At 43.2% G+C, this 1,086,020-nt stretch overlaps 161 protein-coding genes, 5 long non-coding RNA genes and 6 other non-coding genes across 310 annotated transcripts in view; 92 read left to right on the top strand and 80 right to left on the bottom strand.

Moving 5' to 3' along the window:
- The window catches only part of LOC108028457 (epsin-1), a 9,807-nt gene extending 8,230 nt beyond the window's left edge, over positions 1-1,577 (bottom strand). For 2 of the 6 annotated variants that reach the window (XM_017100306.3, XM_017100310.3), the window contains exon 1: positions 1,114-1,577. Coding sequence is in view for 1 of the 6 variants with exons in the window: in XM_017100305.3 (XP_016955794.1) it covers position 1,102 (1 nt within the window). In the remaining 5 variants the exon portion in view is untranslated. Of the gene's footprint in view, positions 1-1,101 lie in introns of all 6 variants that reach the window. The other 4 variants (XM_017100312.3, XM_017100309.3, XM_017100305.3 and 1 more) reach the window with 3 other exon arrangements.
- A 666-nt stretch (positions 1,578-2,243) lies between these two features.
- On the bottom strand, positions 2,244-11,569 carry LOC108028611 (leucine-rich repeat-containing G-protein coupled receptor 6). The gene is made up of 4 exons (XM_017100532.3): positions 10,571-11,569; positions 4,821-5,829; positions 4,564-4,762; positions 2,244-4,076 (listed from the first exon to the last, which is right to left on the bottom strand). The coding sequence occupies exons 1-4, from the start codon at positions 10,861-10,863 to the stop codon at positions 3,139-3,141; spliced, it is 2,439 nt and encodes an 812-aa protein (XP_016956021.1). The 5' UTR covers positions 10,864-11,569; the 3' UTR covers positions 2,244-3,138.
- A 1,665-nt stretch (positions 11,570-13,234) lies between these two features.
- LOC108028525 (large proline-rich protein BAG6) lies at positions 13,235-19,604 on the bottom strand. Of its 9 annotated transcripts, none has more exons than XM_017100408.3 (11): positions 19,151-19,604; positions 18,964-19,081; positions 18,682-18,893; positions 17,868-18,629; positions 17,242-17,803; positions 16,997-17,095; positions 16,238-16,792; positions 14,930-15,871; positions 14,735-14,871; positions 14,462-14,686; positions 13,235-14,404 (listed from the first exon to the last, which is right to left on the bottom strand). In XM_017100408.3, exons 1-11 carry the CDS (start codon positions 19,214-19,216, stop codon positions 14,057-14,059), a joined length of 4,026 nt encoding a protein of 1,341 aa, XP_016955897.1. In that variant the 5' UTR covers positions 19,217-19,604; the 3' UTR covers positions 13,235-14,056. The 9 variants fall into 9 exon arrangements, with proteins under 9 accessions (XP_016955897.1, XP_016955898.1, XP_016955899.1 ...); XM_017100409.3 differs by having other exon boundaries at positions 13,235-14,401; XM_017100410.3 differs by having other exon boundaries at positions 14,462-14,647.
- A 4,903-nt stretch (positions 19,605-24,507) lies between these two features.
- LOC108028198 (cuticle protein 76) lies at positions 24,508-25,164 on the top strand. Its single transcript, XM_017099858.2, has one exon. The coding sequence runs from the start codon at positions 24,517-24,519 to the stop codon at positions 25,162-25,164; it is 648 nt and encodes a 215-aa protein (XP_016955347.1). The 5' UTR covers positions 24,508-24,516.
- A 3,404-nt stretch (positions 25,165-28,568) lies between these two features.
- On the top strand, positions 28,569-29,926 carry LOC108028009 (carboxypeptidase O-like). The gene is made up of 3 exons (XM_017099638.1): positions 28,569-28,861; positions 28,972-29,158; positions 29,891-29,926. The coding sequence occupies exons 1-3, from the start codon at positions 28,569-28,571 to the stop codon at positions 29,924-29,926; spliced, it is 516 nt and encodes a 171-aa protein (XP_016955127.1).
- Positions 29,927-29,999: 73 nt separating this feature from the next.
- Positions 30,000-31,312, top strand: LOC108028719 (carboxypeptidase B). Its single transcript, XM_017100677.3, has 2 exons — positions 30,000-30,737; positions 30,826-31,312. Exons 1-2 carry the CDS (start codon positions 30,028-30,030, stop codon positions 31,265-31,267), a joined length of 1,152 nt encoding a protein of 383 aa, XP_016956166.1. The 5' UTR covers positions 30,000-30,027; the 3' UTR covers positions 31,268-31,312.
- LOC108028218 (uncharacterized) lies at positions 30,387-55,374 on the bottom strand. 5 transcript variants are annotated; one of them, XM_017099884.3, is made up of 5 exons: positions 55,219-55,374; positions 55,014-55,160; positions 54,830-54,955; positions 54,684-54,767; positions 30,387-30,396 (listed from the first exon to the last, which is right to left on the bottom strand). In XM_017099884.3, the coding sequence occupies exons 1-4, from the start codon at positions 55,279-55,281 to the stop codon at positions 54,690-54,692; spliced, it is 414 nt and encodes a 137-aa protein (XP_016955373.1). In that variant the 5' UTR covers positions 55,282-55,374; the 3' UTR covers positions 30,387-30,396; positions 54,684-54,689. The 5 variants fall into 5 exon arrangements, 3 of the variants coding, with proteins under 3 accessions (XP_016955373.1, XP_050741891.1, XP_050741892.1); XM_050885934.1 differs by having other exon boundaries at positions 55,014-55,115; XM_050885935.1 differs by having other exon boundaries at positions 55,215-55,361.
- LOC108028720 (cytochrome P450 4d8) lies at positions 32,048-35,322 on the top strand. The gene is made up of 4 exons (XM_017100678.3): positions 32,048-32,627; positions 33,663-34,116; positions 34,177-34,739; positions 34,805-35,322. Exons 1-4 carry the CDS (start codon positions 32,471-32,473, stop codon positions 35,152-35,154), a joined length of 1,524 nt encoding a protein of 507 aa, XP_016956167.1. The 5' UTR covers positions 32,048-32,470; the 3' UTR covers positions 35,155-35,322.
- On the bottom strand, positions 35,367-36,984 carry LOC108028213 (probable cytochrome P450 316a1). The gene is made up of 4 exons (XM_017099876.3): positions 36,828-36,984; positions 36,342-36,771; positions 35,762-36,282; positions 35,367-35,695 (listed from the first exon to the last, which is right to left on the bottom strand). Exons 1-4 carry the CDS (start codon positions 36,982-36,984, stop codon positions 35,367-35,369), a joined length of 1,437 nt encoding a protein of 478 aa, XP_016955365.1.
- Positions 41,002-42,668, bottom strand: LOC108028008 (probable G-protein coupled receptor Mth-like 6). Its single transcript, XM_017099637.1, is given in 6 exon segments — positions 41,002-41,182; positions 41,227-41,380; positions 41,440-41,691; positions 41,752-41,928; positions 41,981-42,134; positions 42,186-42,668. Coding segments are annotated over 6 exon segments (1,401 nt in total).
- Positions 55,375-60,363: 4,989 nt separating the features above from the next.
- On the bottom strand, positions 60,364-61,197 carry LOC108028164 (cuticle protein 76). 2 transcript variants are annotated; one of them, XM_050885928.1, is made up of 2 exons: positions 60,565-61,197; positions 60,364-60,438 (listed from the first exon to the last, which is right to left on the bottom strand). In XM_050885928.1, exons 1-2 carry the CDS (start codon positions 61,195-61,197, stop codon positions 60,364-60,366), a joined length of 708 nt encoding a protein of 235 aa, XP_050741885.1. The 2 variants fall into 2 exon arrangements, with proteins under 2 accessions (XP_050741885.1, XP_016955313.1); XM_017099824.2 differs by having other exon boundaries at positions 60,364-61,197.
- A 976-nt stretch (positions 61,198-62,173) lies between these two features.
- LOC108028194 (cuticle protein 76) lies at positions 62,174-63,326 on the top strand. Its single transcript, XM_017099854.3, has one exon. The coding sequence runs from the start codon at positions 62,570-62,572 to the stop codon at positions 63,251-63,253; it is 684 nt and encodes a 227-aa protein (XP_016955343.1). The 5' UTR covers positions 62,174-62,569; the 3' UTR covers positions 63,254-63,326.
- Positions 63,327-64,412: 1,086 nt separating this feature from the next.
- Positions 64,413-66,047, bottom strand: LOC108028087 (protein late bloomer). Of its 5 annotated transcripts, none has more exons than XM_050885929.1 (5): positions 65,860-66,047; positions 65,627-65,735; positions 65,392-65,546; positions 65,104-65,283; positions 64,413-65,054 (listed from the first exon to the last, which is right to left on the bottom strand). In XM_050885929.1, the coding sequence occupies exons 1-5, from the start codon at positions 66,043-66,045 to the stop codon at positions 64,863-64,865; spliced, it is 822 nt and encodes a 273-aa protein (XP_050741886.1). In that variant the 5' UTR covers positions 66,046-66,047; the 3' UTR covers positions 64,413-64,862. The 5 variants fall into 5 exon arrangements, with proteins under 5 accessions (XP_050741886.1, XP_050741888.1, XP_050741889.1 ...); XM_050885931.1 differs by having other exon boundaries at positions 65,826-65,999; XM_050885932.1 differs by having other exon boundaries at positions 65,392-65,526; positions 65,594-65,735; positions 65,826-65,997.
- On the bottom strand, positions 66,045-68,525 carry LOC108028088 (uncharacterized). Of its 3 annotated transcripts, XM_050885933.1 has the most exons (11): positions 67,982-68,104; positions 67,810-67,922; positions 67,613-67,743; positions 67,394-67,561; positions 67,206-67,331; positions 67,061-67,142; positions 66,879-67,002; positions 66,635-66,814; positions 66,442-66,576; positions 66,210-66,389; positions 66,045-66,157 (listed from the first exon to the last, which is right to left on the bottom strand). In XM_050885933.1, the coding sequence occupies exons 3-6, from the start codon at positions 67,673-67,675 to the stop codon at positions 67,065-67,067; spliced, it is 435 nt and encodes a 144-aa protein (XP_050741890.1). In that variant the 5' UTR covers positions 67,676-67,743; positions 67,810-67,922; positions 67,982-68,104; the 3' UTR covers positions 66,045-66,157; positions 66,210-66,389; positions 66,442-66,576; positions 66,635-66,814; positions 66,879-67,002; positions 67,061-67,064. The 3 variants fall into 3 exon arrangements, with proteins under 3 accessions (XP_050741890.1, XP_043950821.1, XP_016955222.1); XM_044094886.2 differs by lacking the exons at positions 66,045-66,157; positions 66,210-66,389; positions 66,442-66,576; ... (3 more) ...; positions 67,206-67,331; positions 67,394-67,561 and adding exons at positions 68,164-68,331; positions 68,385-68,525 and having other exon boundaries at positions 67,622-67,743; positions 67,810-67,917; positions 67,982-68,107; XM_017099733.3 differs by lacking the exons at positions 66,045-66,157; positions 66,210-66,389; positions 66,442-66,576; ... (4 more) ...; positions 67,394-67,561; positions 67,613-67,743 and adding exons at positions 68,164-68,331; positions 68,385-68,525 and having other exon boundaries at positions 67,813-67,922; positions 67,982-68,107.
- Positions 68,526-76,322: 7,797 nt separating this feature from the next.
- LOC108028037 (pickpocket protein 28) lies at positions 76,323-78,885 on the bottom strand. Its single transcript, XM_017099674.3, has 6 exons — positions 78,311-78,885; positions 77,988-78,248; positions 77,723-77,927; positions 77,395-77,665; positions 77,078-77,336; positions 76,323-76,803 (listed from the first exon to the last, which is right to left on the bottom strand). The coding sequence occupies exons 1-6, from the start codon at positions 78,859-78,861 to the stop codon at positions 76,557-76,559; spliced, it is 1,794 nt and encodes a 597-aa protein (XP_016955163.1). The 5' UTR covers positions 78,862-78,885; the 3' UTR covers positions 76,323-76,556.
- Positions 78,886-80,509: 1,624 nt separating this feature from the next.
- Positions 80,510-114,695, bottom strand: LOC108028445 (probable basic-leucine zipper transcription factor Q). Of its 3 annotated transcripts, XM_017100282.3 has the most exons (9): positions 114,395-114,695; positions 90,888-91,376; positions 90,712-90,819; positions 87,891-87,969; positions 85,181-86,103; positions 83,040-83,177; positions 82,237-82,706; positions 81,988-82,173; positions 80,510-81,599 (listed from the first exon to the last, which is right to left on the bottom strand). In XM_017100282.3, the coding sequence occupies exons 2-9, from the start codon at positions 91,030-91,032 to the stop codon at positions 81,513-81,515; spliced, it is 2,136 nt and encodes a 711-aa protein (XP_016955771.1). In that variant the 5' UTR covers positions 91,033-91,376; positions 114,395-114,695; the 3' UTR covers positions 80,510-81,512. The 3 variants fall into 3 exon arrangements, with proteins under 3 accessions (XP_016955771.1, XP_016955770.1, XP_043950689.1); XM_017100281.3 differs by having other exon boundaries at positions 81,988-82,706; XM_044094754.2 differs by lacking the exons at positions 90,712-90,819; positions 90,888-91,376 and having other exon boundaries at positions 81,988-82,706.
- Positions 83,382-84,782, bottom strand: LOC108028446 (uncharacterized). Of its 2 annotated transcripts, XM_050885924.1 has the most exons (2): positions 84,385-84,782; positions 83,382-84,321 (listed from the first exon to the last, which is right to left on the bottom strand). In XM_050885924.1, the coding sequence occupies exons 1-2, from the start codon at positions 84,715-84,717 to the stop codon at positions 83,452-83,454; spliced, it is 1,203 nt and encodes a 400-aa protein (XP_050741881.1). In that variant the 5' UTR covers positions 84,718-84,782; the 3' UTR covers positions 83,382-83,451. The 2 variants fall into 2 exon arrangements, with proteins under 2 accessions (XP_050741881.1, XP_016955773.1); XM_017100284.3 differs by having other exon boundaries at positions 83,382-84,782.
- LOC108028448 (serine protease 1) lies at positions 96,716-97,687 on the top strand. The gene has a single exon (XM_017100285.3). The coding sequence runs from the start codon at positions 96,746-96,748 to the stop codon at positions 97,505-97,507; it is 762 nt and encodes a 253-aa protein (XP_016955774.1). The 5' UTR covers positions 96,716-96,745; the 3' UTR covers positions 97,508-97,687.
- Positions 99,426-100,318, top strand: LOC108028450 (uncharacterized). The gene has a single exon (XM_017100287.3). The coding sequence runs from the start codon at positions 99,737-99,739 to the stop codon at positions 100,211-100,213; it is 477 nt and encodes a 158-aa protein (XP_016955776.1). The 5' UTR covers positions 99,426-99,736; the 3' UTR covers positions 100,214-100,318.
- Positions 102,344-104,742, top strand: LOC108028449 (ras-related protein Rac2). Its single transcript, XM_017100286.3, has one exon. It carries the CDS (start codon positions 103,063-103,065, stop codon positions 103,639-103,641), a length of 579 nt encoding a protein of 192 aa, XP_016955775.1. The 5' UTR covers positions 102,344-103,062; the 3' UTR covers positions 103,642-104,742.
- Positions 114,696-134,798: 20,103 nt separating the features above from the next.
- Positions 134,799-135,239, bottom strand: LOC108028236 (uncharacterized). The gene has a single exon (XM_017099901.2). It carries the CDS (start codon positions 135,219-135,221, stop codon positions 135,048-135,050), a length of 174 nt encoding a protein of 57 aa, XP_016955390.1. The 5' UTR covers positions 135,222-135,239; the 3' UTR covers positions 134,799-135,047.
- A 2,760-nt stretch (positions 135,240-137,999) lies between these two features.
- Positions 138,000-140,143, top strand: LOC108028752 (carboxypeptidase B). Its single transcript, XM_017100723.3, has 3 exons — positions 138,000-138,301; positions 138,856-139,746; positions 139,813-140,143. The coding sequence occupies exons 1-3, from the start codon at positions 138,234-138,236 to the stop codon at positions 140,108-140,110; spliced, it is 1,257 nt and encodes a 418-aa protein (XP_016956212.1). The 5' UTR covers positions 138,000-138,233; the 3' UTR covers positions 140,111-140,143.
- Positions 140,144-140,675: 532 nt separating this feature from the next.
- On the bottom strand, positions 140,676-141,153 carry LOC108028196 (probable G-protein coupled receptor Mth-like 7). Of its 2 annotated transcripts, none has more exons than XM_050885936.1 (3): positions 141,122-141,153; positions 140,864-141,058; positions 140,676-140,810 (listed from the first exon to the last, which is right to left on the bottom strand). In XM_050885936.1, the coding sequence occupies exons 1-3, from the start codon at positions 141,133-141,135 to the stop codon at positions 140,741-140,743; spliced, it is 279 nt and encodes a 92-aa protein (XP_050741893.1). In that variant the 5' UTR covers positions 141,136-141,153; the 3' UTR covers positions 140,676-140,740. The 2 variants fall into 2 exon arrangements, with proteins under 2 accessions (XP_050741893.1, XP_016955346.2); XM_017099857.3 differs by having other exon boundaries at positions 140,676-140,807.
- A 1,708-nt stretch (positions 141,154-142,861) lies between these two features.
- On the bottom strand, positions 142,862-146,469 carry LOC108028807 (uncharacterized). Its single transcript, XM_050886757.1, has 6 exons — positions 146,394-146,469; positions 145,300-146,202; positions 144,869-145,162; positions 144,413-144,508; positions 143,455-144,351; positions 142,862-143,398 (listed from the first exon to the last, which is right to left on the bottom strand). The coding sequence occupies exons 1-6, from the start codon at positions 146,465-146,467 to the stop codon at positions 143,086-143,088; spliced, it is 2,577 nt and encodes an 858-aa protein (XP_050742714.1). The 5' UTR covers positions 146,468-146,469; the 3' UTR covers positions 142,862-143,085.
- Positions 146,470-146,607: 138 nt separating this feature from the next.
- On the bottom strand, positions 146,608-148,444 carry LOC108028113 (carboxypeptidase B). Its single transcript, XM_017099762.2, is given in 3 exon segments — positions 146,608-146,962; positions 147,486-148,037; positions 148,039-148,444. Coding segments are annotated over 3 exon segments (1,263 nt in total). The 5' UTR covers positions 148,443-148,444; the 3' UTR covers positions 146,608-146,655.
- Positions 148,445-149,072: 628 nt separating this feature from the next.
- Positions 149,073-154,143, bottom strand: LOC108028510 (carboxypeptidase B). Its single transcript, XM_017100393.3, has 5 exons — positions 154,046-154,143; positions 150,938-151,613; positions 150,329-150,439; positions 150,090-150,244; positions 149,073-149,476 (listed from the first exon to the last, which is right to left on the bottom strand). The coding sequence occupies exons 1-5, from the start codon at positions 154,141-154,143 to the stop codon at positions 149,185-149,187; spliced, it is 1,332 nt and encodes a 443-aa protein (XP_016955882.1). The 3' UTR covers positions 149,073-149,184.
- LOC108028511 (uncharacterized) lies at positions 153,588-154,238 on the top strand. Its single transcript, XR_001768397.3, has 2 exons — positions 153,588-153,999; positions 154,055-154,238. It is a non-coding gene; the product is annotated as an uncharacterized LOC108028511 (long non-coding RNA).
- A 4,089-nt stretch (positions 154,239-158,327) lies between these two features.
- Positions 158,328-160,171, top strand: LOC108028509 (carboxypeptidase B). The gene is made up of 2 exons (XM_017100392.3): positions 158,328-158,973; positions 159,073-160,171. The coding sequence occupies exons 1-2, from the start codon at positions 158,434-158,436 to the stop codon at positions 160,045-160,047; spliced, it is 1,515 nt and encodes a 504-aa protein (XP_016955881.1). The 5' UTR covers positions 158,328-158,433; the 3' UTR covers positions 160,048-160,171.
- Positions 160,172-160,255: 84 nt separating this feature from the next.
- Positions 160,256-164,193, bottom strand: LOC108028508 (nuclear valosin-containing protein-like). Of its 2 annotated transcripts, none has more exons than XM_017100390.3 (9): positions 164,024-164,193; positions 163,703-163,826; positions 163,125-163,460; positions 163,021-163,071; positions 162,630-162,967; positions 161,306-162,565; positions 160,914-161,246; positions 160,627-160,851; positions 160,256-160,570 (listed from the first exon to the last, which is right to left on the bottom strand). In XM_017100390.3, exons 1-9 carry the CDS (start codon positions 164,078-164,080, stop codon positions 160,499-160,501), a joined length of 2,796 nt encoding a protein of 931 aa, XP_016955879.1. In that variant the 5' UTR covers positions 164,081-164,193; the 3' UTR covers positions 160,256-160,498. The 2 variants fall into 2 exon arrangements, with proteins under 2 accessions (XP_016955879.1, XP_016955880.1); XM_017100391.3 differs by having other exon boundaries at positions 163,021-163,068.
- A 524-nt stretch (positions 164,194-164,717) lies between these two features.
- On the top strand, positions 164,718-169,279 carry LOC108028512 (ceramide phosphoethanolamine synthase). Its single transcript, XM_017100394.3, has 4 exons — positions 164,718-165,608; positions 167,467-167,970; positions 168,033-168,199; positions 168,256-169,279. Exons 1-4 carry the CDS (start codon positions 164,993-164,995, stop codon positions 168,745-168,747), a joined length of 1,779 nt encoding a protein of 592 aa, XP_016955883.1. The 5' UTR covers positions 164,718-164,992; the 3' UTR covers positions 168,748-169,279.
- A 292-nt stretch (positions 169,280-169,571) lies between these two features.
- LOC108028513 (akirin) lies at positions 169,572-173,760 on the bottom strand. Of its 2 annotated transcripts, none has more exons than XM_017100395.3 (4): positions 173,404-173,760; positions 171,426-171,807; positions 170,740-171,096; positions 169,572-170,681 (listed from the first exon to the last, which is right to left on the bottom strand). In XM_017100395.3, exons 2-4 carry the CDS (start codon positions 171,661-171,663, stop codon positions 170,671-170,673), a joined length of 606 nt encoding a protein of 201 aa, XP_016955884.1. In that variant the 5' UTR covers positions 171,664-171,807; positions 173,404-173,760; the 3' UTR covers positions 169,572-170,670. The 2 variants fall into 2 exon arrangements, with proteins under 2 accessions (XP_016955884.1, XP_016955885.1); XM_017100396.3 differs by having other exon boundaries at positions 173,408-173,759.
- A 244-nt stretch (positions 173,761-174,004) lies between these two features.
- LOC108028444 (SH3 domain-binding glutamic acid-rich protein homolog) lies at positions 174,005-179,306 on the top strand. 6 transcript variants are annotated; one of them, XM_050885922.1, is made up of 6 exons: positions 174,005-174,210; positions 174,278-174,386; positions 175,578-176,012; positions 177,105-177,182; positions 177,410-177,467; positions 177,522-179,306. In XM_050885922.1, exons 2-6 carry the CDS (start codon positions 174,342-174,344, stop codon positions 178,349-178,351), a joined length of 1,446 nt encoding a protein of 481 aa, XP_050741879.1. In that variant the 5' UTR covers positions 174,005-174,210; positions 174,278-174,341; the 3' UTR covers positions 178,352-179,306. The 6 variants fall into 6 exon arrangements, with proteins under 6 accessions (XP_050741879.1, XP_016955768.1, XP_043950674.1 ...); XM_017100279.3 differs by having other exon boundaries at positions 174,006-174,386; positions 177,528-179,306; XM_050885923.1 differs by lacking the exons at positions 174,005-174,210; positions 174,278-174,386 and adding an exon at positions 175,012-175,166.
- LOC108028443 (translocation protein SEC63 homolog) lies at positions 179,197-183,061 on the bottom strand. Its single transcript, XM_017100277.3, has 4 exons — positions 182,617-183,061; positions 181,125-181,834; positions 179,803-181,060; positions 179,197-179,723 (listed from the first exon to the last, which is right to left on the bottom strand). Exons 1-4 carry the CDS (start codon positions 182,738-182,740, stop codon positions 179,545-179,547), a joined length of 2,271 nt encoding a protein of 756 aa, XP_016955766.1. The 5' UTR covers positions 182,741-183,061; the 3' UTR covers positions 179,197-179,544.
- Positions 183,062-183,678: 617 nt separating this feature from the next.
- Positions 183,679-186,808, top strand: LOC108028732 (uncharacterized). The gene is made up of 7 exons (XM_017100697.3): positions 183,679-183,891; positions 183,945-184,138; positions 184,206-184,340; positions 184,707-185,245; positions 185,301-185,390; positions 185,458-185,627; positions 185,703-186,808. Exons 1-7 carry the CDS (start codon positions 183,797-183,799, stop codon positions 186,538-186,540), a joined length of 2,061 nt encoding a protein of 686 aa, XP_016956186.1. The 5' UTR covers positions 183,679-183,796; the 3' UTR covers positions 186,541-186,808.
- Positions 186,809-187,166: 358 nt separating this feature from the next.
- Positions 187,167-190,108, top strand: LOC108028480 (transcriptional repressor CTCF). The gene is made up of 4 exons (XM_017100342.2): positions 187,167-187,313; positions 187,431-187,820; positions 187,882-189,818; positions 189,880-190,108. The coding sequence occupies exons 2-4, from the start codon at positions 187,433-187,435 to the stop codon at positions 189,979-189,981; spliced, it is 2,427 nt and encodes an 808-aa protein (XP_016955831.1). The 5' UTR covers positions 187,167-187,313; positions 187,431-187,432; the 3' UTR covers positions 189,982-190,108.
- A 146-nt stretch (positions 190,109-190,254) lies between these two features.
- On the bottom strand, positions 190,255-195,988 carry LOC108028481 (terpene synthase). 2 transcript variants are annotated; one of them, XM_017100344.3, is made up of 7 exons: positions 195,633-195,988; positions 195,235-195,389; positions 192,669-192,777; positions 192,347-192,607; positions 192,185-192,287; positions 191,984-192,111; positions 190,255-191,643 (listed from the first exon to the last, which is right to left on the bottom strand). In XM_017100344.3, exons 1-7 carry the CDS (start codon positions 195,696-195,698, stop codon positions 191,485-191,487), a joined length of 981 nt encoding a protein of 326 aa, XP_016955833.1. In that variant the 5' UTR covers positions 195,699-195,988; the 3' UTR covers positions 190,255-191,484. The 2 variants fall into 2 exon arrangements, with proteins under 2 accessions (XP_016955833.1, XP_016955832.1); XM_017100343.3 differs by having other exon boundaries at positions 192,669-192,813; positions 195,633-195,985.
- Positions 195,989-196,478: 490 nt separating this feature from the next.
- Positions 196,479-197,188, top strand: LOC108028130 (signal recognition particle 19 kDa protein). The gene is made up of 2 exons (XM_017099783.3): positions 196,479-196,642; positions 196,712-197,188. Exons 1-2 carry the CDS (start codon positions 196,578-196,580, stop codon positions 197,130-197,132), a joined length of 486 nt encoding a protein of 161 aa, XP_016955272.1. The 5' UTR covers positions 196,479-196,577; the 3' UTR covers positions 197,133-197,188.
- Positions 197,189-197,282: 94 nt separating this feature from the next.
- LOC108028038 (uncharacterized) lies at positions 197,283-198,822 on the top strand. The gene has a single exon (XM_017099676.2). It carries the CDS (start codon positions 197,455-197,457, stop codon positions 198,679-198,681), a length of 1,227 nt encoding a protein of 408 aa, XP_016955165.1. The 5' UTR covers positions 197,283-197,454; the 3' UTR covers positions 198,682-198,822.
- A 619-nt stretch (positions 198,823-199,441) lies between these two features.
- On the top strand, positions 199,442-202,943 carry LOC108028583 (major facilitator superfamily domain-containing protein 8). Of its 3 annotated transcripts, none has more exons than XM_017100492.2 (6): positions 199,442-199,541; positions 200,933-201,212; positions 201,271-201,777; positions 201,834-201,985; positions 202,047-202,646; positions 202,717-202,943. In XM_017100492.2, exons 2-6 carry the CDS (start codon positions 201,021-201,023, stop codon positions 202,856-202,858), a joined length of 1,593 nt encoding a protein of 530 aa, XP_016955981.1. In that variant the 5' UTR covers positions 199,442-199,541; positions 200,933-201,020; the 3' UTR covers positions 202,859-202,943. The 3 variants fall into 3 exon arrangements, with proteins under 3 accessions (XP_016955981.1, XP_016955982.1, XP_050741878.1); XM_017100493.2 differs by having other exon boundaries at positions 199,452-199,508; XM_050885921.1 differs by lacking the exon at positions 199,442-199,541 and having other exon boundaries at positions 200,820-201,212.
- LOC108028584 (RNA-binding protein lark) lies at positions 202,930-205,550 on the bottom strand. Its single transcript, XM_017100495.3, has 4 exons — positions 205,400-205,550; positions 204,239-205,113; positions 203,893-204,131; positions 202,930-203,478 (listed from the first exon to the last, which is right to left on the bottom strand). The coding sequence occupies exons 2-4, from the start codon at positions 204,938-204,940 to the stop codon at positions 203,361-203,363; spliced, it is 1,059 nt and encodes a 352-aa protein (XP_016955984.1). The 5' UTR covers positions 204,941-205,113; positions 205,400-205,550; the 3' UTR covers positions 202,930-203,360.
- Positions 205,551-206,110: 560 nt separating this feature from the next.
- Positions 206,111-209,742, top strand: LOC108028649 (N-acetyltransferase eco). The gene is made up of 2 exons (XM_017100574.3): positions 206,111-209,275; positions 209,331-209,742. The coding sequence occupies exons 1-2, from the start codon at positions 206,208-206,210 to the stop codon at positions 209,533-209,535; spliced, it is 3,273 nt and encodes a 1,090-aa protein (XP_016956063.1). The 5' UTR covers positions 206,111-206,207; the 3' UTR covers positions 209,536-209,742.
- Positions 209,743-210,142: 400 nt separating this feature from the next.
- LOC108028551 (uncharacterized) lies at positions 210,143-211,281 on the top strand. Its single transcript, XM_017100454.2, has 3 exons — positions 210,143-210,296; positions 210,492-210,832; positions 211,090-211,281. Exons 2-3 carry the CDS (start codon positions 210,539-210,541, stop codon positions 211,279-211,281), a joined length of 486 nt encoding a protein of 161 aa, XP_016955943.1. The 5' UTR covers positions 210,143-210,296; positions 210,492-210,538.
- Positions 211,282-211,287: 6 nt separating this feature from the next.
- LOC108028553 (uncharacterized) lies at positions 211,288-212,151 on the top strand. The gene has a single exon (XM_017100456.3). It carries the CDS (start codon positions 211,288-211,290, stop codon positions 211,459-211,461), a length of 174 nt encoding a protein of 57 aa, XP_016955945.1. The 3' UTR covers positions 211,462-212,151.
- Positions 212,152-212,254: 103 nt separating this feature from the next.
- On the bottom strand, positions 212,255-216,247 carry LOC108028550 (structure-specific endonuclease subunit SLX4). 2 transcript variants are annotated; one of them, XM_017100450.2, is made up of 5 exons: positions 216,103-216,247; positions 215,495-216,018; positions 214,487-215,425; positions 214,378-214,422; positions 212,255-214,324 (listed from the first exon to the last, which is right to left on the bottom strand). In XM_017100450.2, the coding sequence occupies exons 1-5, from the start codon at positions 216,147-216,149 to the stop codon at positions 212,448-212,450; spliced, it is 3,432 nt and encodes a 1,143-aa protein (XP_016955939.1). In that variant the 5' UTR covers positions 216,150-216,247; the 3' UTR covers positions 212,255-212,447. The 2 variants fall into 2 exon arrangements, with proteins under 2 accessions (XP_016955939.1, XP_016955940.1); XM_017100451.2 differs by having other exon boundaries at positions 214,177-214,324; positions 214,378-214,417.
- On the bottom strand, positions 215,964-216,603 carry LOC108028552 (uncharacterized). Its single transcript, XM_017100455.3, has 3 exons — positions 216,368-216,603; positions 216,103-216,311; positions 215,964-216,018 (listed from the first exon to the last, which is right to left on the bottom strand). The coding sequence occupies exons 1-2, from the start codon at positions 216,490-216,492 to the stop codon at positions 216,149-216,151; spliced, it is 288 nt and encodes a 95-aa protein (XP_016955944.1). The 5' UTR covers positions 216,493-216,603; the 3' UTR covers positions 215,964-216,018; positions 216,103-216,148.
- Positions 216,604-217,130: 527 nt separating this feature from the next.
- Positions 217,131-219,728, top strand: LOC108028534 (major facilitator superfamily domain-containing protein 1). The gene is made up of 2 exons (XM_017100430.3): positions 217,131-217,278; positions 217,350-219,728. Exon 2 carries the CDS (start codon positions 217,663-217,665, stop codon positions 219,100-219,102), a length of 1,440 nt encoding a protein of 479 aa, XP_016955919.1. The 5' UTR covers positions 217,131-217,278; positions 217,350-217,662; the 3' UTR covers positions 219,103-219,728.
- Positions 219,729-219,782: 54 nt separating this feature from the next.
- LOC108028533 (RINT1-like protein) lies at positions 219,783-222,443 on the bottom strand. Its single transcript, XM_017100429.3, has 5 exons — positions 222,216-222,443; positions 221,333-222,160; positions 221,050-221,275; positions 220,201-220,993; positions 219,783-220,129 (listed from the first exon to the last, which is right to left on the bottom strand). The coding sequence occupies exons 1-5, from the start codon at positions 222,354-222,356 to the stop codon at positions 219,943-219,945; spliced, it is 2,175 nt and encodes a 724-aa protein (XP_016955918.1). The 5' UTR covers positions 222,357-222,443; the 3' UTR covers positions 219,783-219,942.
- A 244-nt stretch (positions 222,444-222,687) lies between these two features.
- Positions 222,688-224,983, top strand: LOC108028744 (kalirin). Its single transcript, XM_017100712.3, has 4 exons — positions 222,688-222,921; positions 222,984-223,541; positions 223,598-224,151; positions 224,209-224,983. Exons 1-4 carry the CDS (start codon positions 222,789-222,791, stop codon positions 224,887-224,889), a joined length of 1,926 nt encoding a protein of 641 aa, XP_016956201.1. The 5' UTR covers positions 222,688-222,788; the 3' UTR covers positions 224,890-224,983.
- Positions 224,848-225,997, bottom strand: LOC108028745 (uncharacterized protein F13E9.13, mitochondrial). Its single transcript, XM_017100713.3, has 3 exons — positions 225,848-225,997; positions 225,696-225,778; positions 224,848-225,643 (listed from the first exon to the last, which is right to left on the bottom strand). The coding sequence occupies exons 1-3, from the start codon at positions 225,921-225,923 to the stop codon at positions 224,975-224,977; spliced, it is 828 nt and encodes a 275-aa protein (XP_016956202.1). The 5' UTR covers positions 225,924-225,997; the 3' UTR covers positions 224,848-224,974.
- An 8,972-nt stretch (positions 225,998-234,969) lies between these two features.
- Positions 234,970-288,564, top strand: LOC108028580 (BAI1-associated protein 3). Its single transcript, XM_044094919.2, has 13 exons — positions 234,970-235,089; positions 235,566-235,836; positions 254,548-254,692; positions 267,697-268,317; positions 271,230-271,479; positions 274,482-274,722; positions 276,566-276,734; positions 279,515-279,821; positions 280,734-281,246; positions 281,374-281,847; positions 283,750-285,139; positions 285,269-285,515; positions 285,590-288,564. The coding sequence occupies exons 4-13, from the start codon at positions 267,885-267,887 to the stop codon at positions 285,679-285,681; spliced, it is 4,116 nt and encodes a 1,371-aa protein (XP_043950854.1). The 5' UTR covers positions 234,970-235,089; positions 235,566-235,836; positions 254,548-254,692; positions 267,697-267,884; the 3' UTR covers positions 285,682-288,564.
- A 2,596-nt stretch (positions 288,565-291,160) lies between these two features.
- Positions 291,161-306,982, top strand: LOC108028722 (uncharacterized). 4 transcript variants are annotated; one of them, XM_050885927.1, is made up of 5 exons: positions 291,161-291,317; positions 291,992-292,096; positions 305,428-305,565; positions 305,627-306,049; positions 306,110-306,982. In XM_050885927.1, exons 3-5 carry the CDS (start codon positions 305,543-305,545, stop codon positions 306,627-306,629), a joined length of 966 nt encoding a protein of 321 aa, XP_050741884.1. In that variant the 5' UTR covers positions 291,161-291,317; positions 291,992-292,096; positions 305,428-305,542; the 3' UTR covers positions 306,630-306,982. The 4 variants fall into 4 exon arrangements, with proteins under 4 accessions (XP_050741884.1, XP_016956169.1, XP_016956171.1 ...); XM_017100680.3 differs by having other exon boundaries at positions 291,960-292,096; XM_017100682.3 differs by having other exon boundaries at positions 291,957-292,096.
- Positions 306,983-307,173: 191 nt separating this feature from the next.
- On the top strand, positions 307,174-308,199 carry LOC108028091 (mediator of RNA polymerase II transcription subunit 4). Its single transcript, XM_017099735.3, has 2 exons — positions 307,174-307,494; positions 307,553-308,199. Exons 1-2 carry the CDS (start codon positions 307,258-307,260, stop codon positions 308,090-308,092), a joined length of 777 nt encoding a protein of 258 aa, XP_016955224.1. The 5' UTR covers positions 307,174-307,257; the 3' UTR covers positions 308,093-308,199.
- Positions 308,200-308,654: 455 nt separating this feature from the next.
- LOC108028607 (cell division cycle protein 27 homolog) lies at positions 308,655-312,463 on the top strand. Its single transcript, XM_017100527.3, has 3 exons — positions 308,655-309,332; positions 309,402-309,477; positions 309,551-312,463. Exons 1-3 carry the CDS (start codon positions 309,309-309,311, stop codon positions 312,160-312,162), a joined length of 2,712 nt encoding a protein of 903 aa, XP_016956016.1. The 5' UTR covers positions 308,655-309,308; the 3' UTR covers positions 312,163-312,463.
- A 99-nt stretch (positions 312,464-312,562) lies between these two features.
- On the bottom strand, positions 312,563-313,608 carry LOC108028608 (meiotic recombination protein P22). Its single transcript, XM_017100529.1, has one exon. It carries the CDS (start codon positions 313,606-313,608, stop codon positions 312,628-312,630), a length of 981 nt encoding a protein of 326 aa, XP_016956018.1. The 3' UTR covers positions 312,563-312,627.
- A 553-nt stretch (positions 313,609-314,161) lies between these two features.
- On the top strand, positions 314,162-314,944 carry LOC108028777 (39S ribosomal protein L50, mitochondrial). The gene is made up of 3 exons (XM_017100756.2): positions 314,162-314,206; positions 314,262-314,371; positions 314,429-314,944. The coding sequence occupies exons 1-3, from the start codon at positions 314,180-314,182 to the stop codon at positions 314,856-314,858; spliced, it is 567 nt and encodes a 188-aa protein (XP_016956245.1). The 5' UTR covers positions 314,162-314,179; the 3' UTR covers positions 314,859-314,944.
- Positions 314,945-314,974: 30 nt separating this feature from the next.
- On the bottom strand, positions 314,975-316,416 carry LOC108028776 (nuclear receptor coactivator 5). Its single transcript, XM_017100755.3, has 2 exons — positions 315,915-316,416; positions 314,975-315,851 (listed from the first exon to the last, which is right to left on the bottom strand). The coding sequence occupies exons 1-2, from the start codon at positions 316,334-316,336 to the stop codon at positions 315,158-315,160; spliced, it is 1,116 nt and encodes a 371-aa protein (XP_016956244.1). The 5' UTR covers positions 316,337-316,416; the 3' UTR covers positions 314,975-315,157.
- A 981-nt stretch (positions 316,417-317,397) lies between these two features.
- On the top strand, positions 317,398-318,590 carry LOC108028726 (60S ribosomal protein L18). The gene is made up of 4 exons (XM_017100687.3): positions 317,398-317,461; positions 317,526-317,555; positions 317,843-317,929; positions 318,003-318,590. Exons 2-4 carry the CDS (start codon positions 317,553-317,555, stop codon positions 318,477-318,479), a joined length of 567 nt encoding a protein of 188 aa, XP_016956176.1. The 5' UTR covers positions 317,398-317,461; positions 317,526-317,552; the 3' UTR covers positions 318,480-318,590.
- LOC108028725 (folliculin) lies at positions 318,526-320,231 on the bottom strand. Its single transcript, XM_017100686.3, has 3 exons — positions 318,997-320,231; positions 318,805-318,907; positions 318,526-318,745 (listed from the first exon to the last, which is right to left on the bottom strand). Exons 1-3 carry the CDS (start codon positions 320,159-320,161, stop codon positions 318,625-318,627), a joined length of 1,389 nt encoding a protein of 462 aa, XP_016956175.1. The 5' UTR covers positions 320,162-320,231; the 3' UTR covers positions 318,526-318,624.
- Positions 320,232-320,925: 694 nt separating this feature from the next.
- On the top strand, positions 320,926-321,652 carry LOC108028229 (uncharacterized). The gene is made up of 2 exons (XM_017099895.2): positions 320,926-321,443; positions 321,511-321,652. The coding sequence occupies exons 1-2, from the start codon at positions 320,926-320,928 to the stop codon at positions 321,650-321,652; spliced, it is 660 nt and encodes a 219-aa protein (XP_016955384.1).
- Positions 321,653-323,301: 1,649 nt separating this feature from the next.
- LOC108028216 (uncharacterized) lies at positions 323,302-324,603 on the bottom strand. The gene is made up of 2 exons (XM_017099880.3): positions 324,086-324,603; positions 323,302-323,678 (listed from the first exon to the last, which is right to left on the bottom strand). The coding sequence occupies exons 1-2, from the start codon at positions 324,601-324,603 to the stop codon at positions 323,537-323,539; spliced, it is 660 nt and encodes a 219-aa protein (XP_016955369.1). The 3' UTR covers positions 323,302-323,536.
- A 49,980-nt stretch (positions 324,604-374,583) lies between these two features.
- On the top strand, positions 374,584-408,618 carry LOC108028383 (cell adhesion molecule Dscam2). 18 transcript variants are annotated; one of them, XM_017100192.3, is made up of 22 exons: positions 374,584-375,187; positions 381,395-381,727; positions 381,796-381,957; positions 382,741-382,887; positions 383,000-383,117; positions 384,985-385,433; positions 386,154-386,298; positions 390,664-390,815; positions 393,041-393,313; positions 394,660-394,944; positions 398,568-398,687; positions 399,212-399,385; positions 399,497-399,647; positions 399,703-399,983; positions 400,063-400,548; positions 400,718-402,034; positions 402,309-402,599; positions 402,654-402,803; positions 403,106-403,269; positions 403,732-403,858; positions 404,587-404,677; positions 406,030-408,618. In XM_017100192.3, exons 1-22 carry the CDS (start codon positions 375,139-375,141, stop codon positions 406,481-406,483), a joined length of 5,919 nt encoding a protein of 1,972 aa, XP_016955681.1. In that variant the 5' UTR covers positions 374,584-375,138; the 3' UTR covers positions 406,484-408,618. The 18 variants fall into 18 exon arrangements, with proteins under 18 accessions (XP_016955681.1, XP_016955680.1, XP_016955676.1 ...); XM_017100191.3 differs by lacking the exon at positions 394,660-394,944 and adding an exon at positions 393,940-394,227; XM_050886562.1 differs by lacking the exons at positions 374,584-375,187; positions 394,660-394,944 and adding exons at positions 379,832-380,179; positions 393,940-394,227 and having other exon boundaries at positions 400,048-400,548; positions 403,106-403,368.
- Positions 408,619-408,845: 227 nt separating this feature from the next.
- On the bottom strand, positions 408,846-409,687 carry LOC108028131 (RNA-binding motif protein, X-linked 2). Of its 2 annotated transcripts, XM_017099785.3 has the most exons (2): positions 409,235-409,687; positions 409,047-409,173 (listed from the first exon to the last, which is right to left on the bottom strand). In XM_017099785.3, the coding sequence occupies exons 1-2, from the start codon at positions 409,497-409,499 to the stop codon at positions 409,142-409,144; spliced, it is 297 nt and encodes a 98-aa protein (XP_016955274.1). In that variant the 5' UTR covers positions 409,500-409,687; the 3' UTR covers positions 409,047-409,141. The 2 variants fall into 2 exon arrangements, with proteins under 2 accessions (XP_016955273.1, XP_016955274.1); XM_017099784.3 differs by having other exon boundaries at positions 408,846-409,687.
- Positions 409,688-410,859: 1,172 nt separating this feature from the next.
- Positions 410,860-425,031, top strand: LOC108028414 (early endosome antigen 1). 4 transcript variants are annotated; one of them, XM_050886555.1, is made up of 8 exons: positions 410,860-410,995; positions 420,226-422,128; positions 422,187-422,496; positions 422,553-422,850; positions 422,913-423,122; positions 423,182-423,353; positions 423,822-424,043; positions 424,105-425,031. In XM_050886555.1, the coding sequence occupies exons 2-8, from the start codon at positions 420,245-420,247 to the stop codon at positions 424,333-424,335; spliced, it is 3,327 nt and encodes a 1,108-aa protein (XP_050742512.1). In that variant the 5' UTR covers positions 410,860-410,995; positions 420,226-420,244; the 3' UTR covers positions 424,336-425,031. The 4 variants fall into 4 exon arrangements, with proteins under 4 accessions (XP_050742512.1, XP_016955721.1, XP_016955723.1 ...); XM_017100232.3 differs by having other exon boundaries at positions 410,860-411,964; positions 424,105-425,030; XM_017100234.3 differs by lacking the exon at positions 424,105-425,031 and having other exon boundaries at positions 410,860-411,964; positions 423,702-423,833.
- On the bottom strand, positions 424,987-433,983 carry LOC108028416 (protein melted). Of its 2 annotated transcripts, none has more exons than XM_017100235.2 (10): positions 433,199-433,983; positions 428,826-428,981; positions 428,515-428,766; positions 427,631-428,435; positions 426,804-427,558; positions 426,505-426,742; positions 426,234-426,403; positions 426,047-426,175; positions 425,616-425,897; positions 424,987-425,558 (listed from the first exon to the last, which is right to left on the bottom strand). In XM_017100235.2, the coding sequence occupies exons 2-10, from the start codon at positions 428,928-428,930 to the stop codon at positions 425,301-425,303; spliced, it is 2,994 nt and encodes a 997-aa protein (XP_016955724.1). In that variant the 5' UTR covers positions 428,931-428,981; positions 433,199-433,983; the 3' UTR covers positions 424,987-425,300. The 2 variants fall into 2 exon arrangements, with proteins under 2 accessions (XP_016955724.1, XP_016955725.1); XM_017100236.2 differs by having other exon boundaries at positions 426,234-426,385.
- A 1,227-nt stretch (positions 433,984-435,210) lies between these two features.
- On the bottom strand, positions 435,211-436,969 carry LOC108028750 (acyl-CoA-binding protein homolog). Of its 2 annotated transcripts, none has more exons than XM_017100720.1 (3): positions 436,875-436,969; positions 436,054-436,085; positions 435,211-435,574 (listed from the first exon to the last, which is right to left on the bottom strand). In XM_017100720.1, exons 2-3 carry the CDS (start codon positions 436,066-436,068, stop codon positions 435,326-435,328), a joined length of 264 nt encoding a protein of 87 aa, XP_016956209.1. In that variant the 5' UTR covers positions 436,069-436,085; positions 436,875-436,969; the 3' UTR covers positions 435,211-435,325. The 2 variants fall into 2 exon arrangements, with proteins under 2 accessions (XP_016956209.1, XP_043951351.1); XM_044095416.2 differs by lacking the exon at positions 436,875-436,969 and adding an exon at positions 436,760-436,828.
- Positions 436,970-437,258: 289 nt separating this feature from the next.
- On the bottom strand, positions 437,259-437,869 carry LOC108028751 (acyl-CoA-binding protein). Of its 2 annotated transcripts, none has more exons than XM_044095417.2 (3): positions 437,846-437,869; positions 437,735-437,770; positions 437,259-437,585 (listed from the first exon to the last, which is right to left on the bottom strand). In XM_044095417.2, exons 2-3 carry the CDS (start codon positions 437,741-437,743, stop codon positions 437,340-437,342), a joined length of 255 nt encoding a protein of 84 aa, XP_043951352.1. In that variant the 5' UTR covers positions 437,744-437,770; positions 437,846-437,869; the 3' UTR covers positions 437,259-437,339. The 2 variants fall into 2 exon arrangements, with proteins under 2 accessions (XP_043951352.1, XP_016956210.1); XM_017100721.3 differs by having other exon boundaries at positions 437,735-437,773; positions 437,846-437,862.
- A 1,656-nt stretch (positions 437,870-439,525) lies between these two features.
- On the bottom strand, positions 439,526-440,115 carry LOC108028033 (acyl-CoA-binding protein). Its single transcript, XM_017099671.3, has 2 exons — positions 439,966-440,115; positions 439,526-439,901 (listed from the first exon to the last, which is right to left on the bottom strand). The coding sequence occupies exons 1-2, from the start codon at positions 439,972-439,974 to the stop codon at positions 439,662-439,664; spliced, it is 249 nt and encodes an 82-aa protein (XP_016955160.1). The 5' UTR covers positions 439,975-440,115; the 3' UTR covers positions 439,526-439,661.
- A 546-nt stretch (positions 440,116-440,661) lies between these two features.
- Positions 440,662-440,975, top strand: LOC108028032 (acyl-CoA-binding protein). Its single transcript, XM_017099670.3, has one exon. It carries the CDS (start codon positions 440,662-440,664, stop codon positions 440,914-440,916), a length of 255 nt encoding a protein of 84 aa, XP_016955159.1. The 3' UTR covers positions 440,917-440,975.
- LOC108028031 (Bardet-Biedl syndrome 1 protein homolog) lies at positions 440,796-443,172 on the bottom strand. The gene is made up of 4 exons (XM_050886330.1): positions 442,848-443,172; positions 441,585-442,652; positions 440,990-441,468; positions 440,796-440,936 (listed from the first exon to the last, which is right to left on the bottom strand). Exons 1-3 carry the CDS (start codon positions 443,125-443,127, stop codon positions 440,999-441,001), a joined length of 1,818 nt encoding a protein of 605 aa, XP_050742287.1. The 5' UTR covers positions 443,128-443,172; the 3' UTR covers positions 440,796-440,936; positions 440,990-440,998.
- A 682-nt stretch (positions 443,173-443,854) lies between these two features.
- LOC108028390 (protein male-specific lethal-3) lies at positions 443,855-445,914 on the top strand. The gene is made up of 6 exons (XM_017100204.2): positions 443,855-444,062; positions 444,178-444,356; positions 444,417-444,974; positions 445,030-445,526; positions 445,582-445,666; positions 445,720-445,914. The coding sequence occupies exons 1-6, from the start codon at positions 443,961-443,963 to the stop codon at positions 445,835-445,837; spliced, it is 1,539 nt and encodes a 512-aa protein (XP_016955693.1). The 5' UTR covers positions 443,855-443,960; the 3' UTR covers positions 445,838-445,914.
- LOC108028389 (formin-J) lies at positions 445,851-477,366 on the bottom strand. The gene is made up of 11 exons (XM_017100203.3): positions 476,746-477,366; positions 459,290-459,674; positions 458,560-458,734; positions 454,842-454,875; positions 451,937-452,084; positions 450,479-451,518; positions 450,017-450,367; positions 449,570-449,949; positions 448,942-449,506; positions 448,393-448,526; positions 445,851-448,328 (listed from the first exon to the last, which is right to left on the bottom strand). The coding sequence occupies exons 2-11, from the start codon at positions 459,470-459,472 to the stop codon at positions 446,386-446,388; spliced, it is 4,953 nt and encodes a 1,650-aa protein (XP_016955692.1). The 5' UTR covers positions 459,473-459,674; positions 476,746-477,366; the 3' UTR covers positions 445,851-446,385.
- A 1,532-nt stretch (positions 477,367-478,898) lies between these two features.
- LOC108028181 (pupal cuticle protein Edg-78E) lies at positions 478,899-479,528 on the bottom strand. The gene is made up of 2 exons (XM_017099842.2): positions 479,456-479,528; positions 478,899-479,385 (listed from the first exon to the last, which is right to left on the bottom strand). Exons 1-2 carry the CDS (start codon positions 479,465-479,467, stop codon positions 479,014-479,016), a joined length of 384 nt encoding a protein of 127 aa, XP_016955331.1. The 5' UTR covers positions 479,468-479,528; the 3' UTR covers positions 478,899-479,013.
- Positions 479,529-484,802: 5,274 nt separating this feature from the next.
- LOC108028143 (pupal cuticle protein Edg-78E) lies at positions 484,803-485,840 on the top strand. The gene is made up of 2 exons (XM_017099800.2): positions 484,803-484,879; positions 484,948-485,840. The coding sequence occupies exons 1-2, from the start codon at positions 484,868-484,870 to the stop codon at positions 485,476-485,478; spliced, it is 543 nt and encodes a 180-aa protein (XP_016955289.1). The 5' UTR covers positions 484,803-484,867; the 3' UTR covers positions 485,479-485,840.
- Positions 485,841-487,075: 1,235 nt separating this feature from the next.
- Positions 487,076-487,691, top strand: LOC108028177 (pupal cuticle protein Edg-78E). Its single transcript, XM_017099839.2, has 2 exons — positions 487,076-487,125; positions 487,208-487,691. The coding sequence occupies exons 1-2, from the start codon at positions 487,114-487,116 to the stop codon at positions 487,577-487,579; spliced, it is 384 nt and encodes a 127-aa protein (XP_016955328.1). The 5' UTR covers positions 487,076-487,113; the 3' UTR covers positions 487,580-487,691.
- A 4,241-nt stretch (positions 487,692-491,932) lies between these two features.
- Positions 491,933-517,778, top strand: LOC108028662 (GTP-binding protein Rhes). Of its 4 annotated transcripts, none has more exons than XM_017100591.3 (5): positions 491,933-491,997; positions 512,825-513,591; positions 514,378-514,571; positions 515,469-515,652; positions 515,973-517,778. In XM_017100591.3, the coding sequence occupies exons 2-5, from the start codon at positions 513,071-513,073 to the stop codon at positions 516,379-516,381; spliced, it is 1,308 nt and encodes a 435-aa protein (XP_016956080.1). In that variant the 5' UTR covers positions 491,933-491,997; positions 512,825-513,070; the 3' UTR covers positions 516,382-517,778. The 4 variants fall into 4 exon arrangements, with proteins under 4 accessions (XP_016956080.1, XP_050742091.1, XP_043950863.1 ...); XM_050886134.1 differs by lacking the exon at positions 491,933-491,997 and adding an exon at positions 492,021-492,082; XM_044094928.2 differs by lacking the exon at positions 491,933-491,997 and adding an exon at positions 492,384-492,455.
- LOC108028007 (uncharacterized) lies at positions 499,753-500,880 on the top strand. Its single transcript, XM_017099636.2, has 4 exons — positions 499,753-500,019; positions 500,073-500,217; positions 500,273-500,551; positions 500,602-500,880. The coding sequence occupies exons 1-4, from the start codon at positions 499,802-499,804 to the stop codon at positions 500,878-500,880; spliced, it is 921 nt and encodes a 306-aa protein (XP_016955125.1). The 5' UTR covers positions 499,753-499,801.
- LOC108028664 (uncharacterized) lies at positions 505,911-507,798 on the top strand. The gene is made up of 5 exons (XM_017100595.3): positions 505,911-506,558; positions 506,610-506,754; positions 506,811-506,936; positions 506,988-507,137; positions 507,202-507,798. Exons 1-5 carry the CDS (start codon positions 506,398-506,400, stop codon positions 507,364-507,366), a joined length of 747 nt encoding a protein of 248 aa, XP_016956084.1. The 5' UTR covers positions 505,911-506,397; the 3' UTR covers positions 507,367-507,798.
- Positions 507,085-509,629, bottom strand: LOC108028663 (uncharacterized). 3 transcript variants are annotated; one of them, XM_017100592.3, is made up of 3 exons: positions 509,185-509,627; positions 508,404-508,613; positions 507,085-507,605 (listed from the first exon to the last, which is right to left on the bottom strand). In XM_017100592.3, the coding sequence occupies exons 1-3, from the start codon at positions 509,516-509,518 to the stop codon at positions 507,385-507,387; spliced, it is 765 nt and encodes a 254-aa protein (XP_016956081.1). In that variant the 5' UTR covers positions 509,519-509,627; the 3' UTR covers positions 507,085-507,384. The 3 variants fall into 3 exon arrangements, with proteins under 3 accessions (XP_016956081.1, XP_043950864.1, XP_016956082.1); XM_044094929.2 differs by lacking the exons at positions 507,085-507,605; positions 508,404-508,613 and adding an exon at positions 508,873-509,131 and having other exon boundaries at positions 509,185-509,629; XM_017100593.3 differs by lacking the exons at positions 507,085-507,605; positions 508,404-508,613 and adding an exon at positions 508,873-509,079 and having other exon boundaries at positions 509,185-509,617.
- Positions 514,085-514,192, top strand: LOC122819080 (U4 spliceosomal RNA). The gene has a single exon (XR_006368531.1). It is a non-coding gene; the product is annotated as a U4 spliceosomal RNA (small nuclear RNA).
- A 5,773-nt stretch (positions 517,779-523,551) lies between the features above and the next one.
- Positions 523,552-582,440, bottom strand: LOC108028361 (collagen alpha-1(XV) chain). Of its 14 annotated transcripts, none has more exons than XM_050885821.1 (25): positions 582,324-582,440; positions 581,300-581,489; positions 567,812-567,921; positions 566,772-567,310; positions 544,307-544,402; positions 543,737-543,772; positions 543,596-543,643; positions 543,248-543,311; positions 543,000-543,145; positions 542,284-542,421; positions 540,195-540,341; positions 536,909-537,022; positions 534,144-534,389; positions 532,545-532,622; positions 532,186-532,432; positions 531,936-532,013; positions 530,642-530,799; positions 530,474-530,566; positions 528,106-528,228; positions 527,544-527,570; positions 526,941-526,955; positions 526,455-526,585; positions 525,758-525,937; positions 525,469-525,702; positions 523,552-524,958 (listed from the first exon to the last, which is right to left on the bottom strand). In XM_050885821.1, the coding sequence occupies exons 3-25, from the start codon at positions 567,900-567,902 to the stop codon at positions 524,865-524,867; spliced, it is 3,123 nt and encodes a 1,040-aa protein (XP_050741778.1). In that variant the 5' UTR covers positions 567,903-567,921; positions 581,300-581,489; positions 582,324-582,440; the 3' UTR covers positions 523,552-524,864. The 14 variants fall into 14 exon arrangements, with proteins under 14 accessions (XP_050741778.1, XP_050741779.1, XP_016955624.1 ...); XM_050885822.1 differs by having other exon boundaries at positions 582,276-582,430; XM_017100135.3 differs by having other exon boundaries at positions 581,300-581,484; positions 582,276-582,429.
- On the top strand, positions 551,787-552,752 carry LOC108028363 (uncharacterized). Its single transcript, XM_017100152.3, has 2 exons — positions 551,787-552,099; positions 552,154-552,752. The coding sequence occupies exons 1-2, from the start codon at positions 551,809-551,811 to the stop codon at positions 552,616-552,618; spliced, it is 756 nt and encodes a 251-aa protein (XP_016955641.2). The 5' UTR covers positions 551,787-551,808; the 3' UTR covers positions 552,619-552,752.
- A 4,412-nt stretch (positions 582,441-586,852) lies between the features above and the next one.
- LOC108028461 (sterol regulatory element-binding protein 1) lies at positions 586,853-591,980 on the top strand. 2 transcript variants are annotated; one of them, XM_017100318.3, is made up of 7 exons: positions 586,853-587,077; positions 587,675-589,141; positions 589,198-590,000; positions 590,066-590,457; positions 590,517-590,643; positions 590,875-591,042; positions 591,104-591,980. In XM_017100318.3, exons 2-7 carry the CDS (start codon positions 587,686-587,688, stop codon positions 591,467-591,469), a joined length of 3,312 nt encoding a protein of 1,103 aa, XP_016955807.1. In that variant the 5' UTR covers positions 586,853-587,077; positions 587,675-587,685; the 3' UTR covers positions 591,470-591,980. The 2 variants fall into 2 exon arrangements, with proteins under 2 accessions (XP_016955807.1, XP_016955806.1); XM_017100317.3 differs by having other exon boundaries at positions 586,853-587,086.
- Positions 591,981-592,096: 116 nt separating this feature from the next.
- Positions 592,097-596,690, top strand: LOC108028462 (uncharacterized). Its single transcript, XM_017100320.3, has 8 exons — positions 592,097-592,323; positions 592,377-592,621; positions 594,744-594,906; positions 594,964-595,232; positions 595,298-595,418; positions 595,485-595,593; positions 595,657-596,161; positions 596,217-596,690. Exons 1-8 carry the CDS (start codon positions 592,269-592,271, stop codon positions 596,688-596,690), a joined length of 1,941 nt encoding a protein of 646 aa, XP_016955809.1. The 5' UTR covers positions 592,097-592,268.
- Positions 592,318-594,164, bottom strand: LOC108028463 (uncharacterized). Its single transcript, XM_017100321.3, has 3 exons — positions 593,593-594,164; positions 592,798-593,504; positions 592,318-592,744 (listed from the first exon to the last, which is right to left on the bottom strand). The coding sequence occupies exons 1-3, from the start codon at positions 594,098-594,100 to the stop codon at positions 592,634-592,636; spliced, it is 1,326 nt and encodes a 441-aa protein (XP_016955810.1). The 5' UTR covers positions 594,101-594,164; the 3' UTR covers positions 592,318-592,633.
- Positions 596,691-596,698: 8 nt separating the features above from the next.
- On the bottom strand, positions 596,699-598,030 carry LOC108028464 (uncharacterized). Its single transcript, XM_017100322.3, has 3 exons — positions 597,393-598,030; positions 597,168-597,301; positions 596,699-597,110 (listed from the first exon to the last, which is right to left on the bottom strand). The coding sequence occupies exons 1-3, from the start codon at positions 597,952-597,954 to the stop codon at positions 596,865-596,867; spliced, it is 942 nt and encodes a 313-aa protein (XP_016955811.1). The 5' UTR covers positions 597,955-598,030; the 3' UTR covers positions 596,699-596,864.
- Positions 598,031-598,091: 61 nt separating this feature from the next.
- On the bottom strand, positions 598,092-598,874 carry LOC108028474 (uncharacterized). The gene has a single exon (XM_017100335.1). It carries the CDS (start codon positions 598,832-598,834, stop codon positions 598,199-598,201), a length of 636 nt encoding a protein of 211 aa, XP_016955824.1. The 5' UTR covers positions 598,835-598,874; the 3' UTR covers positions 598,092-598,198.
- A 36-nt stretch (positions 598,875-598,910) lies between these two features.
- Positions 598,911-599,754, top strand: LOC108028475 (protein MIX23). The gene is made up of 4 exons (XM_017100336.3): positions 598,911-599,058; positions 599,124-599,270; positions 599,330-599,452; positions 599,509-599,754. Exons 1-4 carry the CDS (start codon positions 599,023-599,025, stop codon positions 599,611-599,613), a joined length of 411 nt encoding a protein of 136 aa, XP_016955825.1. The 5' UTR covers positions 598,911-599,022; the 3' UTR covers positions 599,614-599,754.
- Positions 599,634-600,021, bottom strand: LOC108028476 (DNA repair protein SWI5 homolog). The gene has a single exon (XM_017100337.3). It carries the CDS (start codon positions 599,971-599,973, stop codon positions 599,761-599,763), a length of 213 nt encoding a protein of 70 aa, XP_016955826.1. The 5' UTR covers positions 599,974-600,021; the 3' UTR covers positions 599,634-599,760.
- Positions 600,022-600,058: 37 nt separating this feature from the next.
- On the top strand, positions 600,059-609,097 carry LOC108028471 (importin subunit alpha-7). Of its 3 annotated transcripts, none has more exons than XM_050885829.1 (7): positions 600,059-600,112; positions 605,935-605,975; positions 606,544-606,768; positions 606,831-607,333; positions 607,392-607,655; positions 607,710-608,209; positions 608,268-609,097. In XM_050885829.1, the coding sequence occupies exons 3-7, from the start codon at positions 606,568-606,570 to the stop codon at positions 608,447-608,449; spliced, it is 1,650 nt and encodes a 549-aa protein (XP_050741786.1). In that variant the 5' UTR covers positions 600,059-600,112; positions 605,935-605,975; positions 606,544-606,567; the 3' UTR covers positions 608,450-609,097. The 3 variants fall into 3 exon arrangements, 2 of the variants coding, with proteins under 2 accessions (XP_050741786.1, XP_050741785.1); XM_050885828.1 differs by lacking the exon at positions 600,059-600,112 and adding an exon at positions 600,121-600,283 and having other exon boundaries at positions 605,839-605,975; XR_007763606.1 differs by lacking the exon at positions 600,059-600,112 and having other exon boundaries at positions 604,079-605,975; positions 608,268-608,804; positions 608,862-609,097.
- Positions 608,948-612,214, bottom strand: LOC108028472 (probable cytochrome P450 305a1). The gene is made up of 3 exons (XM_017100334.3): positions 611,967-612,214; positions 610,783-610,820; positions 608,948-610,677 (listed from the first exon to the last, which is right to left on the bottom strand). The coding sequence occupies exons 1-3, from the start codon at positions 612,058-612,060 to the stop codon at positions 609,295-609,297; spliced, it is 1,515 nt and encodes a 504-aa protein (XP_016955823.1). The 5' UTR covers positions 612,061-612,214; the 3' UTR covers positions 608,948-609,294.
- Positions 612,215-612,606: 392 nt separating this feature from the next.
- Positions 612,607-615,008, bottom strand: LOC108028804 (protein cycle). Of its 2 annotated transcripts, XM_017100788.3 has the most exons (5): positions 614,810-615,008; positions 614,483-614,557; positions 613,692-614,146; positions 613,207-613,636; positions 612,607-613,086 (listed from the first exon to the last, which is right to left on the bottom strand). In XM_017100788.3, exons 1-5 carry the CDS (start codon positions 614,827-614,829, stop codon positions 612,825-612,827), a joined length of 1,242 nt encoding a protein of 413 aa, XP_016956277.1. In that variant the 5' UTR covers positions 614,830-615,008; the 3' UTR covers positions 612,607-612,824. The 2 variants fall into 2 exon arrangements, with proteins under 2 accessions (XP_016956277.1, XP_050741787.1); XM_050885830.1 differs by lacking the exons at positions 614,483-614,557; positions 614,810-615,008 and adding an exon at positions 614,218-614,340.
- Positions 615,009-615,177: 169 nt separating this feature from the next.
- LOC108028095 (acidic fibroblast growth factor intracellular-binding protein) lies at positions 615,178-616,860 on the bottom strand. The gene is made up of 9 exons (XM_017099739.3): positions 616,838-616,860; positions 616,702-616,780; positions 616,319-616,637; positions 616,158-616,265; positions 615,969-616,101; positions 615,818-615,918; positions 615,693-615,761; positions 615,448-615,633; positions 615,178-615,389 (listed from the first exon to the last, which is right to left on the bottom strand). Exons 1-9 carry the CDS (start codon positions 616,838-616,840, stop codon positions 615,311-615,313), a joined length of 1,077 nt encoding a protein of 358 aa, XP_016955228.1. The 5' UTR covers positions 616,841-616,860; the 3' UTR covers positions 615,178-615,310.
- Positions 616,861-617,277: 417 nt separating this feature from the next.
- LOC108028468 (deformed epidermal autoregulatory factor 1) lies at positions 617,278-622,312 on the top strand. Of its 2 annotated transcripts, none has more exons than XM_017100329.3 (4): positions 617,278-617,782; positions 618,320-619,103; positions 619,825-620,456; positions 620,796-622,312. In XM_017100329.3, exons 1-4 carry the CDS (start codon positions 617,651-617,653, stop codon positions 620,964-620,966), a joined length of 1,719 nt encoding a protein of 572 aa, XP_016955818.1. In that variant the 5' UTR covers positions 617,278-617,650; the 3' UTR covers positions 620,967-622,312. The 2 variants fall into 2 exon arrangements, with proteins under 2 accessions (XP_016955818.1, XP_016955817.1); XM_017100328.3 differs by having other exon boundaries at positions 617,279-617,782; positions 618,320-619,112.
- Positions 622,313-622,944: 632 nt separating this feature from the next.
- On the bottom strand, positions 622,945-626,620 carry LOC108028469 (serine/threonine-protein kinase tricornered). The gene is made up of 5 exons (XM_017100330.3): positions 625,899-626,620; positions 624,934-625,143; positions 624,762-624,868; positions 624,219-624,703; positions 622,945-624,162 (listed from the first exon to the last, which is right to left on the bottom strand). Exons 1-5 carry the CDS (start codon positions 626,379-626,381, stop codon positions 624,068-624,070), a joined length of 1,380 nt encoding a protein of 459 aa, XP_016955819.1. The 5' UTR covers positions 626,382-626,620; the 3' UTR covers positions 622,945-624,067.
- Positions 626,621-626,931: 311 nt separating this feature from the next.
- Positions 626,932-628,693, top strand: LOC108028027 (uncharacterized). The gene is made up of 3 exons (XM_017099663.3): positions 626,932-627,577; positions 627,635-628,326; positions 628,396-628,693. The coding sequence occupies exons 1-3, from the start codon at positions 627,088-627,090 to the stop codon at positions 628,510-628,512; spliced, it is 1,299 nt and encodes a 432-aa protein (XP_016955152.1). The 5' UTR covers positions 626,932-627,087; the 3' UTR covers positions 628,513-628,693.
- A 6,273-nt stretch (positions 628,694-634,966) lies between these two features.
- On the top strand, positions 634,967-643,240 carry LOC108028013 (mediator of RNA polymerase II transcription subunit 12). Of its 2 annotated transcripts, XM_017099642.3 has the most exons (8): positions 634,967-635,582; positions 635,638-638,302; positions 638,364-640,077; positions 640,138-640,506; positions 640,566-640,880; positions 640,943-641,245; positions 641,466-641,766; positions 641,835-643,240. In XM_017099642.3, exons 1-8 carry the CDS (start codon positions 634,970-634,972, stop codon positions 643,154-643,156), a joined length of 7,602 nt encoding a protein of 2,533 aa, XP_016955131.1. In that variant the 5' UTR covers positions 634,967-634,969; the 3' UTR covers positions 643,157-643,240. The 2 variants fall into 2 exon arrangements, with proteins under 2 accessions (XP_016955131.1, XP_016955132.1); XM_017099643.2 differs by lacking the exons at positions 634,967-635,582; positions 635,638-638,302; positions 638,364-640,077; ... (1 more) ...; positions 640,566-640,880; positions 640,943-641,245 and adding an exon at positions 641,334-641,401.
- Positions 643,241-643,590: 350 nt separating this feature from the next.
- LOC108028018 (bifunctional 3'-phosphoadenosine 5'-phosphosulfate synthase) lies at positions 643,591-651,116 on the top strand. 3 transcript variants are annotated; one of them, XM_017099653.3, is made up of 4 exons: positions 643,591-644,169; positions 648,031-648,145; positions 648,748-650,273; positions 650,588-651,116. In XM_017099653.3, exons 1-4 carry the CDS (start codon positions 644,128-644,130, stop codon positions 650,792-650,794), a joined length of 1,890 nt encoding a protein of 629 aa, XP_016955142.1. In that variant the 5' UTR covers positions 643,591-644,127; the 3' UTR covers positions 650,795-651,116. The 3 variants fall into 3 exon arrangements, with proteins under 3 accessions (XP_016955142.1, XP_016955140.1, XP_016955141.1); XM_017099651.3 differs by lacking the exon at positions 643,591-644,169 and adding an exon at positions 645,828-646,149; XM_017099652.3 differs by lacking the exon at positions 643,591-644,169 and adding an exon at positions 646,825-647,141.
- A 1,464-nt stretch (positions 651,117-652,580) lies between these two features.
- On the bottom strand, positions 652,581-655,652 carry LOC108028021 (ras-related protein Rab-8A). 2 transcript variants are annotated; one of them, XM_017099658.3, is made up of 6 exons: positions 655,179-655,652; positions 654,952-655,118; positions 653,875-653,935; positions 653,609-653,813; positions 653,014-653,154; positions 652,581-652,935 (listed from the first exon to the last, which is right to left on the bottom strand). In XM_017099658.3, exons 2-6 carry the CDS (start codon positions 655,073-655,075, stop codon positions 652,843-652,845), a joined length of 624 nt encoding a protein of 207 aa, XP_016955147.1. In that variant the 5' UTR covers positions 655,076-655,118; positions 655,179-655,652; the 3' UTR covers positions 652,581-652,842. The 2 variants fall into 2 exon arrangements, with proteins under 2 accessions (XP_016955147.1, XP_050741788.1); XM_050885831.1 differs by having other exon boundaries at positions 654,952-655,652.
- Positions 655,653-655,728: 76 nt separating this feature from the next.
- On the top strand, positions 655,729-666,657 carry LOC108028016 (ubiquitin carboxyl-terminal hydrolase 32). Of its 2 annotated transcripts, none has more exons than XM_017099646.3 (14): positions 655,729-656,059; positions 658,569-658,803; positions 658,869-659,145; positions 659,308-659,536; positions 659,597-660,456; positions 660,523-661,654; positions 661,723-662,025; positions 662,087-662,346; positions 663,617-664,266; positions 664,328-664,494; positions 664,555-664,742; positions 664,799-664,984; positions 665,047-665,502; positions 665,562-666,657. In XM_017099646.3, the coding sequence occupies exons 1-14, from the start codon at positions 655,999-656,001 to the stop codon at positions 665,838-665,840; spliced, it is 5,283 nt and encodes a 1,760-aa protein (XP_016955135.1). In that variant the 5' UTR covers positions 655,729-655,998; the 3' UTR covers positions 665,841-666,657. The 2 variants fall into 2 exon arrangements, with proteins under 2 accessions (XP_016955135.1, XP_016955134.1); XM_017099645.3 differs by having other exon boundaries at positions 662,087-662,403.
- Positions 666,658-666,763: 106 nt separating this feature from the next.
- LOC108028015 (chromodomain-helicase-DNA-binding protein Mi-2 homolog) lies at positions 666,764-696,321 on the bottom strand. Its single transcript, XM_017099644.3, has 5 exons — positions 696,175-696,321; positions 673,286-673,362; positions 672,972-673,215; positions 667,360-672,816; positions 666,764-667,292 (listed from the first exon to the last, which is right to left on the bottom strand). Exons 1-5 carry the CDS (start codon positions 696,209-696,211, stop codon positions 667,153-667,155), a joined length of 5,955 nt encoding a protein of 1,984 aa, XP_016955133.1. The 5' UTR covers positions 696,212-696,321; the 3' UTR covers positions 666,764-667,152.
- On the bottom strand, positions 673,525-696,310 carry LOC108028017 (RNA polymerase II elongation factor Ell). 4 transcript variants are annotated; one of them, XM_050885820.1, is made up of 5 exons: positions 696,175-696,310; positions 682,396-682,489; positions 681,952-682,337; positions 681,842-681,889; positions 673,525-679,935 (listed from the first exon to the last, which is right to left on the bottom strand). In XM_050885820.1, the coding sequence occupies exon 5, from the start codon at positions 679,599-679,601 to the stop codon at positions 676,293-676,295; it is 3,309 nt and encodes a 1,102-aa protein (XP_050741777.1). In that variant the 5' UTR covers positions 679,602-679,935; positions 681,842-681,889; positions 681,952-682,337; positions 682,396-682,489; positions 696,175-696,310; the 3' UTR covers positions 673,525-676,292. The 4 variants fall into 4 exon arrangements, with proteins under 4 accessions (XP_050741777.1, XP_016955138.3, XP_016955139.3 ...); XM_017099649.3 differs by lacking the exon at positions 696,175-696,310 and adding an exon at positions 695,401-695,561; XM_017099650.3 differs by lacking the exon at positions 696,175-696,310 and adding an exon at positions 695,401-695,561 and having other exon boundaries at positions 681,952-682,334.
- On the top strand, positions 685,262-688,767 carry LOC127010809 (uncharacterized). 4 transcript variants are annotated; one of them, XR_007763610.1, is made up of 3 exons: positions 685,262-687,018; positions 688,554-688,609; positions 688,670-688,767. It is a non-coding gene; the product is annotated as an uncharacterized LOC127010809 (long non-coding RNA). The 4 variants fall into 4 exon arrangements; XR_007763609.1 differs by having other exon boundaries at positions 685,262-688,269; XR_007763608.1 differs by having other exon boundaries at positions 688,554-688,767.
- An 11-nt stretch (positions 696,322-696,332) lies between the features above and the next one.
- On the top strand, positions 696,333-698,699 carry LOC108028019 (U4/U6 small nuclear ribonucleoprotein Prp3). Of its 2 annotated transcripts, XM_050885827.1 has the most exons (3): positions 696,333-696,569; positions 696,639-697,677; positions 697,732-698,699. In XM_050885827.1, exons 2-3 carry the CDS (start codon positions 696,846-696,848, stop codon positions 698,484-698,486), a joined length of 1,587 nt encoding a protein of 528 aa, XP_050741784.1. In that variant the 5' UTR covers positions 696,333-696,569; positions 696,639-696,845; the 3' UTR covers positions 698,487-698,699. The 2 variants fall into 2 exon arrangements, with proteins under 2 accessions (XP_050741784.1, XP_016955143.1); XM_017099654.3 differs by having other exon boundaries at positions 696,333-697,677.
- Positions 698,661-699,853, bottom strand: LOC108028020 (exosome complex component MTR3). The gene is made up of 2 exons (XM_017099655.2): positions 699,637-699,853; positions 698,661-699,578 (listed from the first exon to the last, which is right to left on the bottom strand). The coding sequence occupies exons 1-2, from the start codon at positions 699,785-699,787 to the stop codon at positions 698,755-698,757; spliced, it is 975 nt and encodes a 324-aa protein (XP_016955144.1). The 5' UTR covers positions 699,788-699,853; the 3' UTR covers positions 698,661-698,754.
- A 536-nt stretch (positions 699,854-700,389) lies between these two features.
- LOC108028413 (bladder cancer-associated protein) lies at positions 700,390-701,868 on the top strand. Of its 2 annotated transcripts, XR_001768389.3 has the most exons (3): positions 700,390-700,545; positions 700,703-701,258; positions 701,313-701,868. XR_001768389.3 is itself a non-coding variant. In XM_017100231.3 (2 exons), exon 2 carries the CDS (start codon positions 700,789-700,791, stop codon positions 701,026-701,028), a length of 240 nt encoding a protein of 79 aa, XP_016955720.1. In that variant the 5' UTR covers positions 700,390-700,545; positions 700,703-700,788; the 3' UTR covers positions 701,029-701,868. The 2 variants fall into 2 exon arrangements, 1 of the variants encoding a protein (XP_016955720.1); XM_017100231.3 differs by having other exon boundaries at positions 700,703-701,868.
- A 151-nt stretch (positions 701,869-702,019) lies between these two features.
- On the bottom strand, positions 702,020-713,510 carry LOC108028412 (putative uncharacterized protein DDB_G0271606). 2 transcript variants are annotated; one of them, XM_017100229.3, is made up of 7 exons: positions 713,308-713,510; positions 713,009-713,112; positions 710,860-710,886; positions 709,597-709,794; positions 704,535-704,779; positions 703,191-704,461; positions 702,020-702,636 (listed from the first exon to the last, which is right to left on the bottom strand). In XM_017100229.3, the coding sequence occupies exons 2-7, from the start codon at positions 713,102-713,104 to the stop codon at positions 702,614-702,616; spliced, it is 1,860 nt and encodes a 619-aa protein (XP_016955718.3). In that variant the 5' UTR covers positions 713,105-713,112; positions 713,308-713,510; the 3' UTR covers positions 702,020-702,613. The 2 variants fall into 2 exon arrangements, with proteins under 2 accessions (XP_016955718.3, XP_016955719.3); XM_017100230.3 differs by lacking the exon at positions 710,860-710,886 and having other exon boundaries at positions 713,308-713,509.
- An 8,638-nt stretch (positions 713,511-722,148) lies between these two features.
- Positions 722,149-726,969, bottom strand: LOC108028385 (tectonin beta-propeller repeat-containing protein). The gene is made up of 6 exons (XM_017100198.3): positions 725,783-726,969; positions 724,330-725,723; positions 723,897-724,160; positions 723,133-723,832; positions 722,495-723,073; positions 722,149-722,436 (listed from the first exon to the last, which is right to left on the bottom strand). Exons 1-6 carry the CDS (start codon positions 726,845-726,847, stop codon positions 722,398-722,400), a joined length of 4,041 nt encoding a protein of 1,346 aa, XP_016955687.1. The 5' UTR covers positions 726,848-726,969; the 3' UTR covers positions 722,149-722,397.
- A 141-nt stretch (positions 726,970-727,110) lies between these two features.
- LOC108028388 (DCN1-like protein 4) lies at positions 727,111-734,295 on the top strand. Of its 2 annotated transcripts, XM_017100200.3 has the most exons (7): positions 727,111-727,311; positions 727,898-727,948; positions 728,018-728,189; positions 732,370-732,461; positions 732,645-732,898; positions 732,961-733,168; positions 733,538-734,295. In XM_017100200.3, the coding sequence occupies exons 3-7, from the start codon at positions 728,077-728,079 to the stop codon at positions 733,615-733,617; spliced, it is 747 nt and encodes a 248-aa protein (XP_016955689.1). In that variant the 5' UTR covers positions 727,111-727,311; positions 727,898-727,948; positions 728,018-728,076; the 3' UTR covers positions 733,618-734,295. The 2 variants fall into 2 exon arrangements, with proteins under 2 accessions (XP_016955689.1, XP_016955690.1); XM_017100201.3 differs by lacking the exons at positions 727,111-727,311; positions 727,898-727,948; positions 728,018-728,189 and adding an exon at positions 732,277-732,299.
- Positions 728,948-731,164, bottom strand: LOC108028387 (lysosome-associated membrane glycoprotein 5). The gene is made up of 5 exons (XM_017100199.3): positions 731,001-731,164; positions 730,745-730,827; positions 730,428-730,676; positions 729,690-730,099; positions 728,948-729,629 (listed from the first exon to the last, which is right to left on the bottom strand). The coding sequence occupies exons 1-5, from the start codon at positions 731,098-731,100 to the stop codon at positions 729,587-729,589; spliced, it is 885 nt and encodes a 294-aa protein (XP_016955688.1). The 5' UTR covers positions 731,101-731,164; the 3' UTR covers positions 728,948-729,586.
- Positions 734,296-734,724: 429 nt separating the features above from the next.
- On the top strand, positions 734,725-738,211 carry LOC108028723 (serine/threonine-protein kinase polo). Its single transcript, XM_017100684.3, has 5 exons — positions 734,725-735,086; positions 735,975-736,199; positions 736,264-737,046; positions 737,111-737,539; positions 737,604-738,211. Exons 1-5 carry the CDS (start codon positions 734,988-734,990, stop codon positions 737,796-737,798), a joined length of 1,731 nt encoding a protein of 576 aa, XP_016956173.1. The 5' UTR covers positions 734,725-734,987; the 3' UTR covers positions 737,799-738,211.
- Positions 738,212-738,528: 317 nt separating this feature from the next.
- Positions 738,529-741,464, top strand: LOC108028735 (alpha-soluble NSF attachment protein). The gene is made up of 4 exons (XM_017100701.3): positions 738,529-738,763; positions 739,491-739,806; positions 739,868-740,188; positions 740,304-741,464. Exons 1-4 carry the CDS (start codon positions 738,672-738,674, stop codon positions 740,451-740,453), a joined length of 879 nt encoding a protein of 292 aa, XP_016956190.1. The 5' UTR covers positions 738,529-738,671; the 3' UTR covers positions 740,454-741,464.
- A 635-nt stretch (positions 741,465-742,099) lies between these two features.
- On the top strand, positions 742,100-744,862 carry LOC108028394 (serine protease inhibitor 77Ba). Its single transcript, XM_017100207.3, has 5 exons — positions 742,100-742,620; positions 743,161-743,590; positions 743,659-743,929; positions 743,988-744,356; positions 744,546-744,862. Exons 1-5 carry the CDS (start codon positions 742,605-742,607, stop codon positions 744,810-744,812), a joined length of 1,353 nt encoding a protein of 450 aa, XP_016955696.1. The 5' UTR covers positions 742,100-742,604; the 3' UTR covers positions 744,813-744,862.
- Positions 744,863-745,411: 549 nt separating this feature from the next.
- LOC108028395 (serine protease inhibitor 77Ba) lies at positions 745,412-747,357 on the top strand. Its single transcript, XM_017100208.3, has 4 exons — positions 745,412-745,954; positions 746,090-746,354; positions 746,413-746,775; positions 746,834-747,357. The coding sequence occupies exons 1-4, from the start codon at positions 745,623-745,625 to the stop codon at positions 747,101-747,103; spliced, it is 1,230 nt and encodes a 409-aa protein (XP_016955697.1). The 5' UTR covers positions 745,412-745,622; the 3' UTR covers positions 747,104-747,357.
- Positions 747,358-748,137: 780 nt separating this feature from the next.
- On the top strand, positions 748,138-749,859 carry LOC108028396 (serine protease inhibitor 77Ba-like). The gene is made up of 5 exons (XM_017100209.3): positions 748,138-748,271; positions 748,336-748,672; positions 748,741-749,005; positions 749,063-749,428; positions 749,493-749,859. The coding sequence occupies exons 2-5, from the start codon at positions 748,341-748,343 to the stop codon at positions 749,757-749,759; spliced, it is 1,230 nt and encodes a 409-aa protein (XP_016955698.1). The 5' UTR covers positions 748,138-748,271; positions 748,336-748,340; the 3' UTR covers positions 749,760-749,859.
- A 131-nt stretch (positions 749,860-749,990) lies between these two features.
- On the top strand, positions 749,991-751,631 carry LOC108028398 (serine protease inhibitor 77Ba-like). Of its 3 annotated transcripts, none has more exons than XM_017100210.3 (4): positions 749,991-750,392; positions 750,485-750,755; positions 750,813-751,181; positions 751,310-751,631. In XM_017100210.3, exons 1-4 carry the CDS (start codon positions 750,082-750,084, stop codon positions 751,574-751,576), a joined length of 1,218 nt encoding a protein of 405 aa, XP_016955699.1. In that variant the 5' UTR covers positions 749,991-750,081; the 3' UTR covers positions 751,577-751,631. The 3 variants fall into 3 exon arrangements, with proteins under 3 accessions (XP_016955699.1, XP_016955700.1, XP_016955701.1); XM_017100211.3 differs by having other exon boundaries at positions 751,287-751,434; XM_017100212.3 differs by having other exon boundaries at positions 750,282-750,358.
- A 190-nt stretch (positions 751,632-751,821) lies between these two features.
- LOC108028399 (serine protease inhibitor 77Ba-like) lies at positions 751,822-753,455 on the top strand. The gene is made up of 4 exons (XM_017100214.3): positions 751,822-752,215; positions 752,356-752,626; positions 752,686-753,048; positions 753,146-753,455. Exons 1-4 carry the CDS (start codon positions 751,923-751,925, stop codon positions 753,410-753,412), a joined length of 1,194 nt encoding a protein of 397 aa, XP_016955703.1. The 5' UTR covers positions 751,822-751,922; the 3' UTR covers positions 753,413-753,455.
- Position 753,456: 1 nt separating this feature from the next.
- Positions 753,457-755,334, bottom strand: LOC108028393 (retinoblastoma-binding protein 5 homolog). The gene is made up of 7 exons (XM_017100206.3): positions 755,277-755,334; positions 755,002-755,222; positions 754,739-754,945; positions 754,499-754,680; positions 754,317-754,436; positions 753,629-754,257; positions 753,457-753,567 (listed from the first exon to the last, which is right to left on the bottom strand). Exons 1-7 carry the CDS (start codon positions 755,293-755,295, stop codon positions 753,479-753,481), a joined length of 1,467 nt encoding a protein of 488 aa, XP_016955695.1. The 5' UTR covers positions 755,296-755,334; the 3' UTR covers positions 753,457-753,478.
- A 412-nt stretch (positions 755,335-755,746) lies between these two features.
- On the top strand, positions 755,747-760,862 carry LOC108028653 (eukaryotic peptide chain release factor subunit 1). Of its 2 annotated transcripts, none has more exons than XM_017100577.2 (8): positions 755,747-755,804; positions 756,389-756,654; positions 757,969-758,144; positions 758,214-758,683; positions 758,746-758,901; positions 759,006-759,203; positions 759,278-759,425; positions 760,519-760,862. In XM_017100577.2, exons 2-8 carry the CDS (start codon positions 756,569-756,571, stop codon positions 760,599-760,601), a joined length of 1,317 nt encoding a protein of 438 aa, XP_016956066.1. In that variant the 5' UTR covers positions 755,747-755,804; positions 756,389-756,568; the 3' UTR covers positions 760,602-760,862. The 2 variants fall into 2 exon arrangements, with proteins under 2 accessions (XP_016956066.1, XP_050741739.1); XM_050885782.1 differs by lacking the exon at positions 755,747-755,804 and adding an exon at positions 756,221-756,237.
- Positions 760,863-761,821: 959 nt separating this feature from the next.
- Positions 761,822-764,690, top strand: LOC108028774 (cysteine sulfinic acid decarboxylase). The gene is made up of 4 exons (XM_017100752.3): positions 761,822-762,167; positions 762,705-762,892; positions 763,411-764,386; positions 764,457-764,690. The coding sequence occupies exons 1-4, from the start codon at positions 761,988-761,990 to the stop codon at positions 764,643-764,645; spliced, it is 1,533 nt and encodes a 510-aa protein (XP_016956241.1). The 5' UTR covers positions 761,822-761,987; the 3' UTR covers positions 764,646-764,690.
- A 195-nt stretch (positions 764,691-764,885) lies between these two features.
- Positions 764,886-766,388, top strand: LOC108028710 (DNA/RNA-binding protein KIN17). The gene is made up of 2 exons (XM_017100660.3): positions 764,886-765,949; positions 766,009-766,388. Exons 1-2 carry the CDS (start codon positions 764,981-764,983, stop codon positions 766,201-766,203), a joined length of 1,164 nt encoding a protein of 387 aa, XP_016956149.1. The 5' UTR covers positions 764,886-764,980; the 3' UTR covers positions 766,204-766,388.
- A 115-nt stretch (positions 766,389-766,503) lies between these two features.
- LOC108028711 (phospholipase A1) lies at positions 766,504-767,969 on the top strand. Its single transcript, XM_017100661.3, has 4 exons — positions 766,504-766,769; positions 766,833-767,092; positions 767,147-767,282; positions 767,340-767,969. Exons 1-4 carry the CDS (start codon positions 766,574-766,576, stop codon positions 767,876-767,878), a joined length of 1,131 nt encoding a protein of 376 aa, XP_016956150.1. The 5' UTR covers positions 766,504-766,573; the 3' UTR covers positions 767,879-767,969.
- On the bottom strand, positions 767,865-769,725 carry LOC108028709 (DNA primase large subunit). The gene has a single exon (XM_017100659.3). The coding sequence runs from the start codon at positions 769,653-769,655 to the stop codon at positions 768,054-768,056; it is 1,602 nt and encodes a 533-aa protein (XP_016956148.1). The 5' UTR covers positions 769,656-769,725; the 3' UTR covers positions 767,865-768,053.
- A 527-nt stretch (positions 769,726-770,252) lies between these two features.
- Positions 770,253-774,171, bottom strand: LOC108028762 (toll-like receptor 2 type-2). The gene is made up of 6 exons (XM_017100735.3): positions 773,706-774,171; positions 772,971-773,201; positions 772,654-772,872; positions 770,739-772,360; positions 770,539-770,666; positions 770,253-770,481 (listed from the first exon to the last, which is right to left on the bottom strand). The coding sequence occupies exons 1-6, from the start codon at positions 773,998-774,000 to the stop codon at positions 770,253-770,255; spliced, it is 2,724 nt and encodes a 907-aa protein (XP_016956224.1). The 5' UTR covers positions 774,001-774,171.
- An 861-nt stretch (positions 774,172-775,032) lies between these two features.
- On the top strand, positions 775,033-778,148 carry LOC108028763 (protein inturned). The gene has a single exon (XM_017100737.3). The coding sequence runs from the start codon at positions 775,446-775,448 to the stop codon at positions 778,041-778,043; it is 2,598 nt and encodes an 865-aa protein (XP_016956226.1). The 5' UTR covers positions 775,033-775,445; the 3' UTR covers positions 778,044-778,148.
- Positions 778,149-778,237: 89 nt separating this feature from the next.
- LOC108028420 (uncharacterized) lies at positions 778,238-779,923 on the top strand. Its single transcript, XM_017100248.3, has 3 exons — positions 778,238-778,934; positions 778,991-779,455; positions 779,511-779,923. The coding sequence occupies exons 1-3, from the start codon at positions 778,697-778,699 to the stop codon at positions 779,849-779,851; spliced, it is 1,044 nt and encodes a 347-aa protein (XP_016955737.1). The 5' UTR covers positions 778,238-778,696; the 3' UTR covers positions 779,852-779,923.
- LOC108028417 (insulin-degrading enzyme) lies at positions 779,823-784,041 on the bottom strand. 3 transcript variants are annotated; one of them, XM_017100238.3, is made up of 14 exons: positions 783,793-784,041; positions 783,595-783,729; positions 783,401-783,535; positions 783,064-783,334; positions 782,780-783,008; positions 782,527-782,729; positions 782,358-782,443; positions 781,841-782,300; positions 781,432-781,782; positions 781,138-781,369; positions 780,869-781,075; positions 780,512-780,804; positions 780,236-780,445; positions 779,823-780,175 (listed from the first exon to the last, which is right to left on the bottom strand). In XM_017100238.3, exons 1-14 carry the CDS (start codon positions 783,846-783,848, stop codon positions 779,948-779,950), a joined length of 3,096 nt encoding a protein of 1,031 aa, XP_016955727.1. In that variant the 5' UTR covers positions 783,849-784,041; the 3' UTR covers positions 779,823-779,947. The 3 variants fall into 3 exon arrangements, with proteins under 3 accessions (XP_016955727.1, XP_016955729.1, XP_043950802.1); XM_017100240.3 differs by having other exon boundaries at positions 783,595-783,808; positions 783,872-784,041; XM_044094867.2 differs by having other exon boundaries at positions 783,872-784,041.
- Positions 784,042-784,455: 414 nt separating this feature from the next.
- LOC108028418 (rho-related BTB domain-containing protein 1) lies at positions 784,456-790,809 on the top strand. Of its 4 annotated transcripts, none has more exons than XM_017100243.3 (13): positions 784,456-784,802; positions 786,663-786,894; positions 786,957-787,060; positions 787,121-787,318; positions 787,704-788,240; positions 788,297-788,558; positions 788,639-788,752; positions 788,815-788,901; positions 788,956-789,039; positions 789,101-789,343; positions 789,428-789,698; positions 789,999-790,155; positions 790,213-790,809. In XM_017100243.3, the coding sequence occupies exons 2-12, from the start codon at positions 786,706-786,708 to the stop codon at positions 790,130-790,132; spliced, it is 2,223 nt and encodes a 740-aa protein (XP_016955732.1). In that variant the 5' UTR covers positions 784,456-784,802; positions 786,663-786,705; the 3' UTR covers positions 790,133-790,155; positions 790,213-790,809. The 4 variants fall into 4 exon arrangements, with proteins under 4 accessions (XP_016955732.1, XP_016955733.1, XP_016955731.1 ...); XM_017100244.3 differs by having other exon boundaries at positions 784,457-784,802; positions 788,300-788,558; XM_017100242.3 differs by having other exon boundaries at positions 784,457-784,802; positions 788,300-788,558; positions 789,978-790,155.
- A 41-nt stretch (positions 790,810-790,850) lies between these two features.
- Positions 790,851-792,720, bottom strand: LOC108028419 (charged multivesicular body protein 7). The gene is made up of 4 exons (XM_017100245.3): positions 792,163-792,720; positions 791,729-791,948; positions 791,459-791,668; positions 790,851-791,390 (listed from the first exon to the last, which is right to left on the bottom strand). The coding sequence occupies exons 1-4, from the start codon at positions 792,631-792,633 to the stop codon at positions 790,939-790,941; spliced, it is 1,353 nt and encodes a 450-aa protein (XP_016955734.1). The 5' UTR covers positions 792,634-792,720; the 3' UTR covers positions 790,851-790,938.
- Positions 792,721-793,123: 403 nt separating this feature from the next.
- LOC108028506 (pantothenate kinase 3) lies at positions 793,124-800,674 on the top strand. Of its 5 annotated transcripts, none has more exons than XM_017100386.3 (7): positions 793,124-793,540; positions 797,422-797,600; positions 798,734-799,026; positions 799,093-799,218; positions 799,286-799,462; positions 799,524-799,659; positions 799,727-800,674. In XM_017100386.3, the coding sequence occupies exons 1-7, from the start codon at positions 793,495-793,497 to the stop codon at positions 800,021-800,023; spliced, it is 1,254 nt and encodes a 417-aa protein (XP_016955875.1). In that variant the 5' UTR covers positions 793,124-793,494; the 3' UTR covers positions 800,024-800,674. The 5 variants fall into 5 exon arrangements, with proteins under 5 accessions (XP_016955875.1, XP_016955873.1, XP_016955876.1 ...); XM_017100384.3 differs by lacking the exon at positions 793,124-793,540 and adding an exon at positions 794,920-795,492; XM_017100385.3 differs by lacking the exon at positions 793,124-793,540 and adding an exon at positions 796,216-796,584.
- A 3-nt stretch (positions 800,675-800,677) lies between these two features.
- On the bottom strand, positions 800,678-802,517 carry LOC108028507 (F-box/WD repeat-containing protein 4). The gene is made up of 3 exons (XM_017100389.3): positions 802,230-802,517; positions 801,596-802,177; positions 800,678-801,411 (listed from the first exon to the last, which is right to left on the bottom strand). Exons 1-3 carry the CDS (start codon positions 802,430-802,432, stop codon positions 800,976-800,978), a joined length of 1,221 nt encoding a protein of 406 aa, XP_016955878.1. The 5' UTR covers positions 802,433-802,517; the 3' UTR covers positions 800,678-800,975.
- A 3,252-nt stretch (positions 802,518-805,769) lies between these two features.
- On the bottom strand, positions 805,770-811,426 carry LOC108028581 (tribbles). Its single transcript, XM_017100489.3, has 2 exons — positions 810,213-811,426; positions 805,770-806,978 (listed from the first exon to the last, which is right to left on the bottom strand). Exons 1-2 carry the CDS (start codon positions 811,064-811,066, stop codon positions 806,348-806,350), a joined length of 1,485 nt encoding a protein of 494 aa, XP_016955978.1. The 5' UTR covers positions 811,067-811,426; the 3' UTR covers positions 805,770-806,347.
- Positions 811,427-814,651: 3,225 nt separating this feature from the next.
- LOC127010795 (uncharacterized) lies at positions 814,652-815,144 on the top strand. 2 transcript variants are annotated; one of them, XR_007763591.1, is made up of 2 exons: positions 814,652-814,940; positions 815,006-815,144. It is a non-coding gene; the product is annotated as an uncharacterized LOC127010795 (long non-coding RNA). The 2 variants fall into 2 exon arrangements; XR_007763592.1 differs by having other exon boundaries at positions 814,652-814,956.
- A 2,145-nt stretch (positions 815,145-817,289) lies between these two features.
- On the bottom strand, positions 817,290-820,499 carry LOC108028790 (cationic amino acid transporter 4). The gene is made up of 2 exons (XM_017100772.3): positions 820,217-820,499; positions 817,290-819,774 (listed from the first exon to the last, which is right to left on the bottom strand). Exons 1-2 carry the CDS (start codon positions 820,356-820,358, stop codon positions 817,907-817,909), a joined length of 2,010 nt encoding a protein of 669 aa, XP_016956261.1. The 5' UTR covers positions 820,359-820,499; the 3' UTR covers positions 817,290-817,906.
- Positions 820,500-823,337: 2,838 nt separating this feature from the next.
- LOC108028606 (mucin-2) lies at positions 823,338-834,396 on the top strand. Its single transcript, XM_044094866.2, has 4 exons — positions 823,338-823,438; positions 827,039-827,106; positions 827,175-827,413; positions 827,473-834,396. The coding sequence occupies exons 2-4, from the start codon at positions 827,065-827,067 to the stop codon at positions 834,299-834,301; spliced, it is 7,110 nt and encodes a 2,369-aa protein (XP_043950801.1). The 5' UTR covers positions 823,338-823,438; positions 827,039-827,064; the 3' UTR covers positions 834,302-834,396.
- An 86-nt stretch (positions 834,397-834,482) lies between these two features.
- On the bottom strand, positions 834,483-836,216 carry LOC108028729 (dipeptidase 2). Its single transcript, XM_017100691.3, has 3 exons — positions 835,243-836,216; positions 834,964-835,139; positions 834,483-834,904 (listed from the first exon to the last, which is right to left on the bottom strand). The coding sequence occupies exons 1-3, from the start codon at positions 836,074-836,076 to the stop codon at positions 834,559-834,561; spliced, it is 1,356 nt and encodes a 451-aa protein (XP_016956180.1). The 5' UTR covers positions 836,077-836,216; the 3' UTR covers positions 834,483-834,558.
- Positions 836,217-836,334: 118 nt separating this feature from the next.
- LOC108028730 (integrator complex subunit 15) lies at positions 836,335-837,803 on the bottom strand. The gene is made up of 2 exons (XM_017100692.2): positions 837,597-837,803; positions 836,335-837,538 (listed from the first exon to the last, which is right to left on the bottom strand). The coding sequence occupies exons 1-2, from the start codon at positions 837,694-837,696 to the stop codon at positions 836,517-836,519; spliced, it is 1,122 nt and encodes a 373-aa protein (XP_016956181.1). The 5' UTR covers positions 837,697-837,803; the 3' UTR covers positions 836,335-836,516.
- Positions 837,804-837,960: 157 nt separating this feature from the next.
- Positions 837,961-840,479, bottom strand: LOC108028783 (transmembrane protein 104 homolog). The gene is made up of 4 exons (XM_017100763.3): positions 840,337-840,479; positions 839,519-840,012; positions 839,227-839,447; positions 837,961-839,172 (listed from the first exon to the last, which is right to left on the bottom strand). Exons 1-4 carry the CDS (start codon positions 840,385-840,387, stop codon positions 838,409-838,411), a joined length of 1,530 nt encoding a protein of 509 aa, XP_016956252.1. The 5' UTR covers positions 840,388-840,479; the 3' UTR covers positions 837,961-838,408.
- Positions 840,480-840,760: 281 nt separating this feature from the next.
- Positions 840,761-842,639, bottom strand: LOC108028834 (lipoyl synthase, mitochondrial). The gene is made up of 5 exons (XM_017100825.3): positions 842,493-842,639; positions 842,102-842,434; positions 841,670-841,826; positions 841,551-841,608; positions 840,761-841,453 (listed from the first exon to the last, which is right to left on the bottom strand). The coding sequence occupies exons 1-5, from the start codon at positions 842,541-842,543 to the stop codon at positions 840,922-840,924; spliced, it is 1,131 nt and encodes a 376-aa protein (XP_016956314.1). The 5' UTR covers positions 842,544-842,639; the 3' UTR covers positions 840,761-840,921.
- Positions 842,640-842,963: 324 nt separating this feature from the next.
- LOC108028686 (presenilin homolog) lies at positions 842,964-845,589 on the top strand. 5 transcript variants are annotated; one of them, XM_017100626.3, is made up of 9 exons: positions 842,964-843,109; positions 843,165-843,413; positions 843,478-843,716; positions 843,783-843,992; positions 844,048-844,268; positions 844,324-844,422; positions 844,480-844,737; positions 844,991-845,155; positions 845,210-845,589. In XM_017100626.3, exons 2-9 carry the CDS (start codon positions 843,246-843,248, stop codon positions 845,476-845,478), a joined length of 1,629 nt encoding a protein of 542 aa, XP_016956115.1. In that variant the 5' UTR covers positions 842,964-843,109; positions 843,165-843,245; the 3' UTR covers positions 845,479-845,589. The 5 variants fall into 5 exon arrangements, with proteins under 5 accessions (XP_016956115.1, XP_016956119.1, XP_016956118.1 ...); XM_017100630.3 differs by having other exon boundaries at positions 842,965-843,109; positions 844,480-844,638; XM_017100629.3 differs by having other exon boundaries at positions 842,965-843,109; positions 844,480-844,695.
- LOC108028688 (39S ribosomal protein L15, mitochondrial) lies at positions 845,539-846,623 on the bottom strand. Its single transcript, XM_017100632.3, has 2 exons — positions 846,428-846,623; positions 845,539-846,349 (listed from the first exon to the last, which is right to left on the bottom strand). Exons 1-2 carry the CDS (start codon positions 846,530-846,532, stop codon positions 845,594-845,596), a joined length of 861 nt encoding a protein of 286 aa, XP_016956121.1. The 5' UTR covers positions 846,533-846,623; the 3' UTR covers positions 845,539-845,593.
- Positions 846,624-846,693: 70 nt separating this feature from the next.
- LOC108028693 (uncharacterized) lies at positions 846,694-848,816 on the top strand. Of its 3 annotated transcripts, none has more exons than XM_017100637.3 (4): positions 846,695-846,902; positions 846,961-847,546; positions 847,685-848,315; positions 848,389-848,816. In XM_017100637.3, the coding sequence occupies exons 1-4, from the start codon at positions 846,815-846,817 to the stop codon at positions 848,581-848,583; spliced, it is 1,500 nt and encodes a 499-aa protein (XP_016956126.1). In that variant the 5' UTR covers positions 846,695-846,814; the 3' UTR covers positions 848,584-848,816. The 3 variants fall into 3 exon arrangements, with proteins under 3 accessions (XP_016956128.1, XP_016956126.1, XP_016956127.1); XM_017100638.3 differs by having other exon boundaries at positions 846,697-846,902; positions 847,697-848,315; XM_017100639.3 differs by lacking the exon at positions 848,389-848,816 and having other exon boundaries at positions 846,694-846,902; positions 847,690-847,899.
- Positions 848,587-850,344, bottom strand: LOC108028695 (4-hydroxyphenylpyruvate dioxygenase). Its single transcript, XM_017100640.3, has 5 exons — positions 850,238-850,344; positions 849,974-850,000; positions 849,527-849,910; positions 848,804-849,457; positions 848,587-848,739 (listed from the first exon to the last, which is right to left on the bottom strand). Exons 1-5 carry the CDS (start codon positions 850,238-850,240, stop codon positions 848,665-848,667), a joined length of 1,143 nt encoding a protein of 380 aa, XP_016956129.1. The 5' UTR covers positions 850,241-850,344; the 3' UTR covers positions 848,587-848,664.
- A 5,890-nt stretch (positions 850,345-856,234) lies between these two features.
- On the top strand, positions 856,235-862,260 carry LOC108028570 (uncharacterized). The gene is made up of 6 exons (XM_017100477.3): positions 856,235-856,280; positions 857,138-857,499; positions 857,752-857,825; positions 857,885-857,927; positions 861,190-861,315; positions 861,971-862,260. Exons 2-6 carry the CDS (start codon positions 857,142-857,144, stop codon positions 862,081-862,083), a joined length of 714 nt encoding a protein of 237 aa, XP_016955966.1. The 5' UTR covers positions 856,235-856,280; positions 857,138-857,141; the 3' UTR covers positions 862,084-862,260.
- LOC108028569 (uncharacterized) lies at positions 862,209-864,115 on the bottom strand. Its single transcript, XM_017100476.3, has 3 exons — positions 863,930-864,115; positions 863,131-863,847; positions 862,209-862,939 (listed from the first exon to the last, which is right to left on the bottom strand). The coding sequence occupies exons 2-3, from the start codon at positions 863,820-863,822 to the stop codon at positions 862,492-862,494; spliced, it is 1,140 nt and encodes a 379-aa protein (XP_016955965.1). The 5' UTR covers positions 863,823-863,847; positions 863,930-864,115; the 3' UTR covers positions 862,209-862,491.
- A 382-nt stretch (positions 864,116-864,497) lies between these two features.
- On the top strand, positions 864,498-866,023 carry LOC108028572 (uncharacterized). The gene is made up of 6 exons (XR_006368462.1): positions 864,498-864,750; positions 864,937-865,007; positions 865,190-865,237; positions 865,426-865,482; positions 865,677-865,729; positions 865,920-866,023. It is a non-coding gene; the product is annotated as an uncharacterized LOC108028572 (long non-coding RNA).
- LOC122819076 (small nucleolar RNA Me18S-Um1356) lies at positions 864,788-864,874 on the top strand. The gene has a single exon (XR_006368527.1). It is a non-coding gene; the product is annotated as a small nucleolar RNA Me18S-Um1356 (small nucleolar RNA).
- LOC122819073 (small nucleolar RNA Me18S-Um1356) lies at positions 865,038-865,121 on the top strand. Its single transcript, XR_006368524.1, has one exon. It is a non-coding gene; the product is annotated as a small nucleolar RNA Me18S-Um1356 (small nucleolar RNA).
- Positions 865,276-865,361, top strand: LOC122819075 (small nucleolar RNA Me18S-Um1356). Its single transcript, XR_006368526.1, has one exon. It is a non-coding gene; the product is annotated as a small nucleolar RNA Me18S-Um1356 (small nucleolar RNA).
- On the top strand, positions 865,527-865,612 carry LOC122819072 (small nucleolar RNA Me18S-Um1356). Its single transcript, XR_006368523.1, has one exon. It is a non-coding gene; the product is annotated as a small nucleolar RNA Me18S-Um1356 (small nucleolar RNA).
- LOC122819074 (small nucleolar RNA Me18S-Um1356) lies at positions 865,765-865,851 on the top strand. The gene has a single exon (XR_006368525.1). It is a non-coding gene; the product is annotated as a small nucleolar RNA Me18S-Um1356 (small nucleolar RNA).
- On the bottom strand, positions 866,021-874,795 carry LOC108028571 (protein artichoke). The gene is made up of 5 exons (XM_017100478.3): positions 874,749-874,795; positions 870,701-870,893; positions 868,143-870,642; positions 867,956-868,079; positions 866,021-867,897 (listed from the first exon to the last, which is right to left on the bottom strand). The coding sequence occupies exons 2-5, from the start codon at positions 870,823-870,825 to the stop codon at positions 866,045-866,047; spliced, it is 4,602 nt and encodes a 1,533-aa protein (XP_016955967.1). The 5' UTR covers positions 870,826-870,893; positions 874,749-874,795; the 3' UTR covers positions 866,021-866,044.
- Positions 871,604-873,010, top strand: LOC108028051 (lipase 3). The gene is made up of 2 exons (XM_017099690.2): positions 871,604-872,419; positions 872,581-873,010. The coding sequence occupies exons 1-2, from the start codon at positions 871,607-871,609 to the stop codon at positions 872,965-872,967; spliced, it is 1,200 nt and encodes a 399-aa protein (XP_016955179.1). The 5' UTR covers positions 871,604-871,606; the 3' UTR covers positions 872,968-873,010.
- Positions 874,796-875,485: 690 nt separating the features above from the next.
- On the bottom strand, positions 875,486-876,852 carry LOC108028183 (uncharacterized). 3 transcript variants are annotated; one of them, XM_017099844.3, is made up of 3 exons: positions 876,643-876,852; positions 875,843-876,285; positions 875,486-875,792 (listed from the first exon to the last, which is right to left on the bottom strand). In XM_017099844.3, the coding sequence occupies exons 1-3, from the start codon at positions 876,661-876,663 to the stop codon at positions 875,546-875,548; spliced, it is 711 nt and encodes a 236-aa protein (XP_016955333.3). In that variant the 5' UTR covers positions 876,664-876,852; the 3' UTR covers positions 875,486-875,545. The 3 variants fall into 3 exon arrangements, with proteins under 3 accessions (XP_016955333.3, XP_050741967.1, XP_050741968.1); XM_050886010.1 differs by lacking the exon at positions 876,643-876,852 and adding an exon at positions 876,340-876,461; XM_050886011.1 differs by lacking the exon at positions 876,643-876,852 and adding an exon at positions 876,340-876,461 and having other exon boundaries at positions 875,621-875,784.
- An 842-nt stretch (positions 876,853-877,694) lies between these two features.
- LOC108028347 (L-threonine 3-dehydrogenase, mitochondrial) lies at positions 877,695-880,751 on the top strand. Of its 2 annotated transcripts, XM_050886826.1 has the most exons (7): positions 877,695-877,766; positions 877,828-878,049; positions 878,726-878,975; positions 879,108-879,234; positions 879,294-879,441; positions 880,017-880,122; positions 880,282-880,751. In XM_050886826.1, the coding sequence occupies exons 2-7, from the start codon at positions 877,896-877,898 to the stop codon at positions 880,598-880,600; spliced, it is 1,104 nt and encodes a 367-aa protein (XP_050742783.1). In that variant the 5' UTR covers positions 877,695-877,766; positions 877,828-877,895; the 3' UTR covers positions 880,601-880,751. The 2 variants fall into 2 exon arrangements, with proteins under 2 accessions (XP_050742783.1, XP_016955588.1); XM_017100099.3 differs by having other exon boundaries at positions 877,728-878,049.
- Positions 880,752-880,894: 143 nt separating this feature from the next.
- LOC108028345 (uncharacterized) lies at positions 880,895-884,694 on the bottom strand. 2 transcript variants are annotated; one of them, XM_044094654.2, is made up of 3 exons: positions 884,022-884,694; positions 882,264-882,475; positions 880,895-881,237 (listed from the first exon to the last, which is right to left on the bottom strand). In XM_044094654.2, exons 1-3 carry the CDS (start codon positions 884,335-884,337, stop codon positions 881,184-881,186), a joined length of 582 nt encoding a protein of 193 aa, XP_043950589.1. In that variant the 5' UTR covers positions 884,338-884,694; the 3' UTR covers positions 880,895-881,183. The 2 variants fall into 2 exon arrangements, with proteins under 2 accessions (XP_043950589.1, XP_016955585.1); XM_017100096.3 differs by having other exon boundaries at positions 882,290-882,475; positions 884,022-884,692.
- Positions 884,695-885,127: 433 nt separating this feature from the next.
- LOC108028346 (vacuolar ATPase assembly integral membrane protein VMA21 homolog) lies at positions 885,128-885,844 on the top strand. The gene is made up of 2 exons (XM_017100097.3): positions 885,128-885,303; positions 885,366-885,844. The coding sequence occupies exons 1-2, from the start codon at positions 885,232-885,234 to the stop codon at positions 885,609-885,611; spliced, it is 318 nt and encodes a 105-aa protein (XP_016955586.1). The 5' UTR covers positions 885,128-885,231; the 3' UTR covers positions 885,612-885,844.
- On the top strand, positions 885,812-888,266 carry LOC108028343 (glutaminyl-peptide cyclotransferase). Of its 2 annotated transcripts, none has more exons than XM_017100095.3 (2): positions 885,812-885,960; positions 886,980-888,266. In XM_017100095.3, exons 1-2 carry the CDS (start codon positions 885,844-885,846, stop codon positions 887,925-887,927), a joined length of 1,065 nt encoding a protein of 354 aa, XP_016955584.1. In that variant the 5' UTR covers positions 885,812-885,843; the 3' UTR covers positions 887,928-888,266. The 2 variants fall into 2 exon arrangements, with proteins under 2 accessions (XP_016955584.1, XP_016955583.1); XM_017100094.3 differs by lacking the exon at positions 885,812-885,960 and adding an exon at positions 885,997-886,912.
- LOC108028342 (zinc transporter 1) lies at positions 888,123-897,885 on the bottom strand. Of its 3 annotated transcripts, none has more exons than XM_044094653.2 (4): positions 897,745-897,885; positions 891,916-892,107; positions 889,392-890,103; positions 888,123-889,259 (listed from the first exon to the last, which is right to left on the bottom strand). In XM_044094653.2, the coding sequence occupies exons 2-4, from the start codon at positions 892,102-892,104 to the stop codon at positions 888,598-888,600; spliced, it is 1,563 nt and encodes a 520-aa protein (XP_043950588.1). In that variant the 5' UTR covers positions 892,105-892,107; positions 897,745-897,885; the 3' UTR covers positions 888,123-888,597. The 3 variants fall into 3 exon arrangements, with proteins under 3 accessions (XP_043950588.1, XP_050742782.1, XP_016955582.1); XM_050886825.1 differs by having other exon boundaries at positions 897,734-897,839; XM_017100093.3 differs by lacking the exon at positions 897,745-897,885 and adding an exon at positions 896,297-896,512.
- Positions 897,886-898,555: 670 nt separating this feature from the next.
- Positions 898,556-900,354, top strand: LOC108028782 (NADH dehydrogenase [ubiquinone] 1 alpha subcomplex subunit 9, mitochondrial). The gene is made up of 4 exons (XM_017100761.2): positions 898,556-898,713; positions 898,832-899,282; positions 899,458-899,823; positions 899,881-900,354. Exons 1-4 carry the CDS (start codon positions 898,674-898,676, stop codon positions 900,272-900,274), a joined length of 1,251 nt encoding a protein of 416 aa, XP_016956250.1. The 5' UTR covers positions 898,556-898,673; the 3' UTR covers positions 900,275-900,354.
- Positions 900,355-900,894: 540 nt separating this feature from the next.
- On the top strand, positions 900,895-917,285 carry LOC108028348 (hippocampus abundant transcript 1 protein). Of its 5 annotated transcripts, none has more exons than XM_017100101.3 (5): positions 900,895-902,026; positions 912,599-913,357; positions 914,694-915,139; positions 915,711-916,265; positions 916,330-917,285. In XM_017100101.3, exons 1-5 carry the CDS (start codon positions 901,207-901,209, stop codon positions 916,876-916,878), a joined length of 3,129 nt encoding a protein of 1,042 aa, XP_016955590.1. In that variant the 5' UTR covers positions 900,895-901,206; the 3' UTR covers positions 916,879-917,285. The 5 variants fall into 5 exon arrangements, with proteins under 5 accessions (XP_016955590.1, XP_016955592.3, XP_050742601.1 ...); XM_017100100.3 differs by lacking the exon at positions 900,895-902,026 and adding an exon at positions 903,378-904,262; XM_017100102.3 differs by lacking the exon at positions 900,895-902,026 and adding an exon at positions 912,308-912,529.
- LOC108028350 (hippocampus abundant transcript-like protein 1) lies at positions 907,291-909,553 on the top strand. The gene has a single exon (XM_017100104.3). The coding sequence runs from the start codon at positions 908,105-908,107 to the stop codon at positions 909,437-909,439; it is 1,335 nt and encodes a 444-aa protein (XP_016955593.1). The 5' UTR covers positions 907,291-908,104; the 3' UTR covers positions 909,440-909,553.
- Positions 917,286-917,816: 531 nt separating the features above from the next.
- Positions 917,817-923,152, bottom strand: LOC108028717 (BCL2/adenovirus E1B 19 kDa protein-interacting protein 3). 3 transcript variants are annotated; one of them, XM_044095287.2, is made up of 5 exons: positions 922,983-923,152; positions 919,257-919,528; positions 919,106-919,182; positions 918,672-918,851; positions 917,817-918,609 (listed from the first exon to the last, which is right to left on the bottom strand). In XM_044095287.2, the coding sequence occupies exons 2-5, from the start codon at positions 919,494-919,496 to the stop codon at positions 918,558-918,560; spliced, it is 549 nt and encodes a 182-aa protein (XP_043951222.1). In that variant the 5' UTR covers positions 919,497-919,528; positions 922,983-923,152; the 3' UTR covers positions 917,817-918,557. The 3 variants fall into 3 exon arrangements, with proteins under 3 accessions (XP_043951222.1, XP_016956163.1, XP_016956164.1); XM_017100674.3 differs by having other exon boundaries at positions 922,745-923,150; XM_017100675.3 differs by lacking the exon at positions 922,983-923,152 and adding an exon at positions 920,909-920,939.
- A 170-nt stretch (positions 923,153-923,322) lies between these two features.
- Positions 923,323-924,524, bottom strand: LOC108028048 (transcription termination factor 3, mitochondrial). Its single transcript, XM_017099687.3, has 2 exons — positions 923,710-924,524; positions 923,323-923,652 (listed from the first exon to the last, which is right to left on the bottom strand). Exons 1-2 carry the CDS (start codon positions 924,494-924,496, stop codon positions 923,375-923,377), a joined length of 1,065 nt encoding a protein of 354 aa, XP_016955176.1. The 5' UTR covers positions 924,497-924,524; the 3' UTR covers positions 923,323-923,374.
- A 353-nt stretch (positions 924,525-924,877) lies between these two features.
- LOC108028690 (vesicle transport protein SFT2A) lies at positions 924,878-926,395 on the top strand. The gene is made up of 4 exons (XM_017100634.3): positions 924,878-925,105; positions 925,297-925,466; positions 925,537-925,654; positions 926,075-926,395. Exons 1-4 carry the CDS (start codon positions 925,034-925,036, stop codon positions 926,204-926,206), a joined length of 492 nt encoding a protein of 163 aa, XP_016956123.1. The 5' UTR covers positions 924,878-925,033; the 3' UTR covers positions 926,207-926,395.
- LOC108028689 (phosphatidylserine synthase) lies at positions 926,381-930,225 on the bottom strand. Its single transcript, XM_017100633.3, has 6 exons — positions 929,536-930,225; positions 928,073-928,331; positions 927,456-928,021; positions 927,184-927,394; positions 927,037-927,115; positions 926,381-926,583 (listed from the first exon to the last, which is right to left on the bottom strand). Exons 1-6 carry the CDS (start codon positions 929,862-929,864, stop codon positions 926,546-926,548), a joined length of 1,482 nt encoding a protein of 493 aa, XP_016956122.1. The 5' UTR covers positions 929,865-930,225; the 3' UTR covers positions 926,381-926,545.
- Positions 930,226-930,616: 391 nt separating this feature from the next.
- On the top strand, positions 930,617-931,863 carry LOC108028578 (cytosolic Fe-S cluster assembly factor NUBP2 homolog). The gene is made up of 3 exons (XM_017100485.3): positions 930,617-930,806; positions 930,869-931,311; positions 931,613-931,863. Exons 1-3 carry the CDS (start codon positions 930,696-930,698, stop codon positions 931,839-931,841), a joined length of 783 nt encoding a protein of 260 aa, XP_016955974.1. The 5' UTR covers positions 930,617-930,695; the 3' UTR covers positions 931,842-931,863.
- Positions 931,864-931,991: 128 nt separating this feature from the next.
- On the bottom strand, positions 931,992-945,888 carry LOC108028577 (uncharacterized). Its single transcript, XM_017100482.3, has 3 exons — positions 945,653-945,888; positions 943,747-943,948; positions 931,992-934,066 (listed from the first exon to the last, which is right to left on the bottom strand). The coding sequence occupies exons 2-3, from the start codon at positions 943,808-943,810 to the stop codon at positions 932,700-932,702; spliced, it is 1,431 nt and encodes a 476-aa protein (XP_016955971.1). The 5' UTR covers positions 943,811-943,948; positions 945,653-945,888; the 3' UTR covers positions 931,992-932,699.
- On the top strand, positions 938,304-940,854 carry LOC108028579 (uncharacterized). The gene is made up of 3 exons (XM_017100486.3): positions 938,304-938,419; positions 939,101-939,436; positions 940,262-940,854. The coding sequence occupies exons 1-3, from the start codon at positions 938,312-938,314 to the stop codon at positions 940,418-940,420; spliced, it is 603 nt and encodes a 200-aa protein (XP_016955975.2). The 5' UTR covers positions 938,304-938,311; the 3' UTR covers positions 940,421-940,854.
- A 33,199-nt stretch (positions 945,889-979,087) lies between the features above and the next one.
- LOC127010827 (uncharacterized) lies at positions 979,088-982,797 on the bottom strand. Of its 3 annotated transcripts, XM_050885992.1 has the most exons (3): positions 980,736-980,802; positions 980,472-980,542; positions 979,088-980,388 (listed from the first exon to the last, which is right to left on the bottom strand). In XM_050885992.1, exons 1-3 carry the CDS (start codon positions 980,747-980,749, stop codon positions 980,162-980,164), a joined length of 312 nt encoding a protein of 103 aa, XP_050741949.1. In that variant the 5' UTR covers positions 980,750-980,802; the 3' UTR covers positions 979,088-980,161. The 3 variants fall into 3 exon arrangements, 1 of the variants encoding a protein (XP_050741949.1); XR_007763634.1 differs by lacking the exon at positions 980,736-980,802 and adding an exon at positions 982,659-982,797 and having other exon boundaries at positions 979,088-980,542; XR_007763635.1 differs by lacking the exons at positions 979,088-980,388; positions 980,472-980,542; positions 980,736-980,802 and adding exons at positions 982,162-982,602; positions 982,659-982,797.
- LOC122819007 (uncharacterized) lies at positions 980,607-981,455 on the top strand. Its single transcript, XR_006368466.1, has 2 exons — positions 980,607-980,997; positions 981,055-981,455. It is a non-coding gene; the product is annotated as an uncharacterized LOC122819007 (long non-coding RNA).
- A 25,203-nt stretch (positions 982,798-1,008,000) lies between the features above and the next one.
- On the bottom strand, positions 1,008,001-1,032,798 carry LOC108028667 (knirps-related protein). Its single transcript, XM_017100600.3, has 4 exons — positions 1,031,847-1,032,798; positions 1,029,357-1,029,428; positions 1,013,819-1,013,896; positions 1,008,001-1,010,824 (listed from the first exon to the last, which is right to left on the bottom strand). Exons 2-4 carry the CDS (start codon positions 1,029,381-1,029,383, stop codon positions 1,008,992-1,008,994), a joined length of 1,938 nt encoding a protein of 645 aa, XP_016956089.1. The 5' UTR covers positions 1,029,384-1,029,428; positions 1,031,847-1,032,798; the 3' UTR covers positions 1,008,001-1,008,991.
- Positions 1,032,799-1,050,841: 18,043 nt separating this feature from the next.
- Positions 1,050,842-1,054,701, top strand: LOC108028064 (uncharacterized). The gene is made up of 3 exons (XM_017099704.3): positions 1,050,842-1,051,049; positions 1,051,116-1,052,178; positions 1,052,438-1,054,701. The coding sequence occupies exons 1-3, from the start codon at positions 1,050,974-1,050,976 to the stop codon at positions 1,054,587-1,054,589; spliced, it is 3,291 nt and encodes a 1,096-aa protein (XP_016955193.1). The 5' UTR covers positions 1,050,842-1,050,973; the 3' UTR covers positions 1,054,590-1,054,701.
- Positions 1,054,702-1,086,020: the final 31,319 nt, after the last annotated feature.

Below are 1,086,020 nucleotides of genomic sequence, written 5' to 3'. Positions count from 1 at the left end.
ACTTTTTTTTATTAAATAAAACTATACCAGTTAGGTAATCAGATGATTTCTTAAGTTGCGAATTAAAAAAAAATATATATATATTATATAATATTATATTATTATGTATACCGCGAAACGCTTTAAGCATCATAGCAAACATTAAAACGTTATCAGATCTGTGTGCTCTCATTTCTGAGTGGAATAAGTTTTGCAATGGTTAGTTAAGCTAAATTCAGAATTCTTTAAACTTTAACTTTAACTTTAAACATTGTCTATGCAAACGATGTGATGACTAACAATCTGTTGCCTATAAAAGATATAAATACTTTTGTTATTTCTTAAGTCACATAGTGTTAAAGCCCTGCCTATCTGCCTAATCTGCCAAATCCCGATCGGCAGATCGACTCTCCACTGTCTGAAGATACGCTTCTTTCGCAAACCAAATGTTTGCCTTTGGTTTACGGTTATCTCAGCCTTTGAGATGTTTTTCTATTAGCATCTCGGACCGGCGAAAAGGGTTAGCCGCCGGCGACGAAGGTCACTGTTCGCTTGACGATGCTGCCCACTGTGCCACACGATCGCCGGCCCCACCCCCTGCCCCATCCGCAGCCGCTGTCACTGTTGCATTTTCCGAGCTGGCTGCATCTGTTGGAAATGCGGGCGTGCATTACATAGGTGCCATATACAAACATATATACTAACGTGTAAATGGCTGCTCTTTCAGCAGTGTGTGTGTGATAACGAGCCAGAAAGGCGATTAGATTTCATTTGTGTCACTCAAACTGCCCACACACACACACACAGACGCACTGATGGGGGCCCAAATGTGCGAAACTTCATTCATTACTCATACGCCCCCCTCGCATGCCTAAACCCGTTTCCACCTACGCCCCTGGCAACCCTGAAATTACTATGTATGACTAATCGTTGGGCCGGCTAACGGCACTTATCAAATTAAAACAACAACTCAAAACGAAGAAGCGTTATCAATAAACATAGTTTAGGCTGTTAGCGGGGATTTACATTTAGGGGGGATCGCAAACTACGAAAATCATGATGGTAAAAGTAGTCCCCCAGGAGAGAGACAGAGAAGTATGTTTGTTGCCCCCTCCCACTTACTCTTTCGCTCACCTGCAATGTTGCTGTGTTGCTGTGTTTATTGTTGTTTCGTTGCTTCACTGCAGTCCGCCTGTACGTGTGTGTGTGAGTGGGCTTGTTGTGTGTGCGTGAGTGGGGGCTCCGTGTGTGTGTGTAAGTGTCTGTTGTTTGTGTGTGCGACTCCTCCTCCCCAACTAGTTTTCTTTTCTATATTTTACGACTTTCTTTTCTTTCTTTTTCGGACTCGAATAGACACGGTCACAAGATGACGATGACGACAATGCGACGTCAACAAAGGGGGAAAACAGGAGAGCTGCGCGCACGGTACGGATATCCAAGATCCTGGCACTCTTCTGACTTTTTGGGGCTCTCGACTGCACTGCGACGAAAGTAATACAGCTTATTTACCCTTTGCACCCAGCACACAAAACACGAAATTATTTCTTTCTTTCTTTTTTTTCTTCTCTTCGCTTGCAGTGTGACTGCCGAGATGTCGAGCATTTATACCGCCCAAATGGAAAATACCAGTTTTGGTATTAAAACGTCACAAAAATACTGCACACGGTCACGTTGCCAACATGGACTAACGCCATTTTCTTACGCCACTCTTAGCTCGCTGTTAACTTTTGAATCAAATTCCCATTCAAGTCTTTAAATGCAAATTATTTTACAATATTTTCATTTGGTTTTTAAGAGTACGATAATATTTTTTAGTAAAATAAGAGTCTTTGCGCGTTCTACGCCTTATTTGAAAGAAAAAACCTCCAGATTCAAGGGATATACAAGTTGATAATTATTCAATACTTACTATTTGGATAAGTCAATATTATAAGAAGTACCCATTTTCTTTTCAAATTTGAAATTATTTATATATTTTCTATCTCTTTTACAAAGATGTATCTTAAAAATGAAAGAAACCATGGTGTGGTGAGTTTGGATAGCGTGGACTCAAACCATTTCTTAATGTTCGCCATACTCACCAATATTTAAGGAGATAACGTTTTTAATTTAATAATAACTACAGTGAAGCCTCTATTTCTCAAGGCATACATGAATTCTAACTGCAAAAATTCAAAAATTAATAAAATTGCATCATTTTATTTTTGATTCCGACATCATTCATTAACGGATTGCGTAAAAGTGCTCCATGCATTAAGAACAGCTTCATTTTTGATTTTTGTTTACGATTTTATTTAGAATACCATTTTCTTTTTCATACATTTACACGCTAAAATCTATTTTCTCATTTTGTTAACGAACTGATAACAATATTTTTTTCTCGTTTTTCATTTTTTATTCGTTTTTTTCTTCAGCTTGTGCATGTGGTTCTGTGTGTTTGGATGTGGGTGAGTGCTTTTCGTTATTAACATTAGCTCGATGCGGCTTGTTGTTGCTGTCGTTTAACTCTAAGTACCTACTGTAGATGTTCAACGTTCGTACGGTTATACGGTTATTAAATATAGATAATGTGTATCTGCAGTTGCATATTCGATATCGTCACCTTCCTTTTTCGTCGGATGTTTTTCGGTTTTCAATTTCGTGGATTTTTAAACATCCTTCTGTTTCTTTAGATTTCAAGATATAACTATATTTTTTAGTTGCAAATTTAAAAACTTTAATTTTTTGAATTACTGTAGGGTATTTCCCCCCAATCACTTGAAATTGAAAACCGAGAAGCAATCTGCCTGCGCCAAGGCACACATACGCGAAATTGAGCCCCCAACAAATAAGCTTAAATCATAAGACTGTCCTCGTGCGTTTGTCCTGACTTCGAGGTCCTCTCGAAATCGGCGAAAAATCTCAACAAAAAAGCATCCGGTCCGACAAACTGTTCGATTTAGCGATGGCTTAAATAAAACATAAGAACTAAGTTAACTTAAGGCATACAAATCCGAGACTCGCTCCTTCCGCCGCTTGCATGCTGCTCCGCCCGATCGCCGTCGATCTCCATCGATCTCCATCGACTCCGCCTCCTCCGTCCGTCCGCGATTTACAGTAAAATAATATGTTTTATTCGGGGAATCCCCCCGAGGAGCCTGGACCCCCAGAGCGCGGGACTCACTCCTCCGGCGGCTCCTCCGGTATCTGCAGGCTCTGCGCCGCGTGCGGATACTCCGCGTGCACGGAGTTGGAGTGCACGGACTCGGAGTCCTCCTCCAGGGCATTCGCCTTGCTGGGCGGCGGTGTCAGTGCATCCACCGGCGGCTGCACCAGATTGGGGATGTACTCCACCGTCTCGTACTCGGTCTTGGCCACCGCCTCGTGGTCCAGGTCCCGCTCCAGAACGCTCTCCCTCTCCAGCTCCTGCTGCAGGGGATCCTGAACCGTCGGCGGAGCCTGGGGAGCTGCCTCCTCCTGGGCCACACTGACATCCGTTTGGTTGAGTGGAGTGGCTGGTACATTGGCCTCCTGCAGCTCCACAATCACGGGCAGCGTTTCGTTGGGTTTCGGCGTCGTGGTGCTGGTGGTCGTGGTGGTGGGTGCAGTGGTGGTTATCACCTCCTCGGCTGGGGCCACCTGGCTACTGGTCTCTGTGGTAGACGTGGTGCTTGTGCTTGTGGTGGTCTCCTCTGTGCTGCTCGTGGTGCCGGGATTCGCTGGGGACTCGTTCTTCTCCACCACCGGAAGTGGCAGAGGCGGTGACTGCGTGGTGGTGCTGGTGGTCAGCAGCAGAGGGGTAGGCAGGGGGGCAATCACCGGATTGACCAGAGTGGTGCCATTGATCACCAGATTTCGCAGCGTAATGATCGACGGCACTACCTTATTGTTCGCCTCGATGGGCACCAGCATCTGCATCACCGGCTTGGCGTCCTCGCGGCCACCCAGCTTCAGGCTGTGCACCAGCACGGGCAGGTCCACCTTGTACAGCATGGGCAGCACCGTGCACACCTCTTGGTCGTTCTCGAAGCACTGGGACCTGCCGCGGATGCGGGCCTCCTGGACCGCCATCAGGCGACACAGCTCGTTCAGGCGCACATCACACATTATGGGATTGTCTGCAAAAGTATTGGATAAGGTTAGTAAACCTATCTATGAGTAAATATAATCACAAAACTAAAATATGGCAACTTTGGGGTTATTAAAAATTGGTTAGGTGCTCACTTTTCATGGCGACATTATACTAATGAAGTAATACTGCCTGCTAAATAACCTTTATTTTATAACCCAACCCTTAATCATTAGAAAATGTATTTTATGGATAAGAACTTTAGAACTTCTTATTGACATGGGACGGTAAATATAATGCATAATCAATAAGAACGTTCGCTTTTAACCTGAGTAATTATTATAATAGCAATTATAAATATAATACTTTTATAATATGAAAAATAAAGTGGATACTATAGATATTATTCATAAGTGAAATGGAATCAACCCCTAACTATACTAGCATATATATGTCTTATCCTTTTCTACCTCTAGCACTAGTTTTCTACAAATATCTTAGAAAACGAGACTCAAATAGGCCCCCTGACCACTTACCATCTAGATGTATCTCCAGTTTTCCGGGCACATTGTGGTTCTTGCAGCGCGTGTTGGTGACGAGCTCACTGGATATGGTCGAGATCTGGTTGTTGGTCAAGTTGGCCTGGCACAGCACGGGCAGCCCCTTGAAGTCCTGCTCCAGCTTGGTAATGTTGTTGTACGCCACCTTCAGGATCTTCAGGCTGGGCAGCACGGTCTGCAGAGAGAATTGACCATTAGCATTGCGAATGGAGCATTCAGAGCTAACCACTCACCATTTCCAAGGGCGTGAGCTCCGCCAGTTGATTGCCAGTGAGGTCGAGGATGTCCAAGCGGATCATGCCATCGAAGTCGCCCACCTGGAGGTGCTCCAACCGATTTCCGGCCAGATTGAGTATGCGCAGATTGCCCAGGCCGGCCAGAGCTCCATTCAGGGCATCGATTCTGTTGTTATCCAGGTCCAGATTGACGAGGACCAGGTCCTGCACTCCCTGGGGATCGGGCAGCAGCCGCTGGATGCGATTGCTGGACAGCTGGAGGGTCTTGAGCGAGCGCAGGCCATGCAGTTCCGCCATCGAGAACTCTTCGATGTCGTTGAAGGAGAAGTTCGCCGCCTTCAGCTTGAGGATCGGCAGCAGAGACGAGTTCAACGATTTGATGTGGTTGCTGGCCATCAGCAGGCTCTCCACGTTGGCGCAGCTGGCGAACTCGTCCTGCGAAAGGTACTCCAGCTCATTGTTCTCGGCGACGACCTCGGAGAGATTGACGGCGTGGCGGAAGACGCGGTCGAAGGACCTCAGCTGGTTGTAGTGTATGTGCACCGTCTCCAGGCTGTGCATTCCCTCCATGTTGGCGGGCAGCCGCTCCAGCCGGTTGTTGTGGGCCATCAGCAGGCGCAACTGGCTGCTGTCCGGCAGCTCCCCCTCCAACGAGCTGATGTTGTTCGCATTGATGAACAGCGACTGCAGGTTGTCCAGGTCGTGCAGCGAACCGTTGAGCGACTCCAGCTGATTTCTGCCCAAATGCAGGATCAACAGACTCTTGGGGAAGGAGCCCTTGTCCAGGCGCTGGATGTAGTTGCTCACCAGGATCAGGTGCGTCACCTTCTGGATGCCCCTGAAGTCCTCCTGCTGCACCGCCCGCAGGTTGCACCGCCCGATGTCCAGCGTCAAGAGGTTCGGCATGTGGCTCAAGGCATGCTTCGGGATCTCGTCGAGTTCATTGTCGCCGATGCTTAGGAAGGTGACGTTCGATAACCCGCGGAACGGCACCTCGGGCAGCGATCTATAAATAGCGACAACAACAAAAAAACAGATCCATTACAATTTCGTGTTGTTAGAAGGAGCGATCCGGATAGGAGGTAAGGCCTCAGCAGAAGAACACCTTCCCGTTTAAGCAACCTAAGGGTTGGTTCAAGCCCGGCTTCTTTTCGGGTGGGTTTTTCCAAAGGAGTGCTGATCAATATTTATATTATTATAAAATTGATCGATGTGCATTATATCATCATATCATTTATACCTGACAGCTATACCAGACAGTTTTTTAAAACTATTGAGATAACTTTACACACCAGATTATATTAGATGTGTATAATTATTAAAAAAAAGTCTATAGGTTGAAAAAGAAATTAAGGATCTTATGTTGAACTGGTCTTTAATGTACCCTGATGTGATGATGAATACAACTTCTGAAGATTACAAAATATGTAAGGATCTTATGGTACCACTAATATAAGTGATACATTTCTGTTAGTTGGGTATTTCCCCAGTATAATGAGGCAAAGAATTCGTTTGGTAGATAACATCAGAGCGCTGATGACACTTTGTGCAGTTCTTGCGTATGTTTTTTAAGCTGCTCAGTCATATGATTAAAATCAAGGGAAGTAACTCCAATAGTATTATAATATATATTATAATAGTAATATTTTCCCAAAGCAAACTGATAATAGATGACAGGTGGCCTGCAACATTACCTCGCGCTTTGAAAATGTATGATTTTATGAATGGCTTCTATGAGGCGAGAGCAATGCCCCCTGAATCTGATTCATGACAGTGATTCAAGCCAATCTGTAATTAGTTTTGAATGGGCCCATATCATGTTTCGCATCCCTGGTCTATCTTTGGACCTGATGACGCAGCCTTATCAGGGGCTGCGGTCCCGGAGCCGCCCCCGCCGTCCCGCCGCGCCGCACCTGATCAGTCTCTTTATCGACGACGTCTGCAGGTGGCTATTAAGTTGTCGCCGTCGAGGCGCCAAACGGCCCCCAAGAACAGCAGATTCATGATGGGAACTGGGCTGGATGGCGTGCCAAGTGCATCCTTGGCGCCCGTTATTGGCCTGCGATGTGGGATACACGGCTGGGGAGGGGGTGCCTCAGATTGATTGGCAGGCTCTATTTTTAGCCAGACGATCTTGATTGATTGCTCCGGCTGCGGCTGCGGCTGCGGCTCCTGCTCCGGGGAGGAGTGCTGCTCCATCTGCGAGCTGGGCCTGTCAAGCCTTGATTATGTAATGAGAGAGGCCGGACGAGGTGGACGCTCCCCGGCCACTGTATCCATAATGAGCCCGTTGAACTTGAGCACATACCATTAGATAGCGAGACAGATCGATGGATGGACGGATGCTGCGGTATGTGCGAGATGTGCGAGATGTGCGAGCTGTGCGAGATGTGTATCCACAATTCCTTAACGTCAGCGGTATAATTGTCACACGACCCAAACTGGCCCCTTGATCATTGATTGAGCGTAATAATGAAATTCAATTGGACTGCCTGCTCCGCTCTGGGCTGACCCCGGACCAAAGACCCCGAAACACGGAGGGAGCCGAGCCCCATAGCCTATACTCTATACATTGGAACACCCAAAATCGAAAACAAAAACAGGCTAGGAACTTTCCATTTTAGAGCAGTGCTTTTGGATGCTCTGTTATTTTCACTGAGCTTCCTGGGGCCGTTGTGCAATCCGTTCTGTATTATCGCGCTTTTGGGCCCAGACAGAGCGGCGGGTAATATTCCATATGCCAGCGACAGCCAATAAATTATGCGCGAGTAGTTATAATAATCAATGGCCAGGCAGCCGTGGTCCGGCCGCCTGGGAGTGAAGCCGTCAACACTCTGCACGCACTCCTCAGGGCTGTGACTGCACTCCGATAATGCTGGTAATTATGGGTGGCGGGCAGTAGTGGCCTCAAACAAATCTGCGAGTTATTGAACATATAATGCACATATAGCAGGCCCCGAGCATGGGACCTTCTTATCGCCCGGGCAGAGCACAAGACCAAAGCCATCGGTCCATCGAAAAGGCCACATAATCCGATCAGTACCCCGTTCCCAAAGAACCGATCCCCCAGATGTCCTTATGTCCGTCCACTCAGTAGTTGACCACACTCTACTTGATAGCGCGATGACGGGCGATCGTAAAAAGTGATCATAAACTTGAGATGATTACTTTTGGCGCCACTCATAAAGATTTTATGTTTGTAAACGAATTCTAGCCCTTATCAAAATCACTTTCATCTGTGCTCCACATTCTAGCTGACACGGGGAGTGTTCTTGGACTAGATTTATCGGGGTATTTGAACAGATCCTTCGAACTCTTCATTTTTAGTAACTAATATTATTTGGTATTTTATTAGAGAGAAGGTAGTACTTAACACTCTGGAATTCATTATTCGCAGGTTGTGATTTTGATTATGTCAAATTTGGTTTTCAAAATAACTAATATTTGCTATTTTTATTATTGCATATCATTAATTCTGATTCCTCATTTCACAGATCATAGCACTTTTGAATTATTTTGAATACTAACTAGTAAAATTTGGTATTTTATTAAGGAAAGGAAATTACTTAACACTCTGGATTTCTAACAACATATAATATCACTTGGTTTCCGAAAAAGTAATAATATATTATATTATATTATATTTTCAACTAATATGTGAATGAGTGACTTTTTAAAAGAGCTACACACGTCGAAACAAATAATCATTTCGGGGATTCCGAGCCTCTCACTATATCAGCGCTCGGTAAAGTTACGATTCCGCCATGGCGCCACACAGAAATTAAAAGTTTTATTATTTTCACAGTTTTTCATAAACGTATATAATATATATATTTACTTAAGTTAAAGGATCTCTTGAATTTCTCCCAGTGCATGCGATTACGCATGTGTGGCGGCCGTACTTTTCCTGGCTGGGTTGGCATGATTTGGTCAAAGCGCGATATTAAGGCAATAGGTCAATTGTTATAAATTGACATCAATGTAAGAAGCGTTCCCCGAGCAGCCAGAGCCGCAGGCAGTGCCACCAGAGGCACGCGCTCCCCGCCGGACCCTCGGTTCTGGGGGAGATCGGCGCTGGGGGAGCTGGTGCACGACACTGATTCGATCAAGTCGGGTAATTAAATCACTTCGCCTTCCTACAAACGCACAAACTGCATTCGGGCGACGATAAATCGAATAGTTTAGTCTTGGCCGTAGAACCGATTTGCAAACACTTTTTCGCAGAACTAAAAAGCCGCTTTCTGGGAACTCTAAAAGCTTTGAATGGCATGATCTCAAAACTATAACCTATTCCAAAATATTAGCTGAACTTGAAATGAAAATAATATAAGATGAGCGTGATCATCACGAAGCTAATAAACTCTTAATACATTCTTTGAAATAATAAAGATAAGCTTTTGAAGAAATGTTCAGCTAATTATTCAAGCAATCGTGAATGACTTAATGATGCTGCCAAACACAAGTGATCTATAGTAAAGTCTGGGTGGTATTGTACACTTTTTTGGGGCCCTTTTTTGGATACTTCTCTCCTAAGGAATTTCTTCGGGCACAACGAGTCCTGACTCACATTTAGCTTAAAACAACCGAGTCAAATATCAATGAACCCGCGGCAGGCGCTTATGAAATAGGCTCGAATGTTGTTTCTATACCCGCCAGTGCATTTGCTTACACTTGTTACTTATAAGTGCCAGTACATGAGAGACAGTGCGACGGTGAATCGAAATTCATTCAGAGTCAGAGTGGGAAAACGTGCAGGCGCCGCCGAGAAAACGCTTTCAATAATTGCACTTATCAATTTTGTGTACGCATTAAGTATACGCCGTACACAGCCCCGTCCGTAGGCCGCAGTACATAATAGATCCTCCCCACACAGGCTGGCGAATGAATGTACTCCGCAGTGATAAGGCGGCGATAAGGCATCGATTCAGCAGTAAGCAAGATTCTAGCTGGGGCGCGATCCCCACGGACGCCTAGTTGGTAGTGGCCACAGGGTGTGGGGAGAGGACCCCATCGGATGCCGGGCCCGGTGGCAATTGGCGGCAATTCAATGCTACTTCCTAATTGAAAAATTAAATCATCTGGGCGGCAATTAAGAGGCGACTGCACGTCCACCTCCTTCGCAATTTCGCCCAATTGAGCCATTGATAATGAGGCGGCACTGGGCTTTTGGCGTAAACAAACGACATTGTTTTTGCCTTAGCATCTGCAGGGCTGTAAACAAGACCTGGGGATCCGCTCTGAGGAGCACATTTTCGTGCATTTACATAAGCGTATTGAAATTTGTGTACATTTCGCATTATTATTTTTCGCTCGGTTTTTATTGGGTTTAAGGAACCTAAATTGATAGCCGGCCGAGCGGAAAATTCTGCCTTTCTGCGGAACTCGGCCGCCAGCCTTGAACTCCCCGGCAGAGATATTTGATTGGATCTATGGCAGGGAAATTTCCCCAATAAATTGTTTTTCGGCCCACGCTAGCAAGAGATCTCAAAACCCAAAGAACATATATTGGTAGTATCTTCTAGCCGGCAATGTCCTCTCCTTTATGTGGGTATACCATGTCAGAAAATCCAACAAAGGTATTTCTAATGGATATACCATATTAGAAAGCCGCAAAATGTATTTGTTTCTTGAAGATATAGAAGGTGTAGATGCTTGGAATACTTAAAATACTGCAATATGATTCATGGGTCTACACTTATCACCCAGGAAAACCCCTACCCCGCTCCCCTTCCGAGAATAAAACTCACTTTAGGCCGTTCCAGTTCATCCGCAGCTTGTAGAGGTTGAAGTTCATATCCGTAAACGATTTCATTTCCAGGTCCTCGAGGTGTGAGTGCGTGATCTTCAGGTCGATCTGGGTGTCCGGGTTGAGCTTATTGGCCAGGCTGTTGACGACGGCGTCGAAGGACTCGAGCTTCTCGCAGGAGAGCTCCACATGGTTCCAGGCCTTGCCCGTTTCGCAGGTGCAGGGCGAGATCTCCGGCCGCACGGAGCACTGCAGCGTGGCCAGGTGGAAGACGGTGTACACGAGGGAAGTCATTTTGCCGAGTGATCTACGGCTCACCCGGTGCTGTTAATTTCACAGTTCTTGGGCCAGGCAGAAGGGACACTTTCGGGGCTCACTGGTCTGTTCACAGATCACGGCTTTCTTGGGTTCCGGCACCAGGGAAGCGTTGCATTCGCTCGGGCGGCGGATTACCAACTGTTTTGAGGCAGGCAGCTCGGAAAAAAACACGGAAAACTCGGGAAATAACCCACTACTAGGCGAACATATGCCTGTGTGCGGGGGTTTCCATGGCAGCTCGGTTTTCCAGCAGGATTTCGTAGATACCGTCGACCGCTGGCATCGGATTTCAGGGCAGCACTGTCACTAGTTTTTCGTTTTTCCTTTTTTCTTTACGATTTTCCCGACTAAACACACACGCGCACAACACTGGGCCTGGTGGCGATCGTATCGATTCCTAACGGCCGAGATATGCAGGGCTGGAGATGCTCCTCCGCCGCCTCTCCCTATCTGGCGAGACCTCTTGACCCCTGACCCGACTGAGTATACAGATCGCCGATGCTCGGAATATTAATCTTCTAAAAAACTGTGTGTGTTAATTGTTGACTTCGACACCGCGAGTATCTCTGAGTATGTGGCCACGGGCGGGCTGTGGGTATTGTGGCTATGGCCTGGTGATCACGTCTCTACTCCACCACGTACAACACTCGACTGGGAAGCGGTGAGGATTCGTGTGTGCCTCTGCTGGCTGCTTTCCGCTGCTGCTGCTGCCGGCGTCGCTTGTGCTGCTGCTGCTGCTGCTGCGGCTGCTGCTGCTGCTGCTTCTGGTTTTACTCTCTCCGATCTCGGGGAGCTCTCTGTATCGCGATCTTGGAGCGGCTTTTTGGCCAATTGGGGACTCGGGACCCGGCTATAATTGTCCGCAACACTCAATTACATGTGTTCCTGTTCTTTCGGCGCCAGGCATCAATCTCCATCGCCATCGCCATCTACATCTGCAGCTCCAGCTCCAGCTCCAGCTCCGTATCCATCTGCAACCCAATCTCGTTCGTGCCCCCTGACGCTGGTGCTGAGCACTTCTTCGGAACCTAGTTCTATGTATGGGGCATCATTATACGCGCATTATCTTGGACACATGTTGGTACTTACATATGTGCTGCTCAACAAATTGTCCTTTACATAGACATCTGGCACTCGCCGCCGCGCCTCGCCGAGAAATGTTTTTAATTATGACTTTTCGGTTCGCAGCGGATCGTTGGCAGCGTTTGAATGCAAGCGGCTTGTTCAAGGATCCCGGCGGCCCAATTGAGATTGGGCCAAGTGAAAATTTTCCACTGGCGCCACAGCGATGAGGCATCTCCGGGGGCAGGGACCTGGCGGCCGGGGGCAGGGAGCTGGGAGCAGGGAGCAGGGAGCAGGAGCCATGCATCAAAGTCCGCTGCCTTAATTTATCTGCAAGTTCTGGGCCCGCATGCATAATTAAGCACTGGGCGCCTTAAATGCGCTCGCCACGAATTCCGCAAATTCCCCGGATTGCGCGTGCCAACGATGTCTGCTCCTCAGCGTCTGCAGCTCTGGATGCAATTAATCATCGGGATCATCGGGGGGCGGCGGCCGAGTGGCTTCTGTTGCCCATGCCCGGCCAGCGCATCCATCTGCGTTCTCCATGCAGACCGTAAGCTCCCGAGGAACCTTGGCACGATTATGCTATGTTTAGGGCCGTCTGTAAGATTATCTTAATGACTTACAGCACGGCTCATATGTGTAATGGGTTTTGATTGACTTTCATGGTTTTTCAATAAAGATAGGCCATTTTTGTGTTTTTAGTAATTTCTAAAAATTATTCATTTACTATGATTAGAGATGAATAGAAGTCTGGCTTTAAAACTTGTAAAAACTATCTACAGCACAGTTCATAAATACATTAGCCCAAAAACTATCTTAGAATAATTTAAAATGTATAAATCAAGTTTTTTATTTCCAGCAATTTCCAAAAAAAATCGTTTAGTAAAACTAGTACAGCTAAGTTTATTCTAAAACTTTAAGAGTTCCTTTACCTAGGGGTTATAAGATACTTGTGAAAAATCCCTTACATGTTAGGGATTTCTAAGTATTTATACTAATAAATAAAATCTATATGACTAAAAAACAAATATAAAACCACTAAATTTATAGAAATAACTTAAAAAATAACAAAAAGGATCTCCCCAATTAAACTAGCTTAACCTCCATTATTTATAGTTTAAAATTGGATGTCTGGAAATGCAACCCCCTTGAAATATGGAATTACGTTTTCGTACTGCACTGTGATTTATAACTGGAGGTATAAAAATATACCTCGATTACGTAGCCAGTCTATTTTGAGCGCCCAATCGCCTCAAGTAAATATTTAAAGAAAAGCGGCAAGTATTAATTATTATTATTTATTCATATGTTTTCACATCTCTGCTGATTCTCGGTATTCATTTTTTTTGCACATAAATATTATTAACATTTTTATGTGACACATTTTCGTGTTCGATTGCGAAACGACAACAATAACAAGAGTAGCGTAGGCTTCGGAATTCGATGACGATAAAATCGGATGGTGTGGGGTGGTGCTGGACGTGGCCTGGTTGGGTGGGATGTGCCTCCTGGAATGCCTCTGCTGAGGGCATATCCACTTGAGCTGATCTGCACATTCCGGACCGGTCGTCATCGGTCATCCGGCAATCATGTGCCATCAGGCCCACGTCAATGCCGGTGTGGCGCCGTCCAAAATATTCGGCTGGAATTCGGCTGTCGTCACGGCTCTGTTCTGCTTTTCCACCACGTCACGCGACGCGGGGACGCCACCTCCATTTGAGACAATTGAAATAAGCATTCCACTCGATGTGTGGTCCCCGCAGTCAAATCCAAGCAATCCAATTCCAATTCGAATTCCAATCGCCGTATTTTCAGTTAATAAGTGTGTTTATTTTGCTCCTTTATCGCAGCCGAAAAAGCGCTTTCGCTTGGGCTTTGTGTTGTCGTGTCCCATAGTGTGGTGATACATATCTGTTGGGTATTATTATTCTATGTAGGTTGAAGCATTTCCTAGAGGTCCTCTCCGTGTGTTGGTGTTGTCGCAATCTTCGTCGTCTTCTCGATTTAAACAGAACTTAGCCATTAACTAAATTAAATACAATTCATTAAAGTAAAATGTACAACAAGCACAAGGTGGCCAGGTTTCCATCGCTCCGACCGCCGCCTACTTCTGTTCGACGAACTTGGCGATCTGCGGATACTTGCTGGGCTTGAAATCCGCATCCTGCTTGATGCGCTCCCTGACGCCGTTCCGCACCGCATCGGTGTACGAGGCCTGGATGGCGGAATCGTGGGCAATGGAACCGATCACGGCATCCACGCTGATCGAGGAACTCGATGCACTGCCGCTGGTTCCTCCCAAGCCGGCGCTCTGTATGGCCCTCTGCACTCCGTTGGCAATGAGGCACTCCACGTTGGCCGTCGGTTTCTCAGACTGAATAATTTTGCGCCTCTTGGCGGACATGCCCGAGATGTAGGCATCGGAGAAGGGCGGCTGGGGGCGGCCATTCTGCTGCAGGATTAAAAACTTATATTAGTGGTGAGTTGCAGGAGGAATAGGAGGACCTACCTCAGTCTGGGTCTGCAAGTCGCGCGTTATCACAGGCAACCACTCATTGGGGAAACTCATGTGCCAGGGCTCGGAGCCCACTATCACGGCGGGCAGTTGCGCCTCTGTGGGCGTGCTGCTGCTGCTGGTGGCGACTTCAGCCATCTCCACATCCGTGTCCAGAGTCTGCTGTTGTGGCTGCTGCTGCTGTGGGTTAAAGGCAAGAGGTGGTGGCGCCACAAAAGACTATTAGTGCATAAGTTTCTGGATAGCAAAGAAGGTCCGGAAACCTACTTCTTCGGCAGCTGTGGGTGGAACTGCCTGCACGCTGCGAAGGACCAGGAACTGTTGGGCATCCACGGTGTCCGTCTGGGCGGGAATCGTGGGGTCTATGTAGATGCACAAGAACTGCAGGGCTTCGTTGCGGAAATCTGGAGGATAATGTTAAAATAAATCAATAAATTCATTAAGGAAGCGGATCGCACTTACTGGATCGCATGGGTGCGCAGAGCAGGCGCATCAGCTGGCGCCAGTAGAGCTCCGCATTGGCGCTGCCGAGGCACAGGAAGAGGACGCTGTAGAGCCGCTTGCGGAACTGGTCGCAGATCTGCTTCAGACTCTGCTCGAACTGGGCACTGTCTGCTCCGCCGGGAGCCGCACTGCACAGCTCGATGATCAGACGAAGGCTGACGCGCAGGATGTTGCATACCGAGTCGCGGGAGTTGTACTCCGGACGCTCATACTGCGGCAGGTAGACCAGACTCTCGCCGAACCACTCCAGGGCGCGACCAATGGCTCCTGGGATCGTCTGCTCGTTGATGGGCACTCCGACAAAGAGACTGTCGTTGAGGAAGCTGCGCAGTTGCGTACGCAGGTTGCTTGAATCCCCGCCAGGAGTGGGTGTGGATGTAGACAGAACCGGTTGTGGTGGCGCAGCTGAGGTGTTGGAGACAATCGTGGCAGCTTCTCCCGATGATGGGGTGGCTATGCCTCCCACGACGGCGGCGGCGACAGCGTTGCCTGCCGAAGCTGTTGGCGCATTATTTCTCAGATTAAGCAAAAAGTTAGCGAGTAGGGTGGGAAATTGTCTGGACAGGCGTCCGGTGGCGGCCTGGAGACGCCCCCGCCGGACGGAGGTCAAGCCTCCGTTGGTGCTGCCACCACCAACGAGGGCCGTTCGAGCCGCCAGCCGGTCGCGACTGATAGGCGATCCTCCCGTGGGCCGTACTCTCCCGGCTCCGGCTCCGACTCCGGCCCCATTGGTGCTGCCACCACCAACGTGGGCGGCTTGGATATGGGGGGTTTGGGTCTGCGCCTGCGCCCAGGCTGCCGGACGGAGGCTGCTCAATTGCTCGCTGGCGGGTCGTTGGCGACGCGACGACCACATTGGGCGGACGGCGGAACTGCCGCGCTGGATGCGACCAGTCGTGACTAGATGATGACATGGATAGAATGGAGATTAATGTCAGAGATGGAGGCCAGTCGGCAGTCGAGCTGCTGAGGAGGAGGCATTCGCTAGAGCTCCAAATTAAATATCTATTCAATTATATTATGCTGAACCACATTTTTCAAAATTAAATCAATAATTTGTTCTTCCCTTCCTTTAACTTATAGTTCTTTGAGTCTCTTAGATAAGCCACATCAACCCGGCTTCGACTGGCTCTCAATGGACTAGGGCTTTCCATCTCTGGTTGGTGAGTGTGCAGATGAAGTGGAGTGGTGTGCGAGATGGGTTATGACGGGGATCGTGGATATGGGGTGAAGCGGGAGCTGCCCCTGCAAGGAAACAGTACTCACCAGGACGGGTTCCTACAGCGGCTGAGGGCGAGACGACGGTGGCTCCTCCTGCTGATGCGGTGCTAGTGCCGCGGTTGGTACTTGCACCTTGGGCATTGGTGCTATGGGGCAGCGGCTCTGGTTCCCGAATGTGATGACTATTGCAGGGCAGGAAGCGGTCGAATGCCGCGTGCGTAGGAGCGATGCGTCCGCCCCAGTTGTTATTTCCGCCAATCTGAATCTGTGGCCTTGAAGTCGACCGCGTTTGGGTGGCCGTGGTGGGCAAGGTGTTGGACCTCGGATCCGCGTTGCGCGTTGCACTCGAAGTTGAGGCAGCGTTCGGGGAGTCTCCATTGCCATCTGCAGGGGCGCTTTCTGGGGATGATTCCTCAGTGCGAGCAGAAGGTGCCGCACCATCTGTGGCTCCTGGCGCGGGTGCCTGACGCACTCCGGTCATCACGTGCACGGGCAAGTTAATCGACATGACGTTGGGAGCATTGAACTCCACATGAACATCGTTTGGTCGTTGACCATTGACCATTGCCTGAATAATTCGCGCCATCTCCAGTTGGGGATCTGCAAAACAGCTCGAGTTAGTAAGGCCTTACAAAACATAAGAGGTAGCTGGCAGTAATCTGGTTAAGGGCTGGTCAGTAACGAAACGAACTAACAAAATTGTAAGTGAAATCGAACGATGGGTGCAGTGAGTGAGATGGTAAAATTATGGTTAGTCTGCCATGACTGAGATGAGCTGGGTTCAACCAAACAACCAAAACGTACTGGGCGGCGGCAGGGTCACTGGCACATAGACACGCAGCCGAGGCGCGGGTCGCACCTCTCTTTCGGGAGTTTCATTTTGATCTTGATCGTGATCGTGATCTAGAAAATCGTCAACAAATAATGGGGTAATATAAAGGGTAGTCAGAACTTTAAGACCAAGAGTCTTGGTACAGAATAAAAAGATTCCCTTAAATTTAGACTCCCTGCTGTGCATTCAAAGATCGATGTTTGAACCCCCTTCTTACCCATTTCGAGACGTGGTTGCTGCTGAGCTTGTGGTGTGGCGCCAGCTGCATTCGGTGCCACCATGGGTTCGTCGACGGGATCCTCCACGTGGTCGTTGGACAAATCACGAGCGGCAGCGGCGGCTGCGTTGGCAGCTCCGGCAGCCATCTCTGCAGCGGCTCCTGCAGCCCGACTGGCGATCTCCGCCATGGCTGCCGCGCTGCGACTGGCATCGGTGGCCGCCTGCAAATTGGTGGCCTGCGGCGGAGCCACAGCCGTTGGAGTTCCTGCCGCGGGAGGCGTTTGAGTGCCAGCCGCAGCAGCAGCACCGGGTGCTCTGCCGGAACGGAAAGGCTCGTTAAGGAGACCTGGCGGCGGACCCAAGAAGGGCGTGAAGATGTTGTTAGAGCGTATGTAGCCGCTCTGCTCGACCAGAATGGGTCGACAGGTAAGCACACGAGGTCCCGGTTGCGACAAGTCCAGCATCAAATCAGAAATGGCATGCTGGGCGTGTGAGAGGTAGTGGAAAGCCTCCGAGACGCGGTCAAAGATGCGCTGTGCATCCTCGCGTCCAGCGGTGTCCTGAAAAGAGTAATTCAAAGTTGTAGTAAAGCAAAAAGAGGGAAAACTTGTTTGGTTGACTTACACTCTCCTCGAAAGTGGGATCATTCTGAAGGATCTCGTAGTAGCGATCTACGAATGGCGCCAGACGATTCTGTACGCCACGGTAGTGCTGTATAACTTGGGCCAACACCTGCGGACGAGTGCGACGCCTGGGTCCAGAGTTGTTTCCGCCCTCGCCGCTAGCTGCAGCGTCGTTCGCCGCTCCATTGGATGTGGTGGGAGTCTCCGCAGCCGTTGCCGGCTGGCCTCCAACTGCTCCTTCGGCCTCTGCCTCTGGTGTGGGCGTTGTTGAGCGATCCGAGGCTCCATCGGCAGCCTCGTCGTCTGTTTCGATCACATCCTCAATGATTACAGTGGCCGCAGTGGTCTCCCCGCTGGCATCACTAGCAGCTCCGGTAACTGCCCCCTCAGTGGCGCCAGCTTCTCCAGTTCTCTGCTGACTGGTCTCTCCATTCTCATTGGTGTACACTGTGGGCAACTGCACCACCGTATAGTTGCGGGCTCCAGTTCGCGAAAGGGCAGCGGTCACGGCATCCTGGACCATGTCTATGATGTTGTTGTTGCGTGGCAGATCCGCCGAGGAGACACCCACTTCCACCACGGTGGACTCCATGGACCAGCGGCCGCGCTGCAGAATGTCCAACGATTGATTGTTCAGACCCACGGCTGGGTTTTCCAGATAGGCGGCAATATTGTCGGCGCAGTCGATCATGTGTAAGGCGACGGTGATGCGGTTGATGCAGAAGGACGAGGAGTTGGGATAGCGATTCGGTGTGGGGCGAGTCTGAGAGATTGTTAAAGTTAGTATACGACGGTTTGGAGAAATATTGACTTACCCCTGCAACTGGACCATTGTTCACGGGTATGGCCATGGTGCCCACGAGCATGCCATCGAGGGCGCGGAAGTACGGAGAAGTGCGCATTCCGGGCGGCGGAGGGCGTGCCACATTGCGGAAGGGGCGCATGGGTTCGTCATTGTTGCGGGAGTTGGCTCCGCGCTGCGAGAAGGGCGGACGCTCGGCCACATGCAGCACCTTGCCGTCGACATCTGCACAGGCAATCAATCAATGGATCAATGAAATGCAGAGATATGGGCTGCTCCCGGGGGCATGACTCACCGTACTCCTTCACCTGCTTGTCATCGGCCAGAACGCGACCCTGGTAGATGATGCGCTGGTTCTCCGCCGCAATGTTGGTCTTCTCGGCTATTTGGTCCTTAAACTGGCGGATGGTGAGCTGCAAGGGGGCGGGGTAGGTGCTTATATGGAAGCCTCTAGACCTGGACACACAACCTCAAAACATTACCTCATTGTCGATGCTGAATTCGTGGGTGCGCGCATCTAAGGTCTTCACCTTAAGGTTTATTAGCATTTTCCGGCCGGACTGCGTCGCAAAGCTGTTGAAAATCTCGTTTTTCTTTCGGTTTTCCCCGTGCCGTGCAAAAAAGAAACAGTCGAAGGGGGGCTACGCTGGCCGAGGGGGGCGGGGAAATCTTGTCGGTGTCGCTGTCGCCTGCCTTCTCGCTCGCACTCGCACTCGCTGCCGCTGGCCTTTGGCTTTTCCGGACACGTTTTCGCACTGCTCGATTGGCGGTTGGTACGCACGGCTTTTCACGGATCTCCGCCTGCTCTCGGATCGGGCGAATATTTGCTGGGCTTGGGTGGCTGAAGCGGACGCAGGATTTCGCAATTCAACAACAGCGGCAGAGGAGAATAATTACTGGAATTTGACAGTGTGGCAGTGTTGCCAACTCTCGCGCCGAAAGCTAGCCAAATGCCATCTTTAAGTAGCCAGAATAGCTAGAGGGGCAAGAAGGATACAAAAGGAGCTAAAACCTTTTCTTAAATGTATTAAAATTTAATGTCTTTAAGGCTCAATTGCAATTAACACAAGTTACTAAGCAAATGACGGCATAACTTTATTGTACTAAACAAATTGATGCCTGATATATATTCCACACTCAGAAAACTCATTTGGACACATAATAGCTAAGCTGACAGCTGTTGAAAATATACCAAAAGCTGGGACGCAAACCAAAAACTATCGTTGTGCAACACTCTTAGCTCAGACGCAAACCAGCAGTGCTGCCAGACCTTTTAATATTTAAGCTTGCCCCCATCTGGCAGCCCTTAAAAAGAGGCGGTTCTTTTGAATACGCACAACATATATTAATATTTTATATTTCTATGCTCTTGGGAATATCTAGTTGCCTTAATTTAGTCGAAATGAAGCATATCGCCTGGGACTTGCCTAGCTTTTACCCACAAGCCAAATCATGGGGGTAACTGCGATATGAACCCCATAAAAACGTTTAAGGGACTGCACATGTGTATTACAATTCACCCAACCACCTTTTCACCCCCTGACCTCTCGCCGTACTCACACCCCCAGTGCCTTTGACTGCATCCTGTGGGAATTTTTCGGCACTGCACATGAAAAGCGGCGTTTGAATAATAAAGAAAAGAAAACACGGAAAACAGGGGAAATTCAGCCAAGACGCAAAGGTGTAGGGCAACTTTTCGCTTTGAATATTTAAGTGGCGCTATGGCAGCGGCAGTGGAAAAGTAAAATAAGCAGAAGGCTTGGCTGCGGAGGAAAGCCAACCGCAGCTAACACAATTTTTCGCATACCCCTGGCCGGAATTGTGCGGAAATTTGATTTAATGTCTGCGATTGTGAGCCTTTCCACGGGCTCAAAGTGATTGCGACGAGCCCTTATTTTCCGGGCTGAAAAGATGCCTCGGAAATGGGCACTGGCAGATTGTTGGGCTCACCATTGAGTTCTTGGGATTGTTTAAAGGTAACTAGCAGAGAATGATTGCCTCAAAACACTTCACATTTTATTTAGGGACATAAAAAATATATATAAATATTCTCTTACTGTTAGCAACTTACATCCTAGTCCAGTGTAATTTACTAATTATAAACAACAAATTCTATTAAGATACTTTCCCTACGGCTGCCTGAAAATATGGGTTATGCTCGGCTTGAAAATATAAATAATAATTATTACAATTTTTCACCGACTTCGCGAGGGCCAAGTGCCAGTTTTACAATTTACAAATTGCTTTTAAATGGGCTGTGAAAAAGTTTTAATGAGTTTTCCACGCAGCCGTCCTACATCTAAGCACCCTGAGCATTCCGCCCACTCGCCTTGTCAACGATTTCTGTTTATGCATTTTCATTTTCATTATCATTTTCCCTCTTTTTTGCCGTCGCCCAGTACTGCCCTCTCGTTTTCCGCTTTCCATTTGTTATTAAGCGAGCGCTTTCCGCTACTTTTTATTCCCTTTTTGCACCAAAAGTTTTTCCTGGAAGTGTCACAGTGGGTGGGCGGTGGGCGTGGCAGCACAACTTGCTTTTTTCTAGGAGTGGGCACCTTTGCTTAATGAAATTATATCAATCGGGCAGATCAGCCACCCCTAAGTCGCTGTGCCTGGCAGCTGGCAAATGACATTTGCCTTTTCCAATTGTTCATATTTTCATTAAGCGACATTTGAATTTCCCCCGAATGTAACCTGCAATCGTTTCACTTCGGAATCAGATTCCAGTTGGAGTTCGAGTTTCGCCCCGCATTGCATGACTCCATTTCTAATTTCGGTCTGGTCAAGAACAGGGCTCCAGAGCAAGTCTCACGTCAAATTAAATCAAGCTGTAATATAAAGAAAATTGAAGCCAAGTCCCCTTTGTGCCATAAAGCACGGGCGGCCAAGGAGCCTTCGAAGGGGGCGGAATGGGGCTGACCTCGGGGCTGAAAGTGGGTGGTTTCCGCAGCTGATTGGCAATATAACACCAAGGAACCTCGGCGTTCAGGGCGTGGGGTCTAACCCATGTGATAGTTGCTCTGTTTCTCAGAGAATTGTATGATTAATAATAAATACATTTTCGTTACATTTTTTAATCTTCAATAAATCCCAATTTATATGTTAAATAATATCCATTGATTATATTTTTTATCATAGCTTAACAACCTTTTTCCCATATTTAATCTTCACCCAAAACACTCCCAAAACACATATGGACGCTTGGTAGGGGTGGGAAAATGTCTCGTTGGCCACTTGTAATTGCCAGTAAATTATATCGACCTGCCAAAAGGCACTGCACTGGCCTCATAAATACAACCGCCAACTAACCGTACCAATTTATAGTCCACACTTAATCTAAGCTGTCAATGCGGATGCAACAGCAGGCGGTTGTTGAGTGGGAAACTAGTGGGATCGTAATTGGCGGGGATTACGACAAAACGTAAAAGTGCAGAACGGCATGTGAATGCGGAAGTTGAGCTCGGAATTGGCCAAAGTGAAGAAGTCGTAAAGTTTTAGTTGCATTCTGCCGTCTTCGCCCTCGAACTGGACGCTTAATTTATGTTTCAATTCCAATTAGCCGGCGAGGCGCGGGCTTTTATGCTACTTTTCTCTCTTTTCGCTCTCGAATGCACTGCGAAAAATGGGGTATTTCTTTTACAATGTAGTATTACAATTATTTTAGACATAAACTTTGAAAATATATCTAAAAAAGCAAAAATTTGATGTATTTCGAAATTTTAAAAAGCGTTGCCTACTTTTACGCGTCAATTATAATAATTTTGAATCTCACAAAATTTAAATAATGTCTAACCAATTATAGTAAAAACTGTTTACCTTTAACAGAGTAAATGATATATTTAAGTATAATTTCTCAAGCTTTCTGTAAAATCACTAAAACGAAAAGAACTAAAAAATAACTAACTACTGATCTGACCTTTTTTTTCTAAAATACATAAAAAAATAAAATAGAAATAACATTTCTCCCTGTGCTCTTTGGTAATTGACTTTCGGCCTGGCCCTGACGCGTCATTTGTAATTGTATATCAGCACGAGGAGCCAAGACGAAGGCAGCGTTTATTAGCCATGGCCAAATGCAGCTAATTGAAGTTCAAATTGCGTTGGCGCACGGCTCGAAGCGGCAAAGGAAACCGTTGAAATGTAAGCACTCACATGTGATTCCTGTCGCTCCAATAAAACGTTAAGCTCAGTCAGACGACAATGCAGACGTAAACGAAGACGAATCCACTTAAGGCCAAAACGAAACGAGAAGAAATACAAAATAATGCGAAAGCCAATTCAACACTCAAATACAATCAGCAGGGAAAAGCAGAGTGGAAAGCTTGGGGGGAAATAAAATCAAGCATAAATGCAATAATACAATTTATGTGCCGAATTTCATAAGGACCATAATGGACACACAAGCACACACTCGCCGGAGAGCGGACTCCTTAATCCCCGCCATAAAGATTGGAGCCAACAAAGGTGACTTTCTCAAGTTGGCCCACAATCGCTGTAATCGTAATCACATTTGGCGCCGAGATGTTGACGCTATTTGCGAGTGTGTGTCATTTTCCCCCGCGCAAAACTTTTCCTACCACGGCCAAGGCAACAATGTCCCCAACACTTGCCAACCGGACATCCGGTCCATCCATTCATCCATCTCCCCGTTCTCCGCCTCTTTTGGCCAGTTAACAACATTTGCTTGACGTTTGCCAATTGCATTATGACTCGATTGCGAGCTGAACGATTCTACGGACCAGCCAGAGAATCAAAGAGCGGCACTCGCATCATTGGGGCAACTTCAGGTTGAGTGCCGGTCCATTGGAAAGAAACAGAAACGGATGCGGAAACGGAAACAGGGGTCTTTAGAGCGGAACTTAAAGTCGGGTCGATCAAAAATCATTTAAACATCTGTTGGAATTGTGTTGGAATTTTAGCAACATTGATTTAAATTTAAAGTAATAATAAAAAGTATAAAGCTTGCTATTGTGAATGTCGTTTATTTTTTACTTTGGGTTCCGTTAATATACGACTACAACATTCTAAATGAATATAAAGAAATTAAGTCCAAAAATAGTTTTTTAGTTTGTTTCTTGAATTCAAGAATTTCTTTGATTTTAGACCTTTTAATTTCATTCAGCGCTATTTATACTGCTTATAATACGTTCATAGGATTTTGTATAATTTTTCCTATCTTTAAAATCAGTGATTATTATGAACCACAGTCACATCTCTTAAGGCAACTGAGTGGATGTATCATCAAGCTACATTGTTGTGACTTTTAACGCCTGAAAATACTGATACCCACTTCCGTGAATATCTTCATGAAAACTTAGCAATCCAAATGGAAGGCTTGAAGAGCGGACGGGGCAGAAATTGCATTAACACTTTGCCGCGCCGTTAATGCATCTCCGATGGGCCATAAATTGCGCTGGCCGCAATATGTTTGTGCCACTTGATGGCCCTTCAGCGGTGAATTGTAAGTTGGCATCCAGTCAAGTCGAATCCGAAGCCGTATCCGTGAAATGTGGAGCAAGTGCGGCAAGTGCACAGACCTTAGCTTATTCCGGGCATTACGCAATGTCGATAGGCCAAGACGGGGTCTCTTTTAACTGGGTCGACGACACGCCCTTCCCCAGTCTATGCGCCTGCCCCCGCCTTTCGAGGCTGTCACTTGGAGCTGGGCAATTGTAAATTGATTTGCCACGATCGAGGGATAGAGAAATGGATTTCTGAAAGTCACGCAAAGCCAGCCGACAAAGCTGGAAACGAGTTATGAGTAATTGGCATTGCGGTGGTCATGTCTTCTATATATGGCCTAACAATCGACTTATCCAGCACAGTTGTTCCGATTGCTCCCATCGACATGGCTCACTTCCAGTTCCTCAGCGTCGCCTCCAGTTTGCTGCTCCTCCTGGCTCCCACCTGGGCGGGATTGATTGCCCAGCCGAGCCTTAGCTATGCCGCCGACGAGCACGCGGTGGCCCACACCCAGCAGAATGTGGTGAGGAGCTTCGACGGCACCGTTTCCCACTACGCCAAATCGGTGGCCACGCCCTACTCGCAGGTCCACAAGCAGGACACCCGGATCAGCAACAATGTCTACCAGCCGGCGGTGGCCAAGACCTTCAGCTATGCCCCGGCTCCGGTTCCGGTCTCGGTCCCAGCTCCCGTCTACAGCCACAGCTCTCACCAGGAGCCATCCCACCTGTTCACTCAGGCTTCGCCGGTCTACCACCAGCCTGCTCAGGCCCAGGCTCCATCTGTCTACCATCAGGCTTCTCCATCGGTTTACCACCACCCAGCTCATTTGGAGACACCCTCGGTCTACCATCAGCCCGCTCAGGTGCAGAGTGCTCCGGTCTACCACCAACCTGCCCACGTGGAGGCTCCTTCGGTCTACCATCAGCAGCCCGCGCACTACAGCCACCAACCCGCCGTCATCCAGTACTCCCCTGCGGAGACCGTCTCCCACATGACCTTCGATGGTTTCGGTACCCACTATGGATTTTAGGTTAAGTTTAACACTTGTTAAATAAAATGTTCATTAAATGCACTTCAGTACTCTATAACTTACGTAATATAAGCCCGATTTAGAAGTGGGATATCTCTATGAAATTGTGGGTGAGTTTGCTAATAATCTGCATACAAATTTCCTTATTTTACGCTGGTCGAAATTTTAACCCATTTTCATTGTTTGGTATTTCCGTATTTCCAATGGTTTTCAGTGTAAGAGCTCATAACTGCATTTCTAGATTCCATAATTTTAGTAATTTTAATCCGATTTGGACGTACGATACCTTTATTAAATTGTCATTGAATTCGGTATTAATCTGCAGTCAAATTTTCCTATTCTACCATTTTCATGTTCGGTTTTTCCGTAATTCAAACGGTTTTCAGTATGGGAACCCAAAACTGGATTTCTAGATTCCATAACTTCAGTAATTTTATTTCGATTTAAACGTGGGGTACCTCTATAAGTTTGTGGTTGAATTCCCTAATAATCTGCTTTTAAATTTCTCTATTTAGAAAGGATCAGAAATTTAACCCATTTTCATGTTCGGTATTTCCGTATTTCCAATGGTTTTCAGTGAAACTGCATTTCTAGATTCCATAATTTCAGTAATTTTAATCCGATTTGGACGTACGAAACCTCTATGAAATTGTCATCGAATTCAGTATTAATCTGCACTCAAATTTCCCTATTTTACGAGGGTCGAAATTTGAACCCATTTTCATGTTCGGTTTTTCCGTAATTCAAATGGTTTCAGTATACGAAGCCATAACTGGATTTCTAGATTGCATAACTTCAGTAATTTTATTTCGATTTAAACGTGGGATACCTCTATAAGTTTGTGGTTGAATTTCCTAATAATCTGCTTTTAAATTTCTCTATTTACAAAGGATCAGAAATTTAATCCTTTTTCATGTTCGGTTTCCCCGTAATTCCAAGGGTTTTAAGTATGGGAACCCAAAACTGAAGTTCTAGGTTCTATAACTTCAGTAATTTTTACCCGATTTTAATGTGGCAACCCTCTTTGAGTTTGTGGTTAAGTTCTCTAAAATTCTACTTTCAAATTTCTGTATTTATTGAGGGTCAGAATTTTAACCCTTTTTTTTGTTCGGTTTTTCAGTAATTGCAATGATTTCCAGTGTGGGAACCTAAAACTGGCCTTCTAGACGTCATAACTTGAGTAATATAAACCCGATTTTGACGTGGAGTACCTCTATAAATTTGTGGCTGTGTTTTCTAACATTTAACAACTATATTTTCCTTTTTAAGACAGATATAAATTTTAGCCCATTTTTATGTTATAGTTTTCGGCACTTCCTGAACGGGGAAGCCAAACTGCACTTGCAGATTTTATAGCTTAAGTAATATGAATCCGATTTATAGATGGGATACCTTTATGAAATTCTAGTTGAATTCGTTGGCGTACTACATTACAATGTATCTTTCAAATAAATATCAAATTTATCAGTTGTTTCCATGTTCGATTTTTGTAAGCAAGTATCATAAGTTCATAAGTATTAAATAACTTTTGCCTCTCTTTCGTTGTTCTAAAGATTACCAAATTCCAATTGATTTTGTTGATTTAATTGAAAACTTCAAAACAGAAATATTATTATAATATATTTTGAAACGTAGTGGTATTAGGGTTTAAAGTGTACGTACTTGTAGGATTTCCATAACTATTTCTGCCATCATGTCCGATGCATTTGAATGCCTCGGTTTACTTGTCCTTACCACAGTGAGCAGTCCCTGCTTATCACTCACGTTCGGAGGCAGCGTAAACAAATCATAAAAATCCACACAAAGTGCACCCTACAAATAGCCCCAAGTAGGACATTAGCTCTGGTCCTTACACCAGTCCGTGATCCCTGGCTCTGAGGCAGAGGGGTTACGTGATTTGTGCAGCGCAAACTTAAAAATCGGACATGAAAGCTACGTGACCCGCATCGCAACCGAAGGACCCAGGAGCATTTGAGAGGACCAAGGACCATCCACTAGCGCGCCTTATGAACTAATAAGATTTTCCCCATTCTCGTAAATTATGCACATTGACAACTCTAATCGGCAAATTGAAATCAGATTTTTGCAGGCTCATTAATTTTGCAAAAGAAAAAAAGCTCTCGAAAACTCTCAAGCGACCGGAGTCAATAATCAATTGGTGTCCTCTGGTTTTTTTCTCAATATTTTCTCTAAATGATAGCTTCATTAGCTGGTCATCAAAGTAATGGCCAAAATGATTACCAGAGAGGGCCAGAAACTTCTGGAGTGAACTTCTGAATTGAAAAACGGAGCAAAAGGCCACAATTTGCAAAAAAATGAAGCCATAAACTGCGCTTAGTCCGGGATCCTGCAGGACCAGCTGCCTTCCCACTTCCCCATTCTTTAGGGCCACCACTTCTGTCCGCCACTTGAGTGCTAAAAGGCGCAATGATAAAATATTTGCCCGGCCAAGGCAAGTAAATTTGTTGGTTAAAAAGTTGAAACAGCTAACAAAAAGCAAGAGATGAAGGAAGGCCGCGCCGCTAGTTGTTGTTTTTATTTAGCTGTTGCGGTTAAAGTTTTCCCACTTTCCATCGCCAGGACATCGTCCCGGGTGAAGTTGGCAAAATAAAAATGCAAAATGCCCAGTAAGACGTATTTATCAACATAATTACATTTTTTAATCTCCCCTTAAACCGCAAAATGGCAAAGCTGCAAAGCAAGATAAAGCCTTGGCGAAAAAATGGTGAAAACTTGCTTAGCCATCTGCGTTCTACGGCCTTTCTTTGCCTTAAGGAATATTAACTCTATTACTAAAATGCATTTTTAATGTACTCAAATTAAAATGAGGCTTTTATAAAATAAATTGTTATTTCTAAAAAGTATCTTTCGCATGTTTATAATTAGGTAGTGTTTACCTTTGGGAGCAAAAATACATTTCTGCACGATTTTCCAATATTTTGTTTACCTTTTATTTTCTCTAAATCGGAGAAAATTTGTTATAAGAGGCTTTCAGAGACCAAGAGAGCTGGAAAAAAGAGAGCTTACTCTTATTGATTATTACTCTTAATTTTGCACTACGTTTCGGCAGAATTATTGCAGTTTCTAACTCTATTAAAAAACCTGTTTGACTGAAAGTATAATCATTTTTGAGCGAGCTAATAAAGTATGGAGAAATAACATTTTCAATATTTTTTCATTAAAAAAATAAAGAGTAGATACCCCTTTCTTTCTTTTTGGGTGTTTCCCTAACAAGACTTTTATAGCTACGGTGAAATGAGCTCGTACTTGAGAGCCCTTGATAGCTCCTTCAGCAACGTAGAGCTTAAAGAGCTGACAAAAACCCACGAGTATCGATCAGTCTATGTGGTGAAAATATCTGCGCGACAGGCCTCTATTGTCCCGGTCCAAAACAAGTGGTACTAATGGATGCGGCCATCCAAGGAAACGAGTGGATCACAACCACGGTGGCGCTCAAGACGATTCACGAATTGGTGGTCAATTGCGAAGCGAATAAAATGCTATTGGAGCGATTCGACTGGTACATCCTACCCATGGCCAACCCGGATGGTTACGAGTATTCTTGGAATACAATGTTTCAAGACTGGAAAAAGAATCGATCACCGAATGGTCTTCACGTTGGCACCAATCTGAATCGAAACTTCGACACCAAGCGGAATAAGTTGGATAAATGGCATCGCTTAACCAGCAGTCAAGAGTACTCAGGGAAAAGGCCTTTTTCCGAAAGCGAATCGGATCTTATTGGGCGACTAAGTATTCAGTATTTATTCATAGCTCATAAATCATAAATCTATATATATAATTTAGGACGCCCCTGAAAGACGTCGAGGTTTTTGAGAGCATAGCAAACTATGTCAGTGAACGTATATTTCTGGAAACAAAGCCCGTCTTCCTGCGAATTCCCCCAAAGGAATACGAAAGATCGGGTGGTTCCAGTTTGGACTACGCCTTCGAACAGGGATTTCCTCTAACTTATGGACTTGAGGTCTTTGAAGTGAGTGACGTCGAAGCACATATCAGAAACTTTATTGCAGAACGCGTCTTTGTGGGTTGGAGAGGTGTGTTTAATCTGGCCAAAGGAGCCCTCAAATATAGGTGCAATCTTCCTAGTGATAATAAATGCAGGTGCTTTGAGGAAGACGAAATCCCTTATAATCCTAAAGATGATTTGGAAATTGTAGTTTTACAGAACGCAAAATCCGATTTTTCATTTCGAAGCAATGGATCCTCTTCAGGAGCGGCAAAAACTACTGCCCATCTGTTGTGGCTGTATTGTATTAATTTAACATTAATTGGTTTATTTTTAATTTCTACCGTTTAGAATTTTTATGAGAGATAGGTAGAATAAGTTCATTCACAAACAAAAAATCACTCTTTTGATCAATCTGACTCTTTATTATGCTTTTCGATTGCGATTTAAAAATATGTATATTGGGTAATGTAAGACTAGGAAGCTACCCACGAAATTAAACACTAATAATATTACTATTAGGCTTTATATATCTCAATTTTATAAAGAATCAAGAAATGTATATGAATTATTTAACACATTTTGGATTAAGTGAATCACAATGAATACAGGAAATACGCTGACTCATTAAAATATGAATGATAAAGAAGAAATTCTAAATGTTGTATAAATATTTCTCGTTATATTTAATAAAGTAAAACAATTGAAACACACCACTTATAGTAGCTGAGAATTCTTTTTTTATTGATGCGCTAGTCATTGGCTAATCCGGAATTTAGTGGGGGAGCGTAGATCATTTCCACAGATTCCCGTGGAAACGCTCTCTTAGAGCTTTATAGAACCGTATGGTGATCGGTCAGAGTCAGTGCGCTATTCGTTCCGTCCGAGGAAAGATGTGGCGAGTGCTGTGCGCGATCACCGCGCTCGTGGCGATTGTGAATCCATTGGCGGAGGCGAAAGACATCCGCCGTCGGCTTCCCCCACAACTCCGACTGACGTACTACCTCGGCTACAAGGAAGTGATGCAGTACCTGGATCAGCTGGCCATGTCCTACGGAGATCGGGTTACCCTAAAGGATGTGGGCCGAACTTACGAGGGTCGTGCCCTGAAAGTCGCCATGATAACGAACGGCGACGGAAGGCCGGGCAAAAGGGTGATATTCATGGATGCCGCTCTGCACTCCCGCGAGTGGATGACTCCCGCCGCAGCCCTCCTTGCCATCCATAAGCTGGTGATCGAGTTCGAGGAGAATTCCGATCTCCTGGCCGATTACGATTGGCACATTATGCCTCTGGCAAATCCGGATGGCTACGAGTACTCCCGCAATACAGAGAAATATTGGAGAAACACGAGGACTCCGAATGGTGGCGCCTGTTTCGGCACCAATCTCAATCGAAACTTTGAAGTGGGTTGGGGAGTGGGTTTTCCGGAGCTATTGGATCCGTGTGATGAGAATTACGCGGGTAGTGCACCTTTCTCCGAGGTGGAGGCCCGCACAGTGCGTGACATAATGCTCAAACTGGTGGAGGACAGACGCGCTATCATGTATCTCTCGCTGCACACGGCCAATCGATCTATTTTCTATCCCTGGGTGTACGATAGGTGAGATAATATTGTGTAATTTCATAAACTAAAATATGGTTGCAATTATATTTTTATATATTTATAAACATCAAAAATATTAAATCAGTTCTCCAGTGCCTAATAATGAGGAGCACGATGAAATCGCCAGGTTCGCTGCTGATAAGATACTTCGAAGTACGGGTACTATTATAAAGCCAAAGCAGGCCACTGAGTACGGCGGTACCTTTGGCGGCACCAGCCTAGACTACGCGTTTTACGCGGGTTTCCCGCTGTCCCTCGTCTTCGAGATGTCGGGAACGGGTCGGGATCATGTGGAGTACAAGTTCTTCCCACCTGCCAGTGATATTCGCCACCTTGCTGAAGAGTCGTGGACAGGAATTCGAGCACTGGCCGAGAAGGCCGTTGAGAAGTATCCACCCTCCAGATCGGTTTATTACACTAAACACCAACTTTCCGGAAATGGAGCTGCGCGGAATTGGGGATTTAATTACATAACAGGAACTGTTACTTTCTTTTTCTTATATGTCACCAATAATATTTTAATCTGAGTGTCTTAAATAAAATACTCAGTATTTTTGTATTATTGAATGAAAGACCTTTCTTCTCACTCTACTTTATGAATATGGTTTAGTCGTTATATATTGTAATAATTTCAAAGTGTTGATATTCTTATCATGCACTGTTTTCTTGATTATGCCAAAAGTTTAAAGAGCACGCATTTCATTTGTAAATATTTGCCATACGCACTTGTAGTTGCCTTCTTCATTCTCGGGCCTTGCACAACATCGGCTTCTCTCTGGCAGCCTTTAAAGGATTTTAATATCCTGCGATGGGCGGTGGAAGCCCCCTGCACCACCCACTCGTTTATCACCCGGTGCCTGGCGTTACGCATACGCCTCGTTGTCCGCTTATTTGCACTCGCTATCAACGTGACTTGGCTGCTCCGCTGGCGCGGAAAAGGGCAGGGCTTTTCGCGTTTTCGGGGCTGGGGAACCCGCATATCACTCGCATTGTCCGATACATTTCACATGCTGCAATTAACGCAACAAATTGCATTTTTAATATGCAAAATTAATGCGGAAAATCTTTCTGTGCAACGAACGACGAGCCGCGAAAGGCGAGATGTGCATATCCAAGCATTTTATTTATAAAAGTCATTGTGAAAATTGAAAATCCATATTCGCTCTACAATTAAAAACACTTTTCGTCTGCAAGCCGGCACTCGTCCTGCCGGGGATACTGTGAGTATTTAAAATAATAAAATGCCATTGCAAAGTCAAAGTTGCCTGGCCCAGGAAGTCGGTGTTAATTAGTTTTTTCGAGGCCATCCCTTGGCCAGCTGACGAGTCGTCCAGCCATCTATCTTTCCATCTAGCCCATCCATTCGGGCACTTTGTGCGCGGGAGTTGGGTCAAATGTTTTAATTTCCGCACCAATGTCTCTAACGGAAATTACTTAAAAAACAAGAAAAAACAATGTTCATGACCCGCGGCCGAATGTCAATCGCCTGCAGGGCACCTCGTTATCTTGCCCATGGGCTGGGAATAATTAGTAGGAATACAAGTACTTCATAAACCCACTTTTGCTGGCTATAAATATTCTATTCAGATTAGCGCAGCTATCGCTCTAAAGTATCGCATGCACTTTGTATTACATTTGAATCCGGGGCCGATTAGATTTACTCGTGAGTACGCCGCTCCCGGATCGCTCGGATCGGCTGTGCCGGAGTAATCGGCGATTCAGAGTGCGAAATGCTGTGGCTTCTGCTGGTTGTGCTGCTCCTCGCGGCGGGCTGGATCATCCATCTGGGCCAGGCCGATCGCCGCCGGAAGGTGGCCAATCTGCCGGGTCCCGTGTGTCCGCCGCTCATCGGAGCCCTCCAACTCATGCTGCGCATGAACCCTAAGAGTAAGTCACTAGTAAACAAAAAATTATAAGTTTTACCATTTCAAAAAAAAAAATATTACAAAAATTTAACAAATAAAATAATGCTGTTATTAATAGTACCCTATAATATCATATATATGTATATATATATATATATATATATATATATGTTTTAGTCACACAGATCAATCAGAACGTATTTAGACAATCTGCACGCAAGTGGCAAGACAAGCTTTGTATCTAACTATGTAAGCATAGGGCCTAATTTAACTTTCATTATTATGGTTTTAGTTCACTTTGTATATCTTAATTTTTGTTGATTCAATTTAATATTACTTTATGTAATAATTAATATCTCTAATTTTTTTAATTAGGTTGCCTTATTACTTTTAATCTAATGTTATGTAAATGTTTTTAACCATTTAATTATTTTATCTCTCACAACTTGAATGCTGTTCGTGACCACTTCTGTTTTTACACTACTGATAAAAAAACATTTTTTTATAGGTTGTAAAGCGAGAAATGATCTGAGATTTCAAATTGTGCAATGCCAATCGTGCTACATAATACTTTAAAAAAAGTCGACCCGTTCTAGTCTAACCGGATTTCAAATAAAACAGAATAATCTACAGACTAATATACGAGTAGAACTAAGAATGCTTTGTAAAGCGAGAGTTATAACCTGAAAAGGTCTATAATCGGTAAGCTTTGAGTCGCTTAAATATTATCAACATATTTTATTGGTATCATCATACTAAATTTAGTACGGCTAAAGCCGTACAGTAGGCAATATGCAAAAAAGATACCCTTATCTTGAGCTAATTATACTTTTTTTTTGTTGAACAAACATTCGAGGCAGATTACTTTGAAATCTACTGCATTATCGCTGAAGCATTTATGAATGGCCACTGACCATAAAATGAATATAACTCCTATCAAAGCGAACAAACAGTGAGAGAAAAAAAACACAATTTGTTTAATTATTGTAAATTTTTTATTATTTAATATTTATTATTTAGCTTATAAAAATACTTATTAAAATATTTCTAACTTTAGCATTCCTGAAGTTGGGTCGGCAGTACGTGACCCATTATGGTCACCTCCAGCGGGTCTGGGTGTTCAATCGCCTGCTGATCATGAGTAGCGATGCGGAGCTCAATGAGCAGCTGCTGAGCAGCCAGGAGCACCTGGTGAAGCATCCGGTGTACAAGGTGCTCGGTCAGTGGCTGGGAAACGGACTCCTCCTCAGCGATGGCAAGGTGTGGCATCAGCGCCGCAAGATCATCACTCCCACGTTCCACTTCTCGATCCTCGAGCAGTTCGTTGAGGTCTTCGATCAGCAGTCCAACATTTGTGTGCAAAGGCTGGCGCAGAAGGCCAATGGCGAGACCTTCGATGTTTACCGGAACATTTGCGCAGCCGCCTTGGATATTATAGCAGAAACAGCCATGGGCACTAAGATATATGCCCAGGCCAACGAGAGCACGCCCTATGCAGAGGCTGTGAAAGAGTGAGAACCAAATACTTTAAAAATATTTTAGAAAATTATAATAAGACTTACTTACCTTAGGTGCACAGCCCTGTTGAGCTGGCGATTCATGTCGGTTTATTTGCAAGTGGAGCTGCTCTTCACGCTCACCCATCCTCACCTGAAGTGGCGACAGACGCAGCTCATCCGCACAATGCAGGACTTCACCATCAAGGTGATCGAGCAGCGTCGTCGGGCCTTGGAGGATCAGCAGAAGCAATCCAGGTTGATGGACACCGCCGATGAGGAAGTGGGCTCTAAGAGGCGTATGGCCCTACTGGATGTCCTGCTGATGGCCACTGTTGATGGCCGACCTTTGAACAACGATGAGATCCGCGAAGAGGTGGACACCTTCATGTTTGAGGGTCACGATACCACCACAAGTGCCTTGTCCTTCTGCCTGCACGAGCTTTCGAGGCACCCGAAAGTGCAGGAAAAGATGCTGGAGGAGATCCTTCGGGTGCTGGGCACCGATCGCAGCCGACCAGTCAGCATTCGGGATCTCGGAGAGCTGAAGTACATGGAGTGCGTCATCAAGGAGTCCCTGAGGATGTATCCACCCGTGCCCATCGTGGGCCGCAAACTGCAGACTGATTTTAAGTACAGTGGGTGTCCATAGAAATACTTATCTCATTACTATCTGTAATATCTAATGACTTTCTTCTCTCAGCGAATTCTGTGTACGGCGATGGAATAATTCCAGCGGGCTCAGAGATCTTGATCGGAATCTTTGGAGTCCATCGACAAGCAGAGACCTTCTCCGAACCGGATGAGTTTATTCCGGAGCGACACGAAGACGGAACTCGCGTGGCTCCCTTCAAAATGTTACCTTTCAGTGCCGGTCCCAGGAATTGCATAGGTCAGAAGTTTGCCCAGCTGGAGATGAAGATGATGCTGGCCAAGATTGTGAGGGAGTACGAACTCCTGCCCATGGGTCAGAGGGTGGAGTGCGTCGTGAACATTGTCCTGCGATCGGACACGGGCTTTCAGCTGGGAATGCGGAAGCGCAGTAACACATAAGCTCTGAGGCAGGGATTTTAATATAAAACATCTACTGACTAGACTACTACAGATACCAATATTTTACAAGTCGTATCTTTGAGTATTATCTTAAGAACTAGAGACTATCGAACATAAAATGTTTGCCTTTTACCAGCAGAATAAAAGTAAGATTCTTTTCTCTTTAAAGGATAACTATATATTTTTTGGGATAAGGAGATCATCCGACATTTCTATCTTGGCTTTAGGGCCACCTGAAAACCATTGGATGATCCTAAAATCAGTCGCAAGTCCAAACGCATCTCATCGCCATAGGGTAATAGTTCAAAGCGGGTTAGAATTGGAGCCAGCAGAGTTTTTAGTAGCTTTATACTAAATCTTCTAGCTGGACAGCATCGGGGTCCTAGACTATAACTCAGGAGTTCCGGAGGATTGTCTAAAAATCGCTCAGCTTCAAAGAGGTCGGCTTTCGGATAGCGATTTCCATTACGCTGCAGTTCATAGAGATTTATATAGATCTCAGATCCAAAGGGTAGAACTCCATCTCCAACGATACTGTGAGCTGAGGAAAGTTAAATTATGATTTAGGTTTTTCTAGAAAACAAATAAGAATACCACTCATACGCACTGTAGGGGAAATCTTTCTGCAGCTGGCGGCCAACTATCACTTGTGGCGGATATAATCTCATAGTTTCCTGCAGAACAGCTTCTAGATAAGGAAGGTTTTCCAAGTCCCAAGCTTGATCCTTAATTTGAGCTAGTTTTAACTCCTCCAAACACCTTTGTTGCACCGACGGACTTCTAGCAATTGTCACGATGGTGAAACAGAGTGCTGAGCTGCACAACAGGTAGCCCAAGTAATTACAGGTATTCAGTTCCCCACAGATTTCCTCAGGTGTAAGAAGAGGATCTTCAGATTCTAGGAGGACGTCCAGAAGGGATTCATGATACTTCTGAGGAAGTGATTTAAAATCGCCAATCTTCAGTTGCTGCTGTTTTCTATGACTGGCCATTATATCTTCATGTTCCTCGTTCAGCCTTTTTATAAAGCGATTCTGGCGCCTTCTCATAAAAGGAGAGCTGAGCCAATAGTTGAATCTGTTGGCGGACTGCAGGCTCAGAAAACGTTTTGTATAGAGCTCCGATAATCTGGAAAAGATAATAGTTGTTCACTAGTAACTTATGAGAAGGTTTCTTTAGATACTTACTCTCTGAGGTTCGTGGAATATTCCTGACTGGGTCTCGCACCGCAGGTGATCATAACCATAAGTTCCAACACATTAGGAGCTACAACTTCCCAGACATCAAAGACTTTTCGGTCTGCCCGTTCCAACAACTTTTGATGCAGTTGCTCCGCCTGCTGGCGACATAGCTCCATCAACTGTTCCAAGTTTCCCTTGTCAAAAAGTCCGCTGAATAGATTGTGTCGCTTGTGCCACTGATCTGACTGACACATGAGGACACCTCCTTCCAGCCAATCCTTCATCAGCTCGTAGCCTGTTTCCAGGTGCGTTTCGCTTTCCAGAAGCTGTCTGCTGAGCTCCATGTCCGCCAGTGGAATGAAAAGGCGATGGAAGACCCAACAGCGGCTCAAGGAACCATATTTGGTCAGGTATTCTGTGCTGCGCTGAAAGAAATCTTTCAAAATTAGTTAGAAATCGCCTTTTTTAGTTTAACTTTATAATATCACAAACTTTTTGGCTTCAGGAAGAGCAGCTTGTGCATTGCCCCCATTAGTGGCCAGGTGAAGGGTCCTTTGAGATTCCTGATCAGCAACCTCTGGCGACGCGTCCTGAAATAGTTGAAGGCGGAGGCCAGGCAGAAGCACACGAAGGTGGTGGTCAAGATCATGGTTCCGACTGAGCCAAAACATCGCCCTCTTGTGTTATCGCAATCGCCTGCATCTATATGACCGTTCGAGGGGCAGTGCTAATCTCATGGGAGCCTTAAATTCCATTAATCTTATCGATGTCAAGACCCCCTGTTTGGCAGAAAATAAACCAAGCGATAGTTACATCTCCGGAAAAGTTAGAATAAGTCTACTACCTATTATAGTTATAGCTCTTCTGCATTGCAAACTACAAAAGTAAAGGGTTTTAACCAATTTTAAACCATATTATATTTAACTTATAATGTATTATATTTTTAAGTTTCTTGTTTTTTAGTTTCAAGATCCCTCTAAAATTTGTTGGTATAATGATATTATATCAAGCTTTTATTCTTGACTTGGTATTAATTAGATTTATTCTACTTACATAATTTACAGTTGGTTCCAATGAAAAATAATTATTATTTTGTAAACAGTTTTTACAAAAAACAATTTATTAATAATTTTTTAAAATGTTGCTTTCATTATTTGCCTCTTGAGTTCCACAAAATGTTGCTAGAGGGCTTGGCAACATGTAGCTAGAATAAAAATTCATGTTTGAAGCTGCTTATATTTTAGTGATAAATAAATGTTGAAAGATGTTAAAGAAATTTATTTAATCACCGTTTGCATTTCTCTAGTCTATATATAGAATGCCAATGTTCTTAGTCCTAATCTAACTAAGGAAAAATACGAACGTATCTTAACTTGTATTCTAAGCGTTAAAAAGGCAACTTGATTGGCCAAGACGAAAATTACCAATACCCAGTGAGGGATGAGATGCCATAGATAAGTGTGTCATCTTATGGGATACAAAATTCCCATATGAGATTTTAACTGATAAATATTTAAATACTTACCCAACATTTATTGCTGCTGAACCGGGGACAAGATTGCGAAACTATTAAACAAACCAATTTAGGGCAATTGGGTGAGGGACGAAGGACTAAGGACGAACGACCTGGGGGCATCAGCAGCTGTTGTCCCGGCGAGCAAACAAATCTTTTGTCTTTTGTCCATTGCGGTTGCCGGGGTCACCGGCGAGGGTGGGTCAACCCTTTTGGGTTTCAGCTCGAGAGTTCCAGCAGTTTGAGCAGTTGGACTGTCAAAAGTACATTTGCCTTGGTTACGCCACAGAAATATCCCCCAAGCATGTAATGACAATATCAGCAGGCCCTCCGCCCCCACCGACTGCCCCTGGAAAACCCCCTTTGATATCCCTTGTATCTCGTACATATCCTTGCCCTCGGGGAGTTGGAAAACTCAAGCTGGGGTGTTCCTTGAAACCGAGCGGAGTTTGTTGTGTTCCATTTTCATTTTGCGGCGTTGATGAAACTTTAATGACACTCCGCACGCATTTGAGAGGCAAAAGCCAGAGGGCCATGTGTCCAGCTTCGTTTTTTGCCGTTTGCCCCGGTATTTTTCTGCACAATTTCACATTGAGGCAAACGAAGACAGAGCCGGCTAATGGCGGCTAATGAAGCCAGTCTTATTGGGGATTTTGTGGGCCGTTGAACCCGGCTGGAAGCACTCCCAAGTTCCGCACTTCCCCAGTTGGCCGTGGTGTGCGAATGTATTTATGAGGCCCAGGCCCAGGTACTCAGGCATTCATACGTCAATGTCACGACTGAAGGACTCTCTGCAAGGACTCGCCGCACGGCGTCGAGTGCAATGGCCAGTGGCCACAGTCCAAGGACCAGCGGCCACGTGACCAAGAGTCCAACACCACCTCGTCTCGCGTATGCAAATGTACAAAAAGTTTGATGACAGCGTCGCCGGTGACAATGAAAAGTAAGCGCACTACAAAGCCAACAGTCCGAGTGTTACGCAAAAACAGAAAACAGCCAGAACAACAAACAAAAAGAAAAAATGCAGAACTGGAGACCGACAACCGGCGGCAGGATACAAATCCTTTCACAGGCCTGCCGAATATGCGCTCCTGCGAAAAAAAATTAAAACAAAGACATTGCAACAATTTGCATTCCCATTGTTTGCCTCGACAACAGATACAAGTCCACAAAAAACGAAAGATAGTTAGATGCATAGGTACACATGGTTACAGTGCGTTTCATCATTGACAGTATTATTAAAGATCTTATTATTATAAAAGATTTGTTTCAACTATGATACATTTGTAAAATGTATAAATAAATTAAAAAAAAAAAACTTTATTTAAAAACTTTAACTCAAGCCAATCTATTTGTAGCCATTTCCAATTGTTAAAAACATTATACTTTTGAGATGCAGTGTGCATTTTTCTATAAATAGTAAAGGCAGTCGGCAAGTTAAAGGAAGAGACGAGGCCCAAACATACATGGAAACCAACTAGAACAGCAAGTTGAGGATTTTGTTTAAAAGGACAGTTGACAATAGAACATGAAGAAAGCAATAATCCACTTTGGCCAGGAAATTTAACATTGTTTTATAATAAAATATACTATTTTGTAGCGTTTTATTTTGATATTTCGAAATATAAAATAAACTTATACAACTTTGCAAAATTTAAAATATTTATTAAAATGATTATTAGAAGCTTTAATCAGGGTATTAAAAAGGCGTATAAGCTAAGGACATTTGTTGCCGAATTCCTCTGAGTCAGTGTAGCTTCTCTTGGCGTTGTTGGCCACGGGAAGCATTTTGCATGAATTGCCCATAAAAATGATATGCACATCAAGATTGCCTGAAGTGACTTTTGCGATAAGCGTGAAAATTTGCTTACTGGCTCAGCTGACTGTGTAAATATTTTTGGAAACTTGAAGGTGGAATAAATCCTAATCAAAAGAAACTACACTTGGCTAGACATTTAATTTGGCTACTGCAGCTAAAAGGTTTCCATCAGTCTCAGGCACGGCCTCCGCCCACTAGCCAGCAGTTATCCCACCTCTTAACCATCACCTTTTAACCACCACCCCATTAACCGCCACCCATTAGGCACCACCCATTATAAGCTGGGGCTTGGATTATAATAGTACTATTAGTGCACACAGAAAAAATACCTAAAAATTAAGAAAAAATTAAATTAAGAATCAAATTAAAATCATAACACAAATTGTTTATAATTTAGATATTAAAATACATTAAACTAATTTGATTACAAATTTTGCTATGTTTATATATTAACATGCTACACCTTTTCATGTCAATTTTTAATCTTTTTATGCCTATGCTTCATTATTTTGATAAAAACTAAAATGATGTGATTTTTCTTGCTGTGTAGAAGCCCCCACATACTGGCATATTAATAGTCCGCCTTCCTTTTTCTTGGTCCCCAGTCCCCCATTTTCCGTTTCCCAGATGTCATATGTCAGGCGGCAGTAATATTACGGCTGATGACTGCGTTATGATTACTGTCAGCGGCAGGCACTCAATGAATAAGCAGATGAGAGAGTGTCAGCCTCTCACGTTGGTGTCCTTGCGGAGTTATCACGCACTTTCCGCCCACAAAAGCCACGCACCACCCACTCGCCCCACCCGCCACATGTGACTTGAGGTGCCCCGCAGCGCCAACAACTTTGACTCGGCAACAATTTATCACAGCCAATTTAACCACTTAAGTGCGAAAAAGGTTTCAGTTCGGCAGACTGAACTTCACGTGGCTCAAAAGAGAGACAAAGTGCATGTGAAATAACGTGTTGAAAGAATTTCATCCTGGAATCTGGCCGCTGGCCACTGTTTCATTTATTTGTTTACAATCTGTTGGCTCAGAAGCTGCCGCCAGGCTTAAAAATCTGCATTTGCATTCGGACACCAGCCGTGAGTTGCGGTACGGGAGGAGGGATTCGAGGTCCATGTGCAAGGCAAGGACTAATTGAAAAAGCCAGTTACCATAAACGAGCACATTTTTGTATTGTATTGAAGTCTTTAATGAAAATTGAAACTTAAAATAATATTTATTACCAACTGGTTTTCGGATCGACGGCAAATCCTATCCTCCACCTCGAATTCTGATATGGAAGAGATTAAAGTACGAGTACGAGTACGAGTATTATGTTCAAACTCACCTAGCTGCGCTTCAGAATGAAAAGCTCAAATACCACTATTCCAAAACTCAGGTGGAAAAAGTTGGCTATGCGAAGGATACGTCTCCAAAAAGGGCGCCGATTTAGCAAGTAGGTTATTACCTCCGACATTCCGTTCACCCCCATCATTACAGAGAGTCGCAGGTATAATACAAAACTGAAACTGAAAATTAGAATATAATATCGGAAACTTACCTAAACACTTACCTATATTGTTCAGTTTTCTGCACACACGCGAACTTCTTTACATTGCTCTTCACCTTTAAAATGCGTTTTACTGTCAGGATAAACGCGACTATATTAAACATACTCAAGGTAAAAATAGGTCCATATAGGTATATCATCGCAGACCAGTCGTAAGCTGCGCGAAAATGAGGAGTTATAGTTAAAATTTGAATATAAGTGAGACAAGAAACCCACTGTTTATCCAGCATCGATATAAGCCAACACCGGGCATCCAATTCAGTTTGTCCGGCTTACCCTCCCAAGCCCAGTCCATCAGCACCGTAACTCCGGTTAGGATGGCAGACGAGCCCCAACTATAAGCGCAGTAAACCAGGAAACGATATCGAGGTCCCTTGCCATCCACTGACTGCAAGCCTTTCCAAATGTGATGACTTAGGACAGAGAGCCAAAGATGAGAAGCCACCGCGAAGAAATAGTTAATATAACCTGTGCGGGATTAAAATATCTATTATAACTTATTATTCCACTCGTGTGTTCCGGTCCTACCTGCTAAAGCGCAAATGTTATCCAATTAATTCAAATCACCTCCTGCCCAAATAAAAAACTGCATGAACTTGCAGAATACGTAGCAAATAAAGCATTTGCCGAGGCAATTTCGCAGTTTCTCGATATATAAATAAACTGCTATTGTCAGAATACAGCCTATCATAGAAACTAAGCCGACTGCAAGGCTCAAGTTAGTATTGCAAGTTTTTCATAATAAGATCGTTCCTACCTTGGGGTACCGCCGGCATCGATTTTGGTACGCATATATGTTCAAGAACCCAAAAGTTGTTCTGGAACCCTGAAGAAAACTGAGGGGAATATAAGCAGTACCAATCTTTGTTTAAAGTCCGGTTGGTAAACGAGTTGAGACCTAAGCTACCGTTCTGAAGGAGTCATATAAGAGAAAGAAACTGAAGATAAACAGGAAAACCAACCTGAAACAATTTGTATTGATCACCCAGGACCTTGAGAACGTTCTCGCAATACCAAAACCCATTCCTTAGCACAATCATGTCGGTGAGAAGATCCTGTGTTTTTACAGATCCGTCTTGGAGGGTTATATTAAGGTAGGGTTTGCCCCGTTTGAGCTCCTCCTTGAGGCCATCATTACACTGGCCATTTGGCAACATTTGCTTCCGGGGACAGCAGAATCGAATGCAGGGCCTCAGTTTGCAGATACATCCCCTTAAATGATTCTTAACCGACTTTATTGAGCCGTCCGCCAGTTGCATGAAGTTGTAGATCCCCGTGAGGTGGACAGGAACTTCAAGGTCTTCGTACTTGAAAGAGTTATTTAGCTTTGGGATATGCGATAAATCCACTGTGTCAAAATAATCGCAGTCGGGAATCACTGCCTTCGATTTGTTCAACACTACTGATAACAGAAGTATTTCAAAAAAATTAAGAAGTACATTCATTTTCGGCAAAGTGCTATATTCAACTGAATGCAACGAATGTGATCCACTCATTTAAAAAGCTTTATTTCGATATCGAAGAATTTGAGGTTTCGACAATAAGGACAAAAAGGGTTCTCAACAGAAAAAAATTAAAAATAAATACAAGCAGGTTTGGTGTTCCTGAATTTAAATATATTATTACAAAAAATATTTTAGTAATTTGACTGAAAATTTAAAAATCAAAAATATTGAAAATAATATTTTACTTATTCTTAGATCAAGATCAATATCGTACTTAAAAACATGTCGCGCACTATAAAACTCCATCTGATAAAAGGAATTAACTCCGTACGCGCAAGTTGTCCCTCTGGGTAAAACTAATTCCCTCGGGTTCCATTATGTATACTAATCACATATTTGAAATGTATTTTTTATTCCTCTCGGGGGAATTTGAGCTGGTCTCGAAAAAAGCCATTCAACGCTGTGAGGACCGATCATCGGCAGTCAGTCGAGATCGGTTCTCCGTGGAACAGCTTCCTCCGTCTGCAAGGCGCCCGAATTTGAAATAGTTTCGTACAGTTCTTGTTCGTCTGATGCCGCCAAAGTAATTCGCTGAAAAACCTAAAGCTACTCCTACGATACGGTAGAGATGTAGCACATTTGAAGCCTGAACGGCTCCGATAAATATGGTTTATTTGCAATTTCCGCCCACCTGACTGGGAAGTATGGATTCAGGCAGCTGCCGGGCATATTCGGGGAACCGATAAAAAGCCATCTAAGAGCCTGTGTGCAGTAAAATCCTGAAGAAGGAAGTTCTCGGGTTAGTCCCTATATGAAAATGACTCTCCAAGATCGAGAAAGTAATAAGTTCCAGTACTGCGAGGCTCCTTTTTTTGGCTTTAATATATATGTATATTATACATATATGCTTCTTAGTCCGAAATAATTTTTTATATCCATCAGATTTTTAAAGATTTTTTTTCCCGCTGCTTAGATCAGAAGTCATGATCTTTTTTACCTATATATGCATTTTTGATCGATTTAAGGTCACCATATTAAAAAGTTTATCTATAGAGGTTTTTTAATTTAATATTTGTTGCCTTCAAAGTTACAACTTCCTGACATGAACCTAAGATTACTCATGAACTCTTACGAGTTTTATTCCTTTAACCACTTCGTAATCCTTTAATTTACCTGGAGTTTTTTCAATGATTTTTTTAAATATTTCATTTACACTTTTGTGCCACTTTAATGTAGCCCTCGACCATATGCGAATCATGGTCTTAAGGGCTTAACCATACTGCAGGCGGTCCGCTCCAGCTGAATGGCAGCAAATCGGCTTTCGCCGCTTTCTCCCTTCCAGTCACTCACATATGTGTGTAAAAGTGCAAATTCATGTTTTGTTTGACAAAATCTGTATAAATCTAAAGACCAAATGCCAGCACTCGTCGGGGCTCAGGGCGCTCACAACGGAGGAGGATTATAGGGGAAACTGGGTGGGTTGGATGGCACCAGCGCAGTGGCAAGGATTCGGGAGGCGACGAGGTATTTGGAGCCGTGTAAATGGATTGCCAGGGGCTTCTGGGTCAAATGGAATTAGCCGCCATTTCAGTGGGCAGATGGATGGGGAAGCCGAGGGCCAAGACGCGAACACTTGTTGCTCCGTGCCCGGCGTTTTCACACTCATTAAAAATTTGCATAATTACGGCAGCCTCCCTTCAGCTCATTAACACTTTGAAGTAGACAGGACTCAAGGACCCAGGACACTCATAACCAAACGAGCTTTTCATAAGGCCGCGGGAATGTTGAATTATAAATGCATGGAAATTAAAAACAATTACATGAAATTCCATTTTCCGCCGACCGTGCGCATATATAAACAAACAAAGTGGGCATAACGATGCTAATCCCTTAAGCCACAGCAAACTGTTCGCGTGGGCGGAGCCGGAAAGGGGGCGTGGCTGTCAAAAAAGGGCTATCAATTTGCATTGCGTTTGGCTCATTAGCGTCGCTGCCACCGACCACTTGTAAATTTGGCATGTCTATATGGGATATTCGGAGAATTTATGGCCTTGCGAATGACACAGATGCGCAGAGGGGTGATTTTATCATCATTATATATACATTTTAAGTTAAAAAAAAAAACAAATATATATAAAAGTCCTGCTAATGCTATAAACATTATTATCAGTAGGAAAATATATAGCTAGAAATGTAATAACCATTATTTCTTTCTTTTTTATAAACACATTTTTTTGTATTCTAAACTCTATGGACTCACCTCGTTGAGACCCAACATTTGACAAAATAATGCGGTTTCAGCTCAGTTCGTTGGCTCGCATATATTCGCGTAAGCTTGAATTACAACGAGGAGAGCAGAAATATTTATTTAAAATATTTTCAATGGCCCGATTGTTGCCATAATAATACGAGTAATTAAATGTCAATAGAATTAAGCCAGACAAAGTGGCACAAATATTGTAATACAGTAAACAGTGGGAAAAGCCATTGAAATAAGGCTAATTCACGTTGATATTAATACTAAGTTATACAATTTGTGATTAACTAGCTGCGCTTTAAACTCAAGGCATTGATGTGCCATTGTCAAGTTGAAAAACGAAATTATTGGGCAGAACTTTCGAATCTTCTGGGAAAATTGCTGCGTCGCTAAGCCGTAAGTCCAACAAGAAAAATCACTTTTCACCGCCAGACGGGCATTTTTGGGTGGCCTGGGACTCGCTTTCGATTTTCCATCGGCTTCGCCGAATGATTCCCGCTTAATATGCCAAACACAATTTGACTTTTATTCAATATGCAAAAGATACGCGTCAATTTGTTGCTTGTCTGCAGAACTTTTTAATCTCGCCGAGATTCCCCACCCTGCCTTTTGGCTTTTCGATTCCTTAAATCTTCAATCTACGTGGCTGGCATTTCCAGTGGCTAGTGGCAACATAAAAGATGTTGTGGCCAGATTTATGTTGGCAGTTTTACAGTCGTTTTAAGCACCAGCCCGCAGAAGAGCTACTTAGGACCGCGCGCGCTGAGAACTTTTGCAACTATTAAAGTCTTAAGTAGAAGTGGATAAAGAGAAGCTGCTGCAGTCAGCAAACTGTGAATGCATTTCCACAAGAACAACAGCATATCGCGTTGCAAGGAAAACTTTTCCCTCGGACTGCTCTACTTATGCGGCCTGGCCAACACTTTCCGTTTGTTTGCTCGAGGACAAGACAAAAACTGACTTAAGCCCACATCCTAAGTACGTAGTGGGTGGAGGTGTCATTGCGAGTGGGTCAGGGGGTGTGTTTACTCCGGAACTACCAGGTGTGCTGAATAGAGGGGAGAATCTGGTTCACAAAGTCTTGAAAAATAATAATCTCGGGTCTTACGGGACTCTATAAAGGTGAACAAAAATACCTGGATGAATAATGTATTTTTAATTAAAGGTTTTAAATTCCATGTGAGAATGACCTTTAGTTTATATCAAAAAGGAAATAGTTTTCAAGGCCCAGATCAATAAAAATCATATAATAATTTTAAGTGAAAATCTTTTTTATCTTCCTTAGAGACGGATCTTAAATTTGGATAGAAAACCTCTGTTTTGTTTTACGTAATATTGTTATTATTGGTTCGTTTTTTTCCGTATATAATAATATTTATTACTCTAAAAGTACGTCTTGTCTTTATTCATTTAAAGATATGTTCGAACCTGATATCCCACACTTTGCTGGTTAAACTTTTCCCCAAGTATCTGAATCACCACCTGATAACACTTTTTTCACCTCTTTGGGCTCAAGATTTTTTGACTTATGGTAAAAGCAAACGAAATGTCAAATGATTTTCCAATCCCCACCCAAACCTTCCCGTAATATGCACCCTCTTTAGCCTTAAATCAATGTTGACAAAAGTTTTATTGGATAAGTTTGTTTAACGACAAGCACAAGTAGACGCACACAAAAGGGCAGGTAAAAAGGCGAAAAGTTCTTCCTATTTTGTTGAAAAATCAAATTGAGCAAAAGTTGATCTCGAAGAGGATGGAGCCAATGGAAGGTCGCAGGGCAGGGGGAAAAGCAGGAAAAGTTTTTGCAAAAATCGTTGGACGCGGCAAGTTTGCAATTTGATTTGTGTTCAATGTGCGCGCAATTGATTAGCCATTCTGCGAGTTCATGATTGCCCATTTTGTAGAGTAAAGAATTGTGAGAAAAAAGATTTAATTTTAAATATATTTCTTTCATATTTTTTGTTCCAGATCCAGCGACGGCCTGAATATTAGTGGTACACCAATGAAAGGTTCTCCCTTCAGATGATTCTTTACCGGCTTCCCGGAAGCTCCCTGAATCTACACTCTCCAGTCATGAGGACTGGAACAGCGAGTTAGGGGTACTTATAGGAACCGTTTAGCCCTCGGATATGATATATGTCTTCAGTGTCGCAGCACTCACATTTGGATATATTCGTATATAGGTTTCTCAGGACCCAGAGAACAGGAATTGTACCAAACTATTTAAAAGACAGCGGCATTTTAGACCAAGGAAGCTGCTGCTTGGAGGGCTAATCTCAACTGATTTATGTACTTTATATTATATTTAAGCCCTGAAATCCAATGTCATATATCTGATTTTGCAAATCTAAAATAAATGAACTGCCTTTACGATTTCCACTGTGTACCTACCTTGGGTGCAAGCATCTGCTATCTTCATTTGCAAGTTTGCCAAGTGTGCCACACTGAAATGTTGCGGCCGGCACCAACAACTGTTGCAGGACTCCCGGGCCAAAACGAAGCCAACTTCAGACTCTCACATGCATTATGCCATTGTGGTTTTCCGGCCGCAGACTCCTGCTGTTTAATATGCTGTTAAATTACATTAAAATTTGAAAGAGTTGGCTGCCGCTTGCCGGCTTCCTGATAAGCGCATTACGGTGCGAAATCCTAGATACTCCTCGGCGTGCTCGTGTGATCCCATGAATAAGCCAGGCGAACCGAACGACAGCTTCAATGTCAGGCGGCAGTAATTGCCTGGCAAATAATTTAATGCGAATTCGTGGATGGCGTGCCACGCCTCCGGGGGCGAGAGCGTGTTGCACATTTCAAATGCAATAACCGGATTAGATTGTGTTGTTGCCATATCGGCATGTCCTTTGGCCGCACTCCGTTGTTGCATGTTACTCTCGTATTTATAGAGTTTTAACGCAATCGCAATTTCGGTTGACATTTTGCGCTCTCGGCCATTTCCCCATTTTCTATTTGCCAACTGGCCAACTTGCCCCAGCCTCTGGCTGTCGATAGAAGTCTACAGGTAGCACTCCCCCGGAAAGTACGCCGCCCTCCTCGGAGTCCTCGAAAATACCAGGCATGTGTGCCCCATTCCACGGCTGTCTGCTTTATGAAAAATGCATTTTGTCTGTCCTCGCTGGTCCATGAAGCGAATTGCGGCCGTGTGGCTAATATCATTTCATTTGGCTTTTGAATTCGTTAGTTGAAGTTTGCAATCCACTGGGGCATTGGCAAAATCTATTCATTTAAGTGGCTTAAATTGAATCGCCCTCATTGGCCATTAAACGCATGATTGGGGCTATTGTTTGAAGATTTAATTTAGTTCGGCTAGTCAAGTTATAGTTTACGAATTGATTCTTTATAATTTGTCATATCTGAAGTTTTGTATATAAATTCCACTGATTTTCTTGGAGAAAGGAGATTTCCAAAATGCTTCATAACAAACCCCTATCTTAAAATCTTTATTTCTGTGAAGTGCCTATAGATTTCCTCCTTAGAATGCCTAATGAAATCAAGGAGAGTGGTAATCAGGCTTCATGAGTAAATCCCCTCCTCACTTATTAAACCCCTAAAACAGATTGTTTTTGGCAGGCAAAAAATCATTACATCCCCATCTCCATATCGACAAACTTTTAAGAATAAATCCCATATTTTGTGCGCCGTGTTAGGCCTTCCATCAATCAAAACCCTGACACTTGCAACACCTGTGGCTGTGTTAGCCGCAACATCCCCATATTTTGTCAATTTTTCTCTTTTTAGCTTGGTATTGATGTTCGAACAAATTAAACCGAATGCAAATAAGTCAATTTGAAATGAAACACGAAGCGAAATTAATGTGCTACAGAATAAATACGACAAGATAAATGTTTTCGGCACCGAGCGGGTGGCAAGTAACAAGATAAACTGATGGCGGAGTATCTCACGGATGTGTGAGGGTGTGCTAATAAAAATACACGAACACGAGTCCTGCGAGGCGTCCTTGTGAAGCGTGTGAAAAGCGCTCCTGGCTCTAGACTTTTCCTACTCAGTGTGTGTGTGTGTGGGAGTGCGGCACGTTTAGCATTTCAAAAGGCGTATTGTTTATTTTTTCCCTTTTTCCTTGTGTTTTCACATCCAATGTTATTTATCTGCGTTTTTGCTGGCCCCCCGAAAAACGCCTGCGATCTGCTCTCCTTTGTAACCCAAGTTCACTTTCGCAGACCGCTTTTGCAGTTAACTTCTTTGTAGTTTCGTTCGCTTATTCATTTCCCTTTTGCCCACACACTCGTACACATGAAAAGTTATTTTTCCATCGCACAATGAAAATGAAAATGGCTGTGCGGACGGCATAAGCACAGAGCTGCAAAACTTGTCACGTGATAAACTCGGAAAGCAAAAGAATGTCACGTACTGAGCACGCAGCGACAACCTTTGCCACTTAAAGTTTTAAGTTCGCCGCGCAGAAATATGTTTTAATTCCATAATCAGCTTGCACTTGGCCAAAACCCGAAATCAATTCCCCATTGCTACCCACTGTCCCTTCGCATTGCTTATATAAAAATATGGGAAAATCCCAGCATTCGGGGGAGACCAAATGCTGGTCACGTAGAGTCCCCTGGAAACCCCTGCGAAAGCGGGGGACAGCTGTTTGGGTGCACTTAGCATTGCTACATAATTTCTGATGGCGCCATTTTAAGAATTATGAATGCCACGTGACTTCTGCTGGGCAAATAAAAGGACCCGGAAATCAGGCAACAGGATTTTCGGTGCCAAGCCAAGCCGGCATAATCGCACTCGGAAAACTGAGTCAGTGTGAAAGTAGGATATTGGTGCAAAGTGATTTCTTTAAATCGAAGGGAATACTTAATTTGGTGTTTGGTTTTATTTGGAAGAAAGGTTTTCAAAGGGCCCTCATATTAATTTAAATTCTTCATAAATATACTGGCACATAGAGGTAAAGAACCATCCTATTTATTTAAAAAATACATATTTTTTTTAAAATAGGATCAATAAAAATATTAATAAAGAGTAAATAGCTACAAAATTAATATTCAGAAATATATTAAGAAAGACAATAGTACAACATTTGTATATCAGACTCAGAATTTGTTTATTTTTTAGGTTTTTAATGAACATTGGACTACCACCCTAGTTGGTGAACCCTCCTGCTCGTCAGTTCCCATCTGGTAATACATTTTCATCTGAGATTTTTGGGAAAGCTCACCGTTTCCCCTGCTTGCAGGTGCATTTTAATTTATATCGTGTGGCCGAGGGCAACCTCCGCCAGAAAAACACCTCGGTGACCGGTCAAAGGTGTCACACATAAACCATTCAATCTGACAGTCAGCTGGGGAGATACAGATACCAGCTGAAATTGGGGGACGAGAACGGGGATACGGTGCTATGGCAAAGCGATAGACAATGACAATGCCCAGAGTTGACCGCAGTCAAACTTTCGATTTCACTTCGTTAACGTGGCGAGTTGGACACGTTTCCGCCCTGGCGCTCACCTTTCCGAGGTCTGCAATTTATTTTTTCTGCACATTTGTCGAGAGTTTTCCCTTCGCTCCGTATTCATTTCGGTGGCGCAAATTGCGCACGAAACATGCGAGTGGTGAGTGCACAAAACCAATTTGTAATAAAGACGACGCTGGCGAGGAAAACAGGGAAAAAGCGCAATGCCTTCATTTCATTGTTCATTTTAGCTGCACGCGGTACCCGCGGATTACGAGGGTAGCTTGAGCCGCACATTGGAGAAACCACAATTTTCTATAAATTGTGTAACCTATAAGTAAGTATTTTTAAAGGTAGCCTTTAAGTTTACATTAGGCAGGGTCATTAGTTTGCAAAGTTCTGATATTTTTTTGTCAAAACAAACAATTTTTTGAATTTTTGTAAAGTTGAGAACTGAAACTAGACTTTAGAAAGTTGTTTTAGTTTACCAGAAAAATATATCCCTATGTTAAATTTGAAATAGAACATTTGTGTAAGTCTTTGAATGGAACCCACTATGAACTCATTCATAGAATTGAATTTCAATTTTCAAGAGCCTTTATCTGTACAAAAGTGCAGGAGAGAAGTCTTTATTTTCCAGCAGGGTATCCCTCAGTCGACTAACCTGGCCCTTCCATCGCAGTGGTTAAGGGATAGGTGACTGGAATGGCTCCGCCGCACGGAGTGGGATTATGCGGCATCAGAAGATGTTGACACATCACGCAGCCGTCCTGGCATTTGAATGTTTTCAATTAACTTTATGTAGATAAATAGCCGCCACTAGCCCCGTTGGCTGGGCCAACTGAGCCAGCTGAGTTGGCTTTAAGGAACACCAGAAGGACGCTACAAAAATGAAACATTGCACGGCTGTAAATTACGCCATGGACGGGGCACAAGGGGGCCAGCTGGCGGAAATTGCATTATCAGCGTCAAAAGGCAAAGGCACTCGCCGTGCCCCCTTCGGTGGCATGTTTTGCCGCCGGCTGCTGTTGCTGCCACTTCCTGCACTTCCTGCCCGGCGAGACAATGAGTTGTGATAGCACAACTTTCGCAGCGGCGTCGCGCGTTGCGCATAATTACCGTTCGGGCGGAATGGGTTACTTTCCCATTTCGCCCGCCCAAGACTGATGAGCTGTTTATGACTTGACGCTTTCGCAGTGCATTTAATACCCGTTATTGTGGCGCATTTGTAACTAGCAGTTAATAATAGTGCACCGGAAAAACCAAAAAAATTCTCAACGATAAAAACTTTATTATTTATTTACGTATCAGGATACCATACGCATTATGTTCAAAATATCTTATGATACAGTGTAGTAAATTTGATAGCAAGCTTTGCAAAACTCAGAACAACATGTTTGTAGCTACACAAATTGATAACTCCTTAAAGTAATATAAGAGACAATAAAGTATATACTTTCACAACAACCAAATTTTATCGAATTTTTGTTTTGTTTTTTTTTTTAAATATTTTTGGGTCCGTTCTTACAGTTTTTTTTTTATAATTTTATGGTAATTGTATTATTTTATATTACTCAAACATTTTTATTTTACTTTTACAGGTATAAGAATAAATTATACTTTGCAATTTCTTTTTTAGTAATTTTACAAATTATATAATTTATAATAGAAATAGTTAGTAGTGAAGTTTATGAATATATTTTTTCTTATTTTAAAATAACAATCTTTTTAGAAGAATTAAGAATTTTTAAAGAATCAGATTAGAATAAAACCATATATTGATAAAATACTTTCAATGGGTCCATTACTATTTTTTGAATATGTTTTTCTTTTTTTTAATATCTTAAATTATTATTTGGTTTCTGGGATTACCGACAATATTTTCTCTCTCTGCCCGGTTGCAGCTGCAAAATGGATTACGCTCGCTGGCCATTGTTCATTCCGTTTATATGAAATTTTAATGAATTGTAAAGCCAGGACATCTTGGGCGGAGCAGAGCAGCACACATGTGCCGCCGTCGCTCTATCAGACAAACATTATCGCAGTCTCCACTTCAAGTTCAATAAAGTTGAGTGCCTGGCACAAATGGAAATTTTACGCATACCCATCGAGGCGAAAGGAAAGTGCGGGAAAGTGCCCTTTAAAATCACTTTATTACGAAGGCGTGTGTGTGGGTATTCGTTGCCCCCCCCTTCCGGGTGCGGACACATTTGTTGGGGGCGACAATTTATAAGAAAATTCCTATCGAACTCCGGCATCGTTGGGCAAATGTCTTTCGGCCGATAAAAAGTCACCCGGCACGCGCTTTAATCATGAAAAATCATACTGAAAGCACCGCCCGGCACATGCTGATAGGGGAAGGCGCTGGCCAGATCGAGGGCGTGGCAGCCATTAAATGAATATTTCAACAAATTTGCTTTTACAAGTATATTTAAGGGCAGGCCAACGAGACTTGCGAGTCCGCACGCAAAACAGCTGCACAATTTCCGTTGAAACTTTGCACTGCAAAGTTTTTGTGTGCGACTTTTGACAACAACATTGGGTAAGGGGAAACTAAGTTTGAGCAGTGAAAGGTTATCAAATACCCTTATTTTGTATTTAATATCATTGACAATAAAATAATGAGTAAGTGACAATTAAAACGGATTTTTATTCTATAATGTAAATATTTAAAATGGTACCCAGTTTTTCCCCAAAAGGATTATACATTGTTAATTTTTTTAAGCAATTTATTAGTTTATTAGGTATCTATAAATTTAAATATATATAAATAAAATATAGGTGCTAGATCATATCCTTTATTGAAATGAAGATTATTATGACAATGTTTCTGGTATTTCCTTGATCTTGAAACCTTTGATTTAGCCATAACACCCTGAATACCCTTCTCTGACAAGTGGAAGTTTCCGCCGCATGCATTTCAATTGCGTAGCCGTCGCCGTCGACATTTACATGGCGAGTCATTGGCCAAAGTGTGGCCCCCCGCCAGTGGCCACCCACTGGCATGAAAAGCATCCTCATCCCCATCCGCCGTGGCAGTGTCTTACATCTCTTTGACTCTAATAGATTTTAATCAGCCGCAGGACATGCGCCCGGACGACAAGGACAACGACAACGTCGACGACATGCTGTTAAGGCCCCGAAACGCTTGGCGACAGTCGAAATTCCTGGCCAGAATCCGATGAGAATCGCCGGCGGCTGATCAGGCAGCCTCGCCTTTAATTATGCCAGTTGGGGAATTAAAAGAAATGAAATATCTCTGTTTCAGCATTCATATCTTTGTTCGCATTTAAATTAGACCCCACAAAAGAGGGCTTTGTTTTTAGCTAACGGCTTTGGGAATATTTTGTGTAAAAGTGCCAGTTTAGAGAGCGTTTTTCCACACAATTTCCCGGCCAAAATGGGGAAAAAAACGAACCTTCGGGGCAGCACACACACACCTCTAATGAGCCACTTCACATCCTTGAACACCGCTGCATTTTTGCAGCACTTTGACACGTTCCATTTTTCTCCAGGAGGGTGTGCACTTTTATTTGCGTAATTGGCCGAATGCTGAGGGATGTGGCCGGCGACTTTATGGCTGAAACAAATTTAATGCCCTTATCGGCATCCGTTCCTGGCCATAAAATGACCCGCTTTTCCGCATTTACACCCATTCCGCCGTTTTCCATTGCCAATAAAAGTGTCACGAGAAATGCGTGTAATGAGCATCGGACTCGGGGACCCCGACTTGTGCCCTCTGACCGACTGACTGGCAAAGTGTTTTAAAATGCAAAGTATCATTATTTGTGGGCATCGTTAAATTTCATTTAAAGCTGCGGCAAAGGAGCCCACGGATGACCCCGCCGGGGGTCACATCCTCCGCTCCCGCCCGCGCTTATCTTGTCATTGTCATCTTTATTGGCTGCCATTATCGTCCTGCGGGTGTCCATAATTCCGCATGTAATTTGATTACCCACACAACCCACAAATTGCCACGCCTGCCGGTATCAACAACTTCATCAGCACTTTGAGGTCACTTTCGGGGTGGAAGTTCCAGATTAAAGTGCTTAAGCAGGGAGTTAAATCATGTCATAGTGATTCTATTAGTTAAAAGGTAAAGCGAAGACAATGCGCATAAGTAGCATAAAAGTTCTAGTTATTCTTTTAGGTCTAACATTTATTTCATTTATTTTCATGTTTGATAAAATACTACAACCTTGTTACTTAGGGAAAGCAAACAAATATTCTTCTCTTTTCATTTTTGTTCTTAATTATTTTCATTAAAACAAAGACCTAGTTTGAGCTAACGAAACGAAATACTTAAGATTATTGAAATATTTTTATTCTGCCGCCGACTAATAGCCCAGTTGAAACTCTCGAGTGAGCTCATGCAGACGCATCCAGAATATGACAACAAAAACCGTGCAGACTATCTGCGGAGAAGGGTTATCTCAGTTACAGAACTCGAGCATCTAAATATCCGACTTTTTAGTACCGAAGCCGCCGTGTTGACCATGAACCAAATGTGAATGATGGCATCTGACAGAGCTGGTGACAGATTCGCACACACTATCCACATAACTATCTTAAACAAACAGAACACCACCAAAACGACCATCAGCTGAAAGCACCTGCAACCATGAATGTTAATGATTCAGTACAACGTGGTCAGGACGTACCATCTTAATAATTACGATGTGGTTCATAATCGCTCCATAAACACCCAGGGCCAGGAAAAGAAGCGCAATGAAGCAGGCCACCAGGTTTACGGTTAGTATAACCTGCTTGGAATCGCTATTATTATACATTTCCATGCTAGTAAGTGCCTGCGGAGTTGGTCATGCGAATTTGTTTGGTAGGCACCAAGTTATCCGACTCACTCACTATGTTTGTGCCGATTGATAGCAGCAGTGCGATCTTGAATACAATAGGTGGGCAAAGGCACATCCTAGTAAAAATTGTACAAAATACCGAAATGTGATGACAAAATTTTCATGTCTAGAGCTATAAAAGAAAAACTGGTAAATTTCGATACATAAATTTGACTTATAAATGTATAATAAATGAAAATAACTTATTTACTAAATATATTATAAGAAATTAACTTTTTCCTGCGCGAATGTGTGTGCATTAAAAAATATACTTGTTATATTGGTCGGAGAGATTTAAACAAATTGCAAGTTTTTGGTTGTGAAACCTGTGAAGCCGCATCAAAATCAGAGTCCGATAACTGATGTTTTGGAATCTAGAAGTGCAGTACTGGGTGGTCATTCTAAAAGCCATAACCAAAATATTAAACATGAAAATGGGCTAAAAGAGTGACCCCCATTTAAAGGAAACATTAAAATGTAGAACATTAGGGAATTCGGAGTCCAATAACTGGAGTTATGGAAGCTAGAAGTGAAGATTTGGGTGCTATTCTAAAAGCCATAGGAATTACTTAAAAATCGGACATGAAAATGAGTAAAAATTTTGACCCTCGTTTAAAAGAAATATTTGAATGTAGATTACTAGGAAAATCCACCACAAGCCCATAGATATATCACACTATCACACTTTGAGCCTCGTTTAAAAGAAATATTTGAATGTGGATTATTAGGGAATTCCACCACAAACTCATAAAGGTATCACACTTCGAAATCAGAATAAAATTACCCAAGTTATGAAAATTTAAAGAGCAGTTTTGGGCTCTCATTCTGAAATCTATTAGAAATGCGGAAAAATCGAACATGAAAATGGGTCAAAGTTTTGACCCTCGTTTAAAAGAAATATTTGAATGTAGATTATTAGGGAATTCCACCACAAACTCATAGAGGAATCACACTTCGAAATCCGAATAAAATTACCCAAGTTATGGAAATTTGAAGAGCAGTTTTGGGTTCTCGTTCTGAAATCTAATAGAAATGCGGAAAAATCGAACATGAAAATGGGTCAAAATTTTGAGCCTCGTTTAAAAGAAATATTTGAATGTAGATTATTAGGGAATTCCACCACAAACTCATAGAGGAATTACATTTTAAAATCCGAATCAAATTACCCAAGTTATGGAATTTTAAAAGGCAGTTTTGGGCTCCTATTCCGTAAGTATGGAATTACGGAAAAATGGGACATTAAAGTGGGCTAAAAATTAGACCCTTTTTTAAGGGAAACATTTGAATGTAGAACATTAGGGAATTCCACCACAAACTCATAGAGGCACCCCGCATCAAAATCGGAGTCCAAGAACTGGAGGTATAGGCAGGAATTTGTAGTTATTATAAAAAAGCAAGAAAAAGGACGGAGCATAGACCGAAGTTTTAGTCTAAAAATGTCTACATATCTTAGGTACACAATGTACACTGTACATACATAAGTTTGAATAACAAGCCATGTTGATCCGAACAGCCAAATTGTCATATCATAACCCATTCCTCGGTCTGTGGTGTTGATAAAAATGTGACAACTTTTGCAAGTACTGCTAGTTATTTACAAGTGCTAAGCCGCAAGATGTCTAAGTGGCGAAAGGATGGAGGTCCTCGGAGTCCTGCCACATGTGTCGGAGTTGCAGGGACGACAAAGCGGCCACCAGCAATGCCAACAACAGTGTTGACAATTTCCAGTTGAACGCACAAAAGCCCCCATCCTTGGGTGCCGTTTGTTGTTTGCCGTCTTGTATCTTGTATCTGGGATCTGGTATCTGCTCTGTGTGTCCTGCCTCTCTGCTAAATAATCGCCACAATAATCTGTCAACGACAGCTGCTGATGTCATAAAAACCTTTTGAAGATGTCGTTGCTGGAGTCCCCTCGTTGGGGCCCCAAACAGGCTAATGATAATTTGCCACAATTTACACTCAAACCAGCCGCAGCAACAGGACCTTCTGGCTGTGATAAAATCATTGATGGAGCCAAAAGCTAATTGAATGTTAATCGCTTGGCATTGACATTGCACGTGGCAGCAAAAGACGGGGCTGCTCGGGCAAAAAGCGGGAAAGTCCCAGGGAAAAAAGGGAGAATTAGAAAACTCCTCATAGAACATTTTCCCCAGATGTGTGCTCTGCGATAGAGCAAAGGTAAGCGGTCAATTTGCATAAAGCGATGATAAATCAACAGAAAAAACGACCTTTAAGTTGTTCCTTTCCCCCCGCCAGCTGCACTTATTTGTTTCGCCACGCGGAGCAAATAGAATACAAACAGTCTTTAAATTAAAAATTAAATTTTAATCCAGCACAGAATGCGTATTATCAGATGGGTGGGGTGGAAAACGTGGAAAACAGGGGGGTTTTCTCTTTTTGTCTGCTTCTATGACATATCGCGATGGTGAGTCTGTTTTCTGTTCTCCTTCTACCACCCGAGCTGGTCTGTTATTTGTGTTCGCAGCATCATTGAATGAATTTGATATAGGGAAAATATTTAAATCTCATTGATGGTAGATTTACACTTTTGGTAATTTACAAAAGTTATTACCATTACTTTTTGGAATTAAATTAAGTTAGTAAAGAAAGCAGGGTTTTACCCAGGGTCCCCAATTCGCGCCGAAATAAAAATAACAACACCGAAACCAGTAGGCCGAAAACATGGCATCAAATTTGCATTTTCTGCTGGGCAAATGTTTCAATTGCATTGCATGCAAAGTGCGGCTGGGCCTGACAGAAGACACATTAAGTGCAGTCACAGTCCGGCAGTTATAGTCGCAGCTACGGACACAGGATCCGGACCACGGGACGGCCCTTTTGTGGTTCCGTGGAGTCAAAGTTGCAATAGAAATGCTGGCACAAATGTAAATTCAAACGGACGGGCACAACAGCCACAGCAGATGCATCAATTGTCTAATTGTTTGCCGAGACAGAGTCGTCATAATGTCCATCAAAAGGCGGGGAGGGGCCAGGATGCAGAGCGTCCTTGTTCCACCGAAAGAAATGTACACTGAAAGAACTTACGGAACAATTTAAAATGATCCATCAATTTCTATTTATTTTTATAAAACTTTCCATAGCTCAAACTTTTTAACTAATTAATGAGGTATAATAAAAAAGCGTCATAGATTTTAATAAATTTATAATTGCATATTTTTTCAGTCGTTTGAGTGGACTTTTATTTATACAATTATAATTTAAATAAATTTATAAATTCATGTTTTGTTAGTGGGTTTGTTTGATTTTATAAATAAATGCATTTATTCGAACTTAAGAACATTTTATTAAGTTTTGGAAGCCTTACAATATTTACTTAATTTCCGTGTCACACTGTTGATTAAGTTTTAAATATTATTAAGTCTCAGTATTTTGGTATTTTATTTATAATAAATCCTCGATAATTTTTTTTCCTGTGCTACTTTGGCCATAGGAAACTGTGTCTGTGACGGCGTCTGGAGTGTCATGCCCGGCATGGACCCGTGGGATAGGTAAATTTGATTTATGACCTATTATGCGTCTTATGTCCAGCCATAATTTAATTATAGCAGGACACACGGCCAGCCAGTCAGACGAAACACAAAATACCGAACAGCAAACCCACATTGTCTGCAGTTTTTCAGCCACATGCACAATCTGCCACACATAATGCTGTTATTTAAATCATGAAAATTCGCTTACCTAAATTGCATTGCAACAATTGCAGGGTGGATCCAGCCATTTGCCCCCCTGTCAGTCTCGTTTTGTGGCAAAAACTAAAGCGACAATCTCAAGCCGAAATGTAAATGTAATTAAAGTGCAGTTAGGCCCTCATTCTAGAGGGGGAATGGTGTGTGAGTGTGCTTGGCATGCGAAATGAAATTGAAATAAATTATTGACTAATTGTCAACTCGGACGAGGACAATCTGGCACATTTTGGCATGTGGCACTGGCATGGGGCGTATGCGCAATCAAATCGCAAATCAAAGTTTGGGGCAAGAACAACAAATGCAGCTAATTTGTCTGGCAAAAATTCCAAGACAGGGTCCTCGTTCTACGCCTTTTCGGACACGTTTTCATTTAATTTGATTGTTATTGTCTGGCCTGTCAGTTGGGCCACGGGGAATTAATCAGCTCCATTGCATGTCTCATTAGTGTCTTGTCATTGGGAGGCCAACAAAACCAAAAGGCTAAGTGTATAATTTTTCTTTGACTGAAAGAGAATTTTAAAGGCTACTATTTGTGGTCGAAACCTCTACATTTTTAATTGAATACTAAGCTACATTTATTTTTATGATTTGGGATTCATATAAATTTTGAATTTTAATGAAATATAATATTTATTATTTTTGGGAAGTATTAAAATTAGTGACTTTTTTACTATTCACATTGTAAAGTGAATATTATTTGTTTGATTTTAATAAACACTTAAATTACAGTACAAAGGTATAGTATTGTATTCTATGATTCGTATTCCCTTAACCAACACTGCTTCTTTAAACATCTTTACAACCTTTTTCCGTATTTCTTACCTCACTTCCCACACATCATTCCCTTTTCATTATGTAACTCGATCGTTATTCAAGCAATCCCGCCAAAATATCTCTGTCAAAACACGCAATTGATCAGTTGCTCTCCCCGCCCGTGGCCGCATGTCAATGGATCCAATTGAATCCATTTAACTGGGTCCCATTAATGGACCACATAAAGCCACAACCACTCTAGGCAAATGTCAAGATTAGGCTTCGGGGCCAGCTTGTAAGCCGTTTATGCGGAGCTGCGGTTATGCGAGCATAAATATCCGTTAATTAACTGACAATAATTATAGCAAGTGCACGAGTGGGCCAGAGGTCATTTCTCGCTTTCGCGGAAAGGAGTGCGAAAAATATTAAATCCAATTAAAGAGCCATAAAACACGAGCAGCCACGCCCCCGCAGCAGCTTATCACAAATCGGCTTACCCCGCCCCAGCACTCAAAGTGAGACCCCAGTGAAGGCCACGCCGGCGACGACGATGAGGTGGCAGAAACCAGTCTTTCGCCTTTGTTCCCCGGAAGGTCTAACGCCACACAGATCAAGTTTAATTTGCAACAATCGATCTCCGTCTTTATTGACCACCAAACATTAACAACAGCTTGAGCCTGAGAAAGGCCAAGTCTCACCTAGAAACCCCAGTGGGTTCCGAATCCGTCGAAGCTCATGTGCGACACACTCTCGGCGGGGGAGTAGTGGACCGTCTGGGAGCTGCCGTAGCTGGAGACGCCGAGGGCGGGGGCATTGTGGGTGTAGGTGGTGGCGGCGGGTCCGTGGTTCACATTGGTGGTGGCCAGTGGGGCGGCGTAGGACACGGTCTTGGCCAGAACGGGTGCGGGAGCAGCATAAACGGGAGCTGGGGCGGAGTAGACGGTCTTGGCCACAACGGGAGCAGGAGCAGAGTACACAGTCTTGGCCACCACTGGAGCAGGAGCGGCATAAACTGGGGCGGGCGCAGCATAAACAGCCTTGGCCACAGGAGCAGAGTAGACAGTCTTGGCCAGGACGGGAGCTGGAGCAGCATAAACCGGAGCAGGTGCGGAGTAGACAGTCTTGGCTACAACTGGAGCTGGAGCGGAGTACACAGTCTTGGCCAGAACAGGAGCATGAGCCGGAGCATAGATGGTCTTCTCGACGACGGGAGCTGGAGCATGGACCAGAGTCTTGGCCACAATGGGTGTGGCCTGGGTGTACAGCGGAGCAGCAGCATAGGTGGTCTTGGCAATAGCCGGAGTGTAGACATTATTCTGGATCCTGGTGTCGCTCTTCCTCACACTGGAGTACGGGGTGTCCACCGCCTTCGAGTAGCTGGACACAGTGCCGCCGAAGGAGCGCACCACATTCTGCTGGGTGGAGGCAACGGCGTCCACCGAGGGATTGGCAATGGCCACATGGCTGGCCAGGAGACCGGCATTGGCACAGGCCACCAGGGCGCAGAAAGAGATGAGGTAGCGGAAAGCCATGTTGATTGGTTGTGTAGATGACTGGACTGTTTGAAAGACTATGAATTGTAGTTGAAGGCAGGCTGGCTGGGCTGCGACTGATGCTGATTTGGCCAAAATGTTGCGGCTTTTATACGCATCCGACGCGTGCCAGTTTCTGTTGGTTTTCGGTGATTTTTTAGCAATTTGTTGCTGATTTTCGGGCAATTGAACTGCCCACAATGCGATGTCAGTTCACCTGCGCAACCGCTGGCAAGCCAATTTGCAGGCATAAATTAAACGCGGTAATTAGGCGGCGGAGTGGGGCGAAAAACCTTCAGGGCCCCAGTGTAAAATTAATAACAATTTGCCAAAAAAGAAGTAATACGCGAATGGGAGAAGCCAAAAGAGAGCAGAATTTGTGGCAGTAAGAAGCATCCCAAGTTGGCAACACAATTCAATTTGGAGCAGCGTCAACTTTGGTAATTTCAATAAATATTCATCATGCGCCCGTGAGCAGCAGAGCAGGAAAATTCATTTTCCAAACTTGGCCGAAACAAAAGGAAAACAATAATATGGGGGAAAAGCTGCACACAAGACGAAGTGTTAGATGCCCTTTTCAGCATGATATAGTGGCAAAGTTTGGGCTGACAAAAAATATAAATATATTGGGAATTATGGATTACAGATACTTGCTACAAGACTAAACCAATTTAATTTACACCTCTTCGAAACCTAGCAAAACTTTCTGACTTTTGAGCATTAATTTCAACTTCAGGTCTTCCTTCTTGAAGGGCAGAAAAACTTCTCAGCTTCCCCTTACCCTAAAAAACAAACAAAAATCATAAACAACTGACTGCCACCACTCCGAAAAAACCGCTGACACCCCTGCTGATAAAGTTGACAGCAACAAGGAGAACAAGGAGTATAAGGAACATCCCCTTATCGAGGGGTGGCCTCATATTTGCTGCTCGAGTGGAACTCAATTTAATGGAAAAGCACGCCGGGAAATAAAAGTTTTCCCCCTGTCGCTGGAAAATTTATGGGCTGCTGATAGCACGAGTATTCAAAATAATTCACTTTCCCGGTGCCCAGGGCGTGGTGTGGTGTGGGGCACTTGAGTTGGCCTCCAATTGAGACAGAGATGGAGCTCGGCCAGAGGGAGAGAAAAGAGCGCAGTCATTTGTCGACCCATTGAACCAGTTTTTGGGGGCTTAGGCCTAAGTCAATCTGTCATACGAGCACATATAGTAATTACTTACCTGCTGGCCGTGAAATTTGGCAAGACATTTGCGCTTTTGGCTATAAAAACAGGCGATTGGCAAGAGTTTAGCATCAGTAGCCACCGCAGCTTACGACCAACATCAGCTTCCTTTTTCAGTTTTAGTTTCTTAACTTCAAAACCCCTCCAAAAATGGCTTTCAAGTACGTCCTGTTGTCCTTCTGCGCTCTGGTGGGCGTGGCCAGTGCTGGCTTCCTGGCTCCGGCCACCACCTACGCCGCCGCCTCCATTCCCGTGGTGGCCAAGGTGGCCCAGCCGCACTACGACGCCGTGGGCACCACCCAGCAGAACGTGGTGCGCTCCTTCGGCGGCACTGTCTCCACCTACTCCAAGAACGTGGTCACCCCCTACTCGAGCGTCAGCAAGGTGGACTCCCGCACCACGAACAACGTCTACACCCCGAAGACCCTCTACTCCGCACCTGCTCCCGTGATCACCAAGTCCTTCTACGCCGCTGCTCCCGCACCTGTGGTGGCCAAGACCGTCTACTCCGCTCCTGCTCCAGTCTATGCCGCCCCAGCTCCCGTCCTGGCCAAGACTGTCTACTCTGCTCCTGTGGCCAAGGCTGTCTATGCCGCCCCCGCTCCAGTTTATGCCGCTCCTGCTCCAGTGGTGGCCAAGACGGTGTACTCTGCTCCTGCTCCCGTTGTGGCCAAGACCGTCTACTCCGCCCCCGCTCCAGTTTACTCCGCTCCTGCTCCAGCTTACTCCGCTCCCGTGGTGGCCGCTGCTCCCGCCGCCTTCGTGAAGTACTCGCCCGCCGCCGTGGTTGCCCATGCCAGCTTCGATGGATTCGGCTCCCACTGGGGATACTAGGGTGTGAAGACCCAACCTTTGTTGACACTTTGTTGATTTGTCCGTACGAAATAAAGACAGTCTGTCTGTAGAACACGAACCTGCTTTTTAAGTAATTATAATTACCTGTAATTACAGGTGTGGGAAGTGGAGTAAATAATGGAAGAGTGGTAACCACAAAGGTGGCAGCATTTCGCATTTATTAAAATATTTATGTCTGCTAGGAAGAGACCACCAGATGACATGGTTAGGACCTATATTTCAATACTATATAAAATTTATTAAGTGAACATAAGTTCATAAAGAAATTTGCACAGAAATACTGATTTACTAAAATATTTAAACCCTTTTTTGGGTAAAAAAATAATAAAAACAGGGAACATAAAAAATAATAAAATATAAATCAAGGAATTCTAAACGAAAAAATTTAATAGCCCTTTTAGTAAAGCCACAAAACCAAAAAGAAACATTAATTTTTAAAATCAATTTTTAAGAAATGGTTAGAATATTTAATAGGTTTTTTAGAAGTATGGTTCTGGGAATCAAAAGGATTAATAACCTGCTTTGAGAACAACCATAATTTGTTTTTACCTCCTGATAGTATTTCCTTATAACCCCCCATATATAAAAACTTTCTGTTATCACAATTTAATGTAGCACTTTCACCCTTTTGGTTGCCCCTAGCACTCCATTTGTCTAGCGTTTAATGGGGCGTATGTGTGCCAAGAAATGTTCTGCCCCTGGCGAAACCCCGAATCCCTGGCCACCCACCTCAAATACCCCTAAAATCCAGCTCTCCTATTTGAACTCTTTTTTTGTTTCCAGCGAGGGCGCAAATATTTAGTGCAAAACTTTCTGTTTGTCTTTGTCGGTGGGGTGCAACAAAAAATTGTTGGCCAAAGTTTAATGAGCCACATGACCCTTTGGCCTCCGACTCCGTCTTTATATCACATCCCCCAGCCCCCCGAGAACTTTGCCATGGGTATTTCAGCAGCTTGACCAAAGTGTGGTGGTTGCCGGCGTTATTGTTACGACGGCTAAAAAGTTTGGCCAACACCCCAACACACGCATAAAAAAGGCATTAACGATGTGGGCCGGGGCAAACTATTTAGCCATAAAGTTGGTCGTTCCGCCCGACAATTTTGTATGCATATTTTATGGATTTTCAAATGCTGCAAAATTGTTTTCCACGACTTGAATTTAATGTTGACAACAATAAAATTTATGCGCGGGCCGAGGGACACGAAGGGAAAATAAACTCCAGCGGATGGGGATGGTTCGTCCTTGAATATTTTCTGCTTAGCTGCATTTGCATATTGTCCGGATTGGATTGTGGCCCAATGCCGTGTCCGAATCCCGAATCCCCGGCTGTCCCGGCATTTGCAATACTTTTTCAATCGCCGGACATGCTTTGTTGATTTCTTTATTGGCTCATCCATATGCATGCCATCCGGATGGGATTCCGGACATTGGATTTGCGACTCAAGTGTTTATCGTTATTGATTGCAGTCCGGGAAATATGACGATGGCCAGCAGCCAGGCATCCAATTTGTCTCGCCCGCCAAAGCCAATACCCGTTCCCGGGGTAAAATGAATCCAAAATGCAATCGCACAGGGAATGTGGTGCTGCTTAACTCCTATGCGGAACTGAGAAGTAGCCCTCAAGCACGTTGAGCTTGGAGTCCTGAGGACTACCTCTCACTTCCGCAGGCTCAGCAGTGCCAAAAAGCTCGGTGCGACGCACGGACCACAGGGTGCGACGATGGGCCCGGTTCCGGATCATGATAACCAGGTATATCGCAATTGCTATGACTAACACGTACTGAAAGAGAACTTATAACTGGGCTAGCAACACAGGGAGGAGGACTCACCTGGACTATCACCGAGGTCACCTGGAGAACAGGCACCAATCGCGGCCTGATGGAGCGGGTGGAGCAACCATCGTGGTACAGATCGTGGTGCTTGAAACTGCCATCCCTGAAGCAGGATGCGGGGATGGGCCTTTCGCTAAACTTGTAGTCGTCGGGACCCAGCACGCCGCAGCATTTAGACTAGGCCAAGTTGTAAAATTAAGTCACTTTTATAACCAGAAATAATATTTTATAATAAAAATATCTATTCCCCATAATATTTGCATTTAAGAAACTCAAACCCCTTACATTGACTTCAAAGAACGCCAAACTTTTATGCTGCAGCCATATGCGAAGTACATCGGCTATGGCCTGGTACTCCTGAGCCAGCAAAAAAGTCAACATCATCTGCAACCAAGTGGCTAAGAAGAGAACCGTCACGTACTGCCAATGTGAAACACAATCTAAGTAAGGACATCAGCTATAAGAACCAGTATAAAATATAACTCACAATGCGAGTTTCACTGGATAAATGAAGATGTACCAGGGGTAGGGCCACGATCAGCAGCGGAATCTTCAGAACAGATACGGTGAGGGCGACCATCATGTAGGACCTGAACAAACACTTCCAGCACTCCATGTGCTCCTTGAGCCTGAGATAATACGTATAAATGTCAGCAAAGGTTAGGATCTGCGGGTTGGTTCTTAGTTCTTTTTGCACTATCTCCCAGGACAATACCCACGATGTTTATCACCCACAAAAAGTAGATCGCGTACTTGCAGACCCTCAGCTTCCACATCCTCATATTTAAAGACGCCTCCGAAGAGCTCGCCTCCCCCGACAGTCCGCCTTGCATTTCCCAATTGTTTCCGAGTAAAAGTTACCAGAAATAAGTCTTTCCAGAGTGACAATGCTTTCGCAGGTAAAATAGCTATTTTTAAAAGTAAAAACAAGTTACACATTCAGATTCATATTTTAATATTTCGCTTGTAGGCTTGTAGATCCTGTAGACTCAGAGTGGGACGGACCTCCTTTTCAGGATAACGATGTATACAATCAAGGCCAGGACCAATCCTAACTGGAGAGGAACTTATACTTTGGTTGGGGTTCTTGGGGGAGTCCTTACCCTAACTATTCCAGAGGCCAGTTCGCTGTAGGGGAAGTGCTGCGAAATGAAAAATCTAGTTGAGCAGCCAGTGCTGTAGAGGTCCTTCGGTAGACCACTGCGATTCTTGTAGCACGTCGTTGAAAGAGTCATTGAAGCCGCCAAATAGTCATCGGGTCCCAAGACGCCGCAACATTGGTACTGTAAAAGCAAACTTATTTTACAGAGCAAAAAAGTATTGAAGAAGAGTCACATTCAATTCGAAGAACTCCATACTCCTCTTATTAATCCACACTCGCAGAACATCACTGATACCCGGATATTCGTAGGTAAACACGACAGCCATCATGAACTCCATTAGGGTGGCGACAGCCAGACAGGGTACGTACTGAAACATATTCAAAAGGTATATGTATTGTTTTATATTTAAGATTATTCCCACTCACAATGCGAATTAGTCGGGGTTTCTGTAAATACACAAAGGGCAGGGCCAAAATGAGAACTGGCATAATGAAAATCGAAGTGGCGATGCCGATTTGCATATAGGTCTTGTATAAACAATGCCAGCAAAAATGGAATTTATCCAGTTCAAAATAATATTTATATATGTTTACAAGGTTAAGAGCCTGCGCGTTCAGATTATGGATGTTTTAGTAATTTCGTTGTTTAAGGGGACTTGAAGCCACTTACAATAGAGGATGCCCACCAAGGGAAGATCATCACGCGACAGATCCTGAGCTTCCATAAGAACCGACTTCGATTTTCCCCTAGATCCACTTGGTTATTCGACATAGTAACATTGTTTTGTATGACACTACGATCGCAGGTGTAATGATATATTGATAAGTTTAAAATAAAAATTCTCAATTTACCAATTTAGGATTCCCAGTTAGCCTCTTGGGCCAGCTCATGTAACCGAATCCAGTACAAAACAATGGAGGCCAGACAGAAGAACTGTTCTGATTGAAGAGGTGGATAATTATATAAAACATAGGTAATTCCAAGGGCAACACTTACGGAAACAAACCAGCTAACAGTGAGCCAAGGATGGGCGGCCGTGTGTTTGGGATTCACTTCGATCGAAATACACACGAATATTAAGACCAGCCTAGCTGTGCAGTTCACGGCAAAAAAAATAAGCATCTGGAAAATCAAACAAATTTTTTTTTCAGCTAAGGAATCTTAAAAACGTCAACTGAACGCACCGCATATAGAATCCGAACCTTAGTACAGATCGTGGCATACAACAATATAATAAGAGCCAGCAGTATGACCGCGGACATGGATAGGCTAACGATAAGAGCGGTACGATGGGCACCCTCCAATACATTCAAAAGGGTAACGTCTTTTGCTATTTGAGCGGCATTACATCCCTGCAGAATTTATCTTAATTTGATGATTAAAGGACTCAGCATCTAACTCACTGCGGTAATAGGTATAAGAATAAGAAGACCGATCTTAAGAGCAACCGTCGGGCAAAAGCACATCTTATTTGACACGATACAATTTACAATTTTTTTTTTGGATATTGACAATATTCTCTTGATCTTACAAACTAAGAGTAAATAATAGAAAATTTAATATAATTTAGTATCCTGTAAAGATGTTAAAAAGATCTTACCATAACAGTGTCACAGTTCTTATCCGTAGTATTATGTAATTAGTCGGCATCTCTCAAGTTGTCTCTTAGCCGCATTACGAAACAGAGATTCCCGACCATGCAGGCCGCCTGTTCTGATTAAAAATACCGCTTGGTAGAGTTCAGTTCTGACAAATCAAATAAAATCAAATACCGTAAACACCCAGCACAATAGGAACCAAAAGTGGGCGGCAGTTCTTTCTAAGTTGCTTTCTGTAATTACACACACGATCATGATGACCGCCTTGGCTACACACTTAAGAATCAAGGAAACAAGTGACTAAAAATTGAAAGAAATTTAAGGAAGTAAATATGAATTAACTTAATAAGACGCACTATGTTCAGAATCAAGATGTGATGTTTAATCGCTGCATAGACTGCAGCTATAAGAACAATCAGTATGAGGACGCATAAGACTAGACTTGTGATAAGAACTATATGATGGTGCCCCACCAGTTTATCCAGCATGGTAATGTCCTTCGCCACTTGGGCGGCATTAAATCCCTGAAGGGTGCGAGTTCATATATTATTTTTACATAAAAAGGTGTAGAACTCACTGCGGCTACATGTATTAAAAGCAAAAGCGTTATTTTGAGCCCAGTAGTCGAACAAATGCACATCCCACTCTAGATTAAAGACAACAAATTTAAATTGTATGTTAATTATACCAAATGACATTGTTCTCCCGAGAGACTTATGAAACTTTATTTTCTAAAATTAAATTTATAAATATATGTATTTGCTCCTCCCTTCTGCAGCTTCAAGAACCCTTTAAGATATCCCAGGAATTTGCATAGATATATTCAGCATCGCATCTTTTGACCGCGGGGGAAAACTAGCACTAAACCCACACGGGGTGCTGCCATGGAATTTTTTAATCAAACAGTTGCCATTAATTACTGCAAAATTCTGTAGCCACATAACAGACATTTTTTCGACAGCCAGCCGCTGGAATGAATGAAAAGAAAGCAGGATGCGGCGATGGAAAGCGCTGCCAAGTCCTCTTTTCGTGTGGGCGCTTGTATCTGTGAGATAGGATCTGCGAGATGGTTTTCGGAGTGGAAAACGAGGGGAAAACACAGCTGCTGAGGCAGGAATGCCAAGAGAACCAGCCGCAGACTCGCCACCAAAAGAAGCAGCAACTAAAAATCAAATTAGGTGCAAACGAGCGAGCGTCAGCGGCAGGCGTTCATTTACTTGGCCAAAAAAAGTGGGCGTGTCGCGGTTGCGATTTCGTAATGAATAATTTATAATGCACGCCGCCGATGGTTTTACTTTTTGATTTTCCTCAGCTCTTAGTTGAGATTAAAATTTTGCGGTTCTCCAGACCGGGCGGCCGAGTTAAAGTTCATGCTCCGCAGGATTCGCCTGATTCGGCTGATAAATGTGCGTGGGCTGGTGTCAAGTGCACGCTAGTGAATTCAATTTGATACACAAACTGATTTATCGACCCACAGCAGTGGCAGCAGCAGCATATCCTCTACACCGGAAAAAAAGGTTAAGCAATTGTTCAGTTATAAAATATTATAAATATGGTTCAAATAATTTCCTAATTTAAAGGGGATACTATTTGTTTTATATCGAAAAATAGCATTTATTATAATCCAAAGAAAATAACTACTGATGAGTGATTTCTCAATGTTATCTATAATATAATGTTGAAATGAACCTAAATTTTTTGCAACCGATCAACTTAATTAAAACATAGGTTAACAGTCAGATAGAACCAATCATTTTATTGACAGTGCAATTTTTACATATTAGAAATTGAGCTTAATAACAAAATTTAACATGACTTTGAGAAATCGGCCCCGATATATGCAATTTATTCAAAGTTCCACATAAATGTGTATTCTTAACTGTAAAAGACAATACTAAAATAGGGATCTTTATCATTGTAAATAGTTTTTTAAGACAAGATATTTTTTTTCCTAATAGAGTAAACATTTTTTCTGAGTGCATCGTCTCAGCTCAACTGGCACACGCCATTCATAAGTCAGTTGTCGTCAGTGGGAGAGCAGAGTCGAAAGTCGCAGACGATAAAAAATTACATACACTTGTAACTGGTGTCCTCGGGCCGGAGTCCTTGCCGTTTCCACCACTCCGGGCCCCGGAGTTATGTCCTGGTCTCGACTTTGCCTGTGCTGCCTGTGCTGCAGCCTCTAACAAGGTTAATTTGTTGCGATCGCAGTTCTCTGTCATTTATCTTCGCTGTCAGCGGCAATTCCTCGCACAGAACGCAGCATCCCCGGCAGCGTTCTAATTTGAATTTAACAAGCTCACTGGTGGCAAGGACGCGGATGTGGATGTGCACCCATCCGACCATCAGTCTATCGGGGAGCATTGAAAATTAAAAATTTATTGCCGGGCGTGGTGTCAATCATCGACGGCATCACTCTCAGTTCAGTTCAGAAAGTAATAAAGTATCGAGGGTGGGTTACAAATCACTGGGGACCTGGGATACTCTCCCAAGATGTTAATATTTTGGTAATGTTATATTTCTTTATTATTAAATATGTGTTTATGAATTAAGATTCAAGAAATGGTTTATTTATATTTTGTTACAAATTCATAGAATACTTACTCAGCCTATAATATCCTTATATTTCATAACTCTAAATATATTTTGTTTAAATGATCCACAACCCCTTTAAAAATCCGTATAACCCATGTCGGGATGTGAAAAAAATCTCGCTGAGCATCCTGCCACACTGTTGCAGGAACACACACACTACATCATCATCAATTTGTGTTTGCCAGTTTCTAGAGCACCCTCATCCATCCTGTTTCCTTTTTATACCCCTGCACACCCATATACCGGCTCCCAGGACTCCACACTATCCATTGAACGTTTCAATTTCACTTGTTGGCTTCGATTGTCGCCCGTAGTCCATAGTTTGGGTACAATTGAAAGCGACACTTTTATGGTTTTCAGATTTGTGTGATGTTTCCTCTTTCACCCAATTTTACCGCACTCTATTCGATTTTTTGTGACCACGTTAACACTTTTTTCCTCCCTCTGCTACGTGCTTTATTAGAATGGAGCTGTGTTCGCCAGCGAGTATTCTAATTGAGAAATTCTTCGGGAAATTGCGATGAGCAAAAATGCCTTAAGTGTTTTGTACTCTTACTTCCAAGGCATTGCACATTAGTTTCTATAATTTTATTTTTATCCTAGCCAAGGTCTCGGGACTTTTATTTCTGGCAAATAAAATTTTGTTGCATATTTTGCGGCGTCGAATGGCAGCCACAAAAATGAATGAAATCGTAAAATTCGGACCGTGCCGGACCGCATCCACGCCCAGTAAGCTAATAACGTACACTCGAAAACCGGAAGCGCCGCAGACCAATGCCGCACAAAGCTGACCCGCCTTTTAAGCCCCAGTTGACCCTTTGCTTCAGCAGATTTTACTTACTTTTTATGCAGAGAGAGAAATAAAAACACATATTCAAAACAACAATAAATAAATAAAATACTATTTGTAATCGAATTTCTTATTATCTATCTGAATAGTTTAAAATGTATATGAATAATTTTTAAAATAGTTTTTTCGGTTTAAATATAGTTATTTGAATATCAATAAATATGAATGGTTTTTTATATTTATTTATATTATTTTAAAAAAATGCAGACTTATAGTGAATACAGTTAAAACTAATGTTAATAAGGCCATGGCAAGCAGTTTTATTGCTTTACAAAAAGTTACCCAACACTTTTTGCGTGCTGTGAAATGATAAAAAACCGAAAAAGACATTTAAGCTGCTTTAAACCAGAAATTTAATTGATTTTTTCGTGGTGCAGTTCTATCTAAGCTTGCATACGAGTGTGTATTCCGGTTCTGTGTGCATTGGCATTTAAGTGCCGAAACAAATTTTGGAAATAGAGGAAAGAGTTTGCAGCCGGAACGTCTGACATAACCTCGATTTGTATGCGTTCTTTCTTCCATTTGGTTTGTGTGTTTGTTTGTCTTTGTCTCTGGCTCTGGCCCTGTCTGTTGCCGTCTCTTTCGGCCGGGAATTGCAATTGCATTGCCGCCTCTTTCGCTCCTTCATTGCGCCCCTCCAGCGATTGTCCTTGTCCCGCATCCGCGCTGTGTAAATATTTGATTTTTGCATTAAAGTCAATTTGCTTTCATGATTCCGTAATTCATTGTTTACTCACGCCAACTTCTATTACGCCTTCTGCCGCCCGCTTTGATTGTTTATTTTTATATCCCCCTCAGACTCCGAATTCGGGTATCCCATGGCCCCGGAATCCCGCATTTCCGCTGCACTTCCATATCCACTGCCATATAATATCCACAGACGTACAGACACCACCAGACCGGGCTCGACGATATCCGCATCATCTTTGTTTGTTGCTCGCAGCAAGGTTTTCCTCCGCCTTTTGTCTGCTGCCGCCCCTTTTTCGCATCCCCCGGAAAATCCTCAGCCACAATCCTCTGGACTCGTACCCATCCCGCCTGTTTTAATATGCGCACTCAACGTTAGAAATTAAATCTGGCTCTCAAATGTTATTTGCGCTTTTCGTTTATTTATTTATTTATTATTTGCTTACGCGGCTGCCGGTTCTGTTGGCCCGCTCCTTTGGTCCTGGGCCCGGGATTCTGGCCCAGTTTTCATTAGGTAATGCATAATAAGCTCGAGAACTGGCGCCAGTGAATTTAATTTATATTATTTTCTCTGGGTGCAGATTTTTAGGAGCTGCTCCGGTCCCAAGCAAAAGCAATTACAAAACTGAATATGAATGGCAATGTAAGGACCCAGGTTTCCATTGTTCTGGCTCAGCTTTGGAATTTCGGGATCTTCGGATATGGGGCTTTATTCTTAGAATAATATTATATAGGTATATATTTTTATATTTTCTAATATTTTCGTTTTTTTTTTTGGAATGGGGCTTTATTTGGAGAGTGATATTAGAACAGTAAGCATGTCTATTGCACAAGAAAATATGGAAGGTATTTAACTTATTTCTAAAAATACATTAAGTTTCTCATTACTTTATTGGCTTTGATAAGTTAATAGTTTCAGGAAGAGTAAGGTTTTACGAGAAAAATAAACTACAACAGGTTGCATCCTTAAATCCTGCGAAAGCTGTTTATTTCCTACGACCCACTTACCATCAATGATTTTATGCTCCACTCTCGGATATGCCATGAACCACAATGGGAGTCCTGCGGATCCCGAATCAAATCAATACGTCGCACCATCAATATCCTTCAGCCACCAGGCATCCTGCGACATCAGCCATCGATTGCTATTATTATAAGGCGCGTCGCGTGCAATTTTAACGAGCTTACGCATTTTATCGCCCGAAGCTGGGAAAGCAGGAAAATAGACCCGGAGACCCTGTCATCTCCTCATCATCAGCGGGCGAACGACGATGTGGCTGCAGTAAAAAAGAATCTAATTTAGTGCGCGGTTTGCATACAAATTCCCTGCCAATACCGCAGCGAATCCTGCGTGACAATGAGGCTATGTGTGGCTGTATATGAGGGTGTTAATTCGCAATTGGTGTCACGATATACATTGATTCGCCATTTGGCTTATGCATTTTTCATTAATTGTCTTGTCCCATCCTGTCGCAGTAAATTGCCAGGAATCTCTGTTACTCTCCCTTTTCCCTCAGCCCGCCGAGCAATTTAATCAGAAATTCTAATTCGTAGCCAAAGTTGGGCACAAGTTTTTAATGACTTTCCCAACTCCGGTTGAAGTTTTAGACGCGCTACAACTGCAATTACTGCAATCGATGCCGTGTTGTAGGTTTCACGTGCTCAGGTGTTGCTCCACAGGACCATCCAGGACTTAGACACAACAGCAAACAAAACAAGCTTGAGCGCAAACCGCTAATCGCGTTACACAAAACTTCGCCTCCAGGGCAATCGAGTGCGAAATTCCACATACGCCCCGTGTGACGCGGCGATAGCGAAGGCATTCAAGTCATTTCCGCTTAAGCAATCAGTTCGAGGCAGCTCTCGTCATCCTTTCCACTGCCGTGTCCTCCCGCCCAGCCAGCCCAATCCCCTCCAGGTGGGCCACCGCCACTTGACATGACAGCCGCGGGCTGCAGTCACTCTGCATTTGAATGTCTGAATGCCGCAAAACGCTGCTCGGCAAACCGACATAAATACAAACAAACATGGCTGCCTGGCGGCCACTTCCTCCATCCTTTTGGCCATAAATTGTCCACAATAAACTAGAAAAATTCTCAGTGTATATAGTTTGAAGAAGCATTTTTTTGAGTAATTATTTGGATACAACCTATTTTTTAAATATTTATTTTTTTTAATATATTAATATTTATTTTTAAATATTATTAAACAAACCTTAAGCAAATAAATATAAAGTTGTCAGGGTCTAATAAATTTGTCGAAATATAGAAATATCTAAAAATATTTATAAAAAACTTCGTAAAATATTTTCGTTTGGTGTTTAAAAAATAATAGTGACCATGATAAAAATAACTATATATCAATCGAATGATTGTCTTAAAATTTTTCTCCTACTGTTCTTAAAATACCTTAATATTATTATTTATCTTTATTTGTTCTTACCTTTTTTTACTTTTCTGAATAATTATTATTCTAATTCAATAAGATACCTACATGAATCCAAAAATAGCACGTAAATCAAGCAAGTATGTAATATTTTTTGATATTAGCAGGTAGCTTTCGCTGTGGGCCCGCATACCGGAAACAGGAAACCGGAAATTCAAAGCCTTGCCGAGCAAATCAAACGTTGGCCAATGCAGCCCGTCGTTTACTTTGTTATTTGTTGTTGCTATGCAGCTGACGGTTTTTGTTGCTCCTGCCAGACACTGCGGACAGTTTGAGTTGCATTGTGCAAAAGTTTAATTACAATTTGTACTGTTTTTTTCTGCGTGCAATTTCAGCAAAAAGCGAAGAAAACTTTTTATTGATATTGCTCGCGAGTGCACAACGCCCCACCGACCTCCGGCTCAATGTCAAGTGTCATGTTATCCCGGACTTATTCATGTCTGCCGCCAGCACATCACAAAGGGCGAAGGAGTCCGGAGAACCGGAACAGAGCTGAAATTACTTGCAAATTGATTACTGGCATTGCCTGGCCCGACTTTGAGCTGCTTTTACTGCTTAATAGTCCATGTCCCATTATCGGCGTCTGGAACGAGTTTATGATACTGTCGTTAAGGCCGAATGCTCTTACTTATGGGAAAGCAGAGTTGCATCCATTCAACGAGAGTTGATCCATGAGATAAAGAAGTGCTTTTTAGGCTGATCAAAGAACAAAAGAATATATCGAAATCATCTTCAAAATATCAGGAGCAGACTAGAAATAAAAATCAACAGTGGTCAACATTTTTTTGATAAAACTCAACTTTACCTTAAAGAAAATCGCAGAAAATCTAACTTTTGGTTCAAAACCAAACAATGACTTATCATTGCCAGGTTAATTTTAATAATATAATATTAATATTATACATTAATATATTGTTTTAAAGTGAGAAAGCTATTTTTATTCCGATTGCACCATTAATTTCTAAGCCTTGAAAATAGTGTATTGTAAACTCCTTTTAAAAATATATATGTTAAGATTCGTTTTCAACTATGTCACAAATTATAACCCATACTTACGTATGAAATTCTTTGCATTTCACTGAAACCGCCCTCGTGCCATGCGAAATCAATAAAGCCCTCGAGACAGCCTTGGCAGCCATCAGCCGGAAATTGTCATAAATTCATTTTTATATGTGAATCAAATTGGCAGGCACGGAAGGTAAAAAGTGGCCCACAAAAGCCGCTCGGCGGTGGAGATGGCAAGTGCCAAAGTGCGGACACGGATGTGGACTGCGATTCCGTGCCCCGTGCGCGATGTGCGATGTGTATTTGCGGAATGTGCGCTGCACTCGCCGCGTGGGGGCATGAAAATTTTATTAGGCATATGCAAATGTGTCAACTTTATTTGCAATATTTCGACACATTTCGACACTTGTTGCCGCAATAAACTCGCTGCAAAATTCAGCACAACTGTTGCGCAAATGTGGGTAGGCGAACTCACCGAGTTCATAATGCACACAGCCAATTGAATTAAACTAAATGAAAGCTACATTTTAAAGCCCACTTGGCAGAGCCTGCGGCAGCCAGAGCCCCGGGTTGGGTGTGCATAAATTGCTGCTATTGTTTAAATATTTGCCAACATAATTAACTTAATTCAATTGGATTTCCATTAGAGACGCACGCACAGCTTGAACCGGGGAGTGCCGAGATTGCCTCGGTGTTTGCCCAGCCAAGGTATCCCAACCCCATTCCAGGACAGCAGGATACCAGGACATCCTGTGCCGAATCAAAGGCTTGGGCCTGCATATCATATGAGCTGGAAGATGAGATGCGTAACGTGGCTCCCCTTTGACTTTGTCTACGACTCTTCGACGACGACGTCGTCTATTGACTTTCGAAATCGAATCGAATCGCATCGGAGGCAGCAGCAAATCACACAATAAAATAATTGATTCCATTTCAAATGCACACACAGAGAGGAGGTTCGGCAGCATGCGGGTCGTATCGGGGCAGACAGAGGACTGCACTTGCCGTCTAGTGCTGAGTACAACTTTATTTTCATTGTTTGCAGATTTAACATTTAACGCAACACAAACACAGAGTCAGCCGAGTCAGCCGAGTCAGCTCAACTTTGGCTTCCAGTTCGGCACTCTGTATTATTTATGGGCTCCTCTACGGAAGGAGGTCCTTCGATTAGGCGTCCTTGTTGACCGCCTTCAGCAGTTCCTTGCGCGTCTTGAGGCGCATCCTCAGGTTGGAAATGAGGCGCACCGTACAGAAGTAGATCAGCTCGACGATACTCAGCATGGAAACGCCCATGAAGAGGCCAAGTAAGCCTCCACAATTGGCAAGAAAGTCGGTGGTGCCGTAAAGTTCTGAGCGGCGAGAGGTCAGGAACTGTGCCTCCTTGAAGAAGATCGACACTCGGGACATTTTTATTCTGTGAGAGGGGATTTTTAAGGTAGAATTATGAAAAACGACCGTTTTCTCAATGTCAGGTTAAGGTTCTAGTTTGCTACCTATCGGAGAGTGAGCTTTAGTTTAGATTGTTTGGAAAAATATATATATGTTTTTACAAAGAGGTGTAAGTCTTACGAATGAAACCTGTAGTTATGAGCTTTTAGTCAAATAAATACTAACTCTACGACAAAAACTTCGCATGACATTGTGAAAACGGTTATATATGTGCTTTTAAAAATGTTATCTTGACTCACCCCTGTCTCTTGGCTTGTTCCTCCTGTCCCTCCGGAGTATCAGTATTGATCACCGTCTTGTAATCGAAGTCAGCCTGGGAAATCTCAGCCTCGTAGGCGATCGAGGTGCATGATGGCAGGCAGTTGCACTCAGTTTCCCCCCGAGTATTTTCCCCTGCGTTTACCAAGCCCTGGGTGAACTCCCTGAGCAGCAGCTCATCCTCTGCCTGGTTATAGCACGTCAAGCTGGCATCACCACAAACGGGCATATTTACATTACCTTTAAGTACAGCACATAACTAGGTTTTTACCCGTGAGATATTCCAAAACCAACTTACGTGGCATCGAGAACTTAACACAGCCACACTTGGTCAAAGTGAAGTTGGCCAGGCACTCCAACTCGCAATTACTCTGCGAGTAGATATTGAAGTAACGCAGTTCCTTTTCCTTCTGGAAATAACACTGCCTTCGATTGGGTTCGTAGTGCTTGAGGCCATCGGAAGTGGTGATGATCTTGGGTCTGATAGAGATGAGCACTTCCTGGTCGAAGGGAATGCGGAAGTACTGCTTGGAGACCTGGGCCACATCGCCGGGGGTGTGTAGTAAAATCTAAGCGGGACAACCTTCAGTTAACCTCCGGTTAAATAATACTTTGTAGATTCCCACCTTGAAACCCTGTACCGGACCCCGGCACATGTCGTCGAAATCGATTTCCGCACCACCCATAAATAGATACAGACCAGCTCGAGCTCCAGGTCCCAAAACTCGATTTGGATAAGGTGAGGTATCCGCACTGGCGCTATAACCAGCCTCCACATTCCAGTCCATAGACAGACGGTTCTCCTCGCGGAATATGAAGTCGGGTATAATTCTAAAGCAGCTCTACAAAATTAGAAAAATATTTTCTCCCAACTCCAATATAAAATCTCACCCTTCTGCCTTAAAGATCTCCGCTGGACTCAGTGAGTTGAAACTGTAGCAGACGCCATCCTCCGTCACGAATTTGTGGAATATGTCACTACATTTAACCGGAGTATTTCGCCACTTGCAGTTGAGATAGGTGTCATCGAAGTACGGTGACACCTCGGTCAGGGCGTCAATGATCTCCATGCCCCTCCTGGTTTTGTTGCCCAGGGTAACATCATGCAAGTGGGGCTCGCAAACCTGCGACACAGCGCCGTATAATCCCTTTCTAGCAAAGGAAAAATCATACAAAGGAGCCTATAAATTCCTATCCTGGAGAAATCAACTTACTGCTTTTCGGTGAGGTCCGCCACACCACTGACATTTAGCTGGAAGTCGCGTATTTGGTGATACGAACCCGTGAAGTTGAATACCGCCCGGCGGGTTTTTGTCTCCGGACAAACTGTGACGGCTGGAAAGGGAATCTCCCACACGGGCGTGGACTTCTCGGCGAAACTGACAATCACCGGATTGTTATTCCACTTGTCCCAGATATTTAGGGTCAGTTTGACGCAGGTGAACACCGACAGGACCAGGACACTGATCCAGAAGAGGCGCTCCAGCCAGGGTCGCTTCTTCTCCCCCAGATACCGGATGCCATGGATGGTCGTGTAGTCGCAGTACTCGTGGATGATGGCCTTGGCCGCCTGGAAGCCGCTGCCGTACTTGATCTGCTTCTTAGTGTCCACCTCGTCCTCGCTGTCATCGGACACGGTCTCGCGGAATTCCGGAGCCATCCGGGCCATCAGAGCGGCCCGTTTCCACTGGTTGGCGGAGCAGGGCGGCGGACGCACTGCCACCTCGTGGCTGGGCGTATGGGGTTGTGTGCTGTCCGTCGACATCCGGTCCTTCGTTCTGGAGCTGCGTTGACTAAGTCAGCGGTGCGCACGCAAGGCTCCGGCCTTTATATACCCTCTGTCCACCTGGCCAGCGGGGTGCGGCTGGAGTCCTGGGAGGTCGGCGGACTGAAGTGTCCCGCAGGACTGCGACTGCGACGACGGCACGCATATGTACCACCTCTTTCCCGGTATTTTTCGGCCGGGTGGGTGACGAAGTTTTCGGTGGCTTTTCAATTACTTCATTTCGCTAAGCTGGCGTAATTTGCGGGCTAGCTCGGGAGCCCTGGCGTCCCCGGGGCTGGCGAACTTAATTGTCAACTCTGACCCATTGCCGCGGTTAAATGTCACCTTTGAGCCTGCACTAGGCGAGGCATTCTAATTAGCCAGTGCGCACTTTAAGCTCGCCAAGCCCCGGGTAACAGTCGGAGCCACATCCACAGCCACATCCTCGTCATCTGCAACTTGCCACCGCGGCAGGTGCAGCCGCGTGGCCATGGCCAAATTGAAAACGGCAACTTCCCGGCCAACCGGGCTTATGCATTTTAGATCCCGGCCTCCACTCGCCGCCACTTGACTGCAGGCGCTTAACTCGACCTCGAAACAAAATGGCAAACGGCTGCAGACGCCGACAATGCCGAGTCAAATCCTCAAGTTAAACACGGTGCCACCGCGGAAGGGAAGACTATTTTTATTGGCTACTTTTAAATACTCTAACTAACCTTTTAGATCTTTTAATATCTTAGAAAACTAGAACAATTTCGAACAATTTCTAGGGCTAATACGCTGTAAACCCAAGCTTAACCAATTTCCAAAAGCCCAATTCAATTTCGGTGTCACACAAAATTTAAAAAAAAAAAAATAATAAAAGTATTTATTTTTAAAAATATGAAGGTAACAAGAAAAATAAAAACACGTATGTAATAAAATCTTCCATAGACCAACGGAAAATAATTTGACAATCCATTATAGATTTTTAATTATATTTAACTCCATAGACCAACGGAAAATAATTTGACAATCCATTATAGATTTTTAATTATATTAAACTCGACCATTTTCAAGGAATTATCGAAATCATGTTTTTTTTTTAATTTAGTTAAATCCTTTCTCTATAAAATCTTTTTTATAAGTCAATCTGACGTAGGTGAACACCATAATGTTTGCCAAAATGTACCTGTCCTCCAAAAAGAGCAGTGAAAAATCGCACTGCCCAGCGGCAAGGACACAGAACGGGGCAGAAAGGCAACACCGCACAACAGGATGCGACCAGTTACGGCGCGCATTTTAATACAGACGACTGCACTGGGGGCATTGTGTCTAAATTTTTTGGAGGTCCCGGGGAAATGCCGCCAAAACGGAAAAATGGGCAACTGCACGCCCTAAGTCACCCTTTGTTGGGACTTTTCATTATTGTGACGCCGTGCCTTCAACAATGTTGGCATTGTCCTTGCACTTGCTGTTACCTGTTCCCTTTGCCAGCAGTAAACATTTACACACTCCTCCGTCTGGCAAAGTCTGGCGATCATTTATTTTAATGAGCTGCAAAATAGAATTTCTGATGCGTTGCCAAAAAGGAGACTGCGAAAAGTCCCCTTTGACCTTAGTAGAAACCTCCCCTCCTTACTGAAAAGCCATTAAAAGACTTGATATATCTGTTTATATATATATGTATATATATTTTTTTGGTATTCTCATTTGCATAATACATTTCACTTGTTGGTTTATATGCTTTAGCTGGAGGACATTGAATTGAATGTTGTTACTGTTTACAAATCGGTTGCTTGGTAAGTACATAATACGTTGATTAACCTATTTACATAGCCGCTACTTTTGATATAGTTATGCCAGAGTATAGTCGCTATTAATATTACGCATATTTGATTATGGTTCTAGATAGTAATATATATATTTATAGCAAGTTTCTCCGAATTTGTTTTTGAAACACCTGTTGTCACTATGCTACTTTTGATATACACTTTGCGTGGGTTAATTCGGTATCAATTTATTCCGTAAATAATATCCCATATCCAAAATATAAACATCGGTTAAAGCCGGCGCAGGACAAGTGTCCTGTTGATAACAATGATCTTATAATTCCGTAAATGGTATCCTTGTAACTGGTATTAACTATATACAAAGCTCGATTACCGTTTAATTCGCACCGCCGACAGGCGGTGACAGTTTAAGCTTTCCATAATTTTACCTATACGTTCACTTATGCAGTTCTGAAACCCAATAAATAAATACTCTCCCGTTCGAAACGCTAAACCCAAAGGACATGCGAACAACACAAACACAAAGGCGTTTACAATTACACTTACGATTACGAGTACAATTACAAGTACATTACACATAAACGCACACATGGCCGTAATTGATATAGCTACCGCAGTTCACTATATACTTAGCTGCACGTATGTCATAACTATGGCTAATTTAAAATGATATGTTTGCTGTAATTTACGTAATTCATTCCTCTTATTTTTCTCTTCTATCCGACTTATTAGCTTCCCCCAGGGGTTAGTCTGTTACAAAAATACTGAAGAAATTGCACTTGTATCGGTTGACGATAGCACAAAACACCACTCCAAAGGGCGTCTTCTGAGGCTGCTTGTCCTTTCCTGGAGCTTGAGACCCCGCTCTCGACCTTTCACCTATTGCGGCGCGAGGGCCAGGCTCAGGCTGTTCGACATCAGGCTCAAGGCGTTGGCCGTGGGCGTTGCGGCTGATCCGGTTGTCTCCTGGGAAAGGAAAGAAAAAAGAGTTGAAGATGTATCAGGTGGCATCCAATTTTAAGATTTAACAAACGATATATACTAAAAAACACGTATAGAAGTGTTTAAAAGTATGCAGTGAAAAATTAACTTTAAAATTAGTGTTGCATACTTTTAGACACTTTTAAGAAAGATTTAAAAAACGTAGCGATTTATCAAGAACTTTCTACGCTTTTAAATAAAAATATGTATAAAAGCAAATATTTGTAAGTTTCAAATGTACTAAATTAAAACAGAAGTATGGGGAAGATACAAATGCTGTTGCGTACTCTTGAAAAGTTTTTAAAAATAGAGATTTATGGTATTTTTTCTGTATCTCTATGTAATAAATTTAACAAAAACCTTCCATACTCACAATGCTCAGAGTGCGGACGATGCAGGCCCTGGTGGCCGGCGGCTCATCCGCCTCCAAACCAGGGGAACTGCCCCTCGAGGAGACGGAGCCATTGAGCAACTTAACGTTCAGCTCGTCCGAGTGATGGGTCTGCTGGGAGCTGCTCGACATGCGCCCGTCCAGCGAGAGATCATCCCTGTGCTGATCCTGTAATAGAATCATTAGGGAGTCGGTGTCTCTGCCGGGAGTGGGGATGGCCATATCACCCACCTCCTTGGGACTGGCACTGGGGCTGAACTTGATGTCCAGGCAGCTGGTCTCCATGTCGCTGGCTCCTCCGTTCTCAGCCGAGGCCGATGATCCAGAGGAGGCCATAATGATTCCCGTTCCCGAGGGCGACATATGGCCATTGTTGTTGCTGGCCTCCGTATTGTTGTTGTTGCTAATTTTATTATTGTTATTGGGCTCCTTGTTAAGTGTTGATGAGGCCGCCTCCATCTGTGGCATCTGCTGCTTTGTGGCAGCCTCATCAGCGATTGCATGTCCATTCTCCACGGCTGCAATGGCAGTATTATTGTTGGTGGTGGTGGCGATGGGGGTGCTTGGGTTGCCCTCATCATCGCCCAGCTCGTAAATGTTCACCATGTGGGCGGCCTGTGCGTGGACCATCAAATCCCAAGGATTGGCGAACGCATCCTTGCAAACGGCGCACAGCAATTTGGCGCTTGTCGGCGGAGTCTCTGCACATTCGGGGAGAAACATGCGAGAATTAATTAGTTATTTAAGTTGGAATTTGCAGAGGGACAGGCAGTCGGACAGATGGGAGGCTCTGGCGCATAAATAACTCAATTTTAAATGCATTTGCTAGCAGCCGCAGGCCATGAATATCCTGCCGCTCGGCCAGCAGATGTTGCTGACTGGCAAACAGCAAGGCCATAGCCCTCCAACAACGACCCTTAGACAAACACTTTTGGCCGGGGCAAGGGCAAAAAGTGTTTAACAATCATAAATTAATTGCCAACAGACAAGCTGCCACACCCATTGCCCCCCCAGAAGGCGGCCCGCCCACTTACTTGCACTTGCCGCAAAGGCAACATCCTGGCACTTGCATGTGAACCTCAGCTTGCAATAACTTTTCTTGTGGTCCAATAACTCAGACAGCTCGCCGAAGGATTCCCGGCAATTGCCGCAGATTAATGTGTCCGGATTGCCTGCAAATAAGTAAAGGAATTGGTCTTAAAAAAGGGTAGAGCCTAAGTGAAAAGAGCAGCCAGAACAACATTTTTGCATTCCTATATCAATTCTAATATATCAAAAAAAAATCTTATACAATACAAAACTAACTATCATGACCCTAACATTTTTATATTAGATGGCCCTTTAAAGAATACTTATATTAATAAATACTTGCAAAGTACCTTACTTAGAACCCTTTTGGTAAATATTTATTGAATCTATTTAAGCTAAGTCATTATAAAATATACTTCAGTGCAATCGTTCTACCAAATTCGACCGTATGCTTATGGGCCAGATCTTAAGCTCTGCTTGAAGTAGCTGCTTCTTGTCCAGGATCCTATCTTTCTTTCGCTTTGTACGACTCTGCATCTGCACTTCCTGATCCTTTAACGTGGAAAACGGTCTTGGATAAGGAGCGGTACCCTGAGCTAGTTTTCTGCGATATCTCAGCAAGTTGGAAATGGCATTGATACGTAAATCGGGCTGGATAACATGACGACCACATCGAGGCAGCTGTTGCAGGGACTTTGCCTGATCGGCGTTGTCATTTTGTATATTCAGCGAAAAGCTAATCACATTTGGGGTCTCTGCAATGCCCTGATTCCTTGGTTTCGAACAGCAGGGTAGTTTTCTCGTAGTTGTTTTGGGAGTACGCGTCGTCTGGGGCTTGTGGGTGGTGGACTTGACAATACTTGGCTTGGTGGCCTTTGTTTTGGGTGCCACAGGAGGCTTCGGCTGCGCTGTGGTGGTCTCTTGCGGCTCTTTGTTCTTCACATCCACCGAAACCGAATCCTCTTCCTCGCTTTTATTGGGCTCCTTTGTGGAATCACAGGAATCGGTAGTCGCCTCCACATCGCATATTCCCAGTCCCTTGCCCTCATTTTGATCCATCTGGGTGCCACAGTTGGCGGCCTCCTGCTGTTGCACATGCTGCACCTGTTGTTGGCCCTGCTGCCGTTGGCCAAAAAACTCGGACAACTGTTGCAGCAACTCCAGTTGCTCGGCAGTCGGCGGCGGATCCTGTGACTCCTGCTTTTTGGGCAGCGGCACAAAGGGCGGCTGGAAGAGATGGGCGGCGGGGAACTCCTGGTTGTAGCGACTCAGCTTGACCGGCGGCATCTGGGAGTGAAGAGGGGGTCGATGAGCTAGCGCAGATGGCCGCAGATTGGCAACGGGCTCGACCTGATGCATCGGCTGCTGGCTCTGCGGACTCTGTGGCTGCTGCACATCCAACTGGGGGGTGTACCTCATGCCGGGTCTGATTCCGGCCACGGGAACGCTGTTCTCCACCTGCTGCTGATTAGAGCCGTAACCCAAGGCCGGCTTGCTGGACAGCAGACTGCTCTTCAGGCTGAGCACTCCCTTCACGTAATCCGGCGGCAGACGCTGCGTTTGCGGGGACTCATCCAGGGGCAAGGACATCTCCGCCTGTTTAGCCTGGACAACAGCGAGTAGGGTTGCAATAGCTGAGAGAAAGGCGATGACACCTGGTCCATGCGCTTCACATTGCCACATTTCTCATTTTCAAAAACCTTATTTAGACACTCCAAATCAAGGAAAACTAGATGGAGACTATCGTAATTTTGTGGTAAAGCTAGACTTAATTTGTAAACTACTAATAGGTATCCTTCAAAAATACTAAAAAAAACAGATAAATCTCTAAGTAATTCGTTTTGAAAATCATCCCAAATATATACCAATTTAAAAAAGCCATAAGTGAAGTACATATATAAAACAAAATTGAATATTAATAAAATACTAACAATAAGTAGTTATTAATAGCACATAATTCTTTCCATTTATTTAAAAAACCTCCCAGATGTTGAAAAGCTTAGTCACTATTTAAATGTCTCTTAAAAGCTCACTTCGAATTTTGGTAATCCCCTAGATGAAACCACAGACAATCATTAAAATATACTTTCCAGCTTTATCCCCAATTTCCGAGCATCCTCCGGAGCAAACCCCAGTCAATACTCACTGTAGACTTTGAATGGTCCCCATTGCTGATGCAAACTTAATTGCTCCTGAGCATGTTGCTGCTGTTGTAGCTGCTGCTGCTGCTGTTGTTGGTGCTGTTGCTGCTGCTGCTGCTGCTGTTGATGTTGCTGCATCAATTGGCTGTGCAATTGTAGTGGCGTTGCCGCCTGATGGGGCTGCGGTTGCTGTGGGGACAATGCCAGAGTCAACGGCTGCAGCAACGGTTGCTGATGTTGCTGTTGCTGATGTTGCTGCTGCTGCTGATGTTGCTGATGGGTGGCGAAGGCGGCGGCGGCGGCAGCGGCAGCCCCAGCCGGATATGGCTCGCCGAGCGCCGTTTGATTAGCAATTATTGCAGACTTTGCATTTTGCGGCGATGTCGTCGCCTGGACAGCAGCCGCGCTGCTCTTCAGCTGGAATCCGAACGGCTGCTGGTGGTGCGGGTGGTGCGAGTGCGGATGCGGATGAGGGTGGTGCTGCTGCTCCTGTTTGTACTGCGACCAGTGGAGCGATCCGGTAGCCGCCGTTGCCGTTGTGGCCACCGCCGCATTCGACAGCAGATTCTGCTGATGCAGCAGCAACTGCTGTTGCGGCAGCAAATTGGCCATGGCCGCCATGGCAACGGCGGCCACCTGCTGCTGGTGCTGCTGCTGCTGTTGCTGGTGGTGTTGCTGCTGCTGGTGCTGCACCTGCTGCTGCTGCTGATGGACGGCGGCTGCCGCAGCGGCAGCGGCCACCGCGGCCGCACTGTGGTGGTGCTGCCCGTGCTGCTGTTGCTGCTGCTGCACGGCCACCGACAGGCCGCCGCCGTTGGTCATCAGGCGCTTCCGCTTCTTGGCCCGCACCCCGTTCGAACCGCCCCCGCCAACGCCCCCGCCGCCCCGCAACAGCGCCGACGAGCAGTAGCTGTCGTAGAAGTAGTCCCTGTGTAAGGAAAGTTATAAATATTTAATATATTTAAATAAAAGTCACTCCTTACAGTGCATATACACATTTAGGGCTAGAGAGTTCAATTTAAAAAATTCTTCCACTAATAATAATACTACTTTTAAATACTTCATAAGATAGGATTTGCTAGATAGTATGTACTAGGTAGTATATAATGACATGTCGTCAAATTTTCATAATTTTATATAAAATATCTTTAAATGGGTCTGTATTCACTTAAGTTCTTTAATAATAAATTTGGTGTATCGCTTTATGAAGAAACAAAAAGCTATTTAGAGGTGGTAATCTGCTCAATAAATATTTGCCCACTAATTGAAGTGTCAGCAGTGTCTAGTTCCCAAAAGTGTACGGCTGATAAATCTATAGAAACAATTTCAGTACTTCTTTGGCATAAGTAAAGAATAAGCAATACCCTGGGCAAGTAAAAGAATTATATATCAGTTAAAAAAGGAAACATTTTTTTGATACCATATCTCTTTAAATCTATATTTATCATTCAGATAAGCCTTTAACCTAAATAATCCTTCTTATAATACATTTCTTTCCTAACTTTTCCTCCTCCACAAAATTCTCCCCCGGATGCGGATACCCTCTCATTAACTTGAAATGAACAGCCTGCCAACTGTTGCCCCACCGCACTGTCAGTCCGTCACTTCAATGCCCCAACCCTCCCATCAGTGCGTCAATATTTGTTTAGGCTGCCAGGCCGCCGCTTGAATTGTCATTTGGCAATTGTGTTTGTGTGCCGGCCCTCCCGTCGGGTTATGTTGCCAGTGATTGATACAAATGCCGGAACAGGACGAAGTCCCCCTCCCCCTCCCGCGCCGATGAAGCCAACCAATTGTGGTCAAATGGGGGGCACTGGGCAGGTCCTGGCCAGGAGGCGGGGCTGAACAATTGCGGCTTTTTCGGTCAGTTTGTGCGCGGTCAAATATTGCGGAGGGGGGAAAAGGTGAGCAGCCGTTTAATGACAAACACGAGAGCACCTGGCTGCAGGGGTTCCCATCGAGGGGGTCCTGACATGTTTGCGTTTTAATTACAATCAAGTCGCTGTCAGTTGGGTTTCCCGCCCCAACTCCAGCCCGATGTTCTTTTAAAGCCACCAGAAACGCAAACGCATTTCGTTTCGGCGTCATTAAGCTTAAATTAAATATTTCCACACGAGTGCTGGAATCCGGGATCTGGAGCTCAAGGCCCAAATAAATTGTGAATGTCGCTCAGTCATCATTAAGGCCACGGCGCCGGGACAAAGACAAACAAGTGCACATGTCAGGGCCAGGACATTATGGCATACATTGCAACTGTCACTCACAGGATCCCCGGATACGGATACATATACAGTATACTCGTACATGGAGTGTGTTGACGCAGCCCTCGAACACCGAACTGACCCTCACAGGCGAGGGGCGAAAATGAAATGGAGAAATGGAGACGAGAACTTGGCCTGAAGTGTTCCGGTCGGGTGCAAAAAAGCCCGGCTAGCCGTTGACAGCCAAATATTTTATGCCGGACAGGGCGCAGAAACAAAGGGCGACCCCATCGCCTGATGAATGGCTCCTTATTTATTTATTTGTGTGTTGTGCGCCGCCCAGAAAGTCCCCGAAAGTCCCCAGTCCGTTAAATGATATGTAAATAAAGTCTAAGCGAAAGCCACATGGCGGCGTTAAATTGAGCAGAGTTAATTTTTTGGATTAAATTGAAATGAGGCAAATATTGTCTGGAATTCCGGGGTGGGGTCCTTGGTAATCCTGCCTGGGACTTACCAATCGTTTCCGGTCTTGCTCACATTCTGTCGTTTCCTTCCGATCTGATGCGCTTTCGGCTCGGCCACCATGTTGACATCTGCAAAACGGAATTGGGAATGGACATTTTCTTAATGACAAAAGGCAATCTGCTTTGTACCCCCAAATATAAATATACACAAAAAATCAGTGTGCTTTGAAGTCATTGTCTAAGCTGTATACAAAGAGCCTGGGTAAGTACAAAGGCGGTCCTCTATTATCCTACTCCTTTCATTATGCAAATGAATAGACGAGCTGTGAGTGATTAAAAATGTTTTTTTCTATGTGCATGTCCATTGGCCAACTGCATTCCTCGGTTTATTCAATATCGCTGCAAGCCAATCATTAATCTTAATAAAAGTGCGCTAACTCGGAATATACAATGTCAGTTCTGGTTTATGCATAAAAACAATGATTCCAGCGCTATAGAAAAAGATAGTCGATGGGAATATGCTCTTTAGAACAAACTTATATCTCTACTAAAATATTATGGAGTTTTTAAACTTACTCGAGAAAAATATGGAATGTTTTTTAGTAATATGAACTAGCCACAATATTGATATTTTAGAAGGTTTTTTATATTAATATCTTATTAAAGAGATCCAAAAAGTACTCCCGAAAAAGTGTGCTCCCAATTTTAAATATGTTATTTATTTATTTCTTAAGCTTTCCAATTTTTAATTCCATTAGAGTATCTCAATATTACTCATTAAAGCTAACATCATTTGATTTTGCTATGAAAAGGGTGCGACAAAGGCTTTTTTATAAGGATAGCTATTTGCAGAAGGCGACGACTTAGAGAAGGGAAGCCCACGCTCGTTCATCATAATTCATGACAAAGTTTGAAGTGCGACGGCTGCGCCTCCGTTCCCTTAAAAAACGAAGGAGAAACCAAGGGCTATCTACGAATTTGTGGGATTGGTTAAAAAAAAATACTACAAGAAAAGCGGGCGTGATGGCTTTGAGACTTTCTTTTTCAGCTGCTCTATTTTCTCCCCGATTTTTTTTTGTTATTTTTGCTCCCTTTTCCTGCCCCACTGTCCGGCTGTTGGGCTGGCAGGCTATAATTAAGATTAAGGATAAAAGCGTAAGAAGGATTTGCACAAGTTTCAGCCGGTCAGCCAGCCAGCCAGACCGCCTGCCAACCCAACCCCCTTTTCCGCCAGTGTAAATCGCTTTAGTTGGCCTGGCCGCATTTCCCGGCGCTTCAAAGTCAATGGCGCGTAGCAATGAAATATTACGCCGGCCACTTTGTTGTTGGCTCTTCTCTTCCTAATCAGTGGAATTAGCATTCCACATTTAGCGATTCGCATTTGCATAAGCGGCAGTGTTTTTTATGAGAGCTGCGCGGCGCTGTGGAATTTCCATTTCACTCGCCGGCGAACGGGGCGTATGAATATGAAGCATCCGCAGCGTTGCCGCCAGCAGCAAAAGCATCATCAGCTGACACAGAGCACTAAGTGCATTAACTTGTTCTCCACACGAGACACGCACTGGAGAAAATAAAAATGAAAAGGGGAGAGCGGGAAAAGCGGGGAAAACGGGGGAAATCAGGGAAAAGAAGACTCGCAGAACCGTCAACATGGCAGCTGCAACTGGCGTTGAATTATTTCATTAAACGCCAAACGACTAGACTGTCAGATAGTCAGATAGTCGGAGGGAGAAAGGCAGATACAAAAGACAGTCGACTGTCTGGCGCAACATTGAAATTTCATTAAAAGTATCGTGCCAAGATTTATGTCGGCCGCACTTTAAGTTTTTGCGGCCGGCAGCGACTTCCGCCCGTCGAAATACTCAGACATTAGTGTGCTAGGGGGTGCCTGGAGATATGGCCACTACACATGCCAGGATCGTCGGAGCCCCTTCATTACTATGGGCCAACTATGTAAGCCGCAAGCCAGGACAAACCATCCTTCCCCTTCCTCTGCCTTCGCGGCGCCTTTGTGGCTTTTTTCGCGCGTTTGTTCGATTTTAGTGCAACGCTTCCGCTGCCGGCGGCCATTAACCTGACGGGTCCCCTTGCCCCGTTCTCCAAACTCCTTTCAGAAGACCCACGTAGCTGGCGGTATCCCAGGGACATGCAACTTTGGCCCAGGCGAGGACGAGGGTTAAGGTCTGGAATGTCTATGCAAAGCAGCAGCCTTCGTTAGCGCGGATTGCAGGCCACACGGCAGGTGCACTGATTTAAGAAAGCCCTATGCCGTCTTTTAACTACACATATAGTACGCACTTTAAAGGTAAACAAGTCAGACAACAAAAAAAAAGTTTTGCTTTAATAGTGAAAAAAACAAACAAACAAACCACTAACATATACTGAAGAGGTTAAGGATGAGAAAGTTGTTTTTTATGGTTGATATGATTTGTTTTCCGCCGCTATTCGTCTTTAAAATATGTTTACAGTTTTTAAGAGATTTATATTTATTAATCTGACACTGTGTCGGTCAGCTAAAACTCGAAGTTTAGTCAAGAAATAATTCAATGTATTAACTTCAATATTTTTTGGTACAGTCTCCGAAACGGTTTATAACTATCGGTTTATAATTATCGAGTAATCGATATTGCTATATAAATCGATTATTGCTTGTAGTGATCAATTTTATTTAAAGGCAAATTTGTATTAAAATATATAACAATCTAATTGAATTCTACAAAATATCTACATATATCTAATAAATATTAATCTGTTTTTGAACTGAAAAACATTGTTTCATGATTAACAGCCAAAGTTGTCTCTGTTTCTAACAGGTGTCGAACAGGACATGCAGCACACGCACCCCGCAGGATCAAAGATGCAAATCCTTACCTAATGTCTGGCTGAGCACCGTCTTGCCATCCTCGCCGTGGCAGGCGTTCCGGGCATCGAACGGGTTGGTGAACTGCACAAAGGCATAGCCCTTGTGCATGGATATGCCTGCGGGATGTTCGCATTGATTCAGATGCTGGGGCAAGGATTGTGGATGCCGGATGGCAAGGACTTACCCGCGAGGCGGCCGTAGATCTGGAACATGCGCTCCACGTCCGTTTTGGAGCACTGGAAGGTATTCAGATTGCCCACGAAGATGCGCGAGTTGACCGCCTGCGGATCCTGCGAGTTGGTCTGGTTGGACAGCTTGGACAGCTTCATGGTGGCTGTCGCGGACCCGAGCCCGGGCCCTAACCCCAAGCCCACTGGCGACGTCACAGGTCCTGCCAAGGACACGGGCACGGGCGCAGCCGCGGCGCACGTGTGTCCGAAATACAAGAACGCAATCCTGGCGGAAGCCCTGCTGTTGTCTCGTTGTTGATTCTCGATGCTGCGTTTAATTTTTGTGCACGGTTTTCCTTTTTCGACTGTGGCTTAGACGAGGCTTTTGTCGGCGGCTTATTGGATTTGCAGTCGGATTGTTTTCCCCGCCCCCGCAGATTTTTCACTTTTTCACGAATCCAAATATGTGAGCGGCTGCAGATTGTCCGGTTTCGTTGGAAAATCTGCAAAATAAGAGAAAAACGCATCGCACAATGAATAAAAATCGCAACCGCTTTTCCTTCTGTTTGTTTGTTTGTCGTTGGGCTTAAAAATCAAATGGATATCAACGCTCGTATTTGTGTTTCATTTATTTTGTGGGTTCGCATTTTGCGTTTCCCCGTTGTTTTTGGGTGTTTTTATCTCAGCGCCAGGCAATTAAAATGCAAAAATGCCTTTTTAATTAAAAAATAAAATCTTTTTCATCGGTTAATACTTTAATCTGCTTTAAGAAGGCTGGTTAGCCAACGCAAAGACTTGGCCACGTTTGTTATGGGATTTTGTTTAATAAAAATATATTTATTTGTTGGGAATTTTGTAACCTCTTCGTTCTTTATGTTCATACGTATTTTATTTTTCCAAAAAATATTATATTTTAATCTTTGGTATTCTTGCCAAATATTTTCTTAAATTTTCTTAAAATCTAACAGTATATTTAAATATTTATTTCTCGATTAACACTTTATATTTATGTTTTGCTTTTACTGGAAACATGTTTTCAGCTTGTTATTGAATTAAATAACTTTCAAATGGCTTTAACTTACAAGGACGCGCCCAGTTCCACACCCATTATCCTTCCCCTGGAAAAGCAGGGAAAATCATAAAGAGGAGGGACAGCAACAACAAAGAAACTTTTCTCTCGCTCGTGTAAAAGTGGAAAATTAAGCGTTTTTATTGCGCTTTCGATGCAGTGCCTCCTTGTCTCCCACTCCGCCCCCCTCCCACCCACTTGCCAGGACCCCCACCAACACCAATGCCACCGCCATTGTGGCAACATGTGTGTTGAATGTGTGCGTATGTGCGGCTCCTTTGCATAGTGTGCGTGTGAAAGGGGGTGTGAGAGCGTGAGAGTGTGGGTGCCAAAGGGCATTAAAATGTACAAAAGACGTGCATGAAATAAAAATAAAACATGCAGCCATAAAAATAAAATACTCGTGTACTAGCAAATTGTTAATGTGATTTTTATGCAATCCCCGGCCCTCAAGAATTTATTGCGGATTTATGGGCGCGCCAGTTGGTGTTAATTGTGAAAGCTTTTGGCGCTTTAACTTGCATCTAATATGGGGAGAAATGTGTGATATGCGATAAAAATAGGAGGATAAAAATCTCTCTAAAAAAAGGATATCTATAAAGTTAAAACCTTTAAAATATTATATAAATAAGTCCAATAAATAGTAAAAACGCAAAAGGTTTCCGCAAAAATATGAGTATAAAGATAAAACCTGAATTATAATCAAATACTTTGGATATGTTAAACAAGTATTGGATTATATTATATATTATTATTATCACTATCTACCTTATATCTTTAATACAATTATTACCAGACAATCCCAATAATACTATAATACTTATATAGTAGTTCTGTAAGTCCCTATATTCAAGTCTAAGTCTCTTCAGAGACATTCCCATCCATCGGAAGTGTATTGCATCGCCCACAGCTACGCAAAGTTGGTAAATATTCATTGATCGCTATCTACAGCTTTTCCCATCAGTTTTATTAAAAGCGTTTTCGCATTGTTTGGCGGAGGAACCAATCAAACGGAGGAACCAGAAAAGGAGTAACAAGGAGCTGGGATATTCATGGCTTTGGCTGCATTGTGCGCCAGTTATGAGTGAAAGGCTCTTTATTTATTATAATGGCATTCCTGCCTGCCAGTCTCCTGTCTGGTTTCCATCCATTCACTCGCCCATTCAGGCATTCATTCACTCATTCAACGGTTTCTATTTTTGTGTCGCATTGTCCTTGCAAATGAAGGAACAACGCCGATGGCAAAATCACAGTGAAACAAAGCGGGCAGATCTTGCGAGTTGATAAGTTTGGATTTGAGTAAATAACTCGCTTTTCACTTGACTTAAGAACATTTAAATTCCAGTCGACCAACAGAAAGGAATTGAAGATATTTATAATATTACTAAAAAAGTAGATAAAAATCTAGTAATAGAGATATATAAGCTATTGCATTTCTTAACCCACGAAGTGCTGAAGACTTTCCTCAGTGCATGGCATAACAGCTTCCTTGAATCCGATGTTCGTCATTGTGGAAATCCTACAACAATAGCAGCAACCACTGGGAGGGAAACCCCTATCCCTGTTGAGATCATATTGAATATGCAACAGTTTTGGTGGCCTACTTTTCGGGGCTGGCGGCATTTTAATGAACGCAACTTTAATTAAGACAGCAAACCCGCTGGCCGACACATATTTAAGGTGTCTGCGCTTAATCCTGTGGACTTGAACATGTGGCAGCAGAGTTCCCCGAGTGCCAGCACAAGTGGTTAGTTAACTCGCCTTAATTATAATTAACTGCACTACGGAGCCAGTCGACAGCCCAAGTTCAACCGCTAGAAAATGTGCAGGAAATTGCCGTAGTTCTCTGGTTTCACTCCTGCTTCCTGCCCCGCTGGAGCTCGGGTTGCTTTTTTTAGGCCCAGGACAAAGGCTGCCACCGTTTGCACTTTTATTTTCCAGACGCCTGAGCGCAAAAGTAAATTAAGACGCTTCGTGGCAAGTGAGTAAGTAAAAGGCGTCGCAGGCTAAACTTCAGGATGCCAACACGGGAGGCTTCTTTGGCGAGGAACATGTGAACTGAACTTTGTAATTGAGTGCGGAAAAGGCGCACAAGCAGGATGCTGAGTATAAAGACGTAGAAGATGTAATGCTCTTGGAAAATTTACAATGGATGATAGAACTTATAATATGGTGTATATGTCAGGCAATCAGAAAGTAAGATCGATTGGGCTATATACAGATTTTTAATAACAATTTATTTTGGAATCCAATGATAGATCAACAATATAGGCTTTAGGTATTATTAAGATCTTTTTGGGTAGCAAATGATTTTTGTAAACAATTTCCATGGGATTTTCCATCATAAATATCCATTATACTAGCTTTCATGTATCATTGGAGATCCCTTGATAAATCACCGGGCTTTTAGCTACCAAATACTAAAACGTCTTTGAACATTTTTCCTATCCCAGTTGATGGACCCTTCCCGAAAGTGTTTAATTACTTTTGCTGCATCCGCTCCGGATTGGGCTGCCTAATGCCCCGCATTGTCTGCGGCCTAAAGTCAACGACTTGGTGGACTACATTTCCCTGCTGCTTTTCCAAGAATTTCACTCTCCCATATTTTCTGTTCGCCCACAGTTCGTGTTAAAGCGTTTTGATGGGACCTCGACGTGCCATAAATTATGCAGCAAGCCATTAAGCTGGCGGAGTTGTTGAAGAGCCAACGAGGCGATGCTGCCAGGATTATCGGAGGCGAGCGATCAAATGTCAAAGGACACATTTCGTCACCACGCCTGTTGCTGTTTACTGCCTACCTCGTCGCTTCGTCTTGTGTTTTCTTTTTCCATCTCTACATATGTTTATATGGCAGACAACTTTTCATTTCAAATGGCTCGGGGCGCACGGGGGTGGTGTTGATGGCAACCCTAATAGCGCAGCACAAAAAATGAATAGACGTCGTGGCCCATTGAAAGCCGAAAAGTCAACAAAGGGGCTCGCAGGCCCACCCACCGATTCGGTGCCAGATAGAGCGACAAATAACCCCAATTGGAGGGGGTGGCAGGGCCGAAATGGCGGGGGAATGATGATGATGCCATGTGTGTATTGACAAGCCAGCAAACAACTTTATTCATAAGCAGTCAAACAGGACGAAGTCGGTCCAGGACATCATGGCAGACCGGGCCACACGGACCCGCAGACGTGACCCCGGTCGAGCCAAGCAGAATCCGATCCGAAAAGCAATGCATATGCAAGCACTGTGAAAAAATATATGACTGTAATAAGAAATTTGTAAAATAATTTCTTTTAACCTTTTAACTTTTACAAAATACTCATATAAAATACAGAGTATTTTAAATAGGAACCTAAGTCTTTAAAAAACTAAGACTTTTTAAAATTTATTCATACCATTTATTTATAATATTAATTAAAAACATTTTGTATATAAACTTTCCAATACATTTAAAAATGTTTAATGTTTTTTTAATCTCTTCACTGTAATGTTGAATTTTTAGCAGAATGCCACCAATTATGAGTTTTTAAGTTGAACATTTTTTAATTTGTAATCATTGTTCCCAGTGCCTCAGCATGTGCCCAGAGATGACTTCACGTCTGCTGGCGATAACTCTGTCGAGTTTATGGATCTCGGACCAGACCAGACATCTCGAACTAGCCCAACTTTTGGGACTTTCATGGCTTGAAATTCCCATTTCGTACTTGCTGAAAACAAAATAACTCAAAATGGTCGATGGGCGGAGAACGGGTCGCCACCCGGCCACTGTTGCTTTTTGTTTGCTGTTAATCTATCGTAATGCACAAAGCAATTTGCAATTTTGAGTGAGTGAAAAACAGAAACAAATATTTAAATATATTTGCTGGCGTATTAAGTGCCAACTATTTGCATAAATAACAAGAAATTAATAACAAACACACGGCGCCATGGCAGCAGCCGCACAAAAGTTAATAATTGCTGCATGTCAACAGGCTGTGGAAATGGGCGGAAAATGCTACTGACATGTGCACCACATATTAATGAAAAATATGCCAGGCTCCGGCGAGGGGGGAAAAAGAAAACACGGTGCTTCGAGGCCGGAATACCATTTTATCACTTGACAGTAAATGCGTTTTATTGCGCTGCTCATTAAATAAATTAAATTTGCAACCGAATAAAGCGAAACGGGGAAATCGGAAAAGTATTTAAGCAATTAAATCGCCAAGGATTTCGCACTTTAAAACAACGAGATACCAATATTGTGGATGTGTACAAGGTACACATGATCAGACATATAATAATATAAGAAAACAAAGCGACCTCCACTTTAAATATACCTTAAGTATAATCAATTTTCTTAATAATAAAATTAAAATGTGACTAGCACAATAAATTATGGGTTTGAAACTTACAGCATTGTGAAGATCTTTTAGAAATAAATAAATAAATCGAGTAAATAAAATATCAATTATTTCCAGTTATTCATAATAAATAAATAGTTACTAAAATAAAATAAAAATTACCTTTAACAAGACTGTATTTAATTTTATCATTTTTTAGTTTTTCCATCTCCCCTTGTCAGGTGTATATATAGTTTTTTTAAAATTGTATATACAAATGGAGAATACTTCTCATAGAGATAATAATACCCCCTGCAAGGGTATAGAAAGCTCTACTAAGAGTAAACCGTAACATTTTCCATTGGTCACATGGAACATTCCAAAGAAATGGGTTCGCTACATCTAGTGATATCTTGTAGACTCAATAATACTTGTATTATACCTCAATTAGTACTCAAAGTAATAGGTCCATAGTTGTACTGCCTGCCGATGAAGCTCGTTGCGACTCTGATAATTTTTTCGTTTCTTATTTCGGCCAGTGCAAAAAAGAAAGTACGTCCCCGGATCGCCGGCGGCTACCGAGCCAAGCCCTATTCGATGACATACCTCGTGGGCATTCTGTACGCCAAAAGTCACCTGTCCAAGATTGAGCTGGGGGCCGGCACCATAATATCGAACCAATGGGTCATCACAGTCAGGGATCTGCTCGTCTACGAGTTCATCGAGGTGCACTTCGGCTCGCGGAGACCGTGGTGGGGCTATCACCGCAGAAAGGTCTACCGAAACAACTTTTACTTCCACTACGATAAGAGTCGCAGCATTGCCCTGGTAAAGGTGCCGTTCCAGAAGTTCGACGAAAGGCTGAACAGGGTACGTATTCCACCGTTCAAGGACTGGCGCCATCGCTATGTGGGCCACAAGACGGTGATCTGCGGCTGGGGAAATGGAAAGGTTGGGGGCAAGATGCCCGACTGGCTGCGCTGCGCTGAGGTGAAGCCCATCAGCAACGAGGAGTGCGCCGCCTATTATCCCCCATTGAAATACTATGAGATGTGCACCTCCGGAGATGACAACAAAGGGGCTTGTGATGGCGACGTAGGCGGCTCTGTGGTCTCCTTCGAGAGCAAACTGATGCTGATTGGCATTATAAACCTCAGGCCCGAAAACTGCAGCGGCGGCTGGCCATCGATTCACATCCGGATCAACGATCACCTGCTGTGGATACACTCTGTCTCTGGAGTATCATTATAGGAAATAAATTATTGTTCTGATTATTTTCACCACAGGCAGAGTCAAATGAGTGATGAAGCTATTGTTTTCTAATATTTTTATATTCATAAAATCATCCACCGAAGAGTACATTTAACATTAACATTAAAACAATAATTGTAATCTAATAAATAAATAAAACCTTTTCAAAATCATATAATACTTTTATTTTCTTTTGCTATAAATATTTTATCATCATAAAAACTGCACTGCTTTTAACTAGAATTATTATTACCATTATATAACAAATATTGGTTTTTGATATAATTATTATTACCATTATGATAGCCCCAATGTTTTCGCTATAACTACAATTATCAATCTAATAACTCCACTAATTATTATTATCATTACAAAAACTCCACTGTTTTCACTATATTTATTCTTATTATAATAACTCCAACTAATTTTGCTATTATTATTATAAAAACTTTACTATTGTTTGACAAATTTATGTTTAATATTATAATAACTCCATTGTTTTTTGCTATAATTATTTTCATAGCTACCAACTGTAATGTTTTTTGCCATGAGCTTACAGTTTGAGATTAACTGAACCCCCAGCACCCCAAAAGTATGCTACACCATTTAAACTTACACCTCTCAAACAGAATTCGTTTCGTTTGTAATGTTATAATTTAATGCGATTTGGGGATGTTACATATATTATAAAGCCGCTCCTCACACGCCCGTTAAAGTGTTAAATTTATTGTTATTGTAGCCCCTGCTCGCAATTCAGTATTTGCTTTATTTCGCTCTTTTCGGTTCAGGCTGCGGTTCTTTAGCGCGCATTCATTCATTATCGCCGGTCCCTACACAGCCCTACAGTGTGCAATGCGCCGACATATTTACACATATATCTGCGGTGCGGTCCGTCTGGTGTGGCAATAAAAATGGCTCGAATATTTTTCAGTTTGTTATGCATTTTCCTGCCACTTGGGCAGCAACAACAATTATGAATAACTCGCTGCATAATGGCCTGCAAGCTGTTCCTATGGAAGCTCGTGGCTCGATTGCCGGGGGAGTGGGTGTACGCGAGCCCCGCCTACGTATACATATCACTCCGCCAATTATGAGGCAAAGGGAACTGAACGGGCAACTGGCAGTCCCGGCGACAGTAATCAAATAATTGTTGCACTCCCTGTCATACGTATCGCTCTTCGGCTTTAATTATTTGCACAGTTTTCCACTCTGTAATGGACACGTCGTAATAAGGATATGCGGATAAAGTCCTGCATGTGCCGACGTTTATCGCGGAGTTTCATGCAGCCCAATTAATTATTCAATTGAAATTGCTTATTTCAGTCATTTATCACTATGGCACATATCTGGAAATGATTTTACTTTACTTTGAAAGGTTCGAAAAACTCCTTGAAATTGGAACCATCTAGATGGGTTCCATTTAAGCAACTATTAGATACAAATTTATTAGGTCCTGAATATGGCGACGTTTATCACGGAGTTTCATGCAGCCCAATTAATTATTCAATTGAAATTGCTTATTTCAGTCATTTATCACTATAGCACATATCTGGAAATGATTTTGCTTACTTTAAAAGGTCCGAAAAACTCCTTGAAATTGGAACCATCTAGATGGGTTCCATTTAAGCAACTATTAGATACAAATTTATAGAGTCCTGAATATGGCGACGTTTATCGCGGAGTTTCATGCAGCCCAATTAATTATTCAATTGAAATTGCTTATTTCAGCCATTCTAAAAATGGTTTTTACGAGTTACTATAAAAAGGTTCTACAAAATCCTTGAAATTCGAACCGTTTGGATACGTTCGATCTGTGTAACTATAAGATACACATTTATTTAATCTAGAGGGCTGTGCCTATTTTCCAGATCTAAGTAACCCATATTATAAGTCATTAGAGTTTGTCTATCGCAACCTTCAGTTACAACACTGATTCGTAGGAGTAAACACACTCAACAGAAAGAAACCTAGAAAAGTGGACCATTTCAAAAACTTTTTAAGTTCTCAATTTTAAATATCAATCGCCACTTGTAAGGCGTGTTAAAAATTCCTAAATTTGTAAAACACTGAATCTTACATAATATTGTACTGAAACCCAACTTGAAACCTCTTTGTCAAGTGAACCTTACTATCTGCATACTGCAACCGATCCCGATTTGTATTCAAAATCCCGACTGCATCGATCTTTCACTACTTTCGTGCTAAATTGTGTCCATTTCCTGGCTGACCATGAAGATCCAAAAATATTGCATGGGCTCCAAATCGCCGGTGTTCGTCAGTCACTTGGCCCCGTACAACTTCCTGAGGGAATACCGTCTACTATGCGAAGATCCCGAGATACCACCGACGACCCTGATTGCAGAGGCCGTCCAGGCCTGGCAGGCCCTCAGTGTCGAGGAGAGGAGCCTGTTCGAGGAGACCACGTATCTGACGGCCAAGTTTGGCCAATCCAGCAAGTCGGCCTTAAGACTAACCATTGACTTGCTGTCGGCCCAGCAGACCACTGTGCGCCGGGTGCCCAGTAATCCCAGTCTGCATACGATCTCCAGGAAGTCCAAGAAGATTGGCAACGGTAACAGCAAATCGGTCAGTAAGAAAATGGAGCGCAAAATGCGCTCAGCCATCAAGAAGGGAGTACCCGAGTCGGATTGTTCTTGGTGCGGGGCTAGCACCTCTAAGAAGTCCTCCGATAAATGTTCCGAATGAAAAATATAGACCCCTAAGAAGATTTTTAAGATCACAATGGTCAGGGATGGAAAATATAGGTACACTACAAAATATAAATGTGTTTTGTTGCGGGTTTCTAATCTACTTTTAATTACAATTTAATTTTGATGAGAATTCGCTGTAAATTCACTGGTAGTTACTTATAACACGGATTATTTATGGTGCTGTTCAGTCTTTATAAAAGTAAGGAGTAGATATACTAAGCATTTTTATTTACTCTATTTTATCCATTTAGGATATGCTTTTTTGTAATAGGTCCTTAAATATTTCAGAGGCATATATATCTTTGAAATGAGGTTCATTTGGCACCCCTATTTGTAGCGCTTATCGCATATCAACTCAATTGAACTCGATTCTTTCAGTAAAACGCTTCCGATTGTCAAATCACTTAAATTCCACTGTAATTTAATAATTAATTTGAAAATCGTCCGTCCCTTTTGGAATGCCTATAAAGTATTTTTGAAACCCCTGATCCGCCGATTACCCTACGCCCACCGCCCTCTTGGAATCGAATGACTCACCCACGCGCAAACAGAAGCAGAAACATTTATTCCACTTGAACGGACTTCATTGGCGATTTAATTGTGGCCGATTTTTTACAATAAATTCCATTAAAAACTTTTTGAAATGTATATTATTGAAATTCATATTCAGGCCGGCTATTCGAATTGCTGAAGAGCGAATTTTGTGGCGCCTATTTAATTATCCAATTACAGCAGCAGCAGCAGCAGTGCGAGAAATTAACTTAAATGCGAAAATATTCGCCGGTGGCTCTTTAAACATTTCATCGCGAAAATCCATGCCGAAAAAGGGGCGCGGGAGGGGGCGTGGCAGGCGGAAGCCAAAACACCAATACAACAACTTTCGACTATCGCTTTTAGCTGACTGCGGATGCAGCGGATTCGGTTTGGGTTCTGTTTTTGGTTTTCGGTTTTCGGTTTTCACTGTCGATATTTGTTTGTTGTTCCTTGGACTTTGGTTTCTGCCAACACACGCATTTTTGTGGTCCATTAAAACAGTCAACGGCAGCAAATAGCCCTTGCGGACGGTGGTTAGCGATAGAAAATGATTTATCTATCATTCGTAGAGTGCCAGGAGAAAGAGAGCTATAAATGCTGTGCCATTTTGTTAATTTAAAATGTTTTAATATAATTATAACTAATAATATTAATTTCAAAAGATTAAAATATTATTTTATTTATTCTTTATTCTACATTAATTTTTTTTAGTGGGGGTTTAAGCGAATTATTTATTTTATTCCCTGACATACCTAAAATTTTGATATTTCAAGAAGCCTTATAAATTTTTCACAGTTAATGTTATATGTAGAGTGCCAGGAAAAAGAGAGCTAATAAACGCAGTGTGATCTTATTATTTTAAACCATTTTAATATAATTTACTACTAAAAATATTAATTCAAAAAGATTAAAACAATAATTTGTATTTATTCCTTTCTCTAGAAGCCATATAAATCTTACTCATATGAATATAATATTTACTTATTTTAAAGGCAGCTTTTCACAACACCAATGACACAATTTCAGCTCTTCTCGCATAAAAGTGATATAAATAATATTTCCCAACTTATCTCAAAGGTGTTATTATTTTTGGAGTGACACTAAGAATTTATTGTGCCAAGATAAGCCGAAGAAAGTGAGTACTCAGTTGGGTAATGCCCATCTCTGACAGCAGTCGCGTGGAAATTGGCTCAACACAACAAGCGAAGGCAGGGAAATTCGTGGAAAATCGGCGAACAAATATAGAAAACTCTACAAAAAAGACCAAAGCAAGGTCAAGTGAAGAGAGAGCCTCCCCCTCCCACTCTCTCTCTCGGCACTCTTAGTGCTCTCTGTGGATTGCCACGACTAACGTCACCGCCGAGTGACTCACCGCACTTTGACTACTTTCCTGGGAGGCCACTGTGGCGCTCTCTCCCTCTCCCTCCAGCTCTCTTTCTCTCTCTTTGTGTGGGAGAGCGTGTGCGCAAAGCACTTGGCTGAAGCGGCTGGCGCAGGCGAGCGAGCGGGACAGCCGTACTGCGGGTGGCCCTCAAACAAGTTGGGAGAGCGAGCTACAGTGAAAAAACAAGTAAAACGACTCGCAGCGGAGGCAACAAATTTTCCTCACTCGCCGCACAGATTTCATAGCGTTTGGGCGTGTTTTCTCCGTAGCTGCCTCTGAAAATCCCCACATGCGGGCCCAATTAATTCATACATATCAAACCGACAAACAGGAAGGACGCCGTCACAGTGCTGCTTTCAATTAAGAATATTGATTGAAAAACTCTGCTGATAAATCAAACTCCACTTCAGATTCGCATCTTTCTCTCTTTGTGCGCGCGCGCGTGTGTGTGTGTGTGCGGACAGCACTTGTATTGGTGCGTGAGCAAATTATTGTATAATCGCCAAAAAAAAAAATAAAAATAATAAAAGCGAAAACGCCAACGCGAGAACCGAAAGATACACAATCCAAAAACTAGCTAAGCTAAAATATTTCGAAAAAAAGAATGTATGACTAAAATTAGTGTTGAACTCAGCAATTAGCAGCAGGCCACTGCGAAGGAAAGTCATCTTTGAGTTACTCACAGGAAGCAGCTAAACCACCAAAAACCACTAAATATATCAGCTTAAAGCACAAAAAACTGGCTGACCCACTGAATTAAGTGACTACCACAGAGTCACTTCAATTAGATACCCACACAAAGAGCACCGAAAACCAGTTGGGCTGCTGGAAATCGCGAGGAGACCAGCTGATCTCCAGACAAGTACGAGGACTTCCTGAGCTGCTCCACCGAACCCATCGATCGCCCTGCCCCCGGAGGAGCCGTCATGCAGGCCATCAAGTGCGTGGTTGTGGGCGACGGAGCGGTGGGCAAGACCTGCCTGCTGATCAGCTACACGACCAACGCCTTCCCCGGCGAGTACATACCCACCGTGTTCGACAACTACTCGGCGAACGTGATGGTGGACGCCAAGCCCATCAACCTGGGCCTCTGGGACACGGCCGGCCAGGAGGACTACGACCGCCTGCGGCCGCTCTCCTACCCGCAGACGGACGTCTTCCTCATCTGCTTCTCGCTGGTCAACCCGGCCTCCTTCGAGAACGTGCGGGCCAAGTGGTTCCCCGAGGTGCGCCACCACTGCCCCAGTGTGCCCATCATCCTGGTGGGCACCAAGCTGGATCTGCGCGACGACAAGCAGACCATCGAGAAGCTGAAGGACAAGAAGCTGACCCCCATCACCTATCCGCAGGGCCTGGCCATGGCCAAGGAAATCGCCGCGGTCAAGTATCTCGAGTGCTCCGCCCTCACCCAGAAGGGCCTGAAGACGGTCTTCGACGAGGCCATACGATCGGTCCTCTGCCCCGTGGTGCGCGGCCCCAAGCGGCACAAGTGCGAGCTACTCTAAACTTTGACCCCACCACAAGGAAAAGCAGCGAAAACAGCGAAAACAGCGAAAACCCCCAGAAGAACATCGAAAACCGAGAACAAAGCGCAAATTCTGTGCGAATATGCATATTCACTTCGCTTTGTGGGTGCGAGTGTGCGAGTGTGAGTGCGACGGCGCGAGTGTGTGAGTGAGTGAGCGTATTTTTGTTTTTGTTGTCAGCTTTATGTGGGGAGCAGCAGCCGCGAAACAACAACAGCAACAGCTATCGAAGGGGGCTGGGGGGGAGCGGGGGTCTCCGGGGGGGCAGATCACGGATAGCCAGATACACACACACACGTAGGTGTGCTACACTGGAAAGTAAATATGGTGACCAGCTGCAAATATTAATTGGATGTTCATTGATTTGTGGGCCATAAACTGCCACAGTAATTATTTCAATCTTCTTAAATTCTATACTACAAAGTTAATTGGTTACCTTAGCATTGAATTAACTGTGTAATATTTGTTTTGATAAAATACCTGAGGAAAATGCAATTTTCTAGCGTTGGAGTTCGAGCAGATTAACCGTGTTACTAATGGCAAATGTTATAGATTAATGTTAGAAAACTAGCGCTTCAATGGGGTTTCTTTCCCGTACTCTCATGCAAAAGGCACTTGGGCCGGAGAAATGTATGACAAATCAAATAAAATTAATTGTAAATAAATCTAGACGATTTAGGGCCTTCGGCGCCCCAAACACAGTCACTACAACGAGAGCCAGATAGTAGCTCTTATCTGGGCGCGGGAGTGTGGCCCAGGCCAGGCCCCGCCTATGGCCAATATCTGAACCATCGAGCGGGCAAATTCTTCTATATGGTAGTTAGTGTTACGTGCGACTGCGAATGTGCGTCTGATCAATGGTCTTCCCACTCAATGCATTTGCCGGAGTTGATTTAATGTATACTAAATGCACAATTAGCCCCTACTGATACTTGTAGTTGATAGATGCATACACTTTGCCTTGCTTTTTTTGTAGCGAAGGAGCGAAAAACACAAAAAACCCTATTTATATTAACACATAATTTACCAATAAAGAGTGTAATATTAATCAAGCAGAATAAACGTTTGTAAAAAGCTAAATAGACCGAAGTCCGGTGATTTATAACGATGGTGATTTACGCTTATGGCCGTAATGTAGCTGCTGAAGGGCGGCATGGTAACCAAGTGGAGAGCTGCATACTTTTCGGCGACTGCGGCAAATGCGGCACGCAGGGCGACCTTAATCTTATCTGCACCCGCATTCGTCACTAGTTTCAGATAACTACTTCCGATTGCCGGACAAGGCCGGAAGCCCTGATCCACGCACCCCGGTTGACTAAGCAATTGCCAGGTCCAATCATAAATGTATTTTTGCACGATGGTCTGCCTGATGTCTTCATTTCCCTCGCTTCGTTTTCGATCGATTCCGTCTTCAGTACTCTTCGATTGTCGTAATGAGCCAGCTGTTGATTGATTGCCCGGGGCTGTGGCGGCAGGGGGTGGTTTTTGGGGGCCCTGCGGTCACCGTGTGTCAGTGGCTCGTTAGTGGACGGGCCCACACCGGCGCGCTCAGTGTGAATTTGACAAATAATTATGTAAGACAACCTGCTGCGCGAACTGGGCCCAAGCTCCCGCACACATTTCAATGGCCTCTGATGGATGTTTTTGCCGCCCCCAGCCACCCCGGTCTTGTCAGTGACGCGACGAATCGCATAATTGACCCACATTTCGAACAAACGCCGCCGCGGCCAGCAATCAAAACATGAGATGGGCACAATATAGAGGACCTACGAAGTCCGTTTAATTAGCAGCAACATTTGGCTAGCATCTCGAAGTGCACCTCTAGAATTTGCACTTTTGGCGCTAGAATGCGTCTGAGAAGAAGCCGCTGAGTGAGGAAGCGTTGACAGGCGCGGAATGGCCGGCATGTTCGGTTACAATTGCCCTGCTACATTGTACGTCTAATTCTGGTTCCGAAATAATAAAATCGGGAATTTATTCAGGTCTAATGGCGGGGGATCTTGAGGGAGCAGATCCAAGAAAGAAATATACATGCTTTATGCTTGAAAAATCAAATAAATGTACTAAAAATTTGGGTTAATCAACTCTTTAAATTACAAAAAATTTCCTTGTAGCTCATGCTAAATTTTCCAAAAATTTTAAATCAATTTACTCCCATTGAAAGTGATATATGCCTTCATAAATAAATCAAATTAGTTTACTAACAATTTTAACTAAACACTTTTTAAATGAAAAGAATTTCTTTGTAACATATACTTAATTTTCCATAAATTTAAAAATGTCTATCGAATTCGCTTTGATTTCCATTGCGTTTGTGAAAATGTTTCCATAGAACATCAAAACATTAAAGATTCATAGGAAATCATTGTACTTTTCCCAATGCCAAATACATTTTTCACCCATAAACAAACGCATTCCAAAGATCTAATAAACCGAGCCCACAAATTTCCCTTGAATTCCCTTTAATTTCGAATCCCCAACCCAATCGCAACTGGAATTTTGGGCCTCCAGCGGGATTATCCCCCGATTATCCTCCCATCGAGGCGAAGTGAAAAACTGCCGAATGGCCAATACCGGCGAGGGGACAACTGCTGTGCCATGCAAATCCATTGACAAGTGTCGCATAATCATGCCCCATGCCAAATGTAAATGCAAATGGCCAGAATGCTAAATTTATGCACTGCATGCGTGAAATTAAAAGGTTCCCCGGCGGACTTAGAGCACTTTTTGGGCCTGATTTCAGAGGCAGGCTTCCACAATTTACCCCCTTTCATGCGGTTAACAATTTGGCTAAATCAATTATACGCACGGCGAACAACGCGAAATGGAGTGTTTTATTTTTCCCTGGGATTTCGAGCTTAATTGAGAGATTTCCAGGGAAATAGGGGCCGTGGTCGGAGAAGTTGGAAAAATTTAATACGAAAATGGCTGAGAGAATTCCTAGCTGGCCACAAATATCGTACAAAATGCCAATAAAATACGCTCCAGCGCAAAAATTCCATTCCACACAAGATGAAGGTACGTTGGGGTGAGGTCGGTGGGGGGCCAGGTAAAAATATTTCACACTTCCGGTGCGGAGGATGCTCCACCTGAACCCCTGACGGCGGCGCCAACAGGATATGACAAGCTCGGATACCTTTTCACCCCTGCAAGCTTCCCCTCCATTTTCTGAGCACATTTTCGGCGGCAACTTCCTGCCAGAAAACACATTGCAAATTATGATGCGAATACGCGTTGGGCGGATATGTTGAGTATTTCAAACTGCAAGCTACAAAAATATATATTCATTTGTGCGTTGATGCTGATATTGGTTTTGGCTGTCCATGGCAAAACAGCCAGATATAGGACAGAGCGATTTCACGCAAATTGGAAATGGCAAATAAATGCGGAATATAATAAAAGCGGTATTATGATCAACAGATCTTAAATGTATTTTTCGATTGAAGGAAATGTTCGTTATAAGACAACAGCTTGGCAGACGTAAGTATAGTATTTTAATTTTTATTTCCCATTTATGGAATAATGTTTTCACATTAAGCTCGTGAATATTTAACGGAGCAGCAGGGCTTACTTGAAGGGAGCAAACAAAAGCGTGGCGACACAATTGATATGGATGTGGCAAACCAGGAGAGGAGGACATTCGATGGACACTGGCGTAACCAATATCCGTTGCACGGATAACGCATGTGTGTATCTTCCTTGGACTTGTTATTGGTAATCTTTGTCATGGCTCCACGTAAGCCATCGACGGCGGCTAACAAAAAGGCAAGGAGTCACGGGAAAACAACGTGGCACAAAAGGATGCAGTCAGCAAAAGTTATGGTTTATTTAAAAAATAAATATTATAAATATTGACAAAAGAGTGTACTTCATGTACAACCTCTTGCCGAAAATGTTAGCCTTAACTTACAAAAATTACAAAATATTTTGTAAGTTAATTATCAATCAGTATTACCTTGTATGATGTTTCAATTTTTAAATATTCATAATATATTTATGAATATTTAAGAACAAAAGATGTTCATAATTATAGTATTTGCGTTTTCTGCAATGTACATAAATGATGGTGTTAAATATAATATTTTGATTTTAAATTTATGAGTTGAAAGGCGTACAAGATCTTCTAGCACTCGGTATACTTAAAATTATATTTTTTATGTATTATTTTTAATAAACAAAAATCGATTAATCATTTTTTATTGAAATTAGGAAATATTTAATATTTTTTCTCAAATTTTCAAAAAATATTATTCAATATCACCACGATCTCTTAATTTTGTACTGTGTAAAGGAGTAACAGGACAGCTGGCCGACGGAGTAATGAACTGCGGCAGGACCAGACAGGCGACGGGCCTTGTTTGTCCCGCCGATCGATGCAGCTGGAGTTGTGGCCAGGAGCAGGACGCAGGAGGCGGGAGGCAGCAGGCAAGGCGAGTCGAGTGTATTAAAAACAAAGTCACACTGTGTGTCCTGCATCCTTGTACGCTGCCAAAGTCAATGAACAGCGACGTGCGGCGTGGACCGGCTGCCAGGATATGAAGCGTGTGCGAAAGTTTTCCACAATTAGGATGTGTCCTCCACAACGACCCCCCTCCTCCGGTGGCAATAAAAAAGTTTAAAGTTGCGTTTAAATATGCATTCCATAATTCATGACTCCAGCCGGGGAGCTTTGATTTTCCAGTCAACGCCGACAGCAACACGATTCCGCCATTTTGTTGGCTGGCTGGCAACTTGTTGCATTTTCCGCATTTGAATGCTGGGCAAAACGGTGATCGGGGGAAAGTGGAGGGGAAATGTTGACATCCCGAACACGTTGAAATTTCCGCCAGACAACGAACGATGCTGAAGAGCTGAAAACTTGCCAGTCTGACATTCAAATCGCACGAATGTGTGTCTGCCGCACACTGCAGGTGTGCATTCGGCACTTGAGTGTGATTCTATGCGAGGCTTTTCATTCTCAATTATACACAATTGCACGTCCAACTGTCAACTTTCAGTTAATAATGAACAAAAAATATGGAAACGTAGGCCAACATCCCGAAATAGGTGCCACTTAGTTGCGCCCCAGGTAGCTCTCAGAATCATCCGAATTTTTCGCTTTGCTCTATTTTTGACCACCTCCCCCTGTAACACAGTTCAAAGATTTTCCCCACACCCTTTCCTATTTATGTTTGGCTTTTTAAAAATATATGTAAACAAAAACACACACCGTCATCGGTTTTCTAGTATTTACATTCGCATAAAATAAACGTTTGGGTAAATAGATATAATTCTCGGGCGGCTCGAATCAAATGAAATCAAATGAACTTACTTTTTACTATAATTTCCTCACTGTAAATGTATCTGTAGCAGACGAAAATTATTCACCCTCGGCGCAGATTGACATTAATTGTTTAAATTGAGGCGGATGCGTCGAGCTGGCCAGCGGAATTCCTATAAATTGTATTCCGGCAAGGGTGAAGTCCATCGAAGGATTTACACATCCCATAGACAAGATTGGACTTTGGTTGGTTTGGAAATTCCTGAAGAGTTTAAGTAATTACGGGAACTATAGGAATTTATGGAGGATGAAATAAGTATATGTGGTTTATTAAAGTAATCATTAACAAAGTAAAAAAACAGGAAATTTGGTTAGAGGAACAATGTCCTAAATAGGTTAACAAAAATAATAATATAAAAATAATAATGTGCCCAAATTTGCAAGCGATAAAACAGATTTTTAACATATATTCTTTCTCCCAAATTTGTCACCCTAAACCGCCGAGTGTTTAAATTATTCTAAAATGTCGCATCCCCGAAAACTCGTGCATTTGACGTAAATTCGGGGATTCCCCGCGCCCTTTTCCGCAACTGATGTCTCTGAGGGCACTTTATCATGGCTCGCGAGGCTCAAACAATTGTTGCAAATGGAGCTCAGCGGCTAAGTGGTTTTATTTTAAATCTTTCACGTTCTGCACAGAGTCGAGAAAAAGTATATCTGCAGCCCTGCGACAACAAGTTGCTTTCAAAAACTCAACAGTCGCGACAAGTTGTAAGCGGAATAATTTGTTTTTTCTGTTTTCCAGCGCTCTTCATTTCGTATTTTTTTCGTCAGCTCAATTGTTTGGTGAATGTCAGTCTTCATTTGTCAGCTACATCCAAAGTTGGCTTAAGTGGCTTCGTTGCTGGGCGGAGGACACAGATACAGCGGATTTATATACAAATCTAAGGCGAGCTTAGCTTTAAGGGTCTCCCCGTTTTACGCCCTCCCCATGGACATTTAAAATTACAATTGAAATTGAAAAATTTCCGACGAAGCATTTACTGGGGGCAGCTAATACGAGTCCTATAAATATTTAGCATGGCCCTTCAAGGACTAATTCTGATTAATTTATCAATCGATTCGCCGACGAGCCTTGACACGGAAGGCCAGACTCTGGATTTATGGCCCCAAATTACGAGCTGCCTAGCTAATTATTTCGCCGTGTTTCGCCTTGGCTTTTACCCACTCGACAACTGCTTGTCTGCCTTTTTCTTGGCAGTGACTCAAACTGGAATCAATAAACTCCCGTGGCACATGAACCCAAACACGTAAACCCCAAAACAAAAGCCTGCAAAATGTGCATGGCATCAACAAAGAGGCCAGAACAACAAAGGCCGAAAAGTGAACGAAAGTGAATTTCACGCCATTGGCCAAAACGATTTTCCGGCAGGAAGGCATCAATCAGATCGGAAAATACTTCGTTCTGCTTAGTTATTTATGCGTCCCTGGCGTATGCGTAATATTTCAGCGGTTTATTACAGGCTCTTTGATGCGAAGAACTGCGGAGAGTTGATCGAACCTCCCTTGATATGAATAATTAGTCGGTTTAGTTTATTGAATACATTACATGTCTAGCAGACTAGCTCGTAATTAATTCAAGGAATATTTAAAGGTTTAATAGCTCAACGTTAGCTGCTAGCTTTGTAATGCTTTTTATTACGCATTAATTTATTACCTTATGATAAGTTTTCTTACAAAAAATTAAGTTTTTCATTTTGGTAAGTTTACATAATTTTTGTTCCGATATGATCTTTCAGTAAATTGTTTATTAAAAGAGATTTTTCAAATAATTTTTTCTAACTACAGGATTACAGTGCTTATTATTTTACAATTTTCTAAATAATTTTAACTATTTTTTTAAATTTTTTTACTCTAGATAATTTTAATATATGATTTATGATTTTATGAAATATATGATATGGATATAATATAATGTGATGTAAAAAATGATTTGCTTAATTTTAGTAACTTTGTTGAACATTTAAGCTTTTTTAAATTGAAGAATAAAGCGTTTAAGGTTTTGAAAAGAAATGTAAAATAGTTACGCTGCACTTACATTTTTTTCTCACGTTAAAGATAAATACCGGCAGACATCTGTCCCACAAAGGAATGCTAATCAGGTGGGAAGCCGGAGCAATGAAATTATCGACCCAATTTGGATCTCCCGTGGTTTTTCGCTTCCGTATTCGTGCTCCCTAAGCTCTAATTGAACTCTTTCACTCCAAACCCGCTTCCCCGTTTCAGCCAAATGGAGCATGTAAATGCAGCCCTCTGGAAATGACCCCCACTACCTGTTCTGGAGCCACCTCAGGCGACCTTGTGGCAGTAGGAGATGGGGGTGGGCCATCTTGTTTAACTCAAGCCGCAATGAGCCATTTGCTGTTACATTAACCCACTATACACAGCTCATAAATTAGGGGGCATCTCAACACCTGCGAATTGCAGCTGCAGATGCAGCGCCCCCGGGCAGATGGCTTTAATATGCTCGGAATTTTCCCACCAAACCCCCCAATAAACACTGATTTTCATTTTGACTGCAGAAAGCGTTAAATAGTTTAGTGGTTTTTGGCTGTTTAGATGAAAAGTTAATACGGATGTGGCCTTTGTTGCGTCATCTGCCCGAAATTCGCAGGTGAACTATGCACTGGAATGCTGAAGAGCACTGAGAAAACTTTTATTAACTATTTATAAAAATGTTTTAAATATATTATAAGGTTTATATGGTTTACGTTCAATGGGAAAGAATTTTCTTAATTTCCTATAAAACGTTCCCTTAAGGTATACAAATTGTGTTTATATTAGTCGCTTCTACGCAGCGCACTTTAGAGAACTTCGGCCCAGGTGACGACGACGAAGTTGTTGAAATTTTTATAATATTATCACAATTCCGGGCGGAGCAAGGTCGATGAAATCGAACCTTAGTAAAACTACTCGCATAAATTAGACGCACATAAATAAACACGATCGAGATGAATAAGTTTCAGGAACTGAGCACATGCGACCTGTGGGGCAATCGAAAGTTGCAGCAATTAAAATGCTATAAAGTTTTTCACACGCCAATCACCGGAACATAAACTAAGCGTATACTTGGATGAAAATCCATCGAGTTTATAAACTATGTGGACGCGTATTTGTTCGAGCAGTCGTCACCTGCAGATCGCCAAGGACAACGCCTGGTTACCATCCACATTTATCTACTTACTATGCATTAAATGTGAAAATGTGTAGTGAATAGCCATAAAACCGTGGCCTACTGTGAGGCGCTCAATAGGGAGTAATACGTTTTTAATAAACCGAAGAGCAGCAGGCGCCATTTGCCTGCCATCGGAGGAAGGACTCCGCAGGAACCCCCATATCACCGCACTATTCAACGCGGCGTGGCAATAACCTAAAATCGAATAGCCATAAATGTGGGGATTTCTAGCCCAAAACGGGCCGTAAAAATTTCGGCCCCATGCCCATGTGCCACCGTGTGTTTAACAACATGTTAACATGTTGACTATTGCAATGAGCCTTTCGTATGCGGGCGTGCCGTAAATCAGGCAATCGACTGTGAGCCGCAAGCCAAACATTAACCCCGCAAAACCCACAATCTGTTTCCCCGCAGGATTGGGCCTGGGCCTGGGACCCTCTGCGGTCTGACAGCCCGTAATATGATTTAACTTGCGGTTAAGCGCACGTTTGCATTTGGTTTGATTACCGAATCCGATTTTTGGATTAGATTAAGTCCTTTTGGACACTGTGTTTGCTTATTGAAATATTATTTTATGAATTAACTGCAAATTAAAGACTTTTTTTTATGTATTTACTAATTATTAAACTAATTTAATATTTATAACATGTTGCTATGTTTAATTTAGGCAACACGTTTACCCCATTGAAGGAATGGAACTGTTTGGTAACTCACTGTGTTTGCTAATTAAAATATTATTCTTCGAATTTTTGGGACCTTTTTTATCACGAAATTACTAATATAGAAGCAAAATGTAATATTGTATAATTATATTTCGGTGTTTATTTTAGGGCTCCTTCAATGAAGGAATGGTACTTTTGAAAATAGGCATGTTATAATATTATTTTATAAATTAACACTTAATTTGTATTTTCATAAGTTGTTAAAATTGAATAATGGAATGTCTACGATAAGATTATAATTTCATTTTGTCAACAGTATATTAAAAAGAATTGATTTATTTTAGCTGGGACTTTCTAAATATTTTCTTTCTTGTTTGTTGAAGAATACATTTATCTATTATTAAGTAAATAGTATATTTTAGCATTTGTATAAAATGTAAAATTCTAATGAATTATAAAACTATAATTATCTGACTCATACTTTGCTCAACTATATTATAATTTTCATCAATAGATAAAGGCGTGTTCTAGCAACACCTATTTCATCCTTAAAAATTGTCTTTTCCCAAACCAAATTCGACTAAATTAAACCAAAACATTTGTTGAGATATTTCATTGTCCCGACACATAGCCATTGCCAGCCTCTATGTGCCTCGTATTACGCTCATTTATCTCTCCACTCGGTCTGTCTAGTTATTATGCTGTTATTTATATTTCAGCGCGAAATTCTCTGTGCCTCCGAATGTTGCACAATTTTCACGATTTTCCTACATTTTGTTTGTTTCTTTTTTGTCATCAAACATGTTGCGTGTCTTGCCGCCGTGTGCAATTTAAGCGATGACTGTGGCTGAGGGGGTGCAGAAATGCGGGGAGGGCCGAAAACTTTTGCCACGTAAATGATTTGTTTTGTCAATTATTTTGTTAGCCAACATGCAACAACGGCCGGGGTCTCAGCTGATAACATCAAAACAAAGGACCCCCAGCCCCGGAGGAGTAACTTTGCGGGCTGCGATTTAATTGAGAGGCGTGGCCGGGCAAATTGCATCAAGATAAACAAACAAATCGAAACTGAAATCGGCCAGAGAGGCAGGAAACGGAGTTGATGGGCCGCGGATTGAAAGTCTGATGTAGTCTGATTTTCCGCAGATTTTATTAAGTGCCGGCGATCGCTGCGGATCAGATTGTCTGCGGCATCTGTTTAGACAATGGGGACCACTTGCATAAATATTTATCGCACTGGCAGCCAGCTGATTATTTATCGCCTGACGCAAGATTAAAAAATAATGAAACACATGTGCACTCGCCTCTCTTGAAATTCAAATGAAAATTAATGCACATTTGGCTTCCAGGCGGCTAAAAAAATAATAGAAATCAGAGTTTTATGGGGATAGAATACGAAACCCGAAAAAATCCATGGCAATTGAGTGATGGATGGATTGGCATTGGCCCCACCAACACCACCATTCCGAGTTTCTTTTTTATGCCTTGTCTTAATTAACATGCGCGACATTCTGCTATTTTTTGTGACATATTTTCGGGGTCTGACGTTAGAGTACTAGATATTCGGGACATTACCTTAGAGCCACAGGAACTCAAACACTTCAAAAATCGTCACACTCACAACAGCACTCATAATATCTTTTTTGTTAATTCATTTGCTAATGATGCGCCTGGCCAGAAAAAGACATTTCCCAATTCATTGCACTAAATTTGTGGCACTAATTGCACTTAGCCGCGATCGCGATAACTCAAAATAACACACGCGCCTCTCGAGATTCCAAGTATTAAGAAAAGTATTCAAAAGCACACAGAGGCATCTCCTGAATTCCCTTCTGGCGGACTGAAAAGCGTGTATCTGACCGTTTCAGCGTGCGGGCCGTTGCCAACTGAATCGGTGGATGGCAATCGAATCGGAAAATAAAGCCAGCCCCGACTCGCTGGCCAAAGGCTCGTGTATCTTTCGGGTTTTCCGCTCGTTTTGCTTCGGGTATCTGTCGGATTTCGCTTCGTGCGGAAAAGCCGGCAAAACAAAATGTAAATAACAGTGGGGAGGGGCGGGAGGCATACCGGAGGTTGGGGGGCGCTGGGAAACCGGCTTTTGGTCTCAGTGTTGAGCTTTGCAGATTTTACGCCTTACGAACAAACGTCAGACGAACGGATGCCCCCTGCCCCCAGAAACACCACCCACAACCCCCACCCCCTGTGTTTGCTTTGTGGCTTTTCGGGGTTGTTAGAGAGTGTGTCTGTGTGCGAGCGAGCGTTTGTTTGTAGATACCCCGGCTTGGCCTGCAATTGGCGGGAAAATTTGTGGATGCCATTCGCAGGGAGCCTTTGAAGGCATCAATTTTTAGGATTCCTGTGCTTAACTGCCATTTAGGTTTATAATGTTAGGAAGCTCACATAATTAACCATTGATTAGCGTGAACTTTAGGAAATAGGTAGAAGAACTAAACATTTAAATATTTTGAACATTAGGAAACATCTTTATTGGCAATATTCTAGTATTTAATATGTAACCATTCAAAATAATTAAAATGCTACACATATTTTCTATACTTAGAAATTACAAAACAAATGCCCATCACCGCAGATTGGTTAAAAGCAACCAACATATAAATGTAGTTTAATTTTTATTAAAATACTTACTTTTTTATTAATGAACAGTAATAAAAAGTTTTAAAAAATGGCATTTTCTTACTACTGTTGCCTACCACAAATGTTTATTACATTTTATTTTCATTTAATAATACATATATCAATAAGTGTATTCGTATCTTTGCCATTTGCCAATTAGGTATGTTTTAAAATTTTCCGACATTAAAATTATTATTATTTGATTCCTCTTTCTTTACCTATTAAGAATTTATTCTTGAAAAACCATTTATTTTATTTTTAGCTTTTTATTACCTGCTGCATTTACCTTACATTAAAAAAATCATTTATCAATATAAGTATTTTTAAACCTTTTAATGTTTCATTTTTAGTGTATTATAAATCATCTCGACCATTTTTTTAACTTCAATATACTTTCAAAATTCATTCCCTTCAAACTCACAATCCACCTTGTCAACATGTTGCGATCGCAGTACATGTTGCCAACACACATCGCTCATGCGCCCTGTTGTCCCATTCGCCGAGTTCTTGGTTGTTTTTCCCTGCCTCCCCCTGTCCGCCCCCGACACCACCACCCCCTTGCCGCCCCTCACCCCCGCCCCCCAGTCACCAGCACCAACACCATTGCCTATCCCAACCAACACGAGCGACTGCCTAACGCTGCCAAAGTGACAACCTTTCAGTTTTATCGCTTTCACATAGCCATCGCTTGTGTGTGTGTGGGTGCGTGTGTGCCAGTGCTGGCGGCAGTGTGTGTGTATGTGTTTAAATAATGTAACAGTAAATTAGCGTGTTTGACACACTGTGGGCGTGGCCAAGCGGTGCGTGCGTTGAGCAATCTCAATCAAGTTAATATTGTAATTGCGGATAAGTAGAAGATGAAAGGAGCTCTGGAGACTCTTTTGCCCAGGAGAAAGCTACCTTTTCCAAGACTGCATTTTAATTAACATAAAAATGTTGATAAGAAATCTGAATGTAAAATATAAACGTTTTATAAAAATTAACATTTTTGTGGCCAGGCACATACCAATAATTTATGTTAATACTATAAATTTCTTTTTCTTAGCCTATCGTTTTATTAGCCTATCGAAAATTAATTGTTTTCATCACTTGAAAATGTTTATAAGAAATTTTAAAAATTTATTAAAATGTGTAGTAAAACTAAAGTTGTGATGATCCTAACTTTTAAGCTGTTTTATTACTTTAGATTTTCAAGTTACTTTCTATATTTTTTTGATTTCACGGTTCATTGGATATTTTGAAAATACTCTTGTTTGAAATCACTTTAAATTGTTAATAGTTAAAAATTAACACTCAAAATAGTTTTAAGAATGTATTAACAAAACATTGTTTCATTATTTTAAATTATTAAAAATAATCACTCAAAATAGTTCAAAAAATGTGTTCAAATAACTACAAAATTAAAAAATATATATTTTTAAAATATAATAAAACGTATTTATGATCCTATCTTTTAAACTATTCTATTAATTTTAAAAATGTCGTTGTTTTATCCCAAATTTACAAACTTATATACATAGTTTCTTGCTGCTCCAGTTTCTTTGAACAAATATATGCACACGAGTTGCGTTCTTAATTATGCTTATTATATTATTCTGACACAATTCAACATTAAATATTTTCGCCTCATTAAAGCATAAAGCGAGTTATGTGACTCAATTACGAGTGATTATATGCCCATCCATTTGATTGAATCTTATTATATATGCATTTTTCTTCTGTTCATAAAAGCGAGAGGAAATTATTTTTATATGACCGTCCCTGGCCAATTACAAGTTGCAACAACAATGAGCATCCGCCGCTGTTTTTCATTCAAAATATACTCAGACCAAAGGAAAACCTGAACATTGGGAAAATCCAAAATTAAATTGGGGCACAACAAAGACCTGCAATTCGACTAACCTATACCCCACACTGCGACACTTGATTAATAAACTTTTTTAGGATTATTGCTGCTCTAAGAATCACACTTTTTGTGTACCCAAAAATACTGTAAATATAAATAAAATCCCATAATGCAAAATCAACGAGAAAACACTGCGCAAGTAAACAGCAGACAAAGCGAATTGTTTACTAAAATAATAATGAGAAGAGAAGGGGCTACGGAACAAGGGGCCAGGAAATACAAAACACGCTTTCTACTGGTTCCCCCTTCCAATTATATCCATTTCGTAGAACATCGAATGGCCTAAGACGTAAATAAGATCGTCTTCCTCTCGTCTTTGGGGAAATCTTGAGAGTCGCCAGCAGGCGCCACCAAAAGGGCACTCGACGAGATGACGCGATCGCAGAGTTCGCCTCACCTCCAACTGATCACAGACTTTTCGCACCTGTACAAGTCAGCTGTTGTTGTTGCTCTTGGTGTAGTGTCTGCTGGCCAAAACGTATTTTTGGTTCATTGCCAAACGGGCGAGCAGCAAAAAAGCGGCTAACTATGCCAAAATATTAGGAAAGAGGTGAATAAGTTAAGCGTAAGTTTAAAATTACTTTGAAATATTTTTGAAACAGTTACTTTAAGATAATGGGATTTTTAAATTTCGTATACAATATTTTAAAGCAACAAATTGATTGTTAAAAAAAATGACTTTTCCTGAAATATTTTGTAATTATAATACTTTAATTTGTTTTAATTTTTTATTTTCCTATTTGTAACATAATTCTCTAAAATTGCAAAGCTCACTGATTAATTTTCTTGCATTTATTGCTTTAATGCGTGCGGGCAATATTTTTTTATGCGCATTCCCTAGAATTTATTTAGTTGTCTGGATTTTATTTATTTCGTCTACGCTGGCCTAATTGTTATTGTTTATTATCGCTCTGGCCCCCTGTCGTTAATTACAATTAACTTTCTGAAGCAATTAAGACGGAAATAGGAACAAATAATGATATTACTTAAGCGTGATCAACTGGAACCACCTTAACCATAATAGTATTATTATTAGTTCCTAAATAGTTAATAGCTAGTTAAATGTAAAATTTATGCAAGTAACACTTAAGAAGTATCTCAATATATATATTTTTATAGAAAATAATTTACTGCCCCTTTGTAAAATACAATACAAGAATATTAAAATTTAATCACTTACAGAAACCGAGATTTTCCCAATTAAGGTCAATGGACTTCCCCCTCAAAGCCGAAAACCTTTGAACCTTTCCCAGCGAAATCCATTCGAGCACGTACAATAAATCTGTCTTTTATCTTCCGCAATTAATACCTCGGAACCAAAGCCTCGGCCAATTCGCCGCACTCTGCCCCAAAGGGATTTCGTGGGCCGTGACTTCTTGGCCAGCCCGTGGGCCAGAAATTCTCACCGGGATTTCGAAAGTGCGGTGTGTTTGTACTGCTGCCTCTGCCCTACCTTTCATACTTCATATGGCCCCAAGAGAATTCGGCTGTAAATTGGCCCACTGTAATTTATGTCGTGCGCTGCAATACGCGAAACATTTTTAAGACTTAATTGTTATGGCTGTGAATTATACTTGGCGCTGATATACGGGCTTTTCAATGGCGCGATAATCATATATTTTGAATGACTAAGTGGATATTAAATCTTGGCCAAGAAGCTTGTGCAGTGATTTTTTATTGGTTTCTAATTGCCCACTCATATCATTGAAAAATGTTTGTTTATCAGATAAATACGGAAGAGTTCTTCAGTTCTATGACGTACTGCATTTTTAGACTTGCGAAAGAGAGTATCTTGATATTTGATCGATTTAATATTTATAATCAAAAGCCTTGAATACAATGATCATTATTACGTTAAAATTTTTTTTTAATTTTCAAATACCACTTTATAAACTAGTTATTACAATGCCATTCTTTATTTATATTAATCCATATTGGGTTCCGGGTTCCATGTTATTTTTTTTCACTTCTAATGTATTAATCCTCGTCATCCATCCATCTCGGCTGGCTCAGCAGTAACCCCATTTGGCCTAAATGGATTCCCGTTTGCCCTGATGAATGCATTTTCCTGGCGGCACGAAAGCCAAGGAAATATCACTTACGAAAGTCATTCGAAATAATTGCATAATGAATAGGCAGGACAATGAGAGGGGTGAGCGGGCTATGTTTCCTGCTGCCGTTTCCTTTCCGGTCTTAGTTTCACTTCCAGTTACCCCAAGTATTGCCGCTGGCGAGCTGCGTGTGGTTAATCAGTCCGATTAATCTACGCAGGACGAGTGCAAGTGTTTTGCTGGGGCGGAGGACACGAGGCAGCGAGCAGTCCTTCTTGATGATAATGTTAATTTGCACATAAGTTGCACGTGTGGCGAAACGGGAGCAGGTTCAGGGGTGCGGGTCAGGGGTCTCTCTCTGCAATTAATTTACTTTGGCAGGACATGCGACCGCCTGCGGGTCGGAGCCCCGGGGAGTGTCCTTGCCTCCTGGCCGGCTCATTACGGCTTCCCGGCCAGCATTGTCATATGGAAAGTCTTGGCCGGATGACAATGTGAAAGCCGCATTTAATTGGCATTGGGAATTCGCTGGAGTTGGTAAAAGAATGGCATGGAAGTGGCAATGACAAGCCGGCAAATGACAATGACTCCGGTTTTGACTTCGACGTCTCCAACTCCGACTCCTGCTCCTGCACTTATACGGGTCCTCCTGCAGTGCTCCTCGCAGTTGGAGACTTTTGATTGGCATGTCCTAAATACAGACAGTGCGTGTCACAACCTTAATGCTTGAGAAAATTGTATTTCTATGTACACTGAGAGGAAATAAGTATTAGAAAATATGATAAAAATTAATGATATTTTCTTAAGTACATTTTGATACTGAAATAACATATTGGTAACTCATTTTTTCTTATGCATGTCATAAATTGAGCGCTATGCTACAATATAAATGTTAACTCATAACCTCCTAATATGTGTAAAATCAATCATTTTTAGAAATAAATAAATAAAAAATATTATATGAGTAATTTCAGTAATGATCTTTTTTAACAGTAATTATAAAAAATACTCTAACCTCTATAATTAATCTTGAAATTATTGCACAGAATTAAAATATGAGTACATCCGCCCAAAATTACCTTGATGGGCAAGTGAACACTTTTGTGTTGAGTCAACGCCAACGGAAGTGCAAATCACGAGTCTTATTAAAAGTTTATTTTTGATCATTAAGAGAATAATGCAAATAGCATAATGCACGATATATACGCAGCTCGAATATTTGGTCAGGTGCTCGAGGGGAAGGAGGTCAAAAAAAATAATTTGCATTTCATTTAGCCGACAAATTTTCGAAGTTCTGTGGCATCCGGCGGAAATGACGGCTATAAAAAGCAACTGCCGTGTGCGGTATACGTGTAGCTAAACAACCGTAAAATGTATGCAAACCCCAGACATCCTGCCACCCCTCACGCACGCACAGTAAAGACAATTAGTGTAAGACAAGCGCTCCCACTTCGTGACTTTTGGCGCTTCATCCTGCAAATGCTCGGCTTCCCCCTGAAACCTTCTTAAAAAATGTACCACCCTGCTTTCCCCTTCACACATGAGCATTTCTTTATTTGCACAATGCGAGCTGAACGCATAAAATAAGGTGCGGCTGAGGCCATAAAGCGAAATTAAATAAAAAATACTTACATAAAAAGCCTGAGGAACAATCCAAGGCAGTGAAAACCCCCAAGGATACGCCACTCTTTGACTGGAGATTTAATTTTCGTTAAAAATGTTTCCCAAATGTGGTGCGTAATTTGCCATCTTGGGTTCCCCATCTCACATCGAATTTATTCTGGGACCTAATTAAATGCAGAGCTTTAAAAATCCGATTACGGGATTGTGGCTTCGCATGGGCTACATGTACATTCATAAGAACAATTGGATTTTGAGTGTGTACATATTGCGGAGTGAACAAACAGAGAACTCAACTCAAATAGAAAACTCAATTAAACCGTTTACATTGACGAAATAAAAGTTAATTGCTTGAGAATATTTACTTAAATGAAAAACAAAGAGTGTGTGAATATCACAAAAAAGTTTTACAGCCTTGCATATTATATTTTTACCTGGAATTTCTGATATAAAAGATACAATATTTTATGTGACTACCAAAAAACTTATCTATATTGAAGTAAGGCCAAATGAAATGGGAAGTAGTTCAAGTAGTGCAGCAAAAGTCTAAAAAATAACATAAATTCGGAATTTCTTTGAAGACCCATGTTAATTTAAATTTTATATTATAAAACTTTTTTATAATTTTCGAATATTTAGAAGAAATTCTAACGAATTTCAAGATGTGCAAATTGAATTGTTTCAGGAACAAAGCTGCTGAAAAAGCGTGCCAATTACAATTATCCCAGGATCATATATTACCAGATCCCTGACTATCCCAACACGCCATTGCCACCTCATCTCAGTGGCACATACAATATCTCAGCCTGAACCAGGAAAAAGTGCGTCAGGAATTAATGAATTCCGAAGCCCACTTCCCCTTAAAGAGAAATGCCCCTAATCGAATTAGTGGAATTAATTTTTGATGATATTGAAATTAGTTGCAGGCAGGGCCACAAATTTCAGGACCTGCTTGGGGAGGGAGCTGTTATTGTACTGTTTGATCCGCAGGGGGTTGGTAAACTATATGAGGGACCCGAACTACAAAACACTTTTAGCTGTCCCGCATTCCTCGATGGCGTGTGGGTGCATAAATTTAGTTTGACATCCTGGGGTTTGACTTTCGGCCCGTCGCCCTCCATTGTGCTCTCTTGGACCACTTGATTCTGGCATGTATGTAATCCCGGGAAACCGAGCCCAGCCCAACCCTCCGGTAACGACGTCTTCCACCTTCATTATTAATGACTCTTCGACATGTGTGTCAGGTTCGCCAAGTTTTGTTGAAAAGCAATTTTTATTTACTTTTATTTCGTGCCGTTGCAAAAGCAACTGTTACTGTTGCTGCTGATATTCGATTTGTGCTTATAAATTGGGGGGCTGCTATGTGTCATGTTATTATTTATTGTGTGCTGCAAATTAAATGCCAAAATGCCGTTGAATGTTTAATGCAGGTCTGCTTAAAGTTTGCCGCCCCCACACGTGAGGTTGCCGTTGAAGTTGCTGAGTTCTGCTACATTTCCTACATTGTCCTTGTCCTTGGGGCACCCAGCCGCCCACCGCCCATCCGTCGACCAGGACATGATAGCACTCTGGCTGCAGGAAAAATAAGGACCCTGCGGGAGCGAGGGAGAGCGCAAGTGTTTGCATGTCAGCGAGTAATAAGCACAAGGGCCATAATAGTTTTGCCAGTTATTTTACTTTTCCCTCTCCCCAGCAGCATTTGCGCCCGAAATTCCGCCACGATTACGCGGCCCTGACTTGGAAGCCTCCAAGAGCCAACTGCTCCTACTACAGAGAACATAAATGTAAAGAAGTTCTTTTTAAAATAGAAAACGATTTTGATTTGCTTGACCTTTTAAAGAACGAACAAAAAAGGGGTATGGGATTACACAAGGTGCCACACAAGTCAACAGAGTTTGTAAAAATATAAAAAGCTAATTTAGGTGTCAAAAAGTATGCAAAAATATATTTTAATCTCGAAAGTACAATAAATAACCTCAGAAACACAACTCAACTTTATTCACTGCATACTTTTAGAGATATAAAAATAAGTTTTGTCTAAAAGTATGTAACAAAATATTTAAAATTAGGAAATACGGCAAATTTACGATCTGTATACTTGAATATACTTTAAAAAAATCTTTAAAAATACTTACCTGCTAGATCATTTCATTTATTTCGTCCTGTGTATCCCAGACCACATCTAGCAGGCCAGAGCAGGCCAAAACAGAACAGACGCCTCCACCTCGTTGAGCGTCTTGGGAGGCAGACATAAATGTTGGACATTAACGGGTAATTTTCTTGCAATTTTGTAGTCGTTAGCGTTTTGCGGCAAGGACGATGACGACGCGCCGCGTTGACAACAGCAGGCGAAAATTTAATTTTCCCAAAAATGCGCCACAATTCGCATAAATTCTGCAGCTAATTTCGGGGGGTGGCAGCAACAGCTACCGGAGCAGCTCCATTTGCCAAAGGATTTTCAAAAAAATACCCGCGCAACTATTTAACTTGCAGCTTTAAAGTGGCGGCAGAGGAGGCAAAAGCAATTCCGAATGGAAATCCATTAGCGGCGGACAAATTTGTAATTTCCGCTGTTGGGCACACGCACGCAGGACATACAGGACACAGCTGGACCCTCGCCACCCACTCGCCACCCACTCGCCATCCACTCGCCATCCCTGTCGCTATTTTTGAGGTGTGTTCGGTCAGGTAATTTCATTTACCTTACTCATTTAGCACGTTTCTTTGAACGAGGGTCGCGACAGGAGGTGGTGGCGGTGGTGGAGGTCCTTTTCCGGCTGTTTGCATGATAAAAATCACATACACTCCTTAAATTTCAACAGCACGCGATGTCGGATGATTATCCTTGAACCAAAAAAATCCGAAAAGAAGCAGAGGAAACAGCATGAGAGCAGCACAACCCTCACCTCTTCCGTGGCTTGGCCTTTGTCTCCCTTCCCGGCCAGCAGACACTCAACCTTTTTGACTTTCCTGATAGAAATTAATGCTCTGGCTTTTGTCCTCATAAAATTTTATTTGGAATCGTCTGCTTTTCATTTGCCCAGCACACGCAAGCAGAAAGAGTCCAGCTTTAAGGCAGGATGTTATTCACTCCTCCCCGATTTCAGCAACTTTTTAATGAAATTCCATAAACTGGTAATCAAAATCCAGCACCCGGATGACCAGAATTATGCCCAAACACTTGCCCCTCGAGCGGCGACAAGATTGGACGGAAGTTGTAAATTATTCGGGCTCATACTACCAGGTAACAAGAGGGTTGTCACAAATGTTTTGACCGAAGCCATAACAAAAGTTTAAGATACAAAAAGCTTATAAAACGTCTAAAACTTGTCATCTTTTCTTTATCTTTCTAATCCCTAACCTTAATTTAAATCATTAGTATTTATACTATAACAATTGAAATGTTCAAGGTCATCAATTGAAACTATAACTTAATATAATACCTTTAGTGGGACAATTAAAATACTTCTAATTATGTAATAATAAAGACCTAAATGTCTTTATCAGTATTCAAATTGCTGCAATTTCTAACAAATTTCATGGAAAATTTACTTCCCCTGGCATTCTAGTGCATGCTCAATTTGCTGCAAATCGGACTTGAAATTAAACCAACTCCTTTTTGGGGCCGTAGCCTGCCAATATGCAATCTGTTCCCACCGCAGGGGCCTGCTCCTGGGAGTTTTGTGTCCCCGTTCTAGGCTCGGTTTAATTTACATTTATCCACACGTTTAACCGGTTTGCTGCCCCCTGCTCCAGGTGGAGTTCATTTGCCTGTTTGGAGTCCTGGTCCGGAGACTTTTGGTCCTTGGTCCTTGGTCCTGGCCAAGTCCCCGTGGTGCCTTGGCACGCAGACACACACTCTCGCCCAAACAGGAAGCGACTGACACCGTACAAAATGTTAAACACTTTGGCAACATTTGCTTAAAACTTTTGCCAGTCTCTGACTTTGGGGAGGGTTTTCCGGGGAGTGGTGTTTTCCGGGGGAAGGGGCTTCGGGGTGAAGCGTGTGCTTCCTAGTTGCGGTTTCTGCACACAAAAAGTCACCCGGCACTATGCAGTTAAACCAACAACAGCGCCGGTAGCAGTTGATATACACTGCAAGAAAAAAATAAATAAATGTGCCAATTTTTTTTAGAAAATATTGTAAAAAAAATACTTCTTTTAATTTTTAATCTATAATTTTTAGTACAAAAATTATGAATTAACAAAAATTAATTGCCATATTTTTCGTTACTTTATTCCAGTAATTTCTTAGTTAGTTAAAAATTTTTTAATATAATTATCATTAGTTTCAACCTTAATCCAATAATAGATTTTTGGAACAAACTCTAATAGTTCAAGTACTACGGAAAATTAGCTTTTTAATAAAAAATATTTCATATAATTTGACATCTAATAATGTCTTTTATTAAATATTTTCTAACAGTTTTCCTTTTTGTGCAGACATCTTATGATCTAATGTTTAATAAAGTTTAACAGCTTTATGAACATAACAGAATTTTCCTATAATATTAAGTTCCATAAAAAAGGATGTCAAATTAAAAAAATAATATTTAGTAATTTTATTTAGTAAAATGTACTAATTTTGTAAGTCACTTTAAAACTAACAAGAATAAACTAATTAAGTCATCTATAATCTCGTAAAATTCGAAAGTTGGCTAATTTTTCTCTGTACAACAGCAACCATAATGGCCAAAAGGTAAACGTGGCAAACAAAAGGCACGCCCGGAAATGGCAAAGCTGCTCGACTATAGAAACAACAGCGCCGGCAATGAGATCCTGCGAAAGGAGCGGGAATCAGGAGCCTTTATTCAGGAGCTGGAACAGCAGACGGCACTCGGCCACTCATTGTCAGTCGCCATGGCGAATCCTCAGGTGTTTTGCGCACAGTTTACTACGTTTTTCATTTAACCAACATTGGGTTCAGGTCGTTTGTCCTGCTTTTTCCTGGCTGCTGCTGCTGTTTTGTTTGTTGTTTGCTGTTTGGTGTTTGGTCTGCGGTTGCCAGTGGACAACCAACGACACCTCTTGCCGTCCGAGCATAATTAAAAATTCACATAAATTTAGCTTAGCGTTGACAACACACACATTCTAATTGGGTTAATTATGTGTCGCCTGGACCTTAAAAATGTCACCCAGTCTGTGTAGCTCGGTTGCACCTGTATTACGGCGGAGCTGTCAGCTTCAGCTGGACAAGAGCCGAGTTCCAAGTACATTAAGGAGGAGTGTGTCGCTGTTTAGGGAAAGTAGAATGGCCAAAATAAGAGTCCCCTCCTTAACACTTTCATGCTGACAAATTGTGGACTATTAATGAGCTTACATAATTTTTATAAACCTTATTGAAGATGTTTCTCAGTATTATTACATATTTTAAAGCAAAATATATTTAATTGAGGTTTTTTATTAGATTTATTTTTTAGGCATACATAATTAAACTATTTTATTTTGTGGTATTAGGACACAATATCTTTAAATGTTAAGTCCAGGTTTCATTCCTAAAATTCAATGGATCACCCTAATCCCTAATTAGATGATTTATTGCTTTTTAATTAATTTATTTTAAGGGATTACTCTAGTTTTTTCTAGTTTTAAAATCCACGATTCCTTTAAAGGGAGTTCATTGATTTTCAAGCTGCTTTTAAATAACATAAGATAAAATGAAATGGCTTTACCTTTCGTATTATGACCCCTTATCTTGAACAGCATATCCCAGGTCCTTTAACCCTAATGCTGATCCACTGTTTCATGCTTAATTACACATACGCCCCGTTTGACATGCCCGGGACGGTTGTCCGTTTTTACGACCACCTTGTTGCATAATTTAGGCCACAATTTCGGCTTGCCAACGGCTTAAGTAGCCGGCAAAGTTTTTATGTGACCGGGTCTACGTGTGCGGTCCCCAAGGACCACGACCTGAACTTGGCAATAAAACAGATTTAAGTCGGGGAAATTACATGAAAAGTGTGACAAGATGGCCCATAAAATAATGAAACATAATAATAATAGTAATAATATGGCGAGGGCTGCAACTAATCCCAGAGAAAGGCTCTGTGACACTCGGGGAAAGCAAAAAGCGCACGAAAGTATGCAACATATAATGGCAAATGTCAACAGCATAAGGGCAGGGAAAATCGGGAAATCGGGGGAAAACTGGGGAAGGGGGAGGATCTGGGATGGGGGAAGCCAGCCAAGGCGAGACAAAATTAATTACTCGACGTGGAAATGTAATTACGAAAATATTTAGCCCAAGCTCAGCGGCATGCCAAGGCAACAAAATGCCATTTGTCAAGTGGTGTCCCACCGAGCAGATTTCTTCGGGTCAGGCTCGGGGGAAATCCTTCATGTCCTTCATGTCTCTGCGACTGTGTGTGTGGAACCAATACCATGCCACATACTGAATTTGATGATTTATGAGCCGCGGCAATTAATCAAATTAATCGAAATATCATTAAACCCTGGCGCAGTGCAGCAGAGGCCCTTTTAAATACCCTTGGTATAGATGCCTTCCTACACCAACAATTTCCCATTTTTCTTATCTCCTCACCCCTTCCATTGACATTTGTGCGTGCCATATGCACATTAATTCCGCACAACGAGAACTTTTCCGGACGGCGTGTGGAAAAAAGTTTAGTTTATGGCCCACTTATTCCCGAGACCGGAACGATGCGGTTTTCCTGTAGCGCCTGTGTTCTGCGGTAATTATCCACTCACCGTCGACCAACTTGCGCCACTGCGTTTCTATGTAAATTCGCTCGGACGGGAAATCGGAATTGGAACTGCTTTCGAAAGTGCAATGTGAATACCATCCGGCGGCCTCGATGCGTTTGCTATTGAGGTCTTTCCTTGGGCTTCATTTATTATTGAAAGATTGAAAGATAAAAGATTTTATTTAAAATATATAAACTTGAAAATACAATGCAAATTTTATTCAGAATTATATTATTTTGATTCCATTGATTGTTTAAAATTCCTCTATTAAGTTCTACACACAAAATCAACGAATCTTTAAGGAGCTCCTCATCCGCAGAGTGTGGCACAAAATCTTTTTGTTCCAGCCAGCCAAGCCGAGAAAATTGAATCCCAGCCGCGGCAGGGAGAAAGGATGATGACTGCGATGGTTATGGCCATGTCTCGCTTTCAGTGTTGACAGCTCCGCTGACAAGCTGGCCATAAACACGGCCAATGCCAGAAGGGAAATCATGCGGATTGGCGGCAAAGGACGCCGACCGAAGGGCTTCAGCTCGGTTTGTGTGCCGCCGCCAGCGTAAAACCGCAAAATTTAATTCCCTTATCAGAAAGTGACAAGCGTGCGTAGTTAATGCAACTTTGCAGCGCATTTAACATGACATAGCTGCCATCGAGAATGAAGAAAATTTTTCTGATGATGGAGAAGAGAAGGTCCTGAGTTACACAGAAAAATGACATGAAAATGTTTTAATCCAAAACTCTGGCTTATCAAAATAATTTGTAAAATATTTTTGATTTTAACTTTTAATTACTTTTTATAATACCAACCTTTTATTACATAGTTACATATGAAAAATCTACAAAAGTAACGATATGTATTTTTGGGTACATTTCAATTGTTATTATTTTTTTAAACATTTCAATTGTTTAACACATGAATTTTATTTTTCCTGTGCAAGCTTTAAAAACGCACCGATTCGCCTCGTATTTTCCATTATCCAACGGAAGTTGTTTACTTCCCGGTTTCTTTTTTCCTTGGCCACATTTCTGCTTTGTCTTCGGCGTGGAAAAACCGCAAATTGCGCTGCTGGAACCTGCCCACTTTTGGGCCAAATTACAATTCCGCTGATTGCATTGCCCACTCTCGCCAGGATTTTCTTTGGGTTCCAGCTGAAAAGCGCCTTCGGCTCATTCACATTTTCCACGCGTTATTCACACTTTACGCCTAGATTTTGAGCGCCATGAATCCTCCAACTGTTTTGCATATTTGTGTGCCTGATCCTTGGCCTGGAGTACGGACTCCGGACTCCGAACTCCGTAGTCCTGTGTCCGTATTCCGTGCTCCTGCGTCCTTAGTTCGCCGTTTTGTTGCTGTTTTTGTTTCGTTTGGTAGTTTCGCATTCATTGCGAGAGAGATAAAAATAATGAACATACCAAAGGCAAACTCGAATGGCGAAAAAAATAATGCCAACAAGCAACTCAGCACAACTGCAGATACCGCTTCTTCTGATCCGCCAACGCTAACTTCTAAGCCCACATCCCAAACCGTTTTTTGTGTGCGTGCAACGGAGCTGCGATTCAGCCAAGTTTTTGTTGGCTTAGATTTATGGCCACAAAATGCATGCAGGTACAGTAAGACCTATCGAGAATGAATATTGAAGTCTTAAAACAAAATCAGAATCCTATATTCAGATACTCATCGTTATTCAATATTATTATTATTAAATTCTGTAGAAAACCACAGCTCTGGGGTTCTAAAATATTTTATTAATTGTGTTTCATATTAAAATAGCGAAAATTTTAATAATGATATCATGGATATATTCCCAGTTAAGTACTTTAAAAATGCTATTTCTTATGTATAATGTTGATTTTTGGCTGAACTATTCTTGACTATGTGTTCTTACATTTAATTTAAAATTATTTTAAATTATATCATTATATTTTGTAATCTGATTATGGAGCTTGTATCCGATTTTCACTGTATTTCTATAAGTAAAAGCCCCTTCAGTTTGAGTGAGAAATGGGCGTAGCCCAGTAGACCAAACGCCGTTTTCGCCCCTTTTCCTGGGCGCCGTGCATAAGGCAAATTGCTTGTAAGTTCAACTCGTATTTTGCATTGTTCCTCACTTCCGACAGTTAAATTAAAGCCATTGTCTGACTTGGTGTGGCCGTTAGTTAGTTTTGTGCGCCTAACGTAACAATTGCCTGGCATTTTTATCTGCAACAAACCGCTGGAACAACAAGAACAACCATATCCAGCGAAAACAGGAACAGGATTAGAGACCAAAACAGTTGAAATACGACAGCGAAAACAATTTGTTAGGCCAGAAGTGTTCTGCCCAAGACTCTTTGGCCAAGTAATTGTGTGCCGGAGTTTGGGTTGAATTTTGGCCATTCTCATGAAGTGTGGCCTTTCGGTTGCGGTTTTAATTAGTCAAGCATGCGTCGAAAGAAAAACTCCTATCGAGTGCGGAAAATCTTGTTCTAAACTCTGCATTTGGGAAATCACATTGTTTAATTGAGGAAGTAAAAATAATTAATGGGGAGGGTGCGATAGAACGAGTTTTAAGATACACTTGCTGTTATCTATTCTCATTTCACATAATAATTAAATTTCACTTAAGTATTATCATTTTCACGTTTCCAGGATTAAAAATAAAATGAGAAATTCAGTAAAATAATTGTAAAAACAGCTAGAAAATATGAAAAATCTTTTAAATATCTTAGATAAAATACTTAAATAACAGGTCTTTGGTCTGGAATTGAAATGTAGGATCTGGACCTCATCTATATTTAAATATAAAAACCCACTCAATGTGAAAAAACAATGGCTGGGAAACGCATTAATTATATGGCGGCGGAAAGGAGGGTTAGTGCTGGGGCGAAACCGCCCATTAACCCACCAAAGACACCACCCACCGCAGACAGCCACCGCGATGACACAGAAAGTGTTGAGCTGCAAATGAGGCAACAATGCGGCCAAAAGCGGGGCAAAACAAAAAAAGAGGAAAAGAGAAAATGCAAAGTGGAAACGCTTCGAGTGCAGGCCATGCGTGTCGCAAACAAACTCGGAAAATGCAAAACGGATGTGTAAATAATTTAGACGAGTTGCCAGCACAACCAGCAACTGCGAGTGTATCTGTATGTGTATCTTTTTAGTTTATGTATCATTAAAAAATACTTACAGCCAAACAAAGAGCGAAGAAGCGGAGCATAATGAAAGGCAGTGGGAGAGGCGGAAAATGTGCCATTTGCCAACTGCAAAACAAACAGACTCGAGGTCCCATCCTATAGGATGTATATGTATATAAGCATATATAGTAGCTTCGTACTTTTCCGGAACGTGCGAGAAATGCAATAATTATATGCACACAAACACACAGTACTGCTTGTATAGTTACTTTTTTGACATGCTGCAAATTAAACAGGAGCAAAGAGGACGAAAGCCGAAGGAAAAATACAAGAGAAGGAGTGGGAAAGACGCTTGCCGAACTAAATTACTTTTTGCAACAACTGCATACAATCAAATGCAAGGGGATTAAAAACCAACGTGTTACATGTAGCAGTGCTATCACCTTTAGATTTTGCACTGTACAAAATATGCTACAAATACCCTTTATAAGGCAGAAAATCTTTAGAAGCATCAAGAGCCAGTACTTCTTTATAGCTTATCTAAATGGATTTTGTTTTACACGTGAGATATGTACTTTTATAATTCAGCAGGTCAACTCTCTCATAATTTACATATCTTTTCAAAATTGTAACCACATCTAGATTCTATAACTTAACTAATTTCTTTTCGTTTTTTATGTGCGATGAGATATTGGTGGAATTACCTTACGTTATACATTCAAATACTAACCAATTTTCATGTCCGATTTTTCTATTGGCTTTCAAAATAAGCACGCAAAACTGAAATTTTAAATTCCATAACTCCAGTTATTGGACTCCGATTTTAATATGGAATATCTCTAGGAGTTTCTGGTGGAATTTCCTAACGTTCTGCATTCAAAAGTTTTCTTTAAAAGAGGGTCACATTTTTAACGCATTTTCATGTCTGATTTTTCAGTAACTTTTATGGCTTTTAGAATAGGCACCCAGAAATACACTTCTAGATTCCATAATATAATAAAAAAAATTGTAAATTCCATAACTCCAGTTATTGGACTCCGATTTTAATATGGAATACCTCTATGAGTTTCTGGTGGAATTTCCTAACGTTCTGCATTCAAAAGTTTTCTTTAAAAGAGGGTCACATTTTTAACCCATTTTCATGTCTGATTTTTCCATAATTCATATAGCCTTTAAACGGGGCACACAAAACTGCACTTCTGGATTCCATAACTTAACTTATTGAATTCTGATTTTGATGTAACACAAATATTTAAGATATTTCATCTCAGTGCACTAAGTTCCCAGTTGCGGCGGCTTGTCGGTGTGGATAAAGGATTGGGGGTTATCCAAGACCTATCCTCAAACCAACTGGTTGCAACCTGGCAAACCTCCGGCGGCATTTGCATACCTGATGCTAAAAAACTATGTTAATGTGTGAGCTATCCGGCACTGAGGATACAGGATTGAGGCGGGTTGGCACCAAGTCCCCCGGTCCTGTGCAGAACCAGCTGTGAGCTGTGCGCTTTAAGTCCGCCGGCGGGACAAACCGCAGACATTGAAAGTGTCGCCCTCTCCGTTCGTCTGGCTGTCTGTCTCTATAAATCTCTACGGATGTGTTGTTAACTGCCGCCGGGCTCCTGAATCCCTTCCCGGGTTTTTCCTCCTCCGAGGCCGAAGGGGGCGGGTGGCGGGGACGTGGCTCAATTTGCACGCTTCGTTATTCAATTAGACACTTGGCACACAAACAGCGAGTGCAGAGGAGAAAAGGGCGACGCGAAGAGCACTGGCTACAAGGGACGCATAATTTTGATTGATGGCCCAATAATGGCGGTGATTTATCATATTTGCATGCTAACATTTAAGCCAGCCAGCGGCGGGTGTTCTCTCGAAGCCAGCCCTCGAATGTGTTCGGGAATTAGCTGTCTAGTATAATTAAATTTAACCCTTTTAATGTTGGAAATTTATAAATGCAATGGAAAACATTGAAATGGCTTTAAATATGTAACAAAGCAAGTGCGTATTATATTTTTTGATAATCAATATTAATGTAATCCAGACATATAAGAAGGATAATTTTTTGGAAATTATATATATATATATAAAACAATGAGTAGCTTAGCTCTTACCTACTAATTTCGGACTTCTAAAACTTTTTCATGATACTGGTCACTGAAAAGTATGCTATGAACCTCAACAGATGACACCGATACAGCTGCAGTTGTGTGTGTCACACACACATATGTATACATTTGTGTCCCGCTAATTGGTCTTTTGCTCTCTGCAAATGAAAGCGTTGCGCTGGCAACAGCCACGTGCTGCCGTGGCTCCTGGGCGTATACGCAATATTTGTAGTTTTTTATTGCACTTTCTCCGGCTGTGCGTGTGTGTGTGTGATTCTCCACTGCGGCTGTATGTCTATAAAATCCAGCTTAAGCCGCTTGCTACCTGCGAAATGTATGAAATTTCTGCAGCCACTCAACAACACACGCGCGTGTGTGTATGGGGGAATATACAGCGACAATGCAACGCACACTAGTGATCTAATGCACAAAGAAAAATCTTTCAGATACAATTTATTAAGATAAATAAGATGAAATATTAAAAAAACAAAAAATTTATTCAACAAATTTTTAAATAAAAAATCAATAAAAAACAGAGGCATTTTTATTTTTATGCTTTAAGTTTGTAGAACACAATCCAATATATATTTCTTTGTCATTGTAGCCGAAGATTTTATCATAATAATAATAATAAATTTGTTAATTTTTTGATTATTTAGCACAATGAAATTTTTGTTATGTACCAAACACAAAAAATCCAAAAGTGGAACGAATTTTTGCCAGCAGCTTTAGCTGCTGTTGCTGCTGCCTCTGGCTTTGCCGTCGGCTTGGGACGCTGGTAAACACTCAAATCCAATTAAATTTAATACGACTTACTTGGCTTTGTTGCAGGCATGTGTGACAGAGGGAGCGGGGAGGGAAACCAGAACGAAGTGTGCCGTTTGTTTGGCATTTGGTTGCTCTCGTTCAGGTTTTTCTAGTCGCTTTTTTCATTCACAGGTAGGTTTGCTTTCATTTTAGCTTCTTTTTGCATGTTTTTCATTGTACTTTTTGCAGGTTTTACCTGGTACCGGCAGACTATAGAGACAATGACATATTCTTAATCTATCCGTTAATGCTTTAGTTTTTTTAAGCTTATTTTCCATAGATATTAAATATTATTTTTTAAATAATCAAGAAATCTGCACAAAAAACTTATTTGTACCGTATAAATTGTTTATTCCACCTATGTAAAAAATTACAATTTATTTTTTTATATTTCAATCTTTTAATGTAGCAAGTGGAACATTCGCCAGACCTTTGAACATTCTCACCTGTTTTCCAATGATTTTACGGAGTCTTCTTTCGTCGGTTTACCTGTGCGCTTGGGCTTAATTAAAGCAACATTTGCCAAATAAAATTGGCCCCTTCAAATGAGCTTAAGAGAGCTAATTGAGTTTTGCCCACGAGACGGGAATCTGGCTGTCCGGGAAGTTGATAAAGTCAATTCGCCGTAAACCGGCTAAAAAAAGCAGTTTCCAAACACGAGGCAATTAATATCGCCCCGACTGTCAATGAACGAGACAATGCAATCCGGTCCGATTCGTTCGGTTTGAAGGGGGTTATTCAATCCGCAACTTCTTTCCGGTTGTCGCAGGACAGGGTACAGCGGGCACCATAAATATGCATAAGCTGTAGGAACCTCTTGGAATATTCATAGGAGTGTGTGAAGTGCCAGGAGCCGCAATCTATGTCATATGCAAAACAAAGTCCTCGATGGGATACACTCGAGGTGTCAGTCGAACATAAATAAATCTTGAGTTGTTTGCATTTAAATTCAATTAAAATGGTAAATCGTGCGAACATTAATGGAATTAGAAGCTAAGCTTTTGAAAATAACTTTAATACATTTTTATGTATGTATACGGTCTCAAATTTATAATCAACACTTTTTAAATTTATTTATAATATTATATAAAATATATATTATATTATATATATTTTATGATACTCCCACAAACACCCTTCTGATTTATTATAATTATATTAATTTCCTGAGTTAAGGCTTAACATATTTTTAAGGGGTTTCTAAGAATCAACATATTAATATTTTATAAAGCACTTTTAAATTCATTCAACATTTTTTAAAAATAATCCTCTAACTGCTTGACCTCCTATCCCAGCCCCTTCAGACTCTCCAGGGTGCGTGATCCCACTGTTCCAGCCTGTTGAGGCACAGTTTTCGGCACTTTTCCTCGATTTGCAGCAGGAATCTGAACTGGTGGATTTTCCGCCATCAAAAGGGGCAGCAGAAAGATCAGGCAGAGCACAACAAACAGTCGTTTCATCTTGAGACAGATCGAAGGGGCGAGTAACTGACATTCGAAAGTCGAATCGGTCTTTTATACAAGCGATTAAGCCGCCGAGTACTAACACTCGAACAAAGCACAGCTCGGGGCCAGTTTGAGTTCTAAATTTAAGTGGAAACTGTATTCAGCGTGGATTTCCGGCTGGCAATTAAGAAAATTGGCCAACACAACGGTGGCTGGCAACGAGTATATAATGGATTGTAAATATCTCCGATACCTGCCACCCACTTAACCCCAACCCCAACCCTCGATGTGGCCTTAATCCAAACGCAAAACAATGCCAACAATTTACCCCTATTAAACTGCTACCCGCCAAGTTCTTCTTCCAATTACTTTTTGCACGATTTGATTTTACATTTAACGATTTTTCGCACTTAATTAGAAGCCAGTGTCGATGTCAGTGGCAGGCGGAGGCGGCCAGAGCCGAGGGGTGGCCATGATTTGATTAAATGTGAAGATGAATTTTAATTAAAATCCTCCCCCACAAGCCCTTGGCTGGCTCCTTTCACCCTTCTGGTGGCCAAGTTTTTGACACTCAACGCCTTTCAGCACCACCACAGCCCCAGCCCCACAATTACCCCTTCCTAATAGAGCAATAAAAGCCGCAAGTTCATGCCAGACTTAGTCATCGTAATTTATGCAAAATGAAAATTAAAGATCCGCCAGCGCAAAGTTTTTAATGCAAATGACAGACTAATGAATTCCCAAAACTACTTGCAAGCAATTTGTCCGAAATACTCTCGATCAATTTCAATTAATGGCTTTAAAGCCCGGACTGCCATCAATCCCTTTACCTAAAATAGTGAATAATTTGGTATAATTTCCCATTAAATGGGAAAAGGCTGCGTGACAAACAATGCCGCTTTGTCCAGCCGAATAAGGCCAGCTGGAAGACTTTGGCCAAAGTTTTTCGAAACCAAAAAAGTGAGCACAAAGGAAAACAAATACAGCCCAGCAATCACACACTCACTCGTACAGAATTTTTACGGGCAGTCACACACACTCCACAAAAAAATACAATATGAACAGGGAATTGCAGCCAACAGGTCGAATACTTAATGCGCTTTATAGGGTTCTGATATTACTATCTTTACACAGACCTCTAAATTTGTTATGAATACCCCTAATTTAGCCATTGTTTATTTTAGATTAGATAATTGTCTACTGGTTTTCGAAGATAACTTATAATTTTGTAAGTGTGAACAAAAAAAGCATATACTAAATAAAGATTTTGAATATCAATTATGTAAAATCTCTAACAATGCTACTGAGATATATAAATTAGGTTAGCAGAAATACATAAATAATACTTTATTAATATAGAAAATAAAGATCTAAGCTTACAAATTTATTACCTAAAGAATTTTAACGATCAAATATATATAATCGCTAACAAAAGTTGATATATATTATTGAAAATTATATTACTAAAATATATTAATTATATAAAAAAATATAGAATAAAAGTTAGTTATTATATAAAATATTTATCTAAGATTACAAATTTGTAAGAATTTTATTCACATTTAAGTTAGTTACCAATTGATCAGCAGATTTTAACGAACCACGTTTCCTACCCTAGTATCCCTAGGGAATGGGCCAAATTTCCAGAACGCGGCTTAGAGGGAGGGGTTTTTGGCTGTCGCTTCCAATGGGCCATTCAAAATTACGAGCCAACAGTTTCCGCAGTGTTTTTTGTCATTTCCATGCGCTCATTGTCAGTTTAAGTAAGCAACTTCCTCGTCGTTGTTTTCTTTTTTTTTTATTTGGCAGCAGCCGAAAGTTTTGTGACCAAAACTCTGCCTACAAATGCAGACAAATATGGAAAAACTCATGAAATGCAATAAATTTTCAAATATATTTTGTGTGCGCGGCAGAAGAGTTTTTAGTTTGTCTGTTTTTGATTTTTACTCCTTTTTTGCGGGCAGGTTACGCTTTGGTTTGTATTTTTTTGCAGGCCGCGTATAGATTTTCATTGTTTTAAACTGGAAACTTTTTTCTTGGTGCAGTGCACAGAACAAACTGATAAAGCCGCGTTCTGCAAACAAATTCAAATACCAAAAAAAGGAGATAGACACTGCGACTGGCGCACTTCAAGAATTGACGGAGTCTAAGGCCAAAAGAACCATATAAATCAAATGTTGATTGCGCAAAGTCAGAAGACCAAATTTACGAGTCGCTCGAAAGCTGTCTGAAAATAGCAGATATCTGTGAGGAATGACAAATATTTGGGACTGATTTAGGAGTGTCTCAACTCAGGCTTTTTGTAGCCTTTTATTCTTAAAAATACAAATTCCACATTTAGACGCATTCCTAAAAAGTCTTTTTGGTAGGTATAATAGAATTCATTTTGTTAAAAAAATACTTGGTTTTAAAGAGCAATTTCACTTTTTTTATCAGAAAGCTAAACATTTCAAATGAAAAACATTTTTTCAAAATATTTTTTACTTCTGACATAAGTTTAATTTAAATTGTACGTTTGGGATTAATAATGGTACAACATTTTATATTTATTCTAGCTAAATTAAACTGTTGGATGTAACTAACGTACTTGTTGTATAACTTATTTTATTTAAAGATTTTGAATTTTATGTCATTAAATTTAATGCACTTCAATCATTCATTGATATTATTTGCCTACCATTAACGTCAGTAGACAAAGTAGTTAAAGCCGAGTCATGAGTACGTCGTATGAAAATCTTTACTACGAACCTGCCTGTCACCCTCTTGTCACAGCTAGTAAATTTTGAGAGATTTTCTCCAGAATTGCCCCATCGCTCGGCGAAGACACAACAACAAATCGAATCAAATCGAACATCGCCCACCATCTGCCACTGATAGTGCTGATAGCTGCTCTTTTCGATAGAGTTCTCCTCTGATAAGGGGACGCATGAATGATCGGTGACGCGGCAGTGGGCTATATAAGCCAGACCAACTGGCTGTGAGCCTCATTAGAAGCCCTGGGCCCAAGCGGAGCGGAGCGGACATAAAATGCTGAAACTTTGTGCTGTGGTGCTGCTGCTCAGCGGAGTGGCCTTGGCGGCCCATGACTACGACGGGTGAGTGATCGCCATCCGGCGGAGGAGGAGTGCTTCCACGGGTATTGGCCACCATTGTCCACTTTTAGCCAACTTGAATCAGTGCAATTTAAAGTGACACCTTTCCTGTTTGAAGAAAATCATACATTTATCTAAATATGTAGTAGCTAACTAAAATAAAATCCAGCACTCCACCAAAGTAACTCAAAGATTTACCAAAGAAAGATAGAAAAAAGTAAAAAAATCTTCTATTAATCTTAGTTAGAATTTTTAAATTAATAAAAGAAAACCTAGCAGGCATGCTTTTCATTTAAGAATTTAAAAATAGGTACTTAAAAATAGAAAACCATTAAAAAACACAAACAAATTATTATTTATTATTTATTTATTATTAAATTTTTAGGATTTACATACTTTATTCGACACTTGGAAGATTAGCTATATAAGGAAAGTAGTTGGTATTTTTCAAAGAGAAAAACATTTTAATAAATAGAAAAAGAGCAATAAATATTACATTTTTTATAGTTTTGTATGCAAACATGAAAACATATTTTCATTGGATACTTTTCCCCCAGTTACAAGATCTACGACATCAATGCTCGCAATGCCTTCGAGAAGCAGCTGCTGCTGCGTTTGTCCGCGAACGAGGAGTACGACTTCTTCGACCTGCCCCGCTCCCTGGACGCTCCGAGTCGCGTGATGGTGAAGCCCGCAGACCAGGAGGGATTCGAGCACCTGCTGGAGAAGTACAACGTCGACTTCGCGGTGGTCAGTGAGGACTTTGGCGTGGCGCTGCGTCAGGAGCACGAGGAGAACCAGAACCAGCGGCTGATGAACCTGCGTTCCGCCGGACGCAGCATTAGCTTCACGGCTTTCCATCGCCATGCGGAGATCAATGCCTATCTGGACGAACTGGCCGCCGCCTATCCCAGCCGTGTCTCCGTGCAGGTGGCCGGCAAGTCCTACGAGAATCGTGACATCAAGACGATCACCATCTCCAATGGCGATGGCAAGACCGGCAAGAATGTGATCTTCCTAGATGCCGGCATCCATGCCCGCGAGTGGATCGCCCATGCTGGCGCCCTGTATGTGATCCACCAGCTGGTGGAGAACTTTGCTGCCAACTCGGAGCTGCTGAAGAACTTCGACTGGGTCATCCTGCCGGTGGTGAATCCCGATGGGTACGAGTACACCCACACGGACACCCGCATGTGGCGCAAGACCAGGAAGCCCATCAGCAGTGCCTGCTATGGCACCGATGCCAACCGCAACTTCGACTTCCACTGGGGAGAGGTGGGTGCCTCCAGCTACTCCTGCTCCGACACCTTCAAGGGCGAGTCGGCCTTCTCCGAGCCGGAGACCCAGCTGGTCCGCGATCTGCTGCTCAGCCTGACCGGACGTGGCAAGTTCTACCTGACCCTGCACTCCTACGGCAACTACCTTCTGTACCCCTGGGGATGGACCTCGTAAGTATCCGCTCCTCTTATGTGAACCCTTTTCCCTACTAATATCCCAATCCTATCCTATCGTAGTGCCCTTCCCAGCAGCTGGCGCGACAACGATGAGGTGGCCCAGGCTGGTGCGGATGCCATCAAGAGTGCCACCGGTACCAAGTACACCGTGGGCAGTTCCACCAACGTTCTGTATGCCGCTGCCGGCGGTAGCGATGACTACGCCTTCGGAGTGGCCAACTTCCCGGTGTCCATCACCATGGAACTCCCGGCTGGCGGCACTGGCTTCAACCCGAGCACTAACCAAATCCAATCTTTCGTCGAGGAGACCTGGGTGGGCATCAAGGCCATGGCCCAGAAAGTGGTTGAGAAGTACTAGGCGGGTGCAATAAACACCATTGATATTTCCTAATCGCAACGTCGTCTGCTCCTTAATTGGGATTCTATTCCCGTTCTTGGCGTTTTCACGCTTGGCATGGTAGGCGGGCGTCCCATCGGGTGGGCCATATCTCTCGGCCCGAGGCATTGACACACTGGGCGGGGCACTCGACTCCGGATTCTACGGACTTATCGCGGCCTTTTAATTGAGTTTATCAAGCGACGGACTTCAAGTGCTGGTCTAGATTATCACGGCTACCCAGTAATAGCCAAATTAACTGTCTGGAAGGCACTCGACTACTTTATTCAATTTAAAGAGGTTTTACTAAAACTAGATGTCTATGGTATAGAATGTAGAATATGAATGCTTAAAAAATAGGAGACCCCCTTTTTCATAAAACTCAATAAATGAAAAACGTTGAAAAAGTACCTACGTCATTTCTCGATAAAACAAAGCTATTTCCATGCTAATTGGTGCTATGGGAATTAATAAATAACTTATTCCCATGGTATTGCATATCTAAACATTCACAAAATACAAATAAAATTGTTGTATATATACATTTATCTTAAACTGGTTTATATACATTTAATTTATATAATAGGTTAAAAAATTCATTTTGTTTTTTGGCTAGCAGGCTGTTTCGTATTCTGTCGGTATTCTGTCTCTGTTCTTTTGGTTATTTACATCCCGATTCCTGCTGAGAATGAGATGGGGTTAATAAGCCAATAAATTTATAATACTCTCTCTCACCCTTCCTTGAGCATTTGAAACGTGGTGCTTTTAAGGACAAGCAGCGCAAATATGGGCATTCCAAAGGCGGCATGAAAGTAGTCTCCCAACCAGTGGATCTGTGGCCAAAAGCCATAAGTCTGCATCGTACAGATAGCTAAGTCCAAGCTCCAAGAAACTCCCAAGATCGTGCATAGCCGCAACCACATTAAGTAACTTCGATATAGACAGGAAATAAATAAGATTACTCTTCATGTTTCAAGTGCTATAAAACCTTACCTCATGCCACCCATATGTGGGTTGCTTTTCTTCCGATCTCTCATTTGCCTTCGAAGTGCCCTTCCCGTCTGGATAGTACCAATCGAATTACAGATACTCAGAAATAGCATTGGTCCATAATAGAGGACGGGAAGCCAGTTCCAACCTTCTAAGATAAGGACATACCTGCACATGTACTGTGCGCCGATCTCCAAGACATAATTTACTGGATAGATGAGTGCGGTTAGAACAGCCGCAGTGGTCCACACAAAGATAGAATAGGTCTGGAAACAAAACCGGGGAGGCTTACTTTTGTCACCCCCAAAACACTCCCAGTGTACATGATTTAAGACAAAGAACCAAAGAAAGGAAGCGCTCCAGAAGAAGTAAATCGTGTAACCTGGAAGAAATTAAAGATTCGCAGTTCTTTATCTTTTGTTAAATAGTACTTAAAGAGAAATAAGCTCACCACAAAACATTTTAAAAATAATGATTTTTGATTTCTTACTTTTTTTTAGTATTTGGATTAAGGACTAACCTGCTACAGGGTAAATATTCTTCAGAAAATTCCAAGAGTTCAGCACCCAGAGAAGGCATTTCATAAACATGCAGAATAGACAGCAAATGAAGCATTTGCCTCCCAAGTTTTGAAGCTTCTTTACATATAGATACACGGCTATTGTTAGTATATAGCATATAAGTGAAGCCACACCAACTAAAAGAAAAGGCAATGAAAACAATGTTCAGGAACTATTAAAACTATCATTTACCCCCTCGCACTCCCGGAACCAACTTAGATGAATACTTAAATATTTGGAAATCCATCTTCTGCGAGGTCCAGTTAAAGGCTTGAAAGAGAAAGGCCTCGTCCTACAAAACATAATTCAGATAAGAATACAAAACTTATGCACGATAAATGGATGAAGAAACCTCGTAGTACGTGTACCACTGGAAGTTTGGATCGTCACAGGTATAGTCCCTTAAGATTATCTGATCCTTAAAGGATATATTTAAGATGGGTTCCAATTGGAAATACTCATTTTTTAGATTATCGAGGCAGAGGCCACGGTACGGATTCTCCTCTTCGGGGCAGCAAAACCGGACACAGCTTTTGATTTTACATACACAAGCCCTTCTATGCTCTCTCGTTGACACTATAGAGCCGTTCACCAACTCCAAAAAATAATACTTTTTCGTTTGGCTCAACGGAATTGGCAAGCCCCAATAATCAAATTCATTATTCTCTTCGTCAACATCCGAAACATCCACCGTATCAAAGAAATTGCAATCAGAAATGGCCGCAAATGACTTATTCAGGATCACTAGAAAACTAAGCACACCTAAAGTGTCCAAAGGCTTTTTCATTTTAAAAATAGGAACGTGAAACGCGGAGAGTAAAGCTCGACTGACCGTCTATAAGCCCACTTCACAGATATTTATAGCTTGGAGTACCACTGATTTTCGACAACAACGCCGTTGGCAATGAATCACAAACTATATTCCCTGAAGAAATTTGAAACGTTGGCTTTCGCGGAGGGGTTTTATAATGGGGCACCCTCTTAAGATCAAAAACCCTACATGCATTGCGATTTGAAATTTAAAGTAATGAGTTCGAGAATGGGGACCAAGGGACCCGTTTGTAGAAAAACCGATTATAAAAATCTGCTGTTCCCTTGATGCAGGGTTGCCTGTAAAATTTCCATATTTATCAGAAGCCCCCATCTTTTTTAAGCATACAAACAACTATTTTTTTTTTTATTTTCGTTTATTGCAATCATTTAATTTAATGTTAACACTTTTTCTGGATACCTACATTTTAGTATTATAACTCAAATTAGACTTAAACCATGTTTTATTTATTTCTCAAAACATACCCATAACTATGTACAGTTTCGTAACACTTTAATTGAAATTATGAACAGAAAAGTTATCTTGAAAATACTCTGAGTTATGCGTTAGTGGTCGAGCAAGTCATAAACTGAATTTCACGATTGGGCCAGAGGATACTTTTCAATTACTTTCCGGGCCATTGCCGCAATGCCCACCCAGGTCTCCTTAACTAAGTGATCTATATCCGAGGCTGGGGGATTAAATCCAGTACCACCCTCAGGCAGTTCCATGGTGAAGGAAATCGGGAAGCCAGCATTGAAGGCGTAATCGTCACTAGCCCCAGCAGCAGCATACTTTATAGTGGTCGTAGAAGGTCCAACAGTATATTCAGTGCCTGTGGTCTGCAGAATAGCATTTCGACCTTCTTCAGCTACCTCATGTAGGTCGTCAACGGTATCGGGAACGCCTCTGGAAATGAAAAACTCGTTAATAATGATATTACCTCGATAATCGGTAATACTCACTCCGTCCATCCCCAAGGGTACAGAATTAGTGAGCCATAGGAGTGCAATGTCAAGTACATTTTCCCCCTATCCACATAGCTATGGATGAGATCGCCCACCACCAGGGCCTCCGGCTCTGAGAAAGCCTTCTCTCCGGCATAGATATTCTCACAGGGATCCCACGATGAACCCGTCTCGTTCCAGTGGAAGTCAAAGTTCCTGTTCGGATCGGTACCGATGCAATCGGAGCTGCTGGGTTTTCGGGTCTTTCGCCAGAAACGAGTATCCTCCGACAGTTGGGTGTACTCATAGCCATCGGGATTGACCACAGGAAGGATGACCCAATCGAAGTCCTGCAGCAGATCGGCATTTTCCTGTGGGTTATCCACCAGCTGAGAGATCAGATAGATCGCAGATGCTGGAGAGATCCACTCCCGAGCGTGGAAGCCACCGTCCACCAGGATCACATTCTTATTACGCCTGGCATCTCCATTGGTTATGGTGACGGTTTTCAACCACCGTCCCTCGTAGCTCTTGCCAACCGTTTTCAGGAAAACCCGACGGGGGAATTCCTTGGCCAGATCCTCGATGTACTGGTTGATCTCATCGTGGGTGTAGTATCGCTCCGTTCCCAATCTTCCGTTGTAGGGGAACCACTGGTGCAACATGCGGTTCGTTTCGAATTGCCTACTCAGAGTGAGACCCACGTTCCGGTTGAGTATGTCATAGTCCACATTATTCTCATCCATCAGCTTCACAAAGTTTATCTGCTCATCGGGGTGCACCATGACCTTGGCTGAATTACCTCCCTTGAAGTCCGAGAACACCTCGTAGTAGGATGCATTCTTGACCAACTCGGAAAGTGCTTCTTCTAAGGCCACCGAACGAGCTCTACTAGACACCTCGTATATTTTGTAACTATAAAAAGGCACTTCTTAGATACGGAACTTGTATAGTATTTTTGTATTCATTATATTACCCTTCGTATTTATTGGATTTCTGCAGTCCTGCCGACGAGCCCAGGGAGCCGAGAGCCAGCAAAAGCCACCAAACTGTCATCTTTCCGAGTCGCCAACTATTTGAGCAAAACACATTCCAAGCCATCGAAGAAATTTCACAGAACGACAATCTCCTATCGTTATCATCAAATTGAGGTTGTAAAATCAAGGGAAATCGATTGGAGAATATGATTGCCGACAATAAAAATAATGGGTGTTTATCAGCGCAGTTCCCAATTACGTTCTGAAAAACTAAGTGAATTTAATGCGATTTTGATTGGATATTTTTCTTTTTTGCAACCACTTAGGAATTGAAGAGTTATCTCATAGCCCCAAATTCTTAACTTCAGGTTATTATCAAAGAAATGATTTTTGTTTATTATAATAAAATTTGCTAATGTTATGGTAATTTGTGGGAAACTATTGTTATTTCTTAGTACATCTCGATCAGTTTCTCAGCCATGGCTCGGATGCCAATCCAGGTTTCGGTGACGAACTCATCGATGCGGGTGACTGGAGGATTGAATCCAATGCTGCCAGCTCCAGGCAGTTCCATGGTGATGGACACATTGAATCCGGCGTAGTAACCATAATCATCACTGGCTCCAGCGGCGATGTACAGGACATTGGTGGAGGATCCGTAGGTGTACTCAGTTCCAGTGGCGTTCTTTATGGCCTCAGCTCCAGTGCGGGCTACTGCATCCAGATCTTCCCATTTTTCGGGCAAATCGCTGGAAATTTATAAATATATGGTTAGCAGAGATAATACTAGGAATAAAATCATGCGTTATGTCATGTGGTTTATGAAATATTATTAAATATAATTTAAACATTTAAATCGTAAAATATATATTTAAAAATGACTTACGAAGTCCACCCCCAAGGATACAGCAGATAGTTGCCGTAGGAGTGGATGGTGAGGTACATAACACCCCTGTCCGCCAAGGAGTGCATCAGATCCCGGACCACAATCGTTTCCGGTTCGGAGAAGGCGGTTGGACCGGCATAGGTATCCGAACAGGGGTTCGAGGAAGCACCCTCCTCGTTCCAGTGGAAGTCAAAGTTCCGGTTGGGATCCGCTCCGTAGCAGGTCTGTGTGCCGTACTTATATGGCTGGCGGGTCTTGCGCCACATGCGGGCTAAGGTTCCGGTCTGGGTGTGCTCATAGCCATCGGCATTGACCAGGGGGAGGATAACCCAGTCGTAGTCCTTCAGCAGATAGGCATTCTCCTCGAACTGTTCCACCAACTGGTCAATGACGTACAGAACCGCCGCTGGAGAAATCCATTCCCTGGCATGGAAACCGCCATCCAGGAAAATCAGCTTCTTGCCGGCCTTGCCATCGCCGTTGGTGACGGTGATGGTCTTGAGAACTCGCTTCTCGTAGGACCAGCCCACGGTCCTAACGTAGACTCGACTGGGGAAACGCTTGGCCAGGTCATCGATATAGTTGATGATCTCCTCGTGGGTGTAATAGCGCTCCGTGCTCAGGCGACCCTTGCCGGTGATGGGAGACAAAAGGCGCTGCATCTGCCGCTGGGCAAACTCCTCGGCAATGGAAGCTCCCAGGTTGGGGTTCACCAGAGTGTTGGTCATCTGCTCTCCCTCAACCAACTGCTCGAACTGCTCCAGCTGATCGGGACTCACAATCACCCGGGAGGGATGTCCCAGCAGACGACTCTCGCTGACGAAATCAAATCCCTCCAGACTGAGCTGGTGCAGCAATTTAGCCTGGTCGGCAGTCGAAGGAACCACCTCATAAATGCGGTAGCTAAAAAGGGTTTATTTTTTATTAGTTATTAAGTAAGGAAGCTCGTTAAATTTCATAAAAATTTTATTTTCCCAAAGGCAGTCTAATAATTTTGCAAATCAAATGCCCCTGTCTTTATACACGTTTATTGTAATTTCTCCCTTTGGAACCACTCAAAAAAAAAACAAACCATCCCCAACCAGAATACTTACCCCTCATAATCCTGATCGGCGGCCACAAGAGCGGCACTCAGGAAGAGCACTAGCAAACCCACGGAGAACTTCATCTTCGCACAGACTAAGCAACCGCGTGGCAGTTCCGGGCCACTTAAATAGCCAGACAAAGTCACCCGGCCACCTATCTAATCGCCAAATGGATCAATAAATAATAAAGCACTCCAAAACTCCCGCACGGCCGACCCGCAAATCAGAGCTGGCGCAATTCAACGCTAATGTCTCTTTATTTACAGCCCGATTAGGCCGGATAGCACCTTATCACCTCCGCGGCCATGGCCCGCACGCCCACCCAGCTCTCCGTGACCAATCGCTCGATGTGGGAAACCCAGGGATCGAAGCCCAGGAATCCAGCAGCCGGCAGCTCCATGATCATGGCCACAGTGGCGTTCACTACTCCCAGAGCAAAGTCCGCCGAATCGCCCGAGGTCGGATACAGCACGTAGTAAGTGCTGCCGAAGGTATATATCCCGTTGGTGGAGTGGATGATCGCCTTGGCGCCAGCATCTGCCACGGACATCATGTCCTGGTAGTGATCCGGAAAGTCACTGTAATGCAAAATAATTGAATTAGCAAGGAATTAATAGTCACAAAATGTATTTCGATTATTTTATGTTTTATATTGTTATATTTGTAGACCTCTAAAAAGTCTCATCTTAAATAATTCTGTCCTGAAATCCTAAATATTTAATGTTAATAAACTATAATACATATATATAATATTATTTTTTCAAAACTACAAAAAATCTAGGTTTTTCCTCAGATAATAAAGCTATAGAAGTTTGTCTTCAATAAATTATTCTTTATCAATTACATGAGAGTATATAATTTATTAAAGCATTATTTTCTATTGCGCCACGAGTACTCATACGAAGAAGCAACACTCACAGTAAAAGTATGAACAAATTTAAAGTAAAACTATTTTTTTCTCAGACCACTTGAGTTAAACAAATTAAGATTCGTTTTACTCCTTATAAAAAAATTATCCATTTGAGTTAAACTACTTCAAGTAGTGTCTGAGCAATCTCTTTTTTGACATATTTGTTAAAATATAATATATTATGAACCTACCTTGTATAACCCCAGGGTAAAAGTAGTAGGTTTCCGTAGGAGTGAAGTGAGAGGTAGAAATTAAGCCGTCCTTTGTAATTTAGCATTAGATCCCTCAGAACCTGGGTCTCGGGTTGGTCGAATGGTCTCCCACCGCGGTAATTATCCTCGCAGGGATCTGGAAAGGATCCCTCATCGTGGCCCCATTCATAGTCGAAGTTTCGGTTTATATCCGTGCCAACGCATTCCGGATTACTAGTAGGCTGACGGGTTTTCCGCCAGTAGCGATAATCCGTATGACTGTACTCATAGCCATCTGCATTGACCACTGGCATAATCACCCAGTCGTAGTCCTCTAAAAGCTCCTCATTTGCCGCATAGTTATCCAAAAGCTGTTGGATGATATAGAGGGCCATCGAGGGCGATATCCACTCCCGGGCATGGACAGTGCCATCAATAAGGATTACGGGCTTATTGCGCTTTCCATCTCCATTGGTTATAGTTAAAACTTTGAGCGGTCGCCGTTCGTAACTCCATCCGAAGTGCTTGACCTGAACTCGTTTGGGAAATCTCCAGGTAATCATTGATTTCCGAGTGGGTATAAAAAGCTGCCAGGACATCTAACTGCGGCACAGGGATGAGTAGCTTTTTCTTAAGGTTCTCAGCTCGTTGGGACTGCACTAAAGGTGCCAGGTCCTCGATCAAAAGTCTATGTTCCAAGTGGTATATACTTAAAGTTTCCACCAAATGATTAGCTTCTTCAGGTGGTACCATCACTTTAAGTGTAGTTTCATTCCGATTTGGTCCAATAAAATCCCAAAGCGGCCTTTCCTTAGACAACTTTCTTATAAGATTAAGATCTTCCACTCCTCGAAACTTCAGCTCATACACCTTGTAGTCCTTGTAATCCTGCCAAGCGAACAGGAACAGTGGCTGCAGTAGTATAAGGACTACTAAACCTAAGAGCGGCGAGGTCATAATTGCCCGAAAGTCAGATATTGACTGGACTAAAACAGGTGTCTGGGCTAATCTCATTACCTATTTTTATCACTTTATTGGAGACGCTGCCGCCTGCTTACGATACCAAAGCAGTGGATCGGTTATATGCTTCCGTTTATGGCTTAGACAAAGTTAGTACTTCCCCTTTCTGTGCTCAGGGCTTGAAAAAAGCTTTAAAATAAACTAGTTCCAGTTCACTTAAAAAATATTATTTAATTTTCAATTTAATATATTTTTTTAGGATTTTGTTTTACTCTTTCATTTTACTTATCCCAATTGTTTCCGAAAAATCTCTTCAGCATATACCGAAATGCTATAACCCACAATAAAGGAAAATCAAATTGAAGCAAAAACTTGTGTGTACCTAATTAAATTGAGATTTGATGAAGATAAAAACGTGATGCAATAACAACTTTAAAATTTTGAATGCTGTTTTTCATTAAGCGTTTGGATATAGGCTTTAAAAATACAACACCTTTTAAAAAAGGTAATGCCCAATTTTTTTAGGTCGCACATTTTTGGCATATAGACAATAATAAATGAAGTTCTGTTTTCTATTAGGCAATGAGCTGTACAAAAACTTCTGATGGAACGTGATATTCAAGGAAATATTTTTTAAATTCATTTCTTTAATGCTTAACAACGAGGTCACTAATTATTTTAAATTAAACAAACAATAAATTCAATTGCTTAAACAGTGTAGGAAATGCTGGAGCCTCATCTAGTAGAGGCTGACGTGCCGGATGAACTCGATGAAGCCGGCGAAAGTCTCCTTGCAGACGTGGATGATGTCGTGGGCGGGCACGTGGAACTCGTCACCGGGCAGCTCGAGCGTGTAGGACAGAGGGATTCCCAGGTTGCCGTAGGCGAAGTCGTCCAGGCTGCCGGAGGCCTCGTACAAAATGGAGGCAGAGGTTCCGGTGGTGTAGCGGGTGCCGCGGTACCTGCCGATCTGGTTGGCGGCCCTCAGAGCCACCGAACGCAGCGTTCCCACGGTGGGAGGCACGGTGTTTCTGCACAGAGAGAAAACATTAGATATTTCTTATTTAAAACTAATTGTAGATACATAAATAAACAAACTATTATGTCTACACTAACCAATAAAACACACTATGAATATTATATCAATCAATTATATCAATCTCAAACATCACAATTATTTAAAAATATATTTTAAATATTTATGTATCAGTTCGTAAAATAAAAGATGATCAACAAAATAATTGGCTTTCTAGGGGCTGCCTTTCTTTATGTTAATTTAAGGTATCTTTTTCTAACCGCAGGTTAAGTCCTTTACCTAAGTGTATCTTACTATGTGGATACGAAAACGGCCTACAAGATACAATACTGTAAATTTCAAAACCTAATTTTATTTCGACATGCAGTCAATGAAACGGATCCAAAAAGAATTGTAAGCCTGAATATTTTTTCGAACAGTGCTAATGAAAAAGAATTAAATGGATGCATTGGCAGAAATATTCGAGCTTAATTGCTTTTAGCAAATAATTGAAAAGTAAATTGAATTTCTTTCTGGGCCACCCGCTGGCCAGGCCTTCATCCACAGCCGAGGATTTTCGGACATGGAACATGGAAATCAGGGAGCCTGCACTCTGCGCCCATACTCACTTCGCATAGCCGTAGGGATAAAAAATGAATTTGCCAAATGAGTGCACATCCAGGCTGAGTTTCACACGGTTCCGATTGAATTCCAGATATCGCACCACGGCCGAGGTCTCCGGCTCCGAATTGGGCGCTGTGCCCGAGTACACCTCCGAGCAGAGCTGCAGTTGGGCATGGAAAGGTTTTGCGGATTACACACGAGGGTCAATGACGAAGGTCACGGGCGGGGTCAACAAGTGGCTTACGTTTTGACTGGCGCCCTGGTAGTTCCAGTGGTTTCCAAAGTTTCGGTTGATATCCACGCCGGTGCAGGCATGACCCGCATAACGATGACGGTTCTTGCGCCAGAATCGATCCTGAAAGAGATTTGTTAAAGTAAATAACATATTAATAGATCTAGGTAGTATTATTTTATTTTATTAAAACATTATTAGTACATAAGTATTTTGGTTCATCAGACACAAAAACATTTTAAAATCATTTTAAATCCCCTGTCACTTAAACACTTTTTAAGTGCCACTTTTCTCTAACATAATTAATGTGTTTTCCCCCAGCTTCTTATGGCTATTAAAAGCGTATAAGTAAGTAGTTTAAGATAAATGAGCAAGTCTTATTGAACACATGTTTTTAGTCTTTGATATTTTTTTGGGAAACAAATTTTCTGCAAGTTATTACTTATAGTTTATGTTTGTTTTATGTTTATATAGGTACCTACCTAAAAAACCTAAAAAAAACCTACCTAAAAATGAGAATCTAAAGTTTTATAAAAATCAATCTAAATATATATTTATTTAAGTAATATATAATTTTAAAAAATATTCTTCTTCAATATTTATTAATTGATTATAACTTACCGTCGTGTGGGTGTACTCATAACCATCGGGATTGACCAGCGGCACCAGGAAGATCTCCACATCCTGCAGGACCCTAGTGAAGGCCCGCAGATTGGTGAGCAGTTCGTAGGCCAAATAGAGAACAGTCTGCGTGGTGATCCACTCCCTGCCATGGGTGGCTGCCTGGATGTAGGCCACTCGGCGGGAGCGAACCCTGCTGTTCAGGGAAATCGAGAGGGCAGCAATGTGGCGACCCTCGTTGGAGCGGCCCAGGGATTCGTAGCGACAGTACTGCGGGTATCGGGAGGCCAGTCCGCTCATGAAGCTGAGCACCTCGTGGTACCGGGGATAGTGCGAGAAGAAGCCGCGGGCCTGGCGACGGGTCCTGCGACGTGGTTGCTCCGCCTGCTCGCAGTCCCCCTGCTGGCACTCCTCGTACTCCCCGCCGTAGTTATCCTCGGCATAGGAGCTATTCGCCTGAAGGGCGGCCATCAGCTCCATCAGGGGCTGCATCTCGTAGCTGACTCCCAAACTGGACAGCCGAGCCTCGAACTGGCTCTTCCGCTTGGGGCTCACCGTCAACACCGAGGAGTTCCTGGTCAGCAGCCAGAAGTCCAGCTCTGCGTCATTCGTCTGCAGATCCACCATGTAGCGGAAGGCGTCCTCGCCACCATGCTGCACTGTGTATTTGGTGTAGCTGAAATGATTGAATTTTGAGTTACTTTTATGGGTAAACAAAAAATGGAAAATTATAACTTTTTTAAAAACTATTTAAACTTTTTAATCAATTAATAATATTGATATCATCAATAACATCATGGGACTCCTAAATGCTCAACACTTTTAGTTTTGTAAAAACTTATTTCAAGATAAAATTACTTTGTTTTGCATTTACCCTAAATGTAAATATACATTTCTTTAAAATCAATTTAAATTTATATATTTAATTTGCTTTCATTACATCTTTTTTAAAGATTGAAAATCAAAATATGCTAAGCCATTACGTAAATCTTTCCAATCAAAAATTTTGTATCTAAACAAAACTAAAGCGATAAAAACTCTTTGAGAAAATAGGCCAACACAACATTTTTTTTGTAATGCTGTTTTAAACATTTTATCCCAAATGTAAAAAGATCAATTTTGTTCGATAAACAAATTAAAAGCCATAATTTCTAGTCACTATGTCAAGGTTGGGCGATCTATTGTTTGGAGATATGTGTTAATTAATTCATGGTAGATATATGCTGTGTTTGGCCAAATAAATATTGGCATCCATTTGACGGGCATTTAATTAATCTAACAGCAAACTATTTTTGCACTCTTTGCCCCTTTTAACTAAGCCATTTTTGGGAACTCGGAGTGTGATATGCTTATTAGCGGTACATAATTAACTGATAATGATTATCTAGTGGCGGGAAATCCCGATGATTGCTCCACATGTCTCAAACTAATTGGACAACAAATTAATTTATGGCTCGCCCTCGCCTGGCGTCAAAATGAGTTGTTGATTCATAAATTTATGCAAAGCGACTGCCGGCCGCCGCTTGTTGGCTCTTTGCCACCTCGTACGAATCGGTGGCCAATTTATCATCTCATGAAATTCCACAACGGAAAACGAAAAGACACACAAGATACAAATACAAGAAATACAAGATAGAAGCAGAAACAGCGAAGCAACAAGTCTTGAGTCCCTGCATATTTATCTCGTCTGCATTATGGGATTTCGTGGGCGGCAGGGGGCATACGATAGATATGATATAATACCCAATATAATGCAGACAAAGGTTAATCACGTGAGGCAGCCAACCTCTTGCGATGATAACTTAATAAGACGCCCCCTTCGGTTGGCCAAAATAAAACAGCCAGCGGGTCTCATTCTTCATCTCTTAAGTGTATGAATCGTTGTTCAAATTTTCCCAACGCATTTTTAACCAAATCAGAGCCCATTGTCCAACGAAATGACCAGCGGCCTTGTGAAAATTCATATCACTGCGTTTCAACTTTACATTTGAACTTGAAAACGGTTAGGAAATAAAGCATCTGGCTGGTTTGATAGGAAGGAAGCGTTTAATTTAGATACGGAATTCCAGAAAGTGGGCCTGGAATTAGGGCCCCTTCAACCACAGTTCCCTCATCCATCACTCATACGCCGCATGGTCCACTGACAAACATTTCGCACTGCGATCTCTTGGCAATTACCAATTGTGCAAATTATCAACGGCATTGTTGCTGGCCATTGGCCAAGCGACAAAACGTTTACCTCCCTTATTATGACCACTTCTAATCACTGCCCAACGACCATGGATTCGGCCAACGCTTTAGAGGAAATATTAAAGTAAAATAAACCTTTGTTTATCCCACGATTAGATGCGGCTAGTAATGTTTGCATATTTCAAGAAAAAAACATCAAAAGATTTTACATCTAATAAATATTTTTATCGCGCATAAAAACAATGCCTTCAATAACTCATTAATAATAGTTTAATTGTTGTTTAATAATTACTAAAAGTATATGTTTTAGGTCGTTTCTTGTATTTTATGTTAAAAATAGTCTAAAATTTCTTAAATTTAAAACCGTTTTAGTCATGTTTTACTCTTAAGACTCTTAAAAATTATATCTTTTATATACTTTATATTTTAAATGATCGCAGCCTACATTTTTTCTAGTGATCCAGGCAGATTGTTTCCAAAACTCTACACATAAGACACAAAAAAACCAAAAATCGTCGAAATGCTGCAAATTCTACGGGATATGGCAAACTTTTTCTGCCTTCAGTATCGCTACTTTTGGCTGGCCTCTATAGTGGCCATCCCATACCTATCCTACAGATCGCAACAGAGCGACTTCAATATGCTGGACGGCTTTATAATGTACGCGGCTGTGTTCATTGGAGCCTTTGGAATGATTCAGGACGAGCGGAATGGTCGTCCTCGTTAGCGCAAACTGGGGAAAAAACTGCGATGCGAAAACCTGTTTCTCAGCTAGAAACCACTGACCAAAAAAATTCAATTAATGACTTGCCCTAAAGAAGAGCCACTTGATTGATGTGTATTACGTATTACGAGTTTTTTTCTTATTTTCGGTAACGATGTAAATTATAATTAATGCGAGTAGCCGCTGATGATTACCCTTCGTAGCCGGCGAGATTGTTGGCGAGGCCGAAAGCCGCCAGTCCGACGAGGCAGAAAGCCCAGCTCCACACGATTCCCTGCCACATTTTAGCCATGTTCGGAGGTATATACTGTATGCACTTCCACACTGAGATGCTTCCACGATCTTTGGCTAATTATGTATTAAAATATTCAGTTGCATGGACGGGCACACGTTTTTGTATGTTTTTTATGCACTTTTGTTAGCTGGTTTGTTTTATTGTTTGCACGCTGCACTTGTGGCGATTAGGCAATGCTCTTCGAGTGCCTTTAGTTCGAGTGATTAGCTGAGGGGGGGAGAGGGGGTAAAACTGCAAAGTGATCGCTGCTCAGCGGACGCGGTCCGTGCGTTCCGTCTCCGGTCCGGCGGAAGACTGACGGGCGGTCTGTAAAGCGGCCGAGAAAGAAGACGCGATGCTGGCCAAAAAGCCCAAAAAATGGTCTCGGATCGTATCCGAGTTGATTGTTTAGAAAAGTGAGTGTCAAGGTCGGGCTCTGCGACCAGTTTGTGAAGTTCCGAAATAAAACAGCGGCAAGCGCGTCACGAGACAAGATTTCGGGCACGCGTCTTGCCTATTTGAAATGTTTCAACTTTCGACTAAGAACTTCTTGATATTTTTGCATAATTTATTCACCGGTTCGATTCCCTTTAATCTGCACTTTTTCTTTTCTTTGAACTAATTGGTCTCAGGTTTTTTCTTGGAGATCGAAAACTTGTTTATTGATCACTTTTTGTCGCACCAACAATTTGTTCTGGCTTATTTTGTGGATTTTGCATCCGCATATGGCCGTTCGTGAATCGATTCTGAAGCCGTTGCTTGTTTATTTTCTGGTTTTTATAGAGGAACTCGTATGCTGGCCGCTTCCTAATGTCATGATGATGAGTGTTCTGTGGCGATTCGATTTGAAAGTTCAAGATGTGCTCGTGTATCTCAGCCGCAGATGGAGATGGGCCGCACTTTGGAGCACTGAACTTTCGAATTTGGCCAAAACCGGACAAGGTCACGGGCCCCCAAAATAGCCGGAAGCCAGAGCTTGGGCTTGGATTGGTTCATTACAGTTACCATCAGTCCAACACCGTCTAAATACGCATTTATTGAGTTCATTAATTCGTCAAGAGATCATCATTGTGTTCGCCGCCAGAAGCCAGGTCACTCAACGTCCAACTCATGATGAGATATTTGTATTTGATTCCATTTGTCTTGACTTTGCTTTCGGCTCGGTCCGCTTTTGTGTGTAATTATAACACTTGGCCATAGCTTCGGGCACTTCCGCCTGCAGTTCTTCGATACTTTTCGCTGGGCAGTTCGGCAGGTGGAGATGAACAAATGAGCCGCCATTCGCACATTTCCGGTGGAACTAGTTTGGCTAAAATAATTTACATTTAAAATTTGTGCGACTTCTATGACTTAATGGGCCCGCTCGGCTTAATGTCAGCTCTCTGGACGAGTTCTAAATCATTTTAGCTTATTTATTAGCCGGGTCCAGAGACCGCCATTATAACCTAACAGCAGCCCAAAGGGCATTCAACTTCACCAGCAAATTAATTCGCTATCTCCGCTCTGCGATCGCATTAGCCTAAAGGCTTATACCCATTCGCATAAGGAGAGCTCTATCGGGCTCTTGGTATTGTTCGGCTCAAGGCGTGACTGTGTTTTGGTCGCGCTTTCGGCGGGATTATTTGCATCTGAAACACCTCTGGCGACAATAGATGCGTTTGGCCTTAACCGTGAACATGAAAACTTAAATCTTTTGCCTGCGAACGGAACTGCGGGGTGCACAGAAATAAATTTAGGCGATCTATACAGAGATTTTTAATTCAAGAAAAAAGATTTGATCTTAACTTGTTCAGTGCAATACTATCGTGCACAGCAAACAATGGAATACATGAATATTATACTGAATAACTAAGGGCTTTTAAAGGTCAATATATTTTTTTCCTGTTTTTATGGGTTTTTAATAGAGTTTCTATTGGCTTCTGAAGTGGGCAATCTTGTAGAGCTCGCACAGTAATCAAAATAATCGGAGTATTGCCGCACAAACTATGCCAAATTGCACAAACTTAAATTGCCCTGCCACATGACAAGAACTCAGCTTGTTGGGGCAGGTCCAGGCAAAAGTTTTCCAGGAAATCCGAATTTGTTTGGGCATAATTGTTCGGAATTTCGTTAATTCGTAAACAGTTTTATGCTACATTACATTTCGTCATCGCAACTCGAACGAAAGACAGGAGACAGACGTCAGCTGGCAAAGGAAAAAGCCCCCGAATTCCACAAAGTTTGGCCCTATATATTTGCCAACATGCTAATGACATAATGCATACTTGAAAAGGGTTCCCCTTTAACTTTTACCCCTAAAGCAGGTCGAACCACCGACTGACTTACTGACTGGGAAAGGCTTCACTTGCTCCGTTCATGCATTTGGTTAGGAGCTTTGCGTGTTTATAGCAAGTTACACTAAAATAAAAGGATTTTAAAGAGGGGGAATTTTAAATATACGACTTCATAATATGCTGATTTATATAAGGAAAACCAATTTATGATTGGTATGAAAGAAATGGGAACTCTTTTTAAAGATGTTTTTATCAAGGTAACCTAATAAAAGCGAAGTACTTTTGGTTCTAGCATATTGTTTTATAATAAAGGTGCATTATAAAAACCATTAAAATAAATACATATATCATTCTTAAAATGAAAGCCTATCTGAATAATTTATCAAGAAATGCTTAGAGTTTTATAGTGTCAGGGTATTCCACTGAGAAAGCAGTAACAACGTATTATGTAGACATAGCCAGACGTAAATATATGGCAGTCACTGTGTCAGGAAGTTGGCTAAAAGACCGTTAAATGAAAATCAACACGAACATGGTTCCTGTATAAATCAACTGGTTGCCTTGCTCCCGCATGTGCCTACATATTTATACCAATTTATATGGATTCGGTTGAGGATACGGCTCCACGGTTGTATGAACTTGTGTGGTGGTTCTACACCCACCTGCCGCGCACTTTTGACTCTGCGTTGACATGACATTTGCCAGGCCATAAGAAATATATTACACTCTGCAACAAGTTGGCGGAAAACTTCTATGGGCATCGCGAGGCGGAACATTCGTTTGATCAGCAATTAGGCACATAAAGGGTGGTTAATGCTATAATAAAGTAATAAATTAGAGTATTATTTTCAATAAACATTTAATTTCTTATCTTCTAACAAATATTGGGTAGTTTTTTACTTACAGTATAGATGGCTTGCCTAACCTTTTAAAGATAAATGTATTTCTTTAGGGTAAAGAAAAATGTATAGTATAAGAGTATTTAAAGAGAATATATATTTTAAATATATTAAATATTGTAATTTTATAAGCATTATTTAATACTACTTAAATAACAATTTTTTTTATTTTTTTCCTGCAGCTGAGTGTAACCAGGAAGCCGAGATCCACAAATGAACTCCGCTGTAAAACGCTTAACCGGAGAAGGACTGAAACCGCTCCTCCTCCGAATCGCTGCTCGTTTCCCAGGCTGCACGCCAGCTCCAGGAGTCCCTGTTTATTTGCCCTGGAAGGTGCCTCCTGTGCTTTTGGACGCCCACGCCGCTGCTCCTGCTTATGCTCCAAGCGCACCAGTCAAGCCACCCCGTCCTCCTGTCTGACATTTAGCATATTTGCGTTTTGTGGCAGCTGCAGCCAGGCTGGGAGATTCCGAGCCGGAATCCAAATCCAATTCCGCATTACATGCTACCGTGCCCAACTTATTAAACGTTGTCGCTGTCCCATTTACCCACTGCGAACTCAACACTGAGAGAAAATGGATACTATGATTAATTAATTTAGAATAGGAAACAAATTAAACAGTATGAAATAAATCGAATCTGAATTGTTTTCAAAACTATAATATTACCTAATTCTTATAAATACCGTGTAAACTGAACAGAATGTATTTTTAAAATTTAAAATTCCTACCTGAATATATTTTATAAATTAAAACATTGTATTTAAGGGAAATTTCTTTAAGTGCATCATCAGGAGCAACTGAAGGGGAGTTGGTCTCTCCGTGGGAGTACGACTTTTGCCATTCAGTGGTACAAAACCCGGGTGGCCACCGTTTAGGCCCGCACAATGGAAGACAAACCCAAGCAGAGCACACGGCTCGCTCTGCTCGTGGTCGAGCGGCTTCATCTGAACATCAAGTGCCAGGTGAGAATCCCACCCAGCAGGCCAGGCCGATTCCGCATAGTTGTCAGTTCCGACCGAAGTCTCAATTTTCATTTGAGTCTAATCCAAACGATAGGCCATATTCTTAAATTCTACAGTGATAAATCGTTTTTTTTTTTTGCTGCTTCTTTAAAAATCCTTTGTATTCTCAATAATGGCGGCCATATCCAAACGTAACACTCAGACGGCGAAGGACCGGAGCCGAGATGCCCCCGTGACGCCACTACGCCGCTTGGTCATCCCGCGGCCGGACATCCTGCACACCTATCTGGAGTACAAGCAGGTCAATCAGTATCTGGAGTACCTGGTCCAGCGGTATCCCCATTTCGTGCGCATGCACACCTTGGGACACACGCACGAGAAGAGGGAAGTCCGGGCACTGGAGATCAATTGGATGAACGCGGATAACGTCGAGTTATCCCCGCTTATCCGGGAACAGTCGCCGCGGTCCTTCGATGTCGCACCCAATGGAAAGTCTACAGTTCCAGTGGTCCACGAGGGTGAGCACTGCCGTAAAACCGTCTTTATAGAGGCGGGAACACATGCCCGTGAGTGGATCACCATCTCCACGGCCCTCAATTGCATCTACCAGCTGACGGAGAGGTATACTAGGAACATAGAGGTGCTCCGCAAGCTGCGCTTCATCATCGTGCCGCTGGTCAATCCCGATGGCTACGAGTACTCCCGCACCAAGGTAAATATAATATTTACCGATTTTGGATAGATATTTGTAGCATAAGCGTAATCTCGTGCCAGAAACTTTAAAACCTTTAATCCAATCCTTCCTCCCCAGAATGCCAAGTGGCGCAAGAACCGGCGGCCCCACAAATCCAGCAAATTTGTGGGCACTGACTGCAACCGGAACTACGACATCTTCTGGAACAGCGGGCCCAGCAAGACTAACCGCAACACGTACAAAGGTGAATGTCCTTTCTCCGAGCCGGAAACGCGGGCCATGAGGAACATGCTCAACCGGATGAGCTCCAATTTGCTCTTCTTTCTGTCGCTGCATTCCTACGGCCAGAGCATCATGTACCCGTGGGGCTACTGCCGTGATAACCCACTGTACTGGCGGGAACTGAGCTCACTAGCGAACTCCGGCAGGAGTGCCATCAAATCCTACAACGGTCGGGAGTACCGAACGGGCAGTATCAGCTGCCTGACCAAGAGAACCATTGCCGGCTCCGTTGTAGACTACGTATATGGTGTGCTGAAAGTGCCGATGGCTTTGGTGATGGAGTTGCCCTCGCGGGAGCTAGGCTTTCAGCCGCCCGTCGAGATGATCAGTCAAATTGGACACGAGAGCTGGTACGGAATTCGGGAGATGTGCAAGCGCTCGTACGACCTGCGTAATCAGATTGTCCGCGAAAATGAGCCGCCACTGCCCCGTCCGGCGCGATTCGAAGCGGGTAACGAAGGTATTGCAACAGAAGGACATACTGCATCCACGGAGGAGTCCACCGCAGCAGGTGGCGATTGTGCCAAGTCCAAACCCAAGAAGAAGCGGACGAAGCGCACGATTCGGGCGACCCACGATGAAATCCTTCGTATCCAGAAGGGTTTCAAAGCAAGTGAACCGCAGGATCTGCCTGAAGGAATCCAAGCTCTTCCCGCCGGACTCTTTCCCCGGCAGCTGGAACCTCGAATTCCGCCTGTGAAGCGCTCCGGACTTACTCGTGATGGACGGGGCGGTGGCGATGGCGTTATTCTTACCAGCCGGGGCAAGCCTCCCATCTCATCCACAATGCCGCTGGGGGTGTTTCTATAAGCTACGAAGTTTCAATTTGTGATTAGTGCGAACGTGTAAGAGATTTATGTTTTAAATTAAATGTGTAGGCTTACTTTAACTGTAATGGAGCGCAAATAAAATAGGCCTTTTCATTGCTATCCTACAGACATGTCAATTATAAAGTTAAAAGTTAATAGAATAAAAAATACATTTTGTAAGTTACTTCAAAACATAAAAAGATAATGAATATGAAAGAGGTTCAATGAATCCGATATATTTCAAAACTATAAAAACCCTTTAAAAAATAAAAGAATGCATTTACCTTTCTACACATTTCAAATGTAGGCTTACAATTCAAAAAATTATAGTTTTTGGGTAACATTACGGCTTTTGTATTGAAAATCATACGTAAATAGTCGCAATTCACATTCTATTTGAGTCGCGAGTGTTCTTATCAACTAATCCAACAAATCCATTTCTGTTGAGAGTGTTACTTATCATCAAAGGCGGGTACCCTAGGTGCAGCGTATTTCAAGCGCAGTTTATCGTATATTTTGCGATCCTATCAAAACATTAATTAGGAGAGGTTTGAAGGACTGTATTTTAAAGCATTCCTACCTGCTCGTTAACTGAGGGGCGCAACTGCTGCAGAGCCTCTTTAAAGTGCTGGCTGCGTACGCACAGATCGTCGAGTTTTGTGTCACCATTGTTTAGAGATTGGCGCAGGGAGAACATAGATGCCTGCTTAACCAGTCCTGCCAAATCAGCGCCAGTGTAGCCCTCAGTTTGTGCGGCAATCTCGTCGAGATTCACATCCTCTGCCAGCACAGGACGCTTGCCGTTCTGCGTGGGAATTACCAATATCATAAATAAATACAAATATTTACAAAAATAAAACGTTATACCTTTGTGGTCGCCTTAAGAATCTCGGCACGTTCGCTTTGCTCGGGCATGCCCACGTACAGAATGGTGTCCAGGCGACCGGGTCGCAGTATGGCAGGATCAATGATATCCGGCCTGTTGGTCGCCGCTAGGATATAAACGCCCTTGCGCTCCTCCACGCCATCCATTTCGGTCAGCAGTTGGTTGACAATGCGTGTGCCGGAATTATTACCATCGCCACCGTCCGATCGCTTGGGGCACAGGGAGTCGAACTCGTCAAAGAAGATAACGCAGGGCGCAGAGTTACGGGCACGTTGGAAACAGGCACGCACAGCACGCTCGCTTTCGCCAACATACTAAAAAAAGAAACATTGTTTAACTAGGATAGAAACACACCCAATCTCATTTAACTCACCATGTTCATAAGCTCGGGACCCTTAACCGAAATAAAATTGATGCCGGCTTCATTGGCAATAGCCTTGGCCAGAAGAGTTTTGCCGCAACCTGGCGGACCGCAGAGCAGAACGCCGGAAGGAGCCGTTAGCCCAAGGCGTTCTAGCATCTCTGGGTACTTAACAGGCGCCAGTACAGCCAGCTTAAGCTCTTCGCGAATTTTTTCAAGGGCTCCAATATCATCCCAGGTGGTGTCCGGCACAGTGACAAAGCCCTCGCGTTTAGCTGAAGGTTGCATCACCTTGATGGCGTCCACAAAATCGATGAGAGTAAGGCAGAAGTTAGGGTCAGCGAACTCCTCGGGAGGGTTGTCCAGAAAGTTGGTAAGCTCGGCCAGCGTAGGCTCGTAGTATTCGTCGCTGGAGGAGTCCGCTATCTGCTCTGCGGGCTTTTCGGGCTCCTTAGCAGCTTCTTCGTCCACCTCCATGGCGGCGTCCGTTGGTTTCTCAGGTGACTTGCCATTGGTCGCTTTCTTGGGGGATTCTGTTTTAGATGCGTCACCCTCCGATTTTTGCTTATCGGTTGTCACGTTGTCACCATCCGCCTTTTCTTTTGTCTCTCCCTTCTTCTCAGCTTCTTTTTCACTTTTTGGCTCAGCCTCTTTTTCTTTTTCAACCTTATCAGAAGACTCCTCGATGGGCTCATCGTCATCCAGAGTGACCGTGGTCATGTTCTTCTCACTGGCAGCGTGCAGTTCACGGAACTTTTTCATAGACCTACGCTTTACGGCCACCGAAGCTGCACGGCTGACTAAGGCCATTAGATCAGCGCCCACATAGCCCGGCGTTAATTCGGCAATTTTATCATAGTTAAGCTTCGGATCGATGGACAAGCCCTCGCACTGAATGCGCAAGATCTCACGACGCTCCTTTCGCGATGGTATGTGTATGGCAATTTCATGATCAAAGCGACCAATCCGACGTAGACCAGGATCCAGGACATCGGGGCGCGTGGTGGCCGCGATGACCACCACGGATTGACCAAACTCGTTGGCCTTCAGGTTATCCAAGCTGCTTATCAGCTGCGACACAATGCGCCGCTCCATATCCTTGGACGCCCACTGCCGGTTGCCACCTATGGCGTCGATTTCATCGATGAAGAGAACGCAAGGCGAGTAGCCTATGGCCTGCTCGAAGACCTCGCGGATGCGCTCCTCCGACTCGCCAGAGATGCCACCAATCAGCTCCGTGGCCGGCACTTCCAGCAGTGGCATTTTTAGTTGCTATGGGGGGAGGAAAGACGGGTCTGGTTAAGATACCGTAGTAACTTTATATTACATTACATACCCCACTTATGGCACGGGCTAGAAAGGTTTTACCACATCCTGGCGGACCATGTAGCAAAAGACCCCTCGAGGGCAGTAGTCCCAGTTGAAAATAGAACTCCGGCGACTTGATATGGATCAGCATCTCGCACAGCTCCTTCAGGGTGCTGTCCATGCCTCCGATGTCCCGGAAACTCTCTGTGGTATGCTGCACCTCCAGCTCCTTCTTGTACTTCCGCGGGCGGTCCCGATTTTGGTTCGGGTGCAGTTGCTGATACAAACTGGACGCATTGCGATTATCCTTGCGCTGCCCGGCGTCCTCAGAGTGATTCTTACCCCTAGGACACGAACCTGCTGGAACTGAATGGCAAGATTTAAGGGACTTTCAAGGGGTAACGCGTGGGACTACTCACACTTGTGTGCCGCCTCCGAGCCAGCGCCATGATGGGTATTCTGTTTAGCTGCTAATAGAAATTATTATTAAACGAAGTTCAATCTTCTGCGAATCAAAACTCACATTTCTTAGGAGCCGCTGTTGTCTCCGGCAAATCTTCCATCAGGCGTTTCAAAGCGTTGGGCTGAACAGCTGGAGGAGCAGGAGCCGTAGGCCCGTCTCCATTGGTGGTGTTGGTATTCGTGTCATCGTCGTTGTCGTCCCCACTGGAAATATCGATGGGTTCGCTGATGGGCTTGGCGGCCAGTGACTTCCTGGGGACAGACTGGCTGTAGAGGCTGTTCATCATGTTGCTCATCACACTATTGGTGGGTGGTGCCTCGAATTCCTCGCTGATACAGTCGTCCTCAGAGCTGCTAACCTTGTCCAAGTTGTAGCTGTCCGAGATGATGGAGAATGCTGGAAAATGTAAGTAACAACTTTATTATAATCCTATATAATCGCTATGTAAACCAGTTACGCCAGAATGTAAGAACTTTTCCTATGGCTGTCATATAAAAACCATGCCAAGGTCAACTTAACTGTCTTACTATTACAGAAACATGTGATATTTACAAAGTGGTCAGCACTAGTTCACCAATAGCAGGCCTCTCGTCTAGCCGACAAAGAGTTTGCCCTACCATTTCAATCCCATTGTTTACCTTGGTGCACCAACTGCCTGAAGGGTCCGAATTTGCGACGCGAGTACTCGGGATACTTTTGCATCAACTCCCTGGTCATCTGCTTCACATCCAGGTAGGTCTCGCCGATGTGCTCCTCGAGGTACTGAAATGGGAGCGGAGACGCAATTAGCACACGATGCGGGCATTCTGCGACCTAACCTTGTTTTCCTTGCCCAAACTCGCCGCCCTTACAAAGGGTTCTTCGGTTTTTTTCTTCACGGCAATTTGCCGGCTATCGGCCAATGCGGGCGGGAGGGAGCAAGGGAAGTTCTTGCGGGAAAACTACGGTCGCGGACCCACCTTTTTCACACGGATCGTTATCAGATGGTCGTGCAGCAGCGGCTTGGCCTTCTTCATATTACTCGAGGATTAATGCTGTCCAAACATTCGCACGGGAACTGAAAACTCACTTTGCGAAAGCGAGCGGAAAGTGCAAGCGACGCCGTCGCCTCGATAACCGTTTTTACACCGGCACCTCTTCGATTGTGATGCGAATTAATCGAAAGTGAATTAGTACCGACACGCGGTAATCAGATGCAAACTGTTGAGTTCTTGAAGAGTCGGGTATGGTTTCTGGGAAATGTTGCTTCTCAGACACCTTATAACTATTTATTTTCATTGCTAGCAACTACCAAAAGTTATAGATAGCCTAAAAAACTAGATAGAAAAAACGTACTGTGACTTGTCCTTTGTAATATAACAGGTGATAATTAACTGATAGAACTGTATAAGAGTTTAGAGGTTACTGAGAAAATATTTTATTTTATTTACGACCATTAATATTTATATTTCACCATATTTTGCAGTAAATTTGTAATTATTTTTCAGAAACTCATTAGAACATGAAGCTTTATTTCATAGTGTGAACACTGCTTTGCCCCCCAAGTAACTGCTTATCGATAACCACCGCGCCTGGCCACCTGCTATCGATACACCCCGATCAGCTGTGCGCCTTGTTATCTCGCTCCCGCCCGCAGCAGAGCCGCTCACTCTGCTCTGCTCTCTCGCTCGCTCTCTGGTCGGAGCAAACTGAGCAGTCTGGATTTTACAAGTAACCAAACCAAATTAAATGTGCTTTTACATCAACAAACGCTGGTCGCGCAATAAGTGAGGTGATAATTATGCGCCGCAGTCGCAGCAGCCAGCAGTGAGATAATGCTGCACTCCGCCTGATTTTTGGCCAGCACGATTGTTTGGATTGGCTAAATCGCTGAATTGAACAAAAACAAACCCAAAAGAAAGAACGTCGAACGGAAAAAAGAAAGCGCGATGTGCGACGGTGAAATTGGCGATCCGGTGACTCAGCCCCGTTCCGAGGGCGGTGGGTTGATGTCGTCGGATCCAGAGGCGCGGACGCACTACCTCGAACCGGCGGAGAAGCGCCTGACGAACGGATCCCCCGAGCCGGAGCCCGTGGATCCCCTGCTGGTGGCCCAGTGGTCCACGGAGGATGTGTCCAACTGGGCCTGCTTCACCGAGCACTTCTCGCGCACCCTGCTCGACTGCCTGCGCCAGGAGGCCATCGACGGCGAGGTCCTGCTCTCCCTCACCGAGGAGGATGTGCGGGACTTGCGCTACCGCCTGGGCTACAAACTCACCTTCGGCGAGCTCAAGAAATTCTGGCTCGCCGCGCTCAAACTGCAGCTGCTGGTGAAGAACAGCTCTGCGGAATCAGTGATGCTGGGCATCGAGAGCCATGGCGGGAACTCTGTCTACATGCCGCTGTCCAGCGCCCTTGGCGCCGGCGGCGGTGGTCCTCCCTCGACGTCCACGTGCCCCTGCCCGCAGGTCGAGTGCCCCAGCTATGTGTCCGACTGCGACACCTATTTGCGCATGGGCGGACGCTATGTTCCGCCGGAGTACTTCAAGACCGCCATGAGCTTAGGTGAGTAGGCCGCTTCAATTACGAAGGTCAATTGTCCATTGATTGCTTCTCGGCGGGGCTTATCGGTCGTGTGCCAATTCTCGAGAGCTTTTCGCTACAACGCAACTCAGCCATAAACTTGCCCTGCGATAGCCGAGAACTAAGAGGGTTCCCCATGGGAACCCAGATATCAGATTTTTAAAATAGGAGGCGCAGTAAATTGCTCACTTCCTGTGGCTTTCCTATAGGTTTATAACCATATGCCATTGTTTAAAAATAGTTCACAAACTTTGTACCTTATGTACTTTATATCCTATAGCTGACTACCTTGAAATCAGCGGTATATTTCACCCTCTTAGTCCATTTAAATGGGAATGCCAAAATGTTCACTTAATTGCCTCCTACAATGTATGGAGTTTTAAATATTAAAGGTTACTCAGCCATTCCCAGCAATTCCCTAAGAATCAACACGTTTGAGGAGCAAAATGTCAAGCAATACTATCTCTACCCCAGTGATAACCCATATCTAATTGGTTTCCTCAAAGTTCAATGTCACGCACGCCTTGTACATATTTTATAAAGCATATAATTATATTTCAAGTATAGTTCCTGAACTTTCCTCTATTTTAGGTGTCCATTTCCAGACCAAAAATAGCTCGTGATACCCCAAAAATAAGCCTTTTATTTCACATGCAATGTTCCTTAGTACGTCACTCTAATATTAATTATAGTTTCTGGGGCTTTGCTATTACTTGTTTTGAGCATTTTGGAGGTTATTGAGGGGACGCCGCTCGCATTTATTTGTACATATACTCGTGGGGGAACCTGGCCCCTCATTCTGGCTTACTACTTCCATTGGGTGTGCGGGCTTGTTTGCTTTTTGTGTAACTTTGCGTGCATTAAATTTCAAATTCCGATTTGTTTATGGTACCCTTCAAACGGCTGACTTACTTTACGGGGAAATCTACAAAAGTTTGGCGACAAAGCATAAACACAGTTGTCAATCGCATTTCGGTTTTCATTAGGTACCTGGAAAGATACACTCATTGTTTCATTTGAAATAGACGAGTTTGCAAAGAAAAACTTCCAGTTGAATATATATTTTAATGACAGTGTATCGTTAATGGTCTGTACATTTTACTACTATGTCCTAAATGACAGTCAAATTATTTTTCCCATTAGAAAATATACGCTAAATATTAAAATGAGCAAAGTCCAGACATAACAATGGGCTTATCTGGGCTAATTTCCTATCAGAGCCATTATTTTTCGATAATGCATTTATCATTACATGCTGTGTTTGTTTTCTTTTGTCATGGCCGTTCCTATAGATAGGTCTAAATTTTGGCAGATAAGGCAATAAACAGATAATTCTTGGTTTAGGTAGTTAATATTACACTTTTATCGCTTTTGAAATGAGGCCAAATTCATCCAAAATAAAAATGTTTCTTTCCTTTGTTAGAAAAGTTTGCGCTTTATATATAGTGCAATTATAATACAAAGAAAGATGATTATCAGAAAATCCCAAAGTGTACTTTTATACTTATATAAGCACTGATCTCTCGCGGGTTTGTCATCATTGTGAATCAACTTTTTCAGCTTTATTTCAGCATTGAAAATGAGTTCTAAGGATCCTTTTCAATTGATTTTTTATAAAGGCAATCCAAATCTCCATTTAATTTGTTTTTTATTATCCAAAAATATATAATATACAAATTACAAATAAATCAATTCAAAGATCCAATCCGTTCTAGTCTGGGGTTTCTAGATTACGGTAGCAAATTGCCGATTTCACAACTGATTTTTCCATGTGCAGAGTTTAGTTAGTCACAGTTTGGATCCGCCTAGTAACCAAGCTATTTTTACTCTCCACTTGCAGGCTACTCGTTCGTGGTCACCTGGATAACCTCGTTAACGATGGTCATCGTGCACGAGCGGGTTCCGGACATGAAGCGCTACCCGCCGCTGCCGGACATCTTCCTGGACAATGTGCCGCACATTCCGTGGGCCTTCAACATGTGCGAGATCACCGGCTCGCTGCTGTTCACCATTTGGGTGGTGGTGCTGATCTTCCACAAGTACCGGTTGGTCCTGCTGCGGCGGTTCTTCGCCCTGGCGGGCACGGTCTTCCTGCTGCGCTGCGTCACCATGCTGATCACCTCGCTGAGCGTGCCGGGAACGCATCTGCAGTGCAGCCAGAAGGACTTCGCCATCGACGATCCCAATGTGGACATGGTGGGTGCCCTGATCATCCGCATGTCGCGCGCCTATCGCATCTGGAGCGGCCTGGGGATGTCCATTCAGGGTGTGCGCACCTGCGGCGATTACATGTTCAGTGGTCACACGGTGGCCCTGACCCTGCTCAACTTCTTTATCACAGAGTGTGAGTTGTCATGCTTATTAGCATCTTTTTTTGTCGTACTGACCCCTTCTTGTATCCCCCAGATACGCCGCGCAATCTGTACTTCCTGCACACGCTCACCTGGCTGCTCAACATGTTCGGCATCTTCTTCATCCTGGCTGCCCATGAGCACTACTCCATCGATGTGTTCGTGGCCTTCTATATCACCTCGCGCCTGTTTCTCTATTACCATACGCTGGCGAATAATAGAGTGAGTATTTATAAGATATTGTTGAGAGATCCATTCTAAGGGCGTTCTTTTCGCAGGCTCTCATGCAAAGCGACTCCAAGAGGACGCGTGTTTGGTTTCCCATGTTCAGCTACTTCGAGAGCAGCGTCGATGGAATGGTGCCCAATGAGTACGACACACTTGGCTCCCTAATCGATGGGATCATTGAGCAGATCTTCAAGGCCAAGGACCAGCTCGCCTTAACCATAAAGCGCAACTGGGTGGAGGCTCCGCTGGGCGACAGCTCATCGGTCAACATGTTTGGCTCCGATTCGGATAAATGTTTACACAATGGAACATCTGCGACCGTCTTCTGTAGTCCCCACCAGTCGACAGTTGGAGGATTGGGTCAGCAGGGAGGCCAGACCCAACTGAATAATGCTCGAGCAACGGCTGCTGCTGCTATGTCGGCGGTCAAGAGTTTGCAGAGCCAGAAGAAGACCTTCAGGGACGCGAGTGTGGACCCCTTCTCCAGGACGACGTTCGTGGCAGGCCAGGGCACACCGCTGAAGGAAAAGAAGCAACTCTGATTCCAATTCCCACAGCCATTCGCTCTTCCACATCAGTTTATCGATGCCGTTCTTCGAAAGCAAACATGCAGAAATCAACAATACCGACTGATATTTTTATTTCGAAATTTCCCTTTTCCCCTCTACAGCTCGCCCTCCTCCACATCTCCACCTCGTATTATCGTATGCATTCTACCATATGTAGTGCCTTTCGGGTCGTAAGTTCTCCCCCCTCTAGAACATTGTTGTGTCCCCAGAGCCTTTCCTTAGTTTACGTGTGGAATTTGAATATCGAAGTTCGCTTAGCCGGGAGACGCTCCTCGCCGGATTGTAATTGATAATGATGATAAGATAACCCTCCTCATTCCGTTCAATTGATTTTTGAACTAAATGTATTTATTATTGAAGACTTTTAATGCATTATTATGTAATTGTAAGCATGTGAAACAAGCGTATTTTAGTTAATTAGTGATAAGTTTGGAAAGTTTCTGTTGAACGCACAAAAATCAATAAATCATTTGAATATTCTCAGAGTCTGGAGAAACCACTGTAAGGAGTGTAATTGTTAGTCATAAATGGGAAGTTGTTCGGGAGTGAATTAAATTATTTAAATCGGCCATTAGTCTTCCCACCTGAAAAAAATGCACAAGGCTTTGGTAAATTTTAAAACGTTTATAAGCTTACTTTTACCATCAGCTGAGATTTTGAGCAACCTTAACCAATCATAATGCTTTATTGAGAAATTTTGGGTTGGTTTAAATAATAATGGGGGTTACAAACGGATGAAATTTAAAGATCATTTTACAAACAGAATTAAAAGCTTTAAAAAGAAAAGACCAGCGGACTTCTACAATTCATCATTTTATTTTTGTTTGTTTTAATATAAAAATGGCATTTCTTTACTAATTTTAAGTTTAAATTACTAATATAAAGTATGTATGATTGCGGTAATTGAAAAATATATATATATCATATATTCTTGTATATATTCTTCAGGGTGTGAAAAAAATATTTGTAATGAACATGAAACTTCTTCTGTCAAGCGTATTATATAAGAAAGCGTTCAATTTGACTTAATGGATATCATTTCTTTTCTTGTGTTATCTTTTTCGGTATTTTTTTCCGTATGTCGCAAAGCCAATCGAAACATTTCAGTTGTTTTGTGAGTGTTTACATTACTTTGCAATAATTTGCATCAAAGGAAGAAACAATTAACAAACGATACTCGAGAAAGTAGACAAAGCGGTCGCTTCTCGCCTTAGTACAACTAATATGCAAAAATAAACTATGAAAAGTGTTCATGAGTAGTGAGTTATCTTTGTTGCTTTAATGTTCGCCCCATTCGCTCGGGGCCTTCCGCCTTCCGCGCATAAATAACTATTTCAAAAACAATATAGTTTGATACGTTTTACATCATACCTTATATGCTACATGTACCTAACATTATATTTACCAATTCTGTCGGTCTGTTGTTATGTACGAAGCTACGTTTGAGGTTTCATTGAATCGTTCTCTCTACGGATGCACCATATATGTCTGCAGTGGCGTGTGCTTATAGTTCTGTTCTTCATATCAGATATTTGTCATTTTATTTAGAATTTTCGTTATGTGAAAAACATAAATTTAACAAGATTTCTTGGTTTCTTAGTTTTTTTTCTGCTTGCTGTTAAATAATTCATCCCTTTGCTGCTAACCGATACAATATATATGTAAATCTAGGCATAAACTATAACTGCTTTCTTCGCGTGTATTTCAAAATATATTAAACACGATGTATGCTGTAGTTTGTTTTTGTTGTTTTTTTTTTAGTTTTTTAGTTTTTTTTTTGTTGGTTTGTTTTAGTTTTAAATGAGGGCTGTTGTTGTCGCGGTAGATCTACCGTCACATAAGATCGTAGTGCAATTATTATTTTCCCTTGTGCGAGGCTCGAGGACCTGCACAGCCTTACGACAGGTCTGAAAAGGACAAGACAATTAGTAACCATATCAATGGGATCCCAATTTGAGTACTCACAGCTAGGCGCTGCCTCGTAGCGACGCTGTATCTGATCGTATGTGAACTTGACGAAGGCATCGTACTGCTCGGCCAGCTTGGTGGTCAGCACGGACTCGTAGCGCTCCCTCAGCTGGTTCTCCCGCTCCTTGATCATGCTCTCGCAGATGAGCTGCACCTGCTTGAACGTGAACAGGGCCTTCTCGCCGTGGCGCATCAGGTTCGGTGGGCTGTCCGGGCGGCGCGGGCTCTCCGGGCCCATCTCCGATCCGCTGGACTCCGAGTCCTGCATGCGCTCCAAGGCCGACGAGGTGATCGGCAGCTGTTTGCGCTTGTGCAGTCTCTTGATCTCGTTGCACAAGCTCTCGGCCATTTTGTCTGGAATTGGGAGGGGGTAAGGTGTTTAGAAATACCTGCACATTTTTAGGGGTGCTAGGAGACTAGAGAGATATAGGGGTTGGAAATCAATAAGGGGAGATTTCTTTTTATTACAGTTCTCATATTACAGAAAAAGGATCCGGAATAGGTTATCCATTATATGTTAAAGAAGAACTTGGATTGGAACTATTAAGATTGTTGAATACATCACGTTTCCTCATTATCCGTCATTATCATTATCTTAGTAACACCAGGGATAAAGCTGCATATTGATAACTTAACCGCACAAGACACAGACTTTAAGTGATTCCTCATCCTTATTAACTCACCTGGCGACATCTTGGCCAGCGAGGCCTCGCTGAACGGACTGGGCTCGGTGTTGTCCTTGGCGAATCGGTTGCTGGGCGTGTGGGGCAGTCCTGCCGAGGTGCTGGGGCCGTCGCGGGACGGGGACGCTGGGCCGCCGTTGCTCCCGGCCTGGCCGAACGGATTGCAGCGCCGGCGCTTCGGAGGACGCTGGTTCATCGACTCCCAGTCTAAGGCGCGTTTCAGGGTTGCACAGGCCATCGCTATGATTGAGGTTCTGCTTCCCGGGGTTCTTCTGAGGGACTGATGTAGATGGCTCGCCTGATTGTAGGTAGCTGTTGCTGATTATTGCCTCGGTGTCGGGTGATGGATGATGGATGCTGCAGATGGATGATCGAGCGTCGGCTGCAAGGGGCAAGCAAACAATGAATGAGTAAAGTGAAGTGAACACCTTGCTGGCGAGAGGCCACAAACTGGTTTCAAGGAAAAACAGGATTCACAGGCGTGCACTCACGCACACGCAGCCAATAAAAGAAAATGGTGCAGCGATTTATGGCGAAGCCAGTGCTGGCAGTATGGCTTATCTCCCTAGATATAGCGGGGAATAATATCATTTCCTTATCTTATCGCTTCTGGAGGCCGTGATTTTCGAAATGACTTCGAGGGGCAAGATAACTAGCAATACGGGGGCTGTCTTTCAAGAGATTGATTTGGTAGAAACATCAGCATAAGTTACTTATAATTTAAATGCACATAAAGCTGCATAAATTAAATATTAAAATGCTTTTAAAATGCTATTTAGCCATAATTACGGCAAGCCGATCTCTTTTCCAAGAAAACCATTTATAAACCTAAACAGCTAAAAAGCTTTTAGAAGCCAAGTCCGCCTAACTTTAATGACTTTGATGACGTTAGGTTTAGGACAAGGCGAAAGAGAGCTGAAAAATATACGAGCAGGCAAAAAATAAAACATGAAGTGACGGTTCCCAATTTAACATTCGTCATGGTTTCATTTTGCCAAGACGTCAAGCTCCAAGATTATTAACTTAAGTTTATGTTAAATTTATTAGGGTAATTCAAGTATGTTAAAATGAAATTATATCTCTATCGGAGTAGGGTTTAAACTTTAAATGGTCCTTAAAAAGCCTAGCTACTTTTCAGGGTCCTAGCTATTTCCGGCCATAGCCGACAGCTCCGATGCCCTGCAAGCAGCTGCTGTCCGCAGGAAAAGAAAAGGGCGATACCGAATCGGAATTCCCACTCCGAATGACCAGCGACTCCGAACGGAGGGAGAAACGTGCAAAGAAAGTGGAGAAGCGGAAAAGCGAAGAAACGAAGTGGCGCAGCGCAATTAAAGGACGGCCGACAGTGAAACCACCACACAAAGGCAACAACAACGGCGGCAATGCATAGCAATGCAAGAAGACAGAAAGGAGCAAAGGAGCAGGGGAAAGTGTTAACTGTAACAGCAAAGCAACCACCGACAACACTACGCATGAAAAGGATAATAAGCGTGGTCTCCTGCTCTCCGCTTTTTGGCCCCTTCCTTCTCTTCCTCTTCCTCTTTGCTGCAGCGGCAGCTGTACCAGCTGTTTTCCGCACCAACACACGCACACGGCCAGAGTTCGATTAACCTCAACACGTGTGTGTGTGCGGGAGAGTTTGCTGCTCTCCTTCTCGTCCCATAATTTATACTTTTTTCTTAGCCACATTTAATGCGCTTTTTGTTTCTACGTTTTACTCTTTTACGTGACAAATACCAGAGATTAGTTTAAAAAAAACGAAACCAAAATGACAGCAGCCAATGCGATCACACTAGTTGTCTCGCTCTGGCCTGCACAGCAGCAGCCACACACGCACGCACACAGAGACACGCACACGCACACCGTTGTGAGTTGGAATGTTGATTTCATGAAATTTTAAAAATGGTCGAATCGCATATCATTATCAGCTTTCCAGCGGAAAAACGCTGAGCCACACTTTTCACACCATCGCACTTACGTACGTTAATCGGATTCTCTGGCTCTTTCGGCTCTCTTGCTTCGCTTTCTGCACCACTTCACACGCGCTTTATTTACTTTTTTATTGTGCCACTACTCCGCTGGCACATACGCACGCACATTCACGGCCCAACTTCGGTTTAGGTGGTTAATCTATATGCTCGGGTGGAAATTAGTATTGCTCCGGCTGGCTGGTTGTTTGAGCAATATTCCAAAGGCCACTGAAATGCACTGACAGTAGGTGTTCGACGTCTGCGACTCGCCTTGTTTAATTTACAAATTTTCGTCTCGATTCTTGGCAAAAATGGACGACGACGTGCGTGACGGGTGAACGGTGTGACCGCAGGGCGACCGTTGCAATTGGCCACGCTGTATACGGCCAGTACGGGCACACTAGACGGTTGGTTGGTGTCTCGACTAACATTTTGGTGTGGCCGTACCGCCGGTGCTGGTTGGTATATACCATACAAAACACCAAAACCTTATTTGAAATACGGTCATACTCAATATTAGGTTGCGGTCCTCGCTATAATAGCACAGACACCCTCCGTTATAGTGTGACCGTACTGCGGCGCACCTTTTAGTATATTTCCCCGCCGGGTGGCATTTTAGCGCCACCGCCACACTAATCCGTTCAGCACGACAAAGTTGGAAATAATTTCCACTCCTGATAAATATCAGATATTTTTGCACTTTTATAAGCGACGCCAGGTCCCCTTTTGCCATCCGCGTCTTCGCCGTTTTCACAGCCCACAGAACCCACGACCTTGCCCAGTGCGTGTGCCTTCGTCGCCAGTGAAAACATTACGTAGGGGTAACGGAAGAAAGCAGGAAAAGAAAAGATCTAAAAATATTTTTAATCGCCGTGAAAGTAGCCAGCGCATCTCAGTCGCAAAATATCATTTAATTAGCGCTGCGAGGACACCACTAACCGCGAAAATGGTCTTGAAAGTCTACGTCAGCGGCATGTCCGGCAACAAGGAGGTGAGTTTGTGGGCGTGGCGGGCTGGAACCGCAGATAGTGTCATGTTATTGGAATGTTTGGCCCTGTTATTAGCAGCAAACATCGGGGGAAGAAACTGAAAGAGAAAAGAACCAAACCAAAGTGGTGACGAATGCAGTGCAAATTCTATTTCTTCTGCTGCGCTCTATGCCACTGCGTGTGTGTGTATTGTATGTGTGGCATGTATGTGCGCTTGTTTGTACAGTCGAAGAAAAACAAGTGGGTATTTTCGTGGGCTTGCCTGTGTGCGGCTCTTGGTGGTGGCAAGAAGCAGCACAAACATACACTTCATTGCCCATATAAGCTTATTCCACTGTGAACTGTAAATTGTTCGTGGAAGAGGGAGATTTCCATTGATCGCGGTTGCGTGGGCTGCGTGTGTGTGCGTGCATGCGTAGTGTGATTCACCACCTTTCCCCGCCTTCTCTTTCGCCGCCTTTGTTCAATTGGAAGCGTCTCTCCCAATCAGAACAAAAACATAACGGTCATTGTGCGGACCACAATGCTTTTGTCTTTGCACTGCCTACACTTCTAGAAAAAGGTCTGCGAAATCAGAGGAAGATACAACTCCTTATCGCAGGCTAATTACCAGAGTGCAAGATTCATTTCACTAGGGGCTCTATCATATCGCGGTTCTTGGGCCGTTCGCTTGGTGTGGGAGTGGGCCTTGCGTGTGCTGGTGTGCGTTGGGGCTTGCCGGTAACATTTCATTGCCGATAAGTCATCACTGTAATTAACAGTGTTGGCCTACAGCTTTAAAGGTAGTTACACTGAACAAAATTAGATATCTACAATGGTAGCCCCATCTTGCTGAGAATTTTAAGTAAAGCTTAGAGTGTTTTTGAATATAAAATATGAGATACATATATCCTGGCTTAAACTAATGAATTCAGATTTTCTTTGTATTAAAAAAAAAAAAATATTATAAACTAGTTATAGGTGAGCTATCTTAATGTTTATATTTTTATTTTAAGAGGAAATAATCCAACAAAAGAAGATGCCATATTAGAAGGGGAAAGAAATTACAAAGCAAATTAAATGGTATTTTAAAATATTAGGAAAAAAAATGTATAAAAATATTGTTTTACATCTCAGAAGAATGTGTTCCATGCTTTCCACACAAAAATGTTAGAATCAACTCTACTAACACTCTGAACCTTAATTTTTTGCAGGTCAAGAAGCGCCAGCAGCGCGTCCTGATGATCCTGGACAGCAAGAACATCAAGTACGACACTGTGGACATCACGGAGCCCGGCAAGGAGTCCGAGAAGGAGTTGATGCAGAACAAATCGACGAGCAGCGGCGGCACGGTCAGCGACCCAGAGCCCCGCCATCCGCTGCCGCCCCAGCTCTTCAACGACGACGAGTACTGCGGCGACTACGACGCCTTCGACATGGCCAACGAGATCGACACCCTGGAGGTGTTCCTCAAGCTGGCCACAGCCGACACCACGGCGGTAAGCACCGCCCAAATCGAACTGAAGCAGGAGAACGGCGAGGCCAAGAAGGAGGAGGCCGAGGCGGAGGCGGAGGAGAAGAAGCCGGATGAGGAGAAGCCAGAGGGCGGCGAGGGCGACGCCAAGGACGAGGCTGCGGAGAAGGCCGAGGTTTGAGCTTGAGCTACTTTCACGTATTTTCCGTTAACTGTTACGACGCCACAAACGATCGATGTCAGCAATCATCTGCAGCAAAGCAATAGAATTAACAGCAAGACCTTGCTACTAAAGCCAACTAAAGTTAACTGCAGCTAAACCCGTAATGTAATCTAACAGCACAGACACTACCACCACTCTCCACTTCTATATTTATAACACCTGTCTCCGGTTTCTACTCCTATGGGTTCGGGGGAAATGGAATATTTTATTGGGTTTTTTCCATTTTTTTTTTTATTATTTCTATGCGCAATATAATGGAAGAAAGTTATATACCTTTTATAAATTGTATAACGTTTTAATATCCCGAGATCTATCACATTTTAACAATTCTTAGTGTTCCTCCTAACATTTTATTAGTGCCAGTTGCCCCAAACCCAATAGGACTAGAGATCGGAAGCTGACACGTTTATCTTCTAATTGTGTTTACCTTTTTAACGAATTCATCATGACGACTGCGGTCCATAAGTTAAGGTTACGAGCGTATTTAAGCGAGGGCTTTCGATTGTGTTAGCCCCCGGAGGAAAAGACAATTTTAATCAAAATATTTATATTCATTCACTTACATCCAACACCTTTGTATGTACCATTTATACACACCTGTGAGGACTCTGAATACACGCCAGCACATAAGCCTAAGTTGGACTAGTGTAGAGAGCTGAACATTTCTGATGCAGCCGTTATGTTAATGCTAAAACATAAAAATGCGCTGCCCCTGTAATAAAAGGAAATATATTTGTATTAACTAAAAAATCATAACCAACAGCAAGCTTGTTTTTCTAACACTGATAACACACCTAAACCGTAACACCAGCACAGCATTAACTCAAAGGCAAACCTAACGAAAGGAATGAAAGTAAACTAAGCTGATCCATCAAAAAAATTGTATAAAGAGGTTTTAAAAAGTCGGTAATAAGGTCAGAGGAAAATGCCCTTGAAAAATATTTCAAAACTGTCACACCACACCCTATATCGATTTTCTTGAGCACTTTATAAGACTACTCTGCAATGTAAATTCGGTTCTAATGATTTCATGATTCTTCAAAGAACGAAGACGGGGACGGCGAGGACAAAAAGAAAGCAGAGGGCGAAGGTGAAGATGCCGCCGAAAACGCCGATGAAAAGGTAATAGATCGATAGATGATGCATGCCAAACCCATAACACTAGAGTCGTAGAGCTTGTAGAATCTAAAAAGGCATGATCTTGCACTCCAGTAGCCCAGCAGGGTAGAGATCCCACTGATCTGATCTTGTATATACATTTTCCACCTTCCACCTTACCCTAAAAAACCCCCACATATCGACAACCCACAAACATTCGCACGCACCACAATCCAACCACCCACAAAAAGACTGAAACCGCAGAGGGCGAAGAGTCCGAGGATAAGAAGAAGGAAGAGGAAACCACAGGTAAAGGTAGAAGAAGGTCCTTAGACACTAATCACAATTTGTATCCTGATGAAGAAACAGAGAAAACCGAAAAGAGTGAAGAAAAATCTGAGGATGCTGCCCAAGAAGAAACCGAAGGGGATGATAAAAAGGATGATACGGAGAAAGCAGAGGAAGATGATACCAAAGATAAACCCAAAGGCGATGGTGGAGAAGATACCAAGGATAAATCCGAGGATGTTGATGCAGAAAAGACGAAAGATTCTGATACAGAAAAATCCGAAGAAGACGGTACCAAAGATACACCAGAAGGTGGCGAGGATAAAGAGTCCAAAGACAAGCCAGCAGAAGTTGGCACTGAAAGGACGACGGAAGATGACGCCGAAGAGGATGACAAAGAGGATACCAAGGATAAACCCGAGGAAGTTGACACGGAAAAGTCCGAGAAAGATGATGACAAAGTAAAAACCGAAGATGAGAAGGGTGATGATACCAAAGAAAAACCTGAGGAAGTTGATACAGAAGAATCCCAGGAAGATACTACTGAAGTTAAAGCTAAAAGTGATGAGGAAGGGGATTCCGAAGATAAGCCCAAGGCTGATAGTAACGATACCAAAGAAGAACCCCAGGAAGTCGACACAGAAAAGGAAGAAGTAAAAACCGAAGAAGATGATACCGTAGAAAAATCCGAAGATAAGACAGAAGAATCCGAAAAGGAAGAGGTCAAGGTAAAAAGCCAAGGTGAAGAGGCAGAGGATACGAAAGAAAAACCCGAAGAAGAGGTCAAAGAACCCACCGAAGGAAATAAGCCAGAAGAATCGGTGGCAGAGGACACGGACGAAAAAGAAGAAAGTAAACCGGCTGAGGAGAAATCCTCTTCCGAAGAAAGCGAAGAAGAGGAATAATAGCGTACGCCCAAAACGACCACCACTACACACTGACATCAGCCCCACCAACACCGCTGCACAAACACCCTCATTCGCACATCAAAACGCACATTTAGCCAAATAGTACCGAAAAAGTTTTGTAAATAGAAACAAGAACCCACTAATAACGAATCTGGTGACGGGTAACGAACCCTAGCGTAAGGCTCTATGTGACTTTAATTCATAATTCTACACCTTTCATCCAAAAATGACACGCTCCTGCCTACAACAGCAGCAAAAGAAGCAAGCGACGATAACAACAGCAGTGAAGACCTCGAATTCTTCAGATTCCCAGTCGGATCTCTTTTTGGAAAGCGAGCGGGCAGCGGCTGCGCAGTAGGCGTCGACGTCAACGCAGGACAACGACCTCTACTTAATTAAAATCTATTTTTTAAAAGTTATTCGGGCTTGTTTCGAGTTCAACCAGTTTTTTGGCGAAACTTTTTCTAAATTATTCAAAATGTTACATTTTTTTATCGATTTTATTTAAAAAAGTAATAGAAACTTATTAACGGAATTTACTTGTGGTTTTGGAACCTAAGGACTACAAACAATTACATTTTATTAAAAAGGTTTACAATAATCTAGTGAAACGCTGTTGAACAAAGCTATAACAAATTACAGAATACTTGTTTAATGAAATGAATACCTTGAAATGATTTAAATTAAAGTTATTGTGGTGCTACTCATAAAAATGTAACATATTTTAATAAATTTAATGTTAATTCTCAAAAAGTTAAGCTATTATCCGGTAAAATCAAACTGGTGAAAACCCTAACAAGCCCGAAAATGTTTTTCATTTGATTTACAACACAACAAAAAAGTAGTAATATCAATAGACTTTTGTATTTACGTGTCTCACTTTTAGTTCTTGTATCCAAATAATTAAATATACAGTACATTATAATTATGTTTAGTACAGTACACGGTAAAATGAAGTTATAGTTATTTACGCACTAGTTCGGGGTCTTTTCCATTACAAAACTAGTAAAAATGCGAAGGAAGGGTCGCATTGGGGTGCCTCCTCCGCCACGCGAAACTCATTTACTAAAAGGAAAACAAAGAGGCTTTTCTTCCGTCCCAGAGAAAGAGAGAGGAGGTTGAGGTTGATTGGGGTTCGGGACGCCCGTCCATCCTTCCGTCGGTCGGTCCGTCTGTCCGTCCATCTAGATCTAGTCGCTGTCCTCCTCGTCGGACGTGTCTGTGGTGTAGTCGCTCAGGTTCTCCTGCTGGTCATTGTGCTCCGGCTCCGATTCGCTCAGGTCCCACTGGGGATGGTCTGTCGGTGGTGCGGGCGCCTTCTGCACATCCAGTTTCAGCTCCTGCTGCTGGTCCATGCCCAAATAGGAGTCTAAAACGGGGGAGGAATGAGTAATAGCCAAAATTTGGTTCTGAGGAATTCGCGCTTCGAAGTAAAAGGAGTAACTCACCAGATCTCAGGCACACGGTAAACGTGTAGACGCCGGGCCAGCGTGGCGCGGTGAACTTCAGCTGGATCTCCTCCTTCTCGACCAGATTGGTCACGTGATAGGGCGCCGTCAGCAGGGTGCGCGACTTGCGGTCGCAGATGTAGGTCCACCAGTACTCCTGCTTCTCCTCGGGGAAGTAGGGGCAGTGGACGGTGTGCGACAGCCGGGACTTGCCCTCGAGACGCTCCCTCTTGTTAAGCTTGGCTTGCAGTCGCTCCCACTCCTCGTCATCGTCGTCGTCCAGCGAGGAGTTATTCTTGCCCTTCTCCTCGTCCTCGCTGCCACTACCGGCAGCCGACTCAACATCGCTGCCCTCCGCATTACCGGCCTCTGATTCGGCATCGGAGTTGCCCGCCGCCGCCGCTTGATCCTCGGAAGCCGTGTTCGTAGCTGTGGCCGCCGCCTTGGCCGGCACCTTCTTCTGGTTGTTTTTCTGGTTCTGGGCTGGCTTCTTGCCTCCCTTTCCCTTGCCACCCTTGCGTGGTTTTGCCCAGGCGGAGGCCTTCTTGACCGGCAAAGCGGCGGCGGCAGCCTCGTCCTCATCCCCGGCAGCCTCCTCGTTGGCCTCATCTTTGATGCCCTGCTTCTCGGGCACCTTGGTGTCACCGAACAGCGACTTCATGTCCTTGCGCTCCAGCGTAACCGTGACCGTGACTATGGCCCCAGCGGTAACCACATTGGTGTTCTCATCGTCGATGACCTCGCAGCGGATGGAGAAATCAATCAACGGCATCTTGCCCAGCACTTTCATGGTGTTCTCGTACTCAAAGTCCGAAAGGTTCTTCAACAGCTGGCGACTCTCCTCCGGCTTCAGCTGGGCGAATTGCTGCAGGTTCTTGACGTGCCGCTTCTTGTTCATGAAGTACAGGTGGTCCTCGGTGAGGTGGGGCAGTTGCAGCAGCGGCGACTTGAACTCCCACAGACCCTGGATGATCATCGGCGACATCTTCATGCAGTTCTCGATCGTTTCGATGCTGGGCAGGCGGGGCACACGTCGTGCATAGGCCATCATGACCAACTGATGGACGCAGGAGACCATCTCCTGAACCAGATAAGGGCACTTCTTTACCACAAACTGGCGGTCGCGCTCCAGAGTTTCCGGATTGAGGGGCATGCGACTGAGATGGGCATGCAGGATGGCGCGAGCCTTGATGGAGTACATGCGGCACAGCGGATGCTCCTTGCACTTCTCATTTAGGTTGGGTAGCTGCCGAATGAGCTGGATCGGAAAAGGGGATATCATTAGCAACTAATTAGTTGGAAAGATCGCAGAATACACTAACCGCTGGCACCTCATCGTTGTCCGACTGGCGCTCCTGCACCTGCGAGTTGTGGCGCTTGTCAAACTCCAAACTGGCCGCCAGCACCATAAGGGCACGCTTGAGCAGCATGTGTGGCGTCTTGTGGATAAAGTAGAAGTACATCTGGGTGGTGTCCAGCAGCACCTTGTCGCCGCTGAAGCGAATGGATCGATACCACCAAACGCCCACCGCCGAGGGCATGGCCACCATGAAGACCAAACCGTACAGACCCAAGACCCAAACACTGTTCTCCTTCTCCACAATCCACGAGGGCAGGGCGATGCCGAAGGACATGGCTCCCGGTCCATCGGGATTACCGTACTTTTCGTAGTTCTCCTTGGCCACTTCGTCGGTCAGCGCCTGATACGCCTTGCTCAGCATCATGAAGGACTTCTCGTCACCCGTCTCCTTGTCGGGATGGAGCACCTTGGAGAGCCGGTAGTAGGCCTTCTTGATCTCGGCCTGCGACGAGGTGGGCGGCACGTTCAGGATCTCGAAGGGATCGAAGCTGGCCATCTCGTAGTCGAACTGCGAGACGCGGTACGTGAGGAAGAGCAGCAGGGCCCAACCCAGCACGATGGTCAGCTTGATGGCCCATGACGTGAGAGCCCTGTACGGCTCGGCGCTGGCCAGAATGGCCTTCTTCTTGATGCAGTCGGCGCACTGGCATTCCTCGTTTAGCTTGCCGTGATCTGCAGGTGAAGATACGAAAATCGGGTAGGAAAGGGTGAAATCGACTTGACTTTTAGATTAAAATTCAGATTAGATTAGAACAGTGGTTTAAAAGAATATTAATTGAGATACAAAATCTCTTGGATAAAACGTACAGCTTCCGTTAAGAAATAATCCCTAAAAATCCAAATTCTAGAAAATATACTTTTGGGAGACGAGTTCCAAATGGGTTTCAATGTTCATTCTACATGTTTTTGAGTGGATTCAAAGAAACGAAAATACTGTTTCAAAGATCAAGCGATTATTAGGAACCCACTAAGTGTTCTTGTTACCGGGAATGCCAGCATTACAGAAATGAAAATATCGCGAGAGTGAAAATCTTGGGAGAGCAGCCAGAGTGTGTGTGTGTGCAAAGTTCACACGCTTGACCTCAAGATCGCGATAAGTCACGATCCCGACTGCCGGTCACGGTGACTGTGGCATTATCGCGACTTTCGCGACGCATGAACGCGCGTGGAGCGTAGAGTGCGCTGTCCCAATTGGGAAGTGAAGAGAGCCCGACTTGCGGTAATCGCAGCTTTCACCACTACGACGACGCTGAGCTGACGTTGTTAGAATCGCTTATTGGAACGTGTCCATTTGCAGCGGGAGAGGGAGTGCGAGAGGAAGGGGGCAATCTATGTCTTACTGGCCCTCACTCACTCACACACCCGCGCACTGCTGCAGGTGGACTACGGAAAAAAAAAGTAAAGAGCGGAGAGAGTGCGATTAACATCGGCTGGGCAGCGGCAGCGGCACTAACCTTCTTTCTTTTTACGTGGCCAATAGTAAATGGTGGTCGGTATCAATATTAGCGCCAAGAACGATAACACAAAGTAGTAGAACGTTCCGCCGCTCTCATCGTACTGGAACTTTTGGCCCGCCATCTCCGAAAGCGACTATATATTTAGTATTTCGTCTGGCTCTGGCACTGGCCTTTCCGCTTTCCCTTGCACTTTTCCTCCTCCGGCAGCTCCAGCTGATGTTGCTGTCGCGGTGGAGTTATCGCTTCAATCGCTGCTCCCCGTGGAATTTCGATCGACGGGCGGCTGACTGCGGGGGCGGGCGGTCCAGTGGGGGCGGGAGCTGTTGCTGCTGCGTGATTTCCCGAGATTTGCACGCCGCGAATTTAAAAAACTCTGTATTTACACCGACGCATGAGACTGACACGTAGGGTTGTTTGGCTCGTGCTGGAACCGATAGGCGGAACTGGTAGCGGAGCCGGTTCGATTGCTCGGCTATCGATTGGCAGGCGACCACTGTTGTTCACTAGGGCTCCCAGGGCTTGTGATTCCTGCACCGGAAGAAAACTTTATAGCTTGCCATTTACAGTTTGGTTAAAGGAAGAGCAATAAAAAAAAAAAAAAAGTGTATGATCGATGTCTAAAATAGTTGTTCTGGTGCTTTTCGTTGTAAAAATTTACCATATTTACAAACAAGGTGAATTAAAAATATTAGAAAACTGGAAATTATTGTTTAATTATTTACTAGAGTGAATTTGAAACCTAACCCATCAGGAATTACAGTGATAGCATTCAATTATAAGTGAAAAAAGTGCCAGTGGAATCAGTCTATAAAAGGAGTGCCACAGTCTGGCAGCACTATGCGCTAGCTTTAATCTCCTATCGATGGTTCGCGGCAGGTGCTTGGGTGTATTTTTTGGAATTTCTCAATAATGTGATCCAATAAGATACTTTTATTTTCTTACCAACCCGACAAAGATTTCCCTGAATGGGTAGCAGCAAAATTGCAGAAAACTATTTTGCTAGCGGATAGTAAGACCAGTTAGGGTTTGTCTGGCCTCGCGTTTTGGTATTTTTGGTACGATCGAGGGATTAGTAAGCAGACGACAAAATGTGCTCATATAAGTTGGTGATTTCCCGGCCTAACTCCATTAGCTGAGCAACTGCGGCAACGAAGAGGTCTATTTCCGGAGATTCAACATGGCAGAAGCTAGAGAAAACCGCCGCACCGCCCGCGAAGTGCAACAAGACTTTGCCGTGTCTCTCGGCTACGCCGAGGAGATTATCTGGGATTTGTAAGTACTGCGCAATTGACTTTCCGGTGGCTAAAGGCCGGATTGCATTTCAGGCTGTCCCAGGAGCAGGCCCACGTGCTGGATCAGAAACTTAGGGAGCTGATTCGAGATCCTCCAGAGCCATCAGCTGAAGAATTGGCCAACAGGTCTCGTGCTGAAAATGAGAAGGAGGCGAAAGCCCGGGCGAAGCTTATCGCAGATAATACGAAGGCGCGTCAGACCATTTTCGATGCCGTTTGGGAGCAGCGTAAGCGGGGGAACCAAACCAAATGGTACATATAATCGATTGCATAAGCCCTTGATTTATGCTCCAGGTAAATACACCAACCGTCAATCGCTTACTGCCCTCATCTACGTAATGGTGGTGACCGACCAAAAGGACGTTAATCGCGCAGAGGACTCCAGGACTTTCAGCTGCCATCCTGTTTTCCGGGCCCGTCGATGCATCAGTGAGTAATCCCAGGCGCTTTGACAAGTGTTAAGCCTATATTGTCTATCAATGCTAGACCTGATGCGCAATTGGTGAATCACTTTACAGTATTGTTTCAATTCTTTAGAAACCCATTTATACAGACTACAGAAAGCTGTAATGAAATGAATTATAGATATTATACAATATCCTCTTAGCACATGTAGTTCGTAAACAAAAAGTTAGGGCGTTATAATTGGCGTCTTTTGCTCAGACTTTCGAACAGATAAGATTAGAAAATTACTTTTGTACTAATATTCTGTGTACTTAAGTCAGGAAAAAGAAAGGGGGGAGAGTTGACCATGCTGTCCTGTTAAATACCATACCACTTCTTTATTTTCCCCAGCTGAAAACAGTGGTCGCAGCAGCGACAGCTCCGATTGCTGCAATCTGTTCATTGACGAGACGGGTCGTGTCTACCAGAACTGGGAGCAGTATGTGGACACCAACGAGCTGCCCGAGGGTGTTATGGTGGCCCCGGAGAAGGGTGTCTACCGCCTGGGCACCAATGGAGTGCGTCTGGACAAGTACCTAACGCCTGCTGGCAGACCCAACACGAAGATTCTGGGCTACCTGGACACGGGATCGGCGATCGGAGGCTTCGCTGCCGCCTGCGTGCCCATAGCTGCCCTCCTAACGCTGCCTGTATCGGCTCCGCTGATGGCCGCAGCCGGAGCCGTGGGTTTGGCCAGTGCAGGATACGCGACAGTCCGCTCCGGCGCCAAGTTGGTGGATCGCAGCAAGCACGAGCAGTCGATCAATGTCACGAACCGCGATGCACGCGGCCATTGGATTGGCGTGGCTGCGGGCACTGTGGGGTTGGGAGCTGCCGGAGCCACCACAGCCTTGACTGCGGCGACCAATGCCGGACAGGAGGTGGGAGCGGTAAGTCAGTCAAATTTAATTTAAAATCTTACATCTACAAAATGGCATCTTGTAGATCACTCAGTTGACTGTAAATGGCATGAACATCTCTTCCATCGTGGTTTCGGGCACTGGAGTGGCCAACGGTGTGCTGGACTTGATATTGGTAAGTCACATGGTGGTCGATGGTGGCTGACTCCAAGAAGCTGCGCTAAATTTGGCTAACCACACAGAAAGTCCAGGATGGTGACGACATCACTGGCATGGATGTGTTGCAGCTGTCCGCTTCCCTGGTGCTGCTTACGCACAGCGTCTACAACTTCAAATTAGCTTCGACCATCATCACTGAGACGGCCAACAATAATATAGCCGGTTTTCGTGATACTCTTAGCAATCGACAAAGGTAAATTCAGCCTAGTTTAGATAAGGTCTCAGCATTAACTGGCTTGTTAAACGATATTGGCTCGTATCCTCGCAGACGCTCCTTCGACAAGATGTCCAAAGAGACCGTTCGACTGCGGGGCACCACTCGCGGCAAGCTGGACATTATTCGAAACGTGAACGAGATGCCATCGCGCCAGCAGTTCAACGATCTGTACAAGATCAATAAAAACCTGAACCAGCAGGGCGTGCGGTACTCTTTTGCACCCGATGGACAAGGAGTCCTGCTGAACGGTGAGGTGCAGACCACGGCGGCTGAATTGCGGGCCAGTGTGCAGCATAACCAGGGACCCAACGTCCTGGGACAAGTCTCTCAGCAGATTCCCGCTAGCCACGGAGACTCGGGGCGGCTGCATTTGGACGGCCTTAATCCGGTTTCCCGACTTATTGGACCAATGCCTACGGCGAAGCCGCGCCAGGAACCCAGTACTTATGCCGCTGGTGTGTTTGCCTTGGAGCTTAGCTCCGTGGTTGTTGAAGGCGTGACGTTTGCGCTGCAGGAGTACGGCAGAGTTATCTTTGATCACGTCATTAATGCCGAGAGTTTTGAGGACCTTATCAACGGCATGGCCGATAATCTAGAACCGGAAGTCTTTGACTTTGTCATGAAGCTGACACGCACCTTCATGGACACCATGCTAGATGACCTAACCTCTATGCTGAAGTTCTTCATTTCGACGGAGTCTGTGCTTTTCCGCATCCTGCAGCAGCTGATGACTCACTACCCGAACATGCCTTATAGAGTGGTGGAGGAACACACTGGAGATATCATACGAGCGGTCAAGGAGTACTTCCTGTCCCTCAACCCTAACTCGTATACCAGACTCCAGAAGTGCCCCAATTGTGTCGGCTACTTCAGCATGTGTCCCTTGTAAACGTACATTCATGTATGCAGAAAAATTCCTTATACTAACTTTGGATTTTAAAGCCATCAAGATGTGATGATTGGTGCCTTGTAGTTAAAACACAAAGAAATGCACAAACCTTTTGATGCTGTGGATATGTTACATATACAATTTTTATAACCCTTTTATTTTAAAAATGAAATTTAACCAAAAACAAGCACAAACTACTTAGTGGACACTGTTTTTTACGAAAACTGAGCACAGCTTGACATTTATAAAATAAAAATAAAAACAAAAATCAGCCAAAAAAAAATATTCAATTTTTAATTTATAATGAAAATGTAAAAATTAAAAAAATTTCGGGATTAGCTTCATATAAAGTAGATTTCTTCACACTTTGACATTTTACATGTTAAACATGAAAGCGTATATTGACATGTAAAAATATTTTAATATGAAAATACATTGTATAAACGTATGGTCTCCCAAATATTAAGCAAATAATAACTTTGCTGTTCTTAGGTAAGTACAGAGGGTCAATCTTGATTTAACAATATTTAAAATAACGCTTGTTTCACATATTTCAAGATTTCCCCATAAACTAGGTAATTGTATACATAGGGATGGCAGTCAACGTGCGCATCGATAAATCGATAACTGGCGCTACTGATGCTATATGTCGCCATCTTTTATTAGAAATGGGCAGCTGTTGCAAATGAACGGGAATAAAAACGCAAAATAAACAAGAATTGCGACACTCAGCATTATTTTTTGACTTCCGTTTCGTTGCTAGTTAAGTGCCGGTAAGTAGTAATTAAAAGGGGATCAAATGCTCGCTGCGAGAAATCGATAGGCGCCCCCTTTGGGGCTCCCTGCCATCCGCTGTGGGTCGCCACCACTGAACTCTGATTCGTGCACAGGAATGCCCAAAAGGAAGGCCAAGAACGAGGACTCCGAGGATCTGCAGTCCTTCCTCAACGATATCCAAAAGGAGACCGAAGGCAGCAGCGATGACAAGGTGGTGCATACGATTCTGAAGGCCATCAGTGCCGAGGATGGAGATCTGGACGAGCATGATGACGAGGAGGCAGCGAACTCCAAGCAGGAGGAGCAGCAGTCAGAGGAAGATGTCGCTGCGGAGGAAGAGGAGGAGGACGACGACGACGACAAGTACTTCATAGATGACGAGGGCAACTGCTACATCAAGACAACGCCCAGGAAGCAAAAGGAGCTGCAGAAGAAGCTAAAACAGACGTCGGCCAAGCCAGGAAAGGCTGTCCGATCGGTGGTCAGCAAAGCCACCAATAAATGTCTGTATTCTTTCGTATTTACAAGTGTTAGCCTCATCACTTACCCGATTTTTTAACTTAGCCATCAATCTGCGTCCGGCCAAATCACCACCAAAAGCCGCCGCGTCTAAGGCAGCACCTGAGCCCAAGGCAAACAGCGGTCGTCCTGTCCGAGCAGCGGCGACTAAGCCGAAGCAGATCGAGCTGCCCCCTCCACCACCACCAGCGCCAAAAGTACCCGCCACCCGGGGCAGGCCCAGAAGGAACCCAATCATTCCGAAACCCGAACCTCTCGATCTGGAGCGAGAGCTCGAGGAGCTGGTGGATGAGCCCGACATCAGTGCAGTGGTAACCGATTTGGGGGACTATGCTGTGGACAGTGCCGACATTGAGGCAGCCTCCTCGGTGCTAGAAGCAAACGAGAATGAGGTCTACGAGTTCGAGGACACGGCAGAAGAGGTGGCGACTGAAAGCAAGAAGGACCTGGACTATGTGTTTAGAGCCTCGGAGGTGGAGCTGAAGCCGAAGTCATCTTCAAATGACTCGGGACAAAAGTTCTCATGCCCCCACTGTCCGTACACGGCTAGTAAAAAGTTTCTAGTGACGCGCCATGTCCGGAGTCATGAGGCCGAGCAAGGCTTTAAGTGCTCCATCTGCGAGAGGTCCTTCCGATCGAACGTGGGACTGCAGAACCACGTGAACACGCACCTTGGCAAGAAGCCGCACAAGTGCAAGTCCTGCGATAGCGCCTTCACCACCAGCGGCGAGCTGATCAGGCATACGCGCTACAAGCACACCAAGGAAAAGCCGCACAAGTGCACGGAGTGCAGCTACGCCAGTGTGGAGCTGACCAAGCTGCGTCGCCACATGACCTGCCATACGGGCGAAAGACCGTATCAGTGCCCGCACTGCACCTACGCCTCGCAGGACATGTTCAAGCTGAAGCGTCACATGGTGGTCCACACGGGCGAGAAGAAGTACCAATGCGACATCTGCCAGTCGCGATTCACGCAATCCAACTCTCTGAAGTCCCACAAGCTCATCCATAGCGTGGTGGACAAGCCGGTCTATCAATGCAATCTGTGTCCTACGACGTGCGGACGCAAGGCCGATCTGCGTATCCACATCAATCACATGCACACTCCCGGTGAGCTGCCGATCACATGCCGGCGTTGCGGCCAGCAGTTGGCCGATCGTTACCAGTACAAACTGCACGTTAAGTCGCACGACGGCGAGAAGTGCTACAGGTGCAAGCTGTGCAGCTACGCTTCGGTGACGCAGCGTCACCTGGCCTCGCACATGCTCATCCACCTGGACGAGAAGCCGTTCGTCTGCCAGCAGTGTCCGCAATCCTTCCGCCAACGTCAACTGCTGCGCCGCCACGTGAATCTCATGCACAACGAGAAGTACCAGCCGCCTGTTCCGCGTGCCAAGCAGCATCAGTGTCCGACCTGTCCACGGGCGTTCACCCACAAGGGTAACCTTATGCGACACATGGAGATGCATGACGATTCGGCGAAAGCTCGAGAGAAGCAGCGCTGCCTTAAGATGGGCCGTAATGTGCGTCTGCAGAAGGATGGCACTGTCACCACGGTGGTCAACGATAAATTCATAGACATGGCCGACGACGAGAGCGGCGAGGAGGACAACCCCGAGAACTATGACCTGGCCGAGATCGAGCCGGAGAACACGGACGATGAAGATTCCGAAGTTATTATACCCAATGATTTCATACGCAAGAAAACCAAGCCCGCACCTGTGATCATCAACAAGCAGGTCGGTCTTGCGGGCTCTGACAAGGAGCCCACCATTATAAATCGACGACTCCGCTCTGCCGGGAGCACCAAAACGTTCCACATCAAAGAGGAACCGGACAACGCGGACTTCACCGTGGAACTTCAAGGTGAAGACGGCGGGGTAATGGTCGTGGAGCTGGTTAACGGCAAAGGCGAGGTAGTCGTCAAGCACGAACCAAGCGCAGCCTCCAATATTAATGCCGAAAACTGCTTTGGTTTCGAGGTAGGTCTAAGATCTAATCAGGGCAGCAATTCCATGAGTAACACTCTTTTATGCCATTTAGGAGGACGACGATTATGAAGACTACGGGAATCAGGAGAACGGAGTTGATGGCGCTTCACAGGAGTTCCTCCAACTGATGGACATGATTGAGCAGGATTCTTAGTCTCCTCAAAAAACAAAAGGTAGAGATAAGTAATTAGGGCTAAGCTATGTACATACCAAGAATATGATAACGAATTCGACGTTATATTGTTTTCTATAAATACAAACTCTGAAATTTGTAAAACTAATATGTATAGGGTATACTTCTGACTTTGAAAATTAGTCCCGAAATTATTTCTAACGTTCTTTTGATTGATCAACTAATCCAGAATTATCATTTTTGTGTTCTTAAGAAATGTAGTTAGGACTCCCAAATACTTTATGAGCCCAGCACTTATCTTTTAGTTGACAACGTGGCATAAATATTTATTTAAATACATATACATATATTTCAATGTTTTCATTAGTGGTGTATGGGCAAAATGTTAGGTGCGCTTGCATTCAGCTGCATCTGGGCGTGCACTGTAAATTCTCGGCTATTAGTTGTCGTTCCTACCATAAAATGTTCGCATAGTTTACAATTTGTTTTCATTTTCTCTTCAGCAAACTGGTTACTCCCCTTGCTCTCTTTATGAGGTTTCTCTTTTCGCTTTAGTTTTTCCTTTTTTTCAAGTGTATAACTACAATAAAAATATATATATTTATATATAGTATGTATATACTTTTTAGGTGGTGCAATGTGCAAAAATCTGCTGTGCAGTGCATCATTATCATTACTTCAATATATAGTGGTTTTCCTTTGTGTTGATTTTGTAGTTGTTGCATAAAACGTTAACAATTTGTCGTTAATAGTACATATGTGTATACGAATTGCCTTTTTATAACAATTAAAAGTGGAACAACGTCGATAAAGGAAGTGCACATTGAGTTCCGATTGAGTTAGATTTAAAAATGACACTTAGAAATCGGAAAATTGCTTGCAGAATCGAGATACGAATACGGATACAAACACACTTAGAAATACAAGAGCTAAAAAATTGCATATCCTATAATTAAGTTAATGCTCTGCGAGATTTTTGCGTGACCCCGTTCGCTGGGCAAAAAAGAAACGAAACTAGTCGAGCCGTCGTCGTGGCCCCTAACTATCTAGGTAACTTTAAAGCGAAACTAAAGTAAAACTAAACAAAAACAAATTCTTGGAAAGCTGTGCTATGGCTCTTCGCCAGCTCACTGATAAGCTTGGCTTATATCAATTTACTTTTGGCTTAACAATTTTCTGTAAGGCTGCTGTTGGTTTTGTTTTCCATCCCTGTCCTTTCCTCATTTTCCATTCAATTTCATTCCATTACAATCCGTCCATTTCCATCCATCCGCCGTCCATCGCTCTAGTTTTGGTAGAAAGTAAAGGGTTCTCTGTGGGTTTTCCGGTTTGGCCAAGGGGAACATAAATCTCTAAATCTCAGAATATCTTAAGCTTCTGCAGGAATCGCAGCAGGGGAGCACTTAGGCAGGCGGGCGTGGGCTGACTGCTGGCCTGCTGCGGCTGCTGCTGCCTCGGGTTGGCGGCAAAAGAGGCTCTGCCGTTCGCAATTCACGACTGCTCCCTCTTTTGCCTCTTTGGCTGCTAATTGCAATTCAGCGTGTTCTGGTTGGGGCTGCCGCGCGACACGTTGTTGTGATTTATCTGGTTCGACTGCGTGATGCTGGCGCTATCGCTCGTCTTCCAGGACAGCAGCTTGTTGAGCAGGCGGTCCATGTAGGGATTGCTGCCCAGGCGAGTCACCTGTGGGGATAAGGGATTATTAGATCGGAACAAACAACTTATTCTAGCAATAGAGTGGCTATGGATACATTGGTCCGATGAATTAATGATTATATTTTATATAAAAAGCTCAGCTAAAATGTTTAGAACTTTAAGGTTGGTCGTACTGTTCTTGCTTAACTACACTTAGGTCGGTTTTCTCATCCACATGTTAGACGAAAACGTGGTTGTCAGCGGAAGCTCTCCTAGGCTTTCTAGTTATAAGCCTTTCATTTAACATGCGTTCTGGAAAGCGTTCCGTTTCGTTACATTTTATGGGTATTTGTAAGAATCTGAAGTGGCTGCCAAGGAACTAACTAACCTCCGCCCGCGCCTCCGCATCGAGCGTCTCCAGAACCTTGCGTGTGTACTGAAAGCTGCCCAGTTTTTCCAGCAAGGTGATGCAGTACTTCTTGACCTCAATGTCGTGCGTGCGCTGGCGTAATATGTCTGTGGATATAGGCATAAGCCCACGGCTTGTTGAGTGGAAAGCCTTTGGGTGAGGTCAAGACAGCGGACTTACGTAAAACCTGTTTATCCTGCTTCTGGGTGCGGACCGCATGGATTACTGGGAAACCGAACTTGCCCTCTGTCAAATCCTCGGCAAAGCTCTTGTTCTCCGTGTACTGCACATCGAAATATCATTTATTATTAACTGCTTTTTGCATTTCTCACCTCCACTCACCTCCTTCAGACTCAGGTTGCAGTAGTCGTCGCGTATCTGGAAGTACAGGCCCAGAATGGCCGTCAGCTTGGAGTAGTCCTCCTTGTTGGAGCTGAACAACTGCATCAGGCGGATGGCCAGCATGAAGAGGCCGCCGGTTTTGCGCACCGTCATCAGCTTGTAATCGGACTCCGAGGGACACGTGAAGCTGTCGCGCCAGTAGATCTCCATGCCCTGACCGCGATGCAGCTCCAGCAGCTGTTCCGTGTACACCTTGGTGGCCTGCAAGAAACGCGGATTACTTGACATTCCAATCCAGTCCCAGATCGGGTTTCGTTGGTACCTCCGGGTGATCCAGCTGCTGCACCTTCTCGAGCGCCAGGAACAGTGCGTAGTTGGCCGCATTTATGGTGCTGGCCACGCCGTATATGGAATGCGCCACGGGCACACCTCTGCGAAGGATCGAATTGTCTTCAATATCATCAATGCTGTAAGTTAGTATCAAGAACACATATGTATATAGTAGCCGTGAGTTGATTAATCGTGTACAAGGCAGTTACATCTAGTCAACCTTGAAAAAAACTAATTTTCTACTTTTATTCTAAAATTAAGATGTTAAAAATGTATACACTAAAATTAAAATACATGTAAGCCATAAAAGTTCTACAATTGTGGAATTTTAATTAATTGAAATATTTTATACCGCTTGTACAGTTGGGATTTTGTTTCTGCTCGAAATACGATAATTTACTTATCAGCAGATGTTCTTGTATATCCATTAATGCCACGAACACGTACTGGGTAAGAAAGTGGGGGTTTTTAAATAGAATTTCACAACTCGAGCAACGTACCAACAGAGGAGAGCTCGTCACGTGTCCAGCACCCAACACCCCCAATAGGTGTTGTTCCCCCTCTTGTCAGGCTAAGCATACATACTTATGAACATGCGGTGGCCCCATAATAGATGTGTAAATTTAAGCCCCGCTTTAAGGCCGCCATCGCTTCAATAACTATGGTGCCCGGCGGGTAAAACGAGCTGGGCAGCCCAACATTTGCGTAATTAAAAAATGTTTGCGCTCCGCCAAAGCTGGCAAAGCCATTGGTAGGGACTATGGATGGGTTGGTATGGGACGGGATTGGATGGTGTGGCATGGCATGAAGGCGTGGGCGTTGAAGCGACAACGCACAAAGGGGCTGGGATATGGAAAGGATGGTGGGTGCAGGAGGCTGGGGCTGGTGATGGGGACGGGGACGGGGACGGGGAAAATGAGGGAAAATAGTGGGCGTGCTGCGTGGCAAGAGTTGTGACAATGCCTGTCGACTGGCGACGGCCTGACTAACTGACAATGGGCATAAGTGCATGAATGACGGACGGACGAGGGTCGGGGTGCTCGGGCACCGACTGCTGTAACTGCTGGCATCGTTGTAGAACTAAGTTTTTGCCAATATGAAAATGCATTACTAAAAAGGAAAGAACGCCAAGAACATATGGAGGCGGCCACTTGGGGGAATGAGCCTGAGCCTGAGAAGGCTGCCAAGGAACAATGCTGGGGATTTTAAGCAGAATTAAGGCCATTTCTGGCTGTTCGCCTTTCAATGGGCGGCGACAGGTGGCCGGAGGCACGACGGGATTAGCCCGAAAACGACATGAACACTTCCTTGGCTGCTGCCCCAAGATAGGCGAAAATCCCTGGCCACTTCGACTCAGTTCACTGGCTTTAATTGAAAAGCCACAGACACTTCAATTGGTCGAGTTCAAAGTTTAATTGCGGCATTTCGTTGTCAGACCAGCAGCTCCTTCATCTCTTCGCTCTCGCATTTCGGCCGCCCAGGGGCCGGGAGAAAAATCGAAATAATTTATGCAATTTCGGATTCCGAAATGGAATGCAAAGAAATTCAATTGTAAACAGAAAAACCTGCGGGCTCATGATGAAATTTGGAAATTGATTTGAGGCCAGCGCACAGTGCTCTGTGCAAATAGCCGACAAACGTGCGAGAACATTGCTCAATATGGCCAATTCCAATTCGGGGGATAGCAGTGAGTCACCCGCCAAATGGTAATCCAAAACTTATCTACAACATATGCGCGTTATGGAAATGAACTGCCAACGGTGATAAGAACTTTTCGGGCGAGCATGTGGCGGGCATTTCTGGATATATGTACGCATTTCTCGGTGAGAAGAGACTCCCTTCATCACTTCCTCTGAGAACTTCACACTCGATTAGAAATTTAACTGGAATCCATCTAAACAAAAGCAAACCAACTAAATGTATACAAATACAGGCTGTGCAAGTGTGAAGAAAGATTAGGCTGGCTGGGGAAGGGGTCAAACGGTTGGAGGTTTGGGGGTGCAAGCAAGAGGTAAACAAAGCCAAAGCCAAACAATACAGAGCAGAAAATCGAAGAAATCGGGGGAAGGCAAGGGTCAAAACTTAAAATTAAAACGCGCCACACATGATTAGCTGACGTGCAATATCGACAGGTACTTAAGTTTAGTACTTAAAGTTTAGTAGGTCTAAAAAATATATACTTAAAATTGAAACGTAATGTTATTACTCACTTTATTACATATTATAAAGGCATTTATAAGTACGATTCATAGTTAGAAAATAAACAGTTGATGATGTGGAACTGTCAAGGGTATAGTAGGAAAATAGTATAGGTTCTTAAACCCGAGATATCTTTTGATTACAATTTTTTAATTCGACTTATAAACGTGGTTCTTACAAGATCATTATTTGAATAAATAATAAGTTAAAAACAAAATATCTACAATATAATTGGTTCCCATATCTTAGTATACTGCCGAAAATCGACTATGCCTATAATATTCATGCTGATACATTGCGGGCTCATTAGGGCTATTAGTCTGACCGCAGCTGTATACTATTTATAATGATATACTCACAGCAAACTGGAATTGTGCAGCATCTGCACAATGTCCCCGATCTGCGCCAACTTTTCGCCCGGTATGAGCAACCAGTGATTGAAGGCCAAGGCCAACTCGGAGCGGAATTGTTTGCCAGGAATCTGCTGTATGTATGTGAAGGGCTGCAGCAGAATCTGGATAAGGTTCAGCCATCGGTCGTCGTCGTCGTCGTCGCAATGTGCGTGGGCCACATGTAAATAAACCCCAAAAAGTGGAGTGGGGTGGTTTTGTGGGTGGGAACGGAAAGGGGCAGGGGAAGAGCAGAAGGAGACGAAAAGAAGAAGGCCGAGAGAGCTAGTTAGTTAGTGTCTTTCGGGGGGCCACTTTCAAATGTCAAAGTTCGGGGGTCCGGAAGGATTAGGCCGTGGGATAAGTACCTCATCCTGCTCCTTCTGCGTTGATTTATCTTTGGTCTTTTGCAAAATGCTGTTCAGTTCCTCCATTCTTGTTGTTGCAGTGGCTCCGCCGTGGCCTTGCGTGTTCGCTTTTGTTGTTTTGATTGCGGGGGGTGGGCGCAGTGGGGCGTGCTTTTGTTTACCGCTGGGCTCCGCTCGACACGCGTGACCAGAATTGTTCGTTGGCCGCTCGTCGTCGCTCCAACTGGCTGTTCGCGTAGTCCGCACGAATCAAGGCAAATACACCACGGAAAGTCCAAAAACAGACTGTTATTGAAGTTCTTCCGCGGCCTGCGTATTGGAGATGCGCTCGAAGCGATATCGACATCGATAGATGGGTGCCCTTTGCCATGATATCGATTCTGCCAGGGATGAGATATCTAGCGAAGTCGCTTGGCGGGAAAGTAGCCGCAAGTTATGTGGTTTCGTGGGCTACAAAAATGTGTTCCCACCAAACTGAAAGCAATGGTTTATTATTAATTTAATTAGAATGATTTGCTTTTAGAATATCTTATTAAGCTTTCAAGCTTATAAGAGCGAAATGTATTATATTATTAAGCTCGGCTTTTATGAATGACTTTCGTAGGTTTTTTAAACAATTTGAGTTTATGTTAATGGAATGTAATTTTATAATGAATTTTAAGATTAAAAAACGTATCACTGCGCTTCAAAAAATTAGGCTTTTTTTTAAAGTAAAAAAGAATTATAAAAACCATTTTGCAAATATTTTTATATTATATATAACAGTTTTTTTTTAAAATAGCCAAAAAAAAGTCACCGCCAATTACTCGATTTCTGCCCTGATATCGATTATTAGTGTTCCCCCATTGCCATCCCTATTCTGCCTGCGTGGAAAACAGCTTTCTACCTTACTTTTTTGTAATTTTGTTCGAATTCTAATAGATTAATAATAAAAATCCGACGAAAATGGCAGCAGCTGCACCCATGCGACAGAACTGGAACCCGAGCATAAAGCACAACGAGATGGAGCGGTAGGAACTACACAAAAATATCAAAACAAAGTCCGAACTCACATGTCTCTATTGTTATTGTTGTCACAGGTGGATCTGCATTTACCCCGCCTACATCAACAGCAAGCGGACGCGCCAGGAGGGTCGCCGACTGCCCAAGGAGAACTGCGTGGACAACCCCACCTACATAGAGATCCGCGACGTGCTGTCTGTGTCCAACCTGCAGTTCCTCATGGAGAACATGAAGTACTGCCGCGAGAAGAGTAGCGAGCTCCAGGTGCGTGGCCGTGTGCGCGTCCAGCTGCGAAACGCCGATGGCACGCTCTTCAACAAGGACTTTCCCTCGCGCGAGTCCATAATGCTGCACATCGCCAGCAAGATCCCGCTGCTGAAGACGCGCCAGAACAAACCCGGCGAGTCGTACCACCAGCAGTCGCAGACCCAGTCCAGTGCCTCCGGATCCGGCGGTGGTGGCGGCGGCGGCAAGAAGGGAAAGGGCAAGCGCCGCTAATGTGTTCACTGGCTTCTCGTTATTTGGTTTCTTTTTTAATAAACTCTGTAAACAAATATTTGTGTGTTCTGGGCCAAGTTCAAGTGCGGCAATTCGGCCTTGGCACGCCAAAGTGTGCCAAAAAAATAATTCGGCACACAGTACCAAATGGGAGAACCCAGTTGGGAAATGTCTCAAGATCACACGAAGTCAGCATAAATTCCGCCGAACTGAAGTCGAGAATCAACTGTCAGTCACGAACATCTACGATTTCACCTGGTCAGCGTTATAAAATCGGTTGTGCATCGCAGTTGGCCAGACAGTTTGAGCCGGAGCACCCACAATGACGAGCAGAAGTATACGGAAGAGCAGCCCCTTTGGCTTTACGGTGATACTTCTTCTAGGGCTTATCCATCTGCAGGCGAGTGCTGTTCCCACCACGACCACCAAGTCCCCATCGACGGTGGCCACATCCACGAAGGCGACGCGCAGGGTAAATCCCCTCACGGAGTCCAAGCTGGAGAAGAATTGCAAGGCCCTGTGCGAGCACTGCGGCTGTTTGGGTTTCTACTGCGGTGAGGAGTGCCTTTGCGAGTGCAATGACGACAACTCCGACACCGAGTGTATCCGCACCATGCAGATGAATGCCAAGACGCTGAATCTGCCCTTCGAGATAGTCATCCAGGGGCCGAGTAGCAATCGCTTTGTGCGCAACGCCCAGCAGTTCGAGCAGAAGCGGGATCTGGTGGCCAGGAGTGCCTCCGCTTCGGGTCAGGCTCCTCGCAATCGTCGCTCTAACATAACCATCTACAAGCCCGCCAAGAAGTCTGCCAATCAGTCGACTGCCAATGCCCTGGATACTGTTTCCAAGGCTTCGGAGCAGGCGGTGGCCAGGCACAAGAGGTCCGTTGAGCACCTGGAGTGGTTCAATGACTTCGCCAGCTCTTTGGTGCGTCCCTCGCCCTTGGGTACCAGAGCCCAGAAGCAGCAGCGGGAGTCGAAGCCATCGCCTTTCAAGCGACAGACTGCTCTGGAGGAGCCTGCCCGTCGGGAGCCGTGGTTCCTGGAACAGACTGCTCCGCGTCTGACTCGCCCCGCTCCTCTGAAGAAGGAGCAGATCTCCCGAAAGAACAAGAAGAGTCCCTTCTCACGTAAGATCGCCAAGAGCAAAGCTCCCAAAGAGCAGACGCGCAGGGAGCCGGAGCGAGAGATTCGTCCTCTCCGCGATGCCCTACAGGTGGTGGAGCGGATTCCCAGGGTGCTTCAGGACACCGTGAGTCACCTTTCGTCCGATCCCCGGAGTGGTGATGTCTTCAGCCTGAATATCAGGAACGAGGCCTTGCCGCAGAAAAAGGATGAGAGAGAGGATGAGGAGCTTGTGCCCCGGCGGCCAGGAACCACCTTCCGCGACATCCGACGTAATGAGATCATTCCGGAAGCTGTGACCCTGGCTGCTCCCATGCCACCCGCACCTTTGGCTCCACTTCCTGTCCAGCGAGGGGGTCTCCTGCTGCCCTGGTTGAGACAACGGCGTCTCATGCGCTTGCAGCAGGCCCGGGGGAATCTGTAGAGGTACTCCCGCACCTAATTCGTATTCCAATCTAAACATTTATTTTTACTTTCATATTTTGTTGTATATTTTTAAGGATTTTGAGCACCCATAAAATAAATTTGCAACTTGTATTATTCTGCACTCGCAGTTATCCAATAAGCGGTGAACATTTACCATTTTTGGCTTAAAGTATTCTCGATATTATCTTAAGAGAAAAGTTATGTGAGCCTATTTTTTCAGTGTAAGCTCCGATTTTTGGAAGCTATTATTATGTGAGATAAGAGTTCACGTATATCAAAGATAATATGAAGAAATATAAAGAATATTCCGTAGACTTAGGTTATAAAGATATTTCTAATATGTCTTTAAAATCAACAATGTTAAATTTCACGAACTTCACTTTGATATCAATCTGAGATTAGAGTTTATCACAATGACTCAGTAATTGTAACGATTATATAAGCATAGGATATAAGGATAAGAAGAGACTTTGGTTATTAGGTCTTCAAATTGTAATTGTCTCTTTGTTGATAAAGAAGGTAAAGCTAAAAGTGGTTACACTTTCAGTACTCTCAGATACTTTTATCTGTGCGGCCCACAGGTACAATTGGATCCTAACTTATTTAGTATCTGTATCTTTCGTTTCGGCTGATGGCCGAGTATCGCACGAATTCGAAAATACTTTAGTAACATACTTTCGAGCGCTCCCGTATCTTTGAAGGGGTCCTCTCTCTTTAGTTCCCGCTCCGTGTTTCGGCCGATTTGTTGGCAACAAGCGTCGCATCCACAGTCTGCCGCGACCGTTCCTCAGCAGTGGTTGTAGTCACTCCGCTCCGCTGCAACAGGTAGTTGCCAGAGGGGAACCGAATCGGTAAAAGGTGCATAACCCTGCCCGCTCGAAGCCCCACAAAGGGATTACATAGTAGAGTAGCCAGAGAGGATCCGCGGTGGGGGTTACTTGTTCTTGGCGCTGCACTGCGTAGGCAGATATTATACATATATAGCCATTGGGAGCAGAGGAGCCAGAGAAATGCGTTCTTATGTGTTACTAAAGTGGGGAGAGTGAGAGCGTGCCAACAACATAGAGCCAATAAAACAAAGAGTGTACCTTTGTTTTATTTACATACATGTGTTCCAATGAGTGACCAAATAAGACACACAAGTAAAGTGTCGTGCGCGGGCCAAATAGCTGTTCAAAAGCCGAAATAATTAGAAATCAAAGAGGAGAGTGCCAGTACAAAGTGTGTCTCAGCCGGGCAGGCCCAAGGCAGCCCGAGATCAACGGTCGCTATCTTGTATCTAGTATTCGCGGGATGTGTGTGTGCGTGCTTGGAGAACCAGAACGAGAATCTGGCTCTCCACAAACAACAACCCAGTGCATCAATTGGAAACAAACTCAATCTGAAATTGATTTACGAAGCCGTGACTTTCCCTTGGGAAACTAGGAAGTAGAAATTCTGAACTGATTCGTATGGCTAATCACTGCACTTGTTGCATTTCGAAAACACTTGTTGAGTGGGCTTAGTTTAAATTAGTTTGGAACTGTACAGGTCTGCAGCCCCCTCTCCCTTTGATAAATAATATCATGTAATAAACTGACGGGCTAAGTGCGACCTTATCAAGCCATATAAACAAAAACAAAGGCGAACTCACAGTGATAGTGACTTTTACTAAAGGCACACGAACACTCTCTCATGGCAACGGACAGCCACCGACTTTATTCCGGCACCGATTGCCTTTATCTTCAGCAATTACTGTGATAAGTTCAGCCATATGGTTGCCCATATCTTCGGTATTTCGGAGGATGATCACGCGACGGCTGCCAGATAATCCGCTTAATACTCAAGGTTTCTTGGGTATCGATTTGGGGCTACACCCTGCCATAAAGATTACTCATAAGAAATAGTCAAAGATTTGTTAAAGTTTCCGTTCCCTAATAATATTCAATTGAAAAATATGGCTTCCAAACCTTACTTGTTTATAAAAAAATAGATAATACTGGTTTCAAAATTACTTTTTCATACCAACAACTCTTAATACCGAAAATGAAATTTGGATACATTTCGGCATTATTTTAGTACTATAAAATAGTGGTTATTTTTATATTTCTCTATTACCGCTCTTGAAATACTATATTGAGAGTAATATTCATTTATTTGAGTGGTTTATCATTTAAAAAAAAAACCTAATGCTCTCTTGAAAAAATTGGCATCTAATGTCAAAAAGTGACACATTCCCACAGAACTCAAAAAATCATTTTCGAATACAGTTACAGAATGACTCAGTGGCGGTAATATCCAAAAAGTACTATCATTTCACTCAAACCCACCCACCAACACGTGCAACCAACCCACACAATGGAGTTTGCCCGCCGAGTGTCCGCTCGCTTCGAAACCAAAAGACTGCCGGAGGACGTGGACGATGGCCTGGAGACGCTGGAGCAATACAAACAGCGCTGGCTCTCCGTCCGGATCATCTACTTCACCATGTTCCTGATGGCGCTGGGCTTCAGCATCATTCTCACAGGCATTTGGCCCTACCTCAACAAGGTGGGTTCGAGACGACAGCCATGTGGTCGCTCCGTTTCTCAAGCCAATCTCTCTTTAGCTAGATCCCACAGCGGGCAAGGAGTTCATGGGTCTCATTGTAGCCGCCAATCCGCTGGGTCAGATGGTCTTCAGCCCCATCTTCGGCTGGTGGGGCAACAAGCTGGGCAAGATTCGCCTGCCCCTGCTCATTTCGCTGGCTCTGTTCACCCTGGCCAGTGGGATATACTCCTCGCTGGAACTGCGCCCGGATAACGTCAAGTACTGGATGCTCGCCTCGCGATTCCTCATCGGCGTAAGCTCGGCCAACATTGCCCTGTGCCGGTCCTACCTGTCGGCTGCCACGCGCATCAGCGAACGCACGCATGCCGTTTCGATGGTGTCTCTGGCTCAGGTCCTGGGCTTCATCATTGGACCGACTCTGCAGGCGGCCGTCACTCCGCTGGGGGATCAGGGGCACGTTTGGCTGGGGGGTATGATGCACTTCAACATGTACACGGCATCCGGATGGATCAATGTGGTGATGAGCATTGGAAACTTCATAATGTTCCTGCCTGGCATTTTTGAGGTAAATCTCAACGCAGCCGAGTGTAAAGGGTTTTTTAATTATGGACTTAATTGTAGGAGCACAAAATCGCTGCCCGCGAGGTGATGGTGATGCAGGGCGGCACTTCGGAGCGAGAGACTTGGAAGGGCATCAAGCCCAACTACTTCTCCGCCTGGACTTTGATCGTAGCCTTCTTTGTTCTGGTCTTCAACTTTGTTCTGCTGGAGACGTAAGTTGACTTGATAATGAGCAGTTCCGGAACTCAACTGGCTTTCCTTATCGCTAAGCAGATTGGGCACATCCCTGACCATGGACATGTTCGCTTGGACCGACGACGAGGCCCTCTGGTACATGGGCCTCATGATGACGACCGCAGCTATTGTCTCCTTGGTCACGTTTGTTCTAATCGGGCCCATGTGCAAGCTCCTGGCCGAACGTTATGTGCTCATCTGGGGTGGATTCTCGTTGATGTTTCTTGGGCGCGTGCTCTTCGTGCCCTGGGGTCCGGATCCGCCCAAGCTGGCGCAGCCCTTCAATGAGAGTTTGAATCTGACCAAGCACGATCCCCTCTTCTTGGGCTGCCCCTATGAAACTCAACCTTGGTGTGGCGAACTGCCGGCTCTGACTTTGACGCAGTTCATCATTGGATTTGCCCTCACCTCGGTGGGATATCCCATTGGAGTGACGCTCATCCAGACGATATTCTCAAAGGTTCTGGGACCTAGGCCGCAAGGCGTCTGGATGGGCCTGCTGACCGGATCGGGCTGTCTGTCCCGCGTACTTGGTCCACTTTTCGTGGGATCCATCTACACTCGGCTGGGCACAGTGTGGACCTTTGGCGTGACCTCGTTCATGATGATCGCTTCGATGTTTTGGCTGCAGTGCAGCAAGTGAGTCAAGATAACCACTTTCTTTAATGGGTGTTCCCCGGAATTAATCAAACTTCGTTATCTTTCTCAGTCGACTACTAATCCCTCCAACATTCGAGAAGGCCACACCTGTGGAGCTGCAAGAACTGAACAAGCACAATGGCGGCAAACAGGACGATCACTCACCCGAAGAGCCCTTCCACGGCAGCCAGCACTCCATATCGCACGCGTAGCGGATGGAGCGCTCCTAGTTCTTAAGACACTTCGTTGCAATACTGCCCCTTAATAAGCTTTAAAATACATGTTTATTTTTGCATATTTCGACTGCTTATGCTTTATTGGTACTCGAATCTCTGGGGATTTATGTGGGGGGAGGAGCACGTCGTTGTCTAGTCTTTTAGGCATGATTTGCATACAAGGAGGATGCTTCGAACAGTACTCCATCTTCTTTAAGTATATGATTTATGGTTAGTTTAGGCTTAGTAAAATACGCGTGGTTCACCAAGGCGGCAGCCACAAATGTGAAAATGTCGTCGGCATCAGCATGTGCTGTTGGTGTTGTTGATGGTAGTAGCCCGCTGGCGACCAGAAGATCAGCCAGCAGTCCCCACCCGCCGTCCTTTGGTTGCTGGGTGTGTGAATCAGAGAGTGCGCCAGGGGATGGGACACAGACATGGGCAGCGGCATGGGTAGTGCAACCGCCACTCAGCTGCTGCCGTGATAGTAAAACTCATCTCAGTAGGGCGCGTATCGGCGACCCGGAGGCGAGGGACCACGTATTCCGCGAGACGAAATCATGCGTTCATCGAAAGCGTCGCGGCTAAAGTCCTCGTAGCCGTGAGGAGTGGGCGAGCTGTGGAGGAGGAATAAGAAACACGTAAGAATCTGTCTTAACGAGAGGTATAAACTAAAAAAGCACGTATGTTATTATTTTACATCCATTTATATACCAATTACGTGTTTTCTAGTTTCGTCATTGAAAAACGCCAACACGAAACATTCTAGGGCTTCATTTTCAAATGGTCAAAGGTTAATAGCCGATTATAATTTTAAGTAGAATTGTGTCTAATAGAAATGCAAATTTTTAGGTAATATTAGTTTGCCGCATATAAAGAAGTGCCTAAAACGTATAGCAATCATGCCCCAAATTACAATCTGTTTTAATGAAGAGTGTGTTCTAATTATAAAGTATTTAAATGGTCCTGTACTTTAAGATAGACCTAAATGCTTTATCATGGTTTTTCAGACAAAGCGACATGGCACCTACCCGTAACGACTCATTCCGTTGCTGCTGCGCGGCGGAGGCGGCGAGCGGCGGCTGAACATGGTGTCGTATCCGCGCGAGACGCTGCAGGAGCGCAGGCTGCCGCTCAGGGGTGGCGGCAGGGGCATGGGCTCGCGGCGCGAGATGGGCGGCGGCGGGAAGTCGCGCATGCGCGAGGTCTGGTAGCGACGCTCGTACAGATCGCGTGAGTCTTCGAAGCGGCGGTCATAGTAGTCATAATCCTGCGGAAACGAAAACCGTAGTTACATTAGTGGCTGCGCAATAAGTTCTTGACTCAAATGGATTATGGATGATTTAATCAGGGGGGGCAAATGGTTGCTGAATTTACCCTAAAGCCATCCATGATGCGGTCACGCAGGAACGGCGGCGGAGGTGGTGGCGGCGGATACGGGTCACGACCGTACATGCGATCTCTGTAGCCGCCGGCGCTGAGCGGTGAGGGCGGCTCGCGTCCGCCTCCGGCGCTGCCGTACAGTCGCGGACACTCTTTCGACCAATGCCCGGATCTTCCGCACCGATAGCACTGCTCCGGATCGCCCATGCCCGGCTTGGGCCGTACACGACTGGTCGACACTTGGACCTTGAGCGGCTGGCCGTCGACAACGCGACCGTTCAGCTCCTTGATGGCGTCCTGCACGTCACCGATACTGTCCAGATGGACGAAACCATAGTTGCGCACAATGTCGCACTCGACGACGGTGCCGTATTTCTGAAACAATTCCCGCACCTCCGGCGCCCGCGTCTTGTCCGTTAGATTTCCCACGAAGATTTTCGTGGTAGGTGTATTGGGCGCCCGCCGGCTCTTGGCCGCCTCCACTTTGATGGCGAACTCGTTCAGCGTATAACCGTTCAGATTCTGTATGGCATCGCGACCCTGCTGCTCCGTCTCCATGTGGACGAAGCCATAGTTCTTCACCACGTCGCACTCGACGACGGTACCGTACTTCTCGAAGAGCGCCCGCAATTCGGTGGCCTGCGTCTTCTCGTCGAGATTCCCGATGAACAACTTGAACGTGCCGGCTCCGGGCATGGCGGCAGCGGGTTCCGCAGCGTGGTCGTCCACGGTTATATCGTTTCTATCACTCTGGGTGGGGGGATCCCGGAAAAGTGGCTATCTACGCGGCGGCGGCGGCTGCGTCGGAAATGTATGCTTTGTATGTCTCGCGGTTGGGCGACGGCGGCGGCGGATTGAACGCGAGATACCTCAAGGGAAGACAGAGAAGACAGGGCAATGTTTTTGTTTTCTTTTTGTTCAAGCTATTACGGGCATTAGGGGGAACATTCAGGCAGCAGAACAAGGAGCGCGATTACCAGTAACCTCTACAATTTCCGTGTTATCTTGATTTTCTTTATTGGCGTTGGCATTCTGGGCCCTAACGCATACACAAAAAAAGATGGCGGCGGCTAGAGTTCACATTTTCTCACGGTTCTCGTTGCTTTCGTTGGCGTGGCTTTCAAGTGCGGTACGGATAATGGGGGGCGGACTTACCTGGTCTGCGGGGGCTGCAAATTAAAATATAAACACACAGCTCGATTTTTTTTTTTTACTTTTATTTTCCAGGTGTTGCGGCAGAATTTTCCAAATCGATTGTCACCAGGTTCGCAGTATGACCGTTTGGAGAATAGGGAGTGTGACCTGAGGTGACGTCTTTCCAAATACTAGCTGAGGCGGTAGGGTCACACTCATTCTGTTAACTTATGAAAATGTTAGCATTAACATAACATACAAATTAAAATACTTTAAAGTTCTGCTATCTAGATGTATAATTTATTAAATTATATATATTATTATGTGCTTATGAAGTACATATAACTTTCTTATGAGCTAAGGACTTCGACTGAAATTGTTTTTTCTTACGGTATTCAAACATTTTAATCTTTTAACTTACATTAAAAATAAAATATATGTTCCTTAAAAGTTTCTAAGGTGTAGCTATTTAAAGAAAAAAATTCTTTTACACCAAAATATAACAAATTATTATTTCCAATTGATTTCAATATGATTTTGGGTAATACGATTTTTTAACAAGGTAATTCAAATGTTGACACCTTATAAAAAATATTTTTTAATATTTTATAACTTTAAAAACAAAAATGTAGCTCTAAAATCGAATATAGTGCTAGCGTAAAAAATTAGAATGACCGTTTTGTGATCTCCATACAACGGGTAACCAAATGAGTGTTGGCAAACGCCTGCGATCGGTTCGAGCTTTCCCAACACTGGGCAGCCACAAAAAAGCGCGAAGGAGTCTCAATTTGGACAAAGTTAATGCGAAATAAAAGATTTTCGCGCGATCATGGAGACGCCGGCAGGTAGTGGGGGCTCGAAGCGGTCCACGCGCATGCCCACTCCACGCCTCTCCGAGCGCAAGCGGCAACTGTTCGGCAGTCCGGTCTCCAGGCTGCGAAAGATCAACGACGACGACGAGGATGAGGACGTAGACAGTCTGGGTATCTTGCCGCTGAAACCCCATGTGGCGGCCAATATGCAACGGAGGAGTCTCTTTGGCGAGGGAGCTAAGGCAGGGAGCGGCAGTGCCAACAGCAGTCCAGAAACCAACAAGGAGAACAAGAAAACCCGCAGCGGGGTAGTTGTGGCTGCCACGGCGGATCAACTGCCTCAGTTGTTCACCTCCACCATGCGGCTGAATAGCAACAGCAGCAGCAACAGTCGCAACAGCAGCCCCCGCACACCCAAGCTGCGAGCCAAGCGAGCAGATTCCTCGATGTCATCGCCCACATCCTCTTCCGCGGGGTCACCATCCCCAGGGGGCAGGTCTAGACCCATGCAGGAAATCAAGACCAGCTGCAGACGCAGTCCACGTACCGCCAGTGCGCAGAAGAATCAGGAAGAACTGTCTTCACCAGAAACTTTCCAGAAGAAACTAAGCAAGGTGGCAGATATGTTGATGAAGCGACAATATACAAAAGCTGATGTGGTGGCACCAAGAGGAAGGCACAGTCTCAACTTAAAGACCACCGCCCAAGTACACACCGTCAAACCCAAAAGGGTTAGCCTGGAAAGCAGCTCCAAACGGAGGAAGTCTACCGACACGGAATCCGATTCGGAGGACGGGAATGCTCCAATAAGTAAAGCCCCAAGGAGGAATGAACACAGCAAGAGCAGACCAACTAAAATGGAGAGTCGGGAGAGGAACACAGCGTTAAAAGAAGCAGCTAGCGAAGTACCTATTCTAAAAACCAAAACAGAGTCCTTGGAAAGAGGAAGTAGGAATCCAAAAAGTCCTACTGAAAGAGAAGTTAGTGAAACCACAACAGTGAAACCCAGAAACAGTACCAGAAGAACAAAATCCCCAGTTAAAATGCCCAATTCGAATGACAAAGAAATGGCGATTGCCAAGGCCTCAACAGAGATTCTAGAAAACAGTCTTAAAGAAACCAAACCTCCAGTTGAACTGTCCAGTTCAGAGATTGTTGAACCAATAGGTAGTCCAGAACACAGAAGTATTCCAGTTGAAGTGTCAGCTTCGGATGCAGAAGCACCGAATCGTAATGCCCCAAAGCGCGGCCACCTGGAAACCTTATCCAACTTGGCTGTTTCTTCAACGGAGTCCGATTCTGGATCCCCACAAACCAAGATGCGCAAGATGTCGCTGAAGAGCAGTATTCCCACCATGGCCTTCTATTCTCACAGTGGAGCATCTGCTACAAAGTCGAAAGCTTCGTCCAACACACCTAAGACTTTTCTCCGTCGACCGATAAAAATCTCGCCAAACTCCCGCCCAGTCCTGGGTATCAATAAGGGAGTTCGGCACAAAATTCGCAAACGCCACGGACTGACAAACCGACTGCCGCACAGCGACTTGGACAATATCCTCAGCTCCCTTAACAACGAACGGCTGAGGAACCTAATCACCACTAAGAGAGAGGAGCGCGCGAAGGTTGAGGAAGTGCATCAGATTCTGCGCAGTGCCAGGGATCCAATCAAGATGGCCAAACCATTAAGTGTGATTGAAGCCGACGATGCCAACAATAATAACAATGTGCCAGAGAACTTGTGGCAAGAAACCTCCGCCGACTTCTCCGACCTTAGTGAGGATGAGCAGAAGGTGTTCATCGACGATCCTGTCATAGAATTGGAGCCCATCATACCGATAATCCGCCACGAGCCGGTCCACAGTTCGCCGCCCGCCGACCAAGCGGATCTCAGTAAGCGCAAGTTCTTCAAGTCGGGCCGACGGAGCAGCACCTGCATGGAAGTAAGAATTACGGACAACATCCGAGCCAGCGTCAGCCAGGGCAAGATCGCCCTGGTCCAAACGCCACGCCGAAAGCCACGACAAGTGCGGGTGAAGTCGGCAACGATCTTTTCAGCTGAGCAGGCCACTGTGGATGCGATCCTGAAGAACCTGGACGACACGGTGATAGACGAAATTGTTGAATCGAAACCGCTGCCGGATATCAAGCCCATGGAGGCGGAGGACACACCCATGGAAACGGAGCCCTTGCCGGATATAATTGAGTATGCGCCAGAAGAGACAATTGCAGAAATTGATGCCTTCGCCGAATTTCGTAAGCGTTTGCCATATCAAACCAATGATCCTGAAATCGTGGAGCAGCAGCAAATATTACTGGAGTTCCTCATCAGCAATAACATTTGTACAGAGCAAAATTTTGAGATTTTCATAGCGAATCCGGACAATTATAAGGAGGAGGCCAATAGGATTGTGGACGAATTGTATATGGTAGTCAACAGCGAAGAGGCAACACAGCTCGCACAGATGGAAACCTTGCAGGAACCCGCGCTGGATATTCCCCCACCACAGGATCCTCCAACCACAGAGGAGGTCCACCCAAAGCTATTTCCGATATTCACGCAGCGACTGCAGCCCGTTGTCCAGAAATCGATGCGTCGTCGGCCGGATACTTCGATGAGATTGCTGTCAGCAGCCGGGGGATCCAATCAGTACCAGATCGATGCTGGTCAGAAGGCTTTCGGAGCACGGCAGTGCCAGCAGTGCGGATTGGTGTACACCGTTCACGAACCGGAGGAGGAGCAGCTGCATCGGGAGTACCACAACTCGATCCATGTGCTGCGATTCAAGGGCTGGATCGACGAGGACATTGTGGCCGTCTATCCGGAGTGGGCCAGCGATGGTCGCATCATACGGATTAACGAACGCGCTCCGGCCGTCCGACTCGAGAGACTCCGGGATCTCATCGGAGTGGTGGACAAGGAGCTGGGGTACTCCTCGTACATCGTGCCAAAAATCTTTGTTGCCTTCTTGGCGGTACGGAAGCAGCAGATTGTGGGTTTCTGCCTGGTGCAGCCCCTGTCTAAGGCCCATCGGTTTATCCAGGTGGACGGCACGGATTACTTCAGTGAGGAGAGCTACCCGGCCAGGTGAGGATTGTTTTTTATTTTGTTGTATCATACGCTAATCGATTCCTTATTTCAGTTGCGGTGTGTCCCGAATCTGGGTTTCTCCACTGCATCGGCGGTGCGGAATCGCCAGGAAGCTGTTGCGGGTCGTCCAGTGCCACACGGTGCTGGGTCAGGAGATCGCCAAGGAGTGCATCGCCTTCAGCACACCCACCGACGATGGACGGTGTCTGGCGCGCCAATTCACCGGGCTGGATAACTTCCTGACCTACGACCAGTGATCGGGGAAAACGGCTATTGAATAGCTGGATTATTTTTGAGTTAGGATTGCTTCGGAACCTGTACTAGTTGATAAGCAAATGCGATTTATGTTACAAGCGGCGAGAAGGCGCGGCATTTACTTTGTTTTCATTTGTGGGTCTGAAGACGCCCGTTTATTATGCAATAAATTTGATTTCTTTCCTTTTCGCGTTAATTTCAAAAATATAGATATACTGTTTTGAACTTATTTCTTAAGGGTGGGACGGTGGATGCGTGCCGGTACAGTCATTCATCTGAACTTTACAAAGTAAATCCTGTAAATAGGATATTTCAAAAAAATTCGTTTAATATGAATATAAAATAAAGTAACAATATTAAATAAATAAATTTCATATAATTTAATTTTGTATGGAATAAAAATCATTTTATCAAAGTGCATTTGTCAGCAAACCATTTTTTTTTTTTGTTTTTAAAATTTATTTTTGTGTAGTTTTTATATATTTTTTTAAATATATACATTATTTTAGTAAGTGATTCCCAAAAATATGCACTAAATTATTTTTAGCTCGCGCAATTGCGATCGATATCACACCGTTATCGATCGCTTGCAACCCTGCGGCACAACCAACAAGTGCCACCACTATCTCACTGAGCCAGGCTTTGGGCGTTGTTTTCGTAGCTGCAAAGTGGCTGGAAATTGGTGTATTTCGGGACTTTAATTACCTAAACCACTTGAATGGGACTTGTGCCAATCTCAGTGAGCTCCAAACCTGCGCCAATGGTAAGTGCATTCCACCTCTAAGCAGGGAACTCCAAGTCTTCTGCCAAGTTTACTTTGGTGACGCCACGCCCAATGTGACAAATAAGAGTCGGAACTGGTGGCAATTGGTTTCGGGGTGCAAGTGTGGCAAGCAGCATGGTGGTTGAGCCTGAAACGCTTTCTCATTGTTACTCCTCTTTCCCCACCTGCCTCCAGACATTTGAGCATTGAACGCTGTTCAAGTACCACACCCCTACAAGACTATGTCCACAATCGAAGAGGAACGCAAGGCGTACGAGAATAATCCCTACTTCACCGGCCACATCTACGGCAACTTCTCGCCGTTTTATGTGACCATCTCCATCTGCACGGTTGTCCTGGGCTCGATCATCTTACTGAACATTATCCTGGGCTGCTGCTCCAAGCACCGCAAGTACTGGCAGGACAGGCACACGGGCAACCGCTGGTTGGTTTCCATTTGGTCCGCCACGCCCCACAACCAGCCGCCACTGGACTTCACCGAACTGAAGGACGCCTCCTACTTCACGCGTTTCTATGTGAGTAAATTTATGGAGATGGAGAGTCTTAAGGGACTAATTGGTTCTTTAGACCTTAGGAATATTCCCAAAAAACTTTAAAGTTTTACTTAAATGACTCCTGATCCCTTATCTTTAGAATCCAGTTTTTGTACTTGAAATACAACTTTTCTATATCCAACAAAAAATCGCTTAACATTTTTTGGGAAGCATTATGTTAAACGTTGTTAAAAACATTAGGTCAAGGAATTTTTTTTTACAATTTTTGCTTCTTCCAGCCAACTACTCATCAGCAAGTGTTCCCCGACGACGTTGTGATTGGCGTTGACGATTTGGAGCCCGTGCACCAGGCGCATCATCACCACCAGCAGCAGCACCAGCGTCCACCTCGCCCAGAGGGTCGTACCCTGCACCAGCAACGCCAGCGCGAGGAATACGTGGAGCTGCAGAAGCGCGAGAGCGACATCTAAGTTGTAATGGCTCTTTACTTCCTTTATCCCGCCGTGGCCGCCATCGCCCTGTTTATCGTGGGCGTAATCATTATCATGCTGCGCTACGGACCGCGTTTGTGCGGCCTGCGCCACCATGCTCTCCCGGACGACGACGATCTAAGGGGCAAGACGTACGAGCACGAGATTAGCTATGCTTAATCTCTTTTTAAGGGGTGTCCCAGGAATTTCTTCCCACCATAAGAAGCCCAAAAACCACTTTAAAACGCCGTAAATATTTTTAGAACAATCGCTAATATTCTTCTTTTCAAAGTCTGAGTTACAACGAAATCAGCAAATCTTTAACATTTTTCAACCGTCCTAAATATGATTAGACTTCTTGGGCACCCCACCTTATTATTTACTTCTTACACATGCCGGCAATGTTACGAATTGCTTCTTATATATCTCCCTGAAACTAATCCTAGCTGCTGTAAGACCCCACTAACCTTTCTGCACCCAACAATCATTATTATTTTGCATGCAGTACAAATAGCTTCATTAGCAACTAGTTTTGTTCAAGCCGTTCCCATTCCATGAATCACAATCAGACAATGTGCCTTCAATGTAGAGACTCGTGAGTAAATTATACCGTCCAAGTGTCTTTTAGTGCCGTAAGATCGAACTGTATTAAAATGTATTGGTTTATACCCTTTTTGGGTAGTCTACAGATGCTGCATTTAATGTCGTCCACTATTATATTTTTATAAAACATATCAGTGTCTTGTATGTACAACAGTTAATGCAAACTCTTTACATTTGTATTCGTCAAAATAGTACCCTAATTTTGTATTCTGAAATTTCATCAATAAATCTTCAAGTTACGGCCCAGAAAATTAAAAAAAAAAAAGATGTTGTTTGAGTTAATAGATGGTACCTGGAAATTTAAATTTAATTTATGGCAATGTTTAAAGTTCAAGCATTATTTTAATAAAATATAAAGTAAAGGGAAAAATAGTATAGAGTCGAATATATATTTTCAGTTATAAATTTACAGATAATAATTTTACATCGCAAAATGCCAAATAACAATGTCTTACTCAAAAGAACATAATAATTAATACTAGAAATTAATACAAAGCATTCGGAATAAGGTATAACTATAAAGGAATCTTATAACAGGTGATGCAGCAAACGGAAACGACGATCTACTTTCTCTTAGACGGCTTCTTTGGATGTTTCCGCACATGACGCTCCGCCTGCTTATCGGGAGCAGCCAGATCATAGCGAAAGATAATGCAACGCCGGTCAAAGAAGGTCTTCAAATCCTTGGGATCGTACCGGTGACCCAAGTGCTTTAAGTATAAATAGACTTCCTGCAAATCGATGGGCTCATACATGAGCACGCTCTCGTGCAGTTGCGGATTGGCGCAGAGAAGATTGTGCCAGGCGATGTGAAGCGGCACCAGCGGCTGTGGCGTCTTCTTGGAAACGTTCGTTTGCAGGACGAAAGTCTCAAAGTCATCGCAAAGACTCGGCGGAAGGGATTGGGAGAAACGCAGCAGCTCCTCACCATAGGCATCCTTAAATTTGAAATCCTTTTTCGGCTCAGTTGGCGTCAGGGAGACTTCTGTGGTTGCTTTGATCAGCCTTGAGTGGGGTTTCTCCATCATCACGGGAGTTGATTTCGAGCGGACAATGGGCTCTGGTCTGGGCGGGAAATCCTGAGCATCAGCTGTTTTCATAATAGGATGCGTTTGGTTGTAGATAAATTCTAGCATTTTAACGGCCTGCTTGCGTTTGAGTGGTTTTATGCCATAGTTGTAAAGCTGCTGGAGAATCTCGGACTCTGAAAGAGTAGTGAAATCTGGCTTGGGTGTATGACAAACCCGTACAGTGTATACGTTTCCATCTACCTCCACCTGCTCGGGTACAACTGGTGCTTGCTCCTTTGAAGCACTTGGCTCCGGTGTTGCCGTGGTTTTGATTTCACCCTTTAACAAAAGATCCAGACCACTTGGCATGGCGTTTGCCTGGGCAGCAACAGAGGCATCCTTTGTGCTTTTAAAGACCATCTGGTCGAATTCATCAAAGTCGTCCTCCGAACCATTGTCAGGTTTGCTTATCTTCGCCAGCAGTTCATTGAATTTGTGACTACTCCTGCGAGCCAGCGGCTTGGCTGGTGCATCTAAAAACGAAGCCTCCGCCCAGTTTATATCCCCATTTGATGGGGAGTCCTTTTTCATTGGGCTCTGAAAATCAGAGAGGCTATAGGGCTGAGATGGAGCAGCATCCAGTATCCCAAACTCAGCTCGCTCCTTGCTAAGAGCACTCTTATTCGGCGAATGTGAGTTCTGTGAACCATTTTCATCCGCACTGAAAGACTTCAGAAAGGCATCCAGATCGTCTTCAGTTTGGAATTGTGGAATAGCCCGCTTTTTGGTTACCGGAGAAGCAAAGCAGCTGTCTGAGCTTTCCTCCTCCTCCACATCCAGATTCTTAACTGTTTTATTGGCCTTCCAAATGGAATAATTGATTTCCTCGTCGGAGAGCAGCACCACATCGCTTTCGTCGTCACTGTTTTGCGTTAAGTCCACACTTGCATCCGAGTGTTTATAAGGAGAAGCCGCAGGTGATACTCCCTTCTCAGGTGTTAAGTTCATTTTCCAGTTTAGCGGACTTTTGAAGCTGTAGTCCGTTGATAAGCTAACGCTCCTTCGCACTGAGTTCTTCGAGAAGTTGAGTTCACTAAAGCTCCCTAAACTCTGTTTCGAGTGGTTTGGAGTGGTTACAATATCTAAATGACACGATGACTGCTCAAAACTTCTCAAGTCACTTTCTGTGCTGAAGAAAAAGTCATCTTTGTGCTCATTTTCTTCTGCTTTCCTTGAAGGAAACGTATCCACCTTCGAGTACTTAATGTATAGTTCTTTTGAGATGGGACAGCTTTCTTCCTGGGAACTGTAATTTAGAAGAACATCCCCACTAGAACCAGATTCGGGTGGTGCTTCTTTCGTGGTTTTCTCATAAACATCTGACATTTCAAACTCTTGCGTTAGGTCAATGAAGTCATTTATGGGTTCACCTTAAAAAAATGTGGTTATCATTTTGTACATATAAACACCCTCATTATCTTACCATCAAAAGAAGTCTTCTGCTGTGAAGCGTTGGAAACAGTCTTTACTAGAGGTAAATTAAGATATTTTTTAGAATAAATTGCACATCCGCTACAAATTAATATTTTTACCTTCATCTCCTGAACTGGAGAACACTTCATAGGTGGTTATTTGACTAGCTCCTTCAATGCTATATTTCATTTCAAATTCCTTCACCGGAGAAGATGATTCAGATATGCTGATATTTTTGTAAACCTTCATGGAGAGCTCCCTAACCTCTTCGGGTTCTTTAGAGATAGAAGCCGTTGCTGTATCCGGCTCATCATCAGAATCCGCAAAGAGATCGGGGGAGATGCATCGAGTTGTTTGATTAGGAATGGTTAAGTTGGCTTTTGGGGTCGTGGGTTGCAGGTTTTCTTTCTCTTCCATTGCCATTCTAGCTCGCTTATCTGGCGGCTCCTTGGATGGACTGCTACTAGTCGATGATATTTCGGGCTCCACACTTTTACATACTTTGGAGTCATCTTCGATCATGTTTTCGACCACCAGCTTTTCCAACTCATCTAGTTCCTCAGCTACTTGTTGTTCCAACATCTGTTGATCGCCGAAATGCTTTTCCAACTCTTCATAGACAAGTTCAAGTTGCTGCCTCAACTGGCGGGATTTCGGGGTCTCCCGCTCTGGAGACAAGTCTCTTCCCTGTATGGCAGCGAAGCTCTTGAGGAGATGATGGGCAGGCGTTTGGCTAACTTCAACTAAGCCGGATACATAATAAAGACTTAAATCTTCAATGGCACCTTCGCTCGGTTCTCGAAGGATCTGAGATTTACTTTTAGCTCTGAGTTGCTGAAGGGACGAACTAATCACAGTATAGGGCGGCATCAAACGGTCTTTGCCCTTGGGTTCTTTCGTGCGCACTTGATGAGCCAGCAGTGCTGAAACCTTGTCCTCGAGCTTCTTCTGCTGCACTTCGGGATTACGTAGGGTTAGGGCAGTGAACTTATTGGCCCACTTGCCACGTCTGCCACCTTTTCCAGCCATCACAGGCAGGACGGCCAAGGATTTGTAATCTGAAATTGAGGAAAGTGGAAGGTGTATTTAAAGTTTTGTTATCAAGAAGTCTGAGACCAGCTACTTACCTTCCTTAGCGGCTGTGCGAAAGCCATACTTTTGCAGCTTGAGCCTTATTTTCTCAGTTGATGCCTCGTCATCATCCACGAGGTCAACTACTGCGTCCTCGTCGTCGTTCAGGCGCAGGCGTCCCTGCTTCTCAGCCTCCGACTTGGACAGCGCCAGCGCCATTTCAATGTCATCTGGACTGAAGTTGTCCGCCATGCAGTGCTGGGCGGTCACCTCAGCGAAGATCTGCTCGTTCTTTAGGAAGTTACTGATACTAGGCTGCTGTTTGCTTCTCCCACGTCCTCGACGGGCAGTAGATGAGGTGGATCCACTGCTCCCCTTGATTTTGGGTGCCTTTTTGGGTTTGGGTCCTGGTTTCTCAAAGACATTGCTGGCGCGTATTGGTTTTATTTTGGGAGCGGGTGGATCAGGCTCTCGTGGAATAAAGAATACAGACGTGACATCCTCTCCACTATCCTCGGGTGTGGCTAAAAAGTTGGATAGCGATAAGTCATCATTGGATGCTTTGGTGCTTCGCGTTGATCTTGGGATGGAAGAATAACAAGGCCTTTGGTTAGATAACTACAAACATTTTATTGTTTAACAAGTAAGATTGAATTAAAATTACCGAGGCTGTAGGTTTTTGAAGTTCGCCTTTCTCGTCTTGCGATCCATTATAGATTCCTCTGCTCCTCGCTTTCCTTGATGGCCTCCTCAATGAACTTCGAGGTCCTCGGGGCGCCAAACTCGAAGAGTCCCTTCCTGTCGCGCTCCTGTTCTGTTTGGGCCACTGCCTGGCACAGTTTTTCGTTGGCAATGCGCTGGATGGGCGTCAGGCTGTAAGGGGAGATGCATTAGAACCTTATTTATAAGATTATTTCACAAGAACCCACCTCCAAATTCCGAACAGCACCGTTCCTGCGGCCAACAGGGCATAGGCGAATCTATTGCGGTACGTGAAGGATGGTGTACCGTGGGTGCGTCTGGGCTTCCGCTTGGTAATGTCAATGGGATCCATTGCTTTAAATGCCGCTGGATTATATAATTAAATACATTTTACCCGGTAAAAATCAAGAAAACATGCTTCAACTTGGCGTTGCTGATCCAGGGTTGCCAGGCCATGCCAAACTGTATCATAACAAAGGAAACCTTATAATAAAAGAGATTCTGTATTTAGGTAAGAGAACGGCAAATGTATCTTAACTATAAAAATAATTTTACTTAAGCACAGTTAATAAATGTGTTGTAAGGTATTAAAAAAAATGTATTTTTAAGGGTACTTCATATTTTATTAAAACCGTTAATCGCTAAATATTAATTGTAAAATTAACTAAAAGCAGCTGATAATTTAAGCTAGAGAAATGAATTAAGTAATGAATTTAATGTAAGAGTAACTATATAATTTAAATCATTTAAACTGTTCTAAGTCATATCAAATTATTGGTAAAATATGTTACTGATTCCTTCTTTCGTTAAAACACATTCATATTTAAAATTTGGACAACTTTACCTATATGTTTTTTAAAAAATCCCTGCATCATTAAGGGCAACCAGTAAAACAGCAAACAAAACCTGTTGAGCAGAAAGAACACCCCTAACCTTTATGTCCTATGCCCAGCTGTTTGCCTGCACCTGCAGCGCAGTCGACAACCCTGTCCCGCAGCGAGTTGGCAGTCCCACCAGTCTATATGCGTAATTAATGGTAATTAGGCAGCGAAAACAATTTAGTTTCATTCGATCAGAGCCCCCATAAAGTGCGGGTGCACACGTCACTGGGCATTTGCATAACCGAGCGACCATCGCTGTAAGTGGAGTGCGAAAGCTGATAACCGCTGGACCCAGAGACAACTAATCCGAACTACAATCGAAATCCAGGCAGGCAGCAACAACAAGCACTGTTAGACAAAGGGTACTAGTGCGAGTACAGTAAACAAAAACAAAAGCAGCGAGATAAGCGACGCAAGACAAAGCAGAGGCGAAAGCAGAAGAGTTCAACTCGCCCGTTGGCAGAAACTGATACAATTATTTTGCAGAAACGGCAGAAAAAACAAAACAAAACGAAACGAAAAGAAGAGCTGCAGCAGGAAATCAGAAAGCGGATTATTAATCACACACTTTCGGATACGCCCATTCCGTGGACTCGGTTCCAATCGCTGCTCAGTACGGACTGAGCCAGCCGTGAGTAGAGATGGCGCGCGAGGACGAGGAACGCATCGTGGACAATGAGGAGGTGTCGCATCCCACGGAGGAGGACGCGGTGGCCGGACGGGGTGGCGGTCGGCGGGACAACGAGCTGAGCCTTCCGTCGGGCGGCTGCTGCATGCCCTCCAGCACGGGTCACCGGTTCTTGGCGCTGGTGTTCATGTGCCTGCTGGGTTTCGGCTCCTACTTCTGCTACGACAACCCCGGTGCCCTGCAGAACGTCTTCAAGAGGGACCTCGACCTATCCTCCACCCAATTCACGCTCATCTACTCCATCTACTCGTGGCCCAATGTCGTGCTGTGCTTCGTGGGCGGATTCCTGATTGATCGCCTCTTTGGCATTCGACTGGGCACCATTATCTACATGCTGATCCTGCTGGTGGGCCAGCTAATCTTTGCCTTTGGCGGCATACTGGACGCCTTCTGGATAATGATTCTAGGTCGATTCATCTTTGGCATCGGCGCCGAGTCCCTGGCCGTGGCCCAGAACAGCTATGCGGTGCTCTGGTTCAAGGGCAAGGAACTGAACATGGTCTTCGGACTGCAGCTGTCGGTGGCCCGTTTCGGCAGCACCGTCAACTTCTGGGTGATGCAGCCCATCTACGACTACGTCAGTAAATTCTACCAAGGATACACCGCTCTGGGCGTCGTTCTGCTGCTGGCCACGCTTACCTGTGTGATGTCCATGGTCTGTGCCCTCGTCCTCGGCTGGATGGACAAACGGGCCGAACGGATCCTGCAGCGAAACACCAACCCGGCTGGTCAGGTTCCCAAGCTCACGGATGTCTTCTCGTTCAAGCCGCCATTCTGGATGGTTTCCATTATTTGCGTGGCCTACTATGTGGCCATCTTTCCGTTCATTGCCCTGGGACAGAAGTTCTTCGTTGACCGTTTTGATTATACTCCGGCCCAGGCCAACACTGTGGACTCGCTGGTGTATCTGATTGCAGCCGTATCGTCGCCCGTCTTTGGATTCATCATCGACAAGTTGGGCAGGAATGTGACCTGGGTGTTTACCGCAACGCTGACCACCATCGGAGCGCATGCCCTGCTCACCTTTACTCAGCTGTCACCCTACGTGGGCATGGTCATCATGGGACTCTCGTATTCCATGCTGGCCGCCAGCCTTTGGCCCTTGGTGGCACTCATCATTCCGGAGTACCAGTTGGGCACGGCCTACGGTTTCTGCCAGTCGATCCAGAATCTTGGTTTGGCCGTCATCACCATCCTGGCTGGTATCATTTCGGATAAGAGCAAAGGAGAGCATATGTGGCTGCAGCTGTTCTTTATGGGCTGGCTGACTATTGCCCTAATCGCCACCGGTGTCATGTGGGCCTACAACAACAAGCATCGCGGTAATCTCAACATGACGCCCCAGCAGCGGGCACAGTTCGTCAGCGCCGAGAATTATCAGAACTTTGAATAGAGAGGGATACAAAGGCGAACGGGACCCGCAGATCGGATTATTATCGGTTATTTAGTGTAGACATAAAGTTATTCTCTGCGGGCAATGCGCCTTGATCTTGTTCCACGATGTGATGATGATGTGTGATGTGCGTCTCGAGTCGCAAATTGGTATTTACTAACTGCAATTGTTTGTCAACCGAGGACGGGCGATATACAATACGCCCTGATCAGCCGTGAATCAGTCAGTATTGGATGTGTCAAATGCGGTATCTGCGATTCGAGCCCGATCAGGCCGGGTATATGCTATTTTACGCTATGTATTTTTAGAGCAATTTATTATTACAGTTACCGCATGTTTTTGTGTCAACGTTTTACCAATTAAAGCAAACATCAAATCCTAAAACAAACTAAATGTCTAAATGTAACCAGAACTCATTGAAGACTTGCGCGCCCAGGGCGAAGATTCGGTATTTAAATGTAAATATGTATTTTACTCGAACTTATAACTCATTCACGCAACTTGATCGTTATCAGCATTTTCAGAAGTTCAAAACAACGTTCTGGTGTAATACAACTTAGTTAAATCTCCGTCTTGTTTATACACATGCCTTACTTGCAAATAAAACCTATGTAAATTAAAGTTAATTTTTATAACATTTTAATATTATTTTCATCTAGGCAAATCAAGGAAACAATATATATTTTTAAGTCAACTTTCAGTTGAAATGTATTTGATTTTATTTCGCAGAAAAGCCGGCGTGCAATCGTTGTATATATTTGAAAAATTCCTAAGGCCCAGTAAAAACGATGATTTATAATTAAAACAAAATAATCAGCTAGGTAAAAGATGTTTCATTGCCTAAAACATCTTTATGTCCGTCCTCCGCTCCAGAACCTCAATGCATTGTTTGCTATCCAGGCTGAGCACATGCAGTTCCCGCAGAGGTTTCGTTTTCTCCTCCACTGATTGATTACTGCGCAGCGTTTCCAGCAGCAACAAAGCTGTTCCTCTTGCTGCTGTCAACAGCTTGCAGGCATCGTGTATTCTGGCGAATCGAAGTGAAAGGTGTCAGGTTTATGTTTATTGTACACCGTAGCATATTTCGCGATGACTCACCTCTTGAAGAGCAGCTCCGGACGACGCGTATACTGTCCGAAAAGCGCAAATAAATTGCGCGTCATATCGTAATTGAATTGTGCTGCCCCGGCAGGTGTGAACTTCGTGTTCATGACCATGCTCTCGAGCATGAAGTCATCGATTTGATGGGCTATTAAGCGCAGCGTCTGGTTGAACAGATTGGCGGACAGTTCACGCTCCAGATTGTGCAGCAGGGTGACCAGCACCTGAAACATTTCACCGCCACTGGGCGAGAGGATAAAGGGTTCCCTGCTGTTCTGCTCAGGCATTGTGGGCCAGGTGTCATGACGATAGCTCATCGATTTTGCCTTCATCTCGTTGGTAGCCTTCGTGGCCAGATTGCGCGTGAGCTGCCTGGCCCAGTGCTCCAGCTCGGCGACAGCATGCTCAAACACCGAATTGATTTCCGTTGCATTTGGTCCAGCCAGCGCCGCATGCAAATGCAGATAGTGCACATTCTCGCCCCACTCCCGCAGCACCATTACCAGGTAGTTGATGGCGTTAAGCACGGGAATGCTCGGCACCGCTGCACTACTGTGCAGCTGCACCAGGCGTCGTCGGAAGCTATCGATCAGCTCCAGCTGCAGATGTAGGAACTGCAGTTGGTGGCCGGGCTGAATTAGCCCGTAGTAGCGATCCTTAATGGCGTCCAGCAGGCGCATGAACTGGTCCGCACACTTGGGAATTTTCAGATCGTCCTCGAATGTGTTGGGATCAATTAGCTGGAACGGCGTCTCCGCCTGCAGAATGTCATCCATTTTTTCCGCACAAACTATGTGAGTAGATTATTAAATAACTAAGCCATCGTGTACAGTGACCTTATCTCACATCGTTCTTCTAGAGAAATCCAGCGAAGCAAATACATGGGCTGAGTGATTACGGAAATAGCGCTGGGAAAACTGGCCGGATAACCAAAGGTCTCCCGCAGCTCAGACTCAAAGGCCAGCGTCTCATCCAGCAGATGGGCAAACAGAATCTCGTCTTGGGCAATCTGTTCAATGTCCACCGCAAGTTTCTCGATAGTTAACTGCACCAGACCGCGCATGAACTCCAACTGGAAAATAATAATAATTAGCATTTTATAGGATATAGAAAGCCACTTCGTACTTACCCTGAGATTGTAGTCGAGCTTGCCCGCCTTTATGGCCGATGGCTGGAATGTTTTGCCCACAAATAAATGCGTCTCCTTGCCCCAGTTGAGAATCTGCGTGTAGAACCACTCGGGTTTGTCCAGTCGATTCGTTTGCCTTGTGCCGGTGAAGTGAAATGTGAATCGCTGACGATAGGGCGCCAGCAGGAGCTGCACCACCTGGTTGATGGGCTGGCACACTATGCTAGGTGTGATGCTTAGCAGCGGCGCATGCTCTTCCGCTGGAGATTTGATCAAGAACATGTATTCGGCCAGCAGTTGGGCCTTGGCAGTGTCCCGAGTGGGTGAATAGTTGAGGGCCTGTTGCTCCAGATGCGCCCAGCGCATGCTCTTCAGCACAGCCTCGAATTCACTGGAGAGCCGCTTGAGGAGCAGCTTGTGCCAGTAGATAGCAGTGCGTTCCGCGAAGGATTTCAGGGACCTTGCCTGCACGGCCTGCAGGCGTCCCACCACGCTGTGCTCGCAATCGTTTCCCTCATAGAGGGTTAGGTAGATATTGACCAGCTTGGCCTCGTCCTTGCCATTAATAGCACTGCTTAGGGCGGCGCTGATCTCCTGGATGTCTTGAACCAAGCGCAGATACTGCGCCAAGCGCTGCAGCTGCCTCACTTTTCCTGCATCCGCGGCCACGCTATCCAGAGCGGGCTGGCACTCCTGGAGCTTCTTTTTCATCTTGGCGCCGAACTGGGCCAGCTTCTCCAGCTCGAAGTCGATGCTCTCGCAGACCTGCTGCTGGCACTGGAAGGCGGATTTGTAGCAGGACACGTTCTGGACATCCTCGTAGTCGAGCTGGTGGTGAATGGGTATTGAAAACTTAATTTTTCTGTATGGTTTTTCTCCTTACCGATTGGGACAAGGCCTGCAGGCGCTCCTTATAGTAGTTGGCTACGTTACTGGCCCGATGCAGCCGGCTGGCATCCTTGCCGAGCTCCTCATTCAGTCGCGCCACTATGCGCAGCTCCATTTCGCTCAGCTTTGCATGCATTTTGGTGCAGCAACAGCTAAAACAAAATTTAAATTAAAAACTAATCGGGCCACGAACCACGTATAAAAATAAATAGTTGTGCCCAGTGTGACCATGCTGTTTAAGCCGCTTTATCCAGAGATTACTGCTTCGCGGGCTCTTTTTTTAAACTTCCGGAATTACAGGCATTGTAAATTGACTTAAATATAACTTTATCTGAAAATAAATTATGATTCTCAATTCCCGTATATTGGTTTTGTAAATCTTTCCAGGATACGTATGTAAATTTGATGTGCGATACTCTTAAAACTCCCCTCGCTAATACGGTCTCACAGAAGGCGGTGTGGTTGTTGGTGGCACACGGTCACACCGCAGAAGCGGGCATTTGTTTAAATTGAACAGGTGTGGCGTCCTTTTTGTTTGAGATCTTCTTTTGAGAAACCCGGTTGGAAAATGTTTACGCCCAGGCAGAAAGGATACGGAAATGGCTTCATGCCCTCGCCCCAAACACCTCTGAGCTTCAGCCGGGAGCTGCGTCAAGTGCTGCAGGAGAGGAATCTCCTAACCGCCAAGTCGCGCAGAAAAGGTGAGCAACACAACAGAGCGTCGCCAGGTGGTTCGGATCTAATTGAGACTTTTTGACTACAGTTTGCTCCATGCTGGACAGCAACAACAGCAGTCCAATTGGCTCGCCCAATCCGGAGTCGGGTAAACGTTTGGGATTCCGGCGGCAGGCCATCCAGGAGATCATCTCGTCTGAAAAGTCGTATCTGGAGCAGCTGGAGCTGCTGATGAACTACTTTGTGCGCCCTTTGAAGGAGCAGGCCATCATCGATTGCTCCAATCACACCCTGCTTTTCGGTCAGATCGAGATGATACACAATCTGAACGGAGAATTTCTGCGGGAACTGGAGGCGAACATGGAGAACGTGGCGCATGCCTTCCTGAAAATGGCCCCCTTTTTCAAACTGTACTCGGTGTATGCCTTCGACTACCGCGGTGCCCTATTCATCATCCAGGATTTAATCAGCAAAAACCCGGTGTTCAGAAAGTTTCTGGAGCAGACCGAGAGTCGTCCGGAGGTGCAGCGCAAGCTCAACTCACTCATGATTGTGCCCATCCAGCGGGTTCCCAGGTATAAACTACTGCTAGAGCAAGTTCTGCTCTACACGAGTCCCGCCGATGCGGACTACAAATCCCTGAAGGGTAAGATCTAAGAATAAAGTTATCCCGATAACTAATAAAATTAAGGATGCTTTCAGAATCCGTCAAGGAGATCGAGGCCACCGCCAGCCACATAAACACCTGTGTGGAGGAGCAGGAAATCACGCAGTATCTGATTCACCTGCAAAACTCCCTGGTTAACCGGACGCCCAACATTGTGAAGCCCTCGCGACGGGTGATTAAGGAGGGCGTTCTACAGAAGATAACCCACAAGGGCACGGAAATCAAGCGGTACTGTGTGCTAATGTCGGACATATTCATGTACTGCAAGATGATCAAGGAACGTGCTCCCAATACCGTGGTGGAAAACTCCCTGGAGTGCTGCTGCATTTTTCCCTTGAAAAAGTGCAAGGTGTACGAAATGCTGCCGGGTAACTTCAAACTGACTTGCCAAAGTGATGGCATCATTTTTGGCAGTGGCGACGTGCAGCTGTCGCGCACTTGGGTGGGCTTCATCCGCGATGCCATAGATCTGCACGTACAGTGTCGAAAAACCCTACGAAAAGACTCGAGTAAAAGGACGCCCATACGCAAAAAGGACATGAAGAAGTTCGGAGCTGATTATGTACTGAGTCCCAACAAGCGCAAATGCGTAAGTACACACAAATCGTAAAAATAAGATTTAAGTTAAAAGTTCAATATATTTCAGGAATATGAGACTGTTTTTCGCAACAAGAATCGCAGCACAGATTCCGAAGAGGAGACCGAGGAAAGTGCGTGCTTTCCGCGCAAGCGAAAAGTGCCCAGTGGTCTCTTAAGGACTCCAACTTCAAATTTCATGGGAAAGCCAATTGCCTCATCGTCTATCAAACGCGTGGCGCCCCCACCACCTCCTCCTCCTCCCCCCAACGATGTGCAGATGCGGCACAAGACGGAAAGAGTGGGAGATTCGGCCTGCAAGGAGAATCGCATCTCCAAGCTGTACAAGAAGATTGCCACCGGTGACAAAGTGGCCAATGTTCGGGGGATCTTAAAGCGCACCAATGTGCCGGCACCCAGCAACGACCACGATCCCAGCTATGGATTTGCCAGTCGCTACTCGGACTCCAAATCCTATTTTAGGGCTCACAATGTGGACAACACTATACCAACATTTGTGAAGCGCGAGGATCTATTCAACGGAGAGAACATGTTTCCCGTGCATTTAAAGAGCCACGAGGAGATCTGCTCACCGCCGCAGAAGAAGCGGGTCAAGTTCGACGATACCTTGGATGCAGTGTCTCCGGTGCTGGACCAGAAGCCCTTTGCATTCTCAAGCGATGGAGCCACCACACAAAAACCCACTTCATTGCGTGAGCGAATTTATGATTTCTTTGCCAATCTATTCTAGAACTAGATGACTTCAAACTAAATCGTATACATTACTCATCGTTTACAATATTTAACCACATCAATAAAATTATTTACAATTCGGATCATTTAGATTGTCTAAGCTGGCATATTTTCTGCATAAAGGCGCTCACAGCATCTTCACTAATCTCCTCCAGCCAGTTGCCATTTCGCTTAAAGTGTGAGCCAATTATGACTGCCTGAGCATCTTTAAAGTAACTACCGATATTGTCTTTGGTAACGCCGGAGCCTATTATCAAGGGAACCTTTACCTTGCCGGAAAGCTGGTGTAGATCTTCCGGACTGGCTGCATGACCCGTTGCTGTTCCTGTGATGATTATGCCATCGGTGAGGAAGAACTCTGCCGCGTGGGCGGTTTCCAAGAGACTGACATCAGCGGTTATGGCATGTGAGCTATGTTTCTTCTTAAGATCCGTAAAAATCAGTACCTCCTCCGCGTCGATGAGCTTGCGGTAACGCAGGAGATCCCCGGCACAGGCATCCGTGTAACCCTCATCCGCCACATGACCGAAAACAAATCCCTCAGCGCGGATGAATTGCAGCTGGCTGGCTTTGGCAATGGCCAGGGCCTGTTTGTTGCCGCAGGCGAGGACCTGGACACCACATGGCGTTTCCTTGGGCACCACATCCCGCACCGCCTGAGCCAGTCGGGTCATGCAAGCCACTATCTCGGCGCCAAGGAGACGTTCCGGGACATAGGGAATGTCGTGCATGTTCTCTATAAGAACGGCGTCCTAAAAGGGACAATCAGAATATTTTTAGAGAACAGATATGTTTATATTCTACCAGTTGATGCTTCTTGTAGAGGTTGGCCTCGTATATGGCCTTCTCAATCGTCTGTTTCCAGTTGCCGGTGTATCGTGGCGTTCCTGATGTGGTTGTTCCGGATTAGAAGATATTCAGTTTGGTTGGTTGTGCGTTTTGAGAGCTTCTCTCACCTGGCAGCGCATCCACGTGTATCATGCCGATTACCTTGCATGTTTGCTGGTTGAACACCTTCAAGAATCGTTGCATGTTAAACTTTAAAGATTTCCAATTAAAATGGTCAATACAATAATATTTTTACCGGCAAACAGCTGATAAGCGTACCAGGGATGGATTGGGTCTTTGAGACCTAGTATATTATTTTTTTTCAATTACTAATTGATAGGCTAGCACAACCTTAGTCAGCTTTGAACATGAGCATAATTTTTTTTAAATTTTTCTTTTAAATTACTATATTATTTATTTTGTTCTGCATTATTGTTCACACGTTTTTTTTACATAGTATACTTTCTAGGCAATTACTGTATTATTATGACGATATTAAATTTATTAAAATAGTAAGGTTTTAGATACTTACTTTTATTCTTAATCATTTGCACTTAAATATTTAGTTGATAGCAGGTAGTTTCGTGAATTGCTTAAATGTTTTAATATTTTTGAAAAGTGTGAAGTTGAACTTCAAACCACAGTACATACATTCTGAAGGCCAGTATTCAAAACAAAGACCTCTCGAAATGGCACTTTAAATAAATGGAGAGTGCAAACGAAATCGAAAACAATTATGACACTTGGGCGGAACAATGAGGGCGGCTATCGCCCCCATGGAAACAGAAACAGGATCCAAAAAAGCAGGGCAGCAGCTACTGAAACAGCATCGGGGAATAGGAACTGGGGAAATCCGCCTACTGAACGGCTTCCCATTTGGGCTGTTCGCAGCTTCTGTTGTTCCTGTCGCCACTCTATTACATTGTTTCAGGAGCGCGGCGCCCGTTGTCCTCGAGTTTGATTTGGTGGGATGGTTGGTGTGGGAGGGGATGTGGTATATAGGAAGTGGGTGTGGGCTCGTGCCCACATCTGAATGCCGGCGCTTAGCGGAAACGGCGTCGTTCGTTCGCTCTGCGCGACAGAATTTCAATTATCACGGCGTGCTATTTTCCCTTCGGCCTCACCTTCGATTTCCACGGCCGCCTGTCCACTTTCCACCACCCACAACCATTTGTTTGTTTGTTCGGCATTGTTTTCCCGCCCTTCGAAGTGTGTGTGTGTGTGCGCATTGCAAGTCCTTTGTGCAAGTAACAATTGCGCTTTGTCCTGTTTACAATATGTAAAACGATTGTTGTAATCGACTCCACTGCTGCGGGTCCATTTGATCGAGTTCCTGTGTTTGAGCCATAAAAATGTGCAATCTAATTGAATTTTGTTTAGCGATTGATTGGCTAACAAGGTCAAGAGCACTAAAACACTGGGAGAAATAAGGATATTCTAGAAGAATATAACATAAATTTAAATTGAAATTTTAATCTTTTTTGTGCAAATTGGTCCACTAAACCTTTTCTAAAATATTTTAAAGCCCACTAAATAATATTTGTGAAGGCTAAACTCGAGTAAAAAATACTCGACCATTTTATCGTTTTTATTTTACTTTAAGTTGATAAAATCGAATTTCTCACTCAAATTCCAGCTCGTTTCACCGCCTCCCAAAGGTCCTGAACAAATATCCCGGGCAGAGTGGAAACTCTTTACCTGCTCGGCAAACAGAATAAATAATTTATAATCTGAGCGTCCTTTCGCACTTCGAAGCCCACTTCCGCCCGCAGCTCCCAGCTCGCTTTTGCCCATTTCCCACGTTCCAGCCGGTCCGCAGGACCTGTGTCCTTTGGTGTCGACTCACATGTGTGTACCCACTTTGTTCAGCTTGTAGTTGCAACAAGTTGTTTCCTTGTTTGCCCTAGTCCCCTGCCCTTGATTATGCGTGCTGCAAACAACCTTCGTCTGTGTGTTTGTCTGCACCGCACGGAGGTGGCAAACAGAAATCATAATGTGCCGGATATCCTCCCAGCAAGCCCCATCAGGACCCTCTTTTTCTAATTAGCCGGCCGAACTGAGCATAGGATAAAGGCACCATCAGAAAAGTTTAAGAAAAAAATAGTGAACGTTGGTGAAATAAAAATATGAATAATACTTTTAACAATCTATATTAATTACTTATATTAGACCCAATATTCTCTCTGATTTTAATTTTATAACTTTTGAACATTTCTTTTTTTTAATATAATAACGCATTGTTTTAATTGCCATTTTAAAATGAACAACCTTCAACTGAAACAACCTTTTAGTTACCAAGAAGTATATTTATTACTGTGTGGTTTTCCTGAAACATATGCCATTTCTCGATTTTCCCCCAGTGCTGAATTTAAAACAAACTTTAATGCTGACGAGGCCAAAGAACCAATTACTGGCCAACTGATGAAAGTTGGCCAAAGGGAAAAGCTTCTCGAATTCGCACTAATTAAGCTGGCTGCAAGTGCATAAAATATTACGTGGTGTGCAATAACAAAGGCACTTCAAAAGTCAAAAACAAGCAGTTGATAGCCATGTGGACATGGCCAAAACAATTCAATTATTCAGCAGGCACTAGCAGCAGGGTAAACTTTTTATAGCCTCTAATTGGAAAGTTGCCGTCAGTTGGACGGAGTGACTCGGTCCGGGTCCCAATCCCTCAGCCTGCAGTCACCCGACTCCTCCGGCTGTCACCTGCAGAAGGAGACTGGGCGACAGGTGAGGCAGAGCACCATTTCCATTTCCCTGACCGCAAAAACTTGCCGACATTCATTTGACAGCAGACAGTTGCAGGAATACCCAGCACTCCCCTCGACTCCCAAACTAAATCGGTGTGCCCCGAAAAAGTCAGCCTAACGAGTTTTCCATTAATCTCGGCGTAAATTACATTTTCACACCCTCGAGCGCAGCTCTATATATCTCGAATCGAATAAGCGGAGAGCATTTTATAAATTAGCATTTCAAATATTCGGCCCACATTGCGACGTTGATTTGCCATTACTCATGCGCCCCGTTGTCCGGCCAGCCGAACGCGTGAGAGAATTTGATAAATTCGCCATTTTATTTGGCATTTGAGCCTTTTCATTAGCTAGTGTAAATGCAATTAGCCAATAAATCGAGTGAATATTACCAATTTCCATGCGAGGCGCGACATCGCACACAAAATGTCGAAGGGCAAGGACACCCGGCCGGTCTGCAAAATGTGCGTGCTGCCGCTGCTATCGGCGGTCATAACTCCTGTCCGCCGCCGTCGACGCATCGATCATCATTGGCCAGGGGAGTGTATAATATGGCCAACACGCAACATGGCCAGCAGGCCGCTGCAAATTGGTAAACGAGCGAAAACATTGTCGAAATGTGTGCACCCAGGGCGTCTTGTAGCTACCAAAACGGGGGAAACGATGGTGCACAACGGGTGGTCAAGTGGGAGGCAGGTGGCAGGCAGGTGGGTTGCTTTCCCTTTGGCCAAAAAAGGTTAGATATTCACTAGAGCAGCGATGGCCTTAAAGTTACAGATTTATATATTATCTCCTTTAGCTATCCTGGTCAAGTACCCCAGCATTATTCAACTAATATTAAAGTAATTTAAAGCTACTCTGAACTTACCCAAACTAGTTATAAAATCTGGTTCTGAGTAAAACAAACTAACTAATAAAAAAGTTAGAACCAAAAAGTTAATAGGTCGAACATTAAAAACTTTATTATTTTGATGCAGCGCAAAAACAAAGGGTTGTTGGAGAATAGTTTTTGATTTGATTAAAAATATTTGTTATATACATTTATTTCATTTATTTTTAATATGACAAAATTTGGACATCGTGTGTTATAATAAAGTATAAGTATGACTTTTAGGGAACATAAAATCAGGCGACGCCTTTAAAGACCCTAGATTTATCAAAAACTCACAGAATGATATTTATCCCAGCATTAAATCTATAACTTACCTTAAAAATATATGTGTATGTAGGTAAAAAATACACTTTAAATGTGCATAATTTATAATAATCCCCTTGGGCGACACCTTTAAACCCTCGACTGCTCAAGAAGCGACATAACAATATTTTTCCAGACTTAAAACCAGCTTTATGGCTCTTTCCATAATGAGCTGAGCTAAATTTTAACCATTTCTCAGCGCTCGGTGCTGCTGTGCTTACCGGGCACTTCGTTTAACGTTGTCTGCTTTACAGCCGGGGCGATATTCCACTAAATGATTTAGGTGACAAAAGTTTGCAGACAGCGAGAGCCCGCCAACAAAATAAAAAAAGAGACAGGGAAAATTCAACTTTGGGGCAATAAAAATATAAATACACCGCAGTGCGGGGGAGCGCTTGCAAATGGCACAATAAAGTGAAATTGCAAGCGCTGCATGGACAATTAAAGGCGAACAACACGCATACGCCACGTGTGCACAATTTGCTGCAGCTGCCAAGGGAGAAATAAATTACTCAATTCGCCGTTTCAGCTGTCAGGCAGTCGGCCAGCAGACAGGCCAGCAAATAAAGCCATATAATACGGACGTCGAATTTTCAAGAGAACTTTAATTAAACTAAGCCACAGCCGGCGAGCGAGCGACGTTTTCGTGACCTCAGGTGGCAAATACATATATAGTTACGAGTATATAGAATGGCGCACCCAGCCAGTCGGACATTCGGTGGTCGACCAAAAAAACAGAGAGAAGAGGAACCCCGAAAGCAGACAGCTGGACTCAGGGAGCGGCCAGTGGCCCCAGACATGGCTAGTGGAACTCTTGGCCCACTATCACCTGGCCTTATCATTTTGGCCGTCGAAAATTGTCGCAGCGGGTGGCGCGCACCTTGAGCTGCCCGCAAAAGTGTGCTATGCTTTTCCACTTCACTTTGATTTATGTTTTTTATTTTTTTCTGGAGGGGAGATGGACTCGTGAGTGAGCTAGAGCCTCTGATTAGGGATTTCCAGTGGAACACCAGGTTCCTAAGAGCTACAACTCTGGGAACTTATGCAGTTTTGCCCCGATATCTCTAGAACATTGGGAAACTATGTATTTTTGCCTCAATTACTGGGAAGATCAGGAAAAACCTACACAGAAAAAAACAAAAATATCAAGTTAACATTCGATTGGTTTACTTAAAAGGTATTAATTTTTTGCTTCGCAGATTCTCTCAAAAACAGAAAGATTAGATTGGATCAGATTCTTTCAAAAACACAAAGATTACACTAAAATAACTTAAATATCATTGTGAATCACGTTTGGTATATTTATAAGCATAATTTTTGTTTCTTTCAAATAAACAAAGGACAAATAGAGCGAGATTGTGGCTTAAATTACTCTGGGTGAGAGCGGGACAGCAAAACACAAAACTCTCTCAACTAAAAAAAGAGCAAAAAGCAGATGGCGAACGTATTAAAGTGATACGTGCCTCATCTTAATATAATTGATACTTAATATTATAAGAACGATTTTATATCATGTCATACATTTTTTCTCTGAGTAGTTCTCCTTATTCCTTTTCGCTCTACTTTCCGGAGTATCCTTCGGCTTTCCAAACGAACCCTTAAGATAGCTGGTGCAAAGGCATAATTAGTGAAAGTGATTTGTATCGGCTGACTTGGCCGGGCTAAAAATAAGTGGCATTTCGAGGGCACTGCTTTGGCATTTGCTGCCATTTAATTTGCATTCCATCTCCCCGAGTCGACTGCTCTTGATACTCCATAATCCGCTGTGGGTTACGGCTTATCTTGGACTTGGAATGCAGGTTTCTCTTGAAATGGGGATTGCAGTGCACCTGGCTTTTGTTTTCCCCCGGCAGCCTAATGAAGCTGGGCGAATGCATTCTGCAGGAACACCTCAAGGATATCATTGGCATTCTGTTCCAGAGAGCTCTGGTATTTAAGGCATTTGTTTGCTTACTTGGATTTTTATTCAAGCCACGTTGCTTGGCCTTGGTTTGCATTCTCCAGAACTTGAACAGACTATATTTGCAATTTAATAGGAACCTTAAGTAAATAGAAATGTGATTTATTAAGTTTAATCAAATCAAATTGTTTCAGGGATATTTTAATCACACAATTATCTATTTCCTTATCTAGTTTTACATTTCAATTTGGTTTGCTTAATCTGGGTTCACCTATACACTTCTAAACTAATTAAGCCCTTGAAAACTTAAACTACAATCGGGTTAAGCCTAAAATTAAAGTGTCAGAAGGTGCAGAAACCTGGCTTAAGGGTCGCACGCCTGTGTGTGTGAGGGCAACCAATCAAAGTTCAAAAGTTCACATCATTGACAGCGAACAACTTTGGCTGCTTTGGCCCAACTCAAATTAAGAAAAGATAGCAGGCAAGCTGGGGGAGACGCACAAAACTTTTATCATTTTCACAGTCCAAGAGAGCAACGAGAATAGTTAGTTACGGCGCACTTGCCTCCGTAGCTCTGTAATCTGTGGTCCCTCCCCTCCAGGCTCCTGGTAGTGGCACACCCTCTCGATATGGCTTAATTCCTGTTGCCACGTTTGCCCTTCGAATGTGGTGGAGGTGCATCAATCACTGCCTGCTGAAATGTTGACTCCCGGCCAACAATGCATGATGCAAAAATGTGTCGCATTCACACCTCCGAGCGAGCACATGGAACCCAAATGCCACAGTCCCGGGCCAATCAAGCGCAAGGTATGACTGCAAATCTGTGGGTCCGGAAAATGCCTTCAATCCCGGACATTCTGCCCGCCTCCCAGTGCTGATGCCTCTGCCTTTGGGTGCGCTGCCACTGCGGCTGAATCTCCAGTCTCCGTTTTCTGAGCGCCGTGTACGTGGGGGCAGGGAATTGGGTCACCGGGCAAGAGGCGGGGTTCCGGCTCCTCGTCGCGTTGCGTTCCGCACGTAGACAGATTCGGGCGGGCCACAGACGCACAGCATCAGCGCAAGTACAGAAAGAAAAAAGGTCGCACAACTCAGGAAACAGATGGGACTTTAAACTGACAATGGAAACGAATAATTTAAACATTAAACATAGTTTGCTTTAGATCGATTTTTGGTGAATGGTATTATACGATTGTAAGCTTTAAATTTAAAATTGAAAAATTAGATGAGATGGGTAGTCTTAGACTCAAGTTTCTTAAAAAATGTAACTTCTGAAATATAGTTTTACCACATTTCTTAAAAACGTATCGTTCTAAATCTAGATTAAACAAATTAAAATATTCCTCTTGTATTAATTAAAATTAATTGGTTCAAAATAGGTTAATCAACTTATCGTTTTAGCCGAAAGCCTCAGCAGCTATGGCTGTGATCCCTTTCTGTAGCTTAATTTTTATAACTAAGCCTAGTAAATAAATAAAACATCGTTTTGATTCTATAAAATATTAATATAAATATAAAAAAAGCTTAATTCAAAGTCTCCACATCATAGTTCTTAAATGAATGGCCCTGGCAACTTGTTTCTTGGTAATATAACTTGGTAAATTGCTTAAAATCTAAAATAAAATGGAATGCTAGAAAAAATCTCTACATAATAGTTTTTAAATTGCAATTATGTTGTCAATCTAAACGAATGTGATCTAATCAGATCAGATATAATACATTTTTTCTATTAAAAATAAAAGATACTTGTAATTTCTTTAAAGTTCCTTTTCAAGCAATTAAAAAACCCGCCTAAATTGTATTGTATGATTAGGATAGTAACTCAAGTAATATAATAATTAATTTAGATTTTTATATTATGACCATCTTTCTTAATAAAAATATCCTAGGGGTTATCAACACATTTGTAAATTTGTTCTTTGTGTAATCTTCGGCAGGATGTGAGTGCCGCGGCTGGTGGCGAGCAGGTGTGGGTGGTGGGCCGTGGGCGGTTGGATGAGGGTGGTGTCCCGCGGGTGGCGAGTGGCCAAAGCGCAGGAAGGAAGCCAACGCGCGCTAAGCGCCGTCGCTTGATGGAGCTCATCATAATTTTTGGGGCGCCGTGGTGGAAACGAAAGGGAAGCAAAACAAATCGCAGTGGAGCGGAGCGAGCAAGAGCAACATGTGAAAGGGCGAGAGGCGGCGAGAACGAAGAGAGCGGAGAGCGAAAGCTCTGGCGCAGCTTTTCGAGTTTTCGGCGCTAACCTTCATCTTGAACTTCACGGAAGGGGGAGCCCTGTGCGCGTCTGTGTGTGTGAGTGGGTGGGTGCTTGGGTGATTCTATGTTTCCTTTCTAGGCCACAGCCAACCCCCTCGCCACCACTTGGCCCTGGGAACATATGCAACAGGAGGGAGTTCATTCATGACCAACCCACACCTTCGAGATGGGAAAAAGCGTAGTAAGAGATGGTGATGGCGAAAAGGGTTTTATTCAAGGCTGAGCCTTGGAATTACTGTTCTCCAAGATACATTTTTGATAATTTAGGACAATATGTACAACTTTGATTTGATTATTGCGTTGATAAATATTTAAGCTTGCCATAAAAAATGGTTTGCACATAAATAAGTACAAATTTCTTATTTTATTATTATCATATATCATGCGAATAAAAAAGCATTTAAGTTTAAAAAGAGTTATAAAGAAAATTCTGTTTCCAATTATGAAAAAATAATTATAAACAAACTTAAACAAAATGGTCTAATCTGTAAATATTCAAAACAGTTTCTATTTCTTGAGAAATAATAAATAAAACACAATATAATTTAAAGAAAACTCAACCATCTTGTTTGCTTACTATACTGCAAAAAAGTATATTTTATAAGAGCTTATACATTTTAATTTATAAGAATTAAAAAATATATTTTCAACTTGAAGTGCTGAAACTCGCTTCCTTTTTTATGAGGCCGTGAACCGTAAAAATGCCGTGAAACCTTTTTATAAATTCCATGATTGCTGTACCAAAGTATGTTACCATCTTTAGTTATGTATTCTGCATTTGTCATAAAAAATATGTCAGATTTGGAAAAATATGAAATTTGAAATTCAAATATTTATAACGGCCGAACTCCCCTCGAGCTTTGTGGCAGAGAGTTGGGAAGAGGGGCACCCGACGCCGAAAACATCGCACGGAACTGACCCCTCTCCGAGCTTTCCGCGCTCTCTCTCAGAGTTGGGCTCTCTCTCAGGCCACGCACACCAGTGCCAGCTCTTATCAAAGGACAACGGCTGGAAGGACTCGGCAGGACTCGCACTAGGGATAGCACGGGAGCCGGAGCAGGAGCAGCAGCAACAGTGCGAATGCGACCCGCTGTGGCTTATAAGGCGAAGCCCGAAACTGGAGCAGCTCAGTTCGCTGTTGGCAGGCGTCGCTGCAGGTAGTAGCTCCATTCAAGCAGCGCATCCAGAGGAAGTCCTTACTCCAGAGTCGGCAGCCGAGCAGCCAGTGCCACCAGGAGCCAATCCTAGACCAAGGAAAAAGTGTGAAAGTGAGTGCGCGAGTGAAATCAAGTGAAGCGAAACGAAGCCAGCAAAGTAAACTTGACCGAACTAAAACAAATCGAATTGAATTAAATTGAGGGGGAGAGGTGGCGCAGCAGCAGCGACAATTAAAGGCAAATTGCTTGCAGGCAAAGGACGAAGGATAAGGGGGAGGAACGGACGTTTATGTCACGCTGCATTTGCACATAATTGCAAACTGTTGCGCGGCCTGCAGTTTCGCTTTTTATTGCCAGGCGATAAAATAAAAATCCATTTGCCCGAAACCATTTTCCCCACTTAGAAAGCCCCGACAACTGTTGCACACACAGGACACCAAACACCATGCACCACATGCCATATAGCACATAGGACTTAGAGCGGTGGACCCACGGACACCCAGAACACTCTACACCACACTGCACTTGGGGGAAATAGGACATAACCATTTATTTTACGATCTCGGCCTTGGTCATGCCCCATTAAGTATGCTACTGAATGTTTTGTTCAAGTTTGAAACGGAAAGCGAGAAACGAAACCGAAATACGAAAAGTGCACAACCCGAAATGATGCTAAAATAAATAATACAAAAAAATCCCTATAAAAAACCCAGAGGAGCAGCAACTTTTACTAGAAATTTGCATCGGAAGCTCCGAGTTCTGCCGAAGAACAAGCAGAGTGTCAATTTATGCAGCCATAAAAGTTAAGGGGAAGCTCGAGGACACCGAAAAAGCAAAAGGAGTTCCGGTACTTGCCAGGTGAGTCCTTGAATTCGCGCGAAAATGGTTAATAAATCGACAGTCTGCCAGCGACATTTGCCATGCAATTAATGATAACAAGCAAAGCATTCATTGCTGCTTAATTATTGACGCCAGTCTTCATTATTTATTTAAAATCCGTAAATTCCACACTCGCACACTCCAGCGAATTATTCATGCTAACATATGTATGCGCGATATACATGATTATTAACACCTGAGGGCCATGTCCGGCAGAAAGTTGATTCATGGCTAATAGCATCGCACAGAAAGCGCGAAATTGCGATTTGGAGAAATCAGTTTTATTATGGCCATAAAGTATTTATGCATTTTTTGGCCGAATCAATATTTATGCTCACTCTCAGTCGCCGATGCATTCACTGGGATAAGCCCGGAAAGTCGAAATTATACGTATGTTTTCTTTAATCAAGGCGGGCAAATATTGACGCAGGGCGCCTGTTTTGATGGTGTGGCCTTGGGCAGCTTTAATGACCGCTTCCTTATCGCGGCAAACTATTATGGCCACGTACACGAGTATTACGCGTATTATATGGAATATGTCGTCCAATTTGCTGCCGTATATCATGTGTCTGCGAAATGTGCAGCTGTTGTTTTTATGGCCTTTGGGCTGGGCCGCCCAGTGGGCTATGGGATAGCACACACATATGGCTAACAAAAACAGCAACAGGCCCTGTAGAACGGGTGCGGCACATCCGCAGTTAATTAAAACTCAACTCCAATTTGGCAACTGTTTAGCCGCGGATCGCTAATTAAATTTATGCAAAATCCGTGTCAACAGCACACGTGCATTTGCCTCTATAGAAATGCAAATTCAAAATCAAATTAACCCCAGTAGGGCCACTGTGGCCCACCTGGCGTATGAGTGACATCTGTTCAGTCTGCTCCATTTCGAAGGCAAACAATTAAGAGGCAAGATAAAGGTAAACCCCAACGACTTGCTCTTTTAGGTACCCTTAAATGTGATTGATATACCCCTAAGCAAGCGGCTCTAAAAATAAACCTAAAGCGCAGGAAAAGTTTTCTTCGCTGCCAATAACAATCGATTCCGAAAATAATCTTCAAAGGTTTTGGGAAACTTGCCATCAAAGATATAGGGCTAACAATCAGTTGGGGTATTGCTAAAGGGACTGCGGGTCAGGCCTTCATGTCAACTTTGTTAATTAAATGAAGCACTTAACATCGAGACATATTTTTAACCCATTTCCGGCGCTGTTTATTTTTTATTTCGCTGACTACATAATGCGGTGCTCCAGTTCCATTCTAATGACTGTCCAGTTCCGAATGCCTCCGAACTCCTTATCATAATTTCCATTTCACTTCCGTTCGCCGCTGCGCCACTTGTGTGCTTTATGGCTCTTCGTCCTGGCAACGCCCCCCACCAAAAACTGCCACCACTCCATCTGAGCCCCCAAAACATTGTCCTCGGACTCGCCAATTGAATGTGGACAACTTCAAAGGCTTTTTCGTGGGCATTTCGCTAAAATCACTCTCGGGCGCCGTGACTTTTGCCTTTTTCGCTGCTGTTCCGCTGCTTTGCATAAAGGTTACAAACGAGTTGTCTTCCCATTTCATTCTTCGGCGGTGATTGCAAGGAAAATGTTTATTTTTTAATAACAGCACAACTTTGCTTGCTTCTAATTAATTTTAGTTTATTGCTGTTGGGCAGTTTGTTCTTTTTTTGTTTCTGAACGCTTCAATTGTTTTTGACATCTCTTGTTTGTTTGCCAGCTGCAATTGTTGTGGTTTCTGTGGCCAGTGTTTTAGGGAATGGGTTTAGAGCCAGAGAGCAGCAAAAAATGCAAACAAATCTGTGCACAAAACAAACAAAATGTTTAGTTGCAAAGCCACAACTTTATTGCTTTCAAATTTTTATTTCCAGCAATTTTCCTGAAATTAAAGAAAGAAAAGGCGCAATCCAATAAAGGCAATATGTTGTATTTCACAATGGGAAAAACAATTTCTAGTTAAATTTATTTCGTTTGACGGGAAACATTAAGCCTGGATTTTTGTAAGCCAAAGTAAGCGCATATTGCCTTTTGTGCTTGTAAGGTATTTAATCTAGATATAAATAATATTTAAAATAAGGCAATATTCTGGGTAGAACCTAATTTAAAGCAGGTGGCCTATAACTCACAGGACTTTCGTAAATTTGTAATGATTATAAATGCAATACATTTTCTCATTAGTTATATTCGATTGGTGGCATAAAATATGAAATGCCTTTCTAAACTTCCAAGAATTCAGTAACATTTTATATGAAAGGCATTAGTAATGCGATCTCATTTGGCTTTGTCGAGTTTTGGGAACGTCCGTTGCCAAAAAGGACATTATGGGTCCTTTTAGTATTGAACTACTCAGAGTCGGCAAGGTTGCCATGTCAATGAGCTCACTTACATTGGGTATTCAATTCATATTGCTCTAATATGCGACAATAAGTATCCTTCATAAGCTCGATATGTGAATATCGAGTTTCGCCCCCGATGCCTCCCAATTTCCGATGACCTCTGGCAGAAATGTCGCAAAATGCTGTCGCCTGCTGTGTTCCCAAATATTTGTGTTATGTCGCCGACGATGAGCGTCAAATCAGAATTCGATATGTGCGGCAGCCAAAAGACGGTGAGCCGGGGGAATTCCAGATCGAATCGAAAATACCCTCATCGCTGGAGCAGAAGCAGCTTCGCCACATCAAAGGCTGCGTCAAGGAGTTATTAGCATGCCCATTGAGTTATGAAGGGTATGACAGAAATGGGCAATTAACCTTATCAAGACGCTGCGCTCTAGCGTTCCGGCGAAACAAGAAAAATGTCAACGAAGCTGGGTCCTCGACGTCCTTATGGACGTCGGTGAAAGCGAGGAAAAGCGACAGGAGAAAATAAATAAGACAGGACGAGAGAAACCGAACCTAAAATATACGCCATTAGGCAGACGGAATGCTAAAGCAAAGGCTGCGGGGGAATCTGGCAGAAGTAGGGGGCGGGAAGGTCCTTCAACGGGGTGGCAAAGGCAAAAAGCAATTTCAAATATTTTCGTTACCTGCTTGTAGAAATTTTTACGTTTTTCTGATTACGGGCCAAAGCTTTCGCTACCTTCTCTTTTATTTTTATTGTTGCTGTGTAATTGTGCGCACAAAAAAAACAGGGGAGAAAGACGACGATGAAATGGGTTAAGGGTGGTAGGAATTCAGGAACAGCTGGAACATCTGGGGTGGAGAAAGCCCACCTGCTAGCACTTAAAGTCCCGCCTCGAAGGCTCCATTCTAGACATTTGAAATGCAAAGAAGCATTGCATACTTTCTACCACTTCTGGTGGAGCAGAATGGAGGCAAAACATTGCATATTATAGCCGAGTTGAGGGGGCTGCAAACGAAACAGCTGCACTGGCATTCTGGAATGGCAGCGAAATGTTCCTTTCAGGGAACCGGATTTGTCAACCCAACCAGCAGGACGAAGAGGTTTGTTTATTAACCATGGCATACTTAGCAGCCGAATGGAAATTCCCGCGCCAAGTATGCCGGAGAAGTCAAGAGCTGTCGAGGTAGACCTTCGGGTATAATTGAGATTTGTCTTAAAATTTGTGCAATGCTTGCAAAAGTTGTGAACGACATACACGAGAATAAGAGTAGGAAAACATGTTTGCTGTTATTATCAAAGAAATCTAAGGAAAACTTACTTGGGACCTTTCAAAGGATTAAACTCTGGAAGCATGAAATATAGTATGTCTAAGTCCTGCTTTCTCGAAAATAAAAAGAGCAACAGAAGTGGAACAAAATTAAGTAGAAGTCTGAAAAAGGTTACTTTATTGTAAAAGTCAAGGGTGACAGAAAATAAAAATTAAATATAAAACTACATTGGTTCTAAGTTAATAAAAACCCATCGGAATGGTGTCAAAAAGTATGCAATAATAGTGGTTTAACAAAGTCCATTTATTGGAAATCCTAAAGTATACTTTTAGGTGCCATCCAATTTATTTAAAGCCAGAAATTAGCTAGCTTGATATGTATTATTTTATGTGGAATAATATACTTCCCCATAAACCTTCTAGAATGTTTATATTTATCAACCTGCGGCTTAGGAGCGTCATGTCCATGCAAAACCGAAATTATCCTGCGAAAAGCTTTTCGCCAACTGCTCTTCGGGACTATAAATAGACCCAGCTTCAGCTCCAACTGTTGCGCAGTTACGGATAACTAAAAATAGATGTCAGCTTGGGCTCCCTCGCACGGAGGCATAAAATCCAATAAATACTGTTGCAGACAACCCCGAATTACTCGGCACGTTCGAGTGTCCTGCACAAATGTTGACGTGTTTCGGTGTAAACACACGCGGATACCACTATGCGCGTAAAGCACTCAAATACATATTTGTGTAGCTATTGGATGTTTATCAGCTTGTCGCATGATTGATTTATGTGCCTTCTGGATTATTAATGGACGGGGCCAAGTCAATGGAAACGACTCCGTAGGACTTGGCTCATTCATTATTGATACCCTGTAAGAAAGTGACACACACACGCACCGGGGGAAAACATCCTCCGAATTGGTCATCAATTTTTTAATTTTTTATGCCCAAATGGTTGCTATCTTTAATAAAATATATTATATTTGTTGCTTTCGTATTAAGGCTGATTTAAAATCTCCTTCGTTTTAAACTACTGTTTAAAAAAACCCTTGTAGAAATAGTAATACAGATTTATTTAACATAAGTATGTAGAATAACTATAGATTTGAAATCATTATGTCAAGCGATCTGGAGTTTTAAAATCACTTAAGACGATTTAAACGAGCCTTATTTTCTCTCTAACAGTTAGATAGATTAAACTATGCCTCTTAAAGTCCTAAGAGAAATATTAATTATTCTATTACTGTGTTATAAATGAGTACAAACTAACTAGGGATTATAAAACACTGTTGACAGGAGCTTTCCACATTTGAAATCACTTCAAAAAGTGCCTTCAAGTATGCTATGAAAGATATTGCCTGCATTTTCCTTACACTGCGAATATGTACGTTTGCTTTTAGAAAAAAAAGTTGCTTTATATCTGCACTTAATCTACTAGTTCTCAAAACTCCTAAGAGATTTCATCCATATTCTGAGAACGATGGACCTTATCTTTGAGTAACTCTTTTGAATAAATATTTGCATTCTCTTGAAATTACTCTGCTAAGTGGAATGTTTTTTCCTGTGCACTCAGAAAAAAACGGGGTGAAAAACAAAGGGGGGAATTCTAGGTGGCTCGGCGCTTAATTGCGACTCCTCGGGGAGCAGGCATCGCCCGGTTAACTTTGTTTGCTCAAGCAGAGCAGGAAAATGGAAAATGTCAGAAGATGATGCAAGCAGCGGAAGCGGGACAAAGTGAAAATTTCCTTTTGTTTTTTCTCCCAGCTCCCAGCTTGCAAGCCCCCAAAAAAATAAACTTTCCCCGGGACAGATGGGACTGCCGAGTCCCTGAGTCCCCGAGGAACACACTCACGAGAACTCACGCATGTGACAATCCTCCGGAGGACCTAAGCAAACCTGGTGGGCGCAGCTGACTGTTTTATGGCTCAATCATAATTTTTCACACTGTTAATGTGCAAATGCGCCGCCAGACGCGGGGCGGAGGTGGGCTGGATTGGGGAAGGCCACTTGGAAAAGCGGCAAACACTCAGACAGAACAAACAAGTGACTGTGAGTGTGTGTGTGGAAAAGTTTTTCAAGTGTTAAATGAGATAACGTAAACATTGTGAGGCTCTCTTCAGGCTGCCAGGACAATGGCAGGCGGTCCTCATCTTCTAGCAACACGTTGACAGACTGACAGCCCTCAAAGCCCCTCCCATCCACCTCCACGGTCATAATAATTATTAAAAATAGCTGGCGCTGCTCAAAAGTTCTTAGGCAAAATGAACATTTTTATGGCCGTGAGGCCTGCCAGTTGAAAAAAAGGAAAAGTTTTCCCTTCGTTCGGCATAATTTATCGTTGAACTGACGTTTTGATTGCGCTTTTGCCTTCTTTATGTGGAGTATCTGCAAATATTTGCCAGCTTCCCTTGGCGCTCGCAGGCGCAACACTTTCGGTGCTCCAAGTTAATGGGCTTCCAACAAGTGGCCCTCCCTCAGGCGGCTGAAAAGTGCACAAATCGCCCTGACTGAGGATCCTCAAGTGGTGCAGCCTAATGAATTGGCCTGCCATGCATTCGGTTTCATCGGGTTAATCAAGTGTTCGGTTCGCCTGGCTTTGCCGGCAGCTCTTTCCTGGCTCTAACACATGCCTCTGCCCAAGGAAATCTGGCATAGTTTCTTCGATTTCTATTAGGCGATTGATGTTTGCCTGCCATGACAACTGCAAATATTGATGGCCATGGTGGTGTACGGTGGAAAAAAATTTGGGGGTTCTGTACTGTTTTTATTAAGCTAAAATTTATAAAAATGTTGAACGAATTAATTAAGTGTTCTTTCTACTTATGGGTCGACTAAAATGTATTACTTTCCCAAGTCATTATACTAAAATAAAATTTAATGATTTGTATTGATAGTTATTTATTGTTTTCGTAAAGTTTTAAAATATATAATGTATTTTTCCAGTTATTAAAATAAAAGGGTATTAAAAAATGTTTATGTGAGCAAAAGAAAAGACAATCTTCGTTCTGTACTTAAGTAAAAATATAAAAAAAAGAAAATTAGCTTTTTTTATTTTTGAAAATTTAAGTAATTTTTGTACGGTACTTTGGCAAATATAATTTTCATGCTTTTCTGCCCCTTTCATTTGTTACGATTTAGTGATGGATGCCATCCTGCCTGTGAATGCTCCTGTATTCATACTATATGTGTTTGGTTACAGCAGGATATACATCAGGACGCAGACCCCTGCAACGCCAAATGTCAATTTCAATTTTGGAATATGTAAAGAGATCAGGCGCCAGAAGAGCGGGCGAAAGTGAAATAAATGGGCGTAAGGATGAAAATTGAAAACGATGCCGTCTGCGAGGACCTCGACTGCTCTACTGCCTTCTTGTTGGCTGCTTATTAGTTTAAATTGTAAACAGGAAGTGTTGCGGCACCGGATATAAGGCCAAGATGCGTTTGGGCCAAGGAGGGAGCACCAAAGACTGTCGGCAGGCGACTGGCGGGGATTCAACTTGCCTTGCGCCTGTCAGCGGCAGGCGAGGAATAAACTTTTAAGCGAATGACAACAGCGGAAGCACTGCGCCAAGAGATGCCTCTTCACTTGGCCTTGGCCACCTCCTCCTCCTCCTCCTCCTCCTCCTCCTCCTCGTCGAGCCACTCCCAACATCCTTTCTGTTTGCCGTTTGTAGCAACTGTCGAGCATTTAGTTAACTCTTGGCGGTGTCCTTGTCGTTCCCAGTCAGTCGGCCGTCAGTCAGCGGAGGAAGTCTTGGCCCGAAAGGACATGGCGAGTGGTCGGTAGTCAGAAGTCAGTTGGCCAGCCCGGCGGCTTAAAGCTCGATGGGGTCTTTAATTTGCTCCTGCAGCCGTTGGCAGCTGCCAGTTGAGAGACCCTCGTCCCCCCTGGCCAGGCGCTCCCTGATTTATTCAGCATTTTCTTGCATTTTGCATGAGCTGCTCATTGTTGTTGCTGATGCTTTGCTGATAGTGTTCGTGTGTGCTTGGGCACGGGCGAAGAAGTCTAATGAATTCGCGCTGTGCTTGATTTCAGTGCTATACCTTCAATAAAATACTGCAAAAATATTTATTTTTCAAACTTAAGCTTAGTTTTCTAATATTTTCTATTTATATTATGTTAAAATATTATTTTACAGTTTAAGGTACAATTGGGTGTATTTGCTTAACTAGAGCAATGAATTATAAATACATATTTTACGAAGAAAGTGCAAAGTTAAATTTAAAATATAAATGGAAAATATTTTTCCAAATCATGTGCTGTCTAGATATTCTTCCCAGTGCATGCGCCTTATTCTTCGGCACACTAAAACGCACAAATGCTTCCATTCATTTCGAGCAGCTCTTAAAGCCGGGCCAACAGGGCGGATGGATAATATACGAGCAGTCGAAAAAAACGACCGAAGAACAAATAGATTGGAAGGGGGAATTAAAACCAACAAGACAGCAGAAATTAATTTAAAAATCCTTGAGTGAAGTGAAGGATCTCCAAATCGCTTAATTATATTAGCAAACATTAAGTTTAAAGCTTAAGTGGGTGGCAGATTTGTTTGGTTGGTGTGGGTCTGAGGCTTCATCCTGTTTTTTATTCGCTTTCATGGCGAATTTACAAAAGAAAATTGTTGCTATAACAATGGCAGAGAGGAGCTCCAGAGCCTGCCGCCTAAAACGCTTACCATTCGGCGCCCAGGGCCCATTGTCTCGCTTTTATTCGTCACAATCCAAGCGCAACAATGCGACATTTTGGGCATTTATGGTGTTCCGATGGTGTTCTTCCCAAAGCCCGATGATATAGACGTTTCTGCTGGAACCTCCGAAGCCCTGGCCCCTGGTACATAATTGAAGTTGTTATTGCCTGGGAATGCTACAAGGTCCTGCCATTGTTCCGATATCAATCATATTTATGCAGTTACACGTACGACAGGACAGGCACCTTTCGGGGGAGTAGGGCTCTGCAAAACCTCCTGTTTGCGTGATTTATGCGTTCCACCCCCCTCTCGGAAGGGAACATTTCGTATACCCATGCGGAGGTCTACTGGCAAGGTACTTTCTTTTTCTTTGCCAAGCTGATAACCAAATTTTGAACAACATAAAAGTTGCTTTTGTCAGTTGACAAACAATGCGCATAATGCATGAGCGAAGGCCCTTTCCCCATCCCTCGAAATCCCTCGACCTCGGCCACACCTACTGGCCAAATTTGAATGCTTTTGTTGGCACGAACATGTTGCGGAATAATGGACAGCTTACTTGCGCATTAGGCTGCCTTCAATAACGTTGGCCCGAAGTACAAGTTTGATTGGAAAACTCTCGATGACGCTGGCTCGGGTTTGGGTTGGGAAAAGCAGGAAAACAGCGGCGATAGCCAACTTGTTTTTATCATATTTTGACCACTTTTGTTGCTCTTTGGCGTCGTTTCCTGGCAATCAATTGGCAGCCAGGGCACAAAAGAATGTCGTTAAAAACAGGCCAAGCGAAAAGGCTATTGTTAGTGCAAGGAACTGAAGAGCTCATTAAAAGTGTCATTATAATTAGTATTAATCGTTCTTGGTATTTCTTTCAATTTACTGAAATTACACGACTTGGCAACCATTATTTTCTCTCCAATTAATCTTCGTTCCTTCTCATCTCAACATAAAGTTGAATGTTTTATATTACTTACTTTAAAAGTTCATTCCTTTTGCAAATACTTTTCGATTATAATGTTCTTGCCGTCTAGACTTTGCATAGCAAATGAATATTTTTCTCGACATAATAGGATCATTTTCTGTATCATAACTTCCCCGCTCGAGACTTAATCGGACTTTCTTCTTGTTTATATCCCCGAAATTCAATTTTGTCCTTAAGGCTAGGCATATGTGTGTACCCGTGTCTGCATATTTACGTACTATAGCCCAATGTTGATCACGCTCAGCACTCCATAAAGGTTAGAACTTTATAACTGACAAAGCAGGCGGCAGACAAATGGCCAACTTTTTTACCTCCATTTTCCCTTGTTTGGAATTGGGTTTTTATTCCTTTTTTCGTTTTTTTTTCTAAGGCCCATCTATTGTGCTCAGGGGCTAGTGGCAAAAGGACCAGAGTCTCCAACACGAAGACAGTTTAATGGGCTTTGACAACAAAAACATAAAAATTTAACTGACATAGACAAGCGCCGGCAGCGTTTGCGAGAGAGAGCTGAACTCACATAATATTATTTATTTTCCCTTCAATGTGTTGTTTGTGGATGGGAATTGTGTTTTGGTAATTTGTAAATCTCAATGTGGAATGCGGGGGATTGCTCATTTGGCGGGCATATTTCAGAGTAGGCAAATGGTTATCCATTATGGAGCATGTGTTCTTCGATATGTTTGCACGGGCCATTTGCTGTAAATATGGATTTTTAATACGGGTACCTCTTGGAACTTTGTCATAAATAAATGTTATAAAAGAATTAGGATTTTATGGGATTGCTTATGATCTTTGTTCCTAAATTAGATGTATAGTGGTTCACAAAAAACGGTTATTCCAATCAACTATATTTTAAACTAAAATTCCTTCTGTACCCTAATAAAATACAAAATAAAACACTTTATCCATCCGGTATATCTCAAAAGATGTCCCTTAATTAGGGTTGTTTAAATGTAAGGGTTTTCCCTGAGAATGCGAGATATCCTGAGTTGTTGAAAGCGTTTTCAGACCGTTTAAGCCATTATCGTAAAGCAGCTTCCGCATAAACGAGTCGCGAGAGCTCCGTCCTTGGCTGTCTGCCTGCCAGTCTGTTGCTTACCATTTTTTGATAGAGCCTGTCTGTCAGTCGTCCTTTCTCCACCACCCCAGGCCCAGCCCCTCCCCTTCCGCCCCCCTATTTCGCCTTTGTCCTTTTCATTTTCTCTGTTTGTCTAGGCAGCCATTTTGAGTGTTGTTAGTGCTTTGCTGCTGGTGCCGCGTTTTGTTTTTGTGACTGCTGCTGCTACCGCATTTCTAATTGAATTGCTTGCTACGTAAACGTTGCCATTGCCATTGCCACCGCCAGCGCCGGTGCCGGTGCTCCTGACACGAACAGGCTGCCTCCAGGACCTCCAGGACCTGCTGCCAGCACACACAGCAAACAGGCTCAAACACACCTACTGGTACACCCACACAGACACCCGCTCACGGCCATAATCGAATTAGATAAGTTAATAACTTGATAAAAAGTTACGGCGTGTTGGTGCTATTGGGCTGCCTTCGCCTTTGTTGTTGGGCGACCGTTTGTCATTCATTGTTTGTCAGTTGTCGCTGTCAATAAACGCCGAAATGAAGTTGCCAAACAAAATTTGTTCGAAAAAATCAAGGGACACAAACATTGAACTTGCAAGTTTTCATGCTGCCGACGGGTTCGACCTATACCAGAAATAGCCATAAACATAAGTTGGTGTGTTTATATCTGGTAAGCAGTGAAAAATCAAAAGGCATTGCAATTTTGTATTTTTAAGACTATAAAATATATATTTATTTTTTAATAATAAGGTTAGTTATTAACAATTTTATGGGGTAATATAGTGTTATAGTAAAATCATCTAAGAAATAAACTTAATAGGAGTTTGGACTTTATTTCTTTATTTAAATAATGCTTTAAAAATATCCTTCAAATTTTTTATTTGCAAAATATGTTATAAAATCTGCTTAATAAAAATAAGATGCACAATACTTCCTTACCCTGTACATGTAAAAAGGCACATTATATAAAACCCTCTGGCCTTAGGGCCCAAAACATCAACAAGGATATAATCATGCAGAGGAAGCAACAAACCAACAGAAAGAAGGCAAAATCAGAGGAGAAAATGTGGCGGGAATTATTCCCTGAATTATTGGCCTCGTTATGGCAGGGGCGTGGCATAATTTACGAGCCATCGCACCCGGCCATCCCACCAGGACCGCAGTGTCCTTATCGATTTTGTTGCCCAATTTATGCATGATATCTGCCCGAATCTGGCTGATATCTGCCAGGCGGTCATATGGCTTTAAGGAACGTGATGAGGCTGGCCAAAACTTCGGCAACCTCTGAGTGGCGGTGACGCGAACGGTGGCCGCTTAAAGCCAAAGCCCTTGATCAGGTTGCGGCCAGGAAGGGGGCAGGGGCCATCGGCAGTAGACTGACACTAACCACTCCAAAGCACATTGACCCACTTTGCCACTGGGGAAGGGCCTGAGGTTCGTGCCCATCAAATGTAAACACAACACCTGAAGGGGCCAGAAGCCTTTTAGCCAGTAACGGCCGTGGGCCGCGTATTCGTGTGCCTATGCGTATGCTAACCACAAAAGCCGTCAAGGCGGACCACCACTCGGCCATATGGGCAGGACCAGTGCCACGACTTCATTGACAGCTCGCCAGTTGTCCAGCCTGCTGCATTTTAATGAGTTTATTATGCCCATAATAGAGCTGGCCGAAGGGGTGCTGGAGACGCGCTTCCAAAGGAGCGAGCAAAGTAAACATATTTAGCCTGTTGGGCGATAAATTAAACAGCAAGGAACCACCGCTCCACTCGGCAGTTCAAACTGGGGCACATAGTAATAATGATGTGTGCATAAGTGGACTCTGCCCCAGGGACCCAACTCGCCAATGTCCCAGTAGACGCTAGAGAAAGAAAATATTAAATAGAAATGCTCCAAATGTTAAGTATCTGGCATACTTATCAAAGGACATTATTATGGTCATTTAAAAAAAAATTAGGGAACGATTTATTTTTTCAGTTTGGGTAAGTGTAAGACGGTATAAAATGTTAACTTTGCTTTTGACATAACATTAAAAATATTTTTTTTGGAAATATAAATTTGTCACTTTTTTTCTTCTTATTATTATTTCCCTTTTTTTAAATACAATTTCTCTCAGTGCTTATTCCCGTCCTGAGTCCAGCTCCTGACAAAACAGTAAGCTCACCTGGCTCGACTGACTGCTCCAAAGCCCCAGGTCGTTTCCAGAGCTCATTGAAGTCTCGGGGCAAGGGATAGATCGCCTTTAAAGGTGTCCCAAAAATGTATTTCCTGCGAAAAAAAAGGTGAAAAAGGCAAAAAATCTTTTAATAAATTCAGGGAAATTCAATCCAATCCGATTTGGGAATGACCGTGAATTCCACTTTGCCGGCCAGACAAAAGTTATATTTATGCGTTGTACATAAAATACGCAGTGAAGTGCGCGGCGAAAAGTAGGCCAAGTTTTTAATAAACTCTCGACACGCAAAAGTTTTTTGGCACGCACTAACTCACACCCAGGCGCAAGTATACATATACAACCCAACTAACACACTTACAGAAGAATATTTATATGATTACTCCGACGAACAAGTTTAGAGAGCAACAAAAGAACCTAACGAAGAATAGAGTGGCAATTTGGGGCTGTGGGCTGGAACCTGCATGTGTGACCGCGGGTGTGCGTCCGTGTGTGGTGCTAAATGCACTGAAAAAATGTATATAGATTTTCACTTTATCAACAATCAAACTCTACAAGGCAGACCAAAAAAAATTTAATACAAAATCTATAATTAATTCCTTACGAAATGGTCTATTGAGGAAATAATAGCATTAAGAAAGCTAAATCTTTAATAAAAAATCCTAAAAAATAAAGAAGTGCTTTTAATTTATTAATAGGTTAACAAACCTCTTTTAACATAAATAAGAAGATTTTATGTTAAAAAATACTAATATTAAATTAAATAAGAAGTGACAGTAGGGAGAAAATTAGGTTAAATATCCCTTAAAAATCTAAATCAAATTGTAAGCCCTTAATTTTAATATAATTATTTTTTGATTTCTTACTTAAGTCTGGAAGTAAAAAAGTGGCCACATCGCCACGTTGCCTTATTAAATTAGTGAGCGCACTCAACTCGATCTGGAAAGCAGGCGAAACAGGTGAAACGGAAGTCGGGCATATACAAGTTTTTCAATTTCCTGCGGTGTGTGTTGTGTATACATGTTTGTAAATGCGTTTGAGCAACGTGCGATGCCATACCATACCATTTTTAGTGGCATTTACCAACCGCTGGAGAGCTTAGCCCTGAGCCAAGCCCCTCCGATTACCAGGTTGCTTCCAGGTCAACTAGTCGGGCTTATCCTGTCCCGCGTTTAGCTAAGCTAAATCAAGAAAAAAGAGGAAAAATAAAGCACTAGCTGGCAGCTTGCTAATATACCAGCGGAAATGCTGACCAGCTCCGCCCCTTCCTTGCAGGTAGCTACCTCGCTTACACATATTTTATCTCATTTATTTCTGGTAATTTACTTTGATTCATCGATTTTGTAATATATACGTGGCGTGGCTGGGCCAACGGCGAGCTGGGGAAACACGTTTTTATTACACTAACTGTGGGTAGTGCGGGCTTTTACGATCTTTGTTATGCGCTGGGGAGCAGCGTGTTTACACCAAAATGGTCTTAAAGTTTCGGAGGAAATGTACAAGGTAGTAAAACTTTAAATTCCTGGAAATCAGCTTTTTAATTCCTCGGAAATTTAACAAAACTAAGGAGTAGAAGGTCGTAAACAAAAGTTGTACAGCTCGTTAAATAAATAAATAAAAGGTTCACAAAACAAGGCTGTATTCGTCAAAGTACAAGGCTATCATTCATGTTTTCCTTTTAATAAATTTAAACTGCTGCTTACTACTGCTGCTTCGGTGAGGGTATTAAAATTCAGTTCTTCGCCTCGTGTTTCTTTCTAATATATCAGTCGCTTGCTGAATTTCTCTTGGCTTAGGCAATGCATCAAAATGTTCCTTGCCGTTCGCCACGTTTTTTTGTGTATCTGCTGTGTCGAAATCTGATTGAGTTATTGGGCTAAAATTTCCTGGAGCTGCCGGTTATTGTTGTTGCTCGCAATTGTGCACATCACAATCGTAATAATAATCGTATATTTTTATGCGGCAGATAGAACCCCGAGTCCATAAAAAGCCAGCACTGGATTAGGTTTTATTCGCAGCAGAAAGGCTTTAATGCGATTTGTGCACATTAATCATACGCCATGATGCACAGTATAGCTACCGAAAGAAACCAATAACAAGGATTTATACTAATATTTATTTCTGGGGGATGTTCGGAAAAACTTATGACGGTCATTTGAGATGGAGAGAGTGTAGCAGACGATGAAATCGATTTTCATTAAATTAGCCGTAGCTATTGCCACAGGAGCGACTAGAACAAGGACACCAGTCTTATTGGATGCTCGTCGAATCAATGACCGAGACAACAAACGGGCGCCATTAGCAAAAACAAATACGAAATGCGAACTTTGCAGGAGGTAAAAACAATCGATAGGGGGAACGAACAACAAGAAGAGCACCTTTCCCAGAGGGCGATTCATTGACAATTTGCCAGGTCGAACTCCGAAGTTTTTGGCACCTGGCTGGGGAGTCCGAGTGGCATGTGTGGGAGGACCTTTCACCTCCCCGGCTTTATTGTTTGCAATTTGTTTTCAGCTGCCCAAACAGAACTTTACTTTTATGGCTCAGCCTGAGGCTAGAACACTGCCACACCTCCCCTTTGTCCGCCCAGCCCAGGGGCTAAAAATAACAGAGACGTGCCGCTCTATTTATAGCCCCCAGCACATGTGGAGTCTATACCATAACCGGGAAATCGTGGATGAATCCCATTGACATTTAAGCTGCCGCAAATTGCTTTTCTGCGGCACCAACTCTTGGTTCTTTGCCACACCTCATCCATGTTTTTGGCCTGGTCATGTGTTCTTGGAACGCATTTACATAACGAAAAATGAAATTTTCAAGTTATAACAAATTGAATTTTCCGAAAGCGTAGCCAGCCACAAAACAAAACGGAAGGGAAGGCATCTAGAGACTAAAGGGAGGCCCACGAAGATGCTTTAAATATTGACATATGCCATAGCCCACAAGAGCGAAAGTGAAGAAGGTGGAAGGCGGAATGTCTAAAGGGATTTACCAAAGGATTTCATCGGCCACAGCCAAGAAATTGACATCCTAATACAATTATGGGCTAGTTTTATAAAAGGCATATCAGGTCCTTACCTTAAACTCTTTATCAGATGAGTTTTTCGATTACCCAAATGTGGTCAATAAATTAGTTATCGAAGGAGAATCCACATATTTTACTAAAAATAATACATTTTTCTTATAAAACACATTTATTAGAAATTGATTTTTATATGTTTTTTTTTGTATTGAATACTTTGCTGTGATTTAAATATTTTTAAAATTTAGATATGCAATTTAATAAGTTTTATATTGAATTTACATGTTATTTAATATTTTAATATTATTTATATTTTAAATGTGTTTTAAAACTCACTATAGTTTAATTAATTTCAAAAGAAATTTGGTGGTTTTAAATATTCTTATTTACAAAAGTATCTCAAAACTCCCTATAATTGTATCTTTTTAGAAAACGGGAAAAATAGTAAAATATAAATATGTAAATTATAAAATAGAAATAAAATTATATACACCCCATTATATTTAGGAATCAATTTAGGAAATAGTCGCATATCTCTTCCTTAGTTACATCCAAGAACCAGATCTTAAAATCTACTTCTATTGCTCTTTAATTCCAATCTGTTCCCGAGTTCAATGATTCCTCAATCGCCCGCTGTCTGGAGTCCCGAACCAGTTCCAATCAGATGCACTCCGCCTCCTTGGCTCCTCGCATCCTTGTAGCCCAATCAGTCACCCGACTACGTGTTCAGCTCAGCATGTTGAGGAGGCGACTTGGCATCGCAGTCGCGGCACATTGTGTTGTCTTTTGATCGGCGAATGCCATTTCTTTGCCGTCCCTTCGACAGCCTCAACTTTCATGGCGCAAGGTCCATGTTTTCCTTTTTGTATTTATGCGCTGATGTTTTACGTGCCCGAAATGCCAAGAGCCCTTCTATCCTGGCCGTCCTGGGCGAACGTTTCCCTTCCGTATGTGCGATGATTGTACGTGTAAAGTTTATATTGTGTAAATGCTGGCTGAAAAGCCCGGGAATGTCGGAAAAGTGAAAGGGCGGCGGTGCGAGGTAACTCGGTTAGATGTTGCCAAAAAGTGTACGTATGACCCTGGAAAAAGGGTTAGCATGGCAAATGAATTTATGTGGTTTTTCTTTTCGGGCTTGGGTTACACATTCATATTTGTATTCGATTCCATTCGTCAAATGCAGAAAGTGAATTTTGTGTTCGTTGGCTCCCTTTTCTGTATGCCGATTTCCCATTTTCCGATTTCCGTTTTCCGTTCTCGCCTCTCCGGTTTCGCTACGTTTCCAGTGTTATTAAAGCATGGCAAAATATTGACGCGACCATTAACAAAAGCTTTTAGTGCAAATACAGCTGGCACTGGCACATGGCCATCGGCTATGGCGGTGGCGATGACATCGTCGAAAAGGCAGTCCCGTAAAGGGATGGTCGTCACTTTGACAGTCGTGTCGTTTTGGAGCGTGGCTCTGTGCCGCGCTGCGTTGCACATTTTCATTTGCATTGTTACCGGAGCTCCTCCGCCCGCTCCCCATCACTCTGGATGGCCCAGAGGGCCCTGGCATCAGGAGGAATGGTCAATGGGCTATCTATTTTAACTGCCCTGCAGGTCGGCTGTCCTGCCGGGCTCCTTGGCCGTTCCACATTCGTTTTGGCATGTGCAATTGCCTGACGCCACACCAACAGCAACAGCAGCATTCAAATCCACAGCAGCAACAGCAACAGCAGCAACATCGTGCAAGGGCACAACAGCAACTCGCATTGTTGACGTGCATTTGTGTTTTGTGCCATGCCGCACTGCCTGTGGCTTTGATTTGACTTTCAGTTGCCAATTCCACATGCTTCTCGCCAAGGACAAAAACAGCTTTAAATCCGAACCTGACAGTGTTGTGATGGGGATATTAAAAGGACATCCAGACAGCTCAACTCGGCCATAAATATGCACAAAGCAAGCTCTGTTTAATGCTTGATTTGATTCAGCAAAGTAAATTAAATAACATACTTATGTGGGTCAACGGGAAATCCAAATTCCTTAAGCCAATTTTCATCACTTGCTTAAAGTGGCACACAATTATCAAATAAATTAAGGGAAAGATACATTTTAAACAGAAAAAAAGATTTTAAGAAACAAAATAATATATTCATTTTTAAAGATTTTATTTAATTTTTTTTTTTTTTTGAATATTTTTAGGCTTCACTTTAAACTATAATCATTTTCACATCGAATTTCCATTTTTTCATTCCACTCTCGTAGGGGTTTAATTTTGAAACGAAATTTATGATTTCATTTTCAGCCATTGCTTTAAAGTGCTTTGCTAAAGCATAATGGAATTGAATAAATCCCCGTTGTCTGGGAATTTCGCATAGCACTCGCACAATTTCCCGCTTTGAATACCAGAGCCTTTAGTCAAACGACCAATCATCGAATCAGCGAATTCCAATCTCGCCAAGCCCAGAGTAAGAGCCCAAGCCCTTTCCACCTCTCGGGGCAATCAAACATGGATTTTGGGAGCCCTTCAAGGAGCACCCCGAATCTAAAACAGGCAAACACAATTAATGGGATAAAAAACGAACTCGAACCGGAGAGTCGCGCACTCTAATTTACTTTATTTTTGGACACGAACGGCGGACAGGGCTAAGTGCGTGGTCTCAGCCAGCGGAAACGGATACTCATGCAACCGAAAGCGGAAATGTTACGCCGACGACAACGAATGGGTGTGCAGGGTGTGTGTGTGTGTGGGGGTGAGTGCGCTAGTGTGTTAGTGCCGGGCAAAAAAGGACGAAAACAACACCCACGAAAGCGGACCCACAGACAGGGCCGAGTCGTGTCGAGCTGAGCATTTCTAGCATTAAATTTATGTACATGTCATTGGGGGCGTATACGTAACGTGCCTTAAGGGCATCACGGTATTTCTGGCCGGCGTATTCCCCGCCGCACTGCCACCGTTGGCCTGGGCACCCATAAAGTGTTGCGAATTCCTTACCTGGGCGTATATCTCGGCGCAATTTGATGGCTTGGCTTAAAAAAATATTTGCTGCCGCGCCGCGCCTTAAATCCACACAAATTAAGCCCTAAATTAGAAAGCCATCGCTTGAAGTAATTGCCGGGCCGATTTTTATGCTTTATTCCCTTGGTTTTTATCTTTGCAGTCGCAGCATTAGAGGACGTGCCCGGCATGCCAACATGATGTAGTAGACGGCAATCCTCAGCAAGGACAACTCAACGAGACTCAGACGCAGGCTGTTGCTCTGGTGATGCCCCATTTCTATTGCCATCGACTTGCTTGCGCCTCCGGTAGGTGTTTAAAATTTCATTTTTATTCCTCAATTTTATTCCCCATTTAATGGGTTTGCTTTTCCCTGGAACCCCGAAGACTCACTGCACTTCTCGACTGCCCACATGAAACTTTAATTTCTTTTTGCATAATTTCCAGGTGTGTGTGCTGGGAAAATGTTCATTAAACACCCGCAGGAATTTGCCTGTTCTTTGCCCAAAATGTTTTTGTTTTAAATTGAGGTAGCTCCCGTTCGGGTGCGATGCTCTGGTCCCCGAGATTCCGAGTCCTGTCCGCTGGGATGATGTGAGTGTGGGCTGGGATGGCCTGTGACTGTGGGGTGACAGTGAAACCAATTATGCATAATTTTCATGGCAGACCCGGGACGAAAACTGCCAGCCAACAATAACAACTTTATTAATCATGCATAACGCTAGCCTAGGCAGATAATAAACGGCAGAATTGTCGTTATTATAATGATTGCTGGCAATGGACAGGAAAACGGGGGAGTCCGATGGAATTATCTCATTAGGAGGGAGAAATTAAGGGATCAACATTAATACGTCGTAAATGTACTTTACTTTTCCACTACTTAATGAATAAAAGGTTAGGCATTTCTTAGAAATATAAATGTAATTAAACGACAATTTAATTTGGTTCTCATATTCTTTAGCTTAATTTCCTAGATCTACTTTCCACATTAAAAAATCTTATTAAAAATACAGAGCTTTTAAATATATTTAGCTCTTATTTTTAAGTTGTGTGGGAAAAATATAAGTTAGTTTTGATCAATATAGGTGTTTAAAAAAGGCCTGTTAAACCATCTTCTTAAAATTCCTTTTCCACAAATGCTCTATAGACCTATTTTTAGGTATTTTATTTTCGGTCATTTAGTTCTTTCTGACCTGCGTCATTAAAACAACACCTAAACTCTGTTTGCTCTGTGGGCTTTTGCGTTGTGTTTATTATTATTTCCAACTGCCACGCCCACAAACAGACCATAACATGCACCACAAGAACGCCCCCGAGTGGCACATCGCGCCTCATACCGCTCAGAATGATAATATATTTTTTCAGCTCGGTCGGACCGCAGCTTTAATGCCTTTTTCATTGTCTTTTCATCGTCATGGCCATTGTCGGGCCATGTCCCTGGTCACGCCCCCGGTGGTTGGGCCCCTTTGCATAGTGGGAACTCGGGGAGTTGGGCATCTGGGGGTGTCTGGGGGTTCCAGGGACTACCTACTCCACCGCACTTCACCAGAGACTGAGTGGCTCAGGCAAATTGACGTCATGTCATCAATCAATCTTGCTGCAGAGCTGCGAACCGCACGCCAACGCATCATCACAGTTTGCCTTTTCCTTTCTCGTACTTTTCCCTACTTTCCCCCACTTTCTTCCTGGCAAGCTGTGAATTTTTTATTTTTCTCTCCCTGCTAAATCCAAGTTTAGTCGGGCAATTTCAATTTACTTTTGAATTCTTGTTTTCACTCGGAGAATTTTCATTATGCACTGGGTCTATGGTTGGACGGCTTTTAACTGCAGGCCGCCAGTGCGGTTTGATTTATGTTTTTTTAATGAGCCCGCCCCCCGCTGCTGCTTAGCTATTGTATCTGAACAAGCGTGAAAACCAGGCACAGTTTAGACCTTCAAGTGGTCTCCTTTTGAGCGAGGACAGTGGGGAAAAGGGTTCAAGGCCAAAGCATTGACCTTTGCGCCACAATAAATATTCAAAGAGCGTCCTGTGCGAATAAAAAATAGGAAATAGCAAACGAATTGCGTCGTGTGCTGTTAAATTTTAATTGAGTCGCAGGACACGGCCCTCATGGCGTATACGTTATGCATGTGACCAGGAGAAATTGTCGCTGCTAATTTGCCATTTAACCGGGCTCCCCTTTTGCCCCACCCCCCTGAATGTGTGTTTTGTTGGGCTGTTTTATTGCTCGGTTATTTTAATTAAAAACTTTGCTCGGCTGACAGTAGCAATTGCTGTCTCGCCCCCCGCCCCTCTTAACCCATTTTGTCGGCCTGGCTGCCTCAGCATCTTAACTTTCCACCGGCTTTCGCGAAGTTTCCTGCGCATTTCGGCCGCCTCGAGGAGCGTGTGGCATCCAGACAACAAAGCTGTCGGTACAAGAGCTACTTTGTGCCAGTACCCCCTTTGTCTTGGCCCCGTTTCCACCCCACTTCCTAGCCTGCTTTGCTATTTTTACGCCGCTAAGCCGCCATTAAAGCCATATGCAAAATATGGCCACGTTAAGATGTGCAAACGTCTGGATGGTATGGGATGGTATGGCATGGGCGGCACAATCTCGTGCCTTTTTTATTTGCACACTGCTCTTATGTCACCTTGTTGATGATGTTGGCGACATTCGAAAAACAAAAGCGCAAAGCGGCGCTCCTAATCCCGCTTAACGTTCTGTTGACGTCGCCGTGCCAACCGAATGCCATCAGGCATTTCGTCACATAAAAATACATGGCCAATATATATGCGGCATACAGAATAATGAAAAATGTATATGAGGGCGGGCCGGCAGGGAAAAAGGGTCCTTAACGAAAATAAATCATAAAAAGACGGGGAAATACAGATTACTTGTGTACGAACCAAGCCCAGCTTTAAGCGCAATTTCGCAGCCAATCGGATAATGGTTTGTCGCAGAAATGTGAGGGAAGTTATATCAAGGGTATTACTCTTGAATCGTATTTAATCTATATTAATTAATTAAATTACAAATATCTAATCCTTGATAAAGGTATATAGAATTTAATAAACTTAAAACAAGTCACCTATTCCTTATTTTTTATTTAACTTAATTTTAATAATTTGTAAAATTATTTAAAAGTATCATGACTCCAATGATAAAAAAAATGCAATCTTGTTAATTGGTATATTGCTTAAATTGCAATAGTTAGAAGTGAACAAGTAGTTTTATATAAAGGATTATTGAAAAATGCATTAAAATACATTTTTTCAATACAGTTTTAAGCGCATTTATTGAAGTACTGCTTGAGTTTTTTTTTTAGGTAGAAATAAAAGTACTTTTAAAATACTCTTAAAAATCAATTTACAAGTTGATTAATTAGTTTAAAGAGTTTCCTGCACGAAAATGCAAAATAAACATTGTTTTGAACCCAGTTGCCAAGTTAAAACAAGCTGGAATTTTCCGAGGCGGAATGGACCCGACCTTAACGAAAATTCCGCTCTGTTTGCAATAATACCATCCTGTACTCTTGCAGAGCAACTGGCCCCAACACGTTTTAATTACGGAGCATTTAAGCAAACAAAAGCGTGAATATGCAGTACAAAAATACATTTCATTGCCCCACACAGCGCGTGCATTGCGCATACGCCGCGTACGCCGGCGAAGTCCGTAAATAAGCTGCGGCGCCCTTAATTGCAGACTTTCTGCGAACGGGGTGAGAAAGTAGGGTGGGTGTAGTACAAAGCGCAATGAAAGCAAACAATAAACCCGGTCGGCATAAAGGCCAATGGAGAAAAAATACACAACAGAAAGGAACAGAAGCTGAAGCTGAAAAGCAATTTTTATGATGGTCCTTTGCTAACCCAGTAAAAATGAACTTAAAGCCGAGCCAAACGAGTTGGAAACATTGAACGTCTGGCAGAGCCATAACCCATCTTCGTCCCATCCCCGCAGTCTGTCATCCCCACCCCCCTTCAGGATGTTGTGCATTGAGCCGTTTTGGATTTACTTGTAATTTGCAACAATGTTGAGCTCTGGAAGCTCAATCTGCTGGTGCTGTTGCAACGTCTTCGTTTGTTCGCTGGCCCCTGCTTTTGTTGTTCGCTGTTTGACATGTCAAAGCCAAACAAAACACCCCTAGACACACATACGCATTGTTGTGCTGCAGAGGGAGAGGGGGATCCCCCATCCCAGCCATTAGCACTCCCCGTGGCTTTGATTGGCGTCAAAAAACGCATCAAACGACGGCCAGGCAAGGTGACTTTCAAGTTCAGCGCACATGGTTAGGAGGAGGGGAACCTTAAGACGGGGAGAGGTTGGAAGGTGAGTTTACAGGGGCACCAAACCCTTAAAGAGCAATTATTTTGAAATGTAATTAATTTTAATAGGTCGTAAAGCTAAAAACGTAAAAAAACCAAAACGAAATTAAAAGAAGAACCATTTAATGGTAACTTTACCTGAGAAGTATTTTGATAACTAGATCAAATGATCAGACTAGTAGCTGTAGTATATTATAAAAAAGGATTTAAAATATGAAAGTTAAATATAGCGCAAGACTTTAAACATCTTTTTCAAAAGATGGTACTTAAATTTGTATTGTACTCAAATCTGAACACCTTAAACATCTATCAACCTGTGTTATTTAAATATTGAGATAAATATTTAGATAAATATTTAAAGTTTCAAGATTCCTCCGCCAGAAGGAGGCCATATAATAACTATTACTAAAAACATTAATGAAAAGTTAGAAAACGGTACAGTAACTATTACTAAAAACATTAATAACAAATTTCCTTAAGATGTGTTACTTTAATTTCGCTAAATAACGCGCATTAAGGAATCAATTTTCATCCCAAAATTGGATTATGCTCCGAAAAGATGGCTGGAATAATCAATGCGAAAACTGTTTAAAGTTGCAAGGCCATTACTCCGCAGCATTCGGCCCATCTATGCATTAATTAACAGCATAAGGAGTTTATCGAAAGTTTGCGCCGAGTTTTTGGGCAAAAACAAGTATCAAGAATAAGGCGTAATTGGGCCATCGATTTTGAATGAGCCAGGCATGCTTGGAATTTGTAATTAAGACGGACAAAGGCTGTGTGGCGGGGGTGATCAGGCGGCAGCCACTTTGAAATTGTTGCAATGTCAAAGGCGACAATTAAACGTTGACTCGACGAGTGTGCAAATGTGACTCAACCCCTTGGTGGTTTGGCCACGCTTCACAATTAGGCGAAATAGAACACACATCCGCCCACACCAGGCACATTAATTATGCATGCGTATGTGTGAGACGCGCCTCCAATTTCCTGTGCGACATTCCTCATTGCCGAAAACATTTTTGCGCCACCGCAAATATAGTCCACGAGCGGATCGTGTGTCCTTTGTGAGTGCGGGGACAGAGAAAGAAATTCAAACTATTTTCAGATTTTTTCAATGATTTAATACTTTACAAAAATGTATAAATTACAATTTGAGGTAAATCACTATTTCTATTTCTAAATTATATTTATGTGCATTACAAAAATGACTATGGTTTTGTAACTTGATATAATGGTGTCTAAAAATATGCAAGTATATAAATGTTTATATATATACGAGTATAAATATGCAAAAATATGCATTATTTTGAATGCGAATGTTCATGCATGCTTTTATACACCTTTGTTAAAAATTCATTCAAAAGTCTTTTTGTTAATGTCTAATGACGGTTAAGGAAAAAACTCTAAACATTTGCGGAAACCATAAAAATATCTTAAAAACACTCCTTATTCAATTCATTCTCCTTATTCAATACATTCAATTTTTAACCCTCTACCCTTTTTATGCCTTTATCTTACCCTAAAGTAAATATTCATTCACAAATCGACTATCTTTTTCATAAACCTTTTTTCCTAGTGTAAATCGAAAGATGGCTTATTTGAGGGTATTTCAAGAGCTGCGTCTAATTAGGCAGCCTGGTTACGCCTCGCTAGGCGTATGCGTAATTTGATAGTTTTAATTGGACATTCCATGGGCCCCAGAGATACACTACGAAGCAGGATGGTGCTGGGTAAAACTCACCCTTTCATATGGAAATTTCGATTGGAATGCGAGCAATATTTAATTAGATCTCTGCTGGCACATAAAAACACCTTGCATTTAAGTTTCTGCAAAGTTCTAAGCACTCAAGTCTTAAGTCTAAGGTCTTGTGTTGATTTTCTCCTTGGCTGGCTAATTAGTAGGTTTCCCCAAAGGATTTAGCCCTGACATGGTAATTCTGCTGGCAACTTAATGCGGATTCCTTGCAGCCGCCATAAGTGCAGCGTTTTTGAAGGCAGCCCCCTGTAATTAATAGCCGCAAATCCAGCAAGTTAATTGAATTTCTGTTGCATTTGCCCAAATTGCCCATACGCCCTGTTGTACCAGTGCGTATGTGCGTGTAGGTTTGTGTTTTCGTGCCCTGTTTGTGCCTTAACAAATTAAGCAATTTACCAGACAGCTGCACAAGGCAGGTGACCCTTCTCGTGCGCATTTATCAAAGGCAACTCTTCCACCTTCTCGGGGCTTTCAGTTCGGCACTTTTGCATGCTCGGTGCCCATTACTCATGGCCCCTTGGCCCATTGTCCTGGGCAGCCATAGTTGTAGTTGTTCGTGCGGCACATCTTGTAGTGGCCACACAAAAGGATCTCCGGTTTATTGCATTTGACAGAGAAATAGAGCCCAAGTCCTTGCTTTTCGGCCCGGGCAACAGGCTGACTACAAATTGCCAAAGCAAACAAAGAACAGCGAACGGAATGGAGAGTGTGGAAAGCGATGCACATGCTGCACTTTTTTGTGATTTATGGTGATGATGATGATGATGCCAATACTGATGAAGCGGAAAAACGAGAAATCCCTGTGGGCGGACACAGAATCCCATCCCCTGGCTTTGCGGTGGATGCAATTTCTTCGCATCATGTTTAACGCAATTCATGCTTATCGCATCAGCTTTCAATGTCTGCATTACTGGTACTCCCTAAGCAAAAGAAAAACTAGGCCACAGTGGCTTTGGAAAAAACCATTAAGTAAAATTTTAATAACAAGTTGTTTAAACGGAATAGATGTAGGATCGGTATCCAACTGAACTTTTGGAATATAGAAGTACAGATTTTGGTTCCGATTCCGAACATAAAAAGGTGTAATAGCCCACCCTCTTTTTTATTGAAACATTTTGATGTAGAAGGTTAGAGAATTCAACCACAAACTCATAGAGGAGTTCTTCTTCAAAATCGGAATCCAACAACTCAAGTTATGGAATCTAGAAGATAAGTTTTGGGTCCGTGTACCGAAAGTTACTGAAATTACGGAAAATTGGAACATGAAAATGGTCTAAAAATGGGACCCCCTTTTCAATGAAATATTTATATGTGGATCGTTAGGAAATTCCTCCACAAACTCATGGAGGTATCCCACATCAAAATCGGAGTCCAACAACTCAAGTTATGGAATCTTAAAGTTCAGCATTGGGTCCTTGTATCGAAAGTTAGTGAAATTACGGAAAAATGGAACATGAAAATGGGCTAAAATTATGACCCTCTCTTTAAAAAAATATTTGAATGTAGATAGTTAGGGATTTCCACCACAAACTCATAGAGGTATCCCACATCAAAATCGGAATCCAACAACTCAAGTTATGGAATCTAGAAGATAAGTTTTGGGTCCCTGTACCGAAAGTTAATTAAGGAAAAATCGAACATCAAAATAGGTTAAAAATGTGACCCTCTTTTAAATGAATTGTTTGAATGTAGATAGTTAGAGATTTCCACCACAAACTCATAGAGGTATCCCACATTAAAATCGAAATCCAACAACTCAAGTTATGGATTCTAGAAGATCAGTTTTGGGTCCTTGTACTGAAAGTAAGTCGAATTAAGGAAAAATCGAACATGAAAATAGGTAAAAATGTGACCCTCTTTTAAATGAATTGTTTGAATGCACATCGTTAGAGAAGTTCGCCATAAACTCATAGATGTATCCCGCATGAAATTCGGAATCCAACGACTCAAGTTATGGAATCAAGTAGATCAGTTTTGGGTCCTTGTATCGAAAATTACGGAAAAATGGAACATGAAAATAGGTAAAAAATGTGACCCTCTTTTAAATAAATTGTTTGAATGTAGATAGTTAGAGATTCCCACCACAAACTCATAGAGGTATCCCACATTAAAATCGAAATCCAACAACTCAAGTTATGGTATCTAGAAGATCAGTTTTGGGTCCCTGTACCGAAAGTCAGTCCAATTAAGGAAAAATCGAACATCAAAATAGGTTAAAAATGTGACCCTCTTTTAAATGAATTGTTTGAATGTAGATAGTTAGAGATTCCCACCACAAACTCATAGAGGTATCCCACATTAAAATCGAAATCCAACAACTCAAGTTATGGATTCTAGAAGATCAGTTTTGGGTCCTTGTACTGAAAGTAAGTCGAATTAAGGAAAAATCGAACATCAAAATAGGTTAAAAATGTGACCCTCTTTTAAATGAATTGTTTGAATGTAGATAGTTAGAGATTTCCACCACAAACTCATAGAGGTATCCCACATTAAAATCGAAATCCAACAACTCAAGTTATGGTATCTAGAAGATCAGTTTTGGGTCCCTGTACCGAAAGTCAGTCCAATTAAGGAAAAATCGAACATCAAAATAGGTTAAAAATGTGACCCTCTTTTAAATGAATTGTTTGAATGTAGATAGTTAGAGATTTCCACCACAAACTCATAGAGGCATCCCACATCAAAATCGGAATCCAACAACTCAAGTTATGGAATCTTAAAGTTCAGCATTGGGTCCTTGTATCGAAAGTTAGTGAAATTACGGAAAAATGGAACATGAAAATGGGCTAAAATTATGACCCTCTCTTTAAAAAAATATTTGAATGTAGATAGTTAGGGATTTCCACCACAAACTCATAGAGGTATCCCACATCAAAATCGGAATCCAACAACTCAAGTTATGGAATCAAGAAGATCAGTTTTGGGTCCTTGTACCGAAAGTTAGTGAAATTACGGAAAAATGGAACATGAAAATGAGCTAAAAATATGACCCTCTCTTTAAAAAAATATTTGAATGTGGATAGTTAGAGAATTCTACCACAAACTCATAGAGGTATCCCTCATGAAAGTTATGGAATCTGGAACATCAGTTTTGGGTCCCTATACTATACTTGTAGAAACAAGGTATTCGCGAAAAATATACAAAAATCCCCTCTAATTGCAATCTGCAATAAAAAATCACTCATTGTACAAATATTTTGAAGCGCAGTGTGGTAGTTACTGGCACTTGTTACTGCTGCCATGGTCGTGATTATTACCATTATCGGTTGTTATTAACCTGACTGGTTGCCACAGTTGCTGGTGGCAATTAAATTATATTTGGTCACAATTGCTACATTGTTTGGCCGTTTCGCTCTCTGAATTTTCCTGGCAGCCCGTGCGTAAAGTTATTTATGTTTTTCCACGCCCACACACAAAACGCCCAACTAAAAAGAAGACATTTGAATGCCGCACATTTGTTTAGCTCAGTTTTTATAGGCCCAACCCCTGGCCATTTTTGGCGTTTGAGATGTCGAATCTGGAATATCTGCCGTAATGTAAACGAGTTCTTTCTCTGCTTTTTGTCGGTTCTCTGGCTTTTCTTTCGTTCCTTCATTTTTTCAGATATTTAAAGCCACATATCATGTCGAGCCAGGAGTGAAAATAAATTTTATGCCAGGGCATGCGTTGCCGTTTGTTGTTGAGCAGCTGCTTTGTCATTTTCACGTACCACCGTGCACCCTAAAACCCCCATTTCCAGCTCCAAAACATCCTGAATTTCTGTCTCCCCCCCTTTTTGCAACACATTCATCTGCCAGTTGCCTGGGAAAAACTTGGCTTTCGCTAAAAAAATGACATAAAGCGACATAATAATTTTGCCTTTGAAATTGCCTTACAATTGCTTTTTTTTGTGTGTGCGCGAATTCCTCCCCTATGGGGTTTTCCCGTTTTTTCCGCAGCTTTTTTTAGCTGCGGCTTTGTGATATTTTTCGCGGTGAACATTAAAATTTAAAACACCCCTAATTTATATTTACATCCCAGATATTTCCGTTCAAAGAAGCCTTGCTATGGGGATTTATTTATAATTTTTCCTTGAAGGATTAAAAATGTAATGTCCTTGTAAGAGTATCTCAAATTCCTCTTGGTTATTCTTAGATCGGTTTTTCAATTTTGCGCCTTCTATTCGGATATCGCAACTTTTTTCGTACAACTTCCTACCGCAGAATTGTTTGCACAGGTGGGTGGGCACAGGAAGTGCTTTTAAATTATGCGTGGTAACCAAATCAGCTTATAAAATGTGTCTTAGATTGACTCGAATGTGGAGCAGTCAGCTAGACCCTCGTCTCAGTTCATTTCGAGGCACAAAAAACGATAATTACTGCGAGTTGATGGAGAACGCGATGTTGTGACAGCTCCCCGGAACATTCGGGAAGTCACATTAGTGCAATCCACATTTAATTTAGTTTTTCCCCCGCTAGCAGAGAAAACTTTTTCGAACAAGGGTTGCTGTCGGCACACACTTCCCAACACACCCACGCAAAACACCCTACTCATTGGCCCACATGCCGTATGCGCAATCATTAATAAAAACTAAATAGATTGAAGCAACAGCGACGAGGAAATGGCTTGTGGCCTTCCTTTATGGCATACATTAGTACACTGAAAAAAAGAAAATTAAAGTTCGTGGAGTTTCATCTACCTGAATACTATATTTATGTAAAAATCGGGTTTAAAATAGTCTTACAAAATTAAAAAACTTTTAAGATGATCGGTAGATATTTAAATTTAAGAAAACGTATGCTTAATTAATAATACAGAATAGCTAATAAAGTATTTAATTATTTTATGTATTTTAACTGAAGTACTAGGCCTATTCAGAGCCTTGTTAAATAAAATAAAATTGAGAAAATAATTAACAACCCTTAGATTAATTATATTGTTTTACATTATTTTATGGTAAATGTTTCTGTGTTGTTTTTTCTAGGAAAGCTGAACTTTTATCGAAACTATCTTGACTTCCTCTGCATGAATTGTAATATTTTATATTAATTTATTTGTAAGGTTTCTAAGATTTATTTTCAAAGGAAAGCGCCAGCTTATATGGACAGTTCCATGACTTCCTGTGTACGTAGCCCTCTCAGTAACTCACATATGGCACTTTCCGCTGCCCGCTGCTTGGCCAGTGACTAATTAATCTTAATTAAAGTCTAAGTTGGCTGCGTATTTATGCCCCTTTCCCGCACAGACCCACACATGTGGGTGCCCAAGGTGGTGGGCAGCTGTTGCTGCTGTGGCTCCGCTTCCATTTCATTTAATTGCAATACATTTGTCTGTCGCTTAATGGCAAATTTACGTGCACCATATAAATCAACTTTTGTGTGTCGGTTGATTTATTTTTAGCGTTTTCCAAAACAAAACCGAAACCGAATAAAATGAACCACACATACCAACGACGAGATGGCACAAATGGTTTGCAAATTATTTTCGGAGTCCGCTAATTATGGCACCAGTAAGCAGGATAACATGCTAAAGCTAAATCCGGTTAGAAAGAGAGAGGTATATCCGTTAGAAAGAGATGGGTAGAGAGGAAAAACCATGCATGAATGCGCTGATTACGCCCACGAACGCAGTGGCTTACACGTCGCAATCATCGCTGTTTTGGCCATTGTTTTCGCTGGATGCGAATTGTTTGCCAACTGTAGTTCCAGTTGCTATGACTGCTGGCCATTTAAGGCCATATCCCGGCACTGGTTCGGGCCCCGCATTGCTTTTATGGCATTTAAAGCCACTCAGCACAGCACATAATGCCATTCATTGTTCTCGAGAGTACTTAACTGCACTATCCTGCGTGCCACCAGCCACAGTAAAGTTGCGAATTTAATCAGTTTTATTCGTATGGCGATGGTTAACTTGTTGACATTTGTTGAGTATTTCCTTTTGGGCGGCTCTTATCAGATACTATCTGACAGATAGATATCGAAATGTCGAATGATAAATAGGTAGGAATCTACGTACATGTACTGGGCGTTAGGAAACTTTAATAAGTTATAAAATATTATTATATGAATGTTTTTATCATAGAACCGATTAAAGGAAACATATTAAAGTTTCTATGCTAAAATAAGTCAAGAGTCATTAAAACTACGGTATACAAAAGATCTTACAAAATCATAATCTTTCTTACGAAAACTTTATTTAGCAAATATCAAATCCTTTAATTCCCCTACACTCTCCGGCCAAGTTTAAGCTTCTTGTGCTCGAAATCGAAATGACCCGAGTGCCTTTATCCGGCTACATTTCCATGGTGATTTTAGCGAACGAAAAGGCGGACAACTAAGCCGGTCACGTTTGAATGGCCAAAACGAAACCAGGACCGAAACTGAAGTTCAATTTGCAATTTCATTTTCGCCAGCCGATTTGCTCATCCATAAATGAGAGCCGAACCCGGCAAAGTAATTAATTAGCTACTTTTCTGCTTGGTCCAGCGTTTATTTTCGGTCGCATAATTATTATTATTAGTGTTTTTCGGGGGCCAGAACTATGCAGAGCTCAATGTATGGGCCAGGAAAACTCGGTCAGGTGACCGTGGATGTGTGTTTTCCCCCAATTATTCATGCAGATCGATTAGCCATGAGCCCAAAAATGGCTCATTAGGCTTAGCTGATTAAACGTTAATTAGGACAGTGGTATCGGGGCGTACTTCAAAAGAAATTTAATTAAGAGTCGGGCCTTCAAGTGAGCAAAACGACCCGCCAATCAATCGATGTTGTGTATACGATACAGACTGAACCGGTGGCTAAATGCAATCGCCTTTTCCCCCTCGATATTTGTACAGAATTGGTTGGGCAAACAGGAGTTGGGGCGGTGAGTCAACAAAACTGCTGACGAAACGAAACGAATCAAGACAAATAAAACAGCAGGGGAATCTAGGGGAATCAGAGCCCTAAAGTCCTAGAATGCAGTGGCTATAGAAGTGCCAAACAAGTTGTCTTAATTAATTTTTTGTTTGGCTCCCGTGAAATTCCAGCGCTGCAAAGTATTCTACGTTAGAAAGGCAAACGAAGAGTATCTCGTCCTGCTTTTGTACCTTGTAATTGCTTTTAATCTGAACAGCAAAATGTTTGCATACACACATAATTCCCCCTCTTCTGGCATTGGCTTAAGACCGGGCCGAAATTCAATTATTGCCAGAAATAGCAGATAACAACACTCCAGCGGCTGGCAAAAGTTTCACCCTAAACAAACATTTTGTTTTGTCTTTATCCTTGCAGAGCCTTGATAAGAAAACGCCTCGAGTCTGGACCAATTTATAATCGGGCCAAAAAACATAACGAATTGGGTAGGCAAATCCCGGTCGCGAGTTTCCAAGTGATTAATTTCACAAAAAGACGACGGGCGCAGAGAAACAACTTGAGCCAATTACACCGACGAGGCAGATAAGAAAAAGCCAGATGCCGCCATGAGTTTCCTCAGCTCCATGCAGCAATATGTAACAAGTGGCATCTCGAGTTTGGGCCTTGGCAACCGCCGCTTCTCGCTCTCGCGCCAGGAGTCCAGTGAGCAGCAGTCGGGGATCGGAGGCGCCACACCTGGCGGCCTCGTTTCCGGTTCGCAGCAGCAGGTGCCGTTTCCGCAGCAGCAATTGCAGCAGCAGCAGTCACTTCCGCAGCAGCAGCAGCAACAGTTGCTGTTGCAACAGCAGCAGCAGCAACAACAGCAGCAGCAGCATGGGCACGCCCCCTTGCAGCAGCAGGCGAGCATTGGCAGCGGACTGGGCGTATACGGCACCCCCGCCCCGCCCACCGGCGTGGTGGCAAGTGCGGGGGGCGGCAGTAATTACCCCTCCGGAGGCGTGGTAATCGGCAATCCAAATGCCACCAATCCATTACTGGGTGAGTTCTACTACAGATCTGGTATTTGTTTCCCTACCTTTGACACTAAGCAAAATTTCATTTAAATCTGTGCATCCTAAAGATACATTTATACAAATTTATGAATATCGTTTAGGTATTCAGGGTATTTTTGTTAGATTTTATTGAATATCATTCATTTTGACTTTTAATATTTTATATTAAATATTATTATTATTATAAGCTGAATTTAAAACTAGTGGCTAATTAAAAGTACAACGATTAAAAGTTTGATTTACGAATTTTATATATAAAATATATTTCTCTAGTTTTTTTGCATACTTTGAAATTTGCAAACATTTTAAACCATTTCTAGGTATTACTTTGTTTCTAGTTTTCAGCTATTTAAATCAATCAATAAAATAATTTAATTACTTTTATTAAAACGAATAATGAACTTCATTTGCAGAAAACAACTGCATTGAATTAACAAGTTTACATTTAGCCAGCATACGAAATTTATTAAAGAATCAAATGTAATTGGATTTAGTTTCAACTGAATTATTCCGATTTTTTGCCCACTCTTACTCCTTAAAATCATTTTTTTATAAACCAGTTCATGATTTGAGCAGCATTTCATTTGCCTTTTTTTATAGAAACTTTGTTTTCCCTGTAAAGGCCTGCGCTCGGTAAACTCTTTTCCAAAGGTCACGTCGTTGCAGGTAGGGAGAATGGGTTGGCTGGAATCCAAAAACAACCTCGCCCCTAATTAAGTCGCTAATGGAGTTTTCCTATGTGGTTTTAGCCCTCGGGACGTATTGGGCAGGAGAAGAAATGCATACATGTAAAAAAACTTACGACTCACCTTTAAGTCGCCTGCGTCTTGACTTTCACTTTCACTTACCATCAGCCGCCATAACTTGGTCCAAAACAATTTGTTTGCGTATGCGTGCCGCAGAGATGGTAAACATGGGAAAGTTTATTGAATCCGCCAGACGCCGGCGTCATCGGGTCTCAATATGAAAATTACATTACATGTCTTGCCAGCCACCAAATGCGCCCAAAGTTTGCCAATCGCCGAATGTTTTCGGGGCCACGTCTCTCGCATATGGATCAACAAATGTGCAGACAAAACCACCGCAATGGGGTGCCAGTTGGTTCGGGGCGGATGATAGTGGGGCTACACAAAGAAATCAGGATAGAAATATGAGATTGTGTACTTCAGGTTAGGAATATAATAGAATCAATATAGGACTTCTTTCATACAATCTTATTCTTTCATTATATCTTATTTTTATTCAAAATTTGGTATCAATGTTAGAGTTATGTGATATATCTTCTTTAGAGGACGACATATTTTAATTAAGGAAATAAAATGTAATATTTTTTGTTTTTCTTTCTGTTAAAGTGATGATTAGTTTTTTAAAAACATGTTAATTTTTAATACTTTCACAAAAAATTGGTATAAATGCGCAACCAGCGTGTAAATTATTATTTTAATTTATTTCCTTTCTTCTTGGTGCACCCATTTTCTCAGTGTAGCATCTCTGGCGGAGCGAAAGCAATCAACATGCATATGTGACTTCTTGTGCGGCTTCGTTTCCGCTTTGGCTCCGTTTGGCTATGCAAAACTTGTTTGCCAAGCTAAACGATGTTCGAGGTTGTTGTTTCCAACGTAGTTGGCAAATGCAAACACATTTAAATGTCAAGACGCAGCAGCGTGTCCTGGCCACAAACCGCCGGATCCAGAACTTTCCAGTTTTCCGCCTTAGCCATCGCCATCGCCATCTTCAACGACATTGACTTGGCATTTGGCTGGGATTTTGATTCAGCGACTTGGGCAGCATTTGAATCAAAATTGAAATTGGCTTATCTTGTTGCACGAGCCACGAACGAGTGGTTTTTGCTGGCCCACGGGGAGTTCCTTCCCCAAAAAGCCATCAACGTGTAAGCGCCTTTCCCCATGGCAGTCCAACTTTGACTTTACGCTTTGTGCACACTTTTAAACCGAACAGAACCCAAATTTCTGTGCATATTCGTTTCCGTTTTTTTAGCTTTTAGTTTTTCGACTGCATTCAGTCCTGGCTTCTGTGCTACTTGGCCAAAAAAGCTTTCTTTCCGAAGCCACAGTAATGGTTAGCTATTTCCATCCCAGGCCCCGCACCACAGGCACTATGAGCTCAGGAGCCCCTGTGCCTGCTGGTCGTAGTCGAGGTCCTTGGTAGCCAGGAGTGGCGGCAGGACCAGATGCAGGATCCGCAGGACCCACACAGATGCATGTCAAGGTTGCGGGCTGCGGTTGCCATTGCCGTAGCCGTTGCCGTCGCCTTGAGCACGGACCACTGCACCACACGGAACCACATGGAACCACCCACCTCACACTCGTGAGGGCCATCATCCACCTGTACTCCACAGATATTTGCATGTTTCATAAATTATGGGAATAGTTCCCAGAAACCGACTTCCTGTTTGACTCTGAACTATTCAATATTCTTTTGTACGAAAACTTCAGAGTTTGGGTGAAAAGGTATTATAAAAGAAAGAAAGTCTTTTATCTTTTTCGCATTTTTCTATATATTTTATATGGTAAATATTAAGGCAATAACATGTAATACAATAAAATAAATATAGCATTTGCATGCCCTAATTAGACAGCTAAAATCCTGAATCTGCAACTGTTTAAATATAGTTTCATTTTAATTCATAAGCCTATCGATTAAATAAAAGCATTCTAGCTAGTGTAAATTAACTTATTGGTAAATATAGACAATAAAACGCCTGACCATCGATAAGCAGATTAAGTTAAAAGCTATATAAATTAGTTGTTAATGGAATATACACAGCTAAATATTTGTTTACGCCGCAACCAAAACTTGTTGTTCGCCGGCTCCAAATTAATTTCTGCAAATATGCTCATGCTTTTACCCCTACTACAACCTTGCTTCCTTTAACAGGCTACCCCAAAATACCAGGTGGCTCTGGGGGACCGGGCAGTCCTTCGACATCCGCCTCCGGAGGGGGTGGTGGCACGCCCCAGTCGCGTCGGCAGTCGCGGGCGCTTGAGTGCCTGGCCCCGCCCCGCACCGGGTCCTTCCGGCAGCGCAACTCGCCGCTGCACCAGCCGGATCCGCCGCCCCGTCCGCCGCTGGCCTTCTGCAAGCGCCGGCTGAGCTGGCCCGAGGTGGACCCTCGCTCCAATTCCGGGTAAGTCTGGATATGAATCAGCATCCCAATCCAAGACCCTGCATCCCCTAATGCATAGTTGATGATGTGCTTATGGATTTGGCAAATTAAAAGGCTGTCTGGCGGGGGGTTAGGCCCAAGTTCATGTTTGCTGGCGGTAATTAAGCCACACAAATGGAAATGCTAATATTTTGCCCAGACTTGGCCGACAGATATTTACACACGCGTGTGCGCCGACAGAGGTATTCGAATGTGAAATGCATAAATTAGGCAGCCTGGCATAATGAGCTTCTTAGGGAATTATTTAACCGTCGACTTAAAGCCACGAAAGCGGTGAAAATCTAAAATAAATTATATGGGCGCCAATTAATTAGTGTACTTCAATTTCAGTTGTGTTTCCGATTTGTTTTCCCAATTTCCAGGCGAAACTTTGCCGCTCGACCTTCATAATTACGTAATTACAAAAGTTCTTTCAGTTAGTTCGTTGCCGAAATTTCGAAGGAAACTTTAGCACCCACCCAGTTTTATAAGAGACCATGGCAACTTGGGATGCGGGCAAAAACCTTTGAGTGTCGAAAAGTTTTATTTTTTTGGAAATAACCTGCACATAGGGTGTCTTGTTTTTGGGCCTGGCTTGGGCTTAAGGGCGCCCTTTGGTCCTTCGGTGCCCAGATTGCTCTTAATGTGGCCGAGAATCTGGCTGCCAGGTGCAACATCCTCCAGCCGCTGCAACATTCTCGTTTTTTGTGGCTCAAAAGCCAGCCCGGCACTTTGCATAATGCGGCATCTGCTTAACCTGGAAATGTGCGGATCTCAGGGTACATTTAATTAAGCCCGAAAATGAGTTTTACTTTCGGAGATTGCTTAAAGAAATATGAGGTTTTGATGAGCCGAAAGTGTGAAATGCCTTCGCAAGAGGGCTGTCTTGCTGGGAAGTTTTTACATCCATTAACATGGAAGGCTTTCCGGCATAATTGTTCTCGTGGAGTGCATCAAAAAATTGTTCAAGGGTGAAATTAATTTTCCCACTTTGTAAATTTATCAACAACCACTACAAAATATGTTTTCACAAAATGTACACCTGCTTGATTTATCTACTTCTAATTGCAATTCATTTAAAACTATATTTCCTCTACCATTTGGAAGTCAAACCAAAAATTAAGCTTATTAAAATGCAATTGATGAGCGAAAATTCATATTTTATGCATTAACCACTAATTGCCACAAAATTGGTTTGGCACCACAGCCATTAAATTTCAGCAATGCGAACATAAACTACGAAGGCAGTGCAAAAAGGCAGAATAATTTATATTTTATGCCGATACTTAATGCTTTTGGTTATAAATTACTTAGAATCATTTTGTATGCGTACAAATAAAAAGACATATTAATTATGTGCTGTAAAATCTTGAAGAAAGCCTTGGAAAAAACAACTTTTGCGACAGAAAATTGTTTACCTTAAAGTTAAGTACAAAATAAATATTTGCGACAAAATAAATACCAAAGAAATATGAAAAAGTTCAGCAAGAACTTTTCCCTGAGCCACAGAACAACAAAAAAATGGCAGAAGAAAACTGTGAAAAATCTTAAAAATTGAAACCAAAATTGAGTGTCTCTGGAAGCGATGAAATCACAAGGCGAGGCAGCAGGAAGAAAAATAAAAGCAACACAAACAGCTGGGCAAAAAGTTTAAAATGAAATTTTTCACAAACAACTGTTGAGGGGGACATTTTCAGACAATGCAGTTAGGGTACCTGGATCACCCAGTCCACGTCCACCCTATCATTTACGGCAATTATGTTGACCATTTTCACACGCCTTCCGCCCCCAAGAACTCACCTGTATATAAAATATATATTTATTTATCTAGATATATGTGTTTTAACACCAGGATCCTGCAGGAGGAGCCCGCAAAAAGTGTTGCCTACATTTTGGGGCCGTCTTTTTGGGGGAAAGTGCCAACCGAAAGTGTTGCCTACTTTCGGGGCCTCGCCTCTTCAGTTTATTTTTTGCCATAAACGTTAACGTAAAAAATCATCAACGCCGGCGACAAAGTTAAGCCGCTTAGCAGTTTCGTTTCCCCTGCTGAGTGGACAAACTTTTGGCCAACTTTTTTGCCACAGCTGCTAGAATAAAGCCGGCTCTCGGATAAAAGTAAGGGGCATGCAAATCAAATGATTAGGCAGAGCATCAACTATCGTGACTAGCGTTAGCCAGACACAGAAAGTTTCGATACGGTATGCACTGGAAAAAAACAATCGAAGAAATATATAAGAAAAATAAATTCCTTTTGAGTCACATTTTTAATATTTTTACAAAAAATTACAATTAAATTTCACTGTAAAATAAATGATTATTTTTTGAATTCGGAAAAACCTATGATTTATTATAAGTAGCATTATAAATTAAAGAATCTAGTAGAGAAGTTAAAAATATTTTATAAATTAGAACTTATCTTTCCTTGAGTAACTAAATTAAAATCATGCTCCTTTTTAAAATATTTCTGACAAAAAACAAATTTTAAAATACAATATTAGAGAATTTAAGAATATTTGGGGAGATTAAAATTATAAAAAAAAACAATATACTATTTTTAAGGCATTTTATACAAGTGTTTTTTGTACTCTTTGAGTCGAAGTCTTCCTAATAAAGGGTAAAGGTTAAAGATGATATAATTAAATTAGGCCTCCGAATGTTTGCTCTCTCTCTGTGCCAGACTGCCGAATATTTGTATACAATTAGCGTCTCAGGGTAAGCCCTCGTTTTGGGGCATCAAGCATACGCCGAGTGGGCCCAGGGCCCGGCAACAGGCGACGACCCTTATCAACGTTGAAATAGGTAGGGCCATGTCACATTTGTATGTTGGCAACGGCATATTGACAGTGCCAATTAAAGTCAGACACCGAACTGACAGCGGCAGCGGTATTCGATTTGAATATCCTTTGATATCGCACATCGAGTTGGAGAGTCCATAAAAATACACATATGCAAAGTAACCCGTTGCCCTCGTTTTGCATTCGCAGGGTTCAGGAAACGGATGGGTCGTACTTCGAGAACTTTACATCGCTCGGCTGGAAACGTGAAAATCGTCGCATGTCGGCCACGCGTGCCGCCGAGGCACGTGCCGAGGCTAATCCCGAGAACGAACGTGATCCGCCGGCGAGCGAGGAGTCCATTGACCGCCAGGACGAGAAGGAGAAGCTGTACGCGGAGGTCCTGCACACCATTGCCAACACGGTGGGCGCCCCGGCTCCAGGTGGCCAGGTAAATCAATACATATCCATCCCCCCTGTAGTATCCCCTGGAATAAAATTATGATTTAGGTTGGGGGGCTTGTGGGGTTTATGCAAATAGTTGCAAATTACAGAAATTAAGGCGATTTAGGGGGATACCAAAAACATTTTGGCCTCGGGCCGGGGACACCACATGATTGAAAGGCTTAATAGCAGGGCATTAGGCTTTGAGACGTTTTGCAATTTGAATGATTAATGCTCGGGTTGCCCCCCAAAGGCAAGAAAACACATCCTGGGATTTTAGAGATTTTGCCTGCCTGAAAAATCAAGAGGCAGGAGTAACTTCATTTCGCTTCCGAGCGCTCAAGTCTCTTATGCTGCCAGCAGAAATTCAATTAAAAATGTGCTACTTTTCCTCCTCATTGCTGATTGCCATTTCCAAAGGAATTTTCCAATATTTTCACAATATTTCTGCGCTGGCCGGGGCCAGCTTAACACGAGTTCATTTTTCAATTATCGTTTTTAATTTAGCAGTAAGAAAATTGTTAGACGCCCAGTGCACAACTAAGGAAACTTGAGCAGTTTCCGCGGGGGTTGGGCTTTGGGTTGGGGTTGGGCCATTAAGAGGGTTGGATTGGAGTGGAGTGGTGGGAGGGGTTGCGATGGCAGATGGCAAGGTTACGGCAGCATAACAAAAGTTTCAACTAGTAGCGGAAAATAACGTTGGTCCTCCTGCTGTGATTGAGTTGAAACCGGTCAAATCTCGCGGGTCCCCGCAAAGCGGATCGAGAAATGAGAAAAGGGACGAAGGACGCAGGACGCAGTACGAAGTGAGTTAGCCAAGTCAGTAAAGTTATTGCCTGGCCGTCTCTGCGGGTGTCCCACTGCTCGAGTTTTTGCATTTAATGGTAAATAATTACAAGTAAATGCGATTTGCTCGGCCAGCGCCAACAGAGGGTTAAGCCTGCCCTAATGGAAATTAATGAAAGCGAAAGAAATAAAATAAAATAAAAGTAATAGTGAACTGGAATGCAGGGAAAGTTGCACGGCACAGATGCTGAGTGCTGAAGGTTGCTTAGGTTTATAATCGGCCCAAGTGGTGTTCATTAAAAGGATAAGCAATTTGAGGTCGAGCTGCCCCTCAGGTGAAACTGAGACTACTTTCAATTATAAAGAATTATCTGCAGTGGAACTAAAAGAGCGTTAATAGGGCAGTCATTTTTATTTCTTAATGAGGATATAAGCAGGAAAATCCTGGAAACAGAAAGGTTACTTTTCAAAGCACACACGAAAGGGAATATTTAATTTGCGTATATGGCAAACGTACCCAAATCAATCTTGTGTGTCTCACAACTTCTGCCTGCTCATTATTCATTCCAAGACCCAATCAACGAATTGGATTTACTTTCTGAAAAGAGAATTAAAATAAAAATAATATGATTAGATTTACAAAATAAATCTGCAGTCTCTTTCAAGTGAATGTAAGGGCAGGCCGAGTTTATTCATAATTTCGACTGCAGCGAAAGCAATCAAATTATAAAAATAGCCCAGTAGTGGGGAATGCGATGAAAGCGTCTTTCCAAACGTATTTCAAATTTCAATCAAGAGTCGGCGGGCTAATAAATTCAAGGGAGATAAATCAATAGAGGCGAGAGAAAAGAAAATGGATTTTGTTTGATGGGTGGGCAGGCAATAAAGGAAAATGCAAATTTATCCCGAAAATGATATTATAATTCTGTTGACTTGCCAAATATTTGCAAATAACTGACAATATAATTAAATTAAATTAAAATAATATTTACTCTCCCCCCGTGGCGTATACGCAATTTGGCATGACACATGTGTCCTCCACCAAACCGAAAAACCGAGCACAGTTTGCACATTACAAGGACGAAATGTATCTGCACGCACAGCGCGCCTTCGGTGTCAATCCGGATCGTCATTATCGCCTGCTGCACGCCTCCGCCGAAGATAAACCAAAGATAATCGTACTCTCTGTGGTGGTAATCGAGGCTGATGGCCTCGAGGCAAAGGATGCCAATGGTAAGCCAGTTCGCTCGTTCCCACAGCTTTCCGCACAATCGACACTTTTCCACCGCCTCCTTCCCGACTTTCCCCGCTTTCTCCACTTTCCCATCCAATGTGTCAATCTGTCTATCCATGTATCGTGTGTAAATATTTTTAGTTTGTAAATTGATTTTGCGGCCACTGCGGTAATTGCATTATGAGGCTCGGTGGCGGTGCGTGTGTGCACTTGGGCAAATCAAAAAGCCAAACGAGCCATCCATAAACTGAGCGTGTAGCACCATGTGCGTTGACTATTTCCCCCAATTATCCTATATATTTTCCGAGCGTTTTTGTTGCTGTCCTCCCTCACGCAGGACCAAGTCAAAGTTACAGTTTTGGTTATGCCTCTTCAGCTGGCTCCTGCTCGGTGTGCGTTCAATAAATTTGCAATTTAATGCTTCCCATTTTGTTCATTATGCTCAAGAGCCAGAAGCTCCACAACCAGAAGTAGCACTGCACTGGGAGAAATATAGCTACAATACGCAAATAATATTATTTCAAAATGTATCCTTAGTGACTTAAATATTTGTTACGATTTTGAAATGCTAGTATTAATTAAATTAATTTGACAAGTTTGAGAATTTTTTATGTCCTGACTGAGGTGTTCTTATCCGACTGAAAACTTTTATCTAGAGATATCAGTCTAGGTAAGCTTATCAGGAGATTGAGAAAATTAACTTCAGGTTAAGTTTCTAAGAAAACACATGATTGAGAAATACGATACAAATATCCCAAAGGGTTAGAAAATTATCAAAATAATTTTGGTATTGATTGAGAAAATTAACTTCAGGTTAAGTTTCTAAGATAACACATGATTGAGAAATACGATACAAATATCTCAAAGGGTTAGAAAATTATCAAAATAATTTTGGTACATAGTGTTATTAGTTTAAAAATGTTAGGTTGCATTTTTTTTTGTCAGGACATTGATTATACGAATTTGTCTTTCCAAACACATGAACCTCAGGTTAACTTACTCTAACATAACAACTAACAAAACTACGCCATAAATATCCCAAAAGAAAATGTATTATTTATCAATGTATTACATTCTTAAAAAGGTATCTAAATAGTATTATTAATAAAATCTTCATTGAAAGAAAGCACTTCTTAATAAAATACATTTAAGATTACATGATAGGAATTCGAGTTCTTCTCCGTGCAGAGGCAGCGGCAGCCTCATCGAAGGCAACGCAATTTCGCATTTTAATGTGCTCAAGGATGTGTAAGGAATACGTTGAGTGCTCCTTCGTCTGCGTCTGCTCCTGCTGAGCATTTTTCTACCCCCGGGCCCCTGCTCACCCCCCACAGCCCCGCCCCTGGGTAGTGGTGCAGTGTTAGTGTGCCGTCTGCCATCTGCTAAATGTACTGATGACGGCTACCGTCTGGATGGGCAAAGGCAATGGCAACACCAAATAGGCCAGAATGGGGCATCTGGATGGGGTCAAAGCAGTAGAGGGGTTGGGGACAGGGGCAGGGGCAGGGGGAGGCCCTGGGCAGATGGCAAACAACTCGTTGCCAATGAAACGTGGCCGATGAGAGCGGTCGGCCTTTGTTGGCCCAGTCTCGATTGGCAAATAAGCTGCGAAAGCGGAGAATCAGGCTCAGTTCCGTGCCGCTCGGTTCGATTTTCATTAGCAGCCAGTGATTCCTTGCAGACTGGTCAAGCATGAAGGGCAACAATCAAATTGCCCATTACAACGAGTGCCCGAGTGTACGGGTCCGAATTTCAAATGAATCATTTCTGCGGCGTAATCGATTACCGGCGAAAGAGAAACAACCCACTGAAAGTAAATCCAAATCGGAAGAAATCGCTTTTAGTACATAATCAGCGGGGGCAAGCGGATACGGCCCCTCGCGTCTTTGCTGTAATTTTGAACCCAATCAAATTAATCGCCCCGAAATAATACCAATAACAGATACTGTCCCCAAGGCAGCGTAATTGTTTCAATTATGGAGATCTTCGGGTGGGAATCTTTTCTTGGCAACGGACATCTGCGGCTGCCGAGGCCGAGAGCCCGTTGCTGAGCGCGTAAATCACAGGCACTCAATAATTGAGCGGCACTTTATGCAAATGAAATGTTAATCATACGCAATGTGTGACTGGGAGCAGCTGACGCCACGTCGTCCCCGCGGGCAGTGCCATTAATTGGCATTTAATGTCATCAGGCGAGCTCTTCATTAATGCGCCAGCATTCCCCACTTCCCCTTGCTAGCCCCTCGCCGTCTTTTTGTCTTGGCCTTTACAGAGATGAAACGCAGTATCAGTTACATTATGCCATTAAGGCTTTATAATTGATTTATATTGTAGTTATTGAAGAATCACTTAAATGGAAATTCATTTATTTTAATAGGAAAATGCGGAAGTTTTAGGTATTTTAAATCTGAATTGGTGAATGCGATACTTGCCAAAAATGTATTTTGTAATTTGTTAACTAATTTGAAGAAATATAACTAATATTATAATTTATATATGTTGAAGACGGCCGTGTAGGAAATGTTTCTTTAAATATTTTAAAATATATACACATATTGAAAATAGTTTTTCTATTCAAAAATGCCATTGAAATTTAATATTTTTAAAGGAAAAATAAAGTTTAGATTACTATTTTATTTTCCTAACCCATTCTTTTTAATATTGATACTTTAAAAATACTTTTTTATGTTTTTAAATATTTTTCTCTGCATTCTCGTACACCCTTCTACATAACCCACACATTACTCAACCCACACTCAATTATTTATTGGCCCTGCAGGTTTCTCGGATCCGTACTGCATGCTGGGCATCCAGCCGGACGAGAACGGCGGTCCGCCCGTGTCGCCGCTGCCGCTGCCGCCGACGCCGCGCGCCCTCTCGGCGGACATGAGCGGCGGCTTTGATAACAGCGCCACGGACTCGCCGCCGCACCGGAAGCACAGCTTCCGGCTGAGCTTCAAGCGGCGGGAGGCGGGACGGCGGGAGCAGCGCGACTCACTGGGCGGACCCGTGCCGGCCAAGCTCATCAAGGCGACCAGCATCAAGCCCCACACGCTGACCCCCAAGTGGAACGAGAAGTTCAAATTGTGAGTAAATCAATACCATATTTCATTTAGTGACAGATATTAGACCATTATTATGTCACTGCTCTTGTGATTTGATCGAAAGACTTACAACTGAAAATAAGCAAAGAGGCAAGTGGGAATGTTTGACAAGTTTAAAAATAACCTGGCCACAGGAAAAATTCCAATAAATCTTTGCCATCTGTGGGCTTAGAGCCCTGTCACATGCTCAACGATTCGCTTCAATATCAAACGTAATTTACGAGTTGTAGGCAATAAAAAAAAGAAATTCATTTACATTGTCCATAAAATTGGAGCACAAGATACCATGTTCCATAAGAAATGCAATGAAATTTATGTTGCAATTGCAATAAAAATGGAAAGGGATTTGAACGAAACGTAGGAACTCGAGTTTGAAATACCCTGTTATTTTTACAAATAATTAAGTTGTTACCTATTTCAAGTTGAAAACGGAATGCGTATTATTGTTCAATGATTTACTACTTGTTGCTTTTGATTCGTAGAATCACATTCCAGCTATAATTATTGGTAAATAACCTTGGTATAGGTACGCACAGTTCCTGAGTATTATATTTGAATTAAATATAAAATATACATTTAGTTCACAGAAATATCAAATTATTATTATTGAACACCAGTTGAGGGAGATTTTTCTAACGAAGTTTCGTGTTCTTCCCGAAAAATCAACACAATGCAGAGGGAAAATGGTTTCAATTTAAAAGGGTCCATAAATAATGTAATAAATTAAATGAATTAGCAGAGCTCGTTTTCTGTCTAACGAGTACAACATAAATTCATTGTAGCATGTGAAAATCTTTAAACACAAATGTGTAAATTACAAATAAATTAACATAAATCCAATCAACCCTTTTTCGAAGGCAGAGGTAACATTTTATAATGTCCTGTTTCCCATAGCGACATTGATGACATCAATACGGACACCTTCCACCTGGACATTTGGGACCACGACGACGAAAGCTGCGTCATGGACGCCGTCTCGCGACTGAATGAGGTCCGTGGAGTCCGCGGACTGGGGCGCTTCTTCAAGCAGGTGTGCCAATCGGCTCGCCAGGGCTCCCAGGACGATTTCCTGGGCTCCGTGAACATTCCGCTTTCCGAAATCCCATCCACCGGACTGGATGCTTGGTTCAAGCTGGAGGCACGCAGCCACCGGAGCACCGTTCAGGGTCGAATCCGGCTCAAGATGTGGCTCTCGACACGCGAGGATCGGAGCACCGTGAGCGAGGAGAACCACGAGCAGCAGATCCACAAGGTGGAGCAGCTCCAACGGGTGTTCATGCAGCACGAGGTGACCACGCACGAACCCTCGTGGACCTGGTGCGGGGATCTCCCGGGTCCAGCTCTCACCATCCTTCATCAGCTGGCCGTGCAGGGGGACCTCTCGGACCTGCACTGCGCCATGGCCAGGTGGGTTATCGTAATATATTTTTCAGAAATTAATACTTTTATTTGTAATGCCTCTTTATATATTTAAAAAGGTTTTTTATTAAGGATCAATAAATTATCATGTCTAACTTCCTGTATTCCATTTCAGATATGTGGCTGCGGCTAAACTAAACAGGTCCACTCCGCTGGACCCCAAATTCCTCCACCGCCTCCTCAGCGATGTGGAGAAGCAGTGGAATCAGCCCAACCAAGAGGCTCTCAGTCGAGACTTGGAGCAGTGGCTGGCGGATGCCATGAATGGCTTCGTGGAGCGCTCCCTCAACCAAATCCGTCGGCACCGGGACATCTTCCCCGCCCTGAATCCCCCCTCGCTGATTCGCCTGGAGTTCCTGCTGCGCTGCCTGGGACTCCTGGGCTCGATGAGGGCCTTCCGCGCCGTGTGTCCCTTCAACAAGGGCGTGCGTGGCGAGGTGGTCAACGCCCTGCGCAAGGGATCCGTCATGTGGGGCCAGACCGTGCTGCGGGAGTCGCAGGGACTGCCCAATCCATTATCGAATTTCGTTACCACATTAACGGCCGACATTCAGCTGGGCCAGACGTACTACCATGCCCTTTTCGACAAGTGAGTAGATATTCGCATCACCTTTAGTCGCCGGTTCGGCTTTGGTTAGTTACCTTGGGAAAATCCCTGTCATGGGATTGAGTATGTGGCACACGTGTCGCCCATTAAACGGGTCCAAGGTCCACACTCGCGGCGAACAAATAAAATGTCCCGAGCAGTTTAACAAAACAAGCAAGGTCCTGGTCTCCAGATCCCCCATCCGGGGTTGCCATGTGAACGGTGCACTCCGTGTTGACCCAATTGAATTGTGACCCCCACGCAAATGGCGTCATTTCGATTCCAACTAATCCGCCATCGTCGCCGGGGGCGGAGCACTTTACAGTTGCCGGTCTCTAATCAGTTTAAGCATTTGTCAAATGGCCCAGTCAAAGTCATAAAGCTAACGGGCATTAATGAGGGCCACAAAATGTTGTCATGACAGATTGCAGGCAGCGTTGAGAACAGCAACTACTTTGCCCGAGGGGAAATGTTTTTTCACCCAACGGTTGCAATAAATATAGGAAAGTAAATAAATTGTATGCGGAATGTATGTGAGGTTTTTAAAGTAAATCTGCTCAACCGTCGAAAGAAACCGCATTCTTATTTCCGATTAATTTTGAGTTTTTAATTGGTATTCGCCTGGCAAAATTATTATTCACGAAATTGGTTTTCAAAAATATGGTATAAGTATTTTACTCTAACATAAAAGTACGGTTGTTTGAGAATGGCAAATAAATTTGATTTTTAAATAGTCGTTTTCAAGAAGAAATTGTTCTTGATGGAACAAATTTTCCTTAAAATAATAGTTGCTTTCGAGTAGAAACTCTTCTTGAAGAAATATTTTTTCAGAAAACAAACTTTTTACTGAACTTATATTTGGATAAATTATAGTCAAATCGTAGTTCATACAGATATTTAAAAACCACAGAGCAGTGGGATATTAATGTTCTTGATTAAATTCCCCTTAGCAGTCTACATATTTCTAGACTGACACATGCATCAGCTAGCACTAGTTCGTGTCAGAATATGGAAATCTCACCCAAATGAAATGATAAATCGATCCGAGCACGGATCACGTTACGGCATTAAACGCAACCGGAGGGCTTCAACAACGGCTCATTAATAGGTGCATAGGGCCGCCTTTCTGGCCCTCTCGCCGGTCTAATCAGTCACATATTTGCCAGTTAGCGCGGCCATAAAAGGACCTTAATGACGACATCAAGTGGCTTACACACATAAGCCCCAAATTAATTGCGCTGTCATAAAAATGCTCTCACGTTGCCTCCTGCTTTCGGCTGGCCGAGCAGCCCGGACATCCTGACGAGGCATTTAACAAATGTCCAGGGGCTGTCAGCCAAAGTGTTGAGTGTCGAGTGCCTGGTGCCGAGACGGGCAGCATTAGCAAAATTTACTTCGAGGCTAATTGCGCCATTTTCTGGCTTTAAATTCGGAGGGTTCATTAAATATGTGCCCAAGGTAAATGGGCACCTTAAGGGGGTATTTTGTATACGCAGGTTTTTAAGATTGCTTAGACTTTTTTCCTCCTTTTTTATATGTTTCATACTTACTTTTTTAACATTCTAAGGGTCTACATACAAAATATGGATATATATAAAATTGAACCATCATAAAATTCCAGCCTTTTAAACCTAAAAACTAGAATTGTTACACTTTCATTTAAAATACTTTAAAGGTTTATAAGGAGCTAACGAGTCATAAAGTAGGCAGCCAGTCTTTTGAACAAAAATTAATAATCCAAAGTACATGAGAACAAAGAAAGAACACAAACCAAAGAAAAAGTAGCCCACAAACAATTAAGACAATATTATTGTGCATCCCATCTCGAGCCCCCGAGATATACCAAGTAATCCCATAAATCGAAGCCCAGCCACGTAAACGCCTCTCCTCTTTCTCATCCGACAGCACGAATGGGATTCAGTACTTCAGCATCATCTACAAACAATACGATGCGATGGTGGGCGAGGAGGTGTACAGCCGGATGGCCGCTGGCCAGGTGCCCGGCGTGCGAATGAACCTCTCCCAGTACGCCGTGCTCGAGGGCGATGCCGAGCCGGTGGACACCAAGCCGTTCGAGCTCTTCCTGGCCCTGCAGGAGTTCTGCCAGCTGAAGCGACACCTGTCCGCCCAGCCGCAGCCGCCGGAGAAGCCGCTGGCGCTGAGCAACAGCCACGAGTGGTTCATACCCACGCTGGAGCGCTGGATGATGGTGAGCAAGGCGAAGGCGCTGCAGAGGATCAGGGCGGCCATTCGCATGGATGCCATCTGCGAGGGCGAGCGCATTGTGCGGTACAGCAGCTCCTCGGTGGACACGGCCAGCACGCTGCTGAACATCAAGGAGTTCTGGAAGGTGATGAACTGGCCGGACGAGGACACGGCCATCATGATGGAGTCGCAGCTCATCGACGTGGTCTGCTCGGCAGCCATGCACTATTGCGATCTGATCCACACCGCTCTGGCGGACAGTGGCTACTATGAGCAGCAGGGTCCATTCCGGTGCTCCGATGACATGTGCGTCACCGTGAACAACGTGGAGTATGTGCGTCGCACTCTGGCGGAGTTCCGATCCGATGAACAGCCACTGGAGGAGTCGGCCGACAACCTCCTGGAGTCCAGTCTCACCCACATGGAGAACCGGTGTGAGAGAATCCTTTCGAAGCTGGCTCCTCTCATGCAGATGTCCCTGCAGAAGGCCATGTTCCATCTGGCCTGGTCACCCGACTCCCTGCCCGCAAATCAAGCTATTGTCCCTCTGCTGGAGTACCTGGATTGCCACCTGGCTGCCCTGAACAGCGCCCTGCTTACCAAGAACTTCAACCGATCGCTAAGGTTCATTTGGAAGACTGTCCTGGGAGAGATGTCGCGGCAAATGGAAACCGGCGATGAGACGGACAAGCCGACCCATTTCCACAAGCGTCTCTATGAGGCTCTGCAGCTGCTCATCGACTTCTTTCACGCCGAGGGTCAGGGACTGCTCCTGGAGTGCCTGCACACCGAGGACTTCTGGCGCATCGAGCAGAGGCTCCAGTTCCACAAAACGGACACGGATCGGCTCATCGACATGTTCTACATGCAGCGTCTCAGGGAGCAGCTGATGGCCGTCATGCCGTCTCCCTATGGATCGCTGGCCGTGAGGGCCTACTTCAACCACGACTCGCTGTGCGTGGAGGTGCTCCATGCCCGCGATGTGGTGCCCCTGGATCCGAATGGCTTCAGCGATCCCTTCGTGGTCATCGAACTGCTACCCCGTAGGATATTCCTGCACTGCATGGAGCAGCAGACCAATGTGCACAAGGTAGGCAATAAGTTTATTCAGTATTCGTAATGTAAAATACGATTAAGAACGATTTATTCTCAAAATTTCAAGATCAAACGGCCTACTTTTGTATCGAAAGTTATAATTAGTAATTTCTTTTATTTTCAGCGCACTCTTAACCCCGTTTTCGACGAATGCTTCGAGTTCTCGGTGACCCTGGAGCAGTGTCTAACAGAGGGTGCCATGATCTGCTTCACGGTGATGGACCATGACGTTCTGACGGCCAATGACTTCGGCGGCGAGGCCTATTTGGCTCTGGGAAACATTCCCGGAGTGGCTGACTACAGCACGAGTGTGGACAACTTCCACGGGCTGAAGCAAATCGAACTGCCCCTCATGGAGCAGAAGGACAAATGTGAGTAGCACCCTTCCCGACAACCTAATCTCCATCGAAGCTATGTAAAACGTTCTCCCCATCCCCCAAACAAGGCAATCCCATTTTGCAAATCCTCGAGGTGCGAATCAACGACAAACAGGCGCAGGACTTTGTGCGCAAGCAGAAAGCGCGATTTATCAATTGATTTTAAGAAGGATTTAACCGAAAACAGGACTACCGAACGAATCGTTTGCAAAACGTTTTGAGCCCCGGCGAAAGGGCGGATCGAGCAATGTAATTGCATCGATGGCGACGACGATGATAACTTAACCAAAGCTAAATTGTAACCAATCCAGCATTGTATGTATTGTACTTAATCTAGTTGTTTGAAAAAAAGACTCCCCCTTCTCTTCAGTTTGTAAATGTTAGCGAAGAATCGAAATTCAAATGGTGCAAAAGTGACGAGTAACACAAATGTGGGAGCCCAGGCTCCCAGCTCTACACTAAAAGTTGCTTGGACTAAACTACGGATAAATTTAAACACACAATTTAGGGACTTATTAGAAGCCTAGCATTGCTGAAATTGTCACAATTGGGCAATCAAAGACAAGTAATTAGCCAACAAAGCCACTAGAACAAGCGAACACACTAAACTCGAGCTACCTACTCCAGCACCCAGATGCGTTTTGAAGACTTTTACCAGAAACACGATTGAGATATAAAAACAGGAGCATCCCTGAATACTCGCAAATATCACATATACACAAAACATTTTTTGGGTCAATTTAAACTTTACGAATATATCAGCAACATGTATACCTAAATATACAAAAACAAGTCAGCATCTTTTGTATCAAACGTCAAGAAACAATCAAAATCTGCGTAACTCTGAGCTTCTTTGAAACCCCCCAAGATATACTAACACACGAAACATAATCACCACCAGACATACAGGATAAAGCTATTTACAATACTGATAGTTATGAGATATGTGTACATGATTTGTACATTTTATATCACGCCCAAAGGACAGTGTAACTAAGTCTAAAGTATATTTGTAAACTATTTTCTGAGCACGGATTTTGTATAAATTTATTAGACACGCGCTTGTCCCCCGAGAGGCAGCCTTCAGCTCTTTTGCTTATACACACTTAGGGCTTTTCCCCCCCATTTAACCCATGACCACCCCCCACAACTTTCTCCGCCACCCAACCCGTCCCCCATTTGGTTATGCCACCCAGAAGGTCTCGCTTCTATTGTAAATTTTGTACTATATACAATGGTCTCTATAATGAAGGAACTTAAACTTAAACTTTAGCCCATACACGCGGCTAGCGGTGTATATTATGAATAATGAATGAATCGTTGAAGCTGTAACTCTTAACTGTACACTGTAGCAAGAACTTTTTATACCTGTCGCAAAGGAGGCAGTGGGCGTGGCTGAGGACAATTTTAGAGAAGAAACCCAAAGATAGCGAAGACATACCGAAAGATGCACAACAAAGATGAAAATCCAAGTCAAATTACAACTATTTTTAATATTTACACTTAACTCAAGCGATCTGCAAGAAATTTCAAGATTGTTAATTACAAAATGAATGGAGTATTATGCAAACAAATATGAATATATAGATAAATGGATAAATGACTAATCGGTAATCAGTATTTAGTTTGTAAGTATATCCTTTGGTTCGGAATATTCGCACAGCCTTTCAGAGTCTAATCTATGATTTCATTTCTACTATGAGTCGGTTTTTCTTCTGCCATCGCCAAGACATCGACAGTGATCGGGGAGTTAGGATCCCCAAGAGACAAACATCGAAGTAGAGTCAACGCTGTACGATCATAATTTCAGAAGCTCCTACGCTGTGTTCTACTCAACTAAAGCTCCTCCTTCACCCAGTATCTTCCAGAAGGGCACTCGTTACTTTTCGAACTCCTCACTCCTCAAACTGCTATCTTCCAGAATTTTTGTGCAGCAAAACCAGTAAAGAGATAAATAGTTAAATGGCTAAATGGATAAACATAAATATAGGCAAGAGTTTGCTGTACTAACCAACCATAACCACTGTGTTGATATGTGTACCTATGATAATTTCCTATATCGAATAGACAAATTCCAGCACACAAGCGGGCAAACAGAATAAACAAAATCAAATTAAATTATTCATGTTACTAGCACTGGCTAAAAAATACAAAATACAAACTTATGTGAAGCCAGCAGAGAAGGGAAAATATAAACCAAAGTGGAATCTCATTCGAAAGCGAAACTGTTAAGGAATGCGAAAATTGGCCAAACAAAGAGACCAAACGCATTTCCCAGCCGCAACAAAACCAACAAGCAACTGATACCATTGAGAATCAAGGCCAAAACACGCATAAGCCTATACTATAACTATATATATATACATATTTAAATGTGCAATTGTTGTGCTAGTTACTGAACACAAACGATCCTACAAAGAGCCCTCCTACATATACAGAAGGCAAATGCGAATACAAATACTTTTAATTGCCACATTTACAAGTGACCAGCAGGCGAGATACAAAACGGCAACTATTTTCGATGATAAAAGTTACGAGTACTTATTTCCCCATACAGGGCAGACTTTTAATGAGAACAGCACACCCCCCCGAGCAGATACTAAGTATTTAGAACTATTGTATTTTTTGTATGCCAAGACAGAACTACATGTAAAACACTCTACCGCCGAAACTTGATATGAATATTTTGAGGAAAACTACCAGAAGAATAAACAAATGATATAGTTTTTTAAATGTGAATGCATATAAACTGTTTGTGTGTTTTGCAAATACCAACGGGCCAGAATTCAGGTTCCTAAGCTCCCCTCCGTAGTATCTAAACAGATATGTAATGCAAACACCGCGAACTCTTAACTAACCCTAAGTACATAGTTGTGTGTCTGTGCAACAGCTAATATCAAATCAAAACAAATCGATACGAAAGCGACAGGGAAAGTAAGAATGAACACGAAGAAAACCCCCAACACATATTCAATGTAAATTCAACAAATGCTGCAGAAAAAACATTATCAAATTCAATCAATAAATGTCAATGAATAATTAACTGGAAAGTGTCTTTTATTCGAAGCGGGATTCGCGGGAAATTTCAAAGAGTTCGATTGAAGGGGGATTAAGGTAAATATTGGATTGCGATAGAGCTCTGTTTGCGATTTTTTCAGAGTTAAAAAAGTATTATCATGTATATAATATGGTATCTAAATGTATTCCAAGTTAATGATTTCTCAAAAGAAAAAGGCAGCAAGTTATGATATAAAAACACACGCAATATATTTTATAAGATTAAAAGACTTCTACAAATATTATGTTACCTATACTTCCATTAATTAAATACTTTTGAGTTTATTTCATTTTTTGCTTCACGTTACTTTTACTGTGTTTGGTTGAAAAATATGGAAAATAAGCTCTTATTAACCGTGAGATTTTATGCTGGTGTCCAGATAATGAGAAATGGGGTAACATTTCCCTGCCACTTTCTCCCACTGATAAGCTAGAATCAATCCCGACGACAGGCCAAACGTCAGCCGTATGAAAATAAATTGTCGTCTCGCTGTCGGGGTTGTGGCCGGGAAAATGTTTACGGAATTGATTTGAGGCATTATCCGGTGCACGTCAAAGGTCTGGAGTGAAAGTGTGGAAAAGCTTTTATCTAAATTAAATCCTGACACATGCGAGGCCGCCGTTTTCACCGTCTTTTCCTTTTTTCCCGTGTAAGCCATTTTCTGCACATGACGTACAAACGACTGGCTTTTTAAAGACAGTGCCAAGGGCCACGTTAAAGCGAGCCTTTGCGACATGCAGTCGTGTGGTGGTGGCAGTGTATTTAAGGCATATCCTAAACTTCCGCACGACACTCGTTTTGAAAAATCTCTGTGCAGTTTTATGCAACTTTTATGACACCAGCCGAGGACACAGAGCGCACACAAAAAACTTTTTACGACTTGCAGTGCCAAAGAACAAACATCAGACGCTCTCGGGCTGCGCCTGATGCGTAAAGTAAACAAAAAGTAACGTACTACCAGGAACTGAAACAAATTTCGCACAAAAAAATCTCAAATATGTGCATGTAGAAAAAGAGCTAGCACAAAAAAGCCTGAAATAGACAAAGAAAGTGTGCACAGGATCCTGTTTGTGTCAGAATCAAAGACATCAAACTTCCAGGAGGGTGATATCTGCTGAGCTGAGAAAAATGGTACGAACTTAACAAGTTGAAGAGCAAGACAAAATAAAACAAGAATTTTACAAAATTCATTAGACAACTACCAACCATTCTCATCCGCATTCTTTAATTACACTTATTTAAATACCAAATTATATCTCAATCTCAAACACAAACGCGAAAATAATTCTCTTTGTGCTTGCTCAGTTTTGTTTAAAATTATGTCACTCTCCATTAAAAACATGACTGCCAAATTATATTTTAACCTAGTTTAATGATAAATTAAGTCAAATAACCTAATGCAAAACTGCGTCAACGGAAGTTTTACAAAAGTTATTGAATAATTTTAGCAATGTTTTTCCACATATTAAATGGTGCGTAGAGATACATATAAATCTGGCTTTTATCCAAAGTATGCATCCACGAAATAGCAAAAAAATGTGCCAGGCAGTATTTATTTACATGAATTACCACTTTGAATTGCATGAACAGTACGAAATGCAACCTTAAACGTTGGGATTTCGGGAAAAGTGACCCAGAGAGCCCGGGGTCTGGCCCCATTATCGATGCCACTCATCCTAATGACATGATGCAAATTAAGCCCCCAACTTATGCCCCCAACCCAACTGCAAGACCTGACCCCTAATGCTCCAGCCGGCAGTCAAAAGCGTTGCACAGTCACGTGCGGCAGCTGGCCAAAAGTGGTGCCTGTCAGGCAATGAAGCCTAATGTAGTAAGCCTCCAATGCACCCCCAAACCCCAGTAACGTCACCCCCTCCCACTCGACCTCCCTGCACTGCCACAGTTTTCGAGTGAAAAGAAAAAAGTTTTATGTCGGCTGGGCCCTTTTCTCTAAAAGTAGTTTCAAAACAAAGAATATAATTATTACACAATAAAAAAAAAGATGCATAAATAATCTATTGTCATGTAAAACTTTGTATTTAGTTGAAAATGTAAATGAGAAAAGAGGCCTTAAACTTATAAAGGGAACAGATTTTACATTTTATAGACTTAACATACCATAACTCGAAGAAAAAATTCAAATGCAATCTATTGTCATTAAAAACCATGTTTGTAGTTTAATCAGCGGATGAGAAAAGGGCATTAGACTCATAATGAGATAAAAAAATGTAGATGCAATCTTTTGTCATGTAAAGCTCTGCATTTATCTTATCAACTGCTTAAGAAACGTTTTGTAAGTCCCATAATTTTTTTCCGTGCAGAAATGCAGTGCACGTGTTGCAGAAGTTTCGGTTAACGGTTATTAAATGCAGTTTTTGCAGTTTGACAACAAAATGCAGTCGCCAAAAGTGCAAAGTGCAGATGGCGGAGACCGGAGACCGGCACAGCCGCAACTTAGAGAGAAAAGTTGGGAAAGAGCTGCCCAGCCGTTTGGAGATTGTCTTGGCCAAGAGCGAAACCGGTTTGGGTCGCGTTTTAGACCAGTTTAGACCACTCACCCACCCAGCGATCAGTTCGAGCCGAGATCGCGACGCGTTCGCTTCGATTCTTTCCCGGACCGCGGTGCATTTGCAATCCCCGAGATTGCCAAGCAATACAATAGCAAGAGACCAAGTTGTACTCCAGCGAAAATAAAAGATACAGGCGCGCAGTAAATTCAACTATTTTTAGCGGATTACGTGAGTGTCATTTGAATTTTTTCGGCGTGAAGTTTACGCCCGATCTGCTGGCCAGCGGGAAAAACAGAACAGAGTGCTGGCCAAAATTGCTCACCATCTGTATCTGTGTCTAAGGCAGTGTGTGCTTGTGTGTGTGTGTGTTGGCCAGCTCCAAAACCTGCTGCTATTATTAGCCTTAGCCAAGATTATGGGCGATTTCATTATGGCGCTGCAATTTGCTGAGCCGCCGCACAAACAAAAATAAAAAAAACTGAAACCGAGCTTAGGCCGAGAAGATTTGAGCTTAGTTAGACGAGTTCCGAAGTCTATTGGGAGTCTTGGCCATTGTGTTTGGGCCGCCTCGAACCGATTCGAGCCAACTTGGGAGAAGCTGCAACGCCTTTCATTCATTCATTCATGGCTCCGATTATATCATACACCCCGCGATCTATTCCATGTACTCGTACTAACGTGTTGGCTGGCATTTTGGCCAGAACCAGTAAAGGTTTTTGGCCCACACACACACACGCAGCACAGTCACAGACACCAACGCATTTGCATATCTCTGATGGAAACAACGTCATCGCCTTTATTTATATTAATATTTTTTCATATTTCCCCACATCGCCTGCCCTGTTTGTTTTTCGGCTTTCGGTGCAGCAGCCAAGTGAAGTGTAATGAAATGTGTTCCACAGCCAGAAACTAACAACCTGTCGCAGTGGCTGGCAAAAAGCGTTAACAATAAATAAGGGAAACATTACCGACCAGCCAGTTCAACAGTATAACAATGAGTAGAGAAGGTAAGCCAGTTTTTGTGTTTTTATTTATTTTGCAGCCCACAGCCGTGCCGCGGAATACATTCCCATGTATATGGGGAGATATAGAGGAAGTTGTGTGGTGCATAGACGAGGTTACAGATCGAAAAACTGAGGGATAGGTAGATTCTAGATACATTTTTGAGACAGTCTTATATGAATAATACAAAAAGGGTTAAAAAATCAAAAATATTTTCAAATTGTAGTTTAAATTTAGAAATCATTTTTTTATTCAAATAGGATAGGAAAATAAGAGATTATAGTTTAGTTTACAGAGCAAAAAACTGACGGATAGAAATATTCGATCAACATATTTAAGATAATCCTTTACTTTAATTTAAATTAAAAACGAGATTTTCATTTAAACGAGATTTGAAAAATCAGAAAAAAAGGTTTCATAAAAACTCAAAATTTGAATCTAATTACTTCAACCTCTTATAATATAAATAAACAGTTTATCCTTTAAGATTAGTCATTTTAGCACTTAGCGTTGCCGCAATGTACTTGTTTATTTGCCATCAATTTGTTTTTTGGCTCAGTGGAATTGCACTTTGAGCATCTTAAGGCTGTCTTCCACCTTGGGTTTCGATTTCCGCAACACACTGAACTGTGAACTGTTTGCGGGGGCGGTTCCTCGGTGGTTTGGTGATTCCATTGATTACGCACCGGTTGACCCTGAAAATGTCAGCCAAACGGCGGCTAAAGACTGGCCTTATATGAGCATGATTCGCTCTTTTGTGGCCAGCACACGGTTTGTTCGCCTTTCGATGGCCGGAATGGAGTGGAGTGCTTATGTCATTTGTCAACGGACCAAACACACCGAACACACAGTTCATGCCCAGTAAGGAGCGCGGGTGAAAATTCGAGTGAAAAGGCACTTTGGTCATTTGGCAGAAAACTGCAATCTGTGGAATTGCCTTAGGCGACACGGCAGGACCAGTGCGAGTGCCAATACCAAATGGATCAATGAGTGAAATTTAATGGCCGTATATGCATTTAATTTATTGCTTTCTCTTTTTCCCCGAATGACAATCGTGATGTGCCATCAGGCAATAATGCGGTGAAGTGCCTTGACATAAGCCCTTACCTAACGATACTGTCTATAGCGCAGACGTCAGCACAATGAAAAGCGTTTTCGAATGGCTGCGGGTTTATCTAAGGCATATCTGCAGCTCCCATAGTTATGTTTTCTATTTTTTCCTCCCATGCAACCCACTGTGCATAACAGAACTCGCTTTTCGGTTTGGGGCTTGAGTTCGTTTTTGTTTGGTTTGCTTTGCGTCTGGGTTATTTTTCTTCAGTATTATTTTTTCGTGTCTTCGCCGCCGGCGATGTTTATGCTTAAAAGCCAGCCATGCTTAGCACGCTTGCCATCCAATAAAAGTTGCACGGACAGCAGCAACATCTAGAAATTCAAAACCAGCGCCAGCGGCCAAGTGTTTCTAGTTTTTCCCTCTTTTTCTGATGACAATGTTTTGATAATAATGATAATTTTCGTTGTGTCCCATTGTGCCGGGGCTTTTGGGGTCGCCATGGAGTTGTACATTTGTTGGTTGGGTCCTCGTGATTGCGCCGAATTCGGCAACAATTAGAGTTGGCGATGATAACTTTTCTGTGGCCACTGACTACTCATGGTCACAGGCGTCATTCGCGAGATGCAGCGAAAGTTACATAATGTTGCGGTTTATTGGACAGGTTTTAAACGGCCAGTTTGCAGCTGCACACGGTGCGTATACGTGGTGGGCGAAAACCCGGCTGCGAGCCAAAAGAAGAGCTTGTATGCAAATGCCCAGGGACCATCAAAAGCGCAAATCAATCAGAGCTAATCACCCTGAGCAAGTCGGTTGCATAAAGCCCAGTTACTATCTACAGACTCCCAGCTTTCGCAATCCTCACCTCATCTTTGGTGTTTGCGTGTGAAACTGACAGACAACAAAGTTCGGAAAAACAGAAACCCAACCAGCTATTATGCAGGTACGAATTTGAAAACCAGCTGCAACTTTCATTTGACATTTGAGAGCGTTTGCAATTGAAATCTGCAAGCCGACGGATGCCTATGATGTCATCACACATGTACGAGCGGCCATGTAATTAATGCCTCGTGTCGCTTGCACACTCATTGCGTGCAAATTATACAAAAAAGTATCTGACATTCCGCGGCTGCAGTCGGGCTATATAAATCAGCGATCGCCCCGCAGATCGATGCTAAGTCGAATGCTTATTGAATCGGCGATGCCAACCGGTTTCGGCCGCCAGTTGCAGGCAGCCGAGCTCGGCCAGAGCTGAGTTCCCCAAGATGTTTTTGGGGTATCACTCAACCGAAATTATGGGTTTCATTCGATTCCCATCGCCGATTTTATACGCCATTACTGGCGGTTTAATTATATCTGTTTACCCCACATTTGCATATTTTTTGGGGAGTAAATTGAATTTAAAAAGGTGCTTAGGTTTCCAAATTATGGTAGAATGTAAATGTATATTTTGGCTTTTTAAGTACAAAGATGTGAATTTCATAAAAATAAAAGCATACATAATGATGTGATCGGATTGGTGTTGGCTACTAATGCCAATAAACAAACACAAGAAATTAAATTGAACATTTATAAATAATGAAACAAATTGGATAAAATAATAGCATAGCATAGAATTTTAGAATGTGCCTAAATTGGTTTAATTAAAAACTGCTGAAGAAACTTCAAAGCATTCGCATATTCTTTGAGAAGGACATTTTAAGAAAATTAATTATAAAATATAAAATATACATATTTTGACTTCTTTAATATTTATAATATATAGAAATCTGAACGAAATGAAAAGTATTATTTTTAGTGATAACCTAAAACATATAAGATGACCGAGTAATCTCTTTTAATTACCGGCGAACCAACCTTTTTACTTATTTTTAAGTTAAATGGAAAAAATTGATTTTCAACATATAATGTATTGTTATTTCCCATTTCCCTTTTCTCAAAATCAAAAGTTACCCCGAGCAAAAGCCACAAATAAATCTTATAAATAGCCACATCGCATTCCAACTGGCCGGGTGTTCTGCTTGGTTGGCAAACAATTAGAAGTGGACAAACAATAAACAAAGCTCAATATGCAAAAGCTCTTCACTGCCCAATCCATAACTGAATGCGCCTGGAAAGCTATGGCAGCGTCCTCAGTTTCCTCGGTTTCGACATCTAATTGAGTGAACAAGCATTTGATGAAATGTGCCCGAAACAGAGAAGCAATCAAGTCGCAGGGTTAGAGCAAAAAAACTTGTTGAAAACACAGCTTTTGGCTTCTCGAGTGGCTTAAGCCCTGGGTCTCAACAATGCCAAACAAACCGAAGTTCTGTGAGCCACACTTGACATTAAAGCAGTTTCTCAGAGGCTATAAGCACGCCCCCACAGATCTTCTCGCAGGCCAGATGAGTGGCTCCCAAATTATACATGTATTCCGAGCAGAGGCAGATATTATACAACATCAGCGGGCCAAATAACTTTGCCAAATTATAAAAGGCAACACCCCTCCCATAAATCGCTGTCTGCGTTTGCCGCCAAAAGACCTTGACGGCACTGAAAAAACTAACAAACTGAATGGGGAAAAACTTAAAATACAAATAGCCGACAACAAAGGCCAAAAAACTCTCAAGATTGTGTTTGATACTTAGCGGACATTCGTTAGGTTCAACATATTTGGTTTATTTTCTTCTCTGATCATCATCTCCATAGCGAGAGTCGCGTCATCGGTGTGCACATAATACGAAGATTACTGGGGATATGTCATGCAAACATTAGGCGATAATTAACTTTAGTTCGGATTTTTTGCTCAGGAAGCCTAAAAAATAGTTCCTGAATGGGTGCTGTGAATTTCCGCCAAACCGCTGAATAATTGTGAAACAATGAATTGCAAAAAGCCTGGTCGCCTGGTCGCCACTTAACGAGTTGCAATATTAATTAATCTCCATCCGTGTCCCGGGCGCATTAGAATACTCGTATCAGCCACCAACTGGGCATTCTCGACATCGCCATCGATCCATTCCACAATCCACTCGAATCCGCCGCGATCTGAGCAGCTGCAGCCTAGCGTGGGAAACCGATGGCGATGCAAACTGGCCAAGGCGGACTCCAGAGGATGGGGACACTACGAGGTGGATGGGGATGTGGACGTGGATGTGGAGCCACGATCTGGTCTTCGGGCCTCGAGTTTGCATATGTGCCCATGTGTCGATTGGCTTATTACTTGATATTTAAGGTCTACTCTATTTGTTCCCACTTTTTCTGTCCGGTCAAGTGTGCCTACAGACATTGTTGGCACTTAGCCAGTTGTGCAATCGAAATTAATGTAGCAGCTCGAGACCAAGTCACAACTACAGGCTAGATTATATAAATTCAACCTTTCTATAAGTCTGTTAAAGATTTCTGTGTCTGGAACTTATCTTCAAAGATATCAATGGAACTTAAATCTTACTAGATCTTATCGGAACTATAAGCTAGATACTCCAAAATCAACATGTTTATAACTCTTTTAAAGGTTCCTCTGATTTGGCTCTTTATGTTATGAACAAAAATAGCAATAGAACCTAAATGCCACGAGTAGCAAATCAGAACTATATTCTAGATCATATAAAATCAACCTTTTTATAAGTCTTTCCTCTATATATTTTATTATAATCAATATATACTCGTATATACTTTAAGTATAATCAACGGTTACAATGGAACTAAATCCTCTAATAACAAACTCTTTGTGACTCTTTTAAATGTTCATTTTCTTGCACTACTCTTTAGATACGTGTATATTTTAGTAGTCTAATCAATGGTCCTAATGGATCTTTTAATTAACTCCATATAACATTTGGAATTTTATTTTTAGTTTCCTTAGGAAATTCTTTTCAGGAAGTAATTTTGCACAAAAACTAGTTTTTGAAAATTATCCAAGTTTTTCTTGCACATGCAGCTCTTTTATGGCTAATTCTTAATCAACTCAAGCCATTAAACGGAAGCAACAAGAACATTTATAGTCTGATATTTGGGAAATAAATTGATTTTATAATTTTTGCCTTGATTTTTAATATTCCTAGATTGTCTTAGGGAATTTCGACTGTGTTTGCATTCCGTGGCTCGTTTGCAATTGGATCTTTATGAAAGTCTGTAGATCGATAGATTACAGCAGCCCCTGGCTTTATGGGGTCGTAAAAGTGGCGCACTGTGGCTACGAGTGGGTCTGCCTTTGATGGCTCGCCGCGGCACTTGTGCAGTTATTTGAACTATTAATGAAGCCGAATTATGTGCACAGGCCGCAGCCGAAAAAGAGAAGAGGCACACGGGGGCAAAAACAAAAGGTATAACGGTACGGCGGTGGCATGCAGTCAAACAGATACAGATACAGATACATTTGGGTTGCCTACTGCCTTGGCTGGCTGCCCATAAATAAGCCGAACAGGTTTACCAACACAGCCCCCGACTAAATCCACTAAAACCCAACCACTGAGCCACCACCTTACCCCGAAAAAAACCGCCGCCAAGAATATTTATTATGCGCATTGTTTTGGGTGCCATTTAGACCGTGCGCCACAGATAGAAATCCACGCGGATTCGAGAACGCAGTTAGCAGTTAGAACCGAGCAGTACTGAACGGCACCGACTAAGTGGAGCCACCTGACGATCTCTATCTGCATCGGTTCTGCTCGCAGAGCTGGCTAATGCGCCTCAGCGGTGGCATTATAATACGACCACAAATCTACCCGTCTGTCCGCCGTCTGCCGTCCGCCCGTCTGAACAGATCATTGTGCCCCAGAACGAACGACACCCTGTCCGCACTCGAGCCAAAGTGAAAATCAATTTACTTATGCTCCGTTCACGAACGCACATATTTCACTGGAGTGCAATTATGCCGGAAGGCGACACCATTAACCCAGAAGGGAAGCAGCGGGCGCCCACATAGCCAGGCCATGTTGCAAAAGTGTGCTAATGAAGTGCGAACGGCGGGGAGTGCCCTCCGCATATTGATAAGGAGGGGTGACGAGAGCCGGGAACAGAGGCGTTCAAGTTATGGACGCTCTTGTTATCAAAGCAGTTACTGGTTGTTGTTTTAGAGGAACCTCTTGAATGAGATTGATCTGCAAACGAAAGTGTTCTCGGCAAAGTTTGAAGCGTTTCTATCTCCAAAAGTAAATGAAACGATAAATATTTGTAAAATACTATTGTTTAAAATTTTGTTAATAATATATAGATAATTTTTTAAAAAGTGAGTATATCATTTATAAATTATAGTATATCTAAAAGTAATTCCCTTCTTATTAAAACCAATTTACTGGTTATTAGGTTATTTTATCATAGAATCAATATGAAAGAACTTAGCTTTAATATAAATATTAAAGTCTTAACAGCTAAATTTAAATCGAGTATAGTGTAGTGTAGAACGCTTAACAATGTATTTAAATACAGAAACATATTCGTTTTTCCAGGAAAAACAAATTATTAAAATCGATTAGAACTATTTCCTATCAGTAAATCTATCTACCTATCTTGATCTCCCAGTAAGTGTGGAACAATGATGTTTAACTTTTTCAAATCACCGCACACCCTTGTGTCGAAAGTATGCCAGCTCAACTGCTAAGCCCTTGAATCCAACTGTTCCCTGGAGTTGGGAACCCAGAGACAATCCCAACCATAGAGATTACTCTGCGCCGGCAACTGTTGCGTTTGCTGCGAAGAACGGGCCCAAAGATAGAGTCATATGTGCGAAGTTCAAGCACTTGGCATTCCCGTTCGCGGAAAGGGGAAAGGGCGCAAGACGGGGTCAGGTTGATTGAAATTGATGTGGCAAACGTGACGCAGTCGAAAAAGGGACCTTCCAGCGGACACCTTCGGCTCTTGGCCACCGAACAACAGATGGCCAGCGGCTTCATTTGCTTTGGCTGGCGGAGAACCCAAGGCGGGGCCAAAATAAAAACAAAACAAGCTAAAATTGTGTTGTTTTTAAAGTGAGCTTGCAAAAAAAAAGAATCAAGGGAAAAGTAGAAGGGGGCGAGGGGGTTTGGGAGGAAGTGGCCTTAGCCTAGGCCGGCAAGTCAACTTTCTCCGCACGAGTGTTGGGATTTAATACTGTTTGCCCACACAACAACGACGCCAATTGTAACCCTCTTTTCGAGTCCGTTTGTGTTCGATTCTCTTTTTTTGTTACTAGCTTTTCGGCTTTTGGCCAGCTTTGTTGGCCATTGATTATAATGGCTTACTTGGCGCAGCGCAACATCAAACGCCGCAATAAGTGTGTAAGAAATTAATAAAGGAAATATGGCATCTTTATCGCACTTTCATCGCCCAGTGCCGCACTTGGCCATAATTAATTTCGTTCCCTTGCCTTTTGGCCAAGAGCCCGTCTGCGACGACGTGAGCAAGCATTTATGGCTAGAAAGTTCGGGGGCCTGGGTTTTTGGGGTTTCGCATGGGTTTACGTTGTGCGGCCTGCCATTTGCTGCACGGCCATTGTCGTTGTCAAAATGTTTTGCCAACTGACCGCCCATTTGAATTTTTCGGCCAACTTGTTGGATTACCATGGGTCGCTTTGAAAGTGCCACCACCACGGTGGAGTTGAGCAACATGTCAGTTCGAAGTTTGGCCCAAAAACTTCGTCCAAAACTTGGCTTTCGCAGGCCAAAGCCTCATGAATAACATAAGATGGTATTTGGTAAGAGTCCAGGATCTTGCCCATCGTACTGGCAACTGAATAATTTTAATCGCTGCTCATTTTTCAAGTCTGCGCGCCCTTTTCGGAATGCCCCGCGCACCGCGGCGGCCTCTTTCTGCGTCTGTGTTGTGTCTTTAATAGCCTGCAGGGTTAAAAATTTAATGGAAAAACGTTTTAATAAATCAGTTAAGTGGTCTTGCCGCTTTTTTGCGGCTAATTACACGCATTAGTGTTGGCCAGTCCCAGATCGGCGGCTCTTCGGCGTGTTAACAGCCGCAGCCGTGTCTCCGGCTCCCAGCATCCGACTCTAAGGCCCATTTGCCAAGGCCTGGGTATATGTAGAGCTGTACCACATATATATAGGCATCTTCCAGAGTCTCGTCGCAATGTCGGCCATGCAGCGCGTAATTTAGCAATTAAAAGCGATTAACGCGCGGCAGACATGGCTACTTAATGTCTAAGATCGGAGACGAGACCACAGACGGTATATACATATATGGAGGAGGCACATATCCAAGAGGACCGCTTCCCAAGCCTGTTTGCAGAGCGGGGCAAATCAGCATCCCGACTTCGGCTCCCAACAATGCAATCAAATTTTATGCTGATTATCGAAACATGCAAGTAAACTTAATGGTCGAGCGCAATTAGGCAAGGGTGTTTTCCCCCACTGCATTTTATGTTTTTGATCTAATTTGAATAACCATAAATTCCCAGCGGCATCCTAACTTTTGCGCTTTTAACGACTCGACAGATAACGATAAAAACCAATGGTTCTTCAAATGCAATTTCAAAGACAGTCGACCAAAACTTGTGGTCAGCATGCAAATTTCATGGCCAGAGCGCCATCATTTTCGGGGCGCGGTTTAGAAAGTTTTTCGCCCCGCTCGTAAGCCGTGGATGTGCCGGAAAACTGGGGCAAGGCATTCACTAGAACTGCAGGCCGGCAGCCTGCGATCGAAAAAAATCTGTAACACTCAACCGCAGTCGCAGCCGGGCGCCTTTCACAAAAAAGCTGGGGAAGATCGGAGGATCGCAGCAGGAGGCGGGGGTTATATGTTTGTGCAGACCATTGCCTGACCGAAAATTGCCAGTCCGCAGTTCGCCAATCCGCTATCCAATAAATATCCCCATAGCGCCCCCAGAAGTCGCTAGAATAAATAATAACACACTTTACCTTGTCATTCTGCGCATTTTGAGTTTCTTATAGCATGCATTGTACCATTACCATTCGATACGGTTGCGCAGTAAGTGATCTTTTAATATCCATAACTCAGCATTGTTTTCGGTTTAGTTTTCGAGTCATGAAAAAAATAATAGGGAATTGGTAAATTCAAAAATTAATTCGGTTCTAACAATCTATTGTAGAATGGTCTTTGTTAGAAGCCATAAAATAACTCTATATATTTCTTAAGAAAAATTCCATAACAATATTTATTAGTGTTTCTTATTCTTAAGAACTTAACCTCCAATATTTCTTAATGACAATATTGAATAAAAATATTTAATAATATTTTTTATGATCCTTTCCTTTTTCTTCCAACATACTCGTATTGTTGAGAATGGCACTACCCACCTAACCACTGCTAAACGTACGAAAGTCGTAAAACTTTGAAATTGCATTTGAAGAACCATTGGTTTTTATCGTTATCTGTCGAGTCGTTAAAAGCTTTTAACGACTCGACAGATAACGATAAAAACCAATGGTTCTTCAAATGCAATTTCAAAGTTTTACGACTTTCGTACGTTTAGCAGTGGTTAGGTGGGTAGTGCCATTCTCAACAATACGAGTATGTTGGAAGAAAAAGGAAAGGATCATAAAAAATATTATTAAATATTTTTATTCAATATTGTCATTAAGAAATATTGGAGGTTAAGTTCTTAAGAATAAGAAACACTAATAAATATTGTTATGGAATTTTTCTTAAGAAATATATAGAGTTATTTTATGGCTTCTAACAAAGACCATTCTACAATAGATTGTTAGAACCGAATTAATTTTTGAATTTACCAATTCCCTATTATTTTTTTCATGACTCGAAAACTAAACCGAAAACAATGCTGAGTTATGGATATTAAAAGATCACTTACTGCGCAACCGTATCGAATGGTAATGGTACAATGCATGCTATAAGAAACTCAAAATGCGCAGAATGACAAGGTAAAGTGTGTTATTATTTATTCTAGCGACTTCTGGGGGCGCTATGGGGATATTTATTGGATAGCGGATTGGCGAACTGCGGACTGGCAATTTTCGGTCAGGCAATGGTCTGCACAAACATATAACCCCCGCCTCCTGCTGCGATCCTCCGATCTTCCCCAGCTTTTTTGTGAAAGGCGCCCGGCTGCGACTGCGGTTGAGTGTTACAGATTTTTTTCGATCGCAGGCTGCCGGCCTGCAGTTCTAGTGAATGCCTTGCCCCAGTTTTCCGGCACATCCACGGCTTACGAGCGGGGCGAAAAACTTTCTAAACCGCGCCCCGAAAATGATGGCGCTCTGGCCATGAAATTTGCATGCTGACCACAAGTTTTGGTCGACTGTCCAAACAGCAAGTTCAAGTCGTTCGCCCAGCCTTTATGACACTTGACCACAAAAGTGGAGAGGAAGTGGAGTGCATTTCTGTGGTCAATCGCCTCGTTTTGTGGCCGTGTGCTTCTCACCTGGGCGTTGGTGTTACACACACAAATTGCCGCGAATTAACTTCTCGTTTTCGCTGGCAACGACTTCCGCTCTTAACCCATTGTTGCCACTGCGCCGGCGGAAGCAGCGAAAGTGGGGAAATCCATCGAAGACAATGGAGGCGCCACCTCTTTAACGGTCGAACGACAAAATGCAAATCTCGTGTAACCTGGACCATCTAAACAGCTTTACGGGCGATGGGGCAAAAACATATAGTGCACTGCAAAAAAAGTGTAGTTGTTGATTTCAATCTTCTTGTTTTGTTAGCAAAGATTGCTTCGTGTCACAAATGCAGTATTTTAAAATACATTTATTTGTTACACATTTATTCACTTGAAAAACATAAGATACACAAGTATCTTTTCTATTTCCATAGTAATTCATCATTTTAAATACATTAGTCTCTTTTATTTTAATGGTATTTTAATTGGGATCACAGTCCACGTTAAAGAATAGTATTCTTTTTTAGTGAATGTATCTTTTATCCAAACGACATATTTTTACGGGTTTTTCCGTGTACATATAGTACTTTTCATAAGTATAGTGCGTATATTCCTGTCCTCGGAGATAACGATGCTCTCGAGCGAGTTCTCGGGGCTTTCACGGTTTATTAAGGCTGTTTATGTGGCGTTAAATGTTAAGGCCTCGCAGGGCCAAGGTGACTGCGAGAGCAAACACATTTTTAATGGCATTCGCATTCCATTTGCCACCGCCGCAAAAGGAGAAGGCTTTAAGGCGGCAGGCCTAACAAAACAAACCCCAAAAACCGCATAAACAAATCAATGTGCGGAGTGGCAATCCGACGCATGGGAGTTCCAAGTCGCTCCGAGTCTTTGATGGCCGCCAAGTGATAGAAGTGGTCAGAAATCAGCCATACTTACTTGGACGGGCTCAGATCCCACCCAGAGCCATGGGGACCACACAGGCCCAGGACCAGATGAAAGGGTCGCTCTTTCCAAAGCACCACCAATCCCCCAATCCCCAATTCGATTTTTCATTTGACGACGTTCCCGCCCACACCATAAATGCGGTGTGTGTATGTGCGGGTCCCCGGGCGCTGAAATCACCGCATTGAACTTGAAAGTTGGCTGTGAGGGCTGTGAGGGCTGTGAGGGGACCGAAGCGAAGCGAACCGGACCGGGCCTAACCGAACCGAACCGCAAAGACCCCCACACAGATCCACAGATCCAGATCCCAACTGACAATTGTATCGCGATTGACCGCCGGGCAGGGCCCAAATGTAAATGCACTCAGAAATTGGCTTCAGCTGAAATAATAAGAAGGCTGGCCGCGGAACATTAAAGGGGGGAAGGACGGGGAGCTGGAGGACCCGGTGTAGCCATGCCAGCAGGCCAACTGCCTAGATAACGACACCCTTTAATTGGCCTAATCGAGGCAATAACTCAATTTTATCAGCTGCCAGGCGTTAATGATATGCTGCAAGAGAAGCTGGCAAGTTATAAGCACAACTGCCTGGAAGATTTCATTGAAAGTTCCCAACCAAAAATATACCTCATTAGAATTGCCCATGATTGACACATTCGAATGTCGTTAAAAACGTGATTATTATGGGCAGTTTGCTCAAACTGGTTCGTAAGAATTCTTTAAAAACCCACCCAATAGTAAGAAGAACTCTTGATTTCATATACATATAAGGCCATTTTTGATTGACATATTCGAATGTCATAAATAGATCTGAAGTTTAGCAAGCCTATAATGATACACTGAGCCAGAAGGGGGCATTTTTAATAGATATATTAAAAACTATATATTTGTAAAACATGGGAGATATTTATTATAATTTTAAGAAAGTAAGGTTACTTAAAAGATTGTAAAGGTTTTCCAATTAAAACAATAAATAACTATATGCCTTTGTAGTGCTTAACAACTATAGAATATACATTCCTCTAGAAAACTTAAAATAAAAAAGACAACTTCCCCTTTAAACACATTACCTGTTGATTGACATATTCGAGTGTCATAAAAGTGCTGATTTATGAGGAGCCAGGGTGCGTAAACCGATTCATGGGAACATCAGGCAGAGATTAAGTTTGCGGCTGGTGGAACCAGTGCCCTTAACCCGCCGGCGCTCCCCTCATCAACTGTCACCTCGGCTGGAGTGACGCACCCAGAACCGAGCACTACGTGACCAAGTGACAAATTGCTGGCGAACGGCGTCGAAGGACGAACTTCAATTTCCCTGCCATGAACTTGAAAGAACGAATTTCTCCAACTTTTTGAGTGGCTGCGGTGGGCCGGGAGTCAAGGTATGGGGGCGAATTTAACGGGACGCCGGGGAAAGTGCAACGAACTGCAGTTCCAATCATTAAGCTGGGTGTGTCCTTCGCTGGAGACCCATAAATTGATATAAGTTATGCAAGGCAAGGCGTAAAAGAAGGTCTGTTTTGATTGCAAAAAGAATTAATGGCATCCCCTGTCCTCTTACGGCTTATCGAGAGAACTTTTTGTTTATGATCCTTTGTCTCGGTTCTCCATTTACACCCACGCTCTCCTGGGCGAAAATAAAAACAGGAAAATAATATCTAAAATAAATTCTATAAATTGAAATATATAATGACAGTGTTTATAACTTGAAAGAACGAAATGGTAAAAATAGTTTCATCGAGGACTTCTTTTCAAGCACTTACACCTGACCTGGATTTTTTGTTCCATACCTCGATTTGTATGACCCGGTTGATGTTTTTCACTTTGAGTGTAATAATAATAAATATTTTAGTGTTAAACTTTAACGAGCACGGAGCACAAAACCATAAAAGTCATTGGACATTGCGTTTCTCAAATCCAATAGAACTAGTTATGGTATCGACTATGGGTTTCTTTCATCGCTCTAATTAAAAGTTCTAAGCTGTCCGATAAAGTGAAGCTAGAAGCTAAAAGCTAATAACTAATTGCCATGAAGCCGAGCTCATCGTGTGTTTGTTTTATTTCCCCATTGCAGGCACCTCGAGGAATTGCTAGCCGGGTCCATTGTCCATTAGCAGTCAATCAGCCGAGGAAGAGGAGAAGAGCCAGCAGAAGACACAGATACAGCCGGGGGAAGAGATTTAAGCAGGATGCACGAGAGACAAGTGAAGAAGTGAGTCGCGGATGCGCCACTTAGCAGCCAATCGACGATAACATTTGCGATCCAATTACAGGTTGAAGGGCAGCCATTATGTGGCCACGCACGGTCGCCTCACTCCGGATCCGCCCTACGTGCACTCGAACCGGGGCTACTCCACCGACGGCGACGAGACCCACTCCCATCGGGCGCCCTCGGAGCGGACCTACTCGGAGTACACCCTCAACCACGAGCGCATCTCGCCGCAGTACAACCCGTCGCGCAAGAAGCGCTCCTCATCCTCCAATGGCCACCACCAGCACCTGCAGAGCAGCTACAGCCACAGTCAGATGGGCCTCTCCAGTTCGCCGGACAACGGGGGACCCCGCTCGCTCAGCGGTCCGCCGCCCACGCGGCAGCCACCGCGTGCTCCTTCCGCCCTGAGCTACGACCAGGCCGGGGACGCCGGCAGCGACATCTATGTCACCAGTGCCGCCTACAAGGCGCCCTCCGAGATCAGGCAAGTCATAAGATCCTTTAAGAGGTTCTTCCAAATCTAACCAATATCTCCTCATTGCAGTCGCTACAGCCAGCGGCCAGTGTCGCGGGGCGCTCCACGGAGTGTCTACTCGGTGGCCAGCACTGCGAAGACCGGACGCAGTGCCCGCTCGACGGCCAGGAGGGGCGCCAAGATCGAGACGATGTCCGCCCCGAACCCATTTTGTCCGAATGTCAAGGGCGTGTGCTGCCTGATGCTGCTGCTGAACCTGGGCCTGATCCTGGTCACCCTGGGCTTCGTAATCGTGGTGCAGTTCTATGAGCCCCTCTACGTTTGGATCCTGGGCATCGTGTTCCTGATCTTCGGCTTCCTCACGCTGATCGGCTGCATGATCTACTGTGTCTATGTGTTCCGGGACGCCAAGACGCCCTCCCAGGTGCGAAACGAGGATCTCTACTGGACGCGGCACTGGCAGAAGAACATTGGGTACACGCCGCAGGAGATCAACTACAAGGCGGACAAGTATGATGCCTACTCGGATCGCTATTCGGTCAGCAAGCTGAGTGGAAAGTATTCGGATCGCGAGAGCCAGCGGTACTGATCCATTGTTGTTATATACGGTTCGATCAGGGGATCCAGCGACCAGAGAGACGAAAAATATCTATAGAAACGTATAAACCACTTATATCTTAACTAATTGTAAGACTATGTACTAGTTCTAAACGGTTATTAACAAGGCCCCCCAACGTACCTGCTGCAAGTTGCTTGCTAGTTTGTATGTTCTAAGAGAGAAACTGGAAGGAAACGAGAGGATACATCAGAGTATTGTAATCTGCCATATTTGAGAAGGTTTACCGCTCGTTCGGCTAATCAACAAGAGAGTTTTATGCTAAAATTGTAACTGCGATTGTAACACAAGAGAAATAAACAAGCGAATAATACGTAATACAGAAAGTACTGTGTTAAATTGTTGTTAGTTTACATTTTTTTTGCGAGTGTATATTGAAGCAATAAATTCAAATTGTACCATCTCTAACAATATAGCAAGCCGCTGTGGCAACTCTTATCTGCATTTGGTATTTTTCAAACGTGGCATTTCTTTGGGCGCGAAGATACTACAGCTCGGAAGTATTTTTGGTATATTTCAGCCCGGCAAGAACGGTCACTTTGCGGTGTGGAAAATAAACAAATTGCAATTATTGGCCACAAAACTAACCAACTAGCCAGAAATGTCGTTCCACCTGAGCACAAAGGAGCGGCTCTTGCTCCTTATCGACGACATCGAGATGATAGCCAAGGAGCTGATCGAACAGGCGCACCAGAAGATCTCCAGCACGGAGCTGGTAGACTTGTTGGATTTGCTGGTGGCCAAGGACGAGGAGTTCCGGAAAATGCTGGAACTGGCGGAGGAGCAGGCCAAAGTGGAGGAGTCTATGGACCAGCTTCGCGCCAAGGTGGAGGTGCATGTAAGTGAAGGTCTTTAAACAACCTTTAGACTAGTAATTAAGGGTACTCTTTCACCAGGACCGTGAGATCCAGAAGCTGCAGAAATCTCTGAAGGACGCCGAGCTCATCCTGTCCACGGCCATCTTCCAGGCCCGCCAAAAGCTGGCCAGCATTAATCAGGCCAACAAACGGCCGGTTTCCTCAGAGGAGCTCATCAAGTATGCCCATCGGATTAGCTCCGCCAATGCGGTCAGTGCTCCTCTGACCTGGTGCATAGGCGACTTAAGGCGTCCCTATCCCACGGACATCGAGATGCGCAACGGGCTACTGGGCAAATCCGAGCAGAACATCAACGGCGGTCCAGTGACCCACCAGAACAGCGGAATCCCCTCGGAGCAGCAGAGAACTTTGTCAGGAAGCGGAGGAAGTGGGAGTGGGAGTGGAGCGGGTGGCGAGGTGCCCAATGCCTTCCAGAACCAATTCAATTGGAATCTGGGTGAGCTGCACATGACCATGGGTGCCTCGGGGAACACGGTCGCCCTGGAGACGCGCGCCCAGGACGACGTCGAGGTCATGTCCACCGACAGCTCCAGCTCCAGTTCCAGCGACTCACAGTAGGATCTGAAACAATACAATTAATCTCGTATAAGCTAGTAGTAATAGGTATTTAATAAAAGCGCTAATTAAGGAAAACAATGTTTATTTTCCTTATGTGTCCTACCTAATGTAACTGGTAAAAATTGTTTCTGGAAGGCCGAAATTCGAACTTTCGCTTCTTCATCATTTAATTAATTTAATTTTGAAGAACAAATAACTCAAAACAGAAAACCATTACTTTTAAAGTATTTAATGTTAAAATGCATATTTATTTATCATTTAGTATTTAAAAAATTCCTATAGAATTTTATTTTTAATTCCTCTTCTTGTTTCCTCTTTGTAAAATAATAAATCAAAAGTTGTGATCACATACAGTCATTAGCAATATTGGTTTTATTTTACACTTGTTTCAAAACCAAGAAATATGTTCATTATTAAATTGTAAAAATGCTTGAATTTTTAGTTATAAAAACACAAAATCGAGTGGGAACCGCCTATTACAATCAGATTGTTCCCACCTTCGAAAACCATAAGATGGCCTTGGGATTTTCGTGCCAGCGCGAGACGGTCTCACCAAAGCAGCCAAACAATCGATTGGCAGGGTCGCGTGCAATCGATACTTTGACAGCTCTCACATATTTTAGTTTTGGTTTTTAAATAAAATGGAATGCAACGCGAATGCAGCGTGTTTTAAGTAGCTAAAATGTGGCCAAGGTGCAGTCCAGTGTCGGCGCGAATCGCAGATCTGAACCGAGTGCGTCTATAACGAAAGCGAGGCCCCGAAAACGAGCGTAGAAAACCGACCCCCAGTCCGCAGTGTGTGTGTACAGAGGGCGAAGCGAAGCGAAGGCGAAGGCTCGACTCAAACCAATTGCAATATCAAAAAGAGGTGGAAGTGGAAGCGGAGACCGAAAAGCAGTGGAGTGGAGTGGTCAGGGAGCGAGAGACACCGCCATCACCGCTTGCAGCAGCAGCACCCCGCCGCATCCGCAATCGGGTTACATACAACATCCATAATACAGCACACCACACTTTTACTTTTCCGATCCGATATTGTTGGGGAAAATTGGCCAAAAAACCAAGAAATTAAGAGAAGCGTGTGCGGGTGGCGACATGATAATTTGTTTGATTTCTACACACTGCATGTTTGAATTATTGTAAAGCCAAGAGTTATCGCCAAGCCACAAGAGCGTGTATCTATAGAGCCCCCTAGAAAGTCGCCCAGACCGCCCCAGACATGATGATTCAAGAGCCCGTGCAGGTAAATCAATAGCTCATCGGTCCACCTGGCCTCTAAAACAAACTCTCTTCCTCTTTTTTTCCCCCAAAGGCCGCCATATGGCACTGCCTCAATTACTACGACTTCAAGGATGCTGTTTTCCTAGCGGAGCGCCTGTGCTCGGAAGGTAAAGGTCAAGGTCTTCCTGGTTTGCCGTGTACATCACTGATTTTCCCTTCGCCTCTCTTGTGCCGTTTCAGTGGAGAGCGACGAGACTATATTCCTGCTGGCCACCAGCTACTTCCGCTCCAATCAGGTGCACCAGGCCTACTGGCTGCTCAAGGAGAAGACGCGGCGCTCGCCGCAGTGTCGCTTTCTGCAGGCCAAGTGCGCCTACGAGCTGAAGAAGTACGCTGAGGCGGAGAGCGCCCTGATCTCGACCGGATTCGCGGACGCGAAGAACTGCGATGAGCTGCAGCGAGACTTTGGGGATCTGGCCTGCTTCGCCTACCAGCTGATGGCCCAGATCTGCGTGCGGACCGAGCGCAATAAGCTGGCCATCAGTGCCCTGCGGCGGGCCCTTAAGCTGAACCCCTTCATGTGGCACGCCTTCGCGGATCTGTGCCTGCTGGGCCAGGACACAGATGCGGCGGCCATATTCCAGATCCACAGCACAGATGTGTTCAACACCTGCCAGGGCAGCAGCGCCAACGCCAATGCCATGGTGCTCTTCGGCGCCGAGCAGCAGAGCCAGCAGCAGCAGGAGCGCCAGTCCCTGATTACCAACCTAAGCAATATCTCCAACTACATCCTGACCACGCCCGTGGATCAGCAGCAACAGAACCAGCAGCAGGCGCAGCAGGTCAACCAGAATCAGAACCACAACAGCAACATGGTGACGCCCATCAACAACAACAATAATAACAACAATCTCAACAGCTCGATCAGCATGCTGCGCGGCGGCCTGGTGCAGAACTCCAGCATGCTGGCGATGCTGGAGGACACGCCCATGGGCTATACGCAGGACTCGGCCGGCCAGCATCAGCAGCACCAGCAGCTGTACGACATGAGCAGCGGCACACCCTTTCGCAAGCAGTTCAAATACCTTTCGGCCATCTCACCGCCAACTCCCAGCTTCGGCATCATGCCGCTGACTAGTCCCTGCACCGGCAACGATGGCTCCTTCATCGGCAACCACACGCCCGTGATGAACAACTACTCGCCAATGCCGCAGATGCTGGTCGAGGTCAACCAGGAGCCCAAGATGATGGGCAAGAAGCTGAAGACCCACGTCGGAGGGCTCATCAATCGCAAGGAGGGCAGCCTTAACAAACCCGCCGTCTTTACCCAAGCCGGAAACATAACGCCCCGCACACCAAACAACAATAATGTGGGCAACAACGGCAACATCAATGTGCCGCCCAACCCAAATGCTGCAGTGCGTCGCAGCTCGCGGCTGTTTAGCAGCTCCTATTCGGTGAAGGAGAACAATAAATCGCCCAACATCGCCAATAAGTTCGTGCAGCCTCGCTCGCCGCCGCGGAAAACCAAGTCACGCATGACCAAGATCTGCCTAAATAACGAACTGATCGAGGAGAAGTCCCATCACCTGTTGGAGAAGCGAAAGGAGAAGGTGGAGACCATCACTTCCTCGGGGGCCAATAACAACAGCGGCGGACGCAGTGCCGCTGAGGAGGCCAAGGTCCTGTTAAACAACAGCCTGAACAACGCCCAGACGATGGCCCACCAACTGATGGGCCTCAAGAAGCAGTCGGCCGATGGACTGATGGCCCTGCTGCGGGATTTAGCCGAAGCCTATCAGCTGCTGTCCAACTTCCAGTGCAAGGCGGCCGTTAAACAGCTGGAGACGACGATACCAAAGCACCAACTGAAGTCCAGCTGGGTGCAGTCGCTGATCGGACTGGCCAGGTACGAGATGCGCGAGTACGAGGCGGCGGTGGCGATCTTCGAGGGCATTCACAAGGCGGAGCCCTGTCGCCTGGACTACATGGAGATCTACTCCTCCTCTCTGTGGCACCTGCAGCGGGAAGTGGAGCTGTCTGCATTGGCCCAGGATCTGATCAACCAGGACAAGACCAGCCCGGTGACCTGGTGTGTGTCCGGGAACTGCTTCTCCCTGCAAAAGGAGCACGAGACAGCCATCAAGTTCTTCAAACGGGCTGTCCAGGTGGATCCCGACTTTGTCTACAGCTACACACTGCTGGGCCACGAGCTCGTGCTCACCGAGGAGTTTGACAAGGCAATGGACTACTTCCGCGCCGCCGTGGTCAGAGATCCGCGGCATTACAACGCCTGGTTCGGTATCGGCACCATCTACTCGAAGCAGGAGAAGTACGAGCTGGCCGAAATCCACTACGTGAAGGCTCTGAAAATCAATCCGCAAAATTCGGTCATCCTGGTGCACATCGGCGCCATGCAGTTCTACATGAAGAAGAAGGATCTTTCGTTGCAAACGCTGAATACAGCCGCCACGCTGGACCCCAAGAATCCGCTGACCCGATTCCACCGCGGCTCCATCTACTTCTCCCTGGGCAAGTACCAGGAGGCGCTGCGCGAGCTGGAGGAGCTGAAGGAGGTGGTGCCCAAGGAGTCGGTAGTGTTCTATTTGATCGGTAAGATCCACAAGACTCTGGGCAACATGGATCTGGCGCTGATGCACTTCAGCTGGGCCACCGACCTGGATCCCAAGGGTGCCAACAATCAAATCAAAGATGCCTTCGACTCCATGGCCCATCCCAGCTGCTGTCCGGCCAACGCTACCGCCCTGGACGTGGATCTGGAGCCCACCTCGGAGCGCTCCGATGACTCCACGCAGGCGCAGCAGGACGGCAGCTACGACAGCGACTACTAGGGAGCTGCGACTCCAAATTCACGCGGTTGTATATACGTTAAACAAAAAAAAAAACAGTAAACAAAGGAATGCATAGTAACAGATACAAAAACCAGATCGATTGCTGCTGTATGGTCGTCGAGGAAAGCAAACCAATTATGAAGTATAATAAAGTCTAGATAACGTTTAGCATTAGTAATTTAAAATATACAACAAAGTAAATGGTTTAAACAAAATTGTGCACTCTGAAAGTCTAAGGCAAAATAACAAAACAAAACAAAGAACTAATTAAATACCACTTAAAATATACAAGAAAAGGATACATTTCAAATGTTAAGTTGTAGCAACAAGGATCTTATGGGAATAACTAGACTATTATACATGTTGGACTTGGTCAATTGGAATGATCCTATTAAAACTATTCAAAGTGGAAACATTTTGTATTTGCAGTAGCAAGGAACTTAACTATAAGAAAAACGGACCATATTAGTTCAACTGATCCTCTGTTTCCTCCACTTCCTGCTTTACCGGCAGGTGCAGGATCTGCTCGTGGGTCAAACCCTGAGTTATTTCCAGGACATTGCGCAGGCGATCTAGGTCCACATTCAGCATGGTGGCCAAGGAGGGCAGGTGATCCTCCAGCAGAATATATTGACGTGGGCGCTGCACCTCCAGAATGCAGCTCAAATCCTTGGTACCGAAAATCTCGCCAATGGAGTCACTCAGGGAGATGTTCATTGAGATATCAGATTCGAAATCCGATGGCGATTTGCTTAGAAGTCCACAATGAGTCGCTGCATCTGGGGTGTCCTCGGGTGTTGGCGAAAAGCGAAGGAGATGGGTGGCCGGAGCTGATGAAGAACGAAGATTGGCAGTGTCCTCTGCGGGCGGCAGTTGATGAACAAAATGTGCTGGATATTGTAGGGGCAGCTTCGATGGAGAGGGTGAGATCCCTAGATTATCGTCCTGAACTTGTGACTGACGTTTTTTAGGCTTCGTCTGACCTGGTTGCTTGGGCTTTGGCCCCCGCTTTTTGGGGGTGGCCTGATAGCTCCTCTTCCTTTGGGAAGTCCTCGTAGGACCAGCATTCTGTACCTCATTCTTATTCTTCGCTTGACTATTGATCTCAATCTGCCGCTTTAGGTGGATAATCTTATCCGAAGGCTTCAGGTGGACCACTTTATTGGATGGCTCCGGGGGGACAACTTTTTCTGAAGATCCTAGGTGCACTACTTTATCGACAGGCTTCAAATGGACAACTTTCGACGGAGGTTTCTCCTGCTGCAATAAAAGTTCACTATACTCATCTTCAGTGTTCCCAAACAATTGAGGAGATCGGCAAGTTGGGAGGATCTTCTGCGACTCCCGGTTTTCCTTGTCGATTAGGCGCTGAGATCTTCTCAGCGGCGAGTACTGGGAGGTGCAGTAGGTGGATGCCGGACTAGGAGTCGCTTGTATCCTCTCCATTCCACTTGTTTTTAAACAAATATCAGGTGATAACAAATATACGTTTTAAAACGATCGAGATAAATTACGAAAAAACCAAATCCGTTGGACAGGATTTTTTATACCGAAAACCAGGATTTTGTTATCGAATGGCGGGATTAAGCTTAGGGGTGTTACGCACTGCATAAATGTTATAGTATTATAAATTATAAAGTCATTTCTAATTTACAAATTATATATGTCTAGACATATTTTAATTTAATTTTGTTGTATTTATAAACAGCTTTATTTATAAATTTGTGTACCAAGAAATAACGTTTTTGTCGTATTTGATTAAAAAAATATTTTTAATATTTGAAATATTTTAAATAATGATTTATATTTTCATTTTTAATTAATCTTATTGAGTTATATGTTTCAGTTTTTGGATCAAATGTATAATTTTTTTTAAGCGGGACACACTTTCAAAACTTGAAAAATCATCTTTGTAATCTGGCAATGCTCAGTGCGGTATTTTAGTATTTTTCTGTTGTAAACACAACTTTGGTATTATTGCATTCCCCTGGTATACTTTTATCTGGTCACATCCGCTATGGCTACTTTACGTAAAACCCCAATTGTGAGTACAAAATAATGATTTATTCAATTAAAATAAAAAGATTCTTTATTTTTAGCTTGTGGGAAGCCTGCAGAGAAGTTTTGCCTCGGCCGCCCAGGCTGCAAAGGCGAAGCCCACCAAAACCGGCTCTATATCTGCTGTCGGCGAATCGATTGCTGCCAAGGGGTCAGTACTTTCCACCTGTTTACCCAATATTCTTGAATATTTATCCCTACATTTTAGTTTCCTGCGTCCCCACAAGCCGTACTCACCACCCAAGGATGCAGCTGAACGTATACGCACCGTGGCCGCCTCACTCCAGTTGAAATCGGATCAGCTGGGCAGTCTCTCTGAGAAGTTCGAGTTCCTAAACGCCTGCTTCCAGGAATTGCAGCACGGCGTGCCTAATTCCCAGGTCCATGAGCTGCTCACCATCAGCGATGTTATCGCCTTCTACCAGACACCTGTGGACACCACTGTCCCCTTGGACGCACTGAAGCGCGTTGAGCTGCCGGAGAATCTGCACATCCAGTACGAGTACGTGCGCTTCAATCCCGAGACAGACACCAAATTCAACGGACAGACCGCCTTCCCCAAGAGCTCCACGCTGGTCACGGGTCTTAAGTACCGTGGCAAGTACCAGGGGCACGAAGCCAAGCGATCCTGGCCTTAGAAACATTGCTTTTGTTAGTTGTTAACGTCATACATTTATTAAATTGCGGGTATCTATATGAACACCGGCTGCCTTCCTGCTTTAAATCAGTGTTTTAATTACGATTGTAACCAATATATTAGGGGATCGTTGAGACATTTATTAAATGCCAGGAATCCGTATAAATTTGGCTTCAATGCCTTTAAAAAATTATATAAGTATAAATACTCTTCGCGTCAAATTTAGAAGACACAAAGACGTGTCCCTAGCTTTGCAAACCTCGTGTCCCTAGCATCTTATATCTACAAAAGACCGAGAATCTATAAGAACTCGGCTATAGTCTGTTTGAGATCCGAGTTATAAACGCTCTCCAGGGCCGCAATGACGCGCTCGTCGGCCAGCAGCTCCATCAGCCTTTTGTCCTCCTTGACCGCCTCGAAAGTGGGATACATGAGCTCGGTTGTGATTTCGGTTACCGCCGGCTTGTTCATAATGCTCATGATCTTCTTCTGCAGCTCGACCTCTGGGTCGGGAGCTTTTAGTTTGGCCAGGGCATTTGCCTCGCCCACCTCGCGCTTCAGTTGCTCCTCGCGTTCGCCCTCGAGATACTTGAGGATAACCTCGTACTGCGAGGCGGTCAGCGGATGATTGTCCGCCAGTCTCTCGAGCAGTTCCTGCATTTGATCTGGATGTCGTCTCTGTCCTTTGTGCATCGTGGTTATCATGGGTGGGGCGACAGCATCACGCTGCTTTTTCAGTCTGAAGTCGGTGGCAATCAGAGTGATTGCGTCCTCCAGTGGCATGTTGCGATGCTCAGCGGCCACTCCGTAGAGAATGTTTACGGTGATGCTATTGTGCTCCTCGTGCTGCGGAGTTACTACAACCGCATACAGGCAGCCACGCGAAGATATGTTGGCCAGGACCTTGCCCAGCGGGACGTCCTCGTTGGGAAACAGAACATCCACCCGCATGCTGGCGTTCTTCAGCCGCTCCTCAATGTACTCGGCGTATTTGCTAAAAGTAATGGCGTTAATGGGTTAGGAAAATCAGGAGAGGATTTTTTATTTCATAACTCACGTATTCTCCCGATTCTTGACTATAATCTCGCAGTCGTTGATGAGGGGCTGACCAGCAGCCGCTGCTGCCGCTGACATAACAAGCCCGCCCTGAACCGTGACCTGGGCTCCCTGGTTGGCATTCCTCTTGGCATTCGCATTGGCGGCCTTGGATTTTATGCTGGCGTTGCGCACGGTGAGCAAGTTCTGCTTGAAAGTGGACCTATGCAGGGCGGAGGCGGCTTTATTGGCCACATCCTCCGTCTCAAACTGCACAAATCCGTAGTTTTTCTGAACCATCGAGCCGAGGACTTTGCCGTACGGCTGGCAAATGCTCACCAGCTCCTCCCGCGTACAGACCGGCAGGTTGCCCAGGAAGATGCGGCTCTTGGCCAAGGCCGGGTCCTTGGTTATGTTGTAGCCGACGGCCCCCTGATCGGACATATTTTAACTTATTATTAGCTTCTCAGGATCACAGAACTCTAAAACAGGATTGCACCAAAATCAGAGTGTGGCCAGAGAAGTGAAAGAAAATCATGAATAGTTATTGAAAAGAAAGAGTTGCCGCCCCTTTTTAATTTGATCTGTAATTATTTTTTGATTTATATTTTTGTTACTGCTTTTTGTTAATATAAATAATTGAATTATTTCCCTGTTTAATACTTTTGAATTAAAAGTTTTTTCGCAGTAATCATGGTTTCAGTTAAATTCCACATTTAATATATATATGAAAATCTGGAGTAAGTATTGGCTTAATGTGGATTCGGAACGTAGAATATATATTGAGTTGAAATAATATATGTATGTCTTTAAAAGTCATGTTTTGGTTTCCAGTTGCGAGCGTTTAAAATTATCACCACTATTTTTATTAAGTTAGTTTAATACAAGTTTTCTTTGAGGCCAGAGTTCAAGTAACTATTTAACTATAACAGTTCAGGTGATGTAAAAATAGTTTCTAAGAGTTTACCAATGTGCATTGAATTCGTATTCAAATCGAATTCAAGTTATGAGGAAATGGTTCGAAAACGGTTGAATATTTTCAGTGCCAAAAAACACGTTAATTTACAATTTAGTTATGTACCAATTAAAATAATTACCATAGGTACCCAAGTTAACCATTCATATAATACAAACGTTCTTTGAAGTTTGGTGGAAAAATATTTGTTCCATTGAATTTAAAAATTAGTTTTTAAACTGTAAATGATTATCTTTTGATCTTTACGAGTCCCCTTAATATTTCTAATTGGAGTTATGGTCAGACAAGTAATGTTAAAATTTGACTGACGTTGCCAGATGATCATGCAAACCAAAAATTGTTTTCAGTTTTTATTACTTAAATCAGAAGTTAAACGTTGGATAAACCAGCTCGGACTATATAATCCTCTATTCTATAATTTATATTTATGCTTGAAGTATTTTTTAAACGTTACTGTCCAGTTGAAAAATAGCAGCCAGTTGCGCCTTAACAGCACGCTGTAATGATAACAGCACGCGCGGATATTTTAGCGTCTTGTTAGTGCTGTGTGCAGCCACACTGTTTTCTTTCTTTTGGCTTTCGTTTCCGGCGAGGTATGTGCAAGAAATTTATGCTCCACGTTTTTAGCTTAAATTAATGTGTAATTCTTATTTTTAGCGTTGATTAGTACATTCAACAGAAGAAATGGTGGGTTCCCGACAAACACTGCCGGATATTATTGCAGCAAACGGGGGAATAACCTGCAAATGCCAGTGGAGCCCCAGCCCACGTGCACAGTGAAGCTTCCTGGCGATAAAATGCAACAAAAATAACAAATTATCTGTGTGCGGCATCTAGTTTGTGAGATTAAAACACCACACGATAAGCAGATTACTTAAAAAGTGCTCAAAAATGCAGTGAACATTCGCACAGATGCCTGCAAACCGCGTTCCCGGTCCAAAACATCGGCTCTAATTAGTGTTTTTCACTTGCAGGGTATTGATATCAACCACAAGTACGATCGCAAGGTTCGCAGAACCGAGCCCAAATCCCAGGATGTGTACCTGCGCCTGCTGGTCAAGGTGAGGGATAAGATTCCGAAGATTTATTAGAGAGTGCCTTGACTAATTCCTGTTTATCCGTTTGTCCCTGCAGCTGTACCGCTTCCTCCAGCGCCGCACCAACAAGAAGTTCAACCGCATCGTCCTGAAGCGCTTGTTCATGAGCAAGATCAACCGCCCACCGCTATCGCTGCAGCGCATCGCTCGCTTCTTCAAGGCGGCCAATCAGCCTGAGTCGACCATCGTGGTCGTCGGCACCGTCACCGATGATGCCCGCCTGCTGGTGGTGCCCAAGCTCTCCGTGTGCGCCCTGCACGTCACCCAGACCGCTCGGGAGCGTATCCTGAAGGCCGGCGGTGAGGTTCTGACCTTCGACCAACTGGCTCTCCGCTCGCCCACCGGCAAGAACACCCTGCTGCTGCAGGGCAGGCGTACCGCCCGCACCGCCTGCAAGCACTTCGGCAAGGCTCCCGGTGTGCCCCACTCGCACACCCGCCCCTATGTCCGCTCCAAGGGACGCAAGTTCGAGCGCGCTCGTGGTCGCCGCTCCAGCTGTGGCTACAAGAAGTAAGCGGCTGGCTGACTGGACTGGATTCGGCATCCTTTTGGTTAAGATATTGATTTTTCTCGTCGTCGCTTAAGCAGCGCGGCAATAAAGAGGTTTTATTCCAAAAGGTGAAAACGAATGTCCTAACTCTATGTGGTGTGTTCCTATCCTAGTGGAGGTGCGTGCTCCAGTAATTGATTACCGGTTGATCTTGTGGCTGCACGCCGAGCACCTTCTTCAGTTTGCCCTGGACGCTGGTGGATTTGGCATGGTTGAGGCAGGTCACTTTGCTGAAGGAGGTAAATCGATTAAGGTCTATATATTTCATTAAATAAGTAAGGTTACTTACTTTTTCCACTCTTCGATGAGCACCTTGGTCTGTTTGTTTAGCACCAGTTCTGTAAAGTTCTTCTCCTCCACCGCCTTCAGAAGTTTAACCATGAGATCTGGCACTAAAGAGAAAGAAATTGTGTAGTTATCAGAAGTGTATTTAATAACTAAAAAGATCTGCATGAGGAATAGTGTTCAAAACCGGGCTTACATTTTCTGGGCAGCTCTCCTGGCCATTTGACCGACACCTCGTGACCGTTGACGTGCTTGTCCAGGAAGTCGATACGAAATACCGAGCTACTGGCCATGGGAACAGCTATATCGTTAGACACTGATATGATCTTGTACTCAGAGCTGATGGAGTGCTGATGCTGGGCATCAATCCGCATCAGATTGTGCATGGGCTCGGGCAGGAGTTTCTTTAGGCAGACCATGAACCGGAAGGTCTTCCGTGGATCCCCACGAACCACAATCTTGACTCCAGTCAGGGCGCAATAACACACCGTGGCGAACTCCTCCTTGCGCACCACACTCTTGAGATGTCGCAACGAGAAGAACTCCTCCAGATCGGGGTCGTCGATGCTCTCGATCATGGGCAGGGTGGAGCTGTTGTAGGTGAGTCGCTGGGCGGGAGGACGACCGCTACTTTGTGGCGGCAGCCACGGCAGATTGCCAAAGGTGACGTGCTCGGTGAGAAAGCGGGATCCGGCCAACAGGAGCCACGAGAAGTGCGAGTGCAGCTGGGCGAAGATGTGCTCCTCGCCCGTCAGTTCCAACAGCGAGCGCGAGGTGTGCATCAGGAACTGGGCGCCGGACAGACGCCTCTGTCTCTCCGAGTAGGTCAACTCCTCCGTCTCCTTGGTCTTCTTGGCAGCCGCCTGCAGCTCCGTGGACACCTTCTTCAAGTGTTCCGCCAGAAAGGGCTTGATGTTAAGCAGGAAGTACTTGTCCTTCATCAGCACTATGATGGAGAAGAGCTGCGAGTAGCCGCGGGCCTGCAGGTCGCTCAGTCTGAAGGTGTGGCTCAGGATGTGGCCCCTGGCCGAGTCGCCAAAGAACACGAACTCCCCATCCTTGCTGGCGTCCGTGCCATTGCTGAGACTCAGGACCGCCGCCTGCTTGACCAGATTGGCCACCTCCGCCAGGACGGCCACCTTGGTGCTCACGAAGGTGGCCCCGCTCTCCGTGTCCCTGCTGTAGATGGCATTGTTGTTCCTGCCCATCGAGTAGTTGCAGGCGGAGCAGGACTTCTGGGTCTGCTGCTGCTGCTCCAGGGGCAGGTCCTCCAGCTTCGTGTCCCGCAGCGTCTGGGTGCAGAAGATGGCGCAGGGCCCGTGCGCCTCGCAGAAGTGGCACAGCGCTATCACGGCGTTCATTGCGGTGGATAAAATCGAAGATTTCCCAGGGGTTATGTTATTGTTTATTTTATTAGTTAATAATACTAGAGTGACCAGATGCGCGCGAGCTGCGAAATGGCAAAGATTGAGTTCGAAAAATATCGGAACTGAATTCTAAGCGATAGGCTTTTTCGAAAATTTAAATTTTGGCGGAAACATTGATATTGATAGTTGTTTTCCAATTTCTTTCTCAAATTAAAAGACTTTTTAAAATTTTTATTTTACATATTAATGCTTACCGCAATCGGCAATGTTTTATTGCATATTTAAATAAGAAGGTTTTAGAACTATCATTTAAATAAAAAGGGCTTAACCTTTTTTAAATTACGTTTGTAAAAAATTTATTTTAGACGGAAGACTGAGTCGATTTCTAAAAATATTTAGATTAATACACATCCAAGATAAATGTGGATTAGTATTTTACTACATCTGAATTTAAAAATAGCATTTTTTAAATCCCTTTAAAAGTTTTTTTTATTTTAATTGTGTCTCCGGATGTATTTTACATATCAGGTCAAAATACAAGAAATTCCTATCAGTTAACTCAGATTGCGTATGTTCTGTATTTATTTACCAAATTACCTATGGAGAACGAAGAGAGTTGGATGTCTTTATAACCCAATTTTCTGGGAACGCTAAGTGGCTGGGTCAATACTTCATTATTCGTAAAGCAGCGCAGATCGGTGCCGATTTAAGTGGCCTTCATTCTCGAAAAGTATTGTGCCACTGCCAGTCGATTTACAATGCAACTGGTGGACTGGATATACTTGTTTTCCGGCTTATTACCTCTGGTTAGAAGTGCCTACGATGTGGTGGACCTTTCAGTTGGCCAAAATATCACGGAATATCTGCTTTCCCGCCAGAAGAGATATCAACTGATCTACAGGAATGGAGGAACCATCCGTTTGGTGGTGGGTCCCGTGATGGCCACCCAACTGGAGGATCCCGTCGTCTGGCGCGGCTTGGTTTACTATTATACTCTGCACTTTGGAGCATTCACACTGCCATCGGCTCCACTTTATCCGTGGGACAAATGGGAGACGCTCTACGCCCGTTCGCTGCAGGAGAAGATCAGGAGCTTGGATGAATCCCACGAAGACGACACTCGCACCTTTGCCTACGCTGCTTTGGAGAACTACATGGACCAGGTCAGTGGATCGGTGGGTCGGGGACGACAGTGCTTGCTGCGCGGGATCTGCGAAAATGCCCAGGTTCATCACCATGTGGGTATCATGGCGGAGCTATTAAACGTTCTTCTCACGTAAGTTTTAGTTTTTAAAGAGTTTGAGTTTTCTAAACAAATGTTTATAATTTATTATTTATTTCAGACCTGGAAGAACGCGCTTAGATATTTCCTATACGGAAGCCTTGGCCGCTGGAAAAGCCGGAATTGATTGTTTATCGCATTATTCGGATTGTCCAAGAGGTGAAAGTGTCTTGGATGCCTATGCTGTAGATGCGGAATATTAATTAGAAGTATATTTTATAAGGACGGGAATGGTTAAATTTAATTAAATTAATAATACAATATGGTTTTTTAAAAAATTATGAAGACTTAATCAGTTTACATTCTAGAGACCCGAAAGACTTATATCTAAGGCCTAAATAAATCCAGTTAATTTGTAGATTAACGCTAATGGCACTTTTCAGTTGCCTCAACAGCAATCACTCGTCAAGCTGGCAGTAATCTCGACCCACCTGAACCGTCTTGGTGCTCCGATGAATTTTTAACACTAATTGCAAGTGATTTGCGCCCCTGTCGCTGCCACGCCCGCTCAAGCGCCGCCGACTTGGGGATCCCGCCTCTGGTAAACCAGAAACACGAGTGCATCCCGGCAGCCCCAGCTTCTGGGCGAAAAATCCGTTAACATTAATGGCTTGTGGCTGGTGCAACTCGGGCCGGGAAAGCGCAGCGAAAGCCAACACACGACCGCCATTTTGTCAACAATGGCGTCAATTAAATGGAAAATGCACCACCACCAACAACAACCGCCGAGCTCCGAGCTCCAAGCCCCCAGAAAACAGCAACAGCAACAACGAAAGACAATAAATGCGTCTTAAGTGGCACATTAGGCTCTCGCAGACGCTGACGGACGGCGATGACGTTTTCACAGGGTGCGCAAAAGCTATTTTTAAACAAATTTTAGCAAAAAAGAAGGATGGTAGTATTTTTACAAACGCTCTTTTAGTAACCGAAAAATAATTAGTACTTACACACAATTGTTTATTAATCATTCAAATTATTAACGTTTTTCATAAATTAAAAAAAAAAAATGAGTTTTTTTAAATACAATTTTTTTAAATTTAATTTTTATGAATTTGAAGAACTTCATTTCATAATACATTATTTTTAAAATAAATGCTTTACTATAACTTAAAAGTTTTGAAAACTCGATGAAAAAAACTTCTATAGGTATTAAAATTTGGAACATTTTGCATTCGAATTTCGCTTAAAAACCAAAAATTTGAAATAGATTTCTAAGAAATTGATATATTGCATTTTAGAGCACCCTGTTCGGCATCACCAGCTGCGCCTTGTGTGCACAGCTAATTCAAATGCGATTATGACAACGCGAACAACGAAGGAGCTAAGCGGCGGAAAAGGCAAGGAGGGGGCGGGGGGTGAAAGTGGAGAAAGTGGGGCATAGGAGCCATGCAAAGTGCAGTTGGCGCAGCGAAAGGGGGCGGTGGCGGAGGAGTCCTGCACAACTTTGCGGTGTTTGAACTTGTGATGGTGCAGAGGAATAGGTAACTAATGTCTGCGGCTGCCGTGTTTATGGGGCGACATTACCGGGATGCTGGAAAAAAGGCTAATAAAACAGGAAGATTTTTAGGAAGTAACTACTATAGGTCCTAGAAGAACGAACTAATTAAATATAAGGTATATCAGTCACAGCTTTAAAAAAAATATTAACTTTTGCTTTAAATAACATACAGTGCGTTTGAGTAATATATTTTTAAATGTTGGTTACTCACATATTCTTATTACTCTCTCGCTAACAAGATTTTCTCTCAGGAAAAGAAGACTTTAATGAGTTTTCACTTTATTTTTTTCAATATCTACACTTATTTTCCAGAATACACGTATCACCTAAATCCCCGCATAAACCGCTTTGCATCTGGTACGCCTGCATCGATGTGCACACATGCTCATGCTCGAGCCGAGTCAACACAGTTTCCTGGCCCCTCAGACATGCTTCCGTGCATTTCCGCCCCAAATTATGCAGCAAGAACAAGCGGAATCCGACATCAGGACAAGACCCATTAGACATGCACTTTGATTTGGCTGAAAACTTTATTGCGGATCCCCATTCTCCTCCGTAGTGCACAGAAATCCGCCGCAGCAGCAGTAAATCAATCATCTTCCTCAATCAAAAGCCCGTCGAGGAAGTTGGAGCCCCGAGGACAGGACCGGTAGAGGCCCAGACAATTCGCTCCAGCCTTTCCGGCAGCGAAGGCCTCGTGATAGGAGCTGTCCAAATCCGCTTTGCCGGGACTAAAATGATATACGTTTAGATGATTATGTTAAAGAGATTTCAAATGAAATGAGGCAATGAGATTATAATAAAGAGATTTATTTAAAATGTTATCCAGGCAATGAGATTACTGTTTCAAGAGCAAACTGATAAAATATTTATGATTGTCTTTTATTATTGATTAATAAATATTTTGTTTCTGGATATAGTCACTCAAAAATTGGAATAGATCGTAAGATTTTAAGATTATAATTTCATTTCATATAGTTTAAATATTTTGTAGAGAAATTTCTAAAGAAAAAAATCTTTAATATTATTTTTTATTAAAAAGAGATACCTAATAAATAAATAAAAAGACGTAATTGATTGCATTAATTCAGACATTCCATTTTTTTAAATGGCACACTTCTTCCAGTATTTGCCTCACCTGAGTACGATATCCATAATTTCCGAGAACACCCCGATGTGATGATGTATCTGGGCGTTCTCGCAGATGGACCGTAGGAGGCACTGCCTGCCCATGGAACGGTCGTTGTTGCTCCTGCCCATGTACTCCTCCAGAGCGGTGTAGACCAAGAGCCTGGCATCGTCGGCATATCGCACTCCTCCACTGGCCGTGTGCCGCTCGATGTTCCGCCTCATGTGCTCCAAGGAGCGGGCAAAGGTGCCCTCCCACTTGTCCCAGGGCCAGATGGGCGACGTGGGCAGCGAGTAGGAGCCACCTTGGAGCGTGAAGGACAGCACACAGGACCGGAAGCTCACCTTATCGCCCAGCGGAATAGGGGTCGAGGGACCAATGCTGAACTTCATGGATCCACTGTTCTGGTAGATCAGCCAACGCTTCTGCCGGTGTCCCATGAACTCCGTGAGATTCCGAGAGGCGAGTCCCGGGGATGGCAGAGTGAGCAGAGCCACCGCCAAGAGCAGACCCGTTGTCCACTTCATGCTCTCAACGACTAACTGCAGGTGTAGGTGTCACAGCCCGTGAGTTAAGTGAGCCATCATCTCTGGATGACAAGTGGAAATTTCGGAGGCACAAACATTTGGTCAGGCAATTAGCATTACGGATTTGACTAGAATTGGATTACACTGGCGCAAGAATTTCAGAAAACATAAATAACACTATAAAGGTATATAAATTAAGTGGGAATTTGAGGAATAACCGTTCAAATAGTTGAATACAAGTCTTATAAGCAAAACAAAATAGATTAAGTTTAACTGGATTATAAAGGTACTTCTTCGGAGAAAGTCAAAATACTTTAAAAATATTTTTTTATTGCCCATTATTTTTTCCCGTGCGCCCAATCCGTTTTGGTTTTCTATTTGCACACGTGAGTGGAAAACTGAGTGGACAACAGCAACCTATTTGGGTTTGGCCCAAATGAAGTGACCCAAAGCGGCCGAGATCAAGATGAAAGGTCACAGAAATATGAGGGGAAACAGAGCCACTCAGAAGACCATTAAAATGGGGGCAATCTTCGCACACAATCAGCCTGCAGAGCGATGAAACGAAAAATGTTTTGCAAATTATTTAGACAAATACGGGAAGTGGCACCACACCAATGTAGCAACCAGATAATATCCTTTTTCGGGTTGCCCTGCGATTTGTCGACGTGGCCGGAAATGAAAAGCAAACAGCTGTAGCAGCAGAGGCAGCAGCAGGCAAATAAATTTGCTTAAATAACAGCAGCAGTGGCAGCAGCAACAATCGGAAAACAGCAAACAGAGCTGCAAGCCGCAGAGTTGAAGGAGGGGGAAATGGATTCAGACCGCAGAGGCACCCACAAAAGGCAACGCGATACGGAAAAACCCATGTGGGTTGACACGTCTAACAAAATCACAATGCCGCGCAACTTTTCCAGCCCAATTCCATCCACCTGTCCCTCGGACACTTCCGCCTTCTGGGCACAACAAGCAGCTCGCACAAGAAATATTTTCGTGTTGACAATCTGAATGATTTATAGAAAATGCGTGCAGACGAAATTTTCACTCCAGGCAAAGAGATGGGCAAAAAGAGCAATAACTCAAGGCCCATGCGTAGGCGTATATGGAAAGATCAACAGAACTTGGCGATTTGGAGCAATAAACCCTATTAGCAGGCACGTGTTTAGCTTATTATACGAAGTACTCCTTTAAATTGGCCAGTCATTGTTGATCTTTAGTGTAGAAAATGGCTGTGTCATCTTCCTAAGCATTTCTTACAGATCGATTTTTTATAGATACTTGTTTAACAGAACTAAACATACTTAAGTTATCTATAAAAATTATTTTATTTTAATAATTTATTTTCTATGGCAAAAGAAGAAGACAGGAAACTAAGGCATTTATAGAAAAAATATAAAGGTTCAAATCATTAGTATTTAATTAAACCTTTAGCTGATTAAATTCTAACCTATAAGTCCTATTAAAACTTAAATTGAAAACCGAAATAATTTTAGGTATAATACTTTTCGGTTCCCTATTTTTCGGGATCTCTGGTTCATCTGCATGTCTTGAGAGTAGACCTGATTTATTAGTGCTTATCATGGCCCTGCTTGCAATATTTTTGGCAGAGCTTGTTCCATGGCAACATTGTCGTATCTCATACTTCTCCATATGGCATTGGACATGTTTTCCCCCGGCTATCTTGCCATATTTTTACTTGGGCTCCTTTAGCCCAATTTGGCACAGCCAGAAACTTTATTTTCCTTGGCCGCAATTAGGCAGCGGGAAAGCAAGGAGCAGGATCTGGAAAAACAATATCTGAAGTGGGCTGTTCCGCCCACCCGAGACATTTCTCCAACTGTCACAGGCAGCCCGAGAAGGCAAAAAGGACGGAGCAAGGAGGAAGTTACTGTGACACCCAGTGGACTCGTAGCTACCTCATTCGACCTTCTTCTCCTTCGGAGCCCCAAAAAAACGACTCCCCAGAGCGGAGTTCGTCTTCTTCAATTTCTCACACAAACTGTATATAATATTTATTATGTTGGCATAATAAATTGCAACATGAGGCAGATTCATTTCCGCACTTGCGGACATTTTTCATTTTGTTGCCCGCCGGGCAGCAGCTGCTTGGACTTGGCGGTGCGACAGGAAAGGTGGGCGGTGCCTTCTTTGTGGGTTCTTGGGTGGTGGGCGGTGGTTGGTGGGTGGTGCTCTTGTTCGGCGGTCGGCGGCGAAAGAAGCGCTGGCGCCACACTCGTGTCGCCACTGCTGTCCTCGTTGCGGTGCTGCAACTGATGAGCAAAAAGTACTTGTTGCCATCTCCTAGTTACAGCTCAGCAGCACTGACAGTTCAAGTATCCCTTGAATATAAATGAGTATTGAAGACACATATTTTTGTTAGCAATAAATTACTGTTCATATCAAGAAATTTGGGAAAACATAGGAAAATAAAATCCTGAAATAAGCAATTTGAGTTAATATATAAAATATTTAATTAAAACTGCTATTTTATTCATATTTAATAAAACTTTTTAAATGTAATATATTATTTATTATGTTTTCTATGTTTTTTTCATAGATAACGATGTTATTAAACATTTTTATTCATATTCTGTTATCATTAGTTATGTTTAGGAGGGTTTTTAGGCGTTTTTTAAGTTCAAAATATTTGAAAACATACATACCAGGTTAATTTTAATTTTAGAAAGTATTATTGATATTAGAAACAATTTTGTGTAAAATAAATAAAAATAAGCATAGTATTTTACTTTGAAAAACCAAACCAAAACTTAGAAAATATGGTAAATTAATAAAACCCTGTATAAATTACTTACAGCGCTACAATATTGCTTATAAATGTGGGAAAACCAAATAGGTGCCTTTCTTGGCTGCACTGTTCTACCTGTGCTTCCCGGCCTTCCATGACTTGCCGTGTGCGCATTTTAAAAGGGAAATTTAATAAACCTTGTCCTATTTCATGCTCATTAGTGTCATGATAAATTGTGGAGCCACGTAACCGGAGCGAGGAGGAGCAGTAAGAGGAGGAGCCGGGGTCGAGGCCATTTCTCAGGTGAGAACGCTGAAAAGATGGGAATCGCGATGCCCATGTAAATGTGGCCGCGCCATACAGACCCACACATAAGGTCAGAGGGCAGTGGCGCTTAACTGTTGCACAGTGCACACACCCCACGCAAATGGCCATAAATTAGAAAAGTTCTCCTCTGATGCGGACAAGTTGCCTTTGATTTGCCAGTTTTGTTTGCCGTTTTATAGCCGTTTAATGTGCCGACATGTCGGCAATTACAAGAGAAAGATTGCCTCCAATCGGCGGAACGGGGAATGTAAATGGAGCCGGGCGGGTGTACGAGTTCATAGAGCTCACATAAATTCAGGCAATAATCTCATTGTTTTCACATCCGCTTCATTGCGCGGTTTTTATCACGCATCGGGCGAGGCGAGAACTGAAAACCGAGACACTTTTCCCCATCTGTTTGCACTTCTTGTTGTTGTCAACAAAGTTTTGCAGACACAATATGTCTGCGGCAGTCTCAGTCGCTTGTCTATGTGTATAAATACGTATCTGAGAGTGGGGTATCCCAGCCCCCCTCGGTGGATCTGTCCGTCCAGCTAACTGAGCACGGCCTGTCCCCCGGTTGCTGCCATCTGCCAACTGATGTAGCTACTTTTATGGTTGATGTTATTACTTTTTGCTGTTGCCTCCACTGACGCCCGGCTTTTCCATTTCCCTCCAGGTTTCCCACCAGCTGATACTGCGGTATGCAACAGCACAAAAAGTTTAAGGTTGAAGCCAATCTGAAGCCCAGGACGGGAATCTATTCGTACATGTATACACTGGAAAATGACACAGCAATGCGTTGCGAAAGATATGCGTATTTCGATTTGCCTTCAAGCCACAATACGGATACTCTTTACTAAGCCCTGAAAACCATTTTTTTTAAAACATTTTAAGAGATTCTTTTGGTACGTCAAAACCATTTAATTTGACGATCATCTACCAACTATTTCATATACAATTTATTTAAAATTTATTACTACTACAAACATATTTTGAAATATATTATATTATTTTCTATTAATAATTTTAACTGTTTAAAGTTGAAATTTTCAAGTGATGCGTTTAAATAAAATAATATTTAATATATCTTTCGATATCATACATTTAACTAAACTAATTATATATTTTCAACTGAGAAAAAATAGTGCCTTTTAAATATATTTATAAAAATAACTCCTAAAAAAATTAGTATTAAATTTGATAAAATTATAAAATTGAATGCTAAAAATAATTAAGATTGAGCGCCTTTATGATTAAATTTTTAGTTTTTCAATGATGATTTTCAATGATTCTTAAAATCATAGTTTTAAGATACTTAATAATTTGTTAAAATATCCTTCTTGTGACCTTGTGTTGAAGGAAACACCACCTTGCTTTCAGGGTATCTAACATAACTAACTTGAGCAGCTGGTTATTGTTTTTTATGCTAGTTGCAGCACTGCTTTTTGCCTTTGTGGCTGCAGCTGCACTTCAGACGTCGCCGTCCTCGTGGCTTGGCGACGACATTTAAAGCGCCATGAATATGCAAAACTTTTACACTTGCTTTTTATGCGCAAATGTATAAATTGAGGGAGAAATGAAGAGGCAAGGAAAACAAACGCCGCTGGCAGCAGGGATATTTTTTGTGCTCTCCGGGCTCAGCACTATTAGTCGCCGGCATTGGCAACTGGCAACTGGCAACTTGTGCCGCCAGGATGCCAGGCTAGGATCCTGGGATCCGGGGTAGCTGGAATGCCCGCCCCTCCATCTCGTAATAATTCTTCAATAATAACGGAGAGGAGTCGGCGGAGGCCAAAGCGTTTGTCGGTTAGGTGGGAAATGGGTTCCGGCAGATCCGGAGTTCCGGGCTTTGCACTGCTGCAGCCAACTCCATTGCGGGCTATAAAATAAACACTCACTCACTGCTGCCACTGCTCCTTGTCGCGTTATCCTTTTTCCAGCAGCTTCTCATAGTGCACTGGAAAGAAGTAACCTCGCCTTAAGACTGATTTCAAATGGATTTGCATTTCCTGGAAATAATTGTTCTTGATAATACTTTGAAAATGTTGAATAGATATATACTCTTTTTATACTATGATTTATAGGTTCCAATCTTCCATGAAACAAATTATATCTTTGATTTGTATTTAAATTTATACGTTGTTTTCATCATAATATGTGGATGAATGTCTTCTCAATTTTAAGTATAAAACTTATACTTTGATTCTTAAGATTTGGTATATATAATTTTCATAGAAAACAAAGAATGCTAGATCATGATAAACCCCTGAAATGATCTTTAAAGTGTGTTCGATTTATTTGTAGTGCACAGCTTCTTCTTTGCGTTTTTTGTCACTGGCTGCGGTTTAAGTTTTCGAGCTCCTTTCCCTGGTTTTTCATTTTTTTCGCAACTGCGGCTTGGTGAAATTTGTTTGCATTTGCAATGCAGAATTAAATTATTGCTTCCCCTGCACCCAACACCCAGTCTAACTTTCTGTCTGCTGCTGTTGCGGTTTTCCATGTTGCTGCTGCACGTTGTTGTTTTGCGCACCGCAGCAACATTATCGCCGGGTTTTGGCTTGTTATTCGAGCGCCGCACGGAGACACGAAACTTTGGGCCGCGAAGCACTGCGGTGTGTGTTTGGGTCCAATCAATATAGGAAAGGCGTTTAAAGTCGCCGAGAGCTGGCCAAGATACAGTGGTCCCCGAACGCAGCTCTAGACGTAGCCGCAAGATGTTATTGATAGCGATCTCATCTATTAAACGCTTTCAGGAGCAATGGAGGCGGAAAAAAGGAGCTTGATAGCCGAGATGGGATTTTATTTTCACCCAACTAATTTCACTGGGGAAATCCAATTATGTAATCTTTTTTAATGGCGCAAACTGTGCCAGCTAAACTTAGATTGAACGAAAAAATGTCTAGAAAATATTCGATATAAACGGAGCTTCATAGCCAAGAGGGGATTTTATTTCTAACCAACTAATTGCACTGAAGAAATCCAATTATATACTCTTTTTAAATGGCGCAAGCTTCTCCAGCTAAGCTATATTGGTTATTAAATTAAAAATAATATCTTAATTTGCAGGAGATTGTTAAGATTGCTTACTTCCGTCAAAACAAATATGTAGCTGTAATAAAAACCATCCTTCCTTATTTTGCCACTCTAAGCACTTTCTCGGAAAAATAAATACGGAATTTGGCAAATTTTGTTTTATTTGCACACCATTTTTTGGCACATCCTGGGCCTGTCGCTGTCCTGTCCGCTTTGCATTCATTCCAAATATTTGCCGCCACATTTTCGCAAACAATTTTCGCATGCATACTTTGGCAGAGGCAGAAAAACCGGGCGACTCCAGCGGAAAGCCAAATCCGGCAGTAACTGTCTTGAGTCAGGAGTCAGGAATTACCAAGGATGCGATAGCTACCGCACACTCACAGCAGGACACCGTCGCAGCGCCCAAGGTTCCTTAATGCGTTTGTCTAAATTATGCGCAGCAGTTGGGGAGGCAAAAAAGTAAGGGTCGAGGTTTTAATACCCTGCAAGTTATTAAAAGATATTTTTGATAATTTAGGTGCTCCTAAACTACAAGATAAAAAACCATGGCTCCAAATGTATTAATATTATTGGGTATAATATAATGGGTATCTCCACATATATTCGACTTTAAGCTAACGCATTTAGTATACCAATTTTTCCCATATTGGACTATCTGACTGTTAAATATCTCACCTATTCATCTTCCTAATGGTACCTGATAATGATGGATGATTACCTATAAACTCCATAAAGAGTTCTTTAAATATACCTGCTGATCAAGACCACATACAACCCCCTTTTGCAAGGGTATCGAATATATAAAAAAGAAGAAAACCTACCCAAGGAAGGAAAGTGGCGAAGTTTGCCAGCTTGCAGCCCATAGTCGTGCCCATGGATGAGTTGGCCCGGGCATGAACTGTGACCCCGGACAGGGAGCAGAAGTCAAAGCGTGCGGGGGTTAAATATGTTTTTTGTTATTTATGCAAATTCGTTTCTGTGTTGCCAGCCACCTGGGCTTTGTTGTAACTCATAATGGGCTACACGCGGCGCGGCGGAGAAAGCGGGCGACTCCAAAGGGGTTTACGCCTGGCTCTAACCTGTTGGCATTCGTGGGCCTCGTGTTTATGTGCCAAACACTCGTGCCTCTACTTTCCCCCTGTTTTATGCAAATTTCCTAGCCGGCCGCATTTTCTCGTCCATTTTTCACAGCATCTCGCAGGCTGAGCTATGGCAATAGCACTAGGTCTACAACTTTGTTGCCAGTTTGTCGTTGCCGGCATTCTATTTTCCCTGCTACATATTTAATGCCCAACAATAGGCTTGAATAATGAATACCTCGCCCGGCGCCACACAGGATCGCATTCAGGTTCAATAGTTGACACTTTGGGCCAGCACTTTAATCTCAAATTTGCGCTCGGCTCCAAGTTTATTAGACCTTATGTCATAATTTATAAAATACACCCGGGCGGGCCTACGAATTACTCAAGGACGAACAAGAGCCCCAACAGTCGGGCACCAAGCTCGAGGACATGGGTAATTCCGACCCGCTTTTGGCTGCATAATCACAAAAAACACTCGAAAACATTTTTAATTAAAATTCGTGTTGTGTTTGGGCTGAAGTGTTGGGTCGACTTAATGGGTTATACGTATATAGGGTGCTGCTGCAGGTCAGCCCTCTTCACATTAATTTATGTAACCGAAAGGTGTGCCCATTATATTAAATCAATTAAAACGAATTCGCCTACCTGGCCATTTAATGGGAACTAATTAATCAGTTTGGGTTTAACGAAGGGTTATAAATCAAATAAAACATTGCAGAACTTAATGTGAAATATAGGATTGTATTTAAGTTCTCTTTTAATTGTTTTTTATAATAAATGACTTTCGCCTGATTTTTGATTGCAATGTTAGGGCCCAACTAACTAAGTCATCTGCCCGAGTAAGTTATACATTTATACATTTTTTAATTGCGTATAAACCGAACATTTCTCTAGGTGCTATAATGCAATGGTATATTTTATGAGCAGTATTAAACAAAAAAGTTAACAAGAAGTTAAATCGTTTTCTCAATGTAGATTGAATTTATTTATTTTTTTTTTTTGCTTTAAAATGAAGAAATAAATTGCATAATACTTTAACATAGAAGTTTATCCACAATATAGTAGTGCTTTGATAGGTATTATGAGCACTTATTAAACAAATAGTATTTGAAATATTTGAATCCTTTCGTTAAGGATAGAACTTTATGGATTAAATTGACTGCTCGTGAGCTTAGAATTATAGTATAATAAGCAGGCAAAAGAGAGTTTACATTTTGGGTGAGCAAAGTAACAATTAAGCATCCGAAAGTTGAAGGAATAGGGGAAAGTTCTCAACATTCCCTGTTCGAATGTTGGCTGGGGGCTGCGCAGTTTTGGGTAGTCACTCTTGGCTTTTCCGCCTGTGCGTGAGTTAATTTATTTAAATCTCACCTGTAATTCATATTTCAGAGGCGACGTTGGGTGCATAATAAGCAATGTACTCGGGTAATAGGGAGCTGCAAAGCAGCCAGCATCTGAGCTCGCCTCGTTATTTCCGTAAGCATCCTGGCTCGTAGGTGCGTGTGCGAATATTTGAGACATAAATTTGGCAAATTTCGGTGCCACTACGTGTTGTGGGGCCCGGGCTTGCGTGCCCGGACAGAACTCGTGTCGGGTGTAAATTTGCAGATAAGTAGCGTTAGTTGGGCCTTCCATCCTGCTGACCCGGCAAGGTTATTATGTAGTTAACGAGTGTTTATTAGCACTTTAATTACCTTTTGGGCGCGTGAAAGCTGCGCGCATTAGCAGACCTTTAGTCGCAGATATGCCGGCGGGGCGGCAATTCACCCCAGGGACTTGGCCGACAATGTATGGCTAAAACTTTAATTATGTTTTTAAAGTTTAATGAGCGGCATCGGCTTTGAGCTTTGAGTGGCTTCACAATATTTACGCATCTCGGCAGTTGCACGGAATAACTAAAAATAAGTTTCATTAAAAATTCGTATTCCCGCTGGCTACAGTGAAAGCAGATTACAGCGAAATTTTAAGTTATACACATATTGAACGGATTAAACTGTTGAATAATTATTGGGGATTTTTGAATGGTAAAGAGAGAGAGAGAGGTTAAAGATTATTGCATACTTTTTGGAGATTTTTATTTTGCTTTTGCAAAGTCCGAGAAATCTCTTAGTGCTTTGGTGTACATTTTATGGTAATATTAAGAAAATATATTTTTTTGCACCCTTGATTTTGACTCGTTTCACTGACATTTAAATTTTTGTATTTTATGTTGGAATTAATCTAACATCCCTGAAGAAAACATGGGAGATTGCAAATATTCAAATTATTTTACTTAAATCTACAGAGGAAATAAACGAATGACACCCACATAAAATAAATAAAAATAACTTTATTTGTTAGCCATTTGATGTCTGTGTAAAAACTTCACAAAGGGTTTCATTTAAACGGACTTCACTACGAGTTCCATATGGTCGAATAGTAGAGAAATATTTGCATTGCGCTAATAAAAGCTAGGGAAAAATGGCGAAAACTAATTGGATGTGCTGGGCGGAAAAAAATTGCACCACGCAGCGGTGAGCGTAGGAAACGGTGGGCGTGGCCGGGGGGCGGGGCAGGGTTGCTTGTTAAAAGTTCATTAAACTCATAGAATGCTTGTAAAGCGAGATGATAAATTAATCTACAGCAGGCAACGAAGCGCGCTATTGAGTGGGCCAGAGAGAAAGCCGGAGAGAGTGAGAGAGAGGTGAAAGGGTGCAGGAGGGAGGGGCGGAGAAGACGGAGAGCTAACATAAATGACGAGTTTAATTTGTATGCAAACAAGTTGGCGGCGTCGTCTCGACACAAACACGCTGCTGATGTTGACGGCGATGAGGATGATGTTGGACCTCCAGTAATTACGCACACATTTAAGCGAATGCAGCGGACACACACCCAAACACGCGCACAGAGCGCACAGAGAGAGCGGGAGAAAGCAAGATGGCGAGGTAGCCATCATGGTTGCTAACTGTTTCCGCTTGATGCTGAGTGACGTGCGAATGCCAGGAGTGAAGAAGCACGGCGAGAGAGAGAGAGAGAGGGCGAGGGAGAGCGAAAGAGAGGGCGAGCTGGCGAGAGAATTATGGTGATGAAATAGTATGTGCATTAGTTGAAGCTGCGGAGAAAGCGGGGGAAAGCATTTCACTGGGGTGCATTGATAATGCCAGCGAGGGGTCTCCAAAGTAATGATGCAGAAAACATGGCAACTTTGTCATCGGTCGTCTCCTGTAAATGGCAAGGATATTTCAACGCAACTGTATACAATTTGCCTTAAATGGGTCATCGTTTTGGGGGACTCGAAGGAAAATTCAGAAGTAAATATGGTTTTGGAGAGGAAATACTGATTGAAGCAATGTACCTTAAAGTAGAAATTAAAATTTCTGAACATCCCGTTTCCAAAGATCCTTGGTGGGCTATCAGCTTGACTGAAGCTTAAATTAAATTATTATTATATTTATTATTCTTATTTCTAGGAATATCCTGTTTTCGAGTACATTTATAGCAGATACCCCAGCTAAGCCATCGCAGACCTCTAAGTTCCTAGCAAATCAATTTATTTATTAATTAACCCAGCAAACCAACCTAGTATTCCAATTAGAATTGGTACTCGGACGCCCTGGCTTGTGCGTTATATTTCAAAGAAGAACCGGGATCAACCTTTTAATTGGATTCTCGGCAATAAAATGATTCGCTCGACTTGCAGCGTGTAATTAGCATAAACTCGAACAGTTAATTAGCGTAATAATTGCGTTCAAAGAAAGAGGCACAATAGCAGAGGGATTTTAACACCAAAGGGAGCGAGAGGCGAAAGGCAAAGGCCAAAATCCAATGTGTAACAAAAACTAAAACTATTGGCGTCTTAATTAGCGTGCGTGTTCAATTACAATCAAGAATGCCAGTGGAGCACCGAGGTCTTCGATTCCGGAGTCGGGATTGCCTGAGATTGGGCGAGGTGGGGTAGTCCTGGTAATAAGCCATTATCAGCTGCTGTTACTTGAATTTATTTGCCAGACAAAACACGCATAAACAAAGCTGAAGACCCGGCCAGCACGTAATCCCAGGACCTGAAATCGGGAGGGGAGTTCTGGAGGGGATGGTACACAAGGACGAATGCCGGAGGACAGGCTGCCATTCATGAATTTCAAATAATGTCGAACACTTTGACTTTGTCCTGGTGCCGTGCAATGCGATGCGATTGAGGCAGGACCTTTCACCTTCCCCTCTCCCTCCTCCTGCGCACAATGTCGTGATTCCATTCCGTGATGCCTGGCATGCCAAAATCCAATGAAAGACGTTTAGTTCGCCTCGGTGTCGTAGTCCTGCGACGTCTCGAGGAATTCGCAAAGAAAACAAGCAATGAAATCGCATAACTAACAATGAATTCCTAACTTGAAGCTACTTGAGCAGCCAGCAAACCAGCCACCAGCCACCAGCAGAAAGAAGCCATGAGATGAGATGAACGTGGTCCATGTCTGTGTTTCTACGGTGCCTCAAATTCCCCCACCATCTGCTCGTCATCCAGCACATGCACGTAACTATACAGAGAAAATAAATAGTGCTAGAAATACATATCGATTGGTTTTATAGTTTTTATTCGCATAGCAAGCACTATAAAAGTCTAACATTTTTATTAAACATAAGTTATAGTACGAACGGTCTAAATGAATGAGCTCCAATAAAACATTGTTAGAAAATGAAGAAGCCTCTGTTGTTTTATTATTAATTGATAACAGATATAACGTATTTTTAAGATAAGTTTTACATTTCGCTTTAAGAGATTAAAGTAAATAATGTTTTGAAAACGGCTACTTAGATATTATTTATTATGGTTCCCTCAGAAGCCTCTCCTATTATGTAATCAATATATGAGAGATCTTTTATATGTTTCTGTAAAAATCCTTGATTTGTAATGTCCAACATTTTTTAAGTAACCAACATATTTTAAATAGTTAAATCAATAACAAAATTGGAAAATAATCTCCAGTAGCGGATTCGTTTAAATTTTCCAGGTTTGCAGATGCTTTAGTCTTCTTCTGCAGAAAGAAATTAACTCAATGAACTCAATTTACAAGAAATTCTCAATTATTTGATGAAATATTTTCTCTGCGTGCATAGTGTGCAAAAGTCGGCAGGGAGTTCCTTAGAGATTTCATGGCAAAAAATAACTTGAAGCGTGCTTTTCTCCCGTGTGTCCTGCGGGCGGGCCTTCATTCCTATGCTGCCTGTGTGCTGCCGGTCGCGATTTGCTTTTGCTCTGGCTTTCCCGCCTCCCATTTCCCGCTTTCCACCTCCCATTTGCCATTCCTGCTCCGGATGAAACGTGGATTCTTTGCTTTGCTTTCTGTCCGCCGCTCGGTTTACTTGTGGGCGCATATTTGATTTCTGCTCGCTGGAATTTCAAGGGGCATCAGCGCCAGTTCCGGCTCGAGATTCATATTGCAGCTCAGTTTTTACGCCATTTGAGCAAATGCAGTCGATGCACTGCATAGCATTGAGTTTATCTTAACGGCATGCCGCTCCCCGGAGTCAGCAAATATTTATGAAAACTGACGGGCAGAGCTTTCAGCAAAGATAATTTCCCTCCCGTGGGATAAATTCTTCCTTAGGAAAGTACTGCTGCTGCTTATCAATTAATTGCTTGCAATTAAATTGTGGCCTCTATATACTTAAGTGGATCTTTTTGCTTGGCTGGCTTATCAGATGATCAACATCAATGTGCTTCCCTGAAGTACATATGTACCTCATATACCCGTATACCAACTAGTTCTAGCTACCACTAAGCCAATAAACATGCGAGTAATTTCATCAGCAAACAGGGCACAAATCCCTCGTTGTTTTGCTTACTTTTGGAGCAGAACCGAAAGAACAACAAACGAATCCAATCCAAATTGAAGGTTTTCGAGTTCAGAGGAAGCAGTTGGAGCCCAAAATCCATTGCATACTTCAAGGGGCGGCTGGGCTCGTGTGCGATGCGACTGCTCTTGACTTGCATTTCAAGTGCATGTTGGTTTGCTGTCGCCGTTGCAGCATTGTTCCAGCGCTTTGTGGTCCTGGTCAGCTTCTAGTTCTAACAATGCCGCCGACTGCGGATGACAGCAGCTCGTGTTCCAGTTGTTGTTGTCTTAACGCCACAGCCTGTGGGTCTCCAGGCTTTTGTGGCCATGTAAATGTATATGACTGCATATATACTTCTACGACAAGCTGAAAAACATGTTAATTTCGAACAAAGAAGGGAGAGGGGCGATTATCACCGCCTAATGCAAAGCGCCGCAACTGTTGATGCATAATTTAGACGGCAGTCTGGGCTCAAAATGAAAAGACGGTTTATCACCAACGCCTCTAATCAGGGCAAGGTAGCAAGTCATCCTCCTCCGCCAGACACGTTTGACTTGCAGCCACCCAGAAAACAGCCCACAAGAACATCAAGAATAACAAGAACAACAAAAAGCAGCAGCGCGGCAGGCAAATAAGCGTTATAAAAACTCGGAGAAGACAGGAAAAAGTGTGTACAAAATAATTCCACAACAGACAGAGGGTAAAGAATAAACAACGAGATGGCAAAGGTGCAAGTCAGGTCGCCACCATGGGCGGGGATGAAAGATATGTGGATAAACAGCGGGGATTTTCATAAATTTAAATATAGTTTTTCCGAACTTAAAGTAGCCCTTCAGATATCCTAAGTTTTATCCTGTAGGGAACTTTGAAGTCTAAGATATTTCTATATTTATCTATATCATAATCTTATGGGATTTCTTTATTTTTCAAGACTTTTGACATAATTGTATTTGAATTTAATAAATAGGATTGAGATGCATAGGCATTTTTCTATGTATTTTTAGTAAGTAAGTAGCTTAGTTTTTATAAATAAGCCTACAGTGTACAAATAAATAAATAAATAAATATTTTTAGGTGAATTTAAAAAAAAATTGTAGAATTTCAAGCCAGTGTCATACAGCATTTACTGACATTTTAAGCAAGGATATTAAAAGAAATTCCTATAAAAATGAGGTAGACTTTTTAATTAAGTAAATAATTGAGGTAGTCTTAATTCAGGTTTTAAGAGGAATAGTTACTGTTATCTCAAGTAGATGTCTAAGAATTTATTTAATCTTTAAACCAAAAGGACCTCTATGTTTTGTAATATTTTAGTTCTCAACCCATGGTATCCTTAGCCTTTGGTGTGCCGTTCCCGTTGTCGCCAACGACTTGTTGGCAAAAGGCATTTTTACGACACCTAAACAGAAGACGTCGCCCAGTCAGGGGATCCTTGGCCCTCGGATCCTGGGAAAGGACCCCGTCAGAGGCTGCAGATGGAGAGATGGCAGAGGTGCTGGCGAAGACGTCGCTATTTACATACAGCAGGGATGCAGGGTCGGGCGCCAATTTTTGAGTGAGGAGAGGAAGTGGCAGAGCGACTCTGCTCGCAAATTCTAATAAATGTAAAAGAAATTGAATGAGGTTATGGGGAAGGTTATGCCACGGCAGCTGTGAAAATGGCTGAAATTGCCAGGCAAACGCAATTTTTAGACTCATCTTTCCTCACACTTTTTTCTGCTGCCCTCCTTCATTTTAAGCTCTGTGGGTAAAATGAAAACTAAACGAGTTTGTGCTGGCCTAGGCAACAGCATCCTTGACTTGGATTTGATGGCAGTCAGCAAATTGCCGAACGCACTGCGGATTCGTGGTGCTGTCGGCGACAGTGAAAATTGCTGAGCCAAAATGGATATCGTTTTAATTTTTTCCGAAATTGGGGGGCCCCAACATCGTTACGCGGATAGACAGCCGGGGCAGATTTGCCGGCGGAATTTATGACCGGGAATTTAAATTATAATTGTAAGCGGTGAGCACGTGAATGTGAGCCAACGGCCGATGCTCGCTAATGTTGCCAAGAGGAATTTCGGATTTGCAGCAGCAATTTCGCAACGATTTAAATTGGGCTGGTCAAGTGCTGCTGCACAGCCGACTGCCGACTGACTTTATATAATGCCTGCCTGATTAGAGCAAAGGGCATGCCCTGCCTGGCCCTGCCCCGCCCTGCCCTGCCGACCACACAGTTAATAGCGCCTGCATGTAGGCCTCAAAATATATAACCAGGCCATGTGGCCATTTCCTGCATGTGCGTGTGTAACTACATAATGGCCAAAATGTGTATTTGCAGGCGAGTGTGGCTGTGTGTGTGTGCCGAGTGCGTACGCAAAATTCATGTCTCTATACGCACAGGCGGCAACATTGGCGAATCAATAATGATGACCTGAATACGCAAAAGCTGCAGCCGATTAACTCCGGACCCAGCCATACACACATGCATTCGGATATTACGTATACGCACTGATATAACGTATACGCACGCCTGGAAGTAGGCAACGAAAATGGTATTTGTTTTTTTTCCTCTTTTTGCTCGTTGTGTGCCTGCTGCAATTGCTGTTTTGCTTCAATTTGCTGGTCTTCCGTTTGCCAGCCACCCAGTTTTTTTCATTTGCACCAGAAGACGCTTGTTCTGGCCTGCTTTTTGCGGGTGTGTGTGTGAGCTCTGTGTTTTCATTGTCTTGCCGCTTGATTGTTCAAAGCGCAGCTTTCGGCTGAAACATTTGCAAAGTACTATTGGGCGACTCTGCCCCCTTTGTTGCTGTTGCAGTCACCTGCCAGCGCGTTTTACTACGACGATACTCGCCTATGTACGAGAGATGGGTCTGGCAGTACATAGGCCTCTCCCTCGCCGGCGAATGTGTGTGCTATATTTATAGGCATGTGCATTCCATGTGCAGTCCGTTTTCATTGTGGGTCATTCCCGTTCCCGCTCCCGTTCCCGTTACCATTCCCATTGGCATGCCACTTCCCCATCTGGTGCTCCGGCAGCCTCTTGCTCTCAGGTTTTTATGTTTTCGACGCCTGCCTGCTTCCATTTGCATTCGCACTGTGCACACGAAATCCGCTTTGCCCACTCACACACGGACACACAGATACTCATGTACAGCCCACAGATGCACGGGCAGACAGATGCAGATACATACAGTCCTCGGTCCAGTCTGCCATGTGTGCCTGTATTGCGTATACGCCGCGTGGCCCATTGTGAGCCGCGCCTCGCTTCGTGCATCCCCTGCACCCTCTGCGCCCCTCGCCCCTCGCCGCCTGTCCACTTGCATTACTCATATATGCAACAGCAACCAACGAAACACCAACAAAAATAAAAAGAACGAAGGCAAGGAAAAAAGAGTATCGCAAACGAAGAAGTAATAAAAAATTGCACAAAAAATTTATTCATTTACGTGGCAAACCAGGGCTGCGCCACAGCAGACGATAAACGGGCTGAAAGTCGGGCGAAACTGGGTCAGCAATCGAAGCCTTTAAAATCCATTACAAATTGATGAAGTCCCACTCGAAAATATTTTAATTTTAATGTGCAAACAAGCAGTTGGTTGCGCTCAATTCCAACAAAGGGCATACGTACTGACTGTATGAAATTTCAAGATAAATACGGTCACAAACGAAGATGCAATTTAAGGTTTTTTTGAGAAATATAGTTGAAGTTCTCTAACTAGAAGCACTTAAAATTTAAGCTAGTTGTATGCCAAATATAAAGTAAAGTAAAGTAAAATACTACAATTCTGATATTGAAAGCTGAGAAATACTTTAAAATAACTAACTCAAGTCTCTTGAAATATAACCTATTATATTTAAAAAAGGAAATTAGTCAATTAAAATATGATATTTTCCAGTGAAAGATAGTTTGAGATGTTTAGGTATAACATAATAATAATGTTAAGTTAACTTTCAAAATAAAAGTTTGGTCCCCTTTTTATAAGAAGAGTACCTTGTCAATTTCGCTGGACATCTGGAAAGAGAATAAGTTCATTAAGTTCTGTTTGCTGCCAAGTTCATCTCTGATATCGAACAAGGCTTTCACTTGTCCGAAATGTAATTGTTTTACCTTGGCTTTAATTGCTCAAATATTCCATTTGCTTGCAGGCAGGCATTTAATAGGTGGTCTGCATGAGTAAGTGCCATCAAATATTTAACATCGAGTATGATAAGGCAGCACATTGCCCATCTATTACTTTCTAATTCTGCTGCATATTTCTGCATCGATTCCGGCGATATGCCATTTATCTTTGTTATGCATAACATGGCTACTTCCCTCGACTTGCCCCCTGCCCCCGGACGCTCCCCTTTCCCATCTTCGGGCTTACTTAACCCATTTGTTATGGCTCTTAAAGCCTGACCCCTTATTGCATTCTACGGGCACGCACACACGCGCACACCCACTCTATATACGAGCGTGTGCATATACGTTTGCTGCAGCCCTGTGTGCTGGTCGTCATTCGGTTCTTCTTCTTTTTGTTCATCTTCTTTGCAATGCATTTTGCTGCATTTTATTTATTGTTCCACAGGCTGATGTTGTTGCATGCATACATTTTGCATTGCCACCTCTGCCTGCGTGTGCGTGTGTATCTCCCTCCCCCTTCGTGTGCACTTGTGTGCGTGTGTATGCATTTTGCATTTACGCCTGCTCCAATTTATTTATTGTATGTATATTTGTTTATATCGTATATAGAACTCTCAACAAATTGCCGCTCCTGCTGCTGCAGCTGCTGATTTTGCTGTTGCTGTTGCAGCTGCAATTTTTTTCGACATTTTTTATTGGGCGTTGGCCGCTTTATCGATTGGTTTTCAAGTGTTTTGCGGCTGCCTTCGCACCGCCTCGCCGCTCCACCGATGCCATTTCAATTATGCACGCACAAATAATTAAATTGTTTTAATTGCCAGAAACGAAGTTGCCGTGTTGTTAATTAATGGTGGAGGGGCTGGAGTGCTAAATATTTATCAGTGGTCTGCCACACAGGACACATGTCCATCCTCCGTCGAAAGATTTAAATACCCTAGTTATAATACTTTAAAATAAAACCTGTTTGAGTTTTTTTTGGAACACCTTAAAACATTATTTACCAGCCTAAAACTAGGCAAAAGAAAGTCTTACTCGACAAAAAGCGCCGACTTTTAAGCACCAAAATTATTGTGACGATCATAGTTTAAGTTGGAGTTTTCAAATGACCGAACTGCTTAAAAACAAAATTCCTGCCTAATAGTAGGCAGTGACAGCGTGTTTGTAAACAGATTTTATTGCCTACTTTTAAGCAGCAAAATTATTGTTATGACCACCGCTTAACAGAATTCATTTATTTTCTGAGTAGACTTGTACAAGAAAAACACTCAGCGGGCAATGGGCATGAAAACTTTTCATTTTCATTTCATTCCCTTTGCTTCGTTTTCAGCTTATCTAAAATTACTCCTTCACACACACACTCACTCATGCTGAGGAAAAAGGGAAATAGGGAGAGGAATGTGTGGATAGCCTGGCAGCCAGATTAGAAAATATTAAGGTCAACAGGTTAGTGTGCTGTCCCCAAAGGACACAAAAAACGGCAGCTCCGGCAAAACTGTTTTCAAATTCGTTCTCTAAAAAAGTAGGTTGGCTCCAGCCCCCTTTCCCATTTTGCGGGTGTGTGTGAGTATTTTGATTACTGCCTAATTTGGTGACGGGGCGAATGTAACATGGCGTATACTTAACGCGGCGTCTGCAGCTTGGTCCTTTCATGTGAAGTGCGGTTTCTTGCTTGAGTGAATGAGCGAAACCTTTCCTCTTATCTGCCACTCCCCCCGGCCGTCGCCCCCAACGCAATTTACGTACAATTGCTCCGCATGTATGGGTGTGTGTGTGCAGCTTCGGTTGTGTTAGTTGGGAGGGGTGAGTGTGTGCGTGCTGATGACGATGTCGGCGACGTTTCAGCAACACTTGTCGCAAAATGCCGCATTAGGCAACGTGCGTGGTATATAAAGTCGCCCTGGGTGTTAGGCCATGTTGAGGCAAAGTGCTGGCCATGTAGAGAACTTTTCGGGGATGTCGGGTTGTCGGGATGTCGGGATGAGGCAGCCGATGTGGATGTGGTGTGCGGCTACGGAACTTGGCCAGGCCGTAAGGCTGATGAGGGGCGAGAGCTCTCGGCCTGCCCGGGCCGGGAAATGTGGATGCCGCTGGAGTGGAGTCGGCTTGATGGGCTCCCGACCACGATCGGTTAACACTAAGCGGTTGAGCAGCAGATTAATGAAATGTGTACTTAGAAGAAGAATGCGCTTTTAAAATCCTATGAGCTCTTTCTTTAAATTTTAAAATAAATGGAGTATTATATTTTATTAGATACCCAGCTAAAGGCAGTGCAAGTGAGGTAGATTTATGCATACAGCAATTCGGCTGTTTTCGAGACTTTATTTGATTATAACTTTTTAATGAATAGTCCGATTAAAGCACTTATTGGCATGTGTATGGATATTGATAATTAAAAAAAAAAATAATAATAATAAAATCTTAAAAATATAAAAATAATATTAAAATAAAAAGATTTGTAAAAAACAAAATCATATTTTCGCCAGTGCATTTCCCAAAACGTTTATAGAAAAGCGGCTTTTCCGTCCTGCCAAGGAATACAATACACGCACACTCGGGCAAACACGTAGACGGTGGCGAACCCTTGCAGGACGAACTGAGACCGCCTCACGGACAAAATGTTAGCATAATTTTAGGCACGAATGCGCTGCCACCGTCCTCTATCTCAGAGGCTCAGTGTCTTCCGACGTTTCCGCTGCTTTCTCCCCTAGGCCCACCGTGTTTGCGGTCCTTTCCCCCAGTACAAAATTGTGTAACCGAGTGGGGGAGAGTGCATTCGGGGAAGGGTGCGAGCATAACTCAACGAGTCAATGACTTCTTGGTGGCAACGTTGATGTGCCTTAATATTAACAACATCATGGGCAGGAGCTCTGCACATGAGGCGGCATTTGAAGAGCCACATTGCGCATCAAACTGCCACTTACCCGAGCACACACAAATAAATTTGCAAATGAACACGTTCCAAGCGATGCTTGATGGGTGGTTGGTGGGCGGTCGGTGCTGCCCAGGCTCCACTGTAGATGTCTGATAAGTGTGTCAACAGCTCGGCATCCCCACCGCTCCTCCAGAGAGAGAAATAATTCAAGAACACGAATGTTTGGTTTAAGAACTACGATTTCTCTGCCTACTTGAGTTACTTAAGTCTATAAAAAGTATCTTTAAAGTCATTAATCTTACTCTTTCTGTTAATTTTATGACATCTTGAACTTAATATCCTAACGGCATGGTATTTCGTTGCATTTTCATCTCGTTTCTGAGTGCCCAACTAAATATTCTTCGTTTTTCTGTTGATATCTTAAACCTAAGATCCTTATGGCTGGGTATTTCTTAAAATTCTCCCTCCGTTCCTCAGTGCCCAACTAAACTAAATCTGCAAATTGGCTCCACTTGACTCGCTTTCGCTCCCTTTGGCCCGAGCCTGCTTATTAATAATCATCTTTTTTTGGGTCTCCTCTTTGGGGAATGGTAATTAAGCAACACAATAATAATTATAATCATCATCTGGCAAGAGATGCATAAATCAGCAAATTACCAGAGGATGCCGCTGCTTCTGCTGCCGCTGCTGCTGCATAATTAAATAAAAGGCGAACGTGATAAATAACAATCTTTCAGCAAATACGCTTGGGAGATTTTTGCATTAAATTGATTAAATGCGCAGCACATGCAAAATGATAACAGCTACAGAAGCGCCAGAAACAGAGAAACAGCGGCAGCAGGAGCAGCAGAAATTATCAACTTGGACCGAAAACCCGTTGAGACTCATAAAAATGTGCCACTTAGCAGGAAGGTTGGGCGGCGAGCCGGGAATTGGTTAAGGGGTGGTGCTGGGGATTGATAGGGGGCGGCGATGGGCGGCCATGGGCGGCCATGGGGATGGATGTGGCACGCACACTGCCGCATAATATGTTGCCTGTTGGTGTCGGCTTTATGCGGCTATGTGGCTTTCAAGAGCGATTCTCTCTTTGTGTCATGGTGAGCATGCGCCCTGGCCTCAACTGCCAAAATGGCGGCCTACACCAACAAGAGAAATTCGGTGGGCCAAAGGGGAGGGTGCTGGGATGGCTAGGCAGCTCTGAGCCAAGTTAACAGGAGAGTTGAGTTTCTGCAGTTCGGAGCCGTAAATGTCAAGTGTAATGTCACAATCAGCAGCAATCAAATACGCAAACACACGCACACACTTGCCGACGCAATATGCCGCTGTGTGCGTATGCAACATGCACAGGAAATGAAAAGGCGACAACAAATCCTGGCCAAACTTCCACACACTTGTAACTTTAGACCTATATGTTCTGGACGCGACAAACAATTCGGCTTAGATACGCAAATCCCAACCCAAACAGAGCAAAAGAGAAACAAGATACATTTTCGGGCTTGCAAGTTAAAGATCTAAAAGATCTTCAATTTTATAAAGTTAATAATAAACTAATGTATGGTCCAAATACATGCTCTGTTATTCCTAATTAAATTAATTATGGATTTGTGAGATCTGTAGAAAAAATCTTTAACTGAATGGTTATATTTTTAAAAAGTTTGAAATAAGTTAAGTTTTTATTTTAGTAAGGTCTACGTTATTCCTGTAAAATGGTTTATTAAAAATAATTAAAATGGGTTATCCGTTCAATAAATTTGAGAGTTTATATATAACAAAACGCGGCACCACAATATTTCCTTGGCCCTTGAAAGAAATTTGGATTCTATGACTTGCCCTTTGAAAGCGCGGAAAAAGTCCAACTCATTATGTGAATTTTGTTGGCATTTCCTTTGGCACATTTTTTTTAGTTTTGTTTCACTTGATGTTCAACTTTTTCAAATATAAAAACTGAAAAAAGAAAAAATATAAAAAAATAAAGAGCTGCTGGCCAGCTGGCCAATCTTCTCTGGGGTCAACCTCAAGTCTGGGCCCCCAAGTTTTTCGAGGGTCAGAGGTTCAGAGGGGAAGGTTTGCTGTGGACGGGGGCGAGCTGCTGATGGCTTTTGGGGTGCTGGGGCCAAAAGTGTTATTAGTTTTTGCGGTGCATGCTCATAAAATGTTGTTCTTTTTCAAGTGGCCACAGCGCGAAGTTTGGAACGTTCTTTTTGTTTAGTTTTTTTCTCGTTACTTGCAAAAGAGGAAATAATTAAAAATTTGAAATAGCTGGAAGCCTCTTAGTTAGAAAGTTTGAAAGAGCGGCTGCCAAGTAGCTCAGCGGATATCTGGTTTGGTCGTGCCGGAAATAATATGAAATATCTGTCCAGAAACCATAAATAAAACCATAATAAAATAAGTAAACCATAAATAAAATAAGTATCATTTTGTTTATTTTATTAATTTAATGTATTTCCTTCGCCTTTGCTAAGCACCAACATTAACTTCAATTAATCAACACGTGGGTGTGCCCTTGAGCTTTTTTGATTGATTGCACATCATTAATCTCCCGGTGCTTTCTTGACATTTCAGCCAAATGTATTTGTTTGTATACTCATGCTCCAGTGAACTCGTAGCACATTTAATGAGTTTGCTTTAATTTAATAATATTTGTATTGCTTGGGGAGCTATGTTTACCAACTGTGAACAAACCAACAAATATTTTTCTCAAAAATTCAAAGTTTCTCGGAATAGGAAGGGGTTCTTGAATGCTTCATTTGGTAATAGAGTTTTCCCCCAACACGCGCTGCCAGCTTAAATGTCCCTCATTGTTTTTCCTTTCCCATTGACAATTTCGTTGCACTTCATTTAAAGCTGTTTATGTTCGGTTGCTAATGCAAGAGAAAGTTGTATATTTTTCATCACTTTTCCAGGGGGACACTGCTACTTACACTTTGAGAAAAGAAGGGTTTTCCATTGTGTGCGTGCTCGGTACATACATGCATGTCATAGCCAATTTCCTTGAATGCCTTAAGTAGAAATATGTGGGGCCGTAGGGAAGCCGAGGGATATCCTCCCAAGTCCTCTCCCTGGACTCCTCCACTCGAGGACCGTTGAAGTGTGCCAGAATGTGTGCTTGCCTGGGAATACATACACCCGAGTGTCAAAAGCCTTTGTGGCAACACTGAAAAGCGTCAGATTTTAAGAATTGCATTCCTTCTGCCTCACCATGCAAACAGTCTTCCAGTTTTCCCCCCAAGTGGTTAGCTTAAAATTCTGAGTCCGCTCACATTTGCAGTAATTAACAAAAACCCCTTACCCTTGGCGTGGCCAGAAAAAAAAGGGGAATGAAATTGTAGAGGTTTGCCATTCCCATTCCGCTCCTCTGGCCGCCACAATTTTCTTTCATTTTCCAAACGCCGTCCTCTCTCTCATAATTCTAGTTGTTTTGCTTGGCTTCTGTTTGGCTTACTGCCGGCACTTCGGGGGCTTTGCCACGCCCCCCCTGGGGGCAAAGAAAGCCCCTGAAAGCCCTCGGTTGTGGCATTTGCCAACGTCAACTTCAACTCCAACGCCAAAGCGGAAGTTTTATTGTTATTTCCCCCAAGTGCGTGCAGGAGCGCCGCTTTATATTGGCCATAAAATATGTCATATGAAAAATGTCGCCCGCACGAATGCAGGAATGACCGGACCAGGGACTGCTTTTATGGCCCCAGCATCCACTTAGCCCCTTCCCGGACATTTTACAGTTCAATCAACCTTTCAATGCCCCGCTTTTGTGCGCAAATTGTTTACAAATGCAACAGCAATTATGCAATCATTTGTGGCCGGCAAATGAAAAGAGATTTACATGCAGGCGGGCTCACCACCCCCACCCAGACCCAAAAAAAGCCTACAAATCGATGGGGCAATAGAGCAAATATATATCGAACATGGGCCATGTGAGTATGGGTGTGTGCTTGTGGAGGGGTTCTGGCCAATGTTCCATTGGGCCAGGTCAGTATTCAGCCGGCCAACGCCCAAGCCTCGTCCTCGAACCCGATCATGGGTCTGCGTTCTGCCGGGCCGGCTCTCCTCTCTGATTGTATGCAATTGTGTGCTGCGTATGAATGACCAGAGACCACATTGCGAATGAGTGCTCCTGACTCGGCCGCTCGCACAGCTCCCCCAGCCTCCCCCTTTTCCCAACCCCCTTGCACCGCAACACCCAACGCCACCCACCACCCCCTCTCTGTGCATGTGCTTATTTGTATGTATTGTATTAGCCAACATAATGGCCGCAACAGCAGCAACACACAGCTCAAATGGCAATAGCAAGAGTACACGGTAAGAAAAAAGGATGAGGTATATCAGCTCGATATAAGATAGTGATATGTTTGGCATTAAAAATAGGAAATTATTGTTAAAAAATATAAAATATATATATTTTAAATGGTAAGAAAAGTTGACAAACACTGAAAGAAAAAGGATGAGGTATGTCGGCTCGATATAAGATAATGATAGTTTTGAAATAAGTAAAATAAAGAAATAACTCCTTAAAATAATTTTTTAAATAATGGTTAGAAATTTTGATATTTTTATCTGGGCAAGTAAATACCATGTATGCCTTCCTACATCTGTTTTAAAAGAAATAAAATTTGATAAGACCTAAATCTAGTTCCGAAACTTGGTATGAATCGGTAAGAGTTTTTGAATTGCGGTCAGAGCTGAAAATTAAACCAGAATTATAATATTTCGCTGTTACAAGACGACAAATTTTAAAAAACAAATAGAGTTCTTACACCACATTACTCTACCAGGCTAGTTAGTTCTTTTTTAAAGAAGTATACTAGAGTTTTCTGGCCGTGCAGCAAAACAGCATCCTGCTGGCAGCAATTTCGCAATGGTCATAACGCTGGCTCCGCCATGGGTCAGGTCAGGCCGCTTCCGTTTCCGATTCCGGCTGGTGCCTGTTGGTCCTGGCATCCGTGGCATTGGAGGGGGGATTGGAATGGGCACGGGAATGGAGCTGTGGAGGTGCTGGCTGCTCTTACTGCAATCCAATTTTCGTTGCTGCTATGTTTTTGACACTTACAAAGTGGTTACGGCTTTTGCTTTGGCATTTCTCACTTCAGCAACCGCACAAGCAGCGCACAAAACCCACACGGCACCCAAACACAAATACAGGCCCGAAACACCAGCACAAACACACAATGTCGAGCGGCCCGAGCAATTTACCAAATGTGTGTCAGAATCCTCCCCCAAAAACGCCCTCTGCCACTCGGAATGCCACCCGGTTCCGATTGACGAGGTCAGTTCTTAACAAGTTATTGGATTGCCATTATCAGACGGCCCTCCTCATTTCAATTAATTTGCTTTTTGCCTGGGCTGAGATTGATTTAACTGAGCTTAAAAAGGGAGCTGGTTTTAGTCTTAGAAGAACCCTAGAAAATTGAACTGCTCAAGGGAAAATAAAAAAAGGTTGTGAGTAGCACTTATTCTTGTTTGAAACTTATTCTTATTTGAATAGGACTTACATTTTTCAGTCCAAAAAAGGTACACTAATATATAGTATATTATCCTTTTTTGTCAATTAAATTTGCAATTTTGTATCAACATCATATTACAAAAAACTCTTAAATAAATTAATTTTCCTTAATCAGTTTGTTTTTTAAGCTTTTAAATTGATGTTGGGACACCTTATCAGAGACCCATCCATCAGAGCTTTCCTCCTGGCCTTATTCTTTAATTTCAGCAAGATAATGCCGAACGTTAGCCAGCACATATTACAAATGTTGTGCATTAAGGACATTAATTTTACACACTTATGACACCCAGGCGACTCGTAAAAGCGAACCGCACGCAAATGACATTGGGCGAAGATGTTTTGCCTTGAAGAGGAATTGCGGGTGGGTAACTGGATGGAGGGTGGGACGAGCGGATGTGAAAATGGGGGCAGTTCCCGGCTGTCGGGGCTGTCAGCTAAGCTGTGGCATTTATTAGAGTTGCCACGCGACAGTCGCAGGATCCGCAGCCACAACCACAACCGCATAAGCTCATTTCCAATGGCTGTCCATGTGACAGCTATGAAAAAGCAACGCAGAGGACTCCAAACCAACGTCTTATTGTTTCGCAAGAAGGGATAACCGAAGGCCAAAGACAGGATGCGGATGCGGAAGCCAGGGCCCAGAACCCAGATCCCAGATCCCGAGTAGTTGCTAACAAGCCAGCCAAATTGTATTTGCATGCAAGGCGCTACATCCTCCGTCCTGTCAGCTACAAATGTATGCGGATGCCTGGAGAAACCAAACCAACGCACACGACAGCCACGACATTCTAAGTGAATTCCATGTCGGAAAGTTTGAAAAGGGTAGGGTAGATGGCGGTGCCTGTAGGACATTCTCCCGCCTCCATCCTGGATCCCGGCTCCTCCTCCGGCGGCGGCATATTCTTGGGCGAAGGCGCAACAAGTGGTCTGCCGCATGTTGCAACAAGCCCGGAGTCGCAGGATGGGAGTGGCTCCGGTCTGGTCCTCTTGCGGCATTTGCATTTTCGGCTTTCCTGCCCTCGTTTCGGGAGTTGTGAATTATGTAAATGCTTAAATAATAAGATTCACCCGGGTCTCTATTACCCCTGGGGTCTCTTACCTCCCGCCCTCTGGCCCTTGTCCTTTCGAAAGCGTTGTGGCTTAGGCTAATTGAAATACCAAACTTGATGCAATATAGCCCTAAATAAAGTCAAAGAGATTTACCAAATTTGATGTAATGCACTCTGTAGACAAGCCAAGTGGACTAACTAATCGGAGCCAATTAGTATTTATTTGCACAAATGCTAATATATAAAAACGTTTAATTGATGAATAAAATTTTTCTCTGGTTCAGAAATATAAATATATTATATCGCCGCTCTAAAGTTGTACAAAAAGTAACTTATATATATTTATATATATATGTTTATATTTATATATATTTATATTATATAAAATAAAATAAAAATCATCCTTTCTATAGCTATGGGCAAAACAATTAAAATTTGAAAGTAATTCCGCAAAGCCACATTGTTTAGATGCATGGAGTAATTAACAGTAGAAGCAATCGCAAAACTCATAAAGATAACAGCCATTTAATGATATAAAGTTCAGCTCAGAACTCCCATTAGAGCTCTGAGCGAACTGATTTAGTGGGTCGCCATCCCGCCCAGGCCAAATGGAGTTGGGCCCAGCTGTCACATAACAAGTTGGGCTAATTAGAAATACTTCGAGCCATAAACAACATTCGTTGGCCATATCGCAGAGCGAGTTCCCAGCCATGTTTCCGTTTTTATTAAATAACGCGTACGACAATAACTTCTTTGCCCCGTCGTCTAATGAAAGGCAATAAAATATGAAACAGCCGGAGGAGTTTGAGCAGCTTCGAAAGGTTTGGCAGTTGTGTCTTCCTACCCCCCAAGGAAAATGTTAATGGGGCTTCATCTTGTTGATGGGTCTTAATCAAGGATGAAAGGGTAACTAGCTAGACTTTAAATGTTGTATTAATTTATATAATTGAGTTGGGGAACTCTTAATAAACCAATATAATTTTAAGGACTTTAACATCTAAAAGCAATATTTAATTCATTGGAAATATTTATGTTGCTCCACTCTCCTTTGAGAGTATTAAGCTGAGTAACCTCATCTAAAAAGTTCCTTATATTATTATGATTATTAAGATTTATTGACGCTTAAGTTCTTAACGATTTGAGCTTCAAAACAGCTTGATTAGAGCTTCCCAGAAGAGTTTATAATTCATGAATGCAGCAGCATTGATCAGAAAATCAGTAAAGCACCGAGCTAAATGTGGCTCGACGAGGATAACTTGCTGAAGACTTCTGGGAACCCCCAGAAACCACCATCCACCCACCTTGCCAGGATGTGCCCCATCGACTTCCTTTGTTTTCGGTCCTGGTACGCATGTTGCATATTTAATAGATTTTGACAGCCTAATCCATTGCACACAGGCCCGTCTGCTCGGGCTCCTCGGATTCCTCGACTGGGTTATGCCCGGAATTTCAAGCATAATTTGCCGCATATTTCTGGCTACTGTATTATTTAACTATTAACGTTCAATTGCCGCCAAGATTTATCGCCGGGCTCACAGTCTCGGCATTTTTTCATATCACTCTGCGATGTTGGCCCGCCACTCCGGGTGGCAAGTGAGAGTGTATCCGTATCCGGATCCGCCTCCTCATCCGCCTCCGCCTCCGCCGCCGTCTTAGTCTGAGCTGCACGAACAAAAAGGTAATTCAATATCTTAATATCCGCATAGATCAAGTGCAGGTACGTGCAGGTTTGCACAGTTTGACTCGGGCGCCGTTTAACGTGGCCTGCCTCATTGCTGGGGCTTCTCCTCTGGATTCCAGCTGGCTTACAAGACTTACGAGGGGCGGGGAAAATGTCGGGAAAACACCTTTACTCAGCCGCCTGCCTAGAGTTGAAATATTGATTTTTAATTCTGCGAAGAAAACATTTACCATAAAAAGAAACAAATTATATCTGATCATGGCATAATTATAAAATTACTTTGGCAGCTTATTTTTAATTTTATGACTGGTATATACAAAATTATTACCTAATTTTTACATTTATTTTTTAGTTCTTGCATCTTACAATTTTTATCAAAGAAAATATGGGTAAGTGATTATGTGATGTACTTCATTTTAACCAGTTCCTAGTCTTACATAATATGCATGAAATACTTCCCAGAATTGACAGATTGCTTTGATGCCGTGTCCCATAAAATCATGGTTACAATTATTTATAAACAAAAGAAAATAAAATATAAAGGTCCAGGGTAGAGCTGCCACTTTCATGAGCCCACTTTTTAAACGCTCTGTCTTTATTGCGTTGCTCAGCAACTTGATTGTCCTGCCTTGATTTGCAAATATAATTGGAGAGAAAGTGCTTTTTCCCCGACTGGCTTTCTCTGGCCACCAATTGTAACCGAAAATGCTTGTGCGGTTATTATTATACATTTACGAATTTCCTTTGTTTAACTTTCGTTTTTTTCTGGCTGCGTTGGCCTTTTTGTATTTTGTTTCGACCGAAAATCTTGTTGAAAGTTTCGCAATAAAACTAAAAGTTTCAACGTTTATTGTCGCCAACTTGAAAGTTTAAACAATGAGCACAGTTCATGAGCCACAATTTTTGAGGGTGCTCCCCGTGGGTGGCGTTGTGGAGATGGTGCAGTGCCAGGATTGAGTTTTGTGGAAAAGGGTTGCCGGCATCGTCATCAGGACCGGCGGCATAATTAAAAGCCAAAGCCCGAGTGTGGGGCCAAAACTTTACGTAACTCTAGTTTTTGCTATACAGGGGATCAATTAATGCGGAGAGGGAAAGATAAGCCGCGCGGCGGAGGAGTAGGCATTATAAACTTGTATAAATTATGCGGAAATTATGAAATATTAAAAGCGTCATGCAGAAAGGCTTTGCCGAGCATCCTGTTTGTATTTAATTTAAGCCGACAAAATTATTGCCTGTCCCTGACGTTTTTATTGACCCACATGCTGGTCGCGATGTGGGCGTGGCCGGGGTTTTAACAAAAGGAATTAACAAAATGCCAACTAAAATTGCCATTTGCGGCAGCTGAACCGCTTTAGACCCCGGCTTATATGCACAAACACACTCGCTTGGGAAGCCCCATGCATATATCGTTTTGAATCTCCTTTTTTTAGAGAATAAAAATAAAATTTATTTATTTAATTTGCTGCTTGCCGCTGCGTTTTGTGCAAACAACTACGCGAACAATTCATTTAAAATGTAACGTTCACTCACACATGAGCCGCACTGTATTTGCACGCACACACACGTGCTGTGTACGTACATGTAGCAGCACACTGACGTGCATAAATTGCAATCGCGTTATTTGCATTTAAAATTGCCAGGCAACGGAAAGCCAACTTTTTACGAGGTTTTTGGCATATTTTTTCCAGGTTTATTTGCGGCAATTTTATGTAGGTATATGTGTTTGGCTTTTTTGCTTTATTTTGAAATTGATTTTTTCCAAACGCATTCAAAGTGTTTGCTTAGTTTCATTTTAATTGAATGATAGGGATGATTTGAGATAGATTTTGGTATGCAAACATCGATTAAATAATTAAAAAGCTTCATTAAAGAATTACGAAATTAATTAAAATATTTGTTCGTTAAGAGTGGTAACAGTCGGTTTTCCAGAAAAATAATGAATAAATGAAATTCAATTTATTATGGTGCTGCAATACCCTAACGATCTGAATTTAAATATTTTATTTTAAAGAGGGTCAAACATTTTAAGCCCATTTTCATGTCCTATTTTTCCTTAAATGGCTTTCAGGGATGGCTTTTCAAACTTACACTTCTAAACCCAATAACTTGAGTTATTAACTTCCGATTTTGATGTGGAATACCTCTGTGACTTTGTGGCGGAATTCTTTGACGTTCTACATTAAAACATTTCCTTTCAATGAGGGTCACATTTTTAACCCATTTTCATGTCCGATTTTCCGTAATTTTAATGGCTTTCAGAAACTGACCCCAAAACTACTCTTCAAGATCCCATAGCTTGAGTTATTTGATTCCGATTTTGATGTGTGATACCTCTATGAGTTTGTGGTGGAATTCTCTAACTTTCTACATTAAAATATTTCCGTTAAAGGAGGGTCACATTTTTAACCCATTTTCATGTCCGATTTTTCCGTAATTCTAATGGTTTTCAGAATCGGACTCCAAAATTGCACTTCTAGATTTCATAACTTTTGTAATTGTCTTCCGATTTTGATTGTGGATACCTCTATGAGTTTGTGTTGGAATTCTCTAACTTTCTACATTAAAACATTTCCTTTTAAAGAGGTTCACATTTTTTACCCATTTTCATGTCCGATTTTTCAGTAATTCTAATAGCTTTCAGAATCGGACCCCAAAACTACACTTCAAGATCCCATAACTTGAGTTATATGAATCCGATTTTAATGTGGGATACCTCGTTGAGTTTGTGGTGGAATGCTCTAACTTTCTACATTAAAATGTTTCCTTTTAAAGAGGTTCACATTTTTAACCCATTTTCATGTCCGACTTTTCCGTAATTCTAATGGCTTCAGAATCGGACCCCAAAACTACAAAATAGAGTAAAATTCTTTCCGACGAGTGTAAGGAACAGTTTCTTGAACAGTAGTTTTATTATAAACGCCAACACGGATTCACCATCATTTCGAGCCCACGTCATGCAAAACTAATAACATCCGCCTGCGGTTTGTTCGTTTTGATTTCAATTCCGATGCTTCAGCTGCGAATGCAAAGCGACTGTCAATTACACACAATTAAGCCGGATTTCTATGTATTTGGATTTCTATTTCCGCTGCGTGCTCCGATATTAAACGTCGCCCGCAAATCCACAAACAAAATTGAACGATCTAAGCCCTGTCTGGATTTCTGTTTGTACACGAGCGGAGAACGGAAATTGATTTGGTTTTTATTTGTTGTTATGGAAAATCAACTTTGTTTAGGTAACATTTTCGATCTGCCCGCCCGCATGGGGGTCGGGTCAGTGAACTCGGGTCAATTCAATAAGCATATTATAATAATCAGGCCACAATGATGATGACCAATCTGAAATGCACATAAAAGATGTTGACATAGGGGGTGTAGAGGGAGCCAAGGCATACGATGAGTGAATGGAAAAACTTTTTGATATATTTTGCAAACAATAACGCCCCGGGCAAATTGAGAGTGTGGGTGGTTCGAGATAAACCGGTTGGCTGGAAGTGCAAACACAAAAAAAGAGGGGGAGAAAAAGTGGACATTCCGCATCTGGGAATGCGTATCATATGGAAACCCATCGGGATTACCCTGAACATAAGCTACACGACCAACTCTCGAGGCTGTCCGAGGAAAAGAGGAAAATACAAGGAAAAAGTAAAACAATCATAAGCAGCAGAACTTTTCCATATTTCGCCAGTGCTATCCTAACTATCTCCACTTTGCGCCCCAACCCATTTGGAATTTGAGAAACTTTGCCTGGTCCGCAGCATACATTAGAGCGTGTTGAAGCGCATTGAATTGTGTATTGGGAATTGTTTACAATGCTGCAAAAGTTTTTACGTTCGCTTAGCCAAAGGCAAAGCGACTCGAAAGTTTCTTAAGCAATTGCCAGGACCCTCCAGAGCAAGAAGGCAGCAAAGGATGCCGGGCTTTGGCATTTATTAGATGCACAATCAAGCCCCCAGAGGCGATCCACTGGCCTGTTTTACCCTGTTCCCCGGCCGTGACATAACTTTTTCAGCCACAGCATTTCGCTTTGCGGCTGTCACCGAAGGACTTTCGACCGGGTTTTCGGGTGCCTTTTTAATTTATTTAAAATACTTTTAGCTGCAGCTCTGCGGAAAGTTTTTCGGCAACAAGTTGCGACAACTGGGACAAAGGCATTTGCTCTCAATAGAAAAAAAGACTAAATGCTGAATAACTTTGCAAAGTCCGGCTTGCGAAAATTATGCAAATTGCTCTAATTATGTATATGTTATTCTTTAGAACAGGTCAGACATTCGATTCAGCTAATAAATCAAATAAACTAGTCTAGGTTCTGTTCTCTCCCCCGTGGACAAAGTCAATTTTGCCCTGACTTTCAGCTAATATCCTGTCGCCGAAACTATAATCGAGATAGACTATCGCAGGATGCTGTTTGGATTTGTAATTGCTTTTGCTGCGGGCCATGGTCTCTTAATTATATCCGAATGGCTTTTTTCCAGGACACGGCAATTATTTTGATTGCCTTCAAACCAGGTTTTCGGGTGTTGTTGTTTTGCCAGTCCAACCATGTTAATTTTCGGTTGAAAACTTTTACGGCATACGTGGCAATATTGCCTTTTTATGGCCATTAATTAGAAATACAATTCGCCCGGGGCGAAGTGCTTATGTGGGCGGCAAGGAGGACTCCCGCCGCATGTAGGATGCAGGATCCAGAGCTCTGGGGCTATTCTTGACACCTGACCAAAACAACAACAGACTCTCGGTCTCTGGGTCTCCGTCTCAGTTACATCCGCCCGAAGGACACAACGATGCGAAAACTCTGGCTCTGATGCTGACTGATGAGATTAATTAAGCAAGGCAAACAAAAGGATTTTAGTTTCATGCATGTGGAGATATAGATACGACTGCTGCTGCCGATACACCGACACACAAACCACATACGTAGCATACATTGTTGTTGCTGCTGTTATCCTTGGTGGATTGACTGGCAGCACTGCGTATGCCTGTTGGCATTTTTATTGACAAGGACACATTAATTACTCAATGACATTGTAATCAAATATAAGCATTGCCTGAAAGCATTTGCTGGTTCGTGTCCGCCTTGTTGGTGCTGTTGCTGTTGCTTGTGCCATTATCCTTGTTTCTGACTTTGCGTGTGTGTGTGTCAAAGTTCAGCGTGGGTTCCGTAAATCTTTCCCCGATGTCAATATTGCGCATACGCCACCGACATCGCCACGCTGCACGAGTGTTTATTTAAGCTACACGGGGGCTGTCCTGGACACGCCCTTTTCCGTGTACATGAGTGTGCTCAGGTCCTGTGTTTTATTAATTACGTAATTATGTTACAAATTAAATGCATGTACCAGCGCCAACGGGAAGGGGAAGCTGCGGCTGCGGAGCTACTTAGAGCCGGAGAAGTGGGTTAACTTGTGACCGAGCACGCTCCATATGATATGATGGTGCATCTCCTGACACACATCCTGTGTCTCAAAGGATTCAGCCGCTCCAGGAGAGTGCTTCGTGTTTACTTGGTCCGCAGCCCGGAGTTCAAACAGGCAGCTCAGGTACCAAGTGCAAAACATGTTTTGAAAGCGAGTCACCAATGAATGGCTTGCTCCGAAATGCGAATACTTGAAAGTCGGGATAAGAGCTTGATAAACAAGCTGCAACTAATTGAAAATGTTGGATAAACACGTCTTGGGAATGTTTAGAAACGAGGAGATGGGCTTAATAAGTTAAGTGACATGTATTAATTAATTGATCATGTATTTCGTTACAAAACGGCTTAATAAAAACACATTTCAATAAATATATGTATGTAAATATTAGAAAAAGGTTGCTCAGAGTAATAGTAACTATAATTATACATTTTCCTAAGTAAATCAAAACTATGACACTTTAAACCCATTTGCATTGTAGCAAGCAAGCACAGCAATATTTTAATTTATTTCATCTCCAAGTTTTAAGATCACAAATCTGTTTCGTGTTTCGAGCCAAACAAAGATAAACAACCTGCAGACCACAAATCTTCAGCCAGCAGACTTCACACAACTCCCAGGGAAATCTGAGTAATTACAGATCCGACACTCAAAGTTTATCCAGTCCTGCACCTGCGATGCCAAGGACATTCCAAGTCCATAAAAAAGTTTTCGCAGAGCGTTTTCCGCTGCGAGGTGTGTGTGTAAGTGTGGGCTGCAACATTTGTCTTATTTTCCCTGTCGCCGTCAAGAGTCTCCGGTGCTCGGCATCTCCATTTCGCCGCTGCTCTGGTCCTGGGCTCGCATTACACCACGGCACGCATTTAAAATCCAAATTAAATATTTCCGCATGAAACTCAAATCTTACAACTGATTAAATAACCCACGACCGGAAGTGAAGGAGAGAGCGCGATGGCTGGCGAGTGCGGGAGGGAGATGGCAGAGGCATCCTGGGCGTTGTTGGTGCTCAAATGCTGAAAGGCTGCGGGGCAAGTCAAAAAGGCAGCGACGGCAGCAAGGACTCAAAATGCGACAAATATGCGAGCATGCCATCGTACGTACACTAAGAGAAATATTGTATTTAGATTAGAAATATGTTTTATTTTTTAATAAGCTTTAATATTTCATTTTAAAAACTTATATTTATGTATGTATGGCTCCAATGATTTCTCAATGTCAGGTTAAAAAACTAGACATATTATTAAATAGATAAATAATATATATAAATTGATTTGTAAGACCGAAAAAATATTGATTTGATGCTTTTAAAAGTAACAATATATCCGAATAATTAACGTCGTTAATTTTCTCTGATAGAAAGCTAAAACTTAAACTGAAAGGCTTTACAATTATGTTATAGTATCTATTTTTATATTATTTTAAAGTTAGTTGGTTATTAATTAAATTTTAAAATGTAAAAAATTTAAATGTAAAGTACAACATTTGTTCTTAAACTTTTTTTATTTACTCTTTTCAGTAAATGTGGATGTTGCTGTAGTTTTTCCTCAGTGCCTGAGTGTTAAATGTGTTTGTATAATTGGCATGCCAGCAGACATACGTTTGCGGGAAGCCTCTATCTATCTCTCTCCCCTTGAATCTGCCTTTCTCGCTCTGTCTTCCCCACGGCTGTTGTTATGTGTTAAGAATTTTTACCATTTAACAGAACTCCGCACAGGCATCGTTGTCCCGGGGTAATTGCGTTGTTATTTGCCATCCCATCGCTCGAAACCCGCTCGCTTTTTCCTGCGTGAAAACTCATTTGAGCCTGGCTAAGAGACGGAGCACCTGGCCAGATGTGTGTGTCTGATTGTGCGTTTTATGAATGAATTTAGTCTCTTGCCGCCGGCTCCTTCCACTACACCTGGCTGATTGCAGAAAGGGACGACCCGAGGATGACAAAAAGGGGAGGGGCGGCCAAAACTTTGCCCTTAGCTTTTGGCCAACTTGCGTCCTTGCTCTGTCACTCACTGGCCCATTGCTTACAGTTACAACTTTTTCAGACAACTTGCCACCGGCACTCGCCGAAAAGAGTATCTATTTCTGATTGATGATCTGATTGATTCCCTCTCTCAATACTAATGTTGATTCTTACTAACAAAAATTTATTAAGAGCCCACTTATTTCTTTAAAAAAATATCGCCATTACTTAATATTGATCTTGAATTAATTTAAACTTAATCAAAATTAATGCTAATTTTTCTGTGTGTCTCCTGGCCAAGAAGGTCCAGGACTCCTTGCTATTACGGGCCAAAGGGAAAATCATTTGCACGCTAAAACGTTTTTCGGTAAACTCGTCTTGACTTGGATTTCGGAATATAAAATAAAATTACCAACAAATTGAAAATTGCATCCTGCGTGCATCCTTCCCCCGACATCCCATTTTCATTCCCTTTCCCATGGCGCCCGTTCAAGTTGGTACACGAAAACTTTTCTATTTTATACCCAAGGATTATGCTATGAATATAAAATCTTGCGAAATTACACTCGCACAGACACAGGCACACGTGCCTAAATCTACACGTAGAAAGTAACTGAAAGTTGCGGTCGTGACGTTGCAGTGGGCGGGTCAAAGGTTATGACTGTGCGAATGTGATTTCAGATTGTGTGACTTAGTTAGGCTGCACTGGGAAAATTAAGGGGCGATTACTGTGATGGTCACTCTTGGGGCATAGGAAATGTATAGAAATAAAAGAAAGCCTGGTTGACTTTTCTTAAAGTTATAAGTTTTAGAAAAAGAAAATATAGACATAAGTTTTTTAAGATTATAGGACAAAGTGTTTGAAAGTTATTTACTTTTTAATTCACTTATTTTTATTAACCATCTGACTTTCTAACATAGGCTTAGACTTCAGAAAATTATAATTAATTTATGGATATGTTCCTAGTAATAATTAAAAAGCACATTACTCCTACTAATATAATAAAATACATAATGCATTAAATACGTTATTTACTACCAATAAACACTGATTTGAATGCTATTTTATGTTGTTTAAGAATATGTTTGAATAAATATACCCAAGACTCATTTTAATTTGATTGAAATTTGTATTGCTCTGGTTTTAGCTTCATTAAATATGTATTTTTATTGAAACTTTATAGTCATCTTCAGCATCTTTTTAGGATTTAATACCATTTAGACAAGCACACTCCCTAAAATGGTTCCCACCTTAGTTGAAAAGGGTTCTTGCACTTGCAGCTCCGATGCGAAGGGAAACTTGTTATCCGATCGGTTGCCAACAAGTTTGTGTCCCCGGGCGAAGTGCAACAGCTGGCGTTTAGCTGAAAGGTCGCACTCCGTGCTCGCCCCTGGCTGAAAGCGCTCAGTGTAGCCTTCAAATTTGCAGCAATTTGAGAAACTTACTTGCAGTTTCTTCCGCTGCAACCTGCGGCATCTTCCTGGCGAGGAGGATAAAAGTAGCATCTGGCAGGGCAGCTGGCAGCGCAATCATAAGCCAACACCTAAGCACGTCAACAACACAGGCCCTGGGGCGGCAGAGCCCGGGAAAACCTGGGAAAAGCCCTCCCCCGAGAAACGCCCTCATCAACCAACACTATTTAGTGTGAGAAGCGGCGAAACTTTTTGCAGCTACTACAAGTAAAACTAAAATTTGCCAGATCATTGCTTCCGCTACGTGCAAGGACTCAGGATTCTGGATGCAGGATGCAAGAGCGCCGGGATTGCCGTTGCAACATCTCGTACACGAGAAAGGTTTTCTATCCGTAACGTTACTATGCATATGGAGTCCTTGCTGGCATCCTTGTTGTGATTGTCAGTGGGAGAGAAAAACTTAATTCGCATGCAGGCTGCGTGGCTTTGTTCCTGCTGACTCCTTATTTTTGTGCGGATTTGCCTAGGCACAACTTTTTAGGCCAAATTAAATGTTAATTAAAACGTTATCAGCCGGGCTGCCTCTGGCTGGTTGAGTGGAAAAAGTGGTCGGAACAGTTGTTGGGCATTACTTGCATTGCCGGGGCTTTGAAACTAAAGTTAAACATAATTTCTGCACCAATTGCCACTTGGCAAGTCTTCGCCCGCTGCTTACTGCTTACTACTTGAGCGTAAATTGCACGGCTCCGGACTCGAAGTAGGAGTCAGTTTCAGAGCCACAAACACACACCCGCACACCCAAGCACACACACACCCAGCCACATCCTTGCACACACACAAAGCGGGGCAGTCAGGCGAGTAAAGCCCGGGGGTCGGTCCAAAAGGGCAGCAAATGAAATAAACGTGAGACCAAGGAAGGCATCGGGGCGAGTTCCAGTTTCCAGTTCTCAGTTGCTACACTGAAAAAATTGTTTACCTAATCCGTTCTTTAGATTTTCATTTAATAGAAAGGCAAAGTAATTTTGTTTTGAAATTTAAAAATTATTTTTTTTTTAAATACTTACTTTTGTTTTAAATTTGAACTAGTTTTAGGAAATTCCTTTTAAATAGACATAATTCACATTATAATTTTTCAAAATATTTTAGCATAGTGAATTTATTTCTATTGACATTGCCTTGCTATTATAAGCCCATTACTCTTTCGTCTCCGTGTAGCTCTCCCATTGAGCCACTACAAAACTGCAATGAATGGTTAATCAAGCAGCCGGCTTGAACAGCTTTTGGCTTCATTTTACAGCAAGTTGCACTGGGATTCCGATTGGGAGTGGGCATGGGGTGGCAGTGGAGTGGGTGGCTCTCGGTGGTGCGGAGTTCCAAGTGCCGGCTGCTTAACTGCAAGTGCAGGCACGGAGTGGAGCGGGTATATTATGTACAGAAAACGCACATAAACAAAAGCCCAAAGCCGGGCTAAATAGGCCGAGTGCAAAAAGGCAAACGCTGGCAAAGGTGTGCCATGCTTGACATGGCCATGGACAGGCCGCAGAAAGGACCTGCAAACTATACGGGAATTAGTATAATGCCTGGATAAACTTTTAAGCATATAGGAGTATAGGGAGCCGCCGCAAAGGCCATTGTGCACTGATATGTAATTGATGGATGCACTTGACGGGCGGCTGAAACTGAGACTTTGAGCCACTTCGCAAACTGGCTGTGCGGTCAATGGGGGAAGTCGATGAACAAGGTCTAGTAAACAACCTTTTCTTCTTCTCCACCTAAAACATCCCATTTTGACGGGTTTTATGGCGTCGTAAGCTTACCTTAGTTTATTTCCAGACCAGATTATTTGCTTTGCGGCCCCTAAATGTCGGGTTCTAAATCAAAAACTTAATATTTACCCGCACCGAATTCGAATCCAGCTGGAAATTTATATTTTTACGACTGCAGTAAGCTGCTTTATGGATCAGGCCAGGCAAAAGCTGAATAAATAGGACCAGATGCAGCAGTAAATTCCGCCACTACCCGGCATTACCTATGGCCATATAGCTGACAGTTTAACTATCTGCTGAAAATAAAAGGAAAGAAAAGGTGGATGAGAATACATTTTTCCCCTTCTATTGGCTGAAAAGCTTAAAAACGTTGAATTTCTATTAAATATCTGGCGCACACGTCGTATACGTAATATCAGATTACGGCTACGGCTTAAAGGCAAACCGAACCGAACCGAAAAAAGTGAGCGGGGGTGGGGGTGGGGGTTCGGGCCAGAAATACAGAGAAAAAAGAGAAAGCGCGGAAACAAAACAAAATAACAAAACAACAAAGGTAAATACAGAAAAGAAAGGAGTGCAGCAAATACAAAAACGCTGGCATAAAATAAAATGGAAATTACACGGAGTGAGATGGGAGTTGGCTTGCTATAAAGGTGCTTACGTTTTTTAATTACCTCGTTTAAGGCTTGCCAGTGTGTGTGTTTGAGTGTGCCTGTGTGTGTTAGCCAGCTCTGCGATTGTGCCTGTGTTTGTGCGCGCTTTTATCAACTCGTTTCGCCGTGTTTTACTCACTCGCAGACGTTGCCATAAGTTTTAATTAAAATTACTTTGCCCGCTGCCTGCCGGCTCATGATGGTTACCTCTGCAGCGCAACAGCCACTTTTCCATTACGGCCACGATGCTGCCTGGTGGCTGGTACCTGCGCCTGCCTGGTTGCCGCTACCTGATACCAATGCCACCGGCTCCTTGTGATCCTGGCGCTCCTTCTGCGGGCCCAGTGTTTTGCCGTGTGCTTTTTGTTATTTGCTGTTTGGCTGCTCTCACTCATCACCTGCCCACTGTTTACGGCGGAGTTTTTGCGGTTCAGCCAGCCGCTCTTTCGGTTTTTGCCCTTTTGCATAGGCCCAGCGGCGGAGTTTTGTTGTTTCTGTATTTCTGCATTTCACCCGGTCTGCATCTACCGGCATTTCCAGCCTACGCCTCTGACATTGCCCCATTACAATGACAACGGCCGTTGGTCGTTGACCGCATTCGGTCCTGGCCGGATATTAAAACGCTGCGGAAGTTGGCAAAATATTGAACAATTATCGCAGAGGGAGCTGCGCTAAAAGGGTACAGACAAATTGGGGTGAACCTGAAATTTGTAATAGTTTTAACTAATAAAGGGCTTAAATATTGCTTCAAAAATAAATATAATTTTTTGGCGGTTAATATTGAATATTATAAAATTTAAAATTAGAAGTATCACATTTTAAACTTGGAATTTGTATCTTTTCTACAGTCGGCTATCTTTTTTTTAATATATTAATTTAGATGAAATCTTGTTTATTTTTTAAATTAAAGAATTTTTAGTTGTAAGTATTAAAGCAAACAAAGTTCACTTAACAGATAAAATTTATAAAATAGATAAAATTTATAAAATATATTAAAAACATCATTAAAAATTTGGTTTTTACCTATTTGCATAAATTTATCTGTCTATACATTTAGTTTTAATCTCAAGACCACTAAAAGTAATTTTAAAATTCCTTTAAGCTTAACTTTTTACAATACATAAGCTCCCATCATCCCTAAAATGAGCATTAAAGCTCCAGCGAAAATTATGAATGCCGGATGTACCTATTGAGCGCTGATATTCAACTGGGCATGACAATCCGCTGGCATTTAGTTCGCAAGCCCGGCTTTATGGACTCCGAGTCCGACTCCCCGGCGTCGCCGCCATCGTTCAAACAATCAGCCAACTGTGAAGCGGAGCAGCCAAACGAGCGGCTCTAAACGCACAGTTCAACGCTTGGCTTGTGTTGGCCCCAAACGCGCGGGGGGCCCTAATGGGTGGTGATGGTGGTTCTGGTGGTTCTGGTGGTTCTGGTGGCTCAGGGGGCTCTGGTGGTGCTGCGGATGGAGCTGGAGTATATTTGCCACATGCTGATAAGCAGACATAATAATAAAAAATGTATGAGCTGCCTGGCAAGCGGCAGTCATAATAAAATGTGCAAAATAAAATGGAATGGCGAGCAACCACAGCGCGGGAGACCGAAAGCCAGGACTTAGGATGAGGGCCAGGACGCGGATGTGAATGTTGGCGGCAACGGATGTGCGCCAAAAGCAGCAGCGGAAACGTTGCACAATTTTGCGGCGACAGGGCTAAGATGGCTGGGGCGTGGCCGGGGGGCGGAGGCGGTGGCGAGGGACAAATGCGACATAATGAAGTCAAAAGTTGTGGCGGCAACCGGCCGAAAAGAGTTTTGAACGTTTTGCTAATGAGTGCTCAGAAAGCTGGCTGCGATTATCAGGGCCAAAACACCGAGGCAGGCGGTCTGAGACCAGATGATGGCTAATACCATCGCTCAGCTGGAGCATCGCAATTTCAGCGGAATTTATTTTTGCAAGAAAAAGCGTTTTTCCTGCGAGAGGATGCACTCTAACAAAACCAAATATATGACTTATTCTTTAAATCCTGTAAATGATCAACACATTTAGGATTGACAGAGTATTAACTTAGTTACCCAAGCTTTGCTATCCTTTCTATTCTTAATCTATCTAAAGTTTTTTACCCTTTTTGTATGCCGTTTTATGATGAATCAAGTAACCCACATCTCTTTACAATTTATTTAAATAATTTGTATGAGTGTTTAGTGAATTTTTCTCAGTACGGAGCCGCTTGGAAAAACAACATGTTAGGTGCATAACTTGCTTAATACGAAAAGCCAACAAGAAAAAGCAGCAAAAATATCTGCACATTATGCCACTCAACGCTGTTCAGTTGGCTGCTGTCGATGGTGTTCATATTTTGCGACAGGGGCGACAACATTCATGGCCTTTGGCATTGAGAAGCTTCATAAATTCCAGAGAGCAGTGAAGTCTCCCCCTTCACGAGGAGCTGTCGTGTTCTGGCAGCAAAGTCTGCATTTGATTGATACTTCATGGGCGCCGCAGAGGTTCGAGGGCGGGCGGCACCGAAATGTGCGACCAGGCGATGGTGTTGATGTTGTTGACGTTATTTTGTGTTGTTGTTTGCTTGCCCCATCGCCGATGCCGCCCATCTTGTTTTTTGTTGTCACAAGCAACAACAATTTAATAATAGATTCATTACACAAGCACACATGTCGAGGCTCCATTCCATCCAGCCATCCTGTTGGCCAGAAAAATAAGGAAACATCTTCCACTTGACAGTTGGGAGAGCTGCCGCATCATGCGTATCATTATGTCAACAGAAAACAAGTGTCTATATCGAATATAATAAATTGAATACATTTTCATCAGCAATAGGAGCGCAAACAGCCGCAATAATAACATTGCCGGCAGCAACATCATGTTAACAAGTGGAGTCGGCGACAGGAGAGTTCTGGGCCCAAAATTTGCGTGGGAAGTGATCAGTGGTAGCGGAACGGAACAATTCCACAAATTATAGGATGTAAATAATTTGATAAAGTAATTGCACATTTTGTAACCAATGAAAAGTATCCACTCAAGTCGATAGTAGGCAATTTAAACTCTTTATAAGAATCATATTTGATATAAAAGACAATTTAAATGTTATATAACTATATTTTAAAATATCATTCCAATAACTTATAAGGAAGGTTGTAAAACATCTTCAATATATTTTGTTGGTTTACATTCTTGGTTATATTATTTGACAGATCTAAATACTTTTGCTTACCCAATTCTCGCACATTCTTCGCGAGTTTCTTGTGTTTTTCTCAATTCTTGGCAATAAAAATTTCCCGCCATCAAGGGCGAAAACCGTGGTCATATCCCTTTTTCAGAAGCTGTATCTTGTCAGGACAGCGAAACTTAGCCGAGGCGTCGAGGCGCTAACAGTTTTGAAGTTTATTTGGCATGTGGCAACATTCAACCGGCAGTCGAGAGTGGCGGCTTCTGTTTATCTGCCGCAGAGGGTTATTATCTTTGAAGAGTCAGTCGGTTCGGGAGGGATAGGAAAGCGTAAAACCCATTCCGACCCTTCTGCGAAGACCCTTTCGCTGTTTTTCAATAACGTTTCCCCGCCGAGAGGTTGGGGATACATAAAAATTTCATAGGAACTTGCTTTGATATTTTATTTATTTTTATTTGCCCTGCCACTACCCGGATAAAGATATCCCCTCCCTGCGCCTGGCTCATTTTTCTTGCTTCTTGCTGTTTCTAATCAATTCCAAATCATTTAGCACACGCATGAGCTGTCAGTGTCTGCATTAGTGTGCGTGTGCTGGGTTTCCGCTTCCGCTTGTACTTGTAGTTGTGTGCGTGTGTGTGTGCGGACGCCATTTTGATTGCGTTAAAGTTGTGCGGCTTTAAGCCGCCCAAAGGCAAATGGCGGTCATAAATCAGGAGCGTGACAGGGCGCTAAAGCCAGCCGACAAAGGCCAAGAGCTGTGCGGGTAATTATGGCTAATTAACGTGCCAAAAGCCAGCGGCAGTCCGCCCGTCGACCAGTCGATATTGGATATTACCATCCAAATATCTCAAACTTGCTCTTTTAATAAAATCATCAAATTCGCCTCGAGGCGGCATAAAAGGCTTTTGCGGCAGCCATAAAAACGTCGTCGTCAATGTCGAATGTCCAAGTCCAAGTCCCAAGCCCCAAGTCCTCGAATGTTTACGGCCAGCACATGTTCCCTTCTCAGTGGCGTTGTAGTGCCTTCTCTCAATGGGTCTGTAATTTAAGTGGCGTAAATTATGGTCAAGAGGTTGCTCGTCGCCTTGAACCCTTGAACCAAAAAAAAGGGCAGCTCCATGGCCCATTATCCTGGTATCCCTAGTATCCCTAGAGTCGCAGCGTCCAGCTCACAGCTCCATGCTTTGTTACATGTGTGAAGTATCTATGTATCTGCCCAAGGCAATTTCTGGCCATTTTATGTGCGTACCAGACCAGTACGAAGCGAATATGACAGTCCCCAGCACACAGAATGTAATTTCGGCAGAGAAATTATAAACAGGAGGGACATTTTCCAGTTTCAGTTTCCACTTTCCTTTTCCCAGGCTGTGGAAACTTTGCCAAAGTTCATTTTTAGCCGGCCAAAGTATTTTCTCTTGCGTTATTTACTTTGGTCCACTGCGGAATGCGCAATTCAGCACGTTTCCATTGTTCATAATAAATGTTCATAAATAAGTTGATTAGTTTTTTATGTGGTTAGCCGGTGGAACGAGCGGCATTTCGGTGCGCCATCTTCTGCCCTGATTCCTCGAGGACGGTAATTGAAAATGGCTCTTAGTGCGTGATTATTACATTTTTTTGCGCCACATTACAACGTGATGGGACAAAAAAGCGAAGAAGACAGGCTCCACTGCCAAGATGTTTATTGTGTATTAACTTGAAATGGAAAAGTGCGACGTAAGCTGCTTTTGAGCTGATCGAAATGGGCAGATACTTTCGAAAAGATATTTAAAACTGCATTAGTAACCTCTCGTGCTTATCGGGAGAAAGTTTTTCTAAGGAAGTAAATGCACACAACTGTCTTTTAAGCTTTAAAAGTATTCCTTAACTAAAGAATCCTTTTATCACAATTAATAAAAACACAAAACTTGTTTAGTTGCAAAGGCTTTTCTTGAATTCCCATATTTTATGAAGTTTCCACTTGGCATTTAAGCTGGCAATCGTTTGGCCTGGCATTCACAAAACTTTGACTGTTCGAAAATGTCATGTTTTATGACCGAATCACTTCAAATAAACTTTTCTTTAATAGACTTCTCTGTCGGGCCGTTACAGTTGCCAATTGTCTCTGGCTAAAACGGAAACTAAGTAACGGTTATTTCTGCTTAAAGTGTGCATTTGTGTATGTTATTTTGGCCTGCTTCATCGCAATTTCCGCTCCGCCAATAGAAATTCTGAATTCAGAGGAAAACTTTAGAAAACTTTGCCACATTCGGCTAAAGTCTCAGTCGAAATGCTCAACAACTACTTGGCAAATTGTTTGCCATTGCAATTTCCGTTTGATAGAGACAAAAGCGATCTTAGAGCAATCTATTTTTTATAGCTGGTAATAGTTTTTCTTCGGTCTGTTCAGTTTTACTCTTTGATTGGGAAGTTGGATTGCTGTTGGGCGATTATCGTCGTTTAATATACTTTTTCATATTGTGCTAATGAGGCTGAATTTACTTTTGTATTTATTTCGCCTGAGTTAATTACCTAAAATTTGACCCTACCTCATGATATTATAAAAAAATGCTTTTTTTAAGCTATTTGTTGGGCTTTGTCTTTTTATTATTTTCCAAACTTTAAAACAAAATTCGGGTGTTTAGGGATTCGTTTTGAATTTCTCGGTCTCTGTTCAGCTGAGATATTGAGTGATTGTTGCGACAACTCTTAATTATTTAACGTGCTACGTTTGGCACACACAATGCCATCTTCGAGTTGGACTGCAAATGCATTTTGCATAATTTGTTTGTGCGCTGAGGCGTGCGCAGGCTTCGTCTTTGCCATTCTGTCATTCAGGAGCCCACACCAAACCATAACCCACTCCCTCACCCATCCCCATTACCATTCCGATTCGCATTCCCATTCCACGCCCGTCGTCACCGTTGGAGCTTGTCATATCAATCTCCTGGCTCAACCCATTTGCTGACAATTGAGGAGTTGTGGGGTGACGACACTCTATGTATGCAAGCACAGCCCACCCTACCCCCTATCAGAACGAGTGTGTGTGTGTCAAACATCAACCCTCTCCTGGCCACACACACTTACACTCTCACTTTAATTTATGTGCCACGACCCTCCGTGGCCCAAACAATGTCACTTGGCTTTTGTAAGCTCACGTGTTACATGCAAATGCGCTTCCTGACTTGCCAGCCAGCCTTTGTTTTGTCTCTTCTCCGGCGCGAGGGGTTAAGTGTGGGCAAATATTGTAATGATGTATGTGATACCCTTTGTGCCAGCCCCTTCTATCATCAGTTGATTGAAATCACTTCTTTATCCCATCCAAAAGAGCCCCCTGCCCTGAGCCCTGCTCAAGTACTTCCAACCACTTGAAGAAATTCTGTTTCGAAAAAATGCAACATTTTCGCAAACATCTTCAAACATCTCTGGCTTAATGAAGTAACAACATGGTTGAGCGAGAAAAAAGTCATTAAAAAATGCTAAATGCAAGTGCCGGGCAAAAATCAATAAACAATCAACGGCAGGGGTGGGAGGTATGAAAAAGTAAAATAAAAATATGAAAATATGCCTGCTGCAGGCCTCAAGGCTGCAATTATGGTGAATGACGTTTGCCATGTTGTCAAAGGAATTGCGGCAAAAAATATCATGAAAAAAACGGAAAAGAAATGCTGCAGATGAAATTGAAAAACATGTAAAATGCGTTGACGATTGCGTTTTTCAAGTGCAGCCGAGAGCCGCAGCCGTCGTCGCATTTCAGCTCACATGAGTTCGCTGTATACCAATTAAAAATGCAGTGGACAACGCCCAAAAAAGTGTGCTACAAGATGGGATGGCGAATGGTGGGTGGAGGGGTGGTTGGTTGGCTGGGTGGCTGTGAGGGGGGTGCAGGAAAAGCACTCACCATGTGGCGACTGCTGTCAATGACAGGGCAAATAAAATGCAACAAAGCTTGTTGTAAAACGCGCAAAAATGAAAATCAATAGTGATGCCTCTGCATATGTACCCAGGCATGTAGGTACATATATGGGCCCTATATAACGCACAATTCATGCGATGGTGCGGCAGGTTTTGGGCCTGGTCAGCTGCTGCAGCAGCCTCCTTTTACATAGGCCCATCGCATCGTGGGTGTTTGCCATAACAGCAGCAGCAACAGCAATAATCACAGGGAAGTGGGAGTGGGTGTAACAACAACATAAACACGGGAAACGGAAACGGACAAGGTGGTGTGGGTGGTGCAGTGGGTGGCACAGGATAATGGGTGCGGCGGGGTGCGGTGGCTCGGCCAGGACATTCCCGGTCCATGTTGACGTCAGTCATGGAGCGTGCAAATGTTGACCTACATACAAAACGTTGAGCAAACAGGCGCATAAACGCCACGTTAAACAACTGCAACAACACTGCCGCGCCCTGCAGATAAGTCCGCCTTTTTGCCCAGCTGCCAACGCATTGTTAGAAATTGTCGGAGGACATGGCCAGCCGGCACAGTTAATAGCCCATAGTTGTAGTCACAGCCGTGGCCAGAGCCAGATCTATAGTTTTGCATATATGCACTGCCGAAAGAAACTCCAAAATCGACATAAAATTAAGCTAACAGAGTGGACAAATCTTCTGTTTAAATGTAAAAAATAATCCAATACATTTAAATCCATTTTTTAATATTTTTTTAAGCTCACTCACTCACTATTTCTATAAAGGAACTATTTTAATCTCATAAAGCTAAATTTGCTAAATTTCCTCGAACACCTAGTAAGTACCACTTATTCTCAGTGACCTCCCTTCTTGTTATTGTTTTCAGTAATTACCAGCATCATAATTGTTATGTAGATTTATAGAATTGGGTTGACAGGCCAACGGTGACCAGTGGCCAGCATCGGATGTGAACCAATCCCAGGCCATTGAATGCATCCGAACAATGCTGGCCCGCATTTTGAGCCAAGAAACGAATGACCAACTGAGCTGAATAGAATGGAATTTTAAAGGAGCAGTCTCGAAAGTAACTTTTCTGACCGAAAATTTACGGCACCGCTGGGAAGTTTGCTGCTTTTTGGCACAGGAGTGACCACAAAAGTGCCGGGCCAGCTGATGCGCCCACCGACCTACCAAACCACCAATACACCAAGCTACCAATCTAGCAATTTTGCAATCTACCAATCCACCAGCCCCACCTGTCCACGTCTAATGATGACGGAGTGGGGCGACCTGCCCAGAGTATGAACAGTGGCTATAACGGCTGACGCTTCCCTGGTCGCCGGCGGTGTTGTTTTTGCTGTCCGGCGACTGCATTTGCTCCTGTTAACGCTGCCAACGTGTGCAGACACGCATTGGCAGTCAGTCAGCTTGTTAGTTTGCCGGTTTGCCAGTTCTTCAGTTTGTCAGTTTGTCAGCCAGCCAACCAGGCAACCAACAAACAAACAAGCTAACGCTGCTTGAGCCAAGGAGTGGCGGCAAGGGAAGGAGAAAAAAGAGGTACCCCGAGATCGAAGCTTTATATACCCTTGCTATTTAAGAAAACTATTATAAATGCAGTTTCAAAAAAAATTTGACTGCTTTCAACCTGCTTTTTCTCGAAAAACGAACCCTAGAGCACGTTCTAATTGAATTCAAGAACGTTTGTTCTCAAAAATGTTAGAAAAGTATTTTTAAAATTGTGAAATTAAGAACTTTTTGGTCTCAATTTGTAATTATTTTTATTTCTTGAAACAGAAACTAGATAGCACTATATTTTTGAAGTCAATACTGTTTCTTCTTAAACAAGTGAGAAGATAATTTCCCAAGTAAAGAGCACCCTCTTTTTGAATTCAAGAACGTTTCTTCTCCAATAAGTTAGAAGATAATTTCTGAAATCTAGAGAACTTTTTCCTTGAAACATTTAAAAAATGTTTTTCCTTAATCAATATAAAGTAAAAAGCCCCATCGCGAGGGTATAACAAGTTCTCCTGCCCCTTTTGTTACCACACACCCATGCACAAACGCTCACCGGGACAAAACTCAATGAGTCAATGACTTTTTGGTGTCGCTCGTTGATGCGCAACGCGGTCCCGTTGTCATTAGCAGCGACACCAGCACCACTACCATTGCCACCCCGAGCACCATGACGCTCACAAATGCAAGTCGCACACACACAGATACAGAGGGTACTCAGATACACAGATACACTGGATCCTGGCACACAGGACTCATGAGTATGGTTACTTTTACTGTTGCCTGTTGTTTGCTGGCTGGCGTTTCGGTGTTTTCGGTCGGCGTTGGCTGTGGGAAGTGCTAACGGGTCCGAAATAAATTTGGCAGGCAAACACGTTTTGGCTTATGTTTTATTGTTGTTGTCTTTGTTGTGGCTGCGGCTGCGGCTGCGGCTGCGGCATCCACTGTCCTTGGCACTCCTAATGTGGGCCAAAACCAGACCATCAGCCACCCCTCGTCCGCTTTTTACGCATTCACGCGTTCCAAATACAAGAGATTGGCCAGCAGAAAGTCCGCGGAAAATCCATGCAATGGGAGGAAATTAAAAATAAAGTACTTAATATTAAAAGGTTTTTTGATTATAAAACAAATTGTAATCATTTTACAAAAACCTTCAAAGTCCGTTTAGTGATACAACCAATTTTAACAGAATTATGGAAGCCTTTTTATAAAATAATTGTCCCATTTTGATGCCTTTTCTAACACCTTTTTTTCCAGTGCCAGCGATTTTAAAAAGCACATTTTGTACAAATATGTATTATGAATCTTGGCAGCTGCCCGAATGCGATGTTGCTGTGGCTCTTATTTCTGGTACAAGTAAATACCCCGCGCCCGTTGTTGACCATAATTTCCCCTGATGCTCATTAGCAGAAATGGCCAAAAAAGTAGACAACATTTATGCGATGGCAGGAAGGGACTTAAGTGTGAAATTGCTTTGCATAATGCCAAGTGAATTATGCGAGCAAATATGGAGTCCATTAACTGGGCTGCCAAAACTGGGGAGTTGCCAATTATTGCGTTATTAATTGAAAGCAACTTTGTGGGCTGCTTTATTAATTGAAAGTAAATGAGATTGTTGGCCCATGCCAGAGTGGAAAAAGTCATCAACGTCGCAGAGAGAGAGAGAGAGTTCATGATGCCTAATCTATACCGACGAAGATGAAGCTGGCCGAATAATTGAAACATTGAGCTAGGCACTCACGCATGTGGCTGCACCACCCAACCGCCCACTGGCCACCCAACCACCCGTTTATATACCCAACTGGTCCAGTGTAAACACAGCTGTTTTGGAGGGCTCGAGAATCCTCGTGCCTAACCACAGACAACAAGTGGTGGTGCGCATGCGCGGAGAGCGCACGGCGTTCGGCGTTGGCGGTGCTGCCAACTGCATCACTGAAAGGCGATGGAGCCACCGATGAGCCGGAGAATCGGCCGCCGCATCCGGCAGTTGCTGTTCGAGGCTCGAAGGATACGCACGGCTCTGGCGGACGACGGAAGTTGGATTGAAAATGCATCGGGACTGAGTGCGACAGTGAGTGCGCGTGTGGTGAATTTCCGCCGAAGAGAGTCCGGAAGAGAGCCGCGAAGCTTCCCTACTTGGCCAGTAAGAGCCACGCTCCTCCTAACTTGGCCAAAAGTTCGTTTCGGCGGCGCGCAGTCAAGTCGAGTCCTTGCTGGCAGTCGGTTGTCCTGGCGGGAGTGCTTTTGGTCGCGTAGCAGAGTGTGCCGGCACCGGGCCATGCTGCCCCCCAAAAAATAACATCAAGTCATCCAAATCAACAAATCAGCAAAGTGAAAACCAATCTCTAAGATACAAATGTGCCAAAGAATGGGAGAAGAGTCAAGTGTCTGAAATGTAAAACCGCTCAAAAGTGAAAGCCAAAATCTAAATTGTACAAGTCACTGCCCCCGAGGAAAATTCCGGAAAATCCTGAAAAAGAAAGCTCAGCTAAAAACCAAATAATATCGAAATTCAAATTCTAATTTAAATCAGAATCGAAACAGAAGCCGGAAAACATGTGGATTAGTAGCCGCTTTTTTGTGATTTTCCTGCTGCTCCATCTCGGTAGGTGCCACCAGCTCTCTGCGGGAAAACTCTGGGAAAACTCTTAAGCCGGCCTGCCGGCATTTTGGGCGCCTCTTCTTGCTTTTCCCTAAGTCGCTCGGCACGCGCCTCTAAGTGTGCTTAGTGCCTTTTGTTTTTCCACCGGCTGTGCGTGAGATTTTCCTACCATAAGTCCCAACAGCTGTCGGCGTGTTTTCCTTCCCTTCTGCGGATCTCGGTTTACGCCTCCGAAACGGAACTTATTATTAAGTCTTGCGAGTAAAACAAAAGGATTTGGGGCTTTTGCGGGATATTCATGCCGGCTTAGGGCAGAAAATAAGAAAAAAAGCGTCAAGGAATTATCTCCAGTCAAGGCAATTACTCAGTTTATTATCATGAAAAAGGAGATCTTCAGTGCCGCACGGAGACCTGAATTTATGGTGATTCATGCGAGTGAGGAGGTGCCATAATTTATATGATATATACAAGTGTCTTTAGGCCAGAACTAAGTGCAAATGACTTGGTCGCTTTATGGAGCAGCCAGGACCAGAGACCATAAAATTGCCAGCAAAGCCGGCAAAACTAAAGCCCGAATGCCCCTACATAATATGAAATTGCCTTATGATAAAAACCAGGCGTCAATTTATGCCACACAAACGACTGCCCAAGCTCTTCGTTATGTGTGCATACACAGGAAAAAATATTTAGATGGAAAATGGTTCTTCATTTGCATACCATGCGAAACTAGGAATATACTAATTGAAATTGAAAAAATATGGTTTTTAGTTATAATCTTCGTTTTTACAAATCAAGTTATGCGACTATTTATAAATGAGAAGTACTGCATTTAAGGACTCTAAAGAATCATCAAAATTGTTAGTTTTTTTTCAAATTTTAGTATTTCAAACATATCTGTAATAATCAAAACAACATTTACTCAACTACGCTACATTTTTCGTTTGATATTTTTTTTCAAATTAGGCCCTAAAAATTTCCTTCTTGTTAATCTGTTATAATACACACTTTTTTCCAAAATTATTCTCTCAGTGCACTTATGAATGTGTGTGCGGGACAGCCTAATGAAATGTGTCAGGAGCAGAACACTCGATCGACCCACCGACCTTTTCATACCCGGAGAACGAACTGTGTGCGCGGGGCGAAACCTCTTTTGGAAATTTGATATTTTCCAATTTTCATTGCCTGGCTCTGCCATTCGATGGCAACTGGCTTACATGTCTATTCGCTTCCCAAAAAAACGGAAAAAATATCAAAACTCCGCACAGATATTTCATGTTCCATACTCACCCACAAACACATATACTCGCACCCTCGTCGGAGCTGCGAGCAAATGAAAAATATGCAAATGAAATTGTTGCTCAATGTCTAAGCGCACACACTTTTTGCCCTGGGTTCCTGGGAGATGGCTCACATTTTTCGGTGTTGTTATTCCATTTCCATGCAGATAATCATAAAATATAATACGTTATATAAAATCAGCAGCACCTACAGCAACAACAATGGAAAAATCCGATTAGAGGAGAGCTGAGGGAGAAGCGTTTGGGGCGGTGGTGGGAAAATTATGAAAAATTATGGCCAACGCCAAAGTTTCCAGCTCACTATGATTGATTATGTTTTAAACCGTTTATGACAAACGCTTTAATTTGTTGCAGGATTAATGAAGTGCAAGGGATAAAGTTTAAATTAAATGTTCACCAGATGGCAATCTAACTTTGAAAGGCCGAATGAATCGGAAACCTTAGTTTCTGTAGCTGGCATTATTAATGACCTTGCTCACTGCATAGACTCATAAGTTGTGTGAACTTTTACTGACAATATACAGTTAGTTGCTATATTGGATTGCATTCTTTATGACTGACAATCTAATATGTGTTTATTTTTTTATTTTTCCTGTAGGACTTAAAAAAAAAAGTATTTAAATAAAATGTGTTTGCCTACAAGCTTTAAAGTATGAATAGGTTTTAATTAAAAATTTTTAGAAAAGTTCAATAGAATTTTGCAGTATCAATTATTTATGTTTTCATCCCTATATTATATTTTCATCATTATAGTATAGTGAGTATTCAAAAAATTGAGTTTTTAATAATTTTTCTTGTAAAATAGTAGTATTTTTCTAATCCATTTTTGAATAATTTAAGTAAGCTGTTTACACACAAAATCTGGACTTCATCTATAAAGATACAAGAAGATATTAAAATTGTGGATAGTTTACGCACAGGTTTATTCTCGATCTAAATTATTAGTTTTACTTATCCATATATTATAAATATTGATAAGCAGTGTTTTAGGGAAAACTTGAAATAACACCGGTTTTTTTGATACTGCCTTATAATGCAAGCAACTTTAGAAAGGATAACATATAGTACTTAAATTATGGACCACGCATAATACTTTTCCTCGCAAAAAGTTACAGGAAATTCCCAGCTAAGCTTTACAAAAAGAACAAATATTGTAAGCATTCTGTTTTGTGAAATTTCCACGTGGACCGTTTAAATTCAGCAAAAATTCACTAGCGCCCCACTTTATTTCTTTCTGCTGTTTTGCCAAACAGTTCGCCCGACAAAAGATTTTGAACGTCTTATTGGACCCGTCCTGGCTTGGTCCTTTGGCCACCCGGGTCCTGTGTGCACTTTGGGCCAACTGGAGCACATCCTGGTGGAACTCTGGCCAGGGCAGCAACAAAATCAAGTTATTTACAATTATTATTCGTTTCGTGGCTGTTGTTGTTGGGCTGCGCGTTGGTCTGTAAACGTTTTAACTTCTTTCAAGTTTTCCTCCCATTTTCCTTTTTGGCCAAGCAATATTGAGTCGATAGCTTTGGGTGTTTGGGTCACGCCTTCCTGCCGCTTGTTTTTGCGCATAAAAATTGAATATCCTGTATTTTTCGAGCTGATTGCTTACAAGGTTCGTCCCCCATTTCCGGCGGAGGCCCGGTTATTTCTGCGGTCTTAAAGTGGGCTGTATATATACTTTGTATTTTTTTTTGGCTTTAATGGGTGCCCTGGCCTGTCCCTAGGTTCGTGGGCCATTAGAAATATTACCACTGCAGTGGAAGCCGAATGCAGACACATTGCAGCCAGCACAGAGCATGCATCACAGCCGCCCGCCTGGAGGCAACGAAATAATTTCGAAAAGTGCCAAAAGGGCATAATCCAAACAGAAAAAGCAAAAAATTCGAGGAGCTGGGCGAAAAAAAGAAATACAGAGCACACACACAGAGAATAATGTCTGAGGAGCCCGGCAAAGTAACCCCTCAAGACTCGCACAAGTGGATGGGAAACACATTCGGAGTGAAAGGAGTGAAATGTACGACACAAAACGAGCGGAAATGCGAGCCAAGAAGAGGAAAGGGTTTGGGGAAAGGGGGCGGCTCAGGGAAAGGGGGCGTGGACCGGTCCGGGGGCAGCTGCACATGCAGACGGAGAACCAGAGTTCCATGACTGCTGCAGGTATCACACAAAAACCGAGCTGGAAAAACAATTTGGAAAAGAAATTTGTGGCTAAAAGAGACAATCTAAATGCGCTTTTGCATTGGCCAAAGAATGCTGTCTGAATTGATTGAACACACTCAATTGTATCGACGTGGAGGTGATGGAATTGTTTTTAGCTCTGTAAATGTGCGGATGAAAGCATTAGCAAATTATCACATTAGCATTCTGCTGATGGATTTTTAACATTCTGGTCATTCGAATTTAATCAGAGCAAACACAAAACTTTAATCAACTTTAATGTTAATAATAATATTGTCAAAACATGCTGTTGCTGATTGGTATTTTAATCGAACTTGTTTTAATAAATATTTTATAATTTTTGAATGTATTCAATGCATTTCTTCACAGAATTCAAAATGCTTAAGATTTTTAAAATACTTAAATTCCCAAAATTGTAAATAAGAAGTGAAAGATTTCAGAAAAGCCCAAGAACAAGACTCTTGTTTTATGAATATGTCATTGGAGTATTGGAATAGGCCAGGAAAAAAATATTCGAGTCAGAACAAAGCTCCTGCACACATGCAGGACTTTCAGGAAGAGCACACGCACGGGATCCCGGAGGGGTGGACTTTTTGTTTTCGCAGGAAAGAATAAAACCCCTACAAGTGGATGTACACACAGGCCGACTCACATGCACCCAACCACATACTATACGTTCATATACACACATGGGATCTCGCTCTAAGGCACAAGCTCGTAAAACATACCCTTTCTACCAGAAAGCTGAAAAAATGAAAAACGAGTGCCGAGCATACTCAAGACATACTTGCAATAATTTTATGGCCTGGCAGAGGCCTCGTCTTTATCCGCATTCTGGACCAGGAGCTATGGTTACACAGGGGAAAATAGATTGTACATGGGGTAGAAACTGATTTCTATTAGTATTTTCAATTTACTTTGATTTTTAGGTTAAAACAGTACAACATAGCTGAAAATAACTATATAACAATCTTCCAGCCACTCTATAGTTAGATGATTTCTCAGCTCTTTAGTTTTTAGTGAAGTTTACAGAGAAAAATAGGTAGTAATATATATCTTAAAATATAATTCTTATGAATTGAATTTTTAATTAATAAAAAAACTATTTAAACGAGGTACTTAACATTTTTAAATCATTTTAAAACAGTATTTTTTCGTTGAAATCATTACCTAAGTACTTTGAAAAATCCGTTCAATTTTTGTACAAAATTTGATAGTTATAAATAATTTTGATATTCCAAATTTCGTGAAGCTAACCCAAATTAAAGACCCAAGCTGAACCCCCTATACCAGCTTTTTCAAGACTTTTTTTCTGTGTGATCCTTGCCGGGGAAAGCTTTGCAGAGCCATGAAATCAGCGGGGAAAAGCGAAATGGAACCATCTCGGGGACGAGGCGATGGGACAGACGGAGACGAAACCAGAAAGCAGTTACATAAAAATCCATGCTGTCGAGCATAAAACAAAAAGCGCCTGGCCAGGCACAACAAAAAGCGTACAAAGCCAAAAAGAACAAAACACAGAAAGGCAAGGCTAAAAAAGGGGAAAAGGAGGAAAAAAACAAACCCAACAAAAAACAACTCTAATTGCAGACACAATGACTTGTGGGGGCGGGGCAGCCGGGGAGCCGGTAGGCGGGAGGCGGGAGTCCTGGGCAGGACTCGTCCTGGAGATTGAACGAGTTGCAAGGATTTGCACAGCGCCGCAGGGAAAGATGCCCGCTTCGGTGGCAGACAGACAGCCGAGGCGCATTCATGTGGAATATGAAGCGAAATGTCAATTTGGAGATATATATATAGATATATACCCCTGCCATCCTGCTTATGTGTAGGTACATATTTGGGTCTGGGGGCCATTGGAAACAGAAAGAGCTCCGTGGCTAAAGACGAAATTGTTATTCTAATTTGGGATAAGGCTAAGTCTGTTTGCGCGCGAAAGGGGCTCTCTGGTGAAGCGAAAACGGGCCTCGAATGCGACAATGGCCCGGGCATTATGAAAAATGTAAATGCTTATTAAAGTGCAAAAAGGTCTCAAGGGATTTGCGCACCCAAGAAGGCCAGCGGCCTTTTTTATGAATTTTTGATATCTCTCAGGGATTATTGCTTTTGTTTATGGCAGCTCACCATTTTTAATATACGATTGGGGAATATTTTTCCAGTTTTTATGCGGTTCGCAATGATGCATGGGCCAGTAAAAGCCCATAAATGCATATATTCAACAGATCTCGTTTTTATAATAGGTGAAACTCTTCTAAGAAAAATAAACTCCAATGAAATATATTTACTTTTTGAAATTTTGCTTAAGGAATGACCTTTGTACTCTAAAGATTTTAAAATACTTAGTTTTTTTATTAACTTAATGATTTTTTATTGTTCTTTTAATATTTTTAACCAGATTTGAAGTATAACGATTTAGTTTGAGTTGTTATCTATTTATTGGTTATTAAATTTAAAGTTGTATTGATAAAAACTTAAAGGTTAAAAGGGATTAGTCCAGGAAAGAGGTTAGTACGATTTCGGAGAACAAAACACTGTTAAAACATATATTTTATGATCGATCCTATCATTTTTGACTGAAGAAAAGTTTACAAAAATCGTGTCGAACACATAAAATCTAAAACAAATCCTGAGTTATATTACGATAATGAACTTTGATTTCGGTTTATAACGTTTTACAGATAAGCTGTTAAGAGCATTTCTATTTTACAATACTTATTTACTAATAATATCCTACCCATTCCAGATACCACCTGCAGCGAACCGTTCGAAGCCCACCTGCGCGGTCCCGGATTTGTGATGGAGCCGCCCGGGCGGGTGGAGTTCTCGAACTCCTCGGGCGGCTGGCTGGACTGCTCGGCCTCCGGAAGTCCGCAGCCGACGGTCGACTGGGTGCACGCGGACGGGTCGGCGGTGACCGAGATCCACGGGGTGCGACGGGTCCTGCGGAACGGAACCCTCGTCCTGATGCCCTTCGCCGCGGCCGCCTACCACCAGGATGTGCACAACACGATCTATCGCTGCATCGCCAGCAATTCGGTGGGTCGCATCGTCTCGCGGGACGTGCAAGTGAGGGCGGGTGAGTGGATACGGATGGCAGGGTGGGCGTGGCAAGATTAAAAGGTATATATCTACTTACTCCTGCAGTCGTGGCCCAGGCCTACAAAGTGGACGTGGAGGTGCTATCCGCGTCGCGCGGCTGCACAGCCATCCTGCGCTGCGTGGTGCCCACGTTCGTCAAGGAATTGGTACGAGTGGTCTCGTGGGTTCATGAACCCGCTATCTACATCTATCCCTCGTTGCAAGGCGGTAAGTTACCCGGGGCGGGACGTCCTTCTGTCGTCCTTCTGCCAGGACCCGCTGCCAGAACAGAAACCGAAAGGAAACGAAACGAAGCGCAGCTCAACCCAGCTCAGCTCTGCTCAGTCTGCATCTGCATCCTTGTCCCTGTGGCAGGAAAGCCAACAAAGTGCATTGTTTGCTGGCAGTATTTGCCTCACATGTTTGCCTGCTTAACTGCCATTTTCATCCGCACCTGCACCACTCTCCTTTGGTCCTGTGCTGCATAATTAACATTGTCCTTTAGCAATTTGAGACGAGCTTTTGGCTTGCCCCAACCCACTCCTGCTTGTTGTCTATATTACAAAGGACATTTTCTGTCTTTTTCGAAAATCGTTTCTTCTTTTGCCCCGTCTTTTGTGGCGGCTAAACTACGCGGAAAGGTCAAGAGTGTCTGGCGAGAGATTTAAATCAGAACCGGGCAACAGAATGGAGGCATCCAGCTTGATTAATCCTGTCAACAGGGCTGCCTATTCAGGGTCTATTCCTGGGATTTTATTTTTACATCCGTAACATTCTCAAGGTTGCTTTTGAATATGGTTCGTTTATTTTTGAATTGGTCCGCAAAAACCCTTATCTAAAAAAAAAGTATAAAATATTTTATGGCCAATAGACTTGAATCTATGGCTTTCCCGTCTCTCTTCCCAATTATTTCGAAATGCCTTGGTTGATTTTCTGAGTACGTTTCTGGCAGAGGCTCTTCTCGGGTCAGTGTTCTTCAGTTCATCACTTCTTCTCTTTCGTATCCCCCAGATGGAAAATTCCACTTGCTGCCCACCGGCGAGCTGCTCATCCACAATCTGCAGGAGAGCGATGAGTCGCAGTCCTTCCGCTGCCGCAGCATGCACCGCCTCACCCGCCAGGTGGTCGTCAGCTCGCCCACCCGACTGCGTATTAATTGTGAGTATGCCCAGTCCCAGCCTCGGGACAAGCCCAAAAACCGAAAGACCCCAACCCAGAATCGCACCAATGTCACATATATCTCCATCATCTCTATCATCTCTCGCCGCAGCGCATCGCGGCATCATTTCGCCGAGCGTGGTGGAGCACACGGCCCATGTGCAGGTTTCGCAGGACGAGGGCGCCGTGCTCCTGTGCGTCGCCCAGGGCTGTCCTTCGCCCGAATACAGGTGTGTATAGGTGCCCCAAATCGATGCCATCCTCTGGCCCAACCACTCCCAAAAGGACTCCCCCAGTCACTCACTCGCTCGCCAAGAGCTTTAGCACACATTTCTGGCGAAACTTTTGACGTTGACAGGTCCTGGCCGCCCAAACACTATAGCGCCGGACTATTAGTTATTAGTGCACTGGGGAAAACTCAGAGATCTTGAGTCTTTGGTTCAAGAATTTTTTGTTCTTGCATTTCGAAAATTGTGCATCTTAAAATATTTAAACTAGAACTCCTACAATAATTACAGTATTTTTGCGGATGTCTATTTATTTTATTTTTTCCATGAAGGTGTTATAAAAAATCGTAGGTCATTGTTTTAAGAATTTTTGGTTCTTAAATATCAAAAAGTACTGCATCTTAGTTTTTTAGATAGAACTATTATTCTAATCATTTATCGTTCTTTTTTAATTAGATTATATTTGTGTATAAAAATGATTGTAAAGGCGTTTGGTAACCACAAACAATAATTTATATATTACACTATAAATCTTAATTTATAATCTTTGAAATTCATTATTCAAGAGCATTTTCCCCTGTGCAATGGTAGATATGCCACGCTGGTGTGAGTTAATTGGAACGCATACATCTATAAAATGTGCGGCCAGGGCATTTAGTTTGCCAGCCAAATAAATAAACAACCGCTCTAGGGATAAAAATAGCAGGGATGAGGGGTGAAGACTCCTAGCTGACGTGCACATTATTGTGTAAAATGTGTCTAAAGAGTTGGCAATGTGTTGCCTTAATTGAAATGTGAGCTAAAAGCGTTAGTTAACTTTCTCGACTGCCGCCGGGTCGGATGCGTTATGCAGCGTAACGTACACCCTGGATCGGGAACAATGGCCCAGGACCTAGGTAATGATGTGTATATAGGTACGGGATAGAAGGTCTGCAGCCACATCGAACACACATATGATGTGCCCATAATTACGCTTTGATAAGCAGACAAGTAATGCAAGATCCGAGGGGTTTGGGCCACAGGACGTGGGACAATGTCAGACTGCTGACGTAAAACAAAAGAATCTATAAGCTACAGGATGGGCGGGGGCGCACATATAGATAGATAGCTGTGCCAGGGGAAAAAACTTGTAGCCATTTCATAATTAATAGAACAGTGAGGAACGAGGTCCTACGGGAAGGGGGATAATGAGCCTGGCAAAGGATTAATGCAACGTTAAACAAAGGGAACCATCAACACAGACATGAGGGTATGGGCTGTATCGGATAAAGAATGTTAAAGCTATACAGTCCATCAGGCCTTGAACTTCGCTTGGTTGGCTGATAGTTCCAAATGAAAATACTCTTCCACAATTTTGCAAAACTTTGACAGCTTTCAGATGCTAGATTTGTTTCGGGGAGACCAGATGGTCCGTGATAAATGGCCTGCAGTTGCCCAAAAGCTAAGCTCCATTAATATAAGTCTGTCTGGAAATGTATTCTGTGTCATATTGCAGAGCGAAGCTTTTAATTATAAATTACTTAACTACGTACCTACACAGGGAAAAAAGCAGTCTTTAAATGCTTATATTTATTTATTTTCAAAGTAAGATAATTATATTGTATTTGTGGGTTCTATTTTCTTTTAATTTAGCATTTTAGGTTTTAACTAGTTTTACTTACGTAGTTCTCATTGCAATTTGTATTTCTGGTGCATAACGAACTTTTCTCAACTGCATTGAATAATGGAATAGATTGCAATAACCACAGCTCCTCTGCTCGTTTCTTTTTAAATTTTCCAATTGAAAATCACGATTAATGGAGTCGATTTACAATAGTCTGATCCACATAAATCTTTCACTCTCCCACATCCTCTTCCCATCTCCCCGCAGCTGGTTCACCCACAATGGAGCCGGACCCCTGCCCGTCCTGAGTGGCCCTCGTGTCCGTCTGCTCGGCCCCATCCTGGCCATCGAGGCGGTGACTGGCGAGGATTCCGGAGTCTACAAGTGCACCGCCGGCAATGTGGGCGGCGAGGCCAGTGCCGAGCTCCGCCTGACGGTGGCCACGCCCATCCAAGTGGAAATCTCCCCGAATGTGCTCAGCGTTCACATGGGCGGCACGGCGGAGTTCCGCTGCCTGGTCACGAGCAACGGCAGTCCGGTGGGCATGCAGAACATCCTGTGGTACAAGGACGGCCGCCAGCTGCCCTCCTCGGGCCGCGTGGAGGACACGTTGGTGGTGCCCCGTGTGAGTCGCGAGAACCGCGGCATGTACCAGTGTGTGGTGCGCCGCCCCGAGGGCGATACGTTCCAGGCCACCGCCGAACTTCAGCTTGGAGGTGAGTCCGCTAAATATCAATGCACTTCGAAAAATATTCTGAATTTCTTATTTTATCTAGATGGTATTTTCATTTTTTACACGCATTCCAATCTTAGTATCAAAAATCTATTTATCATTTTAAAACTTTCACAAAAAAAAACTTAACTTTAGTAAATATCTATTTAAATGACATCCTTTGTCTGATTTTTTACATTTATAATAATGTCAAAGATTTTACTTTCATATTTTGCAGAATTAAATCAAACTATGTCTATACACCAAACAAAATTAAAAACAGTATTTCTATATAAGAATCTAAACCTAACGCTATTTGTTTCCTTGGATAATAGTGCTTTAAAACTTTTAGACTAGAAATGTAATGTTATAAAAAAGACAAAAAATTTTAAGCTTTAACTTTAACAACAATTCTACAGAATACCAATATTATTTTCAATATTCATTTTCAAGTTATATTCTCAATTGGAACTGTTTTTTAAAGTACACTTTTTTGGCCCCTTTTTAACTTCTTAATTTACATACGTTGCCAAGGTTTCAAGACTACTTTTTTAACATACTGACGAGAAAACAAGCTCAAATATTTTCTTAAAAATATAAATGTTGTTTTTCTCACTTCGAAACCGTTTTGTTACCTCGTTTGAGCACTATAATACTCCGTAAATTGGAATAGCTCATCGTTGAAATATTAATGTGCCCTCTTGCCACCTCATCCCGCCCCCAGATGCGCCGCCCGTCCTCCTGTACAGCTTCATCGAGCAGACCCTCCAGCCAGGACCAGCTGTGAGCCTCAAGTGCTCCGCTGCCGGCAATCCTACGCCGCAAATTTCATGGACACTGGACGGATTTCCGCTGCCATCAAACGGAAGGTAATTGAACTTGTTGAAAGGGGCCGAAGGGAGGCTGAAAAGGGGGTTGAAAGGGGCTTGCATAGGGGGTGCAACCAGGGTGAAAGAGGGGGTAGGGTTTCGTGACGGGCTTGGCAATGGCAACGCAGAGGCGGCGCTGCGGGCGCCCAGCAAAAATTTATCTCAACTGCGGCTCCCGACTGCGGCTGCGGTTGCATTTATTGCACTCGTTGTGTGTGTGCTCTCCGCTTTCCCTCCATATTTTCCTTTACTTTTTCCTCTTTTTTCTGCGCTTTCCTTTCAAAAACATTGCCCCTCGAATATATAGAAAAACATATACATATATAGAAAGTGGCTGCCGACTGCCGCGCCTACAAAGGTGGGTGGTGTGGGTCGGCCTCGTCTGCTCCAGCGTTCATTCACTCCTGTTCTCGTGCGACTGTAAATGTATCTGAATCTGAATCCGAATCTGAATCCGAGTCCCAGTCGGTACACGTATATGTATCTGGGCCTGCGTCTGGCCCAAGGTTTCGACTTTGCCTTTCTATTTGTTAATTAAGCCCGTGTGGGGCCGGCCGAGCCCCGGCAGTAGCCTTACGCATTTAATTGCATTTTTAGCTGGCCCGTTGCCAACCAAATTGAATCGAATGCAGCTCTTTAATGACATTGACATTTGCATTGGCCGAATAAAATCGAAGAGATCGCATCAAATTGCATCCAGACTTCACAAATACGGGCAGTTGGCTGGCTTTGGCTCCAGTGTGCTGGCAAATAAAATGCAACAGCGAATCGATTGATTGGCAATTCGGTCTGCGACATTGTCAGTGGCATTCATTTGATTTTTATCGTACTCCCTTACCTGCTGGTAAAATCTATTTTACTCCTTTTATTTTTCCTTTTTTTTTGGATTTGCGGCAGTCCTGCTTCATTTGCAGTTCGTTGGCAGCTGCCACTAATTGTTTGAGTTACGTCTGTAATGATTTGCAAGTCAAAGTTTTCGCCCCTCCCCACTGTGTTGACTTCTGTTGTTGATTAAAAATACCATCAGCACCATCAGGAAAATCAGCAGCACTCGCTATTTGCACTCGCTTTTTGGCTTTTCCTCTTGCCTAGTGATGCGAAATACAGCGCAAGAATAAAGTAAAATAAAAACTAAAGCAGCCGTGTCCTGATTGTTGTCCTGCGTCGCCCAGCTGTGCAATATTTTAATTAAAACTTATGCAATATGTCGAGGGCAGCAGACGAGATCCCATCAACTTGCTAGGACAGTGGATTTGAAGGGTTTTTAGGAGGATTCGTTTAGAAAGTACCTCTTAGTTTTGATGAATTTATGATACTTTTAAGAGCAGCCTTGCGGGAAAAATATTTATACCCATTTATATAAAAAATATAAACTTGAGTTGAGCATTTTTTGAAATAGACACCTTTAAGAAAATATATTGAAAAAAATTTATAAGTCTAATTAGTTTAGAAGACGAGATTTTGGAAACACATCAGGCTCCATTAGTCGTAAGCCATTTAAAAGTCTGTAAAAATATGACTCGATTTTATGCATGTAAAGCACTTGAAACTTCAACTCGGGGCTGTCGACGACATCGCCATGAATTTGCTCCGCTCAAGTGGTCATCCTTGGCAGGATCCTTCGGTCCTTCGACCAGTCCACTCGAGTAAAAAAGGAAAAGGTCCAGGAGCAGGACCAGCACCAGGAAGACGGCTTGACCACAAGGCAAAATTGATTACAAAAATTTGTGTGTTATGTGGTCGGTGTGAAAATTTGCTTTCGGAAACTTGTGTGCGGACATGCAGACGCCGATGGCTTTAATTTAAAAGTTATCTGAGCAACACAATTTTGACACATAATACCCGCAGGCATTATCCTGGCTTCGCTGGCAACCTAATTTGCCAGGATGGCAACATCCTTCGCAATGCTGCAGCAATTCTCCTGCCGTTTGCGTTGTTATTGCCGAGTTTTAAGTGGTTTACATTATTCGGTTTAAAGGTATATCAACTTGGTAAGTGTATTTATTTAATACACAGACACACACAGACAGCTCGGAGTGGCAGACAGACAGGCAGGCAAACAGACGATGGGGAAATGCGGGGAAATGGTCGGAAAAGCGGAGGAAACGGTTGGCGGGGGCAGACGCCTCGAGGCGGAAATTAAATGATTGCGCGCACGAGGTAACGCAACACTCAAACGCTCATTTTACGCCATTTTCAAAAGTTTGTCTGCGGCGGTACCGAGCAGCAACTCAGGCCCACACACAGCTGAGGAGGCGTCTTTCTCCAGCTTTCCCCTGAATTTCCCCCCAGACTTCCTCCGCTTTTCCTGTGGAGCTGCCAAGACGCCGGCGACGGAGGCGTGTGTGCGTGATGCGTTTGTCTACAACTGCAGGCGTTATGGAAATGTGTGTAATTTTGGCCTAAATGAGAAAACGCTTAAGCTGCAGGAGGAACGCTTTTAAGCCATATAATGCCATGTGAATTAGAGTGAACCAGGGATTTAATTAAAATTTTAAAACGCCCTAACGCTGTCAGGTGTGATAGAGCTGCATGAGATACAAGTATTTTATTTTACACCTTCAAAATAAGCAGATTCACTTAACTTCGGAATAACGTATATAATGTAGGCGTCGTAGAATTCAAGGGAAACTTTATTAACCACACCTTTTTTAATAAGGGAAGTGCCTTCACATAGTAAATATTTGTAATCATTCAAGTAAACATAAAAATAGCAAAGCTCTTTTACATTTAAAAGACTTCTAAAAAACTTTTATTGCTTCGTAAGCAAACCATTTTAAAGTTAAGTTTTTAAGATAACCCTATGAAGGTCCACCCTATTCCGCACATAGCATCGCTTAATCTGCGCTTGCAAACTAATTGATTGGCTCCAAGTGCAAACTGGATTCGCGTAAATTGAAATTCATAATTTTTCGCAAACTTTTGCCACGAAACTTTTCGCCCTTGCCGCATAAGAGGGCCAAACTGCAAGTGGCACCTACTGAAATTCTTATTCCTGTTTCCCCTTTCTGGCTGGCTGGCTGGTTGGCATTAAGCCACCCACAAAAGCTGGGCACTCACTCTGCAATCAGCTAAAACAGCACACAAAAGCCGCGCCAGGCTATTAGGTTTATATTGTTGCAGCCAAAGCGTTTTACGCTCCAAACACACACTGGCAAACACTCACACAGTTAAACTTTTGCCAAGCCGTTTAAGCCAGAGCTGTGCGGATGCGGATGTGGATATGGGGTTGCGGATGCGGATGTGTGCGACTTTGTTGCAATTTTGTCCCCGCCATTGTTTCAATGCGCTCAAGTGCTGTAGTCCACGACTGAATGTCTTTATCCCCACCGGCCACCCCCGGGAGAATACGACTCCGTTTTTCATTTAACTACAGTTGCTGTTTTTACAAGCCTGGGCACACTCCATAAAGATTTTTCGGCTTGACTTGGCCACACTCTTGCTGGGCGAAATCAGCGTTCTCTGGCCGGGCTTATGCATTCATAAGCCCCGCGGCCATTTCCTACCGCCGCCCCCAAAAGCCGCAGGATGCGGCTGCTGCAAAAGTTAATTAAAATTGTAATTACTTTGCCTCCGCCGTTATTGTTCCGGCTCTGGATTCAACTTCAACTTCCAACTGCGGCCGTAATGCCAATTGAAAAGTTGCCACCGAGCCGGGCCACAAACTAATGAGCCGGCGGGTGCCGTTGGCTTAGATGCCAATCCCCAACCCAATCCCCATCGCCATCTCCATGCCATACATAAGATGCCGCAAAAGCCGATTGTGTGAGTGCCACATGGCGTATGCGTAACAATGTTGCCTGTAATTAATGTCTGTGCCAATAAAAGGAGGCGAGGCAGACAAAGGCGCAGAACGCAGAACTTAATGCCGACTTGAGCGCTCCGTGAAATCCTTTTTGCACTCATTATTTGAGCCCGGGCGTTACGGCCGCATTAAGTGGAAGTCGCTTCGTGGGCGTGGCACATGACATTGACAGCAATATGGAAACTATGCTAAGCCCCGACAGCTCGACTGACAGCCTTCATTACGAGTAAATATGGCAACGAAAATAGAAAAAAATGGAAACGAGAAATGCGAAATGCGAAAAACTAGCGCAGAAATACGACAAAATCAAAATGAAGCCTACAGCCAAAAGGGATTTGGGTCAGGCTGCATTTTTGAAGTGTGCCTAGCTGATGAGTGTGCAGCGGTGTGTGCGGGTGTGTGTATAGTACGCCTAACAACAAGAAAACAATTGTGCCACACCGAACACCCGCACACATTGCGCATACGCCGCGTGCAACCGCTTAAAATCGCAACCAGCCCAATATTAATGTGTTTTTTGCGCCCTCATACGAAAAGCATCCCGTTTTTTGCCATTGCAGATTTATGATCGGACAATACATCACCGTGCATGGCGATGTAATTAGTCATGTTAACATAAGCCACGTCATGGTCGAGGATGGCGGCGAGTACGCCTGCATCGCCGAGAACCGCGCAGGACGAGTGCAGCATGCGGCCCGCTTGAATATTTATGGTATGTTGTATTCACACTTAGAGCTTAAATGTAGTCGTACAGATACACAGAAAAAATATCACTAAGGCAGAAGGTTTTTCGGTATAACATACATAAGTTATGATCTGAAAATATTATTGACTTGGGATTTTTATAAAAACATCTATAAAACATAAAAATTGTATGTTGGGGATGCCGAACAAATCAAGGAGTTTTTAAATTCACTTTTAAAGGATATTAATCCTTTTATAATTATCATATCATTTAAATGCCTAAAAGTATGCAGTGAATTTGGAATTTACGAGTTTCTGAATGAATTCATTGTACTTTAGTTCAGTTTAAAATATATATTTACGATTTATAAAGTGTATAAAAAATACCGAACATGATAAAACATATTAGAAATTGTTTTCCTTACAATCCCCTGGTAATATGATGACCACCCAAGACCGTCTTGTAAATTACCCCTCAGCGCAGACCCCTTGGTATTTAAAAAATGTTAGATAACCACGCAAGACTGCTGTCGTACGTTTTCCCTCTGTGCAGATACAAATATGGCCAGCTACTTACATATGCACTTAAACGTTCTCCCTGCTCGAGGCAGGCTCCTCTTCCTTTTTGGCATTTGCCTACTTTTGCTTGATTTTGTTTTACAACACGTTTGCCTTGTTCCTCGTTCTGTTTCCCCCGTTTTTGGCCAGATCCTTTGGGCCAACCCTGTCCCCGTCCGCCTTCAAGTTTACTTTTGAGCCTTTGCAGCAGTGAAGTGTTGTTCGAGGCGCACACTTTTGTTGAACATGGCTCTCGGCTGGGCTGCAGTGCTTTCCCCCCACAAAGACCCTCCGAAAGCCCCCTACCCCACTGCCAGTCCGAAAATCCGCCCATTTTCCATTTTCCAGCTCCCAGCAGCACGCGCAACATCTGCCTTGTTTTTGCAAGAAATCAAATATTTTTGTGTCGCCAGGCAAACAAAATGGCGTTGCCAGCGAGAAGGAAGCAGCCGGAGCAGGAGTGCAAACACAAAACGACAGCGGCGGCAAAAACTGCGCCATGTTTACAAAGTTTTGCAGTGAAAAAGTTGAAAAATAAAGTCAAGTAAATTCACGAAAAAATCCCTACTCGACTAAACGATGCTCTGCTGGTGGGGTGACACAAACGAAAAAGAAATGGGATGAATTCTCTGCTCCCTGTTCGACATTTATCACCCAAATCAAATAAACCAAGGAGCGCCTTATCCTTGGGCTGAAGTTAAAGACCCAAGTGATTTGGTATGATAATCAAATAAGGCGAAAGAAGTGTGCCACAAGTACTGCTCGTACCTCCCTTTCAAACTCTTTGACAATTTCCGCATACCCTGCGAGAAGCTTTGTTTGCCGCCGCCTCGCAAAAAAGAGCAAATGAATCCCGCTGCCACCATCATCATTTAGTTTAAAGCTCGGCGATGTCGCTGATTGCGCGACTTGGTAATGGCGGTGATTACAAAAATCTCCATCCACATCCACTCCGCCGAGAGCACGGACACGGGGACCACGTATGACATGCTCGAAAATTATGCATATTCCGCAGGAAAAAACCCTCAGCCCAGGCCCACAAGGCAACCAGAGGCAAGGGCTCCTCCAGCTGCCGCCGCCGACCGACAGTTGCTGCATTATTTCCTTCCACGTCCCCGAAAAGTGTTTCGGTGGAGGCGGTGGGCACAGGAGCCAGGACGAAACCAGCCAGGATATGCATATTACATTGTGCTTCGCTTCCTGTTCTCTGCACAGAGGAAAATAATACAAAAGAATTTTAAAATTTAGGAAATCAAATATTCTCAAAACAATAGATTTTGTTAAAAAAAAAAACTTATAACCCTTTTTTGGGCCTTTCCTATCATTTTTCAAAAACTTTGATTATTAAAAAAAATTATTATTGATAAAACAATGAAATTTTGTATTGGGAAATATAATATTAAAGATTCTAACTTACAGATCGGTGAAAAATGTGTTTTCAAGTTTTATTAAGCACTACAATAATGTTTTAGGTCATATACGAACATTTCTTATTTTAGTAAATATTTGTAATATTTTTCCAGTGTATCTGTGCCTTGTGGTATCCGCTTTTGCCGCTGTATGTGTAGTTGTTTACTGCATTATTAAAAAAGCAACGTGCGCGCAAATCTGTTAAGCATTTCCCTCCACCCATACCCTATCCTTCCCATCGCAGGCTCTTTAACTCACCGTCTGATCTGACTTTTTCCGTCACAGGTCTTCCGTACATTCGACTGATTCCGAAGGTAACCGCCGTCTCCGGCGAGACATTGAATCTGAAGTGCCCGGTGGCGGGCTATCCCATCGAGGAGATCCACTGGGAGCGGGGCGGCCGGGAGCTGCCGGATGATATACGACAGCGGGTCCAGCCGGACGGCTCGCTGACCATCAGCCCGGTGCAGAAGAACTCCGACTCCGGGGTGTACACGTGCTGGGCGAGGAACAAACAGGGTCACAGCGCCCGGCGGAGTGGCGAGGTGACGGTCATAGGTTAGTATGTGAATCCGGGTGTCTCTCAAAAAAAAGAGAAAAAACAAACGCAACAAAAAACTAAAAACCCAAAGAAAACCCGGGAAAAACCAACACAACAAAAAAGGAAAATCTAGATGGACAAGAGGAGGTCGAGGTTGGTTTCTTTCACAGCTTTTTTAGCAACGATGACATCAAGCAGCGGGCTACGAAACGAAGTGAAAATTGCATTTTAATTATTAACAGCAAACTAAGTAGTTTCCTATGGCGCTTCAAGTTGTTCCTTTTGGCCAACCTTTTTGCATTCCCTTTTCACGTTTTTTTTGGATTCTGCTTAATTTTGTTTTGTTTTGGCTCTCGGCCGGGTGTGTATACGTACTTTTTGCTCCTGCTGTAATTAAGTATGCGCAATAATCTAAGCTTAAAAGTTGGTAAATTAAAAAAAGCTAAGAAAGGGAAGCCGAAGGAGAGCGACACGGCGAGCGGCACCCTTTTTTTCATTAGTGCTCCGTGTTAATGTTAATGAATTCGCGCCCTAATGAAGCGCCGTGCTGATTAAATTTTCATAAATCGCGACTCTTTGCGCCCCATTCTGCTCCTTCGGCTTCCACCCTGTGGCTCATCAATCCATGGCTGATCCCTTGCAGTGCCGCCGAAGCTCAGTCCCTTCCAAACGAACATCCTGCAGCTGAACATGGGCGATCGGGCCTCGCTCACCTGCTCGGTGGTGAAGGGCGATCTACCCCTGACCATCAACTGGCGCAAGGACGGCCGCCCCATCGATCCCACCCAGCACATGTCCGTGAAGCAGGTGGACCAGTACAACAGCATCCTGGTCATCGAGAACCTGGGCAGCGACCACACCGGCAACTACTCCTGTGTGGTCCGCAATTCGGCCGCCGAGGTGGAGAACTCGCAGGCCCTGCTGGTCAATGGTAAAAATAACGAAATATCGATATAACGATCGACTTGAGTCCGAGTTAACCAGTAATCCGTATTCCGTATTCCGTAATCCCGTTTAGTTGCAAGTAGTTGAGTTTCCTTTCGTATGCACTTTGATTCATGTACCATGTAACACAGAACCATTGAATTGCATATATATACACATACTTATATATATTCATAAGATCCTTGCTATCCTTTGTAAATGATGTTTCCACTTTCGGAATGTTTGTACAAGATTAAGTAGCGTTTTCATTCGAATGTGTTAACAAAACTGCGAAGGTTTACAAATTGATAATCAGCAATCAACAATCGGGATAAGCCACATATCACATCATCGTGGGAATCGCAGGAGTCTCCGCTCAAGGTGTCTTCGCCGACCATTGCCAATCTTAACCCGTTTCGCCTGATCTTTCCTCTTGCAGTGCCGCCGAGCATAGAACCGTTCGCCTTCCAGGAGGGTTTGGCCGAGGGCATGCGGACGAGGACCGTCTGCGGGGTCTCCCGGGGCGATCCGCCGCTGAAGCTCATCTGGCTGAAGGACGGTGACCCGCTGCCCGACCTTTTGGGGGCCAATGTCACCATGCTAGACCAGTACAGCTCGCTGCTGAGCATTCCGTCGCTGTCCGCCACGCATTCCGGCGAGTACACGTGCGTGGCCAAGAATCCGGCGGCCGAGATCAAGTATACGGCCCTGTTGCAGGTCAAAGGTAGCGTACTAGCGTACCCATTACACACAGCTAAACAACAGACACTCAAAGAGAAAGACACCAAAATATCAGAGCCACTGGTCGAAAAAGACTACGAATAAAACTATAGCGAAAATAAATGGAGGTTTCAAAACAATTATTATACTGACTATAAGTATGCAACAGAATTTTCTCAACACTCAAAAGAAATGCGTTTATTACGAAGGTAAAGTGTGTTGCATACTTATAGGCGCCAAATAAATGTTTTCAAATCCTGCGTGCCTTAAAATAACCCGCATGAAGTGGAGTTTATAAAGAAAATAAAATGTATTTCGTATTCGATCCGAAATTGGCGATGTTATTTCTCTTCACACAATTACCAAAGACACACACGCATACAACCAAAACTAAGCGAACTTCACTTGCCCCTCAATAACTTTTTGCTTTCCCGCTGATGTATTCAAGAACAGCTTCTTAATGGTATTTTCAGTTGTTGATGATAATTTTTGGTTGATTTTTAACAACAAAGAAATCTAGGCTGATCAAGCTTTTTGGGAGCCCTCGATTAGCTCCGGCGCAGCTGAACGTTGCCCAGCCCGAAGGCGCTTTGATTTTTTGACTCTCACTAAGAAAACTCCCCCTAACTCCATAAAACGTACCGCTTAAAAACCCCCGAAAACCCCACTAATCTACAATTAAGAGTTCCCCGACACCCTTAAGTCGCTTTGGCACGCTGTGGGTTTTTTTGACAACCGTCTCACCAGGTAAACCGTTTTAACTGCACTGCTTCTTATGCGCTTCATAACCAAAAAATCTAACAAATTACGTATAAAGCTTATGAATATCTCTTTTGATTTGCTGCATATGATTTAAACCGCTTTTTACACGACAAGTCGGGTCCTTAGATGCATAATTTGGGTGCGTTCTCCGCTCCACCAAGCGAAATTCAATTGGCGGTCCCTCATTTTAACGAGCTTGGAGGGCGCACGGCATTCGTGATTAGCTGTAATTTATGATTTATACAAATACTCCTGCATAAACATGGAAAAATAAGCTGCTTTAAGATTCATTTGCCTTATTCGCTGTGTCCTTTTTTGGTGCTCGGTCTGCAGGATAAGTGCAGCAACTCCTCCGCTACCCCTGGCTCCTCTCTTCATTTTTGACTTGCAGCTTCCGAAAAACTCCACTTCATCTACTATGCTCAATGTGCTGTGCTTAATTAACGAACGCATAAACAAGGCGAAGGCTGAAAAAGATTGAGATCGCATTAAAAGCCACGAAGCCGCCACAAATCCGCCGAAGATACTATGAAACTCGCGCTTATGCTTCAATTTGGTTTGGCCTCTCTAATCGCTTATTTCCACACCGAAACAAATATCTTCAGATATCGACAAAAATGTATTTCATATCTGAAGAATTCAATGAATCTTTTAAGTACTTAAAACTTTAAAAAATCTAAAAAAAATATATATTTCTCTAATCAAAAAATATCAATCTAAATAAAAATATAATTACTGTAAAAATTTTTTTTGAGATTCAAAGATAGAAAATTTTTGACAGAAATTTATTATATCCCATTTGTTAGATAAATATAATAATAATAGATACAAATGTATATACAAATAAATGCAATTAAGATATAATAAATTTATATGCTTAAAAGTGCATATATTTATCTTACATACATATACATATTTATCTTAAAGAAGTATATCTTATAGATATATATCTTATACAAATCTTGTAGATAGAGAGATATACATCAAGAAATATTTCTATCTTACAAATGGGATACAATAAACATAAATCGTTGAATCTTTTGGATACAATGATCGTTTCTCAGATGCAGAGATCTGAAAATGCGGTATTTTTTTCGGTGTACCCACCCCTTTCGCTTGTGTGAGTGCCTGATTGCCTGTGTGTGCGTGCGACTGACAAAACGCTTGAACATAATCCTATTGCAGAGCAAGCGGAATAAAACCACAAAAATAAAGAAACGAAATGAAATAAATTAAGGAGAACCAACCGAAAATAAACGGATAAGAAACTTAAAGCTTCGCAGTATTTGCTAATGTAGTTGAGAATGAATGTTTTTATCTAGAAGCCGGCCAGCGCGCTGCACTTTTTGTTTCTGCATGCCGACTGTACATAGTAGAGATGCAATTTTTAGTTTGCTCTGTGCCAACTGCATGCGCGTAGTGCTGTGACAAATGAATTTTAATTTCCATTTATTTATGATTTGCTTGCTCTCCTCTTGGTTTTATTCCGTTCCGTCCTCCTCGGTTCTTAAGCTCTGGTTTTAATTCGTTTTCGGGTTTTCCTCCTTTCACACGCAGACTGCTCCGTTAAGCTTTTCCACCCGATTTCGCCAGCCATCCAGTCCCGGGGGTGGGCAATTATATTTATTTCCATCAGCCGAGCGAAGCGCTCGACGACGTACACAGTTTTCAAAATATAATTTATTTATTTTGCCAATGCCCCATTTCCCGGGCTGACGCTGCTGGTCTTGTTGTGTGCAAAGATTTTTTCCGTATTCGAATTAGGCACGCTGTCCCCAAAAAAGAAATAAAATCCCCACCCAAACGCTTTTTACTAAGCAAAAAATACACCCTGAGTGAAAAAAATACACCACAATAACCAGAAACCATTTTAATTAATACTTTAGCCCTGGGCCAGATGTTAATTTCATTTGGAGCTCTATAATTTGCTCCTTGTTTGGGTTTAATTTTTAATTAAAATTTTTCATTTCGTTATTGCTGCACAAACAAAGGCTGGCAATTAAATGCAGCTGCTAAGTAAACAGTTTATAATTTATTGAAAACGCCAATCCACTGGTGGGTTGAGTTCCCAGCTTATTGTTTCGCTTTTTTCGTGTTTTGTTAGCTGCGTGTCCAACTATAAAACTCACACCACGTTCACGTTTATGTTGCGCATTCTATAATTTCTATGCAAATATATTTTCCGTTTCGCTTCTGGCATGCCTTTGTTATTTAATTTATGCGCCGCATATATACCAGAACATATTAAGCCTTTTTTGCGATTTTTTCGAACAACCATCAAAGAACCGTGAGGCACAGAGCGTGGGCGTATCAAAGAAAACACACAAAAGAGAAAGCGATCCATTTGAATAAACGAAAAGAAGTTAAAATAAAATCCTTGCACACCAACAAATGAAATTATAATTAATTTACCCCACGGACATACCCTAACGATTTTCCTTAAACATGAGAAACCCCCGAAGAATAAACATATCGTTTTGTTCCATTTTTGACTGAGTTGCATATGAAATTATTTTTGTATTTGATTTTGAAGCAATCCACCCAAAAAAAAAAACCAAACTATCCTTTTGTACATTAGTTGAAAAGTTCCTACTATATTGCTACCACTATTCAACCAGTTTTTTACATTTGTGCTAGGCACAATGAAAATCTTAAGATCGTAAACAGCAAAATTCTTTATGCCGTTTTTTACTTTGCCAGAACTCTTCACTTTTCCTCTCTGTCTCTGTCTCTCTCTATATCTCTCTAAGAACCATTACTCTTACTGTATGTCTTAGCAGTTTTAATTTGAATCATTCGTTCTGCGCTCCCGTTTGATTTCTAAGTAAGTTAACTAACTATCCATATCACGCATACGCCCCGTAGTGCCGCCCCGCTGGATTGTCGAGCCCGTGGACGCGAACGTGGAGCGCAATCGCCACATAATGCTGCATTGCCAGGCCCAGGGCGTTCCCACGCCCAGCATAGTGTGGAAGAAGGCCACAGGTAGGAGTCCTAAAAAATCATTTAATATTTATTTTTCATTAAGGTATCCTTGTCCTAAAACTAGGACAAAACATGTTACTGTTCTCATTAAAATTATTATTAATTATTGTGAATTTAAATGCATATTGCGAGTATGGTAGATATAAAAGACATATGATTTAAGTTCACTAAATATTTATTACTCTACTCCAAGCCATGAACTCTAAACCATATTAACAAATTATTGTATTTGAAGTAATGACATCAGATCTAGTTAATTTAGTAAAGTATTAATTTAGTAAGTAAGGGATTACTTATTAAATAAAATACAATAAATAACACTTGTTAAAAATGTTAAAACCTAGATGGATAAAAAAAGAGTCAAAAATATTTGAATTGAATAACAGCTTAAGACTTAGGTACCTAGGAAAGTGCAATAGTTTTATTAAATCAGTATATTTGATAAATACAGGGACGCGTATTTTGAGTGCATGTATCATACCATTAACCCACATATTCCCCGGTTCTTCAATGTCTCCCCACAGGCAGTAAATCCGGCGAGTACGAGGAGGTGCGCGAGCGTCCCTTCACCAAGCTCCTTGGAAACGGCTCCCTGCTGCTGCAACACGTCAAGGAGGATCGCGAGGGCTTCTATCTGTGCCAGGCCAACAATGGCATCGGCACCGGCATCGGAAAGGTCATCCAGCTGAAAGTGAACTGTGAGTATTTCAGCAGGGGACGTCGCTGTGGCAATTTGGTTAATTGCACTGCCGAGGCCCCGGAGGAATCGCGGCCGTAATTAAAATGGGCAAAATGCTCGCCACTTCCAGCCTCGCCGTACTTCTCCTCGACCTCCCGCTCCGTGATGGTGAAAAAGGGCGACACGGCGCTGCTCCAGTGCGCCGTTAGCGGGGACAAGCCGATTAACATTGTCTGGCTGCGCTCGGGCAAGAACACACTGAATCCATCAACCAATTACAAGTGGGTGTAGTCCAAAGGATCCTGAAACAGCCCAACTAATCCCGCTGAATTTCAGGATCTCCGTTAAGCAGGAGGCCACCCCGGACGGAGTATCTGCCGAGCTGCAAATTCGCACCGTGGATGCCACCGATAGCGGTCCCTACTTCTGCCGGGCCAGCAATCTCTATGGTAATGATCAGCAGCTGGTGCAGCTGCAGGTCCAGGAGCCTCCTCTGCCACCCAGTGTCCTGGAGGCGGCCATGATCAGCAGCCGGTCGGTGAACATCAAGTGGCAGCCCAAGACCATGGGCACAGGAGATGTGACCAAGTACCTGGTGGAGTTCCGCGAGGCAGATCGTACGTATAGGACCCCTTCTTAGTGTTGATTATAGATGATATATATGATATTCCTTTAAATAAGGCTCTCTCCCACCAGCCTTGTTTGTGGAGCAGTGGCAGCAGATCGAGGTCAAGGATCCGCCGATGTTCAATGCCTTGATAGAGAACCTCAAGCCGGCGACGCGCTACGCTTTCCGGGTAATTGCAGAGGGCTCGGCGGGACGAAGTGCTCCCAGCCAGGAGCTGATAGTTCGCACGGAGCCACAGCGACCCGCAGGACCTCCCCTCAGTCTCTCGGCCAGACCCTTGTCCTCCACCGAACTGCTCATCAGCTGGGTGGCTCCGCTGCCTGAACTGCGACACGGGGACATTCAGGGCTACAATGTGGGCTACAAGTTGTCCAGCTCGGGAAATACGGCCTATAACTTCACCTCCGTTGCCGGCGACTATGATGGGGGCAATGGAGAGCTACTGCTCAGCGGTCTGGCCAAGTTCGCTAGATATAATGTAGTGGTGCAGGCCTTTAATCAGGTGGGACCCGGACCTCTTTCGGAACCCACAGGCGCTCAGACAATGGAAGATGGTAAGACACTGTTTCTGATTCACATAAATGTATTTCACTTTAGGTGTCTAAAAGTACGCAACAATATATTTTAGGATTAATAGCCGCATATTTTTAGAAACCCGAAAACTGTATTTAATTATAATTTTCATTTAATAATTTTGAAAATTATAATAAAATTTATTTACAGTCCCCAGTCGCCCTCCAGAGGACGTTCGCTGTGCCGCCTTGTCATCCCAATCGCTCCAGGTCTCCTGGCAACCACCACCAATCTACCACACCAATGGTCTGCTACAGGGATACAAGCTGATCTTTGAGCCCATCATCGACGACATCCAGCCCAGCAAGGACGAGGTGGAGTCCCGGAAGACCACGGCTCTCACCATGGTGCTGACAGGCCTTCGCAAGTATACCAACTACAGCATTCAGGTTCTGGCCCACACGCGAATGGGTGACGGAGTGGTCTCCAAGCCGTTGTTTTGCCACAGCGAAGAGGACGTGCCAGAGGCTCCGGCGGACATAAAGGTGGTCTCCAGCTCATCGCAATCCCTGTACATCTCCTGGCTGCCTCCAAACGAACCCAACGGAGTGATCACCAAGTACAGTCTGTACACCCGGGTGGTGAACGGTCGCGAAGAGCTGAACAACGAGAAGCGTAGTCTTCCTTCCCAGCAAGCTTACTACGAGGCCAAGGGTCTGCATCCCCACATGGAGTACCAGTTTTGGGTGACGGCCAGTACTCGAGTGGGCGAGGGCAAAAGCTCGCGGGTATCCTCACAGATTACCACAAATCGCGTGCCCGCCAGAATCATATCCTTCGGCGGCTCAGTGGTCAGACCCTGGCGGTCCACCGTCACACTACCCTGCACTGCGGTGGGAAAACCCAAGAGGGAGTGGTTCAAGTCGGATGTGGCCCTGCGGCAGGGCGGCATGCACAACTCCCAGTTACTGGACAGCGGAGATCTGATCATCTCCAGCCTGCAGCTGGCCGATGGCGGCAACTACAGCTGCCAGGTGGACAATGGCATCGGCACCGATCGATTGACCCACACCCTGGTGGTCCAGGTGCCGCCCACGGCGCCCGTTTTGTATGTGACCAGTGCCACCTCGAGCAGCATCCTGATGCACTGGAAGTGCGGCTTCACGGGCAACGCACCCATCACCGGTTACACGCTGTTCTACCGGCGGACCAACGGCAACACGGACGAGATGCAGTTGTCGCGTCATGCCTCCAGTCATGAGCTCAAGGGCCTGGTCTGTGGCAGCACGTACCAGATCCACCTGAGTGCCCAGAACAAGGTGGGCACCTCGCCCACCAGCACCATGCTGCACGTGCGCACTCAGGGTCAGTCACCTGGTCATCCCGCCTCCACCGCCCTCTTGGCCCCCAACTCGACCTCGCTTTTGGTTCGCCTGCACTCCTGGCCGGACAATGGCTGTCCCCTGCTGTACTTCGTGCTGCAGTACAGGGCGGTGACCGAGGATCCGGACGCAGAATGGGTGCTGGGTGAGTTTTACGTTTTTTCCGCTTTAAAAATCACAGTTTTGGCTGGCAAATCCCCTTATAAAAAATGCGAAAATTGGTCAAAAAATAGTTTTTGGTAAGAATGATGAGGATTTTTAGCCTAGGTTGTCAGCTGTTCAGAACAGTCATTATTTTAGCTATACGCCCTAATTTGGATTAAATACGGTTGAAAACGCGCTAAAAGTAGGAGTATTTTTTTTACTAAAATCTCTTTTGTTTCTGCTCTTTTTAAACAATTTGTTACTTTTCTGTGCAGTATCTAACGCCCTGAAGCCGCAGCGTCGCATAGTGGTCAACAATCTGACACCATCGACCCTCTACCAACTCCGCATGGAGGCGCACAACGTGGCTGGAATCTCGCAGGCGGACTTCACATTTGTGACCTTGACCAAGGACGGAGACCCACCACCACCGGAAATCGTGCACCGCGGCCATCGCGGTCAAACCACCGTGATTTTCGCCAACATGAACCTGCTCATCCCCAGCATTGCGGCGGTGTCGGGAATGTTCTGCACCATCATCATGGTCATCGTCTGCTACAGACACAGTAAGCATAGCCATTCACTTGTGATTAACTGCAATGATCGACTAATTGACTCAGTGCTTAAAAATGCACAACCGCACGCAGAACAAGCCAATCACATTCAGAAGGAATCGCTCGAGAACAGAGCCAACTCGGAGGCTGCCCAGCGGGAACGCTACTATGCAACCATTCACAAGGTGTCCATGCAGAACAACGATAAGATCCCAGGTGAGTCTCGGGTTACCAGGAGTGTCACAGAAATCTCAACCAAATAAAAAAAGGGAAATATGAATTAATCTAGTTTAAAATACTTTCATAAAAAAATGTTTCAACGAATTTGTGTATATGTAGACAAAGAATAAGTTGTAGCTCGAGAACCAAAAAGGAATTCCTGGAATTAATCCAATTTGTTTGAAAAAGTTTTTTCCCCCTGTCTGAGTGACAGGAGTACCCCTTGAGATTTCTGTGACAGCCCTGGCTGCATTGTCCCCATTGATCAGCTCCGCTCACCGCCCGAGGACTTTCCGCAGAAACCTCCGAGGACATCTCGCCGTACGCCACCTTCCAGCTGTCGGAGGCTGGGGGCAACATGTCGCAGCCGCACCACGGCGGCCCGGCCAACACGCTGCTCCACTCGTTCATGTACCACGAGCGGGCCCTGGCCGAGGGCTGCTCGTCGCCACCACCAGCCGCGGTACTGAACCCACCAACCACCACCCATCACCACCACCACCACCAACGTCCACTAAAGACAATTCATAATTATTATCAGACCTCACCGTTCCATAATATCGTGCGTTTGTTTATTCATTTCTTTGATTTAGCTCTCCCTCTACTATACTCTACTCTACCGTACTCGTACTCAACTTCCATTGATCTGTGTGGTCCTGCCACAATTAGTGTTTTCCTAAGTGTACTACGTGCTTTTTATGTTGTTCTCTGCTCGTGTATTTGTTTGCCCTTCAGTTCCCTTTAATTGCAATGCCGTAAATCATGCCCAGGGGCTGACCCCCCGGATCCATGCCAATCACCTGCCAATCTTGAGTTCCCCATCTTTTGTTCGAGAAGCGTTCCATTCCCAGGCGCTTTTGTAGTCGCTAGCTGATATATCCTGCTGATATAGCCAGACTAACTTCCCGCTCTGTTCCATGTGCAGTCCAAGAACCGGAGGCGCCACTCCAGGAAGACGGAGCCCGAGAGCGAGGAGTCTGAATCGGACCAGGACCAACTCACCTCCAGCCGCACCGAGTCCTCCAACCAGCACGAGGGCAAGATCAAGCACAGTAAGTCCAAGACTAGGGTTCTACTGCTTTTAATGGGATGCATTTGAAGAGAACTAACCAAAGGGCCTTTCTTCACATCATCTTAAGAAAATATTAAGTCTTCTTTTAGTTTCTATCTGCGGTGAAAGGTAACAAAATAAAAGGTAAAAACTAAGAAAGCTTTGAAATCATTTTTAAATCTACTTTGAAATACATAAAAGTATGCAATGAATAAAGGATGCTAGTCCTTGTGAATGAATTTTAAGCTTAAAAATTTTTTTTTTCATATTTTTAGGCACTCGAGAAGACATTGCCTTAACAATTTTGAGACAACTTTCACTGCAGATAATCTTTGATCTCAGTTCCCAGGCTTTTAAACTGCCCGCTGAAGTCTCTTTTTGTGTTGCTTTGTTTTTGCAGACTCTAGCCTAATACAACACTTTCCAAACCACAATATCTCGATAACATATCTGTAGTAGGCCAATCAGACACAGCACCAAAAACTCTACACCAACAACTAAGATCAGGCCAACAAATAAGACTAAGCCACCCGATTTGTAATTGATGGTAGTCATAAGTTAGGATTAAGTTTTCTTTTCTGAAACGTTTGTTACTTATTGTACCCCAAAAAAAAAGAACTCTCTATCAGCCCGCTCTTTATTTTTCTGTTCTTTTCTTCCCCACTAACAACTCCGCCTGCGCTGCGATCCACCATTGACCCGTTGATCCGCTGTTGCGACTTGTCGCAGGCATCATCTACCATGGAGCACAGTCGAGCACCTCCTCCGATCTGTCACCAATGTCCGAACAGAAATCATTGCCCCGCCGCGGTCGCTCCAGGTATCATCATCAGCAATATCAGTTTTCCACCAATACCACACCGCGCCACCACAACAGCAACAAAATGAACAACAACACCACCAGCAACACGAACACCACAGCCACCAATACGACAGCCACACCATCGACATCGAGCAATTCGAACAAAATTCTATCGCCGCGCGGCGGAAATCTGAAATCCATATCGAGCACCTTCAAATCGCAAGACTCCATACAGTGCCACATACCCACATTGGTCAAGTCGCCATCGATCAGTACACAGCAGCAGAAACAGTTCCACAAGCAGCAGTTGCAGAGTAGTAGTAATGCCCAGCATAGTAGCGCCTCGAATTCGAACAGTAGTAGTTTGAAGCAACAGCAGCCCCTCCTGATCACGCCCAAGCTCCATCAGCTGGAGGCCAGCAATGGCCAGGAGCTGATGGGGCTGGACGGGATCGGCAATAGCCATAGCCCGTTGGTAGCCTGCATGCCGCCCTCCTCACAGTTCCGCCCCATCCCGCACAAGACCATAATGCCCGCGCATGAGCCACCGCACCACCACCAGAACCACCAGCCACCGCATCCCCAGCAGCAGCAGCAGCATCCGGGCACGCTGCTCAACCCCTCGACGGCCATGCTCTCGTCCAAGTTCTTCACAGCGCCCACGCTGCCCAAATAGGATACGGCCAATGGGGGGAGTGAGTACGTTGGTGGTGCCATGGAGGCCATGGACGGTTTCGGCTACGACAGCGGCGAGATCTCCTGCACCTACATGGACCCGATAGATCAGACATGAGACCTGGCCTACGGTGAGGTGTGTGGTCCCCCCGAGGGGGCCCGTTAAGGCCGCTTTCGCGACCTGGTTGATCAGATGAGAGTCGATATTTCAAGCTAATAGCCACTATAAATTATAATTTGATGTGTTTTGGTTTAGAGCCACTGAAATCTTTAAAAGTTTAGAATTTAAGAGGTTTTAAGTCACTTTTGGGGCTGCCTAAAAGTATGCCATGCAAAAGAAAGGCCTCTTTCCGCATTTATAAAAGAATCGTAGCACACTTTTAGGCCTGTTAAATTATAAAAATGGAATATACTTGAAATTAAAAGGAATTTATATCAAATAATTTTCCACAAATATTCGAATTGCAATCTCATCTGCTAAACCAGGTCGTGAAAACTGTGCCCACCCACGCACACCCAACCACACAACCAGACTAGAACTACACCACTAGGTCTTTAACCGAATGAATGCTTGAATGCTGTGGTTGCAATCAGAAAAAACTCCAACTCTGGCCCTTTCTTGTACTTGCACCCCTCACCCCCCAACGATCGCCACCCACCACCCTCCCACTCCCCGAAAAAAAACACGCATCCAGGGCCGGCATCCTGCGCACGCTGCATCCGCTCCAGCTGCAGGCCGAGTGCACCACCGGCGCCTTCCACCGCACCGAGGACGGCGGTGGCCTGGGCGAACGCATCGAGCTGGCCGAGGTGGAGGTCGATGTGGACACGATTAAGAAGCTGAAGCTGGGTCAGAGGTCCTCGCTGTGGTCGCGACCCTCCTCCACCACCTCCCAGCTGCAGCAGGAGCACCACCAGCAGCAGCAGCACCAGAAACACCACCAGGCGCAGCAGCAACAGCAGCACCACCAACAGCAGCAGCAGCAGCAGGCACCACCACAGCCATCGCAACCACACAAACGAGCGCATTCGAAGTCACCGCAGCCGCAGCAGCAACAACCACTGCAACAGCAACGCCAACAACAACATTCACCCGCTCCTGGCCAAAAACTGCTTAGCGAGAAATCGGATTACTCGATATCCGTCTGAGAAATAGGTAAGATCTGATCGCAAGATCAGCACATAGGATGAGACCAGGCCCCCTGATAGCCACAAATGCAACGGCAGCCTGGGCGTTTTTGTACATTTTTATAGTGCATTTGTTACCTAACCACCCGGCCCCCTCCTCCCCCCAAAAGACAGTCCACCCTTTCGGTAATGCCTTGAACCCAGTAACACCCCCTGCCCCAAGAGAAAAGACGAACACTCAGTCAACTTTCGGACAATCAGTATCAAAATTCTGCACCAACCATCCAAAACCAAAAACATACCAAATCGAAACACTTCCCATTATAAACTCCTGCCCGTATCCATAGAGGTCATACTACTTATAAGTATTAACGATTGTGCATGCTACCCACGTATAAGTATGCGAATGAACATGGCATGTGCCCAGAAAGAACCCAGGTCAGTTGTCGAACTTCCAGAAATGTTGTATGTACATATACTAACGTAGTCTCTTAAGTATCCGTAACGACTAATGCGTATATCACTCGAAACTGTAACTCAAACTACTAACTGCAAAACTATCGCATACTATCGTATCGTATCGAATCGAATCGAATCGAACTGTTTTTCATCGTATGTAGAAAGGATGATCTTCTAGGCGTGGGTGTCCCGAAAAGAAGCGAGTGTTTGGCCTATACACACATAGCTACTCCTAAAGTAGCCCATAAGTTTCGGTTTTGTAGTGCACCAGGGCGACGAAACGAGGAATTTAATCTTGAAATTTCAACTAAACCAAAAACTCAGATATATGCTGTGTACAAATTTATATGAATGTATATTTAACTGTGTCCGTGTGCGTGTCTACGTTATGAGACGGTCGTGTGCTCATGTATATAGAATAAATATACCGAAATATACAATTGAAGAATACTCATCTAGTTGTTAGTACTGTACTTGTAGAGTACCAAGCGTATTTTGTAAATAATCAAAAGTGAACCCCTCAAAGGACTGACAATGATAGAGACCCATGACTCCGCCGGGAGAGCTCACACAGACACCAAGTAAAGCCACAATGAAAATGTTAACTAAATGTATTCGATATAGCCGATGTACACCCACTCGAATATGTCGCCAGCTGAATTTGAATTCAAAGCAGTATTCATAGAAAATATGACATTATATCGCAGTAACAGTAACAGTAACCACACTTTAGTGTTTCCATTACAATAAACTGTCATTCGTCGAGTTGTAGATAAATGTTTTTAAAAGCGAAATAGCGGAAGGAACGAGGTGAGCCTGTAGGAGAATCAAATAAAAATCGTAATCAAATTTCGAATTATCACAGAAACTCAATCAAGCAGCAGAAAAACGAATCGAAAGCCAAGTTAGGAGCAGACAAACAAACTACAAATTAATATAACTCTTAGTTCGTATCGAATAATCCAAATAATATGATTACATAGCTGTATTTTAACTAGCCTACAAAAGCATAAGGAACCCATTAAACAGTCATTTAAAATCGAGGAGGAGGAGGAGCAGCAGGATCGGAGGGACGAATCGAACCCGTTTTTGGAAACCGTGTGCCAAAATTTGTTTTTAGACAAAGCTCCATTAAATTACGAGTAAACAATAAATATGCAAGCCGTGAAATGCGAGTAAATAGCAGCCATGAAATATGAACATGCAAATTAGAGACACAGAATCCACAGAATAAAGTTGCAGATTAAGGTGTTCACTTGGGGGAATTTATTGGCCCCAAGCCACACAAAAGTTCTTTTGTCGCTCATTTCAAAATAAAACGAAATTTCACGAGCCAACAGCACTCCTTGTTTATATAGCGATTGCGGCATTAACGCCCCAGCGATTTTAGTCGGTTTTTATATGAATTTACTTGTACGAAGCAATGAAATGGTTTATTACATTTAACATCGAATTTTACGAATTTATTGAACAAACAGCAAGTTGCGACTGCAAGGAGCAACCTCACAGCAAAGTCTACAAATCAAAAGAGAAATTAACTTAATAGATCACAATCAAAACGAGAACAAAGCAAGTACTTATACGAGGAGGAGAAACAATTTTTATGTTTAACATATAATTAGCACAACAACTACAAAATAAAAACTATTAATGTAAAAACAAACGGCATTTAAAAAATATAAGAAATATTTAAAAATACCAAAAGGCTGTTTTTCTTGGCTCTAGTTCTGACAAACCAGGTAAGATTGAAAAATGCTGTATAATAGTAAGATGCCCCTTTATAGCATTTAATTCCAAACAAGCATTTATAATTGTTAATAATTTTGCAACTCCTTATCAGTTTTATAAAGTTTTGAAAAGTGGTCAGGAAGACGGAACAAATATAAAATAACCCAGGGAAAATAAAATAAAACTCAGTTTAAGGTATTTTTATAATATTTTGTATTTTTTTTGGATTTTTGTATGTGCACACTTAAGAGCTAAATGATATAATGAATAACACTAAATGAAGCCAGGATACTCACACTGAAATCCGAACGGGCAGAGCCAGGGGCAGTGCTCGGGAGCGTCGGGAGTCGGTGTAGGACCTGGAACGAGAACGCCCATGAGAACGACCGCGCGAGTGACCACGGGAGCGACCACGGGACCTGGAGCGATCCCGCTTGCGATCCTCCCGGATGTGTCTCCTCCTGGGCATGAGCTCCTCCTTCTCGGCGAGAATCAGCTCGCAGTCACTACTGCCGGAACTGGAACTGGAAGAGGAGCTAGAGTGGTGATGGTGACCATGCTTTCGTCCGCCGTGTCGTCTTTTACCTCCATCGGAACTTCGGAGCTTGGACTTGGTCTTCTTGGTGGACACCTGAGATTCCTGCTGCTTCTGGATTTGCCTCATTACATCGTTCAGCATTTTCTGGGCCATATTGGCCTTTCGGATGAGCTTCTCCAGCGACGGCGTGGCGGCAATGTCCTCCACTTCCACGGGCGTAGTACGTGGCAGCTGGCCGCGGCAGCCTTGACATGCCTCGGGCACAGGATTTGCCGCAGTTTGCTCACGTGCCGCGTTATCAGATTGCGACATTTTCGCACTAGTTTACACCTGACTCGATAAGAAAGTCACTTTACACCTTGGTTTTTAGATTTATTGCTGCTGCATCTGTTGATATTGCTGCGGGAACTGCTGATGTTGCTGCGGGAACTGTTGATGTTGCTGCTGGTACTGTTGCGACTATAAATATTGCTGCTGCTTCACTTGAACACTGGATTTTGACTGGCTTCTATGGCGTTCAGCTGCTCAGCCTTTATAGGCAACTTTGGCGCCAAGCTTATCGCGAATTTTGTATCGTAAACATTTGCATTTGTTTATCAGGTACACACTAATACAACTATGCGATAAAGGTGACGTCACCGTGGCTATTTATAGTCAAATCGTTTTCAGGGAAAATGATTTAATTGTTCACGTGTTTTGGATCTTACATAATATCGTATGATCAAAGGTAACCTCAAAAGTGTTTCATAACCATACGAAATTATAAATTTCAAAATATTAGAAATAGTTTTAAGACTTGGTCCAATAACAACTACCTTCGTTAAATTAAATGTATAATTAATTTTATTTTTTAAAGTTTGTTGAAATTATTGTTTTTATATGGAGTATTTTTGTTTAGTGAAATCTTGAAATATAACTGATAACATGATTCAAGCGTTTTATTGATAATTTCCCATAAGAATGTAATCTTAAATATTTAATAAGATTTAATTAAAATGTTAAGGAAAAAATGTAAATTTTTATAAGCCAAAGAACAATATATATTTTTACATCTGTTGAAAAATGTAGAATAATTTATAAATATATGAAGGTTTTATGAATTAAAAAATATTTTCTTAAAGTATATTATTCCTTTCAAATAAAATTCACAAAATAAAAAAACATAACATTCATTCAAAAAATGTTATAAAACTTTCATTATTTACATAATGCCAAGCATTTTTGGATAATTCGAACACGGATAACAAAACTTATAAGATAGCGTATAAGACAGGACCGTATAAAATCTAAAATTTTTCTGGTATTTTAAAACCGTGTTTGAATATTGCCCGCCAACAACATGCCTTCAAAAAAACTGTTTTTATTAGACTCTGTTTACCGTTTAAAGAAATTTTGAATGAGTTTATATTGCTTATCTGAAATATTTCTGATATGACCACTTTGCTAGCCTTAAATAAATACAAATTTTGAATTATCGCTAAAAGATACTTTTGTACACCAGAAAGATACAGTTAACAGCGGGTGAGTCCTAACAGTGGATATAACAGACAGTTAACAGGTTGAGAGAATGCCCGCATTTGGTATTTTTTCGTTACACTTATTCGGTTTCTCTAAAGACTCAAAAGTCTATAAAAGCCACCAGCACCCAGTTCTCTCTGTAATTTTCGAGAGAGCGCTGCAGCGCGCGCTGTTTTCGGTTCCTTTTAAAGATACTTTTAAAGAAACATCAATATTCCTTCAAAGCCTGCGGAGTTGCGGCATTTGAACCGACATTTTTCAAACGAACTTAAAAGGAAATCGTCGCGATAGTGAGTTTTTTCGCCAACAACATTATGGATACTTAAAAGAAGTATAGTGTTGTATATTCTGATTTAGTGAATATACTTATCGATTTAATTATTATTTAAACTTGTTGTTTTTCGAGAGTGGGCGCGTTTCCTTACCCAGCCGCTCTTCGATTTTCGCTTTTCCGACTATCCTGCGCGCGGAACGGGTTTTCCACCGAAGCCTGGCGGCCTTTTTGCTCTCAAGCTGCGAAAAAAAACAAGGCTGCAAAACTAAATTAAAACGACAGTCTGGCATTTGCAGCAAATTAATCGATGTTGCGCTACGGACTTTTAATTCGCAGATTCATCATCGATTTTTCCTCTTGAGCCCAGCTGCAGTGCGCTAGTGTTGAGTATCTGTGTGTGTACGTGCGAGTCCTGGCAGCACAAATAAACCGTTGGCTTAGGTAAACGGAACAACAAAGGGAAGTGAACAAAGAGAGAAGAGCGGAGGAGAACGGTCGAAAAGGACGAGTTCGAGTCCTTGAGTGATCACTGTTGCAGCTGTCACGGGCAAGGCAGTGTGTTTGTGTGTGCGTGTGCGTGTGGGAGAGAGTGGCAACGAGAACACCGGCGATAATTTCTCTCCCTTCTCCGCTGTGTTTGTGCATTCAATTTGCACACAATTGAAGCGAGTCGCTAAATTTGCAAATTTCCGTCCGCGAATTGCCATCCATAACTCTGCACTCCCCCCCAGAGAGCGAGAGCAATAATAGAATTATCGGGCAGCGTTGGAAAACAACAGAGACCGAAAAGAGAATGCCCTGGGAGGCCGTAATGCCGCGACCCTCTGACATTTCCATCGTCGCCCACCGAAGGAACAACAACTGAGCAGCGAAACAACAACTCGACAAGCAAACAAACAAAACAGCGAACGAGCGAATCGACGAACCGAACTCCAGCAGCCTCAACCGCTGGCACAGTTTTCCTCCTTTAACTCCAACTCCGTGGGTGAGTAGCTACAGTGGTAGCCCACTAAGGCGTACCTTAAGGAGTTTTACTTTGTAATAGCACTCCTTGAAATTTAAAAAAATTCCAAACATTTTCAATCTGTTCTAACTAATGCTAATAATAAACTTATTTGCTACACTTAAATCCTTTCCATATATAAGGATCGTTCAATATTATCATCATCATAAGGATATCTTATTGGGATAATATCACAGATTCTTTCACATTATAATTTCATCTATTAGAATCGGGCAATATTCATCATCATACGGAAATAGCCTATCGAAATATTATCATACCTATATCTTGTATTTTAATAATATCAGATCATAATAATTATGTTTTTGACATTCGACTTTTTTTATTTTGCTATGACAATTTTTTAAGATCCCGTAAAAACTATAATTATATAAAAAACACCATAAGGACATGTTGTTTATTTCAAGGTATTTTATTAGCCCATTCCAAATTGGTTACATCCTATGTGGTAGTTCATCTTATTAAGTCCCTACCGTAGGCCTTTGGCGGGTAGAAAGTGGTTATCGAATATGAGCTGCGTCTTAAGTTGAAACCACATTGCAGGGCGGTCGAGGGGGTGGTTGTGGCGGGTCAGAGGTGGCAGGCCTCATGTCTTGGCGTCGTGTGGCTTTGGTTTTCAGCTGAAATGAAAAAGGTCAGGACCGACTCGACTGGGGGCTTCCGGACTTTGCATCCTAGCCACGTCGCTCGCTTCATTATGCAGCGTTAACTTTGTACGCTTGTGCATGGGGCAAGCGATGAATATAATTTCAGTTGCATGACTTCGGCGATAATCGATTTTGAAGCGACGAAGCAATCAGGAAGAGTGCAATTTGATGTCAGTCCGTCATTCAGTCAGTCATCCAAGCAGTCACAACTTGACACACTGCAAAAAGTTATGCTGCGAAATGGGGGCCAACATGGCGTGTTCGCGTTAGAGATACAATGAAAAAAAATCAGCAAAAATCTACTCAGTTCCTTTTTGCTTTCGAGTAATGATAGCCATTAGCCTTTTTATGAACAACTCAGTTTTTAGATCGTAAAAGGCTTTTAATCTTTACTACAATTACCACAATTAAATTTTTATTTATATAGTATTATAGAGGTGGGCTTGATGCAGGTGTAGTCCAATTTTTCCCTGTGTACTCCGGCCTCTTTAAGTGGCGTTTACCATATTCATAAGCCCGATCGATGGAGCAGCGGACATTGCAACCGTTACTCCATAATGCGACAATTTGTTACTCGGAGCGGGGGAGGGGCTGCTTTAATGGAGAGTGAGTTCAGGAAATCGCTAATTAAGGCTCAATTAATGCAGTTTCCGCCGAGAGCCGTAAGAAACCAGCCCTCCTCACACATCGTGTGACACATTTCGCTTTCCCACACGCCTTTCGTCCCACCGATTTATCAGCACTTTCCCGTTTTAGCACTTCTTACCACTCTGGCTGCCCCACTCCCCAAGATAACCAGTGCACTTCCAATGTATTTCCCCTGATAGCCGGCATATAAATGTGCGATTAGCGGGTTCCCAATAACAATGGCATTAATTTATGATAAACAAGTGGTTAAAGTGTGCGATTTTAGCAGCTCTCCGATTCGAGCCTGTTTTTGGCGACACTCCCTCAGCCCCCTGAAACTTGTCCGAATTTTGCATTGTTTATGATCAGTAACGGCGACTCAGATACGAGCACATGTCTGGGTGGCTTTCAAGGTCAGTTAAATGGCCAGATTTGCTTGGTCGTCGATTCGCTAACCCTTGGAACACGATAAACGAGGGCAAACAGAGCGGAATTCAGGCTGCAGCCCCATCTCGTCTTTCCCCGGACAATGGGCAGTCGGCTATTGCGTTTCAGAGGGTTCTGAGGTGCTGCCTCGGGGAACGGCTCTGGAACCCTGCCTGGAACCTTGCCAAAGCTCTCGAGACACGCGTTGACAATGAGCGAGGCTCTCAGGCGAGACTTTCAGGCGTCTCCAGATGCTTGCCACTCGCTTTGTCTGTGCCGCTTTCGGCTGTTGTGCACTGCAAGAAAATGTGAGTTGAAATATGGTAAAAAGATATCGCAGTGAAATGTCATCAATGCACTCTTTTTATAGGGGATAGCGGGTCGCTTATCTAGCTGGCATTTCTGGTTCCAAAAATATATTGTTATCATATCGAGAGTTTATCTTAGTGATAGCAAACAAATAATATTATCGGGTGATTTCCGAAAAGGTTGGAATCAATGGTAAACTCATATCTGCCTCTTTTTATGATGAATTTAGAAAATGTTGATTTTATATCATAGGCTTGATATTTCCCTGTGTTGCTGCCTCGGCTTTATGGATTGCCGCCAGTCAAGCTCAACTCTGAGCGGCGCTGGTCAATGGTCAAGACCGCCTGCCCCCACCACCCACTTTCGGCGGCGGAGAGTGTGGTGTGGCGCATGCCGCTGAAAAACTCCGCGGAGCGTGAAGTACACCACTCATTGCTTTTGCCCGCATTGCTATGAAAACTATGTGTATTATGGCATGTCGTAAAGAGCCATTTTCTTGATACCCAAAGCTGTTAAGAGACCACGTTGCCATAGGCCAAGTATCCGCGCATTGCGATGGAGATCGCAATCCCGACTTTCTCCGCCGTATGACAAATAATTTTAGTAGTTGGCGTAATTGCCAACGCAATGGGTTGTTAATTAAGCCGGAGAGTTTCACAAAGAGAGCGCTGCAGCGGCGAGTGGGATAATGGGTAGGAGAAGTACTAGTCACCATCGCCACAGCCATTTCGTTCCATTCCGGTCTACGCCGCTCTATTCCGGTTCGCATTTGGACCAGGCCAACGAACGATACTCCGCCCTCGGCAGTTCCGCACATCTGAGGCAAATCAAGTGCGGCACATTTGTCACAAAAGACTCCATTGGCGGAGCACATTTCAATCGCAGCCTGCCTATTAAAAGATATTTTTAGAAAATGCGGGAAACATGAGTAACCGGGCCTTTCAAATGCAAAAAGAGTTTAGAGATATGAAGAGCCCTCCTGGGAATCACATGTTCTTAGGACTGAAATGGTAAATATTCTTAAAGACCATCGAAATATGGCAACAAGCACGGGAATTTTACATACTCGTATAACTACTGACTTCGATTTAGGCATTATTATTTTAAATAAAATCAAAAGTGTTTTATATTGCTTTTCCAAGCTCTTGGGAGTTGCCTACTTTTCACTACATTGCCCAATCTGCTGTTCGAAAAAACTTTCCAGCAAATGCAAAGCGAAACTTTTGCGTGCCGTTGCCGTTGACTGAGAAGCCGCCAAAAATTGTTTATAGTTTACGGCACTGGGCAAAACAACAACAGTGGAGGCAACATCGGCGTCTAAATCAACAACAACACACCAGAGGCGAGCGCTGAAAACTTCAAAAGCGATGAGCGATCCAGTCGGCCGCTTCTTCCTGCACCGCCGACCACTCGTACTATGGTTGCCCAATATCTGATCCAGGGCCGGTGAGCCCGTTCCCGTTCCCGTTACCCAATACCCAATACTCCCGATCCCCAAAAGCTGTGCTCGTGATAGCCAGCTGCCACCGCTGTGGGGCCCAGCCACGCCCTGCCGTCCCCAGATCTGTGTACCCCGCCCCTTTTCGGTTTCGGTTCTTGTTGCTTTGATACCCCAAACACTCGCCCAGGCCGGGGGGAGTTGGCCCCAAAACAAATTGAAACTGTTTGGGAAAAACGAAGGAAGAAAAGCAAAGCCGCGAAGCAGAGGCAGGGGAATCAGCTAAAAATTAGAAAATCATGCTTACAATTTTCTGGTCCGCTCTGTGTGCATAATGCGCGATAAGTCGGCAGGTGCAATACGGAACGAAAACACCGAAATATAGGCGAAGCCAGATACGACGGGGGGGAAAGAACCCGGAAGAGTCGGAAAGTTCTTCGACTTCCCCCACTGCCCACTGTCATGACTCCTGCCCCTTCCACGAATAATAAACTCGGTGCACTGGGGAAAAATATTGATCAACAATATATATTAAAACTAAAAAATCATGGATCCATCTGGGGCTTTCTACCAAACTCTGTTTCTTCCAAAAATTATTTGATAATATGTTATTTCTTTATAAAGATACAATTGTAGACGCGTTATTTTTGTAAAGATATCTTGGTATAATATCTAAATTTCAAAGATGATAAGAAAATATTGGGAATATCAAGAAAACAGAAGATATTATCGATTTGATCAAGGATTAATGGTTTTATCTTAATAATTTGAAATATTTATATAAAGAATTATACCATTTAGAGGAAATATGAACAACTAAAATTTTCTAAATTTAAAAACCATTTATTATGATGTTTATTCAATTCCTGCCAAACGGTAAAAATATATTAATGATTTTTTTTGTTTTGAAAGCACGAATTTTAAAATATTTTTTTCTCAGTGTCCGCAGTTTTGAATTGACGTTCGTCCCCCAGACGAAAACTGTGCGCACAACTTGCAACTGCAACTCATTATAACTGCACCGGGGGCCGGAGGGGATGGTGTTTGGCTGCGGGCTGTGGTGGGGCGAGGGGAGGAGGGACTCGGCTGCTCGGCAGATGCGGGCTGCAACTAAAAAAGGGGGTGTGGCGTGGCAGGGGCCTCCGACCGGGGGCAACTCGATTGTAATTCGCGGCACAAATGTTTCACTTCATTTGAGTTTCGTGGATCGCTGGCGGCACAGGAAGTGCTTTGACAAACAACAAAACGCTTTTCGGGGAGTGGACCCGCCTCTCCGGGGCGTGGCAATCGCCCGCGCACGACCACCTGTTTCAAAGGCAGTTACACAGAACGTGGGTATCCCATAACACCCGGTTCCATATCAATTAGCCATCGCCAGAACCAACTCCCTCCCAAAAAGAAGCCCCGCCAATTGAGTTCTACGAGCTGCAAGTATCTGGGATTTCAGTTCCAGCAAGGGGACATTGAAAAAGGGGTTCCGCTTATCCCCTGGCTCAATCTGCGACACAAAATAAATTGCTGTAGATACCCATTGCATGGGGAAATAAATTGTTTTCAATGCAACTGCCACAACAGACGGAATAAAACGCGAGGAGAAATTTATGCAAGTGAACGTTCGTATTTCCCCTTTTCAATTTGAAAAAAGAAACTGCGGAACATATGGCGCAGAATCACTGACCAGGGAACTGCGATCGCATAAATAATCATATGCATATGCCTGAGATTCGGGAAAATATGATTATAACATTTCATTAAAATTCAAAGAAAGATAATGCATTTATTAAAGATCCATCGTTTTATTTTGATATATATAAATGGCTGTATAGCCTTGTAACGCACTGTTTATGCAGATTCTGCTCTGAATTGTCATGCGATTTGGAGTACATATGCTCATATATCTGCTTGTATGGGATGCATAATTGAAGAACAAATTGCCGAGCGGTTCCCAGAAAACAGCTTGACCGCAGACGTAGATGCGATAAGCCATTGAATTCGGCAGGTCTCAGAATTCTGCTCTCATTTTCAGTCTGCTGAAATTCCGATAAAGATGCTGGGGAAAAACCCACACTACCTGTTAGGCATTTTCTCAATCCAGGTTATCTCGACGATCCCAAACTCTCTCCCAGGAGTGGGCTGTAAAATCAGCGAAACCGTTGAGATAAGGCCTTCTGCCTCTGCTCAATGAATGGCTGCTAATCCGCGGCGAATGGAAGATGTCTCCGGGAGATGGCGGGATTGGTGTGTGACCGTTGACAGTCGCCGCCAGACGCATCAGAGACATCAAACGCCGCAATTAATGCCGAGCGAAGCGTTAAGCGCGCCACTTGTGGCACTTGCATCTCTTGCAACTTTTCCCATTTTCCTTTCCCCCAGCCCCACAACCCGGCTAAGTGCAATTAACTTGGCCAAGTCAGCGACATCACGACGTCGCCGGTGCCTTTGCCTCCGCTATATATTCTTGCTCTGCCGAGCGCCTTAATCGAATTAGTGGGCCCTCGGAGAGGAATACTTTGCCCATTGATTGGAGTTAATGCGCCGTGACGAAATCGCCCTCGAGGGTTTCTATTCTCCGCGCAGTGTGGGTTCGTACCAGTGTGTATCTATAAAGCTTTCGCCTTGAACTATTATTCGCCAAAACATTGTTGCATCTTGCAACGTCTTCCAGAGAGATAAGGAAGTAACTGAAAGTTATAAAAATAGAGAATATCAATCTACACTTTGATTTGTGTATTTTCTGACTCTAAAACAAACATCAAATATAATGGAGGAACAAAAAATTGGTTGTTTCAGATTGTAAACTTTCCACATTGTATTTTTTCCAGTGCACAAATTCCGCGTCAGTTCCGGTTTATGCACACAATTCCGCCAAGCGCCTTGGCACCGACATAGTGACAGTCTCGACTTCGATAAGGCCTCAGCCGCAGCCTCAGCTTAAGAAACGTGTTTTTCCTGGCATCTCGGCAGACTTGCATCTTTCACTGCCAGGGCCATGGCCTTTCAATCGATTTGTGGATTAGCGGCGACAACTTCATTCGCAGTCCCCGTTCCCGTTCCCAATCCCGGCTTCCCATCCTATTCCCTTCTCCGCCTTAATGTGTATCCAGCAGATACTTTGTGTGTATCTCCGTGTGGACATGCGACTGTTTATGGCTTCGCCTCGCCTCTTTTAGCACCCTGCTGGGGGGCCAGTGAGGAGGCCCTCGGAGGCTTCCCCATCAGCGCTCTCGAGTGGTTTTCATTTGGGGGCTGTCTTGTCTGGATGGCTAGATGGCATAGGAAAACGAGCCAAGCCGGCTGTAACGTCTCTTTAAAGTCAACTCGAGCATGGCCCGAGTGGCGGGCACGGCTCGAGACAGCCTTTAACATATCGTAAACAAGGTCGTTTGCAGGATCTTGCATTCTGGCTGGTGAGCGAAATTGAAAAAGCAAAAACAGTTAGAGGGGAGGACGAAGGGCATTCCTGCCAAACCGGTTGGCAATTGGCCAAGTCTGTACGGTAGTTCGGCTCAAATAAACTTCCAATTTGCTGGAAACTGGAGCAACTTCATTAAGATCTCCCTTCGCACTCACCTCCAGCGTGATGAAACCGTCGAAATTTGCCCAAATCTCTGGGAGATCGCATAACAAACATGACGCTAATGACGTGTGTCTAACCGGGACTGTAATGTAAAGCCAAACAAGCTTGAAATGTGTACCAAGTTGTAAGCTTCAAGTGGTGAAGCCCTAATACTCTTTCGCAGATACATTTTTGGGATGTTGAAATATTTTTAAAAACCAGGTAGCTTTCCTGTTAAAAGAGTATTATAAATTCCCATTTTGCTCTAGTTTTATTATAATGGTTATTATTTTCATAGCCTTATATGAAAAGTGGCAGTACACTTTTATTAGCACCGTTCTCACCTCCGAAATCCAAAAGCCACTTTCAATTAACGCCAACATCTATGACCCGGTCTTTATGAATCTCAATGTGAGTCAACTAGAATGATGATGGCTGTGATAGAGTGCGAACTGGTGGTACAACAATGCGGCATGCCAAATTGGATGCGAATTTGGAAAGTGCCGCAACGATGGCCCACAGCTGTCTGCGAGGTGGGTCAACGTGCCACAGCCACCTAAATGCGCCGTGTGTGCTGGCAACCTCAAGCATATTTCGACGATGACGACCCCACGAGACAATGCTCCTCATAATTTATTTACGACAGACCCAGGCGATGGCCCACTTCGCTGGGACGTCGCCAGGTGCACACTTCGTGCCATGTCAGTCTCCTGCGAACTAGTTCAAGTCAATCATAGCCTGGGGGCCACCCGATTTGTCCTGGTCACGAAGCCATCGTCCACCGTCCATCTGTTCCTGTTGCGTGCCGGGCAACTTGACCGAAAAAATGAATTGCACTCGAAAATCCTATTTTTGCATTCGGGAAAAGGTCGGTGGCATGCAACTTGTTTGTGTCGCTTGCCGAGAGAATGGGAGCGGGAAATGGGGATCGGCACCGGTGCGAAATGCCAGAATCCCAAAAATACGCTTCCCGAAATGTGGGTCGCCCCAAGTGAATCACTGCACAGAGGAAAAGAATTGGAGGAAAATGAAAATGTATATCGCTATCGAATCTAACGAGCTGGACAAAACATTAAAGACCCTAGTGCTATAAATGCTAAAATAAAATGTAGTAATTCAAAATAAATTATAAACTTAGATTTAAATATTAATACAGATTTTGCTTAGTGCTCTGACGAACAGAATTTCCCTTTATTTTCCCTTTTTTCAATATCCTCAGTGGACTAGGGTGCCCGGCCATGTCCGCCACTCTCTTCGAGATGGCATCGCAACCGGAGGAACAGCCGCAAGTGGTCTGCCTGGAGGAGCAGCAGCTGATTGTGGGCATGAGCAGCCTGGAGCTGAGTGAATCCGTGGTGACCCCGAGCAACTGCGACGGCAGCGACAGTGGGCTGGATGTGGCCAGTTGTTGCCACTCCCGAGTCACCCTGCAGCGCGGACTGAGCAGCACCAGTGGCGGCTACACCAGCAGCAATGGCCTGGAGGAGATCTACGACAGCTGCGAGCTGAAAGTGACCACAGTGCCACAGGCTCCCAGTGAAACGGGCAGTGAAAAGACATCGCCCCCTAGGCGAACGGGTTCCGTGAAGAAGAAAGTGGCCATGTTCGAGCCGGAGCCCACGGGAACTCCTGCCAAGGACCACCTGCGTGGTAGAGTGGCCAACCTAAAGAGAGCGGAAAGCTTGCCCAGAAACAGTTTGGCCGTGGGAGCACCAGCCACACCCTCAACGCCCAGGGACAAGTCTCGCCTGTCGACCTCCTCGTCCTTTCGAGTGCCCAGTTCCACGGCCACGCCCACGTCGGCCCGCTTAGCACGCCCCCAGAAACCGGATACCCTGCCCAATGCCCTAAATCGGGCGCAGTCTGTCCAGCGGCTCTCGCAGGTGCAGAGAACCCCCTCGCTGAGCCGGGCCAGGACGCCGGGAACCCCCTCGGACGATGGTCGCTGGCCGGCGAATCGAGGAGCAGCTCGTCGCGGAATGTCAGTGACCCCGGAGGTGACGGCAAATCGAATGAGGGGCAGTCCCGCGCCCGGCGGTACACTACCACGTCGCCGGAAGCAGCAGTCCGTGGAGGATCTCACTGGGGGGCGTCTGTCCAGGAGTAACTCCATCAGCCGTGCCGCTGTCGTGGATGCCCGCATGACCTCCTCGGTGATGGTGGTGCCCACGAGTCGCAGAAGCTTGGCTCCAGCCACAGCCAAGGTCAACTCCCTGAGGAGACCTCAGCCAGCCACACCCAGAACGCGTATCTATCACGAGACCGCAGTGCAAACGGCACTGACTAGCGAAGATTTGGAGCAGGTCCTTGGCGGTGGTCTACTGCAAACCCGTGCCCTAGACGCCGTGGAGCAGCGGCACCAAAGCACCCAAGCGGAGCCCGACCAGAGGGACTTTGAACTGGAGCAACTGCGTCAGGAGGTGCGCCAACTGAGCGGAAAGCTGCAGCGGGAGCGGGAGGAGAAGCTGGCCATGCAGCAGGAGCTGCACCTGAACACGGAGCGGGTGATGGGCATGTTGGAGCTGGCCCGGGTGGTCAGTGCCAGTGCGGGAACACCCACCTCGGAGGACAGTGGCGATGGCAGTGGCCACGACAGCCTGCTCATGCTGGAGTCCCAGATCCAGATCAGTGGCCATGAGCTCTTCGAGCGCCAGCAGGAGATTGGTCAGCTAAGGGCCATGTGCCGCGCCCTGCAGCAGGAGATGAGGAGATCCCTGGCCACGCAGCAGCTGCTAATCCAGGAGAAGGCCGCCATCGAACAGGAGTCCAGTGAGCTGCAGGATTTCCTGCAGCACGAGAAGGCCGCCCAATGCGATGCTCTGCGGGATCTGGAGGCAGACTATCAGGCAGTGAAATCTCAGCTGGCCAATCGCGAGGAAGAGGCAAAGGTCCTGCGGGATGAGTGCCGACATCTGGTGAGGCTCAATGAACAGCGGCGCCAGGAGAACCGCCTGCTGCAAACCAAGTTCACCGCCCTGGAAAACAAGTCGCGGGAGCTGATCCACCAGCAAAATGCCTCGGTGGCTGGAGCATCCACTGCCCTCTCGGGGTTGCACTCCCGATTGGATGGTCTAGTGGAGCAGCTGGTCTACTCCTACAGTATTTCCGAGCAGGACTTGGAGGTGGGTGGTAATCTCATACGTAGTGTTTCCAAACTTTACCTAAATTTTGTTTTCCCAGGACATTCGCTTCCAGGCGGAATCGGAGCAGGTTCAGAACGGCCAGCGGCCCAATGGCCTGGACCTGCCCATCGGTCCTGCAGCCACTGGCGACGCCATCCACACCCTGGTCCTGGCCAGTGATGGCTCCTTATCCCCGCAGCGCAACCAGTCCTTCATTGCCGCTGTCATCGGTGCCATTCGCCAGGCCACCACCCATTCCGGAAAGAGATTGTCCCTCCGACAGGCGGGAAAGAGGAATGTATTGGGTTCGGGATCAGCTCAGGCGGTGACCGCAGGCACTACCAGCCATGAGCCACACGGAAATGGAGGTAGTACTATCATCAGTAATTAAAAAACTTGAAGCTTATACTATGATATTCCTCAGACGATTCCGATTCCACGGAAATGCTGGACTCCGAGACGGAACCCTGCCTGCTGATGATGGACAACGTGTTGGAGGATGTGGTTCACCCGGACTCGCACTCGCACAACATGGTCTCCTCCTGCTCGGGGATGATCTCCCAGATAGAGCTGCCCACGGAGCTCATCAGTCAATGTAGCCATCAGAACAATCTAAATGGGGGATCTGGAGGCGATGACTCCCTGCAGCAGTTGTCCCAGGCCATCACCAACCGCCAGCAAATGGAGCTGCACATGCACAAGATCAACGGCATGCCCATGAAGTGAGTTTCTAAGGGGGATTCCTTTCAAGTATAATCGAAATATAATCTATAATCCTTTTTAGTCCCCGAGATCAGTGCAACACGGAGGAGCTGAGTTGCCATGATTCTCTGGCAGAGCTGGCGGAGTTGCCCTCGCTGATGGAGTACAGCACCGCACAGGCTGTGGTGGACCAGGTGATAGAGGTGGACACCTTGGTGACCAAATTGCTCAAGGTTTTGAGACTGGTTCAGCTTGACAACGACAACTGCATACAGCAATTGATAGTGGACAAGTGGGTTTTAACTTGATCTCTTAATAAATATAAACTTATTAAAAACCGATATCTTATAGGAACAAACTGCAGCAGCACAAGGAGGACATGCTGGAGAAACTAAAAGACTTGGAGGACGTCAACCTGAAGCTGCAGGACGAACTCATGGACGCCACCCAGGAGCTGATGATCAAGGGCAGTGATCTCGGTGGCGCCAAGGCCGAAATGCAGCGCCATCGCAACGAGATCGACGTAAGGTTTTAAGATTTGATCGCCGCCACTGAGCTTTTTACGGACTTTTGCGTTGCGCATCCTTCGAAGACATTTCTATATATCGTTTTACGTTTACGTTCAGATATATTCTCATATGTTGTACACCCATCTCGATAGCGATCTTACCTTATTTGATTTGGTTTAGTTTAGTTGTAGTCTTAATTTTGAATAAATTACCTGGCTTATTTATACCACTTGAGTTGTGCTGCTGTAGTCGTAGTTGTTGATCGATCGATCCTTCGGTATAATTTGTTTCACCTTATTTCAATCATCATCACCTCAATCATCCAACGACCATCATCAAACGACATCTCGATGGTACGACAGTCGCAAATCAAGTTCAAAAGTGCACTATTTCGTTTAAAATGAGTCCCTAAAGTAACCATGTAACCACGCTACTGCTTCTCCACCACCTTCACCTGCACTTCATCTGGTAATCCTGACCAGCGTCTCAACGAGGACATCTGCACGCTGAGCACCTTGTGCAGCAGCTACAAGAAGCTGTCGCCCACCACGGAGTTCCCGCCCATGCGCCTGCTCTCGCCCAACCAGGATTCCGACCAGGGAGATGTCCTGGGAATCCTGAATCTGCTCAAAATGTGGCAGGCGGGCGGGCAGCTAAAGGATCCCCGTGTTAGGGGCTACCTCGAAATGGTCAGTGGCAGCCAGGTGAGATAATACATCTTCACATGTGTGCCCTGTTCTTACAACTGAAACCCATATTCCTCAGGTCCAAACCCCACAACAGGATAACAACAATGTGGAACGCCTTAGGATCTATGCCAATCAACTGGAGCACGTGTACCGCATCCTGGACGCAGGACTACCCGTGGAGCTGCATCCGACGCTCCAGCAACTGCGACAGGACATCGAGGTGGTCAGGACGAATGCCAACTGGACGCGGCTGCTGGAAACTAATGGAACGGATCACAATGCCAACGGTGATGTGTCCACGCCTTGAATTGTGTCAAAAACTGTTGTTAATTGTCTAGTTAACTTTTAGATCTTGAGCGTTGTTTACTTTTACGTAGTTAGTTACAAATGTTTGCGTCCAACTCTGAGCGAAACTGCAGATGTAGATGTTTTAACCACGTCCAAAAGATATAATATTTTAAACAAATCATTCCATTCCACAAGGCAACTAGACTAATTGAACCACTAGTAATAGAATTCAGTTGGTTTTTGCATTTAGCTTATATAGCCTACCCAGCAGCACTAAAAATTTCTATGCTGCATACTTTTTGTCTCAAAAATCTTTTTCTAAATTTTAAATGGGCTAACAAGAATTCGGCCCCCAAGTATTATGAACATTTCTAGGGTTAACTATAATGTTAAGTTGAACTTTGTTGAGTTGCACCTCTAAATTGAAAGCTCCATTAGGCCACATTTGTTGAGAAATTTTAAAGCCAATCACAAAGCAGATTTAGCATAGATTTTGCTTGTGAGAAAACGCCGCTGATATCCCCAGAGATATGGCTCACCTTCAATTCCTTGCCGCATTGCCAAAGCCAAGATTGCAGCTACAATTTGCCATTCAGTCATTAGTGGGGAGGTGAAAAGGGGTTTAGTTTAAGCCAAGCCCCGTGTACTGAGAAATAACTAAGCATTCGAGTTCGAAAGCAAGCTGTTTGTTTAATACACGTACAATAAATAAGCATAAACTAATACATATGTATAAAAATCAACTATAAATGAAAAAACAATTTCGCAAAATTTTTGAAATCCCTTGAAATGGTAAGTACACGCTAGATAAGTCTATGGTATCTATATAAATATATAATGCTATGTTGTATATATATGGTGTGTGTATATAGATCGCCGATCCTTTGTCTGTTTGTCTTTTGTGTGTTGCCGTTGCTCTGTCTTTACATTACAAATAATCTCACATGGGGTTGATTCGGAATGGCTTCGCATCCCAGAAGAGTCCTAGAAGGAGGGCTTGCTGCTGCCCATGCTGCGGGCCGGCAAGCTATTCGTTTTGGCCGTGGGGTTGTCCCGGGCCTGCGAGTGGGCCACCACGATGCTGAGGCACTGCACCCACTCCTCGGCGTTCTTGCCGTCCTTGGGCTTGAGTATTAGTGTCTGGTCGGCGGTGAAGATCTCGAAGGCCTTGGGAATGTTGCGGGCGCCCCGAGACACCTTCACCGATCGTATCTGATTCACATCGATGCTTTCCCCGCCGCTCTGGAACATTTTGGAAATTAGCTACTTCTCGGATTCTTGGATAATTTGTCTACTCACCGATCCCTTGCAGGACAAATGTGCCCCGGACAGCGTGAAGTAGCGCGTTCGCCAGCGCCGGAAAAGTCGCCACTTGCCCTTCTTCTCCTTCAGCTGGCCCTCGATCATGGGCTGGTTGCTGCCGTTGAGGAAGCCCACCGCCTTATCCGGATGGTTGCACAGGAAGCAGCCCCACTGGTACTCCAGCTCGTTGCAGTTCGGGTTGGACTTGTCCGTCTTGGAGACCTCGAACACGTCCAGGAAGCCCGAGTGGCGCAGCTCGTTCACCAGTATCTCGCGGTCCTGAAAAGGAAATTTACAAATTGGTTATTGAAAAGGGAATTCCGGTTTAGCAAGAGGAACATTAGACACCAGTTATTGCATATTCTTTAGTTAAGTATATAAACTTTTTTGAAGATCCTATATTTTTCTTCGAACAGCGATAGACCCACCTTGACCTGAGGAAACTGGCTGGTGACCAGTTCGGTGAAGCTGCGGTTTTCGCACTTGAGTATCTGCCAGATATTCTTGAGATTGCTGATGCCGGACTCACGCGTGCTCAGGACGCACTTCTCCTTCACCTAAAAACAACTTAGGGTCAGCATAATGTAATTTAGCTAAACAATTCCTAGCACTCACAAAATGCCGCACTTGGAAGTCCAGGAACATCATATGTATCCAGGTCTTGGGGTTCCGAGTTCGCATCGTGAAGCAAGTTTTGGAGTAGAGGCAATGGGGTCCTCGAATCTGGCAGGCAAAGTGCAGTTTGGCCACCTTTTTGGTCCGACGTTCTGCGAATTCATTGGAAACTGTGTGATGTGTTTGTGTGTGGGGTGTGAGTGTTTTTATGTGGGGGATGGATGGGGTTGAGGAGTTAGAGATTGCGGGAAAAGGACCTTCAAGGACTTACCCTCGATGCTGCACCGTGTGGGCGGCGGCAAGTGCTGCGATACCTCGTCCATATAGGACTTGATGGAATTAAAGTTCTTCTCGCAGAATTGCTGCACGGGATCGCGCATGATCTGGTATGGCTCGAAGGTGCTCATCCGCTGGTCCATTACACTGTTGGCGTTCAGCAGGGTCCTGCTGGTGTTATCGCTGCGCCGGGGCGCCACATTGGTGGTGGGTCCCGAGACAATCACTTCGCTCTGGAAAGGTTTTTTTTAATAATCTAGGAATATTCCTTGTTTTTAGAAGGTTTATCCTCACATTTCCATTAACCGGCAGCTTCATCACCGACTTGGCATGACCATTGCTGGAGGACTGGGGCAGCGCTGGCGAGGCATGGTGCACGGACACCGCATTCTGCGTCTGCGCCGGCTGCAAACTGGCCGCCGTCGAGGTCTGCGGTATGGAGATCGAGCCCACCGACTGATTCAGTGCATCCGTGCTGTACTTCATCAGCACCGTGCTCGAGTTGAGCAGCGTGGAGGGTCCCTGGGAGTGGGGTCGCACCTTCGAGGGCGAAGTGGTCACAGTCACTCCGCCGGATGTCACGGGTATGCCATGTCGGTTGTGCCCAGTGATGACCACGTTGTTGCTCAGAGGCGGCACTGGTGTCACGGGCGGATTACTGAAGGCAGTGGGCGTTTTCGGCGTGGCTCCCGATTGCACCACCACATTCCCGTTGGAGTTGCCTCCGGGTTGCTGGTTAATCTGCGAGTTGCTCAGCCGGGTCATGCTCTTGTGGAGTCCTCCCACCGATCCGGTGGCCACATTCAACCGGGTCACACTCCGGTGCGTGTTGCTGGCGGGATGCAGGCGACCAGTGCTCCGCGAATCCCCCAGTTTCACCCGCCGCGTGTAGCCCGCATGCTGGGGAGTGGGCGTGGCGGCGGACACAGGCGTGGAGGTGGCAATGGGCGCTGAGACGGAGGCGGGAGGTGCCGAGGGCGTGGCACTGGGATTGGGCACGCTGGGAGGCTGGATGATTGTGGTATTGACGGAGGGTGCAGCAATGGGAGCTATAAAATGTATTTCGGTTGATAAATAATTAATTAAGATTAATAATTGATTAAATAAGGAGTATCACCTACCTGGCTTTAGCGGCGGACTGGGACTGGAGCTGTTCAAGCTGACGATGGTGACACCACCGGAGGTCTTGTTGCCCAAGGCATTTCCCCCCACATCCTGCTGAGAGCTGAGGGCAGCGTTCTTCTGCCGCACACAGGCCAGGACCTTGTCGGTGAACAAAACCGGATAGGCGGAGCAGAGGCGAGTGGCCTCCTGCTGCAGGAGTGCCTGGGTGGGCAGGTGCTCCAGGACAAAGTCCAGAGCCTGCTGGGCCGTCTCCTTGCTACCGATCCCAGCGTTGGTCATGATCTGGGCACAAAGTGGTATCGTTCCCGGATTCGTTTTGGCCGCCAGTCGCAGCTGCTCAAAGTGGTCGACGAGAAGATTGGGCGAGTGCTGTGATAGCTTCAGCAAGATCTGCATGGTGATGCTGGAGGTGTCGCTGTCCAGCAGGAAGCCACAAAGCTGAGGAACACACGACTCTAGGACCTCTGGTGAATTTTGCACAATCAGTAGGTACAATTGAAACACCGCCATCCTCTCCTGGGGATCACATTGCGGAAGCAGGGGCATCAGAAGCGGGGCATGAGGCGTCACCGCCTCCGGAGCCACCTCGTAGACCTGGGAGAGTACTCGGAGGAGGCCGTAGTTACCGGACAGGATCGACTCCATGACGGACTCCGTATGGGGACTCAGCAGGCCGGCGTGATCAATGGCTGCCAGTGATAAGTAGCTGGCCAGGTTTCTTGAAAGCTCACGGTTTCCTTTGGGAAGGAACTGCACGGCGACGGGAAGGGCTATTTTCATCAGTTCTTTTTTGTCATAGTTCTAGTGGATGTTTAAATAAAATATATATAATCTTCGTCATATAAATAGAAAATAATTTTATAAAAAACCTTTATCTTACCAGAAAAATGCTGGAGATGATGTCGGCGGCAATCTTGGCGTGGGGTGGCTCTTCCTTGGTGGTTCCCGAGGGTTGAAGGTTCCACAGCAGGCAGGTCTTCAGGAGATCCACCAGAGCAGCACAGTACCGCTCCGCAGTGCGGGTTTCCCGGATGCAGGAGAGCACCCTGGTCACACAGATCTCCACCACGCTCTGGTCATTGTTGTTCTTCACATAGTCCGCATGCGAGATGATGGGACTAATCTCGGAGAGCTATTATGAAAATAATACAATTAAATTCGATTTTCGGATAACAATAAGGATTAACTTACCACCTCCGTGATATCGTCTACAATATCTGCATCCGGCACGGAGAAAAGGTCTCCGGCTCGAGAGAGATCGCGCTTGGCAAGCACTTTGTTGAAGAGTTCGTGCATCTTGAAGATTTCTCCCAATCAGGATTGGTTAATTTTCATCATCTGGGGCAGCTTAAAAATACAACACATAATTGGGTTTTAAAAAGGGTTATCAAGTATTTTCAGAGATGTAAAACAAATTTGGCAGATGAAATAATAATCCAAGCATTTTGGATAATAATTTGGTAAAATTTCCAAAGGAAGAAATCCCACCCCATTGGAATGCAAGGAACTACTTATATCGTCTGAGAATTAGTCGGATGTATTTGTTTATTTTAGTCTATGCATTTTTCACTGCCATGTTTGGAATTGGCCCATTGCCAAAGTTCAGGCGCCTCTGGCAGCCACTTTTTATCTTATCGCCGGGCAGTTGCAAATGCGAACTAGTCCGCGGGTAGAGTTCCAGAGCGATTCTATTCTCGGGTTCCCCGAAAGTGCATATATAGTTGTACAAATATAGATATTCCGCGGACACTAAATACTTGTTGCATTGCCTCGATGCTTATCTTGGAAACTCTCGGCAAGATGCCCTTGCACAGCCTGTGATTGTGTTTATATAAAAGCACTTGACAATAGACTTTGAGATACCAGAAATCCACGCGAAATATGATACGCCATAACACCTATCTTTATGGCACCCGAATATGGGTCGAATATCTTTATGGAACCTTCAAATGATTGGCAATGAGTGCAGGCTCTGGCCCACATGAATGGCCCAGGCTAGTTTGTTTACCCAAGAACCTGCACCGTATGGCCAGGCAGCAGAGTTCCGCGAAATGATTCGGTTCTCCTCTGTTTTCCGTGGGGTTTCCCGTGCTTGTGTTTACCCACTTGCACTTGGCCGCTTGTTTGTGCCGCTGATAGCCCGGTAAATTCTCGACCAACTTGCAGTCGACATCTTTCGACACATTCGTGGAATGCAACGGACAACGGCGGCCTTTTGATTAGATGCGCAAAATTCCGGCAAGGGATTAGCCGCGACTTAGCGGATCACCCGGGGAATTTGCTGGCTGGCCAAACGAGTGGGCGCCAAAAAGCTGGCAGAAAAGTCATTTCCCGCGGCTGTCGCGCCATCAAGGAAGCAGACGCCAACGCCAACGCCCGGGTTATTAAATTTTCAAATAAAAACCAAAACCAAAACCAAAACCAAGAGTTGCATAATCCACAGAGGCAAGAGGCAGCGGCTCTGCACGCGAATTGCAGACTGTTTGGTTTGGCTCTGGGCTTGGGCTTGGGTTTGCGTTCGGGCCTCTCTACAGGCGGACAAGCGGACAGGCGGACTGACGGACGGACTAACCGACGGACAAACCGACGGACAGACATTTGCTTCCTGGAAACCGGGACAGAGGACCGAAGACAGCGACTGAGCTGCTGTGGTTGTTGTTATTTATGGCTCATTCGCGCTCAGGTTGCAGCACCAACAACAAACAGAAAAACTGGTTAAAAAATAAATAAAGAAGCAGCAACAAGTCGCAGCAGCAGCAGCAACATTGAGCGCCCGAGAGAAAATTAAAAGAGAAATAGAAACACACATATGAACGGGCAGGGGTACGAGAAGGGGTTCGGAAAGGGGTACGGGTTCGGGTATAAGTAATGGATGATGGCGTTGGCTAAAACATAAACCAAAACCGGTGCGGCAGGTTAATACACACGAAGCCCCGGGCTCGAGGCCCGAGAAGAGGGACAGGGCGGCGAGGGGTTTTGGGGCTCCGTGGTCTCCAGATCTCGGAGACAGAGTGGAAACAACGCCTGTGCCAAAATTCAAAGACCCATAACTCTCCGCTTAGATTCTATTTGCACTGCTCCGCAAAATGGCAGAGTTCAGAAACGGAATGAACACAGCCACTAAATATATCAGTTCGTTAAGCCTCTTTATTACAGTCCAACTTCTTTGGCTCAAACAAAGTTCTGCGGTCTATCACATGTCTTACGGCTTACCATTAAAAACTTGGAGAAAACATAGTATCAAAAAAGTGTAATTAGGCTAGAATCAGTTAGAATCAGTTTTAATTTTTCTAAAAATTATATAAAAATGAACAAAAATATCCTACATATTTCATAGCCAAAAGGTTCCGTTCAGAACCCGGCTTTATGAAATGTGTAATACCTGACGATGCAAAACTACCTAATATTCTGGGGGTGAGTAAGATGTGCACGCATTTCGTAGATCTTGAACGTGACAAGATCGCAGTTCGATTTACAGAAGTCTGTCTGTGTTTCATAAGAGCGTGCGAATGACTCAATTTTCCTATGGAGACAGAGGCGAGATGCTTCGCTATGAGTAACCCTACCAGTTGGCCAGGGCCGCTGGACCAGCCGACCAAGTGGCAAGGCCTCCAAGTCTCCTTGTTGGGCGCTTCCGCGAACCGGGCCGCCGGACAGCCGGCTCACATAACCGTCACACTGGACGTATACGTATTCCGATCCAGCGGACATTCCGCTCTTCCGAAGCTGAGTCGCATTGCGTGCTTGCCAAGTGTTTGGTTCTTGTTTGTGCATTCCATTGTCATACCTGGCTTAGGTGCCCGGAGAAGGAGCGTCAAGTGTCTCGGCAGCCGGCCAACGGCAACTTGCAACCTGCAACCTGCAACTTGCAACTTGCGACTGCAATTACACGTCGGCTCAAAGTCTGCCCGGCGGCGGAGGGAAAGGAGTTTTTGGCGGCGGGCAGTCGCAAAACCTAACTAGTATTAGTCGCTGATGGAAAACTCGTTTTCCACTCACCGCCTCTAACAATCCGTTTGTGTTTCTGTTTCTGCCAAAGCTACGCATGCGCAGACAGTCTTTATAACATTGGGTGACTAGAATGGCTCCGATTGATTAAATATTTGTCTGGAGGCCGTAATCTGGGTTGCAGATGTCATGGCAAATATGTGGTCATCAAGGGTTAAGTACCGATTAAGAACAAACTTAACTTTGTACGGGGATATATAGAATGTAATAGGATAGGATAGCTCTTATTATTTCCTTAGAAGTGGAAGAAAGATTATTGGAAATAAGAGCTATGTGAAAATAAAACCCCTTCTGAACTTTTTTTAACTATTGCACTTGCATATAGATCAAAGAACAAACAACAATTATATTTTTAGACGAAAAATTCCAACTTTGCGGGAATTGATCCTCAATTACATATTTAAAATATATATTTTATTATAATCGACAGGCTATTATGTTATGAACATTGGTAGCAACTTATTGATCAAATATTGAAAATTGCCAATCAATCATCTACGTTTTCAGTCAATTCCTTGAGTGCATTGCATCACCGGTTAAATTATGTTATCTACCCTACTAAAAACCAGAAACTACCTACATGTACGAATTAGCAAAAAATGAATAACTTATTCGCCCCGCTCCCCCAGTCCCGCTGTGCCAGTATTTGGGGACTGCGAAAAGTAAAGACAACATCAACACGGTAATCCGATCCAGAGACGAGGTGCTTGGGGGACAGGAGTGCGAGTATGTTGAAAAATGAGCGGCGCGTGAAACTTATTAATGAAAAGGCCGCGAACGAAGAAATTGCTGCGAATTAGCACAACAACAAGGGGCTCACTCGAAAGTATACAAATACCGCCACTAATACTGGTGTAGAATTTGATTTTGGCAGTTTTTAATGGGTTTCTGGGGTTGCTACCTGGCTAGTATTTTACCTGCACAACTGGTGAAATAACTATATAAAATATCTTGTTTTGAAACAAAAACTCCGTTCTGAAAAATACCGTTGAAGTCATAGGAATTTTCCATGGTTTTCACATGCATTCATATAATAATTTAAGATATTGTATGATGAATAAGATGTGAACAAAACTAATTGCAAAGAACCAACCCATTTCTAAATGAGAGACATTTTATTAAACAAAAATTATTCTATCCATTGAAAAACCAGAAAATCAAGACTTGATGTCTTATATATTAAATCATATATCAATAAATTAAAGAGCATGTAAATTTGAAAGGTACCATCTCAATCAATATCACAAAAGTGCTTATGATATGATTTTGATATGCATAACGTTAAATTCGGCTTTTATTATCGATTGTATCTAATGGCACCTTATCCTCTCCATTAATAAGGTTGTAATGTGATATCCATTGAAATAATATTAAATGCACTTTAAAGTGCCCGTATACTATGGATTGCATCTGATGACTACTTTATCCAACCCATAATATGTAGTTGTAGTTACTCCAAAACTAAAATTCAATCGACAACCCCCGAGGTACACAATTCAAATTGTATCTTTGAGTCCGAAATTTGAATGCGGCAACGGTGAATGGGCGAAACTCACCGGATTGCATCTGTGGCTGCTGGCAGACAGCTGGTCATATCAGTATCACTGCGGATCGGTTAACTGGAACTGGTCGAGGCGAAGTCGGAGTCGGAGTCGGAGTCGGAGTCGGAGTTAAGCCCGATCTGGCGCTCTCTTTGTCTGCGGTTCCTGCTCTCCGGACCTCTCTGTATCTGTATCTCTCTTGCAGCAGCAACAAAAACAAAAAACACTCGAAAAGGTAAAAAAGGTAGGCAACGTTCAGGTTGTTGTTGTTGTTGCTGTTGCCGCTTTTGTTGTTGCTGCCTTTGCTGTTGTGTTGTGCTGTTTTTATGGCTGCTACTTTTGTTAACTCTGGGTGTAGTTCAATATTAATTTAATTGTTGCTGCTGTTGCCGATAAAGCACAAAATTCAGAATTGTCGTTGGCGTTATTTGTTTTTTTACGGCCGTGCTTTGTTGCCGCGCCAGCGCATTGCTTTTTATGCAAATTCTCGCATTTCGTGTATATGTTTTAAGATTTCTGTTTTTAATTTTTTTCTCTTGTCTTCTTTTCGTGTATTATTATAATATTTTGTTTTTATTTATGTGCGCTGCTGTTGCCGTTGACTGTTGTTTCAGCCACAATGCCTGATTTCTTTGTATTTTTGCTAATCACATTTTGTTAACACACACACACACTCGCACACACGTAGGCAGGCGCACGCACACACTCGACGGTCGTGTAGGAGAGCGTTGGCGAGGGGGCGCAGTGAGAGAGGGGGCTGCGGCGGAGTGACGAGCGCGCTGGCCAAGCGAACGCGTTTGGGCCCGAATGAAGACTGAACCGAAACCGAAACCAAAACTGAGCGCAGTGGAATGGCAAGGCAGAAGCAGAGGCAGAGGCAAAAGCAACAGCAAAGGCCCAATTGTCAGACTGGCCGACACCGACGGGTTGTTGTTGTTGCTGCTCTTGCCTGTTTGTTTTGCACGATCGCTCTCTCCGGCGCTCTCTCCGCGACGGCCGAGTTCTCACCGGCTCTCTGTCGGTCTACCTTTTTTGCCTCGCTCTCTGCTACCGTTTATCGGCACAGGTGTATCGGTTCCTTAGGCACCTGCGGTTCCTCAAGATTCCCAAAGTAGAAGCCTTTAAAGGACATAAAGCATTCGAAAGCCAGCCTGAAAGTAGACTGTGAAAACTGTAAAGTCATCTGTTGCACTTCCGGTTTCTTAATCTATAGCATACATCCTGGCGTCTTCCACCCAATTTCTATGCAAGCTGACAAAAAGAGTTAGAAACAGCTTTTAAAATCGCAAAGCCTACGAAATTCTCACCTTTGCATTATTCATTTATAATTTGTATTAAAAATAATTAATTAGTTAATATATTGTTGATAGAATATGGTTGTTGTAACAATATGGTTATTTTGAATCCTTTTCAGCCACCACATCCCTTATAGTTTTGCTGCATCAAACTAGTATCTCTTCAGTTTGTAGGGTATCAGCTGCGCGAACCCCCTCAAGTACCCTAGCTTGCTGCTCTTTTTGCCCGCACACCCGTTTATCGCGTTTTGCCTTTGCGCTTTTCATTCATAAACAAAAAACGCCAGGCGGCATTGTTGTTGCTCTGCTATCCCCTCTCCTTCTGCGCCTGCTTCTTCTTCTCCTGCTTCACCTGTTGCTTCAGACATTGCCGACAAGCAACATGTTGCTGCCGGCAGTTGAAATGTTGCAGATGCATTTAAAGCATTTAATGACATTTAAATCATGAAAAATCGTGGCCAATTATCGAGAGTTTTTCGATCATTTCTATTGCGTCTTAGGCGGGGTTAAATGAAGGCCACAAGGTCGCCGGTTTCGTGTATCTCCTTCCGGAGACTTTGAGCCCCTCTGTAGGTTTGGGCAAACACACTCGAAGATGCATTAACGATGCGCCGCTTACAAGCGCCACTGGTGGCTCAAAGTACGGAGAATCGGTGCAGCCACTTCCTCTATTTACCGGGTAAACAGCCCCGGGCTAAGCGAATGCAACACTGTAGTCATGGGGTCAACATCTTTTTAGTACAAAATTAACATACAACTTTTATTCCGCATTATAGGTAACACTTCATTATATAGTATAGTCTCTGGCTGGTTTTGGGATCGATAATAGCTGGTTTCGGTACCCTTTCTAGGCGTACTTGGCCACCAGGCCCGCCACGAAGGTGACGTACTCCTGCTGGGCGGCCTCGCTGCTCTTGCCCTTCTGCTTGTTCCAGGCCTCCCACTTGGCCTTGCCCTTGAGGTCCAGGAGACCCGGCTTGGAGGTGTTGTTGTCGCCCACGCTGGCCTGCTTGAAGAGGGCGTACAGCTCCAGGAACTCGTCGTCGCTGGGACGCTTGGTCAGGCTCTTCACCTTCTCGGCGGCGGCGTTGAATTGCTGGTGGGAAATTAAAATATACAGCGATTATAGTTCTTATTAATAAAATTATATTAAATAATTGTTTTCAAAATAAATAATTTACAAAATAATTAAATATTTTTATGTTCTGATCTAATTTTTACTTTTAGGAAATTTTGTAGAACTTGATTGGCTTTCAACCCGTTTAAAATGTTGTTAAACAAAACAGTACATACTTAAGATAGATAATTATTTAAATAAATAATATTTAAATACTTCTCAATCTTGTCATATATGCAGCAGAATATTAACACACATTAACTGAAGATAAGCCCTAACTCATTACCCAATTTATATAAGTATTAGCCATAAATTACTCTTCAATAAAACCCAAATTTTTCTTCAGTGTGCAGCAATCGAACAGGTGATTAGCCGCTGGCTTATCGCACCGTCAAGAGCCGCCCTAAACTTTATGGACTGTCGCGATCACAGCGGAATATTTTGGGCCAAGTACTTACCTCGGAGAGGGACATTCTGGGTTAGATTTTATCTGCAAGTAGTGGAATTGTAAAAAAACCTGAGTTAGTCATGTTTACAAAGCGCTTAGTTAAATGTTTATTAGAGTAATAATTGAAACCAGTTCCGAATGAAGAGGCTGGCGTGTGCCAAACAGAGCCAGGTGGGCTTGAACTTTGGCCCGTCGGGCGATCTCGAAGAACTAATGGATGTTTGCCGGCCCAGGGCCCCACACAGGTCCGACTTTCTCCCAGCAAAAATACATAATTTGAGCAGACCATGGAGAATTTATGCTGCGGAAGCAGAAGAAGCAAATATTTGGCTCTGGCCTGAGATTTTTCGAAAGGGAGCGGGCAACCGTTAGCGGCCGCTTTTGCCCGGCGAATTTCGACCAATATGGATTCGGGCGTGGGCTTCGTACGTGTCTGGCACTGAGCGAAATACCTGCCAAATAAGGCGATGCAAATGTATGGTTTCACAGCCTGCAACCCAATAATGGGCTGTCTATGTACTTGAAAATACTCATTTATTTTGGGGGCAAAGAGTCACAGTGACTTAGAAGTCAACAAGCTCTAGACCGTGTGTTCTAGAACCAATATTTGTAATTATTATCTTTGGATTAGTTTCACTGGAATATTTTGCTCAGTGCTGACTGCTTGTTGTTCTCCATAATTGAGTGTTGCAGGTGTCCAAATTCGCGCAGGGTACCTCTATCTAAATAAGTACTTTATGTGTCACAAGCACAATTATTGGGCACTGATAGGGGGCTAGGGCTCTGGGGTAATTGAATGCAGACTGCGGGCAATTCGGACTGGGCACTTACTTTTGTGTTGGCTGTCACAGAACTAAACAGTGTCTGAATTCCAATCTGGCGGTGACTTTCAATTTAAGTCATTCCATATCGCACGATCGCCCTCAACGGGAAAGCTTCTCCCCGGTGAGAAGACCGGAGAGCGGAGAAGCTCCCGCAGAATTCTCAATGGATCGGGGAGCTTTCGCTCGAGTGGGTTAGGCAATCGCGGCGGTGATAATGCGGCCCACTGATAACAGGGCCGATTCGATGATAAGCCGCCAAACCAAACCCAAGCGTAGCCACGTAATCGTGTTCGGATCGAAGTTCGAGCGGTGCTCCTATCGCAGAAACCCACCAGATACAGGTGCATGTATCTACAATGCACGAAAGCTCCAAAGCGGGACAAACACCTGATTATTGCTCATATCTCGGATAATCTTTATTGTTCAGCTAAGTAGCGGCAGGTGCGTGGGGGGTCCGGGATCAGATGGCCGCTTAGGCGTACTTGGGGGCGTACTTCTCGTACACCTTCACGTAGGCCTCCTTGGCGGCCTCCTTCGAGAGACCCTTGTTGGAGCTCCAGGCCTCGTACTTGGCCTTGTCCTTCAGGGCCAGGGCGCCGGGCTTCTCGATGTTCACGTCGCCAACGGTGGCCTGCTTGAAGAGCCCGTAGAACTCCAGGAACTCGGCATCGGTAGGCTTCTTGGTGAACTTCTTGGCGAGTTCAGAGGCTTCTTCGAACTGTTTGGAAACACAAAGCTATCAGAAGATGCTGTCTTAGTCCTAGCACTATCCTAACTCAGTAATATATATAGAAAGTGTCTTTAAATATTTGTTTTTCAGCTGGGTAAGTCCCTTATCAGTTTATATCCCAGGTGCAGAATACTTACGGACACCATGTTGTCAAAATTGGATTCCTGTTGGTGCTGCTAAGGATGGTTAGAAAATAAGTCCTGATTAAAAGTGGATCAACGACAGGGGTTCTGCGCCAATGTGCTTACCACTGGAAAAGGCAAAGACGATTGAATACTTCTTGGCCACTCAGTCGCGCTTATAAAGCTTTCATTTCTCTGTTAGTTTATTGATCCAAGTCAAATATTCCCATTGTGCTGATAATCAGCAGATATCAATATCTTTATTTCGCTAATTTCGTGGCCCAACTACAAGCAAGCGAATTTGTCAAAGGTAGCGATATTGGAGATAGCCCCCGGATACACTTATCGATTATGGCCTGTTTTAGCAACCAAGGACGTGCTTTGGGTGGATTCACCGACGAGTTCTTCTCTTGACGGGAAACCTTTTACGGTTAGCCATAAATAATGACGAAGTTCTTGCCCCAATATTCTCAGGTGCGAGGTAATAATCTAAAAAATTATAAAATGGCATAAATCAATTACTGTCATACGTGGCTTCTTGGGCAGCATCAGCAGTTTATTGCAGGACTGTCCCCCTTTTTTTAATAAGTAGGCATCAGAAAAAGTATAAGTATATAGAATAGGTTATATAATAATATCTCCCATTGCTAACACTAAAATTGAATGATTATTTTACAAGGAATAAGTAGCAAATATATTTTATGTAAAATGTATAATTTTTACAAAGCTTATCAGCCAAACATTATTATTTATATTATTTAAGTTATATTATTATTATTTGAATTAATATTAAAATATTATTCATAGTAATAACAGTTTGGATTACAAACATTTTAAAATGCGCCTCCTAAAAGCGTGCTATTAATTTTTGAAAGATGCGTGTAAAAAAGAGTTTTAGTAATATACCTTTACATTTTCTCCAATTATAGAACCACTTGATATAAACCCTATTTATAATATTTTTAAACAATTTTCAAATTTGATGTACCAAAATAGTGGTTCTTGTTTTTCAAATTGTTTTTATTCATATTCTTACAGAAATGTAGCTTTAAAGTTATAACCTTGTTCCGTTTACTTGTTATTTATTCACCGGAAATTCTTGCTTTATCTTTACTTTGATTAAAATTATTAAATTCGTTGAATCATATCAATAAGAAAGAAATCTTTGACATGAGTAACTGGTTCCCAAAAATAAGTAAAAGATTATGAAGACAAAGGCGGAAAATTTTCTGTATTGGTTAAAACAATATAGGGAATCGTTTTTTTTTTGTATTTTACTTGTTATACTTTTTTCAAAAGGCATTATATGAATTTTATATAAATCTCGTACTATATTATTTTATAAATAAGTTAGAATTATTTCCCTATAGCCGTACTTTAAAGCAGTTATCCACAATAACTTCTTCTACCTTGTAACCCTAACCTATCTCTAAGTGCCGTGTAATAGATTTTTGGAAAGTGGTAACCAGTTGAAACAGTGCAATTTCTTTTCTAACCAAATAAACAGAACTAGTTTGAGAAGTCCGGAATAAGGGAAAGACATTAATAAAGATCATATTAGTTAATGTGGCATAAAGAACCGGGAATATAAACAAGGATAATAATACCTAACTATAAATTGTGTCTGTAATATTGAGTTAATCATCATACATTTACCATAGGTACACTGCACCACCAAAAGATTTCCCTTTCTATATTTATGCCTCCACTTTACAACCGCCCAATCAGATTAAGATAAGTATGGAGTGGGTCATATGATCGCATTCGACCACTTGAGTGGAAAGTTAGCAATTGATACCGAATTCATTCATGTTAAATGCATAGGTGTTTGGTTTATTATAAAATTACAATAAATACAGAGAGTTACAAAGCTATTCACATGCATTCTTAAAAGGCCCCAGGAAAGGGTCTAGGACTAGGGTTTGCCAGGGAAAGGCACTGCTTATTCGTACTGGGGAGCGTACTTCTTGTAGACCTCGATGTAGTAAGCCTTGGCATCGTCGGCGGTCAGACCGGCCTTGCTCTTCCAGGCGTTGTAGCGGGCCTTCTTCTCCTCATCCTCCGGCTCCTCGATGTTGCAGTCGCCCACGGTGGCCTGCTTGTAGTAGCCGTAGAACTCGAGGAACTCCTCCTTGCTGGGCAGGTTCTTGAAGTTCTTGGCCTTCTCGACGATCTCCTCAAACTGCAAGGCCCAAGCGGAATTGTCAGACAATCGATCGGCTTTATGTTGGGGTTGGAAAACTTACGGTGGGCATGTTGGTAGCTAGTTGGTTTCGGTAAACAAAAACAATCTGTGCGGCTTTCGACGGGAACACCGTTTATATATTGGCAAGCATGGCTCACGCCTTTCGCTAATCTTATCAGGCCCCCACTGCAATTGTAGTTCCCACTTGGCCTTATCGGGTAATCGTGAAAAGTGAGAGTTCCTCTTAGGGACACTGAAATATATAATTAGTCAGCCGGCAGCTTATCAGCACTCTTGCACTTGCCAAAAATCGAGTGAGCCATATGCACAACGCTATGTACCCACTATCTGATTGATTGATTAGGCCGAGCCCCAGTATATGGAATACAGAAATCTGGATAGCCAGCGGAGTAATAACTTAATTAATGGCCAGCACCGATTCCAGCCAGTCATCCTCTATGGTCTCGTGAGTCAGGGCCTCTCATATGTTATCATGGTGAAGTCGCACGATCTGTTTCTAAGAATAGTGCTTCGGCCTTCTGCGGTGATAGTATTATCTACCTTCAACGTTTCCAACAAAAGTATTAATTAAAGTTTTTAAAAGGCGGTTGTGGTCCCCAAATGTAGATATAAAATTGGGCAATGCACCTGGCCATATTTAAATTAATTGAATTTCGTAATATCAACTGAGAGGCGCCTATAAAAGTCAGCCGACGGAGGGGAGAAATAACTTAGTATCATTCGTAAAGCCAGCAACATGGTCAGTTTTGAGGAAGCCGCCGAACTCGCCAAGAACTTCTCCAAGAAGCCCACCGACTCCGAGTTCCTGGAGTTCTACGGTCTGTTCAAGCAGGCCACCGTTGGCGATGTGAACATCGACAAGCCCGGCATCCTGGATCTCAAGAAGAAGGCCATGTACGAGGCCTGGAACGCCCACAAGGGTCTGTCGAAGGAGGCCGCCAAGGAGGCCTACGTGAAGGTGTACGAGAAGTACGCCCCCAAGTACGCCTGAGCCTTAGGATTACCCTCTATCTGTCAAATAAACTCGAAATCTTATAAAGAAACCGGAAATCATAGTTGCATACCTCTTCCGTTTAGAAGGCCGCCTCGGATTGGGGCATCGAAACGGCGGCGGCGATGAGGGGCTTGGCCTGGCCAGCCTTCATCAGCATAACCCGAATCAGGGAGTTGTCCGGGGTCAGGCTGGCCGGAGGCAGCTTGTCCATGGGATCCAGCACGGCCACCACTTCGAAGTCCACTCGCAGGGGCACTCCCGGCAGAACGCTGGGCAGTCGGGCCAAAGTCTGCGGAATGGTATAGTGGCGTCTGTCCGCGTGGAGGAGAACCACCAGGTTGGAGGCCATTTTGAAGGTGGACAGGTTCTGCACGGTGAGGTAGAGGCGAAAGGCGGGTCCACTGCCGCAGACCTCGGCAGATAGTTTCACGGGGGCGTGGGTCAGATCCCCGGATATCGTGCTCTCCGAGGAGTTGATGGCATCGATGGTCGCCCGGGCGGCCGTGTGGCGGAGGCGCCAGAGCTCCACCTGAAAACTTCCATAGGTTGCTGGAAGAGGGAAAATTATGGTATTTAAAGCTAAGTTACTTCAGTTTTTCTTTTTGAGTACGCAGTTATCTTCGAAATAAGCAAACGTAGCATTTCATTTTACACATCAGACTCACACTTGGCCTGCTGCTTCTCCCGCGCCGCCTGCTCCACAAAGATGGAGCTCTTCTTGGGCTTGTCCAAAATCGAGGAATCCGCGATGGATTTGTGGTCGCTGCCCGCTCGCTTGCTTCCCTGATCCCCGAGCTTGGGCTCAAACCGCGACACACGTCTCAGGATCTTGACCACAATCCTGCCGGACTGTGTGACGAGAGTGAGGACGTGGTCCTCCATGCCCATCCGGCCGTACACCATGGCATCCACCGTCTCGTCCAGGGAAAACTCATCGACCTGGTAGCGCTGCAGATAGAACTTGACCACGCCCCCTCTGAGGGCGATGGCCACCAGGGTGAGCCCCAAGTGCGTCATGGGCAGCGGAAGGAGGCAGACGGGCAGGTCGGCCAGTTGCACCTGATGCAGCAGCTTGCCGCGCTTTGAGTAGCACAGATAGCGATTGTCCATTGTGGAGGCGATGATCGTCTGGTCGATGGGCAGGAGCAGCACTCCGGTCAGGGGAATGCCCAGCTTGAAGATCTCCTGACCCTCGGATTGCGTTTTGCGCAGCAGGTAGACACCGCCGTTTCGTGTGGCCACCACGATGCAGAAGTCCGTCTCGAAGGTTCCCTGCACTGAGATGAGGCTCGGCACGGCGGTCTCGTCCTCGCAGGTCCTGCCCTCGAAGACCAGGTTGAAGCCCTGCGGCTCCAGGATCAGGATGTGTCCGGAATCGGTGGCCAGTACCAGGTGGGAGGGGGGATTGGCATCGCTGGAGATGCGCTTTAGGCAGCACATGGCCACAATGCTGCCCACTCGACCCACCGGCGAGTCCTTGTGGGTGGCGATGAAGTCCTCGCGCTCCTCCTCGCCCATTTGCAGAAGTCGCTGCGATTTCCGCGACAACTTGGAGTGGTCAATGTTCCACAGGGAGTCCAGCAGGGCGGGGTGTGAGCTCGACTTCATCACCGGCAGCTTGCGCCACACCTCCAGCTCGAGGTCCTCGGACTCCAGGGCGGGAATTGTGTACTTGAAGTACGGCTTCAGGTGACGATAGAAGAGCACTGACTCGGCGATAGCCACGGCAATAACTGGGAATAATACAGGAAATAGTTGTTAAAGGTTGTCGAATAGATTGGATAATTTGTATTTTAATGAATTTTTAGCCTTTTCTGATCCTTTGTTAGTCTTGGTAATATAAAATAAAATATAGTTAATTGTAATCAATCAGAGTGGAGCAACCCTCTATTTAAAACCCTAATCTGTGTAGAAGTACTTGCTCATACCCGGTGTTTTCGGTTCCGTTTCATCGATGTAGAGACTTTCGATGGCCGTGGGAATCCCCGGCAGCGGCTGCTCCTGCTTGAGCTTTAGTCCCCGGAAAACCTTCAATGTGGCACTGGGCTCCTCGGCGGCGTCGTCCAGGGAAATGTCCGCGGCCAGCAGACGGACATATCCGTCGCACTGCACATCGCTCAAGGCCATGCAGCTGGAGAGGGTGGTGAGGTGCGGCAAAGGACCGTCGTCCTCCGTGTCCACATGGAGCCAGTTAGGAGCACCGGCCATGGCAGGATCTTGCGGATTGCTCGGATGGACAGTGTGAAAACGAACAGATGATTCAGGACATGCCTTTGTTTTGGTTTTCCTTGCCCCTAGCAACCAGGAAGACCGTACTTCCTCAGCCTTCTCTTTCGCAAATCCCAGGATATTATTATTATTATTAATTTATCGAACTTATTTTTTTGTCGTTCATGCAAGCAAATAATATGTAGCGATATGTAGATGACATGTTTAAATGTTTGTAGTTTGAAAAGACCGCGCTATCAATTTATTTTTGGTATATTTCCGAAAGACGGTCTAACTTAAAAATGGTTCGAATAGAGTAAAATAAAACTCAATATCTTTGAAAACTATTAGGATGTAAACTGTGAAATGCCAATATCTATATATTTGTTTTAAAATGCTTTATTTTTAATGACCCTTCTGGGTGTATTTTCGAAGCTTAATAAATATTTATTTTTCTTAAACTAAATTCGCAAACAAATCATATACTCAAAAAGAGTTGTCCCCTTAATAACCGAACATGCCTTTTTGCAGATACACACAGCTGTCCTCTTTTTTTAACGAAATGTTTTTTGGTTATTAAAATAGCTGTTACCGCCCAAAAATCAAATATGTTAAGAAGACTTCGAAAATCGTTTTAGACGCAACGATACATAACTTGATAACGATACCACATAATATCGGTGCGACCATAGCATTGTTATCGTTATCGGCTGACCGTTTTCGGGTATTTTTAAAGCCGTCTCAGCATCTGGTAGCACTGGAGCGACGCCGGAATACAATATTTACAATTTCTAGAATTAAGTGAATTGATTGACCCTCGCTTTGACCAAGTGATGACGGAGCTCAAGGACGAGGTGCCGATTTTCCACAAGGGCGAGATAGTCCTTTGCTACGAGCCGGACAAAACGAAGGCCCGAGTTCTTTACACCAGCAAGGTATGCACGCACCCACGCACACCAATGCGTGTCGAAACGTCAAACAAACGTCAGAAGCGGAGTTTTCACGGCTGAATTTTCAATTTTCCCGGCCCCTGGTCCCGTTTGCCCGCAGGTTTTGAACGTCTTCGAGCGCCGCAACGAACATGGCCTGAGATACTACGACTACAAGATCCACTTCCAGGGCTGGCGGCCCTCCTACGATCGCTGTGTGCGCGCCCCCGTCCTGGTGAAGGATACTGAGGAGAATCGCAAGTTGCAGCGCGAGCTGGCCGAAGCTGCCAAGCTGCAGATGTGAGTATGCCCCCTGGTACCGCCCATAACGACCCAGCTAAACCCTACTTCCCACTGCAGCAGGGGCGACTACTCGTACAAGGGCACGCCCGACAAGCCGGTGGCCAAGAAGAAGCGCGGCGGACGAGGTGCCCACGTCGAGGAACCCTCGGTGGACCCACTGGACACGGGACACCACACCGCTGAAAAGGAAATGGCGCCCACCCAGCGCTCTGCTGGCAACCGCACGCGCGACAACAGCGGTGGCAACAGGAGGGAGAAAGCCACTCCCGCCGATAGCAGATCAAAGGCCAACCGGGGACGCCAAACGGATGTCGGCCACCACAATGAGCTCGCAGACCACGCTGCCGATCGGTATGTACCCCAGGAGGATCGCATCATGATGCGCGTTAGCGAGCGATTGCGGGAGCTTATAGAGTACGACCGGAATATGATCAAGAAGCTGGGAAAACAGCACGCCCTGCCCGCCCGCGTGCCCATTGTGACCATCATGGAGAACTTCGTCAAGCAGCGGGCCGTGGAGCTGGCCATTGGCATCAAGCAGGACAGCTCGAGGGCCAGGAACACTCAGAGTCGCAATGCTCGAATGGAGCGCGAGTACGATCGCGTCATGTCCAAGTTGGTAACCATTAAATAAATGTCCTTAGGAGACTGCTAACTCTCTTACTTAAAGCGTCTGCATGCTCAAGGAAGTGGTGGATGGACTGCGCATTTACTTCGAGTTCCACCTGGACGATCACCTTCTGTACAAAGAGGAGAAGGAGTACATTCACAACTACCTCACGGACGACAACATGCGCAACTGTAGCCTGATCCTAAACAAGTCTTATGACTTTATCAATCCCAGTGGCGACACAGAACTGGTCGCATTGGACGGCACGCCCGTGGGCGCAGGATTGGACAAGACCAATGGACAGATCGAAGTCGGCATTCTCGGCGGCACCGAGTACGAGAAGCAGTTGCAGAAGTGCCTGCTCTACATCGTTACCACCAGTGGCAAGAACACGGCTCAGGCCTATGAGCGCTCGTCGCCATACACGGCCGCCTACAAACTGCCCATGGAAATGCGCGGGTTCCTCCACGAAACATTCAAGTGGCGGCTTCTGTCAGCGGAATCACCGCCAGAGAAGTCGATGGTCTTCGGCGCTCCCCACCTGGCTAGACTGATGAGTAGGTCCTAACCTTTATCCACCTTTTAGCTTAACTGAATTTGTGCTTCTTTCAGTAAAAATGCCCATGTTCTTGAACGCCTCACCAATCAGCAATAAGAAGCTTGAAGATCTACTTCCCCACCTTGACTCCTTTATAAAGTAGGTCTGATTCGTCCCTGGGCCATAATCAATCTAATATGTTATCCTTGCAGCTACTTAGAGAACCACAGGGAGTGGTTCGACAAGGAGAATTATGCCAATTCCACCGCCATGCCCCAGGACGCATTGCAGCGGGAGCTGCTTAACTCCCTGGATGGCATTTCTGCTTAGCCTTAGTCGATCGTAGTTTTCTAGTTTATTTATTATGAAGATTAAAGCTTATGTTCTTTTATTTTAAAGATTTGTAATTGTCGTTTTGGTTTCTTCAACTACACACTTTGTAAACAACGCGCTTCTATAAAAAAGTCTCCTAACGTGATCGTATAATCGAATAATGCCTACAACTATATGTTAAATATGGAAAATACGAGTTTAACATTTTTTTTTTTTTGCTTATCCTAAGTTTTAGTTGAGTAGTACATGCTAGTATTTTTGTCTTTTTTTTGTGCTCAAATATATTTAAGAGTTTGAAAGTTTTGTGTCTTTTGTATTAGGGATTTGCGGACCTTCAGTTGGAATGTGCAGGGAATTCTTTAGATTTGTATATATAAGTTCTCAAAATATTTCAACTTTAACATTTATGAGTGCTGATTTGTGTTTCAGATCCTGCTTAGAAATTCGAAATTGTCGCTTGGACGGCTTGGAGTTGGCTGCATTCGCGTTTGTAACATGTGTAAACTAGGGACGTTAACTTGGACGAGGTCTGGACTCTGGACCCCCTACTTCTGGCGCTTGGTGGCACTGCTGGCCGTGGGTCGCATGAAACTGCTGACGGATCGATTGCTGCTGCTGCTCCTCTGCGGCGGACTCGAGCTCGCATTCATTCTGGCCTGCTGCTGCTGGTTCAGGGCATTCTTCACCAGTACCACGCTGCGGGCGGCGCTCATCCGGGACTGGGACTGCGGTTGGGACTGGGACTGATTCTCCTTGAAGCTGGTGCTGCCGTTGATGTTCGATCTTGGAGCGGTGGTGGACATTTTGCTGCGCACTAGGATCACACTGGGTCCCACGCTGGAGCCACTACTGCTGCTCCTGCTGGCCGGCACTCCACGTCCTGATGTAGGTCGCAAATTTTGGGCAGCCAAGGGCCTCTTGCTGGGCGAGGAATCGACGGACACAGTGGCTCCCGTCCGCTGGACGGCAGGGAGGCGTTTCACCACCGTCTGTGTGGAGGCTCCACTGTTGATGGATGATCGAGAGGAGCGTAGGCTGTTTCTCGAACTGCTGCGTTCCACTCCAGCGAGGACCTGTTGCTCCTGCGGCGAGCGTCTAACCGCAGATGCGGATCTCAGCGGCGCCGCACTGGCCAGCGGCTGACCATTGGGCATGCGCAGCGGTCTGCTGGCGGATAGGCTCCTCTTGACCGTTGCCGTTTGGTTGGCAGGGATTTGGTTTTGTGACTTGCTGGCTGTCGATCCCGGGGATCCGGAACCCTTCAGCCTGGCCTGCTGCAGGCGATCGGCCAGGCGACTGCCCATCTGGGTGATGCTGGTGGTCGTGGGCTTCTGCTTCTGCAGCGGACGCTGGCGGGCTGGAGTCTCGCTGACTCCCTCGTTGCAGGAGGAGTTGGTGCTCTCACCCTTTCCATGGGACGGAGTGTCGGACACCAGACTCTGGGTCTCCTCGAAGCCCTCGTCGTTCAGCTCGTGGTGACCGCTGGCGGTAAGCTTTAGCTTGGAGGGCGTGATCTCCCGCGGCGGACTCCAGGGTCGTTCGGGGGTTCCCGTGGGCGATTTGAGATTCCGGATGGCCTCCCGCACGTCCTCCTGGTTGATGGAGCTTATGTGGCGACCCACCTTCTCCAGCTTGTTGATCGTGCGCTCCTTCTGCTTGGACTTCTCCGGTGGCGGTGGCTCTGGCTTCGAGGGAGATGGCTTTGCCTCCGGTGTGCTGTTGGTCAGCAGCTCCTCATTCCCACTGCTGTAGTCCGTGGGTCTCTTGTACCGACGTGTGCGGCGTGCCAGGGCATGACGATCAAAGAGACCGGGGGCATCCTGCTCCGCCGACCCAAGCTTCTCCTCCGTTGCCGCCTTGGGCTTGTCCGTCATGCTCACCGTGACCACTGTGGTGGTGGGCGTGGCAATCACCCGCCGGCTCACCGGCGGCGTCTCTATGTTATCCGCATCCACGTCTTTGGAGGAGGCCTGCATTTCGTTTTGGCTCTTGTGGTGGCTCAGCAGGCTGGCGAAGGTGTCGTCCGACACTTGTGGCTTTGGTGACTTGGGTGGCAGTACTTGCTCCTCAGCTTTCGTCGGCTGGAGATCTCTACTCGAAGATCTTCGTATATAGATCTGCAACCGCTCGTTGCTTATGTCTCTTTCGCCGAGTTTCTGGATCAGCGACTTGCGGCGATCCTCTTCGGCTATGGATTGGAGTGCTGTGGGACCCGGTTGATCCTGCGAGCGCTGGCGGCGGTGCTGACGCAGTGCGTCCTGGGGCTGGGCATCGGCGATGGCCTGAAGATTGGCCACCACGTCCGTCTGCTCGAGCGTCTTCGAGGGCTTCCAGTCGGCGTAGACGCGCTGGTACCGTCCATAGTCCTGATCCGGCCTGTTATGGGAGTTAGTGGGATTAGTGGTCGTGGGTGTGTTCGTTGGCGTAGCCGTCGTCGTCGAAGGCAGGATCTTCTCCTCCGGCAAGGGGTCCAGTTTTCGTTCGTTTTCTGTGGGCATAGAGGGGTTATATCTCGGGGTCTGTTGGGTGCTCAAATCTTGGGGGTATCTCACCAGTTTCGTTTTCGAGCGATCGCCGATTGGCGTTGACCAGACGACGCTTGCGCCTGTACTCCTCGTTCTGCTTCTCGTCGCTCTCGTTGGACTGCAGCCAGGTCTCGATCTTCTGGCGCCACTCACGGGATATTCTGGAAGGGGAACAATTATATCATTATTAACATGGTTAAAATGGTGTACATAAGTTCATCAGCAAGTCTAACATATTTATGTTTAAAATTGCTTGGGGATTAAATACGAAGACTGGATAATCACTATCAGAGAAAGCTCTGGTTGTTACTGCTATTTAAGATACATATTTAAAGTAACATATGGCCTTTTTTTTGTACTTCTGCGACATGGAAAATTATAAATGAAAATTATTGAGATTTTGAAATATTGGCAAAGTTTTAAGGATGATAATAAATATATTTTAGGAAGGTAAAATATCATATATATGAAGTATCATATAATAAATGTAATATTTTCATAAATCGTAAATAATTTTTTTGTCAATATAATTAATGCACTTCTTTATAAATTCTTAAGATTTTATAAACCTCTCACCTTGGTTTCGCATCCTCGTTGACGGGCTGCGTCTGCGCAATCGCCGATCCACTGCCCGTGGGCGTGTTCGCTGCCGTTGTGGGCGTGCCAGCTGCACTGGCCAACGGCGACTGGAGGCGCTCCTGCGCCTGCTGCTGTTGCTGCTGCAGAAGCGGAGCCGGTGAGCTGGCCCTCTCTCGATCCTGGCCAAAGTCAATGTTGAGCAAATCAGGTCGCTTCCGGCTGGAGCTTCCTGAACGAGCTCGCCGGGCCCACGACCGATCCAAGCTGCCGTAGGCCGCCTTTCGCTCCCGGCTGTTGTGTCCATCGTGCGGTCCGGTCGAGCTGCGCAGGAACTCCATGAGGTCATCCTCCTCGGCCAGAACTCGGCTGCGCCGGCGCCTCAGGCTGCCGTTGGGGGTGATGTCCGGAGAGGCGCCGTCCTGTTCCAGGCGGATGAAACCGTTGCTGATCTCTCCGGATCCCAGGTGCCTGCGACTCAGGGCGGGACTGGCCCGAGGGTCGAAGATCGCATCGCCCAGGAAGGAGTGCTCCGAGTCGGACACAGGCGTTCCAGCCTGACCAACTGTGAATTAAGAATGAGGTTTAGAAAAGTTGCTCTTTTTCCTAGCCCAACGGAGGCACTTACTCTGCCTGGCTCTGCGCGCCAGCTGCTCCTCGCGCTGCTTCCTCCTCAAAGTGGCCTGCTGCTCCTGCTGCTGGCGGCGCTCGTTCTCCCTGACCGCCTGCTTGAACTTATCACAGAAATTGTGGAAGATCTTGAAGCACTCCTCCAGCCGGAAGGTGGCCGCGTCGTCGCAGAAGAACTCGGACAGCTTGAGCCGCAGGGACTCGACCTGTTTCATGCCCGCCTGCAGGACGGATAGCTCGGACTCGGCGGCCTGCAGGAAGTCGGCCATTTGCTCCTTGATGTCCACGTCCGTGGCGGGCTGCTCGATCTGCCTGGCTATTCTCATGATCCTGCCGTCCAGCGTGTTGATTTCATTGTTGATCTGCTCTGAAGTTGTTCTAAAGGATTCAAGAAATCACTTGGATGAGTATGGGAATTTTAAAGGGATTTGCTGAACGAACTCACTTGCTGGCACTCTCAAGGGTGCTAAGTTGACTTGTGAATTGGAGCAACTCGGGGTTGCGTTTTTCCGCCTGATGGGCCACAAAGTGTATGAGGTTCATGCCGGGCTTATTGGCCCGGATGTCTGTGAGTTTTTGCAGGGAGGACAGCTTCACGCCCGCCGCATTGCCCGCATATCCGCCGGAGTTGAGGAAGTTGCCGGCCACGACGACCATGTAGAGGACCTCTTGGAGGGTCTTGTTGTTGAGCAGATCGTCGCCAGCGTAGAGCATGGCGTTTATACAGGGCTCCAGGTATGCCACATTCGCTGCGAACTCCTCCTTGAGCAACATGCTCTCGATGCGCAATTTGTAGCTAAAGAAATAAATTAATGTATTATATTATTAATATTTTTAATATTTTTTTAAGATTATTTTTAAAACAGAGCTTCTATAGAATATATAGTTTATATAGATAATATCTTACTTGGGAACCTCGAGCAGCTGCAGCAGGAACTTCTCGGCGTTGCCCAGTCGTCCCTTGTCTCCGTTGAAACCCTTCAGCATGTCCAGCTCGTCCACCTCGGGCATTATCTTCAGCAGACCCCTCAGTCGCTCCGCTCCGATCTCCTCGTGGGCGCCCTGCCGTATTAACTGGATGATGTCGTCGTTGCTGGTGCGGAATTGCTTCAGGAAAATGTTCACGTTTAGACTCCTCTTTCCATCCAGCAGCGTGATCTCTGTGCTCTCCTTCTTCGCCTTACGATCCAGGGTGTCGCATCCATTGGAACCGGAGGAGGCCTGGTTGCCGTCCCGTCCCAGCTTCGGTGACCCCTGGGCACTGGCTGTCTGTAGGCAGAAGAGTCCCTCCATCTCGTTCCAGTCGATGTCCTGCATGGGGCTGTCCTGGTGGTTGCTGGCCACGATGGTCCAGATGTTCTGCTTGCCCAGGACCTTGTTGTGCGGAATCTTGCCCCAGTTGATGGTCTTCATCTTGGCCTTCGGAGCGGGTGTGTCCTGTTGGGGCAGCAGTATGGCAGTGGCCACCGCGGCATCCGCTGCCAAGGGATCTGGTGTCCTGGGACGCGAAGCCAGTTGCATCGAGGGCGGAGGCGGCGGAGGAGGCAGGGCGCCACCGTTGATCATGGGCGGCGGCGGGGGAGGCGGTGCTGGGCCGTTTATCGGCGGTGGCGGGGGCGGTGGTGCAGCGGGGGCCATGGGCGCCGGTGGTGGGGGTGGCGGCGGCGTTGTTGAGGCTGCCGCCTTAGCTGCCACGGCCACCGCCTGGGCGGGCTTGCGGGTGGGGCTGCTGGCATCGCTGCCGCGGCAACTCTGGCAGGCGAACTTCTGGCTACTGGGCGTGCGCAGCAGGCGCACCGAGTCCTCGTGGCTCTCGAGGAGCGTGGCGCGGTGAACCAGGCGCTCAGTGGTGTCCCAGATGATGTCGCTGAGCGGCTCCTTGGGATCGATGCGCAGCAGGTGCTGCAGAATGTTGAGGAATGGCACTTCCTGCGGCGTGTCAGCCACCTGTAGGAAATGGTATATAAAGATATGATATGATAGAATGTAATATACTGTACAACACGTATAAGAATATTAAAAATTAATGTTAAGCTATTTATTATTATAAATGTAAAATATTGTATCTAAGTTATAAACACATAAATTTTTAAGAATAATTATGTCTAATTCAATTTAATTTAATTTATAAATGTAGGGACAACTTAAACTTTTAAACACTTCAGTTTTAATCTGTTGTTTGCCTGGTGTATGTGTAAGTCAATTGAATTTTGTTGGTGGTCATAATTAGCATATGTCCTTGATCCTGCATGGGCAAAGCCTTGGTCAAGCATTACCCTCCACCCTGCGTATACGTAATCCTCCGCTCCAATGCCAGTCGAAATCACGCATACGCGCTGTTGCACCTGCCAGCTTTGCCACTCACCTGTCGCAGAATCGCGTAGAAGACATCAAGATGCGAGTTGAGATTGATGCCATCGGGCGCCTGCAGGCTCTGGGCCTCGTCGCATTCCTGCTGCTCCACGAATACGTCCAACTGTACGATGATATCGCCCACACTTTGTGCGACTTTCCTGCAACGAGATGAACGGACCACTGGTTACTAGAGGGTTAATACAGCCATTCTGTCCGTCAGTCCGCACTAATTATTCAAGCCAGTTGCAGTTGGCAATTTGTTTGTTTTGCATGTCGTCGACAACTCTCACAGCTTTTTAATTGATTTCCTATTTATGCAGAGGTATTTGCCATAAATATGTATACTGATGTATTTATGGCCAGCCAAGGGAATGGGGAATGTCCACAAGTAGTTGACGTTTGCCAGAATCGATAGAGAACAACAAACTCCCCGACGCCTGACATTGAGTAACCTCGGGAGGCTGGCAGAGAAGAGATGGAATCTCCCCGACTCACTTGAGATTCTGCACCAGTTGCGAGGCGGCACAGCTGTAGCGGGACAGCGAGCCGCAGAAAGTCAGCCGCCGCTGCAGGTGCAACGGCGAGGGCGATGGCGTCACGGATGCGGATCCGGAAGCGGAAACGGATGACGTCGCCGAGGCAGAGGACTCCGACGAGAGGGATGGCGGCGGCGAGGGCGATGCTGACGACTCCACGTTGCCTGCCTGGCGCAGCCTTGGCAATCAAACAGTTTTCACAGGCACACCATTTTTGTTTTCCTCCTTTTTTTAGGCTTTCAAGCGGCGTGCAAAATCGTTAGCCTTGCGCAATGTCCTTGCTGGCAGCTCCGCTTTTGGCCTTTTGACAATTGATATCCATACATCGACTGGCACTTGCTTTAATTGCTTGCCCAAAATCGCGGAATTGCGGTTCGAACGAGAGAACGGCCAGAATGGCAATAACGAGGACGAGACAGCCTGGCACGACGACTCACATCTGAGCTATGGCTTTGGCCTTTTGGCGGCACGCGGAGAGCCTCGGAGTCTCGGACCACAAATCCGAGTCCTTGTTGTTTTTGTCTGCCACGTGCTGCGCGCGCAGGAGTTTCCCCGCAGCATTTGCGGAGCACCCAGCCCAAGCGGCCTCTTTTCTATTTTGTCGAGCAACTTCGTCAACATCCATCGGGCACATTGGACACCCGGACACCTGCACGTGATGCTCCATTGTTTTGTTGCCTGTCCAGCAGTTTCTATTTCGGTCCGTCACGGAAGTTGTCACGGGTCTGTGAAGGGTTGCGGGGGCTCACTTGCAGGGCCAAGGAAATTGGGCAACCAAACGCCAAATTACTAAACTTTAAACGGAAGCCAAAACTAGCCGAGGGGAGAAGTAAGGGCTTCCGCTTGGATTGAATGTTTGAAGAAATGAATGGATTTTTATTCAGTTTGCTATTTTGGTTGCCTTTCTACACTAGAAAATGTGATATAAAACTACTTTAAACTTGAAAAACACAATCAAACTAGAATATATCGACAAAATTTGATATCAAGAAGCTTTATTCTCTATTGTTTTAATTCTTCGATCTGAGTTTTAAGCAGTATCTTCAACAGCTATTATAAAGACCAGTTAAGTTTGCAATTTCAATTTGAAACCTCTATTAACTTCTACACAGAACGCACCCATTTCAAAGTTTAAGTACCTTGATCTTAGGAACATTGTTTCCAATTCGTTTTCCGACTTCGCAGACACGCCATAAAAATACTTCAGCAATCGAAAATGTCTATTCTTGACACGGTTCTAACAATCCCCTGAAATGCGATACTTTAGAGTTTATTTTTAGCGGACATTTATGAGTTTGACGGTAATTCGATACTAGCGCACATCCATCACTCTCCGATTGATAAACAACTTGGATTCGGAGTTCGATTCGATTAGAACTCATTATGAAGGGAACAATTAAAATCCGCTTAAGGCATCTGGACAGCTTCCAAGCTACGCAGAGTCGAGTCGCCAATGAATCTCAATGGTCTGAATGGCCTCCTCCCCTCGAAGGCGGTCTCAAATCAAAGCGCGTTGTGGCTGGTTGAAAACGTTTAAGGCGATTCGAGATACCAAATAAATTAAATAGCGCCAGAAACTACGCATTTCGCTGATGTGTGCGCGTTAAAATTTTAATAACAATAGACCCGGAGGGGGTCCTCACTCGAGAATGGAAAAATGCCACAAGACAAATGGGCCGGTACAATCAATTAGTCAACTCTGCTCCGAGCTGACAGGCTGGGGAATCTGCCAGTGCGGACAGCTTGTTTGCCATTGTTCGCTTTTGGGCCTGAACTATTTCAGAAATTAATTGAATTTGCTAGTCTCCCTCGTTGCCGAGCCATCGACGCAGAGCCACAAATTTGTCAAGCGGAGGGCCATAAATAAACCCGTTTTGAAGGGTGAGTCGCAGAGATCCGACTAATTGATTTATTGTTGACTAATTAAATATTGAGTTAATTGGTCGCCTCGAATGCGGCGCAAATTATTTGCATAAGGCCCGATCGGGCATTCAAACGGACCTCTCCTCCAGTTTGACGAATCTTCGACGAGTGTCTTGAGCGGTCATTAGCGATCCACCCTCGGATCCCCTGTTTTTCTCTTGTTTTTTTTTAGCAGAAATTAAGAAATCCACTGGAAATCAGCGAACACCTTGATCTTGTCTTGTTGGTCGTCTGCTCATGTAGTCGCATGCAAATTGAATGTGCGTCCGAGTCGAATAAAGCATAAAAGCGGCCAACGGCCATCGTTAAACTGTTTGTGATACTCATTCGCTCGATTGTGGGAGACTTTCAGGGTTTTTCACCCAAAGCGGTCTTCACACACTCGAATCGGCATATCAACTTAAAAATGTCTCGTCTTTGAGAGCGTCCTCCTAATCGCTGCACTTCAGCACTCACCTTAGGTTATTCAGCAGCGGCAAAACTTTGAGACCTGCAAGATAGAGATAGAAATTGTTTATTGGAGGTGTTGAGAAAGAAAGGTTTTAAAAAAATATGTGATGTATAATATGACATGAATCGAATTTCTTTTACCATTAAAAGGTTTAGGAAATCTGAAAATCCGATTCAAATAAATATAATATTTTTAATTATTTTAACATAGGCACTAAAACCATTTAAATATGCAAATACTACAAGACATCAAAACTGATGATTTAGTTTAAAATAACCTTTAACTGATGCATATTTAAAAAATTTTAGATAATTTTTATTGCATATAAGGGCAGGTTTGTTTTAGTTTTCCTAAATTGAACTAATCTTGGACATACGAGAGAGAACAATATTACCATGTACCCAAAAGATTCTATAACTTTACATTCCTATACTTATTTATTTAATTTATTTGTTAATGGTATGTTTTGAGTAAAATTAGACCTCCTTGGGCTATTAAATTTATTCTGCCCGTGAGTTATGGAGAGATGATTCGTTGCCCCCCGAAAAGCGGGATTTCCATAGACAGCGAGTCAACTAAGGCCCGCCCAATGTCCCATGAATCCCGACCGACTTCCGGTCAAGCTCGTTTTTTCGCCTTTTTGCTTTTATTGGCGCACTCACCAATCAATTTATGCACTCGTACACAGAGGCACACTTCTATCCGTGAGTTGTAAATACAAGTAATATTGATAATAACAATAAAAAGTTAATTGCGAAAAGCTCGTGAAAGTCGTTGTCGCTTCTGTGCCACATGTCCCTCGGATCCCCTCGATCCGCCTTATTTGGTGCCTTGACGTTCATAATTTCGTTTTACGACTTCGCTCCGCTGTCATTTTATTTGTTTGAAATTGAAGTCCATAAAAGGCGTACAATTAAAATGCGTGTGCGGTTCTGTGTGCGAGAGTGTAGTAAAAGTTTCTTTGTCCCGATCTTTGTTTTTTGGACATTCGGAAGTTGCGAGATCTTGACTATAAGGAGAGATCGTACTCATGCTTATTTCAGTGCATTGCATTATATTCTTAGTGTATTTCATTTGAGTAGAGTTCAAGCACGACCATCCATGCCCTGCAGCCAAAAGTTCAGCACAATTGTTAGGATCGGGGACACGCCCAAGTCCACAATTAATTGTTTAATAACATGCCAGGCAAAGAAACTCGACAAATTCAACAGCTCGAAATCAATTCTCGCAAACGATTTAAATATTTCACTCAACACAGTAAATCTGTTGATGATTTATAAATCAATTGAAATTGAATTTTGCCAGCGAAACAGTTGGGCAAATAAATTTATGTTCGACTATGGGAAAAACTGAATTGTTGCGTGCCAAAGTGGAAAATCATGGGGCATAAATCAGAGGCAGGCAAATGCCTCGCAGCCCGACAGATGACATACAGCAGATATGATGGCTATATGGTGGGGTCCGCCGGAGAATGGGACTCGGAATCACTCCCAGCCGATAATTGGGCACTTAAGTGGCATTAGCGAGAGCCTCGCAGAGTTTTTGAATTGAAAAATGCAAATATTGGCGGGGCGTTGTTGGCCGCCGTTCCTGGAAAGCCAAACAGAACAGAAAAGACTGAAAAGAACCGAGTCGACAGAGTCAAAGTCGGGCCAACAGCCTTGAAACTGAATACTTCGATTCATTGCCAAACAAAGTGCGGCCGTTGCTTGTCAAATGTGTCGTTCAGGAATGCGCCAGGAATCGGTTGGGGATCGACTACGGAATCAGAATCGAAAATGGGGGAGTTACGGGGCGCTGGCTGGCGGCGTGACTTACATTTTGTCGCAGCCGTTGAGATTTCGAATTTGTCTTGCTACTTCTGCGCTTTGTCACTGGGGCTCTGTTCTTGTAATGCTGAAAAAGCGCAGCTCAATTTATTTTAATTAAGAACAATAAAAAGGCCGCTTCTCGGTAGAGTTGCCCCTGCACTTGCCCCCGCTCTTTCAGGCAAGTGCAGCCACAGGCACTCAGTGCACCACATTTCGGCGGTGTTGCGTCTGCGCAGAAGGAACATCGAAAGCAACAACCACCGGGCACGCACAACCGCGCTCAATCAAAGTCAGAGAGTCGGGTTGACGACTGCCGAGTACGGTGAGGCTAGCCTATGACAAGCGGGCTCTTGTTACTACAAAAATTATGGGATTAACATTGGGAACGGTTTCAAAATATTACATTTTTTTGCTATCACTAATCGGGTAGTACTATAAAGATCTGTTCCTTAAGTTAAAGTTAATAAAGATAACTTAATATTTATAGTTAACAAAAATGTTATATTTTAAAACATCTTTTATTGAAAATTCAAAAATTAAATAAAGTATTATATAGTAAAAAAAATACCTATGTAAATTTATAAATAAGAAGTAAGTACTTCGACTATAAATGATGGTATTTATATTTCATATTTTGAAAATGATAAAAAAATTAATAAATAGAAAATCGACTACCTACATTTATAGAATAAGTTCAAGCTGAGGAAATTTGACTGTATTGGAAGGGGTTCGCCAGGGGGATGGAGGTCGTGCTGGTGGTTGGGGAAGTTCGGAGGCAGTTCATGAACTTTGAACAAGTAGGGACTACCCTGCTCCAGAGGGAGAGGCATCTGCCACTGACAGGATGTAAATGAGTCCCTTGTTTGTCAACAGACATCTTGTTACATATTAAGTACTTTTTGTTTATTGAGCGCTTACCCTTCGCTTGGAGCCCATCTATAGATGAAGCAGAAATAAAACTAAAGGGGTTCTGGGGCACGTTCAAAACATATTAAAGATCTAACTTCAAACACGATTTGGTGTTCAACTCTTTGGACATCTTTGCCAGCCACCTACAAATTTGTCACGTTTCAACTTGTTATTCCTTTGTAGAAGCACTTTCAAACTATTATTAATCATGGACCAAACAACCATTTATATTTTAATGGCGCTTCAAGATATCTATAAAACTACACTACACTACAAAAAGAAGTGTATGAAATCGAAACAAAAATGAAATGAAGATTAAATGAATTACATGCAAAAGTAGATCAACAAAGATCACAGATAGGGATAAGTGCATAATGGAAATCGAACGAGTCATCAAGGTGCAAATAAGCATTAAAAAGTCTTGCAGTGAGCCAGCGGGCAAATGATTCCATTTTTGAAATCTTTGTTTGGAATCAAAACGTCCTCAATGACCCGGCAACTTTTGCCACAATTAATAAATCAGCAATGAGTAAACAGTGTTCGTTTGACCGATTTTCCCAGCCCCAGTTCAAATGGCTCGCAGAGCCATTACTGGCTTAAAGACGCGCCTCTAAGTCGCCGGCACGTGCTAAGGTTACGCGGCTCGACAAAGGCGATTTGCGATTTGGCATTTGGGCTCTTCGAACCTATCATTATCTAACCTCAAGTCAACGAGCAGCCCCCGAGGGTCGCTGGTGTGGCTGCCTGAGATACGAAGCCCGGGGACCTGGGGCTGCGCGACATGCAAACAGCATATATATACTGAGACTACGTATATTGGCCGAACAGACAGCCGGGCACATACGGTCAAGGCCACTGGATCAGCGGGCACATCAATCAAGCCAGTGAAATCGAAGACAGCTCCAATGGCACAGACAATCGCAGGGGAACAACCCGTTGACTTTTGGGGTTTATCTCTTTCTCCCTTTCTTTTTGGATACTAGGCGCTGGGAATCGCTGTTACCTATAAATTCGTTGCGAATGCGAATCCGCTCCTGAAGGGTGGCCGCCGAAATGATGACGCAGTTGATGAAGGCCAGCAGGGCGGCCTGGTAGTCCAGGGGCGGTTGGGCGGCGGCACTCGACAGCTCCAGTTCGTTGATGACAATCTTGAAGCGGTATCTCTGCTTCTTGAGATTCTGCAAGGGTTTCGAGAGGGGATCTTTATTTAAAATAATGAAATTATATTTAAGTATATATAACCAAACAAGTGTCTTTGGGAACAGGATCACATGTGTAATATATGATTTTAACCCAAGAAGTGATCATTTACATTTTGAGAAAAGCTTTTTACAATTAAATATTTAACAAATGCTTTTAAATGATTTTAATAAAGTAAAAATAATATCAATATAGTCCGGATGGAGTTACCCAATTATTACGAAAAATCATAAAGTATATCAATTTTTATTTTGAATGTTTTAAGCCTGACACATAGTTTTCCCTCAAAAACTATTATTTTGGCCAAAAACTGAGGTTTGTAAAATGCTAAATCTTTATTTATTTTTCTAAATCAATCGTATCCATTTTAAAGTAAAAATGTTTCGATAAAATACACTTGTGCAAGATTCTCGCAACAAATAGCCATATAATTCCTACACCATTCTAGAAAATCTCTCTGGAATTGTCGTATTTCGTATCCTAAATGTTGATCCCCCTTTTGGTAGGTGTTGTCCCCTAGTAACCCCACTCACCTTGTAAAATTCTAGGGTCTCGATGGCACGCGCGTAGCCATCGGGGCTGTAGGCGCACAGCGCCGAGAGCAGCTCGAAGACCTGCTTCTTGACCGTGGCATTCTGCGTGTCCAGGGCAGCGCCCAGCTTGGCAATGTAGTCACGATTCTCGACAATGTAGTCCAGGCCGATGCGTGAGTCCATCTTGGTGGCGGGCTTGGGTTCTACTTTCTGGGGGCTTCTCTTCTCGGGGCTGATCACGTCCCCGGAGCGGACGCTTTTCGGGGGCAATCGGATCGAACCGCAGGGAGACGATCGATTGGGGCGGCTAGTTGCAAAGGGTTCGGTTCTCGCATGGAATATCTAAGCAGTTCACGTCATGCCGAACGCTCCTCGTGCTCTGAATCTGAAAAGGGGGAAAATCGGAAAATTCAGTTAGTTACTCAGTTCAAGCTGTGATTGCATTTGGGGACCTGGGCCCTTCAATTGTCGCCCTGTCACGCGTTGTTCCATATCTTGTGGGTCTAGTACCCCACCCCACCCCATGGCGATTTAATTAATTTACGATCGGTTCTCTGGGCCGCGGGCTGCAATTGTCGTAAATTAATTTGGACCGACCAATCGCCAGGGGGCGTAACAGATTTTGAATTTTTTCTATTTTCAATTTGTGATTTGTGTGCATTTTGGGCTCGGGATTACGTTTGGGAGGCACGATCAAAGGCAACCTTTGGCAATGGCGGCGGGTTCCGCCTTCTAGATCGGCATCGACATCGGCATCTCAATTACCAGCGAACGATCTCGTTAAATTGTTTACACTCGCCGCAGTCGATACTTTCGATTAGTCGCCGTCTAAGCCGCCGACAAAGTCTGTCATTTAGGTCCCCGCATATTAAAATCCGATTTTTCATTAAAATACAAAAAGGCCGATAAAATGCTTAACATTTTTGTTAAGAGCTCTGATCTCGAGTGGCACTTTGCGTTATTTGAAATTATAATTTGTGTGTGCGCTAAATGCTCATGTTATTGCCATTGTTGCTATTGTTTTGCCTCGTCTCGTCGAGTTGACTCTTGTGAAGAGCCGATGTATAGTAGGCTGTGGGATACGATCGGCATCTGACATTCTAGAGGCGGCGCTAATGAAATCACATACAGCGATTTCAAATTAATGGACATACATCACAAAGTGACATCCTTGCGATATGCCTTATTGTCGGTCGTCACTTAACATGATATTTCCGATAATGCTCGCAAAGTGCTCTGGGACTCGAGTGGCTGGATGGCGGATTCTCTGGAGGAAAACAAAAAACAAGTTCTCAATCAAAATACACAGATCATTTGCCACTCCGTATCTTGTTCTCTGCCTGCTTTCTCATTGGAACCCAGCTGAATGTAGATCTACACTGTGTCACACAACTGGGCTATGGGTCTTACCAATTAGCAAATGATAGTAATCTCGCAGTTAACCTATGTAAATTTCGATCTTTAAAGTTTTCTGTGCTTTTTAACGGCGATCCAGTCAATGAAAAACAGGGAATTTTGCCAAGGCATTGTGAAATGGAAGAGATTAATGTGACAGATAAATATTATTTATTTTCATTGGCAGGGCTTACACCTTACATATATCTGAGATTGGTTCAAATTAATTTGTAACAACAATCTTTAACATTTGTATGTGTTAATTAGCAAAGACTTATTGGTCTAGATATGGAACAAATATCTATCTTTTAATCTATCATTCCTTATTTGTATCTATCTATCTATCTATCTATCTATCTATCTATCTATCTATCTATCTGTCTATCTATCTATCTATCTATCTATCTATCTATCTATCTATCTATCTATCTATCTATCTATCTATCTATCTATCTATCTGTCTATCTATCTATCTATCTACCTTGCTATCCTTTTATCATTCTATCTTTTTGTCTTTCTATCTTTGTATCCTTTTATTTATTATTATTTTTTTTTTCTTTTTATTTATATATTTTTTTATATTTCTACCTTTTTATCTATCTAATTTTCTATCCCTCTATTATCTTGCAATCTGTCTATCTTTGTATCTTTTATATTTTTATTTTTCTATATATTTCTATATATTTTTGTAAATTCCTATATTTCTATCCTTCTACTTTTTATGTATTCATTTTGCTAACTATCAATTGGTTATTTCAACAGTTATGTAAGCCAGTGTGGACAGGCCGAGCGTGCTGCGAATGGGCTCTAGATAGCTCAGCTCAACACCCTCACACCGGCAGCATCCGAGAGTGATAGGACGATAAATTAATAATGCTTATCTCTAAACTGGTTCCATTAGCCCAGCCAGTCGTAGTGCTGGACATCGCATTATTGTGGCTATTTATTGCAAAACAGCAGCCCCGCGTAAAATTGAGTTGTTGAAAAACCGCGAAAGGGAGCTCTAAACCTCAATCTCCAAACTACCTTGCCTGGGAATCGAATTCGGAGTGGAAATGGGCTCCAGCCGAAATGTTAATGAACCCGCCCATAACTAAAGGGGGAGCCTAATTAGAATTTGACTGAAACCCGACGTCGCAGCCCATTTATCTTGCCACAGAGTCGCGGAAAAATCGGGGCGTTGACAGGCGCAAATGACTTGCCCCTTTGTCACCCCCCGAGAGGACAGGTGGCGACGCCACTGGCGACTCACTGGCGTCGTCAATAAAATGTCAACCACATGCCCACAAATTGCCCGCCCCGCGCTGCCATTGTGGAAATATTTCCGTCGTCATCGCCTCGCTCGCAGCCAGGTTAAAGCTAAAATGCAAGTAATAATTCACGAATTTCAAAAGTTTTCAGTCTCCCCCAAGCCTGGCGATCGTTTTCAATGTCTCGCGACATTATAATATTGTTGTATAAATTATGCTGGGTACCGCGGGGCGTATGTCGAATGGCTAAATGTGATTAAATGTTGTGCAAAGTGCAGGTTTTCTGGGCTGGGCTCTTCGAGTCAACAGAGAGGCGAGCTGGGTTGGGCTCATCAGCGGGAGAATGTCTGGTGGCTAGGACACTTGACCAACTTTGGGTGGCTGAAGAGCCAAGACAGGTGCTCGTGGAGCTCCACAAAGGTAAACAGCCGACGATCAACTACCGTGGATGTGTGGCACTAGGCGCAAGGTCGTTCCACATGTGCGATGATGTTTTCTCTGGCCACCTGTATCGAATCGAGGCAAATGAGGCTGCATCTTGGGTTTTTCTATCCACCTTTGCAGCGGGTGTGTCCGCAGCTCTGGTCCCAAAGCAACAGTTTTCATAAATTTGTATTGAATTTTTATGGCTGCAGGCAGCCGTCAGCATCGCATTGAATTTGCATGTTGATGCATACACAAAGCAGCACAAAGTAAATAAGCATAAAAAATAAAATAAACAGCCATTGAGAAAAGTGTTTTGCACTTAATCATAAACGCTGCTGATAAAAGGCGCTACGAAAATGGAAACTTGGTGAAAAGTATCTTTAGGCTAATGGCATCATTTATCCCCGTCACCCTGAGGAACATCTTGATCCCTTGGATCATATAGTTTAATCTGTGCTTGAGCAATTCCATTTGAGTTGTTTATAGACTGACCCTTATCAACAAACGCCACAAACTGTGAGAACGCGTCTGGGAACCAAACTCGAAAACAGAACAGACTCTTTGTTGCAGCTTTCGATTTGAGAAAATGAAAATGGAAATCAAAATGGAAAAAAACAAAAACAGACAGACGAGTCATAACACTTGACAACAGACGATGCCAGCAGCAGCAGCAGCAGCAGCAACAGCAGCAATATCGCAGCACGGCAGCAACATCGCAGCACGGCAGCAACACGACGATGTCTCCGCACTCGAGTTGCAATCAAAACACGATCTTGGCGCTCAGCATTGACCTTATGACTTCTAAAATCGGTAAAAACATCTTTACAGCTCCATGTGGCACTGCCGATGTGATGCCAATATGAGCTAAAAATACGAAACTCAAGCTGCGAAGCGGCGTACTTGAAATTGGGATACATTTTATAGCCTTTATATATATATATTGCCATTTTCAACACGATGGCGTGGCGACTCATTCATGAAGTTGGAGGGAACTTGTACTCGTGAGCGTTGCAATAATTTTTAAGGATACTGCCTTGCACATTTTCGGTTATGTGTCAAGTTTAAGTGGCAGACGCGAAGGTCGCTGCAGCAACTCGAAGGCGTCGCAAATTGAGCAATTAGGGCGTTTCCGAGTACGCCTCATTTGCACTTACTCGACTTAATTCTCCAATTAGCCGGGGCTAAGGTAATCACAGCTGGGACCAGCTGGCCAACTGGGAACTGGACAACATCATCCACTTCAGATCCACGGATTCCGATGCCGATTCAGCTGCTCGTGGGCGTTCTCAACAGCCAAATTCAAGAGCCACAACAAAGCGAATAAGTTGATTGTACGGTCAACAAAGAACATTTGACTACGAAAATATATAAAACGCAGCCCACGGGCCAGAAAACAGCCGAAAAATTAGTTAAATACTGCGTAGGTTTTGCATTTTGATGATGACCCCTACGAGAAAAAGTGACCGCAAAACCACAGAGACCTCACAACTTGCAGAGCCCGCTTTAAACTAGATGGTTCTATTTATTATTAGAGATTGAGCTGTAAGATGATGAATCCGTGAGGTTGGTAATCTACCAATAATATTTTTAGCTGGATTTTAAGATAACAAACAAAAAGCTTATTGTACCTTGTAATAATAATAATATTTACTCAAATAACATTTGAAGACTTCTGGTATATGTTGGTAATACCGAAGAAAATTTTCAATCTTAAGTGGCATATACATAAGCCCAATCCCAGATCTAAATAAGGGAATCGTGAATTTTTTTAAAGTTTAATAAAATAAATCTAAAAATCAAGCTTTTTATATTTCTTTATTTTTCTGTAGTTCTTATTTTGCTTTAACACAAAGCCCATCCAAAACATCATGTCAGCTATGACAGAAATCTCCCCCCGTAAAAATAGAACGTTATATTTCTATTAATATCCATACTTTCCAAGCCCCACTTGAAAAGGGAGATTATCCGTGACTTCTTGATTGGATTTATTAAGTTCGCCGCGTGGCGCTAGTTGACATCTGACAGCAAAAGCGGGCACAGTCACATTTTCGGGAATAAACACTGGGGAACTCCCCCGACTCTGTTTGCCATTGATGAGAATTTATGAACGGCCTGTCTCACAGCCTTTCGGGTTAAATAGACTCAACTGGCAATGACGGGGCTGTGCACTTGGAACCCTATGAAAAGCCCATCAAATGTGTCAAAAGCCGCTTCATTGGAAAATTTCTATTGTTTTACGGGCTTTCGTTTTCGAATTCGGTTTTGGGGGACTTTGCGCAAGCGCCGTGAAGTGTGAAAATCAAGCCAACAGGTTGGGTATCAGGAATTGGGTCTTGGAGCTATTTTGTAAGCCTATAAAATATAAGGCGCTAATGGGCAATTTTCACGCTTATTTACACAATGGAAAAGCGAAAGTTTCATTTATGGCGAGTCATGAATTGCCACCGCAGCTGGCCAATCGATTCCAGGTGCTGGAAATTCTATGGCCACCAAAGTGCATAAATATGTTCGACCGCTTGCACTTATGACAGCAGCAAGGCAGCCAAAACATGCAACAAGTTTGGCCGCATTTACAGGTGCCCAAAAAATAATAACAAATCGTGGGACAAACAAACGTACGTGCAAAGTGGTCAATGTCCACTTGAGTGCCCCAAAAAGCATCGAGAAAAATACATTACCTGGCAGGCCGGCTCACCAGCGTCTCAGGGCCAATCGACAATGAGCGCTAATTATGCTGAGATCGCTTGCCAAAAAGGTTCAATGCACCGCTGCAGCATTTCAAATCCCTTGTTGACCTTAACTTTGAATTGTCAAAATACAAAAGTTCAAACCGACTCAAAGACCCGAACAATGGGCACAAAGCGCACGGCACACAAAAGAAGTGAGCCACGGAAACCTACATATTTTGGCTTCAACTCAAAAGGGTACACAGAAATTAAGATTTAGACCGTATTATGTGTTGTGATGTCTGAGCACAAGAAATTATAGGAAAATATTTATTTAAGTTATCCCATTCAAGCATATCTTATATAGTTTCTTAATAGGTCTATACTTATTCCAGGGCAGCTCTGATAAAATTGAGACCATATTGTTTCCCATAGGATTTAAACTGCATCTTATACGGCAATAAGTTGAGAAATAAAGTAGTTATCTATCAACAAATTTGTACTAAAGATCATAGTGGATAGTGAATTTGCTGAAAGCCAATGGATACATTCCAGTTATCATTTCCATGAAATTTCGATCGAAAAAAACACATATATATAAATGCCTTTTTCCATTTGAAAGAGCTGTGAAAGATCTTTGGATTTCCCAAAATTGTTCCCAGTGCAGCTCTGTTTCACTAGAAAAGTGTTGGCCATATGCAGGCTGCACAGATTCTCGAGCTTGCCGCTCGGATGGATTTGGATGCTGCTGCCACCGCTTTGACATTGACTTGTGGTTTCGGTTGCCGCCGCTGCCGCATTTCAAGTTTTCAGCTCTCAGCTTTTCAGCTCTTTTTTTCAGTTTCCAGCACACAAATATATGTATTTAGACTCTGTGTGTGGGCTGGAATTGTTTTCCTCACTTCATTCATAGAGTCAAAACTCGCGCTTAAATGATTAGTCAGCTTCTTGGCTTTTGGGGAGCAGCTCGGCGCGGTTCAGCTGGTTTGCAGCGATTTAGGTGCGATTCTTGCCACAGTTTTTTGCGTGGTATCCGTGCTTGTCCTTCACAAACATTTGTTTGGATCACAGCTCATAGCTCGCAGCTTTTGTGGTCTGCGGCATCGCAGCTCGAACTTCCGCATGAATACGCGTACATCATACATGGCTTATCGATATATCTTGTTACTATATTTAGCCAGCGAGATTAGGCGAGTTTATCGCCTTTATGTTTCGGATTCTGTTTGTCATTGGATCGCCCACAAATGGCGGCAATGAGTCACAGAGGGAGAAATTCGTCGTCATCAATTAGTTTGATTAAACATCGGAACAAATTAAGCGATCTCTTGTATTTATAAAGCTTTTTGCATATATTGTGGTTCTTAATTAATTCAAGTGGAAGACACAGAATTATTAGGAACACAATAAAGTTCAGCTCAAATGTTGTCAACTTGAGAATTATTCTTTTTACTTTTCGAGAAAAAACGTTATTGAAATCAAGATGAAAACGCTCTGAATTCCGCCTGTATTCTGTTTTTTAATGATTTTGTGCAGATGACAAATGTTATTCTGACCGGTGACAAACTTTAGATACATTTCCTCCCTGTGCAATCCACATTTAGTGTTAGGCAACCAGTTGCCATTTATGTAAGTTCAACATTTTGCAGATCTATCCCGAGCAGCTGCACCTGCCTCTCGTCAGAACAACAAAGCTAAACACAGCTCGCACTGCACAGACTGCATAAATTAGGTGTCGAAGGGGGAAAAGATATCAGGTGACAGGCGTGAAAAGCGCTGTTCTGACGGACAGACAGTCGTATGGAAAACCACGCGGAGACTAAAGGCCAGCCCAGGCACCTTCGCCACCTTTACCTTTCGGCCCCCAAACCCTCCACTTGCGCAATTCCCCGATCCACAGCTCGCAGCTTGCAATCCCAATCCAACGATCCTCACAGCGGCAACTCGAACTTGAACTACATTGCATTGGACATCAAAATAAATACATAATCGTAAATATAAAACCAGCGCCGAGTGCTCCCATTTCTGGGGCTGCACAGGCCACACCACGTGACTGGCGAATTCGTTGGTCAATGCTTGGCGGCCGTTGTTGTTTTTTGGGGCACGGACCGAGACAGATTGGGCAGCTGAAAAGCAGATACATCCACGGATCTCCGGGCAGCCGCATCGCCCACAGCGCCGCCGGTTTTGCCTTTGTTGTTTACCACTGAACACCGAGTGGCAGTGACAGTCGCGGAAATAAGGTATGCCAAGTGCAGCAGTAAATATGGAAAATTGGCTAAAGATTTTCCTAAAAATATTTCGAATTAGGGGAAAAGTCGAGAGACTTTCAGAAATTAAACAATAAACCACAGGGTTCGTATTTAGTTTCTCTAGAAATGAACAATTTTCAATGCTTTTTCAAAATAAATAATATGATATACGAGTATGTATAATAATATTAATTTAATAATAATTTAAAATCCTGAAGATACGAGTATATTAATATTAAATTATGTTAAGAATCAGTAAATCCAATAGTTTCATAATCAGTTGAAGTGTATGAGAAGTACAATACTATATTTGAAAATCCACTTGATAATTTTCATTTTCTTGCGTTAATAAACATTCCAAATAAAAGATACAGTGTATTCCGAATTCGCCGCCGTCTTCCCACCACTTACACACCTCATTGTTGGCTCGTGAACTTGTAACTAACTTGTAACCTGATATTTGCCAGCATTAACTCTGCCTTTTTGTTGCATTGTCTCTTCGCAACGTTTTGCTCGCTTTGGGCTATTTATGAGATAGTAAACGCTCTAGCTGGCTGCGGCCATTGTCTCACAATTAAGATTTCATTGTGAGATTTCGTGGCTTGGGCAGGGGCCACACGGCGTATGCGCGACTCGGATCGAGCGCAATTTGCAAGCGCTGCTGCCACTTGCAGTGCAGTAATTTGTTTAATTAGGCGTAAATGACGCCGACAGCGCGGCCAGCGCCGTGGCTCTAATGGAGCGTGGCTGATTGTAATGGCTTGTCGGGTTGGCTTTAACCTTACCTGCGGTGGCCTGTGGTTGTGGCAAGTGAATCCACTCCGCCGTTGCCACACAGCCACCCAGCCGCACCCGTAGTGCCATATTCTTTCTGCCAACGTGCAGCCCGAAATGCCATAAAAAAGATACATGTATGCATGTGCCCCGACACATGAGTGGCGATCTGACGATCGCACGGATCGCATTTGATTGCGCCCCAATCGATCTTCGGATGCCTTTGACATTCACGACGATAATTCAATTAATTGCGAAAATGTCCTAGAGACAAATTCATATTCACAGCAGACAGCAGACGGCGGCGATTGCAACAAAGTGCAAATGTAGCGATCGTGTCTGCGATCGTGTAGCTTTTCATTAAATTTCATTAAATTCTTTTATGCGATAGCAAAGCAAAATCAGCAGCATTAGGCATTGCAACATTTTTGCCATGTCGATGGGATAGGATTGGATTGGATTGGCGCGGAGTGTGGCTCTTGGATGCTGGAGTTGCTGAAGTGGCGATCGCCGGCTGATCTTCGCTGCATTTTGTGACTTTGATTTATTTGAGCAAATTATTTTTAAGCTGTTACATGACTGGCGGGAACGGGCATCGCGGTATGCCCGGCTCTCGAGGAAGTGTCTGCCCGGGTCCGCGATCAGTGATCAGTGATCAGCGTTCGGCAATTTGCCATTTCCCATTTCCCATCGCTCATCGACCAAGTTATTAGCTGTCTGCAATTGTCAGCCTTGGCTTGACGGCTTCGCTCCCAATTCCCTGCTCCAATCCAATGCGATCCTGACTCCCCAGGCGCATTTCCAATTACATAAGCGAGTGATCACTCCATCTGTCTGGCTGAAGATCAGCTGTATAGGCTGTATCGGCTGTGCATAATTTCAATTTGACAAAGCACATACGATCGATGGCTGTGCTGATAGGCGCCGTCAAACGTGGTCCCCAGGCCCCCAGGCTAGGGCTTTCCCCAAGCCCCATCCCATCTCCCATCTGCCATCCAAACCGAAAACCCAAGTCCATTGCTCGCCCATCCAGCGTGCTTAATTACTTTTGGGGGGAGTTTGGCCGGCGATTATCGAGGCGGTATGGGAACTGGGATTCGATATGGATTTCGGATGGGTATTGGGCACGGACATCCGCGTACGTGCCCGGCATGGGCAACTCAGTTTCTGGACAGGCTGCTCGGGCAGCTGGGCAAGTCCACACTGCCCCTTTTAAGGGGTACGCTGACCTATAAATTCGTGGTCAACACTATGGATGTGAATTCTAAGTCAAGTTACTCAGCAATTATTGATAGGTAAATTTTATTCATTAAATAGTTATGTAATATGTAAAAAATTTCCCTAGAAATTAATTATGATTTCGTTAAGACTTTTGTAAAATATTTGAACTTAAGTATTGTTAATAAATATAGAACTAAATCAAACGAAGAAATTCATTCAGTTTAAAAGATCAACTTTAACATGAATCTATTATATCTAACATATAAATTATAAAATAAAATATTTTACTTTGAATTGATTTTTGATTTGATTGAACTTTTAAAATACTAATAAGTTTGTGTGTTAAAATAATAGCTTTTCTGTTTTTCTATCAGATATTTCTAGAAAATATTTATTAAATATATTTTATTAACCAGCACTTGTGTTGTTATTATTTCCTCCCTATTGTTTATGCATAAAAATTAAGACTTAATGGAGTTATTCACATGCCCGCTTATAGACAATGGCCTGAGTAAACAAATCGACAGAGTTTGGACAGCGTTTGAAGTGGTGCAAAATTACCCGCCCACGACTTGAAGAGCATTCGCGTTTCGATAGCTTGTTTCCTTCCTGTCCGAGGCCTACCTAACCCGCCGCAAAACTGTTGCTTAATGAAAACAAATGAATTTACGAGTCGTTTGCCCCGCCAATCCCCTCCACAAGACTCATCCCAGCGATCGCCTCTCGGAACTTGGCATTGGCCATTCGCTTTGTCCCCCACTCGGCGATTTATGGCTGAGCAGCGGTTTACGCACTTCTGCGAGTGGAGAGCGCTTTATTAGCAGTCTTGTTATTACTTGAGTTATTGTAATGCCACTGAGGCGGTCGCATAAATTACTGGGTGTAATGTTTACCGTTGCAGCGGTTACATCCAGCCAGTCACTCAGCCGGGGTCTAAGGTCCGCCCCATTTGGGGACGATCGAGGTGATTGATCGGTTTGTAATTGAGTGCGGCAGTGTTTTGATGGGCCTGCGAAGTAGAAGTAAAGAAATCTCTGGATTTTCGCTGCGGTAGCAAAGTTCAAATGAGTTTCTTCCGAACCTTGGACCGATGGGCTGTTTCGGCCACTTTGGTGCCGCTCGCAATTATGCTGCGTTTATAGTACAGGACATAAATGAGTAATAATTAAAAGAATATTACTTTAATATTATACAAAAGGTAGGAAGAAATTCTATTAACTTTGACCTAAATTTTTTAAGAAAATACATTCCTTACACCTCTGTAATAAGACTATACAGTATCTTTATTTCATATAAAAAAACTCACACCTGACTGTTTTAATTCCAAATAATTCTCAGCTCAAAAAATTATAAATAAAATTATAAATTGAAAAAATCTTGTTTGCTATCCATAATCTGTGTAATCCTCATTGCCAGCTCAAAACCTCGCCTTAAGAACTCATTTTTCTCTGTGAAAACAGAACACCAAGTTCCGAGCAGAGCAGCCGAGATACAAAGATACAAAGATACTTTCAGCCGCACACGCAGCTGCGGAAACGTAAAACAATGTAGGTGAAACAAGTTCCCGCAAATGCCAAACTTAAGAGCCCGGCCATCCAAGCCACTCGCTCGCACACGTACTCGGATTCGAATAGATGCAAATCAATAGCAGATTTCGGGCCTTAATAGAATTTGAGGCGGCAGTTGGAGCAAACCGCAACGGCAACAGCAACCGCAGCTCAGACAAACAAACCCAAAGGCGCCGTCGCAAACACTTTGCTCGCAGATTGAAAATAAAAATCGGGGAAAAAAGCAAAAACCCCAGGGCGGCACTTGTCTCGAGACAGAGGGATTAGGAGTACGGCGAGAGCTGTTTATTTTGTAAGCCAGTCGCTGCGATTAGCCGAGAATTTCCGCTTAGTCGAAGGCAGCTCGTAAATTAGCGAAAATTTAATAAGAATCCGCCACTGCAGGCGATGTGTGAGCTTCGAAGTTCCCAGAATACCCAGGGACCTTGATCAAAATAAAAAGAATCTCAGACAAAAGCCATTCCTCCACATGTTTCATAGCACACCAAATTAATATTTATGCTCGGGTAGAGGGTAATAAAACTCCAGAAGAAGGCAAAAATAAATTAAACGAGCTCAGCTGAGCTCTTTCCTTCCCATTGATCATTCAGCACTTGGCTGCTAACTAATATTATGCAACTAACAGAACACAAACGGCTCTCTATTAGCCGATAATTGGCGATCAAATAAGGCCCGATCGCGTAGCGCACAAGTACGTTTCCACCAGCCTGATGGATACCAGCCATCCATCCACAAGGCACCCAGATATTTGGCCACACATCCGTGACACAGTCCGGGTGACCCTGCGTGATTCACAGTGTTCTTTGCACCAATGTTGTTATTTTCTGTTTGCCCGTGCGGCAGGGTAATAACACTAAGTAATGGATTTTTTCGCCGTTCGTCAATTGTTTGCTCAACCTTCGATGCTCGCCTGACATTTTATTGACGCACTATTTGTCTGCGGCTTTATGAATTTGCTGTCTTCGCTGCTCGCAGAAAGAATGCAAATTTCCGAGATCGCTGATTATGGACAAATTATGCAGAAAAAAAAAGAAATAATCGCACAAGGCGTAAAGCAAATTTCACCTGTTGACAAGTCGGGCCAAGGTAATCCACTCCGAGAGCCAAATTTGGCCAGAGCCGCCCTAGAAACTGTCTTCAGATACCCATATGATATTGGCAAACTCGGCTAATGGTTGGGTAGAAAGTGGCCTGGCCCCAAAAGCGAACTGGGTTAGCTAATCGGGGGGCGGAAGTGCCAGGCCATCTATCTAACCATATCGGTTCTACGAACTTTACCCAGCTCGTCGGCATCCCACAAAGCCGAAGACTAAGTCAATAATTACACAGGGCGATGCCGCTGAGGCCACATTAAGCGGTTCGAAGCGTGAAAAGCGCTTCCTATTATTAGTTTAATTTGTTTTGGGCGCGCAATTTAATTTATATAACAATAATCGTTTCTAAATGATAAATTAATATGGGAAGCGAACGGCATGGGCGGTGGAGAGCCGCAGCTCTCATCTCTCGATCGCCGAGTGGTCGACAAGTTGCCAAAATTGGCAAGGCTTAAATGGGCATAACAACAAACGGCATAGAGATGGCTGTTCGCCTGTAATCAGCATTGTTTTTGTGGGATCTGGTTAGTTATTTCCTATTCGCCTTTGTTGCTCGGGCGGTTTACGAGCCGAGTGTGGGCCGCCTTTGGATGGGTCAGTAGTCTTTCCGACTCTGGGCTTTCGCATTACGCATACGCCAGGCTGGCTTTGATTTCTCATTCGCTGCCTTTGCATGGACGGACAGGCGGGCGAGAACTTCCATATAGGGAGTGCAACTGGGCAAAGCGAATTCGGCTTTGTGGCGATTTCTTCTTTATTCAAATTATTTGGGCTAACAAAGGGTTAGTCTCTCCCTCTCTCAAGGGTTAACCCTCGACTTCCTGTCTCGAGAATCCTACAAATTATCACTTACACCATCCACACACCTTACACTATTCGGGCAAACGACTTTCAGTCACTTTAAATGAGCTGATTTATGGCTATTTGATGAGCCCATTAACCGGCGGAACATTGTTACTGCTGCTGCTCAAAAGTTATTACACATTTACGTTTATTGGTGGCTTTTTCGTATGCCAGGCACACGAAGGGAAGGAGAACCAGCAGCTTCGCTCAAATATTCTTATGGGGTTTTTTCAATATCCAACTCTTTCGCAGTTACCGAGTGTGTACTTTATTATTAATTTTAAACGTGGGCCCGCAACAACACGAAACACCCACAGCATTTGTCAAGTTGCTTGGATTCTTTTCTTCGTCGGTTGTGTGGTACTCTTTTTTATTTTGCTTTTTGTTCTCGGCTGCTGGCCGCATTTGTTATTACTTTTTGTGGTTTTGGCTGCAGCTTTTTGTATTCTTCGAGATTAATACTTGCAATTTGAGCATTTCAGCACGTCGACGTCGGCGCCTGTTTCTAATTGCAAACGCAAATTACTCATACGCCGCGTTGTGCTCGCATAATTATCGCTTATTGCCACATCGAATCATTGGCTGGCGTGGGCGGTTTGCAGTCTTGGCCCAAACGCAAACGCAAACTTAAGCTCAAAATAATAATGAATATGAATGAAAAAAAGCAGTTGCCAAGTGACAACTGCTCATCCTCCCGTCAGCTGCTGAATAACAATTATTCTCGCATTTCGCAGCCATTTTACCAATTGTTTAGCAAATATCTGGGCTCTTGGCTTCGCTCTCCCTGCAATGAATTGCCTTTATGCGCTCATTTGCATATTAAATAAGCGGCTGCCACTGCAGCGGTGTTGGCTGGGCTGCAATCGCAGTTGTTGTTTATAGTTTATTCCATTAGTTTACTCAGTTTTTGCTGCCGTTCGGCTAGTTTCTAAGCGGCAGCAGCTGCCGTCAATGCAAAGAACCTCGTTGTCGTCGGAATCGCTGGAATCGTAGGTTGGCCAGCGTATTACGCGAGGGAGCCGCGCTCTTTATTAGTATTCTCCATTTGGCCCGTTGACGCAAAAGAACGAATCGGTGTTGCATAAGGTGGAAGTGGCTCAGTGTGCTACATTCCCATCGCCGAGGAAGCCCACGGAAATAACAAAAAATGTGTTGAAGAAATGGAAAAGTTTCAAGGGAAGAGTCTAAACATAATTATCAAAATTTGTCATTTAGGTACTGTTAAATGCAATAAATCAAAAATTACTCATTGCTTGAATGATTTGCAAAACACATAAACATAGTTATTATAATAATATAAATTTATTTAAAAGATATTTAGGAAATCTTGAAATTTTAAAAACAATAAACATGTTTATATTGCAAAACCATATTTTTTAAAAATGATGATAACCGTATAGAAAGAAAGAAAGCTCTGAATAACTAGTATGCGTCAAAAAAATATTGTAGATAAATGGAAAGTAAAAAAGAGATAACAACTTAATGAACTGCTCATATTTATCAAGATTAGCCACTGCCAATAAAATGCAGAATATTTAGGTTATGAATATCTTAAAGATACTACCCTATCCAAATCGAATTGGTAGAGATTCCTATTGATAACTGTTAAGATCAGATATAATTTAAATCAAAATGAGTTTATAAATCACTAATTAACTAATCAGAAGTGATTTTCCCTGCGCAAATAAGCTCTATTGAGATCACTGCAATCGCTTTAATCACCGACTAACTGCCTTCGAGCCCATCCCTCACTGCGGAACCAGCTCGATGCAATTAGTCAAGCTCCCCGCCAATTAGTCACAGAGAATTTCCAGCTAAAGACCAGCTGAAGCCAGCTGAGCTCTTTTGTAATCTGTTTTGGGCGGTGCGGCACACTCATCCGCGGATCGGGCTGGATCTCTGGGATGCCTTTTAGGGCCCAGCGGCTTAGATAACAATTAGAGAATAAATTTATTTGGACGCATGCTAATTTCAATATTTATTGGCCGAGACAAAGGAAAGGCAGCTACGAAGCGCCGATATTGGGTGACTATTTCAGCGGCTTTTGGTGAAACAAGTAGTTGAATTTCCTTTTTCAAAGCTCGGCTATTGACGGGCAGAGAGTTACACTTATCTCCCAGCGAAATAGTGTGAGTGTGACATTAAACCACACACAAACAAGTCCGCCATATTTGGCAATTGACTTTGCAGCCAGCCAACAGTGCTATATGCGATATATATCTACATACAAACTGATCGGAGTGCACACGAAAATAACAGAACCAAATTAGACTTGATATTGCAAATTATTTTCGAAATTTTTCCAGTTAAAAAATACTTTTTTGTAGGACCATAACTCTAAGTCCTTTCCATTTTTCAACCATAAAAATTGTTCAAATCGGAACATTTATTAATAAGTTATAACCAAATAAAGTTTACAAACTTGGGTAGAGGTGATTTGTTGCATGCATAACTCCGTCTCTCTCACACTCCCTTTTGCTGAATAACGGTTAGCATAGTGGAGTTTGACCTTAGAGATCTTTCTTATTTTAATTTCCCCATATTAAAACTATTTTTTATTTAAGTCCCTTAAAAGACACAGATTTTTCTCCCTCTGTAGCAACAAAACCTATATGCGTGCTTGGTTTTTTCTTCTTTTAACTGTTTGCGCTGCCCACATGCGATGCCCTGGGCTTGATAAATAATTTTAGTTTTATAAACACAAATTGACACTTCAAATTGTTTGCCAAAAAACCGAAACGCAGGCGGGAGAGAGAACGAATCGAAAAATGAAATCAATTTGAATTAAGCCGCCGCGCTTTGAAGAGTTGGCGCAGATTTCTTTGGCCTCGAGGGGTGGATTCAGATTGGGCATATCATGACCAGAAACACTTCTCGGAATCGGAATCCGCAAGGCAGGTAGCCGCCCCACTTGTTCTTGTTCTTTTCGCCGCCCTGGGCTCCCATAAAAAATGCGAATCCGATTCGTATCGGCAAAGATCTGAACACGGCTTCTAATTCCCCCGAGCAACGAAATGGAACCCAAGCATCGGCTCATTCGATCACATTTAAGAGCCAGAGATTTTCAGATCTAAAGAGCAGCGTAATAGGTGTTGCGGGTTGATCGTTATTGCCGCATTATGCTCGCGTTAATTAATTGTTTATTTGTCTTGCGATTACCAACGATTTTCGACATACCAGTGGGGTATTTGTACCTACAGAGTGGCTTCGCTACAGGTAACTGGTGGTTTTTTATGATATTAATGTGTCTTAAACGTTTTATTAGGCTACACCATTTTAATTCGAAATCTGATAAAAAGTATTTAAGTTTTGACATTCTTTTAACTTAAAGCCTTTTATTTTAATAAGACTAGTTTCAGTTATAACACTACATTGCAAAAGATCGATGACATTATCAAGGCTATTATACATTTCTAATCGTCTTTTAGAATATTAAATCAAACTAATTTGTTTAATTTAAATAATATATTATTTATAAAATGAGTATTAAAATTATCTAGTTGAGAGTCACAATAAAAAAAAAATATCTTAAAACTTTGAAATTCTGAATAACTATATAATTTGTAATATTAGAAAAAAATGACCTTAAAGGACGTATATAATGAAATATCTTTATATTTGATATCCTTTGATTTCTTCTTATAGTTTGTTGTCTAACTATATCTAAATTTCCAAAATCATTGATTCATTACCAATTCTGTTTATGCGTAGAAAAACGTTATGACGGTTCCAGTAACCTGATGCATTACTGATACGTTTAGAGGGGCGCCAGGTCTTATCAGCATTATGGTTCCGCGTAATTGATCTAGTTTTGTGGCGTTCGCCGCATTGGAAGTTGAAGGAAGTATTCGAAGCAATTGGTAATAAATATTATCACAGCTGACCGCGACTAATGGGCAAACAAAAGAGCGCTTAATAGGACGCTGGTCAACACTCTGATCGCGATAGCGGAGGCGCGTGGAAAACTCACCATGGGAAATGCGGTGGGGAAAACACCTGCTGTCGATCCAATTCGGTGCGCAGATCGGGTTTGAATCGGGAATGCAATGGATTTCGTTTATCGTACTTATCGAAGGCACTTTGTTTCGCTTTTCGTCGGGGGTTTGGGTTCTTGTTGCCAGGTTTTTGTTGCTGCCACTTTGCGGCTGCCTTTGCCGCCGATTTAATTAGCAATACAAACACATTAGCTAATGCACACACGAGACACAGTCACACGAATGGGCGCCCACGCAGCGTGCCAAGAGCCAAAAGCAAACGCGTTTATTGAAAATGCAACGCGCACACAGAACTCCAAGTCGCGCAGACTCGAAACCAAATTCAAAATCAAATTCAAAATCAAAACCAAAACAAAATAGGAGCCAAACAAGCTGGCTTATGGCAGCAAAGATAGCGAGTACTGACCGCTGCACATGCACTTTGCATTTGCAGTTGCACTCGCCTCTGCCAGCGGAGTTCTCGCCCCAAAACAGCTCAAAACAACTCGAAACAACACAAAACACCGCAGAACACCTCACAACACCTTTGCCTTCGCCTTTTCCTGCTGCCGGATAACCGATTCGTTCGAGCGATCGCGAGTGACTGAATCCGAATCTGAAAACGGCGAGCTTGCGCGGTTTGATTTTCGACCGATTGCCCGGTTGCGCGCTGCGCTACTCTGTGCGAGTGCCAGTGATGCGCAGACTACGGAAAATGTACCGATCAGTTAGAACAGAAAGCTGCAAAATGTACAAATTTGTAACATTTTACAACATATGCAGTTTTTTATATTTATTATATTGATTATATAAAATCGAATTAGTTTTAATAGGTAATTTTTATAATTAATGATCAAGGCACTTACTGTAAAGGATTTTCCAACATAAATTTTCAAATGCAAGAAAAACAAGTTTTTAGTTTTGAAATATACATGATACTTTTTCTAGTGCTGTTTTTCTTGTTTTTACCATTTAGGTTACTTTTCTAATCTAAAGCTGCATTTATGGTAAATTTTATGTTTTTTATTAAACCATATCCCATGATAATAATATCATTATTTTTTGAATTTAATATGAAACCGCACTGCTTTAGTTTGTAATCTTCTTTTGAACAAAATGCCAGCACTGGTGAGCTCTGCTAACCGGTTCGCGAACCAGCTCCGAATAACAGAAGGCCGCTGTCAACGGCTGCGATCAATTGAAAGAAGAGATAAGGCGATTCTCGGAAATCTTAGATCTCTTACAGTATACGGTTTTATTAAAATAAAAGCCGCCTAATTATTATAAAAAGTTTTTAAAACGTAGGAAATCAAACAACATTTTTGCCTGCGGCAATTTGTATAATGTACATACAAAAACATACATACATAATAGAAAACTATGGTTTCCTTTAGGGCCTAAACTTTCAGTTTATGGCAAGATATTTGTAATACAAATTTGTATTCCTGAGAAATAACCCCTTGCAGAAATTCATACTTATCTTTTACATGTGCACCATTTGAACTGGTTTTGAACTGAGCAAAAGAATGTTGTCATTAGCTTATATTTTATTATTTCCGTTTCCGTTACCATTATTTAAAATGCGCGCCAATAACGATACATTTAATATCGATATAAAAAGTTACTATTCGCTGTGACTGCCAATGCGGAGGGCTGACTATCGATATGCTGGCTGGTAGCCCTGGTTTCTGTTACTGAATGTTGGCGCTTATACTTTGAATTTAAAATTTTTAATCAGACTTCAAACTGAAATACCTAAAAAACTTTTTAGTCTCTTTAGCTTTGTAAGTATGCTTTGCAATTTTTCAGAGTACATATTTGAACTCAAAATCTTCAAAGTTAATAATAGATTAAATTAAAATGATGAAACAAAAATACTTGCCGGAAATAAGCAATTGACATAAAAAAAGTAATAATATTTAAAAATTGAAGAATGTATATGATATTTTAATATTTACCAACAAATATTCCCTTCGAGGCTTGGGAAAGCATCTACTTAAAAACGCATAATTAATTAATTAAATTTGGAGAAACTTTGGATATAGGTCTGCAAAAATTTCGCTAATTTGGCGCATGTTTCAATTAGCGAATCTTTCGCAATGCCTCTTCCCCAATGCTGTGCTCGCCCGAATTAAACAAGAGTCTCGACTTGTTTATGGAAATGTTTGTGAACTCAAACGGTGTTTATTTTCAAGTGACTTAAGCCTAGCTCGAATAACGCTCAACATGTGGTGGTGGTGGCCCCAGGCCCGAGGCCCCAGAATCTAGAATCGCCCCTGACCCTGGCGGGTCTCCTGGTGGGGATGGGTGCGGATGTACTCCAGGGACCTCAGGATGGCCGCGGGAATGGGAGGAGGGGTGGGCAGATGGGCGCCGGCGGGGTGGAATCCGTCGGCATCGGCGGTGTAGGTCAGCTGGATGAGCTGGCCATCGGGGGCGTAGTAGGCGTTCGAGCCACTGGCGTAGTAGCCCCCGGCGCCCGACTCCTGGCCGGCGATGCCATTGGAGGTCTGGTACTGGTAGGCATAGCTGCCGTCCTCCTTCAGGTCGCTCTTGTACTCCCGGGTCTCGGCTCTCGCATCGAAGGAGTCGGCCTGGACGCAGGAAATGGCCAGGGCGGCGACGGCAAGGACGAACTAGGATACAAAGGATGGATAGATGGTTAGTTGGGGTTCCCTTCATGCTCATCCCGACTTCTCAACTCACGAATTTGTTCATTTTGAAAGGGATTTGGGTCTGGATTTGGGCTGGGCTGGGCTGACTTGTTGTCACTGTGAACTCGCAACGAGAATGAATGTGACTGAATTGGCCTGGCGGCGCATTTATAGCATTTTGGCACGCCAATCAGTTTGGGCCGGGCACTCGCACTCGCAGTCGCAGTCGGCGATGCCGAAAACGCGTATAATTTGCAGCACTGAACATGAACCTGAACTGCCCCTCACAGCTACAGCTACAGATACAGAGACCCACACACTTGGGCACTAAAAGACTCCGCTGGAGACCCATCCGTCGATACCACTTTTGGTGAGATAGTTTTTTGGCCATAAAGTTTATGCTCCTTTTTGTTCACAATGTGGTCAGCCGGTTAATCAATTCGGAGCTCGGTGGAAGGGGTTGATTTTCAATTAGCACCTACGTGAATTGTTGAGGTGTTAGCGCAATTTGCAGTTGGCCCCTCGATGGTTCCACTTTATTTCCTGGATGAAGCAAAAAGATTTGGGTTCTCTGTGCTAGCTGGCTAATTATTTTAAAGTGCCTGGCTTTATGACAGGATCATTTGTAAATGTAGCGCCTGGTCCCAGTCCCCCGGCCCCATTCATATGCGAAACTTTATAATAAATGGCCCGGCGAATTGGCGAAATCGATTAAGAACCTCACATGCTAGGTCAACGCATTCATTTATTACAAAATCACCAAGCGCGCCCAAAAGTGGAAAATGGCAAAGGCAGAGCCAAGACCCCAGAGCCAAAAGCCAGGCAACTTTGGAGCAGACGAGCGGCGAACGACCTTGCCACCAACGTTGGCAGACTGTCCGAAAGTACGACAGTTTATCGACAGCGGAGCGGCAAGTTTGTATTAAGTTTTGATAACGAGACTGGCGATGGGCGGCGATGACGGGACTCACGGGGGTCACGAGGCGGCGGGTGAAAATGGGATATATTAACTACTACCCAAGGGGATAAGCGGCTCGTATGGGACCTTACTTCTTACTATTTAATATTATGCGTTTTATTTCTATTTTAAAAAAACAATTTTTTTAAAAAACTTTAAAAAAATGAAAGTAAAACATGGTTTTTATTGTTTATAGTGGAGGTAATCTTCCATTTAAAAATGTTCCATTTTTTATTATATCTAAGGTATTTTATAAGCCATAAAATCCAACCGACATACCATACAACATTGTTTCAAACAGTCGAAGCTTTTATGTGAATAATAAATACATCGTAATTTTCAAACCTTGTACACATTACAATTAATATTACAATTACAATTAATATAAAAGCAGTTTACTTACAGTTCCGAATTGAAAATGTGTCATTATAATCAAACTTAGTTTAAGAAAACACAGTTATCAATTTTGGTTCTGTAACACAGCAACTTTTATTTATTCTGATCTTTTACATCTTCGAGTGTTAAGTATTTTTACAATGAGCCGTTCAACCAAATCTAACTACAAATATTTAATCAATAATTAAATTGTTTAAAATGTATTTTTCTTAGTGAAATGCAAACTCTTTGAAACTTAATAATATTTTATGAACAGATTTTAATGTGGCATTAACTGGATATTCGTTTGGTAGCCAAAATTAAATTTATTAAATATTTCCCTTGACAATTTGTCGCACTTGGTGCCCAATTTCATTTAAGCCACATTAAAGGTGTCCGTCTGCCATCACTAAAGTGGCCAAGAGCAGCTTGACTCGCAGCGCATGCTGTTTCCCTACAAGATTTGTGTTGGCCTCTTATAAGTACAACTTGGCTAGGCTGGCAACCAGACTGCGTCTGCGACTTGGACTCAACCTGGGGGAGGATTCGGTATCGGACAGAGGACGGGGCCTGGTAATGGGGTCTGGGCTCGGGTCCGGGAGAAAAGTGAATGTGATGGAGGGACGATGTCGCATGGAGGCAGGGGCAGCACCAGAAGCAGAAGCATCAGGAGCAGCCTTATCTGCTTTTTGCTGCCCTCTGTTTTGCTGGCCTTTTTGGTGTTACTCTCGGCTTTTATGCCCCAAACCGGCTGTTCGGCAATTTGGTTTTTTTTTGCTTTGCTTTTTTCGGCCAACACAATTGTTCGGTGCCTGCCGCTTGGGCGGCTTTAAATGAAAGCAAAAGTTGTTACGATTCGATGGCGTTTCCTTGCCGGTTGCCTTAAGCCGCTTCCGCTGTACTTAGCCAGCCCGCCCTTCGTGGTTCTGGCATTGCTCCGCCTCCTGTGCCCCCAGCTCCTGGTCGCCATCCATCCATTAGGGCATCAATCCGTCTTGGTGCGCTTTAAGGGGACACAAGATGGGGCAGCGAAGGTATGAAGAGGGGACTCCTTGGCCAGTTGCTCACGCTCACCTGCTCCACATTAATTGACCCACATTCGGTGGCGGCAACTCGTCCAGTGCGTCTCGACTGGTCCCGTCCAGTCCCGCCGAAGGTCGCTCGGGCGCAGCGGTTTAGCCCTAGTTTGGGCATGGAGTCGCAGGTTTAATTTACGACCACCGCCGCATCTGCACGGAGAGAAGTCATCCGTACAAGAAAATGTGTTTTGTTAAATATACAATTTTTATAAAATATTACGATATAATAATATTTTGTTTTGAAGCCGCAGATATGAATACATTAGTCAAATTAGTTTTATATTTTAATAATAATCTTACATCCAATATGCACCTTTTATATATATCTTTATATTTATTTAAATGTAGTTGTAGTTGTCCCCAATATTTAATTAAATATTAAATATATTTCTGGTTAAACTAAATTTAATATTACCTTTAATATTGGTTGGCGATGGATGATGAATGTTATATCAACAACAATACCAAATCGAATATTAAATGTGGCGAAAGAATAAATGTGTTGGCATGTCTAGATTTCTTTTAATGTTTGTAGGTGTAAATCCTACTTTAAGTCGTAAAGAGGCTTTCAATTTACTAAATATTTTGACTTATCTTATCTTAAAACATAATTAACAGTTAATTAGGTATGGTAATTTTATAAGTTAGAGAATTAAAATGAATAAGCAATTTCTAATACAAAAAATTGTATTTTTTATCAAATACAGAAAAATAAAATTATTAATAAAATTATTAACTAGTTTTTTTATATTTCCGACCTACCAAATTTGTTTCTTTCTGTGTACGCTTGTCCAGCGATTGGCATTTGAATTTTTATGGCCAATCCGTTGCTCCACATTCACTCATCTGAGGCTCTAAGCGACTTTAATTAATTAATACACTCTCATGGAAAGCGTCGCGACGCCGGCAGACTGGCTGGCCGCTTTAATGGACCGTTTATACGGTTTCATTCACATCTTAGTCACCTGGTCGAGGAGCCCCAGCGATTCTGCAGCGGATGAAACCCTATACAACACCCGAAAGTCCAGCAGAAAGCGTTGGCGTTGGGCGTGGAAGGTCGGCCCTTGGGGGGTTTTTATGGATATGGATAGATGGATGGATGGATGGATAGATTGCCGCCAAACAAAGTCAACGACTTTCGAAAATCTTGCCGCGACGACCTTCAATCGCCAGAGACAAAATGGGTCTGCTAATTGTTTGTAGTTGCAACTTTCAGTTCGATTCGCTTTGGAAATTACTTCGTGGCGGGGATTTCGGCCAGTTCGCACTTGTAGCTTCAATTTAAATCAGCACACGGCTTTATTGAATAACCCAATTAATTGGTTTTCCATTTGATTTCTTTTTCTTTTTTTGGCAGCCGGACTACACGAGTATGTGCATTTCTGGTGTGGCCAGTGGTTAAGCCTGGCTGATGGATTTTTAATCAAAAACTTGATTCAATTTGCATGTTTCAAGTCCGTTTCCAGCTCTGAATGGTTCGCATCTCTTGACAATTCATTTGAATGCGTGAGTGTGCCATAACATCGCACTACTAATTGATCTGACTCGTAGGCCATAAAAGCTCCGAACAAATTAAAGCACTTCTTATCTCGTATCTAGGCTTTGTCTCTGCTTTCATTTTTCCTGGATGAATTGAATTATGACGGGGCGGAAGGCACTCGGAAGCACATTTATTTATTTAATGCTATCAGAACTGGGAGACTTTTCATGGACACGCGTGTGTAATGTCACAGCAAAAATAACGACAAAAATTATACTGGCTTATTTATGAGGTCTGTGCATCAGATGCAAATTTAATGCACTTTCACAGCTTTTCTGAACATAACGTCGCAAATATGGCCTTTTCAGGAGTCATGAAAAGTGAAGCTTAAATCTACAGGGAAACTTATATGGCAGAGGGAAAATTCGTGTACTTTAAAAGAATTTCTGTTTGACAAGCCGCTATTATAAGGCTATAAAAACGGAAATATTTAGTATTACTTAAAAGAATTCTTTTAGAGCTTAAAACCATATATAAATTTTTGTTTTTGTATGTCCTATCTGTAAAATCAAAATATTTAAATATTTTTCTAATTCGTATTAAAATAAGAATTATAATTTTGTTAAAAGTGGAATATTATCAAAATTATTAATCGTAAATCAATATTATCTTAAATGAATGCCTGGAATTATGTGCAACATGCAGTAGCAGCAGATAGCAATGTTTTCCATGACCTATTTGTTAAGTAAAATTTATGAGCGGAACCAGTGGCCCGCAGACTGAAACCAGGTGCACAAAGTGAGTTATGGACAGACAGCGCTCAAATTCTGATCGATTAGTATCTCCCCAGAGAGTAGGGGGAAATTAGCAATAATTTGCTGGGGGAGGAGATCTGCCATTGGCCATTTCACGCCCCACCCAGCACGAGCCATAGGTAGCTCCCTAAGAGCCACCACTTATCTCGATCCCCGTGCATTACATTATGCCATGCCGTATAGCTTGATAAATGTTTTGGGGAACAGCGAATCCATTACAGATTTCGTAAAAGTGGTCGTCTTACATACAAAGATGCCCCGATAAGTGTGTGCAACTTGGCCGTGGATAATTAATGAATTAACACAAACACTTAATTGCCCGAGTGCCGGCAGCGAGGAGCTTCTTGACCCGCGGGGCGAGTGGAGGCGCAGAAGGGTCAGGTCGGCCAGGTGTGTGGTCAGCGGGTCGGATTCGTTTTCACTCCAAACTTTTAATGGAATCGACTGTGGAAGCCACCCAGAGACGAGATAATTGGCGTTGCAACCGTTGCTGGCTCTCGGCTGTGAAATCCGAAATGAGCTGCCGGGTGATGTGATGATATGAGTTCCAAACCCCCTCCCAGACCCCCAATTATCATCACCATTAGGTCCAATGGCTGGCCGCCACTTTCCTCACTTTCGTTGGAGATCCACTCGGATTTTCTGGGGTATAAAAGCGCCGGGTCGAGGTTACCGAGGCATCAAACAGAGTTCAGCTCTTAGGGTCAAACCAACAATCAAACCATAAACCATATCTCAACCTCTAAGCCAGGCGAAAATGTCGAAGATCGTAAGTCAAAGGTTTTGGGCCTGCCCCGAGCGGATATGGGGATATAATGACAACTGATGTGATTGCAGAACGTCGTCGTACTTGTGGCCGTGTCCATGCTGCTGGCAGTCCAGGCTCGTCCCTCCGATTCCCCGGACGCCCACGCCGAGATACGGAGCTTTGTGAACGAGCTGAAGCAGGATGACGGCAGCTACAACTACCAGTTCGAGACGTCCAACGGCATTGCCCAGCAGGAGCAGGGAGTGGGCGGCTACTACGCCAGCGGCTCGTCCCAGTACTACACCCCCGAGGGCCAGCTCATCCAGCTGACCTACACGGCCGACGAGAACGGATTCCAGCCGCAGGGCGAGCACCTGCCCACGCCGCATCCCATTCCAGAGGCCATCCTCAAGTCGCTGGAGTACAACCGCCAGCACCCGGAGGAGGAGAACGAGGGCTACGAGGGGCACCATGAGCACCATGAGCACCATGACCATCATGGCCATGGTCAGGAGCAGGCCGGCAAGCAGTATCTGCAGCCAGCCGGAGCTCTGCTGGCGCCCGTCTCCGCGCCAGCGCTGTCCGTGGGTCAGGTCCTGCCCTACGACAGGAAGGTGTAGAAGGTCTGCAGCATCCACAGTATCCATAGCATCCGCATCAGCATCCATCTTGTCCAGTTGCCTCGTGTTTTTGGGTGCCTGTTTGCATAGTCAAGCATCCAACATCCAACATCCAGCACACAGGGCCCATCAACCCGCAGAAAGAACATCGAAGTGACTCGTCTGGAGGCGGTGGCACACCCACTCACACCCACTGTATATATAGACCCTCATACATTTACATCAACATGCTCCCGGGCTGCTCGGAGGTCCTGCGCCCTCTGACCCGTCTCCTCTGGCCCGTGTCCGCTTGTCGGCTCGACTGACGTTGACATTTATTGCCAGAGATAATAATAATGTAATAAAAGAAAAATACAATTTAATATGCTTGTTTATACTGTGGACGCCTTCGCCGAGACGAGTCGAGAGCATATGGCCATGCCCCGAGATATCCACATCGCACGGGGAGGGATATATATCAGCAATGCGGCGTACCCATCATAGCTTTGGCACACTGAGCCGTAAAAGCCCAAAGTTAAAGATAATGGTTGTGGCACTTTAAAGAGGGGTATTCCCCTATCGCTTGGTCTAAAAATTATATGAATTATTAAACTTTTTAAGGGTATTCCCCCAAGCAAAGGCAAAAGTGATTACTAAGCTTACACGCGTGAGAAACTAGCTTAGCACAATGTATTCATATATTTTTTTTGGCAGCTTTTTTTTTTTTCTTCCCGTGCAGCCGCCTTTGCATCGCCCACATGCATTATCGCAGTGTCTTAACCCTTGAGATTTTCCTTCAAGTGTGCAGATCTGGTTTGCCCATATCTAAATCAATTCAAGCTGGGGGAACTTCAATCGGAAATTAATAAATGCACACTCGTATTTGTTGTTGGGCTGTTGTATTATGCAAATCGCAGTCTTGAGCCCTTCGATTCGCGTTTCGGGCTCAAGAAATGTTGTAACTTCAAATATCATTGTTGAGTTGATTAAATTAACAAGTTGTTGCTGCTGTCGCTGATAGTCTACTATTTTTGGTGTTTGCTGAAGAGCAACATTCGACTTTGATTTTGATGCATAGAGGTTGTGTCATCAGCTCCACCCAAGTTTAAAGGGTACACTCACTTTGGTATCCCAATTAAAACAGGGTTTTTCTAAGAATATGAAAGGTAGGTTAATAACTATGGGTGCAATTTAAAACTCTTTTGAATGAAAGAACTATAATATTAATAGTATCTATACACTATTAAATTAAACTAAATTATTTTATACACTAATAAATAATTACCAATATTGTCTGACAATGTTTTCTGAAATTTTCTTATTTGTATATATCTACTGGATAGTCAGTAAATATATACAACCTCTTTTTCAAAGTATCTAATCGAAATATTGGCCGTCTGATATTATTATTTAAAGAGTATCTAGTTATCGCCATTTCCCCATCATGGGAACTCCGTCTCATGCATTAATGACTCAAAACGTGTGGCCAAAGCAGTTGATTGGGCGAAATATGGGTCGCTCTGCATGCCCGACTTGTTTGCATGCTCGGAGTCTGCATATTGGCTTTGTCTTTGACTACCGGAGCACTATAAATAGTCAATCGGGGGCCCAGAGTGACAGCATTAGCCTCTCAGTCAACAAACCAGCAGCAGCAACATGTACAAGCTCGTAAGTGGATAGCACGGTCTCCATCTGAAGTTCGAGTGCTTTAACTGATATCTTGGGACAACTTCCAATCCCATCCCAACAGCTCCTCGTCGTCGCCCTCTTCGGATGTGCCCTGGCCGCCCCCCTGAACGATGATACCATCACCAAGTTCATCGCCAACCAGGATACCGATGGAAGCTACGCCTACGATGTCCAGCAGTCCAGTGGTCTCCAGATCCAGGAGGAGGGTCAGTCGGGTCACTATGCCCGCGGATCCTACTCCTACATCTCCCCCGAGGGCGTGCCCGTCCAGGTGAACTACACCGCCGACGAGAACGGATTCCACCCGCAGTCCAACCTGCTGCCCACTCCCCCACCAATCCCGGAGGAGATCCTGCGCTCCATCCAGTTCATCCAGGAGCACCCCACCCCCGAGGAACTGGCCGACCGTGCCGTCCGTGCCCAGCAGATCTAAGCCGGGAATGCCCATAATAGCCTTAAGTTAGCCAAAGTCGTCATCACATGATGTGTTCATCCAATCCATACGATTAAAGCCATCCAGCCTCGGCTGGTGTTTGTTCAACTCATTTGCGGCCCATCTAATTTGCCTGGGAACGAACTAATTAGTGGGGCCATGTAGTGGATTTTATTCCAGCTGAAGCGGAGACAATGCCCCGCATGCTGAATATTTAAGGCCAGTAGCTTGACATCTTCCTCTCCGAACAGTGGTTCCACAGTTGCCAAACTTATGGTTTTACTTCTTCGATTGCAGCTGCTCTTTGAAAGCCCCTTTTTGTCTTGGTCTACAAGCCGAAATCGGGCTAACGAAAGCCACTTTCTGAGATACAGTCGAAGGTCAAGGCCAACGTGGGCGAAACGAAGACAAGACCTTCGAGGGAGACATTGTTTCCAATAACATGGAAAGTGTAAAGATATTGGGGTTAAACTTGTTTGTGGCCAAAACAAGTCTGCAGTGGCATTTTGTTTATCTTGGGACACGTGCTGAAAGTATGAAAATGTTGCCTTATTGTAAGAGGCTTTGGTCTTGTAAAAAGGAGATAAAATCGATCAATAAATTGGGTTTTGACATTAAAATAAAATATATCGTGTTATTTTGGATTATACACTTTCTGTTGAATACTCTTTTCTATAGAAGATATTTAATATAAAAGAAATAAGGTTTTTAGTTAAATATTCCTTATATAAAATACTTATAAGTTTTGTGCCATCTTAAGCTTAATATGCTAAACATATAACATTTAATTCATCTATCAAGTTATTTACCTTTGGTTATTATTATGGATAATTCAATAAATTTCGTAACAAAATATTTTTTGTAGCATTATGAAGTCTTGCATTCAATGGATAAATCTAAAAAATATAAAACAAAGGCTTAAATTGGATAGAATTTATTTTTATTTAAAGATTTAATGTGTGTCAAATCAAACTACAATCTCTTACTTAAAAATCTCCCAAATAAAATATTCGCAAACTTTGGCCATAAAAAATCAGCTAAATTGGGCGTCGAAAACACTGTGCTTTCGCTGCTCATTAACATTTGACATGAGGCAAGTTAATTTCTGCTTTTGGCTGCGATTTTATGGGCGGGAATTGAATGAGTGTCTGCTGGAAATGGAAATTCATTAAGACACTTACAGGCGGCGAGCAGGAGCAGTGGCGAACTCACAGACACACAGAGGAAGTCTTAACGTGGCTAGCACGCACATAGCGCCATTGAAGCGTGATGGTAGTGGGGAAAAACGGGGAACTCGGAGACCGGGTCTCTCATATCAATTAGGCACGCTCAGCGGCGGATATGAGTAGTTAATTAAAAAGATTGGGACGCCAGAAGAGTTAGTATGCGATGTGCGAACTGCTATAAAATTCAGCCTTCAAAAGGACGCAGGACCAGCTTTGTTTCCGCCCGAAATTCGGCTTCAATTTTCGGTCTTTAACAGCGCTTATGCTAATGTCAACCCATTATATCTGAGGATCTGCGGTCGCCACTCGAGGCACAGGTGCTTCACATTTACGCTACTCCTGCCGGGGACGACAGCACAAAGCTGCTGTGTAGTCAAAACTTTTATTTATCATTTTGCTGAAAATCTAATTATAAATGCGCTGTGAAAATGTGGCTCTTTTTTTCCGCTCCACCTCGCTCAGTGGGTCCCCAGAAACTGAATCCGAATCTGGATGGGAATCTGAATGGTTTGTGGCTGTCGAGTGTCCCCAGAATCCTGGGTAACCCGCTGTTTGCTGTTTATTCCCGGCGATTGTCGTCCATGTGCCAAGTCGTAAATGGCAGTCTCCTCACTTCTGATGGCGCGGCAATAAATTTTTAAATGAATGCGAGATTTCGGCTGAATCGTAAAATGCCAAACATGCATAAACAGTTTGTTAAGTTTAAATAATTGAAACGTGCCGTGGTATTTCCGCGTGTCTTCAAGCGTTTAAAGGGGAAACCAAATACCTAATTTATCTGCCCTCGAACTTGAGCCAAAAAAGAGTTACGAGTTCGTATTTAAATCAGAAATCCGTAGGCCAAGCCCTTGAACAATGCGGGTGCAGATAAGGCGAGTGCACTTTGCGGAAATTCAGCCCCTATATCAGGGCATTAAACAAACGGCCCAATAACCCTAAGCTCAGTAACCGTGCAATTTGCTTTTATGGTCCGTATAAACTATGCACAAAATTAGCTTCTCTGTGCGTCTTTTATTTGGCCATAACTCAACCAACTGTAGAGCATTTGGCCCGAAGTCTGGCCCAAAAAACAAGGGGAGGACACGGGATAGACAAATACAACTACCCTTTTGTGACCGTTTCAATGTAAATACGTTTTGCGGGGGGCGAATGGGAAAAGGGATACCTTTTCTATTTGTCGGGATTGAGGGGCCGCCGCCATGTCCATATTTAAGCAGCCCCACAACGGCGGGCCGCATAAAAAAATTACTTTGTTTGGAGCCCCCAGGAACATGGTCACGGCATGTGTCACGTAGCTGCCAAAATATGCGAGCGACTGCCGGAAAGTGACACGGACTCCTTTTTTCCGTGAAAAGCATAACCCGTAACGGGACGGGCGGGCATTTCAATTAAGCAAAAACTGTAGCCAGCCCCTTTGTTACGGTCGTATTTATAGGGATTCCTATTCTCGGAAAATTAAATTTCCTTAAACATTCTTTGCCCGGCAAAAAACGGAGGGGATTCCCAACTTTAATGACCCACTCTTTGCAGTTTTCACTTTTCATTTGGTGTGCAATTTTTCTCGGAGCCAAAATGGAAGGAAAAACATTCACTGGCTGTATTAATAACAATAGTTCCGGCCAGCCGATGGAGCGGCGAGGGGCTTGAGATACTTTTGCCGGGGCAAAATGAAAAATATTTTCCAGCAATAATTGCCAGAAGAAAAGTTTGGGCCAGTGAAGTGCCGAATCCTCCTGTTCCTTGGGACATACCAATGCGAGTGACAACGGCCATAGCCAAACAGACAAACGAAACCAATTTATTTCCGAGTAAAAATCAATAGTCAAGTGCGGGAGGAGCGGACAAAGCGCGGGTTCCCGGGGCCAACTACCGAGGAAATCGTAAAAAACGTCAAATTCTGGAGAGGCGACAAAATTGTGAGTCCAAGTGTGGGGCGACGTGTGAGTACGTGGAGAGCCCACCTCGAAGCGTGGGTTGCCGGACCCTCCACTGGACATTCATTCGATGGATCCCCATACCCCCACCCATCCCCATTCCCATTTTTATTCCCGTTCCCCACTCTGCACTTTGCCGTACACGGTGCACTTATATCCGTATCGGTCGTCCGGCTTCCGGAATCCGTTTTCGTTAACAACTGCGTCCAAGTAGCGCACAAGGATACCGGCGGCAACTACAGCAACTACAGCAACAAGCACACTTTCAGCCAGGACGACAAGGACAACAACGGTGGCGCTTAATAGTAAAATATGCATTTGACATGCGATGAAGTACAATGAATGCACGGAAAAAAGTGCCACGAAAGGTGGTGTATTTGCATATTTGAGGGGTTGAATGTCAGTTATACTATAGTTTAAAAGTAAGAAACGCATTTTTAAGACGTGTGGGTTCTCGACAAGGCTTTTTACGTTCGAATTTTTTATTAGAAAGGTAATTAGATCGGGGTTAAAAATTAATAATTGCATTTACAAGGGGTAAAATGTATCTTTAGTACATACTCTCTACTCTAAATACGTATATTTTAAAAAACTTTTTCTAATATATTCTTTATATATTTCCTTAAATATTTAATGGAGTATTTTTTTAAGGGATATACTTTCCATTGTAATAGTATTCACCTTGTTCCATTTATTTATTTATATATTTCTTAGTATCAGAGATATTTTTTTTTAAATATTAATAAACACATATGATTATTTTCCCAGTGTCTCGCCCTCACTGATTGCTTATTCGCGGCCATTTGTTTAAAGTTCCGATTAATTGGGCCACATTTGCCTGAGGCAGTGGAGCGAACTCCCGATAAGCCAGAAAAATGCGTTCTTCATTTTAGATGAGACTTTTGATTCATTTCCGACCTCGGCTGAAAAGTATGCCACGGCTTCGAATACAGTATAATTACAAACGCATTTTATAAGCAGGGAAATGTAATAATGCCTTCTCGACGACGCAGCACACATATGGCCGGGAGCACTAAATTTGATTTCAATAATTCAATATTAGACAGGGCAAAAGTAGACATAACAGCAACAGCCGTCTCCCCTTAAGCTCGACTGTTGGCTAACAGGACTCGCGCCCCTTAACTTGGCCAACAGCGAACTCGGCTCTTCAGTTGTCTGCTGTTCGTGAGAGGAGCAGGTCCTTCCCAGCTGCCCGTTCTTTTACCACCGAAAAAGTCCTAAAGACCGCCTCGATTTCGTACGTAAATATTTATGTTTGGGGAACTCGCGTTCCGAGCGAAAAGTTCGCGAGTGTGAGCTGGCATAAGGATAAAAAACTACGAGTGCGTTAAAAGTTCACACACAAATTGCATTATTTCCGCGCTGCGATATATTGGCGCGTTTTTCATGCTTTGCATATTTTTTGGTCCTTGTAACTGAACAAAAGCGTTATGTATATGCGGGATGGTAAAAAGTTTGCGGCGATTGTTGTGGATGTGAATTTTGCATAAGGACATGAGGAGCAGCACCCAGGAGGAAAAAAAGAAAAGCGGAGGGGGCAGCTTTCAATCCGGACTTAGGCACTCGGGGAAAATCACTGTATTCCAGTTGCAGTAAATGAATATTTTATTTATTAATTGTTTAGTCTATAATTTTATTTTCAATTATCTAATTTCTTTATAGTAGACATAAATATATTACAGGATCTTCAAGTAAGTAAGTATTTTTCTCACTGCATATGCTGCATGCCTTCTCGTGTGGCAGGCAGCTCGTTTATTTTAAAAATTTCCATTTAAACCCACTGACTTACTTGCCGCCCTTGTTGTTGGCTGTGGGATCAAGTAACTTGTGATTCCCGGGGCCAAGTGGTTTCTCGCCACCTGAAAATTAGTCAAGAGCCCCCTGATTTACAGCGAATTTAAGTGTATTAAGGCATTAGGCCAGGACTTTGCCTCGGGCCGCCAACTTCTCCCTTCTCCATGTGGCCAAAATGTAATTTTCTTAGCACTTTTGTTCACGCCCGACGACACATGTTGTGGTTCACACACCAACACACAGGGGCTCGCCCGCATTTACCGCACCCATACACGGGCCCAACGGAAGGGACGCCACACACAGATACTCACTTGTAGCCAGAAACCGCAGACACCGATACTAATGCCCCCGGCGGCATTTACATACCCGTCCAAACATAAGCATAAGCGCAACTTAGCTTGCCAAAGTTTTTTGTTCAACTTTCCGTTGCCGCAAGCAAGCTTAGAATGGGGGAAACCTTCTCCAGACTGAACGATACCCTACCATTCTGACAGTTTGTGACAGGTGGGGAAAAGGTAAGAAAGTGTGCTGAATAACTTCGAAAGTTATTCTAAGAATATTACTCATACGCAGTGTGGGCCTAGCTATTTTAATTGTTTATAAATAGCATTATCATTTAAAAGGATATCATTTTATGTAAACAAGAAAGTCTTGTTTTTATTTATGCTTATTATGAATGGCTACATTTCTACGAAAATATATATAACTATATCAAACGATTTTTCGTCGTTCGTATCATATGAAAGAGTTATGCTGAGTTCCAATGTATAACATAATATAGTACTACAAATTTGTAATAAATTTTACCTGCATTTTTTTCTATTTATAATATTCCTAGTGCTTCAAAGTCTAACCTCTAATCTTTAAATATTTTCTTCATAATTCTATATATCGTAGCTATCTCATATTATCTGAAGTTAAATTAATTATTTTAATAAGATTTCAAACTTCTTTTGCACATACCCCATATCATATTTTAACACTTTTTCCACTTGAGTTTTGAGTTCTTAAAATCACCGTAAACGGTTTCAGACCCATCGAAGCGTGACCTGAAGTACCCGAAAGCCACCCTTCACCTACTGGATGGCACATTTAAATGCCTAATGCTCAGAGTCCGGAGTTCGAAAGTAGCTGGCTGAAATAATGCCTGTAGTACAGTACAATCTGGGCCCCAAATCGTCTGGCTGACGACACGCTTAGCTGGCGGCCCGCGGGCAATGGCACTTCGGCACTCCGGTGCTCTGGGATTGCGGCGGATTTAATCGATAGCCGTGCTAATAGTTGGGCCCGGCGACATGTGTGAATATCCGCTGGGGCGGCATTTCAACTCCTGGCTGCCAATCATTTCACGCTTGATTGCCGGCCAAGGCCGGAGGCCCCAGAATCCGGTGGCGATGCTTTGGCCGGAGTGTCATCCGACGTTGTCCGTGGGATTTGGGCTGCCAAGTCAGACATTAAGTCGATGGTCCGGACCGAAAAGCCCCGGCAGAACTGCCGGCAATTCATCTAAATCAGGTTCGGCCGGCCAGTTCTGCGGTTGTGGCTTCAATTAATTAAAACAAATTGTATTTGCCGATGGCTCTGAAGCCCGGCCGTCTGCTGATGGCCGGTCATCTCTCCGGCAAATATATGTACACACTCAGGCCTTTTTCAATTAATTGTTATTTCATTAGCTTCCATTACTCGCTGAGCCACCCACGCGGGCTATTAATGAAGTGGGCGCCCGTTCACCTGGCTCTCTAGTCGGGAGCGGGAGTGGGTTGATCCCGGGCGGGCGTTATAATTTTCACTTTTATTGGCTTTTAATGAATGCGAAATTGCCAGGGATTATGAATACACTTGCCCATTATCTGCTGCAGGGCCATTAATTAGATTACAAAACGTTTTACGGGCTTTGGTTGGGGTCTTATGAGATTCTCCTGCAGACCTTGTTGGAGAAATTGTGTTTTGCAGCTTGCTTTCTAGTGTTTTTCGGGAATTATGTAAAACATCTTGTTATTAATTCAGGCATAGAACATCTTAATTTAAGTAATTGCTTAGTGACACTGTCATAAAATCTTATTTTACAACTAAAAATATTTCTTGATTATGAAAGTATGGTAATCTCTGATTTTTCTTCAATAATGCTAGTAAATCTATAATATGAAGAATATTTATTGTTTGGATTTCCCTTGCTTAAAAAAATCCTTTCAAACATCTAGTAAGTGGCATAAGTCGTTGACTAAGTTAGTAATTTAGGTTGCTTTAAATAAACTTTTAAAGTTGTTGACTAAGTTAGTAATTTAGGTTGGTTTAAATGTACTTTTCATTTTTTTCAATTTATAAGGAGAAAAGCCCTCTATATTTTTGGGATTTTGAGAATAGCAAGTGGAAACTGAAAGCGAAAACATGTCTGGTGGACCCTCAGGTGCATTGAGCAAATGCGATCGGAACGGCATTGTCACCGATTCGGTGGTCGGAAGGTGGATAGCTGGGGGCCTTTCGGATGGTAGATGCTATTCCGGGGCTCTGCCGCCGCTCGACTGGCATTCAGGAGCCGTCTCATTGACTTGTCAAGTGATGCTATCAAGCCGGGCTTGTGGTCGTTACACTGAATTTGCTTGTTTGTTTGTCCGCTCGACTGCTGATTCACTTGTCTGGCGCTCGGCAATTGAATGCCACTCTGTGGCAATGGATTGCACTGCCACGCCCACTCCTGTGGCCGCCCGCCTGTCCGACTGCCATTCTGCGTGAGTCCTTTCAACACTTTGCAATTCCCGGCAAACAATCACATTCATTGACTTGCATTACGGTGTTTTGCAATGCCATTTCACCCACACGTCTGGGGAAAAGGTGGTTGGCGGCTCAGTGCTCGGTTTTCGATACTCGGTGTTCGGTATTCCCTTTCAACTGGGGCACCACTCGGCTGATTATTGCTTACTTATTGATAGCGAAACTGATTCGCCAAGTGTGCGGCAAAAGCAGAGATAAGTTTGTTCCCTGCGGAGCCAGCGGAGCGTGCCACTTGGCAGCAGATACTTTGGTACGCCCACGTATCTTTCAGATACTGCTCAGCCTTTCAGTCGGTTCAGATCCTGCCGAAAGGTATTCATATAACTCTTCCATAAGTGGAAGAACAGATAGTGTATATGAACATATTACATAAGCTGATAACCATATTGAATTCAAGGTTCCCTATTTTATTTAAATGTTATAGCCTTGTCTATATATTAAATTAAATATTTATAAACTTTCAACTAGAAAAAACAGTCACCACAAGCTTCTAACTGCCAACATAATGCGTAAAAGTCACAAATTGCACCATCAAATTGAGCACACATTATATATTTAAATCTTCACCAAATCGCAAAAATGCTAAAACTCACTTTTGGTTCTTAAATCAAAAGAGCAAATATTGATTTCAACGCACTGGCGAGCACAATGTTATTTATTTCATTTTTGCACATTTATTTTCCCATTTTCATTATTGATTTGTGCGGTAGTTCGGAAAGCATTTGAGTGGGTGTTTATTTAAAAATGCGAGATTTATAGGAAACCATTCGACAATAAAGCAAACTAAAAGATAATAGAAAGTGATCAGCCCCAGGCATTTCGCATTCACTGGAATATTCCGCAACAAATTATGCTTTAAAGTGAGCACATCGTGCCCTCCAGTGGCAGTTAACTTTTAATTTCCCCACCTGAGCCCGGGCTCACCTGCCCCACACCGGGGGATTCCCCCACGCAGTTGTGAATCCCCGAGAACCGTGAATCAGCGCCGCAAGCCGCAAAGGACACGCGGCAGACCACAGTCGACGGCGGCAAAAAACTGGAAACAAAAACAACAGTTGAGCCCACTTTAGCGGTAATGGGGCGGTGGCATTAGCCATTAGCCATTTGCCATCCGCCATTCAGCGCAGAGGCACTGGCTTACTTTCATAATTGCCGCGGCTAAGTCGCGTTCTCGCCGGCTAAGGCAGCCAGCGCGCTGCTAATCAGGACCTCGGCCGCCGCCTCCTCGCGGCCCACTCAATAAATGACTTGATAAACATGCTGAAATGATTACAAAGTCAACTCAACAGCTTATTTGCCATGCCAGAGACATTTGAAATTCTCAACTCGCCACTCAGCTGAATCAAAGTGCGTGGAGTAAGCACGATTTCCTAATTATGTGTACCCACGACTGCACAGGGAGAAATTAAGAACCGGATTTAATTAAGATAAGAACTAGATATTAGGCTGCATGAGATTTTTATACCTATTTGTAGAAACATGGATATGGAGTATACTCACAAGAATATTAAGACCTTCTTTATGTTGAGTTTTTACCTATTGTGTTTTTAGAGTTGTATTTCGAATCCTGAAAACTATGCAATCCCTTATTATGAAGATGAAATGATAGAACTTTAATATTTTGGATGTGTTAAAGTAATTCTATAACCACAATTTCTTCAAAACCATCTACCCATCATACTAAAGGCCCACCAATAACAGTATTTTGTATAATTAATGTAATGGATTCATAATTGGATGATATGATAGAAATTTTATATGTCTGGTGCTTTAAACTAATTTTAAAACCCCAAATACTTCGAAATAAATTTTCGTACATATTCCCTTCATTTACTTTGCTTTAAAGTGCTTTCAGAACTAAGAACCTCCTAAAAACAGTTCAACACAGTTCAAACTTGGCAGAGTAAGTTCATTAAATCGATCCTAGGACACATCGAAATTCTTTTGTGTGTTCTGTGGTGTTGACATTTAAGTTGGATGAGGAATAAAGTATCCATCGGGGGAGGAGATGAGCCGCACACCCGCTTGTTGCTGGCAAAAACTTTTCATTATATTTATGATACAGCTTGACTTTTGTTTTGTTTGTTTAACTTCTTGTCAACCTACATAATCGGAACTCTCCTCGGTATCTCTCTGGCTCTGTTAACCACTCTCTGTCGCTGTTAGCGAGGGCCCACTGCGCAGGTCGCCGGAGTTGGGTTGGCAATTGAATTTCACAGTAATTTCCTGGCCCGACTGGCATACGCTTCAGATAATCGCTCGGCGGCCCGCGAGTCGGACGTGTTTTGGCGGTAATACCATAGAAATAAGCATATTTAAGGGGAATACCCGCAGCTCGGTCGCAACTCGTTTGTTCATTCATAAAGCCGTGGCCTTTTACGCGAAAGCCGCCACAAACTCGCCTCCTGGAGGACAACGACATCTCTCGTGTGTGTGTTTTTGTGTGCCGACAGGAAATACTCGACCAAGGTGATAGAGAAAACACACGTATAATAATTGCAAAGGACAAGCAATTTAGTTGATGTCCATTCAGGTGAGACAGAATTTGTCGACAGGACATTGTTACGTGGGCGTTTGTGATTTCTTCTAATGCAATTTGGGCACAATTTCATTCGATTTGGCCTGCTTTTATGTGATTTTATTGTGGCTGCGTATTTGATTTGTCGCCGGACACCTGCGGGCAGGGCGTATACTTGATGTCGGGACCCCGAAGAGTGGCCCCATAAAAGGCTTTCGGGGACTTGCCCGGGGTTACGGCCACATTACCCACTCGAAGCGGTCGAAATATTTTACGGTCTGCCACTTAAGTGCATTGTTGGCCGGGCGCCTTGGCTTTTGTCTTGGCTTTTATAGTTGGTACTTGAATTTCAAACGGCTGTCGTGTGTCCCGTGTCTTGTCGGCTAAGTGAAGAAGCAGTTACCCGCAAATCTTTTGCTGATTAAGTTGCTGCTGCGGCACTTAAAAATTCAACAAGCTCGGCACAAAATATTTATGCGCCAGCCGACGAAAACAGCAGTCTCACATGCTTTGCATACTGCTTATCTAAATTGTTTTGTTCGTGCCCCAGAAAAAGTGGCAAAAAGGCTGTCGGGCCATTAGACAGAAACGCACACACACCCTCTAGACTAGGCAATTTTTCAATGTCATTTAAAGGCAGCAGAGTTTTGGCATTGCCCATTAATAAATTAGTGAGCAGGCAGCCCGGCAGGATCTTCGCGTCCTGCTAATTGAGTGGTAAATGCGAGGATGCTTTGGAGTCGAAGTCCTGGCAAAGTTGGTGCTGGGCCTCATATCGCAGCTCAGGAATCAGCATCACGCAAATCCAAATTAAAAGAAATGCCCATGATCCAGCAGCCATCAACAGCTGCGCCCACGCCCCCTCTTTCGGGCAAAAGAAAGTAATTTGAGGCGTTCTGGCCAACCTTTCACCCCCATCCGCCAGCCGGCATCCCTTTTCACTTCCGTCGCAGACTTTCACAGCCCTTCGCAGCCTTTCGCAGCCTTTCACACATCTTTTAGCACTTTGGCCAAACTTTGCAGCCGCCTCGCTTCAGTTCTGTTCGGTTTCTGGGTATATAAATAAATACATAGGTATATGGGCAAGTGGAGGAGCTCTCGATGTGTGCGAGATTGTTGGCCTGTCTTGTTTTCCTGCAAATCTTTTCAACAATTCAAAAATGTTTACTGGAACGAATTTATGGCATCCCCGTCGGCTGGCCCACATCTGTCCCCGGGTTTCTTTCGGGTGCCTTGGCCTAAACCCTTCGAGGCCGTATACTCATTACGTTCTTGTTGAATCTGGATTGACTGGATTTATATTTATACGAAATCATCAGGAAGCGCATATCAAATGCAGAATATGAGAATTCTCGGAATTATTTTTCAGGCCAAGAAAAATGTTTATTTCTGACAGGAAAAGGCAAGCCAGTCTTGTAAAAAATTGTGGCATTTAAAAAGTCGAAGGACGATAGAGGTTTCTTGGAAAAAGCAGTGCTGTAATTTAAGATACATGAACTTGAGCTCAACTCTGGGGTGAAACAAATTGTTGAGCGCTTACACAAAAGCGATAAAAAAGCGATGGGTATCTTAAGCCAGTTTCGAAGATAAGTAGATAAATCAACCTGCGCCATAATCCCCAAAATGTAGTCATTGAAAATCGAGCCATCTATCATTCGGGAAATCTATTCAAACGCCAAGAACTCCCCCGTGGCTGTCATGTGCTGCAGCCGTAATCATTTGATTTGGATACGGAGTGTGTTATCGCTCGGAGTCTGGGGCATTGTTATGGGCAGAACCTGGAGGTACCCATTAAAATGGCAGATGTTCTTAACCGGATGTGGCAGTAAAGTGAGTTGTATGCTTCAGCAACAAATGCTTGGCGTGTCAGGTTTCTTTTGTGTTTTTTGTCTCCTGTTGTAACTCATTTTCCCCGCTCTATAGCATTTTGGGGTGTTAATTCCCGAGTGCCAGCAAGATGGCGTCGCCAAGTTCTCGGGGTTCTGGGCTGCAGGGCAACCCAAGCGCACCGCCAGTTCCGCCCCGCCCTGAAAAAGTTCCGCGCCCCAGTATGCTGCAGTATGAGCCCCAGGAAAGTCAGAAAGCCTCCAGATCCCGATTCATAGTTTTGGTGTACCTACTGGTGGTGGTAATACTCCTGCTCGCCTTGGTCCAATGGGAACTTGTGTCCCTATAGTAAGTTAGCTAAATTTATGATCTATTGAAATAATACAGGGTTCTCTATTTAGCAAACCCCTAACCAATTACTTTTTGACCAAGTACTGGCTGAGTGTGGGCTGCATGCTCATAGCGGTTCCTCTTTTAGCGGTCTTTCTGATCCTTCGTAAAGCTCGATATACACCCATCCTTAGCTGGGTGCTCCTCTGTGTCATTGTAGGTATATCCTAGCCACATTTGCTAGCCTTAAAGCCCTCATTTTAGATAACAGATAGAACTAATGGTTATTGGTATTTGCACTTTGGCTGCCTACTGTACTGCACTATACTTTTTGTTGTGGTTCACCCTAACTGCCTTACTGGTGGTGACCTTTGTGCTCATTGGTTCCCTTATTCCCTCCGACTTGACCGCTAATGTGGCTGTCTTGTTTCTAGTCAGCATGCAGCTGTTTTGGTTTGGAATATTTCTACTGATGATCTATGTGATTGTCGAATCGGGCGATGGATTTTTCTACGCCTTTGCCTTTATGGTCTTGGGCATAGTTGGTATGGTAAGGATCACCTTTGAAAATGGTACTTATTTAAACTATCAGCTACCCAGTTTCTCATGTACCATGCCCAACTTATCCGAGGTTGGCGCTATGCGGAACTCTACACCACCGATGGTCTCCTTGCAGTGATCATACTTTTCTGCCACTTTTGCATTATTTTGATGCTTTTCTGCTTCTGCGATTGGTTGAATACAAAAGACGAAGATGATTTGGACTCTGGTGAAGCTAGGGTGACAGCAGGTATTGAAGATCCTGAAAGAAAGAGCGATGAATTGGGACTTAGAGTGACCAATACGAACGGTTATTTTGAGGGAGTAATAAACCTTTGATATTCAATAAAATAATTGTAATTTAAAGAAAATGTTGTATTACCTTACCCGGAATTAGTTTCAATTCGGAAACTTAAATTGTCCTCCTGCGGAAAGTGAGATATTTATTCGAATCTCCTGTGGCGCTGCTCGCTTATTACTGCCGGGATAATCCCCGCCTTGTTTTAATCAAATTGAGTCGGGAATTATCTCTTCTTGGCATCGCCCACAAAAGCAGACCGGGCGAGTAGTGGCCATCTGGCATGTGGCTCAAAGGATTCCCCGGCAGGGAATATAAATTATCGCATTATGCTTGCAGCTCAGCTTTTTCGCGCGCCGCGCCATGATACCAATTAGTATAATTACCAGGGGAAGGAGAATAAAAACAGTACTTTTAGTTGGTAAATACTTGGCGAAAAGCGCAGTTCCGCAACTCCCACTGCTGTGCCATTGCTGTGCACTGGGCATTAATTTTTATTAAATTGTTTTAATTTTTAAGCTGCTTACAAGGCTGTGTGGCCAACACAACTCGGCTGTCATTGGAGATTTTTTGGGTCAGACCCCTCAGGATGGCAGGGCGGCAGGATGGCAGGACGACAGGACGTCAGGCGCCTGCTAAGCCTACTCGTCGACATTATAATAACATCCATCATTCTGGACCACACACAAATGACAACGACTGCCGAAAGTAGCACAGAAATAAAAATATAAACAAAACGGCCAAAGCAGAAAAAACAGAAAGCCAAAACAAGTTTTGCTTGGACTGCTCCACGCTGGGTAAACATGACATATTTTTGTTTACCCGAAACGTTTTCCTCGTTCTCTTCATGTCAGAACGACGGCTGATGGGCCTTTTAGGCCAGGCTGTATGAATGAATGAATGGGCCCTTTGACCACCATTTAACCTGCCCTTTTGGCGCCTTCAAGCACTCGTCTCCATGCGAAGAAAGTATATAGGAATGCGTGCGGGTATGGGTGTTTATGCATCCAATAATAAGCAATTTCGTGCACATAATTGGCAGTGGCAGGAGCAGAAGCGGCCAAAGTAAATAGCCATAATTAATGTATACAACATAAATGTGACCTGACCGAAATACGGAAAAAGCGGTCGAAGAACACGAAACGACGGAGCCCCGAAAACTGTTTGTCTTCGGTAGAGCACAGTGGTCAACAGCGGGGTAATCCTGGTCCTGAATAAATTAAGAAGTTCACCTAAGTTAAAAATATATATGATTTAAAAAACGTATATCTCACAATTTATTAGGGGTACTTTTTTTTATTTTTCAGTATTTTATTTTATAAAAAATAAAACCGGTTTAATTCAAGTATACCATTCAAACAAGAAATACAAATTTTCTTTAAAAATTTCTTATAACAAAAACCCCCTTTAATTTTTACCACTGTAAGCCGCCCAACATTATATGCTCTATAATGCGTATACGCCGCGTGGCACACATTGGAAAATGTGCAATAAAGACGGCTTCTTCATTGATACGCAAAGCAGCGATATGGGCATCTATATTGTATAATGCAAACTGTGTATTGGAGTGCCGAATGTTGGAGCCGGCAATCGCTGAAATCGCGGACGATGAAATGTGGGTGAGTGCCGTCGAAAATGCGGAGTGGAAAAAAGGCATCAGCCGCAAAATTGGCAGAAACAACAGGAAAATGTTTTTCGCCGGCGTCGCGATGCTGGTTCGCTGATGTCTCTCCGCCTGATTGCGTTGACGAAATCGCATTGACGGGCAGGAACACGGCAAAAAAAAGCCAAACAATATATTAATTTATTAAATAATCCATCACTGACTGACTTTTTGTTGAAAATTAAAATAAAATAAAAATGTAAACCTTAATGGGGGAATATTTACACTCTGGGGATGTTGAAAAAGCTTTTCATATACGTTAAAATACTGGTGTACTACCAATTTGGAAATTTTTTCAGCAAGTTTCAACAAGGTTTTATATAAAATACTTTTTATACATTTTTTTTAAATCCAGATTTTGTTTAATTGCAATTTTTTCCCGTGCCGAATCAGAAGCAACGACACTTCCGGCAGATACTCGCCGGCCTAGGGTGGAGCATTGCAGGAAGTGCTGCTGTTTGTGGGGGGTTAGGGGGCTGTACTTGGACACCCATCAAGGGTCTGGAGCATTCTCATTATTATAAAAACGATGAGAGACCGGTGGTGCGGGACGAAATCCAAATTAGATTTGCACGTTGTGTCAATGAAGGTTTATACTCGGTACAACGCCGCCCGGGCGTCGTTTAATTTTCATTTAATTTGGGAAAACACATTTAGGCGCGCGCGCGGCAAGGCTCTAATCAGGCGCAAAGCCTTTTTATTCTGATAATAGTAAAATTAAATAAATGCAAACTGCTGTGAAAATTTGAATTTGAATTTTTGGGGGCCCGGGCACAAAAGATGTCTGCGCAATTTATGCGCTCCCCGCCGCGATCCTTCGGTTGGTTGGTCCCTTGGTCCTTGCTCTAAGGGTAGGCCATTGTCATTGTCGAGCGACGGCGTTGACAGCTGCTCCCCAAAAAGCCCTCCTCTAGGATCTCCAAAAACCACACCGAAAGGCCCAGCCCCTTCTGATGGCCGCCTTTTGTTGCCTGCATCGCTGTGACATTTTTATTACAAGGGCTCATGAATTTTATTTGGCTCGCGAGCAACCGCCGCCCATTTTATGGGAATTCCGCCCCGCGGCATCACAATTTCGGCTCCTGACATCCGCCGGACGTTTGAGCGAAACTATTCGCCCAAGACGATCGAAAAGAAATTGTGCGCACAATGCGCTGCCCGCAAACAACTCTAATTAAAAAAGTTTTACGTTTAACCACTTGAGTGGGCTCAAACACACCCATGCCGGCATGCGTGGGCGTACACTGGGGAAAACAGTGGGCATAGAACGAAATTGTCAACTAAATAATTAAATGAATTAATTAAAATCTTAAATAAAATAGTTAACAACTTAAGCTAGTAGCAGATTAAAAGGCATATAAAATTTAAAAAAAAAATTGTAATTATTATTTGAAAAATAATTCGGATAGGTAGGTGGGTACAACCATTAAAAACATCACAAAAGGTACATGTACTTTTGATCTTAATATTAAATTATTTACCAATATAATTTTACAGTTACCATTTTTTTAGGAATTTTAAATTTATTTAGGCTTTGTCAAAATGGAACGAATAAGTTTCTACTTCCTCGGAATTTCACAATCCATGAAAGATTGTCTCCGTGTGGCATGTTTGCGGCATGTGAGTGTGTGGCCAGACAATCAAAACTTTTGCCACAACCAAGGAAACTTCAAAGCAAAGACAACAGGCGGCCTAGGCGAAAAGCCAGTGGAAAAGCGGGAAACGGGGGAAAGCGGCAATAAAATTAATGAAGCGCCTCGGCTTTTAGCCGGCAGCCATGAGAGAGACATTAAAGCGGTTCGCCGGAACAGTTGTAGGTCATGTCATTGCCAATGTCTGTTTAAGTATGCGCACAAAGACTGCCGTTTTGCAGGAATTGCGAGCAGGCGGTTGGGGGTGGGGAATCTCTAGCTCCGGAGACGGAGGCCGGAACAGGGACGAGGAGCCAGGAACCTGGACAATTGCCCCGCGGGACAGCGGCCGAGTTGGTTTTGTTGATGGCGGTGGCTAATCTCTGATGTACACTTAATTATGTGGCACACTTTTGATTGCCGGGGGGACCCGAGGGCTGGGTGTCCGGGCGGGAAAATGGCCAACCCTTTCTGGTTGGTCCACCCTTTTGGCCATGTCATGTAAATTTCATTTGGCAAATGCTGTTAGCTCGGCAGTCGCAAAGTATGCTACACTTTTTGACATTTTCATTCGACTTGGCAATGCAAACAAAATGGGGCAGAGTGGGAAAAGTGGTGGAAATTCATGAATGATAGAGGTTCAGGGAGGAGGTGGAGGAACCTTTTACCTAATCCAGCTGAAAAAGTTTCCAGCAAAGTTTCCAAGTTGAGCGCCAAAAATTCTTATCACAACTTGCACTGCATTCCATCAATTTTGCACCACTTTCAGTCCACCTTCCCCTTCATCTCTCCAACCATCCAGCCAGCCAGCCAGCCAGCTAACCATCCTATCATCCCATCCACCGTCCACATCTCCTCGCAGTGCTGCAATAAAGCAATCAATTTTGAGCCCTCCCTCCGGCTCTTCCACCCCACCTTGCCCTCCTGGATGAGCGACACCTTTGCCACGGGCCAGTGAAAAAGAAAAATATCGACGCGCAACGAGTTATTCAACCGAATTCGTAATTGTTTTTAAATGAAACTCTTTGTCCTTGGCCGCGGCAAGTTGGCAGCAATTCAGCAATTTAGCAGTTCGCCCCGGCCCCAATCAATCAAACAATCAAGCCTTGTTTATCTGCAGCCCTCGATACCGACAATAAGAAACGAACCCGAATCGCGGGACTGAAAGGCTCCTTATCGGATTGTCTACCAGGCCGCATATTGTCTGCTCATTTGGACTATTTCTGTTTGCATTATGCGCTATTTGCACATTTGATTGAATAAAGTTACGTACACTTGTCATGCAATCGGGGGATTAGGGCCCAGGCGATGGAGAAACCGAGGTCCTGCCGGGGCATTGATCCCGTCTACGCGCTGGAAATAAAACAATTAGGTGGCGAAAATAAAAAAGGCAGGCTTAAAGTTGCATTACATTGGAATGAAGCTACTTCAGATTAGTGTCAACTCAAAATAAAATTATAATAAGTTTAAACTAAGAAATTAAATGAAAAAGAGTGACGAATAAATTATATATGGCGAAGAAGCTTAAACACTTTATGATCAAGTAAAATAAAATACTTAGAGGACCCGAAAATATATGATATGTGTGGATAATAAATGTTTTGCTAATTCTTATTAATTTTTGTTGACTTATAGAAGCTAGAAAATCACATAATAACAATTACCTTTCCTTGTCAAAGTCATCAGGTATTTGAGCACCTGAATTAAATCAAACAAATTGAATCAACTTTACAGGGCATTCAAATCAGAATCAACTACAGTTTCCCTAATTTCTCTTAAAATCCTTTTAGCCCCAATCAGGAATATGACAACTCTGTTTAGCTTTCACTAAGCCATCGCACAAACTACTGTGTGAACGCATTGCGCATACGCACTGTCTGCCGGCTAGCAGTCGTCGTACATTAATGCGACATGGCAGCAATTAGTCCTGCGCTCCTAAATGATTTAAAACTTGCGCCGAACTTTGCCGGCCCCCTCGGCCTGTTGGTCCGCAACATTTTGCGCAAACTTTTAATTATTACACACTTGCGACTTGTTGTTCAGCTTGCTCGCGATGCTGCCAGATTATAAACTTTTGTCGAGTTCAATTATGTACGCCGAATCGTCGGCATTGTTTGTTCTAATTCTAATTTGCTCCATAAACTTTGCGCTTCGGTCGCCCCATTTTGATGTGCAATTAGTGCCCGGGAGTGGCGTTAATTTTTCATGTAGCTCGGGCCGAACGTATCTCAGAACGCCGGGGTTCCCAACTCAAACTACTGTTAATGTCTGTGGCCATGTTCGAGGCAAATGTTATCATCTGGCCGTTTTTCAACACCGAGTCGGTCGAGGATCGTCGAAAGTATATCATAAAAGTGTTCCTGGAGTTTGCTGCATTCGTCCTGATTGGCTTCGTGCACTGGATCCTCATGTTGACCTTATTGCAGTGAGTTTTTTATTTAAATTCTGTGTGTTTCAATAACATTTTTTTGGTTAGAGATTGGTTTGTTGACTTGGTTAGAGAACACACATCCGCCTTGCTTCTCGCTTTTGCTGTGGGAATTTTCCTCCTCCTCTTATTTGCCATAAGCAAGCCGCTCCGGAAAATGTCCTGCGTCAACTGGGGCATTAGCTTTATAATCGTGAGTTAGAAAATGAGTTTGGAAATTCCCTAACTGTAACTAAATATGTGATTTAGGTGGAGTGCCTTGTGGTTTCCCTCAGTGTGCTGGTCATATCTTCGGGAATTCTATATATGCTAGCGGGATTCTTGATCGTGGCCGTGGTAATTGTGTTTTGCTGCCTGATAGCTGCTCTAATGCCGGTTTGTAGAGCCGGAAGATGAAAGAAAAACCCATTAACCCACCACCCACAGTATGACCTCACTGGCACCGGACTCTATCTGTACATGCTGGCCACAGGCGCCTACATGCTGGCCCTGTATTCCCTGGTGATATACGCAGTTCTGGAGGTGACTTGGGGATTCTATCTGTTCGCGACCTTTATTGCTTGCGTGGTGATAGTAGTAAGGAATCCTTTGCCATTTCATATCCCCTAGCTGTCCGCAGCATAACCCAAATCACTCGCAGTTCCTCATGTATCATGTGCAGTGCATAATGGGCGGAAGGAGGGCCTCGACCAGCCTGTTCGATGACAAGTTCGCCGCCCTGCTGCTGTTCCACGAGTTCGTAGGCCTCTTTGTGCTGACCCTCTACTGGCGACCCATAATGCAGCGCCTGCAGCTGAGACAATAAACGAGCAGTCGGTCGGTTCTACGTAATCCCCATATATTGCAGACAGTTTTCCATGCGCCTCAAGGCCAGGGCCCCCAGAGACTCCTGCCGGGCACAGCCGCCAGGTCCCCGCATGTGGAGCATAACATGATCCCGACACTCGATCCGCCCGTCTCCATCGCAGTCGTCGCCATATCGCTGCACATAGCTCTGCACAATGGTCCTGGCACACTCGTCGTTCACCACGCATCGTTCGTAGTCTGTGGGATGGAGATGGGATGGGGGACTGGGTTAGTGGGTGGTCATTACACGCCGGGGGCAGTCTGCCAACGGAGATTACACGGGTCAAAAAATAAATGCCAAATAAAAACATCTGAAACCATAGCTTGAAGTTAAGAACTGTATTACACCTACTTAAAAATACATATTTTTAACTTTCTGCTTTCTCTAAAATTACACAAATATTTAACGGGAAGGCAAAAGTATGCACAGAAAAAACTTAAAGCTTCTGAAATAATGGCCCAAACATGCCATTAAATATGAACCTTCAATGAAAATGAAATGTAAAACAAAATTATCTAGCAACTTTTGGAAGTGCTTCTATATGGTCCGCCTAATGGAGGGAAACCACTTTCCGGACAATCTATTTAACATTTAATATGGAAGGCTGACTTTTATGCCATTTCATGTTTACTCTCTTGGTTAACTTATGACCTTAAGCATAAGCCTGCAATAAAACTATTGTGCAATTTAAGTTGATGCGGCGGTTTATTTTAGTAAACTAAGTGCTTTTGGTTATTTTTGTACATAATACAATTATCGATGGTGAAATTTGGCATGTGGCCATGCCATGTTCGCCTTTAAATTGCAATATAGCTTTAATGGCTTTTCTGGTTTTCTAATTCTAATAATTAATGGCTTGCAAATGAGTCAAAAGAATACAATCTGCGATATTTAAATATATTTTAAAGCCATAAATGTTTATCAGATGGATAGGGTTTATAGCTTTAAATACTTTCTACCCTTTTCTGAGAACTTTCCCCAAGTGCATGCCTTACCCTGAGCGAGTGTGTCGTCCGGCTCAATTATCCCCAGTGTGTCCTGCCAGTACCCGTGGGAGATACGGAATTTGCCGCACGGCACTTCTCCCTGCCCCCGGTTGCTGCAGACTGCTGGAATATCGTTCGTGGCTGTGGCGGCGATGCAGGAGAGGCACTGGCTGCTCAACTCCGTGGTAGATGGCCGGAATGTTGTTATCGTCTGGGCAGCTGCAAAACGCATTCCAAAGGCAGGCCCAATTAGCCCTTTAATCGAAACTATTTACCACACAATATGGCTTAGGGTATAGTTGGCAGGGGATTCCCACTCCCATTTCCCTTGGCCTGTTCCCTTCCCCAACACTAAACAACTCCTGCAGACCTCACGTTCTAACCACACTCATCTTTAGTTGGAAAGTTTTAAGAAAGCACCTTTGGCCGCATAAGTGTAAGTATGCGTCATGCTCTCCTCTCATTATAGTTACATATATGAACTTTTTACTACAAATCCAGCAAACATTTTGCTTTGGCAGACTTTAATTACCAGTAAGTTATGACAAATTTGAATGTACTATTAAAAAAGTAATAAAAACATTTAAGAGCGCGATGAAAACATAGATTTCTTTAATTTACAATCGCTATTTTTATGGAGCGCTGAGATCTGCTGGTTCTCCTAATGGCGTTTCTAATCAGTCAGCTGGGAAAGATAGAGAGAGCAACCCAACAATGTAAACCGCTTATAAAATTATCTGATGCGGAAGAGCTTTTAGCGATTGAACAAGGGTCCTTGGCAAGCACTTACCCACAGCCGCGGCGGTGACCACGGGGAAATCCTCCTCCAGGACGTCCAGCCGCCCCCGATCCTTGAGATTGATGTGCAGTCGGCCCAGATGATGCTTCTGTCTTAAGTGCATGTAAATGGCGCCGATGACGAGCAGCAGGGCGATGAAAATGGCGCCGCCACTCAGGACCTGTCGAGTGCAGCAGGACCGTCGATTCCAGCGCCTCCTATCGCAACTTCGCCCCGACATAGACAGGGCCTCGGCGTACTCCTGATGGTCGGCCACCTTGGAGGCCTCCGCCTCGACGTCCTCACTGTTCCTCGCCAGCTCCGCCACACTGCTGCTTGGCTCCATCGTGAGATAGCTTCTCCATAGGCTGTCGCACTTGGACTAACCCGACTTAGCTGGCAGCACTTGAGATTCCATAGAGCCGCTTTACAGGTGCTGCCCGAGAGATAACCTCCCCTCGATTATCATCGCTCAATGCTGTCGGCGTAATTGAAGCCCGCTGTTTGCGGTTCCCATTCTCCGTGTTTTTTCAGCTCGACCAGCTAATCTGTTCCAGCTTTTGTTCTCCGCTCCTCTGACATTTCGGCGCTTTTTCTACCATTCGAGTGGCGCTCACCCCGTCAGTTCTTCTCCAGCTCAAAAACATTTGAGTCAGTATTCGTACACCTGAACAAATCCGAATTCGTGTGGTTTTTTAATCAAAAAAGTTACTTTATTTGGAGATGTGTTTAAACAAGTTTATACAACAGCGTGGTGCTCGTTTTCCAAATAGTCCGGAAACTACTACTTTTGGGGTAATTTTTTGTAGAGTGCTTTCAATATTTTGTTTCAAAAAAATATTATTAAATACTTTTTTAAAAATATAATTTTTTTAATGTTTAATGACCATGTTTTTTCGAGATTATGCTATCGAATATGTAACCATTTCATAAACTATTTTAAAGTAAATTATTTTTGGCGAATATTTTCATAGTTTTGTATAAAAAAAAGATTGTTTATTTACTAATTAAATAAATTATTTTCTTAAGGCAAATAGAAAACAAAGAATGGTTAAATCATTGGATAATTAATGATTCTTGTTGGAGGCACCTAATAAATGGTATTTATATTTACTTTTACAATATTTTGTTGGGTGTATCCCTTGGATTGGGTGTCGATTGCACTGCGCTTCCATTTGCGACATGACAACTTATGGAAGGCGTCCATTGAGAGGGTTGGGTGGCGATGTATGCCAGCTGGGAGGTGTGGGTCGTGTTGTTTGGCTGACAACCTTGCGCATTTGTATGCGCGAATTGTAAACAAATATAAGAAATTGTTGAGACTCTTGCGGCGAAATTGGGACGAAAGTGGGGGCAGCAAACAACAGCAGGCGTTTTATGGGGACAGGACCCAATAGTTGGGGCATGGGCAGGGGTGGTGCCATTCAAAGGGGTGCGAACAGGACGTGCTCGACCCTCCTGAAGTGCCACTTGTCATTCGCAAACTTACTTCACAACCATCGTAATCTGTCAACAGAAAGTGGTGGCTCTCGCCTGCAGTGCATTCAAAATATAATCTCTGTTTATTTCGCATCTATTTATATTGTTTTTAAAATATCATCGATCAAGTCTGCACAAATCGTTGTGGTTGAAAAGATTTCGCTTTTTTTTCTCAGCTTGACAAGAGTGATAAGAAAATAAGCGCTTCAAGAGTTTGTCATGTGGCCAATTCAATCAATTTTTACAATCTGTCATAAGAAGATAGCATGTATGGAATATACGTAAATTAGAAAAAACAGCCATCAGCTACTATTCAGGAATGCGTTTAAAATATCCATTTAGCTCCATTTAACATATTATGTTTTGATTACTCAAATTTCTTGCAAATTTATGAGAAAACAAAATACTATTTCCCAGAGTAAATATAAATTCTCTTAAACTTTCCACTATAAATAAAAAAGTCCCCCTTTTGGGGGACGCCTCTGGGCGCCTCCTGCACAGGTGCTCGGCAAATAACAGAACTGCTCCGTCACTTAGTTGATTATTCTTTCTGTTTTTGTACAGCAGCCATTTCCATTTCCACATTGCCTCGCCAGTGTCGCCATTGTCTCAAGGCGTTTCCGCTGCCATTTCTGTATGTTTTTCCTCTTATGGCCCCGGCAGAAAGTCGTTTGTGTGCGACGGGGGTTTTCCGAGGGTGCAGGCCACCCCACACACACATGGCCAGATGAAAGGACGAGCCGAACCGCAAGCCAAAATCAATTATGGAAAAATTACCAGTAGTTGGGCTAAATGGCCTTTATTCGTTTTGGGACTGGGACTGTGGGAACTCGGATACGTTTGGGGTGTCGCCTTGTATGTGAAATAATATGCGGTGAATTCTTTTCTTGCAAATTTTCCACTCGAATTCCTTTTGTGAGCTGGCATTTAAACGCTCGTCCCCCTGGTTTTCCACCCCCTCTCTGGTGGGCCAACAAAAAAGAAGGAAAACTGCAGGAAAACGGGGAAAATGAGCTGAAATCTGAACGCGAGTACGGGCACTTGGTGCACTCGATTACGGCGGACGCCGAGCACCCATCGTTCGGCGGTAACGGTAACAGCTCTTTCCGGTCTGACTCTGCCACCCACTTCCTGCGCCCGCTTGCCCAGCTTTCCCGGCTGCTCCCCCCGCTGCCGCTGCATGCGATATGCATGAGTTGAGCCAATGTGGCCATTCCGGCTGATGTACACGGAGCACGTAGCATGCTAAAACAAAGTTAATTAGATTTGCGGCAAGATGCCCATTATGGCCCGAATGAGGCGGTGGGGGTGGTCGGGCAATAGCACTTTTAATGTGAGGAGTGCAGCTGGTTTTTCAAAATTTCCTTTTCATTGGCCCTGATGAACTAGCGGGTTTTCCAATTTGACGCAGAAGTACCCATTGAAAATTGGATGTATTGAAATATTAAGTATTTGGCAAGCCAAGTTTGGCATTTTTTCAGGAAATATTTTGTACTATTATATACCGAGGACTTTGAGCTAATTTTAAAAACTAACCGGTTTGATTTTCCCCTTTTTAAGCCGCTTGCCATAGACCCTGTTAGGACTAAACTAGCTTAAATCAAAATTGAAAAATAGCAGTTCCAGATACCCATACAAAAATAGTTATGTTTGGAAACCCAAAAGCAGCTTAAGTTTACCCAGTTTTCAATTCCGCAACTGTTGCCCATTTAAGGATTATTAAGATGGCTCCCAAAGTTCGCATCTACCAAGCTTGAGGTAGTTATAATCACAAAGTTCACAGCAGTTCAGGCAACTACACTTCAGCAACAAAATGGTAAAAATGTAAAGTAAAGTCGCTAACAATCGGATTATACTTGCATTTAGCCAACAAGAAGACTTTTTCCCGTCCAGAGATAATCTGGTTTTTTGGGTGACGGGTATGTGGCAGTCGAGGATTCCCATTCCGGTTGCACTTTCCTTTCGCTTTCTCACTGGGTTCTGTGTGGTTTATTCGTCTGGATGGGCTTGGGGCAATTACCGTGCTTAATGGCCTCCAAAATGTTTGCCACCCCGCCCTCCTTCCATGTGGACTCCCACACTTTTTCTTGCTCGCTCCTTTGAGCAGATGGCGTAACTTTTTTTATATTTACGAGCTGAATGCATTTTTACGTCTTTACATCTTTTTTTGCAGTTTGGCGCGGAGAGAGGCTAATGCATTTGGCCCGGGATAAAGTTTATGCCATTACCGTTGGGGTGTGAGGTACATATGCAAATGTCAGCATGTTAACAACGACAAAGTTGAATGATTGAAAATGCAAATTGCAACCGCAACTTGCCACCGACTTGCTGCTGAGCAGAAACAGCGACGGTGCATCAGAACCACAAATTAACCCACCGGCGACAAACCAGTTAAAGTGGCGGAAATGACACAGTCAAAATGTATCGCTGCAAAAATTGGTTTTGTGCGCGCAGCAACAACAACAACTACGTCGATGTGGCACTAAGCGAGGCGCCACCCACCGCCGCCTCCACCACCGCCCCGCATGCAACAAACAGCCGCAACAGCGCCAGCAACAACAACAACGTGAGGAGCAACAGCAGCAAAAGCAATCAGCAGACAAACGCCACCACAGCGACGGGTCATAGAGGTGGCATTGGAAGCACCCACTCCCACCCAACGACCACCGCACACTGCTCCACCGATGAGCCATCGCCGCCACAGGCCCACGTGGTCACCTTTCTGGACGAGACCACTGCCAGCGGGAGCAACGGAGCCGTGACGAGCAGCCGCCTGGTCACCACCGCCGAGCTGCACCAGGCCCACATGCTGGAGCACCACTCGAACCTCGACGCCATCGAGCAGGCGGACGACTTCATCTACGGCCCGGGCGCAGGACTCTCGCTCTGCGACGACAGCCTGCCGTCGGCCAAGAACTGCTATCGACTGGTCATGCTCGGGTACGTTTACGATTCGTGGACGTGCACTGAGAGAAATGGACAGCAATTATTTTTTCGTTCAAAGACTTCATATTCTTTCTTATGTTAATTACTTGTTATGTTAACCACTTAAGAACTGTTTCAAAATCTTTAAGGAAGCCGTCTAAAAGTATGCTGAAGACAATACAAATTACAAATACTGTTTAAGGTGTCTGAAAGTATGCAACAATAAATTCGAAAACACAAAGTAAATACTATAAAAATAAAATTTCATTTACATGCTCAACAGATTTTTAAATTTATTGAAGAGCTGTAAAAAATATACTGTAGGACATTTGAGGTTTTCTTATATATAAAAAAAATCCTTGCATACTTGTAGATACTTTCAAAAGTGATTTAAGAATCCTAGTAAATTTTTTTTTTTTTTTTTTTTTTTTTTTTTTAATTAACATCTTTATTTAATATAATCCAGGAACAGATCTAATTAAAGCCTTTAACCTAAATGTTTTCTTTTATCTTTGCGCAGAGGCGATATCGTAACCAATGAAGTTCTACTGAGGTGCGATTATTGCTAGTTGAAACCTAGTAAATTACGTTTAATTTATTTATTCACACAGTTGTTTTTTCATTTCACTTTTACTTTTGGTCTTGAAAAAATCTCACATTTTTCTCACTGCACAAATCGTCGAATGGCTGACGCCCGTTCGAGTTAATTTTGAGCTTTCATTGGCGTTCCACTGCATCCACTGAATGGACAGCGTCAATTAGAAATCCAATCTCGATTTGCAATTTTCCTCCTCCGTGCAGCTCATCACGCGCCGGCAAGTCGTCGATTGTGGCACGTTTTCTGGGCAATCGGTTCGAGGAGGCCTACACGCCGACCATCGAGGAGTTCCACCGCAAATTGTATCGCATACGGAACGAGGTCTTTCAACTGGATATTTTGGATACTTCTGGCTATCATCCGTTTCCCGCAATGCGTCGTTTATCATTTCTAACTGGTGAGTGTGAAGTCCTGGCCATCGAATAGTTGCATGTGTGCGGGGCATTCCAAGGATATGCGGCAATCGCCCCGGACGCACGTTCTATCACTTAAGTTCTCGACTGCCCTCATTGGGTGCCATTTAATGTCCTATAAATTATCATAAAAATCAGGCTCAGCTGCTGGTAAGCAAAGTAGGGTTCCATACCCTTCCGAGCGATATCATGGTGTGGGCACAGTTTTGGTAACTTTCCTTCGCCATCAAGGGTGCAGTTAATATTTGAATTGAGAGTCCTGGACCTGTAATTAGGTCGAAGGACCTTGAAACCATCTTTGCATAAATTAGTTGTTGGGTATGCATAATTTAGACAGATATGACAAGAGGTACGGTTCAATTATTAAATGTATTCATATGATAATATGATTAAACTTAAAATGTAATGTTCAGCATGCCAAGCAATATAATTATGTCGATTATTACTAGTAACTATTACTTTCCCGCAGCTTAATATAGAAAAATGCCTTTAATTCCCATGAATTCGTTCTGGTCCCAATAAAAATAGTTTATTTATTGTTTAGTCACGCCTCTCAAGAACTTTTTCAACCCATAAATGCCTACAGATGTATAAATATATATGAAAGGCAAATTATAAGTATTATTACTATTACTATTGATTTTCCCATTCCTGATTTTCGGCTACCGAATTACCCTAAACAACCCGGGCCCCACACACAATCCAAACACATTAACATAGCGGAGATGAGCTTCAGATGTCAGGAGCGTTTTATATAGTGTCTGGAAAATTGCGAGTGGCTAGGTCATAGATTCGGGGCCCATAAATAAGCAATAAATTTGCATTTGCTAAATCAAACGACGATTAATGTTCCCCTTTATGGTTTTCTATTGCCATTGCAGGGGATCTCTTCATCCTCGTCTTCAGCATGGATTCCCGCGAGTCCTTCGAGGAGGTCGTACGCCTAAGGGAGAACATCCTGGAGACCAAGTGGGCAGCGCTGAATCCCGGTTCCGGGTTCAAAAAGAAGAGCCTTCCCAAGATACCCATGATATTAGCGGGCAACAAATGTGATCGGGACTTTAAGTGAGTGCATAACTAATCTGGGTATTCAGATATTGCGGAGATTGTTTCAAATTCAGTGTTAATTACTAAAGATGAAAGAAGAAATATAATTTTTCAAGTGACTAAAAGTATGCAGCAAAATATAAAATTTAGCTCTTGAAGCACAATGAATTCACTCTGAGACAACTATCCTTTTTCGTTGAATACTTTTAGGCACCATAACATTTAAAAAGGTTAAAATCTAAGAAATCCCCTAAGTAATTAAAAAATTATAAATAGATTCCTGTAACACTTTTTTAAGAAGTTCATTTAGAATAATTCAATGCTTTCCTATCCTCCAGAACTGTGCAGGTGGACGAGGTTATGGGTTACATCGCTGGCCAGGACAACTGCTGCACCTTCGTGGAGTGCTCGGCTCGTCAGAACTACCGCATCGACGACCTGTTCCACTCGCTGTTTACGGTCTCCAATCTGCCGCTGGAGATGACCCCCAACCACCACCGTCGGTTGGTCTCTGTTTTCGGGGCACCCTCGCCACTCCCACCCCACGGATCTGCGGTGGGCGGGACCAAGAAGAACGCACTCTCCATCAAGAGGAGATTTAGCGATGCCTGCGGAGTGGTGACCCCGAATGCCCGGCGACCCAGCATCCGCACCGATCTCAACCTGATGAGGTCCAAGACTATGGCTCTCAACGAGGGCGAGGGTGTGAGGAGTCCCTCGCGTTGGAATCGCTGCGCCCTGATGTAGAAACCGAGGGCAGTGTGATAGTAGTGATGATCCTTGGGATCCTTCGGGTCCAGAGATATGAGGGCAATCCCTAGATGGAACAGCAACTAATTATAAACGCAGCGTTTGGGTGATTTCGATATTATAGTGTATATACTCGTTTAGTCAGGCCGCGGCAAGTGTGTTTAAAATATTAATTAATTATGCATTTAGCACTCTCTCGCCATCTATGGACAAAGGCAAAAACCGCGCAAAATGTACTTGTTTTGCAATATGCATAATTAAAATCTGAAGAGATACTGGCATCCACTCACCTCTGCCTGCCCAAAGTCCAATCTGAATAACCCCACGCACTTGATGCTCAGTTTTTCCTCTTCATTTTTGTATTACATTTTCTATTTTATCTATATCTGTAATTCTGATCGTTGTATTTGCACATTTACTTGACGCACTCACCAAAACCAAAACGCAGAGGACAATAATGTTAAAACGTACTCGGAATGGCGGGATTCGTAATTGTTATTCAAATTAATTTGTAGACTTAACCAATGAATTTACATGAATTTACATTGAACTAATTTAATGTTATCGTTGATTGTTGAGGATACCAAATTGAATATTTGACCATTAGATTTACGTTCTGTTTAGGCGAGCACACTCTCAAGACAACTATCAAACCAAAAAAGAACTTTCGAAAGATTGCATATCAGCCAAAAATGGAACCGAAACACACCGAATCAAAACTACTGAAGGGAATCTTGACCAACTAGCAAACCAACTAACTCTACTGTAACACTTGTACACCGATCTAAGCGAATCTAAGCGCAACTACGGTTAACTATATTATATGAAACACACTTCTAGCGTTAAACCGAATTTATCAGACCTGTTCTCGATTCGACTCTGGGTTCCGAAGGGCGGATTTCCAATCGAGAACAGCTCCGTAAGTTTAGAAAATTCGAGTTTCAATCTAACCTAAGCAACAGCAACAATTTTCGCGAGTTTAACATTTATCAAGTATTATAATGGAACTACAGAACATATGCGTTTCATGGCGGCATGAGACCAAGACCAAATGAATATTCTAGCTATACTTACCAGTGGCATGAGCCCTAACCCAAATATGTATTAACTTAAAAGTTATTGCGTTTTCATGCATACTTTAGGCAATTATCGTTAATGTAAAAACATAAAACAAGCAAAGTGCAAATATTTACAAATTTCGCGTTGGGCCAAAGTGCACGAATATAAATAAAACCTTAAATAAGAGTAATACCTGACGTTTGGGTGATTATTCGCAAAAGTTATATTGATTTAAGATTAACCATGAAAGCTAACTTTTTAATGCTTTGGATTTGCATTGTTTATTTACATTATACCTACGATTGAATTTCGATTAAATAAAACTTAAAACACAACTTAAAGGAGGGATATTTATTGGGAATTTATGGTGAAAGCTTAGATGGCGTTGTATGGGGCGTGAATGTCCTTTGAGCTTTTAAGCTTTTTGTTGGAAGTGAACTTGGTTAAAGCTTATTATTTTTATAGGAAAAAGTACCATAGAGATGCGTTGTGTAGGTCACACGGAACCAGTGATTTCAATACTGTTCCTTAATATGGTAAATATTTTTTGGACTTTATTTATTTAAAAAAAAAAGTACCTGGATACGTATAGATTTGAGGATCTTCCTAAAAATGTCCTTTAAAATAAAAAGGTTTAAAACATATATGTTTTATAACAATGCTTCTAACCACATATTTTTAAGAAAGTTGAAAGGACTTTCGTGGCCAGAAGCAATACGACATTTTCTTAAAACCTAATATTATTTAAAAAAGCTCTATGAAGAATGATATAACTTGGAATCCCAAAAGTTATGCTTCAGGAAATATGTTTATTTACGTCGTAAAAAGCTATATGTATTGGGTGTAGGTCTAGGAAAAGCTTCAGTAATGGCTTAAAATTCGTAGCTTTTACAGGTTTTGTAAAATAGTATTCCTCAACAGAGCTTTTTCTTAAAAAATATAAACGTTATTAATTAAAGCACAAAAAATGTCGGTAAGTAAGATACCGCAGCACAACTTGATTATGCATAACCCATAAATGGGCGTCCCATGCGGCGTATACTTGATCAGGCGACACATCCTTTCCCATCTTCCAAGACAACAAATCAAACTCTGTCCTGTCAGATGACATCAACCATCTGCCACACGTTGGCCCAAATTACAAGACATTCGCGGGGAAGAATTTATGTTTTACAGGCCCGACGGTCCCGACTGGTCCTAAATAATTGCCAGTTGCCGGCCTGGAAAAGTAACAGGAGCACGTGCACGTGGCGACGACGCCGACACATTTACGCCCAATTGAACGATTTTCCGGGAAAATGGAGAAGCGGGAAAGGGACTCTGGAAAGGGACCTCCGTGTGGCCGGAGGGCATCCGCTCAAAAGTGCAGTCAATTTTAATTGCTTGTCTGATCGCAGACAGGGGCTATTAATAGGCTTATGGTTTGCATGATATACCGATATCCCGATGCGAAAGCCTCCGTCGTGTGCGGCTTTTTGGGGGCGTTAGCAGTGGCTCGCTTATGCAAGTGGATTGTTTCAGCCGGAGCCAGATGCAGATGCATCCGCAGGTGCCCTTGCCACCCGATAATCGCTGCGGTTAGTCGGGACCGCCCCAGAATGGCCCACTTCGAGGCCGAACCTCCCCTGATACCTAATACAATTTGCATACGAAATTTCCGTCTGCCCAATTACAATTCGCCCAAAATAGATTAGTTCCCAAAAAGCCAAATCATAATTTTAATTATGTATTTGGCCGGCGCTCCGACTCGACTGGTAATTAAAAGTTAAGCATTTTAGCATTTCGATTTGATTGTTTTATTTCGATGATCCAGTTTAGTTTAATTAGTGGAGGATGGGTAAGCGCTGTCATGGCCATTGCACCTGCAGGTGGTAAATGCCGATTGCCGTGCTTGTAAATATTTGCCCTGCCAGCAGAATGGAAAACTTATCGCACGTTTCGCAGCCAGACTTTGCTTAGCGCTGTTTAACTATCAGTCGGCCGGGAAAATGAAGCACAGAGCGGAAAAACTTTCTATGTAAACAGGACTCGTGTTGACGAAGCCGTCTTTAAGTCAACTAAACCTGTGCACTGAAAACTAGGAAAGAGACTAAAATAATATTATGATTTCTAAAAACTAGAAGTTCAATTTGGGATCCCATACGGAAAAATGTGACATATAAATCGGTTAAAAAAGTTACCCTCTTTTAAATTATAAATGAGAATATAGATCGCTAGGAAATCCCACCACAAACTTATAGAGGTATTCCACATCAAAATCGGAGTCCAACAAGGCAAGTTATGAAATGTAGAAGTTCAGTTTTCGGTCCCTGTACTGAAAGTCATTGGAATTATGGAAAGTCGGACACAAATATAGGTTAAAAATTCGACAATCTTCAAAATGAAATATTTAAATGTAGATCGTTAGGGAATTCCACCACAAACTCACAGAGGTATTCCACATTAAAAGCGGAGCCCAATAACTCAAGTTATGCAATCTAGAAGAGCGGTTTCGGATTCCCTTTCCGGAGGAAAACAGCTCTTAAATCTACACAACTTCATAGTAGAATAGTAACTTCGAAAGTTCTTTTGGCTCTGTGCACCTCCTGGTGGTGCCGCTATCGCTGGTGTATTTGCTTATTGTGTTTGTAAACATTGCTAACAACTTGAGTAATGCCGGCGACAATGCCAGTATTGCCACTTGCCACACTGCCACGCCCACACCTACGCGTGCAACTGCTAATAGAGGGTGGGAGAGGGGGATTCACCACCGCTGCCTTGCAAGTTGTAAGTGCCCAAGTTTTTCAATTAAAAGTTGCTACCTTTTGTGTGTTACTGCGGCGGCATAACATAAATACGCATGTGTGTAGACATTCGCAGCTAACGCGGACTTCCCTAGGCATTTCCTGACTTTTCGCCTAATCACGATGCCGCTGATATATCAATAAGCCACAGGGCAGAACGGAGGAGGATCGCATGCATTATAAATCAGCAGCAACCAGAAAGCAAACTCCTGGCAAACCAAACCGAACCGAACCGAACCCAGCCAAACCAAACAAACAGGCAAACAAACGAAACGGCGAACGACAGGTGTTGAAGTCGAGGGCATTATAAATTCATACGAAAAAATACCGAAACGTCAAACAAATTGCAAGTTTTCAGTTGCATTTCCGCAAAACGTAACTGAAATAATACGTTGCCGGCAACGCAGTTGCCAAGTATGCAACAAAAGCTGGTGTTGTGGTTGAGCGCGGGTTTTTGCATAGCCCGCGCGGCTCTGGAGCTCACGGTACCTCCGTGGTTATCGGATGGCGGGGCACACGGACAAATTGAAGGTAGGCCATGTGGCAGCCCGGGGCAACGTCTTCGACTTTACGGCACGACCCTGCCCCGCCCACCGACGCCACCGCCCCCGGCCCCTGCCACGCTTTTACCGCTCGCCCGACAAGTTGAAATGTTGACGGCTCACTGACATTGTCTGCCAGTGTATACGTGCCCTGCTGTGTGGGTGCACTGAAGAAAATACAGATTTTAAACTATACTCATGGTCAAGAAATTTTAGTGAGTAAAAATTATATTATAAACCTCTAAATATATTCACATTCAGGAAAAGGGGAACCAGAACACTTATTCTTGTTAACCACAAAAGTAATTTCAAAATTCTTCAGCATAACAACGCGAATTCTTCAGTAAAAAGGAATTATAAAATTATAAAATTTAAAAAAAAAAAAATTAACAGCAAATTCCTTAGGTTCTTAGATTTACAATACAAATAGTGTTGAGAAGAATAATAAAATAACCTAATTATATATTTTGATGTCCAATAACTCATTTTTGCCGATGCGTTGGTGCTACACCATATCATGCTTATAGGGATCCTAAAACTTCGTTGAAAAATCAGAATGATCTTTAAGTAGATTATTTTTCCGAGTGCTGGGCCTGCGAGCTGCATGCATGTATGAATGATATTGTGGCTCGACATGGCTGCGCTGCAAGAATCTCATACAAAGTTATGCAAATTCCGATTCCGTTGTCGCTGTCGCCGCTATGTTGACGTCGCGAGGGCTCCGGGATGTGGGCTGTGGGCTGTGGGCGTGGCATCGGTTTCTGCGGTTTGGCATGCATAATTGTTGGTTTTTAGTTACACGTGAGTCGGCCGTGCGAGCCCTTAACCCGCCCGGTACCGCCGTATATTCATCCATGTTATTTGTTCGCCGTAATTGTCTGTCTTGGGCACCGCCAGCATTTGGGCTATTAAAAAATACAAAAAGCTTATTTAAAAGTATGCATTTCTTTTATGGGGTCTTTGTATTGACTGAAAGGTATATGGAAATGGTTATAAATAACTGTATGCCGGGGATAATACAGTGGGAAGAGGAGGTTAGGAAACACAATCTGCAGTTTACCTAAAAAGATAAACGACTCTCTAAGCTAATAATATCGTTATTCACATTTATATTTTTTGTAATGGAAGGAATCCTTCTCGGTACCATCTGTTCTGATTAGAACCCATTCATAACTCTGCGTAACTCGAAATTCCCAATGGCTATGATAGATTGTAAATCACATGCGGGCAGAACAATAATCATTTCTCACGCATTTGCCATTTTCTTGTAGCTCACCTACAGAACCCCCAAGATCCCCCAGCATACTACATATCTCCCGCAGAAGAACTACAACGGGGGGCTATCATCAAAAAACAATTCTCTGCGTAGCGTCCGCAAAATAATGGACGTTAGGCCGCGCGTCTTGATAAGCTAAATGATAAATTGTTTTCACTCGTGACATATGTACACACGCCCTTGCGAGTGGGTGTGTTTGGCAAACTTGTTACGGATGCTGGCCTCGTATGTGTGTGTGTGGGGAAAGTTGTTGTGTGCTTTCTCTGCTTTCACTAACAAAAAAAGAAGGAAAATAACTAAAAAAAACAGAACAGGGCCAAGGAAAAAGGCGGAGCTGGGAAAACTTGTAAATGCGCCTGGGCACAAAAGTGGAATCTAATAAGCTCACGGCTAAATGTGTTATGATGAATGACATTGTCAGCCGCACACGGAATTTAAACTTTTTTGCCCTGGGACCTCGAGCAAGGCTTATAATTGAAAACTCTAAATACTTGAGCCCCCCGTTTCAGAAGTTGGAACTTTTCCGCGCAGGCTGAGACTTGATTCGGCCTCGCAGCTAATCAACTAATACAACAGATCCGCCTCATTCATTAAATTAAAATTTCATCCCGCTCATCTGGTTTGATTGCCTTGTGCCTAAGTGGCGGTGCTGGTCGTGGTCGTGGTCCTCCAGAAGTTCCCCCTTCAGATTCCTGATAATATTGCGGCTGGCAGTCCCAATCCCAAACCGAATCGCAACTGTTGGCACTCGGCGGCTTCTTGGCCTGTTTGTTTATTTGCCTGACAGCGGGCACGCACCCCTCCTCCCAAGTATCTGAATTAGGATCTGTATCTGTATCTGGGAAGCAAAATCCGCATCCGGAAACTATGTTGGCCTGCCATTGAAATTCATAAAGCATCAATGGCCCCACCGAGCTTCGCAGCAGCGTGGCTCTTTTTGTTTGAAATCATTTGCTTTAATTCAAGTGAAAAATTATTTAAATTGGTTATCAAACGTGCGGCCCAGACAAGCATCAATGTGGCTGCGGCTGCAGATACAGATTCGGATACAGATAGAGCTTCGGATACAGATACAAACGCAGGTGAACGTGCTATAGACATTCGTTAGGGAAATGGTGAAATGTTCTTTGTTTTCCCCCACACACAAATACCGTTTGTTGCCGGGCTCTGGGCGGAAATGAAAATTGATTCCGACTTAAATGAAAAATATTGATCAAAGTAATTTCTTGGCATTTGCCCAGGTATATGAATTTGTAATATTTTTTATTTAGTGAAAAATGTATGAGCCACATAAAATATTTCGAATGCAGATAGACAGCAATGGCGCCTGGATCCACGGGGGAAAAGCCGACTCACTCGGAAATTTCCCTGCGTGTTTATGGGTATTAATATTTGAAGACCGAAACAAAAACAGTCGATAGCCATTTTTCCTGATGGCCTCATGTGCATTAAATTCAAAATTGCACTGCTCTCCCCTCTTTAAAATGCAAAATGAAACGAAATGTGCTGCATTTGATAGTTTACTTTTTATTGTTTCGTATTATCCAATCATATTATGCTATTATGTACCTCTGTTATGCTCTCGCTGTTCTCTCCACGGTTTAGACTTAGGACTAGAGGGCTCTGTTCTGCACTTCAGTTTTGATTTCACTAAATATATATACTTTACTTTAATCGTACTATATAATGTCACCTGGCGGCTGGCTCCCGCGCCATTCGCATCTGTGTTCTGCTTTGTGGTTTATTGTTTTAAATTAATACCTTAACTGTCGTTACAATTACGTTTAATTACATTACAAATGTTGTAGTTGCAAATGCATTGGTTAAATGCAAAAGAAATTATCATTACGTGTAACTAACTAGGCTCGGTAATTATAATTAGAATTTAGTTAAGTATTCGTTATCGAATGACAATAAATTACGAATCGAATTTATGTGTGTGAGTGGACTACGCTATAGTTTCAATGACGTTACTCATCTGAGGCATATAAAAATGCGATTTCGATTACGAGCATTGTGTGGGCTTCGCGGGCTGCGCTGTAGAAAATCTCAGGCCTGCGGTAGGAGTAGAAATCGCTCGTAAAACATATATCCTATATAGAAGTGTATATAGACGGGGCAGAAGGGGCATGCGATAGTTAAAAACGGTATCGTATCGTAGCCACTCGGGGCTTCTCCTTATATAGTACACACACCTAGAAGTCTTTTGACAAAAATACACATTTATACACGCATATACAGGATCCGGTGAAGACTCTCGGGTGCATTGGCATACGAGCTAGGTAGGATACTAATTTGGCCAGTATTGCGTAGGCGTGTCTCGGGTCTTTCGGGGTGAGCTTGCGTAATTACAAAAATTACATTACTTCGGCTACGGCTATCGGTATCGGTAAGTTACAAATTACAGATTACAGATTACAAACTACGAATACGTTTTCCTGCTTGTACAAAAAATTGCTGTTGCTGTTTGCGTTGCCTTCGCCTTGTCCTGAACATAAAGTACCACTCATACACATCCACGATATAGCTATAGGTATGCACTATATTATGACAAACGTGTAGAAGTACATTAGACATTACCTACGAGTAGTGTGTTTGCGTACGGGTAATATAAGTATGTATCTATATGCAACGTCCATCTGTCGTCTGAGTATTCTCTTTTTGGTTTTGTTTGGAATTCGCTGATTATATGCATGGCCATGATTTACGTTTACATTCAATGTACGTGTGTGTGTGTGTGTATGTGTGTGCTGTGATTTGCTTTGTTTTATGCATGAGAATGGTTTGGTGTGACTCGCTTCTTCTTCCTTCCGGTTCCGCTTACAGCAGTAAATTTTCTAGATGCGCCGCATACTCGTCCTCCGAGTGGAACTCCAGACTTTCGCTCTCGCCGGGACTGCGACTATTGTAGTAGCTGGTAAATACAGACAGAAAAATATAGCTATTGAAAAATGCCATATACAATTTTAAAATGTTTGTCCTGAACTTAAAAAAATTTCATTGAATGCTCATTTGCTTTGAATTTTAGAACAAGTAATATTATAATAAAAATATTTTTTGTATCTCAAGGATGTATGGTTATTATTTTTAGGTTAGAACTTTTGAAAAAGTTTAGAACATTAAAGAAACAATAATAATAATTATGGTAAATTCAAGTACTTTCTTGAATTAAGAACATTTGCTCTCAAATCCTGTGTAAATAAACTTTGGGTCAAATGTTCTTAATATTAAACTATGTGAACAATGTTAATGTATACCTCTCAAATACTGTGATTGTATATGAATTTATGACAGCTTAAGCTAATGTATGTGAAATGTAAAATATTTTCCCACAGTGCTCAAGTGCTTATTACCACAGAGGTAATGAGCAAAGTTGGCGAGTAATAAAACGTTAATGCCAAATCAATAGGAAACGTGTGAGTACCTGCTGCCGTCGAGGTCCCGCTTCTTGCGCTTGCGGTCCTGCGAGAGGGCCTCCACGCACAGGATGATCAGCTTGCCGTCGCAGGACTGGCGCTTCTGCTCGAGCAGCTTGTGCCCGTCCAGGTTGCTGGCATAGCCCGACTTCAGCTGGTCGCCCGAGTGCCAGGCATCGCAGTACGTGTCCATGGAGCGCTCTCCATTGGGCAGCGAGCCGTGCCAGACCATCTTCATGGGCCTGAAATCACAAGATTTATTTACCGAATTTGGGAAATATGATTTACCATTATTACCATGAAGGATCCGTCATCACATTCTTGCCGCTGAAGCTGTAGATCCGTGGCGCCTGCGAGAAGAAGCCACCTTGGCCATTGAAGATGCCCTTCCAGGAGTTGAAGAGCACATCGCCGCGGGTATTCACCACTGGCAGATCCCGGTCAGCCGTGCGGACAATCGTGTCCAGATTCTGAACCCTGTAAACGAGCCGAGAGTTAAGCATTCCGTTTATGGGCGCACAAGTTATGGCCGCCATACGAGCGGCAATTACACGCGAACAAACAAACTGCCATCAAAAGATGTCTGAAGGGCAGGTGCTCGCTTATTTATTTATGTTTTTCGCTCGGAAAACTCCCAACCCCCTCCGGTTGCCCGAGTACTCGGTAAATAAATTGCACGAAATTGTTTTCACAAGCTTTTGTTTTCATACTTTTCGGGCGCGCTTTTTCCGCCTTTGCTCTCGCATTCGCCTCGCTTCAAATATCAAGATTATGCGGCAACTAATGAGTTCCCAAAGTGTCGGCTCAGCCGGGAAACGTGGCGTATGAGCAACGTCGGGCATTGGGGCGGAAAGTACTCAGTGCTGGACGGGATTTGCGGGTGGAAAATGCTTAATAACTAAACGGGATAGCAGGAGACCTAATACGCGTGGAAAACCCCAAGGAAGATAAGACACACTCGCCGGGTAGCAGGTACCCAGTGCGAAGTACTCACCTGGAGGAGAGGAATGCCTTGAAGGTGCCCAGGAGGCCTGCCCGGCGTCCTTGCCGATAGCAGGCGAAGTCCGCCCCCCGGATGCCCTGCAAGTCGCCGGTGGAGGGCTCGTTCAGCGCCGCCACGCGCAGCTATTTCGGATCCAGGAAAATATGGCATGAAATTAATGCGGAATTTATGTCAAGCATTTTAAGATCTAATTAATACAGAATTTAATAGCCGGGAATTGTTTGTCTAACAAAGGTCGCCGGCAAGTAGACCCCGCGGGGCCAGAGACTACGGGAAAAGTGATGGGTAGGAGTAATGGATAGTAAAATACTTCAAATAATTGTCGGGGCTCTAAGGAAACAATAACAAGAAAAAAATGCAAAAAACCTTGGGGCACAAAAAAGAACAGCACTCATAAAAATATATAACAACGTGGGCCGGAGCTCAAAGGTCGGATCTACACAGCTTAATTGAGGGGCAGGGAGATGGGGGACTCACCATTCGCGGATACCACTGGAAATGCGATTTTAATTTCATTTTATTTTCGATTCCGTTAATTTTGTTTGAAGACGCAGCCATTCGACGGGGGACAAAAATATTCGTATTTTAATAATTTCTAAATGGAAATTCTGGGCATTCTAACACCGACACATAGAAGGGAGCTCTCAACATTCTTGACTTTCGTGTGGGTTGCGAATCGTTGAGAACAAAGCTTCGTGGATTACCCAAAGCAAAATGGACAAAATTCAATCAAGAAGCGTCTAGTTAAAAAAGCAAATCACACAGAAACACACAAAGGAAATGGAATTAAACATATACTTATTTGTCTAGGCAAAAGAACAGGGTTTCCATCGGACCAATGGATACAGACAAAAGCAGAAATCAAACTACACCAATTGTTCCGGGACAACAGAACTTCAAATGCAATTTTCGCTAATTAGAAATATTTCATTCATTGGCCAGCAAACAAAATCAAATTATTTATTCAACGAGTGTGTGCAAGAATAGTTGGCAATTTTGAATTCACCCGTTCCTGTTCTTGTTTTTTTTTTTGTTAATTTTTAGTTGACACTACGATTGCGATATTATGGATTTAATTACCGTTTCGTATTCGGGCGCGGTTGTAAACTGCATTTAACGACAATTAATTATAGATAAGTTTAGTAGGTTATATCGACAACATTGGCTTCAGTTCGTTTCACTGAGTGTTCATGATGGAAATTAGGAACAAGTAGTGTGTATGTCTGTGGTGAATTCTTGGATGTTCTTTGAGAGATGGCCAATCATGGATAGTTATGTTAATCTCATAGATACTTTTAAGGCTTTGGTAAACAGCTAACCATAATTCGCCAGCTCTCCAGGGTATTATATGTTTTTGTTAGCGACTCTCGGCGGAAAATGACATTCAGGCGGGGGAACATGAATGTCAGAGCTTGTCGGTCCATCAATAATTCATTGTGAACTCATCAAAGTCGAGTACAATTAATGCACACAAAGGGAATCCCAACTAGGGCTCCTGATTTCCATTCGAAGCGCTCTTAATTTTTCCCGGCATCAATGTCATTATCCCGCCGCGTGGCGATGTGGGGGAACAGAAACAGAAAGTGCAGAAAAATAATGACAATTTCGCCATCTCCATGGCCATCACCATCGCATCACTCACCGTGGGCGTATTGATCAGGGGCGGAGGACTGTTGAGCAGGTTCTTCGACTGCAGGTCGAATCGCATCGATGGCGCCACCGTGGTGGGCGGGGCGGGCGTGGCTATCGGGACCAGGGTTCCCAGCTGCAAGGATTCGGAGCATACAAAGCGGGAATTAAATGTGGAATCGTAATTAAAAGGCGCCGCGACAACAAATAGCGTTTGACGAATTCGTAATTAATAAAACAAGAGCTCCGGGCAAATATGCAAAGGAGGACCCTTTCAAGTAGTTAATATTTCAGCGGGCACAGAAGGCAAACAGCCGAGCTCTCCAGCCCAGCCACTACGCGATGAAATCAGCGTTGTATTGAAACTTTTGCTCAAATATTTGCATTACGTGTAGGAAAATATGTAGCTGTCCCAGTCCCAGTCCCAGTCTCCGGAGCAGGAGTTCCGTTCCCGACCAGCTCTTCCCCACTGTATTAGGGTCAAATTTTCGACAGCCATAATGCGCGACGTCGTCTGACAAAAGTTTTAATTACTATTTTGAACTTTAAGTAGTCGACTCGTGTACTGAAATCTAATTAGGCTGGAGCCGAGCTACCATCTCGGTATCTCGGCAGACAGCTGTGTATTTCGCCCAGACGAATGCGAAATGCAAATGGGAACCCAAGTACACTACTAGAAAATAAAGAGATTTGACTGAAATACATCTTAAAAATAAAAGCCTGGAATTTCAAAATCTTTTTTAGTTTATTAAAGTTTTTAAAATATGGTTATTAACTTCAAATCAATTTCAAAAATTCAATTAGATTTTGTTTAGTTATGTAAAAGTTTTTACTAATCATCACTGTATCAAAAAAAAACTATCAAAATATGTATAAAAGAAGGAAAGTACGATACCTTACAATTCTTTTAAAGTATAAATGTAAAATAGGTTTGTTATATATTATAACAAATATATTTATATATAAATAACAAATAAAATCCAAATTAAATTTTAAAGAATTTGTAGATTATTTCTTTCTGTGCAGCCAACTTCCTGACTCCCCGACGCGCCGAGATTTCGCCAACAAAGGGTCCTTTGCTTTGGCCCGATTTTGCCATATTACTCGGCGCACCCTGACAGTTCATGGTCCTGTGCCGGGTTTTTGTTGTCAAAAGTATTTAAATGCCGCCGTCAAAGGCAAGAGATTTCGTTTTCACTCCGTGTTGCCTTATGCACATGCCAGTTGCCAGGAGTCAGGAGCTGGGAACAGGGAACTGGGAGCCAGGAGGCCTTCTGCACGCCCCCAGGACAACCAGGCCAGCCCTGCTGTGCCGGCTTTTGTGCCCTGCAACAACGGAACCGGAAATCGAATCTCGAGCTGCTTTTTGCAGCTCCCCAATTCTGCGAATTTCGTACACTTTGGCCCAATCGAGGCACTAGTTTCCCTTCGCTTGGGTTTCATTTGCCATTTTTTTATGATTTCAATGACGCAACAAGCAGGCGAAATTGTGGCCACTTTGGTGCTTAAAAAGCTATTGAAAAATCGCCCAATTCAGTGGGTAATTTTGCCGACTTCAGAGGTCTTCGCAAAATGCTGACCCAAGCAAATTGGGCAATAAAAGGATCGCACAGGGCGAAAGTTCACCTTGAAGGCCGGCCGAGATTAATTGGCATGTGGCAGCGGTCGGCATTTCAGAGGATTGTCCAGGGAACGACAATAAAACTTCGATTTCCGTTTAATATTATTTTTAATCTGGCAAAGGAATTTATGGCTCCAAGGAGGCAGACTGCCCACTTATCCAGCGATGCATGTCTTATGTTCCATCCATAAATGTTTTGGGCCCCCGACTGACTGACATGCCACATTTCCCTGGATATTCCCTGTATCCTTGTGACCCCTAACCGGCAGAAGTGGAGGGCCAAGCGCAAGTCAATATAATTGAATAACGCAGAGATACACACAAGTACACACATGTGACGGGCGGCAATCCAAAGGCAATCAGTCAGTGCGTCTGCAACATTTAATGTGCAAATAAAAAATGAGCCGATACAAGGAATCTCACTTTATGGCAGGCAAAGGAAAATAAATAAATAAATAAGCAGGGGAGCCGAAGACAAATACCATCTTCTGGCCGGGCCTGTCTTTTCTATTTTGTGCATGCATTTGTTTTACTCCTATTTTTCCCTTTCCCTTTTTTGGAGGAGCTTATGGCCATAATGGAACAACAGACGGCGGAGCGGGCTGTATAAAATAATAAACCGCCCGCCGGCGGGCTCAGCGCCTGTCATATTTGGCATTTTAAAAGCGCCACCCGAAATTCCCTCTGTTTGCTTAGGAGCCAGAAATCAAATCCCACCCAGAACCAAACGAAAAGCGGGGGATTTTGGGCCAGAACTCACCGCAATGTACTGCCAGCCCTTGTTGACGCGAACCAAAAGGGCCTCCTCCTCGGTGATGTAGGCCAGCGTGCCCGGCGGATTGAGGGCAGATTTCTGCGAAAAAGTATATCAAATTGAAAGAGTTTAAAAATACATGGCAATGGCCAAATTTAACCAATCGCCACCCACTTTTGTCATTTCATCGATGTTCTGGAAGGTGACTGCGCCGGGCACAATCTTCATGTTCATGTTCGATGAGGAGGCGGAGAAGTAGGGCTCCTCCTCGCCGCCATTCAGGCCCAGGGTTCCATCGTGCTTATGGGTGTGTCCTGCCTGCCTTGGAGTCTCTGAAAGGATAATTCACGCATTATGGCACATCGTTCGGTATCCTGCATTCACTAAAATTTGATTTTTTCCATGTGCTAACTCATCACTCACGGAAGTGTGGGAATATTTATTTGCGTGTGCTTTAAGTCGTTTCGTTAATTAGAATATGTTTTAAGTGTAACAGCCTACATTGCAATTTACAGGTAAATCAAGCTCAAGCAATTAGAAATGTAAGTCCATTCTCTACACTTGGGAAGCCAAAAATGATTATTATGTTATCTCAGCCTGTGCACTTCACTGATAGTAAAAAGGTAGTAAGTCCATTAGTTGCATGGACCATTTAAATATTAAGGGTATGAATTATTCCATTAATTTGCTTAATTTTTTGTAGAAAAATAACTTTAAAAACTTATTTATACAAATTTTACGCTAATTAAAAACTTCAAATTTCTATGTTTCTATGAATATATTTTTCATTAATGTTTTTTTCATGCAATTTGATATATGATACTAAATTAAATATACAATATTTTATAACAAAATCAAGTGCAGATTTTATTTTGTCTTTTCCATTTTTGTAACAGTAACTTTAATGGGTTGACCTAATTGAATTTAATAAATAAATATGCCTTTTATTTGCAAAAGAAAATTTGTAATAATGAACATAGACTTGTAATTTGCATACGTGGAAAGGTGCGCTTTAATATTTCATTTGCACATTCACCTATTCTCTAAACTGAGTGAAAAAGTCAAAAGTTCGCCAAGGTATGCCAAATACTGGCTTTTAGGTTACAGGTAACAGAAATATGTAATATCTGTGTGTGGGCCATGAGTCGGGGGTTTTTACTTCTTTTTTTGGCGGAGGAAAAGTAATGACGGTGTGAAAATACGCGCATAAAGAAAATGTTTACACGTTGTACTCTATCAACGGCAAATGAGTTAATGATGATGTGCAAATATGTGGAACTCACCGCCCATTAAAGGAGCTGAAGCTAGTTCATGAAAGGATGTGTGAGGGAAGGAAACGAGTGTTGGGAACTGAGGGCAATTAGCTGGTTCTACGGAAAGTCATGCAACATTCATACTACTGCTAATCTGGTGGATGGAGTTGAGATTGAAGATTGTAGTTTTAGTTTTAGTTTAGTAGTTCGATTACCGGCTGTGCCATCGGGCCGATCCCGAAGATCTTGCAGTTCTCGCAGTGCTTTGAGTTCGTCTAAGGATGAGCGCGCTCCTTGATGACCAGGAGACGGTACAAATGACATGGATTGATATTGGTTGGATAAGTTAGGTTTGGCTCTTGGATAGGACAATGCTAGGCTATGTACAGATACTGACCACTAACTAAGCTCACAAGTGACATATTTACAAACGGTTTTGCAGAGTATGTTTAAGGATTCGCTCACCTGGTCGCCCGTAGTAGGAGGCATCGCCGTAGAAGCTGCTCCGCAACTCCATGCCGGGCTCTCCCTTGGGTCCGGAAATCGATAGACCCGGCAGACCTGGTGGTCCCGGCGGTCCTGGAGGTCCTGGCATGGGAATGTACTGCACGCCGCTGCTGTCGCCATCACCTCCTCCGGTGGCGGGTATGCCAGGAGGTCCTGGCAGGCCATCCCGACCATCCTGACCCCGGTCGCCCTTTTCACCCTTGATCTGCAAAGCGAGTTTAGCCCAGTTTCAATATCTCGTAAGCCCCCGGTGATCCATCAACTTTCTGCCGCCAGACGGGGCGTACACTTGTCATCGACTTTGGGCACTGACTTACCCCTTCGCGTCCGCCGGAATCGCCCTTTGGTCCCTTGGGACCCATCTCACCCTTGGGTCCTGTCATTCCCGGGCGGCCCTGTGAATCAATTAAATAAAGGCCCATGAAAATCAGGGAATCAATAAGAGAACTTTCATTAAGCTGAAAGGATAATACGTCAACCAGTGTTTTTTCACAGTTTAAGGTCGCTTCAATTATGAAAATGATGTCCTTTATGGTGGCACGTAGCAAAGTTTGCAGATGGCCGGCAGGAATCACATTCACTTGCCCGTAAGTGGGAAAGTTGAGAGCAAATTATAAGATCATTGGCAGCCAAAAGGCAGCAAAAGTCAGCCGCCACATGGATGCCTCGTGAGGAGCACTTGCCTCCAACGGGGCAACTTGAACTATGGCCAAAAAAGAAGAGGGGGAAACTTTTGCCATTCCGGAGTGCAACAATTCTCCTCCGGTGGCAACGTTTTTGTCTCTCCGCCCGTTCCGGCAATTGAGCCAAAGTTCCGGGTCCCTTTCCATTTTGGAGGAGCATCTCATGTAAATACGTGGCTGCGATTTTGATTTCGGGCGGTAAACGATGCCAGTTGGCACAGAAAGCACACCATGCCGGGTAAAGGACACCGAAAGGATACGCGCCTGCCTCTCAATTCAGTGACTCTGACTCGCTGGCAAAGGGAAAGTTCTGCTTAGCCTGTTGTTATTGCCGAATAATGGCGGAAATTCCGGGTAAACTGCAATTGGAATCGTGCGATGCGATGCGCTGACTGCCGCGTCCTGAATAACCGTGATGAAAATGCACTTAAAATACTTTTCGTTTGAGTTTATTCCGCTGCGCTTGTTCTTTTTTCTTTTTTGGGTCCTTCCGTTCTGCGTCTCAACCTCTTTGGGTGCCCTGATTGTCTAGATCGCGAATGCGGCCGGAAAATATCTGTTTGTCTGCGAACTTTTCCAGCAGCAACAGCAATGCAGCCTTAATCATGGGCGTAGTAATGGGTGTGCCACGGAAATCACAAGAGTTTTTAAAAGTCGCTTTTTAGGTGCCTAAAAGAATGCAGTAAATAAAGTATAATCCTCTAACTTTATTAGTTTACTATAATTTTCAGTGAAAAAATATTGTTGCATACTTTTAGACACCTAATTTTGAAAGGGAAAAATATAACTATATTTATTTCTGTCTTAAATGTGGCAATTTTAGAAACTGATAAAAATATTTGTTTTTAATCAGTTGATCCCTTTTAAAAATGTTTTATAATCCTTGCTTAATACCTAATACTACAAATAAAAAACCTTTTGTGGAAATTGTTTTCAGCTTATATAAATATAAGATTTTAAGTATTAAAAACGTAAATATTTTCCTGATACGTTGGTAACTGTAAAATAAGTGGTATTTAAAAAATATGATGGATATTTTCCCATTTCTAAAACATTCTCTTTGCTTCACGGCCCACTCCCTTGCAGCCATGAACTTATTTTGACTACGCTTCTGGCCGGAATGGGTGAAAGCATGTGAAAGTTGGTCAATCTCATGAATATGCATGGAAAAGTTGGCGAGTGGCCGGGTCTCTCTCTCTGTCCCCCTCTCCGCCCGCTTTTCCTCTCACTTACCGAGTGTCCAATATCGCCCATGGCTCCGGGTTTTCCGGGCGGTCCAATTGGTCCAGTGGCTCCCGTTCCGCCGCGGCGCCCCCGCATGCCCTTCTCGCCCTTCTCGCCCTTAGTCCCATTGACGCTGGCCAGGCCCTCGAGTCCGCCGGGCTGTCCGGCCTGACCCGGCAATCCCGGCAGTCCGGGAGTTCCCGGTTCGCCGGGCTCACCCTTTGAGCCGCTGGGCCCGTGTGCACCTTTGTGACCCTGTTTTTCGGTTGAAGGGAAAGAAAGTGTGTGAAATGATTTACGGTCCTGTGTTATACGGATACATATGCCCAGGGGGAAAGTTTTGGGAATAGGGATTGGGATTGGGATGGATTGGGATGGGGGGCCTAGCAGCTCTCGCCTAATTTGGCCGTAAAACTCAATTTCAAACGTTTTGTCGACGAGCGAGCAAAAAATTCAATTCAAACTCATTTTGAAATCAAATCAATTCCGAAATGCCGCACACACTCACGAAATTTATGCAACGCCGCCTGGTGACAAGCCCGAAAACACAAAACCATATTCCTTTCGGCTGAGGAGGTCCCTGTGCCTTTTTGGGAAGCCCGTCTACATGTGCCTTCCCAGGACTCCTCCGTCTCCGTCTCCACCTCCATCTTAATCTCAATCTACAGCAGCGTCGCAGTCGTCGTCTTCCACATCATCAGCGCCCTAAATGGTGCGCCATAAATTCGCACGCGCTGGCTGCTGGCTGTTGGGATGCTGGATTTTGGCTGTTTTTGGGCAGGCGGAGGCTGATCCGGCCGCTGTTATTCCTTGGGCCCTCGAAGACCCGGCTCCGTAGCGCCAACTTAATACCAACTAATGAATAATTAATAAGGCAACGCACACACACGACTGCTCCGGAGGCTGTCTCGCAAGATCCCCTGTTTTGGGGCTTAATGAAACGTGGCTAATTGTGCGTGTATTCATACGTTTAAAATGCTAATTTCCATATTAGTTTTCCCCGAAAATTGTAATGCAATAGCTTGGGGTGTGCGAGTATATACTCGGCGCTTCGCTGACAAATTGGGCGTAAATTTGTCATAAAAAACCCTATCGATTTTTTCATAATGTGTGTGTGCGGCCTGGGCTGTTTGCATAATTTCTTTTTATTTCACGCACGATTAATTCGGGGTGCGGCCTCCGTGGGGAGAAACTACTTAAAAACGGCAACCTCGTTGAGCCAGATTCCTTTGCCACAAGCCGTATAAATATTACTTATGTATATCAGAGGTCGAGGGCGCAATTTCGGAGCAGTAATCTGCGACACCGGAAGTCCACGTGAGAGGCACTCGGAATCATTTGGTTAACCCAAAGCCAAAGCCGGGAAAAAAACCAGCAAACAAACAGACTAACAACAGCACATTACGCCGGCCCTGGCTGGCAGATTTAAGTTTTGAGGTTGCGCATAAAAGAAAAAGGTAGGGGGTAGGGCATCCCCTAAAGGAGGGTGTCCGAGGGTGCAAAGCCGCCCCTACTAAGCTGCTAAATGGCATACAGGGTGCAGGGTACAGGCTACTGGGTAATGGCCGGGAAGTAAGCGTCGCCTAAGCAGGATGAGCTCCCCGAATGGCCAAAACTTATTATGAAAGTAATGCCAGAGCGAGAAGTGAAAAGAAACGAAACCGAATAGTTTATGAGGGGGATGTGTGCCGTGTGGGTCCCCTCGCATCCACTGAAAATCAAATGGTCTATAAATGCACACAAATTGGACGAGAAATCTGGAGACATGGTCGTCGTCTCAAGTGACGCATTTCGGGCCAACTGCTGATAGAAATTTATGTCCCAAATTGTGTATTTCCTGCACAAATGACTGCGATGCCATAAATATGAAATTCCGGGAAAGGGGGTGAATCTGGGAACTCAGCTGGAGTCGAGCGCCCCCAAAGAATTATTACTATCTATCAAATTGGGTACCATTTAGCTGGAACTCAAGGAAGTAACTTACGAGTTGGGGCGTTTATCCTTTCACGGGGTTAATCGTTTGGCATTTATTGGCTAGATATTTCTTTTCAGGGGGTAATAAAATGTTAAATAGATTTAAACAGCGCGCCAATTGTGCTTTTAGTACTTATTGTCTTAAAAAAGGATAATTTCTTAACTATATAATTAAATGATCAATAAATAAACTTTTTGTTACTTCTTGAAAATTAATTTTTAGTGTAATCATAAAGCTAACTTTTTGGTTTTAAGAGTTTTTATTGCGTTTCTATAAAAATTTATCATGTACTATTGGATTAAAAGAAATATATCCAAACATCCATGAACTTATATCACAGATAGGGCATAGCATTTTCCATATTAAGTAATGATTTTAAAAAGATGTAGCCAAATGAACATATTATTATTCTAGTTTTACACTCGAGAGATGTTGTCAAAACACATTTTAATCTCAAGCCGTATATGCAAACCTCTCAACCCACTGCTCCAGAACAGCCTGCCAAACACGATTATTGCCATGGCCAACAGCAAATTATCGTGGCAGCCTGTTTGCTCATTTGTGCTTCTTGGCCTGATTGCCCTTTTAAGAAGCCTCAAAATCAATTGAGTAGTCAATAGGGCAGAAATTATTATACGAGTAGGCATATTTGAAACAACAATCGTGAGGGCTCGAGCAACACTTTATAATGCCTACACCTACTCCCACTCAAATAGGAACGACCGGGGAAGTGGATAGATCTAGGGACGAGGTCTAAGGATAACCCGGGCCATTTATTAGACTTGCCCCCGTGACTTACCGGTTCGCCGCGCTCTCCTTTCTGGCCGGCATCACCTTTCTCGCCGGGCACACCTTTGGCCCCCGGCTGCGTCGTGCCCCGGAACGAGCCCATCGAGTTGACCATTAGGGATTCCTGTGCGGGTATGTGTATAGGCATAGTAATTTGTTAAATATTTGCTTGTTGTACAATTTATTTTCGATACATGTAGTCGGGAGCCCATTTTTCTGATCTCTTTTTTCCCCTGGCCACAGCAGGCGGCCCTTTTTGACGAGGGACAACCCGAATACCGAAAACACACGGCGGAAAGTTGATTAATGATCTTTTTTCGTCGGTGGGCGGACCGCCACTCAGATTTCGGGGCGTGGCTAATGATGCCAAGTGGTTCTAGTCCATTACGGGCTGTGGCCATTCGCTTACCCCGGGCAAACCTTTTTTGTCTTATTAACGAGTAAGTAGTGGTGGTGGTGGTGGGAACATAAATGAAATTGTTAAAATGTTTATACCTTGAAGGTCCTGGTTGGATTCCAATTTATCTGTTATTTATGTGTTGATGGTTACAAGAATACATAATTTTTTGCATACGATATACGTTTAACAATAATATAGAGCAATGGGCGTGAAATTAAAGCGTATTAGTAGATGATTTCACTGGTTTCAAATCAAAGAACGTTTCAAAATTGCAACTTTTACGGGGAAACAGTCGTGCATTTGGGCACTTTGGCATGGGTAATTGGATTTTTGAGGAAAAACATTTGACAAAGTGAAAGTCGTGTCAACAATCAAAAGCCGTTCTAATAAACATAAAAGCATTTCCCTCCTAAGGACTCCAAATGCGCCTTTACAAAGTCTTTGCTGGATTTGGACCTTAAAGCGGATTGTATACCCTGTAATAATGTTGGACCTACCAATTTTAGATGTACTTTCCAACATTGTTGAGCGAATCTCATTATTTACCATACTTTTTTCTGTTTTTTATTGTATTATTCTATAATATATGCTCTAATTTTAAGCCATGTATCCCTAGTCCTGGTAGCCAAAGGATAACGCAGAGGGTATGACACCCACAGAAAGCTTTTAAAAGGCTCCGGCTCTGGGGTGATGATAATGATGATAAACCCTCCGACATTAAACAATGGGCGGGCCGACGGGCGAGTGGCTGTCTGATTTTTACTGCCGCCTCGTCGACCACAAGTAGCTTGACACTTTCATAAACGTAACAGTGCGATAATGATTACGGGGCTTTCTCCTCCTTTCTCCGCCATCAGTTAGAGGAAAAAGAAAAGCGGGCTATACACGGCGTTGAAATGCGGTGATAAAGCCGAGCGGCAAAAAGAAAAGTTTCGCTCTTGCATGAAAGGGTTCAAAGTGGCAACGGTGCGGATGTGTGATGTGTTGGCCTTTGTGTGGGCGACCGCCTGTATCTGTATCTGTGTTTGTGTATCCGTATCTGTGTGCGTGTTGCCGCATTTAACCGCGTGAACTGCGCGCCGTGCGCTGATAACGGTAATTGCCACCAGCTGGAACACCGCCATCGACATTGGCATGTGGCATGCGGCCTGCGGCACCCGAATCTGGAGCCCTGAAAACTGAGCCCATTGCGGCCTAAAGGGTCTGCTAAGGACTACAACTGCACGAAGAGTTATTCCATTGCTTTAAAAATTACCTCTTCGGAAAAGACAAATCTGCAAGGGAGCCATTTCCTAATATCAACATAATTAAGGAAGACTTTTGATTTTAATGATACAAATTCTATATTACCTCTCAAAATTATTTACTTCATATCAATTTGCTTTAAAATTCCTAGTTTCCTAAGATTAATCCGCTTATTTTGAAATTCAACAAACAAAAATTTGTCTGGCCAAAAAAATAGTCCCCCTAATTTAAGATTTTCTGGAAAATGGCAATTTTAAAATTTTCTATGGTTGAAATATTGTCTTTAAATAAACCTTGATGATAAAAAAGTTGCATTTCAAAATGTATATTCATAGGAAAGCCTTCTAAAACATTTAAGGAAACCAGCAGTTTGCTTGAACTTTTTGAACCACTTTAAAAAGTATCATAATTTTTCCCAGTGTAGACCCCCTTTGACTTCAGCGTCGACACGATGACTCCACTTAAATTTGGGTTAGAACCGGCGGCTCGCGTGCTCAAGACGCTTAGGCTTCGGCCCTTTCGCCTCGCCGGGAGATGTTTCCGCGAAACCTTTGCGGTTTTTAGATTATTAGCTGAGATAGGCCATTTGTGGCATTCGCGACAACGACAATGGTGGCCTCTGGACGTGCCCGCTCCTGGCAGGGAGACTCTGGCTCTGGGCAGGCATCTGAAACGGAATCAGATTCCGAGCTTGAATCTGGCACTGGAGCTGGCGTGTCGCCACGAGCCGCCAGGGTGGTAATTTTTCACAGTTACTGCGCGAGCCAGGAAGGAAATTAGTTTAGGCAAATTGTGCGGCTTGTAGAACACGACGGACGTTTACCTTGGCCAGTCGCCATCCATAAAGATGTGCGTGATTGAAAAGCAGACGGACAGGAGGAGCAGACGGAGGGATACGGACGACAGGATGCGGCCGCCAGGATACGGACAGCAGGAAACGGGCCCAGACATCCAGCAACTGCAGAAGCCATCTCACGCCCCTGTTTGCCCAATGTGAAAGGTGCAATTTTGATCGAAGGCTAAGTTTAAATAAAGTCAGGATAATTTGTAATAACATTATCTTCGACTAGCCGAAGATTGAATACCCCCTTTCTCTATTTCTATAGATAAAAAGATATTGCTTAAGTGAAATTTATAAATATTTTTTAAATAATTTTACTTTTTAATTTAAAATAAATATAAAGAAAAAAGGTATTATATCTGTTATATTGAAGACTTACAACTTTGGGCCAGCCAAATACATTTTTGAGGGTTTCAGTGGATCATTTTTAAAAACTAAATATGTTTTACAAAAACCAACTGGCTCTACCAGCAAAAATTATAAGTGAATCTTTTTTTAGGCAATTATTAAATATTACAAGTCCTACGGATGATTTTAAACTTATTAAAATTTAGTTATGTTGGAGTACTTTTACGGACTTATAAAAAAGTATTATATTATGCTTCCAACTATTTCAACATTTTAAGTTATTTAATTTTTCTAAATTAATCTTTAAAGTTAGCTTAACCTTGAAATGAATTCCAACTGAAACCCCCCTTCCAAAATTGTCAAATTAATTCTTGGTATAAGCCCGCTTAGACGTAATTTAGCATATAGACTCGTAAGTTAATTCAAATTGTTTTCTGTTATGCTTCGCTTTGGGATACTTACATCGTAATTCTCGGGCAAACCAGGCGGACCCGGTGGTCCCGGCGGACCCACGACTCCGGGCAGACCGTCGACGCCTGGCTCGCCCTTCTGCCCCTGGGCACCTTCGGACCCCCGGGCGCCCCTGGCTCCTGGCACTCCGGTGGCTCCCTGGATAAATGGAAGAGGAGAGGGGGAAGAAACGTCGCCGGCAGCGACAGGGAAATAAATCACATTAGTGGGCGTGCATATAACGTGTCCTGCTTCCTTAGGGCTACAAATCTACGTCTACATGGCCGGTTCTACAAGGAGCTAGAGTTTTTGGCGTTCCCAACTGGCTGCGGTCGATTTACATAATCGCTGCGCTTTAGACCGAGCTCATTAATCTACGTGGCATGTGGTTCGGTTCTGGGGTGTCCTAAGGGATTGGGGATTGGGGCTTGGGCTGGGGTTCGGTTTCGGGCTCGGGGCTCCCGACATTCCAATAGGCGACATGGATGGGTACACAAAATATGTGTCTCCCGATGTTCTTAATCTTATGCAAAATGGTCACGCTGTGAGCCATTTGCGTGCCACGGCCATGTTCCTGTTGTTGTTCGACTGTGTAGCTGTTGCTTATCGCCGTCCTTTAAATTAATTGCTATTAGTTAGGGGATTAGCAGTGGGGCAACAAAGTTGTCGCTGGAATTTCCGGTATGCGCGCCAGCTTGCCATATTTCACCGGGGCCTGGAAGAGCCTTTTTGGGGTGGTTAAGGCGGGGCACTTTGGGGTGGGGTCAGTGGGAGCCAGTTTTTTGGAAGGGGTGGGTTGAAAAGGGGCCTTAAGCTGGCATATTTCCCTAGCCGTTAGCTGCTGGCAACGGACCACAGAATGCCCGGCATACCGCTTTCCTTTTGATGTATTGCATCGCATTGAAGAGGCTGCGTTCCACAGGTTGCTGGAGTGCCCCAGAAAATGCGAGTTTGAATGGTTAGACGGGGGCTTCTGAAGTGAATGTCTTTGGCCTGCTTTCGCTTTCACTTTTCGCTTTTCGTTTTGAATAATTCCCAGAGTAATGGACATGCATTCAGCGTTTCTAGATTTTCGGTTAGCTGCTCAAAGTTTTTGGCCCTGTTGCGTGATAAGCACTTAAGTGAGTCGAGTGGCCCGAGGAGTGGGGAGGTTGTAACATTGTGGACTTTGCCTTTGACCCGCACAGGCACACACACACACTGCATATAGTAAATGGCAAGTACACAGTCAAGTGTAGTTCAAGACATACACAGAGACAGTCACAGGCATGGAGACATCCTTTGTGTATCCGGAGTGAACTCTTATGGTTGCCAAAGACGTTCCCAGTTGATGAGATAATATAACGAGTAGCACCCGGAGAGTGGATAAGTGTTTAAGCGTGAGCTGGCGCATAAAGAAAATTTTCGTTACGATTCGGTCCCATTTTCTCCTTTTCCTCAGCGGGTGTGAGTGAGTGTGTGCGTTAACGTTTTTTCCATTTCCGGTTACACGCACAGGATTACTCTCTCGCACACACACACACACTGCACTGTGCAAATTATGATGTTTGACATGGGAAAACATGGAGAGACCCTTCTGAAATCGCCCTGCCTCTTTGCCAATTCCCCAGTCCACCAGCAACCATCTACCATCTGCAATCCTCCTTGAAGCCACTCACTCTGGGAGATTAGACGATGTGTGTAATGAAATTGAAAATGTGTTAGATTCATGTCAAATATTGCCTTTTAGCCAACCCGTTGTAACTCGGAATTGCCGTACACACAGATAAGCCCAGCGAACGGAAGAAAAACATGAGGCAAACTTAAGCTCCGGCTACCGATAAAGACCTACCTTTCGGATCGAATTTATAGTTCAGGTACAGCAAAAACCAGACTTAAGACCTTAATTTTCGTAATGAAACAAGTAACTCTGTTTAACTAACTTCTGTTTACATTTTGATATATAATGTAGGTTAGTAAAATAAGTATACGCTTCAAATGGACTTCTTGGATAACCCCTCTTTAACTTCCTGCTACACTGCTTGCCTTAGTTAATAAACCCTCTACTAGAGTATGAAATATATAGGTAAAATGCCTGGAAATGAGATGGAACGATACTTACGGTGTGACCAGGGGTACCTGGCTTTCCATCCTTGCCCGCCGCTCCGGGCGCTCCTCGCAACGTCTCCCGCAACGACTCATTGTCCTTGATGGCCTCTAGGATATCAGACGCGTTACATGTACACTCGCCAGTGTATTTCTGCGGAGGGATGGAAAGCAAACTTAGCACCTGGCTTCGGAGCGGATCGCATTACCGCGGCACATCGTTAGGGCAGGCAAGCAATTTCGCGTTGCCCATCACGATGGCACAGGGAAAAATATCATCGATCTTGGAATCTGAGTTTCATAATTTTACAATCTATTTTGTTAGTTCCATTTTTGAACGATTTTATTTATAAGCGTGTCAAAAAGTATGCTGCACAAAATATTATAAAATCTTTTACCGTATATTTAACGGTTTTCTGGACTTTAAAAATTCGCAACATGCTTTTTCGGATTAAAAAATGTACATTTTCTATTTCTTCACTTATTTCAGTCACTTTAGTTTGGAAAACCATTCAAATCATCCATTAAGTCTATCTTGTATGCTGTAAAATGTATAAAGAAGTATTTTTACGTTCATTCAACGAAGTTCTGTGATTTAAAAATATCGTAGTCTAATTTTTTTCATATTTAGGCTATTTTCACTACTTTTAAATGTAACATTTAAAGCCCGTTTTGATATTTTTTCCCTGTGCAGGTGCCCGTGGCGAATAAGCTTCAATTTGCAATACTCACAGCCCCCGCACTCGTAGTCTCCACAAAGGGCGGATAGGCGGCCGTTTCACCCTTGGGCCCGGGCGGACCCGGAGGTCCCGGCGGCCCGCGAATGCTGTCGCCCTTGGGGCCGCGCTCTCCCTTCTCGCCCTTGATGCCGCGGTACGCTGCAAGAAGGTAAAATTAATAAAATGGCATTGCATTAGCATAACCGGGACCACATTAGCCGGAGTGGAATGGGAGTGGACTCCGCAGGGGGTTGCACTTACGTCTCTCGTGCGTGTACTGCGTCTGTCCCGGGGGCATTCCACTGGCGTCGAAGATGTCCGTCGCCTGCAGAGAGGGAAATCGAAAATTCATTAGGAACCGAGGGCAAACTGCTGTCGAAGCCATCGACTTTCATTCGACGGCCCCAACTAATAAGTTATGGCCAATTATAAATATTTAATTATGCAAAGTGCAGCCACACTGCTGACCAATATCCCTTTTTATGACTCTTCAAGAGCACTGTCAATAGCAATGGCAAAATAGAGCAAAACCAACTCCGATGCACTTGTTTAATGCACTGGGAATTACTTTAGTTAATTGTATTCCTCTTAATCGGACTGCAGACTAACCTCGTCACCCCAAATATCCACTTCTGTTGAGTCTTCGATGGGATAACTCTTGGTGCCAAAAACATAAAAAGAAGGAAAGGGAAAAAATAAATGATAGGGGAAACAAGCAGCAAATAAATTGAAATTTTGAAATCAACATACCGTTCCAGATCCTTCAAAAAGAAAAGAATCCTCATCCTTTAAAATAAAAATAAAGGTATGTATAAATAACCAAAATGTAAAAAAGCTAAAAAAGGATTAATATATAGGTTTAATAAAATTTAAACTAATGAAGGTGGAATTTTTCCTATCGCATTAAATGTTAAATTTTGTTAGTAATTAGAGTTTGTAATGGGATTTGCAAATACCATAAAGGACGCGCTTTAAAGTTTCTGGTGCAAAATTGATTTTGCAACTGCAGGCTTAAACCAACAAGCTCATCCTCGTCGAGCTGTTTAATTCACAAATATAACTTTACTGCGCCGGATTAAAAATACATCATCACATAAGTAGATCCTGATTACATGCTATTTGCTGCATTAGTAGTCTCAATAAATAAACGCAAATCCCATGCAAATATTCTCTCACTTATGCGGACATAATGCAATTTTAATGTAATTTATCAGTAAGATGATTTGCCGGCTATTCATTAATTAATTTAAATGCAGACCGATGCATTCTGTTGGTTTAGTGGTGCCCATGTCTTTGTCGATGGGGCTGATGATGACTTACCGCCGTGCTGGGGGCGACCGTTGCCTTTGGGGGCGGCATGCATGTGTGGTTTAAGGCATCGGGATTACCATAGACATTGATTTTCACTAAAAAACCCTGTGTTAAATAGTAACGTTAGGAATACACGCATAATATGGGCTGCGAGTGGAATAATTTTCGAAACGCTTTTCATCGAGGCAGCCGCACCATGGGAGGCCCACAGCCCTATGCATAATAAATCAATCAATTTGAATACATATATATACCTCCCCGTGCATCTATAAAGCACCGACTAGGCCCAGTCGTAATTGCCGCAAATCGAAATTTATTATTGATGTTAATTTGCAACAGTGACTGCCGCCCGGCCAACTAATGTGCCGTGGTTTTGGATTTAGAATTACAATTAAGCATGCATATTTCACATTAGCCCACAAGGGTAGAGGCCCGGATAAATAACCACTTGCAAGCAGGCTGTCCAACTGCTAACCGCAGATACTAACTACGGAACACGGAACACGGCTTTCGGCACACGGAATACCAAATGGTCCTATGAAGACAATGAACCACAAACAATGCTGCTGCGTCCGGAGTCCAGAGTCCTTAGTCCTTAGTCCTGCTTCTGCTCCTGGCTGCCAACACACAGCCCCACTTCCCCAGACAGTGGCACACAAATGCTCAATGCACATTTGCCCATAAAACGAGAGCCAGCAAATAAAAATGGCAGCAAACACTCAGGCCCAGGACTCCGGTTTCAGGACTCAGGATCCCAGAACTAAGCCACCGTAATAGCAGCTGGTTATTGTAGTTGTTGCTACTGCTCCCTGTGAATGATAGTAATGGCCGAGGAGCTTTTATGCCCCCGCCCAGTTAAAAAAGTTTTGTCTGAGACGCTAACTCGTTGAATTTCGGGTTAAAAGCGTCCTGGCGAGGCTCACAATGGCTTAATATGCGCCAAGTCTGTGGAGGACTCGCTATCTGGCTTTGTGGATATCGAGTTTATGGGGAAAGAAAAAGGAAAGAAAACTTGGAAGTAGACACTGTGATACCATAACTGCAAAGGAATATTCACAATCAAATTTTTTTTAAGGTCACACTAAGTATTTTTAGTATTCAGTATTTTTTCAAAATTGCAACTCTGAAGAAAAGTAGAGAAGCAAATAAACACGGAGAGAATTGGTATAATCCTAAAGGACTAATATTTTACTAGTCAAAACGAACTGGTATTCTGCATATATTATCATTTACCAATTTAGATTTTGTGATATATTTTGGCATTATTTTAACCCTTTATTATAACAACACTGATGGTATTTACTGAAATTCACATTATATTTCCGTACAAAATACAATAGTATCTGATTTTAAAATTCCCCTGCCGAAATACCACCATTTCCTGCGCATAAACGCCCCAAAACTTGGGCCAATAACAATGCGAGGGGTTCAGCGAGGATATACAATACACGGATAAGAACGGAGGGTTTGATAGTGGGCTGTGGGCTGTAACACACACGTGGCCCATCAATAGACATTGAAGTGAGCATTGTTCGCCATGTAGCTTGTTGCTGTTGTGCCATTGAGTGCGGATATTAAAGTTTTCGCTTTGTTTCGGGCATTGCTTTGTTTTGGTTCAAGAAAACTATGCGCTAAACAAATGGCAAGCCGGCGAAAATCACTGGTCGGAGAGCCGAAGCATGAAAGCAATGTCCGTGTTTGTGTCCGGGTCTCTGTCCCTGTCCGTATAGCCGTGTCCGTATCTCTGTCCGTAAAGCCATTCTGTCCGTGGTCGTGTCCGTGTGGCCCAGTTTCCCTTGCAGCACGTGCTTTGCGGTTGTATGTGTTCGCAACAAAATTAGCAGCAAGGAAATTCACTTGAAACGGAAATTAAGCCGCAGGAAGTGGCATTTTTGGGCGTGAGTCCACGTCGCCATTTTGGATGTTTTCGCTGCCGCTGGCTTGGCTCTCATTATTACCTGCATTCTGGGCTAAGTAAATTGACAGCAGTAAGCACATTGTGCACTTGCCTCTCCTTTGTGTGTCGCATTCCAGGAAGCCGCGAGTCCTTTTATATAAAGAATAATAATTACCGCGGCCCTAATATTACGTGGGGATGTGCTTAGCCAAGTATAATCTTCAGCATTCCGAGTCAGCCCTTACTTCAATGTAGATCTGGCAAGAAAAAACTATCTGGGCATCTGAAAAAGGGCTTAACCTCGACGTCACCGAGAACCCTTTTCGACCGCTCCTTGAAGACGACAGAAATTCAGGGCGATGAACTGATAAGAGGACATCAAAGCCTTTCGCCTCCACAGTATTGTGCACGACAACGAGCAGCTGCAAAGGCAACTGTCCGGCAAAAAAGCAAGTAAACAAGTGTACGGAGAAAAAATATTTAAGTATAGACATATTAAAGTGCAATTCCGGTCTGGCTTCATGGTTTCTCTTCTCTTACTTATAAAACTGCTGTTTTTAAAAACCAATTTAAGTTTAAAAAGAAAATACAGTACCTGAACAGACACTATAGTCACACCATTTCAAGCTAAACGATTTTTGCGTAACCTTCCGACCAGTTTCTCAATCTCCCGTTAACTTTGGCTATTAAGTTAAACTCCTGTAGTTTCGCAATTTCATCTTAAAGTATTCAGTCTTAACAACCGAATATTCCTTACTTCTGGTTAAATTTGTCTGTCAACGTAATGAAACTGCTTGATAACTTTTGTAGAATGACAACAAACTATAACTATTAGCACATAGTGAAAACTTGATATTTTCAGATACTATTCGAAAACCACAGTGGAGAGCAGATATATTGTTCCTTGCTAGCTTTTTTCCAATTAAAATAAACCCTCACTTTGGGGATTTGAATACGATTCTTAAAAATTGAGTGACCAATAAAGAAGCAAGTGTTTTTTCCAGTGCAGCCGGGGGCTGCGGAGGCGAACGACAAGAGCCGTTGTGACAGAGGGTCAAGCGCAGACAAAGGCCGATTTAAATAACGAAAAGCTGGCCGCAGGCAAAGAAACAATTTCGGTGCCCGGGATCCAGGTGGAATGTGATTTTAAGGTGAGCATTTAGTTTAAATAGTGTCAGGCCAAGAGCAGTGGGCTGGGGATGGGGGGCGGGATGGCATGATGGCCTGGCGGACGTCTCAGGTCGGTCAAGTGGCGCAGAGAGCGAGCTCCGAGTGCCATGAGCAATTAACTGGGCTGAAAGTGCATGTGCACATGGGCTGCATGTGTGCTTTCGCATTTGTTGTTTGCTCAGTGCCGCACATAATTAAGGCCAGAAATGAACTGAAATGCGAAAGAAGCGGAGCAAGGACACAGCAGGCCAGGAGCCAGGCGCGGGGGGCGGCGATATTTGCGCAACAGCAAGGCATTCATTGCCTAGCAATGAGTCCTTTTTTTGCCTCTGACGAGGGTTCCATTCGGCGTATTGAAAATAAAGCAAATAATACGCAAATCGTTGACCCTTTTCCATTTGCCATTCGCCAATCGAGAGTCGCCATTCGCCGGCAAAACCAGAAAGGTAGACCGGCCTTTGTCCGTGCTGCTCGGGAATGCGAGACACGTTTCATTGGCGGGCTGCAGGACAAGGAAAAGGACTCCCAACTTCTGGCCACAGACGCTGCTCAACCCCCGCTGCGGCTATCTGGCAATTTGTCAAAAATGTGTCAATAATGGAGATCGATTGGGGGCTCTTAAAAATTAACCGAAAATGGATTTGGATTCGAATGTATTGCCAAGCAATAACTCTAAAATTGTCTCAATCAGAAACTTGTGAAAGGAACTTTGCCAATCGATGTTTATATAAACTATAAAATCTTATTCGTTTTTATTTACCAAACAAGATTTATTTATTTTGGACGTGGACAGCACACATTGCTTGACAAATGTTGGCACTTGTGTATGTATAGATTTTGTGTATTCAAAATGGATTTTCTGACTCTCCTTTAAATTCACTTAATAGTTCTCTCCAACTTAAGAAAGCGTGTCAAAGTTTTAACGGAGGTCATAACTCAAGGCGGCTTTATATTGAGCACACCCAACCTGGCCTGAATTATGCATAATAAATCTTAAAGCCTAGTTTGAGCTGTGCTTCCAATGCCACCGAAGTTATGCTCCTGACGCCACTTGGCTCGCAACATTCCTCTTGTTGTAAGAGTTAAATTCTTAATTAAGCACAAATATTTAATAAGTGAAATTTACGGCATGCAGCGACCAAAACAAAGGAAAGCTTTAGGCATTAAGATTACCATAAACTTGTTTCCGCTGACGCTGCTTGTGTACGCCGTATATTCTGGAACTTATTGAGGGGTATATCGACTATAGAATAATGTATTTTGAAAAAAAATGCATTATACTTGCTAATAATAAATCTTAGTATAGGGTTCTTAGAAGTACTAACTTAAACATTGATATAAGTTTTAAGAAAACAAAGTGTAATTTTTAAAAACCATATATATATGTATCCTGAACATTTTAGATTTGGGAGCCTATGAGATTCTATTGCATATTCCATTAACAATTTATTGATGTACCAAGTTCAAGCTCCTTCAAGAGTATTAAAAATTTTACTTGATTCATAAAAGCGTTTTAATTTTTCTCATTTCGCCTTGCCTCTTACATAATGACAATGGCAGCCACCGCCAGAGCGACAGCGGAAACGGATGTATATATAATATTTTACGTTGGTGGCTTCTAATTCGCTCGCGTCTGCCCGAGTACCCGCGTCCTGAGCATCCCGCACTCGCACCACCGAAAAAAGTTATGCTCAAGTTAATAGATAATTAACCATGCAAATTGCCGCGCAACAGTTTACAGATACGGTCTCATCCTCGTCAAGGTCTCCATTCCCGTTTCCATCACCATCAGCAGCCTCATTTTCATTATCATCCTCGTCAGATTCCCTGGGATTGGCTGTGTCACCGGCTACATGCGTAAGCACTCTGACTACGACCCACTACCGAGAACCGAGTGCCGACTACCTGGGCCACCTGCCAGGTGTCTGTGCGCGCCCAAGTACAAAAGAATTAACTCTAATTACTTTGTAATGTCGATTAAGCCTGTTAGAGCGCGTTAAATATGTAAGCGACGTTTTGACATTTTCAGCATATTTGCCAGCGGCTTTCAAGGGGCAAAAACTATATGAGTTATGCGCATATTTCAGCCACTTGACACCCGCAGTTAACATGATTTCGCCTGGAATTTGGCTTCAATTAGCTAACCGCAGGAATGTGCAAACAATTGGATTTCAATTCGTTTTCAAGGTATGCATTTTCTGGCCATTGAAAACAACACCAAATGAGAATAGCCGTGGCGAAAATGCTGAATTTAAATTCAGCTTTTATGGCCGCCAACGACAGGCGGCCGACAGTCGACAACAAACAAATGCCAGTCGGAAAAGTCGGAGAACTCGGCTCTCGACCTGGCCAAGTTGCCCGGGTCATAGCATAGTTTCTAAATCACTTTCTGACAGCCGTTTCGGGGCTCAGTAAAAAGTAAAAAAAAACCGAACCCAAAAGGAAAACACCGGAGCAACGAGGATAACAATCGCAACGTCAAAAAGTTGCGCACTTTTTCGTAATTTTATTTTATTTCTGTTTAAACGCGTGCCCCACCCCCTCGGTTGCCACTTTTCCACTGAACGGATGAGCTGGTTTGGGGTTTGGTGCGATTTTAAAGCTAAATTATAGCAACATAAATTTTTACGGCCCTTTTGAAGAGTCGGGCATCTTGGCGAGCACAAATAAGGCAGTGCCCAGGTGCAGGACTTAATTCTCTTCGCTCTGCACTCCAGAGCTCCTTTTTTGACACTCGGCGGCCGTTTCGCATTTTATTTGATGCCCATTTTAAATGTGCAGATTCTTTGGCCTCTGTCTGTTTTGCATATAATCAGAATAAATTACTTTGCACATTTTGCGCCACATAAATTATTTAAGCAATGGTCGCATCAAAGAGAGAGAGCAGAGAGCATATAATAAAAAGGTCTATGTAGATCCTCAGGATCTTATAAATACCATATGCTAATTGAAAAAAATCACACGTATGAGTCATTAAGAAATTGCCAAACATTATTTGTACTTATAGTGAATCCAAAAATTATTTAAGCCTGATTTTAATCTAGACCTTCAATTATTATTCCTTTTCGGACCAGAGAAATGTGTATCTATTATATTTTATTTTTTTCTTGAAGTAAATTTTTTGTGAAACACCTAGGCTTGTTTCAAATATTTCTTATATAACATTATTTTGAATGTGCACATCTTGCAGTGTCCGTGTGCAGCGAGCAGAAGTGACTATCTAAATAGTGGCAGAGCAACAGAAATGGAAACACAAACTGAATCTGAAGGGGCGACGGGAAGGGAAGTGGGCCTGGGAAAGCTGGGTAGCAGGGGATCTGGGACCCAGTCGGGGGACCGAAAAACAATGAGACGGCAAATGCCAACCGCATAGTGACAGATTTTTTTTAATTTTGCTAAAAACCTACGACTAATTCTCAAACGAGCTGACACAAATCTCGAAAAGTTTTTGCGCCAACGTTTTTAGCAGGAGCGTCTGTCGCTCTGCCGCTCTGCCGCTCAGCCGTTCTGCCGCTCTGCCCTTCCTTCAGTCCCTTTGTCCTTCTGGCTCGCCGACTGTCACAGTGCCTATCTGGCTGCCTGTTTATCCTGGGGAGTACGAGATACGTCTACAAACATACACAAGTAGATACATTCATACGTGCCAACTGCAGCAGAAAAACACAGCAGAGGACCTTTTACGTTTTTGGTATACGCAAAATGGATTTCATACTAAATTGCTCCAGTTAAAAATAGAATCTATTTTGTCATCAAAAAATTAGTACACCAAATCTTGTGAAACCCAAATGTGCATGTGTATTTTTTCACAAGATTAACTCGTTTGTTTCTACCCACAGATTTTATTACATAAAGTTATTACGACTATACAAAAGCAAAGATTTTATGCCTATAAAAGAATTTTTCCTAATGAATTTGTGCAATATTTTTTCCCCTTTTGTTTATTTAGGTTTATGTGTCACTTTTCTGCTCAATGAATTTATTACGATATTTGCACCTCTATATTTGTGTTTTTCTGGCTCCAAGCTGGAGAACAAAAAGGGTAAGGTTCACATTGCATTTAATTTTTGGCCGAAGTGCCGGCTGCAATTAGTTTGAAACGAGCAAAGGCTCAGAGGACCTTAACAAAAAATGTAGCATTGTGAATAAACCAACATGTTATGTGTATATTTAAATTTTGTCAGTGCCTGTGTGCCCAGCATGTGAGTTTGTTTGTTGATTTAGACAGTTTTATAAACCCAAGGCAAACAGACTGCGACAACGTTGCGTATACGCAGCGTAAACTGTTCTCCCGAGGCAGCTGCAGCTACAGCCAAATATTCAGCACTCGAAATACATTTCTGAACGGATATACAAAACAAAAGTTCTGAATAAAGGAAGGATGACAAAATTCTGGGTCAAGGGTTTTACGAGAAGCACTTCAAATCCAAGCTTCAAAAACACTCATATGCTTAGCTCCCCAAACACAATTTCAAGTTTATTTAATTTCAGTATGCAGTCTACTAAAATCCTAAATAAGCTACTTAAGGAAGCTCCCAAAAACACCAAGGGCAGCAAGGAGATCGCGAAGTTACGAGAACTAATCATCGAACTGATGAAGCCGAGATTGAAAAAGTTACGCCAGATCCTCAAGATTCGCATGGTGCCTGCAACCCGAGATGAGTTTCAGGATGAATCCGAGGACTGGTGGCCCGACTATGAACTTTGCTCGGATTGGCATGCCATTAGCGATATGAACGTTAGTTAAAATATATAAGATAAATTTCTATATTAAATTATATAATTTATGAAGGGTCTTCTAGTCTGCACCCAGGATGCCCTCAAGGGAATGCCTGATGATCTTAGAGCCATTGGTGAAAAGTTTGACTTTGCCTATTCAGTTGCAAAGCCCGAAACTATTCGGAGTAAGACGAAAAACTTCATTTTAGTGGAAGAACTTATAGAGGACATGGAGGACTTTGTGACCAACTTCAGTCGCCTTTGCACCAAGAATCTCGATGAGCGGAGGAACCTCTACGATCTGGCCTCGTTTACAATGGACACTGCGGACAGGATCAAGGTGAAGATCTTCGACGAGCGCATTTTTGTGCAACTGCAGTCGCGAATTGCCAATCTAAGGAGCTATATTCGAGATTTCTGTACCCTTTTCGATGCCCAAGTGGAGTCGAAGGAGGAGGCTGAGTCGGTTCCCTGCGATAAGTTGGAACAACCACAGGGAACGCTTGCAACGGGAGTCGGGGATGAGGCCCGGACCTAAGTCAGATCGATCAGGAAGTCATCCGCTCCTTTATTCCCAAGGCATGGCTTCCAACGTTTCCATTGTGCCAATGCCCACACATGCAGCTGCAGATACATGACTCCTCCATGGGCGGTAATAAAGAGTTCGCCTCCAGTGAATTGGAGTATCTGGAAAAGCTTTTTATGCTTCAAAGTCAATATAGTAGTGTGCCATGTACAGGGCGCACAGTTTTAAAACGGTAAGTATGCCTTTCAGTTACGTGGTCGTGTGTGGTGACACACTTGCCCCTCGCCCAGCCCCCGGCCTCCAGTCACCACCCACAATCTACCTAACCAACCTACAACCCTCCAGCCGCCACCCACCAGCGGCCCCTTGTCAATGGGCTGTTAGTTGCTCCGAGCACAGACGCCATTCAAGCGGAAATGCAGCACCGAAAGCCGGCTAGGAGGTACACGCAGAGAAATACTAACCTAATTCGGAAACTACACTCAGTTCTTAAGAATTTGTATATGTGTAGCAGTGGCACAACATAAAGCATCTAAAATGTTTTTATGTACATTTTTCAAATATTCTTCGAACCTAATTTTTTTTGAATTATTATTATTAGCTATTATTTAGTTTGAAGAGAATTCCTTCTAAATACATGAGTTTTTTTTTATAAGACTGGCTTCAAAGATTTGTTTGTTTTGCAAACTTTTATCGTTCCGAAAAGTTTTAACCAAATTTCTAAGATGTGCTCCTCCTTTTTTTTCTGTGCGCTCTGTGAACGGGCACACGGCAACGAAAAAGAGCCAGAACCAGAGAGCCAGAGGCAGAAACCTCCATGTGAAGTGTGTCATCAGTTTAAGGTTTTTGTGGGCAGCACTCGCACACCGACGGCAATCCACTCGCACCAGCACACCCCACAGTCTCCGATACGGAATACGGATAGGGAGCTCCACTCACGAGACCGAGCAGCCCGTATTTTCATAATAAACAAATGGGTTGTACGGTTGGTTGGCTTAACTTTCGGGTTGCCAGCAAGTCGCAGATAGCAGATGGCAGATAGCGACAGCCACCGCTCTTATTTGTTAGCGCAAATCAGTGCTATTTATATTGCGGCGGTGGAAAGGTACGAGTATATCCTGGCGTATCTGCCGCCCCAGCTGGATCCCAATCCCGATGCCGATCCCCCAGGGGCATTGCAGTGCGTGGCGCTTGTCAACACGCTTGCCAACTGCAGTTTCTGCATCCAATTTGCCGAGCAGCGGGAAAAGTGACGCACACTCAGGTGCAGATGCATCCGCACTCGGAGAAAAAAACAACCTGTAAGTACCTATTTGCATTACTCATTTCGCGAAGCGTAGCATTTGCTTGAAGTTCAAATAGTTACCTTTCCCTGGAACTGTATTAAATAATACATACGATGTGCTAAATTCTATAGGTAATTATTAGAATATGTAGGTAATTATTTAATCAATAAACTTTCTTAAAATATATGCATAAGTCAACTTAAGAAGTACATAATACTTGGAACTGTATATATAATATATAATTTCCAGATATTAATTGAATTAAAAAAAAATTTTTGAAAAAAGTATATTTGATTTGAAAGTGTTTCAATTATTAAGATGTTTTTCTTTCTTTTCTTTTAAACCCTTATAAACCGTTTCCTAGATGGAAATAAAAAAAGGTATTCTTCACTTGAATTAACCTTATAAGGTCATTTCTATAGAAATTCACCTAATAGTAATCAATATTAAATGAAAAGAAATGTGAATAGTGGATTAAATACTTTGGTTACCTATTTATAATAATCTATCGATAGACATTTTTAAAGAAATGTAAGCATACTTGAACTCAGCAGCAACTTTAGCAGATCTTAAATTACATTTTTAAGATGCAATTATTTCTGAAACTCCAAACTTATCAGTATCTGCGAGATAACGCACTGTTGGAATCTGAAGGGAGCAACTTCCGCTGCAGGTTGTCAATGCAACAAGTTCAAAAGGCAAAACTTGGATGTGCCTATCGCAGCGTCGAGACCGCAGGAGTCGGGCAAAAGTTGCGCTATCTATGCCATCAAAATTGAACTACCGCCGCTCTCGAACTTCTGGCGCAGCACAATAATAAATTTATTACGGACGCTTGGCGGGGCGTGTCGACGTCATCATCGAGTTGCAAGTTTTCCGAGCTCAGAGCTCCGAGCTCCGAGCTCCAAGTTCCCGGACTTCTACGACTCCTTGGGTGCGTGCGGCCCCATCCATTCGCCGGCAACCCGTAGTTATAGTGGCATGCTGCGCTTTAATAAAATATTATCATAAACGTAACGGAAGCCAGTTTTTCATATGCTTATTCCCAGCCCGTGGATGGAGCCCTCGCAAATATCCGTATTTTCCCTTTTGCAGGATAGCAGCGGGCGTAATATGTTTTCATAAATCAAATGTACTCGGGGCGTTGCTCAATATTTAATGTTTTGCCTTTCGGAATTTATACACATCAGACGAATGTGGGGATTAGATTTGAAAGTTCCTGAAGTAAGGTAAAGTCAGAGCACGACACTTATGAATAATCCAAAAAATATTTCTTTTATTCAAGGCTAGACTGTAGTCAGAAGCAGTTTTGCATTAGCTGGTATTTAGTAGCGAGGGGAATTTAATTTTAAAATAAACATAGGGAGTCTAGTTTTATCTGATGGCAAACACGGCTTCGTTTCCTGAAAATCTCCGTGTTGTTTCTGTTGCAGCCGGAAACTTTCCTTCTGCTTCTGAGGCACTCGGATACTTTCATTATTTATGGCCAGCCACGAATGCACATTCACGTGTGTGTTTGCCTAGGCAAATCTAGGGGAATGCTCTTCCGCTAGTTTTTTATTGCCCAATCGAGATGGGGCCAGTGGGTGTGTGTGGGCTAATGGTTGGCTACTTTGTTTCCATTCCGCAGAAATGTCGATAGTTATGGGTTTCTTCCACTCCGAGTTAGACTGAAGGCGGGTGTAAATGCCTTTTTTATGCCCTCCGGGGATATACATATAGCTTATTAATCGGAATTGCGTAGTAAAAATATGGGAAGGAGAGCCCTGTAACACAATGCCTGACAGCCCATAAAGGTCCGACGACTTTCGAGGACGAGGAGTCGAACCGCTAAATGCATTAACTATAATTGGCTTTCGCCCAATTTCGCTTTTGGGTAATTAGGCACTAATGAAACCTAATAGACCCTGCCTCGAAAGCCACATATCTGAGCCCTGGGAGTTTGGGGAATCAGTCAATAAGCCAACTGCCGCCGGCGCTGGATAACCACCTCGTGTTAGGCAAGGACAAATTGCCTGTCAATCTACGTGTAATTTTTATAAATTTCCAATTGTGTGGCAGCCGTTCTTTCCTTTCCGTTCTTTTCTTGCCGATTTTCCCCGGTCTTTCCTTATTTTCATTGGCGGTCGTAATTAACAGCGCCAAGGAAACTAGGAAAATAGCGACAACAAGCACGGCGAGCTTGTGTAATGTAAGCCACTGCTAATGAACCCATCGCCGGTTGGTAGTTGAGGGGGGGCGGGGTGTTTTGTGGGAGGCAGTGGGTGGTGGTAGTGTGGGAGGTGCCAGGTGAGACAGCCCATGCAGAAATGGCTTTATTAACAGCCCGAGTCCACCGCTCACGCTCCCGTTTTTAGATTTTTATTGCTAAACTTTGTTTCTTTGGTTGTTCGGCATGTTTTCCTTTTCGCGTTCACCACGTTTATTAAAGCACTGCGAAAAATTATGAAAGATAATAATTACCTAAAATAAAAATATTTTGTTTGACAATAAAATAAAGAAAATTATACCAAAAAGCCTTTTAATAATAAAAATAAAATAATTTGAAATATTTTGTTATTGTTAAAAAATAACAGAAAATATGTGATATTATCTAAAAAAAATATAAATTTACCTAGAAGTAAAACTATCTATAAACTTACTATTATTGTATATTAAAAGAATTGCTAAACGTACCAGTTATTAGAGTCCCTATGCATACAAATATTTTCTCAAAAGAAAAATAAAATTCTTTTGAAAGATACCCAAACGATATCAATATGCATTTCCCTTCGCATCACTTCGAACCACCTTTTTCATGTAGATAGCTAGAATTAAATGGAAAAATGGGGGCAGCCACTATGTTTTTGTATCGAAGGCAACCCGTTAACGCTTGTCGACATTCACTTCGCCCGTTCTCATGCGACACTTTGAATGTTTTAAATGGTTTTTTATTGCCTCGCCCCTCGTCATTTGCTCGCTTTCCGCGAATCCTGCTCCTGTATCCTTGTTTTCGCCCTCGCCCTGCCTCGCCGCTGCATAAAATTAGTTTAATCACTGTTTTCAGAGTCGAAAAGGGGGCTTACCGGTGGGGCAGAAAGGCAGGTGAGAGCGAGCCAAACCCATAAGTAAGCGTAAATAATGTCGAAGCAGTGCAACTATGGGAAAGGACATCGGCCAGCCCCGCCCACCCATCAAGGACCCCTGCCCCGCCCCTCGACAACCTGCTGGTGTCAATAGAAACATTAACTGGGCGTGCTGACAAAATTAGCACAACAATTATGCAGGTATTAGTCGGAGTTTGCCTCGTATTGTGGGCCTGTATTGGCTCCTCCTTTGGGGAGGACCTTTCGAGGTGGAAACAATGGTGGGGAACCTTTGGGAGGGAAGAAGGGGTTCAATTCCCTGGCTAAAAGAACCCCTTCCTTTCTTCTCCTGAAGAAGGGGTTTTTTAGCACGGGAATGGAACACCTTCCCCCTTTCTTCCATTTTTAAAGCTTCATCATTTGTTTTAATTATGAATAAGTGGCACAACATTGTTGCAGAATAAGCACTTCATTTATTTAATTTCCACAGCACTAAATAGGTTCTATATTAGTAAAAATGGTAATATACATATAATAAGCTCTGATTTCACTTCATTTCGGGAATATCTTCATCAACCTTTTAGCCAGAATTAATCAACCGGCCAACCAATAAGCTGCCTACTTTGCAACTCCAAGAAATTGCCAAATACATCAAACGGAGTAAACTTAATTAAATTTAAGTGTGTTTTCACATACTCTATTAACTGACAACGCAATGCTATTTTCCAAACACCATTAAATTATTTCCTCTTTGGTTGTCATTAGTTTATCACATTGTGTGAAACTATTTTGTGGTAAGCCAGCTAGGCCTGTTTCATCAATTTAATTTTATGAAATGCCCAGAATAACCCGCCGCAGAGGTTGAACAATGGTATATCAAATTCTAGTCATTCTTTTAGACATAACAATTTAAGAAAACAAGCAAAGTCCATTAAAGGACAGCGGAAAAAACACTTTGATGGACTGTCATTCAGCATTTTAAACCGCAACCGAACCATTCACGAAATGGTTTCCACAAGGCAGAGGAGAAAATCAAACCCGTTGCGTATACGCCATGAGGACGATAGCAAGACCGGGAGAACTTAAACCCCAGCTCGTTATTCAGGTCACAAGAAACACGGGACAGGTGAGCGGACCCGTGTCAGGTTTATCAATTTATCTTGTGACCGAGCGTCGGCAACAAAATGCTTATAATGTGCTCTAATAATTGCAATGGCTTTTTATTTGTGCGCCCCGCAACAACAATAGTGTGTAGCTTTCACCTGGCGGAGAAAGGGGGAGAAAGTGGTCGCGGGGGCCGAGCGAAATGTGCTGTTGTCATGAAACATTTGTCACAATAAACTTTATTTGTTTTCGTGTACTGCATGTATACGTGCACAGAGAACAATGGCGGGCGGCAATTAAAAGTTTTCATTTTTCAGTTCGAATTCAGAGTGGCTTTTTTGTGCAGTGCAATCTCTGGTTTATGCAAACGTGCTGAACTTGTAGATTAAAGTAAGAGGAATGCTTCATACCATTAAAAACCAAGTCTTACAAATCATTTTCACAGTTGGGTATGTTTTAATTGTATGCTTATTTTAAAGGCCTTTTAATACCGGCTAAATAATAAATATAATACTTATGAAAATACTATCTTTGACATTGAAAATAAGTAATTCTAGTAAAACCTTCTTCATAAGATTAAAAAAATATTCGATACTAAAAAGATACATTTCACTAGATTCTACAGCTTGTCTTTCTACCTATCTTTCCAAGGCATTTTCAAATAAATCCGGAAAGCTTTTTAAATCCTAGATAATTGTAAATAAAATAGGTATATCATAGATAGAAAAATAAAAATCTGTGAAAGGAATATCATCCTTTACTTCCCGTGTACATCCTGGCCTGCTTTATTTGCTCTCCGCTCGCTGTGACTGCGACGATGTTTGCCCGTGTGTGTTTAAAAGTTTCCTAACTTGTTGTGGGTGCTGGCTGTTAGTTCTCGGTGTGTTTGCGTGTGCGTGTTGGCAGCGTATAAGCCGCGCTGTACGGCCAAAACCCCCTGCCCCTTTCTCCAGCCCCTCCGCAGACCCTCTTCCTGGTCAGCACTGGAGCAATCCCGGCCCAGGAGCTCACAGCGGTGACATTTGTTTGCATTTAAAGGGGCAGCATGTCAAGCATTTACCATTTACCATTTAGCATTTAGCATTACACATTACACAGTTCCTAATGTTCAGATGCTTGGCGAGCCTCGTAAAGTGGTCGCAAAATAAAACAAAAAAGGGAAAAAGGCAACTGTGCGCCAGACACGTGTTGATTATGATTATAATTAATTGGCTAGTTCTTTTTAATTAGACTGAATGCCGTTCGCTCTAAACGCAACCCGAAAACTTGTTGCGGTCCAGGGTTATGGTTTAGGGGTTACTGGTTTCGGTTAGTTAGCTTGCTAGTTTGTTAGTTACCTGAATCCTAGCTGCCACCCGCTCGCCGTTGTAGCGGTTAGGATTGAACCATCCCTTGGTGGAGCCCGTCACGAGGACGATGCCGAGCAGGAAGAAGAGAATCAGCGCGGTAATCACGAGCTTGGCACGCGTCGATATAACCATTGCCATTTTGTGCGATATTTACACGTCCCGATGCGACACCGATTCGAAAACAACACTTAAAGCACTACGACGAAATCAACAATGCCAACGAAATGAACAACGGAACGGAACAACCGGCGACGAATAGAATTGCCTGAAAGAAAATGCATAAATTGGAATATTAATTAGCTGTGGGAGGGTATATAGCTTGGCACCGCCGCCCACACAAATGGTTTGGTTTCCGCCACTGGTTCGATTTCTGCTCGATTTCGTTGTTCGACGACAGTGATGGGCAGCTCTCATGGTATTATTACTTTTTTGAAACCAAGTTTTTGAACGAGCTTGTAACCTATTTTCTCCTGTGAGCCATTACCGAATTTCGGTTTTTGATTTCACATTTTCAAAGCCAACCGTTTTGGCTATGGACCTACTTGCCTTAAAAGAGTGCACCCTTTAAAATAGTTATGTGATATTGAGCTTAAGTGGCGTAAGTACCATTGCTGTATAAATTTAGGTACTGCTGGACACTGCCATCTCTGGCTATTGAGATGTTGGTCAGTGTATTTGACCCGCTTGGACTTTGGCTTAGGGATATTGCTGGCTCTGATGCGGATGCCTAATGGCTTTTGCGGCCAAGTCTTAACCTTGCGAACTCCCCCAGTCCTCCGAGATGTTTTCCTCGGTTCGGGGAGGGAGGGAAGGTGCTTTCCCGGCCACAAAGCGTTTTTGTACACATGCCACAAGCACTCGCACATGCATGGCAGGGAGCTCACAGCCACACGCCCCTCAAAAGGCACTTCACCAAGGACCCCCGACCTCTGACCCCACAACCCCCAAGCCTCACGCCCACTTCCTGTAAACGCTACAAATGTAATACGTTTTATTTAATTCTGCTTCCCGTATTTTTTCCTTCCACCCGTCGCTTGTCAGCATTTTCTCACTGATTTGCGGCGCCAAGGGTGGCGGCTGGAAAATATTTCTGAGGGCGAGGAAAGGTCTTCAAGATACCCTCTAAAATATGATAAATTATGATTTTCACAGTAAATTATAGACAGAGGAAAATACATAATATAGGGCAAATTTGATTTGAAAATTTTATTTTTTGTCCCCAATTTTAATTTTGGGACTTTTCTTGAGACACCCAATTTATCCTCAGGTTGTAAGCCTTAACATCCCAGAAACAGAGGTAGCACTTGAAGTAAACTTTGCAAAAGTTAAGCTGCCAACAAGTTTATTTGAAAAATATTGAATTATAGCCACGTCAAAGGCAAGGAATGAAGGCAGCTTTGAAAATTGGTCACATGTTCGCAAGATGTCTTGCTGAGAGTTCTCCTTTTCCACTTTTTCGGCTTTTTTGGCAACCGCATAGGGGCATAAGCCGAATGTTTTGCAGCTGGTTATGAGGGTGTCCTTGAGCCAGTGCACCCCGAAAAACCGAAAGTAAAGTGAAAATAAAATAAAAAGCGAGCAGTAACTTTGCCAACCTACATAATTGCGGCAAAAGTTGGGCCAGCCCACACATACACCCGGCGAAGATACACAGATACACGCACACCACAGCAACTTATTACGGGCTAAGAGTTGGCTCACAAAAGTATGCTACAGCCAGCGCATAATTACGATAATCGTGTCAGTCTAGAGCCACCAGCAGAAGCGTCCGTGGGCTCACCTTAAGTCTTTAACACCCGGCCACGCCCCCATCCGCCGCCCAGCGTCTGACACGCCCATCTCCGCCCCCCACTGCCCACTTTTTCGGGGCAAAGCCAACCAGTTATTGAGTCAACGAGTCGGCGTTACACAAAACTTTTGTGCGCGCCCAAAAATGTGGAAGCCCAAAGGAAACTTTTTTATGCCAAGTCAAGCGACTGGCCCACACCTCTGGTTACAGGCCAGGATAGGATCGGATCCACCTCGTACCCCCTCCGAATCTGGTATACTCTTCAGGAGGCATTAAAATTCTACGACTGCAGGCCCACGAGCCGGGTTTAAGCTTAAAGTTTGACGTGGTTCAAGTTTTCTAATGAAATTACCCTCTCCTCGGTGCTTTAACTTACTTTTAACAAAAAAAGGGGCAAGCTGCTGTCTCAAGAACAGAAAAAAAAATGTACATGGGCGATAAGCAGGAAATTTCATATCTTTTACCAAATTAAGTGCACACAAAAATGAGTAACGACTTTTGAAGTTGTCATGGTAGCCCTAGCCACCAGCTGAAGGGCGTAAAAAAGAAAGTTGCAAAGGGCAATAGTTGAGCACAACCCTTTTTTGGGGACATTAGCGCCTAATGAAGATAATGGGGCGACATATTTAAAAAGGGTTCTTCCTCCTCAACGCCGAAATCTAAAAGCTTTGTGCCGAGTCATCTCATAGGGGTTTTTGGGTTTCCTTTGACATGTAATTTTTAATAAGCACCGCTTCCGCACAAATTTCCCTTTCTGCTGTGCGGCCTGTCTTTGTCTGCAGTTTATCTGTGACAAGGTCGGGAATGTGAAAGCAGGGAAAGGGAATGGAAAGTGGGGGAGTGAGGGAGTGGGGATGTGCCACACATGTATCCTTAATGCGACGGGCGGCACAAAACAAACCGTCAGTGCTGGAAATGTCTAATGTCTAACCTCAGGCCTCTGTGACTTTTGTGAGCGTTTGATCGATAAGCAGAACCGGCCTGACAGCTCCTCCTGCCAGCTGTACAGAGCCCAAGATATCCCCATCATATAAGGGTTCCCCAGCTCCCCAGTTCTGGAAGGGGCACGCGTGCTCCCAATGATTAAAACGCGCTCATGAAGACTTCGACTTTCCTCCTGCTTAATTAATAACAACCCACGGAATCGGGCTGGCACATGGGGTCGTGGGGGTTGTTCTAGCAGCTCGTATAATTAAAGTCAAAAATTTGCATAATTTATGTTTATTGGTGACGCCCCATTGGTTGGGCCGGAAATCCATTGCCCTCCGCCTTGGGGCAGCTATAAAATTACAAAATAATCATAGTTGCTCCGTACCCCTTCTTGTCATCGAAGACATTTCCGTTCGGTTTGCCTCTTTGTAGGGGTAGCCAGAAATCAACAGCCCCAGCAGATTCATAAAATGCGCTCCGAAAATGTACGACTTTAACGACCTGCAGCCATAGACGTAATAAAAAACCCATTTATGGGCAAAAGCACAAAAGGTATGGACATGTGTTCTGGCCTTGGGGTAAAAATACTCGGGCCGCTCTTCAAGCCCAAATAAATTCGGTAAATGAGTACTGAAAGGCAGATCCGTCGTTAGGCACCGGCCGAGGAATCAAAGCAACTGCCCTGGCCATCAATAGTTTATTACAAATTTCCAAGTGAAATATGTCGCTTTGTCAAGGTAAATCATAGCTATTATTGGAATAAAAAGTAGAGTACTTTTACATTACATTCTTCAGAAGCCCCAGGACTTTAATAACTGGGACAAACAATTAATATTTCTAAAAATGTTTGTTAAGTATAAAAATCTGTAAAGATAAAGTCAATACTTCTTTAAACTATTTTTATTACTTTTCGTATTTTGTATCATCTCTTGAAAGATGCATTCCAATTCAAAGGAAGAGCTCTAACAATATCGACTAGGAATAAAACCTATTTTACGTTAATATTCGAAAGAAATGAACAAACTTCAACATTACCCAATGTGAAATGGCTGAATTTTTAAAAATGGAATCCTTGAAAAGTTATTTTATTAAGCAATAAAAATAATCCCAGAGGAAAACAAACAAGCAATTATTTTTTAAGCCAAAGTGCATTGTCTGTTTTTCGACGTTTAGCATATTGGCCAGCTAGCAAAACAGCATTCGATTTCGTATGAGTGCGGAATGGCCAGGACCTGAGTGTTTGGTGGAAAACTAATTTCCCAAACAATCGAGTGGCAGTGGGGGAGTGTGCATATAACCACACATGTGAATAAACATTTCAAATTGAATTTTCAAATTGTGTCGGCATAATGGCTTCTAATATTGCATTATGATGATAAATTGTTAAATTTACAAATCAAAATTACATATTACTGCAAGTGGGGCTGAGAGAGGCTGAGGGAGGCTGGTGGTGCATCAAGTCAACGTTGTGATATTTAAATGCATATTAGCAGCAAAAACATACAGACAGCCAGGGCACATGAATATTTATGATCTCTCAGGCCTTAGGAGCTGGCGAGCAAAGTTTGTTTTGTAATTGAAATTGTGCCCGGGCCTCTTGTGCCATTAAATGCAGGCGAAGTGGCCAAGGACTTTAAAGTTTCAGCCAGAGATGCTCTGCAGTGGGTCTACTTTGGTCTAGAGCCCGCCTTTGTGAAGGGTTGACTTTCGCTCTCCTTTATGCGGGGGAGCCTTTTGTTTGATCCACCCGATGCCCATTAAAATCCAGGCCTCGGCTGCCAGCGTTTTATTTAATAAATAAAACGTATTTTCCCTTGCCTTTCGGCCATATGCGAAGAAATGGTGGAAAACGCACGGGGCAAAGACCCACAAATATTATAAATGTATACATGTACATATTACGCATACGCCCAGTGCTGCTTTAATATGCATATGCAGGGGGAGAGTGGAAATTGGGTGGGAAAAGCGGGAAATGTGGGAAAACCGGGAAAGGGATATGGGAGTTGGGCTGCCTAGGCAGCTGGTTAGCGACGCGTTGGGGCAAAAACTGTTTTCGCTGGCGCTTTAATGAGCTTGCCATTGATTTGGGCATGCCAACAGACAATCCATATCCCGATATCCCGGTTTTTAGGCCCCAAAACCCTAGCCCTTCATAATTTATGCGCGAACCATGATCAATTTGAGGGGCGACATTCCAAACCATTTGTGTGCGAGCCCTTACTTCTGGCCAACTGGACAACTGGCCAACTGGCCATCTGGCCATATTTACCTTTAAGCCGAACGCACTGCGGCCAACTATTCACTGTTTCACCTTAAACTACGGGATACGTTTAACGGGGGATTTTGGTTTGACCACGACAGCGTGCAAAATATTTAATATGTTGACAAAAATCACAGATAATTTAATTGCAAATACTTTGCTTTATTTATAGGTATGAGTTTCGCTTTAAAATTTATTGTAATTGTGAATTATGTATGCTGATTTCCCAGAACCATTTGTAATTACAAATGACAGCCGTGTTATGTCGGTTTTTTATTGCAATTTATTTCGTTTTTATATTGTTTAACTGCTGTTCGCTATGTTTCTTGGCTTTGAAGTCGTGCTGTGCAATTAATTCACTTTTTCACACCACATGCACTCTGCCAATTGTGCAATTGATTGATTTCCATTCGAACAGGCTGGCCGAGTGGAGTTTGGGTTTATTCTCTGGTGGGGGTGTTCGCTTTTCCACTTTTCCACGCTTTCCTTCAACTTTTACAACCGGCGACGACGACGACGACGACGATGGCGAGGGCGACGAGAGCGTTTCAACAATTGCAACAAAGATAACAAGGGTAAAGTAATTGCAGTTTTGATATCTAACGAATATCCCGGCAGTCGATAGGTCCGGCCCGGGGACTTCCCGCTTCTGTTTCAGCACGATATGTGGCTCTTCACTCTTGAGATATGATCGATTGCTGCGGGATTATGCTGGGGGGAACACACTTTATGGCAGTTTAAACTTCCGTTTCAGTCAGGAGTTGTTCAGCGGTCGGACTTTCAAACGCTTGCGCGGCCTCTCCTTCATCTTTGGTCGCATAATTGAATTTTAATTGACTCGATTCCGTGCCGGTCGGTTCACTTAGGCGAGCATATTTCATTTGGCCAAATAAATCACTTTCTATTTTTTGTTTGCGGCTAAGCCAGCCCAGTTGTTTTCGGGGCTATGGCAGCTACACCAGGAGCAGGAGTCGCCGTCGTAGTAGTAGTAGTACCAGCTGCCAGCGCACACACGACGTCCGAAGGGCAGGACGAAGATGCAGACGCGGACGAAGACGAGGACGACGAGGACGTGGACGAGGACGCAGACGAGTACCGAGTACCGCACGGCTGGAAGGAGAAGCTCATCTTAGGCCCGGCCGCGTGGCCATCTGAACTGCTGGGAAACGCGAACGCAACTGAAAGGTAAACGCACTCGCAGCCCAAGGAGGCCCATCAAATCACAGCAATCTGTTCGGGCCACAGACAACACAGGCGAACTCGTGCCATCCGCTCGTTAGCTGAATCCCAATCCCCACGAGCGCTGAATTGCATTCGAGGCGGGAGAGCCGAGTGCTTCGCCGGCCCACGGGGGGTATACGCAATGTGCCCAGTGAGTGCGACTCGGGCCCACTTGGCTTGCGCTCGACGGCAGTGTTCTCTGGAGTTAGGAACTCAGCTCTTGAGTGGGTTTCTTTGAGTCAGAAGGAGAGAGGGTTGTTCCGAGTGCCCTGAGTGGCTGCCAACTTCCTCCGCCAGATGGCCGAGTGGCGCCACTCAAGGGTGGCTCAGGAGTGAAGTGGTGAAAAGCTTTCAGCGCTTGCTGAATCAAAATACACGGGAAAAATTGTACATCAACATAGTTTAGAGACTTTACTAAAAGGTACCACCCTCAAAGGGTCAAAGCAACTTGGGAACCAAAAAAAACTCAAAAAGCTGCAGTTTAGCATCCATATAAGTCAACATTTTCCTACAGACTTCACAAAGATGTATTTTAGAACTCAAAATCTTCATAACGATTATGGTATTAATGGCATTAGGAAATTCAATCGCAGAATACCTAAAAGTTATAATCAAAAGAACTTTGAATTTTAGTTGTTATGTTCAAAGCCCAGAGATTTGAAACGTAGGCAGACTTTCTATAAGATAAATTTAATAATTAATAATTTAATAACAACTATCACAAATGATCCAAAAATTTGTTTAAAAATTATGATATCAAATGTTATATACACACAATATGCACATAACAGAGAATATTATCATCCATTAAAGGCAAAAGGAAAATTTCTTCAAAAATTTCAGTATTTTAAGATTATATCTGAAACCGATCTATAATAGTTATAGATTTAAGACACCTAAATTTACGTAATCAATCAACAAATTGAGAAATTCTTGTATTTAGTAATGTTGCGGTCTCCGAAATATGAATTTCCCAGAGTGAATCAGTGCTTTTCCGACCGCAAATTGAAAACCACTTAGGTAAGTTTTTAAAACCCCCACCCCTTGGTAATAAAATGCCACTTCAATTGAATATTGGGCAAGCGCTAGCGTTTCGAAAATTATTCCCCTGCAATGGATACCAGATCAAAGGCAATAAAACTGGGCGCCGCCCGGACTTACGTCGAACTTTCCGCCAATAATGGGGCCCGCCTGGCCGATGTACAGGGTGGAGGCCGAGTCGAAGACCAGCTCGAGGGGCTCCCGGGTGACCAGGGTGGTGTTGCGCAGCTCGCAGTCGTAGTAGAAGGCGACCCGGTCGGTGAGCACCTGGAGGGCAATCGAGTTCCACTTGTCCGGCACATGAGCCACGCCGAAGCTGGCCAACTTGCGGCCGATGCTCTGGTCCGCCTGCGTGTAGACCAGCGACACGTTGTAGCTGTTCTTCACGACGGGCGACAGGTGGACGCCCAGCTGGACGACGGTGTCCAGGGGGTTCACCACGCTGAACAGGTAGCCGCCCTTCAGCGAGCTCTGCCGGAAAGTGATGAGGATGGCGAACTCGTACAGCTTCTCGGGCAGCAGCATGCGGTACGGCGACTTCACGTCCGCCGTCTGCAGGAACCGGTAGCAGGGGAAGCCGTCCTCCGCCTCGCCGTACTCGATGCCCGCAAATTGGTTGTTATTCATGATGTCCGTCAGCGTGTACTCGGCCATCGCATCTGCAAGGGGTCAAAAGGTGCTTCAATCTCACTGATTCTCGCGCGGAAGGAATCGCTCTGTATTGCAGTTTGAGAGGCATTGGGAATCAAAGGGGTTCCCCAAAAGTATGCTTCAGTTTCAGCACGCACTAAGCTAACTATGTCAGCCCTTAAGTATGCCATGAAGTTCTTAAAAAATGTATATTATTTAAATTTATTTTCCATAACTTTGTATTTCCTATTTAATTTTAACATTTTATTGTTTGAAAGTATTGTTAAATTCATCTTTCTTTTGATATAATGAATACACAAAAAAAAGAAAAAACAAGTGTATTGATCTGCTAATCTTTTTTGTATTAAAATGTTTAATATTAATACTAATACAACTATTGTTGTATGATAAATGTGTTATTAAGATCCAAAATGTTCTTTTTTCAATTATAAGTAGCCACTTTAAATGCAATAACATTAAATAAAATCCACTTTATAAATTTTGATCCAATAGTAGCAAAAAAAACTTACCCTTGATGGACTGTCCCATCAATTCAAAGGATCCACGGACTGGAACCAAAAGCGCACAAATCAGGCTCAATACCACAAATAGCCCACGCATCTTGATCCGAGCAGGAATGCTGCAAAAAAGTAGCAAAGTAAACATAAGTTAATATCCCTTTGAATCTGTGAAACTATGAGATTAATAAGGACTTCCGCTTCAGTCGGCAATCCATGCCCAAATACGGCCAGCTCGGATTGCACCCACCAGCAATTCCCCTCCAGCGGACACTTGTGCGTGGAAATAAACCAACCGCAGACACTTCATGCGCCACCCGCAATTATGGGCACCCGAATTGGCAACACGAGTCGCACACTTGACTCAATACTGAAATTATATGCACACGGGCATCCCTCGGTTTCGGCCCACTTGGCTGGCAGTATTTTGTAATTACCCCCCTGCAAACCGCAAAGCCCTGTCCCCTCATTCCCACTCCGACTTTCATTCCCATTCCGATTTCCATGGCACCGCACACACCCAAAAGATAGTTCATCTGGAAGCCAAACAACTTTGCGGTCGGTCTTCATTCATCGAACAACGAAAATCGCAGGCAGACGGAAACACTATGATTCATTCAGTGGGATCGAGGCAGGCAGATCGCCAGGCAAGATTACAACATCTAATGGTAATTAGGAAGGGCAGATCGCAGCACACAAAAAAAGAATAGTTAGCTGAAGTTTTCATAACGTTAGAATGTTTAAGCTTGGCAAAAATCGTTCTTCAATGATCTTTAGGGGTCAGACAAACTTTTAAATGTCGACAAAAACAATGTGTTCACTGGAAAAATAAGCTAGCTGGATTAGTCATTCGTAAAGAGAAAATACTGACTATCTGTATAAAGTACACTTCCTTGTTGTATTTCATTTTCACTAATGTTTATATATTTTCCCTTTACCATCTATTTAAAATTAAAATATTATTTATAATTACAAAGAGATACGAAAGATATTTCCAAACTATTTTTGTATCCATATCTTCGCACATCAGAATCCATTTCTTTAATAAAACATATATCTCTGAAATAATTTCCTGTGTATCTGTTGGCTTACAAAGTTGGGGACACACCTAGAACTCAAAAGAGCCGAAGATTAAAATTACTTTGTTTATGGGGCACTGTGTCAGCTGGTATGTCAGAGATCAATGTGAATCATTATCCCATAAATACACATTTTGTCAAGTCCTAATCGCACGGCCCATAAATCATTTTTGATCCCAGCTTCCACATGTTGCGTAATTGTGCGTGGCCAAGGGCAGCTGATAAACCCATTCTACTCAAAGTCCCAAGAAACTTTCGACCCCTTGGGTTATTTACAATGTGTGCACAACGCCACCACAGAATAATATAACACAATTAATGGGCGCCAGTTACCCAGCAAATGCAGATCCAATGTACAGATACAATTTACATTCGGAAACTATGTCGCCGACCCCGAACTGTCTCTGGGCAATTAATATTTATCAAACGCGACTTGGCAGCCTTACAATTATAATCGGAACAGAAGAAGCACTTGGAGTCATCACTTTCACGCCGCCTGGCTTCCCTGGAAATGCAAATTACTTTCAATTGTGAGCATTAAGTTAAAGTGTATTCTTGTCTCAATTAGGAGGATGACAGCTCACTCAAAATATTTCGGCAATCGATTGGTTGCAAATAGCTTTTTAGGGAATATACAAAAACTTTGAACTTGCCACCGCTGTCCTTAAAACATACTTTGTTGGATAGTATACATCAGCTTTAAATCATAAAATACAATGAAGTACAAATTAGCAAAAAAGTATAGGGAAATAAACATTAAGTAGCAGGTTATTGCTATAAAATTAATTGTGTTTAATTAGTTGGTATAAACTGATAACATTTTTCAACACTAAGTGGAATAAACAATTATTTTACATTTTTAAATGTAATACAAGCCAAGAAATATGTGAGTTTTTTATAGTGGGTATGCAAGATCGTTTTGTTTTGCCTGGCAATTTCTTTAAAAATAGAAACACAAACATCCGACACGCATGAGAAAAGAATCACTCCAGCTTTCGATGCGAACGGAATGGATTTCCAGTAGTCCCAAGCATTTGAATGTCTCTTGTTTAACCAGCAAAAGCCAAGCATCCAGTGCTGTCCACATATGAGCACTTACATCACTTTTGGCCGACAGACTTCCGACTCGAACGTATTGTACAGCAATCTGCTCCAGCCACTTAATGACATCATTAGGCGCCGAGAACAAACAGCCCTACAAATTGAACAATCCCCCGAGAGGAATTTGATTTTGAAGCATTATCATATGAATTCCTGGCGATTCTGGCTGCGTGTCTTTCCTGTTTCTGCCTGGCATTCTCGCCATTGGCTCCCCGACATAATGAGGCAGCGGTTATGCAGTTCACAGACGCAGGGCCGCCAGCACGTGCAACATGGACCGCGTGGCCAATGTCAGAGGCGACCCGAGACCCCTTCTGGCCTGGTTCCACCTCCCAGCACAGATTGCTACTATCCGGGGAGATCCCCGGCACACGGACACAGCAGGGGTTGCATTAACAGAGCACAGTGTTTTTTATACAATAAAAACAATATAAAGTTGATAAGCAAGGAATTGAGTTATACAACTGGTTATGGTAATATGAAAATGAAACATAAGAATTTAAATATTTCTGTACTATTTATTTAGTGTTATTTAATTTTACACTTTTAATTTTACGTCCTGTACGGTTTGAAGACCTCATAATGAGCCCATAAAATATATTTAATTACTCCTGCTCTCGTTTCCAAATCTGACCAGATGAAATAACAATCTAAATTAATCAGAACGTGTAATCCAATGGCCCTATGACACTGTCCTAAGTTACGACTCGCTGACTGATTGATGAATTATTACTATAATAATTGTAAAATATAATTATGAATTCCCATTTTTCTCTTGGAAGCTGTGTGGCTATAAGTGCATTTAAATGAATTTCAAACCCTTTAAGATTGTTTGAATACAAAACTTTGAAATGGTATCGTATTTCGGCTCCTCTCGCGAGCTCTATTGCCCCGGCCTCATCTGTAGGTATGTGCGTGCAATTGTCTGGCTCCCGGAGGGGCCTATAATAATGCCCCGGCTGTTTGTTTAGAATGGGACGCACGTACGACCGATTATGGGGGCCTAGCCGGCAAACTTGGGCGTGGACGCGGCGCGTCATGTAAATGCCCACGAAAGTGTCGAAAGAAGGGTCATACAAATAAAACTCGCTGCATGGCCCAAATCAGAGTCGCCCCATGTATTTCACTTATGAATTTACGAGTCATTATGATTTTCCGCCTTGCATCCGCCGGTTATACCCATTCATATCATGCCATTTGGCCCGTAGTACCATATGCAATTCCTAAAACCAATAGGCGATAAAATTTTATTCAAACTAGCAGCAACAGCTGCGTTTTTTGTTTTAAATCAATTTCGGCCCCCCGGCAAACGCAACAATTCTGAATTGGTGAGTGCCGTAAAAAGCTGCGCACATCAGATTCAAAAGTCGTCAGAGCGTTGCACACTTGAAGGCGGTAGATCCACCAAGGGAAACCCCCGAGAACGGTGGAAGTGGAGAAAACTCGAATAAAATGTTATATTGAATAGTAAATCGGCTCAATATGACTGGGGGCATATGAAAGGGCTCTCTGGCCACGGAGAACGGCCAGCGAAGGAGGGAAACTGTGCCACTATGTCATATGAGGCAGGGCTCTTTGCTAAGAACCATCTTTCTCTGACAGCAAAAACGGCTGAAAAGAGGCGGCAACTGCCGCAAAGACAGGCGAAGGGGGATACCCTTAGAAAAAATGTATTCGGGAAATAAAAAAATATATTTTCAGGGAATGTTAAACCCTAATCTCCCAATTCTAAGCCTCTGTAATTATTTTTATTGCAAGATTACTCCCAATAATATTGATAAGAAGTCTTTCTCTTCGAAGATTGTAACCAACACCAAGTTTAAATTGTTTCATTATTAGTAATAATGATATATATTTGAATATATTATTTTTAGTTATTTAGAAAATATGCAAATATATGATGCATTATTATGGCAACAAACGAAAATCATATCATTTGCATTTTTTATCTAACAATATGAGATGAGATTTAATAGATTTTTATAATTTTTCCAAAATATTTGGAGGAGTGTATTCAATACCCCACTGCCCGTATTCAAATTTCCCATGGCTCTGTTCTTTTTGTCGCCGGCTCTGCGCCCCTAAGTGAACTATTAGCTCTGTTGATTTTATGTTTTCCAATTTGTTTTGCGATGTACTTGCTGTGAGGAGGGGGATGGTGATGGTGAGGGCACTGGGACTGGGGATGGAAAAGGGGCCAAAGAGTTGGCTGTCAGCTGGCATGTCGCCCGCCGACGTTTATTGGCCTTGGTTTATTTGCCCCACCCAGAACCGCCCGCCTGCGATTCCCTTTGTTTGATTTAAAGGATTTACATGCCAAATTTGACTTTATTTATTTTTAAGGCTACGCGCACACGCACCCCCATGCAAGTGTAAAACACACAACATCATTGTTGGGCTGTTTAACATTTTAAGTGCCTTCATTTAAGGTGGAAAATATTTTACAGACAGCTTTGCATAAATAAACGGGAGAATGCCTCGAAATTGAAGTTGCCAAATCCGCAGCAGCGACCACTTCCCCAGTGACATTCAAGCCCAGCGACCAACTGTTGCACGCTGGTCCAAGCCGGGTGAGTGTGGATTGGATGGGCGATAAAGCCCCAGGCGTAATTTGATATTGGCCGGCCGACAGCCGAAGACGGAGGTGAGGAGTGGGATTTAGTTGCAGAGGCATAATCATAATAAATGGATGATAAAGACCCACATTCGGGCCGAGAAATCGGAATGCCTGAATGGAAACATCCGCCGCAGAGAGTGGAAAATGAGCTGTGACAGGTGATGCCAACAATGAGTTTTCAGTGCCAACAAACACTTATCAGGGCATTCATTCAAAATTATCATATTGGGGGAATTAAACAGAAAAAGTTAAGCCGAAATGCCCACACACTGGACATGTCATTCGCAAGTGCAATATCCATCATTCGTTTCTTTGTACTCAGAACTTTGAACTTGCGAATATTCTAGGTAATTTCTCAAATTTAAAATTATTCCCTGCTCACGTTGAGGTCGTTGAAACATCAGACGCAAAATGACTGACACAATCGATGGCAAACAATGAAAAATAAATTTTATGGATTATATTCCCAGACAAACGATTAATATTGCCTCAACAATGGCAAATAAATAAAACGATCTAGGTGTTTAGGAATTTTGAATAGAAATGAGCATTTTTTGTGTATTTATGGAGGTATAAATATTAGCAGTCGCCCCATTTACGACTCCTTCTGATCCGCAGAAAGGCATAATTCTCTGTGCTTGGCATTTGGGTTAATTCCCTTGATAATGATGTTGGCAAATGGCAACATAAAAACGGCACCGCCAGACACAACCCGACCCAAAAAAGTAAGAAAATGGCAAAACGAAAAGTATAAAAATACACACCGATCTCGATTTTGATTCTCACTCAGCTTCTGACCCCGATCTCCTCAAGAACGTGGCTAAGTTGCAGTCCTACTAATTGCCCACATGCCGCGGAGGCCGAAGAACAGAAGCCGAAGCTGCCAATGTGCCACTTGCCCCCAACTTCTCTTTCAACAAAATACTTTCCCTTTTCATTGTACACTGGGGAAAATACATATGGGATATTAAATAAATATTTGAAAAATATAAAATATTTGAAAGTATAGAATACCTTGATATATTTGCTAGATAGTATGCAAACATCTTAGTAATTTTATTTTATTATCAGTGCACAACCGCAGTTCTTGAGATTTAAAAAATTCTTAATCTTCAAATTTGAGTTTTTTAAATAAATCAACTTGAATATATTTTTTTAGTGCACTACGCAAGTTCTTGAGATTTTTGTGTAGGTAATATATTACTCGTTCTAGATCTTCAAATATGAGTTATAATAATTTTTGTTATATATTATATTTTTTGAGGACTACACAAATTCTAGAGGTTTTTCAGTAGGTAATATCTTTAAGTTGCATATTATACATATTACTCGAAAGTCTGTGGCTGTTTTTTCATAGGGTATAAAATAGCATTAATTTTTTTATTTGCAACTAATTTATGAGAGTTTCTAGTCTTATTTAGTAGTGTGCAACAGCTGCCGCCGAGGGATTTAAATAATCTCTAAGCGACGAGTGCTACTCATATTGCACTTAGCTGGAAGGCGGCCATGTGCAACATGTTGTCGCAATCCCAAAACGAAGGCGCAGACAGCGAAAAAGTTCAATGAAATGTGCATCATCGGGGGTTTTCGGATTGGGATCGGAATGGGCCTCTGGATGCGCCTCTGACGGGAATCGGAACGGGAGATCTCCAGCTCTGAGGCTGCGCCCGTGCGTGTCCCATCGAACTTGATGAATGGGGTGTGCCGAGGCATCAGCCTGTTCGTTATTGCTGTCATTATAATGCTTTGCATTTATTTATAGCCTCTCCGCCGCTTATCTCGCATGCAATATGTGTGTTCGTTTGCCTCGGACATTTCTGCCCGAAAAAGCCGAAATTGATCCACGATCTTTGGCAACGCAAAAACCCAAATAGGTAGCTGAACTCTTTGCCGCCTCACGGCATTCAAGGTTGGCCGGGTGGCCCCTTCATTTCACGCAGTCTGGTATCCGAAAATCTGCTGGGGAACGAGAGTTGCCCGCTTTTTTCGGGCGGTATCTCCATTGCTGGCATTTGGCCAGCCACGCAAGGCAAAAGTGTAACTCGAAATGGAGCAAAAGTTCATAAAATTCTGGCGACCAGTCCCAGTGGCAGCGGCCAAATTTGAGGCAGCCAATAAGGAAAACAGCCAAATTATTTATTTTCCTTTTCATGGAGATTTCTGAGAAGGCTCTATGAGCTCAAAAGATACACCAAACTATTTTTTAGCATATAGCGACATTTCCAAACTCTTAACAGAGACTTTGACAACTAAAAAATGTATTCCTCTTTAAAAATAGGCATAATTTTCACACTTCCACAGACGGCAGCTGGCGGGAAGACAATTATATGTCCGTCAGTCCATCCAATTGTGATGGAATCATTTGTCTGGGCCGACCTTGGGGCCACACATGCTTATAGGGACAACTGCCATAAACATTTCAGTTTTATTGCCTTTTTTCCCATAAAATTAAAATGTTGGCGGGAAAAATACTCTAAATGTCTCTTTTTTCTCTGTAAAAACAAACGGCAAGAGCAATGGGCTGGGGAAAACATTCATCAAGCTAGTTCTGTGGTCTAGGATGCGGTGGCGTATGCGTAATGCGGCCACTGATATGGCCTGGCCGCAGGCTGGAAAAACGTATTTATGGCCTAAAGCTCGTTATCAGCCTGGCAACAGAAATACGGCGAGAAATCCCAGTCGAAGCTGCGAATTAAAGCCGGAGAGCGAAGCCCATTTGATTGGAGTTGATTGGCAATCAATGAGTGGGTGCCCCTCCTGTCACCAGATAAACACAAAAAATCTATTAACCGGACTTGGACTCGGGGTCCTGGCCAACCGAGATCTAATATCCATTTGCCAGAGGCAGCCCGGCTACTTGGCCAGGAGACACGCACACGAGAGGCGGCAATAAAGAGTCCAGGACTCGTGTTAATAATCAATGGGAGTGGATGAGGAAGCAGGATGGGGGATGTGGGCTGGGGAAGTGCTTGGGTGGCGCAGGATTACTCCTTGAAAGGTTAAGTAGCGAGTTGTCGAGTGGCACTTGACTGCCAAAAGCAGGAAACGGAAGCCAGGACACGATAGATGTCGATAAGTCACATCCTCGCTCGGCTGAAGGCGCATTACGCATACGTGGCTATTAGTCAAAGGTTTCTCCGCCTGCACCTCCACCTCCATCTCCAACTAATTGAAACGAGCTCCATGAATGCTCCACAAAGCCGCCTAAGTGACCCCCAACCCCGCCGTCGTGTCCCTGCCAGAGATAATGAAATGAAGTAATAAATAAATATATTAAAATGCTCGCACGTCTCGCGTATGTAGCTCATTGTCGCGGGCTATACGAAAGAAATAACATAATATATAGCTACCTAACAATAAGTAATAAACAAACACTTGGCGCTAGATTTTTCTGCACTGCTCACAAATGATTTCATCGTGTAATCTGGTGTTTTCACATCAAAGACATCTCTTCCCCATGCCAATTTAGCAGGGTATATATACAATATTTTGTAAGCGTCCACATTAAATGGGAATTTACGACGAGCACGCGATGAACAGGTTCATGGGATGAGTTTTCAGCGCTGGACTATATGCGGCCATCTGCCTATGTACGAGTATAAATAACTTTCTGGGCGTGGAAACAGCGGCATCGAAAATAGCTCTTTCGATCTAATTGGATATTTCAATCTGCTTGTCAAAAATCACAAACTGCTATCTGGGATTGCACATGCATTGAACACATCAACGGGTTACGCAATCTGTTTAATCTGCTTAAGCATCTTAAGGCACTTTGTTTACGAGTGCACTAACGCCTTGAAAAGCTGCCAATAACATTAATGACCTGCCAAGCCATTCAATAGCAAATGGAACCCACAAAAGAGCCGATAAAAGATACTAACCTTCTATGGAAATCTAATAAATGATATCTCAATTGAAATCTTCGCTAATACACAAATCGTGGCGAAGACTTCGCAAAAGCTCTCACCAAAACGCCCGACTGATAAAAAGTCCATATATTTCATGTTCTTTATTGCCTCTGATATCGAAAACTTTCCAGTGGCACGTGGGGCATGAAAATGGCACTTATTTATGCAATTTATGTTTATTTATATTTCACCCTAACTCATTTAGAAATTCAAATTGGTTGGCGTGTATGAGAACTAACATCGTTAGGCGGAGAACTAGTTTCCATCTGTACGATCCCGATCGAGAATATATATTTTCAGTAATTGCACTCAAACTCCGAGCAAATTTAGTCGTAATATGTAAAGTAATTCCCATTACGTCAAATTGATGTCTAGTCAATGAGTATGCATGAATTTCAATTTCCTAAGTTTGCATAAATTGGCGAATGAGAAGTTGAAAAAGATCTGCGAGTGGAGGACAACCGCAATCCGATGAAAACCAGACTCCAACTCTAAGCGATCTGATAAGAATGCAGTCGAAATTTGTGAGTAACTGCAGAGAACGAAAATTATGTTAAGTAGTAACGATTAAAGTGGTACTTTATGGTTTTTAGTATTTAGTAATTAGTGGAATTTATTTGTAAAATAAAAAATCATCTTTTATTATTTTATATAAATTTTATCCCATTCAAAGTTATCTTCTACGAAAATTCAACTATTCCCACCCTCGAAACGTGCCAAATAATCCCCCTCCAGTAAGCCATCCAATCCATGTTTTCTCCACTTTTTTTATACTTACCACATGTTTTAAGGCCTATAACTAACCTAATTTTGTGTCTTTTTTCCCAGTGCACTCGAAGTGGTCTGCCGCCTTTGCATAACTCCTTTGTCGCGCCAATCGAGGCGGATAATCGCTGCCAACTTGGCACCGCATCAAGTCGGCAGCTCACACAATGCATGCCAATTAATTAAGACCTGGCACCGGCCCCGCTGCTACCCGTGGACTTATTTGGCTAATTGTCTTTCGATCGGACTGATAGCGGCCGAATAATCGAACGAAAAACGAATATACTCCTGCCCACACTCAGCGGGCAAATTTAGATTAAACGGGTTGCGTTGCGCACGCGCTTAACAGGCGGCAGCCGCCAATTATTGTTAACACGGGCAGTGAGTCGATCGCAAGAGCGATTCAGAGGCGCCAGGCTCAGGTGGCGGCGCTGAGTGTTTTGCATAAATTAAATTGATATTATTTAGCCGCAGACTGCCTTCGTACGAGGCAATTAAAAGGCGCGGGCCGGACAGCTCTGTTATTAAGGGGGAACATTCAACTTAATACTTCTCGTAGGTGATGAAAATGTAATAGGGCAAAACACGTGTGTAATCACTGGGATTTATGATTAAAATCGACAGGGCCACTCCTGACATTCTCTTTGTTTTAATATTCAACTCAAAGTGCATAAACAAGACGGGACAATGGCCATTGTCCTGTAAGAGTAAACAATGAGAATAAGTTCCGAAAAAACAATCCGAAAGATACAATTTATAATGGCAAGGTCAGCGAAATAACGACAAGATGATTCACTGAAATTGCAGGAGACCGTGCGTTCTGGGAAAGCACAAATGAATATTCGAAATAAAAGTTAAGTAACACAGCAGGGCCCCGGCCTTATCAAAATTCAATGCTCCGGACTGCGGATCGTGGGAATGTAGCCTCAAATGCAAAATGCTGATTAGACTAATCCAAATGCCCGCATGCCACGCCCACCGCGAATAATTCACGCCCATCTTTCACAACAATTATGCGCAACACTTGCGGGCCAATATTTATGTAAACACGGACACGGACAGATATTTTCACTCGGCCCGAACACGTATCTGTGGGATGCAAATGCATCTGCATCTCAGCGTGTGCATCTCGGCGTCTGAAAGTCAATCCGAGTGTAAGGCCGCGCTAATGCCCCAAACCTGTTCGTCTTCTGGCTATTTATTTTGCGGCATATATTTTGTTAATTTTGTTACCTTTGGAGCTGTTCGGCCCGGTTGGCCGGCTACTTGATTTAGTAGTTTACTGTAGTTGTGCACCGGAAAAAACGAGGTTAGCCCAATCGGAAACTAACTAAGTATTATTCATAAAATGTACCTATGGCTTCCTTTTCGTTTTGATTATTTTTTATCAGAAGATCTTCTACATTACTAAAACATTCCATTCGAATTGTATTCCCATGAGGCCTTAAAAATTTTATCAAGCAATGCAGCACCCAAGCTTTTCAAATTAAATGTATAATAAGTAGTTAAATATTCTATTCTCAAAAATGAATTAATCATAATACTTAGAAACCTTTGCTATGGACCGGAAAAAACAAGTTACTATTATTGGCACCATTTTTCATTAACTTCGTTAAAATTTTGATAATTTTTTATATAAGTATAAACATGAAGTTTTCTTCAGGGAGCACTTTAGGTTCAAGCGGATACAAAAAATTAAATACCCATGAGGGATGTTTATCAAGAAATGCACCATTCAGATTATTAATATTTTTTTTCTCCTAAAGCCTCAGCTCGATGACATAACGATTTACGGAAGGGGCTACATACTATATAGTGAAATCAATTTTTTAAGATATTTAGTGTACCAAAAATTGTAGGATAAAGACTTGTGCTTCTTATCAAACCTGACGCTATGCAACGAATAATATTTTAAAATTTTCTCCATCTGCATCGAATACTTTCAGACAGCTGGTTGCTGAGGGACCCGCGCTGTCTTTCAGCACCAACTGCCTGCCTTGATTTAACATTATTATTATGAGATGCGAGTTTGCGGCATTTAACGGGCAACAAGTGGCGGATACCACTGGGCATGTTTCTAATTTAAATATTTCGCAAGTGCGCGAATCGAACTCGCGCCGAGCACAGCCATTCCATTCACAAGTGACCTAATTGAGACGTAAGTTCCTCCAGTTATCTCTGCAGTGATTGTTCACCGACCGGTGACTGAGTCACGGCGAAGTGACGACATCCAGGGGTGTGTGTGTGGGGGTCACATGCAAATTTGTAGCCAATTTTAATTAATTTGTGCATGCCGCTTATTGCTTTTTTAGTGAAAAGTCATACTGGTTGCGACTGACTCATGAAGATTTATACTTGTTTCGAGACTCTTAAATTGGCACACATTGTTCTGGCTGAAAAGGCCTACATTCTACTATTTTCCCCGTTGTTATTGCCTATTTTTCCTGGGCTTTGCAACTAATGTTGGTGGCGTTCCCTTTTGCAGCTATCCGCATCGTGCAAATGTTTATGTGTATTACATCAAAGTACATTTGCTTTTCAGCCAGTTGTCGCTGCCGGTTGCTGTTGCCGTGAATTAGAGTCGCAGCAAAGGCAACAAAGGGGCAGCTTGCCTCACTCTCGGCCATGTCAGGCCCACGAAAGTTAACAAATGTGTGCCGAAAATGTTTGTTGTCACAACTTTTTGTCCTGCCAATTGGGAGGAGGCATTTGTCAATTAATTAAGACCAGTGGGGACAGCCCATATTTGGTAGCAACATACCGTGGAAAGTTCTGAAAAGCAGAAAAGCTTGATATTTAAATTAAGCAATTCCTATGCATATCATGGCTAGATGTCCGAAATAAAATCTTACTGTTTTCGCACTCAAAAAGGGCATTCGATTTCATGCGAAACCATTCATTCTACCGTTCAAATATTCATATCTTTTAGATTAATAAATAATTCAACGGAAAATCAAGCTGTCAAGAAGCCACCCAAGAAATAATTAAAGCTTCGCTCTCACTCGAGATTTATAAGCAGCAATTACAAGTTTGTTGCGACATGATTGCAATATGCAATTATCGCCTTTGAAAATATATCGCATATAAAGCTGTGCCCCTTAGATCGCAGAATTCGCAGGCGGTAAGTTGACACATTGCCTAGCCCCGGCGACAGCTTCAATTTCCGCTGCTGAGCCAAAGATCGTTCAATCAACATAATGCCTTTGGGAGTTCATTAATGTCGGAGACTCTTAGTGCCGGCAAAAAATTGGGGAAAACCAGACACATCAGACAAGGCAAATATTGCAGAAGGTATAATGCAGTCTCAGAAAAACTCCCTAGTAGGTTGAGCAACTATTCAAATACTCTTTTATTTAAATATATAATATTATATATGAATATATATTATATTTCTCATATAAAATAAATATAGTATAATATAGTCTTATCTGTAATTTAGGTATTAATTATTCTTAAATTCCTCTTTCCCTTTATAACATTTGTTGTCCAATTTAACATGATTCATCTTTTTCCATTTGTGCAGAACCCCAATCTTTATTTTCAGTTTTTATATTTGGCTGCCTAAACGTGAATAAAATCTGTAAATATACCTAACAATCCGACTCCCCGAGATAGCAGACGTTCTGCCAATATTTGAGCCAACATCTGGCCAACGAAGCCGCCAAGGGCAACCAAAGCCGAATTATATTTATTAATGAGCTGGGCAAATATGCATAGTTAATTTTCAGTTCATTGCCGTTGTTTCGCCCATTTGTTTGCCGAGGGTTTTGTTTGTCGTTTGCTGTGAACGGGCTGTGATATGGGCAGAAATAGCGAAAACTAAATGTTATTTAATAAGCAAATAAAAGCGACGCTAATCGGTTGGGGTGGTCGACGATTGCCGCAGACTGAAATGCATTTCCTCCACTAACAATTATCATTCGCAAATGTCGGCGACTCAAGTGGCGACTTTGTGGGCCATGTGGAATTTTTGGACTTTCAGCCAAAAATGCCGTCAGAGGTAATCGCTTAAAATAGTTTTCGGACTTACCTCAGCCTCCGGTTGAATGACAATGAATATATTTCCACGTTTTCCCTGGCGGAAGTGGGCCTTCTCACTGCTGCATAGTTTCGGGCGACAGTTTCCGGTAGCAGGACACTTTTTACAAAGCCCTCGGACACTTTTCTTTGGGCCCGCTTCCTTTTTATTCTCGGTGGCTGCGTTCTTTTGACTCACTACACTGCACAAATCGGGGGGCGAAAGGGGTTTTGATTTACGAAGGGTTGTACTCGAGAAAGATCAATGAAACTGCGTAAGGGGTGGACAATGATTGGCCGTTTTAAATGGCATTGACATTGGCCAGTCATTGTCCAGTAAGGGGACAAAGCGGGAACCACAAAGGCAATCCGAAGGATTCCTGAACGCACAGCACAAAGTGGACCGATCGGCACCACCCGACAAGATGTAAAAACGCACGCGGAAATACACTGCTCGAACTAGCACGTCCTTCGGTATTAAAACAAAATATTTTTATAGAAATACAAATAATTTGCCTGGCCAAAAGGTAATGCAATTATAGTGTACTAGCTAAAGTAAGTATTTATAATGCATTGAACTTATAAGAAATTAATTATATTTACTAATAAAAATACCATATTTCTGAAAGTTTTTTTAATTGATTAAAGATGTACTTTTGTTCTTTATAATAAGCATGTTATCATGAGCAATATTAAATATATGACTATTTTAAAAAGTTTCTTTAAAATATATAAATATATATAAGGCTAAGAAATTTTTAAATTTGATTTAAGCTTTCTTTACAAAAGTTAAATTGCAATATTCGTTTTGACTTATTATATGCACTTTTTCAAAACTGTATTTTCCATTTGAAAATCCTTGCTTTTTTATAATTTATTTATAATCTTTATTGGAAATGGTTTCACCCTTTTAAAAACTGCATTTTCAAATTTAAAATCCTTGTTATTTTGCTCTATTTTGGTTTATATTTTCATTAGTCAAAATGCACCTTTTAACACTATTTTCCAATTTAAAAATCCTTTTTTTTGCTGTGTACCAATCTCAGCCGGCGAAAACGCGAGTGTGTGTTTATGAAATCGCAGGGGGAGCACGCTTTGGCGTGGCCGGCACTGAATCCGCGTGTGGGTGCCCTGCGATGCGCTCCGTTCCGCGACTGAATTGAGACTGAGGCCTGAACGCCGAAACCGTCGACTGGCGAGCAGAGGAGCTGCGTCGGCGGCGCCGCCGGCAGCTACGTCGACGACATCGAGAGAGCTACTGTTTCCGCCTCCGACGAGATATTTTGGTACTTCAGATACTTTTGCTGGCGATACTGATGGAGCGCAAAATTCGAAATGCAATTAAAAACATTGTTAGGAATTTGAAATAGTAGATAACTTTTCCATGCAGAAGGAGAGAGTGCTTTTAAATAAAGGAACAACTAGGTTTGGTAAACAGCTATCTCGGCATTTCGCTAATTTCGCGAGCCTATCTGAATTAGCCCGTTTTATATCTCCAATTAACAGTCATGCCTTATTGCCATTTTAAGAATTTAATTATATATACCTACTTGCCATTGGGACCTAGTAACAGATTCATTTACACGCCTTTGAAATCCGTCTATTTTTTATTTGAATCCACATAAGATAGTTCACAATATAGTATAGCTCTCCTAATGAGGTGTTTTTAAAAATCATTTATTGGAGTTAGCATAGAGTCTATTTACCTGTTGGTTACCTTTTTTAACGAGTAAATAAATACTTTGTAATTATAATTAGGAAAGAGAATTCAAATATGATCACTGCTCATACATTACAAAATAGAGTCTTTCTTATGCTGCTTATCTTATCATTTATTTCTTAATTACAATTGTTTGCTATTCGCAATCTTATATCTAATCGCGCGTACATTCTATCTAATAGTTATGCTGCTGTCTTAGGAAGGTAATCAACAATAAATCTTTAAAAGTATTTGGGCACTTCTTTAACATTCTCGCAACTTTCTGTGATTTTAGAGTAATATTTTAATTATTCTGTTTAATAACCTAATTCACCGAGTTTAAATTGTTGCTATAAAATAAAGTTACTATAGAAAGAAGTCAACAGTCGAGTCACCTTCACTTAGGATTGGTGTGCAGAATGTAATCTGAATGGATCCTTTGCTAAAGCCAAATCCAAAATAAATCCCCTAATGTGATTAACCATCTTTGAAGCATTTCTAAGCTGCTGGTGTGATGTTTTCCGGTTTCTTTTGAGACAAATCAAAGCGCAATTGCGCAGGGCGCAGTGCAATTTTGCGCTGCATGGCCACAGACTTCAGCTGCTTTGGCCTCCGCATTTTCCGACTTTTCCCCGCAGCCTGGGCTGCTGCCACTTGGCTATAAATAGCAGCAACTGGAGACGAACCCAACGGGCAACACTTTCGTTTAACTTTTGGTGGGGGAATGGGGAAAAAAGGGGAGTACGGCAGAAATGAGTTCCCAGGCGGCTTTATAAGCTTTGCCAAAGCAAAGGGGTGAGGTCTTAAGTGTGAAAAGGGTGAAAAATTGGGGGAAGGGACAGATAGTCAAGGGGCAACAACATGTGCCGCTGGTCCCACATGTGCTGTGGCAAGTTGGCCGTCTTAATTATTTATACGTAATAAAACTAAGCATAATTTTCCAGCTACAACTACGCACCGGTGACTCATTTTAAATTCTATAAATAATTTGGAAAGCAGTTGATATGCATAGGTGAATGCAAAAGGCGCTCCAAAGGCTCAGACGGAAAAGCCGGAAAAACTGAAAACACATTCATACAAGTTGTTGGAAAAACGGAAAGAGAGAGAGAGCGAAATTGCACGTTTTGCAGAGCCAGAGAGAGCGCTGCAGACGCCGACTGCGACTGCGGCGGGGGCAGAGCAGCAGCGCCACATGCGGCGTATGCGTAATTTTCTGAGCCTTATCAGAAAGCCATTGCAAGCAAACTTTATTTTAAAGCGCCGGGCCATTTATCGAACTTGCAAGGTGTTGTCTCCTGCGGTCCCAGCCACAGCCACCTCCCCCACCCCTTGGCAGGCCCATCGCCACCCCCTGTTGGCCATTTGGGCCCACAAGAGTCGCGTTGTTTGCACGCCGGCTGCCCAAAGCCCGCCAATTGTTTATTCAAGCAGCATCGCAGCGTCCCAGCTCATGTTGCCCATGTGCACTTGAACTGCCTTCGTCCGATCTCCGCCGGCACGCCTCTGCCTGTGCATTCATTTGGCCGGCGATGTGTTTGTCTGGCCATTTTTACCCGGCTCTGTGGCCTGCCTCCGCCTAAACACTGAGAGAAACTGGCAGCAGGCAGATGGAAGCTCTCCACAGCACTGTTTATTGGCCAGGTATTTTATATGGATTTCTGTGATAAAAAATATATATTTCAACTAAATCTTTTAATTTTTAAATTTATTTTTCATAACACTTTATAATTTAAGGTTGGAAAACTAAAATACTAATTTTCAAATGTTTTATAGCTTCAAAGACACACGTGGGATTTTAAGACGATATATTATCTTTCCCATTGTGTTGTATACATTCGATAAAACCAAATCACATATATATTTATATATATTTTTCCACATTTAATATACTAAGAAATATTTATTTCAAATAATTGAGTAAAATAGAAAAATCTAATTGTTTGAGTTTTTAATTTTACACAAATTTTAGATGTTCCTAAATAAGTATTAAAATAATAATATATTAATATATTTATTTATTACTTAATAAAATATATTTAGCTTGCAGGTATATCATTCACCAAGCTATTTCTCCCCGTGTACAGACCGCTCATTGCAGTTGTTATCGCCGCCGTTTGCTGCTGTCGCCCGGCTCAAGCGCCTCTTAGCGGCAGTGAATCAGTGGCCAAACATGTAATCTGTTTAATGGCCAACTGACCGTGCATCGGAGCCCCAACTGGTCCTTTCCGCCCCTGAACCGTTTCAGCCGGTCGCGTATACGCACCGTGAGCCGGACAAAGTCTTGGAATTTGCATAGATCTTTTTTCTCGAATACTTGTGCCTTTTTTGGCGGCTCTATAAAATGCCCACCTGTTGAGTGTGGTCAAATGAAAATGCCACTTGGGCACTTGGGACCAAACAAAAAACGTGAAAAATCGTTAAACAAAATAGCGGCAACAAAAAAAAACAAAGTAATACCGAAAGCGAACGCAAACTTGTTCGCCAGCGATTTGCATAAAGCGCTAAAACGTAAGCTGAAACAAATAAACATTTGCCATATCTCCGGGTAAACAACAATAAACCGAAGTATTGCATCGGTTGATTTGATTTTTCAATTAGTCGCGGCGGCTGGGTGGCTTCTAAGTGCCCTTAATCTGAATCGCCGATCTGAACACTTTTGGTGAATTTTATTGCACTGACGAAACCTGGTATACAAGCTTTTTCGGGTCTTTTGAATCGCGTTTATACCTTTCTTAAAACTGTTCTAGAATAAATGACCCAAAAATTCCATATACGTAAAAACATGTCTAATTTACATAAATAACGAGGTGAGTCGCCTTGACTTGTTTAACTCAAAGCGTTTTCTGATAAAAATGATTTTAGCAATAATGAGTTGAAACTCATTTGCATAGTAACAATTAGATAACAATCTGATTGCATGTATTAGCATTATCATTTCCGCTTTAAATCGGAATAATAGTGGGGCTCACCAGTGTTTATTTACCTGTATAGTTACTAATAATTTATTGGCAACCAAATGACTCTTAATCAGATATTGAGCACTAAAATTTCACCAACCTGCTTGCCAATTTTAGTACCCCAGTTTAAGATTTCCAAACCGTTTATAGATCTCATAAAAAGCTCATAACAAGTGTTAATAATGTTGATGCTCCCATTCTAGACTGTTTAGCATAAAACCTAACTCGACTGTTCTAATTAATTATTAATTTATGCTATGAATTTCACGAAATCTAGAAATCGAAAATTACTATTGTCTTCGCTTAGAATATTTCTTTAATAATGGTTTTACCTAATGATTTTCACCCATTCTTTAAAAACAATTAGAGATTTTTGGTGGTTAATTTATTTTTATTCGAATGAGTTGAATTTTCAATGAATGATTGGTAAATAAATTATATTACCCAAAAGTATGCTCTACAAAATCGCTTCAAGTGAGTAAATACTGGGAACGCATAACGTAAACACCACCGACAGATGTCGCTGCAAAAGGGAAATTTTCAAGCCAGCCACCACCCAGCGGCTGTTAAGCGAACTACTTCATAATTGTCATCTGATGGCGCTAGGACCTACAGCGCCATCGGTGGGCATTTTCTGCACTTGTAATCGATTCATCGATTGACACCAGCGTGACCGTTCACCGGTGTGATTAAAATACTGCAGAGTATGACAGAATGGTCTTCGCAACATTAACTTAATATTAAATTCACTTTTAACAATGTTAAGTGCATGATAATTGCTGAGTAGTCGTTGCTCTAGCATTACAGCTTTGGCATAGTAGAAAACATCCCTTTTCAACTACTGGAAAAGCAGTTCAAATCGAAGACACGAACCAGTAGCTCGTGAAAACATCGATAAGTCTACTTTAAAATCGAATTGCTACCAGCCCTAGTTGACAAAGTTTTTACCGAAAGCCCAACGCAATTGTTTATTGTTTATTGATTTTCGAGAACAGTCGTCGAAAAAGCAAAACTAACGATGAACAACAAGTGCTAGGCAATTGCTCTCGTCAGCACAAAAAAAGCGCATTGCGAACAACTATTAGCGAGGATGGAATCCGCAAATCATAAAGTGAACTAAAAAATCAGATAGAAGGTGATAAAGGTGCGCCTATCTTGGCGAAGATAAGACAGATAGTAGCAAATCAATAACATTTTCGCGGAAAACGTTTGGGAAAGCGTAGTTATGACGAGGGAAAATAAACCCCGCCCCCAGGCACCGTTGTCGGCGTTTGCCAACACTGAAAAAATCGTATGATCCGAGGCGCTTACGCATACTTTCCCGGGAGCGTGTGTGTGTACAGTGGGCCAAAGCATTTGTAAAAGCTACACAAATTGTGATTCATAAGGATATGCCTACTACTTTTTTTGCCCCTTGTATAATTTAAATTTTGGACGAACATATCTTATTTTTCAAGTATAAAATAACAGATTTTTTTTCATTTTACTTACTGTTTTATAGCGTCAACTATAAAATATCATACATAAATATGAACAATAATTAGGACTAAAACTAAAGTGCTAGAAAACACCTTTTTTCATAGCAAGTCCATGTTTACAATTGCTTCAGCTTTCGTCTGCCCTAAAAATCGCGACCTGTCCCACTGTTGTTTTCACTGTGTAATTGCGACGCTTAGAAGTTTACGTGGACCGCCAGTATTTAATTGCGAAATGTTCTCCTTGCTTTCATCAGCGACATAAGCGATGGACACGAATCCGATGAACTTCATGGACGCCCCGCTGGACGAGTCCATGGACTTGTTCAAGGCGGAGGACGCCTTCGACATGATCAACGAGGTGCTGCACTCGGACATGCTGGACAGCTTCCTCAACGAAATGGATCTGGAGCCGGCGCAGATGTACAACATGCTGCAGATGGACGAGCCACGGACACAGCCGCCCGTGGAGCAGGCACCGCACGTGAAGAGCGAGCACTCGTCGCCGGTGCACATTAAGGAGGAGCTGCAGCAGCATCAGTCGCCACTGCTCGTCTACAAGCCGGATCCCCTTATGGCCTCCAACTACAATCTCCCCCAGCAACATCAGCCTACACTCATGAAGGCCGCCCAGCCCACAACCACCATTCACCACATGGACGCTCAGCGGATGCCGCCGAACACCGCCGTCTTCTCCCCGGCTTTGGGGGGTAGCATTGTCTACCAGTCCATTTCCCCGCCCACGCCGCCGGAAGAGTCGTCGCCCCAAAGCGTAAAAGTGATGCAACCCATTTCTCCAGCCGCCACTCCTTTGACCCTGCAGTCGCACCCTCAATCCTTCATCATGTACGCCCAACCCATGGCCACGAGTCCCGGGCTTATCGCCCCTCCCACAAACATACCCCTGCTAATGGAAAGCACGACGACAACTACTGTGGCCAGTCCAAAGGCATCACCACCACCTGTGGCTCCGCCGCCGAACAGCTCTGGTAGCCGGGCCAGCAAGGTGCGAGTGCCACCTCTGACACCATCTCCCACGGCCATGGAGGTCCAGGGCAAGGTTCCCATCAACCGGGTGCAGCCCAAGGTGAAGGAGGTGAAACGCTCGGCGCACAATGCCATTGAGCGGCGCTACCGTACCTCCATCAACGACAAGATCAATGAGCTGAAGAACTTGGTGGTGGGCGAACAGGCCAAGCTGAACAAATCCGCTGTTCTGCGGAAGTCCATAGACAAGATCCGGGATCTGCAACGCCAGACACACGATCTAAAGGCAGAGCTGCAGCGCCTGCAGCGGGAGCTGATGGCCCGCGACGGATCCAAGGTGAAGGATCTGCTGCAGCTAGGCACCCGGCCGGGACGAGCATCCAAGAAGCGTCGCCAGAGCGCCACCACGGATGCCGGCCTGACCCCGCCGCGCAGCGATGTATCAGATCCTTCGCTCTCACCCACGCACTCGGATATCTCGCTGCCGCCGTCGCCCTATGGCGGATCCACCGGCAGCTGCAGCAGTGGCATAAGCAGCAATGACGATGTGCTGGTGGTGCCCAGCTCCATGCGCGGCATGGCCACCCATTCTAGGCTGGGACTCTGCATGTTTATGTTTGCCATTCTGGCCGTCAATCCCTTCAAGTCGATCCTTCAGCGCGGCCAATTTGGCAGTAATGACGATATTGGCGAGACCAGCGGTCAAAGACGCATTCTCTCTTACGACGTGGACAGTGGTAAGAATGGCTTCCACCTGCTAGTTAACTCTACTAATTATTAACGTCTGTTTCAGGTGACGGCATTGGCTGGCAGCAAAGCTCTTGGATATGGCTTTTGAACTTGGCACTGATGTTCGGATGCCTGGTGAAGCTGCTGGTTTATGGTGATCCGCAGCTTGATGCCCAGACGGATGCCTACTGGCAGCACAAGCAACGGGCGGACTCCCACTTTGCTCAAGGGCAGGCTGCCCAGGCCTACACCGGTTATCTCAACTGTTTGCATATGTTTGGACTAAATCTACCGACTTCACGCTTTGAGACCTATCTACAGACAAGCTGGCAATTTCTGCGGTTCCTTTTCCATCGCCTCTGGCTTGGCCGAGTGCTGTCACGTCGGACTGGAGGGCTATTTAGCAATGCCACCAGCCGGAAACAGGCGCTGGCCTCGGCACGGGAACTGGCGCTGCTTTTCAACCGACTAAATCAATTGCAACTGACTGGCAACGGCAGTCGCGGAGATGGGAACGGCATTATGATGGCCCTGTTCGCCAGCAACATGGCTGAAGTGGCTCACAACCTGCTGACTCCGCGCGAGACCATCTGCATTCACGTCACGACGGCGCTGCGAATGAAGCGCAGTGCCCCAAAGTGGCTGCAGCAGCTCTTCGCTCGCTACTACATGAGTCGGGCGCGCCAAGAGTGCGGTCGCACCCGAGCTGCCGAGCAAACGCAGGAGTTTCGTTGGGCATTTACCACCTACGGATATCGCTACTGCAGCACGCATGTCTTTAGCTACGATTTGAATGACTCAGGCGAGCAGGACGGCTTTTTCACACGCCTAAGGAATCCTTGTGATCCCGCTGCCCACGTCATAAAAGTGAGTTGGTCGAACTACCTTATTTTTATAATGTTCCAAGCTAAATAATATTTATAATTCCTCAGCAATACCGCGAACACCTGCTGTTTAAGGCCATTCAGTGTTTGGTGGGAGCTGGAAAGCCGTCAGGCGGTCTGCCCACCACTTCAGCGGGCAGGGAGACGGAGTCACTGCAGCAACAGCAACACAGCGGCACTATCGTCAGCAATGTTCTCAAGTACACCTCGCTCTTGAGGGACACACTGTGGGCCGATGAGGATGAGCGCGATACGAATGTGGTGTGGTGGGCGAATGTGCTGGAGATCGCAGTACACTGGCTCCTCGGTGAAGATACGCTGGCCGAGCAGTTATACGATAACATCAAGCAAATGCCTACACAGCTGGAACAGTTTGGCGAAAGCGATCATCTGCCAAGGGCGCTGCATGCCGTGCTACGAGCGAAGATGATCTTGCTGAAGTAAAAAAATTTGCAACTATGTTTATATAGTAAAAACTAACCACCTAAAATTCTTGCAGGAACAATGGAAATACCCTGGACAAAGGCCTAAAGCAATCAGTCAACTTGATGTGCGACGAGTCGAGTCTACAACTACAAGAGTGTCTGACTGTCAATAGGGTCACCAACGCCAGGGCCATTAAGCTGGTAAGAAAGTCTGCAGCCCGATCAGTTAGCCAATGGTGACCGATTGCCAGCAGACTCCTCATCCAGAGATGACACGAAGGTGCATTGTAGTCGCATTGTCTGTTCCACTTGCCTCAGGCAATACAACTTCAGTGCAAGCTCTGTGCATTTCACAAACAACGCCGACTGTCTCTGGCAAAAGTCACCAAGTTTTAGTAATATATTCCAAATTAATTTCATTTCTTTTTACAGACTTTCCAATTGCTCACCTGCGATTGGCTGCTCGAAACTCGTACCACTTTGTGGGAGCTGGAGCACATGAACATGGAGGATGATGGCTTCTACCAAGTACCCGGTGACGAGCTCGAGAAGTTCCAGACCGACTTGAATTCGCTGCGCAGCATAGTGGAACATATACCTGTATATATATGTTATAGCATTTTCGAATTGAAAGGGAAATAATTTACCTTTTCTATTACAGAACGCCCAACCTAGGATATATTTGTACGAAGCTGTCTGTCGCCTGATGGCCGGAGCCTCGCCTTGTCCCACGCAACAGCTTCTGGACAGGAGTCTACGATCGCGTTATGCCCACTCGTCCATTTTCTGTGGCAGCAAGGATCGGCGCCACCAGAACTTCGAGGGTGGAGAGAGAGAGCGCGCGAATGCCATGTTTGTGGCCTGCAAGTATCTGCCGAACGCGCTGCTCAGCTCTCCGGGCGAACGTGCTGGCATGTTGGCCGAGGCGGCCAAGACGCTTGAGAAGGTGGGCGACAAGCGGAAGCTGAAGGAGTGTTACCAGCTGATGAAATCACTGGGCAACGGCATTGGTAGCGTGAAAGCATAAGACAGTTGCGCTGGGCTTTAGTCATAAGTATCTAGAACACGGGATGGAGTTCGAGCAAACTATTTCCCCACTTGCTCTCCCACAAAAGGAGCTCACTCTAACCTCTTTAATTTACGCTTTTCTCGTTGTTTTACCGCTCCACTGAGCTTAGATTGTAACTTCAACACTTACTTAGTAAGAAAATTTCGTATTTCTTTAATATTCACCGTAAATGAGATGGTGGGCGACAAGCGGAAGCTAAAGAAATGCTATTAGCTGATGAAGTCACCGGACAGGATTTTAGGCATAAGTAACTTGAACCCGGGATGGAATTTCGAGCACGCTACTTTCCTACTTGCTCTCCCACAAAAGGGGCTCACTATAGGCCTCTTCAATTTACGCTTTCCTTTTGGGTTTACCGCTCTATTACGCTTAGATTGTAATTCAAAACTTATTTAATATGAAAATTCGTATTTGTTTAATATTGATCGTAAAGGTTTAACATATTTATAACAATAAATATTTTAACAGACTTACAATGCGTTTCACTGGTTGTCCATGCACTTAATTTGCTTAATAATTAATGTATGGAAGACCTATTATTGTAGTCTGCAAAATCGTGCGCTTTTCCTTAATAAAATGGATTATTCATCGACTTGTCGACTCAATTTGCGTCAGAGGAGGGTCTGTTTCGTAAGGTTCTTTAAAACCTAGGTGCGTTCTATATTATTATATTATTAAGTCAACTAACACAGCACAATAATGTTTAATAATACTGAATTCTCACACAAATGGAACAGAAACAAAGAATTGCGTTAAAATGAGCAACTTATGGTTGCAGCCCAACTACTGGAGCGCTGTTCTCAACTTTCTTGGCAAGTTTTTAAACATATTCAACAGTGTAAGAGGTTTTAAATATTATAATTAGCTCAGCAATTTTTTACTGACTCCCATGCCACATGTGTTTTGTGGCATCCTGCGTTTGATTTTCACCTGGAGACGGTTGAACCGCTGCCATTGATCATTATGGATTCGCAAAGATGGTTTGACCATTTGGATGGCAAGGATGTTTATGATTATAAAGGCAAGCAAGATGAATTTGGGGCGAAGGGAATTGGCTACAACGATTGGATTTTGAGGCTAACAGTTGCCATAGAAGCGTCCCACTGCGAGGTGAGTTCAATTTTACCCAAAGATGGATTCGCATTTTGAGTGGGTGTCGGGCTGACAGTGGTGACAGGTGGCTCCCCTGAAGGAGACTCGCAAGTGCTCATGATCCCTGAAAAGCTTCTTCAACTGAGAGATTTAAAAATGATAGAATTTCTACGTGGTATATACAAGGGTATTACCTTTTCTTGGGTATCCAATATGCTGATAAAGTCAAAGGTAAGCTGAAGTTTACTTTTCGGGTACGATCGTATGTTTGGCACTTTGGTCAGAAGGGCATTTACATCACTGATGGGCATTTTCCAACGTTTGCCCAGCTTTAGGTGGTTTAGTTTATTACAGTTCTGTATTAGGGATAGGAGTTGACGACCTGCGTTCGCGGGCGTGCCAATGGAATCCAGAGAAAGACACTCGAGATCTGTCAACTGACTCAGTTGCTCCACCGACTGAGTTGGCCAGTTGTCGCAATCCAAAGCCCTCAGCTGGCTTATGGCCAGAATGTGATGCACTTGATCGCCTCGAACGCGAACCGAAATGAGCTGTAGCTTCTGGAGGTTATCTATGCGCCTGGCCACCGATCTGTAGAAGTCGTTGCACACTTCCGCTCTCCAGCGGGATATTAATTGCAGCGACTTGAGCGTTTTGAATTCACCGAATTCTGGAAAGTCAACGTCGAAGTTCTCGAGAGTCAGGTGCTCCAAGTTCGGTAACTTATCTGCCAACTGGGGCACTTGGCGGGATCTCCTGTGATTCCGGTTGAAGTTCAGCAGGAGTTGCTTCAGGCTGGTCTTGTTCTCGAACATCTGCTGGAAGGCGGGGTCACTAAGGTTCGGATCGATTCCATCCAAGTCCAAGGTCTGCAGCTTTGTGAAGTGTTGTAACTGATCCACTGATGGGATAAAATAGAGGCACATTTCAGTAACTTAAAAATTTATTATAATCTTAAGTCTCCTGAGAGAGCTTCCAATTGTACATACACTGTGCAGATCTGGAGTCGATCAGGGTGAGATCGGTCAGACTGGGTAGCTCCAGGAGCAGCTGCATGATATGACCCCTGTCCCCCGTTTCCGGCGGCGTCTCTGTGACGGCGTGCATGAATATGATGACTACCTGTCGCAGATTGGTGCAGTGGCGTCCCAGGAGCTCCAGGAAGGGGTAGGTGAAGGGCTCGTCCCACCGACCGTGGGGCATCTCACATCTGGACACTTCGGTGCCGCACAGCCGTAGCACGAACTCCCAGTCCGTAATGGCTTTCAGAATCCGCACATTGATTTTTTTGTAGCGCGTTCGCAGCAAGTCGGTTAGCACATTCCGGAATAGTGGGTGTGCTCGGCCCAAATTTAGCTGATCCTCCAGAGAACTCAAGTGTGAAAATATCTCCAGGTAGATCTCGTAGTTGAGATCCAGGATGCTGGGTCCGCCACTCGATTCCAGCTGCTTTCCGCCCAGAAACGAAAAGGGACAACCCAATCCCAGTTTGTCCATGTTTGATTGGTTCTAAATGAATACTAGTATATGTTTTATTGTTTTTCCACAGGCGGGGCATCAGATTTTCTTTTAGTTTTTTAGCTATCGATAACAACGGAGCTGCTGTCGATACATTTAGCATTGGAGTTTTCCGCCGTTTTCAATATACAATCCTCGCCCACTTAATATGGTCATTATTTTATGTTTACACTTATATGTACATTTGTGGGGTTATGTACATTTGAGGGGTTAAAAAAGTAACTTATTTTCTTATTATTATTCGAAAAACTATTTTTTGTTGGTAATTTGGCTTTCCGTAACTATCTTAAAGTTTCCTCAAAATTACTCATACGACCTGTGTACAGTTTACATTTCTTACAAAAAAATATATTTCGTGCCTCCAATTTACCAACTTTAATGGTTAGAAAAATAAGGTTCGAATATCGTACACTTCGTGCTTTAATAAAACTTTTAGGGCCAGGAAACAGTGCGTATGAGTGATATACTTTAAAGTAAAAAATAACTCATACGCACTGTTACGCCAAAATTACATTTTCATCCAGAAGTTTATTGCTCACCCTACTTTTATCACCACAGAAAGCAATATTAATTATAATATTTAATTATTTATTGGTTAGTTACTTTTCTAATTCTTTTAAAGACATTCTTAGTATTCCAGGAGCAAATTCCGAAGTTCACCAGTTCTTTTTATCATGCCAGTATTTACTCCATTTGGCGATCGCTGCGAAATCGTTTTATTTTTGTCTACACCGAAGAGCTGATAGAAGAAACAGATCATTACATGTTTGGATATGTATTACATGGTTGAAAATATTTAGTAACTGAGATGCAACACTTGACTTAATATTTTAAAATTGCAGATCAACCCAATATTTTGTTGGTTACCTCAAGATATCTAAATTCAAGTGTTTTTGAGATTAAAACCAACCGATTCGTGGGACCACGAAATTTTGATAAGAACCCGGGACCTGTAGAGTTCGACCTTCTTCAGCGGTTCGATGCCGAGAACGAAGAGCTTACCTGGGATGAGGGGATGAAAAGTGCACTGTCCGCTAAGTTGCGAAACCTGGAGGGTCGCGAGGTAGTCATAGGCATTTTCGATTATAAGCCTTTCATGTTATTGGATTATGTGAGTTCGTATTTTTATTTACTTTTTGCTAAATAATCAAATAACTTAATTTGTTAATGAGCTAGGAGAAACAACCATATTTTTATGATCGCGCAGAGAACACGGAAGTAGCCATCGATGGAACAGAAGTTCGACTAATGCTCAATTTTTGCGACCTTTACAACTGCTCCATTCAAGTGGACACATGTAGGTGCAAGAAAATATATTTTATAATTATTATTAATTATTTACATTCCCTGATGTAATGCACAGCTGAAAAAAGCGACTGGGGTGATATCTATACAAATAGCTCGGGATACGGTCTTGTGGGAATGATACTGGACAGACGAAATGACTATGGAATAGGTGGCATGTATTTATGGTAATTTTCTTGGCCTTAAAACGTAAAAGTTCAATATATCCAACCTATTATTTTCTGTGCTAGGTACGAGGCATATCAGTATATGGACATGACCCATTTCCTCGGTCGATCTGGAGTCACCTGCCTGGTGCCCGCTCCGCATCGCCTAATCAGCTGGACCCTCCTGCTCCGGCCGTTCCAGACAGCCCTCTGGATGTGCGTAATGCTCTGTTTGCTACTCGAGAGCTTGGCTCTGTGTGTGACCCGTCGCTGGGAGCACTCCGCAGACTCGCATCCCAACTCCTGGTTGGACAGCCTGCGTTTCGGGTGCATCAGTACACTGAAACTCTTCGTGAGCCAGGGCACCAGCTATGTGACCAGTTCGTATGCCCTGAGGACCGTGCTGGTGGCCAGCTACATGATCGACATTATCTTGACGACCGTGTATAGTGGCGGTCTGGCGGCCATACTGACCTTACCCACCCTGGAGGAGGCAGCAGACTCGCGGCAACGCCTCTTTAAACATAAGCTCATTTGGACAGGGACTTCACAGGCCTGGATTACCACCATTGATGAGCGGTCAGCAGATGTAAGTAAGGGAATACAAAAAAAGATTAATAGGTTAATAGAATTTTGTAAAACAGCCGGTTCTGCTCGGCTTGATGGAGCATTACCGAGTTTACGATGCCTCCTTAATATCCGCCTACTCGCATACGGAGCAAATGGGGTTCGTTGTGGAGAGGATCCAGTTTGGCCATTTGGGAAACACTGAGCTCATCGAAAACGACGCCCTGGAGCGCTTAAAACTAATGGTGGATGATATCTACTTCGCCTTCACGGTGGCCTTTGTGCCTCGCTTATGGCCCCACCTAAACGCCTATAACGACTTCATCCTGGCTTGGCACTCCTCGGGGTTTGGCAAATTCTGGGAGTGGAAGATCGCCGCTGAGTATATGAACGCTCATCGACAGAATCGCATTGAGGCCTCTCAGAGACCCAACCTAGACATTGGACCTGTTAAGCTGGGCATCGACAACTTCATTGGTCTGATCCTGCTTTGGTGCTTTGGCATGATATGCAGTCTCCTCACTTTTGCCGTAGAACTGTGGAACGGATAGGAGCAGTCTGTATTCTAAACGATTTTATTTTCTTTAACAAAAAGCGATTGTAGAACAGAATATAGTTCTGAAAATTGAATTCTTAGAAATGCTACCTAAATTTTTTTCAATTATAGCTTTGAGCTTAGTCCTCCCAATATTCAGGCATCGAAAGTATTGAGATTTGAGGGTTATTTAAGCGTAACTAACGCTTCTCAGGTGAAGCACCTGATCGGTGACGCGAGTAATTAGGGGATCTAGCTCGTTGTCCTGCAACTCCTTGGCCCACAGATCGTACAGGGTATCCGTGGCCAGCTGCACGGAGTTCTTTACGGCGGTTGTGTTAAATGTGCGGAGTGTAAGGAAGATGACAGCATCTTCGACGACGGGGCTGTAGGTATCGCAGATTGTGTGCAGAGCAAGGGCTCCACTCGGGGCAATCTGCGGGTTAGAAAGCTCTTTAGGATTATGCAGAATAATATGCTTAAGGGCACTCACATCATTGAGGTTCACTATCAGGAAAACCTTTCCATCTTTCACCTTTGCCTTGAAACGCTCAATCGCCAAGCCGTGGTCTTTCATATCCGGCCCGAAGTCCTCCTTTTTCATGTGAATCAGCTGGCGGGGACCACCTGTTGAAATGGTTTGTGCCAAATAGTTCAGTGTTATATTTGTTATTCAAGTTATTTGTTTATAAAACAGAAGTAAGTCACTCTTTCTTACCATAACAGGCAGAGGCCTCTACGGCAATGGCATCGATCAGTTTCTGGAGCTTGGGATCCTGATGCAGAAACAGAAATACACTGGGGTGCTTGTCCCTTTTGTTTATCAATCCCTCGACTCCTGTTTGCAGGGCTCTCCAGACTATCTCCGGCTGTTGGGGGTTATTTTGCCGGAGATCCTTGAAAGCACATTGTTTGTCCCCTTTAACGCTCGATCCTCCCCAAACGTAAACGAAGAGTAATCCGAAAAGAGCACCCGCAAGGGCTAGTTTAATGTAGAGTCCATTCGTTCCTTGAGGTTCATGGATGGAATGGTGGTGTTCCTGGGTCAAACTCGGTTTGGGAGTTGGAATACTGTTCCGTCTGGACACATTCCCGTCTTCAGAATCCTCCACCTGCTCCTGGGATTCACTTTCCTCCTGTTCGCCGGCTGAGGAGGTACCCTCCTCGTAGCTATTCACACACTCCAAAGTAAATTGGTTGTTCTGGTCCACCTCGGCCCTCGGCTGGGAAAGAGTCCTTGGGGAGTCGTCGTGCAGTGGTCGCCTCTTAAGCTCACTCATTTTTCCAAAATTAAAGATAAATAAAACACAAATGCAACAAAGGAGAAACTCGGAGTAGGGATGGCCTAAACTTCCGACAAATGTATGGTATATCGATAGTTCCTATAAATAGGATGGGTTAAATTTTAAATATCATATCAAAGATTTTATTGCTTTATATCCGAGACCATTGGATACTATAATAAATACATTATGTACAAGTTATATAAGATAAGCTTAAATGAAAAAGAGCTTGCTTAGCGTTCTACTCCGCCGTTGGCACCGTGTTTAGTGTCAGACGACGCAGTCTGCCCAAGACGAGGATTTCGTCTATGGCTTTTTTGGCATAGAATTTCTGGTCCTCGCTGAGTTTGCGGTACTCCAGGGACCAGGTCTGGGCGTAGATGTTGGACTCCTCGGCTCCGCTGACGTCAAGCGGGAGCTCGGCAACGTCCGGCAGTTTGGCTGAAGTAGGAACTAGCGCGGAGTCCCCGCCACTGGCGACGCCGGCCACAAAGGCGGCCACATCGGCGGCAGTGGGCTTCCTGTCCAGCTCATCCGACATGGACTGCTGGTCCACATGCTCCTCATTGGCCTCCAGCTCCGGCTCCTCCTTCCTCTCGGTGGACTCACTTCCAGAAGTGCTGTCATAGAAGGCATGCTTTTTGAGGTACTGTAGGTGGCACCGGTGCCGTCTTAGATTCGTCGTGGACTTGTGGGTGAAGGACATGATGCTCTTGCAGCCAATGCAGAAGAGTACGTGCTCCAGGAAGCTGCCATCGTCCTTCTGGATCTTGCGGTACACCCGCCACACAGTGCTGCGAGTGCTCTTATCATTCACAGCCAGTTTGTAGACGCCAATCTTTATTTTCTCGTGTATATCCTCGGTCTTGAGCGGCATCCTTATGTTTATTTTGATAAGTAAAATAACTTAGCGATGGGCAGCCACTTGAGCAATCGATAGTTTGTAGTCGATTGATTCCCACAGGTGGCAACGCCGGCCAGTGGCACATTGCGCCGGCATTTTACATATTGCATTTTGTTTTTATTATTTTATAAAGTTTTAACTAGTTTTCTTAGCGCTTTAACATGGCGGCTTTGTGCTTGGACTTTCTCGGCTTCCAGGTGGGGTTTACAATGTTAAATGTGTTATTAGCGGTCACACTACATGGCTCTTACTATTCCAACAGGAGGCGCTGAAGAAGATGCGAGATGTGGACGACAAGATTATATATGCACTCAACGCCCTGCCCACGGAGTCGTTCAAGGGCCAGGTGAACAGCGAGAGCACCTGCCGCGACCTGTACTCGAAACTCCAGCAGTCGCACTTGTCCAGGGTAATTCCCGATCGAATATCACGCCTGCGGATCATACCAAACTAAACGCCTCCTTGCAGCAAGATAGCATTCGCAGTTGCATAACCATATCGGCCAATAATCTGAGGCAGCTGAAAGAGAAGCGGGAAGCCCAGCCAGATGATGTGGAGGCGGACAGCCAGTTCAAGGCGGAGCAGCGCAAGGTATTCCCCTGGCCAGATAACCCTTTACTTTCACTAATGTCCCAAATCCCTTCCAGCTGCGCGTCCTCCAGGCCGAGCTCAATGTGGAGGACATCATCAAGGAGCGCTCCTACAAGGCCTTCAACGAGCGATGCCGATCCTATTTCCACGCCGGCCAGTAGGTGCCATGAAATGCAATAAATAGTTTTAGGTGGATTTATTAGTGGTAGACTAAAGGAACTGCCGAACCAGTAGGCATTTACATGCATTTGGTTGTTTTTCAAGTTGTTAGCATCGAGTACATGAAGACTACACCCCAAAAATGCGTTTTACTCGTCTCTGGGCAGGTTGTAGGTGGCATAAACCGAGCCGATGGGAATGCTTTTCAGGGTGGCCAAGGCTCCCAGGACCAGTTGCGTGGCGTCCTTCAGGTCGTTGTACTCGTGCATCAGCTCTATGATCTTCCTTTTCTCCAAATCCGAGGCCTCCTTGGGTTTAATCGCCGTTTTGCGGGATTTCTTCCTAGATTTCTTGTCCTTCATATTTAAATTGCAATTGGATTGGAATGACTGTTATCGGTGGACGGCTATCGGCTATCGATACGCAACAGCTGTGTGCACTGCATTCCCGACAGTCTGGCAACCGCGCTCCTCAAAACGTGTAAAGTAAAATTTCCCAATCATCTTTCGCGTGCTGACTGTTGCATGCAACGGAGGTGTTTGAGCAGTGTGTGATACCGATTTTTACTTATTCTGTTTTTTTTCAAAACAAAAATATAACGTAATATATACGTTTAATACCTTTTATAAATATTTGTCTGTTGTTATTGGTTAAATAAACAATCAATTACGGGTAAAGTTACTCCAAGAAAAATGGCCTCCTCCGAGGCCAAGGGTAAAAACCCTTATTCGGAGCTGAGCAACGTTAAAAGGCCGAAATTATCGCCCTTAAATAAAAAGAAAAAACCTACGGATAACAATTTAGTAGAATCGGAAAGCGAAGAAGTTGTGATGAAAGAAGTCATTGACCCTGTAAGTCATCCGAGTCCAACCAGCCAAGTAAGTGGTAAAGCTATAACGGATCCTGCTAGCAAAGAAGAGAAGAGAGAAAGTGGAAATTTGGAAAACAACGGATACTCGTACAGCAGCGCTCACAAGGGACCCTTTGTGGTCTACATAGACAAAATTGGTGAAACCAATGGCGAAAACCGACCTAGAAGAGTTCCTATAAATCCTCTTGAACTAAATGCTGTCCTGCTAAAATTAAATATTAAAGATATAATTTCAGTAAATAAGATTGGTTATGGGCGCTGCAAGGCTGAGTGCAAGTCAGCAACGGCAGCTAATAGCATCCTGTCCTCAAATCTTAAAAGTAATGGTTACGAACCTAAAATTCTTAAGCATTTCATTTTTAAAATGGGTATTATTTTTAATATTCCGACAAAATTTTCCGACTCTGAACTTAAGGAGTACATTTCTTCTCCAGTACCTATTCAAGAAATAATTCGTGTGAAGACTAAGGACCGAGACAATAAAGATATTTTTATTAACACTCCTAGGGTTAAGATTCTTTTTAAAGGTACTCAAATTCCCAACGAGATTGTCTTCCTGTACACCAAAATTAATGTTAGTCCATATGTTCCTTTTAGTCAATGTTTTCGTTGTTTTAGATTTAATCACTTTGCTCAGCATTGTAAACAAACTGAACAAAAATGCAGTAAATGTTCTCTTTCGCATTCAAGAGAACAACAATGTAATCAACTCGTTTGTGCCAACTGCAAACAAAATCACCCAGCCACCTCTCTTGAGTGCCCTGCTCGTAAGAGAGCGTACGCTATCCAGAAATGTATGACTATTGAGAATTTATCACGAAATGAAACGAAGATTAGGTACCCCTCTCTCTTCCAAATTTTAGATGAAGTCGACACCAACGACTTAACCCACTTCCCCCAGCCAACATGGCAAAGAAAATCTGCCAATCCAGTGTTACAAAATAATACCAAAATAGCTACCCAACAAATATTTGCACAAAACCCTTTTAATAAGGTTGTTAAGAACTCTCTTAACAAGAAAAACGAAGATAAAAATTCACGCGACACTATGATCAGCTGGAAAGCTGCTCTTTATGAACATGAGTACACTCCAAACGAAAAGTTTTCTCTCATTCATTCTAATCCACCTAGTTCCTCACCCTCTAGTCAACCTTTTTTAGACAATCCAGCTCTTGAAGCTGCGGAGAATAGCTTAAATCAATTAGCTTCTGAAATATCCTCATTTCTAGTCAACGAAACAACCAATTTAGTACCTGAATCAAGAAACTTTTTAGAGAATTTAAGAAACAGAATAGCACTTACAAACTCAAAAATTGATTTGTTCAAAATTAATCAACTTGTTTAATTTTGAATAATAACTTTTTTATTTATTTATTTATCTATTTACTTATTTTTCTGATTTTTTTTTTTTTTTTTTTTTTTTTTTTTTCTGTTAAATTAATTGTTTTTTATTTATTCGTTTTTCTTTTCTCTTTCATTTGTCTATCTGTTTTCATTTGAAAATAAAACATAAAGTTATATTATTTAAATGACAATAAAAATCCTACAGTATAATATTCAGAGCTTAACTGCTAATAATAACAAACAATTACTAGAATTATTCTTAGTAAACAATAACATAGACATAGCAATTTTATCAGAGATATGGATTTCCAATAATTCCATGTGTAGCTTGGCAAATTATAATTTTGTATGTAAGCCGCGTAACGATGGTTATGGAGGCGTTGGAATTTACTTAAAAAAACACATACGCTTTAAACAAATCAACTGTGATATTAGCTTAGAAGTCATTGGTATCCGTACAATTAACCTAAGAAATAATATTAATATTTTCAGTGTCTATGCTGCTCCCAGCACAGACATTAATTCTTTTCAACAAGGCTGCGATGATCTATTTACTATTGCTGCTCAATCGAGTGGTCTAACTGTCATAGGTGGTGACTTCAATGCCAAATCCAGCATTTGGGGTAATAATACTCAAGATGTCAGAGGCGGTATTTTAGAAAATTCCCTCTTACACTCCGGTTTCTTTTGCCTTAACAACGGCTCTCCAACTTACTCCCATAACCCATCCTATACTTCAACACTCGATCTCACTTTCATTAATAGTAGCAATCTTTGTTCTAACTGGTCCTCAATAAATTCTAAAATATCAAATAGCAATCATTTCCCAATCTTAATTGAAATAGACCAAATTTCTGCTTCGACTAATATTATTAAATTTAACCATAATAAAATAATCAAAGACTTTTCCAAAATTCAAATTACAACGTTAGATAGCATTTCCAACTTATCCCAAACAATACACTGTAATAATTCAATTAAAATAAATACAAACAATAGATATGTTCCAAAAAAGTATTGGGACGAGGTATGTGAAAAATTGTTTAGATTAAGAAACGCGTGCAGACAAAAATATTTTAAATCCAAACTACAATCTGATGCTATTGCCTATATTAACAGTAATAAAAAACTTAACAACTATTATTATAAAATGAGAAAAGAAAACCTCAATAAGCTAGCAGAAGACATTTCTAACCCCTCTTCTCTGAAAGATATGTGGAACAAAATCAAAAATCTTAAACTTTTTAAACAAATTAAACCGTCAAACAGTGCAATATCTGACTCAGAACATAGAGATTTTCTCAATCAAATAGCCACAGCTCCCAACACTGCGATGTGTCCTGACGTATCTTTTTCTCCTGATCTGCTTTATAGATATACCAACTCTAATTTCTCAGCGCGTGAACTTCTTGACTTCCTTAACTCTCGTAACCCAGACTCGGCTAAGGGTCTTGACAACATTTCATACAGAATGCTTCTATCTCTACCCTTAAGTCAAATAGAAAAACTGGTATCCCTGCTAAACATTACTTTAGACAATGGGTTTATTCCAGATCAGTGGCGGAAAATAAGGGTTATACCTGTTCCCAAAAAAAATCTAGACTCTTCAATTATTACCAACAACAGACCTATCTGCCTTCTAAGTGTGACTTTTAAGTGCTTAGAAGGTTTGATTAAATTGCGGATGGAAGAGTACATTAATAAAAATAAAATTCTGCCACCAAGATCCTATGCGTTCAGAAAAAACCATTCTACTGCCCAATGCATCAACGATGTAATAAATAACATAGCCAACCTAAAAGCTCGTGGTTTCCACGTTACCGCAGCGGTTTTAGACTTAAGTAAAGCCTTTGATGCCGTCAATATCCCTATTCTGGGTAGCAAATTAGTTAGTTTGGGTTTCGACCACAATCATATTTATTTCATTATAAACTTCCTTAGTAAAAGAGTTCTCACTATGGGTACTGCAGAGATAACTGTAAACAAAGGAGTTAGTCAAGGTAGTTGTCTGAGTCCAATCCTCTTTAATTTATATACAGCTGAGCTTCACAGCTTAAGTAATGACCATGACAGTATTCTGTTCCAGTACGCTGACGACTTCTTTCTAGTCTGTTATGACAAAGTCTTTTCGATGGCTGAAGAGAAATTAGAACAAAAAGTAAATAGGTTTATGGAACTGTGCAATATTAATAATCTTACTTTTAATCCAGACAAATCAGCCACCATTCATTTTAATCTAAGAAAAAAACCTTTAAGTATCTTGTGCAATAATATTATTTTAAAAAATGTAAATAGTATAAATTATTTAGGTAGAGTCATAAGTTCAAACAACTCGTCTGTTCAGCATGTAAATAAAACGATCTCTAAATCGAATCAAACGAATATGTTTATTCAAATGCTCAGTGGTTGCCGCTTCGGAGTACATCCAAGCAAGTCACTACTCTTTTATAAAGCATTTATTAGAACTAGATATGAATACGCCTGCTCCTCTTTTTCAAACATATCAAAATCAGTACAAAACAATATAAATAAGCATGCTAATTTCCACCTTAGAAAGGCCTTAGGACTTATTAAATCGACTCCAATTAATATTATTTATAATCTTGCAGCTGAACTTCCTCCAGCTTATAGGATTAAATTCGCTACAGCGAAGGAGTTGGCCAAAACGTTCGCTCATGGACTACCATCTGCGTCGCTTCTGTCAAACTCCTTTGTAGCCAAAAATACTAGTTACAGTAGAATTTATGCTGAATTTAAAAATATCCTGGATAGTATTGCTCCTATTTGTCCTTACTCTCTGTCCACACGCAAGATTTCAGTTGACACAAATTTCTTTAAAGGTACTTGTACAAATAAAAAAATGGCAAACGAGACTATAATTCTCTCTTTATTTAAAGAAAAAATAAGAAGTTTAACCTCAAAAAATATGGAAATCATCTTCACGGATGGTTCTGTGTCGGAAAATTTTACAGGAGGTGCCTTTGTCCACTTAAATTCCAATTCGATAAAAAGTTTCTACACCGACAAAAAACTATCGTCGCTGACTGCTGAACTCACAGCCCTAGAAAAAGCCATTGACTTCGGTATTTCAAAAAAGTTCTCCAAAATAGCAATTTTAACTGACAGTCTTGGTGCCATCCAGACAATAAAGAACACGAACTCCAAAAACTGCATCTCTCAATGCATTCTGAAAAAAGTCATAAACAACCCAACCCTGCTATCCATAGAATTTCACCACATTCCAAGCCATTCCAATATTTGGGAAAACGATCTCGCAGATACAGCGGCTAAAAATGCTAAAATTAACGGCTCTTTCGCACCCGTCAGATGGACCCTTAAGGACGCAATCAATCATATGTTCGCGCAAATAAAACAAGACTGGGAGCGTGAATACAGTCTGTTCTCATTAGAGCGTAACAAGGGTTACTCTCTCCTCTCACCATATACCACTTCCAAGCCTTGGTTTAAAAACAAAGAACACCTATTCAACCGTATAGAAACGAAGACTCTAAACAGAATCTTAAGCGGACATGCTTTTGACAAATACACACTTTCCAAAATGAAAGTCTACGATAACGCCCTATGCGATTCGTGTAACGTTAATGAAGACATTTCGCATATTTTGTTAAATTGCTCAAAATATACACCAACAAGACAAAATTATCCAACACTACTTAAATATAACGATATCTATCGTTTACTTGGAAATGAACCAATTGAAAATTGGACATCGATTACCAGTTTCATTCGAGCTGCTAATATTAATATCTAATACAACACACTCCACACTGCTCATTTAACACACTATAACACCATCCACGCTTATACCAACTCACAAAATCTCAAAATTAAAATTTCTCACACATATTGATAACATTTTCATCGCTTATCGTTCATCGTCATCGCTCATCGTTCATTGTCATCATAACATCACCAGAAACTACTGCACGATATTTACATAGCTGTCCATTAAATTTTGTTTTTCTTGAAATTTAATTTCATACATTGGCAGTGGCGTTAACCCGTTCCAACGGGGCGGCCAAATAATTCTTCCCTCTTCACGGAAGGAAGTAACTTAATATTTAAAAAAAAAAAAAATTTCCCAATCTCTTTGCATGATTAAAACGCGGAAAGGATTCTCTGGAACAGGTAAAATGTGCTCCAATTACGTGGCGCGTACGCTATCAGCCGGGAGTAGTGGAGGCCCAGCGCAGGGCGTTTCCGGGAGCTATGGATATTCATAATGCTGACCTAAGCCCGCACCCACACACGCACGCAAGGTGCACACACAACGAAATGTGAAAGTGTTGTGATTGTGCATTTTGTCAGGAAAACCGAATAGTTCGTTAAATATTATACGTAAATGCGGGCCAAGCAACGTAATCTCTGCCACAGATGAGGGGATTACTTAAGTGCAGGCGCTGAGCGGATGCTTAGTTTCAGGGTCTCGAAGCCCAGTTGGGAATTGGGATTGGATGGGATTATCGGAGAAAAACCAGTCACGGTTATTCACTTTCCATTCGAATATTTCCCACTCCATTGAGACCAATAAGCCTTGTTTCGGTTCTCTATCTATTCATTACTTTTCACAATTTCTTCTAAGCTAAGAGCAGGCAGGGTTTTAAATTACATTGTAGAAAACGGAGTAACTAACATTCAATCTGTCAATCTCTGTAAGCAATCCCCTTTTTAACTTTTCTTTCTGGAATAATTGCAGTTTTTAAATTGCCAAGACTACGACATGTCCACCACCCACAAACAGCGCTATAAAAATGCCGCCTTGGACTCCACAGAGATGCGGCGACGTCGCGAGGAGGTGGGCATTCAGTTGCGGAAGAACAAACGCGAGCAGCAGCTCTTCAAGCGCCGCAATGTGGTCCTGGAGCCGGCCACCTCCTCGACATCAGCCGGAATGGAGAGCAGCGCCAGCAACGAGTTGCAGGTGGGTCCATAGGCATTTATCTATTTCTGCATATCCCAAAACCCATTGCTTTCGCTTTCCAGACTGCCGACATGCACATGGCTGACAGCAGTACCGGGCCAACACATTTTCCGGGCGGACAGAACGAGCCAGCAGCGGGCAGCGGAGCTGTGCCCTCCGTTATAAACGAGGAAATGATTCAGATGCTTTACAGTGGACGTGAGAGCGACCAGCTGGAGGCCACGCAAAAGTTCCGCAAGCTGCTGTCCCGCGATCCCAATCCACCCATCGAGGAGGTCATCCAGAAGGGAATTGTGCCGCAGTTTGTCACCTTTCTGCGGAACAGCTCGAATGCCACGCTGCAGTTTGAGGCCGCCTGGACGCTGACGAACATTGCCTCTGGCACCTCGCACCAAACCAAGATCGTGATCGAGGCCGGGGCAGTGCCCATTTTTATTGACTTGCTCTCCAGTCCCCATGACGATGTCCAGGAGCAGGCTGTGTGGGCCCTGGGCAATATTGCCGGAGACTCACCCATGTGCCGGGACCATCTGCTCGGCTCTGGCATTCTTATGCCTCTTTTGAAGTAAGTAATGACCTGGTTTCGCTCTTGCATCCTTGTCACACTTTTGTACTTTTTGCAGCGTTTTAAGCAACTCGGAGCGTATTACTATGATACGGAATGCGGTGTGGACGCTTTCTAATCTCTGCCGCGGCAAGAACCCACCCGCGGACTTCGCCAAAATTGTCCACGGACTGCCCATACTGGCACGGCTACTGGACTACACCGATGCGGACGTGCTCAGCGACACTTGCTGGGCTATTAGCTACCTGTCGGATGGACCCAACGATAAAATTCAGGCTGTAATCGATGCAGGCGTTTGTCGTCGCTTAGTAGAACTGCTGCTGTAAGTAGTAATGCATTGTAAATTACCCGAATACCCATTAATTCTTGCCTTCAGACATCCGCAGCACAACGTCAGCACAGCCGCTTTGAGGGCTGTGGGCAACATTGTGACTGGCGACGATCAGCAGACCCAGGTGATATTGGGATACAACGCCCTGCCCTGCATTAGCCACCTGCTGCGCTCGACGGCGGAAACCATTAAGAAGGAGTCCTGCTGGACAATCTCGAATATAGCTGCCGGGAATCGGGAGCAGATCCAGGCCATAATCAACGCCAACATATTCCCCCAGCTGATGATTATCATGCAGACGGCAGAGTTCAAAACGCGAAAAGAGGCCGCCTGGGCCATTACCAACGCAACCAGCAGCGGAACCTCCGAGCAGATAAACTACTTGGTGCAGGTGGGCTGTGTGCCTCCCATGTGCGATTTCCTCACCGTCGTCGACTCAGACATCGTCCAGGTGGCGCTGAATGCTTTAGAAAACATCTTGAAGGCAGGTGAAAAGTTCCAGACACGACCAAATCCCTATGCCATCACCATCGAGGAATGCGGAGGTAAGTGAATTTGTCATATGAAGTGGCTTAAACGTTAAAATTGCCACCCCTACTTTAGGTTTGGACAAGATCGAGTATTTGCAGGCACACGAAAACCGCGATATCTACCACAAATCATTTTACATTATCGAGCAGTACTTTGGTAACGAGGAAGAGGACAGCCGGGTTGCTCCCGTGGCGGGCACACAGCAGTTCGAGTTCAATCCGGACAACATGCCCAGCACCGGCTTCAACTTTTAGCACCATACCCGGCCGGACACCATCAACACTATTCAAATGCGAATCCTTCTAAAGCCCTGAACACACCACACACCCTACAGGAGGCAAAGGCTTGCCTGCCAGAACTTAAGCAGAGGCCAGAGCACGGGCACGAAACATGGTTCGCAGGAGAGGGCGGAATGCCTAAGTGCAGTCACTACTAGCATTTAAGAAAAGTTGGTCATTCAGTCGGCTCGTTATCGTTTTTCTTTGTTACACACACTCGTCTGCATACATATTATCTGCGGTTGAAACTATAATTTTCGAAGAGGTCCAGGACCAAGCATTACCTTACTCAAGCATTTCACCAGCTGGCGAGATCGCTTCCACCTAGTTCGTATGTACTAATTTAATGTGTTATACAACCCATTGTATATGTTTTTGATTTCCTCAGATTGAGTTTGTAAATATTTTTCATTAAGCCCAATTACGTTGAGACCCTGACATGGTGTTGTTATGCATTCATACAAACAAACGTACTTTACGATATTGATAACGATTAAATTAAAACGTTTTTATTTGATTTTGTTACATTTTGCCGAATGTAAATTTGATTAAATTATGAAACATTGTAACTTAATTTAGAGGGCACATCAATAAAGAACAACTAGACCACAACTATCCAGTAAACGCTCGCCTTTTTGAGAACGACACAACACATTTTCAAATCGAATCTAATAAATTTATTACAATCTCGTTTATTAGTTAATTTTCGAAATCCTCGGGAATATCTTAGGGTAAATTTTACAGCACCATCTCTCTGTCATTAACTAAACACCGAAATATATCCAATATTTTTACCGACACCGTAGAATCGAGTGATGCACTTAGGTGCGCTTCACGAACTGCACCTTGTAGGGTTTCGGAGTCAGCGTGATTCCGGGCAGAAGAACCATCGATGGAGTCTCGTCCGCCGGCAGGACGATGCTGAAATGCTGCACAATCCTCACCAGAAACGAGAAAATGCAGGCGCGAGCGAGAGCATCACCCAGGCAACGACGTCTGCCCAGACCAAAGGGCATGAAGTACTCGTCCTTGAAGCACTTGCCAGCTGAATCGATAAACCTCTCCGGGCGGAACTCCAGAGGATCCTTCCAGTGCTCCTTGTCCAGGTGCACGGAACGCAGGCTGATCAGAATGGTGGCATTCTTGGGAATGTCGTAGCCACCCAGCTTGGTCGGCCACAAAGCTCGCCGGGGACCGGTGATCGGTGTGATGTGGAAGAAACGCTGCACCTCCATGATGAAGGCATCCATGTAGTCAAACGACTCCCGCCGGCTCAAGTGGGGGAAGGCATCCGAGCTGGCTGCAGCCACACTGGCGGTCACCTGGGCGTACAGCTTCTCCTGAACATCCGGTCGCATGGCCAGCACCATAAGGGCCAGGTTAATCGTATTGCTGGTGGTCTGTGAGCCTGCAATAAAGAAATCCAAGATGGTCATCACCAGCTGCGTCTCGTTGAAGCTGCTGCTCTCGCCGCCAGCACTGCGATCCTTCATCTCCTGGAGGTAGGCAAAGATAAGGTCGTTATCCGCCTGCGATGGGTCCTTTGCCAGCTGTCGACGGTGCTCCTCGATGGTGTCCATGAAGAAGCCGTACAGCTCGGTATTCAGCTGCTGGATGAGATTGTAGCCAGTGCGATCGGGGGCCACGTGGCGCAGCCAGGGAAACTGGGCCAGCAGGCCGCCGCAGATGTCGAACAGTTTGGAGCGCCGATTCATCAGGTCGAGCAGGCGTCGCAGAGTGCCATCCTCCTGGCTGGCGATCCTCTTTCCGGCTATCAGGCACCACAGCACGTTGAGCACACTCTGAGCCAGCCAGGTAACCGGCTCGACGGGCTGCTCCTCTGTGCCCTCCAGCTGGCCCAACAGCTCCTCCGCCTCCAGCTCGATGTGGTGCTCCATCTGGCTGCGTCCGTAGCCCACATGGCGCATCTGCTTCATGGCGAAGTGGCGGTGCTCGTACCACAGCTGTCCGTCCGTGCAGGTGATTCCCTTCCGGGTTCCCATGGTACGGAGGCGCAGGAAGAAGTTATCGGGGCGTCCCTCGAACACCTCCTGCAGCTGCACCTCCTTGACCATGTCGTATCCTAGGGCAACCACCACGTACTCGCTGCCCAGCTTCAGACCCACCAGGTCGCTGCGGAAGTGCTTCGCCCACCGCTCGAACAGGATGTGCTGGCCGCCAACGGCACGGGCCTCCTTACGGAACTGACAAAAAATAGGGTTTTAATAATATATATAATAGAAAATATATAAAGATTATATATTTAAATTTAACATTTTTTCACGACACTTTTAATACTAATAAATTACCTGTAAGGTGTTTCCCAGCCATGGAAGAAAACCAGGACCTGTTTGAGTAAATAATTTTGAAACGAAATTGAAAGTTAATTTTTAAAAGAAAGAACGTTATTTAATTTTCTGGAGTTAATCAAAACCTTAAACCTTACGAATTTAATCTAAAGCAGTTGATAATTATATTGAATTGGATTGAAATCTACTGAGATCTTTGCATAACTTGGTAATTAATTCAATGGATAATACTAGTAGCGTAAAATTTAAATTAAATTAATCAGAAACTTTGGATATAAAGAACTAACTCAGTTGGTAATAGGGTCTAAGGCCTAATATAGCAAATGGAACTATGTTTTGAATGCCTACTGCTAATCTAATCGGCTCTACAGAAATCTGTTAGCTAGTAAATCACCGAATCGAAAGTAAAAACTCTGCCTTGAAATCAGCCACCTTTAGTTATTAACTATTAATCAGCCACATGTTCGGTGATCTCGTAACTTCACAGCATTTCATAACTTTAGTACTTATTAAATGGTAACAAGATATTTTCTCTGCGTAATGGAAAATCCCTAAGGGGTTTACTAATACAACTTAATTTGAAATGCAAATTTGCGAAATATACAAATAATAAAAATCTGCCTACATACGGAGAGCCATTGCACCCATAATCCCAATCCTTATGCAAATAAACTGCATTTGTAATTGACATAAATCAGCCTGGCCCTTGTTATTACCGAATGCAGACCAGTTAGGCCAGGTGTCAGAAATGTGTGACGATTTTATCAATTAGATTAATTGGCAGTCGAGTCGTGTGCCGCCTGGCTATCCATGTCTCCGATCACCATTACAGCTTGCTAATGAGCCGACGAATTGGTCGTGGGGCAGGTCTTATGTTGCGTTCTACTCACTATGGGTACCTTAACATCAAGCCCCTCCTTAATCTATATATCTTGCTAATATTTATTAGATATGTATATATTTCTTTAATTTTTATGTATTTTTACAAGAACCATTTAAAAAAAATAGTCTACTAATTCCCAGAATTTTAATACTTCTAGCTCTATGAAAGGTACCTTTCATTTATTTGAAAAGTACTGGCCAAATAATTCCGGGAACATCGAGGACCCTTATCTATTCTAATATTTCCAGAGAAAAACTACAATTTTTAACATATTCCTGTGGGAACCTGAACATGGTCTCACCTGGGGGAAAGTTCTTGGGACGCCGCACCGAGCTGATAAGTGAATAAATCACGAAGCCAATTAGAGTCGCGCACAGAAATATGAGGGCACTCATTTCAATATATCTTTAGTGACCACCGAAAACGAAACCACAACCGTAACCGTCGCCCAAGCAAGGCTCTTGTACAATTACTTATCAGGGAGCCAAGTGTCGGAGCGTCCGTACGCCTCGCCAGCTCTATGCCAACTAATTCCGAACCCGAATCCAATGAGCGAGAGAGGCAGGCGGACCCAGAGACCCAGACAAACCCACGCGCCTGGGCTGCCGCCTTTTCATGTGGGTCTATTGATAGTGCAAGCAAAAATAAATACAAATGAAACGAAAAACGGGCGAAAAAGCCCGTCTCAGTTGATAAACCGAATACACACATGTCGCTTTATACGCCATGCCCACAAGTAGTTATGTACCCGAAGAAATTCGAGCAGCGATCACGTCCAAAACGTGCTTGGCTAAGAACTATTCGGTGTTTATAATTTACGGCGACCTCTCTTCTCGACCACTTCCATTGCCAGAGAGCAGGGTAGAGTACTTGATTAGCTCACAATTGAATTGTTCCCACGATCGCACATTAGGAGCTCGAATCATTCTTATCCGAGCAAATCTTTTTCAAAAGTTGTCCATTGGTTTAATTGATGTGGTACAAAAATGACGAGCTTATCATTAACTAGAGCCTGTACATCGAAGTATGGAATTTCAACCGCCGGCGCGAGCAACTCGATGCGGAAGATGGTCTTTGGAGTGTATACAAATTTCGGAATGTAATTGTAGGCGTTTACAATAAATAAAATAATCGTTCCCCTGAGGAACGTTTGTATGCCTTATAAGAAGACCGAGTTCTTGGCAATTATGTAGTCGATCTCGCTCGTCCAGGGATTCTTGAAGGCCCGCCACTCGCTCTGCAGCTGGATGTAGCTGTTGTCCTTGCACCGGAAGCGGTAGACCTGCGTGGTCACCTTCTCGGGCACCTGCATCACCATCTTGTGGGACTCCATCAGGGCGGCGATGTCTTCGTTGTGGAAGTACTCGTAGAAACTGGTGCCCAGGATCTCCTGGGGCAGGAAACCGATGACGAGGGTGGCGCTGTGGGAAATAAAGAGCAATACTAAAGCATGGGACGAATATTTGATGTACAGACACTACATATCTCCCTAATTCATTTTAAAAAAATTTATTTTTTTTCAATCCCCGAATAAAACCTACCGCTGGTCGATGAACAGGAACTTTCCCTCGCCGGAATGTCGCGAGATGAAGAGCACGTGCCGAATATTCGGGTGATTGTCCAGCGAGGCGGGTACCGTGGAGTTCCTTACGTTCGGAGGGATACGACCTATGGCTACCAAGCAGGAAAGATTCGTGGTCTGCTCGTCGCTGTCGCCGTCCTGATCTTCGTCCTTGATGGGAGTCCAAGACTTTAAGTATCCCGTGCACTGAATCACCCGGTACTTGTGGCCCGTACTCAGCCTGGACTTGCGCTTCGTGGAGCTGCGGGAGCTGGAGGAAGTGTCGGACTCCTCCTTGATCTGTTCGTTGTTGGCGGCGCGTAGCTTCATGCGGCAGAAGAAGGATCGCCGGGCACCAGGACACAGGCGGCACAAGCTCTGTGGCACGTCGGTCTTCACGGGTAACATGGCTATGGTAGAAGATATTTAGATACGTATAAAACATCCATATTGCTGATTACTCACTCTTCGCATCGATGAGCCTTTCCCTGGGACACTGCTCCAGCGACGACAGCTGCTCCTTGACCTTGCCAATATCCTTGGGGTGCAGGACGTCGAACCAGCTCTGGCCCAGCAGATCCGCCTGGGTGCTGTTCAGCACACTGGACACCGAGTCGGAGACGTAAAGGATGCGTCCCCGGTCACAACCAACGACGAACAGGAATCCCTCTGAGGCCTGCAGGATGATCATCTTGAGCTCCTGGTCGGAGAGGAAGCTGGGCCGGTAATCGGATCCGTTGAAGGGATGCAGGCTGCCACTGCCACGTATTCCCCGTAGATGCTGAACCGCCATCCGGAGCACTGTAAGCTTGTCCAGCTTCCGCTGCATGGCGAAGCACATGGGGATCATGGAGGACAGTTCGTTTATGTAGGTGTTCATCTTGTCCCTCCGCCGTTTCTCGATCTCGCTGTGATTCTGCCTAAAAATAAAGGGGAAATAAATAATATTATTATATATAATATTATTATTAATTAATCTATTAAACTTGACTTTATTTAATGAGATTAGGTACTCCGAATTTCATATCTATTTAAATTAGTCGTGTTAAATAAGAGTATTGTGTACAGTTTTTGAATTAAAATATATAATTTTTTCGCTTTTAAGCTTTAAAAAGTATTAAAAATTTGAAACATAGCATACTATTATTTCATACTCGTTATAAACTAAGGTTATTAATGAAAATTTCTTAGGGATATTAACTTTTAAATTCCAATAAACACATGAAATATACTTTGGTGAGAATATTTTTCCTTACTTGCGGTTTTCATCTGAGGTTCTCGCGGACTTTTCCTCGTCGAAAGTTTCATCCTCGATCTCCTCCAGATTTTCGCTAAAATAAGCCGAGAACAAAAAATGTATTAAAAACAACCCCGTTATTCTCTGGGTTTTGTGGGTGGGATTCCCATGTAACGGGCGTCAACTGTTGCTTCCTCTTCCCTTCACACACACACACACCCACCTGGCGACTTGTGTGTGTGTGCGTGTTTTCGCGAATGTGTTTCTGTGTGAGTGCTTAACGCACACTCGCACCTCATTTTATGTAATGTGTGTAATTTGCAATGCACTTTTCAGCGGATCTCACCAAAACTCTGGCACATCCATCGCCAATCAATAATGGTTCTACGAGGCGGAATTAAGTTCTCTTCGATGAAGAACTTTCGGTTTGTTTACTAACATTAACGCCGCTGACGCCCCAATAATAACGGAAGTGGAGTCTGTGCCGACAATTTGTTGCAAGCTTTTCCTGCATTTTCCACCTTCGGAAGCTCCAGTGTGACCGCTCTTGAGAAATATACTTTGCGTACCTAAATATACCACCGTTTTCCTTAAATATACCATATATTATTCTGTCGAATAGTTGGCGCCAATTTTCAACGGTATGTGTATTTAAATATGGAAATTTTACAAAAGGTATTTTTGGATATATTTTGTTATATTTCATTAATTCAATATTATTTCTTATGATCTCTTTTATATTTGGGTATTGCACAATGGCATGTCATATAAAAATCAACACAAATCGAAACAAACACAACTAAACTACTAAGTACTATTTAAAGTCGTTCCTAAGCTCAATCACAGCTTAAATGTGATACATTTTATCCAAGCATATCGTTATGACCTGCATGTAGCGATCCCAGAGACATCGGGTCTCCTGGTCTCTGCAAGAGATATCAAATAGTTTATAAGCAACACCAAATTATCTCGGCAAGAACTCACCTAGAAATCTCCAGATCCAAGACGCTTTGCGTTATGGAAGCCAAGAACTTATTCACTTGCTCGCGATTCCAGCCATTCTGCCGCCAAGGATCAATCAGTTTCTCACAGAGATCGACGAATAGATCGCGCAGCTCTCGATTCCTGTGCAAGTTGCAGGCGATTGTGATCAAAGCTCGCCAGTAGGATCTGCAAAATAAACCGAATACCATTATTAAATGTAAGGATTCTTGGAAATAGGTACTTACCTAAAATTGCCATCTAGTTCGTGAAAGGCGCGCTCCAGAAGAACGGGTTTGAGGCGCATGCAGACGAGGCTAAATATGGATACTATTATTTTTAAGACTTCTTTGGCAGTACCAATGTTTCTTACTGTTTAATTTCCTTTTCTTTATCCAGTAAACAACGCAATTCCCTCAAATCCAGCAGGAACTCCTTGTCCATTTCGGTGTCGTAGTATTCCGGGCCAGTGTGCTGCAATTAATCAATTAGTTCCGCAAGAAATTGACAGGACTAAGTCATGCCTGGTAAGTGTAGGTCCAGTAGATCATAATGGCATGGGAGCAGGTCAACAAATCGCTGAAACTCAGGTATTGCAGCTTCTTTTTTGTGGTTTCAAAACGCAGGCAGGCCAGAAAAACAATGCAGGCGTACTTTCTACAACATTCAGAAGGTTAGTTATATGGTTAATAAAACCATTATATGTTTTCTACTTGGCGAGATCAGTGGATATGAAGAAATGCTGCTTTATATTGTTTGTCAGCGTGCCCGGCATCTCCTCCACTGACTTGAATATGCGCTTCACGTTGTCAAACTGTCGGCTGATAAGGAATATTAAATAATGCTGATCTTTTATATAGCTTATGCTACCCACCGAACCGACTTCAGCTTGACACACGTCTTCTCGGCCACCTCGTCCAGATCCTTGCGGTAACGGGATGACAGCTTCTTTCCGAGTATTTCGCGGGCCACCACATCATCGATAGAGTAATACTTTTCGGTGATTAGGTCACGCATATGTGGCTCCAGCTGGAAACAGGACTGCTCCATCAGCTTTGTGGGTGCATTCAGATAGAGCTCAATCAGGGAATAGGTGCGGTAGTGGTCCAGGACATCGGAGGCAATCAGGTCGCTGGGAGCCCCCATTGAGTGCCCGAAGCCCTTCTGTTTCAGGTAGGACACGGCCTCGCTGGCTGGAAAAGCAAATTAGAGGAGTCATGAAGGCAATCAGGTGGCAAGCTCGAGGAGTGGACATACATGAGAATCCTTCGATCCATAGCTGATATATTTCGGGATCCACTAGGGTATAGTTACTGATAAAGACATCCACATCGGCCTGAAAATATTGTGTTTTTTAAAGGGGTCTGTAGCACCAGATTGTTACCACTTTTACCATCTTATTTTTAGTAAGACCGTTTACTGTTCACTGGTCCAATAAAGTATCGATGCTAGAGATGAGTCATTGACAGAGGATAAATTCTAATTCTAGTTTTCCCAATTTAAATTAATAATGAATTAAAAATAAAACCTAATGTACTTCAATATTAAGAAAAAACTTTAACGAAAGAATGTTTAACATAAATGTATTATTTAATATTGCCAATGCAGTACTCTAGTTTAATTAGGATTTCTTAAGAAAATGTAATTCATAGCTAATTCTAACCGCATGAAAAGTGTTCTGTTTCCTGTTTTATTTCAGAAATTTAACCAAATAAGAACTCAACAAGTTATCAGTTAAACTTTCGAATTGAGAAATTTAGAGATGGGAGGCTGTCGAGCACGAAGTGGGCCTATCGATAGGCGCCGATAGCAGGCGATAGTGCAACGCGCATGACAACTCTAGTTATCATGAGGAAGAAGAGGAGGATATCAACTTTTGGAGACGAATTTTAGTAAAGTTTAGGCTTAAAAAATGTAATTTGCAATGAACCACGAGCTGTGAATAGGGCAATGCAACGAGAACGCGACCAACGCGCAATTCGCATGTGACTGGTGAGCGCGGGAAAAAACGCGCATCGCGGGCGGCAGCAGTGGCAACAGCAGCTACAGCAGCAACAACAACACAACAGACCGTCCCGTCCGTCGTCAGACGTCGAATAAGATATATCGTATCCAATTGCAAGTTGCAATTCGATGAACAATTCAAGCGCACCTCAATTGGCCCGAAGAATAAGTGAAAGTGAACCGGGATTGGCATAACAATAATATGGAACAGGTCGACTCCTCCACCGAGCTGCACCTGAACAGGAAAGATCTGGCCGCGCTGGCCGATGATGTTGTGAAAGAAGAGGTGATATTAGAAAGCCCGGGCCATCACCATCATCATCATCACCATCAGGTAGGGTAAACCAAAAACCAAATACCAAGTGGTAATGTGCAACAAACGAGGCGCCTTTTCCGTTCCCCATTTCCCGTGTTTGGCGGGGTGGTTTTGGTTCCAGACCGTTTGTGGTTCAGGTTCTACATCTGAACCTGAATCCGAATCCGAAATAGAATCTGGCTCGCAAACCGCTCCGCTTCGCTCTGCGCAGTTGTGGAAAGTGGGTGGTGGGTGGCTGGGCGGTTGGGTGGCCTGGGGGTGGCGCAACTTGCGCCCTACGAACGCTCCATGCGACCCACTGGGCCACACAGCCACACCGCGCTCGTCCCGCCGCCCCCCACAACCACCTCCACCCACCGCATTTGTGGCGCACAAATGTTGTGTATACCGATTTTCATTTTTCCCATGCTGTGTTGTTTACTTACATTCGAATTTTCTTCCCCGATTCCTGTGCAAATCTCTTCGAAATAAATCGCAAACCTTACCAATTGGCCGCTGGACATTCACCCACATACATGTGACGAACGTGGGAATATGTGCGCTATGGTAATGCAGTTGGACACCAAGGTTCGCATGGTCACATCCTCCTCCAACGACAACAGCGGCAGCGGCGGCGCCAGCGGCGGTACGAGCGGAGCGGGCGGCGGCGGTGTGGTTTCGGTACCAGTATCCCTGCCCATCGGTTCAATGATAACCGGCACCACCTTCAATGTGATCACGCCCGACCAGCTGCCCCACTTCAAGCCGATGCTGTGCGTCGACAACAATGGCTACCTGTCCGGCGGCACGGTCAGCATGGGCAACGACCTCAAGACGATCGTCATCCAGCAGCAGCAGACGCAACCCGGCGGCGGCGGCGGTGGTGGCGCCAATAGTGCGGGCACCAACACGACCGCCACCAATACGATTGGACTGAATCACGATGGCTCCGGGAGCAATAATAGCCACGATAGCCTGGCCACCTTGGAGCACGCCACCGGCGGAGCGAGCGGCGTTGGCGGCGGCGGCGCCGGTGGTGGAACGGGCGGTGGCTCCTCGGGCTGGTCGGAGAACCCGTCCACCCAGCACATGGAGGTCTTCCAGATCCGCTGCAAAACCACCTGCGCCGAACTGTACCGCAGCAAACTCGGGTCCGGCGGCCGCGGACGCTGCGTGAAGTACAAGGACAAGTGGCACACGCCCAGTGAATTCGAGCACGTGTGCGGCCGGGGCTCCAGCAAGGATTGGAAGCGCTCCATCAAGTATGGCGGCAAGTCGCTGCAGTCGCTCATCGACGAGGGTACGCTTACGCCGCACGCGACCAACTGCAGTTGTACGGTCTGCTGCGACGACGAAGCAGGTGAGTCAGGTGAGATGAACAACAATTACTACACACTACGGCAAGGCGGACCGGGTTCTGGTCAACTGAATCTGGTCACCCGGTCCGCCATGCCATCACAAGTTCAGGGGGCTCGTGCACAACCGGAGAGCTAGTGACAAGGATTTCATTATTTTACCAGTTTTTTTGCGACAAGGATTCTCTATTTACAAAAGGTGAATTTTAGGGACAATCCACTGTGTTGAAAAATAAGTTCAAGCATTAAGTAACATTTTATTAATATCGGTAACAAACTGGATATGAAAAGGAAAGGTTCAAGCGTTAAAAATACGTTTGTTAATAATGTTCTTGTATGTTCTTTAAGCAACAGATCCGTTAGCATTGCAATCAAAAACTATTCAGTTTACATCTCGTCAGTTAATTAAAAGCAATTCAAAATTGATTGCTCTTGATGACAAGTAATAATTTTATTTTAAAACCAATTTTAACAGGCGCCTTGCGTCAAATGCCATTTTGACTTATTCGTATTAGCTCATTACTTGGATTTCATGAAGTTTAATCAACTTAACTCTTCCAATGTACAATTTTTTAAGAAAAAGAGATCCTCTTAATCGCTAATTGCCTTTTGGAATCAGGATTTAGTCAGTATTCCTTGCTTCCTCCTGTTTTACCGAGTCCAATGTGCACCTCTAAGCCAATGACAGACATTTGTTTAACCCCCTTACACGCTCATCTTGTTTAGCTTCCGGCCCTGTCCGTCTCTTCACGCCCTACAAGCGGCGGAAGCGGAATCAAACTGATCTCGACATGGATTCTGGACCCAAGCGCAAGCGGAATGCCCATCATAGTAACAACAACAACAATAATACCAATAATAACAACACGAGCGGGAGCGGAGCCAACAATTGTGTGGATGTGACGGCCGCCGCCGTGGCTGCAGCAACGGCCAGCGTGGTGGATGAGAACAACATGTTCCTGGCGGAGGAGAACATCACGTCCAAGGACGAGCCGTGGGCAGCACTTAACGACAGCCTGGACACCTCCACCGAGCTGGTCGACCAGTCACAGATGGGAAACACCTACGAGCGGGAAACGTTTGTGGTGAACATCAACGATGGATCCTCCATCGCCGTTCTGGACACCAGTCAATCGATGAAGAACATCGAACACGTCTACTGCACCATGGTCAAGGCGACCAATGACTTCAAGCGCCTGCTAAACGACATGAAGCAATCCTACGAGCGCCGCCTCGAGGTGCTGCAAAAGGAGCGCGATGCTGCGGTCAGTGCGATGCGAGTTCAGGTGCATGCAGACATCGACGACCCGAATATATCTGGTTCCCTGCACGGCAACGAAATCATTTCGGCCAAGAAGGTACCTTTTAATTAACTGCTGATCCTCTTTAAATCCATTTAGATTAGGAAAAACTAGTGATATGGGGCCCACGAAAATTTTTTCAACCTAAGTTCGATTTATTTGTGTTACTTAAACAACTATTTTTTTTTGACCAAAATGATTTATCCTACCCGAATTTTCCTTCTGATCTGTTTTTAAGCCAAGCATTTGTAAGAGTATTTCTTATTTAAACTACAAGTTTTACTCAACTTCTTTCAATAATCCTTTATGAAACTTTTTTGTTTTACATTTTTTTAATGATTAATTTTAGCTTTTTAATCACCAACTTATTATTCGTCATTTTACCTTTTTTAATAGTGCGCCAACTGCAACCGCGAAGCATTGGCCGAGTGCTCACTGTGCCGGAAGACGCCATACTGCTCTGAGTTCTGCCAGCGGAAGGATTGGAATGCTCACCAGGTGGAGTGCACAAGGAACCCACAAACGACAACGCAACAGGTCATGCTGTTGATCGACGATCAGTCCTAAGCAACGTAAAGAATTGTACATACAAATTTTACTACTAATTAATACGATTATAGGAAGTTCCCCCTGAAGTCCGTACCGAACGGACTCCCATCCCCAATCCTAATCCCCAGCCCAGTTCCTGAGTCCCCATCCCCATTAGCAAGCCTGCATCCTCTTAGACTTATGTCCTACATTAATGTAATTCTTAACGTACATATAACTATATAAATATATATACATTTTACTATTGAACGTAGGGCAAGCCAGCAAAAAAAAAACAAAAACAAGCGAAATGAAAATAAAATTATTTAAAAAAAGAGAAAAATGTAGCAAGCGAAAATCAAAGCAAGTGCAAAGGCGTAGAGAATTAATTAAGCTACGATTTGAGAGTAAAGAAAACTAAACCGATTACTTGTAATTCAATTTAAATTAAATTAAATTAATAATAGTTGCAAAGCGCATAGCATAACTAACAAGTCACCCAGCTCCCCGCACCCCATACAAAGAGAACACACAATCGCCCACAGTGAAAAAAGAAAACAACTAGAGGAAACCTAAGCGAAGATATAACAAATTCTGAAACTACCATACATATTCGTCTATGTATACACTTTTCATTAGACTCTAAGCGCATAGTTAAACTTTTAACATTTTACCATTATAATTTATGGATACTACTGCCCGTTACAAGCATCCAATAAAGATTTCAAACAAGCAAAACATCCACAGTACGAAGCAAACGCAATCCGAATTCCAATCACATATGTATGCCCGCACAGTAATCGAACCGAAATGTAAACATATAGCTGAAAATCGCAAATCGAAAATCAACAGTCTTACAGTTTGTTAGCTGTGTGTAAATGTGTCTCGTAGGTTTTTCCCCTTCTCAGCCCTTTGTAAAGTTTTCGCCTACGCCCCCCAGCTGATGTAACAATTCTTATAGTCTGTAGTCTCCATATGCTAACACATTTATATATGTAGTATATATATAATAATATCTTTAAACAACTAGCTATATATTCCGATTCACGCACACACCCGTCAAGTACACAGAGAGAAACCACAACACACTCACGACACACATGCGACAGTTCGCAGATGCAAAGCAATTACTTTCGATTTTCAGGCTCCCGCCTGAGCAACCAATTTGAAATCTTTATTTTCATGTCTGTAATGGTTTCGGATGTTGCATTCAATTAAAACCAAACAACGCTGTTCAGATACACTGCAAAAATAACCACTCACACAGCGAACACCACACAAATCAAAAGCGAGCGCAAGTGCAGATGCAGATAGAGAGATAGCGAGAGAAGTGCAGACGAAAAGATCAACAAAATATATACATACATTTAAATGTACAAAGCCTACCTTTTTGTCGTGTTACTTTCTGGTTTCCTCAGGCTCGCCTAGTTATTCATTCATTTTGGGCGCCAATTTCCATACTTTACAATCCAGGCCAACGGTCCGAGGATATACCATAAGCACATAAAACAACTTTTGGGTGAAATTAACCAATATAATAGTTTAAATGTCGCAATCCATCGAATTACGAAATAGCTTAGCAGCTAACCATTTTATGGTGGCTTTACTAATGAAATAGTAACGAAAACAGCAAAAATATACATTTTACTATAGAGTAACTATCCGTATTGGTCAATTTAACCCATAAAATTATTTTGTGTGTGAAAGAAAAGATTATTATTGTTACACTGTTGGCAAAATCCCCCTAAACATAATATTGTTCCCCTCAAACTTTAGAAGGATTAGATTTGATAAATTGTTTGAAAATCAGGATAATAGGAACCCTAAATCCTATATTAGATTTCTCTAGAGAGGGGTTCCATTCGCTTGATCTTCTGGTACTAAGGGTAACATTTGAGTGGTCATTATGAATTGTCTGCTTAGGACCTTTGGTCATGACAGGGAGAGGACAACCGCTGTAAGTACTGAGGTGTTTTTACCATGGTCGAAATAAAAGAAGCACCGCTCTCGCATGTAATTGTTAGTTATTATGCACATGTTTCATTTATTATTGCATTTCATGTTGCTGTGTAGCATTATTATCGAATTATCAGTATGCTTACTATTATTGTATTCTATTACCAAAAATAATTTCTTAAAACTTGTTTATTCGTTTAATTTATTTATAGGTATATTATCAATTATTTTAAGTTCGCATTCTGCAACTGCTCGGGGTAGAGTGTTGGCTATGTAATTAAATTTATACTTGCCAGCGGTAACTCGGTAACTTGTTCAATAACTCACTTTTTGCTCAAACTACAATTACGTGGAACTTAAAACTCCAGCGGGAAGAGCTACAGTAGAATGTTTCTTTAAATGTATATTCGCATCCGTGGGAGTGGGTGGGCGGGGTGTGTGTACATAGAACGAAACCGATATTTAAACATACTATTGTTTATTTTGCTGTCTAGATTCGCTTTTGTTGCTGTTGGCATTAGTAACTAATTTGTGTGATAGATTTTCGATCCGTTTTTGTGTGGTTCTAGGTTTAGGTTTTACTATGTATTAAGACTTTGTTTCATAATAAATCGATACAAAACATATACGTATAATTAACGTGCCTAAAAGTTATAACATTTCTCAATTGGCTAAATAATAAATTTATGGGTATTTTGCTGCTGCCCAATGAAGTAAACAATATATATATATAAGGAATTGCCAAATGGGTCCTCAATGGGGTTCTGGTTTACAAACACAACGTTTAAACGGTTAAGTTAGGGACTAAACAAAGCCAATGGAAGGACAGTGGGGGAGGATTAGTATAGCGTTTAACCTAACCCGAGGCGCGGGTGACGCTTTAAGCAAAACTTTTTTACATACAATACATCGTTTGTTCGCGTTATCATATTCTTCTTTTTGTTTGGAATCACAAATGTTAGCTAGTATTTAAATACACATGTAGGTAAGACATTCAAAAAGGAAAATCGGGGTTTTCGTTTAGCGTGGAGTATGCTCTTGGTGGTGATGGTGTTAGAGAGACGACGGCTGTGGTGGTGATAAAATGGGTGGCAAAGTGCGGCAACTTTCAAGCTGCTTCTGCTTTCGCTCCTGCTCCTGCTACGGATCTGGCTATGATTCCTGCACCAAATCCTCTTCGGGATTCACTCCAAATTTCGCACCTCGAATCGCTTGTACGTGTAGTTGATAAAGACCCAGTCCTTGGCAATCTCACCGCCCTGCGGTATGGGTGCCGATGCTGCAATGGGAAATCATTAACTAACTGCCTTGCCTCTTCCTTACCAGCATGCTTACGTATCTCCAGCGAGACATCGGGAAACTCGTCGAAATTGGACGTATCGTCGATTGAGCGCACCTCAACGGGTATGGCCGCGGGTCGTTCTCGTATGTGCTCCCAGTCCACTCCACGGAAGAACGGCACCGACTTCAGATCCTCGAGTCCGCGCTGGGAACCCAGCCGGCGATCGGCCTCGCAGCAAAAGTTGATGATCGTCTCCTTGGCCTCCTCCGAGATGGGGATCTCCGGGGGAAATATCAGCGTCTCGCGCCAGTTCATCACCTTGCGATAGGTGTCCTGGGGATTGTCCGAGCAGAACGGGGGATAGCCCATCAGCATTTCGTACATGATGACGCCCAGGGACCACCAGTCGCAGGCGGGTCCGTAGCCAGTCTGCAGGAATACTTCGGGTGCAATGTAGTCCGGCGTTCCCACCGTGCTGTAGGCGAGGGCGCGTCGGTTTCTCTTCCACGACTCGGCCCGTCGCTTCGAGTCCATCGGACTGTGGGATTTAGCAAGCCAATTAGCACTCTCATGTTGGTAAAAGCATCTATTCTTACCTGGCACACGTGCCTATGAAATCGGATGGTTTCGCCTGCGACAAGTCCCGATAAAAGTCTGTCCGATGCGACTTCTTCAAGCCAGTGCAGAGTCCGAAGTCGGAGAGCTAAATAGTAATGGAATTGTCCTTATTTTAGTACCCGTATCCAAGGTATCTGAACTACCGCTCACCTTGAGATGCCCTCGCGCATCCAGCAGCAAGTTATCGGGCTTGATGTCCCTGTGTATGAAACCGAGTTTGTGAATCGAGTCGATCGCCAATGCCGTCTCGCTGATATAGAACTGTGTGCCCTCCTCGGATAGCGTGTCCTTCTTCATCAAAAGCGTCATCATATCACCACCAGGCAAGAACTCCATTATCAAGTATAAATTGACTTGATCCTGTGAGGTTAAAAAGTTGGTTAGTCAAAATCGAGTTACAGAATTAAAAATATATATCTGGCTCTTAAATTTTATTTATTTCAAATTGATTTTGCAACTGTTTTTACTTCTGTTGTACGGAACCCACAAAACATGTCTGAATTAAACTATTCAGAAAAACTTTGAATGACAAAGTTCGAGTTATTCACGTTTGACTGTATAGCATAAACAAGGAAATCCCCTCAAAAAGATATTGAGAAGTCAGATATAAGAAGGAATTCCTATGTCTCTGACTAAGAAAACTTTTTACGGATGCGGAGAGATTACTCCTTGAAGACGCTTTCCCTACTTGATGACCCTATGCAACATAACGCTAAAAAGAATTTCCCATAACCGAGTTGTACTGTAATCCCAGTTGGTCCTTTTTTCCCTTGCAATGCATGTTATCTAACAATCTAATGTGTTACCAATAGGCATTCTCTTTAGGCAGGTTCGCCTGTGGCCAGAACTTTCACCGAGAAGAAGTGGGGAAAAGAGAACCCAGAAAAACAACAACAAAGGCGGAGAGGGAGAGAGAGCGAGCGAGCGAGAGAGAGAGACGTGACCATATGATTGGCAAGGCGCTTTTGGCACTTGCACTTGTATTGGTTTATTGATTTTTTGTCCGTGTTTTAACACAATTCTTTTGTTATGCGCGCTGCCCCCCGCCCCCTTTTTCGGCCGCCCACCCGCCACTGCCGTTGTTGTTGTTGTTGCAGCTGACGTTCGTCACTCACCTGGAAACTGTAGTACATCTTGACCACCCACTGGTGATCGGCCTCGACGAGGACATCCCGCTCGGCGCGCACATGGGCCACCTGCTCCTTCTCGAGCATGTCCGCCTTGCGCAGCACCTTCATGGCGTACACATGTCCCGTGTCCTTCTTCTGGACCAGGCGCACCTCACCGAACGCGCCGCGACCGATGACTTTGAGGGCCTCGAAATCCTCGACGCCCAGGCGCAATCGCTTCAGCCGGAGGTACTCCGTCTCCTTCTGGGCATGCTGCTGCCGCTTCTCCTGGCGCTGCGCCTCCGACAGGCTCTCGTCCTTCAGCTGCGCCTCCAGCTTGGCCAGGCGCTGCTTTCGCTCGCCATACTGCGTCACCAGGTTGCTGTAGTAGTTCTCCAACGTCACCTTGGCCTTGGTGGCCTTGTCCAGTGTGTGGTCGCTGAATCTGATCGAGGCACCGTCCGCGTCCTGCGTTCTGCTGCTCATCATCTAAGCTGGGGTTCTCTGTCCTGGTCGCCTCGGTTGCCTGGTGTGTGTGTGGGTGTTTTGTGTGCCCCCCGACCGATGTGCTGCTGTGTCGGTGCCTGCGGTGTGTGTGCGTGTGTGTGGTGAGGAGTTATGCACTTGCCAAAGCACACACACTGCTTTTTTCGCCCGTTTCTTGCCTTTTTCCTCGATAATTTGTTGAAATTCCTCCCTCTGCTGCTTCTTCTTCGAGTGCCATTCGCATTGTGCACCCCCAACAAAGCAAAGTAGGCTGCGCTTCAGGGGGCCAATCGATAGGTAATCGATAGCTCAGGACTTTGCGCCTTTTGGGCAGACAGCTTTTTTCCCGTCAGTTCTTGATTTAACAAAAAGCCCTTCTGAAAGTAAATTGATAATAAAACATAATTAAGTTAAAACTGTAATGTTCAACTTACATTAAAAAAACCTAATTGCAATTATCAGAACATAGTTGTTTTATTAATTTAAAAAAAAATCATTTGTTCAGCTCACAGCTTTTTTCCGCCAAAAATGTACTTTTTCGCCAAAAGCTGTCAGCACTGACAGCTGCCCAATTAGTAAATAAATAGAACTAATCCAAGCGACTTGGTGGTGTTTTATCCATGTGGGGCGTTAATCAATCATCTGCCTTTGTTAATCTGGTCACTCGGTGCCTGTGACAGTTCCGGACAATGACCAAAGTCAGCTAATAATGGCGCGAATTACCAGTATCCTGGATTTGGACCCCAGTTCTATATTATACATTCTAAGGCTTCTGGGCTTAGAGGACCAGTTGCACCTGGCGCGGTGCTGTCGGTTCTTCAGGGACGCCTTCCTCCACCTGCACCGCCACCACTTCCAGGATGTCGTCGACAAGGACACAAACCTGAGGACTCTGGAGGATTGGCACACCTTCCTGTGGCTGTGTGGCGGACGCATCCGCACCCTGGAGTCCCACTTCGACGACGACCATCCACTGCAGCTGCTGCCGCTGATCAGCCGGCACTGCTACCGACTGGAGGGAATCTCCATATACAACGCCACGGTGGCCCGGGCTCAGCCATATCTGCTGAGAATGAGTTCCCTCAGGAAGGTGCACGTGCGCAACTACAAAAGCACCAGCAAGGACCTAATCCGGGCCATTAGGATACACCTGCCGCGAGTAACCAGCCTGAGCCTGGAGAGCTTTGAACGCAGGGAGTGTAAGCATAACTATTTGTCTAAAAAGGCCCATCTAATTGCTATTTCCCCCTAAACAGTACAAGAAGTGCGTCACTTCAGCGAGATGGTGGAACTGGGCTTGTACGACGAGGTCACCGCCTCGGAATTCGCCACTATTGTGAAGCCCATGAGGCAGCTGCGTTGCCTCCAGATGCGCAACGCCAAGCGCTCTCTGATCACAAGCAATCTAAGGATGCTGGCCACCAACTGCCGCCAGCTGGAAAAGCTGACGTTCAACGACTGCGAGGCCGATCTGTTGGTCCTGCCGCAGTTTGCGAACCTAAAGTACCTGCAAATATACTGCCCGGAGGACCTAAAGACGCGCCTCTTCAAGGCACTGGCAAAGAGTCAGTGCTCCATGCAGCTGGAGTATCTAATTCTGCATCGCAAGCGTTGGATTGACGAGAAGCAGGCGCAGTACATCAGTGCTTTGAAGGAGCTCCGATGGCTGGTCTGCAAGCCTCGAGACGATCCCTGCGTACGCCACTTGTCGGCGCTGAGACAATTGGAGTGCCTTTCCGTGCAGTCCGCTCGGGAAATCGGAGAGACGGAGCTCTCCGTGCTAGTGGCCAACAACGAGCGGCTGCGGTATCTGAACATCTGCTATTGCCTTGGCATCACAGACGCCTTTGTTCTGGGCACTCTGGGAAGCCTGTCCAGCCGAACGGTTCACCAACCTCTGGAGCTTTTTGCCGCGGCCACTGACATCAGGCATGACATCATGGAACGGGTGAGTAATCCTATTTAAGACAATCAGAAGTCCTTTATTATATGTGGCTTTTCGTGCTTGGTTTTTCAGCTGCCCCACGACTTTCCCCTAAAAATGCTCTGCCTGAACTTTGAGTGCAGCGATGGAATGACCAGCGGCAATCATTTTTATGCCGACGAACCGGAGTTCGATCGCCAAGCTGTTTGAGGCCTTGTTCGTTCCACAACGAATGTATCTTTAAACATTACCAAAAATTCAAACTAAATGCATCTTTATATACAGCTTTATTCGTGATCTTACCACTTTGAGTGGTATTCTTTTGTTATTGCACAACAATGTATTCAACTTTTTCACTATTTAATTAAAATGTATTTTATCCTGATTGAAATAGGTTTAGTTATTATTGTGGGGATCGGTGTTAAATGCTTAGAAACAAGTCAAGGTAATTTATCAGAACAATTATGTGTTTAAAGTTTAAATTTTAAATGAAGTTCAAATATGTAAACATTGAAAATGTTTAAACAATTTAATTTCTACATTTTTTTTTTGCTTATGTAAATAATATACCGAATGTTGATCACGAAATTTAGGATGTTAAGAAATAAATAAAGTAAACTTTATATATCGCAGATCGCAGATAAGTAAGACAACCATACTTGAATTTCGATTGCCGCAACGACCTCGTTCGCGGGCTGTTATCGAACCATCGATGACTCATCGCGTATCGCTTCTTTTTTCGTCCCATCACTAGTATTTATGTTGTTTGTTGGCGAACAGAAAGAAAAAGGAAAATTCGCTGAGCATCTTTCGCGTGCTGACTGTTGCATGCAACGGAGGTGTTTGAGCAGTGTGTGATACCGATTTTTACTTATTCTGTTTTTTTTCAAAACAAAAATATAACGTAATATATACGTTTAATACCTTTTATAAATATTTGTCTGTTGTTATTGGTTAAATAAACAATCAATTACGGGTAAAGTTACTCCAAGAAAAATGGCCTCCTCCGAGGCCAAGGGTAAAAACCCTTATTCGGAGCTGAGCAACGTTAAAAGGCCGAAATTATCGCCCTTAAATAAAAAGAAAAAACCTACGGATAACAATTTAGTAGAATCGGAAAGCGAAGAAGTTGTGATGAAAGAAGTCATTGACCCTGTAAGTCATCCGAGTCCAACCAGCCAAGTAAGTGGTAAAGCTATAACGGATCCTGCTAGCAAAGAAGAGAAGAGAGAAAGTGGAAATTTGGAAAACAACGGATACTCGTACAGCAGCGCTCACAAGGGACCCTTTGTGGTCTACATAGACAAAATTGGTGAAACCAATGGCGAAAACCGACCTAGAAGAGTTCCTATAAATCCTCTTGAACTAAATGCTGTCCTGCTAAAATTAAATATTAAAGATATAATTTCAGTAAATAAGATTGGTTATGGGCGCTGCAAGGCTGAGTGCAAGTCAGCAACGGCAGCTAATAGCATCCTGTCCTCAAATCTTAAAAGTAATGGTTACGAACCTAAAATTCTTAAGCATTTCATTTTTAAAATGGGTATTATTTTTAATATTCCGACAAAATTTTCCGACTCTGAACTTAAGGAGTACATTTCTTCTCCAGTACCTATTCAAGAAATAATTCGTGTGAAGACTAAGGACCGAGACAATAAAGATATTTTTATTAACACTCCTAGGGTTAAGATTCTTTTTAAAGGTACTCAAATTCCCAACGAGATTGTCTTCCTGTACACCAAAATTAATGTTAGTCCATATGTTCCTTTTAGTCAATGTTTTCGTTGTTTTAGATTTAATCACTTTGCTCAGCATTGTAAACAAACTGAACAAAAATGCAGTAAATGTTCTCTTTCGCATTCAAGAGAACAACAATGTAATCAACTCGTTTGTGCCAACTGCAAACAAAATCACCCAGCCACCTCTCTTGAGTGCCCTGCTCGTAAGAGAGCGTACGCTATCCAGAAATGTATGACTATTGAGAATTTATCACGAAATGAAACGAAGATTAGGTACCCCTCTCTCTTCCAAATTTTAGATGAAGTCGACACCAACGACTTAACCCACTTCCCCCAGCCAACATGGCAAAGAAAATCTGCCAATCCAGTGTTACAAAATAATACCAAAATAGCTACCCAACAAATATTTGCACAAAACCCTTTTAATAAGGTTGTTAAGAACTCTCTTAACAAGAAAAACGAAGATAAAAATTCACGCGACACTATGATCAGCTGGAAAGCTGCTCTTTATGAACATGAGTACACTCCAAACGAAAAGTTTTCTCTCATTCATTCTAATCCACCTAGTTCCTCACCCTCTAGTCAACCTTTTTTAGACAATCCAGCTCTTGAAGCTGCGGAGAATAGCTTAAATCAATTAGCTTCTGAAATATCCTCATTTCTAGTCAACGAAACAACCAATTTAGTACCTGAATCAAGAAACTTTTTAGAGAATTTAAGAAACAGAATAGCACTTACAAACTCAAAAATTGATTTGTTCAAAATTAATCAACTTGTTTAATTTTGAATAATAACTTTTTTATTTATTTATTTATCTATTTACTTATTTTTCTGATTTTTTTTTTTTTTTTTTTTTTTTTTTTTCTGTTAAATTAATTGTTTTTTATTTATTCGTTTTTCTTTTCTCTTTCATTTGTCTATCTGTTTTCATTTGAAAATAAAACATAAAGTTATATTATTTAAATGACAATAAAAATCCTACAGTATAATATTCAGAGCTTAACTGCTAATAATAACAAACAATTACTAGAATTATTCTTAGTAAACAATAACATAGACATAGCAATTTTATCAGAGATATGGATTTCCAATAATTCCATGTGTAGCTTGGCAAATTATAATTTTGTATGTAAGCCGCGTAACGATGGTTATGGAGGCGTTGGAATTTACTTAAAAAAACACATACGCTTTAAACAAATCAACTGTGATATTAGCTTAGAAGTCATTGGTATCCGTACAATTAACCTAAGAAATAATATTAATATTTTCAGTGTCTATGCTGCTCCCAGCACAGACATTAATTCTTTTCAACAAGGCTGCGATGATCTATTTACTATTGCTGCTCAATCGAGTGGTCTAACTGTCATAGGTGGTGACTTCAATGCCAAATCCAGCATTTGGGGTAATAATACTCAAGATGTCAGAGGCGGTATTTTAGAAAATTCCCTCTTACACTCCGGTTTCTTTTGCCTTAACAACGGCTCTCCAACTTACTCCCATAACCCATCCTATACTTCAACACTCGATCTCACTTTCATTAATAGTAGCAATCTTTGTTCTAACTGGTCCTCAATAAATTCTAAAATATCAAATAGCAATCATTTCCCAATCTTAATTGAAATAGACCAAATTTCTGCTTCGACTAATATTATTAAATTTAACCATAATAAAATAATCAAAGACTTTTCCAAAATTCAAATTACAACGTTAGATAGCATTTCCAACTTATCCCAAACAATACACTGTAATAATTCAATTAAAATAAATACAAACAATAGATATGTTCCAAAAAAGTATTGGGACGAGGTATGTGAAAAATTGTTTAGATTAAGAAACGCGTGCAGACAAAAATATTTTAAATCCAAACTACAATCTGATGCTATTGCCTATATTAACAGTAATAAAAAACTTAACAACTATTATTATAAAATGAGAAAAGAAAACCTCAATAAGCTAGCAGAAGACATTTCTAACCCCTCTTCTCTGAAAGATATGTGGAACAAAATCAAAAATCTTAAACTTTTTAAACAAATTAAACCGTCAAACAGTGCAATATCTGACTCAGAACATAGAGATTTTCTCAATCAAATAGCCACAGCTCCCAACACTGCGATGTGTCCTGACGTATCTTTTTCTCCTGATCTGCTTTATAGATATACCAACTCTAATTTCTCAGCGCGTGAACTTCTTGACTTCCTTAACTCTCGTAACCCAGACTCGGCTAAGGGTCTTGACAACATTTCATACAGAATGCTTCTATCTCTACCCTTAAGTCAAATAGAAAAACTGGTATCCCTGCTAAACATTACTTTAGACAATGGGTTTATTCCAGATCAGTGGCGGAAAATAAGGGTTATACCTGTTCCCAAAAAAAATCTAGACTCTTCAATTATTACCAACAACAGACCTATCTGCCTTCTAAGTGTGACTTTTAAGTGCTTAGAAGGTTTGATTAAATTGCGGATGGAAGAGTACATTAATAAAAATAAAATTCTGCCACCAAGATCCTATGCGTTCAGAAAAAACCATTCTACTGCCCAATGCATCAACGATGTAATAAATAACATAGCCAACCTAAAAGCTCGTGGTTTCCACGTTACCGCAGCGGTTTTAGACTTAAGTAAAGCCTTTGATGCCGTCAATATCCCTATTCTGGGTAGCAAATTAGTTAGTTTGGGTTTCGACCACAATCATATTTATTTCATTATAAACTTCCTTAGTAAAAGAGTTCTCACTATGGGTACTGCAGAGATAACTGTAAACAAAGGAGTTAGTCAAGGTAGTTGTCTGAGTCCAATCCTCTTTAATTTATATACAGCTGAGCTTCACAGCTTAAGTAATGACCATGACAGTATTCTGTTCCAGTACGCTGACGACTTCTTTCTAGTCTGTTATGACAAAGTCTTTTCGATGGCTGAAGAGAAATTAGAACAAAAAGTAAATAGGTTTATGGAACTGTGCAATATTAATAATCTTACTTTTAATCCAGACAAATCAGCCACCATTCATTTTAATCTAAGAAAAAAACCTTTAAGTATCTTGTGCAATAATATTATTTTAAAAAATGTAAATAGTATAAATTATTTAGGTAGAGTCATAAGTTCAAACAACTCGTCTGTTCAGCATGTAAATAAAACGATCTCTAAATCGAATCAAACGAATATGTTTATTCAAATGCTCAGTGGTTGCCGCTTCGGAGTACATCCAAGCAAGTCACTACTCTTTTATAAAGCATTTATTAGAACTAGATATGAATACGCCTGCTCCTCTTTTTCAAACATATCAAAATCAGTACAAAACAATATAAATAAGCATGCTAATTTCCACCTTAGAAAGGCCTTAGGACTTATTAAATCGACTCCAATTAATATTATTTATAATCTTGCAGCTGAACTTCCTCCAGCTTATAGGATTAAATTCGCTACAGCGAAGGAGTTGGCCAAAACGTTCGCTCATGGACTACCATCTGCGTCGCTTCTGTCAAACTCCTTTGTAGCCAAAAATACTAGTTACAGTAGAATTTATGCTGAATTTAAAAATATCCTGGATAGTATTGCTCCTATTTGTCCTTACTCTCTGTCCACACGCAAGATTTCAGTTGACACAAATTTCTTTAAAGGTACTTGTACAAATAAAAAAATGGCAAACGAGACTATAATTCTCTCTTTATTTAAAGAAAAAATAAGAAGTTTAACCTCAAAAAATATGGAAATCATCTTCACGGATGGTTCTGTGTCGGAAAATTTTACAGGAGGTGCCTTTGTCCACTTAAATTCCAATTCGATAAAAAGTTTCTACACCGACAAAAAACTATCGTCGCTGACTGCTGAACTCACAGCCCTAGAAAAAGCCATTGACTTCGGTATTTCAAAAAAGTTCTCCAAAATAGCAATTTTAACTGACAGTCTTGGTGCCATCCAGACAATAAAGAACACGAACTCCAAAAACTGCATCTCTCAATGCATTCTGAAAAAAGTCATAAACAACCCAACCCTGCTATCCATAGAATTTCACCACATTCCAAGCCATTCCAATATTTGGGAAAACGATCTCGCAGATACAGCGGCTAAAAATGCTAAAATTAACGGCTCTTTCGCACCCGTCAGATGGACCCTTAAGGACGCAATCAATCATATGTTCGCGCAAATAAAACAAGACTGGGAGCGTGAATACAGTCTGTTCTCATTAGAGCGTAACAAGGGTTACTCTCTCCTCTCACCATATACCACTTCCAAGCCTTGGTTTAAAAACAAAGAACACCTATTCAACCGTATAGAAACGAAGACTCTAAACAGAATCTTAAGCGGACATGCTTTTGACAAATACACACTTTCCAAAATGAAAGTCTACGATAACGCCCTATGCGATTCGTGTAACGTTAATGAAGACATTTCGCATATTTTGTTAAATTGCTCAAAATATACACCAACAAGACAAAATTATCCAACACTACTTAAATATAACGATATCTATCGTTTACTTGGAAATGAACCAATTGAAAATTGGACATCGATTACCAGTTTCATTCGAGCTGCTAATATTAATATCTAATACAACACACTCCACACTGCTCATTTAACACACTATAACACCATCCACGCTTATACCAACTCACAAAATCTCAAAATTAAAATTTCTCACACATATTGATAACATTTTCATCGCTTATCGTTCATCGTCATCGCTCATCGTTCATTGTCATCATAACATCACCAGAAACTACTGCACGATATTTACATAGCTGTCCATTAAATTTTGTTTTTCTTGAAATTTAATTTCATACATTGGCAGTGGCGTTAACCCGTTCCAACGGGGCGGCCAAATAATTCTTCCCTCTTCACGGAAGGAAGTAACTTAATATTTAAAAAAAAAAAAAAAAAATTCGCTGAGAAAATCCGTGTGGAAAACGCAACTAGAGGGCCGCCAAGATGCTGTCCATGCTGCAGGAGAAGCGTCCGCTTAAGCGCACCCGCCTGGGTCCGCCGGACATCTATCCGCAGGACGCGAAGCAGCGCGAGGACGAGCTGACGCCCACGAATGTCAAGCACGGCTTCACGACGACGCCGCCGCTCTCTGACGAATTCGGGACGGCCCACAACTCGAATGTGAACGCCAGCAAGGTGAGCGCCTTCTTCACCGGCGTGCTGGCCAAAAAGGAGGAGCTGATGACCCTGCCGGACACGGGGCGCAAGAAGCAGCAGATCAACTGCAAGGACAACTTCTGGCCCGTCTCGCCGCGGCGCAAGTGCACCGTGGACGCCTGGTTCAAGGACCTCGCCGGGAACAAGCCCCTTCTCAGCCTGGCCAAGCGGGCGCCCTCGTTCAACAAAAAGGAGGAGATCTTCATTACGCTGTGCGAGAACCAGGTGAACATGCAGCGCGCCACTTGGTTCATTAAGCTGAGCGCCGCCTACACGCTCAGCTTCACCGAGTCCAAGAACAAGAAGCGCAGCATCTACGACCCGGCCGCCGACTGGACCAGCAACATGATCAAGTTTATGAAGGAGCTGCTGCCCAAGCTGCAGGAGTACTACCAGCAGAGTGAGTGCAACCCTTCAGACTCATTTATATTATTGATACATCTTCTATTCTGCAGGCCACGACAAGTCCTCTTCGAATGGTAGCACTTCGGGAAGCCTGACTGCCGCCGGAAATGGATCCGGCAGCAATGGAACCTCTGGCAGCAGCTCTATTAATTCCGTGACCGGCAGCAGTGCTCCAACGAATGTAATCCCCGTGCCCAGCATGGCCAGTCCCCTGCCGCCGATCCACAGTCCAGCTAATGGCCAGCAAGGAGCACCCGGCCAGGCAGTGGGTTCTGGCAGTGTCATGCCGGCGACGGGAAGCCTTAGTGGAGTTGTGGGTGGACCTGGATCCTCAGTGGTTGGAGGAGCCGCTGGCGCAGGAGCTGCAGTGCCGCCAGGCTCTACCATTTCCGGGATTGGAAGCCAGTTCGAGGACAGTCGTAATGCGCTTAAGTACTGGAAGTACTGTCATCAACTGAGCAAGTACATGTACGAGGAGTCCCTGTTGGACCGACAGGAGTTTCTTAACTGGATTCTCGACCTGTTAGACAAGATGCGCACCCAGGCGAGCTTCGACGAGCCGCTTAAAAAACTGGTGCTCAGCTTTGCCCTTCAGTACATGCACGACTTTGTACAGTCAGAGCGTTTGTGTCGAAAGATGGCCTACATAGTGTCCAAGAAACTGGCGCAACTCCTCAACACTGTGGTGGAACAGCAGGCCATCAAAGACCTGGACGAGCAAAAGTTGCAACAGGATCCCTACGAGCTGGCGCTGCAGGAGCAGATGAGTTGTCCCCATCACCGGGACATCGTGCTGTATTTGAGCACGATTCTGCAGATCATCACCATCGAGTGCCCCACAGCTCTGGTCTGGAGCGGAATAGCGGCTCACCGAGCACCTTCCTCGCTGTTGGGCAGTCCGTTGGATCATCTTCCACTGGCTCCCTCAGTCCTGCCGATGCCCACGCGCTGTCCGCGAACCAACCACGAGATCCGGCGACAATTGCGGTCCGCCGAGTCGGACATCGTCCTGCGTACACAGCATGCAGAGCAGCGCTGGTTCGCCGCCAAGTGGCTGAGTGCCGGCAAGAACCACTACACCAGTGTGCTGGCCACACTGGACCACCTGGACACGCACTGCTTCGACCGGATGGAACACAATAACAGCATCGACACGCTGTATGCACATATTTTTCCCAACCCAAGCGCCAGTCGTCGAAGGGAAGAGGATCAGCTGGAACCGCGACCAGCGTACGAACCAAAGCAGGACAAGGATACGGTGCGCATTCTGTGCGAGTGGGCTGTGTCCGGTCAGCGCTGGGGCGAGCACAGGGCCATGGTGGTGGCCATTCTACTGGACAAACGACAGATTGACGTCACCAGCACGCCGGCGGATCAACAGTCCAGTGATAAGGATGACAAGGACTCGCTGGCGTCGGGCGCTGGCTTGATTGATGGCCTGCCTGTGTTCCAGCATGTCCTGATGCACTTTCTCGACCACGACGCACCCGTTTTGGATGAGCACGTGAGCAGCCCTCAGCAGCGTACCGAGTTTACTAATCTTGTTCAGCTATTCAGCGCCTTGATTCGGCACGATGTCTTCTCGCACAACGCCTACATGCATACGCTGATCTCTCGAGGAGATCTTTTGCTGGAGTCTGTGCTTGTGAACAAATCTGGAACGACGGCGACGAAAACATCGCCCCCACCGCCGGCTCCACCGCCGACAACGACTCACGGATTTGATGACGACGGATTTGGCGGGGGCCTTGACTTTAAGCACGAGTTCGACGATTCCAATGTGGACGATGACCTGGACAAGCTAGTGCAGAACATTAAGGAGAAGGGACAACATCACGAAGCGCCCGATAGTCCCAAGATCGGTCCTCCAGGAGATGGAGAAATCAGCACTGGCGGTAGTATATCGCGGCACTACGTTTACACCAAGCACTTTCCCATCCCCCAGGACGATCCCAGCATGAGCAGCTACAGCAGCGAAAGCAACCAGCGCTACATCCTGCTGTTCGGAGTGGGTAAAGAGCGGGATGAGAAAAAGCACGCGGTCAAGAAGATGTCCAAGGAGATTGGCAAGCTCTTTACCAAGAAGTTTAGCATAGATGTGGCCGCCGCCGGTCATGTGAAGAAGCATTCGCGTAACGAGTTCAATTTTGAAGCCACCACTTCCAAGTGCCAGCAGATGGCCTACTTTGACCAGCACGTGGTCACCGCCCAGTGCGCGGCCAATGTCCTGGAGCAGCTGAATGGATTCGCCTTGGGAAACAACAACTACCTACCGGTGCAGGAGCACGTAGCATTCCTGTTTGATCTGATGGAGCTGGCTCTCAATATCTACAGTTTGCTGGAGCTGTGCGATAGTTTGCTGAAGGAGTTGCCAGAGGTGGAGCATCAGTTGCAGCTGAAGAAGTCAAATCTAGTACGAAGTTACACGACCTCGCTGGCACTCTACATTGTAAGCATTCTGCGGCGCTACCACAGCTGCCTGCTTCTTTCGCCGGAGCAGACACTGTCCGTTTTTGAGGGAGTCTGTCGCACCATCCGTCATGTGTCAAATCCAAGCGAGTGCTCCTCGGCAGAGCGTTGTATCATTGCCTACTTGAGCGATCTTCACGAATCTTGCGTCTTGCTGCAGGGCAAGGAACAGTCCACGGAGTACTACCAGCAACTGCAGTGCATCAAACGTTTTAAGGACATTTTCAACACCCCAGAGCAGCTCGGGTGAGTTTAGATCGCATTTCTCCTTAACTAAGAACCAAAGTAACAAAGATTTTCTCCCTAGCCTGCCCCCCCAGGGCTATAATCCGCAGTTGCTGCAGGAGCTGTTTATGGCTCCTCGGCGCGGTGGAAAACTGGATCCCCACTGGCTGGGAACGTTGCACGAGTCGCCGGCAAATGTATACAGCTTTGTGTCCAACGCTTTGATTGCAGTTTGTCGGGAGACGGACAACGAGCGACTGAACGATGTGGCTCTGGCCTGCGCCGAGCTTACCGCCAGCTGCAACGTCCTGTCCGAGGAGTGGATTTATGCCCTGCAGAGTCTGTGCAGCGGCAGTAAGAGTCCTCGTTACCCACACCTTGGCGGACAAGTGGACATTGGACAGGGCAAAACCCACAACGCCCTGGCCGTGTTTGTTTGCATCCTGGTGGCCAGGCATTGCTTCTCGCTAGCGGACTTTGTGAGCAAGTTCGCTCTGCCCACTCTGGCCCGGTCTGTGAGCGCTGGAGGAGCCGAACTAAGCGTGGATGCCGAGGCGGGTGCTCGTCTCACATGCCATTTAGTGCTGAAGCTGTTCAAGACTCTGGAGATTCCACAGCCGGGCATGTACTCGGTAAGCACATCCCCGAATCCTCTCCATGCTGTGGGCAACGACTTCAGCATCCGATTGAGCTGCGATCGTCACCTACTCGTGGGCGCCCACAAGACCATACCTATTGCTGCCGTGCTGGCCGTACTCAAGGCCATCCTGATTGTCGTGGACAATGCGGCGCTCAAGACTCCATTGGCTGCTGGCAGCGGATCATCGTCCGGTGGACTGGGCGGTGCTTTTGGAAGCGGCAAGCGAAGTGGCTTCAACACCCCTGTTCATCCGGGTAGCACACCGAAAAGCAACGAACAAAGACCGGCTGATCTCAGCCAGATCCTGGGTACCAGCGATCTTCAGCTGGGCAGCAGTTTGACCAGCGAACCAGAAGCTTTACAACAGCCGTCGGTCGGAGGAATCGAGCAAATCTCACTGCTGGAGTTCGCGCAGGCGGTGCTGAAGCAGATCTGCGCCCAGGAGCACGTCTTGGAAAGGTGTCTTAAGAACGCAGAACAGCTGTGCGACATGATAATCGATGAGATGTTGACTGCCAAGCAGGCACAGCGGGTTCTGCACATGATCTGCTATCCGGAGGCTGAATTCAACATAATCTCTGAGCTAGACCAGCGCTCGATGATAGTGCGCATTCTGGAGAATCTGGGACAATGGACACTGCGTATCTCGTGGCTGGACCTGCAGCTCATGTACCGCCAATCGCTCAGCAACAACGCGGAGTTGAATGTCTGGCTTGACACGGTGGCACGCGCGGCCATCGACGTCTTCCACATGGAGGAGGTAGTCTTACCGGGCGCCCTGAAGGCGACGCACAAGCCCAAACCGTCCACCTGGCTGGTGGCTCCGCTCATCGCCAAACTCACACCGGCAGTTCAGGGCAGGATTCTACGGGTTGCCGGTCAAGTTCTGGAGAGCATGAACTACTTCTCCAAAGTACCCAAGTCCGATTGCAATAGCTCGGGCAGCGGCGACGAGCGCGAGAAGAGCAACAGTTGTCACAGTAGCAATAGCTATGGCCTGGGAGGCGTGGCCGCACGCAACAAGAAGATGCCGCTCAACTACCAACCATTCCTGGGCCTCATCCTCACCTGTCTGAAGGGTCAGGACGAGTATAAGGAGAACCTTCTGGTTTCTCTCTATGCCCAGCTTTCGCAATGTCTGCAATCCTTTGCTGAGGTGAGTTGTTGATCATATAACTTGGAGTCATTTACTCATTCTATGCATTTTGACTTTCAGCTGGACACCATCGGTGGCATAGATGAGCCACAGGCACGCGAGGAGATCCTTGATGCCTTGCAGTTGCGCTTCTCGCTGGTCGGCGGCATGTTCGAGGCCATCCAAAAGAACAGCACCCCCACCACAGACTGGGCCATTCTCCTGGCTCAACTGGTTTGCCAGGGCGTGGTGGACCTTAGCTGCAATCGGGAGCTCTTTACCACCGTGGTGGACATGCTGGCCACCCTGGTGCACTCGACGCTGGTTTCCGATGACGAGAGGCACTACATGAACCTAATGAAGAAGCTAAAGAAGGAAATTGGAGAGAAGAACAACGCCTCCATTCGGGTCATCCGGCAGCTCCTGCCGCTCTACAAGCAGCCCACCGAAGTAAGCGGTTGTTAGACACCTGTTGCAGTTTAGAAACTAATTGTGATTTCTTCTGTTAGGTTATCGCCTGTGAGCACGCTGGAATGGACACCAAGGGGAACAAGATCTGCGACATGGACAAGAAGCAACTGCGCATATCGGACAAGCAGCGCATTAGCGTGTGGGATATACTCGAGGGTCACAAAAACCCGGCGCCCCTATCGTGGGTGTGGTTTGGGGCAGTGAAGCTGGAGAGGAAGCCTCTCACCTACGAGGAAGCTCATCGCAATCTGAAGTACCACACTCACAGTCTGGTCAAGCCCAGTAGCTACTACTATGAGCCGTTGCCGCTGCCACCCGAGGACATTGAGCCCGTGCCTGAGAAGATTTGCATAGTATGTGGTTTCTGCTTTTTTGTTAGTTGATCCTTTTAAAACCCCTTGTTTCTACTTTGCAGAAGGACGAAATGAAGGCGGACACGCCTTCCTCGGTGGATCAGTCGCCAAGCGCTGGCCCTGGTGGTACTGGAAGGGGTCGCGGCAAGGGAACGACCACGCGAAAACGGAAGCCCAAGAACCCGAAGACGCCGCCCGTCGTCAACACTCAGCAACAGCAGCCTCAGTTGGCGCCACAGCCCCAGCAGCCACAGAATGTGCAGCAACAGCAAATGCAGCAGCAGCAGCAACAACAGCAGCAGCAACACATGCAGCAGCAGCAGATGCAGCCCAATCCAATGGGCCAGATGCCAATGAACATGCCGGTAAGAATCGGGCTCTTACAAATATTTAATTTAATTTTTTATTGCATTGGTAGTTTTCGAAAAAAAAAAAATCAAAGCAACCAATTATGAACGAAATAATGGCAGTAAAATTCAAAAGTTTTAAATTGGAAACTCCGATTTTCTTAGCCTTTTTAGGTGCCAAACCATTCTTTCTGATTCGCTCGAATTTCACCTTGAACTAAAATGAACTCTTCCACAGATGAACATGCAGCAGTTTGCACCCAATCCGAACAACATGATGCAGCAGAACGCCATGTTGCAGCAACAGCAGCAGATGCAGCAAATGGGCAACAATCCGCTGCAACAGCAGCTGAATGTGGGCGGTGGCAACGGGCAGCAGAATCCCCAGATGAACTTCATGCAGCAGGGACCGGGAGGCGGCGGAGCCGGACCGCAAGGTATGCAGGGCCAGCAGCAGCAGTGGCACAATGCCCCGCAGCAGCAGCAGCCGCCACAGCCGTACCACAACCAATATGCTCCGCACCAGCAGAATATGCAATGTAAGTTTGTCCCTAATCCTTTTTTTTTAAAGGAGAATAAAGTTAGTAATCTGTGTTAACCATTTCAGCGAATCGCATTGAGAGGCCGCCGCTGAATGTGAACTCCAAGCAGGCCCTGTCCAATATGCTTCTTAAGCGGCAGCCATTCCAGCAGCAGCAGCAGGCGCAACAGGGGCCCGGTGGCGGTTTCAATCCGATGCAGCAGCAACCGCAACCGTCCCAACAGCAGCCGGGTCCCCAGCAGCAGATGAATCCCAACCAGATGCGACAGCAGCAAATGAACGCCCAACAGAATCCTCAGTCGGTGGCCGCCTTCAATGCCCTGCAACAGCAGCAGCAGCAGAACGCCCAGCAGCAACAGATGAATCCCAACCAGCAGCAGCAACAGCAGTTCATGCGGGGCGGCAACATGCGACCCGGCATGGCGCCTAACCAGATGAACCAAATGAACATGGGAGGCCAGGGCATGCCGCAGAACCCAATGATGCAGCAGCAGATGCCACAGAACATGGTGGGCATGGTCAATCCGAACGCCAACCAAATGATGCAGGCCGGTGGAGCCCAGGGAGGCAACGGTGTGGGAGTTGGAGTTGGTGTCGGCGTGGGCGTGGGCGGCGCTGGCAACAATCCCAACATGGGCATGGGAGGCATGCCCCAGCAGGGAATGATGCAACAACAGCCCCAGCAGCAGCCGCAACAGCAAGTCCAGTTCCAGAACTTCCAGAATCAGTACCAGCAGCAGCAGCAACAACAGCAGCAGGGCATGCAGCAACAGGGCGGCGGAGCAGGCGTTGGCGTGGGCGTTGGCATGGCGCCCAACCAGCAGCAACAGCAGCAGCCCAACATGATGGGCAACTTCAATCCTCAGATGCAACAGGCGAATCGCAACAATCCCGACTTCATGGCGGTCGCGGCGGCTCAGCAGCAGCAGCAGCAACAACAGCAGCAACGCGTAGGCCCGGGAGGAATGATGGCCGGCAACCGCAACCAGTACATGAACCAGGCGCCCAACGTAACCATGTCCAACATGATGGGCCCGGGACCTGGTGGGGTGGTCGGTCAGGTTCCACCCTACGCCCGCCAGCAGTCGGCGGGAGGCGGCAAACCGGGCGTGCTGAACACCCAGCAACAATTCCAGCAGCAGCAGCAGCAACAACAACAGCAGCTGAGACACCAGCAAATGATGCAGATGCAGGGCATGGGAGGTGGCGCCGGCGGGGGAATGGGATCCGGGCCGCAGCAGGCGGGCGGAGCCGTTGGTGGAGGCGGCGGGGGCGGAATGGTGCCGCAGCAGCAGAGCATGAACCAGCAGCAGACGCCCAACCTGGTGGCCCAGCTGCAGCGCCAGAACATGATGGGCCAGCAGCAGTACCAACCGCCTCCGTACTAGATCGTAGACACTCCCTAGTTGTAAGCCTAGTCCTAATCATTTATTTATCAGATGTATTTGCAATAAACGTACATTCAAAACAAACTGTACTGCTCTGAGCTCTGGTTTAAGGGAAAATTCTATATATGACTCATTATTAAATACATAATATTTAATGTATTTAAGACATCTAAAGCGGAAACCGTCTCAAGCGCCAGAAACGACTAATCCTTTGCTAAGAATGTTTGGTTAGAAAATTAATCATTTTTGAAACAATATATAGGAATATTATACAATAACTTTAAATAATAAACAAATTACCACTAGTGTTGTGTAAAAAGAAGTCCATTGGGTCAATCCAGCATTCTAAGCCGTTTACATCAACTAAGAAAAAAAAGTTTTCACTTCAAAATGTTTATTTCCAATTTTTGTTTTAATGTTCTCTTAATTTGGTATTAAATTTTTATGTATCGTAAAATTATAATTTTTTAGTGCTTTAAATTAATAAAATTTTTCAAAAGAAGGAAAAAAAGAAAAAAAGAATTTTTAAAATTTTATTTGTTTAAATTTAATATGTAGGTTAAACAAAAGCTTTGTGTTGTCACTATCGCCCAACCATCGCATTTCTGCGCATCTCTAATCAGCTGGGCGCCGAGGGCTGCACTGGTGTGCGTGGGCGTTCGTGTGCGTGTGAATTAGGAATAAAACATTTTCTAATGCATATTTCGGACGCATTGCTTGATTGGAACTAAGTTTTAGAGAAGTTACTGCTTTGGCTTGGCCTCCGTGAGTGGCACCGCCATAATCAAACATAAAAAAGCCCAGCCAGTCGCGTCCGCGGCTCGTTTCATTCATCGATTGGCCCGAATTCCGACTCGAAGTGCCACTTTTCGCAGCACTTTCAGTATTGCTCGCAGGTGCCTCTCAGGAGGACGTGTTACTAGTGGGTCACAGTCGGAGTCATCGAATCGCAGCTTGGTTCCAGTCCAGAAATGAGCGAGGTGCCGGAGAGCAGCAAAAAGCGTCAGAAGACGGTGAGTACCAGCAATGGGCCCTGGCCCCAAAAGCAAAATAAAACTGAGGAAACCCATGTTTCCCCCACTCTATTTGAACAAGTGCGCCGAAAAGTTTGACTACAGATGTGAAATGTGCCTGAAATGATCACTATATTTGAACAGCCGTGGCTGGCAGAACAGTTTCTCCGGGTCTCATCATCCCCCCAGGCTCCAGACCCCCTGTTTACGTTCCACGCCCAACTATACACACATATCATTATGTTTCTCCGTATGGATCGGCCGACACGTAATGCCAGAATTCCCGTCTTAATCTTATCGTGGGCTATGAGTTGCCTCCTAACCCAATTCCTATTCGCACTTGACTACTAAAATATATCATATATATAAATAGGCGATTTTGCTTAATGGCAGGCAATTGATAAGATTATAATTATAGACTCTTTCCCCTCTACCATAATAAATCAGTAGTATGCAAATATTAAAGCCTTTATAAGTGGTTGACTCGTCAAAAACATTTTCCACACATGTGCAAAAGCGCAGGCCTTGCATTACACTATTTTAAAAGAAAATGTTGAGGTCGAGGTTTTTACTATGTACAATGCTACATTGTATGACCAATTTCCTTTAGTTTCATGTAAACATTTTACAAAAATAAAGCCCTTTTAATATTTATATAAAACAAAGTATTAAAAAAGATACATAAGTACTATTGCCAAAAAAGAAAGTCACCTTTCGCAATAATCTCCGCAGCCTTTAAGACAATGAACTACCCATCAAGTGTCTTATGCAACGTGCAACTATTTCCTTGATAACAACTGGTTGCCACAGCAAAAGTTATTGCTGCGGCTGAAACAGGTTGAAATTAGAAAGAAAGTCTCCCGAGCCAACTAAGTGGCACCAGTGAACAAGTCAGGTCTGGGCCACTTCGGGGCTGGCCAAAAGCAGTGGAAAACTTGGTCAGCAAGCCGGCATCACATCACTTGCAGGTTGAATGACCACGGTGATAACTTATGGCAATATCTTCTTTCCGTGACATTGTTTTTTACTCATTAGTCACAGTTTCGCAACTGATCGACACCGAAAGAAATATATACCACGAGGATCATTGTAAAAAATATCATATTTTTAATTATAATTAAATTACAAATAAAAAACCCCAATATACTAAGTTTAGTTTCCAAAAGTAGGCTCTTTTTTATTGTTTTCAAGATACTTTCTGAGCTTTTAAGGCTAGCAATTTGATTTCCATATAGCAACATTTGGTTTTAATGGTTATTACTTGTATGTGTCATTGCATTACGTGGTATCTTTATGGCAAGTACTTATACCATTAAAAGGAATTACATAACTAACGACTTTTCAGATATGTGGCTAATGACCACAATGTTTACTATCTTAAGAGTCATGCAAATAAATTCCGAAGAGGTATAATGAGGAATTTAGGTTCTGATCCATTTCGCCTGTTGGAATTGGCTACATTTTCCCCAAATGTCTTATTTGCACACTATTAAGTGTATGTACCGAGCTGTTTAGACGACTGTTTGTCTGTAATAACAGCAACGCAAAGTTGGGGCTCACCAAGAGGAGGTTATTAGCTAAACACCTCCATAAACAAGTTCCCATGTGGACCACCGCCTGCTCCAGCCAGTGGATCTCCGCCGAGCGCCGAGTGCCAACGTAGCTGGGGCTGCCTGGTTTTCTTCTCGGCTGCAGCCCGTGGAATTTCAGTTGCAGTTTCGAGCTTCGGCGAGAAAGTTCAGTGTTTTTGGCGGTCGACTTCGCCCCGAAAAGCCAACTCTCACTTGTTTAATTATCAAAGAGTGCATTGTTCGACTCCCGCTTTCTTCTTTCACCTGCCCGGAGTCCGTTTTGTTTTGTGGAAAAATGTTTACCCGATGTGCCAATTCGCTTGGCCACTACAACAATAATAACAATAACACGGCCTGTGCTGCTTCCCCGAAGTGCTGGCCACCGAGTGCGGAAAAGCCAGAAGATGCGGTAAGATCCATTCGCTTGAGGCGTCTTTGCTGTGCTGGGAGGAGTCTGTTTGTTTCTTTGAATAGGTTGAAAGTGATGTTTTTACCAGATAAACAAAGATTAGCATGTGTACATCAGCCAATCTCTTTACTTTACACATCTATCTCAAGAAGTTTAGAACCAGATATTGCAGGTAAAAAAGTTAAAATATATATATATATTATTCAATTGGTTAGGTTTGTACTTTTTATGAGGTATGACTTGCTAAATACTTTGCTTATGTGGTTTCATATGGATTAGTTCATATAACCATTCAATTATAGAGAATTCAGAGTCATTTTTCTAATTGGACATAAGAATTTGTATTCAGTTGAATGTTCTATGCAACCACAGATGAAGATGAGATTAATTAAAACGTGACTGATTTTTATTATTAATCGCAACCATTGATTATGTGGCTATTTTCCAGAACCCTACTCGAGACATTTGGCCTTTCGCCTTACATAAGCCAGGAGACAAGAGATATTATTAGGTAGTATATCAAAAGGGGGTAAAAAAGACCCAGAAGAATGGGATTAGTAATCAAACAAGCGGTGGAAAGACTGTGCAAACAAATTCTCCATATGGAACGGGAGAATTCAAATGATGCCTGCGTGGATCGCCGATCCAGAGATCAGGGCTATCTCTCAGCGTCTCACACTCTCTTCGAGACCCATTCTCCGGTACCTTTGGGGCCGGAGCGGCCTTATAATACCATAAATATTATTGAAAACTTTCAGTTCGCTTTCGACGCTCGTCGCGTGTCTATGACGAAGACCATTTCGCATCCGAGAGCTCGCCTTCAGTAATCTGAGTCCCATCCGTACCGCTATCAGTGCTCAATGTAAAGCGATTGAACACAACAGACCGCGTAAAAAAGGAATTACTTCCACTTTATTTTTAAATATCACCAAGAAACAAACAGTATAATGCCTAATCCGCCCATTGGATTCTATCCGCACATCAAGAGAAGGGTAAGGCAGGAAAGGCTTATAAAAGGTATCATATTATACCTTACAAAGTGGTTTCGCTATATTTGGATGCGGAAAGATAAAAATGCAGATAACAAAAAATAGAGAGTGCCCCAAAACACTTAAATCTAAATTAACCTGCTCAGTAAGCGTGAACCAGAGATGGCTTCATGAGTGAGATCAGCGGGAAAAGGAATTCATATGAATGGCAATCTAGCACAGTGACCCACTTCCTAACCATTTGTGAAGAACGCCAAAGTGATAACATATTGTTACTAGTTTATTACACTAAGTAGCATACCTGAAGGATTAACACTTGTTTTATATTTTCTAAAATCATTATCATTACGTTTCCTAAAAAATTATAAATATTTAATTCTCGTATTGTTTTGAAAATCAAATTGTAAGCCGAAAGTACATTCATACAGGCTGGAATATTTAAAATATTCTCTTTTAGATAATAATATTTAAAATGCTAAATTATTTTAAAAACTAAGTGCAGAAATCTTTACACTCCAAACTCCAATGTGAAAAATCAACTAGGAATGGGAAAATATCTGCACTCACTTAACTTTGAGATAAAGCCCAGTCCCTTGGGCTCACCATATCGCGTAATGGAGTTCCATTCGCGATTCTGCTTACACGAGCTCCGTCGGAAGGTCAACAAACTGAACGCTGGAGCTCGGCTCGAATATCGCCCTGGGGTCAATGCGAACTATTTCGATGATGACTTGCCTTTGGCTCTGGACTCAGCAGCTGAAAAGCTGAAAAGACCCGCCAAGAAGCCCGGGGCGGCAACCATCGCCATCCCAACTTGACATGAATATTAATTTATGATAATTTCGAAAGCTAAACCCGAGTTTGTTCTTGTTCCGCTTACCTCTGTTTGCAGTGCCTACAGGTGGCGACGAATGTGACCGAGCAGAAGCACCATGTCACCCGGGAGACGCGCGGCAAGAACCTGGGCCTGTGCCGGGGCTTCCGAGGATGCACCGTGTGGCTGACGGGTAAGAGCCAAAGTCCAGCTGATATTGGAGGTGTCACAGAAATAGCACAACGCTGAAGTAGCCAGAAATGCACTTAAAATCCTACAGGAAACACACCCTCATTCAGAGCTTCGCTATTTCTGTGGCACCCTCTGCAATATCATTATAGTATGCTAATCCCTCTTGGTTTTGAACATTTTTGTAAACTTTGCTAATCATTAAAAATTTATTAATTTATTTAAATTATCCTGTGCAATAACAAAGATCGTTGGCAATTGTTAATGCATAGATCATTACCAAATTTTTAGATTTCGACATTTTTTTTAATAGAGTAAATTAACTAGTCGGAACAAAAGTTCAAATCAAAACTTTCTAAAAAAAATGTGTGAGTTTTTGAGAATCATACTATTCCTCTTCCAAAAATTTCTAAAAATGTACTAATATTAATTTGAAAAAGAAAGATTCAGATCATTGCACTAAAATTCCCATTACTTGAACTTGAACTTGAAGGTTTTTATTTTAAATTTTAATTGTTACTTTAAAATTTTAATTTATCCATACTAACCTTATAAATAATTGCGAAATTGAAAAATACTTATCCACTCGATATCATCTCCCGGCAGGCCTCAGTGGAGCTGGAAAGACCTCGATTGCCTTCGAGCTGGAGGCCTATCTGGTGTCGCGGGGCATTCCCGCCTACGGACTGGACGGCGACAACATCCGCACCGGACTGAACAAGAACCTGGGCTTCACGCCCGCCGACCGCGAGGAGAACATCCGGCGGGTGGGCGAGGTGGCCAAGCTGTTCGCCGACAGCGGAGTGGTGGCCATCTGCAGCTTCGTGTCCCCCTTCGCGGATGATCGTGAGATGGCGCGCAAGATCCACAAGGATGCTGGCCTGAAGTTCTTCGAAATATTCGTGGACACGCCGCTGGACGTGTGCGAGACACGCGACGTGAAGGGCCTGTACAAGAAGGCGCGCGAGGGCGTCATCAAGGGCTTCACGGGCATCACGCAGGAGTACGAGCGTCCCCAGATGCCGGAACTGGTGGTCAACACCCACGGCTATACGGTGCGCGAGTCCACGCAGAAGCTGGTGACGCTGCTCGAACAGGAGGGCATCATTCCGCGCTCGCTACGCGACGTGGACCAGCTGCCGGAGCTGTATCCCAGCGAATCGATTGCCACGGAGGCACTGCGTCACGAGGCCGAGTCGCTGCAGGCCATCGAGATCAGCACCGTGGAGCTGCAGTGGGTGCAGGTGCTGGCCGAGGGATGGGCCTATCCACTGCGCGGATTCATGCGCGAGGACGAGTACCTGCAGACGCTGCACTTCAACACACTCCAGAGCGGCATGGATGGCTCGTATCGCGAGAACCACTCGGTGCCCATAGTTCTGAGCGCCAGTCAGGCGGACAAGGATCGTCTGGATGGGTGCTCCTCACTGACCCTCAAGTACCAGGGCAAGCCGGTGGCCATCCTCCGAAGACCCGAGTTCTACTTCCAGCGCAAGGAGGAGCGCCTGGCTCGCCAGTTTGGCACCAGCAATCCCAATCATCCGTACAGCAAGCAGGTCTACGAATCTGGCGAATACCTGGTCGGCGGCGATCTGGCTGTGATTGAGCGTATTCGCTGGGATGACGGACTGGATCAGTATAGACTGACGCCGAACGAGCTGAGGTGCCGGTTCAAGGAGCTCAACGCCGACGCCATTTTCGCCTTCCAGTTGCGCAACCCCATTCACAATGGGCATGCCCTGCTTATGCAGGACACTCGTCGCCAACTGCTCGATCGCGGCTTCAAGCAGCCAGTGCTGCTGCTGCATCCTCTGGGCGGCTGGACCAAGGACGACGATGTGCCGCTCGATGTGCGCATGAAGCAGCACCAGGCCGTCCTCGATGCCGGCGTGCTGCGCCGCGAGGACACTGTGCTGGCCATCTTCCCCTCGCCGATGATGTACGCCGGTCCCACGGAGGTGCAGTGGCACGCCAAGGCGCGCATGAACGCTGGCGCCAACTTCTACATCGTGGGCCGCGATCCGGCGGGCATGCCGCATCCGGACAAGGAAGCCTATCCGGATGGAAACCTGTACGACGCCACGCACGGCGCGCGGGTGCTGAAAATGGCCCAAGGACTGGACAGCATGGAGGTAAGAGGATAGGCCCGAAAAATAAATCTTAACTTATAAGTAGATTTTGATTTAAATGTTCAATGGTTGTTGAGGCTTAGAACCTAATTTTAGTTTAACATGCGGTCGATAAAATTGTTTTGAATGTGTTTTTAATTTTTTATAAAATATTTTATATTTAAATCTTCCCATGAAAATAACAAGAGCTATAAAAATGATACCTTTACAGTTTAGTATTAACTCACTGAACTTGTAAAAATATATATTTTCCAAATATTTGTCTATTAACTTAAACGTAAAAACTGAATTTCAATATTTCTTGCTATTTTTTGCAGATCCTGCCCTTCCGCGTTGCTGCCTACGACAAGAGCGCCAGCAGAATGGCCTTCTTTGAGCCCAAGCGCAAGGATGAGTTCGAGTTCATCTCGGGGACCAAGATGCGCACCCTGGCCAAGACCGGAGCCAGTCCTCCGGACGGCTTCATGGAGCCGGAGGCGTGGCGCATCCTGTCCACCTACTACCAGAACCTGCCGCAGGCGTAACCCGCTGCCAGGAGCCAACAGCGGACCAGCAACGTGCAATTCCTCCTAGTTATAGCTTATGTGCTTATTATACATGTTCCCACTCTATGCCCAGCTTATCACGCCACTTATTGTCTGTCCATCGTTATTAACCCAAATCCGGGCCAGTCCCTGTGTGTGTGAATGTTGTGCTGCTCCTAATTGAATGTTCGTATCGTACAATCTACTTGTATCTACACTTAAGTCACCAATTCTCTGTTTATCTTAAGCAAAATGTCGTGCAGCTATTTTGTGGACGGTTTTTTAAATACATATATAAATAATTATCTAGTATCAGCATTTACTTATTGATCTTATTTCTTACTTTGACAATCTCAGCATTATATACAAAGTAATTTCATGGTAGACTGCTCAAAGATAATAGCTGCTTGGGAGCTAAACTTCAAGGTTAATAAAATTTTCCAAGAAATATATTGACATTAGCAACAAATGAAGAGGTTTCTGGAGTAAAAAGTCGGGTAGGAGAAGCAAATTAAAATTTTTCAAGCCAAAATCATAAAATTACTAGACTCATCTATCGTTTATTTTTGCATTTTGGGCTCATTTTTAACCCATCTTTAATTTCTCCTTCACACAAATACAATTTTTCAGAAGTTTCCAAATAAAACAAAAAAAATTGTTTAATATACCAAAAAAAAAAATATTTTATTTTTGTTTAAATATTTAAGAGAAATTTTGAAACGATCGGTGAATGTACTCAGGCCTTTAACAGATCTGTGATGTTAACAGACCGATAGCAGCTGTAAAAACTCCGCCGTGGCAAAAGCTCCTCGCTACGAAACGGTCACTAGCCATCCTCAGTAAAACCAGTTTTCATTGGTTTTGCACATGATTTATTTTTATAAAATTGTATACGTTTAATCATTAATATTACAAGTAATTAATTAATATCAAATATGCAATTAGTTATCATTTAATTTCACATAATTTATTTTACTGCGCTGTGTATGTGTTCATAATTGTTTATTGCGGGGACCGAAAATAAAGATTATTAGAGATTTTTATTTTAAAAAGTCTGGTATGATTTTTAATTTAAAGCTCCAAAGATACAAATAAATCTTATTGGTCTTAAAAAGGTAAAAATCACAAATAGTCATTAACTTCGATCCCCAGTTTATTGCTGTCGACCGATCTTACTCGATGGGGATCTTAATGATCTCATCTGCAAATCTTCATTAATGATTATTTATTAGACGTAACCGTTTATTGACAAAGTCGTGTGGTGTGCGGCAAAGAACAAAATAAATAGAGTACAAACTAACCAAATGAAATGTGTGTGAAGATTAGAAGAATAATAATATAGTAAGCACCCTCAATCTGTGCGAAACTACCACATCTACGATATAGAGTTAGGGGGATGGGAGGTGCGTGGGATGGAATTCGGGGAGTACAATTTGGGTAATTGTGCGTCTGGACATCCTCCGCATTCCTAACATAATGGCAAAGGGCTGGGTAACTCGATCGAAGGTAAACACAGGCTATGAGCAAAACAAGGGCAGGTGAACTAATCATATGCATACATAGTACATTTGTTTTACAAGTAATAATTTACAAATCGACAACAACCATGGCTGCTAGAGAAAATCATAATTCCGTAAATACTAAAAACCTCTTCGAGAAGGACGCGGGCGGGTTGGATTGGCTGCTCTTCGCTTTACGTTATCGCTGGATCGTTATTTCTTTTCCGATTTTCCGGTTTTAACTCGAGTTATATACGTATATAAATGTATATTATCATGCCTAGGTATACTTCTTACACGCTGACGTCATATACTTTATTTAATAACTGTTTCATAATGCAATTTGTGTTCTATTCCATTATCGCGCTTATTCGGTTAGGGGGAGCCGGCTGTTGATGCTTAAGGTTGATTTAGATGTCAGTTAATGCTTCGCTTGAATTCGAATCTAACAGGAGTTAAGAAAACTACTACCTCGTAGTTACCACCGTGAAATACTACCGCAAAGTCGTTGCCACCATGCCGCATCAGTGCCGAACGCACGTTGCCACGTCAAAGCAGACTGCACCTGGACAACCAACTGTCCTTCGTCCGACTGTCCATCGGTTTCAGCTGATGGCCGCCCTTGGGTGGGTTGTTCGCCTCCTGCGCACACAAAGGATACAACATACGATTAGCGACTGGTATAAACTCTTTGTTCGGACTGTCCCCCGCAGCACTCACCATCCTCTTTTCCGTTTTCGCTTTGATATCACTGGCTAGGGTGAGGAAGGCTTCTTCCACGTTGATGCTGGCTTTGGCGGAGGTCTCCATGAACTTGATGCCATACTCGATAGCCAATTGTTCACCGCGTTCCTTTGAAACCTGCAATGGGGAGAACATTGTCCGATTACTATGTTGTTCAACGTTTAATCTATCATTTCATGGGTATGCAGATAGCTGTAGGGTCATTAAACGTGTGTTTTTAATGACTTATTAAAGCAAATCGGTTTTTAGGCACAGCCTCGATTAAGTTAAAACCAGTAAATGTATATAACATAGTGGGTATCACGTTCTTCCTTTTTAAATTTATCTTGAATATATTGTTCAAAATGAAATTAGGGTTGAGATCATATTAGAGTTTGGAAACAGAAATCTCAAACACTCAATTCTTATTGGTAAATAGTAGCATTACTAAATATTCAACATCTCCGTTCATTTACAACAGTTTTATAACAAAACTCCACACTGACGAATGAAATGGCTTAGCCTTGAATCGATAAAGCCTCTTTGAAGTCTAAGAATAGCCAGTGAGTTCATTAATTTCCCTTTGCCGTACCTGTCGCTTATCGGTCAGTTCGCACTTGTTGCCCAGCAGCATTTTCTCGACGTCGGCGGATGCGTTTTCCTCGATGTTCCTGATCCAGTTTTTGATGTTCTCGAAGGACTTCTCCTGGGTTATGTCGTATACCAGCATGATGCCCATGGCACCTCTGTAGTAGGCCGTGGTGATTGTGCGAAAGCGCTCCTGGCCGGCAGTGTCCCTGGGAAAGTATGAGAAAAGATTAATAAAAGGAAACCAAAGACTTTCTTCTTATCACTCACCATATTTGCAGCTTAATCTTCTTGTTATCTAACTCAATTGTTCTAATTTTAAAATCGATACCTGCAAAGAGAGAAGCCGATGAGCATACACACACAACGCTAATTAATTTGAATAATTTGGCAAGTGGCTGAACCTGTTTACTCGGAACCCATGACGTCGCATTTAAAAAGTGAGACAAAGAGGGAAACGGAAACCTACAAACCACGCAATTGATTTGAACATTGTCGTTAAGTAAATGCCCCAAAATTGGAAGTGTCGCAGGGAAAACGTGCCAAATACGAAAATAAACAATTATTAGCCACGAGCAGGGATGGTAATCGTTCGACTTTTGTGCTTACAAGTACAGAGAGAACAAAGTACATTACGAAAATGATAGGTAAATGGCATATCTTTCGGTTCCTGCTTGATAGAACTAGTAATCATTTTATAAGCCTTAATGGCCACTTTTTATTAGTATAACTAAAGGTTGGAGTGTTCTCTGGGGATTATTAATAGTTCTTAAACAAATTGTAATAGCATACTGAAGAAATTTAGATTTTTTAAACTTTTGGATCCTATCAAAAGAAGTATTTGCATCAACGTTTTACCATATCTATATAAAGACGACCTTTCGGACTCTATCCATCCCAGGGCTTGAGGCTTTAGGTTTACTACACAATGACACTCCCGCCGACTCGTTGAACTAATGGGTAAGCCTCGTATCAGAACAATCCGGCTTCTTGGGCGATAAGAGAGCGAAAGTACAAAGACTCCGGGTGAGTCTTATTTCTGTGCGCTTTCCTATGCGGGTGTGAATCTGTAACCTTGATAGCGATTCACATCCGGTTATCCATGTTTGGGGTCTGCTTTTTACAGGGAAATTATTATAACTTCGAGAAATCAAAAGTATTGGAGGGAGAGGAATAGCCCCTCCCTGGAAAACAACAATAATTATGATAAATACGCGGGGACAGCGAAAAGAAATGAGGAGAGCGGTGGCAAATGACTCACTGAAGCTCGAATTCCGAATGAGTTCATGCGAGGCCGGGCGTCATAATCAATTAAAGGCCGCAGATGATGGGGGATTCTTCACTCACCTATTGTGGATATAAAGGTAGTGTTGAAGGCGTCCTCGGAGAACCGGAACAGGATGCAGGTCTTGCCCACTCCGGAGTCGCCGATCAGGAGCAGCTTGAACAGATAGTCGTAGGTCTTCGCCATTTTAGTTTAGCGGTAGGATCACAATGGTTCGTTCGTCACCAATCTGCCCGATGATAGTGATGGTTATTTGGGGTTAGGGTAAGGGTTAAGGGTAATGCTGTACACGTCGTCGTCGTCGTCGTCGCCTCCTCTCCTTAATCGCCAGTGACTCTGCCACTCGCTCGCTCTCGCCGATTCTTTGCTAATAACACTAATCACGAGCACTCCCCATGCGTGCCGTCGAATATAGTATTCCCAGATCTATAGACGTAACCGCAAAAGTTCGCAAATCGTATAAATTTTCCTTCTTCGCTGCTCAGCTCTTTTGGGTGTGTGTGGGTTTTGTGTTTTCGATTTCGGAGCCGTGTCAAAAATGGCGACGTAGTTTTAAGACGTTTCTTTTGGCTGCGCCCGGGATTCGCAATGCACGCGGCGGCTTTTCCGGTGGGAAAATGCTGGGGCGCTCTCTTCGCGGTGCGAGTGTACGTAGCTTTGTTGTGGTTAGGACGTGGAAATTAACTTAATTACTGCTTTCTAATTACGCCCGTACAAAAAATATGATTGTTGGCGGTGTTGGTCAACGACAAATGGCTGCGCTCGTGTGTTGCACAACCCTGGCCGATCTATCGATAGCTTATCGGTGGGGAAAAGGAATAGAAAAACAGCTGTGCCGGGCAGTGTTGCAAAGCGTTCGGCCGACAAGAAACAGAGGAAAATATCAAATAGCACAAGACAAGAGTCGAAAAGACAGGTGTATATTGTATCTAAAGTGTCCCGATCCTGCTGCCCCTGATCCCTGAACGCAGTGCATTGTTCCGCCCGCGACTGTTAAGTGAAGTTGAACCAATGTGAGCAGTGGCGCCGCCAGACGCGCAGCAGCAGCAGCAGGAGGAGCCCTAGAATCCATTGCAGCTGCACCCCCGCGAACAGCAGAATTCTGGGCCATGGGCACCAAGGAGTCCAAGCACTCCAATAGCATCAGCTACGAGGATTCGGTGAAGCGCGGTGAGTGTCCTCCGCTCGGAATTTTCGTGTGCCAGTGCCCCCCGTCGGAAGTGGAAAATGGGTCACTGCTAATCAAGAAACACAGAGAACCCCGCACAAGCAACAACACGGGCAGGTGCAATCGATTCCATTGTTGTTGCGCCCACGACTTCTGACCAGTGGCTCCCGCACCACCCCCGCTCCTGACCACCACCCTCTGCTCCTCCACAACCTGCAATTGAAATTCCCCTTTTTTGCAATTAATTTTGCCATTCCAGTATTCCCTTGCTTTATTTGTGTTCGTGCGCCGTGTGTGTGTGTGTGTGTGTGTGTGTGCATGGGTATTTGCGTCTCCGTCGCCAGTGACGTCACAATAGAAAAGCTCAGCGATTGGGGGTGGTTTGCGGGTGGAAGTGGGGCTGTGGGAGGTGGGCGCTGGGTGGCTGGGAGACAACAAAGCAGCGACGCACAGAAAAACAGTTAGTTAGCCAGTGCAGTTCATGCTTAGGGTGACTGGAATGCGCGGATGCGGATGTCGTCGCGGATGCGGTTCATTTCAAGTTCAGCCTGCCATTCCAGTGTTCATTTCAGCTTGCATTTCATGTGCCCGGGCATTCCATAAAAGTATTTGATAAGGAAATTCCTTTAAAGTTCGCTTTTTCAAATCTTATGAAGGAAATTCTATTGTTTTTAGTTGGCGCGATAAATTCTGCACGTCATTCCCCTGTGCATTTCCATTCGTGTTTAAGTGCGCAGACATTCTGAATGAATTTTAAAAGGAAATCACTTTCAAGTGCATTTCCAGATAGTAATGAAAGTATTTTGGCTTTAGAAGGCAGGTGATTAGACCAATTACAGTGGTGCCTGCCTAACTTTAATAATCGCAGAAGATATTTTACTTTTATAAAGGATTTCTAGATAAATAAATCTTAAAACATAAATGAAATTGTCTTAGCCCTTAACCAAATTTGTTATCGTAAGATTGAAATTCAAAGCTTTAAAGGTCCGAAGTCTTTCGGTTCCACAGTTCATAATAGTAAACTGCTGTATCAATTGTTAATCATCCAAAAAGTTAAGATTATTTTGGCCAACTAAAACCCGTTATTTTCCACCCCGTCGCCCCAATCTCCATGACGCTTAGCGCTGGCAGTGCTTTAGGCCCACTTTAATCGCCCATTCCCTTTGCACTGGCATTCATCTCACTACTGGTGTTGTTATGGTCGAGGTTGCTGATTTCCAGCCAGCCAGCCGGAGTTAAGAAAACGAATGTCGCTGATAAGGCCCGCGCCCGGCCCACCTGACCACCCCTGCCCCGAGAACCCACCTACTCGACGGTGTGGGGCGTGCGACCAGGTGCGTGTGTTTCTTATTAGCCACACCACACCACACCGACCGACCGGTTCCAATAAAACCCAGCCAACAGCGGAGAAATTCAAGAAAAGCGGGGGAAAAACAAATAGCACTGGCATGCGAGTACGGCAGCCAGAAATCTCAGAAGCGCAGAGCCCAGTTGCAGTTGACATTCAATAAAATTCCGTTTCCGCGACGTCGCATAATTCCCATGCAATATTGCCCAATTAATTCCGGAATTTACTTTTGCTCTTATCAGTGGGCTCTTCTCAGCCCGATCGCAGACATTAAAATGGTTTATTTATTGCCCATTGAATGACACTTCTTGTGGCTTTTTATTTCCTTCGCTAATTAGTCAACGCTACGAATTGTAAACAACGGGCAATTAATTATTTAATGATTAAATTAAATTGTTAAATGATTAGCTTCTTACATATTTTAATGGATTTATTATTGATCAACTGATGCTTTGAACTAATGGCATTTCAAGTGCGTTAAATTATTACATATTTTTAAAAGAATGTAAAATATTTAATAGATGATGAATGAACCTTTTCCACTCTTTCCGGTCGTTTTACGACTTAAATGCGATACGATTTGCTCGCACATTTGTGCCTGGAAGCATATGGACGTGCACTTGTGATTCCTCGGAGAGTGATTCACAATCATTTGGAGCAAACAAAAAATATGGCTGTAGCAGACTTTGAGATACCCATTCCATATAACTTCATTTCAAAAGAAAATCAATAATAAGATCTTTAAAATGATAAATTTTTTTACAGGGACACGAAAGTTATTAATAAATATTATATATATTTATTTAAATGGAAAACGACACACACTTTAACGCGACGAGTAGGAGGTACAAAAATCAATTATTGATAATGGCTAATTAGGTAACAGCGACACTTAATCCCATAAGTGATGGAATAGATAAATAATTTCAGAAATTATGTTTATTGCTGTTATTAGCGATTGCAGCAAGTGTATTTGAATTATTTTTTTGGAATTTTATTTTGCCCTACAATCAGTTCATTATTGACGTCACGTAGGCTGGTGTGAAAACGAGCTCGTAAATCGCATTAAAAACGGGGGCTCCCAAGCACATAGGCAATTAATTAGAGGCATTTGGGATAATCCCTACCGCAAGCATTACTCATCCATCCAAATTGAATTCCAGTAAGCGATGTGGAGCTTCGGCGCCTTAGAGATGCCTTCAAGAAATCGGCGGGCGTGGGCAGGAACTTCCTCAGCCGGAACGCCTTCCAGCAGGATGTGCTCTGCGAGGGAGTGCCGCCGAAGATCACGGACATGCTATACACCGCCTGTGGTGGCACGCAGCGCGGCATCTCCTTCAACGACCTGCTCTGCGGCCTGGTCCTCATCACACGGGGCACCCAGGGCGAGAAAACCAAGTGAGTTTGCCTTAAAATCCATACTAAAACTGGTTATAATAGATAAACTTCTTACGTTCCTCCAGATTCCTGTGGAACCTGTACTGCAACGATGCCGGCACCTTCATCATCAAGTCGGACTACGTGCGCAACGTCAATTTGCCTCCCTTCGAGAGCGTCTCCCTGTTTGCCCAGAGCGAACGCGTCAATTTTGAGCAGTTTCAGGACTGGATCATAAAGCATCGCAATGCCACGGTCCTCTCCAAGTGGCTCCTGTCTGACAACTGTGTTAGTCTCACCTCGGAGCTGGAGACGCCCACGTTCTACCAGAGCCTCGCTGGAGTGACGCACCTGGAGGAGAAGGTTAGATTCCATTCCCTAAACACCTGCGTTGCTAATTATTTCCCGGAAAATCTATTTTCCACATCTGTTTTGTTATGCGCCACTTCAAACTACTGGAGCCACCTTTCATTCCCATCTATTCCTTTGGTTAGACCACACTAACTCCGCTATAATCTTTTCCAGGACATTGGTGATCTGGAGAAGGAGTTTTGGCGCTTGAAGAACACGTCGCAGAACGGCCAAATCGACTTGCAGTTCCTGGGACCCCTGATAAGCCCACCCATACCAAAGAATGCGCTAGCAGGACTCTTCAACGCCTTTGATGAGAACCGCGATGGACACATCGACTTCAAGGAGCTGTGCTGTGGCGTGAGTGCCGCCTGCCGGGGACCGGGAGTGGAAAGAACACGATGTGAGCATTGACTACTTACCTTTCCTTTTCAAACTAAAGTTAACCCTTATATACGCATAGTTTGCTTCAAAATCTTCGATGTGGACCGAGACGGAGTTCTTAGCCACGAGGAAACGCTTCAGATGATCGATGTCCTGCTGTTGGTGGCCAAGGAGAACCGCGAGGCGCAGCAGTACAAGGAGCTGACCAAGCAGCTGGTGATAAGTGATCTTCTAGAGTTTGGCCAGCGCAGGAGTCCAGATGGCACACCCAGCAAACTAACCAGGGACAATGTCTCTCTCACCGCAGAGGACTTTATGCTGTGGAACGTGCAGTGCGACCTAAGACTCATGCAGCCCCTGCTGGACCTCATCTTTGAGCTCTGCCACATCGTTTTTGGTCTGTGGCCGCAGTGCAAGCACATGGAGAACGACATTGTCCGCGGATGGCTGCGACGCGAGGAACGCAGGCCGTATCGTGTGGGCCAGTTCTGGTACTTAATATCACGCGACTGGTGGCTGGGTTGGATGCAGTACACCCAGCATACGGCCCACACCTGCGAATATTGCAAACGCACCGCCAGCCAGCGGACCGCCGTGGATGAGGCGCTTGTCTGCGATGAGAGCTTCAACACACACAGCCTGGAACAGCACGATAGCTACTCATTGGGCTCTGGCACGGGATCTGCATCTGGATCCGGGTCGGCGAGCAGTGGGATCTCAGCTGGACGACACTGCGGTCCAGTGCGGCCGGGACCCATCGACAACAGCAATCTGATCACAGCCAATCCGTATAGAAATGTACGCACTTTGACCGGCGAGGGTGGTCACCTCAAGCGGGACACGCCCCTAGTGCAGAGCCACGACTTCGAGCTCGTTCCCAAGTCCCTATGGAAGGCCCTCAACCGGTGGTATGGCGACAATCTGCCTCTGCCACGACAGGTAATATTAACACAATTATTTCACAAAATATACAATTGTAAATATTGCAAATTTCCATGCTCCTAGGTCATTCAACCTCCCAACTCCGATGTAGAACTAGAGCTGTACCCGCTGAACCTGCGCATCCTGCTCCACCAGGCGCAGCCATCCCAAACAGGCACTAGCGGTGGTTCTCAACTTGGCAGCTGGGGCTCCTCTGTGAGCGGTGGCTATGGGGTTCTGGCCTCGGGAGGCGGTTATGCGGCCATAGCAGCAAGCAGTGTGCTTCAACCACCTAAGAGATACCTCGCCTATACGGCTGCCTTCAGCCGACTGGCCACGGTGCGCCAGGTGGGCGATTTCCTGTGTGACCAGCTACGTCTCAAATCAGAGGACATCCGGCTGTGGCATGTGCCGCAGCAGGACAACGGTGCCATTTTGCTGGAAGAGGATGCCATGTGTCTGAAGGAGCTGCTCATCCGGGACAACGACCAGCTGCTGCTGGAAATTCGCAACAAAGATTTGACCTGGCCCGAGGAACTTGGCTCCCTGGCCAGCGCTCAGAGTGGCCAAGGCGCGGGAACCCCTGGCGATCGGCGTCGCCTCACCCGCAGCTCAATTATGTCGGTTCACGCGCCGGGAGCCACTGGGCTGCACAACCTGGGCAACACCTGCTTTATGAACGCCGCCCTGCAGGTGCTGTTCAATACCCAGCCGCTGGCCCAGTATTTCCAGCGGGAGATGCACCGCTTCGAGGTGAATGCGGCCAACAAACTAGGCACAAGGGGACAGCTGGCCATGCGCTATGCGGAGCTGCTAAAGGAGGTCTGGACGTCGACGACGCGCTCGGTGGCCCCGCTCAAGCTGCGCTTTTGCGTCAACAAGCATGCGCCGCAGTTCGCCGGCGGAGGTCAGCACGACTCGCAGGAGCTGCTCGAGTGGCTGCTGGACGCCCTGCATGAGGATCTCAACCGCGTGATGGAGAAGCCGTACAGTGAGCTGAAGGACTCCAATGGTCGCCCCGACAAGATAGTGGCCGCCGAGGCCTGGTCACAGCACCATGCCCGCAACCAGTCCATCATCATCGATCTGTTCTACGGGCAGCTGAAGTCAAAGGTCAGTTGTTTGGGCTGTGGACACGAGTCGGTGCGCTTTGATCCCTTTAGCCTGCTGAGTCTGCCGCTTCCGGTGGAGAACTACGTTTACTTGGAGGTCCTGGGTGAGTTATTTGATTAGTACTCCGATAAAGTTTCTATTCTTAAACTTCTTTCTTTGATTAATTTGCAGTTATCCTGTTGGATGGCAGCGTGCCCATCAAATATGGTTTTCGGCTCAACTCTGAATGCAAGTACTCGCATCTGAAGCACAAGCTGGCCACCCTGTGCTCCCTGCAGCCCAATCTCATGCTCGTCTGCGAGCTGTGGAACTCACAAATACGCCAGGTGCTGGCCGACGAGGAGAAGCTGCGCACGCAGAGCGCCAAGGAGCTCTATGTCTACCAGCTGCCCGAGCAGAGTGTGAGGACACGCTCCAACTCAGTGCTCAGCATGCACATCGAGCAGGGCCTCAAGGACATTCAGCGCAGTTCCGGTACTTAGTCACCCAATGAGTTCTATGTTTATATTGTATGTACATATGTAATCTCCCCCAGCTCTCATCACGAGCGCACAGGACTCGCTGTCCTCGCTGAGCACTCTGCAGACCTCCAGCCACCGCGCATCCTCTCGAGCTCTGTGCAATGGCCATGTGTCTGGCCTGGAGATCGAAGTGGAGCCGGAGGTGGAGGTGGAGACGGAGGCTTCTCACTACAACAGAAGCAGCATTAATTACAATCCCATCAGCAGCACTTTCAGCGCAAACGGCAGCGGGGACAACCAGGTGCACGAACTGCTGCCAGATGAGGCCGGAAAGGTAAGCCGGTGCTTTGGAAAGCGAGAGTGCATGCCACACAGCCTATTTTGCTTCAAGGTATGGCTTCTAAACTATATTAACATACACGTATTTAATATCATAGATTTACGCCCCAAGTTCTCTTTGGGGCCAATCGAATTCTCAAATTCAGAGCTTCAGAACTTCAGAACTCCAGAGTCTCCCTTGCCTAGGATTGCGGCACAGATATGGCCGGTTAGAATCCGCTCAAGATTCCGCCTCCGTCTGCTTTCGAGTGCCAGCGTGTCAGCTTGCAAGCGTTCAATCTGAATATATATTAAATACCTCTATGTTAAATGAGTTGCCGTCGCCGCGTGGTTTGTGGGCTTCCCTCTTAACTTCTCTAAACTACTAGCAAACTCTGTATATTCTCCCTACTCTCGTATTATTCGCACACTTACCAAATTGATATCAATTATTTGTAATCTATATATCCTTCTACTAATCACCTACTTTGTTGCTGGCCTTTTTCATAATTCTATAACTAATGTACAATTTTTGCTTAAACCAAAAACCCAAACATTTCGAATCACCTCTTTGCTATCCTTGAATATCTTTGTTGTTGTTGGTTATCAAGTTAGAAGTTTGTGAATTATAATTTATCTAGTAGTTTTTGGACATTCCCATAGCTTTGCAATGCCACCCTTCATTAAAGGCGATTCACGTTATCCGTATGTTGATTTGTTTTTAGAAAAATCGTTGTATTTCTTAGTTTGTCTTAGCTTAACGAAAGACTTGTTTTTTGATCTAAGTATTTTTGGATCGAATGATATCGGTTCTAACTAAAATACTCCATTTGGTACTTGATTTTTGATTGATTGATCCTTAGATTTATCGTAAAAATCTTTAAACATTTAAAAAATCAATCTATAATTTAAAAATGATCATCTTTTATTAAAATTCCAAAGCAGAACGAACAATAATTAAGAAAACGTAAATCCTTTGCTTTCCCTATAAAAAACTAAATCCTAACTACAGTTTCACTTTCCGCCGAACCCACGGAATAACCAAATAAATAGAAAGTTAATTAAAACACCTGCCATAAACAATTTTGTTAAAATTCAAAGTAGTTTTTGAACTCTAGCCGTTTACCCTCTAGACATTTTGTACAGTTGCGAGTAGATTGATCCTTGGTTTGAGTTGAGTTCCCAAAGCTTTAATACACTTTACTACACCCAACACGCCCCTGAACACACTAACCAATTCCGCCCAGCACAACCCATTCTAATTCCAAGTCCAACTCTCGGTGCAGGAGTCGCTCGTCCTGAGCTCCAGCCCGGAGAACACCTTCATCCACGGCGGTGCCGCCCAGCAGAAGCGTGTGTCCTCCGCCAAGTTGCTGCACACGGAGAGCAATACCAGCTCCATGTCGTACACCAATCACTCGGGCGAGAACTCCATGGAGAGCTCGCTGACCGAGCCCATTCCCATGGCGGAGCTGGCGCCGGTGAGTAGCCGCCATGGCAGCAACAGCGATGACGGCTCCTTCCGTATGTCGCCCAACGACTCCAGTGGCCTGAGCACGGGCAACACGCTGGGCGCCAGCCTGGATGTCGATGAACAGGCGGAGGAGGGCAACGAGGAGGAGGAGCCCGACCAGCCGGACCAGATCACCACCTCGCAGCCGGAGACCAGCAGTGGCGTCTACTCGCGGCGCTCCTCGCAGCCGCCGCACAAGGCGGGAAAATATCTGGTGGCTGTGCACCGGAAGATCACCCGGCACGACAGCTACTTCCTCTCCTACCACAAGACGCGACCAAGTCTGTTTGGGGTTCCACTGCTCATCCCTAATAGTGAGGGCGGAACCCACAAGGATCTGTACTGCGCCGTGTGGCTGCAGGTGAGCAGGCTGCTCAGCCCGCTGCCGGCCACCACGGAGCAGGCTAATCATGCCGCCGATTGGTTAGTATCACCATATAAGAAGTTTATACTTCTATACATGAAGGATCTCAATCTTCCGCAGTGATGACAGCCTGGGCTACGATTTTCCCTTCACGTTGCGCGCCGTCAAGGCGGACGGACTGACCTGCGCGATCTGCCCCTGGTCCAGCTTCTGTCGCGGGTGCGAGATCCGCTGCAACAATGACTATGTGCTCCAGGGAGCCCTGCCGCCCATCAATGCAGTGGCCAGTGAGTAGAGATTCAAGTTTTGCAAGAATATATTAACTGATGTTCCTCTTTTTCTTGTAGGCAACACATCCACGCCAAAAATGAACGCTAAATTTCCATCGTTACCCAATCTGGAGGCCAAACGGACGCCGGAGTACACCGCCTCGTTGTCGTACACACCGACAACCAAATACTTTGAAGACTTTACCATTGCCATCGACTGGGATCCGACTGCCCTGCATTTGCGCTACCAAAGCACCCTGGAGCGCGTATGTATAAGCTCTTCAAGTGTACCTTCCTTATGATCACATTTATCCTTTCCTAGCTTTGGGTGGATCACGAGACCATTGCCATAAGTCGGCGGGAGCAAGTGGAGCCCGTGGACCTGAATCATTGCCTGCGCGCCTTCACCTCCGAGGAGAAGCTGGAGCAGTGGTACCACTGCAGCCACTGCAAGGGCAAGAAACCCGCCACCAAGAAACTGCAGATCTGGAAGCTGCCTCCCATACTGGTAAGCTGTTCATCTGGACTTAACTCAAAGACTCCTTATCAAATATAAAATTCTTCTTTTAGATTGTCCACTTGAAGCGGTTCAACTGCGTCAACGGCAAGTGGGTCAAGTCGCAGAAAGTGGTGCACTTCCCCTTCGATGACTTCGATCCCACTCCGTATCTGGCCTCGGTTCCCCAGGAGACGATACTGCGGCACAAGGAGCTGCTGGAAATGAAGAAGGATGCCGACGTGCCGCTGGCAAGCAACGAAGTTAGTGAGCTGGACGAGATTGATGCACCCACCAAGGAGGAGCTTTCAACGAAAGCGGGCTCAACTCCGGCAGCAGCAGCACCAGCTCCCACCGGAAACATCCTCCGCCAGAGCAAGACCATCAATGCTGCCCGACGACAACGCCTCATCTCGACGAGTCTCACCAAAACGCCCATCGTGGATGGCGAGTTCGAGGACTATCACCAGCACCGACTCAAGCCGGAGGTGGACGAGTTCGATCCCAAGTACCGACTCTATGCCGTTGTGGTGGGTGTAGCCCATAGCTCTCATCTTGCTGGCTCTTTAACAACCTTCTTCTCCTGCAGTCTCACTCGGGCATGCTGAATGGGGGTCACTACATTTCCTATGCATCGAATGCAACTGGTTCCTGGTACTGCTACAACGACAGCTCCTGTCGCGAGATATCCCAGAAGCCAGTCATCGATCCAAGTGCCGCCTATCTGCTGTTCTACGAGCGCAAGGGTCTGGACTACGAGCCGTACCTGCCGAACATCGAGGGACGGGCCCTGCCCAACGCCTCCAGTGTGCCGCTCGAGGTGGACGAGACCGAGGGAGAGCTGAAGAAGCTGTGCTCGATTTCCTAACTGGTGTCCGTCGTGGGCATCGTGGCTATGAAGATATATTCCCCCATTCTTCCCCCTTCTGTTCCAGCGAGTTTGTGTTTTGTTTCGCCACGCGTATGTTTTGTTATTTACTATTCTAAGCTCATTTTGATTTTCCGCAATAGTTGTTAGCCCTTAGTTAGCCCTAAGTCTACCTTCCCCTTTATTTGCCGAGTTTTGTTTACGCGTGTAATATACTATACAATATTCAAGTCTAGCTTGTAAATAATACGTTAAATTGGTTGGCCAACGTGAGGTTTTGTTTGCTGCGCCGAACAAATCCCTTCTCAATATTTTCTTGTTGTTTTTGCCTGTTTTTGTTGTATATAATTTTAAAATTGTAATTGTATTAGGCCCGCAGAGCCAGCTCATTATTATTTACGCCAGACCATGTCGGGAAATTCCATTTAATTAATGTAACTAGTACTGTGTAAATAACGAGCGAAAGTGAAACGTTGCCGACAGTTTGATATTAATCGTGATTGAAGAGCAATATCAAGGTGGTACGAATTTCAATCCCCAGAACTCGCAGACTACTGTTGCTCTACTCATACGTATTACGTATATTGATTGGCTTTGTGTGACGCACCGAGCGGACTCGGTTCGAAATTAGTATTGCGCTTATCAGATACGACTTCAGTGTGTCTAATGATTATGTATTTGATATTTACAAATTATATATATACACCCACAGATATATATACACACGGAACTTAACTAATTTATATTAATATACATGAACACGATGATATATTCGAAACGAAAGCTATGAATAAAACTTTTATCGCTTGAACTAAAACGTTTTTTTAATTGAAAATAATTTTTCGACTAAAATAGTAAGAACCTAGTGAAACATAAGATTCCATTCGTTAGCCAACCCATGTAAATAACACTCGGAACACTCGTTTGCAATGGAATTCAATACATTTATATTTTGTATCTAGATTATGTAATCACATAGTGAAGAAGTAAAATAAGGACTATTATACTTGTCGTAGGTGAATGGGCCACGAGTGGTGTTCCGCTGAGATCCGCCCCAGGAGCAGAATCCGAAGCCTGGCGACACCGAACCCGCCATTCGCCGAGTGTCAAACGTTTTGAATTAATTATTTGTGTGAACGCGACATGGATCGTTTGTTTTTTTTTGTTATCTGGATTCATTGCAAATGATTATGATAAATATAGGTTGTGGGGTGTGCGGGCGTGGGTTTGTGTAGAAATTTAAATTCTTAGCTTGAGTAAAGTATATTTGCATGGAATACGAATGCTCTTAACATAGATATTGAGGAGATGCCTAGACGCCGGAATTATTCGATAGCTGGCCGGGCACCGAGAACTGCGGCCGGAAGTTGGCAAAGTTGCCCGCCGGTCCGCTGGTGAATGCCGGCAAAGTGGTGCCCTGGAATCCAGCCGGGAATTGTGCCATCAATTGAGCTGTAACATAAAAAGATATTTTAGTATCAAGTTATGGAGTACGTTATAATCTTATGTAGAGACCCACCTGCATTGGAGGCATTGCCGGCGGTGGCCGCCAGGCGAGAGAGAATCGATCGTTCGGACATCTGGAGCCGCTGGGCCACCGGTGGGATGCGGGCCAGGGTGGCTGGCAGCCGGGACACATCGCTCTTCATGTCCGAGAGAAGCTCTTCGAGCTGGTTGAGCACCTTGTGCAGCACCGCGTTGGCGGGCTTGTTGCCAGCCAGCGACTCCTTGCTGAGATGCTGATGGGACTCGGCCAGACACTCGACCTCGGCGAAACGGGCGTTCAGCGACATGGCCGGGTGGCTGGGGTCCTGGGCGAGATTAAGGTAGGCCGCCCGCCGCAGCTGCTCCTCGATGACCAGCGCCTGTTCCAGCAGCTTGAAGCGCCGGGCCAGGAACTTGTTCTTGATCTCCAGGAAGTTGCCCTTGCCCACGTCCATCTTGAAGGGTTCGTTGATGATGGCGAAGCGAATGTCGTTCTGGATGTCCTGCCAGCGTCCATAGCCGTGGGTCACGATGCCGGCCAGCAGCCAGTAGTCGTGGCGACGGTGCCAGATCTCGTACTCCCTGCCGGGCACCGCAGCCTTCTCCTCGTTGAGCCACAAGGTGTGCAGTTCGGTGAAACCGCCATCGGCGATGTTGAACATGAATTTGCGCTTCAGCACCTCCAAGCTGTCCTCCACTCCCTTGCCAGTGGCTCCAGTTGCGGCGGCTGCAGCAGCGGCGGCGGCAGCGGCCGCCTTGTGATCCTTGGGCGAACTGGCGCTGGGCTTCTCCAGCTCACCGTCCTCCTTGACAATCATCACATCGTCATCGTCGTCGTCGATAACTGTCGTTGGTATTGGCTTCTTGTCCTCGGCCTTCTCCTTTTCCTTCTCCTCGGTCTTGGGCTCTTCCTTGAGCTCTGCTTCCTTGGCCTCCTCCTTGGGCTCTGTCTTGGCCACCTCGGTTTTGACGTCCGCCTCGCTGGGCTTTGTGTCGCCGGAGGTTTCCTCCGCCGCATTCTCCTGCTTGACATCCCCGGGCTTCTTGTCCTCCTCAGCCTCTTGTTCCTGCTTCACCTCGCTCTTCTCAGACGAGGCCTTGTCCTTCTCCTTCTCGGAATCCTTGTCCTTGTCCTCGCCCTTCTCAGATGCTGGTGCTGGACTTGGAGCCGCACTAGTGGCCGGAGTGGCGCTGTTGCTGGTAGTGGCGCTCTTGTCCACATTGCCTCCAGCGGGCGGAGCTTCCAGAGCGGCCGCATCCTGCTTCAGGGCTGATCGAACCGGTTCGCAAGGCTTGAGGATCAGCTCGGGCATGCTGTAGTAGCCGTTAATATGCTCGAATTCCTGCACCTTCTTGCGGATGAGCGACATGACACCAATACGGGTTAGCACATGTTGGCGGGAAAGTCCCTCACGCGGCACACCATCGGCAAAGGTCTCGGCATTGTCCGCTCCCGGCTCACAGAGATGCCGCATGAAAAGCGAGACATAGGCCTTGAAGTTGCGCTCGGATTTACCACGCAAGTCCCGCACCAACCACTGCGAGTTGAAGGCGTCCTGCGGGGGCATTCCGTACCGCATGATGGCATTCAGGAAACTCTTGCGTTGACGGGCATTGAAACCGAGCACCTCGATGTTTCCACCAACGCGGGCCAGTAGCGGAGGCAATGGACGATCGTCGCGACGCTCCAAACGCCGCTTGGCCTTCCTCTCGCCTCCATTCTGGTCATCAAAGTCGTCGTCGCCGCCATCCTCGTCGGAGCCAGCTGAATACTCCGAGTTATACTCGCTGCCGTTGTCCTGCCAGTTGGAATCGTCCCGCGTGGTATCCGCAGCCACAACCCCACCGTCGGTATAGTTGACCTGCTTGCGCACTCGCTTGCCCTTGCCCAGGCTGCGACCCACATCCTCCTGGTGCTGTTCGTAGTGGTGGCGCAGCAGCTTCACCCAGTACGCCGGATCAGAGTTCTCCGCATCCTGTTTGATGATCTCCGTCTCTTCCTCCTCCTCCTCCTCCTTGGTGGCGTAAGAGGCCACCTTGAACGAGGACAGATACTCGTTGGCCCACGACTCCTTCTCCTCAATGCCGCGGTTGGTTCGGTCCAGCAGCTCGGCCACCGCCTTGTCATCGTAGTGAATAGCCTCCTCCTTGTCGTCCTCCTTAAACAGATCCTCGGTACCAAAGCGAAGGATGTCGTCCAGCTCCTGCTTGGTGAAGTTCGCGCCCTTGCCGCCCATTCCCGGTCGCACCACAAGATGAGTCAACATCATCTTACGCTTGGCCACCTGCGTAACGCGCTCCTCCACCGAGTTGCGGGTCACAAATCGATAGATCATCACCTTGTTGGCCTGTCCAATACGATGGGCTCGGGAGAAGGCCTGAATATCGTTGTGCGGGTTCCAATCGGAGTCGTAAATGATGACAGTGTCGGCAGTGGCCAAGTTAATACCCAATCCTCCGGCTCGGGTACTCAGCAGGAAGACAAACTGCTGCGCTCCGGGGGCATTGAATCGATCGATGGCTTCCTGACGCAGCGTGCCAGTAATTCCTCCGTCAATCCTCTCGTACTTGTACTGCTCGCCCTCGAGGAAGTCCTCGAGAATGTCCAACATCTTGGTCATCTGCGAGAAGATCAGCACACGATGGTTTTGCGCCTTCAGCTGCTTCAGCATCTTGGAAAGCAGGACCAGCTTGCCAGCGGCCTTGGTGAGCGAATTAATCTCGTAGAGACCACCGGCAGAGGTGGTGGCCTCCTCGGCGGCCGAGGGGAAGAGATACGGATGGTTGCAGCACTTCTTCAGGTCCATCATGATGTTGATCAGGGAGCAGGAGCCGCCGCCACTCTTCGAATTCAAAGCCTCGTAGTTCTTGGTCAAGATGAACTTGTAGAACTTCTTTTGCATGGCCGACAGCTCTACGCGCACAATGAATTCCGACTTGGAGGGCATGTTCTTCAGCACGTCGGTCTTCAAGCGCCGCAGCATGTGCGGGCCAAGCATCTCGTGCAGGCGCTTCACCTGCTCCTCCTTGGAAACGTCAGCGAACTCGCCCTGGAAGGCCTGCAGATCGTTGAACTTGTCGCGGCTCAAGAAGTTGAGCAGATGGAAGAGCTCCTCGAGGTTGTTCTGCAGCGGAGTACCAGTGAGCAGCAGCTTGTAGGCAATGGCATAGCTGTTTAGGATGCGGAAGAACTTGCTCTGGTTGCTCTTCAGGCGATGGGCCTCGTCCACCACCAGCACGGCCCAATCGATACTGCCCAGGCAGGCGGCGTCCATGGAGATCAGCTCGTAGCTAGTCAGCAGCACGTTGAACTTGTACTGGGTGGTCCGCAAGCGCGACACCTTGCTGCCCCGAATGGCGCCCTCCTCGAAGCTCAGTTCGTTCTCGCGGATGACGGCTCGCGAGTCCTTGTCACCGATATAGGTAATGCAATAAAAGTCCGGAGCCCACAGCTCGAATTCACGCTCCCAGTTGACGAGCGTGGAGAGGGGCACGGCCACAAGGAAGGGTCCGCGGCAATGACCCTCCTTGTACAACGAGTACAAGAAGGTCACCGTCTGAATGGTCTTGCCCAGACCCATCTCGTCGGCCAGAATGGTGTCTATGCCCTGGCCCCAGCTGTAGCGCAACCAGTTGATGCCCTCGATCTGGTAGGGATGCAACTGCATGCCGGTGCCCTCCAAGAACGCGGGCTGATCCTCGTACTTCTTCTTCAGGTCAGTGGTGGGCTTCTCCGGCGGCGGTGTGTAGTGCTTCACCGGACGATCCTCGTCGTCCTCCACCTTGAGCTTGGACTTGCGCCCCTTCTTGCTCTTCTTGCTGCGCGATGTCGTGGTCTCCGAGGTGCACACAGCTCGCAGATCCTGGTAGTAGTCAATGGCTTGCCTTAGGCCCTGGATGTCATCGCCCTCCTCCTCCCACGTGGACTTGTCGTAAGGCAACTCGCGCCACTTCACCAGATACATGGTGCTGCCATCTCGCGCCGTGCGATGGTTGATTACACGCTGGACAATGAGCCACTCCGGCTTGACGCCGTTCTTGTAGAACTTTTCCTCCAGCAGCTCGGTGTCATCGTCGGCCTTCATGCCCACCTTGTCCTTGTGTCGCTGAATGCGCTTGAAACGAGTGTCCGCCTCGTCCAGCGACTCCTCGAACTTCGGCGGTTCCTCCATGTCGTACTTGCGCTGGAACGAACGGATCATCAGCGGATGATGGACGTCCAGCTGCACCTCCGGCACCCATTCGCAGTGCCAGTAGGACATGTTGTGCCACTTGATGAAGTACTCGCGCACCCGCGAGTTGCTGCTCTTCGATCCCTTCGAAGTGGAGGGCCCGTCGTCACTGGGACGCACTGCCCAGCGCCAGGTGATGATCTTTTCTGCCTTGCCCGTGAGCGGTGGGCAGCTGCAGCGTGGACAACGCCAATCGCCATCTGGTATGGTGTCCAGTGGCGGATTCAAGCAGAACGTGTGGTAGGCCGAGGGGCAGGAGTCGCAGCACAGCAACTCGCCGCCGTCCTTGCACACCCGACAGAACTCCTGGTGCTCGTCGTCGTCCTCCTCCTCGGCGGCACCGCCATCCGCCTCGCAGTGCGGACACGACCACTTGCCCTCTGGCGGCTCATCCAGCTCGGGCTCCAAGCACACCAAATGGTATGCCCTCGGGCAGGTGTCGCACAGGATGATCTCGCCTCCCTGCTGGCACACCTCGCAGTAGTCCTGGTGCTCGTGCTCGCCATCCTCGCCCTCCGGGAAGTTCTTGGTCTTCTTGAGCTTGTTCTTCTTCTTGAACTTGTTGCCGATCTTGGTCTTGGCCTTCTTGCGCACCACAGGAGCGCCGGAGGCATCTTCCTGGGCGGCGGGTGCCGAGTTGTCTGCCTTCGTGGAGGCAGGAGTCTCCTTCTCGTCGGCACTGTCATCGGACTTCTGGAGCATGCGCTCAAACTCCAGATCCGAATCGCGTTCAGATGCACCGCTAGCCTCCTGCTCTTCGTCTGAGCTGTCGCGCTTACGCTTGCCCAGCAGCTTGATCTTCAGGGTGGGCACCTTGGCGGAGGGACGACGCCCCTTCTTGCCGCGTCCACTGCGCTTGCGACGCGGCTTCTTCTCCTCCTCCTCCTCCTCTTCCTCCTCCTCGACCACCTCCTCGTAGATGTCGTCGGGTTTCTCGTTGCGCGAAGAGCGCGAGGAACGCGGTTCCTCCGGCTCGTCGCCGGCCACACTGCGTGCCTGGCCAGCGGATGTTCCGGAACCGCCAGCTCCGCCCTCCTGCTGAATGTGCGGATTGCTCTCGCAGAACTCTCGCCACTTGGCCGCCACCAGCATCATTAGCTTGGGCGCCGCAATCTTGGGGTTCTCCTTCTGCAGAATGGGCCGCACGTGCTGCATGAAGGCCTTGTAGGTGGTCAGGCTCTGCAGCTCCTCCTCGCTGTACTCGATCTCCACGTCGCACACGCTGAAAGCCGAGCACACGTCCTCCACGGAGGGCATCCCTGGAAGGGATAAAAAAAGATTATAAAAAACCATCCTAAAATTACGAAAAAGATATCCCATGTACATAAAGTGTGTACCATTTCCCTCTCTAATCAATTCTATGTTAGCTTTTTAAACAATCTAATCAAATACCAATTGTTCTCATTGTTCTCACCTGACGATGCCGATTCCTTCTCCTTGGCGGCCTGCTTCTCCTCCTTGCGCTTGCGGCCGCGCTTCGAGGTGCTGGGGTACTCCACCTCCTCGTCGTGCTGCACGAAGTCGCTGTCCTCCTCGCTCTCGTTCTTCTTGCGCTTCTTCTTCTTGCGGCCCTTCTCCTCGCCCTTCCTGGTCTTCCGCTTCTTGCCCTTCTTCTTCTTGCGGTTATCCTCCGGGTCGTAGTCGTCGTCCTCGTCATTCTGAGGGAGAATTTGGGAGTTTGGGCATTATCATCTCTATAAGATCATCCATATAAGATGTAGAACTTACATTGGGCTTCAGGGGAGCATCGGAGTCGTTGGACAGCTCTGCCGCAGGTGCATTGTCCTCCTGGGCCTCTTCTTCTTCTAAAGGGCATAAGAAAGTTAGTGTTATCCATATACCAAGCATAGATCACCTTGGGGGCGACCTGGTTTTACCGTGGGTCATGTTCAGAGAGCTTTGCAACCCATCGACTGGGAAATGTAAGGGGCAGAAATCAATATCAATATAAATAAAAACAGCCGCTATCTTTTTTTCGATTCAATATTTTATTTGATTCTATTTTTTGCTTTTTTTGTCAAGTTTTTCTTTTCTTCTCTTTTGTTGTTTGTGGTCTTAATATTACTAGTATATAACAATATCTCTTTTTTTGTAAGATTTTTCGTTCTGCTGGTCGTGTCAGCGTTTTGCTCTTAGGTGTACAATAATAATAATAATATTTCTCATGTCTCTTGATCTGTTTACTCTTCCTCTCCTCCACTCGGCTCACACAGTCGATCAGTGATCAGTGATCAGTGATCGTTAATCGTTAATCGTTAATAAGTTCCTCCTCAATTGCTGTGTTAGTTCGTGTGTGTCTGGTGTGTGTTTGGTGTGCCTTCTGTTTCTGGGGGTGTGTCATATGTGGTGTATTCGTGTACGGGGCGTGGCGTTTATATAAAACTAGTAAGTTTCCTTTGTTGCTTATCAAATGTCAATGTTGTATATATATATATTGTGTATATATTTAGTGGCTTCTTTTGTTTTTTCTTGTATATAAATTGTATATATGATTTTTGTTGTAATTGCTACGAATCGATTTTAAACGCTTGATTTTTTGCAACTTGATCTCAATGTTCCATTTGATTTTCCCTTTCGTTTGTCTCATGCATCCCCCACTACTTAAATATCGTATATAAAAAATATTGCAACGAAATAGCTAAAATTTCATGGTTTTCCTCGATTTCGTGTTAGTTCTTACTTTGCTTTTGTTTCGTTTCATCTCCTCCCCTTGGACACTAGAGTTTCAGCAAATAATTTGATAATCTTTAAGCGACCCTGTCATCTCCCCACCCACTTTGCTTGTGTTTCATTCAGTTGGCTGCGGTACTATTATTATTTTACTTAAGGAAGCTTCCGTAACACGCCTAGAGTTGTCCTAAAACTAAAGCAAACAACTTAAGGGGCCGCCATAGCTGTGATACAACCATTAAGTATGTCATTTCTATTAGTCCTCTCACATAGTTTTGAGCAATAACTAGTCCAAAGCCGCGAATAATATAAATAAGGTCTCCGCCTTCGGTCAGTAGGGAGTCCCCAAATGTTTGCAGACCGGAAAGATGCGGCACGTCAGTGTAATGGTGCTGCTGGTGTGGGCTACAAAATAAGCGCTATGCACGCGAAACAAAAACCGGTGTACGATTAAAAACACAAAATACATAACAAATTAACTAGTTATCGATAAAACAGAAGAATTTTTTCCTACACAAGCCGTTTAAAAGTTCAGTCTATTGTTTTGAGGCACGCCCGCATGCAACACCACCAGGGGAATATAATTTACACACATAGTAGCACATCTTTGATTGGGGTTGCAAGAAGAAAGGTGGTCAGAAGTATCGAAAAATATTTTAACCATGGCAAAAAAGAAAAACATTTATGTATGAAGATTGTGATCATCACTTTTGGCAAACATATTTTAAAGTAAATACAATATTTATTATAATATTTGGAAATTATAATTTCTCTTTGTTCTGGACAACAATATCTATTATTTCCAAAAGCTAGTATTAAGCACCACCTACTCATCTTACTTCCCCAACCTTATATGCAATGATTTTCGGTTTGTTTCTGTGGTGCTCTCTGTTTCTCTCAGTGTGTCTGTCTGTCTGTTTGTCGGTTACGGTTACGCTTTCAAATGTGGTCGTCGTAGGCCTAGGCAAACATTGGCTCAATATCAGTTAACTCTACTCGCACCCCAAGATCCCGATTCCGATCCCGATCCCGATCCCATCCTGATCCCCGTCCCCAGTCCCACTGTATCCCGGATCCAGGACCCTTTGGGGGCACGTGCAGTCGGCGGCAGCGAGGACACTTTGTGCTGGCTTACTCGCTCGCTATATCTCTCTCAATCTCTCCTTTCTCCTCCCTCCCCTCTCTATACACAAATCTAAAACGAAAGCTATGCCCGAAAATGCAAAAGTTTGTCGATGAGTGTACCGTGTAGTCTAGTGTAGTGCAGTGTGTATGCGATATCCTTTGTTTCCGTGGACTGTGAGTGTGAGTGTCTGCCGTTTGTAACAAATGTTAAACAAAAATCAAGAATAAAAATAAGAAGAGTCTAGATTAAAAACGAAAAACATACACGCTATATATTTAAAAGTTGATAATAATATTATAATAATAATAATAATAATTATTACACACAAAACGCAAGGAAAACCAGGTGTCTTCGTTTCCGTTCTCATCATTTTCATTTAGTTACTTAAGCTGCTCAATATGCTCAACAAAAAATTAAGTCTACAACTCGTATATAATTTTTTTTGCTTTCGCCGTTTTTAAAAATATTGATTTTGTTTCCTCCTCAGCGCGTCTTCTTCTGGCTTGTTGTTATGTATATAGTTTATATATGCATTATATATATATTTATATAGATGTAGAAATCGGAGGGCAGCAGAACTGTCCCGCCGCCTACCCTCGTTTTTTGTTTTTCCTTTGTTTTATGTAATAAAAATTATTTTACGCGAAAGTTTGTATTTTTTGTTTAGTTTTTGTTTTTGTTAACATAATTTCAACATTTTTTTGAAGGTTTTTCCATTTGCTTGTAGTACAATTTCTTTTAGAACGTTTTGTTGGTGTTTTTTGTCGGTTTTGTTGGTTTTGTTGTTTTGTTTGTTGTTGCATCATTGTTTTGTATTTTTTTGCGTTTTTACTATAATAGTTTGTAGTATTTATAATAGTTTCTTGCATGTGTTTGCCTTTTTACATGGGGGATCAGCGGATGGTCATCGAAGTGGTCCCAGCAGGATAAGGATCAGGATCAGTAGCGTGGCTCATCGTCGTCGGTATTGGAGTTCGAGTTGGAATTGTCGCAGTCCTCGTCGTCATCGCCGTTGGAGTCAGAGTCCGAGTCCGAGCTGTCATCCGAGTCACTCACATTCTGCGCATGTTGCTGCTGCTGCTGCTGCTGCTGCAGGTGCTGCTGTTGCAGGTGTTGCTGCTGCAGGTGTTGCTGCTGCTGCAGATGTTGCTGCTGCGGATGATGATGCGTCGTCTGCTGCTGCTGCTGTTGGGGATGGTGGCGCTGCTTCTGCGGCTTCTGTTCTATCGTCTCGACGGCGTGGTGCTGCCTCCTCTGCTGCTCGGCCATCCTGGCCGCCGCCGCCTCCGCGACTGCTGGATCCGGAGCCGGAGGCGCCACCGCCGCCGTTAAAGTCTTGTCATAGTCCATCACCAGCTGCTTGATGTGCGCCAGCTTGGCGTGCAGGTAATCGAAGCGCTGCTTGTCCTCCCCAATGGTGCGGTCGTTGTTGATCCGCTCGTACTCGCACACAATCTGCCGCTTGATGTGATCGTAGTCCCCGTAGCCGTTGTCGCAGCGCCTGGCGCTCTCCAGCCGCTCGGACAGGTCCTGGAAGCGATTGCGCACATCCTCCACGCGCGTCAGCAGCTTGCGGTACTCATCGTAGTCGCTCTCGAACTCAGTCTTGTAGCGCCGCCGCACCTCCAGCGTCTGGATGGGCACGTACTGGCTGAAGTCGTAGCGGGGCATGGCGGAGGAGTCCGCATCCGCGGTGGATTGGGCATAGGCGTGTGCGGCAGCGGCCAGCTGTTGCGTGGGCGACGGATGCTTGGCCTGCTGATGGTAATGATTCTGCTGCTGCTGTTGCGCCTGCTGTTGATGTGGCTGCTGCTGTTGTTGCTGCTGCTGCTGCTGCGGTTTTTGCTGCTGATTCTGCTGCTGCTGCTGGAGGGACGATGATCGCGAGGAGGCAGAGGGTGGCGGCACCTGCTGGTAGCCAGAGCTGGAGGCACTGGAGTTCCTCTGCCGCTGGCCACTCGATCCGCCACTGGGTCCACTGCTACTCGTCCTCTTCTTGCTGTTGGAGGCCGCATGTTGCGTGTTATTGCTGTTGTACGAGCCATAGTCGCTCTGCTGGGGCGCCAGACGCTGCTTGCTGGACCCGGATGTGGATCCGGAACTGGAAGCGGAGGCAGCAGGTACAAAACTGGCCGCCAGCTTTGGCGGCGTCGTCGAAGAGGAGGAGGCGGCGGCGGAGGCGGATGAGGACTTATTGCTGCTGCTGCGGTTCGATGTCGTCGCCGATGTCCGCTGCCGATCCTGCTGCGTCTCGTAGCCACTGGAGCTGCTCGAGTTGCTGCCCGTGGAGTTGCGCTTATCCTTGTTGCCGCCTCCTCCATTGCTGGTGCCCGCCAATGAGGAGCTGCCACGCCTACTACTGCTACTGCTGCTGCTACTTCTCGGATGATGTTGCTGCTGCTGCTGCTCCATCGACTGCTGGGTGGCCACTGCCGTCGAGCTCATAAACTCCTCCATGTTGTCCAGCACATTGTAGCTGAGGTCACTTGTGCTGTGATCATCCAACGGACCCGGCTGCCTTTGCGGCGGTGTATACCGATTGCGATTGGAGGCGGAGGAGCCCAGGGACATCGGAGCGGAGGAGTACGACGTGCCCGAGGGCGGCGTGTCCTTCTTGTAGTGACTGATGCGCTGCTTTTTGGGCTGAACAGTGCTGAACATGGTCTCGTCGTACTCGGGGCTAGTCCTCTTCAGGCCCCCGCCGCCGGCTCCACCGCCACCGACTCCACCAGGACCGCCGTTGCTCGACGGCGGCGGCGGACTGCCCGTGTGCGTCGATGTGGGACTCTGGCCGGACGTCGAACTGCCCGCATCCGAGCTCATCGGCGGCGTCAGGTTCTGCGGCTTGCGACGCTTCAACTGCTGCACCTCCTGCTCGCTGAAGAACGGCCAGTTCTCGTCCACATCGTTCCACATCTGGCGACGCAGATTGTACGTGTTGTGCGACATGGTGCTGATGTCCATGAGTATGTTGGTGATCTGGTTGCGCTCCCTGTCCCGTATGCCCTCGTTCTTCAGCCGCGCAAAGAGCTCCGGCTTCTTGAACGCCTTTAGGGCCAGCAGATGGATGAGGCGTTCGCGTATGTTGCGCCTGGACACGTCCGACATCTTGTTGCCGCCCGACGACTTGTTATTGGCACTCCTGGAGGACGAGGAGGAGTTGGAGTTGGAGGAGGTGAGGCCCCCGCTTGGCATCTTGTTGCGTGAGGAGATGGCTGATGCTGATGCAGATGATGCTGGTGCTGCTGCAGCTGGCATGGCGTCCCTTGGCGAGCTGCCGCTCAGGTTATTGTAGCCCTGCGAGATGCCGTTGGCGAATGTGGAAGCGAGCGAGGAGGCTGCCCCACCGCCACCGCCGCCGCCATAGCGACCACCACCAAGGCCACCAGAGCCATTGACTGTGCCGCTGGCGCCCAGCGTGCTGGGATTGGGCGAGCGCGAGGCAAAAGCGCTGCTGGAGGAGCTGCTGGATCCTACGCCTAGGCCATTAAATGGCGATGAACCTAACTTACGACTATGGTTGTTGCTATTAAAACTATTGCTGCTGCTGCTGTTGCTGTTGTTGTTCCCACTGTTGTTGCTGTTGCTGTGATGATGAAATGCCGTCGTCGTCGTCAAACCAGAGTTGGAGGAGGCGTTGGAGTTGGCGGATGCGGAGGACATGGAGGCTTGGAATGCTGATGGCGGCTTCTTCACCTTACGCCCGATATCCGACTGATTCGGCTTGATCTCCCTGATGCACTTGCTCTTCTCCGTCTCCTCGGCAATGGCCATTTTTGTGCGTGTCGTATCGTAGACATCGTCATTGGCATGGATTCGCATTCGCAGGGTGACCGGTCCGAGGACTCCGAGGTTCTGTTGCTGCTGCTGAACGCACTCCAGCGTTCCCTCCATATTGTTGATGGTGAATCCAAATTTGCGTCCACCTCCACTGCCTCCTCCTCCGGACGCGGCGTCGCTGCCATTGCCATTAGCATTAGGGATGCCATTAGCATCCGTTGCTGGTCGCGGGAACTGGATGAAGCCCGTGTTGCCCGCGAATTGGATCTTGGCCCGCTGGCCGGGCTGCAGCCGCTTGGCGTTCTCATCGCGCTGGTATTCCTCGATCGCACGGAACGCGGAATCGGTGAGCTTGACGATGATGTACTCCTTGCTATCATCGGTGTAACGGTGGCTCTGGGACATTCCATAATTGCCGGTCGATAGTGCATTGGGCAGGCATTTCGTTGACGCAATCGAATTGGTCATAACGTGCGCGCAGCTAGCCGCCAATTAGATAGCAATTAGATAGCCCCTCGATCGTTCCCGGATGAAATGGATGATGCTGATGCCGGTGCCGATGTTGATGTTGATGATGACTGGAAGGTTGGAATTGGAGGGATGCCGTTGGTTGGTTGGGCCAGCTTGGAAATCGTGGAAGGGGGGCTGGTTCGCTTGGAAGGTCTGGTGCACTGCTCTTGGTCTGGCGCTCTTCGTCGCTGGTCTCTTGGAAAGGACGGGAAGCACTGGAAGTGGTAGGTCGATCCTGGAAGCTGCCTCTCTGAAAGTCCCTCTTCTCTCCTGCTTGTTGTTACTGTTGGTTCTGTGCAAATATTGCTCGACTTTAGTATGTTGTAATCGTAACTGAAATTTACGTTGTTGCTAAGACGTGACACACATGCACAGCCCTCTCTTTGCTCTCACACACTGACACTAACTGTCAATCGTTTTGTTTTAGATTTTAATTTTGACTTTTTAAGCTCAGCTCACTCAGAAATCTTTGTTGTTTAACGAATGCAGGCTCTCTTTGTATTTGTCGTAAGAATTTCACTTCCGTATGGCAAAGGCAACAATTTTTTTTTCAATTTTACACTTTCAAAAAGTCATATACTCTCTCTCTCTCTCTCTCTCTCTGGCTAGCTTGATTGGATTGCTTGCTCTTGGCCACTGCGTTTGTGTGTGTGTTGCTGCTTGCAAATAACACAATTTCTTTTGTTAAATAATATGGTATTTTAATTGGGTTAAGGTAGGCATGTATGTTTGCTCTCTTGTCCCTGTTTTTTTTTTGTTGCTTTTAAATGTTACTCGGCGCGGGCGACGGGCGATTGCGGGGGGCGGAGGCCTTTTGCTACAGCTCTCCTCTCTCTCCCCGTTATGGTTGTTGTTTTGCTGGCTGATTTCAGTTGAAAGTGCCGCAAGCAGCGACTCGACTCCTGCGCCAGGTGTCAATATGTGTGTGCGTGCGTCTGTCGCGTGCGCGCTCTCGCTCGCACTCGCCCGTTCGTCTGGATGACGATGTTTGTATGTAAGAGAGCACCTCAGGTCATAAGCAAAATCAAAGACAGCAAATCAATGCGCCGCTCTGCTCGCACACGTCCGTGACTGGCCTCGCGCTCTCTCGCTCACTCGCTCGCACGGCGATCGCAGCGAGCGCGTTGAAGCGAGACAACTGCTGGTTTGATTGGCTTCTCCGCGACTTGTTGTTGTAACTGCCGTTGTGGTTTTTGTTTTTGTTGTTGCTGCTGGCTGCTTGATCTTTTTTCCTTTTCGCTTTTTTCGCTAAAAATCATCTGTGTTTGTACGCTGATTTTTATATATTTTACTGGCACTGGCTCTGCTTATTATATTTTTTAGTTGCACATAGATACATAAGTACGCTTTGGTCTATCGCAGTGTGTGCACACACACACACCCGGACACAGGGGCAAACGTTTCTTTGCACACGCACACGAAATTTCAGTCTCAGCACTCGAGATATTGTTTAATTTTAATGCCTTTTAACCACTTTTTGCGCTGCGTTTGTATTGGCTGGCTGGCAGGCACTCACACACACACACACACACACACACAGGGGGGATACGCTTTACGCGTTCGAGACACTTTTACTCAAGACATTTTTGGTTAGGTGAATTTTTTGTACTTTCGTTCGGAACTGTTCTGAATTCGATGGTTTTGGTCTCAACCTCCGGTTACTATTATCACCAGGCGTGTGTGTGGCTTTTAAGTGCACTTCAGTCGCCTTCTCTTCGCCTGCGGTGCGTCTGTGTGTGCCAAGGTATCTTAATCAACGTACAAAAGGTATCTGCTAAATGAAATCGAAACGAGTTGCTTTCAAGTGGTTGCCCGTCGCTAGCTGTTGTTGTTGCTGCTGCTGCTGGCGCTGCTGCTGCTGCTCTCTTTGCACTCGTTTATTACAAGTGAGAGAGAACGGAAGTAGCGAGTGGGGATCACTCTTCTCTTAGCCCCGCTCTTGGGCTCTCTCGCCTACTTGGTACGTACGTGCCTTGTATCACTTGCCGTATTTTTAGTTGTTTTTGTTTTTGCCAGTCGAGCACAGCGAAGCAGAAATGAAAACAAGTTTGCAATATTATAATGTGCGCACTTGGCACTCGTCAATCCCTCAGTTGTGGCTCTCTTTTCGCAGCGAGCTAGTGTGTTTTGTGATCTGGGCACGTCTTAGCAAATGTTACATTGAGGAAGGAAAAAAAAAAGAGACTAAGTAAGCTTACTTTGGTTGTATGAGTTTTGTGTTTCTTAGCTGGAAACTGCAGGCGGCACTATAAGAAACGGTTCGGCTTAGTGGCGGATTGTGAAGCAAGACGGGCACGGGCGTACTTACAATTGATTATGTATTCTACTAAAAAACAGATTGCTTTTGCTGTGTGAACAGCTGTTTTGCCACCTGTATGCCCCCACACCACGTCACACGTAGTAGTAGTTTGTGCTGCTCTCCCTCTCGCGCCGCTCTCTTTCTCGCTGCAGCGAAAAAGTTCCAACAAAACAGAAACAAAAAAAACAGCGCGACTGCAACAACAACAACCGTGTGCCAGTCGCAATCAGCTGTTTTGCGCTCAATCGCTCTGCTCTCTCGCCCAGCAGTGTTGGGTAGTGCGATTTATCGGTTGGGTGGTATGGTTTGGTTTGATCTGCAGCTATCGATCAATCGATAAGGGAGGCAACAGCGACAATGAGCTTTAAAATTTGGACGTTGACTTCTTGTTGCTGCTGTAAAATTGTGACCAATTTTAGTATAAAATCACGTTTATGTCTCTACATTGCATACTTGTTTGTTGATTGTTGCTTTTCAGTGTGTGTATGTATATTGCTGATTTCTGCTCCGTTGCCTTGTTGCTGCTCCGACTTAATTTCACTCTGCACTTTGGTAGTAAAAAAAAGAAAAACACTTTAGTATTTTATTTGCTTTGCACTTGAGATAGTTTTTTTCCACTCTCCCATTCCGCCGCGGAACCGTTACTTGTGCGCGTTTGTCTCGTTTTTTGTTTGTTTTGCGTTACGCGGATCGCGATCATACGTTTTTTGCGCTCAGCTGTTTTGTGTTTACGTTACTCGCTCTCGCCTCTCGCCGCGCTCTCTCTTGAGCTCCTCCGCGCCCGCACTGCAGCAAGGCTCTCTTAGCGAAGAGAGCGCACGAGTGCAGAGCACGCGACATTAGGCTCCGTCATATTTTTACCCCGTTGCTGGTTTTGGTATTTTTTGTTCACTTTTGACATTTTTGCATACGAAAATTTTCCGCTTTCAGGTAGATGTACCGTAGCGCAGATCTTCTAACTCTTGAACGCGAGTGTGTGTGTGTGCATGTGTGCGCGAGTTTGTTTTGAGTGTTCGCATTTTCGTCCTGCCTGTTTTTCTGCCTTTACCGTTGATTTTTATTTTTTGCCTGGCTTATCTCGGTTCTGTTTGTTTTTTCGCTAGGAATTTGAGCCGCACACAAACACAGCAACACGTGCGTACATGCATGGACGTAGCCAAGTGTACTTGTGTATTCCACAATTCCACGATTCCACAATGAAACTATATTTCTATTTCGTTTTTCCCAACTGTCAGTGGTTAAACTGAGGTAAAAGCAGTCAAGGGCGCACACCTGCCCGTGGGTGCGAGCGAGAGGGCGGCCAGCCAGCCACTGGCCAAACAAAAGGGATCGACAAGATGGGAAGATGACATCTTGGGGTCGGTAGGAAAAACCCAGAAAACTAGACAGCCGCCCATATTCGACTGTAGAAACGATGGCTGACGAGAAAAGGACGCCCATCAGTGAGGTTTGGTGAAAGGTCACTCACACCCTTAGACCCAGGTTTTTAATACACCCATCTGGTACCAGAATTACACCACCTAAGTCTTCAATACAACTTCTCTGACAATGGTATTGATTTGGGAATCATATTTCCTTGAAATGTGGTTTTACTTTTATTTCAACTTCTGAAATGACTTTTCGAAGACTTGCCAAGGCTGAAACTCCGGTTATATCAATACAGCTGTGGTCTAGAAATTTATGTATAAAACCCTACCATCGAGGGGATCAATCAAGCGTGCTGCAAATATATTCCAATGTATAAATAAAAGTCGTATCCCTTCAGTACCACAGAGCATTGCTCTCTAATTCACATCCCTAAAGTTGACATATTAACACCAATATTTAAAAATCCACCAATAAACTCAACTATAAGACATATTTACTTTAAATAAAGCTGAATGCTAAAGAAAGCTGAATGTATCGGATCCATTCTTAAAATAAAACCGAAGCCCTAGTCTCCTCCCCTCCACTGTGAACACAATGCCGTCCCTGGACGGGGCTATTGTATGTGTGTACGCCGCCTCGGCAACAAAATTCGCAGTCAACTTTAAACAAATTAGCTGAAATATATTCAACTGTGCATATAAAACAACAAAGAGTCGCGGCGCAGCCACCAAGCAACCATAATACGATTTCAAGTTTCGTTTTTGTTCAAATAGCATTGAGGAAAAACGCCGAAAGGCCAATGCACTGATACAACTCACCGCACAAGGTGAGGAGGGAAGAGGGGTGTGAATGGGACGGGGACGGGAAGGGGAATGGGAATAGGAAGAGGCGTCCCAGGGTCAGGGGGCAAAGGACGGGCGGAAGGAAAGGCGAGGACCTCGACAACAGCTGGCCGCAGGAAGCAGAAACAGGAGCCCTCAGCCGCCAAGCAAGCAGGCAAAAGGAAAACAATGAGCAAGTAGGAAGTGCACCGTCCAGACCTCAAGATACTCAGCGATCAGTAGAGAAAGGAAGTCCAAAGATTAGAAAACATAATCTTCTATCCCTATAATTTTCAAAGTCAGCATGACCGAAGTGAGATATATTTCGATTGAACATGCTACAAGGTACTCGTTCTTAAGAATGAATGTGGAAAAATACTATTAACGTTTTATAAACCTTGTTTACATGGATTACATTGGAGCTAAAATTGGTTTATATTATAGGTAGTGTACTTATAGAAATCAGCAAAAAGATAACAAAATCTGAAGATTACAGAATATAATCTCGATCCCAAAGTGTAAGAAGTCAGCATGATCGAAATGAGATATATTTCGATTGAACATGCTACAAGGTATTGATTTTTAAGAATGAATGTGGAAAAATACTATTGTCGTTTTATAAACCTTGTTTACATGGATTACATTGGAGCTAAAATTGGTTGATATTATAGGTAGTTTACTTATAGAAATCAGCAAAAAGATAACTAAATCTGAAGATTACAGAAAATAATCTGAGATTCTAAAGTCAGCATGATTGAAATGAGATACTTCCCAACTAAAAACCATATCAATCATTATATCACATAGACTATATTCCTATTAAAAATATATTTTTTTTCTTAGAAGTTTGCTTATAGACATGCCTAAAGACCTAATAGATTTAAGATCAACATTAGTTGCATGTAAAATGGGTTTGATTTCGATCAAAATCATCGATGTTTAATAGTTTGTTTTATAGTCAAATTCCGTCAAATCAACATACCCACACACACTCCCCCTAAGAGGTGTAATAAATGGAAACTTTTCGAAAAAGATGGAAGAAAAACGTGTGCAATGGAATGCCCAAGAGAAAAGACGGACGCACACGCTCTCGAACGTGAATACGCCTTCCCAAGCACGCCGCACAATCCATTCCCCTAGGTGCATGCACACACATATGTAGGAATGTGTAATCTCACGGGTGAAAAATAGATGACACACTCGTCGCCGCGGCTCTACATGCCGTGTATGTACAGATACATATGCGTGGAGCGGTGCAGCTGTCAGCTGTGCACGAGCAGTTTTCTTTGTGCTGCACTTCTTTACAGCAACGAGTGATAATGATAACAATGCCCGACGAGGAAATGGGGCAAGCACAGCAGGAAAACATCGGGGACGGGCCTCTCGGCTATGTTTGTATACACACACCGCACACATCCATGGGCGGGTAGGAAATCTTTGCAGAACGCCAGGGTTGCCACCTCTGCATTGCCCACAAATGCCAGAGCGATCGATCGATAGGCCACCGCTTGTTATCGAAAATAAAATAGAAAAGTTTCTTATCAGCAAGTGGAGAAAACTAACATAAAACTACTTATTATACAGCGAGTGCAGGGGAAAATACTTTGGCAGAAATAAGTACTTTCCAGAACTAAATAGTACCACGTTTGGGTCTTTAATTAGAAAGAACTGCCATACAATCTTATCTCACTTAAAGGTTAGTCAAAAGACGTCAGTGAAATTTCAAACTAAATGCATTTATACAAATTAGGCTAATTTCCTGGTAATTGTTGTTATAAATATATTAAAATTTCTAAGAAATATTAAACACAAGCCAAACTACGTTCCCTTTTATGTAGGGTTCCTATCAAGAAAAAACCCGACTTTCAAATTAACATTCAACCTTGTTTTATGATCTTTACTTATACAATAACTGAAATTGCCAAGCACATATGGAATTTCTATGTTATATTAATTTTGGGCAGCAATTAAAAGGCTATAATAAAGAAGTAAGGCATCGGAATTCACGAAATATGTAATTTGCATTTTTCCTGGGAAACTGGAAGATATTTCCATGTAGAAAATGGAACTCAAGGAAAACGCTCGAAAGTGAAAATAGGAACTGGTCTGATTGCAGTCGCAGCTAATTAACAGACTTTGCACCTACTAAAAACGAGCGAAAAGAGCAGTGGAATACAAGTGTGCTGGAAGTGCAACCGACTGAGAGCAATAACGACCGTACACACAAGCAATCGGGCAGTATGTGCCAGTGTGCGGAGTGAATAATCAATTGCCGGAGCAGCCGCGATAATATAATATGGTGGCCACCCGAGTGGGGCTCGGGCTGGGGATCGGCCTGACGGGGGACCTATGGGGCATGGGACTGCGATTCCGGGCAAACCGACGCACGCCTTATTGGTAATTGCCCACACGGGAATCCCAAATACCTTGGACGTTGTACGCCCGAGCATACAAACATATTTCGGATTGTTTTTCCCCCTCAAAGCGTTGCATTTTCAGCACTGAGAGAGCGCAGAGAGATAGAGAGTCAAATCGCGCACCCACTTCTATTTTATATAATAAAATGGCAATATTTTACATTTTATCTTCGGCGCTGGTCTATTTATAGGCTGAAAAACAAAAAGACAGCACAAAAACACCAGAGAAGGCACCCACAACACGAATGCGCTCTCAACGCCAGTGTTTGTTTGCTCGAGTGTGTGAGTCACACATCAAGTGGGAAATATTTCACGATAAAAAGTAAAAATAAAAAGGTGCTAAATGCCGTCGTACCTCACTCGAAGTTCATATGCCGTTTGCCGGGGTTAATTCCCCACAGTGCGGCACCGACTGTTGATTCCGGTTATCGAGATAGTCGTGAACGTGTCATCGGAATAATCGAATCAAGGTTTCTATCGATAAAATATTGAAATTATTTAAAATACCAATATTAAAATATTTTTTCTGAAATAATTCATCTTAGAATGTTAATATTCATAGAATCCCACGAAAAATAGGTTTAATACCTGTTATCGAACCCAGCTAAGTGACCTTTGATGTACAATCAACTGAGTAAACTTCAACAATTACTAAACCATAAAATGTCATCTATTAGTATGTAATTCTGACGTAAACCTAAATCGTGCTTCCTAAATGGTTCTCAAGAAAACAGTTATTTTTTGTGTGGGAATTACGAAGCGCCTGGGGGGCTTTAGTTAATTGTATTTCTGAGAAAACATTCCTATGATGCACACAATTCGTCCTAAGCTTATCTGAAGGCACTGAACTCAAACAAAAGATATATCGAAAAAGAATAAGCGGAATACGGCAGATAAGTATAAAAAGTGCGTACAATGAACTTGTAGCCCGTTCAAATTCTGGATGCAGAATGACAAATACAAAAAGGAGCTAACTGCTAAAGAATCGAAATTGTTCGTTCAACGACCGATCATTGCATAATTCAGGTTCGATTGTTTTATAGCGAAGAAGTGAAACGGAAATGCGTAAAGCCCCCAAATACTGATATATGTGTATAAAGAGTTGCGAGTGCTGCGGTTCGGAAAAACATTGACCGTGAATTGGCATAAATTGAAATTTGAACATAGGCAATCAAAGATTAGATTAGGGACTTGTATTCGTCGTATGTGAGCTTATTTACGTGACGACCTTATCTCGACGCGGAAAGGCGGAAAAAAGCGACGACCACACCAAACCGATGGATAAAGAAAGCTCTTAGCAGCTGTTTGAGGTCTAGAAAATCGGATTCAAACAAAGCGAGCAACAGAAACACCATTTTGAAATGTCTTTTCTACGAAGCTTGTATTAATGAGCCTCTCTCCCGTAGAATCTGGTTTTTGGGTCCAGCCGCAAACGAAAACAAATGAACACGACAATAAAAAGCAATTTAAATTTAATCAGAAAACACACGAAGATGTGGGGTCTGAAAACAAAACTACCGGCACACGTTTTCAGTGCTGTTTTACGTAGTCTGTGGCAGTAACAGGTTTTCTGTTAAATTTAGAATTCAGACTAAAGTAGGGTGACTAGAAATTCACAAACTATCCAGTTAGACACTTAGGACAAAGAATAATATTGCTGTATGAAAAAAATACGGCAAAACTTTCTCTTTTAACGCAGAAGACTTGACATCCAAAGAAAGGTAAACAGAATATTTGTAATTGGATTACGTAATAGTATACTAATTGCTAACATTCACATATAATTAAATCCCATTAATATATCATAATCTGTCATCCATAGATGGTATTTAAAACCAATACGACCAGAAACTACACATTTTGTAATGGCCTATGGTCAAAAGTCAGAATACATCTTTGGCCCCAAATCAAAAATCCCCGAAAATGCTCTTCGTTGCTAACTGGTCTTCGTTAATCGCTTGACTCTATTAAATTTAAATAATTACTAAGCCTCCTTGATTTTCAGAAAAAGACGAAAATAAATAAATAAAGCACTTTGGAAGTGGTGGCGGCGTCGTCGAGGTAAAAAACTTAAATAAATTTCGAATAAAAACTTTTTATATGTGGTTTCGTAACGACAAGTCGGCGGCAACCGCGATATCTTCAGCACAAATACATGTGCATGCTAATCAACGAAAGGCAAAAAACATACAAAATAAAAACCACCAACAAACAACACCCAAAAAGCACGAAACACTGGAAAACCCGATACGAAACATGGCCAACTCAAGTGGCGAAGTGGAGGACTGGTGGATTGGTGGCTTGGTGGACTGGTGGAGTGGGGTGGTGATGGCGATGGTGTTTCGACTAGAAGGCTTAGCCCCTGTCGAGAAAGAAACAACCAGACCAGAGATTCGGACTCGGACTCGGATTCGGATTCCGATTCGATACGATCCGAAATGCGACGAGAGTGAGCGGCGGCGGCGGTGGTGGTGGAGCTCAAAACGTTCGCTTCGAAAACTTGTCTTCCCAGATTCAGTTCGGATTTCTTCTTCTTATTGGAGCAGCAGCGGCAAGACGAGACCGAAAACAACACCAAAATACAAAACATGAAAGGAGGGCCCCCCAACGCCGAAGTTGGCAATACACTTGGAGTTTTCTTTGGAAAAATACCAGGGGCCAAAACATAATTAACAGTTTTATTGGTTGTCCCAGTTTCAAATTTATAAAAATTGGTATTTCATAGCGTATCTTCAGGCCTTCTCTTTGAGATGAAACATTTTCTATTAAACTACTGTTGTTATTATAGTGAAAGTGAATTGAATTACATATAGAACTGTTACGATAAAAACCAATGTCTCTAACTACAATCGATAATCATCGAAATTATCGATACATCAAAATAGCATCATTGCTTTATGATGATTATGCATTAATTGTTTTTATTAGCAAAGGAAAGCGTAGAGTTCTAGTTGCTTGTGAAAGGTTCTCGTCAATTGGGGGTCCCACCCCATATTACCCCACCTTTTCAGGGTATCAATGAAAAAAGAAACAACAGCAGCAAGCAACAGTGTTGGCAATTTGGAACTGGACTACAAACGGACTTGAAAGAAACCAAGTAACAACAATAACAACCACCAGCGGAGCGAGTCGCGACTGCCGACTGGTATTTCCCTCTCTGGGTTGTTATGAATCTGTTGTATTTGCTGTTGGAGCCGCTGTCTTTCATTATAAAAAATGAATATACATTTTCGTATATATGTTCATATGCAGTATATGCGTACAAACAAGCATACACACTTTTAAACGTATCTGAGGCTATATCTTTAAAATTACTGAAGGTCAGTCAAATTGAGCGTACAATCAACTTTTTAATATTCCATTAAACCAATTTTACTGCTGCTTTATTGGGGTGTATTAGAGTTGTGACCAATTTATAACTTCAAATGCCAGTGTATAAGGTCTTTGTTGTATTCACTTTATAAACGTGCTCCACCAGAAGGATTCTAAAGTTTTCAAAGTAACATTTCAAATGAAAATGCATCCAAGATACAGCCTTAAATATGTAGAGATTAACACTGGCTCGTTTGCTTTCGCTTCCTTTCCCTCTTTCTACCCAATTAGTAGGTTGCTAATTGAACTTCCGCAGAATACTCCACTCCTATGACAGCCCATTGTGTGTCATCAAACACACAACCAAACACAAAAAGTAGCTTTGGAAGCGTCGACTTTGGCCATCACCTTGCCTTGTCTATTGGCCGGAGTTTCCGGTGTCTGTGGCCATTATATTAAGCTGAGAAATAAGCCGAATCAGAGCAGTAGGCAATGGTTCCAAAGAAACGGAACGACCTTTGCATATAAATAGAACCTGAAACCGGCTTAAGACAGAAGAACCTCAGGGGAGTCCCAGTTCCATTGGCAACATAGAATTTTCGACTAACAAAGCCCGAGAAATCAATTGAGTTTTGAAGATGTAGTATTCTGTATTACAGACTTTAGAAATTAGTATTTCCAAATTTTTCATTAAAAAATGTGTTACTGACAACCAAATTAATCACTTTTTTTATTATAAAATGCGTCACGAAAGGCAAATCATCAATCGAAAGTCTATTCATCTTTTGACATACTCCAGTTCCTGAACACTTTATTGATATTAGAAGTCCTACAATAATTTCTTGGAAACAAATCGCTCTTTAAACCTATATTTATGTCGCGCTTGGTTTTCTTATCAAGTACACTTTGGGTACCATCGAAACGAAAGACCCACCAAGTTTGGAAAAGAGAATAACAACCCAACAAATCGAGCACTCGAGCTGCGCTTTTGTTGAGTCGAGTGCACAAAGCCCAAAACCCAACCCACAAACGAGCCATTAAAAACCTCGCGCGGTATGCATGTGAAAAATAAAAGATACGAAAAATTATATAAACATTATAGGCGAGCGTGAGTATGACTAAACCGACCGCAAGCAACAACTGCACACACTTATAACTGCCGCAGCAAAAGCGAGAGCAACAGCACAACACCAACTACAACTGTAGCAATATGTAACAAGTCGGGTGGCAACAACTATAGCAACTACAGATACAACTGCAACAACTACAACAGCGAAAACGAGGGCTTGCTGTCGACTACATACTTTTGTTTCTGGCTCTTGGGTTGGTAATTTTAATGTCGGTTTTTAGGGTTTTATTTTCTGGTTTCCCAGCCAGCTATGCGAAACTATGCCAAAGTTAACGACAGATTACAATAATCACAGGTACAGGTGCGGCTAGGAAGATATCTCCAACGTTCTACTCTGTTCTCTTCCGTCATTTTAAGCAAGGATTATTAAAATAAAAAAAAATATCTACTTGTTTTTTTAAGTTTATATTTATCCAAATAAAAATTATAATAAGCGTCATAGTATGAGTCACTACTTTCGAGGGCTTTCTTTAATTACTCATAAGCTTTCCGATATTTTTATTTCCGCCCATTCAGGAAACTACCCCTGAAACATGAGCAAATCCAAAATTGTGAATAATACATATACTATTTTGTAAATTTTTAAGGCACTTGAAAGATATTAAAATAAGCTTTAACAACATTAGATGTACTATTTTATGAATGCGGATACTGAGTAATTTTTAAGTAGGACACAGATATATTTAAATTTTGGAAATCCAATTATGTTCCGGTTCTACATTTTTCCAAATGTAATATTTCTTTTTATGTGTTATTTGCTATTTTTTGAAAACGTGAGGTTTTTGTACATTCCGTGCTAATACTCTGACCGCCACTGTAGGGAGACACCAAGAGACACACAGTGGGCGCTGGCAATGTCGCTGACAACAATTATGCACCTTGTTGGCAATGCTGAGCTTATAAGCTGTCGCTTTGGCTTAGCGAGCAACTAATTGGCTAATTAGACGATAGTGAAGCGCAAAAAGAACCGATTGGAGCGATGATTTCGATTACAAGCGCTAATGCGATAGAAAAAAAACGCAGGAACGACGCAAATCCGATGGCCCAAATACGCGTGTTTTGGCATGGAAATGACACAAATAGATTCGCGTGCTGTTGTCTTTTCTTTTTCTTGTTTTCGCGTTTACACACCCAGAAAACAACATAATTGTTACCATAAACCTATTTTCGGCGACAATCGAAGCACAAATTTGGTTTTGCAGTGGGCCGCAAGCGGAACTCGATAACAATTACAAAACTATTGAACCAATTAAGTTAAGGCTATTAAAGCAACAACAACAACAATAACAACTCTGTTTTTGCCGCAGAAACAACGACGACGACAACAACAACAACAGCAAGAGCGTAGCAATGAGAGAGCGAACGAGAAACAGAAACGGAAACCACAATGGCGACCGATGGCCAGCGAAAAACACTGCGAAACGAAACGAGACAAAAACGAAACGAAACAGCATTTGCCATATGACCATTTATGTTTCGGCATTTTCGCTGCGTAAACATTTCCATATGCAAATATTAATGACCTTCACTTTCACCTAGCGTGCTAAAAGCATTGAAATGCAGAAGGGATTTCGAGGTGTTAAGTGGATATGTCAAGAAGGCAATTGACAAATAATCCAGTCAGAACGATGAAAACATAAACTCACATTTACAAAATATGTCTCAAACGTATAAGCATCATCGAAAAATCTGCAATACAATATTTTAACAAAGGAACCACTATTGCAACCTTCGATTTTCTTTTTCTAATACCTTGACAACCCTAACATAATCTCATGCTCTCCCACACACCAAGCCCAATGATCGATAAAAGTGATCAGTTCAACAGTTGATAAGCTTCGATTAATTTTCACATTCCCATACAAGTACATTGAATGATTTAAAAATAAATTAACTCGTACACAATCTGGTGCATGTGTATTTGTTTGCGGTGGCGGTGACTTCCAAAAAAAAAAAATAAAACAACAAATATCAATTGCTGCCCGAGTTTTGTCACAGTGTGCGAGAGTGATGTGTCCGCATGTGTGTACGAATAATCTGAAACAAATAGCAACAGCAGCAACAACAACTGTGGCGCGGCCTTCTCTCCCAGCGACAACAAGACAATTACTGTAAATAGGTAAAATAACAAGACAACCAGCAGTTGCACAAATATTAAACGGCACACAGACAACCATGTACGAAGCCAAAGGTATTACGGTAATCAATGTCAAATGCTGCCGATTTCGTGTGTGTGTTTGTCTACTCCAACCGAAATCAACAAAAACAACACCTTTGGAAGAGCGACACACACGCTCCCATCGAAAGGCAAAAAACACACGGGTGCCAGAGAGGGAGAGAGAAAGATAGAGCGGGGCGAGACAGAGCGAGAGATACGCGTCAAATGTCAAAATCGAAAAGAACAACAACAACCACAATCGACCCAGTGTTGTTCTATTTGAGAGAGCGATTTTCGAACGAAAAATGAACGTATTGAAAGCTAAAATAATATTTACTTTTCCTATTCGTGTTTCATAGTTTTGTGGATTTTAGGCGCAAGTAAACTTTTCGAAATGCCACCACACATCCATATACTCTTACATACATATATATATATATATATATATATATATGTATAAGTATATACATGGCGGATATAAAAAAGCACCACTTGTTGTTGGCTTGATTGAATGCAGTGCGTGCGAGCGGGATGGCATGTTGTAGTTCACCAAAGCAAGGTAAGATCGCCACCAATACACCGGCAAATGCAGCTCACACACATACAATATACTTTCACTTCTTGTATTGAATTTTTGATTTTATTTGTGCTGGCGCCACGTTGTTGTTGCTAACAATGGGTTTTTAGCCAGATTTATGCAGTCGGCAACAGCGAAGCTTTTGATGGGAAAATAAAATTCGAAAGGGCTATTCTGAAGTCAAAGGGAAAACGTCAAGAATCTTCACACAAAAAATCGGATCAAATGCATGTTAATTTGTTTTCAATAAAACCAAGGCATTGAAACAAACCTATCAATATATCGACAATTTTTCTTTCAGTGCTCATAGGCGAATTACATACGTACTTCACTTCGGACACCTTCCTCTCCCTCTCACACCCTTTTATTATTGCATTACTGCATAAATAGTGGCACTCACACATATGTACACCCTCCCTTTCTCTACACTTTTGCAATTTATGCAATGTCGCATTATTGTTTACTTGTAGTCGAGTAACCGTAATTAGTCTGCGGTATTAAAATAAACACTTTCATCAACTTGAGCACAATGTAAATGGAAGAAAATTGATCGCACAACCGGCAAATGGTGAAATCAAAGAGAAATGGGCAAGAGCAAGTGTATGCTGACGTCACGGAAATGGGAGGATAGAGGCAGGGCGAGTTTAGCATCCTAGCGATATATCAAAGGATAACGGCGGCGGGGCACAAATCCAATTAGAAAAGACGTGGGGTGGGAGGGGGAGCAGAGTGTTAAATTTAGACACTCTGAAAAGTGCTCCCACGCTCATTCTCTAGGATAACTTCCACACGCACGCACATCATATACATATACATACACACGCCCACAGTGCAACAGCGTCAAACGGGGAAAAAAGAGAGGCGAAAATGGGGGCAGGGACAGAAGAGAGAAGAGCCGTAGACAGAAGAGGAACAGCTGCGAACGAATTAACATAAATTGTACGCGAAATTGGGGTGGATAATACTGTTTTTTGTTACACGGCGGCGGCATATTGTTTATCGGTTTCCGTACAAACTACTACATTCCAGCAATTTCCTTGCCAGAGACAGAACAGGCACCCCTCCACTTACACTTCCACTTCCATTGTCACCCTCTCTTTCCCACACTCTACTCTTTTGCTGCTGCCGCTGCTTCTTCTTCGTCTTACTTGTGTGTTGGCATATTTTGGTTAACTTGTTTCAAAAAGGCTATTTCTTGGTTAATTCGCAGGCACTTTTGTACGATGGACGTAACTATTATATTTTTTGTTTTTTTTCTTTTTAAATTTAATTAAGTCGCGTCGGGGTTTTGGGGTTTTTTTTTACGTTGGATCGACAAAGACGGGGCGACGGCGACGATTTGCTGGAGCGCGCGTGCATAACACGCACACATACAGAGACGCATCTACGCGAGAGAGTGGAGAAATCAATCAAGAGCGCACGTCGGCGAAGGGGGGAGTGGAAAAAATCACATATGTATGTGCGTCAGTGGAAGTGCGACAAGATTTTCCACAATATTCCACGCATCTTTGTTTCGTTTCTTTGCATATGCACATTTTTGCTTCGTTTTCTTTTCGCTCTGCTTGCTTACACAATATACATGTGTATATTTCGTGGTAATTTCAGGTTTTTATTTTTTGCACACACTATTCTTCCTTTTTTCTTTTTTCATTCTTCTTGTTGGATATATTACGCACTTGATTTCTGGCTTTACACTGGCAATCGATAGGCGGTGGCGAGTAATGCACGTATTCCCCTTAATTAACAGTTTTCGCTACAATTAATAGTGTAATCTGTTTAACAAAAACTCAGAAATCACGTCATGGCTGCCACGTCCAAGCAACAATAATGTAAATGGTGGCAGACAAGGCTGGCTGGGGATTATCGATGGGCCCCAAAAGGGGCACACTCCGTACGGTCATACTGTCACACCATGGTCACACTGAAATACGGTCACACCAGCCTGGTGAACAAACGACACAATTCTTAGTTACTAATACGCGTTTTACAACATACAGGTAAACATAGACCGCTTTATAGTAAAGAATCTTAAATTTAAGCTTAATTCTAAACAATTTCCAGCGTTTGCCGCTCTTATTAGCCAACCAAAACAACCATGTAAAACAGATGTTTTGCTGTGCGAGCGGGACGGCTATAGGACCTGCATTCGCGAATCAAGAGAACACAAAAATGCAATAATAAATATGTGTGGAATGGAGGAGGCGCAAAAGGCCCGAAAAAAACGCGCCACACATGTACAAATTTCACCAGTTTCTGTAATTACTTCCGTTTCTAAATGTTCTAAGAAGATATTTGGCCAATTGGCATTAGCGGCAAACAATAAACAATAGGAGAGGGGCGAAACACGCTGCGCGGCATTGCGGCTCTTGAACATGACCACGGCTCTTCTGCGGCCGACAAGCAACATTTTTTTCACGCCGACTTTTGGCCGACTAAAACAATGCACTCACCCTGGAAATTATCGTCATTCTCTTCCTCCGATGCCATTGTAGCAGTCGAATGCAACTTTTACGCTATTTAAGCACACGAAACTCGCTTAATTTCCACAACAAATAATTAAGCACACACAGACACGACGAGAAAAAAATAGACAGTTGTAAGCGGCTTCAACAAATATGGCGGAGCGGAGAGCGTACGCAAAGTGAGAGAGTCAGGGTTGCTCGCCGATAAAACGCTGCGAAATGGTCACACTAACCGCACTGACAACCCTGTTTCGTCCGCATTTGATTTAACCACCCTGTCTCAGATATCGCCTCGAAGATATTTTCACCGAAAAATTACAACTTGTGTTTTCGCTTTTGCCATATCGCTGAGTTAAACAATTGAGGAATGTGCCAAGCCGTTGGTAAATAACCTTTACTCTTTAGTCCGACCCATTTAATTGCGAATTATGTCGTCCATTATCACGCGCAAGGATGGCGACGTCGACGAGCGCAAATTGTCCAAAAAGCGCGCTGCCGCCTCCGAATCCAGCGGCGGTGGCAGTGGCGCCCACGAAGCGCCCAAGAAATCCCGCTTCGATGTCCTGGACAAGAATGGTAGCGCTGGTGGCGGCGACCAGAAGGAAGCGGATGCGGCTGCGGCTGCAACCGCCTCGCTGAGCTCCACGCAGATCAAGCTGATGATGGCCCACGCCCAGCGGGAGATCGAGGAGCGCAAGCGAGCCCTGAGCAATCTGCGGGACAAGGATCCCCTGCTGGCGTCGGTGCCCTCGATCGGCATGCCCGTTGCGCTGGCCACCCAGGCGCTGTCCAAGAAGCCCACGCCCGAGGACTCGGAGAAGGCCAGAAAGATCGCCGAGCTGCAGGCGCAGATCAGGGCCAAGCTCACAGGCAATCTGGCCAATCTGATTCAGCCCACGGCAGTGGCGGCCGCAGCTGCAGCCGCTGCCCAGGCGCAGGAGCGCCCCAAGCCGCTGATCCTCGACGAGGAGGGACGCACTGTGGACAAGAGCGGACGAGCCATCAACATACCCACGGTGACACCCACTCTGAAGGCCAACATTCGCGCTAAAAAGCGGGAGGTCTTTCAGCGCCAAACGGGCTTGGGGGAACGCGGTGAGTCCGCCAGCTCTGCCCATGATGAGGCCATAAAGTACTTTGACGATCGCATTGCCCAGAAGCCCACCGTTAGGAATAAGAGGACTCTGCGGTTCCACGAGCCCGGCAAATTCCAGCAGCTGGCCGAGCGGATGCGCATGAAGAGCCAGCTGGAGCGGCTGCAGAATGAGATTTCGCAAATAGCCCGGAAGACGGGGATCTCCTCGGCCACCAAGCTGGCACTGATTGCCCCCAAGCAGGACATGCCCGACGATGTGCCCGCCATGGAGTGGTGGGACTCAGTCATACTCACCCAGGACCTGGAGACGTTGGACGAGGCTAGCGGTAAGATAAGCATTCGCCAGACGGCCATAACCAACCTCATAGAGCACCCCACGCAAATGAAGCCTCCAAGTAAGTAACTGACTACCGGTTTTCCCAACGGATAGTAACTTTCTGCTCCTTTAGATGAGCCCATGAAGCCGGTGTATCTGCCCGTATTCCTCACCAAAAAGGAGCGCAAGAAGCTGCGTCGCCAGAACCGTCGGGAGGCCTGGAAGGAGGAGCAGGAGAAGATCCGCCTGGGTCTGGTGGCCCCGCCAGAGCCCAAGCTGCGCATATCGAATCTGATGAGAGTTCTGGGCTCAGAGGCCGTGCAGGACCCCACTAAGATGGAGCAGCATGTGCGCGAGCAGATGGCCAAGCGGCAGAAGGCGCACGAGGATGCCAACAATGCTCGCAAGCTGACCAGCGAGCAGAAGAGCGAGAAGAAGCAGCGCAAGTTGAAGGAGGACACCAGCTGCGGCGTGCATGTGAGCGTGTATCGCATCCGGGATCTGCAGGACAACCAGAGCAAGAAGTTCAAGGTGGAGACCAACGCCAAGCAGCTGCAGATGACCGGCAGCGTGGTGCTGTTCCGCGATTGCTGTGTGGTCGTCGTGGAGGGCGGTCCCAAGCAGCAGAAAAAGTATCGCCGCCTTATGCTGACGCGCATCAAGTGGGAGGAGGACTTGGCCAAGGGCAACGACGGCCAGGACGTGCCCAACTCGTGCGTGCTCGTCTGGGAGGGAACTAGCCAGCGCCGGCACTTTGGCGAGATCAAGTTTAAGATCTTTCCCATGGAGAAAATGGCCCGCGAGTTCTTCCAGAAGCACCAGGTCGAGCACTACTGGGATCTGGCCTATTCCGGGGCTGTCCTGGAGGCCTCCACGGATCAGCAGTAGGCGGTCGCTGGCAGTGCGACCAAAATCATTTTAGGATTTACTAGTTATCGTACTAAAAATTCACTTTCGAAAAGACACAAGTCTGAATTGATGTTTTGAAGCGCTACGCATTTGATATGTTATCTGTCTCGGAGCCTTTCGGAACCTTTTGGAAGTGCAAAAAATATTAATAAATGTTTTTTCAGGACTCTACAAAAGAGTTGTTTCATTTCCTCCACTGTCTTCTGATCTTTTAAATCAAAGTTTTGTTAATGGTTTATTTACAACTCTACTGCCTCTTAACGTAGGGATCTTCCTTGATGTTGGACTGTATAAACTCGTCCAATCCCTGCGTCTTTAGCTTGTCGATGATTTCCTCCAGCCGCTGATCCTCCAGAGCGCTCTCTGCCTTCTCGCGCAGATCTAGTTCGTGCTGCTCCTTGACCCGCTTGGTCAGCACACCTCTGACCAGCTGTCGCAGCGACTTGTTGATGGCCAGCGTGTAGTCGAGCAGCTTTACGTAGGTGTCCGGACTCAGATAGCCACACTGCTGGCACTGGGCGATCTGTTCGAAGGTGTCCATGCTGGCGGTGGTGATCAGACCATGCTCCTGGACGGGCGAGGGGCTGGACAGGTTGGTGTTGCCGCGATGCTTTAGCAGCAGCTCCTCCACCTTGGCGCTGGGGTTGAGGAAGACATGATCCCGATAGATACAGGCCGTGGAGGCTGTGATTAGGTCGTATGTGGATATGCCGCACTCCACCAGGGCCACGCCGCAGCAGTTGATGGCCGTGCTGAGCAGGCAGCCATCGTCGTCCAGGATGAGCACCCTTATGTCCAGCTGAAAGTTAAGGAACTCCGTCCGGCAGACAACCGGCTCCATGGCCTTGGTCAGCATGCTGCCCAGGTGGCGCTCCCGTTCCGGCACCGATTCCAGATCCCCTGTGGCGAAGGCCGCGAAGTTCACATAGCAATTGAGCACGCCCATGTTCATCCGGCGGGCGCTGGCGCGGATTAGCTCCTTTGGCGGGGCAACAATGGCCAGGACCTTGGTGTTTCCGTACTCCATGTACGCGGAACCCCGCACAGTGGTCAGGACGCCGGCGCGAATGACTGTAAATGGGTATACCTATTAAACATTAATTATTAATTGGGGATTTTTGGGACTCACAGGTGTTTCTGGGTTCCAGTTTGGTGGGTTCCTTCGCCGGTTTGTCTAGATTCTCAAAGAAATCCTCGCCGTCCTGCGCCGTTGTGTAGAGCTCCTCCTCAATGGAGGCGCCATCAAGCAGGCTATTTTTGGTCTGCGACACCCTTAACATCTTAGTTTAATGTTTTTTAATCAATTTAAAAAAATAAACAAACTAAACCAACATGTGGGCCAAAGAGTGTGGCTTTAGTTTTAAAATATTTATACGGTATTTTTTTATAATTTTAGTATATTTCAGTAAGTTTTAATTACCACAAATACTGGATAGCTTATCGGTTTTAAAATAAGTGCGCCAAAAATCCTTATACAATTAAAATTTGTTTCTTGATAATAGCAATAAATCTTTAAGTGAGTAACAAAAAAAAGAAACGTAAGGAAAGGAATTTAAATTTAAGTAACGCACTTATCTAAAACATGGGAAAGAATAAATTTTTTGTTCATCAAAAAGTTATGTAGAAATATAGGTTGTAATTAAGTGATTGCAAATTTTTTTTAAGCAATAATAGTTTGGAACACAGAATCTGTTTGGAAATTTTATAATTGAAACATAAATAAATTATTACATTATAAATTGTTCAGGAGCTAAAACGCAATCAGGTTCAGTAGTTCAAGCTCAAATTCCGCGGTAAGCAGTGGTTCTGTTGCTTCCCGCCGGCTCCTCGGAACCAGCAACAACGCATCAGCATCGAGCGCTTAACAACACTGCCACACAGAGCAAGCGATATATCGATAGCCGCACGGTAGGGTCCGATAGATAACAATGTTTAGAGAATTTTTGGTAAATATGTGATGATTTTGAACGACGCACAAGAAACGAGGAACTAAACGAGACGAAAACCGAGAGGTCAGCGCCAGGAGGCCCCCGGAGAGGTAATACCAGAGCCTACAAAACCAAAAACAGGGCCACCTACAACAGATCCCTGGACTGCTGACGTTTTTGGTCTTTGCCCAGGACTCGGTGGATAGTAATTATAGAACAATTAAAGCCAACCTCGACCCCCCCGGGGCTTGCCTGGGACTTTTGCAGGTCGCGCGGAGGACCACGTCAACGCTAGGCGCTTTTCGAAGCCAGAGGACAGAGCCCCAAAGCAAACACCCACCCGCACACACAGAATGTATTGCCTACAATGCCTGTTACCCGTACTGCTGATACCGAAGCCCACGAATCCGGCCCTGATGGAGACCCACGTGATGTTCATAGTGCTCTACCTGGTGGGGTTCTTCCTGGAGCGCAAGCCCTGCACCATCTGCAGCCTGGTGTTCCTCACAGCCATCTCGCTGATATGCTACAGCGGCGTCGGCAACTGCATCTTCTGGGGCAACTGCGAGGGCCACCAGTGTGAGAATGGCTAGAAGATCATCTCTCGCGTGCCCCCGCAAACCAGAGGAAGCCCTTAGTCATAGTCAACGAAGATACGAAGAAGTGCTAATAATAACTACCTTATTATGGAATTACGTTCGCGTTGTTACAGCTTTACATCCTAGAGAACTACGAGAATATGGGAGAATCAGCAGAGCAGGCGGAGAGCGACGATCAGAGGATAGCTTGACTAAATCGGTGAAATCAGTGATACAAGTGATGAGTGAGTCCGACCAGGAACAAAGATTGTATGTTAGATCCCCTGTATTATTTCCAGCTCCGTATTCGTTTCCTTCATAATGCTTTTGGTTATGAAACGTAATCGTGTGCAGTCCAGCGTGTGTGTTTTGTTTTAAGGCTTAGACGAATTTAGTTTTAACGGGATGGAGCGCTACGGCAACGTATTGTACATCACCCACCCAGAAACCCCTGCCCCCAAAGTCAAGAATCGAGAATCACATCCCCGTCTAATACGATTTCCAATGCAACCTACGATTTAGTCATAACGTACTATACGACATGTAATTGTAAAGATTAAGCGAAACCACTGCGCATCCTTGCTGAGCCAACGGACGCGGCTGACATCGGTTGTTTTACCCTGTCTTGTGCACGTGCAAAACCTGTATATACAGCATAAACTTACACTGATCAAAATATATATTATACACATAAACTAAACGAGAGACAAGCACAAATGTAAAAACGAGGAAAGGCGGGAGACATAACATATACAAATAATATTGTTCGATTTTGCGAATTTGTATGATTTGAGCGGTATCCAAAGGAGGGAAGGGAGAGGAGACGTATTAAATAAATTAACTGATGCTAATGTTCGAGTAGTGTTTGTTTATATATTTTAAAAATGGCCGTAGGTAACTTTTTGTATAAAAGAAATTATTATAGCCGTCCATGTATCCATCCAATTTATAATATTATAGGTCACATTCGGGACATTCTTCCCCCATCCAAACTAATAACTTCTCATTTTTGATTTCCAATTATCCACAATTTTATTCGCTTCAAAATGTGTGTGTGTATACAGTATATATATTTATATAAAATGTACAAATTTCTCCTCGCTGTCGTTGGTTTTGGAATTTGATTATATCAAGATCAGATCAGCTTCAGCGTCGTTCTTAATTTACTAACAACTACACAAGACAATTAATTAATTAAAAATACGATAATAATTTATGTACAAAAATTTCCATCGGATTTATTTGTGTGAATGTGAAAACAAAACTGTAGACAATTCAAAAACTGAAAGAAATACCGGGAAAACCTCTTCTTTCTCAGGAGAATATTGTTGTTCTGCGTGTTTGTTGTTTTGGAAACTATAGAAGAAAGCCAAAAGAGTTTGGGGAGTAGTGTGTAGAACTTTTTGATTTAGTTTTGGTTTTTACATATTTTTAAAGCTGCTTTAACATGAAAACAAATCGAGACGACTCGGTTACAAATCAAGAGATTCCTCGGGTTGGTTGGGGACATGATGACTCCTTCTCCTAGTTCTTCGCGTTCTATCCTCTCGTCGAGATTCGATTCGCACAGCAGCAATCACAGGCGTGGTCTTCTTGTTACTTAAACGGAACGAGGCTGAACGACTGTAAAACAATGATGATTAGTGATTATAAAAATATTTGATTGGATATATACTGAACAGAGAATATTCCTTCTAATTAAATAGACTTTTTGCTCATTTCAGTTGTTCTATAGCGTGTCCTCAAATTAATTACATATGCCAGCTTCAATTAGTGGTCTATTAATTCCTAAATCTGGTTTTAAAAGCAATTCAAGATTGTAGCTTCTCCAGCGATAAAAAGACTGGAAATCAAGACTCTAAATTGTAAAATTGATTGATAAATATTTATAAGACTAATTACATTTATGAAGACAGAGTTATGGTTTGTGCATTAATTATTCGACATGAGATGCAACCTACGATTATATTAAAAATCATTTGTATCGTCATATTTTAAAATTAACAATGTCAAGAGTATCGGTGCTAAAGAAATTATATCACGTATCTATTCTTTCATCATATTCATTCCAATTCATATAAAAACCTTTCTTGAGAAGGGAAATATTGATATGTAACAAAAGTGCGTGTAAATATCTCATACATATTTCTTCAGCTCATCCTAAAACAAGTACTCACAGTGAGGTCGCTGGGACTCCTCGGGGACAGCGGCTCCTCCCTCCATGGCCTGCATCATGGGCACGGGGATGCGCACGGGCTGGGCCAGGCTGCGGCCGTAGACCATGCGTCCGAAGGGCAGCTGCTGGGGCTGGTCGGGCATGGGCGGGGTCATGGTGTCACGCGGCTGCTCGGGCAGGGGCTGCAGGATCAGGCGCTGGATGCGCATCGTGGGCACCTGCTGCTCCGGCTGCTGCTGCTGCTCCTGGCTGACCTCCTGGGTCTGCTCCTGCTCCTGCTGGGGCTGTTCAGGCTGGACGGTCTGCTGCTGCTGCTGGTGGCCAGTGGCTTGGGCCTCGGTGGTGGCCTGCTCGGCGGAGGTGGAGACATCCTCATCGCTGCCCTCGTTGGACTCGGCTCCCTCCTCGGCGGCCAGGCGGCGCAGCTCGTCGGTGATGCGATCCTCGGCCATGCGCTGGATGTTCTTCAGGTCCTCGGCGGTGATGCCCACTCGCTGCAGGGCCATGCCGAAGGGCATGGGCTGGATCTGGATCTGGGGGGTGTCACGCTGCTCCTGGCGCTGCTGCATCTCCTGGCGCTGCTGCATCTCCTGGCGCTGCTGCATCTCCTGGCGCTGCTGCATCTCCTGGCGGTGCTGCATCTCCTGGCGCTGCTGCATCTCCTGGCGCTGCTGCATCTCACGGAAGGGAATCTGGACGGGCACATCGTCGGCCACGTGGATTTCGCGGAAGGGGATCTGCTGCATGTGAATGCGCACGGTCTGGACCTTGGGCATCTGCGCCTCCTCGGAGGACTCCATGCGGGGGGCCTGCATCATCTGGGGTGGCATGGGAGGGCGCATGGGCAGCTGCTGGAATGGGGGCGGCAGCTGGCGGATGATGATGGGACCCTGCTGCTGCTGGTGGGGCAACTGCTGGTGCATCTGCATGGCTGGGGGCATCATGCGCTGGGGCATGTGGGTCAATGGCATCTGGTCGGGAATGCGGCCGAAGGGGATGGGCACACGCTGGAAGGGAATGAACATGGGCCTCAGGGGCTCGCTATCCTCATCGGAATCCTCCTCCTCCTGCTCCCGCTGGCGCTTGGCCTCCTTCTCCTCCTTGTCCTTGTCGTCGCCGCCGTCGCAGAAGATCGAGATGCGCTCGCCGGTGATGCGGGCCTTCTTGGGATCCGTGGTCAGGTTGACTCCGAAGGGCAGGGCCACCGTCTTCGAGGGCGAGTCGACAATCTCCTCGGCGTGCTTGCGCTCCACCACGCAGTTCATGCGGGACCTATTGAGAGTGGGGAGAATTTTACAGAGATTAGAGATGTGTCGGTCTGGTATATCATCTATGTAATCCTCACTTCTTGTTGTTGCGCAGAATGGCGGCAGCCAGGTCACTCAAGTCCAGCTCGAGCGGCATTTTGCCGGGGTACTTCTGCAGCTCATCGGTCTCGTCGCTGTCGGAGTAGGAGTTGTCCTTGTCGGAGTGCTCCTCGGCAGTCTGGGTGGCCTCGGCCTTGCGGCTCTCTGGCTCCAGGCTCTGCAGTTCGGAGTCATCGGTGGATCCGGCAGCTCCGCCCAGCAGGGGCTCAGCACGGGGAAGTTCCTGGAAAAACAAGAAATACAACGTTTAGTTAAATACTTTTAGAGCATGATGAAAAGTGTAATTACTCTAATAGGCTTCTAAAACTCAACGATCTATTACTCGGTATCTATTATAAGGTCTTAAATCCTATTTAAGTGATCACCAGCAGAGGAAGAGCATGCACAGACATGTTGGCATTTTGTGTGCATGCACAGACATGTCGGCATTTCGTATGCTGTGTGTGTTGGCAGGGATTGGGCATCAGTAAATGCAATTTTATTTCGTATTTCCTCCCTAATTTATGTATTTTACATCGGAAATCTTTAAGTTATTATGTTCTTACGTCACATCCCTAACCAAGTTCAATTAAAGTTACAATTTTCAGCCTTAGATCACCCTGTGTGCCTTATAGCCCCCAATTTCCCATCGTTTTGTCGCCAAATTGACAAAGTTGTTTGGGAGCCCTCGACCGAAGTTCGTTTTCGTTATTTTCTTGACTGGTTTCTGCTGGCTTTCCAGCCCGCTCTTCGTGCTCGAAACAATGAGGGGCACAGAGCAGAGGTACGGACCCGACCCGGTGGCACTCGGCGCAGTCAATTGCCCGGCGGAGATGTGACCCCAACCTACATACGGCCCAGGCACAAAAAGTAAAATGCCATCGGAACAAACTTGCTGTGCTGCGGCTCAGAAGTCTGAACAAAACAGCGGAGCGGCTGCGAAATTACATAATCGCCGACTCGAACAAATGGTTATAGCTGAGCTTGGATCGTGGCTGGGCCGCAATGGCCACAGAAATAAACAAACGAAAAATAAATTTAAATTATACGAGACTCATTAATGCCGCGCCACGAGCGCGGGGGAGTTGGGCGGAGCCGAGGCGGGATGGCAGATGGGGGTTCAGTTGGATAATGCTTTATATATCCGGTTTGTGGATGGCTTATTTTGCAGGTCACCGTGTACTTGACAAAAGATGTTGACATTGAACAGAGACGAGTTCTCTTCGGATTTCCTACAGATAGTACGGTTGAGCTATGTATTTGGTTTAAAGATTCTCTAGCGATTCTTGAAACAGGAAGTTAGATATTATTTTTAATCGCCCATCACTTTTTAAAATGAAATCAGGGTAACACAATTTGCTTTTACTGAAAAATTCAAATGAATAAAGAGTTGATCCTCTGGTTCCTAAGAATTCGCGCACGCAACCTGGAGTTCTAAAGAATTCACGGTCTGTGAAGAAAGTATTTTCTTAGGTGTATTAAATACCAGCAAATACTTACAATAGTATAGTATTTCTTTTAAAATAAGGCTTTGGGTACCTGAATTAAAAACCATAATATCTATTCCCAACAACAAACCAAATTTATTAGTTTGTGACGTCTAGGGAAACTTGCACAGCTTCTCAGAAAAGCCGCAGATCTGCGATAAACCAGTCTACATGCAAAGTGGACCCGAAACTGAGTCAAGCCTGAGTCATGTGCTCTCCAGGCCAGGTGACACACAGTCCGCAAATTTCACTTTAAAATCATATGTGCCAGAGGAAAACAGCAGGCAACGCAAAAAGCTGAAAAGCCGAAATCGAAACCAAACCCAACCAGTTCGGCAACAAGTTCGCCTGATTCGGTTGTTTGCTTCTCGCACTCGCAGTTGATTCTCAAGGCCAGGCGCGTCTGGAGATAGCATCTATTATAATACAATGAGAACATTTGTCTGCCCCTAATTCGCCTGCTGCGAGGGGGCTCAAATCCAAATCGCGTCGCATTAAGATGACAATTAAATGATTACAAATTGAATGCTCGGCGTGCAATTAAAATGACAGACAGCCGTCCGAAGGCAGACGGTGGGCATTTAATTTGCAAACTTTTATTTATAGCCCCGGCTGACTGACGCACGTCACTCGCCGCCTGCAATTGTAATTCTAGAGGCGGCCCCTCGGCCATTTCTTTAGGGAAATCATCCATAAAAAGTCCCCATTTGCCCCGGCCAGCATAATAAGTTTTTCTCCATCGCCGCGCCGAAGTGCCAGGCGGTTTTGCACAACAGCAGATAAATTATATTTGCCCCTCTGTGAGTGCTGGCTGCCCGTGTGTCGTCGGCACATTACATAATCGTCAGGCCAAAAGCATTTGCTTTGTCAAAAAAGCGGCAGGCAAACTGGGAAAACGAAAGACTCAAGCGCGCAACTCGCCTTAAATGGCAAACAGTCAGCGGCAATGGCCAAAACCGAAACCGAAACCAAAGCCAAAGCCGAGTCCGCAGTGCAACTCCGGTCTCTCGGCCCGCGTTGCTGGTGGCTTTTGGCTGGATGCTTGGGATGCTTGCCCGAAAGGTTGTTCAGCTGCTTGTTTTTGGCTGGCTTGGTATTTGGTACCAATCGGCGCCAGCCGGCGAAGAAACCCACAAAAAGCGGAGAAATAAAATGAAAAATGACAGCAAAATTGCATTATGGCCGGCTGTTGCAAGCGATGGCCACGTGAGAAGATCTTCGTCGGGAGGAGATCTCAACGCGAACCGGAGGAGTACGAAATGGCACTTTCGGGGTGGGGGATTTATTAACTCCATTTGGCGCTTCTGGGAAAAACCATTGAGGCGAGAGGCTTTTGGGGCAGGTTCATTGACTCCATTTAAAAGTTTCAGAAAAGAAGATTCCTTTAAAAGAAAGCTACGAAATCGATAGAGATATGTCTCTGAAAAGCCCTGTATTGTAATCTCAAATTCGCAGTTTACAAGTTTTAAATAAGATTTTTCCCTTTTAAAAAAATAATCTTTGTATCCCCATTAAGTATTCCTATAAAAACTAGCTGTGCCTTAAAGGAAAGTTATAAAATCCTAAAGAATAAAAAACTCATCCTTATCTTGGGAGTTTGAAAGCCAATTTTATATAATTTAATAACGAATTGATGTATATATTTTTGAGTAATTTCAAATGGCTTTTCCCTTTAAAAAATCAATATTAAAATCTTGGAACTTTATATGTCATTATAATGGTACGAATTGATTATCAATCAAATAATATGTGATTAGATTGAAAATGGTTTTTTTAATTGAACTCAACCCCCAATTTATTTCTATAACCCATTATTATGTCATTAAAGACATGTGTAACCTGCAACTCCCGCCTTAATTGGATTATTAATAAAATAGAAATTGCCTTTTCCATTGCATAAAACGCAATTATTCACTGTTTTTCTAGTTTAGTGCAAACAATGGTTCATTAAGCTGGCTTTGCCGTGCAATTATTGGCAGCTTTCACTCTTATCCACTAAATCGCAGCACAATCAAATTAATTGGGCTCATATATTCCAATAACAAGCCTTTACAAAGAGGTGTACTACTTTTCCACAGGGCTTGGCTTTTTGGGTGCACAGTGATCACATAACAATTGAGTTGCAGGGGAAAAATCACTTTCACGATTGCTCGATCTTCCGACCATCTCTGGGGGCAGCTGCTCTTTCAGCCGATGATCCCTGGCATTTTGGATGCAACAGCAGCAGCAGCAGCAGCAGCGGCAACATGTACAACAGCAACATCTGCAACAATTGCTGCGCCCACGCCCGCTTGAGTGGATCTGCGCTGTGTGCAAGTATCTTTTTGTTTGTATCTTGCAACACGCTCTTTGTATCTTTTCCGTTGCGGTAGCAGCACCGAATGCTGCTTTCACTTCGTCTGGCATTTGATTCGCAATTGTTTGCTCTCCGGTTATTATGTCGCAAGCTCCAAAAGCGAGCTCCAGCATTTCGGTGTCCACTTAAGCGTCAAATTATGGGAATTTCGCTTGATTGAATTTATCCGTTGCACTCGGCTCACTGGCTGCGTTTACATAAGCCGTCTGCACCTCGGGTTGAACAACCTGATCAGTGATCGGTGATCAGTGATCGGTGATCGGTGATCAGTGCTCACTTACGATGCATAATTTGCCTCATCTGGCACTTTCCATATCGGCTAATTGAATATTGATGACACGCAAGCAAATGATCGGACCGCCAGTCATTAGATTTGAATTATGCTCTTTGCCCAGTCATCCAATCATCAATCAGCCTTTTTACATGCACAGTCTAATGGTGTGTCTATAAAGCTGGTTTTCTTGTTTCCTTTTTATAATGGCCATTTGGTTATGGTTACATGCGTGAAATTTCTCAAGGAAGCAAACAATCGAACATTATTTTTTCAGCTATTGCATGCGAATATGCGAAGTGGCTGGAGAGGTGCTTATTCAATCACTTTGATTGAACTGGCAGCGATGTGGCAATACTTTGTATGTGAAGAAATGTCTAGTAGGGGTCTCTGTGGCTTACAGCCACTCCAAAGTTGGGGAAAATTAGATTAACTTGTCAGTTTTTCAAGTGATAGCTACTATTTAAGAAAAGAAACAATCCCCAGTATAAACCATATATCCAAGCGAAATTTCTCCCTAACGAGTGGCTAATATAACCCAAATAAATAATCCCCATATCACGTTTCGTGTAAAACACACCCCGTACAGTGCCTGTCACAAGTCCGCGAACCCAGGCAACTAATAGCGCGTGCAGTCGACAACATTTCTGGGGAAATTACGGCGATCCACACAAGCGGCGAGTGCTTTTCGGCTACCGCAGATTGTAAATATGTATACCTACATTTTCCGGTAATTATATTTAATTTGGCTCAATATTATTTCTGCTTTTTTGGGACTTTACTCCCATCAGTGGCGTGTGCAGCCAAACGATGCGGGCCATTATTACCCAACTATATAATTTGGGGCCCAGGCACGATACTAAACTGCCATAGCAGGCGGTCGTTGAGGCGCAACCGATCGTATTGTATAGATTGGCATATCAGTTTCCAAGTGTATGGTAACCTACCTTGCCCACCTGCTGCAGGGTCTCGAGCATCAGCTCCTTCTCCAGCACCGAGTCGAGGGCCTGGACCTGGTCGCAGGAGGCCTTGGCCTGCAGGTAGGAGGAGGCCAGGATGAAGGAGCCCAGGATGAAGGACGAAATGATGATGGTGAAGGCGGTGATCTTGGCAATCTTCACCGAGTTCGCCTGGCGCTTGTAGGCCTGGAAAAGTAGAGAAAATAATATAAGTTACGTATGGCCTTTTTCCACCTCTACCATTATAATTTAGTTGTGGTTTTGCATTTAATATTTCTACGTGCTCTTTGGTCTATGACCTCTTTGTGTGTCAGTTGGTTTTTGTTTTGGGGGTCAGGTAAAAGCTACGACCTTACTCCACAAAAAACACTCTTCGACGCGGCCAAGCACGTTTTTCCCTTCAAAATGTGGAAGTTGCAGAGAATTTTCATGAAAAGTGCTTGGTGAAAAAAACGTTAGTAGACATTATTTACAAGAAATTTGGAAAAGAGTCATGTTTTGTCTTATCAATGGGTTTAAAGAGGTTATGAAAATGTTACAGATGAAAGAGGTGGCTGAAAGCTAAGCCAAAACTTGCGACATGAGGTAATAAACAATAAGTGATGGTTAACTTTTGGCAAGTGCTCATAAACTGCTTTAATCGACCCAACTGCGACTTAGATCATCGCAAATATTTGCCTGCCAGCGGAGTTATGCCGTGACTAATGGGTATGAGGTGCAAAAATTTACAAGTGGATGCAAAAAGCCGCCGCTCCGTGCCTTATATGTACATCTGTGGGCTCCGCATTTGGGACTGGGATCTGCGATTGCATAACAGGAAGCCCGCTGCAGAAATTGAGGAAGTGGCAGGCCCCGGAGAAAACCGAAGACGCAGAGTCGGAAAAGTGTGGGTGCAGTCAGGTGAGGCGGCTTTTTCCCGCTTATATCTACATCTATATCTATATCTACATCTACATCTATATCTATATCTTTTTTGGTTTTTTGAAAAGTGTGCAATGTGTTTTTGTGCTTTTTGTTAACACCTTTACGTGCGTGGCTGGCGTGGCCCCAAAATGCAGTTGCGAAAGTGAGTTGTGAGTGAGCTACGATCGGAGTGAGTGATCATCATCATAACCACCATCAACACCGCGCAAAGTGAAGTGGAAGTGAATGGCTCGCCTTTACTCTACTCTACTTGATGAGGCTTTAATTTTTGGTTCGGTTTATTATTCGTGAGGATTTCAGTGCAGACAAAAGACTTGGGCGACAAACCTGATGATTAAAGTTAAAAAATCCCATCTGCGGTTCGTTTTGAGTGTTGTTTTGTGTGGTGGCGAGTGCGGGGGAACAGAGAAAATTTCGTATTGTCAATCATGGTTTCGGGTTCGGTTTGGTTTTTGGTTTTTGCATTCACAATTATTCAACCCCGCGAAAGAAAAACGTTTTTTGTGGTTTTTGTTTCGAGTGTTGTGCACACACACACATATATCAAAAAGAAAAGACAAAAAGTTAATGAGATTTTGCTGCTTAATAATACTGGGGCTGAAAACCAGCCAGCTCTTATGACTTAAAGGTAAATAATGCACAAAAGGGAAAGCTTTTGGCCAAGGGTCGCTTTGTGAAGGCTAAGACAGAGCTACTGACGTACTGAGTGCCTATTGATTGATGGCCTGAGGTATTAGAAAGGTCACAAGCAAGTCAATGACTGGCATTTAATATAGAAAAAATAATTTATTCTTTATTATCAGCGGATCAAAACAAAATTTTGTTGTTCAGCTTACAAAAATAATGATAATTACTCTTACTGATTTACAGATTTCAGAAGCTTTGCATGGACTAATGGACATTCCTAATGGCTTGCTTTACAGTCATTAAGATCCATTAAAGGCATTTAAAATGCCACAATAAATACTGGTAATTAAGGCAATATTTTATATTTATTTTTCGCAAACAGTGCATCAAAATAGTCACTTTGTTTATCAATCAACTGCACTGGTGCTCCAATCGTGCTTCTCACTTCGTGCTTATAAAAGGGGGCACTTCAACGGAGCCTGTTAGATAACTTTTCGCTTTCACTGTGCCGCTGGTAAGGCGATCATAATAATGGGAGGGGAAAACCCTCGCGTGAATGGCACCGCACAAATCATTTGATGGCTGATGCGGATGCTGACGGCTGAATGCCGAATGCAAAATGTGCAGTGCAATTTATGCAAATTTTTAATTTAACTCAGCCCACACATACAGCCGTAGAGCCAGAGATCTAATAATTTTCCATATATATATGGATTGTGTATATGGCTTGGCTTGGCTTGGGAAAACAAGTTGAACGAGTCACAGTACCACAGAGACGTGGTGTTTGTTTAGGGTTTGCGTTATTAGCGTGTCGTGACTACAGCATTAGAGCACTCCGAGATGCGGATTGGGGCGGATTTCTATTTGTCCAACCGTATCGGATACACAGATCCATTCACACCTTCGCCTTCGAGAAACAAGTACGGGCTCATGGGTGTATCTTGTATCTTGCAGATACGAACGAGCTGCGGACTATCCCAGCGGCAGGGAAATGTCAGGGCGCAGGAAAAATTGTCAACGCCGCTCACGTTGCATGCGATGCGATTCCCTCTCGGCTGTCGGACAATAATAATTTCTGAAATTGCACATTAACGGGGGGATTGGGGCTTTTGCAAATTGCTTATGCATGCACTGCAGACTGATTTGGTGAAAATGCAGCTCACGTTCGCAGCTGCGTGCAGAAAAACTAAAGTCCGCATTGCGCATACGCTCTGTGGTCCGCCAGCGGATGCAATAAGTCAAAGGGTGACCCTGGCATTTTCTAACCCACTTGGCCGCTGGCCAATCACAGCCCAGCGGTCGCCAGACGGCGGAGTATATACAGTGACTGGGCAGTCCAAAAATCTAGATCATTCGGTAGGTTTCTTGCAAATGTATCCTACAATCTGTTCTCCAACTCAAGTTTAACATTAAAAAAACATTTTTAACTGTATAAATTGAAAAACTAAGTTTTAAAAATAATATTGATACATGGATCATTGTGATATTTTTTGTTTAGTATATACTAAAATATAAGATTCTACTGCCAGCTTCTAAATGTTTAATCTTATACTATAGTATATACTAAATGAAAAAATACTGCTATAATCCTTTTTATAAAACTCAAAGAATGCCTTTTACCATATTTTATAGGATACCTTCAACTATTTAAAAATACAAGCACTATAGCTAATCAAGTACTAATATTTTCTATAAATATTTTTCCCGATCATTAAGTCTCTTCGGTGCAAAACCTTAATTAGCTCCACTAATAGCCGCACAAAATGAGGAATTCGCTTGTAATTAGCTTCGCCATTTGTCACACACAAGGAGAGTGGCTCTAACCTATCCCAGGCTTCACTGTACTCACCGGTGGCGGTTCGCTGGCGGTGCTGTAGACCTCGCTAGCCGCATAGTCGGGCTTCATTTGCACGGTAGCCATCGAGACGGTATCCTTCTCGGTCATCTATAGCACTACAAAATATTGGGATACAATCGGTTAACTCTCGGGAACTCCAAGTCCGTAGTGTAGAAATCCAAGCAAGGACAACTGATGGTATTTCGAAACTGGCTGTCACGTTTTTCTACACTTTCTTTCATCACTTTTCACTTGCTTTAGTTTGATTTTTCCAAGCCTCGTCTTGGCCTTTCGGATTTTTCTGCACTTACGTTGAGGATTTTCCAAAAGTTCGACAAAAAGTAAAAAGAATTTGGCTGTACGATTTTTTTCCGTTGCAGATTGGTTGGTTCGAAAAAGTTGCCTGACCAACTTAACAGCAGGGGGAATTTCCGGCCTCTGGAAACTTTGGAATACTACGTCTTTGTTGCACGACTGCCACTCGCCGTCTGAAGCCACAAACGCGTTTCGGTTCAGATTTACCAGATTTAAAACTTTTTCAAGCCGACTGCGACTGCGGCAGCGCGATCTCCGCTCTCACACACACCGGCGCACCGGGAGACAGCTGCCGATCCACACGAAGCGAAACACGAACGAAAAACAAAAGTTAAACTTGGTATAAAATAAAAACAAAAAAACATCAGTAACACACTCAAGCTGGCTGGCTGGCTTACTAACACAGGCGAGCTTGGGTACAGTGAGCACTCGCGAAGTGAACATTTTGGGTGGATTGCAGTTGCGAATCTAATGGCAATATTGATCCTAAAGAGCATTTCTTTTCAATATATTTCGATTTATTCAACACAAATTTTCTATTTCATGTTTTGTTCTTAGTTTTAAAAGAAGGGCAAAGTGCTTTGATCACTTTAATTGTGATTTTTACTTTTCAGAATTATAGCCATTAAGATCCCTATTTTCTAGCTTAACTCATAAATTATTAAATATATTTATTATATTAGAATCAAAAATATAATATTTATTATTTGTTAAAGAAACAGCTATCCATATTAAAAAATAAATTTATTATTTAATAATTTAGTTAATTTGTGGAATAGTTTTATTTATTTTAGTGGTTGAAAAGACCTTATAAATTTTAATGGCTTTATCCTTGGAATCCTATTAACCATAATAATTGTCTTATTATTCTTTTATTAACCATTTAAAATTATTAAAACACAACATACAGCTTACAATTTTGAATACATATGTAAAAAATATAATCCTTATTGGTAAATATAATGAAAGATTTTTAAAAAATAGGAATGTCCTTTTTTTACAGTTTTTAGACTTTTTTTTTAACATTTTTTACAGTTGTTAGATATAATATTAGGTAGTATGTGTTTTCGACTGCAGGTTAACCTAAAAATAGGCTAGGAGTCTAAATTTTCTAAACCAAAAATCGTAACGAAATCAAAACCGAGTGAGGACTGTCTGCAGGGGAGCCGAGCTCAGGTATAGAAAAAGCTTTCGGCTGATGTGGACTTTATAATTCTGCTACACACGTGATTGTGCGTTGACGCTTAGCAATTAGCCGAATGCGAATTAAATTGAATTAAAAATAACCCCGTATTAAACGATTTAATGGATTGTGTACACACACACGACTATTTTTAGAGGCGTTGTTACCTCAGAATTGTGGCACTGATTTGCCAGGCATTCCCTCTCCCAGAACTAGTTATTGTACTTTGAAAGCAGAATGTACACAGAAGTTATGCATCGAAATGCCCCATGTAGGGTATACTTCGTAAAAAGCTCTCGCGACACACTAAAAATTAAAGGTACTCGCACAACTCCGCCAACACAATACCAGCGCACACGTAAATTAACAACCGGAGTGGACCTCGTATAACTTGCTCCCCGACTCAAAAGTGGTTGGCTGCAGTTCAGCGCGGTTGTTGTTGCACCACTTCCAAGGGGCTTACGAAAAACATTAAGTTTTTGTAGTGTTTTTTGTAATTTTTCCATTGTGACTGTAGCTGGCCACAGCACTGCACTTGCCCAAATACAGATGCAGAATACCGGGCTGTGGAATGGCATATAGCAACCACCAGATATGCCATATAGTCCGCGTTCATCTGATTGCTGGAACAGCTGCTAGTCGCCTGCTGTTCGCTTGGATTGTGATTATTTTGAAGAATTCTGGAAGTCACTTTGAATATAAACCAAAAGAGAAGAGGGACTGGTCCTAATCGATTAGACTTTCGATGGTTTTTGAAGTATTATTGTATTGTTTATTCTGAAAATTACTATAAATAAGAAAAAACAAACATGTTTTTATTTTAAAGAATTCTAGAAATTCCTTGAAACACAAAATAAAAGCGAAAGAAGTCTGGTTTTGATTGATAAGCTTTCCGCTGATCCCTGCGAGATTGCTTATACGCAGTGTTGAGCTGGAACCAGTTTTTCTTTTTTTGTTTTGGTTTTTTCCTTCTTCCACGACTTTGTATCATGCTAGATGCTCGTTTATTATCTATTTTTGGTGACCCAACATTGGACCCGCCTCGGGTATTATGTAAGCCGAAGATCTGTTTTTATTTTTCGACTCTCTTCGTTAATTGCATAATCCTAGGGTTTATGATTAAAATGTCACAAGCCAACGAACCGACGGGCAACCCAAGTTGGTCAAGTGATTAGTCAATAAAACGAAGGGGCTTTCTTTGTTTATGTTTATGCAATCCGAAAGTGGAGATGGGGCACAGCATCCCTCTAATTGCGATCATCCCACAGCTGATCTCATGCCGTTTGCTCACCTTTCCTTCTCTTCTTGCCACCGCATTATTAATTATTATATTGTTTCTGTTTTTGGGTCCCCTAATTTGCATGGCACAGTGAGCAACCGAATTAATTTCTCATTGCATCACTGATTGTGCGATCCAATTGAAAGTGTGGTTTGGAGGGGCGAAATAGTGGCTACGGTTGGGTTACAATTTCACAGATAACTTTCCAGCAGTTCGCTGAGAAGCCTGGCAAAACAGCATTCTAATCAGCTGGAAATTCCCACACAAATGGATTCATTTATGATGATTATATATTCTTGGAAGAATAATATTCATAGATTGTAAAATATAACATTTTAGAACTGCTTTGATGCGTCTTTTTACGATCCATAGCTATATGTTAATTAAATTGTATAGTTGATAACATTGCGAGCACTTGGAAATGTCAGGTCATCTCTATTATAGTCGTCATGAATTTGTATACTACTTATCAATTAGAAAATAATATATTCATTTAATCTTAAGACTAGAAAAGTAACACTTTAATCAATCCTTACATTAGAAGGGTTGTTCTTTAATTAATCTTAAGATTAGAAAAATATCAATACAAGTTATTGCAAGTTTTTCTATATGACATGTTAAGGATCTTTGAGCTCATATGAAAAAAATCATGATATAAGGTATTTGGTATTTTGTTCCCTGTATTCTGGAAATTTACTTTGCAGATAAAAAAAATCATTGTTATGCTCCTAAAAAATGACATAAAAATAATGTTTTTTTTTTATTTTCTAGACAAACAACGCTGCCATTAAGAGATGCTGCAAAACAAACAAATTCAGATCTGTTGATAATATATGCACATTTCTGTACCATTTGCTCGAGGGTTCGCGGGTTTCAAGTTTTACGATTGGGGTTTTTTCGCCGACTATAAAGCGCCATACTGAGGCTTAGCTAAGTGGAAAAGTAAGAGAGAAAGATGCGCTTAGCTTGACTCGCAAATTGGCACCCGGCTTGGATTTCGGCTCCGTCTCCGCCTGGAACTACTGCGACTTTGTTGGGGAGTCTGGGGCTTCACAGGGGGATGGAGACGCCGATACGTCGGTGCCTGTGCGAGGTACCAAGCGGCGAACTGGCACCGTCTTAGGCCTGGGAATTGTGTAAAATGAATACAGTATGAAAAAACAAACACAGCGAATAAACACACGTAAAACAAAAACTAAAAACAAGTGAAATAAGTGGAAAAAACAGCAATTCAATGCAGGTATCGGACGGATACATGCGAGTATCTCAGAAATACAATGCGCCAGTGCCTAATAACTGAGCACAAGTTGATTTTGAGTGTCTAGGTGGAAAATAAAATCAAAACAAATCACAAAAAGCTCATAAATAATAGCCGCACAAAAAAAGTGAGCAGCGGCAGCGACAACAACAAAGGTTTTCGGTCGTTAGCGCAGTTCGCCATTTTGGCCTGGCTAAAATTAGCTAATAACGATAAAAAATGGTAAACAAGAAAACCAAAATAAACCGAAAAAGTTACGAGCATATGTACAAGAAGAAAGGAAATACAAAAATATGATGTGAATTTTTATGTAAAGGAAATATTGCTGCCTTAAAAAATTTGCAAATATCATCTTTATTAAAGCTAGCAATCCTCAACTCATCATTTCTCATCTAAAAAATCCATGCCTAGTTAGTTATTAGCCCCGTTACGAGTATAAATTCAATAAAATTATACACAATCTGCCACAGATTCCACTTCATTTGTTTACAACTTTTACCCACCCAATTAGTGATCCCAACTTCCTAGACCCGTAGCAAATATTTTAATCGCATTCGATGTGAGTTGGTCACGGGAGAGCGAGCGAGGCAGTAATACAATTGGATTTCGAACACCTCAGCGATTCCTGAGGGGATTTTATTTAATTTTTCATACGTGTACTTGCTCGTATATCTATATTATATTGTGTGGCTCTGGGAGAAACTGCGTTCTACGAATTGAGCATCTTGGCCCGCTTTTTGTGCCTGCTATTTTGGAACGAACGTGCGAGTGCCGATTAGCACCTCATCGTCAGAAACTAAGCTCATCCGGAGTTGCCTGTCGGGAAAAGATGAGACCCGCCACCGCTCCATCATCCCCATGGAGGCAGGTATATATGGGCATGTGATGAAAGCATGCCCAAGCCAATTAAGCCAATTTGGGCAGGAACAATAGAAGTTTTTTGTGTGCCTAGCAGTCCGTAAATTGACAGAGATCTTCATTCGTGCTGTTCGTGCCCTCCTCTCTGTTTCCCTAAATCTTCCAATTAGCGACGCTTACAGGTGTGTGCACCAGTGGGCATACAAAATATACAAATTAACATGGACATAAACGGATATGGTTATGGGCTCTGGTACCCTCACAGAGGTAGGCGTCTATTTGGGACCTTTAATTCGTAATATCTCTTATATTTTGTATGAAACAATAATTAAATACCAACTTTTTGTTTGATACCATGAAACCGAATATCATAATGATAATATACCATTATACCGTAAATATGATCAATACTATCTTAAAAATACCATTGTAACGTAATACCAGTAATAGATAATGATGAAAATATCATATACCATTATCATATAGTAATATAAACCGAAATATACCATTATATATATAAATAAACGAAATAATATCATAATATAGTAATTTATGTTAAATTTTAAAGAAAAGTTGTAGACTTTTGTGAAAATATCACATACCATTTTCATATAATATTTACCAAAATATACCATTATACAAGATACCAAATATCATATATCCCCTAACTTATAATATATCTGGGTTTAAGAATTATTTGCCTCACCCTTTCTAAAAAGGATGGCCTACTTTTTGGAGTTTCCCAGTCTCCCGATCCAATCTGGTGGACGAAAACATTTCTTGCGACTGGCTCGATTCTTTCAAAACTTGATGATAATTCTTAGAGTATACCCACCTCGATCTACCTCTCATATTTTTCGCTCCTCATACATATACCATTTTCTGTTTACATTGAACTCCATTGCAATTATCACATTTTTCGAATGCGGATTTGTAAGTTTTCTAGTTCAGACCGAGATCGCTGCGAATGTCAATGACTCGTCATTGCTGTAAGCTTTTTGGATTGGAACTGCCGCCGGCCGGAGCATTTACCGCTCCCATTTGTCAACGCCGGCAAACAGCCGCAAGTACAACTAAGTACACACAAAAGAGCCGCCCTCAATGCCCATCGAGCGTTGCGCTTTTAACGCCCCTCAGGTATTAATTGCCGGCCAGATCACGAAAATAAATATGCTCGCAGAGGAGAAAAATTAACTACATTGCAGCCGTACATATTCGGCTTAATGCGGCATTTAAAAATGTTAATTGAATTGAGTTGCGGCAGTGGAGGAAGCTAGCTGCGGGTGTGGCCTGCTTGGGAAAGTGATCGATGAAAGTTTTGGGAGAAAAGATGAAAGAATACTTGGTCAAATGGTTTGCACCAATTGTTTTTATTTTTTTCTTAATCTTAGGATGCAATTTGATTACCAAAAAAATATTATATTTCCTTTTAAAATTCTCCAAGCAAATCATATTCTAAAACTAAAAATTGCTAAAAACTGCACCACACCTATGTACTTCATCTAATCTTTATTAGAACCTTTAAACATATAGTTATTTAATAATTTATGATTATAATGCTCATTTATATTCAAAGATATCAATGAAAATGTATAAAGGAATATATGGCAAATTCTAATACACCAATTCCTTTTCAACACTCATTGAGCGAATTCTATTCAAAAACTAGACAATTACTGATTATTAATATAGGGTTATTGACCTCCAAAAGTTGTACTATTTTTAAAGGGCATTTAATAAGAAATATGATAATCTATAATTAGAGAATTGATTGTCTTTTTAAAATGTTAAATGCTTAATTTAATTCTCAATCATATTTTAAAACTAAAACCTAAACAAATGCCACTAATAGTTTTCATAAACTGAACCAAATCTCTATACTATATGTTCTACATTATAAACAGACTGACATTAAAGGATTTATGAAAGTCATGTGCATTGGTCATAAATTATATTTTTTATATGCATCGTTGGGACGTTTGTTACAACCTTTTCCCGCGAAACGGTTTGTTCCATGGGTATTATCTCTTAAACTTTTGTCTCACCTTCGCGTGTTTATGGGATCTCCAGGACAAAGCACCCCCAAGTACTCTGCTGTCCAAGGCTTTCGCACCCAGGTGCCAAATTCGAGAAGTCTCGTGGTCGTCAACGTATGGACCATTTGACGACGCAAAGTCAAAGCCCTGCTTGAAGACCCGCAGCGATGGGATACAATGAGTTTTGTACGTACATGGGTTCAAGTCGAGCGTTGTTCGGGGACATCCGAGTTGATTTTTCGACATTCTCAAACAATGGTGGCGGTTTTTTTGCCTTGTTTTTCATTGCGCATCCACTTAGCAGTTGGAGATTTTCAAAATGAGATAACACCTTACATTTTGGGCCGGGGTTTGGGTTTCTTTTTGCTTTTTGGGTGAGCTTTTGCCATCATGCGACATGACAAAGCTGAGAAGAAACGATGGAAAATTCGTTTAAAATGCAGGCGACTTCGGCCGGGCGTAATGATGGGGAAAGAGTGAGGAAGGTTATTGTGGGGCGCCACAAATTAATTTGCACCTTTCGCCTCTGCCGCAGCGCTGCAGCAGCGACGTCGGCGTCGGCAGGCGGTGAAAGTTGCACATGCAAATCTACAAAAGAGAGAAAAACTGCGAGCGCTGTCAGCAATTAAAGGCGACTTTGTTGCACTGAGATGCAAATTATATCAGTAACATGGTGCGGAATATGTTTGTGCTTTACAAATGGGCACTAAAACATTTTTGTTTGCCAACTATCATAATCACAAAGCTTAATTTTTTTTTGTTCTTCCAATACATGTTGCCGGTTTGCTAGGATCAGTGCGGGGTCATTTAGCATTATCATTTTGAAAATATAATTCTGAATAACAAATTACTTTTGATAAATAAAACTAATGAAAAATGCATTTCTAGGCAAGGATACATGAGTTCAACACTATTATTATTGGAATTATTTTATATTGTTTAAAATAATTGCGATTTTTAAATTTCTAAAACCTTTTTACCTATACACAGAGAAAAATAAGTCTTAAAACTTAAAAAGCTTTCTTGAAATAGTTCTTTAATATGACAAAGATTAAAGTGCTTTTCGGCAATATTTGGTTTTTGCTTTCTAAGACCTAAATAATTGTATCCCAACACTGTTATATTTTGTATGGTCTTAATAAATTTAACATGTCATAAAATAAAACCTATTTGATCTATTATTATTACTATAACTATATTATTATTATAACTAAACCCCAAAACTTTCTTTAAGTGCCTTGTAGCAGTATAACGTGACTGGAATAGTGCAGCATCCAGAGCAACCTTTTTTTTCATTTTTGGATGCATCTCAAAAGGCCAGAGGGAAACTTTTTCCGTCTTTTTCAAATTTCGAATATCCCCCAACCGACGGGCAATGTCATAGTCTCTGCGGATAGAGGGGCTTTCCACGATTCGCTTGACTTATGTGCGGGCCTATTGTATATAGGTATGTACTGTTTACTCATATTTAGTGGCTGTGTCTATATGTGCGTTTAGCGGGCACAACCGTAATCGCAGTTTGTCATTCGCTTGCACTTCGCATTCGAGTGATTGCCGCTCGGCCTGAGGAGGAAGCGGAAATAAGTGCATTTGGGTGTTTGATTGCACTTCGCACAGTTACTAAAACTCCTCGAGCATATAAAACTCAGTTGTTAGGTAAACATTAGTGAGTTATATCTTAAGTAGAGTTCGAAATACTGTTATTACTGTGGCAGTACGGCAACTCCAAGAAAGTACTCGATCTATCGATAGTCTATGCATCAATTCTATCGTAACGGAATTTTAAATTACTTCAACTCAATTTAAAAAAAAAACAAACTTTTTAAATTAGTGGAATACCAAAATGAAGCTATAAAATGTTTATATATTTAACGGGGCTGGCAAGCCCTAACCTTAATTCAAAATACCACCTTTTGTCACATAAATACTTTATTTATTGTTATTGTTAAGCTAACATTGTAAACATGTTTTTCATCAAATAAATTAAATTTAAAAAAAAAAGAGGAACACCGTAGTCAAAACCACCGACTATCGAATACCCGTTACTCTGTTGACTAATTTCCAAATAAATATGTTTTTAATAAATAAACATATGCTGCACATAAATCACAAATTCCTAGCTCTTATAATTACAAAGATCTCGACGTTCGTACCAGCAGAAATCGACTCAACTATCCAAGAATTAGGAATTTAACTTATAGGGTTGAAAAGTTTGGTTCTAACTTTCTGTTTTGCACTCTACGAGTAACGGGTATAATTTTTAATAAATATTTTTAGAACTTAAAGCAAGTTAAAAATAAGTATAGGTACATACATAATACATCTTAAATATGTATAGGGAAAAAGTTGACTTGAAATACATACTTTGGAATTAGCGTTGGCATAATTAAACAAGCTTACATACATGAATACATACAATAAACCGGAACGTCCGTAAAGTATATAGGAATGCCCAAATTGTATATCAATCCTTTATAAATATCCTTCGACCGATACATTTTGCCACTGACCCTGAAAAAAAAATTGGTAAATTAAAATTGAAAATGTAATCCAAGGAAATAAACCTCACCGCAATGCCTAGGTTCCAACCAACCCCTGCAGGATTTTCCTTCGTAATACCACAGCGCCTGCAGATTATGCCATTCAGGGAAATGGCCCACACTTCGGAGCCGACGGACACCGCCCGGAAGCCACAATGCTGCTCCGTGTGGGGCGGCACATTGGCGGCATTGGGCAGAAACTGCCAGTGAGAACCTTCTGGGAAAGTCCTTGAGATCTCCTTTCGCACAGCCAAACGCTGCTGGTTGTCCAGCGCCCAAATCCCAGCGCGACCCACACTTATCGCCTTGAAGGTAACGCCTGCGGGAGCCTCCACCTGCTGCCAGGCATCCCCGCAAGGATTCTGCCTGCTGATGCCGTAGCGGAAGAACACCATGCCGTTGCGTGCCACAGTCCAAACCTGACCCGTGGGGCCAACGCTGATCCCGACCAGCGGCTGGTCACTGGTTATGTGTTCCCAGGCATCTCCCCGAGGATTCAGGCTGCACACTCCGTGCCGAATCAGGACGTCGCCATTGGAGGCGACGGCCCAGGCGGCAACCGATGTGTTTCCCTCACTCGTCAAACTATCTCCATCTTCATCCAATACCTGCAGGAAAATTATGTTAGGGTTCCGAAAAATAAGATTAATTCTTAAGAAGTCCATACCTGCAAGGCGGCATCAAGGATCTTGGATTGACTCAGCTCCTGCCAGGGTCCACTGCTGCTGAGTCTGCACCTCTTCATCCACCTGCGCCGGCGCACACAGTCGGTGAGCTTCTTGTGAGCATGGTAGTTAGCTGGAAAGTCGATGGCATACTGCCAGCCCTCCTTGTCCGCACCACCGGGAATATTATAGTCAATGGCCCAATCCGAGATCCATTCGCAGTGCGTGGACAGCAGCTTGGTGTGCTCCTTGCTGCGCTTCTGCCGTCCAGTGGCATCGCTCCACATGTGCCGATCCGTGGGCAGACTCTTGGCAGTGAAGCCACTGATTGGATTCCAGCGCTGGTTCTCGTATACATAGTACGTGTGCGTGTCAATCATTGGATTAATCTTGCCGGAGCCCTCCAGACCCTTTAGGAACATACCGCCCCAACCGCCGTTGTATACCCAGCCAGTGTTGTCACAAGAGATGCCCCACACAACGTCCACCCCGCTGTTGAATATCCTCTTAATGTGGCCGCCCATTTGGCGCCAGTGCATCCGCTCCATGGAGACAATCAGCGAGGGGCATCGGTAAAGCACATTGAAGAGCTTAATGCGACCGCTCACATAAAGCCTGGTCACGCTCTCCGGATCGATGCGATACTTGTAATCGGTGTAAACGGCGTTGTTCACGATCATTAAGTAGTGGTCCTTCAGGGCCCTTAAAGGATATACAAACATCATTTCATATTTGATTTATATTTTGTTTAATTTAATATACTTACCTAATTTTTAAAGTGAATGTAGCTCCCGGAGCGAATGCCATTTTGTCATTGCGAATCTCGTCTAGCCACTCGGACTCCTTCATCGAGTTCAGCACAGTGGTGCGTTCGTTAAATCGAGGATTTAGATGCAAAGCAATCACACGATGTTTCTCTACACGATGCGGCTGCACTTTGACTGTGGAATGCGATTGCAAGTCGAAGCGGATCTGGTCAGCGTCATCATACACACAGCCGGTTATCTCTAGTTCAGTTCCGCAAGGCATTCTGTTAAGTAAAAGTAAGGGAGATTTTCTTAAACAAATCTAGATTGATGAGCACAATCCTTTTCTCTACAAATGGGGTCACAAGTTCTTTAAACAAAAGGGACAAACGTACAAAAATGTATGATACTTGTAGGTAAGTAGACAGACATACGTCGCAAAATCCCACTTACCCATTGTAAAGAGTATTGTAATAGGGAGTTTCGCATGTGGAAACGTCCATCTTCTCCACATATCCCTCACCGGGTTCGGTTGTCTGCTGCGCCTTCATGTTAGCAGCATCGAAAACAAACACATCGCCCAGCTCACTGGTCAGCCAGATGGCATTGCTGGCCGGTTTGCCCACCAGCGTGTTGATCTGGCTGCACACGGATGAGAGGTGGGACAGCCAGTCCTCCATCTCGGAATCGCTAGAGAACTGCAGTTTCACGGGCGAGCAGTTAACAGGTAGATGAGGCGCGTGTATAGCAATCCGCGGAGCTCCTGCTTCACTGCAGCACTGTACACAGGTGATGTCCGAAAGCGGGAACTGAATTTTCGTGGCAGCTCCATCCGGACTGAGCACTGTAAAAGTGCCTGAGTCGCCAGACTGGGAGGTCTCGTTACCACTCGTTCCACTGCCACTGCTTACCCACTCAAGTTCAATGATACAATCTTCGAATTCGCCTCCAGGACGCTGGTAGCGAGCATCCGCCGATTTGACCCATGAAGATAGCTCCACTGCCTTCTCGAACTTGGCCACAGTCTGCAGCTTTGCTAATTTCTCCTGCCGTCGCTGTAGTTTGCTTAGGATATCCTTCCGCCAATTGGCATTGACATCCACTTTACTGTCGCTAACTTGCTCGTTAAACCAATTGGGCATGTTGCTGGCATCCACGGTCACCGCACCCGGAGCGACACAACTCCACAGTATGCCGCATTCTGTCCAAAACTGGGAGCCCGTGTGGTCATCGTCTTCGCCAAGAAACACATCCGATCCGTGGTGCGTTGAGTCCGATTCGAAGACTGTCGAGTCGCTTTCGGGATGGGCTTCCATACCCACAACGGAGCCAACACTTCGCACTGGCGACCAGGCCCGAGGGTTCTTCAGCTGCGTCTCAAACTTTCCGGTAATCTCTACCACATCCGCCGCCGGAGCACTGGAGGCATGCGAAGTCTCGCGCAGAGCGGCAGTTCGGTGCTTGTGGCGATCGTTCAGGTTTAAGCTTCCTATAGTCGGCGGTGAATCGGCACTGAGTTTCCAACGTTCGTTCTTGAGAAGACCAGGTGGACCTCCATTGCTGGAGAAGGAGCCCGTTGAACTATTAAGCACGGTTTCAATGACAGCACACGTCTCCACGACGCCCTTTTCCTTCTCCTTCGAGTAGAGATTTGAGAAGCTCTGGTGCTTTGAGCCTGGGGTTGAACTGCTGCCACCACTTTTGCGGGAGACAATGGATAGAGAGCTGGAAGTGCGGCTGATTTGCATAGGGCACTGAATCAGGCGCCACTTTTTACCCGTAGGATCGGCGGAAGTCACCCCAGAGCGGTGGTACAAGCAACGGTCGGCGGCTCCAACGGCAAAGACCTACGGGAGAATATATTTTTATTAATTAAAAGATGGGTGTTAATCAAAGGCCTGCTCACCTGATCGTTGGCCGCCACAGAGACCATGGAAACGTTGCCCACCATTTCCACCCAGCCCTTGCCTATGGCCGAGTCCTCGCTTATGCCCGCTGCCTCACCCTTGACGCCCCTCCTGAACCAGGCATGGTGATCGTTGGTCACACACCAAACAGCATCGGTTCCCACGGAAACGTGAACGATGCGCAAGCTACAGCTGGCCACCGGGGTCTTAACATCCAGCCAGGCATCTCCGACAAGGTTGTCTCGAGTTACACCGGTGCGGACGATGACACGTCCGTTATAAAGAACGGCCCAGACAAGACCAGTGGGTCCCACGCTGATCTGCGACAGTTCGCTGCCCGTTGGAGTGGGCACAGCTGTCCAACGGAGTCCCTCGGGTGCTGTTTTTGACACACCCGTTCGGAACATGGCCCTGCCATGTGCGGTGATGGCCCAGACGCAGAGAGTACCGGCAGGCGCGTTGGGAACACAGGTGCCGCCTATGGCCACATCGATAAATGGCTCCTGAGTGGGATCCTTGTGCAGAGGGGCCACGGCGCACCAGCTATTCAGGGCTGCATACCTCCTGTATCTCACCCACTTGCGACGTCGCACATAGGAGTTCCAGGACTTCTTGGCCGAATACGTGGCCGGAAAGTCCAGGGCATACATCCAACCATCCTCGGGCAGGGGCTGGCCATCGAGCTCCAGGTCCAGGTGCCAGTCGCCGTCCCACTGCCAGGCCATCGAGGGCAGTCGGATCTTGTCCACTCCGCGTTCCACACTGCCATCGGCGGAGGAGTATCTGTATCGATCCGTAGGGAGGAGCGTCTTCGAGAATCCCTCGATGGGCAGCCAGCGCTCGTTCTCGTAGGACTCCTCCCGTATCCGAATGGGCACGTCCAGACCGTGGACATGCACGTACACCTGGCGATCACCGCCAATGGCCCACAGAAAGTTGGGCACGGCGCAGATCTTCTTGAACTCCAATCCCAGGTAGGGCAGTTCCCGCCAAGCCCCGGAGCTAGTGGACAGCGTGTAGACGCGCCCTTCGCTGCTGGCGGCGAACAAGTACGAACTCGGCATGGTGGATCCGCTATTAGACTATGGAACGAGGGATCCTCTTTTGTCTGCCATCATCGTGTTTACAAAAATTGATTTTTCTGCAGATAGAGCTGTCTAGCCAGTGGTGGCACAACCGTTGCCTAGGTTGCAGCCGATAGTATCGCTTAAGTTGGCTAACAAAATTTGATAAAGCTAGCTTTTTTAACATTTTGTAAATATTTATCGATTCAGTTATACCTCTCTGAGTTTTAGGTCTATTTGAAGTATAAATAAACAAACTAAAGAGCTTGAAGCAACCCTATAAACCCGACAGTGTTGTTAAATTTCGTGAACCAGAGCATACAAAAACCGATTACTATCGAAGCTAGAGCGCCGATAGACCTGCGCACCCTCAAGAATTCGATGAACCGATACTATCGCCAGTGGTTATCCCAGCTCTAATTGACGCCAAGAAATTATACATTGCATTGATTTTGAAAAATATGGTAAAAATTGAAGCGTTTTTTCCGCCTACCGTGTGGGTGTAGCCCTAAAACCGAGGACGTCCCATTAAGGAGACAGTAACCGGTAGCCGTGAAAAGGGACAGCCGTGAATTTGGCCCATCGGCGTGGCGACGTTCGACGCAAAAAAGCGAGCACGCGCAGGCCAGACGGTCGTTCGGTCGTATCAGCTGCTGACTGTGGGACCCGGAGGCCGACCACGGACCAATCCCCCACTGCGCCCGTGCACCCCGGTCCGCAGGCCCGTAGTCCCAGTCCCGACCGAGTCCGAGGCCCTTCCAGCAGCCGGTATTTCGTGCCCTGGTGTAGTAAAACATATGTACACCGCACGCCAGCCGAGTACAAACGTCCATCTGTGGTACACACATATGCAAATAGGTGTATTAAGCATATACTATAGCCACTATATGTATCCCCCGACCCAATGTCCTGTGCATCCCGTGGAACCTCTGCGCTGCATCCGCGTTTCGGGGGTGGACGGTCGCTCGGCCTGCCAGAAAACTCCCCTAAAAATAGCGTACGAGCAAGTGATTAAAAACCCTATTAATCGGAACCTTTCCTACCCCACAGTTAACCACTTCGGAGCAATAGTAAACTGGTCTTATCGGGAAACAAAGTGTGGTAAGTGCATCCCAAGTCACCTGCTTGTAAGCAAAAAAAACCTATATATGTGGCATGCACAATCCGCAGCAAAACGCAACTTCGACGCACGGAACGGACAGACTCGGGAAACCACATCACCAAAAGTCATGCCACGGGGAAAACGCCGAGCTGCGGATACTATTAGTGACAACATGGATCATGGTCAACCGAAGAGGGCCCGAACCAGCTACACCAGCATACCCACACAACAGAGCAGCAGGTGAGTGCGGAAAAAGAAAAACCGGAACAAGAACAAAGGGCCCTCGGTGTTGTATCATCTGTTTCGGGGAAAAGCATCTGGTTTCCGGTGTAGAGATTCCTGCCGTTTCAATGCCGCATACATTGATGCTTTTCAAATAAAGAGAAATAAAATAAGGTGAACTAGATAACTCACAGCTGCCACAAGAAATTATAATTCATACGATAGATGCAAATTTTTAAACTGAAAACGTTAACGAGAGTAGGATATTGTATCCACACAGTCATATCTTGAAATATTTTCCTTTTAAAAGCAAGTGTAATACGGAAATTTCAAAGTATTACCCATCCTGAGTATCTTTTATTCATATTAATTTAAGGCATAAGAAAATTAGGAATAATGAAAATCACTAGCTTGCAGAATATTTTAAATGATTATTCATTTATTATTCACTAGAATACATTATTAGAAAAACTTATTCACTACTCATTTCAAACAACTATAGATACTTGCCTGTTAGGATATGACTAATAGGAAATTCGTAGTGGAATTTTTGCTGATCAACAAAGAGTTTCTTTATCAATAATAGTAATAGTCTCAAAATACATTAAATAAGAAAAGGAATCATTGCGATAGACGTATCATAAAAAAGTAGAAAAAAACAATTCTTGACAAATATCTGTACTTACTCAGTTTTAATTGTTGCTGAAGAACATTTATTCATTCCTTGTTTTAAATAATCTCGTGACATTATGATTGTCAATAATAAAAATCCGATGTTTTCAGCAGACATCAGTATTTATTTCCACTTTAATTAAACTCATTAATACTAATTTAAACCAAAGCATTTAAAGTTCCTATATCCTTCCCCACGCTCTCATCTTTCAATAGTTCAATTGGCAAAGTTTTGAATGGATTTAGAGATAATGAATGTTTAATAGGAGGTGCAGGAGATATCGTTTAACAATGTGTCACAAAAAAGCGAATATTCAGTATATATGTTTCGTTAAAATTGCTGAAACACGTGTATAAGTTTTGATATGACGTCCACGATGCCAGCATTGGTCTCTCGCTAAGATTAATTTTCCTGGTAAATAATAGGTCCTGGTTAATAATGATATATATTAACATTTAATAATCATATATGGTGTGCTATTATTTTATACATTAACAATATGGAAGACATTTGCATTTCTCATATATGTATCTTTAGTTGACTTCGAGAATCTCTCGTAAATGTTAATCTCATTATTTGCCGCGGGAACAACGCTTAATTTTGACTCTTAAAGTTTAAAAATAGGACTACAGGATTGCAATAGATCCAACAAACGTGGGGGATATGTGTAGACAACGATATGATCTCAAAAAGTTGAACGAAAACGAACGATTCACTCGATATTCGGGTGGATCTTCTCTGCTCACTCCATGGAACCGTACTGAACCTTCTTGATTTTAAAGTACCTAGGGGAAAAAATCGTTAGAATGGCTGGGTTTTCCAGGGTGTCTATGCAGAGATATTACCTCCAACCGCCGTAGCCGGAAATGGTCAGCAATACGGCGATGGCCAGGGCAGTGCCCACGGCCAAAGGCGCCGTCTCATCGCGATAGGACCCTGTGGCGCTGCAGTGGAAGGACGGGCCCCACTTGCCGCTGTCCTTGAACATGAAGCTCTGCATGTGCATGTCGCGCAGATACAGCTTGGCTATGTGCCCCGACAGGTCGCCGGAGTCGTGCGGGGCGTACATGATCACAGTCTGCTCCTTGTCGCACACATAGGATTTGCCCACCGGCGTGGGGAAGTACATGGGCGTTTGGGCGGGCGAAGTCAGCTTCACATCCAGATTGGGGCGATCCGGGTGCTCGAACAGCCAGTTGGAGGATGAGTAGCTCAGCTCGAAGAGGTTAATATACCAACCCTCGCCGCCAGACGACTGTGGGTTAAAGTTCAAATATTAGTCGATAATCAACCTTTCACAACCTTTGACCTTAACCAGTGACGGGCACTTTCTAGTGTGTGTGTGGTTCCTAGATACTTTTTCTGTTCTACTGGCTGGCGTAATTGATGGCAGTACATACTCAATGCATGAATGTGCCTAGGCAGCAATCAGGTGTTAATTGAATTGACCATTTACCTATGTTGATATTTCCCTATTATTGATTTTTCCAATTGAATTTTCTACGAAACTTTCTATCTTAACCTTTTATAAAAACCAGCAAGTGAAACCTTTGCCATCACTGGTTACTGCCCAACCCACGCACCTTTTTAAATGTCATGGACAGCCGGAAACCCTTAAAGTCCATGGTGAGAATTTCCATGTTGGACTCGACGCACTCGCCACTCAGCTGGGGATCGTCGGGCATGTACAGGTCGGCCTCCACATCCTCGTTCAGCTTGTTCCGGTACTTGATGCTGATCAGCCCGTCCACCTGCATCAGGATGCAGGTGATGCCATTGGTGGCATTGAATCGGTATAGTGAGGCGGTGGCATCGTGGTTCATGGACGAGGCCTGCAGCAACAGATTCAGATCATTAGCCATGACTGGGAGGAGGGATTACCCTTGGTTACTCCACTTACCGATGGCGACTTGGTTGTGTACTTGCTGACCCGCGGCGTCTTCGTGGTGAAGACACCAACCTGCAATCCCTGGGCGGTGGTCACTGAAAAGGATTGGTTAGGAAAGTGGTTTCACAGGTTGTCCCACAGATAGCTTTGTTCATTTTTCAGTCAGTGTGTCACACAACCGTCCTCGACAGTATCGATTTTCGGTGCTCCCACCACCATCACCTACGAATCCAACACCCCCTGCCCACCGAATGTCTCTTCTACTTACCCAAAAGTGCCAGGAGCGCTGAGCAAATCAGGGTTCCATTGATGGCATTGCCCAATCCTTGGACCCTGGACAAGGACTGCCTGAAGCCGGACAGTTTCATTTTCTCTAGCAAATCCTTGTGCACTCTGTGGCCAATTCCAATGACTGTTTTACGATGCAGTGTCTCCGCTCGACGCAACTACGACGTGCTTCCTGTTTCGGGTCCTGCGCACAACTGCGGCCCAAATAAAATCGCACTGTCCTGCTGCTGTCTCCTCGAATCCACCCACTCCCGCTGCCACCCACTCCCAAACCCATCCCGCTCTTCCCTTGTCCGCCGACAGGAGTTCACTCTCGCTTTTCGCCTGCGCAGTCGCTGCTTATGGGACGCAGGAGGAGATGTGGGTATATTTGCGCGTATGTAAGTGCACTTAGGAAAAATATGAACAGAAAATTATGGTTACAGCTTTAAAATTGAAATTTTATTTAGTTACATTTTTAATAATTATTTAGTTGCTTATTGAAATGTAATTTTAAAATTAAATTCATATTCCTTAAATATTTGCATTTTAATGTTAATTATATATAGTTTACACATATTATAATTTTTCAACTACTATACGTTTATAAGTAACGAAAGAACAACCTGATTACATAAAACCCAATAACAATTTAATATTTTATATTAAACATTTATTTAATTAATTTAATTTTGATATAGATGCTCACATGAATTATTTTGTTGATTTGATCTCATGTCAAACTTGACTAATTGTTCTGTCCTTTGTATCGTACTATCATACTATTGACAATTATACCAAGGTTACAATATCCTATATAGCCTTAGGAAAATTGATTGAAAACCCCAACCAAACAATAGAAGTACTATTCGATAGTATATCTTATACATAAACGAACAAAAAGAGCAATTGATGAAATCAATCTGAATTTATCAGCGATCGTTGATATTGCATTTGATGGAGGCTATGCAATAGTGTCTCCCTGAAGAACCTAAAAGTTCGACAGCCTTTGGTTTTCCCCATTCGATTTGTCATATCTGGGTTGGCATTATTTTCTTTGCTTCCCTGTGGGCCTCCGCTCTTGGCATTGGCCTCGTCTCGTCTAGCCGCTGCTCTGCCATGTTTACTATCGCTATTTTTAGGGGCCAATTCTCAAAGACAAACCCCAGAGGAGAGGCAAGTCGAATAAAATAAACAAAAGAGGCCAGAAGGCATTAGCGACAGATTCGATTAAAAGTCTGATGTATACGTGGTGAAGGCGAAAACAGTGCAGTAAATTCCATATAATTTAGATGGCCGAGTGTGTGCACATGGGTTGAATCATTGAACCTCGTTGATTAAGTCGAAAACTTGTTGTTTCTATTCCGCAGACGCCATATACGAGCGGAGGATGGCTTCAGTCAAAAAAGGTGTTTGACATGGTTCCATGAATACACCACTCCAGATGAACCAGACCAATTGGGTGAGTTGATCTTGTGGTTGAATCTCATTGGAATATTTCTGTTTAATTTGGTTTAAAAATATCAAGTCTTTTGAAATATAGGTATTTAGAATACCTTATGCAAACCGAATTCTAGATATATCTGTGAGATTTTATTCATTTATTTGGCCAACGAAATACTTATGTAACTATCTGACGTTACAGGTCCCGATGGCATGGAGAAATTCTGCGAGGACATCGGCGTGGAGCCCGAGAACATTGTGATGCTGGTGCTGGCCTACAAAATGGGCGCCACCCAGATGGGCTTCTTCAGCCAGCAGGAGTGGCTGAAGGGCCTCACAGAACTGGACTGCGATTCGGCAGCGAAAATGGTTGTGAAACTGGACTATCTGCGCAGCATACTCAACGATCCAAACTCCTTCAAAAGCATCTACAGATACGCCTACGACTTTGCCAAGGTGGGTGCGGACTTATTATGATCTATGATCTGTGATTAATGGGAATATTCCTGTGTTTTCAGGACTCGGACCAACGGTGTATGGACATTGTCACTGCCAAAGCCATGCTCCAGCTCCTTCTGGGCAAGCACTGGCCTCTGTATCCGCAGTTCGCACAGTTTCTGGAGCAGTCAAAGTACAAGGCGATCAACAAGGATCAGTGGTGTAATATTCTAGAGTTCTCGCGCACCATCTCCATTGATTTATCAAATTACGATATTGACGGGGCATGTAAGTAATCAAAAATCAAAGTGAAAAGTTTTAAGTTTAATTAATTGGGAATATTAGATTTAAAAGCTGAATTTTGCAGAAATAAATATGGCACAACATATTTTATTTTTAAAATTAAAGTATTTCTGATTTTCCTCAAAGGAGTTAATCTCCAAAATAGATTTTATTTTACATCTAAGGGATCATCGCAAGTTGGCTTTTTAAAAGAAACTTCATCATTTTATATTGAAGTATATTAATTTTTTGTATATTTAAGCAACCGTTTTAAAAAAATGTTTGAGGCTGTTTATTAAATGTAGTACTAGGCAGTTTATAGGAAAATTATAGTTTGGAAATACTGATTTTTAATGAATTTCAACCTACTTACAGGGCCCGTCATGCTAGATGAGTTTGTGGAATGGCTGCGTCTGCAGCGGAGCCAGGTCACCTCGACTTCCGGCTCCAGCTGAGAGAAGCTATATCGAGTCGCCTATTTCTAGTTCAACTTTGGGAGCTCAGTGCGGAGGAGTTCGCGGAGGAGGAGATGGGATGCGATGGGAATGCGGATGCGGATGAGATGCGATCGACGGAGATATAAGACACAACCACAGAACACTCACTGACATCCACATCCACGCCCAAGCCCACGACCACAAAACACAACCACGCACTCGCCCACACAGAAACACAAGGCATTTTGGAGAGACTGCGTACACTGGCAAAGCAACCAACTATGAAACTAAACTATTGATAATATATTTAATGTAATAATTTATGTATTAACGACAACTAAAAACTAAAACCACATTTTTCTACTTTTAAGGCCTCCATTGAAAAACAAAAAAAAGAAAACAAAAACGATATGAAAATGAGAAAGCAAGAAAAAGAATAGCAACAAGAGCCAAAATGGGGGCAGCTTGTAAAAAGTAAACCCAGAATATGAAACGATGGCAATAACCAAGAGATCCCCCAATAGACCTAATCTAGAACATACAACTGAACTCAAGCGACCCCTTCAAGATATCAGCAAGCATAGTCAAAATCTCAACGAAATTCAACACCAATACTGGGGAATTTGTAGTCGTTATTAAATCAATGTAGAAAAACAAACAACATTTGGGGACTATTTAATAAAATTATTAAGTGAAGATGTGTCACCGCGCTTTATTATTTTTATTTTAGTTGGCTAAAGGCTGGTATTATGTTAACTTCAAATGTATTTAAATTCATCTTCGCAAAAGAACGTGCTTTTTATAATATTTTTTGACAAGGCAAGCTTTGATATACTCTTCCGTTTTCTGTGAAACAATCCCAATAATTACTTAAGAAACCAAGAATTACTTTAAACTGAAAAGAACAAATTAAATTAAAGTTCTAGAACAATTTCAAAACATTAACGGCTGAAGTGGGTACTTGAAAAATACCGAAATTAAAAAAACAAATGCTCTCGAGAAATTCAAGCCAATAACGGCTGGAGAGGGTGTTTTACAGCACTGGCGATAAAACTACTGCAAATATCCGCGATACATACCAGAAAGTGTGCGATAGCCGGCAAAACGGGCACACTTTCGGCTGACGCTTGTCGCCCTGTTCATTTTGGCATTTAAAAATCGAACGGTTTCGGCGCGTTGTCCGCTTTGCGCTTGCTTTTCGTGCACTCGAATGGACAGAACCGAAAACTAACCGCCGCTTCTCCTGTCAATTGTGTGGATCTCCGTTCTTGTGGCCTTCCCAACCCATCGTTCGTGGTAATTCGTTAAGCTAGGCCGGATAACTAGGTTTTTTCGCTACTCCCGGCGAACAGCAGTGCAAAAGAGGCAGTCCAAAGAAGGAGATCAAGATGGCCGCGAAGCCCGAGGACAAGAGCACGGATATCCCGGATCGTCTTTTCGACTCCAACCAGCGCAAAACCTACAAGCGCATGCGGTTCTTCGGCAAGGTGAGTGCGGATCTGCGGACTTGCGGATGTCCGGCTGCGCGTGCGGATGAGTCCTGGAAATCGCATCAATGCCCTCACACACACATCTCCATCTTCATATCCACATTCCGGGTTTCTGGCTCCGTTTTCCTTGTCTCTCCTCCTTCATCTTTGTTGCTCCCTATTGTTTTTGTTGCTTTAAAGGGAAACGAGAGCGGGAGAGCCTGTGTGGCGGAATGTGCGTGCGAGTGTGTGTGTGCGTGCAGTGTGCGTGCAGTTGCCAGCCAGTTGTTAGTTTTTTTTTGTTTTTTGGCGCGACTTCTTTGAGTTTCTATGGAAAATTTCACTTTAGTACATTTCTCATAGCCCACCTACTTTTAAGAGGTCCAATATACCATCCTATCCTGGGATTAACCTTATGTTTTCCTAACTCAAGTTTCCCTAGGCTCCAGTCAAGCATGTGTTTCTGTTATAAAAGTAAGAAAAATTTATTTGTAAACTAATATAGCATTCAAATTTTATTCACGTTCAGCATGGCTGTTCAAATTTGTAATCTAGCATTTTATTATAAAAAATATTTTTTTGTCAGATAGTTTTTGTTCTTCACCAATTATTAATTACGCTACATTCAAGTATTTAACTGCGTTTTTTTAGTTAAAATATGGAACATTAATTTGCACTTCCTACAAATATTTTACTCTAAAAAATACTTTCATTTTTATATTTTTATTGTCCAGTTGATATTTAACCTCTTTGTGTTTTTTTTTTCCATTTAAAATACAGCCATTTAGGCCATGCTATTCTACTTTTTCTTATAAAGTTAGCATCTTGTTTCAAGGGTCTCTATTAGAATTATACAAATATAGCCAAACCCCAATGAATACAATATTTAATCATATTTCTTCCCAGGGCGGCTTTGCAAAATGCTACGAGATAATAGATGTGGAGACCGACGATGTGTTCGCTGGCAAAATCGTGTCCAAGAAGCTGATGATCAAGCACAACCAGAAGGAGAAGACCGCCCAGGAGATCACCATCCACCGCAGCCTCAACCATCCGAACATTGTCAAGTTCCACAGCTACTTTGAGGATGTGCAGAACATCTACATTGTGCTGGAGCTGTGCAAGAAAAGAGTGAGCTTCCATTGGGATCCTTCCCCACTACAAGACCATCATGACTAACCCCTTCGACTTGCAGTCCATGATGGAGCTGCACAAGCGTAGGAAAAGCATCACGGAATTCGAGTGCCGCTACTACATTTACCAGATCATCCAGGGCGTAAAGTACTTGCACGACAACCGCATCATCCATCGCGATCTGAAGCTGGGCAATCTCTTTCTCAACGACTTGTTGCACGTGAAGATCGGAGATTTCGGTCTGGCCACGCGGATCGAGTACGAGGGCGAGCGAAAGAAGACCTTGTGCGGCACGCCCAACTACATAGCCCCGGAGATCCTCACCAAGAAGGGCCACTCCTTTGAGGTGGACATCTGGTCGATTGGCTGCGTCATGTACACACTGCTGGTGGGCCAGCCGCCGTTCGAGACCAAGACTCTGAAGGACACATACTCGAAAATCAAGAAGTGCGAGTACCGCGTGCCCAGCTACTTAAGGAAGCCGGCGGCGGACATGGTCATTGCCATGCTGCAGCCGAATCCGGAGAGCCGCCCGGCGATTGGCCAGCTGCTGAACTTTGAGTTTCTCAAGGGCTCCAAGGTGCCCATGTTCTTGCCCGTCTCTTGTCTGACGATGGCGCCGCGTATTGGCAGCAACGACACCATCGAGGACTCGGTGCACCGCAAGCCGCTGATGGAGATGAACGGCATGAGGCCCGACGACACCCGTCTGGAGTCAACCTTCCTCAAGGCCAATCTGCACGACGCCATCACCGCCTCGGCCCAGGTGTGCCGCCACAGCGAGGACTATCGCAGCGATATCGAGAGCCTGCACCAGCAGCTGACCAATCTCATTAACGGCAAGGTATGGCTGCTCATATTTACATTTATAAATGTTTTCAAATGTCTTAATGTTATCCTCCTTTCAGCCGCGTATTTTGCAAGGCAATCTGGGCGACGAGAACACCGATCCGGCAGCGCAACCGCTCTTCTGGATATCCAAGTGGGTGGACTACAGCGACAAGTACGGCTTTGGTTACCAGCTCTGCGATGAGGGCATCGGCGTGATGTTCAACGACACTACGAAGCTGATTCTGCTGCCCAACCAAATCAACGTGCACTTCATCGACAAGGACGGCAAGGAGTCCTACATGACCACCACTGATTACTGCAAGTCGCTCGACAAGAAGATGAAGTTGCTGTCCTACTTCAAGCGCTACATGATCGAGCATCTGGTGAAGGCAGGCGCCAACAATGTGAATATCGAAAGCGATCAGATCTCGCGTATGCCGCATTTGCACTCGTGGTTCCGTACAACATGTGCCGTGGTCATGCATCTGACCAACGGATCCGTGCAGGTAAGGCCCGAAATCATTGTTTTAGATATGCATTAGATAGCTAATCAACTGTCCGCTCCTCTAGCTCAACTTCTCGGACCACATGAAGCTCATCCTCTGCCCACGTATGAGTGCCATAACCTATATGGACCACGAGAAGAATTTCCGCACCTACCGATTCTCGACCATCGTGGAGAACGGCGTGTCTAAAGACTTGTACCAGAAGATCCGCTATGCCCAGGAGAAACTTAGGAAAATGCTGGAGAAGATGTTCATCTAATTGTAGCCAGGCCACCACATTTTAAGGCCGAATGTTAGTTTAAGCTAAACCTCCACGAATGCACAGGCCAACTTCATATATAGCCCCCAAACGGATCCTCTTCCAAACATTTTAAAAATTGTAGTTTCTGTTTAAATTGATTTGATTGTTCTATGTTTTAGAGTTTATTTGTTTTCTCCCTTCCCCTTCATCTACTGATTAAGTATTATTCATAATCAATGTTGGGCAATCAATCCATCAAAAATATATAGATGTTTCACGGTTTTCGTACACGATCACTTAATAAATTTAAAAAGAAATAAAGTTATGTTTAAAATAAGCATCGTGTTCCGCGAAATCCACAATTAAACCAGTTGACTGATAACGCCAATTAAATGCTGGATACATTTTACACATAAACCTAAAAGATATGTTTTAATACGACTGCAAGGCATGAAAGTCTTTTGCAGGACGACTATTTTATAAGTTATGGGCAGAAATACCATTCGTGATAAGATACAATTTGTAATTGCTTTCAAGCGAAGAAGCCTATATATAATTTAATAAAATATCTGCAAATAATAATATAGTTTTTTGACTTGAATTTGATTTACAAAATATTGGGAAATAAACATTATTTTTTTAGGGTGTAATACCTGTGAGAAGGAGTTTGAACTGCACAGCCGTTACAGCTGCGACATTTTACAACACTGGTAAGTATATTTCGCCAGCTGTGGGCGATGGTAACACTGCGCGAGCGTTTTGGTCACTCTAAACAGCTTATTGATTTTATTTTCTCGAAAAAAGTTCCCAATACGTACACACTCGCTGAAAGGCCGAATAAGTCGTAATATTTAAATGCAATTAGTGCCGAGGCGGACATAAATCCTCGACATGGGTGACAACGAACAGAAGGCGCTCCAGCTAATGGCCGAGGCGGAGAAGAAGTTGACCCAGCAGAAGGGTTTTCTGGGATCTCTTTTCGGGTTCGTACAAACCAAATTTCGCAATGGGGAGTGGGGAAGTGGCTCTATTTGGCTAGGATTTGCATTTCCACATTCCCAGTTGCTTCAGATACTATACTATATAGTGCCGAATGGTTTCTTAAGCAGTTCCAATTCCATTGCACTCACTATACAACATATGTACCCACTCACGATAATACGTATACGTATCGATGGGGGCTCTACGCCTCCACCCAGAAACTGAAAAACACAAAAGTGCGAATTGAACTGATAATAAATTTGAGATATGTATGTATTACATGAAATATGTAAGGTATTGATAAGCGGGGATATATGTGCTGTCATTGTTTAAAACAAAGCACACACATGGGCTTATTTCCATACAGGTTTTGATGATTCATAGTATTAACAAGTTTAACCATCAACAAAATATCGAACTATTTTTCATAACTTTCTAAAATTCGATTAGTTATTTATATATTATTTAAATTAATAATAATTAATAGGCTTTGTTCCTTCGAGTATTTGATAATATTTCGTTATTGTTTCATGAATTTTTCTAAATTACTTTTACTATAAAACAATTCTTCAAAAATTTAACGCATTATAAAATGGTTTCAAAAATATAACAAATAATATAAACAATTTAATTTTTAGTCCTTTTGTCTAGAAACCTAAAAAAAATGACTAATAAAGACTAAACTTTGTATTATCAAAACTTATAACTTACCGATTTCCACAATTTCAGGGGCTCCAACAAGGTGGAGGACGCCATCGAGTGCTACCAGCGGGCTGGCAACATGTTCAAGATGTCCAAGAACTGGACAAAGGCCGGCGAGTGCTTCTGTGAGGCGGCCACGCTACACGCCCGGGCTGGAAGTCGGCATGACGCCGGAACCTGCTACGTTGACGCCTCCAACTGCTACAAAAAGGTGGACGTCGAGAGCGCCGTCAACTGCCTGATGAAGTCCATCGACATCTACACGGACATGGGTCGCTTCACAATGGCCGCCAAGCATCACCAGAGCATTGCTGAAATGTACGAAAGTGATCCTAACACTCTGGTAAGTTAAGGTTTTATCCAGTAAAATGATACATACTTACATGCGATTAAACTTTGTCCAGGCCAAGTCTATTCAGCACTACGAGCAGGCGGCTGATTACTTTAAGGGCGAGGAGTCGGTCAGTTCGGCCAACAAGTGCATGCTTAAGGTGGCCCAGTACGCCGCCCAACTCGAGGACTACGAAAAAGCAATATCCATATACGAGCAGGTGGCCGCCTCCTCGCTGGAGAGCTCTCTGCTCAAGTACAGTGCCAAGGAGTACTTCTTCAGGGCCGCCCTCTGCCACCTGAGTGTGGACCTTCTGAACGCCCAGCATGCCATTGAAAAGTATGCGCAGCAGTACCCAGCATTCCAGGACTCACGGGAGTTCAAGCTCATTAAGGTGGGTTTCAATTACGATTCGAATTCCTTCTGTAGGCCGTTCTCCGAGAATAGGGGAACCACTGATGGATTTTTAATTGTCTTCAAGTAGTAATTGCTTTATTTTTGAATCCAAGGTGTTGTGCGAGCACCTCGAGGAACAGAACATCGAGGGATTCACAGAGGCCGTCAAGGATTACGACAGCATCTCGCGGTTGGATCAGTGGTACACCACCATCTTACTGCGCATCAAGAAGGCTGCGGACGAGGATCCAGATCTGCGATAAAATAATCAATTACACTTTCTGATGAAGTCGCGTACACATTTATTAAATGCTTTATTCGGTTCGGATATTAATCTACCTATATATAACTAAATGGAAATTAATTAAACGTGTTGCATTGCTAAACCTGAAAGCACTCAAAAAGTCAGCCTGCTAAATCGCGTGAATTGAACTTACTGAATAGTCCATACACCCATGTTCTAGAGTTTAAATTAACGCTTATGCAACGAATGAAAAATCGGCAGAGGCCACTGTTCATCTTGCGTTACAACGTGCTATTCGATTCAACAATATTATTTCCAATGCGGAGTGATTAGAGGTGTTAAGTTTGTCTGTTTTTGCGTTACTCTTGTTATTTGTGTAAGTAGCCAATCAGTAAGTTAGCTGCTGTTTCATTTGGATGCGTAACATACCCTATAGAAATCCGTATCCATACTACTATAAACTAATAATAACATTCATTCTATATGTGTAATGTGTTAGATTATTTCGAGATTAAAGAGTCCCTGGTAGTGAGCAATCATGACTTTTAAACCAATTATATTTTCATTGATTGCACAGAAAAAATTAAAACATACAGTTTTAGATGGTACGCTAATACACAACTTATAAATAAATATATGTCCATATACACATTAACGATTACCCCTATAAAAATATCCAAATGAAAGGAAACCGGAATTCTAATAAATACTTGAGGGTCACATTTATAGATAATTCCATCTCGCAAAATTTTAAAAATGTTTACTAGATCAACTTCCTATAAACATGTACGAAGCAAGTTATAATCCAATAAATAAAATAGCGACGAAGCTGCGGATATTACTCGGGCGCTGAGGCCGAAACAAAATATCAATTTATTGAATGAATATATCCAGGAAATACACACCACAACTCAAAGCCACAACACATTTAATTAATACCGACGCAAAGGTCTAAGCAATGCCTCTATGCAAGCATTGCCTTAGATATTTCCAATTAAAATACTTTAATAAAGTTACATGCTTGGATTAATCCTGTCATCCTGTCTTCGTATCCAAGGAGTTCTGCCAATATACGCACAACCAATCCAGCCATATTCATTGTCTTTCTATTTTAACAATATGCATTCACACATCCTTGTAGGAAATGTGTCTTTCGCAGCACAGTTTGCACTTATCCTGAAGTATCGTAATATTTTTAAATATAGAAATGTATCCTGTCATATCTTAAAAGTTAAGTTTTTGGTACTAAGCAGTAATTACTTGATATTAATATTTTATATTTTTTAAAGATTCATTTATGAGTATATTAGAAATTCCTAATCAGGTTGAAATGTCACTAGGCTTGCGCTGGGAAACTGTGTTGTACGTCAATTTGATAGGTGACTGGGGTTACCCCGAGATGTCAACCTGTTTCGATCTCAATCTGGCCAACGGGTTGGCTGCAATATAGGTAGTATTTCCACCTGACCGTGCGAACTGAGATACTTTTGCGAACGTCATTGTCAAGAGCAGCGGACAAAGGCCTGCCAATACCATTATCATCGCCGTTCTCTCGCTCGTTCTCTCCGATTGGGGTCTGTGATTCAGAGCTTCGGAGTCGGGCTTTCGGGGGCTGTGACGATGGGGCGAGATGTCCATACCAATATCAGTGCTCTGGAGGGTCGATGGAGCGATCATCTCTCAGTCGTTCAGCCCATGTCCGTGCGTTAGGTTCACATCTCTGTGGGGATCGGTGTTCGTCTCCCATCGAGTTCTTCGCAAAACCAACAGTGGCTTAGTCCAGAAATTAAAATAAATAAATAGAATTATATAAACGCAAAACCAATACGCCAGCAACACCTATATGTGTACCCTCCTGCTGACCGTGTATTTGTATATCTGTGGAATTCCCAGTGCATTCCGGTTTTTCGAATAACATCCAACCAACAACAACAGCGAAAACAGTGTCTATATAAACGTCGCTCTGTCACTCTGAAATACCGCCATCGAAAAACCCCAAAATACATAAATAAAAGTAAAAAACCTCTCAATAATTGATGCACACCCACTTGCTTACGCAAAAGTGTGATTCAATTCGTGTGCTCAATCTATAATAAAACGAAATATTAAAACCTTTGCTCCGAAGGTCTGATAAGCGAGGCTCAAACGAACTCTTTTCTCCAGCCACAAAATGCTCAACATACCAGGTAAAGTTATTCAGCAAAAATTATTGGGGGATATTTCCCAGTGCAAGTTAGCTCTAAAGTCAATCAGTTTGCTGCTTTGATATTTTACAAGCCCGTGGGTACAGTGTGTATATATGAAGTACATACATGTTCATAAGGTCGTCAGCGGATCAGCGCTATCAGTTGGGAAATGCTCATTGTTTACGCATCTGAAAATGAGCTACTCACTCGAGAGAGCTTATAGAGGTATTAGACTTCAATAATCCGGAAATAGGTATATTTATGGAGGATTTAAACGCAGCAATGTCTTAAATAACTATCATTAACTATCCCATAAATAGTTATATTGAATTTAAAAGTATGGTAAAAGGTTTACTGTCAAAATAATTAGAAACAAACCACTTAGTTTAATGATTCTTACGAAGTTACAATGCACAATAATAAACTATTTTAAATATATTACATATATTTTACAATTACAACAACTTTTAGTGCAGTGTAGACATAATATTAAGAGAAGAGGTTTATGTAAAACCTTATAACAAGTCCCATAAATTGCAGATCGCCTGCTCGTGTGGATCCCTCTGCTCTTGGAGGCCACCCTCCTGTGCTCGGCACAGTCTCAAAGTGGCCAGCCTCCTCTCCAGCTCTCCGTGGGGAATCCGCTGACCGCTCTCACAGCACCCACGGCATTTCAGAATAGAGTCAGCCACATCCAGTCCATGCGGAGCAACTTCGACGAAGATGTCCTGATCAGCATCTCGCAGGGAGTGCAGGACTTTGCCCTCGATCTCCTGCAGCGCATATCCATCGAAGTGGAGAAGGCCAACAGGGACTTCATGATCTCGCCCTTCTCCGTGTGGTCACTCCTGGTGCTCCTCTACGAGGGATCCGAGGGAGAGACCTACAGCCAGTTGCGTCAAGTGCTGCGCATCAATGTAGAGGACGAAAAGCTGCGCGGAGCTTACAAGGTGTGGAGCTCCTTCCTCAAGTGAGTTATAGAAGACAAAAAGGTTGAATATTGCATACTAATGTTGGGGCTTGCTTTGTCCTCCTAAGCACCACCACTCCCACCATCGAAGTGGCCACCCTGCAGGCCGTTTACACCGGCAAGGATTATGCCATCAAGAGTACCTACCGGAACGCCATCCAGAACTACAATGTGCAGCCCGTGGAAGTGGACTTCAATAGCCCCGAATCGGTGGTGCAGATCAACGAGGACACAAATCGCACCACCCGAGGTCTCATTCCGTATACGATTCTGCCACAGGATATATTCGGAGCCAGGATGTTCCTGCTCTCCTCCCTGTACTTCAAGGGCCAGTGGAAGGTGCGACAACGCCGTTACCTGTTCCCCAGATCCGTTGATACATGCTTTTCGGTTTCAGTTTCCATTTAACAAGACTCTGACCAGGGAGGAGCCCTTCTACAGCGAGAGCGGCGAGGTTATCGGCAAGATACCCATGATGGTGCAGGAAGCGAACTTCGCCTACGTCTCCAACATAGAGGGTCTGGACGGCTATGTCCTGGAGCTTCCCTATGGAACCCAGGACAGGCTGGCGATGCTCGTGGTGCTGCCCAAGCGCGGATTCAAGTTGAACGACGTGGCCAACAATCTGAAGACCCTGGGATTGAGGCCTATCCTTCAGCGGCTCGCGGCTTTCAGAAACAAAGCCTCCGAGGACAACGAAGTAGAGGTCATGATGCCCAGGTTCACAACAACCACGGACTTCACACTCAAGGGAATCCTCATAAAGGTGGGTGTACTGAAAGTATTAGTTTTAGTTCGATTACAATTTATTTTCTTCAATTTTGAGTTACTACTACCTTCTAAGAGAAGGTTTTAAGCCGAAAATTTCCATATTATATCTAGATATGCATTTTAAGTTTTTAAAATAGAATATAACCGGATTTTAACATACATTAAACTTAATTTCTACACTTAGATGGGCATTCGGGATCTGTTCGACGAGAGTGCCGCTAATCTGAACCGGATGTCGTCCGGATTGTTCGCCAAGCTAATCGTCCACTCCACCAAGATCATCGTGGACGAGCAGGGAACCACGGCAGGAGCTGTCACGGAGGCTTCGCTGGTCAACAAGGCTACGCCACCCAAGTTCCAGCTGAACAGACCCTTCCAGTACATGATCGTGGAGAAGGCAACCGGTCTGTTGCTCTTCGCCGGCCAAGTTCGGAACCCCAAGGCGGCTTAGAGATCTGAGCCTGACTCTATTCGCATACCACAATAAACTCCTTACTTTAAGCCAAATCGATTTTATTATCTGGTACGGTTTAAGCTCTTTTATAAACACTTTCCGCCTCGATTGTCACCAGATGGAATTGAATTTCCTTCGATAGTTTCGATATTTAAACCTTTTTTCGGCAACGAATATTGCAACGCAGTCTATTTAGACTAATAGCATCATTTCTGTCTTCAATCTTTTAATCTTGATCCTAGAACATGCAGAAATAAGACTTTAAAATCAAAGTACTGCTGGAGTTCTAAAATTTCATCTTCCAAAGGATTCCTGTAAAAATATATTGTGAACGTTCCACTTTTCGTCGCATGCAATGATGCGGCCCTGTCTGAACAGCAACTATTCAATGCCTTAATAATATATTTAAAAAAATGTTGAATATTCTGACACATGGATAGTTAAAAAAAGGCAAGACAGGCCTACAAAAAGAGCATTGAAATTTATGTAAATTCGGAAACTGATTTTACTTTTCGGCGTACTCGGAACATGTCTTGAAATACTGAAAAGCAACTTAAAGCATCAGCAGAAAGTATATAAATATTGTTTTCACAATCAAAGGGTTAGTGTCGAACACAGAACACTTTGGGTGTCAATATAAACCAATTTCTATAAGGATACTCTTCTAAAAGCGTGAAACAAGGATACGAATCCTTTTCCGACGCTGTAAAGTATACATTTACTTGATCGTAGCCAACAGGAGGTCGATCCATAAGGATTCATAAGGATCTAAAAAGTGAACCCCCGTTTTCTTCAACCGCGAATAATATGAAGGTCGGGTGGTCGGTGATTTTGGCCGGCTCAGTTCTTTTATTGGCGCAGGGCCGATATGCCGAGACAAAGGATAAAAAATTTGACAAAATGATTCAGGTAATCCAGAATTTTTCCCTCAACTTATTCCAAGAAATGGTCCTGTGGAGATACGAGAAACGTCAATACGTAAACGAAGTAGTGTCGCCCTTTTCCCTGTGGACCGCGTTGATAATGATATACGAGGGCGCGGGCGGAGAAACCTTGGAACAGCTGCGTCGTGTATTGGGGATCTCTGTGAAAGAGGACGACTTGAAGGAGTTCTATGACGAGACGCGCGAACTTCGAGAGTAAGTGGGAAGAGTAAGACCTAACGTAACTTTAAGAAATTACAAAATTCCAAATCTGAAAAAAAAAATAACAGTCGGCCCGAAAAAGTATTAAAGCTTTCGATATTTTTCGCTGAATTCTTTTATTCACTTAAGCACCGATTCTGACGAAATGGAGATTCACTCCTGGCAACAGCTGTACCACAACAAGCAGTATACTATCGAACCTCGATACAACGATGTTGTGTATTTTTACGATATGGGACCTAATAGAAAGGATTTCGAAAACTTTGTCGGAGTTATCAAAGATGACATAAGGTTCGGAACAAACTTTTACATTGAACCCGCCCTTCAGAGACATAATATAGTTGAGGCTAGAATGTTGCTGATCTCTGCCATCTACTTCATCGGCAAGTGGAAGGTAGGCTCCCGACGGTTTCACTTCTGCAAATCCTTGAAAACAATCTGTTTGATTTCAGTATCCCTTCGACAGGGAGTTGACGAAAGTTGAGCCATTTTATAACGAGAAGTCCCCCTACAAGCAACTCGCTAAGGTGCCTATGATGGTGCAAACAAACAAATTCACCTACGTTGATGACATTGAGGGTCTGGATGCCCGTGTCCTGGAACTGCCCTACGGGGAGGAGGGCACAGCAGTGATGCTCGTAATGCTGCCCAATCGCGGAGTTACACTCAATAGTGTGCTCGAGAATCTGAAGGAAAAGGGCTTGCGTCTTGTCCTGGATGCTGTCGGTAATACCTCTTCGAAAAAGGATGTGGAGGTTAAGATTCCCAAGTTCAACACGTTCTCCTCCTACCTACTTCCGAAGTTTCTAGCCGAGGTAGAATATATTTTATAATTTAGTGAAACGTTGACATCCAATTGAAATCCAACAAAAGATAGGTATCAGGAAATCGGTATCTGGTACGGCAAACTTCACATTCATGACCGAGGGACCGAGTGATATAAATATGTACCTCTCGCACGCCTTCCATTACAGCCGCATAATCGTGGACGAAAGTGGCGCGCCTGACACGAAGCCATCGCCACCGCCGGCCAACAAGACGGGGGTGGTTGAGTTCCACATGAACAAGCCGTTCTTTTACCTCATCCTGGAGAAGCAAATGAACCTCATCCTCTTCGCCGGAACAATCCGGAATAGGGCTTGATTCAATGAGTCCAAGTACGAAAAAACGTATCTTAAACCTGCATGGGCTTAGTGTCTTTAGGTTTCTTCAATCTGGCATCTCAATATAAAAAACTTGTCTTCTTGAACAGCACTATTAACATTCATTGTGCATTAATTTAGACAAAATAAAGGCCAGTGCACGAAAAAAACTGTAAAATTTCGTGCTAGAAATAAATGTATCTATCTATTGTACCAAGAGCGTGTGAAATATTAAACTGTAATAAGCAAACCTAATCAGAAACATATAAGTGGGATATATCTTGGTTCGATTTCCAGTTCCGAACAGACATGTATTTGGAAGTATCGGATGTGATAGAAGGAAAACTTTAAACATAACATAAAAAAGGAAACCGTCATACCTGTAAATAGCACGATGCCCTATCCACCCAAGACTTTTCCTTTGATGACCTGCAGCGCTTTTCCGCCGAAGAGGAAACGCATTCGAGATCTCTTCAACGAGAGTAAACAGTCAGCCAACCGGATGTCGTCCTGATAGTTTTCCCACCAGTCGTATACTCAAAAAAAATGATTGTATTCGGGAGGAGATACCTTTTTTCTTGCAGTGCATTTATGTTTAGACTACTTGAATACTTGTCAGCAATGCATATGAGGTCTCAAGACTTTGGAACATGTAAAAATATGGGCTTTAGGATTTAACGGATTATTATTAGAAACACGTTGGAAACGATTCTTTCTACCTGTTCCCGACGAATCCAATATACCCACATACTCTACGAGTAACTCTTTGTTGCATGCCAATGATGCGGCCCTGTCTGAACACACTATTAACCTTGAGATTACCATTTAATGCCTAATAATTGCCTTTTAAAAAATCTTAATTTATATTATAAAATCAGGGACAGCTTGAAAAATGTAAGGCACGCCCTCAAAAAAGAGCAGTGAAATTTATGTAAATTTAGAAACTGATTTTACTTTCTGGCGTACTCGGAACATGACTTGGAAAACTATAATCTTAAACCTCATCTGCAGAAAATGCATATATAAATAGAATTTTCAAAATCAATGGTTAGTGTCGATCAGAACACTTGGGGTGTCGAAATAGACAAGCTTTCATAAGGATTCTTGAAGTAAGGATAAGTTACTTCCTTGACTCTGTAAATTAGCCAAAAGGAAGTCAATCTAGCCAAGTAAGTTGCATATAGTATAAAGTTATTAAAGTGAAGATTTTGTAATCCTTTTTTTCAACTGTAGATAATATGAAGGTCGGCGATACAGTGCTTGTTGTCGGCTTAGTAATTTTATTGGCACATTGGGGATACGCCGAGACAAACGATGAAAAGCTTGACAAAATGATTCGGGGAATGCAGAATTTTTCCATCACTCTCTTCGAGATAGATTTCTTGTGGAGAATAGAGAATGACCGAATCCAGAACATAATGCTAGCGCCCTATTCCATGTGGACCAGTCTGCTTATGATGTACGAGGGAGCAGGGGGAAATACCTTGGACCAGCTGCGTAAGGTGCTGACGATTACTGTCGGTGAAAAGGAGCTGAAAGAGTTCTATTTAGAGAGGAAAGAATTGGTGAAGTAAGTAATGAAAGTAAGGCATAACATGGCTTTTGGGAGCTATAATATTCGGCCTTCTTCCACTCAAGCACCGATTCTCCCGAGATGGAGGTTCACTCGTACCAACACCTGTACGTCAGTAAAATGTATTCAGTCAATTATGACTACAAACATGGCACGGATGAGTACGAAATGGGACCCACGGTAATGGACTTCGGAGCGAGGTGGACTCAGATCAACAGGGACATTACGTATGGTACCAATAATCAAGTTTATTACCCTTTAAAATATGGAACTGTAAACGCGGCCAGGATGTTTCTGGTCTCCGCCATCTACTTCAGAGGCATGTGGAAGGTAGGACTTTCGAGGTTTTCCTCCAACAGATCCTCAAAGCATGCTGTTTTATTGCAGCATCCCTTCGACAAGGAGTTGACGAAAGTGGAACCATTTTACAGCGAGAGATCCCCCTACAAGCAAATTGACAAAAAGCCTATGATGGTGCAGACAGGCAAGTTCGCCTACGTTGATGACCTTGAGGGTCTGGATGGCCGTGTCCTGGAACTGCCCTACGGCGAGGACGGCGCAGTAGTGATGCTCGTAATGCTGCCCAAACGCGGATTTAGAGTTAGGCATGTGCTCGCCCAACTAAGGGAAAGGGGCCTGCGTCCCATCCTGGATGCCTTAGAGAGTGGAAATTCCACGAAAAAGGATGTGGAGGTCAAGATTCCCAAGTTCAATGCAAACTCCACAGTTGCATTCCCATATTACCTATACCAGGTAGGTGCCACTTTGTAATTACGAAAAAGCTGAAAGTTCACATCCAACTGAAATCCACCCAAAGTTAGGTCTTGAGGATTTGGTAAACTCTGATAAGACGAATCTAACCCGCCTGTCCGATTCGCCTAAAAGTTTGAGGCTAGCCCTCTCGAACTGCCGCCAGTTCACCCGGATAATCGTGGACGAACGTGGCACGCCCGGATCAGTGCCGAAGCCTTCGCCGGCCAACAAGTCAGAGGTGGTTAAGTTCCACGTGAACAAGCCGTTCCTGTACCTCGTCGTGGAAAAGAAAGAGAACATCATCCTCTTCACCGGAGATATTCAGAAGTAAACTTTTAAGTCTGGCAGAAAAAAGTAATCATTCTAGGAGACGATTATCTAATGGATTGCAAATTCGCTTTGACAAAATAAAGGGTTGTGCACGAAAAAAAGCTGTAAAATTTCGGGCTTGAAATAGACTATCTATTGCACCAAGAGCGTGGCCTGGAATATTAGGCTGTGATAACCAAACCTATTCAGAAGGTATAAAAATAAGATATCTTTCGGTTCAACTAACAGTTCCGAACAGACAGGTGCAAAGAAACCACGGGTGTAAAAAGAGGGAAATTAAAAAAAGTTACAAAAGATAAAAATAACCGACATACCTCTACTGCATGATGACTAGACTTTTACTGGTTTTAAGCATCATGTGCATTGTCCTGCCGATGGTGCTGGGGAAATATGGCCAGCAATTACCGCAGGGAATCCGGGACTTTTTCTTTGATCTCGTGCAGCACGTTTCCGTAGAAGTGGAGAAGGCCGACAGGAACTTCATGATATCGCCCTTCTCCGTGTGGTCACTCCTGGTGCTGCTCTACGAGGGATCAGCGGGAAGAACTTATGACCAGTTGGGCCAGACCCTTGGCATCAACTTTTCCGATGAAAAGCTACGTAGGTTTTTGAAAGGGGTGAATCTGTATTTAGCGTAAGTTAAATGAGTAATCTTCTATGAAAGATAGTTAATTCTATCCATACTAACTTGTGGTGTACATCTGCGTTTTTATCTTTCCATAAAAGTTCCAACGATTCCGACGTCGAGATAACCATGCTCCAAGGCCTTTACATCGGAACAGGCTATCCCATCAAGGATAGCTATCGAAACGTCATGCAGAACTACAAAGTGGACCTTGTGGAGATCGATTTTAATAGCCCAGATGCTGCGGTGCAGATCAACGAGGCCACAAATCGCTCCACCCGAGGTCTCATTCCGTATACGATTCTGCCACAGGATATAAACGGAGCCAGGATGTTCCTGCTCTCCTCGTTGTACTTCAAGGGCCAGTGGAAGGTGGGATATGTTATTTCCTGTTCCACAGATTCTCTTATTCAACCCTTTTGGTTCCAGCTTCCATTTAATAAAAGTCTGACCAGGGAGGAGCCCTTTTACAGCGAGAGCGGCGAGGTTATCGGCAAGATACCCATGATGGTGCAGTCAGCGAACTTCGCCTACGTCTCCAACATAGAGGGTCTGGACGGCTATGTCCTGGAGCTTCCCTATGGAACCCAGGAAAGGCTTGCAATGTTCGTGGTTCTTCCCAAGCGCGGATTCAAATTAAGCGACGTGGCCAACAATCTGAAGACCCTGGGATTGAGGCCTGTCCTTCAGGGACTGGAGGATTTCAGGAAGAGAGCCTCCGAGGACAACAGAGTAGAGGTAATCATGCCCAGGTTCATGACTTCCACGGACCTCGCACTCACGGGAATCCTAAAACAGGTGGGTTTGACTTCTGTTTTCCTTCCTTCCCTCCTTAGAAATAGTTTTCAGCTGACAAATGTTTTTCCGTGGATTTCTTTTACTTGTATAATATTCGGAATTTAGCATATTTGAAATTATATACCTAGATGGGCATTCGAGATCTATTCGACGAGAGCGCCGCTAACCTCGACCGAATTTCGTCCGGATTGTTCGCCAAGCTAGTCTTTCATTCCACCAAGATCATCGTGGACGAGCAGGGAACCACGGCAGCAGCTGTCACGGAGGCTGCGCTGGAGAACAAGATGGAGCCGCCCCAGTTCCAGCTCAACAGACCCTTCCAGTACTTCATCGTAGAGAGGGAAACCGGTTTCATGTTCTTTGCCGGCCAATTTCGAAACCCCAAGGCGGCTTAGAGATCTGGACACGACTTTATGTTCACATATCTCATTAAAAAATGAATTGATTTAATTTCTTGTGAATAATATAGGCAATATTGCAAGTTACTTTAAAAAAATGAAGTCCTATGCACGAAAAAGAGCTTTAAAAATTGGCCAAAAATATATTTTACTATCCGCTGTACTCATGGCCTGGAATATTGCACCTAAATAATACGTTGTTTGAAAGTATATATAAAGGTTTTCTCTGAACAAATTGTTAGTCGCTTAAAGTTGTAGAAATCGCGCATTTCAGAATAGCAAAGTTAATAAAAGAGTTCACAAAAGGGATACGTTACTCCTTATTAGTATCTGCACATACAAGATGGTCAAACTTCCACTTATATTGGGCGCCATTGTCCTGCTGATGGCGCACGAGAAATACGCCCAGTCCCTATCGAAGGGAGTCCAGGACTTTTCCCTAGACCTCTTTCACCGAATAGCCATCGGTTCAAACGAAAACTTAATGATATCGCCCTACTCTGTGTGGTCACTCTTTGTGCTTCTCTACGAGGGAGCGTCAGGAGGAACCTATGACCAGCTGCGTCAGACCCTACGGATCAATGTAGATGATAAAACCTTACGCGAGTTTTCCAGGGAACGGAGCCAGTTCCTCGAGTGAGTGATGATAATAGTAATGTCTAATAACAAAGTTGGTCAGATAATAACTCCTCTACTTTAACAAAATCCAAAAATCCACTAATTACAAAATAACATTGCTTTGAAGCCTCACTTATATAGCCCCCTTACTTTAAAAGCGTCATGTCTTCCGGAATCGAGATCCATACCCTTCGTGGCATTTACGTCGCCAACAAGTTTTCGATCAATCCGACCTACAAAATTGTCCTGCGGCAGTACAGCATTCAGCCCGTTGAAGTGGACTTTAAAAATCTTGGTACGGTGCGACGCATTAATGAGGAAATTACTAAGGCCACCCGAGGCCTGATCAAAAACACTGTGCAACAAAAAGATTTGAGCAACGCCATATTGTTCCTGATCTCCTCCATTTACTTCAAGGGTCAGTGGAAGGTACATAGGTCTATGTTGTTCTTGGGTACAGATCCTTTAAGAATCCTCCGTCTTTGTAGTTCCCCTTTGACAAACAAATGACTACGGGTCTTCCGTTTTTCGACGAGAACGGACAGTTTATCGCAGAGGTACCCACTATGATACAGGAATCAAATTTCCCCAAAGTCCGCCCAGCGAACCTGGGCGGTACTGTTTTAGAGTTGCCCTACGGCTCCCTCGAGTGGATATCGATGATCGTGGTGCTGCCTGACAGTAAGGTTCCATTGAACACCGTGGCAGGTAATCTCAAGACTGTGGGATTGGATCCCATTCTTAAAAGCTTAGCTGATTTCAAAGCCAAAAACGGCGATGCGAAGACAGAGATCGCGATGCCCAAGTTTGAAACGACTACGGACCTTTCGCTTAATGAAATCCTTAGCCAGGTGAATTGCTTAAAATAAGATTATTGCCTATCAGCACTGAAAATTATTTGGATAGAATGGCTAACGAACCAAACCTCTTCCATTGCCAACTGTTTAGATGGGCATCCGGGATTTGTTCAACCGGAACTCCGCCAACCTGGATCGCATAGCACCGGGACTATACGCCTCGCTGTGCAAACACTCAAGCAAGATCATTGTCGACGAAGAGGGAACCACGGCTGCAGCGGCCGTCACTGTCTCGTTAAGCGGAAGGGGTTTATTTAACCGAATCGACCTGAACAGACCCTTCTTGTACATGATCGTGGATAAGCAAACCGGCCTGCTGCTTTTCGCCGGGCAAGTTCGGAATCCTAAGGCAATCTAGCGATTCGTGTAAACCATTATAAATATATGATACATAACAAATACTTAGCGTTTAGTCATATCTGGTTTATTTCTTGGTTCGACTGGCGGCTTTTTTCCCGCCCACAGGCTGCTGCTTATCCTTGCTGGCCTTGCTGGAAATGAGGGGATGGGTTTCTGTAATAAAAAATGAATTGTTAAGTACAATAAATAAACCTTCATGGGAAAAAGATCATACCATCGGTGGGGGCATCAGGTAGGCTGACATCGTAGAGCTGCATGCGTCGGCGCTTGGAAGCCATTATTTCGTCCTCGTAGTCATGCGGATCAGTGCTGAGCATCACTGCACTGGCCTCCATTCCATCCTGACCAGCCCAGCCGTCCTCCGGATCCTCCACCTCCGGCGCCATGGGGAGGAACTGCAGCGCATTCTCATCCTCGCCCTCCTCGTCCGAGGAGCAAAAGGCAGCCACGGGCTCCACCTTCTGCACATCCACCTCAATTTCCTCGTCTTGTTGCGCGTCTGCGTTCAGGTCCACCGACTTGTCCTCGTCAGCAATGTCGAACTCCGACTCCCGCTCCTCGTACTCTACGTTCTCATCCAATTCCTTGAAATCTGGTGCAAAGGCAGACCAGTTTTCCACTTGATTTTGGGCCCATATCGATACAAGCCCGGAGCTGATGCTGGCGATGATGGGCCGGACTGGATGCCACACCACGTCCAAGAGCAGCTCACCCTTGGTGCCGTGCAGGATCTTAACCAGGTTGCCTATTGACTTTTCCCAAATGTAGAGAGCATGCTGGCGCGCACTGCCGGCGCAAATGTACTCTCCATCGCCGGAAAAGCAGCACTTCTTCCAGGTGGTCCTAGACGGGATAGATTGTAATCAAACAAATGGATTTAAATGGTTGGCTTTAAGTGTTACTTATTAACCAAGTCCTGCAGCTTTTGTATAGGTTCCGGCTCGCCGTCCTTGCCCAGAGTTATAATTTCCTTGGAGTCATAGACTCGAATAACTCGATCCGAGGTGTTGATAAGAAATGCGCTAGGATATAAATTTAAAAATGTGTGAAGGAGTTTGATAAGTTTATATATTTCCACACTTACTCTCCGCGCCTCGCGAATTCTATGCTCTTTACAGCCGTCGCACTTGAGGTGCCCACAATAATGCGAAAACTGGCGACCACCTCGAAGGTTTCCACATCCAGGACGAGTATTTTGCCCTTGGCATTGCCTGTGTAGATGTGCTTGCCTCTGCGATCAAAAGAGGCCACAATGTTCAGGTCGCCCTGGGGGTAAATACAAAGAGTTATCTTAAGAAGCTCCTCATTCTAGTGCCAAACCCACATCAGAGTCCAAGGGCAGGCAGCGGTGGGATCCGCCGATCTCCACCATAACGGCGGCATATCGCATGGGGCAGACCAAAAGTCGGTTGTCATTTCGCGGATCGAACTGGACCTTCAGCACGGGCGAGGGAAACCTGTACTTGTGCTCCAGTTCGCCGGTTAGCACGTCCCAAATGCACACATTGTTGTCCGTGGAAGCTGAAAGTAGCTGCAGTGGTACGGAATATTGTAGATGCATACAGTGACGAGAAGGTTACCACCCACCTTGTGACCATTCCTGGTCCAGCTGAGACTGCACACGGGATGCACATGGGCTGAAATAATCTTGGCAATGCCCCGCGTCAGGAAGTCCCAAATAACAATGCGTCCATCGTTACAGCCCACGGCCAAAAGCGTTCCGTATTTGTTGAAGGCACACGTCACGGCCAGCGAAATGCAGTCCAGAGAGCCGTCAAACTCCTCGGGGTAGTTCTGTCCAAAAGATTCTACAGAAATCGAAGGTTATTTGTAACAAACATACAGATTTGGCGCGTTTTTACCTAGCAGCTCCAAATTCATTTTTGTTTACTATCTTCTTCTTCCACAATAACAACTGGCACTCACAGGGATGCGGAGTACATGGATGTTAATTAACATACGACTAACATTATTTGGTATAATCGATCTAGGCTATCGATATTCCTTTTTGTATTAGAACTGTTAAATTAACGTTAAATGTGTAAACTAGTCTGTTAAAAAATAAGATAACGTAAATATTTATTTAAATTAAAGTTAATTTTCATTCATACATTTGTTCTAAAACAAGTTGGTATTACTTAATATATGTTTATAAAAATAAATAACTAGGAAAAAAAAAGAAAATCATTTTCAAATAAGCAACATCACCTTAATAAAAATTGTTCATGATTATGTATTTAAATTTAATGAAACCTTTTTAGGTTCTATTGACAATCGATAGTTTCTTCTCTAAGGCCAACGATAGTCCCACCCGATACCTCTAAACTTTTAAGAAATCGATAGTGTCGTCGGATTTTCCCCACCTCTATTTTTTGAGCTCTGTGCACGTTGTATGTGAAAAATTTATGCAGATGTATTCGCCAATTGTAACCAAGCCCGGATTGTGAAATTACAAGCAGACAGCGAGCAGCATAATAAGTGCATTCATTTGGCCAATCGAACATTTCGAAAGAAGCCAATTCGGTGACATTTTGGCCATGGCACGCGATTGTGTCAACGTCACCTTTGAAGCACTCGCTCTCTCTCGCTCGCTCGCTCCCCCTCTCGTTGCTGCCAATTTTTTGCGTACGCTCTCTCGCTCGCCCCCGAAAGCTTAACGGTTGGAGTGAAATAATGAAATAACCGAGTTTCGACTTTCGTTCCCAACAAAAGTGCGGGCCTTTAATGCCAAAATTACTTTTAGTTTCGAACTGTTTTCAAATCCGTTTCGTGGTTTTTCCAATTGGTCAGCGAGTGTCAGGGAGAGGGGGACCGAACAAAGTAGTATGCAATTACGGTGCTCGCGCTCTGCTTGTGCTTTCCACTCCTCGCTCTCTCGTCTTAGCTTTTCCCCCAATCCCCGTGCCCAACTTTGTCGTATTAACTGTGCATGTGTGCGTGTGTGTTATTTTAAACGTTTTTTAAATCGTTGCAGTGTATTCATCGCCAGCCACGTTAAAAGGAAGAACGTGTATGTGAATACGACCAGCAGAGAAGAGCAGCCAAGCGAAGGATTCAGGAGCCCAGATTCTCAATCCCCGTCCCACACAGCCTCACGCACACACACGCACGCTCTCCGGGAGAGGAAGGGTAAATAAAAGAAGCAACGAGCAAAATGTCTGGCGAGGAAACGTCTGCCGATCGCAATGTCGAGATCTGGAAAATCAAGAAACTCATCAAGAGCCTGGAGATGGCCCGTGGGTGAGTTTCGTGCATAATATCCTTGTTATTCCGATTCCGTAAGCCCCCAATACCCCCCACCTCTTTTGTGTACGTGCGTGGGGTATACACAACGCAAAAACAACAACAGGGGTGGAAGTGGGCGTAGTGTGTGGGTGGGGACGCGGGGGAGCAGCGAGTACAACCACCTTTCCTTGTCTTGTTGTTGCCGAGCCACTCGACTCTCCTTTGCATTGTCTCCAATCTCCGCACGATCCCTCCCTCTCTTTTTTGCATACGAGCAACACGTTTTTGTCGAGTTTTTATCAGTTCAAACTAGACTGATTGAGTGTTTGAGAGAGGCATAGAGCGGGAGAGGGAGCGGGAGTGAGTAATGCGCCTCGTGGCCGTTGTGCGTGTGCGTATGTGTATGTGTGTGCCCGAAATGGGCCAAGCTTTGTGGCCGCCCCCTCTCTCTCTCACTTCTTCCACCAACCGCCTTCGCTCCATCTCGCTTCCTCTCCCGGCCCGGTCTTTACCGCTTTACTCCGCTTCGGAGTGGGTAACAAGGTCAGCGAATCGACTGACCCCCGCAGGAGCATGTACGTATGCATGCACATATATCTTGTTGTCAACATGCGCCACAGTTGGGGCCAACATACTACAGCTGCCAACTGGAGTTTGCCACCCTTGCCAATTGGAATTCGCTTAGTACAGTTATCTAGGTTCTCCCATTGTGTTTCATTCTAATGCAAAAATATATATATTGTTATATATGCCTTGTTTTTGTTTTTACTTCTTAGTCACGTATTAAAAGTAAAAGTGGGGATACGAAGTTCTAATACTCCATTGCTTAGATAACAAATATTTATCATCTCTAAAATCTTAATATTATTTTATATTTCTTTACTAAATTTAAAAAATAATTTTTTTGAAAATGTTTTTTAAGCTGGTCACACTTAAAACACTTCCAGTGTAGTTGTAACTTCGCTAACATCTTACATAGCACTAACATCTTACTTGAGAGAAGATTTACCATCTATAGCTTTAATAACAAAATCCTTCCTAACTTGAATAATACAATTTTTAAAAGAAACCTTAATGTAGAGTAACTGAAACTATACAAGCCCAAGACCATACTATATAATTACTCAACCCGAATGCTAAGCCATTCAAAGATTTTGTTGGCATGTGACAGAATTTCAAGGTCTATTTGCTAAATTTAAGTAGGTTACTATTCCATGTAACTGACGTGTGAGTACCAATTTGTCGCGCACTGTTGCTAAGGCGGAAAAATACCCTATTCTCTTTTCCATTTCCACGTCTAACTTTATCACCTTGTTTTGCGTTTTTCAGCAATGGCACCAGCATGATTTCCTTGATTATTCCGCCAAAAGATCAAATCTCGCGCGTCAGCAAAATGTTGGCCGATGAGTTTGGAACGGCCTCGAACATCAAGTCCCGGGTAAACCGCCTGTCCGTCCTCGGTGCCATTACGTCGGTACAGCACAGACTCAAATTATACACCAAAGGTTAGTTTTACACAATCGAAAGAGATTCCAAGAATTCCGAATGTAATACCACTCCCTGCTCGATTTCAGTGCCTCCCAACGGTTTGGTCATCTACTGCGGCACCATTGTCACAGAGGAGGGCAAGGAGAAGAAGGTGAACATAGACTTCGAGCCATTCAAGCCAATCAACACGTCGCTGTACCTGTGCGACAACAAGTTCCACACGGAGGCCCTCACTGCCCTGCTCGCCGACGACAATAAATTCGGATTTATCGTGATGGACGGTAATGGAGCGCTGTTCGGAACCCTGCAGGGCAACACCCGCGAGGTGCTCCACAAGTTCACCGTCGATCTGCCGAAGAAGCACGGACGTGGTGGTCAGTCCGCCCTTCGTTTTGCCCGTCTGCGTATGGAGAAGCGCCACAACTACGTGCGAAAGGTCGCCGAGGTGGCCACCCAGCTCTTCATCACGAACGACAAGCCCAACATTGCCGGACTCATCTTGGCGGGTAGTGCGGACTTCAAGACCGAGCTCAGTCAGTCCGATATGTTCGATCCTGTGAGTTTGCTAGCTTGGACCATCCGTTGACTCTATAACTTGAACCTGCATTTTCCTTTCAGCGTTTGCAAACAAAAGTTATCAAGCTGGTGGATGTGTCTTATGGCGGCGAAAACGGCTTTAACCAGGCCATTGAATTGGCAGCCGAATCTTTGCAGAACGTAAAATTCATACAGGAAAAGAAGCTCATCGGACGCTACTTTGATGAAATTTCTCAGGTGAGTTGGCAGAGCATTTGCTTTAGAGGTTAGAGGTAGATTATATAAAACCTCAAAACATCAAGCTAGCTATTACCAAATCAAAAACATTAAATATTCAATAGGATACTGGCAAATACTGTTTCGGAGTGGAGGACACCTTGCGGGCCCTGGAACTTGGCTCCGTGGAGACCCTTATTTGTTGGGAGAACCTGGACATTCAACGCTATGTTCTCAAGAATCATGCCAACTCGACGTCAACGACAGTATTACATTTGACGCCGGAGCAGGAAAAGGACAAATCGCACTTCACTGACAAGGAGGTGGGTACTACAAGTTAAATAATAAAATAATTAAATAAACAATAAATGCTAACTCGCACTCCCCAATCCCACAGAGCGGGGTAGAAATGGAGCTGATTGAGTCTCAGCCGCTGCTGGAATGGCTGGCAAACAACTACAAAATGTTCGGAGCCACACTGGAGATTATTACGGACAAGTCTCAGGAGGGAAGTCAGTTCGTGCGAGGTTTCGGCGGAATCGGCGGTAAGTTTTCAAGTTGAACCCCAAGATTAGCTGGCTAGCGGTAGATCGATATTGTTCCAAACAAATGCTGCAACTATTTCTATTCCTCTTTCCTCATGCTGCTTTTCACACGGTCGTCAACGCTATGTTGTAAATGTATACCTAAAAATTGTGACCTCTTCCGATACGTAGGCATATTGCGCTATAAAGTAGATTTCCAATCGCTGCAGGCCGACGAGCCGCTGGAGGACGTCGATCTCGATGACTATTAAGCCGGGGGTGTCTCGATTATGCGAAGGGGTCTCGATTATGCGTTACATACATAATAAACCAGTACTTTTTGGGAAGCCTCGTAAAGCAAAACGTTCAAATTGATTAGGAACCAATTTACTTGCCACATAGTTTTACCTATGTTCAGCGTAGTCGTTCAATATTTATCACCACTAGGGTCCCTCATCAGTCGCGGATGGTGCATTTCCCTGTCGATCAGATGTGTATCAGCGTGTATCTAGATATGTACCTATATACGTTTTACCAAATTTTTAAATCAATCGTCGTCGTGCACCAAGCGGAACCGAGTGCGAGATTACTTTGAAGCAGCAAATTAAATTCGTATTTCGTATTCGTAATTCGTAATTCAATTGTCATGTAAAAGAGATATTAGCCCGTTTCTCTGTTCACCTCGTTCGACTTGCGACTGCGGTTCTAGGAAGCATAGGATCCACGGTGAACATGCCACTGTTTGCTGGAAGAGTTTCGAACGTATCTGCATTTTCCCTATTCAAATTACAACCGAGTGTTATAAGAACGTATACAAATCTAATCCATAAAATTGTAATAAAAATTAAACCAGAAATAAAACACCACACATAAAGAGGATGGACATCCGTTTATATTCTATCGCGAAAACAGAACACGGGCTTCATGTGCTACTTATTAACTAGTAAATGAAAATATATATAATGTCCAAAGGGGATGTAATGTATGATCTTGTGTTTGGATTACTTGTGTTGACTCTTCTGTTTTTCCTTTTCGTTTCTTAAATATCTGCTTTTGTTCCCCCCATTTTGGTTTCTTTATTTTATTTTAATTTATTTAAATTTGGCTTCCGCAGGTATCTTACGCTACAAGGTGGACTTCCAGAGTATGCAGCTCGATGAATTGGACAATGACTGCTTCGACCTAGATGATTACTAGAAAATGTTTCTGTAGAATTGAATTTGCAAACTACCGTCGACCGCAAAGTGAAAACTGCAACTGCAACTGCAACTACATAAAACCAGGAAAATCAAATAGAATATTTTTAATGATACAAAAAACACACATACCTTCTTCCATTTTAACGTTGTTGGCGAAAAAAGTAAAATTTAAATTAATGCATATAAATACAAACGATATAATGTTAAATCGAGGAAAAAATATTAAAATGATGCCGTTTTACGTGAACAAAACCATGAATTGAACGCCATTCTTCAAGGTGGGTTGGGATAACTTGTTGTATAAATAAGAAAGAAGAACCTAAAGATACAAATGCAGTAATGCCATTTCTCATTTCTCATTTAAAGTACTGATATGAATTCACCCGGGATACATATTGGTCGCTCGGTATCTTTTGGATAACTAAACATAGAGTGCTGAAAATGCTGGTAGTCACTCCAAGTAGTACTACCAGTATAACAATGAAAGTGGGGTTGAAAGTAAAGGGAAATGGGCATGACATTTCTTACTTTCTATTTGCAGACACACTTGGAAACAGTTTATTACGAGATACCCAACAGATAAGTTGACGTTTACACGTGTGCGACGACAAATACAAACCGCATTTGTTTTTAGAGCCATTTGCATTTAGAATTCGGATAGATCCATCTGGTAAGTTAAAACTTGTTTCTGTATTACTTGTTTACAAGTATCTGTACTCGTTTGAATATATGTAAGTAAGGAATAACCTACTGTCCAGCTTCGCTAAAAGAGAAATTTATGAAATCATATTACCATGACTTTAAGAGCAAGTTTTTGAAGTTTAACCTAGCGAGGCCTGACCGTATGTAATTAATATGCAAAGCAGTAGGTGTGGCAAAGTTTGCTTGTGGCATGCACTATGCACGATACTTATTAAATCGATAGGGTAATTATAATATTTTTGGTAATGGGATTACAATAACCACCTTTCAAAAGGGTTAATTTGAAGCAAACTTTTTTTATGGTACTTGGTTAATAAATACACACTTAATGCTTAAATAATGCTGAGTTTAACGAACTATATTATTTTATTTTAATATTACTGAAAACTTATGATGCAGAAACACGATTTAAATAAAACAAGGTCCACTCTAAAGCCCGCAAGTGTGGAATTGTATGAGTATATTTACAGCCCGATCGTAATTTCAATTATTTTGATTGTATGCAGGGTATACAACTTAATGGAAATTTGATCAAGAGAACGTTAAAACACAATCGGCTGCAGTCGGTCGGGGCACTTACAATTGAAACGTCGGCGACGGAGGTTCGGTTCTGGAAACCACACATTAATCGGTTTTTTAGTGGCCAATTCGGACGTGAGATACGGATACTTTGAGCAAGATTATGGCTGCCCCAGTGGATCAGACGGCGACGGTTAATCAGATTCGCGATGGCCTCATGGACGACTGGAAGATCCTGGAGAACGTCTTCAGTCTGCTCCAGAGGGAGGATACCTTCTGCGTGGATCCCCAGAAGTGGGCCCAACAGAAGATAGTTCCCTTTCTGCAGCCAGACAAACTTAAGGTGAGTGTACGATGGGCGCGCCGGCGTCTGCCGATCTGGAGATAGCAAACGAGGACTGATTAATAAAAGAGTTCAATTTGAAAATTGGCCTCTGCCAGCTTGTTATAGTTTGTTAGACAAAAACTATTTGAATGAAAACTAAATTTAATTGATGATAGTATGTTTTGAATGAGTATACTCAAACTCAAGTATCTGAGACCGTCAGGTCTTGGAGATTATTGGTAGGTTAATCAAAATTTATGAGAACCATTTCTGGACCCATAATTTCTTGGGGCCACGTTGTAAAAATGTTGTTTGCCAAAGGGAAACGCGACAAACTTTATTAACCCTCATCAAGATCGAACACTTTAAGAAAATCAAGTGCCCACCTGTTCCTAGAGTATCTCATAGTTTAACGTACTTGTTTTGTTACCAGGTGTTGTAGATTTTCGACGAATAGTAAACCAGTTCGAACAGGATTTGAAAATTTTTAGAGTACCCAATATGCTTTCGTTCAGAGGTTATCTGTCTTACATGATTGTGAATGCTCATTCCCAGGAACTGATTAACCTGAAAGTCCGCGAGACGGAGGAGGCAACACTCTCTGAAATCGAGGAGCTGTGTCAGCAGGTGATCCATTACTCCGTGAAAACATCGCACGGGCGCTTCCACAATCAGCTCTTCGGGCAGCTCGACCCCTTCGGATTGGCAGGAGCCCTGATCACCGAGGCCATGAACGGCAGCACGTAAGTCTGCAGCACTTCCCCGTCTATACACATGTTGTCTATAAGACTGACAGCCGCTAGCATCTCTTGTTGCAATCTGCGAGAGTTTGCTGAGTTCAACGTACAGATAATTGTGTTAATGTAATGCACATTCCAAAGTACTACCCATTATAACCCTCCGAGTGAAAGATGCGACTGAGATGTTTTACTTGACCCAATTACATATTTCTCTTGCATTCTAGTAGAGTTTCGTATTACTATTTTAATACTTAATCAATCTCTAGCTGCTGAAAGGGATTATAAAAGGTATATACTTATAACTATAAAAGATATAATAAAGGTCTAACACTTCATTCAGTTGTAACTTTCTTTTGAATTTTTATAGACTTCTGTATTACTGTTTTAATATTTAATCAAAAACTAAAGACTTAAGGCTATGATCTTTATTTGCTGACAATGCTACACATAAAGAGTAAATCTCATTTAGAACCTGGTCTTTGCAAAACCTTATATGACATGAATCCAAACTTCTCCTACAGATACACCTATGAAGTAGCACCCGTGTTCAGCCTGATTGAAACCGAAATAATTTCGACCATGTGCCAGCTGGCAGGCTACAAGGATGGCGATGGCATTTTCGCGCCCGGAGGCTCCACCTCCAACATGTACGGGTTGGTCCTAGCCCGCTATAAGATCGCACCCGAGGTGAAGACCTCCGGAATGTTTGGCATGCGACCCCTGGTGCTGTTCACCTCCGACGAATCGCACTACAGCTTCGTGAAGGCGGCCAACTGGCTGGGATTGGGCAGCGACAACTGTGTGTCAGTGAAGACCAACGAGCGGGGTCAGATGCGATTGGACGACCTGGAGGCCAAGATCTTGGCGGCCAAGGCGAGCGGTAGGCAGCCGTTCTTTGTCAACTGTACGGCAGGTACCACTGTACTGGGTGCCTTCGATGACATAAACGGTGCAGCAGATGTGGCGGAAAGGCATGGTCTGTGGCTCCATGTGGACGCCTGCTTGGGAGGAGCTTCGCTGCTCTCCACAAAGAACAGATCCCTAATCGCTGGTCTGGAGCGGGCCAACTCCTTCGCCTGGAATCCGCATAAGACCATCGGTGCGCCGCTGCAGTGCTCGCTGTTCCTTACCCGTGAATCGGGACGCCTCCTGGAGAGGTGCAACAGCACGGAGGCGCACTACCTGTTCCAACAGGACAAGTTTTACGATGTGTCCTACGATACGGGCAACAAGAGCGTCCAGTGCGGCCGTAAGATAGACGCTTTCAAGTTCTGGCTGATGCTGAAGGCCCGCGGATATGGCAAGTACGGACTGCTGGTGGACCATGCCATCGATATGGCCAGGTTACTGGAGGATAAGCTGCGACAGCGCGCAGATCGCTTTAGGTTGGTGCTGCAGAAGCACGAGTACTCCAATGTCTGCTTCTGGTTTATTCCAAAATCCATGAGGGTCTCCAGCGACGAGGAAACTCCTGAATGGTGGACTCGTCTCTACACTGTAAGTAAAAATGTTGTCCCTATCAGAACTCATTTTTATAATATATATATCTTTCTGGCTTACGTTATAGGTGGCTCCCAAGATTAAAGAGCAGATGGCCCACTCTGGCACTCTGATGATTGGCTACTCCCCTCTAAAGGCGCTCAATCTGGGTAACTTTATCCGCATGGTCTTTACTTGCTTCCCTATCCAAAAAAGCGAAGAGCTGGACTTTATTTTGGATGAAATTGAGAGACTTGGGGAGAAAATTGTTGTTTAATACAAAATGTTAGTTTAAAAATAAATTGAAAGTATTTGAAAAGTACGTGTACCAAACTAAGAAAATGAACTCATTTTATTATAGTTTTAACAATGGTATCCTCAAAAATCCAGGACAAATCTAATATTCATATTTTTTAAAAATTTAAATATTTATATGTTATCGACCGTTAATGGTTAATTTACTAAATACGGCCACCCCAATCGTTATCGATATAAGAAAGTATCGGTATTTTATTAACACCGCAGTACGGTCTCACAACCAAATCCAATCAAAACAATCACTTTTTTTGTGGCGAAATTGTTGGAAACGCAGGCAAATAAAAAGGATTCAACATGGGTCGCGCCGAGGTGGGTACGCCCAAGTACCTGGCCAACAAGATGAAGTCGAAGGGCCTGCAGAAGCTGCGCTGGTACTGCCAGATGTGCGAGAAACAGTGCCGCGACGAGAACGGCTTCAAGTGCCACACGATGAGCGAGTCCCACCAGCGCCAGTTGCTCCTCTTCGCCGACTCCCCCGGAAAGTTCCTGCACAGCTTCAGCAAGGAGTTCTCCGACGGCTACATGGAGCTGCTGCGCCGACGGTTCGGCACGAAGCGAACCAGCGCCAACAAGATCTACCAGGAGTACATCGCCCACAAGGAGCACATCCACATGAACGCCACGCGCTGGCTCACCCTCTCCGACTACGTCAAGTGGCTGGGGCGGACGGGCCAGGTGATAGCGGACGAGACGGAGAAGGGCTGGTTTGTGTCCTACATCGATCGCAGTCCAGAGGCCATGGAGCGCCAGGCCAAGGCCGATCGCAAGGAGAAGATGGAGAAGGATGACGAGGAGCGAATGGCTGACTTTATTGAACAGCAGATTAAAAAGGCCAAGGCTAAGGACGGCGAGGAGGAGGGACAGGAGAAGTTCACCGAACTGAAGCGCGAGGAGAACGAACCCCTCAAACTGGACATTCGCCTCGAGAAGAAGTTCCAGCCGGACTCGGTCCTGGGCAAATCCGCCCTTACCAAACGACCCGCCTCTGAAGTCGATGAAAAGGTGTTTAAGAAACCCAAATCCCTGGCTGGAGACAGCCAAACCCGCTCAGCACTGGACGAGATTATCAAGCAGGAGGAGGCCAAAAAGGAGCGCGCCAACCGCAAGGACTACTGGCTGCATAAAAACATTGTGGTGAAGTTCATCTCCAAGTCCATGGGTGACAAGTTCTTCAAGCAGAAGGCGGTTGTCCAAGAAGTGATTGACAAGTACCAAGCTAAAATCAAGTTCTTGGACACCGGAGAAAAGTTGAAAGTGGATCAGGTGAGCCACATACTATAATATTTCTTATGATAGTACAAAACCAATTATCCTTTTTCTAGGCTCACTTGGAAACTGTGATTCCTGCCTTGGATAAACCTGTAATGGTCGTTAATGGTGCTTATCGTGGATCTGAAGCCCTGCTGAGGAAGCTGGACGAGCGAAAGTATTCAGTCAGCGTGGAGATATTGCATGGTCCTCTAAAAGGACGAATTGTGGATAATGTTCAGTACGAAGACATCTCTAAATTATATTAGTTTCACTTTTCTAAACATAAGATATAAAGATTTACTACTAAGCTATTTGATTGTACAAACCGAAAATTACGATATTGGTAGCAGGATTGTTTTTAACCAGAGAAAGGCTGCTGGCAAACTAAACTTCGTTACTTAAACTTGGCCCGCCTAGCATTTAGGTTAATTAAACATGACTTTTAATTGAATATCTAGAACGCTCTCATTTACTCGGAGTATATGTATTTTCACGAAGGTATGCAAACAAATTATTTTTGGGTTCAGTTTGGGAACAATAAAACCCCTAGACAAAGCCTGATTGACTAGCGATAATTCCCATACTTGCAAACTAAATTAGTTCCAGCGTCGGTGTGGTGAAGTGCATGTTCGCGACATGCGGATTCTGTGTTTCATTGTGATCCTCTTACGCTTTGGAGCATCTGGAGATACTGCTGAATATGCAGAGGCTAAGTCAACTAAAAGTTGGTGGGATGCAGTGCCTCGCCTGTTGAGCGACATCGTTACCATCAAGGCAAACATTCTCACAGCTGGTCCCCTGGAACTGGCCGCCAATGCCATCGATGCTTTGTGTAGGAATAACATTTAATTTGTAATTTGTTAATTAATATAAAGTAACTTTTTTATTCGTCCAGGTTCCTCCACTCTTTTTATGGACAAAGTGCCTCCCCAAATCACTCCAGATATAAAGAAAATGAATTTTCAGTACATGACTCCGTGCCAGAACTACAGTGTCCCTCTCCTGGATGCCGCGAAGCTTTGGAGGCACTCGAGATTCAGCAAAGGACGTAAGGTAGTTATCCTGGCCACCGGCTGGACCAACACCGTCAACGAATCCTCCGCCATTTCGATGATCTCCAAGGCTTTCATGTGTCGTGGAGATGTGAATTTTGTGGTTCGTTTTATGGGTTTGATTTGGAATTCCCAATCTTAATAATTTCATCCCCAGATTGTGGATGCCGCGGACTATGTGGATACCTTGTATTCCTGGTCGGCCCTCAACACGGATTTGATTGGCGAGCACATAGGCGTTGGTCTGACTCATCTTATAGAGTTGACACCACTTCGAAACATACACTTGATAGGTAAGTTAAAAAACTTATAAAGAAACCTGATTAGTGAAGATTATCTTGTCCATGCAGGACATTCGCTGGGAGCGCACATCATGGGGACTGCTGGTCGTACGTTTAAACGGCTAACTGGAAAGCTTATACCCAGGATAACTGGCCTGGATCCGGCCAAGCCCTGCTTCAGGCGAGAGAACATCTTGCCAGGATTGACGCGCGGCGATGCCAAGCTCGTGGACATCATCCACACCAACATTGGCATTTTGGCCAAACGGGGACCACTGGGGGATGTGGATTTTTATCCGGGCGGAGCTCATCCCATTCAGCCTGGCTGCCTGACAATCTCCTGCTCCCATACCCGAGCTGTGGAGTATTTCGCAGAGAGTGCATATCCCCACCAGGAGAAGAACTTCATGGGAACCAAGTGTGCTTCCTGGGAGAAGCTGAAAAGAAGGGACTGCTCCGCTGGCATAGTATCCCCAATGGGCTATAAAATTAATCCCCAAGCAAGGGGAATGTACTATGTGGATGTAAACAGCTGGCCTCCTTATGGCAGGAACTCGAAGGATACTATTGATCCTAAAATAAGGACTTGCTATCTGTGTCAAAGGTAATCATATATATTAAATACTATCATAAGAATATCTGTAAATAGGTTAACTTATGTTATTATAGTTCTAAACAGTAAATCTTTTCGAACTTTAAGGGCATCTTTTTTTGCATTTTAAATATATATATTTCTTATTTTTTGCTCTTAAGAATACTATACCTATTTTATTTGTACAACGATTAGTAATCGATTTGCGTAAGATCTAGGTCATCATTAAAGGCCTCTGATATGTCCTTTTGGCTCTGCAAGACTCGCTCCTGGGTTTCTGCAATGCGCCACAACTCGTCGTCGTCGTCGCCCATCAGCATAGAGCGATCCCCACAGCCCTTGATATCCGGTCGCATTCTGGCCTTTGGTGGAGCTGGGCCATTGGTGCGTTTCTGCCGGTTGCCCATCGTTATCTGGCTCTCCTCGAAGTAGTTGTTCGGGTGGTTGATGGTCGGCTCCACGGTGGTGTTGTGGGTAAGCTGGAAGTACTTGCCGCAGCCGATTTGATAGTGACCACGGGACACAAAGAACATCACCTCATCGACGGCGCTGGCGGAAAGGCCGTAGGAGGTGAGTTTCGTCTTCAAAGAGCCCTGGTCCATGTACTTGTACGGACAGCCATGGCAATCGCCCGGCGTCGCCATATCCTTGATTATCTTTGCGCAGGAGTAGGGTGTGTAGTTCACCATGGAGCCCTTCTTTCCGTAGTTGTGATAGATGTTGTACTCGTAACTGCGCGCAAACTTGTCGGCGTCCATTTTCTTGGTGAACTCCTCGCGCCAGAAGCGGAGCGAATCCTCTAGAGTGACGCCAATTCCCTTGAGAAACAGGCCATACTGCATCCGACCGCCGTGTTTCATGTGATGCTGGGCGCGAATGTGCTCATGGCACATGCGCATGCACAAAGGCATTGAGGTCTTGGAGAGCTGGTCGAGGGATTCGATGGGTATGGCTGCATCCCGGCACACGGTGTAGTCCTTGCCGGTGTACGAGTTGTGCAATGCCTTCAGCATGCGGGAGATGCGCTCGTCGCCTTCGACTTCCTCCACCAGACCCTTGGCGGCTTGCAGACCCTGCTCGATCTCGTCCTGCTGCCGAGTGCCCACTATGGACACCAGATCGTGGGTGTTTACATAGGCAAAGCCTGCCTTCAGATAGCAGCGTCGACCCCGCACCAAATCCAGCACCTGGGTGAAGGGCACTTTGTAGAAGTCCAGCAGCTCGATCTTGGCCACACTTTGCCCAGCCGTGCTCTCGTACAGCCCATCCTTGACCTCGTCCTTCTGGGCCTCCGTTAGGGGATGGATCTCGAAGTTGTTGTCCTCGAGGAACTGCTTCACCTCGGCGCTGCTGAGGGCAGCGAACTTGTACCGGAAGAGCTCCATTTCGCGGGCCACGAACCAGCGTGTGAGGTCCTCGGAGCGGCAGTAGGCTAGCCGGAGGATGAAGTGGGAAAGATAGTCCCGCCGGCGGGTCTGGATGTCTGCCTCATGCTTGGTGCCTCCGCCGGCGGAGCAGAGCCTAAGGTAGTTGCGCAGTCCCTCGCGGGTCAGTTCCGCACTCACGTACTCCTTCCACTCGTCGGAGAGCAGGCGCAGATTACGGGTGCTGGCCCGGTCGAGGACGCGAAGAAGGCGCAGGCGCTCCAGAGCCAGCTCCTCGAACTCCTCGATGTGCACGTCGTCCGTCGGCGGGTAGTGGTACATCATCACGTTGTGCGGGTACTTGGTCTCCAGGCTGACCACCTCCACCTTGACCTCGGTTCGCTGACGTTTCTTTAAACGGAATTCCATGGTGCTACGACAGCGTGAGCTAAATTTTGTTTAATGCTCTTTTGTTGTTTTGGCGCGCAAAATACTGATGGACAAGATCAGCTGTGGTCATGGCTATCAATGTCAAAACAAATCGTTATCGGTAACTCTTAAAATCGTTATCGATGTATGTAGATTGGACATAACCGTTACTTTTTAAAAGTATTAACTTTACATTTTAAAATTGTCTTTATTATTTTTATGTAACAAGTTACATTTTCCTCATAAACATTTTTGGAAGCCCTTTAACCTGGTCCCAAGGTTAATTATTGAATTAATAATGTTAATGAGTTGCATTGTTTCTTACATTTTATCTTATTTAATTTAAGTATTATCATTAAATACGTATGTCTCAAATGATTTTCAGTAGACTTTGTTCCCAAAGTCATCATCTTTATTATGCTCCTAAAAATATATTTGTGTTTATTATCTATTTAAGCAATTATTTATTACTACATTTATTGTGTGTGAACTTTTCTCTTCATCAATGTTGACTGAAGTGTTCTATTTATTTTTCAGGTACTTCTAAATCTGACTAGAACTCTTTGAATAAAATTAGGTTACGCTAGGTATTTAATATTAGGCACTGAACTCTCTGGAACTGATGCCTATGACCTCGAGAGATCGTCTCAAGCGTTTCCAAAACAGTTTTCTCTCCTCCAATTTGGGACTGGCGTCTCCTTTGCCAGTCGGCCACTTTATATAGGTTTTCACGTCCATTAGATATTGCAGAGTTTTTGGTCGCTTTCTCCGGGGAATGTCCTCTAGGAAAACCAGAATCAAATGCTCCTTGCTGACCTCAAAGATGCTGTAAAGAAAATTTGTAAGTAATTTTAGGTTCTTTTTAAGGATAAGTTGAACTCACCGATGTTGAGCCAAATACATTTCGAATTGGCACCAGTGGCTTAGCAGGAACTTGGAGGATATGATCAGCATTAGGGAGTACGAACGGTCCATGCAGGAGATGATGTTATCCAGGATAGTCACTCCGATCTGAAAATTTAATAGGATTATAAAAAAAATATATAAAAAATGAAGAATAATTTAAGAGTTTTTGAGATTAACCTGAAAATCTCGTTCATGCAGACATATGGATACATCCCCAGTTTCCTCAACGTTAGGCAAGAGTTCATTGAGCACCCAGGGGCGATCGTTCTGGCAGTAGCTGATGAAGATATCGTAGACAGCGCTGGGATCCCTTTTGGAAATGTGGCTAAAGGTGTCCACCGACTCCTTCGAGGCACTGGACAACAGAGCAGCGGACTTCAGCGAGGAGTAATAGTAGTGAATGTGCCATCGCTTCAGGTAAATAATGAATCCCAGGATGCAGACTCCAATTATACTGCCCACCACTGCGATCACGGTGTTCGTCACCCGGTGCAGCACCTCCGTGATATCACTCATAGATCGCAGCTGGCAGTTGAGCTCATCCACCTGCAGTTGGTCGGTGTTATTGAAGCAGTAGTACTGACTGGCCTCATAGTCGAGCAGCTGGAACTTTAGGGTGAGATCGCTTTCATAATTCTCTAAGTGATATGTAGACATTGAGGAGCACTTGGAGATGACCTCGAAATCGTCGGAGAAGAAGCGCAACTTGATTATATGATTTACTAGATTGAAATTCCTGACGTTGGCGTAACTCTTCTTCAACAAGGGAAGAAAGCGACTCTGCCAGAGCTTACGATCTATATTCAGTGATTCTGCAGCCGTGAGTAGATCCTGGCCCACCGATTTCTGGGTATAGTTAAGCAGGCTGTAGGAGCACTCCGCTTCCTTATTATTGGAGGCCCCCACCTCGACCACCGCTCTTAAATGACAGTCACATATGAAATTGTTATCCCCCAGACTGAGGTAATCCAACCGTTCGAAGTCCTTCAGCATTTCATTGGAAAGCAAATTGATGGTGTTACTCCTCAGGTTCAGTACCCTCAGGGCGGTGTTGCTGTGGAAAGCACTGCGATACCAATTGCCCACATGGTTCGAGCTCAGGTCGAGGATTTCCAGCGATTCCAGGGGTTGAAACATGGTCGGTGTCAGGGAGTTAATGTTATTACCCGCTAGACCTAAGACTTGGACATTTTTCAAGGACTTGGCCCACTCCAAATCCCTCAGGTTGGAACGCTCGAAATACAAATACTTCAGCGTATCGGAAATGCCATCGAAAGCATCGTCGATAATGTTGTAGGATAGATAGGGATTACCCGACAAGTCAAGGCCCTCCAGAGCCGTGTTCTTGAAGATGGTGCTGCTCACCATGGGAATGGCGGTGTAGCAAAGACTTAGGTACCTCAGCTTGTCCCCCAGATGGGCGAATGCCACCGCACTGTTCCTGGTCATCTTCGAGTGGGATAGGTCCAGGTAGATCAGTTCCGGCAGCAGTTTGAATACATTCTGCTGGATCTTCAGGCCGTATATCAGACTGAGAGCCATTTCAAGAGTGGGCAACTGCAGCTGGTAGCTGTAGGTCAGGAAGTTGGTGAAGGACAGGTCCAAGTACTGCACTCTCTGGATGTGGTGGAACGTGTCGTGGTTTATGGTCATAATCTTGTTGGCCGACATGAAGAGCCGTCGCAGGTTGCTGACGTTTTGGAACGCCTCCCTGCTCACGAACTCGATGCTGCAGTTGCTGATGTCCAGCTCCACGAGATGGGGCATTTTCGGGAAACTCGCCCAGGCTATGGATTGGGCTGGGGAAAAGATATGGAACATATAAGAGGATTATTAAAGCTTTAGAGTCTACATTTAAGATAACATTTAAAGGAAAAAATTTTCATAATTTTGAACAGATTTTCGAAAACAAACTGTGGTTGTATTGAAAGGTTTGAAGATTTATTAAAAAGATTTGTGTGTTTTGTGTATAATTGTGTGTAAGAGGGCTCCTATCCTTGGTTTAAACAAATGTATTAAGTATTCAAGACACAAGTAAAAATCGTTAAAATTTTCCATTAGAAATGTGAACCCTCTTGTGGTGTGGTCTTACATGGCTTTCCGTGGTGATGAAACCGTTCTTGAAACCTCCGAATATAGTACGAGTAGTCAAGACCGGTCGTGATCAAGTGTGGCGTGTTTGTGTTGTTTTGAAAGTACAGGTAGCACTCCCGATCATACAGATCGGTGGCATTATGTTCGAGTAGTGCCTCGCACTTGTGTTGTGTGGTGCTTGCTTCCAAGCGGGTTTCGTTTAAGAAGCGACCAAAGGCTGAAACATCGAAGGATAACTGGCCATCAGAATAAGGGGGCTAGTGCACTTCTAGATCTCGGAAACAGGTACATGATCAGATAAAGCACTAAACATACCTTCGGCATCTGGTATCAAGTCAGCGAAATTGTTTCCCCGCAGTGACAGAAACCTTAGGGAGTCCCTCATGGAATACAGGGTCTTGAACGGAGCAGACCTCAGCGCATTGAAGGCAGCCGAAAAAACCTCTATTCTCCATCTGATGAACTTCCTTGAGGACTTCACCTCACGGTACAATTCTGAGTCCTCCTTCAGGTTACCATGCGATAGATCCAAAAACATAGTGTTTGCTTTAAGAAGGTAATTACAATTATGATAACATATTATGAAAAATCGCGCCTTAAAACCTATTAGTTTTGCTTCTAACAATCAGTATCGAGGAGAAAAGATGTAGTGTACCTGATACCGCAAATGATATGATAGAACTAACTTAATCTACCGACACACGTCTTTGAAGGCACCAGGAACAGAACATACCGGTTTGGTTTTTCAAGTACCCGGCATAAACATTCGGAGTGATACGATCTATTTTGGCCAAGACCCTGATAACAGCAAATAGCTTTGTAAAATCCACCCCCCTAATACAGCAGTTATACAAAGCTTTTACCGATAACGAGAACACAACAAGTTAGCGATTTTAGTCTAGTGGCTTAGCTTAACACTAAAAAGCTTTTATCAGCAGGCGATTCGAATGGCCGGAAGCGTGGAAATATATCGCTTTGATTGCTGTTAACAACGGTCAATCAAAATTGAACAGTAAACCGATTTTTTATGGGCTCTATGAGGAGGCTTACCGAGTTTCTGGGTTGTTTCCTTCAGGGTTCCATTGGGATAGAGCCACCATATCACCTCGTCCTTGATCATATCCAAGAGACAGCTATTGCCGTCATCCGCCTCGTATTCCAGCATGAGGTTCTTGAGATCAGCTCTCTCCTTACTATCCTCATCGGACTCCTCGTTCGATGTAGTTGACAAGTCTGGTTCTGGGACTATCCCATTAAGGGTCGAGAACTCAGAAGATATATCCCTAATATTTCCCACTAGCAGACACAATAGTACTGTGAGATCCAATAAATATTTCGGGGACATTTTCGCTTAATTGCGCACTTGTACTGTCTGCCAATGGTGTTATAAATATGATTTGATTTCGCAATCGCTCAGATAATCGCGTCCTAAGTTGTATAATCACTGGTAACTTTTTCAATATTTGCAGCTTTAAATGACTTTCGTTTTCACTGGTTATTCCGAAATTGTTGATACATTTTGCGTAGTTCGATTCCGCTTAAACGAAGCACTCCCTCTGGGTTCCCGAAAAGACTGACAAGAGTAATGGCCCGGCTAATGGTCAGCCGACTATAATTGGTAGCAGCGGCACAATTCTGCCATGATACGGCTTATCAATTTTGGCAATATCTTCCCTTGAATGGCCGGGACTATCAGCGTATCGCTATTTCGGTGGCAGAATGCGTCCCGCCTCACGCCCACGCACTATTTCCTTATCGGATAATTATCTGGTCGTCGGGAAATGGTGATTGGGCCCACACTTCAAAGGGATCGGTGCTCTGGCTCAGGCGAAGACTATTCGGCTTGTTTTGGCCAGCACATAAATTAAAGTGAATCGCCTTTATGGAACTGCTCAAGCACTCGGCAATGTTTGTGATAGAATAGCGTTGATTTACTGCGCCCAGTCAGGACTGATTAGAAACCGTTTGGCAAATCTTAGATTATCAGTAGATCGCCGATAGGGAAAACTAACCACTAAGCACCTTGCTGCACAACTGTTCAATTAAGTATATCAATTCCCTTTCAGATATAGCATATATGCAGGTTATTGCCCGTAGAAATATTGATTGATTAATTGGATGATTGGAAGATACCAGTAGGCATCTATAACGTTGTCGGGTTAATAGTCATGGGCTCTTCTAGATATTACTAATCTACCTCTGATAACACAATCCTTTGAATGACTCTTCACTTTTGTTTTAAAGTCTCTTAAGTCTTGAAGTTAATTTTTTGGAAAGTCAGCATGCAGCAGACAGAGTTAAGTTTAATAATAATCTCTAAGGTATGCGTTGCTTTTAATATCATAAAAAAAAGGAAAAAAAGGTTTATCTATGTATAACATTTAAAAACGATTCAGAACGAATTTGATAAAAACATTATAATCTTAAATGCTAATGTCTTTATCTTGGCTAAGGCCAAATGTAAAAAGTCCGCATTAGTGCTCTTAACTACGCCTCGGATAACCGGTAGAAAACCCATGGTTAGTTTTGAGTTCCCCCAGCTATGGAGAACGAGATCAGAAAAGAGAGTGGATGGTTCCCGCTGGAATTTGAGTGGAATGGCAGGGGGCTTGCCGAACCCGAAGCCTGAGCTCAATTGGAAACCGGTTTTGAGTGCCGAGATCGGATCTCGGCTGTTAGTCGACATTCGGAGCTCAACTGAGGCGGTACCTGGCGGCGGAAGAGTATAGAGCTGCATATCTGGGATAATAGGCGATTCAGTCCCAAGATAACCAAGTGATCCGGTAAACTATGCGCAAATCGCCGGGCAGCCTGGCCTCGGAGGCCTTCTCCAGCTCCAACTCCTCGCTGAGCAACTCGTACAGCGATGCCAGCGATCTGGCTAACTGGGAGGAGTACGTGGCCACCGACGGGAGTCTCTTCTATATGGAGTATGTGAGAAATGAGAAGACTGGCGGATCGGCGGAGCGGCGGGTGGAGTTCATGCGCCGATCGCTGCGCCTGGGAAAGAAGTCGTCGCGACGCCAGCCACACAGCAGTAATCAGAGTCAGAATCAGAGCCAGAGCCAAAACCAGTTGGATTCCCAGACGGAGCCGCAAGAGTTCCGATTCTCACAGTTCAAGACCGCTGCCCCCGATCCCAAGAAACTGGAGCTCGTGATCACAGCCGCCGATCGCTTCCGTTTCGGTCGACGCTCCACTGCAGTGGAATCGATCCTGGGCTTCCGGGTGCTGCCCTTTCCGGATCAACCGGAATGCCTGATGGTCGATGGCTTCGTCCACGATCTGAGTGCCCTGCAGCACGGCATAAAGCGCGGAGATTGGTTTAGATCGCTGAATGGCATAGAGCTGTATGCCAGTAATGTGGACGAGCTGCTGCAGCAGTTTGTGGAGCCCACGCAGGTGTGCCTGGGGTTCCAGTCCTGCGCTTCAGCCAGTGCAGTCTCCCCCACTGATCCTGCTTATAATCCGAATCCGCAGGACGAGCAGGTGTGCAAGGTGGAGAACTTTGCCGCGTTCACACAGAGATTCGAGCAAATGCTGGTAACGGAGGGAAATTCTGGGAGCGCCGAGAGTTCGCCGGATATAGGACTACCCTTTGCCATGTTGCTACTGCCACCGGAGTGCTATCAGCATGAGCAGCAACAGGATTCGCTGTACTACTTCCCGGAAACCCCCGACAACTTCCTCTTCAAGGCCCGCGGCAGCTTCCTCACCCTCCACGCCGTTCTCAGCGAGCTGCACACCCAGCCGTTGAGCTCCCGCCTCCTGGTGGATCAGGTGCAATACCATGTCAACTACCGCAGACTCAATGGGTTCCTGGTGCTCTTTGCCTATGCCGGAGGACTTTGCAGTGCTGCGGAATGCAGCCTGAGATCGGATGAGCTGATAGGATACATACGATTCTCGCTGCCCGGCTTGGTCCTCGAGAGCTTCAACCAGGAGGGAGAGGGAGAAGCGGGGAAAAGTTCCGGTCTCAAGCTGTTCCTTCGGCACTTCTGTGAAATCCAAAGGACCCGTCTTGTAGCCCGATGTCGTGGTCACATCCGTTTCGAGGAGCTCCTTGGACATTCCCGCAGCTTGCCGCTGCCCAAGGAGGCACAGCTGCGTATCTTCGATGCCCTCAGTGAAATGGAAGCCATGGATTACCGCAACTGGAACGATGAGCCGCTGACCACTCATCGGGAGTTCTTCATTTACGGAAGCGCCCTGTACTACGATGGTTTCCTGGTGGCCAGTCTGCTGCCACCGGAGGTGAGGGTCAGTGTGGAGGGATTTCTGCGCTGCCGGGGGATCTTCGAGCTACTTGGCGCCGCTCCGGGGATCAGGGTGCGTGAGATGTACATTTGGGAGGAGATTGTCTTGCCCAGTGCCACAGGTCGCTACTTCCTCACCATCTGCACCAGAAACCACCTGAGTCTGGCCGTCATCCTGAAGATCTTCGATGCTCCGGACATGGCTCCCGATGCGGTGGTCGGTCCCTCGCTATTCTACATCGAGGAGATACAGGAGACACTGGATCACCTGGTGCAATGCGGCATCGAATCGCTGGCCATGTTCTGGTCCGTGTCCAACAAAAGACCTGAGGTGCTGGAGGCCACTGCCGGGGACAGCAGGGATTCCGAAAAGGAACCCAACAGCCGGCTGGAGTCCTTCCTCAAGCAGAAGCTAACCGTTCTTAGCAATTCAGTGGAGGAGGAGGCCCAGTTGTGCTCCTCTCTGGGTGGCTCCTCCATACACAGTCTGACGCCCAGTGACTCCCAGCTGCATGGTGCAGGCGAGGATTCGGACAGCGGTTCCGATTGGGAGAACTTTGCCGTACAGCATCCCCTGCACTACGGACTGAATCTTGGAGCAGAGAGCCACAGTCAGAGCCAGATGACGGAGTCCATGTGGAAGGAGATAAACAACGTGGTGCCAGTGAAGATATCAGCCGGCTGGAAGAACTCCGTGCTCCACTATGTGTACATCGACATAGCCAATGGTTCCTTGTTTGCTCCATTTACGGACAGCTCAGAGAGCTCCTCCTTCCTGTCGGAGATCCGTCAGGCATGTCACATAATTCATGCTGTGCTGGAGAAGTCCAAGCACTATCGCAGGCAGCTCTCGGAATCCTCAAGAGCGCCGACGAGCGCCAACGGGCACAGTGGACACAGCCATGCAGTGTCACTGGTTAAGGAGCACGGCATGACCCTGGAGGTTTGCTCGCAGGTCAAAACGGAGGGTCAAGCCCAATCGCAGTCCCAATCCTCGAAAAGCAGTCGCTTTGTGGTGGTCGGTCGTCTGTTCCAGTCGCCAGCCAAGGAGGTCTACGTGTGCCACCGCTCAGATGTTCCCCAAAACATAGTGGAAATGGCCTTCCGATTGTCCTTCTTTTCGATGGGATAGGAGTATTAAAAAAAAAAAAGAAAATTATAATAATATATTTAAATATTACACAAAATTTTTAAATGTTTATACTTGCCCAATTTAAATATATGTTTTAAATTATTATATTATGAATCAATTTATTTAAATAAAATAGTTTATAGATTCGCAAGACTTTAAAATAGGTAGATACTACAAAAAGTGAAATATTTTTTTGCAAAGTTATTGAATTCGAAAAATTACAAACATTTTAAAAATGTGCAATTAAAACTTTAAACTGATTGAGTGTATAGAAACCATTTTAACATTCTCTAAGATGAGAAAATTTACATTTTTGTTACATTGCAGAGAATAAATCAAAATTTTATGAAGAACACACGAAATATTGCGAATGTGCTTCATTCATTCATATTTCATACTAGAGAATCGTTCAAAAATGGTCACTATTTTTAGAGTTCGGTGGGAGGGACCCATTCTAAAAGTAGTTCCACGCACCAGAAGTCAAGAGGCACGCCGAGCAATAAATCCACGTGAACAAGCGGCTCAAGGTGGTGCTGCCCAAATACTCTTTGGGCTTTGCCATTTTCTCAAAATACGATATTGCCATCGACAGTTCCGTTTGGGTGTTCCAATTCAAAACATATCTTTGTGCTGAACGACTTTCCGCAACAGCAATGGATAAAAGATCTTTGAGGTGTCTCATCTACTTAGTTCTCTTCTCCGCGGTTGTGGCACTGGAGGAAGAGATCAGCCGGGGATTATCAAACATGACCAGCAGTCCCGCGGAGCCTGAAACGGTTCCGAAACTACCCAGCGAGGTGCAAAAAGCCGTCTGTACTGTGACTGCGGGGGAGGTTAAGGCATCTGCCGAGGCTGTCACCACAAAAACACTGAAAGGCGTCTGTGGATCAGGTGGGTTGGGTGTTCTCCTACCCGTGGATACTTAGGATTCATTATATTATGTACAGATGAAATGAACTTGGCCTTCCGGAATCTGGAGAACAAACTTTATGAAGAGCTCCGCGTGATGAAACTGATATTGGTGCATTTAGCCAAGTCCAATGGTCTGAAGGTCAATACCGCAATGCCGACACCTCCACCCACTCCACCCACTCCACTTCCACCTGTGAAACCAACAAATCCCGCCCCACTGCCTGCCCTCAAACCGATAGATCCGACTAATTCCAAAACTGAGGAAAACGAAGTTGCCCCAGACTTTGGAGCCAAGAAGACGCCGACTCTGAAAAACCTGGAGACGAATGGTAACCCAAATCTGGGAGCTCGCGATAAGGAAGTCGATAAGTTCAATAACACAGTGCTGGCTGATAGGGATGTAAAGTTATTCACCTACTACTGGAAGTTGGAGAACGTTACGGAACTGATAACGTCGCCTAATTTGACCACAGTCAGTAGTCCCATATTCAGCTTTAAAGGTAAGTAGTTCCCTATTAATTAAAAATAACCTTACCTGATAAGCCTCATCAAAAGGCAAATCCTTGCAACTCAAATGCACCTTCCATCACATGAATCGCGAGCTGCTGAACCTGCAACTAGGATATGGCATCTTTAATCCGCAATCAAAGCCCGGCCAAAGCAACAACGTATTGATAGAAATGGGCGGAATCTTTCAGAATACCAAGTGGAACGAGGATGTGCAGGTAAAGCATAAGATTTCCATACTGGATCAGAGCGTACGGATGACGCAGGACCTCAGTTCACCCGCGTTGAGCAAGCTGGACATGGGCTTTGCCATTCCGAACAGCGTGCTCCTGGGCAGCTCCTACATCAAGCAGAACGCTCTTTTGATTCAGATTCTTTTATATTTGTGAATGACAGAACAACGTTTGTATCCGGTTGGGCAATTAAAACAAGAGAGACCAAAACCATGTGCTATGTAAAAACTTCTTTCGCTATCAGTTTTCACTTTACAGCTTGCTTCGTGCGCCCTTGGCCTTGATGTCAAGGAATGGCAGTGCGATGGGGTACAGCTCCTTGCAGGACTTGAAAGTGACAATATCGCTGATCGGTTTGTGACGGTCCATGTTTGTGATCTCCACTGGCTCAGCCTCGGTCGTGGCATTCTCATCTGTTTGCTGGGACACAATGTGAACGGACAGAACGCGTCGCTCCTCGCCATCCTTTGCGATGAATTTCTGTAACGGAAAAAAGGTATCTTAGGTAGGGAAACTATAAGATCAGCTAGATCATCTCACCTTGAAGTAGTCCACAAAGTCGGCCTTGCTTATCTTACGGAGTATCGCCACCTCAGCCTCTTCCCTTTCGAAGTGATACGTCTGCATGGCTATTTCGCCATAGAACTGGCTGAACTGCTGGAAAATGGTCTTCGGCTTTTCCAGCTTCTTCACAGCCAAGGCCTCCTTGTGGCGCTCGAACTCATCCAAGGGCATGTCCTCAATTACTTGCTAGGGATATTAGAAATATTAGTAAAGCTATCTGCTATTAATGGCTACGGGAGGTTGGTTTATTACCAGATAAGTCTGCAAAAAGTTCTCAATACGATCTTCTACGAAGGACGGGTGCTTTGCGGACTGCACGATGATGCGAATTCCATTAGCTCCATTCACCTTACGCACTCCGCTAAACACGATATAGCCCAGTTGCTCCTTTGTGCGCAGGCAATCGTAGCAGGGTTCGGAAAGAACCTGGGAAACCAGGTTGACCATTATGTTTGTGCGATCCGTTTGTGCGCCGCACTGCAGGTAGAGCTGCGTGCAGGAGCTTTTGTGGAACTCGTTCTCCTTCTCGAATAAGTAGCTGTCGCCTTTAAAGGTACATATAAAAAATCAATTTAATATATCAATTCGAAGTAACACAGAAATACGTACCCGCAAGCAGCTTGTACTCTCGCTTCTTCAGCATTTGCCGTGCCAAAATGGGAAGCTTTGACGCATTGGTGGCTTCTAGACGGTTGTTTACTCGACCCGCGATATCTGTAGCCTGTTGCTTGGTCACATTGCCAAAAATAAAGCACTCTGTGTGCAGGCGCTGGAAGAACTCCTTGGCAAAGTTCAACACTCTATCGTAAGTAACGACTTTAAAGTAATTGTTATTAATAAACACATTTATCAGAGATAATTTGCAGCTTCTTGCTTACGTTCCATAGCGTCCAACAGCTCCACGTTGGCCCAGGCATTTTCAGTTAACAAAAGAGCTAAATAGTATATGGAATGCTGATAGGGTTGCTCAGCCTTAAAGTTTTTCAGAGAACGTACGTATTCCTCCTTCAGGATGTCGAAACGTTTCTCGTCGATGGAGAAGTCAAACAGGTGGTCTAAAAGTTTCTCCAGCAGCACAACCTGCTTGTCACTGAAGCCTCGAATGGTGAACTGTAAATTATAGTAATTTTGACATTAAAATAGTTCAGTTAAGAGGAGTAAGGCAGACTCACATCGATGCCGCACGTCTTTCCCATCACACTAAGCTTCAAACTGGCTAATTCCGCATCGTACAAGTACTCGTTGAGCTGGTCCTTCAGCAGCATAACCATCATATGGTTCAGATTGCAGTTAAGGGGATCCAAATAAGCAATCGGATTGGACATGTCGAACGTCATGCAGGCCTTGGGTTTATTGAATTGGTTGTCCTGCTTGTGCCACACCCGCAAAATGGGCGTATCCATGATGATCGTGGGATGCTTCGGAGCATCAGCTGGCACCTCTGAAATGTCAAAGTTCGTGGGTATGAAGCTGTTTGGCAGTGCCAGCTGCAGGTTCTCGTTAAGATCGCAATTTTCCCAGCACTAAAAATGATTATAAAGGATTATTTTTAGAAAAAATGCGAAAGAAACCAATGCTCACTTTCACGGTATCCTTGGTCACGCGCTCCACACCGTACTTAGTTTTATAGTAAGGCTCCGCAAGGTCGCAATCCTGATCAAAACTTTGGCTCACCATTACGATGCGGCTCTTGGAGGGCACCAGCTCATCCAATAAACTTTTGATGAGGTCTGGACGCCATTCGTTGCTCAAATATGGAGCAATAAGTACCTCCTCCAGGGGGAATATCTGCATGGACGAAACTGCATGCGTGACTAGGTTTTCCGGTTGCTCCTTCTCCTTGAACCGGAACCTCATTTCGTTAAGTTTCACGCATTCATCGAATATCCACTTCTTGGGTCCCTCCTCGCGCAGCATTGCCAGATACTGAAACACGATCTTAACAATGTCATCTACGTGCTCCAAGCCCTCCTGCGTCAGGTCGACCACAATGTCGAAGAATCCAAAGCCGTTTTGGGTGTTCTGATGTCCAGCCATCAAACTGCAAAAAACAAAGGTGATAATCAACGGAACAGCTATTAAATCTTTATGAACTCACTCATTGCACCAGCCCAGTCGCCGCAGTTCGGATAAAATACTTCCCTTGCCCTCGTGACCGATGAGGTGCGTCAAATAGTTATCTGGCTGTAATTAAATAAGAGATTCAGTATGCTAACTACAGGGGAATCCCTTTCCGTAGCCACATCGCAGTGGTACCTCAAACTTACGCCCGACTTGTAGAACTGCGTCAAATCGTCAGTGGTGAAGCTGATCGTCAGCGAACGGATGTCTTTAATAGGCACTATTTTAACCTTTTGCCCATAGCGCTCCTCGGCGTAGGGGTGACGTGGCCAATCTGGAACCGCTACGTTTTTGTTCTCGATCTCGGAGAACTTATCCAAGACCATGCCCTCAAGTTCGTCCAGCGATTCTGTCAGAAATTTACTATTAGTTTGTAAAAGCTTTTATAACGAAACCCACCTTTTCCAATTACAGCCAGGCACATAATGTTGGCGGAGTACCACTTCTTGTGGAACTTGAGCAGCTCATCCCGCACATCTATGTTCTTGGACTTGGGTATTTCCGAAAGAGTGGTCTTGTTGCCACTACCGAACTTGCTGTAGGCATGATCCGGCTTGGCCAAGTGCCGGTTCACCTGTTTGATGCGCCACAGGTCGCTGGGCAGGTTCTTTTCGTGCTCGGAATTCACCTGTAAAACAATTATTTTAGTCTTGCGTGGAATGAATCCTAAGATCAGTAATTACCGCATTAATTTCCCGCTCAGTGGCACTGGGCGTAAATAAGGGAGCAATAAAGAACTGGGCAAAGCGATCCAGGGCTCCGTCTAACTTATCCGGTGCCACGTGGAAGTGGTACTTGGTCATCAGCGGATAGGTGGCGGCATTGCTGCTTCCACCGCTCTGCGAGAGGTATGTGGTGTAGCCGTTCTCGTGGGGATACTTCTCGGTGCCCAGGAAGAGCATGTGCTCGCAGAAGTGGGCCAAACCGGGCAGTTCCGTGGGATCGGACATGTGGCTGTAGGGGAAATGTACATTTTAAAGAGAGGAGTAATTAAAATGCCATCTATGTCTATCGACTTACCCCACTTGCACGGACAAAGCTGCCGCCGAGACATCTGTATTGGGATCGCTGATTAGCAGGACCTTCAGGCCGTTTTCCAGCTGCAATCCTCTGTAATCCCGCGTGTCCTGCAGCGACTTTTCAATGTTGTTTAACCTACAAAAAAGAGTTATGACAATAAGGTGACCTCTAAGTTATAATGACGCTGCAATTACCGCAGAATGGGCTCCATGCTCTCGGGCTTTCTGGTCGCCGACTTTTGCGAGCTCTCGGCTATTGTCATCTTGGGTTTTCGGAGCGTACCTATCGATCGATGGGTAACTGAAATGCTGGTCCTCACCGCACTTGACCTGTGCGAAATAAGTGCGATTTAGTGGAGGCCGCTGGCGTAAATGTGATTTATTGCTGCCAACCGTCGACCCAAAATTGCTGTGAAGGCAAAAATCGATTTTCTGCACGTAAGATACATTGAGTTTGTGAAATACTACTAACGACGGAACTCCGGCCTCACGTTGCGCTCGCACTTTCTAAGATTCTGGAGTGGGCCAAGTAGGTTTCTATATTACCGGTTCCTTCCGCGTTTAATAAATTTAAGAAGGTTTCTTGCCCAAAAAACTAAGTTCTACTCGTTTCGCAACAACTACAATAGCAAATAATCATCTGTTCGCAGGGTTGTCAACGCTCCGAAAGGGGGAACTAGTTCGGGGCGTTGCCAGATCGTGGAATTTTTAGTAGTTCCGAGGTGGAGATACCACTTATTAAGCTTTTATGTCTGGGATTATCATTTGACTTTGGGAATTTATTACCCAAGGAAGGCATTTAATGTATTGATGCAAGCCCTTATGCTAATATGTATTATATTTTTATTTATTAATTATATTTTCGTTTAAGAAAAAAGTGCTAAATGCTTTCAAAAAAATGATTTACGAACTACATACTTCACATGACTCTCTATACCTGTTTGATTTTAAATAACTGAACATCTTTCCCTGCAGCAACCCTAAAAATAAGCGTTATAAAGTACATATTCCGTGAATTCCCGCTCTCCGATCATCTGGCAACGCCGCGCTCGCACCAGCGGCAGTTGTCCAACACTGGCCGACTGCAAAAAGAAGAATTGCGGGCTGTAACTGCATTTTATTTTTTATTTTATTGATAGTGCTGCTGGCAAACAAACGCTCGCTAATCCGCCGCAGTCGTCGGCCAGTTTTGCGGCGATGCCATTTCGTCGCCATCCCGATCCCAGCCGTAAAGTGTGTGCCTGCGGACCGCAAACTGCGTCGCCATCGGTGTGTGGGTGCAGAAATAAATGCAAATTGTTGTAAAATGCCGTGCTGTGGTGTGCGTGTTGATAAGTGCAATACGCAAAAGTAAGAACATTGAGGCAAATCCGTGCAATTCGTGGGATCAGGCGTTTCCAGAGGTGAGTCCGCACCGTCCGGGCAGGTGAATCCGCTCCGCTAGGGCCAGCCGTCAAATTAAGTTCTAATCAAATTGTTTACCCACGAAAGTGGGCTTTGTGCGAAAAAGTGCAAGTGCCGCTGCGTACGGGCCCAATGTGGTCTGAATTCGAATGATTTTTCGTCATACTTCTTTTTGGGGCCAAGTTCGGCCGGACTGGAGAGTGGGAAGCTCGAGATCCCCTCTCAAAGTTCCTGTTCCTGTGCCTGTGCCCCGTGTGCCTGTATGGGTTTGGTAACGGTATTTGTGGCCGTTTTGCAATGGCACGAGAAAATCAATAAGCTGGCAAAATTGAAAAAGGAGACTTCCCAGACATGGCAAAAAATAAGCCAGAGGTGGCCGCTACGACGGCGTGTAAAACACATGCGAGCGTTAATTATGCTAATATGCTTCTCGCGAACCGAAATGCCCAGTGCCTAATTACCTGGCCAGTCTCACACCTCGCACGATGGACTACTTAGATCCTGGCTATAAATAAATGGCTTCGCACGTGCTAAGTGGGGATTATAAATTACAGTTTGCATAGGTATGTTACAGTATATCATTAAAGTTGGGTCTTTCAAAAGTCCATTGTGTACCGTTGGAGTATGGCAACACCACGGGAAGAGTTTGATTTCAATCCTTAATCTTTAAATTTTCTTGATTGTGATTAACAAAATTAGGAGGTATCAGTTTTTAGCCTTAGGAACCTTTATACAAATATTTTAATTTTTAAAAAAATTTTTATTTTAAAATGTATGTTTTTAATTTTTATAAGTATTTAGAAAATACTTCAAATGTTTCGTAAAAAGTAAAAATATGATAATACAAACTTTTTAGTCATCATAATTTTGTGTAAAAAAAGATAAGATGATGCGGGACCTATAAAGGCCATAAACAAAGGAACGGACTGCTACATATATATGTAGTTCTTAGGGTTAATGTCCCTCTTCGGATAAAAGCACTCCTGTAGAAAATAACGACCACACTGGCTGGCCGACCACTCAAAGCGTCTTCAATTGTATTGTTATTGTTTTGGGTTGGGACCGCCTCCGAAAATAGACTGCAGCTCGTCGGGAAGATCGGACAATGGATTCCCAGGCAGCGTGGGCCACGCAGGAAGAAGCGTGCTCATTGCGACTGGAGGATTGATGGCAGATATTTTTAGTGCAGTCCCCCAATTAAGTTCAATTAGAGACCAAAAGAGCTTATCAGCTTCCTCCGTGACAAGTAGAACGGGGGTCAATGAATGCGTTGGATTTTATGGGCTGCGGTAACTGGATTCAATAGATTTCTCGGTACACATACGATACTAAAGTTCCCATAATAATATAAATCTGAGGAGCTGGTGTGAATGAAAGCCGTGGCAATCGGGTTTTATGATAGCCCATTGAAATCACATGGGGAAAATGTGATAAACATAAACAAACCGAAAGTCTAGACTAAATAATAGGAACTTCTATTGTAGTTTTTGAGGCTGTATTGAAATCCATTTACAAAATCATTTCTACCAGAGAGCAGTTAATTAAGTTGATCAATCAAATTCCATAAACTGTTCAATGGGGAATAAAGCACTGAGCAGAATACTTCGAGTTCACATGCCATGTTTAATTAGTTGTTTAGCATGTATCTAATGATAAGAGTTTAGCATCAGCGCTAGACTTTACCAAAACGTAGGAGCATTGCAATGATATTGATTCTACGCAGTTTAAATGTTTAACATAACAATAAACTAAGCCAAGCCAGTTACAAGTTCTTGAACGTTTGGTTTTTATTTTTAAATTGGTTTAGTTTCTATCTAGCTATTTCATTAATTATACCTCTGTACATTTTTCCATTCTAGATTGCATTACCTTGTGGTAGCCTTTAAATTAGCGCCGAATTGCATGCCCAAAATGGACAACGAGCAGCCGCACCAAGAGCTGGTGAAGTGCGTCCTGGTGGGGGACACGGCGGTGGGCAAGACGCGGCTGATCTGCGCAAGAGCCTGCAACAAGCACGTCTCGCTGTCCCAGCTACTTTCAACACATGTGCCGACCGTGTGGGCCATCGATCAGTATCGCATATATAAAGATGTAGGTCTCCATTCAACTTGTTTAAATACAATCAATTCAGTCCTGCCTTGTCAATTTTAAAGGTACTCGAGCGATCGTGGGAGGTGGTGGACGGAGTGAATGTCTCCCTTCGCCTCTGGGACACATTTGGTGACCACGACAAGGATCGACGTTTTGCCTATGGCAGGTTTGTAGCCATTTCAAGGCATACAAAGAACACAACTATAGTGTTCTCCTTGACCCACAGATCCGATGTGGTGCTGCTGTGCTTTTCCATTGCCAGTCCGATTTCCCTGCGCAACTGCAAGATGATGTGGTATCCGGAAATTCGCCGCTTCTGTCCGGATGTGCCCGTGATTCTAGTGGGCTGCAAGAACGACCTGCGCTACATGTACCGCGACGAGAACTATCTCTCGTATTTCGGCGAGAAGGGAACCTTTGTTCGGTATGCCCAGCTAACAGGTTTCAGCCGGTTCTCTATAGTTTCCATTTTCTAATTACAAATCTTGGGGGTCTGTTAATTAATTGAAATATTCTTTGGGTAGCACTTTATTTTTAGCTTCTGAACGAAAGCACTAAAGAGCTGATTCAATGTTATCGAACTGAGTAAAACCGCTTTTACGTGTTTTCTATAATCTAATATCACTTGATTAAAATTAAAGGGTGCACTTGAGTTAAATGAATTAAAAAGTAATTGGGAGTATTTAAAGTAACTTTTTGGAATACTTTTAATGATATACAAATTCATTGTTGTTGTTGTAGACGGCTCATTTAAGGAAAAATATCTTTAATAATTTGATTTACAAATTTAAAAATGCTTTATTTTACAGGGCCGCATTGAAGAGTGACCTGGTGATGCCGGATGAGGCTCGCGCCGTGGCCAAGGAGCTGGGAGTGGCCTACTATGAGACCAGCGTCTTCACCTACTTTGGAGTGAACGAGGTCTTCGAGAATGCCATCCGATCCGCGTTGATTGCGCGCCGACAGCAGCGCTTCTGGATGACAAACCTGAAGAAGGTACAGAAGCCGCTGCTGCAGGCGCCGTTCCGGCCACCGAAGCCGCCACCACCAGAGGTCACCGTCATGGTGGGTCACTATCGGCAGGACATCTATAACATGTTCCTGTCGCAGGCCTACACCGACCTGGTCCTGGTCGGTGCGGGTGGTACCAAGTTCGCCGTGCACAGATTCATGCTGGCCGCCGCGTCCAGCATCTTCCAGCGCCTTTTGAGCACGGAGCTGACCGACATGGGCGGGCGGAGCAGCAGTGAGTCTAGCATGGTCAGCTCCACATTCGGGGAGGCCACCATTGCGGACTTCAATGACGACACTGAATCCTTGATTCGGTACGAATCACGCACACAACGGTGGGTTTGCACTCCAGATTTTGTATGGCTTATCAATAGGGTTGCTTTTTCTTTAGTAGCATGTGGGAACATTTGAAGCGCCGCTCCAGTTATCAGGCGTTACCTCTGATGGAGTCCAAGCGGTCAAACGATTTGTACAGGGAGCTGCATCATCCGGTCCTGCAGAGCATTCGACTGGTGCACGTGGAGAACCAACGGGGTGTGAATGGCCTGCAGACAATCGTCACCCTCAGCAAACTCATCTCTCCACAAGCTTTGCATCAGTGCCTGAGATTTATTTATACTGGTACCATTGACAAGGATTGCAATAATCTGCAGGTAGTATTATGCTTGCCAGTTCTATGAATCTGGAATTTGGTAATATTTAAGTTTAATCTGTTTTTATACTGTGCTGGCAGGAAATTAGAGAAGCTGCCGATCTGCTAGAACTGCCGCAACTGACTCAGCTACTTTCGAGGCCTCAAGCCGTGATGGAAACCTCCAGCGATGAGCCAAATCCGCACATTTGTCTTGTAGGCACTCTGATGTCTTCGGATGTGTTTACCGTTACTATTTACACCCTTTTTTTTTATAGCGCATAAAAGAAAGCATGGAAAGGCATTGTATTGGTGACGGTTGCTTCAGCGATGTCACCTTTGAACTGGACGACGGTTTAATGAAGGTGATAATACTCTTAGTAACCATTGATCAAAAAATATTAAACCAATCTTTGCAGGCACACCGGGCTGTGCTCGTGGGCCGTTGTGATGTCATGCGCGCTATGTTGCTGGGCGACTTCCGTGAGGCGCATTCCAATGTGGTAGGAACAATCATAATATCCTAAAATTTCTTTATATTAATGAGCAATACCTTTGCTTCAGATCGTATTCCCTGGCGTTACAATTTACACATTCCACAAGTTGCTGTGCTACCTGTATACTGACCAGATTCCGCCAATCTCGGCCGTCAAGTGCCTCAATCTACTGGAGCTGGCCAACCGCCTATGCCTGCCGCGGCTGCTCAACCTGGTTGAGTGCCGCGTTATCGAAGATCTCACTCTGATTTCCCAGAACGAAACCAATGAAACGGTGGATCACTGTCTAAAGTTGCTGGAGCCAGTAAAGGTATAACTAATAGATTTCTCATAAAAAAACTAACTAACCAAGAATATAAATATTAATAAACATTGCATTATCCTTCTCCTTCAGCTGCACAACGCACATCAGTTGGCCGAGTGGTGCATGTCGTACCTTTGCGTCAATTACAACCTTATTTGTAAGTTCTCACTCAAGGGCCTGAAGGCGCTGCACCAGGATAATCAGGAGTACTTGCGCGAGCACCGCTGGCCTCCAGTCTGGTATCTGAAGGACTACGACTACTATCAGCGCTGCCTGAACGAGCTGAACAAGGAGCTGAAGCTGAAGAGCTCAAGGCGCGAGTCGCCGAGCGATGACGAGGGCTGTCTGTGCTTCACAGGTGGTAAGTGTTTCCACTTCTACGATACTATGTATTGCTCCACATCCCAGCACACTTGACATCCCAGACCCAATGCTCCAGTTGGAGGATCAGCTCAGGTTTTAGTTTCAGCCTTAATTCTTCTCTAATTGCTAGCGCTAGAGGATATTTATTGTACGTATCACGCGGTTTGTACTCGTAGCCAGGTGTCTCGTTATGGTTTTCCTTTCCTTTTTGATTTCCTTGCTCATTTACAACGACAACTCCATCATCGTAATATTAATGTGCGACATTTGGTCAAAGTATTCTCTTGCTGGCTGTTAGGTAAATCCAAGCGCAGCGGCGATGCGAGTGGGGGCACCGCCGAGAACAGCAATGCCGATAATCAGATCTTCAACAGCGCCGGCAACTCGATCAACCACATTGACCTGGAGGCAGACATGGACCTGAATCTCTGACACCCAGCCCTCGGGCAAGGGAGGTGGGTAATCCTAACTAAAAGTATGGTTTCCATGATGACAGCACTTTTATCTTTCAGATCACTGCGCTTCATTGTGATCCTGCCGGTCCTGATCTGTTTCATCTGTACGATTTTGAGTATTCTGATACTTTTCCAAATCCACACATAACAAACCTCAAGGACATTCGACTTGACGTGGGCGGGGATAGCGGTTGGAAATGGAGTTGGGGGAGTGGCGCGTCTGCTTTTGACATTACGCAATATATAGAGCGCAAATTTGCCTTAGTGATTACTAATACATAAGTCCAACATACATAGCTCGACCCAGAACAAAGGAGCATACTGCGAAGTGCTTTGGATTTCTTATATTTATACGCCTATATATAATTCAAAGCATAAGCGAGTATGCACATGCACCTCGACGATATCGCTGTATTGCCTTACGACACATCGGTGTACACTCATCTGGTTCTGCACGATTCCCAAGGAAATGGGGAGCTAAAAGGACGCAGACAGGTGTACATCCTTATGTTTGTACCTTTACCTAAGACATGTATGTATGTATATTTTTGAATTCCTACTTACGGAAACATTTGTCTAGCCATAGCCCTAAGCAATACTTTATGATAAGGACGCATTTTGTACAGAATGATAGAATAAAGCAATTACGAACAAGTCTTCTTGGCGTATCTTCCTTAAACAATAACTTCTCTTGATAAATATTAAACATATCATTTATTAACTAAATTTAAGTGAAAGAACAGTTCACATGCCATATAAAAAACACAAACATTTTAACGCGTTTTAAAGCTCCTGTATAGGTTTCACAGTTCTGGTGCTCATTTGGGAGACGGTTCCATCCTCAACCTCTAGATCCTGCAGCATGGCAATCATCTCCTCATCGGTGATCACAACCTCTGGCATTACGTTGTTATTAATGACTGGGCTGAAGGCAGCTGGCGAAGATTCGCCGCACAGCTCGCGCAATTCGCGTTCCAACTGATCCTCCTCTTGACTCACTCCCTCCACAACGCTAGTGGACAAGACGTCCTGAACCTCTCGGTGCTGGTCGAGAGTGTCCCGCACATCGGCCAGAACTTCGTCGACGTTGTCGTACTTCAAGCCAGAATCAGAGAGCACCTTCTTCAAGGTATTCGAGCCGATTTTGTAGGCGTCTAGCACAACGCCACTGTTTTGGGCCTCATCCACACTGCTCAAAAGGGATTCAATGTTGTGCAGGGCAAGGCTGCGACGTTCTGAGTAGGCAAAATAAAAGAATATTATTTACAAAACTGAAATATACGAATTCCTACTGAGTACCTACCATGATTCTTCTCCAGGAGATGCCTTTTTCGCAGATAAGTCTTGGCCAATTGCCGCTTGTTTTCCTTTAAGTACTGACGTGCCTTTTCATCGTTTATCTTGATCTCCTCCTCCAGGTCCTCCAACTGCTTGAGCAACTGGGCCTGAGTATTCTGAAGATTATGGACGGCATGGTCTTCTTGGCTTATGTTGAGATCATCGCCGTCTTTTTCTGTATTGTAGATTGTCCATTAATAAGAGATTAGATTGCTAAGTGATGGTCTTAACTTACTTGGTATTTTGATCAAGTGAATTTGGCGTTGGCCCTTTTCCACCTTGAACTCCAGACCGACGATTTGGCGAACATTTAGGGCCAGCAAGCAAACGCAGAAATCTTTGTCTGAGTGGATGCGCACTTGTTGAGCTTTGCAAAGGGATTTGAAGGCATCGAAATGCAGGAGCTTGCCGCTGTTTTCCGATAAGACTTTCTCGGTTATGAGGACGCAAGTGCTCTGTAAAGATATGCAGGGTTCGGATTTCCTATTCTTGAGACTATTTTGGTGTTTGATTGCGCACAATTAGCATATTATAAACGTACGTAAGGGAATATTCATTTATCTTATGGATAATGCAAAGGGTTTTGTTTTTATATAGGATTTGAATTGTTGTTCTCAATAATACACCCTGAAATTCTTAAATAAATTTAAAATGAACATTAAAACGTACGTTTAAGACATCTAGGTGAATCCATTCCAGTAAAGCAGAGGCCTCCAGATCCTCTCCCACCACGCTGTGCTTGAGCTTGGTCCAGCTCCATGAAAGGGGGCGCTTTACGAGGCTGTTGACCAGCCAGCCGCTCCAGGAATTCGCCGGATCCTGCTCGAATTCACTGCGAGATCGGATCTGTTTCGTGTGCTGCAACTCGGTTATCACGGTGTCCAAACAGGCAGGCAGCTGGTCACCCCGCATGAACTGCAGTTGCAGATCCCGCAGCCTGAAGACGGGTCTACCACAGAACTTCAGGTACTTCGCAATCAGGTCCTTCCAGAATTTCATTTTTGCGTCGTAGTCCTCGGCGTCCAGGTCTCGCGATCGGAACATGGCGAACTGCACCTGCATCCTGGCGTTGTCCCTCCAGCTCTCAGGAAAGCTGAACTGGACTGCTTCATTGTCTTTGTCCCCGCTTGCAAGGGTCATCGTTAAATCCTCGATTTTCCCCAAGATATAAAAATTGCGCGTCTTTTGTGTTTGTGTTTTGGCCGTCAGCTGTGGCGCAGTGTTGCAAAATGACGAAATATTTGTACTGCTTGTAAACAACATTTAAAAAAGTCAGTTAAATATTATTTTATTTGGAAATCATAGATAAATATTTTAAGGAATCGTAGAATTTCCTAAAATATCAATAGTAAATAAAAATATGTACTAAAATCAAATTAATTAAATTAAATTAGTAAAATAAATAAACTACCTTAATCGTATTCAATTCAATTAGGAAACAGGAAAATAAATATTTTATAACATTTTTCCTATCCTCTGCTAGTCTTATAAAACTGGATATTTAAAAAAAGAGTATAATTTAAAAGCCTATTTTTGAATAATTTAATTCTTATATCTCGCTTTGCAGCACTGCGAGTCTCGATAATTTGGATATCGATTAACTTTCTCCCCATCCCGAATCAGCTGTTCCAATTCAGGCAACTAGATTGAAAACTTCTGACGAAAATTTTGTTTTGAAGTTTTTGTTGAGTGCGCGTGGAATTCGAGACGGCTTTCCTTGGCATTGGAGAGTAACACCATTCCAGAGGTCCCCGGGAATGCATGGAGCACGGAGCTAACTTGGCCGAGCAAGGATTCCCGCAGCATCGATGAGAGCAGCACGTCCCAGCAGCCCCTGAGTCACGTTCTTAGCTCTTTCGCCACGGACCATCTCTCCCGCTTTCCCCTCCAAGATCTGGAAGCATCTTGATTGCCAGAGCATCTCGACGTGCGTGCGATTCTCCAGATAGTCCATTGTTACACGGTGCACTGACTCCGTCCAATTGAGTCTTGCAAATCATCATGATGGAGGACGAACAGATTAACCTGCGCAATCAGTTGGCGAGGGGTAAGTCGTGGTTTAACTCTGGAAGATTGCATCTGCATCTAGCAAAGTCCGACCAGCGAACTCCTAGGAAGATCTCGGGTTAGATACAAAATAAGATAAGATAAAATGTCATATAGCTAATATGATAGTATAGTATAATAGCAGTATCTTTAATTAACTTTTATAATTTTGCTATACAGATATTAATTCTTAGTTTTTGCATACAAACAATTATCATAAATATTACGCATCTTTCTTAGAAAAAACTATTTGGTTTAAAGTAAACTGACTGAAAGTTCCCAAGATAGACATTGTTTAGAAAGTAATCCCATAATGCTGGAGCCTCAAAAACCCAACTTTAAAGTTTGAGTGATGTTTATTTCGCGGGATCTAGTAAGCTCTTTTAAAAAGGTCTCTAAATTGTAAACTAAAAAGACGTTTTGAAGAACTTTACTATACTACAAATATTTTAATAATTAATTTTACTCTTGATTATATAGAACTTTTTTTTGTATATCCCCACTATTATAATTTTGATCAGAGCTGTAGCTCTTGCACATTGTTTACTTCTTTAGTTCACTCTGTAATAAGAACGGAATTTTTTAATAGCCTGAATATCGCCTGTTCAGCGAATATGTGATTATATGTTCTGGTCTGCCACAGATATGGCTTACTTCATTATGATAGTGATCTATTTACACGTAGTCGTTGTAATACTTATATCGCTTGGTCGGATTTTATGCTCTGTACTAGGTACACAATCAGATATACGATAAGATTAGCTTGTAAATCACAATTAACAGGTACAGCCAATTAAGTTATAATCGAAATCAGTGTCTGCGAATGGAGAGCGGCTAGTAGTTTTCCCCCAAACAAGTGTACGAGTGATTGGGGCATGTCTTACCATCTCAGCTCTCCGGGCCCGAAGCTTTTTTGGTTTTGGGAGGTTGCTCCGTTTGGAATTTGAACCAACCATTGGGTACGTTATCAGGGCTCTTATCACGCCCTCTGCGCCTGCAGAGAGAGTGAAGTGCCGCAAGTGCGTCCATGGATGGCCAGATGATTGACTATGCATTGGCTGGGAATTTTACCAAGTTACCTAGGGGCGGACGCCGCGGTAAATGCAAACGCGGACGGACGTAATGCCGATCCACAGACGTCGTAGGGTTCACACTGGGTCGTCGTCGCTGCTCTGGGCTGGCTGGGTTTTAAATGTGTTTTCGTAATGATTAAGTTTGGGTTCGGCTCGCCGATGTCGGCTCATTAATACAGCCAAAGCATATGTACACATGGCGTTCAGCTCGTCTGGAGCTTATACATATGCGAAAGCCGCAGCGCAGCCGCTGCCATCGCCGCTTCGGGCAGTAAAATTTCATTCAAACGCGTTTCACGTCTGTTTTCGAACGGTCAACAACGGATGGGATCGGATCGCGCGATCGCCAGTTGTCGCCACAGCCACTCACTCACTCGCAGCGGTTTAGAAACCCATGAATTGAGCAAACAAACATCTTCCGCGACTGGCCAATGGTCCAATCCAGCAATCCACACTCCCCGCCTGTGATAAGTGCCCGTCTCTGAACTTGTAATTTACGCTGTGGTGTCAGCAAAAAGCTGGAAATAATATATAAATAACTAGGCAAACAAAATGAAAGTACCCACGCGCAGCGCGAGATATTCATTCAATTTGAAAATATTCAAATTGCATAACGATAAGAAATCGGCCAGCCCCAGTCCGCCGACCTCACCTGTGATCTCAGCAAAACGAAACTCATGGCGCGCTTCGTGGCGCTCGGCCCTGGGCGCCAAGAGCAAGTCCCTGGGCACGCCCTCGGACGACAGAGAGCCGCTCGATCTGGAGGAGGCGGAACCTGCGTTTTTCGAGCGAACCAGGTGCCACAGCTCCTGCTCCACCTCCTCCTGCGCCGACGAAATGTTTCCCGCCATTCAGATTCCCCAGGGTGATGAGCTCATGTGTAAGTTGGTCCTTGAAGAAGCCAGTACGTCAGTATCATCATTTTCCATTGAAAGTCACACACATAATTTCTTGAAAGCTTATTTACTCTCCCAAAGACTCAAACGAGTCGATATGAAGACATATTTTCAAATAAATAAATGCTTTAATTTGATTATCGTTTGGGATATTTTATAAAGCGAAGAAATGTTGTACTTGGCATATCTCTGGCATTATCGTCCATTGAACCCGCAGATATTTTTAAAGTATGTGTCTTCACGCTCTAAATATAGTACAAATAAACAAAAACTTACTTAGACCATCATCTCTAGATGAAAATCGCCGGTCTCTTGACTTCATCTAGTTTAAAATTAAGATTGCTTAAAGCTCTGGAGTGGGTACAGAAATAGAGAACACGTCATTGGACTGATTAGATAAACGCAGCGGGGGACCTCGGGGAATTGCTAATCGACAGTTAAAACTGTGGTGGCCGCTAAATGGTCAATTCCCTGGTCAAATCGGGCAATACCAGACCACGATAAGCTGCGTGCTCTGCGCCTGGGGGCAGATAAGAAAGGTGTGTTTACCCGCTCGCCGAGCACATGCGTTCATTTCGATTCCAAACGACTCCCCATTTCGCCAGTGTTCAGCTGTTTACGGCTAATATATTATCCGGCAGCCAGTCATTCAGTCAGTTGGAGCCATCGACGTGTCGCACTTGGCTGTGGTTGTGCCCGTGCCTGTGCCTGTGGCGACCGAGTGAAATGTTTCCGGTTTAAGCAATCTACATAGCATACAGGCGAACTGTGCTCGTAATGAACCCAGAGTTATAGAGACTCGCTCGCACCTCCACATCCACATCCACAGCGAAACCAAAACCGAATCGCAACGAAACGAAAGCTCCGCGGCTGGAATATACACCTCAAATACGCATTGCCCGGGTCCCTGGGCTGGGCGAAGTGGAATAAAAATAAAGCGCGTTCAACAGTGATTACACGACTGTGTTATGTGCAGCGGATTCTACACTCGGACGGAATAAACCACAGCTCCAAGGGTTACATCATGCCGGAGGCCCTGCACTTCACGTCGATCTTTGATCTCATCATCAAGAGCGGTTCGTGCACTTTCAAAGTCCAATTTCGTTCGGAGGACCGCCCAGGGTAGCCTTCACCTAAAGATCTTTTAAACAGGAAGTCAACGGGTCTATAAATAATGATGGATTGGCTTCCCATTCATTATAAAGCAGTCTAGTTCTAAGATGGTTTAGATACATAGGAAATATAATTCCAAAACAATTGTAAAAAGTAGACAACATCATGCAGTTTCGTATTTATCAATCCATGTGATAGTTAGGAACCCATTATAAAATACACTATTAACATTATCTTTTATCGAATATCCACTGTATATGATAAACTGATAATGTGAAGTACACGCGATACAACAACCTCTAGCATACCTGTGTTGTGACATAGTTTGGCGCCGATTCGATCTTGACACCATGAACATGAACCGCTTTCAAGCATTTAGCAGCTCGGGGTTTGATTTCTTTTTGCTCTTGTAATGTTTTGAAACTTGTTGCTTAGCCAGTGAATCTGTGTCACTAACTTCCCGAACATGTTTGTCGTAGTTGGTATGGGACAGGTTTGATATTACAATTCAATACCATAATTATTGCCAGCCCTGGTTGTTAACCTCCAGGAACTAGTCCAAATTTGACATTTGCTCGTAACAAAAACACTCAACATTTTTGCAATGCATCTGTGAAAAGCCTGGGAGTCTACAGAGCCGCCCAAAAATGTGCCATCCAAGACCACCTCTCGGTTTTTGCTGTTACTACTTTTTGGGCGCAGGTGGGTCTTGTTTATAATGCCTTCCATTAAGGGAGTTGGGGACCTCTTTTAAATTAAAATGAACACAGAACTAATGTTGTCTTTTTCATCCTTTTCAGCGATGCCTTGGTTCGGCATGGACATCGGCGGAACCCTCACGAAGTTGGTCTACTTCGAGCCCAAGGACATAACGCCGGATGAGCAGGATCGCGAGGCTGGTATCTTGCGAAACATCCGGCGCTACCTGACCAAAAACTCGGCATACGGCAAAACCGGACATCGAGACACGCACCTACAGGTGAGATGGTCCAACTAAGAGACGAATATTCGCCGCTGTGGAATGTGGATGTGCGGTTTTGTAACAAAACGCTGTGACGCGGGCCATTAGCATTCGGTATTATCATGTGAAATATTATCAATCCCAGCGGCCCGAGCCCCGAGTCGCGATATTTGCGCGTCCAGTCAACAAGTCATCTTTGGCGGGTCGGAACGGGTCGTCTGGTGATTGAATGCGGTTACGGGTGCCAGGGCTTTCGAGTGTGAGTGCCTCTGCGGTGACCTTCACTCTGGCGCGCACACGCCTACACAGAAAACAAAAGTGTAAACTAGTTGTTGATTTATTAACACAACTATTCTTGGGCCTACCCAAAGGGAGAGAGATTTTGATTATACAAACTGTTGTCAATTGTAAAACGTATATTCATTTCTGTAGATAGTCTGTTTTTGTTTTACGTGTACCACACGCTAATCTCGCACAAATAAGATTCCTTTGTTTACCTTTAAAGCCAAGTGATTCACTATTGAGTTAATGCTTTGGCTTTGTTTTGATTTTAATAAACGTTTGAAAAGCAGTTAACGCATTCATCAAAGCGGATATTGAAAAATAGGTCATTCGGCGGCTTTGAAATACTTTATTATACGAGATTTGCAAAGGAAGTTGGATTTCTACATGCTCTTAATTAAATGTTCTATTAAAACGTCAAGGTAAATGCCCTGCGCCGAAAATAGTTAATTATGCAACGACTTTTTCAAACACCTATCCCAAATCCCAAAGGCTCCCGTTGCTAGGTAGTTCATTTTGTTAATTTTGTACAAATTGCCCTTTACTTGGACTTTGGATACTTAAAATTATAATGGCGAACTTATACATATAGGGTTTATACCCTAGAAACAGTTTGGAAAGCTTGTGCGATGTGAACGTTGACTTTTGTACTGTCCATTTTTATTTCGTAATGGGTTCTGAAGTCTAATTTTCATATTTACGGAGCTCATTTGCTTTCTCCGTCTGCGAAATTATATAATGATATAAGATCATTAAAAATACTTTTTCAAAGCCTCAAGAAAGATTAGTTTATAAATATATTATGAATGGTGCATTTCTTCTTTGTACGCTTTTACTAAATGATTTTCTTCGCATTCATTTCCTTTTAGATGGACAATGTCGAGATACGTAAGAGACGTGGCTCCTTGCATTTCATCCGCTTCCAGACCACCGACATGGGCAACTTCCTGTCGCTGGCCAAGCAGAAGGGCATGGCCGAGCTGGTGACCACGGTGTGCGCCACCGGCGGCGGAGCCTTCAAGTTCGAGCAGGACTTCCGTGATCAAGTCAACATGAAGCTGGCCAAATTCGACGAGCTGGACACGCTCATCAAGGGCATCCTCTTCGCCGACCTGCACAATCGCACCGAGTGCTACTACTACGAAAACGCACGTGACATTCTGTAAGTGGAGTAAGTGCCTGGCTACGAGGAGTTTCTAACGATTTTAATTTACCCAACGTTTTGCAGAAAGAGCGAGAAGCGACAGTTCAACTTTTCGCAGCCGTTCCCGTTCATCCTGGTGAACGTTGGATCCGGAGTCTCCATCCTGGCGGTCTACGGTCCGGACAACTACAAGCGCATTTCGGGCACAAGGTGAGTCAGCTTGGGTTCCATTATTAATTACATATTTTTGATCATTACTTGTATCTCTCTTTTCCAGCTTGGGCGGCGGTACATTCCTGGGTCTGTGTTGCCTGCTCACCGGCTGCACATCCTTCGAAGAGGCTATCCAACTGGCCACCAAGGGCGACAATAGGAAGGTGGACAAACTAGTTAAGGATATTTATGGCGGCGACTACAACCGCTTTGGTCTGCCCGGCGATTTGGTGGCGTCCAGGTAGATTATCCCGGAGGTGAAAGCCCAGGCAATCAGTTACGATTATGCTTCCCATTTCTAGCTTTGGCCAGATGCACCTTAATGACAAACGTGTTTCAGTATCACGTGAGGACTTGGCCAACGCCACACTGGTCACAATAACGAACAATATTGGTTCCATAGCCAGGATGTGTGCGCTGAATGAGAAGATCGACAGGGTGAGATTAAAAATAAAATTTAACTAAAAACAACTAAGCATTAACCTCATATGGTTATCCTTTTCAGGTGGTCTTTGTGGGCAACTTTCTGCGAGTGAACCCCATTTCCATGAAACTGCTGGCCTACGCCATGGAGTTCTGGTCCAATGGCACAATGAAGGGTCTCTTCCTGGAGCACGAGGGATACTTTGGTGCGCTGGGTTGTCTGCTGCAGTTCAATGGCGAGCTGGCAGCCGCCCTCAACGAAGAAGGGGAACATCCCATCCACACAGCATCGGAAGCCGGCGAGGGCGCAACGACGCTTTCCTCGTCGGATGAGCCTCCAGAGAAGGCGGCGCCCACAAGCAAACACTCCACTAGATAGTCGCTGTAACCACAAAACCACATGTTCCTCCCAAGGGCACCCGATGTGGGCCATCCGATTGTAGTGCATTGTACAGTAGACCTAAGATCTATAAGGCAATGGCAATGACTTTGATCCTTCGCAGTTTATCTCGGTATTTATCGTAATTTTCTCTCTCGGCTTAAGTTGTAACTCGAGGACGCACAAAATGTAAATGCATGAAATTACTGAATGGATAAAGTGCCTGCTAGCAAGCAACGAATTTTGGCCCAACCAATTGCCGAACCACAATTTATGTCTTAATTTTACTCCGCGTAACATTGTATCCAAATGTTACTCCCATGCAATCCTCGACAATTTCGGTAGCTTCTAGTTTCTTTTCTACAGTGATAGATGTTAGCTCTCGGAAAAGTATTACAAATACTTGACAACGGAACCGCAATTTAAAGTCTCGCGCGCAACAAGTAGTTCAAGAGCATGTATTGCATATTGCACATAATGATATGCCCATGTCCTGCGACAATGTTCATGTCTACTTATAAGTTCTTACCCTAACGTTTGTGTACATGACTTAAGTGGATGTTTTAAAGTTTCTTTTTAGAATATAAGTTTGTGGTCATGTTATGATAGGATTCAATTTTTCGGCAGGTCAATAAAACTTGTTTAAACGAACCGTTGGTTTTTTGGAGTCTTAGACACCATTCGAAATTTAATTTAGGGGTGACTAGAGCTTTACTTAAATACAACAACTAGCTTTTCTGTTTCCTAATATAACCTAATGTTGTAAAAAGTCTCTTAGACTACAATGATTGCTTAAAGTACTTTTTTCAATAACTTATTAATTCTTAAAATAATAATTTTTATTTTTCAATTAAACATGTTATATTGGTCCAAGACAATAATGACCATTGAACATATATTGGTGATCTACATTTTACAAGTATATTTGGTAATCAGATGAATATAATTACGTTCATATAAATCCTTTAATATTGCTGTAGTCCCTCCGGATTCCACAGCTTGCCTTAAAGTCAAACACTCGAAGGTTATGATCGGTGGCTACAAACATATATTGGCTATCACATGCAAGGCTGTACACGGGTGAAAATCCTTTGTGCTCTCGCGTCCTGCCGGGAAAATATAATTGTACATATTGTGGCATTCTTATGTCGTACAGATTGACCCGCGAATGTCTGTTGGTGCCGACTAGCGCCGCATACAGTCCGTCGTACTCCAGGGAGTAAAAGGAAGAGTCGAACGGATCCTCCCAAATTGCCACATCTCGATCGACTCGTCGATCAAACATCCGAAACGTCGCATCAAAGTTGGCCGTGAAAATAACTTGGTCATCTTTTAGTTTTAGGTCGTAAATAGACATTGTGTTTGAGTTGAAAACTACTTCCTCGCCACTGTTAAAAAGGAAATTGTTAAAAATTATTTTTGAAACCATAGGATTCTTTTCGCAGACCAAAATAATCTTGCTTCTATTATGATTAATAATTATTACAGTCTAGAGCTTCTAATTTAAAGGAAAATACGAAAAACACATATCACCTAAACTTTCAACTTATTTTGACAAAGATTAAATATTACCTCTCCACGTGAACAGCCCTCAGAGCCCGGCGGTCACCCTTGTCCGAGTAGAGACCCCCATAAAGCCACTGGCCATCTGAACTGAGTTTCAGGGATCTGAAGGCGCGCGACAGATTCATTGCCATGTCGAAGTGTGTCATTCCGAACTCCTGACTTCGTTGCCACAATTTGCAGCATGTGTCGGTGCTGGTGGCGAACAGATCTTTGACAAAGTCCACGCAATAGAGGTACTCGTTGACGGGGTGCATCCTTTGTTCCGTGATGCCATCAGCATCCAAGTGAAAGCACGACCCGCACACCCGACCTGCGAATATGGTGTCCTGCTTTTTGACGAAATCCGAGATGTCGGTGTGAGTAGATGTACTGATCTCCTCCTCGTAGCGCCGCTGCAGTGCATCGTAGCTGGAGCGGCGGTACTTTCGCAGGTAGCCGGCATGGGTAATGTACAGGTACTGTGCCTCCAGACACAGTTTGGTGGGGAACATCTGGAAGTGGTGGAAGTAGGGGCGTTCGGAGTAGGTTCCACTAACCCAGTTCCGGGACACTTCAATCCGTTCATAGTTCTTCTGTCGCTTTCGGTTTCTACGGTTATTATGTTAGCTTGTGTTATATATTGACTTAATCACCTACATACCTCTGCTCGATTCTGGGATTATTCCGGTGTCCACAAAGTAGCAGGTCGTATGAAAGTTGGTAGAAACAGTAGGTGTCTATTATGTCCTCCAGATACGGATCCACCTTGCACAGGCACAGAAGGTCCGCCTCCGAGCAGTAATCAAAGATGCACAGCAGACAGTCGACGGGTAAATTGTTTAAACCCACATGGGATCCATGCATCTTTGGATCATTTTCTTATAACTTTATAATTTTAGGTTGGCCGTCGATTAATTTCAAAGCGCGATAATTATACTATCGATTATTCTACTAATGCTTCTTTGCAACACTACACAATTTCCGTTAAATTTGATAGCTGTTCACTTCATAAGGAGTACTTGATTTTTTACGAATTTGTTTTACAAACTTTATGGGCAAGATCAAAAAAAGCGTTATTTTATACGTTAAAAATTAAAACTCAGAAATCACACAATCTCTTTTTTAAGATCTCGGATTTAAAATCTAGTGTTTTTCCATCAAGGAAATTGACTTTTTCCATTCGCAAGAAAACTCAATGATTTAGACTTTTACTCGAAATTCATTGTGAGAACTGAGTACACGTCATTATTGCTCAAAGTAACGCAATTTGATCTTAAATTGTGAAATGAAAACTAACAGATGTGTGTACATTTTATAATTTCATCTTTGTTTGAAAAACTTTAAAACCACTCCATAAAAGTTTACTTCTTAATAACTGCAAGTTGAATATCACAATGATGTAAGGGCCTAGATATCGTTATCTCTGAATGTGACATAGTATTTGCTTGGAGAAAATTAAAAACACTTTTTGTTTTCCTTTATTTGCGGTTATATGAATTCTTAAATGCTTTTTAAAGATAAAGGTAAAAGCACACTTAGCAGACTTAGTGATGAAAACAAAAATAGACTGTCGTCATCCCGAGATAAAGATTTAAATTAATCATTACATTCGGTTTTCCGACTTAAAAATGTAAATTTATCATTACCATTCGCTTCACCAACCCAAAAAGTAAATTAATCGTTACCGCCCTTTTCTGAGCCATAAAGCTCTTCAAAAGTTTCTATCTGAACTTTGGGTTCTCAATGGTAACCAATTTCCCCCGGTTGTGCAAAGGCAATACAAGAAAATACAATTCATGGAAATTGGTTAATGTATGTAGGTATTTATTCATTTTGATTGTGGTGGAGGTTAAGCCCATCAAGGCTAGACTTCAGGGAACCACTACGATAAATGACACTACGAAAAATTAGTTGGCATCTTAACAAAAAGATACAGAAGTATCTGTGTGGCGCAGAAGGTTGATTTTGGGAAGATTCGCAACGATTGATGTAAGCCGACTGAAATGCAGCAAAATAAATAGACAGGAACTGCACATTTTGGGGACAGAAGTCTAAAATACACAATTTTACGCACATATGTGCCATGCGTGCGAGCACGTACTCATACAATTGCAACAATTTAAAGTTATTTAGAACACTGTTTCCGCAATTAGGCACGAAACTGCCGAGATTTTTGCGCTAAATACCTTAACTGAGCATTTGATTGACTTGAAATAGCGCACAGACTGTCCGATCTGTCGAGAAAGCATCTCCTATCTCGCTGGCAGTTTATAAGCGGCTTTATAGACATTGCAAAATGGAGCATAAAGTTTTACAACATTGAAAGTGATTCAAGAAATCCGAATAAATGGCTAATTCAACTCATACTCAAATAGGTATACCTTAGACTATCATATAATTGTAGACAGTATTCACTTTATGCAAGGTAAGAAAAATAGATTGTCAATCAAACAAAGAAGTGTACGGAGAATCTTTAGAATAGCACAAAGTCATAACAAAGAAACGTGTAACGGCTACTTTGGGGTCAGGGAAAGTAGCGTAACTGTCACTGTTCTGCTCTTCTTTATGGTTGTCAACGCACTTAAGGTTTTAGAACCTTAAAAGTGAATTTGTAACTGGGCTAGACTCATATCTAGTGCACCTTTGTACTTTCCATTTAACATACTTTTTCTGGATTCTGACCCCTTTAGGTGTTCGTTAAAAAGTAAAGCATTGTGTCAAAAACCATCAGGCAGGTTACATAGAATCTCGACTTTCGGGTTGGCTAAGAATGCGAAAAATTCTGGATCATTCGTTCCGTTCCATAAGCCCCTTCAAATTCTTATCAAACTGTACATGACATTAGGTTTTACCCCTTAAGTCTTTTATTAAGGGGAGTCTACGACCACGAAGCTTCATCCACCTATCTTACATGGTACATTTTGATAAATGCATCTTAATTTTGAAAGAAATCAGAGATTTGATATTACTACATTTCTTAGATTAGATATTAGTATATTTTTTTTTTTGCATCCATTGTGATCCCAAACCTACATGGGACTGTTGTGATAATTCCTTTTCAGAATGGGTCAGTTCAGAAAGTGGAAGTTTTCAGAATCTGTCAGATCTGTAAAAATCACTCGTATCTAGAAAAAGTACAGATTCGAGTACCCTTTTTTAGAATATGTTGACAAATACTTCTTTATATTATAAGAAATCTTTGCTGAAGTTCCCCAAGACTATATTTCATAACATTACTTAGGGTGCATATCAATGTATTTATTATATCTATACCAAAAATGTATACCCTATATCAGCTTGTAATGATAAAACTTTCCAGAATGGGTATTTTCCAGTCGGTTCTGGAGCGATCGCTCGTATCTGGGAAAAGTTCATGCGTGGCACTGGGCTCCGAAAATTGATAGTCACAATCTGAAGGTGACGTAGCCGTCAGCAGTTTTCGCGTTCTGCGCAGTTCTCGTTCTGCGTTCGGCAATTTCATAATCTGAACAAAGTGCTCGGCCACAGGTAAAATACTCAGGCGCACACAGAGCCAAAAACCCGGGGCATACATGCGAATCGAAAGACCCCGTCACGTCGACACATCAGATGACAGTCGTGGGACCTCCGCATTCGCAGCTTTTCACAATATTAGTTTATTGTTATTGTAGAGCAAAGTCACAAATATTTCCGCAGGCAAAGTCACGTTCGCCAGCCTGATAACTAAAAGTCACTTGGTTGCATTATCAACCTGGGAATCTACACAGTAATTAGGAATCCCACAGCCTTACTAATATTCAGAACTTCCGCTCTCAGAATTCGCTGGATTGTTGGCAATTTTGAAAAAAGTCGCGATCAATTATCACCTACACAAAGAGAGATTAGACTCGAAAAAACAATATGGAATCGAGTTTTGTTTTGATATTTTGACAATAATATTTATCTGATTCTAATCATATGTTGAATGTTTTATTAGTAAACAAAGTGACGCATACGCAGTCCCGAAAAATCTTGTTTACCCCTGACTCATTGTTTTCATCTTTTGTGGCCATTCAGTTCCGTTGAATTTAAATAGAACCCAACAACATTGTGTTTTATGTTGTACTAATAACTTATGTTTGCTTGAATGAGACATACTTCTTGAATAAAGACTGATGATGAAATTCTAGAGTATATATCTTTATCCCACAACCCTTAAGATAAAGCACTACCTTCGTAGTCGTTGTTGTTCTTGGTGAGATCAAATTTCAATGTATTATGATTTTTTACGATGTTCACTTACAAGATTTTAATAGTAGACGAAGCGTAATACAGAAGTATTAAATAATAAATAACAATTTGCATTCGTTGCATTTTTAACATGGAAACTAATGTGTTTTAAAGCCCAAAAACAAATCAGGGCGACTGTCCTTTGATAAGATCAACAGTTTGCAAAAAAATTAAAATGTTAAATGTATTGTACATAGGTAGGTTTTTGTTTAGGAAGAATCGTTTGCAGAGGAGGCTGCGCAGCGGCGCGATTCTTGAACGGATCGGGGCCGCAGCGCGATTGGAAGGCAGTGAGTTCTTGTCTAAGAGAGTGTCTAAGCGAGGCTTTAAGTCTTTGTTGGCAGTACCACCTGCAGGAAGACGACGTGGAACGCAGTCGGAGTCGGCGCGACCAGGAGGCCAGGATGTCCACAGTGTCATATCATCCGATATGTCCTATCCCGGCGGCTGATCAGCCGGCATTCAGCCGGCTGCAGCCTACGCGCCAGCGTGTCCCAGAAAGCTGCCCGTGGGTGACTCCACGAGCGCCAATCAGCCCATGTCCACATCCGTATCTGGCTCGGGCTCCGTGGACAGGACGTTGGCATTCTGGGCCATCTGGAGGGTAGTGCGGGTGTAGTCCAATGGCTCAACGCCAATGTCCTCGTACTCGTGCTTGTCGCCCACAGACGGGCACAGTCCGACCTCATCCTCGTCCATCGCATCGGTGGACGTGCCTTCGTCCTCCTCCTCCGCATCGCTCCAGTCCTCGGCCACCTCCACGTTGACGGGCAGGTACATATGGAAGGGGCGTTGCTCCCGCAGCCACGGTGTCAAGAAAATGTGGCTTGCGGTCATGCGTTCCGTGAAGTCCTTTCGCAGCAGCGACAGTAAAAGCCATCGCACCGACTTGGACAGCGTCATGGGGATCTGGACGTTGCCGTGCCGGATCACGGTGATGAGGTTGCAGTTGGCCTTCTCGTAGAACGGATACTGACCCACCAGCATGGTGTAGAGGATCACGCCCAGCGACCACATGTCCGCCGGTTTGCCCTTGTACGTGGGCTGGGGGCACAGGAGTTCCGGAGCGGTGTATAATGGGCAGCCGATCTTGTCGCTCAGGGTGTCGTCCTCGCCGTCGAGGATCATTGAGCCTTCCAGCGATTCGTACTGCAGTTTGGTTCTGTAATAGCAAGAGGAAAAAATTCCAATAAAATATTGATGTCTTTATTTTGACAGAGGGTTCTATAAATAACCAGTTCGGAAGCTATTTTTAGGCTAAGAATACTCATAGACTGGCTACACCTTGAGCTCGGATAGCCATTATTCTGATCGCAACTGTACCCCGTACAGCAGACCCAGCGTCGAGCTCTACATATCATGTGCAATCCCTGCGACTTGCATAACCCCCGATTTTGTGGGGCCATTAGCTAGCGCAATATCGAGGAGACTTGAATCGATCGGCCACGGGGTTTCCGTTGTAGTTGGTATAGTTTGTCGTTGGCGTTGGCGTGTTGACAAGTCAAAAGGCGAATTGGCCGAGAGAGCATTGTGAGTGAAGTTGAGTCGAGTTGACTTGAGTTGACTGGAATTGGTGACGAAAGCGCAGCTTGCGACCCCCGACACCCATGAGCGAGTGCCTCCGCCGCCGCCGCCGCCGCCGCCCCTGCACTGCTCCATTGGGCCACTCCATTGACATTGGCCCACATTCGAATGCAAAAAGCAAAAAGTAACGAAAACGCCTGCAAACACAGCGAATAGAGCCGCCAGAGAGTCAGCTGCGAGTGAGTGAAGTGACGTATACGTATCGCAACTTGTTGCTGCAACGGCGCTTCTGCTGGGATCCGAAATCCGAACTCGTGGGGCTCGGGGGCTGCGAGGTGTGCGCCGGGGTCCGCCGATAGCGAACCGAGAGGTATACAAACACACGGTCGCCGTGGTCTGGTATCCAAACATCCAAAAGAGCCAAACACAAAGCGGGCCAAAAAAACCTCGAGCTGACCCTGAACGAAAACAAGCTTTGAAAACGCGCCTCTCCTCGTCACAAATTACAGTGTACACTGCAAGAAACGCCGTACCTTTAAGTTGATATCATGAGGATTGGGTGGTAAAGTACTTTAAAGCACTTTTTAAAAGCGCAATCTTAAAGATTCTATAAAATACAAGTTATTTGATAGGTGTATCTTGATAAACTTTAAAGATATAGCCCATTGCAGTTATATGTGATAATGCAATAAATATAATATGGTTTTCCTATGTCTTAAGGTAAAGTTATATGTATATTTTCTTTAGAGGAACATATATTTTTTCCAAATATACATGCCATCTTTATGTTTTCATTTCCCCATTCAGTCATCAAATATTAGATGGATATTTTTAAGATCAAGGTAAATTTTTGCACCAAGGTATGAGAATACCAAATGATACTTTTTAAGATCAAGGCTTTGTATGAATCGATAAAAACATTAAACAAATTTTTCTGTGCACGGAACACAAGTGGAGAGGTGAAGTGGAGAATTGTTACAGCTGGTGACCTCGATGCGAGATGTGAGGGGCTCTAAAGAGCGTCTTGGGGATCTCTTTCCCCCTCCGGTTTGGCACAAATTGAACGTGCGATAGAGGTTAAAATAAAATCAGAAACGAAATACGGAAAACCGGCGGCAGATAAGTGCTCAAACACCTTGGAGGTATTTATGTGCGGGCAGGCGGAGAGCACACAAAAGAAAAGTATGACCACAGATTTACATGCGTTTGTATATAGGAGGCACTGGGCATATAAATGCGTTAAAAATACAGAAGATCAGAGTCAGGGCCATTCACCGCATGGTGACCTTAAAATTCGGTTCGTTGTTTGGATGCGCGTGTGTGCGGCGCCCCTCCGGACATGGATATGGCTATAGATATGGATACACACGCCTATATAGTGTGTACACTCAGTACTTTTGTCTATATACCATTTTTCGAATGGAAATGAGCGCTAATAATCGCATCGCATTCGAATCGCATTGAACACAGGTTGTTTATTGCTCGCCAAGGTGAGAGAGCTATATGCTACATAGAGATAGAGATCTATGGGTTTGTTCCTTCCGCCGTTTTTGCTCTTGGCACAGAACGGCGAAATGACGAAAAAATCAGCAGATATTGCGCTAATTGTAAGCCATACGGAATCGGAATCGAACAATTGTTCACGTCATTCCCTGCTGATGTCAGGGCAAAAAAGCGATGATAATAAGAACGGAGAGACAGCGCTTTTTCGATACACTCGTGTTTATTAGCATATGCGAAAATACGTTTTGAGCGGAAGGTGGGGTCAATATTTCATCAGCCACAGTAATCAACGTGTTGACGCTCTCTCACTCCCGAGCTGCACAAGTCAAGAGAACACTGTAGTGGGTGGCCTTCCCGCGTCACCCACCGCCCCCAGCCCACATTGCAAGTGCTGTGTTGAACAATTCTTGAAATGTGGCAATGCTAGCTTCCAAAATGTGTAATGAAAAACGGGTGGGCCAATATTTCCACCACCACTGTGGCACACTGGCCCTTGTGTGTCTGTACACAGGTACAGTGGAGGTCAAGGAAATACGTTTTTGGGAGTATACCAGAAAATTGGGTAATAATTAAATGCGTTAAAAAGTAAAAATTTTAGATAAATAGTTAATAATAATAAGAAAAAAAATTAAATAAAAATAAAAACTATTAACATCATTATTATTATCCTATTTAAGGAATCGTATAAAAGTACACAAATTAATTATATTTAGTACACAAAAATTACCACGAATATTATTTAAATGTTAAAAAGGATTTAATCATAATTTTGCCAGCTGAATTAATAGGAAATAATTTATATGCTGTTTAAAATAAAATATTAAAAATTATTTTATTGACATTTTTTTAAATATTTAACACAAATTATTTAAATACTAAAATTTTCTTTATCACATCTAAGCTGACTTTAAAGGTAGATTCTCCTAAAACCTCCGAATAACAGAATTATTTTTGCAAATACCAGAATATAGTGGCCACTATTATTTCCCCCTGCGCTGTGCACACAGACGTACGCCGAGCGTTCATGTGGCCTGTCAGTATAATTGTTTTTTTGGCCTATTGGTGATTCGATTGCAACACTTGTTAAATGTTCAATGTTACCCACAACGACGGCGCCAGCAGCAGCAGCAGCAGCGGCAGCACTAGCAACAACATGGGCCAATAACAAGAGCAACAATTGTGGCACCACCAACACACGACCACAAACAAGATCTCTCGCTCATAACGAGTTTCCATCGAATTGCAAAATAAAGCGACTAGCCATATGCAATTGAGTTGGTATAAGGTGGGTACGGGTGTACATATGTATACATACATATGACCGACTGGTATATGGGTTTTTTGAAGGTGTCACCTGGACGCAACTCACCTGGCCTCGTCGATGAAGTAGAACCGCTTGAGCTTGAGGTCCCTGAGGATAATCCCGTTGCGGTGGCACACCTGAACGGTCTGGCAGATCTGGTGGAAGATGGCCCTAGCCTCCGTCTCGCACAGTCGCTTCTCGTGGCGGATGTAGGTGTGCAGGTTCTCGTACACCCCCGTCACCCCGCCCGTGGAGTCCCTCTCCTGGGGCACGGGCGCGATCAGGATGTAGGTGCGATCCTTCGACAGCGGTATGATGGCGTGCACGGGTCGGATCAATTCATGGCCATAGATCGTGCTGCGGCGCAGCTCCTCGTCCTGCTGCTGCAGCTGGAAGTAGGCGCGCTGGACCTTGTGCAGTGGCTCGTTGACAATCCGGCAGAGGAACTGGGCCCCGGTGAAGATGTCCACGCAGCGCAGATTGGAGGCGGTGAGATCGACCAGGTGGCGGTACGAGGCGGGCGTCTTGGCGGCCACGGCTGCCGAGATGTGACTAGGCTGGGCGCTGATCAGGTAGCGTTGTTGGATCAGCTTGACGGGCTGCTGGTCCGTGGGTTCCGCGGCGATGCCCAGGGCCTGGAGCTCACAGGCTCCGCCGGGCGTCTGCAGCTTCTCCCGGATGGTCTGCAGCACCTTGGCGTGGGCAAACTCCTTTTTCGGCGTGAACAGGCCCAGTACGGTGTCCTCCTGGCTGGAGCTCATGCTGCTGCCGGCAGAGGAGGAGGGGGAGGTGGATGAGCTGGAGCTGGACGCCACTGTTGGCGAGGCTGGTGATGAATAGTTGGTGTTGTGGCTAACTATTTTGATGGTCGACGCCGCCGATGACGCTGCTCTGCTGTTTTGGCCGCTACTGTTATCCATGCTTGCTTGTTTACCACTTTAACTTTATCACAGTTCTTGCTCTCGCTTCGTACTCTTCTTATTCTTCTGCGCTTCTACTCTTCTTCTTCCTCGTGTTACTTCTGCTATTCCTCTTTAGCCTGGCTGTACTTGGCTGTTAATTGTTTTGACATTTAGCGACGCGCCGTTTAGTCTGCGATTAATTTCGATTTAAACTGACGTTTAAACTTAGTGGGTTAACTTTAGCGCGGCCATGAGCAATGCAATGCGGGTATTTACTGACGAAATGCGGCGATTTTAAAACAAATCGTTCACTGAATTCGCGAAACGAAACGAACGCGACCGTCTTCTCCGCAGTATTTTTTTGAATTGAAGACTGAAATTGAAATGTGACCGTTGTCGACTGTCGACTGGTGGAAGCACGAAGCAAGGAGAATGGGCAAGCGCGCTCTCGGGCGCTCTCTCGTGAGCCGATCCGTCTCCCTCCGTCTCGCTCGCTCTTGCTTGGGCACACGCACGAAGAGGAAGACCGAGAGCAATGTTACTTTTCAAAATGAAATGTCAACCGAGAGGGAGAGAGAGAGAGAGCGGGAGCGCGAGCGGGAGCATCGTTATTTTTGAAAAAATTGCGTTGAACGCTGAAATTCCCATTTCCGACTCGATTCGAAATACGGCGCTGTATCAACACTATCTTTACAGCAACCCTTAAAACTTGTTCGATTTTACATAATAATCTGCGCACTAATCAAACGAAGGCATAAGTTAGTTAGATAGGGGGTTAGTAAACAAATAACATGTTAAATTCTAGGTTCAAAGTACTAAAGTACAGTCAACCGATGTTCTATTTGGTTTCAATAGGTACCGCGGGAAAAAACACCCGCATGGTACCCGCTATACTTTGAATTTATCTGCTGTGGTTTTGAGTCTTAAATAAATGTGGTTTTCTTTAGCTTTGATAAGGTTGTATTTTACCAGATTTTTTGAAATAATATTTTTAATTCTCAAATATGTATATACATATAACCAGAGCTCTTAAAATAATTTTTAGCAAGCGCTAAGAGTATTTTTTTATTTTAGGGTTTATTATTATTTCATTATATATTATAAAGTTTTTACTTGCTAATTTCAAATATTTTCAAATTTATACATATATAATATATACAAATTTAATTCAATACAATTCAATTCCTAACTCAAACTACTAATTGTAAGTATATAACGTGAAATTATACAAATTAAACATATTAAAACTGTTAGGAATTTGATCAATACAACCAATGCAATGTTTTAAAATCGGGGCTATAAATCCCGTAAGTACTATTTTGTAGTAAAATTAAATTCAGATAGTAAAATGACTCCCCCATATTTAAATATTGGTAGGTCGCTACACTCTTTTGGATCCATCGAATCGATCATCGATTTTCTTCCTGTGCGTGATCATTACTCATTTGTGTGTGTATGTGGTGCTGTTTGCCTTCGCGGTGCAGACAATTTCATGATTTTTGCAGCTGTCCCGAAACGAGGATCACTGGGCTACGCAGGAATTACGACAGCGACGGAAGGTAGTGATCAGAGATCTTCGAGGAGCAGGTAAGAACCACCGAGCGGCATTATGTCGCAGGTAGATTTCTATGTCAGCTGCACTATTCCACCCCTAAGCACCACAGGGATATAGTGCATCGGTGCAGGGCTGTACATGCGATGCAGTTGCAGCTGGCGCAAGGTGATTTCCCACTGAAGACATCCGTCTGAGGATACACAGCCGCACAACTGCGGACAAGATAATAGCAACCGAGAAGAAAAAGAAGAAAGTGTTACCAGTTTCGGAACTCAACTCAAAGTAAGAGAAATGCTACATTAAAAATAATAATAGAATATTCAAATAGTCATATTTTCTTTAAAAAGTTTACTATACCATTTTTTGTTTTATTCAAATGCTAGATCATTCTGTCTTGTAAAATATATTTCCAATGCTATGATTTTCACCGCAACTGTACACACAGCACCGTATTTTGGGCATTGGTTTTTATCAATGCCTTTCCCTGCTCTCTTCGATTGAATTCTCCATAATGTAACGCTCTTTTTGAAACGCAACGTCCGTTTCGCTTTCTTCTTCTTCCCACGAAGTAGCCGATAAATACGAATGAGAAAATCGCGAACTGAACAAACAACAACAACACAACGCCGTCTCACTCTTCCTCTTCCAACGCCCCTTCCCTTTCCACATTTTTGCATCTGTTTCTCAAAAAGAAGATTTAAACGAGAATTATACTGGTACCGTGACACGATTCCAACCAAAAAGGGGTTAAATTATAAGGGCGGCGATATCACGTTGTAATTAAAAAATATATTGTTTTATACAGAAATAGCTCTGTATATGGATGCCTTACTTATTCGCCAGCACTTATTGTTTCGCTCTGGTCACTGCACTTACTCATGCGATTAAATATATGTACGGGAAGTATATTCTATAGAAATAATCACGTACAATGTACATACATAGGTAGGTACGCGAATGCATATAACTTTTATTCAGTAAATCACATTTGAGTTTCATCATGGTCTGAAATAGTGATTAATTTGAAACAGTAAAAATTACGTTTAAAAGAAATCGTTAATTGGGGATCCAAGGCTATGTCACTTTGAACTATTTTTGAAGAATTAAATAATTTGGGAAAACATTTTTTTAATAATTTAAGTTTACAGCTAATCTATTTTTCTTATTATAATAATTTAAAAGTAATGAAAAAGGTATATTTATTTCACCATACTGAAATATAAAATCCAACATTATTAAGTTAACTGGTGAAATAATTTGACCTTCAACGCCTCTTTGCCCCACTGTGCTCCAAGCCCCACCAAGAATACGTTACATTTTAAATTTGAATTCAAAAACACAGACACGTTGCGTCCAAAACCGAGTCCGTTTGGTTGCCTTTTGAAAGCGGTTACTTTTTTACGAGACTCGTGGATTTCGCTTCGCTAAATTTCAGCATGCTTTCTGCTTTTGTGCGAATGAACGAGTTTTTTGTTGTTGCCAAGCTGGCCTGAAATCTAGATTTCTCTCCCGACCGTAAAAACAACTTAATGCGTCATCGGCTGCGTCATCAATTCGGGATGACGACGCCTCGCGATTCCGATTCCAAATGCCCCTTCCTGGTTCTCCAGTCGGAGCCCCTTCACAACGACATTCCCCAAACAACCACACAAGCTGGTATGTCGTGCATCACCCATCTAGAAGGAGTTTTATTTTATACACTCATTTCGAAGTTTCAGATTCGCATGAAATTGTGGAAGGTGAAGTTCTCGAGGTGAGTGGTGTTTGGATGGGAAATGCATGGCGATGATATGGCATTTAAAAAAAGTAGATTAAGCTTTACCACGTGATGAGCACGTCAATTAAAAGTACTTGCAGCGGAATTCGTATGATAACGTAATTTACATGTGGCAGAGGTTGGACATATTTTGATAAAAAATTAAATGTAATAATATTATTTATGTTGTTATTTTCTTTAAAGTCTCAGATCTTATCTATGATTTTTATCAAATAAGAAAGGTTTTATAAGCTAGGCAAAAGGAACATTTGGAAATTCTGTTGCTAAATACATTTCCAAAAGAAGTTCAAAAATTTTGTAAATCAATATGTACAGTCAAAATAATCCACAAATCCACTTCTTTATTAAAATATCAGATCTTGTGTATTTAATGAAATGAGAAGAAAGGTTTTTTTATAAGCTACTTACGCAAAACTTAAGGAAGCTCAATGGTTTCTGGTACTAGTAGTGCTCATAAAATTTAGCGGATCTGTGTAAAAACAACTTACGAACTGTAAATCGAATCTGGCACCGCAGAAGATACACTCTCACTCTTTCGAGCGTGCAGTATAGGTGGATGGGTATACAACACAACAGGTTGTCGGCGGTGTTTGGAGAAAGTGCTTATTGCCAACAATCATTTCAGGTGCAATGACCACATACCTAGGCGGTGGTTGGTTCAAATAGTGTATAAACTGTCATGGAAACGCGGCGCTCTGTGGACGGCAAAACATGCAAGGGAATTTGATCTGATTAATACCCACTGTACTATATACTAGGGGCTTTTTCCGACAAAAAGATTTACTACGAACGTACTAAAAAAACCTAGAGCTTGTCGAACATTAGACAAGCTGCTTACCGTTAATGAAAACCATTAAAACTTTCTTTTCGTTATGGAGGGAAACATACCCATGCAATAAATGATGCCATTGAACTTACATTTTTTAAGATATACCACGACTATAGACATAAATGTGAACCCTTCAAAATATAAAGTTTGGAAACCACTACCTGTATTTATAGTATTCCAAATAAATTTTCATAAATTTTCTTTACAAAAAAGGTAAGTTTTTTAGAAAATATTCAGCTCTTTAGAATAGATTTACTGTTCAATCTTTGAGATACATACATAGTACCTTCAGTTTGAAGGACACAAACATGGGTTCAAGTACAGCAAACACTTTCTCGGTCACACACAATCTGTATCTACGCGTAGGAGGTGAAAATTGCTGCCCTTTTTTTGAGTTTCAGTTCTTCCCAGATGCATTTCCCAGATGCCAGCATGCCGAGGATTAGGCATTGTCCAAAATATTTGTATGGAGGAGATACCCCGCCGAAGTAGTATTGACGTTTTCTCGCACACATGCTAGGCAGAATTATTACCAGTCACGGCGTGGGAACCGAGGCAAAGATGTCCCAGAACCCATGAAGGATTTGCCATTTCTGGACGTAGAGGTTGGTAATTTGCGACACATTTTAAATACGGGTAGCACCGGCATTTCCCAGGTGAAAAGCCGTAAGAGTCCTTTCTTTCACACCGAGAATAGTGGTCACCCTGCTTTTCGTATCACGGAACTGGGCAAAAAATTGGCTTGTCACGGAAAATGAATTTTTCAAGAAAAAATTAACCCCTTATTCTCGTCTCGGACACAAAAGAAAGTGCGGTACAGACTGCTGTACACCATTAACCCTGTCAACCCCTAAGTGACAATTGTTTGAGCTATCAAAAGGATATTTTTCAATAAAATATTATCCAAAATAGTTTCACTGAGAAGGCCCCTTCTTGAGAGATGGTTTGTTATGCATATGTGCTTTTCCAGGCCTTATACTAGGCTATTGTAAAGGGGTAAAACAATTTCACAGTTTTCCTCACAAAAGTGAGGCCGACCCGATTTATGAATGGAAAATATTCTTAATCTTATCTTCATGGGGTGGATTTCGACCGGATTTTTGTCAAGTTTCCTCATTTTTCACCATAGATTCGAACGAACTTTGGCCCTGTTCTCCAATTTTGTAATTGCGCCGTTTATTTGGGCATTGTATTTTCGCGCGACCCTGTTTCACCCGAGAGGAGACCCATCTTTTGTTCTTTTGTGACACTAAACTAGCTGGAAAACCTCTTTTTTCTATATTGTCATCATTGTTACAGTTTTTTTTATGAAAAAATCTAGAGGATTTTCTTTGAAATATGTGCGCAATAAACGATGATATAATCATGCAATCAAAAATCAGATAAGGATGTTTACTTGTTTAATATTTTTACTGGATTTAATTAAATTTGCCCAAAAGTGCGCTACGCCTGGTGGATGGTCAGAGCCGAAGCAATCTTTTGAGATTCGCGCCGTTGTTGTTGTCATCCCGCGGCAGTTGATCCAAAAACAAGTTTTCGGTAGGAAAATTTGGACTCTCAGCATCCCTTAATGAAATTCTACGCTTCTACGCACTAAATACAGCCTGCAGTCGAAAGGACTCACAAATGATCCTGTGCACCACCTGCTTCCTGTGGCCGATGCTGAGATTCCGAGATCCCGAGATATCCCTGCAGCTGAACATATGGGCCCACGCTTCTTATTAGGGTAGGTTGCCTGCCTGTTGGAATTTGGGATTGAAGGATGCCTTCAAAGGTCCTTAAAAGTGGAATCAACTGTACAAATGCTGGAAAAGAAATCTAAGAAAATAAGGGTAACCTCTTGGGATCTTTGGTGTAAATAAAACGAATATTGATATGATGATATGAATTTATATCACATTCCTTTTAGTTACAGCAAATATCTCAAGAGATTGCCCTAATTTTCGAACGATTTTTTTATGATTTCATATATATAAATTAAAAATTTCGAATTACTTTTAGTTATACCAAAGATCTCAAAAATATTCAAATATTAATGATCTTTAATCCTTTCTTTTCAACTTAAAGAAAAACCAGCGCCTTCTTTGTATACATGAATTAATATATTTTCAAATATATAATATTGTATATGCTTATTTACACAGTTATAAATATATATATAGTTTATTTAAAGACATGTATGTATGTACTATTGTTCAACAAATGCCGTGTGCATAACGTTTAATAAATATATTTGTACGTTTGCAGAGTAAATATGTTTGTGTTACACCATTTCTGCAATATTGTTTGGGATAATACACTGTAGACAGCTAAGTGGTAAAGGTACGTTGCTATAATGATACCAAAACATTCGATATATGTCTCGATCAACGTTGGGTTTTCTTTGGAATGCGAAGAATTTGAATGGGTTATTTATAGAGACTTTGTATCAGCTTCACAACGATTCAAAATAATAAGCGAAACCTTTGTGCGAAACGAGGATCAATAATTATAATATTTTTCAAAATAATACTAATACTTGTGAACAGCAAAGAATATCTAAAAGTAACAAAAGTTTGTAGCTTTTTACATTTAACTTTTTAAAATAATAAACCAAAACCGTAACCGAAATATCTATCTTTCCTCCCAACCGATATTCGCTTCGATTTAAGTCCCTGATCTGCTGTCATCTATTGGATACGATGTGGAAGAATTGACTTAGGAATATCCGGAGGTCTCGTTTTCACTCTCCTCCACAATGGACTTCTTGTCCTCCGCCTTGGTGCGACCCGTAAATCTCTCGAAGATGGTGTGCTTGCTGCTCTTCTTACCCCCCGAAGATCCCTTAAACGATCCCCACGGCACCTTGCCAGCCTCGGAAGTGGTCATCAGTATGGAGTAGGAGGAGCAGACCTCGCCCTCCTTGCTGTTGCGAATCCCGTAGAGGAAGTACACCACCATGCCGATGCAGACCCAGACAAAGAAGCGCACCCAAGTCACGGCATCCAAGTGGACCATCAGCAGGATGTTGCAAAAGATGCCAAGAGCAGGGACGAATGGAACCAGGGGCACTTTGAAGACCAGGCCACGAGTGTTCTGGTTGTGGACAGCTATAACGGCCACACAGGTGCTGGCGGCGAATATGATGAATCCATAAATGATCAGGGCCCACCAGGTGCCGGTGTAAAGTTGCGTCCACGACACCTTCAGCTCCACGCAGATGGCGAAGCTCAGAAAGATGAACAGCATCACGGCCACGGAGACCACGGAGCCGGGCTCAAAGCGTCCGAGAAGCGGTTCCAAACACCTGAACTGCGCCTTGAGTCTGCCCGCTAGCACTTCCTCGATCATCTCACTGGTGGGCGAAGAGGTATCCATGCTGGACTGCGAGGCCACATCCTCATCATCATCGTCGTCGTCATCCGGACTTCCGGCCACCGCTGGCACCCTAATGGTCGTGTGAATCCGCTCCATGGGTCGATAGCGAAGGATGATCACACTGGCCGACACGATGGTGTAGGCCAGCAGGGTTCCGATGGACATGAACTCCACCAGCTTAGCCAGATCGAAGACCAGGGCGAGACAGGCGCTCAGCACCCCGGATACGGCCAGGTTCAGCAGGGGCACCTGGGTGGTGGGGTTGATCTTGCCGAAGCAGCTGAAGAGCAGTCCATCCGAGGCCATGGCGTACATGCAGCGGGGCAGGGCGAACAGGGATCCCAGCAGGGTGGTCGTCATACCGCACAGGGCTCCTATGGAAATCAGGTACTTGGCCCAGGACAGATTCAGTTGCCCAAAGGCCTCAGGCAGCGAGGCAGCCGGATTGATCTCACTGATGGGAATCATGAGGGTCAGGGCGGCACTCACCAGGATGTAGCCCACTGTCACCACAAACAGCGATATCACCGTGGCCACGGGAATGGAAACCGATGGGTTCTTGGCCTCCTCCCCCGACGTGGCTATGGAATCGAAGCCCACGAAGGCATAGAAGCAGGTGGCCGCTCCGGCGATGACTCCTCCGATGCCGTAGGGCAGGAAGCCGCCCTCCGCCTCGGACCAGTTCTTGCTGTCCGCATACCAGAATCCCACGCTGATGACCAGGACCATGACGGCTATGTTGACCAGGGTGAGCAGGCTGTTGAACACCGCCGTGGCCTTGACTCCGCCGGCCAGGGCGGCCGCATAAACGATGCAGACGAGGAAGGCCAGGATGTCCGGGTACTGAGCGAGTCCCGGCTCATGAATCCCACCAGTCAGCTCCAGCGTGGTATTGCCAATCCAGCCGCCCAGCATTGAGTCCACATATCCGCTCCAGGCCCGAGCCACCGAAGCTGCTCCCAGCATGTGCTCCAGCAGGATGTTCCAGCCGATGACGAAGGCCCAGAACTCACCCATCGAGATGTAGGTGTACACATAGGCCGATCCCGCCTTGGGCACTCGGGTTCCGAACTCCGCGTAGCAAAGGGCAGCCAGCATGGAGATAAATCCGGCCAGGACAAAGGACAAGATGATCCCCGGTCCGGCCATCTCCTTGGCCACAGTTCCGGTGAGTACGTAGATGCCAGCGCCTACCATATGGCCGATGCCTGGGGATGAGTGGTACAGATAAGTGTCAAGGAGCTCATATTACTGGTTGTCCCCAAGCCATAATTTAGGTGCCACAAGATGCAGATAAGAAAAATCGTGTTTTCTCCGTAGGATTAGTGCTCAAATCTCTGGAGGTTATTAAATTATATTTTGAAACCCCTTTGGGAATTTCACTTTTTCTTTCTTAAAGATGTATTTGCTTTTGCAAAAAAATAATTTTTGAAATCAGTTTGTTTAAAGAGTGATAAGAGCGCACTTGTAATAAATGGAAAATAAATATTACCCGATTCGAATTTACTTAAGACCATATTTGTAAAGTTTGTCTGCTAACAGATGTTAGACAAGATTTCTTATATGGGTCTTTGGAAACCCCACACATTGTTTTATAGTAAACGAATCCCTTTAAAAGAAGCCGGTAATCGATTATTTAGTTTCAAGTACCCAGTAGAGCGATGTCGAAGGTGTTGAGGCATCGGTTCAGCGGCGTCTCCATGACGTCAGTGGGCACCGACTTGGTGCGATTCATCTTGGTGCATATTCCCGACAATATGTGCCTGAGAATCGCGCGTCTTGAGCTCGGCATCCTGATCGATTCGATTGAAACCAACTCCGCAGGGAATTACTCCTCACAGGACACTTTTGGGGACCTGAACTTTGGGATTTTAGGAATGAATATTTGAGTAATGTTTTGCGGCACACAGGACCCTTTCACTTGTTGTACACAAACAGCTGTGACTGTATCGATTTTTGCCTTCGGCGGTGAAAGCCAGTGAAAGCAGCTTTTATCGCGGAGCTTTTTTGAAGTGCGATAAAAGTGTTACACTATATAGTTTACCCCTAATACAGGGTATTAACAAATCGAAAGAATAACAAAAACAAAATCGAAAGCATAAAAAAAATAATAAAAAAAAAAAGTTATAAGTTAGACAATTTCAAAGGTTTAATAATAATACATATTCTGACAGATAGAAGCTAAGCTTAAATTGCTTAAAGCCTTAAGGTATACATTTTAATATTGTTGATCAATGATAAAATAAAACTATAAAGCTGTGAAAAAATATTGTAGCATACTTTTAAGGACTGCTAAACGTTGATGAAGAAGCTTGCTTGTATTTGTGTTCCATAACCGGAAATTAAATTGCCATGACCATTTTCTTTGAGAAGATTGTTATTACGCTTGCCAATCAATTGATCGACATTTCCAGATGGAATGTGGTTATATGACGATTATACTAAACGGTGTCTGAGCGTCGTAATTCGAGACTGATAGAAGGGGGTTCATTAATTTAGGTTTCGTACCGAGTTTCTCATTTTTTAATTAGTTTTAAATTTAATAATCACACAATTAGCTTTGGTAAAATACTTATTAATATGGATCTTGCATTGAAAAAGTGTTATTCCGTTTCCAATGCTTAAATTGATATATGGACAGTCTTAAACGTCAGAAACCAGGCGCATAAATATCTAATTGTTATTTTCTTGTTTGCTAGGCATGGAAATTAATTTTATTCGCCTTAAAGGTGTGTTTGAACCATCAAAACTTGTTGGTGAACAAGTGATTTTTACTTCTGCCTATTTTCATGTTCAGCTATGTCCGGTAATAACTAAGACTCTCAGCTCTGGGTCGCGAATTTGTTTTGTCAGACCCGCCGACTGTATGCAAGAATATGTGATCTTCGCTGATCCACGCCATAGATATTTTGTCACACCCTTGATGGTACCAAAATCACATTTTCTATCATAACCATTATTTTTAAAATTTTATGTTTGGGCCCACAGCATTTCATTATGCCTTGAAAAGCCCAATCAACCGAAACTGTATGCAATGTATAAAGGTGGGTTTTTTGTAAATATGAAGGAACCATCTAGTAGGTACTATGAGGGAAAGTAGTCGAATGGGAAATACCAGTTAAAAAGATAGAAAATAATTCGACTTAACTACGTTTTCTTTTAAGAGTAACAGATATATTATGGCATAATATAACAGTACTATTATAAAAAATATCGGAGTCCTTGTAGATGTTAATCCGTTGATCTAAGGGCTCATTCCAGCTGATTCATAGTACTCTTCGAGTACCGGGTACAATTAAATTGCAGTCTAGGTTACGTGATGTTTGTCAAAGGCAGAAGCGGCTTCGGCACCTCTGCTATCGCGTTCCGATCGTGCATGCATATGGGTATGGTTTCGGGTTCGGGCTTAGTGTGGTTAAGGGAATACCTTACCATCCATCTCCATCCGTATTCTTCCCATGGCGACAGCGCCGAGCGCCGCCTTACCACTGCCTTACCAACTCGCCATGACCGTTGCCATTTGGCTAAAATCTATCAGCATCACGAAGCGGACGCTGGGCTTCCAAAACTTTGAATACTAATACCTGTTAGGGATGACCAGGCATCGACTAGGCTTTGGCTCAGCCAAAGCCAAAGCGTCAACCTGTCCGCTATGCCGGCTGTAGTTGCATGACAACATCTCCATCGCCAGCTCCATCTCCATATGGCCAAAGTCCCCCTCCCCCACTAGTATAGGTCGTTACAATGACGGATTTTGACTCTTTGGCCCTAAAAGCACACCGGCGAAGGTGCAGTTTTTCAGCTCAGTTGTCGGTTGTCGGTTTTCAGTTTTCAATTTTTTCCCCTAGCTACGAAATGTGCCAGTCGCGCGCTTGGGTCAAGATGGCTAAAACGGCGACTCAGATGGCTAAAACGGCTTAGACGGCGTGTGGACGCTGCTCACGCGTCGCTCTGCCCACGAACTGCACATGAATGGAAAAATTAGTTGGCTCCAGGCATTGGGCTACTGGATGCTCTATCTATGAGCAGTCAATTAGGAGGGCTTGATATTAATGACGGCGAAATGATGCAACGATAACGCCCATGAAAAACCCGATCGTGATACCCTTAGATACAGATCCCAGATATTATGATGGCCTTGAGCTCTAATGACCGTGTAAAAAGTGGGAAAAAGGTTGATGGCTTTGATGGGTATCATTATCAATAACTGATTATCAAAATATTTAGTTTACAGTGATAGTACCTTTTAGTAAAAATTAAAATATACAACAATACGACTCTTTTCAATACAAATATCTTCGAATTTGATTAACGTCCCAAAATACATTAAAATGCATATTGTTTACAGGTAAGCTCCCGGCAATCCTATAACTTGTTTACGCTGACAAACAAATTGAAATTTATTAAGATTTTATCACCTGACCTTTCGCATTTTGAAACTTCACTTGAAAGCTGGTGCTGTTAGCCTTTTTTCGGCTGCTCAGAAGATAAATCCTAATCTGAATTCTTTTTGTATATGTTCAGTGCTGTTGGCTACCCGTTTAGTGCTGCGAATAAATAAGTATAACTTGCCAATAAATCGTAGTACCCGGGTCCAGTGGAGTGTGCGTGTATAAAACCACGAGCGACGTAAAATAAACAACAAAATGTATAGAGCTACTAGCATTGGCGCTTTTTTGTTGCTGTTGCTGTTTTATTTTACTTGCCGCGTCTTTGGATTTTGAGGCAATATCCGAAACGATTTTTGTTAAATCATACGCCGTGTGTGTATATAAGCGAAGACGAGTCTCTTCGGCGCTTAGTGCGGCAACGTCCACTTCGCCAGCTGCATCCTAGCGCTTTTCCCCCAAGCCGAGTCCACAAGCCAGTGCCGTAAGTCCAAGTCCAGCCGCCAGGTCCAGTGATATTCTGAGAGATGGCCGATTGATTGGTCAATGTGTTCCACTAAGAGGCCATCAAGTGATTTTACGTGCGCCGTTCATTAAGGCCACCAATGTGAAGCGATTTAATGTACTGCATGTGAACGGTCCCAAAGTGAACTCAGTGATTGCTCAAGAACTTGTCTGAAATTAATGCAAATTCGACAGTGCAAATACACATACTATTCTGCGGAATTGAAATCAACAAAAATATATATTATCATATTTGTGGATCACTGCAAAACCCTTTTAAACCCTTTTATGTTAAAAACACAAAAATAAGGATTTATTCAATATAACAATAAAAATGATATCATATTTTTGGATCTTCGTAAAAGCCCACTTAGTTAAAAGAACAAAGTTAAGGATTACCAAAACATAAGTTTTTTAAAAAGAATTGAAATATAACAGAAATGGGTAATTACATTTTATACTTTGGAACCCAACTCAAAAAAAAAATAAATAAAATATCATTTGATATTTATGAATCATCGTAAATACCCCTTATAATAATTTTTAAAATCACACAGCTATAGATTTTCAAAAATCATATCTAAATTTGTATCTAAATTTGTATTGGAAAATTATCATGGAGCGTAAAATCACTTTTTGGAACTATTTTCAAAACAATAGTAAATAGTTATACATAAAAAAAGCTGGGTGAGCTTCATAGGAAATGTATCCCTTAAAACATATTTAATTATTATTATATAATTAAAGGCCCACGCCGTTTTGACCTTGTATTTACATTTAGCCGGTTGTCATATAAGGTGCTGAGAAAAAGTCGAAAGTGGAATGTCAGTGACGCAAGTAATTATTATTAATCCAAATGCAAAAATGTTACAGGTATGACAGAATCGTATAACTGAAATAAAAAAGCCCAACTTTCGGGTTAAACCCGAAATACCTTGGATTATAAAATCTCACGGCTTCTAACTGCGTATATTTTTTATACTTGCACAAATGTGCTGCGGAGAAGATCAATTGATTTAGCGTTTCGGGATTATTAAATAGCATTATTTTTGTAAATTGCCTTACTCGTTTTCAGCATTTCTTTGTAACGATTTAAACGCGAAACAAGTTCTCCAGATCCGGTGTTCGAATGCCATTTGCATTTCATTGTTAATTTGTCAATATTGCTAACTGTTTTTGATTCGGCTAAGTACACCGAAATATAATTCACAAATTAAGAACGCGGCGTTTTTATAGCCCATTTTTGAGTTCAACAACCATAAAAGTTTGTGAAATAAACAAAAATATTGGTTGCGGATGGTAATCTATGCAAAGCATCCATAAATACCCCATAAATACCAGTGTGCAACACAAAAATGTAAATTAGACTGCTTATAAGATGACTATGATCAGCTCACAAAGTTGGCGCCTTGCCTAAATTGGCCATAAAACAAATCAAGAGCCGGCCATAACAGATAGCCACAATGCAAGATAGTAGCATTTCACCAATTTGTCGACGATTTCAATCCAAATTATGAGAACCTGGCAGCCAAAGTCGGCTAAATCAATCGCCGATTTGGTCTACAGTATATGGCACAATAAACACATATGCATAGCACATTGGGGCCCGCGGTCTAATCACCTGTTCGCCGTGATTAATACCCAGATATACGCCTATGCGAGGCGCTGAAATGTCAGAAGTTCAGGGTGAAGCCATCAATGTCCAAGTTGTTTTTATTAACGCTCAATGGTTAGCCAATACAATTGAAGATGATTGTTTGTGAACTGGGCACACACTCAGGACCCGCGGGCGGAACACCCATTCTTCGGTTTTCGCGTTTCGACACCCAAATCGCCCAAATCAATAATGGCTTTTCAAACCTATAATTGCCCAATTATAATTATTCGTAGATTTAGTAGAATTATGATGGCTTACCTATAAATACACCTGCTCATATTCTAAATATCGTACTTCAATCGAAATACGCGATTCAGGTGTTTGTCTAGCAAATTAAATAAATGACCTGACCATTAATCTTGGGTTGGCAAATAACTATATCTTGAAGTTATCAACTGGCGAACATAAAGTTAAGGTATAGTTAAGAGCGGGCAAAAAATAGTCAAATAAATGAGCAATTTTTTGACATAGTGAACCAATTTTTATCAAATTGGCATAATTATGCAGTCATATAAAAAACAAACGTGCCAACTGAGATATCAGGCCAATGCTGTGAGCCAGCAAAAACCCGAAAAAATTGGGTCGTCGGAAAGCAGGGAGCAAAAGAGATACCATATTAATCGTGTTGAATATGAATCGGATGTATGAATGGGCGATGTTTCATCACCATCAACTGGACCTCTTGCCAAATTCGAGGTGTTTTTTTTTTACAACCGAGACCATGTTGTTTCTGGGAACCGATTAACATCTTGGAAAAGAAGGGGAAAATGTGTAGATCATTATAGGGAAGAATCAATAATTAGGGAACTTGAGTTATTCATCAGGCAGAACATGAGTTTATCATTGAATGCGAGCTCAGAGTGACGCAAAAACATCTAGAAGACTTCACACGCCAACTCATCCGCCATCAAATGGTACTTTTTCGTCTCGTTAGCCTAATGCTTGGAATAACCTAGACAAAAGGGGCCACAATGAAAAAGCACCTAATCATCCGGGCTAAGAGCCCAGCATCTGACCATCTGAACATCACTAGCTGTGGCAAAAACAAGAGAGCCATCAAACTGCAGAAGCCAATGCCACACAAAAGGCCCCAAATCGAAGCGCCTTTATCAACGGGGGCTAGGCAAACAGTCGAATGGGCACTCGTCACTATTTGTTTCCCTGCTCCCTTCGAGCTCCGTGTGTGAGTCTCGAACTTATGGATTTTGAAATCAGCAGCATTTTTTCTCTTTTTCTTTTAAAGGTTAGTTGTATTATTTAAAAACCAAACCCGTTTTAGTGGCGGTGCAGCACCCTCCGTTCGTCGGGCAAAAGAGGTCCGGCTGTGTAAACACCCGACAGGTTGCACTCAGCCGTAATTAGCGATAAAGAAGATCTTACCTCATCTCACCTCAGCGCCAGAGATCGGTTGACAAACTGCTATCTTGATTTTCGGCGAATTTGCCTTTTCGTCACCTTTACGCTTTGATATATGGTTTTTTAGATCTCGCCGAAGAAGCCCTTCTTCGCTGAGCTTCATCACCCATGACTCACCCCAAAGGAAGGTCGATCGGGGGACTGAATTACCGCCGAAGTACCCATAAATTTAAAGACAAATCAACAGTTAAACTTTAAAATCGTAAACAGAAATATTATCTTGTTGTTTACTGTATTACAGAATACATTTAAAACAAATGTGCGGCTAGGATAAGCAACATAAATTGTTTCTGCTTAATTCTTAGCATCGTAAGTTGAGGCAGCCTTTAAATTTTAGTAGACCCTACTTTCAATACAAAAGAATACCTCCATATACAATATACAAGATAAATTTTTGGTTAACCACTAAATAAGCCATCAATTAAGCTGTCGAATTTCTGAAACCGTAAACAGCTTCCAGCATATGCCATAAATACGTTTTATAACTTTTAATTAACCGTATTTCAGAATAAAGCTTAAGACTTCAATTAAAGATGGTCAACTTCGGCCACATTTTCGTGTGGGCCTTGCTCTTGGTACGTAGTCTCGGATACCCATCTAGAAATCACAAATATATGATTATGGTTTTTCGTTTAATGTCAAGGTCACCACATCGGCCACTGATCTGAGCGATGATGAGGCGCTGAACGAGGTTTTGAGCGAGCTCGACTTTGACGACTCTTCGCCGAGATTAACGCGCGACACATCTCTGTCGGCCAAGCACATCGAGAAGATCGATGTAAAATGCGACCAAGGCGGTGGCATGATGGTGGAGGTGGAGTTCTCCGAGGACTTCGAGGGCGTCATCTACAGTCAGGGATACTACAATGACCCCAAGTGCAAGTGTGTAGTTGTGTCATAGATACCTCCGAACCTTTTCCCTAACTACTATCTTAAATTAGCTACGTGAAGGGCGACAGAGCCGGTCGCAGTTTCACATTCACAGTGCCATACGAGGGATGCGGCAGCAAGCCCTCGTGCTCCGTCTGCGCCTCCATAGAGAACATCCTGATCATCCAGGATGACAGGGATATTCAGAACAGCTTCGATATTGCGCGAAAGATCTCGTGCAGTCGGGGCGACGAGCGCGAGAAGACTGTCTACTTCAAGCCATTTGTGGTGGACATGCTGGAGGTGATCTCGGTGGACACACCCAGTGGTCCTGTGGAGTGCTGGATGGAGATCGGAACGGGTAGTCCGCCGAACATTAGGCCCATTCAGGGCACTCTTACCCTCGGAACTGACATTACGTTCACCATAAACGTAAAGCACGCTGAACAGGCGTGGGACATAAATATACTACAGTGTTATGCCTCAGACGACATGGACTTCGAGGCCAGAACCACGAAGAGATTGCAACTGTCGGACAAAAGGGGGTGCTCCATCAAGGAGAAAATCTTTGGGGAGTGGCGGAAGTTCGAAGCGCCCTCCAGCCTGACCTCCACTTACTACAACACACTGAAGGCCTTCAGGTTCCCCGACAGATCGCAGGTGTATCTGAAATGTGACATCGAACTCTGCAACGGAGCGTGCAAAAGGGACTACACCTGCGGCGTTGAGAGGTCAGGTCCATGCCCTGAGGGATCAACTGACCCCCAGTGTCTGCAGGAACACCTGATTTCGCCCAAGCCTCGCTGCTATCCGGGATCTAGAGAACCGGGGTGTCCCACGCCCACCTCCCAGCCACCGACCACAATCAGGATTCCAATAGCCTCAACATTCACGCCAAGGCCACGTTGCTACCCTGGATCCAACGATCCAAGTTGTCCGCAAACCACTCAGACACCCTCCAAGCCTAGTTGCCCTCTGGGCTCAACCGATCCCCGTTGTCGCGTTGGCCCACCGGCCACCATAAAGCCAAGGTGCTATCCAGGATCAAATGATCCGGAATGTCAGCCAGCTACCTATCTTCCGCCAACAACAAGGAGAACTCCGGCTCCAACGACCAGGTCACGTTGTTATCCGGGATCAAGCGATCCTGAATGCCAACCCAAAACCAGGCCGACCGTTACTACATCGCAGCCGAGATGCTATCCTGGGTCATCCGATCCAGAGTGTCAACCAGCTACCTACCTTCCTCCGACCACCAGGAGAACTCCAATTCCAACAACCAGAGCCCCCATAACCACATCAAGTCCAAATTGCTATCCAGGCTCAACGGATAGCCGCTGCCCACAGAAACCCCAAACTACTCCACGGCCCAGATGTTATCCTGGATCGCCAGATCCAGCCTGTCAACCTGCCACGCGTGTAACGCAGAGACCAACAACTCAACAGCCAAAGTGCTATCCCGGCTCATCTGATCCGGAGTGTCTGAACTGTTTCCCGGGCTCGCCAGATCCGAGATGTCCGAAGGTTCCAACCACCAAGAAGGCGGGATGCTTTGATGGTTCAGATGATCCGAGGTGTCAGCCGGCCACCTACCTTCCTCCTTCATCTCGTCGTCCGCCCACAATCGCTCCTAAGCCCAGATGCTATCCAGGTTCACCAGACCCCAGTTGTCCGCAGCCAACGACGTCAAGGACACCTGTAACCACACCCAAGCCTAGGTGTTATCCCGGCTCTACAGACCCGAGTTGTCCACAACCAACTCAACCAACCACAATAAGGGTTCCTGTGACTACACCGAAGCCTAGGTGCTATCCGGGATCTAGTGACCCAGAGTGTCAGCCAGCCACTTACACGCCTCCGACGACTAGGAGGCCTGTGACCACCTCCAAGCCGAACTGTTACCCCGGCACGACAGACAGGCGGTGCCCACAAGAACCAGTGACGACACCAAAACCCAGATGCTACCCAGGCTCGCCCAATCCAGAATGTCAGCCTGCCACGTACCTGCCCCCAACGGTACGAACGACGCCCGAGCCAAGGTGCTATCCGGGATCGAGTGATCCTGATTGTCAGCCAGCTACGCCTCCGACAACTCGAAAGCCCATAACTACGTCCAGGCCCAACTGTTATCCAGGCTCCACAGATAGTCGCTGCCCACAGAAACCGGCAACGACTCCAAAACCGAGATGTTATCCGGGATCAACAGACCCCTCTTGTCAACCAGCAACATATCTACCCCCCTCGACAGCAAGAACCACTGTTTCTCCAACCAAGCCAAGGTGCTATCCTGGCTCAAGTGACCCCTCTTGCCAGCCACCAACAACAAGAACGCCAGTCACCACATCCAGACCAAATTGCTATCCAGGCTCCACTGATAGTCGTTGTCCTCAGAAACCCCAAACGACTCCAAGGCCCAGATGTTATCCTGGATCTCCAGATCCCTCCTGTCAGCCTGCCACGCGTGTAACTCAGAAGCCACCACCTACGCAACAGCCAAAGTGCTACCCCGGCTCATCTAATCCGGAGTGTCTGAATTGTTTCCCGGGCTCTCCTGATCCAAGATGTCCGAAGGTTCCAACCACCAAGAAGGCGGGATGTTTTGAGGGTTCGGATGATCCCAGATGCCAGCCTGCCACTTACTTGCCGCCAACAACTAATCGAACTCCCACAACTGCACCCAAGCCAAGGTGCTACCCTGGTTCAACGGATCCAAGATGTCCACAAACCACGCAGCCAACAACAAGAAGGCCAATTACGACAGTGAAACCACGGTGCTATCCAGGATCTAACGACCCTTCATGTCAGCCAGCTACTTACTCGCCTCCTACCACAAGAGTACCTGTAACAACATCCAAGCCAAGATGTTATCCAGGCTCGCAGGAACCCGAGTGCCAAACTGCCACCAGGCCACCAATTACCACGTCCAAGCCAAGATGCTACCCAGGATCTTCAGATCCCGAGTGTCAGCCAGCCACTTACCTGCCTCCAACATCTTTTAGAACAACCATTCCAACCGTTCCTACGACCAGAAGGCCTGTGACTACATTGAAGCCCGATTGTTTTCCCGGCTCAACAGACAGACGCTGTCCAAAGGAACCAGTGACGACACAGAAGCCCAGATGCTACCCTGGCTCACCTAACCCCGAGTGCCAACCTGCCACTTACCTTCCTCCCACAACACGAGTCCCAATTACTACGGCCAAGCCAAGATGTTATCCGGGTTCAAACGATCCCGATTGTTTGCCTCCGACCACCAGAATTCCGGTGACTACGTCAAAGCCCAACTGTTATCCAGGCTCTTCCGACAGTCGTTGCCCTCAGAAACCTCAAACTACTCCGCAGCCTAAGTGCTATCCCGGTTCATCAGACCCGGAGTGTCTTAACTGCTATCCTGGTTCGCCAGATCCGAGATGTCCGAAGGTTCCAACCACCAAGAAGGCGGGATGCTTTGATGGTTCCGATGATCCGAGGTGTCAGCCGGCCACCTACCTTCCTCCTTCATCTCGCCGTCCGCCCACAATCGCTCCTAAGCCCAGATGCTATCCAGGTTCACCAGACCCCAGTTGCCCGCAGCCAACCACATCAAGAAGGCCTGTAACCACAATCAAGCCTAGGTGTTATCCAGGATCAACAGACCCCAGTTGTCCACCACCAACTCAACCAACCACGATAAGGGTTCCTGTGACTACACCGAAGCCTAGGTGCTATCCGGGATCTAGTGACCCAGAGTGTCAGCCAGCCACTTACACGCCTCCGACGACTAGGAGGCCTGTGACCACCTCAAAGCCAAACTGTTACCCTGGCTCGACAGACAGGCGCTGCCCACAAGAGCCAGAGACGACACAAAAGCCCAGATGTTACCCTGGCTCACCGAATCCTGAATGTCAACCTGCCACTTACCTCCCACCGACAACAGGTGGCACAACGGTTCCTACAGCTAGGCCCAGGTGCTATCCAGGCTCTAACGATCCCGATTGCCAGCCAGCCCCAACAACCAGAGCTCCTATTACTACATCGAAGCCAGTTTGTTACCTAGGATCAACGGACAGTCGTTGCTCCCAGAAAACGCCTACGACCCCAAAACCAAGGTGCTATCCCGGATCTACTGATCCTGAATGCCAGCCTGCAACCTATCTGCCTCCAACAACTTCGAGGCCAACTATCCCTACAACCAGGCCAAGGTGCTATCCTGGATCAACCGATCCCTATTGCCAACCGAAAACGTATGCCCCACCGACATCAAGGCCAGTGATAACTACATCGAAGCCCAGATGTTATCCAGGCTCTTCAGACCCCGAATGTCAGCCAGCCACTTATCTTCCACCTACAACGAGGCAAACTACAATTCCCACTTCGAAGCCAAGGTGCTACCCAGGATCCAGAGACCCAGAATGTCAGCCAGCCACTTACTCGCCTCCGACAACCAGGCTACCTGTGACCACATCGAAGCCTAACTGCTATCCAGGCTCTACCGATAGTCGCTGTCCCCAGAAACCACCCACAACTCCGCAGCCAAAATGTATTCCCGGCTCATCAGATCCGGAGTGTCTGAACTGTTTCCCGGGCTCGCCAGATCCGAGATGTCCGAAGGTTCCAACCACCAAGAAGGCGGGATGCTTTGATGGTTCAGATGATCCGAGGTGTCAGCCGGCCACCTACCTTCCTCCTTCATCTCGTCGTCCGCCCACAATCGCTCCTAAGCCCAGATGCTATCCAGGTTCACCAGACCCCAGTTGTCCGCAGCCAACCACATCAAGGACTACAGCCAAGCCTAGGTGCTATCCAGGCTCAACCGACCCCAGTTGTCCACAACCAACTCTGCCAACCACCATTCGGACTCCTGTGACTACATCTAGGCCTAGGTGCTATCCAGGATCTAATGACCCCGAATGTATACCAGCAACTTATTCGCCACCGACGTCAAGCTCCCAAATCACTACTTTTAAGCCCAGATGTTATCCTGGCTCAAGGGATCCTGCATGTCTGCCGGCAACTTATGCGCCTCCAACTTCAAGGATTCCCGTGACCACATCCAAACCTAATTGTTATCCCGGCTCGACAGATAAGCGCTGCCCACAGGAACCGGTAACGACACCTAGGCCCAGGTGCTATCCTGGCTCACCCGACCCCGAGTGCCAGCCCGCTACTTACCTGCCACCTACAACCGCACGCCCAACGGTGCCTACAACCAGACCAAGGTGTTATCCAGGCTCCAGTGATCCCAGTTGTCAACCAGCTACATACTCGCCCCCAACAACTCGAGCACCCCTAACCACATCGAAGCCCAATTGCTATCCGGGATCAACAGATAGTCGGTGCCCACAAACGACGCCCAAGCCAAGGTGCTTCCCTGGATCTACAGATCCGTCCTGCCAACCTGCAACTTATCTTCCACCAACCACCGCAAGACCAACTATTCCCACAACCAAGCCAAGGTGTTATCCTGGCTCAAGCGATCCTTACTGCCAGCCACCTACTACATTACCGCCGACAACCAGAGCTCCTCTTACCACATCCAGGCCAAATTGTTACCCGGGCTCCACTGATACTCGTTGCCCTCAGAAGCCGCCAACTACTCAGGAGCCAAGGTGCTATCCCGGCTCATCAGATCCGGAGTGCCTGAATTGTTTCCCGGGCTCTCCTGATCCAAGATGTCCGAAGGTTCCAACCACCAAGAAGGCGGGATGTTTTGAGGGTTCGGATGATCCAAGATGCCAGCCAGCTACCTACTTGCCACCATCGACTTATCGCCCGCCCACAAGTGCACCCAAGCCAAACTGCTATCCGGGCTCATCAGATCCGAGGTGTCCGCAAACAACTGTAAGAACTCCGGTTACCACACCGAGGTGCTACCCGGGATCTCCTGATCCTGACTGCCAACCTTCAACCAGAGCCACCGTAACCACTTTGAGGCCGAGATGTTATCCTGGCTCAAGTGATCCAGAATGTCAGCCAGCTACCTACTCTCCTCCCACTACAAGGACTCCTGTGACCACTTCCAAGCCAAACTGTTATCCAGGATCGACAGATAGGCGTTGCCCACAGGAACCAGTGACGACTCAAAAGCCAAGGTGTTACCCAGGCTCACCTAATCCCGAGTGTCAACCCGCCACTTACCTCCCACCGGCGACTGTACGCACTACAGTTCCTACGACTAGGCCACGGTGTTATCCGGGCTCCAGCGATCCCGATTGCCAACCTGCAACATACTCGCCTCCAACAACGAGGACTCCTATCACTACACCCAAGCCACGTTGCTATCCGGGCTCAAATGATCCTTCCTGCCAGCCTGCTACTTATCTTCCGCCGACCACAGCAAGCAGGTGCTATCCGGGCTCGACAGATCCTGAGTGTCAGCCTGCAACATATGCTCCTCCCACGACAAGAGCTCCCGTCACCACATCCAAGCCCAACTGCTATCCGGGCTCCACGGACAGTCGTTGTCCCCAGACCACACTGAGACCGAGGTGCTTCCCAGGCTCCACGGATCCCGAGTGTCTGCCGGTGACCACTGTGAGAACGCCAACCGCTGGAACCACACCAGTCTACTGCTATCCGGGATCTATCGATCCACGTTGCCCGGACTCCGGATACAGGGGCACCAGCCGTATTCCTGCCACCTATCTGCCGCCCCTCAGTGACCCGGGCTACGACAGGACCATTCGAAACGCGAAGAGCCTGTTCTTCAGTGAAATCAACCACTTGGCACTCACCGATAACAACGTCTTCGAGCTGGACGACGACGAGAGCGAACCCTCGAGGGCGAAGCGCGAGTTGAGGCTCGACGAGGAGGACCTCTTGTCCAAGAAGATCATGAAGCGCGAGTCCAGCGAGCTACCTTCAGAGCAAGAAGTGATTTCCCTGACCCTCGGCGTGAGGACTGGCATCAGTGTAAAATAGTCGTTGAAGGTCTAGTAGATGTTAAGCATAACAATATTGTATCACCATACACCGATATGTATTTACCTAGAATGATATTGATTAAATATAAACTATGTACAAATGTAAACGAAGGATAGGGCTTTGAATGGGCTTTGCTGGGGCCACCCACTTCCAGTTACTCCAGTTCACACCAAGTCGATTGTACTTTAATAATTTATTTAAATATTTTAGTAATTATTTAGAACAAACGCTTGAGCCAAATTAAGTGGCTGATCCTAAGACTCGGGATAGCGGCAATAGGAATTGCTTTCGATGGACTCGTGCGGAATCCACTCCTCGTACAGGGGCAACCGGTTCTTCAGGGTCTCGATCTCGCGCAGGATCCTCATCACATTGCCGCCGACCAGCTTCTTGATGGCTGCATTGCCCCACACCCTGTCCCTGGCCAATTCGGCCAGCAGCAGGGCATAACTCTTCGGAGCTCCACCCAGTCCAATGTGGTCCACGCCGGCCACCTTGCGAACATAGTTTATGGCAGTGATGGCCTCTCGAACGCCCAGTGTCCGATCCCCACAGCGCTCCAGGTTGAGTAGTATAACTCCGCCATTTTCCGGCAAGAGGCTGTGGAATACATCCGTTGGCACAAGTTCCAGAGATATATTATCTTTAGAAATGCTCACCTGAGAACATGATCGGGAATGGAAGCCGTACTGCTACTATTGCACATAGAAAGTGGTGTCGCGTTTGTGAGTAAAACGGGCGCCTTGGCGGTTTTTAAGACGGCCAGCATAGCAGCCTCGCTGAGCATCGAAATCTCCACCAGCATTCCCAGGCGATTCATTTCGAAGAGCATTGTCTGAAAATTATGTCGATTACATTATAATATGTACTGAGGATACCAACAGATGAACAGATATGTCTGCCGCCACACGCACAGTATGCAACAGAGGTCTACCCACCTGTCCGAACTCGTTGAATGAATTCGTCACGTTCTCCTCGACGAGATAATCTGGTCTTCGTATGGCTGCCGCCGCCCAAGGAGTGGTGCACTCCTGGCTCGTAATGGACACGAATCGAGCTCCCAACAGGTAGATGGAGCGCAAGACGGCCGTGCTGGTGCCCAGGGCATGGCCCCCACTTATGCCCATGAGAACGGCCACTTCACCACGGATGTGGGTCTGTTCCATCTCATCCGCTGACTCCACAATGTGCATGGAATCCGTGGCAGCTGTAATCCGCTTAGCCTTGTCAATCCCCTCCAGAGTGAGCTGCACTGCATCCAGGTACTGGGCTCCACATGGCACGGCAATGGGCCAGAGGACAGCGCCAATGTGATTCTGTCGCACCTCGAAGAGATTGCTGCTGTTCAGGTTCATCGTGCTCGGCGGCTTCCAGGAACCCTCGATCAGAGGCGATTCGGTCAGCAGGCGGCGGATGAAGGCGAGACGGGCCTCCAGGAGCGACGAGGAGCGCAGCTGAAGGGCCAGCGGAATGCCTCCGGCCATGGCAATGCACACGAGCACTAGACCGACGCCCAGCAGAATCTTCCGACCTCGCGATCTCTCCGGTCGTTCGCCCGACGATTCGCTGCACGAGTCCTTCTTGGAACTGTAGGTGGGAATGCCCCCGTTGGAGCACCTGATCTTCTCATTCCCACCACCAAACTTGGTTATCTCCGCGGGCAGTTCGATGTCTGCTATCTCCGTGAACACAAAGCATTGCTGCTTGCAGTGCGGCTGATGTTGGTGCAGCGGATGGACCTCCAGGAATTCGCGACTCGGTACGGGATTCATTGAATCCTCTGGATTGCGACAGGATTTACCAGTTATTTCCCCAGTCGAGGGTTCCTGCCGTCGATTTCGATTCTATTCAACAAGCTTGCACCGCGGAGAAAGCTTGAAACTGGGATACTATCGATTTTTAACACTTCCTTGCTTCTCCCGTCACCAGGTCACTATATTCCCTCAAGGACATGCGCGCTGAACCTTTGTTTGTCTTAGTATGGCAGCATCCCAAAGTGAGCGGGCTTAGAAAAACTTTTAAAAATCAAATACAATCTATACATACTTTTAATTCTTTGAATAGATTTAAGCTAGGTTAACATACTCAAGCAATTTAGAATACGAAAATGTTACACTCCCGGATCTTTTATAAATGAATTAGATTAAACTTGGGTATTGCAGAAAGATCAACTTACTTTTAAAAAAGGCTTTATATTTAATTAAATATTCTACTACTTTTTATGGGCTTCTATAACGATCTTCATCAGCTTGTGTGGCGGCAAGGATTCCAGAAGGCAAAGAAGTTGTATCTGATTGGTGATGCAGTTTGAGCTCAGCGCGATTTGCACGGCTTGGGCGAATCGCTCCATGCACTTCTGATAGGCTGCATCCGTGTCGGGATCCGTTTTGGATTCCCCCAGCCGGGCACAGTAGCTCTGCAGGGATTTCACGATCTGCATAAGATCTTGGCTGGGCAGAGCTGTCGATTCGCCACTGCTGACAAGCTGCTGCAGGGCTCGCAGGAGGGATAGGTGGAGATTGCTGTAGGCCTGCCGATTGGAGACCAGAGGAGCCAGGACCACCCAGCGCAAGAGTCCTGCCAAAGGGGTGGCAAATGGCATGGCTATGGCGCCGGCGGGCAGGACCAAAGGTTGCTGCGATGCCTGACACAGCGTGGGATTCTCCGTCATCCATTCGGTTATGGTGTCCAGCAGGGCATCTGGCGGGGGATTCAGGGTCTGCGAGCGCTGCTCATTGAGATACAGATCCGCCACGGCGACCATAAAGTTGGCCGCAAAGTGCGGACCCACCATGGGCAGCTGCTTCAGTTGCTCCGGCGTTTTTCTGGAGTACGAGATGAAGTCGCTGACTATGTTCTGGGCCACCTCCAGGCTGAGCGGCGTTTTGCAGCCCACCTGCTGCATCCACGTGCCGGCCGAGGAGAGCAGCGGGGCCACAGATCCGGAAACCGCTGTGCTGATCAGCCGGGACAGCAGTTTGGATCGCTGTGGGGTCAGATGGCTCCCGAATAGCGACAGGAATATGGCGTTGCGGGTGGCATCTCTTCCTGGCCGCGAGAAGTACTCGATCAGCGCTATGATCAGCTGGAACTCCTGGAATAGATTCATCTGGCTGATGGGTAGCGCCTGCGACTTGCGCACATCTCCGTCCTTGGTGGTTCGCTCCAGGAATATGTACTCCGATATGATTTGCATCACCATATTCTGCTTGTTCCGGCTGGCAATTAATGTTTCTGCAATTATTAATTTAAGTTTGTAAAGTGTGCAGAAATAAGGGAATTTAAACATTACCAAGTCGAGTAAGTGCCTCCACAGCACAAGTGGGATAGTTTTCCAGCTTCATGTCGCCCTTCCTCAGCAGGGACTTATTGCTGTCTACCGACAAAGACATCTTAAGCTCCTGTACTATGATTTATTAAACAATCCCTGATTTATGAAATATAAAAGCGAATAACATAACATAAACAAACAAAATTCAGTGGTGGGACATTTTTCGATTGGCAGATCGATAGTTTCTTCTGACAACTGAGCCTCGGTCACACTGACACTGATTATCCGCTTTTCTCCGTAAAACCAACGGATATTAAATTCAAACATACATTTTCCAGATTAAAAAAGGATTTATTACTATCTTACATTAAAAATTCTCTCTTGATTTCTAACGTTTAAACAAATAGCATGTATATATTTATATTGAGCAATCTTAAAAGGTAATACATTTCATATATTTCACATATAGATTTAAAAATGTCCCTACTGATTTAACATTAATATTTGCGTTTGAGATGTATAAACCATAATTTTTGAACAAATTTTTAAGATGAAAGCACGAATATTAAATTGCAGGATTTATGAAGAGCGTATAAATTGACAGTCCAGACCACATAATAAGAGTTCAATCAAATTTTATGTTTCACAGCCGATTTCAATACTGACTTACATAACTATATTCTTATTTTAATAAAATTATTTTCCTAAGTATATACAGCTACAAAATAAGATGGTTATACTTTCTGTAAAAATATATGACAAGGAACTTTATTATCCGGTAATAAATTCTTTGCCATTAAATTACCTACATACGTTTCTGCAGATAGTTTAACCTAACTAAACAAGTTAATAGAAACCAAACAGACGCATAAAATGGACCAAATAAAAACGAACACCAGCCAGGCACTGGACCTGAAAGGACTTTGGAAACGATTGACCACGCCGCTGCCCAAGAGCTCTGAGCAAGTGCGTCTTGAAAAGTAAACCAAAAACACGGGGATTATGTATTGGATGCCAGTGCCTGCATAGGTGCCAGTAAATGCCACCAAACTGGACAAGCTCTCCGTAAAATAAGTGATACAAAATGGAGGAATTATAGCAAGAAGGGGAAAGCACAGACGCACAAAAAGACTGTAACTTCCATATTGCGACATGTCGAGGAAAAGCGATTGAAGATTGTTCTTCAAAGTTATGGCCACAATGGGAAAGCTGGTGGACAGCGTAAAGATGGGGAAAAGTGCGAGGAAATAATCAATGCCAATTAAGAGACCTGACCAAAAGTCTATGTAGGCCACATCGTTGGGCAGAAAATCCAGCGTGTAAAGGTCTTCAATTCTCTCAAAGGCAAAAATACCTGTCATGGCTAGTAAAATGTAAAATGCACAAATGATAATATAGTCGAAGGAGAGAATCTTCGCCACCATCGACTTGTGCCTGAGGGGAGCCAGCAAACTGGGCAGTGAATGGTGGCACATAAAAGAGTAGACACAAGCGCCGAAAAGCGAGGGAATGCCGTATACGTTAAAGGTCTCTGGATGACCCTTCGGTCCCCTGGTGATAAGTAGTTTCAGTGATATGCAGATCATAAGGGTAAAAGCTGCAACAAAGAAGCGTTTTATATTTTTTACGCCTAAAATAAATCATAACTTACCCATCCATCGAAAGGTAGCAGTAAGCATCTGAAGATACTTCGTTTTCTGTACGTTAAAATACACAAATGGACCAAAGATCAGAGTGAATCCAATTAAAATCACCCTGTACATGCTCAACCGAGAGATAGTATGCTCCTTCCAGCAAGCCCGTGAAGTATTATTCTCAAAGTCTCCTGCCCAATACATCAGGGTTTTGGTGTCCGTTCCGTTTGTTTGATCACTACAAGGAGCCAAAAAATGTTGCTAGGGTATGATATCACGCGCTAGATACCAACGAATACAATTACTCACCACACGACGTCGCGCAGACTTCTTGCCACGGCGGCGGAATAAATGCTCAGATCCCCGTACAGATAAACAATCAGGCAGAGATAGAACATAATGCGTCCGAATTCGTTGAAGAAGAGCGTGGCCATTTCGCCCAGTTCGAATTTGTGGGAGAGCTGGTAGTAGTGGAACTCCCTGTTCTGGATGGTCAGCGGAACCCGCTCGAAGTCACCCCCTTGATCGGCTCCTGATGCCACCGAAACCTCATCCGCATTATCATCGCTATCACTGTTCTCCGCGGAACTTCGACTTTGTCGCAGGGCCTGCAGGGTTTGCCAATTCCGAATGGCATTGGCACAGGCCATCGCCTCGATGATGAAGGTCACCGTCATATAGCTGATGATGGCCAGCAGGACAATGACTATGAGCGACAGCATCCATCCTGCCCGGGCAAAGACTCCGGGTAGCGTTAGAGCTCCAGTTCCCACGATAAGGTTGAAGATGAATATGAAGCCAACCTGTGGGGGAGAAAATGAAAAATTTTACTAACGAAGCGACAGGTGTTCCGTTTTTGGAAACCGAAATCAAATGCACAATTGCATACGCAGCAAAAAAAGTGCAAGTGGGCGTTTTTGTAAAGATATGTATCTGTACATGTTAGACTTTAATCCCTGCATTTTCTTTAAGCGATAATTTCAAAAACATAAGCACATATCCTCCAGTACTCTATAAAACTAGGAATCCATTGCACAAACATGAAAACAAACAAGCAACAATTGCATATGGCTTTTGTTTCGGTGAAAGGAGGCGCTTGTTTTATTAAAATTATTATCTCATCTCACCAGATTCGAGTACGTGGGTGCGGCCTCGCGCCCATTGACTAGGCGAGGCATCTTTATGCTGGTTCTTTGTCTTTTTTGCAGACTTTCTATCCAATCCAATCCTATCAAATGCTCAACAAAAAAAAAACAATAATAGTCTGTATAGTGTGCCCAAATTATTTAAAGATAGTGATTCCGGAAAAAAGGACTAACGCCAAAGAAGGCGGCTTGGTACAAAAATAGCGCGAAATTTAAAAATATATTTTGTGTATTTTGTAAAATATTGAATATGGTTAATTTTAACATTTTACAACATTTCACAGAATGTCGTTGTTATTTGTAAACATGGAACTACAAATCTTTAAACAAAAATTTTTTAACCCTTAATACATATCTGATATAAATCGCAAAACATAATTAAGTAAAAGTAATAATAAGTAATGACTTCCTTAAACGCTATCAACAATTCGAATTTATTTCAATATAATAAATTTGTCCTCCTATATATACATTGCACAACAAGCGAAAGTTTTGCGTGTTAACAGCTGTTTTACACGTAACCAGGCATCGAGAAAAGTTTGGGTTTTTGAAGGCTACGCAATTGTCCTACTCTTCGGGGACTGCACTAGCGTTTTGCCTCTTCTTGCGGTTCTCCAATATGCTCGTGATGAAGAACTCGCCGGCTTTGTATGAGCTGCGAACCAGCGGACCACTGGCCGTGTACAGGAAACCCAGTTCGTTTCCCCGCTCCTCCCAGTGCTTGAACTTCTCAGGCGTAACGTATTCGATGACCTTTAGGTGCTTGTTCGTGGGCTGCATGTACTGACCCAAGGTTACACAATCGACTCCCGCTTCCCGCAGATCCTTTAAAGTATTTTCAATCTCCTCGTCGGTTTCGCCCAGACCCAGCATAATGGAACTCTTTGTGATGAGATTGGGATTGAACTTCTTCGCTTCGGTTAGCACCTGCAGTGTTTGCCGGTAGTGGGCACGTCTGTCTCGCACATAGGGTGTGAGCTTCTCCACCGTCTCAATGTTGTGGGCATAGACATCTAGGCCGCAGTTGGCAATCGTCTCCACACACTCCAAATTGCCGCGAAAATCTGGCACCAGGCACTCCACAAAGATGTTCGAATTACTGGAAGGAAAAAAGTGTCAGTGTAAGTAAGAATTTGTTTACGATGCATTTTAAGGACTAGGCTAGAAGTTGTTCTGGATAGCAATATAGGTCTTACCGCGCTTTAATTTCCCGAACAGTTTCAGCTATGTGCTTCGAGCCGCCGTCTGGCAAATCTAGGGTAAAAATATAAGTTGTTTAAAAATAAGTTACTTAAAAATCATAGCAAATAATTACCATCCCGATCTACTGAGGTCAAGACAATGTAATCCAATCCCCAGGAGGCAATGGCCGTAGCGGTGTTCACGGGCTCATTTGCATCCAATGGTGGTGGTTTACGTGCCGTCTTAACCGAACAGAATCGGCAGCCTCGAGTGCAAGTGTCGCCCATGAGCTGCAAAATAAGAAGAATAACATATTTAATTAGAATAAATAAATAAAATGTTGAAAAACAATTACTTGACTGAAGGTTCTCTCTTATAACACACGACTAGACACAATTATTTAAAACTATAAATTATAATATATAAAAGATATGTACAACGAATGGATATTGTAAATGGACAAATGCCTAAGCGCCCAAAAACCAAGTTGAGTGGAAAATTCTACTTAGATAAGGAGAACCTGCTCGGTTATCAGCAGGGGTCACCAGGGGGTCTGTTCCCTCACCATAATCGTGGCCGTCTGGGTGCCGTGCTCACCGCCGCCCCAGCACTCGCCGATGTTGGGACAGCGGGCCTCCTCGCAGACGGTGGACAGCTTGAGGTCCCTCATCTGGGCCTTGATCTTGGCGTAGTTCTTGCCCACGGGAATCGTGGTCTTCAGCCAGGGCGGCAGTCGCAGGCGCTGCTCCTCGCCCTTCTCGCGGCGCAGCTTTCCCTCGTAGTTCTCCCATTCCAGTTTCGTGTTGTCTGGGTTCTGGACAAAGTCCTGAAAGTTGGGTCCCTTGGCCAGACGCTCGCGAATCTCCTCAAGCTTTTCCGCATTTGTTGATGCCGCACGCTGCATTATTCAATCAAATAAGTACGTTATTTATTTCGATTTATGAACTTCTACTTACGGTGGCAATCACTAAGGGTGCTTCCACCTGTGATTTTAAGGCTCGCAACATGGCAGAGTGTAATTTAATGTACAAAATCAATTATTATAAACAATTTATTTTGTTGGTCGAATTCTTATGAAATAATAAGTGCGACCGTGCTTGACCTTGCTGTATTTTGTTTGGTATTTTTAAGACTGAAACAGCTGTTTTATTGTTTTTGGTATTTTTTTAAAGAATTTAATCGAAGTCCGAAGTCTTGTTATTATGGGTGTTGTGAACAGTGTATGAGAAGGGTCCTGAATAATATAATACCTATAGCTGTTTTTGCTTAAAAACACCCTTTTGATTAGTTGCTGAATTGTTGAAAGGTTGACGGAAAGTATGAGCTTTTAAAATAGAGTTTGTATGTTTGCCTCAGCAACTGACCAAATTCAACAGTTAGGGAACACCCTTATAATCCCAAAAGAACCCCTCTTACTTATTCTTTGCTACTCCCATGCACCTTTTAAACCAATCGAAAATCGATAACTGAGCCGCACCAGCGGCTGCCCATCTCTAGTCTATGAGTCGCTTCTCCTCCAAGTCAAAACAAAAGAAAGTTTTGCCCAGCGACATTTTCTTTGGTTCCAGTAATTGTAAGCAGTCATAGATACCCTAACATCCATACCCTAATCGGCGATCACCTGCTAGAAGTTCTCATCCCATCCCACAACTACGGCTTCGCAGGGGGAGGCGTCCAGCGCTACGGAGGCGAACGAACGCACACCACTGATGGCTGCTGTCAATCTCCAGGCTTCGTGCTCCTCCGGACTCGCCAGCGGGGACGATGGCAATGTGGGCAGCCAGAACGGCGAGGCGGAGCGTTTGGAGCGTCCTCCAAGGCGGCAGCAGCAGCAGCGCAGCAACTACGGCTCCAGCAATCACGATCAACCGGATGCGGTGAGTTCTGGGTAATCAATGGGCTGGAACTACCAACTTTTTATGAAATTTTGTTTTATGCCAGGCAATACTTGCGGTTCCCAATGTGGTGATGCGGGAACCCGGCGGACAAAGACCTTCAAGACTGACTGCAGGAGGCGGCGGCGCCGGTGGTCCGCCCCCAAATGAACTGGAGGAGGAGCAAGGCCTGAAATATGGCGCTCAGCATGTGATCAAATTATTTGTGCCCGTATCCCTTTGCATGCTAGTAGTGGTGGCGACCATCAACTCCATAAGCTTCTACAACAGCACGGATGTTTATCTGTATGGTTAACTTTGAGGTGATCATCCCCTGGCATCACCCACTAATGCTTGTTTGTTCTTCTACAGCCTGTACACTCCCTTCCACGAGCAATCACCAGAACCCAGCGTTAAATTCTGGAATGCCTTGGCCAACTCTTTGATTCTGATGAGCGTGGTCGTGGTAATGACAATCCTGCTCATTGTTTTGTACAAGAAACGCTGCTACCGCATCATCCACGGCTGGCTGATTCTCTCCTCTTTCATGCTATTGTTCATCTTTACGTACTTATATTTGGAGTAAGTTGTAATGAGTACAATTTCAAGTTCTTCAATAACATTTTGTATATTTCAGGGAGCTCCTGCGCGCCTATAACATTCCCATGGACTATCCCACTGCCCTGCTCATTATGTGGAACTTTGGAGTGGTCGGAATGATGTCCATCCATTGGATGGGTCCTTTGCGGTTGCAGCAGGGATATCTTATTTTTGTGGCTGCCTTAATGGCTTTGGTGTTCATCAAATACCTGCCTGAATGGACTGCCTGGGCTGTTCTGGCTGCCATTTCTATTTGGGGTGAGTCGCAGCACCTTGTTCATTATATGTTAACTTATTTGTTATTTATTTGCAGATCTCATAGCTGTCCTTTCCCCAAGAGGACCTCTTCGCATTTTGGTTGAAACGGCCCAAGAGCGAAATGAGCAGATTTTCCCCGCCCTGATCTACTCATGTAATAATGACCCAGTTGATTGAAGACTATTATACCGAGCAAGATTCTTTTTTTTAGCCACTGTCGTTTACGCACTTGTCGGCACAGTTACGCCACAACAATCACAGGCCACTGCCTCATCATCACCCTCGTCCAGCAACTCCACCACCACCACGAGGGCCACCCAAAACTCGCTGGCTTCGCCGGAGGCAGCCGCGGTCAGTGGCGCACGCTCAGGTAACTCCCATCCTCGACAGAATCAGCGGGATGACGGCAGTGTACTGGCAGCTGAAGGTATGCCACTTGTGACTTTTAAAAGCAATTTGCGCGGAAACGGTACATATGCATTATATTTTTTATGATTTACCTACTTCTCTGAAATCTGTACATGGCTTATTTGGCATTTGGTCTGTTTGTTGTACTCTTGTGTATTCGTTGTCTTGTTTAGTTATGTTTGGGCATATGGTATAAAGCGCTGCTAGTAGAATATCATCCAAGATGAAGCTGCGAAATTGGCTCTGTTAAGTCTATTTCAAGGCATTAAGTCAAGTCTCAACTCTAAAGCAGAATTTGTTTGGTTTCTTTTCAGCCGAGGCCGCGGGTTTCACGCAGGAATGGTCTGCCAATTTGAGCGAACGGGTGGCGCGTCGCCAGATCGAGGTTCAAAGTACTCAGAGTGGAAACGCTCAGCGTTCAAACGAGTATAGAACAGTCACAGCTCCAGATCAGAATCATCCGGATGGCCAAGAAGAACGTAAGTATTAGTAGGTAAAAGCGAAATAGATCTCTAACGACTACTTACTCTTAGGCGGCATAAAACTGGGTCTCGGCGACTTCATCTTCTATTCGGTATTAGTGGGAAAAGCCTCCAGCTACGGCGACTGGACGACCACGATCGCTTGCTTTGTGGCCATCCTGATTGGTCTCTGCCTCACCCTCCTGCTGCTGGCCATCTGGCGCAAGGCGCTGCCCGCCCTGCCCATCTCAATAACCTTTGGATTGATATTCTGCTTCGCCACCAGTGCTGTGGTTAAGCCGTTCATGGAGGATCTTTCGGCCAAGCAGGTGTTTATATGAACCTAAGCAAAAAAGACAAGGACACATAAAATGTCCCACAGTATCATAGTCTAACAAAGCTTTTTGTAATCCACTTCTTTATTTAACAAAAAGGCATAGTAACAAACTCGACTAGCTATTGCTTGCGCTTGACGATTGTTTTATCCACAATGTTGACCAGCCAGCCGGGCTCCAGGCCATAGAACACTTGCCTGGGGTCCTTGGCAGTGGTGAGCATCTCGTAGGCGGGATCATCTTCAATTTTCGGTAGCTGGTAGCCGTACTTCTGGGCCAGCACCAGTCTATCCTGGCTGATCTCCTCGGGATTGGCCAGGTAGCCGCGGTTCTTCGCGTTCGTGTAGTAGTCGACGGCATCCTGAGGGGGCAGCATACGGCTGGGGATGGGCACTCCCTTCCCGAACCATTTCTTCGGGTTGGCCAGCATGTGTAGGCTGCGAGGATCGTAGTAGGCGGTACGGATTACACCGCCGTTCTTTTCTATGGCTGCTATGACCGCCTCGCTGGCGTGCTGCACCTCAATGTTGATCTTGGCCTGGAAGTTGTCCAGTCCGTCGTCCGTGAGCTGGAATCCGTACTCCATTTCAGCGGGCTTTAGCTTCAGGAGGCCGGAGTTGCACAGCGTGCTGATGTCAATGGGCTGGCTGATGTCTATCCGGTTGGTGTCGATGAGCACCTGCAGCTGGAGCAGCGAAATGGGCGGATACTGGCGCTTCATGTGGTGACCCTTGTAGTAGGGCTCGTAGGGGAATCTCAGGTAGAAGGGCTGGTTGCCCGTCTCGTAGCCCAACCTCATGAAGTTCTGCCGCTGGCCGGATCCCTTGTTGCCCGCTCCGTGCTTGTCTCCGCCGTGCTGCGCCCGGCCACGCTTGTCCTGCCGGCAAACATTTACATATATTATTAATTATTAGTAAATAGTACATCGATTGCATGTTGTTATTCAACCACTCACATTTTGTTTTGAGTTGGGATTCGGCCGCAGATTACCGATCTGCACGCGCGGCAGCGTGCGCAGCATCTTCAGCGCCTTGTCCGAGGTCTCCCGCAAGTGTGCCATGGCAAAATTGTCTTAATTTCTTTAATAAACTTAATTTTACAGGTGGAAAATAAAATTAAGCACGAGCAAACAGTAAGACCATACAAGTTCTGTTCAATAATACCAACCGGTTCAATATTATATACCAGATTTTTGGTATTTTAACTAAGTGGTATATTTTATCAGTTTAGCAACGGTCATATGCACTGCCAACGCGGAATAAAACAAAAAGCAAATTAGCTTTCCATAAAATAACACAAGAATTCGTATTAAATTAGTTAAAATTAATCAAGTTGTTGAAGCATGACGTGTGGAGCATGTCGGGGCCACAAGGAGAAGAGCATGAAGTGTCTTATAGCCGCCTTGGACACGATCAAAGAACACGCCCTAAGTAAGTTGATTTTTAAAGGATTAAGATTTCTTAATGTTAAATTTAATATTACCCTTAGTGATGCAGCGGAACTCGGAGGAGAGTGCCAGGACCATAGAACACCTAAAGACGCACAATGAGAAGCTACACAAGGCCTTAGATTTGCTAAAGGAGCGACAGGAATCCATGGTTCAGGCCGAGAAGCGCAGGAAACGGTCGCCCAAGAAAGTAAAGGATGACATATCCCCGCAGCCGCAAAGCCAGAACTCATTGAACATGAACATAGCCCTTGGCGACATTGATCTCTCCGACGAAGATCAGGAAATGGAGGAGGACGAGAGCATTGCGGAGACGGAGGCCACTGCCCAGAGCCCGCGCAAGTTAAGAATACCCGACCGGAAGCCTGACATCCGGAACCGGGAGAATGTGCAGCCAAACAATGTTTCTGGCGCTGGCATCAGTTGGATCCGTAAGACACCCAAGCAGCCGGCGGTCTTCACCAAATTGTCTCTCACGCACAAAGGTAGTAACTCGCACTTGAAACAAACTCGCCTGAAATTCGAACCAAATAAGACGAGCAATAGCGAAAAGGACATCATAGAGGACAGCCCCAATTTGAGCACCAGTCTCAAAAGATCCCGCCCACAACGATCTCTAATACAAAGGTAAAAGTCAATGCAATTTTTTGAAAAGAGTCACAGGATTATAAGGCTATAAATATATGTAGTCGTTCATTATACTAATTATTGATATTTGAAGAATACTGTGACACTTTTCTTAGCCATTCCTTCTAATATTAAAAGCCAAGCTTGCAGAACAGACACCGCGAGCGTTTCAAACGCAGACGACTGGCTTACCACCAGCAGCAATAGCAGTAGCAAAATTCGCAAGGATAGTTTTGAGATGGATGACGAGTTCAACATGGAGTGCTCAGAGCTTCCCTTAATGCCGCCACCGAGCACACCTCCGGGTTTAGGAATCAACAGCACCTCGGACAGTGTAGTTCTGTTGACGCCAGGCACCCAGGATATTATCTTCGTTAATGATACCCCCGAAGAAGTGAGCAAATTAGGCACCATGGATGTGCTGGCCGAAATTATGAAGGACGACGACGAGGCCTGCTCGAATGCTTTGAGACAGTTCGAGAAGAAAATGATTGATAACCAAAAGCATATCCAACCAAATGCCGCAAAAGTAGAGACCACCATTCCAAATATCAGGGCTGTGAAGATGGAACCGGTCTCCCAACCGGAAACATATGTTGGCAATGAATCAACGAAACTCCCTGAGGATATTGAGCAGCATCTAATGGATAATGAAGATGAGGATAGCAAAGCCTCAGAGGAAGATTTTCCGAGACCGATTATGGTCAAAAAGGAACCTGAATTGACGGCCAAAGAACGTTTTAACATTGAGTGTGAGGAGTGCGAAAAGGTTAGTGCCAATTATTCGTTTTTCTATTATCAATATTCAATTTTATAAAAATGAAACCACTTATTCCCTTTAGTTCATTAACTTTATGGGCTCTAATCTGACTGACGAGAAAATAGAAGACTATTTGTCCAAGTGCCGGCACGTGGACGCACGAAGCACGACTCCACCTGGATTCTGGAATCCCCTGATGGTTTCCTTCGCTGAAGGCGATCCACGCAATGAGGTTTTGATAGACACTCGGTTCAGGAACCAGAGACTAAACAAATGACACTCAGGCGACCATTTTTTTATTAGTTATTCTGTTTAGACCATTTCATTTATTATGTTTGTATATTGGCACATATTTGATTTACAAGTTACCACGCTTGGCCTGCTCGATTTCGATAGCCGTGAACAAAGACTTGAAGTTGCCAGCGCCGAATCCCTGAAATAGTTATGATTATTAATGACCTTTTCTTAGCAATAGTAGTTTAAGCAATAAATCTTACATTGTGATTATAACGTTGGATGACTTCCAGGAAGAGAGTGGGCCTGTCCTGGCAGTTCTTCGTAAAGATCTGCAGCAGGTATCCGTTCTCATCGAAGTCAATCAAAATGTTCAACTTCTTGAGAACCTCCATGTCCTCCTTGATCTTGGTGCGACTGTGCGAGAGCTGCTCCTGCAGGAGCTCGTAGTACGAAGCTGGGATGGTCAGGAACTCAGTTCCCCGAGCCTTCAGGTTGGTCACCGCCTGAATGATGTCGTCGGTGTTGAGAGCAATGTGCTGGACACCACCTCCTCCGTAGTATTCTACGTACTCCTGGATCTGCGACTTCTTCTTTCCATTGGCCGGCTCGTTGATCGGCATCTTCACCGTCTCCTCGTAGTTTGCCATCACAATGGATCGCAGGGCCGAGTACTCCGTATGGATCTGGGAGTCGTCCACCGACCAGAAGCGGTGGAACTGCAAGATCCTCTCGTACCAGGAAGCCACGCTCTCCATTTGCAAATCCGGCTGGTTGCCCACCACATGATCAATGAAGTTCAGTTTGGTGGAAGGCAGGCCCTTCAGAAGAACATCTTCAGACGAACGCTGGAATCCTGGCAGAAAGTCCCCACTATAACCATTTCGCTCCACGAAAGTGTGGGTGGTATCACCGTACTACAAGAAATAGGAAGGAATAAGAAGTTGCATGTCCTTGTAATTTAAAATATCTATCCATTCACTTACCGTCTTGATGGTGGCGAATCTAACGAATCCGTGGTCATCGCTCTCCTCCCAGATGTCGCGAACCACTTCGGCTCCACGGGAGACAGCCAGCGTAAAGATGGCATTCAAATCCTCCACTTCGAAGGCTACATCCTTGACACCGTCGCCGTGGCGCATCAGGTGGAGTCCATGTTCCTTGTCATCCGGCGTGTAGGCGGAGACGAACACAAAGACGATCTTGTTCTGACGCACGGCATGCTTGGCGAAGCGTCGTTCTCCGGTCTCTAGTCCCTGGTAACCAAGTGGTTCGAAGCCCAGACGAGTGGTATAGTAGCTGGCCGCCTGCTTGGCGTTGCCAACGTAGAAAGTCAAGTGATCAAAGCTTAGAAATTTGCCGGCTTCAGGCTGAAAGCATAGACGATAGTGAGTTGGATCTTGTGATATAACATTGGGTTTTTTCATACTCACTTTGGTTCCTTTGTCAGTATAGCTGGTCTAAAAGGAAGTATAGGAATTTTAAGGAACATTAGAATGTATTGATAAGAAATATCTTTAAAATAAATTCAGAAAAAACGATATAATATAAATATATAGAACACGATAAACACTTCTATGTTTAAGACACAAGCTTTGTAAACTTTTCATTTTCAACAGAGTTTTTTAAAATTATATATCATTTTTGTAAACTTTTCGGTATTACATAACACTAGGCACATGTTCCAAATCCTTTACCATTATCACTCAGACTCAATTTATGCAAATCCTCTCCTCACACGCGATATAGATTTCTACGTTCCGTTGATCTTACACGATCTTCTAGTTGATTGTGGCCTGAGCTTAGCCGATCGGCCGCTTTATATAGGGCCCACAGCCTCGGTCAGGTGAAAATCCTGTACTAATTTAAATATAAGCCAAACTAGTATTTTGTTTATGCCAAATGCTATATACATCGGAATATCTTAAGTGGCTGGTTGTTGTTCGCATATTTTAGCTGAGCTTGCAGAAATTTGTTTACTAGCACAGGTGCGATTACTTAATTAATGCAATCTCGTGGAATGAATTGCAATAATGTAACTCGGGACGGGCCTCCCATGTGTTTACTTCTTATCACTGCGGCCCCTTAGAAGTTTTTACAGTCAAAATTTCTCTTCCTCAAAGCAGTTACACGAAAATATCGCCAGTCATTATGCTAAATGTTTGGGCTCATGCCAGAACCCGCCTAAATATTCATGAGGCGGCAGTCCAGTTTGCTTGGAGATCGGTTGCCAAGTCAAGTCGCATTGAACTTGATTCGGGTTGCGAGCCCCCTTAAAAACGGCAACAATAGACAAACTGAGTGTTAATGCTATCTCGATTGTTATTGTTGTCGTTATTGAAGTTGTTTTGCATTGGAAATGCTTTGAAAAGTTTTCAAAACAAATCTACTAGAACTGGTTAACAAAGTAGCTTGTTTTTATTATTTAATACCCGGCACACTATACACATAAATGATGAATGCTTTAAATCGACGTATAATTGCAGGGATAATAGCCTTTAAGCCCCCATTGATTCGGGATTTTAAAGCAATAACTTCGCTATTCTTCCTTTATTTTTGGGATGGCTTGATTAAATTGTATTTAAATTAAGAAACACTGGTTATCTGGACTGGAATGAGATTGGAAGTATAAAACAGCAATTTAATTGAGCAAGTTTCGCTCTTTTTCTGAGAACTATTTTTGGGTTTATGGACTGGTTTAAGAAAAGAACATTTTCAACAATAATATTATGGTTTTTTTTTTGAGAACATCAGCTAATATTTTTATTTTATTACAAAATACAATCTTTACCTTTTCTTACAATATTTGTAAATCCATTTCCCTATAAACATCTCATTTTATTATATATCCCATTACTAATTTTGGGATAGGGCAGTTTTCCTAATCAAATTGATTGACGATGCTTGGCAGGTGTTTGGCAACATGCGACAGTCCAATAAATTAATCGTTTTCTTGGGTCTGTGGGCCGTTCTAGAGGGCTGAACACAGGGCGTATGAGCAATTCGGCCAGCTAGGCATTAACGATTAGCCCTAGACAAAGTCTCCCCAGCTGCTGGCGACCAACTAATGATATACTGACAGTCCAAACGGGGTGGTGGAGAAGGGGGAACGTGGCCTGAGGACTACGATATGGCCGATTGGCAATTGGCAAGAAGCCAAATCGATGCTTGACATTTATTATGATTGGCTTATTAGGGCGCTGCAGAGGCGATAACCTGACAGAAGTGGCGGTGGTTGAGAGAAGTGCTTTTCGCCGAATCGCTCCAGATGGTGAAGTGATATAGAACCATATGGCCTTATATCAAGTAAACTATTATGCCATAATAATAAGTGTTAAAAATACCTTTTGTTTTTTAAGGTGTACCTTATAGCAGTTGACAACTAAATCAATTTACGAATTCCACTTCAGCTCTAACGTCTTTTCGCATCATTAATGCTATATCGCCCCCATAAATCCCAGGAATTTTTTGTTTGTTTGTTCTACACCTGGCCTCTCCTGGGGTTCCATTAGTCAAGGATTCTGAGGCGCACCTTCGGACCTATCCCAATAAAGCCGCTACTCCCCTTTCTCCTTGCTGACTTGCCATTAGCTGAGCAAACTTTTGTCCTTGGCGGAAAGAACGGTACTGCGCTCAGCGCGGGTTTGTTTTGGGTTTGATGTGGGTAGCCTGTTGCTCTATGGGGATTATGTTACCAGGGCTCTCCCGCGACCCTTTTCCACTCTCTTCTCAGTAGCTCTCTCTTCGGGCTGGTGCGGCATTGCCAGCAGGGAAAGTTTCTCTTTTGGGGGTTGCTTGCCGAAAGGACCATTCCCAGACAGAAGGATGTGAGGCCCTATTGTTGTCGTCAGTAACTTCGAAGGTGGTGTACAGCAAACAATTTTGTGGTACCAAAGTTATAGCATCATCTTAAGGAATATTATAGTTTAAGTGTTGCAGTTCGTTCATGTTTTATTTCCTTAATATCTGTTCTTCTGTTAGTAAGGTTAAAAAACAGTAAAACAATTATTTTTTTTATAAAATATTGTCATTACTTGGTAACCTTCAATTTAATGATGGCTGAAGCCCTAGCCAGTTTTATTTTCTTAATATCTGTTATGCATTTAGTAAGCTTCAAAATAGGTATTTTTTATTTTTTACTCTATGGATTTTTAGTTAAGCTTTTACTTTAAAAAATAAATGAACTCTTTAATTGGTTACTATTATAACCATGTTAAGAATTTAAAAGAGGTTTATTTTGTATAATAGTGACTTAAACATTTTAAATGATATACTCCAAAAATCCCTTACTTTTCTCTCAGTGTTGTGTTTTTGTCCTTGTTGTTGTGGTTGTTGTTGTTGCCATAGCCGCAAGCTGTCGCCGGTCTACGTCACGCTTTCCATCCTTCAGTCGCGTTTGCAACTGCGCTGCCTAAACAACACGCTAAAAAGCAAGAGTCGCAGTAATAAATAATAGAACAAAGTCCCAAGTGTGTAACTCCTTCAAAATTATCTAATACGATTGTTCTTAACTCATGAAACTAAAATTGCAAGCACAAAAAAATCAAACGTACTTGAACTGTCAAAAATCATTTGTCGCCGTTCTCCATTTTTCTGCCCCAAACATTGCTTTTTGTAGTTGTGAAAATTTATGCTCAACTTTTTCAAATATTGACAAATTGGTGCGTCTCGTTGTGCGATTAAAATCTTAATGTTTGAAAAAAGAACGCGAAAAAACAACACCAAATGGTTGGCACCCAAACAAAGCGAACCATTTTCGAGACTAAAAATCCCCCAAAGCATGACAAAAAATGTTAAACGTTACAACATAAATTATCCGAACGCAACGCTCTGAAAGCATTCTCTAGTTAGTGGTTTAAAAATAGCTCGTATATGTTATTTTTGCGATTTGCTGATTGATTGTGCAGTGTGAAAATGATCATAAATTCGGTAGAGCCCCAAAAGCACTTGGAACACAGAAATCATTGCCACGCTGTGCTCGCAAAACTGTAAGCTGGGGCGGAGGGACTACAGTTTTAGAGGCCGCGCCGAAACGAGTTTTTGTTGAAAACGAGTGGAGTGTTCTTTGTGAACTTATTCTCTTGAAGGATATCTCCCTTGCTTTCTCCCTTACCTCGGGGGATTTTCTTCTCGGGGTGTTTCTCCGCCGACAAGGGTTACGAGACCGTGAGGACCGCAGGCGCGACCATTTTTTGGAGGGTAGGTGAGATTTTGCATAGTTGAAGTTGAAGTAAGCAGATGGTTTCGTTTCTTAAGGTAGGTCGGGTTTTCTTGGGTTACTTTTTAAACCTCTTTAAAAATTATAAATTCGGAAATATTACAAAGTATTGAGGAATTTACAAATTTTAAAGTATTTTTTTAAGTTCTAAGCAGATGTTTTCATTTTTGGGTAGGTCGGTTTTTATTGGGTTACTTTTAAGCCTCTTTAAAAATCCCAATTCTGAGTTATAACAAACAACTTAAGGAGTATACGAATTTTGATGTATTTTTTAAAACATTCTGTTATAAGTTTTAACCAAATGTTTTCGTTTTTAAGGTAGGTCGAATTCGTGGGTTCCTTTACAACCTCTTTAAAAAATTCTAAATTCGGAAATATACCTAATACTTAAGTGTACAAATTTTAATGAATTTTTTAAATAGTCTTAAAATAGGTTACATTTATTGTTAGCTCTGTAAACTTCTGATAAGGAAACTGAAGGATGTATAAGTGTTTAGGATTTCAATAAAAAGTCTTATCTAGTGCTGATAAACTTAATCATAATCAAACACTTTGTATCAAGCTCTTCCCTTGTGACAGAGGCAGCTGTATTTTTTAGGGGGGTTTTCAAAACAACATGATGATTTGTTGCATACTTTTTGAATACCATATCCTGCCCTCCGTAAATCCGGGCAGGGCTCAAAGTAAATCCAAATATTTGCATGCAAATTTGCGAATTAAATTCGCCTCGCGTGCCAAAACTCAATCGGAAAGCTTCGACAGCTAGTCGCGCCCTTTGTTTTGCCACTTAGAGAGAGGGGAAGTCCCCATTAAAGCCATAAAAACATTATCAGGGGGAGGTACGAGCACTGTCAGCATGATTCACTTTCACCTTGACACGCTTTCCCTGGCTCCCTTCGCTTGCCCCCATATCCTTTGCCACGAGGTGGATGGTATTAAGTTCTTTAGGCCATATGCCGTCATATGAATGATATTTTTACACAGTCGAGATATTTACACGCGGACTTATGCATTTAAGCATGCTGGGTTGGCTGAAACCACATCAAGCGAAAAGCATTGGGAAAACACAATAACCGCCCACAGATCTTGAGCCCAGAAGAATTTAATAGCCCTTGGGGTAGTGCTAGAGAGTAAGGTCCATAAAACGATGCCTTCCGAACAAGAAATCTGGCGGGTTGGCCTGTCGAGATTTACGATTTCGGATGGAGAAGCAGGTTGCAGCAGTTATACAAATAAACAGATGATTCGAATGGAAAGCAAATGAAAACTTCCTAGCCACCTCGTTTATGTGAGTTTCCATTTTATTTTTAAAACACGAAATTATGAAGCCCAGCGAAAACTACACATGCATATATCTGCGCCTAGGTATAGAGATGCAGATATGTCTATTTTAAAGGGATCGTTCCGGGGCATTTAGGTGGGCATAAATTATAAAAATATTTCAATGTGTGTCAGATATTGTTTGTTCGGAATGCCAAGGTATATGTTTGTTGTTTAGTGTATTTTTCTGGAAAGGGAAATGGTTCCGCTTCATTCTGAACAAATTACTGGGGCTTATTAGGAGCCATATTATTAATGAGGCATCATTTTTGGGGGTGTTTGATTAAATGCCTGTTGATGGCCGGCGATAATCACTGGGAGGTGTGAATCGAGCGAAGGGTTTTCGTTTAGCAGGTGGTAAAAGTGGACTAAGTTAAGATGGTCTTATTAGGTCTCAAATTGCTTTATAGACTAGAGATAGGTCTTATCTCAGTAGCCTTAACGCTTACATTTATTAGTTTTTAGATCACGTTTGTTTTACTTTTTAGTCTTTTTTTTAAAGTATCGTCCATCGTTATAATCTTTGACCAACAAGATAACATGTTCCGTGCAGTTTTTATACTTGTTTTGGCTGACTATACCTTTAAATGCAACCGCTTTGCGGCATTTGTTTTTATTCAAGTCGAGGGTCTCCAACTGGCGATCGTGAGTAAGAATTCCACGAAGCGAATACAAAATAGCAAAAAAATAAGTTTAAAGAAAAAACATATTTTAAAGGCATTTAAATAGGCTTACAATACATAAATTATACATTTTTGGTTTAGTTCATTAATGTTTTGGCAGCGATTATACTTAGGTTTATACCTAGTAGTGAGTAATTACATTTTATTTAGTTTTATTATTTTATTTTATTCATTTGATAAAATTTTTCATCGCCATAAGTCATCCTTTGTTTAATGCACAGATAAAGAGGACACGTAAAAGCTAGATCTTTTTTCTGGAAGATATTTAATATCACCAAAAAAGTAGTGTTACAATGGATTTTCTTTTTTTATTGCCCGTATCAGCATATTTCTTTACCTAAATAGTAAATTACACCTTGAAAATATTCTAATAAAATTTTGCCCCATATACTGCCAGTTGGGCCCACTGTGCGGCGCGCTGCCGCAGTGGAGAAGTCAGTGCGAGTTGCTCAGAACGAATTTGCATAGGCTGGGAATCGGACGTGTGGCCGTCGATCTTGATGCGAAACCATCGCGGCGGTACGACAAATATTATTTCTTTCACTCCGCCTCCTCACGTGCGTGTGAGATATTTGTAACTTGAATTTATGGGATGCGCCGAGTGAGTCGCCGGCCAGCATCTTAATAAATTATTCCCGAGAATACCAGACATTTTTTGTGGAAAAATAATATCAACATAATTCTAAGGCAATTTATCAGCTACCCAAAGAGATGAAAGGGGAAGATTTGTGCAATATTTTGTGGATATGTGGAAATGGTTTATTTCGAGTTTGAATGTGCATGCCCAACTTTAAAATAAAATTGTGTTAAAAAATAAATGAATAAAAAATGTCTATTCAGATGCAATTTTTCAAATGCTAGTGTTACAATTAAAGATCTTACAGAAATTTTGTAAACTTAGGAACAAAAAAATTAAATTTATCAAAGTAAAACACAATAAATTGTCCAATATGTTTGTAGTGGCAAACTGAATTAAATAATCTTGTAATTTTTTACATCTGTCTTAAAGTTGGCCTATTTAACCAACTCAAGCTCCCTGCCACATCGAATTACACCAGTCCAAAGGAAAACGATCAGCATTGTTTAACAATACAGAAATGCCATTAAACCAATCAGCTGTAAAGTGAATTAGACAAAAGTTGTTCGTGTGGAAAGCCTGTAGAATCAGAGCCCCATATATGCGATTGGAATCTTTATTCCGATCACGACCGCATTCTGGACATACTATAGTCTGGCCCGATCTCTCTAAATCTCAATCTCCGCATCCGTGTGACTTACAGATCGTATTCGATTGCTGCGACCGCAAGCGACGCACAAACTAAACCGAAATAAAACGCCCATAAAATCCAGCTAATTAATGTGATAATTGTGCACAGTAAAATGATCGAAATCAGAGGACTTGGCACACTGTGGATGTGGGGCGGATTGGAGTACAGTGGACTTGCCATAGAGAATTGCCAGTGCCTCCGAGAACAGAGATTGACGCAAAGATCCACCGATAAACCCCTAATCCCAAGGGTCACCCTGCGTTATCAGCCCTCATTCCTGGCCATTGGCATTGCGCTAACGATCTGCTTCGGATCCGCCCTCGGTGCTCCACAAACCTCCTGCATCATGTGCGACAAGGAGGACCTGCGGCCACGAGTCCCGCCGTACACCGACAGCTACGAGGAGTACACCTTCGACCACCAGGTGACCCAGAAAGCGGCCATCGAGTCCATGCTGAAGTTCAACGGGAGTAAGTAACATAGCTCGCATTCATATATAAGAATATATAAATCCAAAAACCTACATTTTTTCAATGTATTTATAGCTAACATTTTATTTTTTAACACGATAAGTTGCCTAATATTTAAGGAAACCAATATTTATTAAACTAATCGCCTAAGTGATCCTTTAGAATGTCCTACAAAAAGAACAAATGAAATCGGATTTATAAATTTTACATATTTGCATTTTGTTACAATGTTTATTTCTTTTTTCTTTAAAGCGAAAGGTCAGAACAACGCCTGCAGTTCAATAAAGTGTCCGCCGAATACATCAAAGTATTGCCTAGGAGAACAGGTAAATGTTGATTATAAGAGATAATAAATAACGTAGATTCTAAACATTTGCATTCACAGTTTATCAACGACCATTGTTGGTGCGAACTGCAGCATCGAGAAGGTGAGAATCAGCTAAAACTTATTAATTATTTGATTTATATTTTAAGAAATAGTTAATATGTGGGTTCAATCTATCTATCTTTTTGGGTCAATTTCCGATCTGTAAAACTGTTTGGTCCTTCGAAGCTCTTAAGTCGTGTGCTTACTCACCTAGGCTGATATTTATGACTTGCCGCATGAGTCTCAGCAGATGGCGCCAAAGAATGATAAACAAACCTTTGCACCAGCAGACTCCCACAGTAAACACACAAAAATAAAGACGTGCCACTAACCCACTTGCAGCGCTGAGCCACAGTCAGCTCTCTAAAGAGCCTCATTAGCTCATTTTGTCCGATTCAGAGGCTCTTAACAAGCGGCACTCACGCAAATTGCTGGTTATATCCCATAGTATGACCCCTCGATGACGCAACAGTTGGCTGAGCTTGGCTAGCCAAGATAAAGCCGCAGAACTATCCCATGGTCGTAAAGGTGGCGGCTACTTATTCCACGGGGTGCTCTCTTCCACTTGGCACGTGATGCGGCACGGAAGTTGTTAAGTCTGGACCACTGATGGAACCGCCTCTAATGCTGCGTCACGCTTCATTGGCCAGACTTGCAACCACTACAGTGAAGCCTCTCGGGGAATGCTACCCAAATTATAAATGCACTAAAAAAAACTAATATATGAATTTTAAAATATAAAAATTTTGTATAAAACGTAAAGTTTTACATTTTCAAAATATTTTAAACATGTTAAATTTGTTTATTTATTTATTTATTTTAATATTCTTTCTATTATTGTTTGTTTAAAAAGATCGTTGCTATCATTCTTACTTAGAAAAAACACATTTTCAAGATAAAAAATATTTTTTAAATGGAGTTTTTAAAGTTTTTAGGATCTACAGTTACAATACTGGTTAAAGCTTCAATATTGGGTTCTTTTCTTTTCTAAAAATAACAAATATTTAACCTCTTACATTTATAAATATACATCGAGTAGCATCCACTGTAGTTACATTACTTAGGCATTCCCAGTGTCCAAGCGTCAGTTTATAATTCTTCCAGTTGATTTTGTTTCTGATGGGGAAATTTTTGTGGGTTCGGCGCTTGGCTTGTCCACAGTTGAATGATTTTCCTCAAGGCGCGCAGTTTTCCATGCCCCTGTAGTTTTCCTTTTCGAATGCAACCGCCTTGGAACTTAAACGTTTTGTGTGGGCCGCTCATTAAGCGAAATTCTTTTAATTTCACTTTACTTTATATTGGATTATTAATCAATTTAGTTGCTTGACAGCGCTGTTGGGGCCCCTTGGGTAAATACTGAAGTTGGACAAATATTGTTTGATCAAATAAAGGTATAGCTGTAATAAACCGAGTTCAGAGAAATGCTATCTCGAAGATAAGACATTTCGCAGTCTTGCGAATTGGGTTAAAAAATGTGAGTTCCCCGAAACCCTTTTCAGAACAGTTCCTAACTCTTACCGCAGTGTAAAATCTCGTTTAATGCACTTAACAAATACTCTGACTGTTTTCACAGCAAGTATTTGAACACTGATTAAATATTATATTACTATTGACTCAACATTTTTTGCGACTGACGAGTTTCCTTTAGTATGCCGAAGGCGATTCCTACTACCGGCAACAAATCCAGCCGATAAGGAACGTGCCTGAACTTACAATCGGAAAACACCTGCAGAGGCACTGGGTGGGTGGCTACACCAGTGCTTCGCGATGGCCATTTTTAGGTGCCGCTTCTAGCGCCCAATTCGAAAATTTCCATAATTTTACGCCATTAATTTTGACAGCAAACTCGCGGTTTTTTATATTTGCCTATTAAATCCATATATAATTTTCATGTGATTAGAGTTATGGAAATGCTGACAGATGAAATGTGAATCATAACAGCTCTGAAAATAATCGCTATTTACTTTGCCTTGGTAACCGCATTTTGCTCTGCCTCACATAATCAATCACACTTAGTTGAGATTTTCTTTTTCAACAATCTGTCGATTTGTATTTCTGCGTCCTCGGCTTGTCACACGTCGCTAAAGATTGTTAACAATTGCGAGAGCAGCCACTAAATTGACCTAACATATTACACGCCGAGCTCGTGTCTGTTTACATTAACTAATAATTATTTAATTGCATAAATATCTGCGACACGCACCATCAAAAGCTACTAGATATGCGCTGTGTGGGCCTTTCTGTGTTCCCAAAAGTGTAGACAGGGAACTTCATAAAATTCAACACGTTGAGATTTTGTAAACAAATGGGCATCTATAAGCAGGCCAAACGAAAAATAATACAGGCATATGTTATGATCCGATCGAAAAACAATGCCGTTCACATTTAGTCATTCGCCGCAGTTTATATTTTCCCAAAAATTATTGTGGCTTTTTGCGCCCAGCTCCGAATAAACATATTCTATTTTATCGATTTCCGTTTCTACTCAAAGCGCAAAAGTTCCATAAATTGTGTATTTAAATTAAGTGGTTTCTATTATAAAAAGTTAGGACTTGATTTCAAAACGGGGCCAACACATTGGGTACTTTAAAAATTGTTCTAATTTCTCAAGTAAACTCAGCTAGTCAAATATTCGATATTAATAGTTGTGTGAATGGCATCGGCAGCTGGAAGCTTACAACTTAGGATCCACAGATAAATAAATACATCATTTTTAAGGTCAAATCGGTTAATCAATGTTGGGAACAGAGGTAAGAATTTCGTAAATTACTGTGTGGATTATATGACTATTTATTAAACATAATTTGACTCAAATTTGAATAATTGTTGCATGTAAAATAATAAAATTAGTAATTTTAAATTATAAAGCGAATTTGAATTATATTCATAATCTAACTGAGTTAATCATAGTGTATATACACTTCAATCAAACGAGTTTTCCCAATTACAGAACAAACAAAAAAACAAGTGTTCTATGAATGTCATTGAGATCTGTTAAAAAATCAGAATACTATAACTATTATAAAATATAAAAACTACTTTAAAAATAATGTAATTTATTATAAAATAATAGAATTACTATGAATAGTCAAATTACCACAACAATAGTAAAACTACTGTAAAATTTCTATAAAACTATTAAAAATTCTATAAAATACTAGCGACTATGTATTTTTTTTTGTTATTACAGTGCCAATCTTTTTATTTAATTTAAACATTCTAATTCGATTGACTTTATTGGAAATTCGATGGCATTTTGAACAACAAATGACATTCAAAAATCTGAAATCAAATTAAATTTTGCATTTTTTATTTTTTTGCAGAGGGCCTGCCCTATGTACCTCACGTTTGCTTTGCGGATCAGAAGGTGCACACATCCTCCGTGGAATCCTGCTTCACATTCGTGCAGGTCAAGGAGTGCTGCTGCGCTGAGATCTGGTTCAAGAAGTGTAAGTATCATTCACGTTTGCTCATAGTCATCGCATCTGGCACCACAATATCCACGCTAATGTCCATGCCTCTCACACATGGGGAGGGATTAACAAATCAATGCTAATTTAATAACGTAAATATACTTCTCCGATGATTCTGTTTCCACACGGCGCCTTCGATAAACATACACATACCAGAAATAACAGCAACAATGGACGAGAGATCATGTCAATATCATTCGCTGGCAGAAAATCGAACCATGCTAATTATATTTAGTTTATCATGCTAATTGAAATCGCTCACACCGAATTTGCTGCTGGGCGTCAAAAGAGACCTCTAAATCATATAAAATAACAACACATTTTTAAAGCGTTTAAATATGGGCAACTATAAATTTGAAAAGGCCAATTAACCTTGGTTGTACTCGTATATTATCATTGTGAGTAGCTTATACCAAGAATTCGCTGAGCAGCTTCTCATAATAAACATAACACTTTGGCTAATGGAGAGCCAGCTCATAAATAAATATGAGAAAAGCTGGAAAAACAAGGAGCTAAATTTCTTCGTGTATAATTTACACCCACCCATTATTAATCCGTTTGCACTACGATTACTCAGCCAAGTGGATAATAAAGTAATGTTTAACCTGCACTTTTTCTGCACCATTTTCAGGGCGACGCGTTTCCGGCAGCTCTCGGAGCCAGCACATACCAAAAATACTAGTACACCTGCTATCAGCACTCAGTGTTATCCACTGGCTAAGTAGAAGACGAACATTTTGTTAAAGTTGGATGTCAGGAGGAGTCAGAAGTCATCATGTGAAAGCTGTACAACATAGTCATAGCGAAGTAGGATCTAGCCGTAAAAGCATTCGAATAAGTGTACTTAGTTCAAACAATGTAATCAAACCTACTTGCTAAGCATATATTTAAGCGTTAATAAATACAAGTTTATAAAGCTAACCGACTTTCGTTAGCGTGTGGCTTAGATCACTAAATAAAGAAACTGTAATTGCTTACGTGCATTTTAAATAGGACAACATATCGAGGAACAAAATTAAAAATACAGTGTATAACACATGCTGCGCCAAGTATCGTTCGCTTACTGGCTAAGTTTCGACTTATTCACTAGTTCGGTCCACTAAACCTCGAGTTCAGCAAGTCGGCCTTATAAGTCTACAGTCTCCACGGGGTTCACAGGCTGGTACGGTTGTTAAGCGTACGCTGCAAGGCATTCACACAGGACAGCACGTCCTCGTAGTCCTTGGACCATTCGCGCAAATTGCGTTCCAGTGCCTCTAGTCGCGATTGTCCCAAACGCATTCCGCCATGCTTGATGGCCGCATAGCAGGAGCAGGCCAAGAGCTTGAAGCACTGCCGCCGCACTGCGTTGTGGGCGTGGCTCTCCCAGTTGGGCGTGCTGGCCACGCACTGCCAGGCCATGGTGACGTAGTCCACAAGGGCGTCCCAGTGAGTGGAGTCGTGCAGCCGCTTGGCCTGCGACTGCAGCACCCGCTTAAATTCGTTGAGATGCATTGACGCCTTGGAGTAGGCAGCGGCATCGGTCTTTTTGCACAGCCGAGAGGTGGGAAGGGATTTGAAGATGAGCCGCTTGGCATGGTGCAGCTCCTGCTCCAGGGTACTGAAAGCAGGCAAAGTGTGGTCAATATATGTCAATATTTATGTTGGAGAGTGAATATCCCTGAAGATTGTAATGAACTCTTAATGACCTTAAGTTGTGCAATTTAACTTAAAAATAGTATATTGAAATGCTTGCATAAATAGTTCCCCTCTAGCCAAAATACATTTATAGGAAACCCTTTGGAAACATACCTAATATCTGGCGTGGGCAGCTGCCGTCTTATTTCCCCCTCATCGGTGGCACTCTTGAGGTTGTTCATGATCAGTTGGATAAGCTGTTCCTGGGACAGACCCTGCAACAGAGACGGCAGCGTTGCATCGGCGTTCGTCTGCCCCACGGGTCGGTCTTCCATCTTTAGCTTCTTAACTATGGGTGTTCCCGGCCACAGTTGCTTGGTGGTGGCCATCTTAATGGGCGAATAGGTGTCCATGGGCGTGGGCTCGGGCGGGGTGCTGCCCATGGTCAGCCGCTTGCGGGGAGAGCTGCGCAGGATCATGCCGCTGGTCAGTTGCAGGTTCTTGGTGGGCGTGCGCTGGAAGGGACTACGCATGGAGGAACCACCAGACGCACCACCACCTCCTCCATTAACCTTATCGGGCGAAAATGTGGTGGTGAAGCGCCTTCGACCGCGTTGCCGGATGACCAGCTCGTCCGGCGAGGGCAGCGGTGAGAAGACAAAGTCCTGGGCCTGCACGACGTTGACATCGTTGTCCACACGCAAGCCCAATCCCCCATTGGCGTTCGGCGTGTTTATGATGGCCGCCGGAGTCGGCTCATCCGGAGTTCTACGATTGGCGTTCGTCGGAGTGTTGGCCATGCGTAGCGCCTCCAGTCGATCGGGAATCTCGGCCAGCGCCATTCGCGTCTGCAGCGGGGTCGTCATTGCGATTCCAAAATCCAATGCGGGGCTGGGGGAAAACAAATCGCATACGCATCAGATGAAATCAGGGATTGTATAAACATTTTCACGCCGCCTTGCACCTGACGTACCACTTGGATGCTTCGCTATATCTTCGCAGCAGGGTCAGCGATCTTGGCGCGGGCGGATTATTTATCGTCCTGGCTCTCGGATTTCTTGGAATTTTACTTTTGGCGTCCCTCCCGCGAATGCAACTGCTATTTTTTCCTTATTTTTGTTTAAATTGCGCCAATTCGCTCAAGGTGGCAGCGCGCTCTGGAGATGTGACCTCTGACTCGATACTATCGTAGGGAAAGCGATATGGCACACTTTTGAATACCCTTCCCACGAGTTTTTTTAGAACTGCATTACTTATATTTCTGTTGCACAATTATGACCACTTGGTTATACAGAATATTCTTTAGACTTATTTTTAAGAAGGTTATCTTATGTTTAATGTAATTAAATAATTATATATATATTGATATATTCAAATATTGATGGATTTTGTAATGCATCATGTCTTTTTAAGCCACTTCAAAATAAGTATAATTTTATAAAACAAATTTTATTTTTAACGATAGTTCTTTGTTGTGACCAACCGGTTAAAGTGTCTGGCAACCCTTTTCCGTTTGGAGCTACATAGCCATCTGGCAGCTTTCCGCCTTCTTTCCATCTGAATTTCTTTTGGTTAAGGTCGTCGGCGCGCAATAAACTTTAGTTAAATTTATTAAAAATGGAACTGATACAACATATATTTCGGATATCCGATGACCTGACAATGGTCAGTAAATCGTGTATTAAAACTAATGCTAAAAGAAATAAGGAAGGATGAAATTAAGGGCAAGCATTGGAGCTCTCGGGTTCCACGTGGTGCAATGTGAGCCACCTGAGGACAATTCAAACTTTTATGGTATGTTTTTGACAAGTAAAGTAATTTAATTTTCTTTAACAACTCTAATGATGACATCTACATACCCAATGCAGAGAAATAATGTTGAAAAATACTTAACATGCATCACCATCTGAATGAGTTATTAAAGGAGTACATTGGTGTTTCAACTTAACAATTCTAAAAATGTAGTTTTTGTCTTTACAGTGGAATATCATCTCTAAGTCCTATGGATTGAGTTTGAGATAGGTTCTAATATGCCCTCCGCCCAACTAAAGGTAAAAATCACTCTTGTATAATTTGCCTTACTTTCCCAATTGATGACAAGTTCATACCCAACTCAGAGAAATTATGTTGAAATCTATTTAACATGCATCACCATCTGAACAAGACTATCATAGTTTATAGTTTATTATATAAAAATTACGTATGAGTAACACAGTTCTGTTTTATTTGACAGGCAATGCAAGAGGGCATTCTCTAACGGCGCAGATAAGTTCATTGAAAGGTAACTATTATTTCATCAAATTTAAAGAATTTATTTTAACCCTCCGATTGATGACAACTTCATACCCAAATCAGAGAAATTGTGTTGAAATTCTTTTAACATGCATCACCATCTGAACAAAATATTAAAATCTAATTTTGCAGACATTAATATTATTTACTAACTTAGTTTCTATTTATATTTAACAGGTGAAACTGAAATGTGTGGCCTCCAATGGATTGCTTATCGTTTGGGCCAATTAAAAGGTATACCCCAATATTATTTTATACATTTAAATTTTATTTTTTAAACCCCTTTATTGATGACAACTTCATACCCAACTCAGAGAAATTATGTTGAAATCTATTTAACATGCATCACCATCTGAATGAGCTTTAAATATAACGTTTGTTCTACAAAAAGTATTTAAAATTAACCAAGTTTCTCTTCCATTTTACAGATTGTGCAAAAGCCTAATGCTTCAGCAATAGGACAGAAGATGATTTTAAAAAGGTAATGATTCCAACAACTTTATTCCTTAGTTTAAAATCTCTTTAATTGATGACAAGTTCATACTCAACTCAGAGAAATTATGTTGAAATCGTTTTAACATGCATCACCATCTGAATTATATACTCATATATAATTATGTTTAAATACATACCTTTTATTAACAAAGTTTCTTTTATTTGACATTTTTCAGGATGCAGTGCTATGAATGAATCTTCAGGAACCTAAACTACCGTTTAATATATAAAATAAATTCTTTATTTAAGCATATACAATAAAATATTTTAACTGTCTAAATCGAAGATCTTAACAAACTGTTCAACACGCTCTCCACAACAATAACAAGCTGAGAAAGAGGATCTCCTTCTTGTGCAATCGATTCCAACTGGACGAGGCGCCTACTCCATCGTAGTACACCTCCTTGTGGGCTGTTTTCCGCACAGCAGCACCGCCATTGAAGTCGCGCTTCTTCTTAAAGCTCTCGTAGTACCAATCCATGCCATCCTTGCGATCTACTCTGTCCACCTGAAGGAGTTCCAGTTCCGTGCGTTTTTGCGCTTTCGCCGTGAGCTGATGCTCGCTGGCTACGCCCTCGTTATCCGCACTGGGCGTGGTCCGCTGATACTCCTCCGCCGTGGGCTGAGCAACTTGCTGCTGATAGGGCGTGAACACCTTGGTGATGGTGGAGCGTCCTCCTCCTCGCAGCGGAGGAGGAGGTGGCGCTGGTTGCACAGAGCTTGTGGGACGGGCTGAAGTAACCTGATAGTCACTCGGACTCTGTGGCGTTGTGGTGGTCACCCAGGAACGACTCTTGATCTGCGCCACATGCTCTTCGGCCGGAGGAATCAACAAGATAGTCTCTGCCGTTGTAGTCTGCACCAGAGGAGGAGGTCTTAGCAAAGTCACAGATTGCGCCTCCAGATCGTCATCATCGTACTGAGATTCCTGCTCCTGCTCACTGCTGGATGAGGTAGGTACCTGGGTACTAGTTGTAGTACTTGTGGTACTCCTCGCCGTGGTCGTTGTAGATGCCTTAGTTGTGCTCGTTGTTATCCTCGGCATCACAGGCATGGTGGTGGTAACATCAGGTGTGGTTTCTGTGACCTCGTATGTAGCCGTTTCGGAACTCTCACCACTACTCTTGGTTGGCTTAGGTCTCACCTGAACAGAAATGGGAATGTACTTCCTTTCACCCTTGCCTTGGCTCATCTCCGGTGGCTTTCCCGTGACGTTCACTGGCTCCACCAGACCACGTCGCTGCTGAGGATCGTGTACTGGCATAAAGCCACCGACATGAACCGGAACGATGGGACGGAAGCCACCGCGTTCGATGCTCGCTGGCTCACGAAAGGTGGTGCGGAAGACGCCCACTGTGGTGGCTGCACTCCCACTCTCGTTGCTCAGTGCATCCTCCACGGAGGATGTGGTGGCCTCCGTGTCTACATATCGATTTCTCGCGATATTCTGTTTCTCCTGCTGCTGCTGATCCTTAAGATACTTTTCGAACTCGGCGCTATTCGGCTGATACATCCTGGTTTTTCCCCGTTCTCTCGGCAGACTTATGTGGGCCATTCGATGCGTGGCAGGCATCTCATCGGGGCCATCCGTTCGCTGTTTTCGTCCTCGATCCCCGAAGCCGAAGAACCTGCCCAAACTCACACTAGGCAAGGGATAGCCAAAGAAAGTAAAGGGCGATCCAGCTCCCGGCTGAGGTTTTCTGTTGAAGTATTTCGTGTGGAGCACTGTATTATTCAGATCTAAATTGCTGTTCGCCGTGGGATTAGGCTTGGGTCGCTGCGAAGTACTGATCACGGAGTTGGTTGTATCTGGTGCCTCGGTGGCGTCCACATACTGATCGTAGAAGTACTCGCTCTCCCCCACCAGAGGTCGCTCTCCTGGCAGCCTGGTTGCCTCGCTGGCTTCGCACTCATCGTTGAAGTCATCTGGCAAATCCCTCTGGAAGACATCGCCGTGCTCGTTCAGCAGTGGCAACTGGTTGCCATCGGTTCGTTCATTCCCATAGATATCTACGCCCAGGCAGAGACTTCTCTCCATGCGGGCCGCTCTCAGAAGGCGGCCATCCTGGCACTTGGGTCCCGGATAAGGAAAGTTCGTCTCCTGCAACCATACCGAGAGCCACTGCATCTCGCAATTGCAGTCAATGGGATTGCCTGTATGAAGATAATTTCATTTGTATATTTCTTTATGTTATTCTTTGTCTGATCCTACCATCAACATCCAAAATGGCTATGTTTCCTCGAAGGTTTCGGAAGGTACGCTCTTTAATACTCCGAAGCTGGTTGTTCCTCATGGACAAGACTCGCAAACGGGGCATCGTCTCAAACGGAGAACCCTGTACAGAAGAAAGCGTAATACATTTGTATGGATCTCTATTAATTTCATTTAAGAATCTCACCTGAATCCGGCATATCTGATTGTTGTCTATTTTAAGTTCTACCAACCAATTTAAGGCCTTCAAAGGCATCGTCGATACCAACTTTACCCCATTGGTGGAGAGATCCAGAACCTCCAGATTTCTCATGCTCCGAAGACCAATATTTTCCATATTCCTGAAGTGATTGTTGGACAGATTAAGGAAGACCAGCGAATTGGCATTGTGGAAGCTTTCCGGTGAAATGTAGCGCAGCTTGTTGTACTGAAAGTGGGAGGCCAGCAGACTGGGCAGCTCCTCGAAGACATGATCCTTCAGCTCCACCAACTTATTGTCGGCCAGAACGAATTCCTGGAGTTCATCAAGTCCCTTCAATGCGCCAGGCTCCACATTCCTGATCTCATTGCTGCTGAGATCAAGATATTGCAGCTTGGGGAGATTACGGAAAGTACCCTGTTGTAGTTCCACAATAAGATTATTGGACAATCGAATCTCTACCACATTCCGCCAGCCACCAACCACATCGGATTGGACACGGGATATCTGATTGTAACTAAGATCGATGTCTCGCAGGTTGTTCAGGTTTCCCAAGCCCACTGAGATGTCCAGCAGGGCATTTCCCGAAAGATCCAGATACTCCAGTGATCTCTGGGTATCGAAAGCGGTGGGTGAGATACTGCGGATTAGATTCCTAGAGAGGTCCAATTGCTCCAGTCGACTGTTGTTGGAGAAGAAGTTATCCGTGATGGCTTCCAATTTGTTGGACTGAAGGTTTAGATTCCGTAGTTCGGCGAGGGGTAGTAAAGCCCTTTCATCCGCCTCACCAAGTTGGTTTTCCTGCAGATGTAACAACTCCAGACGTTGGATACCTATGAAGGAGGTGTCTTCCAGCTGACGCAGCTCGTTTTGAGCCAGACTCAAGACCCTCAGCTCCGATGCCCCCTGAAAGCCGTGTCTGGGCAGCTGTTCTATTCTGTTCTGGCTGAGATCCAGCATTCGCAGGTTGGGCAATTGCAAATCCTTGCTAGCAGCTGCTGGCAGTGATGTGATGTGGTTACCCTTCAATGAGATACGCTCCACGATTCTAGGAAGTCCTCCGATCACTGTTTTCAACTGATTATAACTGGCATCCACCTCAAAGAGTCTTTCCAAATGGATAAGTGTGGAGGAGTGGATTTTAGTCAGTTCATTGGAGGATACGTTGAGGGTTTCGAGGAGGGGATTGTGACGAAAACTATTGGGTGCCACTTCAGTTAGACCATTCTCGCTGAGATCCAGACGTCTTAAGGAGGGAAGTCCCGCTAGCAATTGGGAATCTACTCTGCTAAATTGATTCTGAGCTAGATCGAGACCTTTTAGACCAGGAAGATTCCAAAATGGTAGAGGTAAATCCGAGGATAGACTGTTATTTCTCATCCGAAGTTCCCTCAAGGCGGGCATGGCCATCAAAGCATCCCTATCGATGAGTCTCAGGTGGTTGTGGTTCAGATGCAGTTGCTCCAGAGTCCCGTGACCACGAAGAGCTCCATAGGGCAGCTCGCTCAGCAGATTACCACTCATGTCCAGATACCGAAGCGTGGGTAATGCGTCCAACAAGGCCCTCAAGGCCTCCACATGTCCAATCTCATTGTTGTAGATGTGCACCGCCTCGACGCCACTCCCACTAGCCTGAAGCAGGGATTCCGGATGGATCCGTCGGATGAGATTGTTGTGCAGATATATGGTCTTCAATTGGGGAGTGCGTAGAAAGGCTCCATATTGCAGTTCCGTGATTCTATTATCGTTTAGGTGAAGCTCTGAGAGATTGGGCAGATCCACAAAGGAGCCGTCTTCTATTACGGTGATGAGGTTGTGGTCCAGCCGCAACTTCTTCAGATGCTCTAGATCCTTGACAATGCGACCCACCATGCCCACATCGCTGATTTGATTGTAGGAAAGTTTTAGGCTAACCAAATTGGGTAATCTGGAAAGGGCACGCAGGTGTATCCAGTTGAGACCATTGTGCGATAGATCCAGGTTCTTCAGGGAGATCAAACCATCGAAGAGACCTGCCTCCAAGCGCGTGAGACCTCCGCCTCCTGTTATATGTATGTGTTGGAGTTTTGGAAGGTGTCTGAAGAGATGGGGTGGCAGTTCCTGGAGAGCTCCCGTCTGGACACTCAGATAGGTCAGGCTAAGCAGTCCCGAGAAGTCGGGCAAGTGCTTCAGCTCATCACTTTGAATGGTGATGGCCAGCATGTTGATCATTCCGTTAAGACTCTCCGCCGGAATGCTGCGCAGTTGGGGTTCCACGACGAAGATCTCCACCAGGCCGTTCTCCAGCTCATTTAGCCATCCGTTGGATACTCTTTCGATGCTATTGTGACGCAGCATCAGTCGCACAATCTGCAGGGAGCCAAAGAAGCGTCCTGGCAGCGCTGGCAATTGGTTGTTCTCCAGCACCAGCTCGTCAATCCGGCCCTTGATGTTCCGTTCCACGGCCTTGAGACCGGTTTGGATCTGGGGCAGGTTACTGTGGGAGCACCTTTAGGGGAAATATATATTTTTTTAAGGGATTTCAAGAGATAAGTTTTATAACTAACCATATCTGAATTTCCTTCCCTCGCAGGGAACAGCGGCATGGTAAAATAGCCTGCGATGGAGGACAACTTTCGGCCTTGATCAGAGTTAGGCCAATGCACAGTAGTAGGGAAATGTGCAGCAGCATCCTGTTTATGGGCTAGACCATAGGCTTTGTGGGTAGAGCAGGTTTGTTGTAGCCAACTTGGTACATAGCTATAAGAAAAAAATCTATTACTATAGTTTTATTTATTATTCTACAGTAATTAATCTAAAATATTGCAAGCCCGTGCAAAACCCATAAACAACATTCAAAAATAGTACTCAGCAAACCAAGAATGAAAACAAACGTCATACGAACACTTGTGCTAGGAAAACCCTCTTGTTGTATATTAATCACATTAAGCAAGCGGAATATGTTGAATTAGAAATAAATTATGTTTTATTATGATCAAGAGTTCCGTCAAATTCCAGGTAAGACCCCCTCGATTGCGATTTTGCTTCTATCACGAATCAGGTGCAAGGTAATCGGAACTTTCCTGCACTTAAAAAAATACATCCTTTAAAGGTGACCCAATTTAATAGAAAATGGTTGTCATATTTAATTAAATAAATTCTTAATTTATAAACTAATTACTATTTCAAAGTACCTATATGTGTTGCTTAACTTGTATTTGATCCGAAAAATTATTTTATTAATCTCAATAAAGGGATAAGGGGGCCCTTTTTCCTAATAATTTCATTCAATCCTTATAAAAAAATATTTAAAACAGTAAAAGTACTGCCAAAAAAAGTGGCGCCACTAATTTTTGGAGTGTGCCAGACAAGGGTATCTCCATAAATCAGGGGCCCCTTTCGACCAGCAGATAAGAACGGTCTATATAAAGAAGGCCCCACGGCCAGTTGGCCAGCAAACTCGATTGCCCACCATGAATCCAATCGTCTACGCCCTACTGTTCAGTTTGGTGGCGGGTCTAGCCGTCGCCGAGAAGTCGGACTATTGTCTGAGTGAGATCGTCAAGTCCGACGAAAGGATCCGATCCCACGGATATCCCACGGAGACCCACAAAGTGGTCACAGAAGATGGTTATGTGCTGACCCTGTTCCGCATTCCGTACTCGCACAAGCTGAAGAACCTGAACGAGAAGCGGCCCCCGGTGCTCCTGCAGCACGGTCTGTTCAGCAACTCGGACTGCTGGCTCTCCTCCGGACCGGACAACTCTCTGGCCTACCTGCTGGCCGATGCCGGATACGATGTGTGGCTGGGCAATGCCCGTGGCAACATCTACTCCCGCGAGAACAACCTCATCTCGCTGAACAGCCACAAGTTCTGGCACTTTGACTGGCACGAGATCGGTACCATCGACATCCCGGCCATGATCGACTACATCCTGCAGCTCACTGGACACAAGCAGTTGCACTACTGCGGCCACTCCCAGGGTACCACCGTGTACATTGTGATGCTCTCCGAGCGTCCCGAGTACAATGCGCTCATCAAGTCCGGACATATGTTGGCCCCGTGTGCCTACTTCGAGCACGGCACCTCCTTCGTCTTCAACGCCCTGGGTCCCTTGGTCGGCACACCGGGAGGCATCTGGAACCAACTGCTGGTGGACACCGAGCTGATCCCGCACAACAACCTGGTCAACCGCCTGGTGGACAACAGCTGCCACATGGCCAGCTCCATCTGCAACAACGCATTCATCATGTTCGCCAACGGCGGCTACGTTAATGCCAATGCGGTGAGTAGTATCAAAATCTGTAGATACATCTTTTTAGGCCTAGCTCTAAGGCAAAGTACTTTTATTTCATTTGTACCTGCATCCCAAATTTCATATCAACTAAACATAGATTAGATCACATATTTTGAAAAAGAAAGTTATAAAAACGACTCCCCTTTTAGAGCTCCATGAGTGTCCTGATTGAGACCCACCCGGCTGGCTCGTCCAGCAACCAAGGCATCCACTTCCTGCAGCTGTGGAAGTCCGGTGAGTTCCGGCAATACGATTGGGGCACCAAGAAGAACAAGGAGCTGTACGGCCAGGAATTGCCCCCAGACTACGATCTCAGCAAGATCACCGCCTCCACCCACTTGTACTCCAGCAACAACGATGCCCTCTGCGGACCCCAGGATGTTGATACCCTGGTGAAGAACTTCGTCCATCTGACGGAGGACTACCGTGTGCCTGTGCAGAGCTTCAACCACTTGGACTTCATCATCGCCAAGAACATGAAGGAACTGGTCAACGATCCGATCATCGAACGTATTAACTCGTACGAAGGTCGTTAGGAAAAAACCAATAAAGAAACCCCGAAGTGCACTCATTTTGAAAGTCATATATTCTAAATATCTCGGGGGGTATGTTTTGCTATTTATTAGGGGACTTAAGATAGCAAAAGATTGTCCGAATTCATTGATAAGTTCTTGAAATCGAAATCAAAGCAGAGCATGATTTATTATATTGCTTATTTTAGGCAACCTTTAAATATCTCTAAGTTCATTTATAGATTTCAGGAGTTTCCCAAGGGAAAAACCCGAAAATAACTCAGTGCATTACTCTTGATGGTCTTATCTTTTGAAATCTGCAGGCATGTGCATGTGACAGTAAGTGAGTACTTTAAATAAGAAAGGGTATTCATTTGAATTTATTATATGGCTTAGCCCGATTAGATACCACTGTCAGCTATTAATCACTCCTTCAGCTGTCTGGCTCTTGTCTTGAATTTATTGCCTATTAACTGGTAGCTACTTGTTAATCAAAATTTCCACTTCGATTAAAGCCATTGGTTCGTGTGAATTGGTTTAAAAGGATTGATTAGGCGTTTCTTTTATTTGGGAGAGTCAAGAGTTTAAGATAATTCGGTTTAAATCGATTCAGATTAGATTTGGTTATTATAGGTAATGCCTATGCTAGCCAGGTGTTTAAACATTAGTAAATTTAATTAATTAGGTTTATGGAGGAGTTTGCAAATCAATATTCAGAAACGAAAATAAAAATCATATTTATTAGTAAATTCATACGTTCTAAATAAAAGTATCTCAAACATATGATGAGTACCTTCGTGCACTTCTAACGGCTCATAAGTCGCAACGTTTGAGGCGGGTCGTACGACAGGAAGTTATACATACGTTGGCTGTCTTGTGCAATAGGCCCAAAGCCTCGGCGCGGCTTCATAACGTATAGACATTATACCTTTCCATGGCATCGCTATAACCATACCACCCTCACATGCAACTGCGCAACTCGACGCGAAAAAAGAAACTCTTTGCGCCGAGAAGCGTAACATGGGTCTTTCAACGAAAATTTTGTAATCATTTAACAAAAAACCGAAAAAACTGAAGCAGTAGGAAGCCAGAGAGGCAGCTGCAAAACGTTGGACTAGAGTGAAACGCTAACCGCCGATTCCACTTCGGTTTTAGCTTTATCTTCTGAAGCCGTTTCTACGCATGCGCAGCGGAGTTTACATCAAACGAACCTTGAAATTATTGTCGTTTTCATCATTGTTCGGCTGCCGCAGTACGAGTATCTGCATCTGTGGCCGTAGCTGTATCTGTACTACATCTGCGTCTGCACCAGTATCTGTACCTCGCTGTAGCCGTGGTTGTGAGTAATTTCTTGCATTGCACGCCTTGAAGTCACACTAAGTGAAGTGCCCGAACCCCATACCCATTTCCCCTAGACTCCGTCTATAACGACAATTTCACCTGCTCTGATTTCTTTTCGGTCCCCCTCAAACTCCCCCTAATTAAGTAACTGTTTGGTTCTACATCGAACGGTTCTTTGAATAATGGAGATTTGGAATTTAGATGTAGGTGAGTTATTTAGTTTAATGGCTTCATTCTTTTAAGTCTTTATAGAGGGCATTTTTATTGAAATTATATATGTAGGTTTGTTCGATATTAGAAAAAGTAAAGAAAAAGTTCATTGAGTATAATATAATATTAGTGAGGCAATATTATTTTAATCTTAAACTTGACTTTTATGCGAAGGATAGCAAGACTAGGCTTTGGTGTTTAAAATGTATTACAAATTATTTAGATTTTTATATTTAAAAACCTGTGCGACTTACTCAATCTCAAAAAAATCCAAGATAGTTATTTTCCTTGCGCCATTAATCCGATATATCTATGTAAAATTAAACCTCTTTCGTTTTGTATTCACTTAAGATCACAAAACATTCACTTCTTGCGAAAATATTTACTATAACCTTTTGTTTTCTTTTAAATTTTAATTCACTTCACTTTCGAAAGCACTTTTGATTTTCTTTGGGGCGATTTCATTCAATTAAGCACCAACACCATGACTTATCATGGACTTCGCTGAGTTCTCCGCGATTTCTGTTAGCCGAACCGCCTCGTTTGGAATGCACGCGAAAACTGTTTCTCGAAAGAGTTACAGCCCAGCAGATTACTCAAGATTTCTACCAGAAATGTCGGCTTGAGCGGAGCTTCCTGCTGGAGCTGGGTTCCACGTTGGGCGCCACACTTGGATGATTCTCGCCGAGCAGTGGACTGCATTGTGGAACTCGGGTGAGTCGATCTGTGACCACGGATCAGAGGTCGCTCTTCCCCCGAGTTCGGGGACTCGGTTGTTTAGGGCCAGCGTTTAATGAAATTGCAAGTGAAATTATGAGAATTATGGCAGGAAATCACAGTGGAAACAAAGGCCAAGTGCTAATTTTGGCGTATAATTTGATAAACTTGACAACTCCAATTTATATTTTTGTTTTGTTGTTTTGATTATATTTTTTGACAAATGCAATGATTGCGTTTCTGAAGAAACTAATTCAATTAAATTTACTATCAATTGAAATTTTAAATATTATATACTATTCATTGGTCTTGAACTTTTTATGGGTTTGCAAATTTAGAAAGTAAGCCTAGAACACAATATTATAAGGACCAATGGAATTATGAAAAATCTGTTTTCCCAGAAACCACCATCCCTCGATCCTTCCGAGGTCTTTGAAGGTATCTCTATTTCAGGCTCCTCAACTGCATCCAAGGTAAAATAGTCTATAAATTCCGTATTTCTAATGTTTTCTTTGTACTTTCCAGGTTGATTTCCCGGTGGAGAATACCTAGCTACCAATATCTTTCTTCCGTCTGTGCTTCTGCAAGTAAATGAGTTATCAGTGAGGCGGGAAAGTGACTTATTACCCACTTTGGATCCTTTAGTGCATATCCGATAGCCATTACGGAAGATGACATCCAGGAGATTGCCGAAAACTTGTCGGCCAATGACTGTTCATGCTTGGTTCTAAGTTCTTCTGATACACCGTAGCTTATTGCCCCCTCAACAGTCCAGTACTTAACACAAATATTTTCCCGGAACTCGCAAATGTTTTCAGTATACTTCTCTTTCTCCGGATCCGATAGGGGATAATCCATTTGATCCAGAACCATGTTCTTCTCCCGAGCTTCTTCATACAACGTTTGATCTGGAATGTTCAAGGTGGCCAGGTGTTTTGCATATTCTTCGGCTTCCTCAGAGAGCTCGAAGGAGAAAGCGAACTCTGGGATCACCCAGTTTCGGCGGTGCTGGTTGTGGTCAATTATTATTTCCTCCATAGTGGTATAATATGCTCCTAGGCAAGAGTGGAAGATCTAAAATGGGATATATACATTACACTGGTCTTTAAAAATGTGTTTTAAAATAACCTGGAAAACAAGCAAGAGTATAAAATGAATCATATTATTTGTTATTTTTATTGTTTAATGTATATATATTCAGAAAATGACATGTTTTTCCTGTGTATTCCAAGAACATCAACCATTTGCTGTATATTCAAAACAAAAAATAAATAAGTCTTTCGAAACTCCTATTATACAAATAAGTAATTTAAAGATAGATGCAAAACATGCAGTGGAAAAGTGAAATTCTCAGCTGTTTTTGTTTTTCCCTTGGCAAACAAATAGGAATAATATTTTTAGTTCTATATGCATAATATTTACTGAACTCACCCCGTGCAAATCCATCAACATACGTCATGCACTTGGCTGAATACTGGTTGTCAGGGCCAGTGTGCACCCTGTAGGCCCCCAGATGATAAGACCCCTGCGAAAGCCCACAAGTCAGTCATCCCAACTAGTGCCAATTCACTGCACTTTAAAATCTCTACACGTGTGCGATTTAAATTCGGATTAGGATGTCTAACCCGCTAATTGGAATCCATTTCAGTCTGACCCCCAGGAATTTTAGTTCATTGTCAATGAAACTGAATTTCGCACTCAAGGCTAAGTTGATTGGCTGCAAAATGTATCATTGAGGTTGGATGTGTTTTTTTAAAGATGTGTTTGTTGCTAGGTCATGGGATCCACGAATAGAATGTACTTAGCCTGAAGGTGCTTATAACTAAATATTATAAATTTATAAATAAGTGAATCATTAAAAAAAACATTAATAGGAAAATAAAGTTCGACAAATATTTATATTTTTTATATGTCCAAAAAAATAAATAGGAACTTCAAGTAAAGGTGGTATCTACATAATCTGATGTATTAATAGAACATAGATATAATTCAGGATTTTTAAGATTAAATAATATTTACTTTTCTAAAAATTGAAGAAACTCCCTATTTTATGAAAAGTTATGATAATGAAGACCATTCGAGGCACGCCGAACACACCCCCAGAATGGACCCTCTTTCAAAAGAGGGGCCTGTCCCGGAGCCCACTTGCGGAGCACCCTGTAGCCCCCATGGAGCTTGCGTAACCCCCAGCCGACGCAATGTGTACTATACGGTGTTTTCGCACTGATTTAGACATGCCCCGCCACCGAAAAGGAAACCCATCCAACTGAAGCTCTTGTTGTTGTCAATTGGCGGGCCTCCGCCATATAATTTGCTTTCGTTTTTATTGAATCTCGGGCCCCGGCCCCAAACAAAAGTGGTGCCATGGCGACAGTGGCTCCCCTTCCCGTCAGCTCCCAGCTCCCAGCTGCCGTCTCATAATGAATTTGACTGGCTGCCAACTAACACTCACTGAATAACCGACCAAGTAACTAAGCAGACCACCAGACGATTGGATCCGACGGGATCCGAGTGCTCGGGCGATATGTGTGAAAACATATAGCGGAAACTGGCCGGTAATGTTGAGGGCTTGGTGAAAAATATTTTGCGGATTTCGAAATCAGTTGGAAATTGCAGCTCGCAGGCAGCGCTCGTCGCGAATCGGAAGATCAGATCAGATCAGTATCCCAGTAGCAGTCCGGAAAATGTTTCGCAAATGCCTTGTCAGCCTGGCTCTGGCTCCCGTCGCCAGTCCCCTGGCGATTCCAAGGATAACCCCGATCGCCAGTCAGCTCGTCCAACGGCGGAGCGTGCACCAGGTGCCCCCCGAGAGCAGGCCACCCAAGGTCCTCATCACAGGTCAGTCGCCGCGCCACGTGGATGCTCTATATTTACACGCGTAGCGAGGCGTTCAAGGCCGGTCGGACGACCGAAAAAATTTGTCACAACTTATATAGCGCACACGCTGATCTATATTTAAAAATTCCAATATTAAACTGTTTCAAAAAAAGTCATGACATTTTCTAAAAAACGTGCTTTAGTGATAGGTGGTCGTCTTCGTAAGACGAGAAATATGGAAACTATCCTTTATAATAATATTCAAATTATTTATACATCTTGAAAATAGGTATGCTGGTAAAATAGTTTAAAATCCTGTACGATTTTGGTGTGATTTGTGACTCTGAATGAAGACATTTGAGTTAAAATGATATAGCTTATCTCTGATAAGTAGTGTTCAAATACAATAACTGGAAAACTATTATTGGTAATGTTTTATTTTTCTTTAAACCACTTGTTTATTTTGAGCACACATAAAGTTCATATTAATAATTTTTTTGAAAACATTTTGGGGAGAAAAACAGATGCCTGAAAGAGTGCTATGGAATGTGCAGTAAAAAATACAAAAAAAGTACTAGGAAAATAAAGTAAAAGTGAATTATTATTTCGAAAGATTGTATTCGAATTAGCATTTCTGTAGATCCAACTTACAATTAAATATAATATTAAGTATTTATGTTTTACTATTATTTTCCAGGTGGTCATGGACAATTGGGAATTGAATGTGCCAAACTTTTGCGGACGCAGTATGGCACCCACAACGTAATCCTCTCGGACATCATAAAGCCCAGTCCATCGGTGCTGGAAAATGGTCCCTACATCTATGCGGACATCCTGGACTTCAAGGGTCTTCAGAAGATCATCGTGGACCACCGCATCGACTGGCTGATCCACTTTTCGGCCCTGCTCAGTGCTGTGGGCGAGCAGAACGTTCCTCTGGCTGTGAAGTATGATTTGATAAGCTAAATATGTAATTTATTTGTTACCAAATAATTTAAGATTCTAAATTTATAACCAGAATTTTATATAATTCTTACACCTTACTTATAAGTGTAACCGCTAAAACCAATCCCTTGCAGGGTCAACATTGAGGGTGTTCACAACGTCATCGAGATTGCAAAACAGTATAAGCTCCGCATCTTTGTACCTAGCACCATCGGAGCCTTTGGCCCCGACAGTCCCCGCAACCCCACGCCAAATGTTACGGTAGGACTCACCCTTTCGTAGGCACAAGTTTGTTCGATACTAAGGCCCCAATTCCGCAGATCCAACGTCCTCGCACCATTTACGGCGTTGCCAAGGTGCACGCCGAGCTGATGGGCGAATACTACTACCACAAGTTTGGCCTGGACTTCAGATGCCTGCGCTTCCCCGGAGTTATATCCAGCGATCCGCCAGGCGGTGGCACCACAGGTGGGAAACGGCTCGGTTTTAATTACCTGCACTTTCTTCGCAATCTCATGCATGCCAATCTGCAGGAAAATATCTTTGAGTTACTTTTCCTGAGGAAATTGTGTCGCCAAGCGCATTTCAAGCTTTATTTAATCCAATTTCATGTCATAAATGCCTCAATTGATGATGGTTTATGATAATCAAAGAGCATGACAATGGGCATAATTTATGCATATAAGAGCTAGTGGATATTATGCTACGCCTTCTCTTTTGATGGGGTACTGCAAACCTGCTGACCCATATTAACTTTTTCTTTTAACAATTGAGTTTATTAAATTAATGATAATTCAAGTTCCCGCCTTATTATCAAACTTAAAATGCTTTCACTAGGTTTATTAACATTTGGAGAAAGTCAAATTGTTGTAATTTTATTAAGTTTTTGCACGCTTTTGAAGAACCTTTGTCGAAACTGAATTACGTATACGTAATATGTCCTTTTTGTTTATAGTAATATTATTTATTACTCAGAAATAATCAGTTTCCAATTATTTATATAATTTTAAGATATGCAACCAATCACCTATCATAATTTTTAGACTATGCTGTCGCCGTATTCCATGAAGCCTTGCGAAGTGGAAAATACACCTGCTACCTGCGTCCTGATACAAGACTGCCCATGATGTACATAGAGGATTGTTTGCGGTGAGTGTAAAAACCAATCAAACTAATTAATTAATTAATACATTTTTTAAATAAGTTAGGTAATATAATTTTACAACCGTACATTTTTTATTTTAAAAAGGGATAAAGGAGTAAGAAAGTCCAGACAATAATATACTCCATTTTTCATTATTTCACCAGTGCCCTTCTGGAGTTCATGCGGGCACCCAACGAGCAGCTGAAGCGCCGCGTCTACAACGTGACCGCCATGTCCTTCACCCCCGAGGAGCTGTTCACCGAGCTGGGCAAGCACGTGCCCAATCTGCACGTGGCCTACAAGCCGGACAGCCGCCAGTTGATCGCAGACGCCTGGCCGGAGGTGTTCGACGACTCGGATGCCAGGAGGGACTGGCACTGGCAGCCCAAGTACGATCTGGCCAACCTGGTGGACTTCATGGTTAAGGACGTCCAGGATAACTTCATCAATGCGCGGCCGGAACAGCAGAAGTTTCAGATCTGATCCAGACCAGGCCGATCAAACAACCGCATCTAGTATTCTTAAGGAATGAAATTCAATCGCATTTATCACTGCATTTATCTAGTGAATACCAACACAAAGCACTGTACTCTTTACTTTTGAAAATACAGTTAGGCATTTATGGGAAACAAAATCTATGGCTCAATTCGTTTTGAGGGGAAACCAATATTAAAACACTCGCAAATATCCAATGTTTTCATATTGACCTTTCACGTATTTCAGGAAATAATGCTTTAATACAGAACTTTCTTATTAGAAATAGTTCCGAACATCATGTGAGCTTCGCAATGATTGCTTATGGTTTATTTGAACTCAAACACTATTTCTAAGCACCTTTAAGCTTATATTACTACTTAGGTTAGGATTTACAATGCTCGCTTGGAGTTAGCTGGAGGCTACATTGCACTGCCTTATGGACTATTGCTCAGATATCAGATATCAGACTCCTCTTGCTCCGACCTGCTGAGCTTACGGAAGTGATGCAGGCAACCGCCGTGTGTGGCTATATACAAGTCCGCCTCGGCTTCGCTGCCTATTGATTTTAACTTGATTTTCTCAATACGATCTAGAGATTTTCTTGACTTTTTCTGCGACGGCGGCACTTGTTGCTTTGCGAATTCTGTAAACGAGCAGAGAGTGGAGAGAGTTGTCTATCAGTTTTTGATTTGTAACACCGCTTTCTTAGCTCTGACTTGTAGCGCATCTAGATCTTTCACAAAGTGTTTTTTAATTCTCATTCAATAATATTCAAAGTTGTCTGATTCGGCAAAAATTATTCCGTTTTCAATGAACTTATTCTAAATGTATAAATAAATATTTACTTTTAAATTTCTTTTACAGTAGAAATCGTATTATTATAAAAATCCAAATACAATGGGTAAGAAAAGGTAGCTATGTTAAAAGAGTAGTAAACAAAAATTCATTCACTTGCGGTCTTAATGAATAAAGTCATCAATACACTTGAATGTATAACTTGATGGCAATTTGAACTTATGGTGGTAGACCTTAAAAGTAATTTACAACTAGTGTTACGGATCAGCAACTTCAAATCTGCGGAACTACATGTCAAATATAGATTCCCAACACTTTGCGAAGGCTCTAGGCAATCGCTTCAAGCTGATTGAACATTTCACTCAAAATTATATTGCTTTTGTATTAGCTGATTGCAATGCTTCGCAGGTTTAACTCTTACGTATTGAAGTTAGTTAAGTATTTCATTTCTGTAGGTAATTAAGTACAGTACTCAAACGTCTTCGCTACAAAGTATGTTGGATTGGGCTTCTGTTTGTACAATGGGATGTGTGTATAACAATGTATATAAAATACTTAATGGTTCATTTGACTGCTGATAGTTACTTTTACAGATATTCATTTTTGGTACGTGTTAAGTATGTGCATTGCAATTCATTTACATTCAAATTGTTTGTTTGCGTTAATTTGGCTTCTGAGTAATATGCGAATATTTCAGTAGGTTGCTGGCTTTTTGAAAAACAAAGAGAGACGCGTCGCTCGGTGAACTGTTGCATGTGTTTCTTGTGCGTTTTCTCTCGGTTTAGAGTACATGTTCGTTTTTGGGTTATATACATTTTGAATTGTGTTTGAACGAGAGCCCCTAAATCATGTGCGACATCATGCAACGACTCACATCACGGTTAGCGCGATGCAAATGACCTTGATAATGCTGATGAATGCGTGGATGCTGCTGCTGTTGATGTTGCTGCTGAAGCTGTGGCTGTTGCTGCTGTGCTGGAAAACTCGTCTCCGATTCCATCATCATGCCGCCGGTGGCCTGCATCTCGTAATCCATCAAACAGGCCTGTGTTCCAATTATTTGTGTGGCAGGCAGTGAAAAGAAATCTGCAAGGCGGCGGAGAAACCGATTAGTAAGTGCAATCACACAGAAAATATTTTTATATGTCATGTCAATGATATACAATATAAATGTTGCAATGAATATTTATACAACCAATTTGAATTTCACTTTACTAACGTATCATTAGCCTTAATAATATTCAACCTTTATAATTATATTTTTTTTCGGTGTAGTGGCAATGCAATGCAACACGTTGACGCTATTGATATTTGTCCCAATTACCGATCGTTTATTTATAACCAATTCGAGGCAGCGCAGCGTGCTGCCGCCGTTGTCATTTTGCTTATCTGTGAGATACTTTTTTGTTTGCTTTTTGTTTGAGCTGATACCTTATCGAAGCAATCTGGAACTACAAGGCAACAAAGTTGAACAAAGAAAGCAAATTGTAAACATGGAAAGTTAAAAAACAAATATATGAGCACTTGTAAACTTAGAAAATATAAAGAAACTAAAAAAAAAGATTAAAAAAAGCAAATAATATATTTTTATAGCGCCTGTTTCAAAATCGTGTATACCCTCTGCTAGGGTATATATTATTGATTCACTCTCGCCAGATATACACACTTTTTTTACCGGCTATACATACATGTCTCCACCCACACAGTGCTTTCCCTTTGTTTTTTTTCTATTGTTGAAACACTTTTGCGACTGCAGATTGATTAAACTCGCGGGTTAAGAATTACCCCTTCATCTCCACCTTCCCTTCCAGATAATCCCCATCTGGCTGATGTGTGTTTAGTCGGGCAAACACAGCGGTATAATGACTGTCAAGCCGGTTTTTTCCTTTTCTCTCTGCTGAAATTAAGCGGCTGTCAAGTGCTTATCGTCTTGAGTACGGTGGTTTCTATAAGTCGGCGATAGCACAAATGGCACCGAATAATGTAAACTGATAACACAGGTCACAGAGGGCCACAGAGAAAATGAAAAGGGCCGCAAGGTCACGGGTTTTGTAAATTTACAAGCTTTACGACACTTTTCACGCAACACCAATTAAATAAGCCGGCCACATGGCCCAAGGTCGAGTGATTAAAATGAAAATTACAGCTTAAATCATCAGGTGTGTTCCGGTTTTTAAGTTCACAAATGCCAAAATGAATTGAATATATATTAAACATTCAGATTAATTTCTTTGGGAGTCTAACTTGCTCAATATACTTTAGTTAGTTAGTTATGATTTTATGATGGTTTTATAATTATTTATAGTACTTTTAATTTAAAACTAAAAGTTTATTTTTTTACTGTATGTTTTTTTCTTAAACCCCAAAGTAATAACAATAAGCCATAATAATAAATGATTTATGGGGAGTATAAAAAGTACTAATAATAAAGGTTGTAAAACTATGGTCCGATGGTTCTTAAGAGGCCTATAGTTAAGTAATAGGCAATTAAATGAAAAATAAACATATAAAAACTTTACAATATGTATTAGAAAATTTAGTTATTATTTTAAACGAGTTATTTTATGGTATAGTATACTTTTAAATTGCATTTGGGGAAACCCACAAATGCTTTTTAGTAAATAATAGTTACCATTGCAATACTGGGCGGCCAGGTCGGCTTCGTCGTAGCGACACCGCTTGGTATACACCGGCTGGTCCACATCGGCACCCTGGCCGGGATTCAGGCGCTTCTTGCAGCGCAGGACCTCCATTTCCGAGGGCGGGGCTGCCGGCATCGTCTGCCCCTCCATGTTGTTATTGTTGTTGTTGTTGTTGGCGTCGGTGGTCATGAAGGTGACAGCACGTGGATTGAATGGATCCATGGCAGGACGCAGTGCTCCGGTTTCGAAACTGGCGGCTGTCGAGGGATCGCCATGTGCCCAGCACTCGAAATTCGTCAAAACCATCGCAGCGCCGATTGCAGTGGAAAATCCCCAAAACAGAGAATGCCGAACGAAAAGACGCGCGTCTCAACTGTACGAAATCGTGCGGCAAACTGCAGGCGCGTTTTTATATGGTATACTCAGTATACAATATGGATTTTGCTGGCTAATTACCGCCGCATATACGCAGCAATGGGCAATGGCTGAAATAAATTTAATTAACACACGCAAGCGGGACGCGCGAGCAATCGGCTCGGCCAAAATGCGACTGCGATGACGGCAACTGTTAAAAATAAACCAATAAGCAAGTTTCACATTTTGCCGCGTGCGCCTTTTGATTCGCGATTGCTTTTTTTGTTTTCCTTTCGCTCCAGTGTGACCGCACTAGCGGTGTCGCAATATGGCGTTCGGCCCTGGGGGAAATACTGGAAAATACCAAGGAACAAGGCGACTATACAGCTGTAGGCAAATGAAGAGTGCTGACCTCTGGTATAATAAAATTGGGGTTTTTTTTTATTAAAATAACAAAATTAAATTATATCTGAATTACATTGATAAGTAATATAAGTAGTATTTTTAGAAACATTTACATGTTTTATAAGTCATGAAACAATTAAAAATACATTTATGTTATGTAAATTAATAAATATTCAAACATTCAAATGATGATAATATTATTATTTAATTTTATTTTAAAGTAAAAAATATTTTTTTTATCCTACTTTTACGATAATAACGACTAGTCTGATGCTAAAAGTATTTTTTAGTATTTTTATGGCCGCCAACGGTACTACCATTTTATCATGTGATTTGTGATTTGTCAAATATTTCTGATAACCGAATGGCAGGCCAAAGCAAAAGCCGAAATTAAAAGGAATTATTGCTTGTTTCAATTAACCCGGGTATTTAGCTAGCAAAATGTCGAATAAGACCAAGAAGCCCGCCGGTGGCAACGGAGGCGCAGCGAAACAAACCCTGCAGCAGTCGCATGTGAGTAGCACGATAACTCCACTTGCCGGCGGGCTAATCCCTTGTTTATTTTGGATTTCTAGGACTCGCAGGACTACAGCTCCTTCAAGATAGTGCTCTTCTACTGCATGCTCATCGTCTTCCTGCCCGTGCTGACCTTCTTCGTCCTGAAAGGCTTCGTTTTGGATCAATTCCTCGACATCTCCGAAGTAAAAGTCAACATAGCCTCTGCCGTGGGAGCGGTCGTGGCACTGCACCTCGCTCTGGGACTGTATATCTACAGGGCCTACTTCGGAGCACCCGGTTCCAAGGGCTCCAAGTCGGACTAATCGTCACCCACCCGGACTGCTTCCCCATTTCCATTAACTATAGGTCGGAAAATCACTCTTGTACATACATACCATAGATACAATTGTTTACATGCCAGCGAGGGAGGAGAAAGTCGCCTGTAAACCGTGTGTAATCGTTTTCCATTGCATAAGTTTCGATAACAGCGGGGAAAACGTGTTGTCTAGTGTTCTGTGTGCATCATTTATATTAAAAAAGACATAAATAAGTGAAATGCGTGTGCTGTTCAGAAATTATTCCCTGATGGAGGCCGTCAAGAGATTGCTGCCGAGGCCCCGCAAAAAGATCTACAATCTGAGCGCTTGCTTCGAGCTCGTGGATATTACAAAGGTTAGATGTGTACCGTTGCTAGAAGATATACTTATGGGGAGCTATAATTAAAGGAAACCTCAATTATTAATCCATTTTTATTAGAATTAGGAAAACCCATAAATCTTGTGGTAAGCTGACAAAGTATACGAATTCCTTATACACAAAACCCTGGAACTACTAAAAACTCAAGAAAATATCAGTCTTGTTATAATTTTCTATTTCATATATATCATATTTAAAATATTTATTCTGCTTTTGACCAATGCCAAGAAATACATATGTAGGTGTAAACTGGTAAAAAAAATAGGTATAATTAAAAGTAGAAAATATATTTTTTTTAATACCCCTCTACTACATTTTCCTAGCGCCCAGAACTTGTTATGGGGGTGCCACCTGTTCACGCCTGGCGTTGCCACTGGTTAGAAATGACGAACAGCTGTTGTACCCAACATGGGCGTCAGCTATTTTATGTCTCAAAGAGGGTTAAGCCACCAATAACAATTATTTTATGAGAAAAAAGAAAAATTGTAAAACAGACAATCAACTAGATCTTTTGTTGCCCATTTTTATTTTTGAATTTATTTATGAACCCCCAATTGAAAAACATGAGTACGCCCATGCTTTGTTGTTGTGTGCCTCCCAAGTTGGCCCCAAGAATTGGCCAATATGATAAATCACTAAGCACACGAGAGACCTCAAGCTTGTGCCGCAGACGGCCACAAAATCGTGCGGCAGACGCACGTCCTTGGAACTCCTCGCACACCTGCCGCTATTGATTGGAACCACCTGTTGGGGCCGAACACCCCCATTCGCCACACCAAAACACTCGGCCACGTATTCTTAAGTCAGTCGGTGAAATATGCTCCAACGTACTGCTAGAATGTGGACGCTGTGCGTGCAGACGGCTTTGGTGGCCACCTTTGTCCAGGCATCCGCCTCCCAGCAGGATAATCTCGTGGGGAGAGCACAGGTCACCACCAAAGTGTGCCCCTTGCCAGCTGCTTGCTAAACTTGTGCTCTTTGTTTATCCCCAACAGAAATCCCACAATCCCAGCGAGCTGTCCGAATCCCGATTCCTGGAGTACAGCAATCTATCCGATAAACTGCACTTGAGGGAGGCCATCAACAACATATTGATACCCCGAGTTGTGGGCACGGGGAATCACACCATCGTGCGACAATATATAGTCCAGAGCTTGAGAGATCTGGGTTGGGATGTGGAGGTGGATAGCTTCCACGATGTGGCTCCCATCAAGGGCAAATTGCATTTTCACAACATCATTGCCACCCTGAATCCAAAAGCTGAACGGTATTTGGTGCTCGCCTGCCATTACGACAGCAAGTACATGCCGGGCGTGGAGTTCCTGGGGGCCACCGACTCGGCTGTGCCCTGTGCCATGCTCCTTAACCTCGCCCAGGTCCTGCAGGAACAACTGGAGCCCCTAAAGCGGAGCAAACTGAGCCTAATGCTCTTATTCTTCGACGGCGAGGAGGCCTTCGAGGAATGGGGACCCGATGATTCTATCTACGGAGCACGGCATCTGGCCAGGAGGTGGCAGCGTGAAGGAAAACTGGACAGAATAGATTTGCTGGTGTTGCTGGATCTTCTGGGAGCACCCGACCCGTCTTTCTACAGCTTCTTCCAGAACACCGAGTCCTGGTACATGCGACTCCTGTCCGTGGAAACACGACTGGCCAAGATGGAGCTGCTGGAGCGCTATGCCAGCAGTGGAGTTGCCCAGTACGACCCCAACCGTTACTTCCAGTCGCAGGCCATGCGCTCCTCCATGATCGAGGACGATCACATACCCTTCCTGCAGCGAAATGTGCCCATCCTGCACATTATTCCGGTGCCCTTTCCCAGTGTATGGCACAAACCCGACGATAACGCCAGCGTGATCGATTATGCGACGACGGACAACCTGGCGCTGATTATACGGCTCTTCGCTTTGGAGTACCTGCTGGGCGGAGGCGAAGACAAGTAGTTGAGTGGTCTGTTGCCCTGTGTGATTCACAAATGTTGTATCTACTCACAGCCTTATCTAATTGACCTGTTCCGATATCGATATTGTTAATTATGTACTCTAAACCCGCCGTGGAATCTTTGAGAGGACCTTAATTGTTAACTGAGTGTGCGCTTTAAAGTTACTTAAGCAGATCTGACAAACGCATAATCCAAATATTTTTATACACATGTATTTATAGAAAATGCTTAGCTAATGACACGTCAAATTAATATATATTTTGTAATCTTTCGGTTGTAATTTTTTTGACTTACAAGTGTAGTCCAACATATACATAGTAAATGTACTTAAAACATATAACTCGTAAACTAACTGCAACTGGTGGGAAAACTGTAGTAAGTTCTTTGTCACAGGAGAGCCAGGAATACAGCACCTAGTTAAAATCCCTTTCGTTCGATACTGTTTCATTGATACCTGGTATTTACATTAGTTTAAAAAGGCGAAGATTTATTCATTCTAATTATTCACTCCCGTGACAATTGTTCGTTTCCTGTGCATTTAAGCGTCTCGTTTAAGAAATTAGCTCCGTCATCTATAAATCCATATATCTATATGGCAAATTCGTAAACTAACTTAAGAACTAACTAAAATCGTTAAGCCTTGACTCAATACTATAGTTATTGAAGGTGAATCAATCGCTACTCGTCGGAGGAGGTGAACTGTCAAATGATTTGGCTGTGTCAGATTTAATTAAAGTTTCCTCCGCTTCCGATGAGGTATGTTGCAACTTGGGCATGGATTTCGCGACTTTCTGATCCTGGCCCTTGAGCAACTGGGCGGCGTCTAGTTCCTTGGGCTTCTCCACAACCACTGCGCTTAGTTCGGCACAGGATTTGGATTTGACCCTGCCGTGATCGTGACCATTGCCCTCGCATTTGGCTGGAGAAGATGACTTTCTGCCTCCGGGCGCATCACAAATCTCGCGGAGATCGGTGCGCGAGTCCCGGCAGCAAACTTTTTCGATGCACTCCGCTGCCTGGCACTGCATCAAGCATTCCAGGGAGGCAGAGGCATTTCTGTTGGTGGACGGATAGAACTCCGGTTGGATTGTGACCGCTCCGATTCCCTGATCGTGGAAATAGGCGCGCACCTGTTCGATGATCTTGAGGTAGAGTTTGGGGTTCTGGAACTGGATGTGTATGGTGGCCACATATCGGTGCGCCGCCAGTTGCCAAATGTGTAGGTCGTGATAGCTGATAATCTCCGGAAATTTGGTGACCAGTGTCCGCTCAAAGATCTCCAGGTCGATGGAACCAGGAATGGTTTGCAGGAGGATCAGGCATGATTCTTTCACTATAGAGGAGACAGAAATATAATGTGTTAGCCAAGATTGAATAAATAATGTTATTTTAAGTATAATTATTAGAAATAAAAAAATATTTAATCAAGTGCATAGCAATTTTTTTTATTTTTAAGAGCACTTACTGTAGGGATAACTGAGAGTCACCAGCAGGACACAGGAGAAAATGGAGAGCACGGGATCGATAAACTTGGCCGTATGCTGCTCATCCTCAGCCACATATACGATGGCGGCACACACGATCACAAATAAGGTGCTGGACACATCCCGGAGCATTTCCACGGCTCCCTGGCGCTTGGTGGCGAAGTAAACACTACCCACTTCCGTCTCCAGCTCCTCGCGAAGCTCGCGATCATTCCGGGATTTACTGAGCTGCCTTTGCATCGGTGTGAGGGACAGGTCCAAATTGCTCGACATGGGTCGCTCGAGCACCACATTTCCTCCAGGTGTCAGGTGCAGAAAGCTTCCCTGGTGCAGGGTGTATCCTCCGATCAGCAGATATGTCAGTCCATTGAGGATTAGGCCCACGAAACCCAGCATCATGACGGGTATCGGCAGATGCATTGTATCCTGGTGATCGATGTGAACCAGAGTCTGCAGAGCCTCCACTATGAGCGAAAAGGATAAGGAGGCCAGGATAATGAACACAATCAGCATGGTTAGGATATCAATCCTGGCCCAGCCAAAGGTATTACGGAGCTTCTGCTCCCGGCACTCTCTTTTAGCTCGGGTTTGAGCTTCCGTTTCGACCACGTTGACAACCACGCCGGAGCCATTGCCATTTGCCTTGGTCAGCAGAGGAGGAGAATCCTTGGCCTCCGGTTTTTGTTTACTGTGCTGCAAGAAATCAAAAAGAAAGAGGGTAGCCTTTTAATATAATTCCTTAAATTAAATTTTCGATTTAAAATATAACTACTCTTTAAAATGGTATTTAAATGTGTTAGATAATATTAGAAAAATTTAACAAAAAACTACATTTTATAGTAAGTTTAATTTTTAAAACATATGGTTTTAAATAGGTGTAGTCCATTTTATTGGGGTTAATGCTTCCAAATTTCAACTGCTACTTTTTCACATTTTCAACAGGTGGTTTTCGAAACCTTCCGCTGAATTCTTCTTTAATTTATCATTAGAAAAACGTACAATTATTCCCTTTGCCTAAAAAAGATTACTTTGAATCGACAAAACTAACTACTTTGTGCCACTTGTTACAATGTTGTTTAGAATCAGAAAAATAGATTCGATGGGAAATGTTCAACGATCGTCATGCTTTCTAAGCCAAGTCATAACAATTGGCATTGGCCCATCTACATGGTTGGCAGCTATTTAAACGCTCCGCTGAGCGTCCCTCCGTCTGGCCCATTATATAAGCTCAAAATCAGCCCACACAACTGTCCACACCTACAACACCATCGCCGTCAACTGTTCGGGAAGCTTTCGATTTCTGGTGTTTGGCCCCCTCTGTAAGTCGTCGATTTTTGGCCAGGTCTTGTTTGGTTTCTGCGGTCTTTGGGCCTCGTCTTTGTCTTTTGCGAAACGTGCTTGGCACGCTTTCCCATGGCGGCAACGATTTTTGCATCCATTCAATAACAAAATATTAGCGTGGACTGCTCCATAAATTTCCAGTTGGACACTGCCTTTGGAAGTATTCACCTTGAATTTAAATCAGTGCGTAGCAAATTGAAGTGAAGAAAGAGGTTCAGGAATTAGATATTGCTATAAAATAATATATTATATAATATTATAAGTAAATATTCCCAACGTAAAACCATTTCCGAAAGCACTCCTAACTATCTGATTTTAAATCGTTGACCATTTTCGCTTTCTACCAGACGTTTACCATAAAAGAGGTGACCCATTTCGATGGATTCGTATCTGATCGGAGAAACTGAGGCAAAATGAGTGTGTCTACACAGTCGTTCCCATATCTCCGTGTAATCAACCTGATTTCATGTCACCTGCTGTGCGGACAGTGGCATTACACCAGGTAGAGCAGGCAATTATACAGCAATCGACTGATAAGCCAATGGAAACAGTGCCTAAATTGGCCGATAAGCACCAGTAATAACTAAGAGAACCACTCCCCGGGACAGAGATAAACATTTCGCAAATTCGCCCATATATTATCGAAATAATCCAAACGAAACCAGTTCTCCGCAAAATAAAAAGGTGTTTGGAATGCGTTCGATACATTTTGTTGTGGTTTGCCTTTCAGGCCACAATAAAAGTTCAATGCACCAGCATCTGTTTCGACTTTGCACCAGCACGCGACATTTCCTGGCCAAAAAATTGTAATACCGGCAAAATAACTCAAAACTGCCCAGGCAACACCATTATTTTTTAGAGGCAATCACAGAAAAATGTGATGCACATGGAAATTTTGGAAACGGTGGGTTAAAAAAAATAAATAATGAATAAAAACAAACAAATAAAATCATCAGAAACTTAAAAAAAATTCAAAAAATACCCTCATTATAAGAATTTAATTCGAAAACCTTTATCAAATCTATTAAAACAAAAATATTACAAATTAGAATTCCTTATAATTTTAGAGCATAAGTAGTAATACTGTAATTTCGAGGGTAAAAAAAAAATTTCAGATGAAATATTAGTCCAAATCCAAATCCCTTAACCATATAAACCACTTACCTTAATTGTGATGATGCAGCCTCCGAGGGCGAAGATGTTACACAAGTTATGATGGGAGGCCATCAGAAGTGTGAGTCCATGAGTCAAGTGGCTGAGGATCAGCTGGAGCACGAAGTAGCAGATGGAGAGCACCAGCACGGTGTACAGGGGGATGGGCCTGCACCGCTGGAGAATCTCTTTCACCGGCATCGTCTGTGGAAGAGCAACGAAAGTCGGTGAGAATTGATTGTCTAAATATTTGGCACACACGGAAGTGGCGGAGGGAAAGGTCAGCACCTGACAACGAACTGCCCTGGGTGTGATCTATATAAATTGACTTAATTTATTGCTTAAACACATTTACCATTCGCATGTTTATTAAACTTGTCAACCGACAGTTCAATTTAAGGAGAATGGAAGATGTTGTATCCATAACAACCTCTTTGCCATAGCAGATAATAATAATATAGGACCGTTTAAAAATAAATGATACTTATAAAATATATATTTCACAAAGTTTATTGCTATGATTTATTAATGTATAAAAACTATTACCAGAAGTGCTTTAAAAACTGAAATACCTCAACCAATAGAACACCTATTATTAGCCTATCAATCAGTAAACCCCATACAAAACTGTGTCAAGTTCAAGTTCCCAATGCGGGTTAAATGAACCGAACCGATATGGAGCGAAACTGCACTGAACCGAGCTGAACCTTCCATTTTAGGGTTCAGTATGCAAATCACCACCATGATCATCATGTGGGCATGGGCCTGGGCCTGGGCCTGGGCTCCTCCTTCTGCCTCTGCGGTGGGTTGCATGCAAATGAAGATGCTAAATGGGCTCGTTTTACCTGTGGCTACCTCAGCGTATCTCACATCGAATCGATCGCCTGCGACATTGACGTAACTTTACGTGATCGTGGATACATGGCTACCGAGTGTTTGTTGGCCCCCTCTATTTGTTTGGGGCAATGTAACCCCAAGGTTGAACCCTATAGGGCTGGTCATTTAGAGTGGCTAAGTGCCCTTTAGGAAAGTAATTATCGAGGGACATGTCGAGGTTTAATGATGTTTTGGATTATCCAAATGGAAGATCTAAAGTGAATTCAAGGACCAGTACGGCTTTTAATTGTGCCTACTGGATCTTTATAAGTTTCAGTTTATCTAGAAGGAAATAAAACGAAAACCCGCTTTTCAGATTCTTTTTCTATTAATTAGTATCTTAATTTTTGTAAGGTTATATATGATATCATTGTTACGATCCCCAACCCAGATACCATCCCATTTCTGCCTCCTCTGATTCCTGATTTATATCTGTCGCCTCCCTCCGGAATGCCTAATAAGTATACTACGCAAATGATCGCTGTCACCTGGCATTCTATTTTATTAAATGATGCAACCTCCCCTGCACGGGGTGCCGACTTTTAAATGAGCCAATTGCATTCCGAGTTGTCACACGTGCATTTGCAAATAATTGGAATCGATCAAATGATATAATCCATTGTTTTGGGTACCCCACACAGAAGGCATGCCATTAGAGGCTAAGTACAAAAGCGTTAAATGGCGCCTCGGGGGCACTAGATTGTGCACCCCGGCAAACAACGGACGATTCCCACTGTTCCAGCAGATTCATTGTAGAAACAACAATTAGCAAGATAATGCTGGACAGGTAGCAACAAACAATTTAGCTACTCCCCCAGACATGTGTTTTCATGGATGTTTGGATACTATACATATATGTATCTCCCAGTTGTTCCACTTGCCACAGCCGCTAAATGTTCATTTCCTCAATTTGATTTCGTTTTCATTCGACAAGGGAGGTATGTGGTGGGTGGTGGGAGGTAGGGGGCAATGGAACAGGGGCTCGAACCCGAGATAACAAAAGATAGGCGGAGATATAGGTACAGATACTGAGGCATTGGAATCCCAGGTCTGTTTTATTGTTGCTGTAGTTGCTAGGGGATAAAGAAGATAACGAAGTGATCCTCAGATAAAATATGGCGTGATTTAGGTGGTTTGTGATATTATGTTTTGCAAGATAGGATAAGTCACATTAGGACTCAAATAAGTGAGGCGCTTAGTATATAAATCACCATTTTTTTAACCAAAAAAGAAAACCATTTGTATTTATAAATAGAAATGTAAATATATAAACCAGATACGTATTATTTCTAAAAGATCTATAAGATTTATTGGGATGTGTATAAAAACTCAGTTTAAAAAAGTATTACTATTAGAGTTCTTTGAGTAGAGCCAGTATTTATATATATTCTTTACGATTTTCAAAAATATTTGATTACTTTGGAACCCGGACTTTATGTGCTGGGTAAAATCCAGATCGTAAATCTGCACCGAAAGCTGACAACTCGATTGTCAATTAGATCAATGCAACGCTCACTCCACCAAGTGAAAACATCAACAAAAAGCGGGGCTTGCAATAAAATTCGGGACCAATAACATTTGTTTTTTGCTTTGATTTTCCATCGTCAGGTGCATTAATTCGGTTTGTTTGTTTGAATTTTCGCTTGGGCCACTGCCTTGCATACAAATTAAATTTGGCAACAAAAACCATTTGTACTTAGCTTTTTGCGTGGTTTCTGAAACTGAATTAAAAAATACTTCCTATGCAGGTCCCTGGCCTGTTTTCAAAGCGGCCAACAGCACCTATCTAATGTTTTTTACCATTTCAGCCACGATGACAAGGTCGCCGATGCCTCCGGAATTTCTAATTTACAAGGGAACACAAAGCGAGCTGATTTATTTTAACATTCTATCAATATTGTTTCTGTCTATCAGTGGGCCACAGACAGAGTGTGCATTTAATAGTTTATTACTTTGTTGTCGCTGGCAATTAGCTGGTGCCGGGTGCCTGGTGCCTATGAGCCATATTTGAACACATTTCGAACGCGCCAAAAGCAGACACCTGATAAGCAGACAGAGATGACCAGACAACCCCTATCGCTATCTCATGGGTGGGAATCGGACAGGTCCGCTGATAAGGATTATTTTCCAAACAATATCGAAAACAACCCGTCGTCGGGCGGGCTTAAATACCATCGCTAGGCGGGGGATTTGATGGGTATGTTGATAAGGGAATATGTTGCCGGCAAATGTTGCCAGGTGAAATAGGCTAACTTCGTTGCTAAATCTGTGGAATTTCGATTTTTTATCTACCCCTTAAAGCCTGGGATTATTTAATAAGACTGCTAAAAATTAATTAGGTATTATGATGATATGAGTATAAAAAATGTACTTTTTAAGACTATAACTATGATAATTTGATTACTATTCTCCTGACTGACTAATGAAACTGAAATTTTCATTATGTATCTGCAGCCGAGACTGCACAGCCCTGACCACCTGTACATAACAAGCGCTGGGGCCCGCGATTCAATGAAATATTCCCATTAAAATAAACAAAGAAGTGTAAGTATTTTAATTACAATTTTATGCACCACGATCTACGTGAGATCTGCGCCTATATGGCGAGTGCATTTATCCATCAATGGGACGCCCAGCGAAGCACTTTCCCCGCATCCTCAGCAGAAACGTGATCAACTGGGACATGTGAGATTTCGTTGATGATATATAAGCCCATTAAAATAATGCACAAATTGATATTAATGCTGATTACTAAAGACCCACTTCAATTACACTTAATGACTCAACTTAGTAATAAAATTGAATAAAGTTTATAAACATACAGTTGCGGTCGGAAATATAGTTTTCATAAATGTTTTACTGCTAATTAACAATGTGAGAATATGTTTATAAAACGAACTATGGCTTCAAAAATGATTTAAATATTTTTGGATCATAAATTTTACATTTTCACTTTTAATATTTTATAAAACTTCTTCTCTCAACAACTCCTATTAATTCGACCCCTTCAGTTTGTTTATATTTTCCACAACTAACGGATGGCTAATTGTTTATAATATTGGGAACGCGTCTGGGCTCTTCAGAACTTAGGAACCAAGGCCCGGATCAATTTGCATTGAATTAGCTGGCAGTGAGAATTTGTTTTTGGCTCGATCTCAGTCGTAGACAGATATACCCCTAATTAGCATTAATTTCGATCGAATTTATTTTTATACCCCGCCGGCAGATGGTGTTATTTTAGCTTTAGTAATATTTTGGGGTGATATTTATTCGAACCGGTGCCAAGGGGCGCGAGGCGTCTTAATAATCACTTGCTAAATGGATTCACAGTCTGCCCGCTAACGAATCAGTCATCTATATATCTACACATATCTGAAAGTGCGTCATTAAGGTGTGTTTTTCGATTCCTGGACCCAGATACGCAGGCGAAAACAATCCGCACAAGGCCGAAAATATCTTATCAGTCTAGACCCCGTTGGTATAAATGTGGGATTTTGGCTTAGAACTGGAAATTTACCGTCTCTTGGTATTTGATAAGCGGAAAACGTGCGGGCTCCTTCTACGCTGGCTATTTATAGCCGCTCCACTTAAATTGCTTTTGGAAAATCTGGCTTTTCCTACTTTATTATTATTATTATTGTTCACACCAAGCACACACGCACGGACATTAAAATATTTTCAGGCACACGCGCTGGTTTTTCGGGAGCGAATTTGGGAGCGGTGCTTGCTGCAGCACGGCTCAAAAACGAATGATCGCAAAAGCCGACGCAAAATATATGGCAAACTATACGGAAAGCACTCTTTCACCTGGCTAGTCGACATTCTTATACTCTCTCTCAGTTATCACAAGAATTATAGGGAGGTGAGTTCCTATTTATTTGGAATATAAGTACAAGGGTAATGGTAAGAACTGGTTCCAATAAGAAAAAAATATATAACATTTTAATAATTAAAATTTAAAAATATATTTTAAGCGCAGTTTCTTTGGATATGGGTTTCCTAATAATAAGAAGAATCTTGATTTAAAAATTGGTCTTTCCAATTATTTGAGAAGAAACGTTCTTGAACTTAAAACAAAAGAAAGAGATTTTGAAATATGGATTTCAAAAGTCTTGATTTTATTTTTCAGCACAAAAGAAGTCTTGCAACTGAAATTTGGGAAAAATAATGTATAAAGTGCATAAAAGTCAAGATACTATTTGCAAGGGTATGGAATGCCAAGAGAGGTGGTCGAAAAGAGCAACAATAGCAATGACCACAGCCGGCAAAACAAAACGAAATGCCTGCAAATTGAAAGTGAGCGTAAAAGTGCACGTGTGTGAGTAAACAAGGGGTGGGGAGGGGCCATGGAGATAACGCCAGAGAGGGAGAAAGCAATAGCGATAGTGCTTGTGTGGGTGGAAAAAGTGCGTGAGCAGGTTGAAAATAATCAGCTGATAGAGAGCCATAAAAGAGGAAGAGAGAAAGAAAGAAGGAAAGAGGAGCAGGTAAATTTGTATTTTCGCGAGAGAAAGAAAGGAGAACAGAAGAGCTTGTCTGTGCATGCCCAATCTCATGAGTATGTACGAGGTATGTATGTTTATAGAGCAATAATAATATTATGATGCTTACTATACATATACATATGTGTATATGTACATATGTAGAATTACATCCACAATTGTCAAACGCACTGATCTAGCTTATCAAACACACAACTAAATTCAATAAAATACTGCTATAAGTTAAGGTATTTTTAGACAGGGTGATTCAATGAGAACATTTTGAGGAACATTTTAAATTGATGTTTACAAACTAACGATCACCTCTATAGAATTTTAAAAATAAATAAAACTGACAAGTAAGAAACCTATGCTTCTAATTAGTTAACCGATATTGTTTAGAACGACGACCACTTGCTAGTGCTGATATTACAGTTGGCCGCAACAATGTGTATCCATATCAATTATTTTACCACAATCTCACTTTTCTTCAACCGCTTATCGGTGTTGATAGGGCGGCAGTAAATCCTCAGAAAGCAGATTTTGAACAGATAACACTTTCAAGGTGCGATGCTCTCGGGTTTACAGCTCGGAGGCGACTGCGAACTGAATTCTTTGTCCACCGAATCCAAGCCGTGCCGAATTAAACGATCCGCGGGCCTGCAAATTGCAATTAAACCACGCACATTAGATAAAAAGTTGGCGGTCTGATACCAGGCAGTCTCATTTCAACTGGGACACTGTAAGCTTAAGTCTTATTTGTCAGAAAACATTCATAAATTTGAGCAAGTTGGCTGAGTAGTTAATCTATCAACTTTGGTGGCCGCTTAGCAAGTGCTTAAGTAAGATAACCACTAGGAGGTCTTTAAGGTCTAAGTGAAGATGCTGTAAGGTTTTCACAGAGTTCTGAACCTGCTCTATATTACAAAATATTTACTGCCTTATTTATTCCTCCCTACTTCTTATTAAATTATTTTCTTTACACAATTTTATATAACACAATTATAACGCAAATAAAGTAAAAAGTTTAAAAGTTTGTGTTTTCCTTTAAAACGATAGACAATTAGAGGACCAAATATTTTTATTTAAAGAAGTCAGATTGTAAACAGTTTGTTACATAAAATACATTCTGCAAAATTTATTTATTTCCACAAAAGTTTTTAAATTTGAAAACAAGGTAGAAAAAATATCGTTACTTTTCAAGTCATATAATTTTCTGCAGTCTGGCAGCACTATCCGATTGCCAACACGTCACTCTTTTTTATGGTACATTTTCGGTATTACATATAAAACTTTGGTATATTTTAATGGTCGAGAAGGGGTCACACTGGCTGGGAGCAAATTAAATAAAATAGAATAGGATTTTAAGCGTATAATTTCCCCTATCGAGTTAGTCCAGTGCGCCGGTACGAAATGGCCGCCATAGTACTAACCCGCAATCTCCAGCTGGCCAGTGAGTAGCGTCGCCTGCGGCCGAAAACCGCCTGGCAAACAAATTATGTAATATGACGTTTCGCACCAATGTTGTGGCTAATTTTTGCTTAATTCTTGGCGAATTTCCGGATCTTAAGAGCACCATGGCAGTGGCGTGGTGGGAGTTTTGTGCCTGCGTGGATACTCCGCCGCTGCTGCTCCCCCGGAGGATGGCCCTCGTCCCCTGAAGACCACGAATCCGGCTGCCATGAAGCGCGGAACTGGCGGACGAAGCAGTTTCAATGGGATTGTGGCCACGGTTTTCGGAGCCACCGGTTTTGTGGGTCGCTATGTGTGCAACAAACTGGGCAAGTCCGGCAGCCAGATGATCCTGCCCTATCGCGGTGACGATTCGGATGTGATCCGCCTAAAGGTCACCGGAGATCTCGGCCAGGTTTTGTTCCATTTCTACAACCTGGAGGATCCCAAATCGATTCGCGAAGCTGTCAAGCACTCGAACGTGGTCATTAACCTGGTGGGCCGGGACTTCGAGACCAAGAACTTCAAGTACAAGGATGTCCATGTCAACGGAGCTGAGCGGATTGCCAGGTGAATATAATATGGTAGCAGAAGTGGGTCATTACCTACTTTTAGTTAATAGTCCTGACAATATGTCGGTTAAAATAATTTAAAGAAATTGTGTTAAGTGTGGCCTAAATCTGTAAATGTAAAGCATTAATGGTGTACACCTTGTATTATAAACCTTTCTTCTTTATTTTTCCAGGATTGCTCGCGAGGCTGGCGTGGATCGCTTCATCCACCTGTCTTCCCTGAACGTGGAGGCCAATCCCAAGGACCTGTTCGTCAAGGGCGGCAGCGAGTGGCTGAAGAGCAAGTACGAGGGAGAGCTGCGTGTGCGCGACGCCTTCCCCAACGCCACGATCATCCGTCCCGCGGATATCTACGGCTCTGAGGATCGCTTCTTGCGCTACTACGCCCACATCTGGCGCCGTCAGTTCCGCTCGATGCCGCTGTGGCACAAGGGCGAGAAGACGGTGAAGCAGCCCGTCTACGTGTCGGACGTGGCTCAGGCCATCATCAACGCCGCCAAGGATCCGGACAGCGCTGGCCGCATCTACCAGGCTGTGGGGTAAGTCATCCTCTGCCTCACTTAAGTGTACGTTACAACTTTTGATATATTTTTTAGACCCAAACGCTACCAGCTGAGTGAGCTGGTCGACTGGTTCCATCGTCTGATGCGCAAGGACCAGAAGCGCTGGGGCTACATGCGCTACGACATGCGCTGGGACCCCACCTTCCTGCTGAAGGCCAAGCTGAACAGCTTCATCTGCCCCGGCACCCCCATCGGAGGTCTGCATCCAGCTCGCATCGAGCGCGAGGCCGTCACCGACAAGGTCCTGACCGGAGTGCCCACGCTGGAGGATTTGGGCGTCACGCTGACCACCATGGAGCAGCAAGTGCCATGGGAACTGCGTCCCTACCGCGCTGCCCTCTACTACGACGCTGAGTTGGGCGAATTCGAGACTCCATCACCGCCCAAGTGCATCGAGGCGCGCGACGAGCTGCGTCTTTTTGCCTAAGCGAAGTGTCTGTGTTGATTGGAAATTTTTAGTTGGAATGGTTAAGGCGATGCGTCAATAAAGAGAAATCGAAAGATTTAGAGGGCTTGTTCGTCTTTGCTCAAAAGTAATTAATAGCCGACTATATATTTTAAACTAGACGAAGAACTAATTATTATGATACTCGATTCTTCGATGACAAATTCGTTACTATGTGAGCTTCTACAGAATGTTGGAGATCATACTAAACATCTAATTTCAAGATTTGTACTTGAACCGACAAAATTATTAGCCCTCTTTGAAAATGAAAAATATTGTTCGTTTATCGTATAGCTAAAAAATATGAGTTCTTAAAACAAATTTATATTTTCCTAAAAATTTAACAAATTTCCTTTGTTACTATTTGTGAATTAAAAGTTTACATATTGAATTTTTATATTTTGAAGAGTTATTATGGCTGTGATTCCAATGATATAGTATCTTTTTCCTTGTAAAATATAATCAAAAAAATTATGAAAAAATTTAAAAAAAAAAGCCAAAAAGATATTATATAAAATAAGTTGGTAGCCCTGCCTAATTTGGTATTTTCCAGAGTTCCTCTATGTGGCAACGCCCCGGCGACGAATCCAAAACAAATGACATCGCCGTCACCGTCCGGCAACGCCTCTCCAATTTTTCTTCCTTTGCGACCAGGAGCTTTTCTGCAGCCAGCAGTTTCCCCCGAAACTTACGCCCGTGCAGATTTATGGCCGGAAAATCATAGTACGGAAAATTCGATTTCTCAACCTTTTCCTGTGTGTGTGTGTGAAGATTTTTAACTTTTCAGCTTGGTTAAACGGTGAAGAAAAAAACGAAAACAACAACACTAGCGCGCGCCCGCCTCTCTTTCCGCGTTTTTGTGCGTGTGTGCGTGAGAGTGAGTGTGATAGTTATGGCATAGGTGCATAAAAATTATGATAGCAGAATTCCCACGGTCGACGACGAATGTGAATTGTGACAATCGGAAAAGCAGGGAGAGCCAGGAGGCGGAAAAGTCGCCGAACGAGAGCCGCAAAGACGTGAAATCGATCAGCTGTGACGTCGGCAGAGGCAGAAAGTTTGGCCAAAAGAAAAGGTCAAAGCAGCAGCAACAACAAAACGGTGAAGAAGAAGAGGGGGGAGAAGAGGAGCAAAAGGAAGAAGAGCAGCGACAGCCACTACAACAACAAGTAAAAGAGAATAAGAAGCTCTGCGAAAAGCAAGAGGTAAAGGATAAGAGGAAGAAGCAGCGAGGTGAGAAGGATAAGAAGAAGCAGCGGCAGCAGCAAAGGGCAAATAAGAAGAAGAAGCAGCAGCAGCCTCCCCCTGTACACAGCAAAAAAAGCCTTGTCTTATTTTTAGATCATTCTCGTGAGTGTCCCGCCAGCGAAATTGTCGCCGCCGCCTCAGCCGACCGCTGTGACGTCAGAGGAGCAGGCTGCAATCACGCTAACAGTAAATACGCCGCTAATTACGGCACTTCGAGCCATTTCGAGCATAAAACCGAAATTTATGCTCTATATCGTCACCTGGAGATCGGTGGCCCGCTCAAACAAGTGCAACAGCAACAGCAGCTGAAAGTCGGCCCAATCCACATCCGGCTGCGCTTCGAGATGCTCTTCGCCGAGCCACCGCCCCCGCCCTCGCAGGGCCACGCCCCCACCGCCCACGACAACGCATTGCCGGACGCGCCACCTAGCGGCGAGCCGGTGATCCCGATGCTGCAGGATCAGCAGAGCGGCGACCTTATGGCAGGTGAGCGACCCCCGTTAGATTACAATCTATTGTTATTATTATGATCTAGCAGTGGAAAAGTCCCTTGTACACAGTAGTACAAAGTACTATGGAAATTTAGCTGGTGTCGATAAAAATAAGCTAATAATGATCGTACAACTTATAAATGGGCAATCTTAACTACTTCTCGAAGGGTATGCAAACATTTATTAGATCTGAATAACATTAGGGAATGCTAATTTTACACTTGCCAAACATTTCTAGGCCTTTTTTCTAATATAGATTGGAACTGAAAAAGTTCATTGTACTTTTCTATATTTTTAAATATGAATTAGTTTTTGAAACAAACTAGTTGTTCCTTTATATTGTACAACAATTTCTACATTAGAAAAAACAATTTGTCAACATTATAATAACATGATGAAACAATTTGTTTGCCTCATAAACACATTTTAGAATATATGACTCATTTTGTGATGAAGAACTTATACTACAATTGTTGAATAGTTTTAAAGAAAATATATTATTGAGAAACCATTTGTGGTGTTTCCCTTTGACATAACAATTCAAATGAATACAAATACTAATTTAACCTTAAGAGCATATGGCTGAAATTTTTAAAATATGAATCGTTTTCTCTGTAATCGTTAAGTACTTTAAGAGAAGCAGAATTTTTGCATTTGCCATGGGAACTATTTATTCGCAGTCATACTCAGACAACAATATCTTAGGGCACTGCACGGAAATATGTAAAACAAGCGTTCATGAACTACCTTTTAAAAATCGAAAATGGAACAACCATTTGAAACATTAAGAAAAATAAAATTGGAAAAATTCGTTGGGTTTCTGATTGATTTTTTTAAATATTTTCTTATGGTATTCAAATGTTATATATTTTTAAAATATTTAAGGAAAAACGTTTGTGGGAAATAGGTTTTCTACTATGAGATTTTCTTTTTTGCGTCTTAGAGACAGGGTAAGGTAAAATTCTACAGAATTATAGTTCTCTTTAATAGAGAGAACTTAATTTTACTGCACATATTGATGAATCAGAATCGAAAATTGTTTTGAAAAATTGGTTTGAAACAAATTTAACCCATTGAAGACGCGGCTACCCTTCTGCCTTATAATTTGTGGTAACAAAGGATATAGGGTTTTTTAAAAGATATTTTGTCAAAAATCCGTAAAACTCTTAAGTAAATAAATGTAAATATAACCGCAATAAAAATTATTGTGAGGTGATAATATAAAATTATATACACTTTCTAAAAATTTAAAAAGGTTCCTCCTCCAAATTTTTAACAGTGCAGCTATAACAATTTTCATTTAAACACAGGGGTATAAATTGATTTTTTAACTGGATTTGTTAAACTGTCTGGCGCTGGCCAGTTCGCGTACGGACCGCTTGTAATGGCGCAGCTCAAGTTCTTAACTCCACTGGTGAAAATATTGGTGAAAAGTTCTGCAATCGGGAAAGCAAGTGTTTGGCATGCGGTGATCGTGACCTTTATGCACTACTTTGCCTGGGGTCTACTGACCGTTCCGTTTATCGCCAAAATCACGGATTACTTTGGAAACCACGTCCTTCTCGTCGATGGACTGGTTTATGGGGTTCGCGGAATCCTGGGCTTCTTCGCCACGCCTGTGATGGGCGCCGTCTCCGATTTCCAAGGCCGGAAAGTGGTGATGCTGCTGGCTGTGGTCACCACCTTCTTCCCGATTCCATTCATGCTGATTAAGAGCTGGTGGTTCTTCGCCATCCTCACCGTGAGCTCTGTTTGCGGCAGCACCTACTCCTCCTCCCTGGCCTACGTGGCGGATGTGACCAGTGTGGAGGAGCGATCCAAGGGATACGGCATTGTGGCGGCCAGCTTCGCCGCTGGAGTAGCCTTCTCCCCATTCTTGGGCAACTTCCTGATGAACTGCTACGGAGCCGCACCGGTTATTTTGCTTGCAACCGTAATTGGACTGATAAACATTGCTTTTATCATTTTCGGCGTGCCTGAAAGTCGGAAACTAAAGGAACAAAGCCAAGTTTCGGCAGACACAAATGATCACCATATTACGGAATATCGAAACCAGGGATTTGAAGATGAGGAGGATGGGAAAACAATCATAAATACAAAGGAAAGGAAACAGATCTTAAATGTGGAAGCCAAGTACAAAATAGACGTCCTAAAGAACAGCCCGATCGTAGAGCCCTGTGACAATGAGCTGCCTCAAGAAGACATAACACACACAGAAAAGGAAATAAAAGGTAATACCGCCCCGAGCACCTCTAATCTTTGGGAAGTACTTCGAAAAAGTAGCAAGGATAAGAACCTGATGGTGATATACATAATAACATTCCTGGCAATTTGTGCCTTCGCGGGCGTGGAGTCCACTGCCCCGGTGTACCTAAGAGTCAACATGGGATTCGAGTATAAGGAGGTCTCCATGATGTTGGGTTTGCTGTCAGTGGTGGCGATCACATCGAATCTCCTGCTGGGATACCTTATGAAGCTAGTGGGTGCCAAGGGGTCCATATGCTTGGGCCTATTCCTCCTGCTGGCGCAACTGCTGTGCTTTTCCTTTGTAACCGCAAAATGGGTGTACTGGTTGAGCATCATCTTTGCCGCCGTATCCACGACTATCCCAGCCGCCAACACTGCAGTCGCCTCGATTTACGCCAGTCCCGAACACCAGGGAGCTGTTCTTGGCATTATCTCGGGGATCGAGTGCTTGTGCGAGGGTGTGGGACCCGCCTACTTTGGAATACTCTTCCACTTCTTTCAAAAGGACGAAAAGACTCCTATTCCAGCACCTTTTGTCATAAGTGCCGTGGGAGTCCTTGCGGCCATCATCCTGACTAGTTTAATTAAAAAGGAGACTCTTGGAGAGGTAACCAAAGTGCACAAGAACTCCGATGGTGTGAGCGACCCAACAAGTGAGCGTTAGTCCAAAAAACAAATTTTGGAGTTACTCAATAAAGTGTTTATGTGCCGAAAGTAGATAAAAGTAGATAGTTCAAACAATAAAATCATAAAAATGAAAGATACTATTATTTTTAACCCTTTATATATGTGTTCTTGATCAGGATCACTAGCCAAGGGGATCTAATCATGTCCGACTTGCGAATTATAAAAGCTAGAGGGTTGGGTTTTGAGATTTAGACCACAAATTCACATGAAGGGGGGCTTTAAACTACCCTTGGTTGGAGGAATATCTCTAGCAAGTCAAGTGTGATATCTCGGAAACTATAAAAACTAGAAGGCTGGGATAATGCGTGTAAAGTCTAGAAATTACCTACTACAACCTCTGTAGGAGTAGTTTTATGCGAATGGAGCTGTTTATTCGCAGTCATACTCGAACGACAATATCTTAGGCCACTGCACGATCTTATGCAAATTATTTGTTGTTAGCTCCAAATCAAAACTATGATTTTGTAATGTATGGACACTGTCCGTTGGACAGCCCCTTAGACAGTAGATGTTAAGTAATGTCAGCTTCGAATTGCATCTGTTTTTACCAGTGCATCCATAACCATTTTTATTAAAACACGAGGCGTATAAATTAAACCTTAACTGTCTGGCTCTAGCCAGTTCGCCTGCGGACCGCTTAGAATGGCGCAGCTCCATTTCGTTAGACCGCTGGTGAAAATATTGGTGAAAAACTCTGGAATCGGAGAAGCAAGTGTCTGGCACGCCGTGATCGTGACCTTTATGCACTACTTTGCCTGGGGTCTACTGACCGTTCCGTTTATCGCAAAAATCACGGATTACTTTGGAAACCACGTCCTTCTCGTCGATGGTCTGGTTTATGGGGTTCGCGGAATCCTGGGCTTCTTCGCCACGCCTGTGATGGGCGCCGTCTCCGATTTCCAAGGCCGGAAGGTAGTGATGTTGCTGGCTGTGGTCACCACCTTCTCCCCGATTCCATTCATGCTGATTAAGAGCTGGTGGTTCTTCGCCATCCTCACCGTGAGCTCTGTTTGCGGCAGCACCTACTCCTCCTCCCTGGCCTACGTGGCGGATGTGACCAGTGTGGAGGAGCGATCCAAGGGATATGGCATTGTGGCGGCCAGCTTCGCCGCTGGAGTAGCCTTCTCCCCATTCTTGGGCAACTTCCTGATGAACTACTACGGAGTCGCATCTGTTATTTTGCTTGCAACCGTGATTGGCCTGATAAACATTGCATTTATTATTTTCGGAGTGCCCGAAAGTCTAGTACTAAAGGAACAAAGCCAAGTTTTGGAGGACACAAATGATCAGCATATTACGGATTGTCGGAACCAGGAACTTGAAGATGAGGAGGATGGGAAAACGACCATAAACGCAAAGGACAGGAAACAGATCTTAAACATGGAAGCCAAACATAAAATATATGTCTTAAAGAACAACCCGAATAATGAGCTGCCTGAAGACGACATAACACAAACAGAAAAGGAAGTAAGAGGAAATACCTCCCCGAGCACCTCTAATCTTTGGGAAATACTGCGAAAAAGTAGCAAGGATAAGAACCTGATGGTGATATACATAATAACATTCCTGGCAATTTGTGCCTTCGCGGGCGTGGAGTCCACTGCCCCGGTGTACCTAAGAGTCAACATGGGATTCGAGTACAAGGAGGTCTCCATGATGTTGGGTTTGCTGTCAGTGGTGGCGATCACGTCGAATCTCCTGCTGGGATACCTTATGAAGCTAGTGGGTGCCATGGGCTCGATCCGTCTGGGCCTGCTCCTCCTTCTAACGCAGCTTCTGTGCTTCGGCCTTGGAACCAGCCATTGGATGTACTGGATAAGCAGCATTTTTGCCGCCCTAGCCACCGTCATCCCAGCCGCCAATAATGCGGTGGCTTCGATTTACGCCAGTCCCGAACATCAGGGCGCTGTCCTTGGCATTATCTCGGGGATCGAGTGCTTGAGCGAGGGCGTGGGACCCGCCTTCTTTGGAGTACTCTTCCACCTTTTTCAGAAGGACTCTTCGCATACTCCACCCCGAATATCACCTATCCCAGCACCTTTTGCGGCAAGTGCCATGGGAGTGTTGGTGGCCTTGATTCTGACCAGCTTAATAAAAAAGGAGACTCTTGAAGAGGAACCAAAAGCCTACAAGAGCTCCGATGAGATCACGGAGGATGAGGACGAACTTGAACCTCTAACTAAAATGGTCTTCTATAAAGGCCAAAAAAGTGATGGTTATGTTAAATTAGAAATAAATGACTACTATGATTCTGACTGTGAAGACTGTAAATAAATTTAAACGATTAAATTTATTTTTTCTAAGTTCTATTAATTATTGACATATAATTTCGGATTAAGGGGATCATATCCTGTGGAGTTTGGAAAAAGTCTATTTCTTTAAAAAATCACTTTGTTTTTATACACAACAAAATAGTGAAAATAGAATCATAAATTCTAAAGTTGTGTAATAATAATTTTCAATATGTTTTCTTAACTACGGGTCATGCTTTTTAATTTTTTTAGTTCAGCCGTTCAACCCTGAAAGCCATGGGAGAATTTTTTTTACCGTATTCTAACTTCTAAAGTTTTTATTATTTTTACTCAAAAAAGTTTTAAGAATGTACATAAATACCCAATACATAAATACACAATACCCATATCCAATGATATAAATTCCCAAAAAACAATTAGAAACCTGCTTTAACACGGGATAACCCTCTTATTTCCCGATATAAATATCTGAATACAATATGATCACTTGTGTAAACTCAATAAATGTTCGATTCTTATCGATAGCTTTAAGATTTCGATATATTTGCTGGTAAAAAATTGAAGATGTATATTTTAATCGCTTGTTGAAAAAAACTCCAAAAAAAAACTTAGAAACCTGCTTCAAAACGAGATAACCCCCTTAAAATATTAAAATAAAATATAAATATCTGAATACATGATCCCTTGTGTAAACTCAATAAATGTTCGATTCTTATCGGTAGCTTTAAGTTTTCGATGTATTTGCTCGAAGTTAAGAGATAGATATCGAATCCCCTCTGAAATATATTAGCTACGCTGGAAGACCATAAAAATAGTAATTTTAGTTCAGCTGCAATTCCAAGCTACTTAGGTCGCTGCACTTCCAGCTTAATCCCCAGCAAAGAGAAATGTTCAAGATACTCGTAGCGCTCGCCTCGATTTCGGGCGTTGGAAAGCCGAGTGTTTGTCACATCCTGGTCGTGGTGTTCCTGGAATACTTCGCCTGGGGACTGCTGACGATGCCCATGATAGCCACTCTAAAGGAAACCTTCCCGGACCACACGTTCCTGATGAACGGCTTGGTCATGGGCGTCAAGGGAATACTCTCCTTTCTGTCCGCCCCCCTGATCGGGGCTTTGTCGGACATCTACGGACGGAAGTTGCTACTGCTGATAACAGTGATCTTCACCTGCCTGCCGATTCCCCTGATGACGATCGATAACTTCTGGTTCTTTATGATCAGTTCGATGAGTGGCGTTTTGGGCGTTAGCTTCTCGGTTGCCTTTGCCTATGTGGCGGATGTGGCCCCCAAGGAGGAGCGCTCCAGATCCTATGGACTGATGTCGGCCACCTTTGCCGCCAGCCTGGTGATCGCCCCCGCTTTGGGTAATCTCATCATGGATCTTTATGGAATTAACACTGTTGTACTTGTAGCCACTCTGGTCTCCACAACGAACGTGACATTTGTACTGTTCGCAGTGCCCGAAAGTTTGCCCAGAAAAGTCAGATCCACTGGCTTGAGCTGGAAGCAAGCGGATCCTTTTGTGGGCATACTAAGAGTTGCTTCCGACCCCAATGTCCTGATACTGTGCATCGTGGTCTTTATGTTCCTGCTTCCCGAAGCTGGGGAGTACTCCAGTGTACCGGCATACCTTAAGCTGACGATGGGATTTGACTTTGTGGAACTGTCTACATTGGTGGCTTTTATGGCCATTTTAAGCATAACCATCAACGTGACTCTGGGCTCCATAGTTAGAGCCATAGGCGCCAAGAGAGCGATAGTACTGGGTCTGATGCTGGAGCTGCTGCAATTAACCCTTTACGCCGTCGGAGTGGAGAAGTGGCAGATGTGGCTGGCTGGAAACGTGGCCGCCCTGGGCTCCATCACCTTTCCGGCCGTAAGTGCCTACGTCTCCCTCTACACGGACGGCGAAAGTCAGGGAGCTGTTCAGGGCATGATCACGGGCATGTCCGGATTGTGCAATGGACTTGGACCCGCCCTGTTCGGTATCCTGTTCTACCTTTCCGACATGGACTTGAGCGAGGATCGCATTTCTTTGGGGAGTTTGAGGAGAGAGCGCACTGTGGCCGCTCCCTTTATGTTTGGCGCGATCTATGTGCTTGTGGGCCTTCTGTTGGTCTATGTGTATGTCCCAGACGAAAAGGACTCTAGGGGGAGGAAAGAGGAGTTCTCCGCCCTGAAGTATACCATCGAAATGGAGGACGAGGTGCAGAGATCTTAATTTAAGGAAAGCTTCGAGAGGCGTACATGTATTAGTAACGCAAAAATGTAAAAACCTTTTTTTATGAACATTTCCTAATGAAAAACTTTTAAGAATTAAAGTTCTTTGAACTTTCTAGTATGTTTACTTAAGATATTGGGCATTTGTGACTTAGTGGGTTGAAGTATAGACGCTATGTCGTCCATTGTCGTCATTTATCAGCCAATTTTCCGCAGCCTCTCAGTCGACGACCGCGTCTGTTTATTTTGGTTTTTGTTTTTATTTTCCCTGGCATTTCCCTGCTATTTATTTATAAATTTTGATTTCGCTCTTCGTTTTTTTAAGCACAAAATTCACAACAGTTTGTTGACTCTTACGTAAGAGTCTGTCGTTTTGTTTGTTTGCCTCGTCAACATTGGCCAATCGGTGGAAAACGAATTTTGCCAAAATATAATTTATTAACAACAATTGCAGATTGGCAAAAATAGAGCAAGCTCCCCCGGTCCCTTGGCCATCTCAATATTCCTGTTTGGCAGATGTACACATTCCGAGGGTCTCTTTTCGTTTGGGTTGTGCTCAAACACAGGCAAAGCCCAAAACTTTCCATTTGGAAACGCGAGTCCCAATAAATATGTACGTAAGCCCAGCGAAAGAGAGCCGTAAAATCAGAAAATAGTGTGATTATACCCGAACACGTGCAGGCGAAGCCGAATCTCTCACTCTCTGAGGGACCTGAAATGGAGGCGAGAGTGGGTAAATATTATTTAACTGATATGCAGGGGCGGATTAGTGGTAGCGGGGTGCCAAGCAGGGTGTCGAGGGGTGTACTATGTATGCCAGAGGTTTATAATGTATCGAATAATTTGCCAAAAAAAACTTTAAAAAATCAAAGGTTTTTAATTGAATATTTTTTTTATTATTTATTTTTTTAGTTTTTTTTTTTTTTTTTATTACCCACATTTTTCTTTATGGACATTGTTGAAGAATATATTTTTATAAATCAAGCTCTTTAAAAATCCAATGTTTTTTTGGTTCAAAGTGTTTTTATTTATTTATATTGCATTACAAACAATTTTTTTTTCGGTATTGTAAAAGAATATATATATATCACCCTCCTTAAAAAATCAAAGTTTTTTAATTCAAAATATATTTTTTTATTTATTTTATTTTTTATATTACGAAACTTTTTTTCTTTAAGGTTATTGTTGAAGAAGGGTTTTGGATAATTAACTAGTCAAATATTATATTTTTTTTAGGTTCTTTTAAAACCACATTATAATATGCATTTTTTATGCTTTTGTATCGCAGAAAATCCGTCCCTGTCGCATAATGCAGAGACACATAACTTTTATCTCGGAATAAGTATGTTGCCAAGCTCAGGGACTTTGTTTTTTGGTTTTGTATCTTTTTTCTGTATTTTTTGTTGTATTTTTTTTTGTTTGGCGTCTGGTTTTCTGCCATTGGCCTTCAATTTCGATTCCTTGGCTTATCACCCAGTCATATACATATAGGGAACATATGTTCCCACGAATCCGCCAAACACACCGACTTGCATATGTACATAAAACGCGAAACTATTGGATGAATCAGGAGAGAGAACCGCGGAGAACATTTTTCGCGCTACTTTGTTGCTACACAGGGAGAAATGCTGGGGGTGGTGCTGTCAGTGCCTGGCTCGAAATCGATAAGCCTTGCCTTGATAAGATGTCTGGCCCCCTCGCCCGCCCCATTTCACTATTTTGCTAATGCGATGCGAATTTCTATGGGTTTTAATTAACGTCGCGAATGTCTGAAGGCAAAGAAATAGCCAGGGGAATCGTCAGTTGCACAAGTTTGAAGCCATTTACTGACTAATCCTACAATTTGTACTGTACAAACTCGAGCTCCGGAACGGAAAATTTTCCATTGAACTGGCATCAGGCGTCCCTTATCAATTATCTTGGAGCCAATCGAAATTTTAGCGCGTTACCAGGCGGAGAAATCGGTTACTACATCATCCTGCTGAGTGATAACCCTTGACCTTTTGCTATTCGCGATTTTGAGTGAATAATGCCCTCGAATCTGTTGGAAATTTTATTTTATTTCCTCCTGCCACTGAACTCTGCCAATGCCAGGCGAATTTATGCAAAAAGCGTATATTTGGGTCTGGTTTCGCGTTTTTTTTCTTATGCTTCAAGAGAGTCCACAAATTGTGATAGAGGGGTTGCTCAATTTTGGATACCCTACTGAAGAGGTATTTGGGAACAAGGCCCACATGGCTAAAGAAAATACTTAAAAGTTAATATTAATAAGTATTGAAGCATTCTAAACTTTTTTTTGTTTAAAATATAGTATTACTTTATTTTGAAGAAAATCTAAACTATTTTTTTTTAATATGAATAAATACTAAAGTAACCTAAGAATATTATTTTCTGTTTAAAATATAATATTATTTACTTTATTTTAAAGAACATATAAACCATTTTTGTATTTAAGGTCCGGTTTCAGTTATTATTGAGTAAAACAGCAACCGAAAACGGATGGAAAAAAATGGTTTAGATTGTTCTTTTATAAATCATTTTTAATTCAGTAATATTGTACTTAAAACAAAAATAAAACAAATAGGTGCTTTTTCACTACCTAAAAAAAATATTACATAAAATTTGTAACGCACCAAAGAAGGTTTATAAAATGTATTGCATTTTTACCATACTAACATATATGTGGGTCCCATATGCCTTTGTTTAGAACTCTTACGAGATCACACACAAGCATAATATAATTTAAATGTACACCTTTTTTAAAAAAAATAATTATAATCAATAGATTAGGGTTCCAATTCATAAAATTCGTTGGTAAAAATCTTTAGAGATCTATAGTTAGGGTATCCAGGGTGCGGCACACCGCCCATAAGACCGAGTCCCATGTGATAGAGCGATAGTGCGAACACGTGAGAGAGCGAGAGAAGTATGGGGCGAAGCATAGAACGCGATTACTGGGGTTCCTCTTTCTTCGCTCTCGCACTCCCCATTCTGCCGGCTTTTTTCGGAATCTCCCATGAATACAGGCCTTCATTTCGAAAGCCCACGTCGCGGAGATCGGATCGCATTAATTTCCCTGCTTAAAAGCCCTGTAAATGCCACAACATGTCCGTTTCTGAAAAGACAATAAAACTAACTAATATTTTACAACTCATTGCAGGCACTACAGCAACCAACGTTGAGCTAATGGAGGCTATAAAGAAACTGGATGCCGACCTGGTGGCCCTATTTGCCACCGCTGCCACTGGCGAACCTCTGAAGATGAAGCAGCAGCAGCAGGTCCTGTGGACGGAATCGGAGGCGGAGCAGATTGCCCAGGACTCGGAGGATGAGCTGGTCATCACGCCGGAGCTGTTCCGCAGCTGCAACGCCCTGCAGCTCCACTTGGAGGCGCTGACTCTGCAGCCGGAGGGCACTCAACGCATGGAACTTGTTCAGAACGAGGTGCGACCAATTTTCACCGTGGAATGCCAGCTGTCCGGGGATTTGATACGCAAAGTGCCGCGCTATCCGATGTTCCACATCATGCAGTTCGAGTCGGAGAAGTTCCAGAGCCTGACGCAGTGCACCCGCTTCGGGCAGACGGCCCAGCGGCAGGTGGACATGGAGGACAAGAGCCTGGAGGATGAGGCTCAGAGCGCTGGCCATGTGGACATCACCGTTTGGTGGCGCGAACCCGGCACCTGTCTCAACGAAATGCTCGGCATGGGCCGCCTGGAACTGCGGGAGCTCTACAAGGCCTCCCTGCTGGAGCAGTGCAAGTGCATTGCCATCAAGCGCCGCGATGTCCACCTGGGCAGCGTCTATGTGAAGATCAGTCTGCTGCAGAACTTGAATGGTAATCCCGAGCAGCAGCCGCAGCAGCAGCAGCAAAAGGAGCAGCCGGGTCAAAAGAACGAAAGTGGAAACAAGGCCGCAGGTGAATATATATGACTAATGTCGTGTGGTTGCCAATCGCAAGAACCACTGATTCTTGGGCCCCCAAATCGAATACAACAGATACAAGCTGAACCGAAACCACACGACTACAAATCTCACCACCACCACAACCAAGAACAACTACAGCAACAACAGCTACAAAAAACCCAATACCGAATCCACACCAGCCGCCCACAACCACGCCCACGCCTCCTGCACTTACTATATGTATTATTGATTGCCGTTTTCCAAGTGCTGCCCATCATTCTGTCAATAAATACTTTTCATTTTCAAAAAAGAATTCAAAACAAAACAAAAAACAACCAAAAAAATCAAAAACAACAAAATCCTTTCCGTGTTTTATGTTCTTTATACCAGCTATATTTTAAACCATCATTATGTTTTCCAACAGCTTTGTTTTTGCGATCTGAAAGCACAGTGGGTTTGAGGATGTTTTTGTTTTGCTTTTTTAGAAAAATAGTATTGACAGTGTTGGAAAAACTTGATTTTTGTAGAGCCATTTGAAGCAGTCATAAATTATGACTCATTATGGTATAGGTTAATAAAACGATAAAGTAAATACAATAAAAGGTTGGGCAATATTCCTTTTAAAGTGAAAGTTTTCCAACCTTTTAATATTCTCAAAGCATGAAACTCGTTTTATTATTTTTAGGACGTTTTCCAACACTAAAAATTATCAAAGATTAAATTATTTTAAAGATTATAATTTGGAAGCAATTAATAATGTAAAAGTTTTCCCAAAAATCCAAATGTTGGTTTACAATATTTATTTGTATATATTCTATTTATGTTGATAAAGTCTTTTATGTTTAGTTTTTAATTTTTCAATTCTAACTTCCCGTTTTTCAAATTAAATTTCATTTAAAATATTGTTAAATGCCCTACAATTTCAATCACACATTACCCACTGTGTCCACCGCTTGTGATGCTTATTATGCGTCAATTATCATCGGCCTGATTTGAGATCTAGTTGGGCTATTTTAAGCCCAGTCAATTCCAGTGATCGGTTAAGTTTTCAGTTGTCCGCTTGTGGAGCACGTGCTATAACCGATTCGACCCGGTTTCACCCGCTTGCCGGCGCAATCTTTCGTTCCGCTTGAATCGATTTTTGGGTCCGATCGTCTTGTTGCCAAGGCGATAAGCCCCGGATCGAAGATCACAGCTGATTCAGTTCTTAAAGCTTGTTTAATTCAAATCTCCGAGAGTTCAAGGTCCGCCGAAGAACTTCGAACTGTGATTAATACAGCGTAGCATGCTTGACTATCTGCCGTCGATTATAAGACTAATCCTCTCCTGCGTTTTAAATTATTTTCCAGTTAAGTGCAACTCGAAGGCCGTTTTAACGCCCCCTCAGCCGCCGCCCCAGCCTCCGCCTCCTCCTCAAGCCAACAACAACAACAGGGCCATCTTGGAGTGTGTCAATTTCATGGCGGAGACCAACAAAGTCCGTCTCCTCAGGGGCTATCTGTATGCCGGGGAACTGCGTCAACTGACGGCGGAGAACAAGGGGGCATGCCAGGAGCTGTCGCTCCAGCCCTTCTGGCAGCCGCAGCCGCTGCTGGTGAAGATCGGCGACGGAGGAGCGTTCGGGCTGCAGGAGCAGTTCGCCATCATTAACGACGAGCGCTTCCTGCAGAGCGTGGAGCGGCAGCAGCTGGTCCTCGAAGTGCGTCCCCTCGGCGGAGTGGTGCGGCTGCCACTGCACCAGTTCTTCATCGCTTACCGAGACGCCAGCATCACCAATCACCTGTGCAAGGGGAAGGTGCGAGGGGATACTTAAATTTAAAACTTATATCTATAAACATTGATAGCTTTTCATGAATACATAATTAAATTTTTTTTTATTTTTTATAATTTGTTATATATTAACTGGCCTTAAATGGTTTTGCAAAATATTAAAAGATTTGCGAATATTCAAAAAGTTAATCACTTTTAATATCTACAACGTAAAAAGCTTTTAATATCAAAGATCTTGTATTTTGAATCAAATAATATGATTACTTAGATATTTTCCGACTGCTTCAAGCTTTCTATTTTTATTTTTTGAGTTCATTCAAGTTCATTGCCATGATCATTAAAACCATTAAATTCTGATAATATAAGCAAAAAAATCACCAAATAGGACTGAATATTTCCGGTTCTTTGAAAATAAAATAAGTTTATATAGGACTGAATCTTTCTGGATTTAAATTAGACTTTACAATGTGTGCTTAGATTGTTTTTTAGTAATTTTAAGTTGTTTTGCTTTCTTTGGATTATTGTAATAATCAGTTAATTAAATATCCTTCCCAGTTTCTTGGAGCTGTTGTTAATATTTTCTTTTTTACTTACAGCTACCAGTGATTTCCATCGACGGCTGGGCCCCCATTGTCGCTCCTGATACCCAGTCTTCTGTTGGGGAACTAAAGGTGCTCCTGGCCATTGGAAGCGAGTCGCAAATTGCTCAACTGAAGCAGCAACGCGGCTTCGACCAGGACAACAACCAAGTGCCGGCTCCAAGTAGCACCACCGATTTGCTTGACATGCTTCAGAATGCCATCGCAGCTCCAACGCCGAGTATCCCAACTCCAGTGATGCCGCCGCCACCGGCTCCTCCGGCGCCCAGTAACTTTAGCTTCCAGCTGCGCATCGTGGGAGCCGCTGGGCTGCCTCTAAATCCCGGCTATGGAAAATCCAAGAAGCAAGTCAAACGTCAGTCGGCCGCCAAGCGATTCCCGCCCAACGAGCCACCCAACACCTATGTGACCTTCCAGGCCATCAATTGCAATAGTCAGACTTACAAGTCGCACGAGGGATTGGTCTATGCCACGCCCGTTGTGGCCAGGTCCACCAAGCCCCAGTGGCTCAGCAAGTTTCGGGTGGAAGTGAGCCGCGATTACCGCAGCAATGTGAGTAGATCTTAGCCCATATATCTAAGAATATTTTTAAAGTTTCAATATGTTTCACTTGCAGCCCCAGAAGCTCTTCATCCTAAAGCTGTGGAAAAAGGCGATTGTTAGCCCCAACGGCAGCGGTGAACCGTCGCCCCACGAGGATGCTATCATAGGGTTCGCGGCCCTGAATCTCAACCAGAAGCAACCGGGCGGAGGCTTTCCCAGTGGCTGGCACAACATAGTGGACTTCAATGGTCGTGTGACTGGGGGCATTGAGGCGCATGTGGAGCCCATACCGCCCAGTATGGATATCGTGATCGATCAGTTTGAAAAGTCCATGGAACTGGGTCACCTGCAGCTGGGTCAGGCCATCAAGCGGAAGTACACGGAGCTGGAGGAGATCTCGCAGAGACTGCGGTCCCGTTTGGTGGACGTGACGGGGGAAACGCTAAAGTTCCCCGAGTTCGATGTGGACAGTGCACTGGATAGTTGGCAGCAGGATGGCGATGACGACGATTTGGCGGAGGACTTCGAACGGGCTCTGCGCACGCCCACGCCCCCTGACTCACCGACGCCCTCCACCAGCCAAGCCGCACAAAATCTCAAAAATTCAAACGGCCAGGAATAGCCCAGGGCCAAAAGTCAGTTAAGCGTGTTTTTTCCTCTCTCCGCATCTCGATGTCGTCTCTGATATTGGCTCAACCGGTAGCTATAGTTAACCATCTAGTTATAGACTTATATACAATACACGGATCTTAATCTGATTATATGCTGTACTTAAATTGGCATCCCAATTTTGCCTCGATTCACCGTCTTATGGCTGTCTATATAGCATAAAATCAAAGCTAGCAACGATCACCCAGCGATCGTTCCATTGAGTTGAAAATTGTCGATTAAATATTGTTTTAAGTCACGAGCGGATTTCCCCTGCAACCACACGGAATATGTATTAGTTTCGGAACTGTGTTAATCACCTAAGTATTTAGACACTATTACTTAATACACATTTAAATAAAAATGCTAAAGCAAATTTAATCCGTTGGCTGTACTTTTTGGGTCAGAGTTGCGATTTAAACTGGGATGCAAATATTTTCCGAATATTTTAGGGATTCCAATTACTTTTATTATTATTTGTGGGGCTCATATTTCCATCGCTTGTTAATTGATAACCATTTTGTCCAACAGTTGTGATCAACAACATCTATTAACGCGCTCTGATGAAATTCTGTCTTATTATGACTCACTAGTGGCAAGCTGAAGGAAAAATGCCAAGACTTATTGACAAACCAAATCTATAGAAAGCATCGACGTGCAAATAAGTAAACCTTTTGCGGTTGGTTGAAGTTCAAAATAACAGGCAAGCGAGCACTTAAACTTAAGTGCCCTTTTTAGGGCCTTTCGGCTTTCCAGAAACGAGTTCATCCGTAATTATGAAAAATAAAACACGTACCCATCATAAAGTCTTTCTGGGATTACCAACCATTTAAATCTTCCACCTAATCCAGAGGGATTTTCTTAAGCCCCTCTTTGTAATCCCTAAAATCCACAATTGAAAAGCGTTTAAGATTTTCTTTTAAATAGATATTGAAAAATATTTTAATATAAAAAATCGTTACAACTATTCTGTGTGTTTTTTTTTGTGGGGGCTAACCCCTCCCTCACATATTTATATATATACTTATGTATGTTTTGCCATATATGGGTTTGTTTTCTTTTTATATCGTTTTACTATATGCTTAGAAAATCAAAACATTTGACGATTGTTCAACAAAAAGTACGATCTGGATACAATATGATTCAACTACAATATGCCTACAAATGTATGTGGATGTTCTATTTGAAAATGTGTGATGAAATTGAAATTCTTCGAATGGAGTTTGGCGCACACTTGTATTGAATATAATGTACGATTGGGTGTTAAGACATACGGCTATAGCAAAAATAAAGAGCATTCTCCACAAATGCTCGACTGTATCATTAGATTTGCTGCCTTGATATATCGTGTTAAATATATAAAATGATATAAAATAGGTATTTAAAAACTGTTCAACCCTCGCCCAAAGGCATTTCTTTTAGTTTGCTGGCTTAAAAATTACTTCTTTATAGGTATGTACTGAATGAGAAGGTGTCGAAAATGTGGACTTCCGATCAAAAATACAAATGAGTTGGAATACGGTTGGCTGTATATATGTGTATACTTCGATTTCTTATATGGAACGCTTCGTGTTCTGTTTTCGATTGATGTGCATATTGATAGATTGAAAACGTGTATATATGTTCTGTTTTTCTTTTTGTTTATGGCATCTTTCAGTCAATGACCACGCGGGTGAGGAGTATGCCACGCTTGCTCAACCACAATCTATTAATAGGAAGCACGCTTAATTAATTATGAATCTGGTGGAGATTGCAGGGGACACTTACCCGAAGCCGGCGCCCAGCAGCAAGGACAGGACGTTGGTCACCAGCAGCGAGTATAGGATTTCGCGGGAGAACAACGAATTGGAGCCCAGGCGCTTCAACCGGATGGAGTAACCTGCATTAGTCTTCTTTTTCTCGTCCTCGTCGTTGGCATCGCCACTGACAGCCTCGAAACTCCAGCTTCTGCGAAGGGTAATGATACAAAATGAATCAAATGTTTAAAAATAAAGCTAAATCATATTGTCAAGAATCTTGAAGCAGCTGGGTAAATTACGAAATTCAGATCTTTTAAAAGTATAATGCTATCATAGTTTTGTACATTTTGAGATCCAGAACTTAGGAGTGCAATACATTCTTTTACCAATGACTAAGGTTACAACAATATGAATCAGAGTACGCAAAAAGTCGTTAAATAACTATATCGATATCTTTCGTACTTGGGTGGCTGCTCCTCGGCGTTGCGATTCCAGTTCTTCAACCAATCTCCATTGTCTGCATTCTGTTTATCTCCACCCTGGCGAGAGAGACAACAAAGAATGGCATTGTTAGCAAGATCACCTCCGTTCCGCCTCGATTCGCATCGCTTACCTTGGTCCAGTAGTTGATGTAGACGTTTCTGAGCTCATCGTCCGGACAGAGCTCCGACTGGGGGCTGTTCGGTGGACTCTTGGGGCTATCACGGGGCGTGTCACGACGGGAGCTGGCCAAGGAGACCACTCGGCTGGACTGGTTCGATTCGCGCTGGGCCTCGCGCAGAAGTCTCAGGTACTCCTCGCCATTGTTGAATGGCAACGGAGTGATTCTGTCGGGGCTCTTGATGCCAGCCATCGCAGCTGTTGTGCTCAGTTCAATCCAAGATTCTGCAAAAGTCAAGGCAAACTGGGTTAGCATAAGATGGCGGCAGCAAATGGTAACACAAATAGATTGTTTCTCCCACTTGAAAGCAGGCCGCACCAAGTGGGTGAAAGCTAAAGCCAAATGGTGTGAAATTGAATATTTAGTTGCTAGCCTTGGGAGCTAGTTAAATATAGTACACACATGCGGTGCCGAAACCTTTTAAGGCGTGTTGAATAAACATCAGGAACCCAAACACATTGAACCTCCCTTTATTTTTAAACAAACTCAATTGGTTAATCTGAACAAAAAAAAAAACGTAAGAAAACCTACTTTAAAAAAATATGATTTATAATGGATCTATGCAAAGTTAAGTATATAGCAACTAATTATTATATTAGAATATTTGTTTAACACATCAGAGGCACTTTAAATTAGTTTTACCATTCAAAAACCTCAATATTTTACAAGGTACGAGCCGAAAATCAACAACAATGTATTTTAATATACTAGTAATCGTCTTTTAAAGGTAACTACTTGTCTGAAACTGCACTTGTTAACGAAAACATGGATTTTTATTTGTTTGCTTCGCTGGGAGAGCACAGTTTGAAAGCCAATGCTCGGCGGCAGTGCCCCTAAAAATGTGCCTTCGTCACCGCCTTTTTGCGTTTGTTTTTGTTTGCCTAAACGTAACAACTCAACCACACGTTCGGTTCGTTAGCCCATGTATCTGTGCCGCACATATTTATTTGTATATCTGTTCGAGTGCTCGTGTGCCCCATTGATAAGGCCAAAAACCCCACAACTCGTACAATTTCCGTTTTCGACGCATTGTATATATAGCAAGAAACACACATGTTTTTTGTTCCACAGCCTGCAGTCGATGCTTATCAACGCGCCACGGAGAAAATATAATTTTCAAAACAAAACGAAACCAAAACTGGCGATGCAATATGGGCACGGAAAGCGTGCAAGGTATATTACAGCGGTGCTCGTCTCGTTGATAAGGAATACAGTCCAACGTCCCTAACTCTAGAAATACATTTTAAGTAAACAAATAACTAACTTTGTACTGGATACATAGAATATATTCAAATTTTATGGTAAAAGATACAACAAATTGTCAGAAATTATATTTTTTTTTGCAAAGTGGAAAGAACTTAAACTGAGAAAGTCACAAAAGAACGTTGAGATGCAACGGGTTGTGCTCTGAATATAAATATTTACTCAAAAATGCATATGAAAACTAGCAGTTTTTGGTATTATTTTAATTCTTTTCTATAGTTCTTGGGCACTTTTTAAAAACGTTTCTTTGGAGCTTTCCACAATTCGAGTTCTCACTTTAAAAACACTTATTTAGACAATTTCACAGTCCAATCATTTACTGAATAGTTCACATCACTCACGTGGCAGACCAATCATGTTGACAATCGAATGCTAAATGCGCTGTCTAGACGAAAATAGTGATGCATTTATGATGAATGTTGCGAAAATAGCGAGAGGTGGTAAACAGAAAAACCCGCGCGGACAGGTAAGCGCGGAAAGTGCAAAGGTAAACACCTTTTGAACGTTATCGGGAATCCGGGTTACAGGTAGCGAAATTGAAAACAAAAACAAAGGCAGAAGGCAAGGCGTACAAAACACCCCTCGAGGGCTGGCAAACTCAAAAACTTGGCTTGCTGACTCACGGCACGTAGGCCTCTCTCCCTCTCCGGGTCTCTCCCCTCTCTTTCTATCACCCACCGCCCATCTCTTTCTATCGCCCACCACCCATCCCTTTCTGCCACTCACCCCCCCTCTCTTTCTAGCCCCCTCCCTCGGGCTTTGTTGTGTGCATCTTGATGCGCAGCTGACCAAAAGACCCTGAGTTGAGCCCATTGAACCGCCTTTATTATTGGATGGATGACTCCCCGGTATCATAATACCATTTCCTACGTAGTATATGGCACAGTGCACAAAGAACGAGTGTATCTTCTAAATTGGTCATTCAATTCGCTCAGGTTTCGAGGTCAAGGAACACCTTTGTACACCCGGCGTATTTTTAGCTCTCTTATTTAACTTGAAGTTCTCTGAAATCACATCTGTTTGGGAGTCAAACTATATGCAAACCTTTACAGACTGATGTATCCCATGGCATATGGTACGATTTGGTTCAAACTGATAAGATTAACACTGTTTTGAAGGTAGCAAATTGACTAACCAAATTGACGTCGAACCGGCATTATTTTTGTTATGACTAGGCGAAATAATAATACAATCTCAAGCTTAGTCAACAACCTCTTGCACAAACAATAATGTTTTTTTAAATGGTCATCAATTAAGATTACTTTGGGTATTTTAAGGTGACATTTAAAATATATTTGAAGAAGCAAAGTTGATATTTATATATATTTTAATGGGATCAAGATATATAATAATAAGAGATATAATATCAATCATATATCAAGAGATATAATAATATATAATATATGTTTAATCCTCTGAATTTTTTGGAACTAAACTCTTTTTTTTTTAAAAGATTTTTCATTATATCATATGTCATATACCCAGTTCCCCAACCTGAACTACCTAATTTTTGTAATCTTCAGATTCTTGGGTCCTAACCTATTTTTTGCACCGACTGTAAACGTGATGTTGATAAAGTGGGCCGCCGAAATACAACTGAAGCCAATGCCAAAGGCGCAATTTCTGGAAACGACCGATAGGGAAATGCCCTCCCACAAAAAGTATTTATTTACGAATTATTTTAGCAAGCCAGACGAAGGAGCACGGGGAGGGGCGGGGGCAGAGGAGGAGAGCGCAAAGAAGGCGACTGACGTCAAGCGGGCCAAGTGCAAAGTAGAGAGACATGAGATGAATGAAAGAGAGGCAGCGGCAGAGGGAGTGGGAGGGAGAAATGCGTTGGCAGCTTCTTTGTTTTCATTCGGAGTTTTGCGGATTCTTTGTTGTCTCCCTCTCTCTCCGCTGCGCCAAGACAGCAAGTGCAAGGCAAACGGGAAAAAACAAAACAAAATCGAAAAAGCAGACAAAGTAAAGCCTTGAAATGGTATATGGGATGCGGATACGTGGACCAACAACAAATTACAAATCACTCCACAAATATGTACATCCACTTACACAGCTGTAATACCAAATATAATGCGGCATAACGGGTTACCGTGTGATTGTTATGATTGCAAAAAGAGAGACGCAAAAAAACACGAATGTGGGAGCAAAGCAAAGGGAAACAACAAACAACTTACCACCCAGCAAATCTTCGCTTGATTTTGGTGTCGTAGACATTTTGTTTATTTGTCGGTATGTGTGCTCAACACGTCAACACCCAAGATAACTTGGTTATATTGCTTATTAACTCGGTTTTAAGTTAAACTTTTTTCGTTTTTAATCGTCCGAGTTATTTTGGCCCTTCTGTTTGTGTCTGTCTGTGTGTGTGTGTATTCGCTTTTGCTGCTAGTGTATGCGTAGGAAAATGCGTTTTACTTTTCGTTTGGCGCTGTTTCTCCGCCGCTGCACTCGATTTGGCTATAACTAACTGTTCCGGGCTAGAGCAACTGCTGGAGCTCCGAAATATTGCAACTTTGTTTAATGCTTCGCCCGAAGCGACTGGCTAGTACTAAAATTAAACACGATTCGTTCCTACGCACAAGCTTAATGCGTAGTTTAAATCTTTTGTTGCTGTTAGCGGTGGCCCAGCAGTCGATGTTTGTGCGGTACTATCGATGTTTTTACGCATCTGGCAGCCCTGCCAACATCGATAAGTGTTATTGGTGGTTTTTTTCAAAATTAATATTTTGCAGCTCTTGTAAATGTTTTTTCTAAGTTTAAGCAGTAAAAAATTAATTTAATCTTATTGTTTTCTCTTAATTATTTTATCATCTTGTTCTTAAAAACAAATCAAAAGTTTCAAAATCACTTTTGGCCACTTTTCGCACGAAGTAAGAGTTATTGCCTTCCACTATAGTCTTCGGCGATACATACATATCTTTTTGGGGATCGTACTGAGCGCGGCCTAATAACTTGAGAAACTCATGGCGTTCCCGCAGACGAAACTCCCGGGATGCCAAAAGTTCGGGGCACTGGATAATCTGGGCATGCGAAAGGCCCATATCCTGGTGGATGTAGCTGAATCGCTCGATAAGATCGTCGGGAGCTACAAGAATAGATTTTTTAGGAATAAAAATGAAAGCTAAAGAACAGACAATCTTACGAGTCATCATTAGACGGGGTTTTCGCACCACCAGCGCACTCAGCTCCTTGGCATTGAAACCCATTTCCTCCCTGAGCGTAAAAACTGACTTCCGCAGGTGCTCCATGTTGTAGGTGATGACTTTGGGTTCCCTGGTGGCCAGCAGTCTGAGATCATGCCCGCTCAACCGGAATTCCTTTTGGAAATAGCCCAATCGACGATCCACTCTCCGGGTGGAGAACATCAGCCAATAGGGATTGTGGGTGAAGATCCTTTGCCTGGCCTCGTCCGTGAATCTCTTGCTCTTCAGGTAGTCCACTCTGGTCTGCAGATCATCGAGGTCTTCTTTGAACAGCAGCGGGTTCTTGGTGAACATCCTGCCGAAGTCATCGGGTGAAACGCCCTGATCCACCAGGAAGGTTATATAGGGTTTCACGTTCTTCTCAAAGTCCAGCTCGAGCACAAACTGGCCCAATCCCTTCCGCCTCTCTATGCTGTTCAGATCTACTCCCAAACTGATGAGTTGCTGCAGGGTACTGGAGTTGTTGACATAGGCCGCCAAATTAAAGGAGGGCACATGGGCCTCCCGCTTCCCAAAGTCGAGAGCCACTTCTTTGGAAGTCTTCTGTGTCGCCGGCTCCTTTTCCTTCTCATTCTCGTTGATTTTTATATTCGGCGATCTGAACACTTGTACCTCGTGTTGGGTCGCTTGCTGACCCCGCAGATTCCGTAATTGTGTTGTAATTGCCGCGTATTTAGCCGCATTTTGTGAATTTCTTAAAATATTACGTATTGCTGAACAAAACATGCCGCCGGCGTTGCCAGATCTTGCAAATGTCAACAGCTGTTATTTAAATAGCCGAGTGGGGGATATTAGCTAGAAGTAGCTAGATTTTTAATAAAAGTATAACAAACTAACCAAATAAACTTAATATTTATATTATATTTTTAAAACTTGTAAAATAAATGTTATGTTAAACTCCTACAAGGCAAAACATTAGGAGATACAAACACACCTGTTGCACACTTGTTGCTCTACAAAAAGTTAAATTGGGTAAAGAATATAATATTGCAGTTAGCAATAAAATAACACCCTTTTTTGTTAGATTTTGTGTTATTTTAGCAAATTAAGTAATATACAAATTTCATATATTTGGTATATTTTTCTGAGCCCTCTGGTATATTTTAACGGTCCAGGCCACGGTCACGCTAGATCCGATCTTGGTTTTATTAAAGTAAAAATTCTGGAGCCCAAAAATAGAGGAATTCTTTGTTTATCAATCTCCAGAGCCGAACCGGTAATCCTCCGTCTGCCACCTGTTGAACACACTTCCATCGCATCAATATGGACAAACTACGCCGCGTTCTGAGTGGAGACGAGCCCACTCCGGAGGAGGAGAGCAGTATCATCACACAGGTGAGGTTTCCAATGGGAGTGATTTCATTGAATATTATGCTAATGTTCCTAATGGAATGATAATCTCCTCTGATTTGGAGCTCCCCCGCTGGGAAACGCCCCCTGATCACATGGCGGCAACAGCTGTCTGACTCAGTGCTTATCAGTGAATTCGGCACATAATAATGTTGACACCCGAATTATTTACACAGATTAACGACATGTCCACCTTAAGTTGGTCCACCCGCATCAAGGGATTCTGCATCTGCTTCGTCTTGGGCATTTTACTTTCCCTACTCGGCTCGGTTGCCCTGTTTTTGCACAGGGGAATTGTGGTCTTTGCGGTCTTCTACACCCTAGGAAACGTCATCTCGATGACCAGGTAAGCGGGTTACTGGCTCAATCAGTACTTCACATGGGCCGGCTAATGAGTGTCACTTCTCGGCTTTCAGTACGTGCTTCCTGATGGGGCCCTTCAAGCAGATCAAGAAGATGTTCTCGGAAACCAGGCTGATAGCCACTATCATAGTGCTCGTGATGATGGTCCTGACGTTCATTGCAGCCATTGTGGTAAGGCATGATTTTGTTAATCTTTCACATAACTAGATAGATTTCGATAGATACTGATTTCAAAACTTTATATCTTCTAAATGTTATAAATAACGTCGTTTCTTGTTTTCAAATTGTTTTTATCAAAGTCAGTTCAGCCTATTATTATATTCAAAGGAAATATGGTCTTTAAAACTAATTTGAAGTTCAATATATTTAAATATTTTGTATCTAGTAATATGTTAACTGCTTACTTTTTATATTTAAATTATACATTTTATCAAAGACAATAGACAAGACAATAATAACTTTAGACTTGCCTAGATGCATTCCATATACGAAATTAATCAACAATTTTTAATTGAAATCGAAAAACTATTATACGATTATAAATAATTTTTTGATTTGTTTTTATTTGACATTCTTTGTTTTCGTTTTTAGTGGAAAAAGGCTGGTCTCACGCTCATATTCATTATCATACAATCTCTGGCCATGACCTGGTACTCGTTGTCGTACATCCCCTATGCCCGCGACGCGGTCAAAAAGACTGTGTCGGCATTCCTGGAGGTCTGAAATCATTCGCTCTTCTGTACATAACTCGAGACAAGCTAGATTGGACTCTAAGTTAAGCTAAGACAATTAAATCGTGTGTATTAATCTAGCACTAGAACATAGAAAGTCCCTTATATTCTCTTATTAACAAGTATTTTCTTGGTTTGTCTTTTAATAAATATATATATATATATATATCTTTTATACATATATATATTCACATGTTATGTATTTAATTTAATCAGTACAGTTTGCTTTAGTGTATGTACATAATTCTCATGTTTTGGTTTTTCTTTCATAGAATGGCCTGATCCACTTTGTTTCTGTAGCTTTCAAGTGTGATTAATTCTTATCAACTTCTTATTTTACTTTCTTCTCTTTTTGCGGCGACAATTTACCTAGAAAAGTGAAATGAAAAAGTTTTTAGTTCCAAAGTTTCAGATATAAAAGTTAACAATAGTTGTTCAGTTTAAACTATTTTAATTTTAATATCGTAGTGCGTGGTGCTGGGTGTATCAATGGATTTACTCCTTGGCACTTGTGCTTTTTGTGGCAATGCAATCCGACGAGAAACGGGGAAAAGAACAGAGAAAGGGGAGAAAGGCAAGGAGAATTCAAGTTGAGAGCAGAGAGTTGAGAGAACGGTGTGATTAACCATTAATTGAGCCAATAATAACGTAAGTTGAGAGTGCAAAAAGAAAGTTAGTGGTAAAGCAGGCAACATTGGAGGGATTGAAAGTATCATTACATTGCAATGCCACAGTAAATATAATGAATTTCTATAGACAACCTATTTTCTTAATTCTCGCCCTGCTTAATGTTGCCTGCTGCTTTCTAATGGACATACATACCTTTAGAAGGCGAAGATGAGAGGGCAGGACTGCTTTTTCTTTTCGTGGGCGTGGATGAAACCTTTTTTAGCTGCCGTTGCTGAAAACAATACATTTTAAAATTAGTATACGAATTTCAGCGGTTTTAAAACCATTTTTAGCTCTCACCTGCCAGTATACTGCCAGGTAGACGAACGCCACCGAGATTATCACTTGGATAGTCAGCCACAGGACAATGTTGATGGCTTGCGTGCGCTCAAACAACTCCTTGCCATTCTTGATACACAGAATGGCTTCGGAGACCATGATGGCGCCGTAAACCCAACACTGGGTGCCGACTCTCTTGCAGCGTGTATCGGTGACATATACATAGTATTGCCTGAAAGTCAGAAAGTTGTTTTTACTGCTGATATTCCAAACATTGAGATATCAAAACTCACCTAACCGAAGGCGCCACAAACAGACCGATGAATATGAGGCGGCCGATCACAATGAAGTGATCCGGCGGCATTTCGAAGATGTGCTTTAAGAAGAACGTGTTCAGCTCGGTGACCTGCCAGAAGATCACCAGCTGGATGACGGCGGCGAATCGCATAGCTGTGGACTTGGGATCCAGCCAGCGGATGGCTGACCAGCTCTCCGGCGTGAACTGCAGCATGGCTCGCTTGATTTTTCCCGTGGTGGTGGATATGTCCTTGATACTGGCCCACTTGTACTCGCGCATCTCGAGGATCTGGCAGATCTTAAGACCCATCCAAATGCCCAGGCCATTGCAGATGATCACGTCCAGAATGAGAGCATCCCACCAGCACTCGATGAAGTTGGGCAGCAGATGAGCAAAGGTGATTTCGGTGATCTCCCACATCACAGAAATGGCCCACAGAATGCCCATGTGGCGGATCAGGATGGCCTTGAAGGCCCAGCCCAAAAAGTGGCCCCAGGCGAAGACGTCCAGGTGACCTTTGACACGATCCCAACTGATGTCCGAGCAATTGACGCCATATTCCTGGAAATTATGGTCGTGTTATAGAGAGTTTATTCACTGACATTTCCTTACCTTTTCCATGTCGATGTGGAAGTTCTTTAACTTCGGATCGATCCAGTAGAATATGCTCCTGATGGTCGGGTAGTTTTGGAACATCAGGAATTGCAGCGTCAGCAGGTACAGCACGGAGCATCCGAACAGTATCCGCCAGACGGCGGGATGGGGTCGTGTGAAGGGTCCATTGGGAAATGCAATCACCGAGATGATCAGAAAGAAGAACACAATGCAGAGGAGGCCGGCCCAGAGATTCTCATCCACGTTCGCCTCGTTTCTGTAACGATATTTCATTGCTAAGTGGATGATCTTGGTTTCCATTGTCGCTACTATTGCAGTCATAGTATTCCTTATCAGCATAGCACGTTTTTCGATGGGGTTTTGGGGGTCAATGGCACGGCAAGTACGTTACGTACATATACTAAGTGTTTGAGTCGATTAGACTTATATATAGTGTAGGCTAGAATAGCGCATATATATAATATATTCGCTTTTTCGGTTTTTGAACCTTCGGCTGCCTGAGCTGACACATTTGGCAGGGTAAACATGATATTTTTAAGTGATTAACCCGCTGTACAACAACTAATCTGTGGGCTGGGAGGCACGTGGTGCAGATTTTTGATTACAAATTATGATTTGCTCTAAAGGTGCTTTTAAAAGATAAGAAAAAATGGTCTTATTGATAAAAATGCGTTGGGACGGAAGTTTACATCTACATCAACATATGATTATTCTTATTTTCAAAAGCTAACATTAAAAGCCTCTGGAGAATTATTCATAATTATGTAAAGGTTGTGTAATACCTTTTTTTAAGCAACTATATATTATTAATTTAAATTTCTTGTTGTTGCTAGGGAAATCTTATTGGGTCTTGTTATGTAACACTGATAAGGGTTAAACAAGAACCAATGAAGCTTAACCCATCATTAAGCGTAAGCAGACATTATCAAAGAAATGAATCATCGAAAATGATTTCTGTTACTTTTCAAACAGACCTCATGAGCTTACTTAGGGTTAACTGACATATCTAAAGATACAAACCATTTTGCAATGCAGTTTGAGAACTATAAGACAGGTTTACAGGATTAAAACCAAATACAAACTTAAAAAAGCTTGAACAACTTATTATTCTATTCTATTCCTTTCACGAATAAATCTTTTTGAATTTTTTAATAGTAGGTCTAACAATGAAATCAACTAACACTTAAATCCCCCAAAAGCACACTTACGTTTAAGTCTAAATGGCTTTGAACTACCTTTCACCTGACAAAGTCAAAGTACAAGATTAAAAATTATTTTATTATTAAATAAGACTACTAAATGATTGTCTAAAAGGGGTTTTGTAAGGGAGTCGGGAGTCTCCTATAATATTATCTAAGAGGTTTAATAATTCCATTTACTTTTTAAAGGCGAAGAGGCCATAATATGGGGGTTCCTCTGGATAAAAGAGATTCCTTCCATTTCTGGGAGAACTTCCTCACCTGACGAATGCGAAGTACATGACGGCGAGGACGGAAACCGCCAGCAGGGTGATGGTGTGTGGCTTGTAGAAGAAGTCCAGCGATATGTCGTCCACAGGACGCTCGTTGACGATCACAAAGGTCTGGGCGATCTCCTCCTTCCGTTTCCTCCTGGCGCCCGCACTGCTGCCACTGCCATCGCTGCCGTCCCGCCGCTTGGTGGGCGTGGCCGGGGCACTGGCAGCCCCCGACTTGAAGGCGGGATGATCCCCTTCGTCGTCGCCGGCGAAGGAGGAGGAGACATCGCCCGACGAGGTCGGGGTGCCACGTGAATTGGAGCGCTTTTTCATCGCCTAGCCAAATTCGATTATCAGATGTAAGCGGATGGCGTGATGTGGTTGTTGTTAGGTGGTTGGTGGTTCGGATTCGGATTCGGAATCGGTTCGGTGGCTAAGTACATGCGGGGACAGAAGGTTGCGCAACATTCGATTCGATTCGACGATTCCACCAAGCCCCCCACTTTCTGGGTTCCTCGCTGCGGTTTCTCACGCGCCCGGTTCGGGTCTCCTCGGTGACTGTCGCGTGGGGTCCTGGATCCTCGATTCACGTTCGATCGGCGCACGTTTATTTTATCATTCGCCAGCTACCGTCCGTTGTTGTCAATTAACATGCTGCGCGCGACTTGGACCAATAAAAATCGACACTTGCCGGCGGTGGCGTTGCCGGATGTGCCGAGTTCTCGCCTTGATAACAGGGGAGCTGCCAGACAGTATACGGAGCGTAGATGGTGTTCCAGTTAGATTTCATTTAATGTATTTAAATATAAAAAATATTGTAACCTTAGTGTAACAATCAAGCTCACTTATTCAAGAACAATAACTAACCTAAAAGAAGACTACTTCTCCAGTTGAAAAATTGAATATCAACTTCTATTATATTTTTAAAATCTATTGTTTTTATATAAGCAATTAAATTAATATATATATATATATATAATAGTTAAGAGAACAGCAAATTCAAATGATTTTATTTTTTTAAGATATTGAAGAACTATTAAAACACATGAACACCCTTAACGTGATTAATGCACCCCTGAAACAGCTGATTGCACTTGTTGACCAAAAAGCAATGAACGATTTTGTTCTCATTTCCTAATTTACTTCTCTTTAAACCGTGTTAAAATGCTGGATAAGGTTAAAAATGTTATTGTAGTGCTCTCCGGAAAGGGCGGAGTCGGTAAATCCACAGTGAGCACCCAATTGTCGCTGGCCCTGCGAAAGAATGGATTCAAAGTAAGCCAAACAATTTCACCACAAAACATGACTAGTTAAATAACGCCTTTTCCATTGCCCAGGTTGGCTTGCTCGATATAGATCTGTGTGGACCCAGTGTGCCCTATCTTTTGGGCTTGGAAGGACGTGACATATACCAGTGCAGCGAGGGATGGGTTCCCGTCTATACGGACGAGTCCCAAACCCTGGGCGTGATGTCAATTGGCTTCCTCCTGAAGAAGCGTGAGGACCCGGTCATTTGGCGCGGACCCAAGAAGACCATGATGATCCGACAATTCCTCACCGATGTCAGGTGGGATGAGTTGGACTACCTAATCATCGACACTCCGCCCGGTACTTCGGATGAGCACATCACCGTGATGGAGTGCCTCAAGGAGGTCGGATGCCATGGAGCCATCATAGTGACCACTCCGCAGGAGGTGGCCCTGGACGACGTGCGCAAGGAGGTCACCTTCTGTAAGAAAACCGGCATCAAGATCGTGGGCATCGTCGAGAATATGAGCGGGTAAGTAAATTCTAGAAAATAAGCTGTGTGGTTGCAAAGATTTGATTTCTATAAGCTTCATAAAATTACCAAAAATTAAGTTCAACGAATTTTAGAACCAACGTTCTCCATATTATTATAAATCGTTAAACCAAAAAAGTTAATCACTGGTGGGGTTACTAATTTATTGAATATGCAAATATGTATGTATATTAAGTGCACGGCTGCGTGTCAAGTTTACGTCGGGTTGACACCTGTGGACTTAACCAGGTGATAATTTGTCTGATGTTTGACTAAATTATCTTTTATTTGATCTCTCCAGGTTCGTGTGCCCCCATTGCACCTCATGTACCAATATTTTCTCCTCAAACGGCGGCGCTGCATTGGCCACGTACGCCGAAGTACCACATCTTGGAACTCTGCCCATAGATCCACGTGTGGGCGTTTTGGCGGGCAGCACTGTGTCCGTATTGGACGAGCTGCCGGATTCCACGACGGCGGCGGTGTTCACTAATCTAGTTGAGAATTTGAAATCGCTTACGGTCACCTAATAAAATCAAACAAAATCCTGAACTATTTGTAAGTTTAAATTCTTTCTTTATTTTCAAACTTACTTTTTCTTTTTGGGATAAGCCGATAAGAATTTTGTGAGACTTACCATATTTTTCTTCAACTCCCATTGTCAAGTTATAACAAACATATTTTCGTTTTCGAATAGCTTTGGTTTTTTCCTCTTTATTTTTCATGCTCTTTGCGTTTAATATATAATAATATAATGGTAATAAAGGAATGAATGAACATAGTTGAGGGAATCAACTAAAATAATTTAGTATTGAATGAGTGCGCGCTTTTCTTTTAACATATAATTACTTTAATGCTAGAATTCTGGTTTTACGGTAATTATAATTTACAATCAAACTAAAGAGTTTTCTATTAATACTTTCCAATTACAATTACTTTTGTATGCCTTAACAGATTTTCTCGCTTTTGCTATTTAAAACTATCACATTAAAGAAGGTTGTCTAACTGCTTAAACTAATCGCTAGCTATTGATTTGAGCATAGTCTTAAGATCGAGTGCCAGTGCACCATGTTGATCAATCGGCTTGGCTGCTTTCAATGTCTGTAGGTTGTCCTTAAATTCTGCGAAATTATTTTAAAATGCTCTCCTGACTGACCACGAAGTTAGTTTCTTTGCCTAAGTAGAATTAACATGCAGACTTCTTCCACTATTTTGGTATATTTTCCTCTAGTCGAAGCTAGATGAAAGATTTTTAAGATCAAAAATCAGTCTGCGGGAGGATGTAAATCACACAGAGAAAAATATCTTTTCATTTTAAAATAGATTCCATCTGTGACATGTTACGAATATATATATCTTAATATAACATGATAAACTGAGATGGCAACCTATGAGTTTGTCTGTGCAGGAATCACAAGTTTTGCTTCATTTTCTTTCGTATCGTTACATTTCACATTCACATAAGAGCTCAATTCTCTGCCTGGCACTATCTGATATTTCTTGATCGAACAATATCTCCTATAAAGCCAGATCGCCGTAATAATAACCACCAGTACGCCAACTGCAGCTCCTCCAGACACCCAGGTGTAATCATTCTTTATTTTCTCTTGGGGCACATCAACATAGTTAGGGTTCGATCTGCGATGGACCTCTGAATCGTTGGGATCCTTAACTTGGCTGGTGGATTCGGGGGCCAAAGCTTCTGGCTGATTGGTCATGGGCCCATCGGTTATCACAGAGAAATTGATTTTAGCCGTCTCTGTGGATATATCAATGCTGTCTTCCGCAGTTTTCTCAGAACTTAGGTCAATATTGGTAATACCATCATCTGTATAAGTTTCAGGAGAAGTGCTCGAACCTTTGAAAGTTTCAATATCGTCGGTTGTGGTGGGACTTGTGGTAGTCTCAGTCGGAGAATCGGAGCTGGAAGTCCCTTCTTCTACTTCTGGGTACTTGAGATCCGGCGATTCGGAAGAGACAATAACTTCAAGGGTTTCAGAGCTGGAATCTGTAGTTATAACACCGATACTGGTTGATTCACTTGTGATTGGAGTGGTTGTGAAGATTTCGCTTGCCTCCGTAACGAGAGTAGAACTTTCGGTTGGAATAGTAGAGCTGTTGACCGCACTGGACGATTCGGTTGCCTCCAAATTCGGAGTAGAAGTTTCAGGTGACGTCGTAGAGTTTATATACTTAATGGTTATTTCCTCTGAGCTGCCATCATCATCTACAATCTCGGGACCCTGAGTTGTCTCATCAAATGGCATATGACCATTGTAGGAACCACCCTCATCGAGTTCCTCCGGGCAAACCAAACAGCATACTCCCCTGATCGCAATGGGATTACTGCATGGATAATTATGGTTGCATTGGACAGATTCACGGGATACGTATCCAGCTAGACAAGTGGCGGTTGTACAACCATTGTTTTCTTTCCAGACATCGCCAAGCTCCTTGTACTCATTGTTATCGGTCAAACAAATGGGTATTTCCTCTTCCACGGCACACATTTCCTTACATTGAACTGCCAGTGGCTCGCAGGGATCGCACACGGTGCACTTGTTCTTATAGAATCTCATTTTTGAACCATCGCAGACGGGTTCCTCGTCGCGGCATTCGTAGCGGGGACAACAGCTACTCGGAAGTCCGCTTCCCCTTTCCACCTCTACAATTACATTGTCGCAAATGGGTATCTCGTTTGGACAAGGCGGGCACGTCTCCTCCAGAAAGCTATCGGTGTCAATAATTGGATGAGCTGGAAAAAGTGAGAAAGAGGGAATTCGTTAGAGTTTTTAGAGAGGTAATAGGATATAACTATATAGGCTATAGGCTTCGGAGAAAAAATTGTAAATCTGGTTAATCATCATCAAGAGCAACAAGGTTCTACACAGAACAGAAATACGATACCCGAAAAATTCCGATCTTATTTAAATGCCCTTCAAGTTCAATATTAACATATCGATCGATCTTGAAAATCACATTCCACCCCGCAAACCTTGTAGCCATGAATTATTCAATAAATCTAGAGGTAAATTTATAAAAATGGCAATTTGATTAGGCACACACTTGGGAAATTTCTCCAAGAAAGCAGAAACCCAATCAAAACAAACGGAATGATATTTATTTTTGGTGGAATACAAAGTACGGGAGTGACACTCTCGTTTATCATTTATTTATTGTTATTGATTTTTGACATTTTATCATTGAATTATGTATAAAAGGGGGAAGAAGACGCCAGAGCGATAAAACTGGGAATGGCAAAGTATAGAAGACCAGCAAAAGAAATACAAGTGCACTGCGAAACAAACACGAAAGATTTGAAGACCTCCCTTATTGGATCGATGTGAATCGATCGTTTCATTGAATCAATATTGCCCCAATTGCGGGTATTATCAATTTGGTGTGGTAAAGTTTTGTTACAAAAATGCGTCGCATCAAAACTTGTTACAAAGTCTTCCCGATCGTGATCGAAGGTTATCAATTATTTTCGATATTGACGTCACTGTCGCAGACTTTGTAGGTGAAGCGCATTTAATTGAACGTAATTTAAAATAGATATAAGTTGTTGCTTTCGCCGTTGTGGCTTTATTCTTTGGCTATCAGGTCGTAGCGATCTATATGACAGGCAGCAGACGGGGCAATTATTCATGTGTGTGGCTATGTGTGCGTGACCGTACTCGTTTGATTGAGAAGCGCATAGAAGGGCGCTGAAAATGTCAGGGGAGAGTGCGTGTTGGGATCAATAGAATTTTTCGGAACACCTTGAAATTCCAACTTGTTTGTTTGTCTTCTATTTATAGGCGATCTGCAGTGTCGACAGAATTTACAAATTATAGATATAATTCTTCTTTTAGTTCAGGAAAATGCCAAACCATTTCTTGGAGTTTCCTTTGCATTGTTAAGCGAAAATCCGCGAACCGCTTCAGAAAAAATTCATTCTGAATCTAGATTCTGGCTAAAATTGTTTTTCTACAGACAAATATGCACTTAAATGCTTAGCTAGACAATAAATTGGCAATGAGCAAGGTATATTGCGTTCTTCGCTTTGGGTATTCATTTATTTGCCATAGTATATTATATTTTTGTGGCTTTGCACTGCGGGTTTATTGACCCGAATGGATAGTGGATAATTTTTTTATCGCCTTTGGGTCAGCAAAAAATAAAAGAAAACGGCAATAAAAAAGAGAGACATGAGACGGCGGGGCGTTGGAGAAGGTTTCCAGGTTCCAAAGGTTACAATAATTCGATGCAAATTACCTAAGCACATATCCGCCTCAGAAATGGGTCGGGGCTCATTAGCGGAGATCTCTGGCGACGTCGATGATCATTATGGTTGCGATTATGATGATGATTGTATAGGGGAGCACCAGCAGAAGTGCTACTGGCCACTTACGTCACCGGTCTGGCCACAGATACAGTGAAACCGCTGAGATATACAGATGCGGAGGGAGATACAGATACGGATACTTTGAAGCTGCGAACGAGGCGATCCATATTTCTTTTTGATTGATCTACAGCCGAAGGCCGGCATGCAAAAATGCAATTCAGGCAGCGAGGAGCAGAAAAGCTGAGGACCAGCAGCTCACAAAAACCAGATACAGATACGGCGAAATGAATTCCAGTACAATTAGCAGTCGCTTATTTTTGTTTCTAATTTGTGTATCTTTTTTGTTTTTGTTTTTCCTGACACGCTTGTCGCTGACATGCAAAGTTACTTAAACCAAACAAAACGAACATTACACGACAAAATACTAAAAACAAAAAAAAAAAAACAAAAAATCAAGGGGAGGAGGTCGACGTTTACTTTAAACTACTATCTAAAAGGTCGTCGTTTTGCGGGGGCACGAGGGGCCCCAAGATGTTAGCCGTTACAAGCGACAAAAAGACCGTCCAAACAGTTGATGGAGTAATTAGAGAGCGTTCAAGTTCGCTTGAAGCCAGAAAACAAAACGAGAAACTATTTAGTTTTGTCATTTTTGCTATTTTGCCGGCTTTTTCTATTTTACCCACTCACGTCAATCACCGCGAACATTGAAAAAGTGTCTCTTTGATAATTCGCTGATGGCGAATCCAATTTTCTGTCGGGAATTATCATATATTCGTACATTTTATGACATTTTAAGCGAATTTTTGGTCATTATGGCGGTCATAAAGCAGTGACTTTAGTAACCCGAAAACCAGGAAGACAGCAATTCGTTAAACTGTGATTTACTAGCCATGAATCACAGTAATGAACGGGGAGTGAGTCATGGTTCACACTTTCAATGTTTCCAGGAAAATACGTTGTAAAATGGACCAACCTTCATGGTACCTATAAAATTTTTGAAATGGTTTTTATGTAAAACAGTTTCCAAGAATATGCAAAATACGTAGTAAAATGTTTGTAAACTGGTTTTTGCAGCAACCCACAAAAGTCACTGAATAAATCACAATCTGAAGAGCTGAAAAAATCCTCACTCAATCAAATGTAACTCATTAAATAAAAAAGGCCTATCACATTTGAAGTCACCCAACCATGTATGATTAATTCAACAGAATATTTCCCCTTTAACACAGCTAATACCCGTGTTTATTATTTTATTAACCGAACTGTATTTTAAGCACTCCCATTGACCATTGTGGTCGTAAACAAAAGCTTTCAAAATTAAAATAAACTATGACATATGTGATTTAATCACACCCGAATTAAACGGCTATATAATCCATGTATAGCATGGGGGAAAATGTGACATCAGACCTGCGGTAATCAGTACTATATTTTTGTGAATTTGTTGCGTTCTAACAGAACAAAAAGCAATCAATCTTTTTTGTTAACGTCTCTCGCACGTCCTAAGAAAGCGTAATTTATGCGATTTAATTTAATCGCCAGCTTGTAGAGCAAATAATCGCTCGTCACTCCAGATTCGGTTGCTTTCCGCATAGCTACCAATTAAGAGAGTTGTACTGAATTGTTCAGTTCGCTTCACGGTTAGCATTACCATTAGCCGGCCCCATTAACGTGCCTTCCTTTTTTTGCCATCTGCTAATACTTCCACCTTTTGATATACCACCTGAGTAACCCCCGAAAACCCCAGAACCCCCCTAAGTTTATAGAGTGACCAACTAATTGCGTAAACAAAACATTTTCGTACGCTCAACGCTTTCTATTTTTTACCTTTCTGGCCCCGTTTAAGCCAGCGGCGACAGGAGTATTAAACCTTATCTTAATTATAGATCAATTATGTTAGAGGGGGCTACCAAAATGTACTCGGCCGCACATCATTAATTATAAGTGCAAACTGAAGTCAGCCACATGGGAAGGGTAAGCGCGCCAAATGGCACACAAAGTTGGCTAATGCGTATCGCAACTCTAACCCGCAGATAAGTTATGGTAATTAGTCTAGAAGGTTGCGTTAAAAATAAATACGAAAAATGTATAACTAAATATAAACATTAATTTAATGAAAGTCTAATTCGGCTTTAATGTATTTGTTCTAAGAATAATGGGTATTTTATAAATATTATATCACACACCAATACCAAAATAAGCAAAGAAGCAATTGCCATATAAACATTAGCTAAAATAAATCAGCAATGTTTTTATTGAACCCACCTTAGCAAAACGCCAAAAATCGAATTTAGCAAATATATACATTTTTAAAAACAATAAAAATCCCTCTATATATATGTATCTGCAAAACAAATTGACAAATTATTTCACATGCAAAAATGAAAGCAAAATCGGGGACCTGCCAAGAATTCTGATGGGGAGATGGTTGTCCCCCGGTGATTATTCCGCATTATATTGTACAAATTGCACAATTACAATTAAATTATACGGCTCAGCGTAAAATGTCTGATTAATGACAACCTCCCCCAATTCCGGTCCCCTTGTCAACCCACAAACAAAAAAAAGGCGAAACGAGAGCAGGCAAACAGATGTGCGGCGATATTCAATTTATATGTTGTGTATACAAAATAATAATAATTAGTTTTTAATATTTACTGCACTGGGGCCGCAATGTGTTGTCTTTCGACGGTCATTGTTAGTACGATGAGCGACGCCTTTCTGCTGGGATTATTATGCTGCCTGATACTGCCGGTTCTCATTCAGCCGTCGTTGGCAATCGTACGTAACCCATGTGATTTATACTAAATACTGTGAGGAATCGTGGTACAGTCCAAACAGCTTAGCAAAATGTGTTAAATAAAATTTTAAATAAAAAGTGTGCAAATTGGAATTATTTAAACTACAATAAAATACTTAAAATAAAAATAGTAATAGTCCGTCTGTCCGAATGAACGAAACTTTGGGAATGCAGATTCTAGAGATTCTTGCACACACTTTGGAAAATTTTTTAAATTTTTAAAATCTAACTATTTATTGAAAAGTTTTAAGAAAATTAAGGTTTTGGTCAAGTGCGAGTGCGTTTTCTCTTGTTTGAAATTATAATGAAACATAATATAAAATTATTTAAATTATTTTTTACTAATAGAAGTGTTTCATACGTGTAAAAAGTACAAAATAGTATTTAGAGAAACAATATAAAGTGTTCAAGCCAAGTAGGTTTTCAAAGAAATTACGCATCCGGCTAAAAAAGAGATACCTCTTTCCTAAAATTAATATACCGGCATAATAAACCATTTCAATTCAAAAAACCGATCCACTTAAAATTCAAAAATATTCCACCAAAGAGAATGAGATGCACTTTTGTTTTCCCTCGCCAAAAGTAGCCATCGTGACTAAGACCAAAGGTTTATAGATCCAGCATACGATGCGCATTTGTTTAATGGGCTCACCCACTTGTAGCGCGATTTCGAGATACGTTGGCGGGACATCAACTGCTCGGTCGTTGATCCCACGACTGCGGAGGTCTTCAAGTGCGAGATTGTGGAAATGCCGAAGAAGCAGGGAAATTTCCTAAACACCCTGCTCCTGCTCCGGCGACCTGTCCAGAAGATGTGGGTGGAGCTGAGTGCGGGACAGATCGCCAATCGGAAGGATCGCTTTCTCCAGCCAATCTTGAAGATTCGAGTGGATGGCTGTCACCTGATCAGCTTTCGCAGCAAGAATCGCATTCTGAACGCGGTGCTCAAGAAGCTACTGCAATCGGGAAACTATCCAGATTCCTGTCCCCTACTGGCGGTAAGTCATTTATGAAATGTATCTGATTTTCCACTCAAAGTGCTCGGCTGCTTCTTTGGACTGGTGGTATCAATAACTATTGGCAATTCGCATCACGTTGCAATGCAATATGCAAATTAAGAATAGATCATATAATAGAACATATTTTCGGACCATGCACTTCCAAGAAACTTAGGGCGTGACATTTGTATTGAGTGAGCTAAAATTGGATATTCCTCTTTATTACTTTATTGAATACAGAACAGGCAGAACAAGAAAAAACGGCTAAACAAATATTTGTATTATTGATTATTGGTTTATTTCTGGAAGAGGTATATTTTGGTTTTACATAGACCACTCCTACAAATTTATTACGTTGTTAGTTTCTGAAACGCACCTCAAAAGTATAACTATATCACATTTTTCACATATTTCATTGGCCCTTTATGGCTATTGGAATTTTTATTTCGCACCTCTGGCAGTCGATACAAGAACCCAGACACCTGATTAAACATTGAACCATTTCTGACCTACTCAAAGTCAAAATCTGATGAAAGCTTCCCGTAATCTTTATCTTTACGGTCGGGCGTAAATAGAGCAACAAATTAGTCAAATGCTCTCGCAAATAAACAGAGCTATCTATACCTGTGCGATTGTTCAGAAATACACCGCTATCGTTAAAAAACGGAAAATAAACAAATACGAACAAACAAGTGAAATGCGCACTAACCGAAAAAACCAGAACCGTTTCGCCGAACCGAGAGTTTGAATGAAACCCACATCGATATGGGCATATATCATTTTCATTCGCCTAATTCGATCTATCTATCTAATTTCCATCCGCAGAACGTCAACTATACCTCCACGCGCTTCGCCCTCAATCCGGATCACTTTCCCGTCCTCATGCCGGACATGAAGTTCAACACGAAACTGGTCTTCCAGCTGAGCAGGAACATCAGCCTGATCCGGGCCAGCGTGGATGCCGAGGTGATGAGACGATCGTAAAGAGAAATATTTCAATAAAGCACACGAAAAAGTACATAAACCAGGGGCAAATACTTCAATCTATTTATGCGTTTCCATGACTAAGTCGGTGGCAGTGACTAATGGCTTTGGCATGGGATTTGCACCGCGGTTCACTTTTAGATTAGACGGCTATCTGGAGCATTCGGTTTCCTTGTGGATTTCTTGTGAATATCTATATTTATCATTGAACCCCCAGAAAAATTTCACTGCCATGACTTTCAAATATGGTTTTGATCCACTTTTCGTGACTCATGGCCGAGGAATTTGGCAACAAACTGGTTGACTGATTTCTGCACTTCACTGTTAATTAACTATAAATATGGGATTTACCTGGTACCCCAAAGCAGATTGAAATAAATAAGTAAGGGGACTAACTGATTTCTGCACTTATTGTTAATCAATATAAATTCCTATGGCCAACAACAGTAATTTAAGAGCTTTAGCTTGTAGCCGAGATCTGATTAATCGAAAAAATTAATTAATTTGTGAACTGGTTCCGACCTATGCATGTCGTTAATCACTAATAAGTACTATAAACTGGCAGCAGATACAATATAAATCCAATTTAGTATATTCGTTAATCAGTAATAAGTATTGGAGGCTGCGTTAGGTAATAATATAATTAAAATGTAGTAGTTATAGCTAATAAATATAATATATTTTTTAATAAAATGAACATCTTTCTAAAATACCTAAAGAATTTCATTGACAAACAAGTTTAGTGAGACTCCAGATTAAACAGTATCTCATAGTCCGAAACGCAACTCTTTTATATATTATAAACAGCCTAATTTGTTGATAATGCGAGTGCAGAAAAATAATAGATTAAGAGAGCTCGGGCCCCCTTTCGAGTGTCGGCCAATCAAATTAGGAAATGACGTGAGTCTGCCAACAGCAGATATTTAGCAGAAAATAAATAGAACAGCGTTTATCGAGAGGGCCCCCAAAAAACCCTCGAACGGACTGCAATGTCATGGTCGCAGAATCTCTTTTCACATTCCTCTTTCTTTCTTCCGAGAGTGGCCCCTGATAAATGCCTTCTCGCACCACGAAAACTCAAGTGATCAAAGTCCATTTATCATTTATTGACGTCTGGTTTCGTCATCAATATTTTTGCCATGCCAAAGAAACTCTAGCCAAAGGTATATTGACTTGGGCCGGAGGAAAACCTTTGTCAAGGCCAGCCGTAAAATAAAAAGGAAAGTGTTTCCGGCCAGTCATTTCCACTTCCACTTCCATTCGCATTTGCATTTGCCACAACAAAGGCTGGAATGGTGGGGGTACGGTGACATAACCCCAAACCAGCAAAGTCGGGGAATTCTAGGCCAAAATAGTCTAGCCACCCCTAGTAACTGGTTTGGGGGAATATGGCCCTAAATAGCTCACTTAGTGGGTTAGTCAGCAAGCCCACACCGAGGGGTTAGCCGAAAAGAAAATGCACTCGGAGCAAATTTTTCAATGGAAAGTTCTATTAACTTTATAGACAATTATTTAATGTATTAAAAATTATTTTTTTTACAATCTATGGTTGAAAAAACATAAATAAAATATTATTTACCTTAGAAGTTTGTCATAATATGATATTTTTTAATGGAAAATTGAATTGAGTATAAACAAAAATATTCAATGCATTCAAAATATTTTTTGTTTACAATGTGTGGTTCTAAAGAACATAAATAAAATAAAATTTAGCATAAAAGCTTGATTTGATCTTTTCTTATTGGATCTCCGATTTAAAGATGTAAAATAAGCAATACCAATTGATTTTCACAAATACTTATAATTTTCTACAAAGTGCACTAGCACTTTTGGGGAAAATTGCCTGCACGAAAGGCGGATTACAATTTCATCAGGTAATGGAAAAATTTTCGAGGCCCTGGCCATTCCAAGAGTTATTTTCTTTATCGCCCCGTGGAAAACGGCTAAAACCTGGTGGCACTACGCCTTTCCAATGGCTGTTCTAAGTTCACTTATCGTATTCATCTGGATGGAATTTGTTGGGCAAACACGGCAACAACAAACCGCCAGTTGGCGCTATATGTCTGGGTGCTTATAAACTATATGTACGTAAAGAACACGCTCTACAACAGACTATCTGTCGTTTGTCACCCGTTCGCACCAGTTTGATAAGAGCCCCGCAGATTAAGATGGAATTCCAAATAAAAGTGCGCGTTGCCACTCCTGGGCTCTGCCACTCTATAACAAAAATCAAGACTCCCCTACAGACCCAAGGTTAAGTTCATTAGGTTTCTCTAGATTAACACATGTTTCCCCAAGATATCTCACACACTGGGCCGTGCAGTGGAACCAGGGAACTCTTTATATCGGGTGAATAAGTGGGAAAAGTGCACCCGAGATGGCATTACTCACAAAGTCAATAGTAAATAGTGGAAAAGTGCGACTTTGCTTCGAATTGTGCTTCCTTGCCTGTACGATAGTGCTATCAGTTCTGCGTATTTGCAGAAACCTATTTGCAAAAAGTAATCTTACCATGTCCACTTCTATTATTGATATTTATATAGTTTATACTAATCAATGTGCACTTGTAAAAATTAATTGGCAGAAGAGTGTGGAAGAAATGTTTTTGGAGTTGAAAATTCCCAGTCACTTAGAGATAAGCGGACTTTCTGACTATGGGAAAATTATTATACTTGAAGAATGCTAATGGTAAAGTATAAAAATCTTTCCCATTTCCCATTTGTTTTTCTGCTTTCGCATTGTGAACTTCCCCCACATCACTTTTTGTGACGCACTACAGGTGAAAATTGTTTAAACAAAAGCCTGCCCATGCCCTTCCACATCCACTATCAAGGTCAAACAGAAGCGAATGGAATAACAATAAACAATATTTTGAGAAATGCCCCAAAAACACAAAATAAAACCAAAAATACAACCGAATTTACACACACTCAGATGTTACGCGGCCATTTGAATTATCAATGAAATTCCGAAAAAAAACAAAAGCAGAAACCCCAAAATTTGCGCTCTAACATGTGTTTTTGTCCGAAAACAAAAAGATAATCAAAACAAAAAGTCGGCATGCAAAGAACGAAGAAGAAGGGGCTAGCCGCATGCCATATGGCCAAAATCGACGCTAAAGATAGTTTCCGACACGTCATGAGAGAGATCCCTGGGATGTATATATAGCCACATGATGCCGCCGCCGTGACGTAGGCTCGCGGCTTCTGGCTTTTCGTAATGGAAAGCATCTCAGTAGGGTGGGAGGAAACAGAAATCGAAGCATCCGATTGTCCGTGGCAGTGAATCACTTCATTAATGAACTAATTTGGGCTCTATTTACTCACCCACTGCTCCATATTTCCCAAGTCCAGTCCATAGAATGCAGCAATATATGATTACCTTGTCCATGACACGTGAGTAATGCGATCAAAGTCCAAAAAGTGAAATAGTATATGTATATAATCCGGCTATATATCTTTCATTTATTGTGAAATTGATATGAAAACGCGGTTACTTTTGGTGGTCTAGTTGCACTGCACTGAATCTCTGGAAAGGAAACGTAAATTACAAGTTAGTTACATTGTAGTTAAATAGCACTTCTATTGATGGTAATCAATAATGATGGCCAAATTGTTAAATATTCATTTCATAATTCCCCGAAAATTCCTATTTATTTTTATACCTTTGCCAAACAAGTGGAGAGCTCAGTGGTTGAAAAGCAACTGCATACGATCGCGCGGTGCCCCTTTTTATATAATTTTTCCCTTTGGAAACACGTATATCTATGTTATCTTACTGGAAAGGATGACGATCTCAACAGAAGGTTCATTTGTCTATTGTTTTTTGAATTTACTTACTGACTCTTATGTGTTTCTTATTTTATCTTCAATAAATAAATGATTAAAATATATTATTTATCACTGGCTTAGGTCGGAAAAAGTATCTCTTCGCTGTAAAAGTATCTAAGTTCCCTCATCTCAAAAATTGCACTTTGCACACTAATGGTACTTTGGCCTTGGGATGCACTTTTATCTTATCTTTTTCTTATGTATCTGTTTTTTGACAGCAACTATAACGGCGCAGTTCCGATTCGCACCTGGTTTTTTTTTTGCTACCCACAAGATTCGTAGATGAGATTTTCTGGTTTCCAGTCGAAGTTGTAAGCGAGTTGCCAAGTACACTCTGATTACCGCTCAAACAGGCTACCTGCGTTGTTTTCTTCGATTCGCACGATAAGTGTGTTATAACAAATGCCAAAACTGATTGCCTGATAACTCTTCAGTTTTGATACCACACACATGGGAAGGCACATGGAAGGCCAGTCGATGCACACAGTTTGGGCCAAGATAATAATGCTGAATTGGCCATAATGGGCTTTTCCTTCGCCCGATTCAGCGCTTTTCGGGGCTTGAGAAATGCATTTTTATTTTGTGCAATTACATGATTTCCGCTCGATTTCTTAGTATGTTGTGAATAGGGTAAAAGGAACCGTGTGCAAGACTTTTTAAAATATTTGTAATTTAATCACAAAAATAATTTTGTATTTAATAACTGCTGCTATTGTGGCGACTAGCCCAATGTTTCGTATGCTAATCGCTTACTATTTAAGGGTAGAGTAAGGGGTAATTAAAAACTACATAAATGTATTTTACTAGATTGAATTTCAGTTCCTCGATAGATGCGGCTTTTTCCCCTGGCATGACCACATCTGTGTTCGAGTGCACGCGAATGAAGTGTCGCTCTGGGCGACTAGATGCAGACATATTTGTGGTAATTAAGTTTGCCCGAGGGCGTCAGAATGGAAAGCTGCTAGGTAAACGACGCGCCGGAGTGGCGAGCGCGAGGGAAATCAGATTTTTCCATTATATTATTTGGCAAAAAATTGAAAAAGCAGGGGCAGAAAAAATCCGCCGACACGTGCATTTCAGCCAGTGCATTTGACCGATTCGCCCTGCTCGTTATATCACAAAGTATCTGAAAGCTCATGCGCAGACCCCTCGGACCTGTCACTCTATCGTCGTATCGCCAGTTCTGGCCATAAAAGGAAGCAGCGCATGAAATTCCATCTTTCGCACTTGCAGCACAAATTGCTCACACTGGCCAGTGAAAAACGGCACGAAAAAAAACATAACAAGATAGCGAAAAAACAAGACAAAACAGCATAAAGCCAGGGGAAATACTTAGCGCCGAAATTAGGTCGCTTGGCCTACGCAGATTACGAGCGATATTTTGGACTCGATTCGGCTTTACCTTTACCAACTGATCCAAAAATAAAACTTCATTGTACTGTTTGTTTTCAATCGACAGTCTGTCTGTCCATTTTGCCGCAGTCTCTGTTGTTTTGCCTTGTATTTTGGCAGTGCTGCGTATTTTTGTTTTGTTTAGGCCGCCGATTCTCAGGTAATAATGTTTGTTTGGCGATTTCGATTCACTAGCGCACAGCACACAACCGACTCGATTGGAGGTTCCCAGCGAACTGAAAAGGGGATTGCGCGGCGCTCTCTTTTTTCCGGCTGCCTGGCAGCTACTCTTCCGATCTTGTTTGTGTGCTCTTGGCAAATAAATCTGCCTAAATGCGTAATTACAAAAGGCAAAGCTTCGATTACCGTATTTAAACGATCTAATTTTTCGAAATTATTTTATTCACATAATGGGTTGAATTGTTCCTATGCTGAATTTAGGTTTACAAAATGTTTTAAACAATTTTTTATAATTTTAATTACTATTTTGTTGTTGTTTTTTTTTTTTTATATAATAAAACACATAGTTGCCAAATTATTTTATATTTTAGCCAGATTTAAATTAATCTAACATTTTTTGGTTCCCCTGTCTGGATTTTGCACCACTGTACGTATGCTTAACATTCAAATTACATTTTGTTTACAGTGCGTATACGCGATAACACGTATACGTCCGTTATGATCTATCGATTGCTTCAAGCGGCAGTCAGCTGTGGCCCTTAGTGTTGTAAAATGCCGATGCTCAGCACGGCTATCTTATAAAGTTGCCAGACAAACAAAACGTTCGGCGCCACGGCAACTTTCGAACTTAGCTCAGCTGGCAGCTCTGTTCACGTGACAAGTAATTTGTAGCATACTTTTCGGATGAATTTAATATGCTGCTTTTTCAAATTAAATATAAAGTAACATGAAAAAAACCTGTGAAAGAGTATTTGTAAAATATCCAGAAAAACCATTTACATTTTCCTGTTTACAAATATAGTATAAATTAAGACTTGTTACTTTTAAAAATATTTAATTTAAATATTATAAACTTATTTGTTTTTATAATTACAGGAATAAAATACCTTTTTTTTTAAACCACATTGGACGATAAATAGTAAGGATGGTTTTTTTTTTTAATTAAAAATCTGGGTTTGTTTTTGTTTATATGCTTCTTTTCTAAATTAATTGGATTAAAGGCTAAAAAAAAGATACAACAAACATAAAGGAAGGTTTTTTTAAGGTTTGGTACACAGAATTAGGTTACATTTGCTGCTTTAAATAACGTTTTCAAGCTGAATTGATCGATTTTTTAGCACTCAATTAAAATATTATAACAAAAACAATAGGACCGTTTGAACAGAATTTCAAATCTATAATACATTCTTTCCCGCCCTAATTCTCATTTAATTGCATTTTTTCTTGACCGACTTACGCATTTTTAAACGCGGTGTGGCGCCGCTGACGTTGACATTTTCCCGCCTGCCATTTCTTATTGTTGTTATGGCCGCTGAAGTTGCTGCTGCAGTTGACGTTGCCGTTGCAGTTGATGTTGTTGTTGCCACTGGAGTTGCTGCTGCTGCTGCTGCAAGTTGCTGTCCTGATGTTGCTGCTGTCATTGGCTGCACTCACAACTGGCATTGGTAATTAGCACGCGCGCTGCTAATTAACACTTTCTGGAAGAGCGGTCTCCACTCCACTCCACTCGGTGTGTTTGTGTTCAGGGGCCGCTTGCAATTCCCCGACGACTGCAAATTGCACGCGTGGCGGCCGCAGCACCGCTCCAACTTGCTGCAACACTTAAAACAAATACTACATTTAAGTCCTGGAAAATATCAATGGTACAAGATTTTAAATTAACCTGGCAATTGTTGACTATTACCCAGAAAATGCGTTTTAAAATTCTTCTCCGTAACTAATTTATTTAGAAAAAATTATAGCCCCAATTTTTTCTGATTTAAATATTTAGATGCAAAATTTATAAACTTTTATTTAATTAATACTAATTATTTTGGAAAAATTTATAGTTTCTTTATGGCCCAAAATGCTTTTCTGAAATATTTAAAAAATACATATAAAAATGCATTTAAAAAATACTTATAAAAGTGAATTTAAATTTTAAATCTTTGTTTTGGTCTTGCTTTCAACATTTTTCAATACAACTTTTTTTAAAAATATTTAATTTATAGTCTATTTATTTTTATTGAGTATTTCAGTTTAAAAGTTGCATTTGAAAGCTGTAAGTTTGTGTCTTTTTTTATACTTTCGAAATTGGTTCTCTATTATTTTTTTGTTTTTAAGTGTGACTTTGCGGGTCAGGAGGTTGTCGATTGCCACTTTTTAGGACAGTCTTTGTTGAGAGTGCATCGCCACTGAAAGATTGCTCCTGGCTCTGCCTCAAAGAGAAAATGCCGCCGCACTGTTTTCGTCCGCCGGCTAAAATGTAAGCCCAAAAATGGCAAAGGTGTTCTTTTTGCTCGGCTCCTAGGTGGTGTCTCTTTTTGGTCCTGACGGTCACTTCTGCGCCCCTCTGATGTCCTCCGAAGAAAAGCGTGAAATTTTAATTGTGCCTTTCGGGGCGTTGTCGTCTTGGTCGATCGGCCGCCGCCTCGACCCGAAATAAAGATCTCTCGCGGCGCACACAGCTCATCCCGGGGAGATTCCTCCTGCCCCGCCTGCTGCCCACTGCCAAAACTTGCTCATGCCAAAAAGGTGCAAAAGGCCAAATAGTATTCTGTTGTTTATGTTGTTACATGCCTCGTTGTCTGTGTCTTTTTGGCTCAGAAAAATGTCCGCTGGAATTCGCCCAAGCCGCACAGTTGAGCTTATGCGGCTGTCTGCACCAAAAGAAATGGGCAGGGGTGACAATTTGAACAGTAAACGTCAAAGAATCTTTTGATAAGCAATAGAACAAAATACAAAATAAAAAAAAACTGTATCATACATTTACAACACTTATTATACCTTATACACTTTTTTTTGCATATAAGGGATTCCAATTAAACAAATTATCTATATTTAAAATTTAGACAACATTTCAATAAACATTTAAACATTTGTTTTTTCCAAGCGTGTTTTATTTGCATGTTTAATTTAAGTTAATATAACCAGAGGTACCACTTTAAGTATATGTTAAAATTTATTGTTATTAATATCAACATTTTTTAAAAAAGTTCATATAAAGGATTTTAAGACTTTTAAATTTCCAGGACTTTCATTAATAAATATAAGAAAGGGTACTCTACAAAAATTACTACAATTTATTAAACTATTTTAAACATTTTTAAAATTCTATTACAAATTTTTCTAGAATGTGGTATTTTGTAGTTCCTTTCGAACTCAATAAGTATATTTAAAAATCAAGAAGTTTCCTTAAAGAATCATACATATTTCTAAGTGTAATTTTCGCTTATGCAGCCGTCCCCACTGTGGCTGCACCTGATGTCATCCGCATCCACAGCCACATCCTCAGCGCCTGCAGCCGCTGATCATCGAGTGCGGCTCTAGGGTTATTTCGCTGGCCATCGGGCCAAAGATGAATCCGCGGCTTTGTTGCTGTTAATAGTGGCTGCGGGCCAAATCAATTCCCGGCCCAACATGTTGGCCTGTCCGCCGGATTGGCACTGCTCCGATGGACAACTTTGCCCCCTTGGTCGTTTTATTGGTTGACAATAAAAGTGAGCCCGCTCGCCAGCGTGCCATGCATAATAATTATAATCCATTTAATTTCCGCAGACTCCTCTGCTGGCAATTCCATCGATCATTCGGGGTCACGTGTGTGCGCTGACCTCTGGCGTTTTGGGCTTTCTGTTTTTCTACTGCCTTTTGCTGGCATTGTACGTCAGTCAGTGGAAAGCCGAAATGCCAAATATCTAATACGCTTCCACCGAAATGATCAAATTCATGGAATTTTCGCATAAAGCTGCTTTTCTCCCAGTTCCCCTCCTAGTTTTCCCCACCCCCCACCCATTGCCCCACCTTTGCGTAAGGCAAACAAAACGACGCGACAGGTGAATCGGCCGCCCGTCGACTCGCCCCATACGGGGATATTCGACAGACGGTCGACGGTCGGTCAAGCGGATTCGCATATTCCAAACTCGGCCTGGCTCCTCTGGCCCCAAGATCGCAGCGGATCGGAGGCGGGATCGGGAGTGGTCCGCGGTCCACGCTCCACGGTCGATGGTCGGTGGGCACATCTTTTTCGGTGTTCACATGTGCCAAATGATGTCGATGGCGGCGGGTGAGGCAAATCGAAAATACAGTGGGCTGGGCATGCCAAAAAGTATTTAAATTTCATTTTTTTTTATAAAATATGATACATTTAATATTACATTTTTATACTACTTGGAACTAAAATTTCGATATATAAATTAATGAAATAGTTAAAATATAAGTACTGCATAATGAATTTAATATTTCGTATTAAATGATTAAGCTAAATATAAGAAACAAAAAAAAATTTCAATACAGAACATAATACATAGTTTTTTTTAATTTAGACAGTTTTGGTTTATATAAGAGTCATATTTCGTATAAATATTAACGTCATTAAAACAATAATTTCATATTAAAATCAAATTGTTAAATCTTAAAATAAACTATAATTCCCATAAAAAATGTTGGGTATAATTGAAATAAATGAATACCTTAATGAATACCATAGCGAAATATATTTAAATCAAATAAGAAGTACACCGTTTTTATGGGTATATCTTATATATTGATATTATATATTTATTAATAATATATAAATATAAAATAAACTGGTAAAGAATAAAGGCAAAGAATCCTTTTTTTGTTAGAATTTATACTTAGCGAATTCTTAAAAGTTAAACAATATAATTGTTTATTAAAAAAAGGATTAAATTGAACGCATAACTTATTAGCCCTCAATCATTTTCCATGTTTAAATTCAGGATTTTTTGATATTTAGGACTCCCGTACTTTACAGAATTTAACGTATTTTCCCCGATTTTATCAGGATTATCAGGGCTTAGGGGCACTGTTTTTTGCGTGTGTGTGGCTGTGTTTGTTTGGGCCACCCGCCTTCAGCTCCTGCCTCGCTTCACCCACTTTGCTTTTATTTGTCTTTTTTTATTTTCCCTGGTCTGAGCTGGGGGATCTTCGGGTGACTCTGCGACTGCTGCTTGGCTGCTGGAGCGACTGCTGCATCATCTAACGCAGCGGCGGCTGCCAAGATCGATCGTCCTCCTCCCGATCCCTGCTGCTCAGTGCAGCTCCTCCTGGGCCTTCCCCATTTCAGTTTTTTCAGCTTTTCAGTTCGTCTATATGGGCGCGTTGTCGTTTCGATCGATCGTCGATGGCTCGGGTCTTCCGTCTCCGGGAGACTGGCTGGAAAATAATAATACGAGAAAAAAGTCTGGGCTGTGACCGACCATTACCTGGCTTTGGTCAATTGATGACCAGCTCGATTAGTTGTTCTTGCCGGCTTGGTTACAGCCTTTTAGTCTTTACACCTTCTTTTATTATTTTCCTATTTTTTTCCACTCTAGCGGTGGTGTTGTTGTTTCGGTGTATTTAAATTGGCAACATAAATTTTATTCGCAATATTTGCTTTAATGAAGTTTTTTCTCTGCCGTTGCGTTTCTTTCTTTTGCGGGATGCTGCAATTGCGCATCATAAAATTGTAAATTGGTGAAAATTGAGCACAATTTGTTAGGAACACGTTCCTATAATGCAGGAAAAAGAGGGTGTATTAGGGTCAGGAGGTTGCGTATATGTAATCTTTATAGTTGACCCACAAGTTTAGTATTTTTGAGATATTTCACTATAAAATCCTTAAATTAGGGTATTCAAAAACTAAATGTTTTCTCCAACAAACTAAAGTCTTAAATAATTTTAAACTCATTTTTCAAATATTAAACCACATTACAAAAAAAATATTAAATTTTTAAAATAAATAAATACATTTTCTCTTCATGATTATATTGCATCGCACTCATTTTACCTTTCTCCTTTAATTTCTTTTTAATTTAAATTGTGGCTTGGAAATTAATTTTCCCATTTAAGGTCAGAAAAACCGCAGAAAGAGAGGGACCGAATTGCGAGATAGAGAGAGAAAGAGAAGGGCATAGACAAATGGAAAGAGATGGCCAGCCGCCATTTGTGGGCACCACCCATCAGCTATGAAGTTTCATCACGTAAGACTAATTAACAGCAAAATAACCTGGCGCACTTGTTTGTGGAACTCTCCATCTCCATATCTCGGCCCACCTGTCCCTCCCCCTAAGCCCCCCTCCCCCCACATACCATATTTTAGCCTGGCTAACCGCAGTCATAATTAACTTGCTGCCGCCTGCAAATTTTAGTGGTTGCTGCCTTGCGATTATTTATTTTTTAGCATCGCTCGACCTCTGCTGGTGAAAAATTTAATTTTCAATAAATCACCTCGAAAGAAGCTGATCTAGTAGAAGCAGCGGTGGGTCGATCGGTTGGCGGTCGACTGTTTATATGTGTATAAGGAAGGGGGAAACCGAATGAACCTTGGATTTACGTGTGCTATTAGCACACCTCCTTTTATTTTATCTAACGATATCTCTTCCCCGTTTAAAATCATGGGAAACTTTTGAGTTGTAGGGGTTTTGCTATTTACGATCCACCTTCAGGTCACGAACATTTCATTTTATTTTCTGTTTTTTTTTTCTCTAAGAAACATTCTAATATGTTACAAAAAAAATTTTTTTTATAAATAAGTGTTTCCATGTTTGAATATTATAAAGCTCTTTGAGTTTGCGGTGGAACATCCTAATGTTCTACATTCATATATTTCCAGTGGTTTCCAGAATGGAAACCCCAAAACTGCACTTTCAGATTCCATAACTTGCGTAATCGTATTCCGATTTTGATGTGGGATACCTCTATGAGTTTGTGGTCGACTCCCCCAACATTCTACATTAAACTATTTATATTTTCTTTTAAGAGAGGGTCACATTTTTAACCCATTTTCATGTGCGATTTTTCTGTAATTCCAATGGTTTCCGGAATGGGAACCCCAAAACTTCACTTCCAGATTCCATAACTTGAGTAATAATAATCCGATTTTGATGTGGGATACCTCTCTGAGTTTGTGGTGGAATCCCGTAATATTCTACATTAAAATATTTATGTTTAAAGAGGGTCACATTTTTAACCCATTTTCATGTGCGATTTTTCCGTAATTCCAATGGTTCCGAATGGGATCCCCAAAACTGCACTTCCAGATTCCATAACTTGAGTAATAATATTCCTGTGGGATACCTGTATGATTTTGTGGTCGACTCCCCCAACATTCTACAATAAAATATTTATATTTTCTTTTAAGAGAGGGTCACATTTTTAACCCATTTTCATGTGCGATTTTTCCATAATTCCAATGGTTTCCGACTGGGAACCCCAAAACTGCACTTCCAGATTCCATAACTTGCGTAATCGTATTCTGATCTTAATGTTTCTATGAGTTCGTGGTTCCCTAATTTTCTACAGTCAAATATTTCTTTTAAGAGAGGGTCACATTTTTAACCCATTTCCATGTGCGTTTTTTCCGGAATTCCACTGGAAGTTAAGTGGGACATGGGAGAGAATCTACATATTTCGAGGCATCCCCCAAATACCAAGACTTTATGGCCACTATCATAAAGAACGAAAAAAGAAGACATTGCCAAATTGCAATTAGAGTTTCGTGTAATTTCCCACATTCGCAGATCCGTTTCAAAGAGCATCCAAGGTGAATCTAGCCAAGGGTTTCAAATTCCATTCGCATTTTCCTTCAGCTGGCCAAATTGTTTTCCCCGTTGATGGTTTCGTTTGGGTATTTTAATACTCTTTTTTTGTGGGTTAGCTTGGCCTGGCTTTTGTCTTGTAAACTTTTATTGGCCCACAGATGGTTGGGGATTCGGCGTTTGGGAGTTTGGCGGTTTCAGGATTTTATGCAGCACCCATTGCGCAATGTGCGTCGTTGGCACAGTGGGGCACCGACGCGTTTTATTGGCGCGGCAATTAATTGCTACATTTTCCAAAGGAAAATTATGAACTAACATCAATTAGGATGCGGTGGAGTGTGCTGGCCAGTCAGCCGGGGTTTCTTCGCAGAATCTTCGCTGCGGCTGGGAGTTTCTCCTGCGCTGGCCAGGAGGAAAACAAAACGTAGAGCGCTTAATGATTCAGCCTTTTTAATAGGCCATAAAATCTGAAAATCGGCATAGGCGCATCGTATCCCTGCCCGAACATATTTCACATGTTTTTATTATTTTGGGCGAAGATCTTCTTCCAGCGATGGCAACCTCGTTTTATTGCTAATTCTGCGTTGTTTTTTTACCTTTGGCTATGCTTGTCATTAACTGTTTAGCCCGACTTTGTCCCATGCGGTTTTATTTGGAAGTTGAGACATTTATAATTGACACATGTCAACAGTTTGGGCGGGGGGCAAGTGATTGAGACCCAAACAATGACGACGATCGGTTTTTGAATGCAACTTTGTGTCTGTGTCATAGGCTGAAAGGTTTGCTTACTGTTTTTCGATTCCGAATTGAATTCTATATGACAGGTGATCGACGGGTTATGACAACTAATGCTTTATAGTAGTTAGTTCTAGTTGATACGATACAATAGGATCGTAACAACCTCCTCACACTCCTGTATTTAATATTCGAATTTGAATAATTACCTTGAAAGACATTCAAATCTTTATATTATTTAGTTGATTACTGAATATTTTAAACTAATATACCATAGATATATTTGTTGTTAAGTAGATATTTTTTATTTTACAGCCCTAAAACCTTTTAAATTATACTAATCCATTTAAACCCATCTCTTTTCGATTCCACATTTAAGCTACGGCTACTTAATACAAAAGCGAAAAACCGCTAATCACTTCGGGCTTGACCCAAAAGGCCAATTCAGATTGGTGTGGATTTTAGGCAATCCAGCGAAAATTATGAGCTCACCCCACAAAAATAACGCCACCAGGAATTTCCGTGTGTTCAAGCTTAAATATATATTTAATCGGAGGCCCAGATTCCGTTTGATCGCTGGTGCGTGGCAAGTACCGAAAAACGCAAACCTCCTAAAAAGCACATTTGCATACTTAATTAATTCAACCAAAAAAACGGACACACATACCAAACACCGATAAATATGCAGGCGAAAAAATGAGATGAACAAAGATCGAAGATACACAAAAAAGGCAAAAACAAATATCACAGTATGTACTCTAATTTGGTTGTCAAAACGACTTCAGATTTAAATGAATTCCATTTAAAAATGGATTTCGTTTTTTCGGTCGCTTTATCTGCTTTTTTTTTGGTTGCTTTGGGTGAGTCAAACACAGGCGCCAAATGTTTTGCCTATTTAAAAGTTAATAAAATCATATTATCAATAAGATTTATGGGTTCAGTCGGGGAAAACACGTAATACAAAAGATCGGGGGAGACGAAGAAAACGCGATGGTGCTCTCAAACGAGAAACTATGCTCCTCCAAAATATATAAATTTTAATTAGCCGAACGATATTTGAGAGATCAAGATCGAATCGACTTAGAGATCGCAGGGGAAGGGAAAGGAGTGCCGAGATCGTGTCCAAGTCGCAGTTGCTGGGCTTGTTTCACTAATTAAGCCAAAACGGGCGCGTGTTTTTCAAAAATCTCTCTTGGTCTTTGCATGATCTTTAATAATTTCGAAATATTTGTGGCATCTTCTCTGTTGTTGCACCTTTTTTTCTCGTTTTCCGTGGCGTCTCCTTCCAGTGCAGTGCACTGATCTTGATCTTGGCCTGATGATATCCCGCAGTGTGAAATATTTTTTGATGAGAATTTATCATTTTTGTATGCCAACACCCCATTGCCTCTGTTTCAGGCTGAATCCTGTTTCTTTTTCATACTCTTATATGGTGGGTATTGAGGGATTTAAATAAAATGTAAAATTTAAAAATATATAGAAACGATCTTCCTATGGAATTGAGGAAGATGGAAGTCTGACTTAATATGAAGGTTCCTTAAAAAGCTTTAAATGCTCTTGTTGATTGTTCTCTACAGTTGTTAATCTTTTATTAATTATCTTCTATCTTATTCTGTTGCAATACAATACAAAAAATGTATTTTTGGGATCTTAAAGTATCTTAAGAGTATTTCCTATTCCGTCTAGTTTTACCAAACCGAGTTTTAGCTTGTTTTTGGTCCTCTGTCGATCATAAATTGGTGCAGGTCCCTCGCCAGGTTGACATGCCAAACTGCAGTCAACAGTCGCCGTTCTTCAGTCTTCAGTCTGCAGTCTTCGGTCTCCTGTCTCCTATCTCCCGTCTCCTGTCTGCCGCTGATAAGCATCTTCAGCATAAGCTGCGCTACACACGGAGAAAATGTGTTACAATTTAAAACCTAGTTCAAGCAATAACCACTAATTTAAAATAAATGTGCTGAAAGACATTTTTTAAAATTGTTAATCGAAACTATTCACATAAGTGCGATTTTCATGAAAACCATGAAACCTGTGACTATTTTTTCCCGTGTAAAATTCCACCTCCGGCTCGAAGTAAGTTCTTTCTGGCTGTTCCTGGGTGCTGATTACTAACCTGGATCATAATGATGCCGATGCTGTTTGCTGTTACAGCCATGGATGATGATGAGGATTGAAGGCGAGGAGGATTCTCGCGGATTGGCGCTCAAATTTCATGAGCTGATTGTGCTACTTATACCAAAAGGCAACAAAGTCTACTTTTTGATGATCTACAGAGATTGTAATTGTTGGCTGTGGGAAGTTCTGTGAGACTGGAGAAACTATATAAAATAGAGAGAAAGTATTTGGGTTGGCATCCACCTTTTAATTGGCAACCGGCGGAAAGCCAGTGACATTTTATTTGGCTTTAATAGTTGTTTATTATCGCCTTTGAATTTAGTTTCAATTTTAAAACTGTTTGCTAGCACTAAAAAGTGACTTGTATTGCCAAAAACATGTGCTAAAGATGGTTAGGGATACTTTTTAAAAATTTTTATTTAAAGTATGTAACTGTAAATTATTAAATTTTTTTAAGTTTGTTTAAAGCATATATTTATTTTATATATAAACATAAATATTTATTTTTAAGACATTTAATAATTATACACAGTTGCCTCATATTTTTTGCTACCCAATTATGATCTAATCTATTTCATACAACATCTTATATTCTCGTTTTTTAAATTGTTGGCTACATTTTCCCATAGAAAATAAAAATTAAGCAATCGAAGACCCAGCAATGCCATGAGAAAATAGTTTCCACGTTCCAAATATAGCCATTACACCCCTCTGGGACCATCGCTTATTGTTCTCTTGGTGGGCCACACTTTAATCGGCGATATTAATTCTCGCCAGTTGCATCTTCATTGAAAACTATTTAAGCCAAATTGTTGCGCTATTTTGTGCACATGATTGTTACAAATTGTTCAATTAAAGGCTTAAAAGACGCTCAATGGGCAGAGGAAAGGCAAGACCGGGTTCCGAGAGCCCGGGATCCCAGGTTCTCCTGGGTCCGATCCGCAGACCCGAGTGCGGAGCTCGGGGTCTGGCTAACACTCCTGATAATGGATGTGCGTTTAAGCAGGTCCGTGATAAATTATCGCCCCAACAGCAGGTGTCGCCCCATTGTGTGTGTGTGTGTTTGCAGTGGGGAAATCTCTTAGATTTTTCTCCATTTCTTTTGTTCGCACAATTTATTAAAAAGCGAAATTTTTCCCTTGCCACATGGAAATAAATAGCCACAGTTGGCCACTAGCTGCAAACCCAACTGCCATGACCTGAGGCAATCAACTTTAGTATCTCCACCTCATTGTTGGCGGAGATGGGCAATTAGGGGCGTGATTCTCCAACAATTTGTGCATTTTTAGCATAATTGAAGTCGCAATAAAAGTGTTAATTAGTTTTTGCATTTTTACACCCCCTCTACCGCCGCCTCCCGCTTCCCTTGCTTGATTTAGTGCAACGAGCCGCATAATTTATGACAAAATTGTATGGCATCCGCTGATTGAATCGAACTGAAATTGTACTGCGCCGGGCTGTACTGCTCATAAATTTTATTCATATTTTGTGTGCAATTAGGCGTAAATGCACAGACTGATTATTGTGATTTTCAGCGTTTACTGGAATTTATCAAAACTAATTATATAGTTAATGGGAAATGGCTTGCAGTTGCGGAATTTCTTAATAATTTGATTTGTAGTTTTTGTGGGGAAATAAAAATGGTACAATGGTGGAACGTTATGCGTTGAAAAGAAACTGGATTGATTATTTTGGAAGAATTATAGTTCTGAATTTGTATATCAAATATTTTCATTGTGAAAGTAACACTCAGCGCAGGTAACATTTTTCTACAAACTTCCTGCCGTTTTCTGAAATCACTTTTGGGTTTGTTATAGTTAAGAGGGTAATTTGTAAGACTGTCCCGAGAGACAGTTGCCGTCGTCGCCATCACCATCCCAACTTTCTGCTCCAGCCCCATCACAACCATCAAACACCCTTCCATCCGGGGTCCGCGTTGAATAATTGACAGCGATAAGGTATCGCATTGCGCTGACATGTTTCAGGCATTACAAAGGCATTGCGTCGGATGCCTCCCTGCCGGTTCTCCATTCTTGGGACTCCGCTTCCCGGTTCCTTTCCCATCCCAGAGACCACACCTTCTGCCATCCTCTGGGTTGGCACGCGAATTTCACACCAATTCCAATTACACAGCGAGGTGGCAAAGGGGACAGACCGAGGCACTTGTCTATGTAAACACGCTCCACCTACTTGGTTCGGCCCCTAAAACCATTTTGTGAATTTGATTAATAAAACCCTGCATCAGCCAACAGATGCAAGCCCACTGATAAGGAACGCGGCCTGCACTGCGGGAAATATTTGGTTTACTTTAAGCTTTATGTAATGTGTATCACTATTCCCAAAGAAAATTATGTTTTGCAAAAAACTTTATAATATTTAACAACTTTTTTTTTTATTTAAAAAATCTTCGATTTTAAAGAACAATAAGCATGCAACATTTTAGGATCTTAAGATATTAAAAAGTGTGGAATGAACCTTAACATTTTGTATTAAAAGTTCTTTAAATATTAATTTTTGGCTTTAATTAAAAAACATTTTTTTAAAAGCCATGTAAATGGAACATTTTTTCCAATCGTTTTTTACATTTAAAAAATAAGCACTTTTTGTTTTATAATAAAACAAAATAGGACTGTAGAATATTAACCTTATATTTTAAGGCTGGAAGCTTTTCACCACAATTTAAACGTTTTCCCCCGTGTATCGTCCGAGGAGGAAAACCAAGCTCGAAGGGGGAAAGCAGGAGCCCCAGACCAGGCCAAAACCAGACTGTGGAACTTCAACCGAGTCGCCGCGACGTGTTCTCATCGTCAACTTGTTGTCTGCTTTTGCTGTTGCCGTGTGCGAGGAAAGCTAATCTTTCAATTATAGACAATTTGTCAAATGACTGGGAAAGGGGGAACCGACAGCAGGAGAGGGGCCAGGGGGGATCAGATGTGGGGACACTTTATATAGGTATAGGGTGCAGCAAGAGCCGGGGAAACAGATACAGAAACAGACGACATCGACATCGCTGACGTAAACGAAGTCGTCTGCGCTCAATCATAGACCCATTTATAGGCGTCGAATTACAAGAACAAACTAATCGAAATCATTTATCACGTCACCATGCAGGCTCTCCCTGCAGATACTCCCATATAAATATGTGTTCCCGGTCGGCCCCGTGTTCCCGATTCTGGTGGGGGCAGAGCAATCAGCACCTATTGTCAGGCCCCGAGCTCCAGCATTCTCCGGAGCTGCGTGTGCCTGCTCTGCGCCAAGGAGATGTTGAGTAATATGATTAATTGGTAAATTATTGGAACTAAAAGGTGGCCCCTTTGTTGAGCGATGGCCGGGCACCGCGTCCACAGGGTCCGCGTGGGCGGGGGTGATCGGGGAGAGATGAAATAACATTAGCTTATCACAAGATGCTGACAGCTTGGGGCTCCGGGGCGGAGTTTTTTGATGGGATCGGGTGGTGGAGGTACTCCAAAGTGCTGGTAGTATTATAGTTCCATTACTAACGTTTAGGGGGATTTTTGGCACTTATAACTGGTTTTTATTACTCATATAACATTAAAATTAATTGTATTTGATGTTCTCTATTTTTAGTGCTATTTTTGACGAATTAAGATTGCTTTGAAGAATAGAACAGAATTTTATCAATTTATTTTAGTTCATTTAAATATATTCCAAGTACTGAATAAGAATTTTAAAATAAACACATTTGCTTCTATATAAAATAAATACATTCTTCTTGATACTATATACATAAGTATGTTTGTGAGGTTAACCTTTTTTTTGCATATAATTAATGTTAGTGCTTTTAAATACATGTAAATATATTACTCTTAGCATCCCAATTCCAGATAAATTATTTAGTAGATTAAATAACTTTTTGTGTATTTTGCTTCAAATAATTTATAATATTTTATTCAAACATCGTATCTATTCAACTCGGTGGTTGTGACCTAGGATTTATCGGGGACTGAGAGAAACTAATAAATTTGCCAGTTTCGTCCTGACAATTTAACGAATTCAGACACAGAGCATGGGCACCTAATCAAAATAAGAGACCCTGGAGGAAAGCCGAGTCCTCGACCCACTCCAGAAATCCGCACTAATTGCCGGCAATTTGTTACATGCCAAGGGGCTGGCCGGAGTTAGCCAACTCCCTTCGGCGCGTCTGGCTGTAATGAAATTTAATTATGTTGTATATCAACTTATTTGCATATCGAGGCACAGTTAAAGGTTTCAACCAGATAACGACTCCGCTGGAGATGATTCTCCGCAGAAACAAATGGGCTTCCTTTTCTTGTTCCTCTTTTGCGGTGTCTGCCTTGGTTTTCGGAAAAGATTCTGTTTTATTTTCGCCAACCACAAAGTGGTTTTAATTGCCTCTGAAATACCGAACAAATATTAGATTTCGTGTGCAAAAAAAAGAGTTTCATGTGTAGTTTGCAAATATTTTTGTACTATTTGTTTTTTGACTTGTACTTGGCAAGCGGAAGTAGTTAGTAGTGCACAGAAAAGATAGTCTGCGTACAAAAAGCCGGGAAAACAAACACCAACTGTAACAAGATGATGATGAAGAAGCCAAGTCCGAGTTGGCTATAACTGTGCGTTGACCTTTTTTTGGGTGATGGTGGCTGGTCTTGGGCCTCTTTGATAAATGTGCAACATTTAGACGCGATTTGGGGCCAAGATAAGGCCGATCTCGTATAAGAATTGCGTGCGGGGTATCAGGGGCATGACCGATGGTGGATAAAGTTTCGGGCTCGAATGTCGCTGAAATTAATGGAGATGTCGCAGTGGAATGTTTAAATGAAATTAAGATTCTAAAGATGCTCAAAGCCGTATAAGCCTGAAAGTTATCTACAAAAAAGATCTTGTTATAAATAATATTCAGAATTTGTCTAGGGTATCTTACATCTCAACCCTTTAGGACACCAGCTTTCCCACCATGAAGTTTGCCAAAAAAAGAAGCAAAAAGCGGGGAAAGAAAACAGAATCTTTTTGTTCAAACTGCCGCTGCTTGTTAAATGTTTGTTTTAGCGTTTTTAATTGCTTTAATTATTTATTGTTTGGCTTCATTCCAGTTGTGTTTGTGCTTGTGTTTGTGCTCTTTAGTTACCAGTTCAGTTCAGCTCGCAACTGGGCGCCATCAAAACGAATGACTTAGGCAACGAACTTGGGCCAGGCAATTTGTTCGTATGCGAAAGCCAAAGAAAAGCTGGCGCAAAACGAAGATGCTGTCGCTGCCGCTGACTGGCTGCGAAGATTTCAATCAATAAATCAATCAATATTTGTGAAAGCTGAACTAAGAGAGTGTCCATCTGCGTGGCAAGATGTCCTCTCTCTGCTCCTCCTGCTGTCCGAGTGTCCCCGTCCATCAGTCATACGCATATTTCAATTAACATTCAGGCGAGGCATTTTTTCCCATTCCCCAGCCGATCCGATCCCATACCACACCATACCATTCCATCCGATCCGGTTAGCTTCGGTCTGGTTTTTATTGATGTAGCGCCCCGAACACCATTTTTGCGCCTATGAAACAATTACATTTTGTCAGCTTTTTGATGCCGGCGCCATTGTCTATGGCCTGTGCAAACGGTAGCCAGCCTGCTGCTGCCCAAGTGAGGCACAGCTGGCGGGCTTTTAAGGCACAAGAAAAGCAACCCAACACAATCCTATCGAATCCAATACAAACCGATCCAACCACCCACTATCATCGCCAAAACTCCAGGGCTAGACAATGTAAATCCCCTACTTGGCATACTGACTCCGACCATCACATGTGTCCGACGGTTAGGATAAGTCCTTTTATGCGGCTATGCATACTCTCGCTGCTAATGGAGTACTTAGGGTCTGGGAGTTGGAGATCTAAAAGGTTAAGGTAGGGGTAAAATTTATTATTAATTTGTATTTTCATTGTACATCATGTCCCACAAAAGTATTTAAGTTCTATAAATCGGACCATCTGTAAATGAAGTAAATATTGGAATAAGTTTTATTTTATTTTTTAAGTTATTCTATACTTGATTTGTAATCATACATTTTTAAATTTATAATAGTTAAATAAATTCTCAGTTTTACCAATTACGGATACAGTAGAATATAATCTTACTATAAATCCAACAAACCAATAAATATTTTCTTAAGCAGATAAAAATGCTAATAGATTGGCATTCGATATCGCACAAGAATCTTCATTACAACTAATATATTGTGTGGTCCCAATGCTAAATATATTTAAATTAAACTTCAAACTTGTTTATTTATCTTCGATTAGATTTATTTCAATGCAAATGAGCCCGAAGTATTATATTTCGTTCTAAACATTCTGCAAGGGCATAGCAAGTTCGCTTTGGCACTTGGCCACCTTCATACCTCCCCCACCTCAACCGATCCCCATCCTCTCAGTTATTTTATTTTATTTTTTACTTTTTGACATTTTTGTTAAGTCATCAACGCACACGGCGGGACGTCGCCTTCGCTTGGATTTGGATCTGTGCTCGGAGTTTCGAGGGTCTCGTGTTGTTACCTGTGACTGATTAATTTGGCTATTATGGCATTTGGCTTTTATGCGCACAGTTGCCCAGTTTACCCCTTGCCAACCTGCCCAAAAATACGAAAAAAAGGAAAAAGCTTCCATGGTTTTATTTTCCACTTTGTCTGGGCGTCTCTGCGATGGATTCGATCGATTCGTTTCGATCTTCTTCTGCCTTGTAGCATGTCAAATAGATTTTTGTTTACGGGGCTTCGGCGGAGCTCATAATAGACCCAGTTAATTGCTAATAGCCGACGGTGCAGATTTCTGTGTCAGTCGGACGTCAAATGGAAATGCTTATTAAAGATGTTTTCGAATATTTTGTGGATGTTCGGCGCTGTTTGTTGTAATTTGTAATTTGCGTTCCGCGTTCGATTCATGCAAATTGTGCATGACGCTTCGATTCGGTTTCAGTTTGATGGCAAAACCATCAAGCTTTGACCCAAAATACCTCGGCTGGTTCCCAAGATCCCAAAAAGATCCCTTAATTACCGAACGCAAGATTTCTAATGGTGAAATCCGTTTTTGATTTAAATTTGGGCGCGGCTAATTTATCCGTCATTAACATATTGCCCCGTTTCCCCGACAAAACTGAACTGTATAATTAAATCGTTTGCCGAATTGCCAAAATACGCAAAACAAAGGGGAAAACGAGACCAAAAACCGAAAATCACTTCATTTGTCAGGGATTTTGGAGCTGCAGCCGGCTGCTTTCCTCCTCGATCTGCAATTATCATAAAATTTTATTAAACTGCTCCACTTTATCTGTCTCCCATCGCACCTCCACTCCATTTCTCTGTGTCTGGCCACGCTTTAAGCGCTGAAATTATTGCAGGCAAACAATAAAAACTCATAAACCTCAAAATAATGCGACTTATAAGCATTTTCAAAATGCTCTTCATGTGCCTTTTGGGATGGTGGGTATATAGTGTTAGTCAAAGAGTTTTCCCTTTAATAACAATATATTTATTGGTATGGGACACATTATTCATCAACATTTAGTGTTCTAATTTAAATAATATTTTAAGTATCTTTGGTCAAAAATATAGCAAAAGATATCAATCAATACTATTTAAATTGAAAATTTGTATGGAAAATATCAGAAATAAATTATAATTTTTTTCATGTAAATTTAGTTTTGTGGTAAACTTAAGTTTATTTAAACATTTAGATAAGTCTTAGATAAAACTCCTAGTTTGCTATTGTATCAAATATTTTCCTCTGACACGAAGTGTATCCCCAGTTCGATGAGTCCGTCGAAATCAGCTACCTTTTCTTATACGCCAGCGCGTAAGTCACGACGGGGAACAAATATTTAGTGTTAATATCATAAATTGTCACAAGTTGGCCCCAATTTGCCTGGCGTATTATAAATTTGCATTCCCAGGACGGGCTGGGGGGAAATTCCGGGTATGATATTCCATGGTATTAACCGCTTGTGGGCGTCTCTGTCTCCGGCTCATACGAGTACGACTGGCAAATTGAGTTCTAATGGGAACGAGATGACTACCCTTTCACCTCCCCCGGATTCCTTTCGCCCACCCTCTGGATTCGCCACCTAAATCTCTCTTAGCACTCTCAATATTTTTAAGGTTTTCAGCATTTTCAATTAGACCTCTGAACTCAACTTGGACTTGAACGCTGCGCTTTTGCCTGCCACGCACAGCTGGCCCCCACAAACCACTCCAACTTCCCCGCCTTCACCTCTCTGCAGTGGAAAAAATAGTGATCAAGATATTATATTGATCTTTAATATTGATTTTAATATTTCAGACATATGCCAAAATAAAATTTTTATTTTAAATTTTACTATAAACTATTTTATGTATACTTTAAGAAAAAGAAACAATAATCAAATTATATTTAATTAATATATATATAATTAATATATATTTTTCAGAGTAAATTCCAATTTAGCTTTTTAATAAGCCTCTATAAAATGATTGAGTTATAATTTATGCAACTATAAACTTTTTTCTCTGTGCACAATCTAGAGCCTCAGTGCAGATCTGACAAGTTTTCGGTGCTTAAACTGCTTGTGTTTCGAATATTTTAATGAAGTCCATTGAAGTTTTGTGCGAGCGAAATTGCATTTATAAGCCGAGCTTAGATCTTCTTCTGCCGGCCGTTGTTTTTATGTTACTGTCAGTGTTTTGCTGGTTGTTGGGGGCTGTAACCGAAACGCGTTTATTACAATCTAATGAAGTCGAGAGCCTGGCACTTAACGGTACGAAGAAGCAGCCGCCTGTTGCTTGTTTGCAGTTTGTTGCCTCAGTCTTCTGTTTTGTTTTTGCCTTTGTGGCATCCATGTGGCCGAAGTTGAAGTTACGCAATTATCGCGGCAGATGGGGCATTGAATTGGGGGTATCATAAACAGTTTTGGCCGGCTGAAAATATGATTTTCCGCCGAGACGTCCGAGTGGTCATGAACTGCCGGTCATCGACTTTTAAGTTGTCCAATTTTCGAGAGTGGTAAAAAGGATTAGGCAGGGAATTGTGATCAATTAAGCATCGCTAATCAGTTGATGGAATGTTTATATTATACTGAATACTTAAATACTAAGAAAGGAACTTTAGTTGGGATACACAATAACAAAAATTTGTGCATTCTATGTTAGTAAAAATATTTTGAACTTTATCTAGTACGTATTTCAAAATTAAACTAAAATTCATACGAGATGATAATCTAAAATGAAAAAGTTGTAAAGTAAAAGATAGATTATATTTGGCGTAAAATGTAAAATTTTTAATTATTTGTTATTTGCTTTCAATATTTTTAAAATTCGTAATTTTTGTGATTTTTATGTTCGATATAAATTAAGACATTTCGTAATAGTTCGGGGTCCACCGCTAGATGATATCTTCATTTCTTGAATCAACCTACATATTTATATGCGTTCGGCTACCGTATTGCAACCACGCCAACATCCTAGTCCCCGGTCTAGCCATCGAACAACCGAAAAAATAAGCCAAGACATAATAAATAACCGCTGTCATTCATAATGTCAACAGTGCTGCCAACATTTTGTGCTCTTATCTGCGCCGCTCGCGCAATTCTGGCAACAGAAACAGCGACCACAACAACCACATTCTGCACATGGGAACGTAGTTGGGGCTTGGTAGATCGGAGAACGGAGAACGGAGCCCGGAGACCGGAGAACATGGGAACTGAGCTGAGGAAGCCACTGCCCAGACAAAGTGGCTGTGGGTCCGACTCGGGATCTGCGAAATGCAGCGAACCACATGTGAGCTATGGGAGAAGCCGCCGGCGGATGGTGGTCATCATGGAGCAAAAGCCAAGAGCTACGGCGACCTCCACACATGCAGGAAAATCAAAAGGAACTAGTAGAATTTTTTTAATCAACATTTTATTGAATTATTAAACACTTTGATTTTAATGTTTTGAGATTATTTTAATAACTTTGAATTAGACGAAGAGCATGAGGTAATATTTAATTTTTAAATACAATATTGTATAAACTGAGTACCACATTTTGATTTTGATAATTATGGATTTTGATTACCTTGATGATTACCTTATACCCTACTACTTTGTGGCATATTCCAACTCAATTTTCTCAAAATTTCTCCCTGTGCATATTGGCCATTCTTTTGGCTCTTTCGCATCGTCTGCGCTTTGACATCTTACAGATCAATTCATGATAATCGCTGGGACCACCATGGACCACAAAACGTTCAACTTCGTTCGCATGGTGGAAACGTTTTTCTCTCCCAGCTTCTTTTCGTTGTTTTTTTTTGCCCATTTTTCCTTTTACCGGAATTTAACTGTTTTCGCTGGAATTGAGAATTTCCAAAGGCTGGAGTCACTGGAGTCTAGCATGTAATCGATATTTTTCGAGCCACAGCGACAAAGAGCAGCAGAACTCATAGGAAGAAGTGGGAAAAAGGGTCAACTTATGTTAGTTTTTCTGCCTTTTTGACTTTGGCAACATGCCACCGCACTTTGGAGATGTGTCTGTATTTCGGCTGAAATTATAGACTTTATTATTGGAGTGCCACCGGTCTTGCCTTCCAATATCTATTTCAGTTTAGTGTTTGCCGCAAATCTGCATAAAATTGCCAATATAGGGGAAAATTAATTACGAGCCGAAAGAAGGTCGTTACACGGCTTCCTCAACTTGACTTTGGCATGGCTGCGAATGTAAATCACTTTGCCATGCCACGCTTTCAACTGCTCCAAGCTGTATGCACTGAAAGAAAATTAGTTGATGAAATTGAGTTTTTTCTCTCCTGAGGAACCCCGTTGTATGTTCCTTATATTAATTCTACATTGTTTTATTTTTGTACTTAAAAATCTTTTCTTTTTTCTTTTTAAAGTTTGGTCTCTGCACTATTATTGATGTTTTTACTTGACTTTTTCTAAAACATTTTATCCCTCTCTGCCAATTTCCTCTGTGCAGGCTCTTCAGTTACTGTTTTGGAACTAACTCAGCGCTCATCGAGCCATTTCGCCCTCTAACCCTCGGAACATAAATTCAGCAGCCTCAACGGCAGCAGCCTAGTCCAAGTCCAAGTTTAAGGTCCAACTCCAATGGACGAGCAGAGACAGACAAGTGGCAGCATTCCATACCCGTCCAGAGTAGGAAAAGCAAATAACAAAGGCTCGTCTTTGAGCCCAGTCCTTGGATCCCCAGACTCAAGAGCTCCCAACTTGGGCTAGGGCACTTGGGGCATCGAGTGTGAATTGATTTTTAGCCATACCCTTTCAAAGGGATAAGGAACTTTTGCAGAAGGAAATCTGCACAAGAGTTATAACTTGAATTTATACATTTTTTAATTCATATTATAAGAAAACTCAAGCATAAAACTCCTTTATATTTGTACTTTCTGTTTAATAAAAATGGTTATTATACATATATATAAATATTAAATTACATTCTGTAAATATATTTATGTTCAAAATATAATATTAAAATATTAAGTTACTTAGGGAATCTTAATTTCGGCTTCTGCAATTTACGCACTCCCGTTCCTTGCACACAAGTGCAACTGGGAAGTGGCCCAAAAGAGGCCAGGGCGACCCTTGGAAAATAAAATAGATCCGGAGGGGAGTGGAGTAAGCCCACAACCCACAGGGCACCAGAGGGCTCAAGATGTGCCGCTCCTGCTCGGGGAGCACCCAACTTTGGATCTGGAAACCCGAAGCGGCGGTTCCATTCCATTTGCATATGTTTCGGCAATTTTGTGCGGGGCCTGCGAAAAATGATTTGCCGATCGCCCGGTGTCCGGACACTCCATCAATTCGTGATTTTTACGAGCGCAATGTCGTCGAAGGAGCACTGTAGCTGCGGCCCCGTTCCCATGGCAGAAGCTCCACTGCGCATGCGCAACGAAAGCATCATTTAACGCGCATTTAGCATGCAGACTCGCCAGCGTTTGTCTTACGTTCTTTTTTCCAGCCTCTTCTCGGGCAATTTTTGTTTTTTTTGCTTCATTTTTATTTCACTTATTTAATTTTTTATTTTCACCATCATCCTTTTGGCTGCGGCTACTGAAGTAGCTCTCGATGCCTTGCCCCAGGGCCAGCGACTGTCAGTCATTTGTCCCAGACGAAGCGTCGTCATCCTCAGTTCTCAGTTCTCGACTTTTAGCTCCATCCTCGGTAGCGAATCTGTCCGTTTCGGGGGCCTGCCTTTATGTAAATTAGTTCAAGTGCATGCGAATCTTTCTTACTTTCAGCAGGCAAAGCGTTTTCGAGTTGGTGGTTGGGTAAGGTAAGTTTCAAGAATGTCCCCAAAATCAATTTTAAAGTGTTTAGATAAATAAATAAAATTTAATCATAAATATTTTATAACATCTCCGTAATTTTTTTTCTATAACATAAATAATAAATATTCAAAAATCCTTAGCACGGAATATGGCTAATAAACCTTAAATACACCATTTAACATTTTATTTTTACTAAGTATTTTATGTAGTTTCCTGAACCATTTTTCTATTGTAACGTACCGAATCCCTGATTTTTCATTTGGCAAATTTAAAGCAGCCAGTTTATTACCCAACCGATTGGCTCGTATCGTTCGCAATTTAGATGTCATACGAAACAATTAGCCAGCCCCTTTACTTACTCCAGTTACTGCCCCTTAACGTCCAGCCTTTCCCATTGATCCTTTCTAATGAGGTCCGGCCTGGTTTGGAGTTGGGCCTGCAGTTTGCAACTGGATCTAATGATTTATGGCTTTCATATAACCGATACTTTCGCATCTTCGCGGAGACCCGCACAAACGTTTTAAAGTTTTCCCCTCCTGATTTATATAACACTAAGCACAGTTTTACAGCCTTCGCATTAATGTATTTGCTGTTTGCTCTGGGACTCTCTGTGGAACATAAAAGTAGATTGGGTGCTTTCTTTATTACACTTGGTCCATCGGGGTTATTTCTTTACTTAAATGGACGATAAAAAATATAAATGTGCCGGCGACCCGCCGCCACCCAAAACATTTGGGGGATTTATGGGTGCATTAGCGGTTGAGACGATTGAATTTGCAAATATTTCTCTTCTATCCATACATTACCCGCATTTTCCTCAGCTGTTTGCCATCTCTGATTTGGCTTTAATGACTGGACAAATTTTTGTGCCTATAAAAAAGCAGCAATTAGGCGAACGTTTAATTAAGCCGCAGCAAAAGATGCAAGTGAAAGAAGCTGCTAAAGTATTGGCAAGGTATGCCAAGATACAGTAACTATTAACTAAATAATATATGGAACAAGCGAAAAAAAGTTAACATTTACCTATAAGTCAAATGGATTATAATGTGAGGAATTACTTTAGACCATTTCTATTTACTTCACCATTTGACCCTTTAAAATTATGATTTCTTAAGTTTTCTTTGCAATGATAAATCTATTTATTTACTTATCTCAGTATCTACACCGCCCTGACATTATATGCGATATCCACTGTAATTTCTTTTTGCATTTCCACAGTATAACCGGCCAGAAATCGCTATCCAATTCCGATGGCAATGTCTTGTTGGCTTATTGGTGTTGGCGTGTTGTTTGGCCGACTCGGCAAATGATTTAAAGTGTTGCTTTGCATTACATTTATTGCCAATTGAAATTTGAAGTGCGTGAGAAAGTTGGAAATGGGCTCCGCTCGAGCTGCAGTTTCTGTTTTCCTCGGATTCATAGTTGCAGTCTGGTTCTGCTTGGCCAGGTCCTCGGTGCCCAGGCCATGGTCCCGAAGTCTTTTTGGCCAGGGGCCGTGTCCGTTGCCTGTTTTGGCCTTTGTGCTGCGGGTTAATATGAGCTGAAAATTGGCTTGCTTAGTTTTGTGGTCGCTGGTTGGTCTATCGCAGTCGTTTGTGTTCGTTCGCCGGTGATTTGATAACATTTTTCAGTCGGAATGGAAAGTTTCGTTTCGTATTTACAGAGATGCTCCCACTCTCCGGCGCTCTGTCGCTGCATCTCTGGATCTGCGAATCGTTGAATCTCTGAATCTGTGTCTGCGAATCCCATCCAGCACCACAACCAAACTCCTGGCTCCGTCTGGGTGCGGCAACAGATTTGGGAATCGTTTATCGTCCCCCCCGCCTCTATTAACTGGTATCCATCGTTTTTAGCCATTTTCATTCAAACATGTGAGTTGCATGTGCGGCTATTTAAACGGATTGCTTAAATGGGGGGTGGATTAGTTCGCAAATGGCTTCGCATTGCGGTGGAAAATACTTCATCCTTTTGTTAAAAATATGTTTTATTTAATGGATATTTTTTATGAATCATAATCGTAATGGTTAATTGGATAACATTTTAATATGATTTTAAGAAGGTCTTAAAAATGTTTTTTTGGATCCCTTTGATATTGCTGCATCAAATGTCACCGATAATAGGAATTATTGCAATGCCTAAATTATGTGTAAGTCAACTAATTAATTACTTTATTAAAATTTTTATTTATAGGATATTGTAGGGAGTTTTTCCAGGTCATCCACAGAGTCTAATATGCAAAACTACACCTGCCATTCGCATGCGAAATACTTTGTAGGCTCCACCTACCCACAGGCAAATGAAGCCAATTAAATGCCTCGCTCGTACTCATTGCCTTTTGATTATTTTGCTTTTCTCTTACTTGTTTCCAATTGATTTGTTGGGAGGTTTCCAAAGCATAATCAGGTACATAAATTAAGGCAGCCGTCCAGGGAGCAGGTTTTTTTTCCATTCGCTCAGGGGCGGGCCTCCGATTTGGACTTCTTTTTATTCACGGTTGTCGTCCCAGTTCTCGTTCCTGGTGTCTCGTCTGGCATTCTGGCTTATAATTCCGTCATTAGCCTAACGCAAGTATCGGTCTGCGTATTGAGATCTTGCCAATTGGTTGTTTAATGGCCAGCACTAAATCTTCACTGGTGACAACGCGTTGGGGCCAACTCAGAAGATTCGATTGCGGGCACACTTGGAAAAATGTTTGGGCTGCCATTTTAGACAGTAAAAATGTCAGGGTCTATTTTTAAGGTTTTTAAGAAATATAAACAAGTTGAGAACTTCGTTCTTTTTATAAAATATTGTAAAATGGATCTTGAAGTAGATTTTTTTATAAAATATACTTAAAGCTAAAACAAAACTAACAGATAACACATTTTAGAATCAAAAAAGGTTTCATTTTAAGCGCTAAATAAGCTACATCATTGTTTTAAATTACTATATGAGCAACATTTAAGATTTGGATGTTTTAAATTTATTTAGTTTGTTGCCCAATTTATAACAGTAAACAATATTTAATGATTAATTACATTGATTACATTATAATATGTGATAGAACTTTTAACTTATATAATCTTACAACTATAATACCATCATTAGAGGCTAAAAGCACTACAGAAAATCATTTTTTATTTGCATAATGTATTTGAATTTTGTCATTTCATTTTGGTATTCAGTTTCCTACTCTTTCGTGTAGAAAAACAAATTTTGAATGCCCGCCCAACTTGTTGTATATGCACATGTTCGATATAATGGCAGCTGGAAGGCAAATTAGCAGCGCAAAATAAAAAACCGCAAAGCAAATACAGCAAAAATCGACACCTTGCTCTGCGGATTGACCAATAAACTTGCAGCTTCATATCGGTTGACGTTGTTAGTTATAGTTTGTTATTGGCTGGCTTTCGAAAAATTCAAAAAAAGGTTGGAGCCGAAAAAAACCAAATCGGTAAAATAAAACGACAACTAAATAACAAAGCTCCTCGCCCAAAAGTGAAACCAGCTTGGGATGCGAGCTAGTGGTTGTTAGTTGTTGGTTGATAGTTGTTAGTCGCTGGATGCTGTTGCCGTGCTCTTCTCTCAAAGGGGCCCCATCATAATTTCCATTTTGCGGTCAGGCTTCGTCCAATCAGCGCTTTGCACATTAGCTGCGCAAAAAAAAAAATAAAAAACGGACACAGCAACAATTGCAAACACATGTTGATTGCATTTAGTTGTTGCAGCCGCTTTGTTGTTGCCGTCGTCAATTGCAGTTGTTGCCGCTGCAGTTGTTGCTGCTGCAGCTGCTGCCGCTGCTGCGACTGTCAGCCATTAGCGCAGCAGTGTGAAATTCGATATTAGTGCAATTCATTTTCAACAACTAATTTTTTGCCAATCTCTCAATCTTTCAGTTCAGCCATCGCCGCCGCACTCTCAGATTTTATTTCGATTTTTGCGCTTCATTAGGCGAAAATGTTGTTCCCTTGGCCTGGCACTTTTCCCACTCTTACTGATTAATTTTACGATAGAAATTATATGCCCCTTGCAATTAGCACATTTTAGCAAGATTGAAGGTTTCATTTTAAGCGCTAAATACTTTTAGATACATTTTTAAGCTACATCTTTGTCTCGACTGAGTAAATCTTTAAAAAATTTAAGAAAATATGCGTTCATTCAAAATACAATGTTAATTAAAAAAAAAACGTTATACCTTTTTAGTTTAAATAATTTCGGTATACACATTTTACTTGAAGTTTACTTAATCAAATTTGTTAAGGAAAATAATCTACAGGACAATATCTTTAATTTAAAATTTATTTATAAATCTTGAATTTACAATTTTTTTATAAATCTTAGTTTTTTATAATTATTCTTTTATATTTTTTTTGGTTTCCAGAAAGCTGCTATTAAAACCAATTTTTTTAACAAATACTTTAAACCTTGATCAAAGTTTAAACTCATTTAAAATATATAAAAGTTTACATTAAGCCAAATATTTGTAAAATATAAGACCTAGACAACACATTCATCTCCTTGTTAGTATGAAATTTGTAGCCTTGGATTACCTGGGCCTTTCTCCATCTCCCTGATTTATTTTACGATTGAAATTGTGTTTCTATTGCAATTAGCACATTTTTCGCATGATTGAAGGCTGCCACAAGTCTAGTCGTCGTGGGTCAATCCGCAGAGCATATGGAAAATTAATTTTAGTCTTCGGGTGCGTTACGCCCCAGACACACTCTCAAAGACCGGGACTCCCGATCCGTTCTCAACGGCAGCAGTTTCCCTGTCTTTCCTTTGGTTTTCTGGCTTTTTACGACTTGCGCGTTTTTAATTACAACTACCGAGCGGTGCAGTTGCAGGTGATTTTGGGGAAAGGGGGAAAGGTGCCAGGGGCCAGGGGCCAGGGGAAATGGACAGCCGTTGACGAGTTTTACGGATTGCACACTGCGCAAATCTTGGAGCACTGCGGCCACTTGTTTGCCTGCTAATTCCAAAAGTCTCGGTCAAAAGGTTTTGATTGGTGTTAAGGCGTACCAAAGAGGCAGTCCATTGGAAATATTACCTGACTTCTCAAGAGTAAACCACTGACGAACAGGTGCCAGTTGTGTGTGTTTGTGTAATCTAGTATTACGGCATGGAATTGGATAAATAAGCAAGCAGATGGACAGAAGTTCCACTAATTAAGACTAATAAATGCCGTGCCTATGCTAATTTTTTGCATAGGAGAACACAGCCTGACCTTTTTAATATTTCCCAAAAATAATCAGAGAACAATAATTGGAAATTGCTGACTCCAGTGATCTATCTTATCCAATATTTCTTATTTTACACAACTGAAAACCTCATAACCTTTTTGGCCTCATTTGCATAACCATTACAAACGCCTAAATTACTTTTATTTCATTCTTATCTTTGCCCTACATCGATGTATCTCCTTATTAATCAACGGTCCACGCTTATAACAATTTAAATTGAGCCAGTACAACAGGTTGAATTCATAATGAATGCTGTACGGATTACGGATCAACATGCCGATATCTGAGATTTTCTATCTGTCTGAGGAGGCAAGAGAAAAAAGAAACCGAATACCCTTTTGGCCAAAGATTTTGTTGTGCTGTGAACAATATGGCTTTTGATTGCAACTAATTGTTGTGGAAAATGTAAAGAAATTTATCAAACGCCCATAAAAACTATATCAACAGCATTGGACTCGGACTACACGCCATTCGTTTGGCTTTCGGGCTTAGACCATCATTCAAACGGGGCAGCTTGACATAGGAGCCCCGAGCTTGAGCTCGTAGAATCGTTTATAAATTATGAAAATATATGTACATAATGCATATAAGCACGAGTTCAAAGCGCACCGTTTCGCTGCCCTCCCATAAAAATATGAAAAGCGTTTTCGGTTGATTATTAATTTATTTCACAAAAATGAGAGATCAGTGGTAGAAATCGTTTGTTATACGGATTTCTGTGTCGTTGGCTGCCGAATTTCGTTGGGTATTCGGTATTTTGTTGGCTGCAATAATTAAATTTAGATTAAGTTTTGGGAGACGCATTCGACAGTAGTTTAATGTATGCAAATTACACACCGTCGACCCCGAAATGTCCGCGATCCCCGATCCCTGACCCCATGGGAGCCTCACCGCGAGCCGTCGAAACTGTGGGTCTGTCGACATTGAGCCAAAGCCCCTTTTGGACGTGACGAATCGATTCCCAAAACGAGACATTCGAGACCAACATTTCTGGGCTCTTCTGCTCTCCTCCCGGAGATTTGTAACACACTTCTCATGGCATATTTCGTTTTTCCCCCCGACTTTGGGGATTTGGTTTATGACCCAGCAACACCCATTTTCTCAACTTTTCGACTTTAATCGGCCGGGCATCGGTTCGTTTTGTATAATAATAATGTTTTTCCCAAAACGCTTTCCATTTTCCCCCTTTGCCGGGACGCCAAAACTCGTGGGCGTTGCTAATTAGTAGGTCTTTCCATCTCCTGGGTGGAAAATGTGCGCTCGATTTGATTTGTGGAAATTTATGTTGAACATTATCGTTTTCCTGGGCAAGAGACTGGATGGCTTTCGGTGTGGTTTACGATGTGCGAGCTTGGGGCCGAACGCATTTTAATGAGCCCAAATGAATTGGGTAAAACACTGTGGAACAACGCGAAGGCGGCTTAAAAATGTGAGGCCGAAAGCTGCGGTGATTTCGATTTGGGGAAATTAGGCAAATTAATTGGGAATTTCAAGGGAGATCGCTGTAATCTCAGGTGTTTGGAGGAGGGCCCTCAAAAGTTATGCGTAATAATTCAAAAGCTGTAATGGGAGATATTTAGGTGGTTACGAAAATGAGTTATGGTGTGCCTGCCTTTCAAGTATTCAACTGAACGATAAATATATATCAGCAAATATTGTAAAATTGTATAGTATTATCTAAACAATCTATGAATATTAATTGTATTGTAATTTTTGTGGTACTTTTGTCTTAACTTTTAAATATTAATCAAAGATAAAATAAAACATAAAGATATGCCATGTAAAGCGAAATGTCTCACTCGTTTTAAATATTGAATATTAAATAATTACAGATAAAATCTAAACGAATTAGTTTTCATCTCATATATGCTGTATTTAATTTATTCCTTTTAAAAATATAATAAATACTTATTGATAGGAAAAACAAATAAAGATTATCTATAATTGCATCATACATAGAGGCATACTTAATTTTCTTCCTGTAACTCACTTCGCCTCAGAGACACATATCACACATCAGATTTCAGGAAACAACGAGGTGTGCAAAATGCAAATAGTCGGGTGATCGATTAGGTATTCAGACAGAGAAATATGAGTCTTCCTAGAGAGAAGGGGAGCCCCAATGGACGTTCTGGTAGGTGGGCAATCATTTTTGGCCACGCTAATTTCGTTGACCTGCTGATTGCCCGTGGAAATTGGAAATTATACAATTATGATTTTCTTCCCGCATCGTCGACATCACAGCAACACATGCCAATCGCCGGAGATTGATACGTCATGTCAATCGTGATTTTGTTTGCTGGAACTTTAACATTTCACCGACGTGATGCGATGCGATGCGATGTGCGGCGATGTGATCGGCGCAGGAGTTGCACTTTTCAGTGGGATCGACCTCCTCCCACCTGGCTCTCAACTTCCAATTCGACTGCACACACGTCATGCATGTTCATATACAAATTCGTTGCGCCTGATTACAAGATCGGCGGGCTCCTCCGCTGGGTGAGTGTCTTCTTTTTTTTTTGGTTTTTTCCCCCGTACTTTTCTGCTGGCCCCGTGTGACTTCTACGACTATGACCCGAACGTTCAAAATTTGTAGCACTGACCCCGGCGGAGCAGGAAGAGCCAGATGATCGAAAACCCATTCGCACGGCCCGCTCATTGGAACGATGCCACAATATGGCTTGCAAATCAATTGGCCAGAGAGCATAGCCGCAGAATCTCCCAAGAGCTATTTGTGCCGCAGGCCCAGGGCAGATATGACTTACGAGGGAAGCCTGATGCACCTAAGATACCCTATCTTATGCTATTTATAATATCATTAGTTGCTAGCAAAGCTTCGTTATCTAAACCATCTTCTGGATAATATGACATATTTCAAATATCTGTTTTATTATAACTTTAACAAAGAGATACGATTTCTTATTCTATTACCCTAATGGCAAACCTCATTATCGAAAATATCTTAATGCCATTCTTTTAATATCCGTTCAGTAAAAGTCTTGCAATGTTCATAAGGACAATGTGAAGTTAAGATTCGAGGATATAAATCTGTGCAAAATTTAATGAAATATTAAAAGTAATAGTAAAGTGAAGTATTTATTATTTCCTTAACAAAGTATATTTTTTATAAAATAAGTTACATCACAGATTTTAATTTAGAGTAATTTATTTTGTATATATATTACATTTACTAGTTTATTTTATTAATTATTTACAAAATAACACAATAATATATCTCTTCAGCTATCCTGTGGTTCTGATCTTTCAATGGACATCTTTGGCTTTATTTCAGACATTTTGTGGATACCCTTCCTCTGCAGGGTATCGAAAACAGAGTCGAGCAAGTGCACCAAAGTTCGCGGGAACATTTTGCGGCTGCAGTTGATCTTTAGCCATATTAAATTAACCAAAGGCTAGGCCGAGGCCTATGATTGATCTGGGCCCGCCGTCGCGGCCGATTATACAGTCAATGTTGGCCAGGTCGGCGATCGGCGGGTCGATCGGTGGGTCCACCAGTTGGCCAGGTCGATTGGGTCGGGTCGGGTTTCGCGTCTCGCGTCGCTGCGATCGCATGCATAATTTTCAGTGTGTGCCGAAGATTTCGAGACCGGGAGAATGAAATTTTCGAATATACCATACATTTTTCATAGCTCTTATTGAGTTATTGCTGGCAATCGAAAGCAGCTCGCTGGGATCGCATCTCGTGTCGGATCGGTTTGTATCTCTGGGATCTGAAAAGCAAAGGGTCAGGTCCAAAGGTTCGGACAAATGATGCGCACGTTCTGCGCTAAGGTTAAATATACCAATCAATGGTTGGCTAATAAAGTTATGAAGGCTGCGATACATTCCGTTTATTAAGTTACGCTTTTCAGGCCGAGTTGTGGGGGCTATTAGCCAATGTTTTCCCATGACAAATTGATGGAAATTTGAATATTCATCATAAATTGTAATACACATATTTGGAAAGTTTCTCTATTAAAATTTACATTTATCTATAACTAAATCAGAGTTTAGTTCCCATATTAGCTGTAATTGAGAACTAGGAAAATACATTCGATTACTTAAAGGGATTTACATATTGATGAATGAACTTGACAAGATAATTAGGGCAATTAAGTCATCGCCGTGTATTTGGTAATTCCAATAATTTTGTTGAGTATCTGTATAACAAAAGTAATTGAGACAAAGACGCCCACAATGTATCTGGTGCTTTAAATTACTGTATCCAGTCTGAAAGCTATATTTATCAGCGATATTACCCATTGCCAATTCAATTTAATTGAACAATTCTGGCGACATTTCCACGCCATTAAAATCTCTCCCCGAATTCGTTCCGTTAACAAGATATCCATTGGCCAAAAGGAAAAATCGGAGAACGCAAGGCACTGCTTCTTCTCGCATAACATGCTCATATAATTACACGCAAAATAATTGTTCTATGCAGGCTGGAAAAGGGGGCTAGGTGGCTGGGCGGGGGGAGTGAATGCGAGGAGCACTATCTATAGAGGTCGCAACCCGTCGGATGCTACCTAAACCGTAGAAAGAACTCATGAAATTCAATGCCTGCCTCCGATTCTCAGACTCTTAGCCTTGAATTCCTTCTGCCTTTCGCGCTGCGGGCTCAGCTATCGAATTACCAGCCAACCGAATTCCCAGTCCGCTCCCGGGGCTTCCCCTCCTCGGCGCTGTTGTTGTGTCGCATGTAATTGGCTGTACATTTCGACACCCCGGCGACAACAGGCGAACAACAACTAAAACAACTGCCAAGCCGGCGAGCAAGAGTCGTAATGAGCTTGTACCTCACCACACCAGAAGCCTAGGCAAGCCACTGGTCAACAAAACCCATAAAAAATATCAAGTGCCCTGTATAGAAGGAACCATAAAGCTACCCTAAGAAGGGCTCAATCCCAAATCATTCCTGCATCTTGTATATATTGACAAGCATTATTACAGTACATTAAATGTACTATCCTTAGTTTTCTATTATTATGTTAACTTTAGGTTAACGTTTTAAAATGCCAAAGAAAAACACATTTTTAATCAATCATTTTCTACTAACATTATATAAATGTATCTACTTAAATGTATACAAATTTAAAATTTCAAGACATATTTCAAGACAAAAACGGAACAACTGACACTTTATCTTATAAAAATAAATGTTTAATGGAAATATATTTTATATTAGGTATTTTACAGTTGGTTTGAATTCAAAAGCCTGAATAATATATACCATGGGAAACAGATACTAACAAATCCAAAGATTTTCTCCCCCAGATGTGTGGCACCTGCCTTGTGGGCGTCTCCTGCGCTGACCACAACCAAATATTGTTTATGTAGAAAGCACAAAAGCTCGTTATGTTTAACCCGGCTTATTACCAATAAGACAAATCCTAATTATACAATAAATTCCGTTTTGCATGCACTCGCGGTGCGAGTTTTCACCTCGGACGACGACAACAACGATGTTTGACTAGGCTGCGCTCTACGCCCGTTTCGTTCCAACTTGGCCAACCTCTCCCGCCGGATAAAAATCTCGCAAATTTCTGTGCGAACGTTTGGCGAAGAGTTTGGGTGCCGAATGCCGAATGCAGCCTGCTGCATCTGCTGTTGCGTCTGCGGGATTTGAGTCAATGCACATTGGGCTCAGATAAAAAATTGGAATCATAATGATTAATAAATTAATATTTTTACAATACTAGTTATTAAGAAAGAAAAGAACAGAACACTTGAAAGTAAGGAAGAAAATTCTACAAATATCTCACTAATTTGTCCTTATTTTTAATAAGTTATAAAATATTTAAGAAGTATGTAATATTAATATCAAATTTATTCCATGACTCAGGTAAAGGTAAAAGTGTATTATAGTGTGTTATAAATTTTCAAATGTATATAAAATGTGCTATATCAAAATCAGTGTGCAAGGCTTTGAGGCCAGGCGGTGCGGCGTAATAAAAATAAAATCATAGACTAAACGATAACAGTGGGCGCGGGGGCCTTTGGAAATTGGGTGGGGGAGGTGTTGGAGGCGCGTACTGTGGTTATATGTCGGGAAAACACTTGATGGCTAGGCGTGTTGTCTGTTGCGTTGGATGTCTTGTAATTGTGTCTTGTTAATTTCGCATATTCGAGCCAACCGGCAGTTTACAGTTTGAAAGACAAGTCCCTGGCCTAATCAACCCATTTTGTGTAATAATCTTGGTTTATTATTATTATGTATACTGGATAACTGCTTATTAATATTTTGGAATATGTTACAATCAACAAATATAGGAGGGGTTACAAAGAAATAAGCCAAATAAAAACATTAAAAATGTTAAAATGGAAAATGTAAAATTCTTAAAGTAAATAATTAACAATTATTACCATATCATACCATTCTAATTATTTCATGTTCATGTAGACCAGCATCGCCTAAATCAGATCTGGTTTCCTATCTGCCCGCTTTCATCTCCCACTTCTTCAAAGACTGCGATAAAGTTCCCTGTAATTTGTTAGTTGTCCTCTTGAATAGATTTTAAGAAATCATAAGGAGCCTCATTAAAAGTCCCGATAGTTTTCCATGCTGATAGGACCATCATCGTCGCCGTCATGGCCATCGCCCGATCCCGATCCCGATCCCAATCCCAAAGCCGATCAACGAGGCGGTAGTCTGGTTTGGTTTGCCACGGTGTGGTAGCTCTGCACGAATTTGTTGTGCCATTTGTAGCCCGATGGGCTGCTGGATATAAAATAGCATATCTTATGGCACATAGCACGAGTTTTTGACAGGCGACTAGATAATAAAAAGCGACAAGTGGTTACCAGATGACTGGGCCAGGATCGGCAATCTTCCTGCAACCGCCGTCGAATTGCTCCGGAACGTGTTTGCAGAGCTGTTAATTAAATTAAATTAATTGCAATTTATTTAAATTGAGCTTTGGCCAGCAGAATAATGTAGGCTTTATATGTTTTTTTATGGCCATGAGCGATCCAGCCTGATCCAAATTGATGGGTATGGTGGAAAAGTGATTCGCTGACACTCGATATGATTATGAAGGGGGCTGGAGAAATATTTTTGTTTGCTACCATCTAGCATCCATTGTGTTTGTCCTCGCCAAACTCTCACACAATCGTTCGCTCCATTTCTTTCCTTTTTTCCCCAGTTTTTGTACCCTTTTACCCTGCCATACTGTGTCTGCATATCATATGTGCACTTAATTTATTCAAAGTCACGTTGCTTGCATGAGGAGTTTGGGATGGAAAATGAGGAATTCTCTCCGCTGAGTACACACAATTGCACAGTTTTCTTTATAGGACGAGGAGCAGCAGTGCCCATGCCCAAACAGAAGTGAGTGAGTCAGCTAAGTGCATCAATTTCCATTTAACTGTAAGCGATATTTTGCAGTCATCGAAATATTGCCAATATTTGTGCTTCTACTGCTGCTTCTGCCCCTCGTGGTTGCTGTGGCTGGTGCTGCTGCTGTGCCAAATTGCAAAAGTCAACGCGGGGAAACGAGCAGCAACTTCTGCCGCGCCGCTGACGCTGTCTAAACAAAAGACTCAAGCGACGAACTTGGACGGGGCGCGCGAGAGACGGAGTTTTAGCCTGAAGTGTGGGTGACATCTTCAGCAAACACTTGAGGCGTTTGAGCTATTTGCGTTGATTGTCAAGCCATCGCCAAAAAGAGAAGCACACAAAGTCTAGCGATGGCAGCGGTAGTTTGCTATTCTCCAGGTAGTGTAGTAAAGGTTTATTGATTTTCATATCAAATAAAATAAATATCTGTTGCCTTCAAGTAAGGCTTTTTCGCAGTTGTTTATATTTAAATAGACATTTTAAATTAAAATCCACATTTATAAGACGTCAAAGTCGTTAACAGTTAAGTGCCCAAGGTGTTTTTATTAAGATGACACATATTGGTAGTTTCGAAAATATTAATTGCCGTTTTAACATTGATTGCCAATGAAATCGTTGTTTATTGTTTATCATTTTAGTACTTTTATGTGCATAAATGTTTAATATACTTGTAAATATTTTGCATTACAAAACTGCATTTCCGGAATGTGAAACTACAATTATATTTTATAAAGGCAAGCTAAAAAAACTCTTCCACGAGAAATATATTTTTAATAATAATATTAACATTTATAATCTGTTTTTGATTTTAAAACTTTGAGGTAGCAGATTAAAATGTTAAATAAGTATTTCAAGGTAAATTATATTATAGTTTTTCATGGTGGTACAAAATTTTAAATATACTGTGCACAAAGTAAAATAGAGAAGCTGATCTAATAAAAACCCCAGCCACTCCAGATCTTCGGTCACGCTTCCACCTCTATTCCCAAATGCCCCAATGTCTTCCCATCGGAGTCGTGTTATTTTTGTTGTTATTTTAGTGCTACCGTTGGCGATTGTTGTTGTTGCTGCTGGCCGGTGTCTCCATTGCCTGGATGCCCCCTGCTGATCACCCCGCCCCTGTGCAGCGCCCCCTCTACCAAAAACCCCCTCTGATTCCCAATGGTGATGATGCTTCAGTTTTGTTTTGGTTTCAGTTGTTGCTTGGCTTTGTTTTTTTTTTTTTGGCTTTTTGTGGCCTTTTTATTTTGCACTGCAGCTCCCAGTTGTGGCTGGCTTTTGTTTATTTTCCTAACACTTCAATTGGCATTCCACACAAAAAGCGAAAATTGCAAAACGTGAGTAGTTTCGAGTTCTAATTTAAAATAATTTTTGTGTTGACGCTTTTGCAATTTCTGCCAGCCCCGAGACGCCCGGGCAATGTCTCAATGTCTTTGGTGGCTCCTCTGTACATATATATACATATATTTTTATCCATTTCGTAATAGAGTCGTTAAGTGGCCCGTTGCGCTCTTTTTGGTAATTTGATGAACGATTTTTGATAATTTTGCACGTTTTTTTGCACGTTTCTGTGTTCGCTGTGACCTGTCGGAATCACTGAGTGCAAAATGGTCGGGTGAGAGCGGGAACTGATTGAGGAGGGAAGGCCTTACCTTTTGTCTGATTTTAATATCAAGTGCAGGCAAGTGGGTAATTATTGCTGTTGGCTGTGTGTGCCATGTGGTTCATAAGGAGGTCTCGTCGCGGTGGCTGTGTTATTGTTGTTGCTGCCGCTCGACGATGCAGGCTAGAAAACGCTGACCACTCAACTGTCAATGCCTGAGTGGGTAAACCCGGTCCCACCCTGCCATCACATCATTCGGCGGTGATTCGCACTACGCGAAATTATTTTAAATATAAATTTGTAATTTGGCGTTGGAAAAATATACATTGAGAAATGTGAATGTATTCCAACAATTGGGTATTATATTTCGATGTGCGTATAAAAAATGTAACGAAAATAATTTGATTTCTGATAACTGTATTCGTTATAGAACAATTATATATTAAAAGCGTGGTAAGGGTATATAATCGTTTCCCTATTGTCCTATTAATATGAGTTTATTTAGTGGTTTACAATTGAAGTACAATCTCAAAAAACAAATATCTTAGATAAATAAAAATATAATTTAAATGGTACATAAAAGTATGCTACGAAATACTTTTCGGTGTAAATACGATGTAAGGATTAAGCAATGTGGTATTTGAACAGAAACGAATACAAATATTGAATATTTTAAAAAATTAGGCTTTTTCGTTACTACCTCAAACCTCAAGAATTTCACTCATTTCCGGCATTCCATTTTTTTCTTCCAGTGCACTGCCTGGCTCTGTGTTTGTTTGCCCATTTTGGAGTGCTGCACTTTTGGCCGGCCTGGTTCGTCCGCCCCTTCGTCAGCCTGTCGAACTCCACCTGTGTGCGACCGGCGGCTCGCGATTTGCATATGTGGCCCCGTAGTTTGGTCGCTGCTTCTGTTGGGCAGCAATTCCAATTCCGAGCTGGACTCCGCGTCCGCGTCCGCGTCCGAAGCCGAAGTTGAGGCTGAAGTGCCCATGAATAGTCACAAAGCATTAAGCACTTCAGGTGTATTGAAGGCGGTGGAAGGAGAGGGGAAGGGGCTGAGAAGGAGATGGAAAGGGATGGGTGAGGGGTCTTCGGGGGACAGGGCCCCACAATTATCTACACAATATGGCAATCACATATGTAGATATGCACACACTCAGCAGCATCGGCAGCATCGGAGGCAGCAGCTTTTTTCAACCAGTTGTCCAATCTAGGAAGTGCATGAATTGCATTTTCCATATGGCCACAAAACCCGGCAAAAGCCCCCATGACTCCTCCATCTCTCGACAACTGCGTTTTGCCATTTCCTCATTACTAGCCGCAAAAAGCAAAAAAAACAGGCAGATAGAAAGAAAAAAATAAAAACGGGTCGCAGTCATCGTCGTCGTTTGCGGCCAGCAAAGAAATTGAACTTTTTCACACCAGAATCGATTGTAATTGAATGCCTGAGGGTGAGCTGGCCGACCAGGCCGAGGCCGAGGCCTCTGCTAATGCAAATTTTTCCATTTTGACATTGGCGAATTTTTCAAAAACTATAAACTTTCCCGAAAGTAACCCAATGAGGTTAACACCACCAATGGCGTACATTAAATTGCTTTATTTTTCGGGAGGCTCCCAATGACGATTGGGTGTGCGTGCGATCGTGATGATGATGATGGGGATGGCGATGGCGATCGGGGAACACCTGCTGCTAACATTTTGCTATAAATTGAAATTTGAAATAGCAAACGTTTTGGACATGCCCAAAACAAGGTAAAAGAAGCAGGCAAACTTTGCAAAAAGGAAATGGGTTAAGACCACATGGCAATGCCCTAACATAGCTTAAAAAACATGGTTAGTTCATTTTACAAAAATCTTTTTAGGGATTTTAAATATTTAAAATAAATATATAAAAGATTGCTTTAAATCGATTTAATATCAGTATATATCATTCTATTTTGTTCTTGGCAAGAGTTTTTATTTGTATTTATAGAAAGCGATACATAGCGTAAATACCTTTGGCTTTTCACGGCATTTCTTATTCGTAATAGTTCATGATCCTTATATTTTACAACCATACATAATGAATTCAAATATGCCCCATCCATCATTATGGTCTCAACTTACCTGCGCCTCTCATCTGTTCCCATTAATCTGTGAAACTTCATTAGCCGATTCGATTTCGCCATAATTCTGCCCCACTAATTTCACAACAGGCGCCACACAAAAAATTAAAGTTTGAAGAGAAAAAATTATATTCCCAGGCCCCCACATCATGGTATAAATAGCCCCGGCGCAACCGAAATTTATGGCTTACAACGATTCAACATTAAAAACGCTGAGAAGAAACCAAATAAACGAAAATGTTTGTAAATGATTCATTTTCTCGGCTGACGCGATGGACAAGAAATCAAAGCAGAGGTGTTTAATTACCAACAAATAAACAAAATGGAAACGATTAATTCAATTCGCCAATTCGAGACGAGGGCCCCGTTATGGTTAAAACAAAACACAGATCACAAAAATGTTTGAAATTGTAGCTAAATTTGTGGTCGATCTCGGGTTTTTGCTTTTTTCAGCCCTAGGGCAATCAACATTGTATTTGGGGATGGTTAAAATAGACTGAGGATAAATATGATGTTTGAATGCTCTTTTTGTAGATAAAAAATGAATACAAACGTTTTAAATTATAATTTATAATTACATTTTTTCAATTCTTTTGAATATTTACGTACAAATAAACTATAGTTTTGGTTGTTATGATGGTACTTTGTTACTTATTTTCTGAAATCTATTATTAAATATAAACTGTTTTATGTATTTTAATTTTATTTTGTTATACATTTTTGGATCCACCAAAAATACTCATTCTTATCTAGATACCTCATAGGGTATTCTAATATCGGGAAATAGAAATCCCACCTTAAACACAAACACACGCAGGGGAGACAAAACACAATAATCAACCTCGAAAAGGTTGTGTGCCATTTATCAAACAATGTATGTATAACTTGGCCATTGCCCATCGCCCATCGCCCAGGTTGGAACTGAAACTGGACCTGGGCTTCAATCCGAGTGCAGGAGTTGGATCCGGAGGTGGAGATGGAGCCCAGGCCACTCCACTCTGCCCCCATTGGTGTGAGTTTCATTTGGTGGCTCCAATGATGCATGGGCGCCTCCACTTCCACCACCACCAATCCGGCGATTCACTCTGCGATCCGCACCACTCGCCGCTCTGGGTCAGACATGTGAGTTCAAACCCATCCGTCAAGTGGTGCGAGGGCTTTCGGTCTTAATGGATCGACATTGAGGAGCGCACGCACTTGGAAAAAATATTACCATACTATAAAAGAGTTGCCCTTAATAGTAAATATTTTAAGACCTCAGGCAACTTATAGAAAATAGGAAAATAATTATTTTAAAAAAAGTTGTATAATCTATTTGATTTTTTTTAAGCGTTCTGCATAGAATAAAAGATCATGAATATGTATATAATCAATACTCTTTTAAGAAAGAATGAAAAAAATATTTTAATAAGTTTTACCAGCTAAATTTTTTGCTTCATTTAGGTATTAATCTTTATTTTATATAAAAATTATATTTAATCTTTAATATATTTTTAATACATGCTGATGATTTAAAATCAATAAAAGGGTTGAGCTGTTTTAAGCAATTTATAATTATAATTTAATAGAATCCTTTCGCTAGTCAAAAAGATTATTTTTTTAAATCAAATGCAGAACTACCTCCATTTCTTTCCAGTGCACACATATTGAAGATTGCCTTAGAGCCGCTGCCTGGGATTTGGGATTGCGATTGGGAATGGGAATGGGCATAGGAATGGTTTTGTGGACCGGCCTTTCCTCCTCTTTCACTCCGATTGATCGGATCTCATAGGCTAGTTGTGTTTTGGTGTTGTCATTTATCATTTGATTCGGTTTTGATTGTTCCCCCGCCTCTCTCGCCTCTCGACGCATAATTGTTAACAAGTAAAATCTATTTAAGCCTTGTTCGTGGCACTGCCGTTGTTTTCTTCGATTTTTTCTCGTATTTATGTATCGTATTGCTGTTGTTATTGGCGCGCTGTTTAATTGGTTCACATGATTTGTAAATTAAACAATTGCGAGCGCGCGAGACTTTTGTAATTTGTAATTGAAAATTGAGCATGAAGAAACGGTGTGAGCTTTGACAGCTTTTCTGGTTGTTTTTCTCTTGTTTCTGCGGTTGTTGCCCGTTGATTGATAATATCGTGATGATGATGGCGGGGGGTATGGCCTGTAATTATAGCGAACGGAGAGTGAGTTCTGATTGAGCTGGCATTGGGTTCGTCTCGTTTCGATTCCGCTTATATATCTTCGTAAGCGAGAAGATGCTTTCTGGTGGATCGCTGGCTTATAATGCAACCAAATGTTTTGGCTGAAACCTGACAACAGGAAGTAGATTCTGAGTTTTGATAATGAATCTGAATAATCAATGTGTCGATGGCCGACACTTATTTGGGAATGATTGATTGGAGGACAGCTGCGCAGATCTTGATTAGATTGAGGGGTCATAAGGCTATGCGGAAAGGTGAAAAATGTTAAGCAACTTGGGATTTGCTATGCATTATGTGTCGAAGATAATTTGCTAAAAAACGGAGGCTGGCGTATGCACGACAGATTTATTTATAATTTTATCATTGAAATAGGTTCACTTCCTAAAGAAAAGCAAAAATGCTTCTATGATTTTAAAATGTATTGAAAAAATAAAGGTAATTTAATAATTTCTCTTCATCTAGTTAATATTGTTTTTAATTTTTTACAATATTTATTTGGCTATCTAAAATTAGTTACATTTTTTAGTCTGAGTATAAAATATCTATCTTGCTTGAAAAAATTGTCTGGTTTATTTTTTGAAAATTGTTTTATTTTTGTCTTATTTTATCTAAAATTTTATACTTCCTTTGTATTTTTAAATTTATTTTTCGTGCAAGTTTAAGCCAATCTAATTTTTGTTTGATGATATAGTTTTATATAAGGTAGTACATTTGTTTCTAGCACTGTTTTAAGTCTAATATTAATAGTAAAAGCCTTCTCTAACTAGTTATAGGTGTGGTCTTAATATTATATATTAACCTTGCTCTAAGCCCTTTCAAAGTTGAGTATTAAAATAAAAACCCCTCTCTGACTTATTTTCTGCAATACCCTGGTTGCCTGGCGATTACTCGCCGCCTGACACCTTATCTTAATTTATCTATACCATACTTTCCGCTAAATAGGTCCCCGCATTGAATCGCGGTCTCCCGATTCCATGTCCATGTCCATTGTTTGGCATGCAATCTGCCTAAGCCCGTCCCGATCTTTCGCGCTCCTCGAACATCGTTTGACTCGGCTCCGGGTCTTGGCTTCGGTGTCTAGTCCATCTTATCTGGGCAATGCCTGTGGAGCAAATCTCTACACGCAGTTGCCCCCAGCAGACGACCTCTCCGCCGATCGACCCCTCCATTTCCCCATTGCAGTCTGCACAAAATATATATATAGCATACCATATAATAGTGTATATATTTTCGCTCATTACTTGGACAGGGGGAGAGAAAAGCGGTCGGGGAACGATCCAAAAGATTATAATTGATTAAGATGAATCAGCGTTGCGGTCAAAATGTTTGATGGGAATATAAATTGTTTGTGGTTTTGTGTAACGATGCAAAAGCGAAAGAGACGGCCAGTTGGCTAGTTGGCTAGATGGCGATGGACATGAACAAGTTGGCCTAACCAAATCAAATGCAGCGCTTTCGAGCTGCGGACTGCAGGCCAAACGGGCCATATTGCCGCAAGTGCCGCTGATGATGATGCCGTCGCTCAGGGGTTAAGGCAGCGGGGCACACGGGGGTTAACAGGGGGTGGCTGGGGAGGGCTGGGGAGGCTGGGGCAGAAGAAGAAGACTTTGGGGCATCATCAGCACAATGCCAAAATGCCACTCGCAAGGCGGTAAATCTAAGCCGTGGTAAATAAATCAATCGCAATGCGCTAAGAAAAAATCTGCGCGCTCTTTTTTCTCTTCTTCATTTCAGCTGCGTTTGATTTTGCTAGTGCACTGAGCGAAAAATGGATTTTCTCCTAATTTTTAAATATAAATGTTTTTCTTTGATTTTCAATAAATGGAGGAAATTAAAAAAACAAAATTTATATGATTATTGAAGTTGAAAAATAAAATTGATTAATCCCTTTTATTAGGTTTGTAGTTGTGTTAGATGTGTTAATTTAGGGCTATAACCACAATAATGGGCTTAAAAATTAGTTAACAGCTTAAAGATTTATCAATTCATTGGTATATTTTCCAATTGCCATATTATATTAAAAACAAAAAAGGACATGACAATTTTGCCTTCCCTTTTTTCTTATCAAAAATAAATGGTAATTAAATCAATTTTTAATAAAATCAATGCTTTCACTAGGGATAGTTTTAGTATAAATCCTAGAATTCTATCGTTTTCTATGTTCTAAGGCAATTCTAAACAGATTTTTAAACTAATATTTTGAGTGTGATTGAGGTGGTGTTGGTGGTGCTGCCGCTGTGGCTATTGATGAGCGGCCATCAATATTTGTCTAGTTCGAGTTTGGAATGTGCCCGGGCCAAGACCCGGACTCGGACTCTGGCTTGGATGCGGACTCGGTTTCGCACTCGGGGATTCCGAGACCCGCTGCAGTCTTGGGAGACTCTCATGCCATCCCAGCGCATCTCATCTCGACTCGTCTCTTGACTTGATGCTGATTGCGTGTGGCAAACTTCCTGTTTGGCCACCCAAAGTATTTTTTTTTTCGCCCTTCTGGCCGCACTGCGTTTCTCAGATTGGGCCCAAGGCTTGGCCCGGCTAATTAAACGCCCTGAAATACACACCTTCGCCCATTTGGCCAATTTGCGCCTCAGCACAGTAGCTCCTGGGTTTATTTGTTTATTGCGACCGCCCACGCCCCCAGAGTAATCATAATAATCGTTGAACTCTGATCCGATCTGTCTAAGGTAAGGTCTCAGTGTGCAATTTCGAATTAAAATAATATTTATATTTATTTATCGATCATTTGCATTCGCTTGGGTGAGAAGAACTCCTGAAACGGATGACGTGTCCCGTGCAGTAAGACAATAACCGATGTCGTGACAATGTGACGCAAAGAATGGAAAATACTCTAAAAGAGAAGTTTTTTTAAAACATAATAGATATTTTTACCAAGTATGAAAACCATTTAAAATTCTGATTTAGTGTTTAATTGAAAGTCAAAGAAGACTCTAATTAAATAGTTCTATGGATTTAAAGATGGTATACTGTTCTGAAGCAAAAAAATATAAACATTTTTCTTTATGTTGAGCCTCTTTAGGATTTCAAGGAACTGTATCTTTAAGAAAAGAATAAATAATCAGTATTTAATGTATTACAAGTCAAGGTTTCTAGATCCCAACTCTTTCGGTATTAAGACTGTATTTTTTGGCAGCTCCCCCTTTTTCGTGGTGCAAAACCACCCAGGCACATATGAAAACCAAGGGACTTATCCCCGACTCTGGCAGCCATCCAGATTCAGTTCATGAGTGTGGCAATCTAACAAGTCCCTGGTCGCCAGCCGACGCATGTGGGATGTTAAAGGTGAGGTTACAAGCAGCAAATCCGAGGAACCAGACAAAAGGCCCAAGCCCCAGACGCAAAAGCAAACGCAAACGCAGGCGCAGATACAGATACAGATACTCGTACTATACGCTTTTCGGATGCAGACCGGGCCCAGAGCCGCAGCTTCGGCTCTCGACGTGCTGCTCGCGTTGTTCCCGTTTCATTTCTGCTGTGCCACACACATTTCGACTTTCAGACTTCTCAAAACCCAGAGATTTTGGGCTCGGCGATGACAAAGTGAGCGCATAAGCGACTGGGACGGAGACAGACAGGCTGGACAGACGTTTAATTGAAATAAAGAAGTTTAATTTAGCTAAGCGAGGTGTTGTTGCTGCCTCGAGTGCAGTGGAGTAGTTTTCCGCTGGAGTGGCGTTTGGCTTGAGTTTGGGCCACGAGTGTGCGTGGGAACAGCGCTTTTAGATATGGATATGGGCACAGGCCGCCGGGGCAGGAAATATTATGGGCTTAGGTCCTCCGCCATAGGTGGCGCCACACTCTCACGCACACGCTCCACGAATTCTTCGTACTTCTTGTTGGGGATATGATGGTCTACTGGTTGAAGGATTATGGTTTATACTTCAAAGTGGCATCATCCAAAAAGATATTATATCATTAATTTATTTATTTTAAATTCCAGACAATTAAACTGTACAATTTCATTGTGATCATTAAATATTGGTGATTAAATGTCATTTTTAAATTTATAAAACCTGAGTTGGGTATTTATCAATTATTTTCTATGATAATAAATAGTACAGAAAATATTTATATAAAGTATAATTTATAAAAATAAATAAAGAAGTACCAAATATAACTTTGCTAAGAACCTAAATCGGCTTGGGGAGTTGCAGCTTAAAATATATTTGCTTAATTATTTATAGGTTAAACTATAATTTTGAGTGTGTCGAGGTAGCAAATTGCTGTCGCCTCACAGTCTTGGCTCGGAAATCGCATTATTACGCCACAATTACACAAGTTTACTCGTATTTTTTCGCGTGGCGCCCCCGTCGCCCCCCGCCGCCCCGCTCATGGGTAATTGCAATTGAAGCGCAATCAATTACTTACCATCCGATCGGTTTCGTTGCCCCAGCTAGAGTCCGTCCATGGGTCCGCTGTCCGACCGGAGTAAAAGGTGCCCGCTGACCAGCCACATGCTGTGAGCTCGGAGATCTCAGATCCCAGCTCTGGCCAAGATTTACTCGCTCGACTCGCTTAAATGGAGCTAAGCGCGCAGGTTGATTGCGTGCAATTTATTAAGACGCGCTAACAAGACGTGTGAATGACCAAAGCCGAGCAGGAGCGGTGTACTGGATCGCAGTCCGACTCCGAATGCGAATCCGTGGCAGGAGCACCACCTGCCCCACCGAGGTGTAATTGCGCCCCGGCTCGCCCGGTGGTGCCTGCCTGTCATCCGACGGCTGCGGCCTCAATCGCCGGCATTGTGCAAGCCTCGATTTCTGACTTCTGATGCTCACATGGCGCTATTTAAATTGATTTTCCTGCTCACTTCTTTCTAATCACAACGCAAGACCTGCCGTTTTTCGGTGAAAACTGTCGGGCAAAAATGGGATTTCAGTCTCCCAGAGAATAGGATTAGATCGGAGCTATTTGGATTGATGGTAACTTTGTACCTGGCTGCAGTGTTGGGTGGTCTTTAATTTGAGTGCGTTCTAGAATCATCCATTATACCGATTTTATTGTTTGTTTTGTTATAAATCCATTTTATTCCATTCAAAGCTCTATAAATATAGTTTTTTAGGGAAAACTTTAAAACAAATATATTTAAATTAAATATTATACACATATGGGTGATTATAGAGTGTGAAATATTGTTTTCCCCATGGTAATTTGTTTGTTGAATTTAAATATTACTTACCTTAAACTAATTATTTCTACGAGGACCATTCCGGACCATCTTAATGTTCGAAAAGCGGCCTTTTCTAGCACCTTCCAAGTTCCATTCTGCATCTTAGGCATTTCCTTTCATGTTATCTTATCCTTCGATTAATCAAAAGTCTCATAATTAATAGTGATGCCTGAATCGCGGCTAAAGAGCAGCCGCCGTCATGACCCTAGAAGGACTTCCAGGCTTTCCATTCCATTCACCTGGCCAACTTGAGCAGCCACCTGACCTCCTGTCTCACTTTCCAGCGCACACATTCTCCAGTCCCCAGAAGACGGCTCTCCTATCGGGCAGTCCATCTGCAGCTCCTCCAGCTCGGGACTCCGGCTTGAGGACTCACAATCAGTGTCGTCTGCTGTTACCACATTTACCACATTTACCACGACAACCGCCCGATCCACCCACCCACGCCCCCCTTTCGGGTTGTCTAGTATCTCAACTAAAGAAGCCCATTACTGTCTCATTCCCGACTCATTCAGCTCGTTTAGCATTGCCCAGAGTCAAGGCTAATCTTCGTGGGGTTGACTGACTGCCAAAGGGGGACTCTGAGCAGCCGATGAACCGACAACTGAAAGCCAGACTGCACTCAAGAAAAAGTGTATTCTCTTTGAAAAAAATGCTGAGTAAGTTTGTAAATTGTAATGCTTTATAATTAAAGTTTGTTATTATAAAGCATGGCTCATTTATTTTATTGATTAGCGATCAACATAGAAAGTTGGGATTTGCCTCTGAAAGTATGCAACGATGCAGAAACATTTATGTGATCCTTTTTTTTTTATTATTTTAATGGTTTTTTAAGCTTGTCTTTAAATAAATTTTAAGTAAGTCCTTACTAATTTATAAAGTATCCTTCATAGAAGTGGTCTTTATAATTAGGCAATGATATTTTAATTATATTTTATTTAATATAAATATATTTATAGTTCCCAAAATCCTATCTTATAATCTATATTTAATAAATCCTTAGAATCTTAAGTAATACCTATCAGGCTTAAAAACATGCAACCCCTTTCCGCATTGCTTTTTTATCTATTCTCAATATTTTTCTGAGTGTATGAATACAACTCCTAAGACGACGACATTGGCGACAGGCCATTGTTTTGACTTATTGCCTGGGTTTTCTTTCTACAGCCACAAGATTGATCTCTGTGCAAATGTTTTCTTCTCTCCCCTGCTCGTTCTTTATAGCCCCAACTTATTTTTATTTTTTATTCGATTTCTGCACCGACTTCGACTTGGTCTTGTGCACTTGCCTCCGGTTATAGTGGTTGATCTGAAGGCAGGCTGATCGGCGGGATGGCAGGCAGGACCTGGCCTAGCCCATGAGTTGTTAAATGTTTAACACGTGATATGACAAATAAATTACATATGATCAACAGATGGGCTCCGCAACAACTAAAGTAAAAGAGAAAAACGGATCGCGGCTATGACTTAATAAAACCTTTTAGGCGATCAATCAGCTCTTAATGCTGTTTGGCTGTTGTTCTACATTCATCATCATCATCGTAATCATCGTGGCAGTGGAACTTACAGGATCGATCAGTTGGCTTGTCTTCCACTCTGATTGCTCAGCGCATCGTTTATCATTCGGGTTTTTGCGCGGAGATTGCACTTGAATGATGATCTTATTCTGGAGTGATTGTAATTGATTAGTCAGGATATGGTTTGCAACAGGTCTGAAAATGTTACGGAAAAACCGTACGTATTCCTTCTCACTTTTTTGAAGATATCACCACGAAAAATAATTTACAGTACATACATTGTATAAAAATGATTTCATATTTTTTGATTTATTGAATGAACATCTGTTTAAGAAATGTTGAAGAAATGGTAAACTTTTTTTTAACTTTAAGATTTTTTTTTACGTTTTCAATAAAGCAATGGACCTTGACTTTAATTAGAAATCTTTTCACAACTGAATCTCTCTTCCGATTTGGTTACTACCGTGTAGGAATAAATCTTTAGTGTTCCTTTCCCAAATAATTTTCGGCTCTTTTTGTTTTCCTATTCGAGTTTATAGAGAAGATCACTTGATGCAATAAAGCACTTAAGAGTCGGGGCCATTTGGCCCGCAGTATGGAAATGGCCGTACGAGTCGGAAAATGCCTGCCAATAAGCGATGCCTTGCATGACGAATAGAAAAACTAACCCAAAAGTCACGCTAATAGTAAATTGAGCTCCATTCCAACTCCGACTCCGACTCCGACTCCGACTCCAACTTCAACAGCAACTCCCAGCACATGGCAACCCCAAATTGCGAATCTTTCATATGCAACAATTGACACCCTCTAGGCACACGTCGTCGTCATCATGATCGTGTTGCTGGTCAGGAAAGTTCCCAAGATTTGGCCAGTTGCCTGCTGGACAACTTGGTGGTGGCGATGGTGCTGGTGATGTCGGTGGTGGCGGCGATGATGATGATGATGGTGGTGGTAAAGTGGATTAATGTGGCATGAAATGATTTGGTGAAATAATGCAATGTTGTTGGCCAGTGGACACCGGTTCGGTTCAGTTCGGGTTAGCGGCGATCACTCAGAGAAATCATAGGTACTCAAACCAGAATGTTTATTTTTTTTAGAATTTTTAAACTGACATCCTCCAAAGTTGTAAATTACAGTGATACAAATTAAATTACTTTAAGGCTTTACAAAATTAAAAATACAATTTTGTTACACAAGATTAAAAAAATACGATCTAAACCATGTTAAAAACCGATGTTATTAGAAAAAATAAAATGTCACAGCATGTTTATCGTTTGCTTTGGTATAGTGTTTATAGGATATTAAATGTGAATCATCTTTTAGAGAACATAAAAAATAAATTGTTTAATTAGAATCCACATTTTCTTTCAGTGCTCTGCTTCGGTTTCGTCTTCAGCTGCATCTTCAACTTCGACTTCGACTTGGACTCTGGCTCTCACACGCAGACTCTAACGAGTTTTGCTTTTCCCCTTTTCCAGCTTTTCCTGCCGCCTCATTGTGTTGTGTGTGCTACCTGTACGAAAAATTTGCACAATTTTCCTGGCCCGTATGGGGGTTCGGCTTTTGGGTTTCGGTAGGTGGGTCGCTGGCTGGTTGGTGGGCATGCAGGGCGAATTCCCAGGCTTTTGATAACACAATTTGGTGCCGCAGACGGCTTCGTTTACCGCAAAGTGCATGTGGGTCTGGGTTCATCGTGGCATCTTCTATTCTTTCCCGATTCCTCGATGCGTTTGCGCCGGACCATATGGATTCTGGCCAAAGACGTCTTCACACAGAGAGGGAAAAAGGTTATTAAACAAATATAAAATAGCAAAAATATAGAGTAATGAAATAAAATAAATGTTTTATGAGCATTTTAAGTTCAAAATAAACTAACAAAACTAACATTTGGAGTATTTGAAGATATAATTTTAAATTTACACCCTAAAAAGAAAGTGAACCGAGCCCAAATGTAGAGCTTTCTCTCAGTGCGTGATTTTAGTGTCCCGCGGTTCTAACCTTACTAATAACAAAGCAGCTCAGACTTGTAAACTTGTAACGGGTCAGTCGGCGAAGTACCCCTTCCCCCCAAGAAATCTCCTTGTGTCATCTTGTCTTACCCGTTTTTTTTCTAGTTGGCCAAATGATTTGACTAAGCAAAGTCTGGCGGTTGTGACTCACCTGAAACGTCTCACTAACCCCGGTCACCTGTCTGCGAAAGAATGTCGGTCGAATTGCTTACACAACTTTTTCCGACGAATTTCATTTGCCTTGCCGTCAATTAGAGATTTATCGTTTCAGTATCATTAGAGGGGTGTGATTTTGTCTATGACGATTGTTGATGCTCTCATATATTGATTATTGGGTTCTAGCGAATCGCTATCAATAAAAACCGCGTTAAAAAGGTAGTAAAGAAAAATATAGTAGAATTTACATTTTATGGGCAATTCCTTTAGATTTTAACTAACACTTACACATACTGCTTAAGTTATTTACAGTTCTCCACATTTATATTCCGCTGCTCTATAAAATCTTTTCGAAAACGATCTGCGCACATCTTTGTTTATTTTCCACTGCTGCTTTCATTAAAATTCCTCTAGTTCGTGAGCGATTGGCAAATCAGCCCAACTCCCACACCAAAAGCCAACAGCTCACCTCATTTCGGTGCAGTTCAGTTCCGCTGAGATCATTTCCCGCCATCAGGCACAGGAGGCACCGCATCATCAGCAATGCACTCGCTTTTCGTGCTCTACATAATTCATCATCAATCCACACAGTCAGCGGCAAAAGTATCTTCCTCCTGCGGGCAGAGCAGAACTGGGAATCTCTCGGCACTTGGGCTGAGTGTGCCCTGCAATATTTCCAATCAGACAAAAGGCAAAATATTAGAGCAATTTCCTATCGAGCCGGGCAGGAACCTTTAGCTGTTTTGGCATATGACTTATTTGCTTGGCTGCGGTTCGCGGTGGTTCGCGGTGGCTCATGGTGGTGCGGGGAGCCGCAGCGGTGGCTCTGTGGGTGATTCTGTCCAGTCTGCACCTACAACTTAACGCCGCCAAGCATCAGTGGAGATGAACGCCTTCCACGACTGCACTGAGGATTCAATTTATTAAAGAAATTAAAGACCTTTTTTTTAATTCAGTATTAGAATTTTAAAGCACAAGGTATCTTAAAAGAACTTTACACTGATTGTGTTTTTTTAAAGATTGTGTTTTATATTACATAATATAAAAAACATACTATTAAATATTAAGCTAGTTAATCATAAATTATTTTCTTAACCAAATTCACTGATTTTTTGTATAATGAGTCTTCTATTTTTTAATGACAAATGTTTTAAAATATATAGGTAAAATTCAAAATATTAAAAAAAAAAACCTACAAGCTGCATATATTATTTTCTCCGTGTACCGTCGCACCTTTTTGCCAATTTAAGTTTGCCCGGCTTTACTTTGGTTTAACATTGCGATTGGATTTCGTATCGTATGTTTCCTTTCTCGAGTTCGTTTCGGTTTTCTCGCTCGCAGAGTCAACTTTGGCATGACTTTTCATCGCTGTCGATTGTCGTGATCAATTGAGAGCAATTTATTATGAAATGAGGGTGAATTATATGAATGAGCGTCGTCGTTGAGGGAACTCCAAACGCCGAGCCCGAACTAAAAAAAGTAGGAAAACAAAAAAAAGAGCCAAAGCTCTTCTCATCTCTGCGTTAAGCGCCGCACAATTCTTTTGATCTCTCGGCGGTTATGAAAAATCTTTCCATTTTCCAGCCGTGCTTGGGCTGCCTTTGATGACTTGTTGCACTTTGCATTCGGTTTGAGTTGTGAGTGTGATTTTTAAAAGTGTTTTACATGGGAATCAACATGATATCCAACCGCCAGCCAGCCAGTCAGACGTTGCAGAAAAACTCTGTAAACGCTCGGAAACGATATCTCCTCTTTTTTTGGTTGCTTTTTTGTTTCTGCCTAGTTGTAAATTGTCTGTCGACAATTATTTTATTATGCTGTCAACACTTAAATGTAATAATGCCAATAATATTGTTTTATGACAGTCGCAATATCTTCTGTGCCTGGCTGCATTTTCGATATTGTTACCAGGCTCCTTCTCTCCGGGGTTTTCCATCGTGCACCTCGGAATCGATGGAGCGATGGATCGAGTTGGTGGATCGCAGTGTGGGTTGCCGGGTTGCTGGGTTGCTGGGTTGGCTGGCCGTTTTGCCTGGCGGCTCTTTTCGGCTGTTTAATGTCGGTCTAGTTGAGGTCTCCGCCGCTTTTCGGTTTCGTTTTAGCTTGGCTTTGAGGTCAGCCATGATCTCGGATTGGATCCCGCGCTATGCATATAGTTAGTCACTTGGTGACGGTGGGAATTCTAGTCTATGTGCTCTGGTCTGCTCTAGTCTAAGCCAAATCCAAAACCAAATCCAAGGCACTTAAACTGTGCGCCCGCTTTTCTATTTTGTGATCTGCGGCCGTTACTATTTTTTATGGCCTCCACTAGTAATTGGTTCATTAGCCCTGCAGTAGCCGGTAACAAAAGGCAAAAACCGAAAGCAATTAGATTGCTTTTTGCCAAAAAGAAGGCAGCTAAAAATCGCCAAAAATAAAATTCTGGCCTCTAAGGCGTTCGAGTTTTCGGAGTCTGCTTTTAAGTAGTCCAAAATACGCTTTACCCTTTCGGTATCGCCGATGCTTCAATCTATTTGGAAAGACTTTAATTACGTTTTTATTGCCGTTTTGCACAGTAAGCCATTATTGTCTGCACAGGGAAAAAATCTCAAGAAGCTGGACTAGTTTCCTAGCATTGGATTTATTAAAATGCTTGTCTTATAAACATTTTTCTTATTTCGTTTGGAATGCCAACCAACCAGCAATAGCTATTTTTACCCTAAGAATATTTCCTGACTTCAACCTTTTTTCCCGAGTGCAAAAACGTTTTCGGCTCGTCTTATTTATTACTCATCCAATAAGTTTTTAAACTGCACTTAACTCATCTCCCCAAAAAGCTGTAAACTTTATTCCCAGTTGAATTTCTTTAGATTGCTTCTTCAAAATTTTACAAGCTGCAATAATGATAACAGTTAGAATGGCACGGCAGGCCGAGCATTAAGTATACGACCTGTGGCAGCAGCTCCGGGACAACCATCAGCACCTGATTTAACCACTTAATGGACCCGTGGGTGGCTAAGAAATTTCGCGGCGATTCGGCATCTGTAAATCATCTTTTATGGCACTAGAGCATTTACCAGTTGTCCTTTCTCTTCGCTGTTTGCCCCAGCCATCCAGAGAAAAAAGAACACTATTCTCCTTTAATATTTCCAAACTTGAACTGATATTTCGCTGAAACCTCCGAATTTGATGTATCTGTGCGCTCTCAAAGAACTACAGTTCATTGGACTTGTAACCTGGTAGCCCCGAAAGTTCTTGACACCATATATCATAAAAATTCTGAAGAAACTCCAGCTCTAGCGGAATTTCCAATCGGATAATTGCAAAAGGTGGCGAGTGAACGTGGCTAGTTACTCTTGGGCCTGTGTCAATGTCTTGGGACTATCAACTCAGGGCCATCAGAAGCGGCTGCTACCATTGGATTAATAAATAAACGTCTGTCCGTCGCACTCAAAAAATTGTTACTGCCAATGTGGCTGTTGTTCTGGCTGAAGTTGCCATTGCATTCAACCTCATTTCGTGCAGATGCTTTTCGTCTGCGGCGCGGCATGGAAATGTGTGCGCGTTTCAAACTAAATTGCTTTAAATTAGCTTTTCGATGCTTTTTGTATCTTTTTCCTGTGTTCTGTGGCAAGTGGCAGGCCGAGCAGGTCTTCATTTGCACCGAGCAGCAGTAGTACACTGAAGAAATCTATTTAAAATTTCTTACTCAAGTAATTTCCATATTTACACGGATAAACAAATATAACCTATACAAAAATATTTCAAGAATAAATTATTTATGATTTAATTTAGTATTTTCTTTTTTAAAATAAAAATTATTAAAGAGGTGAATTTTCTTTTTACTTATCTGATCAATATTTTTCGAATTTTGATAATCAATATTAATGATATTTCAGAACTATTTTGGTTCTGGCCTTGACTATGAACCTGGCGCATTTCCTAGATTAAATTTTCTCTCACTGTGCTTAACAGCAACAACTACAGCTGCAATCCATCAATCCATCCAGGCAGGCATCCCGTGTATGAGCTTCCAGAGCCAGTTCAAGTGCCCGGGTCATCTTGGCTGCCCCCACCCACCGACCTCCTGCCTCCCGTCACCCTTTCCGCCCCTTTGTGCTCCCCCTTCCCTACTTTCCCGCCCCGACCATGTGGCAAGTTCATCTGTGTGTGGAGCGGCCGCTTTGTACTTTGGCTGCTGCCGCCGCCGCTTTTGGTGCGCTTTTAGCCAAAGTTTATGGCACTGGGCGAATGCACGGAATGCATGCCACATGGAGCAGCCCGAGTTGCAGCTCGCTGGCAGCAACCTGCTGCATGCGGCACCACGGCTGCCTCTGTGGTCCTCCGCTCCCAAGTGCGGCCCATAAAACCTGGCAAATCTGCGTATTTCACATGTCAAGATTTTCGCGAACCAGAGAAGAACAAGTGCAAGATGTGCGACGCTCCCCGCTTGACAGATTTATGGAATTTGCAGCAGCATCCCATCCTCAGCAGCGGAGCGGCAAAGGCATCAGCTGCATCAGTGGAAAACAAAAGCCATCGGAGCCGGGCATTTTTCGTATTTTTCGGTGGGGAAAGGTTAAAGGGATCTACCGCAAGATTCCCTCGGAACGGCCAAGATTAGTAGGTGGTCATGCAATTTCAGGGCAATTAAGAACAATCAACGACTTTTGATGGATTTGAGGCCGGGCGAAGGATGCATCGGCGGGGGAGGAGGTTCGGTTCGGGTTACAGTTATTTGAGGTATGCCATAAGGATAGAGATTCTTCGGGAGATTCTTCTGGGAATCATTCTGTTTACTAGTAAGTCATGATAATAATGGCAGGGAGTTTTATTGAAAGAGCCGTACATAAAAAATCCATTACATTCCATTCGAAGCAGATGGTTTATTATTATAAAAACATTACGATGATCAATTGACTCCTTTTTCAAGAAACATGTACTTTATATTTTCATATATTTTAGTCGAGACAGATATATATGCCTTAAATTCGTATATATGTTCATTTTTATTAAAGCTATATGTTCCCTAACCTGACAACAACCTAATTGCAATCTCAAGACTTAAAATAAATGTATAAAATTGTAAGTGATTTTGTAACTTGAAGTAAAAAATATTTTTGGCATAGTTGACTTACTTTTATTATATTTTTTATTGAACTGCAATCCTAAATATAATTTTAGAGTGGTACCTATGAAATCAATTAAATTATTAACGTTTTTTAAGATCTTCTCAAAAGCCTACCTCGTCACCTAAATTATTTTCCAAGAATACTTTCGGTTATATCTTCACTTGAAAGTATGTTTAACTGAGACTTCTTCGCTGGGCTATTTCCGAGCTCATCTTCACCGCGAACTCCTCCTGCCTCCGAAATCCATTTCTATGCTCGCCTAATTGTTTTCGGATCGGCTTTGTGAGTCGGATTGAGCACGTGCCCCCTCCTAAACGGCCTTTGTCCGCCTGTCCGCCTGTCCACCCCTTTGGCCATTTAGCGGCACTTGCTTTTATGGACCCGAAAAGAGTAAAAAGATATATATTTTCGGAGCGCTCAAGAAGCCAAACAAAGGCCCCGGGTCAGAACTGGTAGCAAGTTGTGCGCCTCTTCGCTGGATCTGTAACAATTAGTGCTGCTGCTAGGAGCTTTTGTTTGGCTATTCTCCTTCTGGGGGCCATCATTAAAAACTGCTTATAATTATTTGTAGAACGAGACTCGCGGACTCGCGGACTCGCCCGCCGATTTGAAAACAATTAAAATTCGAAAATGGTCAGCCGGCAATTTCGGCCATTAATCAAAATTAACGCCACATGCGCTGAGCGCTGATCGAAGTCCGAAATTGTGCGATTTTTGGCCAGAGATTCGGAGATGGCAACTGACTGATTGGGTTTCCGCATTGATTTTAAAAGACTCTCCGCATAAAAAGCATACGAAAGTCAGTGGAACAGTGGATAAAAACAAAGAGCAACAAATTCAAACTGGAATTTTGATTTATGTTTCAATTTGAGCATCGGACTTGTGGACGATTTCGATTCTGATTTTGGCACCAGAATTTTCCGCCATTTGTTTGGGGGCATCAATCATAAGCCGACTGCACCTAATGAACTTTGAGGCCGGGCAGTTAACGCTCATTAAAGTAGCCACCGCCACTAATCATATGGGGCCTACTTCTTGGGCCCGCTTGTAGACCTGCACAGGGGGAAAAACCTATCCCTTTCCTATATGTATAAATTGGTCCGAAATACGATAGTATCCCTATAGTTATAAAGGGATTTAGGAATTAGCTCTCAGCGACCCTTGATTTTTTGTTTATTAATTTTAGTATATACTAGATTTAATTTGTTATAATTTTTTGTAATACAAATCTTTTAAATAAGGATAGGTTTGGAGCAGAAATATATTCTCTAAATTAAACAAAACATTTACTTATATTTTTTGGCCTTTATCCTTATTTAGGATTAGGTTTCTGATGGAAAATATAAATTTCTAAGAAAAAAAGTTGTTTAAAAATGTACACATTTTTAATAACCTAAGTTTTTCCTCGGTGTGGTCAAGTAGTACAGTTCGGTAGTCTTTTTGGGTCCCTGCCCGCTACCAAAGTTCGAGCCGCCTGCTGGGGTGTTTTGATTAATGATCTTCGCTCTGCTCACTGGAATATAAAAAGCCCTTTTTTGGTCAGTCGAACCATCGATTGTCGATTTCTGTTTTAGTCGGGTTAATAAACTCCCCGAAGTGGACTGCCGAGTGCTACGTATATGGTAATAATGTATAGTCATACTCGCGTATGGATGTATAACTATAACAGTTTCATTAACTGTCGGCCACATTAATTAAAACATTTTCGCCAGCAGCATTGGGGCCACAGTGATTGTTTCTTCTCCGGACAAGCATCAATTTACAGTGGCCAACTTGGAATTGGATTGATAAACGGTGAGGTGCTTTGGGGGAAAGTTGGTTCGGGGCACTTTAGATATCGTTAGTGCTAGAAATATTAATGGTCCCTTATTATTTTGTTAATTACAATATTCTTTCTCACTTTATATATATTACTATTTTCTTATATCCTTAAAAATGATTGACTTGACTCGGTAGTTTTTACTCTTTAAGCCAAACTTTCACCTTCGAAATTAGTGTTACTGTGGCCCAGTGTAATATTTTATCTGTGGTTGGGCGGTTTAGAGGTGGGCGGCATTATGCTGGGGAAACCCATAGTTTACTGGTATTTATGATGGTCCGCCGATCTGCGAGTAATAGCCACATTTTATAAACAACTTATTTCCTTAATTGATTGTTAACAATGATTGTCGATGAGGCCCCAAACGAAGCACCGATCGCACACTCCCTCAGACTCAGACTGCATCTGCCGTTGGTGCTTTTGGCCACTGCTGACGTTGTATCTATTAACCACGCACTCCATTATTATTTAATAACATATTTCTTAAGTATCTGCCAACCCAGTTCAGTGCACAAAACGAGCCTCTGCCACGCTGGATGGGCTTTCTTCGGCATCGTTCGCCTCCTGACCATAATTTGTGAGGCCTGCCTCAGATCCCCATCCCCCTTCTCCGCTTTTGTTCCTACACCTGGAGAAACGTAAATTCTATTGAAAATGTATAAGTATAAATAAAATGATAGAAAAATATTAAATATATATAAATTATAGTTGTATAATAACGAACTGAATGAATTAAAAATATTATTATTATTTAAATGGTCGTCTGCATAAATCTGTATATGATACATTTTGAGACAGAGTTTAATAATTATTTATTATTTGTTCTCAATTTCATTCTATTTTTATGTCACATCGAATTCTTGATCATGAATTATTCAAAAGTTCCATATAATATTTTGAAAAATTTATTTTGGTATTTTTCGTTCGTGCAGGCCTTAACGTTCGACTCGTCGTCGCCGTTCAAAGTGATTGCCACCCCATTAAAAAAACGGCTGCGCCTTCTAGTTGCTGTTGGTGTTGCAGCCTTGGCTCCTGCCACGATCACTCAATAAGTCTAGACAAAATGTACCTGGTACCTGTGATTGTCGCTCCTCGATGGGGAAAAGTGGGGGATAGCTGCCGTAATGGATCAGCACGTTGCCAGGTCCGCTGAGTAGAGCTGACTCCGGTTGAGTTGAGCTGCCTGCCAGCCCGTTGCCTTTCAGACGTCGTCTCTACGTCATCAGCAACAATAATAACAACGGCAGCGGCAACAACAACACCCATCATTTTTTGGGGAAGGGGAAGCCCCTTCGTGAAAAAGCCAGCAACCATCATATTTGTTGCATGATTATGTGGTAATTGCGGCTGTCAATAAAACTCCCCCGTTTTATTCTTTACAACCGAAAGCATTCTACGCCTATATTTTCCTTATGAATATGCACACACTGGAAAAGAACATTTAGCAAAGGAACTTGTAAAACCCTTTACTTACTTTTCGATGATTCCCCATCTTTCATTAAAATTATATATATATATTTTTTTTTAATTTTTTGAAATGTATATTTTTCTTTACTCTGAAAAAATGAACATCATTCTTTGTAGAGATCTGATAAATTTTTTATTTTAATGTTTTAAAGTAAAGTTATCCTTTTTATTAATAATGTAAAATGAATAAATATATATCTATTGCGATATTAGATTATAGGCTAGGAATTTCTCTGCGTGCATATAGACATGTAAAAGCGTATTTATATCTCTAGAGAGAGATGGATCCACGATGGGTCCGTTCCCTACTATGATTTAGTTTGACAAAGGAGTGACATCCAAGTACTTAAGTGATTTCTTTACACCTTTTATGGAGTAGTTAATGCGGTATGCGCATAAGCCTCGCATTGAGCAAAGTCATGCCGGGTGCCCCTTGTTTCTTGTAGCCCCTTCTCTGCCCTCCTCAGAAACCCCTTGAACCCAAAACCACCGATACACTCTATCCCGATTCATGGCACCCACCACACCACAAAACCCAAGCACTTAGCGGCGTTTAGGCTGCGGCTTTTGTCTGGCTTGTTTTTTTAGCCTGGGAAAACGATCGGATGCGTCTCAAAACGCAACTCCTGTTCCATAATCGGTTCGAGGTCTCCGTTTTGTGAATCATTGGGATCGGAGTTCAGTAAGTAAATCTCAAGTGGAGCTACTCGATGTTTATTTAGCTTGGAAGGCAGAATTATAAGGCACTAGTTTATCCTTGGGGATGTTTCGTCCTTTACTTTTCATTAATTCAATAAAATTAATAATTTAAGTTTAGTTTCTATATGGTAATATATTAATTGTAATAATATACTCAAAAACATATTTTTCAAAATTAAAAATACTTTAAGATAACTTTACATCTTACTTACCTAAGAGATCCATTAACTCAGTGATTATAATTTTTAAAGGTCCTTATTGAAAGGTCCTTAAATTTAATTTGAATGATAAAATACTGTTCGATTATTTTGGTAACTTAATGCCCTGGAATTCATGGGCCAGTTTAAACAGTTTAGGGGCAATCTGAGTCCGCTCCCATAAATCTCCCGAATCGAAGCCCACTTTGATAACTTTGTTTGCCCGGCTGGCCAACAATTTCCGTTCCATTTGTGCAACTGTTAGCCCAATTGGAGACCCCCGGGCCAGTTGGCTGGCGCAGTGGGCGTGTTATGCTTGTTACTCGCAGATTGCGGCAATTGCAGCCAAAAGTGGGGCCCGCGACTGAGTTTTCAACGCTTCATCGCCAGTTATCGGGCCATGCCCCAATCCAGTTCGAGCGTTTAGTCTCCGTCTGTCTAGGTGTTAAATATCGAGAGGCCCGGCCACCAGCTTCCTTCCTTTGCAGCCATATACCATCTGTGTATCTGGCATGATGTTGTGGCATCCATCTGGGAGTTCCACCGCACTGGAGACACTTATCGCGCGTTGGTGGCGGCTCTATCGGGGCGATGTGTTGTTGTAGGTGCGGAAAGTGGTCCACACGAGATTAGGGTGTAGCCCGTAGCCATAGCTATCAAGTCGTCTTGCTGTTCCGCCTGCGACTCCCCGGCGAGTGGGTAGCGAATAAAAGCGCCAAAACACTTAATGCATTTGGAGCAGATACACACTGAGGAAGAAAAGCGGGCGGAAGAAGTAGTAAAATCTATAGAGATATTTTGGATTTCAGGTGTTAGTACAAGTTTAGATTTTATTTTCCCACAGGGGTATTTAAAGCAGTGGTTACTACTTCATTTTGGAGGACTTCATATGATACATTTCTACAGTTAGCAGGTTTTTTATTATTTACTTAAATTAAATTGTAATTAAATTCTGAAATAATAAATATAAATATGTAGACTTGGCTCTTGACTAATGAGCTTTAATTCATAGTTTGAAATTCATAAAACCATGTATTTCATAGCTCTCCCAGTGTATCACTTACACCAGCCCAGCTTCGAATGGCCCGTAAATGGAGCTCCAAGTCTAAGATTGGTAGCCTGGGTGCGTCTTCCTCATCACCGTCATCGTCGTCGTCTTTAGCGTCTGGATCCGACTGTGTGCTGAGCTTGTTAGCAAAAAGAAAGAAGAAAAAATGAAACGGGCGCTGCTGGGTGTTGGCCAATCTTTAAAGATCAAACAATAAACTTAAAGATCTGCTGGCTCCCGCTGCTCTCCCCTGCCTTTCTCGCCTTCGACATGCAAATTGTGCAGCCGAAGAAGTGTCAAACAATGTCAGTGGGAGAATGTGTCTCGCAATTGAAATTTATTTGCACTACAATTCACTGCTGACAATGCGAGGAGGCATTGGGATGTACTGCCTTACTTAGCCCGCTTTCCCTCCCACCGACCCCCTCTCGTGCCGCCCATGTCTCCGGATCCTCGGCTGCCCCCCAAAGACACCCTCTGCCCAAAAGTCACAGTCGGAGCTAGCGATCTCTAACCCGTCAACTCGTCAAGCTGTGAGCGTCAATCCACAACAAAGTCAACGACGAAGAAGACGGCCAAGCCTGCCTTGAGGACTACACTGGGAAAAAAGGTAGTTAGGGTATTACAAAATAGTATTACATTTGCCAGGTATCAACTGCAGCTATGTAAACTTAATTTATAAATACAAATCTTACCTTAACTTAAGCTCAGTTCTTAAATAAAAATTTTAAACCACGAACTTACGCTATATGAAATCATTATCATTTATAATATAATAAGCTCAGTAGGATTTTTAAATTAATATATCTATACGTTTTATTTATATATAATATATGATAATAATATTAAATAATTAATATTGTAAGATGTATTTTTAAACTGATGGGGTCTAAATTTAACCAACTTGTTTCCAATAATAATATTAAAATATATTTTTGTAAAGTAAACATACATCTAAGGGACTTTATTTTATTAAAAGGTTACAGAATTTGTTTAAAAATATTTTTTTTACTTATTTATCATTTAAAACTATATTAATAAATTTAAGAAAAAAGTGACATATAAGAGACGTACTTTTATTTGAGGGATATCCTATTTGCGTAGGATTCTTTAGTATTTATTTAGTATTTGGTTATTTAGCTACGAATTTCCGCTCAGTGATTGATCGAAGCTCAGCCTCATTCATGAGCCCAGGGCCCAGAAGGCATCGGCAGCGGCAGCGTTTTGTCGCTCGAATCGCTCACAGCTTCTGTGCTGCGACTTTGCCAATTGGCAATTGCCTCCTCCGGTGCCGTGGGCATTTGCAAAATGTCAATCTGGTGCTGTGCATCAACTCAAGTGTGAAATAAATAGAAACGAATCCAGGTCCCAAAGTCTAGCGTTTTGCTATAATTTTCGCGCCATTTGCCGTCGACTTTGCCCGTCCGTCTGCCAGTCTGTCTTGGTGGCTCTGTGTCGATCCACCTCGATCGCGAGGGAAAGAGGAGCTGCAGCTATGCTGAAAGTATTTACAATTACGCAAAGATTGATTGAAATAGATTTCGGATTGATTGGCTGCTGGTATGCACAGTGCCTGAAGTTCTTTTTGCGCAATGGTGGGAATCGCAGGTTGTGTGAAAGAGGTTAAGGAGGTTAAGAGCCGGCTCCTCGGCGCTGGGATAATTTCTAATTAAGCTGCTCCGTCCGCCGGCGCGAGAAGATACATTTTATGCGACACATTTATCCAGCAGATACTTCTCTTTATTGATTGCCATCGGGCAAAGCAGCGCCGCAGGAGTCTGAGAAATCAGCTTTCTCCGCCGATCTCGTAGATCGTGTAACGTGGTCTTAGTACCCAGACCCGATCTCAAGCCCAAACCAAGCCCAATCAATACAAGAAACTCGTGTTCATCTAAATATTTATTTGTATTTTCTTGTGGTGACAGCAATAATAATTTTCTTGATCATCATTTCGACTGATTTGCATACCAAATCATCACACGAAAAGGAAAAATACTTATGCAACATTAAGATTAATAATTTATGCTATTTGCTATACAACTTTGTGCGCTTTGCTTTACATTTACATCCGTGGATTCTTCGTACATTTAAAATTTGCTAATTGTGACTAATAACTCGGGCAATCCCCAAACGAGATTACACAAAATTTGTCTACCAGCGGTACTTCTACAGAACGATATTTATGTTTTTTAAACTAACAAATACTCTTGGGGGGTATTGAAAATGCCTAAGTAGTAGCTAGGTCGTCTAATATTATACTTTATATATGGTTTATAGCTTAGAAGAAAACGAAACTTAGAGATTACAAATTCCACTACGATATTATGCACACGCGATACAGATAAGCTGCTCTTTTTGCATATTTTGCTACAGTTTCTTCTACATTTCATCATTTGTTTAGCTTTTCTTTATAACTTTAGATTTCTGAACTTGTATACTTGCCGCCTTGCGGGCAACCGAAAAATTTGTTTATAATTCAGTGCATAAATTATGGAAAGATAACATTTGTGTTATACTTTTCGGTCCCAATATGCAAATCCCTGGTCGGGGGCCGCTCGACTTTTGCATATTTGGGCAATTTGGTTAGTTGTTTTAAACGATGTGATAACATCTAGCCAAAACGGCACGAACTCGTATTTAGCGCTTGTTAATCAGAGTCAAAATTCCCTGCCCCCAAAGAGCCCGTTCCATGTTCCGTGTTATTTATATAACTCACATGCGTTTATTGTTTCGTATATTTTGTATCGGTTTGTTTAGTTTTTTTCTCATTTTTGGTGGTGTCTTAGCGGGGGGCTAATTTTCTATTGCCTCCATCGATCTTCAGTGGCTGATAACTGTCATTTTGTTTTCAGTGGGTTTTTCTTGTTGTAAACGTTCTCAGACCTTAGTGGTTAGATCCAAGGCATTCGAGGTGGCCACCTTAACGGGGGCCTCCAGCCTCAGCCGCTTTCCATTCTCGGTGGAGGCTTCTAGGAGCTCGTCCAGTTTTCTCTTGATCGTCTCACTGGCCTCGCTGTCGCTTAGGATACTATTATTATTATTATTATTGTTATTGTTGTTGCTGATACTGTTGTTGTTGTTGTGGCTCTTCTCAATGCTGGTCTTCACTGTCTCCGTGGTACTGTTGTCCTCCTCTTCACGAGCCTCCGCCTCAGGATCGGATCTTTCCTCATCTGGCGTTACCTTCAGATCCTCCTCGTCCTCATCATCTTCTGTATCATTTTTCTCTATATCGCTGGAGATCTCGGTCTCTCCCGGTTCGATTTCGGGGCTACTGCTCTTGCTGCTCAGGGAACTGCTAGTGGTCTTCATGCTCAGGTCGATGGGATTATCTTGGCCGGGACTGGGATTTGGCAGCTCTTCGGCTGGGGTTTCCGCCTCTTGTTGGGCGGGTGAGTGGGGCGGCGTCATGGAGACCACTAGATCCTCCTCCTCTTCCTCATCCTCGGCTCCATCGATGATCTCCTCCACCCTCGCCTCATCATCCTCTTCGTTTTGGCCATTACTCTGCCTGCTCTTCACCCTTTCCCTGCCGCTCTCCGAATTCGGTGTGACCAGAGCTGAAATTGAGTAATCCTGTTTCGAGTGTGGCGGTAGTTTTGTTGTCGGCGGTGGACTTTGCTGCTGGGACTTGAGCACGGCGTCTAAGTAAAACCTTTTGGTGAGCTCTTCGGCTGCCCCACCGTTCGTTAGCAGGTGGTTGTTGTTGGTGTGGTTACTGGGACTTCTGGGCGCTGCGGGCTGATCCTCCTCCTTGTGATGTTGCTGGTGGTTGGCGAATGGTGAAGTGCCGGGGGCGAAACGCTGGCCAGCCCCACTGGAGTTGAACAGATGCTGCACCGCCGCCGCAGCCACCGCGGCCTGTTGCTGCTCCGGCGTGGGTTTCAGCAGACCCTGGTGGTGCGAGTACAGGGCGGGATGGTAGCCGGGGAAGAGCAGGTGCGAGGGGGGCAGGAACGCAGGTGGTGGCATCACGGGCATGGAAGTGAGACCCGGAAAGGGTAGTGGCAGAAAGGGCGACAAATCCTTGCGCATCTGTGGTGGCCGCCCGGGCACAACTCCTCCTCCGCCCGACTGACTGCCATCGGCACCACTCGAAGATCCTCCGGAATTGGATTTACCGCCCAAATGCAGGAGGGGATTTCCCCGCACCGAACTCACCTCCACGGAGCTATCGGAGTTGTGGGAATCGGGGGAGCTCACCGAGGGTGAGGCCACCACGGGATGCTTATGGGAGCCGTACTCGCCACTGCTCTCCAGTCCCAGCATCATCAGCTCCTCTTTACTCCTTACCGAACCAGCGTTGGCCACTGCATAGAGACCCGGATAGCCACTCGGATGGCCGAGCATTCCAAGTGCCGCTGCCGCAGCCGCCGGTGGGGGCACACCCGACATGCCCTTGACCCCGTTGGGCATTCCTGGCCCACCGCCCGAGCCACCTGCTGCTCCGCCGCCCGCCTGCTGGCTGTTGTGGTGCGCCGTCATCGCGGCAACCGCCTGCTGCTGCTGCTCCTGCAGCAGGCAGTGGATCTTGAACCAGTTGGAGCGGCGACCGTAGCGGGAGCCACTCTTCGACATGCCCACCATGAGGCACTTCTTCAGGCGACACGCCTTGCAGGCTGTGCGGTTCTTCTTGTTGATGATGCACTCGCCGTTGTTCTTGCAGTCCGAGATCGATGACAGGTTGTTGTACGATCGGCCAAAGAAGGACTGTAATTTGAAGAATAAAGGATAACAAGTCGGTTAATAAAATATCGTTATTTATTCGTAAATTACTATATATTTGATCAATAATCTATATATTGTTAATGTACAAGATAAGTGTTACGTTTGAATGGTCTAACAAAATAAATATTTTTTTAAGAGTGCGTGGAAAAGTCTGTGCATTGGCCTAAATGTGCATCACTAATACGCACTGTTGCCGTCGGTTAAAATTAGATTTTTATCTAGGAAGCAAAGATTTCAACCAAACATTAGATATTTCACTGATTTATTAAAAAAGTAATATAATCAAAGCAATAAAGCTTACTCATAAGAAATGTAGAAACGACAAAAATCTAAATGGCATACACGTCGTATAATTAATTTAACTTTAAAATCATTAAGCACTTAGTAAATCTTTAAATATATTTTTTTTCTCCTATCGAATATGATTTTTTCTTTAAAAAATATATAAAATTAACGGGTATAATTAAAATGATATTTTCCTGAGAACCTTAATGTAAACAAATTAGTAGTTCAACTTAATGTAATGCTTCCCAATTTGTGTGTCCCTCAAGGTGAAGTACCTTTAAATTTGATTCTTTATAAGAATATATATAATTTTTTGTTATTTAAGTGCCTTAAATATCTAACATATCTCAGTCGAACCACTCCATAACACTCTTGACTCCACCCCCATCAAATTCATGCTTCTTCAGCAACTTCTTTCGACGCAGCCCATGATGTCATTCATAAAACGCTTTCAATGCTCGACAATAATATCTCATTATATTTTAGTGATGATTCATCGGCTGGTTCGGGGCTGCTGAGACCCAGACCTCCTTAAACGCTCCGCCGAAAAAAGAAGAAGTAAGGCGAATCGACATGCACAAGCGGCAACCACCTACACCTCCGGCATTAACCGTTGGCTGGGGCACCACAGACACAATCAATTGCAACAAAGCAAACAAACAATTTAATTCAATGCGGAGGAGCCATGAAAAGCCGAACTGAGAGCCAAAGCTGCGAAAGAAACAAAAGCCCGGGACATGCTGCTGCTGTTGCTGTTTTGCTACGGCCGCTGTTGCTGCTGCTGCGGCTGCCACTGCTGCATGTTGCAAAGGTTATGGCTGTGCAACACTTATGCCAAGTTGCAATGTTGGCAGTAAATCACCAACGCTTCACGGCCTGCCCGCCTGCCTGGCTTTGCAATCAACCAAAGGGACAGACTGCCTAAATGACTGACTGAATGGATGCACTGGGAAAAGCAATTGTCACTTGGTTTTAACCACCTTTTAGTTCTTCTTTCTAAGAATTTAATGCGAGTTTCATTATAAATATTTTGTAGATTTTTTGTGTGTATTTTATATATATTTAAAAGAAAGATTATTTATTAAAATACCATAAGTTAATCATATGTTGTGACAAATAAATATTACTTATTTTCTGGGCAGAAAAAACAGGATAAATTTTAAATATTAAGAAAATGTATTTTTCTAAGACTTATGGTATGTATGTTCATTGATTTTATGTAGAATTAAACTGATTTTTTATCATTCTTACTCACATACTTTGTTTACATTAGACTTGAAGACTTTAAAAGCACACACACTTTTAGGAATTGATTATAAAAAGAAGAAATATAAATACAAATTCGCTTTAAATTTAAGACAATAAAAAATTTTCCTTTATTTAAAATAAAATACCATAAAAAGCATTTCCAATTTATACCGGGGCCTTTTGAGTAATTGCCTTTAAAGGAACATTTCTAAATTTTATTTTATATGCATGCGAAATTTCTCTCAGTGCAACTGCCAGCACTCAAGTTAGTTGCCGTCGTTTTCTGATCGTAGGTGGAGCTTTGAATGGAAGAAACACCGGTGCTGTGATGCTGACGACGAAGCGCAAAATTGAGCAGAGACAGAAACAAAAACAGCAAAAGCAGCAGAAACAATGCGAAAATCCACTTTTAAGGTTAATTGGGCATCAAGATTACTGGGTCGGAAATGGAAATGGAAACGGAGGATTTCAGGCCCGTTCTTCTGCGACTTGGTCTTCAGTTTTCAGTTTCGTTTCAAGAAGCAGGCGGACGGACGACTATTTACAAGCAATTTTGTGCATCAAGGCAGATTCACTTTTGTTTGTTTGTTTTTTCTTGGGCCTCCTTACTTTTTTTGTGTTTTTTTTTCGTCTTCTTGTGGGCGTTAAATTAGCCAAGCGAGGCCCACGCCATTGCGAACGAGGCCCAAGCACAAATCAAATAACGCTGACCCACAAATTGTACGTTAGTTGACCTTTTCTCCTTGGCGTGGGCAAAAAAGCGGAGAAAAAACGACAACGGCCAAAAAATCAAACAAAAAACTAAATAAATAACAAAATCAAATCCCTCCACTGAACGCGCAGCGAGTCGGCGAAGAAACGAAACGGAACGAACAAAAATGATCATCCCACCATTAAAGGAGCATTCGTATTTAAATCAATTATTTGTGGGGCGCTTTGTTTAACTTTGACCTTAGCCTGGGGCAGCCATTTGTTGCCGCTACTCCCCCGTCCTTTATGATGAGCCCAACATTCCAGTTTCGAGGAGAATGGCCTCATAACTTTTTTGCTGCTCGGCGTTTGCATCACGAAGGCGGCGAATTCGATTTATTGAAATCGATTGGAGCGATTGATATGAAAAACTTTGGGCCGCCGAGGAATGCTTGTTCAAAAGTGTTTGTTGCTACGGAAACATTGGGGCTGAAATGCGAAAAAATTATAATTGGCCCCCTTTGAAAACCAAGCCAAAGATGCAAGCAATGTAAAGTTAAATATACGGTATTTAAATATATTTAAGGTTAATAATTATAGCATTTAAAATTAACTGAGCTGAGATCAAAGCTATAAAAGCTAGATATCTTTTACTTATAACCGTTTTTTGATAGCATCGTCTTAACGTAAGGAGCATAATATATTCCGAACTAGATAAAATCAATTCCAAATTAATCCGAACATCGAACTCACCTTGCAACCCTCGCATGTGAAGGCTCCGAAATGGAATCCAGCCGCCGGCTCTCCACACACCTTGCACGTCTGATTCATCTGCAATGGGAACGAACAGAACACCAGACATGAGAATGGGATTGTAAGTAATTTTTTGGGGGGGATCTCTAAGCCTCTCGGCACCCAATCCCCCACCCACCCCACTGAAACTGAGGCAATAAATTCATAAAATTTCAATTAAAAGCTACAGCAAATCATGACACGAGCATCTGGAGCTCTCCATCTCGCTTCGAGTCCCCCAAAGAGAATTGGAAAACCAGCCGCCAGCGAAATTCACACGCATTAAAAATTAAAATGCAAACATAGTTTGTCATATCGCGAAATTGGTATCAACGAAAGAAAAGGAGCACGGCCACAAACGAAAAGCGAGAAACGAGCGACGACAAATGGAAATGGGAAACGGGCCCAAAGGAGCCCCCAACAAATGGGCAACGAAACCCGACCATGAACTCCCTGCACAGGGAGAAAATCCAGGAAAAATCTACTGGTTCCAAAACAATATATTATAAAAAAGCATGGGCTTTTGCATTTTTAAGAGTTGCTTTTCATAGGTATATATTTGTAAATATATTATTATATTTAATGCTTCTTCCAATAATAGTTATAATATTATTTCCTTGCAGTGCACCGGGCCAAGCGTCTCTTCTGGGGCCCATAATAAAATATGAAGATGGAATCAAATGAAAAATTGCCTCAGAGCACACACACACTCTGAGCAAACAAGCAGCATTTGCATTTATATGGCCAACTCTGTACCTTCCTTTTTCACCCAGCTGCCCCTCGCAAATAGGCGCAACTTGTAGCTGAGGGAATATTTGTTTATTTATTGCGAGCGAAATGTTTATCAACAAATTGCCATCAATTGTTGTTTGGGTGCCTGGCCAGGAGTTGGCTTTTTGGGTTCCCCTGGCTTGCCATAGTCAGGTTGAAATTGGGCTGGGGGATCGGATCGGAGGGAGTTGCGTTTTCCTTATTGCCACTTGTAGCTGGAACTGGAGCAAAAACTCTGATGACACGCGCACATGCAAACAGGGGTACGTTTGGCAAGGAGAAGGTGCTCTCAGGACCAGGTGATCGTGGGAGACTTTTCAGTGTGTTTTTTGGAAGTTGCAAACGGTTTTTTGGGTTTATATAATATTGTCAATTTTTTGTTAAACATAAAAAAATGAAAAAATAATTCAGGTAGTGGCTTTTGAACAAATTAAATGTTAAAACCTTTTCGAATTTGTATTTGAAATGTTCGTAACAAATAAAAAAATTAAAAACACTTATATTTTGAGGGAAAGTCTCCTAAGAATTTTTTTTTCAACTAATTCTAAATGAAAAAATTTGAGAGGGTAAATAGTCAATATATTAAAAATATATATGCTTACCAATATAAATATTTTAATAACTAAAAATTATACTTCTTTTTAAATGGGGTTTTCAGTTAAGTAACGGCTTATACCTTTTCCGTAAACCATTTAAATTTCATTGAAAGCCAATTCATCGAAGCTAATGCTCCGAGCGCAGACCAATTGAAATGCCTTCAAATATATGGAGGTAACCGAAAATTGGCTGCCCAACTGGTAGCCAATGGGCCTGCGAATGCACTCCATATCGGACTCATCCCCGAGCCAAGTGCTGGCCAGCTTTCCGAAGGCTTTGTTGTGTTTTATGGCAGCTATTGGCCCACGGGCGATTCTCGGCCATAATTCTTGGGGGCCACAACAATTTGGCACATTACAAAGTAGGAGAAAGCACTCAACACATTCACTTTTTCACTCGCCTCTCCTCCAATAAGCAAATCCCCGAGGTGGGGGTCTCCTAAGAATGCCATGGCGATTGGCTTAGTTCAGCTCTGGGTTCCTTTTCTGCCAAGTGACTGTGCTTGTTGTAGGTGCCTTGTTTGACTGTAAAACATGCTAATCTGATTTCGTGTTATGTGTTGAGTTGGAGGTGAGTTTTCGGCCCGACTTTGGGTCTGGGCCCCTCGACTTGGGTTGGAAATAAATTTCCTACGTTTAGGTTTCATAAAGCGTCGTCGGGTCTGGCCGTTGCTGCCTGCCAGCCTGCCGGCCTGTCGGCCTGCCTGGGATTAATCGACAAATAAAAATCACATAAAATAAATTAAAAATTATGAGTTTCAAGTTTCAACAACCTGCGGATTGGCAGCAGATTTAGTTTGATTTTAAATCACAGTCAGCCAGAAAGAGAGGGACAGACAGAGACAGGGCCCAAACACGTTGCAGATGAGCGTCGCCGTGAAATTTATGCAGACAATGTGCAATATTAAAAAGCCATAAACATTTATTTTACAACGGACAAGCGACACATTCTTACCAAGGCTCTGGAATTAACTGGCTTTGAGGGAGGTGAAATGTGGGAAAGGAATATTGGCCAGAATCTCTGTTCATACTATGTATTCCAGAGCTATTTGTTGGGTGTCACGCTTGAATTTAAGCCAAGTGTCGCACTTTGATTTGTGGGTTCAACTCGATTTGGCTAATGAAAAAAGTTTAGAATGAAAGAGGGGAGCTTAATATATGTATTTTATTGCACTTTATAAACTACTGGAATTTTAATTGCAACATTAGTGCATTAAAGGCATTATTTTTCCTTATTACTCCTTTAATTGGAAATTTTTTTATCAAAATGTTTTGTAATTACACACACATTAATAACATTTTTATTATTTATTTTAATGGATGTTAAATCAATACTATACTTAAAAACAGTCAAACGATATTTATATACGAGTATATAAACATAATTAGCTTGACAGAACGGCAAAACCTATAATTACCGTAAGTTATTTATAATCTTTTTAATTGACCCTCCTCATTCAGACCTGTTTTAATTTGTTCACAAAGACAGCTTTTTATTATATTGCATAATTTGCGTAAAGCAGCGTAAGCAGCACTGCCCCGAAAAACATTCAAAGTCACAATTAGCCCGGCCATTAAGTGAAAGTGTTATAAATTAGATGCGAGAGCGGCAAATGTGCCAGTTGAAAAACCACATCGTCTGCAAGATTTTAATTAAATATACATAATATTAATAACGTTTTTCTTTGTCAAGCAATTTGTTCTCTTAAGCGACTAACAAAATATTTCTGTCTGCGCCCGGGTTATTGATGGGCTGCGAATATTGATGAGCTTTTTCGACTTCACAATGCCAATTTATTTTAATTAGTTGGTATATTTTCCGAAAATAAAAGTTCCCCCAGTTCCTCAGAAGTGCAACAAGTTGATCCAAGACAAACAGACGCCAGCAAAAAATATGAATACCTCCAAAAACTCCACCAGTCATCGTCCACAATAATAGTGGATGCTGTTGATTTTGTGTATGTGATTAATTATGGCGATTGCTGTTCTGTTTGTTGTTTGATGTTGTTTGGTTGTTAACCTTAACGCGCAGCAAAAATAGCAAGTAGAATTTATAATTTTTCATGCCCCGATGATGCAATGAAAAAACGTCGGTGTATGTGTAATAATAAGATGCTTTGTTATATGGCTTATTAAGCTGGGCAAATAAAAGAAGCGACCGCAGAAAAAAATTAAATAAAATTATTAAAATTCGTTTAAGGCACGTTTACTCCAGTTTTGAGCCCGGCTTGCCTCGCCTGAAGCTGTTAAGAGCTAAGTGCCATTAAGACCAAGTCCAAGCTCGGTCGAAGTTTCTGCTTATTTTCATTTTTTGCCTTCCTCGCTTCTTTTTGGCAGGCAAAAAATTATGATAATTGCCTGACCTTGGCTGGCATGTACTAATACTAATTCAAATTTGCACATCTAGTGCGCGGATCGCAGGTCGGGGGATCTCCCCTCCCCCTCAGCATGATTCGCATGCAATTATAAAAAAGCGCAGGCTAGAGGCAAAAACATAATTTAATTAAAATGAAATCATGCACAAAGCCATTGCCTCGCTTTGTTCATTGTGCGCTGCGGCAAATTGTTCTAGTTTTTAATTTTTTTTCGTTTTTTCGTTTCATATTTTTTTTTGTTATAAACATTCATGACTCGTCGACACTGAAGACGGTCGTTTGGAGCGCTCCGTGTGTTGGTGTTGCCCGTTTGCCAGTGATGAGCAGATACGAATGCATAAACAAATGCGATTAGCCTAAGACTGCACCTAAACTGGACTTAAACAGTAGTGAGTAGATACTAACGAGTATTATAAGTGCAGCTGGCTCTTCTATTCATATTCTGATTTCTAAAGCAGCGGAGTAAAATTTAATGGACCTCGGTATTGCCACTCATTAGGAGATATTAAAAGAACACCTTATGCTAGCTCGATATTTAATGGCTATTTTTTATTAGTGTTATGATGTAGCTTCAGTTGTTGGCAACCAGAAGCATATGTTATGGCCAATTACTAATAGAAGTTTTATAAAATAACAAAAATCAATTAAGCAAAGATGAGGGGCCACTTAAATCGAATTAATTTCCAAAGGGAAGTGCCTAATCAGACGCTATTTAATTAGGCCCGTTTAATATGAAATTCAATAGAACAGGCTGCATACAATGACTTGTGTTCGCATTAATCTAAATCGATTACACTCTCCTGCTCACAACTAGTGCGATCAACCTCCGAAGGCAGCTGCAAGGTAAATAGGCGATTGCTCTGGTCGCAGATTTCGAGCCAACCCCAGCCAATCAGATGAGTCATGTTGGCTATGCAAACTCGTTTATTCCCCAGTCGATCTGCCCAAGAGGAGCGGAATTTGTCAAAATGGTTATATCGCATGTTTGATACGTTTTTTCTGGCTTTCATTTCTTTCTTCTCCTTTTTTCCGCCGCATTACAAATACTTGAGGCAGTTTCAGCTGCACACACGCATTTCTTTCGCTTTTCCTGACCCAGCACTCCTCTTTGCTTAGTCACGCGGCCTTTATGCTTAGGCAATTTGTCAAAAAAATAACGCACAACAAATTTTACACACATTTTCAGGGGGCCAGCCCTTCGAAACCCCTCAGGGGAGTGATCAATCATGAGAAATCTTTCTGTTAATATCTTTTGCGAGGGGAAATTATTCGCAGTTGTTATAGTTTGGCCAGGGAGAATTCTTTTCAGCAGATGAATCTTTCATATAATAAACGGTTCATTGTGTTTTTAACAGTAACTAAATGTTATTAAAAATTTGTTTCAGCTTGTAGAATATCGCCTAACCGAATTTGCTTATCAAATCCAATAAGACTCTTTTCCCAAATAAATCTCTTCAAGCGAACTTGATTTGATGATTGATATATGTTTTGTTTGACAATTACTGAATGGCCAATGAAAACGCCCTTATTTCGTTTCACTATTTTCTCCCCTTGCTTTTCACACAGTAACTCCCTCAGATTTTCTCTTCTTTCGACGTTTTTTGGGCCTCAACACCCCTGGAAAGGCAATCCATCATCATTTATCGTCCGCCTGGTCGGGCGAGTTCGTTGCCTAAGTCTTTCGTTTTGATTTTCGTACTTAGCTAATTGTTGTCGTTGTCGCTGTCGCTGTCGCTGTCGTCGTTGTTGCTGTCTTAAGCTACATAAAAGCCAAAGCCAAACACTATAATTATGAGCCGCGATGATCATGCCCCTGATGATGATTATCGCGATGATGAAAAGTGCTTAGCAGAGTTTGCAACTTGAAGCATCATCACTGCCGTCAGTTTCTGTTACTGTTGCAGCTCCGGAGCTATAAAGCTATGGAGCTCTGAAGCTCCGAAGCTCTTCAAGCTGTCAAGCAGGAAACGTTTGGATTTATAATGCTCGACCCGCCCCTCCTCCAACCGCCCCTTTATTCCTGGTCTCGGTCTCGTCTCTGTTTGTCATTATAATTAATTTGTAACTATTTTTATGAGCTCATGTGAAATTTAAATTGTATTCACCGGGCGTCCCTGCTAACTCTTTCTCTGTCTCCGCGACGAGAGAGCGGCTTTCAGCGCCCATGTGCCAAGTGTTTGTGCAATTTCCGCTTAAAATTTGAAATCTCCCGACAAAAATGGTACAAATTATGCTGAAAAATTGACAGGAAAACGTCAAGTGGGAGAAGTGGGCTGCCAAGGCGAGGGGGGCGCGGGCACACATTTTCCTGAGAACTTTAAGTGCAATTTGCAATGCTGAAATTGGAAATGGTAATATTTGCACAGCAATTTCGGTGCGTTGGAAAGGAAATTCTCACCGATTTTGAATGTGAAAAAAGAGTTCTCTTAAAAAACTGCAATTTAATAACTTCAACCTATAACTAGGGGAAGATAATATACATTTTTACACATTTAGGAACTTTATTTCAAGCGAAAAATTAAAAAAGACTAATTGCAAAAGTCAGATGTCCGTCAAACTGTTTGACATTTTTGTTTCCTTGACTAGTTACATCACTTATATTTCAGACATATTTTTAAGAACATTTGTTCATTTTCCCTATTTTATTTTAAACTGTAGCTGTAATACTAGTCCACAGTTAGTGTATTCACAATTCCCGTATCGTTCTAGCATCTCTTAGTCATTTTTCTCGTTATGCAAATGCGTGCAAAATGTGCGAGGTTTTCTTCTGTTTCCGAGACTCAAATGCAATGCTCAATGTGGCTGCCTTTGGTGTTTAGCTGCTGTGGTTGTTGTTGGGGCAGTTGTTGCTGCCTCGTTGTTGGCTGCCAGCCACACGTTCACCGATCGCTGTGGCATTTGTTACAATTTTAAATGTTAGCTCAGGCAAAAGCGAGGCAACGGCAGACTAACAAACTTGTGCCAATTGTTGCTTACAAGTGTTTGACTTGACATTTCGGCGTGCGCGTCTTTACGGAATTGGCTCCGTACATATATTAGCCATATATACTCGTGTGTCTGGGCTTGCCAAAGGAAACCCGTGCTAGCGCAGGCCGTTTCTCCCAGTGTATTCATATCGTTGGGGGCAACTGACAGCCGCTGCCGCAGGTGAAATGCTCGACGAAATTAATCACAGCCAACCAAATCCCACAAAGGCCACAAAAGTTGGCTAACAAATTAGTGAGCGCTTGGAAAATTGCATTTTAAGTTGCTTTTTGTGATTTTTACTATCCATGATTTGGCATAAAAAGCTTGCTGTTCGATTCAATGAGCATTTGAACTGCACCAGATGCCAACGACTCGACTTGACGTATGCGAATCAAACAGGGGGGCCCGCGAAAAAAACATAAATGGAAAAATAAAAATAAAAACAAGTGCAGATAAAACTTTGGAAATAAATCTTGTGCTCAGCATGGCAGGCAGACAATTCCGACAAATAGAGGATGCGACAAAATGAATGGATTGCACCATGAATGGCTGAGCGGATGAATGGTTGGATGGATAGATTGCTGACTTGGTTGTCTGAAAATTGTCAGCCTAAGCTGCAGGCCAAAGCTGGCCTTGAATAGCAGAGTTAGTTTAGACATGGTCACTAAAAATAAAAAAAAAGTAATATTTATTGAAGGAAATGAAAATGCATAAAAAATATATTTTATAAAATTGATATATCTTCAAAATATTTAACAAATTTGTTTAGATGTTGGATCTATTTTATTTGCTCAAAAACCTGTGGTTCCAAACATTCCCCTAAAATTTTGTTAAGGCAATCAATGTCAGTCGCTCTCCCCTCGAATCAAATCATCATGTCACTCGGCTGAAATTCTTCCCACGCTTTTCGACCGCTGCAGGAGCCATGGAATCCTCAAAATCAAATTCCATTTTAATTAGTAGACATTTTCACATTACGTATACGCCACATCTGACGTGGGGGGCACCCTTCTCCTTCTCCCCACCCACTGCCCTCCTTTCGGCCATCTCGCTGCCCGTGTGTGGTGGGGCCATAAAAGCCGAACAAAATTATAACAGCCAACTTGCAAAACATTTACACCAGCCCACCAAGCACCGAATGCAGCGGGTGGAGGTGGATTTTAGGCGGTGGCAGGCAGCCGCTTTCTTTGCCTGCAAGAAAAATGATTCATGGAAGAGGCCCCAGACTCCTGCTGGTTTGGCTTGGTGGCTAGGTGGCTCTGCTGCGGGCTGGTTTGGTATGTGGCCGTGGTGGTGTGGTTGGCTTTTTGGCCAAAGCGTCTCGACGCCGGGCAGACTATTAACTTTGAAAGTTGTTTAAACAGGCGAGGAGCCGAGAGGCGAACCTCCACCTTCTATTTCTTATTTTTTCCTCTGGCTTTTGCATTGGAAGCTCCTCTGTGTCGTCGTGGTCGGTTGTCTGCACCAGCTGCCTACTGCACGCTGCCTGCTGCTCCTTTACCTTGCAGCCAGTGTCATCGGCGTCGCGGCTCGTGGGAATTGGATCATTAGAAGCCGGCAAAAGGCGAAGGCGCAGGCAGCGGCAGAAGTGAGCAGAAGTTGGTCAAAGGCGGCACTGAGAGAAATTGAATGGTCTCCCATTGATTTCATTGGGTACTAAGGGTTTTGTAGTACTTATTGACTTTCAACAGTACCACAAACTGATAAGTAATTTGAATGTTTAAATTTGTAATTGGGATGGTATTATTTTTAACAAGTATGAATCTAACCTTGAACCTTTAATTCTTATATTAAAGAAAGGTAAATTAAATTACAAAATGAATTAAAATTTCACTAGGAATTATTTCAAACCCATTGATAGACTTTAAACTAACGAAGTACTTAACTCTTCAGCAAAGATTGCAGTATTAAGTGAGTATTTAAAAAATACCAAAATAAGTATTGAAAAGAGCATCAATCTGGCAACATTAGGACCCCCGAAATAAACATAACCTATAAGGGTAGTTCAATTTTACAATGGAATAAATCAAGTCAGATAATATCTCCCAGTGCAGCATTCAGATGTTTCGCCAGTTTTCGGTTCGATCCGCCTGCCTTGGCAACTCACCGGGCAATTTTGCATGTGTTTTGTTGCTGGCCGCGGCTGTGGCAGAGTTGCCACCGTTTCTTGTTGAAAAGAGGCGCGATAAGTAAATGTGTCCGCGTCTCCCGGCCGTTTTCCTTTTTCTTTCCTTTTATTTGCACTTGCAGAGCCAACAATTCTTTCCTTTTATTTTTTCCTCGCCGTTTCTTGTTTGTTTATTTGTTTTTCCCCCTCTTTCTGTTGGTTCAAGCTTCTATTTCTTTGTATGCGATTTATTTGTTTGTTGTCTCGTTGTTATCTGAGTAAGCTTTGACTCACTGGCTTTTTCCCCCTTCGATTTTCCCCAGCCCCACGCTGCAGTTGTTGTTCCCGTGGATTTCGGGGGAGTCAAAAGTCAATTAAATAAGAGCAGTGCACAGTGAAAAGCTTGTACTTGTTGTGGCCTCAGCTGCCTGTTGTTGCTAGCTTTGTAGCTGCTGCTGTTGTGTTTTTGCGAAACGAGCAATTTGTGCCTGTGCTATGTGGTTGACTGTTTTTTTTTTGGTTTTTTGGCTTGGGTTGGGGCCAGAAGTGCACTATGGGAACCATTTCACCAAAAAGCTAGCCAAGTTGAAGAGTGTTTGGTAGAAAAATTACTCGGGTGATTTATGAAAAAGGTTTGTGGCCCGAGTCTTTTGTTTTCTGCGTCGGCGTCGAGGGGGAAATTTAGGAAGTGCTTAAAGTTTAAAGGAAAATTTCGCAAGGAATTTCCGATGAAGGTGCTTAAGTGGATTGTTTTTCTTTTGGTAAAAAAGGCAAAGTATGAATTTGAAAAATCCCATAGTAAAATTAGCTTTAGAAAATAATGTTTGTTGCCTAAGTCTTTCGATTTAGCTAATGTGTTCTTCTCATTCTTCTAAAACAAATATAAATCCATATCTTATCTCTTTTATTCCTCTCAAACAGACAGCGAACACGAATTTCCCTTTCTATTGAATCAAGTTATTCCCAGAGACCTTATAAAAACTTGGGTTTCACTTTCCATAAAACTATTAAAAAGACGATGAATTAAAATTGAATTAACTTGTGGTCTGCGCAGACTGGTGGGAATCAAAAATAACAGAAGGCTCGCAGAGATTTGGGCAAAAAATGATCATTGGACTGGCATTGTTGATATTTACTTTTCGACTTCTGCCCAATCCCGTCTCAATGCCAGCTCCCCCGCCAATTGCGCCGAGAAGGGGGAATCTCCGTCACGTGTGTGCGCAAAATGGTATAGAAATAACAATAACAAAGGCATTTGTTATTAGTAGCCGAGTGCGCTTTGAAAATAAACAGCTAATACAACAATGGGCACAATTTGCTCGCTGCGCCACTGAAATCGAAAAATCGAAACCGAAGCTGAGCCCGGAGATTCAAGCTCAGATCTAATGTAAGCGGACGCGGGCATGCAATGATCTTCGATATATGTGTATCTATTTGCCTATAGTATATGCAATTTATATACATTTAATTCAATTTGCCGGGCTAAATTGTTTAGTTTCTGTTTGGCTCACAGTCGTGCAGAGGTCGTGGGCGAGCGGGGGATATCTGTTAATTTCATGATTGGGTCTTGGCTTAATGTGTAATGCCTTGACTCGAAAACAATTCTAACAATTTGGCAGCTCATTATGCGGTGCGCTCGCTCGCCTAACCACGCCAACTTGACTCCAATAAACGATGCACAACCTTGACCTTAAGCCACAGCGAGAAAAATAAACCTCCACCTCCACCATTATTTTTTATTATGGATTACAAACCGAAAATTATAACAATTTTGTTACGCTTCTTTGAGGAAAGGGCCCGCACCGAATTGCAGGCGGCCCCACTCCTCCGGAGCCCCTCGATCCACTCTCGTTATTAGGCGCCAACTTATCAGCGTAATAAAGTGGCGGGGCAACCAGTTGGAACAGTTTCTGTGCGGTGGCAAAGTGTTGAACTTGAAAACGAAAGCAAAAGCGAAACGGAAAAGAAGCCAGAGGCGCGTGGGTCGATCGAGGAATACTCTTTTGGAAAGCAGTGCAATTGATTCTACAAAAGTACAAGTGGTAAACAAGTGACACAGAGAGGAACATAGAAAATAAAAAATAATTTCCCTTTAAAATATTATTAACAAATGATATATTTAAGGATCATAAGAAAAAGATTTATAAATGTGAGGGTTAAAGTTAGGGGCGACACCCCAAATAACGAATATCCAAGAGTACTATCACACTTTATTTCATAATATCAGAAAATTACCAGAGATCCTTTTTCACCGTCAAATGCCTTTTCGCAAAATTCCGGCTTTTTAGAGCATTTAAAAACCACTAGAGAATATTTTCCTGGGAAGCCATGAGGCTTAGAGCACTTGAAATTGCTTGGTTGACTTGCGGCGGGGCGGTGGGAAAGGGGAGGGCCACCCAGCCCCAACTTATCTTTAAGCCACGCGCTAATTTGAAAATAATGCTCCCCAATCATTTTCACATTTTTTCACATTTCCCGGCACCTCAGCCTTCGCTGCTATCGGCGTGGAGTGAGCAATAAGAGCAGACACATCCCCTTAGACGCAAGCCTTGCCTTGTGGTGGCTGGCTGGCTGGCTGGCTGCGTGGCTGACTGGCTGGCTGGCTGGTGGCCCTCCCACTTGCTGATTGTCTGTATAATTACATAATATTGCATAATTTTGCAAACAGTACTGGGTCGCTTTGGGATTTCTGCTCTGTTAGCTACGCGGAGTCTCGGAAACTCGGAGTCTTGGGGTCTCATTATCGTCGGCTGACCGACGATCTTCTTCGTTTTCGCTTTCAGTATCAGTGCACAATGTAGTACTTAAATAATAGAAGTTTAATAGCGTTTTGTTCGGTACCGGCCGCATTTGCAAGTCGTTAGTTTCTGCCAGTTGTGGCTTCCACTGCTGGTTTTCTCGGTGTTTTTGCTGTTTTTGGTCTACTAATGCATTCAGCTGTAGGATTTTTGTCAAGGTTATCCAGTTGGCTGTGTTAGCGGATATAATGACATGATGCATGCGGTGGAAGCCAAAGTCAGCATCAATTTCGGTTCTCTGGCTCTCTGTTTTTTCCCCCCTTGATTTGTTTCTTTTTCGCTTTTCGGGAGGAAGTTCAGTTTTAAGAGCGCTGTAATTGTGTGTAGTTCGTTCAAGTTCGCTGCCTTAGTCATTTGGCAAGAGCCTAACGAACTTGGCAGAACCATTCTGCCATCCAGCCGGTGCAATGTGGCATGTTCCCTCACATGGCTTTGGGGGCTTTGGACTGGCTAATTTCGCTCATTAATCATCGAGCGGCGGCTGCGGGAGAAAATCGCTCCGAAAACTGATTACACATGTACGGCCCACCAAATCAAAGTTGTGCCAAAAGGCACCTCCGCCGCATGAAGCCATCTGTGCCATCCATCCCAGTGAAATGTATCTGCAAACAAATGAAGTTGTCTGCCAGGCAACTCATGAAGATTCTAAGGCTCCGTCTAGTAGAGTCATCAAGTCCAGGATTGATCATTGATCTTTTGGCACTCAATCCTCCGCCTCCTCGTCGTCGGCGCACGAATTATAAATAGTGCAAATGCGTGCAGTGCATCATCATCATTAGTTTTCGGCCAAAAACCATGGCAATAGACTTGTCCAAAGTCGCGGCCTAGCCTCTCCACGCTTCCATTATGCTGCCCTACAACTTGCTCTGGCAATTATACGAATCTATGTGTCTGCCTTTAGCTTCGTTTGCTAAATTGTTTCAATTTGTTTTGCGGTAGAAATAATTGCTAAGCATGGGTAGTATCATACTTGGACTGGATTTGGATATATGAATCGAAAATAAAGTTTTTAAAATGATATATATTTAGATAGATCAAGCAAAATATTTGTAGTAAATGGATTGATAATTAGGACAAGGCAAAAAGGGAAAAATCCGTATTATTTTTTTTATTTTTGGTTTATAAAAGGCTTTTCCATTTCCTAAATGAATGAATCCATAATTTTCCTTGCAAATTAATAAGCCCAATTTTTCGGAAGGGTATGGCCAATTCCCCTTGCAACCCGTAGACTCCCGCCTGCCAAGTTCGTGTCCTAAGTCTTTCGTTTCGTTACGTTTTGCGCTGCAAGTCAGGCATTTTCTAATTGCAAGTTAATTTCTTGTTGCGAACATAAATTTAACATTCTAATTGAGTTATCAACCGCAACATATACATACACACTCCGAAAAAAACACACTCCGCGGCAGGAGAGGATGTGGACGTGGATGAGGTAAAACAAGTAGGAGAAGGAGATGCCGACGCCGGACAACTTTTACAGCTTCTCATCTCATCGTCCTCAAGCCGTGTTCGCTTTGGTTTTTCGCCTCCAAACTCCAAACTGGCTACGCATGTGAAAAATGGCCTACACATATGAAGCCGCTGAGCATGTTGTCTTCTACTTCTGCAGCCAACTGCTTTTCCGACCACGAAAACGGCAACAAAGCCACAAGCGTCCGGGTAAGTGCAGTAATTACATTTCGGTGTGTGTAAGTTTTTGGGCCTTTGCTAATTTGCCTGCTGCTTCTGTTTTTCTTATTTAGTTTTTGGGCATTTATAACTAATTTTTCTCCCGGCTTCGGCTTCTGCGCTGCCGCCGAAAGAATCCTCCAACGTGGAAATATGCACTTTGGCATGGCTCGTAATTAATTTACTTTGTGTGTTTGCCCGCTGGCAGCCGCAAAGGAGAACGACACACACGAAAATGTGAAGAAAATCCATTACGCAAATGTTTATGACCAAAATGGTCAGCAGCGGTGGCAGCAGCCTCTTCATCTGCTGCCAATGCAAATAGAAAAGATTTGCCAAAGCCCCCAGATGCGTGTGCCCCAAAACTCGGGCTGCGGATGGAAAATGGAGGCTGAGGATGGGAACCGAGCCTCGTTCCCGGAGTCAAGTGAGCTTCTCTCACATACATCATAACATTGTAATGCATTTTCACCCGGCCCGCCCCCCAGTGGTGGCCCGTGGAAATTAGTTTTCTTTTTTTCCGAAGCTTCATGTCATCAACGGGATTTCGAAGGCGTGATTGTATCGAAGGTCGTGGCAGTATGGAGATGTTGCAAGAACATTAAAACGTTCGAACATTTATGGTCAGCTAATGCAGATTTGTGTGTCTTTCTCGTGGAGTGCTGAGCTTTAAGGTTTCATTAGTGGAAATATTTGGTGGTTTTTTATGAGAATTGCATCGTTGGAAACGAATGAAAATTCCACCAGCCATAGCGTACATTCAAAAACTTATATGCTAATGCCAGTTCTTCATTTTGTTTTATTAAGTGCTCTAATAAAATTCAAATTTAATTAAGGCTGTTTTAGATCATTCTCATCCAAGCTTTAGTAACTTGATACGTCGTTGTATTAGCTGTCTTAAATATTGGAGTTTATTTCCATTAGTTTCTAATATGCATAAATAATTATGGCTATTCATAAGGAAGATATTTTTAGCATTCGCTTATTTTTTAGTTTTTGCATATTAGATATACACGGATTAAAATTTATTTTAATGGTTTCCTAATATTCACTCCACATATCTCGAATTGGATATGCCTTTAAGTCTTATTCTTTATGAAAACCAAGAATGTGACTAAGAAAACATTTTCGGAACTCCTAGCCTTATCGAGTGGAATTCCATACTCGTTGCCAGCTCTTTCATATTCATAAATTTATGAGCTAACGCTACCAACTTGCCGCTCGAAGACATCGTTTTCAAAAGTGGCCCAAATTCGAGCCGCTGTTGTTGCCTTCATTTTAATCAAACATTTAGTTTATCGTCTCACATTTCAGCTAATTAACACTACGTCGGGACCGCCTCTTTGGGCTGTGAGATCTTCGACTTGGTTTATGTTTTTGGCTGGCTCTGGCTTAGCCAGCCTTCTGCCGCTTGAGACGCTTCGTTGCCGGCATTCGACTGATCGACTAAGCGAAAATCAGCTTAAAATCATAAAAAACGCACTTAAATAAAATTTAATATTCAAATATTGACATTTAGTGCCATGTTAGCAGCAACTTAGGTGTTTTCTTCGCCTTCTCTCTCCTTCCCATATTTCTCGAGCTGCCCTCCTAGACAATAAGCCTTAAATTATGCATGTGGATTGCCCGAGTCTCGCGGGAAGACGCAATTCGCTTAGCATTAACTAATTGATCTGCATTAATTTCGAGCCGGTGCCCAAGACAAAAGACCGGACAGGTGAATCGCGTATGCTGGCAATACTTAACGTAGTTCGGATTTGTATTATGATTGTTATGAGTTTTTTTCTCCTATTAAAATTATGACATCATTTAAATATTTTCGCCGTTGTTGGCCGTCGTTAGATTTTTGTGTAAACTGGTTTAGGCTACACACAATTTTCGTCGCTCTTTCTGTCGCTTTTATTGTTGTTGGGCAATTATGCATGCCCCCAAACCCCGAACCCCATAATTCATTTTGCGCCCGGATTCGAAAATGCGGAAGCGCTTTGATTTGCTGATGTTTTTGGGGCCATATCATACATATCTTATCAATATCTCGAGATTTTCTGCGCCGAAATTGTCTTGCTCTCTTGTCGCGTATGAAATTATTAAAGTCATAAACTTTTTATGGCTTCGCTCAATATTTAGATCGTAAAATATTTATATTTCTGTTTATTCTTTCGGAGTTGTTTGATGGAGGTGATCTGATGATAAATTCGATATAAATGTGAGATCGCTTACCGCATACGGGTTGTCCTGGTTCATCATAATGGTAATCGGGGTTCGCCGAGCTCGAAGGACTCAACTGAAGGGCTGTAAATAAACATTGGAAGGTTAAAATATTGGATTTTTAATTCGTAAATATTATAACTAATGTAAGCTAATAATTAAGCTAAGTGTTTGTATGATCAAAGTTTGATTTTATTTTCACAACCAGTTAGATTTTCCATTTTTCTTCAGATGCTTCAAATATTTACATTTTTTATTGATGTATAGAAGGATACTTTAAATACCTAAGATATTCCTATGTTCGTAAACAACTATTTGTTCTTAATAACCATAATTTGAACTGGTACTTGATCGGCACACATTTTATCGAGTGCTCGCCTTATACTGATTGAAGATTCGCTCCAAATCAGCTTGGCATTCTGACATTTAGCGAAGTGAGCTCGGCCAGCTAATAATAATAGTACTAATAATAATAATACCCACAACAATATCAATACTTATTGCGATGCAAATGCTGCACCTCAAAACAACTGACGAAGACAATCAGCTGCCTCACATCAGCAAGCCGCAGCAGAACCCCAGCACCAGGAACCAAGAGTCTCGAGAACCCCCAGAACGTCGCCGTAGCGCCGTGAGTCACCCTGCACACTCAGACCCACTCCTGGGCAGAAGACTCGGCCAGGTCGGATCCCCACTGCCCCCCCTCGAAGCGAGGTGGCATGTTAACTGACAACAGGTGTTTGCTGCTCGCCGTCCGTCTCGAAGTCTTGCGGCCTGCTTGCCACATTTGCATTTGATATTTTGTAAGCTTGTTTTGCTGCCGCTGTTAACGCGTCCGTACTAAATACTTTCACACTTTGTCCCTCTGCTCTGCTCTCCTTTCGTGGCGACTGTGCTTTTCCGGCCGCGGACCCCTTAAGGATGTTCAAGTCAGCACACGACCTTGATGTGTTAATTTCCCTGCCAACTTATGTCAGTCATCCGTCCAGGTACACTCTCAAAAATGGCGCAATAAAAGGGATATAAGTCAGGAAACCTACTGATTGTATTTAAACATATTTACAGGAATCATGGATGCCATTTGGCCACCTAAATTTGATTGTAATAGTGAGAAATATACCTTTATTTTCAGGTGGCATATATAAAATTTCTTTCTAGTTTGTTTTATAATATAAACATTGTGTTTCTACAAAGCTTAAATGTTGCCATATATTCTCATATACGTGTTCAGGTTGTAGAGTGCATAGTGGCACAGTAAAATGAATTAATAGAACGGATGTAGTCAATACACAAAGACAATTTTCCAAATAGAAAACTTACCCTTTTACAAATCTTAAAGAAAATTCGAAACTATTTGCATCTTATTTCTCTCGAGTGATCTGGGATTCAGAGGCAGGAAAAAGGCTTAAGCTGTGATCTTGAAAGGTGCCAGCAAAACCAACCTGTGAAGTAGATTGCCCTAGCTAACTAGAATAAGTGCGCACTCTGCGACTTGTAGAACACGGCAAACTTACAAGGCACTTGCCTTAAGTACGAGTATATGGGGTCTGTCAATATTTGCGACACATGCAAAAGCAATTCAAGTTAGATTCTTCATTGGCCTGCAAGCGAGTCAGGGCGAAATGTACTGGAAAAAATGCATTGAAGGAGGTGTTCTCAAAATCTCAAAAATGTCAAAACCTACAAAAAGCTTTCCTGTATATATGCAGATTTCCCTTGTGAACACCAAGGTTAACTATTCTTTTTAAAATACCTATCATGCCTTATTATTACGATCTCGGTAGATCCGTCAGACTGCAGCCCTAATCCCACTCCCATTTATTCCCCCCATTGATGAAAGCAGTCATTTCTTTCAGTGCCGCAGTTAATGCCATTCCCATGGATCTGGCCTGGCTTTTCGAATTTTTGTAACAAATATTCTGGCAAATAAAGCTTTACACGCTATTTGCATTATAAAGCAAACATGTGCGGCGACTATATCTGGGCAGCCGTCCCGCTCGCACTTGACTTACATTGATTCTGTTATATAGTCGTAAAGTTTATTTGCCCTGCCCTTGCTTTTGTTGCTGTTGATCTAGCCATGTTTTATGGCCACACTAAAAAGTGCACTGGTCAACAAAGATCGGCGAGAGAAAACTTTCTCACCAAACTGTAGAGCTGGGGCCACGGCTCCTAGCGGGCCGTCGTATAAGTGTCATATAGGGGAGTGTGTATATGGTTTGTATAATTAAATCATACGAACCCCGAGCGTCGCAGACAGTTCGTCAGTTAGGCGGATTGTCAAGCGTTATCTGGCATCGCCATCTTCCTTTTGATTTTTTGTTTTATGAATTCTATTCGTTAATGAAATTCACATGTTCCCCATCTCCATCTCCAGCCCGAACTCCGATCCCCATCCCCATCTCCATGCCCAGTTTTATGTTCGAATGATGGATGTGTCTCAGGAAAGGTTCGTTCCGTTTCTCTGATAAATCCGGATACCCCCGGAACCTTTGAACTCACCTGCTTTTACTGGCCGATCAGCCGATCAAGTTAATCCAATTTATTTGCTTAGTGTGTCTACTTGGTTGCGCACTTGGGGTTTGCCCTCCCTAACATTGTGAACTTTCCATTTAGGGTTTTGTGTATTTTCGTGAGTTTCCGCTGTTGTTTTTCTTTTGGCTTGCTATTACATTTGCGTTCACCTTGCGCCAATAAAACGTCACTTGAGCGTATAGAGTTGTTGCTGTTTTTGCTCGAAATGCACTTGACTTTTAGAACTTTAGGCGAGCATGAAGCGTGTTTAATATATATCTTTTGGGTACTTGAGTATGTGTGTTTTTGTATTTCGCGGCTTACATATCACATGTGGGCTAATTTCAAAATAATATAATTAAAAATAAACAGTTTGTGGTTTTAACTTTGTTTTTATTTTTAAATACAGATTTTTGTGTGATTTTTTTGGGTTACTTTTGATGTTTTCTCTACTTTTTGCTATGAGATTTTTATTGCAGAGTGACCACACCTTTGTGTGAGGGCACTCCTGGCTGAGCACGCGCACTAGCCCTGTGTTTCTTTGTTTTCCGCTTTCGTTTGCCGCCTTTTAACGCCTTTCGCAGTGAGGTAAGACGGCCAGAACTCTCTGCTTTCGGTCGGTATTATTTGTGAATTATTTTTCAAATTTATTCCATTCGATGATGGGCCTCTTAGCCCGATTTGCATGTGCTGATTTTTAGCGGCGGCCAAGACAACGTAACCCCTGGGACGTAAGGCGACGCAACGACGGCGGCGACGTGCGATCGAGCGTGCGAGCAAGAAGCGCGAGCTATCACTAAAGACTGATGTTAAGCAGTTCTGCAAAGTGCTCAGACCTCTGCGACGCCGCACTCAGATGCTTTGCAATATCATCCGACGGACGCTCGGTAGCACACTGAGTCGAGGCTTCGGCTACCAGAGAAACACCAACAACAGCAGCGGCAATGCCTCGCCGCGGAGATGATACTACTATAAACAAAAACTACAAACTGGTCGCAGAGGCCGTAACAGCAGCCGAACAGAAACAAAAACAAAAGACTGCAAAAGCGACAAACTCGAGCGCCGCCGGAGTGCCGTTGTGTGTGTGAGGAAGAAGACGATTCCGATTCTCTCTAACGGTTGATACACCCGAGCACTCATCCCCCGACAGCGAGAGCGCGGGAGAGCCGGCACTGAGTCTCGAAAGAGCGGCTTTGAGAGGAAACCCTGTCTGTGTGAGCCGCCGTTCGAGTGATGTTAACTCGAGTCGCAGTCGTTTTCGGTATTGAGCCGTACTCACAGACCCAGCGGTTATTGAGTAGATTGAGTTCTCAAGTTAGGATTTATGTACTCATTGATTTATTACTTATTTTCCAATTAATAAACTCAGTCAAAACTGTAAGGAAAACAGCAAAACAACATTGAATTTGTGTGGACTAAAATACTTTACATTTTTGATCCAATTTTTATTGTTAATAACACTTATATCTAAAAAAAATATATAATTTGTTAAAAATTTATCAGTATTTGGGGTGTTAGTAAAAATTTATTTATATTATATTAAAGTTTAAAATATTCAATAGTTTATAGTTGTCCATATTTTAAATCACTCTGCAATTTACTTATTTTTTTCGTTTTTGTTCTGTTTTCTCTGTTCCCTTAAGATTAGTACTGCAAATATTATGTCGCTAACAGTCAAAGTATGCATTTTCATAATGTTTTAATAAACATTTTTTAATGTAGTCAAATAACATGTTCAATTTTATATCAAACTATAACACGATAATAAAAGTATAAAACCTAGCTATTACCTAACTATTTAAACAATTTCTTAGTTACTCACACTTTGCATTGCACTCATTCATTCTACTCGCTCTCTCACCATTTTGTGCGGCCTTTGAGTGCTTCACTCGCCGGGCTCACACACTCACGAATATATCTACTCGAAGAATTCGTTACCACATTTGATTGGCTCGATTAACACAATCGGAGCACCGTTATAACCAGTATACCCACACAGACAAGCGGTGCAGAGAGCGGAGTGCTCAAGCCGTCGCAGGGAGAGAGCCATCCACCAACACCATCGCAAGCCTCGATCGTGCTCCAGTCGTCGTCGGGTGTTATAGATAAGCGAGCCGATCCCGTTTGCCGTGGGCGAAAACGAGACCGGACTATATTGCCGTCTCCCGGGCATCGGGCCATTATATATACCCGGCATATATGTTCTCGTTTCGCTGACCAATGCAGAGCAGCTGGCTGAGAGCCACCCATACAAACGAGAGCGATCAATGAGAGCGATCACTCACACCGATGCACCCATCGAAATGGTATTAGCGGCCGCCGGTGGGCGTGGTCTATCGATCGGGTGGTATTAACCACCGCCCACCGCCCGCCTCCCCCAGGGCCCCCCATAACTCGCCGCGAACTGGATTGGAAGTGCGAGGGAGAGGGACCATGTGTCGCAGAAAGAGAGGGGAGTACGTGCGGCCCCAGTGATGGAGTTTTCCTAACGGTCTATCCTCTTTTTCTCCCCTTTTTCTTTGCATCTTCCACTAGTTTTTTCGCCCGCTTGGCAGTTGTCAAGCTGTCATAGTTTCGATCATTAAATGCGATATCTGTTGATAGCCATAAGACATTTTACGATATTACTAACATTGTTAGCTGGCGCCCCCTAGTGCGAAAGAGAGACAAACTCGCCGATCCACAAGATTCCAGATGCCGTCTGCGGGATTAATGTATCATAAATAGCTTAGTTTCTAGAAATTATACCCCGAGCGCACGGTAATCGTCAAGTATAAATTATAATTAGCCGTCGTTATGCCCAAGATCTACAAAATTGAATAGTTGCAGTCGCGGCCACAATGTCAATTGATTGTTGAACAGTTGCCGTTGCTAGTACCGGCCATTAAGCGGTCTATGAATATTCATATCCACAGCGAGTGTTTTGCGACGAATAACGATATGTGTCTCTTTGCTGTCTCATAAGTAGGTGTTCCTCATTAATGGGATAGTTTACATATGTTCGCTCATGTATCTCGACTGGAAATAGCTTTGCCAACAAAGCTCTATGAGTAAGTACACTTACTTCTAAAATATTCTTAAATGTGATTTAATCCTAAAGTGGTTAAAAATGATATATGTAATTTAACTTTTAAAGACGTTTTCCGTAATTATAAAAGCCATAATATTTAAAATGTGTTTTTCATTTACCTTATTCTTTACTAATGATAGCTAGTTTGTATTCCGAGTATGGTTCCCACAAAGGAAGCCCTTTCGCCCAGCCAAACGCTTTCTTAATGAAATATTTTACAGATGTAAGTATTTTCCTTTGCATTTTGAAAATGGGCGTGAAGCCAGCTTATATCCAGGCTCAATACAATTTCTATACTAATTTTGCCACTTTTCCCTGCTTTCTCCTTGCACAGGGTCTTATCCCATTTTGACTTTCGGCAGGAAAATGTCACAGAAGTTAATCCAATTTGCTGTTTTACGACAGGGCACAAAACAGAGAAAACCCGCAGCTCGTTATCATCTTGTGGCCTCTCGGTGGGAAGGGTAACCCTTCTTGTGCCTTCGGCCGGGAAACGCCTCCGATTCCTCGGCTGCTTTAGAGGAAAATGGGGTGTTTTAAACCCATTACAAGGGCCCTTACCAGAAGCAGTTCGCTTTCCTCGTTCTCCTCTTGCGGTTTTCCGATTGCGGTTTCCTTTGCACCCGCACTCTCAGCCAGATACTTTTCACAAATTTTCACGCTTTAATTTCGGCTCCTGGCATTTGCATATGGCTGGAGGGAGAAGGAGGAAAATGTAGAAAGGGATGGGTAGTGCCGGCTAATCCTTGGTGAGCAACAGATTATCCCCGACAATTGTTTGTTCTTGATTTGTTTGTTATGGTTGCACAGCCGGGACTAAGGAATGATTTTCCATTCCCGTTGCTTATTTCTATTATACTACACTAAGAATAATATTCAGGAGATGAAATTCAAGTATTCAAAAACTATTTTTTAAGACATTTTTAAAAGAAACAGTTCTCGAAGAAAAAGTTAATAGGAACCCCTCACAAAAATATTACAAATTCAGGCATTTACATTTTTGAAATGTGTTTTATTTTATTAAAAATTTTAAAAATGAATAATTTTAAAGTACCATTAAGCTCGTTCTTACGAAATTAATTAATGTACTTGGATTGTAGATAGGAGCATTTTTATAAAGACTTTAATAAATTCTATAGAGAAATATAAATTTAAGGATTTGTAACTCCTTTTAGTTTTGCCAAGTGTATATTTTCACAAAATCGCTGCCTTACAATTGCAACAATTGCAGCCGGGAAATGCTCGAGGGGTTTCCTCTCTCGCCGCCTTTCTTTTCCTCCGCTTTTCCGCTGCGGCCCCGCCCCTTTCTGGTTACAGTTTAATGCGTTCTAATGTATGTGACTTTTGCCAGGATTTTCTCATTTGCCATTTACCGCCGCTGAAACTCGAAACTCGAGTGACTTGCAGAATGCGGGAACCGGTGAATTCGGAGCGGAATGTGTATGAAAATGGTCTAAAGACGTCCTGACAATCGAACATCATCAATCACCCGCTCGATTTGTATTCCTGCCCAGCATGATCGGGCCCCTTGCGATCAATATAAATATTTCTGCTGAAATTAGGTTACAGGCAAATTGTGTCCATCCGCATGAGGCATCCAGTTTGGGCCTCGGTTTCGGATTCAGTTCCAGCTCCAGTTTCAAAAAAGAAAAACTTATGTCATGCCAGGCTACCTTTATTTCAGTTTGAAGCCTGTGCATACAATAAATTAATTATAAATGCATTAATCAATGCCAAAATCAACGGCAACAACAACCGGAGCTGAATTTTTTTTACATTTTTGACAAATACTGACATGAGTGCTCCCCGCTTGCTGCCCGATTCATTTCATTTGGATTTCGGTTCGGTTTTTGGTTCGAGCTTGGTTTCGGCTTGGTTTCGGCTTGGGTTTTGGCTCGATTCATTCTTAAGGCGCGTGAAATGAAAACAAAAATTTAAAACACGTTTTCGCGCTTATTTCTGACTAATTTATGCGTTCGATTTGAATTCGCCTCGTTGTTGACTCGATTCCGATTCGACAGAATTCTGTCTTCAAAGTACTCTTTCTGGAGTGGCTATACCATCCATGCTAAAAAGATATAAGAATAAGATAAAATATCTATGATTAAATGGTCCTATATCCTAGGTGTATAAAAAGTAGTTTACTTAAGGGTTAAATATTTAATTAAAATCATGTCTATGCTTAAACTATTTTCAATATTTCCAAGTATAATTAAAATAGTATATAAGAACATAGATAATATATATATATAGTGAGATACTTTAAACGACATACAAATTAATTCTAAATTCGAAAGAATTCTCTCTTTTGAGAGCATTTCCCCGTCGTCGACGACTCGGCGAACCCCTAATTCATTTCTCAACCGAGTTTGATTTTGATTGAAAGCCAGCAAAGAAACGAAAGAAAACAAAATTGATTTCCACCTTGCGGCATTTGGATGCCCGATGCTCTTTGCATGTTTCACATTTGGCAGCCTCAGTGGTTTTATTTTTTACACTCGGTTTCGGTCTGCAGCTTTCCGCTCGGATGGCTTTTGTGCGGACACAGATGTATGCAAATGAGATCATTGATCTGTTTTTGGTATCGATTTGTTTCTGAAGAGTTTGGAAAACTTGAAACCAAATCATATTTGACCCCTAGGGGTCGCCACATGCCAAAATTAACGAAAACAGAAATGTTAATTTCGGCATATGAAAAATGTGAACTGTTGACCATATCTCTCCATGTATATTTATATTTGTTTTGTTTCCCCGCTTCGTTTTGGTTTCTTTTGCTCTCTGTCCCCGTTCTACGAGCGCGAATTTGAATTTAATCAAATTAATTATGATTGTCAATGGAGCGAACGGCGCGATGATCAATTTTGGTTGGACTCGAACTCGCGATCGTCTTCCCCCCCCCCAAAAAAAAGAGTTCGTGGAGCTCGGGGACAGTGATAAATTGACAGATCAGTCGGGGCCCTGAGGCGATATCAATCAGCTTTGAAAGTGGTCCAAACAAATTGCTCCACAATTCGAGCTCTCCCAAAAAAGCTGCTCTAATCCCACACTTTATGGCACATCCCATAGCTTTCGGGCCCCTCCAAGAACAGCTTCCGTTTTGTCAGAGACCCAGACATTACCATTTCCCCTTCTGGGCTGGTTGCGTGCACAAGAGTCGGGCATTGTTATAATTTGTTACTTCGGGAGGGATTTTCTCCAAATGCGGCCATAAAATGTGAACGAGTCGAACTTAAAATGCCATATTTACCAATTGTTCCACACATTTGGGCTCGGTGGGAACCTGCCCGAAGTTGACATCACACATCAGCCCCGAAGAAAAGCCAAACTCTGTCCGTTCGGACCGATTTCAATGTGTAATTGTAACGCCATTGTTGCGGCGTTATTAACACCTTGCAGCCAAATGGACTATGAAATCGTTGTTTCTGTTGTTGCTGTTGGCCAGGTGCGAAAGGTTTTTAACCCGCCGAAAAGAGCGGTCCAAAGGTGTTCCAGAAAAACAAAGCTTTCGGTTCACTCTACTGGCCTGCCCTCGTGGAATTTCGTGAATTTATGCATAATGGACATACATTAAATTCATAACATCACGTTGCTCTTGGGACCCACAAATGAACCTCTGCCTGGGCTCCTCCGAAGATGCTGTGAAAGAAGTTCGGTTGCTTTTCGGCTCATTTTAGTGGGTCATAAATGGGGTAAGATTTTTCACAGCTGATTGCGAGAAACACTCCGTCGCCCTGAATGGCCCAGCTCTGTACTCTGGATTTCTGAATTTCGCCGAGTGGGTGATTCAGTTTGCCAGTCCAAGATGGGTTAATTGGTATCGCAGCGATAAGCGGGGTTATTTAGGGGAAGTGGGCTAAGAGGTTTGGTGGGAATCGGTTTCTGGAGCCCTTAAGATATTAAGTCAGTGCGGGTCGTGGGTCATTTTATCCTCCAATGTAGGTAGCTTTATTTAAATGTTAATCAAGTTAAAAGTGTCAATTACATTTTGTTGAAATAGGTATAAGTCCATCAAATATTTCTCACATTTACTTTATTTATTTTTATATTTTTATCGAATTAATTCATTTTCCAAACTGTTTCCTTATATATTTTCTCAGGGCATCCCTTATTCGCTGCTGGCAGCTTTTCCGCTTTTCCCATGGCAGGGCTATGTGAGAAAGTAGCCGGGCCAACAGATGGGCCATAAAGTGGCCAGGCCCACAAAGGCCTTCCATTTGGGAGGACAGAAGGACAGGACCCGAACTTCAAAGTGGGGCGAAGCTGGCACCTGCACTGGCTCTGGGTTGCCTTCCCGGCACTCCGGCCGTGGCATAGCAAATCATTTTGAAATGAATCATATATCTCGGAGCCATGACACGAAGACCCAGAGATGAACTTGCGCCCGGGTGTTGGAAAGAGGCGTTGACTGCGTGCCGACAATAAAATTATGAAAATGTATAAATCAAAGCTCTGGCGATTAGCGGGGAAAATCGTATAAAATATGTTTTCAATTTTCTCGCTGGCAGACTGGAATTGGAATCCAATTTAACAGATGGATTGTTTTGCTTTTCCGCCGTACCCGGGCTGAACTTGACCCAATGATATTTAGTTAGCCGGGCGACGCGGGCCGAGACAAAGGCAATGTCGGCCAGGAAAGTGGCATAGTCAAAGGCAGTGGCAGTGGCAGTGGCATCTGCATTATGGCATTACGGTGGGCCCTGTTGCCATTGCCTCTTTCCCAGGTTGCCATTCTGCCAGCTTGCCAGGTTGCCAAGTTGCCAGCTTGCCAGTTCGGGCTGACAAATGACTAAGGTCGCCGCGCGTTTGCAGCACAATTGGCCCGATGGGGCGGTTTCTGTTTGGACGGGGCGGTAAGAAGGTCGTCGGATCGCTGGAGTCGTCTCAGCCAGTTCCAGCTCTGATGCATCACACACCGCTCGGCAGCTGCGGTTGCGCCGGACGTCACAGAACACCAGAAGAAAACCTAATTCTACTCAAAAATAAACATCAAAAATTAAAATATTTAATATTATGGGTTCAGTCAAAATAAATACTTTACATTACAAGTATGTATTTTTGTAATTTGCTTAGGAAAACAAATCCTATACTTTTGAAAACGAATTAGCCAATACACTTTTAACCGAATCCGTACTCTTTTTTTTGGTTTTTAAAAATTTACATTTTAAAAATGTTTTCACCCTTCTCTTTACCCGAATCAAATACATTTCGGTTCCCCTTTCCCTGTTCTTTAATGTGTGATGCCCACTAGCTTTTGTAGGCAGCTTCATTGCCACATTTCTTTCAGTGTAGCCGTGGCCAAAGAAGCCTCAACTTCGCGTCCGAGCAGGTGTTCCGCTACACACAAAAGACACAGAAACCTCAACTGAAGCTGTTTGATGCGCACGAATTCCGTTTTTAGCTGAAGCTTAGGCGATGCCAGTTTTCAGTTTTCCATTTTGTTGCAATAAAATTTTAATAAGATTTTCCCTCTAGAATATACATATAGCCGAATCGTGATGCAGCTCATCGCTCCAAACTCCCAGCTTTTCAACGTTTTGTGTGGCAATCGATCGCAGCTCCATTTTTGTAGTGCCCCGGCTGGCGAAATCCAAACAAAACTCCGCACTTTTGAAGGCTCTCCATCTGATGCCTCTATATAATATTGTTTATTGAGTAGGTCTGCACGTGTGTGTCAGTGTAGTGTATTGTTAATGCAAATTGTGCTAAAAACGCTAAACGTTGTTAATGACAGCCGACGTCGCCGGAGTCGAGTGTTGAGCTGAAAAGATGGCGATAGATGCACTTTGGGTGTGTCGACTGTTTGTCTAATAGAAAAAATCGCAATCAATATACTTCTATATTATATAGACAATAATTGCAAAATAAACGATCCAACGATTGTGTGGTTAATTGTTCGATGTCGTCAAATATGAACACGTAGGCTTCTATTTTGCTATCAAAACAATACTAATTGGTTGGCAAATTTTTGGAGCTGTAGGTCAGCCCAATAAATAAATAGTATCACAAAAATAAAAGATGAGCAAACACTAAATATCCTTAGTACAAATATTCTTCGTGACATCTCAAGATACAAAGGTTAGAGGAACAATGTTTTGTATTGCACTGCCATAACATAAAAACATGGGTCACATGCAATTTCTATGGTTGCCAGAAGGGTAACGCAAAAACTGCACTTCTAGACTCCATAACTCTAGTTGTTGAATTCCGATTTTGATGTGGGATACCTCTATGAGTTTGTGGTGGAATCCCCTAACATTCTTTATTAAAATATTTATGTTTAAAGATGGTCACATTTTTAACCCATTTTCATTTCCGATTTTTCCGTAATTCCAATGGTTTCCAGAATGTATACCCCAGAGCTGCACTTCTAGATTCCATAACTTGAGTAATTGGATTCCGATTTTGATGTCGGATACCTCTATGAGTTTGTGGTGGAATCCCCTAACATTCTATATTAAAATATTTATGTTTAAAGAGGGTCACATTTTTAACCCATTTTCATGTGCGATTTTTCCGTAATTCCAATGGTTTCCAGAATGTATACCCCAAAGCTGCACTTCTAGATTTCATAACTTGAGTAATTTGTTTCCGATTTTGATGTGGCTTACCTCTATGAGTTTGTGGTGGAATCCCCTAACATTCTTCATTTAAATATTTATGTTTAAAGAGGGTCACATTCTGAACCCATTTTTATGTACGATTTTTCCATGATTCCAATGGTTTTCAGAATGGGAGCCTCAAACTGCACTTCCAGAGACCATAACTTGAGTAATGGGATTCCGATTTTGATGTGGGATACCTCTCTGAGTTTGTGTTGAAATTCCCTAACATTCTTCTTCAAAATATTCATTTTAAAAGAGGATAACATTTTAAATCATTTTCAAGTCCGATTTTTCCGCAACTTATATTGGTTCCCAAAAACTGTACATCTATATTCTATAACTCGAGTTATTAGATTCTAACGTGAGGTACCTCTAGTTTGTAGCGAAATTTTCCAACGTTCTAAATTCAAATGTTTCTTTTAAAAAAAGGGGTAACATTTTCATTTCCATGCTAAACATTTTTCGTCAGTTTTATTGGTTCTGAGACACGGTCAAATAATATTGAATAATTTGTAGAAATATAACTTGCCTAACAGCAGTACATTTTTTGATTTTAATAATGGAATCTATCGCCTTCCCAGATCTAAAATCCTTCACTTCAAAGTGGGATCCGCCTAGTTTGAAAGACATAAACCTTTGAGAGCCTCCTTCCCACATGTTATCGCTCATTTGTAGCCAACTAAATCTTGATGCTGTCAAAATTTGTTAGTTTTCCGAAACGAAACTGGCAATTAAGATGCAGTTTAGCTGCCATAATACTGCTGTTGCCGAGTACGAACAGCCTTCTGGATCTCGATCGGCCGTAACTGTTGACCCTCACGCTTGATCACTCAATTAGCCTGACCGCACACGGAGCCAGAGGGCTCCTAACTAATAACTCCAAGCCCCTGCCTCCAGATGTTCCTGACATCGCCCACAGCCGTCAACACTGGAGTATAAAAATTTATTATGTACACCCGAACGGGCAGGGGTGTGGCTGGTAAAAGGGAGATGGCCGAAGGATAAAGAAAGAAATCATTAAATTTTCAAAACGGCCAAAAAACAGAAAAGAACAAACCTGACTAAGCCGCAGATGATGAAAGGAGCGTGTGTCGCAGATTAAAATTTCCATGATAAGTTGAAAAAATAATGCAGAAATCATGAATGTAAACAGCAATTGTCATCGCACTGCCGGGCGAACCTAAACCTAAACAAGCAACAATATTTGCCTTTCGGCATTTTGCGCATTTAGAGCGCTCACGCATGTAATTAGGAATAAACTGAACTGAGGCAAAACTGAAAACTCAAAACTATAGAGCTGCAAAACCCAAGAACAAAATCCCAAGCCGCATGCCACAGATACTTGGCAGCTTATCCCTAAGTCCTCGTGCGTGTGTACTTAGCAAAGTCGCTGGATTTTCGAAACACTCGTCGTTTGGGAAAATGTGTGCCAACAAAAGGCTTATTTAAATGTGCATTAGAGCCCCTTGCCGTAACCCTAAGTCGTGTCACATGTCAACAGTTTTCCAAAACGGCGAGCTGGAAACTTCCTGTCCGGCGATTAAAGAAAGTTCCTGGCCAAATAGGGGAAAAGGAACTGCGAGTTTACCCTCAAAAAGAGGGACAACATATGGTCGATTTCATGGTCAAGAATGCCAGAGCCGTCGTAAATTGTAACCAGTAGTTAGTTCGGGTTTTTCGGTTTTCGGCCTATTGATACAGTCATTAGGCTACCGATCATCCCCCGGTTAATTGCCCTGAAATTAGGCTGTCATCGTCAGTGCAGGAAACATCGCTGTGGGTCTCGTCTCGCCTCGACTCGATCATCTTGAGGCCGAAAGGCTTCTGCCGTCAGCTGTTCGTAATCCCTAATAGTGCGATCATTATAATAGCATCATCGTCTATTTGCAATCAAACAAACTCACACAGTTTTTCGTTGATGAATAAACTGGGGATTATTCATAAGCCACAAAAGCCAGCGTGGCTGGCAGCTTCTTGTTAATGAGCTCCATCGTGATGAGTTTCTCGAGTGTCGAAGTTTGATGTCTGAGGTCATGCCGTGGATTTATTTCCATCGCTCATAGATCATATTTCTCGCAGGGGGCGGTAGCCCAACACCTGCGTATTAGCCGGTCGCTCGATCCAGCGTAGAAATTTCCGCATTCCGCTGACCCACAAACTGGCGATCCGATCCGATCTCTTCTCGATTGCCCAAATCAAGAGCCAAAAAAATGTTATATCCAACATTTATGCTGATATATTTTCCCTTTTGTGCATAATAAATCACACACTTTTTCTTTCGCTGCTGGCGTGGGAATTGAAAACAGTGAAATGGTTTCAATAATCAACGGAGAAACAAAAACCTAATCAATTAAAGTCTCTTATCATTGCGGTGCATCGGCCAGCACTAACGAATATTATTTATTTCGGTTGTTTCTCGGCCTCCTATTATTGAAAGTGTTTTGTTGAGCTCACGAAGTGCTTGTAAAACAAATCGATATGGCGGAAGGGGATTAAGAAATGGGAAATATCCGAATTATAGGTACTCTACAAGGATCATATAATTAACAAGGATTTTCAGAAGCCTTACCTTTTTATTTATTTAAATAAGCAACATATAAGATTAATAAATAAATAACAAATAAATATATATCTAAGATACTTAGATATTTATTTAGATTTACAAAATCCTAAGTCCCCTCCGATCCAGCATTTACAGTGTATCACCCGTTTTTGAGGCTATTCGAAAGGAGTTTTTGTTTGATTGAAAATCTAATTACCGATCATTGACAGTTCCGTTGAGTTTGTTGTGCTAATTTCGAGATCTTGAGGGGAACGCCGATTCAGGGTGGATGGACAGTCATCCATCAAGCCAGGGCCGACAGGCCATGCAAAATTATATCATGTGTTAAAAGTTATGACGGATCGTCGGAGGTGTAAAGTGTCGTTGGCACTGCCCTCCTTCGAGTTGGCTCTTCCTTTTATTGTTTTGTTTTCTCCTTTTGCGCACAGCTTGACTTTTTGGTAATACATCCACTTTTCCATCCATTACTCATCGCATTCAACGATCGGCGGAAAAAATAAATACGCCCAATCAAAGCGATCTTTCGACACAGCAACAAAAGGATCGTTCGAGATTTTTATACAACGCTTTTTGATTCCGAATTGACAGGCGGCATACAAATCCCCCGATTGTTGTTATAAATTAGCTCAAAACCCATGCACAATGCAATCGGCCATCAATCATACAAAGGAACTCATACCCGTACGTCTGCGATATGTTATAAATGTTTTCATTTCACGCAGTTCGTTAAACCGAAGATTCCTCACCTCCGAGAGGGCATTTCCACCTGCGGATCTCCTCGGATCGCCGATCTTAGAGATTCTCCGGGACTATAACCTTAATTGACTTGACGCAAGTTGGGCTTTATCGGGCTGTGTCTATCGTATTTTCCGCTGTCAAAGCTTAATATCTGTGACTATCAATTGTTTTCGCATCTGAGTTATCTTTTTTAATTTCAGGCCCGGCTTTGCCCCCTGACCCGGGTCAAAGTTGAGTGCGCGAGTGTGTGTGGGTCTCCTTATTTTTCCCCATGTCGCGTGTTTCATTAGAGGCGACAAACAAACACAGCCAGGCCACAGATTTCCAGCAATGATCAGCCCGCGGACCTCGACTCATAGCCGTTGTCTCACATCCACAGAGAAAAATCTAAAAAGCTTCGCAGAACTCGGCCTAAAGTGTTCTTGGTATGAGGAAAGGTACCGCGAGAATTACACGGTTAATGAGAGAAAATAGTTAATAAAAGGTACAAAATATATTTAAGTTCTCCTTAAGACTCCTGTGTGATTTTTCTTCCTGTGTAGCACATAGCACACAGCATATTGTGACCTCAAAAATAACGAACGTGCGGTAAAAGCGTCGCCAACCTCAGAGAGCTCTAACCTGGCCAAAAGCCACACACTCACACACACTCTGTGGGCCAAGAGTCTTGGTCCAGTCAGCTAGAGTAGCAGCATCACAGGCAGCAGACTTCTCCTCCTCCCAGTTTTTTATTTTTTCAGTTTTTTTGCGACGTGCCACACCTGTTTCATGTAGTCAAGCTCTTCTCTGCCCAAGAACCAGCCATCCAGACATCCACAGGGAGAAAATTCTAGAGTTATAAGATAAAAGATAGTCTAGGAAATTGTATGATTAAGGGTTAAAGCATTTTTAAGCCGTTTTCTAAAGAAAACCTTTAAATAATCCAACTTAAGTGCCTTTTATGGTTCTGAAAACTGGCCATATTTAAGGTTTGAAATCGAAAATTTCAAAAAAGGTTATCTAGACATTGATGATGATGAATTCGTGCATAATAATAAAATATAAAATAATTTATATAACAATAATTGGTAATAATATAGGCGCCAGCTTATATAAAATAAAGATTACTCTATAATGTTATTCATATTTTTTCTTGGCCTCCATTATTTTTCAGTGCAGCCAGCGCCTTGTGAGAATTTTTGTTTTCGTTTTTCGGGGGGACTTTGTAGGCAACAATTTTTCGGTCTCTAAACTGACCTTAGCCAGAGATCTGGCTCTGGGAGCTGGCAAACGCATTTCTGATAATGATGGACTGTATTAACCGTTAGCCAAAGCTGAGGCCAGGCCGCTTCGGGCCGGGCCTTTACCTCCATGCATGTGGCCACAACAAGCTCTGGCAATCAGTGGACATTTTAAGATTTTCCAGCCTCGGCGGTGGGAAATTGCTGGTCAGATTTTCGCCGAAAAAGAAGAGCCACTAGAAGAAATGAAAATAGGGGGAGCGAAATTGAAATGACGAAAAAAAGAGCCTTTGACAGCTGAGGCTTTCACTCTCGGTCTTTAATGTCGCCTGTCCCTAAACAATTTGAACTTGTCAAGCGTAATCAGTTTTCCTTTCATTTAGTCTGACATTTACCGCCGCCAACGAAGCCGACGTTGACACATGGCCATGCCAGCCGCCTTTCAGGTGCCCAACGTCCAACTCCCGGCCACAAGACACCAGAGTGTCCGGCTTCTTGGCCAGAAATGCAGTCGCAGACGTGGACGCAGCCTGGTGGCAATTATCAAAAAGCGCGCCACTTTTCACACGCAGCCGATGCAGTCGCATTGCTGGGATGCTGCAGGCGGTCGCCGTGGCAATAGTCGCAGATACACCGGTGTCACTAATTACGGCTCATTATAGTGACCAAAGTGTAACATGTTGTCAGCTCCGAGGACAACAAGCAAATGTAATGGGGAAAAATAGAAGAGGTGCTAGTGCAGTGATCGCACACCGGAATACTCTACCAATGATATAAGAACGTATATCTTAGAATGGGGATCCTTAAGAAGCTATACATCTTTGAAGTTGCTATTTTACATCACTTTTGCAACAAGTAAAGACATTATAATGAATAAAAGACAATAGCGATGTTCATTATTTTATTTAAATAACCACAACATTTTATTTAGCTAAATTATGTCATGATTTTTTTTAACTAACAAGGGAGTTTTTCAGGGACATCTCGAAGAAGTATCTTTTTTCTTTCCTCCCCTTATCATATATTTCTCTCTTTTTATAATACACTCTGTCAAAGTTATGGAAATTTATTTATCAAGTACAAATATGCCAGTTTATCTAATGTTATATGGAGAAAACACCCATCCTTACTTTAGGAATCTTCGTAAGTGATGCTTTTGCGCCAGCCTCAATCCGCTGCTAATTGAGTTCCCACATTAGAAAACTCTTTTCTATTTATGGCCTTAACATATACTTCTCGAGTTTATCGCATAACATTCATTCTGGGGGCCGAGGCGAAAATAATCGCAAAGTTATCATACCCACACTCCCCGATTTTTATTTTTTTCTTCAACTCCGACTCGTGGCTCGCACATGCGGTCGATGGAGTTGGAGTTGGCATCGAAATCGAACTCGGAGACGAGGCTGAAGGCAAAGTTGGAGGAGCTATCCAAACACCTGACAGTTGACTGTTGGCGCTAACGCGGGCCTTCGTGTTATTTCTGTTAGGTGGCCATTTTTGGGCAGCCAAGTTTCGTGTGAGTTTCGATCGAAAGTGCAGCAAACGCAATTCCCAAACTATTCGCCGTGTCCCACAGAAATTCTACGGCGTAGTGTTTCGAGGGGCTAACAATTAAGTTCTCGAAAAAGACAGCCAACCTGTTCAGAATTACGAAATCCATAGTCAAGCCAGGCGAAATGTCAATTTCGGAGCTGGTCTTCGGAATTAGCTCCATTACGGAGTCCGATCGGTCCATCGATCTTGGCTGTGAAAACCATTTCAAGTGGTTTCAGCAGCCCAAAAACCGAAAAAACCCTTGTAAATATCAATCGAGCGATACTCTCACTTGAGCCGAGGCCCAGAGTCGTTTGCTACACGAGTTGCCCGAATCACTTATGAAAATCGCTTGAGAAACCCTTGAGAGCCGACGACGATCACAGTCGTTCAAAGTTCGTGTCAACATCATCAATTTTGATCAATATGTATGGTCTAATGCTCTCCGTCTCCATCGATAAATAGCCACAGTTGGGGGCAGTGAAATAGGAGTAGAGAATCGAAACACAACATTATTATTTGTTACCATATTTTAAAGACAGATCATTGCCATTAGTGTTTACTAAGTATCACTAAGGATGAAAAAAATAAGGTATTCTAGTATAAAACAATCTATTGTATAGTACCTAGAACCCTCTACATTTATACCTTTTTTTTGCATTTCGATATAATATATAGCTCTGAAACCCATCTTACCTATGTATTTAATGGTAAATAAGAAAAAGAACTACTATTTCCTCCCCAGCTGTCCCTCTGCATACATCTCTCTCTATCTGCCATTTAAACGGCTCCTTTGCCTCCGGGGCCCGATCGTGTTTGAGTTCATCGCATTCGTCTCCGATCGTAGACTCGACAAAAATATGGAAAATTACAATTATTAGGCATTTGGCTTGTTTGTTTATTGGTAGGTGTATTGAGGTTATACGCTAAATGATACATCGATCGTTTGAATAGAGCGATCGAGCAAAACGATCCGGCGCGATCAGCGCGATCGTTCAATTGATTGCCCGCCCGATCGGCCAGCGGACAAGTGAAAATCTCTGGACGCTATCGACCCGATGGATTCGACCGACGGGAAGATGAATGAAAATTGCTGCCTAAATGGCAGCAGACATGATCGAGCCGATCATCACTCCTGGCCCTGGCATGATCACTTTCTTTTCGGAGCGGTCCGACGGGCCGGGGAAAATCTCCGAGTGGTGACATGTGTTCGTATGGGAGATGGGTCGCCTCAACTCTTGACCCAGCTGCATGAGATAAGCAATTATGATCTTGATGATCCCCGGTGATCTCGATCATGATCTTCATCATGGTCACTGTCCGAGATCATCTGGAGCGCGGGAGTCGGGGGATGGGTGATGGGGAGCTGGGAGCTGGAGCGGGGACTTCGTCTGGTTAAGTGACGCCCTAGGGCCGCTCTCTAGCGACCCTGTTTAAGTTTATAAAAACTCATTATAATGTCTTATAAATGCACTTGTATCAAGTGGGATTTCTTGATTGCCGTCTCCGTCTGTGGCACTAGTCCGCCCCCATCCCCCGAATCTTTCCAGCCAGCACCCCCAACTTCGCTTTTGGCCTGGTCTTTAGCTGCTCCTTTTCTCGGTCGCCCTGTCTTCGGCACTTGCAAAAATACTATTAAAGGTCTTAAAAGTAATACTAAACTTGGATGGTTAGTCTTAGAAATAATATTGTCAATTCACTTAATTAATATTACTTTTACTGCTTAATTTATATTCAAACAGAGTAAAGGAAGATAAATTTTGATTTATTTATAATGAATTTTATTCACTTTTGGGTTGTCATTATTTTCTAAAAGTGATCACAGTTTTATAAGTCTTGTTCTAGGCATTAATGATTTAACATGCCTATAATATGTAGATCCAATTGAGGATACTTAACCTTTTCTCTCAGTGTGCTCGCTGCCTCTGAGACTGGGCCTTGCTCTCGACTCGAGTCGAGTTGAGTCGACTCTACTCGACTCAACTCTCGGTTCTGCTTGGGTTCGGGCCCGGCTCCCATGCTCTCATGCTTAGACACATAGTTCGCTCAAGATCATAACATGACCTTTTGACTGGCAGTGATTTCAACGCCCACGCGTATAAAACAGACCCAACAGCACCACCGCACCACCGGGGCAGAAAGCCAAAAAGCAGGCAGGAGGCAGAAGGCAGAAGGCAACCACACCAGGCCGATCTGGCTCTGTGGTCTCTGTATGTTTATGGAAAATGGGTTATGAGATATTTCTCTGGCCTTTATCTCTTGGCCATTTCTATTTTGACCATGGGAAATAAATTCTGTGAGCCCGGGTAGGTTGGTCCCTGCGCTAATCGAATGGACAGACTGGGATCTGGCAGAGGAAAAGCCAACCAGCCACGAAGGACGTTCGTTCTGCATTCTACACCTACGCTCGCCCGGAGGTTGAAGATTCCGCTGGATAACTTGTTGCTCTGTTCTTTCCCCATTTCCCGCACTTTCCCCATGTGCGGTAATTGAACTTACGCGTGTGGGGATAGTCCACCCTTGATGGAAAATCGATAGACCCCAGACCCAAGTCGAAGGAGTCTTCCTTGTTTTCGTGGTTGTCCTTTTAATTTATACCAACAAACAGCACATAGAGTGTGTATTTTTGGAACAGACATCGGGCACGCGACGAGCTCTTTAGTTTCTGGGCGCCCCACCGCCCACATAACAAGTTTACCCGACTGCATTAACCCACTGCCAAAAGCGAGTGCAAGGACTGCCCCCACCAAAAACGAACAAGGAAGGTTAAGCCAGGATGGGCGAATTTTAAATGCCTTAACTTTGAAACATATTATGGTGCAAAGAAAATTTACATGAACGTGTATTAAGAATTATAGCTCTAACTCCCAATTAAAAAAGAGAGAATAATAATATTATTTTAGTTCATTTACGAATCTTAAAATAAAATTGTACTATAAAATACATAAATAATTTTATAGTAAATCAATCAATTTAATATTGTTAATGTTGAATTTTAATTTGTATTTTAAGTAAACGCCAAAATGTAATTACCAGTAATTTATAAAAGTTTAATGGTTCCCTCTTTTGAGATTAGGTTTAGAGTGATATTCTTAGCTGGTAAAAGTCACACACAACCTGAGATACCCCTTTTGTGAAGTGCTCAAATTGGCTTTGTTTACTCCTTGAATGGGGCTCGTTGTTGCCAGGACAACCCGCTGGCATTCCAATGCAAAACAAATCGAATTTCGGCTGTCGGTGCCCGGGGTTCGAAGGAATTTCAGTGAGGCTCCTGCGCAGCCTTGGTGTGGTGCTTCGCCGAGTGCTAGGATTCCAGCCGACCTTTGGCACTTCTGAATCTGATTCCTTTTCTGTTTCTGGTCTGTAAAGTGGAAGTGCAATGAACTGACATGATTACGGGACCGGAGGCCAGGCAAACGCACAGGTTGTTGGACTTGAAGAAGCAGCAATGGGCCAAGGAGCGAGGTGGGTTGACCAAGGGATAACTGATATATATAAAATCCTAAAAATATATATTACTTAACTCTTCAGAGGAAATAGCCCGCATGGATGAGATGTACCACCACCAGCACACCTCGCACCACAAAATCGAGCGCACCTCCATTCGCACCTACTACTCCAACTTGGATCTCAGCCAGAGCTCGACCTCGAATCAAACTTCCAGTCACTCCCGACGAGCTCCGGGTCCGGACATGCAACTGATACTTCGCCAGCAGCCGGAGTACCGACAGGGCAATCAGGCCTATATGAACCAGCTGGAGCGGTATATCGACGATCTGGACGCGGATGCCGATGCGGATTTCGAGGACGAGGATGAGTCCATGTATCGCAGGACCCGGAGAGGCAGCTATGCACCCGGAATGTCCTCTAGACAGATGCAGAATCCGGCCCGCTATGCGGAATTGGTGCCCACATCCCTGCAAACGGCCAAGGGCAGGATGCAGAACTCGCGCCAGGAGGCGCAGCAACAACTGAAGCTGCAACACCAGCAACTTTTGCTGCAGCAACAGCAGCAGCAGCAACAGCAGCAGCAGCAACAGCAACGCCTGAGAAGTCCCAGTTTGCCAGCCATAAGACAGAGGGTGAGACACCAGGAAAAGTCGGGGAAGCCAACTGACATTGATCCCGGCAACGGGACACAGGCACATCGATTAAACAATCCCCCGGGAGGCGCTGGCAACGCAGGAGCAGGAGCGGTAGGAGGAGGAGGTGGAGTCCAGGGACCTCCTGGTTGCCAGGAGGAGGACACTTCCGGCTATCTGAGCGATACGCCCAAGAACCCCCACACCCCGGACATTTGGTTCAACGACGGTGCGAGCCAAATCGAGAGCATTAGTGGAATGGGCAGCGCCAGTGTCCTGGATGGGGGAAGTGTGGGCGCCGTGGGAGGGGGCGTGGCTGGGTGCCGACGCCTCCGGCGATCGATAATGGCGGGCTCCACAGCTGCACCGATTCCTGCACCCATTTCCATGCCCCTACCCCATCAACAGCCACCCCCGGGAAACCCGCTGAGCAAGGTGTACACCATCAAGGGACGACGTGTGCCAGGGCAGGGATACGAGCCCCTCGCCGCCGATGGGTACATGGCCGATGGGTGAGTAACCAAGTGACCCAATCACACAGAAAACAAATGAGCAAGCTGCAATTAAGCCTTGAATAATTAATACCTTGGTTACCCAGATTATTTATTTGTAAAACAAGTTATTAAAATGTGACATTAAAACAATGTATGTTTTTAGCTTATTAATTTTAATTGTGTAATAAATTTTTAATTTTTTTTAAATATTTTGTATGTTTACTAAATATATCCGTAAAAAATTGCAACTCTAATATTTTCTTTACCATCCTTGTAGATACTGCTACATGCCCGCTCCGCCCAGCTCCTCGAACATGAGCATGAGCCGGGACGTCTCCACCTCGAACACCTACCAGGTGCAGATCGGCAATCCGGAGCACAGCGACTTCTTTGTCCACGAGCAGCACGAAAGAGAGCGGGCTCGCTGGGCCAACTTCAATGGGGCAGTGGGCCATCAGGCCTCCCAGCAGCCGCCAGGATGGCTCAGCCGGGGGATGCACGACCTCAAGGACAGCGAGGACGATGTCCAGTCGATGCAGTCATCCTCCACCTATCTAAGGGGTCAGAACGCCCCCCTGGATGCCCAAACTCTGGCCGAAAGAATGGACAAGAGGCGCAAGGCAGCCGAGTATCACAATGCCATCAAAAAGCAGCTGCACGAGCGGGAACTAATCCGGAAATGGGAGCTGGAGCGCCATCGGCAGGAGGAGCAAATCGAGGAGGAGCGCATCCGGAGACAGAAGCAGTTGGAGCAGGAACGACTGGAGTTCGAGAGGAGAACTCTTCTGGAACGCGAAGAGGCGCAGCAGAAGAAGCAGCAGATAATGCTAGATGCCATACAAAAAGCTGAAGTGGCGGCCAAGTTGGAAAAGCAAAAGAAGCGAATGGTTCGCCAGCCATCCAAAATGTCCCAGGAGACAGAGGAGGAAGAGTCCGAGCTTCTAAGAGTCCAATCCGTGGAGGAGGAGGAAGAAGAGGTGGAAACTAGGGCGGAAGAACCCTCAGCCCAAGAAGAAGAGGAATCCCACACACCGAGGGCTCCACCGCCGGTTATCACAGAAGAAAAGGTCCTCATAGGCACACCCATCAACCTTCGAAGGACTATTACCAAGCCCATTCAGCAGCCCAAGGATACCAAGAAGGAGGAACCAAAAGGACCCGCTCAGAACAAAAGACAGACCTCTCTCCTGGGCGACGACAAGGAAAACATGGCTCTGCTGATGCAGCCAGCTACCCTCATACCATTGCCTGTTACCAGCGACATTTTTGGACTTCAAAATGCTATTGGTAACCTCCAGATAGCCACCTACTTTATGCAGCAGCCCATGCAGAGGCCACCGCCACAGACCCCGGGTTCCTACTCCAAAGCCACGATGACCCATCGCACAGACACCTCGATTTACACAGAGGATGGCTACCAGGCGGAAAAGGAGGAGGAGGAGCCCCTGGAGACTGCGAGGTCTGGCAGAACGGACTTGGTCACCGCCAGTGGCTGCTTCTCCCCGGATTCCTTGGAGGTGGATGTGGCTCCGGTTTCGGTGCCCGAGCAAGATAAACTAGCTCTGATACCCCTGAAGACGCCCCTGCAGATGGGACATTCCGATGACACCGATGAACACCACCACGAGCTGGGTCACCAGGCGGATGTGGAAACCCAAACAGAGCTGCCCCTGAACTGCGATCTCTGTTTGTTCCACGACAACTTCTACAAGGTGCTGCTCAAGAGGGAGGTCTCCACCACCACCACAACCCAGACATCCAAGTCCCAGACCCAGCCCGCTAAGGAATCCACTGCTGAAAAAGATCACGAGACCACAACTACTACGACCACCACCACAACGACCACCTTTAAGGCCAAGAGTAAGGATAAGGACAAGGACAAGAGTCTGAAGAAGCACCTGAACAAGGATAAGGACGCCAACAAGATGGACGATAGACCCAAGTGGGGCGTCAACCGTCCGGTGGTTCAGTATGTCAAGGCCAGCGATCGGGATCCATTCTGCCTGCGGAAGAAGAAAAACCACCCGAGCACGGCCAAGCCACCGAGATCCCTGTCGATGGACTCTCGTCTGGATAGTGTGGCGGCTCTGCCCGAGGATCGGCTGATGAACATTGCCGGCGGACCTCCATCCGCGGCGGGCGAACAGGAGGAGGAGGGCTTCCTTCTCAAGGCCCGCAACGTCTGCACCGAGATCCTACCCATTAAAACCGATGACAAAGGTCGCATTTTCCTCAACTTTCGCGAGGCCAGTGCCATTATGAACGAGGATGAGATCAAGGACAAGCTAAGGCAGAAGTACTTTAATTTCGGCAGGATTCTCCCCCGCAGAAGTTGGGCCTCGGCCACCCAGCACGCCCTGCCCTTCAGTGCGGTCACCACGGCTCCACCACAGGCCACCGTGGGAGTGGGTGACTTGGCGGATGACTGAGGTCACCCCGGAACTGTTCAGTGAACAAGAAACTTTTACAATGCATTAACTCATAACCAGAACGACTGTAAACCATTTATGTAAAACCTTTAAATATATCGATTTGTATTGCAAGCACCTAATTAGGAATTTATTTTTAAGGTTGCGATATTTTTAAAGGGACACAAAGAGGATATTATTTAAATAACTGCAATTATTTGATTTTAAGGTGGAATGATAAAATACGATAGTCCTTTGCAAAGTTCAAATAGTTCCTTTACAGATTACACATTTTGTTCCTGTTCTACCTTTGTTATACGCAGCCGTAAAACTAATTTCCTCCAAGCCATTTTAAAATACCTTTAAAAGTGTAATGACTAGCTAAGCATGCTCCAAACTTAGCTACTTGTTCTAGCGAAATTCCCGGCCCGTGAGAAAGGACTCTTCGCGGGTCTGGGAATTTGGGCTGCCTAGATGCGGATTGGATTCCTCGTCAGGCCTTCGCCCAGGTCTATTAGCTACATTGTTGCCGGGGCCTTACGCTCTGAAAGCCACAAATCAAGCAAATGCTGCCACATTGTTCACGGTGAGCTGCTGAGCTTTGGGTTGCTGATCCCTGGCCAGATCTGGGGGCAAATCTGCGGCCGGGGTCGGAGTCTGTTACACTTTCACAGAACTCAAAATGTCGTATTTCACGCATTTTTACGAGCGTTCGCGTAAATTTATGCGAAAAATCGTAAATAACCCGGGCATAAGCTGCCTTCCAGGTTCATCGAGTCCTCGGCAAACAAATTTTTATTTGCTCGAGGGGCGTTCCTTTCGGTTTCTGGCAGTGTTTCTTTTTTTTGGCAAGTGGGCGCTGCATATTTCTGTTAATTAACGCATTTTGTGCGTTGTGTAACTATGAGATATCTTGTGGCATTCGTTTTCGCGATCCGAACTCCGCACGTAACAACAATGCAGCCATTGAGGAATTAATTGCATGCCTCTGCCAGTTTCTAGACTCTAGCTCCCAAAATCATAGAAACGGAGCCAAGGCGAGGTCGATCCCCAGCCCTCCCCCTTTTCCGCCTTCTTCTATGAGGCCACCCCACCGTACCCCCAAAACAAGAAGTTCAATGCCTCGGAATTAAAATTGACCTTAGGTTCTTGGCTATTTTCCACACTTGCTAAGTGGGGGTATGCCGACTTTATTGGGAATTCGAAATATTTTATTATTTGTAAAGGGATAACATGGAAAATAAAATATTTATTTATTTGAAATATATTTTTAAAGTAATGGAAAAGATGTATCCCATCTCAAAACGTTCATAACTTATATCAAAATTTTATTTTTTGACTGCCTTAAAATGTTTTTTTTTTGCACCTATAGTCATATTTATTAAATAAATTTTAATTTTATAATAGAAAATTCTTAAAATACGATGGAAAGGTGTAAAAACAAGGGTATATCACTTTCGTTTCATCGAAGACCCAGCTGTTTTTGTCGCTGGCTAAGGGCAAACAAAGCCAGCCAGCATAATGGCAATAAAAAGTTCTCATTCGTGTTCTAGTTTCGCAGCAACAAGACGGCAAATTGCATGTGGATGCCTTTGAATTCGAGTTTTCGGCATGGAATGGCATGGTTGGGTGGATTTTCAGAGGAGGGAAAACTTAAGGGGTGCTACTAGTATGGCCGGAAAAATTACATTTCCAATGTCACGTGAGGAAAAAGAGCCAGAGGCGGCAATTGTTTGCGCCGTCACCTTGAACGTATGCCAAAATCAAAGCGACCCCGTGATTAATGACACTTGATTAGGAATTCAAACCGAGAGATCTGCATTTCTTGTCGGCCAGCGTTATTTATTTACCCAGCTAACCCGTTAATGGCGGGACCCTCTTGAACTACAAAACTCTGACATAATTAATGACACTCGATGTGAAGCCGATTTCGGTTTCGAGCAATTCAAATCGATCAAGGGATCTACGGACTGTCTGCTCTTTTGCATTATTAATGATCGCAAAAAACAGATCAGCTTTTGCAACTGTTTTCTAATTGTTATTTTGCCAACAGTCAGCGTGCTGTGACAGTTGCTCAAGAGTCTCAAGGAGTTTCCATTTGTCAATTGGGCCCTTCTGCGGTCACTTGAGGATCATTTGCAAGGCAGCTGCTGCCGCCGCTCGCCCCTGGATTTTCCATTCTTTTGTTTTAGTATGCAGACTGCAACTGAATCCGAAAAACGAACACATTTTGACGGACGGAGCCCACCTGAGGTTGTTCCCGAGCGGAAATCACATCGACAAACACCACATAAACTATAAAAATTGTTTATTTTCGATTCAAGGCATTGCACTGTATCAATGTCCATAAATTTGATTATTCCTCTGCCCGATCGCTGTACTGGTTTATGGATAATTTATGAATGCCTCTCGCCCGGAATGTGAGCGGAATAACCGAAGAATTTTCAATTTTCATTGCCTTTTTACGCTTTTCTTGTACTTAAAGTTGTCTAAATTTGCTTTATTTTGAATACAAATTTTTAACAGTTGTGTAATAAATCCTAGAAAACTTGAAATATAAAATCCGGAGTTCATTCCTTTAAGAATTTTTCCTATGCTTTGATTTTCCTCAAGTTTTCTGTAACAAATTGCAGCGTTCATGAATCTCTTCCATCTGCGCCATCCCCCAGGACAGCTGGGATATCTGTATTTTTTGTCATGGCCACACTTGATTAATTCCATAAAAGGATTACGAGAGTCGGCCGGTTATTAGATAACTTCCGCATGAGGATATCGCGGCTGATGAAGTCATCAGCGTGTCCGAAATGCTGAGCAGGAAGTTGACATTTATCACACTTTTACCTTTTGCTCCTCGCCCGAACGCACTATTTTTTATTTGCGCACACGTCCTGGCTTCCTTTCTTTATGATATAAATGGGTGCCAGACAATATCCTGTTCCCATTTCAATTGCCATTGTCTGAGACCCGAGCCTTTGTGCCCGGATTCGTTTCGGGGCCATCATTATCATAATTAATGTGACTTAATCAAGAATAATGTTCGCCAAAGGAGCTAGCGGAATGTTGCCTCTAATCAAGTTATCCCAGGGAACCCTTTTTGAGAAAATAATGCGGTCAACCGCAGCAGTTGAAGGCAGCAGCAAGAGGAAAGCAAAGGGTTGAAGGTCAGTTGGGAATCCTCGAGTGCAGAGCCTACTTTGCATACGGGCAATAAAACTGAAGTTTTCTCCGTCAAAGATTTATGTAGCATGCCAAAAGGCATTAAAGGAAAAGATACCGAATTTATACATATTTTTCCAGCCCGACTGGCAGTCGAAGTTGAAGATTTTAATGTTACGGGTGCCCATATGTCAGTTGATATCTCAACCAGATTTACTCATTATGCGTGCATTGTTGTGGTCGTTTTCCTCCGGCCCGACTCCCTGGGCGACATTCGCACGAATCGTGTCCTGATCCTTATCGGGACCCATGCCCAAACCCCTGCCCACGGTCCTGCTACCAGGAACTAGCCGTCAATGCTGTGGTCCCGACTACTGTGAACAGATCTTTGTGCGCCCGGGCTTCCTATCGTCGCACATGTTGACACATTAATGTCCTCGATCCGTGCGTTAGGCCACCGGCAGATCCTAATCGGCGTTACTAACTGGAATCGTGTTGAATCTCACAATAGATTGCATTAATTTTGGGGCTTTGTTTCGTACAATTAGTGCGTTCTTCGGGGTGAGCGTGGCTTCGAATGCCATATGCGGGACTTCCTGATCGATGGCGATCCAGATAGGATACAGTTAGGTGTGAAAACATAACGAAAGCGATTGTGTAAAAAGCAATCTACACTTGAAACAAGGATTCAAGAGAGAAATATGTAAAAGTAAATATAAAGTATCTTCAGGATATCTAAATAAGAAAAGGGTTATTTTTCTTGGGCGTTGCAATTCATTAATGGTAGGTTAATACAAGAACTGTGTTTTTTTGTAATACAAAGGTTGTTGTTTTCCTCTTTGAAGTACCTCATTTTGTCATTGGTTAATGTTAAGTATACATATATCTGTCAGGTCATTTATAAAGAGTTTTGAATAAGTAACCATTTCACAGTGTTAAACCAATTTTCAGTTATAGGGCATAAAAACCTTTTTTGTTCAGTGCAACCTCCATCCGATCACCGCTGAATTCATGATTGAATTGTGTTTATCTCGGACTGTACCCGAGATGAATTTCAAACGGGCGTGGTACAGCTGCTCCCAAAAAGGCATAAACAAATCATAACAATTGCCGGTGGTGGGATGGCAGGGCATGTATGTAGGATCCATGATCCATGATCCACGCAGGGGAACCCTCACACACGGCAGCAATTTATCATCCACCAAACAAGCCAAGAGACGAGGTCGAAGGAGCGGGCAGAAAAGGACTCGCCATTGTCAGGCCAACACTCTTTGTCTTCCCTGTTCGAGGCGACGTCTTCTGCTCCCGAGTCGAAGACACATAAATTGGAGGTGTGTGCGCCATATAAACATTAAATTTTATTTAGATGAGAGTCGGTTGAGAGGTTTTTTATGGGTGTCCTGATTTCCAACTGTGCCTGATTATTGATCATTCTCCTTGCCAGTGCACCTCAATAAAAAATGAATTAGGGCATCGGGAATTTCGTTTCTGTCCCTATCGATTTCGCTTTGATTTATTATCGTATCGTAAATTTCTGGTCCAAAATCCTGCTTCTGCTAGTTCTTAACAGTTCCTTGAATAGCTTTGAGCACCAAAGTTGAATTTTCCCAGCAATGGAGGCGCCTTCGAGTTCTCCGTTCACTTGCGAGGGTCTTGGCTTTGTTTTACTTCTGTTGATTTCCCTTGACAACGTTTACTTCCTCACTTAGCACCTGGAATCGGGACACACATCTCTCGACACTAGTTTAGTCCAAATAAAATATTATTTGTTTGGTATTTTTGATTTTTTCGTGCTTTGTTTTTCGTTTTGCTTCGCTTTGTTTTCTGTGTCGAAAACCAAATTTTAATAATGTTAATTTGTTGCGTTTCATGGGACCCGAGATTTATGACGGCTTCTCCAGTATTTTCTTGGATATATTTGGTTTTTTATTTCCCCGGGTTTCGCCGTAATTATGCTAGTAAGTCGAACTGAGAAGGTGTGGTTCAGTTTCTGTGGCTGGGTTCTCATTTCTCCGGACTTGAAATGCGTCGAAGCGAAGAGGTGATGATTGTTTGATTTGGATGGCCAAATGTGAAGTGGAATAAACGGGGGTATACGAACGATTTGGCAGTTAATAATTTAGCGAGGGGGTGAGCAGATATTTGAGAAAAATAATCAAAGGATGGAGGTGCAACCAGGAAACAGTATTATACGATACAATTCCTTCAAAAATATATTTTAAATATAACCCTCTCCTCAATTCAGGCCTATATTTTCATCACCACATTACCAAATGAGTTTAAACAACTAACTTTAGTTCCAGTCAGGCTAAATGTTGACCCATAACAGCTGTAGCCTCCTCTGCCGCATTAGCCATAGTCAATTATTAGTTCACACAAGCATAAGGTAAGGCTGGAGAAGCACCAACAAATTTTTATCACATTTCCGCATAAATCCATGACACCCGTAAAAATATCATGAGTTTGACAAACAAAGACGAGAAAAGATGCGTAAATGAGGGGCACACATTGGCCTGAAGAGAGTCGAAATCAATTTGCATATTTTGGCTGACAAACGCCGTGGTGGGTCCGCGTTTCTGAGAGACTTCCGATGCGGCGTGAACCGAAAAGCGTGTTAATTTTCACTGTGCATTTTATATGACTGCCATATGGGCAGTAGGAAAGGAGCGACTGGGGATCGAACGTCTTATGTTAATAGGCGGATCGCAGCATTCAACGCCCCGAAAGTTTCACCGCTTGAAATGTGCTGTAAAGTTGTTAATTAAAACCAAGAAAACCAAGAAAATCCACCCAGACCCCAGCTGAGGACCACACAGCAGCATCGCCTCGGCCCCCAGTCGCATCTCAGTTTTGGGGATTTCGTTTACGGATTCCCACCAAGACCTGTTTTATGGGTCGTCCGCTCTTTTTACTTGCCCTCGGCTTGGCGTGTGTGTATGTTTTTGTTATCGCTTTCAAATGCACTTGCTGCTCGTTTCCAGATATTTCAAAATTTGAATAATTTGGCAAACGGAAACGTACTCGTTTTTTGATTGATATAGCCAGTCAACCTGCCAGGCACTCCTGCGGGCCAACGTCAAAGTCAGCCAGCCAAGCCAACACTCGAGCTCGTATAAGTCAGGAAAAAATTTAGGAATTCCTGTATTTCAGACCGAAGTTGCAAGTACCCTAAGTAAAACTTAGAATACTCATAGAGGAAATTAGAGAAATACTATATTCAGATTGTTATACACCAATTATGAATGGTTCTTCAAGTTAAGGTTATTATTTCAATGTTATTATAGTTACGCTACGAGAAAAGATACAAATACCTATTAAAAAATATATTTATTTTGATAAGTCAATGTCAAGAATGTATCTTTTAGATATTTTTCTAACTTGGCTGAACCAAACTGGACCTTGCGCTTGACTCCATTCTGGAAAGGCTTATAAAACCCCCCGTAAAGGGTATAATCAAAGCTGGTTTTGCATCACCTCGGCTTTGGGGTTATCAATCACAGATAGAAAATTTCGTTGTTCGGTGCTGTTTCTGTGCTGTTAGATGAAGCGCGAGTTTGACTGACTACGCCTGGCCAAATGTTAGTCATTAATTATGGCCAGAGATCCAGCAAATGATCCGCGCGATGATGAACCGGCGACTCATCATCGTCATTATTGACAGACCCTCCCCGGAGCCCCGCGAAACATGTTCCTTAAACTTTGGCCTTGAATCTTGGCTTGTCGACTTGTCTTGTCTTTGGCTTAGGATGGGTTTTATTTTTTGGTTTGCACATTGCCGATGCACCACCCCAAGAGCCCCCTGATCCGCCGGATTATTCACATAATTGTTGCCGTTCTATTCTTGTTTTTCCTCTGCGCGTTCCAGCGTTGCTTATATTTAATTGCTAAAAACTATAATTCTGTCAAGTTTATTATGAAAATAATTATAATGCACGTTCCTAGCCATTGTGATGGAGGGGCCTATCTGAGTGCGCATATCTCTGGGCTCCATCCGAACAATGGTCGTGGCCCGGCAGATTTTGCGTTATAATTACCTCGGCGGGGCAAGAACAGAACAAGTCACTAGGAAGGCGCACAAAAACACACCGTTCTCGGCACAAGAATTTGTCCAATGGGTCATTGGGTTAGTGTTAAGTCATTTTCATTGAAACTAGCGGCCAGCGAAAAAATAGGGAGATAGTGGGTTTTTCTTGGAGCTGACACAGTTTGACATCGAAGAAAAGGTATAGCTGTGGCAATCAACTGAATCACCTAAAATTGTGATTACAGAAATATAAATAAACTAGGTAATGGTATTTATCATAAAAAAGATTTATATAAAAATTAGATATACGAGTCTTTATAAAAAGCACATATTTTGAAATTGCTGGTTTAGGTATAGCGTATTCTTTAAGAATTCCCATAAATATTTTAAACCTACTTTGCACATATTGTCCACTCCCTTACTTATTTTCAAAGGCCAGTCTTGCTCTATAAATCTAACTCCGTTGCCACCCAAAGGTGGCTTGGGCAAATAAAACTTGACATAAATTGCCTTTTGCCTGCGCAGCCCCTCCTACTTGGCACATTTTCCACTCGCTTTGGCATCCCAAACATGGGTGCAAATTGCCCCAGAAATTGCCACAATAGCTGGCGAATCCTTGGCCTCCCTTCGACGTATTTATGGTCGGATAGGACCACACCCCTATCGTTGTCCTTGTGGCCGTCCTTGGTTTATTGTTTCGCGCATTGTTGGCGAAAAAGGCATTTGTCAAAAGTCAAAATATTTATTGAGATCAACTGGTTTTCGGCTGTGGTCAAGAGCGCAGTATCTTTCTGTAACCTTAACCGTATCAGGATCCTACCCGTAACCCAAAGACAGCCACGACGACGTGTGCCAAAATATAAAGGTGGAGGGCAAAATGCAAATAAAATAAGGAGAATAAAACGTTTCTGATAAATGGTATGAGCGTTAAATTTTGTCGCTTTTGGCTGATCTAGATAAATGCATTTGAATTTGCATGTTTTATTAAGAAATTTATTAACACACACACACCTCCGCTGATTGGGATTCGCTGCAGATGCACTCAAAGAAATGAAACTAGTTTATAAATATTTCTTGGGAAAAGTATATCAAAAATTCTTTACTAAGTACATTTTATTTTTTTTTTTACATAAGGTTGAAAACTGTATTTTCAGATATTTGATTTTTACTAGTTCTCCTGAAAGTGATTGTTGCTTTCCCCTGTTTTCTTCGAGTGCATGCCCTGGAGCTCCAGCGATCTTGCCAGATTTTGCCAGCTTTGTCTGCGTTTGCTCGCCGGACTTCGTTATAAATTATGCACTTAAGTTGAGGGTGTATTCATTATATGGATAAAGTTCGACTTGGACTTGAACTTCGTTTTGGGGAATTTCTGCTCCTCCGCTTTATTTCTCGCTTCGGCTGTCTGTTCTTCATTTTTCAACGCCTGGGCTGGTCCGTGGGTCTGAGTTTTAAAGGTTTTCCAGTCCCGATCTCGGTCGGCCAGTCGTCGCCATCGAAGCCACCTCCTGCTGGGCCGAGTGACACTGACACTTGAGTAGATGTTTTGCCGTTGATAAAATCAAGAGCAAACAAGGTCTCTCCCCGGACTCTGGATATTTTTTGGATTGCAGGCTGCAGGCCTGGAAATCGCCGGCCCAGCCCCACGATCACGTCCGCCAACTCAGCGAGATCCTTTCGCCGCCGTTTTTTTGTATCTCTCATTTTTTTACTAATGGTGTGACAAATTTTAAACAAGTAATTTCTGCATGTTGTTTATGGGCCTCGCAACGCTCTCAACGGGGGGATGAGCTCGAATCGGGTTCGAGTTCATAATAAAATTTATGAGCAATGCCCTGTTTTGGAATTGAGCAAATCAAAAAAGAAGGGGCACGAAAAGGAGTCACATGTGGAATTTCATCGGAAACGACGCGAGCTGCATGGGGGACGATTCCGAAAGTTGCTCTCCTTTTTCGAAAGGAATGCGATCGGTATCTGTGGGTCCTAATTTTTAGAGATTGGTTGCCTGGGTTTCCTTTCTTTCAGTTCATTTTTGACCTTCTCATATAGTTTATTAGGCATAGTTGCCTCACACAAATATATATTTTGTTAAAAAAATAGAAACAATTAACTTCCTATTTCACCCTGTTTCACACAAACTTTTCCCTCATAATCATTAGACGAGCTTTTCAAAATAAATTAACTCTAAAATCCCAATCGTCTCATATATATGATTATGGCGGTCTGTTTAAAAATCGATAACAAGTCATCAACTTTATGACAATCTGCGGCCCAATCGACACCAAGCCGATGCCTATCAGGCCGGCTATATAGAGCTTCATTATAGTAAATCATAATTCTGCCAGCTAGGGACGCCTCGCCGCATGTGGCGACCGCGATGATGGGAGCATCGTATCTGATGCCCCAGACACGCTCTAAACTATCGGAAGATACTGCTCGGACGGCGCTGGGCTGACAATGAGTGTGGGCCAGTTAGAGAGCACCTTCTCCACAAGGCACCAGCTGGGCTAAGCGCCATCAAACGTTCTCCCCGGACATAAATGCTGCACTTTACTATTTGTATTATGGGCATTATGGATGACGCTGGAAATTTGAGTCCCAGCCCGGGCAGAGACACAAATTTTCCAGCTATGATCGTTGATCGTCTGGGTGTCAATCTGGGGAGGGTTAGAGATGGTTCCCAAGATCACGATAGTTAGTGTTCCTACTACTGGATAGGGGTTATTTTAAAGTAATAAAGGTTTTGGGTAACGTTCTTAATTTGATATAAAATTATAATACAATATGCGTGTGTATAAAATATTTATAAAAATTATTTGTACTTATGAACTATTAGTTTAAAATCATTTTATATTTTATACATATTTATTTTTGCTATATAACAAAATACATTAAATATTATTATATTCTATAAGTTTGAGAGAATAATTCTTGAAGAAAAAAGATAAATGATAGATCTATAGTTTGTGTTCATTCATGACATTTTCAGGTCGTGAGTCCCATTAACCCACTCAAGTGATGCGGCCACCTCCAGGAGGAACCGAGGAGCGATGCCAATCAGTTTAGCTGCCTGATTCGGCTAGATCTTCCAGCCTGCAACCTCCAGCCTCGTTACCCTACCTCCAGAGTTGTCTCATTTTCATTTTCGTCTTGGACTCCGTTGCCCCGTCCATCCGACGGTGGGTCCCAGTTTTGTGTCGCGACATTGACGACTTTGTTGATAATTTTGATTTTATTATGTTAATAAAATGTTATGGTTTAAAATGTTCAACATTTCAGTCAGTCCGAGTCGGAGCTGCACTCGGAGCCAGGGTCCCAAGTCGGCCAGCTGGTGCAGCTGGTTCAATGGATGCAAGATGGCATGGCATGGTATAGTGTGGTGCCTTGTCCGCTTCTGCCGTCTGCGCATCATAACTCATTAGTGACAATATCGTCGGAGGCTCGCCGTGTGGGTTTACCTGATTTCGATAATTGTCTCTGTTAATTGGATTAAATAACCCCAACAAACGAAATATTTTCGCAGGCAGAAATCTGTTTCGAAATATGCACATCGATTCGAATCGGTGGCCGTTCTCGTTCTCGTTCCGTTCTGATTCCCTGCCCATTCCCAGCTCATTATCTTTGGGTTTGTGGCCGTCCAGAGGCTCTTTTATAGCCCCTCCGTCTCTCGATCGTGGCGCTGTGTTCGCTGTCATGTTAATAACATTCGTAATATGCTTTTTAATTAGTCTACTCGGCCTGGCTTTCCGGCGACTTGTGGGGGGTCCCCCGAAAAGGGTTTTCGTTTCGGGTTCATCTGGCATCCGAGCTGATTAATGCTGCATTTTTTGATTATGGATCGCTTAAGGGGCCACCAATCGCTGTTTGTTTATGTTAAGTAGCTCAGACGACCAAAGTGTTGGAGAATGGAGTGGAGTGGCGGTGGGGAGCACCTGTTAGAAAACATTCAGAAGTGGACCTCGATGCACTCCAAACGAGCTGAACATTTTGTGACATAAATGGATCACCGATGAGATCATCCGCCTAATGAGGTAAAAGTTTTGGATACAGGTTTGTGCACACTGAGAAACAAAAACGAATCTGCTATGGCTCTTTGTTTAGTAATATAAAATGCATAGAAATATAATTCGGATAACACACCCCAAATCAAAGGTAAATTAAAAGAACTTATTTTTAAGCAAGATATTTAATATTATGAAACTGGCAAGAGAGCGTAAATGTGAATATGAATTATAAAATTAGTTTTTAATGGCATTCAATAAATGAACATTTTCCTCAAGTGCACATACATTAGCTTTTATTTCCGAGGAACGAGCGAGTTCCCAACATCCCAGCCCTGCTTTATGGTATTTACTTAGCCTGCCTTTATCTGCAGTGCGGCAAAAAGTGCACAAAGCGAAAAAAGCGAAATCCAACCGCCCACTTCCAGTAAACTTCGACTCCGAACTCTGCTCCAAAAACAAGCAAAAAGGCCAGCTTAAACATAATGCAATTACTTAAAACTGTACCATGGCCTGGCGCACACAGTTTAAACAGAACACGCCCCCATCGACGGCGGCGATTTGCGCGGAAAGGCAAAGCCGGCCAAAAGCCGGGCAAAAGGTCCGACCTCAAGTGGAGCTGGCTTTTCCTTGGTCCGCCGGGCCGCGGAACCGCAGAAATCTCTCTCTTAATGTAGATCATCTGGCGGCGCTGAGCGGCCGATCGATCAGGGGAGTTCCTGGGGCGGATCGGGGAAGGACTGCGCCTGGAACGAGGGCGGCATTCGAGCCATGTGAAATCCATGAATTGCGGCAAAAAGACCAAAATTAAGTGTATTTCGATGCAATGAAAGCAACAACAGGAGAGTACACAAAAAAGCAGGCAAGGGGATACCTTGGAAAGTAGATTAAAATGCTATGAGCATAGATCCAACACTAGAAAAGGTACCTAAATCAAAAAGGTACATATGTAGATATTATACCAAATATTACAACTTATGTTCAATTATTCCTGTAGGAAACATAATATATTGCCTATAATGAATACAATCTAATAATATAGTAATATAAAATTGGAAATATTACATTTTTCTATAATTTAGTATTATCATTCATTGAAAGCAGTCCCCAAAACGATATACCCCATCTAGTAATATCAACAACGATATTGAATGCTTCGCTTTGCACTCCAAGCCGAAAAACCACAAAAACAAAAAGGGGGAATACAAAAAAACCAAAAGTGGGTGGAATAATGGGCGGCTATGCGAATTTACTCAGTGCATGATTATAGCGTAGATTACAAAAAGTGCGCTCAAGAGCTCTACCCCAAAAACGACAACAACAACGGTTTTTGGTCCGGAATCGGACTCGGAGTTGGATCTTGGATCGGACCTTCATGGTTTTCGGTTTCCTTACATTTTTTTTACCTCGATCTCGGGTCGACTGGCGGCGGGCCATATTCATAGAGGTCGTCGTGTCGCGGCCACATGAGAGATCATCTCGTCCCTAGCTCTTGCTCTTGTGCTCCTCATATGCTAAGAGAATCATAACACGGACTTCACCGCATCCCCATATACCTAGCTGTGCGGAGCGGTTCGGTTCGGGGCCTTATAATTGCTTTGTAACCTTTGTTGCCAACGCAGCCGCAGACGGATCGGATCCAAAGACCTGGCCACGCACCCCAAAAAAATCCCCATGGAACAGCAACAGTTTTCTGTAGTACAAATTAATTGCTGCTTTACACGCGTTCCTCATCGGAAAGCCAGGCAAAATCATTCATCTGATGCTGGAAAAACTACACATGCAAGTACGGCGCAGGTCACTCGGAAAAATCATGCAAATGAAAAGTGTATTTTGGTTTTTGCAAAAGGTATGCAAATTTAAATGAATTGCTTAGGAACCAAAGCTCCAGTTAACATATTCCACTTGATAGGTATAACTTCAAAAAATCTTAGTTATGAGGAACATTATATCACACCCTTAAAATAATAAAGTTTTTCAAGACTTTAAAATTTTAAAAACCTACCCCAAGGTTATTTGATACAATAATGAAAAAAGGAAGTGTAATACTAAGGATACCTTTTATATTCTATGATATATTTTTTGAATATTTTATAATGTCCTTTAATTATTTTAAGTTTATATAATATTAAGTTTTATAAATAGCACAAAAATAATATTAATTTTTGTATATACTCCTAATTTTGTAGGTGTTTCCTTTATACACTACTAACATTTTTCTCAGTGTGCTTTACTATTACAATTTGGCCACAGCCGAACAAAGTTGCAGCTCGCCGGCTGCGGGGACACGGGGCTGGGGACACGGAGCAGGAGTTCGCGGAGTGGACTGGCTGTCTGATCAAGACATTATCGATATGTTTTACGTAGTCGGGGCTCCGCAGCTCGGCTCTCCCAGGAGAGAAATCCAATTAGCCGCGCTTGTGGCGGCCTTAGAGAAATGCCCCCAGGCCCGCGGACAGCGCAAACATGCAAAAGGACCCCAGATCCCCGAGATCCACATCCAGACTCCGGCTTTAAAATTCAATTGTTGAACTACGAGCTGGTCCAGAAGACTGGAGCTGGAGCTGCGGCTAGCCAAAGGAGATTAAATCGCCGCGGCGACTGGGCAAAAAATTCGAGTCTGGCCAAAAGGAAAACGCCGCCACAGCAAAGAGCGCGGCGACTGGGCGCAAAATTATAATTGCAAATTTGTGCCAGGTAACTCGAATCCGCAGTGTAGCACGGCTACGAGGATGTGCCCCAAAGTAAGTGAGAGTGTGGCGGCGTGATAAGCCTCAAAGTCTGTGATAACCACGTGCAGATTCGGGGAGACAGATCCATTCGCAGGCGGGGCACCTAATTGTACCGGAGGATGTGAAGTTAATGCCGCCGATTTGCATTCATTTCGCTGGCGTAATGAGTTTCCAGCAGGCCCCATTGCAGAGAGGTCGAGGTCAGGATGGGCAACGCTTTTAACTTATTTAAGAGGGTTTGTTTTTGTTACTTGAGTGGGGGCTAAGAAAGTGTCAGGGAACCACACTCAACAGCTCTTCCTGTTACCTCAATTTAATTCAAAAGTTTTAAATGTTATTTAAACAAAATAAATAAATACAATTTATAAAATCATATTAAACATATGTTTACAACAACGAAGACTCCTTACCGTATTCTAAAATATAATTTAAACAGGATTATTCATTGTTCTGATAAAAATATCAACCATAAGTATTCAAAAATGTATTTAAAAGAAAATTTAAGAGTATGCTTCATCTAGTAAAAATATGCGAGAATTTATATTTACATATGGATCCTTATTTTCCATTGTCAAAACATAAATTTTGGTCATGGACCCATTTTATGTTTTTTTCTTTGCAATTTTTTTATTTACTTTATTTAATTATTCGATTCCAAATACGCCCTAATTACAGCTCATTTGCGAATAAAAATCATGCTTATTTATTTTTATTACCCTCACCAAATCCCGCAGTATATCTCGTAATCTGGCGGCTTGGATCTGTTCCGCTTAGGAAAAAACGACGCTGGACAAAGAGCGACCTGGGGACATCCATCAAAGTCAAAGTCAAAATAGAGCGCACAATTCCCTTGGCGCAATGTGCCCCCACATGCAAATTGGCTGCTCGACAATCCGCATCCTTGCAGCCATGTGTTGACTTAAGTGCCACACAATTTACTACACTTTTGGCATGACAAACGCATGGCGAACGCATCGCAGTAGCTTCGGGGGGCAAACCGAAAAGCAAGGAGAACAAACCAGGAGACATGGGAACGGCGAAGCCGCAATCTTGCCTGCAAGTCTCAAAAACTTGTAAAGAATTGCAGCAATTTTCTTCTTGTTAAGCAAACGTCACAAACAAACCGCCCGCAATTGTTTGTGGCGGCTGCCGAGCCAGCTATTCCGAACGGAGGAGACAACATCTCGGCCCGACTTTCAGGTCGGGCAGCGGGCTCCCAGTGCTCCTTCCCCTCCACTTCCTCCTAGACAAGACACATTTCGATCACTGTCACGGCTTTTGGCCCTCAAGCTGCGGCGGTGTCAATATTTTGTGAATTTACGCAGGCTCCTCGCAGGCCGAGGGAAAACGAGAACGCCCGGCAGAAGAGCCCCGGTTGACATTTCCTTCTTTATGGTCAGCACTCGCTTTGGGGCCGTGCGGTTTGTTTTGGGCCAAATTTGCATATAATAAGCCGCATCAATAGCCAAACACGATTTCTTCGCCGAGATTTCCATGCACTCGGGAAAATCCATCAAGGGAGAAAGATATTAAAGTCAACTGGACTGGATCATCCATTCTTGAAGACAGTTTTACAAGACTGACTTTAATTTATGATACGACTTCATATAATACTAAAAACTTTTAATACATTTAAAATATTTTAAAATAGAGATTTAAATATATTCTGTTTAAACTCTGATCCTAAAATGTGAATGTTTAGGGAACACGGATAGTGGGGTCTTTAAGAATAAGTTTAATAAAATATCTGAAAATACTACCATTTTAAGGATTATAAGGAATGCAGCTTGCAATAGGTTGATTTTCATTTTATGTGGTATATCAACAAGCCTTGGATATTTTAAAACCCGTAGCTTTTAAATTGTTATACCTTAAATGGTTGAAAAATTATGTGACCGTCTCAAGGTATTTAAAACTACAAAATACAAACAAAAAGTAAATATATAAAAACTGTTTTATTATATATTAATAAAATTTGTTCTCAAATTACCTTTAATCACCACATTTATTCTCCCAGTGGCTGTCCACTCCTTATAGAGATAGAGGGAGTACAGGGGTCGCCGCGTCTGTTCGTCCTGTCAGTTGTCAATCGCTCGCGACCCGTAAGGAGACTTAAGCTTGCGATATGTCTCATTTTCATTGCATTTGGCTGGCAGGTCTCTCTCAAGCCGGCAACATGGTCGTTTTGGGGCTAAACGCATTTGCGAAATGCCTGGCCTGGCATAATTGAACATGGCATCGCCGATCGGGCCGATCGAGGAGGACGCCACATGCTGACCCAATTCATAATCATGCTTAAACGCCGCCTGAACTTTCAACTTGGTTTCTCGGGGGCTCGGGCATAATGCAGATAATCATGTTAATAACAATGGCCAATGATGATTAGGTCGGCAGTGGGCCCAAGAGCCGATGATGGTAGCCTTTCACCGCCGCCACATGAACCTGCCGATCGCGAGTTGAGTCCCAGCCTTATTTCTCCCAAAAAAACCCAAACCCATGGCCAGAAGAACGTGTATGCGCGCCGCTCAGAGCAAACATAATTTTCACAATCATCCGGAATCTCGCTCGCTGCCCCTCTCCTTTCTTCCAGACCTCCGATCCCGTCTTCTGGGCGCTTTCACATGACTCATAAGCAGCCGACAGCACTTTGCCGACGATGCCCAAAATGCATAAGCAAAGCAGCAGCCTCTTAAGCGCAAATAACGAAATCGAGTTAGCTGAAAAAAGGGTAAAGAATTTGTAATGCCAAAGCCGAATTTGGTTTTGGCCAGAATGAAGATATTAAGAGGTTCTTCATATCAAGGTGTGGAAATAAAAAAGGAAAATGTGGGTGAAAGGTTTGAAGAATCGAATATGCCATTCTATACCTCATGGGACTTTCTTTATTTTTTTAAGACAAAATATATTTATTCAGTACTAATTAAGATGTACTATATAATACTATATAATTGTAATGTCCCTAGCAATTATTGAACTTAATAAATAAGTACTTAAATCTCCTCCAAGTGACTTTTACATGTATTTTCCCGCTTCAGTAACTACTCCTTTCACTAGCTGCAAATGGAATCGGCAGCGGTTAGTGAGCAGCACACATCCCCTTATAAGATCATGCCAGGCGGAGGGGCGATGTCAGGTAGCCCCGATTCGATTTTCGGGCTCTGGAGCGTCAGCGGCCAGGATGGCAACTTAGTTGCCATACCCTAACCCATCCGCAAGGTTATGGAGGCCTGAAAAAAGAAATTCTGAATAATTCGTGATCTGCAGGCGCAAAAAGAGGGTCACGTTGTTGTGGCCGAGGAAGACGATGCTAAGGTTGAGCCCCCGAAAACTGAAGCTGAGGCTGTCTGCATGTCTGCCGGTCCAAGGGGGTTTCAGGGGTCGTCGGTGGGTTAAGGGGAACGCTGGTCCTTTCTGGCCCCTGTCCGAACGAAAAAAAATAAAATGAGGCGACGACCAAGCGCACGCTGCACTGCAAACACGATTTCAAAATATTTCGCATAAATAAGTTAGTGTAACACACGAGGCAGTGCCCCCACCACCCAACGGCCCTCCCTTTCCCCCCAGTGTAAGCGTTGATCACACGTTCACATTATTTGATGATCGCACGATATGAACACTGCCGAAAACAGAAAAACCAACGATGATGAGAGACTTGCTCCAGAGCCCCCACCCAAACGGAAGCACTCGAAGAAAAAAGAGGTATCAGCGGAGTGCGAAATGAAAAATTATTAAAGGTTATTCAATTTAGATTGTTTGGATTTAAACTTATATTTAATATAGTTTATTATTCTTAACTAATAAATACAGCAAAATAAGGAAACAAGTCAAATATGGTTTTTCAATTTATCAGATTATAACATAAAACTCTTACAAAATAACTTTTTTTTTCAATTTATTAAAATATTAATGTTGTTTCCAATCTCCCTAAAAAATGTTATTGGATTTATTTACTGTTTTTAATATAGGTTTTATAAAAAAAGGCCACCAAAAAGTGTAATGCAGAAAATTTAATTGATTGGCCTGTTGAAATGGAAACTGAAAGTTAAGATAAGTTGATTAAAACACAAAAAATCACTGGTAATGGAATTCTTTGAGTGCACACACACTCACACTTCGCGGAGAGCGATATTTCCATACACCCCAGTGCCCGATCGTGATAATCCATTATTAATGCCAATCAGCATATAAAACGAGGAAAACAAAACCGGCAGCCAGGCGAACATTGCCGAAAACTTCCTGGCCATGGTTCCCAGCTACCCAGAGATTATGATCGCTCCCTGGCGCTTCTATCCCCCAGTCGGGCCCACCACCACCCACCAGAGACCGGCGGTCCCCGAACTCCCCATCGACTTGGACCATTGACATGAGCAATTCGTAAGTTTGTCGCCTGCATTTTCGGGGGATCGGATCTTTTCGGCGGGCAGGATCGCGGATGAGAGTGCTGCGCGGGGAAAATTTGCATGCAACTCACCTGGTGGTCTCCATTGCGGTTGTCATTATGGCCAAACAGGACCTCCCACATGCAGCTCGATTGTTTTGTTGCGGTTTTCTGCTACCGTTTGCAACTTCGTTTTATGAGCTCTGTTGTCGGTTTCGTCTATACCAAGTGGTGAGCGGGGTAGCAGCGGGGATGCTCGATCCAGGATGGGAGATGTAATATCATCAAAGTGATAGAATATATTAGAATATCCACAAGATATAATTATACTTTAAATACAATTTTTAAATACAATAAATATTAATTCATTGTATTAAATAAATATTCTAATTCAAGTGTATTAAAAATGTATCAAGGACCAACACTTTATAATGTACCCATTTCAATTGTAAAATATTTTAAATTTTCAAAGATTGATGAGGATACATTTGATTTTTTAGGTATTCTGACAGTAAGAAAGACGTTACATTGTAAAATTGTAGTTTCCCTGGTATGAGCCTGGTCGTATCCCCCCTTTCTGAGCTCATTCTTGTTTTGGTCTCATAATTGTACGAAATTTAGTTCGCATGCCCTTGCGGTCGCTGGGGATCTGGGAAGACTTTGGGCCAGAGCCTCGCTTTTTGCCTTAACGGGAGAACAATAAATGTTTCCTCCGCTTGTTTTCGGGGCTACTGTTGTAGCTTTTGGCTCTTTCTGGCCGTGGACTGCTGGTGAAAAACTTTCGCGAAATGAAAACTTCAATTTTTATCGAGTGCATTGCTCATAATTACAAGGGGCCAAGGGGCCCCCGGCAGACCCCTGCGTTCCCCCCACAATCCCAACAGCAGCACCTTTTTGGCCTGCTCCTTGGCTCTGCACTCAATATTCAATTTTGCATTTTACAACAAATGCGTGCCTTACCATATTTAGGTGGCGTGCAAAAATAAGCCAAAGCCAAGAGGCTCCAGAGACGGGGACAAAATGTTCACTTGGCCGAGAGGCCTCCGCCTGCGGGACTTGTGGGCCGCCCGGCACATTGTGCTTATCATTTACATAGCTTAGCATTTTGATGACCCGACTAGCTGGCAGCCTCCTTTCTGGTAGCAGCAAAAAAATTAATTTCAAATTAAATTTACGGCGCCGTCGGGAAAAGGAAAGCGTCCCCGTCCGCGTCCGCGTCCTCGCCCGCCCATTTCCCATTTGCCCCCGTAACCGCAACAAAGTGATTTACAACTCCGGCCTTAACTTTGTTTTGCCCAACTTACTGGCTACTCCCCTCGCAAAGGCTGCGCCACTGTGACCACTCATCTTGGCGGCTATAAATGTCCGAATGGGTTTCTGCCCATCATCGAGCCGCTCTACGGCGGCATTCTGTCTTGTGGTCACTTTGTGGCTCCTAATCGCTCCGCAATTGCTTTATTAATAGAACAAATTGTCGGGATTGTAGGTGAAACTCGGCGGTGGAAAAGTGGATTATATCCCCCAGGTGCAGACGAGGTTTAATTACCTTAATAGACAAGAACCTAAAAAACAAAAAATAAACGTAGGATTTTTTGCAAAAATATATTGGATCAAAGGAACTAAGGTCCTTTTTTTAATCATCTCTTTATTGGACGAAAATTCATTTATTTGCAATCTATCTAATGATAACAAATAGTTTGCATTTGTTTGTGTTTAAGACACTATTTTGAAAAGTCTATGCAATGTCTGCAAATTTTGTAAAGGGTATTTCATTTGCTCATCATTTTCTTTTCTCCTGGTTTTGTCGCTTAACCCCGAGACGCCTTTTGCTCCCGATGCTGCCATTGGATTGACTCTGCGATTGCAACTCAGCATGACACTGGGTTGCCTCCTGATGATTTAAGTGAATAATTGCCACACTCTCGCACTCGCAAAAAAGCTTTACAAAATAATTATAATAAAGCGGCAAAAAGCGCGGAGATACATGGACCGCGATGGCCATCAGCGGAACCTAGTGCAATCAGGCCAAGACATTCGGCCGCATTTAGCGGCGGCAATTAGAACGGATGGCAAAAAGGGGCGGCCAGGTCGCACGGGGGCGTGGCCCGGGGCGGAGGAATGCAACATATTTAACACTCCCTTCGCGGATGCATTCGATATGGCGAACTAGAAAAAGCAGTCGACGCATTGTCGCCGCCGCGAGTTTACTGTTGGTGGTCATTTGCCTGCGGTGCCGCTTAAGTGATTTGCTCGAATTAAGAGCCCCACTAGAGATGGCAGCTCAAGGGAAATGTATCTCAAGGATGGTGATAGGAAGGGTTATATGACTTTCATAAAATCCATAAAATTATTTATAAGAAATTTCTGTTTCAAAAACCTAACATGCAATAGATACATTTTTATTTTAGATTTTATTTAATATTTTTAAAAATAAAAGAAGATTTCGTTAATTAATTTGACTCAATTTAACCTTTTCAAATACTTTCATTTGTGTTACATCTCTCTTTACTGGGATGCGAACGGCCTGCATCGGAACCCCAGTCACGCTCACATCTCTGGGTCCAACTGGGGACTTCATTAATATGTATGACTGTCCATGAGCTTAGCTCCGAACTGGACCTGCCCGCTCTCTCTCGGCGAAGTGCAAACTGTTTAATTGCGGAATAATTGTTTTGCACACATAACCTCGCACCGTTCCAAAACAAAATGAAACTGCCGGGCCATAAAAAGCATATTAAGTGCGAATTAATGACCACAAAAGGTTTTCTTCGAGCGACGAAGAAAAACGGAGCACACACACTCCTCGGCGGGGAGATTACGCCAGCGAAGTCACCTGAGATTTGCCCGTGGTCGGATTTCAGATTCCAGATGCGGAATCGCAGCCTCCAGCGGTGATTAACATTAAGTCGGGTTGCCGTTGCCTCGAGTCGCTTAAGTACAGTCATTTAATTAGTCTTTAGTTTTAATGTATTTGTATTACAATTTATTAGCACTTATGGCTGCTCAGCACCGCGCAGCAGTCAGTCTGCGGAGCGCAAGAAACGAGAACGAGGACTTCAGCTTTAACCCTCCTAAAAAACTTTGCACAATTGACTTAAAAAATTTTTTTTTTAATTTAAGACTGGATTTTATTTAATAAATACATCCCTTATTTATTCTATCTTAAAGGGAAATACTTTTAAAATATAATTCCACTTTTTGAAATTGTATAGCCTCAACGTATGGTGCTTTAGCAAGCTGACATAACCAGTATTTAAATTTTAAATAAAATATTAATATTCTACGGATTTACGTAATAACTGAATTTTTGCTTCAGTGGGTTAAAAAGAGTTGCTGCTGAAGAAGTGTCATTACCATTAAAAAGCAATGGTTACAGTTTAAGCTCTTGCTGTATAACTTGGAGTATCCATTGGATGCCTTGAATATCTCTGGCTTATACTGAACTGCCTTTTTATGAAACCAAACTGTATTACAATTAATTCAAGATTTGCTTTTATTTCCTAATAATTAAAAAATATTTTATTTCGGCTGTTTTACTTTTATTAAATAGATTTGAGCTTTTAAAAATTTGAAACACTTTCAACATAACTTGGTAAAGCCCTCCACTTACCAGCCCTCTAATATGTGATCTACTTTAGCTTTTCCGTTACCCAAACGCCTCGCCAGCTTCATTAACATTAGTTAAGCGATAGAGCCCTTATCTTAAGTGAACAGAACATTTCGTAAAATATTTGTTTCATTTCCCTGACAATTAAGACAAGATTGGTTTGTCGTTCGGGTTTTCGGGTCATTTGCCGTTGTCCAAACGCCTGTTTGCGACGATTTTTCTTCGATTCGATCCGAATCGGCTGGGCTCGGAGTGAGTTCGTGCATATTTAAGAAATCCAATCTGTGGTTCATTTCCTTAAGCGAAATCAATTCAAATCGCAGGCCTCAACAGCTTTTATTTTCCAGCACACGATCGATTCAAACGCGAGCTTGTTTATTTTTTCTATAACAAATTCTTGCATTAATTTCAAATCAATTTTCTTCACAGCTTCGGCCCTTATCTCCTCTGAGCCAAACAAACAAAGAAGCGGCTGAAAAACATCGCCGGGTTGGGGGAAAACAAAGGAACTTCATTGTTTCATCGCGACTGTAAAAGAGATTTATGCGTCCAAGTGAAATCATTTATCATGCTTAATTAAAATTGAAATGTTTAGCCGGCTGACTTCTTCTCCCAGCGCGGCTACGGCTACCAAAGTGGGACTTTAGCCCGGTCAAGCTCTGTTGTCCGGCATTATTAGTTGGTCTGACACATTGTTACACAAAATGCATTTAACCGGTTTCCCGATTTTCCTCTTCCTCGCATCCATTCCCCCCCGCGAAGACTTTTGGATTCCCGATCCATTGTTTGGGGCACACATTTAGCGGTGCGTTTCCAATGCAAAGCGACCGTTTATCTTTTAATTGTAACAGTCTGGGGCATAAATTAACGCACACACCCATAGGTCTGTCATAAATCGTGGAGCTGGCGACAATATGTGTATGATGATATCACCGGGGATTTGCATCATAAAAGGATTTCGGTGGTAGAGGTCACCTGTCCTGAACTAATCCCATGTTCGTTCTCATTAGAAACTACTTCTTCTCACAGTAGCCCTCGGAATTGTCTTCGCATCTATTCAGATTTTCGAATAAATCTGGGCTAAGCTGTCAGCTGGCCACACTTATTTGAGGAGTGGAGAATGGAGCTCTGGGGCATGGATCTCGACTATGAAGTACCTATATAGGTGAGGAGATCCGAGATCCTCATCTACTTTCCTAGTGACACCAAGAAAAAACAACTTTTAAAAGCGATTCCTCCCACAAATCCCTCGCCTTGATTGCACATTATTACTTCTCTAATCAATGGCTCATTAAATCAATCAGAGCAGAATCTATGCATTTGCAATGCAGATTCATCGCGTAATTCATAGAAATTTATCTGCGAAAATCACACATGTGGCTAAAACAATTATTCGTTGCCCTGCATTCAGTTTGCCTTTTGCATCCGACTGCGACGGCTCCCCTAATAGAATTCTGTGATATTTGCACATTGACTACTGCCATATCTATATCTGTTTCCATATCTACTGCTTGGGAATGGGCATAGTTATTGCCTCTGGAAGGTGTGGTAAAGTGAGCTTAGGCCAGGCTAAAAGCTACAGTTATTATTGAGTCTCGCCCGCTGCCGAGTTAAAGTTCAATGATGTCATTACCCACTAATTCACACCTAAGTTTTGAATACGCCGCATGCCGTCAGAGCTGCGGCCTTATGCCGATCGAAATCGAGAATAATCATTTCAGATAAATAACTTTATTTGCCAAATGGAATTGTTGTTTCGCACAGAAAGAGAAGCTAACGAGACAGCCAGAATTTAAGGTAAGACGAAATTTGTCTACCCCCCGCGGTGGTTTTATTTTTTTCCGTCTTCCACATTTAGTTAATTGATTGCAGCTAAGCGTACGTTTTGTTTTTGGATATAGACGGTTTTTATTTTAATGGCTTCAGGTAGCTGTCGCCGATTATGATAAATAAAATATGAGTTCTGGCTAAGTTCGTTGCCTAAGTCATTTGTTTTGTCCCCCGACGAAATGTCAACGAATGCGGTGCTGCCTTGGCGCAGATGGATCTTTTCATGTGAAAATGAGTTCAGTATGAGTGCCTTTCAATTGTCTAGGCCGTTCTGTTGTCGCTGCCAATTAACACCCGGGCCCCAAAAAGTTAATTTAAATCAATGCGCAATCGCGAGAGCGGCAAACTCCACTCGTGCGTTGCTGAAACAAATGCCAGTGTACAATAGCCAATATCCAACATCCAATATCCAATTCCCCATAGGTAGAGCCCGTGGTTGGGCTCCAAAAAGTGTTAAGTATGCCTCGTCTGCGTCTTCGGTTGCTTATTTTCGGTGCCCACTGTTTGCTTTGGCAATCAGTTTGTTGATAATTTTCGTGTGTGTTGTCTGTTGTTTGCCATGTTTTGTACCCTTTGTGTGTGATAATTTGGACAATTCGTCGATAAAGGCGCACAACGAGCTTCTATTTTCCCCGGCTTTTCTTTGTCTCTGCCCGTTTGAGTTGCATTTTAATTACGTCTAATGGGCTAGCACAGGTTCCGATTTCCCCTCTGTTGGCGCTTCCATTTAGCGGCCAAGTTAGTCAGCTTTTAGGGACTGCCCCACCGATCTTGGGTGGTCCCGTTCACACGACTCTTTCTGCACATTGTCCAGCCGGGGTGCTACGCCTGTTCCCATGATCCATCATGCGATCGACCTCAAGCGAGCATTCAATCATTGTTGGTACATCACCACCCACCGCACAAGCGTTGGCCATCTGCAATCACAACAGCACAAATGGCCATGTAAGGCCAATCAACGGAAACTTGGTCAATGGCTATAATTGCCCGGGCCCAAGTGTTAATGCTTCGGTTCGAATAACAGGGGAGTTTTCGGTTTCATTTGTGCAGCAACATCAGTAACAATAAAAACGTGATTAAAGATGCTATGCAAAGCAATTGTTAATCGATAAAAAGGGGTAGCGCAGGGGATGAGGTGCTTGCGTGCACTCTCTGGAATTTATTATATTGCAATTTAATTACTTATTGCAATGGTATTACCTAATTAAAATAAAAGAGATTTTAACACTTATTGGAGATGGTTTTATGGTTTTAAGTGCTGTAAATATACCGAAACAATTAAAGTCAGATTAATTATCGCACATTAAGATGAGTTGGAAATACGTAAGAATATATATAAAATTTAAAGCATGCTCAGGGGATTCGAACACTATCTGCCTTCTCGATATCACAATTTATTACTTAGATGTTTTTTATCAATATCTCCACAATAAATATTAAGTAACATAAAATTTAAATTATTTAGGTATTAAAGTAACAGTGCTTCCTACTTTTATAAATCATAGCAAGACAGCTTGAACTTGCTTCCAAAGACCTTAATTCCAGGGCACCCGATAGCTCCATCATTAGCTCGGCCCCTTAATTCCATGTTATTGAAACGAATCACAAATCTGTTGCCTTTTGCAAATCGCTTTGGCTGCGCTTAATGTGGGAAAATGTCGATGGCAGTGGGCTTCACTTGGCTCCGGGGTCTCGGGCTCGTCTCGCCGCGTCTCGTCTCGTCTCAAGCGATTGGGGCATGCCCCAAAAGCCGGGCTTCTGGCCCACTCCCAGTCTTTCCCCGACCACCTGACTATTAAAATCAAACTATCGAGCAGAGCGGGCATACGTCATGCATATGATTACAATTACAAATGTACAGATACGAATGCGATGACAAAAATATTTCTACATGCATTTTTTATGCTTCATTTCCTGTGGCTGGATGTCCATTCGATGGGAGTCCCAAAGTTTTGGTAAAGCTCTTGGCTGCATATTAATTTGCTTGACTTCTTATTTAGTTACTGAGTTTTTTGGGGGGCGCAAAGTGCACGGCGGCCATACGAAATGTGCATTTAATTGACAAATCCCAAAGGGGCCCCGAATTAGCATAAACGGCACTTCTTAATTCCTATTTTTTCATTAACAAAAAGAACGGTTTACAGTTACGCCCGACGAGGCTTTCTTCTGACATCGACCTGACATCGGTCGGTGAAGTTCAATAACTTGCATGTTCTGCCTGATTTTGATAAATGCCTTTAACAAGTTTTGCATAACAACGCACAATGGCCACGAAATGATATGTCCGCCGGTTTCTATAGCAGTTCGAAATTTGTTCTTTCGCGGTCTTCAATTATTGGGCCTGTCACTCCGCCTGGCAGATGATTCCCCGACTTTGGCATGTCCAACTTTCTGGACTTGCTGGACTTTCTGTGGGCCCGTCAATCGAACCGATACATTTCTGACTTTTGTTTGGCTGCACTGACAGGCGAACGTAATAATAACGTGACTTTATGAAGTGGTAATGAAGCCATTAGGTCTTGGTAACGTGTCGCCTCCCAACTTTGCCGTCGGCCGGGGCTTGGCCCACAATTTCCAGTATTTACGACAGGAAATTGCGCTTTGAATTTTGAAAATCCAAATTTTATCTAATTTATTTTCTATTTCATGGTTTTCTTTCGTCTAGGCCACATCAAAGTTTTTATAGCTTTTGAATTGTGTTTTTGTTGAACGATGGGAAGTGATAGATTTATGCGAGTTCGTGATCAGTTTTTGGTTTTGAGGGTGTAAAGCTAAAGAAAGTTGGGATACAGTGGGGTTGGGCTGCATCTAAACGCATTTCCTTAGTGTTTTTAGTTAGCTTTATTTACATACGTAGTACCACAGTATAGTATATTTACAGAAGTGTCAAAAAATGTTAAATAAATTAAAAGAGCTAAAGAACTTTGGAAAATATATAAGAGTCGTAAAGCTTCTAATCGACAACTATATTATTATTGTATTTTTATAACCTTTTTATTTTTTTGCGGAAGTCATTAATCACATTGATAAGGGAAGTCTTATATTGAATAATCCTATTCCCAAAAGTAATAAATAGTGGTACATTTTCCCTATTAAAACCCCCCTTTTCCAATTCATTTTTATTGAAATTCGAAAAACTGTTTTCGCATTAAAATGAAAATCGACTTTATTTGCTGCCGGGCAATTCGCAGAAAACACATACCCATAAAAAAGTACAGACAAATTCCAATCCACAAAGTGTACTTAACCCGAACCGGAATCGATCCGGCATCGAAATTACTTTCTTATTAAGTGGCAATTGATTGTACTTTTTGCGGGATGGATTTTTGCATAATTTCAATTAAAATGATTGTGGTTTTTTCGCGTTGAGTGCATCATGTCCAACAAGATCAAGATAGTGTGGTCGATTAGCGCATTTCTAATGAAAAACACTCCAGCAAACGGAAGTCGGCGGAAAATGAGCGTAATAACTCAATCATTACCATATAATGGCCAGCTGTGACTTTAGGGGCGTAACCGACAAAGTTCAATCTGAATGAGTGTACTTCCCTGAAAAGTGCCGATGAATGAGCGGCGGACCTCCCAAAAAGCTTGAAGTTCAGTCCCAGTCAAATTATTATTATTATTATTAAACAGATTTCATATTTTAAATATTTAACAGATTTTGTTTGGAACTTATAATCACCCAGTTTCTACACTTTATGAGCTATTAAAAAATCTGCTGAAAGATTATATAATTAAGTTACATATTTATTTACATTGTTCTTTGGAATAGTTAATTTTTATAGCTTATAGTTAATTGTTTAATTTTTTGAATGCACATGCCGAGTTCAACTGCAACTGCAAGTGCAGGAAGTGGGCCCTGCACTGCTATTTGTCCATCCAAAAACCGAATGACCAACACTTTTGATGATCGCTGGCCGTGCGGGATTAGGACAGACGGAGGACGGTGTCCGTATTTGTCCACCATTAGTATTTGTTATTATTGTTATTACTATGTATTTGAATTGCTCAAGAAGCTCGGCGGCCAGAGGCGGCAGCTGCTTAAAAATTAGCCAAACTCTAACTGCCAGACAAATGCACTTTGTTCTAGGCCTCCTCGGACTGCAGACCCTCCTCACACACGGTCCGCCAAGAAGTCGGCTGAGTTGAAAGGAAAGCCGACGAAAGGCGACTTGTGGCCAGATCTCTTCAGCTGGGTTTTTGTGCCGCCTCTCGCCGAAGCGGGAAAACTGAAAAACTAAAGGAACTGAAAAGTGGAGTCGGGAACGCGTCATTGTTGTTTACACAATTATTAGGACAACAAGCCGCCGATCGAACACTGGACGATGGTGTTTGCCTTAGACAGCCACTGGCTGGTTAAATAGCTCAAAGCCGACTTTGATTTTCCATCCTCCGGCATTGGTGATCAGTGTCGGGAGGTATGCTGGGACTTGACGGCTTAAGCATATCCACATATTGTTCTTAAACCCAGAAAGGAGAAGCCCTATATTAAGATATAATCCCATCTTATATATATTTAATATTATTTAGCCATAGGTTATTTTAAGACATTTAAATTACCTTAAAGTGAAATATTATAAATAGTATTTTTAATCATCCCCCAACTAGTTATCCACTTACCATGAATGGGCATCTGCAGTGTCCATCACCGACCTAATCCCCATTGGTTCAACCTCCTTTTCGTTCCTCCTGTTTTCTTTGGAGTGCTCAATGAAGTTTGTTCTTTGGTGGCTGTCAATTACAGCGAGTGTTGTTATTGTTCTGTCACGTAATGAGCAGGCAATTTAGCACCTGCCCGATAAGCAAGGCACGTCTATTGATCGATAACCAAGGTACGAGATCCGAGATCCGAGATCCGAAATCCGTAATCCCCCCGAAAAAACCGATTCCGGGTCTGTTTATCCACGCCGTGATGGAAGAACAACAACGGTAGCCGGACGGAGGATGCTCGTAAAATTGATTTATTTGCGCAAATGCAGGTTCGACTCATAAATGTTGACATGGCCCAATGCCAGCGTCACGATCAGTCAGCAGCCAGTTGGCTAATTGTGTATGCTAATGGAATGCAATTGTGCCAAAGTCCTGCAGTACCTGGAACAACCTCACAACATCATACTCTGCCCCTGGTCGAGGGATGGTACACTCGAAATATGATGAGAGCCCTTTTGGGCCTCAAAACTAAACTATGATTTATAAAACCAAAAAATCTTGAAGTGTAATGGTATAGATGATTACCAGCTGGATAAAATAATTATTTTATTAAAAACATAGTTATCCCTATGAAATTTATTGGTATCTTTTCACTTTATTTTAGACTTTATATGTCATTAGTTTCAGTATAATATGGGAGAAAATTACATATAGAATGTAACCATGAGAGATAAAAGTAATAGTAATAATGTTTAACTTTTGGTTTGCTTAAAAGGGTAATACTTATCCCTTGGAAATTCATAAACCAAATATTTTAAAGACATTTTTAATTTTTCGCGAGTGCAGGTAGAGGGGCGCACACACATTACGTGGAGTTCAGAGTACTTCGAGGCACACAAATAAATTTATAAATTATTAAACATTTGCGAGGAGCAGCGATGGGGATCAGAGTAGCTCCACTGCCTGCCAAGTCAGAGGTGCGGAGACCCGGAGACCGCAACGGGCAACTGGAACATGACCGATATTGAGCGGCTAACAGTTATACGATCGGTCCGATCGATGGGATGGGGGATACTAAACGGTTCGGCATCGACGATTAATGCCAATGCACATTTAATGCACATATTTGGCTTTTTGTGTGCCACTCGATTGCTCTTTTCATATCGTCGTGACGTACGTGCCGAGCAAAGTTCCAGACTCTGCCTCAGACTTTGAATCTGAATCGGATTCTGCTTGTGTTTCTGTTGCGACTTCCTCCAATAACCCCAACTCCTCGACTGGTGATGTCATGTCGGGAGGTGATATAACATGGCTGCAGCTATTAAAGAACAAGCTGAAACATTTAAATTTGATCAACGGTAGCGGGATAACTGCTGACCAAGCAATATACCGAAGAAAATTACGCAAGTGAGGTACTGCTTTTGTATTTTTAGTAAAGAGGTTTTTTATAGAATCTGTTTTATTTCATTAAGGTTAACTGACTTGAGTCACCTGCTCAGCAAGCCTTATAGATCCCCTCACTATCTTCCACTTCACACAGAAAGTATTTCAGTCTTGACCAGAACTCCTTGAGCCCAAGGGCCTTTCATTCAGAGCGATTCGCTTCATTTTCGATTCCCGAGAATCGCACAAGAGCGAAATAACTGCGGCGAAATAAAAAAATAAAACCGCGAAAAGAAAAGAAGACCAATCCAAGTTAAAGTTTTGTACGTTCATTCATTTATGGCTAAGTCACGTTGGAATAATTTGTTTTATGTTAATCCTGAGCATGGGCGCATTGTGAGCTGCTGCGACTTGGAAGTCTGTATCTCCAAGCGCCGCCTTCCGCCTCCAGAGCGACTTTTTCTTTTTCTCCGTGTGTGCCCCTCAATGAATTGGAATTTAATTTGAGTATTTGCGCAAATACGCCGTTTCCAAATGCGACAACAATATCGTGGTGACCAAAAAGCCCAGGCAGCAGCGCAGACAATTGATGCTCAGGATCCCCCGCTCGAGGAAAATGGCAGGTGGCAGTGGTTGTCTGTACATATCTGCTGCACCTATAGATAGAAGATATTGTATCTGCGCCGGAGTTGCGATTGCAAATGTGGCCCGCACGCAACAATTTGCTACTGGATTCCTTTCGGCTTTGGACCCCAGCCCCAGCATTCAATTCCAGTCAAACTTGGAGTGCGCCATGTAAATTGAGCCTGCAACTGCTTAATCGTGAGTGTATATTGAATATCGGGAGACTTAACCTATTTTGTGCGAGATGGTGCGCGGATTTGATTGTATCTCTGTTATTGATTCATGATACAATAAAAATATTGGTTATATTTCACTAAAGTCAATAAACTGTTAAATCAAGAACAAATTATATATTTTGTTTCAATTTCTTACCAATCTATTGTACACCTAAGGTACTCAAAGTCCAAACAGATAAAGCTAATGGAGTTCCCTACATTCAACATTACAATATTTATGTTTAAAGAGGGTAACATTTTTAACCCATTTTCATGTCCGATTTTTCCGTAGTTCCAATGGTTTCCAGGGCGGATACCCCAAAGCTGCACTTCCGGATTCCATAACTTGAGAAATAGGACTCCGATTTTGATGAGGGATACCTCTCTGAGTTTGTGGTGAAATCCCCTAACATTCTACATTAAAATATTTATGTTTAAAGAGGGTAACATTTTTAACCCATTTTCATGTCCGATTTTTCCGTAGTTCCAATGGTTTCCAGGGCGGTTACCCCAAAGCTGCACTTCCGGATTCCATACCTTGAGTAATTGGATTGCGATTTTGATGTGGGATACCTCTATGAGTTTGTGGTGGAGTTTTCTAACATTTTGCATTAAAATCATTATGTTTAAGGAGGGTCACATTTTAACCCATTTTCATGTCCGATTTTTCCCTAATTCCAATGGATTTCAGAATGGGAACCGCAAAGCTGCATTTCCAGATTCCATAGCTTGAGTTATTTTGATGTGGGATACTTCTACGAGTTTGTAGTGGAATCCCCTTAACATTCTACATTAAAACATTCTACATTTAAACCCATTTCATGTTCGATTATTCAGTAAATGCAATGATTT

This window comes from Drosophila biarmipes, chromosome 3L, assembly GCF_025231255.1.
Source record: "Drosophila biarmipes strain raj3 chromosome 3L, RU_DBia_V1.1, whole genome shotgun sequence".
Classification (NCBI taxonomy): domain Eukaryota; kingdom Metazoa; phylum Arthropoda; class Insecta; order Diptera; family Drosophilidae; genus Drosophila; species Drosophila biarmipes.
The sequence above is the reverse complement of the archived record's forward strand: the minus strand, read 5'-3'. Positions and strand labels throughout refer to the sequence as shown.

What these genes read in the sequence shown, in the direction of transcription:
- LOC108028399 (XM_017100214.3), top strand. Translation starts at nt 751,923, where the DNA reads ATGGTCAAACTTCCACTTATATTGGGCGCCATTGTCCTGCTGATGGCG. An exon ending in ACTTCAAGGGTCAGTGGAAG is followed by an intron (nt 752,627 to 752,685) that starts GTACATAGGTCT and finishes CCGTCTTTGTAG; the next exon opens with TTCCCCTTTGACAAACAAAT. An exon ending in TTAATGAAATCCTTAGCCAG is followed by an intron (nt 753,049 to 753,145) that starts GTGAATTGCTTA and finishes CCAACTGTTTAG; the next exon opens with ATGGGCATCCGGGATTTGTT.
- LOC108028507 (XM_017100389.3), bottom strand. Translation starts at nt 802,432, where the DNA reads ATGCATGGATCCCATGTGGGTTTAAACAATTTACCCGTCGACTGTCTG. An exon ending in AATCCCAGAATCGAGCAGAG is followed by an intron (nt 802,178 to 802,229) that starts GTATGTAGGTGA and finishes TAATAACCGTAG; the next exon opens with AAACCGAAAGCGACAGAAGA. An exon ending in AGGGCTGTTCACGTGGAGAG is followed by an intron (nt 801,412 to 801,595) that starts GTAATATTTAAT and finishes CCTTTTTAACAG; the next exon opens with TGGCGAGGAAGTAGTTTTCA.
- LOC108028732 (XM_017100697.3), top strand. Translation starts at nt 183,797, where the DNA reads ATGGCAGAAGCTAGAGAAAACCGCCGCACCGCCCGCGAAGTGCAACAA. An exon ending in CCGGGCCCGTCGATGCATCA is followed by an intron (nt 184,341 to 184,706) that starts GTGAGTAATCCC and finishes TATTTTCCCCAG; the next exon opens with CTGAAAACAGTGGTCGCAGC. An exon ending in ACTCTTAGCAATCGACAAAG is followed by an intron (nt 185,628 to 185,702) that starts GTAAATTCAGCC and finishes GTATCCTCGCAG; the next exon opens with ACGCTCCTTCGACAAGATGT.
- LOC108028420 (XM_017100248.3), top strand. Translation starts at nt 778,697, where the DNA reads ATGGATAAAAGATCTTTGAGGTGTCTCATCTACTTAGTTCTCTTCTCC. An exon ending in GAAAGGCGTCTGTGGATCAG is followed by an intron (nt 778,935 to 778,990) that starts GTGGGTTGGGTG and finishes TATTATGTACAG; the next exon opens with ATGAAATGAACTTGGCCTTC. An exon ending in TCCCATATTCAGCTTTAAAG is followed by an intron (nt 779,456 to 779,510) that starts GTAAGTAGTTCC and finishes CCTCATCAAAAG; the next exon opens with GCAAATCCTTGCAACTCAAA.
- LOC108028363 (XM_017100152.3), top strand. Translation starts at nt 551,809, where the DNA reads ATGCTTAGCTCCCCAAACACAATTTCAAGTTTATTTAATTTCAGTATG. An exon ending in ATGCCATTAGCGATATGAAC is followed by an intron (nt 552,100 to 552,153) that starts GTTAGTTAAAAT and finishes TAATTTATGAAG; the next exon opens with GGTCTTCTAGTCTGCACCCA.
- LOC108028016 (XM_017099645.3), top strand. Translation starts at nt 655,999, where the DNA reads ATGGGCACCAAGGAGTCCAAGCACTCCAATAGCATCAGCTACGAGGAT. An exon ending in GGACATTCAGCGCAGTTCCG is followed by an intron (nt 662,026 to 662,086) that starts GTACTTAGTCAC and finishes AATCTCCCCCAG; the next exon opens with CTCTCATCACGAGCGCACAG. An exon ending in ACCGACTCTATGCCGTTGTG is followed by an intron (nt 665,503 to 665,561) that starts GTGGGTGTAGCC and finishes CTTCTCCTGCAG; the next exon opens with TCTCACTCGGGCATGCTGAA.
- LOC108028578 (XM_017100485.3), top strand. Translation starts at nt 930,696, where the DNA reads ATGCTGGATAAGGTTAAAAATGTTATTGTAGTGCTCTCCGGAAAGGGC. An exon ending in TGCGAAAGAATGGATTCAAA is followed by an intron (nt 930,807 to 930,868) that starts GTAAGCCAAACA and finishes TCCATTGCCCAG; the next exon opens with GTTGGCTTGCTCGATATAGA. An exon ending in ATCGTCGAGAATATGAGCGG is followed by an intron (nt 931,312 to 931,612) that starts GTAAGTAAATTC and finishes TGATCTCTCCAG; the next exon opens with GTTCGTGTGCCCCCATTGCA.
- LOC108028774 (XM_017100752.3), top strand. Translation starts at nt 761,988, where the DNA reads ATGGCTGCCCCAGTGGATCAGACGGCGACGGTTAATCAGATTCGCGAT. An exon ending in TGCAGCCAGACAAACTTAAG is followed by an intron (nt 762,168 to 762,704) that starts GTGAGTGTACGA and finishes GCTCATTCCCAG; the next exon opens with GAACTGATTAACCTGAAAGT. An exon ending in GAGGCCATGAACGGCAGCAC is followed by an intron (nt 762,893 to 763,410) that starts GTAAGTCTGCAG and finishes CTTCTCCTACAG; the next exon opens with ATACACCTATGAAGTAGCAC.
- LOC108028418 (XM_017100241.3), top strand. Translation starts at nt 786,706, where the DNA reads ATGCCCAAAATGGACAACGAGCAGCCGCACCAAGAGCTGGTGAAGTGC. An exon ending in GAGAAGGGAACCTTTGTTCG is followed by an intron (nt 787,319 to 787,703) that starts GTATGCCCAGCT and finishes TTTATTTTACAG; the next exon opens with GGCCGCATTGAAGAGTGACC. An exon ending in TACGAATCACGCACACAACG is followed by an intron (nt 788,241 to 788,296) that starts GTGGGTTTGCAC and finishes CTTTTTCTTTAG; the next exon opens with TAGCATGTGGGAACATTTGA.
- LOC108028551 (XM_017100454.2), top strand. Translation starts at nt 210,539, where the DNA reads ATGTCCACAATCGAAGAGGAACGCAAGGCGTACGAGAATAATCCCTAC. An exon ending in CCTACTTCACGCGTTTCTAT is followed by an intron (nt 210,833 to 211,089) that starts GTGAGTAAATTT and finishes TGCTTCTTCCAG; the next exon opens with CCAACTACTCATCAGCAAGT.
- LOC108028019 (XM_017099654.3), top strand. Translation starts at nt 696,615, where the DNA reads ATGTCGTCCATTATCACGCGCAAGGATGGCGACGTCGACGAGCGCAAA. An exon ending in CACGCAAATGAAGCCTCCAA is followed by an intron (nt 697,678 to 697,731) that starts GTAAGTAACTGA and finishes CTGCTCCTTTAG; the next exon opens with ATGAGCCCATGAAGCCGGTG.
- LOC108028777 (XM_017100756.2), top strand. Translation starts at nt 314,180, where the DNA reads ATGGCTACTTTACGTAAAACCCCAATT. An exon ending in CTTTACGTAAAACCCCAATT is followed by an intron (nt 314,207 to 314,261) that starts GTGAGTACAAAA and finishes CTTTATTTTTAG; the next exon opens with CTTGTGGGAAGCCTGCAGAG. An exon ending in GAATCGATTGCTGCCAAGGG is followed by an intron (nt 314,372 to 314,428) that starts GTCAGTACTTTC and finishes CCTACATTTTAG; the next exon opens with TTTCCTGCGTCCCCACAAGC.
- LOC108028689 (XM_017100633.3), bottom strand. Translation starts at nt 929,864, where the DNA reads ATGAAAAAGCGCTCCAATTCACGTGGCACCCCGACCTCGTCGGGCGAT. An exon ending in TCCACATCGACATGGAAAAG is followed by an intron (nt 928,022 to 928,072) that starts GTAAGGAAATGT and finishes CATAATTTCCAG; the next exon opens with GAATATGGCGTCAATTGCTC. An exon ending in TTTGTGGCGCCTTCGGTTAG is followed by an intron (nt 927,395 to 927,455) that starts GTGAGTTTTGAT and finishes TCTGACTTTCAG; the next exon opens with GCAATACTATGTATATGTCA.
- LOC108028577 (XM_017100482.3), bottom strand. Translation starts at nt 943,810, where the DNA reads ATGGACAAGGTAATCATATATTGCTGCATTCTATGGACTGGACTTGGG. An exon ending in TGGGAAATATGGAGCAGTGG is followed by an intron (nt 934,067 to 943,746) that starts GTGAGTAAATAG and finishes CACTTTTTCCAG; the next exon opens with CTCATCCAATTATTGACACC.
- LOC108028720 (XM_017100678.3), top strand. Translation starts at nt 32,471, where the DNA reads ATGCTGTGGCTTCTGCTGGTTGTGCTGCTCCTCGCGGCGGGCTGGATC. An exon ending in GCTGCGCATGAACCCTAAGA is followed by an intron (nt 32,628 to 33,662) that starts GTAAGTCACTAG and finishes TTCTAACTTTAG; the next exon opens with CATTCCTGAAGTTGGGTCGG. An exon ending in GCAGACTGATTTTAAGTACA is followed by an intron (nt 34,740 to 34,804) that starts GTGGGTGTCCAT and finishes TTCTTCTCTCAG; the next exon opens with CGAATTCTGTGTACGGCGAT.
- LOC108028091 (XM_017099735.3), top strand. Translation starts at nt 307,258, where the DNA reads ATGTCGTTCCACCTGAGCACAAAGGAGCGGCTCTTGCTCCTTATCGAC. An exon ending in GCGCCAAGGTGGAGGTGCAT is followed by an intron (nt 307,495 to 307,552) that starts GTAAGTGAAGGT and finishes CTCTTTCACCAG; the next exon opens with GACCGTGAGATCCAGAAGCT.
- LOC108028693 (XM_017100637.3), top strand. Translation starts at nt 846,815, where the DNA reads ATGACGTGTGGAGCATGTCGGGGCCACAAGGAGAAGAGCATGAAGTGT. An exon ending in GATCAAAGAACACGCCCTAA is followed by an intron (nt 846,903 to 846,960) that starts GTAAGTTGATTT and finishes TATTACCCTTAG; the next exon opens with TGATGCAGCGGAACTCGGAG. An exon ending in AGTGTGAGGAGTGCGAAAAG is followed by an intron (nt 848,316 to 848,388) that starts GTTAGTGCCAAT and finishes TATTCCCTTTAG; the next exon opens with TTCATTAACTTTATGGGCTC.
- LOC108028018 (XM_017099651.3), top strand. Translation starts at nt 646,036, where the DNA reads ATGTTTACCCGATGTGCCAATTCGCTTGGCCACTACAACAATAATAAC. An exon ending in ATGCACCGTGTGGCTGACGG is followed by an intron (nt 648,146 to 648,747) that starts GTAAGAGCCAAA and finishes ATCTCCCGGCAG; the next exon opens with GCCTCAGTGGAGCTGGAAAG. An exon ending in AAGGACTGGACAGCATGGAG is followed by an intron (nt 650,274 to 650,587) that starts GTAAGAGGATAG and finishes TATTTTTTGCAG; the next exon opens with ATCCTGCCCTTCCGCGTTGC.
- LOC108028729 (XM_017100691.3), bottom strand. Translation starts at nt 836,076, where the DNA reads ATGAATCCCGTACCGAGTCGCGAATTCCTGGAGGTCCATCCGCTGCAC. An exon ending in CATTCAACGAGTTCGGACAG is followed by an intron (nt 835,140 to 835,242) that starts GTGGGTAGACCT and finishes CATAATTTTCAG; the next exon opens with ACAATGCTCTTCGAAATGAA. An exon ending in ATTCCCGATCATGTTCTCAG is followed by an intron (nt 834,905 to 834,963) that starts GTGAGCATTTCT and finishes TGTATTCCACAG; the next exon opens with CCTCTTGCCGGAAAATGGCG.
- LOC108028027 (XM_017099663.3), top strand. Translation starts at nt 627,088, where the DNA reads ATGGCGCGAATTACCAGTATCCTGGATTTGGACCCCAGTTCTATATTA. An exon ending in GAGCTTTGAACGCAGGGAGT is followed by an intron (nt 627,578 to 627,634) that starts GTAAGCATAACT and finishes CCCCCTAAACAG; the next exon opens with TACAAGAAGTGCGTCACTTC. An exon ending in GGCATGACATCATGGAACGG is followed by an intron (nt 628,327 to 628,395) that starts GTGAGTAATCCT and finishes TTGGTTTTTCAG; the next exon opens with CTGCCCCACGACTTTCCCCT.
- LOC108028783 (XM_017100763.3), bottom strand. Translation starts at nt 840,387, where the DNA reads ATGCCTCGCCTAGTCAATGGGCGCGAGGCCGCACCCACGTACTCGAAT. An exon ending in CACCCACGTACTCGAATCTG is followed by an intron (nt 840,013 to 840,336) that starts GTGAGATGAGAT and finishes TCTCCCCCACAG; the next exon opens with GTTGGCTTCATATTCATCTT. An exon ending in TGCTACCTTTCGATGGATGG is followed by an intron (nt 839,173 to 839,226) that starts GTAAGTTATGAT and finishes TCTTTGTTGCAG; the next exon opens with CTTTTACCCTTATGATCTGC.
- LOC108028021 (XM_050885831.1), bottom strand. Translation starts at nt 655,075, where the DNA reads ATGGCGAAGACCTACGACTATCTGTTCAAGCTGCTCCTGATCGGCGAC. An exon ending in TACCTTTATATCCACAATAG is followed by an intron (nt 653,936 to 654,951) that starts GTGAGTGAAGAA and finishes CTCTCTTTGCAG; the next exon opens with GTATCGATTTTAAAATTAGA. An exon ending in AACTGACCGATAAGCGACAG is followed by an intron (nt 653,155 to 653,608) that starts GTACGGCAAAGG and finishes TCCCCATTGCAG; the next exon opens with GTTTCAAAGGAACGCGGTGA.
- LOC108028390 (XM_017100204.2), top strand. Translation starts at nt 443,961, where the DNA reads ATGACGGAGCTCAAGGACGAGGTGCCGATTTTCCACAAGGGCGAGATA. An exon ending in GAAGCTGCCAAGCTGCAGAT is followed by an intron (nt 444,357 to 444,416) that starts GTGAGTATGCCC and finishes TTCCCACTGCAG; the next exon opens with CAGGGGCGACTACTCGTACA. An exon ending in CCACCTGGCTAGACTGATGA is followed by an intron (nt 445,527 to 445,581) that starts GTAGGTCCTAAC and finishes TGCTTCTTTCAG; the next exon opens with TAAAAATGCCCATGTTCTTG.
- LOC108028525 (XM_017100408.3), bottom strand. Translation starts at nt 19,216, where the DNA reads ATGCTAATAAACCTTAAGGTGAAGACCTTAGATGCGCGCACCCACGAA. An exon ending in ACAATGGTCCAGTTGCAGGG is followed by an intron (nt 18,630 to 18,681) that starts GTAAGTCAATAT and finishes ACAATCTCTCAG; the next exon opens with ACTCGCCCCACACCGAATCG. An exon ending in AGTGACCCTGCCGCCGCCCA is followed by an intron (nt 16,793 to 16,996) that starts GTACGTTTTGGT and finishes GCTGTTTTGCAG; the next exon opens with ATCCCCAACTGGAGATGGCG.
- LOC108028508 (XM_017100390.3), bottom strand. Translation starts at nt 164,080, where the DNA reads ATGAAGAAGGCCAAGCCGCTGCTGCACGACCATCTGATAACGATCCGT. An exon ending in TAACGATCCGTGTGAAAAAG is followed by an intron (nt 163,827 to 164,023) that starts GTGGGTCCGCGA and finishes CTCCCATTTCAG; the next exon opens with TACCTCGAGGAGCACATCGG. An exon ending in GCCCCTCAGTTAACGAGCAG is followed by an intron (nt 160,571 to 160,626) that starts GTAGGAATGCTT and finishes ATGTTTTGATAG; the next exon opens with GATCGCAAAATATACGATAA.
- LOC108028131 (XM_017099784.3), bottom strand. Translation starts at nt 409,499, where the DNA reads ATGTCGCAATCTGATAACGCGGCACGTGAGCAAACTGCGGCAAATCCT.
- LOC108028690 (XM_017100634.3), top strand. Translation starts at nt 925,034, where the DNA reads ATGGACAAACTACGCCGCGTTCTGAGTGGAGACGAGCCCACTCCGGAG. An exon ending in AACGTCATCTCGATGACCAG is followed by an intron (nt 925,467 to 925,536) that starts GTAAGCGGGTTA and finishes CTCGGCTTTCAG; the next exon opens with TACGTGCTTCCTGATGGGGC. An exon ending in CGTTCATTGCAGCCATTGTG is followed by an intron (nt 925,655 to 926,074) that starts GTAAGGCATGAT and finishes TTTCGTTTTTAG; the next exon opens with TGGAAAAAGGCTGGTCTCAC.
- LOC108028445 (XM_017100281.3), bottom strand. Translation starts at nt 91,032, where the DNA reads ATGAAGCTGTCCAAGCTGTCCAACCAGACCAACTCGCAGGATCCGCAG. An exon ending in AGCAAGACCGGAAACGATTG is followed by an intron (nt 86,104 to 87,890) that starts GTAAGTCCCAGG and finishes TTCCTTACACAG; the next exon opens with GGACTACTTCTACGACAGCT. An exon ending in GGGACCATTCAAAGTCTACA is followed by an intron (nt 83,178 to 85,180) that starts GTGAGTATTGAC and finishes ACTTATTTGCAG; the next exon opens with GCAATCCGGACACATTAATC.
- LOC108028695 (XM_017100640.3), bottom strand. An exon ending in GATTCGCCACCATCAAGACG is followed by an intron (nt 849,458 to 849,526) that starts GTAAGTGAATGG and finishes TATTTCTTGTAG; the next exon opens with TACGGTGATACCACCCACAC. An exon ending in TCCAACGTTATAATCACAAT is followed by an intron (nt 848,740 to 848,803) that starts GTAAGATTTATT and finishes TAACTATTTCAG; the next exon opens with GGATTCGGCGCTGGCAACTT.
- LOC108028481 (XM_017100343.3), bottom strand. Translation starts at nt 195,698, where the DNA reads ATGGAGGAACTGAACAGCATTTTGCAAAAGACCAAAGATAAATCAACG. An exon ending in CGCAGAAGGAGCAGGATGAG is followed by an intron (nt 195,390 to 195,632) that starts GTACTTATCCCA and finishes AACCTTATCCAG; the next exon opens with ATTCTGCTGCAGCCCTTCAC. An exon ending in ATGCGGAGGCGCGGGCGGAG is followed by an intron (nt 191,644 to 191,983) that starts GTTAGTTAGTTC and finishes TTATCCCCACAG; the next exon opens with GTGACTCGCCTGGGCAGCAA.
- LOC108028730 (XM_017100692.2), bottom strand. Translation starts at nt 837,696, where the DNA reads ATGTCTTTGTCGGTAGACAGCAATAAGTCCCTGCTGAGGAAGGGCGAC. An exon ending in GGAGGCACTTACTCGACTTG is followed by an intron (nt 837,539 to 837,596) that starts GTAATGTTTAAA and finishes TAATAATTGCAG; the next exon opens with AAACATTAATTGCCAGCCGG.
- LOC108028020 (XM_017099655.2), bottom strand. Translation starts at nt 699,787, where the DNA reads ATGTTAAGGGTGTCGCAGACCAAAAATAGCCTGCTTGATGGCGCCTCC. An exon ending in ACTGGAACCCAGAAACACCT is followed by an intron (nt 699,579 to 699,636) that starts GTGAGTCCCAAA and finishes ACCCATTTACAG; the next exon opens with TCATTCGCGCCGGCGTCCTG.
- LOC108028570 (XM_017100477.3), top strand. Translation starts at nt 857,142, where the DNA reads ATGATCGAAATCAGAGGACTTGGCACACTGTGGATGTGGGGCGGATTG. An exon ending in AGTATTGCCTAGGAGAACAG is followed by an intron (nt 857,826 to 857,884) that starts GTAAATGTTGAT and finishes TTGCATTCACAG; the next exon opens with TTTATCAACGACCATTGTTG. An exon ending in TGAGATCTGGTTCAAGAAGT is followed by an intron (nt 861,316 to 861,970) that starts GTAAGTATCATT and finishes CACCATTTTCAG; the next exon opens with GGCGACGCGTTTCCGGCAGC.
- LOC108028387 (XM_017100199.3), bottom strand. Translation starts at nt 731,100, where the DNA reads ATGAAACTGTCCGGCTTCAGGCAGTCCTTGTCCAGGGTCCAAGGATTG. An exon ending in AGCGCTCCTGGCACTTTTGG is followed by an intron (nt 730,828 to 731,000) that starts GTAAGTAGAAGA and finishes AATCCTTTTCAG; the next exon opens with TGACCACCGCCCAGGGATTG. An exon ending in TGTCCATGACATTTAAAAAG is followed by an intron (nt 730,100 to 730,427) that starts GTGCGTGGGTTG and finishes TTTAACCCACAG; the next exon opens with TCGTCTGGCGGCGAGGGTTG.
- LOC108028416 (XM_017100235.2), bottom strand. Translation starts at nt 428,930, where the DNA reads ATGCACGAACTCTTCAACAAAGTGCTTGCCAAGCGCGATCTCTCTCGA. An exon ending in GCCAGTTTCCTCAGGTCAAG is followed by an intron (nt 425,898 to 426,046) that starts GTGGGTCTATCG and finishes TTTCCTTTTCAG; the next exon opens with GACCGCGAGATACTGGTGAA. An exon ending in ATTTGTCCTGCAAGGGATCG is followed by an intron (nt 425,559 to 425,615) that starts GTGAGTAGACAA and finishes AAAATGTTCCAG; the next exon opens with AGCGGCGGGGAAAGCATCGA.
- LOC108028450 (XM_017100287.3), top strand. Translation starts at nt 99,737, where the DNA reads ATGAAGATCCAAAAATATTGCATGGGCTCCAAATCGCCGGTGTTCGTC.
- LOC108028183 (XM_050886010.1), bottom strand. Translation starts at nt 876,372, where the DNA reads ATGATTCATTTTATACTCTTGCTTGTTTTCCAG. An exon ending in TACTCTTGCTTGTTTTCCAG is followed by an intron (nt 876,286 to 876,339) that starts GTTATTTTAAAA and finishes ATCCCATTTTAG; the next exon opens with ATCTTCCACTCTTGCCTAGG. An exon ending in TATGCACTAAAGGATCCAAA is followed by an intron (nt 875,793 to 875,842) that starts GTGGGTAATAAG and finishes ATTTACTTGCAG; the next exon opens with AAGCACAGACGGAAGAAAGA.
- LOC108028051 (XM_017099690.2), top strand. Translation starts at nt 871,607, where the DNA reads ATGAATCCAATCGTCTACGCCCTACTGTTCAGTTTGGTGGCGGGTCTA. An exon ending in GCTACGTTAATGCCAATGCG is followed by an intron (nt 872,420 to 872,580) that starts GTGAGTAGTATC and finishes CTCCCCTTTTAG; the next exon opens with AGCTCCATGAGTGTCCTGAT.
- LOC108028510 (XM_017100393.3), bottom strand. Translation starts at nt 154,143, where the DNA reads ATGGCTAAAATGTGGCAGGGAATCGTGTGGAGCTGGGCTTTCTGCCTC. An exon ending in ATGAGTACACCCACACGACG is followed by an intron (nt 150,440 to 150,937) that starts GTAAGTTATAAT and finishes AATCTCTTTCAG; the next exon opens with GATCGATTCTGGCGCAAGAA. An exon ending in ACCAGGGCGCCAGTCAAAAC is followed by an intron (nt 150,245 to 150,328) that starts GTAAGCCACTTG and finishes GCCCAACTGCAG; the next exon opens with CTCTGCTCGGAGGTGTACTC.
- LOC108028345 (XM_017100096.3), bottom strand. Translation starts at nt 884,337, where the DNA reads ATGGTTTTGACGAATTTCGAGTGCTGGGCACATGGCGATCCCTCGACA. An exon ending in GGCCGCCCAGTATTGCAATG is followed by an intron (nt 882,476 to 884,021) that starts GTAACTATTATT and finishes GCCGCCTTGCAG; the next exon opens with ATTTCTTTTCACTGCCTGCC. An exon ending in CATTCATCAGCATTATCAAG is followed by an intron (nt 881,238 to 882,289) that starts GTCATTTGCATC and finishes GCTCGTTTACAG; the next exon opens with AATTCGCAAAGCAACAAGTG.
- LOC108028395 (XM_017100208.3), top strand. Translation starts at nt 745,623, where the DNA reads ATGAAGGTCGGGTGGTCGGTGATTTTGGCCGGCTCAGTTCTTTTATTG. An exon ending in GAGACGCGCGAACTTCGAGA is followed by an intron (nt 745,955 to 746,089) that starts GTAAGTGGGAAG and finishes TATTCACTTAAG; the next exon opens with CACCGATTCTGACGAAATGG. An exon ending in TTCCGAAGTTTCTAGCCGAG is followed by an intron (nt 746,776 to 746,833) that starts GTAGAATATATT and finishes ATCCAACAAAAG; the next exon opens with ATAGGTATCAGGAAATCGGT.
- LOC108028464 (XM_017100322.3), bottom strand. Translation starts at nt 597,954, where the DNA reads ATGAGTGAGCTTAAGAGGCGACCACTGCACGACGACTCCCCAAGGACT. An exon ending in AGAGGCCTCTGCCTGTTATG is followed by an intron (nt 597,302 to 597,392) that starts GTAAGAAAGAGT and finishes CCATTTCAACAG; the next exon opens with GTGGTCCCCGCCAGCTGATT. An exon ending in TGATAGTGAACCTCAATGAT is followed by an intron (nt 597,111 to 597,167) that starts GTGAGTGCCCTT and finishes TCTAACCCGCAG; the next exon opens with ATTGCCCCGAGTGGAGCCCT.
- LOC108028776 (XM_017100755.3), bottom strand. Translation starts at nt 316,336, where the DNA reads ATGTCCGATCAGGGGGCCGTCGGCTACAACATAACCAAGGACCCGGCC. An exon ending in GTCAAGAATCGGGAGAATAC is followed by an intron (nt 315,852 to 315,914) that starts GTGAGTTATGAA and finishes CATTACTTTTAG; the next exon opens with CAAATACGCCGAGTACATTG.
- LOC108028164 (XM_017099824.2), bottom strand. Translation starts at nt 61,197, where the DNA reads ATGGCTTTCCGCTACCTCATCTCTTTCTGCGCCCTGGTGGCCTGTGCC.
- LOC108028762 (XM_017100735.3), bottom strand. Translation starts at nt 774,000, where the DNA reads ATGTCCCCGAAATATTTATTGGATCTCACAGTACTATTGTGTCTGCTA. An exon ending in TGCATGAACGAGATTTTCAG is followed by an intron (nt 770,667 to 770,738) that starts GTTAATCTCAAA and finishes TTAAATTTTCAG; the next exon opens with ATCGGAGTGACTATCCTGGA. An exon ending in ATGTATTTGGCTCAACATCG is followed by an intron (nt 770,482 to 770,538) that starts GTGAGTTCAACT and finishes TTTTCTTTACAG; the next exon opens with CATCTTTGAGGTCAGCAAGG.
- LOC108028017 (XM_050885820.1), bottom strand. Translation starts at nt 679,601, where the DNA reads ATGACCAATTCGATTGCGTCAACGAAATGCCTGCCCAATGCACTATCG.
- LOC108028581 (XM_017100489.3), bottom strand. Translation starts at nt 811,066, where the DNA reads ATGGATAACAGTAGCGGCCAAAACAGCAGAGCAGCGTCATCGGCGGCG. An exon ending in TACTTCATCGACGAGGCCAG is followed by an intron (nt 806,979 to 810,212) that starts GTGAGTTGCGTC and finishes TTGCTATTACAG; the next exon opens with AACCAAACTGCAGTACGAAT.
- LOC108028444 (XM_050885922.1), top strand. Translation starts at nt 174,342, where the DNA reads ATGGTCTTGAAAGTCTACGTCAGCGGCATGTCCGGCAACAAGGAG. An exon ending in GCATGTCCGGCAACAAGGAG is followed by an intron (nt 174,387 to 175,577) that starts GTGAGTTTGTGG and finishes AATTTTTTGCAG; the next exon opens with GTCAAGAAGCGCCAGCAGCG. An exon ending in CCGAAAACGCCGATGAAAAG is followed by an intron (nt 177,183 to 177,409) that starts GTAATAGATCGA and finishes ACCCACAAAAAG; the next exon opens with ACTGAAACCGCAGAGGGCGA.
- LOC108028398 (XM_017100210.3), top strand. Translation starts at nt 750,082, where the DNA reads ATGATGACTAGACTTTTACTGGTTTTAAGCATCATGTGCATTGTCCTG. An exon ending in ACTTCAAGGGCCAGTGGAAG is followed by an intron (nt 750,756 to 750,812) that starts GTGGGATATGTT and finishes TTTTGGTTCCAG; the next exon opens with CTTCCATTTAATAAAAGTCT. An exon ending in TCACGGGAATCCTAAAACAG is followed by an intron (nt 751,182 to 751,309) that starts GTGGGTTTGACT and finishes TTATATACCTAG; the next exon opens with ATGGGCATTCGAGATCTATT.
- LOC108028725 (XM_017100686.3), bottom strand. Translation starts at nt 320,161, where the DNA reads ATGAACGCCGTGATAGCGCTGTGCCACTTCTGCGAGGCGCACGGGCCC. An exon ending in AGGAGAGCTGCCCAGAAAAT is followed by an intron (nt 318,908 to 318,996) that starts GTAAGCCCGGTT and finishes CTTTCTCTTTAG; the next exon opens with TGCCAGATCTCATGGTTAAA. An exon ending in CTCATCGAAGAGTGGAAAAA is followed by an intron (nt 318,746 to 318,804) that starts GTAAGTAACCTT and finishes TACCTCCTTCAG; the next exon opens with CAAAGTGACCTGCCTCAACC.
- LOC108028468 (XM_017100328.3), top strand. Translation starts at nt 617,651, where the DNA reads ATGGAACAGGTCGACTCCTCCACCGAGCTGCACCTGAACAGGAAAGAT. An exon ending in ATCATCATCATCACCATCAG is followed by an intron (nt 617,783 to 618,319) that starts GTAGGGTAAACC and finishes ATGGTAATGCAG; the next exon opens with TTGGACACCAAGGTTCGCAT. An exon ending in CGACGAAGCAGGTGAGTCAG is followed by an intron (nt 619,113 to 619,824) that starts GTGAGATGAACA and finishes CATCTTGTTTAG; the next exon opens with CTTCCGGCCCTGTCCGTCTC.
- LOC108028752 (XM_017100723.3), top strand. Translation starts at nt 138,234, where the DNA reads ATGCTGAAACTTTGTGCTGTGGTGCTGCTGCTCAGCGGAGTGGCCTTG. An exon ending in GCGGCCCATGACTACGACGG is followed by an intron (nt 138,302 to 138,855) that starts GTGAGTGATCGC and finishes CTTTTCCCCCAG; the next exon opens with TTACAAGATCTACGACATCA. An exon ending in TACCCCTGGGGATGGACCTC is followed by an intron (nt 139,747 to 139,812) that starts GTAAGTATCCGC and finishes ATCCTATCGTAG; the next exon opens with TGCCCTTCCCAGCAGCTGGC.
- LOC108028394 (XM_017100207.3), top strand. An exon ending in GTGTGGAGCTCCTTCCTCAA is followed by an intron (nt 743,591 to 743,658) that starts GTGAGTTATAGA and finishes TGTCCTCCTAAG; the next exon opens with CACCACCACTCCCACCATCG. An exon ending in ACTTCAAGGGCCAGTGGAAG is followed by an intron (nt 743,930 to 743,987) that starts GTGCGACAACGC and finishes TTTCGGTTTCAG; the next exon opens with TTTCCATTTAACAAGACTCT.
- LOC108028717 (XM_017100674.3), bottom strand. Translation starts at nt 922,784, where the DNA reads ATGTCTACGACACCAAAATCAAGCGAAGATTTGCTGGGTG. An exon ending in GCCGAGGAGCAGCCACCCAA is followed by an intron (nt 918,852 to 919,105) that starts GTACGAAAGATA and finishes TACCCTTCGCAG; the next exon opens with AAGCTGGAGTTTCGAGGCTG. An exon ending in CTGCTGGGCGCCGGCTTCGG is followed by an intron (nt 918,610 to 918,671) that starts GTAAGTGTCCCC and finishes TCCTATTAATAG; the next exon opens with ATTGTGGTTGAGCAAGCGTG.
- LOC108028649 (XM_017100574.3), top strand. Translation starts at nt 206,208, where the DNA reads ATGGAGACGCCGGCAGGTAGTGGGGGCTCGAAGCGGTCCACGCGCATG. An exon ending in GAGGAGAGCTACCCGGCCAG is followed by an intron (nt 209,276 to 209,330) that starts GTGAGGATTGTT and finishes TCCTTATTTCAG; the next exon opens with TTGCGGTGTGTCCCGAATCT.
- LOC108028218 (XM_017099884.3), bottom strand. Translation starts at nt 55,281, where the DNA reads ATGTGCCTTTGCCCACCTATTGTATTCAAGATCGCACTGCTGCTATCA. An exon ending in TATCAATCGGCACAAACATA is followed by an intron (nt 55,161 to 55,218) that starts GTGAGTGAGTCG and finishes CCAACTCCGCAG; the next exon opens with GCACTTACTAGCATGGAAAT. An exon ending in TGGTCAACACGGCGGCTTCG is followed by an intron (nt 54,768 to 54,829) that starts GTACTAAAAAGT and finishes CCTTCTCCGCAG; the next exon opens with ATAGTCTGCACGGTTTTTGT.
- LOC127010827 (XM_050885992.1), bottom strand. An exon ending in GATCCTGGCCCAGTCATCTG is followed by an intron (nt 980,389 to 980,471) that starts GTAACCACTTGT and finishes TTTTATATCCAG; the next exon opens with CAGCCCATCGGGCTACAAAT.
- LOC108028448 (XM_017100285.3), top strand. Translation starts at nt 96,746, where the DNA reads ATGAAGCTCGTTGCGACTCTGATAATTTTTTCGTTTCTTATTTCGGCC.
- LOC108028611 (XM_017100532.3), bottom strand. Translation starts at nt 10,863, where the DNA reads ATGACTTCCCTCGTGTACACCGTCTTCCACCTGGCCACGCTGCAGTGC. An exon ending in ATGAACTGGAACGGCCTAAA is followed by an intron (nt 5,830 to 10,570) that starts GTGAGTTTTATT and finishes CGCTATTTATAG; the next exon opens with ATCGCTGCCCGAGGTGCCGT. An exon ending in ACTGGAGATACATCTAGATG is followed by an intron (nt 4,077 to 4,563) that starts GTAAGTGGTCAG and finishes ATACTTTTGCAG; the next exon opens with ACAATCCCATAATGTGTGAT.
- LOC108028389 (XM_017100203.3), bottom strand. Translation starts at nt 459,472, where the DNA reads ATGGACTCACGCATCGGCCTGGACTACATTGTCGAGAATCGTGACTAC. An exon ending in CATTCGCAACGAATTTATAG is followed by an intron (nt 454,876 to 458,559) that starts GTAACAGCGATT and finishes TCTATCTTGCAG; the next exon opens with GTCTCAAAGTTTTGCCGCTG. An exon ending in ATCGCTCGAAAACGAAACTG is followed by an intron (nt 448,329 to 448,392) that starts GTGAGATACCCC and finishes CTATGCCCACAG; the next exon opens with AAAACGAACGAAAACTGGAC.
- LOC108028579 (XM_017100486.3), top strand. Translation starts at nt 938,312, where the DNA reads ATGTGTTGTCTTTCGACGGTCATTGTTAGTACGATGAGCGACGCCTTT. An exon ending in TTCAGCCGTCGTTGGCAATC is followed by an intron (nt 938,420 to 939,100) that starts GTACGTAACCCA and finishes ACCCACTTGTAG; the next exon opens with CGCGATTTCGAGATACGTTG. An exon ending in ATTCCTGTCCCCTACTGGCG is followed by an intron (nt 939,437 to 940,261) that starts GTAAGTCATTTA and finishes TTCCATCCGCAG; the next exon opens with AACGTCAACTATACCTCCAC.
- LOC108028608 (XM_017100529.1), bottom strand. Translation starts at nt 313,608, where the DNA reads ATGGAGAGGATACAAGCGACTCCTAGTCCGGCATCCACCTACTGCACC.
- LOC108028229 (XM_017099895.2), top strand. Translation starts at nt 320,926, where the DNA reads ATGCAACTGGTGGACTGGATATACTTGTTTTCCGGCTTATTACCTCTG. An exon ending in CTATTAAACGTTCTTCTCAC is followed by an intron (nt 321,444 to 321,510) that starts GTAAGTTTTAGT and finishes TATTTATTTCAG; the next exon opens with ACCTGGAAGAACGCGCTTAG.
- LOC108028667 (XM_017100600.3), bottom strand. Translation starts at nt 1,029,383, where the DNA reads ATGATGAACCAGGACAACCCGTATGCG. An exon ending in ACCAGGACAACCCGTATGCG is followed by an intron (nt 1,013,897 to 1,029,356) that starts GTAAGCGATCTC and finishes TTCCCATTGCAG; the next exon opens with ATGAATCAGACGTGCAAGGT. An exon ending in TCACATGCGAGGGTTGCAAG is followed by an intron (nt 1,010,825 to 1,013,818) that starts GTGAGTTCGATG and finishes TTCAAATTACAG; the next exon opens with TCCTTCTTTGGCCGATCGTA.
- LOC108028385 (XM_017100198.3), bottom strand. Translation starts at nt 726,847, where the DNA reads ATGCCGAGTTCGTACTTGTTCGCCGCCAGCAGCGAAGGGCGCGTCTAC. An exon ending in CTGTGGCGGCCAACGATCAG is followed by an intron (nt 725,724 to 725,782) that starts GTGAGCAGGCCT and finishes ATTCTCCCGTAG; the next exon opens with GTCTTTGCCGTTGGAGCCGC. An exon ending in TCCTTGATGCCGCCTTGCAG is followed by an intron (nt 723,074 to 723,132) that starts GTATGGACTTCT and finishes ATTTTCCTGCAG; the next exon opens with GTATTGGATGAAGATGGAGA.
- LOC108028506 (XM_017100384.3), top strand. Translation starts at nt 795,165, where the DNA reads ATGAAAGTACCCACGCGCAGCGCGAGATATTCATTCAATTTGAAAATA. An exon ending in ATCGAGACACGCACCTACAG is followed by an intron (nt 797,601 to 798,733) that starts GTGAGATGGTCC and finishes ATTTCCTTTTAG; the next exon opens with ATGGACAATGTCGAGATACG. An exon ending in TGAATGAGAAGATCGACAGG is followed by an intron (nt 799,660 to 799,726) that starts GTGAGATTAAAA and finishes TATCCTTTTCAG; the next exon opens with GTGGTCTTTGTGGGCAACTT.
- LOC108028048 (XM_017099687.3), bottom strand. Translation starts at nt 924,496, where the DNA reads ATGTTTTGTTCAGCAATACGTAATATTTTAAGAAATTCACAAAATGCG. An exon ending in ACCCCGTCTAATGATGACTC is followed by an intron (nt 923,653 to 923,709) that starts GTAAGATTGTCT and finishes CTATTCTTGTAG; the next exon opens with CTCCCGACGATCTTATCGAG.
- LOC108028710 (XM_017100660.3), top strand. Translation starts at nt 764,981, where the DNA reads ATGGGTCGCGCCGAGGTGGGTACGCCCAAGTACCTGGCCAACAAGATG. An exon ending in AAAAGTTGAAAGTGGATCAG is followed by an intron (nt 765,950 to 766,008) that starts GTGAGCCACATA and finishes TCCTTTTTCTAG; the next exon opens with GCTCACTTGGAAACTGTGAT.
- LOC108028449 (XM_017100286.3), top strand. Translation starts at nt 103,063, where the DNA reads ATGCAGGCCATCAAGTGCGTGGTTGTGGGCGACGGAGCGGTGGGCAAG.
- LOC108028347 (XM_050886826.1), top strand. Translation starts at nt 877,896, where the DNA reads ATGTTTCGCAAATGCCTTGTCAGCCTGGCTCTGGCTCCCGTCGCCAGT. An exon ending in ACCCAAGGTCCTCATCACAG is followed by an intron (nt 878,050 to 878,725) that starts GTCAGTCGCCGC and finishes ATTATTTTCCAG; the next exon opens with GTGGTCATGGACAATTGGGA. An exon ending in GCCAGGCGGTGGCACCACAG is followed by an intron (nt 879,442 to 880,016) that starts GTGGGAAACGGC and finishes CATAATTTTTAG; the next exon opens with ACTATGCTGTCGCCGTATTC.
- LOC108028393 (XM_017100206.3), bottom strand. An exon ending in GGACCAGGAATGGTCACAAG is followed by an intron (nt 754,946 to 755,001) that starts GTGGGTGGTAAC and finishes GTACCACTGCAG; the next exon opens with CTACTTTCAGCTTCCACGGA. An exon ending in ACCTGATGCCCCCACCGATG is followed by an intron (nt 753,568 to 753,628) that starts GTATGATCTTTT and finishes TTTTTATTACAG; the next exon opens with AAACCCATCCCCTCATTTCC.
- LOC108028475 (XM_017100336.3), top strand. Translation starts at nt 599,023, where the DNA reads ATGGCGGCTTTGTGCTTGGACTTTCTCGGCTTCCAG. An exon ending in TGGACTTTCTCGGCTTCCAG is followed by an intron (nt 599,059 to 599,123) that starts GTGGGGTTTACA and finishes CTATTCCAACAG; the next exon opens with GAGGCGCTGAAGAAGATGCG. An exon ending in AGCAGTCGCACTTGTCCAGG is followed by an intron (nt 599,271 to 599,329) that starts GTAATTCCCGAT and finishes GCCTCCTTGCAG; the next exon opens with CAAGATAGCATTCGCAGTTG.
- LOC108028726 (XM_017100687.3), top strand. An exon ending in ACCTGCGCCTGCTGGTCAAG is followed by an intron (nt 317,930 to 318,002) that starts GTGAGGGATAAG and finishes TTGTCCCTGCAG; the next exon opens with CTGTACCGCTTCCTCCAGCG.
- LOC108028790 (XM_017100772.3), bottom strand. Translation starts at nt 820,358, where the DNA reads ATGCCGAGCTCAAGACGCGCGATTCTCAGGCACATATTGTCGGGAATA. An exon ending in CTTCGACATCGCTCTACTGG is followed by an intron (nt 819,775 to 820,216) that starts GTACTTGAAACT and finishes ACTCATCCCCAG; the next exon opens with GCATCGGCCATATGGTAGGC.
- LOC108028216 (XM_017099880.3), bottom strand. Translation starts at nt 324,603, where the DNA reads ATGAAGTGGACAACGGGTCTGCTCTTGGCGGTGGCTCTGCTCACTCTG. An exon ending in ATTATGGATATCGTACTCAG is followed by an intron (nt 323,679 to 324,085) that starts GTGAGGCAAATA and finishes ATATCATTTTAG; the next exon opens with TCCCGGCAAAGCGGATTTGG.
- LOC108028550 (XM_017100450.2), bottom strand. Translation starts at nt 216,149, where the DNA reads ATGGATCGCAAGACGAGAAAGGCGAACTTCAAAAACCTACAGCCTCG. An exon ending in TTCAAAAACCTACAGCCTCG is followed by an intron (nt 216,019 to 216,102) that starts GTAATTTTAATT and finishes TTCCATCCCAAG; the next exon opens with ATCAACGCGAAGCACCAAAG. An exon ending in CTCCAGTTCAGGAGATGAAG is followed by an intron (nt 214,423 to 214,486) that starts GTAAAAATATTA and finishes ATTTACCTCTAG; the next exon opens with TAAAGACTGTTTCCAACGCT.
- LOC108028015 (XM_017099644.3), bottom strand. Translation starts at nt 696,211, where the DNA reads ATGGCATCGGAGGAAGAGAATGACGATAATTTCCAGG. An exon ending in ATGCTCCCCTGAAGCCCAAT is followed by an intron (nt 673,216 to 673,285) that starts GTAAGTTCTACA and finishes ATTCTCCCTCAG; the next exon opens with AATGACGAGGACGACGACTA. An exon ending in CGGCAATGCCTCCAATGCAG is followed by an intron (nt 667,293 to 667,359) that starts GTGGGTCTCTAC and finishes TTTATGTTACAG; the next exon opens with CTCAATTGATGGCACAATTC.
- LOC108028735 (XM_017100701.3), top strand. Translation starts at nt 738,672, where the DNA reads ATGGGTGACAACGAACAGAAGGCGCTCCAGCTAATGGCCGAGGCGGAG. An exon ending in TTTCTGGGATCTCTTTTCGG is followed by an intron (nt 738,764 to 739,490) that starts GTTCGTACAAAC and finishes CCACAATTTCAG; the next exon opens with GGGCTCCAACAAGGTGGAGG. An exon ending in AAAGTGATCCTAACACTCTG is followed by an intron (nt 739,807 to 739,867) that starts GTAAGTTAAGGT and finishes AACTTTGTCCAG; the next exon opens with GCCAAGTCTATTCAGCACTA.
- LOC108028346 (XM_017100097.3), top strand. Translation starts at nt 885,232, where the DNA reads ATGTCGAATAAGACCAAGAAGCCCGCCGGTGGCAACGGAGGCGCAGCG. An exon ending in AAACCCTGCAGCAGTCGCAT is followed by an intron (nt 885,304 to 885,365) that starts GTGAGTAGCACG and finishes TTGGATTTCTAG; the next exon opens with GACTCGCAGGACTACAGCTC.
- LOC108028471 (XM_050885829.1), top strand. Translation starts at nt 606,568, where the DNA reads ATGTCCACCACCCACAAACAGCGCTATAAAAATGCCGCCTTGGACTCC. An exon ending in CGCTTAGTAGAACTGCTGCT is followed by an intron (nt 607,656 to 607,709) that starts GTAAGTAGTAAT and finishes TCTTGCCTTCAG; the next exon opens with ACATCCGCAGCACAACGTCA. An exon ending in CACCATCGAGGAATGCGGAG is followed by an intron (nt 608,210 to 608,267) that starts GTAAGTGAATTT and finishes CCCCTACTTTAG; the next exon opens with GTTTGGACAAGATCGAGTAT.
- LOC108028396 (XM_017100209.3), top strand. Translation starts at nt 748,341, where the DNA reads ATGAAGGTCGGCGATACAGTGCTTGTTGTCGGCTTAGTAATTTTATTG. An exon ending in ACTTCAGAGGCATGTGGAAG is followed by an intron (nt 749,006 to 749,062) that starts GTAGGACTTTCG and finishes GTTTTATTGCAG; the next exon opens with CATCCCTTCGACAAGGAGTT. An exon ending in TCCCATATTACCTATACCAG is followed by an intron (nt 749,429 to 749,492) that starts GTAGGTGCCACT and finishes ATCCACCCAAAG; the next exon opens with TTAGGTCTTGAGGATTTGGT.
- LOC108028744 (XM_017100712.3), top strand. Translation starts at nt 222,789, where the DNA reads ATGTTTACGCCCAGGCAGAAAGGATACGGAAATGGCTTCATGCCCTCG. An exon ending in CGCCAAGTCGCGCAGAAAAG is followed by an intron (nt 222,922 to 222,983) that starts GTGAGCAACACA and finishes TTTTGACTACAG; the next exon opens with TTTGCTCCATGCTGGACAGC. An exon ending in GTCCCAACAAGCGCAAATGC is followed by an intron (nt 224,152 to 224,208) that starts GTAAGTACACAC and finishes AATATATTTCAG; the next exon opens with GAATATGAGACTGTTTTTCG.
- LOC108028476 (XM_017100337.3), bottom strand. Translation starts at nt 599,973, where the DNA reads ATGAAGGACAAGAAATCTAGGAAGAAATCCCGCAAAACGGCGATTAAA.
- LOC108028722 (XM_017100683.3), top strand. Translation starts at nt 305,543, where the DNA reads ATGCACGAGAGACAAGTGAAGAA. An exon ending in CACGAGAGACAAGTGAAGAA is followed by an intron (nt 305,566 to 305,626) that starts GTGAGTCGCGGA and finishes ATCCAATTACAG; the next exon opens with GTTGAAGGGCAGCCATTATG. An exon ending in AAGGCGCCCTCCGAGATCAG is followed by an intron (nt 306,050 to 306,109) that starts GCAAGTCATAAG and finishes TCCTCATTGCAG; the next exon opens with TCGCTACAGCCAGCGGCCAG.
- LOC108028009 (XM_017099638.1), top strand. Translation starts at nt 28,569, where the DNA reads ATGGATGCGGCCATCCAAGGAAACGAGTGGATCACAACCACGGTGGCG. An exon ending in CGCTTAACCAGCAGTCAAGA is followed by an intron (nt 28,862 to 28,971) that starts GTACTCAGGGAA and finishes TATATAATTTAG; the next exon opens with GACGCCCCTGAAAGACGTCG. An exon ending in ATGGACTTGAGGTCTTTGAA is followed by an intron (nt 29,159 to 29,890) that starts GTGAGTGACGTC and finishes TTGATGCGCTAG; the next exon opens with TCATTGGCTAATCCGGAATT.
- LOC108028583 (XM_017100492.2), top strand. Translation starts at nt 201,021, where the DNA reads ATGGAGTTTGCCCGCCGAGTGTCCGCTCGCTTCGAAACCAAAAGACTG. An exon ending in TTTGGCCCTACCTCAACAAG is followed by an intron (nt 201,213 to 201,270) that starts GTGGGTTCGAGA and finishes ATCTCTCTTTAG; the next exon opens with CTAGATCCCACAGCGGGCAA. An exon ending in AACTTTGTTCTGCTGGAGAC is followed by an intron (nt 201,986 to 202,046) that starts GTAAGTTGACTT and finishes ATCGCTAAGCAG; the next exon opens with ATTGGGCACATCCCTGACCA.
- LOC108028213 (XM_017099876.3), bottom strand. Translation starts at nt 36,984, where the DNA reads ATGATCTTGACCACCACCTTCGTGTGCTTCTGCCTGGCCTCCGCCTTC. An exon ending in GCTCTTCCTGAAGCCAAAAA is followed by an intron (nt 36,772 to 36,827) that starts GTTTGTGATATT and finishes TAATTTTGAAAG; the next exon opens with ATTTCTTTCAGCGCAGCACA. An exon ending in TATTCCACGAACCTCAGAGA is followed by an intron (nt 36,283 to 36,341) that starts GTAAGTATCTAA and finishes TATCTTTTCCAG; the next exon opens with ATTATCGGAGCTCTATACAA.
- LOC108028745 (XM_017100713.3), bottom strand. Translation starts at nt 225,923, where the DNA reads ATGCAACGATTCTTGAAGGTGTTCAACCAGCAAACATGCAAGGTAATC. An exon ending in ACACGTGGATGCGCTGCCAG is followed by an intron (nt 225,779 to 225,847) that starts GTGAGAGAAGCT and finishes CAACCACATCAG; the next exon opens with GAACGCCACGATACACCGGC. An exon ending in TCTACAAGAAGCATCAACTG is followed by an intron (nt 225,644 to 225,695) that starts GTAGAATATAAA and finishes TGTCCCTTTTAG; the next exon opens with GACGCCGTTCTTATAGAGAA.
- LOC108028584 (XM_017100495.3), bottom strand. Translation starts at nt 204,940, where the DNA reads ATGCCCGGAGCCGGCACGTTCAAGTTGTTCATCGGGAATCTCGACGAG. An exon ending in GCATCATGGATGGCTTTAGG is followed by an intron (nt 204,132 to 204,238) that starts GTAAATTCAGCA and finishes TCGTTTCCGCAG; the next exon opens with GATTATGACTACTATGACCG. An exon ending in AACGGAATGAGTCGTTACGG is followed by an intron (nt 203,479 to 203,892) that starts GTAGGTGCCATG and finishes CCTCCTCCACAG; the next exon opens with CTCGCCCACTCCTCACGGCT.
- LOC108028763 (XM_017100737.3), top strand. Translation starts at nt 775,446, where the DNA reads ATGCGCAAATCGCCGGGCAGCCTGGCCTCGGAGGCCTTCTCCAGCTCC.
- LOC108028688 (XM_017100632.3), bottom strand. Translation starts at nt 846,532, where the DNA reads ATGGCACACTTGCGGGAGACCTCGGACAAGGCGCTGAAGATGCTGCGC. An exon ending in ATCCCAACTCAAAACAAAAT is followed by an intron (nt 846,350 to 846,427) that starts GTGAGTGGTTGA and finishes GTTTGCCGGCAG; the next exon opens with GACAAGCGTGGCCGGGCGCA.
- LOC108028130 (XM_017099783.3), top strand. Translation starts at nt 196,578, where the DNA reads ATGGCAGCAGCTGCACCCATGCGACAGAACTGGAACCCGAGCATAAAG. An exon ending in AAGCACAACGAGATGGAGCG is followed by an intron (nt 196,643 to 196,711) that starts GTAGGAACTACA and finishes TTGTTGTCACAG; the next exon opens with GTGGATCTGCATTTACCCCG.
- LOC108028446 (XM_017100284.3), bottom strand. Translation starts at nt 84,717, where the DNA reads ATGTGGCAATGTGAAGCGCATGGACCAGGTGTCATCGCCTTTCTCTCA.
- LOC108028534 (XM_017100430.3), top strand. Translation starts at nt 217,663, where the DNA reads ATGGCGCGCGAGGACGAGGAACGCATCGTGGACAATGAGGAGGTGTCG.
- LOC108028198 (XM_017099858.2), top strand. Translation starts at nt 24,517, where the DNA reads ATGGCTCACTTCCAGTTCCTCAGCGTCGCCTCCAGTTTGCTGCTCCTC.
- LOC108028007 (XM_017099636.2), top strand. Translation starts at nt 499,802, where the DNA reads ATGGCGTCGCCAAGTTCTCGGGGTTCTGGGCTGCAGGGCAACCCAAGC. An exon ending in TGGGAACTTGTGTCCCTATA is followed by an intron (nt 500,020 to 500,072) that starts GTAAGTTAGCTA and finishes TTCTCTATTTAG; the next exon opens with CAAACCCCTAACCAATTACT. An exon ending in TCTTGGGCATAGTTGGTATG is followed by an intron (nt 500,552 to 500,601) that starts GTAAGGATCACC and finishes TCAGCTACCCAG; the next exon opens with TTTCTCATGTACCATGCCCA.
- LOC108028607 (XM_017100527.3), top strand. Translation starts at nt 309,309, where the DNA reads ATGATGATTCAAGAGCCCGTGCAG. An exon ending in TGATTCAAGAGCCCGTGCAG is followed by an intron (nt 309,333 to 309,401) that starts GTAAATCAATAG and finishes TTTCCCCCAAAG; the next exon opens with GCCGCCATATGGCACTGCCT. An exon ending in GGAGCGCCTGTGCTCGGAAG is followed by an intron (nt 309,478 to 309,550) that starts GTAAAGGTCAAG and finishes GTGCCGTTTCAG; the next exon opens with TGGAGAGCGACGAGACTATA.
- LOC108028533 (XM_017100429.3), bottom strand. Translation starts at nt 222,356, where the DNA reads ATGCATGCAAAGCTGAGCGAAATGGAGCTGCGCATAGTGGCGCGACTG. An exon ending in TGCAGGCCTTGTCCCAATCG is followed by an intron (nt 222,161 to 222,215) that starts GTAAGGAGAAAA and finishes ATTCACCACCAG; the next exon opens with CTCGACTACGAGGATGTCCA. An exon ending in CCGGAGCTGCTCTTCAAGAG is followed by an intron (nt 220,130 to 220,200) that starts GTGAGTCATCGC and finishes TCGATTCGCCAG; the next exon opens with AATACACGATGCCTGCAAGC.
- LOC108028383 (XM_050886557.1), top strand. Translation starts at nt 380,098, where the DNA reads ATGCTGTCGAGCATAAAACAAAAAGCGCCTGGCCAGGCACAACAAAAA. An exon ending in GAACAACGATAAGATCCCAG is followed by an intron (nt 402,804 to 403,105) that starts GTGAGTCTCGGG and finishes GACTTTCCGCAG; the next exon opens with AAACCTCCGAGGACATCTCG. An exon ending in CCTCACCGTTCCATAATATC is followed by an intron (nt 403,369 to 403,731) that starts GTGCGTTTGTTT and finishes TTCCATGTGCAG; the next exon opens with TCCAAGAACCGGAGGCGCCA.
- LOC108028553 (XM_017100456.3), top strand. Translation starts at nt 211,288, where the DNA reads ATGGCTCTTTACTTCCTTTATCCCGCCGTGGCCGCCATCGCCCTGTTT.
- LOC108028342 (XM_044094653.2), bottom strand. Translation starts at nt 892,104, where the DNA reads ATGCCGGTGAAAGAGATTCTCCAGCGGTGCAGGCCCATCCCCCTGTAC. An exon ending in GCTGCATCATCACAATTAAG is followed by an intron (nt 890,104 to 891,915) that starts GTAAGTGGTTTA and finishes GATTTCTTGCAG; the next exon opens with CACAGTAAACAAAAACCGGA. An exon ending in GACTCTCAGTTATCCCTACA is followed by an intron (nt 889,260 to 889,391) that starts GTAAGTGCTCTT and finishes TCTCCTCTATAG; the next exon opens with TGAAAGAATCATGCCTGATC.
- LOC108028552 (XM_017100455.3), bottom strand. Translation starts at nt 216,492, where the DNA reads ATGGATCCCATTGACATTACCAAGCGGAAGCCCAGACGCACCCACGGT. An exon ending in GTGCTGTTCGGAATTTGGAG is followed by an intron (nt 216,312 to 216,367) that starts GTGGGTTCTTGT and finishes CTCCCCTTACAG; the next exon opens with CCTGACGCCCATCCAGCGCA.
- LOC108028472 (XM_017100334.3), bottom strand. Translation starts at nt 612,060, where the DNA reads ATGAGTGCCCTCATATTTCTGTGCGCGACTCTAATTGGCTTCGTGATT. An exon ending in TCCCAAGAACTTTCCCCCAG is followed by an intron (nt 610,821 to 611,966) that starts GTGAGACCATGT and finishes TTACTCAAACAG; the next exon opens with GTCCTGGTTTTCTTCCATGG. An exon ending in GGCTGGGAAACACCTTACAG is followed by an intron (nt 610,678 to 610,782) that starts GTAATTTATTAG and finishes ATTTTTTGTCAG; the next exon opens with TTCCGTAAGGAGGCCCGTGC.
- LOC108028664 (XM_017100595.3), top strand. Translation starts at nt 506,398, where the DNA reads ATGTCTGTGGCCATGTTCGAGGCAAATGTTATCATCTGGCCGTTTTTC. An exon ending in CTCATGTTGACCTTATTGCA is followed by an intron (nt 506,559 to 506,609) that starts GTGAGTTTTTTA and finishes TTTTTTGGTTAG; the next exon opens with AGATTGGTTTGTTGACTTGG. An exon ending in TTGCTTGCGTGGTGATAGTA is followed by an intron (nt 507,138 to 507,201) that starts GTAAGGAATCCT and finishes AATCACTCGCAG; the next exon opens with TTCCTCATGTATCATGTGCA.
- LOC108028663 (XM_017100592.3), bottom strand. Translation starts at nt 509,518, where the DNA reads ATGGAGCCAAGCAGCAGTGTGGCGGAGCTGGCGAGGAACAGTGAGGAC. An exon ending in GGTCACCGCCGCGGCTGTGG is followed by an intron (nt 508,614 to 509,184) that starts GTAAGTGCTTGC and finishes TGCGTTTTGCAG; the next exon opens with CTGCCCAGACGATAACAACA. An exon ending in GGACGACACACTCGCTCAGG is followed by an intron (nt 507,606 to 508,403) that starts GTAAGGCATGCA and finishes TCCATCCCACAG; the next exon opens with ACTACGAACGATGCGTGGTG.
- LOC108028469 (XM_017100330.3), bottom strand. Translation starts at nt 626,381, where the DNA reads ATGATGAGCAGCAGAACGCAGGACGCGGACGGTGCCTCGATCAGATTC. An exon ending in ATGCGCGAGGGCATCTCAAG is followed by an intron (nt 624,869 to 624,933) that starts GTGAGCGGTAGT and finishes ATTACTATTTAG; the next exon opens with CTCTCCGACTTCGGACTCTG. An exon ending in CGATGTCTCGCTGGAGATAC is followed by an intron (nt 624,163 to 624,218) that starts GTAAGCATGCTG and finishes TTCCCATTGCAG; the next exon opens with CATCGGCACCCATACCGCAG.
- LOC108028804 (XM_017100788.3), bottom strand. Translation starts at nt 614,829, where the DNA reads ATGGATGTGCCAGAGTTTTG. An exon ending in ACCTCAGATGAAAACCGCAA is followed by an intron (nt 614,147 to 614,482) that starts GTAAGGAAAAAT and finishes CTTTATTTTTAG; the next exon opens with GCAGAATCACAGCGAGATCG. An exon ending in AAGGCTCATCGATGCGAAGA is followed by an intron (nt 613,637 to 613,691) that starts GTGAGTAATCAG and finishes CTTCTACCATAG; the next exon opens with CCATGTTACCCGTGAAGACC.
- LOC108028782 (XM_017100761.2), top strand. Translation starts at nt 898,674, where the DNA reads ATGGCCGCCATAGTACTAACCCGCAATCTCCAGCTGGCCA. An exon ending in CCGCAATCTCCAGCTGGCCA is followed by an intron (nt 898,714 to 898,831) that starts GTGAGTAGCGTC and finishes CCGGATCTTAAG; the next exon opens with AGCACCATGGCAGTGGCGTG. An exon ending in CGCATCTACCAGGCTGTGGG is followed by an intron (nt 899,824 to 899,880) that starts GTAAGTCATCCT and finishes TATATTTTTTAG; the next exon opens with ACCCAAACGCTACCAGCTGA.
- LOC108028031 (XM_050886330.1), bottom strand. Translation starts at nt 443,127, where the DNA reads ATGGCCGGTGCTCCTAACTGGCTCCATGTGGACACGGAGGACGACGGT. An exon ending in AACGGAACCGAAAACACCGG is followed by an intron (nt 442,653 to 442,847) that starts GTATGAGCAAGT and finishes TATTATTCCCAG; the next exon opens with TTATTGCCGTGGCTATCGCC. An exon ending in GGAGAAGCAGCAGGCCAAGT is followed by an intron (nt 441,469 to 441,584) that starts GTGAGTCTGATG and finishes TCCCTCTTCCAG; the next exon opens with CAACCTATGGAAGTTTTCAG.
- LOC108028361 (XM_050885821.1), bottom strand. Translation starts at nt 567,902, where the DNA reads ATGCGTGGGCTATTTGTGGTATTGAGCCTGATTTGTGCGCTTTTGGTT. An exon ending in GTTTGCCCGAGAATTACGAT is followed by an intron (nt 537,023 to 540,194) that starts GTAAGTATCCCA and finishes ATACCCGCACAG; the next exon opens with GAATCCCTAATGGTCAACTC. An exon ending in AGGGCTGGCAGTACATTGCG is followed by an intron (nt 528,229 to 530,473) that starts GTGAGTTCTGGC and finishes GAATCCTTGCAG; the next exon opens with CTGGGAACCCTGGTCCCGAT.
- LOC108028412 (XM_017100229.3), bottom strand. Translation starts at nt 713,104, where the DNA reads ATGACCGAGAAGGATACCGTCTCGATGGCTACCGTGCAAATGAAGCCC. An exon ending in TTTTTAACTTTAATCATCAG is followed by an intron (nt 709,795 to 710,859) that starts GTTTGTCGCCCA and finishes CTACTTTTCCAG; the next exon opens with GCCTACAAGCGCCAGGCGAA. An exon ending in GGAGTCCCAGCGACCTCACT is followed by an intron (nt 702,637 to 703,190) that starts GTGAGTACTTGT and finishes ATTGTTTTACAG; the next exon opens with TCGTTCAGCCTCGTTCCGTT.
- LOC108028443 (XM_017100277.3), bottom strand. Translation starts at nt 182,740, where the DNA reads ATGGCGGGCCAAAAGTTCCAGTACGATGAGAGCGGCGGAACGTTCTAC. An exon ending in ACAACGATGAGGTGCCAGCG is followed by an intron (nt 181,061 to 181,124) that starts GTTAGTGTATTC and finishes TTTCCGATCCAG; the next exon opens with CTCATTCGGCAGCTACCCAA. An exon ending in TACCGTGTGCCTGAGATCTG is followed by an intron (nt 179,724 to 179,802) that starts GTGAGTTACTCC and finishes CCCCCGTTTTAG; the next exon opens with ACTCCTATTTGGGCATGGAC.
- LOC108028461 (XM_017100318.3), top strand. Translation starts at nt 587,686, where the DNA reads ATGGACACGAATCCGATGAACTTCATGGACGCCCCGCTGGACGAGTCC. An exon ending in CTCTTACGACGTGGACAGTG is followed by an intron (nt 589,142 to 589,197) that starts GTAAGAATGGCT and finishes CGTCTGTTTCAG; the next exon opens with GTGACGGCATTGGCTGGCAG. An exon ending in GCGAAGATGATCTTGCTGAA is followed by an intron (nt 590,458 to 590,516) that starts GTAAAAAAATTT and finishes AAATTCTTGCAG; the next exon opens with GAACAATGGAAATACCCTGG.
- LOC108028463 (XM_017100321.3), bottom strand. Translation starts at nt 594,100, where the DNA reads ATGGACAAACTGGGATTGGGTTGTCCCTTTTCGTTTCTGGGCGGAAAG. An exon ending in CGACTCCAGATCTGCACAGT is followed by an intron (nt 593,505 to 593,592) that starts GTATGTACAATT and finishes TTATCCCATCAG; the next exon opens with TGGATCAGTTACAACACTTC. An exon ending in TATTGGATACCCAAGAAAAG is followed by an intron (nt 592,745 to 592,797) that starts GTAATACCCTTG and finishes TAAATCTCTCAG; the next exon opens with TTGAAGAAGCTTTTCAGGGA.
- LOC108028711 (XM_017100661.3), top strand. Translation starts at nt 766,574, where the DNA reads ATGCGGATTCTGTGTTTCATTGTGATCCTCTTACGCTTTGGAGCATCT. An exon ending in CAATGCCATCGATGCTTTGT is followed by an intron (nt 766,770 to 766,832) that starts GTAGGAATAACA and finishes TTATTCGTCCAG; the next exon opens with GTTCCTCCACTCTTTTTATG. An exon ending in TCGAAACATACACTTGATAG is followed by an intron (nt 767,283 to 767,339) that starts GTAAGTTAAAAA and finishes TTGTCCATGCAG; the next exon opens with GACATTCGCTGGGAGCGCAC.
- LOC108028037 (XM_017099674.3), bottom strand. Translation starts at nt 78,861, where the DNA reads ATGTCGACGGACAGCACACAACCCCATACGCCCAGCCACGAGGTGGCA. An exon ending in GCGGACCTCACCGAAAAGCA is followed by an intron (nt 78,249 to 78,310) that starts GTAAGTTGATTT and finishes TTCCTTTGCTAG; the next exon opens with AAAGGGATTATACGGCGCTG. An exon ending in GAGATCTTTAAGGCAGAAGG is followed by an intron (nt 77,928 to 77,987) that starts GTGAGATTTTAT and finishes GAGCTGCTTTAG; the next exon opens with AATTATACCCGACTTCATAT.
- LOC108028417 (XM_017100238.3), bottom strand. Translation starts at nt 783,848, where the DNA reads ATGTATCTTACGTGCAGAAAATCGATTTTTGCCTTCACAGCAATTTTG. An exon ending in CCTGGCTGTAATTGGAAAAG is followed by an intron (nt 782,730 to 782,779) that starts GTGGGTTTCGTT and finishes AATTTCTGACAG; the next exon opens with AATCGCTGGACGAACTTGAG. An exon ending in AGAGTACAAGCTGCTTGCGG is followed by an intron (nt 780,805 to 780,868) that starts GTACGTATTTCT and finishes GTACCTTTAAAG; the next exon opens with GCGACAGCTACTTATTCGAG.
- LOC108028348 (XM_017100100.3), top strand. Translation starts at nt 903,416, where the DNA reads ATGGCGCAGCTCAAGTTCTTAACTCCACTGGTGAAAATATTGGTGAAA. An exon ending in AAGTGGAAACAAGGCCGCAG is followed by an intron (nt 913,358 to 914,693) that starts GTGAATATATAT and finishes ATTATTTTCCAG; the next exon opens with TTAAGTGCAACTCGAAGGCC. An exon ending in GCCGCGATTACCGCAGCAAT is followed by an intron (nt 916,266 to 916,329) that starts GTGAGTAGATCT and finishes TTTCACTTGCAG; the next exon opens with CCCCAGAAGCTCTTCATCCT.
- LOC108028196 (XM_050885936.1), bottom strand. An exon ending in TTTCAAATGCTCAAGGAAGG is followed by an intron (nt 140,811 to 140,863) that starts GTGAGAGAGAGT and finishes TCTCATTCTCAG; the next exon opens with CAGGAATCGGGATGTAAATA.
- LOC108028087 (XM_050885929.1), bottom strand. Translation starts at nt 66,045, where the DNA reads ATGTGTAACTTGTTTTTACTTTTAAAAATAGCTATTTTACCTGCGAAA. An exon ending in TGGAAGCTGAGGGTCTGCAA is followed by an intron (nt 65,736 to 65,859) that starts GTACGCGATCTA and finishes GTATTATCTCAG; the next exon opens with GCTCAAGGAGCACATGGAGT. An exon ending in TGATCGTGGCCCTACCCCTG is followed by an intron (nt 65,547 to 65,626) that starts GTACATCTTCAT and finishes GTCCTTACTTAG; the next exon opens with ATTGTGTTTCACATTGGCAG.
- LOC108028834 (XM_017100825.3), bottom strand. Translation starts at nt 842,543, where the DNA reads ATGTTGCGAGCCTTAAAATCACAGGTGGAAGCACCCTTAGTGATTGCC. An exon ending in CACCCTTAGTGATTGCCACC is followed by an intron (nt 842,435 to 842,492) that starts GTAAGTAGAAGT and finishes TGAATAATGCAG; the next exon opens with CGTGCGGCATCAACAAATGC. An exon ending in GACCTCAGTAGATCGGGATG is followed by an intron (nt 841,609 to 841,669) that starts GTAATTATTTGC and finishes TTTTTACCCTAG; the next exon opens with ATTTGCCAGACGGCGGCTCG.
- LOC108028709 (XM_017100659.3), bottom strand. Translation starts at nt 769,655, where the DNA reads ATGGAATTCCGTTTAAAGAAACGTCAGCGAACCGAGGTCAAGGTGGAG.
- LOC108028095 (XM_017099739.3), bottom strand. An exon ending in ACTGGACCTACACTTACCAG is followed by an intron (nt 615,919 to 615,968) that starts GCATGACTTAGT and finishes GATTAATTGCAG; the next exon opens with CACACTGGCCCGGAATACTA. An exon ending in TTGGATCTGGAGATTTCTAG is followed by an intron (nt 615,390 to 615,447) that starts GTGAGTTCTTGC and finishes TATCTCTTGCAG; the next exon opens with AGACCAGGAGACCCGATGTC.
- LOC108028388 (XM_017100200.3), top strand. Translation starts at nt 728,077, where the DNA reads ATGCCACGGGGAAAACGCCGAGCTGCGGATACTATTAGTGACAACATG. An exon ending in AGATGAACCAGACCAATTGG is followed by an intron (nt 732,462 to 732,644) that starts GTGAGTTGATCT and finishes CTGACGTTACAG; the next exon opens with GTCCCGATGGCATGGAGAAA. An exon ending in TTACGATATTGACGGGGCAT is followed by an intron (nt 733,169 to 733,537) that starts GTAAGTAATCAA and finishes ACCTACTTACAG; the next exon opens with GGCCCGTCATGCTAGATGAG.
- LOC108028653 (XM_017100577.2), top strand. Translation starts at nt 756,569, where the DNA reads ATGTCTGGCGAGGAAACGTCTGCCGATCGCAATGTCGAGATCTGGAAA. An exon ending in AGTCCGATATGTTCGATCCT is followed by an intron (nt 758,684 to 758,745) that starts GTGAGTTTGCTA and finishes TTTTCCTTTCAG; the next exon opens with CGTTTGCAAACAAAAGTTAT. An exon ending in CGCACTTCACTGACAAGGAG is followed by an intron (nt 759,204 to 759,277) that starts GTGGGTACTACA and finishes CCAATCCCACAG; the next exon opens with AGCGGGGTAGAAATGGAGCT.
- LOC108028413 (XM_017100231.3), top strand. Translation starts at nt 700,789, where the DNA reads ATGTATTGCCTACAATGCCTGTTACCCGTACTGCTGATACCGAAGCCC.
- LOC108028343 (XM_017100095.3), top strand. Translation starts at nt 885,844, where the DNA reads ATGCGTGTGCTGTTCAGAAATTATTCCCTGATGGAGGCCGTCAAGAGA. An exon ending in AGCTCGTGGATATTACAAAG is followed by an intron (nt 885,961 to 886,979) that starts GTTAGATGTGTA and finishes TATCCCCAACAG; the next exon opens with AAATCCCACAATCCCAGCGA.
- LOC108028419 (XM_017100245.3), bottom strand. Translation starts at nt 792,633, where the DNA reads ATGACCCTTGCAAGCGGGGACAAAGACAATGAAGCAGTCCAGTTCAGC. An exon ending in TTCACCTAGATGTCTTAAAC is followed by an intron (nt 791,949 to 792,162) that starts GTACGTTTTAAT and finishes ATATCTTTACAG; the next exon opens with AGCACTTGCGTCCTCATAAC. An exon ending in TCTCCTGGAGAAGAATCATG is followed by an intron (nt 791,391 to 791,458) that starts GTAGGTACTCAG and finishes TTGCCTACTCAG; the next exon opens with AACGTCGCAGCCTTGCCCTG.
- LOC108028723 (XM_017100684.3), top strand. Translation starts at nt 734,988, where the DNA reads ATGGCCGCGAAGCCCGAGGACAAGAGCACGGATATCCCGGATCGTCTT. An exon ending in GCATGCGGTTCTTCGGCAAG is followed by an intron (nt 735,087 to 735,974) that starts GTGAGTGCGGAT and finishes ATTTCTTCCCAG; the next exon opens with GGCGGCTTTGCAAAATGCTA. An exon ending in CCAATCTCATTAACGGCAAG is followed by an intron (nt 737,047 to 737,110) that starts GTATGGCTGCTC and finishes TCCTCCTTTCAG; the next exon opens with CCGCGTATTTTGCAAGGCAA.
- LOC108028686 (XM_017100626.3), top strand. Translation starts at nt 843,246, where the DNA reads ATGGCTGCTGTCAATCTCCAGGCTTCGTGCTCCTCCGGACTCGCCAGC. An exon ending in AACAGCACGGATGTTTATCT is followed by an intron (nt 843,717 to 843,782) that starts GTATGGTTAACT and finishes GTTCTTCTACAG; the next exon opens with CCTGTACACTCCCTTCCACG. An exon ending in AAGCAATTTGCGCGGAAACG is followed by an intron (nt 844,738 to 844,990) that starts GTACATATGCAT and finishes GTTTCTTTTCAG; the next exon opens with CCGAGGCCGCGGGTTTCACG.
- LOC108028038 (XM_017099676.2), top strand. Translation starts at nt 197,455, where the DNA reads ATGACGAGCAGAAGTATACGGAAGAGCAGCCCCTTTGGCTTTACGGTG.
- LOC108028580 (XM_044094919.2), top strand. Translation starts at nt 267,885, where the DNA reads ATGAGTTTCCTCAGCTCCATGCAGCAATATGTAACAAGTGGCATCTCG. An exon ending in TGCCACCAATCCATTACTGG is followed by an intron (nt 268,318 to 271,229) that starts GTGAGTTCTACT and finishes TTCCTTTAACAG; the next exon opens with GCTACCCCAAAATACCAGGT. An exon ending in TGGAACGAGAAGTTCAAATT is followed by an intron (nt 279,822 to 280,733) that starts GTGAGTAAATCA and finishes TGTTTCCCATAG; the next exon opens with CGACATTGATGACATCAATA.
- LOC108028606 (XM_044094866.2), top strand. Translation starts at nt 827,065, where the DNA reads ATGGTCAACTTCGGCCACATTTTCGTGTGGGCCTTGCTCTTG. An exon ending in TCGTGTGGGCCTTGCTCTTG is followed by an intron (nt 827,107 to 827,174) that starts GTACGTAGTCTC and finishes TTTAATGTCAAG; the next exon opens with GTCACCACATCGGCCACTGA. An exon ending in TACAATGACCCCAAGTGCAA is followed by an intron (nt 827,414 to 827,472) that starts GTGTGTAGTTGT and finishes ATCTTAAATTAG; the next exon opens with CTACGTGAAGGGCGACAGAG.
- LOC108028509 (XM_017100392.3), top strand. Translation starts at nt 158,434, where the DNA reads ATGGCGGCCATATCCAAACGTAACACTCAGACGGCGAAGGACCGGAGC. An exon ending in ACGAGTACTCCCGCACCAAG is followed by an intron (nt 158,974 to 159,072) that starts GTAAATATAATA and finishes CTTCCTCCCCAG; the next exon opens with AATGCCAAGTGGCGCAAGAA.
- LOC108028571 (XM_017100478.3), bottom strand. Translation starts at nt 870,825, where the DNA reads ATGCTGCTGCACATTTCCCTACTACTGTGCATTGGCCTAACTCTGATC. An exon ending in GGGAAGGAAATTCAGATATG is followed by an intron (nt 870,643 to 870,700) that starts GTTAGTTATAAA and finishes TTTCCCCTAAAG; the next exon opens with GTGCTCCCACAGTAACCTGC. An exon ending in ATCAGATATGCCGGATTCAG is followed by an intron (nt 868,080 to 868,142) that starts GTGAGATTCTTA and finishes TCTTCTGTACAG; the next exon opens with GGTTCTCCGTTTGAGACGAT.
- LOC108028512 (XM_017100394.3), top strand. Translation starts at nt 164,993, where the DNA reads ATGTGCGACGGTGAAATTGGCGATCCGGTGACTCAGCCCCGTTCCGAG. An exon ending in CAAGACCGCCATGAGCTTAG is followed by an intron (nt 165,609 to 167,466) that starts GTGAGTAGGCCG and finishes CTCCACTTGCAG; the next exon opens with GCTACTCGTTCGTGGTCACC. An exon ending in ATACGCTGGCGAATAATAGA is followed by an intron (nt 168,200 to 168,255) that starts GTGAGTATTTAT and finishes TTCTTTTCGCAG; the next exon opens with GCTCTCATGCAAAGCGACTC.
- LOC108028350 (XM_017100104.3), top strand. Translation starts at nt 908,105, where the DNA reads ATGTTCAAGATACTCGTAGCGCTCGCCTCGATTTCGGGCGTTGGAAAG.
- LOC108028064 (XM_017099704.3), top strand. Translation starts at nt 1,050,974, where the DNA reads ATGATTACGGGACCGGAGGCCAGGCAAACGCACAGGTTGTTGGACTTG. An exon ending in GCAATGGGCCAAGGAGCGAG is followed by an intron (nt 1,051,050 to 1,051,115) that starts GTGGGTTGACCA and finishes TTAACTCTTCAG; the next exon opens with AGGAAATAGCCCGCATGGAT. An exon ending in GATGGGTACATGGCCGATGG is followed by an intron (nt 1,052,179 to 1,052,437) that starts GTGAGTAACCAA and finishes CCATCCTTGTAG; the next exon opens with ATACTGCTACATGCCCGCTC.
- LOC108028719 (XM_017100677.3), top strand. Translation starts at nt 30,028, where the DNA reads ATGTGGCGAGTGCTGTGCGCGATCACCGCGCTCGTGGCGATTGTGAAT. An exon ending in TATCCCTGGGTGTACGATAG is followed by an intron (nt 30,738 to 30,825) that starts GTGAGATAATAT and finishes ATATTAAATCAG; the next exon opens with TTCTCCAGTGCCTAATAATG.
- LOC108028194 (XM_017099854.3), top strand. Translation starts at nt 62,570, where the DNA reads ATGGCTTTCAAGTACGTCCTGTTGTCCTTCTGCGCTCTGGTGGGCGTG.
- LOC108028807 (XM_050886757.1), bottom strand. Translation starts at nt 146,467, where the DNA reads ATGAAGTTCTCCGTGGGTTTGCTAGTGCTCTTCCTGAGTGCCGCTCTT. An exon ending in GAGAAACTGATCGAGATGTA is followed by an intron (nt 144,509 to 144,868) that starts CTAAGAAATAAC and finishes TTGCTCAAATAG; the next exon opens with TTGGCGACTCGGAAAGATGA. An exon ending in TACCCTTGGGGATGGACGGA is followed by an intron (nt 143,399 to 143,454) that starts GTGAGTATTACC and finishes TTTCATTTCCAG; the next exon opens with AGGCGTTCCCGATACCGTTG.
- LOC108028513 (XM_017100395.3), bottom strand. Translation starts at nt 171,663, where the DNA reads ATGGCCTGTGCAACCCTGAAACGCGCCTTAGACTGGGAGTCGATGAAC. An exon ending in GCTGGCCAAGATGTCGCCAG is followed by an intron (nt 171,097 to 171,425) that starts GTGAGTTAATAA and finishes TCCCAATTCCAG; the next exon opens with ACAAAATGGCCGAGAGCTTG.
- LOC108028013 (XM_017099642.3), top strand. Translation starts at nt 634,970, where the DNA reads ATGCTGTCCATGCTGCAGGAGAAGCGTCCGCTTAAGCGCACCCGCCTG. An exon ending in GTCTGCAATCCTTTGCTGAG is followed by an intron (nt 640,078 to 640,137) that starts GTGAGTTGTTGA and finishes TTTGACTTTCAG; the next exon opens with CTGGACACCATCGGTGGCAT. An exon ending in TCTACAAGCAGCCCACCGAA is followed by an intron (nt 640,507 to 640,565) that starts GTAAGCGGTTGT and finishes TTCTTCTGTTAG; the next exon opens with GTTATCGCCTGTGAGCACGC.
- LOC108028569 (XM_017100476.3), bottom strand. Translation starts at nt 863,822, where the DNA reads ATGACGACCCCGCTGCAGACGCGAATGGCGCTGGCCGAGATTCCCGAT. An exon ending in CTGCCCACGCCAGATATTAG is followed by an intron (nt 862,940 to 863,130) that starts GTATGTTTCCAA and finishes GCCTGCTTTCAG; the next exon opens with TACCCTGGAGCAGGAGCTGC.
- LOC108028474 (XM_017100335.1), bottom strand. Translation starts at nt 598,834, where the DNA reads ATGCCGCTCAAGACCGAGGATATACACGAGAAAATAAAGATTGGCGTC.
- LOC108028236 (XM_017099901.2), bottom strand. Translation starts at nt 135,221, where the DNA reads ATGAAACGACTGTTTGTTGTGCTCTGCCTGATCTTTCTGCTGCCCCTT.
- LOC108028462 (XM_017100320.3), top strand. Translation starts at nt 592,269, where the DNA reads ATGAGCAACTTATGGTTGCAGCCCAACTACTGGAGCGCTGTTCTCAAC. An exon ending in GTTTGGATATGTATTACATG is followed by an intron (nt 594,907 to 594,963) that starts GTTGAAAATATT and finishes TTAAAATTGCAG; the next exon opens with ATCAACCCAATATTTTGTTG. An exon ending in ATAGGTGGCATGTATTTATG is followed by an intron (nt 595,594 to 595,656) that starts GTAATTTTCTTG and finishes TTTCTGTGCTAG; the next exon opens with GTACGAGGCATATCAGTATA.
- LOC108028414 (XM_050886555.1), top strand. Translation starts at nt 420,245, where the DNA reads ATGTCCGCCACTCTCTTCGAGATGGCATCGCAACCGGAGGAACAGCCG. An exon ending in ATCAACGGCATGCCCATGAA is followed by an intron (nt 422,851 to 422,912) that starts GTGAGTTTCTAA and finishes AATCCTTTTTAG; the next exon opens with TCCCCGAGATCAGTGCAACA. An exon ending in CAGCAATTGATAGTGGACAA is followed by an intron (nt 423,123 to 423,181) that starts GTGGGTTTTAAC and finishes GATATCTTATAG; the next exon opens with GAACAAACTGCAGCAGCACA.
- LOC108028032 (XM_017099670.3), top strand. Translation starts at nt 440,662, where the DNA reads ATGGTCAGTTTTGAGGAAGCCGCCGAACTCGCCAAGAACTTCTCCAAG.
- LOC108028662 (XM_017100591.3), top strand. Translation starts at nt 513,071, where the DNA reads ATGTATCGCTGCAAAAATTGGTTTTGTGCGCGCAGCAACAACAACAAC. An exon ending in TCGTTTATCATTTCTAACTG is followed by an intron (nt 514,572 to 515,468) that starts GTGAGTGTGAAG and finishes TTGCCATTGCAG; the next exon opens with GGGATCTCTTCATCCTCGTC. An exon ending in AAATGTGATCGGGACTTTAA is followed by an intron (nt 515,653 to 515,972) that starts GTGAGTGCATAA and finishes CCTATCCTCCAG; the next exon opens with AACTGTGCAGGTGGACGAGG.
- LOC108028480 (XM_017100342.2), top strand. Translation starts at nt 187,433, where the DNA reads ATGCCCAAAAGGAAGGCCAAGAACGAGGACTCCGAGGATCTGCAGTCC. An exon ending in CAGCAAAGCCACCAATAAAT is followed by an intron (nt 187,821 to 187,881) that starts GTCTGTATTCTT and finishes TTTTTAACTTAG; the next exon opens with CCATCAATCTGCGTCCGGCC. An exon ending in AAAACTGCTTTGGTTTCGAG is followed by an intron (nt 189,819 to 189,879) that starts GTAGGTCTAAGA and finishes TATGCCATTTAG; the next exon opens with GAGGACGACGATTATGAAGA.
- LOC108028088 (XM_050885933.1), bottom strand. Translation starts at nt 67,675, where the DNA reads ATGTGCTTTTGCCCGACGGTTGCTCTTAAGATCGGTCTTCTTATTCTT. An exon ending in AGGTTCGGATTCTATATGCG is followed by an intron (nt 67,332 to 67,393) that starts GTGCGTTCAGTT and finishes TTGATTTTCCAG; the next exon opens with ATGCTTATTTTTTTTGCCGT. An exon ending in CTGTTAGCTGGTTTGTTTCC is followed by an intron (nt 67,143 to 67,205) that starts GTAAGTGTTGCC and finishes CAATCAGAACAG; the next exon opens with TTCTTCTGTCTGGCCTCCAT.